This window comes from Pseudorca crassidens, chromosome 3 (assembly GCF_039906515.1).
Source record: "Pseudorca crassidens isolate mPseCra1 chromosome 3, mPseCra1.hap1, whole genome shotgun sequence".
NCBI classification, from domain to species: Eukaryota; Metazoa; Chordata; class Mammalia; order Artiodactyla; family Delphinidae; genus Pseudorca; species Pseudorca crassidens.
Window position 1 is genome coordinate 9,637,818 of NC_090298.1, and position 1,153,433 is coordinate 10,791,250.

General features: G+C 40.0%; 2 protein-coding genes, 2 non-coding genes and 1 pseudogene across 9 annotated transcripts; 1 reads left to right on the forward strand and 4 right to left on the reverse strand.

Moving 5' to 3' along the window:
- Positions 1-27,070: 27,070 nt before the first annotated feature.
- On the reverse strand, positions 27,071-963,386 carry CTNND2 (catenin delta 2). Of its 6 annotated transcripts, none has more exons than XM_067730378.1 (23): positions 963,198-963,386; positions 799,882-800,018; positions 621,036-621,148; positions 464,156-464,190; positions 463,074-463,190; positions 446,390-446,562; positions 432,380-432,953; positions 409,440-409,634; positions 398,277-398,532; positions 283,659-283,791; positions 249,635-249,848; positions 210,424-210,607; positions 168,495-168,612; positions 162,587-162,772; positions 147,325-147,498; positions 133,964-134,038; positions 132,771-132,921; positions 81,599-81,809; positions 71,276-71,360; positions 44,857-44,983; positions 40,993-41,124; positions 35,418-35,491; positions 27,071-28,202 (listed from the first exon to the last, which is right to left on the reverse strand). In XM_067730378.1, exons 1-23 carry the CDS (start codon positions 963,232-963,234, stop codon positions 27,945-27,947), a joined length of 3,759 nt encoding a protein of 1,252 aa, XP_067586479.1. In that variant the 5' UTR covers positions 963,235-963,386; the 3' UTR covers positions 27,071-27,944. The 6 variants fall into 6 exon arrangements, with proteins under 6 accessions (XP_067586479.1, XP_067586482.1, XP_067586481.1 ...); XM_067730381.1 differs by lacking the exon at positions 963,198-963,386 and adding an exon at positions 962,980-962,999; XM_067730380.1 differs by lacking the exon at positions 963,198-963,386 and adding an exon at positions 962,540-962,739.
- Positions 111,325-111,431, reverse strand: LOC137222814 (U6 spliceosomal RNA). Its single transcript, XR_010942605.1, has one exon. It is a non-coding gene; the product is annotated as a U6 spliceosomal RNA (small nuclear RNA).
- On the reverse strand, positions 334,854-334,958 carry LOC137222852 (U6 spliceosomal RNA). The gene has a single exon (XR_010942634.1). It is a non-coding gene; the product is annotated as a U6 spliceosomal RNA (small nuclear RNA).
- LOC137220546 (ubiquitin-ribosomal protein eS31 fusion protein-like) lies at positions 522,086-527,517 on the reverse strand. Its single transcript, XM_067730021.1, has 2 exons — positions 527,502-527,517; positions 522,086-522,617 (listed from the first exon to the last, which is right to left on the reverse strand). The coding sequence occupies exons 1-2, from the start codon at positions 527,515-527,517 to the stop codon at positions 522,112-522,114; spliced, it is 522 nt and encodes a 173-aa protein (XP_067586122.1). The 3' UTR covers positions 522,086-522,111.
- On the forward strand, positions 715,634-716,686 carry LOC137220629 (sialomucin core protein 24 pseudogene; annotated as a pseudogene).
- Positions 963,387-1,153,433: the final 190,047 nt, after the last annotated feature.

The window sequence follows — 1,153,433 nt, forward strand, 5'->3', positions numbered from 1 at the left end:
GGATCAGCTCTGGACCAAGAGAGTAAGTGCTAAGTACAGGAATGAGCTGATTCTCACTTGCCTTTTGGGAGGTACGCTTGCTAATTCTGCCCCGGAGAAAATGTTTCATAATGGGAGGCAACGTTGGACGTGGGCTTTGGAGAAGTACAGATGGGGTTAAGGGGTGGGGTGGGGAAGGGAGAATATATGTAACAGAGGGAACGATGGGGGAGAAGAGCATGCGGTGTGAGATTGTTTCATATTTATTTCTTCACCAAATATTTCTTGCAGTCTATTATATGCCAGATACCATTCTAAGCGCTGGGCAAATTAAGTGGATAAGTTCCTACTTTCCTGGAGGTACAAAATGTTAGGACAGTGATCATGGGAAAAGGGAAACAAATGAGCTGATCTCTACAATTGCTGCAAAATGTTAATCAGTATCACAGAGCTAACATTGGACAGGTGGGTGGTGTCATGGGTCCAAAGGTGAAAGGTCATTACACATGAGGTCAAGGAACTCGGGCTCTAGTTGCTTAGCTGGAACTCACCGGGAACCCCCTGGCTAAACGGCACCATGGCTCCAGCTTTTGTAGTCGCAGAACCTCAGTCACCCCCTCCAAAGACAGCCAGCTATTTCTGGGAGCAAGTCCCTTGATGCGCCTCCCATGAGTCTGCACAGGTTTTCACAGCCGTCACCACGCCATCTTCGCCCTGTTCTTCCTTTTCTGTTTCGACTTAGGCTCCCAGCTGCCCACACCACGGCCCACCAAGTTCCTAGGAAAGTCTGTACTCTGGCACCACCTCCGTCCTGGCCAAGATGGGATAGGGGCCCAGGTGGCAGCAGCGGCGGGGCTAAGATTGCCCCTGAAGTTTCCATTCTTCAGGGCTTTCCAGTTGGGCTAGTTTCCCGGCAGAAGGGACTCAAGACCCCCTGAGGCAGAGACTGCTAGCTCCCCGCCCACACGGCCTCTGTAGTTACCGTTCTGGAAAACGCAGATGGAGCCCCATCGTGTCCCAGCCTGAGGGCTCTCTCTTGGCTTACCTGTGCAGCTCAGGAATCCTGGGAGTAGACACCCCGGGACATTCCTCAGCTGATAATAGGTGGGAACAGAGGATAACTACCTCAGCTTCTTGGCCATTTAGGTATTTTGCTCTGTAAGTTCTAGCAGCTCTGGCTTCCTTAGACTCCAGCTTCGGTCTTCTCAACTCAGGGAGACTGCTTATTTGGGTCCCTCCTTCCTGTACTGCAGCCTGGCAACACTCCAGGCTGTCAGCTGGCACAAATGCAGAGACTGCCTCATTTGTTTCCCTTCTCGCATGACCCCTGTCCCGAACTGCCTATGGTCCGTTATTTCATTTATGTTGTCCAGCTTCCTAATTATTTAAGAGTAAGTCCATTCTTATTATTTCATCATGGTTAGATGTAGAGGTCCTTAGTGTCAACATAATTAATGGAGAAAGCATAGTCTTTTAACAAACAGTGCCAGGACAGCTGACATCCATATGGGAAAAGCTGAGATTTGACCCCTACTTTCCAACATAAAAAAACATCCAAAATAAAAACCAACCAAACCAAAAAAACCCAAAACAAACAAAAAACCCTAACTTGAAATATATCAGAAACCTGAATATAGTAGCCAAAACTATTATATAAGACATTGAGAGGAAATGAGGGGGAAAACCTACATAGCCTTGGGGGTAGGCAAAGATTTCCAGAATTTGTAAAGCACTCTTATGACTCAATAAGAAGGCCAACAACCTATTAAAATAAGGGTGGGGCTTCCCTGGTGGCACAGTGGTTGAGAGTCTGCCTGCCGATGCAGAGGACACGGGTTTGTGCCCTGGTCCGGGAGGATCCCACATGCCGCAGAGCGGCTGGGCCCGTGAGCCATGGCCGCTGAGCCTGCGCGTCCGGAGCCTGTGCTCCACAACGGGAGAGGCCGCAACAGTGAGAGGCCCACATACCACCAAAAAAAAAAGGGTGAAATATTTCATCAGTTTCTTAAAGGAAAAAAAAAAGATATTGTAAGAGCCAAGAAGTATACCAAAAGTTACTTAACATCATTATTCATCAGGGAAAAGCAAATTAAAACCACAATGAGATATTACTACTCACCCATGAAAAAGGCTAAAATCTGAAAACTGACAATCTCAAATGTTGGTGAGAATATGGTACAGTTGGAACTCTCAGATACCTCTGAGAGGTACACGACCAACCTCTTTAGAAAATGATTTGGCAGTTTCTTATAAAGTTATACATGTACTTACTATTTAACCCTAAAATTCTACTCTTAGGTGTTTACCCAAAAGGAAAGAAAATATGTATTTACCACTCCCCCCCAAACTTCCTAGTACACAGTGCTCATAAATGTTTACTTTATAATGGCCCCAAACCGTGATAGACTCAAATGTCCATCAAGAAGTGGATGGATAAATAAATTGTGGTGTATCCTCACAATGGAATGCCACTCTGAACAAAAAGGAATGAAGTACACGTACACGTGTTAAAGAAAAACCAAAAAGGAGGCTACAGTTTGAGGATAGCCCTAAGCCAACCACCCATGGCCACATCACCAAAACTAAAAATGTCCTGATTTCCCCAGAAGCCTGACTCTGACCTTCACCTGGTAAGGGCATGAGCCAGTGGGCAGGTCTCATCCCTGGGTAAATGGGACTAGATCTGGAGCACTGTCCACCTCCCCCACTACCCGCCCCCGCAAACCCTGCTCCAACCCCTGCCTCTAATTCCACCTGTCCCTAAGATGGGCCAGAGGAGAGCAGAGATGTTCGGCAGCCTGAGCACTGAGGGCTCAACCACACACAGGGGGAACTGAAGGGTGCTTTGAATTGAAATTAGGTTGGATGCAGAAACACTGCTACAGCTCTTGAACATCAAGTTTATGGACTGAGGTAATCCATCCCTATATACTTAGTGGTCTGGTGTTCTGGCTTTGGGGATTTGAGTGGACCATGGAAGGATGGGCCTTCTACAGTTCACTGTCCTTCTAGGTTCTGGAAGAGAAAGTGGGACAGGAGGGTACTAGCTCCATGGGTGGGTCATAGCATGGCCTCTTGTGTGGCTATTTCCAGTAGCTCTGAGCCCCACATGGGGGGTGACACGGGAGGTCTGGAGGAGGTTCAGGGTCTATGGAGAGAAGATCGAAATTTCTTTAGCAACCTCCAGGTTGCACAGGGATTGTGTATTCTACCAAACCTATAAGCTTACCTAGTGCCTCCCTAAATGAAAGACACACGGAGGTGTCTTGTAAATGAGGATCCAGAGGATTTGATACAATATTCAAATGTCTTTTGAACTGGTTTTCTATATTTAACTTAATTCCAGTTCAAAGATCACTGTACTTTGAGTACACTGAGATGGAATTGCTGTTGCAAGAATGTGGACTCAGACTCTTACTATCCCTCTCAAGCCAACATTAATATTGGAAAATCCACAATTATTTACCTCTGCACCCCATCTCCCAACTGCCCAATTTGTATCACCAACAGTGATGGAAGAAGAAGGAAGGAAATGAAGAATGAATTAAGAGAGAGGTGAGTACAAGAGTGAAGATTAGAAAGAGGTTGTATTGAAAGAGAAGATGGGTCTTTCTGGAATTGAAAGAGTGGAAAAAAAAAGGTTGCAGGTTTAAGAGGATCTCAGTTGTGGTCTCTTCTGGTTGGCCTCTAAAGGGGTCACACATTTCTCATAGGTCCTTTTCCTGGTCACCCGTCCTATCTAAAACTCATTTTCATGGGGTCATATTCTTTCCTTCCTGCCTTCCTTCTTAAAAAAAGAAGAGAAGCAAGGAACTCTCCTGCAGCAGTAGAGGAAGAAAACAGGATTGCTGAAGAATTTTGTTTAATTATCAGAGCACTTCAGGTATTTCAATGTTTCTGTAACAGCAATTCTGAGTACATGTTGCTTTTCTCACCAGAAGCTATTCTTTAATTAAGTTAAAGTCATCTACTGTCTCACTGTTGATTTTCATTTTTTTAAAATCGTGCCAGATCTTCCTGTAAGCAACTTCAGAATATTCTCTTTTCACATTTAGGGTGGCAGTAATTAGGCCCAAATTTGCTGAGCCTGTGGAAATCTTACAACCAACGTGATCTTAACAGTGTTTTAATGTCTGAACTCCTCTGTTCTTACGTGTGAGGCTACCAACTGGATAAAAGAAATGACCTTGACATCCAGTGGTTATTGGAGTTTGGAAAATGCCCCTGAAGAGTGGAAGGTTGGCGAGCTTTTCTTTACTAAATGAGAAACAGTTAACCACCGAACCTATATTGGTATCCACATTGCATTAGGGTTTTTTTGGTCTCTTGAGATATTGAGGTACATCGAGATATTATTGGGTAAATGTTTACATTAGAGTAAATAAAGATCTTATGGATGACAATATCTCATAAATCAAGAAACAGTTAAAAAAAGGAAGGTTTCAATGGTTTATAATAGGAGAGATATTGTGTCTTCAAAGGAAAGATTTGTATCCTCCAAATAGAGGCAGAGTAGTATTTTGGGATTATTTGAAAAGACTTCACATAAGGTTTATTTACCATTTTATAGAGTCTTATAAAACACCCTGTTCATAGAATAGAGGTCATTTTTATTGGTGTTGCCTCCACATATGATTTCTGATCGATGGTCTGACTAAACTGGAGAATGAGCCAAAAGAAGTTAACCAAACTACTAAATCATCATTTTTTCAGTCTGTTACCGCGCCTAAAATCTCTCCTATTTTAGGGACCCAAGAACTGTCACCTGGCCAATTTCTCTGTCAAATACTGCCCCTGTTCCCCAAATTCTATATGTTTCACTTTCAATTAAATAATAGTACAATTTCTTGCTGGTTGGTTCCATTGATACATCCAAGTCTTTTCCAAGCGAGAGATAATTTCTGAGCAGAGGCCCACCTCACTATTTTTGTGTAACTCTTCCATTATTTCAATAACCTCCCTCCCCCTGACAATTACCGAGCACACTTTTGTGTCGCCACATTTATTGAGCACCCACTATGTGCCAGGCATTGTGCCAGAAGCTCAAGACATGGAGATGCCCAGCGTGGACCTCAAATTGCCTTCTCTCCTCATTAGTATAGTGGTGAGTATTCCTGTCTGTCAAGTTGCCTTCTGTTTTGGAAACAGCAAAGCAAACCAATGATTACAATACAGAGTGGGAAGGACATCACAGAGGTATGTAGTAGGCGCTGTGGGAAGTGAGAGGGGTCCAAATCAGATGACAGCACCAGAGACCTCTTCCTAAAGGCAATGGTGTTTAGTCTGATCCTTGAAGGATGCGTGGGACTTGAAGAGTGGCAATGTGCATTCCACATGTAAAAGACATCACGTCATGGGGACTTTGTGTCATGGCCAATTGTTTGGGATGGTTGTAAGGACAGGTATGGAAGAAGGTTTCAGGAGCTACCGTGGAGGCAATTTCTGATTGTGAAGGGTCTTGAAATTCAAACTTTATGCTGAAAGTTCTCAGAAAGGAATTGAAAAGCTGGGCAGCAATATGAGTTGATTTATGTCGCGCAAGAATAGATGTGGCCGAAGTGTAGAGTGTAGGTTGGAGGGGGAGCATAGAGAAAAGGAAGCCAATGAGGATGCTGTTTCAGTGAGAAGAAATAGGGCTTGATAAAAGCAGAGACAGTGGCAAGGAAAGGAAAGTGTAGGACTGAGAAATATCAAGGCACTGGAACTAGTTACTGATGTGGGCAGAGGAGGGAGGAGGGTTTAGAAAGACTGTCACTGCTGCATGGGCAGTGGGGACATCTTCTGAGCTGGGGAATGCAGAGAAGGGGAGGTTTACAGGGGGTTGGAAGAAAATGAATCAGTGTGCACATGTGACAGGTTCATGTGGGAGGTTCATGGGAGAAGTATGAAGACTCTCACATTTAAGTCTGGACCTTGGGGCACAGGTCTTGACTCGAGATACAAACTTGTAGGTACTTATCAAACAGCTGATGGCTCAAATCATTGATTTATATAAAAGGAGGGCACAGAGCAAGAAGAGGAGAGGTTAGAGGATGATCATTTAGGGAATGAATGGAGGAAGAAGACTCCAAGGCAACGCCAGGAAAGGAATCGTCATGGAGATGGAGGGAGGACCAAGATTGTTCCAGAATCTTCACTTCACATCCCAGATAGATTGCCATAGAGTTGACGTGCCTTTCTTCACTGCTGCCAGCTCCATTTCCTTTCTTCTTGTGAACTCCTCAAGATGAATGGAAATATTTCCTTTCACTGTACAAGTCCCCACATTTGGTTAACATTCTTATAATGACGGGCCCTGTCTCTCAGTGACCTAATGAATTATGTGGCTCCATGCATCATTAGTTCTTTTGTTTCTATGTCCTGAAGAAAGGCTACTTCTTCTTAGACTTAGGATATAATTAAAATGACCGTCTTCGGGAACAAAGCATACAAATTTCTGATCATCAATAAGTATTTTTAAAGAATGGTGCACATTTTAGAGAAAATTTGAACAAATAAAAAACTCAGCTACAGTTAGATATCTTTCATTAACATAACTTTTGTCAATCACTGCTTAGCATGGTTCTTTTTTGTTACAAGTTTATGAAGAACTCATTCACTCTGATATGATTTTATTTTTCAGCACTTGTTTTTTTAAAGAAGATGTTGGGGGTAGGAGTTTATTAATTAATTAATTTATTTTTGCTGTGTTGGGTCTTCGTTTCTGTGCGAGGGCTTTCTCTGGTTGTGGCAAGCGGGGGCCACTCTTCATCGCGGTGCGCGGGCCTCTCACTATTGCGGCCTCTCTTGTTGTGGAGCACAGGCTCCAGACGCACAGGTTCAGTAGTTGTGGCTCACGGGCCTAGTTGCTCCGCGGCATGTGGGACCCTCCCATACCAGGGCTCGAACCCGTGTCCCCTGCATTAGCAGGCAGATTCTCAAACACTGCGCCACCAGGGAAGACCAGCACTTGTTTTTTATTGAAAGACCCTAAATCAGTTTTTCCAGGTGTCAATGCCCTTGTAACTTTTCTTTTGCCTTCATTTGCTTGCATTTTTACTATATCAGGGGAGCTCTAATTACATTATATTGTCTACTCCTTGAGACACCGTTCTTCTTTGTACTTACCCAATCCTTTCTATTGGAAACGATCAACGACTACATAGTATGATAATTTGATTGCTTACAACTTATCAGGGAAATGACCAGTTGGCTCTCCTGAGATTCCAGCTCTTTCTTTGCTACTTGAGTCATTTTTAGACCCAGCAGAAATGGAATAACAAAATCAGATACTAAGATATGCTGGTTTATATGAACATCTCAAGAGGGGTCTCTTTCTGATAAGAAAAGAGCTTGACATAAATTTTACTGTTATAAGGTTTTTTTCTCTCATTGAATATTTAATAAAACTGTATAACATTGACCTTCATCTTTGAAATCCACTGTTTTAGATATGTAGAAGAAAATGTACCCTTCAAACATATTTGACCTCAACAGAGTGAGTTAAATAAAATGTAAAATAGAGGTATAAAAATATTTCCCACTAATAATCAGAGTGTTTTAATATCTTCTAGGTAAATTATTAATTGAAATAGGCTTGTAAGAGAGAAGGAGATCTAGTGGACCCAGATGGAATAGAGTCTGTATTAGTTTCCTATTGCTGCTGTAACAAATCCCCACAAATTCAGTGGGTGAAAACCATGCAAATTGATGATCTTCCAGTTCTGGAGATCAGAAGCCTGCCATGAGTCTTACAGGGACAGAATGTGTCGGTAGGATAGCATTCCTTCTGGAGGCTTTAGGGGAGAACCCATTGCCTTCCCTTTTCTAGATTCTAGATTCTAGAGGCCAAGTGTATTCTCCATCTCTCTCCTCTTCTGTCTTCCACTTTTGCACGTGCTTTATTCTGACTCAGTTGCTTTCAAAGGACCGACGTAGGAGCAATGATTATATACCTTTAATATATCAAGGGAATATACAGCCTGCACACGATAACATGAGCTCTCAATTCTGGATAAGTTATGAGACAAGATAGGAGAGAATGCAAGGGATCGTGGCAGCCTGAAAAATGCCCCATTGTGCACTGGGCAGAGGGCAGGATAAGTAGCATTGCGCCATGTCTTCAACACAGTCCCAGAGCAAATGCGTTTCATTGATTTTTATGTTTAAAAGTCTCAACTGTTCAAGTAGCATATTTAATGTTACAAGCACGACCAAAGTAAGTTAAAACTCCAACAGACAAAATGAGTCCTACAACATATGTAAAAAGCAGTATCGAATTGTGTCACTATCTACAAGTGTATTTATAAATGAGTTGAACTCTCAGTTATCTTCCTGTTTCTCTCATCTTTTAGTAAACAATATAAAAGTGCTCTGGTCCACATTAAGGACAATCACTTTTTTTTTTTTTGGCTGCACAGTGCAGCATGTGGGATCTTAGCTCCCCAACCAAGGATCAAACCTGTGCCCCCTGCAGTGGAATCACAGAGTTCTAACCACTGGACCACAGGGAATTCCCAAGGACAATCACTTTAAAAATCACACAAAAACTTGATGCTGGAGAAATTCTTCCCACAGTGATGATTTGAAAGTGCTAATTCATTTGCAAGAGTTTCTATTGGAATGAGAAAGACCTCTGTTAATATGTGGGTTTTTTAAAGTAATTTAAATCCAAATTGAGAGAGGCTTGTCCATTACCAATACATATTTATAGAACAAGTCCATCTCTAGTCATCTATTATTCCCAAAGATTGTTCTAAGCACAGTGTCACGTGTTCCCCCACCTACCCTTTCCTGCTCTTTCTGACTCTGCTCACCCTTTTTCTTACTTCATTTGGTGCTCAGTGCTCTTATGCAGCTCCCAGACTCTTCAAAGCCCCCTGAGGCAGAGCCTCACCTGGCTCTCCCACCTAACTCCTCTACTCCCTTCCAGCATCTTTCATGAGCTTTGAAGGTCTTTTCTTGAGAGCAATGTCATCAGGTTCCTTCCAGGTGTCACACATCTCATAACCTGGTTCTTGTGAAGGTACCTTATTCTGTTATTCTCTCTGGGCTTGCTGGAAACACAGTACTTTAACTAGAGTTCTTTAGAACACAGGTTTCCTAGCATGTAATCATTGCCACATGAAAGATAGGTTCAGTTGTTTCGACTGAAAAAAAATGCACAACATGAGAGTTGTGAGTTAAGTTTTATTTGGGGCAAAATAAGGACTATAGCCAGGGAGACACCCTCCCAGATAGCTCTGAGGAACTGCTCCAAAGAAGTGGGGGGAACGTCAGTATATATGTGACTCTAGTGAAGGGGGCACGTGAAGTCAAGCACACATGTTGGCAGAGGTTGGTTGCTAGTCATGAGGAACAGATGTCACTGTTAATGATTTTAGTGCTTTTCTAGATATGAGGAGATGCAAGAATGTGGGCTCATACAAATCTTCTCCTGAAAATATCTAACTATCTGAAGGCCTCTTCTACCAGTTTTTCCCAGAGCACAGAGTGCCTCATTCCTTTCAGGGTGTGTTGAAGGTCAGCGACTGCACTGGTTAGTGACTTACTCCTTGTAGAGGCAGATGGTCAGTGCCAATTTTTAGTTGGAGGTTGCCAAATAAACCTTGGAAATTCATAATGCACATTGGCATGTGTGAAAACAACATGCGCCAAATAACTTGTCTAACGTTCAGTATTTCCCATCATATTGTCCACAGAACCAGGGTTGACCAGAGACCACACATAAAAGAAAGGATCTGTAAAAATCGATCTGTCTTCCTCAGTGATGAGCAGGCAATAAAGCAGTTTGGAGAATCAGCACAAAACGAGGCAGAGAAGTTACTCAGCTGGTATATCAGGAGGATTTTAATAGCAAGTACTGCCAAAGGCAACTCAAACTTTAGCAGAAGAAGGGAAATTACAGGTCCATTTATTTAAAAGCTTAAGAGTAGGTCTGCTTCAGGTGGGGTTTGGTGCTTCAATAGCAAGCAATAGGAAGGTCAACTAACGTAAGCAGAAAAGGAGGAGTAATTGGTTCATTTACTAAAATCCTCAAGGTGAGACTTGGTCAAGGCATTCTAAGATGACCATGGAGAACCTTATGTCTCTTCATCTACTGGTTTTGAATTCTGCCTCTTTGGCTTCATTCTCAGGGCTCCATGTGGTGGTCTTGCTGGCAGCTGACTCTCATCTTCCTTATTGCTAAAGAGCCATCAGGAAAAGTCTTCATGTATTTCACTGGTTCCGATTGGATGACATGATCATCTCTTAACCAGTCATAGTGATTAGGGAGATACCATACTCTGATTGGTCAGATCTGAGTCCTGGGCCAGGGAAAGGACCAACTCCCTTCCCAATGCACAGGTCAGAGGGTGGGGAAGGTAGTGGTGCCCCAGAAGAAAACTGTCATTATTCCATGAAGCAGAATGAGTGGGTGCTTGGTGGCCAGAACCTAACAAACATTCGCTAGCATGTGTCTTGGTCTCTATGTGTTTAAAGCAGTTCAATTTTATAGACGAACAAAATTGTTACTGGAAGTTCTCAGGGTGCTGCAGGTAGTCAAGACGCCTGCAGTTATCAGAAAATTCGAGAGAAAGAAGATGTTCCCAGGATATGCAGCAAAGGTTACCCTCTGAAAACATGACCCTCCAAAATATACCTTATAGAGTGAGTCAGAGGTGTGTTCCTTACCAAGCTGATCTCCTTAAGGGTTAAGGACGTTATCTCAATCTCTCTATCACTTAGTGTAATGCTTGGAGCTGAAGGGCTGGTTAGAAGACCATTTTAGACGGAATTAATTAATACATTTGCAGAAGGAACTCAAGGGATGATCTTTTTTTAAAAGTATGTGCTGGGATGCTTGGGAAACACTCACGTCCAGTTAAAATGCGTACAGTTTTGAGACCATACGGTGCTAACTGAAGAAATTTGTAGCCCAATAGCTGTTCCTTAACATGCCTGAAGACTGAAAGAAAATCAGTGTATTGGTCTAGGAAGGGAGGACAAGGGAAGAACTTTTCATGATGGGGGAGAGGGGCCCTGTTCAACTTAACTTGTGCAGCTTCCTTCTCTCCTGTATCTGCGCCACAAACTCGTGTCTCCTTGACCTTCCCAGACTTCGAGCTCTCCTCAGCTCAGCCAGGTTCTCTTCCCCTCCCTGCCCTGGACAGTGTGCTTGTGCAATCCTGGGTTCACCTTGTTTCCTTCCTCTCATGGACCATAATCCCGGGCAGCCCTTTGTCCAAACCCTGGCTGCACATATTTTGTCCAGCCTTCCATGTGTTGAAGATGGGAGGGCAAATCTGGCTCCTGTTACTCCATCTCAGCCTTTGACATTGGAATGCTTTGAGTCTGGCTGGGAGGGAGGTCAGGCCTAAGGAGGACACACATGGAATGGACAGAAGAACCCAGGGGATCTGATTGGCTGCAGAGTTCTGTTGGATGTCCTCCTCACAGCTTCTGCTAGTTTGCTGATGAATGACAAAGGGTAGATGCAATTTTTAAAACTTTAACTATAGTTGATTTACAATATTATGTTAGTTTCAGGTGTACAGCTTCAGATTCTTTTCCATTATAAGTTATTACAAGATATTGAATATAGTTCCCTATGCTATACAGTGGATCCTTGTTGTTTATCTATTTTATATATAGTAGTGTATATCTGTTAATCCCATACTCCTAATTTATCCCTCCCCCTCCCCTTTCCCCTTTGGTAACCATAAGTTTGTTTCCTATGTCTGTGAGTCTATTTCTGTTTTGTAAATAAGTTCATTTGTATCATTTTTTTTTAGATTTCACATATAAGTGATATCATATGACATTTGTCTTAGACTTACTTCACTTAGTATGATCATCTCTAGGTCCATCCACCTCACTACAAATAACTCAATTTCATTTCTTTTTAGGGTTGAGTAATATTCCATTGCAGATATGTACCACATCTTCTTTATCCATTCATCTGTTGATAGACATTTAGGTTGTTTCCATGTCTTGGCTATTGTGAATAGTGCTGCTATGAACATAGGGGTGCATGTATCTTTTTGGATTAGAGTTTTCATCTTTTCTGGATAATATGCCCAGGAGTGGGATTGCTGGATCATATGGTAACTCTATTTTTAGTTTTTTAAAGGTAGATGTAATTTTAATTCCCGAGGATGTCCTAGTGGCGTTTATCACGTTTTCTGGAGGTGTGGCACTGTTCAGACATCTTTGCTTGAACTGAGTCCAGCCTTTCCAAGGAGAGACTGGAACATTCGGATCCTGAGCTGTCTTTGAGGCAAACATATGACCTGAATTTGACCCCCAGCCTCCATCACGGGGTATTTCAGTTGGGAAGTGAGTGGCTCAAGGAGGGAGGCTCTGGGCAGAATCCATTCTCCTAAAATGGGTGGTTGCACAGCTGTCAGGCAAGATCCCTCTCTGATACAGAAGCAGCATAGATAGGTGACATCAGGGCTAGTTCCCTCTGTGCCCAGAGGCAGCAGCAAAAGCATGGATTCCTCATTAGGCAGCTCTGTGGCTGGGTTTTAGGCATCATGTCTGCAGTCTTACCCTCAATTCTGTTTCACTAGCCCTCCCAAAAGTCCTGTAAAAACCTCCTTTTTCTCCTCCATCAGCCAGAATCAATGACCCCTTATTTTTTTTCAGCTGTGCTGCACAGTTTCTTGTGGGATCTTAGTTCCCCAACCAGGGATCGAACCCAGGCCCCAGCAGTGAAACTGCGGAGTCCTAACCACTGGACAACAAGGGAAGTCCCCAGAATCAATTACTCTTATTTGGACAACTTATTGCCTTCACTGTATTATTGCTTGATTTAGTAGAGGATTATAAACAAAAATGTACACAAAAAAATGGATATCACTTTATCCATAAAAGGAAAAGCTAAATTCAAATAGCTTCTTCCAAGTAGATCAGAGTCCTTACTTAAAAACTCTCTGTGTCTATCCTGGATGGATGCCCAAGACAAGAAGAAAGTGAAGACATTACTTATTCAGAGTCTTATCTCTTGCTCTTATCAACTGTATTAATTTTCCTGTTGGAAATAAACTCTCCTGTTAGTCCAGTGATTGTTATTGGATATTTTAACGACCTGTGTCAGCCCTGTCCAAATCATAGATTTTTCTGAAACAAGTTTCCAGGCTTCATCAACATTTCCATAGCTGGGACATTTGTAATCAAGGTATTCAGTTGACAAATGGCTTTCTCTAATAGGAGATTTGTAAACAGCATCTGGATTCATTAATTTTATAACTTCTCATTCCTTTACACTCATAAGCTAAACATGTACCCACTACACCTGTAGTTCATTCTTTTGAAAGATGAGTATACTTGGCATGGTGCAGAGATAAATGAATAAATGCTCATGCTTTTAAGGCAGTGTGGGTAGTGGTATCCTGATAGACTCCTAAATATGTCAACTGAACCAGGATGCTAATAGAGAACACAGGTCCCAGGAGTCAATTAGACAAGATGTGGTCACGGAAGATAGGAAATGCTATTTTAATAAAGTACCATTGACTCCTTGTCTTTTAAACAGAAAATAGCCTATTCCTGGTCTGTAATTGAAAGCATATCACTTGGAGTTTCTGGTGGGAATTGCTTCGAGCAGAGGTATATATTCAGATGTCTGAATGGTACACTTCACTTATCTCCAAGAATTACTCAGAGGGATTTTTCTGGACAGGCGAGAAGCTACTTTGTTGCACAAACCTTTGAAAGGGGATGAGAGAGAATGAAAAAATCTACAAGCAAGTAAATGGATGGGCTGTGAACGTAATAGGTAAGACACTGAACTAGCTGTTGTCTAACCTTGCAGTAAATTGAGGGTGTTTTAAAAATAGTGTCTAAATTCAAAACCAAGCCATTAGAACCAGAAGTGAAAGCTTTGTTGAGCTTTTGGTTGTATAGGAAGCAAAGCCGGAGATATCAGAGAATAACTTTGCAGGAAGGGACCCTTGATGCTCATTTAGTGCAATACTATTATTTTGCCAATGGAGGAAACAGAGTCCCTGGCAAGAAAGGGGCCGGCCCAAGGTCACTTATTAGGTAGTGAGATAGTGCAAGTTTAGAAGGCCACATCATAAGGGCAGAGCATGGGACAAGGTTAGACTAGGACGCTACCTCTATAATGTGTCCTCTATAATGTGTCCGTTGTCATGAGTAAAAATCTGGGCAACGTTTACAAGCTAAGAAGCACAGCTCTTCCGAGATGCAAACAGCAAGGTGAGCAATATTCCCCACTGATAAAATTGTTTGACTCTGAAAAGTCACCTGAGTTTCCATATCCCTGAAGGGCTCTCTCCTATTGGAATAGGGGATCAGAATGAAGCCCTGCAAGGTCAGGTTTATGGCACTGAGAGGCGCTTGATTGCTTCATTGCTGAATCAGATGCAGAAAGACAGGGTTGAAACAATCAAGGTGAAATCCAAGTGCAATTAAAGAAATCAAATGTGTAGATGCAATGAAAGAAGGTCCTGATGATAATAATTCATATTTGCAAAAACAAAACCGAAAACAACAAAACCCCTCAGATAAAAGTGACCTAGAGTTTTAGAACTCGCCTGCCAATGCAGGGGATACGGGTTCGAGCCCTGGTCTGGGAGGATCCCGCGTGCTGCAGAGCAACAAAGCCCATGTACCACAACTACTGAGCCTGCGCTCTAGAGCCCACGTGCCACAACTACTGAAGCCTGCGCGCCTGGAGCCCGTGATCCGCAACAGGAGAGGCCACCGCAATGAGAAGCCCGTGCACCGCAACAAAGACCCAATGCAGCCAAAAATAAACAATAAATTAAAAAGAAAAAGCAACAACAAGAGAGAGTCTGGTCTTAAAAAATTAAAAAAAAAAAGTGACCTAGAGTTTTAATGGATTCAAGCTTCAGATGCACAGAGTGTGACTTGACTGTTGAACAAACTAAAGGAAAAATTAAGGCTCAGTGTCCAAGAAACCCTGAGGAAGGAACTTATAGGGTGAATAGATGCAAGTTCAGTATAAGAGGGAACATTTTTGCTACTTACTGGGTTGGATCGGACTGACGTTATTCTGTGTGCTTCCCTGAAAGGGTGTGAGGATCTAGGTGAACATATGTCAGGGATGCTGAAACATGATTCTGCTTTGGACTAGATGGCCCCCAAGCCCCACTGTAACTCAAGTATATGAGTCCAAACACCAACATAACTCTCTAAATCCCACCACTTACTGTGTGACCTTTGAGAGTGATTTAACCTCTCTGAGTCTCTCTTTCCTTGGCTATAAAATCAAATTTTTAAAAAATATTTCAAAGTATATTTTAATATTAGGATTTTTAAAAAAGAGTTTAAGAAATACACAGTAAAACTCTTAGTGTGGTATAAATTTTTATATTATTATTTAAAAATAATAATTTTTAAACAGTTTGTATCTTCAGAGCTTTCCATTCTTCCATCTATAGTAACTCATTCAGGAATGAGCGTGTAACCCGATAATGACTAATGAGATGCCCTGAGACTTTTGCTGAGGCTTCTTGGAGTTATTCTGTCTTAATGGATTTAAAGCTGAGAGGACAAACTTCCTGGAGATTTCATGACATCTGCACCTGGTTATTGCAGCCAGAAGCACTGGAGACAGAGTTGAGAGGTAGAGAGAAACAGGTCCATGGTGACTTTATCTGGCCCCTGAATCCAGCCATGCCTGAAGCCTGCTGACTTCTGGACTTTTCATGGACATGATTAAATTAATTCCATTTTACTTATTGCAGTGTGGGTCAAGGTTTCAGTCACGTGCAACCAAAGAATTGTGACAGACGTGGTCCTTGAGAGAGACATTCTCACTTCTTTATAGGTTTATTATTACTTAATGTGAACACTCAACCTGGCAGCTACTCCTTTTTTCCATGCAGGGAGCTACGGAGCCACTGGGGCATTGTTTTCCTTGATCATCTCTGCTGAGACCCCAGGGCAGAGGACTTTGATGCATCAAAGACGCACTGGCCTGAAAAGTTTGCTTGTTATTTTTGGCAGCTCTTAACTTAGAGATGGTACCTTTCAAACCACAGCTGCTGCTTCTTTAGTCCCCTCTCTTGCTGCCAAAAGCCTGATTAATAATGAATACCTGGAATGTCTTCAAACTTAATTTAGCATCTGGCCTGAGGAGGTGAATGTCAAGTCTGGGTCTCATGGCAGCAAAAGTTGGAACCAAATCAGAGATGCTGAGAAATGTGTTGTCACCATGTAGAGCCATAGGAGTTTTCTTTCTTTTCTTTTATGTTGCATTGCTGCCATTGTCTGCTTGCTAATTAAGCTAACTTTGTCAAAACTTGCTGAAAATTGGGTCAAAGCTGAAGTGAGATGCCATCAAGTCAATGGTGCCATCATGGACAAAGTTCTCAGAGACACTGACTGGCTCTTTCTTATGTCAGCTTGTCTTAATGACCTCTGGAATTCTTCTCATGAACTCCAAGGGAAGGAGCGGGTCTGCTGATGAACTTGAAGGTGAAGGTTGGTGCCCCAGTTGCTGGAGAAGAACTTTAGGGTCCTGCTGGTTTCTGTAGATATCAGTCATTCGATGCCAGTGTCTTTCCCAGAGGTGCCTCTTCCCTCTTTAGTGCTGTATAGTCCCTCTGCAAAAGCGCCAAGCTCCCGACAGGTCTGATGGGAAGAAAGGGTTTTGTAATCAAATATGACTGGGAGACTCTAGGATTTAGAGTCCAGGGTAAACAAAAGTAAACAGCTGTCATTATTGCAGGACTTCTCGGAAATTTTATAACTTACTTTGCTTTGTGACTCCAAGAGGAAGAAGATTAATGTGCAGTATTTCCTAGATATTTTTCACGATGGAAGCTTTTAAAAAATTTTTTTAAACTTTAAAAATGTTTTACTTTTTGGAGAGAATCTATCATGTTCCACAAAAGTCTTTGGGATTGAGCTAGTCTAGTGCCCTGACTTCTGACCTGGCAATTCACTATTAAAATGAATTTGAAATTAACACAACATTGTAAATCAACTATACTTCAATTTTAAAAAATGATAAAAAATGAATTTGGAATACCAAATAAGCATTGTCTTTAGAGTGAATATACAACATCTGTCACATATACTTACTATATTCAAATGCATATATCATGTTGAACCAAAAAGTACCAATTTATTTCAAAGCATTAATAAATTCAGAGCAACTTTGTTATTATGCATGTCCTTAATCACTGGATAGTAAAAGTATAATCACTATTTAAAAAACGCAGCAGGGCTTCCCTGGTGGTGCAGTGGTTGAGAGTCTGCCTGCTGATGCAGGGGACACGGGTTCGTGACCCGGTCCGGGAAGATCCCACATGCCGTGGAGCGGCTAGGCTCGTGAGCCACAGCCGCTGAGCCTGCGCGTCCGGAGCCTGTGCTCCGCAATGGGAGAGGCCACAACGGTGAGAGGCCCGCGTACTGCAAAAAAAATAATAATAATAAAAAAAATAAAAAATGCAGCAAACACCCCACCTAAAATTTGGTTTGGATATTGAGGTTGATGGCTCTCCAAGCACCAGAGAATTTCAGAGAAGGTAGTATTACTCACTCAGAGGACTTCCAGGAAGAGCTGGGTGGACACCAGCAAGTCCAGGTTGACTTGGGCCGGGCAGAGGGAGTGGGTTTAGACATCTCTAATAAATGGCTAAGGGGTGGGACAGTGGAAAAGTTCCCAAGCGTGGGAAGGTTAAATTTCCTGCTGGCTCCAGAGGAGGAAATGAGCTCAGGGTCTTCCTATGAGTCTGTCCAGATATAGGGCCGAAGGGGAAGGGAGAGTGAGACTTAAAAGAAAACAGTGAAATATCAAGAGGAAGGTCAGACTTAATTACAGTTAGGTGTAATCTTGCCTAAACACACTGTTTTAGTTTCCCAGGGCTGCTCTAACAAATTACAGCAAACTGAATGCCTCAAAACAGTGGAAATGTATTATCTCACAGTCTGGAGGCTAGAAGTCAGAAATCAAGGTGTCAGCAGGGTCGGTTCCCTCTGGATGCTTTGAGGGAGAATTTATTCCACATCTCTTTTAAGTTTCTGGGGGCAGCTGGCAATCTTCGGTGTTCCTTGTCATGTGGATGCATCACGCCAGTCTCTGCCTGCATCTTCACGTGGTGTTCTTCTCTGGGTTTCTGTCTTGTAAAAGGATGTGCCCTTTGGACTTAGGGCCCACCCTAATTCTGTATGACCTTATCTCGATCCTTACTTTGGTTACATTATTTCCAAATAAGGTCACATTCTGAGCTTACGTATCCACAGGTGGGTATGAATTCTAGGGACACTATTCAATTCAGTACACAAACTTAAGGGACTCAAACAAAGTCCCATTCTTTATCACGTTTATCAGATTGCTGAATTTCTGCACTCCCAAGTGGACTGGAGAGAACCTTTACAGGCTCGTGGGGTCCTGGGAAAGGCATGCTCCTTAAAGAGGGCTGAGACCAAACAGAAGGGTTTGCGTGGAGGCAAGTGGGAAGGGAAGGGAAGAGACAGGATGCCATCGCTCAGTGCTCAGGTGGGCTGGGGGTGGAGACCGTCAGTGACTGCGCTGGCCTGTTTTTTTAGCGGGGACGCGGTTGAGTCAGGAAATGCTGTGACGTTTGAAGAAGCATCATGAAGCCCAGTTTGGGAAGCGTGGATGTCTTTCTGTTGCCTCCTGTGTGGTCACCAGTGCTTTTAAATCCAGTTTTCATGGTGAGCACCCCAAGACTGAGATTTGAGGCTGGCATGTTTGAGTTAAATTATTCCATAGGTTGATTGGCTTCAGTGACGCTGCTCTTTGACCCCTGTGTTAGTCTGTTTGGGCTGCCATACAAAGTAGCACAGAGTGGTGGCCTGAACGGCAGAAATCTATTTTCTCACAGTCTGGAGGCTAGGATTTTGAGATCAGGTGTCGGCAGGGTTGGTTTCTTCTGCGGCTTCTCTCCTTGGCTTGTAGATGACGGTCTTCTCCCTGTCTCCTCACATGGTCGCCCCCTGTGCATGTCTGTGTCCAAATTTCCTCCTGTTTTGAGGACACTAGTCATACCTGATTAGGATCTGCCCTAATGACCTCATTTTAACTTAATCGCCTCTTAAACAATCCTGTTTCCAAATAAGATTGCATTTGAGGTACTAGGGTTTAGGGCTTCAATATATGAATTTGGGGGTGTGCTATATTTCAGCCACAAACAATCCATTTCACACTTTGGTGCTGAGTGAGCAAATTACATGCCCTTCTTTGTTGACACATTTCTTTCTCTGAAAGTTATGACTGTCTTTCAAGAAATGTTTAGACGTGAGATGGCAGAGCCGTGAGCCAAAGCCAGAAGGAGACCTCAGAATCATGACTCAATTCCGAAAGCCTGGACCTGCATGAATGGGGAGGGGGGCTCGTGGGGTTGCTGGGAGAACAGCTTCTTGACATCTTCCCTGAGAGAATCCCAGTCTGTAGGGATCCCCCTCTGGACATTTATACCTGACTTCCACTTACGCTGGAATTTTCATCCATCTCTGTGATCAGCAGACCAGGTTGCAAATAAGCCTATTTCTTTGTATGAGACAAAAATACAAGGGGTCTCATTATAACTGTAATTCCCATTACTGAGCAGAGCTTAATATAAGCTATATTAACTACCTCTGGGGGAATCCTTTCATAATGTATATGTATATCAAATCATCACATTGTACACTTTAAACATCTTATAATTTTGTTTGTCAATTATACCTCAATAAAGCTGGAAAAAAATTCATACACTGATCTTTTGTTATGTGAGGGCTTCCCTTTCCTCCCACTTCCTGTTCCTTTTGTTTTATTTGGATTTAATCTATCCTGCCCCTTCCACCTCAAGATGTATGAATATTGTTAAGTAATGTAAATAAATTTAGCAAAAGAAATCTTTTTTTTTTAAACCAGAAATAGGTATGAGAATTGTCACCTCTTTAGGGATGCTGGAAGCATACAGCTACAGGAAATAAATGAGTTTCATTCCCCCTGTCCCCCACAAGAAACATAGTATGAGCTAGATTATTTTAGGGTCTTACTCTAGGAATTTAGATATCAATACAGCAAGAAGCTATCTTAAGACTTTTTTTTTTTTGTATGGACTCTGCGATGATGCTACAGCAAAAACCAGATGCAGTAGACAGAATAAAGGCCTCCCAAAGATATCTGCATCCTTACCCCCAGAACTGGTGAATATGTTGCCTTACATGGCAAAACGGACTTTGTAGATGTGATTAAGTTGGAGAGAGTGAGATGGGGAGATTTTCAACGTAATCACGAGTTCTTATATGGGAGAGAGGGAAGCAGGAGAGTAAAGTTAAGAGAGAGACATCAGACAGAGATGCTGTGTTTCTGGTCTTAAAGATGGTGCCTAGGAAATACAGGTGACCTGTAGAAGCTGCAAAGAACAAAGAAATAGACTCTCCCCAAAAGGAACACAACTCTGCCCACCCATCTTGAATTTCTGTCCTCCAGAGATAATAAATTTATTTTTTAAGCCATTGAATATGTGGTGATTTGTTATAGCAGCTGTAGAAAACTAATAGGCTACTGTAATTGATTTACTGTAGGAGCCAGAAGCAACTGTGTAACGTTATTACTGGGTAGAGGGAATATTTGCCTCAACACGCCCAAGGTGGGAAACAGTGTTCTACTTCTTTACTTTTCTAAAACAAGACTGTGCCCTAGCTGTCATTTTTATAGCTGCTTTCTCTCCTCTGGGCTTTCGCAGAATCTGAGGCTTAAAGGGCCCAACAAAATGGCTCAGGTTCTCAATATCTTCCCGCTCCAGCTGCTGCTGGCCCTGGTCTGGGATTCAGTGGGGAGATGGTCCAGGGCGGTCGTCTTGCCCTCCAATTCACGAATTCCTCTTCTGCACTGCTCTGTTCCCCATTCCTCTCCACGTGCTTCAGCTTGGGGGCCTTCCCTTCCTCCGTACTCCACAGAGCTTGCGACCCTGCTGACTGCACCCAGAGTCCCCACCCCGAGAGTTCCCAGCCCTTACCCCGCTAGGCCATCTCTCCTCCCAGGGCAGGGCATTTGCTCCCACTCCGACTTGCATGGGTGACAGTCAGCGCTGCCCTCCGTCCCTCAGAAAACAGTCTCCTTCACTCGGACCTGCCCCCTTAGAAAGCTAGCCATGCTTCTACACAGCACTCTTTTCCTTGTGTCTGTTTTCCAAGAAGTTTTGTACCATACCTCTTACGTGGTAACTTCCGTCAATGTTGGTAAGTGAGTGAACGTTAATAAACTACATTTGGACAGCAGTTCGTAGTGTCATAAGCAGTCGTACGTGGTGTCCTAGAGCTGGCCTGCGTCAGCAGGAATTTGCAAGGTGATGGTTAAACACAGCCATTATTAAGTATCACGTTATATAGATTTACAATTAAATGAATTATTTAGAAAATAATGGTAATAAATACTCAGAACCCATCACAACCTAATTATTTTACTACATTTTGCTATTACCTATGCTCTTGAGGTTATCTAAATTACTATGTTTATTTTATCTGTATCCTGGAAATAATATATTGGTCTGTCACTGAGCACCACTTTCGATTCTGCATTTGGTGACATCATATTGGTAGCTTAAAATCGGTCACGGTGTGTGTATTTACAGCACAGAAATTAGCAAATACTGTAAACCGAGGAATTTTTCTTTTCTTTTCTTTTCTTTTTAAGAGTCAGTTGTTAAACATTCACTAGCACACCTGGTCATAAGCCCAATCTGATCTTCACAAAAGTTGTAAAGTGGAAGCACAACATATATTGTCACACCCACCCCCGTTTACTAATAAGGAGAGACCCAAACATTACCTAGCTTATTCAAACAGGGTTTCTGAGTCCTAACTCTGTATTTTCACACACACATATATATAAAATTATGTATACATCTATAATGAGATTAATCAAGTAATGAATTCTTGAATTTATTTTAATTTTTCTATAAAGTATTACTCCTTAGAAAAATAATGGCAGAATTATAGGTTAAATTAGGATTGCCAGATAAAATACAAGGTGCCCAGTTATATTTGAATTTCAGATAACAATGAAAACAAATTTTAGTGTAAATATGTTCCCAGTATTGTACAGGACATACTTATATTAAAAAAAAGTATTGGCTATTTCACTGAAATTTAATTTTAACTGGACACTCTATCTTAATTTGCTGAATCTGGTAAGCCTAATTAAATACTCTTTGTTTACATATTAACATGATGGGAAGATTTCTTGCTATAGTCCTATTAAATTATTAAAACATATAGCTCTAACTTTCAAACTTTACTAGGGTCAAAATTAATTGCAGAAAAATGCTTATGATTCCCTAGTAACTGGGTTAGTGACTGCTGTCCCAGTGAACTTCCACCCAAAAGGGACTGCCAATCTCCTCTCTGGCTTTTTAGACACCTCTGGAGTAGTCTAAAGCAAAACAGAACCGTTAAGAAACCTAATTTTCCTTGTCCTTTCGTGTCCATTTCATACGGCAGTTTACTAGTCATTTCCTCCTGGTCCTAACAGCCATGAGCACATTTGGTGCCAGTTCTGTTATCTGTTGTCATCACAGCTTCTCCTTCTTCTCCTTCTTCTTTCTTCCTTCTTCTTCTTCTTCTTCTTTTCTCCTTCTTCTTTCTTCTTCTTTTCTCCTTCTTCTTCTCCTTCTCCTTCTTCTTTTCTTCTTCTTCTTTTCTCCTCCTTCTTCCTCTTCTCCTTCTTCTTCTTTCTCTTCCTCTTCTCCTCTCCCTCCCCTCCCCCTCCCCCTCCCTCTTCTTCTCCTTCTCCTTCTCCTTCTTCTTCTTCTTCTTCTAGGTTTATAGTAAATTCTCGGTAAGTAAAGATTCTGCCCTTCAGAATCTTGGGTCTTGAATGAACATCTGGATGGGATGCTTCCCTAACGGAACTTGTGAAATGTCTGGGCCGGTGAAGCAGCTGTTGGCAGAGCTGCTGTGATTGGATGGCTGGAGATGGAGATTGGAAGCCAGAGCCATTCGTCTGTAGCAACGTTTCATTTGCTGTGAATGCTCTGAATCTTCTTTACCTTCATGGGGCCCAGGGACCAGTGTCAGTGAGTGGAAGGTGTGGGGCTGGGAATTGTGGAAACAGAGAAGGCAGTCATGACATCACGTTGATAATTTAGGTGGCGTGTGTTACCAGAAGAGGAAGTGATAAAGGGCAATGTAACTTGGAGACACTCCCATTCAGAAACTATGTATTCCCAAAGACAGTGTGACTCAGAAGGAAGCTGTATCAATGTTCAATAATACATCAGACCTCTTTTACTTCTTAGTTTTTTCAACCCTTTAATCATCTTTCCTTTGTTCTCGTTGGAGATAGAGCATGAGCCCACAGAGGGTGTAATTTCTTAAGAACCTAAAATTACTCTAATACTGATAGTGAATTGAGGCAATAACACAACTTCAGACCCATTCAGTTATGAATCCATAGTGTATATTACTGGTAGTTAAAAGAATAAGATAGAATGATAACTAGAGAAAGTGTTTACAGAATGCCTTTCTGCTTACCAAAAATTAATAATGGGGCTATTTTTTATAATCTATTTTCCTGACTCTTCAGAAAAGCATATTCTTATTCTGAGGACATGATGATGTGAATATGTAAGTCTTTACCTTGAGATTTTTTTTCATCAGTCCAGCCTTCTGTTACTTCCTAGGAGAAGGCGAAGGAAAGTCTCTAGAATGTGTGTATAAGTGCTTAATGATGGTCCATTTTGGAATATTTGGGGAATTAGATGCTCTTCAAGTGATTTCAGAGGAGAGCCAAATTCTTTCGTCTCTCTAATCTGCTATTCTCAGGTCCGGCTTCAACTTATTCTGGTCCCCTCATGGTTGTTAGACTCTGCCAGGAAGCAGAGTCGCCATTTGCTTCCATGTTTGCATTCAGCTGGAGGAAAATACAAACCCAAGACCCCAAACATTTCCTTCTGACATAAGGACATGGATTTTTCTCTCATTTTTTTAGTTAAATTGTTTTTTACTTATGATAAAACTCACTGCTTTTGCCATTATTAAGACATATTGGCTACAAGTTAAAGAAGCTGAATTTATTAAGGCAAAATGTTATCAGTTTTATGATAGATTGGTAGATTATATCAGAAAGGCAACACCGGTATTTCCAATGCTAGAGGCTTTTCCATAATCTTGCCACTACTGCCCCCTCTCCCCCACCACCATCAAGAGATGGAGTCTATTTCTGCCCCCTGCCCCCTGGAACTGAGCACTATTTTGCAATTGCATTGAGTAATGGAATGCATCTTGACTTTCGTGGCTGGTTCTTTCTCTTGGGACATAGACTTTGGGAACCCTGAGATGACATGTCAGGATTTTGACCCCCTTGAAGCATCCCTGCTGGCCAGAGCCTGTGGAGGGACCTCATAGGATGTCTGAAGAGGTGCAGCTATTCCTGCCCTCAGCTACTGGAGTTTTCCAGGCCCAGGTGCCAGACATTTAAGTGATTGAGTCATCAAGTGATTCCAGCTTCCAGCCTTGGAGCCTCAGCGGCTGATTCTGAGTGGAGCAGAGCTGACCTGTCCCCAGGGAGCCCAGACTCAACTGCAAATCTCTTGAGTGAAAATACCATGTCTTCAGAGAGCCAAACCTCACTTCTCAGGGGCACAACTCTCAGATATAGGGGGACAGTATCAGTCCATGAAGAAGGGCTGAACTAAGAGAAACAAAACAGGCCAAATAAATTTATATATGTATATAAACACTGAATTTAAACACTGCTTTTTTTCATAGCAGTTTTCTGTAATGCCTGAGTCTTATCAACAAGAAATGGGTTGTCACTGGTTAACCTTAGTTAGCACCAAGTATGATGTGACAACTTGTGTAACCCTCATTCTTATAAACCTGTCTGACATTTTATTGTCTAACTCATGATTGACATTGAGGATTGATGTATTAATTGTGGTATTAAAATTGAATCAGTATTAAAAATCTGATTTAATATTATTCATAGTGATATAGTTTAAGTGTTCCTTACTTAGGCCCTGGCAATCAAAGCTCTCAAGTGAAAACAACAATGGGTCCTTTTTCATACATAATGTTTGGATTTCACATTCTATTCAATACATTGGGTGTAAGTATGGTCCACCATAAGGATTGAGAGGAAAAAGAAATTTTCTATTTTCTTTTTTTTCCTCTTTTCCTCTGAAAAACACCATTCCAATCTCAGTAGAAAATCCAAGATCTGGAGGCTCTTGTAGACCCAAGAGGCAGCCACTTAGGAGGACAGGGTCACACTTGGTCACTTCGGTACAATGAAAGCCAAAACAATGCTTCTGGCCACTTTCGGTTTTTGTCCCAGGCACACGTGTTATAAATAATAAATCACCCATTGATCAACCTTTATTGCCAAGGAGATGGGATGGCTTTAGGCCACTTCACAGTTCAGATAAAACCTCATCTATCTATCTATCTATCTATCTATCTATCTATCTATCTATCATCTATCTGTCTATCTCATATATCATCATCATCTATATCTATATCTATCTATATCTATCATCTATCTATAGATATCTATCTATATCTATCTATATCTATCATCTATCTGTCTATCTCATATATCATCATCATCTATATCTATCTATATCTATCTATCTATCTATCATCTATCTATCATCTATCTACCATCTACCTATCATCTATCATCTATCCACCATCACCATCTGTCATTTCTCTCTCTCCCTACTTCTTACTTCCGTGTGTGTATGTGTGCGTGTGTATGAAAAGGATAAAAGAATCAACTTGAGTAACTATGAACACTTTTAATTGACTTTCTCCTAGCTCTAACTCTGATTCCAGAGGTTTCTGGCTGAATTCGTTCATGTCAGCCTGGTGCCAGGTGTTCTTAAAAAAGCACAGGCAGCAGAGACTTCCTTGGTCTTCAAGGGTTGCAAATGTTGGGCTTGCACAGACTCAAAGTCACAGAGGAAATATAAAGCTCCTGCTAGGACAAGGACTTTTTGACATGCATTAACTTCCCTCTGCACAACTCAAGCCAGAGAATGAGTCCTACTCCTTACTTTTGGAAAAGTTAAACCAGCTATTTGGTTATGGACAAATCATGTCTGTACCATATCTCTGCCTTGATGAACTTTACTATTTCATTCTATGACAGTAATGAAGTGGAAACACTGTCCTCAAAGCTACATATTTATATCTCTCTTAGGGGCTGGAGCATTCCTGGGAGGGGACCCAGAAATGTGTATTCCTATAGTAAACAGGGCGAGAAGGGCCAACTTGTAAGAAACTGTAGGACAACTCATATGAAAATGTCTGTCTACCACGCTGCTCTAGAAAAGAGCTTCTCATTTGCACAGATATGCATGAACAAGAGATCGTTTGGTTGTTGCTAAATTTGGAGAAAGAACCATGAATTTTAGACTTTGAGCTGAATTAAACTACGTAGAGCGAAGGGGAGAAAGTTTTAAAGGAAGATGGCAGCCAATTTCTTTTGTTATTTAATGTTTTATTTTTTCAAGAACAGTTAACATTTACTAGGCACCTATTGGCCTCAGTCACTTGCATCTAAAGAGCAAAGCTAATTTACCCACAGCCCCTGTTCTTTTGAATGGTTAGCCTTACTTCCTAGCTCTGTTAACAACTATTCTACCATTAGCTTCAAGTTCAGTTTTAATAATCGAATCCATAATTGTCTACTGCTCCCTGCCACACGAACAAAGGAGTTTGGGGGGAATAAGGCGAGCAGTTTACATTTTCTGTGGCTATTTCAAGTAATTGGCTCCAAAGTGAAATTATTGAGTTGGCCATGATTTATCATGTTCTGAGGGCATGAAACATGGAAGGAAATGGGCCCGTAGAAAGGATTGGTATCCAAGAATGCGTGAATGTGTGAGAATCCTATAACTTTACCTCCACTGGCCTAATATCCTGAGTCACTAGATGGTCAGAAGTATAGATAGAGTACAAAAGGAACGGCTGATGTACATTCATACTAGAAACCAAAAACAAAGTTTGTACAAGAGGAACAGCAAATGAAATAGCTTCTATCCAAATAAAATCTCACACAGGTCATTTTTATACATACATGGACACACACCCACACACGCACAGACACACGAGTAGAATGTGTGTTTTGTAAGATAGGTCCTTGGAAATAGACATTCTTAGCAAATATGGATGACAGATCAATTGTAATTTATTTTCTTTTAACACTGTATCATCATAAAGAAAACTGGTATAAATGAAAAAATCTATTTCAAATATCTACATCTAAAATTTTAGGCAGTGAAAAAGCACTTTGTTGACAAGGAGTGTGGAATGATGGATGTTAATTGTCAGAAACTGTTGAATGCCTTGCTTAGTTGCCACAAACAAATTCACATATCAGTACGAACAATACTGCTAAATATTCCTTTTTTCCCATTTTTTTTCTGTTAAAACATACTGCGAGAAAGAAAAGAAAACTGGAAATCCATACATCTTTCAAAAGTTTGAAATTGAAGCAATATTTAGAACCATAGATGAGGAAACGCCGCAGCATTGGTGTAATATACACAATGCGCTTTTCTTCTTTAATCTGTAATGTACATCAAATACTTTACAACAATGCATTAACAAAGGGCAAGAAACATCTTGCTGTACAGAGGAACCCGAGTGCAACTTGAAGCCTAGAATCACAACGGATGAAGAGTAAACAAAGCGTGAGAAGCCGTCCCTCTGAAGTGTGTGAACCACGTGCCTCTGTGCTTACAACCGTCACCCCGACCGCCTTCTGTGCTGCCTTCAGCCACATTCAGTGGAAAGCACTTTTTAGACTCTCCAGCCCGCGCTAGAAAGGTGTTGTACAAGGTCAGATTGAGGATCACTTTCTATTGACTTTCAAGTTAACGTTCGATTCAGTTAGCTTTCTGAAATAGCTCTTAATGTTTCCTTACTGGTTATCCCAGCCTTCCTATGGAACAGGCTTTAACAAACTAAATTTGCAGGGGAAAAGAAAAATAGCAATGTCTGTGGTCTTGCATGCACATGCACTGTTCCCGGTGCTGCCTGCCTCACACCCAGGAGTCGGGGGACGCGGGGTAGTGGCTCGTTTCATAGTTCAGTTCACTGTAGGGACGGGCAGCAGAGTAGAAGTCGACGTAGTTGCCCGTGGACTTGAGTCCCAGGTGCATGTACTCGCTGGCCGGAGGGCGGTGGTGGACCTGGTCCTCGAAGAAGGACTCGTCGTAGTTTCTCGTGGAATTCGGAAATGGCTGGTAGGTCTCGTAGTCTTTTCTGCTGGGCTCCTGTGGGACTGGCTGTGCTGAAACCTGCCCAGAAAAGAAGATCCACCTGGGTTAGCGCATTTGCCCTTGACCCGTCCTCCCCCGCCGCCGATGCGCTCAACCCTCTCTCAAAGTCAAGGCTCCGAACATCCTCCATGCGGTTACCAGTATCGAGCTTCTCCTGATTGACTTTCCTTTTTCAAGTTGGTTCCTGAGTCCATGCGCTATCATTCTAGGTAATCTTTTTTTAAAAAATTATTATTATGGTAAAGTATACATAACATAAAATGGACCATTTTAATCGTTTTCAGTGGCATTAAGTAAATTCGTCGCCTGGGCCACCGTCACCACTATCCATTTTCATAACTTTTTCATCATCGCAAACAAAAACTCTGTATCCATTAAGCTTCAGTCCCCATCCCACCCTCTTTTCGCAGCTTGTGGCAACCGTCGTTCTATTTTCCACCTCTATGAATTTCACTAGTCTAGGTATCTCATAGAAGTGGAATAATAGAGTATTTGTCCTTTTGGGTCTCCCTTCTTTCACTTAACATAATGTCCTCAAGGTTTATCCATGTTGTAGCATGTGACAGAATTTCCTTCCTTTTTAAGGCTAAATAATATTCCATTGTATGGAGAGACCACATTTGTTTATCCACTTATCCACTGATGGACACTTGTATTATTTGCACCCTTTGACTATTGTGAATAACGCTGCTGTGAATGTGGGTGCACCAGTATCTGTTTGAATCCCTGCTTTCAATTTCTGGGGGGTATGTAGCAAGAAGTGGAATTGTTGGATCTGATGGTAATTCAATGTTTACCTTTTTGAGAAATTGCCAAAACTGCCATGATACGTGAACCATTTTACTAGTTAACCTTTTTCAAATTAAAGAGGTATACACTAGACACTACAGAACACAAGTAATTTATAGTCATCTTTCCTGCATTTTTTCCATCACACCTGGGTGCTGTAATCCCAGACAAAGAGAAAGTGAAGATGTACAAGGTCTAATGGTCACTTGGGCATCCTCCTGCCAGCTCGGAGGGCTGTGACCAATACCTCTCTGGAGGATGGAGTCTTCCCGGTAATAGGGCCATTCCATCACACCTGCCTAAGTGACCAGGTACCACAGCCTTAGAAGGATACAGAGAAGCATGTGAAAAGAAGAGGGAATCCACTTCAAATACTCTATGCTCTGGAGAACCAAAACATCTCCTAACTTGGTTCAATTGAGAATTGATGGGACTCGAGAATAATGTGGGATTATGAAGACTTTGGTTAGGCGAGAGGGGTCTTCGGACTTGTCCAATGTCCCCCAGCCCACTTCAGTGTCCCCCGTTTCCATTCCTGTCCTCTGCAGGTTACTGTCTGATGTAGGGGGCCTTTAGGGGCTAAAGGGACCACAGGATTCTTCGGGATACGTGAAGTTTAGTTAGTTAGTTAGTTCCCTCCGCTTTGCTTTAAGGACAGTAAAACAGACAGTGTTCATAGGCTGATAATTAGCATTTATATGTCAGGGCCTAGCTATCCCCTTCCCACTGCCTCTGAGGTCCCTTCCTAAGCATCACGCTCCCAAAGTGAGGATACCCCCAAGGCATGGGGGAAGGACCATTCCCACAGCCACTGCATAATGGCATCCACAAAGTTCCCCGAGTGCAATGATTGTGCAGGAGGTCTGGGGGGAACGATGGAACACTCCTAAAAAAGCACAGTTTGATCACCTGCCAGTGGACTCGGTAATTCCCTACTAATTTAACTAAGGTTCAGCATGGAAACATCCTCTAGAAATTGGTCTTAGTTGATAGATGATGATTTGTAATTAGCACGTTGTGTGTGAATGAATGCTTCTAATGGCCTGCCCGTAATTCTTCTCTCAGGTAAGCGAAACTCCCTCTTTTATATGTCATTGATTTACACTAGTAATCGACCTGCTCTTCAAAGAAGTGGTGAACTTCATCATAGCTGCCATCCAGGTGGCCTCACACTTCCAGATAGTGGTGGCTGAATGAATGAGGTTTCTGTCTACCTGTGAAAGTCCTCAGAGTGTAAATGTGTGTTAGCCTAAGAGCCTGGGCATGAGGAGGACATTCGGAACTTCAACACCTGCAATTAAACATTGCTAAGACCACGTGTACCTGATCACTGGGATAGGCTAAGGTGCCCTTTGCTGGTCTTTGAAGAGCTGAGCGTTACGTGGAACTTCTCCGCTCCACCTCGGTGCTGCTACCCAAGTGTGGAGCATACAAAGTATTAGAGTTGGGAGGTTTGGAAAAATTACACAGGGAAGGAACTAGAATTTACTGGCTCTATTTCAGTGGGCTCTATATTCAACATGTAACAAATTCTTCTTTGTTTACTCTTGTATATGTATATATGCATACATATATGGATGCATGTTTATGTCTGTATACCTATCCATCCATCCATTTATCCATCTATCATCTACCTATTTTTCTATCTAATCTATCTCCTTCTCTCCCTCCACCTTTCCTCTCTCTCAATTTCTCCCTCCCTCCCTCCTTCCTTCCTTCCTTCCTTCCTTCCTTCCCATCCATCCATTTATCCATCCAATTCCCAATTTATAGATGAAGAAACTGAAGGTCAGAGAAGATAAGAAACTTGTGCAGGATGCCATGGCTCCTGGTGGGGTGAGGCTGGGATGTGAATGCACACCTGGCTGACTCCAAAGTCCATGTTCTCTCTGAGACAGGAGCACAGTCTCTGTTGAGCCAAGGTGGCTCCACCTCGGGGGGTGGGCAGCCTCACTGAGTTGACTCCAGACCCTGTGATGAGAAGGGAGGCCATGGACAAAGGAAACCAAGATGAGGCCTGACTTCTCTGTGCTGGTCTCAGTAACCAGGGGAGGGGCAGTGCTAGAGCTTGGGAGGTCTTCAGGGGAAGCTACTTACGAGGATCGTGGCCCTCCTCCACGGTGGCTGCTTCTTTCTTTTTTTCCTTTTCTGGCAAAGCCTGTTTCAAATTTCTTACTACTGCTATGTTCTCTCTGGCTGGTGGACATTTTTGGGTTGAGCACAAGCTTATTTTAGTCTCATATCAGGAGTTACCTTCTTCAGTTCATTTGTATTGCTCATAAGGTCCCATATCAACCCCTTCTCAGGTTAAGTTCTGCAGTTCAGAGAATTTGTGTGAACGAACCACCCAGAACAGCTGATGGTGGCACAGCTGTGTTTGAAGGGATTAAATTTGCTCCCTGGCCCCAGTGGTATGGATGTCGGCTGCTAAGATGCATTCACCGCAGAGGTATGTTGGCTGTATTCTGTCATTTACTTTAAGAGACTATCTGACAGTGTTCAAGATTAGGCAGGTGAAATGCTCCCCAATACCAGCCTTTCCCATAGAGGAGCTAAAATAAATGCTTTTTTTTTTTTTTTTTTTTTTTTAACATACAGTGTGGACAAGCCAGACTTCTGTAAAGGAGGTGGAATGATGCTCCTATCCCACAGTGGTGTATTCTGAATCTGAGTCTCTTGTGGTCCAGAGGAGCCCTGACACATCCAAGGAGCCTGAGGCTGTTGTCTGCTCTGCGTAAGGCAGTGTCCTCTCTGGGAAGGGCAGGTGCCACCAGCTGGCTCACATGGCCATCACGGGGGTCCACACTCTCGGCACTCCGTCCTGTGGCTTCTGCTCCCACAGAGTCATCCTTGCTGAAAGCTTTCCTCAGCAGCAGAATGTTTAGTGTAAATTATAAAGGACGCTGCTCCTTCTTAGCTCCCACCCCTGTAGCACGCTGATGGAAGACTCCTTTGTATTCCTCACTGAGTTTGCCCACCAATTGAACGTATTCCTAACACAAGGGAAATAGCCGCCCACTACAGACCTTCAAAGTCTACTGCACAGTGAAAGCTGAAGACTCAGGGTGTTATCATTATACAATGAATGAAGCCGTGGTGAAGATCAGTGCTTCTCAAAGTGTGGTCCCAAGACCAGGAGCATCAGTATTGCCTGGGAACTCTTTAGGGGTACAAATTATTGGGCTCCATCCCAGACCTACTGAATCAGAACATCTGGGGTTGGGGCACAGTAATTTATGTTTAACAGTCTTCCAGGGATCCTGACTCACCCTCAAATTTGAGAACCAGTGGTATACAGGAGGGCACATGGCACAAGAGGACAGAAGACCCAGGCTGGAGTCTTTGCCTCTTCCGAGCTTCTTCAGGTGACTGAGGGCGAACCCTTACCCTCCTTGAATCCCAATTTCCTCAGCTCTGGGGATAATTTTATTTGCCTGCCCACCTGGCAGCCAGACTGAGGAACTCAAGATGCCATTTTTATTGCTGTCAGTAATAATTTGAAAACCAGTCAGCAAAACACCAAAACCCTTTGTTTCTAGTTTATGAACAAAAATCCTATTGCCAGCGGGATACGGTTAAATAAGCTATTTTTCTTTATAAGTGTGGGATAGACTGGTAGAAGCTCAGCAGGGTTTTGAAGGGTTTGAGTACTTAACTCTTAAAACAATATCTGTGACCCCAAACATAAAACCGAGGATCACAAATCTTATTTCACACGAATGGTTGTTTCTTCTAGGAGTCCTTATGCTCGGAATTCACTGATTCGAAACTGCAGTGGCAGGTAGTCACGTGGGGTGTGCCACAGCTGCGAGGCTGCCTGGCTGCTTCTCTGCTGAGTCAGGGGAAGCCCGCCTCCCACCTCCTGCCCCGGCCCCTCCCTTGCTTGGCCATGCATCCAGGGCTGTTGCCTTATTTTCAGATCTCACTGTCTTTTGCCTCGTCCCAGAGATCCCCCTGAAACTAGTTTCCCTCGGTGAATCACTTCTTCTCTAAGATGAATCCCTGTCCAGACTCCTCTGCAAAGCTCAGGAGGCCCAGCTTTGACACCGAAACCGAATGGACCCAGGCACATCCCTCCCGGTTAAATTTTTCAAGCTGGACATTTCCTAGCTATGAGGTTGTGAAGTGGCTTTTAGCCCAGTAAAGTTCCAAAAACAAAGGCCATCTGTGATAACCAACCATGCTCACATGGGCAGAAAATCCACACCATGGATGCTGTTTACAAGGTCATCTCCAGAAGCACCCATCTGGAAGAGGAGCAAATGGCCAACTTTTCTGAATGGTCAGGATGGTCTTCCTTTACCGAATTCCCAAGAGGGAAGGCTGTAAGTAAAGCCAAAGTGTATCCTGATAACAGAGTCCAAAACAAGTAAAACCTTTATTACTTTCTCAAGTCACTGGAGTGTCATAATGATTTTCTTGGAAAAAATTTTCTAGGTAAAAAACAACTCTCTTTGGTGGACATTTCAAAAATGTTGCTTGATATTAGAATGGAGTTAACAGTCCAGTTGCCCCCTTCCCTCGGCTGGACCAGATGAGGGAATAATGATGGCACTGAGCTAAGGCCACAGGACTCAGCTCTGCTGGGGGTCGGCCTGCAACGTCTCCCCTGTGCTGATGAGTGGCTCAGAGCTTGCTCTCCATCCAGACTGAGTTTCAGTACATCCACCTGAGACACCGTGGCCTTGATGTTTCACACCGAGGTTGAGTCGAGTTCATTCTAGGGCCCAGGAGGCCCTAGAATGAAAAGGCTGCATACAATAGGCTGTGCTCACTCTCTCGGGGCAGGGATGCCATCTTGGTGCGTTAATCTTGGTGCGTTAATTCCAATTTTCTTAAATGCTCAGAATAGGCTTGGGTGAAGAGAATGTGCCTCTTAGAACCATCGTGGACTGTCCTCTAAACCTAGGTTGCAAGCAGTCTGTTGGAATGTACTGCAGCCACACTGTGCGATGCCAAGGACCCCTGGGCCACACCAGGGTGTTTCTTCATTGCCAACAATAGTGGGATTCCCTGGAGATAAAGGCTGATGTAGAACAGGCTGATTCTGGTGATGAGCTTCTCTTGACCTATAGAAGCTGAAGACTGATTTTATGCTCTTGGATGCAAAACCAGGGTCCCATCACATCCTGACAAATATCTTTAAGAGCTGGAGACCACTGGCTCACTGTACCTGCTATTTGCTGGAAGAAAAAGCATTGATTTCCATAAATAGAGTTGGCATTTCCATTTTCCTTTATGTTTGGGTAGGCATGTTGATCTGCAAATAGTTGGGGGCCACCCCTGATGACCTCTTGTCTAGAGCTCATGCCCCTCTGTTTATTCACTGACTTCTTTGCTTTTAGCAAAGACCAGAACTGTGTCCTCCTCCCTCTTCCCTTAGAAACAGTCTTGCACCAGACATTCTACCTGCTGGAAGGGAGCCCCTCTCCTCTTCAAAGATGCTGCCTTGCTGGGTGGTGAGAACTGATTAAAAACACACATTTCCCTTTCATGTTGACTTTCATCTGGTTACTGTGATCAAGTAAACAGCTTTCAGGTTTATCTTTTCAGTACTATTTTCATGACACATGGCAGGAATCTAGAGCGTCAGCAGAAGCCAGTTCTGGAAACGATTACCAGTAGCCAAGAGTTATAAAGAATGTCAGTCTTTCTGTGATGACCACCATGGGGAAGGAAAAGTATGAGGTTATTCATCAGTAAAGGAGCAGAGGCGGTGCCTTCTTGCTTTTATAGTTCCCCTTAGAACCAGAGAGAAAACGAGCCTTCAACGAATATTTGCTAAATAAAACACACGCAAAAACACAGATGGATTCTTTAAGTATCTACCAGCCAGGGTTCCTCAAATTTCAACATCCACACGAATCACCAAGACACCTTGATAAAATGCAACTCGGATGCAGAAGACCCTGAATGGGTTAGGGTTAGGGTTAGGGGCCAGAGAAGCATCTCTTCTGTGTTTCTAACAAGCTCCCAGGTGATGCTGTTGTTGCTTGTTCCCCCACTAGCCTGAGCGGTGAGGCATAACACCATGCCTTCTATTCAGTTGTTTACATTGAACTTGATGTGTCTATGTTATTAGTAACTGTCATGTATAATGAATGCTTTCTTCCAAATAAGAATTGGCTGGGTTACAGGAGCTACTTAATCCATGTCTAGTAATTAGACAATTTGTCTAGTAACCAGCATCTTACACTTGCCGTAACTAACACCTGATGCCGCCAAAAAAACAAAAGATTGCTTTCAAATCTGAGGCTGTTCTGATGACTGCCACCACCCACGTGTACGCTGTGTCCCACGTGAGCAGAGAGCAGCGGGGACCGTTATTTTCTTTTTCCATTTTTTATGCATGTTAAATAGAAACTAACTTATTTTTTACACTTCCAAGATATTTCACAGGAGTCGAAGGGAGAAACAAACACCAACGTGCTACCTCTCTTTTACCTGGTTATGTTTGATGTCTTCAGCGGGCGCACCATATGAATTCCTATACAAAGTTGAAATTCCAGTATTTTGAGCTGAAAGCAAAAGAGAAACAAAAGTATTAGCACCGAACGCCAGACTTCAAATGAGGAATGATGGTTATCGAGGCCAGTTTTGCCCTGACAAAGCTTGGTGTCTCATGGATCATTCCAGATGCAAGAAATTCGTTAGCCCTGAACACTTCATTTTACATACAGACATTAAGAGAGAAGAACAGTTATTCTATAAAATCCCCGTTGCACGTCAGCCTCTTGCAATAACATTCAGCTTGCAGACGGGGTCAAGGCAGGTGCATCAAACAGATGGTCATCTTGCCAGTTCTATGGCCTTGTTTTCTGGTGAAAACTGGCAGATGATAAAAGCGTGTCACCTGCACTGAAGCATGCAGGAATCTGGATCGGCCGCTTGGTGTTTAGCTGGGGAATGCCAAGAATGAAATTTCTAATTTGAGCTCACAGAAGTGCTTGATCATCTTTGAGACAGTTCACTTCTCAACGGCCTGAAGGATGGGCAGGAAGCACCACCCGCCTTTGCCCTGTGCATCTGGGCGGCTGCGGCTTCGGAGTCCTGTTCAACACAGAGACGGGAGACTTCCACCCTGTCTTGTGACCAGTCTGTGTTCTAGACAAAAGGAAGGAAGGTCTCCTCCGGTTGCCAGCAGCTTCCAAAGTCCTGGGCAAGATGCCCACTTGCCTGCCTCCTCCCCTGGGGCCCTTGAGGCTGCTGTCACAGGCCTAGAGGAAGGGCCCAGGGCAAGACTCCCCTCATAGCTGCTAAAAGGTCCTGGTTTAAGAAAGCTCTGGAAAAAAACATTGTCGAGTGTCAGCAGGTACCTAAAACACTCCAGATATCAAGAAAAAGTTATCTTTTGCTTCCAGTATCTATGGGATCATGAAATAGGATGACACACCATCTATTCTCTCAGAGATACAGGCCACCAAGTCAGTATAATCATTCCACCCATGTTTATTACTAAAAGCACATAATAGCTGTGCAATAAAACTCCTCTTGGGAAATTCTGCTTAGAATGTGAGAGCTGAGAGCCCACTTCCCATTTTAAAGACCACTCTGATAGACTCTCTGGTTGAACGCCCATCACTCCTGTCTCTGCATCACTGCGGAAACCACCATCCCTCGCCTGGACCACCGCTACAGCATCCTATTCTCAACGGCCCAGCTTCCACTCTGCCCAGCCTGTTCCTTCATCCCCCCTGTTCCCATCACCTGAGCGATCATCATGTTAGACAGACCGGATTATGTCACTCGATTCCCTGCACATTATGGTCTTCGAGGCTCTGTGTGATCTGGTCCCATCCTGACTTCCTGCAGAATTTCCTGCTCTTCTTCCCACAGTTCAGGGAGCTGTGCTGGCCCTCCTTCCTGGCTTGAGCATCCAAATTTATTTTGCATCAGGGATGTTGGACTTCCTGATGCTTCTCCCTGGAACTTGCTTGCCCCAGACTCTGGACTATCTCTCCTTGTTGATATTCGGGTTTCAGCTCAAACGTCTCCTCCTTGACCGTGTTAGTTAAAGTTACCCTGCCCACCTGGGGCCCTCTGTCTCATTACCCCATTTATTTCCACCATCACACTCAACGCCAAGTGCTACCACCTCGTTAGTGAGTTTGTTTCATGTTTACCTTGTGTATTACCTCCCTTCATCTAGGAGATAAGAAGCTCCATGAGGACAGACATCTGTCTGTCCCGCCACCTTTGTAGGCTGCCCCAGCACCTGGGACAGTGCCTGGCCTTGAGGGATGCTCACAGAGTGAGTGCTTTTTTTGCTGAGTGAATGAATGAATGACTAAACCTTAGAAAAATCTGCCTTCAGAGCTATAACCTGCTGATGGAAAATGTTACTCCAAGGATAAGGTGAATTTTTTTTTCTATTACTCAGAATAAAATACATTTTTTTTTTTTTGGTAGAATGTGCATTTTTATAGCCTTGGCCTCCCTCCCTGTTGTGCTTGTGGCTTCCAAGCTGAAGATGTTTCTACTGGAAGTTCTTTCCTCCTGCTCTTTGGCGCACTTCACCTGTTTAAAGGAGACTGTGTAGCTGAGATTGAACTTGTGGCCTTTCTGGATACATGAAGCACGTGTCTTCACAGGTGCTCTGCCATGTATGTGTCTGAGCAAAGAGTCAACTCATAGGGAAATGCCTTTCTTTCTTTTTATAGACCCCAATTTCCAACTATATCAATAGATTGAAGATTAGAGCAGCTTTAAAAGGCATAAGAGAGATACTGACAGAAACAGAATCGACCACTGGATGTTAAGGTATTTGGGAAGCTCAGGTGGGAGGGCAAAATCCCCTGGTGAATTTTTAAGTCAGGCTGTGTAGCTGCTGGGATCACACAGCCCTCCTCTGATGCGTGCTTCTGAGCACGTAACACTCCTAGGGAATCATGACCGCGAGAAACAGCTATAACAGTGCTGCATGCCTGAATGAACAGCTGCCTTTGGCTTTCTGAGGGCTCCTCAGAGGCAGAGAAACACTAAGGAGAGAAGACATTTTAAGAGACGTCTAAGCTAGAGATTGAATACAGAGAAGGCAGGCGGAGGGGAAGCCTGAAATATAAACCCAGATGGATCTGCATTTCTGAGAGCTCGGGAGAGGAGATGATGACCCAGGCAAGGAACTGCTTTTCACTTTAAAGCTTTTGCATGTTGCGTTTTGAGGGTGACGTTTCCCATGGTTTTCCCACAGCAAAGGGAATGTTTCCTGTGGGGGAAATGGTATAAGACATCCCCTGATGCCTTAGAAACAAGGAAGATGGCCGTTTTTCAGATGTTTTTTCAATAACTGAACTTTAAATGCCCCCTGGATTTATTGGTGAATGAGAAAAGGTACTGCTTGGGATACGGAGGTCCCAAGAAATATGATCTGCCAGTAAACGCTGGAATGATGGACATTTGCTAAAGGGAAGCAGAACAGAGGTTGGCAATTCATCATTTCCATCCCTACATGAAATGTCGATTTCCACCCGGCTTGGCTGGGGAGCTACTCATACCATCGTAGAGGGGGGCAAACACACCCACCAATCTCAGCACCAACACCGCCCCCACCTCCTCCATCACCATCAACATCACTGTGATGCTAACAACTAACTTTCACCCAGTACTTGTTGGCTTAAAGGGAACCTTCTTGTATAAACATATTATTCAATAATGACCTCATGCTCGTCTAGGCTTGCTACATGATTGACAGTGTAGTTTTGAATTGCATTTTTAAGTAAGTTAGAGCAAAGTGTTTAAGCCTCTAAATAAGTTTGAAAAGTTACGTATATCTCAATGCTGCAGTTGTCAAGATTCCTGCCATTTTCTAGGAAGATTAAACATCTAGAAACATATTAGATTTTATTTTTTATTGTCTGATGTGTGCAGAGCAGGATCATGTACCACTGGAACTATTTCAATACAAACACACCACAATGAAAAACCTTTTTTTTTTTTTGCGGTACGCGGGCCTCTCACAGTCGTGGCCTCTCCCATTGCGGAGCACAGGCTCCGGACGCGCAGGCTCAGCGGCCATGGCTCACGGGCCCAGCTGCTCCGTGGCATGTGGGATCTTCCTGGACCGGGGCACTAACCCGGGTCCCCTGCATCGGCAGGCGGACTCTCAACCACTGCGCCACCAGGGAAGCCCTGAAAAACCTTTTGAATGATTCTACCGGCCAAGAGAGTTAAAGTGAAAAGATCAACTTAAATAATAACAGTGCAGTCGATTTCACAATTATTCTTGTAATTATAGTCTCACTTTGTTATCCCTGCCTGCTGGTGATGTGGCTACCTAGGGCGATAATAATCGAAAAACGAAGGGGTCAGGTGAATTTCGAGTCACCACTGCTCTGGAGTAATCAGTACAAATTAGATTCTCCACTGAATATCTCGACTCTAGGGACTTGGCACTCAGATTCATGAGCTTCTTTGTTCATGCTCATTGACGACAGGGGACAACACTTATGGGGAAAAAAGAACCAGAGAACGAGAATCAGAAGGTACATCCTATGTTGGACTTCCCTGGTGGTTCAGTGCTTAAGACTCTGCACTTCCAGGGCAGGGGGTGCGGGTTCAATCCCTGGTTGCGGAACTAAGCCCCCACATGCTGTGGGGCACAGCCAAAAAGAAAAAGAAGATATGTCCTACGCCATGCATTCAGTTCTCCATTCAGGGCACGTTTCAGGCATGAGGGTGAGGCGTTCCCTGGTGAAGTGTGTATGTGGAGGCAGAGTGCTGAGCTGGGCTGGGTATCACGAGCATCTGTTTATGAGGCTCTCCTTTCTGGAGCCGGGGAGAGTTACCATGGAAACCACGGCCTCTGGGGTAAATACAGTTACCATGAGAAAAATTTATCTTAGACGTCCTGGGTCCAAAAGACATGTCAATAAATCATCCAATTTGTCTATTCTGTTTCCCTGCAGGTCTACACCTAAATAATATCAGGGAGACTTAACACATGCTTTTAAGATTCTTCTGAATAAGAGGGTCTCAGTGTCTGTTTAGGATTGCACCCTTGTACTGCAGTTTTATGAATGCCCTAATCTGACCCTGTTCTGTTGAAGTCCCTATGGTCTGTTTTCAGGAGGGGCCCATCTCCACATCCATGTGGCAAAGAAGGGTGTGGAATCGCTGGTTAGAGATCCTGATGGTTCTGGCAGCTCTGCTTTCAAGGCATAACCCCCGCCGCCCTGCCCCCCATCAATAACGCCAAATCGTATCCAGGAGCAAACCGGGGCAGGAGAGAGGTGTGGGGGGATCCTGGAGGGGACGATGAATGTGGACATCGAGCCCCACCCCAAGGAGACTGGTACAGAGTAAGAGGAGAGCTGAGTTGAGGCTGGCCACGAGGCAGGCTGGCCTGGGCGCCCTGGGGGGCAATGGCACCAATTTTGGCCTCCGCAGAGTCCCAGCTCATGAGCCAATGGGTGCGATTGGGGGAGTGAAGGACGAAGGGCATGAAAGATCAATGCCTCCCTAGGGAAACTGAGGCCAGTGGTTCTGATGAATCTTCCTGGGAGTTTGTCATGGCCAGAGAGTGGTTTCATGTCAAGAGGGGAAGACGCCCACAGTAGTTCTGTGGGTCTCCCTGAAATCCTCTCTTCCTCTGCTTCTCTCCCGTCCCCTCCGCTTCCCTCCCTTCCTTTTCTTATCCTCTTTCTCTTCCCCATCCTCATGGACAAAGCTTGGCCCACCATCTTGGGTTATGCCAACGAAGAAGAAATCTATGGTGACCTCGTCCTCTAATTTGAGAAAATATCATGAACTGGGCAAGTGAGAAGAAAAGGGGTAGGGAAAGAAAGACAGAAGAAAAAATTTGTGCAGAGAGGATTTTCTCTTAGCTATTCCAGGAATAAGATGCTCCGTTTTTATACCTCCAGCTTCATCTCCTCATGGCCAATCCCTGGGAATCTTCGCTATCAAGCTCTCAAGTCCTGCAGAGCTGCCAAGCAAAGCTGAAGCCTGATGTCCCAGCCCTCTGCCCTGTCCCAGGTCCTGTCACCAACTCTGCAGAGGAACCGTGCACAGCCAAGCTCACCTGTCATGGTGTCTTTCCTGGAAGTGTGTTCTCCTTTAGTTCCGTGGTAAGTGGCGTTGCTGCCAGTGGACTCATAGTCTGTTTTTCTTTCTTTGAGGCTGATCATTTCCCGAGGTGAAGCTGGGGCACTTGCTACATAAAGAAATCGGAAGGATGACTTTCTGTGTCTCATTCGACAGCACGTATAGCTTTTCACACAAACAGGTAAAGTCATAAATGCATCTGGCTCAACACAGGTCAGTACGTGTACGTGGACCTGTTGATTTTTATTTTTGTTCTTTTGGTTCTTGTCTTTCCCCCTTCCCTTACGCCACGTCACTTGGTGCTTTAGAGTTAAGGGGACACACGACTCGGAGGCAGGGAATTAAGGACTATATCCTGGGAGCATCGTCCCTACAGAGACATCCTCGTGGGGATGTGACCTGCTCAAGGACAGTTTCAAGAATGAGATCCGTCTTGGTTGCTTTTTCTTTCTTTTTTCTTTTTCTTTTTTTCCCCTCCCTCTTCTTCCTTCCTTCCTTTGAAAAAATTAGATGTGTTTCAGAGGAGCGATTACTGATACTGAAGAATCCCTGATTAAATCAGATGCGCTTTTACTTAAACACGTTTCACGCAGAAACGGCCCTAAAGGAAGGCAGAGGATGATGTGGGGGAACAGTAGAGCCCCACCCATCGAGGTCTTCTCCATCAGCCTGGGGGCTGGGCTGGGGGGTGTGGCATGAGAGCACCTGTCTCCTGATGGGGGTCCTTGCTCCATCTCAAACGCCCCTAACAATCTCCCCCACACACCTTGCGCCCCGGTCCCTCGCTGCCTGTCGGACCTGGGGACTGAGCCCTGTCAACCGTTTGTGTCTTCATGTCTTCAGTGATGGGCTGTGATTAGAGGATTCCCTTAGGAATTCCACGATTCTTTAACAAACTGGGCCCAGAACAGAGGAAAACCTGAACTTGGACTTAAGGAAGCAAACAAAAAGAGGTTTAGTTTTCTTTAAAGATCGGATGGATTGCGAGCAACTAAGCCGCCCTGCCAGTGCAGAGATGTGCTGGGAGAAGTGGAGGTTAAGTGTGTGTGCCAGCGCTAAGGCAGCTACCGTGCGCCCATCCTATGGGCTGACCTCACATTGGTCTCCACGCTCCTCAATGAGGCCACTCGCATCCCAAGCTTAGTCAGTTGCATCTCACCCATTCTGAGTACAGCCGTGCTACTCTTCGGTCCCAGAGCCTTCCCCAGCTTCCATGCCCGAGGGCAGTGCTTCATAAGCTTGTTTAACCTTAAGACTCACCTGAGAACCTGGGGATCACAAAACCCGACCCTGGACCTTGTGAATCTGAATTTTCAGTTGGGCCTAGGAATCCAAATTTAGCAAGCATGCCTGGTGAGTCTCTGGGGAACTCTGAGTTTTAGGATAAAGCTCATTTTCCTTCACTAGTGTCCAAGCCCCTCCCCAGTCAAGCCTCAGTTTACCTTTCAGCTGTTTGTTCACACCCTCTACAGGGTCCCCCAGCTCCAGCCCACTGGGCCTGCTTGTTGCCTATCTGAGTCACTTGATTCATTTCACCAAACTTAGTATCTTCTATGTGCAAAGCCCCGTGCTAGACACGGGGGACAAAAACACGAGTCACAGCACACTTTCTGAAGTTGAGGAGCTCTTCATCGGGTGAGGAAGTGAAACCAGAAGATGGCTCAGAGGATGTCTTAGCCAAGCACTGGGAAGGTAACAATGGGGGCCTTTGCCCATCCTTTCCTGAAAGGCCCCCTACCCACCTCTCAGACCTGTCAAATAAAATCAAGGCTCACTGCTGAGATCTTGAAACGCTCAGAGATTTCCAATCCTAGCTGCCCATCAGAATTAGTTACCTAGAATACTTAAAAATACATTGATGCTTGAACATGCCCCCCAGCCAGTTGCACCAGAGTCTCTGGGTGTAAATCCAATGGGAAGGCAGGGAAGAAACCTGCAATTGTTCCACGTAACTCAACTGGGCTCTGGGTCCAGTTCCTGCGTGTTCTCAGAACACGGGTTGCTGCCTCTCACTCACCCCCTCCACCTCTGCCCCATCTCCTCTCTTCTCTCTCCATCTTCCTCTCTGGGGAGAGTCCTCTCCTGCCCTTGCTCCTAGATCTTCTGCATAAAGACTGGCCTTTTATGAGTCACTGCCAGGCAATCGTGAAGGGACAATATTTTGGAGCCTCTTGACCAAAGCTTTTAAAATGAGAATCCGATATTGCACAGATGGTGGGGTTTACTAAACTATGTCAAGTGTGTAATTATCTCCTGAGACCTCACACACAGTGGTCCGAGTCTCTGGTAAACCAGGAGGATACTCCTGGAAAAATCACATCACGCCAACAAGCGTTTATTAGGTGTCTTCGAAGTGCCTTGCCTGGGTACCACCAGGCAGTGCTCCACCTGCATCCCTGGGATGCTGACATCCTGTAAAGCACTGCTTCTCTTTCTGGGCGCCTTCCAATCTATTATATTATTCCATCTTCCTGACACTGATTGGTTCTTCATAATTAGAGCTCTTAAAGACACTGTCCTTTAGCTTCCAAGACTCACTGCTCTTTATCTTTTTAAGAACTATGAAAATAACATGTGTAAAAGGCCACCTCCATGCCTCTGAGGCAGGTGGAAGTTCCTCCAGTTACACGGGGCTTCCTAATTCTCGTTCAGCGTGGGGCTAAACATCAGAAGTGATAACACCGCACTAAAAATATAAGTTTTCACGGGGCTGGGAGAGGGTAATCTATTTCAGTCAAATATTCCCCATTCATCTCTGATTCTCCCCATCGTTATGACAGTAAAGTATGGTGTAAAGTTTCATGACAAACATCCTCAAGGGCAGAGGGGCCACCCTGCTGGGGAGTGCTCTGTACCATGCCCTTGAGACTCAGTTCCAGAAAATATAGTTTCCTCAGCAGGAGGAGGGCAGCGAAGAGCAAGGAGAAACTTTTCTTAAACAAAAGCCTCTATCTGTGCGTGTGTGTGTGTTCGCCCATATAAAATTATTTATTACACATTGAATAAAACAACAATAAAATCTAATAAGAATGAGATGGGGGAGGGGCAATATAGCAGTAGGGGATTAGGAAGTATAAACTATTATGTATAAAACAAGCTACAAGGATATACTGTGCAGCACAGGGAACACAGCTGATATTGTACAGTAACTATAAATGGAGTATAACCTTTAAAAGTTGTGAATCACTGTATTATACACCTGTAACTTACATAATATTGTACATCAACTATACTTTGATAAAAAAATTAAAAAGAAAGAATGAAATAAAATTAGAAAAAATTAAATTGAATGGTTTAAAAGTTACAGTTGATTGTAATATGAATATATGAAATGATTTATCTGCTGGCTTACAGGTAATAATGAAAAGCAGATCAGGTACGGAACAGTAGCGAAAGCCTCAATGACAGTTTTCAAACGTAGGTCATTCTCAAGGAGGAAGGAGCACACCCTCTCTCCCCTACTCTGTTATCCCAAATCTAATCAATCAAATGCAACCTAAACTATCTTAAGTGGGTAAAACGTCCATGGAAAACCCTGAACTGCAAACACTTGGTGGTTTTATACATTCCTATTCCTCCCTGAATGCAGGCCCAGGATGTGCATTTCATGCCTGTGACACCTGTTAGAGGTTTTTAGAAACCTGTTAGAAAGATGTTTGTTCTAAGTCTGTGTACGTATGATACAAAGTCACCACCACTGTAAAAAGAAAACAGATTCATTTGATATTTCTAGTAAGTGTCCCAGTCCGGATGGCCCTCCTGCCTGTGGGGTCAGCTAAGGGGTCGGGGCGGGGGGCCTTGGATCCAAGAGAAGCAGCCACTGGCTCGGGGCCCCTCTTACCTGAGCGGTTGTTGGGAGACACGCGCACAGGGGAGATGGAGGGTGTGCGAGAGGAGGAGTAGGGTCTTTGCCGATCCCTCTCGATGGTTGAAGATGAGGCTACGAAGTGATACTGTGACCATCCATCCTGCAATAGACAGCAGCTCCTATTAACTGGGGAAGGCAGAGAGATGCCTCACTTCCTCACACTTGGACATGCCAAGCATTGGAATTTGCAAAGCATTTCTCCAGTCTGTCAGGAGAGGTCTCAGATCTCTGTGCCTCCATCGTCCAGGTTAAAAGAGAGGAGCGATAACTGAGACCCACCCCCTGCCCCCTCCAGACAGCCTGACTCAGGGAGGGCCTGCCCTCGGTGCTTGCTTTCCGCCCCAGATGTGAGATAAATGGTCTCTTTGCAAACATGCTTTGGCCTGAAATTGTATTTAAATGAAAACATGCTGCTCAGAATGAGCCTGAAACTGTCTATTTTTTGCCTGCCTGGCTCCAGCTCTGTCCGGTCCTCTTTTCAACAACCTCCAAGTTTTCCAAAGTGTTTACTCTTCTTTTCTCGGGACCAATCTGTTAGTGATCAGAATGCCGAGAAGCATCGTCCCTTCCCTTCGTCCCTTACCATTCGTCTCCCTTACATGGTTTCAAGGTCCTTCTCTGCCTCAAATGCCCCGTCCCCACCAGCTCAAGGCCTTCAGCATGACTGCTGCCAAGTATTCACACTCAGGTTGCTACGTTCTCTGATTTGCCCCAGGAATTCTATTTTTCAATGTACAGCATATTCAAAATGCCTCCTACCAATCAATCCGCCATTTGCCTTCTAATATCTGGTTAATACAGGAAAAGCATGTATACCATTTTTCATCATGAAAAATATATAAATACATTATGGATCATTTTTTGAATTTAGAAATCATAAAGAAGAAAATAAAAATAGCCAACAATTCCTCTCTCCTCCTCCCCAGAGAACTTCTGTTGAGATGTCACAGTATTTCCTTTCAGTCTTTTTTCTTCTTTAATTCAAGGTTAGTTTTCTCAAAGCAAGATGTCAAAGAGTACTGACATTATCAAGGAAAAGCAGACACCTGCTGCACTCCCAGTTCCTGCTTCACAGAGGCAACCACTTTTAACTCTTTTGTTTTTTTTCTTTTTTGACCTTTTCGAGGGACTCAATTCTCTATAAAGAATCATTGCAAACATAAATGGACGAAAGTTAACAAAGAACAGAATTTAAACTCATTTCAATATTTGTGTCTTTCTTTATGTAATTCTCATTATTCCTGGTCTATTTGACCTGTACGATAAAGCCAAAATTAGAAGTATGCTATTATAAAAGCTACTACCTAGTGCTTATTGAGTATTTACTCCATGGCAAGATTTTCTCAACAATCCATGGGCTGGATACTATTATTAGCTCCATTTTACAGAGGAAGAATCTGAGCCTTAGAAAGCTAACGGGCCGCCCAAAGTCAAACAGTAAACAAGTGAAGACTCATGTTAACTACTAAAATGTGGCATATTGAAAAGATGAAAACTCTAATTTGAAAAGATACATGCACCCCAACATTCATAGCAGCACTATTTACAATAGCCAGGACATGGAAGCAACCTAAATGCCCATCAACAGATGAATAGATAAAGAAGATGTGCTATATATATATGTATATATACACACACACACACACACATATACATACAATGGAATAATAATCAGCTATAAAAAAGAATGAAATAGTGCCATTTGCAGCAACATGGATGGACCTAGAGATGATTCTCATACTAAGTAAAGTAAGTCAGACAGAGAAAGACAAATATCATATGATATCACTTATATGTGGAATCTAAAAAAATGATACAAGTGAACTTATTTACGAAACAGAAACAGACTCACAGATATAGAAAACAAACTTAACGGTTACCAAAGGGGAAGGGGGGAGGGATAAATTAGGAGTTTGGGATTAACAGATACACACTACTGTTTATAAAACAGATAAACAACAAGGACCTACTGTAGAGCACAGGGAACTATATTCAATATCTTATAATAACCTATAAGTGAAAATAATCTGAAAAAGAATATATATATATATATATATATATAACTGAATCACTTTGCTGTACACCTGAGACATTGTAAATCAACTACACTTCAATAAAAACATGTGGCATATTGATAAGTCCTTGGAAGCAAGCTGAGGGGATTGAGGAATGCAGGTGAGGAGATGCTATTTGAGGGCGTGTGGTCGGGCAAGCGCTCTGGGAACAGTTAACGTTGCGACAGAGACCTGGCAGATGACGAGAAGCCAGACACTGAAGACACAGGTTGGGGTTTCCAAGCCAAGGGAAGAGCAGAAGTGAAGAGCCTGGGGTGGGAAAGTGCTTGGCTGATGTGAGCACAGCAGAAAGTTTCTGTGACTGAAGGGGAGTGAGCAAGGGGGGGCCAGGAAGACAAGAAGCCTTCTGAGCGTCTAGGACAGTCTGCGGAGAGTAGAACAGAAATGGGGAGACTAGTTAATGAGCTAGTCCACTAGAGGGAGGGAGAGATGACCCTGGCTTGGGCGTGGGCTGGTGGTGAGCAAGGCGCAGATTTTGCATCTAAGTTGGATTTGCTGATGACTCAGCTACTGGCTGTGGGAGAGAGGAATCAAGCCTGACCCCGATGTTGCTGGTCTGAACAACGGGGGGCTGGAGATGTCACTTACTGAGACAGGGGACCACTGGAAGAGGAGTGGCTTTAGGAAGTGAGATCAGTGCTGCCATCTGGGATGTGCTGGGTTAGAAATGCCTGCTGGACATGAAAGAAAAGAGAGAGAATAAAGCAGAACCTGAAACCTGGAATTTCAGGAGTGACGTCAGACTTAGAGGTAAACTTTTGCAGTTCAGCATACAGATATCATTTGAAGATAAGAGAATGGATGGAAGCCTTGCATGTGGATGCAAATAGAGGGAAGCAGAGGACACAGGGCTGGGACGTTCCAATACTCAGAGGGCACAGAGAGCAAGGAGAAAATTCCCAGGATGCTGAGAACGAGCAGAGTGAGCTGGGAGCAGAACCAGAAGGGTGTGATGTCAGGCAAGACCAGGAAAGAAGATGCAGAGAGGAGAAGGAGACCAGCTGAATAACAAGGAGGACCAAGCACAGTCCTTTGGCCCTGGGAAGATGGAAGTCAGCATGACTGGAACAAAAGTACTTTCTTTGGTCTGGTTGGTAAATCTCTAACTCAGGTAGGCTCAAAAGAGAGTGAGAACTGATGGAAAAATGGTGAGTTTAGACAGCCTTTGGCAAAAGCTGATTATTAAGGGGAGCCCAGAAATGGGGCTTCAAGAGCTAGAGCGACTAAGAGAAGTTTTAATATATCACCTGGAAGAGATTGCGGCATTTCGCATCCTGATGGGAATGACTCGACATAGAGGAAGAAAAACTGGGGATGCAGGAGAGAGAGGGAAACATTTCTTAAGAAAGGAGGGGTTGATGGGATTCAGTGAGCTGTGGGGTCATGGGCCATGGAATCAGGAGAGAAGACAGACAGGCTTCACAGCCACAGACGCAGCAGGGAGATGGGCTGATCTGGTGATGGGACGATGAGGATGTCCTGTTCTGTTTTCTGACATTTTCTGGAGGGGATGTGGGGATGAGAAGTGAGGTCATGCATCCGCTGAGAGTGAGAAGGAGTTGGAGTTTAGAGGATGGAAGAGGCGAGGGGAAGGGAGGGAAGAGGAAAGAAGAGAGCAAGAAGAGAAGCGTGAGACAGTTCTTGAGGTAGGAGGGGTGCAGGCTGACCGTGGCCATGTAGCCTGGTGGCCAGGAGCTGAGAGGTGACTTGAGGCTCATGGCAATGAATTCAAAAGGAGAAGACTCATCCCCATGGTGGCTTGTTTTCCTCCAGCCACATTCAGCTGCCCTGGGGCAGGTGTGAGTAGATGGAATCGGTTGGGGGTGGTCAGAAAAGTGATTTGGAAGGAGACAGGGACAAGGGGATGCAAAGGGCATGTCATGGAAGCCCACATAATCTAAGCTGGGTGGAGAGGAAAGTGAAGATTGAGGGAGGAGATGGGGAATGAACACTAGGCAGTGGACTGAGGATCTGAAGAGGGTCAGAGACTATTGTAATGGGGCCTTTTCATAGATGCTAGGGGTTTCCTTGAGGGAGGAGAGGAGAACTTCCCAGAAAGAGCAAAGAGGAGCAAGGGAGATACCAAGTCCACCTCCAAGCCTAGTGATGTCGGGCAGAGGGGATGGGACATGACAAGCCACCACGTGAGAGGGTTGCCGGGGGCTGGGGGGTATCCTTGGGGACAGCTGGTGTCACAGCAAGAAGACTGAAAAAAGAAGGGGTGGGTATTGGATACAGGGGGTCTTACTGACAGTAGCCTGTGGGTTCAAGGGGGAAAGGAGGAGAGGTGGGTAGGAGAAAGGGAGAAAGGGGGGAATACTGGAGCAGATTACTGGTTATTTAGAGCCTTCGAGTGAGAAGAGTCCAGAAATGATGGCTTACCCAGGAGTCCTGGGCAGTTGGCGGTGACCGAGGCAAGGAGGGCCTAAGGGCAAATAGCTGAAACCTCTTCCAGGAAGGGTGGGAGCCATGGTAACAGGCAGGTGTCAGGGCAGGAGGAGAAAATGTACTGTCTCTGCAGGAATTCTGGGCATCTCCCTTAAACCCTCCGGAGGATGGCAGCACGCACAGGGCGGAAGCAGTCTTACAGAAGCCTGTAAAGTACTTCAGAAGTGAATGGACCCATTACCATTACTCACATATGGGAACAATTAAAAAATTTGTTTTAAGAAGATGTTTCTTTCTTGTGAAGGGAATGCTTTGTTGACAGCAAAAATCCTTAAACATGACCAAACAGAGGCAGATAATTTTATGTTTGTCTCACTTGCAATTTAGAAGATATCCTTCGCATGGGGGGCAGGGTTCCAAGGAGTGGCTCAGGAAATTGTTTTCATCAAACCCTTGGCTTCTTTGGTCATGAATAAGTCATGATACTCCATATGTTATGAAAGGTGGGCAAGGTATTTCATAATAAGAATATGGGCTAATATCTGATATGTCCTAAGACCAAAGGAGACACCAGACATAAAGGTGGTATAACTCTAGGTCTGGTTTTACTTGGCAAGTAGCACTGTACTCAGCATCTCCCTCTTACGCAGGTGAGTGGAGATGTTTTGCTCAACGGTTCACAATTGATGATGTGACACTTCATCTGGAAGTGTCAGCAAAATGGATGTAATAATAAAACTTCTTATGAAGGAAGAAACTCATAAGAAAGCACCAGAAAAAGATTTCAAGTCCTTTATAAGACCCATTTCTGAGAATACAATCACATGACAGAGGCGAGTCTTGCAGGTGACTTGTCTGTGGGTGATGGGATCAGCGGACACCTGAGGATGACAGGGAGTGTGTCAGAGGCACCGAGAATGTTGCCCCAGCCAGACACCTCTGCTTATGGCCGGTAATCGTATGCATGTGGGCACAGAAACTTTGAATGGAGGTGGGAAGGGGGAGCCTGGGGAACAGGGCAGAGTGGAAACCCAGTTAAGGCTCTGGATTAGAGCAGTTTCCTGAGCCACAGCTTGGGAGCCCCTGGAGGAGCAAGGAAGGTGACCTGGTTCCCACTCCATATCCATCTTCCCCCTCATTCCCTGATGCAGAGTGAAAGGTGTGATGACTAAACAAAGACTTCCAACATCACTACCGTCACCAATGCCCAGAAGGGACCTCAGGTTTAGTTCTGATGGCACATCCTCCCACACATCATGGAAAAGTGTAACCTTGGATGCTAGAGACCAGGGTACAGGTAAATCTACACTCGTTTTAGTGATGCTGAATAACTACCTGGAGGGTAGATCTCATGACCCTTGACATCTTTTACTGCATGAAATTTTTAGTCATTCTACTGAAAAAAAAAAATGTTTTGCTTTCGAAAGAAGTAGGACATGAAGATATATTTTCTTTGGGAAAGTTATTGCTGAGCTAACATTTCTTTTAACCAACCAGCCATGGACATACTTGTTATCTAGCCAGCCTGCAATAAAACCTTATTCATTTACTTCCCACTGTCATGCAGAAAGACTTGAAAGTGGTTTACAGAAACACACACAACTTGGGCACATAGCTTTAAAATCATTATTTGCCTCTTTTTTAATAAATTTATTTATTCTTGGTTGCGTTGGGTCTTCATTGCTGTGCGCAGGCTTTCTCTAGTTGCAGCGAGCTGGGGCTACTCTTTGTTGCGGTGTGCAGGCTTCTCATTGCGGTGGCTTCTCTTGTTGTGGAGCACGGGCTCTAGGCACGCGGGCTTCAGTAGCTGTGGCACACGGGCTCAGTAGTTGTGGCTCGTGGGCTCTAGAGCGCAGGCTCAGTAGTTGTGGCACAGGGGCTTAGTGGCTTCGCGGCATGTGGGATCTTCCTGGACCAGGGCTCAAACCTGTGTCCCCTTCATTGGCAGGCAGATTCTTGACCACTGCGCCACCAGAGAAGCCCTATTTGCCTCTTTGATGATGATATTTTCTTTTTAGCCTTTTAAGTCTCTGTAGACCAGAGGTTGTTCCCCAAATTCTATTGGGTGCTTAACCCCAGTTCCCCTTCATACCATCCCTTTGGCTTAGATAAGAAAGTTCAAGGAAGGAAACAGAATGAAGAATAGCCACAGTAACTAGGGCAGGGCCGTTAATCCTTAATATTGATGATAAAGAACTCTTTTAATATCTGCCTTTCACCTCCAGCAAAATGACCGCAAAGTTGTGCCCTTCAGCTCAAGACACAGCCAAGGTGTCAAAAATGTGATATGATATCTGCACCTCAGATTGGTTTTTATTTTTAACATATTAAACTTAAAACCGGAGGTTGTTAAATTGTTCCAAGTATAAGAGATAGAAATCCAAAAGAGAAGAGGATTTCAAAGTCATGGAACTTTAAATTGCCACCAGAAATAATCTGATTTTCTTTATCTTACCCTTTTACTGTCCTTCCACCAGTTTCACCAGTTTCAGAAAGTTCCCGGCGTGTTTCTTTATGAAATTGCTTTATTCCCCAAAGCTATTCTCATCTTCGTCGTTACTCTCAATGGTCCAGAAAGTGCGAGAATCAAGGTAACTTTGTTCACAGCCTCATGACCATTGGGTCCTCACAGTTTGACGACATGGTGGCCACTCTATTTCCTACAGATCTTTCCCTTAAGTGTTCCGAGGTCCCTGAATTTATAACCATCTCCTTTATATATATATTTTTTACCATCCCATAAACATCTCCACGAAGTCTGTGTTACTGGAGAGACTTCCGCCAACAGAGCCCAGATGAAGGGGCTAAGTGGTTTTCAGACCCGTCTACACGAGGCTAGTACAGCACACACCCGCCCCACAGCCTCTTATTCTGGAAATCGTGCAGGACATTCAATTCAGATCAGCACGTGAATATCTTAGGTTTGTGTGCAAAGAAATGAATAGAGCTGTTTGTCAAGGCTCAAACCTGCTTTCACCTTGGGTGTCTCTGTTGAGAGAGGTGGAATTAGATAATTGTTCAAGTCAGCCCTTCTGTCCCACGACCGATTAGGACCACGATGACTGGTCAGCTCTGTCTCGGTTTCTTTTCCATAAAATAAGGGCAAAATGATTCAGTCAGCTCGGAGAGTTTTAAATATAGTCCTGCCGGGGCCTCGGGCTCTGAGATTCTGTTGAAATTGTTCTGAGTAAGGTCTGGGCGTTGGTATTTTCAAAAGCACTCAGGTGATGTTCATGAATAGCGTGGCTGGGAACCACTGGCTTGGAGTTTCCACGCATATTTGGCAGTGACTAATAGGGATACAGAATACATTGTAGAGGGCTCGATCCTAGGAGGCCCTTAGGTCTTCGACTCCATTTCACAGTGTCAGATAAGGCACTGACTTCTACAGGAACAAAAATAGGTCCAACCTCAGAGCAGAGAGGTGCCCCCCGATCCCGCCTGCCGCAATGAGCCCCAGTCACACCCGATTACCCAGCAGTCACCACGTGACTCAATTTCCCAGTCTCCACCTTTGATCAGGCAGCTCTGAGACCTGACACAACACCTTCTCTTTTTCTGTCAAATCTTACTCTCGCGGCTCAGTTTTGTGCTAGGTAAACAGAAGGCAGGCAGCACGTGTTCATTCAATCGCTCTTGCTAAATGAATTATGCCTCCAAGGTTTAGGGGAGCTTTTAGCAATACAGCTATGGTTTTCCTTGCCTGCTATGAACCAAATGCTAGGACCTCACACTTATGTCTGCTGCAAGCCTGTCCGTCTGCCCAGCTGTGAGGCTGGGCTGGGCCTTATTATTTCCTGGTCTCTAGCCTAGTAGCTGCAATACCGAAGTGCCTAATAAATGCTGCTAGATGGATTCAATGATTTAAGATGACCGCATTAATTGTTATAAATGCAATGATAATCAATGCCATAGTCTTTACTGCTAACTCCACAGTTCTTACACTCTTACAGTTCTATAACAAGTGAAGGTTATCAGAGCCTTACAGTTTTTTGTTTTCTTAATTTTAGCTTAGAGCAACCTCATCAGTCTCATCTGCTGCTGTTGGTATATCTGTCCTTTACGACATACTTACTGCTGGGCTGAAGGCAGTGTTGGTTTAGGTAAACTGGTACCTAAAAAAAAAAAAAAAAAAAAAAAAAAAAAGAAAGAAAGAAAAAAGTAGCTTACGGATTGCCTACTCTACGTGAAATGGTAATTTCTCTCTGTTCCCCATGTTTCAATGCGAGGTATATAAAATTGTCTCCTCTTTAACCAATCTTGTAAATAATTCTGGTGCATCATTATACCTGCCACATCTGGGCCTGGCTTGGTTCTGATTCCATTCACAGCTCTCAGAGCACATATATCTTTACCTCTTGCACATGCCCTGCCCCCAATCTCTACTGCTTCTTGCATCCTGCAGCTCAGAAAACACGAGCCGCTGTCCACAGCAAATGCACTCAGTTTTCCCCAAACACAATCCTTAGGAGAGCTGGGGAAAAAGGAGGAGAAGGGAGAGCACATCACATTTCTCATTAGATATGCTCCAATGTCCTTCAGTTTGGGTATAGGAGCCCACACCTGCTGTGAGGTGTGACTTGTGTCCACTGGACTGATGGGCTGGTTTCTGGAGGGGGTCACCTTGTGGGAACATTACTGGGCATGGAACACTGATGACCGGGGTCGCTGCACTGGAGCAGGAACAGGGCGCTGTGCATGCCAACAGGAGGTGTGCAGGGCATGTGGCTGTGATGGAATGAAATGAGCCAGGCGGGAGTGTTCCCAGACCTTCTCCTCCCTGACCGCCAAAGAGCATCCTGTCACTGCCAGCGGAGCAGGGCAGTGGGCCCCGCCCCTAGCGCTGGATTAGAGAAGGGATGGAGAAGGACACTGCCAGCTGGACAAGGAGGGAAAAGAGATTAGGGAGAGAACTTGTTCAATCTGCGTAACAAAGAGTTTAGGGTGAAAGTGGAGAGGAAGAGTGAATACCTCAAGGGCTGTTCCGAGAATCTGCTGATGAGGGAGGCTAGAGAAAAGGGGTTAAATACCAAATCTTCATCAACGTGCTTCAGGAGATGAGATTAACAGGGCATGGGTGGATATATGTATACTTATAACTGATTTACCCTGCTGTACAGCAGAAACTAATGCAACATTTTAAATCAACTATACACCAATAAAAATTGAAAAAAAAACCAAACAGGGCATGGGATTTCACGTTACTTATGTTGTGATCTCTGGCCTCTCGAAGAGGTGCCCTTCAGTGACTAGACAATGGTGGAGTGTAAAGTGACAAAGTTAGTGAATATCTACAGCTGTGATGGATAAGTTAAACCGGGAGGTTCCCATCTGCAGTTCTGTTTTCAAAGTGAGTTTTGGAATCTTTATCTTCTATACTTAGAATTTAGATGTAACAAATCTTTTCTAGTGATAAGTGACATCTCTGACTTGGACAAAAGCTTCAGAAAGTAATTAACGTTGAAAATGGAGAATAGTTTTTCTTTCCACTGAGGATATTAATTGGCTCCCCGAAATAGATACTAAGACACTGTTATGCCAGTACATGTTTTTCCTCTCTTTGAAAACAGCTCTGGAGCTTCCTTAATTTGATAAGATTTATCTGGCATCTAAACAAGGATTTCTCAGGAGGCATACAGAGACTCTTTAGTTCTGAAGTAACAAATACAAGCTTTTTGTGTTAAGCTGTCCTTGAAGTCTCTCGGCCCATAGAGCTTGTCAATTCCAATTTGCTATGATGACTTGAGACATAAAGAAAGTGTGGCGAAAATCCTTGGGGCTTAAAGCAAACCAAGTTCATCCACTCATTCAACCCAGAACACTTAGAACTTGTACTTCAATCACTTCGTCAGGAACCTATTTTTCAAGTGAAAGTTAAAACCTGAGTTGCTGCCATCTGCTGAAAAAGGTAACCAGCTGAGATACTGCTCACTTAAGCAAACGTGATTGCTCAAAATTGTGCCAGTTTTCCAGTCATTTTTTAAGTGGAATAAACCTATTGATGTAATCACATGAAGAGAAAGAAAAGATTCCAAATTAGCGGTAGTTATACAAACATCCTCCTTACTTCAGTAAAAGGTATTATAGAGAAAAACATGGAAATAGAATATTCAGAGTCTGTGTGATTGAAGACCAAGCCAGATTTTGCCTGTCGATGAAACCACAGCTCCTCTTGGCTATAATAAAACAAGCTTCCATCTATTTTTAAGGTAAACTGTTTGTTAAAAGATTCATTAAAACTAATTCCATCAACAATTCCAAAAGCTATTAGAGTTAAATATTTAAACTAAATCTTAAGGGCCACAAGGAAGTATTTGCAGAAGTAAATACCACCTGACATACCCGGTTACTTTCATTAGTTTGTTTCAGCTCTGGTGCTTCTAATGAAATTTAATTAAATTGATTTGGCTACTTAAGGATACATAAGGATAAGAGTCTTCTGCAGTATGTACCATCTTTTAAAAGCAAATACTGAGTAAATCCATTTTAGGAATTCAATTTATTACCATTGAACTAATTCTAAAGAAACAATATTACTGAGAAGATTTGACAAGTTGGAAAGAAATTGATACAATTTGGTCGAAGAAAGTATATCATGGTTAACTACCAGTCCTTAACGGGTGCCAAACGGAATGCAGAAAACCACCTGGCCAATTGAAATAAGACCGGCTCAGGCCTTTTGTTTCCCTGGCATCACTTTGGAGGCCTTCAAACAAAGATCTGATGTGGATAATCTTTAACAATGGCCTTTGTGTTCCAGCTAGTGCTGCAAAGTTACATTTGGTGCGAAACTGTGCAAAGTCCCATCTTCACGTTGACAAATCCAAATGTCTGGCTTCCAGCAGCAACGTCATTCTGACATTTGAAAAGCCAGGTATTTTGCATCTATACTCATCAGCGGCCAACACGTTCAAAGCTCACCCTGGGTCCCAACCTCAATGTCTGCACATTCCGCGCTGCTTCCGAATGCCTTAAACCATGGAAATGGAAGCAGAGTCATGGAATGAGCCCTCTGCTGATCTTAAACTCTGGGGTAGCTACATGGTTGGATGTGTTTAATAAACCTTAGTAAGTACCTGTGCTGGGTACAGGGGCGAGAACAGAGACAGGCATGGCTCCTGAGGGGAAGATAAAGGGGAGATGGACATTTAAAATAGGATTATATCACATTGCATTTCTGAAAGAGCCAGGAAGAAAAAGGCACAGGTTATTATGAGGGATCTTTACTAGCCTTGGAGAGTTGGAGAGAGAGGTTACCTTGGGGAAGAGACAAACTGAGATTGAAATAGCCAGGCTTGGTGGGAGGGGAGGGAAGGCATTCTCGGCTGGGGAATGAACCTTCGCCCATGCAGTGCAAAGGCACTGAGGTTGAGGAAGGTGAGCTTGGAGAGAAGGGTAGGAAAGTGAGAGAAACTGGAAGCCACTGAGAAGTTTTAATCAGGAGACTGACTGGGCCAGGTTTGGATTTATAAAAGTGTATTCTGAATTTTTAAGGGAAAAGAGATTGAAGATGGTGAAGGAGATTCCACGAAACCAAGCAGGCAGCAATCTCATCAGGCCTAGGGACAGATGATGTGAAAATAAGGATGGGAGAGGTAGGTGGATTTGAGAGACATTCAGAGTATAGAATCAGCAGGGCTTGGTGCCAAGTGTAATGGGATAAGGAAAAAGGAGGTATTAAATAACTCCTGGAATTCTGGAAAGAACAACCAGGTGGGTTAGGTGCTCTTTATAGAGATGGGCAACAATGGAGGAAGAATAGATTTGGGGAAGATATTGAGAGGTACGTGTTAGATGTGTGGAAGGTTAGAGCTTGTGAGCTAGTTCAGTGGAGATGTCACATGGGTTGTTGTGTATGTGTAAGCTTAGAGTTCAGGAGTGAGGACCACACAGAGAAATAAATGTGGATGCCATTAGCCTTCAAATGTATTTAAAATCCATGGGCCAGGGGCTTCCCCAGTGGCACAGTGGTTAAGAATCTGCCTGCCAATGCAGGGGACACAGGTTCGAGCCCTGGTCCGGGAAGATCCCACATGCCGTGGAGCAACTAAGCCCGTGTTCCACAACTACTGAGCCTGCGCTCTAGAGCCCATGAGCCACAACTACTGAGCCCACGTGCCACAACTACTGAAGCCCATGCACCTAGAGCCTGTGCTCTACAACAAGAGAAGCCACGGCAATGAGAGGCCCACACACCACAACGAAGAGTAGCCCCCGCTCGCCACAACTAAAGAAAGCCCACAAGGCAATGAAGACCCAACGCAGCCAAAAATAAGTAAGTAAATAAATAAATAAATAAATTTATTAAAACAAACAAACAACCATGGGCCAGATGAGGTCATCTCCACTAGACGGTATAGGATGAAAAGCAAAGATGCCTCAGGGAAGACCAGGAGTCTGCAAAAAAGACTGAGATGGAGGCTTGCAAGTTCAGAGAACACCCAGGGGAGAGCGGCAGTGGAGAAGCCTGGGAGGAGATCGTGTAAGGGAGGAGGATGTGGCCAGAACTGCTACAAATCCATTTACTTTTCTTCCTAGACACACACCTGGACCACATGTCCCAGCCTGCCTTACAGTTTGTATGGCCATGTGATGGAGATCCAGCTAAATAATGCACCCCTCCCCCAAAGATATCAATGTCCTAGTTACCTAGAACCTGTGATAGGCTACCTTATGTAGCAAAGGGACTCTGCAGGTGTGATTAAGTTAAAGATATTGAAAGAGGGAGATTACTCTGAATTATCTGAGTGGGCCCAATGCAATCACAAGGGTCCTTAAAGAGACATGCAAGAGGGTGGCATTTAGAGAAGGTGACGTGACCATAGAAGCAGAGAAAGAAAATCAAAGGAGCTATGCTGATGGCTTAGAAAATGGAGGAAGGGGCCACTGGCCAAGGAGAGTAGCAGCCTCCAGAAGCTGGAAAAGGAGATAGATTCTCTAGACAGCTACAGGAAGGGGTGCATCCAGAACCAGCACTTTGGTTTCAGCCCAGTGAAACCCAGTTTGCACTTCTGACCTCGAGAACTGTAAGATCATGAATTTGTGTTTCTTGAAGCCACTAAGTTTGCTGTAATCTGCTAATGCAGCAATAGGAAACTAACAGAGAGCAATGAATTTGTTTTAAAGCCATGTTTATTTGGGGGTGTGCTAGACACAATTGATTAGACTTGTGGACAACTTAAGATGATTAAATACCTGCAACAACGTACTGCGATAGGATGTGAATATAATTTTCTTCCATTGTCTGTGTTTTGGCTAAGGTCCCAAAGCAGTGAATACCAGATGCCCCATTGCTCCATATATATCCTCAAAATAAAGAATTAGATCATCCATTCACAGTTGTGAAAGTGGAGGACAAAATAAGGTCCTGCAGCATTAAGACATGCTCCATCTCCAGATTATATAAGATTAGGCTGAGAATTCACTAGTGGGTGGAGAATGCCAGTGGGGAGGGCTTCCTCGGAGGCAGTCAATGGGCTGGGCACCCCCCATCCTTCCTCTCCTGAAGCCCAGGAAGTGAACTCCTTATTCTGCCTGACAACAGGCTCTCTGGAGTTTGGGGGTCGCAGGGACTGGTGTCTGCAGTACCATTATCAGGGTGATGCACAGACTCAGTGCCAGAGGTGGACCAACCATGGAGCTTAAGAAGCTTAGGTCTCAGGCCTGTCCACTGCATGACCCCCCTCCAAGGCCTGTAGGAAATTTTATATTCATAAAGTATATTCTTCTTAAACAGAATTACCCAAACTACCTAAGCTACAGGGCGCAAAATCTGTATCCACTCTGGTCTATGTGCAGTGGAGTAGCAGAAGCCTGAGGTGGATGGAGAGTTCGGAGCAGTTAGCTGGAGGCAGCCAGGTCCAGGCCAGAAGTCCTCAGTTGGAGGCTGGTACTGGTGAGCAAACTACACTACTGCCCCCATGAGAGAAGGAGCCAGCATGTGGGGATAGGCGGGATACGAATGCCAGGCTACAACCTCATGGGCCGGGCTCTCTCTCCTCTCTGCTCATCCCCCTTCCCTGCCAGAGCCTGATGGGGGGGGGGTGTGCATGGGGACATAGGAAGGAACAGCTTCTGAGAGGGTGGGGGGTGGGGGCAGATGGAGGCAGGAAGAGAGAAGAAATTGATCATGTTCTTTCTTCCCAGTCAAATTAAGGCTCTCTTAGAGTAGTTTATCCCATCTACTGGGATCCACTGAAAAGGTGGGGTGAGTTTGAATGAACTGCCCAAAGTAAACAACAAGAATGGTGGTAGATTTACATTAAACTTAGTGAGTTTCTTTTCTAATTTGAAAAGAGATATGCACCCCAATGTTCACAGTACCACCGTTTACAGTAGCCAAGACATGGAAGCAACCTAAAGGATAGATGATAGATGATAGATCTGTCCTCTCCCATCAACAGGTGAATGGATAAAGAAGATGTGGTACATATATACAATGGAATATTACCCAGCCATAAAAAAGAATGAAATAATGCCATTTGCAGCAACATGGATGGACTTAGAGATGATCATACTAAGTGAAGAAAGTCAGACAAAGACAAATATCATTTAATATCACTTACATGTAGAATTTAAATACATGAGGCAAATGAACTTATTTACGAAACAGAAATAGACTCACAGACATAGAAAACAAACTATGGTTACCAAAGGGGAAAGGCCGGTGTATAAATTAGGAGTTTGGGATTAACAGATACATATTAATATATATAAAAGAGATAAACAACAAGGTAAGGTCCTACTGTAGAGCATAGGGAACTACATTTAATATCTTGCAATAACCTATAATGGAAAAGAATCTGAACAAGAATATACATACACGTACATATATATGTATGTACGTGTATGTATACATACATATATATATGTAACTGTATATATATGTATAAGTGAATCACCCTGCTGTACACCTGAAACTAACACAACATTGTAAATCAATTATACTTCCAAGAAAAAAAAAAAAAGTTTAGCGAGTTTTCTAGTTCCTGATTCAATCCTTTTCCTCTGCCTTTTGTCTCTGGGGTATTTTCGGAGGTTCTGATTTAAAATGTTACAATAAAGCCACCTGGCAGAGCACAGGCAGGAAGGAAACATTCAGCTTGGACACCGCTCGCGAGGATTTTCCCCAACTTGGAGGTCCAGTCCCACAACAGCTCTAACTACTCACTTCTTGTTTAGAAACTGCCATGTGCATCGATTTCCACTTTTGCAGCATTGATTTTTGCTTCTGTTCCCATTTGTGCCTTTGTTTTTGGACAGATATCATATGATTAGTGTCTGCGAATTGTCTCCAAGAGGTTACGGGACCTCATGAAGGAGGACCTTATTTGTCGATATAAAAATCAACACTCGAATGTGTGTCATAGCTGAGTTTAACCTCACCCTTTTTGTTTCCGACCCCAGCTTGACAAACAGTGATTTAGAAAAGAAAGAACTCAAGGAGCTACAATTTTGAGTCTTGAGGACACTGCACTCAGGTTGTTTAAGAGTCTGGCCAAAAGTCTTCACGTCCTTCCAGTCATCTCTTGGTGAAGAATTTTCCAGCACAGTAGAAAGATTAATAAATTCCTGGTAGGCAATTTCCTTGCTAAAATGACAGCTCTACATTCAGTCGTTTTATTTATTTCTATAGAGGATTTACCACCTTTCTATCACCATCTTAGATACTCCCCAAGTAAAAATCTCTTAATTTTCAAAATGGCAACACGCTAAAGCGAGTATAAAAGTATTTCTTGCTCTTCTTGCTGCAAAGCTTAAAGATCAAAATTTTGAATTTTGATCATGTTGTGTTTTTTTCCTTGACAGTATTTCAAAATATCTTTCTAGTTCTCGCTGCAATCCAGTATTGATTTTTAAATATTCAGCAGGTGAGGGTGATGAGGGATGTGAAGCATGAAATGTGACTTCAGTTCGCAGGGGTCAGGACCACTGGCTCATCTAGGTATAGAGGTCAGTCTCCTGGAAGCAGCGAAAGACAACACAGAGCGCTGTGTCCACTCTCTCATCCACTGTAGTTTGGACATTTGAGGAAATCCGCAGGCACCCCCTTCCCTATCCATAATTACTTATTGATTTCTTCTTTTGTGAGTGCAGTGGTGGCAAGGGCCAGTGAAATGAATCCCATGGCAGTAAGAAAAGAGAGTCCTGCGTGATTCAGGCTGTGAAGGACATGACTCCACTCCCATCAAAGCTCATTACTCACTGGCTGAATGGTACCCGCAGCCTGAGAGTCTATCTTTAAAGATTAGTTTTATGCTTTGTTTCTCTCATCCAAATGGCAATAGTGAATACAATATTGCTATCTGTAGAAACACCACCTTTTTCTGTTTCAAGCACAGGTGGTTGGGCATTCTTTGAGACAAGCTCATCGTGCAAGATCCCAACGTTTCACGTGGTGGGTAGGGCGATAGGGTGCCCTACAGGAACACAACTGTAGAAACACGGGGACACGACTATTAGTGGGGGTAAAATGAGTCTGGTTTCGAACCCTGGTGATTGTCAAGAGGTTGGATTCTGACCTTTGATTTGTCTTTGATTTGATCCCTGCATTTATGAACGAAGGATTTTAATTCACTCATAGAGTGGTTGAGTAGATGCTGTTCTCTCTGAAGGCCTTTGAGATACGTAGAGCAAAATAATGAGCCTCAGCGTTATAAGCCGAACACTGGACAAACTGTCTACTTGACAATAGGGACCACCCTGTCCCTTTCCATGATGATTGTCTACTTGACAATAAGGACAGTCCTGTCCCTTTCCATGATGATTGTCTACTTGACAATAGGGACCGCCCTGTCCCTTTCCATGATGACTTTACAGGATCTGTTTTAAAGGCTCAGCATGTTTTCTTGGTGAGCAGCCCATGGAGAAGCAAGACAGTAGAACAGAGGTGGTGCCCCCTCAGTTAACATCACCGTCTTCTGGTACCCAGTGCTCAGAGGCATTCTCACCGTGATGCCCTGAGGCTTCCTGCTACTTCTTCACTCCATCTCAGGACACGTCTGTGCCTCAGAGGACAGAGCAGATTCATTGTACCTGGAGCTCCACGACTTCCCGTAGATCCGTCACCCTGAGAAGGGTTCCCATGGTATCGCACAGGATGGCCTGGGATGACTCCATGTTGCTATTGTGGCTTTTCTCAGAACCTTCTACGGTGGTCTGGAGTTCCCAAGGGTCTTTGCTGGGGCAGAGGGGTCTTACCTGCTGAGTCCCATTGAGACCCAGAGACCAGTGCTTGTCTGAAGGTGCAGATGGGAGCCGGGGAAGGACAAAAAGCTGCTGTGCTGGGCTGGCATATTCACCCTGGGACTCTAGGAACATGTCCTACATAAGGCAGATGTCATGGGAGTTGGCAGGGGACCTTCTGGCTGGCACCTTGACCTAGGGGCCGACCATGACCAGGTAGGAATTAACCACCATCCAGTGCAACATTTAGACATGCTGGCTGTAATTCTTTAATAAGAGGTTATTTTGCCCCAACATTGAGAGCAAATGTGAAGATCTTGTTTGCATTTCTGATAATTAAACATTAACATAGAACTATTTAACTAGAATTGAAAGAAGATTTTGATTCAAAGCCTAAGAATCATAAGCTAAATCTTGTTCAAGTCTGAGTTCAAGTGATAAGAAAGCTTACATTTTAAGTGACTGCTATGTAAATAACATTTGAAAGCAAAATGGGCCACGCCAATTTTAAAACCAAAGCCTGTTAATGGAATTTGTGTTTAGGAAGCCCCACTATATTGGTCTTGGACCTAACGTCTCACGAAGACCAGCAGTGATCTGTACTGGCTGAGAATGAGATAAACGTCAATTTTTCTTGTCATTAAGCTGATGGCTGCATTGACAACCTTCATGGACACTGGTAGCCAAGAGGGAAATTTAGAAGGTTGCAGAAACAGAGAAATCAAAGTAAGTATGAACTGCAATTTTTAAAATAAATTTATTTATTTTATTTATTTATTTTTGGCTGCGTTGGGTCTTCATTGCGGTGTGCAGGCTTCTCATTGCGGTGGCTTCTCTTGTTGTGCAGCACGGGCTCTAGGTACGCGGGCTTCATTAGTTGTGGCACGTGGGCTCAGTAGTTGTGACTTGTGGGCTCTAGAGCACAGGCTCAGTAGTTGTGGTGCATGGGCTTAGTTGCTCCGCAGCATATGGGATCTTCCTGGACCAGGGCTCGAACCTGTGTCCCCTGCATTGGCAGGCGGATTCTTAACCACTGTGCCACCAGGGAAGTCCCTAAACTGCAATTTTTAAAAAAGTTAAACCATCTACATTATTTTTGCCAAAGATGCAGACATGCTTCATTTAACTTATTTCATTTACTTCATTCTTGTTTTCGAGCACATAGTCACACAGTCTTTTTCAGGGAGCATTTGTTCATTTTACATAATATACATTTAAGGTATCCATTCAGAATTCTGTTCATTAGGAGTTGACATTAATTATGCTACAGTTGGGGGCAAGTCTCACTGCAATTTCTATGAAGAAATGACTTGTAAGTTTGTAATACACATCCTCCCCAAATTAATATCTGAACCAATGAGGAAAATTGTTTTTTCTATAAAAGTACAAATAAATCTTACCTAGTTATTAAATATTATAGCACCATTATGTTGCACAATTTTTAGCTCTAAGTTCATGCTTTTTATGATGCTTAAGTCATTCTTTAGAAGTTTGAATTGAAAATTTATTTTTTTTATTGAAGTATTGTTGATTTACAATGTTGTGTTCGTTTCCAGTGTACAGCAAAGTGATTCAGTTATCATTCATTTAAATTAATTTGCTCTACAATTATTTCAGATGGAATGATCTTTAATTCAGATGTGGTGAAGAGGTCGGAAAAGTGATTTTCACGGGAGGTGATATTAAAAAAAATATTCAGGGAGGCAGGTAGGGTGGAAGGTGGAGTACAGATGTTTGGAAAGGCTCCACAGGGTGGGAGACAAGGAGGGAGAGGGAACTGGAAGCACAGAAGTTAGGTACAGCTGGTGGCGGAGTGCAGGCAGAGCAGGGATTAAATGCAGAGCTAGGCTGTGGCTGCACCTGAAAGGTCTCATGGGCTGCGCTGAGATGTCTGGATTTCTTCCTGTGGACAGTGGGAGCCACTGAGAGGCGCAGTAGTAATTTAATCAGATGTGCTTTTTAGGAAGTTCACCCCAGCTGCCCTTTGGAGAACAGACAGGAGTGGAGGAAGCCAGATGGTGCAGAGACCAGTTAGGATGGGGGTTGATAATCCAGAAGACGGAAGCAGCTTTTCATGGCCATGACCATGGAGAGAGATGGATGGAGACAGAAGACTGGGGTTTTCTGGTGGGTTCGACGCAGATGTGTGAAGGAGAGGAAAGAGCCAGTGGTGGTTCCTGGGTCCTGGCTAGGGTGACAGGTGGAGGGCTGTGACCAGAGAACGCAGGGAGAGGAGCCGGATCCAGAAACAGTGGGCTCACGTGAGGCGCTGCAGGCATCTGAGTAGGTCATCTAGCGGATGGCTAGATATATGGAGAGGCCGGGCCTGGAGAAAGAGATGCGGGAGACCACTACACGTGGCTGGTAACTGAACCCAAGGAAGAGCTCCAGACACCCAGCAAGAGGCCGTGTGCGAGATGAGAAAGATCTAAACACAGAGCCCTGAGTGACACCAACATTCAGGGAATGAACAGGAAGACGAGCCCATAAAGGATGGAGGAGGGACAACCAGAGAGCCTGAGGCAACTCAGGGGACAATGGTGTCATGGGGAGTCGGGAGACTTTCTGAGGGTGATGCTGGTTATCACATTTTCAAACTATCAAGGTACAGGGTCACAGCAGGGCCTCTTATCGGAGGGACACGGCATGCTGTTTCCTAAGCCAGGGCCTGACCTCACCCCTTCTCATTTCAACCCTCTGCACCACCTTCACTCCAACGAGCATGTCTTCAGCCTCCTTGACCTGCCACGTACACAAATTCCGCACTAAAATGGAATAAAAGTGCTCCAGCTACCTCTAAACCCCGGACAACTTTCATTGTCACTACTGGGCTTCCTACAAAACCCTCTGTGTGTAGTTTGGTTTACCTACACCCCACCATGCAAGAGCCTTTGCTTTGGGGCTGTGCAGACATTGCCAGTGTCGTTGGCTGGCATGGCTGCTTAGGAGAAAGACCCTGGGAAAGGGGCACTGGATTAGGCATCGAGGGGCTGGAAAGAGGGAAGACGAACAAAGAAAGGGAATCATGAAAATGTAGGTGAAGGTGAACAACGATGACAATGATAAAATGAAATACTAGGATCCAAATGTCCAGCTGCCTGTGGACAGGACGGCAAAGAGCATTTGTCAGCCAAACGGCAGGAAAACTGTTCTAGGATTCACAGCCGTTAACTCCCACTTGTATGTGACTCTCCAGCTGACAAAGCTCTTAGATGACCACTGTCCCCTTTGAGGTCATCAGCGATGTGGCCAGGGAGGTGTATGGCGTTTGCCTCACGGATGAGGAAAGCAAGGGACGGGAATGGGACCAATGGGGAGATGCCCACAGTCTCCATGAAAAGATGTGAAGGTTCTCGGATGCAACGGTTGAGGAAAGTTCCAGGCTCTGATCATAAAGCAGAAGGAAGGCATCACAGAGGTCCATTTTAGACCATTTTTAGAGGTTATTTACTTTTCTGGAGACTCTATGGCAGGAACCTGCCCACCCACCAGGTTCAGATAGCTGGATACAAAACAACACCAGCGCATCTCCGATCCCTGACTGTGAGGCCCGGTGAATCGTCCCTGTCCCTCTGAGTGGGCCACAGGACTGCCCAAAGTCAGCTGCTGCACCGATGGGCAGAGAGGCTCATGTAACTTGCCCAAGGTCATGCTGCTGGTAAGTGGCAGGGGTGTGCCCTTAACCTCTGGCTGTTTGATTCTAAGTCCTGTGCTCTTTGTACTTCACCAGCTAGTACAATGAGCCTTCCAGGAACTAATACACTCCCAGGCTTCATTAGTTGACGTTCAGTGCCCAGCACCAGGGAAGTATAGTCTCATTATTCTCTTTCTTCTCCTGCAAATAAACTTGGAAGAATATATTCATTTTGGGGTGCTACATTACGAAAGGGATGCTGACAAACTTGCACGCACGTGGAAAAAAGTGATAGCAATGGTGAAGGTCGTGGCAACGTTGATATGTTACAACTGAGCATGAGTTGTGTGAAGGAAAAATATTGCCTGCCGTATCAGGAAGCAAAGGATGCTGCAGCCATCAAACCATCACATTACAGCCGCCCTGACAGTGAGCCCTGAGGGGACTCAGGATGGAGGCAAGATGCCCCCATCTAGCAGTCAGCCGCTGCAGCTACCCCCTGATGGTGTCCCCTGAGGAGACTTAGGATGGGAAAGCACAGGATACCGGCCCCAGAGAGCTGAGGTGCACATCAAAGCAATGATTTCAGTGAGCCCAGACTCTTGCATCTTCCCATACACAGAAAATCACTAAGCTCCTTAACTTGAGATGTCTGGTTTTCTTTAATTAACAGGCATCTTTTGATATTCCGACTACCTGGTCTTTGTTGCAGAAACTCCTATGTCTCCCGGCTTCCCCTCTTACTTCTTTGGAGCAGTCCCTCAGAGTGACCTGAGATGCTGGGTCCCAGGCTTAAGTCCTCAGTTTTGTACACCAAATAAAACATAACTTTTAACTTTTAGGTTGTGCTTTTTTTTTTTCAGTCAACAGTTGTAATAATAATAAATGTTGCTATTCCTACAACTGAGAAGGGATGGCCTTGTACAGAGTTGGTTAACTTCAAAAACAGGAAGGCTATCACAGAGAAGAGAAATTAGACTTTTTAGTATGCAGTTGGAGGGCAGATGCTGCAGATAGGGAGATGTTTGCTTAATGTAAGAAGTTCTGAAAAATCACGGTTACCCTGAAATGGAATAAAATGCCCCATTAGGTAGCGATTACAATGAATATTTAAGATATTTGAACAACATCAAATGACTACTGGAGCTGATACTGCCTTTCTTCTTTTAGTAAAATAACCCCTTTCCTCCTGCTACCAAGTTTTAGCAGGTATCACGGCGGCCCACTTTTCGTGTCCTCCCCCACAGCTGGGTACCTGGCCGTGGCCACATGACTGAGTTCTTGCTCCTGGGAGGAGAGCAGGAGTTTGCTGCTTGCTTCAAAGAGCATGACTTGCCTTCACTCATCCTCTCTCTCTTCCTATGGGCTGGAATGAGAGGGGAAGAGCTAAGCTAGGGAGCTTTGTCCACACAGGCAAGGATGACACCCTGGTACAAGGCAGAGTAACAAGACGGGTCCCAGGGTTACCTGCTGACCCTGGACCACCTGCCTAACCAGCTACAGTTCCATGAGAGGGAAAGAGAGACATGTTTAGCTGGAGCTTCTGTATTTTTGAGTCTCTCTGTTAGAGTGGCTTAGCCTGGATCCTAACCAAAAATGATTTTTTGGAGATGTACATAGGATTAAGGTATTATATAAGGGTTTGTAAGAGATGATTTCTATAATAATTGTATATACACACCCCCAGCAAATTTATCTCCTTCGAAAACGAGTTGTCCCAACAGACCACACCATAGTCAAACATAATCAGTCTACTATGTCAGTCACCTCGTTTTCTTAAAGTACCAATGTTCAAAAAAGTCAAGAACTTTTGATCTCCTCCTTTTCTTTTATCCCTTTATCAAGTCTATTCCAAGGCTCATCTTCTTTTCCTTTAGAAAACATCCTCTGCAAAAATACCGTACAGATGATAAAGACATTTTAAAGTTCTCTCTGTGGTTATCTAATCTTAAGGATTGATTTAAAAAAAATACAGAAACGTGATGTATTATTTAGCCTGCCAGTGATAACATTCTTCTTCAGTTATTTATTTTCCCTTAGGGGAGAAAATCAGAAGTCCAGCCCTCACTGAAGTTGAAGATTTGGCTAATGCAAATGTTTTGGCTCACAATGTATCAGGAATCCAACATAATTTGGTCAGCACTCCCGGCCAAAAGAATATTCTGATGTATTAAATGGATTTCTGAGTAAAATAAAGTAGCTGAGCTAATGAATTGTGATCCTGGCCTCTGTGCTTGGGTCCTAGGAGGAAATAAGCCAGTGCCAGATGGACCTTTAATTCTGTCTCATAGATATGCCACTTCTATTTCAATTTCCATCTCTCTACTCATGTTTTTCCTCTTAGACATAACGCCCTTTCCTCTTACCTCCTAACTTACGCGCACTCTACAGATTCAAGGTTTTGCTCTATAATTTTCCTTCTCTTAATTTATCCAGTAGACCTGTGGTACATAACTCTGAATCTAATGTAGTTGCCGATCGTTGTTCCACATTTCATTTCTATCCACAGTAGCTGCTCTACGTGTCATGTTTTCTTTGGAATTCTTCCTTTTCTAAGCCTATACCAGGTGTTTAATACATAGATTTGAAGCATGGATAATTAAAAGACATGGATCAGGCATTTTTTAAATGATATATTAATTGTCAGTGAAGAACAAAATGTAAATCTATTGTCCTGCTGATTAAAAACAATTCATAAGGATGAATGAATGTGGGTTTTCTCACCAAAGGACCTTTCAGAAAAGAAAAGCTTCTGTGCATTTTGAGCTTTGCTATTAGCAGCACTTATACTGAGCATAAAGTCCTCATTCCATATCACGACTGCATAATATGGAAGTTATTAAGAACATCTCTTGGGACTTCCCTGGTGGCACAGTGGTTAAGAATCAGCCTGCCAATGCAGGGGACACAGGTTCGAGCCCAGGTCTGGGAAGATCCCACATGCCGCAGAGCAACTAAGCCTGTGTGCCATGACTACTGAGCCTGTGCTCTAGAGCCCGCGAGCCACAACTACTGAAGCCCGGGTGCTACAACTACTGTGCCCACGTGCCGCAGCTACTGAAGCCCGTGCACCTAGAGCCCGTGCTCTGCAATGAGAAGCCCGCACACCGCAATGAAGAGTAGCCCCTGCTTGCCGCAACTAGAGAAAGCCCGTGCACAGCAACCCAATGCAACCAAAAAAAACAAAAAAACCCAGATCTTTCTCAATATTTTAAAATCCTGGATCAATGAAAAACATCACCATCAGCTTCTCCAGCCTGTCTTTCTTGAGTCTCCTCACATGAACCACATTTTAAACTCTCTTTAGCTCTTGAGTTTTAGCTCCATTAAATTCGTCAACACATTCTTTTTTTTTTTTCACGTAAAGAGAGAGACAATTACACTTTCTGAACCCTACTACCAACACAGAAAAAAACTAAGATGGAAAACTCATACTACTATTCAACAAATAACTTGTAGAGTCTCTAAAAGCCGTTTCCCTTCAATGCAAAGAAGTAGGAGAAGGTGCATTTCAGCAAAGAGATGTCCAGGATCCGAGGGAGAGTGGAGTTTATCTGAGGCAGTAATATTTCATTGAACTTCTGGAGCCATCGATTCAGAACGACCAGCTCTTTTCTAATTTATAGCGTGTTCTTCATGTCTGGCTGCCTTGTTTAGCTGAAGGATCCTGTCCTGGGAGAGAATTCATTTGTCTCCTGGAAGAGTCCCGGAAGGAACCACGTAGGGATGCTGGGATGTGCATTTCAAACAGCATGGAACCCAAAACACTTTCAATGAACAGCAAGATACGTAGGAAAGGATATAATTAATTCAGAACACTCCCCTAACCCTTAATTTTGCAATGTTTCAGCCTAAATATACTTCCTCTTAAGGAACAGAAAAATCTTGAAAGAGAATTTTGAAATATATGGGCTAAACTTTAAAGTACAAAGTAATGAATGCTTACGGGAAACAGAAAGACCTCGGGGAAATCTAGAAATAGACTAACTTAGTAGGACCAGTATTAAATATTTACTTTTTCCCACTGGCTTAGAAAATGACAGATTTTCCCTCTGGCCAGATGGGTCTTGCCCCCTCTGATGTGCGTCTCTTGCTGTGACCCCACCTCCCGATCCCAAGACTGGGAGGCTGGGGACCAAGGTGGCAATGACTTTCAGCTCCCCCTCTCCCTCCATGCAGGCTGCCAGGGGCTGCAAGGAGGTGCTCTGGGCAGCTGTTGATGGAAGCCCTGCTCACGTTTTCTGAAATCCTACGGAGATCGATGCCTAGGCTCTTCTCCCTGCCAATCTGTCAGTGGTGTTCTCTGCCCCATTTGTTAACTCAAATCTATCCTGGGATGACAACTTCTGGGAGATGTTGTTAAAGGACTCTCTCCCCTCCCAAGCAAAAAAGAAAAGTATGCATCTTTTGTTCAGCAGCGTTTGGGAATGAGGTGTAGAATTAAAATTTCTAGATGTGACCTTTTTCTCTTAAGGTTTATTTTTAAACCACTTTGGGGATGAAGTCTCCTCTGAAATGTATGATATAAATTCCAGCCGGCCTGGGGAGAGTCTGCTGAACGAATGCCCAGCCTCTTGCTACGATCTACGGCTGTCGTTAGGATCATCAGCCCTTCGACCTGATCAGTAACTACGTCAGGGTCTCAGGCTAGGAACGTGGGGCAGGCTGTCGGGTCTCTACCCAATGTTCCTGGGCTGCAATTCTTCTCAACCTCCTGAACTGCTTTTTACATTTTTTTCTGTCTCCTCTCTACTATTACTACATTATTTATTGACTTTTTTTTTTTTTTTGGCAAAATCCCTCTGTTCATTATTACTTTTTAGTCTATTACACAATACAGAAGCTCAGAAAAACAAGCTTATTTTCTCTATGGCTATTGGTCTGTCCAATCCAGAAAGTTCATGAATCTTAGTGTATATCCTGGGGACACTTAGTGACCCTTTTCTTTTGCTTCTTCATTGATCTCTTGTTTCAGCTGTGTTTCAATTGCTCAGATTCTCAGACGAGGTCCCTTCATACCTATGACACATCTCGTTAGGACCAGATATGCTGTCTTTGGGCTCAGGGCCTGTGTGCAGCTAACGAGCCAAGAAGGTAAAGCAAACCTTACCTTTTTGTAGAGACTCCTCAGATCTCGGTACTGCCACATGCTGTTCAGAACCTGAGATGCGGCCTTGATTACCTTCGGAGAGTGTCTGATTAAGAAAAGACAGGACACGCAAGATGGTGAGCGGGACAGCTGGGCTTCAAATTGGCTTGTCAGGAAACAGCAAGAATAAAAAAATAAAAGCTTCATGGCTTTTCTGGCTCTTTTCTTTTTCCAGACTGGACAGTACAAGGGATGGCTGTCACCAGTCTCCAGCCTCATTCTCACCCACATACCCATGAAGGGGAGAGACAGGAAGGCACTGCAATTTGGCAAAGAATTTTCAAAACGCAAACCCAAGAGCTGTGCATTGCAAATGCAAACCCAAGAGTCAGAAGGCAGATTTAGCACTGGACTACAAAATGGAACAGAAAGAAGAGAAGGATAGAGACTAGGAAAGGCCAGATAAAAGGGTTTTAATGGCAGTGTTGTTTAACACCTGTGTAGTAAGCAAGGCGAAAAAAGATATTCACTTTCTCAACTGAAGTGTGAGAGCACGTATAGCGTTGGCTCTACATACCTGAGGGGTTACAGGCAATTGTTTTCCGTTTGCTGATGATGCCAAGCACAAGTGACTGGCATGAAGCTGACGTGTGCACACACTGGCACACACACTCTCTTACATTTATATGGAGGGATGAGCGTGGATAAGCATCTATAAACAAAGCCCTTCATGCAATTAAAGTTCTGTCCTCTGGATCAGAGTGAGAAAGTAAGGTCATGAAAACCTTTGGACTAGCGGTTCTTATCATGTTTTTCAAGTCATGGCTTTGAAATCCCTATGAAACTACAGCTAAATATTTCGCCTTTTGGTTCAGTGCCAACCTGCATCTCAGAACAGACACTGGGTCAATACATCCATGTTGATTAAATTTGATCCAATTCTTGGAAGTCACTTTGACTAGTGGTGAGGGCAACTATTAACTACCTGCGGATTCTTTGTTCCAACGGGCTGGGTCCACAACAGCTGCACAACTGGAGTGGCTACTGTGACACTGTGCCTGATCGCAAGGGCTGGCACACTTTTGCTGTAAAGGGTCAAATAATAAATATTCTGTGATTTGTGGGCCATATGGTCTCGGTCGCAGCTGCTCAACTCTGCCATTGCAGGATGAGAGGAGTCATAAATAATAGACAAAAGAATGGAGGTGGCTGTGTTCTAATCAAGTGTTACTTACAAGAACGGGTGGTGGTGGGGATTTGGCTTGTGGGTTGCAGTTGGCCGACCCTTGGCCTATGTGGTGACTCCTGGAGTTGGGCAGGACATAACCACTCATGAGGACTCCAAGGTGAAGTCCACCCCTGAAGCTGACGCATGGTGCAGTGGCCCACAGATCCCTCAAAGAGAACATCTGAATTGAGATCAAAACTGCTTCTGACATAAAATAGTTTTTAAAATGCAAAGTAAGCAGATGGTTAGATGGGATCAGGTCGAGCTTGGATTTGAAAGCCAGAGCGAATGGATGTGTGAGGACCTGCAAATGAAATGATGGGATGCTAATACATGATCAATTAAATGTCTGCTATTTTCCTGGGTCTTCACGTTTGCAATGTAGACCAACTACGTTTAAGTATTCTTCATCCGTTTACTTACTGGAAACAGTAACAGTCACTCTTACTATTGTTATTGCTGACTTGGAATTCAACTTTGGCCTGTGTTTGAAAATCTCTTAGTTATACTGTGTACTTTTAAAAGAAAAAAATACAGAGTTCTTATAAATTTCAAGATTTTTTCTCTATGAGAGATAAGCTGTATTTAAGTAATATACATGTTTTCTTTCACTGAAATGGACAGTTGCTAAATGATTTCACATTTATGCTAGTATCATGCTCTAAATGTATTAAATTCTTTTGATTTAGAGAATTTTAGATCTTTTCATGGATACAGACACAGGTACACTTTATTCTTTTTTAAAAAACTGAATTATAATTGACCTATAGCACTCTGTCAGTTCCTAGTGATCTGATATCTGTATACATTACAAAATAAACACCGTGATAACTCTGTCACTACACAAAGTTATTACAATATTATTGACTATATTCCCTGTGCTGTATATTTCATCCCTATGAGTCATTTATTTTGCAACTGGAATTTTGTATCTTTTTATCTCCCTCACCTATTTCACTCACTCCCCCCACCCAATCCCACCATCCCGCTCTTCTCTGGCAACCACCTGTTTGTTCTCTGTATCTGTGAGTCTGTTTCTGTTTAGTTATGTTTATTCTTTTGTTTTGTAGATTCCACATACAAGTGAAATCATATGGTATTTGTCTTTCTCTGACTTATTTCACTTAGCATAATACTCTCTAGGTCCATCCATATTGTTGCAAATTACAAGATTTTATTCTTTTTTATGGCCAAGTAATAGTCGTCTCTGTCTCTGTCTCTCTCATTATCTATCTATCTATCTATCTATATCTATCTCACATCTTCATTATCCATTCACCTGTCGATAGATACTTAGGCAGTTTCCATATACTGACTATTGTAAATAATGCTGTAATGAACATTGAAGTGCATGTATTTTTTTCTAATTCGTGTTTTTGTTTGCTTTGGAAAAATATACAGAACTTGAATTGCTGGATCATATGGTGGTTCTATTTTTAATTTTTTGAGGACCCTCCATGCTGTTCTCCATAGTGGCTGCACCAATTTACATTCCCACCAACAACATACGAGGGTTCCCTTTCCTCCACATCCTTGCCAGCACTTGTTATTTTTGTCCTTTTGATGACGGCCATTCTGACAGGTGTGAGGTGATACCTCACTGTGGTTTTGATTTGCATTTCCCTGATGATTAGTAATGCTGAGCATCTTTTCATGTGCCTGTTGGCCATCTGTATGTCTTCTCTGGAAAAATGCCTATTGAGGTCTTCTGCCTATTTTTTAATTGGGTTGTTTTTTGATATATTGAGTTGTATGTTAGAGATATATATATATATATATATATATCTTGGATATATACAACTGGATATTAACCCCTTGTTGGTTATATCATTTGTGAATATTCAATAGGTTGTCTTTTCATTTTGTTTATGGTTCCCTTTGCTATGCAAAAGCTTTTAAGTTTAATTAGGTCCCTTTTGTTTATTTTTGCTTTTGTTTCCTTTGCCTGAGGAGACAGACCTCTCAAAATATTGCTATGACTTATGTCAAAGAGTGTCCTGCCTATGTTTTCCTCTAGAAGTTTCAGATTTCCGGTCTTCCATTTAGGTCTTTAATCCATTTTGGGTTTATTTTTGTTTATGGTATTAGAGAATGTTCTAGTTTCATTCTTCTGCATGTAGCTGTTCAGTTTTCCCAGCATCACTTATTGAAGAGACTGTCTTTTTTCGCCATTATATATTCTTGCCTCCTTTGTCATATATTAATTGACCATAAATGCATGGGTTTTATTTCTGGGCTTTCTATTCTGTTCCATTGATCTATGTGTCTGTTTTTCTGCCAGCACCATACTGTTTTGATAACTGCAGCTTTGTCTGACTGGTTTTTTTTTTTATATTTACTAGTTCCTTGTTAAAGTTCTCACTGTGTTCATCTAGTCTCTTCCCGAGCTCAGTTAGCATTCTTATTACTCTTGTTTTGAACTCTTTGTCTGGTAAACTATTTATCTCTGTTTCATTAGGGTTGTTTTCCACTGTCTTCTCTTGTGCTTTTGCTTGAAACATATTCCTCTGTCTTCTCATTTTGTTCAACATTCTCTGTCCCTATGAAATTAGGTGCAGGAGCTGACTATTCCAGTCTTGAAGGGGTGTCCTTGTGTGGGAGCATCCCTATGCCATCTGCGTGTGTGCCCAGTGGATGGAGAGACAGCTGGCACAGTAGTGGGAGAGCTGGATCTGAAGTGAGCATGGGTCACGTCTTCCCCTGGGGTGTGCTGGCAGCTACCACCTTGTTGGATGATATGGCTGGAGATGGAGGGGTTAGAGTCAGAGCCAGGTGTGAACCAGGGCCTCTACTGTGCTCAGTGGCAGTTACCACCATATCAGGGGCTGGAGCAGAAGCCCTGAGGGTCTAGTCCGAGCTGGCTCTGTTCTCTCTAAACGTGCACACTCTCCTTGGTCATGGTGGCCTCCGCTCTAGTGGAGAGCAGTGCTGGAGCAAGAGGGGCTGGAGCAGGTGCCCAGTGTGGGCTGGCATGGTCTTGGGAAACCAGCTAGAGCTCCAGACAGTTTTCAATCTGCTTCCTCTGACCTATTCCCAGGAGTAAGCAAGTTTGTGCATGGGCTGTTAACAAGGAGTCTTGTTCTCTTCTTCTGTAAATCCTACTGGTTTTTAACCAGGTAAGGCAACTTGTCTTCCTGGTGTCTGACCCCAGGGCTGGGGTGCTCAGTGTGTGATATGAACCCCTCGCTGCCCAGGGAGGATCCCTAAGGCCATGATATCTCCTTCTTCTTCTGTGTCCTCTGCTAAGGGCACAGGTCCTGACCCGACCACAACTCCTCCCTTCCTCTGTAGATACAGACTCCGTGTGTATCTTTCTTTACAGACTTGGTTGAAGAAGAGCCTTTCTGCAAGTCTCCAGGTTGCTTTCAGTAGAGTTGCTCCATGTGAAGATGATTTGATGTGTTTTTTGGGGGAAGGTGGGCTTGGTTTCCTCCTACTCCACCATCTTGATCTCCCTCCTCCACATTTAATTTTTTTTTTTTTTTTTGTGGTACGCGGGCCTCTCACTGTTGTGGCCTCTCCCGTTGCGGAGCACAGGCTCCAGATGCGCAGGCTCAGCGGCCATGGCTCACGGGCCCAGCCGCTCCGCGGCATGTGGGATCTTCCCGGACCAGGGCACGAACTCGTGTCCCCTGCATCGGCAGGCGGACTCTCAACCACTGCGCAACCAGGGAAGCCCCACATTTAATATTTTTTACTTCATATTTTGTATCCTTTTTTGTTTTGTATATCCCTTAACTACTTATTGTGGTTATAGGTGATTTTACTACTTCTGCTTTCTAACCTTCCTACTGGTTTTATAAGTGGTTTATCTACTAGCTTTACTGTATATATATATATATATATATATATTTTGTGTGTGTGTGTGTGAGTGTGTGTGTGTGTGTGTGTGTGTGTGTGTGGTATGCGGACCTCTCACTGTTGTGGCCCCTCCCATTGCAGAGCGCAGGCTCAGCGGCCATGGCTCACAGGCCTAGCTGCTCCGTGGCATGTGGGATCTTCCTGGACCGGGGCACAAACCCATGTCCCCTGCCTCGGCAGGCGGACTCTCAACCACTGCACCACCAGGGAAGCCCTTACTGTATATTTATCAATGATATTTTTCCTTCGGTAATTTTCATATTTCTACTTGTGGTCTTTTCTTTTCCACTTAGAGAAGTCCCGTTAACATTTCTTGCAAAGCTGGTTTAGTGGTGCTGAACTCTTTTAGCTTTTTCTTGCCGGTAAAACTCAAATCCGAATGATAATCTTGATGGATAGAGTATTCTGGGTTGTAGCAGTTTTTTCCTTTCATCGCTGTGAATATATCATGTCACTCTCTTCTGGTCCGCAAAGTTTCTGTGGAAAAGTCAGCTGAGAGTCTCATGGGAGTTCCCTTGTACATACTTAGTTGCTTTTCCCTTGCTGCTTTTAAGATTCTCTCTTTATCTTTAATTTTTTCCATCTTAATTACAATGTGTCTTGGTGAGGACCTCTTTGGGTTCATCTTGTTTGGGACGTACTGTACTTCCTGGACCTGGGTGTCTGTTTTCTTTCCCAGGTTAGAGAAGTTTTCAGCTATTATCCCTTCAAACAAGTTCTCTGCCCCTTTCTCTCTCTCTCCTTCTGGATCCCTACAATGTGAATATTAGTATGCTTAATGTTGTTCCAAAGGTATCTTAAACTATCCTCATTTAAAATTTTTCTTGTATTTGGTGAGCTTGGTTGAATTCCACTACTCTGTGTTCCAGTCTGCTGATCCATTCCTCTGTATCATCTAATCTACTATTGATTCTTTCTAGTGTGTTTTTTATTTCAGTTATTGTAGTCTTCAGTTCTGTTTGGTTCTTCTTCATATTTCCCAACTCTCTGTTAAACTTCTCACTGTGCTCATTCTTCGCCTGAGCATCTTTATGATCATTACCTTGAACTCTTTATTGAGTTGATTGTTTATTTCTATTTCACTTAGTTCTTCTTCTGGAGTTTTAGTTTTCCTTTATTTGCAACATATTCCTCTGTCACTTTGCTTTATTCTCTGTCTTTATTTCTATGTATCAAGTAGGTCTGTTACGTTTCCTGATCTTGGAGAAGCGGTCTTATGTAGGAGATGTCTCATGGGGCCCAGCAGCACGCTCTCCTCTGGTCACAGAGATGTATGCTCTAGGGGTGTCCCCTTTGTGGTCTGTGTGGGTCCTTCTTTTGTGGTAGGGCCAACTACTGTGGGGGCACTGGTAGGGGGGCTGGCCCCTGGTCCAGTTGGCTGCCAGGCCCTGCCTTGTGTGGAGGCTGCTGGCTTGCTGGTGGGCAGGGCTGGGTCCTGACACAGCCGGCTGCTCAATGTAGGGGGTCCCGGGACTGGGGCTGACTGGCTGGTGGGCAGGTAAGCCTCTGGTGCTAACAGACCAGAGGGAGGACTCCTAAAGGCACTTGCTAGCACCAGTGTCCTCATGGTAGAACTAGCTCCCCAAAATGCCTGCTGCGAGCATCTCGGTCCCCAGGGCGGGGGAGTCTCAGTTGCCTCCTGCCTCTCTGAGAGGCTCTCTAAGGTCGGCAAGGGGTCTGACCCAGGCTGTTTTCAAACTGCTGCCTCTGCACGCTCTGTTTTGAGGTATGAGATTTTGCGTGAGCCCTTTAAGAGCAGAGTCTGTGTCTCCTATGGCGTCCCTCCAGCTCTCCCATCTCGGGGCTGGTCTTCCTGGTGCTGGCGAGCCCAAGGTAGGCTCCTTGGGGAGAACCTCTGCAACTGTGATGATCCTCACATGTTATTCTTATATAATCAATGCTGAGCAAAGATCAAATGCTATGTTTTGCTGTAGTGTATCACCACTAGCTAGATATGTATCTATGACAAAAGTCAAGCAACTCTAGAGAAATACATATTAATAATATTCAGGTAGCGATAATATAGTTGAAACATATTTAGTATGCAAAAATTCCTCTGATGGTGTAATTTTTTTTCTACTCCTTGCTTAGTTACCAAATAGAAAGAGACTGTGAATACGTAATGAATAGCAGCTTTTAACCTCTCAATTAAAATGCCAATACATCACAGTGTTATAAAAAACTGATGAAGGTCAAAGAAACATCACTTTCTGTTTAGACTTTAATTTTGATTCATCCACTAGACTGGTCCCATGCAGCGTCTACTTGAAAAACTATAACTATTGATTGAAGGACTTGAGCAACTGAGTACCTCTTATGTGACAAGTGATTATAACTTCAGCCACAAACAGAGCTCCTTACTGACAAGTAACAGTCGAGGCTGTTAAATGGCTTTTCTGTCTTATGACAAAATACAGTGACACGCTCAACACTATTTCCTACATAACTGTTAAAATCTGAAAAAATACAAATGTACTTTTGAAACAGATGGACTTGTCCATATTGCATGTTTAAAATGATGTGAAAAGAATAAGTTATCAAGACTTAAAATGGTAAGTCTGAAAGACTCCTGTGAGAGTCATTAACGATTACACAATGTCTGATCTTCACCAGAGGTGTCAAATTAGGGGCGGCTGAAAATTTCAGTTGATGCCATTCATTGTGGGTGTTCAGCACGGCCATTCCAGCCGCAGGATTCCAGAATAATTCTTCCAGTGTATTGGCAAAACATGGTGAGCTATTCAGTTCAAACAGACTGTGATTGGCAACGTGCCAGGCTGACTCATTAGTATCACGGCATATTTAAGCTTGTGTATGTCTAGAAATAAAACCTATAAATATGTTAAAGGCAGAATCATAGCCTCGTAGGTTTTTTCATCTGTGTTTTCTCATGCGATCTCAAGTTAAAAGTTTGAATAATTTTTTGAGGAGGGCAAGTTTGCAAGCATTTTATAACTTAACTAGAGCCAACTGATATCCCTCCCTTTTCCAATTATTAAATCATCTCCAATTCCAAAAATTCTATTTTCAATAACGTGTTTCTATTTTGTTCAAACCCGTCTAGAAGGCCATGGGAGTCTCAGTGCCTACCCTCATGACAGAATTGAGTGATAAATGGTGAGTTTAGTGGTAAGATCCAGAGCAATTCTTCTGGATTCATTTTAAGAGCAGTGAGAAGTAATAATCAAATTGAAGTGTAGGTGGCTGACAAGGTTATCTCCAGTTATAAAAACCTTGTTTTGATCCCCAAATTAGTCACTAAATATAAAAGAGATAAACCACATAAAATAGTGGATGAGACTGACTAAGCAGGAGAGTTATAACTGGGAAGATGCTTGACTCAAAGCCATTCCACACTTCTTACTAAATTCATAAATCCAGACTGCTAACACTGGGGAAAAAAGATAAACAATGACATGAAATGAGTATCCCATAAAGAAATTTTCAGTCAGTTTAAAGCACAGATTTGAGATTATTTGTAATGAAAGGAATCTCCCATTAACAATAATCCAGATGGGAACAGACTGAACAGGACTATTTTCTGGATGGGCAATGTGGATATATACTGTTTCATAGATGGTTTCCACAAATGAGTTTTTAATTAGTTTCATCAAATAATTTTCTTTGACCACAGGACTGATAAAAGCATCTCTTCTCTTTAAGGTCCAGTAGGGATGCTCACACAGATGGAAGGAATTAATGTGACCACCTCCCACAGCTCTACTGTCTTACGATTCAGAGAAAACACTTTCGTCTTGGAATGTCCCATGAATATAGACAAATATATCAGAGAGTTTTTGTGGACTATGGTTTTACTGTGTGAGCATGTGTGTTTGCTTAAGAAAAGCATCAACATATTAAGTTCTTAATGCTCAAAACAGGTAAGCATTTCAATTAGAGATTCCAAAGGTCTACTGAAGCTATATAAAACAGAAAACCACGTGGCTTCCTGCCTATGTAGAAGAGCATTTTACTGTAAGTATTATAAGATATAATTCAAGCCATCCATCTACATTGCACAATTATTACACGAGTCCAGAGGGGCTTCTCTGTACTTGATATAGGAAAGTATTCAAATCCTAATCCTGAATTGTTCACTGAACCTATTTGGAGGTCTCAGGGTGCTTAAACAGAAGCCCTGAAACTTCACTTATTATGCAATGAAAATATCTTGAATTAAATGAGAGAATTTCCAAAAAGTCTTAAAGTGCATCCTTCACAGCCTTTAATAATAGGAGAAAAATTATTCAGCATTTAGATATAAAGGAATGGAGGGGTGTGGCCAGGAATGCAAAGTCAAGAAGTAGGCCCTTGATAACAAAAGGTTTACCCTTTTAATCTTACTTGATTACATTGAGGGACTTCCAGGAGGCAAAACTGAATTAAGGTGAGTGAATGTTTTTGTAAAATTGACAGCTCGCTGATATACTGACACTGTGGCTTGTGAAGATACGTTTTGGTTACACAGAGTAAGATACCATCGATTCTTAAATCAAACTGGGGACATTCCTGTTTCTGGCGGTGCTGCTCCTTTGACATGAGCCTTTTCTCTCTTTATTCCATTGGCATAAAAGCCCTCCTTCCTCACTGCCTCTATCCCCTCTGCCCCAGAAATTTCTATTCAGTCTTTAAGACTTGATTATTACTTCTTTTAGGAAATATTTTATGACAGCCCCTCCCTCAGTTTTAGATTGGAAAGTATGAGCACAGTGACTTGTTAAATTCAATAATTTGTCCCAAAGGCACAGCTGGTAAGGGAGGGTGCTGGCTGGACACTGATTTCTCTCTGACTCCGTCCCACTGTTTTCTCCCCCATCCTCCCTGACTTGCTAAGCAGAACTGAAGAGGCACAGAACAAAAGGATGTGGATCCATCATCAACACTTGGACTTGCAGCCGCAGAGGAACAGCTGCCACCAAATACCTTCATGAATCAGGGTCGTCTCTTCCGTACGGAAGGAACTTGCTAGTCACTAGACTGGACGCTGGATTGTCAAGCCTATCTTACTAACATCCCAGGACTCACCAAGTCATGAGTTATTTATCAAATCAAAATTATTAGTAAGATCAGCTTTCCTTGTGTGTGGGGAAACTGGAAGACTGGAAACTATCTGCTGTTTCTCTTGATTATCAGACACCAGAGTGCTTCCCAGTGACATTCAGTGGTGTTACCCATACCCAGGGGATGCTGGGCACACTTAGAACCGATTCTACCAATACCAATTCTCTGTGATAGGAAGTCACCGTCTGACTTACTTGTCTCCTTTGCTTTTGGAGATGCCGACCAACTTCTCGATGCCGCCGGCGTCCCGTAAGGCCTTGGCGTTCTCCATGTTCTTGGTGATCACCTCGTGCAGGGTGCAGCACACGGCTGTCACCGTGTCGTCCGACATGGCCTTGCTCGCCGCGTTGCTGCTGTTATTCCCGCCTGGAAGCCGATGGACCAGGTCTCGCATGGCGTATTTGCCTTTGGAAAAGAAAACGAAGGGAAGAGTTGAAATGTCGTCAAAACCGAGGAAGAGTGTGGAGGGAGAGGTGCAGACGGGGGTGAAAAAGAGAACACAAGAGGCCACGTTAATGCAGTGTTGTCTGTTCCCCGTCACTGATTATTCTTTATGGGGTAACCGTGGACACATACACAGAGAATATGGTATTTCTTCACAGCAAATGTACGGACTTTTGGTGCTGGACGGATGTGGGACTGACTCTTTGGACAAGTTATTTCATGCCTCTGAGCCTCAGCTTTTTAAATTGCGAAGCAAGAATAATGGTACCTCCCTTACAAGGCTGTTGCGAAGAAATGTGTGGGAAGCACTTAACACACAGTGATGACTCTGGACTCAGGACTCAGTAGAAGTTAGCAGTCAGTGAGTTCCTGCTTGCTATTCACAGAAGTCAGGAAAACATAGGGTAATTCTAACATAACCTCCAGAATGCCTTGACGGGAGCTATGTTGGGACTTGTATTGTTTAACAAATAAGAGTCAAAACACAAAAATGTATGTATATATGACATCTGCATTCTGGTCCCTATAAAGCAAAGAGAAACATTTAAAGCAGGGGAGAGAAACTTTACAAACAATATATAAAACTAGGTGTCCTTTGAACTAGGGTAACTGGATGATCGATCTGTCTCTCTGATGGGATTTTATTGAATGGTTCTACCATATAACATTTACTAATTTGACATGTTTTACTTCCCGTGGAAAAAATAAGATAAAATGCAACTTTGCTTCCTTAATTCACTTTATCATTATTAATCATGCTACTCCCCATGACAGAGGTACTTATAATGACATCTTTATGGAATACTTTTAGTTTACAAAGCCATGTAGGCATTACCAATAACCCTGCAAGACAATTAATTCATCCCACCTGCAGCTTGCAGTTCTGTTCCATTAATTTACTTCTGGAACTAAGTAGAGGAATGCGTGTAGCAAAGTTGCCTGTTCCTAAATTTTTCAGGTGGAATCGGCATGTGTCCAAAGTTAAATTCCTGTCTTGTCTCCCATCCCCCAATTAGACATATTTAGGCAGCTCCTAAAAGCCATTTAAATATTTTTCCTCCTTATAGGTCTCTAAAGGATAACTTCTTTTGCTGTTTAATTCTCTGGCACGTGGTGCTTGGGGGGCAGGAAATGGAACCATGGAAGGAGGCAATGACATCTTAATTCCAGGCAGTAATAAATAAAACATAAGACTTCGTAATTTTGGTATCTGCTTTTATCCTATGTTTAGGTGGCTTATTTTAGCTTGGATGAAAAAAAAATGCTGATGTCTAAATTACCAAAATAGGAAAGTGTCTTCATTCACTTGACAACAGCTGAGAAGTGTCTGACAAAAATGGTTTCCCTGAAAACCCCCAAATGTAGCATATTTATTTTCCAATGACAGCACTTAAAACAGGTTGGAGAAGATCCTCTGTACACGATAGTCCTCTGAGCACCTGGCTTTACCTACTCATCATTAAATCACACTCAGCTCGGGCTATGAGTTTAGTTGAGCTCAGCAGGCTGGCGACTTTATCATTAACCCCGCACAAACCACTGTCAGACCAACTTGAATTCACAGAAGTGAGAAGATGGGCGCATTCTTTATCAGGGAAGTGATGGAGGAAGGAAGTAGCAAACTCTCTCAATCCTTGTGCATACAGGGGCATCCCCACTCCTGAATGAGCACAGAAGACTGGTTGTGTGGCCTTGCACATCATCAACATTGAAAGCAAAAATGAGGAGAGGGAGAGGATTAGGCTAGAGCATTTTTTTTTTTAGTTTTTGTTATCATCATTTAAAAAATTACAGGTTTCCCTGGTGGCGCAGTGGTTGACAATCTGCCTGCCAATGCAGGGGACACGGGTTCGAGCCCTGGTCTGGGAAGATCTCACATGCCGCGGAGCAACTAGGCCCGTGAGCCACAACTACTGAGCCTGCGCGTCTGAAGCCTACGCTCCGCAACAAGAGAGGCCGCGATAGCGAGAGGCCCGTGCACCGAGATGAAGAGTGGCCCCCATTTGCCGCAACTAGAGAAAGCCCTCGCACAGAAACGAAGACCCAACACAGCCATAAATAAATAAATAAAAATTTAAAAATTACAACAGACTTGAAAGTGTGGTTTCATCTTACACAGCTTCCCAACCCGTGAGCCCTGAATGAGAAGCAAGGTGTCCCCATGATGTTCAAGGGGCAGAAGCCACCGCGTTCCCCAGAGCAGCCTCTTCGACTTGCCCCAGTGTGCTGGACGAATACTGTCGAATGTGCTCCCCAGTGTGGAAAACGGCAGGAGTCACTGCCATATATATATGGACACAGGGACATCAAGAGCACCTGGGGCTCAGCAGTGCTTTGGGAGGCTATGAGGGTGCAGAGGAAGAGAGCAGAAGTGTACAGGCCTCACCCTGTGGATGAGCCTGCCAGGAAACAGAGGAGCTTCCTGTCTTAGAACGGGTGCCGCCAACCACTGCAGACTGAAGACCCCTCCCCCTCCCTCTGCATTTAACTTCGGTTAAAAATAAGTAAATAATATGACACAGCCTAACATCACAGAGCGACTCATACTGATCATACCACCTAGCAGGTGACTAATATTTCAGGACAAGAGCAAGGAACTTGTGACTACAAAGACCTGGCCCTGAGGGGATCAGGAAAAGAAGAGCAGCCATGATGGAGAGTCCTCAGACAAGGCTTCGAGCCCAGTGAAACGGTGGTGGTAACGCAGGGGAAGAGGATTCAGAAATTTCTAGCAGGGATAATGAGGTGGGTAGCGGAAACCAAGTGAATTCAGAAACTTAATAATAATGGACACGTTGGATTTCTATTTTATTTTTCCACACAAAAGAAAACATGCTCAGCAATTCCCTGGTGGTCCAGCGGTTAGGACTCGGTGCTTTCACTGCCGGGGTCCGGGTTCAATCCCTGATCAGGGAACTTACATCCTACAAGCCGCACGGTACGGCCAAAAAAAAAAAAAAAAAACATACACAACTAGTAAGCATCATATGGGAGAGACAAACTGGTCATCAGGTTCAAAAGACACTTAGATTTGGGAAAACAAAGTGAATACCTTGCCACCATTGCGAACCAAGGTGCTTTCCATTATCCACTCTCACTGGCATCACATGTTACAAAAGAAAAGCATGTTGCTCCGAGATTCAGACAGATGCTCCCTGAGATGAAAACAAAACAAAAACAACTCCACCACCACCAGCAACTAAAGGTCACTCTGTCTTGCTCAAATTCTCAACAGAAATGAATCCTCAGGCCATTTCTTTGAAGTTACTTAGTCTCTCATGAAAACAACTTTATCTTTGACATGTGTAATACTGATATGAGATGACTACTGGACATATGACAATTGTGTAAAAAAAAAAACTACTGTTCCTATCAGTGACAGACTAACTGTAACCTTGTAACTTTGCTACCCTTCCTGCCCTGTGTGTGGGCAGGCGTGTTTGTAAATTACAATTAAAAACTATTTTCTCTTTATGTTTCTTTTTGGGGTCTTCTGTTCAGAGTTGGTGGGCATGTGGAGGCTTGTGGATGGACTCAGGGGACCTAACAAACTGTGTTGCCCTAGAGCGGTGCTCCTTGCTGAGCTCCTGTACACAGAAGACCTGGTAGGAATTTCACGATGAGGTAACAGAGCTTTGCTCTCGCTGACTGTGCCTGTTTCTGTTTCTATTTCAGCACTCAGCCTATTCCTGGTATTCATTTGCGCACTACCCCTTGGTTTCTCCACTGGTGGGGGCAGTATTGAGTAGTGAGTGGTTTTATGGGCTAACCACCTGTGATCTTGAGTCCTTTCCTAAACTGATTGTATATCACTCTGGATCGTTCATATGGTCCTCTGTATAGCTGGTCTTTGTGATGCACTATATGGTAAACTCAAATCTCTCAAACCAACGTTAGAGGAAAGAGGTTAAAAAAAAAATGTCAGCCGAGAACAGCCCTGGATCAGGAATATAACAACTCCTTTGTCTCTGAGGTCTTAGTGCATCTTTGGCTTCCCTGTTTCTGGAGATGCTAAAACTGACCTGTGAGTTTTTGCTGAGTTGCTCTAAACTAATTTTTTTTCTTCCATCTTTAATGGTGGCAAAATACACATAATAAAAATGTATCATCTTATCTACTTTTAAGTGTACAGTTCAGTGATATTGATTAAATTCATATTGTTGTGCAACCGTCACCACCACGTATCTCCAGAACTCTTTTCGGCTTGCAAAACTACAATTCTATTAAACTCTATTAAACCATTAGACAATAACTCCCCACCCCCATCCAGTAACAACCAACGTGCTACTTTCCATCTCTATGATTTTGACAACTCTTAAGTATCTTATATAAGTGGAACCATACAGTGTGTCTTTATTTTGCTCAGCAATAATGTCTTCAAGCTTCATTCATATTGTAGAATACATCAGACTATCCCTTTTTTTTTTTTTAAAGTCTGGATAATACTCCCCTGTATGCATATACCACATTCTGCTTATCCATTCGTCTGTTGGTGGACACTTGGGTTGCTTCCTTATTTCAGTTATTGTGAACGATGCTACTATGAACAGAGGTGTACAAATATCCTTTCTCTTTTGATTTATGTGTCTTTGGATCTAAAGTGAGTCTCTTGTAGATAGCATATAGTTGGATCTTTTTTTTTTTTTCTTTCTTTCCATTCTGCCAATCTCTGACTTTTGATTGGGGAGTTTAACCCCTCTATATTTAAAATAATTATTGTAAGGAGGGACTTAACTTGTGTTATTTTGCTATTTGTTTTCTACATGCCTTGTAGCTTTTCTGGTCCCTTATTTCTTACATTACTCTCTCCTTTGTGTTTGATTCTGTTTGCAGTGAAATGTTTTAACCTCCTCATTTCCTTTTGTGTATATTCTGTAACTATTCTACGTGTGGTTACCATGTGGATTACATTTAATGTCCTAAAGTTATAACACTCCAATTTAAATTTATACCAGTTTAATTTCAATAATGTACAGAAACTCTGCTCGTTTATAGTTCCAGCCCCAACCCTTTCAATTATGGATATCACAAAACTACATCTCTATATGTTGTGTCCAAAAACATAAAATGGTAACTTTTTTTAATGTATCACTTTCTTAAAGTACGTAGAAAACAAAACATGGAGTTGTAAGCCAAAGGTACAATAATACTAGCTTTTAGACTAATAATTTTTAAAAATGCATTATTCTCTTGAATCATGTAAAAAACAAAAAAAGTGGAGTTACAAACTGTTTTTACAATAAGACTAGCTTTTATAATTACCCAGTGTTTTAAAGTCTTTGTCTAGCACTTCTGCCACTTACTCTTTCTCAGGGAAGTTTCTGTTGGTTCACTTTTTTCCCTGGAAAGGGCTATACTTCCCCGTTTCTTTGTATCCACTGTGATTTTGTTGTTGTTGGAAACTGGACACTGCAATCTAACCACATAGCAACCCTGGAATTCAGATTCCTCCCCTTGTGCCGGTTTGCTGGGTTTTGTTTTTAATTGCTGTAGGATGTCTGTGTGCTGAGGTGTAAACTGAAGGTCTCTGCAGGTCTTTTCTGAACCTGTGCCTTTCCCTGGGCCTCCATGGTGACTTTCTAATTTCCCTCACATACACATTTGCTTTTGAACGTCCTAATCTTTAATATCCGGCTCCCAAAAGGGGAAAAAGAGAACAATGAAGGGGGAGGGAAGGGCACCAGCTCTTTAAGTTCCCTGGAAGTCATTTCAGCTGGAGGGGGAGGGGTTTTCGACAACTGGGGGGCGTGTGCAACAACAGCTGCCTCTGTGTCTGCAACTCCATGATCAGTAGCAACAATCTGAACACAGAGTGCCCAATATTTGGAGGACGGATCCCTTATTGCCCACCCTAGCTCCCACCAGCTGCATACAAGTTCCCCATGAACACGTGTATAGCTGCCTGCCAAGGGCTGGGTGTGAGAATGGGTAGCTGTTACTGTGCTAAGAGCTGAAGATGACCAAAATTAACCATAATTCACCGTCCAAGCTTTCCTCTAACAGGTGCAAGCCTTCATTAGACTCCAGAGTTCCGAAATAGTTACACTGGACAGATTCTGCCAGCGAGACTGCTGTGTGTGTGCGGGGGACAGATTCCTGGGTTTCCTACCCACCATCTTCCAGAATCTTCTCTCCACACTGAATTTACATTGCTCAGTGGTTGAAGATGTAAAAGTGAGGCACTGATTTCCTTGTGACTGTGTGTCTACGCGTAAATGTGAAAAGAGCCTTTCCCTCCTTTGCCAAAGGAAAGTTGTTAGCCCTTACCAAGGGTCAGCAGCACGGTGCTCTGTGGGCAGCCGCAGCTCTTTCTGCAATATGGCAAGCTCCTTTTTCTCTTTCCTTTCTCTTTTTGTCAATGTTTGGAGCTTAATGTTTCATAAAAATCTGCCACTTTAAGGACATTTATAGGAACAGTTTATGACAAAAGGGGAGAAAACATATGCAAAAAATCTATATTTTAAGACTGGTTTATGTGGCTTTCCAACCAAAGAGGTGAGGCATTCAAGATGGTAGTATTTGGTTATTGAAAGAGTTTGAATGCTTGTTTACATGGGAAAGTTCGGAACAAAACAGCAATTACTTTCTGTCTTTAGGCACTAAGAACTTATATCTTGTGTCTCCTGACAGCTATTTTTATAAAAATTCATTTAATTAATTTTTTTATACAGCAGGTTCTTACTAGTTATCTATTTTATACATATTAGCGTATACATGTCAATCCCAATCTCCCAATTCATCGCACCACCACCACCACCCCTGCTTCCCCCCTTGGTGTCCATACGTTTGTTCTCTACTACATCTGTGTCTCTATTTCTGCCTTGCAAACCGGTTCATCTGTACCTTTTTTCTAGATTCCACATATATGTGTTAATATACGATATTTGTTTTTCTCTTTCTGACTGACTTCATTCTGTATGACAGTCTCTAGGTCCATCCACGTCTCTACAAATGACCCAATTTTGTTCCTTTTTATGGCTGAGTAATATTCCATTGTATATATGTACCACATCTCCTTTACCCATTCGTCTGTCAATGGGCATTTAGGTGGCTTCCATGACCTGGCTACTGTAAATAGTGCTGCAACAAATATTGGGGTGCATATGTCATTTGGAATTATGGTTTTCTCTGGGTATATGCCTAGTAGTGGGATTACTGGGTCATATGGTAGTTCTGTTTTTAGTGTTTTGAGGAACCTCCATACTGTTCTCCATAGTGGCTGTATCAATTTACATTCCTGCCAACAGTGCAAGACGGTTCCCTTTTCTCCACACCTTCTCCAGCATCTGTTGTTTGTAGATTTTCTGATGAAGCCCATTCTAACTGGTGTGAGGTGATACCTCATTGTAGTTTTGATTTGCATTTCTCTAGTAATTAGTGATGTTGAGCAGCTTTTCATGTGCCTCCTGGCCATCTGTATGTCTTCTTTGGAGAAATGTCTATTTAGATCTTCTGCCCATTTTTTGATTGGGCTGTTTGTTTTTTTAATATTGAGCTGCACTGATAGCTCTTTTTGAAATTGCCTTCTCCAAATCTACACCCCAGAGTCAAACTAATAAAACTTAAAAAAAATGTCTTTTATATCTAAACTGTCCCTGGCATTTCCCTGACTGCTGCTGGGTAACATCAAAGAGTTTTCTTCATGACCTTATGAAATAAGGGATGCTAGAAATAATTAGGAATGTTTGGCATTCTGCAAGTTTTTGCTTGGTTTATTACTGTTGTAAGAGCTGTCCTGTTTATCAAGCCTTCAGTAAAAAAAAAGACCTGCAAATGAAAAAAGGAGAAACTCAACCTCCTTAGTGATGACAAGTCTTAGGATGATACTTCAGCAGTTATGAACATTTTGGTTCTGTTAGAAACATGCTCCTTTTCATGTTAAAGAATGGCACAGTAATGGCCAATAAAAGAAAGATTCCATTTTTAGGTTTAAAAGAGCCTTTTCAGTTGGTGGGAATCCTAACACACTCTTTATGGAATAAATTAAAAGATCCTGGAGAGTTTTCATTACCCTCACTGTCCGTAATATACACTTACTGTAATGGTAGTCACTGACTAACTTCTCGCAAAACTAAACTTGTCTCAAGTTTGATATTGTTGTTTGTAATGAATAAATAATCAGAGCAATTCAGCCTTATCATCAACAGGTGGTTTCTGATTTTCTCCCACACTCTCCTAAAGACCCTGCCAGAACCACAGATCAATAATTAGATCTGAAAAAAAAAATTAGGTCTGGGGCTTCCCTGGTGGTGCAGTGGTTGAGAATCTGCCTGCCAATGCAGGGGACACGGGTTCGAGCCCTGGTCTGGGAAGATCCCATATGCCGCGGAGCAACTGGGCCCGTGAGCCACAACTACCGAGCCTATGCTCCGCAACAAGAGAGGCCGCGATAGTGAGAGGCCCGCGCAACACGATGAAGAGTGGCCCCCGTTTGCCACAACTAGAGAAAGCCCTCGCACAGAAACGAAGACCCAACACAGCCATAAATAAATAAATAAATATAATCAAACTGATGAGTTCCAACCCTGGCTCAGCTGCCTGCTTGGCCTTGGAGAGTTTGCCTAGTGTCTAAAAATAATAGTAATAATAATTAGGTCTGTTGGAAGAAACATCAAAAGAGCCTGATCAGAGAACTCTAATGGGTACCGTTAACACTTGATACAATAGAAAATAGGCTCTTGGTTACAGACACTCCTGTAAAGCTGAAATCCTCGAAACAAATGAACATCTTTCAGACTACCAAGGGATTGAGTCAGGGTTCCAGAACTCATTCACTTTGAGAATCTGGACTTCAAACTAACCCAAGATCAAGAGAACAAGGATTAATTACTTAGAGTAAATGACACAAATTTAGTTGTGGTTCATGTTCTATTTTGAATTGGGCTTATTATAAAATCCTTCTTTCTACTTCCTCTTTCTTTAATGCTTGATTTAACAGGTTATGTGTATAAAAACTAGATTAAACGTTCTTTAAATGGAATCTTGTTCTAATTAATTCTTCAGAATTCAGAAAAAATCTCTTGAAAATTTGTAAAGTAGATAAGTTATCAGGAAAAGTTAATACTAATAATAATCCTTTTAGTATAACAACATATGTTGAGTGGTCCTGTCTGTACAGCTTAAAACAATAGTTAAATAATATAAAAATGCCTTGACTAGCCTGTTTACCTTCTTTGACCATAGGTTTTTATAGATTGAACTAGAATCTGTCCCCCTTTCTACTAGAACATAATTGAAAAAAATAAAATCTGTACCCATGACCATGCCAGAGATGTCACATATAAAGGCAAATATCATTTAATTAGGCATGACAAGGCCATTAAAAACAAGTAGATTTAATATGTGGGATTGAGGTCTACAGTATCCTCCTAGGACACTGGTTTGGCTCATGTATTGCTTAAGGAATCCTAGCCTACAGGCAGCACGGCCAGGAGTACTGAAAAGTTGGAGCTCAGAGAAATGGAATAATCCCTGAGTTACAGGTAGTGGAGGTGAAGACTGGCAGAAATGCCTCGGCCACTGCTGTGTCATTGATCCCAGTAGATGAGGTGAAAGGGAATAAGTTATTTCTGCTACATAAAGGAAACAAAATTACAGACCTAGGATCTACAAACAAAACAAAAGTTAACTCTCAAGATTTATTATCACATAGGTCTAGTTTTGATAACCAGGCACAGAGGTCTTTGTGAATGAATCCACACTGCTTGATACACCTACATCTGTACAACTGGTCAACCACCAAATCAGAAAACTGCTAAACCACAAACATCGGTGGTTAAATCTGCATTGTAGGGGCAGAACTTCCACATCAGAGGGATCAAGAAGGAAAACTGGTACCTTGTTCTGACTCCATCATGACTGTCTACACATCATGTGCTCATCACAATCCAGAATCAGGAAGACAGAACAAAACAGGAAACCAGCTCAGGGAAACAAATCCAAAACAGGGAAAGGAAAAGAAACACGGGATCGCCCTTCTATCCCTAATCCCAATTAATGAATCTTTCAGTAATTCTCTAGCAGCTGCTGACTTTCGAATCAACTTCATCTCTGTTGTTTACAACGCTGATATGTGACGGACGGTATGATTATCTTGTGAGAAAACTGCTGCTTGTCCACCATGAATGGACTAAATGTGACCTTACAAACCATGGTAAATTTGTGCTTTTTTACTTTAAATGTGGAAGGCTGGTTTTTCTCAAGTCTGGATCCCTTGCAACAATTTGTTAGTAAAAATCCCTTTCTCTTGATGCTTTTGTCTGTATGCTTTTATTTCTCAGATTGGAAAATGGGTGTGACAACACTGACCCTCTGGTTTCATCACGCCGGCCCCTTTTTCCCAAAATGGGACCTGTTTGTCTCTACATCTGCCCCTTTGCTCCTGCCAGATTAGAATCAATATCTAATGAAATGCATTGATTTTTTTTAAAAAGTGAACCTTCTTTTATGTATCTGCTAGCTGCTTTAATTAACGATTTATCCAAATAGAAAGAGAGAGGAAAAGTCATAGTAAGAAGGGATCAGCTGGAGTCAAGGAATCAGTCAGTGGTTGCTGTGGGTAGAGCTTGAGACAAATTCTGGAAGAAACACTAAAGTTCCTTATGCTTTTTTCTAATAACTATGATTTGGAAAAAACAAGCACAGCCTTATAACACACATCAAAATCTATTTCACATGCCAAAATTGGTAAGCAGTTGGTCTGAGAAAATGATGCAATCAGTAACTCAACCCTCTGAATAGAAATAATGTCGAGTAAAGCAAATCTTATAGATTTGCGGTGTATGGTATGCATTTCTTTCAAGAGTTACCATCTCTAAATAAATAACCTACTCCATCTGTTTGGAAGACAAGAGGAATTGTATTTTTTAGCACCTTGAGATCTTATGCAGAGGATTTCACTGAATTAGGCTCTGAGAAATTCTCACATTGTTGAAATGTCAAGAAGTAAGGTAATGAGTAGAAATACGGACAAGAAGGTGGCTAAGATATGCATACATAATTTGTAGAAGAATCACTCTAAAAATAAAAACCACAGTTAATTAACAGGAGGTTTGCTGAAGCACCTTTTTGAACTAGAAATAAATTGATTTTTGAAAAATACTGAAAATGAGGCAAGTAACTGGTATAATACATTTTAACAAGATTTAAATAATTTGATTAAATATTAAGCATGATAGCAAAAAAATTATTACCTCAATTCACTGCCTCATTTTAAAAGCAGAAAGGAAGTAGAGGTGAAAATTTAAACACTGATTCTAGCTTCAGGGGAGAAACCTAGGAAGGCTTTTTATTTTTAGGTCAAGATTTCTGTCTAACAAAGATCCAAGAACTCTCCTAAGATGAAAATTTCAGACAATAGCATGTCTGAGACAAGATGAGGTCAGTATTTCTGTAAGAAAAGCTTGTTTTCAGGAATAGAACCTCTGGCCTGATATTAGCACATTGGGATAAGAGTAATGCATTGATTAATGCAAGTAGCCTAATGAAGAATTCTAACATTGCATTCCCATGTTCTTGCTTTCTCAAATTGATCTACCCCTCTGCCAAAATAAAAGAGTTTCAATAAAGGGCACAAAGGGCTACTACTCATAGATTACATTAGAGAGTGGTTTAATTTTTTCAAGAAAAGTCACATCTATTTCAGTTTCTACTTTGTATCTCCCTAGGGCTATAGAAAAGGCAGATACAATTTCCAATTTGTATAGAAGACAACTGCAGCCCAAAGAGATTAAATGATGTGTGTAAGGCTGCAGAGCTGACTGTATCCTGGCTTTGGTATCTTTCCATGAGTCTCTTGGCCAGAAACTCCTCTCTCCAACCAACCCTCCTCACTCCCTCCTCTGAACTTTTTTCACAGGTATAATCTGTACCACCTGTATGACACCTACCCTGTAACTCATTTTTTCAGTTGCTATAGACATTCACTGAAGTTTCCTCTAGTTAGCTTATATATGTAATTGATCTTTCCAACAATAATATAAACCAAGAACAGGATGACATCTAATAACCTTACGTTTATTGATAAATGAATAAACAATTTACATCAGCTCTTTGACTACACAAGGTAACCACAGGACTTTGATGGGAATTCATTCACATTTACCCTGCTGTTGTTACCTACCTCTGTGACAGATCCCTGGAACTCTAGTTCTACAGGATGCTGTATTCTAAAAAGGGTTTCATTGTAGCATATGTGTGGGAAATGCTGTGTCTGATGCTTAACTCAGAAATTTACAATGTATATTAGCGAAGTGAAGCCTCTTGCAGTTAGACAAAATGAAACCCTTTGGTGAATTTAGTTTAACCTAGAGTTTCCCAAATTTATCTGAAAAGAGAAACCTTCTTGTGCATGACACCCATTCCCTTCCCAGAGGACTGGGGGTCTGGGGAGGGGGGCTCGCTTGGGGTGGTCCTGATGGATAAGGGCAGCTACATTTCTGTTCCCGTTACTATGCTTATATGTCACCAAATACCCACAGATCCGTACCACCAAAGACACCTTAATTTCACAGCAACTTGATTTGATGTTGATAAAAATCAGAAATAAAAGAAATGCTCCGACTACACAAAAGGATGGCTGGTGAGGATGTATGGTAGTGTATGTTAAGCATTGTCTGATAGGAGCCACTCACTCTAAATACACTTTATTCCTAAATGCATTTTTCTTGTTCTGATTTCATACATTCACCCCCTACTCCCATACTTCGTTCACAGAGGACTTCATAAGCCAGAGAGATGAGTCTCACAGAAGAAAGAGTTATAATTATTTGCCTACAATTCCACTTTCCTCGTTAACCAATGAGCTGCTTATGGATGAATTCCCCGTGCAGGTTCTCAAATGAGAACATTCGTTGACTGAAATTCACTTACTTTTCTGTCCCAAGTTGATTTTCTTCCTAGTACCCAGCAGCCAAGCCAAGCACTGGTTTCTACTAGGCAGTTCTCATTCTATTTATATTACTGAATTGAGCTTTGGATATCAGTGGGTCTTATCTGGCTTTGGGTGACTGCTTCCCCAGGGTCAAACCAGGGCATGAAAGATCCGCCTTCACAGCTGAAATAAACTTCAGACTGCAGGTAACTCGAGGCATCAATCACTCTAACCTTCTAACACACATCATGGGACCCTAAAGTATATGCCAGGGACCTGCACTTGTTCCAGATCTTATAAGATCCTTGTCTCCTTATGCTTAGGAGATAATCTCCTTCCATGGGTATAAGATGATTTAGAGCAGCCCCTACCAACAACAGTAAAAATACCTTTTCTTTAAAAAAAAACTTCTCTTTATAGTAGCCTCTCTAAAGTCATTGCTGAACACAGCATGTGGTCCATTACGAGTCAGGTTTTATTGACTGCCTTTTTTCCTATGAATGAGACACATCACTGTTGCATATCTAGTAATTTTGGGTTGAAAATAAACAGTTTTAGCAACTCTGAAAAAAAAAAACACTTCTCTTTATTTGTCCTCACTTTGAGATAGATTTTTAACAAAATTTGTTTATAAAACTAAATGTCTAGGTCAAAGCTTAGTTTTTTTAGTTTCTGCCTGTATTTTAAAATTTTTTTCAGAATAAAGAAACGTGGCATATTTTATAGTTTTATAGTAGACAGAATTCCAATTTCAATTTTGGGTTCATTATTGGAACCCAAAGATAATGTTAAATTATTTTAATAAAAAGTGGTCATGTTTTAGATATTTCTCCAAATTCCCTAGCTAGTGAAAACAATCCTCCTATGAATGTAAAAATATATTGGGCTATACAATATTGCCCGTTTCTTTATTAATTAACCACAGTGGACGTTTTGTATGGAATTGCTGGCATTATTAATGTATCTAGAATTCCGGTGTTTATATTGTAGGCTTATGCTCCGTGTGTACAACTAAAACTTAAAGTATTTATACTTTGATGAGTTTAAAACTTTGGTGTGTTTGTGCTATACAACAACTATATATATCAACAACTATATATCAACAACTATATAATTATATATCAACAACTATATCAACAACTATATCAACAGCTATATCAACAACTATTATAATTATATGGACTCTCCATAAGGTGATAAATAGAAAAAAGATAAAGCATGAAGATAAACAATAAAAGAATAAAAGAGAATAAAGGCAGAAGCAAAAAATGAGCCTAGAGGACCAAACATAGACCAAAGATTATTTCCACTAATCCCACTCAATCAAAGTGACTAAATATTAGATCTGGGCCCAGCTGATGACACATTTATTACAAGCAACGCTTAATACTGCAAAACTCTAGGAAAAGGAAAAAAACTGGATAGTCCTTTGGCAATTTCTTTATTGTAATGGGATTTCACTTGTAGCAAAGGAGGAAGATACGGTGAATGGAAGAGATTGTAGGGAAGATTAAAAAAGGCAGGAAAATATTAGACACAGGGTTTCTGCAGATCAGTTGCCCTAAAGTCCAGCAAAGCGGCTGGTGTCTGAGTTTTCTTATCTAAGCAGCTGCAGTTTTTGAAAACTTGAAGTATGCATTCATCTTCAGAAATCTGATTTTCCTGGCTGTCTGCCCTCATGGCAGTGAGGTGTGGTGATGAGAGGGCCATTCCTGTGGTAAGGATGACTTTTTTAGCAGCGTCAACTTCTAGAACGGACACTGCAGGTTTTGCCCCGGCACTGTGTCAAGCTGATTTGGCGTGACTAAAAGGATCACCGAAGAGCCTGAACTCTGGTGTACAAACAACTTAATTATGATAATGCAGTGATTGTGGTCAGCACCGTCGAAACAAATCAAAACAATGCATGCAAACCCAAGCCAAGCACCAATCAGAAACAAGGAGGAGTCTTCAAGTTACAGAAAAGCTTTTCTATGTACATCTTATAATCCAGAATGAACAGTCTCTGCTACCTTATTTTCAAAGTCAATAGAGACTTGGAGTATAGGCTTCCTAGAATGTATGGGCCATTAGCTTCTTTGAAGGAGTGAAGATTCAGTGGTGCCAGTTAGGGCTAGCATAGTTCCACCAGCTGCCTGGAGGTCTTGCAGAAACTACTTTCCTTCCAGTGACAAATTGCAAAGGTCAAGTACAGGAGGTGAGAGGTGGGTGGGGACTAGAATAAATAGCCAGGTTCAAGGAAGGACAACCATGACTTGGGAAACAGCATAGAACCATCTGGTGGTTCTGTTCTTCATCAAGGAACTCAGGCCAGAGCAAAGCTGGAGAGGACTTTGGAACTTCAGGGAGGTGTCCCCTTAGCCACTATTGGTGATACTCAGGGTGTTAGAAATTGATTTCTATCAGAAATTTATTTTCTCACAGTTCTTAATGCCTCAAGTCTGAAATCCAGGTGTCGGCAGGGCTTTCTGTCTTCTCTTCTTTCCTTCCTTCTTTAGCTGGAGACTCAGGACTGCCATCCTTGCTGGTTCTAACCAGTAAAATTAAGTGGCTGACCTCCATCCTGTGGTGAAGGGCAGAGTGGCTGCCTGCTTAGCAGCTGATGGGGCTACTCTGGGTGAAATAGGGTGGAAACGGGAATGCTACTGTTCAGGTGGAACTGGGTATCTCCCCTCCCCCCCATTCATACACTGAAGTCCTATAGGCCCCATTACTCCAGAACGCGGTTTTATTTGGAAACAAAGTCGTTGCAGATGTCATTTTTTAGGATGAGGTCATACGGGAACAAGTAGGTCCCTAATCTAGTATGAGTGATGTCCTTATAAAACGGAGAGATTTGGAGGCGGACATACGTATACAGGGAGAACATCAAGTAAAGATGAAGACAGAGATCGAGGTGATGCTTCTATAAGCCAAAGAACACAGAAGATGGCCAGCAAATGCCAGAAACTAGGGGAGACACATGGGACACATTTTCCCACCCAGCCTCAGAAGGAAGCAGCCCTGCCGAAACCTTCTTGCCTCCAGAACCCTGAGAAAATAAATATCTATTGTTTAATCCACCCAGTTAGTGGTACTTTGTTATAGCAGCCGAAGCAAGTGAACATACTGGGCCACATTTGGATTTAGGCCCATGTTCAGAGCAGCTCCTTTGAAGAGGAGACCACAGACAACAGTTAGCTATCTTTCGTTTTATTTGACAAATATTCTCATGTCCTCCGTCACATGTGATCCCACGTAATCTGTCATTCCACTTCTAGCACACTTGGAAATCCCTTGAATGACCTCCCCACCTTCTAGTCCCTAAGATTAGTGTGGAGACAAGATAAGCAAAATCAAATAAACATGACTTACTTAAATAAAAATGATGATTCAGCCCACGACCCCAGCTGTGATCGTCACTGTCATTACCACTAGATTCCGCTTCATCTTACTCTGTGAGAAGGAGAACTCGCTCCGTGTTCCCCAGAGCCAACAACACACAGTCCCAACTCAGGATGCGAAGACAAGCAGACCAGTTTCCGAACAGCAACAGGAAGTCCTGAACAGCAACAGAAAGCCGCCCAGGTGTCTCCATGGGGATAACCTCCCACTTTACTGGGAACAGAAAATCAAGTTTAAATTCTGTCCTATGTGACTCCTCTCAACTGAGTCTCCTCGTGAATTTCAAGAGCTTTAATAGATTTTATTATGGTGAATACCTGGAGAAGGCCATGGTTCTCTCTGGGAAATCAGTGACCGTAAAGTCTCTCTATCTTGGAAATGAAAGATGATTCCCACACACAGCTCTGCATGCTGCAGAGAAGCAGGGGAAACTGCCAGGGCACACCTCCACCCTTCCGGGAGGTGACGGCCCAGGAAGGGGCTGGGACACTTGTTCTGGAGGAACACGGGAAATAAGTCTCAGCACATACAGTTGACCACCAACGGCAATGATAAAAAAAAAAAAATGCTTTTTGGTTTTGTTGCATGTAAAAGGCCTTGTGCTGGGAAACTCGGCAAGAACGTGAGCGCCCTGAAGTCAGGACTCAAAGCTGCTGTCACCCTGCGTTGTTGTTTCCAGGAAGCTTGTTTGTATCTGACACCCACCCCACGCCCCTGCCCCCCTGGGGACTTGGCCCAAGGAGGCCCCAGAAGGTGGGAAGGGGCTGTAGGTCCCCTGCTGCTTGCCTTCAGCCAAGTCCACTCCTCATAAGCTCCTGGCCTCCCCGGTGCGGGCTGTTCTCGGGGCAAAGAAAGTCTCCAGGGATGCCAGTGAGCAAGCTGGGAGACCCCAGTGGTGCTGTTCTCGGGGCCCCCTTGGGGTAGAAGGGAAGCAGGAGCTTGTGCCCGTCCCAGTGGGACCAGGTCCCTCAGCTGTCTTGGGAAAAGGTAGAAATAAAGTGGGGGACTTGCTCCAGGAAAAAAAAAAAAAAGGCCATTATCCACCAAGGGGTTTCTTGTCTACCTGAGGGAGGGACAGAATGTGAGTGGAGTTAGGAGGATGGGGAATTGGGGACGCTTACTTCAATACTGTGACTTTGTTCATTGGGAGGTCAATAAGAACAGGAAAGTCAATCTATCCCGTCGCTTGATACCGTGGAATGGGTCTGCATATGTCCGAACATATGCAAATTGGTCAGATTTTCATCCCAGCAGAATTAAACTGGGAAGCACGAGCCAGTGTGTGTCACCATCCTCTGACCACATCCATGGCAGCCCCTCGCTTACCAGATGAAACACACGCTCTCTGGGACGGGCAAACGGCACCCCTGCAGGTCTCAGGAGCTCGCTCCTCCCACCAGGTGGCCCTGGTTGTAGTTTTGTGAATTATGCACAGGAGTTGGGCCACTGGGGTCTAACTCCTGTTGTTCTTGCTTCCTCCATTGTTTGCTCTTTTGTCTGGCTTCTTCTGACTTGTCCGGGCTCAGCTGGGGGGTCACATCATTTAGGAGGCTGCTCCTATATCCCCTTCTCCCGAAGATGCTTTGGCTCGTGCCCACCCTCCAATCCAGGCCTATCTCCAGCAGAATGTGAGAGTCTGTTCACCTCAGTCATGTCCTTGAGGCACTTAACACCTGAGCTTCTGGTACTTGGGACTGGCCTGGATCAAGGCAGGCATTCCACAAACACTGCACTGAACGACGTACCTTCCAATCTCTCCGCCTCAATGGTAGCCAGGAACTAAAAAAGCAGAAGCCACCGACCCCCAACCAATGCAAACACCAGTCAGGCATCCCAAGGTAGTACTTAAAACTGAAGCATAAGCTATTCCCCAAGTGAAGGGAGTTGCTTTCAGAGATCTGAATGATCTCAAATGTTAGTCCTAAATTTAACGTTATGTTGTTTTATTTTTACCATACAAATCTCGCATGCATATATATTTTTCGGTAATGCATTTAGTTGCCTGGGAAACCAAAAGGGTCTATGCAGAGTGAGAGAAATGGTTTGAAGAAAACTAGCCACAGAAGTGCTCCTGGATTGTCCTCTCTTGGTGTCATCACTTGCCCCATGGATGCCCATCACATACACTTGAGCTGCTGGAAGACCTCACTCTGCACAGCTCGCAGGGTGAGCCCACAGGGAGAGGAGGGTGTGCTGACTCAAGAACGGAGGAGAGGGCCCAGCTCGATCATTTGTGAGGGGCCACATTCCGGCTAATGGCATCTGGATCCAAGAGTAGTGTTTTGATGGGTTTCCTAGTCGTGGTGGTTTTCGGAATTATCAGAAAAAGACAGGAGTTAATAATGCTGTTGGGGAGAGGTGTCAGGTTTCCAGGGCTTCTCGGGAGATGTCTGTACCGAATTTGGAGCTAATTTCCTCAGTTTCCGCACTATTGCTATTTTGGGCTACAACATGCTTTTCTGTGGCGGGGCAGTCCTGTATGCTGCATGGCCAGCATCCTGTATGCTGCATAGCCACCATCCCTGTAGACACCAGATGCCAGTAGCAAACCCACTATACCAAGAAAAAAATGTCTCCAGACTTTGCCAAATATCCCCTGGGGGGAAAAACTGCACCTTTCTGAGAGTCACTGCTCTAGAGATTCACAGTGAGGAGAGACAGGGTCTTTGTCATCTCGGGCTGCTGTACCAAAATAACACAGATTGGGTGGCTTAGACAATAGATGTTTGTTTCTCACAGAAGCTGAGGATGGAGAGTCCAAGATCAAGGTTCTGGTAGATTGGGTTCCTGGTGTTCCAGGCTTGTAGACAGCACTTACTCTGTGTGCTCACATGGCCTTTCCTCGGTGCATGTGCATCCTCTTCTTATAAGGGCACTAATCCCATCAGGAGGGTCTCACCCTCATGAACTCATCCAAACATAATCACCTCCTAAAGGTCCCAACTCTGAATACCATCACATTGGGGGTTAAGGTTTCACTGTACGGATTCTGGGGGGACACAAATATTCACCTCATAACACCAGGTAACTACTAGAAGTGGGCAAAGTTAAGTCACTTTCTGAAAGTCACGGGACAGTCATATCAAGTTCCTGATGGGAAGATTCTTTTTGCTGACATCTCCTTGTGTCCTTTCCATACTTCTCAGTGACCCTGGAACTTCATGCTTCATGGGCTTTGTGCGATTAGAGGGGCAGATGAGGGATGTGATTTGGCGTAACTGACATAACACAAATTGCTTGTCAAATTTCCTCTCTCACTTGTCTGCAGAGTGTAATATAAGAAAAATAAATGTCTAAACATGCATTGGCATGGACGTTGTACTAACTTTCAACCTGAAAAATGAAAATGTAAGACTTGTCAAATGTGTTGTGATAACTTCCTTGCTCACCAGCTGCAAGGAAATAGCACCCTCTCAGAGAAGACCCCAGGGAGCCCTTGAGTTTATACCACTCAGGAGGCACATTTACTATCTACCATTGCATTGCAGATGTATGCGTCCATCCTTATCTACGAGGCTTCCCGAAATTCTTTCAACTCTGGAAATACTTTCCATTTTCCAGACACCTGAACACACCTGTGTTCTATAAATAATTGGTTTCAATACCACTTGTGCAAAAGTAACATAAAGAGTGTTTTTTCCTTAAGCAGGAATTATCTCACATTTTATCTCTCCTGATAGTTAGTCATTTCTTTTAAATAGTAAATTTGGGAGCCACAAGCTATTCACTGTCTTAGTGAAAATATATAGTGTTTTCCTCCGTGTGATTATAGACTATAGTTAGCAAATAATAGTGGAGATATTTCCAGTGCCAGGTTCATAGTACGGCCCAACAAATTTTCAATGAAAGAATCTAACGAGTTCCATAAAGCACCTTTTCAATAATCTCTTCTTAGAAATTTTTTAAAAAAATAATTAATTTATTTATTGTTTGGCTGTGTTGGGTCTTCGTTGCTGTGCTTGGGCATTCTCTAGTTGTGGTGAGCAGGGGCAACTCTTCGTTGTGGTGTGTGGGCTTCCCATTGTGGTGGCTTCTCTTGTTGCGGAGCACGGGCTCTAGGCATGCTGGCTTCAGTAGTTGTGGCATGTGGGCTCAGGAGTTGTGGTGCATGGGCTTAGTTGCTCCGCAGCATGTAGGATCTTCCCAGACCAGGGCTTGAACCCATGTCCCCTGCATTGGCAGGTGGATTCTTAACCACAGCACCATCAGGGAAGTCCCAGCAATTTGTTTTTTAAGTGGTTTAGACGATTGAATTGTGTGTGTTCTTAGCCGGTCAAGTTTTAACTGAAGGCTTTTTTTCTTCCATCTCTACCAATCTCTGATATATTTCTTTTCTCTTTCAAGCCATATATTTCTTTCCTCTTTCTTCATCCAGGTCTGCTGGTCCCTAGACCTTTAGACCAAGAATTCATGAACACTTCTTTGCAAGAAACACACTCAGGGGTATCCACCAACTCAGGTCCCAATGGAAAATAGATCCAAGGACACAACAAATTATGTTAAATCTTTGTCATTGACTAACACCCTGGTTCTTACATTTTTTTTTACAATTAATTAGTGCGCACTGCTACAGACTGGTCTATCTATTTAATACTGAAGGGAGAGAAAAACCTATGGTAGATAACTTACTCCAAATTACCCGGTTAGGTTTAGTTTTTTTTTTTTTTAACATCTTTATTGGAGTATAATTACTATACATTGTTGTGTTAGCTGCTGCTGTATAACAAAGTGAATCAGCTATACGTATACATATATCCTCATATCCCCTCCATCTTGCGTCTCTCTCCCACCCTCCCTATGCCCCCATTCTAGGTGGTCACAGAGCACCAAGCTGATCTCCCTGTGCTATACAGCTGCTTCCCACTAGCTATCTATTTTACATTTGGTAGTGTATATATGTCCATGCCACTCTCTTATTTAGTCCCAGCTTACCCTTCCCCCTCACTGTGTACTCAAGTCCATTCTCTACGTCTGCGTCTTTATTCCTGTCCTGCCCGTAAGTTCATCAGAACCATTTACTTTTTAGATTCCATATATATGTGGTAGCATACGGTATTTGTTTTTCTCTTTCTGACTTATTTCACTCTGTATGACAGACTCTAGGTCCATCCACCTCACTACAGATAACTCAATTTCGTTTCTTTTTATGGCTGAGTAATATTCCACTGTATATATGTGCCACATCTTCTTTATCCATTCATCTGTCGATGGACACTTAGGTTGCTTCCACGTCCTGGCTATTGTAAATAGTGCTGCAATGAACATTGTGGTACGTGACTCTTTTTGAATTATGGTTTTTTCAGGGTATATGCCCAGTAGTGGGATTGCTGGGTCATACGGTAGGTCTAGTTTTAGTTTTTTAAGGAACCTCATACTGTTCTCCATAGTGGCTGTATCAGTTTACATTACCACCAGCAGTGCAAGAGGGTTCTCATTTCTCCACACCCTCTCCAGCAATTATTGTTTCTAGATTTTTTGATGATGGCCATTCTGATTGGTGTGAGGTGATACCTCACTGTAGTTTTGATTTGCATTTCTCTAATGATCAGTGATGTTGAGCATCCTTTCATGTGTTTGCTGGCAATCTGTATATCTTCTTTGGAGAAATGTCTATTTAGGTCTTCTGCCCATGTTTGGATTGGGTTGTCTATTTTCTTGATATTGAGCTGCATAAGCTGCTTGTATATTTTGGAGATTAATCCTTTGTCAGTTGCTTTGCTGGCAAATATTTTCTCCCATTCTGAGGGATGTCTTTTCGTCTTGTTTATGGTTTCCTTTGCTGTGCAAAAGTTTTTATGTTTCATTAGGTCCCATTTGTTTATTTTTGTTTTTATTTCCATTTCCCTAGGAGGTGGGTCAAAAAGGGTCTTGCTGTGACTTTACATTTAGTTTTATTACAACTGTAACTAAATACAATTTGAAAATAAAGTCTTTTTAAAAATCAGAGCTCTGTTACATTATAACTTTCACATATATCCCCACTGGGAGATGGAATATACAAATGGGCAGTGGCCAGACCATGTATAAAAATAGAACTTGGAGCCACAACCTGCAGCAACCTGCCCAGGAAACCAGCCCCTTATACAATAAACACAGGAAGCCAGCCTGCTCTAAGGCAGACTTATCAGGAAAGTCACATTACCTCGAGCGACAATCCAGGATGCTAAACAATAACTGTAACAATTGTCCCCAAATGCCTAGGACTTGATTAATAACTGGCAGCTTCCCTAATTTGGAGACCAACGGAAAACCAGCCAGAGAAAGGCAAACATGCACCCCTAACCATCACATAGGATGGTCTGCTTCTCCTTAGCCCTCCCCCAGCTTCCCCAGGCCAACAGCCTCCCATCAGGGCCCAGTGGAAGCCTCCTCTTTCCTCCACTATGAAGTTTTCCCACTCCCCTGCCTGCCTGTGAGTCTCTGCCAAACACACAAGTGATGGTGGCCAACTCCCCTGCTACAGGAGGCTCAGAAGAGACAGAAGCTTCGGATGGTCTTTGTTCATTTCTATACTACCCACCCCTCCATCGTGAGCGGGTGTGCATTCGGAAACTGCCAGATCAGCTGCTTTCCTTCCCAAGGGTCTCAAGGAGACTCTTTTCTTTTTTTTTTTTTTTTGGCATGTGGGATCTTAGTTCCCTGACCAGGGATTGAACCGGGCCCTCAGCAGTGAAAGCACGGAGTCCTAACCACTGGACAACTGGGGAATTCCAAAGGAGGCTCTTTATTAAAAAATGCTACCATCTCTGGGATAGATGTAGAACATGAAGAGGGATACAAGAGCAAATTGAAACTGAAGAGAATTCTGGATGAGAGACATGCAATCGGCCATACAGCAACTCGGCCAGGACAAGGAGCCTGTGAAAAATGGACACGCAACTCCATGGCTAACTTCACTCATCATGGTAGGGAGTGGAGATGAACTGACAAGAACCTGGGCCCTGATGGACAGGTGCTTCAGCCACTGTGAATCACCCATTCCATCTTGTGCATTTGGAACTTCTCTTGGCATGTCTCCCTCTAGCAGAAAAAAAAAGTGAGAAATAGAAAAATCCAGATCTTTGACACTAATAAATAACTCTGTAGGATATATGAAAATGTTCTAATGCTGGAAAGTCAGACTTGCAAGAGATTTTTTATGAGAATTGAGAATTTCCCTCTGTTTTTATAGAATTAGTTTTTTTTTTTTTTTTTTTTTTTTTTTTTAGCTACAGATTCTGTAATATCTGTTCCCTAAGAACTTAAAGCATGAATACCAATTGTTCATTCAACAAATACTGATTGACAGTCGGAGATTTTGTTGGCCTAGGACTCATTCAAAAGGCAAACAGGAGTGACATGATCAGACCTATGTTCTAATGCAACTGAGAATAAACTTCAAATTTTACACTAAACATACTCAGTTTTTGCTTATTCTTTCTTCACAGTTGAAACCCGTGCATTTAATAAGCCTTGTCATCCCATTATGTTTATTTTCTATGAACTCTCACAGTACTTAAAGTGTGCACTGTAATCTGAATGTATGTGAAAAAATACATAAGGTTGGTTTCTTGGGCCAGGGCTCAGTCTCTAGCTGAATGACCCAGTCCCTGAGAGTAGAGACCCTGTCACACTTTCCACGCTTACTTGGGAGGGAGTAACTGAGTGTGGCTGGAGAGGTAGGGACACTGGAGCCCAAATGCTGTTAAAGTTAAATGAAAATGAATTTTGAATAATCAACAGCTTTACGTTACCTGCGCCTCTATTTCCTCTCAGTATCATCTGGCTACCTGTCCACGACGAAACAAAGCAGTTCTTGAGATGCATGCGCCCTCTCAGGCCATGGAGAACTGAAACCCTCTGCCCCCAGCTCCCAACTCCCCATGCCCACTTCCTGCACACACACAACTCGGCCAAGCAGGATCCAAGTACGGGCTGACTGTCTTCACGAACATCACTTAATTAATTCACTGTCCTCATGAACGACACTTACTATTCCAGGAGACTCTTGCCCGGGAAAATAACCTGACTGTTCGATACAGAAACTTTGGGAAAGACCCATGAAGTTTTCCACAAAACATCAACAGACGGTTTGTGCCTTATGATGCCTTGAATTCCCGTTTCTACCAATCCTGAACTGTGGCAAGTTCCAGCATTGAAAGACCCGCCTTAAAACAAACTTCAACAAAATCTGACGTCACCTCACCCCCCTGAGACACTGACAAAGCTCCACTGAGTGGTGATGTCCCTTGCCAAGGTGAACAATAAACTCAGCTTGGTTTTAGCAACAGGCTGTTCTGATGAGATTTTGGGGGAACCAGAACTGGATGCCATCAAGGACCACTTTTTCTCACACGAAACTCACGTGGGGAAGGGCATTTGACGTAACAAGCCTTTTGCCTTTGCCCTTCATTAGACATGCTATAAAATTATTACATAACACTTACATAAGTTGTTGTTACTTATGGTCTGTGCCTGTAATGCTTTTTTTCCATGAGTTGGTTTATTTTCTTCTTATTTAGAATAAACAAGACACGAATAGGGCAACAGCTAGTTTGGTTTTAGATTTAATCAGCCTCTCTTAACCATATGACTGAATGTAGGCAGTTTTCTGAAAGTTTCAAAAGAGAACTTAGAATAGGAACAGGGTGATAAACATGATTGGCTATAAGCTGACTGCCAAGCCAACTTAATCTCAGATGACTAATCAATTTGGTCTCATTTGAAGCTTAAACTAAGGTGTTTTTCTTGTTTCTTGTCTAATAATTTCTATCCAGGCTTTGATGTTTTTGTAAGTGGAGGCAAGCTTATCCGAGAAGTTTCAGAGGAAAAAAAAAAAAAGCTTAAATGGTGCCATGAGTGAAATAAATGAATTTCAATGTCTGTAGGAAGAGGCTGAGCTCTTTGGTATAAAGCACAGCAGATTCAATACCAAAGGAGGAATTCAACTACACTGGATATTGCACTCAAATCCTTCCGGCAAATCCTCATCTCAAAGGATTTGCCTAAAAATGTACTTTTTACCTGAGATTTTTTTTTTTTTTTGCAGTACGCGGGCCTCTCACTGCTGTGGCCTCTCCCGTTGCAGAGCACAGGCTCCGGACATGCAGGCTCAGTGGCCATGGCTCACGGGCCCAGCCCCTCCACAGCATGTGGGATCTTCCCGGACTGGGACACGAACCCGTGTCCCCTGCATCGGCAGGCAGACTCTCAACCACTGCGCCACCAGGGAAGCCCTTACCTGAGATTTTTTGTGGTTCACTGGAGACACCGTGAGATGGCCCTTTTTGTTGCACCATGTAGACAGTACAGGGACAATGGCATATCAAAGAGAGACATGGATGGAATCCCTTGGAGGGTGCACCAGGTCACAAAATGTGTATTTGATCTGCTACTTTGTGTTCATGTGTCTGACTCTGTTTCAGGCAAGCTTGTTTTGGTCATTAAAGCCTAGAGTTCTTGGCAGTTGTTTCCTCTCGAAATTAAGGAATAACAAAACAGGCTCTTTCTTTTTATCAAGCTCTGCACATGTGCAGGTGAATATAATTACAGGTAGTGGGGATTCCAGCTACTTGTGTCATTTGCAGATAGTTCTTTATTGCCAACACTTTCCCTCATTGTTCCATTATTTGCCAGTGGGCTTCTTAGAAGAATAGAGATACGATGGCCCAATAGAAAGTCTTCGTGAAAGGAGTGCTTTTTATTGGGAAAAAAATTTTAAGCATCTGCATAAAAAAAGATTTGTGCCTGCAATAAAATGAAAAACGGGCTTTGGAGAAAAGGCCTCATCGCAATAGGCCTGAGATAACTTTAAATATACTGAGAGTTTTAATCTCTTTCTCACAGAACAAGTGCACTGAATAACCACTGTCTGGGAGCCTCCACAGGACCAAGGGAAACATATGCAGGAACATAAGCAAGTCAGACACTATTAATAGAACTAGAACTGGTTAGAACTAATCCTGCTGCTATTGCCATGAGGCATAAGGCGAATGACAACAGTGGTGAACTCAGGGCCCGACAAGTCCCGAGTATGGTTCTAAGTACTCTGTATGTCTTCATTTATTTCTCATGACTGTCCTATGAGGTCAGCACTATTTTTATCTCTCTTTAAAACATGAAGAATCAGGGGCTTCCCTGGTGGCGCAGTGGTCGAGAGTCCGCCTGCCTATGCAGGGGATACGGGTTCGTGTCCCGGTCTGGGAAGATCCCCCGTGCCGCGGAGCCGCTGGGCCCGTGAGCCATGGCCGCTGAGCATGCGCGTCCGAAGCCTGTGCTCTGCAGCGGGAGAGGCCACAACAGTGAGAGGCCCACATACCGCAAAAAAAAAAAAAAAAAAAAAAACCATGAAGAATCAAAGGCACAGAGAAGGTAAGTAACTTGCCCAAGTGATTCAAGCTAGAAAATGCACAACACCTATCACTGAGCCAGAAAGAAAACGTCAGCAAGGGGAAGTAAGTCAGAGAGAGGAAGACAAATGTCATATGATATCACTTTTACGTGGAATCTAAAAAATGATACAAATGAACTTATTTACAAAACAGAAACAGACTCACAGACTTAGAAAACAAACGTATGGTTACCAAAGGGGAAAGGTGGGCAGGAGGCAAAAATTAGGAGGTTGGGATTAACATATACACACTACTAGATATAAAATAGATAATCAACAAGAACCTACTGTATACCACAGGGAACTCTACTCAATACTCTGTAATAACCTATATGGGAAAAGCATCTGAAAAAGAATAGATATAGGTATATGTATAACTGAATCGCTCTGCTATACGCCTGAAACTAACACAATGTTGTAAATCAACTATACCCCAACATAAAATAAAAATTTAAAAAAATGTCAGCAAGGGGAAAAGATACAAAAAGGAATATCAGAGATACCAAGGGCAAGAAACACATTTCCTATTACCTTCATCAGCAGTTTCCTGCAAACCCCACCTCGCGGTTCCAGGCCACGTGTATCAACTCTCAGCCCCAACCTTACAGCTCGTCCCATTTCTCACCTCCCACCCCATATATCACACCTCCCTCCCTTGAAAAGAGAACTTACCCCTGGCCTGGCACTGCTGTCAGTGGCGTTTGTAAAAGTTGAAGGCTTGCTACATAGTAAACACAATGCAGTAGTTTCTAGATGACTCCAGGTCTTTGTGCAGAGGCACCACTTATTTTTCTGTATGAGAATAGTCTTCTCATGAAGAGCTGCGTTCCCCACACTGAGCGGCCCCAGTTGGTTCTATGTTTACAGGTATCCAAAGAGTTGTGACACTGCCATCACATAAAATTGCCTGTTCATTTCTGGTTTATTTTTAATGTACTCGCCAAAGTTGAACAGTAGACTGAGGTCTTTGAGCTGGTTTTTGAGAACAAGGCATGGGCTTCAGGCCAGCCTCTTGCCTGGCTGAAGCTTTAGCAATGCGGAGGGTCAGAGTTGCCACCTGTCATGTGAACGTGGGCTTGAGGTCTGGCAAGACCTGAATCATCTCTTTCACACCACAGGCTTGATTGAGGAACGAAGGAAATGGAAAGGTCTGAGAAAGTAGTATGACGGACATAGAACTGGAGCCATAAGCAAGGCTCCCTAAACAAATACTCCCAAACTATTAAAGGGACCCAACAGAATTACATAGGATATTTTCAACTGGAGACATCTGAGATACACCAGATGCCTCAGAAAGAAGCCTTTTCTGAGCTCCCCTTATCTGACTAAAGGCAGAGCTTCTTGAGAAGGGAGATGCCATAAATCCTCTCTCTGAGGAGCTTCCAGCCAAGAAGGAGACTGACCATTAGCACAGTGATGAGAAATTGCATAAATAAACTCTATAGACGCTGCCATACACTCCATTTATTTCCCCCTGGAAGCCCTAGTTCCCCCTCCTTTCCACTATTAAGCTGGTATATAAGCCTTTACTCTTGGCTGTTCAGTGAATTACTCAGATTACTGAGTACCCCGCATGCATGTGACTCTACTGTCAATTTGCACTCCCGCACACCACCCCAGGCCACTAAGACCTAAGTTGGCAGAAAAGAAGTTTTCCTCCCACAGTCTGATCTGAAGCCCGGAGTTGGGTGTGCCGGGGCATGCCAGTGGTGGGTTGTTTTAGAGGTTGGCTGTGCTTGGCGGTACTGTACGTACGTGGTCTTTGGCTCTGGAGAAAGAAAACCCTACCATGAAGAGCAAGGCTGGAGAGACTGAACTGCTACTGGCCTACACTTGAGATTGTTGGGGATGATGAGGTGTGACGGGATCACAGTGGGGCACGCTACAGCCACCTGGCCAGACAGGGCTCATGGTGGGCTATCTGTGTCCGCTGAAGACAGGGGAGGTCCACCTGCACCACAGAGTTGGGTTTGATCTGGCTACCTGGCTGCAGAAAGAAGTCATCTCCCAAGACCATAGCCCCCGTGGTACTGTGGGCTCTCAGATACACCAGCTCCGGAGGACTGAGTCCAGTGCTGGGACCCTGGGCCAGGGCTGTCTCCCACCACTGGGCCTTTACTCGGTACATGCTGGAATCAAACTTAGGTGTTTGAGCAACAGATTCTTTTTCTGAGGATAAGTCCTTCACATCCCAATACTATCAGTGAATCACCTTTTGAGAATCTAAATAAATGCCATCATTGTATCACAGCACACAGCATTACCTTGAATAAGGTAATGTTCACTGAATGAGTTAACTTAGATTGTTACTAAAGAAATACTGACAAATGAGATGTAGAACAAATCCATTTAAATGAATCTGGGAAAAATTTAGTTTTATTCCTGTATTTGTGTGTTAGAGAACCTGACATAGTTCGTATAACTTATTTCAAAATAATGACGTTTCCTCTTCAAGTTGCTTATGTATTTTTTTCAAACTCCCTGATTGTTTCATTTATTTTTATTGTTTTACACTTTCTTTTAATTAAGACTCACATGTTGCATTTCGTCATTTTGTCTCTTAAATTTCTCTTTTTTCTAAGTTTTTTTAAAATTGAAGTCTAGTTGATTCACAACATTGTGTTAGCTTCAGGTGTATAGCAAAGTGATTCAGTTATACATATACATAGTCTTCTTTTTTCATTTCTTTTCCATTATAAGTTATTACAAGATATTGAACATAGTTCCCTGTGATAGACGGTAAATCCTCGTTGTTTATCTATCTTATATATGGTAGTGTGCATCTGCTAATCCCATACTCCCAACTTATGCCCCCCCCACTTTCCCTTTGGTAATCATAAGTTTTTTTCTATAAAAATAAGCAATGCTTCATGAATTCGTGTGTAATCCTTGCACAGGGGCCATGCTAATCTTCTCTGTATCCTTTCCATTTTAGTAGATGCGCTGCTGAAGTGAGCACTGCTTATGTATTTTAAATTCATGGGCTCCTTGAACAATCTTAGTGGCACCTGAGTCTTTTAAGGACGCTAATACCCTTTGTAAATAATAATTTAGAGTTCAGTGAGAAGTGGCCCCGTAATTGTAAAAAGGGCAGTATGCATTCATAAGAGGAAATGGCTGGCCTTGTGAGGGAGCAAACACAGTACAGTGAACATGATCTCCACCCTGACTGGTATCAGAATTGCCTGTGAAGCTTTGGAGACACAGAGATGCTCAGGCCCCACGCCAGAGGCTTGGATTTAGGAGGTCTAGGGTCAAGTCAGCACATGTGTCGTTCCGAATATTTCCAAAGGTGATTCCATGTTGAGCCTTTTTCATTTACTCACTGTGTGTGGAGTCCCTGCTTGTGCTGTATTGCCGTGACACAGGTCTACCTATATACCTGTAACTATCCTTTAACCGGCATTATAGACAACCATATGCCTCCGCCAACACCTGAACTCCAACTCATGCCTCTGAGTCGAGGGCAGCTGTCCCAGGATGCTATCAAGACCAGAAAATGGCCTCATTCATGGAGCAGCTAGGAAGCCAGAGGAAACAGTAAGCTTTTTACAGGAAGAATGTTGATCGTTTAGTGGTGTGGGTTGTGTGGGTCATCAGTACTACAGAGCTGGGTCTCCACTTTGAGCAAACAAATGTACAAATTCTGTTGGGAATTTGAAAGCAGAACCACCACAATTTTCCATTTCACGAGTCACATAAATCTCTAAAAATGGCTTGGGACAAAAATCACATTGCTGACAAAAACTCTGGTGGCATTCAAACATCCAGTTATATATAAGGTTAGGAAAATCATTCACCCACAGTCAATTAAATTCAAACGAATGAAAAAAAGTATTCAATTTATAAGAAAAAGTATCACAAAACTCTCTGTTTCCAATATCTATATTCATATCTGTATCTCTATCTGTCTATCTATCTATAGAATTGTCATTTAGTAGAGCCTTACTTAGAACTGCAAAAGAAGGAGGAAGCAAAATATTTTTTTTCCTGCAAAACAAAACAAGCTCGACTACAAGGTGTCTCTAATGGTCCTCTATCAATTAGATTTTTATCTCCGGGAAGCAGTTCCCTCACTGCAGGCTATTCTCACTTCTAAATGTTTGACAAAGTCACCTGCCAAGACTTGCACACAGGTGAAAAATGGAAGATAACTTCACTACCAGACCATTTGTATGAGTGGGTCAAGGGGAGGTAGCCACCCTGCTGTGTTTATAAAAGTACTAGCAAAGAAGCATTTCCATTCAAATAACTTGGCATTTCACATATACACCCCTAAAACAATTTCTGCCACATGGAAAACTGAACAAGATAGAATGACTAGGTACGCTGTCCTGTTCTCAGGGATTCATCAATTCCCAGAAGCACTATAATAAGGGATGACTACACACACACACAAATTACTTGACAGACGAAAATTGCAGTAGTAAAATGTGACTATGCAGAATAATGAGCCTTAGGAAATCAAAGTAAAACAAATAATACCCAAGAAGAGAGTCTAGACCAGTGAATGGAAATCCACACTGCTCATCAGTCTCAACTGATTGACCCTCTCCCCACCCCACTGCTATATTTTTTCCTGGGTTGGATCAACAGGCATGATGCCTCAACTATAGTGTATGAATAAGCTCTGCTTACTGTACTTAAACAAGACAAACTTAAAAGTGCTCCACAATGTGATCTACAGATAATTCTAAAATTATTTGTGTGCATGTGGTCTTATATTTTTCAGTAGCACTCACGAAAGAAACATTATCTCTTGCCTGCTTTACTGAAAGGGAAAGAAAAAGAATACAGTTATGTAAGAAACCTATCTTTAGTTAATGAGCCAAGAAATGCTTGTCTACCTGTGGCTAGGCATTTTATTTTTAGATTAGGTTTCCTATAGCTGCTTCTGTATTTAGAGAATTAAAATAATTGGACCATGACTTTAAATATCTTTTCTGTTTTCCCACTGATGATACACCTATGACTATATCAGTCCTAAGCATCAAAGCCATTTTTCCCCATTTTCTACTGGACATCTCTCCTGTCATATCTAATACACATTTCAAACTTTCAGCCCCAAACCAAACTCCTGATTCTATTAGCCTGTGTCCTCTCCTTCCTTTTCCTATTTATAGTGTTTTGCATTCCATCCATCAGCAAGTCCTGCTGGCTCCACCTTCAAAATACTTTTCCCAACCCCTCTGCTACAGCTCTGGACCATGATAACATGATCTTCCCAGACTCCTGAAATCAAGCCCTCAATGACCTTTTTGCTTTCCTACGGTCTAGTCTCTGACCAGCAACCAGAGAGGACTTCAAGGACTGTAAATCCCATCACTCTCTCCCAGCCAAAGTCTTCAGATTCCTTCTCTAGGCTTAAAGACTTCTCTCACTCACCATCACCATCTCCAACTGTTCCTGCCTCATTTACCAGTTGCAAAACATTGACCTTCTCACCATTTTAGGCACATGCCAAGCTCCATCCTGCAGCAGGGATTTTGCTTCACTGCTCCTTCTGCCCAGAGAGCTCTTTCTCCAGATGGCTTATCATGTGGTTCTTGCCCATCCCTCAGAATTTGCTTGGGTGTCACCTGGTAGAGGCCTCTCCTGACCACCCATTCAACACTTTCCTCCGCTTGTTATGCCCTAATCCCTTAAACTACAATATTTTGTTCACATCCAAAGCAGAAAGTGAATATTTTTTGCTTCCTTTTGAAACTCTTTCCATCATTGGACCATACATTCCAGGAGGCAGAAACTTTGATGCTCTACTGGGATCAGCACATAATTGGCACTCAATAAATATTGGTCAAATGAATGAATGAGGAGATAATTTCACATTTCTGAAGTCAGCAGACAAGGGCAGAATCACACTAACCCCTTGAAATATCCAGCTGTTTCTTAGTATAATATCTTGGCAACTGTATTAAACCATCACATCAGACATTTATGGTATGAGAACTGAATTGTGGAGCTTCCAGTCTGAAAGCCAGACTTCTTTCTATTTAATTAGTCCCCAGGAAGTTTCAAATACTCTACCCGTTGTCTCAATAATGATATTTTATATGTAGATAAGAAATTATGATTGAGCATAAGATTCATACTGTAGTCTATTAGCTTCACATGTAATCCTTAAATCTTGCCTGGTGTTTCTCACCACACAGTTGGCTGCTTTTCTCCACGTGGTAAAGCTCCCCCCGTGAGGAACTGCAGCTCAAAAATGGCGCATGTGGAAACAGCTTGTGAAAATACAGCTAACCCATCAGAGAAGCACATTCTCCTAACATCAACCCCTGGTCATGTGGGAGCAACGGGAAGGTCACATCCGGAGTCCTTCAGGGTCAGGCTACCCTGGGGCTGTGGTCTCCAAACTGGGCCCTGTGTGCCCGGGGACTTCGTGAAGACTCTCTGAGGGAACACAGGGCCTTGGGGTTTTCAGGGATCCCGTTTTCAGATCCTTGGCTTTCCTATGCACTCTTCCAACAAAACTGATCTGCTTGAAAACCCTCCCATGTGCATGTTCACAGCCTTCCTTACCTGACTGTACAGAATCTAGTCTAGTCCCTCCCTGCTCCTGAGTGGCAAATGTGCTCTAAGTCCAAACCAAGGTTTTTTTCTGCACCACAGAGTTAGTGTCTGGGTTGAGAAGGAAACAACTCTAATGACGGGCAGTTCATCCATTTTTTTTTTTTCCCAAAGAGGTAGTTTCCAATTCTTTACCTTCTCCAGAATGAAGGAGAACTTACTCAGGTTGCCATTGGGTAGGTAACTGAAACTAACTTCTGGTGATGGAACCCAATGAGATTTTGAAATAAAATCCAAAAGAAGTTGAAAGAATCAAGTGATATTGCTATAAAGATCTTTGATTCCCTTCACCTTATCTGAGTGATGTTTCTCAGTATTTAAATCTAAACATACATACACAATGAGAATAGAATGATACTGAATCCTGTTCATTCAAGCAAGAAGTAAAACTCATTTTTGACTATCTGAATTGATTGGGATAAAAGGGCTCATCCATCTAAGGGATACATTTCAAATACAATTTTACTTTTTATATCTAAAAATTTTAATCAAGATATATGACACATATATGTTGCTGTTTCGCTCGTGTCCCACTAAGAACTACAGTAATAACAATACATAAGAGAAACTTAAAGCCTAATACTACAAGAAATATTAAATTTTTTAAAAAATTTGTATATCTTTTGTTTGCAGGAAGAATGTTGAATAAGAGACTTTTAAGCATTTAGTAAAATTCTTGGGGAATGTCAAATGGTCACATGCTCAAGAAGCAACAGAAATTATATATAATTTCTAACATTAATGAAGAACTTCCTTACATATTATTTAAAAGGATGATGGTGGATATTAAACCACTATGATATTCAGATCAGGTATACTTAAAAGAGGGATGTGTCAGATTTATCTTTGAAATGCCACACAGGAAACTACATCTTTGGCAACAGTTTATATTTAAAAATGTGATTCTGTGCAGCTAAAGAAACCATCAAGGAAATGAAAAGGCAGCCTATGGAATGGAAGAGGATATTTGCAAATCATATATCTGATAAGGAGTTAATATCTAAAATATATAAAGAACTCAGAGAAATCAATATAAAAAAACTCAGTCTGATTAAAAGTGATCTGAATAGACATTTTTCCAAAGAAGACACCCAAATAGTTGGACTCACTGATTTGTCTGTCTAGTTAGTTCTAGGCAGTTGCCGTTTGTTTATTCTGCATCCAGCTTATGCCAGGCCCTCAGCTTCCTTCCAGCGGCCCCGAACAGGAGAGGGTGTTTGCAGATGAAGCATGGGGGCTAGGCTGTAGTTGTTACTGTCACTGGTATTGTCTCTTGTCTGTAGTTCTGGTTTTCCTCCACTTCCCCAGCACTGCTCTCCAAGGATCACTCTCATTCCAAACCCCCAAATCCTCTGCTCCATTCTTGCCCAGAGCCCACCAGCCCAGCTGGCTGGGGGTGACCCAGGGAGCCAGCTGGGAAGATAAAAAGCAGGGTGGCTATATGTGCTGCTTTAAGCTAATGTGGGAAGAAGACAAAGCCTGACTTAGTCAGTCTGTCCCTTCACATTTGCACCTAATTACCGTGGATGCAGTCATGTTTACACATAGGAGATCACTTACCCATTTAAGATGGGCTTTGTGGCAAACTGTACTTAACTACTGTACTTAACTACTTACACATAGGAGATCACTTACCCATTTAAGATGGGCTTTGTGGCAAACTGTACTTAACTACTGAATGCTCGGCATTCATCGTCTGTTGCTCACAGATCATTACTATCCAATTGAGTAGCACAGTCACCTGCTTACCATTTAAAACATTGATCCAGGGAGGTGTTCTACTTTGTAATTCAGATGTTTTTAGCTAGTTTTAGTCTTTTGCCTAGTGGAAAATAGGTAACTGAACAATCCTCTATTTTCCCCTATAATGATGCTTCAGAAACAATACACTTTACCTTCATTCAACAAATAGCCTTGTCAATATTCATCACCTACCCTACATCTTTTTGTCCACTAGCTCTTCTCCCCCAGCCTGGGCCAGTAGTGAAAACTGGTGAGAATGGAATACAATTCCAGTATTGCTCCTGGGGGTAAATGAGGTGTCACAGAAGAAGGTGACACTTAACACTAGGGTATACAGGATCAGGTCAACTGAGGGATGTTCAATGAAGCCAATGGAATTATTCCTTGGGTCTCCCCATTGGCTGATTTTCCTTAGTTCGGCAGATTAGCATCCAGCCAAGAAAGCAAGGTCAAAGGTTTGATCCTCAAGGGAAGCCATTAGCTTCTTCCATAGCTGATGCAGCCTCCCCCATACCAAACCCCAGAGATACCAGATTCAAAAGCAACTTAAAGCACGCACTGCCTAGCATCACCTATGCACATCAAAGAAAACACATTTTAATAAATCATCCAGGCAGAGGTATAAGGTCACAACAAAGAAGAGTATATTTGGGAAGTGATAAGTAGCTTTAACTCAAGAAAAGCAGCTCTCAGAAAGGTAATGCTAATACCCTCGTGTTTTGGAAGGATGCTTGCGAGGCAGGGTTATAACTCAAAGTATTAATTTGTATATTTTCTGGTTATTTTTCTCCTTCTTTACTTGCTCATTGGTACCCCGCGGGCATTTTTAGCTTGGGCACTGGCAGGCTTCCCAAGTGGTGGGGAACTCAGACACCCTGAGTCGGGAAGGACGGCACCAAGGGGACACCCTGCTTCCATCAGAAAAACTGAGACAGTCCCTGTAGCCTTCTCGGCCCTGAACTCTATTGTCAGCCTTACCCTTGAATTTGATGTTTCCAAAAAGCTCTTTACAATCATCCTCTTGATTCAATTAGTCTTTAACCATAAGGGGCTTAATTAAGTGGAAAGGTAAAGTTAGAATCCTTTGCCAAACTGAAGAGACTCATGACATCTTCACCTAAGTGTGTGTTATGAAAGATTATTCTACAACAGGGAGCTGATGCCCACTTGATATTCCTACTATGTGTAAATACATTTGCAAGAATTCATGCTTTGTTTTGACTCTAGCTATCAGTACCTTTAGTGGCAATGTTAACCGAAATCAGCTATTTCAAAGCCATCATCCATTACATACAATAATGTAAAGAGGAAGTCTGAATCAGAATAATTTCTGGAGAAAATTTCTGTGTCTGTTGCAATCAAAGAAATGGCATGTCTCAGAGAAAAATGCTCAGAGGATAATGACTTCAGGTTTAGACTGCAGTCATTATAAAACATTTCAAAATTGGGAGAAGACAGTTTTCCAGGAGATTAGCAGGCTGTTTTTATTTACGATGGGTCTTACAGAGATTTAAAGCAGTAGTTCTCAACCTTGGCTAGATATTACAACCTCCAGGGAGCTGAAAAATAAGTGCTAATAACTCACTGTCTCTGGGGATGGGCTCCGGTGATGCCAATACACAACTGAGATCAAGAATCATGGTCTGAAAAAGTGTTATTCAACTGCTTTTGTTTACATAATAAAAATAAGGCTTGGAGCTCTATTTTTAGGGATGTAGTGGTGGTGGTGTGTTCAAGGTGAGGAAGGAGGGTGAGGGTAGGTATGTAGGTCTCATTTGTCAACGATGATATGCTATAGGTTATCACTGCAAACCAATTTTGAATAATTAGGAAAATCAACATATAATATTGGTAATTTGGTTGATAAAACTGCAATATTATGACTTCAACCTACTGTGCATTCAAATAAAACCTAAAAATTATCTGCCAGATGCTGGAACAGCCTTGTTCTGGGGGTTCCAGCAGCAAACAAGGAAGCTACTCCCCCTGCTCCCCTGGAGTTCATATTCTAGCAGAACGATGCAACACCTCCCTGTGGCTGTCATCACATTCATATGATGCTAGGCATTGCCAGGACTTTCAAAAGAAGCATAAAAAGAGAAAACACAGAAAGATGCTTTTCTTGTTCCTAAAGAGCTACTGGCTTGGCCGAGGAGACGATACTGCTGCATCCATTAGCATTATGCACTCATATGGGTCTTGTGCACAATACTCCTTATGTGCTAAATTTGGGAAAATACATTGATAAACATGAAAGAGTTCAAATAGAGCACAAAATTAAAGAAAGAGTTCTCAGGGACGCTCTGTAAAAGGGGTGGAACTAGAATTTGTCTTGGAGGATGGGTAAGGAGTAGATAGAAAGGAGATGGTGAAAGAGCAACTGTGGGGAGTGGGGGATAGAATAGCTCAAGTGGAAAGAGAAGGGTAAGAGCAGGGACAGTGGGGAGAGAGCCCAACTAGAAGGACAGCTGTGAACTTAGGAACAGTAAGTATTGAGGTTGGGACTTCCCTGGTGGCACAGTGGTTAAGAATCCACCCACCAATGCAGGGGACATGGGTTTGAGCCCTGGTCGGGGAAGATCCCACATGCCGCGGAGCGACTAAGCCCGTGTTCCACAACTACTGAGCCTGCGCTCTAGAGCCCGTGAGTCACAACTACTGAGCCCATGTGCCACAACTACTGAAGCCCGCGCACTTAGAGCCCATGCTCTGCAACAAGAGAAGCCACCGCAGGGAGAAGCCTGCACACCGCAACGAAGAGTAGCCCCCGCTCGCCGCAACTAGAGAAAGCCCACGTGCAGCAATGAAGACCCAACGCAGCCAAAAATAAATAAACAAATCTATAAAAAATAAAAATAAAAAGTAAGTATTGAGGTTGGATAGAGAGAGTGAGAGTAAAATTATTTAAAGTCTGAAAAATGTAGGTAGTGCAGGGATCTAAACATCTCCTCTGACTCAGAAAGTAATGACTGGGCTGTGATGCACAGAGACATCTCCAGAATCTGTATGTGCTCAGCTTCTAAGCCCAACTGTAGGTTAAATACTGACCATGCTCTTGAAACATTTGAATCAGTGGTAAAAACTGAATTTAACTAAAGCCCAGATACAGCTAAAATACATGTTTGATTAACTCAGCCCTCCACCGTAGCAGACTGATAGAAGAAATGGGGTATTTTGTTGGAGGTATGTATTATCGACTTCAGTCAATTCTAATATTTTAACACACAATGTCTAGCGTAAACAAGAAATCATAAGACATGTAACAAAGCAGGAAAATGAAGAGAAAGGATAGTCAATACAGGCAAATCCACAAATAACCCAGATACTAGAATAAGCAGACAAGGACTTGATCCGTGATATAAATGTTAAATATCAAGTGGAGAAATGGACAACATGCATGATTAAAAAAAGAACAAATTCAGTAGAGAAATGGAAACTATAAGAAAGAACCAAATGGGAATTCTAGAACTGGAAAATACAATGTCAGAAATAATGAATTTATGTGATGGGCTTTACAGAAGATTGACCCAGGACAGAGCCCTGAAGCAGAGTGGAGGAGAAAAAGCCAAAGGAAAAGAAAGAGGAAGGAAGAAAACTAGGAAAGTTTTCTCTTAGGAACGAAGGTGTATGAATATTTCAAATGCTTCTCAGAGGTTGGAGCAAGATCAGAAGAGAGACATGCCCATACTAGGAAGCATGGAGACTCTTGCAGGGGCCTTAATACAAACTGTTTTACTGAAAAATAAAATCAGGTGGCAGAGTTCACTTTGTATCATGCATATCATGGAAACACCGAAGATTCCTTTATTGGAGGATTTTACGAAGGTCAGGGTGGCAGCAGTGATTTGGGGGTGGGAGCTCAGAAAGGGTGAGAGGGACAAAGTGACCCAAGTAGGATGCCATGGGCATGCCCTGGACTTGCCATACTGCAGGCTGAAATTGGAAGGTGAAATACACATGAAGAGTAAGGAATTCAAGCAACTCCCCAAAGAAGTGTCAACAAGATATCCTGATGGATTTACTGTCTAAGGATAAAGAAAAGAAGGAAAAAACCCAAAGTGTCTATCCATTTCTGTCACTGGAAAAATAGGGGCAAATAAAAACCTAGGGTTTGGGGAGGGAGGGAGACGCAAGAGGGAAGACATATGGGAACATATGTTTATGTATGACTGATTCACTTTGTTATAAAGCAGAAACTAACACACCATTGTAAAGCAATTATACCCCAATAAAGATGTTAAAAAACAAACAAACAAACAAAAAACTAGGGTTTGGGTTAGTATCTGAGGAGTAAAGGGGAGGATGACCTGAAAGTTCAACCTTTTGAGTTTCAGGTAGAGTGACAGAGCACAGGTGTCTCGTATTGGGCTGTGGAGGTGGGAGGCCTGTCTTGGGTAGAACTTCTAAATTGTTTCCTCAGCATGGCACACATAGAAAATGCTAATACCTGTACTGTGTCCTGGGGTCAGAGCTGTGCCCTGCTGGGGGTTACAGATCCAGGCGCTTGCTCCCCAGACCTTCCTGAGGGCTGAGGGCATCAAAGTTGCAGCACATCTGTGACCCATTCGTGGTACACAGTGTGGGGAACTCTGGTCTAAGGAAGCAAGTTGAGGCCTTGTTTCCTGCAGTAGCCCCAGTGGTCCCTCCATAACTATTTGCTGGTGAGTGAGGCCTGTGGCTCTTCTCTCACACACACCCTCTATTCTCACTTTTTAAGAGTAACAAGGCTGCTAAATAGACATTTCTCCAAAGAAGACATACAGATGCCCAACAGGCACATGAAAAGATGCTCAACATCACTAATTATTAGAGAAATGCAAATCAAAACTACGAGGTATCCCCTCACACCAGTCAGGATGGCTATTATCAAAAACTCTACAAATAATAAATGCTGGAGAGGGAGCAGAGAAAAGGGAACCCTCCTACACTGTTGGTGGGAATGTAAACTGGTGCAGCCACTATGGAAAACGGTATGGAGGGTCCTCCAAAAACTGAAAATAGAGCTACCATGACCCTGCAATCCCACTCCTAGTGGGCATATACCTCCCAAAAGATGAAAACTCTAATTTGAAAAGACACATGCACCCCAATGTCATAATGGCACTATTTACAATAGCCAGGACATGGAAGCAACCTAAGTGTCCATAGACAGATAAATGGATAAATAAGATGTGGTTCATATATACAATGGAATATTACTCAGCCATAAAAAAGAATAACACCATTTGCAGCAACATGGATGGAACTAGAGATGATCATACTAAGTGAAGTCAATCAGAGAAAGACAAATATTATATGATATCACCATATGTGGAGTCTAAAAAATAATAGAAATAAATTTATTTCCAAAACAGAAACAGACTCACAGACATAGAAAAAAAGTTACGGTTACCAAAGGGGAACGTGGGGGAGGGATAAATCAGTAGTATGGGATTAATTCATACACACTACTATATATAAAATAGATAAACAACAAGGTCCCACTGTATAGCACAGGGAACTATATTCAATATCTTATAATAACCTATAATGGAAAAGCATCTGAAAAATATATATATAACTGAATCACTTTGCTGTACACCTGAAACTAATGCAATATTGTAAATTAACTGTACTTCAATTAAAAAAATAGATAAGTACCCCTCTCCCCCCCCAAAAAAAAGAAAAGAAAAAGAGTAACAAGGTCACTTATATGGGATCTGACTCTCACACAAACACTAGTCGGTATTAGTCCGTGGAGTTAATATTCAGTTAAAAAGTTTAACATCACTTTCCATTTCATACCTATGACATTCCTCTCTGATGAGTAAATTAAAGTGTTCAAGCCTGCAAGTGAGGACCATGGGAATTTCTTATCCTTTGATCTACCTTGCACATTGAATACCCTCTAATGTTGATGCTGGAATATTAGTAACTCCTAATGAAAAGCAACACGTTGTATATTACCATATACCTGCACCATTCTGGTTTGTACTCTCTCTCGTTCAACTGCCTACATTAAATAGTAAGGATGATAAAATCTGGGATTCAAAGGATATTACGTGCTTTAGGAAACAAGCCGCTTGTCTTTTATCATTCCACTCCAAAGCCAGTATTTTACCTGACATTGTTCAAAGATGTTATCATACACAAAACTGAATAGGGAATTCCATTTTAAATTTGAAAAAACAGGTTTGCTCAGAGACAGTACATTTTCATGAGCTTTCTTGGTTATAAGAGAAGAAATCTCTAAATTTCAACTAAGTGTCTTGAAAGAACTTTTGGGACATTTTGAGGAGGAGCTGTGGGAACTGCCTGATTCTTTGCCTCTCTTCTCCTCTTTGACCTCAGTCTGGCAGGATGAACAGATGGGCTTTCTCTTCTCAAAGCATCTCAGCGAGCTTACTTCTTCTCAAGGAGCAAAATCTACTTTTGTGCCATCTCACAGACCAGCATCCTAGCTCCTGGCCTCAGCTGCCCAGATGCTAGGGGAGCTGCCCTGCCAATCTTCCATCACCTCCTGGGTCCCCGGCCTCTTCTGGGGCTTGCTGTGTCCTTCGTCCTGGGATGGCTGCCTCACCTCTCTACAGTGTCTGCCTTCTCTTCATCTTACTGCCTTATGTGTCCTCCAGGTCAGATCCACTGGACCACTCAATTGACGGCACCAGCCTATACACGTTTTTTTTCTTTTTTTAGCGGAACCCCCAATTACATCTACCCTTGCCTGCTCTGCAATTCCTCAAGATCCAGCATAATAAATACAATCAAGCATAAGGCAGAATGGCTAAAAATGTATTCATTTTAAAACTTTTAAACTACTTTCTAATCCATTATTTTTAGTATTAGAAAGTAAAAAATAACAATTAATTTCCACATGATTAAATGTTTTTCCCCCCTTTTGGCAAGGGGAAGAAATAGCAGTTAACATGGAGAAGGAATATAACTTAAAAACATTATTCTGGGGCTTCGCTGGTGGCGCAGTGGTTGAGGGTCCGCCTGCCGATGCAGGGGACACAGATTCGTGCCCTGGTTCGGGAAGATCCCACGTGCCGTGGAGCGGCTGGGCCCGTGAGCCATGGCGGCTGAGCCTGCGCGTCCGGAGCCTGTGCTCCGCAACGGGAGAGGCCACAACAGGGAGAGGCCCCCGCACCGCAAAAACAAACAAACAAACAAAAAAACCATTATTCTGCTAAAATCCTCTTTTTTACTTTCGATTCTCAAGAGGGGGGGTATTTTGGAGAGCCATTTCATTTCTTATGCATTCTCTTCTCTAAAGCTTTTCTTCTGAAACTGTTTGACCAGGCATTAAAATAAATACCGAAATGGTCCAAATAAAGTTAGGTGTTTTTCTCCCTCTTTTCTTACAGTGGAGGTTCTGAAATCTGCATCAACTGGAAATTTCAGTTGACTCAGTTTTGCCTTTTCCCCACATCGAGTATTTCCAAGGGGCCAATCATTAAGTCTTGTTTAATAAAATCATTATTGGCTCTTCAATTTATTTACAACTTCCCCTTCCAAGGAATTCTTATCTGCCAGACCCAGCCGCCAAAATTCCCCAACAGGTGTCTGAAGTTCATTAACAAAGAACCCATGTCTTTGCTGGAAAGGAGGGCAGCATTCATGAGATTAGGTTCTCGGGTTTGGGAGATGAGAGCTCTGACACAGGCACCTAATCTGAAGATACCAAGTTCTGGCCAAAGCACACAGCTCTCTGGCTGCCTAGAATTTGGCTCCTGAAATCAAGTTATTAAAGCGAGTCAGCAAAGAATGTTCTGAAAAATCACCTTGTCTGGGAAACCGGGCTTCTTTTTGAAATACTAATTGAAATTACATGTGTTTTAATTAAAACAACATCTGCCAGGGTCTGAAGAAACATGTTTTGAAATGCAGAGAGGGTATGTCTCTAAAAATGTCCTCAAACCTACTTAATAAAGTAAAGCTCAGACATTCCCAGGAATAAAAAGATTACTTTGCCTCCCAGGTTGCACTGAGGTTTCCAGAACCTCAAGTCTTTCCCTGGGCACAGGTGGGATTCCCTAGGGTCAGGAACACAGATAAAGAAAGTGCCCATGTGTGATGAGTGGCCTGTGAAAAGTCTGCCCTCCAGAATGGGGTGCCCACATCCCAGCGAGTTCTGCTACACGGAAGCCACTGGCATGAGATGAGAAGGTAATAAAACACACACACGTGTGTATTTTAACTGATGGTAGTGCCATACATTTTAAGAGCCCTAGGAGACACTGTGATGCAGTGATATTCTGAATACTCAGAGGATGATTACCAGGATGTCATTTCATTCCTAGGCCAAAGAATGGAGACAAACGTTGAGAAATGACCTCCTGAGTAACGTCTGGAATGCTGCTTCATGGAGACTGAGACACGGGCTTAGGTGTCCGTTTATTCCCCGAGAGAACATGCTCTCATGATTCGAGACCTGGGTAAAATAGACCCCAAAGTCTGGATGAAGATCAGGGCTGCCAGGTGTAGAATTCCATGGATACACATCTCAAAATTTCAGCTGTGAGATGACTAAACAAAAGAGAATGTTTACAAAGCTACACACATTTAGGAGAGTGTGGATACAGTGAAGGTTCCCCCCGTTTTCCCCCTCCAGTTCTGCAAAGGAAAACACATTTCTCACCAAGTAAAGATCTGGCACAGGGGCAGGGGCTGTCAGGGGAGGGGTGGTTAAAATTCCATCAACGTTACCTTCTCCTTTATTCCGTCTTTATTTTCACTTAAATACAGAACGTTTTTATGTAATCCTTTAAATAAAAGCAACCACTGTCTGTAAAGAATCATTACAGTGGTCAGCTAAAATCTTTTATTTGAATATTTAAAATAGATTGTGGCAAGAAAAAAGGCTAGGAAGGGAATGTCCCTTGTGTCAGCCCCACTGCCCCCTCCTCCCCAGAATGAATGAAAGGGACGATCTGAAAACCATGAGACAAGTAGCAATGGGCTTGTTGCTTAAATCATAATTAACTCCCGGGCAAGAAACTGCCCTTCTTTTGTTCATGATTTCGTGAGTGTGGAAAAGTGTGAGACATGCACTGCTAGGTGCCCCTGGAGATTTGGGGCTCCTTCTCTTCTGTCTCTTTTGGGGGACAGCTGTGCTTAGGAGCCAGCAGGCTCCCCTGGGAAACGGCCCTCCCTGATGCCAGAGTGTCTGGATTCTGTCTGGTGCTGTCTGGTGCTTTGAGGCTGGATTGGGTTGAGAGGGTGTTGCCTGAATAGAAGAAGCCCAGAGAGTTGACAACGTGAAAAGAAGGTCAGCCCAATGCGAAGAATGGGTCATATCATATGAATGTATGGAGGCAGCATTCTACAATTCCAAACGTGGTGACCTGGCCTCCAGATGATAACAGAGTGCAGGGAAAGGGTCACACAGGGTAGAGAGGACATGGCTAAAGGACTGAGATGAGCTGGGGAAGGAAGGGCCAGGTTCACAAAGCAGTGGAAGGTCCTTCTCTTGAGTCCGGGGAGGGGAGTGAGGCAGTCGGGAGGATGCTTCCAGCGCCCCAGCCCTGGCTTGCCTGCCGGAAAATGTGGCATGTAGCCACCACCCAGGGAAGTGAAGGGAGGGTGCCCTGTGAGCTCTGCCAATGCCACCCGCAGGGGTGCAGTGGCTCTGCCAATCTCTGATAGCTATCTGGGCATACGCAGAGAGTGTTACTAATTCCTGCCCAATCCCAAACCTCTTCCAAAGTGGCAGCAGAATGAGTTTGACTAGAGTCCAGGATTTCAGGCAGCAACCGAGCTGTCTTTCTTTTCTCTCTTCACTGGATGCTGTGGAAAGAGGCTGAAATAGACCTCCCCTCTACCCCTCCTTCTCTCTTTGTGGGATTCCCCAAACCTCCTCTAGATCTGTTCGCCAGAATAAAAAACCCGTGTTATTCTCCCATCAGAGAATTGGTTCAGCCAATATGTACTGAGCATAGCAAAGGGCTAGGCATGGTAGGACATACAAATAAATATGGAACCTGATTCCTGCTTCTTATTTCATTGGGGGGAAATGCAATGCATACACACAAAAAGAGACAACACAAAAATAAAATTAAATAATGGAAATCCAAGGTAAATTAAAAGATTTTTTATCAAGTAGGTATTACCCACCTCCTTTCTGTGTTCAGGGAGCAGTGTTCATCAGGAAGGCCACCTAGAGCTGGGCTCTGAGTGATGGCTGGGGGGTGAGTAAATGCACAGAGATGAAAGACCATGCCAGGGAGGGATACAGCTTGGGTACAGGTTTGTGAGTGGGGATGATGGTACAAAAACCGGTCTGGCTGAATAATTCATCAAAAAGAGTGGTTAGGGATAAGAGGCCGTTTGGTAACACCACCCAGTACTTCTCCTGTCCAGTGTTCCTAGGTGTTTGAAGTTTTTTATTTTGTTAGTTTTGTTTGTTTGCTTGTTGGCAGAGAGGATAGGGAATCCGGAAAAGAAATACCTGCCATCTTCATCAGGAACTGTCAATGTGCTGAAATGGATGGTATTTTGGTAAACTTATTAGAACAAGACAGTGTTGTTTGTTCTTTTCTCTGAAGCTAATCATTACCATTAAAAAAAAAAACCTCTTGGGCTTCCCTCGTGGCTCAGTGGTTGAGAGTCCGCCTGCCGATGCAGGGGACACGGGTTCGTGCCCCGGCCTGGGAAGATCCTACATGCTGCGGAGTGGCTGGGCCCGTGAGCCATGGCCACTGAGCCTGTGTGTCTGGAGCCTGTGCTCCACAACGGGAGAGGCCACAACAGTGAGAGGCCGGTGTACCGCAAAAAAAAAAACCTCTTTCTGAATGATGAAATAACACTTTATACTGAAGGATAATTAACATTTTTGGAAGGCTGCAAAGAAATGGATGGATGTGCATTCACCTGGACCACTGCATGACGTCATTTGGAAGCACACAAATATCTACCTGTAGCCTACTTATCACCTGATGGCAGAGACATACACAGAACCATGGAAACAGCCCAAATGGAAAGACAAGGAGAGGCAGAGTACGTGATACTACTTTAGTGCTACTATCTTAAAAAAAATTTTTTTTTGGAACAAATCAAAGAGGAAATCAAAAAATATCTTGAGATAAATGAAAACAAAAGCACAACGATCCAAAACCTATGGGATGCAGCAAAAGCAGTTCTAAGAGGGAAGTTCATAGCAATACAACCTTACCTCAGGAAACAAGAAAAATCACAAATAAACAACCTAACCTTACACCTAAAGCAACTAGAGAAAGAAGAACAAACAAAACCCAAAACTAGTGAAGGAAAGAAATCATAAAGATCAGAGCAGAAATAAATGGCATAGAGATCAAGAAAACAATAGAAAAGATCAATGAAACTAAAACCTGGATCTTTGAAAAAATAAACAAAATTGATAAACCTTTAGCGAGACTCATCAAGAAAAAAAGGGAGAGGACTCAAATCAATAAAATTAGAAATGAAAAAGGAGAAGTTACAATGGACACCACAGAAATACAAAGGATCACAAGAGACTACTACAAGCAACTATACATCAATAAAATGGACAATCTCGAAGAAATGGAAAAATTCTTAGAAAGGCACAATCTCCCAAGAATGAACCAGGAAGAAATAGAAAATATGAACAGACCATCACAAAGACTGAAATTGAAACTGTGATTAAAAAACTCCCAACAAACAAAAGTCCAGGACCAGACGGTTTCACAGGTGAATTCTATCAAACATTTAGAGAAGAGCTAACACCTATCCTTCTGAAACTATTCCAAAAAATTGCAGAGGAAGGAATACTCCCAAACTCATTCTATGAGGCCACCATCACCCTGATACCAAAACCAGACAAAGATACCACAAAGAAAGAAAATTACAGGCCAATATCACTGATGAACATAGATGCAAAAATCTTCAACAAAATACTAGCAACCCAAATCCAACAATACATTAAAAGGGTCATATGCCATGATCAAGTTAGATCATGTGTGCTACTACTCGAACCTCATTAGAGCTGATGGGGTGGACTGATTGTTGTTCAATAGCTTATTTGGACTTTTTCTTATCATGGAGTCCAAGGAAGATGAACCTTTCCTTAACCAGAGTTGTGGTAGCTGCCCCCTCCAATTAAAAGAATGATCTAAAGAAGAGATGTAATTTAAACTGGACCCCAGTGATTGAAAACAACTGGATTCCTTCTGAAATTCTGAGTGTCTGCATACATCTAGTAAACTTTAGTAGGAAAATGAACTGGCTTTTGGATGATTTTCTTTATTAATATAAAATCCTTTTCTTTAGTTAATGTTTTATTTCATTTGCTTACTTAATGTTTTGCTGATGTGGAGTTCATTATAAGATAAAGGCCAGACAGGAAAAAATTCAGTTATTCATTCAGCAAATACTGATGAATCCCTGGTATGGGTCAGGCATTGTTCTAGGTACACGAGCTATATCAGTAAACACACAAGGTGGAACTTCCTGCTCTTAATGGGTTTACATTCTAGTGTGGAGAGATGGATAAGAAATAAGATAAATAAATAATATGTTATATATTAGAGGGTGATTAGTACTGTGAAGATCAGTAAAGCAGAAAAGGGGATAGAATTTTAAGAATGGGCACCAGAAAAGGTTGTATTGGGAAAGTAACACTTGAGTAAAGACCTGAGGGGGTGAGGATTGACCACATGGACATCTGCAGGAAGAGGAGTGCAGGCAGAGGAAATTGCATGTTCAAGGGCCCTGAGGCAGGCTTTTGGCTCAGGTCATAAAGGAACTGCAGTGAAGCAGTGTCCACAGAAAGGTTAATGCCAGTGAGGAAGAAGTTGAGGCTGGAGAGGGAACAGAGAACTGGATTGTATAGAGCTGTGTCTGCCTTGCAAAGACTTAACTTTACACTGAAAGAAATGAGGAGCTGATGGAAGGTTTTAAGTGGAGAAAAGACATGCTGTGAGGTTTTGATAGGACCACTCTGGCTGCTCCTTTGAGAGTAGATGGTAGGGGGTGAGGGTAGAAGCAGAGAGTTCTCAACCACTGCGCCACCAGGAAAGTGGCCATGGTAATAACGCAGGTGAGAGAGGATGGGATCTGGGGGGACAAGGCAATGAAGGTGAGAAGGGTCAGGTTATGGGAAAATTCAGAAGGAAGACCAGATTTGTTGATGGAATGGATATGAGAGTAAAGAATCAAAGGGGACAGCAAGGTGCTTATCCTGGACCACTGCAGGGACAGGTTGCCATGTGGAAGCCTGCAGGATTGGTTTTGGAGGAAAAGACAAGGAACTCAGGTCTGGAGGTGTTTTACTTGAGATGCCTGTCAGATATCCGGTGCAGGTGGTGGACAAACTATTGGATACAGAGATGTGAGATTCATACCAGAAATACCTATCTGGGAGTTTTCAGAATATAAATGATCTTTAACACCAGGAAACCATTGAGGTCACCAAAGCTTTGATTGAGAGTTGATAGAAAAGTCCAACTTTAATTTTGTCTTTGTTCTTGGTTCAAAGTTGTTGCAGCTTTTTTTTCAATATATAAAGTTCTGTAGAGCATTTTCTTATAAAGAACCACTACTTTGATACAATATTTAAAGCAAAAGAGTTAGCAAAGGTCACATTTCCTTTCTCCTAGATAGAATAGAAGAGTGTTTTTTGGTTCAATTCTGCTTTTCTTACTCAAGAAAAAAGTTACTGACTCCATAAAGCTGAGATATTTTCACTCCTATTTTTAAACATTTGGTTCCCTTTCCTGTCTGGTGACATTTGATAGTAAAGGCTTAATTTAACATGGGAAATATGGACTTCCAAATGTTCCTGCCTCAGAGACAGTTCTAGATAACTGGCTTCTCGGAAAGAAGAGACGCCTTGAGGCTAGAAAACCAATCAATAGTTCCCTATTTTGTTATATTTTAATCCACCAAAAGAAATAAAACACCCAAATGCACAACACCTAGTAGTTCGTACCCAAGCAGTAGACTGATTAGCTATTGATTTTCCCTGCATTTTATAGAGGAGCCCCAGGATTTGATTACAAGCCCCAGCGCTGTCCTGTCTAAAACACCTATGCAAGGAAAAGGAAAGTGGATATGGAGAGGGCTAAGAGTGTAGTTTAAATATGTAACATCCACCACCACCATTTAAATTAAATTCAAACCAAGTATAATTATAAAATTGTGAGCTTATGTCATGCCTTATGATGTACTTCAAGCATAACAAATAATTGCATTTATTAGACGCAGATTTGAAATCTGGTCCCTGTGAATAAATAAATGGTTTGGAGACCTGCAAATCCTTTGGTATTTATAGGAGGATATGATGGGTATTGCGAAACGGCAGGAGAAAAGTGGCTGGTTCCTAGGTCATGAAGGGCTTGGTACGCCACGTTCAGGAATTTGGATAGTGGAGGTAGACTGTTGTATCTATGCATAATTTGTATGAGACTTGGACCCACGCCTGGTACTCCAACTGCCCCAGGAATGGAATCTTCCCCCTTTGCCCACTCTCACCTGCTTTTCCCAAATCCCCCAGAAGCTGCATAACCGGAACCTTTGCCACGATGGGTGGTCCAGCTCCCTGCTGTCTGACCTCTGCTGCTACCTGCTACCTGTGGGCAAGCTTCATGCTGCACTGGTCAACCACCACACCAGAGTCATATCTTCGACCCCAGGAGGACAGTGGTATCTGCGGAGGCTGTGCCTCTCCCCGGGCAGGTCCCTGTGGTTCGACCTTGGCCTGGGTGGGCATCCTCCCAGTTACAGAGGGAGGAACCAGAAGGTCTCTCCAGTCTGGGCTCCCACCACTCACTCTGTACCAGGCACACCAGGCCCTGCAAAGGCCTTAAACCCAACCGCCTGCTTCCAGATCCCCCTCTGGGAGGCTGTCTGCAGAGGCTCCTCCTTCAGTTAGGTGCTCTTCACCCCAGAGAGCCACAGGGCCCTGTTTCACCTCCCTCAGGCTTCTGCTCAAATGTTACCTTCCCAACATCTCCTATTTTGACTTTGACCTCTCATTTAAAATCACAGCCCCTTATGCTAAGTGCAAGAAGCCAGACACAAAAGCTCACGTCTTGTGTGATTCCATTTATAGGAAATATCCAGAATAGGAAAATCCACAGAAAGCAGACTGGTGGCTGCCGGAGCTGGGAGGAAGGGGAATTGGGGGATGACCACCTAATGGGTACAGGGCTTTCCTTAGGGTCATGGAAATATTTTGGACCTTGACATAGGTGCTGGCTGTACGACATCGCCAAAATGCTAAATGGTACGTTTTAAAGTGGTTAATTTTACGTTATGTAAATTTCACTTCACTGGAAAAAAAATCGCAACCTCGCCAATTACATTGTGCCTGACCCAGCTCCATTTTCCCCCATAGAAAGTTTCTACCACGTCGTGGGATTCACGTGTGTATTTTGTTGGCTGTACATCTCCCCTCTTCAGAATGTAAACTCCACCAGGGCAAGGCTTCCTGGCTGCTTTGATATCATCTCCAGGCCTAGAACAGGCCTGGAACAAAGTAGGTCATGGACAAAAATTTGTTGAATAAATAGGTGAATGTATGCCTCTTTAATGCTTCATTAATAAAAGAGCCGCCCTATTTCTTGAACACCAAACTAAAGGGAGATGATTCTTTAAAAATAGGATTAAAGAGCCAGTATAGTCTAATCCAAAGTAAATTTTAACATAGCGAGAGGAAGAAAAGTGGCCTGTATCCCATTAGAATTCCAGTTCACAATGTGGGAAGCAAACAAACAGCCTGACAGAGATTTAGAGGATCAGGACGATGGTATCCGGTGCTGAGTACTGTGGTCATTTTTAATTTGCAAGATTAGAAATGTCACCAAACATCGCATTTTCCTCTAAATTCTAAAAGATAAATTAGTGCACTGATTTCCACTAGAAGGAGAGCCGGAAAAGCAAGGCCTCTAACACATGCTCTGTTTCTGTACACGCATATACGTCCTGCACATGGATTTAACCACGGGAAGTACACTGTACTTCAATTTAAAAAAAATGCAGACACTGTAAATCGGAGGGAACATACCAATGAGCTCCTTATTCCTGACGTCCAAGGCCATGTTCCGGAGTGCCGTGGCCACTGCACACACCACTCGGTCATTGTCTATCCGCAGCAGCTCCACAAGGATGGGCAGGCCTTTCTCTTTCCGGACAGCAGCTCGGATATATACCGACCACTGCAAATGAGGGGAAGCAAAGACATTAGGAGCTGGGGTGGAACCCCTACAAGCAAACAGCACGTGTGGGTTTTCACACTGCCGTCTACAGGTGCCAAAAAGGTTGGATGATCAAGATCTCATTGTGGAATGGGTTGAGTGTGTTAGACATGTATTTAAACATTTTAACTTTATTTTTGCCTCCAACATAGGATAAAGGTTTCAGCTTTAATCAGTTAACCACTCTTCATTTCGCCGGTGCCAGCTTTCTCAGCCCCTGAGTTAGGAAGCCATTTGTGTGGTGTCTATACTTGGTACTTTAAGATATGGAGGTCTGGGACAGGAAGGGCTGGCTATTGACATTAAGAGGAATAAAAAAAAAAAATCCTGGGAAGAGTAGAAAACGATAAAAGGTAGAGTACAGGTGACTTTTTAAAAAGGAGACTTGAATTTGGAGGTGGGGCAGAGAGATAAGTTACAGAAAGTACTGTCAATTAAGTTGTTGGCTGAATAATTAGGAGGAAGTAAGTTAGAAAATGGTAGGGGTGAGGAGAGGTAAATATGACATCGAAGATGGAGGGTAAAAATTGTAAAATTAAAAAAATCGCAATATATAATATTATACCTAGGGCCATAATTCAATGTCTAATTTATAAAGTAAGCATACAATTTGTTTTGGGTTGGCAGTCGTTGGCCTTAGTGGAACACACCTAAGGCTCTTTATAGAAATGTACTTGCAGTATCAGGACCATAAAGTATTCAGATTCATTTAACGGAATACAGGTAGGCTCAGGTTTTCCAGACATTTGCATATGCACACTTTATACTCCTGGACAGTGTTCCAGAGAAGAGCATGCACCATAAAAATCAACCAATATAAGGGTTTACTCTGTTGCAATTTCAGTTATGATCTAAGAGAATTAAATTCATAACATGAGGTTCTGGATTCTGTGGCAGAGTCCTCCTGGGGACCAGCAAAGGTGGACAAAACTCCCACCCCTCCCCACCAGGTCCCTCCACCCCCTTTCCCCTTTGGGGCAGGCACCCCAGAGCTGGCTCTCACCTGTGGCAGGCAGGGAGCCCCCTCTGGCAGTGAACGTAGGGCATATGCCATGCCTGCCACATCCTCAGCCCAGCCCTGCATGAAATATGAGATTAAAAAAACACACAACTTCATCCCGTCCTACGTTAGAGAAGTCACATTCACATAGTTTCTTATCACCATCAACTCAGACCGAGTGCTTTTCTCCTGCCCCTACTCTGTGCCTCAAGCTCTATGAAGCCTGAGGGGGTGGGGACGCTCATGGAACTCATGAGAGCATCTCTTGATTGCAATTAACTGTTTCATAGACCCAACCTCAGGGAGCAAAGAAATGGATGGTCAGAAAGTCTTAGACATGGAAAAAGCTTCAGGTTTGGCAGCTTCTTATTGAAATCTGGCTGTGAGGATGGGATTTCCCTTCCAAGGGAAGGCGTTTCACGAAGACGGTTCAAAACCTCCGTCATGTCCGCAGGAAAGGTCATTTGCAATTTGACATACGATGAGACGTGATTTTCATCTACTTCCTCCCCTGCTTGTGAACCTTTTGGTCTCCAGGGCCCAGAAAAGACTAGACACCTGGGCTTCTGCAGCCCATTCATTGTTGGGTTCTTCCTTAAGACTAAGGGGGGAAGCTAATGGAAAAGAAAATAATGGAAGAAAATGGAAATCAGAGCGGGGGGGCGGTGCCAACATTTCCATACTGTAAGGTAAACATCAACAATATATTTGAACACTGGGGAGATATTCTGGGCCTTTTGAGAGACCAGACGGGATGTTTTGGCAACTCGGGCAGGCTGAAGCATGGGCCCAAAGATGACCTCTTTCCCAGAGCCACCTCTTCCCAGACCCCAGATGCTGGCTTGTGCATTAGTGATCTCTTCTAATCCCCCAAACTCCTGGGAGAGTGACATTACTGTTCTTGTTTTATAGATGAGAAAATCTAGACACAAAGATTTTAAACAACCTGCCCACAGGTGTCACCTGTGCCTTTGGCCCCCAGTCTTCTTCCTCTATCTGCTCTGTGATGCTGACAATACTCTCTCCTCTGCCATTATCTCATTCTCTCTTGCCTATACCTCTGGGCTCAGTCTCCCAGAAACTGCCTTCCCCTCCCTTCCATCCTCCCAAACATTGAGAGGGGAGAACCTGACTATATCTGAAATGAACCAAGAAAGGTAGGCTATAGCTTAACTTTTTCCTCCTTAGAAGTCTAGCTATTATATCCCTTCATGTTGGATGGAAAGATGATTTGGTGTTTGGAAAATAATGAGAGTCCTTCAGCTTTGCTGAAGACTGATTTGAGAGTAACCAAAAATGGCTATGCATGGCCAAAAATGTGTATGAGTTGTAGATACATCTTTTTGGTATGAGAAAATGGTCAACAGTGATAGGTTCTAAGTGAAAAGGGAAAATCAGACAATGGGTTTGATCTTATGTTATCAATATACAGAAAACAACCTTTATTTTGAAACTTTTAGTTGTGTGTGTGTTTGTGTGTATATGGAAAATCCCCAGTATTAGCTCAGTATATGACAGTTCAGAATGAATTATTTACATTTCATTCAAAAGATGATGCAAGTTTCCAAAGTTTGCTTAACATGCAAGGATAGTGATGCTTTTTAAGCAGCACATGAGCAGTCTTGGAGTAGGTCATGTGTAACCCACATGTGAACCTATGTGTACCCCAACAAGAAGGAGTAAAGACAGCACGGAAGTGGAAAGAGAGAAAGACATGATACAGTACCGGGGAGATGAGGAATATTTCCCAAGTGCACTCAACACAGAAGTGCGAGGCTCATACAGAGTTTTTCCAAAAGAGAAGTGAGTTACCTTGGACAGCACTGCAGCCCCTGGGGTCAGCGGCGTGTATGAGTTGCCAAGAGCTTTTTAATTGAAACAAAAGAAGTATCACTGGCATGAAAATAGATGAACAAGAGAGATAAGTGTACCTTAACTCATTGTGGTTGAGGTGGAAATCTTTGGACAGAACTTGACTTTTTGCAAACAGAAAGAGAGCGTCATGCACTAAGCCCACCAGTGAGGAGGGAAGGGACAAAGCCGGTAGACTAGGATGGCTTTAAGAAGAATGGTCCATGAGCTGAAGAGAGGATCCTTGGTGATTCAAAAGGAGGAGAAGGAAGAGGAGGGGGAGGATGAGAAGGAAGAGATGGAGGAGGAGGAGGAGGAGAAGAGGGGGGGAGGAGGAGAAGAGGGGAGGGGGGAGGAGGAGAAGAGGGGAGGGGGAGGAGGAGAAGGGGGGAGGAGGAGAAGAGGGGAGGGGGGTGGAGGAGAAGAGGGGAGGGGGAGGGGGAGGAGGAGATGAGGGGAGGGGGGAGGAGGAGAAGAGGGGAGGGGGAGGAGGAGAAGGGGGGAGGAGGAGAAGAGGGGAGGGGGGTGGAGGAGAAGAGGGGAGGGGGAGGGGGAGGAGGAGATGAGGGGAGGGGGGAGGAGGAGAAGAGGGGAGGGGGGAGGAGGAGAAGGGGGAGGAGGAGAAGAGGGGAGGGGGGATGAGGAAAAGAGGGGAGGGGAGAGGAGGAGAAGAGGGGAGGGGGGAGGAGGAGAAGAGGGGAGGGGGGAGGAGGAGAAGAGGGGAGGGGGGAGGAGGAGAAGAGGGGAGGGGGGAGGAGGAAAAGGGGGAGGAGGAGAAGAGGGGAGGGGAGAGGAGGAGAAGAGGGGAGGGGGAGGAGGAGAAGGGGGGAGGAGGGGAAGAGGGGAGGGGGGAGGAGGAGAAGAGGGGAGGGGGGAGGAGGAGAAGAGGGGAGGGGGGAGGAGGAGAAGAGGGGAGGGGGGAGGAGGAGAAGAGGGGAGGGGGAGGAGGAGAAGAGGGGAGGGGGAGGAGGAGAAGAGGGGAGGGGGGAAGAGGAGAAGAGGGGAGGGGGGAGGAGGAGAAGAGGGGAGGGGAGAGGAGGAGAAGAGGGGAGGGGGGAGGAGGAGAAGAGGGGAGGGGGGAGGAGGAGAAGAGGGGAGGGGGAGGAGGAGAAGAGGGGAGGGGGGAGGAGGAGAAGAGGTGGGGAGGAGGAGAAGAGGGGAGGGGGAGGAGGAGGAGGAAGCTCTGGTCCAGGAGAAAACAGCACAGAAACAGGACCCAAATTGTTCCTGGGTGAGATGCTTTCCCAATGAGGACCTCCAGAAAGTTATGATCCCTCAAAATGATCTCAGCTACGACACACCTAACACTTAGACCTGCACTAACTCATTTAGTGCTCATCTCAACCCTATGCAGTGGGCACTACTGTTATTCACATTAGACAGATGAGAAAAGGTCACACGTTGTAGATGCTCAGCCAGGTCTTGAACCCAGGGAGCAGTGCCCCAGAGTTGGTGTGATCGACCACCACTCTCATATGCTTCTCAGAAACACAGGATAAGTTAGACAATCTGCACTTATAGTTGATCTGATCCCTTACAAATTCACCAATTCACTTTGGCATAACAATTCATGTTATTATTTTAGTCTTCCAATAACCCATCTGGCACTCCTCTAAACTCTCGAGTTAAAGAGCCTTCTAGTACTGTCAATGGAGCTACTGGACGTTTCAATCTGTTCTTGAGAACTACCTGCCAGGATTTAGCAAATCTGAGAAAAGAAGTCATGTATAATTGGAACGACAATGAGAAAGGCCTTGTGTCAGGAAAGGATGTCTTCTATTTGCATGTGATGGGACAACAATTTGAACTAATAAATGCTGTTTCTTCTCCTCCTTGCCCATGGCTCTTCCTGGAGAGAGGCTCCACCATGATTTGGTCCAATGAGGTGATGTCAGGATGGGACAGATAACAAAGCAGCAAACAGTGTTTAAGGGTAGAAAGCACAGATGCAGGTGAAAGATGGGATAGACTTGAAAGGGAATGAGAATAGACAGGAAATATTATGACCCCTCCTCAGATCCCACACAGAGCTTCCCAGGGGAGAGAAAGGATCCAGGTTGGGGAGGAAGCGAGAGATGTAAAAGTATCTTTGGGGGCTGCCACCTGAAGTGCCCCTGGACAGGTCCTCCTCAGTGTGTGAGAGGCTGGTGATAAAAGCCCTTGGGAGACAGAAGAGCAGAGAGTCGACAGAAGCTCTGCTGCCCTTCCTGGACCTCAGTGCTGGTTGCACAAGACTCAGGAAGTCCCGCCATGAACCATCACGGAGCAGGGGTCGCACAGTAGGAATGGCAACAGAACTTGCTGGGCAGAAGAGGATTCCTGTGGCCCCAGTGTGGCACGGGGTAGCCCCTGAGTGTTTCTGTGGTCTTGAGTGGGTGGGCTGTGTAAGTTAGCCAGGAAAAAAGGCTAAGGATCCAGGGCTGCAGAAGGGTTAGTTGGCCAGGAGGTTGGGATGCATCAGAATGGCAGGCATGGACTGTGCCTGCATCTCAAGGAAGCTGAACAGTGAGGAAGGCAGGTGTGGGCCAGAAGAGCACCTTGGACCAGAGACGGTCCAATCTCCAATTGCCCTGTCCCAGCTGGGAAATCAATAGGACAAGGAGGCTTGTCCTGGGCAAGAGGCAGCATAGGAGAGAAATGATTCCAGACGGAAATGAATACCCAATCTCCATCCCCCACAGGGATACGAATGCCTGTAAGACCCCCAAGCTTAGCAGCAACCACAGGGGGGCAGGAGAAGATGAAGGAAGACAAGCATAAATGTGGCCAAGTGTTAAACCTTGAGGGACTGGGAAATAGCTGAATTTGATTGAGTTTGCTAGAAGTGTCTAGATTATGTGACTTTTTTTTCTTTTTTTCTTTTTGCATCAGGCAAAACGAGGGCTCCAGGTGACTTTCGAAAGAGAACATTCCTGGTTGTGGATCTGCGCTCTTTTTCTGCTTCTCGCTAGCGGATGATGACCCTAAGAGTAGCCTTGGAAGATCACATCTTTACCACACCTTGACGATGGCAGAACAGCTGTCAGCCTGGGTGAAATAATTCATGGAGGGGAGCATCCCTCCTCACGCACCTTCCCTTACCTGTTACACCAGAGAAAATAGCTTCTACCTCCTATCTCATTTGAGATCTTGCCTATATGGGGGTCTCTTTGTTACAGCAGCTAGAATTTCTCTAACTAATGAGATGTGCTAGTGTGTTAAAATGAACTGTAATCATTGACTCCTAGCCCTAGGTTTTAACTAGTGATGTTGGAAGTGGGGTTCCTCATCCCTGACCTCTTCCTTGTAAAAATGACCCCTGGGACACCCTTTTGCCTTGTGTGTGTGTGTGTGTGTGTGTATATGTGTGTGCGTATATATATATGTGCGTGTGTGTGTATATATATGTATGTATACACCCTTGTGTATATACTCCTATTATAGCATCTATCATGTTTTTTTCTGGGCTTTTTGTTTACCTGTTTATTATCGGTACCTGAGGGAAGTTACAAAGTCACATTCATCTCTTTATGTCAGCTGTCTTCTAATTTCTGGCTCACAGCTGGAGAGTAAAAATGTTTAACTGGTGAAAGAAAATATCAGGTTGATTTCTAGTACCACGTGTGTATTACTTAAGAACAGCATTCTCCACTGAAAGGCACTAGATAAAAGGGATCAAAGCCACGGCAATTAGCTAGGATCAGCAAGTTCCAACCCCTTCCACAAAAGTGTAATCAGGGTTTGAAGAGATCGTATATTTCTTTGGGAGTCTCTCCTAAAGCCAGACTCATCCCTCAATTCTGCGTGTGGGAACAGAACTTTTGATGCAGGGCTTATGAATATTTGCTTGCCCTCAGTGCCGGAAGAACACAATACTGAGTGGCATGTCCTGGGCCACCACAGCTCTGATCATGCTGGGACAGTTAAAATGAAGTTTCTACATTAGAATTCCTCTGTGTCCCCACTGCTCAGGTAATTAAACATGCCGGCTTCCAGGGTAGCCCATGTCTTAAACTGGGCTCAGAAAGGATTTCTTTTACAGTTTTACAGCTGCTCTAGGAATCCTGGGAATTTCCTATAGAGACAGGTTGTACCTGCTAGATACCAAACCAAAATCAACTTTAAAGATGCTGCCTCACTGTCTTCTCACTAATATTATTGCTGGTGAAAAATCAGCTGTCATCCTTATTTTTGTATGGAACATGTCTTTTGTCCTCTGGCTGCTTTTTTCTTTTTTTTTTTTGCGGTACGCAGGCCTCTCACTGCTGTGGCCTCTCCCATTGCGGAGCACAGCCTCCGGACGCGCAGGCTCAGCGGCCATGGCTCACGGGCCCAGCCGCTCTGCGGCATGTGGGATCTTCCCGGACCGGGGCACGAACCCGTCTCCCCTGCATCGGCAGGCGGACTCTCAACCACTGCGCCACCAGGGAAGCCCCTCTGGCTGCTTTTAAGATTTTCTCTTTATTACTGATTTTGAGCCATTTGTTTATGAAGCACCTTGGTATAGTTTCATCATGTTTCTTGGGCTTGGGGTTCCTTGAGCTGCTTGGATATGTGAGTTTGTGGTTTTCATTAAATTTGGAAGATTTTCAACCATTATTTCTTCAAATATTTTTTTCTGTTTTCTTTCTCCTTTCTCTCTCCTCTCCTCTGGAAATTCTAATGGCACATATATTAGGCCACTTGAGGCTCACTGATGATCTGTAGGGTTTTTTTATAATCTCTCTGCATTTCGCCTTGTATAGTTTCCACTGCCATCTTTAAACTCATTAATCTTTCTTCAGCAATGTCTAACCTGCTGTTAATCCCATTCCATGTGTTTTTTTTTTTTTCATTTCAGACAGTTTATTTTCAACTCTAGACATTTTATTTGGGCCTTTTATATATTTTCCATGACTCTAATGAACTCTTTGAACACATGTAGTAGAGTTACAGTAACTGCTTGCCTGCTATTTTTAACATCTTTGTTGGCTCTGAATTGGTTTTGAATGGTGGATTTTTCTCCTCATTACGAATCACATTTTCCTGTTTATTTGCTTGTAGGGTTATTTTCAATTGGATGCCAGACATTATTAATTTTAATGCAATGGGTGCTGGATATTTTTTACTCCTATAGGTATTTTTAAACTTTATTCAAGGATGCAGTTAATTTACTTGGAAACTATTGATTCTTCTGGGTCTTACTTTTAAGATTTGATAGGAAAGACTAGAGCATATTTAGTCCAGGGCTAATTATACCTCAATACTGAGGCAAGACCTGAGAGTATTCTTCCCAGTGATCCATGAATTATGAGGTTTTCCTATCTGGCACTTGGAAATGCACATTATGCCCATTCCTGTGTAAGTGCCAAGTTTCATTCTGTCTAATCATTTCAGAAGGTTGTTTCTTCAGCCTTGGGTATTTCTCTCACATGCATGCACTGGCAGATCTCTGCTGAATATTTGAGGGAGATCCTCTACATATTTCTAGGGTTCTTTCTATGAGTGGCTTTCTCCTCTTTGGTGCTCTGTCCTATGAGCTCTAGTCACCTTGGTCTCCCTAGATACTCAGTTCCATCTCCTTAGCTCAGAGAGTCTGCTGAGCTCCTCCTGGGTTCCTAATCTTTGTGCTGTGGTCTGGAAACTCTCTCAAGACAGTGAGCTGGGACAATCACAGGGCTCACCTTGTTTATTTCCTGTTTCTCAGAGATCAGTTTCTTCATTGACTAATGCTTAGTGTTTTAACAACCATTGTTTCATATATTTCTCTGGCTTGTTGCTATTGTTGTTGTTATTATTACTACTTAACGGAACTTGGTGCTCCATCTTGGCCTCTTGGGTGGAAGTGGAAATCCCTCAGCTTTAGCTGTTTCTACAGTTTCTGAATGTAATTCTGTAACTTAGCACTTTGCTATTCAATGACAATGATGAAAGTAGAGCCAAACTATCCAAAAATGGGCTTACTCTCTAGTCAGTTTGGATGCATGTGGCATTTCTAATACAGGTGCAGCCCTCGGCATCAGTACTACTTACTGGGGTCTTAGAAGAAACCACTAAATATTGTGTGATTAGAACCAATGACCTGGTGGTGACCCTGGCTCCTCTCTATCTCCTTCTGAGGTTGGGCCCATCCTCATTCTGCCTCAGGCTGGGCATCAGGTCCAACTCAATGTGTTGTCTCTAGGAGCCTGCTGATTGGGCTGAGTCCTCAGATAACCTCTGTGTTTATTTTGGCCCCATTGCTAACCCATTAGGCATGATGCTTCATGTCCCATTTTCATCATGATCTTTCACCACCCTGTTTCTTTGCATTTAAACCTTATGCTTTACATCACACTGTTAAGTAGGACAAAGACCTTTGTCTTAGATGTTAAACCACGATTTTTACTTTTATTTCTTGCACTCCACTCATCTGCCCTAGTTCACTTTTAATGATACACTAATTGCTAAGCTAAACTAAATTCAATGCCTTCAAAGCATTGCCCCTGTCCTTAGGAACAAGTCTCAAATTTCCCATTTCTCTTATTTTTTATTCATATGTGCCACATGGCCAGAGATTCTGTTTCCTTCTCAGTAAATCTACATTCCTATCATGTTACTTCATTAAATATTAACAGATTAATATCCAAGTATCTCTTTATTCCATCTTACTTTAAACATAAACGGGCAACTAATAGACTCTCTGAGAATAGTCACATTTTAGGGAGAAAACTGACCATACAAAGATATCTAAAATGTTTGACTTAATAGCAAGTACACATGTATTTCTACAGTTCTAATCCTGAGTTTTCAGAGAGTTCAGTTACAATAAAAATAACCCATAAATGGGAGTTGAAAGAGCATCAATTCACATTTTGGAACTCCTCAAACTACTATAGCCAGCTATTTTAATATTCTGTGACAAACAAAATCGTTTTACTGTAAATGAGAAAAACGTAACCGAAGTCCATGTTAGCTAATAAAATCACTTCACTTTGCTTCTGCCATTATGTTTTTCTGATGCTTGTAAACCAAGTAATGAGTGTTTTAAAGTTTAAAAAGTATTTGGGCCATTATGAAGATCTAGCTTGCTAGTCAATTTGTCACTGAAAAAGAGTGTGCACGATCGTCCCATAAAGAGAAGTTATTGTTTCAGATGATGAGGTCTATAAAAAGCTCTCTCCATGCAAAATTCTGGTGTTTTACCTTCACATTTCTGCTTTTGTTTGGGCCATAAACGTTAAGGACACTTAAAAAAACGCCACTAAATTCCAACAGTTGCTATAAAAACACATTCTTAGAACCCTAGCTTTTAGATGGTAATGCTGTCTGCATGAAATGTGATGCTGTTTCTGTGTCTTCAGTCAATCTTTTAATTGCTCAGTTTTTGTTTTCTTTTTTACTTAAATCAAGCTTTTTTAAAGTAAGGGTTTCTTTGTTTGGTTTTGGTACAATTTATTCTCGATCTCTAAAGATCTGTAACTATTTATCAGTGTTTGGCTTAATGACAATCTTCTCAAATCATTCCTATAGATTATCTATCTTCCCTTCCCACATATTCCCTTGCCATTTAATATGGTACATTAATAAATTATACAAAAGATGATGATAACATGATTGACCTTTATGCATACTTGTGTATTTGTATTTTGATAAAAGAATTCTTATATAAGTATGTATATTTATAACTATGCACAAATATGTCCTAACGGCCCTTTGCCCTGCCTGAGGACTATTCCATTTGTCTAGAGTTATCAGGAAAGCCAGTGTTTCCTATAAGTAAGGTTGACATCCTTATGTCTACCTTTGAGGTAGACTCAAAATTCTACCTTAACCATTGGGATAAAAGTCTTTAAAATGCTTTCTGTCTTCTAAAGTTACTAAAGTAACTTTAGTAATAATTAGTAATAATAATCTAAAGTAATAATTAAACATTTTCTGATAACGGAGGGTCAGCATTATGACCATCCACAATTAGAATAAATGAAACAGCTGAAACCTTGAATGGCCTCTGACATTTTTTTCTTTCTTGCATCTTTGTATTTACTTCTTCTAACTCTTCTATCTTTTCACTTTGCTGTCAGGGTGTCTACTCTACCTTCTTAAGGCAGATCTGTGTGCCTGCTTACAAGAGTAACTCCTTGTATTTTTTAATTTGTTGCTTGAAATCTGATGAGGGCTGGGAAATCTGAGAGTCATAGTTGTTGAACTTTGTCTAAAGTACAGAACAGCTTTTGTGATGTTGATTTCAGCTGTTCCAGACCATTCTGCCTCTTTCTCAGTGGTCTCTATTAGTAATCGAAAAATTTACCAAATCAGTGCATCTGGATATGTGGGGATAAATGTCATACTGGGGATAACTGCGAACTAATGTTCAGGGTTATGCACTGAAAACAGTCAGCAAGATGTTATTGTTAGAAAATACTGAGAATTTTTATCAGACTTCTTCCATAATTCTCATTATATAACCCAAAGTAGGAGAGAATTTTTGAATATCAAAATAGTATAAATCAGTATAAAATAAATTAGTATAAAATAGTATAAACTATAAATTTATTGTTTTATTACTCTAAACACCTAAAGACCCAGACATATCTCAGCAGCTTTCCCAGCTGACCTGGCTACCTTGAGATACAGAGCCTGTGTCTTTAATTACCAATTTAAACAGCAAGTCCAATACTGCAGCAGGAATTGTGGAACTGGGCAATGATATCAAAATCTGCATCCTGAAAAGCACTGATGAATCTGGAAACTGGAATGAAAATAGTTCTCCCCAAACTCCTCCTTTCTATCAATTTTAGACTGTACTGACTACATGTTCCCATCTGAATCAAAGGACCAAATAAAGAATCATAAAGTGTGACCATTTGAAGATGGCCTGGCCACAATATGTGCTATTAACTGCTTAGTGACTGATAGATGTTTATAAATATAAAAGACTGTTATCCACAAGAAAGACATCTGGACATAGACACGAGTTCAGTTAAAAGCTTGTGTCTGAGCATTATTGCTCAGCCAAGCATAGGGGGGAGCAGTGGGGTACAAAGAAATAAATGGAATGGGTTTCTGCCCTTAGAAGCCTTATAGACCAGATTGTCTTCTAGAGGACATTCTTAGTAACTCAACAAGGACTCACATGAATAAATGAATGATTGGTGACACTGATCCTTGAATGTGGTGTTGAGATGTGGTACAGTCTTGGTATGTAACATGTCTTTTTTCTCTGGCTGCTTTTAAGATTATCTCTTTACTACTGATTTCGAGCAACTTGATTATAATGTAACTTGGGATAACTTTTCATGTTTCTCTTAGAGTTTCTTGAGTTGCTTAGATGTGTGAGCTTGCAGTTTTCAGTAAATTTGGAAAGTGTCCAACATTAATTCTTCAAATAGTTTTTTCTGTTCTCTTCCTCCTTTCTCTCTTGTTTTGTTTGGTTCTCCATTTACACATCAGGCCACTTGAAGCTCACTGATGAACTGTCAATTTTTTTTTTCTTTTTCCTCTGTGTTTCATTTTGTATAGTTTCCAGTTGCTATCTTTCAGTTCACTAATCTTTTCTTCTGCAATGTCTAATCTGCTGTTGATTCCATTCCATGTATTTTTCATTCCAGATGTTGTTTTCAACTCCAGAAGTTTTATTTGTATCTTTATAAATTTTCCATGTTTCCAGTTAACTTTTTCAGCACATGGAACATAGAGTTTAACTTTTAAAGCAAAGGTGGAAGCCTTACATTCAAAATCCTCTAGAGCTCAAAGACATTTCTCCATTTTTAACTTGTTCTTATAAAAACCTAAGTGTTTCTCAAGTAAAGCAATAATTCATTAAAAAAAAAATCAAGAGATGGCAAACTTGATTTGCCACTATCTAGATGGCTTTGCATTTCAGGTCAGACTCAGGCCTGGAAGCCAGAGCTTCTCTTCCCATCCCCTTCTAGTCCATCTTCCAAAGCCAGGGAGCTGGGTGGGGACTTGCAGCAACTTAGTGCTCTTGGGTATATACAGTGACAAACCCTTAGCTTATGACATCCTGCATCTTTGCATCTAGTGTTGAGACTGATCTGCATGATGTGGGGTGAAGCCGCCATGATCTCCTCTGCTTAAAGACGATGCATCTGAGAAACACTGAGGTGCTTTAATTTTCCCAGGACCACAAAGCTTAGAAAAGTTAGAGCCTAGGTTTGAATTGTGATCTGAGTTGAAGCCTCCTAACTTTAGAGGGAAGTTAATGCTAAGGGCAACTTCAAGGAAGTGACTTCCATTACTATCTCTTTCCTACTTATGCAAGGCTATACTCTGTCATTCTTCTTGGTGAGACTCTACATTTGAAGCTTTTCTCTTGTTGAAAGCAAGAGACAAGTTCACCTCAAGTTCATCCCAAACTGAATTCTTAAGGTACAGCATTAGTGATGCCTTATGGGCAGGGAGGGAAAGGGATAATTATGTTCATTCCTAAGACTCTCAAGCGAAGAAGTGAGCCTGCCATGCATGAGTAAGTAGCCAGCTCCTGGGAAGTATCATCAGGGGCTGGGTCCCAAGAGCTGGGAGGTCACATCCAAGAAAGAAAATGCTGCAGCTGACACTGTAGCCATGGAAAGGAAGATGGCAGAGAGAGAAGTGACAAGAGTCAGGTATTGGAAGGTATAATAAGAAGGGAATGTATTATTACATGATACTGAAGCCAATACCTGTGGTACCCATGGTACTGAGCTTCTGAGAGTTATCTGTAGCTATGTGTCTATATTAATATTGTTTTGAAGAAAATGAATGGTAAAGAAAAGATTGATTTATGGATATCCCAACCCCCAGGCATTGATAATTAAATGAATGAGTAATTGAAGGTGGAGGTCTTGATATTTTCCCTACATGCCCTCAGTTCTTCTAAGAGGTTACACTCTTTTGTGCATAAGGCAAGTTAGCCCATGTAACTATTAGTGACCAAACTCAGGAATTCTTTGCTATCGTGAATCTGTTTCTACCCACAAAAAATTTTTGCTGAGAACCGACCTGGAACAGTGTGTATTTGTAAAGACCCAGAGAAAAAGACCCTCCTAATCTCTTTCCCAATCATACAGTTGTTTTACTGTGACCTTTTGCCAAAGATAACTATTTTCCTCTGTAATCCCGTAATTTAAAAATGCAAGAGATTCTTTTCCTTTGGGGACAGGACCAGCTACAACATTTCAGGATTCACAGCAGTTTTCGTATGACATGTTTGGGTATCAGCTCCCTTAACTGTCAATGACAGTGCTTTGAAAAGTCTCAACATGTCAGTCGCCCCTGAAAATGAAGTAGCTCAGCTACACAAATATAACGGAAAGCATTCATAGCATCTTCAATGACTATACTTACATCTATTCCTCTGTATTTTGTAGCGCTCTTCAACGACCCCTGAGCCCTTAAGAAGAATTTTTAAAAGAAATACCTTTCTAAGTCCAACAGTTCAATGGAACTGGTCTTTCTCTAACATCCTTAGAAACTTTATTAGAATTGCACTTCTCAAAATTGGACTTCTCATATTTCCTAAGGACCTTCTCATCATTCCAGATTTCTTTCTTATTGTAACAAACTCATCATACCTTCCAGCTCCCTGCAGCCAAGTTCTGCAGGGCGCCTGCCGCCCCTTCCAGCGTGTCTGCATTTGAGCACTCAGAGAGCAGTGTGAGGTAGGGTTTGACTATGGATGGGTGCCACAGCATCTGGATCCCTTTTGGTGGTTCTGCACAGTCTGGAAGAGGTCCTACTCCATCCCACTGGTGGAAGAGAAATGAGAGAGTAAACATCTTCAACATCTTTACACTTCCCAGTATTGCCTTCGGCAAACATCAAAGACAAAAACAAAAGCAGGGTGTCATGACATTTGGTGAGCATCTACTGTAGGTAGGATACTACATCAGCAGTCCAAGGACCACCAAAAATGGGAGAGCCATTCCTACCCACCGAGAGCTTATGATGGAGGGTGGAGGGGGTCGGAGCATGTACATAAGTGAATGTAACTGGCAGTAGAATGGCTAAGCCCTCTGAGAAAAATTCTAGCACACTGCTACAGGAAGGAAGGAGAAGAGATGGGTTAATTTTAATCGGTCAGGGTGGAAGAAAGCTAAACATCAAGGCACCTTACAGTAAGCATACTATAGGCATAGCATAGTAGTTAGTAACTATCAAATGCCTTCATTTCTTATACACAAGTATTAACTGTGATAAATTCCTATATCACTTGTAAAATACATATTCTGTCATTGCATCTATGGGCAATAAACAAATGACAGAATGGACAAAGGAGAGAAAATTGTTACGGTTTATTACATATGTTGACGTGAGCTATAAGCAAATTTGGTCTTATAGAAATTCTGATGTTTGCTTTGAATTGAATCTAATAAATAACAGAATATGTAATTAAAAATTAATTACATATACATTTTAAATTATGGATTATATGCACAAAGGCATATCGGTAGAGTCTTAAAAATGATAGCTATGAAGATCATGTAGCAATTTGGACAAATGTTTATGATAAAAGTTAAATAAACAAAGCAGGATGCAAAGTAGTAGGGGGTTTGTGTTTGATTCCAAATAAAATGCATAGTAAAAAAATGTAATGATAATAAAAATTTATTAATAAAGTGTCTTTCATTTTTTTCTACCTTTCTAATTTTCTGTTTTATTATCCTTATAATTAAAAAATATTAAAAGTTCCAATAATGATTCTGATCTTTGATCACACATAGCCTTTTTCTTTCATTAAAAATAAACGCAATGAGTCTAATGAGGGTAGAAATAAAGTAATAAGTGTAGAAAAAATACTCCCATATTCATTTTTGAGAAAAATCATAGTAAAACAAAAGAATTACTTTATAGTATCAGAGTGGGAATATTAAGTTATTTAACTGCTTATTGGTGTTTATTAATGATTGCTTAAAACATAATCTAAAAGACATATATATCAATACTAAGCTTTCTCACAGATATTTTATGTACATACATATATGTGCACCTGTGTCCATATATATGTATGGATACCTATGAAAACAAAATTGTATTTCAGAATCTGTGTAAGTTCCCTACTTCTGAAAATTTACCTGGAAGAAAATATAGCTTACGTCCTATCCTCGCAACAAAAATAGAAGTGTTGATAGAAATAATGAAAAGTTGTTTAACAGTCACAAACAATTTCAAGAATTCTATCACTTATTTTCCAAAAGAAAAATTAAAAATTCATGCCTTCTTTTTCTCAATTATGATACAGCTTAACTCAGTTCAAGGCTAAAGCTCAGAGATGAATGACATCCCATCGACGGGTGACAGCCATCCCATTAAAGGTCATTTTCATTCAGAGTGTCACTCTATCTCAACTTTATAACAAGGACACTCAATGTAAGGATCTTCCTGTTCTTTCAACCAAAGCCACTTCTAAACCCTTCAAAGCGGACTTTGCACTTGTACACAGCCTATCAATAAAACCAGTCCATCTCTTTTAAATACATAACAAAACAAAATTGAAAGTGAACCAGACTTGTCACATTGCTCCTGCTTCATTATTTGAGACTGGCTCACTGCACCAGATAGAAAGAGAGCACTAGGCTAAGAGAACAGCCCTTTTGTAGATGTGGTGACTTTGATGATGAAACAGGAGTGATATTGTCTTCTCATAGGAAACCAGCTGGGGGTATTGAATCTCTCGGCTAGCTAGTGCAACAGGAAATGCAAAATTATTTCATTTTGTTATCTCCTTAATACTTTTAAGCTATCATTTTCATATAAAGATTTAGATTTCATATAAAGATTTAGAGCTCAACGTGGATGGAATTTCCCTCTCATGTAAGAGCCAACATAACAGCGTGAGGTATAGAGAAGTTTTATTTGCACTCTCATTACAACATGTGACAGACAAACTGTAAAAAGAGCAAAAAAAAAAAAAGCTGTGTTATCATTTGCTGGGTTTCATCTGGTTCTTTTCTTCTAACTTCTGTGCAAATAAAACAGGATAAATGGCTAAATCATTAGATAATTTTCTTCCGTTCTGACACGTGATCTATGTAGCTCTTAAATACCTTTTATTACAATCCTTTCTTAGTGGCTACAGAGAGAATCTGAAGGGAATAAAAGGAAAACTGATGTGAATATGGATAGCCTTTGACGGCAACAAAAGAAGTTCAAAGGGGATTCTCTGCTATTTCAGAACGCTGATGACACCCTGGCACATCGACACAGAAGATAAAGAACTATTTCAAAGCCAGTCAGTGTATCCTGCCTTCATCTGGGTACTTTATTCAAACTTTTATTGAGTTAATAGGGAAAGAAGTATCTATCAACTGTCCATTAAAAAATAGATTTTCATCACCTATAAAAGACCGGAAGTCTTCTTTAAAAGTTGTGCTGACACACCTGAAGTCATGTCGCCTAGCCAATCAATACCAACAGGACTACAGGGCAATGGTGACATCAGGATCAGACTGAAGTTGTGAAACAGTTCTGCACGTGAGAACGTTTAATGCCAACCTTCTTCTAGAGTGAGGATCCACGAGAAATCAAGGGATATGCAACTCTTTTATCAAAAAAATGGAAACACATCATTTATAAATTTAAATACAAGATGAATTTATCCTAAGATTTCTTCAAAACTGCCACATGGCTTGAAGACAAGCAGTGGCTAAATCTTTAACACAGTCAAAACACTCATCACACAGCTATTTAGTCCAAAGAACACAGAACTTACATTTATAAATAAGCCTTATGCAAACTATATTTGTTTTTGACTGTACCTTAAGGGCATATTACCAAAAATTTTCTAAGAACTTGAAATATGAAAATAATATATAAAGAAACAAAATGTTTTCAGGTCAGGAGGGAGAACTTTCTATGTAATAGAGACAAGGCACAACCAACAAAGTATTTCCAGGAAACCAACAGGGGCAATGCTAGCAGAGTATTTTTTGATTATATTGGCTGCATTATTGCCAAGTTGGGACATATAAACACACACACACACACACACACACACACACACACACACAGAAGTGTGTGTGTGTGTTTATATGTCTTCATTTATCAGGTTTAAGTTTAAAAATCAAACAGAAATTAGACAAAGGGAAAGCAAAAGAAAAAGGAGAAAGGCATTTGTGGTTTTAAAAAGTTTTCTTCCAGCACAGGGGAAACGTTGAGTGAAAATATCCCTTCTTCCTCATAGTTTTACTCCTTAGGCTTGAGAGTTAAATAAATGTTCCTTAATTTTAAGCACATTTAAAATTTTATCTGTTATATTTTAACGAATAAAACTTGCAAAAGTTCTAACTGTTCTTTTTTTTTTTTTTGCAGTACGCGGGCCTCTCACTGCTGTGGCCTCTCCCATTACGGAGCACAGGCTCCGGATGTGCAGGCTCCGGATGTGCAGGCTCAGCGGCCATGGCTCACATCTTCCCAGACCAGGGCACGAACCCGTGTCCCCTGCATTGGCAGGCGGACTCTCAACCACTGCGCCACCAGGGAAGCCCATATTCTTGATTCTTAAAGTTAGTACTTAAATGTTCAAATTATACTTTATGCAGGTCATTCATGTTATTAAATAGGAAAAAACCCTGATAATCTCTAGCATTAAAGCTCCTCTTATTCATTGTCTTATTTATAGGAATTGAGAATTTACGAATATACTTCAAGTTTAAGAAGTTAAGGATTGAGTGGGTTATGCCAGAGTATTTTAGATTTTTTCAACAGATAATACTTTGGATTGGGACCTCCCTGGTGGCACAGTGGTTAGGAATCCACCTGCCAATGCAGGAGACACAGGTTCGAGCCCTGGTCCGGGAAGATCCCACATGCCCGGAGCAACTAAGCCCCTGCACCCCACCACTGAGCCTGCGCTCTAGAGCCCGTGAGCCACAACTACTGAAGCCCACACGCCTAGAGCCCATGCTCCGCAACAAGAGAAGCCACCACAATTAGAAGCCCACGCACCGCAATGAAGAGTGGTCCCTGCTTGCCACAACTAGAGAGAGCCCACACCAGCAACGAACATCCAACACATCCAAAAATAAATAAAAAAACAAAAAACAATGTTGGGTGTCTCACCCAAATTCATATGTTAAAGCCTAACCCTTAATGTGATGGTATTTAAAGGCGAGGCCTTTGGGAGGTAATTGGGTTTAGATGAGGTCTTGAGGGTGGGGCCCCTATGACGGGATTAGTATCCTGATAAAGAGATGAAGGGACCAGAGCTTTCTCTTTCTGCCCTGTAAGGACACAGAAAGAAGATGGCCATCTGTGAATCAGGAAAGAGGCTCTCAATAGACACCGAATCTGCTGGCCCCTTGGACCTCCAGCCTCCAGAACCGTGAGAAAGAAATGTCTGTTTGTGTAAGCCACCTGGTCTAGGGCATTTTGTTACAGCAGCCCGAGCTGAGCAGGACAGTAGTGACAGTAAGCACTAAGAAAGTTTGGTGTCAGTGTTACAAGGACCCTCCAGCTACACCCTGGCTGTCCTGCCCTGGAAGCTCCTTTGGGGCCAGGATGGCAGCAAAGAAGGAGTGTGTAAGGCAGGATTATGTTGACAGTAGATCACAGAACAAACCAACAGACTGACTTGTCATCCCAAGTAGCACCACATTCACTAACATATCATCAGCACTTTTGTTTTTCAGTTATATATATATGTATATTTATCAGACTATTTTCCATTATAGGTTATTACAAGATACTGAACATGGTTCCCTGTGTTATATAGTAAATCCTTATTCCTTATCTATTTTACGTGTAGTATTGATAGCTGGAATCTGTCAATCCCATACTCCTAACTTATCCCTCTCCTCCTTCCCCCTTTGGTAACCATAAGTTTGTTTTCTATGTCTGTGAGTCTATTTCTGTTTTGTAAATAAGTTCATTTGTATCATTTTTTAAGATTCCACATACAAGCGATATCATATGATACTGGTCTTTCTCTGACTTACTTCACTCAGTATGACAAACTCTAGGTCCATCCATGTTGCTGCAAATGGCATCATTTCCTTCCTTTTTATGTATCAGTACTTTGCTGGACTGGCTTTAAATGTATGACTGTAAAACTAATATCAATAAAACAAATAAGCGAACAGTTTATATCATTCACTATCCAAAATTGTTAGAATTGAAAATATGTATTCTCTCTCCGAGAAGGTAGTGCTCAAACATTTTTAAAAAAGAGGAGACTAAGACACTCCCATGTTAGAAGCCAAGGGTCTGCTGAAATCTGGACACAGTGGTTTTTGATGTAGTCACGGTCAGGGAAGGAGATACACACTGGCCACTGACCGTAAGGAATGCCTGCTTAGGAAGAAAATCACACAGCTGTGGGAATGGGCTCAATGTGTGTGTTTTTTTTTTTTTTTTAAAAAAAGCCTTTCTTTAGACTGGCTTTTAATACTTTTACTTCTCCTTAGGGCTTAAATTCTATTTTGAAGATTTCTCTCTTAGCTGGTTTGAGGATGGAATCATGGAAGCCATTTGCTCCTTATATGAAAAGAGAGGTCTGACTTAGGGATAAAAATCAGAAAGTTCAGGGACCTCCCTGGAGGTCCGGTGGACTGTGCGATCTCAGTGCAGGGGGTGTGGGTTTGATCCCTGGTCGGGGAACTAAGATCCCACATGCTGCATGGTACCGTCAAAAAAAAAAAAAATCAGAAAGTTCAAAAACCAGAAAGTAAAGATGTCTGTACACTTTACAAAGAGACTGTGTAAATGGATTCTTCAGGGGACGGTGGCTCACGAGATTAATTATTACATTCATAAAAGCCCCTACTGAATGAGAAGAATTAATGAGGGAATTTCAGCTCCTCCCTCTGAAGGAGCTTACAACTACCCCAGTTTCTACTTCCAAGGCGCCGGGTTGGGTACCACGGAGATGCTAACAAGACGTTCTCGCCTACATGGAAGAAGGATTTACATTCTGGGAGGAGCGCTGCTAAAATACACAGCTCCTTCTGTCGCATATGTCACAGCCATTCCAGTCTATGTAAAGAAAAGAGCTTTCGCTGCCGTATCTTTGGAACACAAATAGAAAAGGCCTCTTCACCAGCGGAATGCATCTCTAGTGCCTAAATTTCTCTACCAGCGACAGAGAATGACAGTCAGCATGTGTGCAGGCTCACTTTTCTTTTAAAGGGATTTCAGTGACATAAATGGGCCAGAGGTACTGCAAGGGAAAGGGAGTGGATGTGAAATGACAGGAAAACAGTCTGATTTTAAAATCCCACTCTTGCCTCCCAGCTGAAGTTACACATCACAGAATGCAGGAAGAGAAAATGGCTCTAAAATGGGAAACTGTCAGGGAATGTTCCTTCATGCAGGGTTTGGGTAAATTAGGCTGCAGCCAGTGCTAAATACTTTGAAGAGCCACAACCTAAACACAGTCCATCCACCATTGGCCACTGTTGCTTGATTTGGTTTGAACAGCAGTTACTAATTGATTTTTGCCCTGACCGTGTTTCATCATCACTTTCAGCTAATGCGGGGAGGGAAGGAGGAAAAGGAGGAGGGCAAGGGAATGCAAGTAATGGTTATTAAGAAAAAAAAACTCCAAGCAACTGTCAAAAGCCAAAAGAGAAATGATTTTTGTGTTGACGCTTGGGAATTTGGAAGGCAAGGGTAGCTCGGGCGTCTGACTTCCCCTGGGAACTGTTCAGAAGCCGTCGACTACAGGGAGGCTGAACCTACGGAAAGAGAGGACAGAGGTGACGGCCAGTGACTCGTATTCATGTGGTACACGTCTCCAGGCTCTCCTTGCAAAAGATACAGGGAATTTTGCATTTGAGAGATTAGAAACCTGTCTTAAAGGTGAGATTGGCTATGGTGTTTCCCAAACAAGGCTTCAGAACAAAAAACATTCAGGGACAGACTTGCTGACTCACTTCCGTGCCTGTGTGGGTGCACACCCCTCAGGAGAAGGCAGGAGGGAGGCGGGTGATGCTGTGAGCTCCAGACATTGGCACAAGGCGGCCACTGTGTTGTGACCAAAGAGGAGTGTTATCAAGGCTGGTCTACATCACCGGGCTCGCTCGCCGCTTCCCCAAGTCATCCTGATGGAACCAACTGGAACACTAGTAATGCTCACCTAGAATTCTCTCTGCTCCTAACTTCTCATCCACATCTAGGGAAACCTGGGCTATGACTCACCCTACTACCTGCTTTTTCAAGGGACTCTGTCCCTGACTCGCCAACTTCCTTGAGGTAGTCCTGTAGTCTTGCTTGTTTATATCTTTGGTGATGCATCCCTCAAAGACAGTCTAATACAGTGGTTTTCAACTGGAGTGATTTTAACACCCAAGGGGATAGTTGGCAATGTCTGGAGACAGTTTTGGTTGTCACAACGAGGGAAAGCGGTGCTATTGATTGGTGTCTACTGGGTAGAAGCCAGTGACGCTGATAAACATCCCACAATGCCCAGGATAGACCTACCACAGGGAATTACCCGGCTCCAAATGTCAACAGTGCCAAGGCTGAGAAACCCAGGTCTAGTCTGTAAGACACAGACTACTGACTGATGGTGTGGAGTACCGAATGGTAAAATGTAAACACAAATTAATGAGTCACCAAAAATTGAGCGTTAAGTCTGTAAACCCACTGAAAGTGGAAAAGCAGCATTTCTAGGTGATGGGATAAATTTTATATGAGAGGCGCAGAAGAAGGAGAAGCATCTCACTCATTCACAGGGAGTGGCAAAGGACAGTCACTGCACAGAACTGTGCAGCCGTGATCTTTGTGGGCGCATGCAACTTATTGCTTTGAGGACATGAAATAGCATGTCTTGAGTCACCAAGCTCCTGGCATACGGTGAGGTGACAGCAGAGCGAGACTACACTGCTACCAGCCGTGAGGGATGAGCGGCAGCTGAAATCAGCAGATGGTCAGAAAGGAAATGGTATTAAGCCACAAACGAGAAAGTATGGTTAACAATAAGGAAACGGAAACTGCCTGGAAGAAAGAAAAACCACCTGTGAGATTAGGAAACGAGGACTTAAAAGCATCAAGCATGTCACAAAGGGGCAGATCCATCAGGTGATAATAAAGCAAATCAAAACGTACTCACACTGTCTGTCACTGCCATCCAGAGTGATTAAGACAAATTTTGGCTATGTCGCCAGAGCCTGAAAAGCATTCTCTGTAAACGTAAAACTAGATGTTTTACTCTTAAGAATTTATCCCTGAGAAGTGATTAAGGATATAGGCGAGATTTAACCACACGGATGTTGACTGCAGTTTACGTTAGTTAAAATTTGGGAGCAACCTAATTTTCTGATCATCGGGGACTGGTTCATACAACACGGCAGACCCCTACAATGGAATTCTTGGTAGCCTTTCCATATTCTGGTGTAGATGACTATTTACTGGCAAGCAGAGAGGTCACGCAGAGCCAAGTGATAAAGTGTCTACAACAGCCGGCAGAGCGAGGCAGGGTGGGTGCAGCGCCCACACCTGTCCTTCCCTTCAGTGGTGTGCCAGTCACCTGGCTGCAGGTAATTGGGGGCTACACTGTCTGCAGAGAATTTGCAAACAGCAAAATGGATGAAAGTCGGTCTTTCTTATTACCCTGTGCAGACAATTCTAAACCATTTCAATGATAAAATATCCCTCCTTACTGAGGTAGAGAACTCCTACTGCACCCCCTTAGTATGCCACTGTACCCCTTTTCCCTTTGGTTAAGAGAATGCCCAAGGTTCACCTAGGGTCACGGTTGCCCCACAAAAACACTACACATCCCAGTCACCCCTGCAACTCAGGTGCTAATGTGTCCCATCCAGACGGAGAGGGTGTAGGCAACAGTGATGTGTGTGACATTCAGCGGGGGCAGTTCTAGAGGAAAGGGTACTCCCCTCTGTCTTCTTGGCTCCATTTCTGCTCCTGGACTCTGGATACAGAGCCATCTTTGGACCATGAGGAGGAGGGCAGCATCCTAAAGAGGTGAGCATGACAGATCTAAGGAGCCTCCGGAGATTCTGCAGACCAGAGCCGCCAGCAGCGCCGACTTTTACATTAGCGGGAAACACACTTGTCTTCTCTAAGTCGCTATGAACTTGGCTGTCTGATGTGGTACGATGTGTCTTCACTCACACTCCAACCAATATCGTATAATTGTATTTTGAAAGGTTAAACAAAGCTATGCATAAATACAGAGAGAAAGAGATCAGAGAGGATTAGAGGCCCAGGTATACATTTTTATTGTGGCTCACACTAGAAGGGAAGATGATGGGGGTGTGTGCATTATTTTCTTCTTGTAGCTTATTGCTATTTTACTCGTATATTGTTTACATATTACGTGTGCATGTATTTATTAATATAAATATTTATAACATTTTTTGAAGTTATTTAAATATTTTTATAGATATAATATTTTTACTTATAATTAATATATATTTTGTCTCAAGGAGAAACTTATTTAAAATTTAAGTAAGTTTAAAATTCAAATCTGCAATGTACTGATTCAAACTAGCAATAAAATTCATTTTTGTGCTTTGGGACATTGATTGCTATTTATTCTCAGAGCCTCACTTCTGGGCCAACAGCACCCACGGGACACAGTGGGCTATGCGTGAGTCTCTTGAGGCGGCCCCCAATCCAAAGTCCTGAAACTCCAAGGACACTTTTCAGGGGATGGGATTTCATGGCATCTAATCCCATTTATGTATGTCACACACTGACATCTTCAGAACTAAGCATCTTTTAGTCTGGTGTGATCAAAGTACTGCTTCTCCAGGGGTGCTTTGAGATACACGCATCTACACTTGTTGACATGAACTGCAAGTTCTCAGACGATTAGCAAGATCTAGAGTGTTCATTAGGTTTGCTGGTGATCGCAGAGTCAGAAGGTAATAAAATGCAGCACTGCCCTGAGAAGCGGAGGAACAGCCTGAACCACAAACGGAAAGAGAAGGGCTATGCAGCGCTCCTGGCTCACAGCAGCCGTGGGAGGCCAAGTGTCCCAAGAAGACAATGGATGAGGCTGGGACCACCGACTGGCAACAACCCCACAGCAAGAGCTAGAGGCCCAGTGGACCACAGCTGGACTGCCATTCAGCACAGCTGGTGCTGGGCCTTGGGCTAGATGTCAAAGATGGAAAGAAGACCCACACAGTCTTGCCCCTCAGAAAATTCTCCCTCTAGGAGATCAACAGCTGTATGTGACTGATGATGTGATGAGCATTGGAGGAGAAGTTTAAATAAAACCATGCAGTTGCAGATGAGAGAAGGATTCACTTTAACTTGGGAGAACTCTTGAAAGGGTGAAAGTGATGTTTTACTTGGTTTTAAAGGATGATTCTCCAAGGAGTGGAAGAAGGGAAGGGGAATGCTGGACAGAGGAGCAGCGTGAGCATAAGTGAGGAGATGGCCTGCGGGATGCTGGGCTGGGCTGGGCTGGCTGTGCTGTGCTGTGCTGTGCTGGGCTGGGCTGGGCTGGGCTGGGCTGGCTGGACTGTGCTGGGCTGTGCTGTGCTGGGCTGTGCTATGCTGTGCTGTGCTGGGCTGGGCTGTGCTGGGCTGGGTTGGGCTTTACAGGTTTTACATGGAAGCCCAATACTACTGCTTTTGTGGATAAGATATGCTGATATCTTAGGTGAAACTTCCCACAATCTATGCATTTGGCATCAACAACCTAGAAAAGAGATGAAAAAGAGTAATAATACTTCTCTTAAATTGACCCCAGCTCACTAAACAAAGATTATCAGGAGAGAGAGAAAGTTGATCGTATAAAAATGCTGGATCAGAATCACCTTTGAATTCTGATAGGTTTACATCCTCACCCATGTGGATGTATAAATACCCCTGTGAACTAAAAAATTCAGAGGTGATTCAAGCAGAAGAGAGATTTTTGAACTCTAGAAGATCTTGCTTGTTTTACTTCTGTTTTTCACTGCGGGTTTCTCTGTACACAGTCAAGTTCACACAGAGTAGGTCTTGAAGGCCCAGGTCTGCTCGGGCCATCAGCCAGCAGTATCCTGTTACTTCTAATCCATGTTTGAGCACCACTGATCCCCGGACACCATCGCAGGAACCTTGGCCACATGCCAAATTGAAAAACAAACAAAAATGCTTATTTCTACAAAGGGTGGGAAAGCAGCTAAATCAATTTTGTCTACTGCTATTTCCCTGGACCTCAATCTTCGGATTGCCACCCCTGCCCTGCTCTGCCAGGCTTCTGGCACAAAGCCCTGCCAGCAGCGGTGAGGACTGTGCTGGGTGGGATATGCCTCTTGGCACATGGCATGTAGACTGCTTTGGCAGAGGGTCTAATTGAAAAGAGCTACTAGAGAAAGCAGTCATTTCTTATAATTCAGCGATAAGCACTGAACACAAAGTCAGAAATTAATGAATTTGCAACGTCCTTTTGGACCAGAATACGATGCATGGAAGTGTCCAATACAGCCACACACAGGGGTTTACATCTGATGGTTCTGTATCATATATTTTCTTGAATTATCCCTATCAAGGATTTAAAAGAAAGTTTGCAAGATTTTTATTATAACTAAATCTGACCTGCAAAGTATAGTATTTTCCAAAGGTACAGAATACCAATGCCCAAGGTGAAAGTCAACGTAAATTTCTGGAATTCAGCAAGTGACAGAGTCAATCACTAAACCAATATTAGGATTTTCATCACTTTTGCTTCCTGGTAAAACCTCTGGCTCCTCTGTCCTGGTAAGGATCTGCCGTGGATTAGACAACTGTTCATTTTATCTTATGCCTTTCTCTGAGGCAACTCAAATTTAAGAGAAAAAAGCATATACACCTGCATAAACAAACACTGACTTGGTCAGTTAGTTCCTTTTTGAATATTATTTTAAAATAATATTTGAAAAGATTACAATTGTAATGCCCATTGTAGAAAATTTACATATAAGAAGAATCAGTCATTATCTTCCATCATCTTTGATGTACTGCACTTTTTCTAAAAAAACATATTTTTGGTACATGCATATATTTTGAATTTGCATATGACACATATTTTACTAAACTGGCCAGGTTTTATCTGCATTGTATCTATCTCTATATACCTCTTTCTTCATTTCACTTTGTATTATACACTTTCTATAATCACTACCTATTCTTTAAAGAGACTGACTTTATGAGCAGTAGAGGTTCCAGGGGATGTATTATATCTGACCATTTTTATAGCTGCAAACCTAACACTCCATCTGTTTACATCCTCATTAAGCTTGATACTGAATTTCCTGGCACTTCAAAATATTTTTATATTATGTGGGAGAACAGTTTGAAAACATTTTTTAAAACTATCATTTGGTTGAAATAACTTTGAAGCTTCTTTATAAACAACAAAGTTCCATTGTGTTTTAACTTACGGTGGTTTCAGCAAAACTTTCTTAAAGAAATTATTTTTTTCTCCCTTAAAAGAATATTGTAAGAAGAAAAATGGAACAGACCGTACTCATTTTCATTTAGATTTCAGGCAAAAATTGTAAGATTCTACTCATCATTTTAGTGGACTGAACTTAGAAGAGAGCTCACTGATGTCATAAATTATGGTTTGAAGTACAGCGTTCTGAGGTGGAATATTGCTCACCATGAGGTTTCATGGAAGCAGCTAAGCCCCTTGGAAGAAGGGCTCTATCTTGGCGTGATGTCCATGAATGTTCTCTTCTGACCCCTGGCTTCTCTGGACCCAATCAACTCCTAATCTCACCTGTCATTCGAAAGACCTCAAGCCACCAGAGCACACCTTGGCAGAGTTGGGAAAAGGGTTAAGTGTCGGGGCAGAATCTTACTAAAGGAGACACCAGGGCCAGGCACAGAAGCTATCAGAAGGGTGTGCTTCAAAATCTAAGCCATAGACTAAAGAGAAAACCATGAAATCAGAGTGAATTTAACCTCAGTTTAAAGTTTTTCTTTCTTTCTTTTCTTTCTTCCTCCCTCCCTCCCTCTCTCTTTCTCTCTTTCTTTCTTTCATTCTGCCTGCCAAGGCTAATGCCATATTAATGGACTTCCACAAATCTGATTTCCAAAGTTGCCTGGGCCCATCCCAGAGGTTCTGAATCATTAGGTTGTAGGTGAGATTCAGGTGATTTTGATCACAAGGTAGACTGTAAAGCACTATATTCTTGCCCATAGGCTTTTCTTCCTTTCAACTTTACTGAGCTTGCTTTCCAGGGTAAAGCAGTGTAGGGACTGGGCCCCATGGTATGCAACACCACAAAAGGAAACCATGAGAAGAACCCATGTACCTTTGTTAGGCCATCTTTAACTTATTTGATATTGAAAACTATTCAGAACCCATAATCGTTTGGCACCCTTAAGTACCAGGTAGGATAACTGAAGTGTGTGACATCACTTAGTATAATACTTGGCACATGGCAGGTGCTGGCTAACCACTGCATCCCTCCTGGTAGGAGGGTTCTAAGAGGCAGAATTAAGAACCATGGCTCAATACTCCCAAAAGGCTCCTCCAGTTCAGGGGGAGATGGAAGACACAGAGTACTGATCCAGGACAGGAGAAAAAGCAGGGCTGGGGATTTATTTCTCAGAGTGGAAGGTCACCGTCAAAGAGGCAATGAGCCTGTATCTCCTAAATTATAGGCGTGTTTAAGCTGGAACATACAGATCCAGAAGCTGTAGAAAGACCTGGAGCCTCAGGGGCTACAAACAGCTTGAGAACTGTAACCTACAAAAATGCTAACACTGACACATTCAGGTTAAATGTAGGAATTATATTTAAGGACACATTCCCATTAATCCTTACCGTGAATAAAATAGTTCCTTTAACCCTCACTCGGAGTTAAACTTTTCCAAAAATAGTTTAGAAAATAGTGTGCTGTGACCTAAACAGATATTTTTGAAAATTTATTTTGAATTAAAAACCTGGCAAGAGAGCATGTTGGGGATTCTGTCCCACTTTCTCAGTCATCCACTCCTGAGGACAGTCAGATCTTGGGTTTATAGGACCCTCAGCAGCTGGAGATAACAACCATAGCGTCCAGGGCAAGGCTGGAGGTATAACCACAGGGTCGGGGAAGGCTGGGAACATGACCACAGTGTCCGGAGGAGACGGGAAGATCTCAGTAGCAGGGGTTTCTGGCAGCCACAGGACGGGCACTTTTTCTCATTACTCCCTTACCTGGGGGCCTGGTGGGTGAGGGGTTCTACCTCCCAGAGGCTCCCGAGGGGCAGGGCTGGAGGCTGTTCTGTTTTTGCCAGGGCTGAGAATCACAGCCTGTGGGCCTTTACTTCAATGCAGGGCAACCGACAGCTGCTGGAGGAAAGGCCGTTCCATTTTGAAGAGGCCTCTCCAGCTGGACAGCTATCTGGAGTAACCGGAATTGGCCCCCAAGGCCAAGCTTCTAATGTCATTCTGTTGGGAGGGCTGTGAATTATTCCGTTTTCCAACAATAAGTGCAAGATTGCATGTCCAAAAGTTCCCAAATGACCTATACAATATATGTTGGATTTCTGCGCCTCTCTCCACAGCTTCCCTTCTTAGACCACACCTATCCTGTGCAACTGTACCACCTGCAAGGCACCCTCCTGGCCCCCGCAAGGGCCGCAATGAATGTGTGCATCGACACAGAAGAATTAGCGCCTGCATCTGACTCGACTGTGTGAGCTGGAACCTTAGAGCTTGCCCTGGACGCAAGCGGCTCTTTCCGTTTTTGAGATTTCCTATCTTGGCGTGGCTGCAGAACCTGGGGGGAGTCAGGTAATGCTCCACTGTCTCAGCTATGAAATCCCCACGGAAAGCCTGTGCAGAGGCATTAGTGATGTGACCGCGTGTTAGAAACGCAGAGCCCTGCACCTGCAGACACAGACGAAACATGCATGTTGTGATTAGGGCAAGGGAAGATTGCATGCAGCTGCGAGTCCCCACATCACCTGATCTTGAGATTTCTTTTTCTTCTTCTTCTTGCCCCAGCACCCGGAGCTCTCTGCATCTTTGCCATTGGCCTCACCACAGAGCAGCCCGTCCAGCTCATCTGTGCCCAGGTGCTGTCCCTGAGACGTTTCCGCTGCCAGCCGGTACGAAAGGTTCCTTAAAATGCACACACAGTTTTCAACGGTCTGGAGAATCCAAAAAAAAAAAAGGAGGAGGAGTGAATAAAAACTAACCAGCACTCCTCCACCCAGAAAAGCAATCCGTCTTTACACACACATTTTTCTTTGGATGCATGTAGCCGCTGCCCCTAATGGCTCCCTTGACAGCCACAGTGGAAAGAATTTAGGGAAGCTTGGAAAAGTCCTAAGACATTTTCTCACCCTGAAGATACTACTTATCAACAAGAGGTCCTTTTCTAAGCAGCTGCCACTGATTGAAATTCACTTGTGAGCGAGGAAGAACCCACAACCACGAGAGGTCCCAGATGGCGTCCACTTACGGACAATGGCTGCATGGGGACTAGGGCTCTGAACCACCAAGAGCACAGATAACTGGATTTCTGTCAGCTCTGGGAGGGCGACATTAACATTTACCATCTACCAGGGCACTTTCTGGGGGTGAAACAGGGCAAGAGGTGCAAACCAGGGTGGTCCCAGGCAAGCCGGGTTCTGTGTTCACCCGGGGGCATCAGTGTTTCCATGCTGATTTTCCTGGCAGGGGCGTTAAACGGTGGTTAAGGACACACATAGAGCTGGATACCTGTAGAACCCTAGGTCTCTGACCACTGGCTGTGAGATTTGGACAGTGCACCCAATATCTCCGTGACCATAACCTCCTCTGTAAGACGGCCATGATAGTGGCCACGTTTTAGGCTGCTGTGTGGAATACGGGAATTAGAGTATTTACATGTGATAGGCAGAATAAAGCTCTCTGCCCCAAAGATGTCGACATCTTAGTCTCTGAAACCTGTGAATACGTTAGGTTATGTGGTGGAGGGAATTAAGGTTGCTGATCAGTTGGGGAGATTACCCTGGATTATCCGGGGGGGGGGGGCATGGAATCCTGAGGGTCCTATAAGCAAAAGAGGGAGGCAGAAGAGTTAGAGTGAAACCCCGTGAGAAGGACGTGACCTGCTATTGCTGGCTTTAGAGATGCAGGAAGGGGCCATGAGACAAGGAATGTGGGCGGCCTTGAGAAGCTGTAAAGACAAGGAAACAGATGCCTCCCTCAAGCCTCCAGAAGGAATGCAGCCCTGTTGACACGTTGATTTTAGCCCCAAAAGACCCCTTTTGGACTCCTGATGTCTAAGATGGTAAGATAATAAGTTTATGTTTTTAAGCTGCCATGTTTGTGGCTGTTTGTTATAGCAGCAACAGGAAACTAACCCGGTATGTAGGTACTGAGAAGAGTTCCTGGCACACAGCAAGTGCTGTACAAGGATCTATATCATTAACAATGGTGGAGATGGTACTGCTGGGAGGTCCAGAGCTTGTGACCTAGATCTGATGGGTCCATGATGGAGTCCTGGCTCTGCCATTTAATGAGCTGTGTGACCTTGGCCAAAGTGTGAACTCTCCCTGTGCTCCTGTTTCCTCCCAAACTCCCCACTGCCAAATTGCAGATTAGGTCTCAACATACGGATTTGGGGGGAACCAAACATTCAGACCAGCGCATCAACCTTTAGACCTTTGTCCTGGATTTGAGGAACCGAGGGAAGAGGAAAAAAAATACCAAATTTTTACAAAGGACAAGATAATGATGGAGAATAAATTGAACTGAGATAAGTTTTATTTTATTTTTTAAGTTTAAATTTTTTTATTGAAGTCTAGTTGATTTACAATGTCACGTCAGTTTCAGGCATACGAAATCTGAAAAAGAAGAGCTAAGTTGTCTTTTTAAAAGCATGCCAACTTGGCTATCATTTTTCAGGCACCAACTGTGGGACAGCCACCATTCAAGGCAGGGAAGATCGTTCCATTTTACAGATGAGGTCTGAAGCTTTCAGTAACTTATACCAGATGGCTCCACTTTTTCTAGTCCTAGGTTGGGACTGGAAGGGTGGTGAGAGCTGCCAGGGTCCGGATCCTGCACTGTTCCCACCTATGACTGGAATCTGGTAAAAGGCACTGTGTATGTTTGACATGACTACTGTGGGCAGGAAAACCAAGCAGGAAAACCAGTTTTCAGGGTATATTTTGGGACCTTTGCCATCCCAAGCGTTGCTTGTCAGCTTCTCAAGGTTTCATGGGCTGCTAATTCCACAGGCTTTGAGTCAACTTGATTTTCTATTTCAAGCATCCTCTCAGCATCGAAAAAGGAACCGGCTTGAAAGCAGGTAAACACAGGACAATACATGAAAGGGAGAAAAGTCTCTCCCTGAAAAGAAAATGTTATGGCATAAGTCAGAACGATTTTTAAATCAGCTCAAACTGATTTTTCTTACATCAAAGTCTTGGGAGAATAAACTCCTTTCTCATCCTGCTGTTCATCTTCCCTGGGGCACCTCCATGCCTCTGTTTAACAAATGACCACTGGGGAATAAATCCGCCGTTTTGAGAAATGTTTTATAATCTACCTGTGGCTGAGGGATGATTTTGAGAGAAGCTGGATGGTGGGGAGAGGAAGGAGAGACAGAGAGGGGATGAGGAGGGCGGAAGGGAGACAGAGGAAGTGGTAGAGAGGGATGGATGGGGGTGGCCCCAGGGGTTGAACTTATCTCTCCTTAAGCTTGGTTTGGGAGGGTTACCAAGTCAAGAGCTTTCCTCTGCAGGGGCAGGAAAAAAAGAAAAAAAAGAAGACTGCCACCGCCCTCCTTGGGGACACCAGCAGAAGGTGGGTGGCAGCTGGTGGTTTTGGTTTCCATATCCATTGCCGTCAACAGAGCTTTCAGTAGTTCCTCTTGGTCACCAGGGTCATTTTGACTCCTTATTTTCTATTAGAAAGGGCTAATTTGGAAGCTGTCTGTAGAACGCTCCACCATATGTTACCCTTTCAACAAACTGTTCCAGTTACCAGGCGCTGAGCTGAGAGCGTGCGTGGAATCCAGGCTCTTGCACTCATTAACTTCGCTGGCCTCAAAGACAGTGTGCACACATTTTCCCCTCCTTTAACTTGTCACTGAGAAAGCTCAGAAGTGGCCAAGCAGAGGGCCGAGTGGAAAGTGATGGGACAATAATAATACGTTAAAACTCAATAGCACATGCTGGCCAGCAAAGCACTGCTGAGTAGTTTATCACATTTGATCCTTTCAACAGCTATAAGGATCCTCCTTGTCTCAAAGCTGAGGTCACCCGGGTCCTGTCCTTGGTCATCGGGAGGACGAGATGGCACGTTTTCCAGCACGCTCCCGGGGCCAAGCTCAGTGTTCTTGCTGCTCAATCAGGAATATCTGAGTCTTCTGTTTTTTCTTCTTTTAATTTTTATTTTCTATTGGAGCATCGTTGATTTACAATGTTGTGTTAGTTTCAGGTGTACAGCAAAGCGATTAGTTATACAGATACGTGTGTCTATTCTTTCTCCAATTCTTTTCCCATTTAGTTTATTACAGAATACTGAGCAGAGTTCCTTGTGCTGTACAGTAGGTCCTTGTTGATTACTTAGTTTAAATATAGTGGTGTGCACATCAATCCCAAACTCCCAATTTATCCCCTCTCCCTCCCATCTTCCCCTTTGGTAACCGTAAGTTTGTTTTCTAAGTCTCTAAGTCTGTTTGTAAATAAGTCCATTTGTGTCATATTTTTTAGAGTCTGCATATAAGCGGTATCAGATATTTGTCTTTGTCTGACTCACTTCACTTAGTATGAGCATCTCTAGGTCCATCCATGTTGCTGCAAATGGCATGATTTCAAGGAATATCTGAGTTTTCTGACTCCAGCCCTAAGTGGTCCTCAGTTTTTCAGTTTCCTCTTTTGGGGGAAATGTGGGCGGACATTAACAAGGAGAATCTTCAAGGTCTCCCGAGAGACTGAGGAGTCTGGTCCTCTGACACATCAGAAGAAAGATGTGCGTGCCTCACAGCGCTCTGATTTTGGACCATGCTCCTGAAGGCTGCCTTACCCAGTGGTGGGCACTGGACCAAGACAAGAGGCTGTTGACTCTTATTTTATTCTCAACTCCAAGGCCCAGACACTATTAAAGCTTGCTTGGTATCCATAGGCTTAGCATCCCCTGCGTTAGTCTTTACCACTTTGAATCTTAAGATCCTTAGCACTGCAGCTTCTGTGAATTACGAATTACCTTCAGTAGCTCTTTTCAAAATTCCTCTATTGTGTTAACAGGTATCTGTAAATACTCAAGACATCTTGACTGGTTGCTTCTTCAGGGACTTAACTTTCCTGTCAATGATATTAAAAGGTCTAAAATGGCTGTTAAGGGCATTTACAAGAGAGGTTGATTAAATCTTTTCTATCATATTTCACTTTTGAAATTGATGTCATATACGGTAAATGAATGGATGCAAATGTAACTGAGTGGCAGTGATAAAATGACAGACAGTGTCATAACTGGAGTCAGCTGGTACTCAAAGGGCTAGAGTCCCAGAAAATATCATGGGTCCTAAACTTTAGGGAGTAGGGCTCAGGCATCAGGAACTTTCTAGCTTTTCTAGTAATTTAGTTTTCTAGTTTTTTTAGTAATTTTCTAAATTTTTCAGTCACTCTAATGTGTAGAGAAGCACCGTGGCAAATCACCCCCATGCCAACGAGTAACTAAATGGATGAAATCACTCTTATTTGTTCTTTATCTGACCTTACAACTAAGTTATATTATATCGTATTCCTGACGAGTGTCCATTTCAGAGCTGTATCTACTAGGGCGGTTCTCAATCCAAGATGCACATCGAATCACCTGATGAACTTTCAGAGGAATAGAAATCGGAGACGAGAGTTGGACACTCAGATTCACTCAGGGGGCTGTGATGGGGTCTAGGCACATGCATTTATTAAATGTTCCAAAGGCAATTCCGAAGAAGAGTTGGTATTAAAAACCATGGGATTGAGGCTTTGGTTCAGAACCAGGGCCAATTTTTGGCTCCCTATGGTATATCCGGCAATATCTGGAGCCATTTTTGTTTGTCACAACTGGGCTGCGGGAAGGATGCTACTGGCATCTAGTGGGTGGAGACCAGGGATGCCGCTCATCACCCTACAGTGCACAGGGCAGCCCCCAGCAGAGAATTGGACCCAAATGTCAGCAGAGTGGCTCTGGAGAAGGTCTTATTAAGGTATCACATGTATTAAGGTCTTATTAAGGTATCCCATTCATCACATGTATTACTTGAAAGTATCAGTAAAGTCTGTGTTGATACCAGGATATTATGAAATGACAAATTTTTTATTGAAAACGAACCAAAACTCATCAAAAGACAAGTGAAGACAAAACAAAATAGCTCAGCGCTGGTGAAGCCCATCCAATTCTATTTTGGTTTGCGAACTAAAGCACTGAATGGACGCTGATGATGGATGCTTTGACAGGCTCGTTTATGTAGCATTTTGACGGCATTTATTTAGACTTCATCAGGCATTCCTTGCATGGCATTGGACAAAATTAAGTTGTTCAAGAGCTATCGTGTAAGAATATAGGATTATTCAACTCTCAGGTAGTTTTAATATTTCTTTTTCTTTTGCCAATGGATTTTAGAAAATAAAGCTAGAAGATTGTGGGCAACCTGGTATGTGAGAGTTTATACACTCATCTGGAACACCTGTAGTTACAATAACTTAATCTAAAATTTTATTCACTACTAATCAAGAATTAAGTGTCTAGTTCTAGGCTAGGATTAAACGTCGATATAGATCTCAGAGTGAAAGTAGTAAACATCGCATTAACTCTCCATCCTTGTTAGCCACTGTTTGGTCCCCTGGGCATCCTTCTTCTCTAAGATGCTTCACCTATGCAAATTCAACAAACCTTGCTATCGATCTCGCTGCTCCCCAGCGCAGACTGAATCACGTAGAGCAGCGCATCCGTGAGCCCATCACATTCCCGCATCCTCCTGCGGGCCTCCTCTCCGGCTGAACTAACATTCCTGCAAAGCAAAAGGATGTGTCAGCGCCCTTCACGGTGGTCACCTCCTCTCATAGTTTTAATCAAAACACTTTCCTTGCCTTTTCAGGTTTACCAAGAATATAATTTAATCGGGGGGGGACGGCCTCCACAAAAGCATCCTGGAATTAGGTGAGTCACAGATATCTGCAAGGAAACTCTCTAAATGGAGAATGCAGAATTCCAAACACGTTATCCGTGAGAGTCCTGTGACTGCCAAGAAGGGAGACTTGGGCCAAGTCTTCAAGGTCTGCTTCCTTTACAATCGACCAGGGAATCAGAAGCTCTTTGATTCAAAGGATTCTTCTTCTTTGAGAAGTTTGAAATACTTTTCAAACACAAAGCTTTTCAACTTACTGAAGTATTTTAGAGATCTAATTTCACCTGCTTCAAAAAGATACCTACCTTGGCCCTGCCAGAGGTAAACTTCTAGAAATTTATTCTAAGAACACAGAGATTTCTGTGAAAATTTAGTCATCGGGATGTCTATGGTACCTTTTATGGGTAGGAGTTGCCCAAACTCCTTCCTACAATGGCACAGCCTGAGCTAAAGCCAACAGAAGGGGCCCCTTGTAATGAAATGCACGGCTGGGAGACAGAGAGAGCTTCCAGAAGGTACAAAAGACATGAGACAATCTAGTCAAAGGTGAATCTTTTGGGTGCTTTTAGTTATTCCACCTGAGAGGGTGTTCTGGTCTTCCTCTCCAACCGTGATTAAGGATTCAGTTCCAGCAGAGAACTTTTGCAGTAACTGAATGAGAGACAGCACAGGCTATTAGAGGGATGCTGGAGGAGATGAGTTAATGAAAGGTACAAAGGACCTGAAAACATTTAGAAACTGTGGGGAAGGGTGATGGAAAGAGAGAATGATCTAGGTAGGGCAATGGTTCTCAAGCTATGGCTATTATCAGAATCACCTGGAGGGCGTGTTCATGGAGATAGCTGGGCCTCACCTTGAGATCACTGGTGGAATCTGGTAATTTGCATACTTGGTGATGCTCACACTGAAGACCTAAACTAAAGTAGCTCTAACTCTACTTCTAGGGGGAGGGTTTGGTTGGGGAGGGTAGTGTTCTTCAGTGACTGCTGGGGCCAGCCATGGGGCAGATTCCAAGAACCTGTGGCCTTAGAGCACACAGGAGTAGCTGAACAGAATGAATCTTCAAACTCATGCTGTAATTGACACAAGTGTTCTCATTTCATTTTTCCAACATCTTTCCCTGTTATACTTCATTCTGTTTTACAGATAAGAGAACTGAGGCTCAGACAGGCTGTCCAAGGCTTCACAGGTAGTAAGCGGAGAAGCTAGAACAAACCCAGGTCTGTGAAGGGCAGGAAAGCAAAGGCTTCAGGCTTGGTGTACAATATGGACTATACCTTTTAGGAATTAAATCAAAATAAAATAGGCTCAATGCTAAAATGCTACTGAACATAAATGTTTTCTTTAATATCTAAAAAGTTCTGCAGACATGTTTAAAGACGATCTATCAGTGTTTTAATGTAACACTGGGAAAGGTTATTCAATTCACATTAGTATTTTTGGCATTTGCTGATCTTAAAATATAAACAAAACTCCTCAGTTCCTTAGATAACGTAACTGAGCAAATACTGGCAGCATTTTTATGGAAAGTGTTATAGAATCTGCCTTGGGGTGGCCAACCCTCGTTCTGACAGCATCTCTGGGAGGGAGGAAAGAAATCTTTTTGCAAAAGAAAACGTGGTGAGAGGCACTCTGGTATTATTATTAGAAGGATGGTCTTTGTAAAAGAGCATTTTTAGAGCATTTCTCCTTGAAATGATTTTCACCAGGTCAAGCTTTGACACTGTTAGCGTACTAGGTTTGTCAAAAATTCCAATCATTACAGCATTCAAAAAGAAAAAAATTCCAATCAGACCTCTTTGGTCTGAAGGACACTGGGTGCAACGTATGACTGTCAGTCTTAAATCCTGCCTCTTTGTGCTTTGATGAGCTCATGTTTCCAAAGACAGAAGAATGGAATTTGGACTTGAAAGAACTGTAGGGATAGCTCATGTGCACCTTAGTCTCGAATATCCTCTAGCCATTCCCCTTATCCACGAATGCTCAGTCTTTCCTTTGAGTGGCTTCACGATGGGGGCAGGCTGCCTCCTGATTCACAAATAAACATCCTCATGATCAGTCTTATTTTCACTGGTAGTCAATGAATGGGCAGGGGCAACCGATGGGAAAGACCAGGAATTAACAACTTTGTCAACATTATGTTTTCAATATTAATTTGAGCATTTTCTTATTCTGCTTTGTTCTCATCTAGTCTCCTCCACAATTAAAAAAATTATTAACTGCCTACTATATTAAAATATGTAAGATATTACATATTAAAATGTGTAAGATACTGAGAAATGAGAAAGACTGATATTATAAGTTAAGGTCCCAGTAGGGAAGAGGAAGTAATCAGGACACACACATAAACACCACCCCTCACAATGATACAGAGGGGAGAGTGCAGTTACCACAGTGTCTGCAGGTAGGATGAGGCTCCGTATGTATTTTTAAGTGAACTGAGGTGTGAACACGTCTCTCTTTCAATGAGTAACTGTGTCCTTCAAGCCTTTGGGGTTGGGTTTCCGCTTTTTATCAACTATTCCCGAACAAGTGAAACGTATCACAAGATTACCTTTGGTTGTTCACTCTGGAGGAGAGGAGGTTTCCTTTCCTTGCTTCCCCCCCTGTCCCAACACAAAATTTACTATACTTGTGCGTTTCACTGTTTAAAAATAAAAATCTCAATAGCCTTATGTGTTGGTCACTGAACAGTTAGTTGTAATTATGGTCCCAGGTAGGTATCTGATAAAGAGCCCATGTCCAACCTACAAAGTTCCTCCTTCCTGTTGTACTTAAATCATCTTCTGCTCATCTTGAGGGAGGTGATTTCCATGTCTGGCTAGAAACTGGTGCAGCAAAATTCTATGCATAAACGTAACACGGAAACAAAGACTTGTAATTATTTTGTAAAATGCACAATGATGCTATAATATCTACTCCTTAGAAATAATCTCTATAATCTTGATTGAACTGCCAGTTGCTATGTCATTTCTGCTTAAAGTAGATTCTATAATCTTTTTATCTAATAGATGAAAAATAAACACGAATTATTATATCTTACAATTAAAAGATATAAAATCTCTTACAGTCTCTCTTATTCAAAGGTAACTAGCTAAACTGCTCTATTTTCCCTATCTTCAGTGCTGTTTCACATCTCACTACTCGGAGACTTCCTCACTCACTACGCTCATTTAAAAAAAAAATTCAACATACAGTGCTCATAGGATCCACAGTGGAACTTACACGGAAGACTTTGGTTTGCATGATGCCACTTCAGATGGTCAGGATAGGGGGGATCAAATCACACAGAAAACCAAGGGATGAGATTTTGAGTAATCAAGCTACTTGAAATTAATCTCTCCCTTCTCCGTACTCCCTTAGCTCTTTGAATCTCCATTATTGATCACCATTGATTTTGAACTAGAACTATTTAGGCTGTGACCTTATTGCTGCCTTGGGGCCTTCAGGAGGGTATTTGTACACCCAGCATGCAGCTGAGTGCCCGACACGTCCAAGGTGCTCACTGCCAGGTGGCTGTTACATGCACATTCAGCTCTTCCGTGGGATTGGAGTTCACATGTAGTCCATGACTGATTGACCTCTGTGCTCCACGCGTATTGGGTAAGTATCAGATGTCAGTCACACCATCAGTGCAGCCTTCTCACCTTGTGGTTTGTGCTCTGCCCCTACAACCCCCATCCTGGATTATTCAGGGCTGTCTCAATTTGCAAAGAAAGATAAAGCAGTTGCAAAGTGTATAATTTGGGGGACGAAACTTGTTCAGTTTGAAGTTTCTTACGCTTGTTAATAATATTGATCATCCACACCGTGTGTCGAGCGATGTGCACAGTTTCGCCACCTGAAGCCAACCAGGCTGTCCCAGTGTCACACCCACCTCACCCTCCGGCTTGTAGGAAGAGTTTTCTAGTTTAAGATTAGTTTGTCTTGCTGTGCTCTCTGTTACCTCCTCTCCTCTCCACCCCACCTGATCCTTGGGCTTTTATAATCTGGCCTCTATAGGGGGTCATCTCATACCTGGCCCACCCCCCAGTCCCTGGAGTCCTGGGTTCCAGCCCTGCTAAAACTCCGTACCATCCTTCCCTACAGCGGCGCACAACTCTATGCTGCTGCTCATTGGGCAACTTTGTCTCATTTCCCAATTTATAATCAGCAGAGCCCAGATGCTGGGTCTCTGCAGGATCTGGGCTGGGTTCCTGAGACTACATACAGGTGTCAAGAGTGGGATGGGGCTGCCAGAGGGCTTTAGAGAGTGGAGCAGAGATCGTTTCAAGAAACACAGGTAGTCTAGAGGTAAAGCTGAAATATGAAGCCACACACCGAGTAGGGCCTTGATGCCAACCCATCAGGACAGGCAGGGGGAGAGGCAGGATCCACCACAGATGACAGCACAGAGGAGACCTGATGTTCAAGCTGGTCCCTCCATGATGTGGAGGAGGGATGGGATGCCTCCTCTTTCTGGTTGTCTGTTCCTTGGTCCCCAGTGCATAGCACTGATTAGGAACTCAGTGAGTGACTGCTGAATGACATGACGCACGATTGTTTTCAGGTCTGTCTCCTTCTAGACCAGAAGTACTCTGCCAGGGTGATTTTGCCACCGGGAAACATTTACTGATGTCTGGGCACCAAAGGACATTTTGGTTGTCCCAAATGTGGAGGGAGGGGGTGTTACTAAGAACTTCCGCTCAAAATCAGCAGTGCTGTGGTTGTGAGCAGGACACTGCTCCCAAACCTGGGTTCCAGGAATCAAGTGTATTTGTCTCCTTGGGGAAACAGCAGTTATGCCTCGTTCTCTCCTACAAAAGGCCTCGGGAGAACTTGTCTCTGGGTTCCAAAATCACCGACCAGAAACCCCCAATCTTTTCCTCTCTGGGAAAGCTGAGTGTGCAGGGCCTGGGAGGAAGGGGTCCTCTGCGCGGCCAGCTGGGTCAACATAGCAAGAGCCACCCAGCCAGATTCTCTCACTCCAGGTGCGACAGTTACGGGGTCCTTGGTGTTGCGTGAGCCCTGCCATGTCTGTCCTTCCCCCTCTCTCTTCACTCAGAGGAGCTGTGCCACAGAAACCACTAGGGCTCATCCTTTTGATTTGTAGCTTCTCTGTAGAAAGGGAGCAGCTTGTTTCCATCTTATCACTCAATGAAGGTGGATGCTCTTGTGTACCTGGTATGGGGTTACCTAGGGGCGAAGGCACATAAATGCCTTCTCTTGGTCTCCTCATCCGGAACGAGCCTACAGGGATGGTTTGACATCACTGCATCACAGGGACACACAGCCAGGTGCTCAGGGCCTGGGCAGAGTCCCAGAGATAAATGTCTACTGCTTCAGCTGCTTCTCCCTCAGAGCCTCCCACCCAGGGGTGAGTGAGACCCCATGTGGACCACTGGGGCACCATGGGGGGTGTGTTGTACCACAAGCACTCAGAGAGGGTGGGGAGGAATGGAAGGTTTCACACCGCCCTGACAACCTCATTTTCTTAACTTTGATCGCTGATCTGTAAACAATCTCAAACTAATGTAAACTCATTAAAACAACGGGGGAAATGTATCAGTAAAAGTAAACATCCACACTTTCCTTCTCCTCTGTCCAAGGACATTCCTGTGACCATGTGGTGTTTATCATTCAAGATTGTTTTCTATTCATACAAATAAAACACGTAGGAATGTTTTGGCTTTTTGCCACAGTGATTGCTCAGTCACTGTGCCTGTGTCCTTCAAAAGCGTATCGTTGTCTGTTTTTTAAAATTATTATCCTATTAATAGACATCCAAGTGATTTTAAACTTTTTAGTGTAAGTAACGTTAAGCTGAAATTTGGAGGAGTTGTGAGGTTTGCCAGATGGACCCTGCGGAACCATTTTAGGGAGAAAAGGTAGCAGAGATAAATCAGTTCAAACCAACGAAACGACCCACCCTGATTGGCACCTACTGTGCTCCACACCCAGTGCCAAGTCTTGGGATAAAGAGGAAAACACCTGGCCGTTGACCTTAGAAGTTCACAGTCCAGGAAAGTAAGCAGAGGTACATTTGATGGGCCTGAATCTGATATCATCAGCCTGAAACTAGCAGTATGAAGAATTTGGGAACCAATCCCCCTTGGAAGTGATGTCCAGGCACTTCCAGTGAAATCTAGATGTTCCTAGAAAGCGAACACAGGATGACATGGATGGAAGTTTTACGACTCACCTTTATTTAAGGTGTAATTAAAATCTTTGCTTAAGTTATAATTATGTAAACTTGGACATCAACTGTTTTCTTTAACATTTGTAGCATCAAGTCATGGGTTGGGACTTAAGAAGTAAGAACACAGAGTACACTACATGCGTTCTTAGTAAGAAAGCATTTCATGAAAATTTAGTGGAAAGTACCTTCAAATTTGAAGGGTACACATGGACTTAGGGGCAGTTTTAGGTGAACAGCCTGTGGAAATACCAACCAAGCACAGCCATGCAGAGGTGGGGTCTCTGGGTCACTCTCGGCATGAACGGAGGACAGGACCTGGCAGTGAGAGGTGGCATTCCGTGGCAAATATCAATTCTGGCACATAGCTGATACATTTTTACTAAGCCTGGCATCCTAAGCCAGCCCCTTGTATCTACTAAAACCATGGTGGGCTCATGGTTCACCAGCGTAACCTTGTTGATGCTCTTACTTAGCACATAACCTGTGCTAAGTCCTCCTTGACATCTAGCTGCTGGCAGCCCAGGTGGGTTGCTCTGAGTGCCAGGCAGTGCATCACCAGACCTTCTCCTCCTGCCTGGTGTAGCTCAGCAGGAACACGCGGGTGAACATTTATGACATTTGGGCTCCCCCCACCTGCCTGGTGAATTCAAGTCATTCCAGAAGCATTTCCAGTGTTGCCTTTTTCTGACATCCTACCCAGAGAGCAGAGCCAAGGATGACAGAGGGTAAGTCCCTGGCTTTGAAACCTTGCAGTTGGGATTTGCTGGGCTGGGTTTCCAAGTTGCTTTGGACCAGCACTCCATTTTATTTTCCATGTCTCCCTTTCTGGAACTGGAATGTCTATAACTATTTTCCTGTGCCTGTCCCAGCACTGTATGTTGAGGGCAGATAACCTGTTTCTTTAGAATCATAGGTTCACAGGTGAAGAGAAATTGTTCCCCAGCAGCTGTACATCATGGGTTACTCATCTACGTTGGATTTAGATGATTCTGGTTATGGACTTTTGAGCTGAAGAGATTTAGGACTTTGAGTTGACGCTGTAATTGGGATGAGACTTTGGGATGAGATGAAAATACGTGGGGTGGATGTGGATCTTTGGGGACCAGAGGGTGCACTGTGGTGGACAAACAATGGCCCCCCAAGATGTCTATGTCCTAATCCCTGGAAACTGAATGGATTACCTTACATGGAAAAAGGGACTTTGAGAATGGAATTAAGGTTATGGACTTTAAAATAGGGAGACTGTCCTGGATGATCCCTGTGGGCCCAATTTAATCACATGAGCCTTAAAAGCAGAGAACATTCTCTGGCTGGAGTCAGAGAGATGCAGCAGAAGGGAAGTCAGAGAGATCCCAGCACGAAGTTTCAACTTCCTGTTGCTGGTTCTGACGTATGGGGGCCACATGCAAAGATGAGAGAGAGAGGCGGCTGGCTTCCAGCTGACAGCCGGAAAGGAAACAGAGACATCAGTCCTACAGACACAAGGAACTGGGTTCTGGCCACAACCTGAAGAAGCTTGGAAGCAGATTCTCCCAAGAGCCACTAGAAAGGAACACAACCCTGCCCATACCTTGATTTTAAGTTGGTGAGACTGGAGTCAGACTTCCAATCCACAGAAACAAACTGTAGGATAATAAATTTGTGTTGTTCTAAGTCAATAAGTTCATAGTAATTTGTTACAGCAGCAATAGGAAACAAATACACAGCATTTAGCTTTTACTCAAGGGTAAGTGGAGTTCTTCTCAACACCATCCCTAAATGTTTCACACTCCATCCTTTCCCTGGAAAACTGCTTATCTGCAATGGGCTCATGCAAGTTTTAAGATATTTCCAGATGATCAAATAATTGTATTGATTTGACCAAGACCCAAATACCCCATATATAAGACAATAAAAATTCTTCCTAATGGGGTGAGGTGCTGCCCTCGACTGTGCAAGGCCAGGAGATATTCTATGTAACTCAGAGCATACTAAGGCCCTCTGCACAGGAGATATTGATGTGATATGACGATGCACCATAAAGTATGCTGCTTTTCTTTTCCCCATCTCTGATCTGATTAACCACAAGAGCGCCACCAGGTCAGTGGGTATCAGCTTGCTCTCCTGCTTAGCTGGAATCCTTCACTTCTGCCAGCCCTCTTTCTGGCAGAAGAGTTGCCTGAAAACCTCAGTCTTCACGGCTTCAAGGGAACAGAAAGTACAGCAGCTGGTACTCTACACTGCGTGGGAAACAAGTGTGTGGATTGTAAGGAAGAGAAATGAGGCAGCTTCCCAGCTCTGATTGAGTGAAGTCTGTAGTGTGGCCTCCTTGCTTTAAGTGAATTCCCAGAACATCATCTGAAATGCTAACCCTAAGTACCAAATGGTAGGAACAGCATTAGGAATAGCCCCACCTCCACAAATTTTATTGGGTACAAATAATGGGAGGTTGAATTTACTTGAAAAGCTCTTGATTTCTGTCTCTGCGTATGTGTTTTTAAAGGTGGTACTTCATTATAGCCAAGTCAGAACAATTTCCAGAGAAATCAATTTCCCTTTTTCTTTCTTTCTTTTTCTTAAGATTAGCACAGTCTTACTGCTTAGATTCCTGCTATGCACCTTCCTGTCTTCTCCCAAGGAAGGCAATTTCTTTATAAATCAGGACAGTGATAGCTCAGTAATTGTTTTGCTGAGCTGCAGAGACAGAATGCTTCAGTGGCCTAAAGGACAACTACGTACCGAGCCAGCAGTAAACCCCACTGCCATGCTGTCCTCAGAGCGAAGGCCCCCTGTTGACACTGCCACCTCCATTCAGGAATGTAAACCAGCAGAGACAGACGGAGGAACCCCTCTGACATTGACTGTTCAATGCCGTCCCTTTTGAGGACCACCTAGATGCGTGCCTTCTGAAGTCAGCCACGCATCCCACACACTGTTCCGGAGATGCCCAGAGCAGAACCAGAAACACCCGCGTTAACAGACACCCTACTGCTGTCAAGTACTACCTAGGGTTTCAGCTCCATGATTCCAATTAAAATTGATGGATGCCACAGAGTTACGTGCTCTATGAAATGTCTGCTCAAAGTTTCCTGTTGGGCTAAATTACAAGGAAATTGTGGGGGAAAAAAGGGTGAATGCTGTGTGGCTAAAACCGTTACCTGTGAACCTAATTGTGCCCATGGTTTTTTTGTGCTCTGTGAACACCCACAATTGTTTTCTAGCCTGTAGTTACTGGACCACATCGTGAGCTTGGAGCAGTGCCACGTGGCCCAATTGATGCCCACCTGCCCTGTTTTCCGCTAACTCCTGAAATATTTCACTCAGGTACATCTGTGGTGGGCTCTTCTTTCTGGAGCGCAGACTCAGAGTCAGGATGCAACTCACATTGGAAGCCCCCAGATCCCACCTCCGTCCTGGCACCTCGGCATCCCGTCAAGTCTATGTACCACCATCACCACCGCAATGAGCATTTCCATAGAACAAAACCATTTGCCAGCCCTGGCCTGATTACAAATGCAACAACAGCAAAAAGAAAATGTCATGGGTCAAAACGCAAAGTTCAAACATGAATTAAAAACAGTGTTTTCTTCTTTTTCTGCTAAACCAGTGATCAACCAGATCGAGTTAACACAAATCACAAAACCTGAGTTTTAAAGCACATATAATAAATAAATATGCTAGGAAACTGAAATAGAAATGCGGTATTCACTTCACCAAGCAGACAGCTTCCAGGAAAATGAGCATCGTGGCTAAATAAATAATGAGTAAAGCTGAGGCCATCCAATTCCGGGTATTTTGAGTCCTCCATCTTCTAAGAAGTAGGAGAACAAAGCTGACTGATAAGGGATTATAGGTAATTGGCGACTTGCCTTTTAAATGTCAGACTGTGGGTCTGAACACTTTCAAGATTTGGCATTATTTCTGGATTATTTATCGCTATTATGAAAACCACCTTTCTCATTTTCATTCCAATTCAACACCTAGTTCTCCATATGCAGTCAGGTAGTCTTTCAATTTATTTACTTACAGGAAATTTTAACAAATCATACTTCAAACACTTATTAAAGCTGGGAATCCATGTGATTTTTTAAAGCTCACTCATCTAGATGATACATTTTCCTTGAGGTGCATTTCTTGTTTTCATCATTGCTTTGATCACTCACAGATAACATTGATTCCCAGAAACAACAATCAAAAAACTCAAAGTATCATCAGAGGCAAAGAAGTGCATTTCCTCTTGTGTCTTCCCTCTTCTTTCTGCTTCTACCCCATTGTGCTCCGTGCAGTTCCCCAGCCCCTCCCAAATATGGCTTTGTTCTGGGTGTTTACTGTCAGACTGTTGCCATCAGCATTTCTCTAAGCTGAGGGCTCACTGTCCTTGCCCAGCATGGGAGGGTTAAGGGGTTAGAAGAGGGAGACACCGGAAACAGAAGGCAAAAGCCCCTGTTACTCCGTTGCTCTAGGCCAGATGCCTGCTGGTAACAACATCCCTCTCTGCTTCAAACATTTTTGTTTGCTTGTTTCCTTACATTTCTTTTTTGAAAGACGACTCCTTAAATTTGTGGCCAAAATGCTAATAAAAATAGTCCCTGGATCAAAACAGCTTAAGCCTCATGTCCAAATGCGAAGCAAGTGATTAAAAATTAAAAAAAAAACAACTTTTCCTTTAATCTCTTAAAATGTACCCATCTCTCCTAATTGCTATTTCATGAATTTAGACGTTTTGATGACTCATTCAGCAGCCTTTTATTTGGGCCAAAGAACATGATAAATGATGAAAAATCTAGACTCCAGTTAATTTGGCCAGAGATTATTGTATAGTTCTAGCTAAGAGAAACGAACAAAGAAAGCCAACCTTTGGCCAAAAATGAATGAAAGCTGCAGAAGGTGTCTCTGGACCACCGTCTTTTCTTCTTGGTTTGGAATGGAAATATCTAGTGTAGGAGTGATAGGTGACAGGAGGGAGGAGAAACTCTAAGAATACATATATAATTTGTGTGAGAAAAACATACAGAAAACTCAGTAAAACTAAGATCACTTGTCTTTTAATTTTTTTCTGAAAGGGAGAACAGTATACTTTTAATCTTAAATACTGAAACATCTTTAATTTCTGGAAGACATTTCTGAGAGACTTATTAAAAGAAAGCAGAAGCCAGCTTCTTAAAGAGGTGTGTCAATGTGGCCTTTCGAGTTTATGCACTGGTCTTAATCACAATTTAGGAATAATGTTGGAAAAATCAGTATCAGAACAATTCAAAGAAACTCACATTTTAAAATCAAGTTTAATTGTCTGCCTCCATTATTGCTATGACTGGACTTTTTCTTCTTGGTTGTGGGAAGGGCAAATTCTAAAGCTGTCTCTTCAATATCACATGACGTCATGCACATGTGGCATCTCATTTAAAAAAATGACACAAATGAACTTATTTACAAAACAAACAGACTTACAGATATCGAAGACAAACTTACGGTTAGCAAAGGGGAAACGTGGGGGGGAGGGATAAATCAGGAGTTTGGGATGAACGTAGACACACTACTATATGTAAGATGGATAACCAACAAGGACCTACTGTAGAGCAAGGGAACTCTACTCAATATTCCGTGATAGCATATATGAGAAATGAATTTGAAAAAGAATGAATACATGTATATGTAGAACTGAATCACTTTGCTGTACACCTGAAACTAACACAGCATTGTAAATCAACTATACTCCAATAAAATTAAAAAACAAAAACCAAAAATCCACTTAAAAAAAAAATGTCCCTTCAAGATGGCTGACCCCTGGTGGTTCAATCAAACACTCAAACACTAACCTAGGCACTGCTGTGAAGGGGCTTTGCAGACGGAATTAAGGTTACTAATCAGCTGACCTTAAGGCAGGGCAATGATCCTGAGTTTTTAGGATTATTTTTAGGAATGAGGATTCCTGGGCTCAGTGTCATCACGTGAGCTCTTAAATACAAAAGAGGGAGAGGCAGAGGGTCAGTCCAGGCCGACTGAGGGGCTTGGAGAGATGGGGAAAGGTTAGGATAGAGGGCCTGACATGGCTGACTCTGCAGGATGAAGGAAGGGGACCACCATCCAGGGCAGGTGGTGGCCTCTGGAAGCTAAGAACACCTCCCAGCCTCCAGCCAGCAAGGGAATGAGGCTCTCAGTCTACAGCTGCAAGGACCTGAATGTGGCCACTGACCTAAAAGAGCCAGGAAGTAGGTCCTCCCCCGAGCTTCCTGAGAAGAGCCGCTGGCGGACACCTTGACTTTGGATTTGTGAGACTTCAAGCAGAGAGACCAGCCAAGCTCCCTGGACTTCTGATGTAAACCACTCTGAGACAGTAAGTCTGTGTTGTTCCAACCCCCTAAATGTGTGGTAATTTGATACGGCAGCGATGGAAGAACCACTTCATTTGCACAGCCACAGAAGAAAAAAATATGCCTATCTTTCATACATGTTCATTTTAACATTTCTGCTAAAGGATTTCAAAACTTTGAGACAAACTTTTTGCATTTTCCAATGGAGGCATTTTAGAGGTTCTGAATGATGAGATACCGTCGTTAGGATTTTTAGATGACCCTTGCTGCAGGACTGGTAAGCTAAACGCATCTCTCACCAACTCCAGATAACCTAATGTGACTTTTCTTGGTTTACTACCATCAGATGGCTGGCTCTCAACATGAGGACAGGATAATGGCACTGCTGGGTGCAAATTTCCTTTTAGTGCTTTAGGGGTGAAGCGAGTCATGCTTTAAAAAAATCCAAGATTTATAATGCTGCATAGAAAGGTCACACAGCAAAGACACTTCGAGCAGCCACAGAGCCTTGTTAAAAACAGCTCACAGGTTGCTCGTGAAGAGTCTGGTTTCCCTGTCTCTCCTCGTCACTCTAAATAAGTTCCTCAATTAGAGGGTTTCTCACCTGTTATGGTACCGGTGCCATTCTCCTGATGCTGAACCAATGTTAAGGTTTTATTTAAAAACTGTACCCTTAAAGCAGCTCAGGGGCCACCCTGAGAATAACTAAAAAACAAAAGACAAGACTTGTACCTTTCACTACGGGCCCAGGGCACGTGTGTTGCCTGGCTGCACTGCCCTTTGTAAATGATAATGGTTCCTGGAATTCTGGCACAAGACACCCAAAACGACTTCATGAGAAAAATGTCAAGGCATCCATGCACCATAAAAATAATCTAGAAAATATAATTTGGAAACACAAGGTTTTTCTAACACTCACTTTATTATAATTACTCTTATGACCAATCCTTTTATATGTGCTAATATGGGACGGTTTTCATCTGTTAATGAATTAAGAAAAAAAGTTACAGCAAAGACAGGATAGAATGATTCCATTTTTGTGCAACAGGGAAGCAGGGAGAGGATCCTTATATGTTATACAGATTCACCAGCTATCCGGCCAGTAGACACAGTGAACGAATCCATTATTTCCAATAATCCAATATCCCCTAAAATTCCCCAAGAAACACAACGTGCTACTTTACTTTTAATCACAAGTACTCACCACAGAATATGTTCTTTACAGAACATGCTAAAAATCAAGTATATAGTTTATTTCCACATCAAAGAAATTGAGAATTGCTTCAGGTGTAAAGCAAAAGTCCTTTCTTTGTTTCTTCCACATGGACACACCTCAAGGACAGTGTGCCCATGACCGACACCCTCCCATCAGCACTGGCCACTGGCAGTGTGGGGAGATGTCGGGGGGGCTTGTGGGTAACAAGCAGCTACAAGGCAGCGAGCCACAGCCTTATCCCTGCTCTCCATCTGGTCTGCATCACAGCGGATGGGCAGAGACACTTACCTCTAAATTAGTGGTGGTGTCCTTGGTTTGTTTGTTTGGTTTTAGTTCTGATTTCCCTCACCACGGAGCCCCTGAATTACACTGGGGATGAACAGAATAGGAAGAAGGAGGGTGACAAGGAGCCTTTACGAAGTATATTTGTGGTCACAGTGATCAACAGAGGTGACTAAAGAAGAAATCTTAAAAGCTGAGAAAAAAAAAGAGAGAAAAATGTAATGGAGAAAAAGAAAAGTAGTGCTAACTGGGACCTGTTCAGAGGGTTTCCTTAAACGTTATTTTGCTGTGCACCGAACACGTTAACTTGCTGGATCAATATGGTGTCACTCTTGCTCGGATCCTGTGTTAGCCACACATCTACATCCAATCAGCCAGCACATTAAGTCAGCGCCAATGTCAAAGCATCTCCAGAATCCTCCTCCATGGCTACTGCCAGGTCCATAGCACTGGCATCTCTTGTCTCTTAATCGGTCTCTCTGCTTCTGCCCTCATTCTGAAACTGAGCAGGACCTGGGCACAAAAGTCTGTCTGTGTCCCCCCATTTCTTGTTTGTAGGAAATAGGCTTCATTCAGCCTCCATGACCTTCCCTGAGTCCCAAAGGGCAGGTTCAAACAGTTGGTTGCTAATTAGGGAAGAGGGGGGATGTGGAGACAAGGGAGGAGCAGTCAAAAGAAACAACAGCGCAGCCTTGGGGCACGGTCCTGGTTCCCCCTCAAGGATACACATAACAGTATCTTTGAGCTGTTCTGCAGATACTAGAACCCTACCAGGTGGAAGAAGTTAACTGTCTGCTGCCCACAAGCACACACATCCCTTCTGGTTCTGGTTGGAACCAGAAGGTTGATGATGCTGATTCCACGTACCTCCCCACAAACCAATCAGAAGAATGTCCACAAGCTCATCATGCCCTCTGCAAACCATTAGGATAAAACTCCTCACTACCCCCCCAGGTCAGGACACACAGTTTTGAGGGCATTAGCCTGTTGTGCCCCCTTTGCCAGGCAAAGCAATGCTTTTCTACTTCACCCAAAACTCTGTCTCCGAGATTCAATTCGGTACCAGTGTATAGAGGCCAAATTTTGGCTACAGTTCCCCCACCTCCCAGGGAAGCGTCAGCGATTCTGCTAAGATGTACATTGGGGGCTTCCCTGGTGGCGCAGTGGTTGAGAGTCTGCCTGCCGATGCAGGGGACACGGGTTCGTGCCCCGGTCTGGGAAGATCCCACATGCCGCGGAGCGGCTGGGCCTGTGAGCCATGGCCAATGAGCCCGCGCGTCTGGAACCTGTGCTTCGCAGTGGGAGAGGCCACAACAGTGAGAGGCCTGTGTATAGCAAAAAAAAAAAAAAAAAAAAAAGATGTACATTGGAGCACGAGTCCACCACCCCAAGACCTTCCATTGTACTCAGAGTCAAACTCAAGGTCCTGCCCATGGCACATGGCTGGGACACTCTTCCTTCTTTGTCACTTGGCCAACTCCTACTCATCTTTCTTGTCTTTTTCACAGGAAGGCTTTCCCTGTTCCCCTGACTGGGTGAAATCTCTTTGTTCTATGCTCATTCATTGTACGCTTTCCTAATTCTCACCCCACTTATATTACTTGCTTACTGCCCCCTGGCATCTGCCCATTCCACACTCAGGTCACAGAGCATCATGCTACCCTGGGAAAGAGCTAGAGGCTGGGCAGCTGGCCTGCAAGAAGGACAGCTGTGGGAAGGATGGGCAGCCATGCAAGCGGACCAAGTGAAGACAAACTCTGATTAGGGTTAGGAAGAAACAGACAGATGCCCTCCGCCAGCAGGTCTGCACTCCTGCACTCAGAGGCACAGGCTGGCAGTAGACAGCCCTCGATGGCCCTGTGTCTCCACCCAGGTCCTATTTTGGTCTGTGACTAAATAGGCATCGCTGCTTGTGATTGATTTCTTTGCTTGTCAAGTGAATGATAACTTTCTAGCATGGGAAGGAGACAGAGGACTAAGTGACAGCAATACTAATGGACTGTAGCCACAGAAAGGACATAAAATTGGAAACCAGCCTCCAGCCGCCCGCTCCTTCTCCAGCCCTGGTCCATAGAGAGTTCAGAGAGAGACCAGGCCACCTTCTTATCCCGTTAAAGGAATTTCAGGCAAGACACTCTGGAGTGGCAGGTAGTGGGGCTTCTTGGGGAGCCAGGGAGAAGGATACACACAGGGACACGCCATGAATACCTCCACACCCTTCTCTTAGCAGGTCCTGATTTGTGTCATACAATGTTTGTGAAATGTTGGCATTCATTTGTAAAGAATGGAAGTATTTTATGCTCTGAAACTCAGCCTGGGGGAGTAGAAAAGCTTTGGCGTCAAATTTCCACTCTGATATTATCAGCCTGGCCTTGGACAACACACTTAAGCTCTCTGACCCTCAGTTTCTCCATCTGTAAAGTGGGCTTATATTTGAGAGGATTAGATGAGGCATAGTCTGTGAAGCACCTAGGAGACAGAGGGGACCCAACACTTAGCCCTCAACTCTCCCTTGATCATTCCCAGTAGCTCCCAAGACTTTCATTCCAAATGCATGATGGCTGCTGTCCAGAGCCAGCAGCCAGCAGTTAAAGTGAGTTTCCTGTGGGCCAGGCCCTGTGCCGAGCTATTTATATGCATGGCTGCAGGGCCAGCATAAGGGTGAGGTGAACGAGGCCTTTACTCAGTGCAAAATTTAGGGGGGGGGGTACTCCAAAAATTCACTGATCATCAGAAATAATAGGTAATTTTTAATTGTGATAAAATATAAATAACAAAATTTATCATCTTAACTTTTTTTTTTTCTTTTTTTTTTGCGGTACGCGGGCCTCTCACTGCTGTGGCCTCTCCCGCTGCGGAGCCCAGGCTCCAGATGCGCAGGCTCAGCGGCCATGGCTCACGGGCCTAGCCGCTCCGTGGCATGTGGAATCTTCCCAGACCGGGTCACGAACCCGTGCCCCCTGCATCGGCAGGCGGACTCTCAACCATTGCGCCACCAGGGAAGCCCCATCTTAACCATTTTTTAGTGTACAGTTCAGTTGTGTTGAGTACCTTTACACTGCTGTACTAAATAATTTTAACACAATATTTTTTCATCAAAATTAATGAAAAAATCCATGATGAACAAAATATCAAAATTTTATTTTATTTTATTTACTTACTTTTAAGTTTTTTTAATTAAGTATTCCTTATGGAACAACTATGCCTGTCTGTTATTAACGTCAGTTCTCTGGTGCTTATAGGCATTGGAGTTTCAGAACTTTGGTACTAATGAGATCATTTCCTGTTTTTTAATTTTTAAAACATTTTTTTAATTAAAAAAAAATTCTCTTTTTTTGGCCGCGCCATGCGGCTTGTGGGATCTTAGTTCCCTAACCAGGGATTGGGCCCAGGCCCCCCGCAGTGAAAGCACAGAGTCCTAACCACTGGGCTGCCAGGGAGTTCCCTCAAATATCAACATTTTAAATAAAAGCGGGCTCCAACTCTGCACAGCTCAGCCTTCCTCGCCGCACCCTTGTCCTTGCCCTGCATCAACACCATCACCGCCGTTCATGGATGGAGAAACTGAGGCTTGGAGAGGCCACCTCTGGTGCCCAAGATCACACAGCTAGTGGGTCTCCAGTCAGATCTGGATTTGAAGGCCAGCTCCTCTTGGTTTGGACTTTACAGTTAAGATGGTATCCCATAACAACATCACACCTATCTCAAAGACAGGGCGTCTGAAGCGTCTAGTGCATGGCCTGGACTGGTCCAGGCTCAGCAAACAGAGCCAGTGCCATCACGGCCCCACCTGCCCCTCAGCTCCACAATCCCCTCCCCTTGCCTCTCCCCCGCCCACATCCTTCCTCCTCCCTGTGGGCACGGCTGAATCTCTACGGCACAGGGAACACTGTGTCTCTAACAGCTTACCGCTCCACGGTTCCCCGTGGCCTACAAGAATAAAGGAACCTCTTCAAAATGACCCTCCCTCCCAACAATCTTACCAATCGGCTCCCAAAAGACCCTTCCCCTCCCAGGGGCCTCTCAGGTCCTTCTCTGCCAACCACACCCTGACTAGCCCCCCTCAGCCACTTGCTAAGCCCCAGTGGGCCTCGGGCTCTTCCTGCATACAGGCCCTATGGCCTGGACCACACCGCTCCTCTACCCCCTTCCCCTGAAAGCTTTCCTTCCTCCCAGTGCAGGCCTCTGGGCTGTCTTCCTGGAGTCCTGCAGGTGGAATCTATGATTCCTTCACTCAGAGGTCTTCTAGAAATTCTGCATAAACTTTTTATGGCACTAAGGGCACACATTACGCCCTATAGCTCAGGTTCCCTTCTACCCTTTTAGGCCATAAGTATCACGTCTTATTCATGTGTGTTTCTCTGGTACCTAGCAGAGTCCTGGGCACATACCAGAAACTCAGTATCTGTTTGTGTGGAACAAAAGACGTCACCCATTTTATCTACGCTGTTGATTTAGCACTTGACCAAGGAGGTGATGATGAGATGGCTGCGGCTGTCCTGATGCTTTACGAGTGGGGCAGGTTGGCTGCAGTGCTGAGCGCTGATAGGCTGACAACGAGGCTGACGTCACGGCAGAGCATTCTATTCGATATTTGGATTCTGAAAGCCCAGGTTTAAATCTTGGCTCACAGCTTTCTACCACGAGCTCTAAGACAAATTGCTGAAGTTCTCTGAGCTGCAGTTTCTTCTTATTTAAAATTGGGGGATAAAACCCCACACAGTAACCTATCATTTATAAAGTTGTTGTGAGAATTAAGTGATGATTAGTGATATTAGAGAGTTTTTGTCCATATTTATTATCTAACTGCGCTGATACACCAACAGTCCAACAGCTTCCTTTCAATGAGGTAGGAGAAGAATTCAGCATCGTAAGAACCAGGGGTAGTAAGACCAAACTGCAAGGACAAACTGAACTAAACAGGAGAAAATATATTCTGCCATTTGGTGAAACTGATTGATGTGGTGGTTTTATTTAACAGAAATATCACAAACACCCACACTGGAAAATAAGCAGGTACGTGGCTCTAACCAAGAAATTGATCTCACGGGGAAACTGGTGATCATGCAAGTAACATTCTCTCTGCAATTGGGAAGATTTTATGAGTAGCCAGGAAAGTTAAAAGGTTCCTTGCTTTGGTGAAAATTAGTACAGGACACTTTTTAGGCAGCCAGCAAAGCAGCAACAGAAGGACTGTTCACTGATTCATTCATTCATTCATTCATTCATTCATTCAGTTAAGAGCTATTTATAGGGGTCTATCAGGGCCAGAGGCTGTTCTGGGGCAGGGAAATCTATGACGATAAAAGACACGATCCTTAGGTAGATAAGAACGTAGCTTGTGGAGCAACTGGCCTGACACACACAAGAACACAGGCAAGGACATCACTCCAAACTGTCAGAAGGTTTGATCAAGAGCTCAGCATGCTTTGCAAAGGCATTAGGGAGGGGAAGGTGTTGAGGAAAGTCTCTCTGAAGAGAAGACATTTAAACTGAGCCTAAAGGTAAAAAAGAGAGAATAAAGTCCTCCAGGTGCTGGGAGTCACACGTATAGGTCCTGAGGTAGAAAAGATCTCAGTGTATAGAGCAACAGAAAAGAGGCCAGCATTGCAAACACAGTGAGGGCAGAGGGGCCCAGTGTGGGGCTGGAGACTCGGCGTGTCTGGCTAGCTCTGACCATGTAGCTGCAGTGAGTTGTTCCCAGTCCTCAGAGTTTTAAAGTGAAAACTGTAACATTAACGTAGTGCCTTTCTTTTTTCTTTTTTTTTTTTTTTTTGCGGTACGCGGGCCTCTCACTGTTGTGGCCTCTCCCGTTGCGGAGCACAGGCTCTGGACGCTCAGGCTCAGCAGCCATGGCTCATGGGCCCAGCCGCTCCACGGCACGTGGGATCTTCCCAGACCGGGGCACGAACCTGTGTCCCCTGCATCGGCAGGCAGACTCTCAACCACTGAGCCACCAGGGAAGCCCAGTGCCTTTCTTTTAAGGACTCATGCAGAGTGCTATAAAGACAAATGGCCTTAATAATCCAACAGTTGGAGAGAAAACTTCTCTGGAATGAATAGACAAAAGAAAAGGCAAACAAGGTGAGAAAAAGAGAATAGTCTAGCCCAGAAAATGTGATGGGATGGACATACATAAAATAGGCAGGGAAACGATTTGACAGTTCCTAAAATCTTATACCAAGAGGGACCATACGATCCAGCAATTCTGCTCCTAAACGTATGCCCCAAAGAATGAAAATAGGGGCTCAAACAAATAGAGGGACATGTTAATAGCAGCATTAGTCACGGTACCCAAGGGGCAGACACAGCCCAAATGTCCATCGATGGACGAATGGATAAACAGAATGTAGTCTATCCACCCAAAGAAATATTCGTTAGTCCACTATAAGAAGGAATGAAGTACTCATCCAAGGTACAACATGGAGGAACCTTGAAGCCATTATGCGAAGTGAAAGAAGCCAGTCACAAAAGGCTATACATTACATGACTCCATTTAAATGAAATACCCAGAATGGGTAAATCCAAAAAGACAGAACACAGCCTGGTGATCACCAGGGCCAGCAGGAGGGAGAATGGGGGGTAACCATTTAATGGGTTCAGAGTTTCTTCTTGGGGTCATGAAGATATTTTGGAACTAGATAGAGGCAGTTGCACTACATTGGGAATGTACGAAATGCCACTGAATTGGTCACTTCTAAATGGTTCATTTTATGTTAAATGAAAGAAAAGTAAGCTGGGGGGAAGGAAATGCTGGGGATGTAGGGGTTCATGCCAGAGTCAAAATAGAAGGGGCCCCTTGAGGAGAGGGATGCAGCTTTGCGGCTGGTCAGATTGACCCACGGGCCAGGTGAATCTGATCTTTATGGTTCCTCGTACTTCTCGACCTTTGGCTTCACTCAAATCAAAGCCTTCGGAGCATAAAAAGTTCCTATATAAAGAAGAGGAATCTTACAGTCCTTGAGAGGTGACAGGTAAGGGCTCCAGAAACGTTGGCTCCAACATTTCTCCAACAATGTTCCTGTCTCAGTGGTCACGTGGGTGCTTTAGACCCACAGCTTTGCCTTTCTGAGCTGTGGTCCCCTGCTGGCCTCAGTGGAAGGATGCTCAGACACTTGTCTTCTGAAGGTCTCTGTCTAAGCTTGCACCTGGCTGGGTGCTTGAGAGGAAACAGGAGGATAATCTGTCTCAATCATCTCCCCTCAAATAGAAACGAGCCCTGGAAAATCATAATAGACCCCAGCATCAGTTCCTTTGTAACTCTTACTAGGGGGTCCTGGCTGCTGACACCTGGCGCCACCTGATTTGGGAAGCACCGGCCTCTTAATCTATTTCAGCTGCTTAAAAGTGACAGGGGTCAAGGACAAATGACATTTAATCAGGTTTGCTAGTCAGGATGGCAGTGCTGCCTGCAGAGGAGAAATAAGTAAAGTTCCTTTATGTTCTAGGAAGAAGCTTATCAGCACTCCCTTCATACGTGCTAAGGAAAAATAGCGTTTCAGGTCCTGTTAAGATTCTAAGACCTGAAACCAGTCTCCTCCAAAACATGGGAGGGAGGACCCACTCTATGCAACAGACCACACGCCACACTTCCTGGCAGGTTTTACAAGGACATGGTGCTTTTTCTTCCCTGAAATAATTATTTTTTGCAGTAAGCTTCATTGGCTGTAACCACTTGACCCAAACTTGAGCAAAATAGAGAGCTCTTAGAGCAGTGAGTGCCAACTGCAATGATGATGCTTTTATATGGCAGGGCCCTCGTTTGTTTATATAAATTAGCCTGCCATTACCAATAACACTGTTGGTCCAAAATAAGGTCAGGCCAAATGTAATGCCGGGAAGAACAATGGTCTGGACACGAAAGTCCAGATAGGGCTATCATGGAGAATTATGGGGGATGATTGATTCGCTGGCCTCTTCCTGGGTATCGCCGTTCTCTCATAACATCTTTGTGCTAACACAGCTCCTTTCTGGTAATAAGTTACCTTAAGAGAAATGTAATTAGCTGTTGGGGTTCATTAGCCCCAGTCAGTGCATCCACAGCACGGCATCTCCTTGCTACTGGAGTGCCTGTTAATGGGGAATAATGATGGATTTGTCTTTCTATGGGACAATAACAAAGGACATAGGCTTAGTCTGAAGTCCTGGCATGTTTGTCCTTTTACTTAGCAGACTGAAAAACTGAAAGTGACTTTATGATACAGACTTAGAAAAGCACAGAGTCCTGAAAATCTAGTGTGAAGGTTGTCACGTTTTTCCTAACTATTTCTTCTTTTGCTTAAACCTTTTGGAGGCAAGAAAATGTAGACCAAGCATGAAATCTGGACAGGGCTCCCCTCTCTTTGACTTTTCTCTGCTTAAGAAGAACACTTTAGTTGGTACTTCCAGAAGTTTCTGCCAGCTCAGAATGAGAACTTCCTAATAAGCACTAAAGAATGATTTTTACCTTCAGTAGCTTCCCCAGTGCTCGGGGAACTCTCTATGAGATGCTGACGATCGCGTAGCAGAGAGGCAACATGGAAGTCCACGATGCAGGTACTCCAGTGGGGAGTCTCTATTCTGCGACCTGTACCTCTGCTTCTTATGATCTTCATGCAGCCATAGCTCTCTGAGTACAAAGACCCCATTTCTCATCCCTCCCTATCGCAGCTTCAAAGGGTGATGGAGAGGAACCCGGGGAACCAGACATCACAGTCAGCCTCCCCTGCAGCTGTCTGTCAAATGCCCTGCAGTGAACAGTCATGGACACCTGTTCAGGGACACAAGGAAATCACTAACCCAGGAAAGGGGGCCTGTGAGAACAGGAGGAAAACTGGAAAATTTTCTACTCTTTTTTTCAAATATTCTTGGTCACCTCAGGAAGAAATTAAATTTATTTCAAATAGACTCAAGGAAGAGAATAAGGAGAGCAGCAGAATTAAGAGACAGGCTGGGTGGGGCAGAGCTGCACATCCAGCTCTTCACTCTGAATCCGTAAGATGGTGGCTAGGAGGGTGCTCTCTGAACTGGTGCTTCTGGACAATGTTATTCACGGCTCTCATTGACTATGTTTCTCTTTCCTCCAAGAGCAGTCATAACTGCAAGTTGGAGATCTTCATCAACATTACTGGACATGGGTTAGCCTCTGTGTGTGCTCTGATGTTCTTCTGTGAATTGTACCATCTCCTTGGTTGTTTTGTCCCAACTCTGGTAAATATTGGCTCTATTTCAAAATAAATGTCACTTTGAAAAGGGAAAGGAGAAATGGTATGAAAACAGATGGATTGAAGTATTGGAGAAGATTAGTATGTAAGCAATAAGTAAAACTGTTTGGCAAGCTCTTTCTTCTTCAACTTACGGTTAATAGACTTGTTTCTTAGCTTTTCATCCAGGGAAGCTACTTCTGAAGCAATGTAATATAATTTGGGAGGCAGAAGAAGGAAAATTGTATTTTTAATATTAAGAAGTTATGAAAGATGTTAAGAAGGAACCAGCACTTACAATTTGCTTTTTATTTATCAGGGAGCTAACACTTTATAACCCAATGGTTTACAGGAATAAATATTAAACATCATTGTCTACCAATTGGGAATTAACTAAACTTTCTCATTTAACCTTTTTTTTTGTTTTTTTTTGTTTTTGCGATACGCGGGCCTCTCACTGTTGTGGCCTCTCCTGTTGCGGAGCACAGGCTCTGGATGCGCAGGCCCAGCGGCCATGGCTCATGGGCCCAGCCGCTCCACGGCATGTGGAATCCTCCCGGACCGGGGCACGAACCTGCGTCCCCTGCATCAGCAGGCGGACTCTCAACCACTGCGCCACCAGGGAAGCCCTTTATTTATTTATTTTTTTGGTTAGGGAATAAGTATGATTTTGGCTTTGTTATACAATAAATTAAAATAGGCTTCACACTGGTCAACATGACCTTGCTAGAAGAATGTTTTAATTTATTAAAAATTGTTTCCCAAAGTGAGAACAGACAGTGAAATCCAACTATTGGAGTATTATTATGGGCTGACTTATGTCCTTCCCAAGCTCAGATGTTAGGTCCTAACCCCCTGTACCTCAGAATGTTACTGTATATAAAAATTGTCTTCAAAGAGGTAATTAAGATAAAAGAAGGTCTTTAGCCTGGGCCCTAATCCAATATGGTGTCCTTAGAGAAAGAGGAGATCAGGACACAGACGCACAGAGGGGAGACCAAGTGAGGACATGGCCAGTAGGTGGCCACCTGCAAGCTGAGGACAGAGGCCTCTGAGAACCAGCCCTGCCAACATCCTAATCTTAGACTTCTAAGCTCTAGAACTGTGATACAATAAATTTCTGTGGTTTAAGCCACCCCACCTGTGGTGCCATGTTACGACAGCCCAAGCAAAGTGATAAGGGTACAAACCACCATCTCCTTCTGATTAGGTAAGAGGAAGTGAGTTAGAGGCATTGGGGTGCACCATGGAAACTGGAGCCCCCGTCACTGATGGAGCTGCAGAGATGGGCAAACCAACCATCTTCTCTGATGGACCCCTAAGACCCCCTACTCATTCTGTCCCCCTGAATTCTGTTCCCTTCCTTCAAAGAGGACCTTTATTATTGAGTCATGACTCAAGAAAACCATCCACTTTGCCTCCGTAATAGATACACTGATCAGGACGTGGAGAACTGCTCAGGTGGGGAGCACCCTCTGCTTTGGGAGCACCCTCTGCTTTGGGAGCAGGTGTGGGAAGATGGAGTGTGGATGGGGTGAGTGATGTCGTGTCTGCGCATAGCATCCATGTAGACTAGGTCCTCCTCTTTTCAGGGCCTGGGTAAGAGTACTCAATGCAGCGGCAACACAAGATTGGGATAAATCCAGAACTTATTCTACGAGACTTAAAAATACTTTAAAAAACAGATTCTTTTTTATGCATTAGATGCATAAATGTTATGCATTAACATCTAATGTTATGCATTAGATGCATAACATTGGCAACCAACTGAAGTTAACATAAAAATAATAATAATTCTTCTTTCCTGCGTCTAACGCAAGAGTAAACCAGATAAAATAAATTTCCTAGGAGCTTTCTAGGGAGAGTGTGATTATCACTAGTATGACTTCGTGATGGGGTTTTCTCAAGGTCACTCTAGAATTAGTGGCACCACGGGACCAAGCGCTCATCCGTTATATGGGTTAAAATGACTAATTGAGGGTCTGAGTTTAATTATACTCATAAGCAAAGGCACAGTGCAGCCCTTTTGACGGCCTTAATAACATTCTCTGTACACAAAGAGAGATGGAAAAAATTAGGGTTGTATATTGTTGTCCTTCCAGACAAGATGCTGAAGTGGGACCAGAATAATAAAAATAAAGAAATGACTGGGCGGCACCAGGAAATGAGCTGTGGATGTTAGTTAGCAATGTCAGCCTTATGTAAATTATTTCCGCTGGAGATGAAGTCCTACGTGCTCACGACGAAATGTAACACAGACAGACGGTAATGCCGATCCAATCCGAATTGCCATTTTGAGCTGGCAGATTTTTAAAAAGTGAAAAAGGATACTCAGCAAGGCTTTACCCATAGTTCACGCTGAAATGATAATAATGGCCAGGAAGGGATCTTTAGGATATTGATTTATGACATATTATCATTAAAAAATATATATTTATTTATTTATTTTTGGCTATGTTGGGTCTTTGTTGCAGTGCGCGGGCTTCTCATTGCCATGGCTTCTCTTGTTGCAGAGCACGGGCTCTAGGTGCGCAGGCTTCAGTAGTTGTGGCACGTGGGCTCAGCAGTTGTGGCTTGTGGGCTCTAGAGCGCAGGCTCAGTAGTTGTGGTGCATGGGCTTAGTTGCTCCGCGGCACGTGGGATCTTCCCGGACCAGGGATCGAACACCTGTCCCCTGCACTGGCAGGCGGATTCTTAACCACTGCACCACCAGGGAAGTCCCTGATTTGTGATATTTTAAATGGAAAAACACAGTCACCTTTCATACTAAATCCAGAGAGCATTCATTCTGTACACAGCTGCTGGAGCCGACTTCCTTAAAGGAGACTTAAGTCATGTCACGTGCTCTGCACGAGACCCGAGAATGACTGCTGGCTGTCCATGGTACCCAACAAGTTCACAGTCAACAAGTCCTCTTAGCTTTCAGAAGCAAGTTCAAAGTCAGGAGGGAAAAGGAGCCTGGCTCATAAATGGGCAGAAAACATAAGCCTCGGATCCACACGTGGGGAGATGCTTCTTTCACAGCCGCTCACCAAAGAGGTTGGATTTGAACTTCTCTGGCGCAGGCAGCCTCACCTGGGCTTGCAGAGCCAATCCTGCCCCAGGGGGTGAGCTGCCTTGAACGTGAGCTATGGAGGGGAATGGCCTTGGCTTAGGGAAAAACAGCTTTCTATCTGGATCTGTTTGTATCTGTTCAGGGTGTGGGCACTGTTTGGGGACAGGCAGCTTCTCTGAGTTATTCACGCCTTTATTTCCCTGTGCTATGTCCTCCGGTGGCTGCTCTGCTTGGCAGACTCCACTGGGTTCCTTACTAGGGTGACCTTATCAGGCTCCTGGAGCTGCCGGAACAAAGTGCCACGGTCTGGTGGCCTAAAGGACAGAATGTTATTCTTGCATAGTTCTGGAGATTAGAAGTCCAAAACCAAGGTGTCGGCAGGGCTGTGATCTCTCTGAAGGCTCTGGAGAAGAACCCTTTACCTCCTCCTAGCTTCCTGTGGTTGTCGGCAGCCCTTGTCATTCCCTGGCTTACAGCTGCATCACTCCAGTCTCTGCCTCTGTCTTCACACGGATTTCCTCTCTGTGTGTCTCTGTGTGTATGTCCTCTTCTTATAAAGATACCATGCTTTAGGGCTTTGCTGGTGGCACAGTGGTTAAGAATCCACCTGCCAATGCAGGGGACATGGGTTCGAGCCCTGGTCTGGGAAGATCCCACATGCTGCGGAGCAACTAAGCCTGTGCACCACAACTACTGAGTCTGCTCTCTAGAGCCAGCAAGCCACAACTACTGAGCTCGTGACCTAGAGCCCGTGCTCCGCAACAATAGAAGCCACCACAACAAGAAGCCCATGCACCACAATGAAGAGTAGCCCCTGCTCTCCACAACTAGAGAAAGCCTGCATGCAGCAACCAAGACCCAACGCCAGAAATAAATAAATAAATATAGTTATTTAAAAAAAAATAAAGATAACACACTTTAGATTTAGGGTCTACCCTAATTCAGTGTGATCTCATTTCTTAAAAAAAAAATTTATTGTATAGTTGATTTACAATGTTGTGTTAATTTCTGCTGTATAGCTAAGTGATTCAATTGTACACATACACATTCTTTTTCATATTCTTTTCCATTATGGTTTATCACAATCTATTGAATATAGTTTCCTGTGCTCTACAGTAGGACCCTGTTGTTTATCCATTCTATATACAATAGTTTGCACCTGCTAATCCCAAACCCCCACTCCATCCCTCTCCCACACCCCCTCCCCCTTGGCAACCACAAGTCTGTTCTCTATGTCTGTGTGTCTGTTTCTCTTTCGTAGATATGTTCATTCGTGTCGTATTTTAGATTGCACATATGAGTTATATCATATAGTATTTGCAGTATGACCTTACCTTAACTAATTATATCTGCAAAGACCCTATTTCCAAACAGGGTCACATTCTGAGGTTCTTGGTTGACACAGATTTTGGGGGACACTTACTCAACCTACTGCAGTGACCTCAACCAAAATGAGCTTGTCCATAGGCTGAGTCAGTGTGACCTTCACTAGTGAACCTTCAGTGTGCGGTTGGTCAACACACATTTTGGCTGAAGGTGATAATTATTCCAGCCAAAGGTTACTGGAAGGTATTTGACTACACACTGTGCAGTGAAACAATCACAGGTACACAACTGAATCAATTTCAAGGTCTAAATCACCTGATTAAGGCCACAGAAAAGTGGTTTCCCTGGAGCCATCCTGAAGCATAAAAAAGAAAAAAACTAGCACAATAACTTCATGCATAATTAAGTCCTAGGCTGATCTAACATCTTCCCAAATTTATTTTAGGACATATTTATATTTTTTTATTAAAAATTAAAGTAATTGAGCAGAATTGGAACAAAAGACAAAATTAGAAAAGGGGGACAAATGAGGTGTGTGTACTGGGGACAGGGTGGGAGAGGGTGAGGCTGGGAGGAAGTGTACAGAGATGAGGCCCACCCCCTGCCCAGCACCCCCAGCTCCAACTGCCACCAGCCCCATATGCCATCACCTCCCAGAATCCCATAATCTAGCTGTGATCACTCTTACCAACTTGTTCCTCCAACAAAATTTAAGAGATCTGCTTTTCCATTTCTATCCTCTTTTCTCAGTGATGGATAGATATTTCAGGAACAAACAGGTCAACTTTTGAAAAATTTCATTTCCTACCCCCAAAATCAATTTTAAATGGAAAAGGACTAAGGGCTTTACCTTTTCATTTTATATTTTATATGTGCTTAAATTTTTGCTATGTCAACGTGATATGCCATCTTCCTATGAAGATTCACCATGCCTTTTTAGAAAAGGCAAAGCCCATAAAAGGAAATGAAATTGAGTTATTTCTAGTGAGGTGGATGGACCTAGAGTCTGTCATACAGAATGAAGTAAGTCAGAAGGAGAAAAACAAATACCATATGCTAACACATATATATGGAATATTAAAAAAAAAAAAAGGTTCTGAAGAACCTAGGGGCAGGACAGGAATAAAGATGCAGACATAGAGAATGGACTTGAGGACACGGGGAGGGGGAAGGGTAAGCTGGGACGAAGTGGGAGAGTGGCATGGACATATATACACTACCAAATGTAAAATAGATAGCTAGTGGGAAGCAGCTGCACAGCACAGGGAGATCAGCTCGGTGCTTTGTGACCACCTAGAGGGATGGGGTAGGGAGAGTGGGAGGGAGATGCAAGAGGGAAGAGACATGGGGATATATGTATACGTATAGCTGATTCACTTTGTTATAAAGCAGAAACTAACACACCATTGTAAAGCAATTATACTCCAATAAAGATGTTAAAAAAAAAAAAAGAAAGAAAGAAAAGGCAAAGCCAAGAGGCTCTTCTCTTTAGAATGTTCCCGGTTAGTATGTCCTGTGCTTGAGGCTGGTGGGGTGGGCACCACCATCGATATTGGTACAACACGTACTGCCAAAGAGAAGGCTCAAGAAACTGGACAGTCTTTTAAGATATTTTAATTTGTCTAAAGATTGGACAATGTTAGTGTTCTAGATTTTAGCTTACTAAGGCATAGACCTTTTTTCCAACTTAAATTTCACTCTGATAAGCTTTTGAATATTTAAGAGTGGTACCATTTGCATTTATAATCTTTTTTTTTCTTTCTGAAAAATAAAAAGGTGTACTCCTTCAGAATAGTAATTGCTTACATGCCTAACCTCAGCTTCCCGCCCTGAAATGACTTAAACAAGTTTGAATACTGCTAGGAACAAAAATTGAGAATAATGTTCTCCGATAATGATCTGATCAATTTACTTTTACCTACCATATGCTCCTACTGGAGTTATAAGGTACACTAGGTTAGGAAATACTATCCTTGGAAAAGAGTTTTATTTTCTTTTACATTTCATTTTGTTTATATATTCTTGAAACTGTAGCTATAGAAACAAGCCAAAAATATTAACTCATTTTATGTCATCAGTAAAAGGATGGAGGTATCTAAGGACTGGAAAAATAATGTCAACTCTACTATCTAGAACATGCCTTAAAATTTAGTCTTAAAAGAAAAAGACACTCATCATTCTAATTGTCAAAATTAAGATTTAAGATGGAGATGGAGAGAAGGGACTTAGGTAGGGCTTTGTGACTAACTCTGTCTGGGTTCCCTGCCATCCATACTTTGGGTCTTAGAGGAGGAGAAGGGAAAGTAAGAAATAAGGGGGAGGGAGAAGACAGATGACAATTAAAGGCAAAAGGGATGTTGGCTAAGTGGATGTCACTTGGTAAATGTTGAGAAGCAAATTAAAAGAACCAGCATGCTGTCCATTCATTGGTCGTGTGTTTGTTTGTGTTGCTCTAGCACAGATCTGCAATCTCATCTCACATAACATTATATTTCCCCTCAGTGTGGTATAGTGGGGATGGTCTGGATCAGGAGTCAGGATGTGGGTGAAAATACTGGCTTCACGACTTGCTACACATGAACTTTTGAACTTATAATAAATACGAGAATGAATGATGTATTCAAAGCAGAACTTCCTGGTCCTTGGAAGTCAGGAATTTTATGAATAAAAATTCTCATTTTAATTTTACATAAAAATCGTGTCTCTAGTCACAGTGTGTAAAATGATTGAATGAATATCTACTATGTTGCCAGGTCATAACTTGCAATGACTGAATGAACAAACTGCCCCCCCCATACACTCAAACAAAACACAGGCACACAGACACACACACACACACACACACACACACACACACACACACACACAGCTCCCATCTTCAATTTCTCTGCATTTCTTAAGAAAGGAGACTTCCTATTCCAACTCAATATCAGAGATAACATCACCTGAGGACAGATACTGAATCCAACTTAACTGACATCTCACATATTAAATATATTAAATAGTGACCTCATGCTATCTTGCTTATTGTACTTTTTTTTTTACAAAAAGTATTGTTTGACAATGAATGGTAATGAGAAAAATACAATCTCAAAACAAGTTTATAAAATGTATGATTATGTCAAGGACTAAATTATATTTAACTCCCAACAGAGGCTTTGGAGAATTTCTATAACTGAAGTATATAAAAGGAAATAATTTAAAAGAATTTTTGATAACAGAATGGTCCTTGACAATAATGCCTTAGTTTTCAAGATGGTTCCCTAATAAAGAAGATCTAAAAAAGGAAGAGAAGTTCAGTAGTAAGAAATATTTTGTACACAGTTTACTTTCTTACAGTTACTAATTTTCTTTGCCTTGACCCAGTGGAATACCCATAAATCACACCAGGGGAACTGAATTGTTTTCTGGTTGTGACAACTCACTTGGTTTATACCAAAGTAGTCACATTTCACTTCCAGAGTTTTTTAAGAATTCCTTAAACACACACACACGGCACACTTTGTAGAACAAATGCAAGTTATTGTTTTCTTTTACCAGATAAACAAGGTCCTAAATCACGTGCTTATGTTTTAGCCTGATTTCATGGAATATGATAGTGATGGTCATGACACATTGGAAAAGACTTATAACATGCAACTGAGGCATTTTTATAAAATTTAGGTAACTTTCAAGAGTAACAAGAGTGTTCAGTTGGGGAATTAAGGATAAAGGAGCAGCAGCTACTCAGGGAAGGATTTTTTTTTGTGGCAATGGGAGAAGTACAAGAGAGCAAATCCAACTCCAAGAAAATATTGAAGTCTCTCCTGTGTCGTGTTTGGCAAGTTCCCAAATAGAGGCAATTTTTGGACTCAGGGCCCACTGCCTGAAATCCTGGCTGAGTCCCTAGAAGGAAAAAGACCCTGTAACATATCTATGTGGCTGACAGGGTCTTGGTGCTCAGGCCTGCTGTCAGGCCTGAGCCTCTGAGGTGGGAGAGCCAAGTTCAGGACATTGGACCACCAGAGACTTCCTGGCATGAAATATCAGTTGGTGACAGCTCTCCCAGAGATCTCCGTCTCAACACTAAGACCCAGCCCCACCCAATGCACAGCAAGCCCCAGTGCTGGATGCCCCATGACAAACAATTAGGAAGATAGGAACAAAACACCACCCATTAGCAGAGAGGCTGTCTAACATCATACTGAGTTCACAGACACCTCAAAACACACCATCAGACGTGGCCCTGCCCACCAGAAAGACAAGATCCAGCCCCACCCAGCAGAACACAGGCTCCAGTCCCCGCCACCAGGAAGCCTGCAAAAGCCACTGAACGAACCTCACCCACTGAAGGCAGACACCAAAATCAATGGGAACTATGAACCTGCAGCCTGCAAAAAGGAGATCCCAAACAAAGTAAGGTAAATAAAATGAGAAGACAGAGAAATATGCAGCAGATGAAGGAGCAAGGTAAAACCCCACCAGACCAAACAAAGGAACAGGAAATAGGCAGTCTACCTGAAAAAGAATTCAGAGTAATGATAGTAAGATGATCCAAAATCTTGGAAATAGAATGGAGAAAATACAGGAAACATTTAACAAGGACCTAGAAGAGCTAAAGAGCAAACAAACAATGATGAAAAACACAGTAAATGAAATTAAAAATTCTCTAGAAGGAATCAATAGCAGAGTAACTGAGGCAGAAGAACGGATAAGTGACCTGGAAGATAAAATAGTGGAAATAACTACTGCAGAGCAGAATAAAGAAAAAAGAATGAAAAGAATTCAGGACAGTCTCAGAGACTACTGGGACAACATTAAATGCACCAACATTCGAATTATAGGGGTCACAGAAGAAGAAGAGAAAAAGAAAGGGTCTGAGAAAATATTTGAAGAGATTATACTTGAAAACATCCATAACATGGGAAAGGAAATAGTTAATCAAGTCCAGGAAGCACAGAGAGTCCCATACAGGATAAATCCAAGGACAAACAAACCAAGACACATATTAATCAAACGATCAAAGTTAAATACAAAGAAAAAATATTAAAAGCAGCAAGGGAAAAGCAACAAATAACATAGAAGGGAATCCCCATAAGGTTAACAGCTGATCTTTCAGCAGAAACTCTACAAGCCAGAATGGAGTGGCAGGACATATTTAAAGTGATGAAAGGGAAAAACCTACAACCAAGATCACTCTACCCAGCAAGGATATCATTTAGATTCAACAGAGACATTAAAAGCTTTACAGACAAGCAAAAGTTAAGAGAATTCCGCACCCCCAAACCAGCTTTAAAACAAATGCTAAAGGAACTTCTCTAGGCAGGAAACACAAGAGAAGGAAGAGACCTACAAAAACAAACCCAAAAGAATTAAGAAAAAGGTGAAAGGAACATACATATTGATAATTACATTAAATGTAAATGGATTAAACACTCCAACCAAAAGACACAGACTGGCTGAATGGATACAAAAACAAGACCCATTATGACAGACATTAGACAGTATATATGCTGTCTATAATAGACCCATTTCAGTCCTAGGGACACATACAGACTGAAAGTGGGGGGATGGATAAAAATATTCCATGCAAATGGAAATCAAAAGAAAGTTGGAGTAGCAATACTCATATCAGACAAAACAGACTTTAAAGACTATTTCAAGAGACAAAGAAGGACACTACATAATGATCAAGGGATCAATCCAAGAAGAAGATATAACAATTGTAAATATTTATTTACCCAACATAGGAGCACTTCAATACATATGGCAAATGCTAACAGCCATAAAAGGGAAATCGAGAGTAACACAATCATAGTAGGGGACTTTAACACCCCACTTTCACCAATGGACAGATCATCCAAAATGAAAATAAATCAGGAAACACAACCTTTAAATGATACATTAAACAAGATGGACTTGATTGATATTTATAGATATTCCATCAAGAAAACAACAGAATACACATTCTTCTCAAGTGCTCATGGAACATTCTCCAGGATAGATCATATCTCGGGTCACAAATCAAGCCTTGGTAAATTTAAGAAAATTGAAATCATATCAAGTTTCTTTCCTGACCACATGCCATGAGACTAGATCTCAGTTACAGGAAAAAACCTGGGAAAAAAAATAAACACAAGGATGCTAAACAAGACACTACTTAATAACCAATAGATCACTGAAGAAATCAAAGAGGGAATCAAAAAATACCTGAAAACAAATGACAATGAAAACACGACGACTCAAAACGTATGGGATGCAGCAAAAGCAGTTCTAAGAGGGAAGTTTATAGCAATACAATCCTACCTCAAGAAACAAGAAACATCTCAAATAAGCAACCCAGGCTTACACCTAAAGCAATTAGAGAAAGAAGAACAATAAAAGCCCAAAGTTAGCAGAAGGAAAGAAATCATAAAGATCAGATGAGAAATAAGTGAAAAAGAAATGAAAGAAACAATAACAAAGATTAATAAAACAAAAAGCTGGTTCTTTGAGAAGATAAACAAAATTGATAAACCATTAGCCAGACTCATCAAGAAAAAAATGGAGAAGACTCAGATCAACAGAATTAGAAATGAAAAAGGAGAAGTAGCAACTGACACTGCCGAAATACAAAGGATCAAGAGAGATTACTACAATCATCTATATGCCAACAAAATGGACAACCTGGAAGAAATGGACAAATTCTTAGAAAAGCACAACCTTCCGAGACTGAACCAGGAAGAAATAGAAAATATAAACAGACCAATCATAAGCAATGAAACTGAAACTGTGATTAAAAATCTTCCAACAATCAAAAGCCCGGGACCAGATGGCTTCACAGGCAAATGGTATCAAACATTTAGAGAAGACCTAACACCTATCTTTCTCAAACGCTTCCCAAATATAGCAGAGGGAGGAACATTCCCAAACTCATTCTACAAGGCCACCATCACCCTGATACCAAAACCAGACAAAGATGTTACAAAAAAAGAAAACTACAGGCCAATATCACTGATGAACATAGATGCAAAAATCCACAACAGAATACTAGCAAACAGAATCCAGCAGCACATTAAAAGGATCATACACCATGATCAAGTGGGATTTGCCCCAGGAATGCAAGGATTCTTCAATGTACGCAAATCAATCAATGTGATACAGCATATTAACAAACTGGAGAAAAACCATATGATCATCTCAATAGATGCAGAAAAAGCTTTCCACAAAATTCTACACCCATTTATGATAAAAACCCTCCAGAAAGTAGGCATAGAGGGAACCAACCTCAACATAATAAAGGCCATATGTGACAAACCCACAGCCAACATCGTTCTCAATGGTGAAACTGAAACCATTTTCTCTAAGATCAGGAAGAAGACAAGGTTGCCCAGACTCATTGCTATTATTCAACATAGTTTTGGAAGTTTTAGCCACGGCTATCAGAGAAGAAAAAGAAATGAAAGGAGTACACATCAGAAAAGAAGAAGTAAAACTGTCACTGTTTGCAGATGACATGATACTATACATAGAGAATCCTAAAGATGCTACCAGAAAACTACTAGGACTAATCAATGAATTTGGTAAAGTAGCAGGATACAAAATTAATGCTCAGGAATCGCTTGCATTCCTATACACTAATGACAAAAATCTGAAAGAGAAATCAAGGAAACACTCCCATTTACCATTGCAGCAAAAAGAATAAAATACCTAGGGATAAACCTACCTAAGGAGACAAAAGACCTATATGCAGAACTATAAGACACTGATGAAAGAAATTAAAGATGATACAAGCAGATGGAGAGTAATACCATATTCTTGGATTGGAAAAATCAACATTGTGAAAATGACTATACTACCCAAAGCAATCTACAGATTCAGTGCAATCCCTATAAAACTACCAATGGCATTTTTCACAGAATTAGAACAAAAATTTTCACGATTTGTATGGAAACAGAAAAGACCCCGAATAGCCAAAGCAATCTTGAGAAAGAAAAACGGAGCTGGAGGAATCAGGCTCCCTGACTTCAGACTATATTACAAAGCTACAGTAATCAAGACAGTATGGTACTGGCACAAAAACAGAAATATAGGTCAGTGGAACAGGATAGAAAGCCCAGAGATAAACTCACACACATGTGATCACCTTATCTTTGATAAAGGAGGCAAGAATATACAATGGAGAATAGCCAGTCTCATCAATAAGTGGTGCTGGGAAAACTGCACAGCTACATGTAAAAGAATGAAAGTAGAACAGTCCCTAACACCAAACACAAAAATAAACTCAAAATGGATCAAAGACCTAAATGTAAGGCCAGACACTATAAAACTCTTGGAGGAAAAAATAGGCAAAACACTCTATGACATAAATCACAGCAAGATCCTTTTTGACCCACCTCCTAGAGAAATGGAAATAAATACAAAACTAAACAAATGGGACCTAATGAAACTGAAAAGCTTTTTCACAGCAAAGGAAGCCATAAACAAGATGAAAGGACAACCCTTATAATGGGAGAAAATATTTGCAAACGAAGCAATGGACAAAGGATTAATCTCCAAAATATACAAGCAGCCCATTTAGCTCAATATCAAAAAAGCAAACGACCCAATCCAAAAATGGGCAGAAGACCTAAATAGACATTTCTCTGAAGAAGATATACAGATTGCCAACAAACACATGAAAGGATGCTCAACATCACTAATCATTAGAGAAACGTAAATCAAAACTACAGTAAGGTATCACCTCACACCAGTAAGAATGGCCATCATCAAAAAATCTACAAACAACAAATGCTGGAGAGGGTGTGGAGAAAAGGGAACCCTCTTCCACTGTTGGTGGGAACATAAATTGATACAGCCACTATGGAGAACAATATGGAGGTTCCTTAAAAAACGAAAAATAGAACTACCATACGACCCAGCAATCCCACTACTGGGCATATACCCTGAGAAAACCATAATTCAAAAAGAGACATGTACCACAATGTTCACTGCAGCACTATTTACAATAGCCAGGACATGGAAGCAACCTAAGTGTCCATCGACAGATGAATGGATAAAGAAGAGGAGGCACATATATACAATGGAATATTACTCAGCCACAAAAAGAAAGGAAATTTAACTATTTGTAGTTAGATGGATGGACTTAGAGTCTGTCATACAGAGTGAAGTAAGTCAGAAAGAGAAAAATAAATACCGTATGCTAACCCATATATATGGAATCTAAGAAAAAAAGAAAAAATGGTTCTGATGAACGTAGGGGCAGGACAGGAATAAAGACACAGACCTACTAGAGAATGGACTTGAGGACACAGGGAGTGGGAAGGGGAAGCATGGACAAAGTGAGAGAGTAGCATTGACATATATACACTACCAAATATAAAATAGATAGCTAGTGGGAAGCAGCTGCATAGCATAGGGAGATCAGCTCGGTGTTTTGTGACCACCTAGTGGGGTGGGATAGGGAGGGTGGGAGGGAGACTCAAGAGGGAGGCGATATGGGGATACATTTATACTTATAGATGATTAATTTTGTCATACAGTAGAAACTAACACAACACTTTAAGCAATTATACTCCAATAAAGATGTTAAAAAAAAAGAGTAGAAAGATATGTAGACATTGGGAGGAAATGTATAAAAATGCTAACGATGGTTATCTCTGGGGGGTGAGATTATGGGTGACTGTTAATTATTAGTTTATGCTTGCATGTATTTCTAGTAGTCAGCAATAAACATGTATTGCTTATAAAATTTGAAAAAAAAACAATAAATGTCTTTAAAAGTGAAAAAAAAGAGTAAAGCTATAAATTAATGGACCAGATCAAGGTATGCAAATATTACACAAACCCGCTATATCATCTTCTTGTACAAAATCACTGTATCATTTTTCATATAAATATATATATATATTTAATACATAAAAATGACTAGAAGAACAAGTGCTGTGAGTTTATTTTCTGCTTTCAGAAGCACCAAAGACATGGACATATATACACTACCAAACGTAAAATAGACAGCTAGTGGGAAGCAGCCGCATAACACAGGGAGATCAGCTAGGTGCTTTGTGACCACCTAGAGGGGTGGGATAGGAAGGGTGGGAGGGAGACGCAAGAGGGAAGAGATATGGGAACATATGTATAACTGATTCACTTTGTTATAAAGCAGAAACTAACACACCATTGTAAAGCAATTATACTCCAATAAAGACGTAACAAAATAAAATAAAATAAATTAAAAAATTTAAAAAAAAAGAAGCACCAAAGAACCAAATTATTTCTAAATATTGTGATAGAAAAAAAACTGTTCCCTGCAAAGGTATAAGCCCAGATCTGATTTATAAATTGAGATGATCTGGTTATTAATTTACATTTTAAAGACTATATTGAAATCATTTCTGCAGTTCCAGGAGGACTTTTGCTGAGTCTACTGCATTATCCATAATTTAGCATAGTTACGTGTGTTTGAAATCCTCTTGTTTTTGGGGATTTGATTTATTAAACCTCAATTACATACAAATAATGGCATGTGCCATAAAACTCCTCTAACGTTTGATAAGATAACAGAGCTGCCATTTTAATAAGAATAGTATGACTAAAAAGAAGAAAAACATTCCAAGATAAAAAGCAGAACTACAACAGCTATGGAGAGAGTTCTCATAGCCACAAATCAGTGGTGGTTAAATTAATCGAATGGAACAAAATATTGATATTTACAGTTGTCTACAGGAGGTCCCTTAGAAATGAAGCCTTCAGGGCAGCCCATCAATTCACAGCTCTGCTCTTAATGTCACCTCTCCCCTCCCTACCCGCTTCTACTCCGTCCTGTAAAATTGCTCCCAGACATAGCTGACCATTGTGTTCTCTTGGTCAAAGCTTCGCCATAGCTCTCTGTTCCTCACAGACTCAAGTCTATTCTTCTTAGCTCTGCTTTGAATGCCCTTTATCACCTGGAATGAAACAACTAAACAAGCTGCACTCCCTAAAGTCTGCTAGGTTTGTAGACTGCCTGCAGATGCTGGAGTTAGTTCTTCCACGTCAGTGTCAGGGTGTTCCTGCTGTTCCTCTGGCCTCGAGCATCTCCCAAAGCATTGACTGGTGATGCCCTTTCTCTGCTTGACCCCAGTCTCACCTGGTTCTTGAAATGTTTTGTGACCACACTCACTGAGTTACCACTCCCTTCCCAGGTTTTCCTTCTATACTATCCTAATCTTAGCTTTATATCATACTAAGATATAACACTAGGACTCATTGTATGGGTACCACCGTCTTCCACTAGAGGAGGAGTTTCTGAAGGGCAGAAGAGGTTGCCATGTTTATTTCAGCCTCCCTGGCCCTTCCCTGGCACACAGCAGGCACTTAGCAAATGCTCATGGATCAAACTGCTGAAAAGCAGGAACAGCATACATAGTAATTTCTTAACGGTAAATAAAGATCTAGGTTTTGTTGAAAAAATTAAGAATGTAACTACAACCTCACATACTAATATGTAGAATCTTCCATCATGATATAAATATTTACGACTGTTTTGGTGTGTTTCCAACTTGGTTCTAAGTAAATGGTAATAGTAGAAATTTCTTGAAATCTTTTATCTGCTGAGTCTTTATTTGATAAGTTCATTTTGGCCCCTTCCCAAGGCTATTTTCTTCCTCTCTTAGTCCAACCTGTTCATTAATGTAGACTGATTCATAAACACATTTAAATAAGAGAGAAAAAATTATATTTCTTTTTGTGAGAAGGGAAGTGTAACCGAGCAGGACACTGTAAGGTCTTCCCGGAATAGACTCTCACCCATGTCGTCCACCTGCCTGTTGTCTGTAGAAAAACTTTAGCCAAAGAATACATTGAATCAGAGAAGTGAGAAAAAATGCAAAAAGAAAGGAAAACAGGCAAGCAAGACAAAATAATAATACTTTAGCCATTAAACAAAGTCAAGTACCTTTAGTTCTTCCCCAAGGACTATAGATGATATTCTGAGCCATGTCCTTTGAGCTGTTTTGCAGATACTGAAACGCCCACCAGGTGGGAGAAGTTAACTGTACGCTGCCCACAAAGCACATAGACCCCAGACCAGTTGGAACCAGAAAGTTGATGATGCTAACTCCCAGTTACCTCACCACCAACCAATCAGAGGAATGTCCATGAGCTGATCACACCCCGCTTATTGAACACTATAAGACCCCTCACTGCCCCCTCCCGTGTGGGACACACTGTCTTGAGGGCAGTAGCCCGCTGTGGTCCCCTTGGCCTGGCAAAGCAATAAAGCTATTTCTTTCTACCTCACCCAAAACTCTGTCTCTGCGTTTCTATTTGGCACCAGTGAACAAAGGCCAAGTTTTGGCAACAGAAGGAGTTTAATGAATTAAGAGGGAAGTGAAATATTCATATTTTGATAGATCTTGCTTTGTCATTCACATGATAAACTCTGAAAAGTGGGAAAACCCTAAACCTGGTTTCAACTGGACTAAAAAAAAACAATTAGGCTACATGAAACACTTTCTAAATCAGATGTCCTCCTTTTTGCTTTCTGTGATGTGGTCAATCCTGGCTGGCAGCAGAAGCAGCATCACTCAAGCCTCTGTGTGTGTGAACTTGGCCAGATGACCTACAAAGGGGACCGGTGAACTGACACTAGTCTGGTTTCTTCATCTGACTTTCCATCAAATGAAGCTGAATGCTCATGTATCAGTATCCTTCATCCTTATGTCAAACATCCTGAATATATAATTATGTTACTATATTATTCAGAGAGAATTTTAGCTGATGGAACTTAGCAGATCTTTACAGACTATATGTATACAATTGATTGAGGCACTTCCTTCCACAATCTTCATTAGGAACAATGACACTCTTTACAAGTCAAGGATGTTAAGAAAGGAAAATTACTTGTAACAGCTGCATATAACTGAAATAGAAAAATCAGGTAAGAAGGGTCAGGAGTGCTTATAGTTTTAGCTTTGGAAGAGTTATATTTCTGCTGGTGGGGCAGGAGGTTTCTGAAAGATAATAGAATTTAAGAGGTTATAAGATGGACGTCTCAAAAGTGGGGTTTAGAAAACTGTAAACTTGACTTATGGAGGAGCCTATCCAGAGAAATCATGCCAAAAGATCATTATTTCATGACCTTGAGGAAAAGCAAAATTGTCAGAGGGTTTCCTATTCCTGCCCATGAATGCACATTGATATTTATGGAGGCCAACTCTCTTTATCTCCCTTTATGCACGCCCCCTTCACACAAACACACACACCCCTCTCAAGACTGCAGGCTGAGAGCACTGTTGTAAATATACATGAGATCGTTATTATTAACGTCACCAAGGTGATTCTGTTCCTTCTCCAGGAGAGACTGGTTCTTATACCTAGAAACTGATCAACTGTAAGAGAAATGGCAGCTTTGAGGCAGCCACGCTGAAGCAATTCTGTACATTTTACTTTTGAAATAGAGATTATTTGACGAGGTATTTTAAATCACACCCATCCTATCATTCAGTTTAACCGGCAGAGATTTATCACTTTGGTACAACGTACAACATCCTTGGGAACACAGTTTCTAGAGTCGGGAAGAAGTATGCATTGATTATTACATTCTTTTCTGAGAGCAAAAACTAAACAAAACATCTAAAACATCTCAAGAGATTTCCGGGTGATGAGTTTTGTAAGAAGGCATTGGGAGATAATTAGAACACATTTGCTACTTTTATTATTTTAAAAAGACATTTCACACCACAGTCCTTATTAAAGAGCTATTTTCAAGAAACACAGGCTCTTGCAGTCACACTGAAAATTTTTTAAAAATAAAAATAGCTACTGGAGACAGTTAACTAGATCTCTATGTATTTGTCATAGACTCTTCTTCTAACCAATTGGTCTGCCTGGTTATTCAAGATGCATAATATATCACAGCAGGGAAATGACTGTTAACTATTGTTTTCAATCAAAGAAAACTACTTTTGGTTGGAATGAAAATGTTTATTTCTTTGCCTAAGGCCTAAGAAAACATGTTAAATAAGTCAAATACTGGGGTAGGTAGAGGACGGTGGAAGATGCATATGCATCTTCAGTACCTCGTTAGAAATGATCTTCACCAGCTTCTTGCACTGTTGCCGTATCAGTATTCCAAAACACTCTGATCCTTAGCAAAACAGCAATTAAAGTTACAGAAACAAAAAGCACCCGTTGACAGAGGGAGGTAGCAACAACACGGGACTCACCTTAGGCATCCAGTGGCATTTCGCAGCACCTGTGAGGAATGCAGCTGTATTTTCCGATCGTCCTGAAGAGGTGAATTTTCCCAGCCTGAGTGGGGGATGATCACGGCATTGGTCAACACGGCCAGGGTGTCCTGTATGATTGGCATTTTGAGTGCATCGCAAGATGAAAGGTTCCAAAGGACTCCTGCAAGATACACACAAACAGAGCTTTTGGACGGCCACTGTTTTCCCCAGTTAAAAGCACAGGCAGGAGAGACAAAGATGGTGTAAGCACGTGTGCTAGGGCGTGCCCTTCATTTTAGACCATCTGTGTGAAGCCATTACAAACGTGCTGTGAAAATCTGACAAGTACGCAGAGGAACTGTAACATGATTATCTTGGTTCCATCGTGGAGAGTAACTGAGGTTGAGAGCGCTGATGGAATTGAGGATACCAACCAGGCTTCCATCCACAATTAGTACAATGGACCCAAGTACCCAAATTCTAACCAAGACCAAAGAGCTGTGAAAGTTATCTGAAATGGGCTATTAAGACATCTGAAATAGACTAGTGAGACATCTTTGTTTTATCCAGGACCTCAATATGCACCTGTGGTCTGTTTGATTCACTTAGTTTCCATATAGAACCAGCCATCACTGTACAGGACCTTTCAAGAATCGAGTATCAGGTCTGATGATAACAAGCCCAACACGAAATGTAAATTTAGTGTCACTTGTGACCGTTCTGTAAGCTTTTCTCTGAAAACGATGTTCATGGAGGGCCTACAGATTGTTAACAACAAAGAAAGCAGGAGAAAGGGGAGGGCGTGTCAACAATAGACAAAGAGACTTTAAAGTGGAATTAACTTTAGAAAAGGTCTTAAGAACTACATACACATTATAATATCATTTGAAGATGCTTTTAAAATAGTTACTTTTTGTTGTTCAAAATTGTACACCTAAAGGTAAAAAAAACTACAGCAAAGAATAATATTCTCTTTTCGTATGAAAGAAAGACTGCATTTTCCTCAAGACTAACCTAAATAGACACCATCACTTCAGATACTGAGAATAAAATATCATAGTCATCTTTAGAAACACAACTTCCACTTTACTTGTTTAATAAGCTTTCAATAGATTTTAAAATGACGTTGTGTTTCATTTACCATGTTATGAATAAACAGAACTCACTTATTTCTGAAATTTGTTTTATTAGTTTCTTGCATTGCACATGTTGAACTATCCAAAGGCATTAATAACACTAACCTGAAAGTTAATGATATTTGCTTGTTAATAACTAAAATAACAGTTTTAAATCAGTTCTATAAAAAATGTGACTTTAGAGACAAACTTTTCCACTGGTCTTTCAAAAGAACATTTGCTGGGAATTTTATTTAGGTAAATGAGAAGGAAATAATATGGTTTTGGTGCTGAGAATGTATAAATCAGTCCTTCAGTACAGAGGATTGGACTGAGGGCGAATCCTGCCTGCCTGTTTTCGTAAATAAAGTTTTATTGGAACATGGCCCTGCCTGTTCACTTACATATTATCTATGGCTGCCTCTGTCCTACAAGGGAAAAGCTTGAGATTTTGTGACAGAGACAGTATGGCTCACAAGCCTAAACAATTTACTGTCTGGCCTTTTACAGAAAAATCTTGTGCACCTCTGTGTTAGTATGTGGATCATTTTCTACACATTTCTGTGTGTGTGTTTACCTTGCCATTAGAACCCTAAATTGACTGTATAAAAAAATGCTTATTGGTACACAGAAGCTGCTCAAAATATATTCTGACTTGGACAGATGTGAAATGCTAGGAGTATTATCATATGCATTTATTTTGAATTAAATAATATATGAAGCTTTATTTTTATTCATTCCATTAGGAAACGTTTTACAGGATTTTGGGTAATCAAAATAATCAAAATGAATACTTTCATTCACTTGTAGTCTAACAACAGTATTCCTTTTCCTAGTAAAATAATCAGTTTTCAGCTTAAAAAAAGCACATTTAGGACTTCTCTGGTGGTGCAGTGGTTAAGAATCCACTTGCCAATGCAGGGAACACAGGTTCGAGCCCTGGTCTGGGAAGAGCCCATATGCCTTGGAGCAACTAAGCCCGTGTGCCACAACTACTGAGTCCATGCACCATAACTACTGAAGCCCGTGCGCCTAGAGCCCTTGCTCTGCAACAAGAGAAGCCACCATGATGAGAAGCCTGTGTATCGCAATGAAGAGTAGCCACCGCTGGCTGCCAGCGTGCAACAACAAAGACCCAAGGCAGCCAAAAAAAAAAAAAACAACTTTGCTAAAAAAAAGCACATTTAAATGAAATTACTATTTACACCATATTTGAGGATAACTTTTAAAAATATCACATTAAAGGGTTTTTGTCTGTTTTTCTTTTTTTAACTAAGGTATAGTTGACTTACAATATTTGCATTAGTTTCAGGTGTACATCAAAGTGATTCACTTATATATATATTTTTTCTGATTCTTTTCCATTATAGGTTATTCTGTTTTTCTAAGTAAACAACACACCTATGCAGACACAAAACAATTTTTTTTTCGTTCCTAAATCCTGATTTGAAAATGCCAATACATGAAAACTGAGGCTTGTAAAAGTTTTAAAATATGGGTGGCATATTTTGCTATAAAATACATTTCCTCCAAAGACTAAATAGTAAAAGACTTTTGCATTTTTCCATGCAATGAATTTAAAGAATCTAAAAGCATTCTATGATAATAAAACAATTTTTACTGTTTCCTAACAAACAGAAAAGAGGTAGGAAAGGAAAGGGGGAAAATCAAGAAAGGGTAAAGGCCTAATCTAATATCTGACAAGAAGTGAAAAGGATGGGAAAGAAGATGGCCTTTCAGGTAACTCTTTATCGGGCTGTTCTCTGCATTACCTTTCTCATTAATTCATCAATTAGTGTAAACTAATTCCAAATCAGTCATGGAGAGAAGTTTCCTATTCACATTCCCTCTGCCTTTCCAGAAGGCTCCATCTGTGTTTCACATTCCAATGAACTTACCACAGTACTTGACCCAAATCTCTGAACTTTCTATCCCAGTTTCTATCTGCAGCCCACGTGTGCTTCCTGGACTTACAAGAAACGCAGCGGATCTCTGGTCAGGGGCATTTTTACCACGTCTGCTTGGATGAGGACTTGGTCAAGTGGATGCAACATGGCAGAACTTCTTTTGGGGGAATTCAGCAAACCAGTTAGTTGCAGGGTGCCCTCCAAACCTGGAGTTTTGGTTAGATTATCTGGACACAGAGACAAGCTTGAGTGTAGAATCAGCAGTCTCTGGGGACGCTGAGATAAACGTCTGGCAGGAGTCAAAAGTGGGAAACAGCTGGGAAGCCTACACCTGTCTTGCCAGACACACACACACACACACACACTCACATCTACGCATACACATTCACACACTCACATACACACACCCCACCCTCACACCTATGCACACACACATTCTCACATACACATACACACACATCCCACACTCACATCTATGCACATACACATTCACACACACACATCTATGCACACCCACATACACACGCCCCACACTCACATCTATGCATACACATTCACACACTCACACACACACACTCACATCTATGCACACACATTCACACTCACACACATCCACACACTCACATCTATGCACACACATTCACACTCACACACATCCACACACTCACATCTATGCACACACATCCACGCACTCACATCTACACACACATTCACACACACATCCACACACATCCACATTCACATCTACACACACACATTCACACACACATTACATATACTCACACATACAAACACACTCACACCTACACACACACAACATATTTACACATTCACACATATACAAACTCAGACACATACACTGACACACACACACACACGCTCACACACAGACATTCACACACACACACCCGTTAGTCCCCAATGAAGGGAGACAGATTAGTGGAGAAAAACGGACGTATCTAGGCATTCTCTGTGAACAGAGGAGAAATAGGTGTTTTGCTCAAATTTCTCTTCACTTCTCCCTCTCCTTCTTCTGGGGTGGTTTTCTGGCATTCCCTTCAAACGCAGGAGCCCGACCCTTCTTCCCCTGAGTGAGGGCTGCACTTAGTGCCTCGCTTCTGACCCGCAGAATACGGAGGCGGTAACTGAGTGACTTCCGAGACGAGGTCAGGGAAGAGGTACTGCTGCTCCCGCCCAGCTGTGTCTGGGGTTGCCTGTCGGAGGGGGAGCCTGCCGTCACCCTGTGAGGACCCTCAAGCAGTACGAGAAGAGGCCTATGGGGAGAGGAATGGAGGCCTCCCGCCAGTAGCCAGCAGGGAGCCGTCTTGGAAATGGACCCTCCAGCCCGAGTCAAGCCTTCAGACGATACAGCCTCATCCGCGTGGGACCCTGAGCCAGAAACACGCAAACCTGCCACTCCTGGGTTCACACAGACACTGTATGGGATAAACGTCTGTTGTTTTAAATTGTTAAATGGGGGGGGGCTGTAATTTGTTATGCAGCAACGGTAATTAATGTCCCTTCCTTTCCCTTCCCTCTCCTTTCCCTCTGTCTGCTGGACACTTTTCCCTTTACAGCACTTTCTTCCTAATTACGCCTCTCATTCTGACTTAGATTCACTGCTTTTCTCCTTCCCTACAAGCCCTCCATCCTCTCCTAAGGTCTACTGTGAGAGTACAGGAGATACAGGAAGGGAATCCAGCTCAACCTTGTAACTAAATTTAAAATGCATTTTAATTTAGGTGACAAATGATATTTACCTTTTAAAAAGGCATCCCTCTTCATGTTTGTGACTTATGAGATGGCCAAACGCTTTCTTTAATTTGGAATAATCTTGTATTAGTTTCCTATTGCTGCTGTAACAAGTTACTGCAAGTGCAGTGCTTAAAATAAGGCACATTTGTTATCTTACAGTTCTGGAGGTCTGAAGTCTATAATGGACCAGCAGGCAGTGCTCCTTCTGGAGGCTCCAGGGGAGAATTTCCTTGTCTTTTTTGTTTGTTTGTTTGTTTGTTTTTGTTTTAGTTTATTGCGGTACACGGGCCTCTCACTGTTGTGGCCTCTCCCGTTGCAGAGCACAGGCTCCGGACGTGCAGGCTCAGCAGCCATGGCTCACGGGCCCAGCCGCTCCGCGGCATGTGGGATCTTCCCGGACCAGGGCACGAACACGTGTCCCCTGCATCAGCAGGTGGACTCTCAACCACTGCGCCACCAGGGAAGCCCCCTTGTCTTTTTAAGCTTCTAAAGGCTGCCCACGCTCCATGGCTTGAAGCCTGCATCACTGCAACCTCAGCATCCACGACCAAATCCTCTTCTCTGACTGATCCCCCTCCCTCCCTGTTACAAGGACACTTGTGATGACATTGAGCCTGGCTAGATAATCCAGGATCGTCTCCCGCATTTCAAGATCCTTAACTTAATCCCATCTGCACAGTCCCTTTTACCATGGAAGATAACATCCACAGGCTCTGAGATTTAGGACCGTGGACACCTTCGGGGGTCCATTGTTCAGTCTACCACGCATCCCTTAAAATAGTCTGTCATGCTTCAAATAAAATTAAACTTCTGACTGTAGTTTCATGATCAGGCCCTCTTCCCTCCTTCTCTAAATTCATTTTGAATCAGATCCTTCGGTTCATTCATTTACCCAGTCTGCGCACATTAAGGACCAGGCTCTGTTGGATACAGTGGGAACATGAGTGAACAAAACAAAAAGTCCCTGCCCTCATGGCTCCGCCATCGCCGTAACTCATTACGCTCTTGTCATTGTCGCCTTATTTCTTCTCCTTGGACAACAAGCTTGTTGGTAACTCACATTTCTTGGACTTGCTGCTCTCTCCGTTTGGAACACTCTCCAAGGCTGATCCTTCTTTCGGTTCACATATACCTTAAATGTGCTAAACTCAGACAAGCTTTTTCGGATCGGTCTAAACTACCTTCCCAGACTCTTGCTCTCAGATCTCGTATTTTAATTTTCAGCAGAGACTGCATCACCGTCTCATATTTCCCATGCTTTTTCTTTGTTCCCCCTGTTTGATGCAGATGTTATCGACAGGCAGCACTGTGTGAATTTAAGGTGTCCAGCATAATGATCCGACTTACACACACCATGAAATGATGACCACAATAGGTTGAGTGAACATCCATCACCTCGTAAAGACACAACATTAATAAAATAGAAAAAAAAAAATTTCTTGTAATGAGAACTCTTAGGATTTAGTCTCTTAACGACTTCCACATATAACGTACAGCAGTGTTAACTACGTTTATCATGTTGTATGTTATAACCCTAGTACTTATAACTGGAAGTTTGTATCTTTTGACTGTCTTCATCCAATTCCCCCTTCTCCCATCCTCTGCTGCTGGTAACCACAAATCTGGTCTTCTTCTATGAGTTTGTTTCTGAAATATAATTGACCTACAACACTATGTTAGTTCCTGTTACACAACACAGTGATGTGATATTTCCATACATTTTGAAATGATCACCATATAAGCCTATCGTCGTCTGTCACCATACAAAAATATTACCTAATTATTGACTATATTCTCGATACTGTACGTTTCATACCTGCAGCTCATTTATTTTGTAACTGAAAGTTCATATCTCTTACCCTCTCCCTCACCTATTTCTCTCCTTCCCCCAGCGCCCTGTTCCCATGCTTTTTCATTACTTGCTTTTTTTTCATTTTCTCACTGCTCTTCCCCACCAGGTCCCAGCCAAGACATGAAGGCAAGGACCCTGAGTGTTCAGAGCATACAGAACACGTACAGCACACAGAATATGCTCTGACACACATTAGGTGCTCACCTAATCGGTGTTAAATGATTACAAGAATTAATAATTGGCTGATATGACCTTTATAGGATGATGCGTGCTCCAAGCAGTGAACATTTTAAGAGTATTCTACTGTTAGCAAAATGAAGTAATGATTTGAAAGAATAAAATAGCAGATGCAGGGCTTCCCTGGTGGCGCAGTGGTTGAGAGTCCGCCTGCCGATGCAGGGGACACGGGTTCGTGCCCTGGTCTGGGAAGATCCCACATGCCGCGGAGCGGCTGGGCCTGTGAGCCATGGCCGCTGAGCCTGCGCATCCGGTGCCTGTGCTCCGTGATGGGAGGGGCCCCAACAGTGAGAGGCCCGCGTACTGCAAAAAAAAAAAAAAAAGAAAAAGAAACAAAACAAACAAAAAAAACTGGGGCCCTGAACTTGTACTGTGTGCATTTGTGTGTGAGCACATGTGTGTATGAATATACAAACATGCAACAGTATGTACGTGAGTGTACATATGTGCACATGCACACACAAGCATGTGTCTATGTGTGTGTGCACACTGTAATATGAGTATTTGCGTGCATCACATAAATACTCTCACCTTGTCCCTCAGATATCATGACCTTCAAGGTGCAATTGTTGAATTAGAATTGTTTTGAGAATCCTTCCAGACGGTATATGTGATAGCCTCAAAAGATTAATAAATCACACTCACTTAATGCTTTTAAAAATAAAAGCATTGATCTTGAGACAATGCTAAAGTTTACGAAAATGTTGCTGTAATAATGGATAGTTCAAAGCAATAATCAGGTGGGACTACATCAAAACTAAAAAGCTTCTGCGCAACAAAAACAATAACAAAATGACAAGGCAACCTATGAAATGGGAGAAGATAATTGCAAATCATAGATCAGAAAAGGGGTTCACCTCTAAAATATAGAAGAAAATCATACATCTCAATAACAAAAAGAAGAATAAACAATCTGATTAAAAAATAGAGGAACTGAGTAGACATTTTTCTAAGGAAGATACCCAAATGGCCAACAGGTACATAACAAGATGCTTAGCATCACTACTCATCGGGAAAATGCAAATCAAAATCACAATGAAATATTGCCTCCTACCCATTAGAACGCCTAACCATCAAGACAAGAGATAACTAGTGCTGACGTGGATGTAGAGAAAAGGAAACCTTTGTGCACTGTTGGTAGGAACGTATGTTGGTGCAGCATTCTTCACAATAACCAAAATATGGAAACAACCTAAATGTCCCTCCACAGATGGACTGAAAATGAAGATGTGGTACAATGGAATATTATTCAGTCACGAAAAAGAAGGAAATTCTGCCATTTGGACAACGCGGATGGACCCTGAGGGTATTATGCTAAGAGAAAGACAAATACTGTATGATATCACTCATGTGGAATCTAAAATAGCCAAACTCATAAAAACAGAGAATGGAATGGTGGTTACCAGGGGATTGGGGTCAGAGAATTGGGGAGATATTGTTTAAGGTACAAACTTGCAACTCATGGTTAAATAAGTCCTGGAGATCTAATGCACAGCACAGTGATCACAGTCAACATTACTGTATTATGAACTTCAAAGGTGCTAAGAGACTAGATCTTAACTGCTCTCACCACAAAAAAGATGATAATTATGTGACATGATAGAAGTGTTAACTAACACAAAGATAGTAATCATATTGTAATATAAAGGTGAATCAAATCAACACATTGCACACCTTAAACTCACACAATGTTATATGTCAATTAGATCTCATTAAAAAAATAGAAATTATTTTTTAAAAGTGTGTTATGTAAACGTCACTTGGATAAGTGTGTTATTTCAGGTAATGGATGTGATAAGAAATGTGTGTGTAATGCATGCAGGGAAGTGTTTAAAAATACATGTAATAAAGATGGTTATGAGTGCATTAAACAAAGAAAAAGAATTTTATTTTAATACCTAGTGTCTTGCATCATAGGAAATTTTATTTTTTCTTTATTTTAAAACATTTTATTTTATATTGGAGTATAGTTGATTTACAATGTTGTGTTAGTTTCCGATGTACAGCAAAGTGATTCGGTTATACATAGACATATATCTATTTTTTTTCAGATTCTTAGGAATTTTTAAAAATAATTGTATATATTAATGTTTCAGAAAATTAGAGTAGGGTGATGGATATAGTGACAGAGCCTTAATGGATTTTATCAATGGAATATAAGTATTTTCAGGATATGTGTGGGGAAATAAGTTCTATTTGAACTTTTGTCTTCCTTTGTAAACCTTCTCTCAAGAGCAATTCATTCTTTGACAATAAATGATCCCACCAATTTATAATAAACCTGAGACCATCGAAAAATAATTTTAAAAAATTAAAAAATGGGTAGTTCCTTAAGCCAAAACTCCTCAAGTTTTCTTTTAGGGGTCCCGGGAGTTGGCTGACCAGAAAAGTGACCTCTGAGTTCTCCTCTTTAATAGTCCCAGGGAGGAAACTGCGATGACCTTGGGGCTTAGGTGAGGGTTAATCCTTTTAGAATCTAACTCACCGAATCATTGTAAGTTGAGAGTCTCACAGAGATGATGACCAGATCAGAGGGCTGCAGGGGCTGGTAAATGTCTGTGGTGAGCAGGCAGAAGAACTGGGTTGTCACGGTCAATAACTATACACTGTCACCCTACTGTTGCCACCTACGGCTTCTGGTCCAAATACAGAATTCTTTTAAAAATAATCACATATGCAGAAACACTGGGAGATCAAACAGATTTATCCTTGCTTATTTTCAAAATATGTACAGAATATGCTTAACTTCAGGATGGATGAAGAATGGGCTATTCTTCACACCAGAAAGCAATTCAGATCTTCGCTATTACACACCAGGGAAATTCTGGTTTAAGCCGATTAAATCCACCTGGGCCCCCCGAGACATTTTAATTCCTGAAGTTCTAAATCAACTGTGTTAGGAGATACAGCCATCAATGTTGAGGTGTTGGCTTGTTCCAAAGCCAAAACTGATCCCAGCAACACTCTCATATTTAAATTTTAGCACCAGCAGCTTATATTAAAAGTTTAAATCAAGCTGGTATAGATGAACAAAAAAGGCCCACGTTCGCTTAAATTTTTGATGAGTAGTTGAGAAACTGACCTTTACTGTTTTTTCAGAGCCTGAATTAATGTCATTTAAAACAAAGTAATTTTACAGACAAAAGATGATGACTAACTTTTTTTGAAGAAAGAATCAAGACTCAGGTGTGTCTATGTTGTGGTCTGCAGATTCTAGTTTCTTTAGAATTCTTCTATTAAGTGTTTACAACAAAGGAATAACAGGTCAGATTCTACTCATGGGAATTGAGTCTTGTCTCCAGCTGGGACAAGGCAATGTAGCACCTGTCTAAGAATGGGGAAGCTCTTCCCAGGGTAATTTTTTTAAAAAAATTAAATTGTAGTTGAAAATAGCTTGGATGTGAAGGACACCGAATGTGCCACCCTGAAATATGCCTCTGTGGCGTATGCATAATTCTGAGTTAAAGGCCAATGAGCACCAACAGAGGCAGGAAGAGCTCTCAAATCAGCATAAGTTCTCCTTTTATAAAGGAAATTTCCATTGGTCAAGAAGTCTACCTCTCTTATACCAGGAAGAGGAATATTCTTAACAACTCATCAATGAAGAAGGCACTGACTTAAATTTGCATAACAAACCTAAACATACAATCCTTGTTTACCATACTTTTCCGAGTCATCTTCCCATAACTTCTCTCCCCCTCCTAGAAGTCCACACTCCTTTTCCCTTGTTTAGCCTAAGATGGTATATGAGCCCAAGGTCTACCCACCTCTTTGGGTTATTCATCACCGGATGCTCCCATAGGTATGTGTCATGCACATGTTAATAAACTTCTGTTTTTCTCTTGTTAATCTGTCTTCTGCCTGTGTAAATTACAGGACCTCAGCTGGGCAACCTAAGATGGGCACAGGAAAAAAAATCTCCTCCCCTACAGATGTCAGTGTCTGATAGTAACCATCTGTGACAGTCATGGGTTCATGTCTGATCACAGCATTTTGTAAGTGAACCATAGAATTCTCTATTTCTCAATTCCCAAGTGATCAAATTGGGACTATAAAAGTGGGCTTGCTTGAAACTATAGCCTTCCCCAATGACCTTGGATATGCCAGAACCTTGGAAAAATGTCACCAAAGCACCCAGGCTAAATTTTATAATCTCTGGAAACTGGCCCTGGGCCTCTTTTTCTAAAAGTGACGGCAGTTAAAGATGATGTCCTTTTTCTGACAATTACCATATTCTTATACGTGCTAATAAAAATAATTTCTTATTACTTTGGTTGTGTTTCTTGGCAGTTTTGTGCCCTCAAAGTATATGTATTACATAAAGTAGCTTATGTTTGGGCCTTTCGTAAATGACTGAGAAAAGAGAGACAGAGAGGGAGGGAGTAAAAGAGAGACAGACTGATGGACAGACTGTGTGTGTGTTTGTGTGTGTGTGCGCACATACACGTGCGTGCAGGGAGAGAGAGTCAAAGGCAAACATTCTCATTATATAATGACTGGGGAAAAATGTGGGAAGTAAACCACCATAATTTCTGGTACAAACTATTAGGTATAAAATAAGCTACAAGGATATACTGTACAACACAGGGAACACAGCCAATATTTTCTAAAAACTAGAAATGGAGTATAACCTTTAAAAATTGTGAATCACTGTATTGTATACATGTAACGTATAATACTGTAAAGCAACTACACTTCAATGAAAATTTTATTTAAAAAGCACACCCTTAGTTCCTATGGCTCTCAAAAAAAAGCAGTCTTGATGAAGACACAGATGGGTAGAGTAAAAACAGCTGGGAACCAGAGACTGAAGTTTTAATTCAGCTCTCACATAATCAGGATTGAAGAGAATTTAGTTTTTGGTAAGCTTGCAATAGGTGCCTTCCTGAATGGATGAGTAATTGAATGAATGAACAAGTAAACGAATGAAGTTACTGGGATAGGATGATGTACAAGGATCCCAAATTTTCACAGAGCGTGGCTGAGTCAGGCATCCAAATAAGATCACACTGAAACAAACAAGAATAATAATAGCCAAAAATACCTAACATTTTTGAGTTCTTGTTATAACTCGGGTCTTTGCTGATCACCCAGTATGTATTAACTCAGGTAAACTTCAACCAACTCCATTTTACAGATGAGGAAACAGACACAGAGAAAGTGAGTCCCTCATCCAATGGCATTGCACTTGTAGGTGAAAGTGAAGGTCAGATGAGTCTGACTATGATATATATGAACAATCAGACAAATGTCAGACATATAAATCTGCTCCTTGAAATTGGAGAGAGGTGGTGTGGCATGCAGTCCTTTGAAGCAGAATACATGAACAGGAGAGAATGTTCTCCTTTTCATCTCTTGCCAGTTCCTTTTTAGCCTCAGGTCATATAACTTGAGAAATTTCAGGAAGTCATTTCAGTTCATAGAATGAAGAACATTCAGTTTTGAAACAACTTTTACAAATAATTTTTCTTGCAAACATTTAATTCTGCTGACCTCTACTAAAAATATTATACACACATAGCTATAATCGTCCATGGAAAATACTGAACGAAAAATCAGACTGAGATGAAGGGTAGTTTAAAAAACTCAATCCTTCCTCTGTCCACCATATTCATTTTAAAACTAGGTCTTATTTTCAGTTACATCAAAATTGTCTGACACTGGTGTTCCATCATAATGATACTAATGGTAATCATAAGCCCTCATTTATAGGGACAGTATCAGGTCACATGTACTGTTTTATTAAATCCTTAACCCAAGCCTGGGAGGGAGGTACTGCTATTGATTTCATTTTACAGATTCATAACTAAAGATTTAAGAGGTTACACAATCTCCCAAGGACAGGTAACAAACAAGAGAGACAGAGCTGGGCTATAAATACAGGCTCTCACACTCCAAATTATCTTGCCTCTTAGAGAGACTCCATTCAGAGGTTATTTTTCATGGAAAATATGATGACAATGAATTAGAACATTAAGACGGAATTATAATCTCTGATGATCAATCTCAAATTTATATTTCTGAGTTTCACTTGCATAACTCCAAGTTCGAACATTCATTATTGCATATTTTCCTTCAAACATATTTTCTTCTCTCTTATATTGCTCAAGAAAATCGATTACCCAAATCAGAGATTTGGGAAAATGTGCATTTCTTTGTGTCATTTCTACAGTTTTAAGTTTTCAGCAGACATTCTGAGTGCCTAAAAACAAGGTATTGCTAGGAGCTCTGGGTAGTATATAGTAAATTAAGCAGAGTCTGCTTGGGAAGATCAAATGTACACTTGCCTGATGAAAACTGAAATCTACACTATAGAGTTGTATACAATAAAACCCATTAACTGCCAGAGATGATATGCCATGAAAATTCAGGTTAGGAAAGATCACCAAGGAGGGGATCAGAAAGGCTATATGGGGGAGGGGTCTTTAGTGAGCCCTTGAGGGACGAGAAGAATTATCCAGGGAATCTGAGCAAGGCATCCAGGTGTCCAGAAAGAGAAAGCAAATGCCTGCAGGTGTGAACGGGTAACAGTCAACGTCCATGGACCTAATTGAATGGTAGATACCCACTAAAATGTCATTGAGTAAAAAAATACATTTCTCAACAATCAAATGGATACTTACCACTTGGACAATCATAGTCTTACATTAGAACAGTAGTTGTCATGCTATCCACCATGGGGAAACTAAGAATAATACTGATGCACAGTCTCCGTCTCTGGAAATTCTGATATAAGTGGTCTCGGGTGGGCCCTGACACCAGCATATATTTTAAAGTAGCCAGAGTGAAGAATGACTGGAATTTATTGTATCTTAGCCTTGGTGAATTTAACTGAGTTACGGTCAGTTTCTTCCATGATGACTTCTCGCTGAAGAACACAGAAAAACTACCAGTTATGACTAAAGGAAAGTGATTAATGAGCCTCATACTTTGAGATCTTGGTACCCAAACATCATCATGACCCAGCAGCATCATTCAATCCTTTATTTGTTCATTCATTTGATTATTTGTCCATCCAGTCAATAGAATATTCTTTGTCTGGAAGAACTGTTTCAAGCCTTAGAGCGAGCAAGCCACCTAAGAATTCAATTTCACAAAATTCAGCCATTTTATTGGAGCTGAGCTGGGGAGACAGCAATGAAAATGCGGCAGCAGAGGTCTCAAGTGTCAAGGAGCTTTGGTGGAGCTACTGAGAGTAGCGCGTCAAAAGGGCTTGCAAAAGTCAAATCAGACAGAGAGAACATCCTCTTTAGGAAACACAAGGAAGGTCTGTGTGGTTAGACAGCGTCTGGGGTGGGGTAATGGGCATGCCATCTGCTCCCTCTGCACTAAGTGATTTTCAGAAAAGACAATATCGTTTACGTCAAGACTATGAGAAGAGAGTGGGATGTAGGTGTTCTGTGTTTAGGATCCAAGGAAAATCCCTGTGCTTTTGTCTTTTACGTGTCTAGATAGGAAAACTGTTGTTCAATGATAAAGTCAAGGCATTTGATGTTCACTTTCCTACCAAATCCGTGTCTACAGCACTATGACGTCTTTTTTTTTTTAGTTGTTTTTTGGCTGCGTTGGGTCTTCATTGCTACGCGCAGGCTGTCTCTAGTTGCGGCGAGTGGGGGCTACTCTTCGTTGCGGTGCACAGGCTTCTCATTGCGGCGGCTTCTCTTGTTGCGGAGCACGAGCTCTAGGCGCACGGGCTCAGTAGTTGTGGCATACGGGCTCTAGAGCGCAGGCTCATAGTTGTGGCACACGGGCTCAGTAGTTGTGGCTCGTGGTCTCTAGAGCACAAGCTCAGTAGTTGCGGTGCACGGGCTTAGTTGCTCTGCAGCATGTGGGATCTCCCCGGGCCAGGGCTCAAACCCGTGTCCCCTGCATTGGCAGGTGGATTCTTAACCACTGTGCCACCAGGGAAGTCCAGCACTATGATGTCTAATACTGTCTGTAGTCAGGATTCACATTGCTCTTTAAAAATATCACCTGTGCCCTTGTGCTGAACCCCCCAGGCACCCATGCCCTCAAACATGCAGTTGGTTTCAGCCAATGGAGAAATCTGTGGGCGGTCAGGAGGCACGAGGTGAGAGGGCTGGGGTGTTTCTGTTCCCCATGCTCCCCCCTCCTCGGTTATACCTGTAGGGCTGAGACCCTTAGTCACTAGAGCACCCCCAGTCCAAGGCTCCTGATTTCCTGGGCTCTGGAAACACTGTTTCCTCCCACTGCTTCCACTGATAATAGCCACTATCTGCCTGACCACCTCTGGCTCGGTCCCTTAGTGCTGTCCACATCTTGGAAAAGAGTCCCTTCATATAAGTCTCTCCAGCATCCTAGCTGAATGTGCCTTCCGTGTCCTGCCGGCACCCTGATGAGAGCAGGTGAGCGGGGAGGGGGGGGCGCACATCTTAAAAAGGGTCTTGGAGGCCACGATCAGAAGTTTCTGTTTGAATCAATAAGTGCAGAGGGACATCACTTAGCAGGTAACTGTCATGATTGGATCTTTGTTTTACAAGGTTTCATTCTTTCCTAGTGCATCTACAGCATGAAAAACCGAAGTGCAGGGCTTCCCTGGTGGTGCAGTGGTTGAGAGTCCGCCTGCCGATGCAGGGGACACGGGTTCATGCCCTGGTCCGGAAAGATCCCACATGCCGCGGAGCGGCTGGGCCCATGAGCCAGGGCCGCTGAGCCTGCGCGTCCGGAGCCTGTGCTCCACAACGGGAGAGGCCACAGCAGTGAGAGGCCGGCGTACCGAAAAAAAAAAAAAACGAAGTGCAACATAAATTCCCAATTGTTTGCCCAGCTACAAGGGTAACTTAACAATTTTTCTTTAAATTATTAAGATGAAATTCATATAACATACAAGTAACCATTTTAAAGTATACAATCAGCGGCATTTAGGGCATTCTCCGTGATGCGCAACCATCACGTCTATCCATTCCAAAACATTTCCATCACCCCTAAAAGACAGCTGGTTTTTAAAGACACCATTCTGGAGGTTTTCAGCAGAGAATGGGCTGAAATGAGACAAGGAGTGAGCAGACCAGTGAGAAGCCTACTTCGGATTTCCGGGGGAGACATGATCAGGTCGGCAGAGACGGAGGTGGTCAAGCTAGACCTGGCAGATGGGCTGGGTGGAGGGGCTGAGGAAATAGAGATATTCCGGCCTTGTGCAACAGGGGTGAGGCGGACTGGAGGACACAGAGGTCTGGAGGGCAAGCGCAGATTGCAGCCTGGGGTGTGCTATCTTTGAGATGCCAATTAGACACCCGGTGGCGATGTCAAGAGGCAGCTGGATGCAGGAGTCTGGAGCGCAGCACTCGAGAGAGAAATCTAGATGGGATTGGAAACTGTGGGACTAGATGACGTCACAGAAATAGCGTTCAAACCAAGAACCGAAAGCCCAGGGCTGGTCCTAAGCACGCCTACATTTAGAGTCTGGTGGTGAAGGCATTTTGGCACAAAGAAGAAAAGCACTAGAAAAAATGTAGCTGCACAAACGGTTAACCTTGGGAAACACTGCTCCCAAGAGTCTGAGCTGACACCTTCCTCTGTTAGTTACTGTTTTTGTTTTGTTTTGTTTTAATCACAGGTAATCTGAAAGTTCAAGTTCTTTTGTTACGCGCGTTCATGAGAAACAGCCGCAGTTCTCATTTAAAAGCATCTGTTTTAGGTCCATGGTGGGTTGACTGAGGACAAATGAAAACGCGTTATCCAGACGATCATTACAGCATGTATTCAGTGACTTTAGGTAGAACAAATGACATGAGGGGATAAAATCACTTATTTTCGGTATTTCCCGAATCAAAGCAGTAGCAACAGAACCACAGCGTGGCAAAGCATGCATAATGCCAAAGCCTCTATTATGACTGGAATGTAAAACGTAATAGGATTTTCAGAAAACAATTTAGGAAAAGTGACAATCTTGCTTATTTAAATGCTATGTGACATTCAGTATTATTCCTTCAGGTAAAATTACAAAATTGATAAAATGACTTTTCGAGATACTGTTGAATATGCTGAACAAATGTGGTGCATTTATCTGTTGACTAACCGTTAGGTTAGTGTAAAAACTACACTGTTTCCTGAGAATTGAAGGCAACTTTTCCTGAGTCATCATGCCAAAACTTTGGAGTTTCTAGGCTTTGTCTATTTCAAACCAAATTTTAGAATGCATCTATTTTTTTGACATTAGCAATTTCTCTGTATGGATATATAGACTATAAAATGAATTCTCTTCTACAGTATAGTTAATTTTTATCAGATTTTAAGTTTCCCGAAGTGCATGTCTTGCTATATATTTTGAAGTTTTCTAAGAAAACAATAGCTATTTTTTTTCTGATTATAAAATTAACACAAGGTAACCTTAAAAACTGTCTATTAAAAAAGGATGAAGGATAAAGGGAAAAAAAAAATCTACCAAGAGCTATTCAGATTTGAGGGAACACTTTTCTGTACATTTCTCTGTGCTTATCATGCACTCACGTGTGTCACTTTACAGAAACAGAACCACAGCACAAGTGCTGTTTAACATGTTTTTTGCACTCAACATATGTCATGGATATATTTTGATATCAACAAATATCTAGACACATCTTAATTTTTAATGCCTGGTAATGTTCTATTTGATGGACTGTTCTCATCCAATTGGGTACTGATGGACATTTAGATCATTTCTGAATTTCTTTTTCCTTTGGCTCACATAGGCTCCTACTGTGTGCCAGAGAATATTTTAAATACATTCTATATATTAACTCATCTGCTCTGAAGATTTTTCTTAGTGGCTCCTCAATATAAATTCCTAAAACTTGAATTGCTGGATAAAGAGTCTTTACATTTTAAATACTGAGGCATATTGCCAAAATGCTCTCCAGAAAAATGGTAGTCATGACACTTTCACCAATAGTGCCCGTTTTGCAAGCCCTAGCCAACGCTGCATGCCAGCAATCATTTTCATCTTTGGAGATCCAATACCAAACACAGTGTCTCCTTCCCATTGGCATTCCGTTTAATTAAACCTCTTCTTATGAGCATACGAGCTACTTGCATGTTGTTTTTTTGAAATGCCAGTTCATAGTTTTTGTTATTGTATTTCCCAATTGGGTCATGCATGGGAACAAACACACAAATAAAGCTACTAAAAGTTGCAAAGTTGTAAAGAACCCGAAGAATTTAGAAGGTATCAGAAGTAGTACTGATGCCCACAACCATTCTTTATTCTTTTTACTTCTAATCCTCATCTTTTTGTGACCCTTAGTCTACTGATGCCTACATTTCACTTTTAATGGCACCTTTTAATTCATCTGTTTTCTATGACTAATACTTCTTTTTAAACTCCAGTTGGCATTTGTCTTTGCTGTCCCCCCTGACGTGATTTGTCTACCGTGTGTCCTGCTAGGAGCAAGCTTACGCAATTATAAACAGAATGTGTAAAAAGACTTTGAGAACCTGCAGCCAACGGACATGCACAGTTAACAGTGGATGTTAACATTTACACACTGCCTCAAGGGCAAACTCTTTTCTCTGTTACCAGAGTCTAAGGCCATAAAGCTCTAGTCATCCATGTTAGTAAGTATATCCATTGTATTGTGTTTGTAGGTTGAAGATGGTAGCATCAGTATGGTTGAAGAGTGGGATGAACTCAATCCATGGGACGAGCTCTTATCTATCTAGTAATTTCCACCCCTCTCTCCACACCATGCTACTCTGCGAAGCCCAGTTTCCTCACCCCAACTTGCAATAATGGGAACTCAGGATCCAGTATCATCCTAATTGGACTCTATTGTCACAATTCTGGTTCATTAGGTCTAGCTTAAAATCCCACATCATTTCTAACTTGAAATACCACAATAATCTGGCTGTTCTCACCACCTCTGTCTATCCCAAACCAGGCTATTTATTCCAATCCATCATGTCACTGCTGTCAGATTAGTGTTCCTACCCAGCAGTAGGGATTCATGTCACTGCCCTACTCAACAACCATCTGCTTGGCCCCATCACCAACAGATTTAAGGAAAATGACAGAATAAGAGAGCAAATGACATAAGAGCAAGGTGGTAGGATTTGCTGATATGCTTTCCATACTAGTTTCTCATATAAACTCTAAGGATGATAACGTTAAAAGACAAGCTCTCTTCTGGGGTCTGAGCTAATGAGGTTCAGGTACACAATGCTGTGACTGAACGTTATAGACAGGTGGAGTTTATAACACCTGTAAAGTTGGGTGAGTATTATATCTCTTAGCTAACCTCAACAAATTCCCAAGCACTTAGATTTTCAGCACGGAGTAAAGAAGAGCTTAGAGTTCTAAGAAGAGTGGGTTGTAGATATTCTGTGTCTTAGACTCAAGGAAAATCCTTGTGTTTTTGTTTCTAGGTGTCGAGATAGGAAAACTGATGTTCAATCACAAAATTCAAGGCATTGGATTTTCAGTTTCCTGCCAACTCTATATCTACAATACGTGATATCTAACAAACTATCTGTGAGTCAGGATTCACATTGTTATTAAAAAATAAAAACAGCAAACAAATCCTTGTCTACTCAAGGATCAAAGGCACTACTTAGACTCCAAAGTTTGTAAGAGAAAAATAATCAAAATATACGTAAAACATATAAGCACTGCAAATGATTAAGAACAACTTTTAACTATCATCTCCTAGAGACTGAAAAAAATATTTATGAGAAGATATTGAAGGTCATCATTTCTTTGGATCTTGCTCAGAGTAATTAGATCCACAATATCATTAAACTACATGGAATTGCTATTAGAAATGTTTGCATCATCCATTTGCAGTCTGAAAAATATCTTGCAAAAACAAGTTTTGTGATCTTTGATATTGAGTTGCTCCTCATGCCAATATTTAGATAGCATTGTCAATTATTTTTCCAAGTGAATTATGCTTTGTGATAATAAAACATGTCATTCAATGGAAGGTATCCTTGATTTTATTACAGGAAAACATGCATCAATTTATCTAAAAACTATGTTAAGTTGTTTATATCAGATAAAGTTATATAAGGTAACACATTGATTCCAGGTAGCTACTGGTATGGTGGTGGTGAAGACTGTGGTGGTGGTGAAGACTGTGGTAGTGGTGGTGATGGTGATGATGGTGGAATTGGAGATGGTGATGGAGGTGGGGGTGGTGATGGTGATGGTGGTAGAGGCGGTGATGGTGGTGATGGTTTGATGATGGTGGTGATAGTGATGGTGATGGTGGTGGTAATGGTGATGGTGATGGTAGTACAGGAGGTGATGGTGGTGATGGTGTGATGATGGTGGTGGTGGTAGAGGTGGTAATGGTGGTGATGGTGTGATGATGGTGGTGATAGTGATGGTGGTGGAGGCAGTGATGGTGATGGTGGTGGAACTGGAGATGGTGATGCAGGTGGGGGTGGTGATGGTGATGGTGGTGGAGGGGTGATGACGATGGAGGTGGTGATGGTGATGGTGGTAGAGGAGGTGATGGTGGTGATGGTGTGATGATGGTGGTGATGGTGATGGTGATGGAGGTGGTAATAGTGATGGTGGTGGAGGTGGTGATGGTGATGGCAATGAAAGTAATGAAGTAGAAAAGGAAGAGTTGAAAAAGACAAAAAGTTGGCCTAGAATTCAAGCTGGGTTTATACTGTTTGAGGTGGTAATGAGATCTCTTTGCCCATTCTAATCCTTGCAATAGTGTTCAGGTATTCTCTACAGAAGGGTTAACATACTTTCACCTAGCAAGCTCCGACTCTGAAATCAGAGACAGATGAGCAGTCACTGAACCGGAGTAAGTCCACCGCTGCTCTAGTCCTCTCTCTTAGCAACTAAAAGGAGAACAGTGGTTATTATCTGAGGAGTATGTTTGAGAGCAGATGTGCAGCTTAATAAGGATAAATCTGGAACAGAGCTTCCAAATTAATCCAGGAGGGGTTTCTTGAGCACTAACTATGTGCTGGGTTGAGCATTGTGGCTACACAGATGACTATGACACTGTCCCTGCCCTTAAGGAGCTTATGGGTTAATGTTCACAACAGAAGATAATATCAACTATCTGCTATACAACGTAAATGGGAAATCTGTCCTATCAGCACTGGCTGGGGAAAGTATGATTAATGATGGCTCACGATGGAAGATGGTACCCACAAAATGAAAGGAAGGGCAAATGAGGAAGCCTGGTATATCTGAGATGAGAGGAGTCGATGGAGGCTTGTAGAATTTTACAACTTTTAAAAGTGTATGCAAAATTAGAAATTTATAGTATATAAATTTTCATCATTAAAATTAATTAGACTCAGAGGAGTCACAACTTTTAATCATTTCAACCTAGAAAAGAATATAATGATTGTTATCAAGTTAGTGTACAAGGAAGACAAATATATCATGAATCCTCTATTTAAATTTAGCTGTTAGAAAGATATTCTTAAAAAAAAAGACCTATGTTTTAGTGTTCTTTTTGAGACTACGCAACTACTATATTCATAGCTCAAAAATTCTTATTTAAAATTACCCCACAGAGATAACTCGAATATTTTACAACTATTTATTAATTATGGAGTTGGTTGGTATGTTCCATAATAAGCAATTTTTCATAGCTTAAGTTTTCTCCATTTCAGATGGGCACATTTTCCTCGATGGAAACATCTCAAGACAAATCACATGGACATTCATTTTAAAGATAAAAGCAGAACACTGTACTGTATTTTTTAAAACAAGGCTATAGTTTAAAATATGGACTATGCCTTTAAATACATATATACATATATATATTTACAGATATATCACACTGACACTCTATAATACCTCTAATTCTTTTTACAAAGGGATGTTTTGTTAGAGATGTGGTTTTATGAAATCATATTCTGACCTTCACTCCTAAAAGTTAGTAAGTTTGAGGTCTGAGGACATTTCATCTTATTTATACTCTCCAATTAAAGGTTTAAATTATTCTCAGAATAGGCAAGCCTGGATAATATCTAATTTTATAAATACATGTAATTGGCTTGGAGAAAGCATGTATTGGTATTCTAATAATTGATTCTATTTAAATAAGAAAGAACTTTTGGTTTGGGACATATGATGTTAGCCTTTCAATGTTCCCTTCTCATCCCAACATGGAGATAATGACAATGACACACTTTTCACTTGCTGGGAATAATGAACTAAGGACTCTGCTCTTTGAGGAAATAACTTACAACACTGATCTTCATGGAAGGAAGGCTGTGCCTAGGGTGCTCATTCTGAAACTAGCAAAGAAAGTAGGAAATTGTGGACTTAAATTGTAACACACTTATTTCGAAGGTAGAATTCCAGGTTAATATTTAAAGCATTAAAAGAAAAAAAGATAATTGTGATTGGTTGAGAACTCACTTTAACATTTTAGACACTGAATCATAAATGATGCTCATGTTGTAGCATCTCTGCATCACGGTGCCTGCAAGGAGGTGGGCTGATCTATTGAGGTCCCTGACCCACAAGGCAGGTAACACCTGTCCCTTCTCCGTCTTTGCCCAAAGGGCTCAGCTGGGCAAGACCTTCCTGGTCTGCTACTCCACAGCAAACATGGAGACGCAAGCTGTTTCCTCGGAGAACCCGACTGAAATATGCACACTTGTTATGATGCAAGCTGACTACTGCTGTAAAGGATTCATGTGTGGCAGGGATGCTGACTCAAATCTAAGCTGGTACTTGTGTCCACTGCTGAGTTCAGACAGGACTGGGCACTCCTGGCAGCCTGGAGGCATGGAGCTGGCAGAATCTGTTAGAATAGAGACTCAGGACTCAAGCCCTGTGCACCGTGGGGACCTAGATGTATCTGGGGAGGTCAGTCAGGCTAGGCCATAACTGACCAGTGGGGCGGGAAAGCCTCCTAGGGGAGAACTGACTTGAGTGAGAACCAGCCACCAGATACCATGAGCAGGATGGAGTGATGGGGAACATGGACTCGGTGACCAGAGGGGAAGCCTTTACTTAGATCTGTCTCCAGCCCAGCAAGCAGAAAGGCACAGAAGTAAAGATGGAAAAAAGGTATTTGTGTAATGCCTGGGGCAGAAGAAACTCTGTAGGGGATTCCAGAACAAATTATAATGCAAAGGGCAGCCGGTCATTCCTCCTCTCTGGGTCACATACTACCTCTTAGCTACAGCCTCCTGGAAGCTCAGGACAGACACCTCTGGGGGTACTTCTCCCAGGGAGCAGAAGGCGAGACCATGCCAACAGGAGAGCAGTGCCTGCCATGCCCAGGGAAGCTGCGGTGAGCAGCGGGGAAGAAACCGCAAAGCTCTGTTGGAGAATTATAAGGTCCCTGCTAAGTCCAGTGTATAAAACAGTTACCCAAAGGGAGCTGGGCACAGCAGTCCTTCTAAGGCAGAACTGAGCCCGGCAGAGTAAGGATAGGGCTGTGCAAGGGACCTAAATGTTTGACAAACCCGGGGCTCCTCGCATGTGTGTGTGTCAGCGTGTGTGTGTCTGTGTAAGCATGCCCGCATGGCACAGACACACTTGCATGAGTGTGTGCATGCCTAGGTAGGCGTATGTATAGCAGCGCCTTTTATTTTTTGGAGAAGAGGGATGAATGGGAGACAGTTGGCATTTTAAGCAGATCTACCTTAACTTCAGCCTCTCTCTCCCCCAACCCGTGTCTGGGTAACTTTATTCTTCCACATCTCCCAAAGCTCTCAGAACACTTACTGCAGGTGATTCCCTCAACTTACTGCCTTCAGCTCTGACTACCCGTGATCTCTCCCAAGGATTCAACAGTGTTTGTATAAAACAGATACAGCAGAAGAAATTGGGGACAGTTGGAAGACACGATGCCAAGAGTGGCTGTAGGCTAGGGTCCTTGAAAATTTCATTTGTCAGACAGACTTTTTGTGGCCTAATGATTTTTTAAAACTAATTTGCATAGATGTAGCTGTTTCGACAGCAACTCAGATACTGTTACATTACATCTCGGCCCTAATGGAAGCTGTAGCAAAGCTACCTAGAGATGGCAAGGGGACTCCCTGGGGTAAAAAGACTTTGAAAAAGACCCTGATGTTTGGAGGTTCACCTGCAAACTGTAGCAAGGCATCCCTTTCCTTTCACTGATTGTGTGGCTTATTTAGTCCGACTTAGTGCTCGCCTATAGGAAAGTGCTCATCCTGGAATCACATGGCCATTTCTTTCTTTTCGATCCCATTTTCATTAGGTTCAAGTTATAAACACCTAGTTGTGCTCAATGTGAAGTTTATACATGACAGTAAAATTTCACATCTGTGTTTACATACTCCAATAACTAAGTTAATATCAAGGGTAGTTTTGCAGAAAATTATTAAATTGACAAACTGCTTGAAAATCCTAAATGATGCATGTTCATCTTATAACTACAACTGAGGGTTAAACACAAATTTCTACTTCCTGTTAATTTAACAAGCATTGGGAAGTCTCCTGAAAATGGCATGGAGGGTAAAGCAATTTAACACCATCCCACCTATAAATGCCCTTCGTGAAGGATACGTGTGATGGGGGGTGTATAAGTGATTACACATATCAGAAAACGTCTTCAGAGTCAAAGGAAAAAGGGGAGCATCTGGAAAAGATACCCCGGAGCTGAGGCTCCACTGCCAAAGAGAAACGAATGTACTTTTCTTCCCTCTCTCTTTTTTAAACTTTTATTTCATTGCCCTGAGCATGCTTGGAACCAATATAAAATTAAACATCTGCTCCATCCAGACTATAAAGCCACTTAAAAAGCAAACAAAGAACTGAAACAAAACAAAAACTGCTACAGTTAATATCCAAGATCTCTTTTTATTAATAAAAACATTTTCTGACTGCTTTGGAGTTTGTATTTCCCAGCCTTACATTCCAAGCATGTTACAGCCTCTCACTAACTTTACTGGAAAAAAAACTGTGAATGGAGAATAAAAAACAGAGGATAATGATTTTTAGTCTCAAACAAAAAAAACTCAACACAAAATGTGACGAATGGAAGTAGCCTTTTTACTACTGATACTTATGAATGTAAAATATGACTATTAAATATATCTGGAAATCAGATTAGAATACCGGCTTATGTTTGCTTTTAGTTAGTAACTGCAAAGCTAAGCTTCAAAACTATATTTCTGAACAGAGCGGGTATGCCATTTGAAGATGGAAATCAGTTTATGAATTAAAATCCATTTTCTCTAACAAAAAAGCCAACATGCGTGAAAGCCACATGGAATGTAGGGCAAGCGGCTCTTTCAGCTAATGTCTCTCATTATTTTAAATACTACATGCGTTTGTTATGGGACTGCTCAAAGTGAAGTACTGAATACTTTTATGCTCAAATTTCTGTGTTTTAACAATTATTTGAAAAAATTTCCAAACTTTTAAGTTGGATAACTGTCATTTGCATAGTAAATTAATTCCTGATCACTGTTTGTTTGTGAATTAAGAGCGTGTGCACGTTGTTTCTCATTGAAGGGAACAATGCTGACCCTGGGAGGACCTCCATCAATATTCAGGTGAAGCAGATCAAGTCACATAGAGAATGGTAAAGCACCATCCTGAGGATGCCCTCCCCGCGAAAGGCGCTCGGCTTCTAGAAGGGTAAGAGATTAAAAGGTACACATGGATGGAGAGAGAAAACCAGAACTGTTTGAAGCAGGCAGCCTTGGGCCTTAAGGCGAGGAGTCGGGCAATATCAGAGATACAGAAGGGACTGACTCTCTGGGGAGTGCGCGGGGGGGTGGGCCGGGGTGGGGGAGGGCACATGCTCTCCCACGCATGCGCGGGAGTGATGCACTCAGTTCATTCTTATTGGAGGAGAGGTGATTCTAGGACAACCTAGGGGAGCTTTAACCCTACTACCTTCTGGACTTGTGTTTTATCTCCTGCTACAATTATCTGAAAGCCAAACTCATGCCCATCTTTAAAACCCATGAGAGTCGTACCCCTTTGTCTGAGGGGGATGCGTTCGTTCCCAGATGACCGATGGATGCCTGAAACCGCAGGCAGTACTGAACACTACGTAGAGTATGTTGTTTTCCTATACATATGTACCTATGATAAAGTTTAATTTCTAAATTAGGCAGGGCAAGAGAATATCCGAATTGCCAGCATCACTACTTTTGCACTTCGAGGCCACTATGAAATACAATAAGGGTGACTCAGACACAAGCATTGTGATACCCCGACGGTCCATCCGATAACCCAGCCGGCTACTAAGTGACTAATGGGCGGGACACGCTGGACAAAGGGGCGATTCACTTCCGGGCGTGAAGATTTCATCACACCGCTCAGAACGGCACACGATTTAAAACTTACCAGCAGTTGCTTATTTCTGGAATTTTTAAATAGTTTCAGACCATGGTTGACTGCAGGTAACTGAAACCGTGGAAGTGAAACCTCGGATAAGAGGAGACTACTGTTCAAACACTGCTTTCCTCAGTAAGTCTTTCTTGATCTCTTCGACTGAGAATTCTCTTTGCTCCTGCAAGTTCTTATGGCTCTTTCTCGGTGCTTACTTTGTACCCATGTGTCTTCTCTCTCATACTTGACTGACAACTCCTTGCGGACAGAGCTCATACCTACATCATTTTTATATTTTATATCATCCACTTGACCTTGCACACAGTGTTGCTCAGGTATACACTGGAGAACACAGGAAAGAAAGAAGATGGACAGGAAGCCTGCCTGCTAAGGACAATTTCCTTATTTCTCTGGGATTACAGGTCTCTATGATACAGGTCCCTGTGTTAAGAAATCATTTCACAGAGATTCTTCTTCTGGGCATTCCCATGGGGGGAGGGGGGGACACCTCATCAATGGCACCCAGCTGCCGTGATGGCAAATATACCCTCAGTCATGATGGGTAGCCCACTGGAAGAGAAAGTCGCTCTGTGAAGATAATTTAGTGCACGCAAACCCAAACCGAAGCTTCTCCCTGCCAGGCTGAGCTTCATCCTCTAAGGCAGGCATCCCCAACCTCCGGGATCTAATGTCTGATGAGCTGAGGTGCAGCTGATGTAATAATAATAGAAATAAAGTGCACAATGAATGCAATGCGCTTGAATCATCCCGAAACCATCCCGCTCCCCCCCCACCCCCGGTCCGTGGAAAAATGGTCTTCCACGAAACCAGTCCCTGGTGCCAAAAAGACTGGGGACAGTTGCTCTAAGGGACAACCAGGGAGGAAGTTTGTTTTGACCATTTCGTGGAGAATAACAAATAAAAACATCTACTGGGAAGGAAACCAGGTGTTGGGCTGGGGATGCAGACATTCTTTAATTCTCTCCTCTCCTCCAGGATGCGGTGGGGATTTCGATGTGTGTTCGTTAACACTAGTTAATGTAATTTTTGTGATAATTGTAGAACAAATAGAGCAAACTCTCAAATATAATTAGGGAAAAGTGCTTCTAATTAACTTGTATCTCGTGGGTTGCAAAGTAGAGCCACAAATCAGTTATGCACTGTCAGACCTAACGAGTAAAACACACTGTACGTTTCCAACCGGACAAATAAACACAGCAAGACACAGTGCCCCTGGCAATACTTTCCTTTGAACCTTTCCGACATGCTGGCGTGCTCTGAAACTTAATTGTAGGTAACCATGGGTATGTTTCACGTCATCAGCAACCAATGATCATGGCAGTGAGAAATGAAGACAACCTCAGACAGTCTGGGAACATCCAACACGTTACCTCGGCAGCATGGAAAATGGGATGCACTCATGCGGTAGGCTCAGAGGTACTGAGGAAACCCCAAAAGGCTTTTCAGGGAAGTAGATGGCTGTGACAACGGCAAGCCCCATCCCAGCTCACAGTACCAGCAATAACAGTTGCTTACTGCAGGCTGTAAGTTAGGGAACTGTTATAGGCAATTTCTGCTATGTCTGTTAGAAGTCACCCCACTGTTTCTCTCTCACATGGGCAAGCACATTAGAATAAGCAGTAACCTCAAATTCTTTCTAATTTGCAAAACATGATAAATGAGCCACATGTTTTCATAACTCAGTTACTATTAGCAACACACTGTTCTGGTATCTCTCAAAATACATCCATGCCTCCTAACCCACAGTGGTAACTGTTGGCCTGGAGAGAATAGAAAGTGATATTCCTGAAACATCCATGATCATGAGAACTGCTGTCGGATTTTATTAAAAACGTGGAGTCCCAGGCTATTACCATAGAGATCCTGAGCCTGGAAATCTGTATTTGATTGCCGGGGGTGGGGACTGGGAAATCATTGTTGTAAAGCAGACGGGCACTGGAAATAGAGGCCCAGGCATGTACCAGAGCCCAGCGGTGACATCGAGCAACTCCTTTAATTCCAGGCTCAGGGGACCCAGCACAACGATTGGTAAGTGGTGGGTATTGAGGAACGTTTGTTCATCCCTTTCGGGTATACAAGAATGCAGAGAATACCCTGATTCTTAGGTGAGGCACGTTGAAGAGCAGGAAGAATGTAATACACAGGAAACACTGTGACATGACAGCTTTGGATACATTCTCTGGTGTTCTACCCTATGGAACGTGTCATAAAGACGGGTTGTAGAACTGATTTATAGTCAACGTCTCATCTTACCATAACACAAAGAAGCATAAACTCCTTTAAAACACTGTATATCAAAATGTCGAGCTCATTGGAACACAGGTGCCACCACCTTGGTCGTTAATAAGAGAGCCACACCCTGAAGAATATGATCTATGACTGGATGGAGGCTGGGTTTCTGAAGACTATGGGACACAGCTGTGCTATCACCTACAACCTTCAGACTTCATTTATGGGAGAGAGAAAAAGAAATGTCCATCTTCGTGAACACAGCTTTATTTGGGGCTTTTCATTTTTTTAAGCTGAGCTTCATCCCAAGTACTAAGTTCCCATCACTTTCTGGTCTCCTTAGCCGGCTTCATTTTTCATCACGGTACTTGCCACTCCCTGAAATTACAGGTTTATTGTCTGTCTTGTCCACTGCAACATAAGCTCTACGAGGGCAGGCCTCTGAGCTCCTAGCTTGAAACATTCTGCAGTGGTTCTGTTGATGCATATTGAAATTACACTTAAAGTCTTGCTATAGTTCACTTCTTTACTTTGAAATCAACTGAAATCCACGATCTCTCCCAACTGTGCCCTTTTTTTCTCTCTTTCTCCATCCGGCTCCCTGGAGCACAGGTACCACCATCTTGGCCACTAGGAGGAGTGCCATACCCTAGAGATGGTCTCTGGCTAGAAGGTACCTGGGTACTTATTCCTATATGCCAAGCACCTAAACCTCACTGCCACATAGTAGACACTTCCAGAAGCATCTGTTTAATGAATAAATTAGACCCACGGCCTACAGACCTCCTTCAATCCCTAGGACTAAGAGTAGGGGTGGGCAAGAAGTTAATGGTCTAAATTTCCTAATTTGATTAGGTCTGGTTGGAGAGGAAATCAGAAATCAGAACTAGTGCTGAGGTTTGCTTTTGTCTTTTGTATTTGGATATAACTGGGCAATCTACTATAGAGAGAGGTAACCCTTAAAATGGTTAAAATGACAGAGGATAAGAGCAGACATCTCTATAAAAAATGTGTGAGATACAGAGTTGGTTAGGAGACGAGCTGGGGTTAAGAGGCAGACGAAGCACAAACACTGATTTCTTCTCGCCTTCAGGGATCCATTAGAATTCACAGCCATGGGTTGGTGGGGAATGGTTCTTCCCCAGGGCTGTTGTTTCCTTTCTCTGAATGGAGCACAATGAATGTAAAACAGTCTTCTCCCACACCCCTCACTCATTCCTCCCCTGGGAGTGGAGGGACTGATTCAAATAGTCAGTGGGCACCCAGGGCTTCGATCAGCTCTGTCCTTCTTCCTCTTGGGAATGAGTGGCCACGGGGAACTCTGGTTCCCCTGGGCTCCACTGGATGTGTCCCTGGAGGTTGGTAGCGGGGGAGGAAGGCTGCCCTGGCCCCTCTGCAGCTGTGCGTTGGTGGATACCTCTGCCTAATTCCGAGCTTCTGGATTAGCAAACCTGCTGGGCAAACAAACCTGCAGCCTGGCCTCCAACCTGACCCCTTAGAGTAAGGAGTTGATGAGGTAGCTTCCCTCTTTATTGCATCTAGAACTTGGCTGCGGAAGAGACGGGGTAACAGAGGGTCCTATGAACTATGACCTGGGTGCCAGCCACTTGCTTTTATGTATAATGTTTTATTAAAACTCAGCCACGCCCATTTGTTTCCGTATTGTCTACAGCTGCTTTCACCCGGTATTAGAACTAAATAGTTGTAACAGAGACTCTATGGCCTACAAGCTAAAACAGTCACCATCTGGCCCTTTACAGAAAAAGTTTGCCAACTCCTGTTCTGGAATCTAGAGGAATGTTAGAAAAGCACGTCGCTGCTAGAGTGCTTTCAGGTTCAAGGGCAAAGGGAAAGTAAAGGGAACGCAGAACTCAATTCCAGCAAACAGTTCTCTCCCTACGCAAGTTAGGAAGCAGCGTCCAACCGAGGAAGCCGGTGTAACAGGTGGAAACTCAACTGAGTTCTCCTGAAAGGTATGGGGCACGAGCAGAGGGGAATGCTTCACAGACATGCACCCCATCGCAGAGGTTAAAAGGAAGACGTGGATCTCAGGGCCCAGAACACGAACAGAGACAGAGACTTGAGCAGCACAGAGCAGAGGTGCCCCTGGAAGCACCCTTTTCAGCGACATCAACTGTCTTCAGGGACTTCCCTGGCGGTCCAGTGGTTAAGACTTCCCCTTCCAATGCAGGGGGTGCGGGTTGGATCCCTGGTCGGGGAGCTAGGATCCCCCACGGCTCGTGGCCAAAAAACCAAAACATAAAACAGAAGCAACATTGTAACAACTTCAATAAAGACTAAAAATGGTTCACATCAAAAAATAAAAAAACTTAAAAAAAAAAAAGAAAGAGTGTCTTCAGTCTGGGAATCTGTGGAGAGTGATTCTGCAGCTAGGCGATTTCACAATTCCAAAATACAAAGCAGGGAAAGAGCTGTGTGGCACAGGGTTGAGAGACATCTGTGAACAAGTGGGCGTGGAAGGCATGTCATCAGACAGGACACACGCCTTCGGCGCAGAGCTGAGACACCCAACTCCCAAAGAGGAAATTAACAGTCAAAGGTTTCAAGCACGTAGAAAGGGAAAGGAGTCCCCTCTGGTGACACCTGCTGTGGCGGGTCCATGCTGTGTCACCCCGCAGAGCTGCAGCCACGCCTCCCAGAATTCCCTTCCCTGCACGTTCCAGGTTGAGGTTGTCAGGGGAGAAATCTGCAGGCAATCTGGAAGGTTCGGAGAAGCAGCAGGCGGTGAGCTCTGGAGGGCGGGGGGCACCATGCTTCCCCACGTCCTGGGCCAGGCAAAGGGCTACGGCAAAGGGCGCCAGCTTTCGTGCGTCTCTCACGTAGCCAGCATGCAGCCAAGGAGAGGCGGAAGAGGGCGCCAGGCTATCCTCACGGGTGCCCGCTGGCCCTTGCTCTCCCCTGCTTCATATTCAGCTTTCCTTCCTCATCTTTACCTGCCGACCTACGTCAACTTCAGCCCCAGCACCAGACACAGAGGTACAGCCTTCCGCAGACTCCTTCACCAGCTCCTGCTGGGATGTCAGGTCTCATTCTGATAATAAATCCCTTTCTCCAGACCACTCATTTTGCTCATGCTTCTCTGGTCAAACCCCAGCTGACACACCTGGTGAAGGCATCTCAATATTCCAAGATGGCAGCAATGTATACAATTCCAATTTCCCAAAGAGGAGACTATATGCATGAATGCATAACACCTAGATGAACCTTTGGCTGGGATTTTTTTCTCCTGAGTCAATTTAAGTTCACCCATTGTGGACTCTGGAAGCTGGGTACCACCAGACTGGCCTCATCGGACTCACTGAATCCAAGGAGATCTTCATTTACTCATCTTTCCTCTGATACTGTGGTTGGCAAAATAATGGTCCTCCAACAATGTCCACAGAACCTGTGAATATGTTACCTTATATGCCAAAAGGGACTCTGAAGCTGCGATTAATTTAAGGATCTTGAGATGAGGTGAGTCTCCTGGAGATGCCGGTGGGCCCAGTCTAGGTACGTGGGTCCTTAAAAGCAGAGGACCGTTCCAGGCAGCAGTCATGGGAAGTGTGACTGTGGAAGACTCATCAGTGATGCCATGTTGCCAGTTTTGAAAACAGAGGAAGTGGGTCGCAGTTAGGGGATGTGGATGGCCTCTAGAAGCTTGAAAAGGCAAGGCCTGCCCCCCGTAAAGTCTCCAGAAAGGAACACAGTCCTGCTGACACCTTGATTTTAGCCATTTTAGCCCAGTGAGACTTGTGTTGGACTTCTAACCTCCAGAACTGGAAGATAATAAATTTGCATTGTTTTAAGGGCTAAATTTGTGGAAATTTGTTGTAGTGGCAATAGGTAATCAATACGGACTTCAGTAAGTGACTGCCATGGTCTTGACTCCGGCTGGTCCTGGGTACCCACCTGTGTCTGGGATAACCGTTCTTGAGGGCTGAGGGTGGCTTCTCTCCTAAAGGTGATGGGCACACGCCAGGGTTCACATCCTTAAACAGTGAGAAGAGTGGGAGCTGACACTGAAATAATGTATCTTCTGAGGGCCCTGAAAGTATATCAGCAGTTCCAGTGTGAGGTAGACCCTGTTGCTGAAGAAACCAAACCCCAGAGAACCCTTCTGGCAGAGACTGTGCAGAATAAAGAAGTTGGGGAGGATGGTTTTTACACTTTAGTTAACTTAAGAATCGTGGTCTTTGAACTTTAACACACAATGGCAAGAGATATTGATTTTTTGGCTTTAATTCCTTTGAATTTTAATGTCTTTGGACTTCAACATGAAAGTGGATTTAAACTTTGATTTTTAATTTCTCCTTGGGAATTTGGTATTTGGTGGGGATTATATTAAAATTCAAAGCATCTCTATATTGCTGGCATTTCATTACTTGAATGTCTCTGTTCATTTTTATCTTTATGATGATGCTTAACATTATTGCAAAACCTCTGATATGCTATGTTGGATAACATGGCTGGACATTATTTGGGATAAAAAATAAATCTGGATTTTAATTTTAAATCTTAGGAAGACAGTGACCCTGGATTGACTTAAATAATGTGCTATTCTGACCCATTTCAGTACCGCTTGGTATAATTTATAAAATGCCCACCAGGAGTCCCAGGTGAAGAGCAAAAAGCCCCAGGAAGATGCAAGAAAGGCTACTTTGACGATGCTTGGCTCCTGCTTTGGAGAGATGAGCCATGCCTCTGGCTGACAATACAAATAAAATAAGAGAAGAAAAAAAGGCTGGAGGATGCTAGTGGGGAAAATGCTTCTCCTCTGTTCCAATGTCTCCTTCCATAAAGGGTGTTTGTTACACCCCAGAATTCTTTTGAAATAGTAAGCCCACTGGCTAACAGACACAGAGTAATGCCTCCAACCTGGCTTCCATCGGCAGTAGAGAAAATATTTAGTAATATTTACACTTTGTCTACCAGACTTATGGTTTTGGAGGCTAGAAATCCAAGATCAAGGTGTCAGCAGGTTTGATTCCTTCGGAGGCTGTGAGGGAGAATCTGACCATGCCTTGCTCCTGGCTTCTGGTGGTTTGCTGGCCATCTTTGATGTTCCTTGGCTTGTAGAAACATCACCTCGATCTCCACCTTCATCTTCACATGGCCTTCTCCCTGTGTGTGTCTGTGTCCAAATTTCCTTTTCTCATAAAGACATCTGCTATATCAGATTAGGGGCCTATCCTACTCTAGCATCCGAACTTAATTACATCCGAGTCACGTTTTGAGGGTCTGTGGGTTAGGACTTCAACATATGAATTTTGAGGGCATATAACTCAACTTTGGAGCCCTTTGGAGACTAGGCGTTAAATCAAATGACCTAATGCCACTAAGTAAAATAGTTAAACTGAGGCCTGTCTCCTTAGTTAAAAGAAAAGACTATTTGGGAACACGAAGCATAAAATGAAAAAATATACTCTGCTCTTGGAGAAGTAGAACTCTTAAGGACACTTGCTTTCAACAGAAATAAAACTTATTTATTAAGTGTTATGGTTTAATAAAGATTGTTTTATTATGATTTGTAAAGCATTCTGAAATCTTTAGTCGGGCATTTGAAAATTTAGGTTATTTCCATCTTTAGGGAGAGAAAAGTTGTATTAGTCAAGCCCAAAGGACAGGCAGCAGTTCTAATCAAAGTTTATTTGCTTAGGAACATTTCAAGTAATGGCCAGCATGAAATAGCTTCAACTGGATTTAAATAAAATTCTGATCATCATCTCATAGTAATTATTGCATAGGAAGAAAATTATTTATCGCAAGGCCTAACAGGCAGTGGCAAAATATATTCTGCTATGAATAGATACTGAAGTGCAAACAGGCAGCTGTTCTTTTAAGCAAGCGTGGTTATGTGTTGAATGTAAATGCATGTAAATAGCTCAATTTTTAACATTTTATTACTGTTCAAACTGTTTGCCAAGGAATACTCAGTAAATAATGTAAAGTTCTGCAAAGTCAGTTAGTTCTTTTAGTCTTTTATTGTTTATAATTTGGTGCTCTCGACCCTTCTGGATACAGAGCTTAAGTCTAATCTAAAGTCTGGTTTCTAAACATGCTTTATTTTTTTTTAAATCACTAAAATTGTTCTTTCGAATATTTGTTTACAAAACATACTAGTTTGTAAATATCTAGAGAGGAATTCAAAGTGTCTGTCACCCTCCCTTCCCCTATAATTTTTTTTTCAATGCACATCTATTTTCACAAATTCACTAACAGGCAGGAAGGAAAATACAACAGAAAAAACTTCGTGTACTAGAGACGGCCTGGGATGTCTTTATTCCTTGCTGAACGATTAGGTCTCCTGAAGAATTACAAAGGAAGTAATGGGCAGAGTTGTTACGCTTGAATCACTGTTTTTTTGATTCATGCACGAGTGTCTAACCTAGTTCCAAAAAGGTTTTGAGGAGGGTCCTTGTGACAACAGAAGTGAAGTGATCCTTTTACCCTCTACTCCACCCTCCAAAGCCATCACCTCTTTTTCTTTCCATAAATTTATTTATTTATTTTTGGCTGCATTGCGTCTTTGTTGCTGTGCATGGGCTTTCTCTAGGGCTTTCTCTAGTTGCGGCGAGCGGGGGCTGCTCTTCGTTGCAGTGCGCGGGCTTCTCATTGCGGTGGATTCTCTTGTGGTGGAGCACAGGCTCTAGGTGCATGGGCTTCAGTAGTTATGGCATATGGGCTCAGTAGTTGTGGCGCACAGGCTCAGTAGTTGTAGCACATGGGCTTAGTTGCTCTGAGGCATGTGGGATCTTCCTGGACCAGGGCTTGAACCCATGTTCCCTGCACTGGCAGGTGGATTCTTAACCACTGTGCGACCAGGGAAGCCCGCCATCACCTCTTTTTATGCTCATCTAGTTAAGCTTCTAAAACATGGACACGTTTGCCAGGACATCTCTTTTAATGATTAGCAGCCAGTAATGCCAGGGTGTGACAATTCACAGCAGTGTCCCCAACCATTATAGCAGGCGCTGGCAGAAGCATCAAGGTGGCTGTGCTGGTGTGGGTTAGCTGACCGCCAAGCCTGCATGTGCAGATGTCCAGGGCTTAGCACACACCCAATGCCCATAGACATTCAAAAACATTTGAGAAGTGAGCAACTAAGGAATGAGCGAAAGGCCTGGACTCACAGAGAAAGGCTTACTGGAGTAGAAAGTTCATCAGACTTGGACAGAGACTGAAACCAAGCAGGACCCTGTGGGGCTCCTAGGCACAGAAGCCTTTCTGTGTCGCCCCCTCCCCACTACGGCCCCGTTCCTTGTTTGTAGGGAACGGACCGCAGCTTCTATGATCTTCCCTGGGTCCCAAAGGGCAGATTCAACCATTTGCTAATCAGACGAGGGAGGGAACAGAGAGACAAGGGAGGATCAGCCAGGAAACAACAGTGCAGCCTTGGGGCAGGTCCTGGTTCCTCAAGGGGTACACAGAACGATATCTTCTGAGCTCTTTTTTTTTTTTTTTTTTGCGGCATGCGGGCCTCTCACTGTTATGGCCTCTCCCGCTGCAGAGCACAGGCTCCGGACCGCGCAGGCTCAGCGGCCATGGCTCACGGGCCCAGCCGCTCCGCGGCACGTGGGATCTTCCCAGCCTGGGGCACGAATCCGTGTCCCCTGCATCGGCAGGCTTACTCTCAACCACTGCGCCACCAGGGAAGCCCTTTTGAGCTCTTTATAGAACTAAAACCCCCAATAAATAGAAGATGTCAGCATTCTTCATTCTAGAGAAGACCACCTGAGGCCAGATTAAAAGGAACCAGAGAAGTTCATCAAGAAGATCACCTGAGACCAGATGAAAGGAGTGCAGGCCCTGCACACACCCTAATCTTATCAGCAGCCCCACCTTTGAACTATGGTTATAAAACTCCTCACCAAATCCCCCTGGGTTAGGATGCACGGGGACACACAGGAGCCTGCTGGCAAAGCAGTAAAGCTATTCTGTTCTACTTCGCCCAAAACTCTGTCTCTGAGATTCGATTCGGCACCGGTGCACAGAAGCCGAGTCCAAGACTCTCAGAGGAGAGGAAAGAGGATAACACATAAGAGAAATGGAGGACTGGATAACCTTGAAGTTCAGTTGGGTTGGCGGTACTGAAATCGTGTATCCTCAAAGCTCTGCAGGAGCCGGGGGAATCCCAGCTCTCACAGCTCACTTTGGCAGTTGACCATGGCCAGTGCTGAAGATGAAAATGACTCTCTAAGCCTCTCGGAGGTGAATCCGTTTGCCTCATTTGACTTTTTTCTTCAGGCAGTGGAGTCAGCTTTGGCTAGATTTGCACCTTGCTGCTCTGTTTAAATGGAAGTCAGCGAGCCTCGCAGGCTTCCAGGCGGCCCCAGGTTTCCACCAGCGTGGAAATTTAGAAGGCTTTGTCACTAAAGACTGACCTGCAGTGGCAATTCCTTCCATGCTGGATTGCTCTCCTAGATGCTTGCCTCGGACTTCCTTTTCTGGAAGGGGAGCTTGGCCAACGGGCTTGTTGTTTTTCAACAGCGTCCACCGTGGCAATTCCCGAAACCAGGAGCTTCAGCCAGTCTAAATGTTTTGACAACCTAGTTTTCTTTGAAAAAGGTGAAATTCGTGCCTGAAGTTTAGCCGGGCACAATAAGACCCTGCCTCTGGAAAGGCAGAAAACATCTATTGAAGTAGCAACCACTGTCACCCTGAATCCATTCGGCTCTGATGGCTTGGATGGCGTCATGGCAGAAGACAGCATTTTTTCTAGGAGAGAGTCTGGGCCACAAGCTCATGCTGATGAGGAAACAGTGGGTCATGATTTGACAATGGGTGCAAACTTTTGTTCTTCTCAAAAGGAGCAGAATAAGAGGCATACGTTTTCTAGGTATAACAAGTCCAAGCATCTTTCCTACAGCCAAAGCTTCACCAGGAAAGGAAACTTGTGGACATTCTGAAGAGTTTATCTGCCTTTGATGTTTCCAAATGGGGCTCACACAGAAATTTTTGATGTTGCTCAGGGGCACATAATGAGTGACACCCAGCATCTGTCAGAAGCAGAGCTAAAGGCAAGGGAGGAGCCAGCCTTCATTTCTTTCACAGCAGCTTCAAATATCACAAGAAGCGCAGGCCGTGCTGTGGTAGACAGCGTCATGGGGCACAGGCATTGCTTCCATCTCCTTTCTGATCGAAGCCATCAACACCTCAACCTTTTGCACGGGCTGAGTTTCTCTGGCAATGAGATAAGCCACCACAGAGAGCGCTTCAAGACAAGGGATTTGTGCTGGAGCAAATCCAAATCTTGGTAGAATCCAATTCTTTTCAAATCATGAAATGGATGCGTAAGTACACAGCAGGGTGTTCCTTTAGTTGTGTTGGCCTCATCCATCCACTGGCAAGGAAGCCCATGCACAGAAGCACCATGGTGTTTGTTTTCCATCATGCACACTGAGTCCTTTCATTTGCAGCCATTTCCAATTTCAACATGATCCATAAACATAAGCACAGGTGTTCCTGACTTTAATGGCAGGGTATGTTTTCAGTTATTTCACTCATCCCCAAACTATCCTGCACATCATAATATGTGCATAACAACAGTTTTTCCTTCCCTGACCAAGCCACCCCATGCTAGTTTAGCGTGAAACATTACTATCATAACACAACCCTTGACAACTTTTTTTTCCCCACAAAGACAATCCTCCACTTAGAGAAAGGAAAAAAAAAAAGAAAAGGAAAAAGAAAAAAAAAAGGAAAGACAATTGGGAGTCTAGTTCTAATTTAGCTAAGTACAAAGGAGATGTGACAATAATCTTAAAGGGTGTAAGTTAAGGAAAACATACTGCAGCTGGGAGTCCTGACCCAAGAATAAACAAATACTTATGACTCTAGCTTCGGTAATGTATTTTCTTAAATGAGCAACTGCGCATATGCTCATCAGCATAGTTTCAAGGAACTTTTAGAGTTGAGACAGAAGGTCAGTGGAAACATGGATAATTGAAAGATCCTTCTCTGAGAGTCAACCTTGCAATCCCCTTGCCAAATACTTGAAGGAGTACTTTGATGAGCCAAAAAACAAATATCACATAGAACAGCAATATATGCATATATATATATATATATATATAAAATCAAGAAAAGTGATTTGAAATTCTGTACTGAGACCACCGATATCCATAGCCCTCCAACAAGTAAAACTGCACATGTAAAAAGTGAAGGGCAACAGCAAATGACTAATGTTTCCTGTATCCATACATATTCCACAAAGGCACATGCTAAATGCTTTATATTTTTTCATTGATTAATCCTATGGCTCTATAAGGTAGTTACCATAATTATGTCCATTTCACAAAACTCCAAAGTCCTATGCCCATAGAAAGGCTTTCTCTCATGATCACTTTTGAGAAATTCCTTAATCTGTAATTTTATACAACCTGGGGGCTTTTACTAGGCATAAATATTTGATCCAAGAAATTAACTGTTAAGTACAATAAGCTCTCTGTTGTTAACCACGCTCTAAACCAGAATATATACCTGATTAACAATAACTCACATGCTCTGTCCTTTCATCAATTATGATTAATGTCATTCTAATGATGACCCATGGGTATTTTAAGATGTCAACTACTTCTAAATCAAATGACAAAGACTGAAATACGGTCATAGACTTTTAGGAGGGTTATGTTTACTGGATGCTAGTTATTTAATATGACCCATCTACCGGCGTGACACCTGATACCCTTTCATTCACATTTCTTATTCACAGAGACACATTGGGACGACTGGTGTTATTAGCTCTTAGAGAGGCCGAGACCATAATACTTGGTGAGCACATTGCGACCGTGCTGGATGATGGGTAATTTATCTGAGAGTCAGTCATGCCGTTAATAAGGATTCTGACCTGTGACCAGCTCCCGGATCTCCAAGTCGGTGGTCTTGCGGAGCAACCTGACCAGTGCCGGGATGCCGCCACAGTTCTTCAGGGCGATTTTGTTGTCATCGTTGGCTTTCCCATACACCAAGTTTCTCAACGCCCCACAGGCACTACGGTGGACTTCCGTCATCCGATGGTCCAGCAGGTCCACCAGGAGCTGAATACCTCCTTGTCTCCTTATCTGAAGGAGTAAAGGAGAAAGGAAGGTTGCCTTAGAGAGGATGATTTCACTATTTAAACCCCAACAGGTTTTCTATATGAGGTACTTGCTATCCAATTAATTACACTGAATGAAGGCCTTTTACAAAGGGAAAAGAAAACAAATTATTGTTCTCTTTAGATTCTATTGCTTTTACTTGTTTTAATATCCTACCAATAAAAATTCAAGTGCATTTCCTTTCAAGGCGCAGAATTTTGAAAAGATGATTTTAACCTCCTAATGGGTGTCTCAGCCATTTCTCTCTATAAAAATATGCCACAGGGCTTCCCTGGTGGCACAGTGGTTGAGAGTCCGCCTGCCGATGCAGGGGATGCGGGTTTGTGCCCCAGTCCGGGAAGATCCCACATGCCATGGAGCGGCTGGGCCTGTGAGCCATGGCCGCTGAGCCTGCGCGTCCGGAGCCTGTGCTCCACAACGAGAGAGGCCACAACAGTGAGAGGCCTGCGTACGGAAAAAAAAAAAAAAAAAAAAGCCACATACTCAGGGCATGAAGCAGATGCATGGGCAAAAGAATGCTTCTCACTCCTAAGACTTATTAAATGTAACCGCTGTCTTAAAGGGTTGCAGCATTGCTGTACAAAATGTGAAAAGGATGCTTAAGAGGGGAATGTTCCCAACCTTGCAAAGGAACCAGAAGCCAAATGAAAAACCAGAAATGACACAAGTCTTTTCATCTGAGAAGACCTGGAAACTATGTCACCACAATGGCAGCTGGTCTGAACACGAGGACCGAGTCATGTTCTGCAGAACGTAGGTATTTGATTAATAACAACAGTAAAATAATATTACATTTGGGTGTTCTTTTTACCCAAAGAAAATGTTTCTTTTTTTAAATAAGTAAATAAAAAAAAAAGCCCTTGCACTATGTTTCCAGATGTGTTTTCTCCTTGCTGTCCTTGAATAGTCAGACCCATTTCAAAATTTAAACTGCAAACAAATGGTCTAGTTAACATACAGAACATTTCATGGAGTTTTCATTAGCAGAGCTCTATTTGAATATTTCTGCATTTGGAAGAAGAATACATACAATTCACTCAGTAATATTCTTTTCTTTTTTTAACCTCAATATCCCTCAGGGATTGAAGAATTATAATTTGGCATGAATGAATATAATCTGACACCTTCCCTACTTAGTTTTCTGATTACAGAAAACTCATTCATCCCACAGATGTGCAGGGGCATAGGGCCGGATCCGCAGACTCTTTCAACAGTGCTCTAGTGCCACGTTCTCCAGGAGGCCACTCAGCTACACTGTTTAAAACTGCCATCTGAATCACACCACCTCCCTAATCCAGCAGTCTCGTTTCACCTTAATCTATCATAGAATCCTTCACAGCATGTGTCCTAACTTCTTTATTATGTTTCTTGTTATTGTCTGTCTTCTGCTAGAATGTATATTCTTGGAAGGCAAGTCTCTTTGTCTTGTTCATTGGTAGACCCCCATCCCTATTCCAAGTGCAATGCCAGGCACACAGTAGAAGTTCAGTAAGTATTTGAGTAAATGCGGAGGGATTACTTGTTATAGCAGTGTTTCTTTCTCAGGTCAGCTAACTCAAAACTGAGTTAACAGTCCTCTTTAAAGGAAAACAAAACAAACAAACAAAACCCTTTTGTAAACATCTAAGAACGTCTCCAAGGGGCTACTGCAGCTCTTCTGGGACCAGCTTACAAAAAAATGAGGATGCATGTCTCACACATAAGGTGGACCATCTCATGATTCAGAATATGCCTGGAGGAATTATTTTCATCCATCAACCAAATGAAAACAGAGAAAGTTGAAATCCTCCCAGAACTCATGGACTCTAGGTCCCTAATTTAGAAAACATGACTGTGGTATCACACCCCCTGTGAGATCAGGACCAGGGACAGAGGAGAGGAGAGGAGAGGAGACCTCCACACACCTCCACCCCCAGAGGGGGACAGGGGTGTAGAGACAGGCGTTAATGTCCCCGAGGTGCCTGTACAGTCTGCATTGGTGATAGCACCGGTGGAAGGTGGCTAAAGGGACCATTGGGGCAATTAGAAAAAGCTATCAAAGGATCAGAAAACCACTTTTTCTCAACTTACAGTTTGACCCAGGGCCTGCTTGGCACTCACCCAAGAGAGATGAAATCTCTTGCTATACATGTGTCCCGTAAATACATCTGAGCTTTAACACATGCATTTTATTTTTATTTCCATTTGTACAAAAAAGGTTAAACTATGAATGTCATTTTCTCAATGTGTTTGTGTCTGCATGTACGTGCTGTACGTTAAAATTATCTAGGTTTAATTATTTTAATAATGATGAAACTATTATAAAAGTGGTAATAAAGCCATTCTTACAGTTCACTAATTGGTTATGTATTAAAGGTAAATGGTGAAGTAAATCTATCTCTCTACCTTAGCTATTCTGTATATTATAGTTAAGATTCCTAATTTATGATAATATATTTCCCATTCATATAACTTAATGAATCAAGCTATTAAAATACTATTCCAAAGCCTGAAAAGGGAAAATGAATTCAAAGTGAAGGCAATATCAATTCTTAATGTATAATGAGAAAATGCTGTTTTCAGTGTGACCCTAATTAATGCCATATATCCAACTTTATAATGAAACCTTCAATTCTATTTTAACCCATTTAGAGCAACACAAATAAGATGATAAACTTTCTCATTTGCTCTTATTTTGAGGGTCACCGGATCATCAATATAAAAAAAACCTTTTGTTTTCTTGGGATTGAATTTTACCTAAGCATATGAGAATCCTACTTCAGTTTTCTGAAGCCAAACATGCGTCAGAGTTGACCATCACAGACGTGAATGTGATGGTCAGGTCCTTGGTTCTGCCCCCTCCTGCAGCCTCCCCGCTCCCAGCAGGACTCGAAAGAGAGCCGTAGGGCAGACTTTCAATTCTCTTGCAGGGTCCTGATTCCTTGCAGGACCTCTGGTGGTATGGATGGGTCCAATGTTGCCCTGTTCACTTCCCCTCTGCTTTTCCCCCGGATCCTCTCTCTCTTCAACTTCTCCTGGCATCCAATTCTTCTAGTCTCTTCTTGTGTCCAACCTTAAACTCTTATGAGGCTCCAAACAAACCCACTGCAAACATTAACAAAGTACAGGTCTCTTTGAAAGATGATGAGGGGAAACTCTCCTTTCTAAACGGCACTTCCTCTCCCACTAGTTTTCTTTAATCCTCCCCAACGATCACTCCACATCCAAGAGGCGGGGCCCTTGTTTTGGTCCCCATGCTATCATTTCAGGCCAGTGTACCCCTTCTTCTTCCTCCCTTCATCATCCTCATGCAGAATTCTTCAAAAGTCAAATCTTTAAAAATTCTAGGTCTACTATTATTGAAACCAAGTCAATAAAATATTATATCCAATCTCTACAAATCCTAACAAAATCAAACCCAGTAGCAGAACGCCTGCCATAGAGTGCTGAGTCGATAAATACGGGTCAGATGAGTGGAAGAACGGCACAGTGCTCATCGTATGTCAGTTTCCTTCTCTCTCTTTAAAAAGCTTTTTTTAATGGAAGTTATTTTTTAGAGCAGTTTTTCGTTCACAGCACATTTGAGCAGAAAGTACAGAGATTTCCCATATACCACTGCCCTTACACATGCACGGTCTCCTCCATTATCAACATCCTCCCCAGGGCCCTACATCTGTTACGATCTGTGCACCTACACGGATACACCATTATCACCCGAAGTACACAGTTTACATTAGGGTTCACTCTTGGGTGTTGTACATTCTATGGGTCTTGATAAACGTATAATGACATGTATCCACCATTATAGTGTCACATAGAATCATTTCACTGCCCTAAAAGCCCTCTTTGCTCTGCCTGTTCATCCCCCCCACCCCTCCTCATGAACCCCTGGAGAAATCATTGATTTTTTACGGTCTCCATGGTTTTGCCTTTTCTAGAATGTCATCGAGTGGGAATCATCCAGTAAGCAGCCTTCTCAGACTGGCGTCTTTCACCTAGTGTATGCATTTAAGATTCCTCCATGTCTTTGCACAGTTTCGACAGCTCGTTTTTTTTTTAGTGATGAATCACATTTCACCGTCTAGATGTAACCTAGTTGATCCATTCACCTGCTAAAAGACATCTTGGTTGCTTCTAAGTTTTGACAATTAGGAAGAAAGCTGCTATAAACATCTGTGTGCAAGTTTCTGTGAGGACATAAATTTTTAACTCCTTTGGGTAAATACCAAAGAGAGCTATTGCTGGGTTGTACAGTGAGAGGAGGTTTAGTTTTGTAAGAAACCACCAAACTGTCTTCCCAAGTGGCTGTACCATTTTGCATCCCACCAACAGTGAATGAGAGTTTCTGTTGCTACACATCCTCGCCATCATTTCGTGTTGTCAGTGCTCTGCATTTTGGCCATTCTACTAGATTGTAGTAGTATCTTATTGTTGTGTTTCTTTCCCTTTTCATTCTGACTGTGTGATTCCAATTTATTTACATTAATACAAATCATTGAAAAAAACTATCAATACTGAAATACATATAGGGAAACAATAGCTTGAGTTGGATCTGGACTGAACAAATCTCACATCTCCTACTTTCTTGAACTTGACAGGGAATGACTGGAAAGGGCTCTTCATACATAATCTGATTAGACAATCTTTTTTTTTTTTTTTTGCGGTACACGTTTTTGTTTTGTTTTGTTTTGTTGCGGTACGCGGGTCTCTCACTGCCGTGGCCTCTCCCGCTGCGGAGCACAGGCTCCGGACGCGCAGGCTCAGCGGCCATGGCTCACGGGCCCAGCCGCTCCGCGGCATGTGGGATCTTCCCGGACCGGGGCACGAACCCGTCTCCCCTGCATCGGCAGGCGGACTCTCAACCACTGCGCCACCAGGGAAGATCTGATTAGACAATCTTAAATTCATTTATTAAATGATTCTTTGATACATGGTCCACTTTAGTTCCTGTGTCAATAGCTCATGTTTATTTCTCTGCTGAGCTGTGAACTTCAGGAATTTAGATGGAGGAAGTAATCTATATAAGAAGTAAGAAAGTTGGAGGCTGATGAACCCCATACCCAGGGGAAATAAAAATGAATTAACCAATCAAACAAAGCAAAACTTTGCCCTGCTACCTGTCCTTTTAGGTTGTTTACAAAGAGAACCTTCTTAAACCTAATGTAGACGGTCTCTTGGGGATGAAAGCTGGGATGTATGCGCAAAGAATCAGTAAAGCTCACCCAGTTTGCACCAGGGAAGAATGAAAAGAGCTTATATACCTTTGCCATCCAGTCCACTGTTTAAAAGAGCTTTTTGCAATTTAGACTCTGGAACTAAAATTATCTAAAAATCATTCAGGAGTAGGATGCAATGGTTTTCTTCTCTGTCCTTTCATAACAAGGCAGAATATATATAAAACTCTTTTAACTCAGAAAACAAATGGTTGGGCAATTAAATTAAATACAAGAAAAATGCGAGTAATGCAATATCGCCCATTGCAAAAAAATGGGGCCTCACCATTTAATGGATCTGGTGCTCTTAACATTATTTGCATTTATTGAGAATAAACTATATTTACCAAATGAATTAGCTATTATCATTAAGTTGATATCAACATCAATGAATAATTTAGAACATATCCAAGTAAAGCAGTGTTTGTATGTTAATGACAGCCTTCATAAAACTTTGATGATGATGATGTATATCGGGTGGAAAAGTTATCAGGAAACAGGATTCCTCTTGGGAGGTACCGGTCTTCATTTAGAAAAATAGTATGAAAGGTTAGTGTGAGGATAGTGAGACCCTGAGGGCATGGGTTACAGGTGTTCATGGCAACAAATGAGATTGCTCACCTAATCTGCATTTAAAAGGGAGAGGAATTTGGAGCTGGGATTAGAAGAGAAAAGAGACTGGAGTAGCCTTTTGTTAACCTACTGGTTGGTGAGATAAGGACCTCAAACAGCTAAGGACCTGGGTATACATTTCTCTGCCTCTCTGGGATCTAGTCTACTGGAAGCAACACGGATATATTTTTGTGCTTCTGGCTTTGTGCTAAAAGAAACTAGGCTGGACCTGAGATGCAAAGTAAATTTAAATCCTAGTCTGCAGGACTAAGAACACATAGTACTTCCTCTTGCTCGAGATATTTATGATCAAGGCACAATGTCTGAGAACTGGTTTATAGAAAGCTGACTAAAAAGAAGTACTCAGTGATTTCAGTAAATTTCCAATTAACTGTTATTTTTCAATGGTGTTGGTTAGAAAAATTGGCAAACAAGATACAGTTGTTTTATATTCCTTATGAATGTTTAAAAATTAAGTAATTTTCTCTGCTTAAAAAGCTACTGGAATGGGCTTCCCTGGTGGCGCAGTGGTTGAGAGTCCGCCTGCTGATGCAGGGGACGCGGGTTCGTGCCACGGTCCGGGAAGATCCCACATGCCGTGGAGCGGCTGGTCCCGTGAGCCATGGCCGCTGAGCCTGCGCGTTCGGAGCCTGTGCTCCGCAACGGGAGAGGCCACGGCAGTGAGAGGCCCGCGTACCGCCAAAAAAAAAAAAGAAAAAGAAAGCTAATGCAGAAATTGCAAGGTTATCAGTTTGTAAAATACATATTTTATCTCAACGAACTCCACCTCTCGTCCTCATAGTTAAGCCATCGTAGTTTCTGTATAATTTGAGTTGATGTATGTACATGCAGTTGCCTCTGAGTAAAATAGAAGTACAATTCTTAAAGGCTAAAATCTTCTTTGGTTTTATGATAGAAACTATTTTTGAGAATTTTGAGAGAAAATACATCTCTCTTTACAGTTGTGGGAAATGATCTACTTTCTCCATTCAACAGGTAAACCAAGATGACTTATGTTTCTTTTCAAATTATGTTTTAGAAAGAGGGTTTATTGTGTTTTGGTGGTGCTGGCTATGAAGCTGGAGCAACTGGATTCAAATCATCCCTCCTTCTCTTAAAACCCATGTACCCCGAGGCAAGTTACTTAAATGTCTGTAAAACATGAACAGAATGTGAACCTGTCTCATAGGGTTGTTTTTAGGATTAAATTAAATCTCAAATGTGAATTGTTTAACAATGAGCTCAGTAAATATCTGTCAAGGAACTACCCACGGTGTCAAGTTGTTAAAGGATGTTCTTAATTGACTTATTATCTGGTCAATATATGACTCAATAATATGCTCATATAACATATGATAGAATCAGTGAAAGGCCTATAATTCAGAGTTATAACTTCATCAATTTCATTGAGTGTATAAACTGAATATTATTGAATATGTCATTAATCCATTCTGGTATACCACTAATGAGATTATATAAGGGATATATTTATTCTAGAATGAGCTGTGTGAATTGTATTGGTCATGTTCAAGAAATAATATCAAAGTCTGCTGCATCAATATTGAACCCCTGAGATATTTTGCTGGATATATTTCCAAGGGAAGTACAGTGAATTAATTGATCTATATTTTAAGAAGAACAGAAATGCAATGGTTTTTCTTGTTATAGTAACTGAATTGATCAGGAAAATAAAAAAGGCATTCAAAATAATTTTGAGGTGATACTAGTTCTGGGAAAAGGAGAAAATTTTTTCCCTGAAATATAGAGAGAATTATTAGGCAAAAAGAGAGAAGGACCATGTTTTGATTTTAACAAATTAGCCTGTAATAAAAAAATGCAACCAGCAGCAAAACATATAAACAGTAACAAGTTAAGTGTCTGTGAAGGTTCTAGTTTCACGTAGATCCTCCCAGATGCTACTCGTGCGCCATGATGTAGGATGAGTAGGGGTTTTGGTTTCATCTCTGTGTGTAGCAGAAAGCTCTTTGGTGTTTGAAACTGACATGGAAAGAATAAACAAGTCTACAACTACATTATTATTGTTATTTGAGTTCCCTTATTTTTCCAATCCAAAGGCCCCTACACTCCTAGAATCTTTGTCGCCCTGGACAGATTTCCAAATCCAGCTCCCACCCCACCGAACTTGACCTCAGCTGGCACTGAAGACCATCACAGAGGTAACTGCATGAACATATAACAAAATGGTAGGGGGGAATCTGAACATGTTTTCCCTTTAAAAAATTTTTTTTATTTAGTTATTTTTTATAAATTTATTTATTTTATTTTATTTATTTTTGGCTGTGTTGGGTCTTCATTGCTGCACGTGGGCTTTCTCTAGTTGCGGTGAGTGGGGGCTACTCTTCATCGTGGTGCACGGGCTTCTTATTGCAGTGGCTTCTCTTGTTGCGGAGCACGGGCTCTAGTCACGCAGGCTTCAGTAGTTGTGGCACGTAGGCTCAGTAGTTGTGGCTCGCAGGCTCTAGAGCGCAGGCTCAGTAGGTGTGGCGCACGGGCTTAGTTGCTCCACGGCATCTTCCCGGACCAGGGCTCGAACCCGTGTCCCCTGCATTGGCAGGCGGATTCTTAACCACTGCACCACCAGGGAAGCCCATCTTTCTTTTTTTTTTTTTTTTTAAACTATCCTCAATTTAAGAGAAGTAGCTGATATTGTATGAGTTATGTATTGGTAAAAGGTTCCTGTCCATATCTCTGTTTAAAGAAAACTATTTCCCATCAAAATCTCTGAAATGATCTGTTTTACAGCAGTTTGAACATTCACATTCTCATCACCCTCATTACCCTATAATTTAAAGAGATAAAGGTAAAAGGAGAAAAGCCCTTTCTTTTAGTCTGAACATGAATCATTATTCCACCCAGTGACGCATTTTACAAAACACTTTAAAAGGAAAAAAACACCTGAATCATTGCAAACCAATTACATATACCAGAGTCCTGGGCCCTTTCGATTCCCCTCTTGTTAACTGCGATCATAAGCAGAGAAGTTTTCTAGACGTTCCCCCATTGCAGAATGAAATAGTCAGTCTAAGTGGATGAGAAGCCAGCAGCAGGATTCTCTACTCAAAAACTTGCTGCCACCAGTGAAGCGGGCAGGAGGTCAAAAGGGGCCTCAGAGCTGTGCAGCTGGAGACTGGGAGCTGACACTCTCCACAAACACTCCTGGGCACTCAGAATTGCTGCGAGTTTCAACATTATTCTGTAAGAGCACTCAGGAAAGGCCCCTCTTTTCTTTTTTAACAAGCAAGAATTTCAATGGATTCCACAAATTCGTTTTCTAAAGATGCCACTCAGACACACTCAAATGTTCTAAATATGGCTTATGCTTTCCATTACCTGGCGTAAGTTTTGAGCTGTCCTTGCACATACAAGATACAAAATCACTAAGTAGTGACAATTACAAAGAATGCCTCCAATAAAAGTCTCTGTTATTGTGTTCCAAACTGAACTCAATCTAACGTATCGTAAGTGGCAACACTAAATTCAGACACTTCAGCATCTCAAAAGAGAATTTTAGATGAGCGCACATAAATTTTGAAAACACAAACTTGTGTAAGGCAGATGTATAATTTAACTATTTAAAAATTATTAAAAGATCTCAGGATGTGAATGCAGGAAGCCCACAAATATTAACCCCAAAGCTTTCACTGTTGTACAGATTGGACAGTCCCTCTTTGACCCGTGGTTATGGAATGGCTAGTCTGTTCAGGTGCTGGGCTCAGAGTGGGGGAGATGGACCGGGTCCTTCCTTTAAAGGAGTCCACATATCTGTAGAGGAATCAGAAACCAAAGAAACCAGCAATGAAGCTAATAAGATCATTTCAGTAGTGAAAAACAGAGGCAGCTCTCCCTGAAGGAGGACCTAGCAATTTTCTAGTTATAATTTTGATCCTTAAAGAGGATCCATCAAATTGTACTAGCTTTAAGCCCCTCAAAACCCAGATCTTCTCTGGTGATAAGAACCATAGAGAAGAGAGGAAAAGAGGATGGAGCACGCAGGAAGGTGTTGCATGGGGCCAGTCCGGGTACCATGATTAGGGAATGTTTGAGCAGAGACCAGTGACACAAGGGAGTGATGGAGGGTCCCAAGTAAGGGCAAGGAGGTCAGTGTGGCTGGAGCAGAGTGAAGGAGAGATGAGATGGGGTGACAGCTAGGTGGTGCAGGGCTGGATCTGGGGCCTTTTGGCCACTAGGGCATTGGGTGTACTCTGAAGAAGATGGGAATGAGAGTTGACCTAACATGCTTATTTAAAGACTGTTGCATGTGCCATGTGGCGAACAGACTGTAGGGGCCCAAAGGTAGAGGCAGGGACACCAGTGAGATTGTCCAGGTTTGAGAAACTCGGTAGCTTTAGATCAGAATGATGGGAATGCAAGTGCCAAGAAATGGTGAAATTCTAGATCTGTGTTGCAGGTAGAAAAATGCGGAAAATATGGGGTCTGACCGAAAGAAAGGAATCACTAGTGACTAAGGTTTTTGGCCTTTCATTTTTAATAAAACAAGTATGTTGATAATCATCACAATAGTTTTTGGTTGACCGACAGATGGCAAAGTGTTTATGAAAGACACAGCCTCTCATTTAAATTTCTATTTCACTGGCATTATGAAAGCACACATTTAAAAAATTGTGATTCTTCTGTTATTGCCAGATGGAATAGAACATCTTTCTAAAATATAAAATTATGCTAAATTCAGACATAGCAATAATAGAGAAATTGTTTCATATCTTAGATAGCCTATGGTTATAACAAATAATGAATATTAAAGTAAACCTAACATATTCCACCAAAAGGAGTTATGATAGATATGTAGAGAAAACTTTCCTATGCATTTATTTTATTTTTAAGTTAAATATCTAAATTTTTAAAAATTTAAACTATATCAAGTAAAACTTTCATTATACCTACAAAAATTGTACAGAATATAAAATTTGCTTAAGTGTTTTCCTGTTGTGCATATGTCCTTTTTTCTTTTTTTTCTATTTTAGGTGACAAAGTCACCTATATGTCTGGGAGATATATTTGCTCATAGGCTCTTTTGCAGTAGCAACAAGCCAACATTTACTGGAGTAAACATTGGTTGAGAAAAGAATTTTAGTTTTGTTCAGTTCAGTTGATATTTACTAAGCACTGTTCTATGCTCCTTGAGGATCTCATGGACAGGAGATATGTACAGGAACAAACAAGATGCTCTGAAACCCACAGGAAAGGCATGAAACCAGCCTCCTTGGGAAGTGGAGCGGGGGAATTACTTCTGGAAGAAATAACAGCTGAATTGATTTTAAGAAGATTAAAACTGGTGAACTATACAGTGTAGAACATGATTAAATTCTAAAATGCTTGGGGTAGTCCATGCTTATAAAGTGGGCGACAAGTTACGGTAGGGTTGCGGGGGAAGAGTAGGCATCAGTGTGTTAGATGGTGGTACATCTTCTTGGCCCTTAAATTTACCCAAAGATTAGGGGGTATTATTATTATTTTTACTACTACTATTATTTTATAATCAGACTTGGACACTTTACGAAGTAGAATATAAGACTTGTGGGATTTTAAAGAAAAATCGCTGAACTTAAGGGAATGGTATGCTTGTAGGAAGTTTCTCTGGCCAGTAGCCCAAGATTCCTGCAGCTCACACGGATGATGGCTCTGAAGAGCGATTGGCAGCGGAGGTGGGAGAGCATGGGAGGCGCGTGGAGAGGAGCATCTGTCTGCATAGAGCGCCTCCCAGAGGCGGGACCCAGGAAATGTTGGGATGCCGGCAAGGGGCCAGGCTAAGGCTGGCACTGAAAACCACAAGAACAAGGAAAATTTCAGCGGCTATAGGATGTGGAGACCCACTCATGCTTTTTGAGCAGAGGGATGGCAGTTGTGGCAATGAGGCAAGAGAATTAACTTGACAGTGTCACAAAGAAGGCATCATGTGTCGTGCAGAAGTATATCCTAGATATCAAACATTTTCTGACCACTTTCCTGGCATCTGGGGATTTATAGAGTGTAACATGCATGCTGGGTTTCCTGCATCTCTCAATCATTTGTTTAAATTAACTTTGATTTTCTTATTTTGCTAGCTCTGTGCTCTGAGACCCACCAAGGAAACTGGAGAAGCCTGTCTCCTACTTCTCCAGTTAGCTCTGTCTCCAGAATCAGAGTGGAGGCTGCAGGGGATCCCAGAAGCTGAGCAAAAAACCATAAGTTCCACCACTCAGAGCTCCCCACCCGTCGGGTTCAACCGCTGTGACCAGTGCTTTTGAGAATCCACAAACCGGAACATGTCAACCTCATTTCCCCCCATGTTTCTCTTGAACACAAAGAAAGCTGTTACCAGGGAAATCCGTCTGCAACATGGCATCTTGAAATATGAGTTATTCAATGATACTGTCAGCTGATTAAATGTTATTCACTCTTCATTTTGTCCATCAGCCCAAGCAGAACATTTATATGACACTTGGATCTTGGTGTAATAAGAAAACACACTGTTTGGTGCGTCTGTGACCTTTGAAATTTTAAAAATTAGGTACTAAGAAATCCCATCAAGTGCAGTGCAGTGCAGCCTAAACCCGTGTGTCATCCTTCATGAGGAAAGAGACTTTACTCCCGGCATCAGGTGGATGGTACCTTAGAAATTCTAACAGCATCACAACTGCCCTAGTAATTTTAGTAAGTGACTAGTACTAAATCACACCCATGTCTATAATTTGACATACATATACACTAGAGTGTTACACACATATAATAATATATAACATAGTTACCAATAAATGTATATATATAAACAAATAAATATATATTTATACAGGCATACCTCGTTTTATTATACTTCAGTTTATCGTGCTTTGCAGATACTGTGTTTTTTACAAGTTGAAGGTCTGTGGCAGCCCTGTGTTGAGCAAGTCTACTGGTGCTATTTTTCCAACAGTACTTGCTCACTTCATGTCTCTGTGCCACATTTTGGTAATTCTCGCAAAATTTCAAACGTTTTCATTATTATTATATTTGTTATCGTGATTTCTTTTTAAAATTATTTTTAAAACTTTTTAATTCTATATTGGAGTACAGTTGATTAACAATGTTGTGATAGTTTCAGATGTACAGCAAAGTTGATTCAGTTATACATATACACGTATCTATTCTTTTTCAAGTTCTTCTCCCATTTAGGTTGTTACATAACATTAAGCAGAGTTCCCTGTGCTATGCGGGAGGTCCTTGCTGGTTATCCATTTTAAATATAGTAGTGTGTGCATGTCAACCCCAAACTCCCTAACTATCCGTCCCCCCAACCCTTCCCCTCTGGTGACCATGTTACGGTGATTTCTGATCAGTGATCAACTGCAAAAAGATTGTGACCCGCTGAAGACTCACATGATGGTTAGCATTTTTTAGCACTAAAGTATTTTTTTAAATAAGGTATGGAAATTGTTTTTCAGGTATAATGCTGTTGCACACTTAATAAACTACAGTATAGTGTAAAAAGAATTTTTATATGCACTGGGAAACCAAAAAAATGTGTGTGACCTGCTTTATTTCGATCTTCCATTTATTGTGGTGGTCTGGAGCCGAATCCACAATATCTCTGAACTACGCCTATATGTACATATTTAAAAGGGAAAGCAATTCAGAAATGTCTCCTTTCCCTTCCCCTACCAACATGGGATTCATTCAGTTCTTTCAATTATTTCATTCCAATTTAAGTTTTGTAGCACTCATTTTCCTTGTTTTCGTAACTCACACTTGTGGGTTTAAAGGACCTGCCCAGTAGGTATTCTACCTTCTAATAAAAAAAAAAAAACAGCCACAGAGATTAAGAAGACTGTTATTTCTCTAAATTAATAATTTTGGTTCAAAGATCTTCTGCCCTGGAGTGCACCAGGTTAAATGATAAGAACCCCGATTCTAAAGAATCAAATGCTTTTACCCTATTTTCAGATTTTAGTTCTCCGCATAGTTTATCGAGACTCTTTTTAAAAATCTTCAACATATAATATCCCAGGTTTAAAAAGTTTCCTTATTTTCTGTCTTATTTACTGATTTTCTCATTATTCATTTAAAATATGCTAGATACATAAATGCTTTGGTTTGCATTTTTAATTCTTTAAGAATTTTCAAATGAGTTACGTGTGCTATTGCATACATTTTTTTTTCCAGACTAGAAGGAAATCGACAGCTCTACTCTGTTGTTAACAGGCTGGTAGCTGTGGAGCACTAATAACAAAGTAGGGACCTAAGGGAGAATTTTGTTTTGTTTTGAAATTCTGTACACACAGCAGTCAGTCAGAATCCACTCAGCCTGATAAACCATCAAAACTAGCACGTGCCTCTACACCCCTCCCCCTCCTCTCCTGGTCCACGTCCCCATCTCTGGATTCCTCCTTCGCTCCCATTTACCACCTGGTACATTTCATATACATATTTGTTTGTTGATTTTCTGCTCCACTCCTACCCAGAAGGATATAAAGCTGTGAGAGCAGAAATCTTGCCTGATGTGTTCAGCACTGAATCCCCAGGGCTGAGAGAATTATCCAGCACACAGATGATCCATATTATTTTTTGAGCAATGCAGTTTTGATGATGAAATTTTTGAAATTTTGAAATAAAGCCAATTTTTACAGTCCACCCTTCAGGAGAAATATCATATGCCAAGCAAGCAAATCAGAACTTAAGAACAAAGACTTCCGGTGCCTAAAAGGGACCTTAGAACCTTAGAATATGGTACAACTGTAAAGATAATGAGAGTGGACCAGCAAATGTTATGCACATTTAAAAAATGTTTTTCTGGGCTTCCCTGGTGGCGCAGTAGTTGAGAATCTGCCTGCCAATTCAGGGGACACGGGTTCGAGCCCTGGTCTGGGAAGATCCCACATGCCGCGGAGCAACAAGGCCCGTGAGCCACAAGTACTGAGCCTGCGCGTCTGGAGCTTGTGCTCCACAACAAGAGAGGCCGCGACAGTGAGAGGTCCGTGCACCGCGATGAAGATTGGCCCCCGCTCGCCACAACTAGAGAAAGCCCTCGCACAGAAACGAAGACCCAACACAGTCATAAATAAATAAATAAAAATTAAAAAAAATGTTTTTCTTATAACTTTATCTTTTCACTTCATGAAGTGAGAGTACTTTTTCCCACAAGTGAAAGCCAACACTACGTATAAAATGCTTCTGTACTACATACACCTGCATCTTGTTTATAGGAGCCAATGCTGAATATATTAGCTAATTATAGGTATGCAAATTTCTTGTCTTCTTTAATGCAAAAAAACATATAAAAGCATGTGAAATAGTGTAGCACTCAGGCCCATAGTTGAATATCCAATTTCCATTAGATGAAATTGGGCTAAACGGTAGAGAGACAGATAAAAGTCAGAACAATAAGGAAGATTATTCATAATTCAAAACCTTCACATTCCGCTGTCACTCTTCAGGGTTGAAGACACTAAAATGGAAAAATCTAAATTGCAAAGCAAATTATCATCTATTGATTCATTTCTTAGTATGCTTATTGCAGAAAAAAATTAAATCTAGAGCCTGGAAGACTAGCAAAAAGGAGAAAAATGTTAGCTTTGGAAACTCTGCGAGGTAATGTGAAAAACTGTGGGATATTTATTAATATAGATATCCATGCTCACAGGGGTGGGGACCTGGCAAGTTTGAATGACAAAATGAAGAAAATTGTGATTTACGTTAAAATACTTGGAAGGGAATTTTCGTAACAAGAATTGGCACCTGCCCAACACATGATCAGTGCACTTGCTTTCGAGACCCCGTGGCCACCAAGATGAAACAGACTGATGTGACAAAGCCAACCTAATCAAGGGAAAAATGCTTTCTTAGTGGGAAGAATCCAGAACCTTATCTGTAGGCAGAGAGCTCCACAGAGCCGGAGGTCACGTGGCATCCTTCAGTCAGAGGTATGGCTTCCCAGGGTTTCTTTGCTCTAACAGGTTGTGTAGGCAGAATAATGCCTCCATCCCATCCCAAAGACGTCCATATCCTAATCCCTGAAACCTACAAATATGCACGTTACATGGCAAAGGGGAATGAAGGCTGTACATGGAATTAAGGCTGCTGATCAGCTGACCTTAAAGAGTTTATCCTGGGTGATCTGGGTGAGCCCAGTGTCTTCATTAAGTTCTTTTACATAAAAGGAAGAGGGAGACAGAAAAGTCAGGATCAGAAGGATGGCAGCATGAGAAAGACTCACCGAGCTACCCCTGGCCTTAAAGATTGAAGGGGCCATAAACCAAGGAATGTGGGAAGCCTCTAGAAACAGGAGAAGGTTAAGAAAACGAATTCTTCCCTAGAGCCTCCAAAAAAAGAAAAAAAATTGCAGCCCTGGATTTAAGCCCAGTAAGACCAATTTTGGACTTCTGAGCTCCAGAGCTATTAGATAATAAAGTTACATTCTGTTAAAGCACTACATTTTTGGTAATTTGTTACAGCAGCAATACGAAGCCCATACACAGGTGGACTCAGTCAATCTATTGTCGATCTACTGTTGATCTATCATGTGTTCATGAGCTGCCCTCCAGGCTTCACTGCTTCTATCAGCCCACTTGTGGAGAGCACAGGGCTGCTCTGCCCATCCATTTCCAACGCCTAAGTTACTGTCTACGTAGTCAGGACCAACAGGCCACCTCCTGCCTAACCACCAGGGCTTATTCTTTGGCTGTTGGTTGACGTGTATCTAGATCACCAGGACAAACTTAAGTCTGGTAGAACAAAGGCAGTCTCATATCTCTCTGTATATTTGCTCTGTATAAAGAAGTACCAAGGATAGGGCATCGCTCTTTGCCCATTTTATGGACTCAATGGCTAATCCACTGGTCACTGCACACCAGTCAGTGTTACATGATTCTCTCTTGAGATAACTTCAATGAGGAAAGAGTCCTCCTAATGGGACAGGTTGCACACTGGATGGCTGACCCTGTCTGTACGAGTAATGAATGATTAGTATACTATACTATAACTAGTATTTCAGATGATCAATCAGAAGAATACAACATGGCCAACTAGGAAGATAAACTCTGGTGTTTTGGTTTTTGTCCTGTTAACATTAACTTTTTGAAAAACTAGGTTGGAAGGAGGCAGCCTTCCCAAAGTGTTCCTCCTGCATCGTTTTAATGCTCTTGTCCGCAAGTCCTGCTCTTGCTGGACTTGTTCTGGGAAGGAGGCATAGTTTGGGCCTCTGATTTCTCTGTAGAAGAGGATGAAAAAGGTAAAGCAGGGAACCTGGGTTCTAAGGCATCTAAGGCATCCTGTTCACGCATCTAGTGGACACCTTTGGTAAGCCAAACCTAGAGGTTCTTAAGCAAATCCTTGCACTTAATCAGAGAGATTTTGGACGGACCCTTTCTTATGTCAGTGTTTTCTCCAAGGCTCAACAGGAAGTTCAGGCCTCAAATGTCTCTTGAAGATGCGAGCAACCTCTACTAGTGCCCAAAGCAAGCCACAGATCACCTTCTACAAAGTAAATACCTAAAGGTCGAGTGAGGCAGTCAGTATGTTCAAAACCTTAAGGTTGTCCTTCTGCTGCCCTTACTCGATTTTGCCGTAAACTCCAGTCTCATTGGGTATTTGTCACTGTTTGGATAAAGAAGTGTGGATTTTAGGCATGTGGAAGTTATACTCGATACTCTTATCCACTGAAGACCTTAAGAAGTTTTGTTGTTGGGACGACCTTCAAAAGCGACTCTCAGGCTTCCCTGGTGGTGCAGTGGTTGGGAGTCCGCCTGCCGATGCAGGGGACGCGGGTTCGTGCCCCGGTCCGCGAGGATCCTACATGCCGCGGAGCGGCTGGGCCCGTGAGCCATGGCCGCTGAGACTGCGCATCTGGAGCCTGTGCTCCGCAACGGGAGAGGCCACAACAGTGAGAGGCCCGCGTACCGCAAAAAAAAAAAAAAAAAAAAAAAAAGCAACTCTCTTTCTTTCCTTTTCTTTTTTTCCTTCTCTTTTCCCTTCTTTTCTTTTGTTCTAATGAGACTTGATAGTATCCCCAGATTTGAGATATGACTTCTCCAGGACCCAAGGAGTTCTACCAAGTATTATGTTTCTTATTCATTTCAGAGTGGCATCAGGAGAATATTTTTCATCAGCTGAGAAATAGCCCTGATTCTTCAAATATTCCTTGTTGGGTCACCCCTCATAACTCTGCAGAATTTACAAGCCAGCTTCACCTTGTCATGAGTCACCCTAGTTGCAATTCTGTTGGCCTGTTCTTTTATAGGCCTGATAATCATTACACCATCAAAGTCATATATCAGAGTATCTTCTATCATCAGTAAATGTGAGTCCCTTCACAAGAATTTTGGCCACGGGTAAGAGAATTAACATATCCTGTGTGAGAACTGTTACAATAGACGGTATGGTCTCTCGGGTATAGGCCAATTGAGATTGGCTTTTTCTCAGAAATTGGAATTGGGGCAAAAAATAAAGAATTTTCCAGATCAATGACAGCACTGAAATCCCTGGTGCCCACTGAGTTTCCTTATTAGCCTGAACTATATTGGATACTGTCAAAGCCATAGGGAGAACATTCTATTTAGACGCTAATAATCTACAAAGCTGACCTAGAAAAGCTGACTTGCCTTGGTAAAATAAGTCTTTTGTATAAGGAGGTGTTGGGAGCCAGGGGACCAGTTCCTACTACCTCCTTTGTTAATACAGATATTGCTAGCACCTCTCCAGAAAATCTATTTTGTTTTAGTTTTGAGCATGTTGGACCTTGGTTGGCCAAGGGGCTTTCACTTAGTTTATATAATCACAACTGGATTATGCCACCATACCTATTCCCTTTGTGTGTTATGGGAATGTAAACTCACTGTGGTCTGCACATGTGATATGTCTAGGCCAGTGGGTATGAAAAATTACCCTTTGTTTCTGAACATTACCATTCTCTTTCCAAACAACCTCTAATTCTTTAGTGTAATGGCCAGGTGAAATTACATTGATTAAGCCCAGAAAATATGGTTTCCCAGATTCTTGCCAATCCAACAAGCCTCAGCATGTGTCCTCAACTCTCCTGTTGGGAATGTCACAAGAGTAACTCAGCCTCCCCACCCCCTTGCAGTCATTTGTTATAGCAGCAAGAGGAAACTAATACAACCTATATGACAACTGTTTTTCCATTTCTTTCATTAATGACCATACAAACACCTCCCAAATCGAATCTGTCCTAGGTTGCCCTGTCCCATTTTTGTCTAGCCTTTCTGTTGCCTGTGATTCCTCATCTTTTCATGGCTGTTTGCACCAGCTTGACCAAAGAATCCACTAGCCTCTTTCATGGTAAGTCAGGCAAGAGTGCCCTAACTTCCTCTTGGACATCTTCAACTAATTAAAAAATCAAGAAATATGGGGGTCCTCTAAAAGAGGGCTCCCCAGATCACTGTACCATCCATTGTTTGATCCAAAAAGATATTTGGTGCCATTCGATTTGGGGCATGGTCACAGATCAATCCAAGTTGGCTTCATCTGTCCATACCCCCTCTCTTCAGGATCAGTGATGGGGTTGGAGGTAATATAGATAACTCTACCCTTTGGGGTAAGCCTCATACACCATGTTTTCTACCCAGGTCAGAGGGACATAACCTTGGATTAGAGGCAAAAGCATTAGGCTGCATAGCTACTACCTATGATTAATACTTATTCTACTTAAAGCCTGATATCACTAATATCCATTGGAGACTACTAGTCTTTGGTTCATTATCAATATCCCTGGTAATATTTTTACCTCAATCCTTGCTTATATTCATTGGAACAATTTCCCAGTTCTTTTGAGCCCAAACCTCTACAGTCCCAAGTCCATGGCTCTCTGGACACGTCTAATAATGACAGATGGGACTAAAGAGAGACATTACTCCTTGAAGAGAACATTTTACCAAGAGCCAAGCTCCCCTTTCACATCTGCCCCACCTGTCTACAATACAGATACTAGCACACCAAGTACAATTTTCATATTTTTTACATGTTGGATTTTATATCCTTGCTAAATGCCTCAGACATCTCTGCTTGCTTGGTAAGACCCAGTGGAAACAATCCTTTCTCTTTGGATTATAATTTCTACACAATATAATGTTGTGACACCCAGAATCAAGGGGATAGTGGACATATTCCACTGAAGTAGTTCCTTTCTTTCATAAATGCAAAGTTGTATGGTTTCATACTAAGAATCATCTGGCCACCAAGATGGTATTACAGAATTATCTCCATCCCTTTCAGTTTTCGTATGTGTGCTCCACACCATCTTAACAAAGTCTGTGAAGTCTGTGTATCAATCCCACTTTGGACACCAATCTGCATGGTTGATTTGAACTGTGCTGTGTGTTCCCACGAGAGACTGAGAGGCTGGGGAGCTTAGGGACAGTCACCACCCACTAGAGATGAGACACATTCTTGGCTTTGTACAGGTTAAGTTTCTCTGTAAATTAAAGAACATGGCAAGGAGTTTGAGCCTAAATGGTGAACTGCTGTTCCTTAGACCTATTTGGGCATGCTGAACAAGCTTTGGGGACTGAAAAAAGGGGGAGTTGGGCAGCTGGATCCAGTAGCAAGGACTTCATGGTTAAGAAGAGGGATAATTCTGGGTACAGCCTGGTTTTTAACTCTTGGATTAACTGGCCTTTCTTGGAGTCCTATACGGACCATACAAAATATGGAGGTTATAAGTAAAATTGGTGGTATCTGTTTTATTTTGTTGCTTTCTTGATCCATATAAGAAACAGAAACACTAAATCAGGAGTAGTACAGATACATTCTCACCACTTTTGACATTTTTTAGGCTTTGAAAGATCTATCACACTCATGGCGCGGGTAATGGTTGATGCAAGGAGATGGTGATACCCATGAGAAGAGGCAACAGTGCCTGGCAAGGGTGGCCGGCTTTGGTGAAATACAGTGATGGAGAGTGTCAGAGGTGCTTGGCAGGCCAGGCCAGGAGGGAGCAATTGGAATAAGGGCACCAGCTAAGGATGGCTTGCTTATAATCACCACCATCGACTCCTGAGGGCACTGGGCTCCCTCTGCATGCAGCCAACAGCAGCAAGAGAGGAAAGAAACGGTGCCTCTCATCCCACAGCTGATAGGCATGTTTCTGAACATAGATACTTGTCAGGTGACCACTGGAAATAACTGGATGTGTACGTGGCGGGGAGAGGGGTGACTCTGGAGTATCTTTATAGCAGAAAGAGGAAATATCCAGTGAAACAGGAATTCAGAAACATGCCTGACTAAAAGAGCTTGATGGAATTTCAGAGTCTCCGTTGACAGAGAGTTCTTTCTCCTGTGGTCTGATTTCAGTATCTCTTAGAACAGGATAGGGTTATTTCAGCCTGCAAATAGGGGGCCCAATTCTCACCCCACCTCCCCAGCTCCACCCTGCTTCTCACCAGGAGTCCCCAAACAGCTCCATCTTGAAAGAAGAATGCTACGAGACACGAAGGGAAGCTTTCTGTCAAATGTACAAGCCGCCATTCTACCATTTATACGTGACATTATTTGTGTCTTTAAGATGTAAGAGGAAAACAGAGGGGTAATATTTATGAGGGAAACATTTTATTCCTGGTATGCTTCTCCATCACCTGTGAAGGCAGTAAAATCTATATAAAACATCAACGTTGAGCGTATTTGCATTATATATAAAAGAATAGGGGATGGCTGGGAAGATAATCCTCTTCTTCTCTAGTGGACCAGGAGGGAGAGAAACTGGCTTAAGAGCTATAGGTGGTGGCAGTAGAAAGGACAGTAGTTAAAGGAGAAGCAAATGAAGCCAGTGTCAGGGAGTCGGTGAGGTCTGGGGACTTTCACTGGGCTGTAAGGGTAACTCAGAGCAGACCTCCTGCTCTCCACATCTTTTTAGCTTGCAACCTCCTAGAATCCAGTTTTGACCCATCCCCAAACCCCCTTCATTCGGTCCACACCATGGAGTCTCAGAACCCACCCACCCTCCCCCCAATAACACCTATTGTTTTCCTGCTCCCTTTCATCTGTCTCTATTTTCCTTGAGCCCCTGCCCCAGACAGCAGATTCCATCACTTGTGGTTTGTAGCAAGGATGGTGTCCACTCCCACCCCAAAACCCACAGGGAAGGTACGGTGAACCTGCCTTCTAAGCAGAGCACTGGAGGTGAGATCCCCGCATGCCCACTGGAACTTTTTGCCTTTCCTCATGAATACAGACTGGATATTGTAGTACTGTTCACCCACTGCTACAATTTCACCCACTGTTATAGTACAGGGACATTTTGGGATAGTGAGGCTTTTCTGAGCTGGCCTGGGGAGACTGGTCTCCTTATATACCACTATGTTAACGGAAAATACATTTCAATCATAAGATTCTTTCTTTCAAACAATTTTTGGAAACTGAAGACAGCTTGTATAGATCCAAAGGAAATGCACAAATTGTTCCATTCAAAAATTAAATACGAGTAACAAAATAATTAACGCCCACTCAGTGTTTTACTCTGTGTTCAAGAGGCAAATTAATGAAGAAGGATTGTAAATACAGGAGATCAATTTGAATTCTGAAGAGCCCTGAACAAAGGAGATTTTTTTCTTTCACTTATATTAAAGGTTTGGTTGAAAAGTGCACTGGGGCTACCAAACATGAACTGTTATCGTATAGTGATCACTGGTAGCTTTCCTTGAAACATTTAAAAAACAGCTGTAATGATGAAGTGCACCTAATAGGGGAGAGGTGTGACAAAACATCTACAGGATAGTTTGGGTATAAAGACACATTTCTTCCAATAAGAGTCTGATTCTGAATGACTGAAATACGAGCTAGAAACTCACACATGCTTAAAATAAGTCAGAGAGGCTCTTGTCCTGCATGGTATCTGGCTCCAGTGGTGTTAACCATTTCCAAGATGGCGCACGCAAGCACGCAGAGAGCAGGGTCATTAATGAATATACAAGTGCCATCAGGTTGATGAGGTCTGATGGATTTAGAATGAACTGGAACAATAACCTTGGTGAAGCTGGAGAAGTGATCAAAGGCTCAAAAGAGGTGACAGCAAAATCATTTACTTAGAGTGGATTAATGAAACTGATAGCAGAAATACAGGCAAGCACAGAGCCACAAGGACATCATAAAAAAGAGAAGTGTGCACCATCATCTATGTATGAGCCTAATCTGATGTAGACGCTTCTGTGCTGTTTCTACCAGTATTTTGACAAAATGTTCTCTCTAGTTCTCTGTGCCTGGAAAACGCAGAGACTGTTTAGAAGGGAAAAAATCAAAAGGATGACAGATAAACAAGATGCCTCTTCCTTGGTTCAATGATTTAGAGATTTCTCACCTAGAAACAAGGTCTAATGGTGATAAATCAGCAGCAGTAAGAAGCAAAGTGTTAGCAGGATGACAGAGGCCAGGTGTTTTCTGCCGTCCCTCCTAAAGGCCAAAGGAAAAAAAGTGACTTTAACGCGGGCTGAAGAAGTTTAGGGTGGATATACAGTTGGACTATGCCCCTGAATGAGGGATTCGTTCTTCAGGTAGAGGTCTTCTTCTCTAAAATATGATATAGGAGCTCTCATTCGGAAATGTGGCGGGAAAAAAAAAGCCGGGTGAGAAATTGCTAGGTTAGACCCGGGGTCCTCTACCTGTGACAGAAATGCAATAGGTTGACATTTAGATAGGTCATCTGTTTCTTTTGTTAATTATCAGAAAGAATACAAACTGATTCAGGGGGTGGGCAGATAAAAAGATAATTCATTAAAATAGAAGGAGAGCGCGGCCCAAAGACGAAATGAAGTGAAAATAACCCAAGCAAATTTTAGCAGTCCCAGCAAGGAAACTTCAAAGATTAGAAAAATACCTGCTACATCATTGTTCCTGAGTCCTGACCCCATAAATTGCTCTCTGACTCATCCCTGTCTTGCCAAGAGAACCTTCTGTACTTGGTGGTTTTAATCAGGACTCTCGCAGCAGGCTGGCTCTATTTCAACACCATATCAGTCTGATTACTTAACTTTCATTCACTTTAGGTTATTAAAATGGTCTCATTCCAGTTACAAAGAATGTTGCTTGACCATTTTGACTTCAGTCCTAGTCTCCTACCCATCCTCCAACACCCCAGCCTCAGGAAGCAGGCTGGACCATGAACTCTAGCCTCTGGTTCTCCTCTCCCCTCCCCTTCTTCCTCTTTCTTTCTCTTGTACTGCTGTGGGGAGGGAGGAGAGATGTTTCCTGCACTGAAGCAGCTGGAGGAGGCTCTGACGCTGGTCTCCTCTGCCTATGTGGTCCATGGCTTCCGTGTGACCAGGTGGCTGTAACTCTCTGATGCCCCAAGTGGATGGCCTCACTCTGCATCTTCTGACCCCATCTTGCTTCACCCTGAGCTTCCAGACTCCTGCAGGAACACACCCACATCCCCGACACCCCTGGACTCCTCTCTCCTGCAGGGGTCCATCTTCCTTGAAGGGACCTTCAACTTGAGGGAACACTGTCCTTGCCCACTACGTCTGACCATACCTCTATGCTGTCTCTCCCCTGTGCCCTGGTGGCACAAGGCAAGTCACCAGCTCTGAAGCTGAGCTGACAGCCAGTCTGGGAAGAAGATGCCAGTCTTCCTTTTTTGCTGCCACCTACAAACTACGGCCTGTTTTTATCCGTATGACCACTCTTTCCCCAACATGGCTTCCTTCTTTCTCCCACTTCCCCTGTTAAACTTCTCAAGAGAAAAGGCCATCAAACCAGAGAGGTCTCTGGCTGCTTCTTTCACCCATTCTGTTTTAGCTCCCGGCTGCGATGTAGCTCAGCATGGATCACATATCACAGGGCTCCTGCATTCATAAAGGTGGTGGTCCCTGAGAAGCCTTAGCTTCTCCATCGAGCCAACACTTCCCCAACACCCAGAAGCAATCTCCTCTGGGAGTGACCAGCACTCCTGGCCTTTGTCACGCTGTGTTCCCTCCCTCCTGCTCCCTGATGGAATTGAAAAATGATGAGATCACATATTTTGGAAACAGGTCTGTTACGTATGGTGTGACATGATCTCAAACTCACGTGTTTATGACTTTCGTCATTTTCATGTCAGGATGTTAACCTCTCATCTGTTGTCACTGATAAGCACTTAGTAGCCCAGCTGCTGAGGGGCCCACTGGGGGCTTCTCAGTAAGAACGTGTGGAGAAACAAGTGGACATTTAGACTATAAACTCCGGGAGCTGGTGAGGAATATCGTGAGAGTTCCAGTCTGGGCAAACCTACCCTTGGTTGCTCTAGCTCTCCGAAGGTCTCGAGACTCTTGTTCAAGGCCGGGCTGCCGTGGGCCAGCAGTGGTGCTGAGATACGCGGCAGCTCCAGGAAGAGAAGGGACACTGTTCTTGCCTCGGCAAGGCACTCCTTGTAGGCAGTGGCCCAAGCTCTGCAGCCGTCCCCGGAGTGATAACCCTGGCCGGCCCGCCGACTCAGGTGCCTTTGTTCCCCAGCAACCAGCCTTAGCAACAAGGGACCTGGGTTTTGCCCTGGCAGCTAGAAGTCAGATCCGGCTTGGTGAAGCCAGCTCTCCTGAGAAAGCAAACTTGCATAAAAGGTGCACCTCAACTTAATTCTGACTTTCTTTCTGTATCTCCCCTTGCCTGGAACAAAAGCGTAATTAACCCATCATTTGTGTGGAGGGTGCTATTTCTCTATTGGCTCATTAAGAGACATTATCCTCTCTGCTATTAGCTTGTGAAATTATTACAAATCCCGCTGCGCACCTGTGTTAAATAAACTACAGGCAAAGACAATTTCAGTCTCTGAGCATAATTTGCTACCACCTGACCCCCCAATACAGCAAGGTCTTAGAGTGTAGCTTGTTAAAGTCACTGCCTTTCTCCTTTTTCTCTATGCAGATCTAACGGTCACTTATCACCAGCTGTTTCCACCTCCTCACGTTCCTTCATCTGCCGCTTGGCTTCTGGCCACCTCTCCACAGTGTTTTCTGGAAGGTTGTCAGTCAGCGGCCCTGCCACCCCTCCTACAGATGGAGAGCCTCTCATTTCTAAGTCTTCCTCCTTTATGTCAGAGTTTTCCAAATGCTCCCCTGTCCCCTCCGAAACTACCCACACTTCCCTCAGATGCAGTGGCCACTTTGTTCTTCTCCCACTTTCTCAATCCCTTTGAGATAGCCACAGGAGGCTACCCGAGGTTACCTCCCTTCCTTTTCTGGCTTCTTCTGACTCAGAAGTCTACCTTTCTACATTTTCTGGGACAAGCCTGCCCACTTCATTTAGCCACTTACTGTCTCTATGCGTGCCTCTCCTCATGTTTTTCGTATCACCAGCTACCCTCTCCTCTGAACCATTTCATAGGTTCCAAAATCTCCCTAAGCATCCTTTCTTGAAATGTGCTACTTCCCAAAATACCCTGCCAAACAGTGGGCCCCAGATTTCTCTTCTCTGAAGGTAACCTGCCAAGCCTGTGTGACCCAGCCCTGGACACTGAGCGCTCTGCTCTCATCTCCACCCCTCTTCCCCTCACTTACCAGCTTCCAGCCACACTCCTTGTTAGTCAGGGTTATGGGTTGAATTGTGCCCTCTCAAAGATACACTGAAATCCTAACCCCAGGTACCTCTGAAAGTGAGCTTATTTAAAAACAGGGTCTTTGCAGATGTAATCAAATTAACATCAGGTCATTAGAGTGGGACCTAATCCAATATGACTGGTGTCCTTATCAGAGGAGAAGAGGTGCAGACAGAGACCCACGGAGAGGAGAAGCCCATGGGATGTCAGAGGCAGTAATCGCAGTGATGCACAGATAAGCCGGGGAACAGCCAGGCCTGAGGGCCACACCAGAAGCCAGGAAGAGGCGAGCAAGCATTCATCCTACCAGAACCTCCGAGGGAGCCTGGCCCTGCTCACACCTTGATCTTGGACTTCCGGCTCCAGGACTGTGGAGAATCAATCTCTGTTGCTTTAGGCCCTCCCCAAAGCGTGGCACTGTGTTCCAGCAGCCCTAGGGGACCAACGCACTCCTGGAGTACACGCAGCCCGGCCTGCCTCCGGCTGCTTTGTGCTGAGACACTTCTCCTCAGAGACTAACTCTGTGCTTCCCTCTCACTGCTTCCGGGCTCTGCTCAAACGCTGTTCCTCAGAGATGACTTTCCTGAGCATCTTACACGAAACAGAAGTCGATTCCTGCCGCCCTCCATCACCCTCTGCCTTCATTTCCCTGCTACGTTTTCTTCGTGGTCGGCACCACCATCTGACACGTGATAGACCTACATGTTTATTTGTTTCCTGTCGCCTCCCCCCATTCATCTGAGTCTAGTTCATTCACTGCTGTACGGCCAGGGCCAAGAACAGAGCCTGGGACGGTATGGCTGATCAATGAATATCTGTTGAATGAATATACTCATGAATTCCACTTTCACATAATATCAGTGTATTAATCATTGGGACCTGTTTGCTTGTTCTTTTATGCTGGCATGTGCAAATGGTCCTTTGATTTTAACTTCCCAGCGGCATTCTGTCTATAACACTGTGAGATTGTCAGGAAGCGATTTCCTTAATTTATATTTTCCACATATACTAACAATAACCCACATGTCTTAACCCACTTACTCTGACTGGCAGTCTGTGTGCATTTTCTCTGCAGCGATGTGGATTCATTTTGCGGTCTGGGAGACGAAAGCTCAGAGAGGTAAAGAAACTTGCCCGAGATCACAGAGCTAGAAAGTAGGAGAGCAGCCAGGGTTCAAAGGCAGGCAGCCTTGCTCCAGGGCCCGTGCTTGTCAGCTCAGTGGGACGCTGTCTCCTGACATCTAGTAACTCATAAAGGCTCTTTCTCAAAAACTGTGGAACAATTTATGATGAAGGAAAGAGAAGAAATGATTCAAAACTAATCAACTGAAAAGATGGATAGCACCTTCTCTTGAATTCTGTGAGGTAGAAAGAACTGAGAATAAAATAGAAACTATGAAGCCCTTTAAGTGTAGTAGATAGGAGCAAGTCTGAATTTTTTTTTTAACATATGAAATGCTCTAAATCAGTCTGAGTAGAATAAAAATTATGGGAGAGGGGGACAGTATGTGTATTTTTATACAGAGAAGTCAATTTCTATGTTCTAGTTAACAGCACTAAAGAAAATAATGCTACTGGGAAAAAATGAGTGTAAATGGTACAAACATATTGAAACTATATGGACATGATCTCATACACACACACGCACACGCACACACTCGCACACACATACACAGACACACACACGCGCACGCGCTCTCCAAAGGACTGATAACCTTAAGTCTAACCCCTATTCCATCAAGCCTAAGTGAGTGTGACTTTGGCTATATTTTCTGGCAACTTCTAATTTAAAATCCAGTGTACTCATCACTGTAGGAAGTAGGAATTTTTCTCTGACTCCACAAGGCTAGGTTTTAAAAGACTCCACAAGGCTAGGTTTCAAGACTCCACAAGGCTAGGTTTCAAGACTCCACAAGGCTAGGTTTTAAGCATTTTGCAAACAGACTCACAGGATATGGTGATTTGCTTTTCCGTAGAGCTTATTTGCACAAGGTGTTATATTGCCCTGTTTACATGTTGTTCTTCCAGGGGGTTGTGGATCCCTTAAAGGTAGGATCTATGTTATTAATATTTGATTCTCCTACTAACCCAGAACAGGCTGTCAATAAACTCTTCTTTCCACTAGAACTGGAAATTCCATTTCTTTAAAAACAAGAAATGTTTTATTGGAGTTAGGATGATGATAATTGGGGAGAGTTTCGTTGGGAGTTAGCAAAATAAAATCAGTGTTGGTTTCTTAGAGAAATCGTTCTTGTCTTCAGATTGCAAACGTTTACTGTCTAAGATCTTCAAATACTTGGGTTACACAATTGATGGCTGAAGACAATTTTTCATATACAAAGAGGCCATCAGGCCAAAATCTAAATTAAATCAGTGGTGGTCACCAGCCATTCATCCATTAAAGAGACATGGATATAAGTCCTTCTCACGTATAACATCATATGATAAAGTCTGAGTTTTTACAAAGGCATGCTATTTAAGTGAATGGTCTTATGGTTAAAAAATACATTTTAAAATTATAAAAATTTTTAGATTTAATTGTATTAAACTTTTATTAAATTTAATTTATTAATTTACAACGAAATAAAGGATTCAAACATTTAAAAATAATCCCTTCTTGTCACATAAAAATGTGCAAATACCTTTTTATCTCCAGACAACATACTGCTTTGAATGCCACCACGTAGCACACCCATGGATATATATACCCCTGGCTGTGTATGCCTGCCCGGTGTGAACTGGGGATGCCCACCTGCCTACTCTATTTATGCATGAGAAGAAATGGGGGAAAACACAGGAGGGAGGAGTGCAAATAAATCCAAATCATTATAACTCATGGGAGGCACTTAGTATTATCCCTAAATCAATGAGATGTCCTTAATGTTCTTAACTGATGAAGGTTCCCGGAAAGAATGAAAAAAGGATTTTTGAAAAACCATTAAAAAATTATCAACATTTAGGCACCTCCTAAAAGATGCCTATAGTACATACACATGAGCAGGTTTTCATGTCTAAAAACTACCTAGATTATCTAAAGCTCATTTTATTATGACATTCCCAACAATTTAGGAGGCAGCGTGCACGGCAGACATAGTTCAAACATTACTGACAGCCATCCACACCAATCACACCTCTGCTCTTTAAAGCTGGGGGACCCGCCTACATCTTAGCTACTCGTCAGCCCACGGAAATGAGCTGCACCAGATGAGCTGTGGGGTGTTTGCTACAATGCCTGGATCTTCTGCTTCCACTGTCTCCTTCCCCCCTCCTCTTTTGTTTTTCCTCAACTGCTTTTCTTCTGATCTTAGCCTGACTTTAAACTCTTGTTTGCATGACACCCTCCTATCCCAATTTTTGGACACTTGCTGGTCTTCAAAGCATTTCCTAACTGAATGTTGTGCCCGGGTCAGGGCACCCAGTGGATTGCAGACTCTCCCATAGTCACTGGTGGTTGCTGAACTAACCACACCCATCCTTCTCCCCTCATTTCCACCTCCCTGCTGGGAGGGAACCAGGAGAATGCCTCAAATCCAAGTTCACTAGACCAGTAGGAGAAGTTAGGGACACGGTTTCTGTCTGCTGATTTACGGAAGTGAATTCTCGACTTTGTACCTATGAGATCCGGCATCATTTTGAGCAAAACTTAATTTCTTGGCTTCATTCTCTGAAAACTGTACAAAGCACTGTAATAAGGAACGAGAAAGCCATGATTTATGACCCTCCACATACAGGAGATTTAATTCTGCCTTTTGCTCAGCGGCCTATCCATTGTGTGGACAAAGTCAATACCAATAATGAAATGTAGACGGAAGGGCTAAATCAATTCAATAAAACGCAATAGAAAGACTAGAAGACTGAGCAAATCTGGAAAGTATTTGGACAACAGGTAATTACAAAAATCAATGCCCGTATATGAAGAGATGATAGGCAGCCATCCGTCACAAAGGGAGAACCATTAATGATGGTTTGGGCTTGAGTTAGAATGAGAGAACAAAATAGGTCTGTGCAAAGTCCCTACACATCTGTATATCTGTGTGTGTGTGTGTGTGTGTGTGTGTGTGTTTGTATACACAAGCACACACGTGGGCTCCCAGTGTGACTGAAGGAGAGACGAAGAGAAACTCCAGATGGCTCACTCTGCATTTTATGTGGGCCTCCTACATTTGCCTCGTTCCTTTGGCTCACGTTTACTAACTCTGATCTCATTTTGTCAACATGACATCAGGCTGTGCCCTACATACCTTTCCCTTCCTTGTCATCACAGCCTCCCAGGTACCCGGGGGACATTATCATGGGGTCCTGTCTGCGTCCAGAGCCTTTAGGAGGTGGAGGAGAGGAATGAATTCCACATGAACCACAGCTCTAAGGATCAGCTGTCGGGAAAGGTGGTACAGGCAACCTTGGGGGGCACCCACAGCAAAATGAAAAAGTGATCACACATACACCCAGACACATACATACACACATAAGATAAAATAGTGACTTAAGTGTCTTAACTGTGTTCCTGGCCAAAAAAGAATATGAATAACTGAGTAGTCACCACTTAGCAGTTTGCATCCATTAAGTCATTTAGTCCCTACAGAGACTCTACAGGGGAGGTATCAGCATCTCTATTTTAAAGGTAAGAGTCAACAATCAGTTTGTTCAAGGAGACACAGCGGGTGAGTAGGCAAGCGGTGTGGGAAGATGTATCTCTCTGACACTGATGTGTGTGCTGGGCACCCCTTCCCTCACACCACCTTTTGTCTCCCACAGGGCATGGGGATGCTTCTGATGTGGCCATACACAAGTCCGTAGTCAGTTAGCTGTTGGGTGCCATTGCTGTGGAGAGGCTTCAAAGCCAGTCATGGATCATGTAGACAGAGGCAGCAACTTTGAACTTGCCCAGTCATGGCATCTGACTGCGTTGTTTCATGTTTGGCCCCTGACAGTTCTTTCTCTTCTGCCCACAGCTGAGCAAGCTGATAACAAAGCTCTCATGCCTCTTCCTTTGGCACCAGTAGGAGGTTCAAGCCATGCAAGTCCCTGTCTGCATGTACGAACCCCACCCCGGTACAGCCCATAACCACCACCAAATCCCTGAGCCATTCTTCTTCCCTGTGCTCTCCAGCCAAGTTCAGCCCCTTATGGGAGCCGCCCTGCTCACCCTCATAAGCCTCATTATGTGAGTAACACACCTTTTCACACTCTCGTGGGGTGTGTGCAGTGTCCTCAGTCTTGACATCGGAACCAAATCTGGGGGAGGAGTCCTGCTGCTGAGGGGTAGCCACACCACTTCTGAATCAACTTTATGCCAGTCATGGGATGAAACACTTTCATGGTCTCTAGAGAAACCCTCAAAGGCATCATCTTCCAAAAATGATGGTACGTTACCCCTTAATCAGAAATCTATCCTTCATTTTGAATGGCTACTTTGTTTTTTACTAAAGGCAGAGAATGATTACAATAATTACTATTTGGGACAGGAGCCACATAACTTTATTCTTAGATCATTTTAAGAGTATTTTTTGACACTTGAAGGTTATCTTAGATGAACAATCATTTCTTTGATCTCAGCCTTGGCACTACTGATATTTGGGTCTGGACAACTCCTCGTTATGGAGGCTGCCCTGCGTATTACAGAACGTTCTGCAGCATCCTTCGTAACCGAGCAGGACCCTATGGGGCCTTCCCAGGACAGACCCTCTGTGTTGTCCACCTGTCTCTTGTCTGTAGAAAAACTTTAGCCAAAGAATAAGTTTAATCAGAGAAGTGAGAAAATGCAGAAAGAGAGGGAAACAGTCAAGCAAGACAAAGTAATAATAGTTCAGCCATTAAACAAAGTCGAAGACCTTTAGTTCCTCCCCAAGGGCTACAGGTAATATGCTGAGCCATATTCTTGGAGCTGATTTGTAGATACTGAAACACCCACCTGGCGGAAGAAGTTAACTACATGATGCCCAGACTGAAGCCGTGACATAAGCTGCTCCGTCTCGCACAGTTCCAAGAACTGGCCTCAAGGACATGGGAACAAGCCGACCCTGGAACTGAAGACTAACTGTACTTAAAATAACCAAGATGACCCTGATCAGACCATGGCATGACCAATTTCGAGATGACCGTCAGAGCCGACTGTGCTGTTCTGCATGTAGCCACGCCCGCCACCTGTACACCCCCGAAACCCCCCTCTAAAAGCTCTTGCCCCCTGATCAGCAGTTGGTAGTTGCTTCTTGGACACAGGTCCACCTTCTCCCCAGGTTGCTGGTCTCCTGAATAAAGCAATCTTTCCTTTCCTACCAACACCTGTCTCTCAAGTACCAGCTTTTGAGCGGTGAGCGTCTGAACCTGAGTTGGGTTAAAACCCTGACTGCTACCCACTAGATGCTGAAGGCTCCACCACAACCGTCTTCAGTTCTGACGACCCAAGATACCTCCAGATGTTGTCAAGTGTCCCTCGGGAGGCAAAGTCACACCTGGTTGAGAACCACTGCCCTATATTCTTTCCATAAAGAAATATGACTGTTCTAGTAAGAATGAGCATGGGTCAAGCCCTCCATAGTCCCAGGGAAATAGAGACAGGAAAAAAAAAAAAAAATGAAAAGCCGCTAGGCTATATACATCTCAATGCAAGCAAGCAAAATCTATAATAAATTGCAATTATATCTTCAAATCTCCTCTTTCCACTCTTAAACTAATTTAGACTCATCCTCAAAATTGCTTACATGCTATGGAGATGACTCTTTGTAGCTTATAAAATCTCTGCTAAAAATTTGATTACTCAGCTGCTCATATGCAAACGCTTTGTCCCTTGTCTAAAAAATCAGAGTTAGCTGTGCTGACCACTGTGATTTTCCAGAAATATCACACACCACAATTTTTGCACTTTAAAGTATTCCAAAAACTTAGAGCATGTTAACAATTGTTTACATGCTGGACACAGATAGTAGTCTCTTTAACAGAACACATGTATCTGTATGATATCCACTGGCATCTTTGTAAATGGCTCAGAATGCTTGGTTATAACACAGAGCTGGTTTATTGCCTAAAGTTCCCACCTTACCAATGAGTTTTCCAGAAAGGACAGAGGATACCATATATTGATGTGGTAATCTTGCTGAAGTTTGACGAGACAACAAAGATGCTTTGTATTTCTTTAGGATTTAGAAGCAGAGATGACTCCAGAGATGGAATTGGGAAGAAAAAGGCGAATCACACCAAAAGTATAGCATTTCATAATCTTGCCTCTGTGATACTAGCATATATCCTTGGTCCTCTATTCCTTCAGTATTCATATATAAAAAAGAAGAATGTATACATAGGCATGCCAAATACTTAGATGAAAAGTGCTATGCTTCAGTCATAAATGTGGATCTAAGTTTTGATAACATAACTTTAAGTTTCGTGTTTCTTTCTCTTTCAACATTACTCTGAACACCTAAGAGGTGATGAATCTGACACCAGTCGTTTGCGATTCCAAGTAGTGCTTACCTCGGCTTTAATTTTATTGTCTCCAAAGCAGAGGTGCTGTAAATAGGCTGCAGCATTAGACTGGACCGAAGGAAACTGATGTTGCAACATCTGAATCACTTCAGGCAGTTCCGGGTCTCTCCATCCAAATTCTCTGAACAAAAGGAAGGCAGGAGAACATGAGCGGGAAATCCTGCAATACTGTTAGCCTATGGTTAACTCACTTATGTAACGCCTATGAGAGTTTACACGGGAATATTTCACAACTGATTGTTCTGGTTTCCTTGCCCATGCACCAACTTAAAAAAGGATTTGAAAAGATTTCATTGAGTAAATGGTTTGTAAGTATATACATGTGTACATATACATATATAATCTTAAATGTATCAACTGAAGTAACATGTTTATGAAGACTGAAAAAAATGACTTAAAATGGCACATGAGTTTATTAATATAGACATGTTTCATTTAGTCTTCAGTAGATAATTTATAAGATCACATTTATTTTCTAATATGTTATTTCAACAGTCTTGTTCAGGTACAGCATTTAGTTAAATTATCAGACAAGAGAAAATATAACTGGATGGGTCCAATCTAAAATGTCATGATAGCAGTTAATGCCATCTTTGTTATATTTATAATTATTATTGTTATTATCATAACAAAACAATTTTCTAGGGATAAAAGTATTGTAACAAGAAGCCTTTATAGGGCTTCCCTGGCGGCACAGTGGTTAAGAATCTGCCTGCCAATGCAGGGGACACGGGTTTGAGTCCTTGTCCGGGAAGATCCCACATGCCGCGGAGCAACTAAGCCCGTGAGCCACAACTACTGAGCCCATGTGTTACAACTACTGAGGCTGTGAGCCACAACTACTGAGCCTGTGTGCTACAACTACTGAGCCTGTGAGCCACAACTACTGAGCCTGCGCTCTAGAGCCCGGGAACCACAACTACTGAAGCCAGCGGGTCTAGAGCCCATGCTCCGCAACAAGAGAAGCAACCTCAATGAGAAGCCCATGCACTGCAACGAAGAGTAGCCCCCGCTCGCCGCAACTAGAGAAAGCCTGCCCATAGCAACGAAGACCCAACGCAGCCAAAAATAAAATAAATTAAAAATAAATAAATACATTTGTAAAAAAAACGAAGAAGGCTTTATAAAAGGAAATTATTTATTTAAAGAGTTAGGTTTATTCAAACAATGTTAATAAACCTTATGCATGGTACATTCTTTTCCTGTATCCTCCTGTTTACATCTGAGCTACTCCAAGAAGCTGGTTGTTTATTTAACTTTAAGAAATATGCTCCAGGATACTTAAATCCATTCTAAAACACAAGGTTAACTGCACCATTATGCAAATGAATATTCTTTCGTGAAATCGATCAGCTCAACCAGTCAGAGCATGGAGCTAACAGGGTCGGATGTATGGGTTCCATTCTTGCATCAGGGAGCCAATTTTTAACAGAGACATAAAAAAGCAATCTCTGAGACCACAGATAAAACCCTGACCCCACGAGCCACAAAAGGGTACTATTTCTCCGAAGGCCAGGCTGGAAGAGAGACAGCTTTGCAGCAATCACTTGACTCCTGGAAAAACAACTCAAAAGCATACATCCTATTGATGTTGTCACCAGGTCAGTGTTGTCACCTCAGAAGAGGAGTCATGAAAAATGGGACAGAGACGGAGCAGACAAAGGTTAAAAGTTTCCTCATAGATTCTAACCTGTTCTCTTTATCTTTTCTTTATCACGACTGGTAGAGGTTGTCAAGCAAACCGTGAAGCATGTTGGTACCTCCTTACAGCTACTAAAGACAATGCGGAATAGGGTTCCTTTCGAATTGGCTCAGTTTTTATGGGAAACATAAAGCATTCGATTTAATGTGCAGTAAGTACCTAATAAATTTACCTAAAATCTTAGGCAGACACCCATTTTCAAATGGGCATATAGTACAGGAGCACCTTTGCCACAAAACATACTTAAGTGGTTGCTGATAATGGACAAACTATTGGATTTTTTTTTTGGCTAGGTGATCACAGTAGAAAAAAATTATGGATGAAAACACAGGAAGCCTGTTTTTCTTTTTAATTTCATTTCCTTCCGTTGCATGATCCTAAACCACCTCAATGTGCAACATCCAGAAAGCACAGTCTTTGTTCTTATACTAGCAGCCTCTTAAAATTATATCCTTTGTTCAGGTTAAATCAAAAGCTACAGAACACCTGTAAATTGAAATTAGAAGTATCATGTAAAGACGCTGGATGGCTAAGGTGAATTCAGGTAAGCCTGTGCTATTGGAAAGTGATTAGTAAAGAATTCATTTCAGCCTATTTTATTAACCAGATGGGAATTGCTCTATTAGGCTTACACAGCATAGATCAAGAACGTCTTTGAACAAGAGCTCTGGAGGAACAGTCTTAGGGGATCTGCACACACGCAAACACACGGCCTTGCTTGTGTCGATGCATGCATGCACAGACGCACACATGAGAGTGCGTGCGTACGTGCACACGCACGCACACGTGCACACACATGCACACGCACACACACACGCACACGCACAGCCCAAAATCAACAGAAGGAGGAAAACTCCAAAGAGTCATCCAAGTCTCTTTTTCTAGAAAAGCTTTGTGTTACCTAGATGAGATTCCGCTTGGACTTTGTGCTGCCCATGTGCTTCTAGGGAAGAGCTAGAGGAAATAAAATGTCTATCTTATTTGGGCCAGAATTCAGTACAAGGCATGGATTCTTTACATGAGGTCTTTTTTTTTTTTTTTCAATTGAAGTATAGTTGATTTACAGTGTTGTTTCACATGTACAGCAAAGTGATTCAGATATATGTGTGTGTGTGTGTGTGTGTGTGTGTATTCTTTTTCAGGTTCTCTTCCCATATAATTATTACGAAACATTGGGTATAGTTCCCTGTGCCATACTGTAGGTCCTTGTTGGTTATCCTTCACACGAGGTCTTAATCCTTAAGAACAAACAGTGCTCACAAGACAAAAAAAAGTTCTGGAAGAGACAAAACCAGCAGAAGAACAGCACGAGGGAAGATATGGGGCCATAAGAGGAGTTGACAGATTTGGGAAAGGTGTGCATTCAGCCGGGCTGGCTGTGGGACAGGAGGCCGTTGGGGGGGGTGGCGGCGCTGCCTGGGAATTGCGGGGCGGGTGGTGGAGATGAAGCTGGAAAGCAAGGTTAGCATGAGATCACGTACAGCCTTTCACTCAAATACAAAAAGTCTGGGCCTGGTCTGCAGTCAGTACTGTGACAAAGAAATCTAAGGAAATTTAGATATGTTTAGGCTTATAGAACAGACAAAAAAAAAATCTTAAGTAATACTGCGAGTACAAACCAAAAGTCGGTTGCCAAGGTTCCCCGTTCACATGCTTTCACGCTTTAATCCTTAACTAGTCTTATGTAGTTTCCTTTCATTTCACGCAGGAGGAAATTTAGACTTAGAGATGTTCATGAACTTAAGTGGTGGGGCGGAAATAAAACTCTAGCTTTCTGCTTTCAAATAGATAAATTTAACCGTCTAACAATGATGCCTGCTGTAATCACTGTCTTGAAGTAATGTCTAAAACAGAAATAATGTCTAAAACAGTGATTTTTTTTAGACAATGTCTAAAACATAAACATGTTTAAAACCGTGTCCCTAGGGGACATCTGACGACGCCAGAAGACAGTTTTGGTTGTCACAACTGGAAGATGCTACCGGCATTCGGGGGGCAGAGGCCAGGAATACGGCTCAACATGCTACAATGTAGACACAATCCCCTACGACAAAGAACTGTCTGTCCCAAAATATCATTAGAGCCAGGATTCAGATACCCTGGTCTAAACATGGACTGGATCTGATCATTTTTGTTGAGTAAGCGTGTTATGAATCTTCTACTCCGTGATTACTGTAACAGAGCTGGCATAGGATTTGGCATCAGGATAATTAGGCAAGAGTTCAGAACCTGAGCATCTGGCTTTCTCCCTTCTAGACTATAAATACAGGAGAGTCCCTCAGTGCTTGCTGGTCTTGGTGTCCATGGATCAAATACAGAGAATGATACCATCTATTTCATGGGACTTCTTTTTAAAAGCCACCATAAAATAATCTATATGAAAGTGAAAGTGCTTGGCAAACTATTAAAAGCTAGATATATTCTACTAATTGTTACTCTAAGACTGTTATAAGGGTGTGTGTATATATATATATATATATATGTATATTTAAAAAATTTATATCATACCCATTTAATTAAAAAAAAATAACCTTTTACTGTTGTGTATTCATTTGGACATTAGACTTATTTGAAGGAATATAAGTGTAACAAGAGATACTACTGTAGCCTGTAGTAAAAACTGTGCATTAAAACGTGCCATTTTGAAATGATTTTTCCCCCATCTCCCTTCAGAGGCAGAGTCCTAGGAAGGGCAAAGTGTTATGGACACAGTCAGAGTTGGCTCAGATGCTGTTCCTCTGTGAGCGTTCCTCCTGTCTGTGTCTTGTTTGCTGTTGAATATCCACTGGCTGGCATGCGAGGTCTGCTCTGAGTAAATGTCCATGGAGTCCATCCGTTAGACTGAGATAATAATTTCTACCTTAGAGTGCTGTTGGGATGAGTAGAAGTAATATATAGGAACCCCTTAGAGCAATGTTCGGCACACAGTGTGGACCCTCAAGAAATGTCAGGTATTGTATATAACTAGATGAAGAAGAGAAGAATGAAAAATAAGAACCATCTACAATTTTCTACAGAAGCCCAGCTCATAACTCTCATTTGTTACTGGGCTTCACTTGAGAAATGTTCATGGAACTGGAGAATATGCAAATGTAACCTTTTCTCCATTAAAACTTGTCACACAGACCGACAATATTGTGACTAAACCGTCACTCTTCTAAGGACTCTCTGAGTTGTTAAAATTACAAGGCGCTTAGCACGGAGCTAAATAGCAAACAGTATGAAATTTGTTACTGTGTTAGGCTGCCGATGAAACAGAGCCGATGTACTGTCACAACGTTTTTATCAAGTTGACTTCCATGTCGAAAAGAGCCCCAGGGCAATCAGAGTCTTCAGAAATTCAAACTGTCATTTTTCAGCAAAGCTTCATGTCGGAGGGAGAGAGTTCACTTTTGACTGCAAGGTCAATAAACTACACTGGTGGCGGGGCTGTAGGGACATTATTTAAGGGTATGAAAATCCCCACCGTTTATAATCTTTTGAACTCTAGCTAAAAGTTTTAAAGACCATATTGGCTTTAACTTTTCCATCCAGAGTCAATGAGATGAGGTGTTTTGTTTTTTGATTTGGTCTTGTTGAAATGATGGGGTTAAGGGGATGCAGAGACAGTGGTCACAAGAATAAGTTAGGTGGAAAGATTTTTCTTTTTTTCTTAAAATGGAGATGTTTTCACGCTTGTTGACAGATAAGAACTTATCCAATGATGAACCCATGGAAGCACGAATGTCTTAATTCTCATCCCTGAACAGTTTGTCGCCAAAACAAAAAGCTGCCCTTTATATGGTTAATCACATTTATAAAACACATCTTTGCTTTTATATAAATGGTAGCACTGGAATTATGACTGCCTAGAAAGCAAACACAATTGCCATAGTTTGTAGAAAGCAGTGTCTCTCTCCAAGCTTTACATTTTGAGAAACCAACAGCGTTCATTCACTCTACCATAGTTTCTCCACCTGTCTCTGGGTGGAGCGACCATACTACTCCTTGTAGACACGTTTAGCTCCCGGGAAACTAGAAACTGGGACCCCGAAGCCAGCAGTTCTTCCCTATTGTCAGTGACACTTTTCTCATCTAAAATCTGTATTATTAATTATACCCTCTCTTTTCAAGAAATATTGAAGCAACTCAGACGAATCGCCTATGAGGATGTGGTGAAACAGGAATGAAAAATCAAGCCCACGAAAGAGAGAGAACGCAAATGCGATGAGCAAAAGGCCAGCATGCTTGCTTAACTTGGTGCAGATTTGACTCTTTCTTTACAAACTGCTCTGCTGTCAGAAGAGAAACTCACAGAAGAGAGAAGGGGCCGTCCCTGTTAGGTGAAAGGACACAATCCCCACCACTTCATGCACCGGGAAACCAGGAGGAAAGAATCTGGGATCTCTCTACATGTCCCGCTATTTGCGGCACGTCTCTGGTTAGGGTACTGGGGTAGAGACTGAATCATGCTCCAAAGGTGTCCGGGTCTTAATCCTTGGAACATGTTCATGTCACCTTACATGGCAAAACAAACTGCACAGAGAATCAGAAGGTAACAGACCACTGAAGCAAGATGACACGCTGCTGCTTCTGAGAACACAGGAAGGGGCCAGGAGCCAAGGAATGCAAGGGATGCGGCACTTGAAGCTGGAAAAGCCAAGGAGAAGGATTTTGCCCAGAACCTCTGGAAGCAGCATGGCTTTGCGGACACCTTACGTACGGGCCAGTACACCTGATTTCAGACTTCTGGCCTTCAGAACCATAGGAGAAGAAAGGTGTTTTTTTACATCACTGACTTTGTGTTAGTCTGTATATCAGATGCAGAGGCCCACCTGACCCCAGGATATGGCCCTCCTAAGCCTAGCAGAGACCACCCCATTGGAGTGACTCCAAGGGTGTAGCGGGAGCTGTCTGCAGTATCCCGAGAGGCACCACCTCCAATGTATGCCTCTGGGAGTCCTCCCTGACTTCTGATTATCAGGCAGACGCCTCTATTAATTTACCCTGAATTCCCAACCACCTCCTGTTTATCTATTCGGAACTGCAGCTTCTCTGACCCTCAGCTGCCTGGCTGCCTGCTTCACCTTGGGATTCAGCCATGAACCCCTCCCTCCTCCAGCCAACGTTCACTGAGTGGCCACTGAGGATGCAGTAGTGGACGCGGCAAAAGTTCCTGTCCTTGGGGAACCTTCTAATGGTAACTGCCAGTTAATTCCTGAAAGGGCAAAATATATTATTTGCCAGATAGTGATAAGTGTGTATTGGGTTGAATAGTGTCCCCCCGCCTCGCCAGATTCAAGTCCACTCGGAACCTCAGAATGTCACTTTATTTGAAACAGGGTCTTTGCAAATGTAATTCAGGACCAAGATGGGCTCTCACTGGATTAGGATGGGTCCTAAATCCAATGGCAGTGTGCTTATAAGAGACAGAAAAGGACACAAAGAGACAGAGAGAGGAGGTGACGCGAAGATGGAAGCAGAGATGGCAGGGAGGTGGCTACAAGCCCAGGGATGCCAAGGATTTCCTGCAACTGCCAGAAGGAGAGAGGCATGGCATGGTTTCTGCTTCGGAGCCTCTAGACAGAACCAACCCTGCCAACACCTTGATTTGGGGCTTCTGATCTCCCGAACTCTTACAGTATAATTTCTGCTGCTTTCAGCCACCTAGTTTGTGGTACTTTGTTATGGCAGCCACAGGAAACTGATCAAGCGTGATGGGAAGAATAAAGCAGAGCAGACGTAGGCCAGATGTGTGTGTGTGTGTGTGTGTGTGTGTGTGTCCGCTGACACTGCAAATACAGTGGCTGTGGAAGACCTTCCCGAGAAGGTGACCTGGGGCACAGACCTGCAGGTGCTGCCGGGTGGAAGGGACGTTCCGAAAGGGAGAAGGGTCACAAGACACTGAGGCAGGAGCATGCTTGGCACGTCAGACAAGAGGTGAGAAGGCCAGCGAGTGAAGTGGAGCAAGTCTTGGGGACCATGTTGAGAGAGGCAATGGGGTGCAGATTACACAGCATTTGTCAGCCTCAGCGGGCCGTTGGCTTCTTCTCTGACAGATCTGGGAGCCATCCGAATGTCGTGATCTGGTTCATATTTTTAGAGGATCAGTCTGTCGGTGGTTGCAAGGATGTATGCATCTGTCAAAACTCATAAGCTACAGGCCTAAAATGACATGTCTATTGTCTATACCTTGATAACGCTGTTATACCTTGATAACGCTGGGTCTACAGAGGGGATCCCTCTGGCTGTGGGGTTGAGAACAGACTGTGGGGGGCCAGATGGATGCCAAAGAGATGCCCAGTGAATCCCTCCCGTAAGCCCCCTCTCCTTCTCCCATCTGCTGGTCCCCATGAACTGGCGACCCCTGTTGCCTCACATCTCAGGCCCAGCCTGGAGCCAGTGGGGTGGACTAGTTAGGCTAGGACCCCCTTTTGGGGACTGGTGTCTATTATTTCAGAATAAGCAGGAGCAGTTTCAACTAGCAAGTTTTCTACCGGCTGAACTGCAGAGAGACAAACAGTAAAATAATGGGAATTTCTGAACCATTACGGATACTGGGCACCTTAAGTAAATCTTAGCCCAGCAGTAGCCTTTTAGGGGTTGAGAGGTGAAAATAATGTAAAATGTTCAGGCAAGATTTATGCCATTATTTGCCATTTTTAATCACATGTATTTTAAGTGCCAGTGAATTTCTGCCTCTATTGAAGACTTCTAAAAGTGCATTAGATTACAAAGAATCTTATCAGTTTTACTGTAATACTTATTCAGTAACAATTGAGTTTTAAATACTATTTATTTATTCATTAATGCAACTAGACTTTTTCAATAAAAACATGCCCCACAATAAAAAATTAACTTCATACCTACAAGCACTTAGTTGCCCTGGAAATTCTAAAAGGGTGTGCTTAGTGATAACAGCCCAAGGGAAATGAACAACAAATTAGTACCCATAAACTTCTCCTTGTAAGCCATAATGATTTATGGAAAATGTTTATATTCTACGACTACGTACCCATTTTAAAATTAACAATCCATTATGCTTAGGAAAATCACCTGGTCCTGTGAACCTTCAGTGACAACAAGAGAGAAGGGATTTGATGCCCAAGGTCCTGGTTAGGAGTATAACATTCATGTATTTTTTTTGTGTGTGTGTGGTATGTGGGACTCTCACTGTTGTGGCCTCTCCCATTGCGGAGCACAGGCTCCAGACGCACAGGCTCAGTGGCCATGGCTCATGGGCCCAGCTGCTCCGCGGCATGTGGGATCTTCCCGGACCGGGGCACGAACCCGTGTCCCCTGCATCGGCAGGCAGACTCTCAACCACTGCGCCACCAGGGAAGCCCCATTCACGTACTTTTAAGCAAGTTTTTACCTTGTCAATATCAGGAGATGATCAGGATTCTACCTCGGGATTAGATTAAGAATCTGAGAGAAGGCCACAAAGGCCTGGATCATCCTCAAAAGGTTTTACTATACTATATATATACGTGTGTGTGTATTAAAGAGAACTTAATGTTAAACAATATCAAATAATGGACTAGAAATATACTGTGTATAAATCATAGAATGCAGCACACTTATTCATCAGGTAACTGGATCATCTGACAATTCTCTGTGAAACAATTAAAACAGTGCTTGTAATGATTCTGTTGATGAAAACTTCTGACAGAAGTCACATTGTATTGGGAGATATATTCTAAAGGCAGGGACACCATCTCTTAAGTTACCATGGGAGGCTCCACGTTTCTGGAAGTGAGAACGTGCCCCATGGCACTTGTCATGGTGTCTTTACAAAGTAAGCTGTGAGCGCATACTTGAGGGCCGATTGCTAACCAGAGTCCCCTCTGGGCGACAGCCATTACTTTACCATATCCATTGTTGATTTTAGTCCTGTAAATATTTGAAGCATGTCTCACACATACAGGTACATCTTTGTCACCTTATTTTAGTTCTCCAAAGGATGAGAACTTAATTTATTTCAGATAACAGTGAACAGAGATACTTCCTTTAAATAAAATCTGAATAAAGTCTTAATTTCTAACAAAATTTGGTCTTAGAAGAGGTACCAAGTGAGAAAGTTATTTGAAGATATTCTTTAAAATGAGGTAACCAATTGTCTGACAATAGCACCCATGCATTGTCTCCCTCCAGAAGTATTTGATAGGACTTTTAATGAATTAGGACTAGTCCTAGGTCCTGGGGATACGAATATTGAGTCCTGACTACAAACCACTTATAGTTTAGTGGAGAAGACAGACTATAAATAGGTAATGATCATACACTGAGTAAGAGACATTATTCAGAAAATGCAAGAGCTGCATTTAAAGCCCTTGGAGGTGACCTCTCTCCTTCAGGATGGTGCTGGATTCAAATCAGTCCAAACGATAACAGAAATAGGAATTGAAAGCAGCTCTTTTGCCCCTTTCCTGTTTGCCCATTTCTGTTCCCCTCTAACCGTAAAAGAACCTAATTATAGGAATGAGATCACTAAGCAACTGAAACTAACTCCTGACTTATGCTCTCCTGAATGTACACCGGTGTCTTGTCTAACCTGTTGATTCTTCTCCTAGATAAAAATAAGTAAGACTAGCTTTCTACCCCCAGTAGCCGCCCCCTAAGCAATCCTGCAGGTAGATCACGTGGGCAAGATAACATCTGAAGAAAGGGTCAGCCAGTCTTCTCCCCAGATTGCCGGCTTTTCTGATTAAAGAAGCTTTCCTTTCTACGGACACTTGCCTCTCGAGTTATTGGCTTATGAGTGGTGAGTGGCCAAACCTGAGTTCAGTTACATTATTACTAACATTTATAAATAACTGTACCATCATGAATAGCCATAATGATGGCTTGTAATTTCCAAAATTTTCACATATGTATTTTTGTTTGATTTTCTTTACATTTTGAAGTGGGAAGGGACCTTCGCTGGCATTTCCTGTGCTTACTGTGGAGACAGGGAAACTCAGGTCAGAGAGTTCAGTGACTTGACCAAGGGCACAGATGAGTCTGTGAATGGACCCTGGTGCCCAACTGTCAAGATTCAAAGCTTAATCAAAGGGACATTTGCCCAAGCTAACTTGTCCATCAGTCTGTACTGCAGTGCACTCAAGCCTCTAGCTCCAAACATTCCGGCCTCTGGATTGTAGCAGTCAGTAATGTGGGAGCATTATTATCTAGTAGAAAAAGCACGTTATCTAAGAAGGAAGAGAGCGCTAATTCCTATGGTTTTGCGGATAATTTCCTGACAGACACGGGGTCATGGGATGTAAGGGGGTGGTTATTCAGGAAGAGTAAATTCAAAAACCAAGTGGCTAGCATGTTGATGCCATCCAGACAAGACCATCAGGACCACACGTGCCCACGGCTTGTTGCTCCCAAGAAAGAACCTACATCACGGGACTGTGGGGCATTTCACTAAGACGGTGTTAGAATATACTTCCAGGATTTGGGCTTCGTGCTTTGGGCAGATTCAAGGCAGCAGGACTTTGTTCTGGATTGGCTGCTGCCAGGATGAGGGGGAAATTCTGTGACTGAGTATCTTAAAGATTCTTAGAAGAAGGAAGAACGGAGCAAGGCTCAAACCACGACTGGTGAAGAAACAGCAGTCATTCAAATGATCCAGGAAAGATGGTTGTTTTCATCAGTCTGTGGTTCAGACAATGTTCATATTTTGTCTGTGTTCAGACATGAGTATAAGGGGGCCTTGATTTTGTCTGGAACCATCATTGTGGCTCATCAGAGTGGCCTCATGAGATGTTTATATTCTGTGAAATTGTCTACGCTCAAGAGAAAAACAGGCCTCACTGTGGATGCCTGACCAGCTCTTCTCTTTCTTGGCCACGAGGCCTGGGCTGCCCAGTGAGAACCAGGGAAAGGGAAGGGAAGGTGCTAAAGACAAACGTCCTTTTCTGACACTGGCTGCCTCTGCAGAGGTGTCACTCTGGGGGTTAAACGGTGTTGTTCAGCTCTGTCAACATGATACCAAAACTACACGTGACAAGAAAAGGAAAGAAAAGAGAAGAAACCAGTGGCTCTGTCTCCATGAAGCCACACTCCAACTCTTTTTGTATCGCTGACTGGTTATTTTGCAATCTTATAGACAGCAAGTCTGACACTTGGGTATAAAATCCTGATGAATGACTTCATGTATCGTGTCTCTTAGCACTTCTTGTTGTTGTTACCTGAAGAAATGCACTAGGAATGGAAGGAAAGATTTTGAGAGTCGTTGTTTAGCTGCTAAAATAGGGAAGAAAAAAAAAACAACAACCCAAACTATCGACATTCAGTTAGGTCTGTTGTTACTAGTGTCCGTATCAAAAACACGCTTATCTAGGTCTATTACTTCACGTTGCTCTTAAAGGGATTCTAAAGAAGCTGTGAATACTCTGGGTAAACTCTTAACGTTAGAAAAAAGAATACAGTGTTCAAGTGGCCTTTCACAATTATTTCTCATGACTAGACATTAGGTGCAAAGGAATTCCATCCATAGATATTTCCTTTCATCATAGTTCACAGTACTTTTGCTACAAAACTTAATTTACCTCCATTTCTGGTGTCTGGATGTTTCCAAACATAAAATGCAGAGGATATAATCACCTTTTATTTTGAATAAAATAACCAACACTGGCTGTCTATTAGTAGGTCTTACAGATGATGGGTGAAAGGGGTAGGGAGCGGCCAGCTGTATACCACTATACTGAAAGATTCCATACATGTGCGGCTGAATACATTAAAGCTTCTTTTTAAAGTGCCACAGTAAAAAAAAAAAAAAAAAAAAAAAGTAAGAAGAAAGTATTTCTTTCAAGATGATAGTGTTCAATAACCTTTAATTCCTACACACTGATGAAGTCTTAGACTAGGCTTTTATTACCTCTGTGTCCACCTAACTCTCAGTGGAATGGCTGTGATTAATTTGAAAATTAATCGAAAACTGCAATGAGTTTAAAGACATTGTTATTGCTGCCACAGACTCTTACAACTTAAACCGAGGTAGATGGGTGGACAGGGCTGATGGAATAGTTTTGATTACAGAAAAAAAAGAGCAAATGGCAGATAAATATAGTTTCCTTTATGCAGATAATAAAAGCATACAATGTTTCTTTTACATTTTTCCACTAATTAACAATTACGGTTTCTTCATCAAACATTTCTTTATTCACTAGAAAAACATTGCTTTAAGTTCAGCAGCAAACTGAAGCCACAAGGAAACAAATAATTTGGCTCTTGAAGAAAACTAATTTAATATTTAATTGTATACATTCAATTTTTGAATCAAATACTTTTTCTTTGTGAGAAGTGACTGAATACAATAATTGGGCAGAGCTTGACTTTGTATCATTTCAGAGGCTCCCAAACCGCATAGATCACAGGGCCCTTTGTGTCTGTCAGTGTTTCACATGGTGCCCCTGGGCCCAAAGAGATGCCTGACCACTTCATTTGCTAAGGAGTCAGGTCGGGGCGTGGAGGCGAAGATAAATCAGGAGCTTGGGATTAACATACATGCACGACTATATGTAAAATAGGTAACCAACAAGGATCTGCTGTAGAGCACAAGGAACTCTGCTCAATACTCTGTAATAACCATATAAGGGAAAAGAATCTGAAACAGAATAGATACATATATATATATATATATATATATATTTATGTAGAGCTGAATCACTTTGCTGTGTACCTGAAACTAACCCAACATTATAAGTTAACTATACTTCAATTAAAAAAAAACAAAAAAGGAGTCAGGTCCAAACAACTTAAGAGTTGTCTCTGTCTTGATGAGCTAGTGCCTTCTGGGCTGCACACTTCTCAAACCTTGACATCAAACATTGCCATCTTTGGTTCCTCTCCTGTCAATGTTCACAAGGCATTTGTGTTTTTTTTTAATTAATTTATTCTTTTATTATTATTTCTTTTTATTGGAGTATAACAGTTTTACAATGTTACCTTAATTTCTGCCATGCAGCAAAGTGATTCAGTTTTTTTCTTCTTTAGATCCTTTCTACCAGTAGGTGTTACCTTTTCTTTTTAAAATATTTATTTATTTTTGCCTGTGACGGGTCTTAGGTGCATCATGAGGGCTCTCTAGCTGTGGTGCGCGGGCTTGGTTGCCCCACAGCCTGTGGGATCTTAGCTCCCCGACCAGGGATCAAACCCACGTCCCCTGTATTGGAAAGTGGATTCTTTACCGCTGGACCACCAGGGAAGTCTGGGTACAATTGAATTTTGAAACTGAACTAAGTCAAACTCATGCTTCACTTGGCATCTGACAGATGCTGTGTGATTTTGCTGTGTCGCCCTGGGGCTCCTTGGCACACAGCTTGGGAACAGCAGTAAATGAATGGTCCTTCCAATAGCTATGACCTAAACCTAAATAAGGAATTTTAGCATAACAAAGAATTATTGGGGAAGGGGAACTTTATATTGTAAGTTTAGATATAGAATTTCAATTAAGTGACGCAGAATATAAGGTTAATGAACAAAAACACCTGTCATCTGGGAAAATATTCTTACTCATTTGTAACAACTTCTCCTTTGGTAAATGTTTTCAAATGTATTATTTTATGACTTTGAAAGGCCTGAATCAGCATTCCTTAATGATTCTTTGAGTATTTAAAAGATGCTTACAACAGAATTTGGGGAGGTACCAACATTTAAAATTGTCTTCTCTTTCTCTCTTTCTTCTCTTTAGCAATAAAGAGTATAGTAAATGGACTCATGAAATGTTCACGACAAAAATTCTACTTTAGCGCCAGTGGCATTACTGTAAACACTTCTCTTATTACATCCAACATGCTCTTAACTGTCTCAAATTGCCGTTAAAGTATTCATTCGTGCGCTTGATTTTGAGGGACCTCCTGCATACGCACTTCCTGCCCTTGCTCCAGGGTCTCTGTTGGGCTCTATGGACTTAGACTGCCGGATAAGAAATCACATGAGGGACGAGAGAGCCATGGAAAGCAAATGGGGTCAGTGATATGAAAACTCTGCTCTCGGGTGACTGTAACAGGCACTCTTTCTAGATTTGACTGCACTGGAATGATCAGAGACTGTACAGAGAAAATATTTTATCCACTACCTCCAGAGACCATTACAGATTTAATAATCAGAGAGAATATCTCCTTACACAACACGACTTGACATTAAGCACTGACATGACTGTCCTTCGCACAAACAGAAGTCAACACAGTTAAGAGTTCACGTTTATTGAGCCCCTCCTGCATGCTCGGAGCTGCTCTGGACACCTTACCTACTTCATACCCACCGCAGTCCCATCAGGGCGGTGCCATTAACATCCTGATTTTATAGATGTAGCAACTGTGCAACAGAGGGCTTTACAACTTGCCTGAAGTCCCAGAGACAGTCGAGTGACGGGGCCAGAATTAAAATTCAGAGAGATTCGGTTCAGAGCCCACGCTCTTAACCAGGATGCTACACTGTCTAACTAAACAGTTTTCATTGCTATTTCGACAAACCACTGGAAGGTAGAAAGCATCTCTATCCCTTAGAAATTAGAAGAAGACAGAATTCATCTAAATCAGGACTAACACCATGTCTATTATGTATTTTCCAGTGGCAACTGATTTCTCTCTTTAAATCACGAATTGTATCATTTTAAAATTATCAATAACTCACACAAAGACATGTTATATCGCCGACTTTTACAAAGCGGCAACATTATTTTTAAGCACACATGTCTGTTGTGCTTCCTCTATTCACAATTTCAGGCAATACTGTAAGGGTCCCAGGTCTCAGAGACAAGTGATGGAACAGAGAATGAGAGGCCTTACCGGAGAAAGAGCAATAACATTTTCCAGATATAATACATTTTCCTAATTTCTATTCTTCTACTAACCTTAGTGTTCCCCCGTTTTTGTCTTCCATAAGGGATTTTCTATGCCAATCAAAATCTGCTGGTTGGGATTAAATCCAGATATGTTCTTTAAAAAAGGTCTGATATAAACGAGTTCTTTCTTTACCCTCAGTATATTCATTTATTTATATTTATTTACCCGATGTAATATATTACCTTATCCCCAAACTATGTAGTATTTTCTATTAAAATCCACTATGAGAAGGCTTCCCTGGTGGCGCAGTGGTTGAGAGTCCGCCTGCCGATGCAGGGGACACGGGTTCGTGCCCCGGTCCGGGAGGATCCCACGTGCCGCGGAGCGGCTGGGCCCGTGAGCCATGGCCGCTGAGCCTACGCGTCCGGAGCCTGTGCTCCACAACGGGAAAGGCCACAACGGTGAGAGGCCCGCGTACAGCAAAAAACAAACAAACAAACAAACAAATTCACTATGAGGACCACATAAAGCTTTTCATTGCGTGGATGTTCGGAATATGATGACTGTCTAAATCTAATAAACTAAAATCTTGACTAGATCTTTTAAATTTGCATGAATCACCCCAGTTTTAATATATCTGACTTAGCAGAGTGATAGGCCTTTGTAGTTGCTAAATAAATATTAGTAGTAAATTGAGTTTTCTTCCCGAGGACTCTGTAAGGTAGGGTCTATGATTACCTTTACTTTAAAGATGAGGAGACTGCGGTTCAGAGAGTTTAAGTGATTTGCCCAAAGTTGGTAGAAGGAAGCCCCAAGAGTCACCTTGGGTTTCCATAAGTCCATAGCATATGCTCACTGCATGAAGCTGAACCCCTCCCATTCATGGCTGTGGTTCTCAGGGATGGTTAAGGAAGCTGGACTTTGGGCACAAAGGAGTAATTTATTCACAGGTGGTGCAAAGAATACTGTTCCTGTTTTGCAAGATAAAATTAAACACACTCAAGTTTTTTGGTGCTCTGTAGGGAGTGTCTGACTTCCATCTAAATAAGTAACAGAGGTACAGGCTGTGCTCAGAGGCAAGATCTCAAAGAAGGTTTTCTTCCACTAGGTCACAGGAGAATGCACACTTCCTCAAGTTATGAGAGCACTGAGATTCATTCTACCGGGGATGTACAAATGAAAAAGCAGAAGATTTTTCTGTTTTTAAAATCCAAACAGAAGGTGTAATATCTATGAAATATTTCTCGAAGTTAACAGAAGCAAGTATCATCCTCCTTCGCAGACTTGAAAATACTTACGGTTGACTAAAATGTTATGTTCGGTTTGATAGTCAAGACATCAGCTATCAAAGCACTACTTTAGGTGAAAAACACTGACCATTCAGCTGAGTATCTTCATGGCTCAGAGTAATGCCAAGTGGTTTGGGTGGTTGTTTTAATTTAAGGTCTGTACTCCGGAGGACGCCAGAACTCAAAGTTTAGGGATCCGTTTTAAACACCTTCCCTTCATCCCCTATTATGCATGTGTCATCGATGAGCGTTTGTAACTACGCCTTGGCCTATTTATGTTGAGTCTCTGAAATACTTGAGACTGTAAGTTACTGCCTATTGTGTGATTTAGAGCCTGGCATCAGTAACGTAGGGGAGGGGATGGAACAAAACTAAACCTTATTTATGGAAAACATGGGCCTTTCCAGCTGCACCCGAGACTCCCAGGTCTGGGCTCCTTCCTGCTGCAGTTTGGCATCCAGCTCTCTCCAAACACCCTTCCCAGAGAGCAGACTGCATCTGCTGGTTTTACACACAACCCAACCAGAACTTCAGGCAGGCAAGTGTATGACAGAGAAGCATCTTTGGATCCTAGCTGTTTTTCTGTTCATTTAGCAGCTGGGGAGATAGCAACTATTTTTGGGAAAAGACTCTTAGAACTAAAATCACCATAATATTATAACATAGAGAAGAAGTCAATCTTGTCTCATTTTCTCTGAAATGTAAACTCCATAAGTTGCCATGAACATGATGGTTACCCAATCTAGAAGGATGCTGATGAAGGGCTAGGCAGGCACCATTATCCCATAAGAACACGACTAGTTACAAGGGACTCTTTCTTCTTTACCAGTTGGGAAGAAAATATTACCGCAAATAAAAGAGTCCTTATTAAGTTCCTCCCTCTCTCTCAACTCGCAGTATCCAATCAGACACGAGAACTGTAAATTCAATTTCCACAGCAGTCCCATTGCTGGAGCCGTGGCCCATGGCCTCATTACTCCTTGCTTTGAAAACTGTGACGTTTCCTAATGGGCTCCCTCACTCCAGGCTGGAACCCCCAGTTTATCCTGCACACTACCACTGCTTGTGTTCTAGAAGCTTTAAAGCTGCAGTGCTTCTAAAGGCAAACACAAACGTCTCACGGACCTTCTAGAAACCCTCCACTCGCATTCCTTCACTCACAGGACTTTGCTCCAGAAAATTCCCCATACGCCGGCCCCTGCTCCCTCCCACTGCTGTACTGTTTGTAGTTCCCTACTCAGGCCTGGCAGCGCCACCTCTTCCACTGCTAACTTGGCTCATTTCCCATTTGCCTGGCAAATGCTATTCTGCACCAGCATTAGTACCTGCAAAAGCCCTTTTCTGATGACAAAGAAGTTGATAATATCTATAGCGATATTGGTACGTTAGCCTAGACACTTAAACTATCACCTGTGGGTCACACCACTATGGAGAAAATGGTATCTAGTTCCTGACACTGTGGAAATTTCTCTGGCTTCTCTTGTGGCAAGCCAACAGAGTTTGTAGCACTTGTCACCCTGAAATTTTACACTTATCTGTATAACTGGTTAATGATGGTTTTCTTCACTAGCGAAGCAAACGCCAGCGAGCAGGGGTCATGGGGTTTTTGAACTCATTACCACGCTCCTAGTGTATATAAGCACACCGGCTCATGTTTAGTGGGTACTCAGTGAACAAAGGAAATTATTCCAAGGTAAAAACATCTCAAGGACAAACAGTAACAATGAAAGAAAGTATATAAGTGCAAATACCATCTAAGTACTAACTTAATAGTTACCTGCTCCCTTGTTTGCCATACCTCCCTGACCCCATTCCTTCATTCTTCACTATTGACCGAGTGTCAAGGAGACACCGCGAATAATGTTAAGATCGCGGGCTGCCAGGAGCTTCGGTCTGGGAGGCTGAGGAGTGAGGGAAGAGGGAGAAGACACACGACTAAGGCAGGTCTGCTCATGCTCAGCACTACGGACTTCTGGGGTTGGATAATTCTGGGTTAGGGAAGCGAGGGGCTTCTTTGGATTGTAAGATGGTTTTGCAACATCCCTGGCCTCGAACAATGAGATGCCAGTACAGGTATCCCCTTACACCACTTTGCTTTTAGGAAAGACCTACATTAGTATCTGTGTTTACTAATCGAAAGAAATCTGAAAAGGGTTTCCCCTTTTACAAAAAAAAAAAAAAAAGGCAAAAAGTGAAAATTGCTTCTTCACTTCACACCATTTCAGCTTATGAAAGGTTTCCTAGGAACACTTTACGTCATGATAGTGGCATAACACTATGACAACCCCAAACGTCCCCAGGTATTGCCCAATATCCTGGGGAGTGGGGCTGCAGAATCGTCCCCTGTTGAGAACGACTGGCAGACTTTTGATGCCACCAGAGAAAGGCCACAGGAAACTAACCGGCTCCGGTCCTATGACGTAGGTCTCCGCCAACTCCTTTCCTGCTGATAAAGTTGCCGAAAGACAGAGTAGGCTTCCTGCATGGGATTTCAGGGAGTTCTGGTCTAGAATTGTGGGTCTGAAGCAAAGAGTAGGGGGAAGGTGTACAGTAAATACCTCTTTTACCTTCAGTTCAGGACCTAAGTGAGTGCGTAGGCGTCCGCCCTGCATGAGGCGCAGAGAACCCCGTGGCAGGTGGCAGGTGGAGAGGGGATGTTCTAGGACTTCGTCAGCCACCCCGGCGGCAGACTGATGGCCGACAGGCCTCCTACAGCACAGCCTGCCTTCTCAGAGCTCACTACAACCGTGGGCTGAAGGGACGACTATTTTATGCTGGTTCCCCACAGGCAGCTCTGCAGTCTGTGCATATATTTGCAAGAAAAGGCACCTGGGTGTCCCGGTACTAAACAACTGTCCTCATGCCTTTTAACATCATCGTCGTTCTCCTGTCACCCTGCCAGACCCTCCTCCATCAAGGACTAGAGCTGGGGTCGCTTTTTCAGTCGTTGCATTCCTGGGGTGAATAAAGCTCTGCAACTGATCTGGTGTCTCAATCAAACTGAGATCTCACTGAAAGTGAGATCCTTTCAGCCCCGCTTCCATGAGCACCGTGATGGCAGGAAGCCAGCCTGGTACCTCAGGCTTAATGGATTTCCTGTAACAAACCCCAGACATCAGAGCAGCACAAGACCCTTCCCATCAGGGATTCCGTCATATGTTGCCTTGTAACAAGGACCACAGGCAAGGCAGGCAACAGACATATGGGCCAGAGGGGCTGGAAAGCTGGTAAAGCTGAAAGCATTTGGAGGGGCTGGCTCCGGACCCTGCTCTCCTCAACTTTATCCCCCTGGAAACATAGTGGCTTCCATCTGGTTACCTCAAACCCTTTCAAACATTAACTTGTCAACACTGAAAAATAAGCGTATGTTCAGGCACCAGCTTGGCAGGGGAATGATTCAAGGGCACACGGGAAAATCTTAAGCTGAAAAAGATTTCCACGTTTTAATTATTCCACCAAGTCAAGAGCATCTGGTCATCACTTCATCCTTATTAGAAGGAAATCACCTCGGGCTTCCCTGGTGGCGCAGTGGTTGAGAGTCCGCCTGCCGATGCAGGGGACACGGGTTCGTGCCCCCGTCCGGGAAGATCCCACATGCCGCGGAGCGGCTGGGCCCGTGAGCCATGGCTGCTGCGCCTGCGCGTCCGGAGCCTGTGCTCCACAACAGGAGAGGCCACAGCAGTGAGAGGCCCGCGTACCGAAAAGAAAAAAAAAAAGGGAAATCATCCAATCTTGGTAAGTTTTTGGCTACTCTTCATTTTTGCACAAAAAAAGGTTTTTTAAATTTTAATTGAAGAGGTTACACAAAACACTAAGTAATTTTTTCATCTTTGGAATGAAAGAAGGTCATTGTATCTGAGACAAAAGGATATAAAAGAAAGGAAACAATCTTCACCATGATCAAGAGAAAAAGCAGTCATGCTTCCGAAGTTTGTGAAATTCAAAAAAATAAACCCCCAAGAATTTTAGGTCATTTAAAACAGTATTCCTATGTTTAGATTTCATAAGGTTTTAACCAAGGTGCACTGAAACAGAAAAGGTCTGTATATTCTCCATAATCTTTTATTTACTCTTTACTTCTGATTTCCCTCTGCATACAAAAGACCAGCGAATTAGAAGATTCTCGTGTCCTTCTCCCGTTTTTCATTTATCTCCATTACCTTAACTGCTGTTTCTTCACAGATACTGTGAAGGTTAGTTTTATACATCAACTTGGCTAGGCTACAGACCCAGTTATTTAATTAAACACTAATTTAGGGGGTGCCTTGAAGGTATGTTACAGCGGAGATTAACATTTACAAGCAGTTGACTTTAAGATTCCCCTTGTTGGGACACATGGCAAGCCGCCCCAAATATGCCAAAGTGGCACATTGATTATTTTGAATTAAAATGACTTAAGAAACAGCCAGTGCAAGAAGGACACTCTGACCCTCCCTTCTGTCTCCCTGAAAGTGGGAAACAAATCTCCCATGTAAAAGGTACCCTCCCTGTACAGGAGGTGGAGAGACATTCTTACCACCAGAGATAGGGAATTCAGGGCCAAGAAGCCTGTAAAAGCAAACCTGGTTGGTTCTTCGCAATTGACTAACACAAGCCCAAGTTTCTTTGTCTTGTCAGTTCTTCACAAATTCGTTGTGTCTTTGTCTGAGAAGCAGAAAGCTGCCTGCTTTGGCCATGTCTTGGGTTCCATATCCACGAGACCTCTGTATGTACAACTTAAATTTGATTTTTTTTTTGTTGTTATTCTGTCTTGCGGCAATTTAATTATTAGACCAGTCAGAAGAACTGAGAAGGGCGGGGGTAACTTCCCCCTCCCCGACAGCTCGCATAGTCAGCAGGATACTGGCTGGACCCTGTTTTCCCGTGAGTCTGCTGCAGCTTAGAAATCCTGGGACATCTGACAAAGGCCTGCAGAAGGTAAGATTTCTTACCAGATCTCTGCCTGCAGGGCCCAGTGTAAGGGAAAGTGGTAAGAATCGTTTTTCCCTCTTTCTGAACTTATATTAGCAAGAGAAAATATTTGGGGAACTAGTTTCTTAGATATAACCACTCTGGCATTGAACCTTTTCCTCCCAGGGATGGTCACTGTTTTTCTTTGTCTTTTATGTCACTTGTCGTAAGAAGGAAGAACCACAGGGCTGAACAGCAAGAAGAGTCCCTGTAAATCTGCTGTTCCTGCCAGGCTTACAGGCTGGCGAGTTAATGGTTCTCACTAGACAGGTGTCCATTTGGACCAACTTTGTGGTGGGTTCCCTACGTAAAAAACCAGATGAGGTTTTTTCCTTTCATCTTGTTCTGTGTCCTGAGAGCTTGGCTTTATGACCATCCAGAGGGTGCACTTAGCAGGGTGCACTTTGCTGGCCAAAGAGACTAAGGTTCTGAGACATGAAATCACAAGCAGAACTTCGTCTAGCTGTGACAGCTCTCAGGGGAGTTTGTCATAAGGGGTTCCAATCCATAAGGGGTCTTTGTTGTCTCAACCCCCCGTTGCTTTGTTAATGCTGGAAAAATCCCGTTCCAGTAGCTCTGCCAGGTGACACAGATTAGCGGGTTTATATCTGGAGGCATCTCCTGTTCCTTGAGAAACTGGAAATGCCATTTTCACTATACCATTCTTATCACCTGTAACAGTGAAGGGCTTTTACTTTCTTAGACTAACTCTGAGAGTAAACTTTCTGGATCTTTTGAGGACTGCCTACTCTTGTGGGACACCTCGAGGATCTTCAGTTAAGCCATAAAAAGGCTTATTGGTTTGAGTCACTATTTGAGATTACTGTAAGATCCTACTCAACAATGGCCAGACGATGGATCCTAGGAATGGGTTATATATATACACATATATATTTTTAAAAATAAATTTACTTATTTTTTATTTTATTTATTTTTGGCTGCATTGGGTCTTTGTTGCTGCACGCAGGTTTTCTCTAGTTGCGGCGAGCGGGGGGTTACTCTTCGTTGCGGCGCGCGGGCTTCTCATTGCGGTGGCTTCTCTTGTTGTGGAGCACGGGCTCTAGGCACGCGGGCTTCAGTAGTTGTGGCTCGCGGGCTCTAGAGCGAGGCTCAGTAGTTGTGGCGCACGGGCTTAGTTGCTCCACAGCACGTGGGATCTTCCCGGACCAGGGCTCGAACCCGTGTCCCCTGCACTGGCAGGCAGATTCTTAACCACTGTGCTACCAGGGAAGTCCCAGAATAGGCTATATTTAAAAAGAAAAAATATAGAGAGCTTTCACCTAAAACCAAATTAAAAAGTGGGTTAAAATATATATATATATTATACATATATATATAGTATATAAGGGTTAGCCTTAGGGATGCCCTAACAAGATGAAAGAGAAATTAGTTTTTTTTTTTAAGATTTTTAGTTTTTTGATGTGGACCATTTTTAAAGTCTTTATTGAATTTGTTATAATATTGCTTCTGTTTTATGTTTTGTTTTTTTGGCCCTGAGGCGTGTGGGATCTTAGCTCCCTGACCAGGGATCGAACCCGTACCCCCTGCCTTTGGAAGGCGAAGTCTTAACCATTGGACTGCCAGGGAAGTCCCAGAAATCAGGTTTAAAACAAAACAAAACAAAACAAAACAAAACCAAAAAACCCAATGTAAATTCCCCTTCTTGAAATCCACCCTGATAGCCTCAGCAATTCCCCCAGGCCTTCCTACAAGTAATCAGAAAATGGATCAGCTGGAAGCCAGTATTCAAAGGCTAATAGAAGCAACTGTCTTTGTCTTGCAAATCTCCACAAAACCAGAAATGCAAGTCACGGCCCACCTATCTTTACCAGTCCTCAAACCCTGCCTGTTCCTCTCAAAATGCCAGTAGATATTGCAAAAGATCAAGATATTGGGAACAACATTGTCCTCTACTCAAAAAAAAAAAAAAAAGTAATTCCCTAGACTTCTGATAGTAGATAAATATGCTCCAACATTCCTAGAAGAAAACATATTTTCTTCCTCTGTCTCTTGAAGGTGTAAATCTTACCAAGTCTTTAAAATGTAAACACAGCCCACAATCACCTGATAATGAAAGGAAAAAAAAAAAAAAGGGAAAAAAGCCTTTTTAAACACAAACTGCTAAAGTGCCCTCTTAGCTCAAATTCTAAATCACAGCCTCCTTAAGACCGCTTGTCAGGGGCAAACACAAGTCTTAAAAGTCTTCTCCACAAATAATAAAAGACTTTAGCCATCTCAGTGAGTAAACTGAATTTAGTCCAACTGTTCGTTACAAACTGGTGAATTTTGTATTGTACCTGACTCATGGCTAAAATTTTAAAATGGAAGTTAAGAGAACTCTGTTTGTGTCTGTCTGTATGTCTATATATGTACATTACAGGTATGGTGTTTTTCTACCTTGAGACGGTATTGCCAAAATTATTTTGTAAAAGAGCTCTACTTAATTGACTTAAAAATAAAGAAGTGATTATATGAATTAAAATAGAAGAGAAACCAACCCAAATGCTTTTCAAGTTCACCTGGTCTAAGATTAATCTTTAACAAGCTGAAGCTAGTTTAAGGATGTTGGTTTAATTAAAGCAGGTATACTTTAAAGTTATTAACATTGAATATAAAGCAAACAGGCAACTTTTATAGTACCCGAGCTTCTTAATCAAATAAGTTCACGTTACAAAATTTGTCAGCAAAAAAATAGTAACTTGGTATGATGAAATGTTCATGAGTAATCTAAACCCAATTGTTGAAAACAAATTAAATAAACGTAAGTGGAATAAAAGTTTTTAGGTGAATTTTTAAACAATAATTGTTTTATGGTATGTTTACTTAAAAATAGGTACCCAAATCTCTCTGGTGGCTTACACTGTTAAGAATTTTGCTAAGTTAAATGATAGAATTTCATTGGATATCTAGATCATTTCTAAAAAAGATAAAATATTTGAACATTAATTCCTCAACACAGGTTTATCTACTTTTGGCTTCTTTTCACAAAAGAAATAAACATAATATGATCTATTAGTAAGCATGTTTTATGACACACTGAGAAATTTTCTATGAGAAAGGACATGCTTCTAGAAATTATAAAGAGCATTTATACATTTGCTAACCCACAGAATGTTAATGTAAAAGACAGCTCATAATTGCTTACTTTTTAGTTATCACTAGAAATTAAAGGTTTCTAAGGGTTAAAAATTCTAATATATGTGAATAAATCTCCTAGAAATAATAAGGGAAGCAATTCTGTATGCAAAGAAAATAAAACGTATTTGGGGATAAGAAAAGGTATGAGGTATGGAGATGCATTTTCTTGAGAAAAAGAGAGTATTAAAGCTGGTTATTTTAAGAACAGGAAAAAGAACAAGGGACAAACCTAATATGAACACAGAAAGTTATAGAAGTTTTATTGAAAAGGAATCTTGGGAAAGGAATTTTATATGTGATCAAGCTGGATAAGATTAAATGCATTTGTTATAAAGGTTTTAAAAACAAGCTTTAATATCATTAGTGTACTTATGTAAATGTGGTATTTAATTGTTTTCATCTGCTGAAAGAACAAAGTTTACTTGTACTATTGGTCTGCTCCTGGTAAGCCAATTATAAAGGTTTTCTTTACCTTTTAAAGTAATCTGCCTATAAACAAAACAAAACAAAAACAAAGATTCTATGTTTTATCAAAACAATACCCTGTGTTTGCTGTCTTCATCAGGCTTTTGATTAGTTTAGTAAACCAAGTCTTTTCAATGTTAAAAGAGCTAAGACATTTTACAACTATTTAACCTTCTGAATTTGCCTAGGATGTCTTTGCCACCTTGGTTAACGCATAACTAAGCACTGTTTCACAGTGACCTATTTGACCAAGTGTTTTAAAACCTTTTGACATTTTGGACAAACTTCCCCAAATCAAATTCTAAGTAAGTCTTACTGACCTGGAGGTAACTTTGGGGTTTTCCAGAGGGCCCCTGGAACACTCAAAATATTTGTTTTACCTCCTTATAAAAGAGAGATATTAAACTAATTAGGCTTATTTGGAATGTTAAATTACATGGAAAGCATTGTCAAATAAGTGATGATAAGCTGTCTTAGGTTATATTATATGGGTAAATGTTAGTAACATAAATGTTCTAGAAATTATATGAAATTCCTAAAATTTGTATATGTTGTGGTATAATGTTATCATTCATAATTGTAGTCATTATCTTAAATGTTGTATGTCACAGAAGTAACCAGATTGCCTTGTCAGTTCCATCATTAGAGAATCAGATCTTTAAAAATGAAAATTTATCATTTATCATTATTGTTTTGCTCAGATGCTTTTACAAAATCTTCTTGCAAATGTGTTTTATCTTCAGAGAAATTCATGAGAAGGAATCTAAGAAGTATCTAGAATACAAGTTTCTGATAACCTTTAAATCATGACACTGAACTGGGTAAACATTTACAAACCTTAATTGAAGAAAAAAGAAAAACCTTATGGCTTCAAAACTTTCTAACAAAACAACAAGCAGCAAAAGAATTAATTACATGGGAGTGAATGAACTGATGAGGATGATTATAATTTTTAATGTTTTTTTTCAAATTTGAAACTGCTGATTTTGTTTTGTTTTGTTTTATTTCCCCAGATGTAAAGAAACTTCCTGCTCTTTTCTCTTAAGCTAACTATGACTTGGAGAAATTTGGTAAATTATACCTTTGTAAGTGGAATAGAAACATTTATCTTTTTCTCCCTATCCCATCCCTCCAGAATTTAGAAACTCTCAGTGAGCGTTCTTATTTTCTTGAAAATATATATATTTACATAAATTCAATAAAAATCTGTTCTCCTTGTAACACAACACAATTGGAAACTGGTTATATTATCAAGGCTTTAACCAGAGTGTCATATTTGAGAGAGACATACATAGGCTCAGATATGACCAGACAGCTTTCAGAAGCTAAGACTGACTTTATGAAACCAATAAAGCCCCTTGGAAAATCGGCCTGGTACCTTGTTTACAGGGTTCCCAGCAGCCTTACTAGGTGAATAAGGGAGGTCACTTCCTGGCAGGCCCAGAAACCTCAGGTTATTTTAGAAACCTCAAGAAGAAAGGAATTCATTCAAATTTATAGGTATTGCTAGCGAAGTCTGATGGCAAATATTTCAATTGACTTCTTAGCTTTAAGAGCTTATTGAAAGTTCAATCTGGAGATTCTTCATAAAAGGTTCCAGCAAAGCAAACTTAAAAGAGCCTATATGATCAACCGTTATTCATGCTGCACTTCTGTAAATAACCAGGCCAAGTTCATCTAGACTTATTTTGCAAACAAATTAGTCTTAACTTGGGTATCTTTGGTAAAAATGGAGGTGATTTTATAGAAGAAAATTACGTTTCTATAGAAATAATACTATACACTTGTGGATATCAGATTCTAGTTCTATTAAATGTCTTTGAGATTTTGTTTTCTACATGTAAGCTGGACTGGATCCCGAATTCTTCTAGTTTCCTACATATTTGGCTACAACTCTCCAAACTAACATTTCCAATTTTCGCTCCCATCCTTTTAACTTGGAATCATTGAGAACTACAACTGCCCTTTTTCCAGAAGCCCTCCCAACCGAAGCTACATGACTTAATTTAATCTTCAGAAAAACTGCCACCACAGTTTATGTTTCGATACTCTTCTTTGTGCTTGTTGCTGTGTGAGCCACTCAAAAGTTTGCCTGAACACCTGACGCCATCATCAGGGACATCTCAAACTGCAAAAGATGCTTTGACGCTGAGATCTAGAAATCGCTTGACTAGCTGCCCCTGGGCTCAGAAACTGGAGCAGAGTCGGCTCCTAATCATTAACCTTTGTGTTCTTCTGTTTCCTTAGATATGCCTCTTGTTAAACACCTGATTGCTTGGATAATGTAGCCGAACTCTATCACTGCCTCCTGAAATGAACTGAACTGACCTACTCTCAAGACTCGGACAGGGATTCAATGACATAATGGAGCAATGTACCAGCTCAGCTTTTCATATGTGAAACTTCCAGGGACCTTTCAGAGGTGGAAACTATTGGGGCTCAGGGCAAGCTGCCCCCAAATATGCCAAAGTGGCATATGGATTATTTTGAATTAAAATTACTTAAGAAACCGCTAGTGCCAGGACACCCTGACCCTCCCTTCTGTCTCCCTGAGTGCAGGAAAGAAATCCCCCCTCCCTGCAGCAGGAGGCAGAGAGACATTCTTATCACCAGAGATAAGGAATTTGGGGCTGAGAAGCCTGTATAAACAAACCTTGTTACTTCTCCACTAATTTACTGCCCAAGCCCAAACTTCTTTGTCTTGTCATCTCTTCACAAATTTACTGTCTCTTTGTCTAAAAATTATAAAAGCTTCCTGCTTTGGCCACTTCTTGGGTTCCATATCTATAAGACCTCTGTACGTCCAAATATTTTTTTTCTCCTGTTAATCTGTCTGTGCCAATTTAATGATCAGACCAGCCAAAAGAACTCAGGAAGATTCTCCCCCAGGCCACAACACCCTCCCTAACACGAGTGAGCCTCATCCCATCAACTGAAAGTCCATAAGAGTAAAAACACACTTCCAGAAGTAATTCTGTTTCAGAAATGCAATATTAACTCCTGCCTGATTTCTAGCCTACTGGTCTGTCCTACAAATTTCAGACCAGCTAACCACAATCTCATGAGACAATTTCTTACAATCTACATCTCTCTCTCTCTCTCTCTCTCAGTGTGTGTGTGTTGTGTACGTGTGTGTGATGTATACAAGTATCTAGACATACACATATACACACACTCACATACTTTATATAAAGACTGAAAGAGAAAATAGGAATTCTCTACGCCAGATCTCAAATGATGGCTGTATTTGGTGCTGCGGGAAGTTAAAGAAGCCGCCAGCTCCTTCCCCGTCCTGTCCTCACACCTACTTCGCACCTCAAGAGGTGGAGTGCTGTCGTCTCCCCGCTGCCCCCCTCCGTGACGGCTGGGCTAAGTGACTTGCCTGCATTAACAGAGTATGGCTCTGAGGTCAGTTCATAAGAAGCCTTATGGCTTCCATCTTGGTCTCTTGGGATGTTCGCTCTTAGAGACTCCCTCTTGGATTCCAGCCACCATGCTGAGAGCCCAAGTCACATGGCGTAGGTGTTCTGGTCACGCGCGCCAGCTGAGCTTCCAGCTGGCATCCAGAATCAGCTGCCTGCTTGAGCGGGCACCACCTCGGAGGCCAAAGGGTAGCAGCGTGGGCCACCCCCGAACAGGCTGCTTTGGCATAAGGGTTATTTTGAGCTGAATATTTTGGAGAAATGACAGATACAGAAGATGCTCTGAAAACAGAGTAGAAGCCACTCTTTTGTGACAAACATTTACATTTATAAAAGAAATCTCCGTTTGTAAGGGTGTCTTCCCCTCTGTACCAGGAAGAGTAAGATGACACTAAATTACAAGACACTTATCAATGGAGAAGGCAGAAACTTAAAATCTGCATAACAAACCTTACCCTTATTTACCATGCTTTTCCTGGTACCCTCCCATAACTGGCCATTCCCCCCACCAATCCTACCCCCAACATCTCTTCTGTCTTTAGCTGAAGATGTTTACTTAAATGGTGGCTTGGGCCATCTTGGGGAGCCACCCATTTTTCCTGGGGATCTTCCACGTACATATGAAGTATACATGTTAATAAACTTGTTTCTTTTTCTCTTGTTAATCTTTTATCACCAGGGTGGAGGAGTTTCAGCCAATAACTCAGAAGGGCAGAGGGAGAATTATTTTCCCTCCCCTACAACATCCAGCCCTCTGTGAGGCCATTACATAACCAGAGTCCCACCAGCCTCTCACCAAATCCTCAGGAAGATACACAGGAGAACTTGCAGCTAAGCCCAGTCTACCCAGAGACATGTAGACCAAGAATGCTGCCTGCCACGTCAGTAAACAAAGGATGTCGCAGCCATCAGTGACTGCAGCCACCCACAAGGGTGAGCCCTGAGGGAACTCAGGATGGAAATAAGGAATGCCTGCCATCTAGCAGGCAAGAGACTGCAGTCACCCCCCAACGGTGCAGCTTGAGGAAATTCAGGATGAGAAAACACAGGATACCAGCCTCAGAGAGCTGAAGTGCATATCAAAGGAATGATTTCAGTGAGCCCAGACTCTTGCGTCTTTCTATACATAGAAAAACACTAAAGTCCTTAACTTGAAATATCTCATTTTCTTTTGCTGACAATGACCTTTTGTTCTCACTACCTGGTTTTGTTGCAAAAACTCCTGTATATCCTGGCCTACCCGACCCACCCCTCCAATCCCACAACAGTTTTCTCAGAGTTATCTGAGATGCTGTCTCCCAGGCTTGAAGTCCTAAGAATGCCTGCCAAGTAAAACATAACTCTCAGCTTTTAGGTTGTGCATTTTTTTTCCAGTGGACAGAACCAAGAGGCTCTGATACATCGTTGTTCTAAGCCACTCGATTTTGTGGTGGTTTGCTATAAGGCAACAGGTAACTACAGCCTATAGGAACAGCTTTTGTCACATTGTTCTTAAGGTGCAACTGGATGCAATGTAACCAAACAGTGCCTTGATGTTGTTAAATTCTTTCCCACCAGACAGGGATAAAAGGTCTGAGAGAACCATTTTGAGACCATCAGCCTGTTGTTAAAAACCCAGAAGACGGCACTAATGGACCTGCCTCACCTGTATCAAGACTGTGGGTAGGGACTTCCCTGGTGGTGCAGTGGTTACGAATCTGCCTGCCAATGCAGGGGACACGGGTTCGAGCCCTGGTCTGGGAAGATCCCACATGCCACGGAGCAACGAAGCCCGCGAGCCACAACTACTGAGCCCATGAGCCACAACTACTGAGCCTGCATGCCTAGAGCCTGTGCTCCATGACAGGAGAAGCCACCGCAATGAGAAGCCCGCACACCACAACGAAGAGTAGCCCCCACTCTCCGCAACTAGAGAAAGCCCACGTGCAGCAACAAAGACCCAACACAGCCAAAAATAAATAAATAAATAAATTAATTAAAAGACTGTGGGTGGGTCTGGAGGGGAGTTCATCTCCTAGCCTCCTCACTAACATTTTTAAAGGGCTAAACTCACTGTACTGCATACATTTTTAACTTCCTGTACGCTACATTTTGACATCTTAAGAAAACCTTTCTGGTGAGGAGAGACTGCCTCTTCTTGGGGCTCCCAATTCTTAGGGTAGCCAAGGACCCAGAGAACTAACTAACCCAGAGCCACATCTCTGTCTGGCCTGTGCACCCCAGGATGTTAATATTAAGGCAGTATTTCTCTGCCTTAATCATCCCAGGGCCAGAGGCCAGGCCACTAGGGAGCAGCCCTCTAGTTGAAAGCCCACTGGGATTATTCCCAGCAGCCAGTCCTAAACTGTTCTCTCTGTCCTGCCTTGCCTTTCCCACGGAAACCCTATTCAAGGCTGGGGCCTGTGTGCTACCCTCCTGCCTTCTCTGAGCGCTCTGATGTCTCCACGTGGCCCTGTGTGGTGTGCGGGCCTCTTGTCCTCAGATCTGTGAGAATAACAAAGACTCTTCTCTGTCTCCTCATGTGGCCACACCTGACCGACGGTCTCATAAAAGAATAAAAACCACACGCTCTTTAAGCCACTTGGAAATTGTCCTAAAATGGAGATAACGCAGATGCGACCTAACTTCTTCTCCTCACCTGCGCCTCTCTCTATGGCACTTGGCTGCGTCGGGCTGTTTCATTTCGAGCGGAGAGGGTCCTATCTGGAGTGATGTGTGCATGTCTAATACTTACTGCCTGAAGTGTGTCGCTAGGAGTGAGGAACAGAAGATGAGAACGAGAAAGAGGAATAGAGCAGGTGTACAAATGTGTTACACAGACAACCACTCACTCGTGCAGAGAGGTTAAAGGACAAAGTGGTCCTGCCCGGTGGTTAGACCTCTCTGGAAGGTCTGGTCCATAGAGCTATTAAGTAACAAATGACTACTATACTGTATAAAGTACGACACGTTTTTAAAGTCTTGCTTCTTCTAAAGGCTCTAACTTACAATCTAAAAGGGGGGGCTTAAAAAACACAAGATGTCAAGTGAAAACCCAGTGAGAAGACCACACAACTAACTTTTTAATCTAAAAATATTTTAAAATATCATGTAATTTGGATTTTTAATGTACACAAAAAGGACAGTCGATAATCTGGAAAAAAGAGCAAGGTGACAAGTAAAGATTATGATGTTCCTGGCGGTCATTCAGGAAGTCACATTAAATTTAGTGTTACTGGGAAGTGGGCTCGATGAGTCAGTGGCTAGAGAATTAATCTGTATAAAGGTTATTATTAAATTATTATTATTATTAAATTAATTCTGACATAGCCCAAGAGCAGGACGCTGAAGATTTTCACTGTCGTTGGCACACACATCTTGGAGGAATGAGTCTGGCCCCAAGTACAGGCTGATGCAGGCAGGGCTGGGACGTTTTCAGCATGATTCAGAGCCACAGTCATGTGTGCATGTATGTACTTGCACTTCACCTTGGCCCAGAAGGGATTTAGGGTGGTTTCCTTTACTCTAATAAAAAATTAAAAATTAAGGCTCTAAATATGGAGGCAAATGATCCAGTAAGCATTAGAAACAAGGTCCTGGCCTTTCATGGATCCAGGCCGTCTCTTGGTTTTGCCCCGAAGTTAGACAAGGAGGTGAGGCTCGAGCCTTTTTGTATTTGGGGGGTTCCTTCCTCCAGAGCTTGCTGATAGACTACTGCATCTGTTACTTGTGCATGCTGACTCAGTGCTCAGGCTTTGGCAAGCGTCCCAGTGTCCTCCTGGGTGCCTGGCAAGGGAGACCGACAGATACCCAGTTATAAAATCCACCGGCTGAAAAGGCAGTTAACTCTCCCCACGACAGAGTCACTCAGCATTTTTATTTGGCCTCCGTGTCGGACACTAAACAGCCCTCAGAATCCTGCTGAACAAACCAAGGGCCCTTTGTTTCTCCAGCTGTGGAGTGGGACAGCCGGAGGACAGATATAGGCTCGACCTGTAAGTTCTACTGGCCCTGAAGCAGATATAGAATGTGCGAGGACCTCCAGCGGCCTTTGGTCTTTCCAACCTACAGCTAGTATTGGTAAATGAGAAAAAAGGAAAAGCGGGGAATCAGATGGATTTTGTAGTTGTATCTGCAAATGAACTGGCTCACAATTTTCCGTTCTGAAAGTCAACCTGAAGTTAAAGTGCTAGGATGATACAACATAAAACAACTCAGTGACTACCCAGACCGGCAACGTTACACAACGATTTAAAGTTTAAAAAAAAAAAAAAATCTTACGTCAAAGGTCTAAGTTAACCAAGAAATCTAGGTGTATTAGAACTTATTCCACATGTTAGTTATTTAAATCACAGTTTATCTGTGAAAGACATCAGGAGTTTCATGGGCACTTTTTACATTCACAGGCCAATTTTCTTGATCCTTCGGACCCCTTTCAACAACAGGTTATAAAAAAATCTGTTTCTTGAAAAAAGACTTTCCAGTCCGAGTCATTTAATTTATTTACATGTGGCCTACGATGCTCCAGCGGGAATTTCCGGTGGCTCTTATAATTACTGCTGCCTCTCCGTTCTCACACCCACCGCATACCCTTCATATCTGCTTACATCAAACGCCAAATCTTCCTCATCTGGTGAGATTCTGAGTATGTTGCCCTCTCCTCTGAACACACTCCGGTTTGCTTTCTTCACAAGCTGCCAACAGTGGACACAGTGTCCCAGGTGTGACCTGCCTGGCTCACGTGCAGTGGATGTGGTCCCCCTTGACCTGGACAGGGTTCTTCTAACCGGGCATCTGAGTTCATGTTGCCTCTGGTGGCCTGTCATCTGGAATCTCATGTTTACCTTTCAATCAACTAAACAGAGATGTCCTTTCAAAAAATGTGTTGCTAACAGCAGTTTGGTTAGTCTTTATTATTAGTTCCAGGCGTCAAAATGACTGACCGAAATATTTACTTCAATCGTCTATTTTGCGCTAACATATATTCTAAAATATAAGGACAATTATCCATTTTCTAAAGGGTAGTTACTTGATATTATAGGTTGGATTCTGTATTTTTTGATAAGATACGTTGCTATGTTAAAGTCTTAACCCCCAGAACCTGTGACTGTGACCTTATTTGGAAATAGGGTCTTTGCAGATGGAATAGAGTTGCGAGGTCATCTTGATTAGGGTGGGCTCTCACCCAATGACCAGCATCCTTAAGGCAAGAGAGAAATTTGGACACAGACACTCACAGAGAGAAGACCATGTGAAGATGGACACAGGGGTCACTCTGTGACTACAGAGGCAGGGATTGGAGTGGTGTGTCTGCAAGCCAAGGACACCAAGGACTGCAACCACCAGCAGCTGTAAGAGACCAGGAAGGACCCTCCCCTAATTTCTTCAGAGAGAGTATGGCCCTGCTGATACCACGACCTTGGACTTTCAGCCTCTGAACGGTGAGACAATCAATTTCTGTTGTTTTAAGCCATCCAAGTGGGTGGTAATTTTTTATGGCCATTCCAGGAAACTACTACATTGGGGAACGTGCCATGATATATGTATTTATAATCAACATCTGCTTAAGTGATAAACAATGCCTTTACTTTAGAAAATATTTTTAAAGCAAAGTATTTTAATTGTGATTAATTTGAGGGCTTAATGATATCTCATCTAATGTCCTCTTCATAACTAATTCTCTACCAGTGAAGTAAAAGTGGATTTAACAAGACAATAACATTTAAATAATAATAATTAAAATTGTCAACATATATTGAATGCTTGCAATGTGCCAAGCATTATGCTGAAACCTTTATATGCATATTATGTACATATATGCACACACATGTATGTAGGTCGTATTATACACACAAAGGTTTTTATGTTTTATACACAAACACATAAATTTACTATTCCATCTAGGGATCAGCAAACCTTTCCTGTTAAGAGATGGAAAATAAATATTTTAGCCTTCGCTGGCCACACAGTCTCTGTCACAACTATTCAACTCTGCAGTTGTAGCTCAAAAGCAGCCACAGACGAAATGTAAAAACTGGGCACGGCTGTGTTCCAATAAAACTTTATTTACAAAAACAGGTGGTGGGCAGGACTTCCCTGGTGGCACAGTGGTTTAGAATCCACCTGCCAATGCAGGGGACATGGGTTCAATCCCTGGTCCGGGACGATCCCACATGCCGCGGAGCAACTAAGCCCGTGCGCCACAACTACTGAGCCCACGTACCACAACTACTGAAGCCTGCATACCTAGAGCCCATGCTCCACAGCAAGAGAAGCCACTGCAATGAGAAGCCCACGCACCGCAACAAAGAGTAGCCCCTGCTCACCGCAACTAGAGAAAGCCCGCACGCAGCAACGAAGACCCAACGCAGCCAAAAATAAATAAATGAATAAATGTATTTTAAAAAAAGCAAAACAGGTGGTGGGCTGGACTTGGCCCTTGGGCTATAGTTTGCTGACCCTTGCTATAACCTTTTGAGGAAGATAATCAATGACTTTACTGGTTCACAGGTGAGGGAACTGAGGCTGAAAGTTAAAAACTTTGTGCAAAGTCACACAGTTACTACAGGGTAGTTCTGGAGTCTCAACCCGACATCAAATCTTCAGAAACTATGGTTGTCATCATTCAGCAACACTGTCTCATCTCACAGGCAAGAAAAACTTCATACTTTCCTCAAAAGTGTATTGATTAAATAATGAACTTTAAGAAACTTTCTGATGCCAATACTATCTTGGCATAAAGAAAAGTAACGACACGTCAGAAGTACAACAAAGACGGGCTAAATTTTATGAAGTCAAAAAAGAAACTGCTATAAATGCTCTAAGAACATACAGATATTTCAGAAAAGTTTAGGAAATTCCAGTTAAAAGTCAGGGGTGTTGATTGTTAGTGTCTCAAACAGCTATGTGTGAGACGACTCAGCAATACTGCAAATAAGAAAGGAGAGAAAACAGACATTTAAAGGAATCAGTAAAACTCTGATGCACATCTCAACATTTCTGTTGGTTTTCTAGCTGAAGAAACGCAACTGAAGGGATTTTTTAAAGTTCCCTGGAAACCCAGAAGAAACAGTGAGGTGTGACGTCCCACGACATCAGCCCCCTCCTTCTACTGGACGGTCACATCCTCTGTAAAGGACCCCTCTTCATCAGGTCCTTTTAACACTCGGGGCTTTGCTAGATTCTTCCAGACTCTCTAACAGTGTTCAACTGGGCGTCAGGCCACTCTGCTCAGAAGGCACGTGAACATTACATTTTCCCAAATTAGCTGAAAAATCACTCAGCATCACTGTATGTATTCTCTGTGTTAAAAAAAAAAAAAAAAAGTACCTCTCATTTAGCTAGTTCAGGTGGCTTTGATCAAGGAACACAGGAAACCCACCTTACTGATAAGACTCTAGCTGAAAGGATTAAATGACTAACTATTTCTTCATGTACTCACAGCATGATGATAACATCTCTCAGATCCTTTGAATTGATAGCTTTGGAACAAAAGGCAGATGACTGCCACTTGAGCTTGTTTTGATTCTAAGTAAAAAGAATTTATTTCCCAGAATACAGCTTTAGTGGAGCTTGGCAAAATCACATAGGGACGATGGATCCTCACCTCATTTTCGTAAGTATCATAAGTGCACACAGAAGCCTAAGTAAAGAATAAAGAATTAACTTCACGCATCTACTTGGGATAGGACATAAAGCGGCAGAGTGTCACTGCATTTAACTCTCTGCTGTAATAAATGCCACAGACAAATAGAGTTAACTGGGTTAATTAGTCACTGGTGGCTATTTTAATTGCAGTATTGAAAATCAGAGGCAAACGCTAGAAGAATTCTCACCATCAGGGTTACCTGGGCTTTTAATGGGAGTGTTCGCCTGGGACAGCAGCATCTCTAAAACATCACGAAACTGGTTACCCCTCTTCCTCTCCTTTACCTTTCATAATTAGCTGCACACTATTAACTTAGTGCACGTTTATCTACAACAATTCAATTCAGACTGCGAAGAATCTTTCTGGTCTATAATTACACTCCAGCTTAATTAGCGTAATTTACACTGCACATATTTGAATAGAGAAGCTGCCATGATGGCTCAGCTCCCCATGTGGAAACTCTTCCAGGGAACATCACGAGGAGAGACAAATGCCTCCTGCTGGTGAATGGCCACAAAGGCGCTGAGATGACCTGAAGGCTACTTTCCATGAGAGATGAGTCTTGGGAAGGGCATGGAGGGGACCTGATGGAATCTCCTAAACTGCCATGGTCCTCCTAGGGCAGGAGTAGCCCTTAGAGGGTTCACCCTTCATAATTACCCATTGTCAATTGGGCCACGTGGTGCTGGGGTTTGCCCTCATCAGTCTGTAAATGCCTAGTCCGAGGTGTGAAAAACATCTCTGCAGTTTGTTTTGTATCTTCATCTGCAAGGGATGGCCGTTTGAGTGCATCAAATCCACCCACCACCAGAGGGCACCAGTTAGTAACTGAGACACAGATAAATGAGGCCTTTAAGAGATTTTTTACCAACTTGCAAGACCCTCTTCCAAGGCTCCCTTGTGGGAGACCAACCAACCATGAGAGGGAGTCGTCCCACCCATCTGGCACTAAACTGGCAAATACCCATTGTGTGACTTAGTAGGACCGCACTCATTGTCCAAGTATTGCAAATTTGTCCTAATAATAACCAAAGTCATCTGGTTTGGAAAATCAGATGACTGATTAAAGGAAAATCTTCCGTTCTAGTAGCTCATTATATTTTGCATGGATATTTAACTATTCAAATGACTTCACAAAAGAGCATGTGCTGGGCTTCCCTGGTGGCGCAGTGGTTGAGAGTCCGCCTGCCGATGTAGGGGACGCAGGTTCGTGCCCCGGTCCGGGAAGATCCCACATGCTGCGGAGTGGCTGGGCCCGTGAGCCATGGCCGCAGAGCCTGCGCGTCCGGAGCCTGTGCTCCGCAACAGGAGAGGCCACAACAGTGAGAAGCCCATGTACCGCAAAAAAAAAAAAAAAAAAAAGAGCGTGTGCTAATGGTTTTGGTGTTAACATTTTAACCAAGCCCTGCATTGTTTCTATTTGTTACTCAGAGGGAAGCCTGGGGCATTTGCTCCCTCTGAGTCTGCAACACTGAAAGGGAAGGGACAGTATCAGAGAAGGGTTAAAAGTCTAGAGAGGGGTGAGAAGTTGTCGCTGTTAGGCAGACAAACTCTATAAAAGAAAAGTCTGGAGGAAGCAGGTGGATCTAACCAATGACGATGAAACCCAAGAAACTCTGCCTGTAATGTGAAAGTGCTGATGGCAGAAGGCGTGATTCAGGGGTCTTGTATGAAGTGGCCACAGGACATGTGTCTCCTCTACCTCAATACTTCCACATTTTCTTTTCCAGATGTTTATTAGAATCTTGAAGCCTATTTTAAAGAAAATTCTGAGTGAGCTTAAAGAGTCATTTCATTAAGATACCTATTTACTTTCACAATCACCAAAGGTACAACTTAAAAATAACAAACGGGGCTTCTCTGGTGGCGCAGTGGTTGAGAGTCTGCCTGCCGATGCAGGGGACACGGGTTCGTGCCCCGGTCCAGGAAGATCCCACATGCCGCGGAGCGGCTGGGCCCGTGAGCCATGGCCAGTGAGCGCGCATCAGGAGCCTGTGCTCCGCAACGGGAGAGGCCACAACAGTGAGAGGCCCGCGTACCGCAAACAAAACAAAACAAAACAAACAAAAAAACAAATGCATGTCAAGCATTATCACACTATTTACACTAAACAAAATGAAAATTATATAATGAAGGCTCATGTATGACACCGCAATCTGTACTTTTCTCAGTGTCACTTTTCAACCAGTTACAGCTCACAGGTCTGGTGAACAGTTAAATTAAATTTGTACTTATTTCTTCAAAATTATGCATAAGTGTCTTTTCCTTTGCAACAGGATTTTCATAATAATGAGCAATATGTATACTGACCTTTTTCCCAATAGAATTCTCACAGGTGTCTGAAGACGTATGGGGTGTTCGTCAACCAAGCTAAGCTATCTTCATTTCAACCACGGCACTGACATTTACTCTGTTCCTTTTCTTTCTTTTATCAAATGTTTCATTTAAAAATACATCATGGCTAAGAGCTCGGCCTCTGGAGGCAACCTGCCTTGGGGTGAGCCAGGCTCTTCTACTTATTGGCTGTGAGACCATGGGCCAGGTACATGGGCTCCGTGGGACTTGGTTTGCACGCCTACAAAATGGGGAGATACCAGCATCCAGCCTATAGGGTTACAGAGAAGTCAGGGAGGTACGGCAGGGAGAGAGCTTAGCACAATGCCCGCCCCAGCAAGAGATACCAACTCACTCATCTTTCATCATTTCCTGGCCTTGAGAAATATAAGAGAACAGCTTTATAACACTTTGGGCTCTTAAATCTGAATAATCTGAAATCTATTCTGGGCTATAAAGGAAACGCTAGAAAAATGTTTTCTCTGGTTTATTGTTCTTGACCAAAATAGATACAGTCTTCAATGTAAAAAGAGCAGACTGTTTCTTCACTTAAAAACTTCAACCTACATTTATGTTGCATCCATACCTCATGTCCAACTGGACCACAGCACATGCTGAACTCATAGCGTTGTCAGACGGCCAAATGAACTGACGCAGGTTTACATGTGTAATGAAAGAAACTGGTGCTCTGGTGTCAACAAAGTGTATATGTACATGAAGTTCACAGTACATGTTTGGCATAAATGTAAATACTTACAAAAAGGGTGCCTCTTTTTGAAACTGTTGCCAGAGTTCCTCTCTACGCTTGCCCTTGGGAACCCTGCAGGATGATTTTCACAGGAGTAAGCCCTCCCCGTCAGAATATGCAGGACATCATCAATATTCACATTCATATAACGTAAACCAAAAGGCAGAAATGTTCAGAAAGTTAGATGTCTATCTATGAACTATAGAATAAAAAAACAGTGATTGAAAATTATTACACATGGAGCCTGGAACTGTATGATTATGTCAACTTTGGGTATTGTAATCATATAATAACTATATTCCAAAAGCTCCCATGTTTGTAAAACACTGACATTCACAAACACTGTATTTCACCACTTCTGAATTCCAAGGTGCAAACAAAATCTTCAAGATGAACTTGAATGAAATTTGTATTTAAGCCCTCAATTTCAAGTTCCCTTTCCACAGTATTGGAATTTACTAGAATTTGTTCCTATTAGAAGGCTTCCCCAACGTGGGGCTGTTTTTATTTTTATTTTGCTTACAAACAAAAAGTTCAAGCACAGTAGGATTTTTGCCTCTACATTATTTCTCAAGTTCTAACAAGCAACTACTAATTTATATACCTAGAGACCCACACATTAAGTAATGCATTTATATGTAGTTAGTATACACTGGCTAATACCAGCTGGTGAAATACCACACATGACAACTATGCCGCTTATCAGGTACATTATTGTGTTTTCTATAAGCTTACTCTTTGTATTCATTCAAAGGAAAACGATACGGTAAAAAAACAAACAAAAAATCCATTGTAATAGTTGGACTGTGAGAATTCTCATGCTTTTGCAGTGTCAGATTTCTGGCTGGATTGATTTTTATGCAACAGGGAAACAATAGATTATGTAACACTCATAAAAAATACAGGATCCCTGCTTCAACACATGGTGTCATTAGAAGCAATATTATTGAGGATTAAGCTCTTTTCTCCTTAAATCAGTGTTCAACATTATACTTCCAGGCTATGTCTCTTTTTTTTTTCCTGAATTTTTGAATTTTATTTAATTTTTTTTTATAAAGCAGGTTCTTATTAGTTATCTGTTTTACACATATTAGTGTATATATGTCAATCCCAATCTCCCAGTTCATCACACCACCAGGTTATGTCTCTTAATACCTTCTTTGATTGGCGTTATTGGATTACTGCAACCCAATGCTTAGCCTTATTACCGCAAGAAAGCTTAAAATAGCAGATAAAAAAACCCCTACAATAACCAGCAGATAGAAAAAGCTAACTAAATAATAGTTCATGTGAATTCCATGTGGAACCAAACATACAAATATTTATCTAAATTAAATTATGTGATGCACTTCCAGGAAGTAGTCTACTAATTACTATGCTTTGGCACATGGTGATAAAATACACTCTATCCAGGAGAATAAAAGGCACATGTTAATCACTGCTGTCACTGAGACTTTAGTGCTGTCTCTCAGGATTGTTTCCAATGAAACACAATGTGAAATATTTGCAACTCAGTTCATACAAACCCAGGCACACATAAATGTGTACCTAATTCAGTGGGGAAAAGGTATCCTGACTAAGATCCATGCATTTAGATAGCTTCTGTTCTGTCCTTTTCTACTCTGTTCGATTCTATTAAATTATTTTCCAAACCGCTGTTCATGACCAATAAAAGGATTTTACTACCCACTGAGGGGTCATAATCTGCAATTTAAAAAATGTGTGTATATACACACATACACACACATATATATACATATATACACATATATATGTATATAGATACACACATATACACACACATCTATGTACATAAGTATGTACAATATATGTATATACATATATGTATATATTAATATATGAGTGTTAGATAATCACGCATACACACATCACATATAAAGTATTGCATATAAAATCATACTTGTTTAACAATTTGGGTACTAATTAACTTTAAAGGCTAAAGTTAGATTGGGAGGAAAGATGACTTTAATTTTATTTAAACTCCTGGTCTACTCAGCCCTTTGTCCCTTGCCTTCTTTCACACATATGAAACACTTTACAGAAACACATGAAGATGATGAGAATGACAGTGACAGTGACAATACTGCCCACTTCCATCTGGACACTCATCTCAGTTCTCAGTTGGGCCCTACTGCCCTTATGAAATATTTTATATTCAAATGAAGAGGGAACACTGGGCTTCCATGATCACTGGGAAGGACCACGTGGTCCCTTTGAGTATCTCACGTCACCTACAGTTTTGGCTCCAAGTACTGGATGAGTCCCTACCAAGGACTGGCTGAATGAGAAATGAATGGGAGGTTGAAATAAAGAGGCAGAGAGAAGAGACTTCATTCTGAGATACAAACCATCCCACTTAACGTAAGGAGAAAACAACTTTTACAAGGAAAGAGAAAAATGGTGTGAAATACGATGCCTAAGCTGTTTTCAGAATGCGAACTAAAATATTTAAAAATATATTTTTTACAACTATAATTTCTATTTTCTAACAAGGACATGCAGTTATAATACCAATTCCTGACAAATAAAGGAAGAGTTTAGATTATTTTTGCACTCAAACTTGTGGACGGATTCAGAAAACACAGCAATGTGACATTATTTTCTTGACAGAATTATGTCATTTCTTCCTCTGATCACTCAACATCTACTGTGGAAAACACTACGCCATAGCCACACAAATTAATTTATACCCATCAGTTACGACATAAGTTATTAGCATTGAATAGCTGGAGGTATTTGATAATGTTGTTACTCTGTCAGCATCTAGGAGATTTTTTTTGAATGTATTATTTAGGGAAAGGAAATACTTCTCAGCGTTTTGCATTAAGACCCACAGTAAAAATATATCTTAGACTCACAGACATACACACACACACACACACACACACTCACATGTCTGACACCTCTTTTCCAAGACACCAAACCAAACTTTCCTTACTATGGGCGTTGTAATCATTCTAGGCTATCTGATTCAATCTTTTAAATGCTGGTCAAAAACCTCTAAATTGACTTGACTACTCACTCATAGGTGGTCCCCATTTGGAAAACAAAACTGTACTAATCCAATCAGGCCATGGACTCCTGACTTTTATAAGAGATAGATAGATATAGGAGATTCTATAGATAGAATGCATCTATTTCATAAAAATATAGAAATTCATTTTAATCACTTAAACTCAAAGGGCTATCTTATTAAAACACATAAGGGCAAAATATCAACTTTTTTTTTTTTTTTGCGGTACACGGGCCTCTCACTGTTGTGGCCTCTCCCGTTGCGGAGCACAGCCTCCAGATGCACAGGCTCAGCGGCCATGGCTCACAGGCCCAGCCACTCGCCGGCATGTAGGATCTTCCCGGACTGGGGCACGAACCCGTGTCTCCTGCATCGGCAGGTGGCCTCTCAACCACTGCACCACCAGGGAAGCCCAAAATATCAACTTTTATATTTACGAGAGGAATACCTGAATTATAACCATGAGCACGTAAAATCAACAGTATGTTTGAGCAGGGTTAGTACCTGGGCCCAATCCAGGCCACCTCCTGTGTTTGTATGGCCTGCCAGCTAGAAATGGCTTTAACAGACAGGCAGTTACAATAAATTGGATGATAGGGAACATTAAAATCTTGAAGTCCAATTACACGAAATGTTATCTCCCCCAAATAATCTCATTCTTATTGATAGACATCTATTAAAAAACATTATTATTAACATTTTATTATATTTTGGATTTCATTAATAATAATTTTGTAGAAATTTGTTTCCTCTCTTCTTATTTAAGTATCTGCATAATATTCTTGATTTGCCCCTTGGCCCACAAAGACTAAGATATTGGCTATCTGGCCCCTTTACGGAAACTTTGCTGATCCATGCATTAGAGTGTCATTTTTAAATTGTTATAATAATTTCTATTAATACTAATCAGTATTAATTAAACAGTGATCTGACTGCAGCCTTGACCACACTCTGGTACCCAGGTGAGCACGCAGGTGATAGATGCTCCAGGTTCATGACTAAGTGCAGGAATTCCCCACCCTACCTCCCCACACCCCCCAGCTCCAGATGTGAAAGTAACCCTTTGGTTCTAGGGAAAACCATTCCCCTGAAGAGGAGAATCTCTCTGTAGCCAAGGCAACTCAGATGACTTTGTTAAAAATAACTTTGCAAGTGATTTGGGAGGGAGACACAAGAGATATGGGAACATATGTATATGTATAGCTGATTCACTTTGTTGTAGAGCAGAAACTAGCACATCATTGTGGGGCAATTATACTCCAATAAAGATGTAAAAAAAAAAAAAAAGAAGACATAGAAAATAATAATAAAACATCTGGGGAAATCTCTCAAGGGCCAGGAGGACAGAAAAGCTCAAAAAAACAAAACAAAACAAAAAAAACCTTTGCTTTTGTTTTATTAAGATCCATAAGCTCAAAGGGAAATTGGGCTTTTCTTTCAATGAAATTACTTTTCGCCTAGTTCCGGAGATGTCACAGGAGGTGCACAGAGCTGCAGCAGGAGACGATCTACTTAATAAGCATCTCAGTAAAAGGAGCACTTCCTGTCTCCTCACCATAGCAACTGCACTCTGGATAACTGCTACTTCTGGGTCCAGATAAATGGGGCTATTGAACAACCTCATGTTTATTACATTTAAGAAATTCTTATTTGTTTTCAGGTGGACATGAAGCAACATGGCTGAGCTCCCTCTGTGTACATTTTCCACTAGAAAAAAACGTTTTACTCTACCCTGATACACAGGAAGTTTCCCTGAAAAAGATGTGTTGCCTTTTGGGGTATTAAGGTTTTAAAATTTAGCACTGGACAAACACAATTTGAATAAATACAAAGAGTTTCTGGGGAGTATTTATGTTTTCTGCTTTTAATTTTTACCATGTTTTACCTGGATTACTCCTGTTTCTTTCTCTCCCTCTTTCCAATCATCAGAAATACTTCTCTTTAGAACACGCTTAATGGAAAACCTTAAACAACGATCTTCATCAATATTCATCCCTTCTTTGCATTTTAACTAGGGGGTGAGCCAAGGTGTACCGTACTGGCATGATCTTTGATGGTTTTACTTATCCTGTGGGCAATATTTTACAACTTCATGAAAATCTTAATTTTCACATGACGTATTAATCAAAGCCTTGTTTTTAAGGCCTTTGGGTTTATTTATGTGTGGCAATTTGTATGTCTGCTTTGGGTCCTTATTAAATTTTTGTTGGTTGTATGTCTGTTTTAACAATACATAATAACTTTTTCTTATAAAACTACCATGTTGTTAAATCCCCATTTCATGTGAACACACAGTGAGGTTCATTAGTAAAAATGCTAGAGAAAACTATGCATGAAAGAAGCATCCTCTAGGGCTTCCCTGGTGGCGCAGTGGTTGAGAGTCCGCCTGCCGATGCAGGGGACACGGGTTCGTGCCCTGGTCCGGGAAGATCCCACATGCCGCGGAGCGGCTGGGCCCGTGAGCCATGGCCGCTGAGCCTGCGCGTCCGGAGCCTGTGCTCCACAAGGGGAGAGGCCACAACAGTGAGAGGCCCGCGTACCACAAAAAAAAAAAAAAGCATCCTCAGTGTCAAATTACAAACATTTTTGGAAAGTAATTTGAAAACCAACATTCAGAAACAAATAAAACTATTTCCACAAAAAAACCTAGTTGATATAAAAAAAAACAGAATATGTTAAAAATTTCCCTGGAACAAGATTTGTTCAAGGTTTATTTAGCACAGTCTTGGCACATAGATTAAATTAAATACGATCCCTCTGGAAATAGATTCTAAACTCAAATAATCAAGTCTAATAATTAATGATTATTTTCTCCCTGCATAAAATGCTATAGCTCATTTTTGCCCTTAAGCCTCTGATAAAAATAGTGTATCTTTTTTTTTCTTTTTCCAAGCAAAGGTTGCTTTTGAACAAAGAGTTGGTTTTCAATGACAGAATTAGGCAGATTTAGAACTACAGATGTACAAGAAAGTTCTGAAAAAAAAAAAACTAAAAATTTTTTCGTTAATGGCTAATGCAAATCTCAAAAATCTTTGTATTGAAATAAAAACAGTACCTGTTGGGCTTAACTGGTATTTGGTCCTCATAGGGCATTTCACCAGTTAGGCATCTCATTATACGGGATTTGAAGGTGAGGTGAAAGGAGTGACTCTCACACTCTTTATCTGAATAAATGTACCCTGGTGAGAGAAGGGTGGGACCAGGTGTGCTCAACAGGGCTTCTAAGTGCCTGTCACTGTCGCAAGTGCTTTATGTATAAATCCCTCCATTTAATCCTCACACAACTCTATGAGTTAACTCTATGAGCTAATATCATCCCCACTTTACAGACGGGGAAACTGAGGCACATAGGCAGTGATCCAAGGTCACAGAGCAAGCAAGGAGCACAGATGGGTTTCAAAACCTGGCATCTTGTGCCAGAGGTGGGCGCTCTCAACAACCTCACAGCCCCATCTCTTGATCAGCACTCAGGTTCACGGGTGGGTAAGTGGTGAAGTCAGAACAGGAACAAAACTGACTTCTGCTCCGCCTTCACACTCCAAATCCTGCCTTTGTTGGCTCCTAGCTGTGCTCTGGGCCGTGTCCTGGACACGGCCACTTCGACAATGAGACAGGACAGACTCAATCCATCTCCCTGAGTTGCTCTGATAATGAATGAAATTCCAGGATGAGAGCACTTTTCATCAAGTAGATGCTTAATAAACTTCATTCCCTCCCCCTTACACCCACATCTTAAACGTCTCTCTGTTCCCAGCTTATTCACAAACTCCTACAGCTTAATGTTCAAGGGAAACAATCATTTGAAACAAGCGGAACTGAAGTTCGACATGACTTCAAATTAATCAGGATTCTATTTTGTGCCGATCCGTGGAGAATGTGCTGAACAAAATATATTTCTTCAAAAGATATTTTCCTAACTGTGTTTTCTAGTCGATTTACTGTCAGCAAGAGAAACTTACAATTTGCACATTGCTGAATATCTGATTTTAATTCCCAAGTCATCCATTCCTTACACATGATCTAGAATACAATTAAAGAATGGACTTAGTTGTTTCTTTGAAACTGAAAGCTACTTTATTTATTTATATAATTGTTTTAACTGATGCAACTCTCCAGAACACAAAATAACAATGAACACAAAAAATAAATCACATCTCAAATTACAAAACGACACATAGTGAGTTGCAAAGGGGCCCCTGAAAAGATATGCCCAAGTCCTAACCTTCAGTACCTATGAATGTGACTTTATTTGAAATAGGGTCCTTGTAGACGTATTTAAGGGTCTCAACACAAAACCATCTTGGATTTAGAGTGGGCCCTCAATCCAATGACTGGTGTCCTCATAAGGGAAAAGAGAGGAATTTGAGACAGACACACAGGGAAGAAGGTGACATGAAGACAGAGGCAGAGACTGGAGGGATGCAGCCCCAAGTCAAGCAGCCCCTGGAGCCTCCAAGATCCAGAAGAGGAGAGGAAGGACCCTCCCCTAGAGCCTTCGGAAGGAGTGTGGCCCTGCTGACACCGTGGTTTCAGATTTATGGATTCCAGAGTTGTGAGAGAATGTAGTTCTCTCAGCTCTGGGGTAATTTGTTATGGCAGCCTTATGAAACAAGTACACTATATTTTTGAAGAGAAAAAGAAAAACACGGAATGAAAATATTCTTTAATGTACAGAACTACTTGAAAGTGCCCCCTTGCCTTTTTCTCCTCCCCTGGAGCAGTGGGAGAAAAGATTTAAACAACAGTCCTAAGAGCATAATCTAAGCATACAGCTCAACAGGTGTGCTGGTTCTCTAACATTCTTAAGAAAACGTAAGCATTTAAAACTATCGTTTTATTATGAGCAACAGAAATTACTGGGGTTTTTTTCCCCTGCTTTTATAGTTTCCCTCTTTAAGGAAGAATAAATAATTGACTTAAAAAATAAAACATGTCAAACTCATGTGTTAATTAAAAAAAGAAAAGAACCGTAGAACAGCTTGAGTCCCGGAAACCGCAAGGGCCAGTTTCCAGGTACTGCTGTGGTCGGCCGTGGGGTGATGGGGCTGCTCTGGGCCTTCCTGCTTCAAAGCTGCTGCACTTGGGAGATGGCAGCTCCCCTGTGCTCCCTCCGCCCTGGACACCCAACCTCAACCTCACCCGTGCTCCCCCCCCCTCAGTGGACCTCCACATCTGCACCTGTGCCGAAAGCCTGTCCTTGCTTCCCTGCATCCCACCCTGCTCACCTCTTTGCTTGCTAATTTCCCCTCCTCTCCAGCGCCTCTGTTCTGCCCCAGCATCTTCTCAAAACGGCCCCGCATCGCCCACCGGCCCCTTCAACCATAACGTGCTCCTTAATTTCTCATCAGCTCAGTTCTCTTGGTGGCACTCCACCTGGACAGCTCCGTCAGTGGTCTCAAGGGACCAGCAAACCAATGCTTCTGTTCACTCGTCATTCTACTCGACCTCTTCGCAACACGGATGAGTTTTCCTTCCATCGGTGTCTGCACTTGAACTATCCTTGCCTCCCTCCCCCCTCTGACTACTCGCTGGGCTTCCTTCACAGGTCCTGTTTCTTTTTCTGTCATTCATTTATTCCACAAATATTCATGGAGCACCTATTATGTGCCAGGCAGGGAAACAAATAGAGAAAGAGTTCTTCCTCCATGGAGCTCACATCCTTTGGGGGAGGCGAGCAGTCGGGGAGACATGAAGGTACCTCCAATATTCCTATGTGCTAAAGAGAACGAACAGGAAATGAAACGGGGAAAGGGCTGCCATAAAAGCCAGTGTTCAGGGGACCCTTTGACGAGGAGGTGACATCTGTGGGGATCTTACGTGGCTGCTATCAGGAGAGGAGACTGGGGCACAGATGGAAGTAGGGAGGCCAGTTAGGAAGCTCGAGGTGTAAGCAGATAAGTCTACAAACACCTTGGTAATGAAAGCCTCAAGCCTGGATGGGCTCATGGGGAAATGAATGAAGATAGACAGAGAAGACGCCCAAGGGCTGTGCCTGCAGTGGCCCTACACTGGTCATCCTACCTTCTCAATACACCGTCTTCTGGGACCTGACCCTCTCCTGGTCACCTTCTCTCACAGGCCCTTTCTCTGTCTCCTTTGCTGGCCTCTCTCATCGCTTGACCTCTAAATGGCGGCATCCCCAGGGCTCATCCCGCTTCTGTTCTTTTCTTTATCTTCACCCCCTGCCATAGTGGTCCCATCTCATATCATGATTTTAATCAGACTAGGGGTAGATTAAACTGATGATGAAATTTGTTGGATAATTACACTGGGGGTAAAAACGGCATTGGATTATCTTGGGCATCTGAGAAAGTATGGTTGCTTGATTCCGTACACAAATGCCTCTTGGGTTTACACTGCCAATCCAGAACTACCTGTCTTCCAGAACTGGCTACTGCAGCCTCTGCGACTCTGCCCTCAGACGTTTATGTGACATTTCACACTTAACGTGACCCAACGGTGACTGTGAAATTGCCTCCAGAACTGTTCCCCTCACCACCTCCGACATCTCAGTGAATGACAGCCCCAATCTCACAGCCGCCTGGGCCTAAAGCCTGCTTTGAGATGGCAGCCAAGTCTGTCTCCTCTACCTTCAAAATATACCTGTAACCTGAGCCCTCCTTACTCCCAGCCCTGCACCACACTGGCCTAAGCCACCGCCATCTCTACCCCAGATTTCTGCAGCGGCCTCCTCAACAGCAAGCTTCCCTGCTTCAAATCTTGCCCCCGGAGTCTACTTTCAAGGTAGTCAGAGTGATCCACCCCAGAGCTAAGTAAGGTCCTGCCCTTCTGGTGCTCAATCCCTTTGGTGCCTCATCTCACACGGAGGAAGAGACCCAGCCACACTCAGTTCAAAAGTCTGGTGTCTTCTATTCTGTAACTTATATCTGCTTTCCCCTCCCCCTCATCTCTATAAGCGGCACTTATTGTAAAGTTCAGATACTTACAATCCAGAAATAGCTTACTGCATATGGAGAGGGACACACAGAGGCCAGCCAGTATTAATATCAATGTACTAAAAGCAGACCAGTATCATGGGTGGAATAATAGATGTCTTAGTCTACTCAAGCTGCCTTAACAAAGGACCACAGACTCAGTGACTTAAACAGCGGACATAATTTGTCACAGTTCTGGAGGCTGGGAAGTCTAAGGTCAGGGTGACACCTCGACTGGGTTCTGGTGAGGGCTCTCTTCCTGGCTTGCAGATGGCAGCCTTCTCACTGCATCCTCACAGGGTGGGGAGAGAGAAAGCTCTGGTATCTCTTCCTCTTTCACAAAGACACCTGTTCCATCAGACCAGGGCTCCACCTTATGACCTCATTTAACCTAATTGCCTCTTCAAAGGCTCTGTCTCCAAACACAGTCACATACAGGGGGGTTTAGGTTTCAACATATACATTCGGGGAGACATGATTCAGTCCACAGCAATAGGTTAAAGTGTCTACTTGCATGTTTCTCTCTTACACACTCTGTGACAATCACCAAATGCTTTCAGTTGTGTCCTTTGGGTCTCTTTCTTCCCTCTAGTTTTTTTTTTGTGTTTTGTTTTGTTTTGTTTTTTGTGGTATGCGGGCCTCTCACTGTTGTGGCCTCTCCCGTTGTGGAGCACAGGCTCCGCACGCTCGGGCTCAGCGGCCATGGCTCACGGGCCCAGCCGCTCCACGGCATGTGGGATCTTCCCAAACCGGGGCACGAACCCGTGTCCCCTGCATCGGCAGGCGGACTCTCAACCACTGCGCCACCAGGGAAGCCCCCACCCTAGTTTTTGTCTGAAGGTTTCATTCTGCCCCAGCCCTGAATATTCTATTAACCAGCCCAGTCTCCTCCTTCTGCAGACCCCCAGCCCCCTTCAATTGTGTGTCTTCAACTCCCAGGACACAGCAATGAGCAAACAGGAATGCATGTGGATGGTGTTGGCTGGAGAAAGGCTTGCTCTGCATTACCCAGAGAGTGGTGGCCAACAAACAACAAGAATATCAGGATTTATCCTCTTTAAAATAGTACCTACTGATTACCACATGTGAAATCCTCAAGATAAATCAGAATTAATGAACGTGTAGCTAGTTGACTGCAAAAAACATTGTATCAAACATTTTATCTTTTTAGCCCTTTAATAGCAGCTCTTTTCTCCTTGGGGCAAATGTTTTCTTCACCTTTCAGAAATAATTACACAAGCCCAGTGAATTCCGGAGGAGATAAGTTCAGTGAGGGAAAGGAAAGGTCATGTATGTTTACATTACTGGCTAGAAGAGGTCTGGGTAAGCCACGTGTTAGAAGAAGTTCAGAAAATCCACCAGCTTTTATAAAATGTTCCCTTTAACTGACTGGCATTGTTACCCCATGAAAGGTGTTAATGCTACTGAAATCATTCAATCATAGGAAACAGCATCCATGAAGCAACAGGAAACGAATGGCCAATAGCAAACACTTGAAGGATTGTACAAAGGAAGTCAAACCTTGGAGACTGAATCTGTTTTCCTATTGCATGTATTAGTTTGCAAGAGCCGCCGTAACAAAATACCACAAACTGGGTGGCTTAAAAAATGAGCATTTGTTTTCCCACAGTTCTAGAGGCTGTAAGTCCAGCCAAGGCCAAGGTGTCAGCAGATCTGGCTTCTTCTTCTTCTTCTTTTTAAATTGAGGTAACACTGTTTTATGTAAGTTTATGTGTACCTTATCATTTGACTTCTGGTTACACGACAGCATGCTCACCACCAAAAACTATTCAATGCTTCATGAATTTGCAAGGGTATCCTTGCCCAAGGGCCACGCTAATCTCTGTATTCTTCCAGTTTTAGTATCTATGCTGCTGAAGCGAGCACAGGGTTGGTTTCTTCTGAGGCCCCTCTCCTTGGCTTGTAGATAGACGTCTTCTCTCTGCATTCTTACATGGCCTTTCTTCTGGGTCTGTGCATCCCTGGTGTTTCACGTTCCAATTTCCTCTTCTTCTAAGAACACCGATCCTACTGGATTAGAGCCCACCCTAATGACCTCATTTAAACTTAATCACTTCTCAAAGACCCTATGTCCAAATGCAGTCACATTCTGAGATCCTGGGGGGTACGTCCTCAAAGCATGAATCTGGGGGGACACAATTCAGCCCATAACATAGTGCCTAACAAATACTCCAACACTTAGTAATTTGAAACAACAATCATTTATTCTGCTCACAAATCTAATGGCACAGGGCTCAGCAGGGACCGATCATCTCTGCTCCAGTTTGTGTAATGTGGGGAGACTCAGCTGGGGTTGGAGAATCCTGTCTTCAGATGGTTAATGACCACGGCTGACAAGCTGGTGGGGTTGGCTGTGAGCTGGGCACTCAGCGTGGGGTGGGGGTTATGGGCTAGAGATCTCAGTTCCATCAGCAGCAGTAGTCAATGTTCTTAGATGCTCAAGAGGTGGCAAATCAAGCCTTCTGCCTGATGTTTCTAACCTTTCTACACCAACACCCAGTGGGGTGACGGGCATGAAGCAGATATTAAACGAATACTGAACTGTTTTTGTTTTTTAATAGACTTTGTTTTTTAGAGAGTTTTAGGTTCATTAGCAAAACTGAGTGGAAGGTACAGAGATGTCCTCTACGACCCCTGCCCCCACCCCTGCATAGCATCTCTGGTTATCAACGTCCCCTCCAGAGTGGCAGCATTTATTACAAACGTTGAGGCAATGCTGACACATCATAATCACCGAAAGTCCACAGTTTACACCCGGGTTCACTCTGGATGATGTACAACCTATGGGTTTCGACAAATGTATAGTGACATGTACCCACCATTAAACTATCATACCAATTAGTTTCAGAGCCCCCAAAATACTGATTTTTAAATCACCAAAGAAGGTATACTTGATAGGGACACTCAAGAGGGTTGGGCATTGGTACACTACTCTCCCTCCTAGAAAGAAATACCTGATTTGGGGAATGTTATGAGCCAGAGAATCACGTGTCCTTTCAAAAAGCACTCTTTTAAAAGCACCTATTAAAAAGTGGTGGACCTAGAGACTGTCATACAGAGTGAAGTAAGTCAGAAAAAGAAAAACAAATATGGTATATTAACGCATATATGTGGAATCTAGAAAAATGGTATCGATGATCTTATTTGCAAAGCAGAAATAGAGACACAGACGTAGAGAAAAAATGTATGGACACCAAGGGGGGAAAGGAGGAGGGTGGGATGAATTGGGAGATTGGGATTGACATATATACACTACTGATACTATGTATAAAATAGATAACTAATGAGAACTGACTGTATAGCTCAGGGAAAACTCTACTCAATGTTCTGTGGTGACCTAAATGGGAAGGAAATCCAAAAAAGAGGGGAGACAGATATATATATATATATATATATATATATATATATATATTTTGCTGTACAGTAGAAACTAACACAACACTGTAAAGCAACTATACTCCAATAAAAATTAATTAAAAAATAAAATAGATAACTAATAAGGACCTACTGTATAGCACAGGGAACTCTACCAAATACTCTTTAATGACCTATATGGGAAAAAAAATCTAAGAAACAGTGGATGTATGTATATGTATAACTGATTCACTTTGCTGTACACCTGAAACTAATACAACACTGTAAATCAACTCTACTCCAATAAAAAATATATTAAAAATGAAAAAAAAAGTGGTTCTAATAAGCTTCAAGCCTCCATTGTGGTCTTGGTTTATGGAGGACCAGTAGTGACGACCTGAAGCCAGCACTCCCAGGCGCCCACTTTTATGGTATGACTGTTGTGTCTTCCAAGGTGCTAGGAATCAACATTGACTTAGGGCACCCAGGTGGGTGTGACTTAATCTCTTTTTGAATCGGTTAATTGTGATAAAAAGTAGACTTTCATGGGCTTCCCTGGTGGCGCAGTGGTTAAGAATCCACCTGCCAATGCAGGGGACATGGGTTCGAGCCCTGGTCCGGGAAGATCCCACATGCTGCGGAGCAACTAAGCCCGTGCACCACAACTACTGAGCCTGCGCTCTAGAGCCCACGAGCTACAACTACTGAGCCCACGTGCCACAACTATTGAAGCCCACACGCCTAGAGCCCGTGCTCTGCAACAACAGAAGCCACCACAATGAGAAGCCCACACACCACAATGAAGAGTAGCCCCCGCTTGCCACAACCAGAGAAAGCCCGTGTGCAGCAATGAAGAACCAACACAGCCAAAAAATAAATAAATTTAATAAATTTTAAAAAGTAAGTAGACTTTCATGAATTTCATGAATAGTGGACTTGCATTTAACACTTATAGAAGAATGAACCATGAGTAAATGTAATACTGACAAATTATTACTTTTAAATTTTTAATTGCTATATAGATTTAACTACAACCTTAACTAACAACAATTAATATCACTGCTACTGTGCCCTCCAAGTACTAATAGATCTTTGCCACAGAACTTTTACTCACAACATAGGAAACTCATGTTAAAACTTGTTGCAATCTAGCATTTTTTTCTCCTCAGATCTTTGTAAGATGAAAGAGTGAAAAATGAAGTCCCTGGAGCCAACCTAACAAGCTCACCTGATTTAATCTTCAATGGATGGTCTTAAAATCCTCCAAAAATGTGGTTACCTTTACAATTTTCTTCTTTTTTCCACAGTCTCTTAGGAATTTCCCACCCGCTGACCTCCTCATCCACTCCTTGGCTATAAATACCGACTATTTCTTGGATTCAGGATTGAGCTCAGGTCTATATTGGGGTCTCCTTGCCCCTGTTGCAGTAATTCCTGAATAAAATCTGGTTTTGCCACTTTAATTGCTGTCCAGCTCTGGTTCTCTTTGACAGGCCCCAGTCTAAAAGTTTTCCTGAACAAGAACAGAGGAAGACCAAAGCTCACAGGTACATCTGATGTTTGACTCTTGGTACGATCTCACCTATGCTTATTAACCTTCCCACCTGCCATGTGCATCTCCCCTCTGCCCACCCACCGAATTAGCGAGGAATGCCTTCTATTTGGTGAGCAGTTTTGCAGTTACAGACTTCATGTATCTGTATCCTCTGAATTTCACAACATTCCTTTGAAAAAGAAATGACTATTCTTGCTAGTATTTCCTTTTGTTGTTCAAGCATGTGGCAGAAGAAAAGAATTAAATTGGGCCTAAAAACAACGACTGAAGTATAAAGTGGCCATTGGTATGTATGGATTAAATCAAAAGACACTATCTTAGAATTCGTCTGTAATGGTTAGAATTGGAAAGTCACATAATGGGTAATAAGTTTTTTAGTCTCTGATTCTGTTACCAAATAAAATCTATATTGCTTGTAATACTCCTCTAGTATGCTTTTTTTCCTTTGCAATGTATTCTTATGCATATCATTATTATTTAATTTTTGGATGACTTGCATTGTCCATCCTTGAACTTTAGGAAATATTAGGACATTTAAGAACTTTAGGAAATACTGAAAGGTAGGTGCTTCAGAGCATTAGGGAAGAACACAGCTTACATCCTTTGTGCAATGTAAGCTCACAACCACTTTGGGTTTCAAAAGACAGTTTTTGAAGTGGATACACTAGTCTGACAGCCAGAGTGTATTCATTGGAAGAAGGGACAGAAAAAAAAGACTTTTGGAATGCTACACAAAAACTTGGCTTTGTAAATCAAACACAAGCCTGGTTTAGAGAAGTTACTGAGAGCCACAGAACCGGGAGGAACACAAGTTGACATCATGCCAGGAAGAGACCAGAACTCTCTCTGGACAGGAAAAAGAGTTCTAGAAAAGACTAGAGGAGAAAACCAGTAGGATATGGAGGCTAGTGTGAGGTGCTAGACCATACTTTCTGCCCCTTAGGTTTAGGGACCCAAAAAGAGGGGGATTTTCCCCTCTGCCCTCCAGGGAGGAGTAGGCAGGTGGCCATTCTCCAAGGACTGGGTATGACAGCAGTAGAACTGGTGCCTTTGAGCAGGGGGGCCTGAGATAAAGCTCCGTCCTCTTGATCCATCCCTCCCCTCCCCTCCCCTCCCAACCTGCGTCCTCAGTAGTTCCTATGAGCCCTGGGCTCTCTCCTGCTGCCCACAGGAATGAAGAAGGTAGTTGGGAACTGAAAGTCGGGGTGTATTTCTGGGAGTGGGAGGGGAGGCAGACCTGTACATACATGTTAAACACAACGTGGTTTTAAAAATCTTTACGAATACACACCATGAGGTAAGTGTTAATAAGAGAGCATAGGTGGATGCCGATAAATAATGTGATGCCACATTATAAAGTCAGAGGTAATATTACAAATCAGAGGGGCCAAAGGTGCTGGAAAAATAAGGGCCTTTCCAAAAACTGATATTAATATGAAAAATAAAATAAAATTAAATCCCTACTTCACGCCATACACAACAAGTTCAAGATCCATTAGAGAACAAATCTGAAGAATTAAATCTTAAATATTTTAATAAGAAAATAAAGGAGACTGATACTATGAACTTAGCTGAGGGGAGGATTTCTTAGACATAGGAAGAACAAAATTTGAATACATTAAAATTTAAAAGCAAAAAAAAAAAACCATTAAGAGACATGTCATAAGTTGGGAGAATATATTAGAATCAAGATAACATCAAGAATGTATAAATATCTCCTATTTTTATTAATAATGGCTTTCCTTTATTGAACACCAAGCCCATTTAAGTACTGTACGTGTTGTAATTTATTAAGAACATACAACTCTAACAAGGTAGATAATTATATTAGTCTCATTTTAAAGATTAAGATAAACCACAGGTAATCAAGATTAAATTTGTACAAGAGCGCACAATTAGAGGTGTGGGATCTACACGCAGGTAATAGTCTCATCTAAAAAATACCTTCAGGTGCTGGTTCCAGCACCCTCACTCTTAATCCAAAGTGTGTGAACAGGCATTTCTCAGACAACTAACGACTCTGAAGATGCTAAACTTCAGGGATAACTGAGGAAATGCAAATTGAAACAACAGACCCATCAAATTGGCAAAGATTTAAAAGGCTGACAATACCAAGAGTTGGCACATATGGGGTGAAACAGGAACTGTTGTTAACTGATAGTGAGAACGTCAACTGGCACAACCATTTCAGACGACAATGAAAGGTAGCTCTTAAATTTGAAGATGCACATCCCTCTGGTCCAACAATTTCAAAGGACACACATACAAAGACAGACTTTACTTGCTAAATGTTCACCAAGAAGAGTGTGGAAACCATCTAAATATCTACCAATCAGAGAACGGATAAATACATTGCAGTCTATGCATGCCATGGGATACGACAAAGCAGAAAAATGCATGAAGTATGTATACATACATTTATGTGCATAAATCTCAACAAGGTTGAGTCACAAAAGCAAGGCTTAGGTGGATCTATAAATCCATATCTATATCTATGTAGTATGATGCTGTTATGGTTAATTTTGTGTCAACAGGGTACTCAGATATTCGGCTAAACATTATCCCAGATGTTTCTGTGAAGGTATTTTTTAGATGAGACTAACTTTCAATTCAGCAGACTTTGAGCAAAGCAGATTGCTCTCCATAATCTGGGTGGGCCTCATCAAATCAGCTGAAGGTCTGAAAAGAAAAAGATTGACTTTCTGGGAAGGAGAGGGAATTCTGCCAGCAGACTGCCTTTGGACTCAAATCACAACTCTTCCCTGGGTCTTCAGCCTGATGACCTACCCTGCAGAATTTGGATTTGCCCACACTTCACAATTACATGAGCCAATTCCTGAAATAAATCTCTCTTTATCTATACATCCTGTTGGCTCTGTTTCTTTGGAGAAGCCTGACTTATAGAGATGATGATATAAATGTCACAAACGCACAGAACAGTTTATGGACACACATATGTGAATGACATTCCTAGGTCTGTACGGTAATGTCCTGCTTATTTCTCAGTGTAATAAACAGTGGGCCATACACAACCTTCATGGCACTGCGGAGGATGGTTTAAAATTCCCATTAACATGCAAGAAGTGCTGGGGGACAGACAATTCCGAGAGTTGCTTTTCAAGTGAGTTTTATTTTTCAGGAAAGTGAATATGCCTCATTTTCCAGCATGAGACTAAGATGACTGGATTTTCCTCAACTATAATTTAAATCATTGGACCAGTTCTAAAAACTGTACTGAAGTGTTATATCAGAATAAAAACTTCACATCAATCAATTGATACAGTCAGTGCAAATTACCCATTTTCCTGGGCTGTCGTTTTTATTTATTTTTTTATTTTGTAACAGAAAATAATTTATCTGCCAATGTGTATTATACTTTACAATGTGTTTTTTCATTATGAATTAGACAAAAATATGTTGTGATGGTTTCTGGACCATGTCAGACATCATTCAGATAGGACACAAATAATTCAATGCATTCTAAGTTATTATGTTACTGTAGGCAGATTCATGGCTGCAGGTCATTTCTCTTTTTGCATGAAACATTATGCCAATATTTCAAGGTGATGTGGCATGGGAACCACCTGCTGCATATTTAAAGCCCTATGAGATCAGAATTCCAAAAGAAACACAAATACTAAGTGACACTAATATATTAAAAATCATCTACAGTCATATTCTTGTTTTTGTATAGAAACAGCTCATAAAATGTTTTCTAGTGTGCCTTCAAGAAATTTCTTTAAAGATGACTCAGAAAAAACAATTGCTAATTAATTTTAACACCATGTCAATTTTGCTAATAAAATTCTAATTAAAATCCTTGTGATGTAAATCAGTCCTTCTTTGTGTGTGTATGTGTGTTATTATACAGGCTTTCAGCCATCAGATACTTATTAAGTTTACATGAACCTATAGAATGGGCTTGGCTGTATACAGATCTTTTGACATATCTAGTTCTGCCTGCCATAAGCATTGGGCAAATTAATGGTGATAGTCTAATATTTAAGGTACCATGGAGGTAGGCTAATTGATGCTCATTAGGAAAATGAAATATCCTGGGAGGCAAGAAGGGACTGAGGGGTAAGAACTAGCTTTTTTAAAAAGAGTCAGAAACAGTGGATAGGGCAATTTGGACATTATCATATTTCAGGCTGATTATACGCGATTGTATAATGAAAAATATATAAATCTACAGCAACTTCTATGCTGTAAGATATAAGTGTTCCTTTGGGGGGGGATGTTCTGGACATTGTAACTTCAGACGCTGCTAAATGTGAAAACCCCAGCAAAGCAAGTATGTCCATTTCGGTCCCTACTACTTGCCTGGCCCTGTGCTAGGTTCTGGGAACACCACTAAATAAGACACAGACACGGCTTTAAAGCAGGATGCTTGCCTGGCAGGGACAGAAGCAGTAAGCCAGAAAGTGTAGTACAGAGTGTGTTGGGCTATAAGGGGCACCTCATCCAGGCTGAGAATCAAGGAGAGCTTCCTGGAAGAGATGGCTTTTGAGCACAGTTCTAAATGTCACGGTTGTTGACAAAGAGGGGGCAGGAAGGCATTTCACATAGAGAAGCAGCGTTGCCTAAAGGCTCCTAAATGAGAGACAGCAGGTTCACTGGGGATTGATATCGATCGTCTGTGGGTGTAGCTTAGCACTGCAGTAGAGGGGTGTTAATAAAAGAGAAGGCTGCAACGAGAAACAGGAATAAGATCATGACTGAGCTTGTTGCCCATCAAACAGGATTTTATGTTGAAAGTTCTCCTCTTCTATTTGTAAATGAATTTGCAAGGCAGCAATGGCTCTTGTGTGGTAGAGAAGTAACAGGCTCCCAAGTTGCCACCCTCATCGTGTAGGAAGAGAATAGATGGGAAAAGGGCCTGACACCTCCAAAGAGCAAACACTTATTTCGATGATCAGGTAGCGAAGTGGATGGCGAAGTGTTTATCTTTACATCCACAACAGCAATCAGCTCAAGACATCATCTTGTCATGGGTCCCAGGAGACACGGAGGGCTAATTAGGGTAACGAAAACCTCCTGCTTCTCCACTACGTGTGTGCAATTAGTCAAACCATCTATGCCTAAAAAAGTGAACTCTGGGAAACCACACATGGCACATATTTGCTTTATGAATCTGACAAGTCTATAATTAGGATTTCGCCACTTCTAAATTCCACTGAGGTTCCAAGAAAATGTTGAAACCTGATAAAAGCAGAGGCACACACGAAGGCACTAAATCTTTTCTACGTTTATGGAAACACCTGGGTTCGAATCCTCATTTCCTAATAGACCAGCCTGATACACGTGTGCTCTGGAAAAGCTCATCTCAATATGGGCCTCTTCTCCATGAGGGACCAGAGTTCTTGGTGATTTATCCTTCCCGTTGTCAGCATCTGCAATTCCCAGGCTGCCTTTACTACTGGATTCCTAAGTGATGAAAAGCCAGGGATGTAAATGAACCTTTATGTTCAGCCTTCTTCCAAGAGACATAAATAATTCAAGCGAGACAGAAAGAATGTTTCTTTTGTGTAAAAAACAAATAATTTTCACTTGTAAATACAGTTTTCTAATACTACAAAAAGGTGGACCCTCCAGGGAGTATCAGATAAATTAGTCCAACTGAAGAAGAACAAGCCAGAAAGTTTGCAAACTAAAATCCGCGGTGGGGTCAGTGTGGCGATCCTAGAAGGAGCAGGCTGTTAGGACTCAGGATGCTGGACTCCACTCCCCTTTTGTTATTTCACTAGATGAAAAGCACCCGAATCCAAATCGTGTGACAGACATGAGAGCCATACCGGGCAGAGCAGAAGCTTCTTGGTGTCTCATGGCCCACCTCTAATCTCAGCCACTGCTGCCGGGGACGTTTCTCTGTGAGTTCAGATGACACAGCAGTATCTGCCATGGTCTTGTACTTTCTGCCTGGGGCCGTCACCAAAACCACGGCGGCCCACTTGGCTGCAAGTAAGCACAGCCCAGAAGCGCAGGGAAGTTAATGAGCACAGGCAACCCACAATCAATGAAAGCTGGCGGATAAACAGCCCACCTCCCCGGACCACTAGGGGAAGCATTCGTCTGCTTCCTAGAATTCAACCCCTCACTCAGTGCCAAAGGCAGTGACCTTGATGGTCAATGCTTAGGTTATTTTCCCTCCTTCCCTGACTCACTCTCCCGCTTGCGTCCAAGTCTTTGTCTCAGGTGTGGCTTTTAGGGGTCCCAACTTTGGCCAGCGCTAAAGAAGAGAGATCACCAAACTGGTCTGAATCGCCAGATTGCCTGGTGAAAGCAGGGCGCTCGGGGGGAAGAAGGAGGACAAGTCCAGCTGAGGTACCAGCAGGAGGTGAGCCGTGGGCCTGTGCGGTAATGAGATGACGAGATGCTGGCCTGAAGGTGGTCAGGAGTCACCTTGGCCGGAGCATCCATCTGGAATTCTAAGAATCCTGCTGTTTCCCAAGCAGCTGAGCCATCAGCTGACCTCACTTCCGCTGGGACACAGTGCCCAGACCACTACTGGTTTTGCCACTTTTTTCCTGTAACCTTTGCTAAGAAATACATTTTGCTTGGCAGCCAGAGCTTATGTACATGTACACAAGTACATATGCATATTTATATTTATTATTCACTGGGTATATAAATGAACAAAAAGGTCAGAAACTTTATTCCTACTATACATGATGAAATCTGACCTCTTCCATTCTGTCATATTCTCTCTTTCTCTCTGACTCTTGTTTCACAAAATTGATTTCAAAACCCTTACCTATCAGTTGCAACCTGTAGCTTAAAAATCATTAGTCTAGACCAGTCTTCCTAGGAGCTTGAAGATACCATCCGTGCTCTTTGTGCCTTGCTTTTATTACTTGGTAAAAGTAAGAAATAATGAAGAGGAGATGATCTGATGATAGAAGTCCTTCCTGTCTTTCAGAGAATTTTACGTGTCGATGTCAGATTCATAATAAAGTATCAGATTATACAGTCCATATTCCATTAATTTTAGTAGTTAACAGAAGACACAGTTTAAATGGAAAAACTATATGTTGTGTTATGTTTTTTCCAGAAAATACATTTGCTAAGATGTTGTATATCCTTTCAGCAATATCATACTTTTAGATTCAGAATTAGGATATAAAGTCATAAAATAGTTGCAAAGATATAGCTTTAATTTAATTTCTTTATCTCTGATATATTCTAGGCTTTTAAAAAAAATCATCAGTTCTGCTTCTTACACCATTCTTCTTGCTCTGTTGCCCTAAAAGTGACCACGTGCCTTTATAGTTAACGGTCCCCTCCGTCTAGGTAGAGACAGCCTGCCAGTCTCAGTCCGGGTGCTCCCCCTTGCCTGGAAGCCTCCCTGACCTGACCTCCTCCTTGGCCGTGTCCCCACGTCACTGTCTGCACACCTCTAGTCTCATCAGATCCTGGGGTTGTCATCTGTTTACGTGGCTCTGAGTGCCTGAAGAATGGAACCTGTGTTATTCTTAGCATCCCGAGCACCTCACACAGTACCTGACACAAAGCAGGGGACCATCAGACGTCCACGATAGGAATAAAATACATCCTGTCTTTTACATTTTCACTCAGATGCTCCTAGGTGCCCATATCCTGACCTCAGGCTCTGATGCCATTTCTCAAAGGGAGAGCAACTACTTAGTAGCACAACGAGAACATTCACATTCTAATGCATATGGCATCTGGCATCTTCTTTATCAAACTGAATTTGGTCAAAAGAACACCAGTTGAGCACTGGGAAAGTTATTCATAGGGTCCGCTCACAAGAGAGCAACCCCTTCCTCTCCAAACAGTGAATGATGAGGACAGACTCATTCTCCTACAGATCAAGTTCTGAGGTGCTCTTCTGTATTAATCAGAATCCTCTGGTTGCAAGTAACAACAACACAAGAGGAAAAAAACAACACGCAAGCAAACAACAACAGTGGCTTCCCAGGCCAGGGGACTTTATCATCGGGCTCCAGTAACCTCCAAAAGAGCAGGCTCAAAAAGAGCCTCACGGTCCCTCTTGCCCAGGTCCCCACCACTGCTTCTCTCCAAATGCAGTCCCTCATCTCTTCTAAGGACTCCCCTGCTTCCATCTCTTCACTCTTCACCACCAGGGATAAACGCACATCACCCTTTCCGGTCCCAAGTCCAGAATTTCCAGGGAAGGGCTGCCATGGCTCCACCCGGTGAGGTACTGAATCGTGGGTCGTCACTGTCAGCAGGAGGGAGGCCCTGATTGGTCGCCACTGGAAAAAGTCACCATCCTTCCGCAGCCTCAGAAAACGGCCGCTCCCCTGGCAACCACGTGGCTGGAGCACAGAGACACACCTTTTGCAGAAGAGAGGGAGCTATTATTCTGGACACAGAAACTGATGAGGGTCTACGGCACACTCCTAGGGTGTATCTCCATTTTCACATGGTTTTACAATATTCATTTGTAGCACTTTCCCCTACTCGTGGGCAAAGATCCACTCTCTTACTGCCTAAGTCTCTTTAAGTAATTTCAATTTGCATCTCATCCCTTAAACTCGATTTTAAGCTATAGGAGAACAAAAGTAGCTTTTTAATTTTGTTTAGAACTGCCTATGAGGTATCTAACAGGATGTTCTGGCCCAAGAAGAGCTCCACTAACCACACATGACTGTGTCTTTCTTCTCAGCACTTTGGATTTGCTACTCACGTAGTCAATGATAGTGCATTCCACACCCACCTTCAGTTTCAACAATAAAGATGATGACTTGTCTTGGACCATTTCTACTTCCACCATGTCTTTATTCCTTCAAATAATCACTTTTATTTTCAGAGTTATATTTTATCCATCCATACATGACCTCATATGAATAAATATCCCTCATTTCATGATGTCAGGTGAACAAATGATCCTGAATGCAACCAGAACTGACCTTCAGAGAGGACTTTTCAAAAACTATAAAAGGATCATATAAAAGGATACGTTCCATTGAGAACATCTGTTTTACCCAACATTGGTCTTTCTACGTAATCTCTGACGTCATCACTCAGGCTCAGACCCCTCTTCCACATGAAAAGAGATAAATGAAAATCTGAGTCTTTTTAAAAGACTCTTATGAGTTTAACAAAAAGTAACCTCAGTTGTTACTTTAACTTAATAAAGTAAAGTAGGATACGCCGGGCCCCAAATATGGGACGTGTGGTGGCAGCTGGTTTTGTGCGGTTTAACAGTGCTGTCGATTTGAGCAGAGTCCCAGGGAATTAACATTTCGCCTACCTTAGGGTCCTGACAGACAAAGTTAAGCTACTGGAGAGAGAGAAGTTGGATACTTAGCAGAGAAGCTAAGACAGAGGCATCAAGTATGAGCCATATTCAGGGAACGACGTGTTTAATGGCTGGTATCAGGTTCTTCTCTGACATCACAGGGTCGTTGCTTCTGACCCAGGTTCCCTCCGTGGGATTCCTCCACCCGGTGTGTGATGTCAACTGAAGGCAAATGGCTTCTTCCCACAAATCTGTTTCCTCTCTGGACTTCCCTTTCTCAATTCTTCTTCAGCAATACCAGGTTTTCCCATTATCCTAGGCTAGAAATTCTGGAGTAAATTTCAATTGCCCTCTCCCTGTTTACGTTCAGTCTCCAAATACCATCATGATTTCCTCTATGGGTTTCTCCTATTCATTGGTCCCTGTTTGATCCCTTTCCTGTGCGTGAACCTAATCATCCCCTGAGTTCCCCGTGCCAGTGCCCACCACTTCCAGTCCATTACACAATTACTTCCAGATTAGTCTTCCGAAAATACAGCCTTGCGCATGCCAATTACCTGCTCAAAGCCCTCAATGCTTTCCCATGACCTTTAGGAAAACAAAGGTCCTCTACTACCTGGCTCCGACCTACTCCAGATGAATCTCTTGAATTCCCTTGTGGCTCCTGTCAAACTAGTCTATTCATTTTTCTCCAAACATGTCTCTAGTTTTACAACTTGTTAGTTCCCCAAACCTCCCAAATACCTGGTAACTTGCAACAAAAATTATTTGAATGCCTGGCACAGAATAAGCAGTTGATGAGTGTCTGTGGAATCAATGAAAACATTTGTATGTAATACATAGGCAAAACTTTTTTCTGTTGATTGGCAAAATTTTACCTTAAACCGATGTTTCTTCTTCAGGATTTCATTACAATTTTTACTTGATATACCAACCAGATATATAAAATGTTCCTAAATTACAAAAAAATGCACACCCTTGACCCATCCACTTCCCCCTTCTCCCCACCGACTCTGCTCCTCCTTTTGAGTTTCCATCGGTCGTTATGGCAGTTATGTATCTATCCAGTAGTTGTCAAAACTAGAACCTCAGAATTGTCCTCAGTTCCAACTTCTCCTACTCACCATGTAAGAGTTACCTGCATTGCAATATAACAACAAAACAACAATAGCAAAACCTTACATTTATTGAGGGTTTACTAAATGTTATGGGTTCAGCTGTATCCCCCCAAATTCATCTGTTGAAGTCCTAACCCCCAGCACTTCAGAATGCGTCTTTATTAGGCACAATTAGTTAATCTGAGGTCATCCTGCAGTAAGCTGGATGGAGTCCACCTAATTTGGAATGATTGGCTAGACTCCTCATAACTAGGGGCCATTTGGGCACAGACGTGCACACAGGGAGAACGCCACGTGCAGTTTGGAGTTTCCTAAAGCTACTAGAGGATCCTCCCTTAGTGCCTTCAGAAGGACCATGACTTTGCCAACACCCTGATCTCAGACTTCCAGCTTCCAGAACTGGGAGACAGTCAATTTCTATCGTGGAAGCCCCTGAGTTTGTGGCACTTTGCTATGGCAGCCCTAGTAAACTAATACGCTGAGTTCCAGCCAATGTGCTGGGAAGTTTTGCAGACTGACAGTTATTTAATGCTCATAGTAGCCAGGGGGTCATCTACAGTTAGGGGTTCACACCACCATTACCCCATTTTACAGCTAGAAACAAATGCTTAGAAAAATTAAGTACTGAGGCCATCTCCTGGATATAAATAGCTGAGCAAACCAAAGCATCTGTGATTCCAAAACTCAAGCTCATATCCACTCTACTCCTGGCCCCTGGAGGACCTCTTCTGACACCTTCCCAGGCTGGGACAAGGTCACACAGGTGGCATTCACACAGCTTCAGTTCTCTACACTATAGATTTCCCCCTTAAGATATTCCTTCAGGTGCTGCATGTAAATAGAAACTTGAATAAAATAATTCATTTTATTTTAGACAAGGCCACCATTCACCGAAAGGTCCCAAAGGCAACTTTATCTTTATCTAATTTATCAGATGTATTATTTAAAATGAAATGAATCATAAAGAAATCAAACATGATGGCTGCACATTTTTTACTGTTTCTTTTATAAGGCAAACATGCTATTGCTAAAAGAAATTAAAATGGCAGCATCACGCTGTGCACAAATAAGGAAAATTAAATTCTGAACACATTTCAAAATTTATATTTGGTCTTAATATGCAGTGTGTGAATGAATGAAAAAGCAACCAACAACCCAAACATTTGCTCGCTATTTCAAAGAGAGGAATGATGTAAACTACTAAATACAGAACATAAGTGTGTTTTCTTTAAGCATTAAACACTACTCAAAGAAATGTGTAGTTTGTTTTTTGGTTTTTTGTTTGTTTTAAATATCCCAGGGGAGAGTTGTGAGTTTTTCTGTAAAATTCTCTTTGAGGGAAAGCAGTCCTCAAACCAGCACAGACCACAGCTAATCTAGAGGGGCAGTTCTCAAAATCCGGTCCAGGAACCTCATTCTGGGACTCTATAAGACTACTGTCAGATTGCTACTAAGATTATATTTGTACTTTCAACTTTGTTGACATTTTCACTGAAGCTGCAGAAGCAATGGTGGGTAAAATTGCTTGTACCTTCCTTTGCAGCATTCCAGCCAGTGACATCAAACTGTTCTTGTAGCCGTTATATTCTTCGTTGTCACATAGTCGCAGTAAAAAAAAAAGCCAGTTCCAATTAAGACTGTCCTTGACATAGCAGTAAAAATTGATTAATTTTATTAAATCTTGACCCTTGATTGCACTTCTGTTTAATATTCTGGGTGATAAAGTGGAAAATACAGATAAGGCTCTTCTGCTTTAAAATGGTTTTCTCCTGGAGAAACATATTTGTGCGTTGAGTTGTGAAATGAATTGGCTGCTCTTTGCGGGGACACTAATTTTACGTGGAAGAAAGACTGACAGACAAGCTACAGCTACTCAGTCTTGGGTATGTGCAGGCATTTTCTTATGGACCACAATGACAAGGAGCTTCCCTCTTCAAGGAAAGTTACTGACAGTACTCAAAGGTTCATGGAAACATTAGAATGTGGGAAAATCTGGACCAGCCACCTTGAATTTAAACATTTCCCAGTACTTAAAGACATTCTCATGAGATTGTTGGTAATATTAATGAATACAACTTGAAAAAAATATATCATTTAATAAAATGTATCAAAATTTAGAATACCTTCATAATCAGCAACATATGCCAACATCATCATGGGCAAGAGATCCATTCAACACATTCATGATCCATTCAAGATAGAGCAATGGATTTTAAGTAACACAGTCCAAAAAGTTCATTGCTATATTTGAAAATTCCTTATTTCTCCTAACCTTTAAGGGACTATAACTTATAGAGTTTTGGTGTAGTATCAAAGAATATCCACAATTATCTAAAAAGCTACGAAAATAATCCTTCCTTTTCCAATTACATATCTATGTGAGGCCAGATTTTCTTCCCATATTTCAAACAAAATATATCACAACAGACTAAACAAAGAAGCAGGCATGAGACCATAGCTGCCTTCTATTAAGCCAGACAGTAGAATATATAAAATAGATAATAAGGACCTACTGTAGAGCACAGGGAACTCTACTCAACACTGCAATAACCTATATGGGAAAAGAAGCTGAAAAAGAATAGGTACAGGTATATGTATAACTGAATCACTTTGCTGTAAACCTGAAACTAACACAACATTGTAAATCAACAACACTCCAATATAAAATTTTAAAAGCCAATAGACTGAATTTTGGGGGCTCATAATATTACCCCAATTTGGCTTCTTCCTCTTTGGTCAGGGAGGCCCCTTCATAACCCCTAGAAAACTTCACAGGGAATTATTTGAAACTCAAGGATGGAATGCTTCTGAAAGACTCACATAAACTGTAAAACCCTAGACAACTAGTCATTGCTTCATTAAATTATTATAAGAATACCAGCAAAAAAGAAAAAAAAAGCCAGAAAGTAGAGAGATTTTCAAAACTAAAAGCCTTCAAGATGGCAGAGGAGTAAGACGTGGCGATCACATTCCTCCCCACAAATACATCAAAAATACATCTACATGTGGAACAGCTCTGACAGAACACCTACTGAATGCTGGAAGAAGACCTCAGACTGCCCAAAAGGCAAGAAACTCCCCACATACCTGGCCATGTGGCTGACAGGGTCTTGGTACTCTGGCCAGGTGTCAGGCCTGAGTCTCTGAGGTGGGAGAGCCGAGTTCAGGACATTGGACCACCAGAGACCTCCCGGCCCCATGTAATATCAACAGGCGAGAGCTCTCCCAGAGATCTCTGTCTCAATGCTAAGACCCAGCTCCACTCAATGACCAGCAAGTGACAGTGCTGGACATCCCATGCCAAACAACTAGCAAGACAGCAACACAACCCCACCCATTAGTAGAGAGGCTGCCTAAAATCATACTAAGTTCACAGACATCCCAAAACACACCACCGGATGTGGTCCTGCCCACCAGAAAGACAAGATCCAGCCTCATTAACCAGAACACAGGCACCAGTCCCCTCCACAGGAAGCCTACACAACCCATTGAACCAACCTTAGCCACTGGGGGCAGACACCAAAAACAACAGGAAGTATGAAGCTGCAGCCTGTGAAAAGAAGATCCCAAACACAGTAAGTTAAGAAAAATGAGAAGACAGAGAAATACGCAGCAGATGAAGGAGCAATGTAAAAACCCACCAGACCAAACAAATGAAGAGAAAATAGGCAGTCTACCTGAAAAAGAACTCAGAGTAATGATAGGAAAGATGATCCAAAATCTTGGAAACAGAATGGAGAAAACACAAGAAACGTTTAACAAGGACCTAGAAGAACTAAAGAGCAAACAAACAATGATGAAGAACACAGTAAGTGAAATTAAAAATACTCTAGAAGGAATCAATAGCAGTATAACTGAGGCACAAAACTGGATAAGTGACCTGGAAGATAAAATAGTGGAACTAACTACCACAGAGCAGAAAAGAGAAAAAAGAATAAAAAGAATTGAGGACAGTCTCAGAGACCTCTGGGACAACATTATATGCACCAACGTTCGAATTATAGGGGTCCCAGAAGAAGAAGAGAAAAAGAAAGGGTATGAGAAAGTATTTGAAGAGATTATAGTTGAAAACTTCCCTAACATGGGAAATGAAATAGTCAATCAAGTTCAGGAAGTGTAGAGTCTCATACAGGATAAATCCAAGGAAAAACACACCAAGACACATATTAAACTATCAAAAATTAAATACAAAGAAAAAATATTAAAAGCAGCAAGGGAAAAGGAACAAATAACATACAAGGGAATCCCCATAAGATTAACAGCTGATCTTTCAGCAGAAACTCTGCAAGCCAGAAGGAAGTGGTGGGACATATTTAAAGTGATGAAAGGGAAAAACCTACAACCAAGATTACTCGACCCAGCAAGGGTCTCATTCAGATTCGATGGAGAAATTAAAACCCTTACAGATAAGCAAAAGCTAAGAGAATTCAGCAACCCCAAACCAGCTTTACAACAAATGCTAAAGGAACTCCTCTAGGCAGCAAACACAAGAGAAGGAAAAGACCTACAAAAATAAACCCAAAAGAATTAAGAAAATGGTAATAGGAACATACATATCGATAATCACCTTAAATGTAAATGGATTAAATGCTCCAACCAAAAGACATACACTGGCTGAAAGCATACAAAAACAAGACCCATCTATATGCTGTCTACAAGAGACCCACTTCAGACCTAGGGACACATACAGACTGAAAGGGAGGGGATGGAATAACATATTCCATGCAAATCGAAATCAAAAGAAAGCTGGAGTATTTCTCCGTAATGATCAAGGGATCCATCTAAGAAGAAAATATAACAATTGTAAATATTTAGGCACCCAACATAGGAGCACCTCAATACATAAGGCAAATGCTAACAGCCATAAAAGGGGAAATCAACAGCAACACAGTAATAGTAGGGGACTTTAACACCCCACTTTCACAAATGGACAGATCATCCAAAATGAAAATAAATAAGGAAACATAAGCTTTAAATGATACATTAAACAAGATGGACTTAATTGATATTTGTAGTATATTCCATCCAAAAACAACAGAATACACTTTCTTCTCAAGTGCTCATGGAACATTCTCCAGGACAGACCATATCCTGGGTCACAAATCAAGCCTTGGTAAATCTAAGAAAACTAAAATCGTATCAAGTATCTTTTCTGACCACAACGCTGTGAGACTAGGTATCAATTACAGGAAAAAAACTGTAAAAAATACAAACACATGGAGGCTAAATAATATGCTATTAAATAACCAAGAGATCACCGAAGAAATCAAAGAGGAAATCAAGAGATACATACAAACAAATGACAATGAAAACACGATGACCCAAAACCTATGGGATGCAGCAAAAGCAGTTCTAAGAGAGAAGTTTATAGAAATACAATCCTACCTCAAGAAACAAGAAAAAGCTCAAATAAACAACCTAAACTTACACCTAAAGCAATTAGAGAAAGCAGAGCAAAAAACCCCCAAAGTTAGCAGAAGGAAAGAAATCATAAAGATCAGAACAGAAATAAATTAAAGAGAAATAAAGGTCAATAGCAAAGATCAATAAAACCAAAAGCTGGTTCTTTGAGAAGATAAACAAAATTGATAAACCATTAGCCAGACTCATCAAGAAAAAAAGGGAGATGACTCAAATCAATAGAATTAGAAATGAAAAAGGAGAAGTAGCAACTGACACTGCAGAAATACAAAGGATCATGAGAGACTACTACAGGCAACTATATGCCAATAAAATGGACAACCTGGAAGAAACGGACAGATTCTTAGAAAAGCACAACCTTCTGAGACTGAAACAGGAAGAAATAGAAAATATAAACATACCAATCAGAAGCACTGAAATTGAGAGTATGATTAAAAATCTTCCAACAAACAGAAGCTGAGGACCAGATGGTTTCATAGGTGAATTCTATCAAACATTTAGAGAAGAGCTAGCACCTATCCTTCTCAAACTCTTCCAAAATATAGCAGAGGGAGGAACACTCCCAATTCCTTCTACGAGGCCACCATCACCCTGATACCAAAAGCAGACAAAGATGTCACAAAAAAAGAAAACTACAGGCCAATATCACTGATGAACATAGATGCAAAAATCCTCAACAAAATACTAGCAAACAGAATCCAGCAGCACATTAAAAGGATCATACACCATGATCAAGTGGGGTTTATCCCAGGAATGCAAGGATTCTTCAATATACACAAATCAATCAATGTGATGTACCATATTAACAAATTGAATGAGAAAAACCATATGATAATCTCAATAGATGCAGAAAAAGCTTTCGACAAAATTCAACACCCATTTATGATAAAAACCCTGCAGAAAGTAGGCATAGAGGGAACTTACCTCAACATAATAAAGGCCATATACGACAAATCACAGCCAACATCATTGTCAATGGTGAAAAACTGAATCCATTTCCACTAAGATCAGGAACAAGACAAGGTTGCCCACTCTCACCAGTATTATTCAACATAGTTTTGGAAGGTTTAACCACAGCAATCAGAGAAGAAAAAGAAATAAAAGGAATCCAAATCAGAAAAGAAGAAGTAAAACTGTCACTGTTTGCAGATGACATGATACTATACATAGAGAATCCTAAAGATGCTAGCAGAAAACTACTAGAGCTAATCAAAGAATTTGGTAAAGTGTCAGGATACAATAGTAATGCACAGAAATCTCCTGCATTCCTATACACTAATGATGAAAAATCTGAAAGAGAAATTAAGGAAACATTTACCATGGTGACAAAAAGAATAAAATACCTAGGAATAAACCTACCTAAGGAGATAAAAGACCTACATGCAGAAAACTATAAGACACTGATGAAAGATATCAAAGATGATAGAAACAAATGGAGAGATATACCATGTTCTTGGATTGGAAGAATCAACATTGTGAAAATGACTATACTACCCAAAGCAATCTGCAGATTCAATGCAATCCCTATGAAACTACCAATGGCATTTTCCACAGAACTAGAAAAAAAAATTGAACAATCTGTATGGAAACAAAAAAAGACCCCGAAGAGCTAAAGCAATCTTGAGAAAGAAAAATGCAGCTGGAGGAATCAGGCTCCCTGACTTCAGACTATACTACAAAGCTACAGTAATCAAGACAGTACGGTACTGGCACAAAAACAGAAAGATAGATCGATGGAACAGGATAGAAAGCCCAGAGATAAACTCACACACATGTGGTCACCTTATCTTTGATAAAGGAGGCAAGAATATACAATGGAGAAAAGACAGCCTCTTCAATAAGTGGTGCTGGGAAAACTGGACAGCTACATGTAAAAGAATGAAATTAGAACACTCCCTAACACCATACACGAAAATAAACTCAAAATGGATTAAAGACCTAAATGTAAGGCCAGACACTATCAAACTCTTAGAGGAAAACATAGGCAGAACACTGAATGACATAAATCACAGCAAGATCCTTTTTGACCCACCTCCTAGAGAAATGGAAATAAAAACAAAAATAAACAAATGGGACCTAATGAAACTTAAAAGCTTTTGCACAGCAAAGGAAACCATAAAAAAGATGAAAAGACAACCCTCAGAATGGGAGAATATATTTGCAGATGAAACAAGAGACAAAGGATTAACCTCCAAAACATAAAAGCAGCTCGTGCAGCTCAATATCAAAAAAACAAACAACTCAATCCAAAAAATGGGCAGAAGACCTAAATAGACATTTCTCCAAAGAAGATACACAGATTGGCAACAAACACATGAAAGGATGCTCAACTTCATTATTCATTAGAGAAATGCAAATCAAAACTACAATGAGATATCACCTCACACTTGTCAGAATGGCCATCATCAAAAAATCTACAAAAAATAAATGCTGGAGAGGGTGTGGAGTAAAGGGAACCCTCTTGCACTGTTGGTGGGAATGTAAATTGATACAGCCACTATGGAGAACAGTATGGAGGTTCCTTAAAAAACTACAAGTAGAACTACTGTATGACCCAGCAATCCCACTACTGGGCATATACCCTGAGAAAACCATAATTCAAAAAGAGTCATGTACCACAAAGTTCACTGCAGCTCTATTTACAAAAGCCAGGACATGGAAGCAACCTAAGTGTCCATTGACAGATGAATGGATAAAGAAGATGTGGCACATATATACAATGGAATATTACTCAGACATAAAAAGAAACGAAACTGAGTTATTCGTAGTGAGGTGGATGGATCTAGAGTCTGTCATACAGAGTGAAGTTAAGTCAGAAAGAGAAAAACAAATACCATATGCTAACACACATATATGGAATCTAAAAAAAAAAAAAAAAGTTCCTGAAGAACCTAGGGGCAGGACAGGAATAAGGATACAAATGTAGAGAATGGACTTGAGGACATGGGGAGGGGGACCGGTAAGCTGGGACGAAGTGAGAGAGCGGCATTGACATATAAACACTACCAAATGTAAAACAGATGGCTAGTGGGAAGCAGCTGCATAGCACAGGGAGATCAGCTCGGTGCTTTGTGTCCACCTAGAGGGGTGGGTTAGGGAGGGTGGGAGGGAGGCTCAAGAGAGAGGGGATATGGGGATATATGTATACTTACAGCTGATTCACTTTGTTATACAGCAGAAACTAACACAATGATGTAAAGCAAGTATACTCTAATCAAGATGTTAAAAAATAAATAGGTAAGTAAATAAAAATAAAAAAGAATGCCATATTTGGAAAAATGTAATAATTTTAAAACAAATATATCGATATATAATGGATTCATTATAACTTTAAAATGAATTCTTAATGAACATGTTGAACTCTATATTTAAACATTTCCAAGTTTAGTATCTGATACAGTAAATATTAATAGACATAATTCACATAGACAAAAGCTCTTTGAGTTTTTCTGTATGTTTTAAGCCTGTAGAAGAGGGATTGAGAACCACTGTCCCAAAGGATTTGGGTGGGAGGAGTGGGGACGATCAAAAAACAGGCTAAAGTATGCATTAGTCTGGATTTTATTCCAAGACGCAGAAATGTATTTCACCTCCCATCATCAAACAAATTTCCAAGCATCACATTTTTAGTTACTTTCAGCTCAGAATGTACAGTGACAATTGAGACAAAATGAAAACACCATCCATCCTAATGTTGAAATCCCAATTAGCACCGTATACCCTGGACAAGTTGGCTGACAAAGGACTTTGATGCTGAGCACAGCCTTACAAAGTTGCCTTTCTTTCCATCTGTCCAAGGAAGTTGCATTTCTAAGTGAGTAACTTTTACATAAGGCAGTAAGCCACTGAAACTCCGTCCCGTCATCAAAGCTTCATGCCTTACCAAAAGCACGGCAATTTTAAAATTATAACAAAATCCTTAGGAAATAAATGGTTGTCTCTTGTTTCCTAATTAGATGCTAAAGCTTGGAAATGAATGTGTAAGTCAGAAGGGTAAAATTCCTTTTCTCCTGAACTCTTTATACTTCACTTTGAAAATGTCTGAGTAATTGGATTATCTCTCATTTTGTTATGTCTCTCATCAAGCTAGTTCTATTAATTCTATGATCTTGTTTCTGGTGATTTTATCTATAAACGTTCCTTAAGGGAATATTTTTTTAAATATTTATTTATTTGGCTGCGTCGGGTCTTAGTTGCAGCACACGGCACCTTCGTTGCGGCGCGCGGGCTTCTCTCTAGTTGGGGCACGCAGGCTCAGTAGCTGTGGCGTGCGGGTTTAGTTGCCCCGCGGCATGTGGGATCTTAGTTCCCTGACCAGGGATCAAAGCCGCATTCCCTGCATTGGAAGGCGGGTTCTTAAGCACTGGACCACCAGGGAAGTCCCCCTCTTAGGGGAAATTTTTAAATTGCTTCTGCCAGGCCGGTTTGCATATCGGTATAAAAATAAGTTTCAGGGCACAGGCTATAATGATGAAGCCAAACTCCACCACATACATCTGAGTGATGCTGAACAAACTACGCATGTGTCTATGCCTCAGCTTGCTCAGCTATGATATGGGGTTAGCAATAGTACTTCAGAGAGTTTGGTGAGAATTAAAATGAGTTCTAATTGGTGAACACTTCAGAACAGTGCCTGGTGTGTGGTGGCCACTTATTATAATACAGCTGATAAATCTGTTTACTTGGGTCATCTTTCTATTACCAGCATGCAGAAGCTCTTGTGGTACAGATGGATAAATGCTCTCTCTGGATATGAGTTAAGGGTCTCTTTAGTGGATTATGTTATTAGAGAATAAAATGATATATTGCCTCTCCATCAGCTCTAAGTCAACTCTTTAGGTTGTCTTTCTCTTTACTTCTTTTCTCATCTTAGTATCTATTTTGTTTACCTACCAGTTCGTAGGGTTTTGATTGACTGTTCTGCGCTGTTTTGTCTAAATTTAGATGTTCAACTCGTGAAGGTTTAACTACCATTTGTGTATTTATCATACAGAAGCACACGCAAAGCTCTTTTCATACCTTTTATCTCAACAAGCTGAGACCTCAACACAATCGCTTCCATTTCACAGTTGAAGAAAGTGAGGCTCAGCACGGAAAGGGTCCCGCCCAAGGTCACAAAACTCAAAGTAGCCGAGGCGAGACGGAACTCGAACTTTTTGGCTCCCAGTTCCACACATGCCAAGGACACACATTTGTTGAGATGATACTCCTGAAGAGCTACAGTCTTTCCTGTTGTCACATCTCATGGTCCACATGCAGGTGTGTCTACTCTACATGCTCATCACCTCGAGAGAAACTTCTTGAGAAGCTGTCACAGCCTACCAGCAGGATCTGTGGGTTCTGCAGGGTAGAAGCACCTGTAAGGGCCGTATTGCTGTGTGGCCCTGAGATGGGTCTGATCCCTTGCTGAGGTCACTTCCAGACTAAGGCCACTGAGGAAGACAACTGCAAAGCCTTGACCGTCAGAATGCCAGGGGGCCTTGGCCAGCCATGAAAATGCCAGCCTTGGCATTTTCAGATAGCTTGGTCCTTAAGTAATCATGGGGCTGGTGAGGGAGCTTCAGCAAGGGTAGGTGTCTCATTACTGTGATGCATCATGTAAAAACAGTGGCCTTTATGTTTTGCTGATTGACGGGAATAAAACATACGTGTGAAAACATTACACATGATGCTTTCAAAAGAAGTAATCAGCTTTCCTGGTTGCTGTCATTCAGTTGTTCACTTCTCAGTTTGATCATCTTAGATGCTATGGAGTCTGTGGTCTCTGGGGGAGTACAGGCCCCCTTTCAGGAGGGATCTCAATTCCCTATGCCCATGGCATCATAAATCCTGTGGATAACACTCAGATTCCTTGAATGGGAAAATAGATAAGACTCCCTGCTCTTGTGAGAAGAGAGTAGGATGGTGGTCCTGGAGAAGAGAATGTGGGTGGGAACTCCACCAAAAGGCAGGGTAGGTGGAGGAAGCACAAGTATGTCATATCTGGGGAGACAAGTGGAGGAAACTATTCTGTCTGGTGGCCCTCTGGTCCTTGGTCATCACCGGCAACCTTAGAGATGCCCACTGTCATATTTTCATGATCCCTTGGGGCCAGTCAGCCTCTGCACATGCTCATCTCTCCTGGACGTTTCCTGTGTGAGGACCAGGCTAGGAGCTCCACTCACTACAGAACCCCCTAGTCGTCCACACTCTCCTCCAGGCCAGAAGTTTCCAGATTTAGCAAATAAACATATAGGAGGCCCAATTAAACTTGAATTTCAGACAAACAACAAGTTTGTAGTGTAAGTATGTCCCATGCAATATTCGACATAGTTATACTAATATGTGTCTGTTTATCTGAAATTTAAACGTATCTGGATGTCCTGTCTTTTAGCTGACAGCCCCCAGCCCCACCCCACTATCTGCTCAGCCCTGCCTCCTACTAGGAGCAGCCCCGCCCTCTCCATCCCATACCCTGAAGGGAACAGGTTTCTGGAAACGGGGAGCAGGCAGGGGTGCTGTCCTCAGACAACATGGGGCTGCAGCACAGTCTTCCCCTGGGATTACAGATGATGGCGGGAGAGGAAAATAAAACAGAGCTAAACAGTAACTAGTATCTTAGCATATGATCCTCCCACATCTTCCTTATCTAGGGTCCAGAAAACAGGAAGCAGCTTTGATCCTCTCAAGTGGAGTAGCTGAAATGAACTAGCAGATAAAGTAGATTCCAAAGCCTGTGGTTCCAAGACTATGGGTTGAGGGGTGAACCATGAAGGGTCTGTATCACCACTGGAAAAATTTAATACAAACAACCAGCAATGGCTTGTTTTTCAAGGACTTCCTCAAACTTGATGCTCTTTCCCCTATTTTGCTCCTTTCCAAGATACCAAAAAATATAAAACAATGTATTTTTTTTCCCCTGAAGATTCACCGTCGAGAAAGAAGAAATCACATTTCTAGCTGCTCACGGCTCCCTCAGCACCACGATGAAGGACAGTCTGCAGGCAGGCAGGGCGTGAGTTAAAACATTTTTGTTTCAATCCTAAAATGTGCGTTTTTACATTAAAATCACATACCTCACGTCCATTACAAACACGGGAAGCTCTACCTGGTCTGGCCCCTCCTATCGCAGGAAAGAAGAAATATTCCATTCTTTGCAAACTCAATTGCCCTAGATTTTCCTATCATCTCTCCTAAGGAAATGACACTTCTGCTGGAACACGATGGCCCTTACTGTCCCGTTATGTTCTATCATGCGTTGCTTTCAACCTGAATAACTGAGCGTGTCCTCAGGAAAATGGGTAAATCAGAGGAGGGCAGGGACAGTCCTTAGAAGGAGCAGCTGGGAACCAGATCCTTGGAGCGCTTGTAGCTGGGACTGGTGTGGGAATTAGATCGTTGTCGAATCATAAACCTACACTAAATTCGCTTTCTTAGGCGTGCCTCTGGCTTTTGCTTTGTCAGTAATCGCTCTCTGCTCCCTGTGGTTTTGGATAAAATTCTTCTCCCAAGGTTGACCTGTTTCATTTGTTCTAAGAAGGATGGAGGGATGGAGGGCTGTGTTTCTCTCTGCAGTGCTCTCCTAGCGGCTGGGTATGACCATCACCCCCCGATCAGAAGGAAGGCCATTGGCACAGGGAAAGGTCAAGGGAGATGGAGGCGGTGTTGTTTGTACAGAGCCTTCCCCCATCTGGAGATGGTTGTTCTCACCCTGGGATGCCCTGGGCTGCAATCTTGGAGGTGTGTGCTCTGGTTTTCACAGTCCGCTCCTGTGCTAAGTATGTATATGGGGTCCTGGGAGAGAGAAAGGAATAGTGCATACCTTCATCAGGGGCGAGGCTGGAGGCTTACAACCAATCCCATAAATACTGAATGTGAGAAGAACTGAGCTCACCAGACTCAGGTTGACTTAAGAGACAGGCAGAAAAAAACAAAGCCTCCCCAAGTTCTGTTATGATACTTGCCCTGCTCTCTACTAACACTTCCTGGAGAGGAAACCATGCCGAAGAGTTATGTGCAATTACAAAGGTGGCCTCTGGTCCCCAGCTCTGCCAAGCTGCCTGGGACCACTGAGAGCAGTGGGGTGAAATCCACCTCCTGGCAAAGGGAGGAGGTGAAAATGCCGGGCATATGTTGCCTGTATCCTGAGGCATCCCCTGGCAGGTTTCACAAATGCAGAGTATAGTCACGGAGGTCACTGCAGCTGCCCTTTCTCCTCTGGAGACCCCCGTTCCTCCCCTTTGAGGGTTGGGGGGTCCAGGAGGAAAGGTTAAGGATGCCAGGAAGGCTTTTCATAAAGAATGTGATTTAGACGGGCAGGTGGTGGTGAAGTCAAAAACACGCTTCTCTTGCGCACACCTGAGAGCCCAGTAGGGTTGGTCCGGTGAGAAGGGTGGGGCATGTCCAAGGCAGAGGGTTGCCCGTGGGAAGGGCTTGAGGTGGAAATGAGATTGGCCCATTGAAGGCACGGAAAGAAGGCCTCCCAGGCTGATTCAGGATGTACAGGATGAAGGGGGATGGGACACGTGGATGAGATGAGGTCCAGGCGGGCTGGACCAGGCACAGTCTTAGTGGGTATTTTGTTGACGACTTCAGACCTTGATCTTAAATGTCATGGGAAGACACTGAAGGATTTGCACTGGGGAGGGAGGCAAGCTGATTTCCGTAACTGCAAAATAAATATTCTGTCTGCTGTGAGAAGAGTGGGTTAGAAGGGAGTAAGACAAGAAGTGGGAAGAAGCCAGTGAGGAGGCTGGTCCGCAGTGGTCCAGACAGGAGACGATGCCAGCTCAGAGCAAGGACGTGCAGGTGCTGCTGAAGATGATTGAACGGATTTGTGCTAAAGTCGGAGGGTAGGTTTGGGCAAGTGGTTGTTCTTGATAAACATTTGTTATGTGAATTAAAGAATGGGCTCTTGGCCTCAACTTCTCCTTCTTTTACTCATCATGGTCCTAGATTCCTATTTCTAAAATTAAGTCTGATAGCACTCTGCCTGCAAGATTTTACCCACATTTCTGAAAATGGTAACTTCTAAAACCTCAATATCCTCTTCCAACCTGTGTGTCTTTCTTTCCCATCACAGGACCAAGGCCCCGTCAGTTATCAGCACTCCTTAAACGGACCCCTTGCCGCCATCACTGACCATCCTCATTCCATGTCTGCCAGGTTTGCGTTCCCCCACCTCTTTGCCTCCAAATCCTATTCATCCTTCAAAGCTCCGTGGGGCTAGTCTGTAGCCTTTCTAATTCCCCAGTGTGGGTTCATCACTCTTTCTCCTCTTTTCTCCACCAGCATATTTTCTCAAGAATATATAAACCAAGTAAGTAAGGCACTGGAACCAAACCCGTACAGTTAGTATGATAACATGCAATATATGGTTATCAAATTATCTCTCTCTATTTTCTGCCTATAGTTTTTTTGGCAACAGATCAGAAGCCGGATGCTTCCATCAACGCTGTTTGGAAAATAGGCTCCTTGGGCCAGCATGGGGTGAATCTAGGGATGTCTGTTTTCCTACAGTCATTTTCTAATTGAAAAGGTACCAGAATCATCATATTATCCATTTCGTTGAGAATCAAGCTACTTGTCATTCAGTTGCCTTGGAAACAGGAAGAATTTAGGTTTCTTGATCTGCTAACTTTTCAGAACACACAGGTTCACCTTGGGCCCTGTTACGCAAGGCACAGCTATCTTTAAAATGTAGGGGGGTGCTTTTATATCCACATGTACGCACAGGGCCGTTTGATGCTTTGATAATTTACCGTGTTGCTGAGTCAAAATGCCAAAATGCCTCAAAGGCTTGGCTTGCACTGTGCCCGAAAGGCACAGCGGACCAAGTCTGACCTTAAATTCATACAATCTGGTCTTCTGTCTTTAGTGACAGTGCCACATTCTGCCTCAAAACTGAGGATGGCCGCCTTCCCAGGGGCTGTGTTTCCCTTCCGGATCCCTCTCCGGGACGATGCTCGTGGTCTGTGTGCAGGGCTCATCCATGTGGCCTGGCGGCGGAGTTTTAACCAGTGTTCTTTATGGCTATAGGGATTCTTTCCACCTGCCACACTCAGAAGTGTGTTTGTCCTCCTTCTCTGCTTTTGAGTCGATCATAAAGTGAGGGCAGATCAGAGGCCCACGTTGCTGAGATAATACCCAAACCACAGAGGAGTGTGTATGTGTGTGTGTGCCCGCGTGTGTGAACATATGGCTATGTGTGTGCATGTGTGTGCACATGTGTTCACGGGCACGGAGCACAAAGTAAAGGGGCCAGTTGGTGGAGGCAGCCTGGTGGAAGGAAAGCCTTCTTATTCCAGCGTGAGACAGACCACGTGAGACCCGATTTGTGACGGATGTGTTGTAAACAAAAATAACAGAGGCCAAGGGGCTAAGGGACACTCCAGTAGTTGAGTGCTGCCTGTATTTTTAAAGAGGTTCACACTGATAATAATTTGCATTATATTAACTCATTGTCTAATGAGATCGTTGTATGCTCTTATTAACTGGCGCTCACTAAACAATTATCTGGGGGGAAAATATCATGATTGCCTAAGAAAACAAACATCAGTACATAGTTTGGTTTAACGATATAAAAACTGTGGATTATCGAAAATTTTGCAGAATAAAGGAAATTTATTACTTTTAAGTATATTCATTACATTGGACTCACAGTACTGCCTATGAAGAGCCTTACTTTAATCACTACGTGTAAAGATGTTCTGTAATCAGTGTTACCAACTGCATGCCTAAGAAACATTACCCTTTGCTTAGATTACATTTTTTTAAGCAAGCTGTCGATCTACTGCATTTGCAAACCTGCTTTGAACTTACCACACACTGGTTTAGACGCAGGGGTAAGCAAACTTTTTCTGTAAAGATCCAGACAGTAAACATTTTAGGTTTTGCAGGACAGTCTCACAATTACTCAGTTCCTCCTTGTAGTACAAAAACAGCCACAGACAATACATGAACAGTGAGCATGGCTGTGTTACAATAAAACTTTATTTAAAAATCAGGCTGTGGGCTGGATCTGCCGACCCTGATTTAGGGAATGTAGGTTCACTTTCCCCCAGGCTCCATTAATCAAAAACTGAAAATTAGTGATGAACTCCATGCAACGTGAAGTCTTTGTTAATTTTCCAATAGCTATTGGTTTTGTTTTTATTTTGAAAAATGAATTTAGTTTCATTCAGGGCAAAAGTAATCAGAAGCAATTAGTAATGATGCAAATCTAGGCAGCATGTGTAATTGCTTAGATTTTTCCATGTGAGTGTACCACAGTCTGTTTGTTACCTGCTTCATTTATTACAAATATCTGAGCTCTTCCAGTGGGCTGGGTCCTGTGCTAGGTGGTGTCTAAACAGAAATAAATCAAACTACCCCCTTGTAGGGTTCCTGCTGCACGGGGCCTGAACGCTTTCAGTGCCTTGTTCATTACAACTCCAGCACTGAGGCAGGCCTGGTGCCTAGTAGGTGTTCAAAACATCTTTGTTGATAAACTGACCTTCAATATCCTCTTTGACACATCTGAAGTGAATCCTTACCTTCCCCTAAAACTTAATTTCTCCTTCTGCCCTCATTTCTTCTATTTAGAACATTGCTGTCTAAGGTTTAAAACTCCAAAGCCATCTTTGGTGACAGCTCACGGATCCGTCCCTTCACGCCATCCTACACATTATAATCACCGTAATCTTCCTACAACTCAGAACTGATTCTGTCAGTCCTCGTTCATGACACCTGGGGAGTTGTCTTTTACTTTCAAAAACAAAGGCCCACTGCTCTGCGACGTGGAAATCATCCGTAGCACCCAGATCTACCTGTGCGCTCCCTCTGAGTGTGGGGTGCCTCGTCCCCAGCCCACATCCCTCTCAGGCCCCTCCTTTGAGACACAGACCCTCAGATACCCGCAGAGTCCCCTGGACAGCCTGCCTTTTGCGCATGCTCCTGTATCTTCTCAACAACATTTTGCTTGGTGTTTCATCCATCCTTCTAGGATAACTTTATCTGCATTTCAAAACACGGGTAAAAATCAGTTTCCACTCCCCTTCCTCCATGGAGAATTACAGGGCCTGTGCTTTCCAGCTCCTTTTGTCCTCATCACATCCTGCTGGAGCAGGTGGAAATCTCAACATTACTAATCTCTAGTGAAGAAATGGGACTGCCTCCTTTTCCTCTAAATAAACTCCCACCGGTTCCAGAGCCTCTGTTTGCTTGGGCCTGACACTCTCCTCCATTCCGTTTAGAATCTGGTGCTTCGTAAGTTACAGTCAACTCCTAGAGATGTGTCTCATTTTCAACCTTGCTACCCAGAGGAAGATCCTCACGTTGTTCAGAATGCCTTCCCCTGCCTCCTTCTCCCCCCCCAGAGCAAGACCTGGGTCATGGGCAGGGAGCTAGGCTAGGGTCTCCATGGTGCTCAGGTCCAAGGGCAGCACAAGCCCCGGCAACAAAGACCCAAGGACCGCATCCCTCTTGGGGGATGGTCCTGACACCCTCCTTCAAGTGCCTGACACTCTGACGCTTCTGCAGGGATCCTGGGGAAACATGTGGAATTCCTGCAGGCTGAGAGAAAGGGGCGGTCCCACCACACCACGCTGCCTTCCTGCTTGACCACTTGGGCGCTTCCAGAAGCCCACAGAGGAGTAGCCACCCTTTCTGGGGTTTCTGATGTGTCAACTCCTACCCACCCTGGCTGAACCTCAGGAGGTGGGATCCACCGGGTTCCTTCATAAGGGTCCCATGCAGTGGCAAACCCCAGACCTGCCTTCTCTGAATTTCTTGACTTCCTGATTTTTGCTCCATCTTTCAACTTCTTTCCAGAATTCAGGAAATCTGCTTGGTATTCTCTCTGGTTTCTGGCCTGCTCTCTGGCCAACCTCCAAGCTGTGGTTTGGGCACCCCGTAAGTCTTCCCCCAACTACATCACAGCCTGGCTTTTTCAAATCAAAGAATCTTGTTGGCACACCAAAACTGAGCTAACCGCTTTCAAATGTCTGTTTGAAGCTTAGAGCTGAGGGGTAGTCTTCGAGTTCTTGGATTCCTGTCTCCGTGAAGAAGTGAGTGCCCTGGCCGCAGTGTGGGAGAGGCCAATCAGGTGTGGCTGGCAGGGTTACAGATTAAATGCGCTCCGTTACATGTGAATTTCAGATAAACGATACTGACAAACCCTCAGTATGAGTATGTCCAAAATATTGCACAAATCATATTATACTAAATATAACTGATTGACTATCTGAAATTTAAATTTAACTGGTGTCATGTATCTTCATTTACCTCTAAAAATAATTATTAATTCTAATTTCCCAGCTTTTCTATTAGGTTCTATTAGTTCACAGTAAGAACTCTAAACAGAGACAGGTGTGGCTGGTAGCAGAGGCTTCACCAGGAATGAAATACATCAGTTTAATGTTTTCAAAATGATGGTCTTCTTTATACTACACTGAACTATAAAAAGTGGAGCAGATAGGGCTTCCCTTGTGGCGCAGTGGTTGAGAGTCCGCCTGCTGATGCAGGGGACACGGGTTCGTGCCCCGGTCCGCGAGGATCCCACATGCCGCGGAGCGGCTGGGCCCGTGAGCCATGGCCGCTGAGCCTGCGCGTCCGGAGCCTGTGCTCTGCAACGGGAGAGGCCACAACAGTGAGGGGCCCGCGTACCGCAAAAAAAAAAAAAAAAAAAAAGTGGAGCAGATAAAGCAATGATCCCATATGACAATCTCTTCAATACAGGAGTAGGGCTTTCTGTTATCATTTTATTAGTTTAAAGATGATATAATTTAGAGATTAATGGAGACCTTAAAGTACTTTATACTCTGCGTTTCTGAAAGATTAAATTAATTTATAAATAATTCTATACTGTTGACTTTTTTTTTGCATTTCACCAGCTTTTATGGTAAAAATTTATATCAAGGAAGTTTTAATTTTAGAATTATCATTGTTAGCACAACCTGATGAAATAACTTGGAAATTATAATAATATTTTGATTTAAAATGTTATTAATACACACATAAATGAGAATATCTATGTTAAACACAGGAAATTCAGAGATCAATTGATTTTTGTGGCTGGGTAGCAGAAATTCACAGCTTTTCGACTTTTTCCTCTCAGTTATTCTGAGAGCTAATTAATTTTGTAGAACGTGTTGGAGTTCTGCTATTAAAAACTTCAGTTTTCAGCGTTCTAGTTCAATGACATACTCACTGGTCGAGATTGGCAGGCTTTGCCTTGGCCATGGAAATGGATGGTTAAAATTCCTAATCTTTGGTTGGTCCTACACAGTAAGCCTGACAGCAGAGTTTGACTTGAATGAATTTATAAATAACATTGGGCTGGAACATTCAGCCCTCCCATAACCAGCAGACAGAAATTAATTTCAGATAATCCCCCAGCAGTTAATAAAAAAGACCACTTTTGGCCATTACCCACCTGGACTAATGTGCCTCCAGAGACCAAGAGGTAAGAAGCATTTGATCCCATTAATTAAGATTTTTTTTTTACAGTTCTTTTTATTAACAAGACTTCTAAATGTTAAAACTGATTCCAGACCTCAACTAGAAGGTTACAGCCAAGGGGAAAACAAAATACTACCTTTTGAATATCTCATTAAGTTACATCCTTTTAAAGTTGAAAAGCAAGGTCAACAGTTACCATTTTTTGAACTCTTATTAGCTGCTAGATACATTCTACACACTTGAGATGCATTATCTCTTTTCCTCCTTAAAAACATCTCCATGAGGTAGGTATTATTATTTTAACCCCATATTACAGGCTAAGAAACTGAGGTTTATTGAGGTTTATTACGTAGCTTAGGGTCACACAGCCAATTAGTAGCAAATGAAGATTTGAACCCATTCACTGTAGATTCCCTCGTTTTACCTGCTGTACACCATTTACTACATCCTTTTTTCACTGATAACAGCTTCTTGGTGCCTCTGGTAGCATAGTCAGCTAGAAAATTAATACTTTAGTACCCAGAGAGCACACTTAGTTAGGTACATTCTTGCATAATTTCTAAATATTATTACTACTCATCTTGCTTTTTCCCTACAATATATAATAGATTCCAAATTACCCACTGGATTGAATTTTGAACATCGTATAAACCTTTATGTATTCCTATATTGTACTTTGTCTTTTTAAAGTATAGTTCTTGAGCTAATTATAAGTAATTTTTAATTATCTTTTAATTTCAACTAATTCCTTGCAGCCAAGAGCATATCTTCTACACAAAGCATTTTTAAATTCTGAATATCACCATTGCTTTACACTCAAATGATAATTAGTATTTTATGTAAGGCAGAGTTTTAAAGCAGGGCTTCTCAACCTGGGGTTCCCATGCCTATGGATGGAATTCCCTAGCCCTCAAGTAACACTGGAATTGTATATGGAATTTTGCCAGGATATTTGAGTACATGCAAAGTTGGTAATATTAAGATGCTCATAGCTTTCATCGGATGTTTTTTTAAAAAGTCCATGACTTCAAGTTTAGTACCCAGTGGATTATGGTACTAAAATAATACCTGGATTCTGATGCTTCTTTGTACTGGAGCTCCTGCTGAAGCTGGTTAAGAGTTAGTCTCAGCCCTTGGACAGCTGCTAGGGGCATAGGTGGCGTGCTTGAGGTGCTCAGAGGTGCTCAGAGGTGCCCAGGGAGCCCTCTGTCACTCCCAGTGGAAATTCAGGATTTGAGTCTCACGACCCCTGACTTTGGCAGACTCAGGGAATCTGTTATTTCTTTCAAGGAAACCTTCAACACACAGACCCTCTCACCTTTTCACCATCTGCCACCTATGTGTTGCTCCCGCACCCTGGCTCTCCCCACTGGCTGACACTCAGAGTAGAGATGCGAACACCCCTTGTTCCTCTGTCCCTCCACTGAGTCACCTGGCAAAACCTCTAGGCTGGTGACATTGGGCTCACTGCCTGCTCTGCCGAGGGTCTTGAACATCACTGAAGACAAATCCCAAACCAAGTGGGCTCTCAGCCCTGCCCTGAAATCTCACATCTGTCCTCCAGTCCCCGCACCCTCCCCTTATGCAACTGAGAAGCAGGCTTTTATCCCGGCCAGAAAGCAAAATCAGCCCCCCCATCTTCACCAGATCTTCCAACCCAGCTATGTCTGTACCAATCCCCTCTGCCTCTCCTTTTCTTCAAATTAATAAAGTGTCCCCCATTCCCTTTGGTACCACTAAACCCACTGCTTCTTCCATATGTAAGATCCTTACCTACAATTCTCCTCTCCCTCCTGCACCACTAATTTTTAATCCTTCTTCTGGGGCATTCCCACCAGGATTAGAACATGCTGTACAATCTCTTATCTGAAATAAAACAAAGCAAACAAACAAACACACACAAACACTCCTGACCCCGCACTGACCTCTAAGCACTATGCTATTTTCCCTTCCCTGCTCTCCCTAGAAAAAAATTCTTAGAAATGCTTAAAATGATAATGGTACCAAAAATAAAATATTAATAATGATAGCAAACACCTATGTAATGTCAAACACTGTTTTCAGTATTTTGCACGTATTAACTTAATGACTCCACACGACAATCCTGTAACTGTTAACAATAAAGTAAGGACCGTTATCATCCTCATTTTACATGTGACTAAACGGAGTCACACAGAGGTTAAACGTCCCAGGTCACATCAGCCCAGACCCAGATGAGCTAAGAGTCGAACCATGGTAGCTCATACTCTTAACCATCTCTCTGAATTTTATCTGCATTCGACGCCTACATTTCCTTTCCCATATTCTGGTGAAGCCAGTAAATCGGGGTTTAGCACCTCACCCTCCGAAACCTCATGCTGTGAAATCTGGTGGTTAATTCTCAACCCTCATCGTACTGGTCCTGTCAGCAGCACGGGACCATCAGGATTGCTTCCTCTTTCTCTGGTCACTGTCTTCTTGATACCAGACACGGCACTGACCTGGGTCTCCTAGCTCGCTCAGTTTTCTCTGCTGGGCCCTTCTCTCTGCACAGCCCTTACAAGCTGCAGGGGTTCCTGCATGTCTTCGCTTGTCTCTGTGGGAGATTCCAATCTCTTGGGATTTACATACCGATGGCTCCCAAAGTTGTCTCCCACCTATCCCCTGAGCTCCAGTTTCCAGTCTCTACTTGGATATAAAATAGTATCTCAGAATGGACAAGGCCCAAACTGTTTCCCTCTCCCCCCTCCCCCCAGTCTGCAGATCTCCTGGAGTCTCCCATCTTAGGAAATGGAATCCCTATTCTTCCCACCACTCAGGACAAAACCACTGCAATTGTCCTTACCTCCTCCTTGTTTCTAACATCCTAAAGTCAGTTCACCAGTACACCCTGTGGGTTCTGCCTTCAAAATACCTTACTTCAGACGTACCACCCAGGCCTGTGCCTCAGGGCCCTGGCACATCCAGTTCCCAGTGGCTCAAATACTCTTCTTCCAGCTGTCTGCTGAATGACACCCACTTCTCATTTCAGTCTTTATTCAAACGTCACTTCCACAGAAAAGCTTTCCCCACTGCCCTGTGTAAAGCAGCACACCACTTCATCCTCTAGCTCCTTATCTTGCTTCACTTTCTTCAGCACCCTTTATCTACCTGTGATTGTATTTCTTTGTTTAACATCTCTTTCCTCTGACTACTCTGTAAGTTCCAACATAATAGAAACTGTGTTTGTTTTCCAACGCCCGAAAAAGTGCCAGGTCCACGGTTGATGCTCATATAAGTATTTGTTAAATAAATAATGTTAAATACCTACACCATGATTTTGTGCAATATAGATATTTTTAAGAAGACCCCAAATAAATATTTATAAATTAAAAATGTACGTTCAACGAACATCTTAAAGTAATCCTGCCACGTCATTTGCAAAATTTTTTGCATGATAGATCACAGGCTAAGTCCACTGTTCTTTTCAATTTTGCATATTTGGATTTTCTTTAACTGATGGTCAGAATATTTTAGTAGATCATATTTTACTCCGAAATGATTAGCGTGTTTCCTATTTCCATGAAGCCATTATGCCTACAGCTGTAGATGCACGTGCACCGACCTGGCATTTGAAAACACTCATCACACTTGAAATGGAAATGATGCTGAGTGTTGAACGGTTGTATAACCGAACAGTTGTACCATTCGACACGGACTTCACCTTCAAGCTCATAAGTCACGGGCATTGCTAACTCGATTCAACTGGCACAGTCCACTTACAAGAGAAGCAAGTATCAAAAGGATATTAAATTGATGCTCAAATGCATTGGGTGTAACTCTTTTTTCTTTAGTTTTTGTCAAGTCAGTTGACAGGTTTTGGCAGGAAAGAGTTCTTTGGGAATATTAATATAGTTCACTTTCACTCCTAGAAGTAAAATTGCTTCAGTTTTTGTTATTTTTTTTCACTCAGTTTTTTGTTGATCTAAATATTGGCGCCCTCAGACAAACCAGCAACTAAATTACAGTTTTAAAAAATACCTCTGTGGGTGAGGAAATAGTATAGAATATTAAACATTTAATCAGCCCATAAATAGAAAAGGAAAAGTATCTTAAAGAAAAACAAAAAAAGGTACTCTTTAATCTTCAAAAATTCTGAAAAGAAACACCAATGCTTAAGATTAAAGAAACAGAATGTATTTCTTTATGTGATCTACTTTCCAGCTTGATAAATATGAAGATGTCTTCAATATATTATGCAACAAATAATATCTACAACGTTAAAAATTCACACACATTATCCTTTCTTTCTCAGGTAAATGCAGAGCTTAACAGTGCATTCTAAAAATCCATTTATCACCTTTCTAATACATGTGACATAAAACTGAAATGGTGATGGATCCACCACCAAGCAAAGTAGAATTCAAACAGTTTGAGCTATCAGAAAACTCGACAGAAAAGTGGATAATATCGTGATTTTCTACATACGCATGTTGCTGCATTGAAAAGACTTACTTGTCCATTTTTGTCACCTGCAGACGTGAATGATAATAAAGATGATTAGATCAAATCAATATTACCCTCCATAGATCACCCACTGTGTTCTGTAGTATGGCTGCTGCCAGCCCATTGTCATGGGTTCATCTCCACGCTCTGCCCAGGTGACAGTGGTAACAGGACACAGGTTTAAAGCTTCAGACGACAGTCATCAAGCCAGAGAAAGTCGCTCTGATTTACTGCTCATATTACACTCTTCATCACACCTGCACATACCGCTATTGAAGAAAGACCTGTCATCACTTGCAAAAGCCATCCCAAATTATGGCCTGATCAACACAAGACATTTAGATAATGACGTAATAAAAATGTAAAGTTGCAATTGTGATAAGTTCATAAAAAATGGAAAGTAATACAGTTGAAAGAGAAAGATGGGAAACGTGTGCGGGAACAGATTGGTTTCAAAGAGATTGCTGAAATACCACACGCAGGCACACACGCGTGCGCACACACATACATACACGCACACAAGTGTAATGAACAAGTACTGGGTCAAGATGTGGTCACTGGTGAAGAGATTTTGAACACAGAAGACTAGCTATCAGCACTGTCTCCCATGTCTGATCCTAAAGCAGAGGCCAGTTTCCTAAGTCCAGCCCCATTCCCCTACATTTTATGACCTTGATTTGAGACACAATGAAATCTGATTACACCATCTCCCAGTCCCAAGTCCTTCTGACCAATGCAAAGGCTCACACACTGTGCCCCCTGGTGGTGTCCTGTCCCCACCTCTCCTCCGTATATCTGCACCTTCCATGCTGGATAACTTTTGCTCCCTGCATGGAACATACTCTTCTTTCATGTGAAACTCATCATCAGCCTGCCTTAGGAACTGCCTCTTCTCCAAGCACCTCGTGCAATTTGCTCTGGAAAGCCTTCTCTAGGACTTCCCTGGTGGCACAGTGGTTAAGAATCCACCTGCCAATACAGGGGACATGGTTTTGATCCCTGGTCCGGGAAGATCCCACATGCTGCGGAACAGCTAAGCCCGTGTGCCACAACTACTGAGCCTGCGCTCTAGAGCCCACAAGCCACAACTACTGAGCCCGCGCACCACAACTACTGAAGCCCCCACACCTAGAGCTCATGCTCCGCAACAAGAGGAGCCACCGCAATGAGAAGCCCGTGCACCACAATGAAGAGTAGCCCCCATTCACCGCAACTAGAGAAAGCCTGTGCGCAGCAACGAAGACCCAACAAAGCTTTCCCTACCTCCTGTCATTAAATGCTCCCGCTCCAGAGTTCAGCATTTTACTAGCACATGTTATAGGACTGGAACTAGACATCTGTCACTTTCCACAGACATCTCAAAGGTTTTTGAAAATGTGTATACATCTTAATCATCTCCGTAATTTTAATGATATCGCAGTATTTGCTGCAAAGAATCTCTGATGACATAAGGAAGGCAGAGTTGTAGAATAATATGCAACAAGTATTTGTGAATTGCCTCCAAAAAGATTAGTGACATAAATGCAGTATCCCCCATAAAAGTTTCATTGAAGTGTCATTTTTGTATATAAAAAAGCAGCCAAGTTATTACATTGGGGTGATACTTGTTTTCGATATTTTATGGAATTGCACAATAATATATATGTATTTTGAGTGGCCTCTTGAATGTGTTTACTACGTAAGCTCTGTTCATCTGGACAGCTATAAGATTAAAAGTTATTTTACTACAAGCAAGAGACTTGAATGACGTGTATGGTATAGAATGAAACATATTCAAAGTCAAAATAGATTTCTCTCAAAGTATGGGTGTTCTCCTTTGGCAGGTAACAAAGCACATATGTGTAATCTTTTGAGGAATTCAATACTTTCCAAAAGCTCCTATGTATACCTACTCTGTGTATGGCGATACCTGCACTCTGGGGAACACTACAGGGCATTTTGCTGAAGGATATATGTGTAAACTTAAGTGATAAGAGGGCAAAAGTAACACGGTCTTTAGTTCAGTGGGCAGATGTGGTCATCTGTCAGCAATCTTTGACCACAGTGTAGTTTATTTCATGAATACATGAGACACCACTTTAGCACCTGAGATATACTTCTGAATGTTTTCCACACACTCTGACTCTTATATTCAAAGCATTTTGAAAGGCAGTGAGTCACATGATCTAGGATGACAAACTAGTGGAGAAAGGTGACTAGTCAGTCTGCCATCAGACAGGAGGCAGCCACTAGGTAAGTTCTTCCCTCCCAGTGGCGCCATTCTGAAAAGGTTTGAAATCAACCTGCCCTCCCTGGTTTTGAACTTGACCCCCAAGAGAAAGAGCATCACATGCTGAAAACCTCCTGAGGGTAACTAATAAGACTCATGGTTGATAACTTCATTTCACATTTCTTCCAAATACTTCATGCTTACTTTTTCCTTATCTTTAGGAGAGTTTTAAAAGATGGTAGACGACAAAGACAAGTCTCTTTGGATTCAAAGACTTTAAAATCAGCACTCCATTTCACTTCTCCACTAGAAAGACCTGCTTCACAAAGGTCTCTGTCGACTCTGAGGGTGAGATTCTTCCACATCTTTCCAAACACCCCAAGCCCAGCAAACCATGGCAAGTTTGGGGAAGAGGTTCACACTTTATATCATTCTAGTTTTAAAAACTAAGGATGTTGTCAAATAAGATATTAGCAAAAGTGAAGTAAGAAAGAAGCTATAAAGTCACCTGTACTATTAGTAAATGGACTCAGACAGTGGCAAGAAATAAGTTCCTGCAGGAGACCTACTACCTCTAGGTAGTTTAAAAGAACATAATATAGACCTTGAACTATCTCACTGTGTAATCAACTAGTTTATCGCTTCTTTACAACAACATAAGAAACTTTTTCAAGGGCTTTTTCAAAATAAATGGCATACCTTTGAATCATTCCTAATGTTTAAATCTAATAATTTTATTAAAAACCTAAATTGACATTAGCTTGCCATTACTCAATCTCCGTAAAAATATGGTGGTCTTTAATGGTCCCTACTTTCTTTTCAATGTGCCCATATATATATATATATATATATATATATATATATATATTTTTTTTTTTTTTTTCGGTACGCAGGCCTCTCACTGTTGTGGCCTCTCCCGTTGCGGAGCACAGCCTCCGGACGCACAGGCTCAGCGGCCATGGCTCATGGGTCCAGCCACTCCGCGGCACGTGGGATCTTCCCGGACCGGGGCACGAACCCGCGTCCCCTGCATCGGCAGGCGGACTCTCAACCACTGCGCCACCAGGGAAGCCCTCAATGTGCTAATATTTTTATTAATATTTTCATGATTTTTTTTTTTTTCCTAAAAGATAAGTCTGGGACATACTGATCTCTAGTCTCCAGAATTAAACTCCGTGTGTGTGTGTATGTGTGTGTGTGTGTGTGTGTGTGTGAAAACTGGGCATTTGCCAAGGTTCCATTCCTCTGGAAAATCTTTTGCTTCCAAATTTCTCAAATTATAGGGCTCTGGGTTTTTTTTTTTTTTCCTCTCTCTTTCCTTTCCCTTCCCATCCTTTCTTCAGACAAATCTGCAGGTTTCTGTAGACCCTCCAGGGGGAGCACAGAGAGAGGCAAAAGAGATCATACTCGATACTGGAAGAAGGATTTGAATTTTCCAGAAGTAAGAAGGGAAAAGGGCCTTTCCGTTGAGAGAAGAGATTGCGAAAAAGCACAGCAGCCTCAAAGGGCACAAAATCTCCTGTAAAGGAGGAGCGCTGGATCACACAGACAGTGGAATGGAGGAGAAGGGTAGAGATGGGGTCCAGGACTTCAGGTGGTACAAAGTTGCACAGTCTTTTATTTCAGAGTGTGGATTTGGATTTTATTCCGTAGGCAACAGAGCATGAGTGAAAGCTCCTAAGAAGAAGAATGATGTGATCAAGGTAGTTTTGACCATGGTGTTTTGGGGGCAGGAAGGATGCCTAGAACTGAGAACCGGGGTTAGTGGGCCAAGGTGAAAGGCTTTGCGTCTTTCCAGGTAAGTGATGACAAGGGTCTGCATTAAGGGAAAAGCAGTGGGGCTGGAGGGGAAAGTCTAGATGAATGGGATGTCAGAGATAAAGCCAACGGCCAATGTTGTGATCTGGGAGGAGGAGAGGGACTTGACAACTCTGTCCAGGTTTTTAGCTTAGGACATAGAAGGCTGCAGGGGGCACAGACTTGAGGGACCGGAACAGATTTAGAGTCTTTGGAGATAAAATAGAAGGCTTCTGAGGTATCGGGAACAATTACCCAATGCGTGCAAACATGGCCCTCAGGAGAGGAGCCTGGCGTTGGGGATATAGTCTGGGCAGGTGGGCTGCGGGCAGGTTAAGCAGACGGCAGCTGGGAATTCTGACCAGCAAGGAGCCCAGGATGGGATTCCAGCCTCCACGAAGGGATGGGAATCACCAGAGCAGAGAAGCACCTCGCTTTAGGGGCGCTGAGCTGAGATGCTGCATTTTCAAGGTGGGCTCAGGCCCTTGATTCAACTTGCTATTGAATCCTACGAAAATGACTGACACTGTCTTCATCGTTTCTGATTCCAGGGCCTGGAGGGGCTACACCTGCTGATAGGGGCAGAAGGAACTCTGGACAAGCCCAAGGAACCCTGTTCTTAAGTCCCTATGCCAAATATCCACAGGTTCCAAAGCAACAATAAAGAATAACGCCCAGACCCCTTTACAGGTAATGTTTCCCATCAGACAGAAATCCTGCTACACGACACCTATGCAACAGCCTCCCTGCGGGCGGTGTTCTCCAGGTTACAGCCTACCTATCATTTGCCACCCGTAACCACTTGAAACCCACTTGGGGAAACCTTGAAGGGTGCCTATTAGAAGGTAATCTCATGCTCTCTTTGTCACTGAAATTTACTAACGAGACTTTTTCCATCGATTGCAAGGATCATCGAAAGAAAATATGCTCTCTGCTTGCATTAACCAGCTTGGAAGTATTTGAGAGGATCTCCTTTTGCTTCTCTTTTCTTAATAATATGAAAAAACTGAATGGTGTCTATCCTAACAGGGTCGGGGGCACATCAGGTGACTGGCAGGGGAGAATTCTGGCTTCCTTGAAAAGATGAAACGCCCAAGGCTTCTCAGCCTGAGGGCAGCCTGCCATCGCCGCCACAGTGTGCCATTGACCGCGGAGAGGGTAAAAGGATGGGAAAAAGTATAGTTGGACCATTGTTTAAAAGGGACTCCACACATCCTCATTGGCTGTGTATTAATTGAAAGAAACCATTTGTTTTGTGGCTAAAACAGTTTGCTTCTGAAATCTGCTAAGGAATGATTTCTCAAAAAAACCCAAAGCCAAGTTTAATTATTCCAGCTTTCAACCTAGGGACACATTATCCTTTTTTTCTAAAGAGAGAAAGCCTTAAATGGAAATCAAAGTCTGAAGCACAAGAACTAACCCTCTTTGCCTGAACTGGTGTTTAACAAGAGCGGACACTACACTTTCCTTTCTTCTGAGAAACTAGTTCAAAGGTCAAGCCTAATGGAAGTCTTCAGAAGTTTTATTTTCCTTTGCAGGCTTAATGAAAGGCTCAGAGCTTGACCCAGTAAAATCTAGATGATGAAGTAATCTCAGATGTTGAAGGAACCTCCATGATCTTTCCCTTTAAAATAATCATCTGTAGGAGATCAAAAGACAGTGCCTGGTTATTTCATTAAAATATCGTATAAACAGGTCCATATATACATATATCTTTATATCCTTTGTTTCCCATAATCATAAAGATCTAACGGTAAATTTTGTCTTTAGGTTTGAGCTATGATCATGGATATGAATAGTACTCAATGATCAAAACATATGATGATTAGAGCATACAATATTTGATACACTGTTATTAAATATAAGACATAATTTTATTTAAAATGCTTCCTTTGATGAGAAGGATATAGCGTTTTAAAAAATTAGTTTATGACGCCATGAACGAATGTTATTTTTTGCTAGAATGAGACAGGTCAGGACCAATCTTTCTATTTTTGGCTCTTATAGATGCCAGTTTTGAGAACCCTGTTCACATAACTATACAGCGAGGTCCTGGATGAGTGCGAGGTTGGCCTTTCTTTGTAAAGAAGGTGGAGAGAAAGGGAGGTAGAAAGGAGAAGGGGTGAAAGGCAGATAGATGTTGGTGAAGTTGAGCATATTGAAATTGATGCCTTGGAAGGCTCAGTGTTCCTCACCGCACCTGGGACACACCGCCTCAGCCTCACAGCTACCTGCCCAGGACTTAGGGGGTACGACTCCTATTCTGAACCTCAGAAAGCATCAGGACAACAGAGACAGTATTGCTGCTGCCTTCCGGGTGTGTCTTACTTTCTCTCTCCTCCCTCCCAAGGGCTCCAGGTCCCTGTGCTTCCTGACAGCTTAGTTCCAGACTCTTCATCGGGGGTGCAAACTCCACAACAATGTGTGACAACACATCAAGGCCTTTTCTTAATGAGGCAGAACCAAAATGCCTGGGCAATACTGACCTTCAGATCAGGGCTTCCTAAACTGAAGTGCAAAATGCATCCCCGGGGATCTTGTTAAAATGCAGATTCTGACCAGCAGGTCAGGGGTGGGGTCTGGGATTCCGCATTTTCTAAAGGGCTCTGCTTGGGAGGCGCTTTGGCTGTAGAGGATGGTCTTGCATCCACCTCCATGCTGGCCACCTGATTTGGTAGGAGCAGCGCACAAGGCACGGCTGAATCCCCAAAGAGCATGAAATGCCTATCTCCACGATGAGGGGGCTCAGGCTACAAGGGGATGCTCTGGGCTGAAACTAATCAGAGAGATTGGATGTGGCTAAGTAGGACATGGGTCTGCTGGAGGTCAAGGGCAGGCAGGGAAGGGAAAAGAGAGGAGAAATAATAAGGCTGTGAGCAAATCTAAGCGATTCGGGCACGATTCATTCAGATGACCTCAGCTAGCTGAGGAAGGCTCCAGAGGAGAAGAAAGAGACTTTAGGAGGATTTGGCTGGGATCAGGGAAAGGGAAGGAATTGTTGGGTATCTTTGAAAGGCAAGCTGAACATTTTGTTGTTTTAAAGGGAACAGCATCATCTCATAAATTCCAGTACTTGGATAATAATCAAGGAAAACAGTTCCCTGAAGAGAGCCCTTGAAAACAATCCATGGGGGGATGAAGCAAACTGTGTTACAACCTAGACTGTGGACGTAATGGTTAACTGAATAAAGTCAGCCTACATATTTTGACAGAAAAGATGACCAAGACATATCACATGAATTAAAAAAAGCTACAAATAATAAAGATATGATACAATTATTGCAAAAATACAAAAGAAGGGGAATAGATATTGTGATAAAATTTTTAAAAGTAAATTATGTCTTTACAAATTCATGCTGCAACGTTTTGAAAGGCGACTTTAAATTTTGTTGATTATATGATCAACTATATATTTTGAACACGTGGGTTCCTAAATTCAGACTTTTCTTCAAATAAGAGAAAACTCTTACAGCAAAAGTCAAATGATCCTAGTGCCTTATTATGCCACTAATATTCCAATACAATAAAAAGCACACTTGCGAGGTCAAATATGATTAACATCTTAATGTCATAGCTTGATTTCTAACTTCTGCAATAAACCAGATGTGATATTTAAGATGTTTCTCACTATAGATCAGTGATTCACTTTCATGTGCACAGAAATCACCTTGGTGTCTTGTTAAATTGCAGATTCTCATGCAGTAAATGGATTTCTAACCAGCACCCAGGTCCTGGACCACAGTTTGGATGACAAGGCTCTAGAGAAGGAGCTAGAAAGTGTAAGTTTTGGTCATTTTAGCATCTGTAATTTTTTAAGTACAAAGATATAGTCTAATATAAGATTCAAAATGTGGTGGATCGAGATACTTTATTTAAATGATTTTAAAACTGATGGAATGAAACAGAAAAGACAGTGATTATTTTGTAGAAATTATTCCATTCCATAAGTGGGTATGACCAATTTATCAAAGCACTAGTGACTTATTATATGAGGTTGGTCATAGGTTTAATGGTTTACATGTAAAATTAGTAAAACTACTCTTTGATTTGGAATCTCATTTTCCATAACCTACACAATCTTTTTCAAATTTACAGAAGATAAAGTATACATGTGGACCTACATGTGATATTTTAAACACTATACAAAATTCATCTTTAGGGCTTCCCTGGTGGCGCAGTGGTTAAGAATCTGCCTGCCAACTTAAGGGACACGGGTTCGAGCCCTGGTCCGGGAAGATCCCACGTGCCGCGGAGCAACTAAGCCTGTGCACCATGACTACTGAGCCTGCACTCTGGAGCCCATGAGCCTCAACTACTGAGACCATGCACCACAACTACTGAGCCCATGCTCTAGATCCCGCAAGCCACAACTACTGAGCCCATGTGCCACAACTACTGAAGCCTGCGTGCCTAGAGCCCGTGCTCCGCAACAAGAGAAGCCACTGCGGCGAGAAGCCCACGCACTGCAATGAAGAGTCACCCCTGCTCACCACAACTAGAGAAAGCTGGCACACAGCAACGACGATCCAACACAGCCAAAAATAAAAACAAAACAAAAAATAAATAAATTTATTTAAAAAAATTCATCTTCCGAAAAGGTACGTCTATGTGAGCAAAATGACTGGCCAGGTAAACTGTCTCCTTTGGGGCCTTCTGAGAGTGGCAATCGTACCCCCAAAAGCCCTCCTCTGGGGACACATATAACTAGATTATTGTAAAATCTCACCACAGCTGAATACCTCTGCGATTCCCGCTGAACCAAAGGCAGCTCTGCCTAAGAGCTCCATACAATGTGTTTTACCCTGGACACCCACCGGTAGCTCCAAACACAGCCTCTTGCATTGGTCTGCTAGGGCTGCCATCACAAAAACCACAAGCTGGAAGTTGATTTTATCACAGTTCTGGAGGCTAGAAACCCAAGATCAAGGTGCTAGCAGGTCTGGTTTCTCCCGAGGCCTCTCTCCTTGGCTTGCAGATGGCCACCCTCTCCTGTGTCCTCACATGGCCTTTTCTCGTATAAGGACACCAGTCCTGTTGGATTAGGGCCCCATCCTGATGGCTTCATTAACTTAATCACCTCTTCAATGACCTTCTCTCCATATACGGTCCCATTCTGAGGTCCTGGGGGTTGGAACTTCAACATATGAATTTGAGGAGACACATTTCAACCCTCTTGAATTCACATCTGAATTCAAGGCACTGTCGAGTGACACACAACTGAAGAGAGATGCAGAGAGAAGACAGGGCAGTCCTGGCAGTCGGTGTTAAGAGACAAGAAGGAGAAGGGAAGGGGGTCAGAGGGGGACAGGGGGCAGTGGCAGAGTGGCCGAGGCCCCACACCCCAAAGCTCTGCAGGAGGCCCCAGCAAATGCCTACTTCTCAGGGCCGTGCTCGGGAGTTCCTGCCAGGGCCCCAAAGCAGCTTTTGTATCCAGAACCGTGATCTGGTTTTCAATGAGACCTGCCTAGCTGGGGCTGCTGAAACAGCTTCCTGTCTCTTTCATACCCCTCTGGAAACTTACAACAAGCTCCTATTGACTGAGGTAACCAGAGGGCATTTTTATTCCTTGCAATTTGTAAGTGCTTATTGCAGTGAGGGAGCTAATGCTGCATGTTACATACAAGCGCTTCAGTAGACAGTATGGCTTGAATGACCTGTATGTTCTATGGAGATGTACCTAAGGGTCTCATTATATGTTGCATGCTTTGCCTTCTTTTTTATTAAAGCAACAGTGTAGGGTAATCAAACAGAAACTCCTTTCCTTTCTAATGGATACAAATGAAAATTTATAGTCATCAAGGATTCGCAGTTACTTAAACAGGGCAGGTCTAGCCTGTGTGTGAGCGTGCACACTGCTTCACAGACACGCCCAGATTCTGTGCTCCTAATGGCCACTTTGACAATATTAGCAGTACTGCCTATTTCTTTCACGCTGATTTATGGTGAATTTAAATCTGGTTACGTTTCAATAATCTTCAAAACAAAGCCCAGCAAGTATCTTGGAAGGCCCCCTGCAGAAACATGGTAGTTTATCTAAAAGAGCCTATGTTTTACATTTTCTTCTTTAAAGTCAGAAGCATTTTTACTGCAGTAGAGATGTTAATTGCCACTTATCTTAATGACTTCTTTTCTGATATAAAATAGCCTGGCTTGAAATACAGCAGACTTTTTTGTCAAGAAGAGACAGGAATAGGAGGTCTGTTGGCTCCTGGGAGAAATGGGACGCTTTTTCTTTTCTGTCTGCTTGGTTTGTGTTGGTTGCAGGCTTTCTGATTTAGGACCTTTGAGGTCTGAGTTACCGCCTTCATCTTCAGCGTGAGGGAAAACGAACCCCAGGAGAAGCCATGAAATAGAACTTAGGCTCTGAAAGCAAAAACCACAGTAGGAGCTCCTGAGGTTATTAAAATAGAATTATGTGGTAGCTGGTATAACCAGTTACTAAGGGACATTTTTAATAAAACTGTAGCAGATAGTTTTTGTTTAAATTTGATTTATTTTTAAGTTTATACGATTTCAAATGAGATTTTTTCCTATTTGTTTCCTAGTTAATATTCCTACCTCATCGCTCCTATCCAAAAGTTTCTAGTGTCCAAAAGGGTGCTGGCTGGCTGTTGGTACCCAATAAATATTTGTTAAATGACTGAATGAAAACATTTCAAACTTATAACCCTTAGGTAGTATTTCTCAAATAATATTAATAACTAGTTTTATTCTACAGAATAATATTGTGCCATCTCATTGAAGAAGCTCCTTCACATTCATGATTTTAACTGTGAGTCTTACAGCTAATACATTAGCTAATATACGATTATAATATATTATTATTTTACTTAATCATAAGATTAAATATCTATGTATAAGTGTATATTATGCATATTAAAAGTATATGTATAACTGAATCACTTTGCTGTACACCGAAACTCACACAACACTGTTAATCAACGATGTGCCAACAGAAAATTAAAAAAAGAAGAGAAAACGTTAACAAGAGATTAAAGAGCTCATATTAGGTAACATATCTGGCAAGTAATAAATGATATAGGACACTGAGTATGTTCTCCTTACAAATGGGCTCCAGAGCTTCCCACAAAGTGGTGGAAGGCACTGTTTTGCAAGGGGTTACGTTCAAGAGCCCCGGAGCCATTTCCATTCATTCTTCTTCCCCATGGTCCCATCTGCTGCTCCTCCAGATGACCTTGGTTTCTGTCTATTAGTAGTGCCTGGGCAGCCTTTAGCTGGCTGTTTTATTTCTTTCCTTTTTATTGTGGTAAAATAAACGTAACGTAAAATTTACCATTTCAACCATTTTTAAGTCTACAGTTCGCTGTACACTGCCGTGCAACCACCACCATCCCTGTGCAGAACTTTTTCATCATCCCCAACAGAAACTCTATCCATTAAACACAAATTTCCCAACTCCCTCCTCCTCCTTGCCCCTGGCAACCACTACTCTAATTTCTGTCTCTCTGTTTTTGACTACTCTAGGGACCTTATACATGTGGAATCATACAGGAGTTGTCTTTTTATATCCGGATTATTTCACTTATCATAACGTCTTTAAGGCTCATCCATGTTGTAACATGTGTCTTCCTTTTTAAGGCTGAATAATATTCAATCCAGTGTACAGACCACATTTTGTTTATCCCTTCACCCTTTGATGGATGCTTGGGTTCAAACAAGAAAAGGGGAAAGGGGGATTCACAGAAGATACTGGAAGGAAAGGCCGACTACCTTGGTGAGATGACCAGTCAGATTAAGCATAACAAATCATCCCACGACTCAAAGGCTAAAGACAATAAGCATCATTAATTATCTCATGGCTTCTCTGTGCAGTAATTCAAGACAGAGAAGAGCAGGGACAATTAGTCTCTACTCCACAATGTCTGGGATCTAAGCTGGAAGACCCAAAGGCCTGACTGGCACTGGGGGATCTGCTTTGAAAGTGGCTCCGTCACATGGTGGGCCAATTGGTTCTTCCCCATGCAGACCTCTCCACTGGGATGCTGAGAGCCTTAGGATGTTGAACTGGTCACAGAGGCCACCTCTGATTCAGAGTGAGAGAGGGCCCACAAAGGTGTGAGCACCAGATGACAGTGTGATCCGGGACATCTTGGACACCACCTACTACAAACCTTATTACTGCTCATTATATAAAGTAGGCTAAATATTTGGAGATTTTTCAGAAATGATTAATATTTTAGAATATTACTGCTTTGAAAAACTTGAAAATATTCAGAAGAAATGTATAATTCTAGTCAGTCAGCAAATATATTCAAAACTGTATATATATGCACCCCAATGCTCACAGCATCACTGTTTACAGTAGCCAAGACATGGAAGCAGCCTAAGTGTCTGCTGATAGACGAACGGATAAAGATGTGGTGTATACACAATGGAGTATTACTCAGCCATAAAAAAGAATGAAATAATGCCATTTGCAGCAACATGGATGGACCTAGAGATGATCAGACTAAGTGAAGTAAGTCAGACAGAGAAAGATGAATATCTCATGATATCACCTATATGTGGAATCTAAAAAAATGATACAAATGAACTTATTTACAAAACAGAAATAGACTCACAGACATAGAAAACAAAGTTATAGCTACCAGAAGAGAAAGGGGGAGAGGCATAAATTTCGAATCTGGGATTAACAGACACTGACAACTATACATAAAATAGATAAACAACAAGGACCTACTGAAAAGCGCAGGGAACTATATTCAATATCTTGTAATAACCTATAATGGAAAAGAATCTGAAAAAGAATATATATATATATATATATACACATATACATATAACTGAGTCACTGCTGTACACCTGAAACACTGTAAATAAACTATACTTCAATAAAAAAAATAAAAATTAAAAACAAAAACAGAAAAAACAACCCAGTATACACAAGCAAAGAGAATAAGGTAAAAGGCCAGGATTTCTTTTTCACATTCACTGGAATAATAGTGAGCATCTTAAGCTAATTTTACATTACCCACCTGTTCAGAGAAATTATTTCTGCTACATTGTGGCTTCTAAGCCAATGGTTCCCAGACGTTTGTCTGAAACCAACTTTGATTTTTTTTCATAGGGGCCCCTTTATGCAACTGAAAAGACTGTCCTATATTCCAAGGTTATTTCATGTCTGCCTTTCCTGTGTGCTAAGAAGTGGCTGGAGGAGACTATCTGCAAAGTAAAAGCCCAGCTACCCTGGGCTGGCACCCACATGGCTTTTGGAATGGAACTAGTGTTTGTATTCCAAAAATGTTGGGAATCACTGTGTCACATTTCAGTCATGGAGAGTCACCCTGGGGGCTCACTGTAGCATCTGTCAGTACAGAGCAGCTGAGGGTAGATGGAGGCCCTCACTTTTGGGGCCTCTAGGCAAACGGCCCGGTTATCAAACACAATCAGAGTTGTCTTGGTGTGGTGGTTTCAGCTCTAAAGAGCTTCCAAAACTGGTGGCCCATGGGCCCTGTTCTAGCATGACATTTTAAGCAATAGGCACATCGAAAGAGCAAAGCACAGAGCGAAATGCCCCTAGAAAACTGAAAAGGTAAAACAATGAAAAGAATGAGGACACATGTCGCATCTCACTTGATGAGATGCCTTTCAATACATAAAATATTCTGTTTTGCAGGAACCCCGCCCACTGGATTTCCCACTGGATATCTTCTTCTCTTTCTACTCTTCCCCTTCCCCATGCTTCTACTCTTCTTATAGAATTAAGTGGATGTTAGAACACACTCAGTTCAGCAAACCAGTTAAGGTAGTTGAACATGATCTTCAGTAGATGAAAGAATTTAAGTTACTAGGTTTATAATGTATCATGAACAATGGAAATATCAGTTCCAAATGTACTTTTTCTTACTATAAAATGCTCACTTTCTCTCTACAGATGTCAGTGCCTCCAAATTAATGAGCTCTATTAGCTGCAAAACATCTCAAGAAGCGCTGGAAATTAATTTCCATTAGTTACAAACTGACAGTCAACTACCACCTGCCTTGTAAGACAATAAAAGTTCTGAATGCTCCATTTTGGTCCTCAATTAAATGTTCAAAGTCAGATGGTGAAGAAAAGTGACTTAAGCCATCCAGAAAAATATTAAAACTGGTTTGTGTGTGAAATGACCAAAGGGGATTTCAGATTTTCGCTTGTGGTAGGATAAACAGGGAGGTTTTGAGGACAGACTGAGACTGGCTTTCCATAGTTACAGCAAAATAAGTTGAATAATGAAGAAAGGAAATTCTTTTCATAATATGGTCATGTTCTCTGAGAAGCATAGAGCCCTTTAAAGAGCACATAATTTCAAAAGGTTGAGCATAACTATGTGGATGCTGATTAAAGACGGAAATAAACAGCCAGGATGTGCTTTCCAATATTCTCACAGCTACTGGGATTTCTGAAGGGAAAACAAATGTTGCGTTTCTCTCATTTTGTGAATTTATATTTTTAGTTTTCAACATTCTATCAATATTGACTTGAAGAATGGAACCTATTTAGAATGACTTCTTTAAAATGGTAAAACAAAATAAAAGCAAAGCACAGAAGTTGGGAAAGCAGACTGATGGATAAACAGACAAGAAGCAAAATCAATACCTTGTTACTATGTGTCTTTTGTTGCATTAAAAATCAAGTTCTTACGTAAGTTTTGCAAATCTTATCTCTGGGTAACTGTGTGCAGAGCCGATTAACAGATAGTTTATTTATGTACATATACACACATAATATATGTACACACATAATCTATGTGGCATATATGTAGATGCCAGTTTCCTTAATAAAATCAAATGTAGGGCTGGCAAGGTTCCCCCTAGAAGGAGACAGTTCTTGAGGAATGACTGACCAAAGAAGCCAGTTCTGTCACCCTGGATTTTCTTGGTTTCTCTTTTTTCCTGGGGGGGGGGGAGGGTCCAACTCGTGGGAACCAACCTTGGGGAAGAGGGATGCTCTTGTCTGTTTTTATAATCTTATTCAATACTGGACCCACACAACTTTCCTTTGATCCCTTTTGAAGCACAAACCTTTCTTTTGATTCCTTCAAACCATTTCCCAGAACTCTAGAAAGCATCAAGTGGGAAGTGAAAGGAGAGCACGCAGACGGGAAATAGAGGCAGAGACCCCAAAACGGAGCCCCAAGATTTAGGAGCTTCTGTTCCAGGTCTGTGGGCCTCTCTAACCCTCATTGAGAAACCAAGGAAAGAGGCTGCCTCATTTTTGGTTCTCAGCTTGTTTCTAAGGAGCACTGTTTTTAATATTCACACTCCTTTTGGGCTCTTCAATATTCTGATCATTTCTTTCACAAGGAAGATGAAGAGAGAGATTTATTTCCTCCCTCCCACCTGTAGCTTAGCTTTCTGCTTCATCCTAAATGCCTGTCAAAGAATGACTTCACCTGCAAGATCCTACTCTCTCTTCAGTATGAGAACATCTAAGTCCAATAGACAACACACAGACACAAACATATGAACCTGGTTATCAGTGAGAAAACAGAGATTAACCTTAAGGCAGGAAGTAAGATGAATTACTAGCAAAAGTAATATACTGAGGGCTGATAACAACACTGCAAACTAATTATTTGTTTTACTTAGGAATCCAATATGCCATTCCTGTAAACCATCAATTATCTTTATTTTGATGTTATCATTGTACTTATCATTACTGGGGACCTTAATAGTAAAACTGAAGTTGCCTGATGTTTCAGAGTTCTGACTTCTAGGGATCTGAGGTGGTCCCCTGATGCTAAATGGTGTCACCAGAGTTCATCTCTCCTATAAACAGATTGGGTAAAGATTTCATGATAATTAAATTATTGAATGGAACTTCTCAGTTGCTTTGAATCAGGGGAAAGATGCTATTTCTGTTCCTAAAACAGGGAATGGGTGTAGTTGGCTTTAAGTAGAGGGGTTAACATTAAGTTCTGGAAAGACTGCATCAGGATATATGACAGACACACTGGTAGATCATTAGAGACACAACTTAAGTGACCAAAGACAAATACTCCTGGCTTCATAATGGAGACCAAACCCAGGATCACCACGGCCACCTTCAGAGAGGCTGGGTAGGGGAGGGGGAACTCTGCTGGGAAGAAGGGGAGGGTGTACAACAGCCTTTGCTCCCGTGGTAGGCTCCAGGTAGCATGGATGGCCTTTTGCCCTAAATGAGGCAGGAAAGTCCAGTGGCCCACTTTCGAGAGCAGGGACTTGATTTTCTCAGGCTCCTCTGCACCCCTGGGGGTCTGGCTAGTGGGTGGAGGCCCCAATGAGTGGGTGGCTCTTGGACCAGGTGTGAGCTACAGGCTCACCTTCTGAACCTGCGGTAGAGCCTGTTTTACCAAAAGCATGTGGACTGAGGGGAAGGACGGGGCTGGTTCTCAGGAGGAAAGCCTGTAAACCAGAAAAACACAAAGCAGAGATTTCTACCATCACAACTGATGGAGTATCTGCTAATGACTCATTAACCAACTAATTAGTACCCTGGGTAGAAGGATGCATCTGGGATGTTGCCAAGGTCCCTATGCCAGAGCCCGCTTTGGTATAAACAAGGTGAGGGCGTAGTATTACAAATGAGTCGCTCTTTTAGAAATGCAATTGTTCACTCCTACGAGGGATTCCGAAGACAGACGGCAAAATGAGTAATCTGGGCTCTGGGAGAATCAAGATGGGCACAGACAAGTATTGTGTGTAAACACTGCTTTCCTTTCAGTTGATAAAAGGAATCCTGAAAAGGAGGCTTTTGTAAAACAAACAAAATCCTTTTGCAGTTGGAGTCTTCCCTTCCATCTTCCGATTCTGCTTCCTGGTCGTGAGGGCCCAGGTCTCAGTTTTCCCTCCTTGCCGCCCCTGCTGGCCTGTGCTCTGGCCTCCCCAGATGCCCTCCCATCCCTGGCCTCCCAGCAGGGCATCCCCCCAGGATCTGCTCCCCGGTCTTTGCCACTCGGCAGCACACGGTCTCTGTGCCTTCACCCACTTCTTCCACGTCTCTGACTCCCAAGTGCCATTCTCAGCGCGAGGCTTGGGCCACAGGTGCTCCTGAAGGCAGGCGCTGTGCTGGCAGCAGAGAGGCAGTGGTGACAACAGTGGGCCCTTCCCTATGCCGGGAAACGCCCCAAAGACCTTGAGGTCTGAACACCTGTCATCTCACAACAACTTCATGAGGCAGGTGCTTTGATCATTTCCGCTTTACATACACGGACGCTGAAGACAGAGCAGGTGAGCATCACACCTGGAATCATGACTTGCTGAGAATCCTTTCCCCTGGGTATTAGACGCCCTTTACAACCCAGACCTCCTCTACTCTTCCTGTGGTGGGTGAGAGCCTGCACTGCAGGGCTGCACAAGATCATCACCTGGGCTGAGAGGGGAGAACATTTGAAATTCTACTTATTTACTTAACCAAACAGAATAAAGCAATTCAGAACGATCATTCTCCACAGGTTGGCACTGGCCCTCTCACTGGGCCCACATTTCAGATGACGGTGCATTTTTTACTGGAAGCCACAACACAGCAAGGATGACAGTCACACCCTTGCTAATTTGACCACTAGGGCTCCTTATTGCTATTGATGTGTGCCGGTCCATGTGAAGTTTTAGATTATACGATCTAGCTTTAAACTAACCCTCCCGATGCGAACAGGTAGCACAAATGATTCAAGCATGGCCAAGGGCTAAGAAAATAGCTATGCTCACCCATCTATCCACACCCGGAGGGATGAACGTCAGCCACGTTAACCAGCAAAAACAGTGATAATATACTCAGATCTAACACATTCAACCATATTGCTCTCTCTAAAGAAAGGTTTTTATTTTTTATTTTATTTATTTATTTATTTATTTATTATTATTTTTTTTTTGCGGTACGTGGGCCTCTCACTGTTGTGGCCTCTCCCGTTGCGGAGCACAGGCTCCAGACGCACAGGCTCAGCGGCCATGGCTCGTGGGCCCAGCCGCTCTGCGGCATGTGGGATCTTCCCGGACCGGGGCACGAACCCGTGTTCCCTGCATCCGCAGGCGGACTCTCAACCACTGTGCCACCAGGGAATCCCTAAAGAAAGGTTTTTATGATTAAAAGTGTATACTTGTCTTTCACAGCTCCCTAAATGTCCATTGACAGATGAATGAATAAAGAAGATGTGGTATATATATGATGGAATATTACTCCGTCGTAAAATAAGTATGAAATAGTACTATTTGCTGCAACATGGATGCAACTAGAGATTATCACACTAAGTGAAGTAAGTGAGAAAGAGAAAGGCAAATGCCATATGATAGCATTTATATGTGGAATCTAAAATATGGCACAAATGAACCTATCTACAAAGCAGACTCACAGTCATAGAGAACAGACATGCGGTTGCCAAGGGGGAGGGGGTGGGGAGGGATGGATTGGGACTTTGGGATTAGCAGATGCAAACTATTACACACAGAATGGATAAACAACAAGGTCCTACTGTACAACACAGGGAACTATATTCAATATCCTGTGATAAACCATAATGGCAAAGGATATAAAAAAGAAAGCATATATACGTATAACTGAATCACACTGCTGTATAGCAGAAATTAACAAAACATTGTATATCAACTATACTTCAATAAAAGAAATTTTAAAAATGTAAACTGAAATAAAAACTTTAAATTGTGGTGTTTTATCTTTAACATCCTCTGTTTCAAGTTCTATCTTTAGTGCACATCTATTTTACAGTGTAAATAGTAAAACAGTACACTGAAACGTGTAGTTAGTTGAGTTAGTGTATCTCCCCAAAATTCATATCTATTCAGAAGCTCAGAATATGGCCTTATTTGGAAATAGTGTCTTTGCAGATGTAATTAGGTGAAGATGAAGTCGTCCTGGATTAGCATGGATCCTAAATACAGCGACTGGTGTCTTCATAGGAACAGCATGGGAGACGTGAGACAGAGAGGAAGGTGTAAGTGAAGACACAGGCAGAGACTGAAGCTCTGCAGCCACATTCAAGGGATGGCGGGGCCACCCCAGACCCTTCGGAGGGAGCATGACCCTGCTCAGGCCATGATTTTTCAGACTTCTGGCCTCCACAACCGTAAGAGAATATATTTTTGTTGGTTGAAGCCACCCAGTTGGTGGTAATTTGCATGGCAAGGCAGCCCTAGGAAATTAACATACCATGTTCATAATTTATAAGTAAAAAAATCCGCATACAGAGATGCAAGCTAACATTTTTTGCTGACTCGGTGGGTGGACAGCTGCCCTCCCATCCCAGCCCAACCAGGCTGGAGTACTTCAAACAGGCACCACCCCCGACTTCCAGCCCTCCTTTCTTTTCAACTAGAGAGCTTTCTCTCCCATTTTTTCATATGTAAATATCAACTATCCCTCAAGGTTCCGGCCAACCACTCAATTCCGCCTCTGTACTTCTATCACATCTGTCTTATTTACCCAATGCACTACAGTCATTTGTGGCTATACCTTTCTCTCTCACATACCTTTAAAAGCTCCTTAAAGAATGAAGCTCTTCACAAGCTATCATTGCACCTGCAGAGTTCATCCTACAATATTCCCCAGAAAAGTCACCGAGAACGCATGTGCCTTCAGATGGACCTGGAGGGAAGAGTTTAAAGGAATGAGAGCTACAGGGCTGTGTCCCTGCCCAGCTCTGGCCATGTGTTGATAAAACCTCGCTGAGGACATATATGTGTGCTTTTCGTATTTCCAAGTGGCATGAGCAGTGCATTATAATAATCATGCTGGATAACAAAACTGGAGTCTGAAGTATCACATAACGGAATCACCCCCAACAAGAAGTGAATGTTAAGCCCCTCATTTAAGTTAAAAAGAAAATTATATATATATATATATATAAAATTTCATTTTATATATATAATGGAATACTACTTAGCCATTAAGAAAAAGAATGAAATAATGCCATTTGCAGCAACATGGATGGCCCTAGAGCTTATGATACTAAGTGAAGTAAGTCAGACAGAGAAAGACTAATACCATTTGATATCACGTATATGTGGAATCTAAAATATGTCACAAATGAACTTATTTACAAAACAGAAACAGACTCACAGACATAGAAAAACAAGCTTATGGTTACCAACAGGGAAAGGGGGGAGGGGAGGGATAAATTAGGAGTTTGGGATTAGCAGATACACACTACTATATATAAAATAGATAAACAACAAGGTCCTACTGTACAGCACAGGGAACTATATCCAGTACCCTGTGATAAACCATAATGGAAAAGAATATGAAAAAGAATATATATACATATATATATAGATATCTGAATCATTTTGCTGTACACCTGAAACATTGTTAATCAACTATAGTTCAATAAAAAAAATAATAAATTAAAAAAAGTCTCACTGAGAAGGCACTGGGGGGAGGAGTAATAACTGTTCTCAGGGCTGTCTCTGAAGAAGGGATAGACGTATTCTAACGTGACTGCAAAGGTCAGAAACAAGATCAGGGAGTGAACTTACAAGGGGTGAAGATTTCAATATAAATGAGTGTACAAGGCTTGCATTATTCAAGAAATTAATAAAATGCTTCAAGAGATGGTGAGTGGCCCATTTCGAGAGGCATTCAAACAGAGACTGAATGGCCAATTGTTGGGCTTGCCCTTGGCCTAACTGAATAAATGACGTCCAAGTGCTCTTCACACTGAGGGTCTTTAAATTGCAGATGCTGTATTTTTCCCCCTCTGACATTTCCCCAGTTAAATAAATGATTATTGAACATTTAAAGTGAAAAACAAACTCCCCAGAGATTCACCACCCCATAACTGAACCAGGAAGAATATTATGACTGTTTTATTGCAAACACTTCAGACATGTTACCTAAATGACATAATAATGGCACTTTAAATGTTAATAAAGATTCTAAAAATATTTTTTAAATCTTCACCTTTAAAAAAGCATCTTTGTATATATTTTGTTTCCTGAGCATTCATTTCACTATATGCTATGTGTGGTTATAGAGTGGGCAGGTAAGCAATGAAAAAAAACTCAGCATTTGGAAAACATTCTTAACCTAGGTTTACCTAATGATATTTATAAGCAGTATTACTTAATAATATATACTAATACAACATCCAATAATAAAATAATTTTAGTAATACACTAGGTAATACCTTAAAAGCGCATATTTTTAGATTATTGGTCAAATACTGTGGCTTGAAACAAAACATGGAGAACAAGTTTGATAGAGCCAACTGAAAATTCAGTTGCTAATTTGCGCTCAAATTCAGCATAAAGATGTGTCACTGCATTTATTTCTCTGTTACACTGCGTAACAAAAAGAAGATAGAATTTTATTGTGAATCATGTTTACAGTAAGTTAGATTCCTTTAGCAGGCTTGAAAAACTGCTTTTGAGGTAGTTTACATCAAGGATTACAATACCCTGAAAAGGGATTAATCCAACTTGATTAAAAGATGCCATTCATGCTGCAACCTACACATTAAGTTACGTCAGTAAATGTCTTAGCCATAACTTCTCTTCTTATATAGACAAGAACATTTATAGCATCATTAGCACACCAGGTACATTAGTCTTGCTTTTTTCCTGGTTATTTCATCAATCACATTTTCAAAATAAGGATGCTATGACGTATCACTCCCAACATCACTGAGTTGGGATGAGTCCTTTCATATAATTTAAAGATTTATATTTGGCCTACATGTTTAAAAGCACTGTATAAAACTCAATATCTGGTATAGTACCAACAACGTATTAGCTGTGATAATTCTTAAGAAATTCACATTTTATGGAAGATAACATGCAATTAACAAATAAAAAGTTCTCAGCAAACGTGGCTGTAAAGCAAACATTATATATATATAAATTTTTTTTTCAAAGTGATTGCTGACTTAAAAAGGCAATCAGATCCTACCATCTCCTTTTATAAAAGGTTTCTGTGCATTCTTTGCTGGAGTAGAGTAGGGGCAATTGAAAGTGAAGAGTCCAAAGTTTTGCCCCGATCCGTATGACTCAGTCAAGTAAGCTAGAGAAACCTAATCCTTCAGAACCAATCCTTTCATATCCTATGGCTTAGAAAAATTTTTTAAAAATTGTGTTAAAGAATATATATATGTATAACTGAAGCACTTTGCTGTACATCTGAAACTAATGCAACACTGTATATCAACTATACTTCAATTAAAAAAAATAAATTAGGGCTTCCCTGGTGGCACAGTGGTTGAGAGTCCGCCTGCCGATGCAGGGGACACGGGTTCGTGCCCCGGTCTGGGAAGATCCCACATGCCGTGGAGCGGCTGGGCCCGTAAGCCATGGCCGCTGAGCCTGCGCGTCCGGAGCCTGTACTCCACAACGGGAGAGGCCACAACAGTGAGAGGCCCGCGTACCGGGAAAAAAATAAATAAATAAATAAATAAATTTAAAAAATAAAATAGCCTAAATAAATAAATAAATGTCATCAAAATATAAAAAAAAAAAGATAACAGGGAGTTTCTGGTTTCAAGTCTAATGACTGAATTGGGGCTACCTTGATTTCAAATTCTTATTTTAAAATGGATGATTTGCTTGAAAACTCCTCACTGAAGCTCCTTAATAGAGAAAAGATACTGGTCTGCAATAAGACAGATAGGCAGATAGTAGAAGAGAAAAGAAAGGAAAAACAAAACGAAGACCACATATCCATAAGCAATTATCAGAGAGACCAGACCTATTTAGACAATTTGTATCATTTCCTTCATTCCTTCACTCACTCCTACACACAGAAAACTGGTGCTACCATTTACTCGTCCTCCAAGAAAATCATAAAAGATGTGAGTATAGTCTTTCCTTTTCCTTTTTATTTTTTATAAAGAAATATAAATGCCCATGCCAATACGTGCCCCGTGTCCTAGAAGTGTGGATTCTAGCCTGTGTACCCACAGGTCATTTATTCCAATTCTCCATTTATTTAAGGCACAAAATATGGGGATATCAGTTTTCTCCCACAAAGGAGAATTAAGTTAAAGATGTAAGGAAAAGTGCTTTGAGAATTGTAATGTGCTATAAATACATGTTTGCAATGGCAAAGAGGCTTACATGGTCTGGTATTTAATGATAAATAAAACTTTAACAAATTCTCTTCAAAAATGTATGTATAAAAGCTTGAAAGAAATCTAAAAGCTGGAAAAGTTTAAATCGTAAGTTATAATGCTGAAAAAAACAATTTTGAACCCCCAAAGTAAAAGATACCCGTTCTAGTAATATTCACCTAGGAAGAACCAAAATTCATTATTCAAAAGAAGATGCAAAGATGTTATCATAAAAGAAGCATTAGATTGTGGACTAGAATTTTAGATTAGATTTGGGCTGTCTCAATTAAATCTGAACACTTTGACATATTCCTTTATTAAAAAAAAAAACTCTACAAGAAAGGCATTATTGTATTTTATATACCCATTTTGCATAATGCCAGGTTATTATTATTAGTTCCTTTTACATTAAGCCATAATAATTCAGTTCTGGTTCTAGATCTCGTTCTGTTTGTTTTGATTCTATACCTGGCCTTAGGATGGTGGTATGATTTTTTTTTCAGAATTAACACATAATTAAAGCCAATGCTTAGCATTCTTAAAAATAAAATAGTAAACTGTAATTCCTATAACACTGAGTTGTATATAAGTTCACACCTACAAAAGGTCAGTGGCCAGTATACTCTTATTCATTCTAACATTTCTTATTGGTGTCTCTTTTTTGGTTTATAGTGGGCACTCAATAAACATATGTCACATAATCCATAGCTTAAAAAGATAATAGCCATGATACACTGAAAGAAGAAAAAAGGCTATAAAAGTGACAGTAATATAAAATGAGAAGGCTATGCCATTTAATAAAATAAAATGCATTTAATACACAGTATAAAATAAAGAAGCGAAGCTGTAGCTAGACAAACATAAATTTGGGTTCCTATCAAGCCAAATTCCCCTAATATGAAATTTAAAAACCTTTCCACTGAAGATTAAATGCTTAGCCTCAATTTAAGTAAACAATGTTCAATAAAGCAATGCCAATCCAATTATGTATTTTTCTATTTAGCATTTCCTAAGAGTTTACTTCTATTTCTACATGTTTTCAATAGCATGTCTAGAAAAATTATTTAAAAATAGAGAGTGTTGGGGGAGGGATGGATTGGGAGTTTGGGGTTAGCAGACGCAAACTGTTATATATAGAATGGATAAACAACAAGACACTACTGTAGAGCACAGGGAGCTATATTCAATATCCTGGGATAAACCATAATGGAAAATAGTATAAAAAAGAATGCATATATACGTATAACGGAATCACTTTGCTGTACAGCAGAAACTAACACAACATTGTAAATCAACTATACTTGAATAAAAAAATAATAAATATTGAAGAAAGAAAGAAATAGAGAATGTTGAGGTGTTGTTATCTGAAGAACATTCTACCCACACATGCCAAGAATACTGAAGGATCTGGGGCAGATTTCAGGACCAAGACGATAGAGATCCCTGTTTCGACTGAAAATCTAGAGAAGCAGGATGCCGGACAATGTAAGTATAAGAATTCTTCTTATTTCTAGTAGTTAACAGTGAGCACTTATTACAACTCACCTTTACAATGGAGGTTCTACCACATATAATATTTAACGTAAACCCTCCAAGCAGGTTTGAATTGTGCTAAAGAAGCGATCTCAAAGAATACCAAATGGTCCCATTTGGTAAAATGGTCCCATTATGCCTTTTATGTATGTAGACGTGATTTCTTTTTACAAAAGAATCTATGCAAACCCCTCAATATAGTACACATGCACTTGTGTGCTCTATCAGAGAAAATATCCAAAAATTCCTTGAGATGAATTTTACCGCCAGATTCAAGTCACATGCCCCGTTACAAAGACATACCAGGCATCTGATATATCTGTAGTATTCACAGATGCAGATATATATTTATGGGGCTCTGCATAACTCAAATGCCTATGAATAAAACATCATTGAACTCTACAGGAATTCAATTCCAATTTCAGAAGTAGAATATCACTAAATCCTTCACCACTGTTGAAAAAAGAAAGCAAAAAAGAAACACTTCTCCATAATAACAATTTCTTTAATATATTATATTCAAGTTTTTAATCAATGTCCAATCAACTTCAGCCTCATGTTTATTTTCAGACACAAAAATGAAGGTAATAAGGGTTTTCTAAATGTCCAATTTTTAGTATAACCTGGTAGGTGTGCCACTTTCCACTCTAATGAATGGAAACATACAGCGTGACAAAGCATGCTTCTACTGAGACAAGAAAATACCTAGACCATAGTATTTGAAGTCAAATGATATAACCCCCCAATCCTCCATTTCTACTGCATGAAAGAAAATTGTTCAACATCTCATCAAATAGCTGAAACCTTCAAGCACCTACAAATGTTCTGATCAAAAGATCGTCTTTGCTGTTGAACCAAGAAGATACTAGGGATCTATGATCGATACCAATATTCCAAATCAAACAGAAGATTATAAAACCCAACCAAAGTCAACACTTTCATACTCAGCCAGTGACATGGAGGCAATAACGCGACGCAAAAAGAAATCATGTAGTAACAAGGCCTGGTTTGAAAACCTCTTTAGCAGTGATTGGGAAGAGAAAAAGGTTGGTACCCACCTGGGATCTTTCTGAATGCTATCGATGGATGGGGATCTGGCCAAGGTGCCTTCGGGAGGGAGGGCAGGGCCGGATTTGCTGTACGGAGACTCGACGGAAGGACAATACTGCAGCTGCCGATAGGGATCCGCGTAGCTGGAGGCTGGGCCGGCGGCGTAGCTGGCCCTCTGGAAGGTGGCCACGGCAGCGCTCTGCGGGCCATGCTGGCTGCCTGTGCGCTGCAAGGGGACGGAGTCGACACCGGGGGAAGACGGGGCTAGGACAGGAAAGTAGGGACAAAGTAAAAAATTGAGGACCTGCTCACAGAAACGGTTAACCAGGTCTAGGCAGGGGGGAAAATTACACACATACAAAAACAAAAACAAAAACAAGGGTTTGAAAGAATAAAAAAAAAAAAATTCTGTCATATTTGAACTAACACATTCGATGTTACCCATTAAAGTGATAATTAGCATGCTATTTCAGGAATAAACCTTTCCACTCTAGGGCAAAAACGCATCTGCGGTGTGTTTGCTGCTTACCAACCTCCACGAGAAGGTTTGTTAATCGGAAATGTAAACTGTGTGTGGAGCTAAAACCCAGAAGAAATGTAAGGAACATCTTCTAAGGAATCGTGTACAGTGACTTCTTTACTGTTTAGGTTGAGAAAACTCAGAAAGTGCTCGCTCAGGTGATGTTACATTAATTCTATTCAGGGTGTGAAAGAAATTTAGTAATGTGGTTAATTTCTCCTAAATAAAAGAAAATAAGGCAACGTGAGAGGATGTGTATGCATGGGGGTGGAGGTGAACACAGGTCCATAGTTAGTACTCGAGCATTAAATGCAGGACTGTCCTAGTTCTTGTAAAGTTTAACAAACACCCACAGGAGTTTTATATGCCTCTTTCTCAAGTTGAGCTTTCATAGTAACAAATACATTCGGTGAAGGGTGGGCATGGGAGAGGAGATGAAGACCTGCCCAACTGCAACACAAACAAAATAAGAAGCTGACTTGGCTTTTCCAGAAGTATTTGCATCTTTTCAATACGCCTAAATTGTTTGGAGAAGATTTGACACCAGTTACTAAAACTGGTTTGACTATTTCCAAACTGAATTTCAGTTTTTTGTTTCCTTCCTGGTTCTTTGGAGTTTGTTTCCTGTCATTATTTTTATCTGGTTCTCAGAAATACTTGACGTCTAAGGTTTAGTTGACATATACAATGAAAATAGCATCTTCCATATTAATAGAATGCGACCTGTTATTAATTGTTGTGATATTTAGCCATGATCGATATTAGACAGCACCTTTACTTTCTAGCATTGTAGATCGGAATATATCCCAAATACAGCCAGTGTCTAGATAAGGCCGTTTACCATGCAAGCTCTACGTGGAATTAGTTTCCGATTACGAATCACACCCCACAACTCGGACTTTCTGAGAGCTTCATAGTGGATGGTGATAGAGCTTATTTTATCCTCTCTCTCATTAGAAGACATATGTGAAATCAAATACAAAAGAAATTATGTCACATTGAGGAAACAACGTTAATGTTAAAAGTTAAGGATATCCTGTCGGAATGACAAAAAGTTGCAAAGTGAACTGGAGAAACATATCCTAATATGAGAGCTGATTTTAACAGAGTTCAGGGCTTCTCATTCCAAAGAACTTTTAATACTTAATCTTATAAGAACCAAAATTAGGAGACTAGGCACTGTGACATGGTGAAGACTAGAAAAATATTTAAGAAAACTTTCTAAACAAAAAGTGCATATTTTCCCAGAAGAGCAGTATTTTGAAATGATGAGGGCTGCCCTGATGGATTAAGTTTCAAAGTCATTGGATTAGACTAATAAGCATTAAGTTCACAACCAGAAAATCTGTCTTACGTCTTTAGGCAATTTATGGAGCATTTAGATTGTCTCCAAAATTTTACAAGCATGTCTAATTAAAAGTCATGTTTTAAAATTTATGAACAATGTGCTTTATGTCATGGGGACAGGGGTTAAAAATTCAGGCCAGGCATAACCATGCTCTTGGAAGAACAAATGCAAAGAGGTAAACAAAATTTCATTTTCTAGAAGAGTTGTGAAAAGCCAGCCAGCAAATCAAGGGCAAACGGGGAAAACTAACTATAACCTGACATTTTTCAGATAAATGCATGTTTTCCATTCAGGAACTAAATATCTGCACTTAAGCTTGCTGAAAAGGGTTACTAATATCAGAAAAAAATCCTTTTCTATGCAAAATTATTTGTTATTAATACATTAGATATAGTGATTAACAGGGAGGGCAAAATGGCAGAGATCAGGATTTAATAATGAAACGTGAAAAAACGCTCTTGTTAAAAAAATGATAATATATTGGGCTTCCCTGGTGGCGCAGTGGTTGAGAGTCCGCCTGCCGATGCAGGGGGCACGGGTTCGTGCCCCGGTCCGGGAAGATCCCACATGCCGCGGAGCGGCTGGGCCTGTGAGCCATGGCCGCTGACCCTGTGCGCCCGGAGCCTGTGCTCTGCAACGGGAGAGGCCACAACAGTGAGAGGCCCGTGTGCCGCAAGAAAAAAAAAAAAAAAGACAATATAGGTAAGGGAAACAAGCTAACTAGCCACACCAGAAACTCTCAAAGGACTATAAATTTAAAAAGAATAGGGACTTCCCTGGTGGTCCAGTGGTTAGGACTCCGCCCTTCCAATGCAGGGAGCACAGGTTTGATCCTGGTCGGGGAACTAAGATCTTGCAAGCCACGTGGCACGGCCAGGAAAAAGTGGAAAAAAAAAAGGTATTAAAAAAAAAAAAAAAAGAATATAGTATAACGAGGAGCTTAAGAAAAGCAATCCCTTGGGCTTCCCTGGTGGCGCAGTGGTTGAGAGTCCGCCTGCCGATGCAGGGGATGTGGGTTCGTGCCCTGGTCCGGGAAGACCCCACATGCCGCGGAGCAGCTAGGCCCGTGAGCCATGGCCGCTGAGCCTGCGCGTCCGGAGCCTGTGCTCCGCAATGGGAGAGGCCACAACAGTGAGAGGCCTGCATACCGCAAAAAAAAAGAAAAAAAAAAAAAAAAGAGAGTGGACTATGAAATTTAAGACGGGTAAACAACTTCCAGAAAGATCATATTTGAAAAAAAAAAAAAAATCGCAATCACATTTCTGTCACTTGACAAATGGCCTTGCAGAAGTATCATTCCTGAAGCCATAAGTTTCAACTTTTTTAGGTCTCAATAAATAGAGTACCCGATGAGAATTTCAAAATATAAAATTAGAACTCAAACTGATACTGTCAAATTCAAATAAATTAGAGACTGCTCAATGCAAGGAAAATAATGCAAAATAGCAATACAAATGGGGAGAAAAATACACTATTTTAAAGGGTAGGTTATATGATCATATAGAAGAAAATGCATGAGAAACGAAGAGATCTCAAACGAGCCATCGGTAATGTAAGAATGTAATACCTTCTATTTTTTTAAGCACGAGGTAAAAGACTGATTTCAACACGTTAACACTGATTTCTCCCTTTTTGCCTGTTCAGACTGCGGTGTGTTTGTTGCAGACGGTGGCTCTCTATTAATATAGATAAGCCGATACCGCTCACACGATTAAAAGACTTTTCTTTAACACAAATTTTCCCTTAATTTCTGTCCTGTTATATTCGGTTGGCCAAAAAGTGCGTTCGGGTTGTTCGTAAGATGGCACGGAGGAACCCGAAACGACGTTATGGCCTATGCTTGCTCTCATTTGAGTTTTAGAGCTCAGTTGACCAAATCACCCACCTTGGAGGATTACTCTATTCAACTGAACTTTCTTATGGCAAACATTTGAAGTAAAAGGTGCTTTATCAGCTCTGTAAACACTCCTCTCTCTTCTCACCTGCTCTGCAAACAGCCCCTTCTCCCCTCAATAATCTCTTCCAACTCAATGAATCACACTGCTGGTCTCCTTGGGGAGAGTTTAAAAGTAGCCTCTTCGGGGAGATTTTAAAAGTAGCCTCTTCAGCAGTTGACCTGATACTTCGCCTTTTCACGCTGCTCATGAAATTATCTGTTTTCCGAAGAGCTACACAAATAAAGGTCTAGTGCGTAAAGGGAAAAAAAATAGATGTTTTATGTGTTGTATTTTGTTTGAAAGAAGGGAAGGGAGATCCTTTTTAATAAAAGCAAACATTCTATTTTGATGAGGATAGATGGTTACATGCATTATTTACTGACAATGGAAAAAAAGGAGAACAGAATAAAATACAAGACTCTGGCACATGGAGAAACTTGGGAGATGGAATATAAAGCAGGGTTCAACAGAAGAAAGAAAAAAGATGTATTTTTGTTTTCATATTATTTATCTTTTCTTTTATGTATATTTGTACATAGAGAGATATGAAAACATAAAATACTTTTACACATGTTATAAAATACAAAGTAAGCAAACGATAAGCTGATTAAATAACATTCCTCCTGCAAGCTCAGAAAATAAAAATGGCTTAGGTGACAATGGGTCCAAAAACATGGCCTATATACCTTTAAAGTTATTACTTAAATAATAACAACTCTATCATTTCAGGGATGAGGAACCTTCACCACCCAATCCACTATATTCCCAATAGTATTATCATCTAGAACTGAATTATACATGTCTTCCAATTTTCTGCACTCTGCACAGGTTGATCCAAGCTGAGCTCAATGGAAAAATATTCAAGGGTAAATTTAACATAATCTTTTAACCTCATATGTCATTATGTTTGTGGGGGGGAGGCATTTAATGCAGGATTATTATTAGTGTTGATGTTGATTACTGGTGTCGATGTTGCTGTTTCTAAATTTTATCGACTGTTCTACCAGCAAACACTCTGTTCTCCTTCAGCTGTAATTACTTTGTATTTACACCATTTTAGGTGAATTGATATAGGTAAGCATCTGGAAGCTCTTCTTGGTTTTAAGATGATATTTATCACTGGGCTCATTAAAAATTTCCAGTTGGGTAATCATGTGCCCCTGACTTTTTAGATTTAAAAGAGGTAAAAATTTTAACTAAGAGGTTACGGAGGATCTAATTTGACTTACTCCAGTGGGAAGCAATCATTTTTACAATTTGAAGTAACAGCCTTTAATAAGTAATAAACTGTTACTATTACATCTTTTGTGGACTCAAAAGATGAATTTCATTGAAAATGTTATTTATACTTTATTGAAGAATAGCAATAAAATTTTATGAATATGAAGGTTCTATGTAATCCCTCTATAACTTTATGAAGTATTGACTCTTGCTGCAGAAAGTTAAGTTTTTTAAAAAATGCTTTCTCCATATGGGCAAATATTTTCATCCCATTCTTATTTCTTGTTATGTTGCAATATTTGTCAACCTCATAAGGATATTTAGCAGGTTTTCTCCTTGCAGCGTACCTACGCTAATTCATTCTTTATTAGAAGCTTACACATTCATCACAGAAAGCTTGTTTTCTCCACTCAGGATCACATTTATCCGAAAGGAAATGCATGTGACTATCAACCCAGCCGATGTTGGCTATTTTTGCTAGTTTAGAAAGATGTGTTTGGGAGGTTGTCAGAGTCAAGTATTTACGTTCATCAAAGGACTCCTAAGTTGACAGTCATTGATATGTTTGAGTTTGAAATAAAAATCTGTGTCATCTTAACAGACTTTAGCATAAGCATATCCATGAGAGTCACAGGTTCTTTGTCTGGCCGTGTTCCTTATTATATAAGCTCTGTTTGGACAAGGTTTATCCCGGACAAAAGGTATATTCTATTTAAACCGACGCCCAAATTAAAAGTGTGCCTCTTTAAATTTTCATTGTGCAAGAAGTAAAGACTCAGACGTTGGGTGGATGGTCCTGGAAGAGCAGGTGGGGATATTGGCTCTACTGCCCCACTCACTGCTCAGTGGCCTGGTCTTCTGCTGCAGCCACAGCATCCTGTCTCCTTGCCCAGGGAGACAGCACGGATGGATCTGATAAGAGGGTCCCCTCTGGGGAGCCCTGTTGAGTGGCGACCACTGCTGATTCAGGAAGTGACGCTTTTATGTTCTCTCGTGCTGCTAGATCTCTGGGACCACCATGCTGGCTCCTGTCTCAGTCCTGTCCTGGTGCCCCTAGGGGCAGCTTCTCTACTGTCTCGAGGACCTTTTTGAACACCCAAAGGTAGACTGTGCTTCTTGTCTGAATCGGGATCTAAGTCAGTCTTCATAATAAAGTAACAAGGGTGAGAGGGTAACTATGGCAGCCAAGATGGAGGGATGGAAAAAAGATGGCGGTAGGTTGGGTATAGGGGGAGAAGCTAACTGAGAAATCACCTTTGGAGGGGAAGTTTAGGGAGCTTCAATCTGTCTCATCTTCGAGGACTACAGCTGTTTCCTGCTCTTCTCGGTATAGTCATCTCAGTGTATCTCTCAGTTCTGGTACAATCTATAACTCAGGATGGCCTTAGTGGTGTTTGGAAAGGGAGGCCCAGGGATGGGGTCAGCATGGGCCTGAGCAGGGATGGGAGAGAAGAGTGGCCACGGGAGATAATGCCCGGGACCCTGAGCCAGGTGGAAGCAGAGCTGAAGCACTGAGCGACCAAGAGTGGGTACCATTCCACAGCCCCACTCCCTGCTGAGAAACTAAAGGATGACCTGGGAGGGCGGCAGGAATCGTGTATAGTGCAATCTTGAGTTACATGTTATCTAGGAAAGAAACGACAGTATGTGTTGTTCTGTGCTTTTTTTTTTTTTTTTTACAGTTAAGGTCATTTTAATTTTGCAATTGTATAAAGAGGAGGGGAGTTTTTTTCCCCAGTTTTTCCTGTGAGAGGAAAATACATATTAGTAAGTAAAATTATTTCAGTTTAGTTGAATTTGTGCCAAATCTAAGCAAGTGAGTCAGGCATCCAAGAAACTAATTTGAATGGCTGACCTTTCAAAGGAGTTACTTTTGAGCCTCTGAGTCCAGTGTCACCAGTTGATGGATGTCCTTTTCTCTTTTGTAATGATCCTGCTTGCTTAATTTTGAATATGTTCTATTTTTTTGGTGCTTTTCTTAATACTCTGTCTTCATTTTTGTCTGGAATATTCATTTAGCCTTTAATATATTACCTTCCGTTACCAGTTATTTTGTCCTATTTTAGGTCCTTCTCTGAAACTAAAATGAGCATGCGTGAGGACAAAGTTGGTTTAAGCTTCTTTGGACCTGAAGCCCATCAAGCACGTGGTTTGTTTTCAACAGATATTATCTGATTAACGCAGGACACAGGAAATCTTGATGCTCTCTAGATGAAAATGGGTGTATATTTATTTATTTATTTTTGCAGTACGCGGGCCTCTCACTGTTGTGGCCTCTCCCGTTGCGGAGCACAGGCTCCGGACGCACAGGCTCAGTGGCCATGGCTCACGGGCCCAGCCGCTCCGCGGCATGTGGCATCCTCCCGGACCGGGGCACGAACCCGTGTCCCCGGCATCGGCAGGCGAACTCTCAACCACTGTGCCAACAGGGAAGCCCTTTATTTTGTTTTTGAATGATGATTTTTACAAATGCAGGGTCAACCAAGATGACTGTTAAGAGCCCAGGTCCCAGGGCAAAACTGCCTGGGTGTGAAGCTTTAAAGACTGGCTCCATACCACCTGTGTGACCTTGGGCAGATTACTCAACATCTCTGTGCCTCAGTATTCTGATTCGTAAAGTGAGCATCATAATAGCACCTCCTTCATAGGGCGGTTCTGAGGATTAGTAAGTACATTCAAAGCATTGAGAACCATGGCTGAAAGTGGCAGACATGCTATATGCTTTGTCATCCTGTCTCAGCTGCTTGACGCTATAGCACCACCCAGTAATTCCCAAATTGTTAAGGCCAATACACTTGACTTCACTCCCAAGTGGGGATTCCCTCAAGAGCAGCAAGTGGCCTTCAATTCCCCTGCCCCACTCTCCTGGAAGTATCCTCTGGAAATGCTCTACAGATGGAACTGAAGGACCTCCGGCCAGTGGCCTTACTTCACAGCAGAGAGGTAAGGCTGAAGAGCCGCCTTGGCCACCGATCTGAGCCAAAAGCCAGTGACCCCGGAACAGTTCAGGTCTAACAGGCCTCATAAGCACCTGTCCTCTTCTCCCAAGGAATTAGGGTATTTGCTCTGACTCTGGACGCTTCTTAAAAGTCTGTACCGGTGGTGGCACTAAGTGTGGGGTGTGTATAGCACAGAGGATGTGAAAAATAACCCTCTGGATATAGAAAAGCAATCTTCTTTTTTTTTTACTTATTTTTTTGGTTGCACTGCATGGCTTGTGGGATCTTAGTTCCCCGATCAGGGATCGAACCGGGGCCCCCGACAGTGAGAGCACGGTGTCCTAACCACTGGACCGCCAGGGAATTCCTGGGAAAGCAATCTTAAAATGTTTCTTTATTGAAGTTTAATCTTGCCTTTACTAGATATAATTTAATACTATTGTATAATATGTATGTAATTTATACGTGAGAGATATATACCCGTATTAAAAGCATTTTCTCAAACATGTGGGTTCTGATAGAGACAGTTCCTGGAGGTGCAGGGTTAGCTGGGAAAGGGTAAGGACTTGAAATGAATTCAGGATAGAAATAGGGAGTAACCTGAGCAGGGGTGAGGGAGAGAGGGCTTGTGGCTTTATGCTTAGGAGCTGGAGACGTGGCTTCTCCCCACCTGTCCCCAAGAGACCACTCATGGACTTCTGTAAATTTCCATAGTGTTGTGGAAATCAGCATATTTCCTCAAAAGTGCCTCAAGTTCAAAGATGCGGGCAGGGAGGGTGTCTTGGGCATCTGGATGGCACACCTCAACAGATCTCGGCCAGGACAGAGGTTACTATTAGTGGGAAAGGGCTGGGCAAACAGATTGTCCCCTCTGAAGCACTCAGACGACACTCCTGCCTTCTCTCAGAGGAGAGATAGGAGAAAAACACTCATTTATTCATTCAGTCTGGTTCTCCACTGATGGCTTAGAATGGGGGTCAGCAAACTTCTGTAAAGCGCCAGTAAGTAAGTATTCTCAGCTTAACCAACCATATGGTCTCTGTCACTATTCAACTGGGCTGCTGCAGGGTGACAGCAACTACAGATGATCTGGAAACAAAAGGGTGGGGCTGTATTCCAATAAATGTTTAGGACTGCGCAATTTGGAATTCATATGACTTTTACATATCCCCAAATATTATCCATCTTTTGACCGCAAACCATTTAAAAATGTGATAATCGTTTTTAACGCGCAAGCACTACTACCACAGGTGACGAGCTGGATTTAGACTGTGGGCCATCGTTTGCCAACCCCTGGCTTAGAGAAAACACTACTTTTGTTGTCGTCATTGTTTTTTTTTGTTGTTGTTAAGTGTGAACATCAGTCCTGGTCCTTAATTTGAGATCGATGAATGAAATACTTTTTTCCTATTGTAGCTAATTTTTCATTAAACCTCCAGAAGTCTATCAACGAGAGCTAATTCTAAAAGCCTATGAATATGGAACAGGGAATCAACATAATCCCTTTTGTTGTCAGTTTTTCTTCAAATTAGATATTGAATGTCACCGAGATTGTTATCTTTGTCTTTTATAAGGAGTGGGTGGAAATAAAATTACCCTAGTTAATAATATGCAACAAGCTAAATGTTAAACTAGCCCAGCCTCAGACTGGAGTAGGTTTAGCAGGCTGAAGGTGAGAGAAACTCTGACAGAAGAATAAATGGGTATTCTTTCCACCTAAACTAAGATATGTACTATTAACACTGGATGGCATTTACAACGTCAAGAGTAAAATCAAGGAGTATTCTGTGCTTTTCTTCCTATGATACAGTGAAATACTGAAATGTAAATACCAATAATCAGCTAGAAAAGCAACGTAGCTTGCCTGGATTTCAAAACATATAAGTTAGTATCACAATGAAGTTTCACAAAATTGCTTTGATCTACTTCTTGGGAACTGGAAGTTACAACAGTCTGAAGATGAAGCGCCCGGTGCCAAGGCCTGGACCAGAGCTTCCGCATCCCCATACCTCGGCCCCTGCCCGGGATGATAATGTGTATGATTAGAAATGAAGGAGACAGCTCTACTGTCTGCAGACCGGCAGCATAATGTTTCCTAAGCTAACTTAGCCATGGGAGGCTTTAGCGGAAGTGCCGTTCTCAGTACCTTAATGATATTGATTTTACAGTTAAGGTAAGTGTGCTCGAGCACATTTAATCATGACACTTGACCAGTTATTTTGCAAATGGCTTCATGTTCTGGAAAACACTTGTCCTTCTTCACGTGGCCTAAGGTTGTGTCAAGTTAAAATATATATTTAATCCAGGAAAGCTATCCAGTTGAATGAACCATATGCAATTGCCAATAACCGACTTTTCAGAAATAATTTCATATGATTCAACCTAATAGTGTGTATGAAATAAATTCTCAGTTGGCTTTACAAAATATGCTACATGTTTTAGTAAATATGCTTCCTTCCCACCAAGCTTGCCAAACAGGTAGACTGTGTCATTAAAAAAGTTACCAGCATGAGGCATATGCCTTTATATGTCCTGTACAGTGACCGTGCTTCCCTAAAGTAGTTATAGTCACTAAATACGTTAATAAGGATGTACAAAAAATTGGTACTGCGCCTTCGATTTGCCTGTGTGACAAGATGAGCTGACAACCCCCCTGCACTTATTTCATTTACAATCTACTCAGGGAGCTAAAGTGGAGTCATATTTGGTTTCTATCCTCATCACAAACATTAACGAGAGAAGCAGGTGCATCATACTGCTTCTGAGGAAACAGGACATACACGCACACACACACACACACACACACACACACACACACACACACACACCTTTCACAAGGGAGTGTTCTTTAAGCTTCCAAGCAGGCCCACCCCTCTGTGGACAGGCCCCCCTAAGTGGACAAGCCACCTCTGTGGACAGGCCCCACTCTGTGGACAGACCCCCGTCTGTGGACAGGCCCCCGTCCATGGACAAGCCTGTGGACAGGCCACTCCACTGTGGACAGGCCCGTCCTCTATGGACAGGCCCACCCCTCTGTGGACAGGCCACTCCACTGTGGACAGGCCCACCCTCTGTGGACAGACCCACCCCTCTGTGGACAGGCCCACCCTCTGTGGACAGGCCCGCCCTCTGTGGACAGGCCCACCCCTCTGTGGACAGGCCCATCCTCTGTGGGCAGGTCCCCCATCAGGGTCCTGAATACACACCTGTGCTCGTGCGGTACGTGCCCGTGTGTGCTGGCGGCAGAGGGTCCCCCTGGCTCTGGCTGAGACTCCTCATGGGGGGCTTCTGATAGACGCGGTCTTCATAGATGGGGTCTATGTGGTGCTCTGGGGACTGCAGGGCTCGCAGCTCCGGGCCCAGGTGGCCGTGCTGGCTGCTGTATGAGGCCCGGGACCCAGCTGAAAGGAATGGACAAGGAGACAGTAAGACCCGACCGACATTCAAACAGAACTTGTTTTAACCAAGACGTATTTGAATCTGGGGGGGACAGGAATGTTGAACTCTGCAGAAAATCAGATGAATGGCAGGAAGAGGTCAAGCTGATCAGCTTATCTGCATCACCCAGCTGCCTTGCTTTGTACCCAAACCTGATCTCTGTATAAGGATGATAATGATTCTGAGATAAATGCCCATTGAACAGGGCCAGTGAAACAGCATCTTTCCCAGCCTAACGAATGTAACAGATTTCCTCATTAAAGCGATCAGTCAGATTGAAGTCAAACCTAAAAAGCTCTTATTATCCCTTAGTCCTTGCACCTGAAATTTTACGACAGGAATTCTTATTTAAAACGATGAGCAAATGCATAAGCCGTGGTGGCAAGCCATCTTGATGTTGTTCCTGAAAAATGGACCAGAATTTGTTCTCTCATCAGCAGTTTTTCCCTGGACAATGAATGAACCAAAATGTTCGGACTTACAGTAGTCTAAATCCCTGAGAGAAGCAGATTTTAAAGAAAAAGGTTTTCAAGTTATGTTTTCCTTTACTCTTACCCTCCAAATGGAAGGATCTGCATTTAGTCTACCTTCCTCTGAAACAGTTCAAATGGTTGCCACAAACTGGTTTAATTTATAAATCGAGGCTACATAGCATTTGCCTGTAGTGGTCGTAAATCCTTATTTGTGTCTTTTTTTTTTCTTTTCTTTCTTGCACTGTATAGGAAGAGGTGTGGCTTTGAAGCAGTGCTGTGGGACAGGGAAACTGCGCAAGAGGAAACACTCTCGTGAGGGCTAAGAGCTTGAGTTGACACACGAAAAAGAAGATGTTGACTGAGAGCGAATATTTCGTCCGAGGGAAAGCCAGAGTCACAGGAGTAGACATGCCAGGAGAATCATCTCCACGAGGACAGATGGAGTGGAGGACATCTAGGGACAGTGAAGGGGCATCAAGGAGAGACGGTTATCTAACAATGGTGAGTACAGGACACACACAAAACCCAAACAAGGCTACAGATGATTTTAGCAAAGACCCTTCAGCTAACTCTCCAAAGCTAATAACCCACATGGCACGCTGGGATTTCACTGTCAACTGCCTTTGAATCGTCCCAACTGGGAGCCCTCCATTCCAGCTTAAAGTTAGAGGGAGTTGGAGTTCCTTGATTTTGGTAGTGTTTGTGGACACTTCTCCCTCTGTCCTGCTGCTTCCCGGCCTTCACCGGTGGCCACCTTAAAGCCAACATCTTCAGTGCTCAGTGATTGGGCTGCTTCCTCAGAATGATCTAACCCCAAAGATTTTGATATTCTTGTCTAGTATATTTGAGGACAAAGCCATGCAAAAGTTTTGAAATTGCCAACAGATAAATGTTTTACTGGTTTATTTTACACAGGCTGCTTTATATTTAAATCAACAGAATAGAGCAATTCTGAAGGAGTGGGGCAGTGCTAAGACTTCTATGAATTCAGTCTGGATAACAAACACTGAATGTTTTGAGGAAGGGAAGGGAATCAAGTGGGCAAGTTCCTTACCTTTCCCTTTGCTAGTAATTAAATAAGTTCTGATTTAGAGAGCGTTCAGATGAGTGATAGATTCAAAATAACTGTTTTACATAATTAGGTTCATTGCATCTGATTTATCAAATGCCAACACCACACTGAATATTATCACATGCTTATATCTTCCAGGAATCTATTTAAGTACGATATGCCTTGAGTTCCTGCTGTCAGTTCTTTCTACCTCTGAAGGTTTTGATAATATTGCCAAGGACTTACAAGTGTAAAAAACAAGGAAACAGTCATTACATCCGAACGTCATATAGTTAAATAAAAGTTATCCATCCCTGGTAGATTTAGAGGTGTAACTTTATCACCATTCCTTGGTTCTAAGCAGCTAAAAATATCCAACGATGAACAGTAAAAGGACCTGCTGATCTTTTAAGTGGCGACATGAGCTGAGGGTATGTGTGAAAATCCTCTTCTTATAAGCATTTCCTGGGCATTTGGAAATTTTTATTAGTATCAAAAATCAGAAATTAATGGCCAAGGGTCCTAGGCAAGGAGCAAGAATCTTAAGATAAGGCCTACCTCTGTGGATATCAGAATTTCTATGTGCTGGTATTCAGAAAAATGCAATAGTACAATTATTAAATATTTGAAGAGTATACTACACTTTTTTTATTAGCATGCTTTTGACAGAACTGTAAGTTCACAGTATTTCCCTGTGGAGACACTTGTACAAAATACCTTTGCATATTTAAGCATTATGCATAGAGCTAAGGCATTTTAACCCAAGCATTGTTTGCACTCCTTTTATCCACTGTGGTCAGGTTTTAGTTGCTCGTGGCTGGGTGGGCACAGTTAATGGGAAGAGAGACAGAACTAGGAGAAAAAAGAGGGGCAAGGAATTAAAGGCTAAAAGTGCAACTTCTGGAATTCATGCCCTCTACCACTCTTGCAAGAAAGAACATATCAGGCCCCTACTAACAAGGTCTGTTTTATTTTGGGCAATTTCAAGAAAAAAATAATCTCATACAACCTCTTCTCCGAATAGGCTCCAAAATTTCATGAGATGGTGTATACATTTGCTGATTCAAAGAAAATACACTTTTCTTGATACACGCACCCCAGTGTCCATTGCAGCACTATTTACAATAGCCAGGACATGGAAGCCACCTAAATGTCCATCAACAGAGGAATGGATAAAGAAGATGTGGTGTATATATACAATAGAATATAACTCAGCCATAAAAAGGAATGAAATTGTGCCCTTTGCAGAGATGTGGATGGACCTAGATACTGTCAAATGAAGTAAGTCAGAAAGAGAAAAGCAAATATCGTATATTAACACATATATGTAGAATCTAAAAAAAATGGTATAGATGAACTGATCTGCAAAGCAGAAGTAGAGACACAGACGTAGAGAACAAACATATGGACACCAAGGGGGGAAGTTGGGGGTGGGATGAATTGGGAGACTGGGATTGACATATATCCATTACTATGTATAAAACAGATAACTAATGAGAACTGACTGTGTAGCACAGGGAACTCTACTCAGTGCCTATGGTGACCTAAATGGGAAGGAAATCCAAGGAAGAGGGGATATATGTATACATGTGGCTGATTCACTTTGCTGCACAGCAGACACTAACACAACGTTGTAAAGCAACTATACTCCAATTTAAAAACAAGAAAAAAAAAAGAAAATACGCTTTTCTTTAGTAGTCATTTTCTTTTACCATCTAGTTCTATTTGACAGTGAGTTCTCAGCGTTAACACTGGACTCAAAACACCACTTGTAAACATCTGCATCTTTGCCAGAAACTGAAACAATGTTAACAAGAAAAATTGCTGGAGAAACTGACTTCGTTAAAATGTCACAGATGTCCAGGTCAATTATGTTGGTGGAGAACCATTCTGAGAGCCTCACCTGGACCAAGCTGAGGGCTCAGAACAGCAGTGTGACAAAGGGCAATGGAAACATGGATGGGACCAAGAGAAAAGGGAAAGCAGACCCCACGGACCAGCCCAACTGCATCAACCGGTCCCCCGCCATTGCAGACCCAGGTCATGCAAGTATAATACCTGTGTCCAGACTTTATGACCAATTTCTGCCACAACGCTTACAGCATCCAATGTTAACCTTTCAATGCTATCATATGCTTTTACTCGTCCTACTTCTCCTCTTCAGAAGACAAAGTTTGGGTCTAGAGAGCCCAGGCCCTGGCAGTGTTCATATATATATAGTATGTTTCTGAAATCAATGGGTTTTAAGACTCACATCTAAAGCATGAATGCTCAGCTTACAGGCTAAGAGAGGTTGTGATCCAGGAGGGCTGAAGGGTAGTGTAACAACCACATGGGTGCTCTGTGCAGGCCAGGCCCTCCTGCAGGTCCAGGAGCCCTGGAGGACTGGGAAGAACCTGCAAATTGATGTAGGAACAGGCTTGAGACATTTGCTGCACAAGAGCTACCATGTGTCCTAGGACCTCAGTCACTGGCCCACTGCTGCTAGGGCTGACTTGGAAGGATGTTCAGATGGCTCAGAACAGGTCACTCCTGGCCACTCAGCTGTGGCGCTGGTAATGGGAGGTGAGAGGAAAGGTTCAGTTCTGTGGCAGAGATGTGTAACCAAGCAGGACCCTATGGGGTCTTCCTGGGACAGACCCCTCCCTCCATGTCCTCTGCTGTAGCTCCTCTCTGAAGTACCTTGATAACAGTATCTGATGTACGCTTCCTGAGTTGTTTTACAGATGCTAAAACCACCACCAAATAGAAGAAATTAACTACTGGATGACCGTGAGCCCCGAGACCTACAGATGCCTAAGGATTGATAATGTTAACTGTCTTGTTACCTCACCATCAACCAATCAGAGAACTGTGCACGACCACATACCCTGTGACCCCCTCCCTCACCTGGCTTTTAAAAATGCTTTGCTGAAACCCTTCAGGGAGTTCGGGGTATCTAGAGCACAAGCCACCCATTCTCCTTGCTTGGCCTTGGCCCTGCAATAAACCTTTCTCTGATCCAATCATTGACGTTTGGGTTTGTCTCACTGTGCGTCGGGCACAGGAACTTGCATTGGGTAACAGATGGAGATGTGGGCTCCAGGGGCTCAGAGGGCAGACTGGACCCTGGAGAGTAGAGGGGCCCTAGACCTGGGACATCCCCTGGAGCTCTGTAGGTACCTTCACTCCAGCACCACCACTTACAAGAGCAACTCCTACACAGAAGTGTAAGCAGGTAGGTTAGGGAGTCCCTGGAGAAAGAGAACCAGGAATGGCTTTCTTGACAGAAGAGAACCCATTTTGGTCTAAGCCATTTTGTGATCTACGCCTGGCTACAGTGCTTGCCGTTGAACACATCTCAGTAATTAGTGATCTTAAGGGAGGGAATGCAGAAACAAGGGAGGAGCATTCAAGAAACAACAGTGCAGCCTTGGGGCAGGGTCCTGGTTCCTTAAGGGATATACATAACAATATACCTTTGAGTTCTGCAGAAACTAAAACTCTCACTCCGGTAGAGGATGGAAGGATGATGCTGACCTTCCTGACTTCAGTCAGCTAAAGCTTGGCCTCTGTCAACCTGTGCCCCAGTTCTATGCTGAATTCTCCTCTGCTCAAGCCCCCTCATGAAGATGCATGGACCCTTAGCTTAAAACGTCCCCAATTTTGCTGTTTGGGGAGACTCTGCTTTGGCAAAGATCCCCTGTGTTCTCCTTATTCGCTGCGAGTAATAAATCTTTCCTCTCCCTGCTCTTTGGCTCGGTTGTGGCTATTGGCTCAACACCCACCAAGAAGTGAACCCAGTTTTCGGGGAACAGAAGCTTGAAAGCATGGCTGCCTCTCCAATTCTGCACACAAAAGGGGGCCTTAGGAGCACAGACGTATAATGTCCAACAGTTTGAAGTAAACTAAAATAGCATCTAAAGTAGTAATTCTACTGCTCTTTTCTTGTGTCATTTTTTTTTTCCCAAACAAACTGAAATAGGGAGACATGATTTGGGCTCCAGATTTGTGTTTAACCAGCTGGGCAAATCAAGGCAAGTCATTGAACCTCTCTGAGCCCTGGTTACCTCTAGTGTAAAAATACAAATAATAGGGCTTCTCTGGTAGCACAGTGGTTGAGAATCTGCCTGCCAATGTGGGGGACACGGGTTCGAGCCCTGGTCTGGGAAGATCCCACATGCCGTGGAGCAACTAGGCCCGTGAGCCACAAGTACTGAGCCTGCGCGTCTGGAGCTTGGGCTCCGCAACAGGGGAGGCTGCGACAGTGAGAGGCCCGCGCACCGCGATGAAGAGTGGCCCCCGCTCGCCGCAACTAGAGAAAGCCTACATACAGAAACGAAGACCCAACACACCCCAAAATAAATAAATAAATAAAAATTAAAAAAAAATACAAATAATAGTATGTGTTTGTATGACATGGCATTGTGGGAGGATCAAGGTCAGAGAAATCTGTGTGAAGGGCTCTGCAATTGATAAAGCAGCGTAAACATAGGTATTCTCACGTCACTCGATCTTAGAATCAAGAAATTGTTATCTCATGAAAATATATCTTTTGATTCTAAAACACAATCAAACACTGTAATTTAAACTATCAAAATATCAAAAACAACTTAAGAAATTTAATTGTGAAATATTATAAATGGAAAAAAAGCTGATAATTTTGTGAAATATCATTGGAAAATGTAAATTTTAAGGTTTTATTTTTTCTTAAAAAATTAATGTTGCTTTTTAATGGATAATTGTAAAGAATGAAGGAATGAATGAAGTTCAAAGGGAAAGAAATATTGAAATAACCAAGAGAAGGTGGAATCCTTTTTAGAAAGGGATATGGCATAAATTAAACTTGCTGAGCGAAGATAGCAAACATCTGCTGATCCAGAAGGAAGCCAGCGATGGACCTGCAGGGAGTTCTTGACATGGAAAGTAATTACAAAGCTGAAAGGGCAAAGTATCCTCACTGCCTTGCTCGTCTCATGCCTCCACCCCACAGAGAGAGAATCCAACAGGCTCTGTTCCATTTGACCAGCAACAGAAAACACTTCTAGACTGATTTGCAAATAAATTTCTACTTGCTAGATTTTACCTAGAGCGTTCACCCGTGCCAGTTAATCCATATTGATTGATACGTTCACTCATTTAACACATATTTACTGAGTGAGCAACTTCTAGGAGTTTTGGACACCATGATGCTTAAGACTCACAAGGTCCCTGGCCTTGAAAATAAATCAGTCATCACATTTAGAGATAAAGGTACTGAAGGAAAATAAAGGAGGGTGGGGAAGGTAGACAGTGTCGGAGGGTATACTGTTTTCATACAGTGGTCAGGAAAGTTCTTTATGAGGATCTGACATTTCAGCAGCAGACTACTTAAGGGAGCCATGCTGGAGGGAGATCCATGTGTTTCTCAGATAGAGGGGACCAGAAGTGAGAGCAAAGGCCCTCTGTCGGAGAGTCAATTCAGAATACTTACAGAAGTGACCACCACATTGTCTTTTAAAAGAAATGCCAGTTAGTATACGAACTCTTTATAAGTTCAAACCACAACTGATTATAAAAACTGAACAGATATTTTTTAACTCACAATTTCACAATCACAGTAACCACATTTTCAGCAAAAGCATTTGAAATATTCAACAGGAGATCACACTTAAGGAACTCATGAGAACTGCATGACCAAAGATTCAGCTCAAATACATATATGTATATATATATATGTGTGTGTGTGTGTGTGTGTGTATGTATACACACATACATACATATATATACACACACATACATACATATATATATTTGCATTTGAATTTTCATTCCTTAGAATAGGATTAGTTCTCAAATCTTCATTTCTTCCTTGCAGGATCATCTGCGAGACTTTGAAACAATGATTCCCGAACACAACCCCCAAAAGATTCTAACTCAGTCCATCTAAGCCTGGAGCGGCGAGGTGCATTTAATGGGCACCCCATATGCCTCATTACTCTACTACAGGAATCACCCTGACAGCCTCCCTGTCCCAGATAAATCAAAGAGAGAGGAGACAGGCATATCCGAAAGAAATCAGTATCTAATGTGTTACAACCCTCAATTTACCATTTCTTGCTTTCTTCAAATAATATCATTTACTACCACATTATGCCAATTACTTTACTGAACAGAACGAAACAAATTCATTCTGTTTTTCACTGGGACCCATTCACATTCTCTTATTTCTATACTATACAATTTCTGGCTCTCTAATTCAATGTGAATTCACATGCTTTTGCAAAGAAACAATGTTTGCAGGTTTTCATTTGGAAATATCAATATTAGGTTCTTAAGGACACACTGCCATTGACCTGTTCTCTTCAAATTTGGGAGCCAGTTTCACATACTCATTTGCAAAGAAATGGAAGGACCTAAACGACATACTGGTCAGTGGACCACAGCAAGCTGACTCGATGAGTTTGTGACCAGGTGGCACAGCTGAGTACTTTCATTTCTGAGATGAAGAGCTGTCTTCAGAAGAAGAGCTATAACCTTCTTGTGCTATGAAGTAAAGTCCAAAGTAAAATCTAAGAATTCAGGGTTTTTTAAAAATATTCTGTGTGCAATCAGCTCATGCATTGCTATTTATTAGTGAAACCACATCTTTGAAGGGCAAAATAGGACTTTTATAGAGACACATAGAGCCTGGAATAAAAGCAGATTTCCCCTCGCAAATCCCCACTGCACCTCTTCCTTGCTGAATGCTCTGATTTCAGGGTATGTTCCCTGCAGATATGTTGGCATCACTAGGCGACGTGGCCAAGCAGCATGGCCTGTGTAGGCAGAACGCCTTCCCTCTGTGAGAGTTTATGGCTTTGAACTAGGTATTCTGTGGACTTTGAACTTCTTAAAAAGTCTGGCTTGATATTTGTTATCATTAAACTCCTGGGAGAAAAATGACCTCAGCAAAAGCACTTTCAGAAATACAAAAGGTCACATAATTTTGGTTAACTTTTTAATATCATAAATGGGTTCTAAGTAAATTGCCAAGAGATGCAAATATTACACCTTAGATGTAAGAAATGTTCGCCATGATACTTACTTGATTTATTCTTGCTTTTTGCTTTTTGACACAAATCAAAATTCCAAAATCTACTTCCTACTCCTATGCCAATTCACATATTAATTTCAGTATTTAAAGGACCCTCAAATATTTCCTGTGTATCTTGAGTCAAGTCCATGCACTAAATTTCATTTGCAAATGATCATCATTCATTGAATTAGTTTGACATCTTATCTCATATTGTTATAAATGTTAAAATATATGGACACATTTCCTATATGATAGGCTACGAGCCATATTTGTTTGGAAGGGAGATTATTAATTCATTTGTATTCAGTGGTAAAATTGTACTGAAGCTTAATAATTTCAATGTAACAAACAGGCCATCTGATGATATAAAATGATTCTATGATAAGTCTGTTTTGGAAAGCAAAAAATTTCCTCCTGTTCCATCTTTTTCATAAATCCTAGCTTTTTCCTATATTTTGCCAACGTAATACAGCTTTGCTGCTATCACGAAGAACTTGAACGCTCACACGGTCTCTGACAATGAATAAACGCAGAAGCATTTGCTTCTGTAATTTTCTTGATAAAGTTTCCAATACAACTTATTGTAATTACGACACTTTACCTCACCTTTTACCAAATGAATACTGTCATCTACTGGGGCTCAAATATTTTACAGTGAGAATAATTTAAAGGCCAAAATCCCTGGTCAGGATGCAGCAGTAAGTGTGCCCCTGTGATCTTATCTCCTTGTCTTTCCTCTCTAACCACAAGCATTTCTTCCCAAGCTGTTAGAAAAATAGGCTTCTTTTGTTCAATTCCTTTTGTGACAGGCAGGCATGCACAAAGTGATGAGACGGTGGTAATGAAGCATGAGTAATGGGGAGTCTGACATCTTTGCATTCTTAGGATGGACCATTTCCATTTTTATTTTCAGTCCAGGGTCATGTGGCTCCCTGCCCACGCTGAACTGGATGTTGTTCTGTGTCAACTCACACATAGCTCCAAGTAAAGAGCCTGTGCAAACCTACTTGTCTAAGACGGTACTAGTACTAGTGAAACACACAAGACAGACAGTGGTGGTTTGGCGCCCGTCTGTTTTTGGTTTCTTATCTCAGGGTAGGTAGAGAGTAGCTCTGAGTGGACTAGCTGTGTGTTTCAGTATTCTCAAAATGTCACAGGCATATGAGTCCCCTGATTAACATTCAGGTTCTGACTCAACAGGTTTGGGGAAGGGCCTGAGGTCCTGCATTTTTAACAAGGTCTTGGGCAATCTTGGTGTTGCTGGTCCACAGACCACCCTTTGAGAAGCCAGGACTTACTGATTTAGCTATGGATGTATACCTTGCCTGCTAGACGTTTTCAACTTTGGCATCCTTCTGGAGCCCTGGAGATAGTCTCACATCCACACAGATACTCTTCTTCATCAACAAGGCGGATAAAACTCAACGAGTGTCATTTTCTCTCTCCACAGATGCTTCTCAATACCCCATCAGTGCAACGTTCCAACAGTACATCTGGAGTCTGGCTCCCAGACCCAATCGCTAGGGACAATTAAGAGTCTTCGCAAGAAAAGAATCCAGGACAAGGTGTTTCTGACCCATCTTTTTTGTTATATCGAGATGCAAAGACAGACTTCGGCTGGGAGGGATGGGAAATCTTCATTCTGCTTTCCAAAGAGCTAACTGCTGTGGGGACTAAAGCTCAGTTTTCATTTTTGTGCATGTGGTTTCTGCCCATCAAAGGGCACAGAGGAAGTTCTCAATGTACGGATAAAGAGAAGGGTTGTATCAGGCAAAAGTAAGCTAAGGTATGCAATTTTCTTCATAAATTGCTTTAAATATTTTGAAAAATATCTGAACTGAGAGGTTCTGCATCTCAGCATCTTAAACAGAGGCCTTTTACTCAGATTGTACTAGATATACCATAGATAGATGTATACATTCCTTTTCAAAAATTTGATATTTATCTGATAAAACGCAAACTTCAAATGTATTCTCCCTGTATCATTTTTCTACTGCTTTCTATGTTTCACCAAGACCCACGGAATGGCGTTAGTGATAATTGCAGAAGCAAAAGACACCATTAACTCTCAACATAGTTTTGGGGGGAAAAATGGCAAATAAGATGTTTCATAGATTAGTCATTCTCTATATTTACATTTTATAATTTCTGTATATCAACACTTTTATTAAAGTTTTATTACTTTACTCAACATAATACTTGGCATACAAAAAAAGAGTTTGAGAGGGGAGGAATTATGCTGTGTAAGAAACAGTTCCGAGGACTAAAATTCTTCCTTTATTCTTTTCTGGTAAAAGCTTTAATATGTGTATGTGTGTGTTTTAGAATCCAGTTAGTCACTGAATTACACATGAGTAATTACTATTTGAATACAAGTTATATTAAAACATTAACTCCCTAATAAATGCACGATTGATGAGGCCTATTAATTCTCCCACCCATTTTTTTTGGTCTGTTACGTTATCCAAAGAAGTTACTACTAACCACCAATTGCTATGGTACAGTAGTGATGTTACCGGTGCTTTTCTAGTACAGAAATTTGTATTGATTCTTCCAGTGCAGAACAAATACTACATATGCTAGAAGACTGTCAAGGCGAAGGGTCTGTTTGTGGCAGTGTCAACCACAATCAGCTACTGACTCAGCCACAGAAGGGACTGTGGCACGATCTGATTCTAACCAGCTGAGCTTATGACCTAAATGAATACATGTGTGTGCGCGCGCACGCGCGTATGTGTGCACTTATCTCCTAGGGGAGGTTTTGACCCCTTTCATATGTTGCCAGTCCATTCAAGGAGAGCTAGGGTTGAAGCCAGAAACGCCAAGGAATGCAGGCAGGTATCAGTCCAGATCAGGACGGGCTCCCCCTCTTTAATAGCATGGCACCCGTGGGCCCAGGCACCATCCAGGAACCCAGACAGGAAAAATCAATGCTATCAAGTATGTGTGAAGATATTTACAAGCAAATAGAAATTTGAAGCGCTGCTCAAGTCCACTGGGTCAAGACCATTAATGGTTTTCTTTGGTTCCTTTGCTGCCAAGTCTCTACCTGCAGGTTCCTGGGCAGGTCCTTAGCATATACAGACGCCACAGAATAAGCAGTCTGTTTTATGATCGCTTTCGTCTCTGGAGTTACACACAGGGAGCTGCTAGCTCTCCAGGTGAGCCTATGACATTCCACGGACCGCTGTCTGGGCGTCTGTTAATACTGTGATACCTAAAGACATAGGAAGCCACTTTCCAAAGCACTGGGAAACTCAGAGGTGAGAGGACAGGCATTTCACCCTTCAGATTTTTAATACCCATTGAGCCAAGGTTTTCTGTTAGCTGTTGGTAGTTTTTTCATATTTCACTCACTTTGGGGAGAACCTGGTATCTCTTTGTGTTCATGCTTCGCTTTGTACTAAGGATGATTTCCAATTATCAATGGGATGTAACACTTTCACCAACCAGCTAGCTTTATAATAGCTCGTTGAAGACATTTGTTGAATATCTACTAGATGAGGCGTGGTGAGGCATTCTGAAATATGCAGAAGGCTCAGCTGCCCTCAGGGAGCCCATAAACCCACTTATTTAAATGCTCTGCCTCTTCTGATTGCAGAAAATTCAGGATACTTTCTTCTTTGTAGCAAAGTCAGTGCTTTCGTAATACACAGCACAAAAAAAATACATATATTGTTCAATAGATCTGCTTGAGATTAGCCTTTAGAGATTGTAGGTATTTCACTTTAGTTATCCCATGGCAAATGCAAAGTCTTATCCATATATAAAACTACCCCCCCATATATATATACACACACATATATGTGTATGTATATATACATACACATGGGTGTGTGCATAGTGATTTTTGTCATACATTTAGAATATAGATAATAAGCAGAAATATGTATTAGACGTAACATATATATTATGTATAACATGGACTAAATATATGACAAATTTTTTAACATTACAAAATGCAATTGACACAACATTGTAAGTCAACTATATTTCAATAAAATAAATTTTAAAAAATTATAAAATGCACATTGGTTAAATATTGTGGTGGGAGGGATTCTGATGCAGGCTTGGTTGCAAATGAACTCCATTTTGAGAGATTCTGAGTTATTAATTATCGAAGATTATTTTCACAGCTACTAAAACTATTGTTCTCTCCATAATCCCTCTTGCTTAGATAAAAAGAAAAAATGTTTAAAAGAAGCCTCACACTTATAAACGCAGAGATATTGGCTAACTAGGATCATTGATACTTAACGTGAGTGGCTACCACAGACACCTGTTTGCCCAAATTAACCCACACCGGTGACCTAAATTGTGTAAGCACTGCGGAGGAACCAAGGCATTATTTTACCATCGATGTCCCATTGGCCCTAAGTTCAGAAGCACGGAGTCTGACGAGTGGAAGAAACTCACACCATGGCGTCAGATACAAGCTAGGGTTTCTCACTGTTGGGTGCTGGGGACCCCCTAGGAAGCCACAGTCCAGGTGACCAACCAAGGCAGGGCTGCGTGTGTCTCCGTGTCTGTCTCTTCCCATCTTATCACTTCCTTCTCTGATTCGACATTATATCTAAAAGTATTTTTCCAGCAGACTCCTATTTCTACCAGCCGTCCACGTGATCTGCAGCACTGAGGAAATAAGACGGGTTTCTAGACTTCAGGACCAAAGAAACACCTGGCTGAACACTACCTGGCCTGTTTCTCAATGAGGGAAAAAGGGGATTGTCCTGAGAGTTGGCTCATTTCTGGGGCTGGAGAACTTGTCCCTTTTTTTTTTTTCTTTAAATTTTTATTGGAGTAGAGTTGATTTACAATGTTGTGTTAGTTTCAGGTGTACAGCAAAGTGAATCAGTTATACATAAACATATATCCATTCTTTTTTAGATTCTTTTCCCATATAGGTCATTACACAGTATTAAGAAGAGTTCCCTGTGCTCTACAGTAGGTCCTTATTTTTACCTATCTATCTATCTATCCATCCATCCATCCACCCATCCACCCATCCACCCATCCACCCATCCACCCACCCATCCATCCATCCGTCCATCCATCCATTTTCGGCCTCACCTCGCAGCATCAGGTCCTTATTTTAATCCGTTCCTCTTCAAACCCCTCACACCCTCACCTTGCCTCCATGTCCATCGTCTCAAATAGTCATTCCCATACTCCTGGGGTCCTAATCCCAAGTGAAAAGAAGCTTACAAGGTGTTCTGGTGAAATTATTATTTCAAAAAAATCTCATGGACCCTGATTAAAAAAAAAGTGGGATAAAAATCTCTATTCAGAAAAACCACCCCTAGCTCCCGCGTGCTTCCTGAGTGTGGTCAGACCTCCTTGGAGCCAAGCTCAGGAGAGCAGACCTCAGACCACGTGTGGCTTCGACCTCACGTACATCCCCGGTGCCTGCCCTAAGCTCTACCTTAAACCTGCATGGACTCAGGGCACCACTGGACACTTACCCATAACCGATATGTAGCCCGTCCCTCCCTAGCTATACCTCGTTCTCCTACTTGACTGAACCTGTCCGGTTGCACTTCGTTAAACTCCCCCCTCAAATGCTGCCTTCTTCAAGAGCCCTTTCCTGATCCTCCTACCTGGATGTGCCTCTCCCTCCACGGATGCCCCCAGCCTTTGGTCCTCTCTCACAGCTTTGGTATCACAAGATACTTCTGAACTGATATCACTCCTACCCCCTTCCAGTCAAGGGAGACCCCCGGAGTCATGACTTTCATTGTATGTATATGTGAATGTCCAGTAGAGCCGGGCTGATATCATGATTCTCCATAGTAACAATAGTTATTTATTGGGCCCTTTTAACATGCAGACATGCTAATAAACAACTGATAGGCATGATCTTAATCTCATAGGATCTTTGTAATGACTCTGTATAATTGCTGCAGTATTGTTATCCCCACAATAGGATACACAAACAATCTCAGAGAAGCCCCATTTTGTTCCCCAAACAGGCTAAGCATGATTTCACCTCAGGACCCCTGCACTGGCTATTCCCTCTGCCTGGTACATCCTTCCCCAGGTCCATTCGCCATGGCTCCTGGCTTCAGGTGTTTGCTCAGTGGACACCTTATCGTGGAGGGCTTGGCCACCCTGCCCTAGAACATCTCTAATTCTCTTAGTCTTTCTCCACCTGGCTCTTCTCACCACCTAATATCCTATCAGCATCAGACCATTACCTCTAAGAGGACAGGGGCTTTGGCCTCTGTTGTTCACAGATGTGTGTCCAGCACCTAGAAGAGCGGCTGGCACAAAACAGGTGCTCAGTAAAGACTTGTTGAACCAAACTCAACTACCCAAGGTCACAGAGCTGGTAATGGAACCAAGATATGCACCCATGTCTGTCTAGCCCCTCAATCCATGCTGTTAATCACTGCATCCTGTATTTGTGTAACTCAACATAATGCAATGATTTCTTCTACAACTGCAAGTAAATTCAGTACTCTTACTCATGCTTCTACTTGCTCTGTCACCAATATTAAGATGCCTCAGACTCCTTTGGAATTTCCCCAACATTCCATTCCTGACTGTCAACATTCATGTGTTGAGTCTCACCTTTCCACCCCCCAGGGATTTCTTTCCATCGCCCTTCTGGTCAGCATACATTGCTTCCCTGGGTACCATATTTTCCTCTTGTTTTATGCCCTTATTTAGCTAGAATACATCCTCCAATTGTGGTAACTTTCTAGGAAAGGGTGCCTAAGAGAGAGATTTCATGAGTACTTGCAAGTCTGAAAATATCTGATACTCTTCTTATAGATGACGGATAATGTGGCCGTGTACAGATTTTAGGTTGAAACTTACTTTCCCTCAGAACTTTGAGAGCATCACCTGAGTGTTCTTTTCCTACCATATCACTACTGAAAGTCAGGTGGCATCTGTTTTATTCCTCTCCCTAGGTTTCAGGGTCTATTTTATGTCGGTGCTGTGAAATTTCATGATGTAGAAGACGAAATATTTTCTATTCCAAGTGTAGGGTATTTCCTATGAAGACACAGGTCCCCCAGCTCTGAGGAATTGTTCTGCATTACTTCATCGATAATTTGCTTCTCTCCATTTTCTTTCTGGGGCTGTTAGTAATATGTCAGATCTCCCAGATTTGTCCTTTTTGGCTCTTGCTGCATTATTCTCATTTTCTGTCTCTTTCCCTTTATGTTCTCCTTTCCCAGTGATTTCCTTGACTATTTCCGACTCATTCTATCAAATTTTTAATGTGGGTAGTTATATTTTTTACAGCCTAAAGAGATTTTCTTGTTCTTTGATCCTTTCACATATCAACACAGTTCTTACTTAATAAATACAAGATCTTCTTAAATCTTTCTCAGTACTGAATCTAAAGTTTTATCTTGTTTCTTTTAATCTCCCCCTTTTCTGTAAATCATCTCTGTTTCTTCTGAGAGGCAGTTCATTTTTCTGTTTTTTTTTTTTTTCAATGCCACTAATTCACCCAAATTCCTCAGTAATCCTTGCTAATTTCTCACATTTGAGAAGGAGAAACCCAGAGGCAGCGTCTTCTGCTACGACATCAATAGAAATGTTTTCCACTGTGCGTCCCTGTATTAGAATTTATGATGAGGAGGGTGGGCATATGGGCTGGCAGCCTTCCTGCAGAATGAGAATGTGGGCGGCAGCTCTCAGCCCCCTGCCAGCCCATCACCCCACAAGCCTGTATGCAATGAACTTTATCTAGGCCACTAACAGCCATAACTGAAGTCTCACTTTCTCAGGCAGTTTGTTCAGTTTTTTTAAGAGATCACGCCTGGTCTTCCCCCTGGAGTAAACGCTGGCCACAGGGTCACCATCTTGGTAGGAGGGAGGGGATGCAATGGGAGGAGGGAGCTACTGTCTCAAGCTCTGGCTTTCAATGAATCCCTCCACCCTGAGCCTCACTTCTCTTCAGCCCCCCAGCCGAACTCTGAAGGTTGAACCTGGCCAAACATTCACATGAGACAGCCACCTCCGCCACGCTGACATAGCAGATTCTCGGGAGAAACTTCTTCATTTTCATTGCTTATCATTCCTATCTACTCTGCTTTCTAGAACATTTTCAATGGCTTGCTTGTTGGTGACACCCACCCGCTGGTCTCTGTGTTCTTGTCTCTTTTGTGACTGCATTCTCCACTGTAATTCTGTACTCTATTTTTCAGAGGGTCTGAGGCTGGGGGAGGCAAATGAGCGGAGAGAGTCATGTTAGCTTAACTGTTGTCCAAGACACACTGTCATTTTTAAAATTTACATGTTCCCCGTTAAATTAAAGCATGATCAAAATCATGTAAGTATCAATAACATTGGAAAGGCTAGCACAGAAGTCTACATAAAGATGCCACTCTCTTACAAAAGAACAAAAAAGGCCTGTTTACCCCATTTTAACTAGCAAGGTCGCCATGTGGCAGGGAGAGAAGGGAAGATATTAATTTCTGTGAATAAACAAAAAAGAAAGGCATCAGGAAAGCCTTTGGGGTCCCTAGCATCCCAAACACTTAGTTCCAGATCCAGCTATGAACTCACAGAAACGGGGTATTAAAACGACACTGCCTGCTGCTGTCTGACCTGGATGGACAGCAATTGGAGAGCAATCAGATACTATGTATGTTGCAATCAGATGCTGCACGGAGTGACTTTAAAAGGAATGTCTGGGAGTCCCGGGCCCCCAGGCACATGGAGGCTGTTAGACAGGGGTCAGCAAGTACAGAGGAGGTTTGCTGAAGAGATTTTAGTACCTGCTGTCTCTGGAGAGAAAGCCTGGAGAGAGCGGGCTTCCACTCAGATGTGGGTTCCCTGCTGTGAAATGGGATCCCAGAGCTGTAGAGGGAAAATGGCTGGCCGAATCATCACTTTATTGGTGGAAGCTGGAGACAGTCAATGAGTGGGAATCGGCCCATACTCCCCAGGTGCATTGGGCTGCAGGATGGCTCAGTGCACAGTGCAAGAGAGAGATCTACTTTACTTTCTGAGCCAGAAGGAGATGCCTGGGCAGGGCCGGGGCTCTGAGAGCATGAGCTTCTCAGGAGGGGAAGGGGCTGAGGGGCATGGCCAGCGGGGAAAGCACTGGAGCTTCTGCAGTTGGGGAAGGGTCCCCAGTGAGGTCCAGTTCCAAAGAACCCCTGGAAGTTCTAGACAGCCAGCTGTAACCACCTTGGAAAGAAGATGAAAGTGTTGACTGATATCGCAGGCTGATCACATTCTAATTAGTAAATCTAAACTGGGATTTTTTCTTTTCTTTTTTCACTTGAGGGTGAGCCAGAAGGTTCACAAGAGCTCTTCAAGCATTTGTCCACAGGCAGGGAGAGATCACCTTCAGGAAATGCAATTTAAAGGGGCTGAAGCAGCCAGGTATCACATTGCATTCCGACCACATCCCAAGGGCTGTGGGATAAACAAACTCGCTCATTACCTGAGGAGACTTCAGGTTTCCTCTGAGAACCTGACAGTGCAGATTGCAAAGCTTTTTATCTAGGATTAGGCTTTTTTTTTTCTTTTTCTTTCTTATAACAGGTGCACCTGAAAGTATTAACAAATCAGGGAATGAATCAGATCTCCAAATACGTGGAATGTGGGATTTATAGTGTGTGATCCCCTCTAAACAGTGCGTTTGATGTCCCTTTGGCAGGGTTACAAGACAGACACGCCTGGACCAAATTCCTCTCCATATTAGGTCAGTTTTGATTACAATCGTTGGCTAAGAATCTTCATTTAATCCATTTCATTTTTACTTAAAAATAAGCTTCTGATGTTCGACTTAACTTTAATACATATTTACAACTCAGATTTCTATTTTTAACAGGATTAATTTTGCTCTAAACTGGAAAATGAAAGGATTATGTAATCTGCTTTATGAAATTGAACAAAAATTGGTGCTGCTAGTCATATTCAACAGGATGTTGACACATTTTTGGGATATTTTTGCTTCTTGAAAATCACTGGTCATCTAAATAAGTTGAAAACTTATACTGTATTTCTACATCTTTGGTGTTTTTCTTCAATAACACAAAATACACTACCTCTATCCATGTATCATGTGTACTGAAGAGTATAGAGATGCTGGATTCAAAGTGATCTAGGTTCAAATCGCATCCCTGTCATTTCCAGCCAAAGTATCGATAACTTTGGGCAAGAGACTTATCATTGATAATAAGCCTCAGTTTTCAAATCTGCAGAATGGGGGTAAGAATCACACCTACCTCATTAAGTTTTTGTTAGAAACTACATGAGACATGCTATTCTCTTGGCTTCTAAGAAATGACACTGACCTACACTTCTGGCTTATCTTTCTTTTGTCTGGGTTCCCGCTCAGCTCCTAGACCTCTACATTGGTGGGAGGCATCTGGGCTCAGTCCTTGGACCTCTTCTCTCTAAACTTACTTCCTATGTAGTATCTTCTAAGACTCATGGTTTCAAATACCATCTACTTGCTGATGACTCCCTAATTTTTATCTCCAGCCTGGGCTTCTCCCCTGAACTCCAACTTGTGTATCCAACAGTCTACTTCACATGTACCTTTTGATAGACAGATATCACACGTCCAAATCCATGATCTTGAAATACACCAGCACTGCCCCCAAACCAACCAGATCCCTCTGTATCCTGCCCCATCTCAGTCAATGGTGACTCCATTTTACTGGTTGTTGAGTCGATGGCATCCTTGAGTCCTCTTTCTCTTACTGTCATCACCTAGTCCATGAGACAATCCGGTCAGATCTACCATATATACATATCCAGGATTACACCACTTTTCATAACCTCCAATGCTACCATGCCGGCCCAAGCCATCACTGTCTTTTGCTTACATGTTACTGTAATTACCTCCCAACACGTATTCTTGCTCTTGCCCTTGATCCCCTACAGCGTATTCTGTTACAGACTAAGCCACATTGTGTCCCTCCTCTGCACAGATGCACAACAGCTCCTGGGGAGGGGCACAGCCAGCATCCTGAAATCTTCATCAAGACTGATGATATGAGGCCTTCCAGCCCCACGTTGCTAGTCACTTTGCTGACCTTGTGTCATTTCTTTGCCCCCTTTTCTCTGATGCACCCTTACTGGTCTTCTTGCTCTTCTGCAATCACATCAGACACGCCTCCATTTACCAGCCTTTGAGACTGCCGCTCCTTCTGGTCAGAACACCATTCCGCTGGATATTAATGCGGCCAGCACCCTCACCGCCTTCATAATTGACTCAAAAGTTACCTTCCAAGTGGAGCTTTCCCTGGCCACTCTGCTAAGCATTCCTGTGACTTTTCTGTCTTCTCCAGCTGAAATGAGGCCAGGGATTTTGGTTGATATTGATGAATTCTGTATCCCTAGGGTCTAAATCAGTGCCGGTACCTAAGAGATGCTTAATAAATAATTAAAGGAATGAATGCACCCAACAGTGTAAGTCACTGTCTACCCTGTGTTCACACTTCCTAGCTATCAGTGACAAACCTCCAAAATCACAATCCTGAAAACGCAAACGCTATTTTTCAGTCTTGACTTTGTGCTTTCAGTGAGCAAACCAGGTGGCTCCAAACTTTACGATGCCTGGAACGGTACCAAGCATACAGATTTAGGTATGGAGGCCAAAAGCTCCAAGATTCCTGATCTCTCACAAAGGTTAGACTCGGTCCCCACACCTTTCCTGGGCCGTAGTTTGCTAAATTCTAAATAGGGCCAAGGATCTTATGCAACCCAAGTATTTATGCAGAGTTATAGAATAATTTGGAACTCAAAAACCCACCAGCAGCAATTTGCATGAAAAAACCTTTAAATGAATATTTAAAAGTATGCATTTGAAACAAAGTAATTCAAACATGAAAAGTGCTCGCTGTAGCTCATAAATCAAGAATCTTCAATGGCACAACGAATTCTTTTCCCACCAGGGAGCAAAAATGAAATCGTGTCAGAGAATTTGAGGAATGGATGGAAATGAGGAGGGAAGTGAAGGCACATGGGATTGTGTTGAACAACTGAAGTTCTCTTAATTCTGGCCAAAGCCTTCCTACCCACAAACAGACACAGACACACACACACACACACACACACACACACACACGCGCGCGCGCGCATCATATCCTCAGAAACATTCACTCCAGATATTAGAGTACAAGCGATCTTCACAACACATTTACTTTTAAAGCCTCTTCCTACATTCAGTGACATAAGGAGCTGTCAGGCTCTCTCCCCGCCCCGTTCACATCCCCCCGCCACCAGACCCACACTCCCTATTTTTACTAAAATGATAGAGTGGAACATGCCCAAGTTTAGCAAGTATGATCACTGAGATAAAGAGCTGCAAGCTAAGACTCCTGGTTTCTTTCCCCAGGTCTGTGCAGGGGATGAAATGGCCTTTAGCAAGTCACCTGGGCCTCTCTGGGGCTGAGCTGCCTCTTCTCTCTGGTGGCTGGGAAGTGGGTCCTGGGGCTTGAGTCTCCCACAAGCTCCCCCAGGTTCCCACTCCTTGCCACGATCTAGTAACTTATTTTACACACTTCTAAAACAAAGTTTCCAGACTTATATAAAAGAAGATTCCATACAGGTCTCCCTAGCCCTGTCTTCCAACTAGATTGCCACTCCCGAGCCCCTACACAATAGGTATTTGGATACTGGCACTAGGTTGGCATCGGTGAGTGTCACTTCCAAAATTCTATTACAGAGAGAGAAGGAGTGAGTGAGAGAATAAGCATTCTTAGCAGATTTGGGGGGCAGCGGAATTGCAGCCTGCGCCCTGCTACGCCAGGCCAGTCCACACCAGCAATTACTGTGTTGAATTGAAAAGGCCCTTGGACATGCCTCTCGCATGCTTCCAAGTTCCTTTTATTTAATCTTATTTATCTTCACAGTCATCCATTTATGTCAAGAAGGGAAACATATGAGTGCAGCATGTTACTAGAGTGACACAATTACCAAATACCTTCAAAAGAGGAAAAAAAAAAAAAAAAAGACAGTAAATCCGGGTTAGTTGTCAGATGTTTTAGGAGACAAAACTTTAGTCGTTCAATCATAGTGTCTTGTTTAACCTGAACATATGGTGCTACCAGCAGACACTCGCCAGTTCAGCCTGGTTTTTGATGGGCATAACGACCACAGAAGTGTCACCTCCTCCGAACTGGCAGAGAAAAGCAGGCTTCATCCCCAAACCCCAGTCCAGCCCAGCTCCCCCGTCCCTTTAATAAGCAGGCAACAAACTCAAGGGACTTCATCACTGGTTACTTTTTCCCCATTGCTGGAATCTATGTAATTTCAATGACAGGTATGGGAGCATCCTTTCCTTTTCCCAGTGACTAAACTTAGACAAAATATAATAAATTCGAGCCATCACAAAGTAGTAAAAATTCAAGGCAATTAATCATGGGTTAACTTTTCATTACTACTGAAATCTTTGTAAGGTGAATGTCTGCTTTGGGAAAACTCCTTACTTTTTTCTACAACTGAATGTAGATAACTACCTGGGTGATCACAGAAAGTGTTATTTTTGTTCTCTACACTCTTTTTCTGGATACGATCAACAGGTCTATGTGATTCTTTTATTTATTTATTTTTTTGCGGTACTTGGGCCTCTCACTGTTGTGGCCTCTCCCGTTGCGGAGCACAGGCTCCGGACGCGCAGGCTCAGCGGCCATGGCTCACGGGCCCAGCCGCTCCGCGGCATGTGGGATCTTCCCGGGCCGGGGCACGAACCCGTGTCCCCTGCATCGGCAGGCGGACTCTCAGCCACTGCGCCACCAGGGAAGCCCTATGTGATTCTTTATTAAACTTGACTTTAAGGATGGATATCTTCGTCTTCAGATTGGCAGGGGATGGGAGGGAGAGAGAGGGAGAGGGAGAAGGGGAGAGGGGGACAGAGGGAGAGGGAGAGAGAGAGAGACACAGAGACAGAGAGAGTGAGAGAGAGAGAGAGAGAGCACTAAGAGTTTGGGAGACTGCATTACTTCCAAACAGAAGCAACCGATAGCTTTGAGTTCAGATGCTACCACAGCCTACCTAGGGACACCCTGGCCTTCCCTTCCTTCAGCGTATGCTGAAAACCTGCCCACGGACACGCCCAGCCTGAGTTGGCTCCAGCCCAGCCGCCTGCCTGCCTCATGCCCGGGGCCCCAGCACGCGCCCAGGCGCCCCCGGGGCCGAGCCGCGGGAGGCGGGCGGCGAGCCCTTTACCTGCTAGGCTGCCCGGCCTCTGGAGGGTGGCCGTGGCATACAGCTCCTGCGTGTGCTTGCCGTACGGCTCGGACGCGTGGACCAGACGCTTGGTGGGCGACAGGGTGGCGTACGTGCCGATGGTGGAGCTCAGCTGGTGGATGGGCGAGGAGGAGAGGGTGGACTGCACGGTGGGGGGCGAGGTCACGCGGATCGGGGACAGGCCGGCCGAGGACACGACGATGTTGATGGGCGAGCTGGTGCTGTAGGACTTGGCCAGGCGGCTGGGCGACTGCTTGGGCGAGGAGCCGCGCGGCGCGGCGTAGGAGGCGCCCTCGGGGGCCGAGCCTCCGCGCTGCAGCTTGGTGGGCGAGCCGCCCTGGGGCGCGGCCAGCGGTGAGCCCCCGCGCGGGGGCGCGGGCAGCGTGGAGCTCGAGTAGTAGAGCGCGGCGGCGGCGGCGGCGGGCGGCGCGTCGGGCAGGTGGAAGGCGCTGCCCAGGCTGGGCGCGAACGGCTCCCGCAGCGGCGGCGGCGGCGGCGGCGGCGGCGGCGCGGGCTCGGGCCCCGCCAGGTGCCCCGCGCGGCTCGTGGTGCCCTGTGCGCGGGAGAGCAGAGAACACGCGCTCTTAGCCAGCGGCAAGCAGAGGGAACCCCCCGCGCGCGCCGCCCGGCCCCGGCGACCCCGGGCGGCGCGGGCGCGCCGGGGCCCCCGAGAAGCAGAACCGCGCGGGGTATGGAGACGCACGCGCCCCTCCGGCCGCTTGGGAGCGGCTCCTGTCCGACCGAAAGAACAAACAAACAAACAAACAAAAACCGGAGAGCAAAGGGCGGCTGACCAGGGGATGGGGATCCCGTCTGACAAGTGGGACACGTATGCTGCTCACAAATCTCAGAGGTTTCTGGAAGAGCAGAGGCATCGCAATAGTCTCCGAACGCTCTGAAAAGGCCAGCCAGCGGGGCCATCGGGATCTACCTGCAGGCAATCCCGATCTGTTAGTTTTAACGAGAAATTCAGGCGTCCAGCCTTTCCTCTCCATCCCGCCCCCCACTCGCACGGGCATTTCATTGGATACAGTTTCTACCTCTGAAATTGGCCAAGTTGCCTACTTATCTGGAGAACGTAAGAAATAAGCATACTTCGTGGAGTTTATTCTGTTGCCATTTTCCCGTTGGTTCTTCTTTGTGGATAAGTTAAAAGGAGGGGAAAATATGAAGTCGGAATAAATATGCTTGGGCTTTCAGGCTTTAAAAGAAAAAGCATTTCCAGAGGAAGCAGAGCAGTTGTAAATGAAAAGACTAAAAAAACCCTCCCTTTTCTAGATTTTAACGCTGGGCTCCAAATCTTTCAGCATCTCTCTCTCTCTCTCTCCAGCTCGCTTTTAAGAGCCCCCTGCAGCTGTGTCTTCAAATTGAAAGCCAGTTGCCTCTGGTCTATTTTCAAGAACACAAAAGACAACAAGGGCTGGGGTGGAGCTGGAGAGACAGTTGGAGGGGAAAGCACTTTCCTTGAATCTGATCCAGAGATAAATTTGCATTCGAATGAAAACACTACATTGTCAACCACTTCTGGGCAGGAGCTCTGGGATCTTCCAGGCTTTCCCGGAGGAGCAGAAAAGTTTTTTGAGAGCAGGCTGGTGTGAAAAGGGGGTAGGACTGTACACAGAAAAAGAGAAACTGGGGAGAGCAGGTTCTGAAATTAGGGGTGGGAATTAGGTAGGGAGGAGGATGCGGGTGAGATGGAGAGAAGGGGGAGAGAGAGAGACCGAACAGATGCTCTACATTAAGAGTTTCAATGTTGCCTCTCCACTCGCTTTGGAACTGCAATTGGCAAAAAACAGACCATCGCACACACAGCGTTCCAAATTTTATCTGGATGTCAGATTCATGTGAAGATCTGAGGGAGTTAGTGGACCAATATCAAAATCCTCTATTAAGGGTATCCTAGATAGGAAGAGAGTCTGTTGAAAGACATTCTGTGGGAGATGTGTGTGTGTATTTATTCATATATGATGTATATATTTCACATATTTGCATATGTGGGTGTGTATATGTATGTATTCATCAATCCACTGACAAAGTTTCTCTCCTTGACCAAACTCTAGTCAGGCTCCTCTGAACTCCCTTCTCAACATGGCTCTGCACTGCCCAGTTTTAGCAAGAATCCTCCACTCTCAGTGTCTGGTCACCCTCCATACCTGTTCCAGTTCCTCATTCTCCACCATCTCCCAGGCAATGTCGCAGCACTCTGGCCTGTCTTCAGCAAGAATCCTGTTAGGTCTGTTTAGCCAGAATCTCCCCCCAAGCCCTGACATTTCCTCTTAGTGATTTTCCACCCACTGACCTCCAAGCTACTCCTTGGCTAACCATTCCTCCTTTTCCTTGTTGTTTTCAAAACTGAGCCCAGTTCTATACTGAGATCTCTCTTCCCCTAGTGCAATACTTAAATTCTTTTCTGAATCGAAACGGTATTTACCACTTTAACTACTATCCAGTTCTGGTTTTTCTTTAGCATCACAAAGCAATTATTTTGAGTCCAACGGTAGGAGTGGAAGTAAACTGTAAGCTCCATGATTTTGTTCAGTAATGCGCCTCCAGCAACGAGAACAAGAAGGATTCATAGCGGAGATGCCACGAATGTTTGTGGAATCAGTGAAGGAATGGTTAATAAAACTGGTCCCGAGGCTTTGGCATGAGGGTTTCCATGGTGGAGAAGCTCTGCAGAGCTGGTGCGCTCACCTGGACCCCAGAGATATTGTCTAATATCATCCAGAGTCATGGCGGTGGGGAGCTGCTTACATCTAATTGTGCTTCCCTCCCAGTAGAAGTTCTGAGCATGAAATGTATAGCCTGGGCTTCTCAAACCTGGCTGCATGTTATAATTGCCAGGGGAACTTTTGAAAAAAAAAACTCAGTACCCAGGCTGTATCCACTAGCCATTTAATTCAGGATCTCTGGAGGGGGGACCCAAACATCAGGCTTTGGGGACGCTCACCAGGTGATTCTAATGTACAATCGAATATAAGAACAAGTCATCCCTAGAGCAGTGGTTTTCCAAGTGTGGTCCCCGTTCCATCAGTCAGCATTAGAAGTAGCAGCAGCGTCACCCCACATTTACTGAGTGGGGAACTCTGGGGGAGGGGCCCAGGGATCTGTGTTTTATCATGTTCTCAAGGTGATGACGATGCTTGTTTAAAGTTTGCAAGCCTCTGATCTAGAAGAGATTCTGATTCAGGGCTCTGAAGTGGGCCTGAGGGTCTGCATGGCTAACAATCTCCCGGAAGACGCTGCTGGTCTGAGAACTACTGCTAAGGTGCAGATAGGGACTGTCTTTCTTCACTTTTCTTTGGAAGCTCTCCTGGGGCCTGAGCAACATTCCACTGTGCAGAACCCAGCTGTCAAGTGACAGAAAAGCCTCCAACAGGAATTTCTGGAAATCTTTCCCACAGGCACATGAGGAGGAGAAAGAACCCCAGAGGGTCTAAGGAGAGTTCCCTGCTGACAACAGGACAAATACTTTTTGGTATGTCTTGGATATATAATATTAATAACGCTATGTGACATCAAAGATCCCATTCCCTAGTAGCATAGTTTTCAATAAAATCAATACTAAAGTACCCTAATATAAATTAAAACAACATTATGTAGTATTCTAGTCTTTAAGTATTAGAATAACATGGATCCTAGGGAAACCTTGAATAAATTTTGCAAATAATTTATTTTCCCTTTAATATGTTGGAACTTCCAACTGGAGAAGTGCTAACTCTGCTGAATATTATTCATAAGGATTCTTAAATGGCCCCCAAATCTATCAAAGTTTTGAGAACCGCCAAACCATTTCCAGGTATTTTGACAGGCTATAGCAACCAATTCAAAAACCTTTTAAAATATGGTAGGATCTTGGTGAAATGTTGCCAGTAACTTTTCTACAAGTAAAAAAGAAAAACATAAACAATAAAACCGTATATGCATTTTAAGGTGGGTATTGTCTATGTTGGAAATGTTCTATATCTGTACTGTCCAATATGGCAGCCATTAGACACATGGGCCCTAGACACGTGCACTGATTTTAACACACATTTCATTTGAATTAATTTGAATTTAAACTGTCAAATGTCTCTAGTGGCTACCTTCCTGGATTGCACAGTTAGGTAAGCCCTTCTGCAGTTTTTAATAAACAATCTGGGGGTATTATACTCCATTCCAATAGTCTACAGAATAATAAGTACCTAAGAATGGTCCTTGGCTAAACAGAAAAATTTATTTTTAGCATCAATTGAACAAAGAGTAATCTTTTGGGAGCTGATCTCCACTCTTGTGTTTATGTTTTGTTCCATTATGTAATTTCATTTAGCAACTCTTAAGGATACATTTCAAGACAGCTGCCTGATTCATAGGATGGTTTATTATGACCTGGGTCATTGGATTAAAGATAATATAAGCACATTTCAACACACATAGAATTTCATCTACTTTACTGTCATGGAAGCTCAATTCTACCTTAAACATATGTTAGAACTATAAATAAAACTGTAAATCCAATGTTAAAGTTCTAAAACTTAACTTTTTCTTCAACTAATGACTATTACATCCTACTGTTTGGAAATGTGTGTGTACAAGTGACGAGCATGGAAAATTTTTTTACTGATAATGATAAATAAGAGATAAATGGTGATACAAGATATTTTGGAAACATTTGAATAAGATGGAGCCCCAATACTGTCCTGGATCACACAGTACGGGCTACTGACCAGGACAATTCCTACCGGGGCTGTCATTCCCAGCTCTCCGAATCAGTCTCAAACCAAAGGACTACTTTAAATGTCTTTGCCACCCCTCCAAAGTGGGGAACCCCTCTATGTGAAATTGACAAGGAAGCAGAACACTGTTAAGTAGATGCTCTGATTAAAGAGTTTCCAGTAGGCAGAGTCTGGGGCACATTATCTTGACATTATTTTGGAGATCTAAAATTGCTATATTTTTGTTGTTACAGAATAATATCTGGCTCACAATTACATTGCTTGTTTTGTTTTTTTATTGGGAAATTCCAACCCCCAAAATATGGCTCTCTTGGACCAGAACATGGCATTAGGCCTGAATACTCAGCATAGCTGTTTCCTGACCTTTTCAGGTTGTATCTTCTGTAAAGAGGGTAGAGACAGCATAAGGGTGACAAGCGGGAAAAAATTCTTCAAACTTGGAAACTTATTTAAGCCTCACTCTCGATTTGGCAGCTCAAAAGACCAAAACAAAAACCCAATGCTTACAGCCAGTTAACAAGGGACTTGACAGCCTGAACTCTCTAAGGAATCGTGACTTTGGATCATGAGTTAGCACTGTCACCAGCACAACCACGTTTTATAGAGCAGACCCATGATTTACAAGCAGTCCTTGTGGAGATGCATTTAGACCTGCCAAGTTTCCTGGAATTGTCAGCGAGGCCCCTAACTCTGGGTCAGGAGGAATATCTGCCCAGAATGCTGGGCAGCCGGGCCAGCAATGTCAGGAATGGGAAGCTGGAGCCTGTGTTTTGTGGCCTCCCAGATGGGAGCCTAATGACTTGGGATCAGCAGTCTGCTCCCCCAGCAGACTGTGTTCATCACTTTTCATTTTCCTGGCATCACTCATCTAACGATTTCTCCCTTTTGTAGGTCACCCTGGTTGTAGGGACTGAGGTCACCGCCAGGAATGGTGCTCCTGGGCACAAACGGTGTCGCAGAGGCAGAGCTGGAGAGTACGTTTCAAAGGAAGGCAGAGGCATCAGGGCCAGCGCCACAGAAGAGCCCAAACACAGGAATGGAGAGTAGATTTGGTGGGAAGGAGTCTGGCTGGTGTTTGAAGGAATGCAAATACAGATAGGAGTAAGTGGTGAGAAAATAATAGCGATGACCAGAGAACATTCTTTCAGTGAGTTAAGAAGCCTGAATAACTTTTGAATACAAACAAAAAAAAGAGGACATGGCTTTAAGATGACATCTTTGAAGAAATCCATTGCTAAACCAGAACTATCTGGTAACATGATTTTGTAATATCAGCTACACGCTGCTGATTAGAATGTCTGAGAATGTGTTGAACTTTCTAGGGTAAGTTGGCACAGGGTTCTAGGCTTGCACAGGAAGATGGACAGAGCCATCTACTCTCACAACTTGGAAACGAGAAGAAACCACCAACTCCAAAATGCCAAGGTCTCATTTCGGTATTATATGAAGCGTGCCCGTAATACAGTACAATGCAAGTAAACTGAATCTACGCCCCCAAAGTACCCCTTGACTCTCTGGGATGAAATCAATTTGCTTGAACACTACTATCACGGCTCCCCAAATCTCAGTAACTTCTCTTTTGAAATTGTCCTCAGAAGAAAGGCCACTCTCTAAATAATTCCCAAGATAGAAAATCCTGGTTCTGTGAGAAAGATTTGATTTTGGAAATAGCCAAATAAAGTCAAGTGCCTTGTCTAGCAATTCCTCTGAGGAGTGCTGCTTGGGGTGAAAACTCATATGAAACGTAAAATGAAGAGACAGCTTCTGTGCGCAGTTTACACACCATCCCTGAAGGCATCACCACTGGGATGAAGTGAGGAAAGGAAGGCTGGGTTTACCTGGTGGGGAAGTTACACTAACACTGAAAGGTGGTCCCCAGAGCAAATTAAACTTAAGTAATTGCAAAATGAAGACACTTGAAAAGAATTTCTTCCTCGGATGAGAACATCTCAATTAAATAAGAGCTATAATGTTTGAGATAATAACGGGGGCCACCCTTATTGCCTTCTCTTTGCATGAGGGCCCCCAAATTATGGAGGATCAAGAGGGAGGGATGGAGAGAGAGAGAGAAATACCTTGCAAACAACATCACCCCTGTCACTGCAGGCAGGCAGGCAGAAGGAGAAGGGGGTGGTAGTGGTCCATTGCCCAGGACCCCTAAGTCACTAGTATAAACAGGGTAGTGCAGACTTTTGCATGCTGGGTACTGGCTTTTCCTTCCCTCTGACATCCCTTTAATAAAAAGTATGATTAGGGTCATCAACAATAAATATTTTCAAAAGTATTTCACGTGACCATTTCTATGGTCTACCAAGTGGAAAGAAAATAGAGAAGAAAAAACTAAAACAATGACATGCGTGTCATAGAAATTTATCTTTAAGAGAGATTTTTTTGATGGCAACTCTTTCCAAAAAAACATGAGCCTTGGCAAAACTACACTCTGTAAAACTTTTCCTTCAGCAAGGGGCTCACGTAGTATAACTTTAATACCCCCAAACCTTTACTCAGAAGAAATGTTACAGTAAAACACGTACACACCCTCCCCACAACGAGAAATGTTTCAGTTATTGAAACCAGATTAAATATATTTCTACTGGAAAGAGAAAATGGATAAGATTTTAAAGCAGAGCATGGAGAAAGGATTTCCCACAGGTAATCTTCTGAAACCTACCTTAAAGACAAACAAGCTGCCAGTTTCCCACAGATATGCCAGACAACGTATACAAGATGACATGATTTCTCCTCTAAATGCAGCATAGTGTATACATTCTACACTAAAGACAGCTCACCAGTTTTGTGGTTTCCAAGTTTTTTAGTGACTTTTCTCTTTACAGGTGCTACCAGCAACAACTTCTTTCCTAAGTCAACAAACTGGAGTGATGTCACACCAGCTCTCTGTATAACCTCTTGCATTCACTAATCAAGAAGCAGGCGTTTATTGGGGGACTGCTGCCTCCTTTGAGCCCTGGGTGTCTCTGTGTCCATCCCACCACCATCCAGAGTTCTCCATCCCCTTGACCTTCACATCTACCTGATGTAGAAGTGCACCAATAACCAATGTTCCAAACTCGTCAGCCTCTGGCAGGAGTGAGCAGATGGTGTATTTATAATATAGCACAAATGAGAACTTTTAAGACATAAAAGGCAGTGCAGCATTAAATAGACAGGCCAGATCAAAAGAAATGGCAAGTTGCTTCTCGAAAAGCTGACTGCTTTTTTAGTGTATCTACCACTGTTCAAGCTTTATTTTAATAAACTGTCATACAATTCTTAATTTCCTGCAGCAAGCAGGCATTTCCTAGGATCATGAATGCACACAAGGCTCACTTCAGTTCTGCTGGATATGAAAGTGGTTTTAAAATCTTTTGGTTCCTGTACTTCTTTGCCAGTATTCTGTGTACAGGTGTATACTTTCCTATTTCTTGCTTATTTTGTTTCTTTGAGGAAGGAAACACTTGATAAGACTACTTTGTGTTTGGCCATGGGGAGAAACCAACATTTTTAGAGGGACTCTTCTGGACCAGAAGTTTTATGTTCGGCATTTCATATAATGCACAGGAAATTGGATGTGAGTGGAAGCAGGCAAAACCTGGAGAAGACCCAGCTTCTGCATCCATCCACAGCCTTTGCAGTATGAGCATCAAGAAGGCTGCGGTTTGAGGAACGTGATGAATATTTGGTGAACCCTGGGTCAGTCACTCAAGATATGGACATTAATTTTGTATGGTTTCCTCTCTTGCAGCAAGGCCATCTGATAGGAAGAGATAGACTTACATGCAACTAACTCTAGGATGTTATATGTGAGATGACAAAATGATGCTTTCAACACATAAGTCGGGCCACGTTGTGCCTCTGCTCAAAATTCTCTGCCACCTCCTGTTTCCACTTCCAGTAAAGGACAAGGTCATCATGATGATCAACTGATGGCCAACTTGGCTTCCCATCTACTTACAAACTCCTGCTTCCCTCTCTGGCCACCTGGGCCTCCTTGCTGTCCTGTCAACATGCCAGTTCACCTCATCCAGGAGCCTCTGCCTTTGCTGTCCCCCAGACAGCCACACAGCTTCCCTCTCTTCTCCTTCGTGTCTTTGCCCCAAACTTGGGGCAAAGGCCCCATATGCCACACCCCATCCTGGACTCTGGAGGCTGCTCATTCTAGTCTGCATCCTTTCCTTCCTTGTAGAATTCATCACCTTCTAACAAACTATGCAGCTTACTTATTCACTGTGTTGACTTTCTGAATTCCCATTGCTGCTACTAGAATATAAGTTCCTTAAGGACAAGGATCATGTCTGTTCTCTTTACTTCTCCAGCCCAAGTACATATAATAGCTCATGGCATACAGTAAGCACACATAACATCTTGAAGGCATTAAAGAATAGCCCAGAGGGGCCTCCCTGGTGGCGCAGTGGTTGACAGTCCGCCTGCCGATGCAGGGGACACGGGTTCGTGCCCCGGTCCGGGAAGATCCCACATGCCGCGGAGGGGCTGGGCCCGTGAGCCATGGCCGCTGAGCCTGCGCGTCCGGAGCCTGTGCTCCGCAACGGGAGAGGCCACAACAGTGAGAGGCCCGCGTACCGCAAAAAAAAAAAAAAAAAAAAAAAGAATAGCCCAGAGATCTATAAATGCAACTGGAAAAGCAGCTCTGTTTTGATTGGGGCACCTCACAGGAGCCACACAAAGCCCAAGGTTGACTCAGACGAGGAAGAGCGGGACGGAGGGGTAGTCTACACACAGCCTTAGAGGCTGGGACGGGGAGCTTGCAGGGCGGCTGAGCAGAGCGCTGGGGTGCGGCAAAGAGTAACTATGAATCAGCTCACGTCACGTTCTGGAAAGGCCTTGGGGTCTGATGGGAAGGATCTTACGCTCTCTCTCTCTTCCAGCCCAGTCCCGTGAACTCATCTTAGAGTCTGAAGAGAATGACTTTCAAGGATTTTAGTAATTTATGGCAATTTTGTGACTCACAGTTCTTTCAGACTGACACGGTAGGGCAAGGCAGGCTATGCACCAGGGCCTGGAGTACAGCCTGGCGATGATCACCCAACAAACATTTATTATGCTGAACAAACTAGCGTTTGTTAAAAATTGAAAGAATCTTTGAACGTGATATTCCTTTGAAATTATATTCTGACATGATCTATGAGCTAGATTATTGACCTTATTAACCCGGTCTGGCATCTGTGAGCCATTATTTGAACTTTACTGGCCCTTTTGGCACCTTATGACAATAGGATATTCTAAAAATCAATCTAGCCCGGAAGGAATAAGCCATTCAGAATATTGAAAAGAATGTGTCACGGGGCTGTGCAAAACCCCTGGAAGACAGGGATTCTTAGGATAATCTGAACAAAGGAGATGTTACGGGAATGGGATGTAGCCTCCCTGCTTTCAAGGGTATTATCACACCAAATGCTGAGTAAAAATACTGATTTACTAGTTCAGCATTTCTCCGACATGATTTTGAAGTCACAATAAAACACGCCTTTCACACTACAGCATATTGAAGCTGAAAGGGAATCATGGTACCAGATCCGCCACTTTGCTAAAATAAACAGGATTCCGCTATCCACCGGCAGCCTCCCTCCCGCTAATGAAGTGGATGCGAATAACCCCCTGGTTTGAATATTCAGACTTCAACCACCCACCTGTCAGGTAAATGAATGTAGGCCAGTAACCTCTGGCTCAACCTGAAGTTATCACCTTGAACATCCACATTTATAGATGCCTTCAAATATAGAGCTTTGATATCTTTACAACCAAGTTTTCTGATTAAACTTTAAGGCAGACTTTTAGTGTGAGGCCCAATCTGTCCTTTGAGCTTTCACAGTTTCCCTTCCATGGCGACTGGCGGATGATAGAAATAACTCCAGCAACATGGAAGTAGATCGATCACCATATTGTTTGTTCACACGTACAGAGCTCTTAATAGGGTCAAGCTGTAGATATATTTAATTGAAACAGTCAACATAGAAAAGGAAACCTACGAAACACTCTTTCGAAAGGATTAGACTTCAATTCATTCAAGAATCTGTCCCCATTCTTACTACTGCTGCCTTAAAATGGTACAACTTCTCTAAATGTGTTGAGTTTTAGTTTTTGCATCTTTAAAATGTAAATGTTAGTACAGCCCTGTGGTGGGGATTAAATAAGAGGATGTGTGTGAAACAGATCACTTCCAGGCCTCAATACATGGTAACGATTAATTTTATAAAATTTTATAAATAAGAAAGCTTTGATTTAACAGCTAGTCCTATGTGTCCATTGAGCTTATCAGATGCTCACAAATCAAGTTGATAATTAACTGATTTTTTTGTTTTGATACTGATAGTTCGATTTCCCATGATGCCCAGCTATGGGAAATCTGATTTTTTTTTTCATTTGACTTAATGTTTTCAACTCAAATTATAGGGGTCTTAGATATTTATGAGAAAAAGCCAAGGATGAGTATTAAATGAGTTCAAGATAAAAATAAAAGAAAGGCAGAACTTTATTGTTTTACTAGCTACATGTCTTAGAAGTTCTAGAAAACTGGTAAAAGCTAAATTCATACCTTTCATAGGTTAATTTGACTATACTATATTCCTTATTTCTGAATATTTCTGGCCCCTTGGACCTAGAAGTATGGACAGATAGAAGGGTAAAAAAAGGACTGTAATCCACTTGCTTGCTTCCAAAGGATTCAAAATTACATATATTCCACCATGATCACTGTATCACTGTCAAAGAGAGTCAGTATAGATGGGAAGATGAAAAATAGTTCCTTTCGAGAATGGGATACTTTTGAGAGAAAAAAAAAAAACTATACCTAGAGAAAAAATATCCTATAGCTTCCATTTCATCTTTTAATAAAACAAAATAAGATTAAAAAATCCAATAACGTTTGCTATGCTAATAACATCACTCAGTATTTCAAACATTATATAATGTTCTTACGTAAACAAACAATAAGGACTATTTTGTATATATGATAAATGCACGTATATTAAATAATTTTTTCTAATTAATTAAAAAACACTTTTTTTTAGACATTCCCTCTTGTGTCCTAAAACATTTCTGTAAGGGAGGCAGAAGAGACCAGTGCTTTGAAAGAGCAGTGATCCAGGAGCTGGGAAATAACACAACTCCAGGGTTAATCTGGGTGCGTGGACCTGGACTCAGTGACTTCGAGGTCCTTCCCTTCCCAAGCACCATACACCTCCAGCTCTCCATCTAAAGTGGGCGCACCCTCTGAACCGGGTCATGCACTAGACCACCATGGGGGGACGGGTCCATCTCAGTGGGATGTTTTATTTACCATCCCCTCTTATCCACATAACCTTGGCATCACAAGAAGGTAAAAGTTACAAAGCCACTGATGGATCAGGGTTTTACCTGAAAAAGACAATCATGTTTTTAATAGATAGCTGGGACAATCATTTAACTTTAATAGTTGAAATGCACTGAGACTTTTCAGCTTATGCTTCATTTATGTTCATATCACCTATGAAAAGCATCTCATGGTGACCGTACGATGCCATTTAAAAAAAAATAAATTTATTTATTTATTTATTTTTGGCTGAGTTGGGTCTTTGTTGCTGCACGTGGGCTTTCTCTAGTTGCACCGAGCTGGGGCTACTCTTGGTTGTGGTGCGCGGGCTTCTCGTTGCAGTGGCTTCTCTTGCTGCGGAGCACGGGCTCTAGGCACGTGGGCTCAGTAGTTGTGGCATGTGGGCTCAGTAGCTGTGGCTCGCGGGCTCTGGAGAGCAGGCTCAGTAGTTGTGGTGCACGGGCTTAGCTGCTACGCAGCATGTGGGATCTTCCCGGACCAGAGCTTGAACCCGTGTCCCCTGCATTGGCAGGCGGACTCTCAACCACTGCGCCACCCGGGAATGCACGATGACATTCTAACTCTCACTGACTCCTCTCTGTCTGCAGACATTTCTTGGGGGCCATGTGGATGGCTAGGGCCTAGTGATAAAAGATGAAAATGGCCCTGCCCTGAGGTAGCTTTTAGTTTAGTTGGAAAGACATATGGATGCCTAATAACCATAAATTGGTGACAGAGATGAGTTTTGTTGTTACAGTAGCCTGTGGTAGGTAGTGGGCCTGGGGAAGGGTTTCTGGCCTAGAGGCACTGCCCAATAAATGCAGAAAGGATGAAATTAAGCTCTTCAGTTTAAGTAGTGCTTTTGGGGTTGTGGGTTCTTCATTCCAGGAATGAATGCACAGAGATTAAAAGGTCTCAGGCCCTTTTATACTGAAAATAAGTATAAAATAGCTTAAAACAAGATAGGCCTCCAATAGATTAATTCTGGAGGGCTGATTGAATATAGCCTGCACCCCCAAATTATCAAAACTGAAGTATTAAATGGTACACACACACACACACACACGCACACACATATTACAACATTTACATGTTTTTGAAAAAAATATTGAAGTTGGTAGCCACTTTTTACCAAGAGCTGATTTTAACTGCAGCTAATAAATGTGTACATTGAAACTATAAGAACAAGTACATATCTTAAAGAAACAACTAAGGGCACATTTCAAAATCAAACTTGACAAAGTGTAACTATTCCTACCCTAATCACAAGTATCTTCAGAACAGTTCTGTATATGTGTTGATGCATTTATACTGTGTTCCTTTGTATGATTAACCCCAAATAATAATTTCATGCTTTTTTTTTTTTTTTTTTTTTTTTTTGCGGTACGCGGGCCTCTCACCGCTGTGGCCTCTCCCGTTGCGGAGCACAGGCTCCGGACGCGCAGGCTCAGCGGCCATGGCTCACGGGCCCAGCCGCTCCGCGGCATGTGGGATCTTCCCGGACCGGGGCACGAACCCGTGTCCCCTGCATCGGCAGGCGGACTCTCAACCACTGCGCCACCAGGGAAGCCCGCTTTTTTTTTTTTTTTTTTTTATGGAGAGAAAATGTGTTCCAGGTGCCCTTACAAACTCAGAATGTATGTCATATTTACATCACATATCAACACGGAAATAGGAACCAGGCACACATTTGCATATTTACATAGGTAAGTATATATAAAGCAGATAGAACATGAGCAATTCACAGACATTCCTGCAGAAAATATGCTTATAACTCCGAGTTACTCTATAATCATATTGTATTATTCATTTCCTTCACTCACAGCACAGAGGGCATCTCTCCAAAGTTGTAGAGCACTCGTAGAAAAGGCAGGAGGGGACACCACAGCCATTTGACAACCCTGCTTCCTGCCTGGCTCCTTGGAGCCCAAAGTCCAACACAGCAGAGGGCCCCATCCCCGCACGTACCTGGCTGAAACTCTGGCCTGCACCTCGGGCTTGTGCGCTGCGGGCAGGGAGCTGCGACGGGGCTGTCTCACCCAGGGCCAAGGTCTGGTTGCTATGGTAGCTGGCTGGATACTGGAAGGACCCTTCAGGTTTGGAATTGAGCTGGAGTGCACTCTGGGAGAGCAGGCTGGGCCCTGCATTGAAAGTCATTTAGAGCAGTAAGTGACAGCTTCAGTGAAGCAGAAATGACATGTATTATTTATTGAAGAGTAGCCTAGAATTATAACACGCACATGATTCCAGCCATCTATGCTTTGAATTCTGAGAACTAAAATGACCGTATAATTCGACTCCAGGTCTTAAGTGGGATTTTTTTTTTTTCTTTTGGTGGTTTAAAAGTTCTCCAAAGAGTAGATTTTTTTTCAAATGATCTCATCCTGACCTACAAAAAGACATTTCTAACAAGACAAATTAGTTAATCAAGCAGTTGTTTTTATACCAGACAATATCGGAAACATTTGAAATAACTGAAAGGTCTACCTTTTGATACGTGTTAATTGCATTAATATAATTATGTCTCCTACTTAATTATCAGGATGCTAAAACACTCAAAACCTTCCAATCAGTAACACATTCTATTGTATAAATAGTGATGTAATACCTTAATGCCTGAAGGGTAGACAGTATGTCAAATATTAATGGCTCCCATACAATGTAGGATTCACCCTGATCTCACATGATCTCTGATGGCTGGTTATCTTTGCCATCACAGCAACGCACAGTAGGAGAACAAAGAGGAGATACAGTGTTTAAATCGGTGCTGCTAACATGGCTGGTACTACAAGTGATGGAGAAAGGAGTTCCTGGCCTCATTATTTGATCATACTTTGTATGAGAAAATGTGGTTTATTTTCTTACTTTCTTTTTAGATGGGATCTTTGCCACAGTTTGCCCATTTCCTTTGTAAGCAAATTTTCTTTAATCAAATTTCATACTCACTTTGGGAATGAAAAGAAGTATAGAAGAGTGTAAGTATACTACTATTTTTTACTGTGTGTGTTTGAGAGGGGACTGGGGTAAGTAGAGTGAGTTGGGTGGGGGAGGGAGGACGTGACATCACAAGTTTTCTCATGTTATCTTAACCATCATACAAAGTCACTTCTTTTTTGAAGGAGGGTAATTATATACACATGGATTATGGTGTAATCATTATCCCATCCTTAACCTGCCTCTTTGGCTGTTTTTTAGACAATAGTATAATTTCTAATAAGTATAAACAAACTTCAAGTTCCTTACTTCTTTCTTTCTAAGGACAGAACATGTTTTTTTAATTTCAAATGAGACTTCAGATTTGACATGACATGGGCCATTTTTTTTGCGGGAAAATAACATGTCTTCTCTTAATAAGCATAGGTTCACATAATCTTTGCCTTCAAGACCTTACCCTTCCCTCTAATTCCCTGATGGAACGTCTAAAAAATGCAAAAATAGTTTTTCATCATGAGATATTGGATAACAAGTCAATTAGCTAAAATAGGTAAGACTTGGTATTTCGGAATCTATACAGTTTCTGGAAAAAAAGTCAAGCAAGGAAATAAAACCATTTCCATCCAGTCCCAATTTCATCATGAAGGGCATAACAAAAGTACACTTGTAATCCTTTTCTTGCAATTTAGAAAACAGAGTCCCAAGAAAATAGTACATACCAGATGGTGAAGTTTGCGATAGCTTGCAAAAAATCATTTAATCCATACTAATGGTATAATAGGGCTAATCACCAGAATATAACGCATCTACGGGGAGTGCATTCAGAGTTTCATTCTGGATGCCAAGAACATAGTTTCCCCACTGCTGCTGTTGAAGCTGTCAGGCATGGAGATGGAGTCAAGGGGTGGTCTCTGATGCCCAGGCCATGGGCAGGCTGAGATGTGGGAGAGCCTCTGGAAGGGAAGAAGGACCAATGATGGGGCAGAGGCAGATGGGAACTGACTGCAAAATGGAGGAGAATGAGGTAGGTACTGGGACGACAGTGATGAACTGTAGCCAAGGGCTTTCCCCCTTGTCCCTATCCTCCTGGAGGTCACTGCTCAATGGAGGGGAGTGAGTCACGGCAGAATAAGAGGGGGCCTTTAAGGTTAGTGGTCAGCATTCTACCTACCAATGGGCAGCTTCCCTCTGAGACTTCTTTGGCTATTTCTTTCAGGACAGTCCACCCTGACACAATGGCTTGCACTGGCCATGTCCCCTCCTCCACGATAATGCATCTCCAGGGCAATGAAAGTTGAAACAGATACAATAGTGCAAAGACTTTTGGAGATGTCAATAAAATGGAAAAAAATCTTTACTGTCATATAAATAATTTAACAATCTATAAAGCAAAAACATTGCATGTCCTGGTTATTTGCTTTTTTAAAGAGATGATGTGACTTTGCTCTGATGAACTTGCATATGTAGCTAGCAAGTCAAACAAAGTTGTCAATTCTGAATAGATTCATAAAATAGTCTCTAGAAACCTACAAATGCTCTCCAGGCAGGATCTAACGGTGGCACTTGAGAGTCCTGTTTTTGTTTTTTGTTTTTTTAACATCTTTATTGGAGTATAATTGCTTTACAATGGTGTGTTAGTTTCTGATTTGTAACAAAGTGAATCAGCTATACATATACATATATCCCCATATCCCCTCCCTCTTGCCTCTCCCTCCCACCCTCCCTATCCCACCCCTCTAGGTGGACACAAAGCACTGAGCTGATCTCCCTGTGCCATGCGGCTGCTTCCCACTAGCTATCTATTTTACATTTGGTAGTGTATATATGTCCATGCCACTCTCACTTCATCCCAGCTTACTCTTCCCCCTCCCCGTGTCTTCAACTCCATTCTCTATGTCTGTGTCTTTATTCCTATCCTGCCCCTAGGTTTTTCAGAACCATTTTTTTTTAGATTCCATATATATGTGTTAGCATACGGTATTTGTTTTTCTCTTTCTGACTTACTTCACTCTGTATGACAGTCTCTAGGTCCATCCACCTCACTACAAATAGACAGTCCCATTTTAAAGCAATTTCAATCAAAAATATGATTTATGTGCTCCTGAAATATGCATCATGAAATAATCAAATCTGTGCATCTTTTATAGAATCGGTCGTGTATTTGATCACTACTCCATGAAAACAAACCACGATTCTCTGTCTCATTACTTGGTTCACACATGTCAAGCACGGAACCAAGATGTACTTTGACAAAGGTAATTGCGACAGTAAGCAATATATCATAATATTACAACCCTGACATGGCACCTGGCAAGGACAAAACAGTCAGGACAACAGCCAAAACACCACATGCATTTTAGAACGATTTTCCCATTGCTTACTAGGTTTCAGATGAATGGCATTAATTCACTCCAATTTTAGAGAGGACAGATATACGAGAATATGAAAATGGTTGAAATTACAGGACAATTCTTAATTAGTTTATAATAAAAGTAAAATTTACATGTAACTAACTCTTGATTAGCTTTATTAACACTACTGTGCATTGGGGTAGAAAATACAATTTTCCAGAGATTTCAAAAACATTTTTAGTTTGGGGCTTTAAATGATGATTTTTTTATTTTCTCAAGAACTTAGGACTTTCCATCAAGTCTTGTTTGGACTAGAGGTAAAATTAGGCTGTATTCCTGAGGACATGAAGTATATCCACCACTGGGGGATGGGGACAATGTAAGAGGATTTCTTGGGATGCTCAGTGGGGACAGGAAGAGACTGGGTTTAAAATTCCAGCTAGGGAAATGGAATTTTGCCTTTAGTGTAATTAGTTGCTTCAGAGGAAACTTCAACTATGGGTAACAGTCGATCACCATGTCCTATTAGGTCACCAAAAGCAGAAGCCACCCTCTCGCATGTATGCTTCCAGGACATTGACCTAAGAGGTCACAGGTGACTTCTTTGACCTTTCTGGACCTTCTCCATCTTGGGACAGTCCTCAAAGCTAAGCCCAGGGGTCCTATTCAAAATATCTCAGCCCTGGGGGCTAGGAAGGAGAGGGGAAACTGTTTACTGATGAATTGATAAAAGTCAAAAGAGTATGTGCCCCTGATCTGCTCAAGACACACTATTTCAGGGACTTCCCTGGTGGTCCAGTGGTTAAAGACTCCATGCTTCAAAGGCAGGGGGCACTGGTTCGATCCCTGGTGGGGGAATTAAGATCCCATACTCTGCATGGTGCGGACAAAAAAAAGAAAAAGACACACTAGTTCCAAATGGACAGAGGGGAGAAATTCCGAAGGAACTACAGAGTTGAGGGACATGGGACCCGCCATTGATCCTAGGAGAGCATCTTAGTGTTATACCAATATCTTAATATGTCTTCAAATATCAATATATGAATTGACTAAAGACCACCTAGCAACCCATGAAAAAAAATGCCCTTGTATGTTTGTCATTATTCTGAGAAATATAAACAGGAGTGTGGGGAGGTTAAGCGGTCGGCCAGTGTCGTACACTCCGTAAAATGAAGATGAGACCCTATTCTTGTCTCCCACCTTCAGCTCTGGGAGTTGTGGTTGGTTAACATCAAAGCATATTGAAGTCATATACACACATCAACATTTGAAGGTTGAAAAATTCTTTCATCAGTTTATTTGCGGGAGAGATCTTCATGCCTCAGATTGTGGTACTGCTTCCCCAAAAAACCTCTCCTTAGAGATTCCAGGTGTTGGCTGGAGGAAGTCTGCTGTCCTCCAGGAGTGGGGCAGAAGTCAACCTCAGCAGATGGAAAGGCTAAAGTGTTCATTTCTTGCATAAAGCTTCAGACTCACTTATAGGTTGTATTAACATACACTAAAACATATAGTCAGTTTCTCCTTAAATTAACTAGATAGTTTAGAGTTTTCCTGATTATGTGCACTCATTATCTTTACACGGATTTAAAAGAGACTTCATTTGGAATTGCTTATTCTTGTCTCCTTTAGCTAAATATTGGTCCCAGAAAACTAAACCTTAATTAAATTACATACTTTGCAATAACAAAGAAAAGGCCAGAAGTGTACAAAGTGGCATTCCCAAGTCATTATTTGGGTCACAATCATGCCAGTTGGAGCAGGTGTGTGTTGGAAAAAAATCCAGGACTGGAACTCAGCAGACCTGGTGGACTCTAGTCCATTTCCACGTTTATGAAAGCATAGATGATGATGAAGATGAGGATGAAGAAGAAGATGATGATGATGAAGAAGAAGATGAGGATGGGGCTTCCCTGGTGGCGCAGTGGTTGAGAGTCCGCCTGCCGATGCAGGGGACACGGGCTCGTGCCCCGGTCCAGGAGGATCCCACATGCGGTGGAGCGGCTGGGCCCGTGAGCCATGGCCGCTGAGCCCGTGCGTCCAGAGCCTGTGCTCCGCAACGGGAGAGACCACAACAGTGAGAGGCCCGTGTACCGGAAAAAAAAAAAAAAAGAAGATGAGGATGAAGAATAAGAAGATGATGATGAAGAAGATGAGGATGAAGAATAAGAAGATGATGATGATGATGAAGAAGATAAGGATGAAGAAGAAGAAGATGATGATGATGATGAAAATGATGATGAGGACATCAATACCAGCTCACCTTCCCTGAGTGCTAAGTTCCAGGAACTGTCCTGAGCAGTTTACATCTATTAACCCCTGGAATCTTAACAAGATCCCAATAAACGTGCCGTTATCCCCCTTTACGATGACAGAGCTGAAGGTCCCAGTGACTGAGACCACACACACTGATGCCTGGTGCAGGCAAGGCATTCTGGCTTCAGAGTGTGCGTTCTTTCCACGCTTCATTATTTGTCCTCTAAAATTTTAATATCTACAAATTTGAGTACCTAATGAGATAATGGATGTGAAAGTGCTTGGAAAAATATAAACTGCTACACAAATGTCGGTTATTAGTATTATTATCTAATTATCTAATTACTGAGCCACATGATCTGGGAATAAAACGCTGATTGGAATTTGTCCTGAAACCCTTATTATAGTACTGTCCCATATATCAGTGTTTTCTTTCAACAGCCTGTGAGCTTTCATTCTGCAAAGGAGACATACAAGGCATAGATCATTAAAATGGCTTGAAATTAAAACCAAACCAAATAAAACCTAGTGTCAGAGCCAAGAGATGGCGAAGAGAAAGTTCTCTCTTAGCCTGAAATTCCCGTCTTTATCAACCTCAAAACATTCTCAAACTTCAAGTGCTGTTTAAATGTTACCTCCTCCATGCAGCCTGCCCTGATGCCTGATTGCCCCGAGAAAATTAACCCTACCCCCATCATGCTACCTTAACACTCTGCATAGACCAGACTCTGAGAAATTTCAACAGAGATATGTGTACAGTATTATACAGAAGTAGAGTAATAGGATAAAAACAGGGAGTCTGAACATTCATGTGAAAGCAGCAGGACTCTGGGATTGGATACTTGGAGACACTAGAGGCCAGGGATTTCCTGGAGTGCAGAGAAAGGAAACCGGTAATAATGGAGGAAACATGAACTGCGGTAGTGGCCATGGTAGGAAGGAAGAGAAGGTGCACATTTAAGAGGCATCCTTTTTAAAAAGCTCATCGGTATTTGGGGACTAAGTAGACAGGAAGGGAAGGACAGCTGAAATGACTGGCCACTCTTCAGCTGATCTCTAGCAGGATCTCGCTGACACTGCACTGGGCGCTGGGGAGATTCCCACAGTGCAGAGTAAGTCCTTTTAGAAAGCCGAGCAGACAAGACAGAACTCTTAGTGTCAGGTGCACACCTTCTGTTTCTACAAGTTTTAAGGTGATTTATTGGCAGTTGCTAATTCTGGTCTGCTTCGGTTGAACATCTGTCCCAGAACTCAGCAAATATTCACTAAAGGAGTGTGAAAAAAGCAAAAAACTCCCCTCACATGTCATTCCAAGGGAAGGATTAGCAAGAGACATATGTTGGGGACCCCGTGTTTTGGGGAAGGACAGGCTTAATCTTAAAATTACAGAGTTGTTGGAGATGGTGGGAGTTCACATAGTTAGAAAGGGAGTCTGGGCTTGGTTTTAATACTGGCTCTAACAGACCTGACTCTCTTTCTAGATCTTAAAAAATTTCCAAGGTCAAAGTTTGGTTATATGTTAGTGAAATTTTAGGACAGAGATGTAATTTTCCAAGTCATCAGTGGTGGAAGCTGAAGCCACAAGAACAAGACAAGGTCTCTAAGTGGTAACTAAGATATCAATTTAATTCCGAGGGATTATTTTACCATCAAAAGAGTTATTGACAAGAATGCACTGAAATAAACAGCTATGAGATCTAGGCAATGTCTCGCATAGGCGCTCAATGAATGTTTTGTTAGGTTGTTAATTCAGGATAATCAGGAATAATAAACACACAAGTTGAGACAGACAAATTCAGGACTGAATAACTGACAAAGGCAGCTTTGTTTAGATTTCCGTTTGTCAGGAAGTTTAGAAACATTCTTTACTTACTCTTAGGTTAAACTGACTCTTTCAAAATAATATAAAATCTCATCTTTACGTAGACCATGAAAAATAAAGCCAATAAGATTCACACACATCGATAACCGTCAGAGAATCTGCATTCATTTCCACCCTCTTGTTATCCAATCTTTGTGGAAGGCTAAGAATAATTTGAAGGTTAAGTATGATTTTATTTTAAATGAGAATAAAATCTTAGAGCAGCAACACATAAAAAAAAGGGGAAATCTTTTAGTGGAAAATGTTGAGTAAGAAGAAAGGAAATAGCTAGTGGAAATTATGTATATATATGTGTGTGTATATATATACACACACAAAAGGGCTATTATAAATTCCAAAATCAATGAGAAAAATTGTCAATTATTTGTAAGGTGATTGACCTGATTTAAATCAAGCTTAAAGCACTTTAGTCATATCTAACTGCAAGTTAACTCTACACCGTACAAGTACTGACTTTTGCTTAAATTGCACTATTAATCAGTTTCACTCATAGCCGCAGTTTCTTCTTTATGGGCTTTGGATGAACTTGCCAATTTACAAACCCCCTTGGAATAAGAGGTAGTTAGTAGTGAAAAACTAGTTGTTTTCTCCTGGTCTTCAATAGTAACTTGAAAAGATCACAGGAAGGAGTTTCACTAACCTAAAATCTACCATCCCTAAAATTAACTGGGGGCAAAAGCTCGAGCGGCCCACTTATGTAAGAAAGCTCAGGGCTGATGTGGTTGTTCTATAGGCAGACGTGTTCCTAAACTTGATTTCTAAGTCTCTTTCTTCAGAATATCAGTTTCATCTGGTCAGCTCCTTTCAATGTATAATGCTTTACTAAAAGTGAGAACTGTAATGGTCCCAAGAATACAGAAGTACTCATTTAGTTTTTAAACTGATTTAGATTCAATCAATGCTACTGGCCGAGCTAGTCCGCTCTTTCAAGTTTGACTACTGTATGTGAAATAACCAAAGATGGGTAAAGCTTTCACACTAAATACAATAACTGTTTCTTTACATCTGTATACAATGGAGGGGAATGAGCAAAATGACATTTATCACAAAAAATAAACTTCAAATATAAAACTTTGGTTTAAAATGTACAGCTCAAGAATTTTACTGGGCATGGGATTCTTACATAATGTTATAATCATAGAATGGTATTTATTTATTTTGCGTTATGCGGGCCTCTAACCGCTGCGGCCTCCCCTGCTGCAGAGCACAGGCCCCGGACGCGCAGGCCCAGGGGCCATGGCTCACGGGCCCAGCTGCTCCGCGGCATGTGGGATCCTCCCGGACCGGGTCACGAACCCGCGTCCCCTGCATCAGCAGACAGACTCCCAACCACCGCGCCACCAGGGAAGCCCCATAGAATGGTATTTTTATAGCTTGCTCTAGTCCCCAACTATTTCCTTGAACAGTTTTGTCTTTGGATTATTTACCATTTAAAAAAATTAATGTAGCACAAAATGAGGAAAAGCATTACCTATATTTCTTTATAAATTAACAGTCTAAAGATAATAGATTTATATTTCTCACTATCAATAACTGTGAAAAGAAATAGAAAACTAATACAAATCAGTTTAGGAGAAAACAAAATTTAAAAGCCAAATTCTGAAAACATTACAATGTATTTATGGAATTACATTAGCTTAAAGAACCAGTTTTTGATTTGCTGCAAATCACAGACTTTTCCCTAGATGCCTGCATGGTTTGCTCACACATTTATTCAGGTCCCTGATCAAGTATATTCTCACAAAGGATGACTTCCTGGCCCTTTGATCATTCTCTCAAAACTAGAGTAGTTTTGGGACTTCGTGGGCGGTCCAGTGGTTAAGATGACGCTTCCACTGCAGGGGGTACAGGTTCAATCCCTGGTCGGAGAACTAAGACCCCACATGCCCCAAAGAGCTTTTATTTACCATATGAGTGACATAGAATACTATTTATGATACTAAAGCTGGGAAGTGTTTAAAAGAGAAGGCTGCATCACACACTTTCCATGAGCCGTCAGAGCGATGATGCTATCAAGTGCCACGTAGCATCCGGGAAGCTTCACTGAACACTCATCATGTGTGACTCTCATTCTTTTTTTGTTGTTGTTTATTTTATTGAAGTATAGTGGATGTACAATGTTGTGTTAATTTCTGCTGTACAGCAAAGTGATTCATTTATACATATATATACATTCTTTTTCATATTCTTTTCCATTATGGTTTATCACAGGATAATGAATACAGTTCCCTGTGCTCTACAGTAGGACCCTGTTGTTTATCCATCCTATATATAATAGTTTGCATCTGCTAACCCCAAACTCCCACTCCATCCCTCTCCCACCGCGCCCCGCCCTTGGTAACCACAAGTCTGTTCTCTCTGTGACTCTCATTCTCACTCTCGCTCTCATTGTGTGAAAATGAGCATGGAAAGGCAACGAGCATCATGGGATTACTGTGAAAATGGGTGCCTTTGCAGCCCCCCTTGAAAAGTTCTCAAGGACCCCCAGGAATCCCAAGTGCACTCTGGGAAACACTGTCCTACTCTACTCCCCACTGGCTTTGTCATTGCTGGAGGCAACTACCTACCTGACTTTACAGTATTTAGAGTGCTTGATTTCAGCCTTTTTTGCCTAGAATGTAAATGCCACAAGGGCAGAGACTCTCTGTGCTACAGTTAATAAGTGCTTAATACAGAAATTTAAAACAAGAATGTAACACTTACCTGTGCCTATAGTGATACAATAAAAAGCCAGTATGTTAAGATTTGATTTTATCAATTGCTGTTGAAGTGACTTAGTGTTTGATCAGTGGCAGTCTTAATGTTTTAACTTCTGGGGGAATCCTATATGACATCTCCATAAGGTATTACCAGGAGACCCCTCCCTCCACTCTGCCCCGGGGAAAAGTCTGCTTAATCTGACTTTCTCACCAGAGCTTTCTGCCTCTTTACTTTTCCTCACTTCCACCAGCTTTCATCTGACCCTCATGTTTGTGTGTTGTGCACCTAGAGTGCCTTGACAATTTCAAAACCCAATTATATTTTCATTAAAAATTTCCCCATGGGCTTCCCTGGTGGCGCAGCGGTTGAGAGTCCGCCTGCCGATGCAGGGGACACGGGTTCGTGCCCCGGTCCGGGAAGATCCCACGTGCCGCGGAGCGGCTGGGCCCGTGAGCCATGGCCGCTGAGCCTGCGCGTCCGGAGCCTGTGCTCCGCAACGGGAGAGGCCACAGCAGTGAGAGGCCCGCGTATCGCAAAAAAAAATAAAAATAAAAATTTCCCCAGGCTCTAAACTCTGTGCTTGATTCCAGGAGACCTGGATTACACAGATGAGAATGATGTTTTTAGTGAGAAATTTGCATTGTTTTCTCTTGCTTAGGGAATGTATAAGGAGCACTTGGTATTTTACGTCTTTGCACATCAGTGGTGGAAGCTGAAGCCACAAGAACAAGACAAGGTCTCAATTCCGAGGTCTGCCTCTGAGCTGGTGACCTCTTTGGAGAAGGTATAGCATGCTTCTTACATGTCTATGTGAAAGAAGGAAATTTAAGAGAAAGAAGTGAACATTAGCTGAAAAACAGGTGGAGAGAAAATCTGGAGGGAAAGATAATGATAGCTCCCTGGAGGATATCACTACAGCCTGTGGGCTACCTGGGTGATTTCCCTCACCTTTTGCTCGCACCTTCCAGTGCTAACTTCCCATTGGCTCTATAACGCCAAAGGTAGTGGAGGAGGTGGGTGTGAGAGAATTTGGAAAGGAAACAAAAGGACACATGTAGCATCAGACGACTTCAGGCTTGAACCATGACAAACTTCTGCAGAGGAGACTCTCGTGTTTGTATTTCAAAAGTTTGGACCAAAGGGCATATGATGAAGTAATTTCACAAGAAATGAACAATTCAAGGATGTACTCAACTAACTTGAATACATGCATGTCCAGGAAAGGACTTGGGGTCTCCAGAGCCCAGGTGACAGTCGTCAACCACTGGTGGAGTGAGGGGAACAGTAGGACTTGAATCCAGGTCTTATGGTTCCAAGGGCAGGATGGGCTACCTTGAACCCCTACCCAGAGGCTCTCCACCCCATCGGGTCTAACTGAGGACCTGGTTTCCACCATAACAGGTTATCAATATTGTGAGCCACATTATGTATATATTTATTATTTTGATTATTCTAATTACTATAAAAATCTTATACTCTTAAACCACTTCTGAATCCTTTGTTGCCATGCTTGCCAGGAGTTATGAAAATATTCACTTCACAAGGATGTCTCTTACCTTTGTTATTATTACATAAGAATATATGGGATAACATTTTATAGCATTTTAATAACCTGATCTCTCAACAATTTTCTCACCACATAGAATTAAGTATATTCACAGTAATTAAATGAAAATGACAGACTGTAAATCAAGAGTAAGTAATATATTCCCTTCTGTCAAACTACATATGATTATTCTATTTGGATTTTACCTGCTAAGAATGGTAACTTACATGATTGATTCTTGATTTCTTGAATATATTCTGATTTGAGAACTCAATAAGATAACACTGCTTTCTTTGCCATAATACTCAGAATATCTTAAGTTCCTAAGATTTCCTTCCTACTGAATGCTGGGATTTTCTAGGATATGGTGGAATTTCAATTTGTCCAGCTGCTATAGAAAAATACTTGCTATTTCAAAATATAATAATTAAACAAATTAACAATCTCTATAAACATATAGGCCCTTTTCCCCCAAGTTGTCCATTCTCTTTCTGATTTCGACTGACAAATACTTTCATTAACTTTTGGCTGAGATATAATGACCCTTATTTCTGAGTTTGTATCTCCAAGGATGCATGGATTAAATATGGTACTTGGTCCATGGCAGTTTAGGTCAAGCTGTATATTATATGAGAAGCTAATGGCCCTGAGCTTCTGTCAATAACTTTTTTTTTCTCCCAGTAAAGCAGCAGCAATTCTGGTGACTCCATGACACGTATTTATTAGAACTGAAATTACACAGCCGGCAGTCACAAAATAGTGGTGGGTGGCAGAGGCTGTACACATGATTTACATACTGTTTACGATGACAGTTTGTAAAAATGGGAAGTGTTGGAAAACACTGATAACTGTAGGACGCTACAGTCTGTATACTAGAGCAGTTAATGCTTGCCTTAGGGTCAAGAAGATGGGTTTACTAAGATTCAAATATTACTTTAATCAGATCTTGGAAAGAAAGATAACAAAAGCTTTTAAACAACAAATTCCGTACTATGTGCTTAGGGGCTGAGACTGGTTGCCATTGTAGTAATGTTGCAAGCTGGTTTTAGACTGTATTTCGTGTTGTTTGAGTCTTTCCGGTTAGGACTAAGACACTGGCTCTCAAGGGCAGCGTGCCAGGTCCAATTTAGCATCAGCTATTTCATGTCTGTTCTAGCTAATGAGTCCATTGATTGAATCATCACACAAACAAGGGACGAGCAGAATCTCATAGGCTTGTGCTAATTATATGAAACGTGTCAAAGAGCCATTACATATTATATGAGTTATGTTTATATAAATATAAACACGTATATTGTTCTAGTATTGAGTAGAAGGTTGTGCTGATTATTCTCTTTGTTCCACATATTCATTCTCCGTCCTTCTCCCCACAGAAATTGTATCACAAGGGTCACTTGGCACTTGGTTTATGATTGGACTTGGCCAGCGAGAGGCACGAGAAGGGCATCAGAGGTTAGAGGAGAGAGAGGCCAGGATATTTATTTCTCTGCTCCCGCCAGCCTTGCCTCTTGACTCTGCTGGCACTAGTTCCTCGATTTTTCCTTCGGGACTAAGGGTAGCAAGGGTTTCCATCGGTTGCTACCCCCTGAGTACTTCTGCAGGCATTGATTGCTCCCTGAATCTTGCTCAGTTCTTTGTAAATCGTCCCCTAATTAAATTCTCTTCAGTTAAACTTTTTTTGAGTAGACTCTATTTCCCATCTGGACCCTGATGCAAATACAAACAGCAATTAGGATTTTTTTTTTGTGTGTGTGTGTGTGTGTGTGTGTGTGTGGTACGGTACGCAGGCCTCTCACTGTTGTGGCCTCTCCCGTTGTGGAGCACAGGCTCCGGACGCGCAGGCTCAGCGACCATGGCTCACGGGCCTAGCCGCTCCGCGGCATGTGGGATCTTCCCAGACCGGGGCACGAACCCGTGTCCCCTGCATCGGCAGGCGGACTCTCAACCACTGCGCCACCAGGGAAGCCCAGGATTTTTAATTTATGATAGTCTCAGTACTTAAAATTAGCAATAATTGATCCCCCTAATGATAGCTGTCTACTCAATATTTTTAAATTAACTTCCTAAACTTTATTCAATTCGTTCAGTCTCAAACCGACTCTGAAAATGTTAAGAACAAACATTTCATAAGAACATAAATATTCCACATTTCACTGTGGTTCAGATCTTTTGGTATAAAATTTTCAAGTGGCATTTTCATCACCTGTGTTTTTTGTCTGTTTGTTCATTTTTTTAATTTTGCTTTGTTTTTTTTCCTATCTTCAAACAAGGAAGCAGGGCCTTCCAAAAAGAATAATTAACCAAAATCCTAGGAGTCTTCAAAAAGATAATTCACTACCTAATAACATAAACTAAGTAATATTTCTGAAAACCAACTAATTCAGCAGTTAGCAAATACATTTCAAAAAAATCTTACTGGAGTATTTAAATTTCCCATAATAAAGATACATCTTTTGTAGATAGTGTTTGAAAACATTCTGCAGAAATACAAAAGTGAACACTAAAAGTTCTTTCTACTTCTCCTGGGTGTAGCAGAGTGTCTCAATTCAGAAATTCAGGATTATTAATTGACTTAAAGTTTTTTTTTTTAAGTTCATATACTTATCCTTTCTATTATTTTATTTATTTATCTCTTTTAGTATTCATTTATTTATTTCTTCTACTCTTTTTTATATTACTTTATCTCTGAATTGCTTCTAGTATTTCCATCTTCCTAGCTTCTTTTGGTTTATTTAACTCTTTTTAAGGTGTCCCAGTAATGAATACACATCTCTTTACTTTGTCTTTTATTTTTAATAATAAAATTCTGATTTCCTCTGAGTGCAGTTTTTTACCATACACTTATGTTTTCATTATAAAATGTTGCTATTCTATTTGCTTTGTAAATAGCATGTAATTTTCTTTTTGCTTCCGTTTTGATTCACAGTAGCCAAAAGTATGTCTCTTAATTTTAATGTGATTATATGTTTGCTTAGCATTTTATTATTTACTTTTAATTTTACTGAATTATCATCAAAGAACGTGGCCTTCCTACGCTTTTTAATTTTTAGGATTGTCTTTACAGTCCATCAGCTGATCAATTTTTATAAATTTTCCTTGGACATATATAACAAGTGTTTATTATTGTTCAAAAAATGTTTTTAATTTATTTAATGCACTGATTTGTTAATTATTTATTCCAACTTTCTGTGGCTTTTCCTTTTAGGATTCAGTCTGATTCTGAATACTAAAAGAAAAAGTGTTCACAATATTTTTCATCACCTTCTTACATTTTTAGTAATTTTTAATATTCAGGTGCTATTTTGTTTGGCACATACATATTCACCAGATTTTACCACATAATTATAAGTTAAGATATTTTTACTGGATAATTCCTTTTTGACCCTGCTTAGTGCTTCTGCATTAAAGTCCACGTCACCTCACATTATTCTTCCCAATCCCACTCCTTGTGTTCATTGTATTTGCTGTCACTACTTTGTCTATTCCTTTAATTTCAATATTTATTTCATTAATATAAGTGTGTATATTAAACATAACATCACTATTTTATTTTTATTTACTGCAAATTTGAATTTTCATTCTTTTCAGAGAATTTAGTGCTTACATATAGTGTTAGATTGATATACTTGATTTATCACTTCTATTTTAATTTGCTTCTTAATTTACTCTTTTCTTCCTTCTTTTTTCTGTACTTTCTATGAATAAAAGGTTATCTCCCTCCTAAAATCATAATAAAATATATTTCTCTATTATTCTGTAAAAAATAAGATAGCCAATATCATCCTCCTGAGACACATTATTTTATCTCTGCTTTCCTTACTCTATAATAAAATGAGTACATGTGCCTCAAATATTAATTAAATATAGTTCTAACTACAACTACCCCTACAAAAGAAATATATTTATAGACTTTGAGAAAAACGAGGTAGCAATCTTACATTTTAAAATATAAAACACAGAGAACAACTATAATACAAATCATGCATCTTACTTTAGGAGTTTTATTAAGGGGATGCATATGGTTAAAATAAATCTGGATATTCATGATGATGTTACCCTAAGAGTCGTGGTATTATAAAGATCATAGAGAAATGAACTAATATATAAATTAAATGGTTTTGAGATCACTATGCTATCTTACTCTTATATCTTTCTTTTATATAGCAAACCTTGATGGGTATTCAAGGAAATTTTATTTTTTTTAATTAAGGAATAAAATGCTCCACTGATTTCTCATGTAGAAATTATCAGGGTAAGGTACATTTTAATGATTTAATTTTTAGCTTTTTGTGGGATTTTATTAAAATAGGTCAAGAGAATTTTACAATTTATTAAAATGAGGCTCATTTCAATTCATAGAACTTTAATTTCAAAGCCTCAGCTACTCTGGTTGAAAAACACATAACTAAGTAAAAGAAAGAAATCTTTAAATATTCTATTGAGATTAATATAGCTATGCAAGATAGCTAAGCATAGAAATAGAAGGAGTTATTGCATAGTACTATAGCATGGTGCTAAATAGTACTGCATATGTTACATTATTTTTTTTCTATTTTGTTATATAATTGCTCTACCGTTTAAGATCTCTACCAACAATAATCTGTATGAGTAAAGCATTGATAGTTAACTTTAAAGCAGACACTGTGTTGATTAAACAACTAAATGATGAGTTTGTACAATGTGCTACTCTAGATGCCAAAAAGGATATCAGAGAATTGGTGAGGATCACCAATATGTCAATAATTGGTGAGAAATCTAGATGATAATTACTGACTTAAGAGAGTTTCTAATCAAATGTGAATTAGTGTGGGGTGATGTTGGAAGGAAGTAGGTGAGAGAGGAGTGAAATGGATAAAACAAGTATAAACACATCTTGAAGTCCTATTAGATATGACTCATGATATAAATTATAATAATATTATAATATTAATGACATAATGCTCTTATATTTTAATTGTCTTCAAGCTTAACTGTCATTTGACTTACTTTCACTTGTTGAATAGTCTTGTGGGTCAAGTATTCCTGATTCCTGCAGTGATCTAATACAGGAGTCCACCAATTCAAGACCTGTTGTGAGCTCATCTTCGATATCTTTTTGACCATCTGAAATATAATATTTTAAAGACATGAACAAATACATGGTAATGTCAATATTAAAGCTTAAGACTATCATTTAATAATCAAAAATATCCTAACCAAAGATATTATCTTTCTGAAATGCTCATTAGATATCACATTGCAACCCTTGGTCAACCACCATTAAAAACCAAGGCCAGCCAAGTCCATGTATCCATGAAGAACACAAAGTTCCTAGGGAATTGGGAGAACTTAACTCCCACGAAATCTTGAGCTATCAGAACAGCTTCATCTAATTTTAGTGTCATGTGTTGTCATATTCATTTTCATAAGTCTCTTCCTAAAGTTCACAAGAAAATTAATCAACAGAGATATATGCAGCAGTTAAGTATAAATGCTCATCAAGAAGCTGTACTTTCAATCTAAATGTCCATCAACAGAAGAATGGATAAAGAAAATGTGGTGCATATATATATATACAATGGAATATTACTCAGCCATAAAAAAAGAGTGAAATAATGCCATTTGCAGCAACATGGATGGACCTAGAGATGATCATACTAAGTGAAGTAAGTCAAAGAGAGGAAGGCAAATACCATATGATATCACTTGTGTGTGAAACCTAAAATATGATACAAATGAATTTATTTGCAAATTAGAAAACAGACTCACAGACATAGAAAACAAACTTATGGTTACCAAAGGGGAAATGGGGTAGGGGATGGATAAATTAGGAGTTTGGGATTAGCAGATACAAACTACTTTATGTAAAATAGATAAACAACAAGGACCTACTGTATAGCACAGGGAAATATATCGAATATCTTGTAATAAACCATAATGGAAAGGAATATGAAAAAGAATATATATATATATATATATATATATATATATATATATATATATATATGAATCACTTTCCTGTACACCAGGAACTAACACAAAACTGTAAATCAACTATACTTCAATAAAAAAAAGAAGCTGTACTTTACCTTGTGATTGCCAGTGAAACTGCTCTTCTGCTGAACTATAAAAGAGAGAATACATAGGTATAATGAATCGGTTAGAAACAAAAGAACTCTAGACTATAAAACACAAAGGCACATGAGGGTAGTAATGGTGGCTCCATGGAACTCCCTTTAATTTCTGACTGAGAAAAGGGATCCCATTTTAACACGATCTTAGCTTTAACATGTTTGATGTATACCTCTTTTGAATCACAGGTATTAGCATGTTATAAATGGATGTCGTTCAGTAATTTTCAGAAGAACAGCTCATTTTTTACAAATCCCAACATATCATACTTATTCCTTACAATAATTTCTACATACATACAGTTCTATTTAACTTTAGTCATTTTAAAATACAAATCTGAATAGTTTCATGTAGACTTTGTAAGGTATTCTAACAAAGAAATAACTTTCTCCATTTTCATTATAAAGAGATAAAATAAATCTATACCTTCTTCTAGACATATCATATAAGGAGTTCCTTTCAGCTGTTTATTATATTTTAAATTAAGTAATATAAAAGTTTTAACACTTTACACCAATTGAATATACAGTTCCCATATTCTCACTTTATAAGTACATCTTATAAAATGACCCAGGTAGAAAGGGTTGCTCATCTAAATGATATGCCAAAGATACTGTGCAGATTGTAATGATGTAGGCACATAAATTTATTCTGAATGATTTATTAAAATACATAAATAAATTTAAAATTTCTAAATATGAACAGCTCTTTCATTATATATGCAAATAGTTCCAACATACCCTTTTTAATATGTCAATAATTTGTGAGAAATCCAGAGGCCAATTACACACAGGTATCATTTTGAGAATGACTTTCTACCCTTACTTCACTAGATCTTTTACTCTGATCAAGCAGCTTCTATGAATAGCTCATCAGTTTCACAACAGCAAGCAGGTTTTAGAGCTTTAATCTGTACCTTAGAGATAGCTTCTGAATACATTTGCTGGGGGAAAAGGAAATTCTGGTATAAATCAGCATTCAGAATAGCCATGATTGATATACATGAATATAAGAGTAGTCCCTTAAGAGACATATGACTTTTTTAGGCTATCTTTCTTCTCAGCCAATCCATTTTAGAAAAGTGGAAAATGGTTTTGCAACGATGAGCGCTATAGACAATTGATACATGAAACGATAACATTACAAATTCAGTCCAATGCAACTTCTTGCTTCAAAAATATATAGCATGATAAAGTAGTAAGGTCTAACTGCAAAGTTTAACACTTAAAACAGAAATGTAATCCTATAATTAATATTTTAAAAATTACAAAGCATGTTCACTTAGTAAGTGGCATTTAATATAGGGGTGGAAAATGCTTTCATAATTGTAGTGAGTTGAATGGTGCCCTTCCCCCGCAAAAGATATGTCCACACCAAATCCCTAGAAATTGTGAATGGTTACTTATTGGAAAAGGGTTTTCACAGGTGTAATTAAGTTAAAGATCTTCAGATAAGATCATCCTAAATCCAATGACAAGTGTCCTTAAAAAAGATCCTTAGAGGAGAAAGATGTAGAGGAGAAGGTCAGAGGCAGAGGAAGAGACTGGAGTTATGCATCTTTAAGCCAAGGAATGTCTGGAGCCAGCAGAACCTGGAAGAGTTAAGAAAAACTCCTCCCCTTTAGCCTTCCTAGGGAACATAGCCCTTTCGACAGAACTTGATTTTGAACTTCTGGACTCCCAAACTGTGAGATAATAAATGTCTTTTATTTTAAGCCACTCAGTTGTAGTAATTTGTTATGACAGCCCAAGGAAGCCAATACAGTATTCTTCTGATACAGTAAAAATATTCTCATGCTATATCCTTCAAGATTTACTACTATCTCTATGCTACTACATTCCTTTTACCAGTTCAGTCCTTTGCTGAGTACTTATTGTACACCAAGGCTCTGCTAATTCACAACAATCATTAACATCTTTTGGTGGATGGGGAATAACTGGCTTATTGATGTTAAATAACTTGACCACACACATCATAAGGAACTCAGCAGGGATTTAAACTAATCTGTCCAACTCCAAAAGTCATAGAACAGAGCTGGAATAATCAGGTTCCCTGTCTTCAGACTATACTACAAAGCTCTAGTAATCAAAAGAGTATGGTACTGGCACAAAAAACACACATATAGATCAATGGAATAGAATAAAGAGTCCAGAAATAAACCCACACACTTTTGGTCAATTAATCTATGACAAAGGAGGCAAGAATATACAATGGAGAGAAGACAGTCTCTTCAATAAGTGGTGCTGGAAAAACTGGACAGCTACATGTAAAAGAATGAAATTAGAACATTCTCTATCATCATATACAAAGATAAACTCAAACTGGAGTAAGACCAGATACTATAAAACTCATAGAGGAAAACATGGGCAGAACACTCTTTGACATAAATCTCAGCAATATTTTTTTTATTGGATCCATATCCTAAAGCAAAGGAAACAAAAGTAAAAATAAACTAATGGGGCCTCATTAAACTTAAAAGCTTTTCCACAAGAAAGGAAACCATCGACAAAATGACAACACAACCTACTGAATGGGAGAAGGTATTTGCAAATGATATGACCAAAAAGGGCTTAATTCCAAAATATACAAATAGCTCATACAACTTGATATCAAAAAAATAAACAACCCAAAAAAAAAAAAATAAAAAAAAAAATAAACAACCCAATTAAAAAATGGGCAAAAGAACTGAATAGACATTTTTTTCAAAGAGGAAATGCAGATGGCCACGAGGCACGTGAAAAGATGCTCAATATTGCTAGTCATCAGGGAAATGCAAATCAAAACTGCAATGAGATATCACCTCACACCTGTCAGAGTGGCTATCATCAAAAAGAACACTAATAATAGATGTTGGCAAGGATGTGGAAAAAAGGGAATCCTTGTACACTGTTGGTGGGAATGTAAATTGCTGCAGTCACTGTGGAAAACAGTATGGAGGTTTCTCAAAAAACTAGAAACAGAACTACATATGAGCCAACAATTCCACTCCTGGGTATATATCCAAAAAACACCCCACTATTTTGAAAAGATAGTGCACTCCAATGTTCATAGCAGCATTGTTTACAATTGCCAAGCTATGGAAGCAACTGAGGTGTCCATCAGCAGATGAATGGATAAAGAAGATACGATATATAATGGAATACTACTCAGCAATACAAAAGAAGGAAATTTTGCCATTTGCAGCAACATGGATGGACTTAGAGGGCATCATGCTAAATGAAATAAGTCAGACAGGGCTTCCTTGGTGGCTCAGTGGTTGAGAGTCTGCCTGCTGATGCAGGGGATGCGGGTTCGTGCCCTGGTCCGGGAAGATCCCACATGCCACGGAGCGGCTGGGCCCGTGAGCCATGGCCGCTGAGCCTGCGTGTCTGGAGCCTGTGCTCTGCAACGGGAGAGGCCACAACAGTGAGAGGCCCGCGTACCACAAAAAAAAAAAAAAAAGTCAAACAGAGAAGGACAAATACTGTAAAATATCACTTATAGCTGGAATCTAAAAAAAAAAAAAAAAAAAACCAACACACTAGAGAACAGGAAAAAAGTAGACTCACAGGTGTAGAGGACAAACTAGTGGTTACCAGTGGGAAGAGGGAAGAAGGGAGGGGTAAGAAAGGGGTAGAGGGAAAAAAGGGTTATTATAGAATTATATAAAATCATGTGTCTGAAACTTTTGAAAATTGTAAAGCACCACAGAATTTAAAGAATCCTCCATTCAATGAAAAAAAAAAAGTCATGGAGGGAAACACACTTGTTACTTCCCACTTGAAACAATAAGAATGCCCAAGTCACTGGAAGCTTCTCCCATGTCTCATCAAAGCCCTGTTCTCTTCTCCTTCCAGGCACATTGAAGAGCACACTTCCCTGCCCCCTTGCATGTAGATGGGGGCATGTGCCACCTCCTTCCGCAAGCACAGAAGGGCAGGTACGTGATCTCCATGCACTCCCTTGTTAAGCCCTGAGTTGAGGTGGGTCTCTGAGTAACCGTGCGAAGGGAAGATTTCCGCCAACCCAGAGAAGACACAACACAAGTGAGAAATAAACCACTGTTTTGCTGAAACTCTGAAGTTGGAGGGTTGTTTGTTTTGGTAGAATAAATGTCACACTGACTAATACAGAAATGTGCCATTATTTGAGCTCATAAGGCATTTTCTACTTCTCCATCTTTCATTCCCACAGCTTAGAGCTGGAAGACAATGTCCTGGGTCACCTGGCACAAACAAGGTGGTGCCACCACTTTCCCGCATCCTTTGAGATTTATCCACTCATCCACCATAATGGGTGATTTTATATACAGAACTACACAACACACTGTTAAATAATATTTACTTTTTGTTTGTCTCTTTCAAAAGTGTTTCGATTTTATGTGCAACAGAAACAAGAAGGAACATTTTTTATTCAAATTGAAAAAATAACACTGACACTGAATATGAAAGTATGTTCTCAAAGCATGAGCATCCTCCTTTTGAGTAGACAAAGAGCACTAATCACTTAAATGGTTTCCTGATTCCTTTAGCACAGTTAAAATGCATTAAAAGTATGACTGATCACAGAAAATAGAAGTCCCAAGAGAAACTGGGTTTAGATTTTATTTCCTCTAAGTGCACACTTTATTCTCTTTGTTAGGGGATTCTATACAACTGCATATTTTGTGCATTTGATTCTTTTTCTTTTTTTTTTTTTTTTTTGCGGTACGCGGGCCTCTCACTGTTGTGGTCTCTCCCATTGCGGAGCACAGGCTCCGGACGCACAGGCTCAGCAGCCATGGCTCACGGGTCCAGCTGCTCCATGGCATGTGGGATCTTCCCGGACCAGGGCACTAACCTGTGTCCCCTGCATCGGCAGGCGGACTCTCAACCACTGCACCACCAGGGAAGCCCTAATTCTTTTTCTTAAAGACTGCTCTAAGGTGGATGCTTTTATAAAAAGCAAACTCTTTATTCATTCAATAAACACAAATCATGCCTATGTCTCACACACTCTTATTTCAGGTGTTTAGGAATTACTTGTGGCTTTCTCCCAATTATATTATTCAATTTAATATAACATAAAAGTCACTTCTGAGGTTGTTGTAACTTTCATGCATGTTCAAATTCAGGAAATAAAGTTTGCTTTCACTACTGAAATTCTATTTCTTTAAATAGAAATAGTTTCTAAAGAATTAAAATTAATAAAAATGTAGATGTAATTTAGATTAGTCTATATTTAAACATAACTTTGTATAAGTTTCAGAACTCAGTTATTATGAGAAAATATATATATATTTATAACAAAAACTATCATAAGTAACATTTACCTTTTAAACATACACATAATATACATGTAAGACTGGTAGTGCTAGGAAATAATTTTTTTTTTTTTTAAGCAAAAAAAAAGAAATTTATTGGACGGATTTCTGGGACCTCACAAAACTGACAAGAAAGCTGAAACATCAACCATGGAAAGTGTGCAAGAGTGAAGAGGTCAGGCAGCTGAAAGCACAGCCGAGGTCAGGCCCCAGGAGCAGTATGAATGGGAAACCACTTGGTTCTGCTGCTACCACGCTAAAAATCTCCAACTGTTTCAGGTTCTTTGTGTCACCAGGTCAAGCTTGAAGTCCCATGTGGAGGCATCCAGCTGACTAAACTTAAAACATCCCCACAGGGGCTTCCCTGGTGGTGCAGTGGTTGAGGGTCCGCCTGCCGATGCAGGGGACACGGGTTCGTGCCCCGGTCCGGGAAGATCCCACATGCCGTGGAGCGGCTGGGCCAGTGAGCCATGGCCGCTGAGCCTGCGCGTCCGGAGCCTGTGCTCCGCAACGGGAGAGGCCACAACAGTGAGAGGCCCACGTACCGCAAAAAACGAAAACAAAAACAAAAACAAAAACAAAAACAAAAACATCCCCACAGCTAGGGAGAAGGAAAGAGAAGACATCCTCTTTACAGCCTTTTTTTTTTTTTTTTAATGGGAAGTAGAATCCTGCCACTCACTTAATTTGTGACTTATTTCAAGTAGCAGAAGTGCTCATATGCCAGGTAACCCTCCTCCATTTTGGAATAGTAGACCAATTTCCACTTGGTAATCAGGATCAATTATGCCAGCTAACACCATAATTCCCTCCTTTGCCTGTTGTTCCAGAGGCATGAGGAATCTGAAGTTCTTGAGTGGCAGCTTTCACTTCCAGTTCAGTGGAATCATGGTTATATTAGCAGGTGGAAACTTTCTTCCTTCTAGAATTAAAACCTGAGAAAATAGAGAGTAAACCACATGGGAGCCTCTAGAAAAGGAAGATTCCATGCTGCTATTTAAGAAAAAAATATCCTGGATAAAAGTTGTCAGTGCGGGACGAAGTGAGAGAGTGGCGTGGACATATATACACTACCAAATGTAAAATGGATGGCTAGTGGGAAGCAGCTGCATAGCACAGGGAGATCAGCTCGGTGCTTTGAGACCATCTAGAGGGGTGGGATAGGGAGGGTGGGAGGGAGACGCAAGAGGGAGGGGATATGGGGACACATGTATACATGTGGCTGATTCACTTGGTTGTGCAGCAGAGACAGCATTGTGGGGCAATTACACTCCGATAAAGATGTTAAAAAAAAAAGTCGGCAGCGCCTCTCCTCAGATATCAGGGTACAGACAGGAAACACTCTTTTCCTGCAGATGTGGCCACACGCAGGCACTTGTCCCAAAGCCACTGTGGTGCCCAGGAACGAATTTTTAAAACAATGTATCACAAGCAAAAATCCTAGTAGCTAATGCATAGATAGCTCTCACATTACAACAGGCAATATTCTAACTGGTTTATAGTTAATCTTCATGACAAAACTTTTGAGAGAGGTGATATTTTCCCGTTTTATTGATAATGAAACTAAGGTAAGGTTAAAAAGTGCTTAAGGAAGTTGCTGGAGATCCCACAGCCAGCAAATAATTAAGCCAGGATTGTGACCCTGGCCATCTGGTTCTAGAGGCCACATTCTGAACTAATATTCTATTCACACACTTGGCACAAAAGTTGAACTCCTATGCAATTAAAAACGAAAACATAAACATAAACACCAGAAACCAAGTTGAAAAAACAAGCCACATCCTGAGAGAAGATATTTGCAATGCATACAGCTTACAAAGGGTTAGTTTCCAGAACAAATAAATAACTCCTACAAATCAATGAAATAGAGATTAAATGATCAGATAGAAGAGAGGTCAACAAATATATGTAAAGCAGCTGCAGAGCAGAAAAATCAGGAATTTATGGTCACCAAACACATTAAAAGATACTCAACCCTATTAGCAATTGAAAGAATAGAAATAGAAAGATACCTCTTTATACTTCATAGGCTGTAAAACAATTAGAAAGTCTGACTGTACTAAGTGTTGAAGAGGAGATGAGGAAATATGAACTCTCATACATTGTATGTGGGAGAGTAAATTAGTGAAACACTTGGGTGAGCTATCAGTCAAGACCTGATAATGTTTTATGAGCAAATGCCCAATCATCCAGCAATTCTGCTTCTTGGTAGAGCCTTGAGAAAAACCTGTGCACCTGTGCCCAGGAGACTTGTACAAGACTGTTCATGCCTCTATGTTGGCAGTAGCAAAACAAGAGAAATGACCTAAGTTATCAGCAATAGGAGAATGGATAAATATAATAATATGATTCCAAATCATATATGACAAAATATGCAATAAGCACTATTTGGCAAGTAAAACAAATTAGCCAGATACACAATGTATCAACATGGGTCAGGCTCAAAAGTGAAATAAGAGTGGAAAATGTAAATTGCACATAGGACGTGTACTGCAGGACTCCAATTATGAAAATATTTAAAACACTGACTAAATAATATTGTGTATAAATACAAACACACACATACACACATATATGTGTGTGAGACAGAGATCAAACAAACATGGATTAAAAAGATACAACCAGGGCTTCCCTGGTGGCGCAGTGTTTGAGAGTCCGCCTGCTGATGCAGGGGACACAGGTTCATGCCCCGGTCTGGGAAGATCTCACATGCCGCGGAGCGGCTGGGCCAGTGAGCCATTGCCTCTGAGCCTGCGCGTCCGGAGCCTGTGCTCCGCAATGGGAGAGGCCACAACAGTGAGAGGCCCGCGTACCGCAAAACAAAACAAAAAAAGATACACCCAAATTCATGATGGTGGTGGCCTCTGGGGGAGAAAAGAGAGAAATAAGTCTAAGGAGGGGCAAAAAGGGAATTTCACTTTTATCTCTATGGGTTTTTTTTTGGGGTTTTTTGTTTGTTTTCGTTTTGTTGCGTTACACGGGCTTCTCACTGTTGTGGCCTCTCCCGTTGCGGAGCACAGGCTCCGGACGCGCAGGCTCAGCGGCCATGGCTCACGGGCCCAGCCGCTCCACGGCATGTGGGATCTTCCCGGACCGGGGCACGAACCCGTGTCCCCTGCATCGGCAGGCGGACTCTCAACCACTGCGTCACCAGGGAAGACCTATCTCTATGTTTTTATGTTATGAAAAATGAGGGAAAATGTTAACACTACTTTAAGAATGTCTCTGATGCTTGAAATAGGGAAATCACGAATCTTACATTTAGAAACATGTTTAGTTAAATGCTTTCATAAAACCTTGTGATTCAATTCTACGTCATATTCTCATCATTGTTGGAGTCACTCATAGTTGAAACTCAAATGATGCAAAACAATTCTGAAATTTATAAGTATAATAATAGAGGAAAAATAATGGTTTTGAATATAATTACTTTTTTCCTCTATGGTGCACATGAGAAAAATGACAGCATCACTTTTACTGTGGCTCAAGTCTGACATACTTTGAACATTTCAAGTAAGCAAACAATAACTTTCAAGTTCTGAGGGGATGAGGTGGGGGGGAAATCTAGTTTAAACCAAAGAATAACCTTTGAGTTCCTCAAGAAGTGATTTTCACCCTCATCATATTTAGCATGATAGTCTCCTTATCCACCTGTGGGCCATTTCTAATTAATTAATTAATTAATAAGAAAGTTCAGAGAGTTTTCTTAATGTCAGGAAAAGGCACAAAGCAAACCATTACTACAGCTACTCTGTCTGTTATGAACCTGCTCAAATACATTTTCTTATTTTCTTTTTCAACTTTTTGATGTCCAAGGCATCAATCCCTGCACTGCATCGTGTGGCATGCTACTGCTCACAATGTCATTCAAAATGAAATAAAGAAAGAAACTATGAGTTTTTGGTTAGTTGGCTTTCAAGTTAAGCAATGTACCTAAAACATAAGGCAGAGAAACTAATGTGCAGTAAACTGTTTCCAAACTGATGTTCGATCCTCAGGTCACAGGAACAAAGGGCTTTATATTTATGATGTCCATATGACCTGAAACTGTATTATGACATAAAGTCTTTTTTGGTATATGGCTTTTGCATGCAGCCATATCACAAAACTAGGCATCGGTGGCAAAATCAAATGAGCTTGGTCAAGTCTCGAATACCGTGGAAATAAAACATATTTAGAAAAAATAGTGAGAAGTGGTACCTCTGGAGCTCTGTTTAGGCTGCTGTTGCCCTTGCACTTTAGTGCTCTGTATCCAACCCTTATTAGTTTGGTTGGTGAGTAACCGTGCTTCCCCCAGAACTTTCTGCAGAGCTGACTTCCTTTCAGTCTATTGCCTTCTAGTCTCTATAAGTATCTGTGATATATTCCCAAATGAAGGTCAAAATATCTCCACTGTGCAATTAGAATGTTTATTTCTTTCTTAAGTCACATATCTTCTACCTGCTTTAACTATTTTCATCAACATGTAATTTTACAGCTATTACAATAATGTTTACAGGGATACAGTGGGTAGTCATAGGACCACAAAGCTCCCAAACTAGGAGGCTGTGTGCATGGTGTCCAGGTGTGTGGGCTCAAAGGCCAGACTCCCTCCAGCTCTGTCCTATATAGGACACTTCTGGCAAGTTACTTAACCTCTCTGGGCCTAAATGGAGACATTTTGAGGCTTAAAGCAATGAGTTAATATCAAGTGATTTATGTATTAAGTGATCAGGACCTGGCACATGTTGAGTAAGGATGCAACTGTGTCCTATTTTATTATTCAAATGGTTTCTATGGTTTCTAGATTCTGGCTTATTCTCATCTATTTCATCCCTTAGCATACACTGCAGACACTGTGGGAGGGTCAAAATGGGGACAGACATGGGGAAATGGGAACAGGGGACATTAAGGAAATACCCAGGAATGGTGTGACCGTGCCTAGGCTCTCTGGAGAAAATGTAAAACAACGTCCACCACAAACCCTAGGTGAGTGCTCACCATGACTTTGGGCTTGCAGACAGAGAGACACAGTGACAGATCCCCATGTTTTGGCATTCTCATGGGGGATGGAACAGTAAGCACAAAAAGCAGGAAGGACCACTCAGGAACAGGTGTGTTCAGGCACTACTGCACACAGGTCCATGGGACCTTGAGCACGTCACTTACTCCGAGTCTCAGTTTCCCGATTTGTAAAATGGGGCTATTACTAGAAATTTCCCCATAGGGATCTTGTATTTTTTTAATTTAATTTTTTTAAACTTTTTAATTTTATATTGGAGTATAGTTGATTAACAATGTTGTGTTAGTTTCAGGTGTACAGCAAAGCGATTCAGTTATACATATACATGTATTTTTCTTTTTCAAATTATTTTCCCACTTAAGTTATTACATAACATTGAGCAGGATCTTGTAAAAGTTAAGTGTGTAATGTATGTAAAACCCATAAAACAGTGCTGGGAACATAGAAGCGATTAAAAACGAAGTAAGTGGAGGGCAGAGTCAAGATGGCATACTAGGAGGACGTGGAATTTGCGCCTCCGCACAACTAGGGCACCTACCAGGCACAGGTGGGGTACCACAGATACCTAAGGGGACAGGAGGAACACCCAGCAATCAGTTGTTTCAATTACAGTTTTATTTTTCCTACTATATTTTTTATCTTTCTAATTTTATTTTGTTTTTTATTCCTTGATACTGTACTCCTCATTTTTTCCTTTCTTTTTTTTTTTTCTTAACTGCGCCACGAATCTTGCAGGATCTTGGTTCCCAGGCTGGAGGTTGGGCCCGAGCTCCCTTGGTGGGAGCTCCGAGTCCAAACCGCTGGACTAAAAGAGAACCTCAGACCCCAGGGAATATTAATCAGAGTGAGGCCTCCCAGAGTTCCTCATCTCAGCACCAAAAGCTGGCTCTATCCAACAGCCTGCAAACTCCAGTGCTGGATGTCTCAGGCCAAACAACCAGTAAGACAGGAAGAGAGCACCACCCATCAAAAAAACAAAAAAAAATTGAAACGACAAAATAATATGTTACAGACAAAGGAGCAAGGAAAAAACCTACAAGACCAAATAAATGAAGATGAAATAGGCAACCTACCTGAAAAAGAATTCAGAGTAATGATAGTAATGATTATCCAAAATCTCGGAAACAGAATGGAGAAAATAAAAGCAACATTTAACAAGGATCTAGAAGAACTAAGGAGAAAACAAACAGTGGTGAACAACACAATTACTGAAATCAAAAATACTCTAGAAGGAATCAATAGCAGAACAACTAAGGTGGAAGAACAGATAAATGAGCTGGAAGATAAAATGGTGGAAATAACTGCCAGGGTGCAGAACAAAGAAAAAAGAATGAAAAAAATGGAGGACAGTCTCAGAGACCTATGGGACAACATTAAAAGCACCAATATTCAAATTATAGGGGACACAGAAGAGAAAAGAAAGGGACTGAGAAAATATTTGAAGAGATTATAGTTGAAAACTTCCCTAACATGGGAAAGAAAATAGTCAATCTTAAGTCCAGGAAGTACAGAGAGACCCACACAGGATAAATCCAGGGAGAAACACAGCAAGTCAAATAATAATCAAACTATCAAAAATTAAATACAAAGAAAAAATATCAAAAGCAGCAAGGGAAGAGCAACAAATAACATACAAGGGAAATACCATAAGATTAACAGCTGAAATTTCAGCAGAAACATTGCAAGCCAGAAGGGAGTGGCAGGATATATTTAAAGTGATGAAACAGAAAAACCTGCAACCAAGATTACTCTACCCAGCAAGGATCTCATTCATATTTGATAGAGAAATTAAAACCTTTACAGACAAGCAAAAGTTGAGAGAGTTCAGCACCACCAAACCAGCTTTACAACAAATGCTAAAGGAACTTCTCTAAGCAGGAAACACAAGAGAAGGAAAAGACCTATGAAAACAAACCCAGAACAATTAAGAAAATAGTAATAGGAACATACATAGTGATAATTACCTTCAAGTTAAATGGATTAAATGCTCCAATCAAAAGACACAGACTCGCTGAATGGATACAAAAACAAGACCCGTATATATGCTGTCTACAATAGACACACTTCAGACCTAGGGACATATACTGACTGAAAGTGAGGGGATGGAATAAGATATTCCATGCAAATGGAAATCAAAAGAAAGCTGGAGTAGCAATTCTCATATCCGAAAAAATATATGTTAAAATAAAGACTACTACAAGAGACAAAGAAGGACACTACATAATGATCAAGGGATCAATACAAGAAGAAGATATAACAATTGTAAATACTTATGCACCCAATATAGGAGCACTTCAATATATAAGGCAAATGCTAACAGCCATGAAAGGGGAAATTGACACAATTATAGTAGGGGATTTTAACACCCCACTTTCACCAATGGACAGATATCCAAAATGAAAATAAATAAGGAAACACAAGCTTTAAATGACACATTAAACAAGATGGACTTATTTGATATGCATAGGACATTCCATCCAAAAACAACAGAATACACTTTCTTCTCAAGTGCTCATGGGACATTCTCCAGGATAGATCATATCTTGGGTCACAAGTCAAGCTTTGGTAAATTTAAGAAAATTGAAATCGTATCAAGTATCTTTTCTGACCACAACGCTATGAGACTAGACATTAATTACAGGAAAAAAACTGTAAAAAATACAAACACACGGAGGCTAAACAATACGCTATTAAATAACCAAGAGGGCACTGAAGAAACCAAAGAGGAAATCAAAAAAAAACCTAGAAACAAATGACAATGAAAACAAGACGACCGAAAACCTATGGGATGCAGCAAAAGCAGTTCTAAGAGTGAAGTTTATAGCAATACAATCCTACCTCAAGAAACAAGAAAAATCTCAAATAAACAACCTAACCTTACACCCAAAGCAATCAGAGCAAGAAGAACAAAAAATCCCAAAGTTAGCAGAAGGAAAGAAATCATAAAGATCAGATCAGAAATAAATGAAAGAGAAATGAAGATCAATAGCAAAGATCAATAAAACTAAAAGCTGGTTCTTCGAGAAGATAAACAAAGTTGATAAACAATTAGCTAGACTCATCAACAAAAAATGGGAGACGACTCAAATCAGCAGAATTAGAAATGAAAAGGAGAAGTAACAACTGACACTGCAGAAATACAAAGGATCATGAGAGATCACCACAAGCAACTATATGGACATATAATGGACAACCTGGAAGAAATGGACAAATTCTTAGAAAAGAACAACCTTCCAAGACTGAACCAGGAAGAAACAGAAAATATAAACAGACCAATCAGAAGCACCAAAATTGAAACTGCGATTAAAAATCTTCCAACAAATAAAAGCCTAGGACCAGATGGATTCACAGGTGAATTCTATCAAACATTTAGAGAAGAGCTAAAACCTATCCTTCTCAAGCTCTTCCAAAATATAGCAGAGGGAGGAACACTCCCAAACTCATTCTAGCACCATGACCACCATCACCCTGATACCAAACCAGACAATGATGTCAGAAAGAAAGCAAACTACAGGCCAATAGCACTGATGAACATAGATGCAAAAATCGTCAACAAAATACTAGCAAACAGAATCCAACAGCACATTAAAAGGATCATACACCATGATCAAGTGGGGTTTACCCCAGGAATGCAAGGATTCTTCAATATATGCAAATCAGTCAATGTGGTACACCAAATTAACAAATTGAAGGAGAAAAAAAAATATGATCATCTCAATAGATGCAGAAAAGCTTTTGACAAAATTCAACACCCACTTATGATAAAAACTCTCCAGAAAGCAGGCATAGAGGGAACCTACCTCAACATAATAAAGGCCATATATGACAAAACCACAGCCAGTATTGTTCTCAATGGTGAAAAACTGAAACCATTTCCTCTAAGATCAGGAACAAGACAAGGTTGCTGACTCACCAGTATTATTCAACATAGTTTTGGAAGTTTTAGCCATAGCAATCAGAGAAGAAAAAGATATAAAAGGAATCCAAGTGAGAAAAGAAGTAAAACTGTCACTGTTTGCAGATGACATGATACTATACATACAGAATCCTAAAGATGCTACCAGAAAACTACTAGAGCTAATCAATGAATTTGGTAGAATAGCAGGATACAAACTTAATGCACAGAAATCTTTTGCATTCCTATACACTAATGATGAAAAATCTGAAAGAGAAATGAAGGAAACACTCCCATTTACCACTGCAACAAAAAGAAGGAAATACCTAGGAATAAACCTACCTATGGAGACAAAAGACCAGTATGCAGAAAACTATAACACATTGATGGAAGAAATTTAAAATGATACAAACAGATGGAGAGTTATACCATGTTCTTGGATTGGAAGAATTAACATTGTGAAAATGACTCTACCACCCAAAGCAGTCTACAGATTCAATGCAATCCCTATCAAACTACCAATGGCATTTTTCACAGAACTAAAACAAAAAATTTTACAATTTGTATGGAAACACAAAAGACCCCAAATATCCAAAGCAATCTTGAGAAAGAAAAACGGAGCTGGAGGAATCAGGCTCCCAGACTTCAGACTATACTACAAAGCTACAGTAATCAAGACAGTATGGTACTGGCACAAAAACAGAAATACAGATCAATGGAACAGGATAGAAAGCCCAGAGATAAACCCATGTACTTATGGTCACCTTATCTTTGATAAAGGAGGCAAGAGTATATAATGGAGAAAAGACAGCCTCTTCAATAAGTGGTGCTGGGAAAACTTGACAGCTACATGGAAAAGAATGAAATTAGAACACTTCCTAACACCAAACACAAAAATAAACTCAAAATGGAGTTTTGAGGCCAGACACTATAAAACACTTAGAGGAAAACATAGGGAGAACACTCTATGACATAAGTCAGAGCAAGATGCTTTTCGACTCATCTCCTAGAGAAATAGAAATTAAAACAAAAATAAACAAATGGGACCTAATGAAACTTAAAAGCTTTTGCACAGCAAAGGAAACCATAAACAAGACGAAAAGACAACCCTCAGAATGGGAGAAAATATTTGCAAATGAAGCAACTGACAAAGGATTAATCTCCAACATATACAAGCGCCTTGTGCAGCTCAATATCAAGAGAACAAGCAACTCAATCCAAAAATGTGCAGAAGACCTAAATAGACATTTCTCTAAAGAAGATATACAGATTGCCAAGAAACACATGAAAGGATGCTCAACATCACTAATCATTACAGGAATGCAAATCAAAACTATAATGAGATATCACCTCACACTGGTCAGAATGGCCATCATCAAAAAATCTACAAACAATAAATGCTGGAGAGGGTGTGGAGAAAAGGGAACCTTCTTGCACTGTTGGTGGGAATGTAAATTGATACAGCCACTATGGAGAACAGTATGGAGGTTCCTTAAAAAAACTAAAAGTAGAACTACCATACAACCCAGCAATCCCACTACTGGGCTGAGACAACCATAATTCAAAAAGAGTCATGTACCACAATGTTCATTGCAGCTCTATTTACAATAGCCAGGACATGGAAGCAACCTGAGTGTCCACTGACAGATGAATGGATAAAGAAGATGTGGCACATATATACAATGGGATATTATTCAGCCATAAAAAGAAACAAAATTAAGTTATTTGTAGTGAGGTGGATGGACGTGGAGTCTGTCATACAGAGTGAAGTAAGTCAGAAAGAGAAAAACAAATACCGTATGTTAACACATATATATGGAATCTAAAAAAAAAAAATGTTCTAATGAACCTAGGGCAGGACAGGAATAAAGACACAGATGTGGAGAATGGACTTGAGGACACGGGGAGGTAGAAGGGTAAGCTGGGGAGAAGTGAGAGAGTGGCGTGGACATATATACACTACCAAATGTAAAACAGATATCTAGAGGCAAGAAGCCGCATAGCACAGGGAGATCAGCTTGGTGCTTTGCAACCACCTAGAGAGGTGGTATAGGAAGGCTGGGAGGGAGACGTAAGAGGGAGGTGATATGGGGATATATGTATACATATAGCTGATTCACTTTGTTATACAGCAGAAACTAATGCAACATTGTAAAGCAATTATACTCCAATAAAGATGTTAAAAAAAAAAAAAAAAACAAGACAAAGGAAGCTAACATTATCACATGCAAAAGAATAGAGGCCTGAGAAAGAATAACTCATAGAACTGAAAGTTCAATAAGTTATCTTACAGAATCCCACTTGTCAGTGTTGGGGGCCAATGAATATTATCACGCAAATATGTTACAGGCTTTGCAGAATTTAAATTGTCTACCTTTTTCTTTGTTCCACACTAAACTGGGGAAGGAAAAGAGGCAGTCTGTGATTTCCAAAGAAAGATGACTTGCTTTTCAAACCCTGGGTTTTCCTAGGGCTTAAAAAACCCCACACAGGCTGCCTCACCTGGCAACTACTACTGTTCTTGCCATAGTAAAAAGCATAAAGACCATTTGCTATTTTCAAAACCCTGGAAGAAAATGAATCAGACCCAAATTGCTATTAGTAATTTCGTTTTAGTTTGAGGCAGGGGAAATTCATATTCCTAAGCTAATTTTGTTGGACGTGGCGGCTGATCAATTATCCAGGCAACTGATACCGCAAAGCGGTAAGGCTCCCAGGCCATAGCCTGGATACAGACGGCCCCAGTGTTTATCACAGGGCACCACAACACTGTCAGGTTTGTGAGCTGGCCAGCTAGAGCGAAACAAGGGGGAACAAACAGGAATTCTGTGTTGTCTTGATGCCTTCAAAATACATACTGCAGTTTCTAGCAACCAGAAAGAATTAGCCCTAGGCTCAATCACCCTAAATGTACTATATCTAAATAAAGCCAAGTTCTGACCATGGGAAAGACATACTGTCAAGTTTCTCTTTTGGAAATGCTTTCACAGTTTTGGAGTTGATTGTAGTTATACTACAATAGACATATTATGTGTAAAATTCAATATCAGAAGAAGGAACAAATGGTGAATTATAAACTAGAAAATTCTCACGTTATATTTCCCTCTGCAGTCTTTTGGGAGACTTCTCACACACGGACTAGGTGTTTTTTAAGATGCTTATACTAGTACACAAGAATTTTACAGTAGTTGAAGCAAAATTTCTGAATGCCAGCCACACTAGGCAATAAAGTACTATATTATCTCTGTCTGTGAGCATTCCGTAGATTGGAATATATAAATCGCAATTGCAGATGACCAGGGATACTGTTAACCAAATGATTCTGAGATCTTATAATATTTTGAAATGCTTTCCAAACCATCAAACATTGAATAGTTTTGGTGGTTTATATGCTCAGTGTTTACTACCGTGTTATATACATTGTTATATTAATAATCTCCTTTGGTATTCATCGTAACTCACAGTTAGGTCCCTGATTAACCTGAATGCCCTATTCACTGATCCTGAGCGTGAACAGAAAGTCTCTGTATTTTGCAGTCTGATCATTCAAAACTGATTTCTCAGGCAAGAGAAGGTTAGTTGGTGTGTTTGCTGACAGAGGTGGAGCCCCTACCAAGGTTCTCTGATGTTCCAAGTTTCAGTCTTTTGCATTCAATTTCCCAGAAATATGCCCATTGTTAGGGTCCCCTCAGTGAAGGGAGCACCTTAACCTGGAGACATCGCTGGGCAAAAGGAGGGTTTAGGTTTAAGTTTTCCTAGCTTCCTGTGATCGGGTGATCTTGTGTGTGTGTGAGTGGGTGAAAAGTGTGTTTATGTGTGAGTGTGTGTGAACGTGCATGTGGGTCCATCTCACCTTTCCTTTCCTCTAAAACACACTGATGTACTCATAGTTTTTCTTTCACCTGCTCTTCTGCATAAGTGTGTGGTCTATTGCAGATATGTTAAACCCTGGGTACTGGGTTTGACTGGAATTGATATAATTTTATTAATATAAGTGAAGCTAACACCCCTTAGATATTTAAGGAAAATTATGCAAATCACCATTGCCTGTTTTATAGGAAAGACAAACCTGAATCTTCTGTTTTATGACTTTGAGTACCAACAGATGATTTGTGAAAATAAATTTCAATTTTAGTGCCCTTATAGAGCAGAAACCATGTAATATTCATGAACAGCTCTCATCATATCTTTACTTCCTTACGACCAGTAGTGAGTGGTCTTTAAACCATTTGAAAGTTCAGTTCAAACGTTTAATGGGTGTACAAATGTTCATAGTAGTTTATTCATAATTTCCACAAACTAGAAGCAACCAGATGTCCTGCAACATGTGAGTGGTTGAACAAGCTGATACATCCATACCAAGGAGACATAGGTAGCGATAAAAAGGAACCAATTATGATATATGTGACAAGCAGCAATTGGAAAGACCTCATGGCCATTATGCTGAGGGAAGAAGATAAATAACGTTCTTGAAATAACAAAATTATAGAAGTGGAGAACAGATTAGTGGTCATCAGGGCTTTGGGAGGATGAGTGTGGGTGTGGCTATAACAGGGGTAGCAGGAGGGGGCCTTGTGATGGAAAAGTCCTGAATCTTCATTGTGGCAGTGGTTACAGGAGCTACTTAGGTAATAAAATTGCAGAGAACTAAACACACACACACAGATGAGTGCATGTAAAACTGGGGAAATCTGTGGATGGTGCCAATGTCAATTTCCTGGTCTTGATACTGTGCTACATATATAGTCATGCACAATGCTGCCATTGGCAGGAACTGGGAGAAGTTATAGTACACTTCTCTGTGGATTTTATTTTGCAACTTCCTATGAATCTATGATCATTTCAAAATAAAAAGGTAAAAAACAATTCAGTGGGGTATGGTTCAGTGTCACTTTATTTCTTTGCCCTGAACGGATTTTTCTACATGCAATCAGTTAATTATTCTCATGTAATAATTAAATTAGGATTAAAAGAAGATTGAGAATAATGGAGTAAATAGGAAGGAAAAAGAAAAAACACACCAGTACCCACTTGTGATTATCCTTTTTGTTCTCTGGATCCTTAACAGGCAAAGCTCAAGTGGCCCTGCTCTCGGCTCATTTCTGCTTTGTTCTGTAAATGAAGGCATTATCCCTGGAGCATAATATACCAATCATACTGCCCACTGCCAATCAGATGCAAGGAACTGTGCTGCTTCTCAATGAAAACTTATCCATTATATCTGAGCTTCCTGCTCATCCCCACATTCACTTCTACCATTGTATGCTTTTGAGGAAAATTAAAAATGGCATTTTGGCCGACAGTGGTAAAGCAAAGCATAGGTCTTAATGCATTCTACATGAGTCTAAGAGACCTCAAACGATATAATTCACTGGCTCTCTGGGAAGCAAGTTCATTCAAGTTAGGCTCTCACCTGGCAGGTAAGCACCTCTTCTCCCACTAATTCATAGCGGGACTAGTAGTGCCCATCGACTTTCATGGTCCCCTCCCCCCACCCTGACTCCTGGAAACTGGTCTACGTGATTACATCTGGCCGTTTCTCTCCATATTTATTGCAGTGGGAAAAAAATCATGCATTAAAAAAATCACTTTCTTTCCAACATTTAACATCAGATATTTGAAACTGAAAAGCTAGATCAGCCTCCAAACCTTCTCTCATTTTGCCATCACATGGCAGCTGTATTTTTCCTCCTTTTAAGAAAGAATGAGGATTTGGATGTGACGTGTCACTAAACAATTGTACTGCCTGTCAAATGTATAAAATTGTTTAAAAAGCAATGAATTGAAATATCTACTAAGGCTCTCAAAATATTTAAAGCATTTCTTCCCCTCACTCATTTTTAAGATCCTTAGCCTCTACCTATCCATTCGCCACTATAAATGTCCCCTGAAACTCAAGTTTTGTTATCTCTCACCCAGAGGACAGGAGTAAGTCTTCCCATGGACGATGACATTCTCCTTGTCCAAACTTGGGTTTGGCTCCTCTGGACTCTCTTTTCAACTAGGCTCAATCTTGGGTTCTCATGTCTTTTTTCGCAAAGTCCGGTTGTAGCAAGAGTCCTGCTAAGTCAGGTCAACCAGAACCCCCCACTCTCGATATTTGATCACCCTTGATATCTGGTCAGGTTCCTCATTCTCCACCCTCCTCCCCCAGGTGATGAGGTCTGATCACTGGCCTGCCTTCAGCAAGAATCCTGTTAGGTCTGTTCAGCCAGAATCTCTCCCTTCCTCCTGATATTTTCTGTTAGTGAGTTTCCATCCACTGACTCCCACCTTGTTCCTTAGCAATAAATTCCCTTTATTCCTTATGTTTGGCATTGAGCCCAATCTCTCCCCACTATGACAAAACCCCACTGTGGTAGCCCCCCTTGAATAAAGTCTGCCTTACTGTTCCTTAACAGGTGTCATGGAATAATTTTTTCTTTAAACTCATCACAATTTCCCCCTGCCAGAGAGGAACATGGACGAAGTCATATCCCCTCTCTAACCTCAGTCTCCTCCCTTGTACTGAAATAATACTATCAGGGCCAGCTTCATGGGTCGGAGACCTGTGCAATAATATAGGGCTCCACGCTCAGAGGACCCCAAGCTTGGTTTAACTCTCTACTGCCGCCATCTTGGAACTCCTAATAATTCTACCTTTGAACTTGTGTTTTGCAAGTGAAATCTAACAGGACAAGGAAACACGTGCATGAGTAGACTCCTCTGTTCCCTGCTGCCTCATTCACACATAGCATTTGTAATATGTGAATACTGCAATCCAGCCCTACTGGGGCCATGATGTGTTGTGGGAGTTGAATAAGACTCGGGGAGAGCACAGTGTAAGTGTGTTACATTTATGACCGAGTCAGCAAGAGGGCTAACAGCCCCCATGCTCCCTCTGAACCAGAACTGCCTTTGATTGAAGAAGGCAATGATATTCCAAGAAGCACGAATGATCAAGGAAACTTATCACAGAGTAACCCTTTCTTACTCGTATTATTTACCTGGGTTAGCCAACTACTTATACTGGAAATGATGACCTAGGAGGAAAGGGAAGTTGTGTCAACCCACAGTTCTGTTTCCTTCCAGTCCTTCCTCAGTCTTCAGTAAGAGAACTTGGTAGAATACACTCATATTAAGAAATGAAACAAAACCAGCTGAGGTAGATTGGTGCAGTGTTTCTACTGTTTTGGTAAGAATGAAATACATATGCATGTATAGACTATAAAATATGAATTGTGTAATTCCTGTGATTCTGCATACAAGTTACATGCTCTTGTATTTGTATTTAAATCTGACATTGCAAAATATACAGATAAATGGTAGATTGCATGGAAATAATTTGAAATTTTAATTATTCTCTATTTAGAATGACATTAAATAATAAATTAAAAAAAAATCAAGACAAGTCAAGAGAGAGACCATGGAAGAAAGAATAAAGCTTGAGTATCTTTTTAGTACATTTAATGGCATTTCCCTTCCTGCTTTTTTTTTTTTTTTTAATATTTTGGTTGTGTTGGGTCTTTGTTGCTAAGCATGGGCTTTCTCTAGTTGTGGTGAGCGGGGCCTACTCTTCGTTGTGGTGCGTGGGCTTCTCATTGCGGTGGCTTCTCTTGTTGCAGGGCACAGGCTCTAGGCACGCGGGCTTCAGTAGTTGTGGCTCGCGGGCTCAGTAGTTGTGGCACGCGGGCTCTAGAGCGCAGGCTCAGTAGTTGTGGTGCACGGGCTTAGTTGCCCCGTGACATGTGGGATCCTCCCGGACCAGGGCTCGAACCCGTATCCCCTGCATTGGCAGGTGGATTCTTAACCACTGCTCCACCAGGGAAGTCCACCCTTCCTGCTTTTTGAACAACAAGCTTTAAATGTTCATTTTGCACTGGGCGCTGCAGATTATATAGCCAGCTCTACACATGAGCTACCTCAGCTTACTTCTGTAGGATGAAATGATAATGTATATGAAGGTCCTGGGCACAAACAGAACATCAACCAATCCCCTCTAATTCTCCCCGATTCACTCCACCCAACTGCCTCTCTCCTATTCTTCATGTCTGCAGTCTTTTCTTGCTCCAATCAATTATCCTCCATTTCACTGAAACCAACATCCTAAAGCAGAAGTCTGATCATGGCAATCCCCAGTTCCAAAGCCTTCCGTGGTTTCCCACTGTCTGTGAGATCAAACCCAAGCAAACTCCTTTGCAGAGCACGCTCCGTCTGCGAGGACCCTGTGACCCACCTTAAGAAGGCAGTCTCAGCCACCTGCCTTAGGTGTCTAGGCTGATCAAGGCTCTGCATCCCTGGAGACCCCAGAGCAGCTTTATCACTTATCAAAACATGCTACGATGATTTGTTTTTAATATTTGTCTTTGCCAGATTGTCAGCTCCTTGAGGACAGAGACCAAATAGCACTCACACCTCTGTACTTCAAAATAGGAAGTTCTGTGCCTTGTACTCAAAAAAATTGTTCACAGATGGAGATGAGCACAGTCAGTAAAAGGCAGGACATTCACTTCGTATTCTAAGTGTATCCTTTATCTCCCTGAAGTTTGTCTTAGAACTGCACTGTGAAAAAAGGGAATGCTAACACTTTTATTATACTTCTGTCGTAAAGCATCATTGGAATAAGCAAGTAACCTCCTGAGTGGATGTTTTGACTTGTACAACCTCAACTGGAATAAAAACATTCACTAATCAGCTGCTAAGCTATCAGTTGCCCCAAATATTAAATACTTCAAGGGTACCTATTATCTAATGTTGCACCATGACAAATCCTTTTATAAAAACAACAAAACCTTTATTACATTTCTGTATATCTAAATTTACATATAACCTTTTTTTTTTTTTTTCTAAAACTCAGTGTATATCTTGATTCAAGGGAAGGCTGCAGTGGGCAAAATGTTTCCTCTGTGGGGTAGGGGGTGAGGGTGATGTCCACACACATAGGAAAATCCGTCCTTTCCCAGAAGTACTACTTTTTTTAATGTCACTATGTAGTAATCTCTCTCTTTTTCAACTGTTAAATTCTACTTATCCTACAGACTTGAACACACTAATTTTCCTCTCCCTAATTAAGCCCATTGCCATATTTCATTCACTCAAGCTTCCTGTTAAATGAAACATTATTTTCACTTATAAATGTTCCATGATGTGTTCCTAGGGGTTGCTAATTGGGGACAATTATATGAAGATCAATCTGAAGTGAGCAGTGGCCGCTGAGTCAGCAAGAGGGCTGCCCCTGTTCTGCTTCGGATGCCTCCATGCTGGTCGAAGGCAATAGGGCAAATCAGGACCCCAGCGGAAGCCTTGATAAAGCAGCTCAGGAAATTCGCAGGCAATGCGGGCATCCTTCATTTTTAATTTGTTGGTTTAATCTGGCTGGAGGGGAGCTGACAGAATCTTCATCACCTAATGTGCTTAATGGTCTACATGAAATGGGTTGGTGGTATTGGTTTACCTCCTGTTGGACCCATTTCTAAGTCATACAAGCCCCGATGAATTACTCTAATGAGCTCTTCTCACAGAAAATGTACCATGGAAACTAGATCTTGGTATTCTGCATAGATTTTTTAAAGCATCAAAAAAGTAAAATGAAAGTGTCTTCAGTAAGCAGGTTATCAAAACACAGGTCAGTATCAACCTATGAGAAAATGCTATCCCAACCAGAGGAGAGATTTTCTTCATTTTCTTTTCCTGTTCAGAAGGAGATAACCGGGAGAACAAACGTAATTTTTGTTTTGTTTTATTTGTTATTGGTGGGGTTGAACTGCATTACTGATTACTTTAAAAAGTGACTTTTAAAAAATTAACATGAGTTATTTAAAAAATATATATATGAGGGACTTCCCTGGTGGTCCAGTGGTTAAGACTTTGCCTTCCAATACAGGGGGTGCAGGTTCAATCCCTGGTTGGGGAGCTAAGGTCCCACATGCCTCAGGGCCAAAAAACCAAAACATAAAGCAGAAGCAATATTGTAACAAATTCAATAAAGACTTTAAAAATGGTCCACAGCAAAAAAAAAAAAAAAAATCTTAAAGAAATATATATATATATATATGAAAAGGAGTAAAATGTTGGAATGGAACATAAACAGAATAAAATGATTCCTCCAGAATCAAGGAAGACATACCTCTCTTGCTTTATTGTATAAATGGTTAATAGTTTAAAGGGACTTCCCTGGTGGTCCAGTGGCTAAGATTCCATGCTCCCATTGCAGGGGGCCTGGGTTCGATCCCTGGTCAGGGAACTAGATCCCGCGTACATGCCGCAACTAAGAGTTCTCATGCCGCAACTAAAGATCCCACAAGCTGCAACTAAGACCTGGCGCAGCCAAAATAGATAAATAAGTAAAAAATAATAATAAAATAAAAGTACTTCCCTTAAAAAATAATAATACCTAGAGGTATTATGCTAAATGAAATGTCAGACAGAGAAGGACAAATACTGTATGATTTCACTTATAAGCGGAATCTAAAAAACAAAACAAATGAACAAACATAACTAAACAGAAACAGAGTCATAGCTACAGAGAACAAACAGGTGGCTGCCAGAGGTGGGGGGAGGAGAGAAATAGGTAAGGGAGATTAAGAGGTACAAACTTTCAGTTACAAGACAAGTGAGTCACACAGAGTGGGGAATATAATCAATAATTATGTAATATCTTTGTGCAGTGGCAGATAGTAAACTAGACTTATCATGGTGATCATTTTGAAATGTACAGAAATACCAAATCGCTATGTTGTGTACTGGGAATGAACATAGTGCTGTAACTCAATTATACTTCAAAAACAAACAAGCAAGCTCATGGAAAAAGAGATCGGATTTGTGGCTCTCACAGACAGGGGTGTGAGGAGGGGGAACTGGATGAAGGTGGTCGAAAGGTACAAATCTCCAGTTATAAGAGAATGAGTACTGGCGATGTAACGTACAATATGATGAATATAATTAACACGGCCGTATGATATAGGTGAAGTTGTCAAGACAGGAAATCCTAAGAGTTCTCATCACAAGGAAAAAAAAAAATTTTTTCTATTTCTTTGACGTTGTATCTAGATGAGATGATAGATATTCATTAAATTTATTGTGGTCATAATTTCATGATGTATGTCAGTCAAATCATGATGCTGTACCCCTTAACCTTATATAGTGCTGTCAATTATATTTTAATAAACCTGGAAGAAAAATAAACAAATAATTATTAGGTAAGAATAATTTGAAATTTTTAAAAAGGAAGCTGAAAGTCAAAACAAAAATAAACATCATAATTCCTTTCTTTTGTCCTTTTTGACCCTCAAAATATAGGAAAATACCAAAAATTTCAATTCCTCCAAACTTAGAATTTTATATAATTAATGCACTATCCTGGAAAATGACTTGATTTTACCCATGGTGACTAGACAAGCTAGACTCGGTGTCAATTTATTTAACTCATGAAAATAACTGTTTCTTTATTTTCCCATCATTTACTTAGACCTCCTGTCCCCTTGCCATCGTCATAGAATTGCATGTGTGTGCGCGCACACACGCACACACACCTTCCACCCCACCGTTACCACCAAAAGCACCAAGCTTCTTTTGTCCTAATATGGATGTTGGAACAGTATTTTGTGTCAGGGAGGTCAGGGAGTAGAGAATAGAAATGCCATTATTTAACCTTAGCATTAACATAAGGAAAATGTAAAGTCTGTACAAAATAAGCTAAGCATAGGGGTCATACTTTGTATCTCCCCTTTTTGATCCTTTCCAGAGATCCAGTAAAGAACTCTAGCCTGTTATGCCATAAATGTGGGCTCTGTATTGCAACAGGGTTAAGCAGTTTAACATGCCCAGGTCCTTGAAAGGTATCATCACTGTTTGAAAAAAAATAATTAGCATATACTACCTATTGAGAGTTGGTCATCAGAAATACCTTTATGCAAAATAAAACAGCATTCGGTAGCTATTCTTTCCTGAGGTTATGTCATTTTTAGAGGATTTTTATGTAATTTCTTCATCTTTATCCTGAGCCCTCTTTTGGTGGAAGGTGTTGCATTGCTGTCACATCCCAAGCCTGTGTTCTGCACATAGAGGTGAAAGGTGACAAAGAGCTCTTGCTGCGAATTCAGCTAAAACCACAAGTTCATAGAGAGGTCAGAAAATCACCCCAGAGCTTTCAGACTAATACTCTATAGCCCCAGTGCAGCAGTGAATCCTGGTTAAAAGGAAGTCTAGCCAGTTAAACTAGCTAGACACACTTATGTCAGGAAGATGAGTGATAAAGTTAGCTGCAAATTCTTGCCACTGCATCCACAGAGGAGTGATTTCACTCCCTTTCCCCTTGAACCTGGACTTAGACCACTGAAATGCAGCAGAGGTGATGCTTTGTAACCTTCTAACTTCTTAAGGCTGGGCCTTCAGAGATACACAGTTGTAGATCCCTTCATGACAGAATGCTCCTTTTGGAAGCCAGCCTCTATATTAGATGTTTGACTACTTGGTGACAACCATGCTGGGAGGAAGCGCAAGTTAGACACATGGAGAGGCGGGGCACATGCAGGCCCTTCCTGGAGCTTCCTTTTGAGAGCCCAGCCAGTAGAGTGTATGACCTCAGTTAATGCCACATGCAAGAGAACTACCCACATGAACCCTGCCTGGATTCTTCACCCACAGGATCCTGAGCAAGTAAAACAGGGTTTGTTGTTAAAGCCACTAGGGTTTGGGCTAGTTTGTCAAAGGTAACAGATAATCAAAACAAGTGCATAGCACAGAACACTCCTTGGCAGCCAACAGTAGTAAAGGAAACTGATCTAGTGATTGACTTTTAAATTTACAAGGGATAATGTATTTCTGCATTTTGTTTTGAAGAGAAGAATACTTGCAGAAATACAGGGTCAAACATTTAACTATCTGCTTCATTGTACCCTGAGTAAATTAATCTTGTATTTTATTTAATCTTACATTGAATGAAAGTGAATACACACTAGATGGACTCCATACAATAAGCTTCTGGGGTTGAGATTCAAAAAAAAGTAAAACACTTAAGGCTTAAGTTTGAAATGGAAACAATGTATAAAATTATAAATTAAGAGTGGGTAACATAGAAACTGTTAACTTAGCATACAGGGGCATATAACCACATAGACCAGAAAAAAAAAAAAAAAGAAGTGAAATTCACCAGGGAAGCTATCTGGGCAGAAATGTGGTTTGAACAGATCTTAAAAAAAAAAGATAGGATAAAATTAGACAACAGAATGGAGGGTAACTCCAAGGGAGTACTGACATGGCAGGTTTCTAATGTGAGGTAAAGATGAAAGAAAAAATAAACATCAGTAACTTATTTAAGTCACTTTAACATTTCTAGACAACATCCTAGCTCAGCTCTGCAGAATGTAATTCAGCCTGGGAAATATTTCTTCTAATGCTATTGTGGTGGTAAAAGGGAAGTGTCGGGGGGAGATTGGTCATTTCAACTGAACACTGATATTTGGGATCTATCAGAAGGAGAAAGAGTGTGAGAAAATAAGCCAAATAAAATGATAGGCAAAATAAAACAACCTCCTCCCCCAAAACAACCAACAAACGAACAAACAAAAAAACATACAAAGTAATGAGAAACTACTACAGGGGCACCTTGCTTTGAACAAATTACAATAATTCTCTGTTCATGCACAAACGTTTTGCAACAGCAAATATTTTAATATCTTAGGTGTCTTGGAAAAAAGGGGGTTAAAATTAGTTATATAAGGAAATTTTATAGGGAAAACTGCTCTTAAAAACATGAAACTGTATGTGCATTTTCCTCACATCAAGTTTTTCATAGTTTTAAGATTGCTGTACTAGCAGTAAATACCTATGTTAAAATTATTTGTAAGAAAATTTAGAAATACTCAATACCCTTGGTCACAAGTGAAGGGCAAATTAAAACCAAAATGAGATAGTGCTTCATACTCACTTGAATGACTATTTCTACAATACTGATACTACCAAAAGTTGGCAAGGCTGCGAAGAAACTGAAACTCATATATTTTTGTGGGACTGTAAAACTGCAATTACTGTGGGGAAAGGTCAGCCAGTTTCTTACAAAACTATACAGACACCTACTCAATGATCCAGAGATTCCAAGCCTAGATATTTTCCCAAGAAAATCAAAACATATATATACAAAAAGGCTTGTACGAGAATGTTCTTGGCAGCTTTATTTATAATAGCCCCAAACTGGAAAGAGCCCAGATGCTCAACAATAGGAGAATGGATTAAAAAAAATTCTGTGGGGCTTCCCTGGTGGCGCAGTGGTTGAGAGTCCGCCTACCAATGCAGGGGACACGGGTTCATGCCCCGGTCCGGGAAGATCCCACATGCTGCGGAGTGGCTGGGCCTGTGAGCCATGGCTGCTGAGCCTGAGCGTCCGGAGCCTGTGCTCCACAATGGGAGAGGCCACAATGGTGAGAGGCCCGCGTACAGCAAAAAAAAAAAAAAAAAAAAAAAAATCTGTGGTCCATTCATACAATGGGATGCTGCCTAGTAATGGAAAAGAAACAGCTGTGGATACACACAATAGTAATGATGAATCCCAAAGTTTCATGCTTAATAAAGGAAGATTCAGGCAAAATGATGCATACTCTTGGTTTCATTTAATATGGAACTCTTGAACAGGCAAAACTAACTGATGGCAGGAAAAACAACAACATCAGAGTAACAACAAGGCTGCCTTTGAGATAGTAGGGTGGAGGTTTACAGATTTACTGGGCAGGGGCATGAATCAACTTCCTGGGGTGATGGGCAATGTCTATACCTTGATAGAGGTTTGGGTTACACATCTGTGTTATTTATTACAACTTGATGAATGGTATACTTAAAATTTGTGCATTTCTTTGCATATAAATTATACTTCAAAGGAAAAAATAGGAACTGGAGATAAATATTAAACTCTAGTTATTGACGTGCCTGCTGAAGTATTTTGGAGGGGAAGTGTAGTTATGTCTGTGATTTTTTTGAAATGCATCAGGAAATAACATTTGTTTGTTATAACAAATAACATGAATAGAGAATAGATAGATGAATACATAAATAAATATGATAAATCAAATATATCAAACTGTTAGTGGTAGGATATAGGTGGTAGGTTTATGGATGTTCACTGTAAAACAGATTCAACTTACCTGCATGTTTAATTTTTTTCATAATTAAATGATAGAAAATAATTGGGAAAAGAATGAATCCTATATTCGTGGCTCAAACATGTTGTGTAGTATACATGAATGGAAAAAGCAAATTCCCCATGTAAAGAGTGTATCTAATCTAATCTAACTGGATAACTGTATAGAAAATATAGCATGCACAAGTGTAACATACAATCACTGACAACATGCTTGAGATAGTTCTTCTCCAATGCTAATCCAAATAAAATATTCTATTTTACTACAGAAATATCTGAGTTATTCAGGGCTATGAGAGGAATGTCTATTTTCGTTGATATTCTACTTAGGGGTCGGGGCAGATGTTTCAGGCTCCGTGGGCCACAAGGTCTGTACCACGGTTACTGGACTCCGGTGTTGCAGTGCAGAAGCCGCCACAGACAACACCTAAACAAATGGGTTGAGTTCCCATAAACTATTTACAAAAACAGGCGGCAGGCCATATTTGGGCCTCGGGCTGTAGTCTGCCCACTCCTGTTCTATTTGAAGAGTATTCATAATTGAATTATACTGCAACCTTGCATCACAGATATTATAGAATTTATAATGTGAATATTGTTTCAGATAGTAACTTCAACTGGTATGTCAACCTTACTTTTTTCAAGTCTTCTAATTCAAATAACTTTAGGGACATAGTTCTATTACCTGATGAGGTTTCTTTTTACAGGATATTTTTCTGGTTGGGTTTGCTTTGTGCCCCAGGTCTTGCTTTCAAATTCACTGGGTGTCAAATGTTCACATGTCCTGGTGCCTTGAGTGCTTGGGGTTTTTATTATTCATGTATAATGATGAGGATAAAGTAATAGTACTGGATATAACTAGGAGGAGTGTTGAGAGAATCATGGTAGGAGAAAGAAGACCTGGCTGGGTAGAGTAAGGGCCTTCAAAGGACTTGTCCCTGCAGGGGAGAGGAGATTCCCTCCCTTTACTCAGCTCCTAGTCAGTGCTGGCAAGGTGGGAGAACCAACCTCTACCAAGACCTAGTTCCTGCCCTTCAGGAACTTATACTGTTAGTTAACTTCTGGGAACAGGACAATGGATAAGAGGTGAATGGAAGAAAAATTCAACCATTAAAAAGGCCTTCCTATAATTGCAGTCATCTGATTTGGGTTTTATACTTGGGGATGGAGGAAGCTCACCATCTCTGGAATTAATCAAGGAGAAGAAAATGATCCCCAGTCAGGCATGCATATTAGAACAATGCCTCAATTAGAAGGACTAAATCCAGAAGCGGACACATATGGTCACAATTTACAAATCTAATTTGTTACTGGAAGAGAGAAAATATCAGATTAAACAGATTATACTTAGTAACAGGGCCTTGTTACTCATTGTGCACAGTATTTGAAGATATTTTTACCTGTACCAACTTTTTTCTTTACTGAGAATTCAGCAGACTACAATAATCAGTTCCTTTCCAAAGATGTTCATTAAATTTTCCTGAGGTCTGATTGATTTAGAAAAAAGAATGAAACATTTGTAAACCATCTGCCTCTTTATCTCAAGTCAGGGGTTAAAGCAAGCTATTTTATTTAGAAAATGGAATTTAACAAAATTTCACTCATTATCTTTTGCTGACACTTTCAAAATGACACAAGTGAGACTGACTGCTTTTAAGACCTTTTAGTTCCCTGATACTGACTCCCTTACAAATTGAAAGATAAAAGTAATGGAAATTAAATAACTATAACACCTCAATTAGTTGACACTGTATTTTATTTGTTAGTTTATTAGTCATGCCTTAAAATGTTAACTTACAAGTGAAAATGATAGATATCTAAAAATATGGGGTAGTGTATTATACTAAACCTACCCATGTTTGAAGCCATACATTTTCCTAATATTTTGAAATAAACTCATCATTTGTAAAAAATGATTTGGAGTTCCAAATGGAAATACCGAAGCACTCTAAAAACTCAACAATGCACTTGTCAGTATATGCAAGTGGAAAATTTACTGAATTATTACTATGTAGTTTAGACCTTTTAAGACTAAGATAATCAAACTGCTTCCTTATGTTTGTTTTATTGAACTCTGAGGTTCAGGAGCCCTGTACATTCATAACAGCAGTTCGTGATTCCTCATACAAGACATCAAGTTAGGTGTAGAGATTCATTGCTTTCTTCTGAGAGAGTGTTTTCCAAGGAGGGAACAAATAAGAGTTCAGGCCATTTAGCATCACCTTAACGTGCCTCATCTGCACCCAACACTGTGCCCATCACTGGAGGGAAAAGATAACAAACAGCATTCCCTCCCTTGGGGTGCTCGGGATTCAGTGGCAAGAACAGGCTTGGGGGGGGCACCAAGTCTAGGATATTGTGGCATCAGAAGCACAGTGTTAGGAAGGATTTGGTGTGAAGAAAGAAACAGCAGAAATGTCCAAGGAGAGATGGTGTGGGAACTGGACTGGACAGCTGAGGGGGACTTTTGAGGAACAAACAGTGGGAGTGTGATTACAGTTGGGGACTGGGTGCATGAAGGAAAGAGTACATTGGGATAAATAAAGACATGTGTGAACCTAAAGGGTAAGTCTGGGGCCCAGACAATACCCTGGTAGGCCGGAAGTAAAGGAGGTGCCTTCAAGAAGGGAAAGAAAGGAAAGAAGGGGTAGTAGAAGATGGTCCCAGATGATACACTGGAGCCAGTTTGTGAGAGACCCCAAATGCCAATATTTGGCATTTATTTTGGAAGGCCTTAGGTGCCACTGAAGATTTCTGAGCAGTAGAATGGCCTGATGAAAGAAGATGGAGGGAAGAATTTCCCACAAGCACCTTCACACAAGCATCACAAGCTTAGGGGTGGCTGAGCCTTGTCTGAGGTTCTAGATCTCAAACTTGGTACCTGTGTGGCTCATTGCAGATTCAGTATAGGCTGCTATGTGGTATCTCAACTTAGCAATCCCAGGGTGTCTGTGCAGTCAGACACCAGCAACATGGGGGAAGATGCCATAGTCCATCCATAACTGATGCTGCTGAGTTTTGGTCGGGGAGGAAGGTTAAGAGGATCTCAAAGGTACACAAAATAGCCAGGTGCTTAATGTTGGGCCAAATGTACAAAACTGGGAGAGCAGGATCTTCATGTTCAAAGGACATTCAGTACCACTATGGTAAAGGCATCTCATAGAGAATATACAACTACCAAAGTACACGCACTTAAAATTTTTTCATTTAATTAATTAATTCAGTCAGTCAACAGATATATATGAGTGTCTACAATGCTCCAGGTACTTTTGGAAGCCAAGGATTCAATGGTGAACAGACAAGGAGGTGCCACTGTGAATACAGAATCCACATGGAATGGACAGGGTGAGCTGTCTGGGGAAGATTCTGGGAGTAGGTAGGGAGTTTCCAAGTTCTAATATATGAACTACCCATGGTATTGAGAAAAACATATGGTCCCATATTAAAAATGTGTACCCAGTTTCACAATCACACTTGATAAAAGGTTCTGAGTTATAAGATTTAAAGAATGTAAGAAGCAGCAAATTACTAAGAATGAAAACAATACTAGTTAATCTTAGTGCTCTATGGTTTATAAAGGGAGAGTATTTGGATGGTCTCACATACAAGAGAAACAACATTTTTGCATTATCACCCATGTTCTTATTACATAGACCAGTTGAGATCAGATTATTTAATCAACGTCTAGAAAAACATGATTAACTTCTTCCCAAAAGACATGCCTCGATTTTAACTTTATAGGAAATAAAGTACATAGCCTTGCTTAAGGGACTTACTTCCTTTATGGCAAATCTAATCTACACGTAATTCTTCTCTTTATTCCTTATTCCTTCTCCCAGAGCAAGTGAATAGAGCTGCGAAAACGTGGTTACACCTAAAAGTTACACAAGTTCAACAACTCGCAATAGCACTCAATGAAATATCCAATGCTGATTGTGAGATGTGAATCACACCACCATGATTGGTGTGTATCTACAACTAGCAGCAGACACGCCTTCTCCCACAGAGGGCATTTACCTGGCAGAGAGGCAGCTCAATAATCAGGTCTCAGTTTCTGTGCCAGCCAAGCCTGGGACCCAAGGCATGGGCTTTTCAGGTCTCTGTGACCAGCCACACATCTCCACACTGTTCAACTTGAAAGTCAAGCCATACAATGCTTTTCCTAGTTACCATTCAGTATCCTTAACTTGGCATCAAGTCATTCCTTAGGCAAATCACACCTAGACTGCACAGAGTATTCTATTGGGGTTGATGGGGGACAGAGGGTCCCCACAGACCTTAATGGTTGCAAAGAGTGGGTCTTCTGACCATGAGTTAGCCAGAAGCTCTGTGGCACCCTCATTAGCCAAAAAGGGGAAGTCAAACACTCTTTCCCTTTTATTCCTTTAATTTCTTGTTAACGGGCTCCATGGAAAAGGGTGGGATAAATGAATGTGAATAGTAGCACCTATTACTAATAGTAGAACCAAACTGGGACATTTTTGGAGAGGAAGACTAGAGGGCAGGTTTTTAATAATAATGTCAGGACAACTGGCATAAACCAGCCTGTTCTGGACAAACAAGGAATAGGGCCTTCTCCCCATAATTAAGCAGAAATTTAAGGATTTCATTGTTAATATTCAAGTAAAAGTATTATTTAGATGATTATTTGCTCAATCTAATAAATTTTCCTTCATCTCTACATATTCTTTCATTAATTTTAATGTATACTAAATGGCAACTTTTTTAGTCAATGGAGAAACTTGGCTCATCCCCTGCATTAAAATTATCTGGAAGTGATGCTTCATCTTATCTCAAATTTAAAAAGAAATGATGTAGGTTTTTATTCTCCTCAAGCTCAATTTTACTGACACTTTCCTAGAAAACTGGCCGTAGAGGGCTGTGATAGGTTATGATCCTAGCTGTGTGGGGTTCTTAAAACTATTTAATAAGACAGGCAATTTACCTTGAGAATATTGGAACTCCTATGAAAAGCTCCAAGCAAATAAAATGTATTTTTAAATTCTTAGGTACTATTATTGGATGAAACCATGTTGACTCGAGAGAATCCCCAGATGAGAAATACTGGGAAATAATCTAGCCTTATATTCAGAAGCTAAGAAGGCTCAAGTATATTTTGAATTGTAACTACTATTTGGAAATACTCACAGTCACAGCATTATAAAATATATGTACCGATATTCAAAGCTAGAATGACGTTAGAGGGCTAATATGAATCTTTTTACATATTTATGCTAAAGTAAGTAGGTGTTGGGAAAATACTATGCACAGATTTATTCCCTCCACAAATTAAAATTTAACTTTCAGAGAGCACAAAGTTATTCCTAAAGCCCTATTATCTATACATTTGTCAACTATCTTTTAGCTTTTACATGCTAAGCACAGTAGTACGCAAACAAATATAATGTAAATATAATCATGCAGAGACAGATTATATACCTGTCAATGCCTGACTGTCCTTCATGAAAAGATATAAACTATATAGAGAATATCCACAGTTGCCAGAAGACAGTTTTGGATTGAGAAGAATATGTTTTTCTTTTGATCTAGAGAGCTGAAAACGTAATGTATTACAATTATACTGATTTTGTTTTTAAAAGGATGATAGTTTTGCTGTGAGTCAAAGTTAAAAAAATACGACATCAAGATCATGCTTGGTAATTAATTATGTTTGCAACTGAAATATGTCATAGAATTAATAACGAATAAACTAGTGAGAGTTTAGAATTTTTCTTACAACTATGTATAATCTTGTAATGTTTAATTTCGGTTGCATAGAGCAGAGTTGGTATCAGTGTAAAAACTGCTCATCAAGTCATTTATTATTGAGGTCATTATATGCACAATTGAAAACAAGGAAAATGGTGCAAATTTCCAACAGGGGATGGGAGCAGAGGCAACCGCTCAGCTCTGTTACCATGTCGGGGGGAAAGTCTATCAGTCAAACTGTCTTCTCATTTAATCATCAGTTAATGTGACTATTAACAAGATATTTTCTCCAATATGTGCTTCCATTAGCATAATTCTGGGCCCTAATTACCTTATGCTTTTTTTCATCTTTAAATATCTGACATAAAAATTGCAGTAGCAAATAGACCCATGTGGCTTTCTCATCTAGTCTTTTTCCAAACTTGTCAGGGATGACATTCTTTTGTGTGCCTTTTAATCCAGTTTCTTTTGATTACTTCTTAAGACTTTTTAAAAATAAAAGTAATACACATTTATGGTAAAAAAGTGAGAAATTCAGTAAAGTTAAAAAAAATTAAAATCACTTTTAATCCCGTAAGTCAGAGGCAATCACTGTGAACATTTCATTGCATTTTCTTCCTCTATTATCCATTAACATGTATTTGTTTTTTATTTTATACTTTACAAATTTAAAATCATACTCCTTTTTTATTTGCCACTGTTTTGTTAGCATTTCTCCTAGTCTTTACTCCTTAAGGAAATAATTTGTAATGGCTACATACCACATCATTATAGATGTACTAAAACACTTAAAAGTTACCTTATTTTTGATCATTTAGTTTATTTCTAATTTATTTTGATTATATATTTATTTTCATAAATGCTATAGATATCTCATTATATATATATATGTATAAATGTATACATATGGCTGTAATGAATTGTTACAAAATTTCGATTGTTTTCCTTAATCAGATTTCTAGAGGTGGCATTGTGAGGACAAACACAAACAATTTTTAGTGTTCTTAATTAATTTTACAAATTTCTTTCCAAAAATACTGTTTACAGTTAGTTTGACAAAAGTTCAAGTCATATACAGCTTTTAAAGATAAATCTGAATTTCATATTAAGATTAAACTACATAGGGACTTCTCTGGCAGTCCAGTGGTTAAGACTTCACCTTCCAATGCAGGGGTGAGAGTTTGACCCTTGGTTGGAGAGCTAAGATCCACATGCCTCATGGCCAAAAAACCAAACTAACATAAAACAGAAGCAATACTGTAACAAATTCAATAAAGACTTTAAAAATGGCACACATCAAAAAACATCTTAAAACAAAAGATTAAATTAATATTCAACTACAAACTGAAAATTCTCAGTAGGTCAAATTCCTAATTTCATAAAATATAGAAATATATAAGATCAATAAATTATATACAAATTAAGTCCAAATAGATTAAAATGTTGAAAAAACACTCTGCCCTTTATAAAGCACACAATAAATCTACTTTTATGTTATCCCTATGTTCCTCAAAAGAACTATAAAAGCAATACTGCCTAATATTAAAACTCCACATGCTTATGTATAATTGGCTAAATTTGTTTTGTTCTGATCAAATTCAACTTAATTTAGCAAAAGAGAACGACTGAATTTTCCACTGGGTTATCATTTCCTTCTTTATAACACTACTTATAGGTAAACAGTTGACATGGTGCCAATAATTTTTCATTCTTTTATGTTTTTACAATTACAGTATCTCAAATTTGAATCTAGATTTTGTGAGTGTAAAAATCCCATCAATCTCTTCTTTTATTTAACAATAGCTTAATATTTCCTTGAATGAAGAGATACCCATGCAATACTCTGCTGTAGCTTCCATGAAATAACCACGAAAAAGGTACTACACATCTACCCAACAGATACATCCTACATGGGCCACCAGTACTCTGTTAAACAGAATAAGGGTGGTGGGGGGGAAACGTGTATGTTATTAAAATAGTTTGTGTATTGATATTTTTTCTCTAACTCATTTTTGTATAAAAATATATAGATAAAGATACAGACATATATTGGATAGATTGCCAAATTAGCATTTCTTATGCATATACAAAAGAGTTATCTAATTAGTCTATTAAACATGTGGCTTAGCGGCTCCTTATTGTGGAAATAAAACTAACACTGACACTGAATAAATAAACACAGAAAATCAACTGCACTAGCTGATTAAAAACATATGACATAAGAACTAAAAAATTATTCAATCACCATTTGTAGAAGAAAGAACAGTTAGTCTGCAGAAACTTCAAGAATTTCCTTATTGTGCGTATCAATAGTTTTGTGAAATGTGTTTCTCTTTGTTGAAGGCTCAGTGCTGAAGGGGTGAACGTAGGGTAAATTCAGATGTGTTGTGTTCTGGCTTTGAACCTAAACTATTTCTGAAGTTTACAGAAAGAAAAGCACTTGAATCAGCATAACAGGGACGGGGGGGGGGGGATATCTTATGGGATTGCAATCATGATATATACCACGATACATATAAACAAAGTATATATTGACTTATTCTGCACGTGAAGAAAAGCCATTGATGTGACCCAATGAGAATACATTGGCACTATGGCACTGGTACGCAACACAGGTCACTTTTGTTTTATGACAAGTCCAGATTTTGACTTCAGTCTTCAACTATGTAATATATTAATTATTATTATTTTATATTATTCAATATATATAATATACACACACATGCAGATAGATACAGATTAACTTAAATTCCCTACTTAGAAATTCTCTTCCAAATTTTTATCTTTATCTTCCTCTCTATTTTGATGATCTATTTTTTTACTTGTCCTTACATTCCCTTAAGTTATATACTGCTAACCCTAAGAAAAACTAAACCAAATGTGACCATTTACCAGCACTCTAAATAATGAGAATGAGATAGTGACAACAAAGGAAACATTTTTCATTTGGAAATCACAGAAAATCAGGTTCAAATTCAATCTGTGATTTCTCAACAGCATAAACTTGAGTAAGATTTTTAAACACTGTTGAGTTTCAGGTTTCTTTTCCAAGAAAGAATTATAATATCAACCTTAATGGGTAGGCTTAACAAAAAGTATGCATTGGATAAACATTAGTTTCCTTCCACTTAATCTATTTATTCCACACTGACACCAACTGTTTATTGGGTGCTTAGCAATGGCATGATCTACACATATGGATAAATAAAGTGATTAATTACTCTCCATCAGTAGTGCAGAATATTGGCTTTGCTTAACTCAGTTCATTAACAGTAACTAGAAAAAGCTAAAGGAGCTACACTAACATTGACTTACTGCCAGAATTCAGGAGAATTAAGACACTTAGAAGTAAGAAACGGACAACTCAACAACTGGTCTAATACACTGTGGAAGTGATATGTGTCCTGCATAAATCACTAGGTTACTGGAGAAATAGTATCACCTAACAACTTTTGGGATTATGTAGAAAACAGACAAAGCATTTTCTCTTCTTTAGAACCTAATACACTGAAAAGTGTTCACAAAAATATGACTTTTCCTACCATTGCCTTAAATGACTCAAGTGAAAAACAGGAGAGAACTGTGGATCCTCATATAGAAAAAGCAATTCTCTACAATGCCCCAAAAGTATTCAATTCACTTCCTCTAAGGCACCAGTGGCTATGCTAAGAGCAATGGGAAAATCAGGAGTATAAGATGGAACGAGTCCATGTATTTGAAGCAGTAATTATAAATAACTGACCAGTTCTGGGAACTTGGTGGTTTGTAGGAGTTTGTAGGACCCTGGTTCTTATCCTCTCCTGTTCTGGGAGCCGCTTGGGGGATGTGGACAATCGAGTGTGGGTAGAGCCCTGAGCTGCACTGAGGTTCTGTGGATGCGGCAGTACTCAGGGGCATGGATGGGGTGTCCAAATATAGGAAGAACTGACAAGCAGAGGTCTGCTTAGGGTAGAGAAGACCTATTCAACCCCAAGTGGGTGTGAGGGTCTGCTTGCCACAGAAAGCCAAGAGGGAACTCTCTTAGTTTCCTAGGGCTGACGTAACGAACTATCAACAACTGGGTGGCTTTATGACAACAGAAATTTATTTTCTCGAGTTCTGGAGGCTGGAAGTATGAAGTCAACGTGTTGGAAGGACCATGTTCTCTTGGAATATTCTAGAGGGGATCCTTTCTTTTCTCTTCTAGTTTCTGGTGGTTGCTGGCAATCCTTGGCATTCTTTGGCTTGCAAAGGCATCACTCCCATTTCTGCCACCCGTCGCACTCTCCCGGGTGTGTCTCTGCGTCCAGATTGCCCTCTTTTCATAAATACACCAGTCACTTTGGGGTATGGCCCGCCTTAATCCAGTATGACTTCATCATAACTTGATTACATCTGCAAAGACCCTATTTCCAAATAAGGTCATGTGCCGTTTCTGGGGTTAGGACTTCAACACGTCAGAACCAGAACTAAATGGCAGGCTGTACCTCCTTTTCCCTTAAGTCTGTGAGAGTTGGGGGCCCAAGAGCAAAGAGGCTTCTCCTAGGTGCCACACTGCCAGGCTCTGTATGCTTTTCTGCACCCACGCCTAGGACCAAAATATGCTAAGACACCCAAACAGTAAGACTGAACCCCAGCGAACCAACAGAAAAAAATCAATATTAATGCAGGCCCATTTGTAGGGGCCGTGAAGTCAGAGGGAGGGAACTTGGGCAAAACAATCAATCATAGAGCTGGTGAGGCACAAGTGCTGGGTGACAGAGTTGAAAATGGGAAAGCAAATGCTCTACAAGGCAAGGAGATGTTTTTTTTTGGTCAGGCAGTGAATTCTATAAATAATAACACGAAAACCAATTTTCTAAAATACAGTGTCAGTGTGCAATGCATTATTTCTCAACCATTAAATGTAAATGCAACAGAGTACTTAAATGGAAGTTTGGGCACAGACATAAGACAGCATGGATCAGATACCAAATGAGATGCAAACTTAGATGCAAATTTTCAGTGAATCCGGCTCCCTGACTTGTACTAATCAGTGATGCTGACAAAAATTCTGGTCTCCTCCCAGATGCAGGGGAGGGTTGGGATTTCCTAGCCCCACAGGTTAAAAGCAGTCACGTGACATCCTCTGGCCACCCCTACGTGGGTAGGGGTGAGGTGTGCCACAGGAAGAAGATTTATGGGGCCAGTGTACCACCTGCCATGCTCACCTTCTGTCCTTAGAGGCAGACGTTCCTGAGTGCCTTCAGGCCTGCAGTGACTATTTGTAGGGACACAAGGGACTCATATTCTAAGTCTGAACTGGAAAAGCTAACAAGGGCAAGAGATAGGCTGTCTGGCTGCTGAGTGACGGTCTGAAGGACAGGTGGCTACATAGGATGCAAGCTGCACAAGAGAGAGGGGTGGGAAAGGGACGTGGATTCCGTGGACCTGATGTGGGTTACCAGACAGTGAGTTGGGGATGAGGGGCACCTTGACGGGCAGACCTCCACAGAGAGAGCAGAAAGCCTGCAGGAGAGCACATCGTCCGCAACAAGGCAACTGCAGGTGAGAGCTCTTCAGAGAGGGTGGTGCTGGGGATGCCGATGTTAAGAAGCCAGCTGAGACCAGTGCCAGCGGTGCAAGACTTTCCTGCATCTCTCAACTCTCTGGGGTCCTTTCCTCCCTATTTCCCCACCATAATCATACACACACCTACACACCTACCTACATACACAAACACGCACACGTGCCCCTCGCAAGGGGTTCATCATTCCCTTCCCAAGTAGCCGGAAGAAAACCCTGTAGGACACCTTCCCTGGAGGGAGAATGAAGAGCTGTAACTTTGAATGAAACTGGAAGCTTTGACTATTATACGGGAGTAGGTACTCTAAGTACCATACTGCAGCTCTGTTTTAAAAATTAAAGTAACTTTTAAAAATATTTATTAACCAAATATTCAAAATAGTTAACAACCAGTATGGCATGGGCACCAGTCACTAAGAATAGGTACCAGCGATGTTGGAGCAGAGTCTTGGGGGCCCTTTGTTGTGCTTTTAAGCTGCTGAGATATGGGGAATTTGGGGAGAGCGGGTTACAGGGGAGAAGTCAGGGTGCCCTGTCATTGGCTGGCAGTGGGTGGGTGAGGTTTATTCAAGGCAGATGGCTGTTATCAACCCATATAGCAGTGTGTTGATATTTTAACAACCACTTGGCTGTCAAGGGCTGCCTGAAAACCATGGGGCCAGGAACGAGTTTTCCCACAGAATACATTTTAAAGGGATAATGGGAACTAAGTAAAAATGCTTGTGATTTCATCCCGTGAATCTTGACTGACTGATATACTAGTTATTTATATTAACTAATGAGCTGATTAGAGATGGTCTGATATCTACAACTGTACCATATTCAATTTCCTAAGGATGAGGTTGTAGAAATTGGGAGGTGAGACTGGCCCCCAAATAAAACAATGAGCAATTGTTCTGGGAAGCAAGAGAAGGAGAGAGAGGCAAAATCTTTTGAATGGTGGGAAAAAGGTGATGGATTCCCTGTGTGGAATCACAAAACTGTAATTTTATCCTAGCTGTGTGCATTTAAGATTAGCCATGCCATCCAGTTGTTACTGCTATTGACATTGTTCAAACCAAATGGTTTAAAACAGCCAACAATAATATATAACTCTAAAAACGTTTGATATGTGATCTAGAATATCATCAATTTGAACACTGAGTTTATGGACTTTTGTGCTAGGCTTATTCAATTTATTTAAAATTTTAGTTACTTTTTTTTTTTTTTAATGAGTAGGTGACAGGTGGGATACATGTGTCCTTACCCAGGAGCCAAGAAAAAAACAAAACAGAATATTATCAGGATATTTCAAAACCTTCAGAGAGGTTAGATTTGCTTGCTGTATTAATGTCTTATTAGTGTGTTTGATTTTGCTTTGTTTTGTATTTTAACAAACAAGAAAAGAATCAGGTTTTAGCTTTACAAGTGCTACTATAAGAATGCAAGTAAAAGGGTCTAATTTAAAATTTTTAAAGTTTTTATTTTACTCAAGTGCCTTTGAAAGGTAGAAAATGCTTACCCACATTCTTATCTAATATATAATTTTTAATCCTAGAATTTGGGCTCTGATTCTTTTTTAAAAAAAATATTATTATTTATTTATTTATTTATTTATTTATTTATTTTTGGCTGTGTTGAGTCTTCATTGTTGCACGGGGGCTTTCTCTAGTTGCAGTGAGCAGGGGCTACTCTTCGTTGCGGTACACGGGCTTCTCACTGCGGTGGCTTCTCTTGCTGTGGAGCACGGGCTCTAGGTGTGTGGGCTTCAGTTGCTGTGGCACAAGGGCTCAGTAGTTGTGGCTTGCGGGCTCTCGAGCGCAGGCTTAGTAGTTTTGGCACACAGGCTTAGGTGCTCCGTGGCATGTGGGATCTTCCCGGACCAGGCCTCGAACCTGTATCCCCTGCATTGGCAGGTGGATTCTTAACCACTGTGCCACCAGGGAAGTACCTGGGTTCTGATTCTAATAAAGCCCAAAGAATGAAAAAGAAAAACACAATTGTCTAGGTACCTAAACTTTTCACTTAAAGTTAATTCTAATCAAAACACAAACAATTCATAAAGAGAAAGACAAATACTATATGATATCACTTATAGGTGGAATATAAAATATGACAAAAATGAACTTATCTATGAAACAGAAACAGACTCACAGACATAGAGAACAGGGTTGTGGTTGCCAAGGGGAGGGGGGTGAGGGAGGGATAGATTGGAAGTTTGGGACTAGCAGACACAAACTATTGTATATAGAATGGATAAACAACAAAGTCCTACTGTATAGCAGAGGGAACAATATTCAATATTTTTTAATAAACCATAATGGAAAAGAATGTGAATAACTATATATATATGTGTGTGTGTGTATATATATATATATATATATATATATATATATATATATATGTACATATATATAACTGAATCACTTTGCTGTATACCAGAAACTAACACAACACTGTAAATCAACTATACTTCAATAAAATAAGTTTAAAAATACACAAACAATTCACTGTTCTGGCTCATTATGAGGTCAAATAAATGTTTTCAATGCTGTCATAAAAATGCCATTTGTTTATGTTAAGGTTATTGATAGATATATAACATGACTGTCTATAAGAGAAAGCTAAGCTTTTGTCTCATGAGCATTTCATTGTCCCTGTATTTGAAGGCAAATTAATTGATCAACTGTTTCAAATGAATAGTGAATGGATGGAAAACTCAGTGTCTTTAGGCTTTGACAATGAGCACATGTAGCTACAATACTGCAGCCAAAACCCACTTTGTTATTGGCCATTGTGATGTCAACAAGATTTAGATCAGCTATTCATCAAGAAGCCGGTCTCCCCCTCGAACATGGACAAACAACAGGTGGCCTTATAGAGGCCAGGAGCCACCTGAGGACTATGAAATGGAGGTAGAGGTTGTGCATTCACAGGATATAGACAACGTGGTACACAGAAAAGCAGACTCTGAAATTCTCTGGTCCCTAATGACTCCACTGAGTCACAACCAATCCAGACTGTCACTTCAAGAGAAGTGAGATACTAAATTAATTGGTTGTGCTAGTTGGGTTCTCTGTTACCTGCAGCTGAAAGCATCCTAACTGATATTATTATTTTTTAGATGTCCCTTAGTGTAATATGAAATTATATTATTTATTGCTCAGTCATCTACTATCTGTATCATTCACTAGAATATACTTTCCTTGAGAGTGAAGATAGTTTCTATCTCATTCACTGCTGTATCCCCAATATCTACCCCGTCTGGCACACAGACACTGAATAAATGTTGACTGAATATAAGATAGTTTTTGCTGGATCCAATGAATATAATGTTAGTCCAAGGAATTCTCCACCTTTACAGTTGCCTGAAAGCATGATGTGCTATAGTTTTATTCTGAGAGATTTGGAAAGAGCCCTTCTTTTTACAGAATTATCATAAGCTGAGTGATGGAAAAGCCCTTCCCAGACTTAGCTCTTAGGAAAGACATGGTTTGTCTCCACTGACTCACACATCTCATGCCCACACTCCTTGCCTTCTGCAGATCTTGACTACATATCATTTTTATAAAATGGGTTACTTCTTCCATGTCTATAATATATACTGTAAATTTCGCTCAGAAGATTCTACCCTTGGGCCACCATACTTGTCAAATCTGGATCAGTCAAAGCTGCTACTGGTAAATTTTATCATAAAATCTACAGAAGATGTTACTCTGCATGTCATCCTAACAATTTCTAGGACTCTGCAATGGAACATTCATGTCTCCAGTGATGGTGTCAGTGGGTAGAACTTCAAGCTCCTAAGAATGACTAACGGCACTGGAGAGAGCTGTATTGTCAATTATCACATCCAATGGTCCAACATGTTAGTACTAGGGAGGGAAGCCAGCACGTCTTCAGGTTTGCACCACTAATGCCCAGCTCACAGCTGGCTTCTTCAAAGGGCCTTGTCCTATCAAAGGTTCAAGATAAAACATGAGTTTCTGGAAAGACATGGATTTTAAACCTAAAAATATGTTCCAAAATAGGCTTTTATTCAAGTTCATAATTCTGAACAAGAAATTGAATTCAATAATTTACCAATATTAAAGAGTGAATTGTGTCCAGACTGTCTCCTTTTTTCACCTTATCAGGTAATATATGCTATTGTTGAAGTTTCAGAAATAGTAAATTTATATTTAATATAAAAATTAACCATATTCCACAGCTAAGAGAGAGAAATATAAAATTTATACTAACATACAACTTAACCAGAGGTATCCTGTTTTTTATGTGTATTATTGGCATATGTGATATTGTCCCTCAATATTATTGTCAATTTTTTTCCTATATCACCTCATTAAAAAGTAATGGCTTAATAACGCTCTAACCAGTAGATGCACTGCAATTTTTTTTAACTATTCACCTTATATTGAGGGTTAGTTTTGTATTTTTCTTATTAAATTATATCTAAACTTTTATGCATATTCTTTTTTTTCCCCCCTGCGGCACGCGGGCCCCTCACCGTTGTGGCCCCTCCCGCTGCAGAGCACAGGCTCCGGACGCGCAGGCTCAGCGGCCATGGCTCACGGGCCCAGCCGCTCCGCGGCATGCGGGATCCTCCCGGACCGGGGCACGAACCCGCGTCCCCCGCATCGGCAGGCGGACTCCCAACCACCGCGCCACCAGGGAAGCCCTGTAATAATTTTTAAGGATGGCAAACATATTGCCACTTAAAAAAATTGAGACCTATATTCTCGCCCTGCCTGTAGTTTATGAGCATTATGGGTATCCTGCATCCAAGCTAGCACTGGGTATTTCAGAACATGTATTTCTCAATTTTGTAGGTAAAAGTAGTATATCTTCTGGTCTTAGTGTGTTTGGACTATTAAAACAGAATATCAGAGACTAGGTGCCGTATAAACAACATAAATTTATTTTTTACAGTTGGAGAAGCTGGAAACCTGAGATCAGGGTGCCAGCATGATCTGCTTCTGGTGCAGACTCTCTTCTGGTTGCAGAGCTGTTTTCTTATATCCTCACATGGCAGAGAAAGGGCTGGAGAGCTCTCTGGGGTCCCTTTTATTAGGGCAGTCGTCTCATTCATGAAGCCTCCCCTTTCATGATCTAACACCCCAAACCATCACATTGGGGGTTAGGATTTCAATCTACGAATCTTGGAGGGGGTCACAAATATTAGCCCATTAACAATTCTTTTAATTTTGGTTTCTCTGATATTTTAAAACCTTGACTCCATTTTTATTTATCTTGTAAAGAGTTACTTTTTTCTTGGTAATTTTATGTCATATCCTTTGCACACTTTTCCACTAGAATTTTTGTTATTTTTTTGTTGTTATTTGTAAGTGCTCTTTCTTTATTAATAATACTAATAATTCCTTATTCCCATTTCAAATGTCCGGTGCCTCTTTTTTTTTTTTTTTTTTGCGGTACGTGGGCCTCTCACTGTTGTGGCCTCTCCCGTTGCGGAGCACAGGCTCCAGACGCACAGGCTCAGCGGCCATGGCTCATGGGCCCAGCCACTCCGCGGCATGTGGGATCTTCCCGGACCAGGGTACGAACCCGTGTCCCCTGCATCGGCAGGCGGACTCTCAACCACTGCGCCACCAGGGAAGCCCCGGTGTCTCTTTTAATACACTATTCTCATTGTTATAAGTTAACATATAGGGTAGACATAAGAAGGAAATATAGGAGCAGTCTTTAATACAAATGAGTAGTTTAATGTTGCAAAATTTCTGAGGCTTATAGAAACTTTTTAAAAAGGACAAAAATATTAACTTTAGGACCAGAGTCACTTGTAATGCAGATTAGGCTTATACTTATGATACCTATCCATTTCTGAATTAGAAATATACCTTTGGGGTAATAATCACAGTCTTGAAGTAGTATATAAGCTTTTAACCTGGATGCCCCAAAAAAAGGCTTTGTAGCTCAGCTAATAGAAAAGCCATACTTAACGTAAGAGTTGAAGGTTGGAGGTGAGACAGGAAAGAAGGGGGCAGAGCACAACCATTAAGAACAGGATATGACATAAACTGGCTAGAACCAACTAGGCCCAAGATGCTGGAAGACTTGACTTCCAGGAGACCTTGAGCCTTATTACATACTCAGTATAATACATTAGCATCTAAATGACACACCCACAGGCGCCATGACAGTTCCAAGGCCCACCATAAAAGGTCAAAAAGCGGGTGGTGGCTCAATTCCCATCAAAACGTACCACCTCTACACTTTGGGGCCTGCTCTTGCCTTCTGAGATGGCCCACACTCTGTTTGTGGGGTGTGTATCTCTCTAAATAAACCTGCTTTCACTTCACTGGGGCTCACCCTTGAATTCTTTCCTGCATGAAGCCAAGGATGCTCACTTGGAAGCCCGGCCCAGGGACTCACTCGAGACTTGGGACATGTCCATCCTCTCGCACCCCATTTTTTCCTACAACACAGGCATTATATATTTCCCTAAGCTCACCCTACTTTGGTTGCAGAGTCATAGCTAGAACCAGGGGATTTAGAAGCATATCAAGTACAGCAAAATTCTTCTCCCCCAACTGTGTATAACAATGACACACACAAGCCTTGCATTTTTTGAAAAATTTCCATCACAATTATCTTAAGAATGGTAATATTACAATAGCATCAGGCTGCAATACTAAATTTTAATGGCACATTATTTATTATGAAAGACTTTTTCAACTTATTTTTACTGATATCATTCACGTAGTAAAGATCTCATATGTTTGCCTAAATCCTATAATATGCCTATTTTAAATCTGTAACAGAAAACTGATCAGGACTTTTTCAAATTAAACAATACATGTGAATAATACATTCTTTCATTAAAAAAAAAAATGTAATGGCATATCCTTCTACTTAGCATTATCCTTTAGTTATTTATACCCAAATAAGTACAACTGGCAACCAGAGCACTCCAAAGATTGCTTTTCTGTTGTTTGCCCCTATAGTGATAATTTCTATGGTAATTACAAGGATAATCCCGGGCATAACTGTAAATTCTATGGCTAAGCATCCTCAGGAAGAAACTTTAAAAATAATAGATTAGCTTATTTTAGTGATGTTACATGTTTGCGTGGTTAAGAACTATTACATCCCTCTGGGCTAAGAACCCAATGCTGGCACAGAGAGGATGGAAAGCCAGGCTCTAGGACATCAATAAAAAGAGCAAATGGAATTCAGTGTTTGCCTTTTTTATCCTAGTCTTTCAACTATTATGGCTGATATAGTTTATGGCAAGTCTCTGAATTAATGAAGAGAATACACTGGTAAACAGAAATGCATTTCATGTTCCACAAAGGGAAATTGAGCTGCTATGGAAAAATATACCCCCAAATAATGATAAAATTTTATGCTTTTTCTAAAAAAAATTTCAAAACCCAAAAACTAATTTAAACCTTTTTAAAATGCTGGGAAGTCTCAAGTTTTTCAGAAATGCAAATATTTTAGGTCATACAATTTTACTGCAGAATTCCAAATATATATATATATATATGTGACTGGAAACACTGATGTTTAGGGAGGAGCTGGGAAATTGTTGGAAAGCTACTCTTTTCTCACAGAAAATTCACTTTTTACAACTCTCTCTGCTGAAACTTCTAAAGACTTTGCTTTGGGGTTCAGTAATGGATGCCATTATCTGACAACGTCTGCTCCATATTTTTTTAAAAAAGCAAAATACAGCTAGATGCTGAGTGACGTGTAGTTATTCAAGATTCTATTAATTCTATCTGTTCTCTGTAGCCTGTTACACCAATGAGCATTTTGACCTGTATCCAATAATTTCTACAATATTGGCTGTTTTCAGGAAGAAAAAAAAGCTCAGACAGGAAACTCAAACTTCCGTTGAAATACTTCATTTGAGTGAAAGTTTGAAGAATTTTGTGGTTTGCAGACTATGTGCAACATTTGTTTGAAATGCATATGTTTGAAATCCATCATAATGTAATTATATTACACTGATCAACTTTAGGTTGAAGAAAGAAATTTCTGGAGAAAAATCTTCTATCCTACTCATCAACAGCTACCAGTGATGAGTCCCTGCCTGTTTCAGGTTCTTTACATATACAACTGAGACTCTGTCAACTACCCAGAAAAGCAAGTGGCATCACCTCTATTTCACAGGCTTGGGAACCGAAGTGACTTGCCAAGGGCCATAGAGCTAGAAAGTGACAAATGAAGCTGGCTTAGATCTCAGCAACTTCAAACCTTGTGCCCTCTCCACTACACCTGTCTCCTAAAACCCTGCTTCTTACTTATAACAGACACAACTACTGTATCAATAAATCTTCACCACCATCCTAAGTTAATGGGTACATGTCGGTGAGAGCTAATATCAGAGGCTGACTTCTAACACTAAAAACCGAGTTATCAAGAGTGAAATCACGAGCCACTGTAAGCTGTCCCAATGTTCCTGCAAAATATTTTAGCTCTCTTTGCAGAGACTGTGAAACTATGTCACTTGTAGATTTATTGAGACCTAATCACAATCTCTTTCCTATTGTCCTGCAATGCTTTAATCGCTGGAAAATTTGTCATTGCTTAATGTAAATCATATGGAGTTGGAACCAAAAGGACAAGACTCAGAATTATTTATGACAAAGAGGGAGAGTTTTCCATCTACGCAATATTGTATCTTAGTTCTAGTATACTGAAAGAATATATAACCCAGGATTACCAGCTGTGGTGTAGCCCTCCCCACAAACAAACATCTCATTAAAAAACAAATTCAAAATCGCATTTATGCAATTTAAGCATTTCGTTTTTCATTAAGTAAAGATATTACATGATTCTCTTTTTATTCTTTCCATGCATACTTGTACTCTTCCTTTTGAAGATCGTTCTTTTTTGTTAAATTTATATTACTGTGTTTGAAAGTCATTTAAAATTTGATGACAAGTAACTTTTTTTTTTTTTTTTTTGCGGTACGCGAGCCTGTCACTGCTGTGGCCTCTCCCATCGCGGAGCACAGGCTCCGGACGCGCAGGCCCAGCGACCACGGCTCACGGGCCCAGCCGCTCCGCGGCACGTGGGATCCTCCCGGACCGGGGCACGAACCCGTGTCCCCTACATTGGCAGGCGGACTCCCAACCACTACGCCACCGGGGAAGCCCGACAAGTAACTTTTTAAAAATAAACAGGACTGGGACTTCCCTGGTGGTCCAGTGGTAAAGAATCCGTCTTCCAATGCAGAGGATGCAGGTTCGATCCCTGGTCGGGGAACTAGGACCCCACATGCTGCAGGGCAACTAAGCCCACTCACCACAACTACTGAGCTCTTGTGCCTCAACTAGAGAGGCCGCGTGCTGTAAACTACAGAACCCACACTCTTGGAACACAGGCGCCACAACTAGAGAGAGAAGCCCATGCGCCACAACGAAAGGTCCCACGTGCCACAACTAAGATCCGACGCAGCCAAATAAATAAATAAATAAATAATAAACAGGACTGATTTATGGAGAATTGAGACTCATTCTCTTATGGAGTACTGTTATCAATAAAAATTTACCTTATCAACATTAACATTTTATAAGCTTTAACATATTTAAAATGAGCCACAGGGTGAACTATTAAATAGCAAAGTATTTAATTTGATTCTCTCCATATGGGTTGTCCTGTATTCTCTGTAACATTTCCTTGATTATATTAGGACTCTACTTATAAAAATATAATAAAAAATAAATATAGAAAGAAAGAAAGAGAGAAAGAAAGGAAAGAAAGAAAGAGGAAGGAAGGAAGGAGGGAAGGAAGGAAGGGGTGAGGGTAGTAATTAAGAGGTACGAACTTCCAGCTGCAAAGTAAATGAGTCATTGGGTATGAAATGCACAGTGTGTAGAATGTAGTCAATAACTAAGTAATATCTTTGTGATGCCATATCAAGATCATTGGTGATCATTTTGAAATGTATAGAAAAATATTGACCTGCCGCTGTAGGTCAATTATACTTCAAAAACAAACAACCATACACACAAACTCACAGAAAGAGATCAGATTTGTGGTTACCAGAGGCGGAGGCGGAGGAAGGAGTAACTGGATGAAGGCAGTCAGAAGGTGCTACAAACTTCCAGTTATAAGATAAGCGAGTACTGGGGATGTAACGTGCAACATGATAAATATAATTAACACAGCTGTGTGGTATACATGGAAGTTGTTAAGAGAGCAAACCCTAAGAGTTCTCATCACATACACAAATGTTATTTCTAGTTTTTAATCTCATTTCCCCATGGGATGATGGATGGTCACTGAATTTATCGTGATAATCATTTCATGATGCATGTAATTTAAATCATTATGCTGGAGACCTTAGACTTGTACTGTGCTGTATGTCAATTATATTTCAATACAACTGGTAGAAGAAAAACAAATGTGATTAGCGTGATATTTATTTTGTTTTTCCTAGGTTCTAAATCAATTTTATTTATATTCAAATCAAATATAATTTTTGTTTAGAGGAATCTTGTGATTTCTCCATGCTATGCAACCTTAAGATATAATAGAGTATCTATGATAGAAAGTGGTTTTTCTGAGAAGAGTACTTTTTTGGATTCTTTCTTACAAATAAGATAACTTTTCTGAGGATTAGGAAACTGAATATGGGCAAATAATTTAACTCCCCTTTTGCATCATGACATGGAAGATGGAAGTAATTAACGTTTTCCAGGTCTAAGCTGGACAAGGTAGGGAAGAATTTCTGGCTTTTGTTGTTTTTTTCGGTAGACTTAGGAAGAATGCATGGCACCAGGTTCTGTACACTATTCAAACACTGGTAGTAAAGAAGTCCAAGTGTAGGACTGATACATGGAATTGATGTAACTTTTAAAAGGTGCTTTCATTCTGTTGCAGAAGAGAAGGAAGAGATACTCAGTATTATTTTCCCTGCTTCCAAGGCAAAGCACAGTGTAAAGAATCCTGTTGGTTCTGCCAGGTAGGATAATAACACAGTTTTTTCTGGACCCCCTTCTAATTTTTTCCAGGCCACTTTACTGCAGGGTATACACGTTATGACCATGATCTTCCTACTGTTATAGTGCAAATAATTTATCCAAACCACGTATATTTGTATGAACAACAATGTGTGACACAGAGGCGGCTCACCCCTACTGTCTCATGGTGAGATTTCTTGATTTAGAATTCCAAGTATCCATTGGAAATTTCAAATTAAATGGCAAGAGGTGACCTTTAAAAGTCTCTTCCAGAGACCGCTTAGAAAGTTCTGTGGGAATCATTCCCTCTTCCTTCCTCCTCTTTGCCTTTCAGTTTTGGATGTGTTGGTTTAAAAATCAATCATTTTGTCATTCAAGAAGTGATCATACATTTCCAACAGGAGAGAAAGTAAGGGCATGAGAAAAGATGACTTTTTTACTCTAAATAAGGGTAACAAATGCTTATCAAGGAATGTTTGTTTGGCTCAGAATTAAAGTCATCATATATAATAGGAGTTTAGCATTTTGCTTTCCATCCAAACCAAGACTGCTTGCTCAAGCGCCTTTGAGAAACAACACAAGATGACTTAGGCTATTAGATTCTGTCAGCATAAATCTTCCCTATTGGCAATGGGAATCTATTTATTTATTTAGGAAAAAAAAGAAAAAGAAAGAAACCTTTCCTATGCCAGGAGAATTAATGCTACTAAATGAATACAATTAAAGACAATGGAACTTTTATCCACTGTTATGAATTAGTCTTTGCACAGCACAGCACCCACAAGACTACAAATTATATTTCTGTCTTTATCCACTTGGCCAAATGCGCACTTATTACCACCATTCATTTAGAATCTAATTCAATCATCTAGGCAATAGATTTTAATGGGTTCTGCTACTTCTTGATGTGCCCCAAGGGAAGAAGGATTTTGTTTGGTTTTCCTCCCTGAATCTAAGAGACTGTGTCGGTTCTACCCACTTGTAAAAAGAGTCTTGCTCTGCATGTTTGCTGTGCAAAATAGGGTGTGGTGAGCATGGAAAAGAGACTCATTTTAGGGAAACCCTCCAATTTTACGTGATATTGTATTTATAGTAACAGGAAGTTATACACAGATTTATGGTCTCACATCAGTGGCTAGACACAGGTGCTGTGACCCAGCAGAGAGCTGTATCACACGGGAGTAGAGAAAATTCTGCTCATGCATTTAGTTGCATGTTTCTACATTTCAGTCCTAATACCTGGGAAGGCAGACTTCAATATGTTCTGTTAATTAAAAATTTTATCATAAATTATTTTTGCCCAAAATATTATCCAGAGTAAAGGTCTAGGAGCTATTTTGTACAGATAATCTCAAAACGTAAAATGTTTTAGAAGCAGAATTGCTATATATATCAGCTCCACCATGGAGAAGCAATATTAATTCACCACATTTTATTTGCACGACAATTGACATGTCATCACGTTAATTCATGTGACACCCTTTATAGTATTATCCACATTTTTAAGATCAAAAGAGGTGACATCATTTGTTCAAGGTCACAGAGCTAGTCGGTGGTGGCACCAGGACTTATGACTCCACAGTTGACATTCTTTCCACTTTATTTCCTTAAGAAATTGGAATACTCATCAATTCATCATTGGTAAAGAAGAGGAAATGTATCTTCAGCTCCTAAGGGTCATGCTTGATTATTCCCCAGATGTGGACTGTTTTGGTCACCTTTCAATTCATGCCAGGATATGCTTTCATAGCCTCCCTTAGAGCAGATTCTTGCCATCGTTTTGGATGACTCCAAAACGCCAAAACACGGCCCTTCAGCTCCTTGCCTGTTTCCACTGCTGAGACATCTGCTTCCCACCAGTTCAGCCACCCCCTGGAATCCACTGTCGTCTCCCTGACTGTAACCCCCTAGAAACTTAATCATGTTACCTGATGAGAGGCAAAACAGTACAGTGGGGCTTCCCTGGTGGCGCAGTGGTTGAGAGTCCGCCTGCCGATGCTGGGGACGTGGGCTCATGCCCCGGTCGAGGAAGATCCCACACGCCGCGGAGCGGCTAGGCCCGTGAGCCATGGCCACCGAGCCTGCGCGTCCGGAGCCTGTGCTCCGCAACGGGAGAGGCCACAACAGTGAGAGGCCCACGTACCACAAAGAAAACAAAAAACTAAACAACAACAACAACAAAAAAAAACAAAAAAACAGCACAGTGTTACTTTCATGGGCTCTGGAATCTGACCCCTGGACTTCAACCCTATTCCAGTTCTACAGTTTACTAGCTGGGCAAGTTTTAGTGTCACGGTCCTAAAAAAGTTGATAAGATGAAAAGAGTTAATAATACATGTAAAGAGCCAAACAATCTGGCATTTAGTTAGTGCTGAATAAATAGCATCTTTTTAAGCCCTTCAACCTTTGACCCCCTCTTTCTCTCCAGTCTTCACCAATGTGTATACTGGGGGAAATCCCTGAGAATTGTGACTGTGAATCTGTGAAGGAATGGAAACCCGCTGGCTAACTTCCATGAGAGAGTGGTTCCTAGACCAACATAGATGCATGGAAGACACAGGTGCATGGAAAGAAGCACAAGTGATGGGGTTTACAGATACAGGGATGGGAGCAAAGTCCAGATAGGCTGCTGGATTCTGAGTAACATGAGAAAACTGGGAACACTGTGAGTCCAGGAAACATAGGCAGGGATGAGTCATCCTAAAGCACATTTTCACACAAGCCTGATGGCTGGGGAATTCCAGGTGAATGTGTGAATGTGAAATTCCCTTCAAGAAAACAGTATCTGAGCAGAATGGGTCAAAAGACTGGGAAGTGAAACAGAGAGCAAGCAAATCTTCCTCTCCAGTTCATTATTTCTCTGTCTGGGAGAAGGGGAACACAGTAATAGCTGTTCCCTGACTTGACTTTGTACCTTGGAGACTCCTAAGGCACATTCACATATTGAAGTTTCTTAGAACTCCTATTGTAAACCAGTAAGCTTAACTGTGTTGCAGCCTGGTCCTCCTGTTCCTAACTTTTATTTATTCTATGTTCATCTTATCTTCACCCCAATCTAGGAGATCAGATGTGAGATTTTTACCATGGAGAAAATAAAGGACAAGATACAAGACCATGTTAGAAAAAGTTACCAGAGTACACAGTTCTAGGAAGTTCACTTTTGCAGAGATGGTTTGGATTTAGTGATTCACGTGTATAAGAGAAAAACACTGGGTTCCTTGATTCCAAAAACTAGCTCTCCATGCAAATACTAGGGGATAACCCCCTGAACTCTGCCATCTCACTTTGTTCACCTATATAGTAGAGATTATAGTGCTGGTCTGACTCAAAGGAAAAAAGAAGGTAAAAGTTAAATGAGACAATGCATGGAAAGTGCTTAGCAGAGGGCTTGACACAGATAAAGGAGATATTACAAGTTTTGCTTTTATTATTGTTATTTTACTCTTCGGTTTACAGAGTTCAAAAGCTTAAACTATTTAACAAATATCATACGATATAGCTTATACGTGGAATCTAAAAAAAAATGGTACAAATGAACTTATTTACAAAAACAGAAATAGAGTCACAGATGCAGAAAACAAACTTATGGTCACCAAGGGGGAAGGGAGGGGGGATAAACTGGGACATTGGGACTGACATATACACACTACTGTATATAAAATAGATAAGAACCTGCTGTATAGCACAAGGAACTCTACTCAATACTCTGTAATGACCTATATGGGAAAAGAATCTAAAAAAGAGTGGATATATGTATATGTATAACGGATTCATTTTGCTGTACACCTGAAACTAACACAACATCGTAAATCAACTCTACTCCAATAAAAATTAATTTAAAAAAAGCTTAAACTACTTAGAGTACAACAACACTGTTGGTGATAAAAAGAACTCTGTCTTCCAAATATGAGGCCAGAGTCCTAGGTTTTCACTGAAATCTTATCTCTGGAAACAGTCTTAAATTTGCCAATTTAGAAAAACAAGTAGTGTCGTAAATATGAAAACTGCGCCTTAAGTTCTACTTGGCGGTAGGTGATGGAAAGGTTTTGCTTTGTCTTATTAACTACAATAGATTGAAAAAGAATGATATACATCTTTTTTGCACTTTTTAAAAGCCAAGAAGAAAAACAACAAATAAAGTGATAGACTTAAAGCTGCCCGACCTTCATGTACTTCATCAGCACACACTGCTAACTGAGGTATCTGATCTCAGAATGGAAAATGTTTCCAGATAATTCTTTTATTTCTCCACTAGGCAAGGAAAGCACTTCTTCTCCACAGACCATGCATCCTCAAACTTGCATAAAGATATTGAAATATACTTTCATTTAAAACTTCAAAACAAATGACAATAACGATAAAACTATTCTAATATAATTTCTAACCCATGTGGAAGGAGTCATGTGTACACCTGCCAGAGTGTGTTCAGTCAATATTGTATTTGTGCTTAATATTTTATGATTTTACATATACATTTAGGTCCATATCATGTTGCAAGTACCTTCAGATGAAATCAGATTCTACATTCTTCTCCTCACCTCTCACAAACCTTGTGGCCTGTGTACCAACAAAGGGTATGACGGTTAATAACTGAAGCAATCTGATCAAATGATGTTGCGATATTGCAAAGTTTACACTTTGAATTTTGATGAAGCTGAACCTTTCTCAAACAATAATATTTATGCATCATTTTGACAAGATCATCCAACTGGAATGGACAGAGCTCTCATGCCCTTTTGACAGAAGATTCAATGGTCTTGCTTCCAGTACATTCTGCCCTCAAAAGTTCATTCTACAATAGTCAGAGGGTGCCTCCAACATAGGTGAGACTCTGGTATTCCTCACTAATAGCCTGCTGAAAGCTTCCCATCTCACTCGTCAGTCATAGGGCTGTCTCAGAAAACAATAATCTAAGAAGGAACAGAAAACAGATGACCTAACGAAGAAATTCAGTAGAAAAATGCAGAGAATAAATTTATGTCTAATATTTGTCATCTGTTTCCTTAATTGCCCAGCCAATTTCTTCTCTCTCTTTTTTTTAAATAAATGTATTTATTTATTTATTTTTGGCTGTGTTGGGTCTTCGTTGCTGCACATGGGCTTCCTCTAGTTGAGGTGAGCGGGGGCTGCGCTTCATTGTGGTGCGCAGGCTTCTCATCGTGGTGGCTTCTCTTGTTGCGAAGCACGGGCTCTAGGTGCATGGGCTTCAGTAGCTGTGGCACGTGGGCTCAGTAGTTGTGGCTCGCAGGCTCTAGAGCACAGGCTCAGTAGTTGTGGCGCACGGGCTTAGTTGCTCTGCGGCATGTGGGATCCTCCCGGACCAGGGATCAAACTTGTGTCGCCTGCACTGGCAGGCGGATTCTTAACCATTGTGCCACAGGGAAGTCCTGTCCAGCCAATTTCTGAATTTAACTTACATCAGAAGAGCTTAAAAGTTGAGACACTAGATTTCACTCATATTTTCATATTGAGAAATATGTGCATGAGAACCCGAAATGTACCTTTCCATTGTTCTCTACTATGCCACCCTCATTAATTGATTAATGTTCTACCCCCAGAAGTGGCCCTGCTGCATTTCTCTATCTGTTCCTAAATCTGGCCTCATTCCAGCCATGCTGGTCTCCTGTAAATACCTCAGGGCCTTTGCACTTGCTACTCCTAGTACTTTACCCTGGGACACAGCTTCCTCCCTCTCTTCTTCCTGTAGGGTTCTCTGCTCAAGCATCATTTCACCATAGCACCCTTCCCTTCACTCTTTTCCCCCTTGTTCTCCTTCATTGTTCTTTATGGTTCTTCAATTTTCTTTCTCCCCTCACTAGGCGTGAACTTCATGAAGGCAGAAACTTTGCTTGTTTTGCTTACTGCTGAATCTCAAGCCCTGGAAATTTGTAGAATAAAAGTGCCACTAAATAAAAATTCATTGGATCAACGGTGTGAATAAATAAGTGAAGCATTTTCAAATCTTATCTGCACATGGCCAAATATGCAAACAGAGAGCAGAAGGCACAACAGTCCCCATGTCAGGCCAAACCCAGTCCTTTTATAAGAACCTGAGGCTAAATGTAAAAATAAACCCAAGGAGTGAGAAACAGGCCAGGTGGGAGTAGACCCACTAAGACTTAGAGTCAGAGATTGCTCACAAACCTCTCAGCTATTGGAACTAAGAATGTCTCTGCTAGTCTAGCTTCAAGAATTCTGTGACTGGCTTTTCTCAGGGGTGGATTAAGCCCAGAGAAAAGGGGTCAAGATCAGTGTGCAGTCTGTTCCCCTGCCCTTCAATGTGGATGACCTAACTCATCTAGAGCATGTTCTGGCTCCAATGAACTAGTATTATAAAATCCTTGAATTTCAAAGCTGGCATGGATTTTTGCGTAGTTGAGCCAACACGCCTCATAAATGAGTAAACAATAGAGTGAAAATTTTTTTCATTAGTTCATGTTTTTTATTAACCAATATACAATTACTTGTCTTCTGGTTTGTTGAAACAATAGGTCAGACAACATTTGCCACAATGTCTGTCAAAGTGGCTGGCCATAAAAACTCCAGCACCACATTCATTTGAAGGGCACTCCCAACGAAGGAGACTGATTTTGCCATTCTCATCCACCTTATAGTATTTCAGGACAGCCAGCTTAACATTCTTTCTCTTACGCTTGTTCTTCTTGGGAGTGGTGTACGACTTCTTCTTCCTTTTCTTAGCACCACCACGAAGCCTCAACACAAGATGAAGAGCGGACTCCTTCTGAATGTTGTCGTCAGACAAAGTATGTCCATCTTCCAGTTGCTTGCCTGCAAAGATCAGTCTTTGCTGGTCAGGAGGAATTCCTTCCTTGTCCTGGATCTTGGCCTTTACGTTTTCTACTGCATCCGAGGGTTCGACCTCGAGAGTAATGGTCTTCCCCGTCTGGGTCTTCACGAAAATCTGCACATTGGCGGCGGTGCCACTGCAGATGGAGGATCCAAAAGCTAGAGTGACATTTGTAAAAATTCAAATGTTTGCACTCAAGGCTTGGGGAAACTATCTTCCAAGAAATAATTTTAGATTAGAAAGAAATAAGGACTGAGTCATTGCTTCTGAGAGATGCTATGTAGCATCCACAGAAATCCCTGGTGAAGCTTAAAAATTTACAGAAGAATAGAGTGATGTTACTATCAGTGTGCTACACTGTTATTTGATACCCAGGTATACTGAGTCCTGTGGTCTGGGTTGACCTAACAAAAGGTGACAGAGGAAAACAAGGGCAGGAGGTAACCAGGTGAGTGACCAGGCCATGGTGGTATCTTTGTCCACTTGGGCCGCTCTAACAAAAATACCCCACAGAGTGTGGCTTATAAACAACAGAGATTTATTGCTCACAGCTCTGGAGGCCGCAAGTCTGAGATCAAGGTGCCAGCACGGTCGGGTGAGGAACCTCCTCTGGTCAAAGACTTCTCATTGTGTCCTCATATGGCAGAAGGGATGGGGGAGCTCTCTGGGGTCTCTATTATAAGACACTAATCCCATTCCTGTGGGCCCCATCCTCATGACCTAAGTGGCTCCCAAAGGCCCCACCTCCTAATACCATCACATTAGGGGGTTAAGATTTCAACATATGAATTTTGGGGGGACACATTCAGACCATAGTGGTTGATTTCAAGGCGTCCACAGAGGGTCACTGAAATTTGACCTTGCTGACAAATGAACGCCCCTCTCCTCATTGTAATCCAAAGATATCTAAACACACTTCTGCAAGTTGTGGCCACTTGGACCAAACAGAGGGCATAATTCCTGGCTAAGAGCAAATAGCTGAGGACTAGAGAGATCACAGTTCTAGTTTTAAAGTCTAGGCTATTCATGCCTCGTTTTTAATGACTTGTCAGCCAGAGGACTCAGGTAACCTGCCTCTCCCACTTCAGGCACGGCCTGGATCCCTGGCATTCAGTCTGAATTTGATCTATTAAAAGCACTGATATCTGCAAAGCTTCTCCTCTCAACCTGAGTCCTGGCCTTGGCCTCTTCTGGCTTCCCTGTTCTTCATTGCCCACTTCCTGGTGTGGCAGTGGACACTGTTCACCATTTGTGGCCACAGGCTTCAGTCTTAGGATATTATAAGTGCATTTATGGAAGAAATTCTTCAGAATGATAAGCTGGATACTGAAATAGGCTACAATGAGAAAAAATGTCAACATGAAAACTGAAGCAAAGGAATTCAAATAAAAAGTGAAGTTAGAAATATAAATGGGAAATAAATTCCATTACTGGGGTCGTGGAAAGTAACTGACTTTTATATTATAGCGTGTTTTGTTTAAATAATTACAGATTCAACAAAGAAATGAGCTGCTACCATTCCAGTCTATGTGTTTCTTAACTTTGGTTTACAGCAAATAAACCACCACAGTGTAAAGAAGCAAGCAAAAGGACGACCAAGTTAACTACCCAGAAACTGCCTCTGTCCCATGTGGACTCTGCATGGGTGCCCTCCCTTCTCTGTATTTGCATACTGCTCACTCCTCAGTCTTGATAAAGTGTGGACTATCCATCAATCTCAGTCTTACATTTAAAACTCATTAAAAATCTATTTGCCATTCCTCTAAAAGATTAATCACACAAGTCCAACATGATAGCTTTGCCAATTAAAATGCTCCCACTTTACCGTTTCATTTCAAGTGTATTGTAATTATATTATATTGTTTCTGGTCGAGTTAGAAAATTTATTCAAATAATAATCCTATTTTTGGTATATGGTACACTCTTAGCACTATTTCTCATGTTAATTATGCACAAAACTTGAAAATGTACTTATGTGTCTAAAGAAGTAAGATTGTCTTTGTCTGCCTGTCTATCTATCTATCTATCTATCTATCCATCCATCCATCCATCCATCCATCCATCCCTTAAACTGTGCAGTTATGTAAATATCCATAAATCCATAAGAAGGGCTAATTACTTACCCTTTGGGTGTCTTGGCTTTTTATGCAACCACTTTTCTATCTCTCACTTGTGTGTCTGTGTTTTTTTTGGGGGGGCTCGCCGTGCGGCATGCGGGATCTTAGTTCCCGGAACAGGGATCGAACCCACGCCCCCTGCTGTGGAAGCACGGAGCCTTAACCACTGGACCACTGGGGAAGTCCCTCACTTGTGTTTTTAATAAGAAATTTATACCAGAGATCACATTCATTTGCCTGCTCCGGCTTATAAACAGATGCATAACGGGAATATGGTTCCCAGTTATGAGTTTTGAGAAATCACTTGTGCTTAGTCGATCCTATGAGTTAGAGAGAGAAGCAGTTCCTGGCATCATTCCTTATGTCCCAACTCTTGACTTATCCTTCTCCAGGATTAAGTCAGAGCACAAAACCCTTGTTCTAGCTGTCCTAGATACTCGAGAAAGCATATATGGATGTGTTTACAATATTAAAATAACTAATCTTAAGGATCCTTTTTTTTCCTTTGTCATGCAAAACAGCAAACACAGCAAACACTGACTCAATTTCTTTTCTTTTTGATTTTTAATGAATTGGAAAGCACTGAGTGAAGGAGACAGATGTTCATGAACTCCAGGTCAAGCTAAGCTTTGGCAGCCAGAAAAGTGTTCCTAATAAATATGATTTTATTTGTAAATGAGAGAGACAGATTTCTGGTTTTCTTTTCCACTCTCAACTGATTAGTGTGGCTAGCTCTACAGAGATTGCCAAAATTAATTAGAACCAATTTTAATTAATTATTTCGAGTTAATTTTTGTTAACTAGAGGTGATCCAGAACTAAGATTCACTTTTGAGATTATATCTAGGTAAATGATTCTAAAACTAAATTGTAAATATGTTGGATTTTTCATTCATTCATCAGATATTTACTGATACCCTACAATGTGCCTATGCCTCTTTAAGGCATTGGGAAATTTGGTAGTTAACCAAACAGACAAAAATTCCTTCACTTGTAGTTGAGAGAGAAAGATAACAAAGTAAATAAGTAAATACATATAGAGTATGTTAGAAGGCGATATAAAGGAAACAGGGATACGCAGTGTCAAGGGTTCAGCTCTAAATAAAGTATTGTGGGGTCCTCACTGAGTGGATGTTGAGAGGGAGCAGGCAGGTGATGAGATGTCAGGAGAGCCCCAGGTGAGGGAGGAGCATCTTCAATGTCTCTGGGGGGACAGAGCACCCCAAGGACAGTGTGCCTACAGCCCAGAAAGGGGCTGAGCATCAAAAGACGAGCTCAGTGGAGCAACAGGGCTCCGGCAAGAAGGAGAATGGCCCGTCACTGTAGGAACTTTGATGTTTACTCTGAGTATCTGAAAGGCCATAGGAAGTATTTGAACTAGGAAGTGAACTGACCTAATTTATGCTTTTAAAGATCATGCTGACTCTGGTGTTGAGAACAGACTGTTGGGGAACTGAAGCTGGGAGGCTGGTAATGGGGTAAAGGTAACAATTTAGGTTCAGTGGGCCAGTGGACCAGGCAGGTAAGGAGGTGGTGAGAGGTGGTTGACCCTGGCTGGATCATGAAAGTAAGGTGGCAGGATTGGTTATTGGTTAGAATATAGGATTTAAGAGATAAAAAGAGCCAAGATTGACTCATATGCTTTATTAACTAAAATTATAGGAATAGTCAATCATGGGTTTGATGTAGGTGTTCATTCATTGTGACCATATTTACTATGAATTCCTAAAAACATGAAAGAAGGAAATCTTTCTAAGCTACCTTGAGTACAGGTAGGGATTCCAATATGATTTCTCCCTTTATGCTTTGATTTCCCTCATTGAAAAGATATTTCTTTCTTCTCCCCTGCCAAATATTTTCTTTAGACTTCATAAACATCTTAACGTTTTTTTGTCTTTCAGAGCACACATTTTTTCTTAAATAATTATGTTGAAAATTACTAAATATATCTTATATTTTCACAGAGTTACTGTTCATATTGTTATTAATCTGCATACCTTTTCCCATTAAACTGTAAAATATTTTTTTAGAAAACTCTTTCACTATGTGTACTCAAAGTTTTTCTTGAAATAGCAGAAGACACCCCAAACTAGACTGTTCTTTTTTTTGCATTCTCTTCCAGTCCATGTTGTTACTTTCACAAAGTGAATACAATTCATGGGTTGCTCTCAATTACTGTAGATGGATATGCATGTTTCAGCAAATGGTAAAAAATTTGAAACATAATAAGTGTAGCAGCTGTGCACCTGGGCATTCTCACATGATCTCTGTCCCAATTTTGAAATGCAAGGATTAAGCAAACAAAAGTGAGACAGCTTTCCTGTCACCTTTATTTTGCCAAACTGACTCAAATGAAGATGACTTTTGACTGTATGATTCCCGATCTGTAATTATTTCAGGAACAACTCCTGAAAAATTCAGAGCTATCACAAAACATCTGTTTCTCCCTCCACAATCGTTCAGACCCTGAAAATATTAAAACCGATTAAGGCGATTAAATACATTTAGCAGGGTGGTCCAGTTTAGCCTCTCAGAAAATACTGGAGAGAAGATAACCAAATCCGTCTGGAGTTTATTGATATTCCTTGGAATTTCATTATAAGAATGTGGGTACTGCTACAGCACATGGGGACTAACTCACACAGAATGTGGTCAAAGACAGTAGTCAACTTCAGTCCACAGGTACAGATAGCCATTTTTGAGTAACCTTCCCTAACGGCAGACTTTATGGAAACAGTTTGGGAGTACAACTAAAAATAAACTTCATGGGACTTTTATTTCCTAATTTAAAAAGATAAAACAATTTTTAATAAGAGACTGCTCTGTCCTACAGCCATTCACCTGGAAGGTAGCTCATTTGGAAGAGCTACTGATTATCATTGAGTTCTAGACCTTTTTTCGGTGTGTCCTATATCCTGACACTCACCCGTCAGTTTATTCATGAGTTCGTTTGGATCCACCGTCTTTGAAAAAAATTGAAGAAATTATGGCAAAATGGACTAGCCAATGTCTTCCAAACTCTACCATCAAATCAACACTAGACTATGACGAATCACATTTAGAGGAAAGTTTACAGACTCAAGTGTAAAAATTACTATGAACAATAAGAAAATTTTATCTCCTTTCTCTTCCTTTTCCAAAGTGTTCAAAATTACCAGCTACCATCTTGCATTCTAATTTGAAGTATTTAAAAAAAAAATCATGCCTCTAATAACGACAGTCAAAAAATTACTTGCTAAAGAGCATACTTATTCCCAGACTCCTGAGATACTGACAAGATGACAGCATTTCCAAGGCCCCTGTTCATCATTGTTCTGTAAGACTGTCAGTATGAAAGTGACTGATGCCTTCTCATCCACTTGCTTCCCCCCGCCCCATCAACCAACCAATTCTTTGTGACAGGCTCATTTTCAGGGCAAACAATGTTCTATGTGTTGGTCAGGTTTCCACACATGCATGTACAGAAGCAGAAATGTTACACAGGTAGAATTAACAAGGAAAGAAAACGGTGTTATGGCCATCTTTCCAGGGTCCAGGGATCCCAAGTGTGGTCAAGAAGAAGGGGCTGGACACAGCAAAGACATAGAGCCCATAATAGGACCCAGATGCCCGGGCCCAAGGGTGGTATTACTCACAAGGGTACTCACTGGAGCCATCCAAAGAGCACAGGCATAAGCTAATCCACAAGACTGGTACCCACGTCATTGCCTGCAGTTGGTCTGAACCGTGGCCCACACATGCAGGAGGTGTCACTGGAACCAGCACAGGCTGTGGGTTCCATCAGAGGATGAGGAGAGCCAGGCTCTCCAGGCTCACCTGCCCCCACCCCAGACACGACAGGCCACCTAGACCATGTGATTGCTTCCCTCTTTTCTCCCCACCTTCCTCTTCCTGCGTGCTTTCTACTTGTCCTGGCTTTATTTCAAATGGACCAACCCTGAGAAGCCCCTCTCTCCTCTTCCCTCACTGGGACCAGTCTTACTACATGTCCAAGGCTGAGGAGAGTCCGGACAGTTGAGGTCTCTGGGGTGAGTGGCTATTGTGTCAGTTCCTGTTCTCTAAGTTGGGCTGGTGCCCGACGCTACCCAGAACATTCCTGAAGGTAAATAACTTGTGATAGGGTCTGGCCTTTGAAATATAATTTGGTTGGTTTTCTCTGTGTGTGTAGGTATGTAAAAAAATAACTAAGTAAACAAATAAATACATTTTGATTCGATTTTTAAAAAAGGTGATTGGGTTCCTAGGAGTATCTTTGTACTTATAGAAATTTTAAAGTTATTTAAGCAGCAGGTATTGGAGATTCAGTTCCAGTGAATTATGACCAACTGGTTGTCTTGTACGACTAACATTCCATTTTTTTGGATATGCAGAATTATTTAAAACGTTGAGTAAGTCTTTAAGCATCTAACACATATACAATATTTTTAGGGGGAATAAAGATGAATAAGAAAAACTTCCTATTTTTAAATTTAGTTAATAAAAAGAATAGGATTAAAAGTACATGTTAGCTTTTAGTGATACTGTGCTGTTCTTTTTCTTTTAACTAAAGTATTTGCTTTTTCTTCTTTTATTAATTCAAATTAGAGTTAAAAATCTCTCAGTGTAAAATGCCAAGCTGGAATAATTAATCTACATCAGGAAATGGCAGAAGCAGCAGGGAGAATGAAACTCAAGGCTCAATTAACAATAAAAGAAAACTGCACTGTTGTGATATTTCCAGGGTGCCAGGTATCCTGGGATCAAGGTGGTCCCCAGCCCATGGAAGAGGGAATCACAGCAACCTAATAGGTTATATGATCCTTTGAATGAGAATTTAAGTATCAATCAGGTCTTCTGGCCACTGGAGGTGAAGGTGAAAGGGTAAAATAATTTTATCATTATGTGATCATAAAATAGAGTCATTAAGATAAATAGTAAATACACTTATGACATTCTTGTTGTAAAAGAAAAAAGGGGGGGTGGTTCCCTGGTGGCGCAGCAGTTGAGAGTCCGCCTGCCGATGCAGGGGACGTGGGTTCGTGCCCCGGTCCAGGAAGATCCCACATGCCGCAGAGCGGCTGGGCCCGTGAGCCATGGCCGCTGAACCTGCGCGTCCGGAGCCTGTGCTCTGCAATGGGAGAGGCCACAACAGTGAGAGGCCCGCATACTGCAAACAAAAAAAAAAGGGGGGGGGGATTATGAAGTACTTTTCGATCAAAGCAAACTCACTCAGGATAAAAATTGGGGGAGAATGAAGCCATCTCAGTGGTTCCACGGTGTAAACCACAGAAGAGATGATCTGTCAAAAGAACAGCAAGATTTCAGATCACTCTCCAGACACAGTATGCAAGGTGTTTATCCGGAAATGTCCAAGGAGCATAGGGACAATCCTTGAGTCAGTCAAACATTCCCGGGTGGCTTTGCTTATAGTGACTATACTTGTTCATTCCTAGAAATTCTATTTGGGCCTTTTAAAAATTTTATAGTCTCTTATTTTATGGTTTCTTTCAGCTTGCTCTAGTCACTCAAATTCCTGGATCCCCAAATCATTTAGTCTGCTGAAAGTGCTGACTCCTTCCTGGTGACTCATTTGTCTTGTCCTTGACATTTTTGAACTCTGAGCTTATCATCAGTGGGGTTTCTCTTCTTTCCTAAGGAGTTCTTGCATGATCTACTGTGTGGAAAAGCTTTGCAGAAAAGTGTTATGTTCACCTAATGCTAGGAAACCTCAGGGTTTCTAGACAAGTCTTCAGTTTATTCTTTTCAGCTCAGGTTTCTTTACAACAGACAAGCTGTAAGTTCAGACCCTGCCCTCAAACACGTCTGGTTTCTCAAAGGAGAAAAATTTCCCCACTTAAGCACCAGAGAGGACAAGCTTCCCTGGTGATCCCAAATCAGTGATGAGGCATTTTGAGCTCTTTCCACAGGTGGGGCTGCCCTTTCAGTCCACAGGCTTTGTGCAGAGATCCTGTTCCAGCTCCCTTCTCATCCAGCTTAAAATCATTTCCTTCTTTCTTGGTGGATATCTAAGTCCGCTTGGCTGCTACAACAAAGTACCATATACTGGGTGGTGGCTTATAAACAACAGAAGTTTATTTCTCACAGTTCTGGAGGCTGGAAGTCTGAATCAGGGTGCCAGCAGGGCTGGAGTCTGGTGAGGGCCCTCTTCCTGGCAGACGGCCACCTTCCTGCTGTGTCCTCACATAGCAGACGGGATGAGGAAGCTCTGTGGGGCCTTTCTTATAAGGGCACTAATCCTATTCTTGAGGGCTCCACCTTCATGATGATTCAATTCCCAAAGGCCCCACCTCCAAATAGCATCACATTGGGGATTAGGTCCCAACACATGAAGTTGCAGCTTGGGTGGGACGACACAAAAATATTCAGTTTATGGTAGTGAGCCTTTAGCATCTGGTCCTCTTTCCTCTTGGATTATATCTGGATCATAAAGCCTTGGGTTTAAGCTCCATCAGCTTCGATTTCTCCATTTCTTTTTTTTTTTTTTTTTTTTTGCGGTACGCACAGGCTCCAGACACGCAGGCTCAGCGGCCATGGCTCACGGGCCCAGCCATTCCGTGGCATGTGGGATCTTCCCGGACCGCGGCACGAACCCATGTCCCCTGCATTGACAGGCGGACTCTCAACCACTGTGCCACCAGGGAAGCCCCTAGACTATACCTTTTAGAATAGTTTTAGAAAAATTGAGAAAATAGTGCAGAGAGTTCCCATATACCCCACATCCAATTTTCCCCCTATTATTAACATCTAATATTAGTATGGCATATTTATCACAATTATTAAATCTATATTGGTACATCATCATTAACTAATGTCCATAGTTTCTTCAATTTCCTTTTCAGTTTTTTTCTGATGTCCTTTTTCTGTCCCAGGAACCCATCCACCAGGATCCCGCGTTGCCTTTGGTCATCGTGTCTCCTCAGACTCCTCTTGGCTGAGACAGTGTCTCAGACTTTTCTAGTGTTTGATGATTTTGACAGTTTTGATGAATGCTGGTCTGGTGTTTTGTAGGATGTCCAGTATTGGGATTTATCTTTCTATTTTCTCATGATAAGACTGAGATTGTAGGTTTTGGGGAGGAAGACCCCAGAAGAGAAGAGAGCACTTCATCACGTCAGAACAAGGGTGCACACCGTCCACATGACTTTCCCCTGTTGATGTGGATCTTCATGACTTGGCTAAGGTACTGTTTATTTGTCAGGTTTCTCCCCTTCTTTTCAGGACTCCTTGGTGCATCCACTCATCGCTTGCATCTTGTTCACACATTAGTTCATGGCACATGCTTAAGAAGGCTTTTAGTGAGGTCTCTCTTTTGTTCAATTTTATTTTATTATTTTTTCCTTCATCCTCTATCCCTTTACCCATCCATGCCATGCCTACCCCAATATATCCTCTTAACATATTAAATGTAGAACCATCCTATTTATCTTCTCTATCCTTATTAGATAAAAGGTGGTATTTCTGCATGCATAATTTAAAAAACACCTATGTGTTACAATAACTTTTTAAAGAAACTTTCTTCAAATAACATTAGGTTTGGGTAACCATCCAGTTCATTACTTCTGACTGCTGCCTAATGGTTCTTTGGGTATATCAACCATATTTTCTTTTATCGATGACTCAAATTATGGAGACTAGAATACTTCCAGCTTCTCTGTCCACACCAAGTGCTTGAGTTAATTCCTGGGATGGTCTCCTTATGGTCCTGTGGGAGAATTTTCCCCTCTTATTTGCCCAGGGGTAGAAACACTGGGTCCTGGGGCTTTTTGCAATCCAGCTCCAAAGCGCCTGCACCTGTTTACATGGGATGTGAGTGCTTCTTTGCCCACATCCTCCCCAGGATTTAATTTTATTTGACTTTGCAGCATTCTCCACACTGATGGGTATAAAGCAGTCTATCCTTACTGTTTTCATTTGTATTTTTGATTATTAGTGTATCAGTCAGGGTTCTCCCACCCCACGGTCAGTCAGGTTGACACAGAGAATTAACCATCACAATTAGTAAGGTCTAACTTATTTTTACAAGTCTTACCATTTGTTTGCCTCCTATGAATTGCCTAATCCTCTCCTCTGTCCATTTCTTTTTTTTTTTTTTTTTTGTATTTTGTGATTTTGCCCTTCCAGTGGATGTGGACTAAAGTTTCTTGCACACTCTGGATACCTGCTGCAATTACTTTGTCCCAGCTTTCACCTATGTTTATGATGCCCTTACTCAAAGTAGTAATCTTTTATTTTGCTGTAGTCAAATACATCAAATTCTCAACTTATGGTTTGGCCTCTGTGTATCTTGTTTAAGAAATATTTTTCTTATGGTGGTCAATATACTATTTTAGATTATGAATTTATACAATTTGATATTGAGATAAAACTAATTTTTCTCCATGGAGTGAGCCAATTTTCAACATCAGGCACTGAACATCATCTTTATCCTGTGACTTATGATGTCAAGATCACCAAACACAAGGTTCCCTTAAGTACCCAGCTCTGATATTGGATTCTAGTTTGCTGGGTTACTATTAACTTATAACTATTGATCATACTCAATGCCGGTCCTAATAAAAAAGCATAATTATATAAGTTATAGTTAAATGGGCTTATGTTTTTCTCTTATCTCTACATATCCATACTTTACTTGTCTTTCAAAATCCAACCTCTCTGTGGATTCTTCTTAAATACTCGTTTTAATTTAGTTGTTTAATTCATTGCATGTCCAAGCACCCTATCTCCCCCGCTAACACTAAACCCCAAAGAGGTAGTAAAACCTCTAAATCTTTGCCACTTACCAGCTGCGTGACCACTGGCCAGTTTCGTAGGCCATCAGAGCTACTGTTTCCTCTTCTTATGGGGCAAAATAAAACAACAGGATTAATGAACATTTATTGCATGTCCTATTGCATAGTTCTAGGAAGTAGCAAAGATTATTACTGACGTTTTGTAGACAAAAATTTGAAGCTTGCCCAAACTTACACAGCTAATAAGTAACTGCTAGAGTAGGGATTTAAACCCAGGATGTCTAAAGATAAAAATCTCTGTTCCTACTTTTACGCTATATCCCCTTATTTGGACCATAGGGAGAGAGGTCTACTTCAATGATCAGTAATTATTATTTACCTAACTCATGAACTATGGAATAGAGCAGAACCTCTCACAACCTCAGCTTGCTCCAGTGGCTTTATGACAGTTAACACAGAAGAACATTCCTCATGGGAAATAGAAAATTCACTGTCTTTATCTGAACAAAACCATAAAAATAATAATGGTTCCAAGGTACTGAGGGTTAATATTTTTTGCGAGGCCCTATGTTTAAGCACTTGGATTCTATAACTCATTTAATGCTTATATTGTTCTAACATGGTAGATACTTATATCCCCAATAACTGAGATTTTGCTAGGTCAAGAAACTTCACCAAATTACACAACTAGTATGGGCAGAGCTGGACTTCAACCTAGATTTCTCAGTCTCCAAATCCTTCTATTTTAACTATTTGGTATAAAGTTTATAATTTTAATGTATTTTCTAGCTATTAATTGTTTTTTATTTTCTTTTTATATGATCTTATGACATATTTTGTAGTATAAGAAATGAAATTAGACACATTTGAACCCTCTTCTACTGAAATAGTTTCTTTCATTTTTTTTTTCTTTAACAAGGAGAAACAAGGACTGATTATACTCAGAATTTATTGTTTCCTACTGTCTTTAAAGCACAGTTGGTGATGTTATCAACATCTGTAAATAAATTCCAGGAAGAGAATATTGCTTTTGATAAAGGTATGTACTGACAGTAAATGCTAAACAAATAGGTGACACATGCTACTAATCAGTGTGTCCCTCTCTATCTGACAGACACATATTGACGATGACTTTTAAAAGCTCAGACAGTTCATTCTGTAAAGGCCAAAAACGGGTTCATTAAGTATCGTGCCAAAATCATCCTGAGAAAAATTGATATGGGAACTCCCTGTCATTGTAAAGGCTTAATTTCCAGGTAGGAGTTACCCATGACAAAGAGAATAAATATAACTGTTAAGAAGAACAGGAATTAGGTTTAATATGACATTAGTTCCCAAAGTAAAGTCACAGGGTACTGGAATTTGGTACTATTTAACTATTAAAATTGTTAAAGTGAATAAATCTATGTCTGGGCTATAATATGGGCTGGCAAAATGACTTGTCCTTCCCGTTACCATGTGAAAACAACTCAGCCTTTATTTTCAGGAGCAAACATTTTAATATCCAAAGACATCCCCCAAACCTGTTTAATTTCTTGCCTTTAAAATTAAATGCTGAAGAATGAAAGGTACCACTGTGTGAGGCTCTCATCTGATATGAGTACTTACTTCATCCTGGTTTATTTTATGGTGGATTTTCATTTGAGTCCTATGATTGTTGGAAAACGTTGAACTTAACAGAACTCTTACTAATGTGTTGATTCTCACTTTACAGCTTATGGGATAACCAGCAATAACTTTCAGTGGAATTCTCTCATGCTTTGCCATAGCTTTGTATAAAATGCTTGGCACCAGTACCATCCTTTGTTGCATAATTGAAGATAAATTTTGTCTCTTATTATGCTTTTCCTAAGTTTTTTTGCTTCACCCATTGATTTTTTCCAGATAAACTTTAGATTAATTTTTATTTCCTATATTTTGCCTCATCCTTAATGAATTGGGTTTTTTACCTGGAACTGTATTCAATCTATAAGTGTGTTGGGGAAGAACTTACATCTTTTCAATGTGCAGTTTTTACACAAAGTCTCTCAATAGATAACACTTTTATCACTTCTATAAGTTTCTGCATTTAGATTTCAAGCAGTTTTGGTTGAAATAACTTCCAAGAATGTTATAGTTCTGCAGCCGCTGAATTTGAGATCTTATACTGTTAAGTTTTCTAACAGGTTCTTACAGATATTTAGGGCTGCTATTGATTTTTTTAATTATAGCATATTTTCTAATTTGGAAAGATTTACAGTATGAAAGTGTTAGACTGACCAGCAATTATGTGACGTCAAGTTTGGTACAAAGAGTGAAATGGATAAAACTGAAATGTTTCCTAGTCTCATCTAAGATGAGAGACCTTTACTGATTAAATTTTAGCAGTGTCACCCATACTTAAAATTTAGTGGCAGGTCAAAATCTTCAGCAGAAAATACAAAATGGATTGCCAGACCTCAAGAGCTAAAGTAATGGGATTCATTTTATAGCTAGAGCCTTTGAGTATAGGACTAAGGAGAATAGATGACAATTACATTCTCAAAGATTTTATAGCACACAACAGAGGCATGCCAACAGCATGAGGGGGGAGGAGAGAAAATGCAAAATCAATAAGAGGCAACTGTGACTTGTAGCATCTCCTAGCACACTCCGGGCATTGAATGTCCACATAGTTTATTGTAAGTAATAAGCTTTCTCTAGACCAAGTAATAAAGATTTAAGCAACACCTGGCATCCCAAGGGCATCCATTCAATTGAGAAGGGGATATTGAGTTCTGGATGGGGCAGCATTCACAGTGGCTTCCAGAGCAAAGGAGGGAGCCCAAGCAGGTTTATTCTCACTGATGCTGAGAAGAATTCACTGGTACAGTCAACAAGAGAGGGGATGGTTCCAACACCTCTCCCAGGGAAGATGTTCATATCAGGCGAGAGTTAAAAACCTCTCCTGGTGCACCAGGAAGAGGATACAGCAGGTATGCACACAGTCAAAACACTGTAAGAAGACCAACTACTGAATCAGGAACTGAGGAGGAAGTTAGCAAGGACAACTATGAATAACAGGACAAAGTCTGAGGTCAGGGTATCTAAGAAGAGTCTCTGTAGGGCACACAGCTATTCCAATGGGTATGCTGGGTATAACCCTCAGGGTGCAAAGGAGCTGCACCCATCCTAGTGAAACTGCAGTGACAAGTGAGAACATATCCCTTACCCCTCTTATAATTTTAAGCTCCTGCATGAGCATGTGACCAAGCCTGGCTAGAATTAAAGGGCCCTTTCTTCCTTGGTAAGCAGCAAACACAAGAGCCTTAAGAAAAGCATCGATGCTGTTTGGAGCTGAGGGCACACAAACAAGAGAGATATCTGTATATGATCATTTGGTTTCCACTGAGATTTGTCTAGAGAAAAACCAAACCTTTGTAACTGCAGATTTTTGCATTCTGGCCATGTGAAATTGGAAGGAAAAAAAAATTAAGCACAGTTTCTATGGTTAAGACTTTGATTATTTATTTAGATACTTATTATATATTTAATGATTAAATTCATTATTAGCCCCTACTCTATGCATTGGGCAAGATACTGTGTTCTCCACCCCCCCTCCTCTAAATAAGCAAGACTTATCAAAGATCTTCCAATCTATCCAGTGGGAACATAAATATTGTAATACAAAAAAATATTTTTATAACAGTGAGAATCAAGTTTCAAAAATGGCATCAGGAGAGCCCAGGAGAAAGAGAAAAAAATAGTCGCTCTACTTTCCCTCCCTCTCCAATGGTATTAGGTGGTAGACCCAAAGGAGGTAATTAGGATTAGATGAAGTCATGAGGGTGGAGCCCTCATGAATGGGATTAGTGCCCTTATAAGGGTCATAAGACCATTTGCTTTCTCTCTCTGCTCTCTGCCATGTGTTGGAAGTTTGTAACCCTGAAGAGGAATCCAGCAGAGTCAGACCATGCTGGCACCCTGATCTTGGACTTCCAGTCTCTAAAGATGTGAGCAGTAAATTTATGTTGTTTATAAGCCACCCAGGCTATGGTACTTCTGTTACAGCAGCCCAAATAGACTAAGACAAAACTTAATCAAGAAGTGAGAATCAAAAAACTACTTTGGAGAAAGTAGTATTTGACCTTGGCCTTGGGCACTGGGTAGCTTTCAAAAGACAGAGGTGGGGACTAGAGATTTTCTTGGTGGAAAATCAGAGAGAGGGCACCAAGACAAAAGGGGCCCTGGCACGTGTCTACTCCAAAGTCATGGCTTGGCTTGGAGCATCATTGTGAATATTGGATGGGAATTTTTTTTTTTTTCTTATGAAGTATCTTTGAAGACCAGGATAACTGTAATTTCTCAGTCTTGACGTCATTATATATGTTCAAACCGAGCCCCTTAGATGAGTCCCATTAGTTCAGCAAGTTCCCTATGGTTGTTTCCCAGCTCTTTTTACTATATTACAAAGTATCTTACATGGTACCCTTGAAGTGTCCTCAGCACTTGTATTGTGTACACCTGACTCTCACTGGCTCTGTGTGCTTCTGGGGCATCTCCTTGTCAGCCATTTGCATTTGCCCAGCAAAGTTGAGGTGTGATTATTAAAGCTGTGCTGCTTCCACAGGGATAATTTTCTGAACCACCAATCTATGGAAAGTCTTTAAGTTAGAGGTTATAAATTAAGCAAGTCTCACATTCACACTGCAAACAAGGCAATGTGGCTCATGAGGTTTATTTCACATACACAGTCTGTGTGAGCTACAATGGATATTGGCAGAAAGTGAGAGAATATAGAATTGATGAGAGGTTTTTGTCTTTGTTTTTCTGGTTTGTTTTTTGTCCAGTAAGACCAAGGGGTTATATGACTTACGAAGCTTACTCAAGAAGCCAAACTGCGAGAAATTAAATTTAGGATTCCAGATACACAAGGAGCAGTGGATGACTAATTCCTACTGCCTTCTCTCCACCCTAGAACCTAAAAGTGAACAACTAATGGCATAAAAATTTCCAATACACCATCCTGAATCAGTTTGGGTCCAACAGCATTTATTATATGCCTAATTTGAGTGTGCAAAACACTTGATTAGACTCTTCCTCTCAAGGAATTTAGGGGACACACACATATAAAGAGTGAATTCTAATCAGGACAGAAGGAATGCCTAAAATTTGATGTATTAAGCTTTCCCAATGCTATCAATTAAAGTAAGAACTTGGATATTGTAATACATTGCAGAGTCAACTGATAAGGGAAAGCAAAAGCTGAAACAATTCAACTTTTATATTTTTCTACTTTCCATCTTTTTAAATTCTTTTTTTTTTTTTTTTTTTTTTTTTTTGCGGTACGCGGGCCTCTCACCGCCGTGGCCTCTCCCGCCGCAGAGCACAGGCTCCGGACGCGCAGGCCCAGCGGCCATGGCCCACGGGCCCAGCCGCTCCACGGCATGTGGGATCCTCCCCGACCGGGGCACGAACCCATGTCCCCCGCATCTGCAGGCGGGCTCTCAACCACTGCGCCACCAGGGAAGCCCTACTTTCCATCTTTAAATGCAGCGTTGCTCTGGGCATCTTATGTCCTATAGTTACATAAAGGAAAGAGACCACCTCATATTGCTAAACCTGAACGGACTCAAACCAAAGAATTTTGGGAACTAATTAACTTGGATTATCCACTTACGGGCTTGTAACGCTATCCATAGTTTTACATTATTACTGACTTTTCAGAATTTCAGAACGCCTTTAAATTCCCACTTGACTCTTCTGTGCTCAGCTATAATTACCAATAAAAGTTATTACTTGGATGATTTACTAGGTGCCAGACAACATACTACGTGAGTTACATGCACAATTTCACTCAAACTTCTCAATAATAATGCAAGATAAGTATTATCATTCATGTTTTTCAGGTGAGGCAATGTAGGGCCCAGATAGGTAAGGAAACTTTGGAGGCAAAACTGAACACCAGCTGATTCTGAATCACCTTCACATATTTACAGCTCCACACACCCACACACTCAACAATCTTCCCTGTAACAGCTTCTCACAAGTTTCTTTTTCTATAAATAATAACATCCATTTCCTATCCAGTATGGGGACATGCCCAGAGGGCATTATATCTGGGTAGAGCAAGAAATCTAGACTAAACACACATGATTATTGTTAGAAGTTAATTAAAGGATAGCCCCAAACACTGAAAAAAGTAAAGTGCTATATAAATGTAACATTTTAATACACTTTATAGTAAAAAATAATACTAAACAATTGTGTAATATTGAAGCCACAGTTGTGTTATCAGAGATATTTCTGTGCTTGTCTTTTCCTTCCAACTAAATTATAACATTGTACAGAATGGAAAGGGTTCAAGATACCTTCGAATGACTGAAGTGAACCATCCCCCTTTTTATCAATATATAAGGGTCTCATTTTAACATAGAAACTTGGTGGATTCACATTTAAGAATATTTGACTAAGGAAATAATTGGCCCTTAGTCATGTCTTTTCTAACTTGACTAGAACAAGTTGAATGTCAAGAAGAATGAGACTGTGTTGAATGATTATTAGTGAAATCAGTCCCATAGCTTTACAGGTGGAATTTTTACATCTCACTGTTTTATTAGCAGATCATGATTTATACCACACTTATCATGACAACTAACTCTCAACTCTACAGGATCTGGTCTTTGAAAAGCAAGTTATTTTTGTTTTTGTTTTTTTAACAACTATATGAGGGTAATCTTGGACAGAGTAGACACACCTGATAGGGAGGTAAATTCAACCCAAGGCAAAAACGTTTACGAGTTAGTACATATCACCTATCTTGATATGACCACAAAACCACCGCTTACAAGTTTATCTTTCTATTGTGGTTTCAATGGTCTATGAAGAATTTCTTTTCATTGGGTAATGCTTTTCACTTTTCCTTAGAAAATTTGGGTGGAGGCTAAGAAAACATTGGTACAAATAGTGAACCACTGGCAATTAACTCTTGTACTCTTGTGCTGTCTGGTTTTTAGGGATTTAGGATCAAGCAAATATGACTGCTGTCAAATAGTGAGGCATTACCTTAAATCATTCAGCTTTGGGTGAAAGGGTTTTACCTCAAGTTAACTCAGTCAAAAAAACAATATGACTTTGGTAAAAACTAACCTATTAGAATGATTTTTCATTACCCACTTAGAGTAGACTTCATGCCAGGCTTTTGCTCTTGTATGTATGTATGGATTGATACATGAATGTGTGTGCACATATTTTTTTCCTTCTATTTCATAGAAGACTGTAATTTCTCCCACCCTATTTTATCAATTTGTATCCATCACATTGTGAACCCACTGCCTTTGCTGTGCTTGGGGGACCTCTGAATTTGATGTCTATTTTACAAAAGTAGTTTTTATAGCACAGCTGATTGAATGTAGAATCCTGCATTTTACCTGTGGCTCTGAAATTGCCCCCATCCCTTGCACTTTCATAAACTGCTTTCATATCCTGTGTGAGACCTGTGAAATCTGGCTACGTGGCTCTCAGAAGACGGGAATTGCTGGAGCAGTGGCTTTTCAGCCTGTTAAGCACAGTGTCTTTGGAGCACTTTGTCAAAACACATCAGACCAGCCACATCCGCTCATTTATCTGAACCAGAGAAAACAGCTTTTAAGATCTTCTTAGATAGGGCATATTGCTGCTGCTTGATGACTTCCCAAAGGTATACATTATTTTTCCCCTTGACGGCCTGAACTTCTCATTGGCCTACTATAATTATGCATGTTATTTCACAGTCCTCTGAAATCTGCACTGGTCCATGAGTACTCTGGCTTCCTGAAAGCAACTTAGTCATCTCCACTGCAATTAATTGTGAACTTGGAACTTTTTAACACAGTCGATCTGCTAAGCTTAAATCTGAACATAAAGAAATGCAAATAGGATTAGATCGAAGATTAGACCTAAGGTTAGGAGACACTAGATGAAAACTGTATCCACTCTGATGACCTCCCTCACTTAAAGTCTCATTGTGGTCCAAACATGTTTTTGTTTTTTTAATAAAGTTATTTATTTATTTACATATATATATATATATTTATGGCTGCATTGGGTCTTTGTTGCTATGCACAGGCTTTCTCTAGTTGCGGCGAGCGGGGGTACTCTGCGTTGTGGTGCATGGGCTTTTCATTCGGGTGGCTTCTCTTGTTGTAGAGCATGGGCTCTAGGTACATAGGCTTCAGTAGCTGTGGCACATGGGCTCAGTAGTTGTACCTTGCAGGCTCTAGAGTGCAGGCTCAGTAGTTGTGGCTCACGGGCTTAGTTGCTCTGCAGCATGTGGGACCTTCCCAGACCAGGGCTCGAACCTGTGTCCTCTGCATTGGCAGGTGGATTCTTAGTCACTGCGCCACCAGGGAAGTCTGCAAAAATGTTTAACTATAACATTAAAAAAAAAATACTAAACACCAGAGGGGGAAACAAACTTGGAATTTTAATTCAATGCCACTCTAAGCAATCTTGGACAGGGTAATCACCTCTTTACGATTGAAAGTTTCCACCAGCAAAACACAGAGCGCACTCTTTGTATCTCCGGTGTTATTTTATTTTATTGTTTTTTGCGGTACGCAGGCCTCTCACTGCTGTGGCCTCTCCCATTGTGGAGCACAGGCTCCGGACGCGCAGGCTCAGCGGCCATGGCTCACGGGCCCAGCCACTCTGTGGCATGTGGGATCTTCCCGGACCGGGGCACGAACCGGTGTCCCCTGCATCGGCAGGCGTACTCCCAACCACTGTGCCACCAGGGAGGGGAAGCCCCACTGGTGTTATTGTTTGAAGGAGCTGATTATAGAACTTTCCTCTCTGACCTGCTGCTCCCATGATGTAAGTGAGGTGCGCAGATGAAGAACCCTGAAAACTCCCTTCAGAGCCCCAGCATATTATGTCTCATGTCAATTCAGTAATAGTTCTTTACTCTGCTGAAACCACTTAGATATGTTTCTGTTAACTAAACCCCAAATAAAATGAGCCCTCTTTATGATTTAAAAATGTGTGTGTTTACACGGATATATAATTCAATAGATTATTTAAGAAAAAAAGAGTTCTTGGAAGAGAAGCAGGGACGCAGAGCCCCATGCAGGTGAGAGAGTTTCCAGGTGTGTGGGGTGGTGGGCTGTCTAGGAGACTGGTGGGTGGGAAGGGGTTGACATCAAGTGAACTCTCCAGGCTGCTGGAGTCACAGACCCCAGGAAGGCAGGTAACAGGGCAGCTGTGTAGGAAATAAATGTGGGCATAAGTCAACCCACAGTGCTGTGCTGAGCCATGTTGGAGCCTGAGGCCAAAGGAGAAATGTGCCCCTATATCCACTCATCAAAACACATTCCCATATTTTGAACCAAGTAGAATAAGTTAATATATGTTCTACAATCAAAAAGCATGACACCACTACTGTACGTAAAAGAGATAAACAACAAGGTCCTACTATGTAGCACAGGGAACTGTATTCAATATCCTGTAATAACCTATAATGGAAAAGAATCTGAAACAGAACATATATATATATATATATATATATATATATTCAGATACATATATATACATATGTACATCAATAAAATTTTTTTAATTAAAAAAGAAGCATGACTTTAAAGCCCCCATGCTGCTCAATCTTTCCCAGGCCATTGTCAACCCTCGTACACACAGCTGGAAGGGATGCGCGGCTGACTGCGAAGGACACTGTAACAGTAACTAAGGGTGCCACTGACCAGGGTCATAAAACACAACTGCCTGCCTTTATGTAAAGTCTCCACATCATATTGATGGACTGTTTGCCTTAACCTGGGCTTTTAAAAATATTGACTTAAAATAGCATTTTTCTCTATTAACTGTGGTTCATTGTGGTTGTTGTGGTTGTTGGCTCCCCCTTAAGTTCTGTGCCGCTGGAAGTTCCTCACTTGCTTTACCCTAATCCTGCTCCATCAGCCAGCATTAAGAAAGTAGTAATAATAAAATGAAAGGGAACGAAACAGGAATCCTCTGGGTGCCTCATCCATAGGAAGCTTGAGTACTTTTTATTTTAAACATTCATATCTGCACTGAGAGGCCTGGGCTATAAAATGTATTCCTTCCTGCAGTCACAGCCAAACAAGGTGGAAAGCCACTGGTACAGGGAGACCAAACTCTCCCGGGAATCTCCCGGGAGTCACCGACACCAGCAGTCAGTACAAGCCTCACTGTTTGCAAAGTGTTTAGCTATGCTGTTTCTTTCTGAATTCCTTTCGACTGTAAAGGGTAAAGAACAACATACAGCCTTGAGGGTTGGAGGGAGCGCCTGACCCCCTGCTATTGCCTCCCTGGGTCTGAGGAAAACGTCTTTGTACCAGTTCAAAAGCTATAGATCAAAAGTCCAACTCTCTCCCACCACCGAAGCCCAGCCTCATACCTGAACTAGATTTTGCTCTGGCATAGACCTCAGTATTGCAGGAGGCAGTGTTGGGAGGTTTCCCAGGGCCCTTCCTGTGCACGCTTCTATACTTTGCATCTTTCTGGCAGCTCCTCAGTCTGGAGTGTGTACCCCCCAGCACATCGTGTTTTTAGGGATCAGTCTGTAGAGCAAGGCCCCTTTGTGAAATGCTCCCCTGCTACCTCCACACACACACTATTTAAATGATAAATATTCTAAGCACTGACCCCAACAGTATTCAAGATTCAGTGCATGGAATGGGCTCTAGGTACATAGGCTTCAGTAGTTGTGAATGCATTCATTTATGCATTCGTTTATGCATTCATTAAACAAAGAATTTGTGACTGCCTTTTATGTATCCCACTCCTTTCTAGAGGCTGGGAGTGAAGCAGTGAATAAAAGGATCAAAACTCCCTGCCCTCAAGGTGCTAACATTCCAGTGGGGAAAGACTGCCAATAAATAGATACATAAGTAAAATAGATGGTGAGTCAGAGAGAGAGAAGTGCTGGAGAGGAAAATGAAGCAGGGATGGGGTGGAGACCGCCCATAGTGGGCAGATGTCATTTTAGGTAGGTTGGTCATTAAAAAGAAAAAAAAAAAGTCTCACCCAATCTAAAAAACTATACAAATGAACTTATTTGCAAAACAGAAACAGACTCACAGACATAGAAAACAAACTTATGGTTACCAAAGGGGGAAGGGGGGATGGATAAATTAGGAGTTTGGGATTAACAGATACTCACTACTATATATAAAATAGATAAACAACAAGAACCTACTGTGTAGCACAGGGAACTATATCCAATATCTTATAATAACCTGTAATGGAAAATAATCTGAAAAATACATATATATACATATATATATAACTGAATCACTTTGCTGTACACCTGAAACATTGTAAATCAACTATACTTCAATTAAAAAAATAATACATTAAAAAAAACAGTCTCACCGAGAACCCACTGAGAAGGGGACATTTGAACAAAGACTTTAATCAGATGAGGGGGTAAGTGGTGAACTAGGGGGTTGGTGGGAAAGTTCTAGCAAATGCAAATCCCTGAGGCTGAGCTTGGCTGGAAGACTCATTATCAGCAAGGAGACTAAAGTATTGAAACCAGAAGGGGTGAGTGGGTGGTGCAGGGAGTGTGGTTGGGTGGGAAGGAGGGATAGTAGGAAGAGGGAGAAAGCAGACTGTATATGGGGTCTTTGAGGCCCCTGTAAATATTGGACTTTTCTCTGAGATGGGAAAGCTTAGACAGGTATCTGAGGGAGGAGTAAAATGATTTGACTTTTGTTTACAGGCTCCCTCTGGCTACTATGGAAATGAGTTTGCTTGGGGACAAAGGTGAAAATGGGCGGAGGACAGAGGTGGCTGGGACAAAGGTGGCAGCAGAGGAGCAGAAAAAACTGTCTGAATTCTGGATAATTTTTGAATTCAGAATAATTTTATTCTGAATAATTTGAATTCAGAATAATTTTTGAAGTTAGAGCCAATGGGTCTAATGAATTGAATACCTGATGTGGTAAAAAATGAGAGTCAGAGATAACACCTGAGTTTTCCTATCTGACCAGCTGGAAGTGTGGAATTGCTATTTCCTGACTTGGAGAGGCGGGCGCAGAAACTCAGGTTTGGGATGGGTGAGAGCAGAAGTCCACTTTTCACCCTGGGGAGTGTTAGGTGCCCATCAGACATCCAAGAGGCCATGAGAGTTGGAAGCTCTGGAGTTCATGGAATTTGGAGTTCAACGGAGAATTCTGGGCTGGAGATAGATATTTGGCAGTTGGCAGAGAACAGATAGCATTTAAAGTTGGAGTGGACTCAACTGGCAGGCTTGGTTCATTGTGCTGTCGGTTGTTTTAAAGGAGAATTTGTGTGTCATTAGATGGAGCATGTAACCCTTGATTACTCTCTTTTGCTCCCATCACTCTCTTTGGCTTTATACCTGTCCTATGCCACCTGCATGATGCCCAGGCTCCCTGTAAGCTCCTCACGAATGAGTAGGGATCTTGCTGATTTCTGGTGCAGAATAGTGAAAGGGCTCAACAAAGTTTAGAGGAATGTCAAGTCCTAGGAGTATATGGGAAGATTAGAAAGTGAGGGAGGAAACAGACTGAGAAGAAAGAAATGTCCCAGAATGGACTTTTCATTATCAGGCAGACTTAGGGGATAGAAAACCGGATTGTTAATACAAGTGAATCAAGAGGGTCGAATTGAGAAGGGCATTAAAAGCAGGCCTTAGAACTAGAGATCAGAATCAGTCTGGGTCAACGTGGCGGCACAAATTTGTTGGCATCACGAATCAGCCTCCCCAGTCTGGTTTTCCAGTTGCATTTTAGCCACACTCGATGTTCAAGTAGCTAAACTGAGGACCCCTCCACATTTCACACACATCCACGTTTGTTCACACCTCCTAGATCAGGCTCTTCTCCAAGCCCTTCCTCTACTCTTCTACCTGTGGACACTCCCTCCTTATTCAAAGCTCTCACCAAGAATTTGCTTTTGAACATCTCCCATCACTACTTCATATAAACTTTAGACTCTGTCACATGGTGGTGTGCAGAGTTGACTTCGGGTCTGAATCAGTAATTTGGCTCACATACATCAAAGTATACATGGTATACTGTATAGGCAGCAGTGCAACACCTATGGAAGAGCCAGTAAATGTGTGTTCCATTTGATGTAGCACAAGAGCTAGAAACAGAGAGCTGACAAGTAAGAAAGGGTCAGTCTTTCGTGGGAAGGGGCTATATCCAAAGGGAACCAACATCTACTCACTAGGGAAGGCAGCAACTCTATCCTGTAGAGAGGAGTCCGTGGATCCCAAACATGCTGAGATGGGTCACCCAAGACCAACTCTTCCCTGCCCCCATGTTGGATTCGGTTTTGTTTTGTTTGTTTGTTTTTGCGGTACGCGGGCCTCTCACTGTTGTGCCCTCTCCCGTTGCGGAGCGCAGGCTCAGCGGCCACGGCTCACGGGCCCAGCCACTCTGCGGCATGTGGGATCTTCCCGGACTGGGGCACGAACCCATGTCCCCTGCATCGGCAGGCGGACTCTCAACCACTGTGCCACCAGGGAAGCCCACGGTTTTGTTTTTTAATTTCATGTTCACAAAGTGGAACCAAGCAGAAACCTGCAAGGCACCCCTCCCTCCGCCAAGCACAAAACTGAGCAGTTAATGATTAGGACGACAGAGTCACAGGCTCAGTGTCTGATGCACGTTCCTGAGTCGTTTTACTATAACTGACACCAGAGGAAAAAAAGCTAACTGCATGATGACCAGGCAGTAGCCATGACATAAGCTGCTCCATCCTGAGCAGTACTGAATCTATGGCTAAGCAGTTCCAAGAACTGGTCTCAAGAGAATGGGATTAACATTATTGCTTATAATAACCAATATCTTTATGGGCATCAAATAATTGTAGCTTGCTCTGCTCGTATATTTAGGCGGGCAATTAAAATTGTCAGGAAAGAGATGCTACAGACCCTTGTTGACCCACTCTGAGAATACGGTGCCTATGTCGGCATGAAGTTACAGAAGATAGACCTTCGCCCTAATCCCATAGAAATGGGATGATGTTTTTTGACAAGTGGGGATTTGTAAGCAGCTCTTTGCAGGAAACCGCCCTCGGCAGGAAGCCCTTTCTGTTGTCACTTTAGCAAAGCTATATCGTAACTAACTTTTAAACTGGGCACCCCCATGCTCTACTCATCTCCGGCCCTAGCACATCTTTCAAATCCTTTAATCACACAATACCTTGTGTAACGTGTCGGTTCTTTCCGTAGATCAAAGAAGTAGAAATGAAGAATAAATAATTAACAAATGACCAGATCTCTTCCCCAGCTTCCCCTTCAGTAAACTGAACAAACTGTGTGACCAAACTGTGTGAACAAGATAACGTCTAGAGGGGAATCATGAGGAGTCAACAAGCCTGCACACAGTGGGGTTTGGTGACGACCCTGACCCCCATCTCAATGATTAACTGAGTTGCTTCCCAGTTTCCCTTTAAAAGCTTTGACAGCCCAGCAGAATCTTCGGAGGTGGTTTCTGGGAGACGTTGCGTCCACCATCTCCCCAGATTGCCGGCATTCTGATCAAAGGCACCTTTCCTTCCTATCAACATCTGTGGGTACCGACTTTGTAATTACACAGCGAGCAGCAGACCCGATGCATTGGACTATTCGATAACAAAAGCAGTCCTTTGCTTCTTAATTTAACTTTTCATACCTGACACTGAAAAATAATTACCTTTGATGGAGGATAAATATTTGGTGACAAATACACTCTTCACTTCTAAAAGGCATTTAAGGCATTTCAGCTACGGTTTAAAAATGAGCTTCCTGGTTTTGGTTAGTACAGTAGAGTTCACCAGAGTCTACTGATAATCGGTGAATAAATAAAATGTGCTGTGTCGGCAAAATTAAGAATCATAACCTGAAAAAGATGTGAGGAAAAAAGAAGAAAGTACTGAAATTCAATTAATCAGACAGTATATTGCATGCCGCTCTGTAGGTTCTGAGTTTCAGGGGACTCAATGTAAATATAGGACGCTCAAGAGTCTTATAATCTAATTCAGAACATGAAAACGGACGGATATGGAACAGCAGGCCAGACTGTATGTTGGGGGAGGCTATTACCAAAGAGACAGGTGAGAGCAGTTCAGAAAACAGATATTATTGTCATCTGCACTTTATAGACCAGGAAATGGCCACTTGGACAGACTAAGTAAACTGCACCAGGTCAAACTGGGAGTCAGCGACAGACCTGAAATTTAAACCCAGATCTGCCTCCAAACTCTATGCTCTTAACCATTACCTTGTAGTTTACTGAGGAGATTCTATATTCCAGGCCCTTTAGTTTTCCTTGATAATTCTGCATATTATATTCTGTTATTTTAACTATTCTAAAGCACAGAGAATGAGAGAGAGAGTATCTGTACGTATTTATATAGAACAAGCATGAACTCATAAAAATCAGACAAACAAATACTACCTTATTTATGAAAAGAAAAGCAAAGATTCTAGTTAAAATGGTAGCAAACAAATAGAGCAGTTTTTAAAATGACGAGCACAATGTATACTAGAAAATGCTCCCACAGTCAGCAACCCTTACCTTCACTAGGGTATCTAACCATGTCCTGGAGTGCCTACCAACACTTTCCAAAAGAAATGTAATAGGAAAAATACAAAACCCTCTCTACTGATACTTGATTTTATCATACACCGAGAAGGGTCAAAAATAATCAACTGAAAAATATCTTTAATTACCACGTCTCCAAAAAAGAAATCAGCTTAATGACAGGTTATATATCAAAAACTCAATAGTTTTTCCATATGTTGGCAAAAACACAACATAATGTAGAATATTATTGGGGGAAAAATTCACCATAGGATCAAATTATAAAATACCTAAACATACATTTAACAGAAAAGGTGAAAGAAATGTAAAAAATAAAATCATAAAAGTTCATTGAAGGAGTGAAAACAAAATAAAAACCTTTCATGCAAATTGGGAAAAAAAATCATATTCCTAGATGGAAAGAGATAATATTATTTTAATGCCACTTCTCACCAGAACATATATATGTCTTCAATGCAATCCCCTCAAAATCTATTTGGATCCTTTCTTTACTTACAGTGTCAAAGTAGATTCATATGAAATACTACCTATAGAAAATCAGTAAACTCAGTTTTGAAAAAGAAGACCTATCAGTTATCAAAATGTATTCTAAAATGACAATAACTTAAATAGCTTGTTATTAGGACAGATATAGACAACTATATCAAATGGGACATAACTGAGTGTCCAGAATAACTCATAGTATGTGAGGATTTAGTAAATAATATTATTTAGTAAATAATAAGTGTTAGGAATGTTATATACTCATTTTAGAAAAATATACATAGATCTCTTGTCATGATATTGAAAATACATCCCAGCTAGATAAAAATTTGAAACAAAAAAAATCCAAGGAAGAAAAAAATAACTATGAAAGTTGATGAAAACATATGAGGCCATTATTTTTATTTTATAATCTTGTACTGAGGAAGGTCTTCCTAATAATCAAGATGCAAAAGGCAGAAGTGATCAAATTAAAGTTTCTCTAAGTCCAAGGATACCATAAACAATTTAAAATACTGACATATTTTAAATGGATAACCAACAAGGACCTAGTGTACAGCACAGGGAGCTCTGCTCAATATTATGTAACAACCTAAATGGGAAAAGCACTTGAAAAAGAAGAGATACATGTATATGTATAACTGAATCACTTCACCTGAAACTATCACAACATTGTTAGTCAACTATACTCCAGTATAAAACAAAGTTAAAAAAAAATACAAAAGAAGACTGAAAAATTTTTGCAAAGTATATACATAGCTAATAAAAATAGTATAAAAAGAAGCCCAGGCAGTCAAGAAGAAAAAGACAAATGCCCAATAGAAAAATGACCAATGAGGTAACTCAAAAAGGAGAAGAAATAAAAATTGCTTACAGACAGAAGGAAACACACTCAACCTCATTAGTGGTCAGGGAAATGCAAATTTATATAAGAATGAGATATCCTTGATTGATAATATCCAGGGTTCATCTGCACGGCAGCAGGTGGGGTGAGTTGGCAGAACCTTTCAGGAAATCGGTTTCGTCAGTAACGACTGAAACATCAGTGCGTCTACTCTTCGATCCGAAAGCTCCTTGTGCAAGAAGGAAAGAAAGAAGGTGGAAAGACAGAAGGAAAAAATAAAGGAAGGCTGAAAGGGAGGGAGGGATGGAAGGAGGGGAGAGGAAGGAAGAGCAAAGCAGATGGGAAGGAAGGAAGGGAGAAAGAAGGAAAAAGGAATAGATACATGTATATGTATAACTGAATCATTTTGCTGTACACCTGAAACTAATGCAACATTGTAAATCAACTATACTCCAATATAAGATAATTTTTTTTAAAAAAAAAAGAACTAAAGGAGAGACTGACTGAGAAAGAAAAGCAATTCAACAATCATTGCCAGTTTATCTCCAGAGAAACCAAACCTAAGTAGTCTTCATAGTATTATGACAATGTGAAACTATCTTTTTTAATCTCTAACTTGAGAAAAATCTTTCCAAGGCTGTCAACTAAATAATTTAAATTTTAATATAAATAATCACATCTTGATTAGCTATGTGTTTTTTTTTTCCTTCTTGTTGCTTATAAATATAGTTTATAATACCCACAGTTTGTTGGGAAGCATATGACATACATAGCAATAACCCAAAGCTTCGGACAATATATAAAATTGTTCAATTATTTTAATGCCCATAGTTATGTTCACATAAAAACAATTCTTTACTTGACTCAGTGAAAATATGAAACAAGTTAAATATTTTTATTCACTTGTATGTTAATGAGATTTTATTATCCTTACTGAAATATCCATGACTGAACATGGAATATAGGATATAAATGGTCACATCAGAAATAATTTAAAATAGATAAATCGAGAAAGAACATTTATTTGAATTTTTTTACCCATGAGTTTTTATTTTGTAAAATGTGAAACTAGGTTTTTCTTGCCTGTTCTACATTTTAGAATTTACCTTTACAACACAAGCCCACACAGACACACTTTTTAAGCAATGGAAATTCTCAGTATAATGTTTTCTTCTTTTTTCAGAAACAAACTACTACTTTTACTGTAACTTAAAAACCTGACTATATGGTCATCTCCTTATAACCTTTTCTTTCCTACTGTATATGATCCAAAAGCTCATTATCTCTGAAAATACTAAGCTACTCAGAGTCTCTTAAATTTCAAACAATTTTCTCGGCTATCTTTGAATCACCCATTATGGTTATTTATATAATCTTTAAATGACTGTAAATTATCCTGCCACTTTTGTAGTTTGCCTACATTTAGGCAACATTATCCATGAAATTACGGATCTGACATGTTATTTGTGTCTTTTAAGTACTCACTGAAAGAAATATATAGCTGTTAAAATGCAAAGGTTCAGCCATGAGCCACGTGCAACCATCCCATAGGGCACCAGCTCACTCCCCCAACTTAGCGCTGCCTGAGAGGCAGGTATTTCTAGTTCACAAAGGTGATAAAGAACATGTTAACGAAAAATATAATTTCATCACATATATTAAAGTTTTTGATATTGCCATTGACTTGGCCTTTTCCATATGTGACTTTAGCTTCTTATACAGTTTAACTAGAAATACGTTAGCCCATGATTTTAAAAAATAATTTTAATGACCATACAATAAAATTGGTATTTTTCCTTGTGATGTAGAGTTTTGTGAATTTCAACACATAGATTCATGTGACCAGTAGCATAATCAGAATTCAGAACAGTTCCAATACCCTAGAAACTTCCCTCATGCAATCCCTTTAGACACTCCTTCCTCCCACTTATAGCCCCTGACAATCTGACAATCACTGGTTTGTTTTCCATCTTTACAACTTTGTCTTTGGAGAATGTCATGACTTTTCTCACTTAGCAAATGTCTTAGGATTTGTTGAAGTTGTGGCAGGTATCAATAGTTCGTTCGTTTTTATATCTACGAAATATAAACAGACTGACAGAGTAGAGAACAGACTTGTGGTTGCCAAGGGGGAGGGAAGTATTTGGAGTTTGGGATTAGCAGATGCAAACCAGTATATATAAGATGGATAAACAATAAGGTCCTGCTGTATATAGCGCAGGGAACTATATTCAGTATCCTGTGATAAACCATAATGGAAAAGAATATGAAAGGAATACATATATGTATAACTGAGTCACTTTGCTGTACAGCAGAAATTAACGTAACATTGTAAATCAACTATACTTCAATAAAATAAAGAAGTAAACATGAAAAATTAATAGTTTGTTCTTTTTTTACTGCTGAGTAGTATTCCCTCTGGGGATGTACCATATTTAGTTTCAGCATTCAGCTGTTGAAAGAGATTTGGGTTGTTTCTAGCTTCGACGATTACAAATAAAGTTAACACGAACACTCATATTCAGTCTTAATATAAACATAAGTTTTCATTTCTCTAGGGTAAATACCCATAAGTTTGATTCTGGGTCATGTGGTAAGTAGATATCTAACCTTATAAGAAACTACTCATTTTCCAGAGTCGTAGTATTTTGCATTCCTTCCAGGAATGTGTAAGAGTTCCAGCTCTTGTGTGTTCCTGGTATTGTCAGCGTATTTATTTTTGGTTTTTTTTGCGGTACGCGGGCCTCTCACTGTTGTGGCCTCTCCCGTTGCGGAGCACAGTCTCCGGATGCCTGGGCTCAGCGGCCATGGCTAACAGGCCCAGCCGCTCCGCGGCATGTGGGATCTTCCTGGACCGGGGCACGAACCCGTGTCCCCTGCATCGGCAAGCGGACTCTCAACCACTGCACCACCAGGGAAGCCCTGTCAGTGTTTTTAAAAAATAATTGTTTGTTATTAAATTTTAGCCATTCTGATATCTCATTATGGTTCCCATTTGCTTTCTCCCAATGGTTAATGATGGAGAACATCTTCCCCAGTGCTTTCTTGCCATCTTCATATCCTCTTGATGAAGTGTCTATTCAAGTCCTCTGTATATGCTTTCATTTTAAACTCCAGAGATACTTCTTCTTTGTCATTTTTCTAGATAAGATCTATAGGCTATAAAAATATGGCTGGATTAGGCAATCCTTTTGAATTCCTTACGCCTTCAACTCATTTTGCTTTTATAAATTCCATAAATGTGCTCTCAAAATCACTGAATAGAAATAAACATATGAATAGAGGAGCTTTTCAACACACAGTTTTACTTCCTTCGAGTGAAATGCAAACAGAATGAGTTGGGAGATGCATTCTGGATAATGTAACCAAATATGCAAAGGAGAGCAAAGTTAATGAGTAGTAATGCAGTGATTGGCACACAGCTGCCCACATAACTTTTACATTCGCATAAATTTATTCTCTATACCTGCTCATCGAGGTGTCCTAACACACATTCAATTATTATTCGCTTTATTTATAGGTTTTTTAAAAACTAGATTTGTTATTAGGAAAGCATTTTTGTCATCTGCAGGCACAGCTGTGTATGAAACGACAACTTGGTGAACGCCTAAGAGGCAGTCTTTGCAAATTGCGTTCTAGGTTTACTGTGTTTATTCCAATGCATCCTGGCTCCACCTGCTCTGTAATGGCTCAGATTCATATTCTAGAAAGCGCTTCCCAGACAGCCTAGCAGAAACCCCAGGCTACACTGGAGGTGCACAAAGTTCCTGATGCGAATTCATGCTGGTGGTGGAACAAACTTCAAAATAAAGCAGAACCTAAACCTCTCCTTAAGAATCTCACTTTCTAGACTGATCGTGTTAACGGTTGACTTTTTTGCTACCCAGAGCTTGCAACAGGATATTTTAAAACTCTGGTCTATGAGATTTTCAAAATTTCCACATGAAAAAGTAATAATGCATGCATTTTTGAAGCCAGATATTAAAAGTCAAAGAATAGGAAAATGGTTCACACTTGTGTTTTATCTATTAAAAATGAAAAGATATTTTGAGAACTATGTGGAGTTTTATTCCTTATGTTCTATTTATAAAACATAAACATTAAAAGATAAACAGATTTAGTTTCCATAGCTTTCATTTCTTCCATAGCTTTTGAAATTCAATGCATACTTATCCCACATTTACTCTTGGGCAAAAACGAGTCGAGGCACTAGCCAAGAGATCTAAAAGATCCACAAAATGCCAGACAAATGTAATGAGGACTCTTTAAACATCTCAAGCCTTTTCATTTAAAATTTTATATTCCAATTTTTGTGCCTGACAATAAACGTTGGCTTTAAGAAACAAAATGGAACATATGTGTGTATGGGCACACACACTCTCTCTGTTTCAATTTTGTTTCTTCATTGCTTAGATAATCTATAACCTCACATTCTTCAGTGTTAATAAATATATCAGGATGCATGATCACAGTTAATCAGAAGTCTTGAATAACTTTCAAGTAAACTCCCTCCTTGAAATGAAATATTCAAAAGAACACACATTAAAATAAAAATGCGAGAGACTGCTTATGATGGAAAATGTAGGCATTACTAAAAAATCAGAAAGTAAGATGAATGTGACTGTTAATTCCCCAATGTTTGAAAAGGTAGCAAGAGTACATTTTTAGAAGGCCTGTGGCCTTTTAAATTCCACAGTGCTACACAATTATGATGATGATCTCTACCTAGGGTCCACCTGTCCTGATAAGAAACAGCTTCCCCAGTGATGCACGGTCGCCTCCAGGACCTTGGGGAGGCCTCTAGTTTTACATTGACGACAGGATTTGGAATGTGTAATGGGCTGGATCCTTTATTATAGTAAGTGCAAACAGTCAAACAGCACTGACTGGGTGGGTGCCAGGCACTATTCTGAGGGCTTTCCTGTTATCTCAATCATCTTCTCAACCACTCCAGGAGATTAGGACATTACTAATACCATCCCCAACACTGGGGAGAGCAAACTGAGGCATGGAGAAGAGAAAAAGTTTTTTCAGGTCCCCAGAGCTAGGAAGAGGCAGAGCTGGGATTCCAACCCAGGCAGTCTGGCTTGGGGGTCCACAATCTTAACCCCTGCCTGCCTCCTAGGAAGACAGAAACACAGAACATCCTCCCAAGAATAACAGGCATCACCTCTACAGTGGATGCTCTAGAAAGACTGAAGCCTCCCTCCAACTCTCATCCCGTTGACTCCCTCCTCTTTGCAAGCACCCTGGTTCCCTGTCAGAGTGGGGGACGCTTAAAGCAGTTGCTGATGCCAAAATGCAAAGATGCTACGGTGACAAGTCTGATTTCCAAGCAGATACCCAGTCAGTGTTTTAAATAACATATTTTGGAAAGAATCTAGCAACTCAGCAACTACTTGTGACGCATTCTTTCTAATTACCATCGCACATTTGGTTCTCTGTAGACACTTTGCTGTCACCAAAATACTGCTATTTCATGCATGAGAATTTGCTTAGCAAAAAATATTTTCAAAAAGAATAAGGACAGCTGTCAAAAATGATCATAACCTTTGCAATGTGAGGAATCCTGAAATAAGCTGTTGGGTATCTTTAGGCGTGAAATGGAAACCGGGCACAGCACTTGGATATTAACTTCAAATCTCCTAACCAGTAATACTCTTTTGCACACATCCATATGTTGCTTTATAACGTTAGCAAAACACACTTGCCTGTGTTATTTCACATGATCTCTACGACCACCATGTAGGGTAGGTAAGTAGGTATTTCTACTTGCTCTATCTCAGTAAAGTTCTTCAAGGCTTGAACAGGTTTAAACATGAATCTTGTATGACTACCCTGTGGCGAACCAGCTTCTAGACTACTGTTCTTTCCTTTACAGAATATTATCCATTCTTTGTTTCTTGACGTCTCAGTGCTAGGAAAGTTTTATTCAATGGTGTGGGTATGTCTCACATGTTTATAAGTATGTGTATATATCAGAAAATGTGTATACATATAGACAGTATGCCTATACATGTGCTGTGAATTGATTTTCTGATACCTGTATCTACGTCTATATAGCTATACCTATATTTATATCTAGATTTTCTCTCTACTGCCAGTCTTTTTGTGTGTGTGTGAAAAAATGGACTAACATAAGATATAGTAAAATAAAAATGAATATAGATTTTGATTCATATAATTATTCTTACAATGACTGGGTTTGAATTATGGACCTCAATGACTTTGAACCACTTGCTTATTAGGTGATTGAATCCTGACTTGCCATTTGGAAAAAAAAGGGATTTGGTTAAGGCACTGGACGACACCAGTGCCTTTCAACCTAAGGTCTGCAGAGTCCCTGAGTTTCCAGTCTCGGTGTGTCTGCGGTGCAGCGGGAGGAGGTAAGACTCTAGGCTTCACACCCATCAAGCAACTTAAAACTCCACCTCTCTGGGCTGAGTTATAGACTGGACTTCTGAGGAAGATTTCACTAGAAATTCAAGATCAAAACCTGTGTGAAAATCTCTGATCTTTAAGGCCACTTACAGTACATTTGTCATATAATTCCTTAAAGAGACACACTGATCTTAATATTTACTGTGACCTTATATAGCATGGCATCTTCACTCTCTACACATATGTGCAAAATACAGAAAAGTACAATATTGTTGTTTTTTTTTTTTCGGTACACGGGCCTCTCACCGCTGTGGCCTCTCCCGTTGCGGAGCACAGGCTCCGGACGCACAGGCTCAGTGGCCATGGCTCACGGGCCCAGCCGCTCCGCAGCATGTGGGATCCTCCTGGACCGGGGCATGAACCCGTGTCCCCTGCATCGGCAGACGGACTCTCAACCACTGCGCCACCAGGGAAGCCCAGTGTTTTTTTTTTTTTAACATCTTTATTGGAGTATAATTGTTTTACAATGGTGTGTTAGTTTCTGCTTTATAACAAAGTGAATCATTTATACATATACATATGTCCCCATATCTCTTCCCTCTAATATTGCTGTTTTAACGGAGCTGACAATCTAATTGTCTAGAAGTCACTGTTACCTATCTATATGTGTGTGTGGGTGTATATATATATATATATAAAAGCAAGACTCTGATATGAGCTGTTGCCTAAGGTTGCTTAATTTAGGTTAACCGTAAGTGCTCAACAGTAATGAAATTTCATTTAACAGAATACTAATCTTCAGAACTTATTTTACTTGAATCAATGAGGTTTTACATAATGTCTTATTTCAGAAGAGCAAACTATTAAAATTTTGAATTCAGCTTTGCTAATTTTCTCTATAAGTCTTCAGTATATGAGAAACATTAAGGTTCTGAAAAACATTAACCTAGGATAAAGGTAGATTTGTAGTTGAGAATTCAGATTTACGAACATCTGAATTATTTAAAAAAAATTTAAATACATAACACTAAAGGAGTGCCAAATATCACAGTGATTTAAAACTTTTTATAAAAAAACAATGGTAGGATTTGTGCTTAAGGAAAAATATTTACATTTAAAGGATTGTTCATTCAGTGTCCACTCTTCAGGAATAAAAGATCTACTCATGGTTTTTAAGAATATATCAGTTTTCATAATATCCTGCCAAGCAAGATTCTAAATCTTCCAGATGATAATTAATAGTCATTGTTAACGATTAGGTGACTCCGTTAATATTTTCTGACTCAGAAGAAGATGTGTCTTTGTTGCTACGTCATCAGACATGATGAACCATTTGGCTAAAGAGAAGGTCAAGCCTTCATTGAAAGTAAACATGTTTTGAAGTTCCATTGTATCAATAGCAATTACTGCATTCATCTCGTTTGCAAAAGGAAGGGTGCTTTCTGATCTATAAATGCCTATTATAACATGGTTCAACTAAGTGGGAGTGGTATTTGAAAAAGAAATGTGGACATGAAATAAATAGAAATAATTTTCAAAGAGATGCTGCCACCTTTTGGTTGTTCTTCCATGAAGCATACACTCATTCCTGAAAGCTTGTGAAGTCAGGAGAAGCCCTGAATGAAATGACTGAACATTTCAGAATCATAAGCAATTCTGTGATGTCCTCGGAATTTCTTACTTAGATGGCGCCCACTCTTCTTGATAGGTTTCAGACTCGTTGATATGAAGTAATTTTTCCAAATGTTAATACAGCAGTAGAAAACATTCATTTTAGAAATGGAGAACGTTCCAAGTTTTTTTGAGGTCAGGCATGTTAACGCTATGCCCATCACACCAACCAACTGAGGCAATAAAAGGTAATTTTTATTCTACTGAACAGAAGACTAGGAAAGATCACATATACCTTCTGTACTCAGCATTCCATTTAGACTTCATGTCTCATTTCATCATTCATTATTTCTCATATTTGTGAGTATTTTTACTAATTCCATTCTCTAAATAGAGTAGGGATCAAATTTTGCTTTTCTTGTAAAGTTCTTTAAAATTTCTTTCATTCCTAAGGAATTAATTTGCTTTAAGGTTGAAACAACAGATACTGCTTAGGAAATAATTTCCTACTATAGTCTAATCAATAATTATAATAAGAAGAGGCCCCATGATTTTTTTAATGACTTCATTTAACTGACTGACTTGAAATTGAAACTTTTTACAGTCAAATGGTGATATTTATTATTTATTAAAATATTTTAACAAGTTGAAATGCTAATCATGGTATGCTAAATGTCAATTATTTCACTTTAACAATTGAGCAGTTGTCTTAAGGAATATTGAGTAGCATTGCTGGTACTTACAATATTTCTTCAATTCCTTTAAAATAATTGTTTATTCAAATCAATGACTCCACATGCCAAAGATTTACAGGGTTTCCAAAATGTACCTGCAGACTAAAGGAACAGTGTCCAACCACGTAAGCCATGGGCTAATGTTAAAGGACTCAAGGAAACTGAGATTTAATCCAGTGTTTTTTTTTTTTGTTTTTTTTTTTTTTTTTTGTGGTACGCGGGCCTCTCACTGTTGTGGCCCCTCGCGCCGTAGAGCACAGGCTCTGGACACGCAGGCCCAGTGGCCAAGGCTCATGGGCCCAGCCGCTCTGCGGCACATGGGATCCTCCCAGACCGGGGCACGAACCCGTGTCCTCTGCATCGGCAGGCGGACTCTCAACCACTAGCGCCACCAGGGAAGCCCTAATCCAGTTTTTTTGTTTGTTTGTTTGTTTTTGCGGTACGCGGGCCTCTCACCGTTGTGGCCTCTCCCATTGTGGAGCACAGGCTCCGGACGCGCAGGCTCAGCGGCCATGGCTCACGGGCCCAGCCGCTCCGCGGCATGTGGGATCCTCCCAGGCCGGGGCACAAACCCGCGTCCCTTGCATCGGCAGGTAGACTCTCAACCACTGTGCCACCAGGGAAGACCTAATCTAGTTTTTTATACTAGCGTTGACCTTGAACTGCCCTTCAGTGTACAGCCGATATTTAGGCTGAGACCCCTTGAGATCTGGAACACAGTGCTTCGGATCTTTTCACTGCACAGTGGTAGGTGGACGCCCCAGGCCCTCGCTGGATATTGCATATTCCAAGAGTCACAGCAGAGCTTCCATCCCTGGCTCTTAAACTTCTGAGTTCCTACTGTCGCATCTCCCGACCCTTGCAGACCACGTCATGATGCTCAGCCCTTAAGTGACTTTTGCAACAGAAACTCATCCAAGTTCTAACTTCCAGCCTCCCTTACAGGGGCCTGAAGAGGGTGGGGACACACAGAACCCCAGCTCCTTCTCTGCCCCTCGCATCCCACACACCTCTTCCACAGCCCCTCAATCCAATGACCCCAAAGATGCTTCTCCCTCGAGAGGAACCATGAGGCCAACAGTGTCTGAAATCATTTCCTACGACTTTATTACCATGCCTCTCCTTTCCTCACCCTGTATCCTGCCTCACAGCTCTTCCTTTTTAATTCACTCACTCAGCATCCTTCATCACGATAATTCTGAACTGAGAGCATTACATTAAACAATGCCCCAGACGCCTCCCTGTCTGTCTCTCCTTACCTGGATAAGATAGCTCCATGGCTATTCCGCCAAGGCTGAGTTTTTTGGGGTTTTTTTTGTTTGTTTGTTTGTTTTTTTGTGGTACGCGGGCCTCTCACTGCCGTGGCCCCTCCCGCCGCGGAGCACAGGCTCCGGACGCGCAGGCTCAGTGGCCATGGCTCATGGGCCCAGCCACTCCGCGGCGCGCGGGATCCTCCGGCCCGGCGCATGAATCCGCGTCCCCTGCATCGTCAGGCGGACTCCCAACCACTGCGCCACCAGGGAAGCCCAAGGCTGAGTTTTAACGTTTATTTATCTATTGTTGTAAGCCATGATAAAACAGCCTTAAAAAGTAGGGACCATGAAAGTGTGCGTGGTAACCTCAGGACCATCAGGAATGAATAGGTTTCAAACGGCCAGGCCAGGTTCAGCCGTCTTCTTTCTCCATCAGGCACGTCCTGTGCGCCCCCCTCCCTACCCCCCATCCCCGGTTACCAAACAGCGCAGGGTCAGAACTGTCACGCCGAGAGCATGTTTGGTTTTCATCCCAGCAGTGATTCAGGGCATCGGTGGTTTTATTGTCAGATTTCTTCATGGGGTTAATGCCATCAGAGCTGTTCTTCAGGCCCAGGATGCATAAAATAGGGTTGTTCAGTGGACGCAGCTACTGGCATTCTGCATTCCATCGGAACCTGCAGTCAGGGTTTTCAGTCCCCCACGCCACCCGCCACGTTAGGAACTTGGATAAAACACTATACATCTTGACGATAAACTTGGGAGAGGTCTATGCAATCGGGGGGGGACAGAGATTCCCTCATTAGTACCAGTAAAGGGAACTCACCAGAGAGAATCCTCTGTTTAAGTACCATATTCCAAAAGCCCTTTACTCAGCCAGTTGTTTTGAAGTCTAAATTCATTTGCCCATGAAAACGGTGTCACTCATGATCGTTAGTTCCATGTCCCCCTCATAATATTACTTTCTTTTTTCAAAACAAACAGCTTTTTATTGATGCATAGCGTAGTTGATTTACAATGTTGTGTTAGTTTCAGGTGTACAGCAAAGTGATTCAGTTACACATATATTCTTTTTCAGATACTTTTCCATTACAGGTTATTACAAGAGAGTGAATATTGTTGCCTATGCCATACAGTAGGTCCTTGTTGTTTGTCTATTTTATATACAGTACTGTTCATCCCAAACTCCTAATTTATCCCTCCTCCCTTGCCCCTTTGGGAACAATAAGTTTGTTTTCTATGTCTATGAGTCTATTCCTGTTTTCTAAATAAGTTCATTTGTATCATTTTTTAGATCGATAGTCTCTTGAATAAGTGGTGCTGGGAAAACTGGACAGTTACATGTGAAAGAATGAAATTAGAACACTCCCTAACACCATACACAAAAATAAACTCAAAATGGATTAAAGACCTAAACGTAAGACCAGATACTATAAAAATTCCTAGAGGAAAACACAGGCAGAACACTCTTTGACATAAATCATAGTATTACTGGACTCAGTGTCTAAGCACACTCTTTGGACTACACTAAGCAGAAAGTATGACCAGAGCTCTAAAATGCTGGCCACAGTTTGAGATTGGGGCGGGCTTCACACTCAGGGAAGAAGAAAGACAGTAGCCCTGCACTGGATGCCTGAGTCTGACCGCCTCTAGCTCTGGGCCAAAATCTTTGCATCCACTGTATGCCTCATTACTCCTCAAACATACAATCAGAGTGTGGGAGGACAGAAGGAGTAAACACAGGCACAGAAAAGTCAAGTCACTTGGGGAAGGATGGAGGCCTAGTTAACCACTAGAGCTGGGGCTCAAACTCATGTCTGTCTATGTGTCTCCAAACTTATAAACTCTGTACATTTGAAAAGTGGAAATCCCCCCTCCCCCAGGTTCTAATTATTTTCACTCATTCATTAGAAAACTATCTTTTCTGAGTACCAGGCTGAGTGCTTCCAATGCAAAGGAGAACAAAGACGTCACTTCTGCATCAATGACACTCCTCGTCTAACGTGAAAGGTTAGATCACATAAATAACTATGTAAATAGGGCTTCCCTGGTGGCGCAGTGGTTAAGAATCTGCCTGCCAATACAGGGGACACAGGTTCGAGCCCTGGTCCAGGAAGATCCCACATGCCGCGGAGCAACTAAGCCTGTGCGCCACAACTACCGAGCCTGCGCTCTAGAGCCAGTGTGCCAAGAGCCCGTGCTCGGCAACAAGAGAAGCCACTGTAATGAGAAGCCCATGTGCACCAACAAAGACACAACACAGCCAAAAATAAATAAATAAAATTAAAAAAAAAAGGAACTATGTAAATAGAAACTATGATGGGATATGAAGAAAGGGGTAGGGTGACCCAAGCTTAATGAGGGCAATATTAGATTCAGTGGTCAGTGAAGACGACTTTGGGGGTAACATTTAAGCTCAGATAGGAAGGATAAGTAGATGTCTAGGAGGCAAAGAATTATGGGTAGAGTAGAAGGGATGGTGTGTGCAAAGGCCCCGAGGCACAAAAGAGCTTGGTGCATTTTAGGAAACTGAAAGACCTGCTGGAGGTAGAGAGGGGGGAAGAGTGGTGAGGGGAAAGTGTGCAAAAATAGGCAGGGGTGAGATCAGGAGTATCTCCAAAGGGCAGAAGAATTTTATATTAGAAAATAAAAGATAGGTGGCCCATACTAGATCAGGGAGCTGTACATTTTAGACATTGATTTGTATGTGTAAATCACCCATAAATCTAGCATTTTTATGTCAGAAACTACCTATACATTGAACAAGAAAAATTATTGACATACTTGTGTAATATTGTAAGAAAATGGTTTTATGATAAATTAGGTTATCTTTCAGCAAAGCTGACTTCCGCCCCACCCCACTGTGCTGGACTAGGCTTCTGTGCCTCACTGACATTAGGTTGGCCAGGGGACTTGATTCAGTCATTGGGATGGAAGAGGATGGGATGTGAGCCTCAGGAAGACGTGGTGACCAACCAGAAGAAGGACACGCCCATTCATCCTAGGCCCAGAATGACCACACATCAAGCTGATCTGAACCTGCCTGCAGCCAGGAGGCAAGGGCAGACAGCAACCTGCACGCATCAAGGCCATCCAGAAACCACGCGTCACAAGTGACGTGCATAACTGTGAGTGTGTGAATAAATGCTTCGCATAACAATCTGTGGAGCTCTGGGTGGTGCACAATGTGGCTTTGTTGGAGCAATAGTTAACACAAAGCTGTAACATGAAGAACTGCCCTCAGTGTCCGCCCCTCAACACACACGCACAGGTGCACTTGCAAGCACACACGCACGCACACACACACACACACACATTTGCTCGCCTCTAGACAACAGAAGAAGAAACAGAGAAATAATGTCTAGCAGTCTAGGCAGCATGTGAAGCACTATCCTTGACTCTACCCTAAATGATGGCTAGTTAGACCATGACTTTGTAATCGAGTTAAACCAGGCTGCTGCTACTGACTGCACTGCTCTGGCTTCATTATAAACCCATTACACAGAATATTTCAGATCTTCTGCAAAATTATTTTACTCAAAAAAAAGGGAAGGATATCAGTAAAATGCAATGGCAAAAGAGAACTGCTTTGAGCAGCTGCACATACTCCATTTCAGTTTCCAGCTTAGGGAAATCTCCGTCTTTTCTAGCACACGTCTTTACAGCCAATAAGATGCTGGCACTTAAAGCTATTACATCGCTCCCTTGTGTATAACTGGGGGATTTTTATATTGCTATAATGCTTCCCACTTCTTAAGGGTTTTTTTGAAGTAAGTCTTTTAACAGTGAGGTTTTACTGCATAGACTCCAGGATGACATTGAAAGGCACCTAAAAGAGAGAAAATTGCATTGATATATTTGGCCATTGTGTTAATCGCTGAACCAGTCTAAGATCTAGATGTGATTTTTATTTTATTTTATTTTTTTTTGCGGTACACGGGCCTCTCACCGTTGTGGCCTCTCCCGTTGCGGAGCACAGGCTCCAGACACGCAGGCTCAGCGGCCATGGCTCACGGGCCCAGCCGCCCCGCGGCATGTGGGATCTTCCCGGACTGAGGCACGAACCCATGTTCCCTGCATTGGCAGGCGGACTCTCAACCACTGCGCCACCAGGGAAGCCCCTCTAGATGTGATTTTTAAAAAATGTATCTGATGGCTCTTAAACATTCTCATATCCTAAGAATTTAAATATACTAAAATACAGATTTCATGAAATCTAGAGTCCTTTCCACTATGCAGAGAGTTCTTCAAATAGGACAATTAAATTTCTTGTTCTTAGATATATGAGTTTACAGAATTTTAGAGTTGAAATAGGCTTCGGAACTGCTGTAACCTAGTGTATCTCAAATTGTGTGAGTCATGAATGCCTTTCAGGATCTAGTGAAACCTAGATGCCACCCCAGAAAAAAATTCGTATCAAAACTTGGTATGTACCTACAGGGAGTTCAGACCGTTCTGAAACCCATCTATGGACATCTCATGAGTTCATGGTCTCCAGAATAAGAGCTCTGATCCTGTCCACATTCTAGATGTGAATCATTTTTCCTGTTTTATCCATCTAATTCCCCATTGCCCTGCAGGCTCAGTGGTGGTTAAAAGCCTGGAGAGAGGCCAGACCACTACAGGATTACTGTTTGTCAACTTGCTTCTGGTTTATTTCAAACATTCATAAGTATTTAGAGAGAAATTTACTATGCTGTGGTGTACCTGTCGCCCAGCTCTAACTGTCAGTCTCTGGCTACCTGGTTTCATCTATTCCCCCTCCCTCACTTTTTTGGCTGAGGTATTTAAAAAACAAATCCGTGGCATCCTACTATTTCATGCATGAAACCTGCAATGTGCATCTCTAGATGATGAGGATACACCATTATCCAAATTAGTAGAAATCCCTCCTATCATCTAATCCCAACTTCATATTACAATTTCTCATCTTGGGACTTCCCTGGTGGTCCAGTGGGTAAGACTCTGCACTTCCAATGCAGGAGGCCTGGGGTTCGATCCCTGGTTGGGAAACTAGATCCCACATGCATGCTGCAACTAAGAAGTCTGCATGCCACAACTAAAGATCCTGCATGCCACAGTGAAGATCCCGCATCCTGCAACTAAGACCTGGTGCAGCTAAATAAATAAATAACGTGACCATATAATATTTAAAAAAAATTTCTCATCTTGAAGATTTTTTAAACAGTTGGTTTGTTTAAATCAAGATTCTCCAAAATTTGCACATTTAATTTGCTTGTTATCTCTTAACTCTTTTCTATTTAATAGTCCTTTCCTGAATGTTTTTTGTTATTGATTTGTTTTAAAATGAATTTTTAATTTTTTTTCTCAAAGCATCTCCCACGTTCCGGGTTTGGCCAATAACTTCCTTGCACTCTCATTGAATTTCTTCCTCCATCCTATGAGGCCCTAAAATCTGGGAATTAGAGACAGGAGATGTTTATTTTTGGCTTTATTCTGTTTAATCTAAAAGGGAGCAAAAGTCTATGAGAATCCTTTCACTCAATGGAGAGTAGGATCAATGGAAGACATATTTTTACCTTTCAGTCTGAACTTCCCTCCGGTCTTTTATAATACGTGTTTTCATCATTTTACTGATTCATTACTCTTCTAAGGAACAGGCCTTTCCTGATAAAGCAACTATCTTTTTCCTGCATATGATCTGTTTGTAGAGCAGACGGGCTGTAATAAAATGTATTCCACATCTTGCCCTGGGACAATATGCATGGAAGCACCTGGCACAGTCCCCCTAAAAATGGCCAGGTCTTCAATGTTGGCTGAAGTTGAACTGAAAGAAATCTCAATTACTCCCAATAACTCTATCTCAGTTATTAAAATAAATAATCAGTTTCTGGATTAAGGAAAACAACTCATCACAACATAAACCAAGATTCTCTGTATTGACAAGGGAATAAGAATACCCCTTCCCATTCTTGGTTACACATGACGTCAACTTCTCCAGAACGTTGTGCTCATCTGGTTCCGAAAACTGATAAATCAAACAGTAAAAAAAATACCCAGTGAAAAGGCTGAATACTCAATACAACTTAGGAAGGCAAAAAAGTATTTTAGTTGGTTCACATCGTACAGTCACAGGAAAAATGAATTCTCCACATACTCATCGCCAGTCTGTCACCCCACATACCGCCCAGCTTTATCCTCCAGTAGCTACCGATACACTTTCTAACATAGACATTGAACACCAGGCTGTGAAGTATGCGATGTTAAATGCATCTCAAAGTCGGTTATGATCTTATCTGAAGAACATAAACAGAATTGATTTTTTTGTACTCTCTCAGGTAGACTTCAAATCTGCTACTCGGAGAAAACTAAGGATTATTATTAGAACTGATATAGACAAAGTCTAATGAACCCTGATGTGAGGGCTGCATTTGGAAGAACATGAGCATGTCAGCCGTCAACTCCTCTTAATGTGCAATCACTCAGCAACTGCCTTGGAATATCTCTCTTACTGAATTTTCTTGTTGTTTAACTTTCTGTGCTTCTCAAGCGTATTTCAAAACTCCTTAAAAGCAGAGATGAGGGGCTTCCCTGGTGGCGCAGTGGTTAAGAATCTGCCTGCCAATGCAGGGGACACGGGTTCGAGCCCTGGTCCAGGAAGATCTCACATGCCGCGGAGCAACTAAGCCCGTGTGCCACAACTACTGAGCCTGCGAGCCACAACTACTGAAGCCCATGTGCCTAGAGCCTGTGCTCTGCAACAAGAGAAGCCACCACAATGAGAAGCCTGCGCACCACAACAAAGAGTAGCCCCCGCTCACTGCAACTAGAGAAAGCCCGCATGCAGCAGCGAAGACCCAATGCAGCCAAAAGTTAAATAAATAAATAAATTTATTAAAAAAAAAAAAAGCAGAGATGACTCTGGCTTAGTCACTGAAGGAAGGCAGGTTATCTGACTGTTCATTCTTTCATTAGACAACTTGTTAAAACACTATGCTTACAAGCTTAGCCAACATGACAGAACAGGATAAAAAGTCACAGTTCTTGTCCTCAACAGACTTACTTCTTTGCATCCCTCTTGAACCCATTCCTGGGAACTAAGGAGAAGCCCCACAGTTTTCTGTGCTCCAAGAAGAAGGCAGGAGCCTCCATGATGGACTCTTTCCAGGTAAGAGCTCCACTGTCCCAGGAGAATGGCACTCTAGAATCTGTGCTCCTGGCCAACATAGAGTGCCTGTTGGGCCTCTCACCTGACCAAGGACCATCCAAGCAGAAACTATTGAAGCCCTGCCTCTCAACACTGAAAGGGTCTTATACCACAATTTGAAAGTCACCGTTACACTCATAGGTTCAACAAATGTTTATTATGCAACTACTATGTGCTGTGCATTTTTTTAAGGTGCTGGTCATATGGTGCTGGACAAACTGACACCTTTCTTTGAAGAAAATAAACTCAAGGAGTTTTGTTGGGGGGACCAAATCCTACACAACCCGTAATACACAACTAGCTCTAGCTGACGGTTGCTCTGAGTTGGGAGATGGAAGACTGGTCAAGGGATTTAATATCAGCTGTGCTGGTTGTGGGATCTAAACAGTGGATGGGCTAGTTACTTAGCATCTGTAGGAAGTGGTGGAGACCATACACGGCTGTGAATTACTACTTATAAAGCAAAAACGTATGATATAGAAATTACATGTGTATACAATGAGACTAATTTTATTTTTTTGTTTACTTTTTTATTAAAGTACAGTTGATTTACAATGTTGTGCTGTTTTCAGGTGTAGAGCACAGTGATTCAGTTATATATCCATATCTGTATCTATATCTATATCTATATATTCTTTTTCAGATTCTTTTCCCTTATAGGTTATTATAAAATATTGAGTATAGTTCCCTGTGCTATACAGTAGGTCCTTGTTGGTTATCTATTTTATATATAGTAGTGTGGGGCTTCCCTGGCGGCACAGTGGTTAAGAATCCACCTGCTAATGCAGGGAACATGGGTTCGAGCCCTGGTCCGGGAAGATCCCATATCCTGTGGAGCAACTAAGCCCATGAGCCACAACTACTGAGCCCGCACTCTAGAGCCCGCAAGCCACAACTACTGAGTCTGTGCTCTAGAGCCCGCGAGCCACAACTACTGAAGCTCACGCGCCTAGAGCCCGTGCTCTGCAACAAGAGAAGCCACCGCAATGAGAAGCCCGCACACCGCAACGAAGAAAGTAGCCCCCACTCGCCACAACTAGAGAAAGCCCACGTATAGCAATGAAGAGCCAGCGCAGCCAAAAATAAAAAAATAAATATATATAGTAGTGTGTCTATGTTAACTCCAAACTCCTAATTTATCTCTCCCCTACCCCCTTTCCTCTTTGGCAAACATAAGTTTGTTTTCTATGTCTGTGGATCTATTTCTGCTTTATAAATAAGTTCATTTGTATCATTTTTTTAGATTCCACATGTAAGCAATATCATATGATATTTGTTTTTCTCTGGCTTACTTCACTCAGTATGAGAATCTCTAGGCCCATCCATATTGCTGCAAATGGCATTATTTCATTCTTTTTTTTTTTTTTTTTTTTTGCGGTATGCAGGCCTCTCACTGTTTTGGCCTCTCCTGTTGTGGAGCACAGGCTCCAGATGTGCAGGCTCAGCGGCCATGGCTCAGGCCCAGCCGCTCTGTGGCATGTGGGATCTTCCCGGACCGGGGCATGAACCCATGTCCCCTGCATTGGCAGGCGGACTCTCAACCACTGTGTCACCAGGGAAGCCCTCATTCTTTTTTATGGCTGAGTAATATTCCATTGTATATATGTACCACATCTTCTTTATCCATTCATCTGTCCATGGACATTTAGGTTGCTTCCATGTCTTGGCTACTGTGAATAGCACTGCAAGAGTCTCTTAAAAAAAATTCCTATGCCCATCCCCATTCTTATTATCCTTACATTGATTACTCAGATCATAATTTTAGAAGTCTTTTGGTCATGACTAATCATAAAAGTGAGATAATTTCAGTAATTAAAATTCCCAGTCTCTTGTAAGAGTCAAAATTCCAAAATATATATACGGTTTCATCAAGAGTCTTCCCAGGTAGGACGTGCTTCCGTTGGGAAGTCTCTGGTCGTACAGTCGAGGGTGTGGGACTTTTCACTGACCCCCTTGCCTTGCATTCCTTTTTCTTCACACCCAAGCTTGCTGGCCGGGGTTTCCCACTTCTGCAGGGGTCACCGTGGGTGGGAGTGAGTGCTGAGGACAGGAGAGTCTGATTGCAGGAGCAGGTCATGGCCCAGCCTTGATGCTCTGGAGCTGACTCTTTGTGGGAGAGATGTTCATCAGTGAACATCTGAAGGCCACTGCCTGGGCAATGGAAGTGGGCAGTAGCTCTCCACCATTCCTTTGCTAAGACCCACCCCAAGCCCTGCGTGAGCACCTGAGGGTGCCCCTGTAGGCTTCTTTCCTGAAGTTTCCTGCTCCTGGTAGGTCTCTTGAGTGGGCTTCTTTCCCAGTGACCCAGCAAGGCACCCACCCCAGAGTCCATATCTGGCTTTCGCCCTACAGTCCAAAGGGCCATCTTCTCTCCCGTGGCCCTGCACTCTGCTGCTGTGGGCCACTCCAGCCAGTTTCCTGCTTGGAGGCTGGGCAGGCTTGAATCAGAGTATAAAACATTTCTATAAAAGAGAGTTGACGCATTTCTAAGAAACTTTCTATAAAAGAGAGTTGATGCTTCTAAGAAAACTAGGTTGAATGCTATGGAAAGGCATTATCAAAAATTTTTGAATAGGGCTTCCCTGGTGGCGCAGTGTTGAGAGTCCGCCTGCCGATGCAGGGGACATGGGTTCGTGCCCCAGTCCAGGAAGATCCCACATGCCGCGGAGCGGCTGGGCCCGTGAGCCATGGCCGCTGAGCCTGCGCGTCCGGAGCCTGTGCTCCGCAACGGGAGAAGTTGCAACAGTGAGAGGTCCGCGTACCGAAAAAAAAAAAAATTATTGAATAACTTAGGAGAAAAAATGGACAAAGAGGGAAAGAACCATAAATTTAAAAATCCGTCAAGAAGGTCTCTGTATTCAAATTGTTTCACGAGTAACCCTAGGTCCGCTTCTCTTTAAAGACACCAGAACTGGAAGGGGCAGGACTGTAGTATTAGGGGTGCAGTTTGTACAGAATGGATGGTGAGGCAATGCAAGCAGCAGGCCCCCATGCAAAGAAAAGGCCCAGCTCCTAAGCAAAAAGTTAGTGAAGAAACCCACATTTACAAGGTTTACGTCAAAATAAAATACCCAAGGTACACATGTATCATATTTATGATTCTCTGTTTGAACCAGGTTTTTCAACTGCCTGACCCTCTCCCCACCATTGCTGACTTTGTGAACACGGACAGCTTCCATTCTATCGTCGTCTCCTTTCCTCAGGTTGCAGAATCAGGAGACAAAAGGAAAACCCCAAAAAATCTGAGGTAGAAAACAAAAGCAAAACCTCTTCTCATTTTGGTTCTCCCTTAAGTTATCCTCCCCTATCTGTTTTTTCTTTCAAGTCTCAATTCTATTAGTCTACTTATATGTCCACTTTTGCACTTCATAATCCCTCAGAAAGTCATACAGGCTGGTTTCCATGAAGGGAATTCATCACCCCCCAAAGTAAGCTCCTCAGTCTTCTTCCATCGAGTTACTTCCTGGAGCAATGACAAGGGTGCCCACCCCTGGTTCCTGGGCTATTGGGTTGGGTTTTCTTCCTCTTTCTCTGACTACTTATTTTTCCTCTTCTTCCATGGTGCCTCTGTTTCAGCTTCTTCTCTTCCCCTTGCTCACAACTCCTTGTTATTTCAACTCACGCTTCTAGGGTGTTGCCAACGGTATCCGGGTGCCCACAGCTGAGAGCACTGCACTTTGCCACTGGCAGGGACGCAGTAAAGCCCGTGAATAAATGGGTAACTTCCACTGTCAGCCTTGACTTCTCCCCAGACTCCAAATCCACATACTCAGGGGCTATCACTGGGCAGTGGCCAACAGGGACAGTTACTCAATTAAGACTCTTTTCCTTTATCTGGGCTACAGAAGTGATAATAAAATATCACTGATGATAATAAAATGACAAACATTATATTATAAACAGTACGAGGCATGTCAAGGACTTACAAAGTGCTGGGAACATAGCTAGCCCTCCACAAATAGCAGCTTTGTTAACTGCTTGTTAGATAGCACCTCACATCTGTCCTCTGTGCCCTGCTTCAGTAACTGAATTAGCACAGCTTTAATCACTGAGACTAGTAATCAATTTCTGAGTCATTTTCTACTTCTTTCTCAAGCCTCACATCCAATAAATTGCCAAATCCCGCCCATTCCCCCAACCTCCCCCAAAATCTAAAAATTAAATCTTAAAGCTGAGCTGTGTTCCTCTTTATGTTCCCACAGCCACTGACCTACTTTGGGCCCTCGTCACATTTCATCTAGACCCTGCAGGAGGCCCTCACTGGGTTACTGTACAATGGACTCCCTTGTAGAGTACTAGCCCATAATAGTTCCCCTTGGCTTCGAAAATACCCTTATACGGTTGCCAGTAATGTCCCTACGTAATACTGTCTTTAAACGGCTCAGAAACTTTCAATGGTTCTTTACCACCTGAGGAATCAATCCAGGTGATTGTAAGCAACGAATGGCCTGACCTCAACCCACCTTTCCAACTTCCTCTCCCAGGTGCAGGCAGGCAGGCACCTGTGATTCCCTGCACGTGGCACCTTCTCAGATATCCAGTCTACCAATCATTGTACACCCTTGTGCACAAGAAACTTTGCTTCCATTTCAGACCATAAAAGTCCTACCTGTATTTCAAAGCCCATCACTTTCCTGATGTTCTCCTAAATAAACTTTCTTTGGAATTAAAGAATTAACTCCTTCTCCATCTTTCTGTGCTACTTCCTCAAAACTGTCATAAACCATGTATTTTTCCATGTTTAATAATAATCTATACACACACATACATTATATGCAAATATATTTCGACACATACATATATGTTATTGACTAATAGACTACATGCTCATTGAAGATTTTACTTATCTTAATTTTACTAACAGAGCAGTGGATGGGTTCAAAAATGAATGAATGAATGTATGAATATATTCTATGCTATATATATCTACCTGTGAGTTATGGCATTTTGAAATGTGTTATAAAATATATGGCAGGAAACACATTTTTTTCCAGATTATATAAAATAAATCCCCAAAGTTGTTAGTCAACACTGGCTTATATATTATCTATTATAAATTTATTACAATCTAAAAAACTTTGTGGCTGAACAATGAAGATCAGACTTCAAATCAGATGGACTTAGGCTCACTTTGTGCTACATTTTTCACATATTCCTATTACAGGGGCAGAAATCCTATAAAATACCCTGGTGCCTTCTAGATCCTTCCATCTCTCTACTTTGAGCATCCACTGTCTTATGACTTCCAGTCCTATTGGGTTTCTGATAGTTTCTTCCTCTCTGTGTAAGACCTCCAGTACACAGTCTGGGGATGACTCATCTGGCATTTTTATTTGACTATTCCTTTAAATTCCTTTAAAGATATTCCTTTAGATGTATCTGGCCCCTTGCCTCCACATGCTACACTCCTAGGACAAGCAAACTGTGCCAACCCAAACTTCCAGAGACCAAATTCTCTCCTGGAACTTGGTACCCTTTCCTTAACAGATGCCTGGAGTCTATTAAACTGATAGAAGTCTCTGGTGAGAGACCCAATTCCTGGGTGTTAGGGAATGATCTCCCACTTGTATATAATAAGGGACAATTCGACAGAAAGCCCCTTTGAGAAGAAAAAAAGGCAAAAGCCCTGAAGAAAAGAAGTATCAAAAGTCTCACTGAAAAGAGATCCCTGCAGAAGAATGTAACTATAATTTGTGTCCATAGTTCAGGAAACATTCAATTACCTTATTAGATAATAGGGATATGTACAATGTTTAGATTCTCCACTTCTACTCATTCTCTTTATGCATGCCATCGTACCATGAGGTCAGCCTGGATAACTTCTACCTTTCAACACACACTTTAGACAACAGTCTTCCAAGGGCCATCTCCTACCTTGACGTTCCTCTCAGTGTGCTTTACTTCACACCTCTATTTTAATATCTATCACCTCATTATGCATTAAACATCTGACTCCCTCCACCAGTAGGAAATCTGAGTGCTTAGAGGATAGAAACTATTTTTATTTTAATTAAATATCTTCTGCTGCTATTCAGATCCCCAACCGGAGTCAGTTAAATGTTGGTGGAAGGAACAAACCTGAAAGAATCAAGGCTTTGATTCCATCTAAATGACAACACTCCAAGTTGGAAAATAAGTTCTTATTCTTTATCCTGACAATTGTTCCAGAACCCCCAAGTGGCGGATGCATATTTGGGGAACAAGTTAGATGCCTTTGGAAGATGCAGTCATTTTCCTGCTGTGCGGTGTAATATCCTCAGCTAATCATGATGTTCTGGTTCCACGATGATGGGGGTTCTGTTGGGGAAAAGGATCTCGGAATTTTTGAAGCTGAAATGGTGCTCCTTCAACTATTGCAGACCCTGCATTCGATAATGCCAAGTGGAATTCAGCTTTGCGGTACCCTTCCCTCTTTGGGTGGGATACTGCTTTAGGGAACCCTTTCAGGCACCCAGATGGCAGACAAATGTGAACCCAGCACGTGCTCCAGCCCGAGACTTTAAGTGCTGCTTAGTAATATAAATTGGGTGTATTTTTGGCTGGATTATGCCTATGAAGAGGAAGAAAGTACTCAGTGCCTGTGTTTGAGACATGTTCATACTTCCTCCACACAGTTCTCAGAAAATCTGGGGTAGGTTGTGGGGAGTGGGTATCAGGGCTGGTCTGATCCTCTCTTAAACTCTCGTTAAAGAAAAAACCAGGACTTCCCTGGTGGCGCAGTGGTTGAGAGTCCGCCTGCCGATGCAGGGGACGCGGGTTCGTGCCCCGGTCCGCGAAGATACCACATGCCGCAGAGCGGCTGGGCCCGTGAGCCATGGCCGCTGAGCCTGCGCAACAGTGAGAGGCCCGCGTACAGCAAAAAAGAAAAAAAAAGAAAAAAAAAAAGAAAAAGAAAAAACCAGTGACTAGAAATCAGACAGAGTTTGGCCCCATATAACTTGGATTCTATTGTTGGAGCCTCATGCGGTTAAGATGAGGACTGCCCAGTCTTACTGCTGTGTATTGTGACGGTCTCTGCAACGGACTGAACTGTGTGTCCCCAACCTCCCCCCCTCCCCCCGCCCTGCCCCGCCCCACCCCATATTCGTACGTTGAAATTCTAACCTTCCAGCACGATGCTCTCAGGAGATGGGGCCTTGGGAAGTGGCCAGGTCATGAGGGTGAAGCCCCAAGATGGGATCAGTCCCTTTTAGGGACCCCAGGGAGCTCTGTCACCCACTCTCTGCCATATGAGGACACAGTGAGAAAACAGCTCTGCCACCAAGAAGGAGGGAGTTCACCAGAAGCCCCTCCACGCTGGCACCCTGATCTCAGACTTCAGCCTCCGGAACTGTGAGAAAGAAATTGCTGTTTTTTTAGTAGCCTCCTAGCCTGTGAAACTTGGTTAGAGCAGCTTGAATGGAGTAAGACAGTCTCATGCAGGCTACAGGGTCCACCTTGCAGAGGTGGGCAGGGGATTCTGCTCCGAGCATCTCCATCTTCCAGGAGCTGGGCTTCTGAGTGGGGAAGGGATCCTCTTTCTCAGTGGCACGGGGTGTTGCCCCATGGGCTCACGGGTGTGGCAATGAGCTACGCAGCGTCCCCACCCCCGTCATGAGGCTGCTGAAAGCCTGTCACAGGCCCGAGGGTGGCCAGCAGCCGGGTCTGAGAGCACGTGTACACCCTTTCCTCGTGGGGTTTCCCAAGTTTTAGAATGATCGATGCTATGAGAACCAGATGATGCGGTTCCAGCCCACTACCTGGAGTTGCCCAGATCACGCGCTCCTGGGCATATCAGCATCGACAGAGCCCTGGGGAACAGAGGAATCGAAGCGCAAGCGATGGAGGATGTATTCCACAGCTGTGGCACTGAGGTCCCACATGCAACGCTCTGGAATACTTAGAATAACCCTGAGTGGGCTGAGCTCCAACAAATCAGGAAAGGATGCACTGGACATACAAAGCCGTAGAATTTTACTTTGTCAGCATTAGCTGCAGATAAAGGCACGTTATTTACTCTACCTCTTTGTCTTCAGGCACTCAACTTTATGTTATGGCTGCTAGGATTTAGAATTACTTTAAGTATATGAAATAATATTCTACTATCTCTGAGGAGTTATTCTAAGAAAATAATTCAGCTACTAGAAATTGCTGGTCTCTCCTTGGCCCAGAAAAATTTTGCTTACAAACACTTCCTTTTCTTAGGGACAAAACTATTTTGTAGCCAAGGTTCTCTCTTCCACATAGCATTTTAATACAAAGCTTTAGGCTGAAGGGGATCCTGTTTTCCTTGCGTTTATGTTGATAGTTGGCCTAGCAAACAATTACTGTGTTCATCAGACTTCAGGTTGAAACAACAGATGCAGAGCTGGAGAGGAAGGGGTTTCTCTTCTGCTTCTGATATGATAATGCAATGGAGAAAATTAGTTTTCTTTAATGTAGCCCCAAACACCATCTATCGACACATTATCAAGTGAAGTCACCTCTTTTATGTTGCACTCTGAAAAATTTTTAATATTCATGTGGAAATAAGAAATGCTTAGAGTTAGAAAAAAAGAAATGTAACATAAAAAATTCCTCCAGGATGTAGCTCAATTGCCAAGTCATCATTTAAATGACAAAACAGGTAATATTGATGCTAGAACTGAAGGGAATCACTAGAAATATCATTAAGTCATATCATTAATATGATATCATTAATATCATTAATATGATATTAACATGATTTGACTTTAATGTAGGTAACTTATCGATATCTTTTGATTTTTTTAGAGCCAAAAACCAATCAACTGCTTTACAATGCAAGAGTACCATGAAGATCAAATAACTAAGTGTTAATAAAAAAGACTACATTTCCAGTAACTCTGAAGTCTGGCGTTTTTTTTGGTTTCCCTAAGGGATTGCATCAGTGAACAGGTTTGAGTTTTATTGGCTAAAGGGAACAATTGTCTGTAAATACAGGCATTTTGACTTATAAAAGGTACTTGTAATATAGAGGGAGGATGCCAGAAATTACAGACATTGTGGAACTATAAAAAAAAAACTATTTAAAAAGGCATCCCATAGGATGTCCTACGACATTGATCTACTTGGAAACAGCTTTATATTTCCTCTGATTCTCCCATCCAGTAGTAGACTTAGGGGATGCGGGGAGGAAAAGAAAGTAAATAATGGAAAAAAGTAAGAAAAGTATGGCAGGGAGGGGTGGGGAGACTTCCCTGGTGGCGCAGTGGTTTATAATCTGCCTGCCAGTGCAGGGGACACAGGTTCGAGCCCTGGTCTGGGAAGATCCCACATGCCATGGAGCAACTGAGCCCATGCGCCACAACTACTGAGCCCGTGTGCCACAACTACTGAGCCCATGTGCCACAACTACTGAGCCCGTGTGCCACAACTACTGAAGCCTGCATGCCTAGAGCCCGTGCTCCGCAACAAAGAGAAGCCACCGCAGTGAGAAGCCTGCACAATGCAACGAAGAGTAGCCCCCGCTCACCGCAACTAGAGAAAGCCCACGTGCAGCAACAAAGACCCAATGCAACCAAAAATAAATAAATAAATGAATAAGTAAATTAAAAAAGAAAAAAAAACACAAAAGTATGGGGGGGGAGGTAGAGAGTGAATCATGTAAGAGGGATTGAAAGTAGGAGAATATTTATAATTATAAATATAAATTGACCAGTAGAGAAAAGGGCCACAAAGAGTTCCAAAGGAAAATAAATAAGAAATGAGTGTTTGGTTTGTTTATTTTTTAAAAAAGGTACAACTCATATAAAATCTCTGAAGTAGGAAAAGTCTTGAGTCCATGTAGTAGCCCCTTTCCCTTTCTTAAGGCAAAAATGCATTTACATTATAGCACAGACATGGCTGTTCCAAACAGGGTTTACTGGGGAGTGTGTTTAAATTTCTCACCTTCTCTAGAGAGGGTTCCCCTCCTTAGGAAGACAGAAATGCTTGTTGCAAGTTTCAGGAACAGAATCAAATCTTTATAAGGTACATAAACGACAATTTTTTTTTAAAAGTCATGCATTTTGCACTCAGACCAAAACCCCTGCTACTTAAAGTGTGGTCTTTGATCCTGGCAATATGGGAGTCAGCTAGGAACTTGTTAAAAATGCTGATTCTCAGGCTCCATCAGCAAGCTACCCTGTCTGAATCTGCATTCAGCAAGACGCTCGATTCCTATGATCAGTAGTTTCAGATGCACTAGTCTAAATAACTGTTATGAGAGAGAAACTGAGTTTGTTTAGGTGGGTATCATTTATGACAACTTTACCTCGTAGTTATGTTTATATAATTTGAACGGCCCTAATTCCAACTTTTCTTTTATTAGTTATTACTAAGACTCTCTCTAATTGTACATATTTGTGAGTGGCATTAAAAATTATGTAAGAAACCGAATTCAAAGTAATGAAAAAGTAAATAGACTCACATTAAAATGCATTTGCACAGAAATTCTGCCTCTAGCTTTCGTCATCATTTCATGAAAGGGGAACACGTAGCAGAGTTTCTACATGGCAAACAGGAAACTCATACTGCGGTACTATGTCCAAGCATTTGAACTTTAGGATAATAAGGCCTTGCACAGTAAAAGCCCTGTGGCATTTCACGTTGTCTTGCTGACAGCTGACTGCAGTTATTCTTTAAAGCAGAGGTCCCCAACCTTTTTGGCACCAGGGACCAATTTCGTAGAAGACAATTTTTCCACGGATGGCGAGGTGGGGGGATGCCTTGGGCGGTAATGGGGGGGATGGTTCAGGAGGTAATGGGGGAGATGGTTCAGGCAGTAATGGGGGGATGGTTGAGGCGATAATAGGGGGATGGTTCAGGAGGTAATGGGGGGGATGGTTCAGAAGATAATGGGGGAGATGGTTCAGGAGGTAATGGGGGGACGGTTCAGGTGGTAGTGGAGGGGATGGTTCAGGAGGTAATGGGGGGATGGTTCAGGAGATAATGGAGGAGATGGTTCAGGAGATAATGGGGGAGATGGTTCAGGAGGTAATGGGGGGATGGTTCAGGAGATAATGGGGGGATGGTTCAGGAGATAATGGGATGGTTCAAGAGGTAATGGGGGGATGGTTCAGGAGGTAATGGGCGGATGGTTCAGGAGATAATGGGATGGTTCAAGAGGTAATGGGGGGATAGTTCAGGAGGTAATGGGGGGATGGTTCAGGAGGTAATGGGCGGATGGTTCAGGCAGTAATGGCAGATGGGTCTGGTGGCAATGTGAGCCATTGGAAGCGGTGGGGAGCTGCAGATGAAGCTTTGCTCGCTTGCCCACTGCTCACCTCCTGCTGTGTGGCCAGTTCCTGACAGCGGTCTGCGGCCCAGGGGTTGGGAACCCCTGGTTTAAAGGAATCATTACTCTCAGCATTTCTATCATGTTTTCTCAGAAAATGTTAAAGCCCATTTCACTTTCCTAAGAAAAAATTACCTAACATTTAATGAGTCAGAGACATATCATTTTATTTGGTTTCTGTCTGCAGTAGGCAAAGATCACAACCAAAGTTTTAACCCAGGATGTGCTGGGGAGTTAGAATAATTGATCCAGAGCCACGGTTTTGGGGAAGGTTAGAGATGGCAGGAATCCTATATTAGTGCCGAGATGGTTTCAAGGAGGAAGGTAAATGATGGAGGCAAGCTTAGAGAGTGGGGAGACCGAACTTCAAGGATTTCCCGTTCCATTTGGCTCTCCCCAAACTTAGAGGGTGATGAACAAGTCCATCTGGGAACATTCGGTAGATGGACTGTCTAATTTCGAGAAATGTAGTTGGAGAAAGTTTCCATCTTGTCTCAAATAATTATTTCCATCTTGTGGAATAATTATTATAATTATAATAATTATTTCAAATTATTTGAAATAATTCCATCTTGTCTCAAATAATTATTTCACCTTTCATTTTTCTCCTGCCCATTAATTTCCCTTTTATATGCCAAGCACCGAGCTTGAGCTGGAAACTTGAGATAAAGAGACATCCTAAGAAATTTTCCCCCATTTTGAATCCTGCTGTCCCACAGGCTTCTGTCCTTGGTCACCTTTACTCTTATTTATATAGTTTTCCTGAGGCTATCACAAACCACCTTCTAACACTCAGCTTTTTACTCAAGATTTCACATCTCTGAGGTCCAGATTCATATTTCTGATTGCCCTTGGATGTTACCAAAAATTTTTTTTGAAATCAGCTCAAAATCATCAGGATAAATCTACTTGCATTCTCATGAAGCAGATTTTCTTTCAGAATTCAGTTTTCATTTAATAGGACAATAGCACTTTCATCCATTCAAACATAAACACAGAGGTTTCTTGGATTTATCTCACCTCTCACTCATTCCCCAACCAGGGCCGGTTGCATGGGCACACGAGCTGGGCAGTCAAATAGGATCCTGCGCTCAGAAGAACTCTGTGCTTGGTTTAATGCTCTGCTGTTGCTATCTCAAAATTCTTAATAATTTTTGAACAACAAGCTCCACATTTCATTGTGAATTGGACCCTATGAATTATATGACTGGCTGTGTCCCCAAATCCTGTAAATTCTGTCCCTAGTCCTGCCTCTCTATAACCTGTCCCTACACCCTGTTGTCGGAATTATTTTCATAAATCAAATCTAGGCACTTCTCACCTCCATTATTTTTGTTTTTAAAGACTAAAGTTCTGCTATCAATTTCCCAAAGAGTAAAGTTAAAACAAGTGCTTTTGGGCCTTGACTGCAATTAATTCACCAGTGTAAATTCCCAAGCATCTTTACCTCTACCTACCTACAGGGGGCATCCCGCCCTGGTGTTCATGTGTTTGTGTCAATATCACATGGACTTGAAGTCACTTCTTCCTTTCTATATTTGACAACTCTATCCATCCTTCAAGATTCAATTTTACTAATGAGGTGTATGGCTCTTCATTGCTTTTCATCACTCTCTCTGGGTAGGGCCCCTCACCTTGGGTCAACTGTACTGCACGGAAAATGATTACCAGCTGATTCACCTAGGGCTCCAGGGCAATGAGGAATGACTCTCTTCCAGTCCACGGTTTCTTCCAGCAGTGTGGCTGATGACAAGAATAGGTGAGGAAACTCGGGCAGGTAATTAATTACCTTGGCTTTGACCAAAGTCAGAGGGAGAAAAAAACATATGCTCCCAAACCACATCTTCTCTCCAGGGCATCGGTTCAAGCTAGACTTTTCATACCAATCCCAAATCCTTCCTTTCTTGACTTCATTTCTTCTCTGTGGTACAAAACTCTCCCAATGCTTCTTTCCAGATCTTCCTGAAGATGGCACTAACTCACCCGCTTGAAATCATGGCCTACGTTTCATGGCTGTTTTCCTAGCTCTGTGCATGACTTGACTCACCTCACCCCTTCCAGGCACTGCAGGACTGTCCACAGTCCAAAGTTCCCTCTCCTTCTTTTCCATTTCTCTCTGTAAGGAATAAAGGCCCTGAACTCATGCCCCTGAATGCGTGACCTCACACTATGCTTGTTCTACAAACTAGTCCCGACTAACAACGAACAGTGAAATCCTTGACAGCAAGGGCCACGTCTGAAATTTCTGGATCTTTTCACATCTATTTCATAAGATAGGCTGTAAAATGTTTAGTCAATGGGATGGAGAATGGATTAACCTTGTTAATTCTTATGTTCCTGTAAGAATAGAAACTTACCTTCACTCAACTTTTCTGTACCTCACCATTTCACTTTAAAAATTATGATTTTCACTATTACATTAAAAACCACCTCTATTAGAGAAAAAAATAGAAGATGGGTGAAAATGTATAACTGAAGATCACCAAATACATATAAATGATTGAAATTTTTTTTTGCAATTCAGTCCTATAGTTTAAAAAATCTCTTCAAGTATGTCTTAATTTCCAAAATAGCCTAACTATAAGTAGAACCATTTATTTAATAGACACTTATTAAGTCCATACTAACTATTGTACTTAGTCGAGAAACATATAACTCAATAATCTAAAAAGGAAGAGGGATATATTTACAAATACATAATAAGATAATATAAGGTAGGTATAAGTATCAAATGCCCTAAAGACAAGCATGCCTTTGACCTAGCAATTCCATTTCCATGTATTTATAATAAAGAAATAATTTAAGAAGTGAACGAGTATTCAGCAATAATCATCTTGATTGATACACTAAAAGATTTGAGATAAAACCTACTACCTGGCTATACATGCAAGATAATTCAGCCTTTAAAAATGATGTTGTATAAATTTGTCTTGTTTTAGAAAGAAGTTAGCTATGTTCTTTCCCTGACGGCTGGCTGTAATCACATGATGGATATTGTGTTACTAACATGTTTAAGAGTATGAATGTAAAACAAATATTTAAAAATCGTTTTCTCTCTATATAATTGCTAACACATTTCAAGGATGACCAGCTTCAAGATTATTTTATTGTGCCCTTTAAACTCTCTACAAAATAAAATTTTTCTTGTCTTTAAATGTCAAAGTGTGACCTCAGAAAGCAACATTGCATGAATGTGCAGTGACAGTTATGCACAGGAGTTGGCATGTTAGGCATATGCACAGGAAATATTAAAACAAACCTCTAAAGTACCCTTTTGCTTAGACTCTGACCTCACTTCTGCATAAGATGCAAACACGTATCCGTACATACAGGCACACACACCTCAAAAAATCATAGGCAATGATATTCCTATAGAATACATTCAAATACTTTTTGCGTTGCAGTAATGAAAAGAATGTATTCTAATGTTTGTGTCACATAATAAGAATGTCAAACCAATCAAGTTTCCTTAAAACAAGGCAAGCACACAAATAAACACACAAGCAAAAAACATGCATCCCATTAATTCACACCAACAAAATCAACTCTTTTACAAAAGAGGATGCTTTTCTTTGGTAGAGCATTGTGGTCATCACACTCTGAAAGTGTATTTTCTCAGCATGGAGAATGTTGTGTGTTTTTCCTCAAATATTAGTCCATTTCTTTTCCTCATATAATAAAAATGATACTGGAAGGTTAATGATGTGAAACCCTGCAGGCAAAATGAAGCTACTATCCTCTTTCTGCTGACAAGACCATAGTAATGCAATGTGAAAAAATTAGAAAAGAGATCAAGAGTCTCAGACGGGGGCCTTCCCTGGTGCCACAGTGGTTAAGGATCCACCTGCCAATGCAGGGGACACAGGTTCGAGCCCTGGTCCGGGAAGATCCCACACGCCGTGGAGCAACTAAGCCCATGTGCCAACTAAGCTCTGAGCCTGCCCTCTAGAGCCCGCGAGCCACAACTACTGAGCGTGTGTGCCACAGCTACTGAAGCCCATGCACCTAGAGCCCGTGCTCCGCAACAAGAGAAGCCACCGCAATAAGAAGCCCGCGCACCACAATGAAGAGTAACCTCAGCTCACTGTAACTAGAGAAAGCCTGCGCACAGCAACAAAGACCCAGCGCAGCCAAAAATAAAAATAAATAAATAATTTGCTTTAAAAAAAAAAAAAAAGAGTCTCAGATGGAAATTCAGTTTATGACATATTTTTACCAGAGCAGGGGCTCCACTTTACTAGATAGCATATAGACATACATATAGGTATTTAATTCATGGTTAAGAGGATTCAAGACATTATAACCAAGGGGCAAACTAGGTTGAGTTATATCATATTCTATACCAATATATCTTTGAATTCCTTTGTATTGGTAATCCCAGACATAAGTGAAACACAAATATGTGATTACACAATCTTCAAAATACAAAGTGTCTTTTTATGCACATAGCACCACATTGGGCTTTAAAATAACACTCATGTTTGAATTTCAGCAGAATTGCATGTGTTAATTACAGGAAAATCTAAATATTCAAAGATACAGCTTTCTGCTAAAAAGCCCTAAAATAGCTATAGAGTCAATAATAAAAATCTTTTAGTAAATAGAAAACTTGTTAATAGTTCCACTCAGGTCAAAAATATTTACTTAACTTATTAAGTACAATAATTTCATTATTATTAAACAAGAAAGAGAACAAAAGTATCTGAATTTTCAGAGTCACCACCAATACACCTCATTACAAGTTACATCTTAAAACAAACCATAACCCCTAAAACCAAGAACAAGACAAGGATGTTCACTACAGCCACTTCTACTCAACATGCCAATAGCAGTCCTGGCCAGAGTAATTAGTCAAGAAAAAGAAATAAGAGGAACTTAGATTGGAATGGAAGAAGTAAGACTATCTCTGTTCACAAATGATATGATCTTACCTAAAGAAAATCCTAAGAATCCAGAAAACAACTTTTAGAACTGATAATTAAGTTCAGCAAGGTTGCAGAACATGAGATCAATATACAAAAAGTCATTTGCTTTTCTACACAATGGGTGATCTGAAGGTGAAATTAAGAACAAAATTCCACTTACAGTAGCATCAGAAAGAAAATATCTAGGAATAAATTTAGCAAAATAAGTGCAAAACCTACACTGTGAAAAAAATTTTTTAGTGTTGAAAGAAATCAAAGAAGATCTAAATAAATGTAAAGATATTCCACGTTCACAGATTGGAAATTATAATATTGTTAAGATGGCAATACTCTCCAAATTAACCTACAGATTCAACAAAATCTCTATCAAAATCTCAGTTGTTATCTTTTTTTCCTTGCAGAAATTAACAAGCTGGTCCTAAAATTCATATGAAGATGCAAGGGCACGGAGTAGTCAAACAAACTTAAAAAAGAAGAACAAATATGGAGAACTCATATTGCCCAGTTTCAAAACTGGGAAAGTCTATAGTAATCATGACAGTGAAATACTGACATAATGGTAGACGTGTAACTCAATGGAATAAAGTTGAGAATCCAGAAACAAATCCTTAGATTTACAGTCAACTGATTTCTTCAATGATGACAAGAAAATTTAATGGAAAAATGATAGTCTTTTCAACAAATAGATAGCCACATGCAAAAGAATGAAATTGGAGCTCTAACCTTACAATGTATACTAAAATTAACTCAAAATGGAACACAGACCTACATGTAAACATTAAAACTATAAAACTCTTAGAAGAAAATGCAGGGATAAATCTTCATGACTTAGGAGTAGGCAATGGTTTTCTTGGATATGACAAAAAAAAAGTAAGCAACAAAAAATAAAACTAGATAAATTGGACTGCATCAAAATTAAAAATATTTGTGCTTCAAAGGACACCATTAAGGATTTGAAATGAAAAACCACAGAATCTTAGGAAACATTTGAAACTCAACAATATGAAGAAAAGCCAATTTAAAAATGAGCACAGGATCTGAGCAGACATTTCTACAGAGAAGATATAAAAATGGCCAATAAGCAAATGAAAAGTTCCTCAATATTGCTAGTCATTTGGGACAATACAAATCAAAACCACAATGAGATACCACTTCACACCTACTAGGATGCTAAAATGAAATAAAAAGATAGATGGTATCACCTCACACTGGTCAGAATGGCCATCATCAAAAAGTCTACAACAATAAATGTTGGAGAGGGTGTGGAGAAAAGGGAACCCTCCTAACTGCTGATGGGAATGCAAACTGGTATAGCCACTATGGAGAACAGTATGGAGGCTCCTTAAAAAACTGAAAATAGAGCTACCATGTGATCCAGCAATCCCACTCCTGGGCATTTATACAGAGAAAACCATAAGTCGAACAGATACATGCACCCCAATGTTCATTGCAGCACTATTCACAATAGCCAGGACATGGAAGCAACCTACATGTCCATCAACAGAGAAATGTATATATGTGGTACATATATACAATGGAATATTACTCAGCCATAAAAGAGAACAAAATAATGCCATTTGCAGCAACATGGATGGACCTAGAGATTCTCACACTGAGTGAAGTAAGTCAGACACAGAAAGACAAATATGATATTGCTTATATGTGGAATCTAAAAATACGGTACAAATGAACTTATTTACAAAACCAAAATAGAGTTACAGACATAGAAAATAAACTTATGGTTACAGGAGGGTAAGGGGGGGGGAGGGATACATTGGAGATTGGGATTGACACATACACACTACTATATATTAAATAGGTAACTAATAAGGACCTACTACTGTAGAGCACAGCGAACTCTACTCAATACTCTGTAATGGCCTATATGGGAAAAGAATCTAAAAAAGAGTGGATATATGTATCTGTATAACAGATTCACTTTGCTGTACACCTGAAACTAACACAACATTGTGAATCAATTATACCCCAATAAAAACTAAAAAAAAAAAGACAGATGTTAACGAGTATCGGCCACAATGTTGAGAAATCTGAACCCTCATTCATTTGCTGCTGGTAATGTAAAATGGTGCTCTCATTTGGGAAAACAGTCTGGCAGTTCCTCAAATTTATTAAAGATGGAGGTACCATATGACCCAGCAATTCCACTCTTAGACATATACTCACAATAAATGAAAGCACACCTCCACATAAAAACTTGTACATGAATGTTCTTGTAGCATTATTATAACAGCCAAAAAGTGAAAACAAATCAAATGTCCATCACTTGAAGACTGGATAAACAATGTGTGGTATATCCATACAATGGAATATTCAGCCATAAACAGGAATGAAGTATCAATACATGTTACAAAATGAATGATCCTTGAAAACATGGTGCTAAGATAAAGAAATCAGTTACAAAAGGTCACACCCTGTATGGTTCCATTTATATGAAAGGTCTAGAAGAAGCAAATACAGAGAGAGTCGATTCATGGCTAAGAGGGATAGGAGGAGAGGAGAATGAGGAGTGATAGATAACGGGTACCGGATTTCTTTGGGGGTTAATGAGAATGTTCTAGTATTAGATAGTGGTAATAATTGCACTACAGGGTGACTATATTAAAACTCACTGAAGCGTACATTTGAAAGTGTGGATTTCACGGCATGTGAACTTAATAAAGCTGTTATTAAAAAATCATCTTTACAGCAACAGAACCACTGCTTCTTTGGCATGGAGAATGTGCAACTATAGCTAAAATACTCATTTTCTGCTCGTTGAAAAACTGTATAAAATTGGGCCAGAGATGTTTTGGCTGCCATTAGAAAGCACTTAGAATGAAGACCAACTACTTGCACAATGGTCTGAGCTGTGTTTGATATTTTCTTGCTTGCACTGTATCAATCTAATTATACTGACGCTTCTCTAGATAAGAAAGCACTATTCTGAGAATCAGAAGGCCTTGCTTGCAATCACCTGTCTGCTACCATATGATCATACCAAGGAACTTAAGCATTTCTGTTTGGAAGAGGGATTTTCTTTCACCATGCCTACCTCAAAAAGATGTCATAAATTTAAAACAAGATCTACTTAGAGGCACTGTACTTTCATATAAATACAGTAACTGTAGTTATGAATGGTAATAACTATTACAGGTATTGATGTTTATATTGTTAACTACCATCTACAATGTATCTTGCATATGAAATACATATTTCTTGGGCAGGTATATGATAATTACTTTCCAATATCAAAAGGAATTTCAATATTCCAGACACCAGGACGTCTTAGTATCTGAATAAGCATACTTGACCACTGTAAGCTCCATATAAGATCCGTGTAGCGCACGCTGCTAAATACCCACACAAAACATACGCACATCGTGTGGATTATCGTCTTATGCCTTCAATCACCAGCTTAACTTGATCTTCCATAATTTTACATCTACTTTGACTAAGATATATACTTACTAATAAATCTAAGAAGAACACACAAAAAAGGTCAAGCCTTTACATCTATCCCCACTGAAATTAAATCACTTGCACACAAAATCAAGTTCAAGTAAACCTAGTAGGCCTAAAATCGTGTATTTAAGAGAGGGAAACACTAATTTAAGTGATTATATTACTTAAGCGACTTTAAGACAATATAATTTTACCTCCAAAACATCTACTGTTTCTTCTTCTCTTTTTTCTATGCCCCTCCCTACCTCCAAACACATATACAAATGTAAGAACGTTGAAAGAAAAAAAGAAAACATTTAGCCCTGTGTGTCTTTCCTTAATAGGCGTTATTAAAATCATTATACAGATGAAGTAACTGAAGCCCATGAAGGCTAAGTGACCAGTACATTGTAACATGGCTCACAACCACTGGAGCCAGAACTGAACTCAGTCTCATTTTATAGACCCCATACGTGATCATTATTACATTCTTAACAGCAACCATTTACTGCTTCTTTTTACAGCAAAACTTTTCAAAAGCTTCTACATCTTTGGGTACTGTTCACCTACTAAGAATATTCATGCCTACCATTTCACTGAAATTGATCTGCCAGGGTCACCCATGACTTCCATGTTAGCCAAGCCAACAGTTCCTAGTCTTGATTCATCTTCCACATCTTCTAAGCAGCACTGAAATCCTCTCTTCTTGTCAGCTATGACTTCAAGTTTCCTATACTTTGCTTTTCATTCTCTTCTGTGGGCTCTTTCCTTCTGCTCAACTGCTATATTAGGGTGGTTCAGTCCTATACCATTGGCAACTTGGCTTCTGCATCTGCATTTTCAGAGGTGGACAGAAGATACTGTTTGAAATTATCGGGATTTTATTTCCTCGTTTACTGATTTATTGTCTCCCCACACTAGTATGTAAGATCCATGAGTCATGACACATAGGAAGTATTTAGTAAGTGTTTTCTAGATCAAAGGACAGATGGATGAATGGTGGGTGGATGGATGAATGGATGGATAGATGAATGGTGGGTGGGTGGATGGATGGACGGATAGATGAATGGTGGGTGGGTGGATGGATGGATGGATAGATGAATGGTGGGTGGGTGGATGGATGGATGGATAGATGAATGGTGGGTGAGTGGATGGATGGATGGATGGATGGAAGGAGGGAAGGGAGAGAGTGTAGTGTGGGTATAATCTTTAATCTCTTCTTCCTGGAAAAACTGTGACCTGACCTGGTAAGGAGTGACCATAGAATATCTCTACTTTAAGGGCTCTCTTTTCTGACAAAGCTTGGGTTGGCTTTGTCTGAATTCCACTTCCTTGGCCAATATGCATCAGAATTGTTGATTCCGAGTATTATCCTGGCCTGCCTCTATTGAATTCTAAGATTGAAATAGATTAAAGTTGGACCAGTTCAGTTTGTGATACATGGTATGAGTTTAAACTCTCCAGAAGGGAACTGTCATGCTGGATTTAACCACCCTCTCAACAAGCAGGGAAGCCAAAACTCAGAGCAGCAGAGTGAAGTCTGTACTAGGTCTAAAGTGAGTAAGCTCAGAGTAGAATCCCTTTTACAAGGTGTTTCTGAGAAACCTACAGTTTAGCACCAGGCCTTGATTTCCGTCATAGCGACTTGTCGCTCACAAGACACTCGAGGCTTTATTTAATTTCCTTAAGAGTCCCGTCTGATGCTGTCTAGATTGACCTCAAAGTGTGGTCCTTCCAGTTTTGAGGGCCTGCATCCAGTGTCAACTCATCAATCATCATGCTTCCGCCTTCCCCAGTCAGATGGGCAGCCCTGATCTCCAGCTGTTCCTCGGCAGCTTTTGTAGGAAGCTGTGTTATTTCATCTACCATATGCCAGAGCTCAGCACCTAGCAGTTTGCAATAAATAGACTTAATATAGTCAGGATTTCTGTTTAGGAGAAATGCTAATGATGATAATGATTTACATTTCACAAGAAAACAGTGTGATTCTCTGAACCTAAAGAAACAAATGAAAAGAAATGACTACTTTGTGCTATTTGGTTTATAGTTTACTGAATGCAATTTTCATTGTTTTCCTACTTTCTATATTTCCTATGTTAATTCACAGAGAAGTACAGGAGTCATTTGAATGCTCAAGCAGGTGATATACTTATTAACACTCAGAAATATAATAAATATTCATATCAAAGGAAAAATGACATATCAAAGGCTCTTTTCAAAATTAAGATGGTCATACATTATTAAGGCTATTTACCTTTCAATAGTACTTTTAATTTTGTCCCCTCCTCCAGCAATGGCAAGTCAAATAAATCCTATCTTAACATCAAGGTGCCTATCAAAGGACTCATCTTTCTAATTGAGCCTTCCTTGATAACTCTTGATCAATTTATTTAATCTATCGAAGTCTCTATTTCCTCATCATCATGCTTACAAAGGAATAATAATAGCTCTGACCTTTGTTCTGAATATTGAATGAAATAATCCAGGTAGAATATTTACTGCATGCTTGGTTCATAGTAAAGGCTCAACACATGTTTGTCATTGTCATCCTCGTCACCATCACCACTCAACAAATACTTAATCAACACCTACTTTGAATGTCCTTAGCACTCTTCAAAGTAGTCTGCCACACATTATGAGGATTCTGGTCCTAAACCAGCATCTGGCAGAAATTAAGCATTTAGTAAATGTATATGGAGTGTTGTTCATGTACCATCCTCTTCTGTAGTTCTGCTGAGATAAAGGTCATGCTGCATCCCTTCCAAGGCTGGATATAGTGTTAAGAACAGCAAACTCAACAGATACTCACTGAATGAAGAGTGCACAGCCAACGTTAAACAGCCATTAGGAAATGATGCAGAGACCTATGTATTCCATTACGGTGACAAGCGACACCAGATCCACTCCCAACAAGAATAATTTATAAACTCTCCTCTCTTGCTCTTTACTGTTAACTGATTACCTGTATAAGAACATTGCTGTAACCTATAGCACCTACACAGCTGTCTGGGACCAGCTTTACGTGGTGATATTAAAGCACAGAGAAGAAAGAGATGCATCTCAAATCAAGACGGCACACTGTGTGGTTATTGGCTATTAATTCTGGCATCAAAGAGTGTGAGAATTTAAAATATTAAATAGGTAGGTAGATGTTAAATAGAGAGTAATCCATTTAATACCGTCACTGAAACAGATTTTTGAATGTGTGTGTTGCATTTATGATTGTAAATTTTGCATGACAGACATGATGAAGGTACAATTGATTACTCAGCCTCCAGACTGGTTGATTTAGTGGAAAGAGTCCTGGACAGGAAGTCACAGGAATCCAGATGTCTAGTCTCAATTTCATGATTTTGGACAAGTCACTTTATCTCCAGGACTGAAACCTGTCCGTTCCCTTCCAGTTGTAAAACTCTAAGTTTCAAATAATAACCTCATCATCACAATCGGTGTTTTGTTAGTATCTTCCTCTGGAAGCACTGTCACAGATGACAGTCAACTCTATTTTCCACCTTAGAATTCAACATTCTATCCTGGCTCTATCTGCAGGGAGACAATATTAAATCAGCACTCACAATGAGGATTTGTTGCAGCCAGGCAACTCTTTCTCCATGTGAATGAGCATCTCACACAGTCCAAAGATATCATAAATCAATATTTCCCATTCATTCTGATCACAGCCTACTCATGACAAGATGGCAGACTGGGCCATAGCTGGTATCAGATCACATTACTCAGAACTAATTAAATCCCATCATTCCCTATAGACACAGGCACCATTCTTGGATAATAAAGGAGCAGACAGAAATGTCTGGACATTAGAAAAATTTGATACGATAAATACTGTCTCTATAAGCTACACATACACATATACTTTTGTACAGCAGCACATATAAGTTTTAATTACTTTAAAAATCAAGTTTCTGTGGGAAAACAAGGAAATTTTCAGCATACACTGTCTAATATTTCTGATATCAAGAAGTTATAGTAGAGTGATGTGGCATGATTATATGCAATGGGCTGGCGTGCCATGTCATTGCTACTGAATATGTTGATTTAAAAAAATTTTCTGCGGTACTAATTTCACACATAATCCACAAATACTGGCCATGTTCAGAATTCAATACAGAACAAAATGATGAAGGATAACAATTAGGTTTTCTCCAATGCTTGTTCCAGCTCTAAAGCAAATCATTTACAATATCTGCAGCAATAAGTGGATGTGTAACAGCGCTATTTTTATATCACATAAGATTACTTTTTATATTTGGTTTCTATTTTGGAGCTGTTTTTACGCCTTTGAAAATAATTCCCCAGTAGACACAAATGCACAGAGTATATGTACTGAGGCATAGTTGCACAGCCATCAATCCCTCAACAATTAATGATCCTAAACTTCAGCACGCAGACCAGGAACTTCAATCCTATATTTATATTTTACCACTCTGTACCAGGATAATCCCAGACCCACAAAGGGGCATTTCTCAGGTGCCCATAGGTTTAGAGGTTCAGGTGCAAAGTACCATAGGCTGGAGTCCACATCTCTTGAGAGAGAAATTTGGGGTGAATACAGAATACAGAATAGTGAAAATGCCAGGGCATCACCAAGTGGAATATAATGACAAGAATGGACTGGTCTATGTACTGGTGTCTGAAAGATCCAATGCATGGAGGGCTTCCTGAATCTTCTCTCTCTCTCTCTCCCTCTCTCCCCACTCTGGCTAGAATGCCTCCTCTTCACATATCCAAATCCTGTCCACGCTTTTTATTTAGGTCCAATAACCCTACTCTTCATCAACCCTCCTTGGACCCGGTCAGCACACACTGACCTCTCCTTGCTGTGCATGGTGGGGGGTGGGGGGGGTGGAGGGGTGGGAATGCCTGCACCTCCCATTTTCCTTTCCTCCACGATCTGTGTGGTCTCCAATCCTCCACCCATGGACCCATAGCCCTGGGTCCTGGCGCTTTATCTATGTTATTGTCACGGTGATTCTTCAGCTAATTAATCCCCTGATTATGCAAGTTCAGCCATGTTTCAAAAGTGATCCTCATAAATCATGATGGGCAGAAATGCTTGTTTAGAAGAAAAAAAAAATCCCTTCGGGGCCAGCTCCTTTTAGAACTGTCTCTGTTGAAGGTAAGATGACAGACAGGAGGAGCCGTAAAGCCCCTGCTGGAATCTCTAATCCCTCAGCACCCTGGCACCCCCCCACACCCCACGTACCCCACCCTGGATCTCTGCCTTACCACGCCCCCTCTGCCCACACACCCCCAATACCAGGCACTCAGTCACAAGTGTGCCCTTTCTCTTCCTACCAAAACAGAGTAATTTTAATGCTTTCCTTGACTTATTACAACCCAACTTCAACACGATCACACTAAAGCATTAAACCCAAAGTATTCTCGCTGTTAAGTTGCGGCATGAAAAGCTTTTGTTCTTTGGCTAACATAATTTGAAGCATCAGCAAACAGGAGAGTTTTATTGTTGTTTGGGGTCTAGAAGGACCATTGAAGCGATGCGCCAGCCCTTGCTGCTTTAATGGTGACAGTGACATGGCATGCACAGAGAAAGCTGTGTTCACACATTTCTTTCCCCAACAAAGCCCTCTCCAAAAGGATTTTAGGTACTAGGAAGATTGGTGCTAGAGACGAATGGGGGGTTCGTGGGTGGAGAATAGCTTCTGTCTGCTCCTTAGCAAATTCCTGTCTCTAAAAAAGTCCACCTTTTCTATTTTCAACAAAGCACCAACACACCTCCACACAGTTATTGCCCATAACAAAATAAATATAGTATGAATGTTCTCTGGTGGCAACATACACTGGGCCTTGCATCATAGGTCCAATTATGTATGGAGAGTCAGCTCATTTTGCAAAGCTTCTCTTTGTTTTCCATCATGTGAAGGAAGCAAACATTATATATATATATATATATATATATATATATATATGTAATATATATATTATATATATAAATATATATAATCTAAAAAATATTTATATATATATATATATATATATATATATATAATGGTATCCTTTTACTTGAATCCTTTAACTTGCATTCTTTATATGCTGTGTTCATTGATCCACAGCTTACAATTGTTTGTATGATATGATTTGACAAAGGAATTTGAATAGAATATTTAAGTAATTTTACCTAAGTTAGGAAGGCAGGTTGTCTAAAGAAGCTGAAAGTGGCTTTTGTGTTTATTAGAGACGGTCTTTCCGGAGACAGTGAGGAATACATCCAAGGTACTAACTTCCTCAGGAGAAATGCACCAGTGAGGACTTTAGTGCTTTTAAATATGGTCAAACATCCACGTGGGAGTTATGTATCCAAGAAGATTTTTCACCCTCAGTCCAACTCATAGCACTTAGAGCACGATTATCAATATGAAATGGTTACCGAATTATTAGTTGCCAATAATTGTTAAATTATCAACAGGAAACCACCTCTCCGGCTACACCCCCTTCACCAGGACGCTCCTAGAACACATGTGATGTTTCAGAGTTAAAATTAACAGATGGTACACCAATAGGTACACTGTCTTTTTATATTATGAATAAAATGTTCACATTAAAAACACATAATCATATTTGATTTTCCCAAAGAATTTAGGAAGGAGTTCAATTTAAACATTTTGATTTAAGATCTCAGGTTTTGCAGGTAAGGAGATCTAATTTTCTATCACCTGTTACCCGTGGGACACCAGAAATACCCAAAGCTGGAGGAACAGCAGGACTGTCACGGATGGCACGCATCTCAGAAGGACTGTCCATTACTACTGGCAGGGGCACGCTGCCTTGCTAGTAAAAGCGCTGATGTTTAGACCTCATCTGCAGGTGTTCACCACTCAGGCTGCACAAGGCTGTGCTTTCAGGTAAAATCAACCAGCCAACACTTACCTATAGCTTGCTATATGCCTCTAAGCACGTCTAAACACTTCATATACATTTAATCCTCACAAGAGCCTGCTCACTAGGAACTATCATTATCCCCATTTTATATTTAGGAAAACTAACATGCAAAGTTAAAAACAGAAATACCATTGGAACCAGCAATGTCCACTTCCAGATATATTTGCAAAAAAAAAAAAAAAAGAAAGAAAGCAGGGATTCGACTTGATACTTGTATACCATGTTCAGAGTAGCATTATTCACCACAGCCAAAAGAGGAAAACAACCTGAACAGCCATCAGCAGATGAATGGATAAACATAATATGGTCTATCCATACAGTGGAATATTATTCAGCCTTAAAAAGGAAAGAAATTCTGATGTAAGCTACAACATGGATGAAATGTGAAGACATAATGCTAAGTGAAATACGGCAGACACAGAAGAACAAATCTTGTATGATTCCATTTACATGAGGTACCGACAAGAGTCAAACTCACAGAGGTAGAAAGTAGAATAGAGGTTACTAGAGGCTGGAGAGAGGGGAGTTATTATTTAATGGACACAGAGTTTCAGTTTTGGATGACGAGAAGGTTCTAGAAACAGTGGTGATGGTTGCACAACGTCGTGTATGTACTTAATGATACTGAATTGCACACTTAACATGGTTAAGATGATAGATTTTATGTTATTTATATTTTACCACCATGAAAGAAAAGAAAAGAAGTAAGGTACAAGTGCAATGTCATGCTCTAAATCCTTGAGCCTGTACATGGCAGAGCTTGGCCTAGAGCTTAGGGGGTCTGGCACCAGAGGCCACATGTTAGCTACGTGGCTGCCGGATTCACATACCTGCACCCACATCTGCCATCAGTGCTAGTCATGGGAACGCGCAGAGACGCTCGTGCGCAAGGCACATCGTGGCAGACTACAGCTCACACTGGCACACCTGCCAAGCTTCGACTAGACCCTGACGAGGCCGTCTGCCAGTCTGCCCATCGCTCCCACTCTCCTTCGCACACACCTCTGACCCACACTCTGCGTCTCCCAGCACCCTGCCTACCTCAGCTAACCGCCTACACCCTCTTCCCTTTAGCTCCAGGTTCTCAAGATCACCTTTCCTATTTCTTGCATGTTTCACTTTGGATCAACTGAAGCGCAGATGGGAGCTGTTCCGTCAGCCATCAATGTCTGTTCCACCAACATCTTCTACAACATTCCAGTATACATCTCTCGGACTTTTTGTTTGTTTGTTTGTTACGCCAGCTATAGATCCTCACCAAGAATTCTGTGACCACGTAACACTCTTCTAAGCGACGATGTCACTGTATTTAACATTTCCTACAAACCTGTCTTCGGAATTTTACTGTGTCCTCTTAAAGAAGAGAGGGTGATTTTATGTTTTATTTTTCCCTCAGCACTTAACAGAGAACAGCGGACACAGAGACAAGCACTAAACATTTGCCTAACAAATGTCTTCCTAACAGACACACTAGGGAGTCATCGAGGTAAGGGCCACAGTTTGTGACTTGGATAGTGAGATGCATTACAGGTGTGGAGCATTTTTTTCTAAACAGAATTAAACAGATTTCTCAAGAAAAGTAAATAACCTTGAGTAACATCATAGTAACATAATAATAGTAACAGGTTCAGAGAAAAAAAGAAAGCATGCCATATAAGCATCCCTATAGAGGGGCACATTTAAAACCTCCCAGCGGACTTATCCATCACTGTCAATTTCACAGTCCATCTCATACAGGGTTCAGAAAGAATGAACGTATTGTTACTCCCGCAATCGTACTTGGTGTCCAATGACAACGTCATGCATCAAGGAGGCATCGCGGTCAATTCAAGTGAAGCCTGCCTTGAGCCGTATGCACAGAGGCTTTTGGGAACACTGATTATTCTCAGAGCTTCAAAGCCATACTCTTAAAGAATGAATGGCCAGCTTTTCAATTGGGTTCATCAAGTAAAACACAGCAACCCGTGAAATGAAGAGTATCTTTTCCCAACGATTCACTTAAAAATGAAATATCTTACTACTAAATATATTCAGGAGTTAGCCCTCCGCCTCATTGGAGGTTTTAGAAAGTCAAAGTAATTGAAATGTATCAGAGGGATCAGGGCAGCCCCGACTAGGATGGGAATCCAGGTCCCTCGGAAACCACCAAAAGGGGGGTGCAGGATCGGGGTCTGGTACCAGATTCTGAGCACGGCCAAGGTCCTCACAACTCCGTCCCAAATGGCCAGATACACACCGACGCCAAAAAACCCCGCCCAACTCAGCCTGGCCCTACCTCAGGGAAGATGACCATTCTCAGCTGGACACCTGGGGCAGAGTCTGGACCAGGCCACACAGGATGTGAGCACCCACGTGCTTGCTGGATAGAATAAGGCAGTCAGGTGTGGCAGGGCCTTTCTTTGAATTAATCCCCATCTAGCCTCATTTTAGTGGGGACACCAAGCTGCTTATCATCAGCATGGAGGTAGCCCTCATGGCCGCTGCCTGGACCAGGCAGAGCTGCCTGCGGTCGGCAGTTTATGTCAGCGGCTTCAGGGGACACACCTGAGTCTCCAGTCCACTAACAGGAGGCAGCAGGCCTATGCTGAGACCAGTGGGGTGATGAAAATATTGGGGAAGAGAAACCCCAGGCTCACACTTTGGTAAGTGAATGCTTGCAGTAAATGGCAATGAGCAGAACAGGGATGCTTGGGCAATCTGCATTACCTACTGAGAGATCTGGGGAGTAAAGGTTCGTTATCCTTGGCCAAAAGGTGAAGGAAATCAAGGCTTGACCCAAGGCAGTGCTGTTTCCATCCTACTAAGAAGTCTTCCCAAATCAAAGTGGGAATACTAATTATATATACCCTGCCCAGGGGTGGAACAATGCTTAGCTTGGATGTTCTATCAAGTATGTAAAAACAGGTTTACTGTTTGTTTTTTCAACAGAGATATCATTATGTTTGGGAATGCTAATAAACGGATTATCTAATTTCTATTAAAAAATCAAATGTGGGCTTCCCTGGTGGTGCAGTGGTTGAGTGTCCGCCTGCCGATGCAGAGGACACGGGTTCGTGCCCCGGTCCGGGAGGATCCCACGTGCCGCGGAGCGGCTGGGCCCGTAAGCCGTGGCCGCTGAGGCTGCGCGTCTGGAGCCTGTGCTCCGCAATGGGAGAGGCCACAACAGTGAGAGTCCCGCGTACCGCAAAAAAAAAAAAAAAAAAAAAAATCAAATGCTCTGTAAATCCAAAATCTTCTTTCAGTGAAGTACATTTTATTTGTAGATATTCAAAAAAGGTGACGAAAAAAGGGAAATTCTTCTATAGTTCATAAGTAAGAAATATCCACTGTGTTTCTCCATAACCTGAGCCATCTCTGATCTATTTTTAACTCTGCTTTTGTGCTCAAGAGAAACTCACAGGGAAAAAATGATTCAATAAAAAGCAATATCCCCATGGGAGCATAATCAAATAAAGCTTAGTTTGGAAATATGTTTCGTAGTCTCCTAAATACAAAGCATGTGATGGATTTACTAGATTTTCAGCAAAACTATGAATATGAATGGGAACTTCCAAGTAACCCAAGATTATGCAGATAGCTTAAGCTTTATTCAGAGCAAAATTTCACACAGATTTAGAAATATTTTCATGAAAAAGGGCTGTAAAGAGATTAATCGTACTTCAAACAATCTAAAATCATGGATTTAAAAGATCTTGCTCTGGTTTATTGTCTTCAAAAATTACTCAGAACAATATGCACTTAGGTATCTAGAACAGAATTATCAAAATCCTTTGGTACTGATTACTCTACCATTCCTACATTATTTAGAAATAATAATTTACCTTGAAAATTGCATACTATATGCTATGAGATTGCTTTTTAAGCTGTATGCTTTCCAGAGCTTTAAGCTATACTGTACCCTGAAGTCAGCTTAGCTTCAGGTACCAAAATGTTTCTACCAAACGGGCACCCCAGATGTTCCTTGAGTAAAATAGTTCCTTCGGTTTTTCACTCTCTAAGTGCCCACCTCAAACTTTTCATTACCAAAGAGGTTGTTATAATTCTAGCTGAGAAGCAAGTGTGAGGTGAGGATTCCAGAAAGGTGTATAATCTCTATACACATAATGAAAACAACAAGGAAAGATTCTTTTGGTAAATGTCAATAGAAATGGGTAGAAGAGGAATAATCCTGTCCTATCCATGTGGTTTAAAAGAATCCAGTTTTAGACCCCTTTTGGCATCATTGCCCAGTAGACACAAAGTCACACAGACTGTGTCTGTGGCTTCAGGGAGTTCCTTCCCCACTCTGCTTTTAGGCCCTGGGGCCAGCACTTTCCAGGAGAAAGCTGAAGTTCACTCCAAGATGGACACAGCAGCATTTCCATGGCCAATCTCCAATCAATCCAGGAGACAGAGTCCTCTGCAGCTGGGGAGATGTGGGACCCACAAGACTTCGGACCTCAAGCCCTGAGCACTGCACCCAAAGTTCTAGAGTGCAGGATTTTCCAGAACCTGACACCCTGTCACACAAGGGCGGCAGGGCCTTGCCAACATTTCTAACCATATATATATCTTGACCCTGTTCATCTCATCCATGACTACATGTCTCTAGCACCCCTTCTGCATTGGCAGAACCCATTGGTGTAGATCTTGGTACCCATTTTTGAAGGGCCCAGTGACCATACCTAGATTATGGACTCCTGATTGGGATTCTCAAGTGCTAATCATCCATGCCTAGGGTGAAAAATAATGTTAACTTGCAAACACACACATTTTACACTGAGCTATTTTCAAAATAAATTACTCTCTGGACAATGTAACACATCCTGCAGACATAATCATCATTACAGGCTTACTCCACTGGTGGGACAGGAAGTGATGGAAAAAGTTATTACCTTCTTAGAACCACTAATTCTGAATTTACAAAAAGGGCCTAACCCAGTGTGATCAGGCTGAAGTAGATGAGACACTTGTTCCCAAAAAAGCAGGGCTGGCCAAGGAAAATAGGAATAGGGGCATGGCAACAGGTCAAGTATGGGAACAAAAGCAAACAACAGGGGAGTATATCAACGAATCAAATCTATGCAGGTAAGGGAAGTGGACATGGAGGATGGTAGGAGACCTTGGCTCACGGGGGTGAACTCAAAAAGCTAGGGTGAGCCACTTACATGGGCGATTTTTACCACACGGTATTATTAAAGCCGGAGAACTCAGAAAAGAACAAAATAAAAACCACCCAAAGACAACACTCATCCTTTTGTTATATGATTTTCCAGGCTTCTTTCCTATGAATATTTTTACACAGTTGAAACACTGCACATAGGAATTTATTTATTTATTTATCTTTAAAAAATTTGTATTGTAGTTGCTTTACAATGTTGGGTTAGTTTCTACTGTACAGCAAAGTGAATCAGCTATACATATATATCTATCCCCTCTTTTTTGGATTTTCTTCCCATTTAGGTCGTCACATAGGAATTTATATTCTGCTGTTGTCACCAAAGATTACAATTAATGTCATTTAACGATGATTTTGATCATTGATTTGCTTGTCCACTAAATCAGGTCCAGTGATGTTATTACAAGACCTACTAACTGGGGTGGGTGCTATGATCAGATCCCTCCCAGGAAGGATCTATTCCCCCAGCTGCCAGACGACCCTCAGCTGTCAGCCCCCTGGGGAGTGGCTCAGCCCAAGAATCACGCTCCCTTCCCTTCCAGAGCAGCCTACAACCCTTGACTGGTTGGCTGTGAGGATATGTAGGCCCAGCCCCCTTACCCCAAGCAAGCCCTGCAGCTCTCCTGTAGGTCAGCTGGAGCCTCTGTTGTGACTGTACCACAGCCCAACTTCTCCCTCCGTCCTGGCCAGTGTCCTGTTACCTTCCCTTCCCTTGAGCAGTGCTGACCCCAAGAGCACCCCAATAAGCCTCCTGTATGCTATTTTTCATGTCAGAGTCAGCTTCCTGGGGACCCCGGCCTGAAAGACACGAGCATTTATTAGGAACGTAAGCTCTTTAATCTCCAACTACTTTTGAGACAGCATTCTACAAGACAATTTCAATCTCAAAATTTTAAAATACCGACTCAAAAGGATATTTAAGACCTTTGAACTAAAAAGCAAATTTTATTGAGCTATTGAGCAACAATGCAGGGTATCCATCTTGCCAGGGGCTGAAAATATTAAAACAAACATAGTCCTTGCTCTGTAGACTCTATGGAGATTACTGATATGTGTGTGTGTGTGTATTGTACGTACATATGTGAGTTGGGGTGAAGAGTCTATAGAGAACAGAACTATTGACAATATGGTATGAAACTGATGAAATTAACGGAAAATAAGAAAACCACCGTGTATAAAAATATTTTGTTCTATCATTTCAAATTATTTCTATATATTCAAAATAGAATAAAAAAGAAAAAAAAAATCATGCTAGCTCAGGAAACAAACTTTAAGCACTACTTCATAGAGTAAATGTTAAGGATGCTGGATGAGTTGGATGCTGGCTTCCAAAGCCACCCAAGGCTTGCTTGTTGTTCTCTTATGACAGGGGAAAAAAAAAAAAAAAAAGAGGGAGGGTGATAGCAAAGCATTTGAAGTAGTCATTTTGCATAAAAGGAACATGCAATTCAGAGAAAAAGAGGAAATTATGTGAGCAATTAATGCCTCTTTATGAAATGATAAGGCAATTAGTGGAAACACCAGCCACTAGTGTTCACGGTGAAGTGCAGCCCCCGGGGGCCCAAGGAGGGGAAAGGCGGTAATGCAGGTTCATCACAAAGACACTCAGAGCTAAAAGCAGTCTAGGAGAGCTCACATCCATATGCCAAAGAGTCACTATCTTTGCTAAAAATACTGAATTGACATGAATTCTCGCATCAAATGCAAGACTTTTAATGCCTAAATGGATAAGCATTTTTAATAGGGAACAACATAATCAGCCATGCTTATATGTATACAATAGCCCTCAATAGCCCTGCAAAAATCATACTGAGGAACAGTCCCTGAAGTCTTAAGGGGACTTGACCTCAGGACTCCTTCCACCTGGGATGGGACTTGCTGGTCCACAGCTGCCAAAGGAGAACACGTTTCCAGCAGATCCACTGGGCATCACGAGCAAAAGCTGCTGGGACCTCAGGCAATCAGCACCCTTTAGCCCTGACCAAACCACAGAGCTCTAGCGGGAGCCCGGAGGCTGAGCCCTGGCTTCCAAGACAACTCCAGCTCTCCTGGGGGACCAGGAAGCTTCCCTTCTGGGCAAAGGCCTCCCCTCCCCACGTCAACATCCTCTCAAGCCCTGATGTGTACTGACATCACCCCAGAGCCTTGAGATTCTGCGTGTCTGACAAGCTCCCAAGAGATGATGTTCCTGAGCCCCCGGCACCTCACTTTGAAAGCCAAGTAACCAGTCTCCGAGAAGACGGTTTTGGGGGACCCTAATCGTCCATCTTCTTGGTCTGCCGGCTCTCCCAATAAAGTCATATTCCTTGCCTCAGCACCTCCTCTCACGATTTATTGGCCTGTCTTGTGCTGAGCAGAGTCAGCTTGGACTCCTAACACAAAGCTGTTGCAAATACCTGCAACCACCATAGCTTCCCAGGCTTGGGAGGCACTAGAGTCCCATTTTCTTGGAAGGAGTTAGGAAACGATGTAGCTCACAGGGGTCGGAGGCCGAGAGACCCCAGGGCTGATTCTTTGCCAGAGTCCTGGCACCATGCTTTATTTATTTAGATGCTGGGTTTTTTGTTTTTTAAATTTTTGTTGAAATATAGTTGGTTTACAATGTTGTGTTAGTTTCAGGTATACAGCAAAATGATTCAGTTTTATACACACACATATACATATATCTATTTTTTTTTTAGATTCTTTTCCATTATAGGTTATTACAAGATATTGAGTATAGTTCCCTTTGCTACACAGGAGGTCTTTGTTGCTTATCTATTTTATATATAGTAGTGTATAAGTTTTAATTGCCAACTTACTAATTTATCCCTCCCCCCTTCTCCTTTGGTAACCATAAGTTTGTTTTCTATGTCTGTGAGTCCATTTCTGTTCTGTAAATAAGTTCATTTGTATTAATTTTGTTTTTTTTAGATTCTACATATAAGTGATATCATATGGTATTTGTCTTTCTCTATCTGGCTTACTTCACTTAGTATGGTCATCTCTAGGTCCATCCATGTCAGTGCAAATGGCATTATTTCATTCATTTTTTAATGGCTGAGGAATATTCCATTGTGTATATCTACCACATCGACAGATGAATGGCAACATGCATTTAAAATAAGAGTCTCAGGCTCCTTGTCTGAAAATGGGAGTGATGCCTCCCTCTTTAGTTGGTTGCTAGATGTTTGTGGTCTAAATATTCTAAGAAACACATAAGCTATCTTTTCCTCAAAGACTTTTCTGACAAACCATTCTCCATGATCTCGCTTTGGTTCTTAAACTTAAAAAAGTAAAGATGACTACATCTACTTCTATGGTACATTAATCTGCACTAATTTAATATACAAAAGGAATGCTAATAAAACAATTTCACTTTCTCAATCTACTCAACTATACTGCCTTGTCAAAGAAACAGGCTGCTATGGGATAAAGCAGGCTTCAAAATACCCCAACTAACATACAGCAACACTCCTTTGTGTGTGTGTGTTAGGATTATGGTGTATTTTCTTCTCAAATTTGTTTGTTTCCTATACATAATTTTTCCCCATAGGTAGTATCACGCTGAGTGTGAAATTTCTTACCCTGCTTTCATTACTGTCCATTATAACATGAGCATTTTTTACAAGTGTAATCTTGTAAGAGGCAGCTTTTTTCGTTGTTTATTCCTTGAGTATTTATAGATTGAAGGGAAACAAAAAGCATTACTGCATCTGTAATCTCACAGAATAGTATCAAAAAAATATGGTATTTCCATGCTTGACCCATCTCAGAAAAAATGGAATTGGTGGAATATGAAAACTGTGCAGTGTGAAAATTACACAATTAGTAAAATATATGAAAGGGTTGACCTACAAAGATCATTTTCTCCTGGTGTTACAAGCATGAACTCTGGACCTTCATTACTGGGCTTAAATCCCAGATATGCCATTTACTGCTTAGGTGACTTAGAAAAGTATCTTGAACTCTATGACTTTCCATTACCCCATCCATAAAACAGGGCTAAGCCAAGAAACTCCCTCATGGGCTTGTTGTAAGAATTAAATGCAATTCTATATGCAAAGCGCTCACAAGAGCCCTTGATTCATAGTAAGTACTCAATAAATATAGTGCTAATTACATCAAAATGCATTTCATGGGTGACAGCAGTGATTCCCAAAGTATGGTCCTCAGACCCGCAGAATCATCATCACCTGGGAACTTAGAATTACAAACTCGTGGGCCTGATCCAAGACCAACGGAATCAGAAAAGAGGGGGACAGCAATCAGTCTTTCAATAAGCCTCCTGGTCATTCCAATGCCCTCTTAAGTTTGCAAACCACTGGGATAAAGGCAGAATATACCACTGACTCTTTTTATAGATATGAATTCCCAACGGTTTTCCAGTTTTCTTTTATGGATTAATTAATTTGAGGTGGTGAGGGAAAGGCTGGTTAACAGCTATAAAGCACTACCTAGAGTATAGCTGACCCAGGCATCTTTAACATTAATTAATGATCTCTGTGAATCTTAGGCATTCTGAGACAAAATCCATCCTCAGGTTAACAAACTAGATAACTAAAATATAATGTTAAAATTTTCCTTTCTGTTATAATGCCACACAAAATGAAGAGCAAATATCAGTATTAAAAACTTTATTTTAATAAAAAAACGTTACGGGATTGAATAGGACTCACACATAGCACTCATAGTTTTGAAAATCCATTCATTCTCAGATATGAAATTATTAATAAATGATAAGTCAATGCTTAATGATTCTTTTGAGTTGGGCATTAGTATCCTATAGAAAGAGAGTTAATAGTTACCTTAAAAATGCCATTTCCTTTTCATTCTATTTTGACATGGAAAAGAAAGGCAACGACCAGATGATAAAGATAGTCGCCCTTAGGTCGGGGGACTGAGAACTCTTGTAGTGGGAATACAGGATGGTACTCTCCCAAGAGCAAGAAGAAAGGTAGGATACATACTAACAGCATAATTTTTAGTAAATAAAATTATGAAAAGCATATCTTAACTTCCTACAGAAAAGTAAAGTAAAAGCAATCTGTTTAAATACATATTCATAAAACTTTTATAAATATTTCTCCATTATATTCTCCTGGAAGATAATATTATAGCGTGTAGAATCACAAGTGCTACTGCTGAGCTCATTAATCACCAATTTAAGACTCTCTGTACTCACCGACAGTATTCCTAGAATATCCTGAAGCCACTCCAGAGCCTATCTACCATTTGTGGGATTCACCCTGAACTGAATTTGAAGAAACTCTTCCTGCATGAGCACCCTTTTGGAACAGGTGATCCATGCTCATACTGGTTTATTCCAAATAGCAAAGCAGCAGTGTGTCCATAAACCAGTTCCTTCCCTGAGACTGGAAGATTGACCACAGCCTCGAATTATACCACAGTTACATAAACTCAGTTCCCAATTGTAATGGAATTGTTTAGAAGTCAGGATTTTCCTCTAACAGAAGCGTGGGGGGAAAGGAAGAAAACTGCACGCTCTTTGCAGGACACCCAGCAAAGCATACACATCTGTGCTGATTGTGTAATAATTTTCTGACACTAAGCAATGCTCATTCAAAGGAAGCCCAGCTATAACTTAAACTCATTTCAACTTTTATCAATGTAACACTTTGCTCATTTAGCCAATGCCCACTATCTTTAATAGTATTCTTAGCCTATAAAAGAATGCTGCATAAATAGGGCAAAGAGATTTATTACAATAATTTTTTTCCTGATCTTAATTTCCAAGATTAATTGCTGCCATTAAGGCTGCTGCTTCTGCTATTTTCATAACACTGTCTGGATGCTAAGAAATCCAGTATCTTGGCAGTCGATCAACTTTACATCGTTACTCAATGGCATTCTACTTGAGATATCGATGCTTAATGAAGGGAAATGTAAGTTATCTATTTCTTGGTGTCTTGTTAGTTATTTTTTGTGAAGAGCTCTTTCCTAATCAGACTGGCTGGGAACACTTAGGCCCATGCATTCTGTTTTGTAGAGCTCTCCAACAAGTCACAGGATATTACTTTTAATGACAAAGTTCTCATAAACAATTCTCAATAGTTTTCCAGTTCACTAGTAAGATTTTTCACCTGGCTGTCTATGATAAGATTTAAATGGAATCAACAAAAACCGTATTTCTTATAATAATGATGTGTAGCGTGTACGTTCAATTTTTTAAAAATCCCTAAGTTATCGTTATTAAAGTTAATTAAAATTGTTGCTTATAACATTAATTGTTGCTTCCTCAATGCGTAAGATATACTTCGAGTCAATTCAGCTTACAAGTGTGCAGTGCTCTTTGATGTCCGATGTTCAGACTTTGGGGGCAGTCCAAGGTGCAAATGTCAATGTCACTGCTCTCCAGGTGCGCCTCACGGCAGATGTGAGACGCAGAATTCATCAAACATTGAGTGCGTGTGAAGACGGTTCTTTGACTTGGAAGTTGCTCTAGTTGACTACAGAGTGCACCCACACTCGAGTTCTTACTCCTTCTGGGGGGTGGTGCTCTGGGAAAGAGCTCACCCATCTCTGAGGCCCAGGACCCAGCCAAGGGTTTGCCTTATTGGTTCAGTTCTGTTCAGTCTTGAGAGCTCTCAGCCCTAATGAAGGAAGCATTGACTCCAACTCTCTTCTGATCACCTATTTTAACTTGTCAATTACAAGGGGCTTAGTGACTTCTGAGTCACTCTGTACTGTTGCTGTTTGGGGGACCATCAGTACAGGTCTGTGGTCTAGATGAGCCAAGTGCAAGAATCTCCTGGATATAACACTGACGTAATCAGCAAGCCACGGATGACACCAATGGCCAGTGGAGATCTCAGCCTTCTCCAGCTGATGCTATCTGGTCGGCAACCACAGGGACTCTCACGGTACTGTCACTTGCTAGTCTCTCTAGTGGGATCACCCTCTCTCAGAAGCTGAACCATATGAAATTACTATGGCTGTGGGTCAAGGGGCTGGATATTAGCAATCTCATAAGTTTGACCAAATATTTCTACAAATCGACAGCACCCTGTATAACACGGCTCCAGCTTCAAATGAGCTGCGTTCAAAGTCTCTTGTCTTGCAGCTCACTTCAGCTTCAGAGGAAACCCAAAAGAATAGTCTTAAATCTTGGAATCAGTAAATACTCATAATCGATAATGAACTGGGTCAAGTTCTAACCCCTCACCCATACCATGCTGCAGAATCCTACTGTTTGGTGGATACCACCTTCTTTTGAGGGAAAGGTAAATTGATGGATAATTGTAAAATAATGACTCCACTTATCCATTATCTGAAATGTTCTCTTGACGTTCTAGATTTTTCTGCTCATTCTCTGAGTAAACTCTCAAAATGAGAATCCTGAGTATTAACTTTGTTTAGTTTTAAAATAAACAATTTGATGGCTACTGCGGCCAACATAAGTTGGGGATGTAGAGCAGCTAGTAATGCAAAATATGTTATTACTGTCCATAACAACTTTCATTTACGTTGGATTTTACCATTTAAAAATGCTTTTGCTATATTATCTTATTTACGTAATGGAAAGGTGATGAAATGATTATGTATTTACAAATAAACTTAAGAAGGCCTATAATCCAGTCAAGTTATTATAATTATACCTTTGAAAGAAATGGCAATTTCTCAATAAACTTATGAAAATGGTGGCTTCCATTTTCATTTTCACTCTTTGTGTGTGGATCAAAACCCATGCCTTTTATGGAAAATGACAAAGCCTTAATAATGCATCACCCTACCTCAGATTTATGTGTGTCCTGCAAAACCCACAGCAATGGGAAACAGAGGCAAAACATTTGGGATGGGGTACAGTCTGTTCCTGCCCTTTATTTCTGAATTCTGGTCTTCTCATTTATTGACACTGGATTTTTCACATCAAAATCTCAGAATAGGCAAGGTACATAATTGTCTGGCATCTGTAGAACTCGGATAAACATGTGTATACCTCATCTAACTGTGCTCTGGGGTTACAAACAGGTATGTCAAGTAAGTGAAATCCTCTTTTGCCTATGAGGCTGCTCAATCATCTGAAGTCAAATCACTGAATTCTTTTCGGGTCTAACTTCGGGTCTAACCTATTCAGGGACAGTCAAAACAGGCAGGGTCCTCTTATCATTTTCTATGTAGATTAAGTCTTCGAATATTCCAGGCTCATAATAATGCTTCTTTACATAGAAATAGAGTAGGGGTTGATCAGAAAGGTAATGAGATATGCTCTCCACTCAGAGTAAGTGTACTCCACATATAGAAGCATTCTGTGATGTAAGGAAGATGGGGTTTAGGGCAGAAGATACTTCTTTTAACCGAACACTTACAAATAAAAACAGCCCTACATCACTTGTAAAATTCATGTTTGCAATAACTAAATAGTTTGGAGGTTTACTGTTGTTCTGCTTTGCTTTGCTTTATTTTGTTGTGTTTTACTCATTCATTCATTCATTGATAAAAATATGGATGATGTCAACAACTTCTGTTTAAAGCCACAAGTATGTACTGAAGCAATTAAAACAAGTATGATATGTATCATTTATCAGCTCAATCTAAACACAGAGGAGAATCACAGGCATTACAAGATAGAAAAGTCATATATATACACTACCATGTATAAAATAGATAGCTAATGAGAACCTACTGTATAGCACAGGGAACTCTACTCAATGCTATGTGGTGACCTAAATGGGAAGGAAATCGAAAAAAGAGTGGATATATGTATGACTGATTCACTTTGCTGTACAGCAAGAAACTAACACAAATTGGAAAGCAACTATACTCCAATAAAAATTAATTAAAAAAAAATAGAAGTCATTACTCAATTGAGTTTAATGCCAGGTTTATACTACTTGTGATGCTCTCTCCAAATTCAGGTGAATAATTTAGTTTAAAGTGCTTTTAAGTCACTAGGGCTTTCTCATACTTGGCAGAAGAAATGACATATCTTCCTTGGAGGACCACCTTTAAACTCAGACCTCATATAATGCCCACACATAAGCTCCTAGGAACATGAACCTGCAATCAGAAATCTCAAACAGCAGAATGAGTAAGTCCCTATGAGCCATATTAATTAGAAGCAATAAGCAGAAGAATAAAATCCACAAAGATTGAAGACAGTGGAATTATCAGATTCAGAATATGAAAAAAACCCATACTTAATATGCTTAAAGATATAAAGGGGACTTTGAAATTGAAACTTAAAAGAGAGCATCCAATATGTCAAAGCAAATATGAATGAGAACAAATTGAACTTAGAGAAATGAAAAACATAATTTAAATTAACATATTAGAAATAGCTTAATAGAACCCTCATATGCCACTCATAGGATTGGAGGTGGTACAACTGCTTTGGGAAACAGTTTGGCATTCTCTTGAAAAGTTAAACATGCACCTGCCATATGACCCAGATATTCTGCATGTAGATATTTACCTGAATGAAAAGAAAGTATATGTCATACAAAGACTTGTGTACAAGACTTGTTCATAGCAGCTTCATCTGTAAATAGCAAAAACTATCAACAACCCAAATGTCCATCAACAGGTGAATGAACACATTAATTGTGCTACATTCATACAATGGAATACTACTCAGCACCAAAAATGAATGAGCCAGTGATATCTGTAACAATTAAAATTTAATAATTCTTTATGATAAAACACTTGGCAAACTAGGAATTAAAAGGAAAGACCTTAACTATATAAAATGAGTTTATTTTTTAAAAAACTGTATTGATATAGTATGACCCAGCAATTCTACTTGTAGCTATACACCCAAGAGAAATGAAAACATTTGTGCACACAAAGATATGTACATGAGTGTTCACAGAAGCCCAATCATAATATCCCCCAATTGGAAACAACCTAAACGTCCAACACTTGGTTAATGGATGAAGTGTGTTATGTCCATTCAATTGAACTTTACTGGGCAATAAAAAAGAAATGACATACGGATACATGGCACAACATGGATGAACACTGAAAACACTATGCTAGATAAAAGGGCCAATCCCCAAACACCCCATATGGCATGATTCCATTTATATGAAATGTCTAGAAAAGGCAAATCTATAGGGCTGAGAAGGGTACGAGGTTTCTTTTTGGGGTGATGAAAATGTTCTAAAACTGACTGTGGTAATGGCTGTAAAACCCTATAAATATACTAGAACCCATTAACTTTTACATTTTAATTGAATGGTATATGAATTATATATCAATAAAGTTGTTATTTAAAAACACCTGCAGCAATTCTTGTAATGATAAAGGAATTCCATTAAATAAAAGGTTGCCTAGCCTTGCCCACTTCTTATCAGTACAAAAAGAAAACAAAACAAAATGAAAGTTAAAAGATTTTAAAAGAAAACAGAATATAGTAATCTTTACAGGTTACTCATATAAAAACCCTGAAGGAATCTAAAAACTAATTACAGAAATACTTAAAGAGTTTTTAGCAAGTTTGCTTGGTATCAGATCAATACATAAAAATCAATTGCATTTCTATATAAAAAGAAGCTCTTAGAAGTTGCACCTTATAAAAAGGATAACATTTCCAAGAGCAACGAAAACTCTAAGGGGCTTAAGCATGAATGAAAAAAAGAATAGTGCTAAGTCTTTAAGAAGAAACGTATAAACTTCACTGAAAGACAGTAAACAAAATGGATTGACATCAGGTTCATGAATAGGAAGACTTAAAATAACAAAGCTATAATTTCCTCCAATATCCCAGAAGTAGACCACACATATGTGAAAATCTGATAGAGATGGCATTCTAAGCTCATGGAGCAAATGACAATCTACTCAACAGCAGGTATTGGGACAATCAGTTATTTACATGAAAAAAAAATAAACTGAATCTCTACCTTTTCCAGGCGCCCCCCTCCAAAAAAAAAAAACAAAATCAAAAACCAAAACACAACCAGGAAATCAATTACAAGCGAATTAAAGACTTTAATAGGGCTTCCCTGGTGGCGCAGTGGTTGAGTCTGCCTGCCGATGCAGTGGACACGTGTTCGTGCCCCGGTCCAGGAAGATCCCACATGCCGCGGAGCGGCTGGGCCCGTGAGCCATGGCTGCTGAGCCTGTGCGTCCGGAGCCTGTGCTCCGCAATGGGAGAGGCTACAACAGTGAGAGGCCCACGTACCCGCAAAAAAAAAAAAAAAAAAAAAAAAAAAAAAAGGCTTTAATATAAGAAGCTATAGGGAGTTCTCTGGTGGCCCAGTGGCTAGGATTACGGGCTTTCACTGCTGTGGCCCAGGTTCAATCCCTGGTCAGGGAAATGAGATCCCACAAGCTGCGTGGCAGAGCTAAAAAAACCCCAAAAATCTTAGGAAATTGTTTTAATGTTGTTTTAGTAGATATGATTTCTTAAGCAAGATTCCAAAAAGCATGAATCCTAAAGAAAACAGACTGATCAATCTAGCAAAACTAAAATAAGCCCTTCTGTTCATCAGAGGACACCATAAGAAGGTGAAAAAGCTCAAACTGGAAGAACATGGTGGTAAACACATTAAATTAACAGAAAATGAGTGTACAAATATACTGAGAATTAAAATAACTAAGAAAAAGGAAAATCAGTAACAGAAAAATGTGTAAAAGACATCAATAGGCATTTAATGGAAAAATAAACACAAATCTCTAATAAATATGTAAAAAGTCCTGTTAGTGCAGAAGGTAGGGAGATGCCAACTTCAAAGCCACCAGATTTGCAACAAAAGGGCCAAGAAAACTTGGAAAGTAGCAAGTTTTTGCTGAGTATATGGAGCAAAGGATTAGTCATCTCTGATGGGACCGTAAATTTGTACAGTTACTTCTGAAAGCTCTTTGACTTTATAAAGGAAGCTGAAGACGTTCAAATCCTGAAAGGCTGCCAGGGCTGCCCTGTGCGTACCCAAAAGAAACACATGCACACCTACACTAGGAGTCCCACACAACCATGTCCCAAGCCATATGTTTCCAAAAAGCAAACCCTGCAAACTCTGCAAATGTTCTTCTCAGGAGAAAGGATAAATGCTTTTTGGCATAGTCAGATAATGAACTAGGAGGCATCAGTGAAAAAAAAAAAAATTCATGAACTACAAGCACCTATATTGACATGAATAAATCTGCAAAAGAGACGGTTGAGTGAAAAAAATGCAAGTTGCAAAAAATATGTAACATAATTATGTAAGATTCAAAAACAGGCCAACTGGACTTCCCTGGTGGCGCAGTGGTTAAGAATCCGCCTGCCAATGCAGGGGACATGGGTTTGAGCCCTGGTCCGGGAAGATCCCACATGCCGCGGAGCAACTAAGCCCATGCGCCACAACTACTGAGCATGTGCTCTACAGCCTACGAGCCACAACTACTGAGCCCGTGAGCCACAACTACTGAAGCCCGCGTGCCTAGAGCCCGTGCTCCACAACAAGAGAAGCCACCGCAGTGAGAAGGCTGCACACCGCAACGAAGAGTAGCCCCTACTCGCCGCAACTAGAGAAATCCCGCGCACAGCAATAAAGACCCAATGCAGCTAAAAATAAATAAATTAAATTAATTAATTAAAAAACACACAAAAAAACAAAAACAGGCCAACCAAATAATATTTTGCATATCTGGATGTTTGCATGTGGGAAAATACAAAGAAATCCAAGGGAATGAATAAACATAAAAATTCAGTTTAGTGTTTATATCTAAGACGGTGAGGTAGGCAATTAAAGAAAGGCAGAAAAGCATCTCAAACAACCATTGGTCAAATTCTATTTCCTCAGTAGAGCTGTGGCATTTTTGAAAACATCCATGTAAACATACCACATATTTTCCATTGTATATATCATATATTTCATTATACTATATATACCGCTATCTTAAAGTATAAGATTTTTCTGAGAATCATTTGTAAAGCATAATCTCAAAAAAATTCACCTCATAACTAAAGCCCTATGAATCAATGATAACATTTAAAAAATAAGCTATCAGTCCATTTTAATAGAATACTTTTATTTGGAAGTACCTTATTTTATCATTGTATTCAATTAGCATTTCAGAGTTTTATTTGGTTCTGTGCTTTTCTGACTTAACATGAAAGAATTCTCCCTGGGAATAATGATGCCAGTGAAATCTGTGAAAAATGATGAATTCAATCCCCTGGCAGAAACACTGCTGATTCCTTTATATCTTATTTCCTAAAATTCCCTTATTTTGAAGTTTTTAATATTTCTCTAAAAACTTTCAAATATCCTACGGAGCTTTATTTCTTCATTAGTTTATTATTTCTTTGTTCTGACTCTAGAGCTGCACAGGAAACTAAGTTCGGATGAATTTTCTCCCTCTGGAATGCTAGTTCATTAGCCAAATATAAGAAGTGTTTGAAATGGCCAGGTTCAAGCTTAAACGAAATCTCTGTACCCGCACCCCAAAGGGCAGTTTAAATAGAATCGAGCTAACTTAATTCTGTCTCTTGAGTTTCGCTCTTGCATTTGCTGCATTATCTCCATATTAAGTGGTTGATCACACACACGAAGGTTAGCTTGATAGACATCTTGCTATAGACACTAGGACAGCAGAGAAAGATCTTGCTATTATCCTAAATAACATCCCTAAGGCAGCATGAAGACTAAGTTACCTGAGGGCAGGCAATGTGCTTTTCTCATCCAGAGCTGTACTCCCAGTGTCTATTACATTGTGTGACACATAGTAGGGCCATAATTTATGTGTGTTTAACGAAGCCATGAATGAATGGATGAATGAGATCTTGCACTCCTTCCTGTCCTAAAAGAGGACTCCAGAAACCCATGTTCTTACAGACTTGTCCTTGTTTCACTGGCCCTAGCAACCCACTCACACGGCTGAGGGCAACACTTCTCTGATTTGGAAACTAGATAGGGAGACCTCAGCTTTTAGACACAAGTCCCAGAGGGATGCTATTAGCTTCCACAGTCCCTCAAAGACCCCAAAAGGCTTTAAAACAGTGCTAACAATTCCAGTGTTTCAGTAACATTGAGGAATTTCTCTATTCCCACCTTCATCTCTTTGGTAAAATTATTTTCTAGTACCAGGTTACAAAGGCATTAAATGAGCTTATTAGTAACAGTAGGACACAGACACTCAAAATTATAGTGACTTGAGCAACTGTCCACCTGAGGCAAGTGCAGTTTTTATGGTTATGAGACCATATCAAACAGTGTGATGTTTCAGTACATCGTGGCTATATGATCACATACATACTGCTCACACATTAATTCAAGAATATCACCATACTGTGGTGTCCCTAGCAGAAAATGGTGACAGTCAGAATACTCTGTCTTCAGTTAATTTGATATCATCATAATCATCCACTAAATAAAACAAAAAGAAGGAAAGGTATAAACAAATAACAGTGCTCTATGAAGATGAGGGCATTTCCTATCTACTTGTGCACGTGACAAGTGAGTCATAATTATAATATTTATAAAAATTAATTAATTCATTAAGAAGAGGACCAGCCCACATATATCAAATATTTTCTCAGTGACAAACACTATGTTATTTATTTTAAACACTTTTCCACATTTGATCCTTATAATCAACATCTCAGATAAGTACTATTCGCCCCAATTTACAGGCAGATAAATTGAGTTTCTAGAGGACTAGTATATTTCCCAATGTCACACACTTAGCAATAGGCAGAGCGAAGATTCAAAGCCAAAACTTACCGGTTCCAAACTGCATTGTCTTAAACACCACCCGGACCACCTCCTAAACATTAGAGCTTCAGTATTTCTTGGGCATTTACGATACGACAGGCAATCCAAGAATCCCGAAAGACAGAATGAACTCTTTACCTTAAATGAGGACTGTCAAAATGACAGTGAGTCTCAACAGGTGGAGACCATCATCTACACATCAGAAAGAGAAGGTTAATTGCTAGATTTGGGGTAAAGCTGGCAGTCAATTCCTTGGACAGATCTTTTCAATAAAATCTTGCTGAGAGTTACATTCTCAAATAAGTGTGTAAGACGAAGCAACAATTTGTGACAAGTTTTAAACTTCCTCAGCTCTTGAGGTACTAAACAAACAGATGTTTCCGAAGACTGGGGCTTATGAATACCACTTTACTGTCAACAAATTAGGCAACATCTTTGCTGCCTGCTGCTAACGCAGCAATCTCTTAAATTTAAAATTCTATGATAGCTTCTCCTGGATAAAAGGGAATTAGCATACATTCACATACCATGAAATAAAAAAATCAAAGGTTCCTTGTTGAAAACAGGCAATGGTTGTGTTGGAGCTAAGCTCACAGTGTTGGCTTAGCCTACCCAAATGTTTAAGTTAAAAAAAAAAATAGTAATTTTGCAATCCTGCTCTGTCTCCTTTGACACAAGTGAGTTTCCAGACCCTCCCAACTCTAACTCTGAAACCACTGTCAAGTGCTCATGACCTTGCTTTCAGTTTTATGACCCATCTCCTGCACAGAGGCTAGCATCTTATGTGGCTGTCACCAGCCTCCATGGGCTTCAATCCATTCTCCACGCAGTTGGCAGAACCAATGCTTCCTACCAGAATATCACTTCCTTGGGGAGAACCGTCTTCCATGTTCTATCGCCCACTCAACAAAACCCAAAGTCTCTAGCCTGACTGCTCACCAAATGGTCCTGTCTGTCTGCACCCTTAATCAACACCAGTGCATCTATGGGCTCACTATACCAACCACACTGATTCCTATCCACCCTTGTCTTTCTGACTTTGTACTTTCCTTCTGAGCAATGCCTTTATCCCAGTTCCTTCCCTGCCAATGTTTCACATCTTCAACACACAAATATCCCTCTGTGAAACCATCACTGGCATGGCCTCCTGTTCTCTTCATGGCACCAACATGTTCCAGCATGTTCTGCCTGCTGATGTGTCTCTCTCTGTATTTGACAGTAACCCCCTGGAGACCAGGAGCTTCACCACATTCACTTTTTATTTATTTATTTATTTTTGTTCTTTTGCAGTACGCGGGCCTCTCACTGCTGTGGCCTCTCCCGCTGCGGAGCACAGGCTCCGGACACGCAGGCTCAGCGGCCATGGCTCACGGGCCCAGCTGCTCCGCGGCATGTGGGGCCTTCACAGACCGGGGCACAAACCCGTGTCCCCTGCATTGGCAGGCAGACTCTCAACCACTGCGCCACCAGGGAAGCCCCACATTCACTTTTGAAGCCCAAGGAGTGCCTGCTAACATGTTGGGTCCATACAGTCTTTCACAAGCATCTTTTTTTAAATAAATAAAACCAGTGATTTTACTTCTTAAGAGTCCCGGTCCACGTGAGCTCTCAGTGTGAAAAGCTCTCTTCCAGCTACCTGTCTTTCGCCCAGCTTTTAGACAATGTAGAACACACCTAGACTATCTGAGGCAGTTTACAATATACTTACAAACTTCTTTTAGACTGTGTTTTCCCAAATATAAAGTCCATGCCATAACCCAACTGGAGATGTTCCCATATTGAACAAACTCCCCACATAAACGTGTAGACATCTATCTGCCTTCCTCTGAAGCACCAAATCTATTTGGTAACATCTTGCCATCCTCACGACTGAATTACTTGGCTCTATTATTCAAGTCCAAGAAAAGTCCCCATGTTAAAATATTCAGACGTGACTTACTGTGTATCATGAAAGGTTTGAATGAGATGAAGGGCACAGTGACACATCTGGAACAGACTTAGGTGCTCAATGTTTTGAAGAAACTGGTTTGTGAGAAATTCAATAATTCATCTGCTAGAAAGAAAGAGCATCTTCTAATGTGGAACAAGCATTTTTTACACATATATTACATTTTGTAATTTTTGCCCCTCTGGTATGTGGGATCTTAGTTCCCCAATCAGGGATCGAACCCCTGTCTCCTGCACTGGAAGGCAGAGTCTTAACCACTGGACTGCCGGGGAAGTTCCTACATTTTGTCTTTTTAAACATATATTACTCCAATTGGAGTCTTGGGTACCTATATTATAAAAATGGCAAGGCTAAAGATGATTGCTTTATTAGTTTTCCTTATTCTACAGTAAATAATGACTCCACTCTACATTCAAATACCTCTACTTCTTAGAATCAAAGCCATAGATTATTTTAATATGTGAATCCAAATGCATGTGCATATGCATGAAAAATAAAATTGGCAACAGAAATTAAACTCTTGAATGGAATACAGATGCTCATAGAATAAAATTTATTTTCTCTAAAAAACTTTCATAATTCAGCTTGTAATATATAATACCACCAATAGAAAAGCACCATATTCATTTTCTATTACTGCATAACTAGTTACCACAAACTGAGCAGCTTAGAAAACATATAATTTTTTTATAGCTAACAGTTTTGTAAGTTTTGTAAATTTTGTAAATTTCATAAGTTTTTTAGGCGTGGCATGGCTGGATTCTCTGTTCAGGGTCTTACAAGGTTCTCATCAGAGTTTCTGCTGGGCTACTTTCCTTTCTAAAGGTTCTGGGGAATAACCTGCTTGCAAGTTCATTCAGGCTATGAGTGGAATGCAATTCCCTTTGGTCCTAAGACTGAGGTCCCCTTCTCCTTGCCGGCTGTCAGCTGGGAATCACTCTCAGGATCTAGAAGCCACGTGTGTTGCTAGCCACGTCTTTAGCTCCATCTTTAAAGCCAGCAAAGGAGAATTTATCATGTGTCAAATCTCTCTAGCTTTGAATTTTTTGACATTGTCTTTGAGCTCCAGACCGACTCTTGTCAAAATCATCGTCAGCATCATCATCATCAGTCTTCCAAGCATCAGGTCTCCTTTAGGAAGAGTTCATAAGATAGGTCCAACTATTACTTGAATTCAAGTTCTCTCCCATTATGTTCCTGCTGCCCATGGGAATCAAGGGATATGAGTAAGGCATCTAGTCTGGTATCCTTAAATTTTCAGTAGCACTTGAGAAAATCCCCAGGGTCCTTTGACTGAAGGTTAAAACATTCTGTGGCAAGGATCTTCTAGAAGGGTCAACAGAGTCCCAGACTCCAAACTTTGTTAAGTTCTAATAACTCCCAAGGAAGGGACATCTAGCCCCAATTTGAACAGATCAAGAAGACATTCAGAAGAATGTGAGCCCTGAGCTGGGTAACTAGATCCACAGGAAGAGATGACCTGGCAAAAGAAGCAGGATATTCTAGATGGAAGGGATCACATGCCTATAACCACGTGAGGTGGGAAAGAGTGGTGTATTCATGAAATTGCAGAAGCGGGAACAGGTCCTTCGCAGACATGGTTCTGATCTATGTGTTTACATAGATCAATTTCACACCACATGGAGGATGGATTTGGGCAGAATGCAGGCAAAGGGATGAGTTAGAATGCTATTCCAGGGGTCTATAGAGAGTATGACAAGGGCATGGGTACAGGCAGGTCCTCTGCGGCTTGCAGGAGCAACAGAGGGCCCCATCTAGAAGAGGACCAGGTGGCTCCTAGGGCTGCTGGACCAAGACCTCCCTGACAGGTCTTAGCCTGAGGAATGGGTGAGAACCAAGTAGTTGCAACTGGCCAGAGGGTGGAATTGGGCTATTAGCCTATTAGCAAGAAGGATTTGGTCATGACCCTAAATAAAGGGCCTCCTCTATATAAATAACATTCCTGATTCAGATCTCGATGGTTCTGGGGAATTAGGGAGAAGCCAGGGAACCAAACTCTCTTGTTGTAGGAGGAAGGAGGATCCAAGAGCTTGGAAAGGTTTGGCCTGAAACCAGTGAGGAAAGCCAAGAGAGGAAGGCGATGAGGGACATAGTGGAACTGTAACTACAGTAAGAAGCAACAATAATTCTATTCTAGAAGACTGATAACACTTCAACAACCACTAATTGATCTGATTTCTGGAAGCTATGATATGAATTTGCTTAGAAAAGTCTGAGAAGAGTTTAAGAGATCACAGTGTTCTTATTTGCAGCTACTTGTACCCTAGATATGAGGATGCAGAAGTTGCTTTGTGCTGTAACAATAGCTATCTCCAGATTCTCCCCTCTCCAAATTCTCGGCATTCTCATTTATGATTTGATTGACTATTGCAAAGTTGGCTGTTATTAATGCATACTAATAATGTCTTTTCATTACATTTAAATTGTCAGTGTAACTACCAGGAAAGGTCTTAGGAATCAGATGGAGCAATTTCCTAACACCAGTACAGGCAGAGGAAAACCAAACTGTATTTATCAGTCATTTTTACCACTTATATAAAAATCTGAAAAATATTTGATTCTGTTTCATTCCCTCTAACAAACCCTCTTACTCCTCCCTAGTATCCCTAAGAAGATAAAACAAATCTAAACCATCACAGACTTCTTTACCTGCTCTCCTTTTTCAAAAATTGTTTACATTCTATTTTGTTTATTTTTAAACATCCCCTTTGATGTGCTAACTAGGTTAGTCTATCACCCTTAATAAAGACTTGAATTTCCAAAGGTGCATTTCTGAAGCTGAGCAAACAACTAGGTTGTGACAGAAAAAAAAAAAACAGTGGAAGGTATGTATTGGATTTTCTCCAGTGAAATATCAGTAAATTTCTTGTATTATTCAAATGCAGATTCATACATTAGACATTTCCAAAATACAAAAATAATCAAGCTTGATGAAGACATATATATAGCTATATGGCAAGGGGAAATAATTAGGCAGAGTCATCTGCACTCAGCACTATTATTTAATATATATTTAATACAGAATTATTGATTATGTATCATGGGCTGTGATCTGGGAATACAAGAGACAGTATAAATAATCACAAGCTGTCATGGGATAATTTTTCTGCCTACTTTGGCAGTTCACTGATGTGTTCTATTCATGAAACATTAGACCTAAGAAAAGATATCAACTCAATCAAATCAAATGAGGGAGGAGGAAAGTTTTTAAGAATTTAAAAGGTAATCTAATAGATGCAACATCTAAATGCAGCCAGTCCTAATGGGAACTAAACTGGTCTCTGACTTTCAGGAACCACAGAGTCTCTGTTGGACTACTCTATGTCACCACAGATTCTTCCACCAGCACCCAATCCTCATGGCCACCATCTCCTAGCACAAACCATTAGATGTCACAGATTTGGGGTCACTTAGTTCACATTCTCAAGAGCACAAGACTAATTTCTTGCAGGCCAGTTACTGGATTAATCGCCCTTGGGTCAGATATCCATTTTTGATCCAATCAGAAGTTGGGAATTGAGACACAGGATACAACATGGTCCCCCAGGCCTGCTGCTACCAAGGGCTGGAGGGGGGTGAAACAAAATACAAGATGGAGATGAAGAGTATGCAAAGTTATCACACAGAAAGATTAGGAATACAAATTGAAAAGGTAATCTGACCAATGGTGAAACAATGGGTTTCAAAGCAAATGATGTAGATGTCAACTCAACCAGTGTTTACAGACCTAAAAAAATCTGACAGACTTACTTCTCAGGCAATGTTCACCATTAAAAAAGAGCTCTTCAAATATGTACAACCACATGTACTAAATCAAATACACACTTATAAATATTATTTTTCCCCATACTTTAGTCTCACTAACTTCAACCAGTCACCCTTCTGAAAACAATTTCAAGTGGACACAATTCACTTCTCCTTTTTCTTGTCCAACCTACTTTAGTCAATATGGATGTTCGGACAAGTCTGTGATGAGTTTAAGAGATTACAATGTATCTATTTGTAGCTAGTATAGCCTAGGTACTTGCGTGCCAAAGCAGATGGGCTTTAACATACCGCAATTAAGGCTTTACTATTGAAAATTATATTTCAAAGCAATTTAGTCTAACAAGAGGTGCAATGATTTCCATTTAAAGGTTATCACTGTTGGACAAAGCAAAGAACAATGTTAAAAGATTAATGGCAGGTAGCTCCAATAGGAAACATTCCAACTACAAATTAATCTTACAATGATAGAATATTTTAAGAGCAATGGATTCAAGCATGTTTTAGTTCTTTTGTGGCAGTAGTTGGTTAAGAGACCCTCAAACTCACGTTCCTGCCTCTTAGGAAGAGTGGCTACAGACGCCAAGACTAGGAATCCCTGCCCCATTTCCATCTATGAGAGGGCATGTGACTGGTTCTCACCAATGGACTGTGGTTGCAGTGATGCAATTGACAATGCAATTGACCAAGAGGCCGTAGGGGATGGCAGGGCTCTCAAGAGAGAAGCCGGGTCCTTAATTACTGCGTGGAAGGGAAGCAGCCCCCTGACCAGCATCCACCACCTCTATCTGTTGCATGAGTAAGAAACAAACCGCTATTGTGTTAAGTCGCTAGAATGCTGGAGTTTATTTGCCATAGCAACTGTTGTTTCCTTAACGAATATACCTCCCTAAAAATGTAGCATGCCAAAACCACAATACAGAACAAGATGACAGGAAAGTACGATGCATTTTTGAAAAATAAAGTCATCTTACGGAAGTTTATTTATGTTTCTTTCACACACACACTCACACGCCACACTCACACACACACACTTCTATTTTTAAATATGAACACATGGTCCTTAGGCAGATAATTTATTTTGTGGTCAAGCGACTAAGTTTGTTTTTAAATATTTCATAATCTCAAACCAACCCCTAACTGAATAAGCAATCCATTCTATCTATGGATTTGAATGCTTTCACACACAGGAATTGCATTGGTTGATGTCTGAGGAGCAATTTTATAATTTAGCATTGTACATTAGCAAACAATACAAGTTACACCAAAACCTTCTCGCCTTCATTTCCAGAACCTGCAACTCTGGATCATTTAGAAAAAAGAACCAAGCTGAGAGACTGTGACATGGCATCTCCTCATTTCCAGTAAGTTGACTAAACACAAAGCCTCCTTTTTGTGTAAAATGATGCATAATTTGCATTCAGGGCAGGCATTCATTTTATGAAGAGTTTCAAGTACAAATCAGATCAGACACCTTTTGAACATCTTAAATTGGGTTGGTTACAATTCCTTTCCAACATCTATCTGACTGAATGTTCTAATCGACCGCCAGGTTTGCAAGGAGAAGAGAAACACCACAATTTCCTTCCACTGGCAGCTCAAAGCCCAGCCCTGAGGAGCAGTGCGCACAGTACCTGACACTGCTCATGCTGCCGGTCTCGGATCCAAGCTTGCATCGCTCCAGTTGGCTGGCGACGATCTGGCGTTCTGCCTCTAGCTCTCGGGTCAGCCTTTCAAACTGTAATTCCTGAAATAAAACCATCAAAAAGATTAATGCTATCAGCTATACGGAAACTGGAAATCAGACCAAAAAGACAGTATGGTCAAAGGGAAGATTAGGATTTCTCAAGATGTTAAATTTGAGAAGCAGAGGTTGCTGATGTGGACCCGAAGAAGGATGAGGATTTCAAACAGACCTGAATTCATATCACAGTCCTGAGACCCATCAGCCGCAGGGCCTTGAATAAGCTATAGTCTTTCTAAGGATCAGTTTCGTCATCTGTAAAATGGGTTTACAATACTTACTTCATTAGGTTGAGGTGAAGATTAAATGAGACACTGACCATGAAAAATAAGCCTGTGCTATGTTTGGCAAATGTCCTGTACCCAACAGATATTAATACCCCTGTAACCAAAAGTGAAACAATAAATAAACAATTTATTTGTTATATGATTTGGAGTATCATGTTTAGTCCCTACTGGCCATCTAGGTGCTTCTATATACTAATTGCATCTTCATATTACTTACCTATTGCAGATTGAAGAAAATAATGCCTTAAACCTACACTTTTCCTTCTTTATATTCCAGCAGAAGGACAAGGACGCTGATTCTAATTACAGAGTCTAATTACACGGTGAATTACCTTTGTGATATTTGATACATCACCTTAAAAAACAGCCAGCTGAACCAAGGAAGAATGCTTCTAAAAATCTGCCTGACACCCACTGTTAAAAGATTAACTTTAATGAAAAATGATTCATTGAGTACGGCAAGGATTTCAGCTGTTCCAGCTACAGGACTTTTATACCATATTGTAAGCTTTATGTTTTATTTTTCCATACACTTAAGTTTTTATAAACATAATTATAGTAAATTATGTATTTTAACTAAAAAATTCTGAAAAAGTTTTCATAACGTCACAAATAACTTCTTTTAAAAAATAAATTATTGGCACAGTTGTATTTTAAGGATGGGAAACCTTCTAAGAATGTGGAAAAATACTGAAAAAGAGGGTAGGGGTTAACTTGGGAGAACTAAAACTCCCAGCATTACAGGGATTTGTCTTCCCAGAAAAGATGAGTTTATTTTATTTGCTACCCTGGGATGCCCTAGGGTGAGACCTTTAAAAAGTAGGGTCTGGGGGCTTCCCTGGTGGCGCAGTGGTTGAGAGTCCACCTGCCGATGCAGGGGACACGGGTTCGTGCCCCGGTCCGGGAAGATCCCACATGCCACAGAACAACTAAGCACGTGTGCCACAACTACTGAGCCTGCACTCCAGAGCCCATGAGCCACAACTACTGAGCCCACATGCCACAACTACTGAAACCCACGTGCCTAGAGCCCATGCGCCGCAACAAGAGAAGCCACTGAAGTGAGAAGCCCGTGCACCACAATGAAGAGTAGCCCCCGCTTGCCGCAACGAGAAAGCCTGCATGCAGGCAACGAAGACCCAATGCAGCCCCCCAAAATTAATTAATTATTTTTTTTAAAAATGCAATATCTGTGAAGTGCAATAAAACGAGGTATGTCTGTATATTTTATCTTAAATGTGTCTGTATAACAGTAAACAAACTCATACTTTTGAATTGATAACACCTTAAAAACATTAACACAAAGATTATACAGAGCTCCTCATAGGTAAACAGAAATTCATTATTCGTATTATCTAAAGCACTTTAATTTGCTGCATTTTTGCATATGTTACAAGCAGTCCAATATGGCAAGACAATCTGAGTCAGGATTTACAAAACTTTTTGGGCTTCTGCTAGGACAGACACTACCCTTGGGTGTGCTTGCTGAAGGCTGTGGCCTCACTAAATGTTTTCTTCACATTAGTTTTATGGGAGGGGGGTGTTAGTAGACATTTTCTTCATGAAATCTGCCTTCCAAACTTATAGTCACAATACTCAGTGCTCTTCATCTGTGTGCAGCTATTTAATTCCATCTGACATCACTTCCTTTCTGTCTGAAAGGCTTCTTTTAATATTTCTTGTAATATGGCTCCTTCAGTAATGAATTCTTTCAGATGTATATGCCTAGTAAAGTTCTCATTTTGCCCTCATTTTTGAAAGACATTTTTGCTCCACTGTTCTCTCTTGCATTTACTGTTTCTAACCAAACAAAACTATGATATTCCTTGTCTTCATGTCTTTGAATATATTGTATCTTTTTTCTCTACCTCCTTTTAAGATTTTCTCTTTATCATCAGTGCTGAACAACTTGATTTTAAAGTTCTCTGGGTGTAGTTTTCTTCAGGTTTCTTATGCTTGGGGTTCAGTGGGTTTCTTGGATCTGTGACTTTATAGTTTTCATCAAATCTGGAAATTTTTCAGCCATTAATTCTTCAAAAATTTTTTTTTTCTTTCCCGCTATCTTCTCTCCTTTGGTGACTACAATTAAGTGTACATTAGGCCACTTGGAATTGTCTCACAGGTCATGGATTCCTTTTTCCACTTTTAAAAGTCTTTTTTTCTTTCTTTGTATTTCATTTTGTTTAATTCCTATTGGTGTCTTCAAGTTAACCAGTCTTTTCTTCTGCAGTGTCTAATCCACCATCAGTCCCATGGAGTGTATTTTTAATCTCAAACACTGATGAATCAAACATGTCTAGAAGTTTCATTTGGGTCTTTTTAAAAAAATCCTCCATGTCTCTATTTAACTTTCTAAACATATGGAATACACATACTAAAAACTGTTTCACTGTCCTGATTTGCTAATTCTAGCATCTGCATCAGGTTCCCAGCTGGTTTCCCAGCTTGGCTGGAGGGTGTAAGCACATAGTCTGGGTTCTGGTGTGAACACCAGGTACTAGTTCCTCCCATCCTTCCAGGTAGTTCTTTCCCTGCCCCCTGCTGGTTTCCTTACATACATGTGCTGCTCAGTTCTCTGCTGAATAGTCCAAGGGGACCCTCTGCAGATCTCAAGGGTTCTCTTTCTGAGCAGCAATCACCTTTCTTCTATTTTGCCCTGCAAATTTCAGGCACCTTTACCTCTCTGGGTTCTCAGTACTTTCTCCCCAACTCAGGGAGTCCTCTGGGCTCTGCCTGGGTCCCCCTTCCTTTTCTCCACTGTTGTGGGGAAACTCTCTCAAGGCAGTAAGCTGGGGCAATTGTAGGGCTCACCTCATTTGCTTTATGTATCTAAAGAATCTTTTTTTTCAGTTTTATTTTTAATTGAAGTATAGTTGATTTACAATGTTGTGTTAGCTTCAGGTGTACAGCAAAGTGACTCAGTTATATATATATATATATATATATATATATATATATGTATATAATCTATATATATAACCTATGTGTGTGTGTGTGTGTGTGTGTGTGTGTGTGTATATATATATATATATATATATATGTTTTTGTAACATACACACAATGCGGTACGCGGGGCTCTCACTGTTGTGGCCTCTCCCGTTGCGGAGCACAGCCTCCGGACACGCAGGCTCAGCGGCCATGGCTCACGGGCCCAGCCGCTCTGTGGCATGTGGGATCTTCCCGGACCAGGGCACTAACCCGTGTCCCCTGCATCGGCAGGCGGACTCTCAACCACTGCGCCACCAGGGAAGCCCCACACAATGCATTTTTGAGAAATAAAAGTTGTCTTACAGAGCTTTATGGTTCTTTCACACACACACACACACACACACACACACACACACACACACACACACTCATAATCACACACAGTGCTATATATAAAATAGATAACCAACAAGGGCCTACTGTACAGCACAGGGAACTATATTCAATATTTTTTAATAACCTAAAAGGAAAAAGAATCTGAAAATATATATATATATATGTCAACTCTACTTCAATAAAAATTAAAAAAAAAATCACTGTCCTTCATTGCCTAAAGTGTAGTGTTTTGAAAACTGGTGTTTTTGTTTTTGTTGTTGTTGTTTCAGGTGGGAAGGTATTACTTCTGGGTCACTGTTACTTTCTTAGCTGAAAGGTGAAAGATTAAGAATTAACTATTTTTCCCCCATGCTTGATTTGTAAATGTTTATTTTCCACTGTATTTAAAAATTCATACTAAATGTACTACTAAACAGCTAAGTACTGAAGTTTTTACCCGTTTAATTTTGTTCACTATTTCAGTATTAAAAATAGAAGCTCTTTTTGGGTTACTTGTATCTTTAGTTTGCATGATGACTTTTTAATTGAATTGGAATTTTCTTTATTAAGGAAACTGAATCAATGTTTTGCCTTTTAAAATGTCCATTCAATAAATGTTTACTTTGTCATGGCATATATGAAACAAGCAAGTAATTAAGTGAATTTTCCCTCTGTGTTTCTCTAAGGAGTACACAGCAAATGTCAAGGTCTTCCAGGAGCAAGGAAGTTTCTCTTCTGCACCTAAAATCCTATATTTTATTAATAAAGTAACACAAAACATAATAAAAAAATTGGAGGCAAAAGTATTTATTGATCACTTACTATTGAGTGCATAATTACTAGGACAGCATATAAGGAGGAAACTTTTCCTGCTGAGTTGCCACTGTATCTGGTATCTAGGACAGTCCTGGCACATAGTAGGTGCTCAATAAATATCTTTTAAATAAATATACCGATACTAAGTGCTTTACATGCATTGCCTTATATAAACATCATAAACCTGCTATTTCTTAGGTTCTGTTTTTTTCCTTACTTTACAAAAATGTTAAGGTAATGGGATGAAAGGATTAGCCTTGGTCAGGAAAGAAATTCTTCCTTCAAAAGTAGGAAAGAGAATGAGATCAAAGATGATGTCTTAGGAGATCTGGACATAGAGAAGGGAAATGTTGAATGAACGAATTAATATTGAATGAACTAAATATTCTCAATACTGTCAATTATTTTGTTTCAGAGACCACAGCAGTCCATTACTGTAGAGACATGAGATGTCAGTGTCAACTATGAAGTTCATTAACATTCATATTTACTCATTATTTAAATAGTTTTTATTAGTATGAACTCTAGAGATTGGGTTCCAAAATGCCTTACTGCATTGTCACTTATTTTACATCCATTTTCTACCTTACCCCAACCCAAGGGCCTAAGACTTATAGGAAGGGCTGTTTTGGCCACAGCACATGGTTGGGGATGGGAACTGTCAGGACCTAAGCTAGTCCTGTATGGTTTTACACTTGGAATTGAAAACTGACCTTAGAATTGGGAACTAGCTGAGCTGCAACTGAGGTTCTCAAACTTGGATCACTCCTGTGGCGTAAAAGCATCTGTAGTATCCTCCAGGGCAACATTACAACAGTGAATGAGCTTCTATTCCATTGGGAGATACTTATGCTGTGATGTGGGTGGGAAGATGACCTTCCCCAGTTCTAACTCAGTTTGATATCTGGAGGGAGAACAGACCTCTCAGGACTGAATAATTCTTGGGTATCTTAGAGACTTTAAGATGAGAGAGCATTCAAGAGAGGGATGTTGCTAATAAGGGCTGGTGGGTACCCAAGAAATTAATGGGAAAAATAAATGTAGATATATTTAGTGAACTTTATAATACTGGTTGTAAGTGAATATGTGCTATTAAATTAATTCAGTGAAGGTGAAACTATAAAGAGAGATGAGAAGAAGGGTGAAGAAAGATCTTTGCAGGTTATCTGGATTTGGAGGGACAAGGAACAAGAGAAGTCAGCAAAATAAATACAAGAATAGGCGTAAGGCACAAGACCGCTAATATGGCTTCTCCTGGGCACTTTCAGTGGAGAAGTGGTGATATAAATCAGGCTATATAAAACATGATATGACACCAAAAACACAGGAAACAAAAGCAAAAACAGACAAGTAGGACTACATCAAACTAAAAAGCTTCCTTTTCTGTCAGCAAAGGAAACAGCCAACAGAGTGAAAAGGCCAACTATGGAATGGAAGAAAATATTTAAAGGGGTTAATTTCTAAAATAGATAAGGAATTCATACAACTCAATAGTAAAAAAACAAAACAAAAACAAACCAATTAAAAAATGCATTAAGTACGTGACTAGACATTTCTCCAAAGAAGATTCAATGCAAATGGTCAACAGGTATATAAAAAAGGCACTGAACATCACTAATTATCAAGGAAATACAAATCATAACCACAATATGATATCATCTAATAACTATTAGGATGGATATATCAAAAGAACAAAGGATAACAAGTGTTATTGAGGATGTGGAGAAATTGTACAGTGTTGATGGAAATGTAAAATGGTGCAGGCACTATGTAAAACAGTATGGAGGTTTCTTAAAAAAATTAGAAACAGGGGCTTCCCTGGTGGTGCAGTGGTTAAGAATCTGCCTTCCAATGCAGGGGACATGGGTTCGAGCCCTGGTCCGGGAAGATCCCACTTGCCGCAGAGCAACTAAGCCCGTGCACCACAACTACTGAGCCTGCGCTCTAGAGCCCGTGAGCCAAAACTACCTAGAGCCCATGCTCCACAACAAGAGAAGACACTGCCATGAGAAGCCCGCGCACCGCAACAGAGTACCCGCTGCTCGCCACAACTAGAGAAAGCCCACGTGCAGCAATGAAGACCCAACACAGCAAAAAATAAATAAATAAACAAAGAAATTTATTTTTTTAAAAAATTAGGAACAGAACTACCATATGATCTGGCAATCCCACTCCTGGGTATATATATCCAAAAGAAGTGAAATAAGGATCTAAAGGAGATACCTGCACCCCCATGTTCACCACAGCATTATTCACAGCAGCCAAGATATGTAACAACTTAAATGTCCAACAGACAAACAGATAAGGAAAATGCGGTATATACATATAATGCAACATTATTCAGCCTTTGAAAAGAAGAAAATTGTACTATTTGCGACAACATGGATGGACCTGGAAGACACGCTAAGTGAAATAAGTCAGTTACAGAAAGACAAAAATTTTATGATTCCACCTACATAGGTATCTAAAAGAGTCCAACTTACAACAGAAGCAGAAAATAGAATGGTGGTTGCCAGGGGCTAGGGAGTGAGGTGAATGGGGAGTTGCTGTTCAAGGGTATAAAGTTTCAGTTATACAAGATGAATAAGTCTTGAGATCTCCTATATTTAACAACAGTGTTAAAATTGTTAACTTAAAATTTTGTCAAGAGAGTATATCTCATTTTTAGTGTTTCTAAAGCACCCCCCCTCAAAAAAAAAGGAAAGGGACACAAGGAAACATTTGGAGGTGATGGGTATGTTTACATATTTATTTCCTTGATTGTGGTGATGGTATCCTGGGTGTATGTATATGTCCAAACTCATCAAACTGTATACATTAAATATAGGCGGCGGGGTGAGGGGTGGAGGTTGTATATCAATTATACTAAATAAAATTGTTAAAAAAATACCCCCAAAATGTGGACTTAGAAACTGTCTAGAGAATGGGATTTCATGGGAATTAAGACTAGTGGGTGAATCATAGCAGCACTATTTACAATAGTCAAGACATGGAAGCATCATAAATGTCCGTCGACAGATGAATGGATAAAGATGTGGTACAATGTAATACTACTCAGCCACAAAAAAGAATGATATAATGCCATCTGCAGAAACACAGATGGACCTAGAGGGAAGTCGGACAGAGAAAGACAAATACTATATGTTATCACTTATATGTGGCATCTAAAAAATGACACAAATGAACTTATTTACAAAACAGCAACAGACTCACAGACATAGAAATCAAACTTATGGTTATCAAAGAGGAAGTGGTGGGAGGGATAAATTAGGAGTTTGAGATTAGCAGATACCCGTTACTATGTAATAAGGTCATACTGTATAGCACAGGGAACTATATTCAATATCTTGTAATAACCTATAATGGAAAAAAATCTGAAAAAGAACCTATATATATATATATATATATATATATATATATATGCAATTGAATCACTTTGTTGTACACCTGAAACTAATACAACATTGTAAATCAACTGTGTGCCAATTAAAAAGAAAAAAGAAGTGGGTGGATTAGAGAGGGCATCCTACAGTAAAGGAGGTTTTTTATTTGTTTTTTGTTTGTTTGTTTGTTTTTTGCGGTACGCGGGCCTCTCACTGTTGTGGCCTCTCCCGATGCGGAGCACAGGCTCCGGACACGCAGGCTCAGCGGCCATGGCTCACGGGCCCAGCCGCTCCGCAGCATGTGGGATCTTCCCGGACCGGGGCACGAACCTGCGTTCCCTGCATCGGCAGGCGGACTCTCAACCACTGCGACACCAGGGAAGCCCAAAAGTCCTCCTCTTGTTTGCTAACGGAATGGTGGCGGGCAAGAGGGAGGAGGGCAGAAAGGGGCATGGGCTCTGTTGGGTTCAACCTCCACAGTGGAGGCCCCAGGGTTCTCCTCAATGAGCCCTCAAGAAAACTTGCCCCTCGTGCTGAATCAAGTTAGATGAGGAAGGAAAACCTATTAATGAGCCACAGAAGGTACTGGTCTTGTTCAAGGTGCTAGTCCTGTGAGGAAAATTGAAAGACTCAGTCAACTTTCCTACTGTGTCCTCTATTTCTTCCATTTGGTCCATACCTCGTTTTAATTTTGAGTAAATCCCTGGGTCGGTAATAAAGATAGCAATCATGCTCTAGGCCTGGGGCCTTTATAGGGGCGTCTTGTTAAGGAATCAACCTTCTTGGGGACTGAGGCCCTTTCTCTATATTCCATTTCTGTGCCTGCTGCTGGCTTCATTCGATGGTCCCTTGGCCTGTCCAATGAGCCCTTCACCCAACAGATAACTCTGCTTTCCCCTGACCTCTTCCATCCTCCCGTCTAAGGCTGCCCGTTGCCTAATATCTCCCTGCCTCTTGCTGGAGACTCAGCACATTGTCTATTTCGCCCAGACGCTCACTACATCCTCTGTATTTCAGTCCCCGCCATGTCTTGCCATCTTTTCTGCAGATCAGATCTAGTTTTTAGAAGCACCAATATCAACACAATCACTTTAATTTTATGTCAAAGGAGAGAAGTGGAAGATCATTGCTAGTTCTTTTCAGGCTCTAAGATGCAATGATTTTAGGGAATCTTGACTTAGTGACTCTGCTTGCAACAGTGGAGCAAAATGACTGTTCAAATGTTTTGAAATATTTTATTAGAGAGTGAATTATAGTCATTATCATCGTATAAATGTTGTCCTCAGATGTTTTTCCACCTGGGAGAGAATCAGGGTCTAGGAATTGTTCTCTGTCCTCTGGCTTGAATCTCTGCAGGAAAGATGAAAGACTAGTTTTCCACTGTGTAGATGAGTTCTTGCCCCCTGATTCCCTCATCTCTGCACCCATCAAGGATTTGTATTATCAAGTGATCCTGGGAGACCTTTATTCTCACATCACTTTTAATTCTCCTTTCATATGAACGAGTGGACTCCATAGCCACAAATTCTGGGCAACGTTAATTTCATCCCATGGAGACATGTTCTGAAGCCAAATCTGAAGGGAAGGTGGCACAGATGACAGGGTAATAATAGCAGGCTTACAGCAAAGCATCCAACAAGTTTGGAAAGAACAAGCCCAGAGGTTGAGATGGAATGGAACAAATCAATGTCAACTGTAAAACTATGTAAACCTCGTCGATGAGTCAAAAACTATGGCAAAGAGCTGTCCGTGAAAGTTACCAAAACTGACAGATTAATGTTTTAAACAATCATGCTGTCATCCTGGGTCACCCAGCAAGACAGCGGATGACAGGAATCAGCGCCCCAAAGCGGAATCATAACGCACCTTTCCAGAACAGTTTCAATAAAATAAAATATAACAAATACCTCTTTCTGACCAACTCCTTCAATCTGTAAGATTCCATCTGCTTTGTTCTAGCCAATGCCTTGATATCCAAATAAAGCTTGTTTATCAAAATTTACTTAATTCCACTAAAAGGCAGGGCTCCACAAAATAAAGGAGGCCACATTTCTTGGGCGTTTTAGATCATGTAAGAATCCACTAGGTTGCATACAAAGTTTAGTGATGCTACTATAAGGGTGACCCTTTACCTACATCATGATAATCTCTGGAACTGTTTTTTAACGCCTGGTGCGTAACTCAGAGCCACAAAATAAAATTTTCTTGGTAATGGGGCCCTAATGTACATCTTGAAAATTTTCTACTAGTGATTTTTATGCCCTTAACTACTTGGGAATAACTTTTATTTACGACACAGCCCACAATAATCGCAATCAATATTTTACGTATTTACTTATCGCGTATCATGCTCAACTAAATGCTTTACATGCATTAACTTATTTATTCCTCACATTGACCCAAAAAGGGAGGCATTTTATTTTCTAAGACATTGCAAATTTAAGGATGTTAACTAGCTTCCCCAAAGATTAGCTGGCACTCGGACTAGAAGTCTATCTCAAATTAACTGTTCAGAACCCCACTGCCTCAAAGCTCTTGAGTATTTGTTCGCATTGTTTTAATGGAAGCTATAGAACTAGGAACAACACAGCCAACATAATAACACAACTCTCCTTAATGAGGAATGACTACAGCTCACTCATCTTAGTTTTTCTTCCCTTTCTAGATATAAAATATTGGAATTACTATGTCCAATCATAGGAAGAATTATGCTCACTGTACCATTTAAGTCCACACCACCACTGAAATATTTTCTTCTAATAAAGGCCCTTGACTTTTAAGAGGGCCACTGCCAAACTCAGATATACCCCATGAAGGCAATGAGGATGCTGAGGGGTTATACTTCAGTGTCCTTGTCTATATTTAGCCCGTAATGGAGAAACCAGCCTTCCAATATTTAAAGGGTGAAAGAAGAAGTACCAGACCCCAGGCTCAGCCAAGAACCATGACTTGCAGTCCCTCAAATTAACTCTGAACGGTCTCACTTTGTACCCATTGCTCTGAATATCCACTTCCTCTTCCCCACTCTTTGCTTGATTCTAAGTCTAGGGAAAATGCCTTTGCCTTCAATTTTTATGGTGCCAATCTCAGCATTGACTCATTTAATTCCATCTGTTCTATACAAGTACATTCATGACCTGCCCCTCACTCCTTACACAAGACAACAAATGACCATGACATTCACAGCACCAACAGCTGTATCGAATTCACTTAACTACATACTCGTCTTCTTTCTTAGAACATACATGTCTTGTTGGCAGAGACCATGCCTTTGAATATCACCTTCTTCTCATCAAGCATAGAGTGCATTCAGTAAATGGATGGATAGATGGATGGATGGATTGATGGATGGATGGATGATGGATGGATGATTTAATGTATGATCCAAATATATTATATTGAGTCAATATAAGAAACTGTGCAATAGTGTGTATGCATAGAACAAACTTACTAATGCATCTGATAAAATGTAGAAGTTGAATTACTTTTGTGGCACTTCCAATGCAAAATTTCTATAATCTTTTCCATGAATTTCTCTCTCTCTCTTTCTCTTTCATTATATGACTTCTGTATAACTAACTTGAATTATGGGATAAGAACTGTAAGAATAATTCTATTCAAAAAATAAACAAATGGCACCTAATGAAACTTAAAAGCTTTTGCACAGCAAAGGAAACCATAAACAAGACGAAAAGACATCCCTCAGAATGGGAGAAAATATTTGCAAATGAAGAAACTGACAAAGGATTAATCTCCAAAATATACAAGCAGCTCATGCAGCTCAATATCAAAAAAACAAACAACTCAATCCAAAAATGGGCAGAAGACCTAAACAGACATTTCTCCAAAGAAGATATACAGACTGCCAACAAACACATGAAAGAATGCTCATCATCATTAATCACTAGAGAAATGCAAATCAAAACTACAATGAGGTATCACCTCATACCAGTCAGAATGGCCATCATCAAAATATCTACAAACAATAAATGCTGGAGAGGGTGTGGAGAAAAGGGAGCCCTCTTGCACTGCTGGTGGGAATGTGAATTGGTACAGCCACTATGGAGAACAGTATGGAGGTTCCTTAAAAAACTAAACATAGAACTACCATACGACCCAGCAATCCCACTACTGGGCATATACCCTGAGAAAACCATAATTCGAAAAGAGTCATGTACTACAATGTTCACTGCAGCTGTATTTACAATAGCCAGGACATGGAAACAACCTAAGTGTCCATCGACAGACAAATGGATAAAGAAGATGTGGTACATATATACAATGGAATATTACTCAGCCATAAAAAGAAATGAAATTGAGTTATTTGTAGTGAGGTGGATGGACCTAGAGTCTGTCATACAGAGTGAAATAAGTCAGAAAGAGAAAAACAAATACCGTATGCTAACACATATATATGGAATCTAAAAAAAAAAAAGGTTCAGAAGGACCTAGGGTCAGGACAGGAATAAAGATGCAGATGTAGAGAATGGACTTGAGGACACGGGCAGGGGGAAGGGTAAGCTGGGACAAAGTGAGAGAGTCACATGGATATATATATACTACCAAATGTAAAATAGATAGCTACTGGGAAGCAGCCTCATAGCACAGGGAGATCAGCTCTATGCTCTGTGACCACCCAGAGGGGTGGGAATAGGGAGGGTGGGAGGGAGATGCAAGAGGGAGGAGATATGTGGATATATGTATATGTATAGCTGATTCACTTTGTTATAAAGCAGAAACTAACACACCATTGTCAAGCAAGTATACTCCCATAAAGATGTTAAAAAAAAAATTCTATTCAGAACAGAAATGTTTGAGTGACAAAAGGCCAATATTTATCTTTTCTCACTCACTGCTCTTTGTTGAAATTTAAATAGCTAAATATTCATACCAGTGGAATAATTATATATGCTCTCATAACTAAACCACATCAGTATTTTACTTGACCTACAGTTAGCATTTAATTCGTTGGCCTCTCCTTCCTTCCTGGAGCAAAGTCGTCATATGGTTTTCAATACACCCCTCCCCTGCTTTCCTTCCCACCTCTCTGGCTGACCTGATTCTCAGTGAATGTCTCTCTCTTAAGCAACCGTTCTCCCTGGAATTCTTTTAAATTTCTATTTTCTTAAACTTCCTCTGAATAATCTCATCCATTTCCACAGCTTCAATAACCAGTAATGGTGTATATCCCACTGTCCACTGACATCTATTCTGGAAAACCCAGAGGTTCTGTCCAAAGCTGAAATCACAGCCAGCCTATAAACCTGCCATCACTCCTTTGTTTTCCTGTTTCAGAAAATGGCACCTTCATTTACCCAAGTTGCCTAATCCCCAAATTTGTGTATCATTCTGGACTTTGTCCTCTCCAAATATACGTAACAAATCATTAAGTACCACTGTGATATTGTGATTTATAAGAAGAAGTATACCTTTGGTCTTCATCCCCATTTCTATCACAGAAACCCTTGGAATTTCCCAAGTGAGAAGAGTGTGACAAAGGTGTCTTGTTATGTTAATGAGGTGACTTTTGGACCACAGGTAAGGATGGGGGCTGGTTGCCAGGAGAAGCAACAAGGTAATTAAAAGGTTGAAACTTTCAGTCCCAGCCCCTGGACCTCCAGGAAGGGGGAGGGAGCTGGAGATTGAGTTCAAGTGCCAATGGCCAATGATTTAATCAACCATGCCAATGTAATGAGGCCTCCATAAAATCCCAAAAGGATGTGGTTCAGAGATCCTCTGGGTTGGTGAACACGTGGTGATTTGTGGAGAGTGGCCTGCTCTGAGAGATTTCTGGGCCCTTTCCCCATACCCTGCCCTATACCTCTCGTCCATTTGTTTCTGAATTACATCCTTTTATAAAAAAACAGTAATCTAGTAAGTAAAATGTTTCTCTGAGTTCTGTGAGCCAGTCTAGCCAATTAACTGAACCTGCAAAGGAGGTTGTCAGTTGGTTAGAAGAACAAGTGCCAACTTGGACTTTCGATTGGCATCTTAAGTGTATGTCAGGGTGGTGGTTGTCAGGGGAGGATCTTGTAGGACTGAGCCTTTAGCCTATGGGATCTGATGTTGGCATCTCCAGATAGATAGTGTCAGAATGGAGTTGAACTGTAGGACACCCAGCAGGTACCAGAGAATTACTTCTGTAGGGGAAAACCCCAAGCTGAAATTGACAGCAGAATTATAACTCTCTAATCTGTCCACTATCCCCAGTGACACCACTCTCGTTCTGGCCACCAGCATCTTGCCCAGAAACCTAAACTCATTATCCTAATTAGAGTGTCTGCCTCTCGTTCATACCTGCTTTCAATCTCTCCTCCATGATACAGCCAAAAATCATCTTTAAAAAAATAAACAAATGTGATTCCATTATTCATCTACCTAGAACCTTTCAATGACTCCTTATTTCCTAAAGATAAAAATTAATAGTTCTTAACATTTAATCCTCCAATGGCGGAGCGCTTTATAACAGTAAAGGAAATATTCCTGACCACAAGCGTCATGATGTCTCTCTTAAGTCTATATATTAATTGGAGGACTTGAACGTGTTAAACAAGTCTGACTGGTTGTCCCTATTCATATTTTTCTTTTGTTTACACAAAGACAGATTTTTGCAAGTTAATATAGTTATTAATTTGAAATTATAGACGTAACCTAAAATAATTAACTGAAACTTAATCCTGTCATCACATTTTCTTCCAAACTTTACTACTGTTTAATTACAATCAAACAATTTTTGTGGTAATTACAACTCAGTTACTCCCGTGTTCAAACATATTCTTCCTTTGGCCACCAGGAAGTGTATGTCATAATTTTCGGAGCAAGAAAGAACACATCTTTTTTTTTTTTTTTTTTTTTGCGATACACGGGCCTCTCACTGTTGTGGCCTCTCCCGTTGCGGAGCACAGGCTCCGGACACGCAGGCTCAGCGGCCATGGCTCACGGGCCCAGCCGCTCCACGGCATGCGGGATCCTCCCGGACCGGGGCACAAACCCGTGTCCCCTACATCGGCAGGCGGACTCTCAACCACTGCGCCACCAGGGAAGCCCAGAACACATCTTTGATTTTGAGAAAAGCATCAGGAAGTACTTGCTTTCTAGTGACCTAGCCTCCAAAGTTCTCTTGAGAGATTGTGAAATCTGTATTTAAAAAAAAATCTCAACTGTAAAACTGACATTGTCAGTTACTTTTATGCTATATCATTTGTGTGGCAGAATAATCAATTTTCCCATGATTTACCATCTTCTTAGCACAAAATTCTCTAATGAAATTTACTGGTAGCTCTCTGAAGTTTACTGAGCACCTGTCATTATTTCAGAACTAGGAGATGTGTCCAGTGTCTTCAGTGGCTTCAAAATTCCTAGAGAGTTCTCTCATTAGATCCCTATAAATCAAAATTTGTCTCCAGTAATCTGGTGATTTTGCTGCTTAATTTCTCAGGTTCCTCTGGCACACAAATGACATGCAAAAGTAATACTTCTCACTAACAGCAACCTAAGGAGGGGACTAAGCCATCAACACTTACTTGCCTGGTAGCAAACCACAAGTTCCTTATTTTAGAGTGATTATTCTTATGGATTCCAAGGCAAGAACAATACTACCTTTTCCTTCAAATCTCTAGTACCTGCTAAACAGTAGATGCCAAATAAACACTGATGGAATGAATAAGTAAAAAAAAAAAAACAGGGCAACAGATATTTACATGCAAAGAATTCTGCAAGGTGCTGAATGACACAAATAGGAAAGGCACGGGTACAAAATTAGTTCATGTACGGATCCTGTGATGGTTAATTTTATGTGTCAACTTGACAGGGCTAAGGGCTGCCCAGACAGCTGGTAAAACATTATTTCTTGGTATATCTCTGAGAGTGTTTCTGGAAGAGTTTGCCATTTGAAACAGGAGACTAAGTACAGAAGACCACTCTCACCAATGCGGGCGGGCATCATTCAAGATGGTGTTAATTACAATGTTAAAAACAAGGACACGCTTATATTAACTTGTTTAATACAGATGAACAACAGAGTCTGATTTTATTTTTCATATCTTATCATTCTACACAGTTGATTTAAAAAAATACGCTCTTTACACTAAAGTAGCTTCGTGACTTAAATGTTTCATTGTGCTCCTTTCTAATACAGATCCTGTTGATTTACGTCTAGCAAAATTGTTGAAATCTTTCTCAATTCTTTGAAAGTACATCATCAGCTAGAGTACAAAGTAAAATACTAAATTGTGATGAGAGATTTAAATGAATTTCAAAGACAACATCCACTTGGGGAAGATGGAAGGGCGTGGGGAGAATGAAGAAATCAAGGACAATGGCACAAGCAGAAGGTGGCACCTGAGATGGACAGGGAGAGGTTACTATTTGAGCACGTGAAAGGGTAGCGGAAAAGCATTACAGATGGAACAGCATGAATTAAGGCACAGAAGTAGGCAAATACTGAACGTGCGCTTATGTGTTTCAGGGAATAATTGGAGTTCAGTTTGATTGAAGCATATAGAGCAAGACTGAATACTAGGCAAATTAGCTTGGAAGTTTAGACAGAAGTAAAAGGTTATATTCAACAATGATCCTGATTTTCCTTATTCATTGACTGTGATGTACCATATCTCATCTATTTCCATACTCCAAGTAAAGAGTCCCTTGAAATTTTATTGAGCTCATCTGTTTCCTTGTTAAGAAAATACCTAATAAAATTTAACCTTTTTTTTTTTCACATCTGAAGGTCAGTAGTGTTAACATAGATCCTGTACTACATTATAAGGATATTGCACTGCAAGGATGTTAGTTTGCCTGTCCTGAAATGTCCCTGTCAACTGTAGAGTTTTTTCATAATTAGCTGGACACAGTCAAGTCCTCTGGGGTTGTGGACACAGACAGCTATCGGCTTTTACAACCAAAGAAATGGTCTCATTTCTCTTCTGCTACATTTATATTATTGACATTTCTTTCTGGTGACTTTCGTGTGTATCCTTCAGAACTCCTGTTCTTCATTGCCTCCAGAGTGTTTTTTGTTTGTTTGTTTGTTTGTTTTGTGGTACGCGGGCCTCTCACTGCTGTGGCCTCTCCCGTTGTGGAGAACAGGCTCCAGACACCTAGGCTCAGCGGCCGTGGCTCACGGGCCCAGCCGCTCCGCGGCACGTGGGATCTTCCCGGACCGGGGCATGAACCCGCATCCCCTGCATTGGCAGGCGGACTCTCAACCACTGTGCCACCAGGGAAGCCCCCAGAGTGGTTTTTAATTGCTACTGTTACATATGCTGTTGATTGAGGGACCCGAGGTTAGTACTCGGCTGACATCAGGTAAGAGGGAGTTATTAGTATACGTTAATTGTACCCTGACATAATAGTATAATGGTTTCACTCTTTGTATAACAACGGCTGTACTGTTACTCTAATTATTTTGACTTCAAATGACCCAGTGAATGATTTAGGATATGAAATACAATCCATTTGTGTAAAGAGGAAGGAACTGGCCATCAGAGAGGTTAAGTGAATAATTCAAGATTACCCAGTTAGTGGTGTCGCAGAGACAATAACACAGTGACAGCCAGCCCAGCGGTCTTTCCTGTTCTTGACCAGGTATGTAATATGCATATCAACTCTTTTGTTTCATCTGTGAAATATATTTCCCCATTGCTTAGGTAGTAATACATTCAAAACATGAACATTCTTATATTAACTTGTTTAAATACAAATAGAACAACAGGAGTTGAGTCCACTTTTCGTTCCTTATCATACTACACAGATGATTTAAAAAATACCCTCTTTACTACAGTAGCTTCATGGCTTGAGTAGCTACATCTCATTGTGATCCTTTCTCTAATCAACTTCCAAAGGCTGAATTTAAACCTATCTTCAAGCTATGAAAGTTTTAGTTTCTTTTCCTTTTATTTTTTTTTTCCTTTTCAAAATTTCTCTATTGGAAATGAATTAAGTGGACTATATCAAGGAATAGATCCATATTTGCATCCTGAAATTCAAACAAGAACTTGTAGGAATGCAGTGTTGATGACTGTAGCACCGTTGAGAAGCAAAATGAACTGTGACCAATAAATCCCTTCCCTAGTCGTCATCCTTCCACATCTCCCCAATTTGGGGAAGTGTCTTAACGGATGCGCATTACCAAGTTTGCAGGCTTATTTTCAGTCATAAAGAAGGGTGTACCAGATGCTCCTGGTACACTGAATTGGTCACACTGTAGACAAGCTAATCTCATTATGAGAGACCACAGGGGAAAAAAGAAAAGATTCACATTTAGTCCATATTAACTACCAGAAGACCCATCAAGGTAGCTGGGCTAGCTCATGATACAGCAGCTTCTAGCAAATTAGCAGCCCATAACAACTTCGTTATAATGGGCTGCAAGATCTTACAACATAAGCTCCATGCTATTAAAGGGAATTCAAGTACAGGAATCCATGTACAGAGTATAACCTTAACATCTGTCTGTGCTTAGCCAATATTTTGTTTATGCCTTTTTAGGAACAGCCAAATTATCCTCGTGTCCCCTGAAACCAGGGACTGTAATTTCCATCAACTGCAGTTTTTAACTGCTAGAGAGGGTAGAGCTGATCAACGTCAGCCTCCCCGGCCACAGAGCTGGGCAGCAAGTTGCTCGTGATTCTGGCAGCTGTTCTGCACACATTAGGCCAATTTCCTCCCAAACCATTTCCTCTTGCTATTCAAGTGGGAAAAGCGATAGTCTATTCATAAATTAGTCAACAAGACGTGCCTATCTATAAAACTTATACTTTTTTAAGCAAAATGACTTAAACCATATCCTACTAAACTCAGCATGAAGAACCCTCCTATTTTAATTAATTTAGGCCATTGCCATTGTTTTCCCTAATAAAGCAATGTGCCCCTCCTCTTCCCATAGTGGAGTGAATATCCTTTAGGGATTCAGGAAATAATAACAATAATTATAATAATAATAGTAATAATATCACTATTATAATAATTATTATTTCTGTTTTATAGATGAGGCAACAGTGCAATAGATTACCCAAAGTTAACTGGTTGCTAAGCTAAGGAAACAGACACTTAATATATAGTTTAAGGTATTTTCATAGAGTTTTATGTCTAGAATGAATAAATACTTACATGAAAAGTATAACTTCCCTATTTTTCTTCTTTCTTAAAAACAGTGGGTGTGCCTGAATCACTTGGGCAGTGTTTTCAAAATTCATATCCTTCCTCCTACCTCCAAAAACCTTAGCATGTAGAAAAATAGGTGCTGCAAATATCAATATGTTTTCTAGATTTTTGTCAAAATCTAGATGCACTCAGCCTGCATCTAGTTCTAATCAACCTACATACAATGTCTTAAACATCTCACAGGATTTCATAAGTGGATGGGACCTAGAGGGTCATTTACCTCATCATCCATCCTTCTTGATGAGTCAGCCCCTCAAACAGTCGCTGGCTGAAAAGCTACCATGGACAGCAGCTCAAACTTAGATGCATGCCATTCCAAGGAAGGACAGCTCCGGTTGTCAAAACCATAATATGCCTTCTAGTAAAAATCTAGTAATTGATTCTGATTCTGACTTCTGTTCTAGTTCTGTCTTCTGATTCACCAAAGCATCACACTGACTTTTTCACTAATACGACAGACCAACCAATATTTGAAAACTCACCTTCTCTTCTGTGATTTACAAAGGGGCAGTTCAGAAGCCTCGTCATCGTACTTAGAGGTCTCATCATTCTCTACCCACTTCTGTATTGTCTCTCTAGTGTGTAGATTCCCCCAACCCTTAATTCTTAATACCCAACATTTCACACACTATTCCAAATATAGTCTGAAAAGTGCCAAGTACCTAAGCATCCTTTGCCTTGTAGCATTGAAATTGAACTTCCGTTGATGTAACCTAAGATTGCATTAGTTTTCTTCACCTTGTCAAATAGTTGCCTTATATGAAATTTGAATTCAACTAAACCTCTAGTACTTTTTTCCCTAAACTGCTGCCAAGTTAGGTTTCCATACAGGATGTACGTCTGCAGTTGATACCTCTCAAGCTATAGACAAGGCTGGACATATAACCCAAATTTTCAACTTCTTGTTTTTATCTCAAATTTTTTCAGCATTTTAGGTTCTTCTTGAAATCGAATGCATGCACATTTGCATCAAATGTATGCATATTTTCTTAGCCTTGTATAATCTACAAATTTTATAAGCCTGCTTTGAAGACATTAGCTCCATTCTTTGATTATAGTTTTGAATAGAACACACATAGCTCAATGCTTCTCTAATGCAGGCTCTATTTCAAGTTCTTAACCATCTACTAAATGGTGTATCCAAAGGGATATATAAAAACATGTTTAATACATGCCATCAGCATACAAAGCACAGCATAAGCCTTGGATTGCTTTCTAGTCCCTAGATGGAGTACACTGTGGTGTCCACACTGCCTTACTGGCCCCTCACCTGCAGAATGCCTGTTGGTTATTATGCACTCATTTGCAAATGATGAATGATCATTCACAGCTATATGATCTTCTTCATCAAATTTAGTTATAGTCAAGGCAGAGGGTCTTAAAGGGACAAATGGCTGAGCTTTACAAGTATACCTATTTCTCATATCTTGGGTTTTGAATTTGACTGTTAATTTCCCAACACTGCTGAGCTGTTCAGCTCAGATGTGGCAGCAACTGTGTCTAAAGTGGGATGCACCAGACAACCCATTGGAGTTGGGAAAGCAAAGGTTTGCTATATTTTGAATTACTGTTCTTCTTATTTTTTCAATGAAATTTTTATATTTTCTAACATAGGAGTTTTGATACAGTAGTATATATATATATATCATGTATAAAGAAATAAGCACATAATGGATATTCTTGCCCAAAAGACTTTTACTAATCAAGGAGTGAAACTGACAAAGGCTGCAGACCCCTCGATGAGAGACACACACAGGTTGGGCCAGGGGCCCAGGTAAGACTTGACCTTGTAAGCAGCTCTTTGAAGGAAGCAGCTCTTTTCAGGAGGCCCTTTGTCTCATCAGTTTAGCAAAGCTAAACTTTAACTAACCTTTACACCAGGTGCCCCCATGCCCCATGCTTAACTAACCTCCAGCCCAAGCACACCTTTCAAATCTTTTGATCACAAAATACCTTGCCTAACCTGTTGATTCTTTTCTTAGATTAAAGAAGTAGAAATGAAGAATAAGTAATTAACAGACGACTAGATCTTTCCCCCAGCTTCCCCTTCAAAAATCCAATTGAACAAACTGTGTGAACAAGATGGTATCTAAAGAAAGATTACACAGAGTCAGCAGGTCTGCACACAGTGAAAAATGAAGAGGACTCTGAACCCCTCCCCAACTGATTAACTGCGACTAGCTTCTCCTTTTCCCTTTTAAGAACCTTCATGACTGAGGAGCATCTTTGGAATAGGTTTTTGGACGCGAATCCACCTTCTCCCAGGTTGCTGGCCTCCTGAATAAAGCAACCTTTCCTTTCCAACCAACACTTGCCTCTCGAGTACTGGCTTTAGAGTCGTGAGCAGGCAAACCCGAGTATGGTACCAGCCTCAGCCAATCTGCTCTGCTCCACAGCTAAATGGTGACAACTCAGCACTGGGAGGCCCCTGTACGAGAGATAATAAAATCCTGTTCATTTGGAAGGGATCACAAAATTGAAGCTTTTAATTTTGCAGGTACAAAAACTGAGGTACAGAGGGATTTAGTGACTAGATTGAGAGCCTCAGAGCCCTTTGGGGGACATACCAGCGAGAAGAAAATGAAATGAAATAAGGTGAACACCAGAGCTAGACCTGATCCCACTCTATTGCTCTTACTCCAAATATGTTACCCCCATAAGGAAGTAAACAAACAAACCAAAAGCCAAAAACAACAACAAAGAAAGAAAAGAAATAGAAGGGATTGGAGGGAGATAGTCACTTAACTACATCTTTCGGCATCTTTCAGCTCATCCCTCAGTGAGCAGAGTCGTCTTCTAACTTTGAACCCCTTTAGAATGCTATCTTCAAAAGTTGTGAACATACACACTGTTCTAAGATGAATAATACACTGCCACAAAATAAATCAAGATTACAGTAGGGGAACCTTGATCCAGTAAAATGTTCCTGTGCAGATGGAAAAGGAAGTTACCATATACTTTATAAATGCCATCACCTTGCACCTGAGCACGATAAGAAGAATGTCACTATTCCTACGGAGAAAAAGTTGTGTACACAGTATGTCCACATTTTCTTAAAATCCTACAACTGGAGTGTACCGAGGCCTGCATATAAAACTAAGCCTCTGAAAAAAAAATTAAACAAACAAGAAACTAAGCCTCTGACCTCCAGGCCCATGTTTTTTCCCACTACACCCCAGATAAGGGTGAAAAGCTACCATGAAAAGCTACTTCATACCTGGTTAAATACACTACAAACTTTGTCTCCAATGAAAACACACATTCTTGAATTTTCCACAAAATATCAATGTTACCTACAAACAAGGACGGTACAAAAAGTTGCCCTGGCTTCCTTTTAAAAATGGAAGTTAAGAGTAAGTTCTTACAGAACACTGACAGTGATAAACCTGTTGGGTCTCATTAGGAGGGGCGTAGCCTCTGTGTCACCATAACACACTCTACTCCTAGATCGTGGTGCTTTGAAAAGGAGGAGTGATAGTAACAGTAGTCATTGATTTATCTTCCGGTCCCTACTAGGATGACAGCTCCACGATGGCAGTGGCTTGGCATCTCTTTATTCCTAACTTTTAGAAGAGGGAAGGGCAAGTAGTAGAAGCTTAGTAAAGAGGGTTGTAAAAACAACTGCACGATGTATGCCATTTCATTTAAACATCCTTGTGAGATGCTTTAGAAATACTGAGATCTGTAGACTTATTAAATGGAGTGAAAATGAAGTGGACTGAGAAATGGGGACAACCTCCTAAGATCAGGCCTGGACCCACGTGTACAGCATCCACCCTCTTAGCACTGAGTGGCCCAGCTGGTATCCTGGCAAACAGAACTTGCCCCCACCCCCCCACTGTCTGATTGCCTCCCTCTCTGTGTCTATGTGTGCATGCACAAATACAGCACGGCAGAGAGAGGGTCTGGAAAAATACAAGATTGAGACTAATCAGCTGCTGGTGACCCCTCCAATCGCTTATCACCTTGAACCTGTCACCTGCATGAGTCTCCAAGGTGGCAGATAGGACTGTTCCAATCTCTACCCTGCTCCCTATTCTCTGCAGAGAACTGTCAGATCGCCCTTGAACTTGACCTTCCACCTCCTGTACAGCCAATTTCTCCATATGTAGAATCAGAGAGGTGGTTCTCAAGTAGTCATGCATCTAGCAGTTTTCTAGAGAAAACTATTAAAAATGCAGATGTCCAAGCCCAGCCTTTGAGACGCTGAGTCAGGAAGCTGCATTTATAACGGTTGCTGATTCTGATACGGGAGGGCTTTCCGGAGCACACCATTACCCATCCCTGAGCTCTGGGCCCCGCAGGATTCCAAATAGGAACATGCCGATTAGTGGGTAAAACCATTTACAGTAAAAGGGAGAGTGGACTGGAGCCCCTGGGCTGGAGGTGACTAGTAAAAAAAAAACCACAAAAAAACAACAAAAAAACAGAGGGAGTGACATGAAATGGGGGGGATGGGTGGGGAGTGGATATCAGTAAAAAGGCAAAACTCAACAAAGGTTTTCCAAAATCTAAGTGAGACAGTTAAAGTGAGCAGTGCCATTGGTTGGAAGGCTGAAGAAGAGTGAGTTGCAGAGTTAAGCAGACACGGATTTTAAATCTTACATTAATTTATCTCTGTGGTCTTAGACATACCACAGAACAAAATAATTACTCACCTTACTGTTTCTCATCCATAGCACAGGGATAATATCTAACATATATAAGGCCTTTGTGAGGATTTAATGAGATACGGTAAGTAAACACATAATCAGGATCAATGGATGGGCTCAGTAAGTGTACCACTTATAATTTCAGAGCAATAATAAAAGGAAGGCTCAAGTTCATCATTTTTTAAATGAAGAAATGCTAAGTTCCTGTTTAAGTCCATATGCCTAGAGAATAAATAAGTCCCTAAAGGGGAAATGTACGATATTTGACAAATATCTGTGTACTTTGTTTGCCAAATACAATACAGAGTCTGCAAAGTAATATCAGATACAAGGCAGGACTGCACTCCAGCACAGCTCCCTGGGCTGCAAACAGCTGGGGAGCAGCGAGGCCACACGGCCCAGCAACCCAGGGGCCTGTGATTTCGTAGACACAGGCGACAGCCCACTCAAAGTTTCCCTCATTAAGTCTTTTCACCTTCACCTCTGCATTGATGTTTTTTTTTTAATTTTTGGCAGAAGTTCTCTGTGACAATGTAAGTGCAGTTAATCCCCAAACGTGGCACCTAAATTTAATTGCCTTTCACATTTCCATGTCAAATATAGTATCTCCTGCAGAAACTCTATTAATGCTGACGAAAATGATCAGAAATTGGTTCAGAAGAGCATGAGGGCTTGAAATGAACTGAAGCAGCTGAAATTCATGAAGAGGGGCCATGTGACCAATGGGGAGCCCATGCAATAAATAATCACATTCCGAGTTCCTCTCGTTGGAGGGACATGCATACAAACATTACACTCTCTGTGCAAATAGCTGAGGCTTACGGCATACAGAAAGGTCCAATAATCTATCTGCCTCATACTGAAACAGACAGTTGACCGTCATGGAAAATTAGTTTTTCTTCTTCAAAAGTGAGCTAGTACCACTGGAATCTACAGACAAAGTCAACAGTTTTATTCCTAGAGGAAGTAACCTTCACATCTTTGAAAAATATTGAGACGCTAGAGAAGATCACTATGAAATTAGCCACACTGTAGTGTTTATTAAATTCCTAGAGCTTGCAGAGTTTATTTTTAAAACCACAAGTACTGGGTTTAATTAAACTTGTCAAGTGTACAATGAATTTGATGAGACAGAGGCAGGTGATCTGATCCACAAATAACAAAATATACCCAATGTTATTATGTTTTCTAGGTGAGCCAGCATGAGACATGGCCAAACGATTCAAGATATCACTATGGACACGATTAATATTTATTGGTCGTTCTTAAGATCCCAAGAATGTATTGTGCTTTTTGAGTAGCATTTTATTTAACCCAGCTGCTGACTGAACATGATCACATAAATAATTCAGGCCGTTGACTCTTTTTCTCATGTCAATGGACATTAGAAACATCAAGAAATACATGATTTAACATTTTAGAGATTTTACATACTTCTTTATGTGTTTCTTATAAAAAATACTTTGGAGACCATGCAGGTAAATGACAGAACCTTAGGGAAAGCTGGACTATTACAGTGACAACCACACCTTTTATGGTGAGAAGCAACCTAAGGCTATAGAAACTAACTGAAGGCATTGGTCAAGTTTCCACAGCTGGAGGGTGGGACGAGGGGAGAAGAAGCTGGGTTTTTTCACTAAGAGTCCAACTGATGTCACAGACCATGCCACAGAAGGGAAATTCCCAACTCCTATTCTGTAATAACATAGGAGATTTGGCAAGCAAGTTCATGCACAAGCAATTATGAATCTGCTTCTTGTTATTTGACTGCTTTCACATTTAAGCTACAATAATAGGTTGCAAGTGATGACTTTCAACATCCTCTACTTTATTTTTAAAAATCTGAAACAACAATAAAGTAGAACGCTATATATTTGGTGTCATCCCTCGGTATCCTTGAGGAATTGGTCCCGGAACACCCAGTGGATATCAAAATCCACAGAGGTTCAAGTTCCTTATATAAAAGTAGTCCCATATAACCTGTGTATATTCTCCTACACACATTCAACCATCTCTAGATAACGTATAATACCTAATACAATGTAAATGCTATGTAACAATAAATAGTTGTGAATACAATGTAAATTCTTTGTCAATAGTTGCCAGGGCACAGCAAATTCGTTTTGCTTTTTGGAACTTTCTGGAATTACTTTTTCCCAACTATTTCGATCTGCAGTTGGTTGAACTGTGGATGCGGGACCCACCAATACAAGAAGCAACTACATTCAGATCTTCATTTGTTCATTCAGTAAAGAAAAGGCAGCCATGGGTCTAGGTGCTAGGAAAGCATCAATGAAAAAATCAGACAAAAATCCCTGTCTTTGTGGAGCGTACAATCTAGTGGAGAAAATGAACATTGAACAAAACGGACAGGTGGATTACATAGAGCCCCGTCTTTGGTAAAGGCGATGGAGAATAACAATTCAGGAAGAGATGGGGAGGGAATTTAAGTAGTTATCAAGAATGAACTCATTGACAAGGTGACAGCTGAGCAAAGATCTGAAAGAGCTGATGGAGTGAGGCAACGTGTCTACCTGGGCTGGATTTGGGGTGGAGGGAGGCTGTTGTCGGGTTTTAAGCAGAGGTAAAGGGCAAATGCACAGGCCCTGTGCTGTGGGCGCCCTCCAGGAGAAGCAAGGAGTTTTGTACGAGGGAGCCAAGTAAACAAGAGGCGAGACTCCGAGGAGATGCAGGGGAGACAGGGGCAGCAGGCAGCAGACCACGGAGGGGCTTGCCCACCACTGCGTGGCCTTTGACTTCTACTCTACATAGAGCAGTAACATGATAGGATTTACATTTTCATAGGATATCTCTGACTGCTATACAGAAATGATCTTTATAGTCATTCATTTACAGTCATTTTCTACAAGTCACTTAACCTTTTTTCATCTCAGGTTGGGAGGATCAAATAAACATATTTTAACGTGCTGTATAAACCTGAGTGATGTTTCATGGTCTCCTTGGCCACACCTCCATGAGAGCAATGAGTCTACTGCATGACAGTTACTAGTTCTCACATCTGCATCCCCACCAGATTTTTCAGTTCTTGGAACCTCGAAAATACCTCTTTCCATTTTTGTACCTGGCATCTGATGCAATGTTTAGCACCTAAAAGGGACTCAACAAAGATTTGGTGAATAGAAGGTATTGTGAAATACAAGAATTATAAAAGAGCTATAAAGCAGAATTCTAAATCAGAATTCACATGTTAATAAGCTACTTGTAGAAACACAAACCCAAATCTTTGTTCCAAAACCATTCCAACAGGAACTGTTGGTCAGATTTATTCACTGTAATTCTGCAACTTGACAATATAATCAGCTGAGTTGGACTGAATCTGGAATCTCCTGGGTAAATGTGAAAATATTTTTCTTAATTGTGTGCATAAAACTTAAGAGTGAAATAGCCCAGAAAGGATTTTGCCATTTGGCATTTCGAAATCATCAGAATGCCTATTTTTTTAAAATCATATTTTGTTTGACTCTCTGCTTATGTTTCAGGATGTCACCTAAAGGACCTATTTAAGTGTGTTTTCAGATATATCCACATGATATAAATACCTGGATTTTAAAAAGAAGTTACTTAAAAATAGTTTAAATGTCCTTCCCATAAAAATATTTATACTTGGCAATGTGGGGTAATAGCATCTCTGCATGTCAGTTAACTTTTTGTTTTTTGAAAAACTATTTGGGGCTTCCCTGGTGGCGCAGTGGTTGAGAGTCCGCCTGCCGATGCAGGGGACACGGGTTTGTGCCCCGGTCTGGGAGGATCCCCCATGCCGCGAAGCGGCTGGGCCCGTGAGCCATGGTCGCTGAGCCTGTGCGTCCGGAGCCTGAGCTCCGCAACGGGAGAGGCCACAACAGGGAGAGGCCCGCATACGGCAAAAAAAAAAAAAAAAAAAGAAAGAAACTGTTTGGATAAAATGCATATACTGTGCTCTATGGTTTAAAGATTTAATGTCATTTGTACCCATTAGACTGATGTTACCCAAAGTGAGTACCTCGGCACTATATTCCTGAAGTGAAGCTTAACAGTCATTTACCTTTATATATAGGCAGTATTATTAAATAAGTCAATATATGGAAAATCTTTCAAAGATCAAAGTTTTCTTAAGACACTATCCTCAATCTATACCATTGAGGTTTACTTCCATTCCTTAAAAATGAAAAGATTTCTTAGCCTTAATATGATTAACATATACTTTTAACTTTAATTAAATGAAATATTTATTAAGAGGTACCCCCAGAGTATATGCAAGCCTTCCTTTGTTAGCTTCTTTAAAATAAAATTTATCCATGCTAGGCAATTAAAATACTAAAACATGTAACAATATGTATCTGATAAAAATAAATCATTCCTTTATGTCAACATGGTCATTATTTGTACTTAGTATTTGAGTTACAAAGTCATTCAAGTTTCAAATAATACTAATCATGTAGAATTGTTAATTTGTGATTGTCATAAGCTGAGAGTCATTCTCTGTTGCTATTATCATCCATTTGGAAACGCTCTAAAGATAAAAACCTAAAGACTTTATGAGGCATTCCATCTTACTATACTCACAATTCTACAATGTACATCTCTCCTACAAATATACAGTCTGATATACAACACCCACAGACGGTCATCTTGTTAAATTGCCAGCATTCTGAAATTGTTTCTTTAATCCCTTGAGTATCACAAATATTCTAACTCTAGCAGCAACACAGGTAAAATCTATGAAGTCATTGTAAATTTGGTCAATGATTCTCTCAATGAGTTATCTGGATAAAAGCAATCTGGAAACATTTCTATGGTAAAGGTTTTCTATAATTATGGGATGACTGCAACCCATTTACACCTGCACCATTTAGAACGATCAAAACATGTAATTATTGTATTCTAGTTCCAATATAAGCTCATCATTGAGAACTAAATTATCCCTATAAGAAAGGGATCAAATTACCTCTATAAGAAAGGGTATGCAATGCAACAAGTTAGCTGCCCAGTATACTGAATTTTTAGTTACCTTATATAGTGTCAGTGTTTGGGTGATTTTTATGCCTTTACTCTCTATGAGTAATTTCTTTCTGGGTGAGGTTATTCATTTAATTCTGTACCGAAAGGGAAAAAGAAAAGACCCATAATTTCCAAATTAGCTTTTAATTACTAGATAATTCGCACTTAATTATACATGGCTACTTACACGGACAACCTGTAACTTTCATAAAACCTAAAGTATGTATCTACGGCACACCAAGTTTTACTAAAAACGATTATTAAACAGTTACAATGGTTAGTTGAAAGGGAAATGGCACATCGATCCTTACAACTGCTTTCTGTTTAATTTGGTATTTGGTAGTTTGGTATTTAATTTTCTTTTACAATTTCAACATTAATACTCTGAACACACTGACAACTGTGAAGCCAGAAATAAATTCTAACCATGTTTTCTACACAGAACTCTCAACCTGCAGTTTTAAAACTTTAGTTAAAACCATCACAAAAACAACATTCACAATGAAAGCATTCAAAAAACAAATACGTTTACTTTTCATTTTTTCTCTGTTACCTTTGGAAATAAATGGTCCTTAAATACCTCAAAACCGTAGTCTAGGCAAACAAGTCCACTAGCCACAAAGATGCGGGCTTACTTTTCCCTCCTTCCCAAGCAACGAGGCAGGCGGTTCCCTCCTCTCCTCCCGTCCCGCACCACGGCTACAAGGAACCCCAGAGGAGCTCAAAAATCACGAACGGCGTGGAAAAACAGCCTCAAAAAAGTCAGGACGTCAAATTATCAGAGTTTAATTTCTGCTTTCACTTGCAAATGGATGAAGAGAAAGCAAAGCAAGAAGCATCAGAGATACCACAAGCTTAGTGGTTGCAGTCTTAAAAGAGAAAAGAATTGAGTTCAGCCAGGCACAAAGGTCTCCATGGCAACAGTGAATTTAGACCCCCATCGGCATTATTTATGCAACATTTCATCACAAAAGGACCCTCCCACTAGCCTGCCTAGCAAATTCTAGTTTTCTAATCTTCCATTGCTTTGCCCTGAATTTGTATCTGGATCCCTACCTGCATCTCAACATTGAAAAAAAAAATTCCCCACAGAATCATAAAATTATTCTCAAACTGAATCTAGACTTTGTTTCCGTGGTGAATTCAAAGGCAGGAGATAGATTCAAGATTGTTTAGAGTTCACATTCAAAGCCAGTCTAGTTATATTTCAAAGATGGGCACTGCAACCAACACAAGTTTATTCAAATTTTTTTTATTTTTTGAAATGAGATTGTAATTCAAAAGAAATAAAAAATACGGCAAAGTGTAAGCAACCCAAAAGGCTCACAGAAAAGAGAACTTGTCTAGATGCTGACTCTGAAACTAAACTTTATGTACTGATATCCACCCCCAGCTATTATAATACCTCAAACACTCCTTTGAATCTTTTACCCGATTTTCCCCATTTTAGCCATGACTTACAAACACACAAATTGAACAACGTATTTTAAACATTTTTTATTGAACAGTGTACGGAAGGGACTCAGGTCACATTTTATAGTTATACAAACTGGGGCAAGTTAAAAACAGAGATGACAGCTCAATGTAATTAGGTAACTGAGAGTATTAACAAGGTGATAACTTATTGACGAAATACTGTCTTTAATTCTAAAAGTTTATACAACTATAATTGTCAGGATAATACTTGATGATGTTGAAAGGAAGTACTACTAGACCTCATTTGAAAAGGACTGTATTTAGTATTAGCTCAGATAAGAACCAAAGTATTAGCTCAGATAAGAACCAAACAGGTTGACTTTTTTATGGTTTATTACAACTGAAAAAAACATTTTGTGGTTTTATTTTTTTTTAATTTTTTAATTGAAGTACAGTTGATTTACAATGTTGTGTTAGTTTCAGGTATACAGCAAAGTGACGCAGTTATATATATATATACATATATATATTTATATATATGTATATATATTGTTTTTCAGATTCTTTTCTCTTATAGGTTATTACAAAATATTGAGTATAGTTCCCTGTGCCATACAGTAGGTCCTTTTGTTGGTTATCTATTTTATATACAGTAGAAACAGTGATTTTTTAAAATTAAGTTTTGATTTTTTTTAAACAATACAAGCTTACTATTAAAAATTCAAAGAGCACATACTTTTATAAAGTAAAGAGTATTTCTTATTCCACACACCAACACCAATCCCACTCTCCCTTAATACAGTTGTATGTCCAGGCCTAAATCATGCACCTTGATCTAGGTCTTGATTGACTATGTCCTCCCTAAGACAGTTTTGCAAGAATGCTCCATGGGTGCCTGTGTTTCCTGCCAGTGCAGATTTGATAAGATTTTCTGTCACCTGCAAGATTGGTAAATATCCCTGTCCCATAAGGCCAGGAGGCTTTATTCACCTAGAATGGGGTGTTCCTGGTGCCTCCAGAGCTCAGCTCACCTCCATTTCTGTGAAGATACCCCTGAAGTCGGGCAAATCATGGCCCTACTTAGAGGTTCTCCAATGTGTGTGAATAAGTCATTCAGGTCTCTTCTGACATTGAAAACTGAAGAAGGCAATACTGGCTGAGGCTGATATTCTCAGGCTGACAGTCTCTCTTTTAAGAAAATTACTCTCCCAGGTGAGAATGATGACCACTCATACATTAGTTCCCAGCTCTCTCTCTTCCATATCTATTGCCTTCTTTTTTGTTGCTTTTATGTGTTTTTTTCTCTTTGTTTTATTTCCCCACACCAGTCCTCTTTATTTCTGCACTCTCTATTCTTGAGGCTTCAAATGTGGTTTCATTTCAGGAAATGGCTTCATTTTTTCCTATCTTTCCATGAGCGTCACCAGCTCACTGTTACTCCTTTCATGTCTTTTTTGTCTTATCATCATCTCTTTGATCTCATTTTTCCCCCATGATTTTAAATGTCTTCAGGCTATAAAAAAGAATATGGCTAACTTTCTCTTAAGTTTCCTGGGGGTAATTTTATTTTCTGGAGTTATACTTTCTCTGCCTTTTGTATATTATTGTGTTACTTTCTTCTCTTTCTGATTTTTTACTTTTTTTGATAGTGTTAACCCACTGTCTTTATTTAAACTCTTCGGTTTATTACTTATTTTTGAATTATGGTGACCTTATCTTGGCCTGACTTTTGCTTAGAAACAGATTGAGGAAGAGAGGGGTGCTGAGTATGAAGGAAGTGAAAACTAAAAATGCAGTTCTTGTAACACCCCCTCAAGATTATTCTCTCTTGTTGGAGCTTGTCCTCCTTGGGGCCTTTTGTCACTCCCATGTTCCCCCACATCTTCAGGGCTCCATGTTCCTATGAAGAATGCTGAGTCATGACCCTCCTTCCTTCCATCCATCCATCGTTCCCTCCTTCCTTCTTTTGAAATGAAATTTGCATACCGAATGAAATCTGAAAAGCGGTTTCTAAACTCTGCGTACCTTCTTTATATGAGTTTGTGGCTGATTCTGTTCCCAGCATTGTTGTAAGTGGAATCGTATTTCTAATTTTTTGTATTCTTGGTTGATCTTAGTGTTTCCCGGAAAGAAGCAGAATGAGCCGAACATTGTGGAATATTCATAATAATGGTTTAAAACTATATCCTAAAAAAGCATAAATACTTGTTTTTCACAAAATTTAACCGTCATTTGTAATTTAAAATACTATCTTTGCAAACTAGGCATGGAGAGGAGTCCCCTCCATTTGATAATGAAAAAATTACAATCAGAGTTAAATACTGAAAACATCTCCTTAAATATGAATGAAATGTCATTCACTGCTATCACCACACTTCTTAACACCATACTGGAGGTCTTAGGCAATAGAGTAAAACCAAAAAGGAAATGTAAAAATACATCAATTTTCTTTAATGTACATTAGCAATAAAGAAATTAAAACAATAATCATATATATAAATATCATAGAAAAACATCCAGTGACTAGGAACATATCTGTGAAAGTGGTATAAGACCTCCACACTAAACACTACACAATGTAAGCAGCTCCTATGCCCCTTTTCTGTTTGTTCATCCCTGTTTTCCTCAGACCTTCATCATAAAGATGAGATCACTAGGCTAGCTCCTGATTCTTGCTTTACTGAATGTACACAATGCCTTGCCTAACCTGTTGATTCCTTCCCTGGATTAGAGGAGTGAATGAAGAATTAAGTAGTTAAAGAATGTCTGACTCTACACTCCCAGCTTCCCCTTTAGTAGATCTGCAGGCAGACCATGCTGGCAAGAAAGCATCCAAAGGAAGATCAGGAGAAGTCAGCAGGTCTGCATGCAATGGAAAGATGATGAAGAATCCGACCTCCTACCTTAATGATTAACTGAGATTGTCACCCCTTTTTCCCTTTAAAAATTGTCATGGCTGAGCACAATCTTCAGAGTTGGTTTCTGGACATGAGTCCACCTTCTCCCCAGATTGCCGGCTTTTCTGAATAGAGCATCTTTCCTTTCTACTGACACTTGCCCCTCGATTATTGGCTTTTGAGCAGCAAGCTGCCTAACCTCAGTGTGGTAACAACAACACTGTTGAAATTAAAGCAGACCCAAATCATTGGAGGGAAATACCGTGTTTATGGATTGACAGATTCAATACTGTAAAGATTTCAATCTCCTTGGGTTAACTGATAGATTTAACACAATTCCAATACAGCCTCTCCTTTCAGGGAGAGGCTGAGGTAATGGATAGTGGATTCTAACATGTACATGAAAATGCAAGTTGCCAAGAAGAGCAAGTAGTCTTGAAGAAAAGAAACAAATCTGGAAGGCTGAACCTAACAGATAAGAAGGCACATTACAAAGCTGTGGCAATTAGTACCATGTGGTGTCCACGTAAGGAGAGACAGAATAGTGGAACAAGAGAGAATCTGGACACCAAGCCACACATATTCCTAATTTATGAGGCTGATGACACTGCCATGCAGTGGAAAAGATGGTGCTTTCATCTGGATATCTGTATGGTGAAAAAATGCACCTTGATTCCCATCTCAAAAATATGCAAAAATCAATTCCATGAAAAGTGCTGGTCTAGATATGAAAGATTAAACAATAAAGCTTTGAAAGTGAAATACAGAATACATGTATGACCTTACAGTAGCCAAGGCTTTCTTACACAGGACACAAAAATTGCTAACCATAAAAAGAATAAAAAAGGTATAAGTTGGGCCATATTAATTGGAGAAATCAGTTTATCAAAGACTTCACTGAAAAAGTGAAGAAGCAGTAATGGAAGAAAATATTGTATTCTGTGTATGTGTGCATGCGCATGTGTATGTATATACAAGTGTATATGTGTGTGTGTGTGTGTGTGTGTGTGTGTGTGTATACACACACACACATATATTTCAAAATACTTGGACAAGCACTTTATAAAACAGGATATCCACATAGCCAATAAACAAATGAAAAGATGAACAACTTCATTACTCACAAGGGATATGAAATTTAAACTTTCATGGGATGTCAATACATAACCATCAGAAGGGTTAAAATAAAAAAGAGAGAGGAAAGGAAATGCCAAATATTGGCAAATATTGGGTGTTATCAGAACTTTCATAGACTGTGAGTGGGAATATAAAATGGTAACAGAAATTTGATGTCTCTCTACCTCTTTTAAAGCTCTTTTATGCATATTCTGTGTCCCAGAAATTCTTTCATATATACACTCAACAGAAATGTTCTTAACTGCATCAGAAGACACCACCTAGGATGCTCATATCAGCAATATTAATATCAGCCCCCACTGGACACTACTGAAATGCCCAGTTACAAGAATGGATATAGTATGCTATATGTGCACAGTGAAATGCTATTTAGCAAAGAAAATAAGCCAATAACCAAATGCAGTACCGTGGTCGAGTGTTACACACATCATCTTGAGCAAGCTATACCTGATGGCATATGCTCTTTTTTGTATGTATGTTATACTTAAAAAATAAAACCCTAAGTTATCTTCAATCCCAGATATTTGGACATTATAATAGGCATGCATGAAAACAGGAATATTATTTACCTTCTAACGTGCTCGATTTTTTTAAAATACCATTTTAACCTTATAGTTTTCCAGCAATATCCTTACCAATTTTGTTTTAAAAGAAAATAAAAGATTTTTTAAGTCTTACAAAATAAAAGTAGAACCAAAGAATGAAGGACTCACTATTTGGTGTACTATCATCCGTTTTAAAATAATTCACTATGTTGTGGTTCTTTTGGGCAAATAATCCAATTTCTCAGACCACATAAAAAGAAAGAAACTGCATTTTAACATCCTGGCTATTTTTACCTACTAATACTGACAGCAGGGTAAGAAGAACAAGTAGCAATAATACAGGAATGCTTTAACATAAATAAGTGACAGACTTCGTGGTGATTTTAAATAAGTTTACTATGAATAGTTTATTGATTTATTTTGATAAAACCAGATCTCTTGAAGAGACGTTGTAAAGGCTCTTCTGGAAATTCTGGCTTTTCATTTTCTAACAATCAGCATTCCAATAGAAAACGCTAATTCTATTTATTATCCCTCCAGACTCTAAGGTATAAAATTACAAATGACTGACAGCCAAATTACTGAGTAGGCCTTCTGAGGGCCTATGGTGAAGCTCTAGCACAAAGATTCTTTTGCAATTAAACAGTTGCAAGGAGTCATATTTTTAGAGCCAGTTCAGCTTTTCATTTGTAGTCTGCAGTTATCTCTGCTGTCCATGGCCAGAATGGATGGCAGGACGTGGGCGAGGAAAGAAGGGGAGGAAAGGAAGAGGAAGGAACTCAAACAAACAACGCTGGCCTTTTGCCCAGGGCGCTGGTAGTGACAACGACTCAAATAAAACCGAAACTGCCATGGCGCCTGCTGCAGCTAAACCCTGGTGACCTGGTGTGGGACACACTCAGAAGTAGGACTGTCCGTACTCAGAGGCTGGAAATACATACCTTCACACACCAGCTCATATTCGTGAATCGGTGTAAATTTGAACCCTCTAACTAGGAGTGTAGGATCTTTATACTAAATCCCATTAACAAAACATACTTTGGTTCTCATTTGCCCTATTGGGGCAAATGCCCTCTTATGTGTGACCTTTTACACTGAGCAAGACACTTGCCTTCCTTCACTCTTTGCCTAAAATTAAAGCTCATACAATGATGGACTAAGACAGAAGGATTTCAGGGCTCTCCTCTGGTATGGAATTAAGTTCACTGTATTCAAAGCACTCTTGGTTTCTCACATAGAATGTGTACTGACCATCCGGTTATAGTTCAGCAAACCCCTGGCATCCCTGATGTTGTACACTGTCAATCCATGAAATTCATATAAATTTATATTTTAGGCATAAACAAAGCCTGAACACAGGAATCTCCAGTTACTGAATACATGCTTGCAAAGACTGCAAGAGAATGAATTTAGAACACAATCTTTTTCATGCATTAATTAATTAGAGGTAGAAACACATCTGCTCTATAGACTACTCCTAAAACGCCACAATGCAACCGTTTTACAATGAGTATACATGCTTTCCAAATACTAGTAATAACAAAAGCAGAATTCCTCATTTTTAAAGTTCTCTCTCTCTCTGTCTCTCACACAAGCCTGCGCATAGACACACACACACACACACACAAACACACACACACACACACACAAAAACATACTCCTTGGCAGAATGATGCAACATTTTAAATTTCCTTATGGCAGAACGCAGATGGAAAATGTCTATCTTATTTTACCCTTTTTCATATCTCAAGCATATATCTGAGGCACTATCTCCTAAGAAATAACTCAATTTCCCTGACTACTAAAGATTATTGGGTCTTCATCTCCCAGTATTAAAAGTAGCTTTTGTTTTGATTTTTTGCATAATTAGCTCATGTCTTTATGTGATATTCTTTACCATTTCTGTAAAGTGGTGATCGTGAATAATACTCTCTCAAAACACAGTGAGCCCTGTCCCTTTGGCCAAAGTTAGGTATGATGTCACTGCCCTAGGCCGAGGCACCTCAGGAATACCAATAAGAAAACGCACATGACTAAGCATTTTAAGTTCTTCCCACAATGTGTCTGGCTAAGACACAAGCCAAAGGGAATACTTTAAAAATAGTTCTTTGCAAAAAAAACCACTAGAGTTCAAAGAAATCAGAAGGATGTGTTTTTAAAAAAATGAGGAAATTCTTGAAAACATACATTTCAATACATCAAGTCATAACTCTAAGTATTTTGTTATAATTATTCCCTGTAGAAGATATTCATCCTCCTTGGGTATTAGCACGATTTTTTACATTTAGCCTGGAACATTCTGTCCTCTCACTTCTAAGATTTAACTGTGTGGGAAGTTAAGATACAGAGGACAGTGGCTACTGGGACTTCTGTCATGGAGATGTGGATTACACATGGATGAACAGGCTCAATATGGCTGGTGTTCCTTTAACTTTAGGACTCTAGTGTCCTTTTTGTGCTTTTTATTTGTTTCTCTGAAGTTTGTTTTTTTTTTTTTTTTAACTGAGAGCAATATTTAAATATTTCCTCAGCAATCTTTCACTATAATCTGAATTATAGTGTATTTGTTCCATTTCTTCTTGGATGCCTGAGAACACTCTGTAAGTTCATTCTTTGCCCTATGGTGGGCTTGGATGTGTGTGGGGCAGGGCAGGGAGCTAGCCTACACAAGTCCACACTGATCTTTTTTTTTTTTTTTTTTTTTTTTTTTTTTTGCGGTACGCGGGAGCAACAGGCTCCGGACGCGCAGGCTCAGCAGCGATAGCTCACGGGCCCAGCCGCTCGCGGCATGTGGGATCTTCCCGGACGGGGGCACATCGGCAGGCGGACTCTCAACCACTGCGCCACCAGGGGAGCCCATGTGCTCGATTCCCTAATTCACAATCGAGCACTCTGGACTGGGGCATATTTAAAAAAATAATGAAGATGAGAAAAGCTGGCCTTTTATTGGGTAGGTAACTCACCACTGGACAACAAGGAGGGCTCGCTTCCCACAGCCCTGTAACTGCCTCAGTCCATATCCTCGTGGGGTAAGGAAGAGTTGTCTTTTTTGTTGTAATAAAAAGCCATTTAAGCACAGAGTGGAATTTTACCATTGTTTCTGCACACATTTAAATGGAACAAGTTAAATCTCATTTTATCGATGAGAAAAGAGATTGAGAAAGATTAAAAAATTTGCCCCAACTCACACAGATTTTAAGTAATGAAACCTGTGTATAAACTTGAGCAGTTTGACTTCAGAACTGGTGTTATTAACCACGACGATACCTATCACTATTTGCAAAGGTTTAAGTTTGTCTCCTAGAGTATTGCCCCCAAACCACAACAGCATCATGTTCTTATGGGGTTTGCACAGCAATGAAGAATTGGATTATCCATCTCTCTACCCCCTACCAAGGAAGAAGGCTCTGATGAGGAGAAATTCCAGCCCCCAAGAATCAGCCACATTCCTGAGGGAGCTACCCCCCATCCAGTCTACCCACTAAGTAATCCTTCACCAACGAGGGTTTTGTGGACCATTTCAAAGGTCATTAAGATCAATATTGTATACAGAAATTTAAATATCTCTTATTCTCTTACATTTGAATGACTTAGCTGTACTTCTTTAAGTGAAAGGAAACACATTTCAATTTCTCCTTTATTAGCCTCCTAGGGGATGGTTTAAAGATAAGGAGAGAGAAGAAGTGTCTATTACTTATAGCCTTTTCATATATGGATTGAAGACCAAGAGCTGAAAAAAACATATCTTCACTCACCATGAAAATTTATGAGAAGTACAGGACTTAACCAAAACATTTTATCAATAAAGGCAAGTGTAAAAATGTTAATATTCATTAAAGTTAATATTCACTAAGGACTGGCTTATAAATATCAAAGGTAAGTACAGTGCCTGTAATAACAACTAAAATGTGCATGGAAATTCTGCTTTAGTAGATCATGAAACCACAGGGGTATTTTCTGGAAAACTGAAAGAAACAGTGTTAAACGAGAAAAGTTACTTATCATGGCAAGTTTTATCTCAAACAGGTATTTTATTTCTAACAGATTTTTTTTGGAAGCTTGTGTCTTCTAGAACTTTTTTGTAGGTATCAGCATATCTGAGTACTTATTTAATGACATTTTTGCAATTTGTTTTCATTATCCCCAATCATGAATGGAATCTTGAACTTGCCAACAACAGTTTTTACCTGATACAGTGTTTTTCCCCAAAGTGTGATATCTATCCATGGCTGTCAAAGGATTTTTTGCTTTTTGTTTTATTTTTGCTAGTTCCTAAAACCCAAAAAGGCTGGAAGCCCTACTTACCTATGAGGTTGGTGTGGATCAAATGTGAGAATTATGCCTGGGAGTACAATTCAGTGACGAATCAGAGCAACGGAAAAGGGTTTAATGAAATATAATTTAGCCTTTCTATTGAGGTTCATGAAGCCACGAGGTTTATTGTTTTGATGAGAAATGGCACGTGGATATGACTACCCAGTCTCTTAAGGGTCTTATTATATATATGCATGGGAGTCTCAAAGGAATCTCAAAGAGCTTCTTCTGACATGCTGCTCGCATTCTCTTGCAATTGAATGGATACTTGAGTTACCTGCTGAGGATTCCAAAGTTAGAAGTGGCTCAAAAATGCATCAACTTGCTACTTCCTTCTTACTTTCAGGAAATCCCAAATATTGGGACCATAAATGTTCATTATCCAATACTGACACACGGATATAAATATGAATCCGAGGGTAAATGACTCATGATCAAAATATGTGACTCAGGGGTTTCCCTGGTGGCGCAGTGGTTGAGAGTCCGCCTGCCGATGCAGGGGACATGGGTTTGTGCCCTGGTCCAGGAAGATCCCACATGCCGCGGAGTAGCTGGGCCCGTGAGCCGTGGCCGCTAAGCCTGCACGTCCGGAGCCTGTGCTCCGCAACGGAAGAGGCCACAACAGTGAGAGGCCCGCGTACAGCAAAAAAAAAAAAAAAGAGGCCACCTACTCTTGCAATATGAAAGTTGTCAATTCTAGTTTTAAAATAGATTCAAAGAATACAAATTTACCATGAACCATACCATGTAACAAACATAATTAGTTATCCCCATTATAACTGTAAATGTCACAGCTGCAGCAGCTGATGGTTTTCAACTTTGCTACCCTTTGTTGGTATTACTGTTAGGACTTCATGTGCTGCCTTAGGACTCCTGAAAAACCTTGCCTGATCTTAAGTAACCAAGATTACCTGCCAGTACCTGCTTTGAAATAGACTGGATTCCCAAAGGAATCCATGGTTAATGGCTAATTACAGAGGTCCTGCATTCCACTTCATAATCATATGATTTTATTTTATTTTCTTCTTTTATTATTATTTTCTTATTGAAGTATGGTTGATTTACATAATCACATGATTTTAATGTAAAATATAAAATCCAGGAAGATTATTTTCCCTAAAAATAAAAGCCAATGTAGACGGAGGTTGAGTTTACGACAGATGACAAGTATTGTAGAGAAGTCTATTACATAGCTCAATAAAGTTGAGAAATCTCTCAATTTGAGAAGGCTCTTGTTTTGATTTTCATTCATTTATTCGTTCATTCATTCATTCATTCAACAAATAGTTATTAAACATCTGTTTTGCTCCAGGCACTATTCTGAAGGGTGGTAAAATACACAGACGTGGCTCCACCCTCACAGAGCTTACAGTTCACCTTTTCTTTTTTTTTTTTCTTTTGCGGTATGCGGGCCTCTCACTGTTGTGGCCCCTCCCATTGCGGAGCACAGGCACCGGACGCGCAGGCTCAGCGGCCATGGCTCACGGGCCCAGCCGCTCCGCGGCATGTGGGATCCTCCCGGACCGGGGCACGAACCCGCGTCCCCTGCATCGGCAGGCGGACTCTCAACCACTGCGCCACCAGGGAAGCCCAAGCTACAAGTTTTGGGGGGTCAAGGACTTGCCTAACACATATAGTGTCTAAGGGGAACTCCTCATCAGGAAAAGGAGAGGGCACCCAGCACTGCAACGGCCTCACATGCTATGGAATGAAGGTACACATAAGAAAGCAACCTAAATTCTACAGGGAAACAAACGTGTGGAACAATCCCAATGTCCGTGTGCTGTAGGAGCTGAAAATTTGGCACTAAGGAAACAGATCAGGTTCTCACATTCTAACAGAGAATCACAGACAATTCACACCCACCATACATGACAAAGATGGCTTCTTGAAGGGATAAGAAAGAAGTCTGGTGAAGTGACCAAGACTTCACAGGAGTAAACAGGGCCTTGTAGAGCATTTTAAGGTTTGGATCTTACGCTAAAGGGAGCCATTGGAGGGATCTAAGTGACATGATGTGACAGGCATTGTTTTACTTTTTTGTTTTGCTTTAATTTTTATTGGCGTCTAGTTGATTTACAAGGTTGTGTTAGTTTCAGGTGTACAGCAAAGTGAATGTTATACGTATACATATATCCACTCATTTTTTACATTATTTTCCCATATAGGCCGTTACAGAGTATTGAGTAGAGTTCCCTGTGCTCTACCATAGGTCCTTGTTGGTTATCTAGGCATTGTTTTTAAAAAGATCGACTTACTATATTAAGTTAATGTGAAACCACCTGGTATAATACAAGTTATGAAGAAAGAGTCCTGTTTGGATCTGATAAACCATGATTCATAGAAATCATGTAGGGTGACCAGTGAGGAGGCTATGATGATAATCCAGAAAAAGTAACGGTGGTTGGGAATATGGTTACTGTGATGAAAGGAGAAAAGCAAAACTGTCCTGAAATGGAGCAAACAGGACATGGGAGCTGTAAAAAGGAGAATTCTAAAGGGTCGCTCTCCCCGCAAGATGCCTGTGCTCTGGTTATTGAAACAGTCATTGAAATTCCACCAAGGAGCGCCTTTGAAGATAAACTTAAAGTTACACATGAGTTGACCTAAAAATATGGAGATTATCCTGGATCCAGGTTGGTCCAATTTAAGCACATGAGCGACTAAAAGTCTAGAATTTTCTCCAGCTAGAGCCAGAGAGATAAAATAGAGGAGGCAAGAGATGAGGCAGGGAACAGGTCAGAGGGATTCAAAGCCACTGCTGCTGGCTCTGAAGATGAAGAAAGGGAGTCACGAGCCACGGAATACAGGTGGGCTCTAGAAGCAGAGAATGGCTCTCGGCCACCAGCCGGCAGAGAAATGGAAACCTCAATGCTAGGACTGCATGCAAGTGAATTTGACCAACAACTTGAATAAACTTATAAGCAGTTTATTCTTCCCAGTACCTCCAGAAAGGAATGCAACACCGCTGACACCTTAATTTTAGCCCAGTGAGACACATGGTGGACTACAACAGTGGGATAAACGTGTATCCTTTTCAGCCACTAAGTTGTGGTAATTTGACACAGCAGCAGTATGAAACTACTACAGCAATGGAATAGATATAAGAAAGGAATAAGGAAAAGAGACATGTCAGGATGACTTAGCTCTTTGGGCAGAATTTAGGGGAATAGAAGAATCATTTACTGAGGTGGAAAAGAATGATGGAAGAACATTAGAGGACGGGGATAGAAAACAAAAATTTGTTTTGAACATGTTAAGCTGGAAATGTCTACCATTCATCCAGTTGGAGGTGATAAGAAAGCAGGCAGAAATACACATTTGGAGCATAGAGAAGTGGTCAGGGCAGGAGATGTACACTGGCTTCACAGATGTGTTATAAACATATAAATGGGGCTACGTGTGTGTTCCTAGGGATATACGTATATAGATAAAATTAGAAAATCCTCAAGATTTTTCACTAAAAATGTCTAAGGAAAATAACCAATGTTAGGGAGGAAAGGAGATTACATACCTTTACGTGTTGAATTGTGTCTCTCCCAAAAAAACATATTGGCATCCTAGTGCCCAGAACATGTGGATGTGATCACAACTGGTTTTAGCATCTTTAAAGATAAAATCAAGTTAAAATGAAGTCATTAGGGTGGCCCCTAATCCAAAATGACTTGTGTCCTTATGAAAAGGGGAAATTTGGACAGAGACATGCACAGAGGGGAAACATCATTGAAGATAAAGGCAGATACCAGGGTGATGCTTCCTCAAGGCAAGGGATACCAAAGATGGCCAGCAAACCACCAGAAGTCTGGGAAGATCATGGACCAGATTCCCTCTTCCAACCTCAGAAGGAAGCAACACCTTGACCTTAGGTCTTTAGTCTACAGAATACAGAGACAATACATTTCTGTTGTTTAAGCCACCGAGTTGGTGGGACCTTGTTACAGCAGCCCTAACTAACTAAATCACACACTTAATATTGCAAAGTTGACCCCTGAGGTAGCTGCATAGATATATTTTGAGATGTATTTTGAGTACAGTCTCTCTATATAAAATTGGCATATATAAAATTATCACCCATTTTAAAATAAATAAAATCATTGAAAATATGGCAAGGAAAAATGATCTATTAAAATAATTCTAGCAGTAATCACACAATTTTAAGTATTTAATTTTTTAAGAAACAGCAAACACATATTAATTATAATGCATAAATTCACTTAGAAGTTTAACCGTCTTTTATTAGATGATATTAAAATCAACTGCAATTCAATTGATATAAATTACTATTATTTGACTATTAAGCCTGTGAAAAATTACGGAAAGAAAGGTGCCCAACAGTCTCAGTTATGAATCTACTTCGCCACGATACTCCTTGTGTTCATTCAAATACTGTTTTATTTAATTCAGACCTGTTAAACATGTCAAACTGTCAACATCCCAAGTAGAAGAAACTCAAAACTTGGGCTGAATGTCTATGAACACAGCAGGTATCAACCCTCCTCCAATTTTAAAAGGAACATACCTTCTGCTATAAGCAGAAATTTATACATAATTAGGTCCCATGCAAGGAAATGTGCTTAAAGTTGACACTATGCATTATAAAAAATTCTCAAGCTCATTAACAGCCATAAGAAAAGAACCCAGGGCACTGTTATAAAATAGAGCACTTGTGAATTTTATCAACAATTTGCAACAAACCTGGAATTAGGAGCTGCAAACTTAATGTATTATGCTAAATGTAATGTGAACCTACCCAGAGCAATGGAAGCTATGAAGAGTTCTGTTAAATTCCGAAAAACTATGATTCATAGAAACCCAGAAAACAAATGACTGGAAGGAGAAATTTCATACAGTTATCTTGTCCAGGCCCAAGGCATTAAACATCATCTATATGCTGATGATTCCCAATGCTTTCATCTTCGGCTCTGCCGTCCCCACTGACTCTAGACCAGTCTAGTCAACTACCTTCTGCCCATTTCCACTGGGTATTTGTTTACCAGAATTCTCATAAGTTCACACACCAGAACAGAATTTTTTATTTCTCCCAACCTTTCCTCATCTCTGTAAAATTGGATCACCATCAATCCAGTCCTTGGGGACAAAAACAGAAGAGATTCGGGACCAGATTCTTTTCCTTATACCCTACAAAAATACATCAGCAAATGTGTTTGCTCTGCTCTCCTGCAAACTATATCTTGATCTCCTCCACCTCACATCATCCCTACTGATGCCAACTAGTCCATCATCTCTATTCTGCTTTTCTGCAACGGCATCTTACTTGGTTTCCCTCTTTCCCTTCTTGTCCCATTCCCCTCTGCCTCTAGAGTCTTATTTTCCACAGAGCAGTCAGAGAGCTTTATCCAAATTTTAATCACATCATTTCACTCCTTTGCTTGTAATGTTCAAATGGCTTCCCATGATCATCATCATCATCAACATCATTATCATTATCATCATCATCAGCAGCAGCAGCAGCAGCAGCAGCATCTCATTCACAGAGCACCTGGATTTGGTCCCTGCCTACTTCTCTGACTTTATTTTCTTCCAGTGTCCCCTCTTTTCGCTAAGCTCCAAACATGGCATTTTCTTCCTTAGACCCCTGAAGCAACTCCTTTACCTGGATCATTCTTTCTCACCTGGCTTCTCCTGCTCTTTCTCTGAGTTTTAGCACACATGTTGCTTATCCAAAGAAGTCTTCCCCCACCTAATCTTGCCCAACTCTCCCCCATTTAAGCTCAATTTCATTGCCCCATGTATTTCATTTTCTTCATACCACTGACCACTACCTGAAAGTATATGTACTGCTTATTTATTTTTCATCTTTGATTGTTGTTTTTACGTATACTTTTATTGTCTCCCCCGGTAAATCAATATGGTTTAGTTTCTATTTACTTACAAAACAGGAAGGTTTTTTTTTTCTTGTTGATGAATTATGAATTGTTGACCTAAGGTTGCAGCTATTTCTTTTCCTACTGAACACAGAATATGTGCGCTCTTCAAGAGTATAAATTTTCCTTCCAAATCAGTGGATCTCAGGGCTTCTCTGGTGGCACAGTGGTTGAGAGTCCGCCTGCCGATGCAGGGCACACGGGTTCGTGCCCCGGTCCGGGAAGATCCCACATGCCGTGGAGCGGCTAGGCCCATGAGCCACAACTACTGAGTCTGTGCGTCTGGAGCCTGTGCTCCGCAACGGGAGAGGCCACAACAGTGAGAGGCCCACGTACCGCAGAAACAAACAAACAAAAAACAAACAAATCAGTGGATCTCAGTTGACCCTCTGTTACTATGATAGTCTTAACTGAGGGAGAATTATTAATCACCGACACCCTAATGCGAGAATGACATTCTTGAACCTTTGGGAGAACAATAGTCTATTTCATAATACTGATGATGGACACAATTTTGAAACTTATTTTTTAGTCCAGTAGAGATTAATAATGCCCAACACTGACCAGTGAGATAACAGAAGGGAACACCTTGTCTGAAGGTCTGACTGTGTTCTAGTCCTAGAAAGATGTGTCTAGACAAAGCCTGGTCTGGACCCAGGAGTCCTTAGGTTTGAAGCCAATTGCCAAGGTCTGGCCTGAACCTGAGGGCCCTCCTCACCCCACCCCAAAGGTTGGGATCTTGACCTCACAACATGGTGATAATAAAGTTCTTCCACTTGGCCAGACTCTATTAGCCTTTTATCATTTTAGTTTCCTCCCAACAAAATCACATTGAGAATCTTTTAACCTACACAGTGACCTCCTTTAAACATGAGGAGAAATTTAGAACTGATTTATTTGACAGCAATTTGGTTTGAGTCCTAGTATCTGTTATGTTGATTTACGATAACAATATAAGTGCTCATGACGAAGAGTTTTATGACTGGTTCCTGACCCAAAGTTCGACTATCATTCCCCATACACTGAGTTCCCTCTAAAGGCACAGACTAAAGTCTCCAGGCCAGAGCTGACTAAGGCCCAGCCACCCCAAGGAAAGTAGTGACTTTCATAAATGGATCCTAAGCAAAAACCCAGCGCCTTGTGTAGTTTGGGAAGGACAAACATTTGGTTTGTACCATCAAGGAAATGACATTCAAAAGCTACATCTTGTTTTGTATATTGTATCTCAAAATACTAACGATTTCAAACTGTCTAGTTGAAAAGATCTTGAAGAATGTATTTATAAGAATAGCTGAACAGGACTCCCCTGGTGGCACAGTGGTTAAGAATCCACCTGCCAATGCAGGGGACATGGGTTCGAGCCCTGTCCGGGAAGATCCCACATGTCGTGGAGCAACTAAGCCCGTGCACCCCAACTATGGAGCCTGCGCTCTAAAGCCCGCAAGCCACGAGTACTGAAGCCCATGTGCCACAACTACTGAAGCCCGTGTGCCTAGAGCCCGTGCTCCACAACAAGAGAAGCCACTGCAATGAGAAGTCCGTGCACCGCAACGAAGAGTAGCCCCCTCGCGCTGCAACTAGAGAAAGCCTGCGCGCAGCAACAAAGACCCAATAAAGCCAAAAAAAAGAAGAATAGCTGAACATTCTAAAATACTTTAAAAAGATAAACCTGTGATAACCGATGTGATATTCACCACAACCCAATAAAGCATGAGAAAGAGTATTCCCCCTTCAGGGTGAGAAACTTTGGTCTAGAGGAGTGAAGTGTGTTACCCAGGTTCATAAATCACTACATTTTAATGCCAGAGGGCTGTCTGGAGTTTTCCTCTCAGTCAAGGGCACCCACCTTCCATTAAGCCACTTTCCTTCCTCTGCTTATGAAAACAAACCCTTAGGGTTCTAGCTGATGGTCTGTAACTTTTAAGCAATAGAATATTATTATCATGAATGTTGCCTAAATCAATCCTAGGGGAAAAATGTTGATTCAAAAATATCATCCAGAGTTCTATTTATCTCAAAGAAGTGCAATAAATTCATATTTCTAATAGAAATGACATATTATAGATCTGGCTACATGGATGCCTTATTGAACTTTAGCTGCATGTACGTTTAGGCGGAAAAAATGCTACTGCAAGCTATCAAAGGAAGCTCTTGTCTGCTGAAAGGAGACACTTTACCTAAAGCAATTAGATTAGAGGTAGACTGCAATTTCGAGCCAAGAGTTAGAATGAAAACCTAGGGTCTAAGTCAGTAGAAAGAGTCTCTCTAACAGCAAAATCTATCAACTCTAAAACCTTCAAAATTGCACTTTAAGCAAGATTTAGGACCACCCTTGTTAGTCTACACTTAATCATGGAGTCTATGTATTTTCACTTTATACTCTGTTGATCAGGATGCAATGATAAAGGTCTTCTTGAACCCAGAACAGATGAGGTGGACGCCTTGACCAGGTCTCCTCTTCCTGTGCTCTGCTCAGCATGCAGGCCCTGGGTACCCTAGGTGTCTCTATGATGATAGACAGCATCACTGGAGTGAACACTCAGCCCTGCTTCACAAGCCTTTGCAGGTTCGGTTCCTTCTACAGGAATCCCTTAGCAATCACCACTCCAGTCCGGTAAACATTAGCTCGTGCCTAGTTGAAGGGTCAACTGCCATACAAAGCTTTCCTCCTCCCCCCAAGGAGAGGGACCACCACATGCTCAAAACACCAGGCAGATGTGTTATCCCAACTCTCAGTCCAGTGTATGATAAACATTTGTCTCTCACCACCAGTCCTCTCTAAACTCGGAGCTCTTTGAAGGCAAGGACTGTGTGTAGTTCCTACTTGTGTTCCCAATACAAATAAGTAATGAAGGAACATTTGACACTAAGAACAAAACATCACATCCTTTTCATTTCTATTGACATAAGTCCCAATTCTAGGTATTCACCAAGCCTAGACTGTAGTCACAAAATGTAGAAATATAGAGCTTTAAACCTAATACTGTATATATATATATGAGCATTTCTGGTAGGAAACCCCAAATATTAGAGGGTGGGCACTCTGTTCTATCACTTAAACGGTGTTGACTTTGGGCAAGAGGAACATAGGAAAGTGCGATTTTTTGTTTGATTTTAATCTCTATCTTTCAGTATATCACTTCTCATGCCTTCTGAGTTGGAAGTTTTGTCTTTATAGAAACCACAATTTTTCAGAAGGAATCATCTTCAAAAAATAATATTAAACAATTCAGTATTCCTGAAATATATTTAAATTACTAATGACCTAAAGAAGCAGATTTATGCCACAATACACTGAATACCAGCTATGCATCTTCCTATCCTTTCATGGTACACGTTACATGGTAAATTTGAATATAAAGAAAAACTGTTCCTAGAAAGCATGGCTTTAAGATTATATTGCTAAATAAGACTAGGTTCTTCCTATCTCTAAAAACAAAACCACAAAAAAACTTTCAGTGTTTTCTAAGGGTCAATTAACAACACCTTACGATAGAGTCACAGGTTTTCTGTCCTGGGTATGACATCAGTCTCTTGAGCCCACCTTTTCCCTTTTGTTGTTGTTTATTTTTGTTTTTGGTTTTTGGCCGCACTGCATGGCATGTGGGATCTTAGTTCCCCGACCAGGGATCGAACCTGAGCCCCCTGCAGTGGAGGTGCGGAGTCTTAACCCCAGGACTGCCAGGTAATTCCCCCATCTTTTCCCCTTTGAACAGAATGATGCTGTTGATGGTCTACGGCTGTGGAGTACGGTACCAACCTACTTCTTGTGTGACATTTTCTAATAATTGTTTGCCAATGTCAAGATTTCTTAATCAAAATCCATTTTGCTTTGGAGTTGTCTTTAATGTCAAGATGGCATTCATATAGCAATTATCCTGTTTAAAGTAGCTTGTATAAGTAATGAAATTACAGATTAACTTGCTTCTTTCCCACAACTGTGTAGACATATGCATGTGTGTGTATGTCTATGTCATTTGTGGAAGCTTAAATTAATCTTTTTAAAAGTCCTTCTTATTAAAATTGCCTATGACATTTATGAAGACAAAAGCAAACCCTGATGCTTCCTTCAAAATGATAAGAGGGGCTTCCCTGGTGGCGCAGTAGTTGAGAGACGGCCTGCCGGTGCAGGGGACGTGGGTTCGTGCCCTGGTCCAGGAGGATCCCACATGCCACGGAGCGGCTGGGCCCGTGAGCCATGGCTGCTGAGCCTGTGCGTCCGGAGCCTGTGCTCCGCAACGGGAGAGGCCACAACAGTGAGAGGTCCGCGTACCACAAAAAAAAAAAAAAAAAAAGAAAGATAAGAAAATATCACCAAGACCACCATGGTATACAGAATCCAGAAGATAAACCACTGCTAGGAGCTAAGTAGCTAACCAAACCTGAGGTCCAATCAGGGCATTCAAACGTATCATAATTGACCTGCTCAGAATTTAATTTTTATACAAAAATTTGCTCTTTCTGCTACAGGCAACTTATTGCTTCAGGATTGAATTAAATACTGCATGCACACTCCTCCCAGAGACAACCATATGTAAGTAGCCCAAGGAATTAGGCTTTGTTGCCCATGGAAGTCTCAGTTCCTGTGTCACCTCTTTCCTACCTGCTCCCCTACTTTCCACAGCCTGGTTAGGGCTGGAATTAGGATTAGACCTTAATCTGTGTTTTCGTAATAGTTAGTGCGTATCTGTAGCTCAATAACAACTGATCTGGGTATTTTAACTTTGCTACCCCTCCTCTTCCTCTGACTCACCAACCAAATCCCCATTTCCATTTTATTAGATTTATCAACTCCTCTCAATCTCGTTCATCTTTGCATCCACAGTGACAAATCAGACTGTATATAGAATATACATGTATTTATGTACAGAAAGACAAAATGGATGCCGATTTTAAAAGTTTTATTATTTTGATACAAAATTCAATTCCTTGCTTGATAATATGCCTTTTTTTCTATACTTTTGTTTTAAATTCCTTTGAAGGTACAATTATACTTCCAATTACTTACACATCATTCACATTTTTAGCAAATTTATACTGACTGCCTGTTATGTTTCGACTATGTTTAACTGAGTAATAAAATATCTTTCATTTACAAAAGTACATAATAATGTTCAGAAAGGTTAAAAATTGCGCCTGAGGTATGACTTCTGATAAGTCTGAAGAAACAAGATTTCAAACACAGAAAGTTCTGTTGCCTCTAGAGCTGTATTTTGCCTCTGTATCAAATACCGACTTCCTTTTTACCACCTGATGGATTATTTTTTCCACTTCAGTCTACCAAGATTAAGAAATGCAAGTGATGAAAAATGTGAAGCAACAGAATCTCTTCTATTGCTGATAGGAATGTAGTTTATATTGGAAATAATTTAGTATTAACTTATTAAGATGAACTTTGACTCCTGGGTATATAATGAAGAGAAACTCTTGGAAACTATAAATTAAGCCAGGGGTATGTACAAGACCGTTCATGACAGTACTGTTCATAATAGCAAAACCTCAGAAACAACTCAAATGGTCATAAAGGGTGAATGGACAAATTGTGGCACTGTCACATGATTGAATATCCCAGAGCAGTGAACTCAGTGAACTACAGCTGGGCACAGCATGCAGGCATCTAAATCTGTGTTTCACCATTTTGTGGGAGTGGGTAGCATGGGGTTGAGAGTCCAGATGAAGGAGCCAGACCAGCTCTGGCACTAATATCAGTGTGACGTTGGGAAATTCTGTAACCTCTTTTTTTCTCAGTTTCCTCATCTCTAGAGTGAGAATAATGGTACCCATCTCACAGTGCCTTCGTGAGAATTAATGAGTATATATACAGACACAGCACCTAGAAGGGGTAATGGCCCTACATATGCGTTTGTTCTTACTATTTGAATATATTTTACTAGAATATAGGATTTGAGTAAAATTCAAATATATTTAATGTTCATATTTATTAAGTACATGTAGAAGAGATCCATTCTACTTCTTATAGCGTAACTATATTTGTTATATTTAACATATGAAAAAGTTCGGATATATTTAACTGGAATTATAGCAGTTATTAAACATGGAAGGATAGTAGTTATTGTTCATCCGCAGTTACTTAAGGAAACATGTAGACACTCAATATAAAGTATTTTCCAATCCTAATTGGGTTTATATTTAAAATACTCTCTATTCTTAAAAATAATGTAAGGCCACCTACTAAATGAGCACTTTAGCATGACTATACATTCTTCAATTAAAAGCCGAAATTAGAAATGATGGAGGTAGTTCTTAGAAACAGAAAAAAATTCCAAATTGGAGTAAATCTTTGAAATCATGTATTCACAGCCCTTGATTTTTCAAACGGGGAAGACTGAGACCCCAAAATTCAAAAACAATTACATGAGTTGGGGACAGGCGAATAACTGGAAACCATACGTATGGACTGCTAGCAAGTTTGCTTTCTAGTACATCATATAAATGCATTAAAAAGAATATAACAGATAACACAAGAGTTGAGCTGACTTTCTGAACTGCACTGTTGATGGTGGGATGTAGCAACGTCTTCTAGGAGGAAGTTAGCCTTGTGGATACGTCCGAGAGGAACTTCTTAGGCAGTAAGCCCAGCTTCCCAAAGACCCTGAGGGGAGAATGACAGTTTTGAGGAGCCCCTGTTGTCTCCCTGAGGCCTAACGACCTCTCCAGCCTCCACGCCCTCCGATCTTACCTCTACTTTCAACAGACGCTCAACTCCCAGCAGCAACTTCTTACTTCCCTGTACTTTAAAATCCATCTGGGTCTTCAGGAAGCCTCCCCTTCTTTGCTCCTGCAGCCAAGATTCTTCTCCTCCCTCTGCTTGGGCTCCTCCAGGGCTGGGATGCTCAATTAACCCCTAACTTTGCTTTCATATTTAATCTCATTTTCTTTCTTTTTTTTTTTTTTTTTTTTTTGTGGTACACGGGCCTCTCGCTGTTGTGGCCTCTCCTGTTGTGGAGCACAGGCTCCGGACGCACAGGCTCAGCGGCCATGGCTCACGGGCCCAGCCGCTCCGCAACATGTGGGATCCTCCTGGACCAGGGCATGAACCCGTGTCCCCTGCATCGGCAGGAGGACTTTCAACCACTGTGCCACCAGGGAAGCCCTAATCTCACTTTCTTCGTTGGGTCGCTCTCACTACAAAAATGCTCACTTTGTAGTTTCCTTCAACCTTTTTGGTTAAGACACTTTCTACTGTGACTTTTTGTCAAGCATCGCAAGATATTTCGTTCGATTCTTTCCATCCATCCACATCTTAGTCCACTGCAAGAGTTTCTATCATTGTCACTCCACAGAAACTCTTTGTCAAACACGGCCAATGGGTTCCCCATTCTAAAGGGTGACTGCCTTCCCGAGAGACTTCATTTCATGTCTGTAGCATCTGACTGTTGATGAACCACCCTTCTTTACACAGTTTATGTACCTTGGCCGTGATGTTCATACTAGCCTAATTTCTATCTCTACACCATTTATTTTTGCCCATCTTTTTGTCCCCTCTTGCTTCCTTCTAAACATAGCCATTCTCTTACGTTCTGCCTCCAAGGATTGATTCTTCTCCATACATTTCTTCCATTATTTTGTCTGCCCCCAAAGCATCATCCATCATAACTACGTGTTTCACCCTTCCAGCCATCTCTTGCCTCAGAAGTCCCAGGAATATATTTCTAACTGTCCATTACCTCCATGGATGAGCCAAAGGTTACTGAAAATCATGATCACAACAGTATTTTTCTCCCTTATACAAATGCTCCTATTTCTAGCTTCCCTATCTTGGTTTATAACAATACATTCTTCCTGCCCCCCAGGCTCAAAGCCATGATGTTAGCTTTGACTCTTCTTGTTCATTTGCTTCCTATATTTATTTCCAAGTTCATGAGCGTCTGTCAAATATGACCCTTCATTTACCTCTAGTGAGACCATCTTTATTATTTCTCACCCCTGGAGAGAAATTCCTGGGCATTTCTCACTAGCTGGACCCCTGGTACCATTTCATTCTCATCTCATCTAACACCCACAAGGCACTTGATGTCATAATCTCTCAACTTGATTCAGGTTGTGCCTTCCATGCTGCCATTTTTTTAGCTCATCCACACCATTCATTTATCATTTATGGAGTATGGATAATGCAATGTGTACTTGGATAAGAGTTATTTTTCATGTGATCACTCGACAAACATTTACTGAGCAGCTATTCTAGGCTCTGTTAGGTCAAGAACACATTAATATGACTATGAGTAAAATATGGCTCTTGACCTCCATTCCTGTGTAATACTGGTATGCTGAGGAATATGGGCCATTTTCCCAAATGCCTTCTAGGGAACAATATTTTCGTAAATGTTATGGGGAAATAATTCTGGCACATTGTATTAACTAATATGATAATAATACATCGTATTAGTTCAGGTCAGGTTTAGACTCAAAAGGCAAAAAGCTTTTGGTCACTTGTCTCCTTAAGACCTTGCTGACAATATACTGCTAATTAGTCCCAGGAAACATCTTCACAACCCAATATTCACCACACACACACACACACACACCCCTCTCACAGATTTTGGAGTTAAATGATAATAGCTGTCATTTGGTAAAATTACTACTTAATACATTAGATTGATAATAACAAGAAATAATTCTCATTCAGTGGTACAATTTACAATAAATAATTTTTTTATAATCAAATAATTATAGCCTATTCTAGTTACAAGAAACACTATGATTACCACCCAAGCAATCTCTCAGGAATTAGATGAGCCTCTACATATATTTGGCATCGTTTGCATCCTTACTTTATCCGTACATTATTTTATCTCTCAAATGTTTATTTCATTTTGCGAAAAATAAAATAAAATTCTACTAAACATATTACCAATTAACCAGAAACTACGTTGCCCTCCAATTTTTTTGTAAGTTATGTAATTTTAGGAGATGAATCCAAATAAGAATTTTGTAAAAATTAATAGACAATCATTTAAAAAAGCCATTATCTCCTTTCTGGGTTTTTTCTGGTGGTGTATGACTTTCATTTATAGGCACTACAAACTTAATCTTAAACACCCTAATCTAAATCTGAAACGATTCCAAATATATTTTCAATATTTTCCCCTTCCTTTGCCTTGCCCTGTGTGTGGTCTGAAAGTACAGGGGCTTTGTGATCCAGTGGGTTATTCATTATTTAGTCTTTTTTCATTCCCATGTGTGAGACTCTCTGCTGATCAGAACCTGTCTGTACTTTTAAAGTGGGTCATAATTAATATATTTTAAATTTCTGAACTTGCTTCCATGACGGTAGAGTTTAAACACTCCAAACAGAAGGCGTAAGTATTTTTGGTTTAGCTGAGTATACAAAAATGACATTATCAAAATATCCCAGTTTCTCAAATGTTGCACAAGAAACTGAGACTCTCTAATTCCCTCACTTATCTCAGAGTCATAACCCTTCACCATCAACAACTGTTGCCATCTGTTGGTACTTAGGGAATGAGCACCCAAATTGGAAGGTATATGGATATTTCACTGAGGAACATCACGAGTCATCTTATTATTTGAATTCTGAAGTTATCATCATAGTATATGCCTCCATTTTTCACATTGCTCTATTGCCTTACAAGGCAGGAAGCATCTCTGGTGGGTGCCCTCTACTTGGTGTCACAGCTCATTTACAGTTATACTGATTTGAACTTGCGGCCAAACATTGAGCTTTACGTTTGTTTTTAAATAGGCTTTCAAGAAATATTTAAAATAATGTGTCAAATGCATTTTAATATTAACAAAAAGAAATTCGTAATCAATGATGTTTCGCATTTCTAGATTTTAAAAATCTCCAACATCTTGAATAAAAACTTGGAAAATAGCAGCTGTATCGTTATTGTTGTGATTCTTCCCCAGAGTATTCTGTATCATAGGTGTATGAATCGTGCCCTTTTATTTTCTGTAATTCTGATGCTTTGACACCTCTGGAGAGACTGCCCCTCCCAGGCATAGTAAATGACCCTCCCAAGGAGCAGGCCTTTCATATGCAAAGGAGCCAGTCCAGAGCCCAGGCTCCCCATTGCATCCTCCATTACGCTCTCACTCTCAGGGTCAATATTCTCTTGCCTTCATCATCCCCAGGGCCAGGAAATAGACAAGCTGGGGCATCCCCTACACCTCCCCCCCCCCCCGAGCCCCCTGATATTATTCTGGAAGCTAGCCAATCCTAAACCTGCTTGCCCTGCCTCACCTGTTCCTTCCCATGGAAAACACGACACAGATTCTTGCCCACATTTACCCCCTTACTCCCTCTGCCTCCTGACTGACCCTGGCCTTTCCCGGTAAGGCCCCTCACCATGTGGCACATCCTTGCCTCTCTGGATCTGTGACTTTTCAATGGCAACCATCTCCTGATCTGCTGGCCTCACCATACCTGAATACTAATAAAACTTACATTTTATTTATTTATTTTTTTGCGGTACGTGGGCCTCTCACTGCTGTGGTCTCTCCCGTTGCGGAGCACAGGCTCCGGACGCGCAGGCTCAGCGGCCATGGCTCACGGGCCCAGTCGCTCCGCGGCATGTGGGATCCTCCCAGACCGGGGCACGAACCCGTGTCCCCTGCATCGGCAGGTGGACTCTCAACCACTGCACCACCAGGGAAGCCCTAAAACTTACATTTTAAAACAATAGGTCACTGAGTCCAGGTCTTAATATCTGCTTGTAAGTTTCCATGTTTGTCAACTATGAATCCCCGCCCCTCTATCTGGGTTCCTAGTTCTAGGCACAAGTGTCAGATGACACTCAACCCAGTGGCTCTGATATGACTCCCAGCGTTTCCTAATGCAAATGCCTGAATGGCTCTTCTGGTGCTCAGGGCATACCAGCCCCAGTACGGCCCTGATGAGCTGTTTATGGCTACAGAAAATACAATCTGTTAGCCAACATTTGGTCTGCCTGACACTGTCTCGTGCCAGAGATCCTGGTCAGCTCCAAGTCCTGGCTCATTGCTATTTATCCAGCATTCCCAGGAGTTCCGTGGATGAGTGCTTGCATGCATCTCATACGTACACACGTTCATATACACACGCGTACACTTGCATATATCTTTCTTAAAGTATTCTACTGTATGTAAACATGTAAAATCAATATCAAGGAAACTATGGAAAATCAATATCAGATTTTGGACTACCATATTTGTATATATTAGAAGATAATTTTAAAATATATGTTTGTGTACACACACACCCTCATTGGCAGATAACAACAGTAATTATATTTTGGCAAAGGAAAAAAATCTGTTAAATACAAATTTCATGTTGATTACATTAATCATTACATTTTGCTTGAACTATAAGACAAATGTCAATATTTCACTTTTCCAGTAGCCTACGAGCTGATTTCACAATTGAGAATTAATGTGGTGTTCATTCCAGAAGTTTCATTTATATTTTTAGAGATTTTGTTAGATAACAGATTTCCTTCAATGTGGAATTCCTATTTTTTATTGAGAAAAAACTGTAAATAGCACACATGTACAGTTTACATAAATATGCTTAAATAATGTAAAAACATGATAACATATCTTTCAAACAAATGTGGCATGGCTTATTTTATTTAGCTGTGTATACATGAGGTATCAACCCACCCCAGTTTCCTTCATGCAACAAAAGAGAACATGGTAAAAAGTCTGACTCAAAAGGGAAAGAGCTGTAGCACTAATGTTATGGAAAGATTCTACTAAAATTGTTCTGTGATACTTCCCATCCCCCAGGGACCCAGGCTATGTCCTATATTAAGGATTGCTTCATTAAATATATGAAAGTTTGCCTGCTGGAGTTGACTTGTTCTTTAAGCTGTCTTTAATCACCTTTCCTTCCCTTATCCCAAAGCCTCTGTGGCCTGCACATATAATCTACAAATGAAAATATACTATTTTAAAAATGAAATATTCATCATCGTTTCAAAATAAAACTAAATTCAAATTCCTCAAATGGATTCTTTAAAATTCAACAGTCTGTAAATATGACTAAACCCAAATACTGGGTTTAATTCATAATGCTTACTTAGAGAAATGAACAACACTTGTATCTTCTTGCAGATTTACCAATAATTACCTAACATAAAATTCTGTTAAGGAATCATGTAACTCGTTCCTCTAGCTCTCAATATACTTTAAAATGATGATTGTATATAGGAATTTACACTGAATAGATTCTATTTCCCAAGTGAAGATTTACATTAAATGACCAAAAATTAGATGAACTTATTTTCTTACCAACATAAAACGTAATGAATATACTATTGATTGGAGATATAAGACTAGCCAGCTTAATATCAAACATCAATAGAAAGCAAATACAGCTAATGAATTTTGCAGTAAACACAGTAATAATAAAAGGTAGTTTTGACTATTTTCTTGAAAAGAGTCCTTGTCAATAAATAGAGATCTCAGTGGTATTCCTATCGGCTGGTGGACTGAACAGTTTCCATTGATTTGGTTTCATTCCAACCATCCTAGATGGCAAAACTGTTTGGACTGACCATGCAGTTAAAATGGCTAAATGACAACATTGACTATGGCTCTGTCCAGTGTTTTCTAGAAAAACATGGCCTCCACAGAGGCAAACTTGTCACCACAAAAGCATGGTTATGAAAGCTTCCCCACACTCATACAACCATATCTTCTTAAGCATTTATGTAAAGCCTGTCTACTTCAAAATGGACTTGAGACAATTATATCAAAGAGAAAAAAAACCTAGAAAGAAAGAAAAGGCAAACTAGCAAATAACTTTTGTATCTTTCACATTAAACTTCAGAATGATTGAAACGGCATGCTGCTCCAAAACATGCATGATTTCCACTATTTTCAGTCTCCAATGACTATGTCCTTCAAAGTCACATTAACAGAATGACAGGTTTCTTTCTGGCAGCATAAGGAGAATATTTACCGGCAAACTGCTCCCTCTGAACGAGAAACTTAAATTACCCAGTTGTTCTTTGAAAATTTTCCAGTGGAAATATTCCTTCCTTCATACATGTATGAGACTTTTAACCTCCAGGCAGACTGCTCTTCATTTTAGAGGGAAAAATGCCAAGTCAGGAGAAGAATGCATTGATAAATTTGCACTGGATTATATTTATTTCTTTATAGGCTGGTAAAGAAGTGAAATTAGGACCACACTTCATGCATTGAGTACTTACTATGTGTTAGATTCAGTGCCAAAGGCTTTAAGATAAGATCTCATTGGATCCCCAGAGAGGATCTATTATTCTGTTTTTACAGACAAAGATTTTTTTGGAGAGCAAAAGTTTGCACTTTTGATGAATTCCAATATATGCATGTTTTTATTGTGTAGTTCATTTATGTCATTTTAAAGAAATCTTTGCCTAAACCATGCTCACAACAATTTTCTCATACTATTCTCTACAAGTTTTAGGTTCCATATATAAGTCTATGGTTCATTTAATTAATTTTTAATGGTATGATATAAGGGTAGGATAGAGACTGATTATTTTTCCTTTTTCATTTTTGCATATCGTTTCTTAATTGTTCCAACACCGTTTGTTGAAAACATTATCCTTTCCCCATTGAATTGGAGGGACCCTTTGTTGAAAATCAATTGACTGTGTATATGTGGTCTTCTATTACAAGTTTTAGACAAAATGACCCCCCATGACAATCATCCTAAAAAAAAAAATTGGTGGAAAGAATTTTTGAGGATAAAGTCCCTTTCCTGTGACGACTAGAAGTTTAGCACAAGTCTGTGGTGGGGATATAAACCCAGAAAGACAGAAATGGTCCCTCCCTGCCTTCCATTTTATTGGAAGAGACAGAGAATAACAATTAAATACAGTTTTAAAATTACACATTTGAGTAACTGCATGGAGAAATTCATTAAGTCACTGTGACCTAGAATAACAAGAGGATCTTTTAAAGAGTTAGAATTTAAGCTCAGATTTAAAAGAGAAGAGGGAACTATATTGTTCCATTCCCACCAGTTTAGAACTGGATGAGTTCTCTTGGTGCAAAATTGTGTTTACTCCTGTGTGTGTGTGTGTGTGTGTGTGTGTGTGTGTGTAGGAATAATATGGATGAAAATGTAATATTAATTGGGTTCAGGAATGAATTCAAACAAACAAAAAACCCTTGGCAGTCAGGAAAGTGAAAGAAAATATAACAAGGAGTAACAAAAAGAGTATATATTTGGGAAAAAATCTTATGCAAATTAGGTAGGAATGGTATGGAGAATACTATATTAGCAATTTATAGGATAAGGAAAAAGATCATGTCTTGATGAAGACTGAACACTCAGAAATATGAGAACTCTCAAGCCATCTCCTTTAACTAAAGAAATAGCTCATATCAACTGGCTTGTTAAGAGGAAAGAGGCACAAATGTGAAATCTATCTCTAGGGATGAATAAAAATATCGAACTACTGTTTTCATTTACATAAGGAATTCTTTTTAATACTTAGTGACAACTGTGACATTTTAGTCATTGACAAAATATACTGTGTAGGTTGTATTTTGTTAAAGAGATTTAATTTCAGATGCAATTTTGTTAAACAGATGTAATTTCAAATATAAAATTAAAAGGAGACTTGAAAGAAATGGAGCAAGAATATTCAGAAAAATTTATATTTATTAACAGTAATTTTTTAAGTGGTTTTTGTGATTTTGGTTCAGAAGATGTTAGAAAAGGAAAATAAAACAAAATGTTTTTTCTCCAGTTAAGGAAAATTAACAGGAGGAACTTCGCAATGATAGATCTTTTCTCTCCCCGAAATTTGCAGGTGTTCCAAATTTTGACAAAAAAAAAATTCCAAAATAAAATTCAAAGATATAACTACCATTGATAAACCTGGATCTATCAATTGTGCATTCATTCAACTGACATCTTTTTAGAGTCTACTGAATGCCAGGTGTGTACTTAAAGTGCATGTAATCTACTATTTTTAGAAGCAAAGACAAACAAAAAATCCAGCAATACTAACAGCAACAACAAAACACAAAACTACAATTAACTTCAATAACATGCATTGGAAACAGCATGCAGAGAAATGACCACATGGCTGAAATTGCTAGAGCATAAAAAAATTAATCAATGACATTTACAAAATAGCTATGAATCAGTATGTCCTTTGTTTCTTACCTCTCATCTTCATAGGAAAGGGACTTTATCCTCAAAAATTCTTTCCACCAAATTTTTTTTTAGGATGATTGGTGGGGGGTGCATTTTGTCTAAAACTTGTAATGAAAGACCACATATACACAGTCAACTGATTTTCAACAAAGGGTCCCTCCAATTCAATGGGGAAAGGATAATGTTTTCAACAAATGGTGTTGGAACAATTAAGAAATGATATGCAAAAATAAAAAAAGGAAAAACAATCAATCTCTATCCTACCGTTATATCATGCCATTAAAAATTAATTAAATGAACCATAGACTTAAATATGGAACCTAAAACTATAAAACTTGTAGAGAATAGTATGAGAAAATTGTTGTGAGCATGGTTTAGGCAAAGATTTCTTTAAAATGACATACACAAATGAACTACACAATAAAAACATGCATATATTGGAATTCATCAAAAGTGCAAACTTTTGCTCTCCCAAAAACATTGTTAAAAAAATGAAAAAGTAATTACAGACTGAAATCACATATCTGCAGGACACACATCTGACACAGGACTTGTCACCAGAGTGTATGAAGAACTCTTATGACTCAATCATAGCAATATTACAAACAACTCAATTAAAAAGATGAGCAAATGATTTGACTGAGCATTTAAAAAAAGAAGATATATGGGTGATAAATATGCATATGAAAAGATGCACAACATAGTTAGTCATTGGAGAAATGAGATACTACAACAAACTCTAGATTTGCTAAAATGAAAAAGATTGATAATACTGTGCGTGGATGCAGTGCAATGGAAGCTCCCAAACTACTGATGGAAAAGCAAAAGGGGAGGGCCACTCGAAAAAGAGTTTGGTGGTTTCCTTAAAAAATAAATACACTTAACATATGATTCAGCAATTCGACCTCTATGCATCTATCCAAGATGATGAAAACAAGTCCATATGAAGACTTGTACTTGAACGTTCATAACAGCTTTATTCACAATCACAAAAAAATGGAAATAACTGGTGACTGGATAAACAAATACAATAAAATACTATTCAAAAATAAAAGGGAACATATCACTGATACACTCAATAACATGGATGAATCTTGAAAGTATTTTGCTAATTAAAAGAAATCATACACCAAAGACTAAGTACTCTGAGTCTATCTACATGAACTTCCAGAAAACACACAAATACAGTGTCTGAAAATAGATCAATGGTTGCCAGGGGTCAGAGGGAGGGGGAGGAGGGGACTGATGACAAAGCGGCACAAGAGGACTTTTCAGGGTGATGGGGAGGTTTCCAGTCATGCTTGTGGTGGTGGCTACATGACCGAATGCATTTGCCAAAACTCATCAAACTACATCCTTAAAATTGTTCAGTTTTATGATTTAGTAAATTAGACTTCAATAAGTCTAACAAAAAAATTTAATAGTACAGGTGTTTGCTGCAGAGTTTAGATACTGATTTAATTTTTCAGATGATAATTCAGGTACAGAATTACTTTTTTTTTTTTTTTTTTTTTTTTTTGCGGTACGCGGGCCTCTCACTGTTGTGGCCTCCCCCGTTGCGGAGCACAGGCTCTGGACGCACAGGCTCAGCGGCCATGGCTCACGGGCCCAGCCGCTCCACGGCATGTGGGATCTTCCCGCACTGGGGCACGAACCCGTGTCCCCTGCATCGGCAGGTGGACTCTCAACCACTGAGCCACTAGGGAAGCCCCAGAATTACTTGTTTAACTTTAAAATTACAAGCATATTATTTTCACCCCAAATATATATTCCAGAGGAATAGAGCTTAATACATTCTGAGGAAAATGCTGTCATTTGTGTGAACATAAGCATGATCATCTCTACTGTCCTAGGATATTTCCTTTGTGGATATATCTTCTAGTCAGGCAGCTACTGCCAAAGAAAGGAAGGGAATATAAAAGTTAACGCAGCTTCTTTCAGCAATATAGAATACAGGGGGGGAAATATTAGCAAGAGTAGGAGTCAGTTCCCTTGAAGTAACGAGGCTCAGATTTATAGTGCAGCTTTAGCACAGGAGGAGGTGGATATGAATACACTGACCACCCAGGAACCAGTCAGACTCACCCCCAGGCAGGGTGAAGGTCAGCAGCAGGGTCACAAGTGAGGACATGAAAGGTGGTACAGGATTCTGTGATGATGTGGGAGGATGAGGACCAATAACAAGGATGGTGAGAAGACTGGTGAGATAACTTCAGGAATGAGATTTAAACAAACAAACAAACAAACAAACAAGAACTTTGCAACGGGAACTTAACAGTCTCTTCAACTAATATCACTGGTGTCCAACTCTTGATGGGTCTGTTCAAAGACCTGGCGTCTCTCGGTTTCTATCTTTAGAGTTCAAGTTCTTGCTCATGACGTCGTGAAAGAAAGAACTATCCTCATCTATGTTAGGGAGAGTCAATCTATCTTTCTCCACCTCTTCATTTGAGGGGATTCCACTGTGGAAAGCAACCAGCCACCCCAAGAAACTTATGAAATAAGATAGACCAATCCTATCTGAGGATTTTGCTACTAGCCCACTGCCTTGAGAATTTTATCTGAATCACACTCAGAATCCTAGATACAATACAAAAGTGCTAGACAGTCAAAATGGACCTCACAATAATCCAATCATGAATCATTAGTAGCCCTTAGACCACTCCCTGGCATCCCCTCTCCACCACAGACATTGTTTTTTGTTATAGACACAATTCCGAGAAGGTCAGTCATCTCTGACCAGGGCTGCAAATGACCAGGGGCTTAGAGTCATTGACACTTAGAGCAAGAAGCATTGGGTAATATCAAGAAGTGAGAAAAAGTATGAGTACACAGCAAAAATCTAGTAATACAGTTGAAGACAAAGAACATCCAGATACTCTAAAACATATATTTTTTAATATTCTGCTGACCAGTATAGAATGGTATTATCAGCCTCTTTAAAAGACTGAATACAAAGTACTAGGTATATCAGATACCTCATGTGAAATAAACTTTGAGGCCCTAATGGAAACGAAACCCAACTAAAATCTAAGAAAGCATTGGTTAGAAAGTTTTCCCATTGCAAGCACAGAAAAAGGACACTTTTCTTCCACCCAAGCCTTTTGTTCCCCCAAACACTCAGTAATGTTTACCTCTTATTCCATTTGACTGCATATTTCGGCTGATTGCTTGTCGTGGCCTCCTTATTACCTCGCTTAAAGTTTTTTTTTTTTTTTTTTTTTTTTTGCAGTACACAGGCATCTCACTGTTATGGCCTCTCCCGTTGCGGAGCACAGGCTCCGGACGCGCAGGCTCAGCGGCCATGGCTCACGGGCCTAGCCGCTCCGCAGCATGTGGGATCTTCCTGGACCGGGGAACGAACTCGTGTCCCCTCCATCGGCAGGCGGACTCTCAACCACTGCGCCACCTGGGAAGCCCTCGCTTAAAGTTTTTAATTGCGTCTTAAAAGTGAACACTATAGCATGTGTGATATTGAGTAATTAGGTAAAAACTAAAATATAAGCTTACAGGTAAGACATTTACATAATTCACTGAGATTGTATAAAACACTATCATATTAGGAATGTACACATTGCTAATTACAAAATTATATTCCATCAACGACCACAAATTGAAGAGTCAGGGTATTTAAGCCACTTAACAAGCTGTTAAGTAATTGGGTCTTGGAATGTGTTTGCTAGACACTCTGACTTTGTCTCTGGTGGCTGCCACTGTGTAATTAATGTTCTCTTTTTAGAGAAGCAAAGACAGCAAGATTAGCACTACCTTTGATAGAAGAAGCCATGACACCCATAGCCACCCACAAAAATACAGTCATTTGTGCTTTTTATAAAATGAAATACTTGCTCTAGACTATGCAATAAGTTTTATATGTAAATAGGAAAGTAAAAACATAAGAAGAGTTTTACACACATACACAAATTACCCATTGGTGTTTTAATCTAAAAGTCATGCAAAATTGTTCTTCTTTCTCTTTACTTGGTGTGCTGGAGGATCTTTCACTATTTCTGCTAAGCCAGGAACCTGTTTCATCTATTTTTAGCTGCCAGGTAGAGAATAGATGGTGAATAAAATTTGAGTTAATTTGCAGAGGTGTTTGGAAAGCATTTGAAAAATTACTGGTGATCTCTAGGCTCCAAAATTGGGTCATAAAGCACAAGTCCCCTAATACAGACCTTTTGTCTTTCTGATAGATGTATGAGCACTGGAAGAACTAGCGAATTCTGTGAAAACAATGTTTCTGGACTTTAGTCAAGCATCTGAGAAGTCTGTTCATAGTATCCTGGAATGCCCTTCTAACTCTCATCATTCCTGGTCATTCTTTAAGACCTATCCAGATGTGGCCAACTCTGCAAAGCAGACCTTAGTTAATCCAGGTAGAGTCACCAGAAGCTGTTCATTAGTTCCTTAGAACAGATGTTCTCTATGGTGTCATTTTATCAGGTGTGCATCACAGTGCTTTTAATAATTTGTTTTAACACCAGCCTCCTCTACTAGAATATGACTCATAATATAATATAATGCTTGGCCTGCATTAAGGTTTCAAAAATATTTGTAGACAGCTGTAGCTGAAGTCCTTCAGACAACATTTTAAAAATTTACTAGAGTAACACTAGATATAGATTGATACTTAATGACAACATGGAAACAGTATCTACTATTTCAAATGACAGAGAGTTATCTTACAGTATCCGAATGACTTTTTTATTAACTTGTGATTTGGCTAAGGATAGCTATTACTTGGAAGACAGAAAGAATTCGATGAATTTTCACGATGCTGGAACACTGGGTTAAAGATTAAAAGGTAGAATTTAATCAGGATAAATGAAAAAGTCCTAATCTCAAGTTAAAATATTTTATGGTCCAGGATCAAGACACTGAAGCTTAATACCCTAACATGCATAGAAGACTACAAATTAGTGGCGAACAGTCCTAGAGCACCTCTTCTTCATCAGTTTAAGTGCTAAGCATTTTACAGGTATCACTCAGCTCAATACTCTAACATTACAACGTAGTAATATCAGAATCTGTAAGTAAAAGACGAGGCAGCTGAAACTGGGAGGAGGGCTTAGGTAACCTACCTACGGCCACACAAATAGTGTGTGACACAACACAGAGCGAGATCCTTGGTTCTCCAGGTCCAAAGCCTTGATCCACATGCTACACTGATTCTCAATGAAGTCTAAGTGTGACTTGGCCCCTTAAAATATTACAACTTTAAGCTGTGCTAATAGATGTATTATGTCCAGACTAAGAAGGGTGATTGTTCTTCACCACTTTTTGTACATTATAAAATTATGGTTGTCCAAATTACAGCGTTTCCAGGATGGTAAAGTATCCAAAAACACAAAAAATGGTTACAACTTTTGAGAAGACTTGGAAGGACATGACCGCCATCTTGAAATATCTGAAGGACTGTCCTTTGCAAATTGGACTTTTCCTTTTTGGCCTGACTCCAGAAGGTGGGACAAGAGCCAACTGGAAAAACTACTTAGCAATTACAAGTGCCCCCAAATAGAACAGGCTAATTTGTGAAATGGGAAATTCCTCTACATAGGAGAGTGCTCATTTGGAAGGTGCATGACGCAAGTTCAGGGAGCTGAACCAGGCCAGCCGATTTGACCAGGTGACCCCAGAGGTGCCTCGCCACCCTACGTATCTGTAATTCTATATTCACCAATGACCTAGTTAGCAGAACCGATGAAAATGTTAATTATGATTCAAAAACTAAGTTCCGAGTCAGTATTTTTAAAAAATGCATATCAAGTATTTCTTTGAATTACTGAACATGGCTATACTCTCACTGCCTAACCCAGAAAAGGAGGGGAAATTCATATGAGTCAATAAGCGTGAAGCCAATAAAGATACAGAAGGAGATGGGACAGATGTGTTTGGTGCACATTGTAACAGCTGTTCTCCACAGGCGGTATAGGGACTCCCGGTATCTCTTTAAAATTCTCCAGGATGCTCACATCACTAAGAGTGATAATAGTATTTATGTGGAAATAATATTTCTACCTCTAAAACAGAACAGTTTGAACCTAAAAAAAAACCAAAAAACAAACAAAAAAAAACTAGCAGCCGTTAAGGGAGATCATGACATAGTGACCAAGAACTGAGTAACACCATTGGCTTTTTTTGCCCATTTACAGTGTTATCCATTTTCTGTTTTATTTGAAGGCACATGTTGTTTATATCTGAACACTTGCTCAATTTCTTTTTAAATGTAGAGTCTGTCCCCAAATCAAACATGCTATGATATGTCCTACTTTAATGGTTGAAAAAACAAAGCTAATTAAATTAATGGAAAGTTAAACTACCTTATTTTTTACAGAAGAAAATATAGAAATGTATCTGCATATTTTCCCCCAGGTTAAACACTTATTGTTGGTCTATGAAAGGTCACTCTATGTTTTTTGTATGTTTGTTCCTGTGTTTGTATGTGTTTGCTTTGATCATCCTCTTCTTCATCTTCTATCCTCAATGCAATCCCTATTCCCTCATACTAACTCACCCAAGTTGATTTACCATACATTCTTCTAATTCATTCTCCATATGGTTATCTATTTATACGTGTATCTTTGAAAAAGACACATTGTGTCTTTTAGTTCCGTTTGCCTTTTTTTTCACCTAACATTATGATTCTGAGTCCTTGTGCCTGTACAGGGACAACTCATTACTTGAGGTCGATGCTGAGTTCTCCATGCACTGTTTTTTCATTCCTTGAGGCATCTCTCTTGCCCTTTGCTACCCAAAATGCTGTGATGGGTGCCTGCAATGCATGGCTCCTTGTGAGCTAGGAGAATGTTTCTGGTAACATCCGCCAGGGTGGACAGGACACTGGACAACACACAGACCGAATTTCACCCAGTTCAATCGCACTGGCTTCTGGAGGGCTGATCAGCACACACGCCGACCAGGACAGCAGGTGGGATTCCGTTTTCCCTATTCTCGACAGCACTTGATATCATCTGCCTTTTTCCAAACTGACTGGTATAAGGAGATAATCTTTTTATTAAATTGCATTCACAAATTACTAAGAAGAGGTTTTGGTTTCTTCTTTGGCAACCTGTCCAGCTAAATGCTTTTGCCCATTTTCCCACTAGGATAACCTCTCCTTTTTAAAATGTATTTCTATTGCTTCCTTATATATTATAGGTATTAATTCTCTGCTGGTAAATAAACATCTCTTCTCCCAAACTCTCAGATGTAAGAGATTTCATACATCTCTTAAATTACTTCTCCATGTTCTCTTCCACTGAATAGAAATACTAATTCTAATATAGTCTTATAATATCAATTGTTTTCCCTTATGACTTTTGCTTTTTAGGGGGAAAAAAAGGCTGTTCAAGAAAGCTTTTCTTATTCTGATGTCATTAAAACATTCTCCAAAAAAAAAAAAAAATTCTCCACATTTTATTCTCCACACTTTATAGGATTTACCTTTCACATTTAGGTATTTATTTATTATTTTTATTTACTTATTTTTTTGGCCACACCGTGCAGCTTATGGGATTTTAGCTCCCCGACCAGGGATCACATTTAGGTCTCTAAAAGATCAGAAGTTTTATACTCTCTTCCCATTGTAAGAGAAGTTTCCTCGCAAGCTTTACTACTCTTACCTTGTATCAAGTTTGCATATATTCATGAGTGTCCTTTCTGGACTCCTCGGAAGCAAAGATCTGTTTTTCTTTTCCTGAACAAGCATACACAGACTTTATTACTATGAAACTGTTCTTATTACATGGTAAACAAACGGCCTTACTATTTTAATATACTGAAGATAAGATACTTAATTTTAAAAAGTTCCATTCAATATTCTACAATATTGAATAAAAACATTAAGTTCTTGATAATATTCATACTAGATTAAGGGATACACTGTTAAGTTATCACAAAGACATCCATATATTTTCATTGATAAGGACTCTGTTCACCATATTTCCTGTGAAGTATAAACATTTAGTTTTAATATAAGGGAAAGTTTTATAAGGTTTAAGGTTTCTTTACAACTAAAATCTGACGCCAAGACGTGGTTTTCACATTTCTAAAATAAAATGAATAGACATGATGATGTTGAAGGTCTGTTTAAGCTCTAAATTCTTTATGAGCCTATAAAAATCAGCCAAATAGGGCTTCCCTGGTGGCGCAGTGGTTGAGAATCTGCCTGCTAATGCAGGGGCCACGGGTTCGAGCCCTGGTCTGGGAGGATCCCACATGCCGCGGAGCAACTAGGCCCATGAGCCACAATTACTGAGCCTGCGCGTCTGGAGCCTGTGCTCCGCAACAAGAGAGGCCGTGATAGTGAGAGGCCCGCGCAACGCGATGAAGAGTGACCCCCGCTTGCCACAACTAGAGAAAGCTCTTGCGTGGAAACGAAGACCCAACACAGCAAAAATAAATTAATAAATTAATAAACTCCTACCCCCAACATCTTCTTTTAAAAAAACAAAAAATAAGCCAAATAGAAATTTCAGTGAAAAAGGTAATCTATCTCTATTTCTGGAAAAGTTTCCTAGAAGGTAGGATTTCTCAGGCATTCACCTTCATGCCTTGTCTCAAACATAAGATCATATCTAGACCAACTGAGGGTACAGAAACTTCCTTCGTTCCAAAGTAGGTTGATTAAAAATTAAATAGTGAAAACAACACAGAACTACGAAAATTTATGTTAAATTAATACTTACTAACGTAACATGCTTCAGGACTGAAGATGAGCAATTTAATAAAACAAGAGATAAAAGGATTAGACATACCTCATCAAACCAAATCTGTATTTCTAAAATGGTATTGTACAAATGTGTTCTTACGAATCAAATTTACGTAGAGACAAAAAGGCACCCTTCTATGTCTAAACATTATAGAATATTAATTGAAATATTTCTTTGTGAGATCTCAGGGGGAACTAGTACATCATTTTTAATACATATCATTATTTCAAAAATATGATATGTAATATCACTTAATACTGGTTGCCAGTTTTCCCCTCAGACAAAACTGAGTTTCTTCAGGTATTTTAGAGGAAATCTATAGTAACTTTCAAAAATGTAAGAAGTTTTACTTAGGGGCATTAAAATAACTATTTCATTATCACAATTTTAAAATGAGGCAACATTACACACTCTCCAGGTTGGCTGAAATAAAGACAGATAATCACAAATGCTGCCTGGGATGTGGAAAAACTATACTATTCATACATGGCTGGTGGGAACGTAAAATGATACAGCCACTTTGAAAACATGTGGCAGTTTCTTAAAAGTTAAACATAAACTCATCATACCCAGAAATTATACTCCTAAGGATACAACCACGAAAAATGAAAATGTATGTCCTCATAAAGACTTGGATGTAAATGTTCATAGAAGGATTATTCCCGATGGCCCAACACTGGAAACAATACCAAAGTCCACCAACTGGGAAATGGGTAAACAAAATGTGGAATATCAACACAATGGAATACTACTCAGCAGTTAACAGGAATGAACTACTGATGCATGCTAAGATGTGCATGACTCTCAAAACCATTATGAAAAATGAAAGAAGCCAGAGGCACAAGATGATATATTTAGGATGTCATTTTAATATGAAATGTTTACACAAGGCAAAGCTGTAGAGTCAGAAAGCAGATTAGTAGTTGCCTGAAGCTGAGATTGGGAACAGGGATTAACTGGAAAAGGACATAGAAGTTTTCAGGGTAAGGGAGATTCTATAACTGGACTGTGGTAGGGAAGCCCTTCCAAGAATGGGGGTGTGACAAACATCAGGAACCCTTTCTCCAATGAAACAAACTGGTAAGAATGATTTTTTTTAAAAAAACAAGCAACCATTTAAAATCTCTGGATATTATCTTAAGGTCATGTAACAAAGGGAGAAATTTTTACATAAGACAGTCAACTAAATCTTGGTATGAAGAGAACCTGTGGCATTGGAACCATCGCAGACTCCCCTCCTTGCCCTTAAATGGAATGGAAGCTCTACTCTGTGTGGCTAGGCCAAGAAGACAGGGTTCCCCCTCTCACCACCTCCGAGTCTAGGACTGTAGTTTCTTCTCAGGAAGGGCAAACTACCAGCACTACTTATCTATCCCCTGCAGCTCCATCTCGCAGAAGCTCTGTTTCAGGCAATGTGACCGAGAGGTCTGGGGCCACTCTTTCTCCACTCAGCCCAATGTGTATGAGGAAAGCTCTATCCCAGCTGCAGCAAGCTAGCTCTGATTGGTCTCGCCCCATCTTGCTTGTAAGGAGATGGTTCCGTGCTGGGAGAGGAAAGCTGAGACCAGGAATTATCATCCCAGCTCAGCGCTCTGCTCATAGAGCAGGAGTGTCACTCCAAAGAAGTGGGCCACTGTCCTGGTCCCAACTCCAGAGCAGTGGGGCAGATGTTCTGCAGAAAGGGAGATGCAAGAAAGAACAGAGAGGGCTTCCCTGGTGGCGCAGTGGTTGAGAGTCCGCCTGCCGATGCAGGGGACACGGGTTCGTGCCCCAGTCCGGGAAGATCCCACATGCCGCGGAGCGGCTGGGCCCGTGAGCCATGGCCGCTGAGCCTGAGCGTCCGGAGCCTGTGCTCCGCAACGGGAGAGGCCACAACAGTGAGAGGCCCGCCTACTGCAAAAAAAGAAAAAAAAAAAGAAAGAAAGAACAGAGAGCACCAGTCCTCTCCCTGATGGGATTGAATGTATTAGAAACAGAGCACGGGGAAGTTCAAGCCTAAGGGTATACTGAAAACAAAGATCATCCTGGTGATAGGCATTTAAGAGAAAGCTGGCAGCTCCACGATAGCAATAAATGAAGTGGCAGACCAGCTAGAAGTTTACCAGAGAGAATCCAGGAAACAGACAGCTATGCAGACAGCTCCTGGGGATGGAGCAAATCTCAAAGACTCAGGAGATCAAGGAAAGAGACAGGGAAAGACAGCCTGGCTAAACCAAAGTCAACCATGGAGTGAAGGAAGGCAGTAAGGGAGACTGTGTGTATGCCTAAGGGTGTACCCTCTGAGGAGCAACATCAGGTGATGACCAGGGAAAACAGACCTCACTGAACTAGTCCACCAAAGTCACTAAAAAATTAAGGAAGCAAACAATGGAAACAAGCCCAGGCATGCGTGTCAGAGGAGGAATCGAATCAGTATTTAGAATTGCTGCAATGTATTAATACTATCTATATTATCTAAAATGTCAAGGTTCCAACCAAAATGTGATGAGACGTACAAAGAAGTAGGAAAGCAGGACCCATAAAAAGGACAACAAAAGGAGACATATGAAACTGTTGTTGAAAGGGGCACAGGTGGTAGATTTAGCAGACAAAGATTTCCAAGCAGCTGTTGCAAACATGTCCACAGAACTAAAGGAAACCAGACGAGACCTGCAAGATGGCAGAGGAGTAAGATGTGGAGATCACCTTCCTCCCCACAAATACATCAAGAATACATCTACATATGGAACTGTGCCTACAGGACACCTACTGAATGCTAGTAGGGGACCTTAGACTTCCAAAAAGGTGAGAAAATCCCCACATAACTGGGTAGGGGAAAAGAAAAAGAAAAAACAGAGACAAAGGAATCAGGATGGGACCTGCCCCTCTAGGAGGGAGCTGTGAAGGAGGAAAAGTTTCCACACAGTAGGAAGCCCCTTCACTGGCGGAGACAGGTCGGGGGAGCTTCGGAGCCACGGAGGGGAGCGCAGCAACAGGGGTGCAGAGGGCAAAGCGGAGAGATTCCCGCACAGAGGATCAGTACCGACCGGCACTCACCTGCCCGAGAGGCTTGTCTGCTCACTGGCTGGGGCAGGCGGGGCTGGGAGCTGAGGCTCGGGCTTCGGTCAGAGCGCAGGGAGAGGTCTGGGGTTGGCTGCGTGAACACAACCTGAAGGGGGCTAGTGCGCCACAGCTAGCTGGGAGGGAGTCTGGGAAAAAACCTGGGCCCACCGGAGAGGCAGGAGAGCTTTGTTGCAGGATGCACAAGGACAGGCGCGGGCATGCCATAAGAGCTTCCCGCTGCATGCACTCACAGACGGCAGGGCAATGCCTACGTGAACACGAGCACGAGATGCGCCTGTGATCTTGGACCCCAGAGGCTGCCACTGCTCTCGCCAAGGGTCCTGTGTGGAAGGCAGGTCCCTGCCCACACCTTCCCAGCAGCCCATGCAGCCAGCCACGGCCAAGGGTCTCACGCACCAGGGCCAACTTTCCGGAGAGAACTCACGATGCACCTCGGGCTCTTGCAACTTCACACCGGCCTCTGCCCCGTGCAGGCACTCCCCGCACATCCCAATTATGACTGCCATTTCCTTCCCTCCCCCCAGGCCTGAGGGAGCAAGTGAGCCCTAGTCAGCCACTGCTTTCGCCCCCTCTTGCCTGGGCAGGGAACAGACGCCTGAGGGTGGCCCACACGCACAGGCAGGGCAGAAACCAAAGCTGAACCCCAGGGGAAATGCGAACAAAGAGAGAAAGATAAATATCCCTGTGTAACTGCAGGACCACTGGATTGATTGCCCTCAATTGGCTGGGTAAACCCCGCACCTGTGGAACACCTGAATAGAAAACAAGTATGCCCACAATTGAGGGTGGGGACGCTGGGAGCAACTGTGGGCTTTGGGGGCCAGGACACGCAGGACTAAGGCCAGGTCAGAGTCTGAGCTGCCCCACAGAGCCCACAGCAGGTGCAGGGACCTACCCAGAAGGACTGGAGGGCTTCCTGGGGAGGCAGCAACTGCCTGTGGCTCACTGTGGGGGCCAGGACACTGACAGCTGAGGCCACAAGACGACATCGCTCCTTTTTTTTTTTTTTGGTTCTGTTGTTCTTTTTTAGTATTATTATTTTACTTTTACTTTTTAATTTACTTTTCATGCTTTTATTTTTAATATATATTTTATTTTATTTACTTTCCTAATTCTACTGCACTTTTTCATTATATTGTGTTTTTTCCTGGTGTTTGATTTTTTCCCTTGTTTTTCTCTGTTTTCACTTTATTTTTAACTATATTTTATATTTTTTTTATTTTTACCTTTCTTAATTTTTTTCCTTTTGTTTTCATCTTTCTTTTGTCATCACATTTTTCTTTGATCGTTTTTGTGTATTGGTTTTATGCTTTCGTTGCCTTTTTTAGTTTGCTTTCTGCATTTGATTTGTTTCTGGTTTTATTTTTTGTTACTTTAATTTTTAGCGTTTGTTTTTGGATTTGTTTATTGGTTTGGTTGCTCTCTTTGTTTTCTCTTTTTCTTCTTTTTGTAAGTGCATGTGTTTATGTTTCTTTGTGTGATTCTGTCTGTTTAGTTTTGCTTTAACCATTTCTGTTGGGGTTTTGTCTGTTTGTTTGGGGTTTTTTTTTGTTTTGTTTTGTTTTATTTTTTTCTTATTACTTTTCCTCCATGCTGTGTGGCTTGCAGGGTCTTGGTGCTCTGGCCCAGGGTCAGGCCTGAGCCTCTGAGGTGGGAGAGGAGAGTCCAGGACGTCAGACCACCAGAGAACTCCTGACCCCATGCAATATTAATTGGTGAGAGATCTCCCAAAGGTCACCGTCTCAACACTAACACCCGGTTCCACCAACGGCCAACAAGCTGTAGTGCTGGACGCCTCATGCCAAACAACTAGCAAGAAAGGAACACAACCCCACCTGTTAGCAGACAGGCTACCTAAAGTCATACTAAGCTCACAGTCACCCCAAAATACACCACTGGATTCAGCCCTGCCCATCAGAGGAACAAGATCCAGCTCTACCCACCAGAACACAGGCTCCAGTCCCCTCTACCAGGAAGCCTACACAAGCCACTGGACAAACCTCACCCAATGGGGACCTAAAACAGAAGTAAGAGGAACTATGACCCTGCAGCCTGCAGAAAGGAGACCCCAAACACAGTAAGTTAAACAAAATGAGAAGACAGAGAAATATGCAGCAGATGAAGGAGCGAGGTAAAAACCAACAAGACCAACAAATGAAGAGGAGACAGGCAGTTTACCTGAAACAGAATTCAGAGTAATGATAGTAAAGATGATCCAAAATCTCAGAAATAGAACGGAGAAAATACAAGAAACGCTTAAAAAGGACCTAGAAGAACTAAAGAGCAAACAAACAGTGATGGACAACACAGTAACTGAAATTAAAAGTACTCTAGAAGGAATCAATAGCAGAATAACTGAGGCAGAAGAACGGATAAGTGAGCTGGAATATAGAATGTTGGAAGTAACTGCCACGGAGCAGCATAAAGAAGAAAGAATGAAAAGAATTGAGGACAGTCTCAGAGACCTCTGGGACAACATTAAACGCACCAACATTCGAATTATAGGGGTTCCAGAAGAAGAGAAAAAGTCTGAGAAAATATTTGAAGGGATTATAGTGGAAAACTTCCCTAACATGGGAAAGGAAATGGTCAATCAAGTCCAGGAAGCGCAGAAAGTCCCATACAGGATAAATCCAAGGAGAAACACACTGAGACACATATTAATCAAACTATTAAAAGTTAAATACAAAGAAAAAATATTAAAAGCAGCAAGGGAAAAGTAACAAATAACTTACAAGGAAATTCCCATAAGGTTATCAGCTGATTTTTCAGCAGAAACTCTGCAAGCCAGAAGTGAGTGTAAATATTCATGCACCCAACATAGGAGCACCTCAATACATAAGGCAAATGCTAACAGCCATAAAAGGGGAAATCAACAGTAATACAATAACAGTAGGGAACTTTAACACCCCACTTACACCAATGGACAGATTACCCAAAATGAAAATAAATAAGGAAACACAAGCTTTAAATGACACATTAGACCAGATGGACTTAATTGATATTTGTAGGACTTTCCATCCAAAAACAACAGAAAACACTTTCTTCTCAAGTGCACACGGAACATTCTCCAGGATAGAACACAGCCTGAGTCACAAATTATGCCTAGGTAAATTTCAGAAAATTGAAATCATATCAAGCACCTTTTCTGACCACAACGATATGAGAGTAGATACCAATTACAGGGGAAAAAAACTGTAAAAATTACGAACACATGGAGGCTAAACAACACAGTACTAAATAACCAAGAGATCACTGAAGAAATAAAAGAGGAAATCAAAAAATACCTAGATATCTTTGTCTGGTTTTGGCACCACTATTTACAACAGCCAGAACATGGAAGCAACCTAAATGTCCATCAACAGATGAATGGATAAAGAAGATGTGGCACATATATACAATGGAATATTACTCAGCCATAAAAAGAAACAAAATTGAGTTATTTGTAGTGAGGTGTATGGACCTAGAGTCTGTCACACAGAATGAAGTAAGTCAGAAAGAGAAAAACAAATACCATATGCTAACGCATAAATATGGAATCTAGAAAAATGGTACTGATGAACCTAGTGGTAGGGCAGGAATAAAGATGCAGGTGTTGAGAATGGACTTGAGGACACAGTGGGGAAGAGGAGGCTGGGACATAGTGAGACAGTAACATTGACATACATACATTACCAAATGTAAAATGGATGGCTGGTTGGAAGCTGCTGCATAGCACAGGGATATCAGTTCGGTGCTTTGTGACCATCTAGAGGGGTGGGAGGGAGGTTCAAGAGGGAGGGGATATGGGGATATGTGTGTGAATATAGCTGATTCACTCTGTTGTACAGCAGAAACTAACACAACATTGTGAAGCAATTATATTCCAGTAAAGATGTATAAAGAAAGAAAAGAACTAAAGAAAATATTTAAAGAATACAAGGAATGTATGAACAATGACTAATCAAACACAGAATATCAATAAGAACCAAGTGGAAATTCTGGAGTTGAAAAGTACAATAATTGAAATGAAAAATTCACTACAGGGGATCCATGGTAGATCTGAGCTGGCAATAGAAAGATGCAGAAAACTCGAAGATGGACCAATAGAAAATATGCAACCTGAAGATCAGAGAAAAAAGAACAAAATTGAACATAGCTCAGAGAAATGTGGAACACTATTATGTATTCTATAATACATGTAAAAGGAGTACCAGAAGGACAAGAGAGATAGAAACAGAAAAACTCATATAAATAATAATTGTAAACATCCCAAATTCAATGGAAAACATTAATCTATACACCCAAGAAGCCCAATGAACTTCAAGTAGAATAAACACAGAGATTCACATCCAGACACACCATGGTTAAAATGTTTAAAAAAAGTCAATGAGAAATCTTGAAAGCAGCAAAAGAAAAATGACTCCTCATTTCAAGGGAATACCAATAAAATTCACAGTTGACTTCTCACCTGAAACAATGGACATAAGAAAGCAGTGGGATGAAATATTCAAAGTACTGAAAGGAAAATAAACTGTCAGCCAAGAATCTTATATTCAGCAAAACCATCTTTCAAAAATGAAGGTGAGATAAATAAATTCTTAAATAAACAAAAATAAGAGATTATTGCTAGCACACCCATCTTATGGGAAGTACTAAGGAAAGTTCTTCAGGCTGAAAGTATATGACACCAGACATTAATTCAAATCAACATGAAAAAACAAAGAGCACCATTCAAGGTAATTACGTATTTAGTGTAAATGTTTACTTCTTCCCCCTTCTTCTCTTAACTGATTTTAAAAACAACTGCATAAAATAATACGTGTATATCATTATAGTATTGCTCCTGTCATATATATAAATATATTTGACAAAAATGGCACAAAGGAAATAAATGGGAAGAAAGCATCATTAGAGTAAGGAATGACACCAGATGATAAATAGCATATGCAGAAACAAATGAAGAGAATTATTTTTTTTTTGCGGTACACGGGCCTCTCACTGTTGTGGCCTCTCCCGTTGCGGAGCACAGACTCCGGACACGCAGGCTCAGTGGCCATGGCTCACAGGCCTAGCCGTTCCGTGGCATGTGGGATCTTCCTGGAGTGGGGCATGAACCCGTGTCCCTTGCATCGGCAGGCAGACTCTCATCCACTGCACCACCAGGGAAGCCCAAGAATTATTTTTTTTAAATTCTGTAAATACATTCTTGCTCTCTTTTCCTGTCTCAGTTTCTTTTAAAAACATAAAGTTTTACAATGAATAATTATAACAATACGTTTTTGGTTTTGTAATGGAACACAGGTATTTGTCATAATATAACAATAAAAGCACAAAAAAAGTGGGAAGAAGAAAATAAGCTATATGAGGATAACTTTTCCATAGCTCCCTGGAATTAATTTAGTATAAATCTGGTAAGTTAATATGCATATTTAGGCCCTAAAGCAACCACAGTTGGCCCTCCGTATCCATGGATTCCACATCAGTAGATTCAACCAAGCAGATTGAAAATATTCAGGAAAAAAATTCCAGAAAGTTCCCAAAGCAAAACTTGAATTTGCTGAGCACTGGTAACCATTTACATAGTATTACATTGTATAAGGTATTGTAAGTAACCTAGAGATGACAAAGTGTATGGGAGGATGTTCATAGGCTATATGCAAGTCCCATTTTACATGAGGAACTTGAACATCTGAGAATTTTGGTATCCTGGAACCAATCCCTTGTGGAACAACTGCACAAGAAAATCACTAAAAAAAGTAGTAAAAAATGTATTAAAAGATTTAAAATATTATACTAGAAAATATTCACTCAATGCAAGAGAAAACAAGAAAGAGGAACAAAAAAGACATGAAACATATAGAAAACAAAAAGAATGACAGATATAAATTCAATTATTGCAAATATTAAATGTATATGAATTAAATAATCCAATCAAAAGCATAGATCATCATACTGAAACAAACAAACAAACAAACAAACAGCACAAAAAACACAAGATCAAAGTATATGCTATCCAGAGGAGACACCCTTTAGATTCAAAGATATAAACAGATTAAAAACAAATGGATGGGAAAAGACTGTACAAATAGAAGAAAAAAAAGGGGGAGAGAGGGAGAAAACTGGAATGGCTATCCTCATACTAGACAAAATAAACTTTAAACAAACATGTCACTACAGATAAAGAGGGACATTTTTAATAATAAAAGGGTCAGTCCATCCAGAAGATATAAAATTTCTGTACATACAATGCAATAAACTATTGAGCCCCAAAATACATAAAGTAAAAACTGATAGATTTAAAGGGAGACAAAGAAAATTCAACACTATTAGTTGGAGATTTAAGTATTCCATTTATAGTAATGAATAGAAAAACGTGATAGAAATATAGATCAGTGGAATAGAATTCAAAGTCTAGAAATAAACTTGTACCCTTATGGTTAGCACTGGAATTCTTCCCCTTTGTGTTGGGTACAGACTTTCTTAAAACATTTCAGTCTGAGCCCATAACTTTCTAGTTATATTAGGTTATTGAAAACAGTGTCTTTCAGATTAAGACTTGATTCTATCCATTTGTGTAAAACCTTCACTTGGAATCAAATATCTTCCTTCTTCCAATGAGGTCTAGACTTGAGGCTTTTAGTGATTTTGAGTGGATAGGGGTGAAGTTCATCTTCTTATACCTGATCTTTCTCCTTGGGTATTAACCAGTGATAGGGAAAGGGAAGGTGTTTGTTTATGAAGCTGTCATTGAAAGTGGGTAATTATTTGTAAACACAATGAAACCCAGTTCTCCCAAAGCCAAGTTCTCTGCTGAGTTTATAATTAACCTCTGTATTCAAAACTTTATTCCCTTTCTTGTCCCTCACCTGTTTTCTCTCAAGATTGAGGAGTATCAAAGAAAACAGAGGATTGAAACCAAGCAGGTCCCTGTAGGGCCCTCCCAGGTACAAAAGCCTTTCTGTGTCCCTCATTTCTTGTTTGCAGACCTTCCCTAAGTTCTAAAGGGCAAATTCAAACAGTTACTAATCAGGGAAGTGAGGGAACACAGAAACAAAAGAAAAGCAGTCAAGAAACAATATTGCAGCATAAAGCAGAGGCCTAGTTCCTCCACAGGGGATAAACATAACGATCTGAAACATATCTCTGAGTTCTTCTGCAGGAACCAAGGCCCCCACCCAGGTGGAGGATGGTAACTTCAGGCTAAGCACAAGCATGTGGACCTCAGACTGGTTGGAACAAGAAGGCTGATGATTGAGATTCCTGGAGCACCACCCTGTTACCTCACCACCAACCAATCAGAAGAAAGGCACACACCCTGCAGCCCTCCCCCAAAAATTTGCCTTTAAAAACTCTTGCCTGAAAACCATTGGAGAGTTCAGGTCTTTTGAGCATGAGCCGCCCATAGTCCTTGCTTGGCCCTCGCAATAAACCTTTCTCTGCACAAGACTCCAATGTGTCAGTTTGTTTGGCCTCACTGTGTGTCAGCCACACGAACTTGGGTTTGACAACAACAAGAACAATTCTACCACGCAATTCCAATCATAGTGAAAAGATGGATATCCCCCCTTGTGCTGGTTATCATGGCACACCCAGCAACTTGAGAAATATTGTTGTGAGAGCTGGTGGAGGCTGAGAAAGCATAAGGGACATGGTGCCAGGCAGCACCCCCTGGGAATGACTTGTGAAACCCAGGTACCTTGTTAGTCCAATATCCGGCCGACAGAATCAGGCTCATGCTTCTGCTGCACACAACTCTGTCTTATGCTTTCGTAGCCCCCAATCTCATCTATCTTCCTTTCCCAACTCTTGGGCCTTTGGCTACAACGGGATCAATCTTCTCTACCTTCAAGGAACCATACCCTCACCAGAAAAAGAGGACTTTATCCTTTCTTTATCTGGTTGTACCTAGTACCATATTTTTCCAATTTTTTTTAGCCCCAGTGGAACCAGAGCAGCACCACAGGCTCACAGATACAGAGCCATGAGCAGGGCAGCTCTTCTTGAAAGTACTCATAAACTTCCCAATGGATTCTCTGGACAATTCACATCTTGGGACTTTGGGCAGCAGGAAATAGATAAGCACTTTTCCCTTCCACTTCATGGGGATGTAAAATGCATGGATAGTCTCCTTTTTTCTTCTTAGTCCCAATCCTGTGTACCATCTCTGCAGTCCTCCTCCTACTCTGGAAGAGGAGAGGTGACAAACCAGGATTCTCTCCCAAGAGAGGCTAAGTTCTCAATGGTTGGAGTTTCTGTGCACTCTATGCACTGAAGTTTGAAAGACAGGTCAGGAAAGTTAAATAGTTTACTGTTTTAAGTAGGTGGTAGTTGAAGAGAAGGTAAGATGAAATGACCCAGGAAGTACGTGAATAGTGGCAAGAGGATCAGGGTAGAATTACGGGCATTGTAATATTTAAGGGAAAGATGGAAGAAAACGAACCAGTGCTTGAAATGAGAAGAATTTTCAAGAAAATTCAGGATGAAAACAGTTTCCTAAATGTGCAGCCCACAGTATTAGATGCTGTGAACATGTCAATAGGTTAAGAAACAAAAAGAGGCTATTATTTGGGCAGCCTGGAGATCATGAGCCTTTAGAGCAGTTTTAATGTCATATTGTGGGCAGAAGATTGAGCCAAGAGGTTGAAAGATCAATAGGAAATGAGGAATTAGAGGCAAAGAGTGTACAGCACCCTTTCAAGACATTTGGTGGTAACAGCAAGGGAAAGATAGCTTGAAAAGAAAAAATCAAAGATTTTTTTTCCCCTATAAATATAGGATAGAGGCAATGATTTGGGCACGTTTTTAGGCAAAGAATATGGAGCAATAGAAAGAGTGTTATTAAAAATTTGAGGAAGAATAAGTTATGAAGCAAGATTCAGAAGAATATGGACAGGAAAGAGTGTGGAGGAGTGTGATTAAATGTTATCTTTAAAAAGGAGAAGGGATCACCCCTGAGAAAGGGGTAATGACTGGATAGAAGATGAGAAATTGGAGTCTTAGGTCACCTCCTAAGCAGGAAGGAAACAAGAGAGCAGGAAGCTTGGGGGAGGGAGGAGATGCAGGGGCAGAAATGGAGCTCACCAGGGCCTTGTTTATTATGTACTGAAATAATTCCACAGGCGCTTTAAGAGTTGAGACTGGGAGGATGGAACTTTCATTATTTCTGAAGGGATGTCAGGGATAATACATCTCTATTATTAACATCTACAGTTCTCCAAATTCTTTTTCAGAATCACCACAATTCAGCCACATCTCAACACGGTTAATATGCTCATCTTATTTCTAACATTCATTTCTTTTCCTGTTTCTATGACTGTACTTTAGTAAATCAGCTCTTGACATTCCTCACAGGAAAGAGCTTGCTTTCTCTTCTTATAAGGTAGATAGGCTATTTTTTTAACCCCTTGTTTTCAGGTCCCTTTTCGGTCTTGCCTTGCAGATCTCCTGTCCGGGACCTGGAGCCTCTCTGGGTTCTGCCAGCAGATCAGCAGATCAGCTCCCAGTTTCCAGCCCTCCCTCATCCTGGATGCCAGCTTTTCTGCAAGCATTCTGAATTTCTCTGTCCTCTACTTGATGTCATAAATCAAAGCTCTTCTGCTAATTTGCGGTCTTCTAGAACTGTGTTCAAATTCTTCATGTTCTGAGGACATGAAGAACACAGCATCACTAGTTTAATCCCCATTCATTCATGTTTCTACTATCACCTTAATGGAGTTTAAAGGAGATGAAAGAAAAATGAGAAAAACCTGCCCCTTCAATGAACACTACAAACGATCCTTTGATACATAATCAATTTAGCATGTATATTACACTTCCAATGGAAATTACACACACACACACACACACACACACACACAAACACAACTCTTTATAAGTTGGCTATAGACTCTTTTATAGCTGTAACTACTGCCAATCTCAAATCTACTCTTGCCCCAGGATCATTCTACAGGAAATATCAGCTTTGCCTTCCCCTTCTTCCCATTCTGGGATGAAATATCTATTAAAGTAGGAAGTAATTTTTGTGAAGGGGCATACTGCTTTGCTATCTCCATCTAGATAGCGGTTATAGCAGAGATTTCCTGTCCTCAGTAATTATGGAGACAAAACTTTTACTAGAAAGGGAATATAGACTTGGGGTGGAGGAAGTTGTGCCAATGACTAATATCCACTAATAAGAGGCAGTGATGACAGTGCAGGCAACTGTCAGTGAGTATTTCTACCCCCTCTTGATTATATCCCACCCTCCAGTACAACTTGGCAAGCCACCTCTACTGCCTGAAAAAGTGGGACTCTCTTAAAGAAAATCAGGTCCAATGTTCGAGTTCGGAAGATACTTCTGAAACATTATAAAGTGTGTCATCTTAGCAACCAGCTGGAGTGCATCCACTTGGAGCAAATCTATTTATCAATCCACGCAGAGAGCAAGCTGAAGACTTGCACCCTGGTGCTGAATGGAGCATGAAGAAAGAGCAGTGGAGACCGCATAAACAGTAAGAAATGACCTTCCACTTAGAAGTTGGAGGCAATTCCTCACATGGACTTTTGTGCATTTAGAATTTATTTCTCAGAGTTCCAAGGTGCAGGCGGACTGTACTAGGAATAAATAGTATCATGATCTAGAAAACCATGGGGAAAAAAAGGGATACCAGCAGAAAAAGGAGTCACTACCTCAAACAGATGGGAATCAGAATAAAAAGACAGCCATTTAATTTCGTAGCTGTAAAGTTTATAGGGAAGGACATTGGGGCCCCGAGAAGAAATACATAGAAGGATATAGGCTAATCTGCTTGAGAAAAGTAGTACCTGAGAACAAGGCATCAGTAAAATCTAATGTAAAGAACTGGTCTCCAGAGTCTTTGATTTTAATGAGAAAAGATAATAGCCTCTCTAGCTCTCTCTCTCTCTCTCTCTCTCTCTCTCTCTCTCTCTCTTTTAATTCAAATGAATTCACTTCAGACTTTTTAAAGTTTTGTGAATGTATTCTGAGAACTTTAGATTAGATGAGGGGGTAGCGTTTGCCCCCTCCTGGAGATTAATGGCTACAGCACACTAATGTCCAGGTCTGGCTACAGCACATCTCTTCTCTATGGCTCTGTAAAGAACATGCACACAGTTCTTTAAAAAACTAAACATAGAGCTACCATATGATCCAGCAATGCTACTCCTGGGCATATACCCAGAAAAGATGAAAACTCTAATTCGAAAAGGTATTTGCACCCCAATATTCATAGCAGCACTATTCACAATAGCCAAGACATGGAAGCAACCTAAATGTCCATTGACAGATGAATGGATAAAGATGTGGTACATATATACAATATTACTCAGCCATAAAAAAGAATGAAATAATGCCATTTGCAGCAACATGGATGGACCTAGAGATGATCATACTAAGTGAAGTAAGTCAGAGGAAGGCAAATATGATATGATATCCCTTATATGTGGAATCTAAAATATAGTATAAACGAACGTATTTACAAAACAGAAATTGACTTACAGTTATAGAAAACAAACTTATGGTTACCAAAAAGGAAAGGGGGGAGGGATAAATTGGGAGTATAGGATTAACAGATGCACACTACTGTATATAAAATAGATAAACAACAAGGATTTACACTATAGCACACGGAACTATAATATCTTATAATAAACTATAATGGAAAATAATTGAAAAAAGAATATAGATATATACATATATATGTATAACCAAATCACTTTGCTGTATACCTGAAACTAACACAATATTGTAAATCAACTATACTTCAGTAAAAAAAAAAAATAATAATAATAGTAAAAAAAACACTTTTAAAAAAGGATGCCTCCAGACTGAATGATCCATTCCCAAAAGTTCTGCCAAGGACTCTCTCACTAGAGAATCCAGTTCCTCGGAAAGCTATCAACACTAACTTTTCGCATTTTATATTATGTTTCCTAATCTTTTCTTTTTGCCTCAATTCTATTGTCACTTTAAAAATTAGCAAGAAGCGCTAGCATTAGTCTAAGGTATAACTGGTATTCTAGCAATACACTGGATGCCTTCATTCTCTTCATTAGCTCTGCATACGTCCTCAAATTTGCTGAATTCCCATTTAGTTCTTCAGTTCTACAAAGTCCATTTGAATTATAAACATGTTCCCTGGAAAAAAGTCGTTAACTGCACACCAATCATCCCTATAACTGAACAGAACATGGGTGCCGACTACTCTCTTTCCAGTAACACCAATTTTGCAAAAGGTTACTTTCTTATTGCTCTTTAAGAAGAAAACACTTCCATGATCTATGACAATTTAAATATCCTGGTTTTGGCCAATCATTTCCACTGGAACTGAAAAGAAAGATTTGAGAAATCAGAGACAGCACATCATCTCAGTACAAACTATCGTAATCAGTGGCTTTCAAAGAGGGCGATTCTTCCTCCAAGGAGTATCTGGCAATGTCTGTAGACGTTTTTGACTGTCAAAACTGAGTGAGGGGCTTCCCTCGTGGCACAGTGGTTGAGAGTCCGCCTGCCGATGCAGGGGACACGGGTTCGTGCCCCGGTCCGGGAGGATCCCACATGCCCTGGAGCGGCTGGGCCCGTGAGGCATGGCCGCTGAGCCTGCGCGTCCGGAGCCTGTGCTCCGCAATGGGAGAGGCCACAACAGTGAGAGGCCCACGTACCGCAAAAAAAAAAAAAAAAAGTGAGGAGGTGCTACATAGTCAGTCATCTAGTGGATAGAGGCCAGCGACAGGACTACACATCCTACTATGTACAGGACACCACACACGACAGTGATGCCCAAATTGTCAGTTGTGCCAGGGGTGACAGCCTTGATCTGAATTCTTGCTACTCCGAGTACTGTCCTCATACCAGCAGCTTTGAGCTCTTCTAGAAGCTTCTTAGAAACTTGAGTCCCACCACAAGACCTACTCAATCAATCTACATTTAGAAACTTGAGTCCCACCACAAGACCTACTCAATCAATCTACATTAGCAAGATCACCAGGTGATTCACATGGACTGTTAAGTTTGAGAAGCACTGATTATACAACACTTAGTCAATCCTTAAGTGTTTTGAAAGATCAGCTGTCTCATAGCCCAAAAGAATACCCTTAACTTAAATAATAGGCTCACTGCTACAGCATCTTGTCTTTAATACAATATTACCCTTATTACCACTAGTTCCACTGGATATCAGTCATTGTTACATACACAAAAAAACTCCATTGCTCAATAATATGGAGAATTCTATGTAGAGCAAACTTAAATGTATTGAAATCTCTAATAGGCTAATGTACCTTAATAATCTCCAAGAGAGAGCTATCATATGTACTATTTCCCCAAATTACTTAACCGTAGGATCTATTTTTCTTCAGAGCATTTAAGAGGCTTAAGGTTTCACAGAACACATTTTCCTTTTCTCAGCATGGAAACTAAAGAGAAACTGATTAAAGTTCAGATCTCTCTCAATAGAGTCTTGAATGGGTTATTACCTATGATACTACATGTTGCTTCAACAAAAGACAAAACCCAAGGCCTGCCTTGAGAGTGAAGAATCTCCTGGGTACCACTGCATATTGAAAGGAAAAACAAACTTTAGGCCTGAAGATGAAATCTCCTTGTTCAGAAATCATATTAAAAAGATACATGCTTTCCTCATACTATCTGACTGCTCTAGTGATATAACACTTTCTTCAGAATGTCACAGTAAAAAAAAAAAAAAAAATCATTTCACAAGCAATTCTTTGGAACAAATTGCAAAATAGAAGGGAAAAGACATAAGTAATTCAAGGCCAATGGTGACTTTATTATGCACATAAATTATGTGTAGTCACAGACTGTCTCTTTTCATCACTAATTATACTAAGGGTTATATAAGATTCACTTAATGAATGGAATTGCCACAGCTTTGCAAAAATCATGGACATTTCCTTAGCAATTAACAATGCCTTAGGGATGCTACATACTAAGTTTGAATCCCTGGCACTTAATGGACTTATTTATAAATAGATACAGCGTTACACTACAAGAAAAAAAAAGCATACCTTTATATCTGTGAATAATGGCTACAAGACCAGAACATGGAGTCACACATGTCTGGGTTCAAACCTCAACAGTCCCGCGTTATTAAGGCCTGAATTCCCCATACACGGCACCCCCAGCCATATAAAAGAAAGCACTATACCTTCCTCACCAAACACCTGTACCAACATGGCATGAGAGATCTGAGCTATAAGAGCAGGGATCTTGTACGTAATAAGGCAGTGTGGTACCAGCAATTACTATCATTTTACTTTAAATTTATATTTTTAAGGCTTCCTAGCTACTGAGATATTACCTAGCTACTGAGACATCCTTGGGTGAACACCAGTCATTTCAGTTTATCAAAGTCATTCTCTTGGACAGAGTTCCCATAAGGAAAAATGAGGCCAATCACCTGTGACAATCAATGGTGTGATAAAGGGATAATGAACCACATCAATTCTGCTGATCAATGGAGTGATAAATGCCAGAGCCACACAGCATTAAGAGCAAACCTTAAAAGTACTTAACTTTTACTGAGTGTAGCATTTATATTTTTAAAAAATCAAGTGTTTACTATGAGATGCGGGACTGAGTTCAAGGCGTTGGGCAGAGGTTTTTCTAAAGGTAACCATGAATGGATTCAAGCCCACTCTGAGTACAAGGTACAGGATTTTGGAAAAGGCGAGCCATCCTCCCCTTTTATGATTCCATGTGAAATTACTGAACAGTTTGATTCTTCAACAGTATAGAATCATCAGCTAGGTACCTCTTAATTCTCTCAGACATTTTGCCCTACTGTGTGCAATGTGAGGGTTAAAAGCATACACTGGAAACATCACTGGTCCAGGAACAAGATAAACTCTACTCCGCTCTCACTTCTGCTATGACTGTCCATGTCCTATCAGAAAAGTCGTTCAATCTCTTTTGGCATCTATTTCCTTCTCAGAACAAGAATAAAGGAAAAAAAGAATTTTTTTCCCTCACTTACAAGGTTATTCAAAGAATTCATTCAGGTATCATAAAATAACATATGTTTAAAATGATAAAGCTATTCATTGATCCCATTATCTTCCCAATAGCCTCTTCTTTATGGGGCATGATACAATCACATCCTTCTCTCATAAGGCTTAATGTAATTGTTGTTTGCTGTCCTCAGTGGATATTAAATTGCACAAGATTGACATGTAAGATCAGGGAAAATTTTTCTTAAAAGTGAAAAAAAGACACAAGGCTTTGAAAACAACTTTGTACCCCAATTACACATAGTAAAAATCAAGGGGTAGGGCTTCCCGGGTGGCGCAGTGGTTGAGAGTCCGCCTGCCGATGCAGGGGACGCGGGTTCGTGCCCCGGTCTGGGAGGATCCCACATGCCGCGGAGAGGCTGGGCCCGTGAGCCATGGTTGCTGAGCCTGCGCGTCCGGAGCCTGTGCTCCACAACGGGAGAGGCCACAACAGTGAGAGGCCCGCGTACCACATAAAAAAAAAAAAAAAAAAAAAATCAAGGGGTAGCTATTCAACAAATACTGATTGAGTACCGTTATGTATCAGATATTGCCCAGATGTTTGGACAACTTCAGTGATGAAAACACACAAAAATGCCCGTCCTCATGGAACTTAGATACTAGCAGCAGGAGGCAGAAAATAAATAATGATTATTATAACAAATTATATAGTCTGCTGGAAATGCTAATCAAGTATTTTTAAAAAGAATAGTAGATGAGCTTTCCAGGCAGAGGAAGGAGCAATGCAAAGGCCCTGAGGTTAAACCAAACTGGTATGCACAAGGCCTGCAGGGGAGCTAGGCAAGGTGGGCAGGTGAGGGCCAAGAGGTGATAGGGGGCCTGCCAGGTCTTAAAAGAAGAGGAAGCAGGGTTCCCCTGAGTGGGACATTGGCGAGAGAGTACCTAGGTACAGGCAATAAAGATACACTTTGTGGAGAATTTAATGATAATAACAAACCAACTAGTAATGGAAAATAATCTGAAAAAGAATAAACAAACAAATGAATAAATACATGTATATGTATAACTGAATCACTTCGCTGATAACTGAAACTAACACAACACAGTAAATCAACTATACTTCAATTAAAAAACATTTTTTAATTTAAAAAAACCTAACTGGAATCACTATACTTTTCTTTTACATCACGTGCCAGTAACTCTAAGCAATGTCACAGATAAAATACTTCTCAACCCCTAAATCTTCTGTTGGTCTAAGTTCTAAATGATTGCTGGGGTTACTGTGAAATTTTAATTGTATGTAAGATATACAGTATAACTTCCTGCTATCAGTCAACCCCTAAAAGCTGCCGACTCAGCCACAGGTATTCATTGCAGGAGAAAGTCTGTAATGATCCAGATTGCCTGAATTTGCTCTGGATTCAGTTTGTGTCTCCAATCCTTGTGGTATACTACAGGATTGCGGATCTACTGCCTTTAGATTCAAAGTCAGGATAGGATAGTGATTATAACGGCAAAGAAGTAGATCTTGAGTTATATTCTATGTAAGCTCTTGGCATTTTACTTGTGTTTCAAATTGAAAACAGCAAAACAGATTGCAAACTGTAAGGTGTAATTGTGTGTGTGTGTGTGTGTGCAAATTTTAGTTCATACAAGTAATATTTTACTTGTTTTCAACTGCAACTTTAGAAAATTATTTTTAAATTGTTATTCATCTTATATCATAACTTATTAAACTGCAGTATTATTTTTAATTTTTACTGAAATATAGTTGATTAAACTGTAATATTATCTATTACTGTGTGACACCGAAAAGCAATATGTTTCTTTTCTATTTTTCCTCAAAAATGCACTAATGTAACTAAGAAATATGAAACAATTACATATTTCCTTTTTACCATTATATTTGTTTGTTTTTTACCAGCCTGAATATACATAAAAGTACAATCAAAGAAATTTTCAATTTCACCTTTTCTCTGGTCATAACTACTATTCATCTGATTTCATAATTATTATTGGAAATAACTTTTTGTCTAGAGGAGGGAATGTTAAAAAATGACCCACTCCAGTTGTCAAATACACAAGATAGGCCGATGATGGGAAGCAGCCCCTCGATTTTGCTTCTTAAATATTCAGTGTACGAAGTACAAGAAAATCACTTAGTCTACAGTCCAACTTTGTTACTTTTGGCCATCTTCTCCACAGTGGGAAAAGGTTCATTAATAGTTGAATCAATAAATGGATCAATAGGAAAAAGTGAAAACAACCTAGATAATAGGATCTGAAAGGCTGATAGGAACACGTCATGCCAGATAGAGAACACAGATACCAAAGTGTCACTTTGTGTAATATGTAGGGCAATACATTAACTTATTTTATGGCTGTAAATATCTGGAACATGTTTTAGGTAAACAACTGTAATTGTTACTTCTAACTACAGCAACACTTAAATTGTGTGAATGATACCCCATAATGTATTTTTTTAAATTCTGCTGGTTTTATAAATACATAATGACAGAGGACATCAGTCATGACTGTCTATCATTGTATTGGCCCTTCATGCATAAAATTAGCCAATTGATACTTGTCACCTATAAATCAACCTGAGGTTAAATATTAAAATAAACTCAATGGGTACGTTTTTCAAGTAGAGATATGACAGAAGTAATTTAGTTTGATGGCAGAAACCTAGTAGATGTGTTATAAAACCATCAAGAAGCAAACTATTAATTTTCTCTGATATACAAACTCCAAGCTATAATGATTCCTTCCATATATTTATTATACTATGACCCAGCAGAATATGAAACAGGTATATATAACATAACATTATACCCAGAAATTTTGCTCTTCATAGCATTTTTTTAAAAGAAGAGATATTAAAATCATTTCCTATAGTTATGTGTGCTAAATTAAACCATATATGAACAATTCTTTATTGAGATATTTGAATATGTCAATGATAATCATTATAGTCTTTCAATAGATTGGGACTCTCTTCTGGTGCAGTAATTAAGAAAAAGTCTATAGCACTTCCAGACACATTTTCTGTATTACTCACTCACTTGTAGTAGTTTCCTTTTTAGAAACAGGAAAATAAAAATTTTCGTGTGCTTACTGATCATCTAAGTATTACCTCCTTACCATAAAATATTCAGAAAAGTAAACAATATTAAGAAGAAAATAATCATCACACCACCTATGAAAATAATACAAAAAAACTACATCTGTATAAATACTTATTTTATAAAAATTAACCATGTTCAAATTTTTAAAAAATGGGATCATGTTATTTATCTAGTTTCATAATCTGCTTTTGTAAAATTAAAAAATCTGTTTCCCACAATTGTTCTTGTCAGTATGCATAAATATATAATATAGTATTCATCTTCTCAATACACTGTATTTTATTTCACCAGTAGGCTGTGAATGATTTCTTCTCTTCCCTTTTCTTTTTCTCAGTTCTCTCCTCTCCCTCTGTTTTTTTTTTTTTTTTTTTCTTTTTTTAGCATGATTAAAATAAACTGAGGACTTACCATGTGATATCTCAGCTTCTGTGTTCAGGGTTTTATATGTGTCATCATAGTGTCCCTCAAAACTTTCTAAGTAGTCAGTACTAATGCACCCATTTTACTGATAATGAAAGTGAGAATTAGAGAGACAGAGGAATTGCCCAAGGTCATCAAGAATAGTAGGCGGCAAAGCTGAGATCCAAATCCAGGAGGGTCAGTTTTCTATAACCCTCCCTTAACCATTTCACTGAAACAGACCTTGAAACCCAAATTGCCAAAACGTTTTTCTCAGAATAAATTTCCCGCAGTGGAATTACTCATGTCCTAATTTAAAACTTGTGACATGTATTTTCAAATGATCTTCAATTCACATTTTGCCAAACATGTGTGGAAATTCTTGGCTGTCCACTTCCTGGGATCCAATTTTCTTTATTCAATATTTAATAATATTTTTGTTCAATTTGTATTTTTGTTCTGATCTGCTGAGGTAGGAGTCTTCTCCGCAGTCTCATACCTCCTGAGCTCACCAGAGGAATAAGCCTACTGACCCAGACTTCCTGAGGATGTCCAAGGATAACGCTGCCTGACCTCCTAATGCAGTCAAACCCTTAGATACCAAAGGTGCATTCTGGTCCCAGGTGCTGTCCCTCCATGCTCACAGAGCTGTTGACACTTGGGGCCTGGTCTCTTTGGTCCCCGTGCACACTGGGCACTCTTCTCCTTAGAACTGACCGTCTCTCCCGACACCCCCTCACAATGTCTCCAGGATGCCAAAGCAGCGTGTGCCCAGGTTGCAAAGTCCAGGGGAGCCTCATAAAAACAGCCTTCTCTTTTTCTGTCTTCTAGTCCACTTCAGCCTTCTATTCTTCTAGCACCTCCAATCCGTTAGGTCTGGTAAAATCATTCCTGTGCTCATGGGCGACTCGACCCGTGACGACTGGCCTGTCCCATCACCGTTTCTGCCTATCCAGCATCTCTAGTGCTCTTCACTCCCGTCATTCCTTAGCTGAACTCCCCGCTGTATTAAAACCCTCAGCCAGCTTTCCTCAAGGACCTCTAAATCCCTTGTCCATTTCCTTTCATTATTAGTCTGGCAAAACATCCAATTAGGCTGTCTGCCTTCTCCATGTCTGAGTTCCAACTATTTGATTTCCGCTGGAAAAATAGCCCAGATGCACAGACTGCTGTTCCTGAGAACCCATGCTGCGGGGAATCCAACCCCAGCTCTCCCTACAGTACTTCTAGGTCCCCAGTCACCTGGCTCCTCCTCTCCATCCATCACTCTGACCACTGTGGTCTGGCTTCCTCGTGAACTCCTCTGCGGACTGAGCTCTCACACCAACCTTCTGCTCATCAGTGATGATCTCACTTCACCTCTCCTGTAAGTCTGAAATCCTCTTCCGCTGGTTTCCAGGACACCTCACTCTCCTAGTGTTTTTCTATATGATTTTTCCCCTTTCCCACTATACTTTCTGGGTTTCTCTGTCTGTCCCAGAACTGGTGGTGACTCGGGATGCTGCTTTAGGACCTGTGCTAACTCTACACCCTGTCCCTTGACAATCTCTTCTCACGTGTTTTCCATCACTAGCAGCTGGCTTGATGAGGCCTGCGTTCTACACATCCATCCAATCTTGCTCCTGATTTGGAGCCTATATATCTGGTTGTTTATTTGCCTATTTCCTTAGAAGTCCAGGTTTCTGCCTTTGCCACCTGGATAAAATATGGTTGTGGTCACAAATAGGCATAGGAAAAGGGGCAGGCATGCTTGGCTACATCTTACTTAACTTTGAGATCTTAGCCTAGATATTGTTTTCTCTGGGAAGCCTTCTATAAGTGCCAAATCTGGATTAAGTGCCCTTCTTATTCAAAACAGCCTGAATTTCTATCACACTTAACACACTGTATTATAATTTCTTACACAATTTTTTTGTCTCTCTCAGTTGACTGTAAACTGGCCCCATGAGGACAGAGAAAGTGCTGATTTTTTTCCACACTGTATTTGCAACATTACACAGGGCACACAGCAGGTGCTCATGTTACTGAGATGAACTGAACTGGATGGAATTAGATTCTTCCTGGGTTTTCTCTCCATACAGAGGCCACCAAGGCCAGGCAGTTTTTTCCTGCCCTGTTAATCCCCATGCCTCAGCTCTCATTTTTTAGGGATGGTTGCACAGACATCTGCTTCAAAAGCCCCTTTCTCCAAGCTTATCGACTCTTGCTAACTGATGCCAATGAAGACCCATCCATTTCTCAACGAGGAATCAACAGACCCATCTGGGTTCAGCTTTACACCTTGCTACACTTTGGAAAGTCCTTCCCATGATGATTTCTTCCAAGTTTATTTAGATTTACTTAGCATGCTCAAATCTTTAATCAATTTGGGATGTAAGGCGATATATATATATATATATATATATATATATATATATATAGTTCTTTTTCCAGTTGGTTAGTTATCCTAGCACTGTTTATCAAACTCTTTAAATATTCTCCCGTGATCTAACGTTTCAGCTCTACCAAACAGTAAAATCTCCTAGGGCGTGGAGAAGAGTGTGGACTCTAGGGCCAGCTTCTCAGATCCAACCCCACACTGACACTCACTAGTCCTCGGGCAGGTCACTTAACCTCCCTGTGCCTCTGTAATTCAGGGGTAACAACAATAGTATCTTTCAGTGTTGTGATTAATTTACATGTAAACTGCTCAAAAGAGTACTGATACAGAGTAGATCTTTAATTCCTCCTGTAGATTATTACTGTCATCTGTTTAGATACTTCATCTTCAGCTCTGTTCACCCGCTCATCTTTGAGCCTGTGCCACACTGTTCTACCTGCTGTAGAAAGAGAACACAGTTCCCTGTCTAGAATAATCTCCCTGAGTCATTGCCCCTTTCCCTCCTTCCCTTATTTAAAAAAAAAAATCACTTTTCTACTCTTGTACAATTATTTCTTTAGTAAAACACTTTCCCCCTCAAATATTAATAACAGTCAACTTTTACTTGCAAATTGCTTTCCATGGGTCAGGCACTGGGTCAAAGGCTTTATTGACATGAATCATCAAATTTAATCTTATGAGATATACTTCATCATTATATTGACTTTACAGATTAGGAGAACAATCATTGGAACCATTAAGGAAGGAACCCAAGCTGTCTGATTCTAGAACTTGTGCCGTGTATGACTACAGGGCATCACTTCCATTATAAAAACTCTTGTTGAGACTGGGATCAGATTTGGATGAAATCTCTAGATTTATTTGGGAAGGACTGACAGTGTTGAATGCTAAGTCTTCCTATTCAGTATTATGATTATTTTTTATCCAATTACTTATTTATGTTCTTCAGTAAAGTTTTATATTGTCAATAGAAGTAATATTTACAGAGTACTGACCACACTGTAGACATTGTTTAAATGCTTTGCAAATATTAACTACTTTAATTCTCACCGTGACCCTATGGTGTTGGCCTTGTTATTATTTCCATTTCACAGATAGGGAACCGAAGCACAGAGATGGCTCTTCACATTAAATGACTTCGTATCACATAGCCAGTGAGTGACAAAGCTGGTATTTTTGTTACACTCTCTTGGCTCCAGAACCCATGACTTTGGCTACTAAGCTCTCAGATTTACCTCTCAAATCATGGGTAAAGTACTATATTTCTATCTGTTCATATATATATATATATACACACACATATATATATATATATATTTTTTTTTTTTTTTTTTTTTTTGCGGTACGCGGGCCTCTCACTGCTGTGGCCTCTCCCGTTGCGGAGCACAGGCTCCAGACGCGCAGGCTTAGCGGCCACGGCCCACGGGCCCAGTCGCTTCGCGGTATGCGGGATCCTCCCGGACCGGGGCACGAAGAACCCGTGTCTGCTGCATCGGCAGGCGGACTCTCAACCACTGCGCCACCAGGGAAGCCCTGTTCATGTATTATTGATATTTACCAGTGAAACTTTTCTCAATCTATTTTTATCTTGTTATTGCTAGTCTACAGGAAAGCATTGTTTTTTGTATATTTTCTTGCTAACCTGTTGAAGCTATAAATTCCAACGATTATCAGTTGATTATCTTGGGTTATTCAGGGAAGTCATCAAAATAAAGCTAGGTTTTGTTCCTCGATATGCAAAATGCATCATTTCTATGCTTTTAAAAAACTGTTTGGGTTAGCACCTCCCCCAAATTTTAAATGAATAATTTTGCATTAGACATCCTATTCCACTTTAGGGGTAAGGCCTCTAGTTTTCCTCTAGTAAAAGAACTTCTGAGGGACGGACGCAACCTTGGGTGTCCCAGCCTTCGCTCGAAGGCCAGCGCATCGGCCGCGATGCCCGGGCTCCGGCGACCGCGGCTTTCGGCCACCGGCTGTCTGGCAGCGCTCTGCGGGATGAGCGCGGCTCACACCACCACCCTGGCCGCGAGCGCGACTACACTCGCGGCTTTACCGACTATCGCCAGCACAGCCTCGGCGCCGCCGCCGCCGCCGCTCCCGCCGGGCACCACTCCAGCCCCAGAAATCTGTGAGAGCCGCAGCACGGTGTTTCCTGTTTTGATGCTAACGCTACCCGTTTGGGGTCAGAATGCAAAGGTAAAAGCTACTGTTCAGATAATCCCACAGTTCGTGATGGCAAGGGGGTGAACAGCACAGAATTCTGTCCTGGGCTCCCTGCCACACCACTGCCAACCAATTCTGCAGCGAAAACCACAACTCCGCCTTCCCCGTCTACAGCCTGCACCACGGCTACTACATCAGGTACAACGGATACCACTTCAACTCCGGCTTCACAACCTGTGCGCAAGTCTACCTTTGGGCCAGCCAGTTTCGTTGAAGGAACTGTCCTTGTCTTGGGTGTGCAGGCTGTAATTTTCTTTCTCTATAAATTCCGCAAATCGAAAGATCGAAACTACCGCGCTCTGTAAACAGACCCGCTAAATTAACACGGACTGGTGTGTAACTCACTGAAACCAAAATATTCTCTTCCAAGATGTGCCACATGGGAGACGCTATTCTAGGATCTTTAATTTTTCAGAGGATGCATATAGGAGCATCGCCCTTGAAGAGAAACCAGTTAAATCTATTTGCTCAACGGGAATATTTAAAATATTCTGCATGAATGCTTGTGGCTGTCTTCTTTTATTTTAAATGGCTGCTGCTGTGTGATTAAGTTCTCTCTTCTTGACATGCCAAATGTAACTCTATAAGTGATGGAAAACATTGTCCTGCGCAGACGACCTCGTGACTCTCTTAGCAATTCAAATGTAGTCATTTTAAAGCCTGAAAGCTGCATTTTTTCATGCTAACTTGGGATGTAGTTTAGTGACCAGAATTGAGAAAAATGTGCCAAATGAGCAGCAATCAGGTGGATTTGGGGCTATAATTGCAAAAAGTGGAATAAATTTATAAATTTAGTATCCTTAGAGTGGAATTTTGTGCTTGATAAGTTATTTTTTCTACATTAGAAAAAAGATGCCACACAAAGAATTACATTCCAGATTTAAAGAAATGAAGGGAAAGTATACAAAACATTAAAGTGTAGCAGGCTATTGTTGATACTTGTAAAGCACCTTATATCATTGAGAAAATAAAGAACAGTGCCTTAAAAGACAGACTGAAAGGTAGACTGTAACTTAAAATGTTGGTGATTTGTTCTTTCACATTAATGAAGGGAAAGGTTGGACTGAGGATGTAACTGTTGATGTGAGCAGTAGTAAACCTGCTTTTAGATACCATAATGTTACTATTTAATTGAAAACTTACCTACTTTATCTCAAGCCTGAGTAACTTAAAGGATGTTACACAAAGTCAAAAGCGTTGATATACTGAACCTCCCAACATTTTGCTTATGGCTGTTAAAAAGTATAAAGTTGATTTAATTATATTTTCCTTTGTACTTCAAAAACTTATCCTAACACTGTTGTACCTTAAAAGGATTTCCACCAAGCTTTCTGGAAAAGTAACTTCTATAAGGCAAGAAAGAAAGAAGTTGTTTTAGAATCATTTATTAACTCTTTAAATAAGACAATCGTTTTAAGATAGCAAATGTGAGCAGTGTAATTTCAGAAAAAAATTTAGTTGATCAGATTACTGTAGATTTTTAATGATGATTGCCCTGGATAAATAGATTGTACTTTTTCTTTCTCCTTTTCCACCCTTCCTTCTTCTTAGTTTCAATTCCTGTAGTATGATAAGCATGCATACTTTTATTTTTTTAGTTTCCTTATGAAGCACTAGTTTTTTCAGGTTTAGAGGGATACTTCTTCCCTGCCTTTGACACATTGCATTAGTTCAGAGGCTTAAATCAGTTTAAAATGAGCTTTTGCTTTTCTAGGTCATTAAGGTTTTTTGTTTTAGTTTCTCTAGCCTATAGCAGCTGTGTTTAGCACTTGGTTTTCAGTATTTTATAGTAAGAAATGACAAGTTGCTTTGGTCCATTTCTGAAGCCAAAATTCCTTACATTTAGATAATAAAAGGTTCTTAAAATGAAGATTTACTGTTTCTTCTTTACTTGCTGGTACAGCTAAAGTTTGTTTTACTTGCACACTGGTATATATACCTAATGTTTTCAAGTGCCTTAATTGTTTAAAATCTCTGGCTTCAAAGGTTTTTGGGGAAAGGTAGGCTTACCTCACATTTTTGTTTCCCTCAGTAGTAATATTTTTGGTACTGCACAACAAATTTTATTATAGTGCCATGGCTATTAGTTTTTAGTGAGTACTTTAAGATACAAGATTCAGTTGAAAATATACACAATTTCCATTCTCCCAAAGTGGTAAAAATTAGCTACAATGTTATAATTGTCATTTACCTAGACAGGAATACCTTGCCACACATTAATGTTAACACTATAGCTATTTTTGTGAAAATATAGCTGATGAAGCCTCTCATCTTCTGTAATTTTGAATACTGCTCTAACAGAATGATAATATGGAATTGGATTTTACAAAAAGAGCTCTTACAACAGAACTCACAGCCTTTTCCCCTCTTCCTTTAGCTGTTTAGTATCTTGAGCCATTAATAATTTGGGGGTTCTTTTTAATCCCGAAGGTATATAGAAACCTTTGCAGATTTTTCATCTGATTTGTTCAGGTAGACTGTAGTTCTATTAAAATCCCTTATTTTACCTTACAGATATTTGTTGCACAGACACTGCTGTATTTAGAAATTTCTATTTCAGTTCATTAAAAACTCCAAAACCAATCTGTATCATGTACCAAACTGATTTAAAATAAACGTACATGTTTTTTGGATTAAAAAATAAAAAAGAACTTCTACTATTTTTTTTTTAAGACAGGTACTGTCTAACCTATTAAAAAAACCAATAATATTGAGATTCTTACATTCAGTCAGTGACTATCATTTCCTGGATTTTTCATTATTATAGGGTACCAAAGCTCTCCCACATCCTACAAAATAGGGCTATATATTCGATGGAAAAGAAAGCTATGTATCACCCAGGAGACCTCTGATTTCCATAATATGGATAGATAACAACTGGCATTTGTAAATACAGAGGAAAGGCAAGAGGAGAAATTTATTCCTCATTCTTGTCGTCATTAATCCTTCTGAGTTAATTTAAAAATCATTCTATAATAAATTATATTTAGAGGTAATTTTTAAGGAAGGCATTCATTGTTCGGCCCAAGGTTATGTGTTTTTGATTGAAAGAAATCACAATCCAAATGGCAGAAGCCTTTGCCTATACTGAATGATTATTTTCACTCAGGGCTTAGGAATCAAATTAGATCAATCCAAATGCACTAGAAGCAGCCGGAAGCAGCTCTCACACATTTCATATATGGTTACCTGGGAAGTAAACACTACACACACTTGTGGTTTCAGTCACTGAAACGGTTACAGAACTTAGACAGAGTTCCACAAAATGTGAACACCTATAAATTGGCACAAGACTGAACTGCAGCCAAAGAAGACTGGCAGGTGAAGCAAGACAAATCTGAACTTTTAAAATCTATATTTATATTCTTTTCCTGTTTTAATCCATATGCACCTTATGCAGAAATATAACCAAGAAGTGGTTTTACCTCTCTGCTGTTTCCTTAATTCTGTTTGCAATGTCACCCTTTGCAGTGGTCGTACAAAACTCAACTAAGTAAGAGCAGTGTAGGTCTTAGGAGATTTTCCTTCGAAGCTTGCTTTATAAAACCTCTACCTCTGATTAACCCCACGTCTCTGCTTCTATCCTTTCTGCTGAATGCTGCCAGAGAAAAGTGCCATACCAACATGGACTAGAGCCACTGTACAACCCCATTTTCGTCCTCAGAGCATCTGTTAAAGGTTCTTTGTGTTCTGGATTCTCTGTCCCAGTCACCACAGAGGTTACCTCAAACCTATATCATGCTGTCTCCCCCAATGAACTCACCAGCTCTCCATCTCAAGAGGTAACTTTTGTTCTTACTGACCTATGAGCCACAGAAACCTACAGATAGGAAAGCCTTTAACCTGTCCTACACAGATGAGCTTTAAAGCAGAGCCCCATAAGATAGACATTTAACACCTTTTAATTTAACTATACAAACTCAATAAGAGTGACAAAAAGAAGTGAATGATAAAATTATTGCATTCCAACAATTCTGAGATGCACACTTTTCATTTCTTAACATCTCTGAAATAAGAATGCATCTTCCAGCCAGTAGTTTCTTACAATCACTTTCAGCCAGATGGTGGTCATGACACTGTTCTCAAGTCCTGCCACAGGTGGGAACTTGGGCCTGCTGTGTTTCATTCAAAAACCACTTGAAGGACTTTGAGGAAGAAATATCAGTTCTGACTATTATCTGAAAACCTTCCAGGAACATATTCTGGTGAGATCAAGAAAAGAAAACTTGCAGGATGTGCCACAAGAGCTGGAAAGACAATCACAGAGGCAACCGTGAAACCCTTCTTAAAAAGGTTCTGTACTCTCACCACTTTTAGTGTCACTGAGGATGGCTGTGCATGGAAAACTAAGATGCTGATGACAGAGCATCAAAAGTGAATCATAAGAGAGACTGTGGAAAAGTTTTGGGAATACTTCAACTTATGGAGCTTGTACTTTCATTTTTAAGAATGTACAATAATATATGATAACAAAAAATCTATATCTAGATGAATCTAAAAGAGCTTTTCCAATAGGAATGAAACGAAATTTTAAGTAAAAAAAAAACCCTTGTGTCCCAGTTTGCATCCTAATTTTCTTTCTCTTTCTCTCCTTCTCCTTCCTTCCTTCCTTTCTTCCTTCCTCCCTCCCGCCCTTCCTTCTCTCTCTCTCTCCCTTTCCTCCTCCCCCCTCCCCTTCCTTTACTCTGCTGTTTCTTTTTTTCTTCCCTCCTTTTCTTCCTTTCTTCCCTTTTCCTTTCTCTCTTAGTTGTATATAAAATAATGGTGCATATTTAAAGTGTCTCAGATTTTATGAAATTTGGCAATAATTTAAATAGTGCTAGTGATTCTGACAATTAGTCACACAATTAGTGACAATGAATCTGAAGATGATAATACAAAAAGCAATTTTCCAATTAATATGTTTTTATAAGTACATTTTAAATGGCATACTAATCAAAATATACTTTTAAAGTATTTCTGATAATCCTATTGAACTTAAAATTCAAATACTCACCAAGTTAATGCTTTATATTTTATTTTATTTATTGTTATTATTTTTTGTGGTACACGGGTCCCTCAGTGTTGTGGGCTCTCCCGTTGAGGAGCACAGGCTCCGGCCGCGCAGGCTCAGCGGCCATGGCTCATGGTCCCAGCCGCCGTGGGATCTTCCTGGACCGGGGCACGAACCTGTGTCCCCTGCATCGGCAGGTGGACTCTCAACCACTGCGCCACCAGGGAAGCCTCAATGCTTTATATTTTAAATGACATAAATACCTGGGTTGTTTCTTATTCACTCCATGACTTTTGCCATATAGATGTTTATAATCTTCAAAGTAGCTGAAAATCTTCTCCAAACCATCGTCCAAGAGAATGTTATTTTATTATTCAAGTAATTTTTTTCTTTTTTAAAAAATTGCTGCATTCATCTTTTTTATTTGCTAGTTAACATAACAAACATATTCTGAATGTCCATATCCACAAGTTACAATAAACTTTCAAGTTTTATAAAGAAGATGAAACTGGCATTATTATATCTTTGTCACCAAATGAGAATAACACATACTTCCTGAAAATAACTTGTATGTATGAGTGTTCATATTGACACACGAGCTTTGTTCAACAAACCTTTCACAGATAACAAGGAATATAATCACTGCAGAGGTCAAGAACAAGAGCAAAAAGAAGAAAGAAAGAAACATGCATTAAGGAAAGCCTGTCTGAACATCAGGTATTTTACAGTATGGCGGTGGTGCATTCTGAGTTCATCGGCTGTTCTGCAGTGGATCAGGAGTGAAGTCAAATCACTGACAACCAACAAATAAAAAGAATCCATTACCAGAAAGCTCTTACTTCCTGTCTCCCTGTGCTATGCTGAATTGCTGTATTCAGTGGGAAACTCACTAAACCGAAAAAACCTGACATCCCTCATCGTTGTCAAGGCCCTAAAAACATTACAGTCAACATCTTGAAGTCACTTAAGCCCTCTGGCTCTGTGCACTCTGCTCTCAAGCTCTCCATAAATGACGGTTGCTTCCTAATGGGAGGAAGTGACACATTAGTGAATTACAAGTTTACACTGTGCTATATGAATACATTTCCTGAGAATTAGCATTATTGGCTGCTAAGATGTGTTTTGAAAAGAGGTACGGAATTTAGAATTTTCTAAATTGAAGTCCTTCAATTGCAGTAAAATTGTAATAAAAATTACAATATTTTTTAATAAAAAGAAGTCACATTTTTATCTAGTTTACAAAGAATAAGTGAAAAGAATGTATAGATCTACAATGATTTCAATATTATCATTACATGGTGAGTATAACTAGATAGCATTTTAGAATCATTTCACATTTTCATAAAAAGTTAAAAAATTCATTTTGGTAGGTTGTGCACAATTGGTAGGCTCTTTTCTCGCAAAGGTTCTTAATGTAGTATATGCTCTTCGAATGAGTCACTAAGTCCTATAGAGGAGTAAGTGGAGACTCTAGACTTCCAGGCATCATTCTTCTCTTTGTCTAGTGCATCACAGCTTCCCAGTCTCAGCAGGTCCATTAAAGCAGGAGCACCAGCTCATAAATGTCTCTACAGATAGAATTGGAACAGGGACCATGGGAATAAGGACTCATGATACCTGTTCAGTGGGTTCTCTCTACCCAGCTGTAACGAACCTTCCAGAACATCAAGCTTAGGAGATGTGATGGCCAAATGCATCACTTCCTGAATTCAGGCTTGATGTTTTTGTGCTTTTTTTCCTCTCTCTCTCTGATGTTTGTTTCTTCTCATTGCCATTCTGAAATAATGGCTGCCTCACTCTATAATTTTGACATTGTGCTGCAGTTTCAACTCTCACCCTAGGGTTTGGTCTTACTAGAACTGAACTAAATTGTTCAGTTCCTTGAATGCATCATACTTTGTTTTCTTTGGGGGCCTTTCCCCAGGTCCTCTTGCTAGAAACAGTGCTCTTGTAGGTATTAGCTTGAGTCATATGGATTTGCCATTTCTGTAGGTCAAAAGTAGCGGAATCTCAGCAATACTGCAAGGTTGTAAGGTTTACCCTAATATTCTCTCTTCAAGTTTCAATTTAAAAGTCCTTCCCTCCAGGGCATTTCCCCAGTCTGCTTCTTTTAACCTTATGTAAGCATTTGGCACAGGTCTAAATTTTTGTAATTCCTTATTCAGTTGTTTGACTTGAACATTAACTGTGAGATCTTTGAAGTCATGAGCCATATTCTATTAGACATCATTGTTATCCTTAATGCCTGGGAACATTTTATTGAATATGGTAGGTAATACTTTGTGTAAAATAAATGTTGAGGAATAAATGCTATTAATAGATCCATTTAGTGAACAAATTCATTCAAAACAAAAGGAGCCTTGAAGCCCAAGACAGTACCTTTTCTTAGATTTGACAACACTCAGCCCAATGTCCAGTTCAATTATTTTTTCTTGAATGAACAGGTGAATTATTTGCCTTAAGCAGTGGACATTTATGTTTGCTGATATATCATTTATACAAACAGTTGTGAGGCAGGATCATTTCTGATAGTTGCTCTATGAATGCACCCATCTATATCTAGCGTAATTCCTAGAATTTAGTGTAATTCCCATCTGAAATGGGCTTGGAAGCCTGGTAGGATTCAAATGAGAGGAAATAAATTAGAAAATTTTAAAAGTCAGACAAGGGGGCATTCAAAAGTATTTTTCTCATTTCTTTGTTTTTTCCAGGTCAAACTCAATTTCTTAAAGTAGTTATTTATCTTCTTGAAAATATGAGATAACATATGCCTAAAGTGAAATGCACAGATCTTAAGTATATAATTTGATAAGTTGCTAAATACATACAACCAGATAATTCACACTTGAGTCAAGACACAGAACATTTCTATCACATCTAAAAGTACCTTCATGTTCTTTTTATTCATGCCTCAGCCACTATGTGATTTCTGTCACCAGAGAGTAGTTTTGCTTGTTCTTGAACTTTATATAAACAGAATCATAAATAAATTGTGTTCAGGGTCTTTTGCTCAGCAAAATGATTTTTGAGGTTTCATCCATGTTGTTGTATGTTTCAGAAGTGTGTATACATACATATACATACATACATGCATGTATCATTGATGAGCAATATTCCATTCTATGGCTCTACCACAATATGCTTATCATCACAGACATTTGGGTTGTTTTCACCTTGGGGCTATTATTAATAAAGCTACCATGACATTCTGGTACAAATCTCTTTTCAGACAAACGTTTCCATTTCTCTTGGGTAAATATCTAGAAGTAGAATGCTGTGTCATATGCTTGATGTATGATTAAATTTATAACAAACTACCAGAATTTTCTCCAGAATGATTATATCACTTTATACTCCCACTAGTAATATATGAAAAGTCCAGTTGCTGAATTATCCTTGTTATAAGGGAATATTTTTACAATCTTGACCTAGGGAAGAATATTTTAGAGAGACTAGGAAAGCTCTAAATATAAACTTTTAAAAGGTCAATTTAGATTTCATTAATTTAAAAAAATCTGCACACAGGAAACCGCAAAGATATTGCAAGTTTTGTCCAGACCACTGCAATAAAGCAAATATCGTAATAAAGTGAGTCACACAAATTTATTTGGTTTCCCAGTGCATATAATAGTTACATTTATACTATACTGTGGTCTATTAAGTGTGCTATAGCATTATGTCTAAAAAATGCACATCTCTTAATTAAAAATACTTTATTGCTAAAACATGCTAACCATCATCTGAGCCTTTAGCAAATCATAATATTTTTGCAATAGTAACATCAAAACTCACTGATCACAGATCACCATAACAAATATAATAATGATGAAAAAGTTTGAAGTATTGCAGAAATTACCAAAATGTGACACAAAGACATGAAGTGTGTCAATGCTGTTGGAAAAACGGCACCAACAGACTTGCTCAATGCAAGGTTGCCACAAACCTTCAATTTGTAAAAAGTTCATTATCTGCAAAGTGCAATAAAAAGAAGCACAATGAAACAATTTATGCCTGTATAATTTTTAAGTTATTTTCAGAATATCTGTGACCTTATACTTCAAGTATAACTCTTGTAGACAGATTTGAGTCTTCTTTTTACACAATATGACAATTTCTACCCTTAAAATGGAATGTTTAGTCCATTTATATTTATTGTAATTTTTAATAAGGTTGAATTTAATCTACCATACTTCTACACTTTTCTATTTGTTAATGATTCATTGCAGGGAGTGTAGATTACGCTGTTCCCCTATAAAGTGTGCTAACTTTTTCTCTAACAGATAGTTGAGCTACAAGTGGAACATCTGGATTCTCTCAGTGTGGTATAACAGGAAATATGTATTTGTTTTTTTGTTCCAGGCTCCTGGCACACAGCTCCTAAAACCCTTGGAATTCCCTGAGTGATAAGGGTGATTGATAGGCATGCCTCTTTTTTCTAATTAGGCAACCATTGGCCAGCTCCTAGACAGCTTCAGGATGGAGACTGGTTGTAAGAAAGACCAAGCCTTGGTTAGAAGCTTGGAACTTTAGCCCCAGCCCCCAAATTTGGTGGGGGGGTGTATGGAGAGGTGCCGGAGATTGAGTTAATAATCACCAGTAGCCAATGATTTACTAAATCATGCCTATGTAATGAAACCTCCATAACCCTCCTCTGCAAGCCCCTAAATGTCGGGGTTCAGAAAGCTTCTGGCTTGTTGAACACACTGGTTGCTGGGAGGCTGGTGCACCCAGAGAGGGCATGGAAACTCTGTATGCCACAAGACGTAACTTGCCCTGTGCATCTCTTCCATGTGGCTGTTCCTGAGCTGTATCCTCTACAATAAATGAGTCACAGTAAAGTGTTTTCCTGATTTCTGTGAGTTGTTCTAGCAAATTAGACCTGAGGAGAGGGTTGTGGGAACCCCCGATTTATAGCTGGTTGATCAGAGGTCAGGTGACTCCGGGACTTGCAGTAGGCATCTGAAATGAGAAGCAGTCTTGCAGCCCTGAGCCCTTAAGCTGTGGGATCTATCATAACTCTGGGTAGTTACTGTCAGAATTTACTTGTTGAGCACCTGATTAGTATCCAGAGAATCGGAAAACTGGTTATTAGGGTTCGAAAACACCCCAGAGTCAGGCTTGATTTCATGCATGATAGTGTCAGTGTATTCTGTTTTTCTCCTTAGTACTAAGACATCACTTTTACTCTTGGCTGTGGTTACTTCCAAAATGTGGCTTTTCTGGGATCTCAACTGAATGTCCACTGTGCTCAGCTAGGCTGATTCATTCTGGAGAGACCAGAACTCCAACATCACTCAGCACCACATGACCTCTGACTGTGGAGTTGAATCTCCATTCAACTCTTAGTTCCACAGCAGCTGTCCTACCTGAAGCCTTTGGGAGTCTTTTCCTGTGCATGTGCACTCAGCCCTCAGGTGCACTCAGATGGACCTGAGGGAACATCCTATGCAGATCTTACATTTTCCTCTTCTCTGATATCTGCTCCTTCCCTCACAAAGCTCCACTTTCTCTCCTTGGGTCAGTGCTGGGAAACCACACCTAGGCTGAAAGCTGAGACAAATATGGGACACCTCATGTGCTTCTTTTCTCTCAAGAATCAAGTCCTGCACAACCTGTTGGCCAAAGCCTGAAAATGACTGCATCATATCCAATATTTGTTCAGTGTTTACATTTGCTTATGCCATAAGTTCCCATCTTCTAGTAATTGTTTCTTTATGACCAGAAGCAGAATTCCAGTCAAATACATGTGAAGAAGAATTGTTACTATTATGTTAGTAATAGTATTTAACTAACATAATGAACATTTTCAGGTGACCAGTAAACACTAAAACAGGTTAGAATATTAGGTCCACTTACTGAAATAGTAGAAAGATAGACGGAAACAGATTTTGGACTTTTTTTTTTGTTTTACATGTAAATATTTTTATTTGTGGAGTAATTATTGAAAGAAAGAAAATAGAATACATAATTTACAAACTAGCAAGGAAAAGAATAACAGTAATAATAATAACAATAAATCCAAAAGAAGGAAATAAAAGAGAACAAAAAGGAGAACAGATTTCTTTTCCCCATTGGTCCATCCTATTTTATTCTTTAAAATTTTACTTTTTATTTTTATTGGAGTATAGTTGCTTTATAATATTGTGTTAGTTTCTACTGTACAGCAAAGTGAATCAGCTATACGTATACGTATATTCCCTCTTTTATGGATTTCCTTCTCATTTAGGTCACCACAGAGCACTGAGTAGAGTTCCCTGAGATATACAGTAGGTTCTCATTCGTCATCTATTTTATACATAGTGTCAATAGTGTGTATATGTCAATCCCAACCTCTCATTTCATCCCACTCCTCCCCTTCCCCCTTGGGATCCATATGCTTGTTTTCTACGTCTGTGTCTCTACTTCTGCTTTGTAAATAAGATCGTCTATACCAATTTTTTCAGAATCCACAATATGCATTTTCTAATATGCGATATTTGTTTTTCTCTTTCTGACTTAGTTCACTCTGTATGACAGTCTCTAGGTCCATCCATGTCTCTACAAATGACCCAATTTCATTCCTTTTTATGGCTGAGTCATATTCCATTGAATACACTGGACTTCTTTAGCTGCCAATAAAGAGTTTTTACTCCATTAGATTGGCAAAGCGGCAGCTTTGAAGAATCCTGAGCCCATAGCATGAGATCAACAGTTTGTGCTTGAGGAAGTTTAATCCAGCTGAGCTTTAGCAGAGACCAGAAAAGGGATGAGATCTGCATAGACAGAGAGACAAGTGAAGATGCTGCTACCTGAGGTGGTACGGCCACAAACAAGGATGGGGACAGTGAGGAAGTTAATGCAAGGATAGTAGTACACTCCATTTTGAAGGACTACAACTAGATTAGTGTGGTGCAAGAAAAGTACAAGCCAAAGGTTTTGAGTCTGCCTGATCTGGGGGAGGGGAAAAGTACAGTCACTAGAAATGAGGAATTTGGGGAAAGTAGCTGATTTCTTTCTTTTTTTTTCTTTTTTTGGCCACCATGCAGCTTGTGGGATCTTAATAACCCAACCAGGGACTGAACCAGCCCCCTCAGCAGTGAAAACATGGAGTCCTAACCACTGGATTGCCAGGGAATTCCCGAGAGTAGCTGATTTCAAAAACAACTCTATCATTTTGAGTGGGAGGGCTGGTAGGATAGCAAACATTGAAAAATGAGGTACCAAGATGGAAAGGATCAACAGACAGCTGATAATATTGGTCTAGAGTCTCCTGATAGAACTGAATTCAAGACATTAATTTGAGAATATTTGTTTATATGTAGGAGATGGGTGAGTTACATAAGGAGAGACAATGAATCATTAGCATAAGATAGAATTTAGGGAAAAACCCAAACTGGGAAAGGGAAGATGGCAATACCTACATGGTCTCAATTATTCATACTTTGGGACCATTAGAAGTCCTTGCATTTAAAGTATTAATCTAGCTTGCGTGTGTGTGTGTGTGTGTGTGTGTCTGTCTGTGTGTCTGTCTGTGTGTGTCTGTGTTTCCCAAGTTGACATATTAAACCTTAAAACGGTTATCATTGTAATGACACAGTATTATCCAGGTGATAATAAAGTAAAACACAGTTAAAGCACACAAAGCTATGTAGGATGAGTATCATTAAAAGCAAAATTTAATTTTAAAATCTTGAGAAAAAATAATAAATGGAAAACTGTAAAGAAGAATATTAGTGGCATTTGAAAATGTGCCTGAATTTCTGAAACATGTGTAGTTGATTCCTGGATTAAAGAATTATTCAAGTAATATTTATTTACTAACCATGATAACTTTCCCTGTGAAATATATAAAATAAGAAAACATAAAAAGTCAGTCCATTATATCTGAAAAATAAACTCTTAGGGATATAAATATAAGTGTATGATGATTGTTCTTTTCTTCCTACTAAACCCAAAGAAAGCAGTTGTTACAAAAGTTACCAGGAAATCCATTAATCTTTTAAAAATTGATTATAATTATAATAAGGAGTGAGAGTGAGCAAAAAGCCTCTAGACTTGAAAAGAGTACTAGACAAAAGCAAGAATACTCTCTATTTTGCCACATAGATCCCATGATGTTACTTGGAAGACATCTTAGAGATCGCTCTTTCTAGAGAAGAAAATCTGAGGTTCAGAAAGGTGAGAAGAATTTGCAAAAGTTTACACTGAAAAAAGCAGCAAAATTGGAACTACATTTCTAACTTTTTACTGACTCTTCAGATCCTTTAGAAACTTAGTTCCTGATCTCTGAAACTAAGGCACTGATTCTTATGGAATCCATCACCTGTCTCTTGAAATGCCAACTTTTTTGAGTCTTGTGACTTTCTTCAGTGTGATCTCTTCAGTGGTTTATATTTCACAAAATTAATTTTCCCTAAACATGATTAAATCATCTCAAAATTACTTTAATATATTGTTAAAATCATCTCAAAATTACTTTAATATATTGTTAAAATATACAGATGAGATAATTTTATAAAAGTATATTTCTAAAGTTGCTGCAAATTTTACCTTTACTAGGCCATTGAGAAAGCCACTCATGGAACTGAAAATGGAAAGAGAGCCATGTCCTCCCTCTTTAGAAAGTAATTACTTCTTTCTGATTGGAAAGACCAAATAAGAAAGAATTTTAGATTTCTATTTCAGAGATGGATATTTTTTCTTTTCTTATTACCTTTTGGAGACAGAAATAAGTTCCGAGTGAAGAGTAAGTCCTTCTAATTGGTGTAAATAATAAGGAAAGCAAATTAAGGCTTTTACTTTAATTCATTCTATGAGCCTAACATGATTACTAGACAACTGCTTAGACAAAAGCCACCAGTGAACAAATACAGTAGCCAAAATTCTCCAGTCTCTACTTGCTTGAGAAAGAAAGTACCAGAGAGGATTGTATTAAGTCATCAGTTAAATGGGTTTTGGGAGTCAGGAAGAAACCAAAGGGTTCCTAGTTATTTTTAAGATTTTCATTTTAAAGAAATGCCTCTAATATGTGTCTTAATGAAGGCAAGACTCAAACACAGCACCCACCGAGTCACTGCAGATGACTTTCCATGAATCTGGACTTTCTGGAGAAAAAGTGACCATGGCATTGAAGAAAACCATGTCTGCATAACTGATGTGAAATATAAACTTGAAATAAAAATTAGACTATCTTGGGCTTCCCTGGTGGCACAGTGGTTGAGAGTCCACCTAACGATGCAGGAGATGCGGGTTCGTGCCCCGGTCTGGGAAGATCCCACATGCCGCAGAGCGGCTGGGCCCGTGAGCCATGGCCGCTGAGCCTGCGTGCCCGAAGCCTGTGCTCTGCAACGGGAGAGGCCACGGCAGTGAGAGGCCCGCGTACCGCAAAAAAAAAAAAAAAAAAAAAAAAAAAAAAGATTATCTTAATGTTCTCCACTATCCTAATGTTCTCTGTCCACAGGTTGATCTATAATTAAAAGAGAATCATATTTTCCCACTAAAGAGGAAATACTCAACGATGAACTTGAATTTCCATTCCTATCTGCAAGTGACATTGTAATATATACAGCCTATGTATCCAACGGAAAATAGAGTCAAGTTAACTATTAAGGTGCTTAATGAGTAGGATGGAGATATTGCTGGAAGAAAAGATATCTATTCCTGGAAAATCAAATGGTTTTTTTCTTTATGAAAATAACCAGAAAGACCGCTGAAGTATGATGTGCTCCTAAGACCATGAATTAGTATTACATGTGTGTATGTACAGAATGTATCTGTTTGCAATTAACAGAGGATAAACATTCTTCTTAATTACCCTTCTAAAAGACTATATTCTAGTACAGTATTTATAAATGGGAGATGATGAAGCCAAAGTTTAAACGCTCATGAAGTCTTCAAACATGAACATTCAGTTCAAAGACCCTGAATAATCAAGGATTATGTCTAATAAAATAATCCAGAAAGGAGTCAGAATTTCACTCAGGAAGAATAAGAAAATAAGTATAAGATATTAGATAGGTAAAATAATAATATTTAAAGATATTCTTTATTTCACCATTGCATTCATGCCTGATAGCATTAAGTAACTCTAAGTTATGTCATTGAATTATGTTAGTTTGTGAAATTAATTTTAATGATGGTAGAAGGGACTTGATTGGCAATGTTCCACATTAGCACTTCTTAGTGAGCCAAGAAGGTAGAAACCATTTAAAACCAGATGGCTATTCCATCTTCAAATTCCATTAGTTGCCAACATATCTCAAAGCTACAGAGAAGTTAATTAAAAAAAGGTTTAGTCTTGAAATTCATTCAGATCTCAATGCCTCAGCTGAAGCTGCTAATGAAAATGCTATTCCATACTAATAGAAATTGGTTGCTAACATTGATATCTTTATTCAAAATATCGTATGTCTATCAAATACTTATGCACATACAATATCATTGTCAAAAGAGCATTTGAAAAAGAAAAAGATCACTGCTGGGTCATTCTTTGAGAAAAAATTTTTTTAAAAAAATTTTAAATGTAAAACCATAATTCAGAAAGAGTCATGTACCACAATGTTCATTGCAGCTCTATTTACAATAGCCAGGACATGGAAGCAACCTAAGTGTCCATCGACAGATGAATGGATAAAGAAGATGTGGCACATATATACAATGGCATATTAGTCAGCCATAAAAAGAAACAAAATTGAGTTATTTGTAGTGAGGTAGATGGACCTAGAGTCTGTCATACAGAGTGAAGTAAGTCAGAAAGAGAGAAATACCATATGCTGACACATATATATGGAATCTAAAAAAAAAAAAAATGGTTCTGAAGAACCTAGGGGCAGAACAGGAATAAAGACGCAGACATAGAGAATGGACTTGAGGACACAGGGAGGGGGAAGGGTAACCTGGGACAAAGCGAGAGAGTGGCCTGGACATATATCCACTACCAGATGTAAAATAGACAGCTAGTGGGAAGCAGCCACAGAGCAAGGGGAGATCAGCTCGGTGCTTTGTGACCACCTAGAGGGGTGGGATGGGGAGGGTGGGAGGGAGACACAAGAGGGAGGAGATATGGGGATATATGTATACATATAGCTGATTCACTTTGTTGTACAGCAGAAACTAACACAACATTGTAAAGCAATTATACTCCAATAACGATGTTAAAATAAATAAATAAATAAACATAAATAGTGAAAAAATACAATTTCAGGACAAATTGTATTAAGGAGACTTTAAAAAATTAAAATAGATATCTTAATCTCATAACATAAACTCATGAACAAATTAAAATATCACAGAAAAACATGAGTTCATTGCCTGAGTCTCAGATGGTTGAGATCATTTTCATCCAAATTATCAGCTCTAATTCATCTGCCTTGCTACTTCCCCCCACGGATACTTATCGGGGAAAGCTGGAATTGACAACTTAGTTTTCAATTCTCCACAAAATGAACTGCTCCATTAGCTCTTGTTCAGAGAATGAAGTATGAAGTTGCTCTTCACTGCAGGATTAAGTATGTAATTGTAGAACGAAGACAAATTAATTGCATTGTGAAATCACTGCTTTGAAGAAAGAACCCCAGCTAAAGGAATGGCTCCTCTGAATGGGAAATCGCTGAGATGTTTATATTTGGTGTCTTCTGGTTTCCTAGTATTCAAGGTGCTGGCCCTCGTTAAACAATGAGCGCGAGGGTGAAATGGAAGTTAATTTCCCCAACCAGATTTCCGCTGAATAACTAACTAAAGTCATGATTGAGTTTACAGGTAACTGGGCTAATATTTGGAATTGGCACACAGTATGTATCAATAATGAAATTATGTAGCTCACAGATATGGTGATGAGTACAAAGACTCCCTGGGAACTGAGCCCGTGAATCTCAGTCCCACTACTTAGCGATGAGATAGTGAACAAGTTAAGCTGAGTTGCTTCGTCACTAGAATTGGGATAATAACATTTATATTTAAGAATTGTTGTACAGGTTGATATAAATTGCAAAGTATCTAGTTGTAGCATACAGCAGGCTACATAATACAAACAGAACTCCTGAGACCTGTGTATAATTCTTAACCATATTTCCACAGACAGAAAGTTACTGTCGTAAGGGATTTAGCTTGAAAAGAAAACAGACTACGTGATATAAGGGTTTTCTCCTTTTCAGGTGTTGTAATTTGTTTTATATTTTAACGTTATAACAGATATTACATCAAGCATGGCTATTTTCTTGGATAGTTTTAACATTCTAAAATGGTAGCTTTACATAATTGCACATATATTAAATAAAATGTATCAACTTCTATCTTAAAATGTTGGTGCAGAATTGAGAACTGAGTAAGATGTGTCTTCAGAGACCAGCTCAGTGACAAGAAAGGACTCACTGCAGTCAACCCCCTCAGGCTTACCTGCCTCACCTTGCCTGAATCCCTCTGCTTTGTACTTCCAAATGGACCAGTTACCCGCCTGCTTCACAAATACAGTGTCATGTTTAAGATGTACAGCTGAAATGTGTCAGAGGAGAAGAAAATACAGCATATTTTTAAGCTAAACATCACTTAGGAATCATATGCATTATGAGCAAAGAAATATAAACAATTTCCAAAGATCTGAACTCTTCACCAGACCTGGATGCAGTGAGCAAACAATTATTAAATTTACTTCACACAAACTGGATTTGTACTATAGAAGGATGGAGAAGAAAGATGAGATGATCCTGAAACCAAAGGTTAAGGGGGATAAAGGCATTTACACAAACTGCAACCTGACATAACATCATGGCCCCCATGTCCAGTTGCACAGTTTTTGCACTGCCCAAAAAGTTGTTGGAGGAATAAGTAACTAGAGGCTGAAATCATTACACTGGCTGAGTTATGCACCCTTTTCCAGAGCTGTCTTCCTAGAATGAACAACCCAAGTCAATAGGCTTGCATACCAGAGGGGAAACCAAACCTTAGAGACTCAGAAGAAAACAAGTACCTTAAGAAAAGGACAAAGAACAAGGAAAGAATGCTTTTGCCTAGAAAGATCCACACACCCTTCAGAGAGGAAGTTTTAAAGAAGACTTTTCATAGATGGGATGATCTCAATAGTCAGAACTGACAAAATAAAAAAAAGTTTCCCCACATTAAGTTGGAGCAATACGTTTGGGTAAAAATAAAAGTGCACTGTAATAAGATTGTAAAACGACACTAGTTGTGTCTCATGTTGCACATTGTTCTCTTTCTGCATCTGAGTAGTAGACACAGAGCTTGTTGCCTGGCCCATTTCTGTATAAACAAAAGAAAGAACGTGCTGGAGCGTCTTAATCACTCTCTGGTAATGTGAAGTGAATGAATTCTTTTGCATTTAAAGTTGAGAGAATCAGATTTCTATGAAACTGATATGAAGGCCACAAATTTGGGATACGAATCGGCAAATCACTTATCATGTTTTAGTTGATCGTTTCAATACTCACAGGTTATACAATCAGGAAATCCAAGACCTCCATTTTGGAAACACACCACTCCTGAATTTTCCAGAAAGTCTGGAACTTATGCAGCGTTAGGTGGGATTAATCTGATTTCCCCACACAAGTAGGGAGCAGCAGGGGGGCCGTACTTCTTGCTGTTGCCTTTACTGCCTGTACTCTCGTTATATTTATCTTTCCATTTATTTATAGATATAGCTCTCACTACGTATATAGATAGATATGGATATAAATGCCACTGTAGAAAGGCATGTTTGTGGTTTTACAGTATTTTTTTTTGAAAAGCTGCTTCCAACACTGAGCAAAGACTTGTTTCAAATTGCAGTAAGTAATTATGCAGATGCTTTCATTTTTATGAGTTAAAATTAACTTGGGATGTTGTGGCTTTACATTTGGGAATTCAGTCTAATCTTTTTCTCGTATTTTAAAACCTTATTCCGAAGGCTGTGTTTTATTGTTCTGGAAGTTTTACAATGGCCTCTGGCCAAAAGCATTAAGGTTTCGAGTTGATGTTAGCATGCTGGTACTTATTCAATATCAGGAATAACTGATTTTTACATTAAAATTAAAGTGGTGTTTTAGGAAGGACTTTATTCATAACTTCAAATAAGAGAATGGGATACAAAACTGAACACACACACACACACACACACACACACACACACACACATCTATATACCGATGTTTGTTGGAGGCTCTCTCATTGATCAACAAGTCCTACATCAGAACCACAGAAAGGAAGAGGAAAGGTTCCCAGGTGTTGGCTCCTGGCAAGGTTTCTGATTTGTGCATCTCCCCTAGACCATAATTATGACTTGATAAGTTCAAGATCTAGGGAAGATCAATTCAGTTTAAACCATGTTGACCAGACCTGGGCACACTCATCTCCTTAAAAAAAGAAGTGAAGCCACATATATTCACAGAGATTTGGGAAATAGATCTAAGTATCTAATTACAAGAAAAAGTCATCCATAAATTCAAATGAGTAAATGTGATGACTTTTTGGACCCCAAACAAGTATACAATATGCTCAGTCTACGTGTTGAACCTTTGAATGTCTTTTGAATGCCAAACATACGGTACACCAGCGGATTTTAAAGTAAAATAGTATCTAGAGCTTTTTTGCTTAATGAAATAATCCACTGACTTTCAAAAAGAGAGTTTTAATGAGTCTGGTTTGATAACATGTGTCAAGTTTCATTAAGAGCTTTATAACCTACTTAAGGAAGGCAGAATTTTTGCGTTGATTCAAATATTCAAAGTCAGATTGCAGATGGAACTATTCTGAAAGGCACTGAACTAAAGAAAGTATAGCATTTACCAAAAACAGAAACAATAACAACAAAAAGCACCTGATATGCCATACACGTACTTGAAATGGGGAATAAACCAATCAGTGCAGCAGGTAGAAACCTGTCTTCCATACCACCTACTCCAACCCCTGTTTCAATTCTGTCATCTCATTTTTGAAACATCCATTGGCATAGCCAACAGAGACTTATCTAAATAGAACCTGTGGTCTGCCAGGCGAGTACAGACATTTCGAATCCAAGTGGGATGGTGGTCTCTGGTCAGGAAATGCAGTGGGACAGAAGGGAGGGAAACACAAGAGGTTACAGAGACCCTGAAGCAACTGGAAAGGGCTGGTCTTGCTCCTCCCAGGACCCCATTTTCTCTCACCACCTCTGTGTAACCTGAGCCCTCCCCAATTTTTCTCTCTTTTTCTTTGTTTCTTCCTTTCTCTCCTGCATTTTCTGTTGTCAGTCTTTCAAATCATAGGTGACCCCAAAGAGATTTTTAATGTAGCAACAATCAAAAATGTTCCCTGTGAATGAAACATCCATAAATTCAGTAAATATGAATTTTTTTATTATTATTTTTTGCGGTACGCAGGCCTCTCACTGTCGTGGCCTCTCCCGTTGCAGAGCACAGGCTCCGGACGCTCAAGCTCAGTGGCCATGGCTCATGGGCCCAGCCGCTTCGCGGCACGTGGGACCTTCCCGGACCGGGGCACGAACCCGTGTCCCCTGAATTGGCAGGCGGACTCTCAACCACTGCGCCACCAGGGAAGCCCCTTGAATTTTTTTTAAAGAACACAAGTCCTACCTATGCATAACATTTTTCAATGGCTTACATAAATTTCCCTTTTTTCTCTATCACCTTTCAGGTATAAAGACAGCTTTCTCTAGCAGCTTACTTTCTAAAGAGGCCTTATTAGATGTGGTAAGAAAATCTACATCATAGCTGAATACTGTCACGATTGCTGTGTCACTCTCAACAGGGTTACAATTACTGAGAAAAGAGGTGGGAAATTCTTAGAGAGTCATAAAATATGGAAGTGAAATAGATGTTTCACACATCTTCAGTATTGTCAATCCCGGGCCTGATTTATGGGGCAAGGAGTCAGAAAGGAGAAGAGTGGGGTGAAATTCAGTGATTAAATACATTAAGGAGAAGCTCGCAGATTGGAAATGAATGAGTATTTATGAGTGATGTAAATCTCCAAAGTTTTAGGGTAGCAATCAGAATATTAAACTTAGTCTAAATAATCTTTGGATGGTCACAAAAGTTAAAAGAAACAAGATGTACATCTTTCAAATCCCTTGGAGTTATTTTTTCAATACCTGAAAAAACTCTTTTAACCCTAAATCTGGGCCACATTTTATCATTCCTTCACAGGGTTTTTCTCTCAAGGGTAGAAGGGACTTGAGACATTCCTCATTGGTGTAGATAAATTGTATTTTAAGTTTACCAAGGTTTTCTGCTATTCTGCTTGACTTCAAATTCTTTTTAAAACTAATTTATTTTTTATTGAAGTATAGTTGCAGTGTTGTGTTAGCTTCAGGTGTACAGCAAAGTGATTCAGTTATACATATATATGTATATTCTTTTTCAGATTCTTCTCCCATATAGGTTATTACAAAATATTGTGTATAGTTCCCTGTGCTGTACAGCAGGTCCTTGTTGTTTATCTATTTTATATATAGTAGCATTTATATGTTATTCCCAAATTCCTACTTTATCCCTCCCCCGACCTTTTCCCTTTGGTAACCATAAGTTTGTTTCCTATGTCTATGAGTCTGTTTCTGTTTTGTAAATAAGTTCATTTGTAGCATTTTTTTAGATGCCACATATTTGACTGCAAATTCTTAAGCCCAGGACTTTTCCTATGAAATATACTACTCCAATTAATACTGAATCTGTTTCCCTTTTGTGTAAATTAATATATTACCAGTAAATGGTATAAAGTTTACCAAACATTCCATTTTTTCAAAATTCTCTAAAAGGATGGTTCTCCATTGGTTGCTTCCACTGTAAACGAATCTTTTCATTTTCTCCTGGCTTGCTTAATTGATTCTCTGCTGACCTTTTTGTTTCTAAGTGGTTCTCCAGTAAAGTGACACCAGACAGATTATTATAGTGATGGCCATTCCTAGAAACAGAGGTTAATATGAAGAGATATTAAGAGGTGGAAAAGGCTTCCAGCAGAAATATTTAAAACTATGAGGTATAATAATGTATTTAAGAAATGTGAGCAATTACAAAGTATATATACAGTCTTAGGCAAACCCATGCATTCAAGTCGTTGTTTTTATCCAATCACAGTTGTTCAAAAATGTGAAAATGAACATTTTCTGAGTAAATTCTATTTTGATCATAAGTATGTATCATTTCCTCACCAAATACCTAGATTTTGTCAGTGCTTATCCAAGACATTTCTAACAAGAAGTCCAGATTTGTGGCAAAGGTCAGGTTAACCTGATTCGGGAGGTTTCAAGCGGAACACTTCAGGGGTCCTATTTATGTTGGAAATGTTTCTTTTTCCTTATTTTCTACCCTTTCAGAATACTATTCTGGCCCAACATTCCATAAATGGATAGTGTACTACAAAGAGAGAGAAAGGATTCCTTCATCAAATCAGAAGAAACATCCACTCCATCATAAATCATTGATGAGCAGGAAACTGACCAAAACTTTGACAATAAACAGTTAAAAATAACTTGGCATTGACAATGAAGCAAATATGGAATGTCAGAATTCCCTTCACTGTCAGGAAAATAATCTGAGTAGGTATTTTCATATCAGATCAATCCTCTGTATGCCAACTTGGAGTTACCTCCTCTTCTGATAGAAATGTGCTTTCATTTACTATTCAAATAGCTGCAACTTAACAACTCCAATATCTATTGGGGGGAACCTAGGTTTCCTGAGTGATGACTTCAGAATTTCAGGACTGTATTTTACCTGAATAGAATTGTCTAGAGCTATGGGCCTCTACTGAGTCCAGAGTGATAATAAAACCCAGTATTCCTTCATCTGGACAGGTCAAGAGGCCACAATGCACACAGCAGAGTCTATGAAAGATCTCAAATGAAATAAGAAGGATTAGTTAATGCTATAACAACCATGGGGCTTGGTTAGGAAATTAAATATTAAGGCACAGCACTCTAGCACTGCTGGATATTGATACAAGCAGTGGATTAAGTCTAACATGAGGTTCTGCATCCTTTGATCCACCCTGCAAATTAATCTGGTTAAATTAACGTAAACCAGGCAGACCATGAAAAGAGTTAAGGCTGTTCTTCCTTCAGTAAAAAGTAACAAATACTATTCTAATGCACTGTGTTAATAAGACTGTGGCAAATTATAGCTTAGTTTAAAAAAAAAAAATTTTTTCTGGCTCCTATAAATGAGAAACCCGGGTACCTGAGTTTCTGGCATAGCTGGTTCCAGGAACCAAGAAGAGATGTCTGTTTGATCCTTTTCTCATTACCATTTCTTTTCTTTACTGGCCTGTGCTTGGTCCCATTAACAGATATACATATTCCACATGGTGTCAAGATAGACACCGATGGTTCTAGGGTTACAACGTTCTGGAAGTTTGAGATACCAGAGGGAGAAAGAGTATCTTCATCTGTTCAGGATGCTATAACAAAACACCACAGACTGGGTGACTTATAAATAACAGAAATTCATTTCCCAGAGTTCTGGAGGCTGGGAATTCTAAGACCAGCAGATTCAGTGTCAGTGAGACCTGTTTCCTGGTTCATAGATGGCAGTCTTCTCACTGTGTCCTCACATGGCAGAAGGGACAAGGAAGGTCTCTGGGGTCTTTGTTATATGGGCACTAATCCCCTTCATGAGAGCTCCACCCTCATGGCCTAACTACCTTCCAAAGGCCCTGTCTCCAAATACTATCTCATTGAGGATTAGATTTCAACATATGAATTTGTGGGGGACACAAACATACAGTTTCTCAGCATCCTTATAACTATATTCCATGGAGGGACTCTGACTAACCCTTCATGGGGTGATGTCCATCCAGAAACCAATCACTGTGATCAAGGAGATGAAGTCCTTCACTGGCCAGACATGAGTCACATCCCTATCCTTGACAACTAAAATCAACCATTCCAATAGAACCACACAGAATGAGTCTACTACGGACATTTTTTTTTTTCATTCCATTTGGATACTATTTACTGAGTATCTAGTATGGGCCAGGCCTGTGCGAAGCCCTAGAAAACCAGACACATGTGAATTAAAACTGATGCTGCTATCCATTTCTATCCCAATTAAAGTATTGTAATTAACAGAAGTGTACAACCAAGTCTAAAACACAGTCTGCAATAAGGTCAAGGAATTTTCATCCAGGCTGGGTCTCACCCAGTCAGGTGCTAATAACTTTAACCACAACCCAAAGCTTTAGGGATAGACTTTGAAATAACTGCCTCAATGGCTTTACTGGCTAATTCAGTGGTCCCTTTCTTGTACCACTCTTGCCAACTTCCTTACTTTCTGTGCCGAAATATGCTCAGGACTCTTACATACCACCTTCATAAACATGTCAACAAACAGAGGCAAACCGACTCCACAGAATATATCTTTCTAAGCCGGTGTCATGTTTCTTTGGATCTTGTCTTTGTTGTCAAACATTTTAAGCCAAGAGTGAATCTTCATTATTTTCAATCTCTTGCCTCCCTTTAACCTGATTCATTGTGACTACCTATTCAGTGAAATGTCCCCTCTCATGTAACCAATGACCTTCTTATCACCTCACCTTGCACCACTTCTGTGGCTTCTGGTACTGAACAGTTTCGTGAAACTCTCCTTTCTTGTCTTTTTTTGAGGAACCAGTGTCTTCGAATTATTCTTAACTGACTTTTCTTTCCATGTTTGCTTGACTTGTTCCTTGTCCTCCCTGCCTTTCCTAAACATCACCATGAGCAGACACTATTGGACGCCTACCAAACACTGATCCCTCCCCAGGACCAGGATTTGGTCAGGAGTTTACTTTTCCTCCACACGGTCAGTGTGTGTTGAAGGGGGTAGTCAGAAACGTGAAGGGGGGAGATCAGGAAGCGTCTACCAAGCAAATCATGGTTATCCCGGTCACTTTGACAGTGCCTGGTTCAGGGTTGTACCAGTTTGAAACTGGCAGGCAGACATGTGAGGGTTGGGTGATGCTTCTGTGATATGCTGTCTTGCTACTAAGAAAGAGACCTTGGAAGAGCTAGCCTCCTCTCTGTCTGGAAATTGTCATGTCTACGTGTACTCAGCCTGCTTCCCACCTGCCTGAGTACTGAGTCTACGAGCAGAGGACAGCAAGACTGAAAGAATAGTGGAGCAGCAAGACTTAAGATCCAACCTATCTCTATACACCCTGTTTTGGGGAATAACACACTATCTTGTGGTTTAAGCTAGTCTGAGGTGAGACTTTTCTGTTTCTTGCAGCCTAAAGCATCCTGTAATTTCCCCCTAAACCCTCACGGCTGCTCCTTTTCACAGGCCCCACCTTCTAGGCAATCTCACCCACCTTCCAGCGTTTCACTTACTGACTCTCCGGATGGAGGATCTCCAGCTCGTGCCTCTCTGAACAGGAGCTGCCCTTTCTGCACGTCCCATGCATGAGCCAAATTCATTCAGTACTCACCATCATAACCCCAAACTAGCTCGTTCCTCTGACACCCTCATTTCTCAGATGGAAATCCCTATTTGGTGACAACATCAATTTTTTTGTTCTCCTGACCTTTCATTACATTGTTGTGGCTCCCACTTCCAAAATATCTCTCCAGATGTTCCTTTGGTTTTTATTCCCTCTGTTACCACCCTTAGTCAAGGTCTAGTTATCTCTAACCTCGGCTGATAAGACATCTACTTTGTTTTTCTGTCTCCAGTCTCTCTCTAACCAAGCACATGTTATACAATGCACCAAGGCTTGCTTTCTAAAGCAGAGCTCTATCATCTCATGCCCTGGTCAAAAACTTCAGTGATTTCTCATGGGCTACCGAACAATGTGACCAACTGGATAGCTGTCAGTCAAGATCCTCTGTCATCTGTCCCAGCCTACCTTACTGAGCAAACTCATGCTGTTGAGTTCATTTCAGTTAATTTCAAGGCATTCTACACTCAAGATAAATTAGACCTTTTTCCCCAATGTATTTCATAGTTTCCATCCTTCCCTCCTGCAAGCTGTTTCTACTGCCTGAACTTTCCTCACATTATCTCTGTGCATCCAAACACCATGTGTCCTTTAGACCCCCTCAAATTGCAAATGTTCTAATAAGCCTCTCCTGATCTTTCTCACAGGATATTGCCAATCTTTCCTTTGCACCAGAACAGCGTATTCTTTGTACCTCAATTATAACCCATTTATCTTGTCCTATAATTATGTGTATTTTTAAACTTAGATTATAAAGTCTTTGATGCCAAAAACTATCTTCTCTCCATAGATTCTCTCACCACTAGAACTTTGCCTTGATGTATTAGTTGCTATTGCTGCTATAATAAGTTACCACAGACTTAGTGGCTTAACGCACTATAGGTTCTGGAGGTCTTAATTCAGTTTCACTTAGTGAAAAATCAGTTTCACTAAGGTAATATCAAAGTATCAGCAGGGCTGTTTCCTTCCAGAGGTTCTAGGGGAGACTTTATTTAACTGCCTTCTCTTGTTTCTGAAGGTTGCCTTCATTCCTTGGCCCATGGCCCCTTCCTCTGTCTTTAAAGCCAGCAATGTCACCTCTTCCTTCCATCATCCTATTGCCTTCTTCTGTAGTCAAATCCTCCCTTCTGCCTCCCTCCTATAAGGATGGTTTGTGAAAAATCCAGATAATCTAGGACAATCTCTCAAGATCTTTAACTGAATCACACCTGTAAAATTTCTTCTGCCACATAAGGTAATATTCATGGCTGTTATAACTGTGAGGATGGGGGTGCTACTGACATCTAGTGGGTAGAGACCAGGGATGATGCTAAATCATACAATACAGAGGACAGCACCACAACAAAGAGTTGTCTGGCCTGAATGTCAACAGTGCTGAGGTTAAGAAACCCTGCCTTAGAACAATGGGAAGCCCTAGGAAGGTTTTAGGCAGAGAAGTACTAAGTTAAAATGTGCACAAAATGTACTTCACACAAACAAAAAACTGAAGCTCCTACTAGGAAAACAAATAGGAGAGCAACAGTAGATGTGGGGCGGACAAAGGGGGAATTGCTCCAGGAGGACAGAACAGAAATGATGGCACAGACAGGTGTGGCTGTAGAGGTGAAAAGTATGAGCATATTCAAGAAATGTCATGAAGCAAAGCCCAAGGGGCTTGTTTGTAATCAGCCGTGGGGGGGAACATGGGAAGAGAAGGTTCCAAGAATGACTCCTATGGTTTTAGGTCTTGCAACTGGGCAGGTAGAGATACCATTCACCAACAAAGGGAAGGCTCCAGGAAGACCAGCTTTTGGAGAGAAAAAATACACATTCAGTTTGGATGTTTTGAGTTTGAGGTGCCTCTGAAGCAGTGAAGTGGCGATTTAGAGGAAGTAGGGAAGGTGGGGCTGTTATTAATTACAGATGTCAGTGATGGACATGAATGAGCTCATCTAGGAAGACCAGGATGAGATGCACAGAAAGGCTCCAGCAGAGCCTCGTGGAATTCTATTCCACATTTAAAAGGTGGGAAGGAACCTACACTGTTGGTGGGAATGTAAGTTGGTGCAGCCACTATGTAAAACAGTATGGAGGGTCCTCAAAAAATTAAAAACAGAGTTACCATATGATCCAGCAATCCTACTCCTGGGCATATATCCAGACAAAACTACAATTCAAAAAGATACCTGCATGGGCTTCCCTGGTGGCGCAGTGGTTGAGAGTCCGCCTGCCGATGCAGGGGACACAGGTTCGTGCCCCGGTCTGGGAGGATCCCACATGCCGCGGAGCGGCTGGACCCGTGAGCCATGGCCGCTGAGCCTGCGCGTCCGGAGCCTGTGCTCCTCAACGGGAGAGGCCACAGCAGTGAGAGGCCCGCGTAATGCAAAAAAAAAAAAAAAAAAAAAAGATACCTGCAACCCTCTGTTCATACCAGCACTACTCACTATAGCCAAGACATGGAAGCAACCTACATATCCATTGACAGATGAATGGACAAAGAAGATGTGGTACATATATACAGTGGAATACTACTCAGCCATAAAAAAGAATGAAATAATGCCATTTGCAGCAACATGGATGGACCTAGAGATGATTCTCATACTAAGTGAAATAAGTCAGAGAAAGACAAATATCATATGATATCACTTATATGTGGAACACGAAACCTAACACAAATGAATCGATCTATGAAACAGAAACAGATTCACAGACATGGAGAACAGACTTGTGGTTGCCAAGGGGAAGAGGGGGTGGGGAAGGGATGGATTGGGAGTTTGGGGTCAGCAGATGCACACTATTATATATAGAATGGATAAACAACAAGGTCCTACTGTATAGCAAAGGGAACTGTATTCAATATCCTGTGATAAACCATAATGAAAAAAAGAATTTTTAAAAGAATGTATATATATATATATACATATATATATATAATACATATATATGTGTATGTACAACTGAATCGCTTTGCTGCACAGCAGAAATTAACACAACATTGTAAATCAACTATACTAAAAAAAAAAAAAAAGATGGGAAGAATAAGGTGGCAAAGGAAATGAAAGGAACAGCCAGAGGGTAAACCCAGAGAAGAATATTTTGTACTCAGCAGCCAAAAGAGTATTTCAAGAAGGATGGAGCCTTCAACACTATAGCATGGAGTCTGGAGATGAAGTAAAATAAGAACAGAACCATGTTCACAGCTGACACTCAAGAAATATTCAAATGAATGAATCTAAGTGATCCCAAATTAAAGACTTTGGAACTTAATAAAAACTTTACTTTTTTAAAGTCAAAAGCATGTGTCTGCACTGATGTATGAGTCCTGCCTTTTCAGATTACCTTTTACTTTCTTAGTTTGGATTTTCTCCTTCCCTGGCTTTACTGAGATATAACTGACTTACAACAATGCATAAGTTTCAGGGGGTCTGTGTTTATTTGATGCATTCATGTACTGCAAAAGGATTACCACCAGAGTGTTAGCTATCTGCATCACATCACATAACTACAGAGGATCCCTGACTTATGATGGCTTAACTTACGATTTTTTGACCTTACGATGGTGTGAAAGGGATATGCATCCTGTGAAAAGCATACATTGAATTCTGAATTTTGATCTTTTCTAGGGCTACCAACACGTGGTGGATACTCTCTCGTGGCAGTGGCAGCGAGCCTCAGCTCCCAGCCAGCCGTGCGATCACGAGGGTCAACAATCAACACACCTACAACCATTCTGTACCCAGACAACCATTCTGCTTTTCACTTTCAGTACAGAATTCAACAAATTACATGAGACATTCAACACTTTATTATAAAATAGGCTTTGTGTTAGATGATGTTGCCCCACTGTAGGTTACCATAAGTGTTCTGACCACACTTTAAGGCAGAATAGGCTAAGCTATGATGTTCTGCAGGTTAGGTGTATTAAATGTATTTTCAACTTAGGATATTTTCAACTTACAGCGGGTTTATTGGGAAGTAGCCCCATTGTAAATCAAGGAAGATGTGTACCATTTCTTTTTTGGTGGTGACAGCATTTAAGATCTACTCTCTTAACATCTTTCTGGTACAGTGTTATTAGCTATGGTCACGATGTTTGTACATTAGATCCCCAGAATATATTCATCTTATAGTTGGAAGTTAGTACTCTTTGGCCTACATCTTCCATTATTCCTCACTCCCACCCCAGCCCCTGGTAACCCTCATTCTAGTCTCTGTTGCTATGCACGGGGCTTTTTTAAATTCCACAGTTGAGTGATATCATACAGTATTGGTTTGGTTTCTTTAGCAAACCTGATCTTGCTACCTATTCCGCAGTGCCTCTACTGTGTACTACTTAAAAGACTCTCAGCAATCCTGGTTCCTGAGTAAACAAACCCTTCTCCTTCTCTTTCCAACAGGGTAAGTTAATGAAGGGAGGAGAAAGGCAACAGAAAAGTATAAAGACTCATTTATTTGTACAAGCCAACACTTTTTATTACGACACAGCAATCTTAATTATAAAGTCATTTATCACAAGGTAATTACTACTGACCATTCCAGGATACGTGTTACAAGTTTATGCAAAATTCCTTTAAAAAATCGGCTCACACCCCTCAGAAAGGCAGATCTTGCCAGCTACCTGCAAGTTTACTAATTACCTGTTATGAGAATCTCCTGACATGTCAGGAAAGGGTTACTTTTTCTCAGCAGCCTTCCCCTGGCCACCTTTTGAAGTAATTATCACCATATAGCAGGAAACAGACAAGCTGTCTACATAGAAATGACTGCAACAGCTTGCTGTCCTTCTGTGCAGGTAAATGCGCTGCATGTTCTCCCCCCGGGCACCTGGGAACAGCACACTGGCCTCTCTGTAGCTCCCCGCCATTGAATCACAGCACAAAGTCATGCAGCATCTGAATTCTCTCTGGCTTTTAGGGAGAAGACATGCAGAGGCAGCGCCGTGGTTTAATGTATGGCAGCCTTACATCCTCTTCTGAGATAAGCAGATCTTTGTATTAAAGTGATTCTCTGTACCTGAAGCCCAGGGCACTTCTACTGGGCTGGTTTCAATATTTACTGGCAACCAACAGTTGGAAGCAGGATGACAAGATAGGGCCAGGTGTTGAAGACCGCCCTTGCGCCCTAACACACAATATTCCATAGATGATCCAAACACAATTTACTCAGGACCATTTGCACGTTATACCAGTGACATCTGGATACACTCATAAAATGTGAGCATGTGTAGATGGTGAATGTGTTCAAAAGCAAAGAATTCCACTGAATGTATACGGGAAGGACATTTCCTTGAGTAAATCTGGAGGAGAAGAATAAGGGTCCACCTTTATTTTCCTTCTTACTTATTTTGCTATATTTATAAAGGTCAACAAACTTGGTGCAATGTATATCCAAACACATTTCACGATAAACAGAAGGTGAACAGTAGAAGGAGACACATACTGTCTCATTCCCAGTTCCTGGTATATTGCAGGTATTCAGTGATTCAGTGCAGGTAATACTAAGGGTCCTTAGTCTTGGAGAGAAAGGCAACAAATAATCAGACCAAGAACCTAAATATATTGGCACGTATTCTGCTGTTCAGAATAGGATTCGACAACAGCAACAAAACAAATATCACAGAAATAAACACATATGAATGAGGAGGAAAAGAAAGGGAGAATTAAAATTTACAAACTGAAAGTGGAAAATGTAATAATTTAATACAGATAATTATTAATTTTCTCAGAATAGAACAGGTATCACCACAACATAATTTAAATCCCATTTTTCCCCATCATATATCTGCCAATCAATCATGCATCGATTTATAAATTCACCTGTATTTTCTTAAGGTTCAGTTTGCACTGCTACTAATCATGTTCTTATCGGTTACCTGATTAGTTTCTGACATATCTTCCTTATCCTTCTCTGTACATCACTTAGAAATTCACAGACACATAGTGGAGGCTCAAGACATTTAAATATTCTTTTAAATGCAGTGCATTAACCAGAATATTAAGCTTCCATGTCAGAATGTAAACTCCAAAGAGGTGATAAAAATTTCACGGCAACAATTTAAAGTATTCTCAGCGTTGCACAAACTACGTGTTAAACAGCAGTAGAAAGTGAGCAAGTTTCATTTGCTTCTAACATTTACTTTCTCCTAAGTCACATATTTAAACCTTGATTTATAAGCCATGATCAAATTACCAGTAGGATACTCATAATCCAGTATAAAGACGATGATTTTCCCCCCAAAACCCGTATTTATCTTTTTCAATGGTTCATAGACAACCTAACTTAATGATCCCATGATTGCTGAAAACCTCCTGTGCATTTACATGGTACTCTGCTGATAATTAGCATTCTTTGTTTCTTTGCTACAAGACTGCTCTTTATAAAGTGCTCAAAGAGAAAAGGAATGCATATCTTCTTAGACTTTTAAGTGAAGGCAAATACGCTCTGGGAAGTGGAAATGCCATGGCTAAAATGGTCCAAGGGACAGATCACCCCGATCAGACACAGTGAGTTTCCAATCTCGCGCCTTTAAAATGCCACTTGAAATCACACAGGGTAAACTAGAAATCTCTGCTGAAACCCCATGGAGAAACAACATACAGAGCTCCAGTCAGGATGACAGTGTATTTCCATCATGATGATTGAGTGACAGCCTCCAGGTCAAAGCTCCAAATCACTGTGTCCTGCCCACGTCCCCACTTCCTCATGTGTAACATGAAGGGTTTGGAGGAAATAAACTGAGCTCTGAACAGTTCTAAAGCGTTATGACGGTAAAAGTGCCAGGGTCGCATGATTTCCGGGACGACAGTGACACATTTTTAAAAGGTTTCTGCAGCTGTGCCACATCTGGGGAAGAGTATAGGCAAAAAAATCCTGCCTTTGTGTGTCTGTCTGATTTTCATGTTGACCAGTGTTCAACACACTATCGAATATATCCCAGGGGATGATGATAGGCTTTTCGTGGCAATTTCGCTTTCAGAGAGAAGCTGTGATCTTACAGTCTGTGCTTGATGCCAACAGAACTTTACTTCTTAGACAGATAGGAGTATTCCTCCCACCCCCAGCCCCGGAAGGTCCTTCCTTTCTAATTATAAATGTCAACATGGCTTTTAAAACCAGTTATGTTTACTTATATTAACAACTTTTTTACATGTTGACAGTTTTTGATTTTGCTACAAAAGGACAGAAGATTGGAGGAGAACCCCTAGTAAAGAACCAAAAACTTCACAAAGACTAAAAAGAAGGAAGAACACATTAGGCTTATTATAATATTCACTAAAAGCACATCAAGGTGGGTGATCAAAAGGCTTGATGTTGCAGAGTATACGGTACCTGCAGTACTTTGTTACTATAGTACTCTCATGTGATCCACTGAATACTCCTGTGATTACTATGTGCTTGGACAAACACTTTGGTGAGGCATCTCACCTGTACGTCTCAAGATGTGTATGTGAATCATCTCCTTACTTAACTGCTTTAAGGACAAGAAGAGTTTCCCCATTTCTGAAACTCCTTGACCTTCCTTCCTTAGAATCCTTCCTACTATTATAGTCAAACAAGTAGGATCCACTGTCTTTCCTCTTCTCTGTTAAATGATCACCTACTTGTTACCCTCATGAAACTAGCATTAGACTGAAGCTTTGCAGCTTATTACCTTTGTCTTATTAGTGATAGAACCAAACAAAAGTGCCATTTTATGGGTCTAAAACAGTCTAGTATCAGCAATTCCATGTAGTTCAGCATAAGTGGATTGTTACTTTCAGAAAAGTAGATGATTACAAAACCCAGATAGCATTCAGGAATATCAAGACGATGCTGACCGCTAAGACATTTTTCTTCACTAGACCTGAGGTCACATATTCAAAAGAGGGGCAGCAGGTGAACTGTATGTATGAAGTTGATGATCATAAAAACTAAGGGAGTCATGAGGACCAAAGTGACCCGAAGAACGCATGTTCTTGATTGAGCCAAAACTGGTTGATTGAGCCAAAACTGGTTCAATCTCTTTAAAAATGAAATAAAAATGGCAGCCATCATAATAAACACAGGGACAGTTCACAATCTCATCTTTCATGAATTTCTTACAAAAAATTTGAGTTTTCTGGTTATTCAAGTGCCAGGTTGTACTCAAATTTATGTAAACAATCAGACTAGTATTACATGACCTACCAGTTGCTTCAAGAGAGATTTGGGGATTTAGGTGTAAGAATTAATTTAAATAAAGCAATTTCTTCTAACTACAACTTACTTTACCAAACAAAATTATTTTCTTAAACTCAACCTTTTACTTATTAATAAAGACACTCAAGACAGCAAGCTTTGCATGTAAACACTGGAAGGTTTTTCTAGGTTAAATTAAATCAATAAATAATGCAATAATCATTTTAATGATAATACCAATCTTATTACTCCTAACTGCCATTTGACGAACACTTGTAATTTTATTGATCTCTGTTCCGAGAAACTCTACAAACATTATCTCATGTAATTCCTACACACCACACCTACATGGGAGTTATTTTCCCTAGTGTAGAGATGAGGCGATGAAGATCGGAAGTGTTTATCATTAACCCCTCACAATCCCTAAAAAGAAGTCCCCTTAACATTCACATATATTATAAATACAAGCTTAACAAATTAAAAAAGAAAACTCATAGGAAACACTGCACTTTGGAAAATTCTGCTGTAGTACAAAAGATAAAGGGATAAAGAGACCGTGGATAACTTTGCCAGGCATGGCAGAAGAACCCGCCAACAGCAGACCGCTGCATTGGTTATAGTCCCACCTTTGTATTCAGTAAACCTTCTTTTCCAGGCAGTTAGGGAAGCAACCTTTTGGAGGTGAGCTGTTAGTTGACGGGGGTGGAGGGGGGAGGATGTGCTATTAAATTACATCATCATCATCATAATGATAATACTATTACTAATGAATAAACTATACTTATTTTTTTATTTTTGCCATATTCAAAGGGCTCTCGCAGGAGCATCTGTGAGCTCCCGACAGGGGTTACCAGAGCTAGTATCCCTGACCCCTCATGAAACAGCTCTTGCTGCTGAATGTGCGAGGGTGATACATCCCTAAATGTTAGCACGTTAAAAAAAAATCTCACCAAAAACTTTTTTTAAAAAATTGATAAAATTCTCATTAAAAAATCTCACAACATGGTTTGTTAGTGGAAGTCATATATAATATTTAATACTGTATAATAGTACATTATACATAATCATTATATAAACTATAGAGTAATATATTTTTAATATAGAGGAAAGTAGAAAACATAGTCAAGAAGGTAAGAAAATGGAAACTTTCATCTCCCATCCCTCCGAGAAATGTGTCACCCAAGACTCTCTCTCACGTGCTCTGTGTATCTACTTTTACTAAAATTCAGTCCATTTTGCCTTCAAAAGTCTTTTGAATTCACCCTCTCTATTTCCACTGCCATTCACCGGGTTCAATTCTTTGTCCATTTTTTGCCTTGGCTACTCTGATAACCCCCTAACTGGCTTCCAAAACAGAACACTGATTCTTTCCAATTTATTCATACTTTAGCTGGAATGATCTTCCTGAAACCCAAGTCTGATCACATCACCCCCTGCTCAGCATCCTACAATAACTGTCATGTATAGAAAACAAACTGCACCACGAAGCCAGCAGACAGCCTCCATCACGGCCTCCTGCTGGCCTCCTCACTGCCTCCATTTCTGGCACTCCTGACCCACAGCCATCACACTGATCACTGTAACTATTCCCAGTGCCCCCAATACATGGGGTTCTCTTTCCTGTCTAGACTCAAGGGTAAAGATTCAGCGTGTGGGCTCTAGCAGCATCTACCAGGATTCAAAACCTGCTTCGATACCTCACTAGCACAGGCCTGGGGAAGGTGCTATACCTCTTGAAGCCGTGGTTTCTGCTGTAATAGGAAGGACCTAATCGGACCTAACTCAGAGCTTAGCTGTAAGGATCAAAGGAGATAACGCATGGAAAGCTTTCCCTACAGTGCTTGGCTCACCCACTGGTAATACTTGCAGGGCCCTATTCTAAGAGCTAAAAATGCATTACACTTAACAGAACAGGCAGGGGAAACCCCAGCCCTCATAGAACACGTATTCCAGTGGAGACAGACAATTTAAAAAATTGATGAATTTTATATAGTATGCTGGAAGTTAAAAACTCCTATGAAGAACACTAATGCAGGATTAGCAGAAGTGTCACTTTAAGTATGGCAGGCAGGGAAGACCTTGAGAAAGTGGCATTCGATCAAAGATGTGAAGAAGGTGAGTAGGTGAGCAGCTGCGTGGACATCTGGGGAAAAAGATTCAGGCAGAGGAAAGGACAGGGTAAAGACCCTGCAGAGGGAATGTGCCTGTTGGATTTGAGGATGGCAGGGAGACCTGTGAGGCTGACTGCCTCACAGTTGCCGAGGTGACCGTGAGAATAAAATCAGAAAAGCCATAGTAGAACTTCCCTAATGGTCCAGGGGTTAAGACTCTGAGCTTCCACTGCAGGAGGCACAGGTTCGATTCCCTGCTCAGGAACTAAGATCCCACATGCAGTGCAGCTTGGCCAAACAAAACAACACAAAACAAAACAAAAAACCATGGCAAAGCAGATTGTGCTGTGATTTGGGAGCCATTGTAAGGATGTTGGGTCTTACTCCACTGCTGGTTATTCGCACTTATTCATCTTTGTGGGAAATTTTACCCAAATCTTCCAAGCTGGGTAAGAAACCCTCTGTCTCTGCTCCCATAGGGTACCTAGTACCTTCATCATGGCATTTATTACAGAAGCCTTTGCAAATCTCCGACTCAACAAGGTTCTGTCATTCATCTCAGTACCAGCGATTTTCTGGGTGCTCAGCATGCAGGGATGGTTCGATAAAGAACGAATGAATAAATGGTGAACAAACAAATGAACAATAAGCGACACACTTTCAGAAGGCCAACAAAAAGTGTCCATGCCACAGTGAGCTGAGGAAATATCATATGATATCGCTTATATGTGGAATCTAAAAAAAGGGTACAAATGAACTTATCTACAAAACAGAAATAGAGTCACAGATGTAGAAGACAAACTTACGGTTATCAGGGGGTTGGGGGGGAAGGGATAAACTGGGAGACTGGGATTGATATATACACACTACTATATATAAAATAGATAACTAATAAGGGCCTACTGTAGAGCACAGGGAACTCTACTCAATACTCTGTAATGACCTATATGGGAACAGAATATAAAAAAGATTGGATATATGTATATGTATAACCGAATCACTTTGCTGTACACCTGAAACTAACACAACATTGTAAATCAACTATACTCCAATAAAAATTATTTTTTAAAAAAGATTCTAAAAACGGTGATAGAAAATAAGCATATGTCTCCCACTGACATCATGTTTGGCTTTTCAGCAATCAGGTTCAGAGACACTAGACTACTTTGCGAAAATTATTTTTATAATTTTCAAAATTCTTGCATGTGTTCTCTAAATCTGTCTCAAAAATAACCCTGTGCTTTTCAGACTGAAGTATCTCAGTTCTCCAAGTAACAAAATTGAGGCCTGAAATAACAAGTGACTAGAGGCAGACGCAGTCCTAGAACTCAGGAACCCACGTCCTCTGAGAAGGGGCTGGCTGCTTGTACTGAACAGCTCTACACTTTACAGTACAGAGAGCACAGAAGAACACCCACATCAGAGCAGACCGGCTGCAGCAGAGGGAGCTGGGATGGGGCAGAAAAATTCTAACAACCATCTGAGACAGTGAAGCAAATTTTGAGAGTGAGGGGGTAGCACATAAGCAGGAAAGAATTTCATTCTGCACCTACTAATCACAGATGGCGTCACCCTTTTGATGAATGAGGCAGTGGGGACCACAGAACTAGAGGCGCTGACAAGAACTGCCAAGGTGACTTGATCCAACAGTATTTATGCCCAAACTACTCCCGATAGTGTCTATTCTCCATAGTGCTGTTTTATTATATTGTATTTTTGTCTAGTCTAATGCTGATGTAGTAGTATAATCTGTAATATATAATGCAGAGCAGCTGTAGCGCCAATCAAAGACTAATGAACACTGTGCTCAGACTCAGGAGAGACTCTGCATTTAACTACCTAGGAGATCTTTGACATGCTTCTTTATTTTAATCCTGGTACTCAGTTTTCCAATCTGTAAAATGGGGGTGACAATATCTCTTTTAAAGGTTTATTACAGGACGAATAATACGGTAGGTTATTAAAAATGATGATGTGTAGTCTGAAGGTAAGAGATAATGAAAATCTCTCTCTCCATATATATTTGTGGATTAACTGTGTTGCCTTAAAATTACATGATATTATACTAAGGATTTATTTTATTATAATTATAAAATATATATGAAGGAATTTTTCTACCATCTAGATAACTAGCAGAACCTAAACCCAGCATTACACTCCACTCTCTTTCATAACTTTTGAGTAAATAAATCAATTTGTGAATGTCACTGTAGAAAATGTTGAGACATACTATTTTTTTTTTCACACAGAATGTGTCGCATTTTCATACAGTTAATAATCACTGAATTGCAGAAACTGTCTAATAGGTCTGTTATTCAGCAAGACCACTTCTACATTTTATTATGGTGATCTTGTGACATTTGACGAGGGGTAGCTATAAAAGCTTGTGACCATAAAGAAATAAAGAATGAGTTACATCAAATTACCTGGAAAGCTAAAGTAAGGAAATTTATTTCCTCCAACTTAACATGAGGATCCTACCATCTCTTTCCAACAGTATATCCTGTCATATAGTAAAAGTGACTTTGTCACAGCAGTATTACAATCCCTGGCCTCCAGGCAGGATAGCAAATATACAGCATGAGTGAATCGCCATTCTTCTTCCCTCCTACACAAAATTGTGAAGAATATGTAGCACCAGTCAAACATCAGGGAGAAATCTGTCTTGCTCTTTGAGAAAGAATAACCTGAGTACAAGTTTTAAAAGACAATCATGCCAAGTTTGGCAATTTTCAAATTGCCGCAATTGTAAAATGACTTGAAAGTGACAAAGTCAAAGAAAATTGCACTTTGATGGGGAAATAAAGTCAGCGCCAGGAGTGAGCTGGAAGAGAATGCAATCCAATGTATCAGGCCACTGGCATATCACAAGATCATGTAACCGTTGACAAATCCTTACTCAGCAACACAGCAGCTTAAATGCACAACTAAACGTTTTAAAAAAATCTGTCAAACAATGTTACAAATGAATAAGAAAGTGTATTTGTTGAAGACCACATGGTCCTCAACTGCTGCTTCATTTTTAGAATTATAGGAGAAGTGAAACAAAGTGAAAATGCACAAATGACGCCACAGCTCTCTTACTCATTCAAGGTTGCAGGAGCTCTGACTTAAGAAATCTGTGCTCTCAACAAAATACTGTTTCCAAAATAATAAGTCTGACTATTTATAATTATGATATAAAACACTACTGTTTACTATGGGTTAACATGAAATTAATAACTCCACACAGGAGGATCGTAGCATACTAACCTGAAAACACACTGAAAAGAAAAAGTAAACCTTTAGTTAACAAAACGTAATGATTCTGACCATGTCAACAGACACATTGTTTTGACGCATTTTAAAAAAAATCCATCAGACACGGAGTCTCCACAAGATAAAGACAAAGGAATGTGAATGAAGTAAATATCTTGACAGAAATGATATGTTTGGTTAATAGATCACAGAATGTGGTATTCAGGGTGAGTTTCGAAAATTATAGGTTCCCCAAACACACAAGTACTCAACAAAAGCATCAATGCTTTGAAAAGTGACTTTCATCTTAAAGATACAAAGTTCAATACAATTTTTTATGTTTTTGAAGGAAAATTTAAGTATAAAGAAAATAAAGAAATATTCTGGTTCTCAATTATGCAACTATATTTTTTAAATGTGCTCAGTGCCTTTTTCCACACAAAATGTTAACATTGTCTTTGAAGTGGTTCTCTAAAATCTAAAGGTTATGTAGCTAATAATTTTAAAGTATACAATTGAAACTTTAGTTTAAAAAAGTTTACTCAACCTAATATCTCAAAACATCACAAATATATTTTTGAATGATGATGCTATCATTAAAACCTTGTGTTTTAGCAGATGAATATTTAATAATTTGGAAACATGGCTGCAATATATTTTTTAATTTTAACCTTGGAAAACACTGAGCATATAATTGCTGGAGATTTTAATTTTCTCCCTTTTGCTCTTTTTTCTAAACTCTCCAGCAGAACAACAAAAAAAAAACCAAACAAAATAATAATAAAAAAAACACCCTATTTTTAAAATAAGGAAATATGAATCTTAAGCCATCTTAAAAAATATAAAACTTGAATTGGAAAAATATCAGAAAAAGAACAAGGTATTAAAACGAAACTAACCAGAGGCATAATGAGCCTGCTGCCACAGATACAGCTTTGGTAAATTCTCAGTGTCTGGACTTTGTCTTACTGGGTAGCCAAGAAATGTTGACAAGAGGACATAAAGACTGAGGAGGGTCCTGAGGATGAGGAATAGCTCAAGAGGAGGCTGGAGGCATATGAGACAGAAAAGACAATGACGCTGAGACGATAAATGCCACTGTGAAATTTAGAAAATGATGCAGACATAGATTAAAAATTTTTAGAAGTTTAACCGTGAGATGGTTGATAAAAATCTCTTCTTCCTGTGGCCCCAAAACTTTAGAAAAAAATCTCCATCCCTCTTCAGAGTTTAAACCTAAAAATGTCTGGGTTATCTATCTTCACATATTGCTACACATAAACTCACAATCCAGAAACCAAGAACAGTTTTAAAAGGTAACTCCAATTTCCAAAGAACAAGATGAAAAAGATCTACCAAAGACAAAGCAAAATTAGTACCATGATGTAATAGTCATCTAAATTACTGAAGCTGAAGAAATGTTACTCTGTAGCACTTAATATATGAAACAAATATTCAGTAGTCATGTGGATTTTCTATGACTATATTCTCAGCATGTTGTTTTCGGTAATTTAAAAATAAATGGTGACATAATAGCATAGTACTTAAGAGCACAGACTTTAGATCAAGTCATCTCGAGTTTGAAACTCAATCCTGGAAGATACTCTGTTTTATCTTGGACAACTTATTTATTTGAATTACAGCTTGCTTTCTTTAAGATGGGATTAAAAATATCTGCTTCATGGTACTGTTGAGGGGATTATGTGATATACATGAAGTGATGGGCACAGCTCCTAGAAATCAAAAAATCTTAACTGTGATGGAAGCACAACAAAGGCAGGAATGTTCGTCTTCCGATCACTGCAGTTCACCTAGCACACAGAAATGCTCAATAACTATTTGTTGAATGAATAACTACTGTTATTATCAATAATTATTCTAAGAATTTTCCCTAAAAGTAGGTACCAACCTAAACATAATACAGTAGATTCTCTTATGTTTTACAAGGTCAATGCGAACACTGAATTAGTGATAAAGGAACCACTGTTCATAGAGGAGATAAAGGGTTAGGTTCCTGCGAGGCTCTGGGTCACGTTTTCAACAACCTATCAATATATCACCTTGTTTTATGTGAGTTTCTGTTTAAAGACACCTTATTCAGAATATATTGTTGATTCATTAACCTTGAACTCATGGCCAACAGCACTATAACTCATGCCCGAATGAAGTTTACCTAATATACGTATTTTCTCTATAAGGCACGTCACAGCTTTCTCGCACTTAGGAACACTAGACAGCACGTAAGCACTATGCCTGGGACCCATTTGAAACAGCAAAATAAATACAAAACAAGCACAGAAGTTGAAACAAGGGCACTAAGTAGACTGCAAAAAGGACACTTGTTTATAGTATGAGAGCTGGGGAAAAAAAGGTAGCGTGTCACCTCGTTTGACCTCAGTTCTGAAAGTGCATGCCAGGTGACTAAAAGTTTTCCCCACCCTGTGCAAGTCTTGTGAATGACTGCAAAAGAAACACCAATATTGATTTGGGGGTTACGGATAACTGTTAGCAAGTAGGCAAATTTCACAAATACAAAATTTGCAAACAATGAGGACTGACTGTATATCTAATAGGGAATATAAGAGACTCCAATAAGGATCACACTTGCTAATTTTATATACCTTTCTCCTCTCCCCTTCTCTCTGTTCAACAGTATCTTGAATACTGCTTTTCAAGCAGTAAACACCCAATCAGTGCTTGCTAAATAGGAAAATGAGCACGTTTGGGAGATTTTTAAGGCCAATGGAAACAACATATACAACAGGACTAAGAATCTCACAACTTTGCTTGTCATCTTAAATATTTACAGTAGAGTTGCCATCCAAAAAATATTATATACAGCAGGTTATTTTGAAAGATGTTACCAACAGAGGTACGGCCTTAAACAAACATTGCTGGGCTGTGGAACAGTTAGAAGAAATGGAAATGTGTTACATGGGGTTGAGTAAAGAGGAAGCTGATAGAGAAAATCACTAGCTTCAATCAAGGACTATAGAAAGTTACAATCACAAAAGGTCAGATCAGGAAGAGGCAGCCTGGAAGAAGAGACATCACACAAAGGAGGAAGTGGGTTTAAATAGTACATTATTAAAAATGCTGATTCTGTCACATCCTGTCACATCCCTTATTGTTCAGGACAAAGTCTAGCAACTGGCTTTAGAGGAAATTAATACCCTATCATAATCTATCCAAGCCATTGCTCCTGGCAAGCAGTGAGGGGAAAAGATATTTTGTCTTGACAGCTCTGTGTTTTGTGCATTGGTTTAGAGTTTCTGACCCCACTAAAGCACTAGAGTAGAATTATTCTCTAGAGAATCATTAAGAACTACAGAGAGAGCACCCACCATCTCTCCTTCCTCTTTTATAATACGATGGACAAATGACAAGCAATTCAGAGGTGCTTTCCTGCTTATATCTTATAACAATGCTTTCCTATCTCTTGTGAATAAATGAAATATTTTTATTCCCTAATGATGCCACATTCATGTTTACTTCATTTGTAAAAAACAGACTATGCAAACTCCCTTTTTCTTTGCTTTGGCATGAGTTTGACGTTTTATATTATTATGGAGTCTTGTTATTTTAAAGCTGATGAGGCTTATGTACAATAAATATAGGTTTATTTAGGCAATAAATACAGAAAAGTAAAATCCATAATCCCATAATATGCCCGCTTTCTTTTTCATTATAAATGTACATATGTTAATATTAAAATTGTGATCTCAATATATATGTATTTTAAACATTTAATACATAATGAGCATTGTCCAGTGTCACTAAACAGTCTTCCAAAAGAGTTCACAGTACCTGAGGCTCAATGTTCACCCCGGTGACACTTCCCTGTTACCTCACCATCAACCAATCAGAGAATTGTGCAAGAGCTGATCACACAACCTAAAAGTTGAGAGTTATGTTTTATTCGGTGGACAAACCTGAGGACTTAAGCCTGGGACCCAGCATCTCAGATAACTGGGAGATGGCTCTGAAGATGCAAGGGGGTTGGAGCCAGGATACATAAGAGTTTTTGTAACAAAGACCAGGTGGTCAGAACACCAAAAGATGACTGTTAATTAAAGAAAACCAGACATCTCAAGTTAAGGAATTTAGCGTTTTTCTGTGTATGGGATAATGCAAAGTCTGGGCTCACTGAAATCATTCCTTTGATATGCACCTCAGCTCTCTGGGGCCAGTATCCTCCATTTTCTCATCCTGAGTTTCCTCAGGGTGCACCGTCCCAGGGCAGATCTACTGGCTGATGGCTGCAACATCCTTTGTTTACTGATATGGCAGGTGACAGTCTTAGTTCACACCTGTATTGCCTGAGCTATTTAAACACTAGCCACATTTATTATAAGTATTTGTACACTTTTTACAAATATCTATTTTTGCTTTAAAATACTGAGCACAGATAGCGTGATATTGCCCCTGTGTTAGTTTAAGCCAGGATCAACAAACTCTTTCTGTAAAGGTGTGACCAAGCAGGACCCTATGGGGCCTTCCTGGGATAGACCCCTCCCCCCATCCTCCCTGCCTGCCTCTTGTTTATAGAAAAGCCATAGTCTCCTAGGCCTCCCCTGAGTCACAAAAGACTGGCTGAAGAATTAGTGATCCAAAGCATGCTAACAGGTAGTAACAAAAGTAACAACTGGACCAGGAGAACTGGTAAGAATTTAAACAGTAAATCAGCCATATGGCAGTCACAGAATCTTTAGCTCTTTTCTGAAGTACCTAGATAACACTATCTCATGCACATGGCCTCAGTTATTTTGCAGATGCTAAAACCACCACTAAATGGAAGAAATTAACTACTTGATGACCATGAGCATGTAGCCCCCAGACTTACTGGAGCCTGAGGACTGATAACGTTAACCCCGGTGACACTGCCCTGTTACCTCACCATCAAGCAGAGAATTGTGCATGAGCTGATCACACACCCTGCAACCACCCTCCCTCACCTGGCCTTTAAAAATGCTTCCCTGGGACTTCCCTGGCGGTCCAGTGGTTAAGACTTCGCCTTCCAATGCAGGGGATGTGGGTTCGATCCCTGGTGGGGGAGCTAAGATCCCACATGCCTCGTGGCCAAAAAGCCAAAACATAAAACAGAAGCAATATTGTAACAAAAATTCAATGAAGACTTTATAAATGGTCGACATCAAAAACAAAAATTAAAAAAAAAAAAGGTTTTCCTGAAACCCATCAGGGAGTTCAGGGTTTTTGAGCATTAGCTGCCCCAGACGCCTTGTCTGGCACCTTACAATAAACACTGAACTCTCCTTCACTGCAACCCCACATCAGTAAACTGGCTTTACTGTGTACAGGTGTGTGTGCAGGTGAGAGGACCCAAGTTTGGTTCAGCAACAAAGGTACCAAGTAAATATTTTTGGATTTCTGGGTCACAAGGTCTCTGTCCCAATTACTCATCTCAGTCATAGTAATGCCAAATTGTGATACACGGTGCATAAACAATGTGTTCCAATAAAACCTTGTTTATGGATGCTGAAATTGGACTTTTACATCATTTTCACATGTCACAGAATATATTCTTCTTCTGATTTTTTCCCAACTATTTACAAACATGAAAAATCATTCTTAGCTCATAGGCCATAGAGAAACCAGCAGCAGGCTGGATCTGGCCCTCAGGCTGCAGTTTGCAGATCTCCAGTTTAAGCAGCTATTTTTAAAAATTTATATCAGAATGAGTTGTCAGTGGTGAAATTGGGGGCTTGTTAGCATAACAGATATTAGAAATGAGCTCTCACTGTTGAAATTAGTGGTATTCAGTGCCAGATTTTAACGCTTTCTTACTCATTCAGAGCTCCTATAGATTTTAAGGGAGGTCAGAGGAACTCTGGGAACTGCCCGGAATTATATACCACCTAGCACGAACAGCTAGCATTTAACAACCGATTTAACGGGGCCAGGGCACAGTAGCTGAAATCAGCCCTGCCTGAAGGGACTCTCTGATCTCACATACAGGCGGAGGCACTCTTTTCCTGCCTGCTTGAGAATCAGTTTGTCTTACTAATGTCTGTAGGCATGGCAGAATTGCTTTTGAGAACTGCTTCCACTTTTAGCTGTTTAAAAAAAAAAAAAAAAAAGGTTGTGCCTCAGCAATATGGTTTGATTTCATTTACGAAAACCTCAATTCACAGATCTTCAGTAAAATATTGGCTGAGGTTCTCCTATGTGCCAGGAATGACTGGGGAAATAGTGGTAGAAAAAAGAAGATATGGTCCCTGCCGTGACACTGTTATTATAAAAGAGGGAATTAAAAAGTAAGCAAACAAAATGTATTAAACATTCTTTTCTATGTTATAAGATAATAACAGGGTAGCATAGTAATCACTATAATCACACAATTTCTATTATAATAGAAATCACAGTAGGGATTTCTATGTGCCAAGCACTGGCCTCATGCACCGAGGCCATGACACATATTCAAAACCCCAAATTATCAAATAAGTTATCCCTAATGCTATTATCCCTATCTTTCAGATGAGGAAGCTGAAGGACATCCTCAAGGATTAAGGAATCTCTTGACATCATAAAACCTTAAGATGGTGGTTTTAGATTGTAACCTGAGCTGCTGGAGGCTGAGTCTGTGCTCTTAATCTCTGCACTTCCAGGTGGAGGAACTTTGGGGTGGCAGGGTTGCTTAGGAGGGCCTTCAGGGAAAGCCTATCTTAGCAGGGATAATTTAAACTGAAGCTTAAAGTATGGGAAAGAATCATCCATGGAAAAAGGCAAGCATTCCAATCAGCGCATCTCAGACCCTGAACCTGGAAGATTTCTCTGTTCCTGGAACAGAAAGGAAGCTGATATGCCTGGAAAACCAGAAGCCATGGTTAGGAGCTAGGCTTTCGTGTTAAGGTAGCAGAAAGTCAATGCAGGGTGGAAAGTAGGAGAGTCACAGATCAGATTTAATTTTAAAAATCACTCTGGTGACTGAGTAGAAACTGGGTAAGGGGACTTGGGGACAAGAATGTATAAGGTGACACAGGCTAGTGGTTGTTGAAGACCAGAAACAATAGCAGCTTAGACCTGGGTAAACGCTGTAGAGAGAGAAACTGCCAGAGCCCATTTAAGAAACAGTTCAAAAGCTTCTAAACAATGATCCCCAACCTAACTCTCCATGAAATCAACTGGATGCTGAGGATAAATCACTGTATTTCTCATATTAAAGGAATACATTATCTTACACTAAATTACACACTCTCTTTTTCTCTTGGGCTTGCACCTACCTCCCTCTCCCTGGAGCATTGGAAATAAGGGACTGAATTTAAATAGGAAGAATTTTTTCTTTTTCTTATCCAACTGAGCCATAGGTAAATTCATTGAAAACATCACAAAAGCAGTGGAGCTAGTATCACAACGAAGTTGACAGTAAGAACTGTCAAATGTAATCCATTATGCACATCATTTTTGGAAAACTAAACTTTTAGAGAATTTACAGATATATTCTATCATTTATTCTAAACTATAAATTATTATATAAATTACAATTATTCAAGCATAATTCATATCAATAGACATATTTCCTTTTACCTATTGCCACATATTACTATGCTATTAAAAGCAATTAAACTAGATTTATCATGATGATCATTTTGAAATGCACAAGAATATCAAATCACTATGGTGCATACCAGGAAGTAACATAGTGTTGTAGGTCAATTATACTTCAAAAACAAAAAACTCATAGAAAAAGAGATCAGATTTGTGACTACCAAAGGCAGGAGGTGAGAGACGGGGAACTGGATGAAGGTAGTCAAAAAGTACAAACTTCCGGTTATAAGACAAATATAGGGATGTAATGTACAACATGATAAATATAATTAACACAGCTGTACGTTATACATGGAAGTTGTTAAGAAAGTAAATCTTAAGAGTTCTCATCACAAGGAAACATTTTTTTCCTTTAATTTTGTATTGATATGAGATGATGGACATTCACTGAACTTATCATGGTCATCATTTCATGATGTATGTAAGTAAAATCATTATGCTGGACACAAACTTATAGTGCTATAAGTCAATTAGATCTCAATAAAACTGGAAGAAAAAGAGAAAAAGATAAAATTGTTTTCTTTAAAAAGTGATTAAAATATATTACAATTTATGTTTTAGTTAACTAAATATATAATTCTATATATATAATATACATACACACATATCTGTAATTTTACCTAGCTACCTAGCTATCTAATCATCTTTTTATTATTTATTTTTTAAGACTTTGTGATTTAAGAGCAGTTTTAGATTTATAAGAAAATTGAAAGTACACAGCTTTTCCATATACCCTCTACTTCTAGATATGTATAACCTCCTTCATTATCAACATCACTCTCCAGAATGGTATTTTTCTTTTTTTTTTTCTTTTTACCAAGGATGAATCTACATTGACACATCATAATCACCCAAAGTCCATAGCTTACCTTAGAGTTCACTCTTGGTGGTGTGCATTCTATGGGTTTAGACAAAAGTATGATGACATAAATCCATTATTATAATATCATTCAGAGTATTTTCACTATCCTAAAAATTCTCTGGTCTCTCTACTCTTCTCTCGCCAACCCCAGCGCCAAACAACCACTGATCTTTTTATTGCCTCTACAGTTTTGCTTTCTCCAGGATGTCATACAGTTTGAATTGCACAGTATGGAGCCTTTCAGATTGGCTTCTTTCACTTAGAAACAGGCGGTTCCTCTGTGTCTTGTCATGGCTTGATAGCTCAATTCTTTTCAGTGCTGTACACTATTCCATTATCTGGATATACCATAGTTTATTTACCCGTTCACCTACCGAAGAACAGGTTGGTTGCTTCCAAGTTTTGGCAATTATGAATACAGCTGCTATAAACATCCATGTGCAGGATTTTGTGTGGACATAAGATTTTAGCACTTTTGGGTAAACACCGAGGAGTGTGATTGCTGGATTCTGTGGTAAGAGTATGTTTAGTTTGGTAAGAAATTATCAAAATGTCTTCCAAAATGGCTCTACCATTTTGCATTCCTCCTAGCAATGTACGAGAGTTCCTGTTGTTCCACGTCCTTGCCAGCATTTGGTGTTGTCAGTGTGCCAGGTTTTGGCCTTTCTGGTAGGTGTGTAGTGGTATCTCATTGTTATTTTAATTTGCATTTCCCAGGTGACATATGATGTGGGGCATCTTTTCATATGCTGTTTGTCATCTGTATGTCTATTTTGGTCTATTGTCTTTGGCTCATTTTTAAAATTGCATTGATGGTTTCTTACTGTTGAGTGTTTAAGAGTTCTTTGACTATTTTGGAAAGCAGTCCTTTATCAGCCATGTCTCTGGCAAATATTTTCTTCCAGTCTGTAGCTTGTTTTTGAATTCTCTTGATATTGTCTTTCAAAGAGCAGAAGTTTTCAATTTTAATGAAGTCTAACTTATCTATTATTTCTTTCATGGATCATGTCTTTGGTGTTGTGTCTAAAAAGCAAGATTATCAAGGTTTTTTCCATGTAATCTTTAGGAGTTTTATAGGTTGCATTTTACAGTTAGGTCTGTGATCCATTTTGAGTTAAATTTTGTGAAGTGTGTAAGGTGTGTGTCTTGATTCATTTTTTTGCATGTGGATGTCCAGTTGTTCCAGCACCATTTAGTGAAGAGACTATCTTTGCTTCATTATGTTGCCTTTGCTCCTTTGTCAAAGATCAATTGATTATATTTATGAGGTCTACTTCTGGGTTTTCTATTCTGTTCCACTGATCAATTTGTCTGTTTTTTCACCAATACCACACTGTCTTGATTACAATAGCTTTATGCTAAGTCTTGAATTCGGGTAGTGTCAACTTTGTTCTCCTTCAACATGTGTTGGCTATTCTGGTCTTTTGCCTCTCCATATAAACTTCAGAATCAGTTTGTCAATATCCACCAAATAACCTACTCAGGTTTAGACTGAGATTGAATTGAATCTACCCATCAAGTTGGGAAGAACCGACATCTTGACAATATTGTGTCTTCCTATCCATGAACACGGAATATCTCTCCATTCATTTATTTGATTTTGCTCATCAGGTTTTGTGGTTTTCCTTATATAGATCTTGTACATAATTTGTTAGACTTATACCTAAGTTTTTCTTTTTGTCTGGGTGCTGATGGAAATGCATTGTGTTTTAAATTTCTAATTCCACTTTCTCATTGTTGTTATACAGGAAATCAACTGACTTTTGTACATGAAACTTGTATCCTGAAACCTTACTATAATCACTTCTTAGTTCCAGGAGACTTTTTTACAGATGCGTTCAGATTTTCTACATGGATGATCACGCAATTTGTGAACAAAGACATTTTTATGTCTTCCTTCTCAATCTGTACACCTTTTATCTTCTTTTCTTGACTTATTGAATTAGTAAGGCCTTCTAGGACAAGGTTCAAAAGGAGTGGTGAGAGGAAACATCCTTGTGTTGTACCTGATCTTAGTGGAGAAGCTTCAAGTTTCTCACTATTAAGTATGATGTAAACTGTAGGGGTATCTTTGTTTGAGAAAGTTCCCTTCCATTCCTAATTTACTGATAGTTTCTTATCATTAATGGTTGTTGGATTTTGTCAAATGCTTTGTCTGTATCTATTAAGATGATTTTCGTTTTTTAGTCTGTTAATGTAATAAGTTACATTAATTGATTTTTGCATGTTGAACCAGCCTTGTTTAACTGGGATGAATCCCACTTGGCCATAGTGTATAATTCTTTATACACTCTTATGGAATTTAATTTGCTAATATTTTATTGAGTATTTTTCCATCTATGTTTGTGAGAGATATTGGTCTTTTCTGGCAAATCTGGCAGTTTTCTTTTCTTGTAATGTCTTTGTCTACTTATGGTATTTGTGTAATGTTGGTCTCATGGAATGAGTTAGAAAGTAGTCCCTCTGCTTCTATCCTCTGAAAGAGATTAGAGATAATTGCTATGATTTCTTCCTTAAATATTTGGTAGAATTCACCAATGAACCCATCTGGGCCTGGCACTTTCTGCTTTGGAAGGTTATTTATTGTCAGTTCAATTCTCTAATAGATATAAGCCAATTTGGTTCATCTTTTTTTCTTCTTGTGAGGTTTTGGCAAATTGTCTTTCAAGGAATTGGTCCACGTCATCTAGGATATCAAATTTGGGGCAGAGAGTTGTTCACAGTATTCGTATATTATCCTTTTTATTTCTATGGGGTCTGTAGTGGCATCCCCTCTTTCATCTCTGGTATTAGTAGTTTGTGTCCTTTTCTCTTTTTCTTAGTTATTCTGGCTAGAGGCTTATTAGTTTTATTGAACTGTTCAAAGAACCAGTTTTGGGTTTTGTTGATTTTCTGTATTGATTTCCTGTTTTTAATTTTATTGATTTTTGCTCTGATTCTCATTATTTCTTTTCTTTTGCTGATTTTGATCTAATTTGTTCCTTTTATAATTTCTTAAGGTAGAAATTTAGATTATTGATTTTAGAGCTTTCAGCTTTTCTAACATATGCATTCAATGCTATAAATTCCCTTCAAAGCATAACTTTTGCTGCATCCCACAAATTTTCATAAGTTGTATTTTCATTTTGATTAAGTTAAAAATATTTAAAAATATCTTTTGAGATTTCTTTTTTGACCCATGTATTATTTAGAAGTATGTAGGTATTCTTTTAAAAAGGGAGCAAACTTTTAAAAATTGTCACTAATCATGTCAATACTTATCAATGAATATCTGTAGAATAGGTTTGCCACACTCAATCACAATATTAAGAACTAGAATGATATTGTGAGGTTTGCATTTCAGGAATTTTGCTCGTCATTGTATGGATAAGTTGGAACAAATCAAAATAGAGGTCAAGAGCCCATCAGGAGACAAAGTGGAAAGTAAGGAGTCAGAAGCATAAACTAAGTGGAGGTAGGGATGGAGGGGAACAGATATTAAAAAGAGGTAAGAGAGAAGAATGAGGGCTTGGTAATTAATTGGCTGTGTGCAAAGAAGAAAGGAGCATGTCATGGCCTTGGGCTTTCTGCTTGGGAACTGGGAGGATAACTGAGTCTTCTGAGGATTTAGATTGAGGATGACAAGAGAAGAAGATTGGGGTGGGTAGAAAATGAGGTTAGTTAAGGGTATGCTGAGCTCAAGGTGTCCACAGGGAATGGGCAGTTGAATCAAAAAGTCTAAATCACTGAAGAAAGTATTGGGCAAAACTTTTCCAAATTTTCAGCAATGTAAGTGAAAACAGGGGAAGGAAAATATTCTTCAAAGATACAGTGAGAGGGACAGAAAAGAGACAAGAGGAAAAGAAATATTTAAAGGAGAAGAAGAGAAAGAGGAGCCTCAAAAAAAAATAAAACAAAAACAACTTTGGCCCACATCTCCTTTCTCTTGTTGGCATCTCTATAAATTCTTGCCAAATGGAATTGTGTATAGTCCACAAGTTTCTTTCCGAAATGAAAATACCTGCTTAAGCAAAATTTTAATTAGTCCTTTCTGAAATTAGAAATTATAAGGATGAGCATGAAAAGAATACAATGCACCAGACTGTAAATTTAATCAAATTCATAGAAAGTGGTTTCCCTCCTCTTTGGTCTAGCTTCATTCTTGTATAGCAGAGGAAGTTGGGTGCTTTGCAGAAACTCCATTTTACTGATCTTAGAGGCTTTGTCCAAATCACTTATACATTGGGTTTTAAAATGTTTGTGTGTGTGTGTGTGTGTGTGTGTGTGTGTGTGTGTGTTTAATATCATTTCAATATTTACTGAAAATTAATTTTTGATTCAAAGATTTAATTACTGAAGGTGATGGCCCCTGACACTTAGCTTACAGTTTATTGTGGGATAATGACTTAATGAATCAAATCCCCACTTGGTTTTATTAAGTGTGATTGGAAAATAACGTGCAGTGAAAATGTGCCACATAGTTACACACATTTGAGAGCTTTTCATTTGCACTACACAGTTGTATTTTCTGTCATCTTCTTGCACTGGCATACTTTTTTCTGTTACCTGTGCACTCACTGAAGCCAACAGTCAATATAAATACCAATAGAAATTCACAAGAATTTCTTAAAAACTCAACAATTCTTGGAAGCTTCAAAAAATAAGAGAGAGAGAGAGATGTGATCCTGAAATAAGAGTCCTAATGAACTGAGCTAAAGAGAAAGACAGGCCTTTTTAGAACAAGTGACCAATTTGTTGTTAAAACATGTTGATCTACTGAAATTAGAGGATTGGGTCTACAATATAAACTTATTCTGTTGAGAGAATATGCAAGAAGTTGATGAAGATAGAATCTGTGTGAATTCTGGATTACTCAGAGAAGATTATCTCTGCTTCATTAATATCATACCTAATCAAATGGCAGTTGCTTTATTAAACAGATGTTTATTTTGGTTAAATATTCTGTGATCACCCAAGACCATTCTGCATAGAATAATTATCTAGGGTGTCTAGCTGAGCCGTCAAAATTCTGAAAGGGAGCTTCTAAGATAAACATGAGCCACGAGTAGGTATTTCTCCTCTTTATTTGAAGGCACAGCAGGCTTTCTGAGTGTCTATTTCTGCTTTAATAAGACCTTCCTCTCCATGATGACATCTCCTAAAAGGAGCCTCCAGTGCTATGCCATCAGCTAGGAACTTCCCGTGTAAGGAATTCCATCACCCGATGCCAGAGATAACAACTGCAGTTCAACCAGTCTGCTGGACAGACATGAGGAACTGGCAGCTGAATGCTCAAGATAAAAGTGTGTAAAGTATAGATGAATCCACATTGAAATTAACTGACAGCTTAATGATAACATCAAATTCAGCCAATTGACATCTTGCACAAAAGTGATTATATCAATATAAATGTCTCAAAGGATTTCTATACAGTCAATATTTATATTTATTTTACTTTAAGCTAAACTTCAGGAATTATAAGATACTGAATTATTAAGTTTTATAGGTGACTATATATGTGATGACAGTATATGAGGACATAATTTTTTTCCACTTCATTTACTATAACATAATCAGTGTATTAAAATTCATTAAAAATACCTGTTTATGAATATAAGAATAAAAGAATAAGAGAGAATGGAGTGTTATGGCACACTCCTTTATATAAGATCCCTACAGTATAAGCATAGAATTTTCATCACAAAGTCTTGTAAAATGTATGACCATACATATTTGTCGTTTGTATACTTTTTATCTGTGACAAAAAAATAATGCTGAGAAAATATTTAATAATTCCATCAGCCAAGGTAGGCTGGGTTACACTACAGTAAGGACATCCTAAAAACTTAGTGGCTTAACACAACAAGATTTTAGTGAAGATTAATTCTGCAGTGCCCTTCCACTCTGTCTCTGGATTTGGCCAAATAATGTGTAACGGCAAACACGACACAAGCAAAGGCCTGAAAAGCACTTGCACAGTTGGGTTTGTCCTCTCTCTTGTGCTTCAGCCACTGCTATGAAAATAAGCAAAGATGAGCCTATGAAACATAGAGAGCAGACCTGGGTGCCCAGTTGTCCCAGCTGACATCCAGCTGACCCTAAACATATGAGGAAGTGCAGCCCAAATCAGCAGAACTGAGCTAACATCCCAGCAGTGTGAGCAGTAACTGCTTCTCGCTGTGTACCTCTGAGGTTTTGTGGTTGCTGTTACACAGAGTAATTTTGGTAACAGATGACTGACATAGCTATCAATCCCCTGGTATCTGAAGGTACCTCCCAGTTTATTTTCCTGTTTTGATGGACATCGTTTAAAATCAGTTGCAAGCCCACACCTATGTGTCGGTTTCCCCTATCCACAGACCAAGAGTTACACAGAATACATGAAGGCGGTATCAGAGAGTACTTCTTTTACTGTATTTCTTGCCCAGATGTTAACACAAGTCATTCTCCTTGACCCCGCCAAGCTCTACTTTCTCCACATCGTTTAGTGCTTCTATCCACCACCAATATCACTTCTCTTCTTTTCCTCCTTCCACACACAACTGAAAAGATAACCAAGTGTCACCATCCCCAAGCCACTCTCTGAAGGTCAAGGATTGTTACGTTGGATCCTGGTGGTGAAAACCCAAGGCGAAGACCTTGTCCGGCTGTTCTGCCTAGATGTGAATATAATCCCTTCATATAGGGAGGGCTTCCCTTAGACACTCTTTAAAAACACCAAGGTTATTAACCCAGTTTCTCTCTCTCTACTCAGGGGTACTGAGTCCCTCTTTTCCTGGGATGCTTTCTTCCATTTCTTCTGGCTCAACTCTCTGCAGATGCAAATGAGGTCTAATGACCCCACCCTGAGCCAGACAACCAAGCTCCTTACCTTAACTTGGAGGAGAGACCAAGTACCTCATCATGTCAACTTTAGTCACAATGTCACCTCCAAAACATGGCAATAGGAGAAACCCGCCACAGGGAGCTTTAGGGTGAAGTTTCCAGGGACCAGAAAGGCAAATCCTATAGGATCAGGCAGGTAATGCACATGGTTACAGTGGGCTGGCTGGCGTAGAACTGACCAGAATCTGCTAGCTCCATCCAAAGCAGGGAAGAGCTACTCAAGCTCTTGTCAATCCTTCCCAAGAAAAGTGTTTCAATCTTCCAAATGCTCAAAAGTAATAAAAAATACATAGTTGGCAACTGATTTTTAAAGAAAATCTTAACCTGGTCCAAACAAAATAGATATTGAGGCTATAGTTTTGCTACCTTTGAATCAGGAGATGGCAACTAACCAAAGGGGTTTGAGCTATTTGGGGGATTTTTCCAGCAGAAAAACCTGAGAGATACCTGGACCATGCTGTTTATTGGAAACGACATGCTCCCATCTTGCCTTTAACTGAGTTTTGCAGAGTCAGAGTGTAACACAGAGGCACTTACAGGCTACACAGGCAAACCTGTATTGTCACTGTCAAATCACAGCTCCTGCCAACCTCAAATATATATTGAAATAAAATCTTCACCATCATTCTAATGCTTATTGAGCAATTGTTAAGCTCAAGGTACTGCTTTAGTTGTCTCAAGGATTTAGAGCAGAAGAAAACATTGTCTCTACCCTCAAGGGAGTAGAGAGATAACTGCACAGAAGTATTTAGTAAATAAAGAAACATATGACTTTCAGTTTTTTGTGTCTGGAAAAGGTAATTTTAAAAAACTGGATTTGAATTATTTATCTGTATATCTTGTATATTTGTCAAAGAATTAGAATTTGGAATAAAGGTATAAAATACACTTTAATTAGAACAAGTTGTCTTTGATCAGAACCAATTAGTAACTGAATTAGTTAAGAAGGAATAAAGGAATATTTTCCTGGAGGGAGAAAACGAAAAGAATCATCTCTTGTCTGAGGGATTCTTGTGGAATCTTAAAAGACAATATATAGTATCTTAGTACTTGCACTGGAATCTTCATCTCAAAGCATCATTAGTCCATAATCCTACAATCTTCGCATCTTTCATTAGGAGGAGAGAGAAGAAGAAAGAAAATGATTTCTGAATCAAACATCTGAACATGCTGTTTTAATACCAATGACTAGAAGACTACATGTAATCAAACTCCTTTGAAATTAATTATCTAAGAAGTCTCAAGAGCACCTTTCCTATCAATCTTGTTTGGGCTTGACCTCAAAGGACCACCTACAAAGGTGTGAAGGAAGCTCACACTTCAGAACTGTTCCATGCATGGCCTTGGCTGACATTCATGAAGATTAATTAAGAAGGCTTCTCAGAATACAGATGCCTACCTAATGAGAACTGAAGTGACACATACCATTTTTCACTTAGGTCAAGTAGCAGATGGTTAACTTTAACATGGACTTGATGAAAACAGGAGTGAGCGCCTCTCAGTTTTCACGTGGCGGAGTGTTGAAGGCACCAGAGTCACGCAGAGGGATCCTGGACCCCAGCCCTGAGCCTCAGGGATGCAGCTCAAGTTCTGGTTTTCAGATAACAGCACACATTAGTGGAGGCCACTGAGGTTTAAAACTGAATGTGCTGGTCCTAGAGGAGTCCATTTGTATCAGCTCTAATGGATGCATCTTAACCTTTAACCCATAATATGATGAATGCACTTAAGCTCACATCTAAATGAATATACATTCAGCTTATTCCTTTACAGACCTTCTGTCCAGCCTAGTTATGAAGTAGTTTTTACAGTTTAGTTGTGGCTCAGAGTTACAAAAAGGAGAAAAGCTGCCTAAGTATATTTCCTTGGCCCCCTTCCCTGGAACCTGCTGGAATGAAGGAGAATAACTGATGTAATCACATATACTAAAAACAGAAAATATGTACAACACAAATGCAAACCAGTGAAACTCAACTAAGGATACACAAAAGCCAAAGTGTTTCTCTCCAGAGCTTGACCAGAAGGCAGATTTCTCTAGAATAAAATAAGAGAATCCTCAGAGTCTCAACCAATGGTCCATTTTCTGACAATTAAACTAGAGAAACTGAAGATGAAGCCAGAGGGAAAGAAAAAGAAAATAACTACAAGCATTTGAAGAGCTGACATTTGCCAACGGTACAGAAATAAACCCTATCCGAATGGCCAGTCAAATACCTGTAAAGGGAAAATACCACATGGGCCCTCTTCCAGGATGATCCACTCCTTCACCTGGAGATGTGTCTCCAGTCCAAAGGATGCTACAGATTGTAATATGGAGAAACAGAACATATCTGAGCAAGTAGGCCAACCGAGATTACTTCCCCCACCCAATTTCATTCTTGAGCAAACTGTGGGCAAGATCTCTATTCAAAGAAGAATAATAATTATTAGAAAAAGAAAAGATGAGAGAAATAGATCAATAAGCTACAAAACCGTTTATATAGCCTGATCCCATTTATATAAATATATATGTATATGTAGGCATATGAAGAAAATATCTCACGTGAAACATCTGAAGATGTAAACAGATATCTGAGTTATGAGCTAAAGGAAGGAAGGTGAAACTTCTACTTTTTCCTCATACAGGTACATTTTGATTCTCTTAAAATACCATTTTAAAAAGATCTGAGGGCTTCCCTGGTGGCGCAGTGGTTGAGAGTCCGCCTGCCGATGCAGGGGACACGGGTTCGTGCCCCAGTCCGGGAGGATCCCATGTGCCGTGGAGCAGCTGGGCCCGTGAGCCATGGCCGCTGAGCCTGTGCATCCGGAGCCTGTGCTCCGCAACGGGAGAGGCCACAACAGTGAGAGGCCTACGTACCGCAAAAAAAAGATCTGAGCTGAGTTTAGTCTCTGGAAAGAGTGGACATCTCTCCAGAAAAGTACTGTAATGCTGAGTCAAAGTTGAACCTTTACCCTATCCACCCCCTGCCAAACGCTCATCCTCACATACTCAGTACTTCCCTGGTCCCGATCCAGCTCCCACTTCTGTCATGCCATGAACTGCTCCCCTCCAGTAACCAGCAAACTCCCCTCTCTCTTCTCCCTGGCTGTGGTGGAAGACTTTAGGATATACCCCCATGATGTCTGTCTTCTGGTGTTCACACCTTCGTGTAATACTCTCCTCTTAAGCATGGGTAGCACATGGGACTTGCTTCTAACCAAAAGATTTACATTACATTACTCTCTGTGATTACACTACATTACTAAGACTCCCTTTGCTAACAGCCTTGCTGAAGAGACTCTCCTGGCTGGCTTGGTGAGGTAAGCAGTCACGTTAGGAAAGTCCACGTGGCTAGGAACTGTAGGCAATTTCAAGGAACCAGGGAAGCCTCCCCAAGAGCTGAGGGCAGCCTGCAACCTCTTACAGGCTGAACGGGTGTGGACACTCAGACCTACAGGTGTGACAAAATGAATTCTGCCAATAACCTGAGTGAACATGGAAGCAGATTCTTCCTCAGTTGAGCCTTTGGATGAGAACCCAACCCAGCTGATACCTGTATTACCTTCATGTGAAATTGTGAGCAGAGGACTCCGTTAAACCATGCATGGACTTCTGACCTGCAGAAACTGTGAAATCACATATGTGTGCTGTTTTAGGCCAAAACCAAAATAAAAGCAAAATTCTGAAACGGAAACTATTTCCATTAGTATGATCTGAATCATGGTGATAAAACATGAGCAGGGCAGGGGAGAGGGATGAGGAGAACTTCTCAAGACCTGTGTTCTCCAAACACTTTTTAAAAGTCAAGTTCACTGATGTAAAATTTACATTCAGTAAAATTCACCCTTTTTAAGTATAAAGTTTAACGAATTTTAACAAATGTCTAGAGTTGTATAAGCACTACCACAATCAAGATATATCAGAGGAGGCTGAAAAATCTCCTACAACGAAAAGCTTTAAGTAAGAAAAGATTACATCCTTCTGCAAGGGTTTAATTATGGCTCTTTCCAGACATCAGAGAGATTCTAGTACTTCTAATACTTAAAATAACACTAACGATAACTCTTTTATTTACCTACTGTTATATCTGCTGGGATGTGTCCATCTGCACGATCTGAATAACAATGTCTAAAAACTAAAGGTTTATATTCCTTGCATGATGAGTCTGGAGGTATTTAGTCTAGGACTTCAATGCTGTGACTGAAAGATGCTGAAGACCCAAGCTCTATCTTTCCTGACGCTTCCCCATCCTGGGTGTGCTGCTGGCCAACTCAGGGCCGTGAGCTGCTGTTGTAGTTCCAGGCATCAATCCACAGTTGAGGCAGGGATAATGGGGAAGGACAGTGCATCAACCGTTATCCGGGAAGCGAGAACTGTCTCGGTAGGTTTATGCTCTTATTTGTCAAATATATGTCAGCCTCGCTGCAGAAGAGGCTGGAAGGTAAAATTCAGCTTTCTCATTTTTATAGCAAGGTTGGAAAGGGAGATGGTGGCTGAACTTGGCCAATCTGCAGTGACTGGCAGAGACTTTAAAAGTTCAAAGAGTTTTTACATGTTTTCATTTTTAAGGACCTCAGTAGCTAGAGTTAACTCCCAGGCCCAGTTATATATAGGTATGAATTATCTCTTATTTAATGATTACTGACTCTGGGAAAATTCTCAGCTATACTGTGATATGGTGTGTCTGTGTGTCTTTGTATAATTTAATCATGTAAAAGCTTCTCTTTTCTCTGATCTGTTAAGACACTTGTCAAAACGTCGGATAAAATACGATGATGAACTAATACTGTATTCTAAAATGGTACACAATAATGCCAAGTACTTTGAGTTATTTTAATTTCTTTCCTGCTTACTAAGAACATGCAGTGAACTGCAAAAACAATGTACAAAGTTAAAAGTTATGCAAAAAGCAGTAAGAGCAGCCCAGAGAGAACGGTTTCCAGCATTTTTGAAATGGTACTCAAATTATGTGAAAAGAATGCCAATGCTGTTGTCAATTAGTATAAGATCGGGATCTTGTTAATATAAACAGATTTTGTAAAGAACATTTTTTTTTTTTTTTTTTTTTTTGCGGTACGTGGGCCTCTCACTGTTGTGGCCTCTCCCATTGAGGAGCACAGGCTCCGGATGCACAGGCTCAGTGGCCATGGCTCACGGGCCCAGCCACTCCGTGGCATGTAGGATCTTCCCAGACCAGGGCACGAACCTGTGTCCCCTGCATTGGCAGGCGGACTCTCAACCACTGCGCCACCAGGAAAGCCCAAGAACAATATTTTAATATTAAATTCATGTTCTGTTAGCTAAAACATCCTGTAGTAAAACTGTCATCTAAGTATATTTAATAAAATAGAAATTAACCTCATTTAAATAGGATTAAATGGAGATACTATAAAAATCATATTGGTAGATTATTACCAAAATGTACTTAGGAAAATGACCGTAGTGTTTCACTTAAAATCCATGAATGCTGTGTATTCTGTGACACATGGAAGTTAAACACATTTTCATTGTAGAATTAACCTAAACCCAGAGGGATCTTTCAATCTAGCAAGGGAGAGGAGACATACACAGATAACTCTAATACCAGTTGAAAAGTGCGATGGGTCCCAAGAGAGATGCAGGCACAGGAGAGATGACTGTTCCTTGGGGAGGCTTTGGGAAGCCAAGAACAATTAATTTGGATCTTGACCAGCTTTGCTTTGTCTCCATGTCCTAAATTACCTGAAGTCTTTTTGTTTTTTTTTTTTCGGTACGCGGGCCTCTCACTGTTGTGGCCTCTCCCGCTGCGGATCACAGCCTCCGGACGCACAGGCTCAGAGGCCATGGCTCACGGGCCCAGCCGTTCTGCGGCATGTGGGATCTTCCCGGACCGGGGCACGAACCCGTGTCCCCTGCATCGGCAGGCGGACTCTCAACCACTGCGCCACCAGGGAAGCCCTCACCTAAAGTTTTAGGCTAAAAGGATCCACTAACCCCTCCCTGTGACTGTCAACATCCAACCAGCGACCAAATCCCATCACCTTCAGTTCTCTCTTATGCTACTCCACTCCCCAGGCTACCTCCTTGGGATAGGGGTCTGTTTTCGCTCTCCTGGAGTTTTGCAAAAGCTCCTACCCTTTCGATTAGATTCCCAGCAAGGCCCCTGGAGTCAAATTTTTTTCCCCAAAGGATAATCTGATTACAGTACTCTCTTGTTTTAAAACACAACCACTGCCACCACTCTAATTGTGATTTGTTCAAAGAGGCACAAACTTTCACTAATCTTTCCAGTTCTGGCATATAAATAGCTCAATAAATGTTTGTTGACCGGTAGAATCTATAAATAGTTGAATGAACAAATGAATGAACTTTTTCAAGACCCTATCCTATACCTAATTCGCTGTTGCTTTTCCTATATGATGTAAATGAGCTCATTTAACATATCTTTTACAAAGCTCCTCAGCTGATGTTCTCAAAATTCCAGCCCAATAAATCTGAAGAGATACAGGGGTTAAGTCTACCTTTAACTGGGTGAACTCTTCAACAGTTCTAAGGAATTTATTCCCCGGATCTGACATACGAATCCAAGGCTGTGTCTATGTGATAAACTAAATACTTCTTGGAAGTTGAAAAAATGGAGTTGATGGTCAAATAGTTGTGAAGAAGCCTAAAATAGTTTCCCTGCAAACTGATCTCAGATACAGCAAAAGCAACACAAAGGATGTCTAAACTTTCTCCTTCATTAGCTTATACATGGAAATCCTCTGGGATAGGTCTGGGGGGAAGGAATTGAAGATCAATCACAGACTTTAACTGCATGTATCTAGTGTTTTCACTAAATACCCTACCCTGGTCCCTCCTCCAGCAGCTGCAGCTGAAGCTCGGGATAGTGGGCCACCACAAGAGCATAGTCAGTGGGCGGAAGGGTGGGCATGATTCAACTATTAGCAGTAAGATTTTTGCTAAATTACTCTTTTATTCTTTGTCATGGCAAAACAAAATACAATGCGATCTGATCCCTTGCCGATTAACTTTAAACACATTAAGGCAAACAAGTTTTAATCACCTGTCACTCCACATAACCCATACAGATACTACTCTTTACTTTCAAATGTCTTTCTTATTGATTTAGTTCTCCAAGGGGTACCACTGAGATTCACATTCTTGTTTACCCATGACTGGTCCTATTTGATGACACTGTTTATAATTTAATTGGCATAGTCCTAATTTTAACCTGTAGGGCATTTTTATCACTTGCCACCTATATATAGAAATGTATTTCTGTCACTTTCAATTGGTTTAACACCAAGCTATAAAAGACATAAATGCTCAGGTTTTACGATTGTCTTTTAAATTAAAAAAATAACTAATATCACATAAAAGTAATATCTCATAATTATGGTGTGTTTACTACATACCATGCACTGTCTGAGGCTCTTTACATATGAACTGTGAAATTCTCACAACCCCTTATGAGGTAGACAGTATTACTGATGTATGAACAGATGAGGAAACTGAAACACAGAGAGGTTAAATAACGTAATGAAATATATTTTACAACACTTTTAGTTATGAATAACTCTTACATCTTGAGCATTTGTGCTTTGCTACATACTAGCCACATGGGATTAGGCAAGTTACTTTACCTCACTAAACCTCATCTGTCACATGGGCATTGCCATTGTATACGCTTGAATATGGGGAGGATTAATAAGATAATGTGTCTGGCACACTGCCTGGCTCAGAGTATGTCCTCAATGATTTTTACTTAATATTATTATGACTAGGATTCGACATTGACTTCTAGCCTTGGATCTGGAGCTAATAATCTGTATAATGTTGGAGAAGACACGTAAGCCCCGAGTTTCCCCAGTTTCTTTACCTGTGGAGTGAAATGAGCTAAACCTCCTCCGCCGACCACAACAGGTAGCACAAAACCACATCAAACCGTGTTTGCAGAAGCAGTTGGTCAAATGTAAAGAACTCTATACATACAAACTATCACTTTTACTAAATCAACTGGGAGAAAATTGCTTTGACCTTTTATTCCACAATTACCACTGCAGAAAGTTTCAGGGTCCCTGAGCTCACACAGCGAAATGTTTTCACTACATTTTTTTTTAATGGCAAAGTGGGAGACGATTTTTAAAAAAAAAGAAAAGAAAAACAGCTTTCAGGAATATATTCAACAAAGCAACTCTCTGAGATTGTCTTGGGACACAGGTCTGTCTCTTCAAAGTTTCATAGCCCTTGTTTCTACAATTATGGGTGAAATTCAGTAAATTTTGTGTTCCCACAAACAATACCCAGGCAACAAGAAAACTTTGAAATGTTTTCAGTGTTTGTTCTTAATTCACTAAAGGAAATAGATCTTAAGATAAAAATAATTTTATAACATAATTTAGATGAAAATATTATAGTGCTGACAAAGATCAAACATTAATAAAATGTAAATTCCCTTATTTATTTTAAACTCATTTTCCAACAATGTTGAGTAAATTGGTATAATTCAATATTTTTAAAACCTAGAGATATAAGCATTGCTTTTGCATGTAGCAAACAAAGAGTAAAATAACACTAACCAGTCATTCATTCTAGAACTTAGACTTTAGTAACTTCCCACAGTTCCCATATCCAGTGGCTTAAAATAGGTTCAAAACAACACAAAACAAATATACTGGTTTGAGAGGGAAAGGCTGTATAAGGTTAATTTTTGATTAATTATATGCAATATAATTATGGGAAAATGGTACCAAAGCACATATGAAAGTAGGGTTATTTCTTGATAATAATTTCTTCTATATGAGCCTGAAATCATGCTAAAGCTAAATAAAAATAAAGTTATAATCCCAGTCACTGCAAAAGTGTTATGTATACACTGTTGCAAATTAGATTAAAAGATGGAAGAAATGAGAACTTCAGATATTTATATCTTCCTATGAAAAATAACATTGAATATGACCAAACAGAAATAGTAAATATACTCAGTGTTTTATTTTCACTTTAGGATGAAGAAATGAACATGATTCAGATATTTCACCAACACCATATTTTTTTTTGCTATTATTATGAAGGCTGAGTTAAGAATTATTTACTCTTTATAGAGATATTTAGCACCTAGATACACAAGAAATGCAAATATGCACATACCCAGAACAGTTCTTTTCCTAGTATTTTCATCAGGAAGATAAGGCTTCTATACCAACAACGTCAATATCATTAAAATATTTTAAAACAGCTCCACTTCAATAGGGAGAAATAAAGTTTAACACAGAGCGTCAGTTCTGCATCTTTCTTAGGGTATAAATTGGAAGAAAATTTGTGACGGATCTGAAGATTAAAATTAGTGGTCTGAAAAGCTCAATCCATCTTGACCTACTGTTCTCCTGGAGAGGAGACCAGGGGCACCCTGAGGATTTCAAGTTATACCCATTCAAACCCTTGTCTCCGACAAGACTGTAGGTCTGACAGCAAGTGAAATATTTCCCTAACTGTAAATTACCCTCTATATTTAATTCCGTGATACAGAGAGAATATGTTTCCTGTGAGTGATGGTTTATTTTTAAAGCGAACCTGAAAGATTTTTCTTGTGATTATATCTGAAAACAAAGTGAACAAATCTGATGGAAGAGGGTTCCTGTGGTGCTAAAACTGGTAGAAAATGAAAAAGGGAAACCCCAGCAAAAATGGACTGGAGTCGATCTTCCAGACAGAGAAACAAACGCCTCAACAAGTCTTTAAACGTTTTTATCTTCTTAGGCATGATGATTTTTTAAATGAGAACCTCCATATTCTTCTAAAAATAATTGCCTGAATTTCTCTCTCTCCTCTCTGACACCTTATTCAGGTAAAGTTTCAGAGCCCAACACTTGTTGCCCTGATTGCTTACTTCATTTAAATACATTATAGAGCAGTGTGGATGTGAACTCGCTTTCAAGGCAAGGAAATTTAGGCTGGGATCCACTCTGAAATTTAATATAATATAATAATTTAATATAATATAATATAATCTGAGCAAGTTGCAAATTCTATCAATCTCAACTTCATTTCAAAATGGGGATAAAGCAACCTTCCTCCCAAGTAAGTTGTAAGGATTCAGGAAGCTAAAGAGTGATACATACTTATTTGTATTATGGCATGTAATCCTTAGCTATTATGTTATTATGATTATCATTATTAAAAGCAACAATAGTAGCTATGTAAAAATAAAGTATCTTAAGCTTTTGGGAGACAGGATTTTTGTCTTAGATTAAATTTAGATTAGATTTCCCTCTGTTGCCATAAACCCAGGCAGGCAGAATTTTTTAAGTGCCCCAATTTAATATTTAGTACTCTCTGGGCAAGAGTTTATTTCCATGGCCAGTGCAGATGTGAACTGTACCGTCATGCATAAACGCTTCACTTCCTCATTTTACATAAGAATATCACCGGAGACCGTCAAAGGCTTTATTGAACTCAGAAAGCACTACATCTTCGGATTGTCACTGCTCTTATCTGTATGTTAATCTATTTTTTGAAAAAGAAAAATATTTTTTAAAAGGCAATCTGTAAAAGTTCCTTCTTAATGCATCTTGATCGACTCCGTGTGATGACTTTTTTTTTACAAGTATTCACAAATAATTGACTTCATAGTTAATTCCAGAACTCTCCTCTGAGTCAAGCAAGTCTTTTTTTTACCCAAGGAAAAGATCCTTTAACCAACTACAAAATATTGTCTAAATCACAGCTACATGTGGAAAGCAGATTTCTTCTCCTGCTCTTTGCTGGGAATTCAGTTCTGAGAGGTCTTGCGGGAACTCAATATTCTGGAATGCTTTAACTCTTCAACAGCCTTTTTAAAGCATTTTTTATGTGTCTTAAAATAGAGAAGGAAAAGTGATGGGTCTGCCTTTAACAAGCTTGCCCATCAATTTTCAAATACATGATTTAGCTAGGACTCATTTGGTTTTAAGTGACAGAAGCTCAATTTGAACTGGTTTATGTAAAAAAAAAAAAAAAAAAGACACAAAACAAACATCAAAAAATAAATATTTGCAAATGAAGCAACCGACAAAGGATTAATCTCCAAAATTTACAAGCAGCTCATGCAGCTCAATATCAAAAAAACAAACAACTCAATCCAAAAATGGGCAGAAGACCTAAACAGACATTTCTCCAAAGAAGATATACAGATTGCCAACAAACACATGAAAGAATGCTCAACATCATTAGAGAAATGCAAATCAAAACTACAATGAGATATCATCTCACACCAGTCAGAATGGCCATCATCAAAAAATCTACAAACAATAAATGCTGGAGAGGGTGTGGAGAAAAGGGAACCCTCTTGCACTGTTGGTGGGAATGTGAAATGGTCCAGCCACTATGGAGAACAGTATAGAGGTTCTTTAAAAAACCAAAAACAGAACTACCACATGACCCAGCAATCCCACTATTGGGCATATACCCTGAGAAAACCATAATTCAAAAAGAGTCATGTACCAAAATGTTCACTGCTGCTCTATTTACAATAGCCAGGACATGGAAGTAACCTAAGTGTCCATTATCAGATGAATGGATAAAGAAGATGTGGCACATATATACAATGGAATATTACTCAGCCATAAAAGAAACGAAATTGAGTTATTTGTAGTGAGGTGGATGGACCTAGAGTCTGTCATACAGAGTGAAGTAAGTCAGAAAGAGAAAAACAAATACCATATGCTAACACATATATATGGAATCTAAAAAACAAAACAAAAAAAAATTGTCATGAAGAACCTAGGGGCAAAACAGGAAAAAAGATGCAGACCTACTAGAGAATGGACTTGAGGATATGGGGAGGAGGAACGGTAAACTGGGACGAAGTGAGAGAGTGGCATGGACATATACACACTACCAAATGTAAAATAGATAGCTAGTGGGAAGCAGCCCCATAGCACAGGGAGATCAGCTCGGTGCTTTGTGACCACCTAGAGGAGTGGGATAGGGAGGGTGGGAGAGAGGGAGACGCAAGAGGGAAGAGATATGGGGATATATGTATATGTATAACTGATTCACTTTGTTATAAAGCAGAAACTAACACACCATTGTAAAGTAGTTATACTCCAATAAAGATGTTAAAAAAATAATAATAACTTATTGGAAAGGTACTGGGATATCTCAGTGAATTTTTCAAAAAGTTGAAAAACCAAGCGTTCTGGCTTTCTTCACAGGTCAACAAGACCTCCAACTGTCCAAACTTCGTATGTTAGACCATCAGACTCTACTCAATATAAACTGCTGGGACAAAAAGACTCAGAGAAATGTGATAATATGCCCACCACTGTTCAAGTCGCCACGCAGAGGCCATCAATCCTCTGTGCCAACAGAAACACTGGGTAACTGGGACTGTACAGAAACTGGGGGCTTAGGGTAACCTGGCAGACACCTCTAAGCTGTCTCATCTCTGCTAGTAAACTTCTGGAGGCCTGCAGGGACACTGTGTCATTATAAAGTCATAATGCTTAAAAAAATGTAAATCTTAGCAATAAAAAGAATAGCAATTTAGTTATACACACAGCTAAGCAGTTTAAAGAACGAAATCATAAATGAAGGAAGTTAACAAGGTGAAAATGCAATTTCTCATTCATTCTTCATGTGTACGTTATCAGAAAGGTACAATTCAAGCAAATACCCAGACGTATCACATTATTGTGAGTAGGAAAGATGGTTTACTTTGGTTCAATTATTTTAAAATTAAATGTGAGGTATTACTGCTAATGAAATAGTTACATCATGACCTTACAACTCTTACCTCTATCTAAAAATATTAAATTTCGTCTACTTATTTTCTTTCTACATATAATTCCCAACAGCTGTTATTTAATTATTCATTTATTTGTTCCACCAAAAACTGAATCATCACCAGTTATGAAATTAGACAGTACTGGAGCCTTGATACTAGGAATTTTGTTATCAAACAAAAATTTTGCAAAAGCCATAAAATGTGTTTCACTAAGCTCACTTATTAACACTATAAGGATTCCAACAATTTGAATGAAATAGGTGGATTCATTTCACTTACTTCCATAAAACAGTCCAATAGCAATAAAATATCAGAACTCCTGGAATGAATTTTACACAATCAATTCAACCTTGGTGGTTAAGAATGAAATTCATTACTACTGTTAGTCATATTATTAATTAACAAAATAATGCCAACTTTCTTCATTGTAACCACTGTACAAAGAGCAGCCTCCATATGCCAGGTACTATGAAAGGCCCTTCATATAGTATACAAAAGAAAAAAGGAGCACTTTCCACAGTATCATTCAAATATTGCTAATGTCCTTGATATTTAAGTAGAACTACCTGGGGTCCCCGATTTCATTTTGTGAGAATCCCCACTGGCCCAAGATTTATGCAAACCCTAGGGCCTAATGTTCTTCCAGGCATCTTTGGCTCTGAGCTCCAGGTCTGTAGGAAAGAGCTCCCTCCTCTCTCAAACACAACAACTATTCCGTGTGCAGACCAATATGAGGAACACAACTTGCTGTCTTTGATTTTCCCCAGACTCCTTGATATCAGACACTGGCCTGTGCTAGGACTTACACAGCCTGTGGTTTCAGAGGATTTTAAATCACAGCAACAAAAATGACCTGATTATCAAGAGTTCTAAACACATGTTTCTTTATTTCTTTATGAAGAGTTTGATTTAGAAAAGTGAGAGAAAGAATGATCTACATATTCTCCCAGCAAGTTGAAATTTAACATAGTTATGTGTCATCAAGGAGCTTCAAAACACCTCCCACACTCTCTCTTCAGCATTACATTTATCGACCATCTCATGTAATAATCTGACAATAAGTAAAACTCTAAAAGCTAATTTAATGTAGTTTTATTCTCAGTCAAATATCCTCTTCTCTCTCAATTTCCTAAGTAACTAAAGAAACTCCAGATTTACCTTTGGGTTTCATGAACTCATCCAAAGTTTGAGATTGCATATATGTTTAACTGCCTAAGAAAGACTGGTGAAGAGCAATTCACCAAGCTGATATAAACTAATTAAGAGCATAGATTTCCATGAGATCATAATGAACTAATTAAATAACATGTGTTTTTACAAGTTGTGTTATAATTTGCATACATTCCATCGTAACTCTGATATATGATTGTCCGCATTTCACTAGATCCTCAAACTTAGTTTTGGAGAGATGTTACATGCCTTAACCAAAGCCATTCAATAAGAAAATGCTGGAAGAATTTGAATCAAATCTACTGATGCCAAGTTTATTACTTTTCCCATCATGCCAAATATTGGCCCAAATCCCATATCTACTTACAAATAGATCATTAAAACAAGATGATACACTTCACCTACAGGAGCTACTGCTAGCTTACTATGGTGCCATGGCAGAAGCTCTGAAGTTTTAATTTGTCCTTGAAACTGGAAGAAACATTTTCAGCCCAGTAATGCCAATTGCCTTTCCCCCATCAAAGTTCATCAAATGTCTTAGCTTAAGTCTTTAACTGGACTTGCTATGGAGGCAATAGTTTCTAATGCTCCGCGATAATAATCGGTCTGTTGATAGATACCAAATATTTAAAAGTTAGGACTATCTCAGACCCGGGAAAAGACTCTTAGCAGGTATGACAAATATGCATACATTCAAACTTTGCCAATATTTATAAAATAATTTGCAATATTTATCTTTAGTGATGGAGTACTAATTAGGAGATTTTATTTACTAACAAGTTGAATGTCAGACTTCAAAAATATTTAACATTTGGAGAAGCCCTGAGTTCACTTAATTCAACCTTCTATCCAAAGTGAGTCCCTGACAGATACTCATTTAGATTCTCCTTGCTTAATTTTAATAATCAAGAATTTGATGTTTCTTTCTTTGAAATTATGGGAAGTCTAATTTTTTTGGGGGGGTTGGGGGTTAGGTAATGGTACAGCACATATCCTTCCCCAATTTTTCATATCCTAGTATCCTAGAAATTCCATATCCTAGTTTTATGTCCTAGTCAGAAAAAGAATAACATTTTTTGAGCATCCTGTGGAAAGGCAACAGACGAAACTGGCAACAAAGGGCTCCCCCACCAGCCCCACCCAGGGCTGCAGGGATCGCTATCAACAAATTTATAGACAATCACGGTACATTTCTGTGCTGCCACCCACTGGTCAAAAGGGCTGCCATTGATCCTTATTTGCTGGTGAATTTCCTGAAGAGGCAGTAATAACTAGTTGTACTTTTTGGTACTTTCCTAAATTTGTCATTTGCCAGCATCCTTGAGAACATTCCTTCCATTTTTGAAAGTTACCACCTTTTGAACCCATCCCCAAGGTAGACCTGCAAGAAAACTGGCCATCATCCTTAGCAATATGAACCCCAAGTCTGACTATTTGGACCTTCAAAATATTTCATGAGTTACCTATGTCTTTGCATTATTCCTTTTCAGCTTAAAATTGCCTAAGTTTCAATTAAGAATCACGTCTGATACGAAACTGAAACGCGCCTCCTCCAAATGTTGATCCTTTGTCCTAATTCTCTTAGCCGTACAACATCTGCTCAATAGATGTTTCCTCCTTCTTTTCCATATTTGACGGCAGTTCTTATAGCCCTTCTTCCCTCCCCCACCCCTCCCACTCTACCACCATAGTTTGCAAGCCAAACATCATTGGCTCTTCCATTTGAAACTCAACGTAACTTGGCTTCTGGACTCTTCACAGGACTGAGTATGCTGCCCTGGAAACACTGGGGCTTATAACAAATGTTTGGGAGCTTATTTTGTCTACTGCAAAAATATACTGCTAAATAGTTTTTAAAATATAATACTTAAATATTTAAATATGTATTATTGATCTACCATAGGATTGTCTGGTGTGTGTCCTCAGGCTCTGGTCTAGCAGTTCATTTAAAAAAGTTGTCTCGGCCCAAGAGCATGGTTAAAGTAAGTAAGACAGACAAGAACAAGTGATGGCAGGATGTGAAGAATGTGGTACACTAATAGATGCAAATTCTTTGCAAAACAGTTTGGCAGTTCCTCAAAATACTGAGCTGAGAGTTATCAGATGACCCAGCATTTCCATTTCTAGGTGTTTACCCAAGAGAAATAAAAACATATGTCCACACAAAAACTTATACATAACTACTCATAGCAACGGTATCCCCAATGGCCAAAAAGTAGAAACAACCCAAAAGCCCATCAAGAGATGAATGGATAAATGAAATAAATGAAATATATCCATACAATGGAATATTATTTGGAAATAAAAAGGAATGTGAAATAATGATGCATACTACCACATGGGTGAACCTTGAAACATTATGAAAAGTGAAAGAAGCTATTCACAAAAGACCATATATGTATGATTTCATTTATATGAAATGGCCAGAAGAGGAAAATCTATCAGGAAAGAAAGTATATTAATTGTTTCCTAGGGTTGTGAGGCTTGGGGAGAATGCAGAGTGACTGTTAATGGGCATGGGATTTCTTTTTGAGGGGACAAAAGTGTTTCAAAGCTAGATGGTGGTGACGGTTGCATCTGTGACTATACTTGACTCTGTGACTACACTGAAAACCACTGAAATGGGTGAACTGTATGGTATGTGAGTTATATTTCAATAAGCTTATCTTTTAAAGTTACCTCAGGATGTATAGAACCATAAGACTTAGAAGTAGAGAAAAGTATACAGACGGTCTAATACAACTGATTTTTTATAAACATGGAAAATCAACTAAATCAGTTATCTACTGCTATGCAGCCAACCACCCCCAAACTGGCTTAAAACTACAATGGTTTAGCTTGGTCATCATTCTTCAAGTATCGGTGGGATCAGACTGTAGCTGGGGCCACTTGTCTGGGACTCAACTGTAGATGACTCATTGGAAAGTTGATGACAGAAAGCTGGCGAGTTGATGCTGGTGTCAGCTGAAAGTTCAGACGGGGCTATGAGCTCAAGGACTGAGCATTTCTCCACATAGTCACCTCCACTTTATGGTGGCTGGTTTCTAAGAATGAGTATCCCAAGAGAACCACCTAGAAAGTGTACTGCCCCTCACACTCTCGTCTTAAAAGTCAGACGGTGTCACTTCCGCCATAGTCTCGAGTCCATACAAAGTGAAGGACAGGGAATAGAGAGCCCATCTGTCAATGGGAGAGTGTCAGACTCACATCAGAAGAAGGTCACAGAGATGGGAAATAACGCTATGGCCACTTTTTGACAATACAACCTCGCACAGTGAGTATTACAGGGTCAATATATTGTCACCTGTTTTAATTCACCATGAGGCAACATTTATATAGGGTCCACATTTCTCACAAAAACAACCTCTGCACTTCTGGCGTTGACATAGAAAGTATACTCCGATTTTATGTTTTAGTGAAGTGGCTTTCAGTAACAAGCTGTTTTAAGGCCATCTTCACTTTGTAGAGTTTTCTCATGAGAAAATCCTGCAAAATAACCCTCAAATGAGCTGGGGACATAATCAGGATATGCTACAATAGCACTTATGATTATTCAAACGAAATCCTTATAACATTTTAATATGAAGACTCTATTTCCTGTAACCTGTAGATACAACTGAAATTAGTCTTGTATTGAGTTATGAAGAAGCAAGCTTCCTATGTGTCCAGAAAAGTCCAAATAAAGAAGCTCATGATGGGGGAAAGAGATAAGTTAGGAGTTTAGGATTAACATATATACACTACTATACACACTACTATACACACTACTATATATAAAATTGATAAACAACAAAGACTTACTGTATAGCACAGGGGACTATACTCAATATTTTGTAATAAGCTACAAGGGAAAAGAATCTGAAAAAGAATATATATATAGAAAGATAGATAGATAGATAACTGATATATATATCAGATATATATCAGATATATCAGATATGTATATAACTGAACCACTTTGCTGTACATCTGAAACTACACAACATTGTAAATCAACTATATCTCAATTTAAAAAGTAATTTAATTTTAAAAAGACACAATATATCTTATGCCAGTACATAAAAAAGCCAACAACAAGAAAACCCCACAATACATACAGCATACCACCATTAAAAAAACATACAAATAAATAGCAACTACAGAACAACGTATGTCAAAATCTGTAATAATCAGAAGATTCTACTATGACCATATTGAGTTCCATCAACTGTGAATAGGTGAAAAATCTCCCAAACACAAAGGAAATGCAAGACCAGCAAACAATTATTGTAGCTGGATTGCTCTAACCTCTGGGGGAAAGTATATTTTCAAAGAATAGTTAGAAATGATTGAGACAGATACTCAACAAATATGAGAAATTTGGTATAACTGCATAGAAACAAAAGGAATTGGGTGTCTGTGTGTCTTTTTATGTGTGAAGTTGCTGATTCATGTACTAACAGGGAAGTTGGTGGCTTGTTTTTTGTTTTTACTTTCGGCTGAAATAAGGCACACAAGTCCATTCAAGGAAAAAAAAAAAGACACTCGCCTACATATTTTATTAGTGAAGGATATGTTTCAGTTAACATGCCTCATTTTAAAGTTTCGATTTGGGTTGTTTATGGAGGAAACTGCAATTTGGGGGTCTGGGATTCATCAAAGTAAATGGGCTAATTCTGAAACAACATGCAGGGAAGACATGGATGCAATACAACCATTCAAATAAGGATAAAAGAACGTAATCAGTGTAACAGTGGAGACGAGATCCTTGTGCCATACAACTAAACTAATGGCTTTCATCACAATTAGACAAAGCATTCACTTTTGAGCTACAACAGAACAGGAAAACACAGTAAGTTTATTCGTCAACTTACACCCTCAACACAAATATATTAAACATGCCCTCTGGGTCTGGCACTCACCTGGGTGCTGGTGACACAGTAAGGGGAGGAGACCTGGTCACAACCTAACCGATAATCAGTAAACTTAGATGTTTCTCAGAAAATAAGCATTATTAATTATTATTTCTAGGAATAACAGTATTATCTATCTAGTACTAAAATGTTTCATTTCTGCTAAATCAAGTGACTACAGTGTGCAAAAGGTTTTCAACATCAGGTTTCCATACAACCCAGAAAAGCTCCCAGGATGGTAATTTCTTATCTCTATTCTCCCTAAAGGTGGAGTCATCGCATTACTGCAGCATTATTAAAGCCACGCTCTTGGAAGACATTACTGCGGAGGACTGAGGTGCGATCCCTGATATGAGCAGAGATCCCAAAATAGAGAGAATTTACATTCTAGATTATTCATTTTAAGAATAAACTGCCTCTGACTTTCGACAGGTCTATAGCAGGCAACTGCAGGTCTCTGACACGCAGCTGGAATGAACGGTATTATTTCTTAAAAGTGTCTGCGTTAGCTAATGGGCTAGGTTCAAAGCAGATCTTTTGTTTGGGTGGAGGGCTTCTCAGTTGTGGAGGTGTTGTGCAGAAGCGCTGGCCAGCAGAGCTACAGTTGCCCTTCAAAAGCTTCCAATCCGCTCAAAGCTGTAAAGACCCTTAGTTGATACCCTGGAGTCCTGCTTCCCAGAGCACAAGAGATGGCAGTGGCCAACTGTGCATGGAATTGCTTGGACTTGCCTACAACTGTGGAACAACCTTAGGTTGACTGTTATGTAATTCAGTTTTTAATTCTGAACTTAACTTCTTCATACAGCAGATCTGCCAGGAGATGTAAGCTGCAAAATGATTCCCCAGATAACTAAATCTATAGACTTGGTGAATAGAACTAGTTAGTATTCGCTACATAAATGCCGAAGATTACTTGTCAAAAGTGATTTTTGTTTTTTTTGTTTTGGTCTCATTGATATTGAGTCCTCCAGCTGCTTTCAGAGACCATGAGTAGAATGTGAAAGTCAGAACTTGTCATTAGTGAGAGACGCTGGTCTTCACTTGTCTACGGCAGCCGCTAGACAGCCGGCTCATTTAGAGCCCAGGGCATGAACCTGCACATTCCTTTAATGACTGCAGCCGAATGACAGCAACTTGAACATGATCGATGGGCTGCCTGGGGCATGTTTACCTGTGTTGCTGATGCATGCCAGAGATAGCGTCAGTCCAAACCACTGACTCTCAGAAACAGGAATGTTCCAGGAAAGCAATGTTACGGTATTTAATCCACGGGACTCCTGTCGCCTCACATTTTCTCCACAGAAATTAACTAACACTGAGCTGTATAAGTTCGTTGAATTCTATCTGTTTGGAGTCTCATTAATGATTCCTTCAGATTTCCAAAACACATTGCAGATCAAACTGGTGAAATGACCCACCTCCCTTTTCTGAGTTAAATAAGAACAATACAGGAAGGCGCAACACTTAATTTGACCTCAGCAAAACCTTGGTCATAGAGAAAAACAAGCTAATTTCTCATTTCAGTTCTATAGCAATTTCCTATATGGTAGGTAAACTGAGTAGTTTTTAAAGTTCGAGTTTCTTTGGTCATATACAGGAAACACTGAACAAAATAATCACTAAAGAAAAAAGTCATTATTTAATTATATGTCTGATGAAATAAGATTTACATAGAGATCTTAATGAAATATATAATATATATTTCATTAAAATATACAAAGTTTAAAGAAATTTAACATCTGTCCTTTTAAAAAATGTTTTTGTTATTTTGAGACACTAACATTGTCTCCTCGCCCTATGATAATTCCTATGTTTATTTTGCCTATTTCTACCATATTTGGTTCAGTTGCTCTGAATACTAAACATGTTTTCCCCATTTACTCCCTCTAGAATATTCTATTTGTTAATTTCCAGCTCTGTACAAATCCTGTAGAGGGTTATACCCCAGGAGCTCCTGCTTCATATGTCCTGCCTGTGGCTCTTATCAGTAATTAATTTTGGCAGATTTTCTCAGTGAGTTTGTAAGGGTCTTTAAAATCATTCTCAAAACTTTGCTCCAGGCAGCCTCTGTCAAAGTAGACCCAATGATTTATGTACAAGAAAGTAAGACATGTCATTTTTTTTTTCAATCTGAGAAAACTGAATCAACCGAAGAACTGGATTAAGATGGAAAAAGTTAAATAAAATTATAATATTAAATAATTCAGTGTGTCTGCTCATATAGCCATTAGAAAAATGTTTTAATATTTAGTGATATAAAATACTCTTGATATAACTGTTAAATGTACAAAGTATAAAATATTAAAAGTGTGCACAAATAATTTTATAGTCACATAAAAATCTTAGAAGGAAATCTTCCCAAATACTTGCAGCAGCCTCTAGCTGCAGTGTTAGTCTCAAAGAAAATTTGCATCTTTATTCCTTTCTGAGTTTTTTAAACTTTCCACAATGTGCATGAATTATTTTATAATGGCAAATTCATTAAAAACTATTAAAACATCACATTTAAAATAGTCAATGTGATTTCACATATTAATATTCAACAATGAATTCTAACAATAAATATGAAAGAAGCATTAGAAATGCACTATGATGTCCTGTTACAAAATCCCACCTATTAAAAGCTTACCTTCTAACTTAGCATATAAAGGGTTAATCCATTTTTATTTTTCCCATTATAGCCTTCAGTCCCCTAAAAACTGAACTAATACCTTCAAAGGGGCGGGGCAGACAGCAACCAAATGAATTAATTCTTAGAATAGAATCTGGGGTTATTAAAAAGACGGATGAGTATGTATGTGTCTTGAGAAGAGTTACAAAGTAAAATGTTAAGGGAAAAATCAAGCTTTAGGAAAAAAAGTCAAAATAACTTACAGGCACAACTAGAATACACATGAGGGAGCATGGGAGGGTGCGGAGAAGGGAGGCAGATGATGTATCCACACTTCCAGAATTATTCAGCCATAACTAGAACTCCTAGCATTAATTCCCCAAATCTTACACAAATGGTTTATGACCCTTGTCTTTCTTTGATCTCCAATTTCAACCACCATTCTTGTGATTCAAAAGATCCATGATACACAAAGAAACAGACTTGCTTCAAACCTAGCCAGTCCTATCAGGCTGGTGCCACATGACCATCCCTTTCCTTCCTACTTGAAAGTCTGGAACTCTACCTACACCACGTGCTTGCTTTCTTTGCCCGGCTGGAAGTCTAATACCCATTTGGTCACTATATCTACATCTGGCTCCCCTCCTGTGTATGTGATATCTACAAGGCTTTCTAATACTTTCCTTGTTATGAACTATACCATCGACAAAGACCCAGGTCTACAGATTCCTGGCTTGCACCTTCCTCTCCCCATCCACATGTCCAGACAGTCATTTACTGCTCCTAACATAGTCTGTGGTCTAGCAATGAAAATAGGGGGAAAATCATGTCCTTTTTTTCACTTTCAATCTATATCTGGCCTAACACAAAAAATAAATTTGAAAATCATCAATCAAATAATCCTCATTTTAATTTTAATACATGCAGAAAGTTCAACTTGTGGCACTATGGTCTAATTCTTTTCCTCCCTGATTAAATGAATATAAAGTTCACTAGTCTTTACAGATAATCCTTCTCTATCTTCTCGACCTTTCCTAAAGGTGTTTTAATTTCCTCTTTTTCATGGACGGTAATTTTGTCGTTACTTTCATAAAACGGTTTTCCAAAATACAGTTGGGAAATCGATTAGTTATATAGGTCATTTCCCACACTGTGTTATCAGAAACTATTGTTGCACATTACAGGGACACTAATAATACTGAGAGATTCTGCATTGCTACGTGGCACTGGAAAAATACCAATTAAGGAGCTGTTTTATAATGTACTCCTTCCCAATAGCATTCTTGTTATACAGAGCTATGTAATTTTAAAATTATAAATGTAGACACTAAGTGAAAATAAAGGCATGCTATCCTCACACATGAGTCAATGTAAATGGTCCACATTTTTTTTAGATTTTACATAAGATAAATCCTTTAAAATGCTTTTTTAGTACCTTTATATGGTTCAAACATATACAAAGTCCTCTGTGCACTAGTTTTGCAGAGTGGGAGCTCAGAAATGCCTTTCTCCTACTTTTCTACATTAAACATAATAACAAAACTGATTAAAAGCAAGAGAATTCTGTCTTACTACCTGAAAATCAGCAATACCCTAAATTGTGGTCCTAAAAATTTCCTCTAAAAGCAGTAATGTAATCTTCAGTCCTTGTGGAATGTAAAGAACAGGAGAATTACCGTAGCAATACAGTATCTAAGGTTATAAACACTATAAAGTTTAAGGAATAAGTTTATTGGTATAAATAACTTGGAATTTCATAATGTATTGACGAGAGTTTTCTTAAAATTTCACCTACAATTTTTTAATGTTTTATAACTTTTTATGTATGTTTGTCTTATCTTTTTAGCTTCATGGCTAACTAACTGAAAGCAGTGAAACTCCAAATCTGTGTATCACCCAGGGGAAGCACAGTGTTATGCACATAGCAGGCAATTGATAAACACTATTAAATAAACCCAACAAAATGACACATTTGCATATACTGTTCTGTACCTAGAATTTTCTATTTAATCTGTTCATTATTAAGTATATTTCACTGGTAGAATCATGACAAAAAACACATTTATCTGAGCCATAATAATTTACAAAGATCAATATGAGCTCTAAAGGTTTTTAACAAGTTCCCCATGGAAAAGGATCTGAAATCATAATCACTTTGCTGAATCACTTTGCTGTTACACTTGAAACTAACCCAACATTGTAAGTTAACTATACTTCAATTAAAACATGGTTTTTAAAGTCCCCATAATTTTTTTGGCTTACATAAGAAGACCCTTTAGATATCAACTCTGGAAGCATGTGATGATCAAAGGAGACATAGGTCAACTGAAGGGAAAGAAATGTATTTCAAAATAAGTGTAGTTTTAGGAAAGCCATGGTTTTCTTAAGAGCAAAGTAGTACACATATTGATTTAAGGTAAAATACATAGGTCAACATTACATGGCATGAGTAAATGTAAATTCTTGTCTAACAGTACAGACCAGCACTGGAACAATTTTTTTTTTTTAATGAAAATATGAAAATGAAGATCAGATGACTACTCCCAGGCAAACCACAAGCAAACATGTTGTATTTCTTGCAGTCATGAGGCCACCTCGGGTCTCTCCAGTGATGGGGATGTGAGCCTCTGCCCTGTCCTCATTCTCACATCAGCTTTCACAGTCAACAACAAGCTTTCTCTCTCTCTTTTTTAATTAATTAATTAATTTATTTATTTTTTTTTTTTTGGCTGCACGGGGTCTTTGTTGCTGCTCGCGGGCTTTCTCTAGTTGGGGCGAGCGGGGCCTACTCTTCATGGCGGTGTGCGGGCTTCTCATTGCAGTGGCTTCTCTTGCTGTGGAGCATGGGCTCTAGGCACACGGGTTTCAGTAGTTGTGGCTCGGGGCTCTAGAGCGCAGGCTCAGTAGTCGTGGCGCACGGGCTTAGTTGCTCCGTGGCATGTGGGATGTTCCCGGACCAGGGCTTGAACCCGTGTCCCCTGCACTGGCAGGCTGATTCTTAACCACTGCGCCACCAGGGAAGTCCCCTCTCTCTCTTTTCTTGATTTGATCTCATTTCCCAGAGTCATTACCTAGGTCTCGACACTAACGATAATTACTTTCAAATTCTTCATTTAAGCACACAGTTCTCATGCTATCACCATACATATTCACTCTGTGAATCCACTGTTCCTACCACTTTTTCTGCCTTTTACCCCTTTTCACTTAGCAGCAATTCCAAAATCCGTCACTATAATCATTTTCTTGCATTCATCATATCCAGTGCCTCTCCACCTCGGCTCAGCCCAGCTCTCCAGACCCCAAAACAACTCAAAACAAACTGACCATGTCTACCTGATGACAGGAGAAGAGAAATACATATGTTTCCCGTACCAAGCCATCAGCCCTCCTGAGGCCATGAACTTTGCCTCTCTCCCATTCTCATAGATGTCTTTGTTCTAAAAGCCATTCCCTCTGCTGGTGCACTGGGTCCCCTTCACTCTCACCTACTCAGTGATTTTCCCACTGAAATTATACCCCTCCCAAGCATCATTAATTTCTTCTGGGTCACTGCCATCATCATAGCATATCTCCCAGCCTGAAATCCCTCGGCCCTTCTCGCCCCTTTAGCCATCACATCATTCTGTCTCCTCTTTGTGATGAAGGGTTATCAGTCTCCTCTCAGCTATTTGCTCAAATGATATGATGGGAATCATCACATGCCCAACCTCTGTCCTCTCTTCCTCTTCTGGTGAAGGACACTCACAAGAGAGGGAGTGGGGACTGGGTCCCGCTCTCTTAGAGCCCCATGGGACAAGAGACTTGGTAACTGTTGGCAACGAGACAGATGTGTCTGAAATACAGAAAATTATCCATAGAGTATAGCATAAATCATGGTTCTGTTTATGTTAATATAAAAGTACAAAATTCACCAGTTAAAAAGCAATCAAGATGGGAAATCAGAGCAAAGAAAGAAAAAAATCAATGAACACCTTTTCACTGAGCAATCCATGGCTGCTGTGTGTTCAAACACTTAGGGCTCAGCTTAAAAATGTCTAAGTCGTGCCATACATGCTACGTGGGGTGCATTTCATGGTTCATGGTTTGGCATGACTTAAGTTCCACTCCATGGTTATAGAGTAGAATTTATTTCTATGCAATGTCAACTACCAGCCCCAGAACTTCTGTTCTTAGTCTCACTAACAACTTATTCCAATGAATTCTTACTAGACTGAATTTTCTTTACGTATCCATTTCTGTTATTATCCTTTATTGTGATTTGCTTAAATAAGGTATGCAATATATTTAATGAATTAGTAATTACATTATGGAACCTATTATATCCAGTCAGCTCAGAATATATGCTTGCTATGATAAAAAAAAAAAAAAAATCACTTCCCTCCTACAGAACTGACGTCCAAGAAGCCAGGACTAGAGTGGTACATAATTGTAATGTCATAAAGTATTTTTACTTGAAATTCTCTAAATGAATAAATAGGATTTTTACTCAAGAAAGCTATCTCTTCTGAGCACCAGAAGCACCAGGCAAACGATATTCTTTACGTGAAAAGATTTATAAATAGGTTATACACGTAATTGCTAAGAATCATAGAAGGTATTAATTTCTAATGTCGTTTTTCTTTCATCTCAGCTAATATTTTTTAAAAATATATTTAACTTAGTTTTAACTCCATAAAGGATGGTCTATGCATGAGAAAAAGAGAGGAAGGACGTTTTAAGAATAATTTAGGACAAAAATGTCCCAGTGAAGGAAGAGATTGGTTGTTTGCATGAGGCCACACTAAGGAAGTCCATGGGCTTAGCCGCTTGTTGATTTCTGCCTTCAAACTGCCAGACAGCACACATGGGACCTGACCGCCGCGTCTCTGATTTGGCCGCTCCCACCTGCTCTAACTCAGCTTCCCAAGACATTTTCATTCCTCCTCACATTACTTATCTGCCACAAAGCATCTCACCTTTACTGTCCAAAAATGAGCAATGAATTTATTTTAATAATTAGAAAAAAACTCTTCACAGTAAGTTTTTATTAAATTCTCATCAAGGCTTTGGAGAGGCCATTTTATTTACTGTAATGTATTTTTCCTTTAAGTAGCTTATCCACTCTCTCAACTACAGGCATCACTATTTAAGCTGAAGGATTATTTCCTATTATCCAAACCCAATTAATATTTCTTCCAGTCTCCCAATTATCTTCCCCTTTTTTGATACACTTCCTGATCCTCTAAGTCCTCTACGCCCATTCCTACCTCTGTCCAAATGTAAACGCGTATGGCAAGAAATCTAATAATTTGGCTTACTTCCTTGTACACTTTTCTAGAGGCTCATAAACATGTACAAACAAAAAATATGTTTACTATTTCGCTTTTTAAAAACAGGATAATACAATACTATACCATTCCTTTCTAAAATCTTCATGGATTTTTTTCAAAGTTTAGATATATATCTAACTCACTTTTATTAATAACTGCATAGAAAGGATATATCTTTTATATGGAGGATTTTATATAAAGGAGATACCATTTTTAAAACTTTTCATCAATCAATACTGTTCTTTTTTTTTTTTTTTTTTTTACTATCCCAAATAATTCTGCAATACATACTCATACTTAATACCTTATGTTCTAGGTCACTCATTTCTATAGAACCTATGTCTAAGCATGACTAATCAAAGGCTATGAAGTATTTCAAAAGCCAACTCACAGCAACACACCATTTTACAAAAAGATTACAGTAAAGCACATTTTCATGTGGAATGAAAAAGAATGTGAATTTCCTCAAAATTTAACTGTAGCTAGCTTATAATATATACTGTTTTTTAATGTCTGTCTATTTGGTAGATTAAAGAAAATCATGTTTTCATTCTGAATTTTATGTCCTTGATTGGCACATTAGGGTGAAAAATATTTGCATATGTTTATTGGTTGTTTGCATTTTTCTTCTCTGAATTTCCTGTTGATATTTTTTGCCTAGTTTTCTATTCCTTTGTCTTTTTCTCATCAACATTAGGAAGTCTTAATATATTAATTATATCAACATTTTGTCATATTTGTGACACGTTATTTCCCGTGGTCTATTTTTAACCTTTTTTATGTTAAATTATTCCTTGCTATTATTGTTGGTATTCACACTGCCAACTGTACCAACCATTCATGTATGGCTTCTGAGTTTCCTGCACGTACTTAGAAAGCCTTCTCCACCTCTAGGTTGCATGAATATTTTCCCAATGTTTCTCCCATCAAGTCTATAGTTTTATTTTGACAGTTACATTGCTTTTCCTTTGAGATTTATTTCTGAATATATTGTGAGTTAAGGGCCTTAATTTTCTTCCAGATGTTTAGCCAGTTATGCTAACACCAGTTCCACCACTGCTTTGTACTCAACTGAGATACTTTGAAATGAGTCAGGCTCCTCTATATTTTTTAATCTGTTCTGAATCTTTAGTTATGTCCTAGAGAGATTATTCTTTCTATTTGGGGCCAACTGGACACAACTGTATGTTTAGTAAGGTAAAATATTTCTTTTTTTTTTTTAAACATCTTTATTGGAGTATAATTGCTTTACAATGGTATGTTAGTTTCTGCTTTATAACAAAGTGAATCAGTTATACATATACATATATCCCCGTATCTCCTCCCCCTTGCATCTCCCTCCCTCCCACCCTCCCTATCCCACCCCTCCAGGCTGTCACAAAGCACCGAGCTGATCTCCCTGTGCTATGCGGCTGCTTCCCACTAGCTATCTATTTTACATTTGGTAGTATATATAAGTCCAAGGTAAAATATTTCGATCAAAATTTTCCCTGCAACTCTCACATATTTATGCTTCCATATGATCTTTAAAATAGCTTGATCCAATTTGCCAAAGAAACAGTCAGCCACAGAATCCTGAGTACAACTGCCTAAATGTTACATTAATTTGGGAGACAGTAATATTGGTATGGTGTCAAGCTCGTCTACACAGGACTGTAGCATGCCTTGTCCTTTATTCTCAATTCTTTTATGTGCTTTGATAAAATACTATAGTGTTCATCAGACGGGTCTGGTTATCTTATCAAATTTATTCCTCGTGTTTTACATTTTGTCACTGCTCTAAAGCTAGTGGCCTAGCAAGATTTCCAGACCATGACAGAATAAAAATCCATGACCTAACCCAGCTATATAACAAAGCAGTATTTGGAGTATAAGAAGTATCATGAACTTTTGCTCCCCTTTTCCATTACCCCTGAAAAATAATCAGAAAACTCTCACAGGTAGGCTTTTGGAAGCAAACTAATCAAGCAATACAGCCTGGGCCTCAACCCAATTTCCTGCTCACTTACCATTTTCACAAACTAGATTATCCAATCAATCTATTCGACTCTCCTTTGTGAACCTACTTTTGCTTCACACTTTCTTGACCTAGTGACACAATTCTGACTGACAGCATCATTGATCCTTTCCATCAATGAACCTTTCCTTAGCTACTCTTTGATAACTTGAGCATCTACCTTTACCTAAATCAGTCCCCATTTATTAAACAAAATCAATGTCCTCTAGGAAAACTGAGTCCTTCTACTAGTTGAGTCCTTAATTGCCACATTTAGTCTATTGCTCTGTTGAGAGGTTCCTGGGATCAGTGAAGTTATGTCACTCTTACCCCACTGCTGCTGCTAATTCAGCATCCCTGAATCATATAATTCAAACACAGGATGCTTTTGCACTTAAAAAGAATATTGATTTGCATTCTAGCTCATGGTAAGCAAAAGAAACAAATTAAATTTTTTTTTATTTTCCAGCTTTCTTTAATCATTTATTACATTTTAATTATAAGAAACATGAATTTTATGAAACAATTACTTTTAAATCTAAGACTTCAGATTTATCTGCTTATTCATTTTTATGGCAAAGAAATGGTCGAGGAAGAATCATTTAGACTACAGCTTTACAGGAAAAGTTCTCAAATGCATTCTTCCAGAGCCATCTTGGAAACACTGGGAAAACAAATTTGCTTAGGCCCACAATGATACGATATTCATCTGCTCTCACTCTTACCAGTTTGTTAGCGTCATGGATATACTTTGAAATTTTATTAAACTTTAGGTTTCTACAAACCAATTATTTGGCTTCACACATTTAACAGTATTAAACGTCAGGTCCATCACTTAATCTGCCAAAACTTCACCTATAGGATTTTTGACTGCAATTTTCGTTTTTGTTCCTGTAGAATATTTTTTCAAGGAAAGCTGCCTAAATCTCAAATAAAAACGGAGTCAAAAGCTATTATAATCATACGTGAATAGCAATTGTATAATGAATACCAACATTCTGCTAGAAAACCATGATTTTCATCCCAACATAATTAAATCACCATCTTTCATCTGGAAAGAATGATGTTTACAATGTCCCCACGTGTATGTCAGAAAAGTGGAATGTTTCTACCTGTTCTTTGACCGAGGCGAGGATAGCAGAGGTGGTCTCTGTCTCTGAGCCATCCCCATTGGAGGTGGTGAGGCCAGGGCTCAAGGAGCTGGTCTTCTCCGAGGCTGATGGAGGCTGGTCTGGGACAGGCATAGCTCCTGCAATGCAAGAGGACACGCTCAGTGCCACTGGATATTGGCCCTGTAAACAGACGTAACTATCAGGCAGCTCTAAGAGGTACACTTTGGCAAGATGGAAAGTATGAACTACAGAGAAAGCACGTGACATAATTGTAGAAGGAGAAGCAAGCAAATAGACAGTCTCTCCTATATCCACCCCGACCAAATTCCAAAATACGCTCACAACTTTGTGTCTTGTCTTTGAGGTAAATGGAGGAAGAAATGATGAGATAGAAAAGGCAAGTAAGATGAGAAAAAACAGAGGGATAAAGAAGTAAAGATAAAAAGCTCGTCAAACTACCATTTTCTATCTGATTTAGATACATTTATTACTGTGCACTGACATACTTTCACCTCAAAAAAAGAAAACCTAAAGATATTCTCCTCGATATGAAAATCACACAAAATAAGTGATCAATAATTTATAAGTAATTAAGAAACACCACAGTTGACATAAGAACCTCGGCTGGTATTGTGAAATATAGTAAATGGCTAGCCTACTCCACAAATATTTGCTGAGTTCTTAACTCTGAGACCAACAGCAGACAAGAGCTGCAAAGCTGGCGAGACTCATTGGCCACAGTTTATTGTCTGAGTTCACTGATGAAAGAAAGGAGAGACTCAGATAACATCAGCCCACTTCATAAAGGGACAGACATGTATGGGTTAAAAACAGGACTCTCAGAAGTTATTTTTTCCACTGTACTTCTGTTTCTCACACAAATAAATAAGACTGAAGTATCTGTCACATGTATTACTTAGCAATGGTCATCAGCAGAGGAAGTAATAAGTAACTCAGGGCAATTTTTACCCAGGCACAACAAAAATCACGGTTCAAATAAAAGGCTGGCAGTAGATCAAGGTTATTTTCTTGCCTTAAGCTATTATATTACATGTCCTTCCAGGAACCATTGCTGTGTGAATGTTAAAAGGTATCTCCTATTATACTGTATCTGAGCACCCTGGGTTTCAAACTAAGCAACATAATTTTCTTCACAGCCCTTGTACTATGTTATTAGCGGCATTTAGTTAATAATTTAGGGATATGCAAACCCCAAAGGGCTCCAGTATAGAATTTTCCTTTAAATATATGATAAAAACGTGGTAACCTAATGTTCTCATTGGACATTCCAACTTAGTTTTGACTTGTTTTTATTTTTTGAAATTCCTTATAATATTACTAATGGGGATTAGAATATCATTGGAAAAATAAATCTGTTACAAACATAGAATATATGGGAGGATTTGGGCAAATGACATTAACAAGCAGAATGCAAGCAAAGGATCAAGTGAAATATAATTTGGCCAAATGCAACCATGGCAAACAAGTGGAAAGTATATTAGGTGATGGATACCAACAGGAGGAAAGAAAGAGGTTTAGGTAATTATGATGCTGGGGGTGGGAAATAAAAAATAAAGTACTTTTGTGTGTTCAGTTTACTTTCATATGTGGTTTTCTAATTTGATCAAGCCTTATAATCACAAGGATGGACATAAACAGACCAGCAAATGTCATGCCTGGTAAAACAGCCTGAAAGGCATGTCCTTCTATTTAGGGGAAGTTTGGGAGATGGGAGAACAGGGCAAGGGAAGAAAGAAAGAAGAAAGGAAAATGGCAGTTCTTGAAGAAAGAGTCACCTCTGGTCATTAGGGGAGCCCCCCCTTGACCGTGCATCTCCACCTACATCCATGGCACGGGCCTCCAAAGGGCACTCTACGTAAGAACAGCCTTACGCTGAGAAAAAAGGGTTCTTACATACCTCAAATTATTATTTTAACTTCTGTGGTTTCTAAATTTTATTGGGCTGATTTGAATTCAAGCTCTGCACCACTATTATTATCAACACAATTTTTCAACAACGAAATTGTCTAAGGTCCCAAAGTTATTAAGTAACATAAGTGGACCTAGAACTCAAGTTTTCTCCCTTTTTTTCCCTATTTTAGTGGGCTTTGATGTTTCAGCCTATTTCCCATACCTTCTATTGCCTTCTAAATGCTGTCTACACACCAATTTCTATAAAATGTAACTCTTAAAAGTATGACAGTCACCTGTCATCTTAAAATATGGGATTTAATAGGCAACAAATCAAAGTATATCCTTAGGCACTTGACAACTTTGACCCACAGAGTACAAGCAATGATTCGGTTTGTTTATATGCTCCCTCCTTCCCCCTGATCGCAATAACAGAAAGAGAAGTGAAATCTTTAAGGCTTTTCCCACCATAGAGGCACTGCTACCCAAGGCAACCTCTATGCCCTAGTGAAAATGACTTGGAATAATTTCCGTGGTTCGTAATTTTTAACATCCAGATTTAATTTAACCATTGGTCATCACTACGTATGGGTGGTAAAGACTGTCAGGCCTCCACTTCCAACCTTCTTAGCTTAGAGCTTACAGAAAAGAGGGAGGGCTGGGTAAATACTGCCAGAACCAAGCCCTGGATTGCTAATAAGTATAAAAAGCCTTAAGCCTTCAGACTTTGCAGCCTACGGTTAAGTACTTTAGTCTTAAACAGAGCTAATCCATTAAATATTAGTAATTAATCTATTCTAACTCCAGGAAATCTGTAGAATGTAGAGAGACAAAAAGAAAAAAAAAAAAGGAAAAGCAACCATTAGTAATTCTGCCATCCCAGATAAACATATTTACTTTGGTATTTTGGTATAGGTTTTTTCCTACTTTTTTTTTTTTTTTGATTTGACTTATTTTGCATAATGAACTTTACATAATGGAGTATTAATGTAATATTTTTGATTTTTAAAAAATTTTTCACTCAGCAACATTATCACGAACTAGTTCTTACATCAGCAAAATTTGTTATATAGTTTAATGATGTAATAAATATTTAGTATTCAATAATTGTATGCATCATAATTCACTTATTTTTTGTTTATCATTTTACCCATTTTTACATTTCTGACATTTTCGATAAATTCCCAAAAGTGTTACTTGATGGAATGAAGAATCTGCACGGATTTTGAGAGCCAACAGCAAATCAACATACCTGCCCACCAGCAGTGTCATGAGAATGTCTCCTCCCCAAGAGGATGACAACACTGGCCTTTATTACCCTGTCTTGCTTTCACCAACTTGATATAGAAAAACTTACCTCTTTGACTTTGTTTTTATTTTACCACGAATACAAGAAATATTTTCCCACAGATTTATTCCTCCTACATACAATACCCCTTCACACCCTTTACATGATTACTGTGTAAGAAGTCTTTCCATATATGTAGTCGAATGAGAATCTACAAACACCCAAATTGCATGTTAAACAGACTCATCATCAGCATGAGAAAAAGAGACAATATGAGGGAACCATAATGTCAGATTTTGGGTGGTTTATTCTCTAGCAGAATTTGCTACTCACATGTTCTAGGTCTAGAAAATACAAAACAACACGACTAGCCGCCCCTGGGCCCACGTTACACTGCTCTACACTCTCACATGCAGGAGCTGTGTTATGGGCAGAATTGTGTCACCTTCCCCTCCTTCACTGCCGCCCCAAATCCATAGATTGAAGCCCTAACTCCTACTGTGACTGTATTTGGAGATGGTGCCTTCAGGGAGGTCACTAACGTTATATGAGGTCATAAGGGTGGGGTGCTAATCTGAGAGGACTGGTGTCCTTATAAGAAGAGCAGTCCAGGAACTAGGAATCCGTGCTTCCACTGCAGGGGGCACGGGTTTGATCCCTGATTGGGGAACTAAGATCCTGCATGCCAAATAAATAAATAATGAGTAAATGGTAAATTAAAAAAAAAAAAAAGAGGAAGAGGAAGAGACACCAGAGCTTTTCTCTCCACCACGTGAGGACACGGAGAGAAAGTGACCACCAGGAAGGGGGTTCTCACCAGAAACCTCTGTGGCTATAGCACCTTGATCTTGGACTTCTGGCCTCCGGAGCCGTGGGGAAATAAATGTCTGCTGTTTAAGTCACCCAGTCTGTGATATCATGTCATGGCGGCCCAAACAGACTGATACAAACAGGGTTAGATCGTTCTCAGCTTCCTTTCCCTTAATTACCTCCAGGTGGGCACGGGAGGCCCGGGAATCGCGAGAGTAGCAGGGTGGTACTATTTAGTGCAGCCCTCTGCTAACACACTCATCCCAGATGAACTACAGGTGTCGAGATAAGGCACGGACTGCTTCAAATCAGCACACCTGGATAAACCAAAGCTTACAAAAAGATGTGTGCCAGTGCTGTGAAATAAGCCTGGAGAACAAAGCACTAACTTAAGAACATCCATAGTACGACCACTTTCGTAGACAATCTGATAAGAAACTCAGGAAACTTGGTTAGGATGACAGTAATAGCAAAATCAGGTAGTTCCCGTATACAGAGACTCTTTTTCAACTTGAACTCTTATATGCATATGTAATAAGATTTTGTAAGGTCCAAATATATGTTCTAAACCTTTATTCCCCAAACATAGTCACTATGAATTTACACTAGGTAACATGTTAAAATCGCATCTGCGCTTAGAAAGGCTAAACTCTCTTGCTCTCAATTCAATGTTATATTTTATTGACCTCCAACACACAGAAGGAAAATAAATCCTTATTTTATTCTGTAATTCAAACCTGTTCCTTCTTTAGCCACTTCTGCCTAGCAACTGATGACTTTGACACCAAAATAAAGCCATCTTCAAAAAATAACTGATGAACCGTTGTGTCACACAATCATCTAATTCAGTGACAAACCCAGCATTCTTGTGCCAGCATTACTGGATCTTTTCCTCTCTGAGTCAGAAACAAGTTCCTTTCGCCATGATACGGTCTTTGTTCCTCTTGAGCTGCCCACCCCCAATCTGTAACCCACAACCTCTTATCCTTTCAATTATACTCTGCTGTCATGGAGACCTGTTTTCTTTTTCCTCCTAGGTTAGCAAGTCCTACCTGCTTCAAATTCCAGAGTCTCCAAATTCCTTGCATACAGTGGGACTCACTAAGTATTTTTTTTTACATTGATAACAAAATGTTACTTTATTTACACATATTGTTTTTTAAATACAAATGTCATATGTTTAATTCATTTTTTAACATCTTTATTGGAGTATAATTGCTTTACAATGGTGTGTTAGTTTCTGCTTTATAACAAAGTGAATCAGTTATACATATACATATGTCCCCATATCTCCTCCCTCTTGCATCTCCCTCCCTCCCACCCTCCCTATCCCATCCCTCTAGGTGGTCACAAACTACCTAGCTGATCTCCCTGTGCTATGCGGCTACTTCCCACTAGCTATCTATTTTATGTTTGGTAGTGTATATATGTCCATGCCACTCTCTCACTTTGTATTTCATTAGCTAGACTTGCACTGTCCAATACAGTAGCTCCTAGCAACATGGGGCTATTTAAATTTAAATAACATTTTAAAAAGCCAGTTTATTAGTTGCACTATTCACATTTCAAGTACTCAACCGCCACATGTGGCCAGTGGCTACTGCACTGAACAGTGAAAATACAGAAGAATTCCATTATTGGAGAAAGCTCCATTGACGGCCTTGATCTATACCCAATTGACCCTATAGTCAATTCTCTCATGTAATCTTTCATCTTCGGCTTTAGTCATGGGCAGTAGAAGATGGAAGAAGTGGTCAGATTATAATTATATTTTGAAGTGAGAACTGCCAGGATCGTTGATAGACTGCATGTGGTACATAAGACAAAGAGAGAGGAGTACAGGTGATTCCGGGATTTGGTCTGAGTGGCCACCAGCCAAGGTGTCCACACTGCAGGTGGAACAGATTTGGGGCGGAGGAAGGTGACCTGGCCTGAAAACTTACAACCTCAAATACATATACCTGTGAGTCTTCTTTGCTGCTGACATCTGGGCAGCACACAGCAGCTCTAGCCAGAAACCACACTCTTATGTGAATGAGGGAATGTAAAGATTGATGATTTCCAAATACTGCTTTTTTCCCCTTCAGCCAGGTCCCTTTTCACTTTTTACTTTACAGTTGCTAGAAACTTCTAGAACTTTTCTCTTCTTCCCTCACCTTTAGACTATGGCTTCAAGACTCTCTGCTATTAACTTTCTTGACATCTTGCCCTCACACCAAACCGGCAAGCAAAACTCATGTTGCCACACCTAGCCTTACTCCCTTCTCATGAGTCCCACCCTCTTCAAGACAGTCCCCCTTCTATGTTCTAAAACACAAAAATATTAGCAAATGCTGACTTTTAGCTTTACCCTCATCATTATGCATCACTTTCATAACTGGCCATCACCTTCCACCCAAGTAGATAATGAAACTGGCCATTAGAATACTCCAAATATTATCATTTATATATGTATCTATATATAATACATATGCAATTTAATATTTTAAAACTGAACGTAATTAACATGTTGATCTTATAACCTTCCACTCCACAGGCAACATTTAAAAGACTATGATTATGTGAAATGGAAGAATAAGCCTAAACATCCCATTAACATTAGGGTACAGGGAATGTGTGAATTAGTATGAACTAATGACCTGAACAACACTATGGAACACCTCATCTGTGTAATCACTCTGGTCACCAAAATTGCAGTTCTGTATTTGTAACTAGCATGTCACTACCAAGAGAAACAGGCATAGCATCATTCTCTCTCAGATGCACGCTACACACATAAAGATATACCCATCCTTGCTCCTTCCTTTTAAAGAAAACTGTAAAATTTCAGCTTCTCCTAATAACATAAACAATATCATAATTAAAATTTGTCAAAACTCAATACAATTAGGGCAGAAACTCAACCTGTCTTGGTCGATGTTAAATTTCCCACATCTAGCTCAGTATCTAGTATATAGCAGCCAGTTAATAAATATTTGTTGAGTTAATGCATGAACTATTACTATAAAATCAGTAGTGGTTGCTCACTAGAGCACGTAATATAAGTAAAACGGGCTTTGCATTAAGAACGTTTCTCTAAATGATATTTGAAATGACATCTTTTTATTTCGACTCAAGAAAGCTGCTCTTCCCAAATCCTAGAACGAGTGTAAGACTTTTGCCTTAGTGCACTAGCCGAGAATGTATACCCTGGGCTGTTGGTTCTAAGACAAGGACCACCCATGCAGCACACTCTGGGGCTTCTAGGACTTGATACTTGCAACCCGCAACTTGCAAACAGAATCTGGCAAAAGTTATGGAGAGCACCACGCAAGGATGGGAAGAAGCACTGAGCCATATTCAGAACATGCAACTACAGGGGCACCAGCAGGCAAAGCCAGGAGGTGGAGAAATGTCCGATGCTACCTGATAAGTTGGGGATAAGGTGTGAGATAGCCATGGAGTCAGAGACACAAGGTCATTGGTTGCTGTGGTGGAAGATGTATGATGGCAGCGTGAAGAGCTGTTGAGTTCTGAATGCTGAGTCCACGTGTCAAACATGAGGGGACTCTTTTATCTGTATTCAGAAAAGAGGGAACAGTAGGAGGCTGAACCTAACACGGATGGTCAGGAAATCCATTATGAGTCACCGCGTGCTCTATCAACTGTTGAGGAAAATGGGACAAACCTAAATATCACCACAGACTTAAGGCCCACCTGAATGATTATTCTTAAGGACCTGAATTATGTCTGAAGGTAAAAAAGAAAGCTTCTGTGGAGACCACGGGGCAAGGTGGCATAGCAGTGCTCAGGCCCAGGGGAGGCACACACACAGGAAAGTTCTAGCAAAATGAAGTTGGTGAGGACAGGAGAGGGTCTTCTCTTGGCTCTTTTCTCTCAGTAACTCACAGTCTTGTCTTCTAAAGCATCATCTCAGGCATCTTCATCTAGTCTTAACAAACACTCTATCAACACTTAATACCTTAAAAAAGTATTGAAAAGGTTGTACTCGTGACCAAGGAGTCAGCAGATGAGGGTGAGTCCTTGGCCCTCCTGAGCCCTGCCCCAGCCAAGCTTGTGACCTGAGATGCCAAAGCCCACACAGGTAAAGCAAGGGGCAGGTACCTCAACCTCCTACACGTGTGTCTCCCGACAGGTAAGATTGTTTAGTGACATCTGGCAGATTCCTCAACTGCAAGCAGGGTCCCCTCAGAACCCAATGAGTAAGAGAAAAGCTGAAGGAAGGTTGGGGTTTGATTAGTGGATATTGGAAAGGCCAGGGGTTCCTGGCAGAGAGGAAAGGGCCAGAATAAATCTATAATGTGAGATAAGATGAGCAGGAAGGGTAAACACCTGGGCTGGGATTCAGGCAGCATCGGGGTGAGCCTGGAAACACAGAGAGGGGGGTAATTGGGGGTTGCTGCTGGGCTGGAGGGAGATCCTTGATTGTAAGAAGTATGGCTATGACCTGGAATTTGATGGAGATCATGAACTTAAACTTGGTAATTTTAAAAAACAAATGATTTGTCGCATCTATTACATTCACAAGTGACTTGAGACATTTTCTACAACTGTTGGTGGAATCCTGGTGGGCCAGTTCACCAAGATTGACAACCTTTGTTTTACACGTGAGTTTCCAAAGGCTTCACATGGTCCATTTCTTCTCACTGAACACCATCCACACCTCTCTTGGGTAAAGCCATGCACACCTGACATTGGGTATGCAAATAATGACTCAGATGTTTTCTCCCGCGAGTTCACACCTAATATCCAAATATCTCACTACCTATTACAAATGTTTCCCTGAAAACCCCACCAATGCACCAAATTCGGCGTGACCTCTCATCTCTCGCCTGGACAGCCACAAAAACTGTCCAAATTGTCTTGCTTGCCTGCAATAAATAGTGACTCGCCCAATCAAACTCCTGCACTATTTATTGGGAGAGTCAACTTTCTTACCATCAATCTGATTATGACACACCTTTTTTCTATATTGAGTTGAATGGATCCCAACACCTAGGACAGAGGTTTCCAACACCTACAGAGACAGGAAATGTATGTTATATCATGACTCCCACATCTTAACTGAAACAAAATTTCAGGAAATATAAAACCTTAAAACATGGGATGCACCATATTTCTAGTCTATTTTATTCCATTTCATTTAAAAATCCTAATGGTTACCCACTAAACTGATGGCTACAAGAGAGTTTGGAGACCAGTGACCTGGAGGATGGAGTGAAATCTCCTCTGCCTGATGTAGGAGGCTGTTGTTGCTCCGGCCAGTGCTCACATCTCCATTCTCAAGCTCGGCTGCTTCTCCCCTCACATCTTATACCACAGATACCCTGAGCTTCTCATAGTTCCAAATACGTCTTATCCAATCAAACTCTGCACATGCAGATTTCTCTTCCTGCATGTTTTTATCACCTCTAAGATTTTGTTTGGCTATTAAACTCTCTTCCTCCTTCATAATTTCCCACAAGCATTTCTTGCTCTCCGCAGCCTTTCTGAACCACTCCACAATCTGAACCACTTCCTCCTGACTGCTACTTGTATAACTAGAACCTCCCTCAAGCAGTGCCTTTATCACAACGAGCTGTCATGTTCTTACCTCTTCTGGGATTTTTTAAAACTTCGAATGTTTTTAAAATTGGGATGCTTCTTTACGTGACTGTTGGCACCCTTTTCCTTTGAGTCGTTTGGGATGGATTTTGTGTCACTTGCCACTAAAAGTTATTAAATCAATGATACATTTCTCAGCATCTCAGATTTATGGAAATATCCTTTATTTTACATTATATATCTCCTAATTAGGTCATGAATTCTTTGAGCACAGAAACTGTCTTATTCATTTTAACAACCTCAGTACCTAGAATAGTTCCCAGTAAAGAGTTGGCATCATTTAATGCTTAGTGAGTAAGTTATAATGAAAGAATATTTATAATGCATCATCAGCCCTACTTTAAATTGTCAGGGAATTTTACTCTTACAACAGTGATTGGTACATAAATGTCCTATAAATCTTCCTGGGTTTATAAAATAAAAATATTCAAATTAATGAGCTTGGGTAATATATAATATTAAAGTAGCCAAACCATATCTATTTCTCCTAATCACACCTGTGTCTGCATTTACAGTGGGAATATATCTGGATGAAATTAGTTATTTCAATTTTAATTATTATAAAAACAGTATAAAATTTTAGGGCTCCTCTTTACGAAAAAACGGATAGTGACCCTACTTCTAGAATCAATAACCATCCTAGCTCTCCCAGACACCACAAATACGTGTTAACAGTTGATTCCATGGGTTTACTAGGCTACAGAGACATTTCTCTTTGTGCCAGAGAAAGAAAGTCTGAGATTCTGCAAGTATAGATCCATCACAGTAATAGTAAGTTCAACAGAAATTGAAATAGGTAAAATACTTTAGATTTTGACTCCCCCTTAATAGGAGGGGAAGTTCTAATATATTCTATAGTAAAGAGGCTCAGTGGTAGAGCGACTATTCTTTTGGCTGAAATTTCACAGTATGCTGAGCGCAGCTCCTAATCCAGTGCTCGTCCCACATCACACACAGTGACTTCCCAGAAAATACTGTCGTTGCCAAATGTCCCAGGCACTGGGGTTCCCCTTAGTACAGCTTCTGAAGACTTACCATCCATCTCCTACATCGTATCTGTGCAAGAGGCTGAACAACGTCTAAGCTTATAAGCAAAGACAACCTGGCTTCGCAAATATTCTCGTTAATAATATTTTACACAAACATGCAGTTTTCCATTTTATATTTCTTTGCTTAATCATAGATTCACAAGATGAAGTCTGGTACCCAAAAAAAAAAAAAAAAATCATACTCTAAAGCCAGTGCACAACAATTTACTGTGAAGTACCAACTCTGACTGTCACAATCTATTAAACAAGTCCCCAAATACCACCCACACGCTGGCTTGCAACGTGGTCTCACTTCATAGTACTTGAAAGTGTCTACTCAAATTATGGCAATTTGCCCTTCACATTGATTCCAAATACGTATCTGCCACTTCACAATTTCTCAAGATACTGGAGCTCAACCACGCATTTTTTTTTCCGGAATTACTATCAATGGGCATTCAAGGACAAAATCTCACACCGTAAATAGATATCTGTCCTCCTTAGCCGATATAGTTAACCCACTGCAGCAGGGAAACTGTCAATCAGTATTTTATATTTAACTATAGAACACAGCGTTTCAGCTACTCCTATACAACTTTAGGTGTTAGCACAGACTTGGAAATTTTAAAAATAAATCTCTCTACTGTCCTTAAAAGAACAAAAATAAAACAAAACCTAAATACAGCCATGATCATTTCTGAAAGTTGCCAAGATATGTTGACAATTTTTACCTACAGACAGAAATTTTAAGTGACATTATTAGCTTATTACAGCACACAACCTCGAGAAAAAAAAGTAAAGCTTTGCTTAGAGAATTAAATCTAAATTATATGTGTACAAGAGGTTTTTATTGTACTTGTGAAGGTTATACAGTAAAGAACCTTTCTTATTTTTGTATTTATATTCATTAAATATTACATATCAGTGGTTTCAATATCTTTGGTATGGGATCAATCAATATTTTAAATGGATGAACGATTGGATATATGAAGAGGAGATTACCAATCCCCAGCCCTACTTCTGCCAATTTGTTTTCTGTTTTCTAGGCTCTGTTTCTATGAGATCAGTTTTTTTAGATCCACATATAAGTGATATCCTACAGCATTTGTTTTTCTCTGTCTGACATCTCACTTAGCATTATGCCTTCCAGGTTCATTCATGTTGTTGTGATGGCAGGATTTCCTTCTTTCTCACGGCTGAATAATATTCTATTGTACATATGTACCACATCTTCTCTATCTATTCATCCACGGATGGGCACAGGTTGTTTCCGTATCTTGGCTACTGTGAATAATGCTGCAATGAACATGGGAGAGCAGATATTTCTTTGATATCCTGTTTGCTTTTCCTGATATATACCCAGAAGTCGGATTGCTGGATCATAAAGTAGTTCTAGAGTTTTAATTTTGTGACGAACCTCCATACCGTTTTCCATAATGGCTGCACCAAATTACATTTGCACAAACAGTGCCCAAGGGTTCCCTTTTCCCAACATCCTCCGCAGCACTGACTATCTCTTCTCTTTTTGATGATAGCCATTCTGACAGGGGTGCGATGTTACCTTGTGGATTTGATTTGTGTTTCCCAGATGACTAGTGATGTTTCGTGCCTTTTCATGTACCTGCTGGCTATTTATATATCTTCTCTGGAAAAAAGTGTCTATTTGGCGCCTCTTCCCATAAAATTATATTTTAAATTGTAGAATAAATACAGCAAACAAAAAGCTGATTCCAACTACAGAGAAACATGAGTCATCTTTCACTCTGTGACTTTTCAAGTGGGTGTTATTATGTTTCTCTTATAGCACTTTATCCACCGTACTGAGATTACAGATAAAAATTCTGACCCTCACAGCAAACGTAAAAAGTAGTTACTAATAACTTCATTTCACGAGTGTAGAACAATGAGACTCAGAAAAAATAAATAGCAAGTCCAGTCTCAGAGGTAAGAAGTCAACAGGGATCGAGGATTTTAACCCAAATACCTGATATCTTGTCATATCCTTTTGATTAGACCTCAGGATTCTCAATGTTTGAATGTAATAGTTCTTTTACATTAAAAATCTGACTACAAAACAATACTCATCAGTTACAGGGAAGATTTATTTTTTTTAATTTTAGATAAATCCTTAGGTTTTTGTCACTAAGGTACCAACTACTCTTGAGATCTTGAAAGTAGAATGTCACCTTTTTAAGTCACCATTATGTCAACACCTTTTTAATATGTTATGAAGTCCATCATGCGCTAAAAGACTAAACTTGTTCAAATCTCCAAGGGAAAATTTCAGCAAAGCTGTTTGAAAAATTTTCTCTATATGTTCTGTGATTGTACGCAATCACATCATATTTTAAATCTCAGATATGAGTAAATAGGATTGGTATGATGATGTCATATTCCTGATTTAAAACTGATATTTAACATTTAAAAATACATCTGTATCATTTTTCTAGTATACTTTTAAAAATGATTTCTTTCACAATTAGTTCCTTCTATGTATGGGGAAAAGTCTCTTTCTAGCATTAGGTTTCCCACTTTCTACTTCTTCTTTCTCCTTTTCCTAAATATTTACAATATCTCCGAAGGTCAGTAGTTCCCACTCTCTAGTACACAAATTATTCCTGAATAAAATGCCAAACATTTTGATATTTAGTTGTTATAAAATTAGTCAATTAAAAAAAATTAGTCAATTATAAGAGTTCAAATATAGACAAATTTAAAGAAAATGAGCATAACCCTTATAAAATGAAATTGTGGTTTTATGTCCAGAGAGAAAAATAAAATTTTTGCCACTTAGGTAGGAATTTTGTACTTTTTATGGGGTAATATTTCGGTGTTTGTATTGGTCTTTCTGGAGGGAGACGTCCAAGAGTAAACTTGATTACAATCTTTTATATCTTTATATTGTTGACAAACTTCCACTGTCTCCAAAAGATAACTGATAGATGAAATTTCAATCAAAGATGATGTTATTTTTTAAAGGGTGAAAAAAGTTTTTAAGTTCTAGCTAATGTGAAAACCTTATTAAACTGTAGGGGTTATTAAAAGCGTAGTAACAAGTACTGGAAATTGAATTTTTTATATCCAAATGTCCAAGAGACTTAAAAAAATAAAATCTACCTAAAGATAAATCAACATGGTATTTATTTAAAAATCTCAATTATGTAAACACTGTAGGTATATAGAATTTGGTTAGAAAAACCATAAATATTTAACTACAAAAATTTTCTCTTATATTTATCTTCCCTACAATAAAGTTTCCTATCAATTACTTTCTGTGTCTTAGATGAAAAAGCAATAAAAAATGCATATCAGTGTCATACCCAACCTGGCAGGTATACAAAAGAATATATCTATAAGTGGATGGTTGTACAAATGAGGAAATAGCTATGAAGTTATATTTAAAATTTTAAGTTACAATTGAATAAATATGTTTTACAAGACAATATCATAAGCATATTAATGCATACTTACTGTGTACTAGGCACTCTCCTGAGCTCTTCACCAGTATGATGAATTACTACAACAACCCTATGCTGCACTTCTATTACTATCCCCAACTCCCAGATGGTGAAACTGAGGGAGGTTAACCTCCCTAAGTTACCAAGGGAGGAGCTACTGTTTAAAGCTACACGGCCTGTGGTTCTCAATCACAATACTGTCCTACAAATCTATAAGATGCCTCAATGCTGGTACCAATTTAAAAAGCAGTTCATTAATTTAAAAATAACTCACTGACCACAAAGTGTGCCAGGCCCACTACTAGGCATCGAGTAGTGGATGCAAAAGACAAATAGGAAATGGTCTCTTCCCACCTTGGAGGTGCCCCAGAGAAAAATGGTGAATACAGAGATTGGATCTAAAGTGTGGATCTTTGTTCTAAAGAGGAAAAGTTTACAAGTCAGAATGCCTTCAGAGTGCTTATTATTTTAGTGTCCCAGTGCCTAGCACAATGAGCAGTACATATTCTAGAAGCTCTTTTAACTGGCTCCATTCTAAACCCTCGCTGACCGACCCCTTCTGCACTTGTGGTCGGCTCTCCACTCCAAAGCAGGCTGGGCCTTCCCTGCCCTCAGTGGTTAAGGGGTAGTTTACCAGCAGCTAGCTGTGTTGCTTCCAAATCCATTCATTCCAGTTTAACTTGTGATTCTATTATTTAACTAAACATGTAAACCAGTGAGATACAACTGCATAAAAGGTTGTTGTTATTATTATTTTTTTAATGCTTTGGTGAAACTCCTTTAAGAAAATCCATTTTAAAATGCCGTGGATTTATAGATGGGATGATTGTAAATGGCTAGGGAACAATTATACACATCTAGAAGGATTTTTCCTTCAAAATACTCCAAAAGTGTTTTGATTTCTTACTTTAGATAAATGGAAACTGGACATCGTAGAGGATGCAATGAGGGGAGACTAGGGTGAGGAAGGGTTTGCAAGAATGTTCGTTTGGAACCTTTATGAGCAGGCCCATAGTTAAGTAAATGGACCAGGTCCTATAAGATCAGTGAACACAGGTATAAATATGTCAAAATCAAATGAATATATCTTTTATGTATTTTTTAATGACTCTCTAATTTTAAATGACTTCTCTTTACTGACTTGTCCCAATCCCTTAGTTAAGAGTTTTTCTTACCAACCAGTGGCTCAATACTGCTTTGTTGAATGAATTAATGAATAACGTAGCAAGTGAATTGATAATGTTTAACTTATTCGTCTGTATGTGATTATTTAGTTGGTCTTTTCATTGTATGAGCATTTGTTTTGCCTGGAATCATTTACTTACTAGATCAATTAGTCATTTATTAACTTAATTAAGAAACAAGTGGCTATCGGTACTTGTTGATGTCAATAATTCCACCAAAGAAAATGATGCCGGGTTTTGAAAGAACCTTTTGTTTTGCATGGATTCTGCCTCTGTTCCCCTGTGACTTTTTGTCTGTACGTGGCAGCCACATGAGGCAATGCCATCTGATAGACTGCTTTTATGAAACAGTAATTACTCTGAGAACGATGCTAAATTTAAATTGTACAAGTGACTGAATTTCAATTCAGAATAACAAATCAACCCATCACCCTATCGGAAAAATCATTATCTAATTTCTGTGTACCACACATATAATTTGTGCAATTGAGAAAAAAACACTCTCAACTGTTTTTTTTTTTTTAAATCTCTCTGAACTTTGAACACAGGATTAAAGTTCCAGTGATAGGTTGAACGAATTGAACAAAATAGGGTGAAGAACATTAATCAGAAATTAATTTACAGATTTTATTTTCAAGATCATTTATAACTGGTCATGATTTAGTCACTGTATAAGTACCTAGAGAAAACTGAATAATAATGCATTGAATTTTAATTTTATATATTCAAGTTGTTACAGTTACTACATAAGGATTTAGGAGCGAACAACCTCAGAACAGATGATAAACAGAGTCTGAATATAAGAAATGCTGCCATGGCGGCAGAAGACCTCACTCAGCTGCCATTAACCATGAATAGGCTCTAAAACCAATGTCTCCAACATACAGGATTTTATACCAAAAGAATGTGTAGCTTGTGATGGTCACCAAGACAACTTCCAATTTAAAATTCAAATTGACCACATTAGCTAACATGTTAGGCAAATTTGGAAACTGGACTCTCTCATGTTGAGAAGAATATGGGACTTGAAAAATCAAGGGACTGAATCACATCATGTAGAGTAAGTGTTATTGGTCAAATTAGTAAGAGGAAAACCTATGTTATTCCCATACATACGTGACTTCTAATATATTTAGGTTTTAGATATGGGGAAGATAAATTTCACCTTTAAATATGAAAAATATAGCAAAGTGATTCAGTTATACATATACATATATCTATTCTTTTTCAGATTCACCTGAAACTAACACAACATTGTAAATCAACTATACTCCAATATAAAGTAATAATTTAAATATGAAAAATACATTTGTTGTTGATATAACTAGGTGAAACCTCAATTTCACTTCATCAATCCTGGAGTCCCCTACAGTACTGACGTCTAATGCATATGTTTCTTCTTGTTACACAGCAAAAAGTACAGAAGCACACGAGCAGCCCTAGAGCAAGCAGCCTGGGCCAGTAAGGACTCTTTGCAGGTATATTTTATAAATGGGAGGGTAATGAGGCCAAAGGAACTATGTAATATTTTCAAGGTCAAACCCTGAGTCTTTAATAGAGCAGAGAATAAAACCATACGTTTCGTCTATTAGATATATACACTGTAATGTCTAGAGCAAGCTTCCAATCTTGTACTCTTGCACAATGAACCAAAAGGAAGAGCTGGCACTGGACAACCCTCTTATGGGTAACATGAAACACGTGGGTATCCAAGAAACGAAATGACCCGAAAAAGAATTACGTCAAAAAGTAAATGAAAGATGAAATAAAGGAGCACTACAATTTCCAAATGAGAGCTTGCTTTAAGATAAATGACAGTGTTCAATCGTATTTCTCCTTTGCTTGTTTTTATTCATGTGCTTTGCAGTGACCTTGTGAGTTTAGTCTAGGGCATCATGAATTACGAGTTTAACTGTCTTAGAATGGCCAGGAGCAACTCCTTACAGGAAGTAAGTACATCTCCTATAGGGGCCAGCCAACCGCAAACACTGGCCTGTGTCCTCTTTTCTACTGCGTATCTGCAAGTTTGATTCTGCAATCACACATTTAACTTGGCAAAAGAAAGAGAATTCATGAATTGAATCCTGCCTGGACAACTATTCTTAATCTAGGGCACAGCATCTCTTTCCACTTGCTTTCAGTAAGGCTCATAAAAGGCAACAGAAATGGTAGAAACACACCTTTACTCAGAGCTATTACAATCTGCCCGGTTACCCAGGCCAATGCAATCCTCTGAAAACATGCAAATTGATAACAAAGCCTTTAGGCCATTTCATTGTAGGATGGGAACCCTCTCTGTAGCAGTCATTTAGTGTCTCACCTGCCTATGGTTCAACTGACCAAGGCAATACTTTTGTAGAAGAAATGCTGACTTGGCTTTAATTGTCTGCCAGACTTGGCCAGTTGGCATTACAAGAGCTTTCAGTGGAAGAAAGAGCATGACTTACATGAATGCTATTTTAAACATTTCATATTGTCAAATTTACTCACCTAATTTCAAATACCTTCACTGCAAGGAGAAACATCTTTAGAATGCACTTTTTAGTGCTAAAAATGGAACTTCAACATGTGCAGGGGAAGTCTGTTGGTTTTGTCTGATCTGTAGCCCTCCTCCCTGCTTTTGCTGGTTGAACCTTGAGTTTTTCCCTGGGGGAGTTATTCATTTACAATGCATGAAGTTTCTAGTGCTCACAATCAAGGGTGCCCATCTGTGGTAGGCAGAACAATGGCCCCCAAAGATGTTCATGTTCCAACCCCCAGAACTTGCAATTATGTCATGTTACATGGCAAGGGGGGATGAGTGCAGATGGAAGTAACATTGCTAATTAGCTGCCCTCCATTGAGATGATGATCCTGGATTATCTGGGTGGGCCCAGTGTAATCACAAGGATCCCAACTAGTGGAGAGGGAGTCAGGAAGGTTAGAGTCAGGGGAGACAGGACAATGGAATAAGATGGAGGGATGTGATTGCTGGCTTTGAAGATGGAAGATGACCACGGGCCTAGGAATGTAGGCAGCCTCTCGAAGTCGGAAAAGGCAGGAAATAGGTCCTCCTCTAGAGCCTCCAGAAGCAATGCAGCCCTTCTAACACCTTGACTTTAGCCTAGCGAGAATTATTTCAGGTCCCTGACCTCCAGAATTAGAAAACAATAAATCTGTGTTGTTTTAAGCCACTGAATTGGTGATGATTTGTTACAGCAGCCATAGGAAACTAATACAGCATGCTTTCCTGGCCAATTGTAGGCATGTCTCTAATCCAGTGAGCTCCTCTTAGGCTCTGAGCCTTAAGGAGAGCAACACAAAGACAAAAAATAGTTGAATTTGATTCTGCCGATGGGGACACCCTGAAGTCATCTGCTAGTCCCTGCTGCCTATACCTCTGCAGTTTTCCTGGGTCCTGCCCTTCCTAAACCCTAGCTTTTGGACATGTCCTTTTCTTTTATGAGCATCTCATATTGTTCCAACAAATAATTTTTCCCCCTTGAGCGAATCAGTGGTTCTTTGATTTGTAACCAACCAACGACCCTAACTGATACACTTCACTCAATCCAGCTACCTAACCTGGTTGCAGTAATACCACTGGTCCCTTGTGCTATTAAAATTGTATTTCCCAAGGGCCAGACACTGTGCTAGACACAGAGAGTCAAGACATTAAGAGGAAAAGCTGTTTCTACTACAAAGGGCTTACAATTTAATAGCCAATCTTGCACATCCAATTCACAGGAATAAGTTATATTCATACCAAGAAAAATATGTCTAGATGAAAAGCAAAGAACATCGTCTAACTGGCACAAACTCAGACTGCAAATGTGTCAAGATTCTGTTGGCCATGGACGCATAATATGCACCGTGCATACTGTAATATCTGTCTTCAAGAAGGGAGTCACTAAATCTCTCTTCAAGTAGGGCTCTTCCTTCCTTCCTTCCTTCCCTCCCTGCTTCCTTTCTTCCTTCTTCCTTCCTTCAGTCTGCTCAGACAGCAGGTGTTCATGAAGCCCCTATTTAATGCATTGAGCTCAGGGAACAGCAGGCAGAGAAATGAAGTCAAAGGATCTTGCAGTTCTGTGGTCCTGAGTGGGAAGCAGATGAATAAAGAGACAGCTGCTGCAGTGAGACAAATGTTCTGACGGAGCCAGGCAGGCACGGAAAGGTCAGGAGCACCCCTGAGGAGAGCATGCTGAGCTGAGTCCTGAGGGACAGGCAGAAGTCAGTCAGCAGGGGAGTTTCAGTCACCGGGAGTATGCGTGCTGGCCTGAGGCAGTGATATATAGAGCAAGTCTCCAGGCTGCCAAATGGATCAGAAAAGTGGAGTGAAGGCCCAGAGAAAAGACTCTTAGAAGATGTAACAAGAAAGAAAGGAAGATCCAGGCCAGAAAGGTCTGGTGTCCACTCTTTTGAACTTGCACTCTTTAGATATTTTGAAGAACCTGGCCATGAATTAAGAGATTTCATCCATGAATGGATAAAGAAGATGTGGTACGTATATACAATGGAATACTACTCAGCCATAAAAAAGAATGAAATAATGCCATTTCCAGCAACATGGATGGACCTAGAGATTACCATACTAAGTGAACCAAGTCAGAAAGAGAAAGACAAATATCACATGATATATCACTTATATGTGGAATCTAAAATATGACACAAATGAACTTATCTATGAAACAGCAACAGACTCACAGACATAGAGAACAGACCTGTGGTTGCCAAGGGGGAGGGGGTGAGGGAGGGGTAGATTGGGAGTTTGGGGTTAGCAGAGGCAAACCATTATAGAACGGATAAACAACAAGGTCCTACTGTATAACACAGGGAACTATATTCAATATCCTGTGATAAACCATAATGGAAAAGAATATGAAAAAGAATATATATATATAACTGAATCACTTTGCTGTACACCAGAAACTAACACAAGATTGTAAATCAACTATAATTCAATAAAACAAATTTTAAAACATAAAAATGTTTTTAAAAATGAGATTTCATCCATGGGCTAGTGACCTTTGACATAATATTTTGAAAATTTTATTCTAAATCCAGCCTGAAAATTATTTTGAAAAAAGGTGTAGTAGTTGTGGGAGAGTTTAGTTATAAGACCCTTGGAGTCATCTATGTGTATAACAGGCTCAAATAAGAAGGTGGAGAGAAGGGCAAAGACAGGAGATGCCAGGAATCAATATCAAGAAGCCCATCTGAGGGGCTTCCGTGGTGGCACAGTGGTTGAGAGTCCGCCTGCCGATGCAGGGGACGCGGGTTCGTGCCCCGGTCCGGGAAGATCCCACATACCGTGGAGCGGCTGGGCCCGTGAGCCATGGCCACTGAGCCTGCGCATCCGGAGCCTGTGCTCCGCAACGGGAGAGGCCACAACAGTGAGAGGCCCGCGTACCACGAAAACAAAAAAAAAAGCAGCCCATTTGATGGACGTGGGTTTTTCAAAATGACTCAAAACTACTTAGGGTTAGATCATGATTTTTCAATAACAAGTAATTTATCAGTAATGAGTTATTAAATATTTCAATTAAAAACAATTATTGAGATAGTAAAATGTTATGTGTTTTTTGCATCAGAACAGATCCATTATACATTGTGGACTTTGCATGGTTTCTTAATAACTAGAGTCATCATAGAGATAGAACACAAAGACTTGGATTTTCTAAAATATCTTCCATGAAGCCAGTACTATAATATTCAATTTTGGGAAATCCTGTGGTATTTATAACAGGTATTTTAGCTATTTCACTCCTCTAATGAGAACTCAAGTTATACATTTTTATTTTTTATTAAATTTACATTAAATAATTAAATCACATTCTAGCAATAAATCATTTACATATACTTGTGCATTCAACATGTCATTGGCTGGCTGAGTGAATGCACATCCCATGTGGAGAATTTGGAAAACACTACATCGAGATAATGCAAGTTACAATGATATTAGTGCTGGTGACTTGGATCCATTTGATGTTCAGAATGGTTAGCCTGGGGGACACTTAACTGACCCTCAGTTCAGACCAGGGTGGTGTTGGAAGCCCCACACTATCCCTGAAGGGAAGCTGTTTAGTCCTGTCACCCATGAACTGATGTGCTGTAACTTCTCTTTCTCATCTCTCCTTGCTCTTAAATTTTAAAGCAGAGTTAACATAAAATCTCAAACCTACCCTGTATTTTAGGGCAACGACTGTGAGTCAGAAGTATTCACAGTAATACACCCTAAAGGTGAGGGGCACCGAGAACTGGCTGATCTCTGTAACACGCAGCTGTGGCTAGGAGTGTGGCGTTTCACTGTGAGTCTAACTCAGCCCCAGGGCTGCACCACCACACAACTCTGAGGGGTTCCATCCACATTGTCATCTGGGTACTCGTTACTCCATGTGGTCAGTACACCAGCAGCATTGGCTTTCACCTGGCAGCTGAACGGAATGAGCATTGTAACAAGATCGTAAGCACATGTGAGGGGCAGAGGTATAGATGGATAACATCTCCTAGAGTTGTGCAGTGTACAACCTGTGCAGCTGTACGTGGTGGCCCGAACACCACCACCGCTTCAATACTGCTTTGATGGCAGGAAAACCATTGCCTACACAATGTCCGTCGATGACTAAGGTGTGAGTGTGTGTGTGCTGTGTCTCTATCCCTGTCTGTTCATATACATCCACTGAATTTCTACGATTCCACTTCCAGAAATTCAGGGTGCGAGCCTGAGCACCTCTGTCTCTAAGACAAAAGACCACCGGGTACATGCTACGCTCAAGAGATGATTTAGAAGGAGCCACTAACAAGAATGATATCCCTCTGCAGAGTGAGTCCGATGAACGCCCATTTTTATCTTACTGTCTTTTGGTAAACTTCCAGAGTGTTTTTAGCCTCTCTTTTAGTATACTGAAAATAGATTCCTAGAGAATGTATATCACGGCCGACTGCCATAAGGCACAATTCTCCCTGAGTCTGCGCTGGTTTCCCACTGACCGGGTACTGATGTCCACTTTCAAAGGAGGGCCGAAGGTGGCGTGAAGCAAACTTGTTATTTGGCGACCACCTGACAAACAGCACTGCACATTCTGTCCACAGAATCTTTGTTGCTACACCCCCGGCTACTTCATTGTACATTCTTTGGATAATATTTATCAAATTAAGTGAAAACAAAAATATACAACACATGCAAATAATATGCATAATAACTCATAGTTTTATTGGTCAGCTAGGAGAGTATTCCAATAATGTCTGACCAAATCCTTAAAATATAAAAATTCTAGGTTGCATTTACAGACTCCTGCTTTTCTATTAATAACCCAAAATGGGGGTTGGCATGCCTTGTTGCATTTACAGACTCCTGCTTTTCTATTAATAACCCAAAATGGGGGTTGGCATGCCTTGTCATTCCAAATGTTTTGGTCTAATTACAGTATTAGGGATGAAAAAACTCTTCTATGAAGCTTCACAAAACTAAATGAACCCGGTTTTCTGTCGTCCCTCAATTAGTCTATTGCCTTTCTAACAACCACCGCAGTACTACATTACTGACATGTTATACTAAATCATGGGCAGTGAGGGTCACCTAGAACCCAAAGAGCCTCCTTCCAATCCGGATGTTAGTAAAGGGCCAAAGTATCTGGGACCCTAAGAATTTACCAAGTTCGTATAACCAGTGAGGGACTAAGCTAGACCCAGGACCCAGGCTGTCTGACTGGGCATTCGGTGTTCTCAGCAGCACGCCATCCTGCATCGTGCAAACAAGTACTATTATCTCGAGCTGACTGACAAAAACTACCTGTAGTCACTTCTGAGGACAAAGCAGTACCAGAGGTGAATCACTGAGATGCTCCCAAGAGAAACAGACTGCCAGTAAGGACCCAGATTCCCCATGTCTTCAGGGTCCTGGGATCTTTCTCTGCCTTTCAGACATTTGGAGAATTCAGTGATGGAAAGTTGCAATGGAGTTTTTCTGCCCAGATTTATATTTCTGCAGGACGGGGCTCACTCCGCTAAGATAATGAAGTCGATTTCTCTTAAAAGGGAAATAAGTGTTTTCTGTGCTCGGATTTCCATACATTATGTAATGGATGCATTTCCCATCTGAATCAAATCAGTGGGTCTCAAACTTCAATGGGTAACAGAATCACCTTGAGGACCTTGGTAAAAATGTAGATTTTTAGGCAGCATACCAGAAAATCAGATTTATAAGTTCCAGAATTCCTTCAGGGATCTGGGCCCGGGTCACTGCAGGGACCACCTGCCCTGCACCTCACTTTGACAACCCAGACACGAAGCTGCAGTGAGGCTGTCTCCATGGCAACTTTGTGGGAGGCAGTGGTGGGGCCTCCAGAGTGTCTCTCTGAAGGTTGATGTCACCCAGTCCCAGCAATATTAAGAGAGAATTATATGAACTACAATAAAAACACATATGGAAGAACAATCCTTTCACATTTACGACCGTAAAACGAAATCCTTAAAGGAACTTAGTTTAATATGGTCTTTGAACAATTCACACAATGTACTTAAAGTGTATATTATACATTATTATTAAAATACTGTAAAGCATAGCATTTTTCTAGAGCTTAAAAGTGGCAATTTATTTTACTAATCATTTCACATAGTATCTATCTGCCCTAGCACTGAATTCCCTAAAATCTGAATTCTAGTTAAAAAATCAAATCAGACGGTACCTAGAAATACTGTATAGTATATAGCATATATGTGTAAATTCACACACACATAAAATACATGCCCCGAGATAGGGCATTCACTTGAAATCATTATAAATGATTGGTAATTATATTTTCAAATTCCAGTAATAAGATGATTTGGCCGTTCATAAATATGTATAATTTTTCTGTACCAACACCGTCGACACATAATTTGTTTTCCAACCCCACTGATTTTCTCCACGCAGATGTATCATTTTCCAATTATGAAATTAAGCATTCGATTTGAAAATATGTTGGCAGTCTAATTCCAGGTTTAATAACTTTCTGTATATTTTTAGGACTATATTCTGCTAGAACTCTGGGGAAAATTATGAAGTTCAAAAAAGCTAAATGTAAAAGAATGTAATCAGCCTGTGAGAACTATTCAAGTAAGCTACCACCATGGGTTAAATCGTTAAGAATAGCCTAGGCTTTCAGGGTTGGGCAAGTCTTTGCAGAGAAGCCGTAGTCACGTGCTAGAAGACAAAACAGAGATGCCCTGAAGCTGAGAAGACCTCACCAGCATCACAGACTTAGAGAGAGACAGGAGAAGCACCAAAACCTGGTCACCATATTTTTCAAAACACAGAACTAGCATTCACGGAACTTGATAGCAATTTATTACTCTAATCTTAATCTGAATGTTTAGTGCTGAACTAACACTATACCAAGTACACATAATTAGAATATATAAAGATCATGAAATACTAGTGAAGATTCAGATTTAGCTAGTCAGGCATTACGCAAAAGGAAACAAAAAAGACTGTTCAGTATGGTGGATACATTTTTCACTTGGTTGATCTTTTCCCAATGTTCAAGGAACAACTCATGCCTGCACTGCAATCCACAGGGAGCAGGGGAGAGCTGACATGTTCTTAGACCACACTGCACACCTCCTTCCAAGCCAACTGTCTGCCATGGGCATCTGACCCATGCCACCACAGACAGACCCTGGGATCCTTGGCTTGGGTTCCAGGGGGTTACGCCATCTTCCTCCAACGACCACAGCCCTAAGACTGTAGAGTTTGAAAGCAGTGAGTGCTTGCATTTCCCACCATGTCAGCCAGCAAAGCAAAGAGAGAGACAGAGAGAGACTCAGAGGAAGGGAGGAAGTGAGAGAGCAAGAGAGAGAATGAATGGGGGGGGCGGGGGGGGGAGGGACACAGCAAGTGCCCAAGAAGAAGCAGAGGGTTGATTAGTTTCATGTTTCCTGAAACAGCCACATGCCTCTTCTTGGGTTAGGGAGACACAACTATATCATTATAAAACAAAACAAAACCCACTTCTTTTCTTAACCATATATGAATTGAATTCCATCAGAATCACATATCCCTACTAATACGAATATATGCATGTGAATAGGAATATATATATGAAATCACATATACACATGAAGTTAAAAGCTTTACGATATAACAAAGGAAGGAGTCCAAATCTCTTACCATCTTGGAAATAACTACATCTTTCATAGAGCCACATCTTCAGCACTATTTTTTTAGAATTTGGTATGAACTTGCTTAAATTTAAAAAGTATCCCATTAAAAGAAAGAAAGAAAAGAAAAGAAAAGAAACTGAGAGCACAGAAGGAGGGGGAAGAGAATGTTTCAGGGAGAATATGATGAGTTAATTAGCTACATATTTGTAATATAAGCAGCGATAATAAACTACTTCTACAATTAGATATGTGGGTCAGAGGAAATAAAACCTTTGTAATTGCCTGACCAAATAAAAAAAAAATTATCCCATTAGCACAGGACTACAATAGCAAACAGAAGATACAGATAAGCAACATAATTTTTAAAAGAATAAACATACTTAAACTACCACCATTTAGAGAAAACCAATATTAATATGTTGACATATAAAACTGATATTTTTCATAGATACACAAAATTCTATAGTTACTTTGTAACATGCTGTCTTCTATTAATATCTCTCTTGACCCCCTTCTATATCAGTAATCATTTTCTGCAGTATCTTAATGACTCCACTGTATCTAATTAACTGATGCATTATAATGTATCCACTCCATCTGCTGTTTTGAATTTGTACGTTGTCTCCAATTTTCCACTACTAAAAGAGGTTGCAACAGAAACCTTGCTTGCTTGTCCATTTTCTTAAATTCTTTGGGATGGGATTATTGCCTCGAGCCTTGTACCATTTTAGGGCTTTTGCAACATACTGAAAAATTTCACTCCAGGTAGCTTGTTCGATTTATGGGTTCAGTAGGAAAATGAGAATGCCATGCTGGGTACTAGGAATTTTTTGTCAAGTTTGCTGATCTGAAGGACAAACAGTTACCTCATAGTTTTAATTACTAGGGAAAATGATTTTTCCCCCTCTTGACCATTTTTATTTCTCATTTTACAATCTGCACATTCATGGTCTTTACCCATTTTTCTACCATTGTGACATTGATTTTCTTATACATTGTTCCTTACATAGGAGAGAGATGAACTCTCTAACTAGCATATGTATGTTATTGATTTTGTTACTTAGAAATTTGAAGTTTTAATCTTGATTCAATCTTTGACTATTATTTCTGCCTTTGATTTTCTGATATTCTATGAATACTTACATTTTCTCAACTATTTCTAAAATTTTATTTTTAGACTTAAAATTACATCTCTATTGAATTCATTTTGATAAAGAGTATAAAGTCAAGTGGTAGGGCTTTTTGTCTCAGGTTTTCTGGTGGCAGAATTAATAACAGTAATATAAAATTTAGATAAGAGTTCTTAACCTGGGATCCCAGGTCTTACAGTGGACTTTGAATATTTTAAATTGTCTCTGAAAAGTTGGATGCCTATGCATTTGTGAATTTTACTAAAAAGTCTTATAGCTTCTGTGAAATTCTCAGTGAGGCATATGAAACCTAAATGGTGAAGAACTTGGCTTTAAAGAATAAAATATAGATTAAGCACACAGTGGCCCTTTTCTTTAAAAAGATGGTAAATCCCCTTAAATTTCAGAAGAGCAGACATAGCCATCTGATCTTTTGGCCACTGCCAACCTTTGTTCCAATGAAATGTCACACAAAGCCCAACAGATACAGCAAAGTTCTTCTGCTAAAGGATGAGCTGCAGATCCTAGAAATCTGGAGCAGAATCTGAAAATACTGTATTAGAATATGGTTCAAGGGGCAAAATATGTGCCATATGAATTCCTCTTCTACCTCTGCAAATAGAAGTTCTCTGCACGACTCACCCTAAGTCAAATTTGTGACAGTTGTAGAATCTGAAATAAATTATGCAGTGGACTAGTTAAGGGAGATGCACCCTTATCTCAAACAGCTGAATATAAGATGACCCAAGTCATCATCCTGTATCAGACTGTCTGGCTTTACTGCAAAACTGGATTGACAGTATCACAGAGGGAGCTTTCTGTGCTGAACAGTGACTGTCCACCATGAAATCAACCTCAAATACCAGTAGAGCCCACTGAAAATCCCAAACTTCCTGTCAATAATCTGCAAGGGTTCACTCACCCAACTGAGAAAGTAACAGGAAAAAATGCATCCACATGTAAATTTAAATATGTCTGTAAGCCCACGCAAATGTAATCATTTTCTCAAGCGGTAAAACTCAGGTTTTTATAGCTGTCCTATTTTGTGCAGTATTAAAATACTGCTCAAAACAGTTAATTTTTATTATATGAATAATATAGACAACTGATTTGGAAACTATTGTGATACAGAATTAGTTATGCCAAGCTTAGCCTTAGCCCTAGATGCTGTTTAAGGACAGAACTCTCATAATTTTGTTTTGCTTTATAACTAGTTTCCACATATCAGGACCGAATAAAAAAGCATGCAAAACACATGCAAATTTATACCCAATCAATTTTAAAAGGAAATCATCACGTAGAAGCCATTCAATTCTTTTTTTAATACTAAGAATGAACAATAGGGTTGATCCATAGACATTATCTTTTAAATTTTGCACTTGCTGTTCTGAACAATTTGTTAAAGGAGATAAAATACTGAACATGTAAAGCAAGAAGTGATAGTACATTAATCTAATTGTAGGATGGAACACTGGTTATCAAATAATATTGAACAGAAGGAAATTCAAGTATAACTTAAAAAAAAACTAAATAAACCTTAATGTTACTATGTCATTAACTTTTCAATACATACACAGAATAGTTCATTGGAATATATTTCAAGCCTAAATCAATTTGTTTATTTGTTGATGGAGAACAAAACAATGCTGGCTTTTGTCTGAAACAATTGGTTTCTATGCTGGCCTTGTTGATTATATTATTACAGTCACTTAAATGCTCATCTGCAAAATAGAAATAATGTATAATCTCAGTCTTGATCTAAGGAATGGATTTTTTTCAACTGTAGAATACTACTCTTTTTGTGTTACCGTATGCTTTCCCGTAACTTCAAACGCTGGCAATTTTCCAACTACAATACAGTTCAGCTGGAAGCGCAGTCAGCAGCGTTTCCAGACGCATTCACTTCTCACATCCAAATCCATCCCGGTTTTCCTTCTGTCCTGCAAAATGCACATCTTGTCTGACTTTTAAGGAGCAGTCAGAGAGGGTTTTTAATCAAAGACAGCAAAACAAAGAGGATGAAGAGGACACATGGGGTACTAATACCTCTGGTTAGAAAGGTGCAGTTTTTACTAGATCATCTTTTCAGGACTCATTTCACCATTCTGATTTCACATGAGAAAAGATGATAGAAATTCAGTGGGCAGTTCAAAGGGAAAAAGACATATCCTAAATCCTTGGAGAACAGGAAAGAATTTGGATATCTGAGTCGGAGAAAACTGGACATACAATTCCTCTGTGCCATGTATTAGCTATAGGATCTTGAAGAAGTCATGTAACTTCCATATCCATTTCCTCATCTGTGAAATTGAGATAACACTAAGTACTAACAGGAGAGGGGAGGGGAGAGGCTGAGCACATGAAGGTTGAGCTCACCACACCAGGGAACATTCAATAACTACGACAATGTTCCTCCACTGCATTTTCCCCAACTCTCTTGCAACTTGACATCACTTTCTCCTAGAGACTATCACCCCATGGAGGATTTACAGCTATTTTACCTAATGAATTGACATGGATAATATCACAAGGAGAACTTGGCCACTTTCCTTCCTACAGAATGTCATGGAGGGCTATGGGTCGCTCTTATGGGTGGCTGCTGCTTGCAGAGGGGTCAGAGGGGCAAAGCATGTGAGAGACCCTGGTTTCCAGAAGGGACTAGGGAGGGAGCATGTGTCTGAAGCCTTGGTGAACTGGCTTAAAAGTGTCCCCCCCAAATTTATGTCAGCTGGAACCTGTGAATGTGATCCTATTTGCAAATAGGGACTTTGCAGATGTAATCAAGCAGAGGTCATGCTGGATTGGGGTGAGGGCTAATCCAGTCACTGGTGTCCTTCTAAGAGGAAAATCTGGACACTGATACACATAGAGGGAAACGGCCATGGGATGCTGAAGGCAGAGACTGGAGCATGTTGCCACAAGCCAAGGAACACCAAGCACTGCCAGCAACCAACCAACACTAGAAGAGTCAAGGAAGACTTCTCCCCTAGAGCATTCGAAGAGCATTCGTGGCATTCTGACACGCTGACTGAGGACTTCCAGCCTCCAGATTGTGAGAGAATAAATTTCTCTTGCTTTAAGCCACTCAGTTCATGGTAATTTGTTACAGCAGCCTTAGGAAACAAATACACCTGGGGAGGGAGAAGTGTGCCCGAATCTGGTTTTGCTGTGGTCATGAGATTGCAGAGCAGAGGGGGTGGGGAGCTGAGAGACTTCACCTCTCAGCCAGTGAGCAAGAAAAACAATGGTGAAAACGCTGGGACTTGAAATTGTCAACTCGCATTCTACCAATAATGCATTTTAAAGAATATCTTCTGCTAATTTAATTCCTTGTACGCCTCTATTGAGAATACAAGTGTGTCTGCAGGGACACGGATGGGGAAAAGTAACAGAGGCAATGGATGAAGACTCTAAAAGAGCTACCATTATTTCAGTACATACTATCGATAGGCTTATTGCGTATTTTTTTATCCACAGAATCAGAGATGTAACATTGAAAATCTCAATTATTTCACAGATGGGAACACCGAGACTTAGAAAGATTAATTAACATATTCAACCTCACAAACAGCTGATGAGTGACTGATCTGGGATTCCCACACAAAATACCTGATTGTAGCGATTACAGGTTGCTTTACCCCAGCAAGATGTTCCCAAGTTAATCACGTAGTAAGCAAAATATTCCATGTTCTTTTTTTTTAAAAAAGGACATACTCTTGAATACTAAAGGATAGAAATACTTTATATTTAAACATTCTATAGTTACAAGTTCTTAACAATAAAGGTCAAAATAACTGAATAATTGAGAACTAGGAAGCATCCCATAATAAAAAATTAGGGGGCTTCCCTGGTGGTGCAGTGGTTGAGAGTCCACCTGCCGCTGCAAGGGACACGGGTTTGTGCCCCAGTCTGGGAGGATCCCACATGCCGCGGAGCGGGTGGGTCCGTGCGCCATGGCCGCTGAGCCTGCGCATCCGGAGCCTGTGCTCCACAACGGGAGAGGCCGAAACAGTGAGAGGGCCGCGTACCGCAAAAAAAAAAAAAAAAAATTAATTGTAGAAGCACATCCTCACTTTCAATTACTTTGTTTTATTATGCTCAATGAATTGTTTAAATAAATTACCATAATTGACCTTCACATGAGCAAACCATCAAGAAACATCTCTTGGCATAAGAATCTGCCTCTCAGCTACAAATGAATCACCTTTCTCTTCAACAAACAGGGCCTTTATACACAATTACTTTAACAATAGCCATCTATCATGAGTCCCAAAACGGCGTTTTGCCTATAACTAGATAATCAGTTCACTGACTATTGATTACAAAACACTTCTTTTTTTTTTTTTTTTTTTTTTCCGGTACGTGGGCCTCTCGCTGTTGTGGCCTCTCCCGTTGTGGACGAGGCTCCAGACGCACAGGCTCAGCAGCCATGGCTCACGGGCCCAGCCACTCCGCAGCATGCGGGATCTTCCCGGACTGGGGCACGAACCCGTGTCCCCTGCATCGGCAAGCGGACTCTCAACCACTGCGCCACCAGGGAAGCCCTACAAAACACTTCTTGAGTCAAGTTTACCTTGGTATTTCATATGTCAGTATTCAATACATCAAAAGTGTTAGAAACAAAGTATATATTCATTGTTCCCATTCAATATGCTTAACTCCAGTGAATCAGGTTCACGTGGTTCATCTTTCCAGTCCCGGGTCAAGTTCTGAGACAAGGAACATGGAGTTGGTTGATTAGCCAGGTCAGAGCTTCACTTATGAATCTTAGCAGAGGCCACCATAAACATTGGGAAGGGTGGGCTTCTCTAATAAGTATTAGGGGCTTGTGACTGAAGTTGGGAACTGAATGCTTGATAGGAAAAAAACCCAAAAGAACAGGCATCTCCCACAGTAAAGTTATTCTACATCCAATGTTTTTATTTTTAGTTCTCAAACATCAGTCATACCAAAATTCACCTGAAAAATCTTAGTAAAAAATACAAAAGCCCAGGCCCTGGCTCTTTCAATGACTCTAGGCCCCTGGGAACCCTGGGGGTACTTTATTAGCTCTCCCAGGTGATTCTGATATACCTGAGTATTTAAGAACCACTGGTCTATGCCCTAAACTTGTAAGTTTTGGCACCTGGCATTTGGTTCTAAGATGGTCCCAGAATTTAAAAATTTCAGAGCCCAAGGATCTTAATGGTATTTGTTGCATTCCAGTCCTTGCACTATTTGTATCAACCACCTGTGATCAATATCTTTTAATTCTGGAACGAAAAGCTCCAGGCCCAAGGGTGTGAATGGTCAGTGAGTTAGTTCTCCAGGTGATTCTGAGCAACTACTCCGGCCTGGGGATCAAGGTCAATATCAATGGAAACAAGTCATGTTGACAGGACATACCCTTAATAGGATGTGATGGGAATGGTACTTTATCCCTGTGGTCTTCCTTTCCAAACCCCATGACCCCAGTCTACTAATGAGAAGAACATGAGATAAATCCCAGTGGAGGGATAGTCTAAAAAATCCCTGACCTCAAAACAGTCAAGATCATCAAAAATAAGGAGTCAGAAAAACTGCATAGCTCAGAGGAGCCTAAGGAGACATGATTATTAAATATAACATAGAATCCTAGATGGGATCCTGCAACACAAAAACATTAGGAAAAATGTGAAGAAATCTGAATAAACTATAGACTTAAGTGAGTAATTATCAATATTGGTTCGTTAACTGTGACAAATGTAATATAAGAATGTAAGATATTGATAATAGGGAAAATTGGGTGTGAGGCATACAGAAACTCTCTACTACCTTCACAATTGTTCTGTAAATCTAAGTGTCCTAAAATAAGAAGAAAATGCCAAAAAATCAGTTATGATTAAAAAATTGACAGAAATAGATATATCTCAATATTTTTAAATCTTAGAACATAATATACACATCTCCCATCTTTTTTACGGAAGAACACGCCATTGTGAGGTCTGAGCCTTGGATCAGACGGTCACGTTATCCTCACACATTATATGTAATGCATGGTGTGGGCTCTATGAGTTCACATCTCAGTTATTTGAAAATGGTGGGCGGATTAAAAAACAAAACCGTGAAATAGATTGAATGAAGACCAATTTTGGGTTTTTATGATTTTTTTTAACCATACTTCTTACTGCTTTCTCCCACACCGTAATCCAATGGCTATCTTTTCATTCTCACCTTCCAGCACTTACTGTAGCTTTCATTGAAACAACAGCTTTCACTTTGACCTTCCATTCCATTGGTTTATATGCTATTTAGCTAAATTACCAATTCATGGTAACACGAGGGGCACAAACAAGCCCTGGGCGGGGCGGGGGGAATCATAGGGTGCCTTGTACAGAGAGTGCCCAGAAAGATGGTGATCTCAGTCTGCATATAACATGGGTTATCTGCTGGCTTATAACAGGGTGCTGACATGGGTTAGAACATTGGTAATGAGTCGGCAGAACTGGTAAGTCACTTAGACGGAGATCAGCTGTTATCACAGCTTCTCCTGGTCTCAAAGTATCTATTCTTGGTTATATGAGAAGTTGCCAGTTGTTGATGTATAAATATCAAATGGTTTTCTCTTCTCCAGTAACTTCTACCTGTTGTGATTTGTCAATCTTTCCTTTTCTGCTGGGTGGCTGGTTTGCTTCAGGACAGCTGAGTCCAACTTATTAAATTTTCATTGACTTGGTTACTAAAACAGTCTTGTTTCAGTTAATAGGACTTAATGCTTGTCAATTTTAAGACCCCAACATCATTCTCAAGTCAATTATCTATTTTCTACTGTACAGAGCGTGGAGGCTACACGCTGCAACTTCTCTCTTCTCTCTCTTCCTCTTCTAGGATTTGGGAAAGGTCAAAGCAGGATTTTTTTTCTTCTTCTTTTTTTTGCGGTACGCGGGCCTCTCACTGCTGTGGCCTCTCCCGTTACAGAGCACAGGCTCCGGACGCACAGGCTCAGCGGCCATGGCTCATGGGCCCAGCCGCTCCGCGGCACGTGGGATCTTCCCAGACAGGGGCACGAACCCGTGTCCCCTGCATCGGCAGGCGGACTCTCAACCACTGCGCCACCAGGGAAGCCCCGGGTTTGTTTTTTTTTTTAATGGGGCCTTCATGTGACTTTCCCTGTTGAGTGTGACGTCTCCTTTCTGGAAGGGGCCCCACCTGTACAGCTCCTGGAAAGACAAAGCTCTCCCATGCCACGTGAGAGCAGGTCGGACCACAGCATCTGTTCTGAGCATCAGCAGACCCTGTAGAGGAGGGACCAAGCCATCCAGATGACCCACCTGCCACCTTCAAGTCACATGCCTGAGAGCAGTGCACCACTGTGTCCCCTGGGAAGCCGAGGGCTCCCATCTCATCCACCTTCTGCAGCCCAATTCTGAGCCCCTGGGCACAGGTGGGACCCATCTTTCACCCACCCAGAAACCAAAATTCAAAGCAATGCCAGCCAGCCATCACAACACTTCTTCCCGATGGTCAACTTCAGTGAGTGGTCAACTCCACTCGTGCTGGCATCGCCCACCTCTGTCAGTCACTGCCGTGACCTCAGGAAGAGAACACCCTCCAGGGTCCCGAGCCGCCCCTCCACCTGGGGAAGATGAGGAAGGACTGCCTCTGTTCACACTGCACTGGCCCCCAAAGGCCACCATGACTCCTCCCGCTGCCCCCCCCACCCCGGGGAGTGTTGAGGCCTTGGTGACTGTTCTGTGAAATGGCACCTCTCATCACTCCTGAGTGAGAACCCCCAGATGGCAAACCTCTGAAGGCAGAATGTGATTGAACCCATGGACCCCTATCCCCAGTTCAGAAAAGAGAAGATCCCACCTAGCACGCCCACCCCCAGTCACACAGACGCTCTCTCACTGGCTCCTACCAGGAGAGGGATGGGGGTGTGGAGAGAGGCTGGCAGGGGTGCTTCCTTGGTGCAAGGAAGGTGGCACAGAAAGCTGAACCTGGAGATGCTGAAAGCAGGCGGTGCCTTCCTTCTCTATGACTTCCCCAAGGCCAGCCCTACAAGCAAACAGGGCAGTGACATCACCAGGGAGCCAAAGAGCCCATCAAAAGTTGGCCAGTCATTTCCCACTGAGGTGGAAAACAAGGAAAGCAAAGTACCTGGGGCCATGGATTTCTACAAGAATTTCTTTTTTTATTTTTAATGTTTGAATATTTAATTTACAATTTTTTAAAACTGAAGTATAGTTGATTTACAATGTTGTGTTAGTTCTGGTTACAGCAAAGTGACTCAGATATATATATGTATTCTTTTTTCACATTCTTTTCCATTAGGGCTTATTACAGGATACTGAGTATAGTTCCCTGTGCTACACAGTAGGTCCTTATTGATTATTTTATATGTAACAGTATGTATATTTTAATCCCAAACTCCTAATTAATCCCTCCCCCACCCCCTTTCCCCTTTGGTAACCATAAATTTGTTTTCTATGTCTGTGAGTCTCTGTTTTGTAAGTAAGTTCACTCGTATCATATTCAATATTTTAGACTCCACATATAAGTGATATCGTATGGTATCTGTCCTTCTGACTTACTTCACTTAGTATGATAATCTCTAGGTCCATCCATGTTGCTGCAAAGGGCGTTATTTCATTCTTTTTTATGGCTGAGTAACATTCCATTGTATATATCCACAGCTTCTTTTCCATTCAGCTGTCAATGGACACTTAGGTGGGTCCATGTCTTGGCTAATGTAAATAGTGCTGCTATGAACACTGAGGTGCAATTATTTTTTCGAATTAGAGTTTTCTCCGGATATATGCCCAGGAGTGGGACTGCTGGATCATACGGTACCTCTATTTTCAGTTTTTTAAGTAACCTCCATACTGTTTTCCATCGTGGCTGCACCAATTTACATTTCTACCAACAGTACAGGAGGGTTCCCTTTTCTCCAGCATTTGTTATTTGTAGACTTTTTATGATGGCCATTCTGAACAGTGTGATACCAGTGTGATACCTCATTGTAGTTTTGTTTTTTTGGGTTTTTTTGCGGTATGTGGGCCTCTCACTGTTGTGGCCTCTCCCACTGCGGAGCACAGGCTCCGGACGCACAGGCTCAGCAGCATGGCTCACAGGCCCAGCCGCTCCGCGGCATGTGGAATCTTCCTGGACCGGGGCACGAACCCATGTCCCCTGCATCGGCAGGCGGACTCTCAACCACTGCGCCACCAGGGAAGCCCCTTATTGTAGTTTTGATTTGCATTTCTCTAATAATTAGCAGTGTTAAGATCTTTTCATGTGCTTATTGGCCATCTGTATGTCTTCTTTGGAGAAATGTCTATCTAGGTCTTCTGCCCATTTTATGATTGGGTTGTTTTTTTTGAAATTGAATTGTATTCTACAAGAGTTTCTTTAACCAATAAAGGGCTCTCCATTTCCTTCAAATTTAAATGTGATAACATCCTTAACCTTTGTCCCAAGCCAACTACTTTATTTCCTTTTTATAGCCACTGCTTTACCTAAATACACAGATAAACTGTTTTCAAGACAGGTATGGAAAAGAACTATGTTAACATACATATGTTATTGCAGTCCCTAGGAGTTTTACAGATACTATCTCACTTAACCAAGCTGATAAGATAGAGGACACTAATCCCATTTACAGAGGAGGGAACTAAATACAACCCAGCTTGAGGTCCACCCAGCTGAATAAAAAAAGGCCATGCCTTTCCAATTTCATGCCCTTTCTCACTGCATCATCATTCCAATCTATAAATTCCCTACCACGATCACTTCCCAAGTATCCAGAGTTTAATGGAAACACAACCAAGCATTAAGGATTCTGAGGAATGCAGAGAAATGAACAATACTGGGTCCTGCCCTCTGGGAGCTTACAGTCAAAGGTTGAGGGCTCCTTTCCCCAAGGGCCTCCTTGCTTTTGCTTGTTACTGCACTTCAACTGTCTTTTTGCAATAAGTTTTATAATTTGGAGAATACTTGATAAAACTGCAGGGTGCTTTGTGAACATAACCTATGTTAAGATAGATTTTGAAATGAAGAGTAACATACAAGGGGAAATGTCTGCTTTTCTCTGAAATATACGTAACAATTTACACATTAGATAATTCACACAGGCTGACAACTGATTTATCACCAGTGCAAAAAAAATATATTCACAATCTTTTCTCCTTTGAGTTTCTCTACACTGAATGACACTGGCAATGTATCACAATGACCACATTTGATAACATGGCCATGTGTTTGGTAACCACCATCTCTCTAATTTCTACACGCTGACTATTTGGAATGTACTACTTTTAAATTACTGCTACAGTGGTTCTTAGACTTGTCTATACTTTGGGATTGTCTGGATTTAAATATATATTGATATTTATTGATATCAATATATATTTGATATACATATTGATATATCAGTATCAGTATATTGATACCTAGGTCCTTGTCCCAAGAGATTCTGATGAAATTGAGCTGGGGTGAACACTGGATTTGGGAAGGTAACTTTAATATGTACCACTGTTTGAAAGCTACTGCTCTACTAAATGCTAAGTATGAAAAAAATTATCTTTTGTAAACTTACGATATTTAGAATTTGCTTTTAAGGAATAAGATTGAAGACTAACCCTATGTCATCCTATAACAAGGCAACAAAATGGCTAAGGTAGACCCATCATCTAGGCTCCATCCAAGCAAATCCTGTGTCAACATGGCAGCATAAAAGCAAGTCTACATATATGTATGTTTTTCTTTTAAAACTTCATCCTTTGTTATCTACTGCTGCAATATTTTAATAATGGTTGCATATCACTACCAAAAATTTATTTCAAGCAGCGTGCCGAAAAAAATCATTGGCTTGGGCCTAATTTAACCTTTTTTCATCTTTGAACTATCTAGGTTCACCATGAAATGCACAATATCTTTCACATATTTCATTATCATATTTCTTTATGATATAAGAATTTTATTTCTCTTCTACATGTTGATCTCTCCTGTGATTATAAAACAACTCCCCGGACTTCCGGGAAGATGGCGGAAGAGTAAGACGCGGAGATCACCTTCCACCCCACAGATACACCAGAAATACATCTACGCGTGGAACAACTCCTACGGAGCACCTACTGAACGCTGGCAGAAGACCTCAGACCTCCCAAAAGGCAAGAAACTCCCCACGTACCTGGTTAGGGCAAAAGAAAAAACTAAACAGAGACAAAAGGATAGGGACGGGTCCTGCACCAGCGGGAGAGAGCTGTGAAGGAGGAAAAGTGTCCACACACTAGGAAGCCCCTTCGCGGGCGGAGACTTCGGGAGGCGGAGTGGGGGAGCTTGGGAGCCGCGGAGGAGAGCACAGCAACAGGGGTGCGGAGGGCAAAGCGGACAGATTCCAGCGCAGAGGATCGGGCCGACCGGAACTCACCAGCCGAGAGGCTTGTCTGCTCGCCCGCCGGGGCGGGCGGGACTGGGAGCTGAGGCTCCGGCTTTTGTCGGAGCGCCGGGAGAGGACTGGGGTTGGCGGCGTGAACACAGCCTGCAGGGCGTTAGTGCACCGCGGCTAGCCGGGAGAGAGTCCGGGGAAAAGTCTGGACCTGCCGAAGAGGCAAGAGACTTTTACGTCCCTCTTTGTTTCCTGGTGCACGAGGAGAGGGGATTAAGAGCGCTGCTTGAGAGAGCTCCAGGGACGGGCACGAGCCGCGGCTGAAGGTGCGGAGCCCAGAGACAGACATGAGACGCTAAGGCCGCTGCTGCCACCACCAGGAGGCCTGTGTGCGAACACAGGTCACTAGCCACATGCCCTTACGGGGAGCCTGTGCAGCCCGCCACTGCCAGGGTCCCGGGATCCAGGGACAACTCCCCCGGGAGAACGCACGACGCGCCTCAGGCTGCAACGTCACGTTGGCCTCTGCCGCCGCAGGCCCGCCCCACACTCCGTGACCCTCCCTACCCACCGGCCTGAGTGAGCCAGAGCCTCCGAATCAGCGGCTCCTTTAACCCCGTCCTGTCTGAGCAAAGAACAGACGCCCTCCGGCGACCTACACGCACAGGCGGGGCCAAATCCAAAGCTGAGCCCCTGGGAACTGTGAGAACAAAGAAGAGAAAGGGAAATCTCTCCCAGCAGCCTCAGGAGCAGCGGATTAAAGCTCCACAATCAACTTGATATACCCTGCATCTGTGGAATACCTGAATAGACAACGAATCATCCCAAATTAAGGAGCCCTGTGGATGAAAGGCTCTTGGTGCTGCAGCCAGGAGTCAGTGCTCTGCCTCTGACGTGGGAGAGCCAACTTCAGGACACTGGTCCACAAGAGGCCTCCCAGCTGCACATAATATCAAACAGCAAAAATCTCCAAGAGATCTCCATCTCAACACCAGCACCCAGCTTCACTCAACGACCAGCAAGCTACAGTGCTGGACATCCTATGCCAAACAACTAGCAAGACAGGAACACAACCCCACCCATTAGCAGAGAGGCTGCCCAAAATCATAATAAGTCTACAGACACCCCAAAACACACCACCAGACGTGGACCTGCCCACCAGAAAGACAAGATCCAGCCTCATCCACCAGAACACAAGCACTAGTACCCTCCACCAGGAAGCCTACACAACCCACTGAACCAACCTTAGCCACTGGGGACAGACACAAAAAACAACAGGAACTACGAACCTTCAGCCTGCAAAAAAGGAGACCCCAAACACAGTAAGATAAGCAAAATGAAAAGACAGAAAAACACACAGCAGATGAAGGAGCAAGATAAAAACCCACCAGACCTAACAAATGAAGAGGAAATAGGTAGTCTACCTGAAAAAGAATTCAGAATAATGATAGTAAGGTTGATCCGAAATCTTGGAGATAGAATGGACAATAGAATGGACAAAATGCAAGAATCAGTTAACAAGGACCTAGAAGAACTAAAGATGAAACAAGCAATGATGAACAACACAATAAATGAAATTAAAAGTACTCTAGATGGGATCAATAGCAGAATAACTGAGGCAGAAGAACGGATAAGTGACCTGGAAGATAAAATAGTGGAAATAACTACTGCAGAGCAGAATAAAGAAAAAAGAATGAAAAGAACTGAGGACAGTCTCAGAGACCTCTGGGACGACATTAAATGTACCAACATTCGAATTATAGGGGTTCCAGAAGAAGAAGAGAAAAAGAAAGGGACTGAGAAAATATTTGAAGAGATTATAGTTGAAAACTTCCCGAATATGGGAAAGGAAATAGTTAAGTCCAGGAAGCACAGAGAGTCCCATACAGGATAAATCCAAGGAGAAATACGCCAAGACACATATTAATCAAACTGTCAAAAATTAAATACAAAGAAAACATATTAAAAGCAGCAAGGGAAAAACAACAAATAACACACAAGGGAATCCCCATAAGGTTAACAGCTGATCTTTCAGCAGAAACTCTGCAAGCCAGAAGGGAGTGGCAGGACATATTGAAAGTGTTGAAGGAGAAAAACCTGCAACCAAGATTACTCTACCCAGCAAGGATCTCATTCAGATTTGATGGAGAAATTAAAACCTTTACAGACAAGCAAAAGCTGAGAGAGTTCAGCACCACCAAACCAGCTCTACAACAACTGCTAAAGGAACTTCTCTAGGCAAGAAACAAAAAAGAAGGAAAAGACCTACAATAACAAACCCAAAATAATTAAGAAAATGGGAATGGGAACACACATATCAATAATTACCTTAAATGTAAATGGACTAAATGCTCCCACCAAAAGACACAGATTGGCTGAATGGATACAAAAACAAGACCCATATATTTGCTGTCTACAAGAGACCCACTTCAGACCTAGAGACACATACAGACTGAAAGTAAGGGGATGGAAAAAGGTATTTCATGCAAATGGAAACCAAAAGAAAGCTGGAGTAGCAATTCTCATATCAGACAAAATAGACTTTAAAACAAAGACTATTAGAAGAGACAAAGAAGGACACTACATAATGATCAAGGGATCGATCCAAGAGGAAGATATAACAATTGTAAATATTTATACACCCAACATAGGTGCACCTCAATACATAAGGCAAATACTGACAACCATAAAAGGGGAAATCGACAGTAAAACATTCATAGTAGGGGACTTTAACACCCCACTTTCACCAATGGACAGATCATCCAAAATGAAAATAAATAAGGAAACAGAAGCTTTAAATGATACATTAAACAAGATGGAGTTAATTGATATTTATAGGACATTCCATCCAAAAACAACAGAATACATATTTTTCTCAAGTGCTCATGGAACATTCTCCAGGATAGATCATATCTTAGGTCACAAATCAAGCCTTGGTAAATTTAAGAAAATTGAAATTGTATCAAGTATCTTTTCCGACCACAACGCTATGAGACTCGATATCAATTACAGGAGAAGATCTGTAAAAAATACAAACACATGGAGGCTAAACAATACACTACTTAATAACGAAGTGATCACTGAAGAAATCAAAGAGGAAATCAAAAAATACCTAGAAACAAATGACAATGGAGACACGACGACTCAAAATCTATGGGATGCAGCAAAAGCAGTTCTAAGAGGGAAGTTTATAGCAATACAATCTTACCTTAAGAAACAGGAAACATCTCGAATAAACAACCTAACCTTGCACCTAAAGCAATTAGAGAAAGAAGAACAAAAAAAACCCAAAGTTAGCAGGAGGAAAGAAATCATAAAAATCAGATCAGAAATAAATGAAAAAGAAATGAAGGAAACGATAGCAAAGATCAATAAAACTAAAAGCTGGTTCTTTGAAAGGATAAACAAAATTGATAAACCATTAGCCAGAGTCATCAAGAAAAAAAGGGAGAAGACTCAAATCAATAGAATTAGAAATGAAAAAGGAGAAGTAACAACTGACACTGCAGAAATACAAAAGATCATGAGAGATTACTACAAGCAACTCTATGCCAATAAAATGGACAACCTGGAAGAAATGGACAAATTCTTAGAAAGGCACAACCTGCCAAGACTGAATCAGGAAGAAATAGAAAATATGAACAGACCAATCACAAGCACTGAAATTGAAACTGTGATTAAAAATCTTCCAACAAGCAAAAGCCCAGGACCAGATGGCTTCACAGGCGAATTCTATCAAACATTTAGAGAAGAGCTATCACCTATCCTTCTCAGACTCTTCCAAAATATAGCAGAGGGAGGAACACTCCCCAACTCATTCTACGAGGCCACCATCACCCTGATACCAAAACCAGACAAGGATGTCACAAAGAAAGAAAACTACAGGCCAATATCACTGATGAACATAGATGCAAAGATCCTCAACAAAATACTAGCAAACAGAATCCAACAGCACATTAAACGGATCATACACCATGATCAAGTGGGGTTTATTCCAGGAATGCAAGGATTCTTCAATATACGCAAATCAATCAACGTGATACACCATATTAACAAATTGAAGGAGAAAAACCATATGATCATCTCAATAGATGCAGAGAAAGCTTTTGACAAAATTCAACACCCATTTATGATAAAAACCCTGCAGAAAGTAGGCATAGAGGGAACTTTCCTCAACATAATAAAGGCCATATATGACAAACCCACAGCCAACATCGTCCTCAATGGTGAAAAACTGAAAGCATTTCCACTAAGATCAGGAACAAGACAAGGTTGCCCACTCTCACCACTCTTATTCAACATAGTTTTGGAAGTTTTAGCCACAGCAATCAGAGAAGAAAAGGAAATAAAAGGAATCCAAATCGGAAAAGAAGAAGTAAAGCTGTCACTGTTTGCAGATGACATGATACTATACATAGAGCATCCTAAAGATGCTACCAGAAAACTACTGGAGCTAATCAATGAATTTGGTAAAGTGGCAGGATACAAAATTAATGCACAGAAATCTCTGGCATTCCTATATACTAATGATGAAAAATCTTAAAGTGAAATTAAGAAAACACTCCCATTTACCATTGCAACAAAAAGAATAAAATACCTAGGAATAAACCTACCTAAGGAGACAAAAGACCTGTATGCAGAAAATTATAAGACACTGATGAAAGAAATTAAAGATGATACAAATAGATGGAGAGATATACCGTGTTCTTGGATTGGAAGAATCAACATTGTGAAAATGACTCTACTACCCAAAGCAATCTACAGATTCAATGCAATCCCTATCAAACTACCACTGGCATTTTTCACAGAACTAGAACAAAAAATTTCACAATTTGTATGGAAACACAAAAGACCCCGAATAGCCAAAGCAATCTTGAGAACGAAAAATGGAGCTGGAGGAATCAGGCTTCTTGACTTCAGACTATACTACAAAGCTACAGTAATCAAGACAGTATGGTACTGGCACAAAAACAGAAGGATAGATCAATGGAACAGGATAGAAAGCCCAGAGATAAACCCACGCACATATGGTCACCTTATCTTTGACAAAGGAGGCAGAAATGTACAGTGGAGAAAGGACAGCCTCTTCAATAAGTGGTGCTGGGAAAACTGGACAGCTACATGTAAAAGTATGAGATTAGATCACTCCCTAACACCATACACAAAAATAAGCTCAAATTAAAGACCTAAATGTAAGGCCAGAAACTATCAAACTCTTAGAGGAAAACATAGAACACTCTATGACATAAATCACAGCAAGGTGCTTTTTGGCCCACCTCCTAGAGAAATGGAAATAAAAACAAAAGTAAACAAATGGGACCTAATGAAACTTAAAAGCTTTTGCGCAGCAAAGGAAACCATAAAGAAGACCAAAAGACAACCCTCAGAATGGGAGAAAATATTTGCAAATGAAGCAACTGACAAAGGATTAATCTCCAAAATTTATAAGCAGCTCATGCAGCTTAATAACAAAAAAACAAACAACCCAATCCAAAAATGGGCAGAAGACCTAAATAGACATTTCTCCAAAGAAGATATACAGAGTGCCAACAAACACATGAAAGAATGCTCAACATCACTAATCATTAGAGAAATGCAAATCAAAACTACAATGAGATATCATCTCACACCAGTCAGAATGGCCATCATCAAAAAATCTAGAAACAATAAATGCTAGAGAGGGTGTGGAGAAAAGGGAACCCTCTTACACTGTTGGTGGGAATGTACATTGATACAGCCACTGTGGAGAACAGTATGGAGGTTCCTTAAAAAGCTACAAATAGAACTACCATATGACCCAGCAATCCCACTACTGGGCATATACCCTGAGAAAACCATAATTCAAAAAGAGTCATGTACCAAAATGTTCATTGCAGCTCTATTTACAATAGCCCAGAGATGGAAACAACCTAAGTGTCCATCATCGGATGAATGGATAAAGAAGATGTGGCACATATATACAATGGAATATTACTCAGCCATAAAAAGAGACGAAATTGAGCTATTTGTAATGAGATGGATAGACCTAGAGTCTGTCATACAGAGTGAAGTAAGTCAGAAAGAGAGAGACAAATACCGTATGCTAACACATATATATGGAATTTAAGAAAAAAAAAAATGTCATGAAAAACCTAGGGGTGAAACAGGAATAAAGACACAGACTTACTAGAGAATGGACTTGAGGCTATGGGGAGGGGAAAGGGTTAACGGTGACAAAGCGATAAAGAGGCATGGACATATATACACTACCAAACGTAAGGTAGATAGCTAGTGGGAAGCAGCCGCATAGCACAGGGAGATCAGCTCGGTGCTTTGTGACCGCCTGGAGGGGTGGGATAGGGAGGGTGGGAGGGAGGGAGACGCAAGCGGGAAGAGATATGGGAACATATGTATATATATAACTGATTCATTTTGTTGTGAAGCTGAAACTAACATACCATTGTAAAGCAATTATACTCCAATAAAGATGTTTAAAAAAAAAAAAGTATGAGGAAACCAGGGCCCATTCATGGACAACCACATTCTGGAGCATAAAATAATAAATGATATCAGATGTTATATAAAAACGCTATAAACATATCACTATATATAAAAAAAAAAAAAAAAAAAAAAAGAAGCCGTGTGGATGAAAGGCTCTTGGTGCTGCAGCCAGGAGTTAGTGCTGTGCCGCTTAGGTGGGAGAGGCAACTTCAGGACACTGGTCCACAAGAGGCCTCCCAGCTAAAAAATTAAAAAATAAAATAAATAAAATAAAACAACTCCCCAACATTTATGATGTGAATACTCTAGGAAGCTGAGTAAATTGCACTCATGTTTAGCACTCAGGTTTAGAACCAAAGAAGAGACTGATGCAAGATTCAGGCAAATGTACAGAGAAAATTCACCTTCAGTGCTGGTCTAGTGGACTTTGGTGAATGCGGTTTATAGCTGTGGGTCAGAAGGAATTCTAATACTGAAGCATATACATAGCTAGACGGACTGAGGGTGCCTTTGGCCAACTTAACCAATTAAGAAGCAGGGCAATGGAGAGGCAGATCCCAAAGAGAAAAAAGAGGGGTGGGATCATACCTGCCAGTTCGCAGGCTCTGCAGCAACCAAGGGGACAGGAGTGACACAGTTGCTGAGAAAAATTCGGATGATTTCTCTAGTTGGTGTGCCTCCACGTGGCAAGCGAAAGCTGGGCAAAAGAAGCTTCTCCCCCTTTGCATACACACATGGAATTACTGGTAGACAAGCAGACCCAGTCATGATGCCCACTACCAACTGCCAAACAGGCACCACTGTTTCATCCTGGCAGGGCTTCCCATTTGCCACCTACAATTACATCACCTGCTCTATTTCTAAAAAAGACATTACTCTGCTCCACTGCTCAGGGAATTCCTAGTTTCCTTCCCAAGGCCACCAGGGGTAGCTAAGGCCCTGACCACCCACGCGGTAGTCCCATTCCCCAGGACTTCATGGGTGATGGCTCTCCGTGGTGCCCTGGGTGAGAGAACGCTCACAGAGAAGCTAGGAGAGTCAGGGAGGAGCCCTGTAAACCCACTTACACGGCAGGGCATCGCAACCACGTTCAGTAGACACTGTGCCCACAGTTGTGGCTGCAAAACAGAGTAGAACAAAAACAACAACAGTTCACAAAACCCACTAGAGAATAAGGAGACTTTCTGCTGGGATCAGTGAACGAATACGATGTTGATAACAGTAAAATGTATCGGTGCCTTGGTGGAAATGAGCTATGGAAATATGGAAATAAGCTATGGCAAAGTGACAACAATTGTTGACATACTGGAAAACATGCAAGCCATCAAACAAATGTTCATGGAAGTCAAGTGGACAATGGAAAATAAGAGAAATTTTAAATGTGGCACATTTAAAATTTTTGTGAAAATAACGATTTTAAGTGCTTAATAAATGATAATAATACAGGTTCTATCATATACTAGTAACTCAAAGAATGCCAGTAATAACTGAATTTGGGAAATGGGAGATGGGAGGCAGAACTCTAAAATGACCCCTAATACCTCTGCCCTTGTGTTATATGCCCTCCTCTTCAGTGTGGGCAAGACTTGTAAATACAATGGATGTCCAGTGCCCTGGTGGGCCTGACCTAATCAGGTGAGCTCTTTAAAGCAGGTCTAGAGATAAAAAACTTGAAGCCACAGACTATCTTTCTCTGTTATCAGCTATGAACAGGCAAGCCCCATGACTTCTACAGCCAAAAGGAAATGAATTCTGCCAACAACCTGAAAGAATGCGGAAGTGCATCATTCCCTAGTCGAGCCTGCAGGTGAGACTGCAGCCTGGCCAGTGCCTTGATTTCAGCCTGGCGGTGTGCTGAGCTAAGGACCAGCTAAGCCACGGCTGGACCTCTGACCTACAGACACTGTGTGAGATAACGGATGGGTGTTGTTTTCAGCCACTAACTTTGTGGTAATTGGTTATGCAGCAACTGATAATACAGGCACAATTTGTGCCATACTTTTCTTCTACTGTGCATGCAAATTACGTGACTACATGTATGTCTATCTTGCTTATACGTGCACACAAAGTAAAAACAAAAAATTCTTGATTACAGTTGTTTATCTAATAGCAACATTTATGCATAGTTGTTTTCCTCCCAACAAAATATGAGTTACAGTGTATACTGAGAATTATAACACACTGAAACATAATTAATGTATCCCAATATTATAATATTTACATATACCTAGTAAAAGATTATGATAACTTGTGGGTCAAAAATAGTCACTAACAATTTTGTAAGCCATCTGGTTAGAAGTAGGACAGGTAGAGTTTTAAAAGAAATATAATAAATAATGATGGCTGAAGTAAAGAAAGGTTAATCAGTGTGTTTTTTTTTTTTTTTTGCGGTATGCGGGCCTCTCACTGTTGTGGCCTCTCCCGTTGCGGAGCACAGGCTCCGGACGCGCAGGCTCAGCGGCCATGGCTCACGGGCCCAACCGCTCCACGGCATGTGGGATCTTCCCGGACCGGGGCACGAACCCGCGTCCCCTGCATCGGCAGGTGGACTCCCAACCACTTTGCCACCAGGGAAGCCCATCAGTGTGGTTTTTTAACAAGATAACCATTTTTAAATACTTTACAGTACCTTGAACACCTTAACATCAAATATTAAAAGCTACTTTAAAAAAAATTAAGCTCCAGTTTAAAGTGAATAAAATACAAATTGGTTGCTTAATGCATTTTCTATCAAAATAGATCTATACTATTTAACACAGTTGAAAGAAGAAGTGGAATGAAAATACTCCAATCACATACTGTTAACAGAGAAAAAACGGAAACTGCAAAATAGAAAATATAATAGTATCCCAAACTTGGAGGTTATACAGTGAAAACAGACAAATGAACCTTAGCAACTAGTGTCAGAATTTATCTTGCAGAAGAAAGTGCCTTGATTGAATTTTGGAGATGGGCTGTTAGCATCTTCCCCAACTTTTTCAAGAGGGGAAGAGAATTCCTCCCCCAGCTCCTCCCCCACAGCAGAAGTGGTGGCATACTGGTAAGACCAGGATATGGTGTTTGGACTTGAGCCCCTTCCTGAATCTCAGCTCCCGAACTGGCCCTGCAGCCTCTCGCGCTGGACAGTGAAGTGTCCTGGGCAGTCATGGATGGCTGTCCCGCTGCTATCTCCTTTAGCAGCGGTGCTCCCTGGAGCATCTCCGTGTACCCAGCTCGGGGCTGCACGCCTGGCCCACCTCCCCCTGCTGAAGTGCGGATGATCACCGGGTGGAGCCCTGGGCGCCAGGACAGCTCCCGGACCCCAGGGGCTGCTGCTTCTTTCTCTATCATCACGAGCCACTTCTACAACTGTCATAATTGTATTTTAGAAAAGTGTAAGACAGCCCTCTCAGAAGGGAATTCTTCAATTTGCATATTTCCTTGAGACTGCTTTCCGTTACTCTATTAATGTATTAATACTTTTTAAAGTGATGTAGCTTCCCAGGGTGCTCTCTGTTCGATAAATCATTGCAGTGGTTATAAATAAAGCATTACACCTTAAGTCCCTCAATACCCAGGCCAGAAAAGTAAATGCTACTGATTTTCCAGAGAGGTGTTACGAAAATTAACTGATGTTGGAAATTCACTTCTTTCCTTAAATCAGAAAAGGCTGAAGCAAGATACAGATAAAACATTTTCAGGTGTTAGACAAAATGAAAACGAAATGACAAAGATGATGTGAAACTATCCTAGGATCATTAAAGCAAATCAGTTTATTTTGGACGAAAGAAACTGAACTGAAGTAACAAATGAATAACTCTTCTTTGAAATCTCTCTCCTTCTAAGTTTGGCACTTTTTCCTTAATAACTCTCATGAATAAACATTTATCTTCAATGGTCCAAAGTTTTCACGTTATGCTAACTAATATACTGAGTTTGTGATTCCCGGTGATAGTTTAGGGTTTACCCACATTTTCATATTATTATTGCCCGAGAGTTTCTTTTTTTTCTAAGTGTTAGAATGGACTCGTAGGCCAGCAGTCAGATCATGAAAATTCCAGAGGAAGGGACTCTTTACCTTCTTAATGCTTGGCTGCCACAAAGATGCGAAATTGGTTAAACAATAAAGTCATAGCAACAACTTACATGTGCTCCAGAGCTAAAGTCAGCTCTCCATCTGTGACATGTTATGGACAGAATTATCCCACCCCAACGTAGAATTTCTGGACTACACTACAGTGGGCAAGTTATTAAAGACACAAAATTTTTGTAAATGCAAGTCTTCAGTACTACTAATAAATTTTATTCACTTAAGCAGTGGTATCTTTATATACTATTCTGCTTAAATAGAGCTAAGCAAAATTATTATGCATATGTACACCTAGATTGAAAAGTCTGTTCATAATCAGGACCTATAAGATATTTCTAACTATGTCACAACTCAGAAAAAGATCTGAGAGTGAACATAAATCACAGATAAAATAAATGCAGCAATATTAACAATCATAATTCATGATTTATTAAACACTGTGTTTTAGCCACTTTTCTAGAGAATCACGTCTATGCCACCATAGCTACACTGTGAAATAGGTTCTCCAGTTATGACTACTCTAATCACATCTGCAATCAGTCTAGTTATGTAGAGCACTTATAAAGTTTACTTTTTATTTCTTAGTAAGCTGAATCGGGAGTATTTAAGATTTTTAATTAACAGAAAGGATTATTGAAACTTCATTTGAAATTTTTGGCTGTTTATATTAGAAATTATTGGATTTTGCACAAACTCCCATCACTTAATAATGGGCTCAGTGTGTGTACGTGTGAGTGTGCATGCATGCGTGTGCATGCCTGACTCTAGTTTTGAGATGAGTTAGGAAGGATTATTTCTATGAAGATTACTTTATACAGCGATCTTTGGAGTTTCAATAAGAAAGATGAAAGTGAATCCTAAAATACGGTTGCATTTTGTTGGGAGAATATTTCTACTTCCCGCTGAGACCAGGTCCCATTTCTAATGCACTTTTACATGGACGTATAAAGAAATGAATATGTATTGACAGGGCTCTAGAAATTAATGCCTCATTTCCCAACAAATACACAGCTGATACTCATCTGTAGAACACTGCTCGCTTGGACTTTACTGTGTTTGGAGAAGACGCTGAAAATCCAGTTATGTTCCTCTTGTTCAAACCCAAATTAAAGGTATTTTCAGGAGATTTTAAACTAAAGTCATTACCTGATGGCCACATCGAATTTTTAACCCTGGTTGGTTTTGCTCTGTTTGATTATCCACCTTTTCAGTCAATTTAAATTTTAAATAACTTAGCATGGTATTCAAGACTTTCATTGTCTGGCTATTAAGGTTATTCCTGCACATTAAATCAGACTAATAACTTTACGCTCAAGTTAGTGCTGAGGACTCTTAGTAAGCTCTGCTCAAATCTGTAAGAGTGCTGCCTTCAACTCCAGCAAAGACCAAGGCCTGGAAACAACTAACTAACTTAGGAATACCATGGATACATGCTGAAACAGGTAAACTATAAAGTAGGGACTCTGCAATATCAAAAGAGCATTAAATACAGACAACCTGTAGACAAGCTTCTCAGCCCCTCAGAATTAACTAACCTTATAAAAAATCCAGTGCCTGGGCCCACTTGAAGTTTCTGATTCAGTAGTGTCAGGGTTGGGTCCCAGAGAAGTCTGATGTACAGCCAGGGCTGAGAACCACAACTTTATAATGCGATGATAAAAACAGCCTAAAACCAGATTTCATCCGCTGCGGACCAGCTTTCTACCAGCAGAGCAAACCGCGGTAATTTCCTCTCAAAACTATACTGTTTTTCACTCTCCTGTCTTTGTATGCTCTTAGAATGCCCTGTTTCCAACTGGCCAATCCTACTCCTCCTGGAAACTTTCCTTGATGTCTTTCTCCTCCCAGATGGTCACATAAGCCATATGGTCCCAGACTCTCCCCACGACTATGTACACTGCTGTTGTATTAACCGTTTCCTCCCTAGGTTGCCAGTTCTCTGAGGGAAGGAATTATATTTTGTTCATCTCAAGTACACCCGTTTGTGTTGGCTGAAAATTTGAATGAATGAAATAAACTTCATAAAAAATGATTATTGCACCTGACAGCACATGCATGGGACACCACACGTTCTGAAGCCCTGGCCGGTGACCATGGTTGCTGTGAATCAGTTCCTTGAACTGGGCTTATGCACAAGACAGTGATGATCTTTCAACAACTTCCATAAAATCAGCCAAAGTGAGAGAGGCATGGGTGGGACAGGCAAGAAAAGGAAAAGGGAGCTTTTGGAAGACAATACAGAATTATTAGAAATTAGCAATGAAGAGAATAGCAGAGAGAGAGCTGAACAGCAAAGAGACTGAGTGCTCCTTTCTGCACATGCTTGATCAATTTCACTTGTAACTGACTAAAGTTAGCTATTATTCATTATTATTAAGGTATATATATATATATATATATATATATATATATATATATATTTTTTTTTTTTTTTTTTTTTTTTTGCGGTAGGCAGGCCTCTCACTGTTGTGGCCTCTCCCGTTGCGGAGCACAGGCTCCGGACACGCAGGCTCAGTGGCCATGGCTCAAGGGCCCAGCCGCTCTGCGGCATGTGGGATCTTCCCAGACCGGGGCACGAACCCGTGTCCCCTGCATCGGCAGGTGGACTCTCAAACACTGCGCCACCAGGGAAGCCCTATTAAGGTATATTTTATTGAACTTGAGGTAGTAATTTTTTATTTCCACTCCGGTCATCCAACTTAGTTATTTCATGTTAATAGCTTTGAACAAATGGGTCCAAATTCCAAATAAAATTGTATGTTTGAATAATCAAAAATGTTTAGAACATTTATTTTTCAGGGTTTGTGAAGTGAGTGAATACGAAAAAAAATACAAGATGGCTTACATGATTTTAGCAACAAAATCATGTAACAATTAATCAAACATTCCAAGTCCTTTCAAACATTCAAAATGCTCTTTCCAGAGCAATGATACACTTATAAAAGCACTTAACTTACTCTTCACTTTTTAAGGGCCACTTTTAAATATCCACTTTTTAAATGTGTTTTCTTCTCAAATATGTAGTATATTTCTGACAGCCACCTGTCATCACAGAAAAATTCAGGAAAACTTGAAACCTTTTCCTTTGGGAAATGTGAAGGTTGCAACTTTTCCCATCAGTGATCATTTAACCTGTGAACATAGAATACAAATTTTTTTTTTACCCTCACTAGCCATTACAAAGTATCATCAAGTTTCTGTGATATTAAAAGAACATGTTCCATTAACCTTTTAAACTGAATAAACCGAAGACAATGAAAAATCAGAGGTACATTATTGCACGGTGGAATATCAACCCTTCCCTCAGTTTATCATGGGTACTACAAATAGCAGACAACCATCTGATGTACAGAACAAAGGCCCCTTTATCATCCCATTATTAAAACTTATAAAATTCAATGTTTTCTTCCTGTTTCAGGATATAAAAACTGCATATTTAAGCAGAATATCTAATGTATTCTCCAAGAGCCCAAGGTGTACTGTATGGTTTGGGCATACCCCAATTTGGAGACCATGCCAGACATGGCCCACTTGGCGATGGTGAATTCTATTTGGTCTATGCTGGGCTAGTCACTCTTGGGAAGACCTTTTGTTGTTGTTCATTTTAATGTACATACATAACACGTAATACTTTCTCCATCATAACAAATGGAATCATTTGAGGTAAGACTCAAGTCTTACCTGAACCACTTGCATAAATGGCTACTCTTCACATCCTATTCTATAGCTTGCATTGTGGAAACAATATAACTTGGCATAGCAAGACTTACAGATCTATCTCATATTTGCTTAATTATAGCCTATAGTGTTCCACTGCATGGCTCTGTCATTCCTTATTATTTCCCTAATAACGGCCCTAATCCTGCTTGTCAAATTTGGGCATTTGGATCACCCTGGAGGACCTGCTGAACCATTAACTGCTGATTGGGTATACCCAGGGTGGGGCTGGAACCTCTGCATTTTTGATATTATCCCAAGTGGTGCTGATGCTGCTAGAATGGAGATACACTTTTAGAATCACTGATACAGGAAAGAGACAAAGACACAGAATGGCTGGAGCATGAGTGATGCAGATGTCAAATTTAACACAATCTTGCCAAAGCGCCCTCCCAAGCAGTTGCTCTTCAGCTTGAGTCCCAGAGTTCCCACACCTTTAGCTAATCATCATACTACCCAACATTAATTACCGTCACCTCGATGGGTGAAAACTGTATTTCCTTCTAGTTTGCGCTTTCAGAGTGCAAGCAAGGTTGAGCGTCTCTTCTTATGTGTATTGTCCATCTCTGTTTCCTTTCTATTCATGTATGTGACTTTTGAAAATTCATTCATGGAGTTCTGTACATATTCACGGTATTCATTCTTTGCTTTTATAAGTGTGTATTCCCATCAGTCCCTTGGCTTTTTTGTATTCAGAATTAATTTTTTAGAGAGGTTTAAGGTTCACAGCAAAAGTGAGGGAAAAGTACAGAGATTTCCAATATCACCCACGCAACACATGCAGAGTCTCCCGCATTATAACATCCTCCACCAAAGCACTACATTTGTTACAACAAATGAATCTACATTGACACATCATAATCAGCCAATGTCCACAGTGTATCTTACGGCTTAGTCTCTATGTTACACATTCTCTGCATTTGGACGAATATATTATTATATGTATCCATTATTATGGTATCACACAGAGTATTTTCCCTGCCCTAAGAAGCCTCTGTGCTCCACCTATTCACCCCTCCTTCCCCCAACCCCTAGCAAGCACTGATCTTTTTACTGTCTCCATGGTTCTGCCTTTTCCAGGACATCAAGTTGAAATCATACAGCACAGCTTTTTCAGATTGGCTTCTTTCACGTAGTAATATGCATTTAAATTTCCTCCATGTCTTTTTATGGCTTGATAGGCCATTTCTTTTCAGTGTTGAATAATATTCCATTGTCTGGCTGTACCATAATTAATTTACCCATTCACCTACTGAAGGACATCTTGGTTGCTTCCAAGTTTTGGCAATTATGGATACAGCTGCATATTTCCATGTGCAGGTTTTTGTGTGGAGCTGTTTTCAACTCCTTTGGGTAAACACCAAGGAGCACATGCTGGATCATATGGTATGGCTATGCTTAGTTTTGTAAGAAACTGACAAACTGTCTTCCAAAGTGACTGCACCATTTTGCATCCCCTTCAGCAATAAAAGAGAGTTCCTGCTACTCCACAGCTTCACCAAAATTTGGTGTCACCAGTATTTTTGTATTTTGGCCATTCTAGTAGATGAGTTGTGGTATCTCGCTATTGTTTTAATTTGCATGTCCCTTGACTTTTTTTTTTTTTTTTTTTTTTTTGCGGTACGCGAGCCTCTCACCGTTGTGGCCTCTCCCGTTGCAGAGCACAGGCTCCGGACGCGCAGGCTCAGCGGCCATGGCTCACGGGCCCAGCCGCTCCGCGGCATGTGGGATCTTCCTGGACCGGGGCACGAACCCGTGTCCCCTGCATTGGCAGGTGGACTCTCAACCACTGCGCCACCAGGGAAGCCCCTGTCCCTGGACGTTTAACCTTAGTTATGAAGACATTTTTTTTCTCTCTCCATAAGATTTAAGGATCGACATGGTTACATTTCTCAATCCTTAATTGTGTTGTCCATTTCACGTTTAATGACCATAAGGACATTAAATATGCAACGTTAATAAACATTTCCATGACTTTACCTATTATTTTATTCTCTTAAAACAGGCCTTTACCCAGAATTTATGTTTTTTTATAGTGTGCAGGCAGAAATCTAGTTTTACTTCATTTTTCCATACAGAGAGCCAATGATACCTCATTCGGGCGAGAGCACTGATTGAAAGAGTCTCTTCTTTCTCTCCCTCCCATATATGAAATTGTTACATATATAGAAGTCTATTTCTAGTCTTCATATTATTGTTTTAAGGACTTAACGAGGTAATTCATGTAAAAAAAAAAGTGCCTGTACTTACTTTGTCTTATCATTATGACTATTTTTTAATTGTCTTGGATTGTTTTATTCATTTTTATTTACATGTGATTTTTTGAATTAATTTTTCCCCACTTCTGAAAAATCTTGGAGTTTTCGAATGGAGGTGCATTAAATTTGTATACTAGAAAGAATTCTCTCTTTTATAAGCACGGATTCTATAGTGAGTCTTGTCATTCATGAATCTGATATATATCCTCCTTCTCCTCTGGTCTTTGTTATGGACTTTAATGAATTAATATTTTTCTCCCAATAAGTTTTGCATGTTTTTGTGAGGATTTTACCTATATCTTATGCTTTTATTATTTTTGTAGAAGGGACTTCATACCATTTTACATGTTCTAGTTATTTATGGCTGGTATGTAGGAAAACTATTGATTTTTTTGTGTTTTGAGATTGGATCTGGATAGCATAATGGACTCACTTTATTAGTGATAACAGCTTGTTAGTTATTCCCTTGTGTCTTCTAGGTACATGACTGTGACTTCTACAAATATGATGGCCTGTCTCTTGCTTCCCCATCCTTTTAACCCTTATGTTTAAGATTGCCTAATATCTCAAGTATAATGCTGAATATTACAGGTGGTAGAAGGCATAATATTCCATATTTTTATGGAAGTACTTCTACTATACTCCTAAATATGATATTTCTGACTGTTAACTCAAGAAGTTAAAGACCTTCCTGTCTATGTTATTCTCCTAAAATAATTATTTCTCATTATGACAGGGTATTATACTTTATCAAATGCATATTAGGCATCTGTGGACATAGCCACAGGCTTATCTTCTGATTAATATTAATATGCTAGGTTTCATTATTTAGTTTTCTAATATTGAGCTATCCTTGCATATCTGAAAGAAAACTCAATTTGCTATGATCCTTTCACATTTATATGACTGAATTTTACTTAAGGTTTTTGCTCCAATGCTTAGAAGTGAAGTTGAGCTATAATTTCACTTATAATTATAATTTATTATATATAGTAATTTATAATTTCACCCATTTCTGGTTTGGGTATTGGGGTCCTGTATTGCTTATATAACATTAAATTTCTCTGAAATAACCTTCCCTTGGTTAATCAACTCAAATTACATTGTGTCACTGGCTTGACACCCTTTCCATTTCCCTGACCCAGATTACGTTTCACCCACTTAGTGCCCACCATATGCTTATCACTAATTGTTCAAAGAGCACTTTAATAAGCCCTCTGGGTCGAGGGCAGTGTCATACAGTTGCAGAATGTGCACCAACTTTTGAGTCAAATCTGATGTGGCCCATGATAATTGTGTGATATGAGACCTACTTCTCCTCTGTAAAATGAATATACCTACCTGCATGCTGCTGAAAACACTAAGTTAATCCTCACAGAGTATCTGGTATATACAGGATTTTCTATAAATAGTGACTGTGATGATTTTCCTTGACCAACGGGGACATAAGCATTTGTTTCTTTGGATATGTCAGCCTTAGCATGTCAAGTGATGCACAGGGTTTACACAGGAAATGCACAAATATCACTCATAAAAGTGACGTTTAAGTTAAATCGTGTCCCCCAAGATGAATTGTTGAGGGGCATCCCACCTGCAGTGATTGTGAATGTTACCTTATTCGGAAAGAGAACCTTTGCAGATATAAAGAGTTAGGATGAGGTCACACTGGAGGAACGTGGGCTCTTAATCCAATATGACAGGTATGCTTATAAAAAGAAGAAGATAGGGCTTCCCTGGTGGCGCAGTGGTTGAGAGTCCGCCTGCCGATGCAGGGGATACGGGTTCGTGCCCCGGTCTGGGAAGATCCCACATGCCGCGGAGCGGCTGGGCCCGTGGGCCGTGGCCGCTGAGCCGGCGCGTCCGGAGCCTGTGCTCCGCAGCGGGAGAGGCCACAGCAGTGAGAGGCCCGCGTACAGCACAAAAAAAAAAAAAAAGAAGATAAAGTGAAGACAACAGCACACCGGGAGAACGCCAGGTGACGAGAGAGGCAGAGGCTGGAATGATGCATCTACAAGCAAAGGAACACCTGGGTCTACCAGAAGCTGGAAGAGACAAGGAAGGATCCTCCTCTAGAAGCTTTGGAGGGAGTGTGGCTCTGCCTACACCTTGATTCCACTTTTCTAGCCTCCAGAAGTCTAAGATAATAAATTTCTGTTGTTTAAGCCATCCACTTGGAGTTACTTTGTTATGGCAGCCCTAGGAGTATCCTGTGGATCAGAACCAGGGAATGGCTGGAGTTTCAGGTTGTCAAAGGAATAAACCAAGAGGAAGGTGGTACAGCACCGGTAACAAAAAAGTGTTGATATTAAGTCAAATGTTAACTCGAGCTAGGATGAAAACAGGATCATGTTCTGAACTGTGAACCAAGCAGAACACAAGTGGACATGGCTAGAAGGGGGCAAAGAATATGGCCATTTATCATAATGGTGAACTGGGGTAAAGAGTTACCAAAGTTATATCAGATACTCATTAATTCATTGGGTAATGGCTACAGTGTTAATTGCTAGCATATATTTGACAATGTGTCTTGTAGATGTTGCCATAAAGCACAATTTCTTGCAGGCACAGTAACACTAAACAAGTCATAATCCCCGATGTAATTTTGCCAGAAAAGTGGTTCACGAAAAAGCATCTTGGGCACTGAGACTCTTTCTTGCCTGGTAACTCACATTTGTCCCATCAATTCATTGCTGCTAAAACTTGAGCTCTGTACCTTTCTTGGATCATGTCAATCTCAACCTTCAGAATTTCCTCTTCCTCATCTTTCCCTATTTCCTGACTGATGACTAAGGCTACATGGATCATTACTCTATCTGATCAGATAGTCTAGGCATGCAAAATGTAGTCATGCTGGTTTCACTCTGGTCAAACAAGATCAAAGATGTAGATACCATGCCAAGAAAGTGGGTGACTGCATTTAACACTCTACAAATAGAATTAATTGACTTGCTCTCCAAGTCATATGATGGAGCTATTCTAAATCTGGGAACAAAACCAGGATTTCTCACCACCAGTTCTCTTTTCTCTTTTCCAGACCATGCAGTCTAAAAGTTTTTATTCTTCAATGATCATCAATTTAAATGAGAAACCTCCTGCCAAACTCAATGCTCTAATTACATAGTTAGGAAGGACAGATAATAATTATTGCAATGTTCTACCCTCAAAAATTGTTGAGCAATGCTGACTGATATAGATACCAAGATCCAATTTTCTGTATAACATATATGCACATATCTTTCAATTGTCTGAATGTGTAGATATTAAAAACCTATCATTGATAATTATTAGCCCAAATGTATGACTATCGAATTAGCTGTGATGCTTATGTTTTACTTTCCATTTCCAAATAATTCAGAAATAATGGTTAACTGAAAGAATACACAAATATTGTATTATCACATGGCCTGCTACTGTAAGAGAGAGAAAAAGTCCTGAGACACTTCTTCCCTGTCTCCTTTTGTGTGAGCATGAAAGCTTTCAGAAATTTAAATATGATTACAGCAGGGGTCTAAGAGGAAGTATATCAAGGCCAATGAATTGAGTGTTCAAGATATTATTCATGCTTGACATGGTTTCTTATAAAAGTCTCACTTCTTGTTGCCTGGAATTTTGCTTATTCTTTCTTTTAATTATCAAATTCCATGGTTACTTCCACCAATAAAACAGCAATGTCCTCTTAAAAGAAAAATCTTCTAGCAGTGCACAATGCTTCTATTCTGCTTTCCATTTCCTCATTCCCTAAGGAAGCCTTCCTTGCCAAATCCCATTCACAGCCCATAAACTCTTGCCAGCAAAGACTGGAAATGAAAAACTAACTCAGGGATAAAATGCATAAGATACATTTATTTAGGAAAAAGAAAAAGTCCGCATTTGCATAACTCTTTAATATAGATGATGATTACCCCTTGATGCCCATTAAGAAAAATTATAAATGCTTTGGATAGTTAAAAATTATCTTATGCAATCAATATATTTTTCTCCACACAAGCATTATTGATATGAATTTCCAGACACAGAGAATTAAATATTTTGTCATTTATTGTTTTATTGGTTTATGAGACTCCCCAATCCTCACTCTAAACATACACTCTTCACAAAGATCCAACAAAATCCATTTTTCCAGGGCCCTACATCTGATTTCCCCCATATATCTGGTCCTATCAGCCTTCGCTTTCCCATTGAAGGGCAATTGTATTCTTCTAGTTGCCTCATTTTTGACTCTCTATTTTCACATACAGTATTGGTTATGGGTGAAACTGTGTCCTCCCCCAAATTCATAGGTTCAGGTCCTAACCCCCAATATCTCAGAATATGACCTTATTTGGAAATAGGGTCATTGCAGATGTAATTAACAGGAGGTTGTATTGGAGTAGGGTGAGCCCCCCATCCAATATGATCCTTATGAAAAAGGGAAATTGGACACAGAGACACACAGTGAGAATGCCATGTGAACACTGGAGTTATGCTGCCACCAGCCAGGGAACCACCAGAAGCTGGGAGAAGCGCCTGGAACAGATCCTTCCCTATTGCTTTCAGAGAGAGCAGTGCCCTGTTGACACCTTGATTTCAGACTTCTGGCTTCCAAAACCATAAGAAAATAAACTTCTGTTGTCTGAAGCTACCTAGTGTGTGGTACGTTATTACAGCATCCCTGGCAAACTAATAGAGTATCCAATCCATCAGCCAATCCTATTGTCTCTCTGTACCTATACAGTTACTCGCAAATGTTTCCCTTCTAACTCTGGGGCTATTCCTAGGTTTTTCTTCCCACAAGCAAGTTTTTGTTGAAATACTGTTAGTTTCACCTTGACTCCAATACTCATGGTGTAAAATTATTTTAAATTGACTGAGAAGAAATATGGGAAAAGGTATGAAGCTCGATGGCTTGTCGTTTCCTCCACCCTCTCTGGCTGATCGCGGAGAAGCCTGTCCACCTGCTACATGTCTACACAGCGGGCAATCCACCTGGGGTCCAAGTAGAGATTCTCTTCATCTTTATTCACAGTCAAGCTTTCAATATTAATTCTGTTTCCCCAAGCGTTTTTCTGCTGGAAAAGGGATGAGCAAAAACGCCAGCTGAAGTCCTCAAAATTACTAAGCACTATCATTTCTCACTGTATTTTAATACATCCATTGGGTTTACAGTTTTTCAATCAGTCCGTTGAAAATGTAGTAACCGAGCTAAACTTGGAAAAAATAGTTTGTGAACCTGAAATGCAACAGCTACTGATATGAGGCGCTGTGTAATTAGTTGCTAAATTGTGCAGACAGATGTTCCATGCTGGAAGAGATCAGAGGAGGCTTAGATCAATGAGAGGATTGGAGTCTTGCTGTGTGTGTTTCTCTCTTTGGTTTGCTTTGTCATCTGTACCCTCATCTCTGTTCGGGATATTTTTTAAGTATTTAGAATTAATTTACTATATGAAAGCGTGCTTAAACATCTTTGTCCACGAGGAATGCTGATTTTCCAACAGAATTGAAAGGCAATAACTTGTAAAGCAGTAGGGAGAGCAAGAATTATAAACACCAGCCAGTTACAAAATTAGATTTTGGACCTCCTTTCCTCCAGTGTATGAATGACTGACGGGAAATGAAATGAATGCTTATTAGGACCCAAGCAGATGAGTTTTCCCCATCTGCGTGGCTCCAAGTCTTCCTGGGTAAGGAATATTCACTTGGATGTCCTTTTGCATCTGTAATGGTTTAAACTTTTGTATTCATTATTAGTAGGCTCAACACAGGAAAACTCATGTTATAAGCCCCCTAGAAAACAAACTTACTATTATTCTCTTTCCAAATAGTACTGTATTTGTAATCACCAGCCTCATGTTTTTGTTTTGTTTTGTTTTTTTGCGGTACACGGCCCTCTCACTGTTGTGGCCTCTCCCGTTGCGGAGCACAGGCTCCGGACACGCAGGCTCAGCGGCCATGGCTCACGGGCCCAGCCGCTCCGCGGCATGCGCGATCTTCCCGGACCGGGGCACGAACCCGCGTTCCCTCCATCGGCAGGCGGACTCTCAACCACTGCGCCACCAGGGAAGCCCTCTCATTAATTTTTGACTTCTCTCTTTTCACAACATCATGCAATGGGGTGAAAAAACAATCAATTAAAATATGCTTCAGAGATAATAAATATCCATTTATTTATGCATTAACTCATTCAATTTTGAAACAAATACAGAGTGAGCCTACCAGGCTAGATAATTCACGAAGGGCTGTGAACCCAGTGGCACCCAGGTAAACTTTAAAGCCCACCGCTGTGGGGAGTTAGGCAGAGGTAGCAGATGCCAAGTTCACCTTTGTTTAGAAGGTCAAAGAGGGTCTCTGGAGGAAGAGACACTTAAGCAGAGCACTGAAGAAAGAAAGAGTCACCAAACCAACAGGTGAGGATACAAACCACAAAGAAATTCAAGTCTGAAAGCAAGATTTACCACTCTTCAAGGAGATGCGATTTTATCCTATGAGTCATGAGAACCCACTGAGCAGTTTTCCCTGAAGAGAACTGAGAAGGTCAAGTGGAATTTAGGGCTCGTGACCCTAGATTTAATGGGTCTCTCAAAGGCAAGGGTGAAACTAGAGAATGGAGACCAGCTAGGAGGTGGCTTCCAGATCTAGATTCAAAGTGGAACGGCAGGGGTAGAAGAAAAGCAAGGGGGATGGAAAGAACCAAACTGATCTGAGACGGATTCAGAATGTGGAAGGCAAGACAGCAGTGGCTGGTGGTACATGCCAGCTGAAGAGGAAGGAGGCCAAGATGTCTCAGGAAGGAAAATGCAATTTCTTAACATGCAAAATGTTATTCCTTTACAGGAAGGAACAATTCAGCATGGAAGGTCTGACATTTCTACCTCACCTTTTAGATTTTTACTGCTGATGGAAAATTTTTACCACAGCCTCTGTGGCTTCCAACACCACAAAGTTATTACCTTACAGCTCTTTAGGGCAGAAGGCCAGCACAGGTCTCAGCAGGCCACATCAAGGGGCCAACAAAGCTGCATTATTTTCTGGAAGCTCTGGGGAGAATCTGGTTCCCTGCCTTTTCCGGCTCTTAGAGGCTGCCCACATTACTTGGTTCCTGGCCCCTCCCTTTACCTTCGAAGCCTGCCAGGGCAGGTAGAGTCCTCCTCTGTTTCTTCCAGTCACCTCTCCCTTTGACCACAGCCAGGACAAGTTCTCATCTTCAGACCCACCAGGTAATTCAGGTTCATCGCCCCCTCTCAAGGTCAGCTGCTTCCTCCCATGATCATTAATTGGTTGTTTAGCAACATTCATTCACTGCAACCCTAGCGCCCTTGGCCATGTAACATCACATATTCAGTTTCCTAGGACTAGGACGTGGATATCATTGGGGGCCACTCTTCCGCCAACCCACACATATGCCATGTTTCTGCCCACACACCTGAGGTCCAATCCAGTCCAATTACTTCCTTAGAAATGATTTTTATGCTATTTTATTCTGAACAGAGCACATTGAGGGGCACGTTCTTCCCCTCCAGCCTTGACTGAGAAGGCTTTCCTCTGCAGTGGTATTTCAGCATAATCCCTACCAAAAAAGAATTCCCAAGACAGGCAGTTGGTCCTTCTGTAGCCACAGCATTGTGAAAACCCTGTCTCACACTGTGAACCACTTAATTTACTTCTTACTGCTTTCCTTCAACATTTTCAAGTATAAACATTTGCCAGTTTTCAAGGTAATGAGCCGAACCTTTTTTAAAAACTGAAATACTGTACTTAAAATCATAGGTATTAGGGCCATTTGTAGGATGGTTTCATTCTTCAAATAGTCAAGTGCCACAAAAATCCATATGAAAACTGAACGTTGATTTATACAATGCATTTACTTGTATTTTTGTAACAGAATAGTTCAGTAGGAAAAAAAATGGCTGCTAAAATTAAATATCTATAGAAATTACCGAAAACTCCTACCAAAAAGAGCAGACTTAGTGATACTGCAGTTGGTGAAACTTAAAAAGCAAACTATCAAAGACAAGTCTGTAATTATTATCCATTTTTTTCTTTGACTTAGCACTGGACTAAAGAAGTCTTTTACAGAACCAAGGCCCCCCCACGCACTGGGTTGTGCCTGCATTTATCTCATTACCAAGAGTAGTCAAAAAGCAAATAAACCAGAAAAAGAGTGATTAAAGATCCTAAAAAAGGCAAAATTAAGTGAGAAGAAAAATTTTAATATAGATTGATGTTGCAAGTATTTTTCCTAAATGAGCTCTCTTGATGAAACAACTGTGAAAAGAGTTTTAAAAGTCCCCTCTGTTCACTGCTGCAATTGAATAAATGATCCTTGATCATTTCAGCTGGAGTAGCCTGACTGCTGTCACAGGGCGCTAGGGACACTCTGCATTCCTGTCACTGTCACAGCCCTGCACCCGGGCCATGCCTCATCTGGACTGATGAAAGGTCCTGGTCTCCAGCCAGGGCTATCAGAATGGGAAAAGGATAAGAAGGATTATTTTTTTCCTTCATTTTGAACGTATCTAAAGATTGAGGGTTCAGTGGTATCATTATTATAGGATAACTTTATGATCAAACATAAATTGTATAAGTATTTTATTTAATTATCACTTGTAAGCATACTATCCCAAATTAAATGTTCAGTATTAAATATGCTGTTCTCAAGTAACTCATCTCTAAACTTACATCTCCACATTATTTATCTGAATAATTTAAATATAAATGTCTATAATCATATTTCTACATGTGGAATTTTTTTAAACAATTATGAAAATAATAGACTGTTTCAAAATATGCTTGGCAATAAATATTTGCTAGTACCCTAGAAATTTAAGATTATCTAACAATAGATGTAAATTTTAATTATTTTCCTGTATCAATTCATTTTAACAATTTAATTCATAAGCACAGTTGCTAGACTTATTTAACAAAAAAGATGGTCTCGGGCTTCCCCGGTGGCGCAGTGGTTGAAAGTCCGCCTGCCGATGCAGGGGACGCGGGTTCGTGCCCCGGTCCGGGAGGATCCCACATGCCGCGGGGCGGCTGGGCCCGTGAGCCATGGCCGCTGAGCCTGCGCGTCCGGAGCCTGTGCTCCGCAATGGGAGAGCCCACAGCAGTGAGAGGCCCGCGTATCGCAAAAAAAAAAAAAAAAAAAAAAACAAAAAAGATGGTCTCATGCGTTGCCTTTCCCCCATCAGTAACCATGCAAAAATGCAACATTCTATTTTTTCTGTATGTTTTAAGTAACTTTTATTTAACCCTGGATGCAGTTTAAATGTACCACAGAGCAAAAGTGAAAAGAGAAGGTGTTTCAATGGCTTACGTTTCTTCAAACCAAGATATGAATGTACTTCGTTAAATATTTTACATATAACTTCCTTATACTGGGAACCATTTTCTTGTATATTAGAATCTTTCCGTTCTTCTGATAACTGCTGGTTTGTGAGTGTGTGTGTGTGTGTGTGTGTGTATGTGTGTGTGCAAAGTGTAAAGTAACACCAAATGCTTTGACATTTTCTAAAATGTAGATAATTTATATAGGTGTAAACATTATTCTGCAGCAAGTATTCAGCAGGAAAAGTTTTGCTTGAAAAGGCTTTGCATTAAAACTTACTGAACACATTATACACAGCACATATAATGTAGTGTAAATCATTTAGAAAATGTTCGTACCTCTCACGGTACAGATCATCTTTATTTCAGAATTTGAGGGAGATTGCAGGCAGTTTCATTCATAAATAAGAAGGCTAGCTCAGAATTCTGAGGCTAAGGCTAAGGCTGAATCTTGCTTTTTCAATATTTTCAATATTTTTTTTTCCTTGTTGAGTGTTCTTTGAGTTAGTTAATCTTTATAAACCATAACTTACTAATTTGTAAAATCCTCAATCTTCAATGTACTAGCATTTATTTGTAAATAATAATAATAATGTAAAACCATTCCAAAGGAGCATTTCTGGGTGATATGAATTATGAAACACATTATCCTAATATATTCAATGAAGTAGAAAATTATGTTTATAATTCAATATTTTCATGAAACAATACATCATAAATATGTACACTAATTAGAATATCACTGACAAATATGGGCAACAGAACTTTGTATGCAGATTCAAATGGCAAGTGAGTAGGCTAGAATATAAATTATTTACCCAGAAGAATCCAGAGGAGACATTTATATTGAAATAGAGGATTTTCGAGAATGATTCAGAGGAAGAGGTCAAATTAAAAAAATACTTCTCATCCATAAAATTCAAAAGAGGTTGTCTTCAATTTAGGATAGATATTCCTGAGAAACTGGACAACATATTTTCAAGCTGGCTTATATTTTAGAAATGCATTACCACATAAAAATAATCTTATCCTCAAAAAAGTTTTGTTTTAAACCCATATACTGTTAAACCATTGAGAAATCATTAAAATATTAATAGCATCATTCAAATCTAAGTTTGTTAGCTTCCCCTCATGCACTTCATTTTTTATCATTGTTCCCTGAGGAACTCTGCACTAAATGCATTGAAACTATCACTGCACATTGCACATTTCAAGTTGATTACATGATCAGTGAAGATGCAATTCTTCCCTAATAAACAAGCTCTGGTGTCAACACAACTATTTAAAATTTAAATATGTGAGATCTCCATTTTGTAACACTTTCCTAAACAGAGGTACCTACAATTTTTATCATTATTATTAAGGAGGATAATTCACTAGCAAATATATATAACTAGTTCTTGAATTAACTAAAAGTGTGCTACAAGTAAATGTGTTCTAAGGAATTCAAAGATGGATGAACCCATGTAGTTTGGAGCAGAAATGGCATCCACTGGAAAGAGGGGTCTTGATTCAGAGCCACCATTCATTCAATCAAGAAGTATTTCCTAAACACTGTATTCTACCTTTTCTTCAAGGCACATAATAGGAGCATAGTATATGTGGGTACAAAATCAAACGGTATAGATCACCAGAAAACATTACTAAACAAAAAAGAGTACACATATTTTCAAATAAAATTTCTAAGTTTTCTTTACGTAGATCACACATCCCACTGGACTAAAGTTTTTACCACTTACTTCATATTTTAGTCACTATTAGCTCTTCTAATTTACCATATGATTTTACAGACGATCATGCAGAAGAAGTTTGCTTGTTTTATGCCATTATCAAATCCCTTTTGGTGACTTAGTTCAGGCTATTGTAACTAAATACCAAAGACTGAGTGACTTAAACAAACATTCATTTGATACAATTCTGGAGGCTAGAAGTCCAAGATCAAGGTCCCCTCAGATCCGCTGTCTGGTAAGAGCACACTTCCTGGCTCATGGATGACCATCTTCTCACTGTATCGGAACAAGGCAGAGAGCATAACAGAGCAAGCTCTCTAGTGACTATTACAAGGGCACTAATCCTTATAAGAGACCTTATGACCTCATCTAAACCTAATCACCACCCAAAACCTCTTACTACCATCACATTATTGGGGGGGGGGGTTGTTCGACATATGGATTTTGGAGGACACATTCAGACCATAACAATAACATGTTGTATTTTCACTTTTTTTTCCTTATTATAAGACTGACCTGTTGAGCATTAAATTTAAGATATTGTTAAATTACAGTTTTGCTTTATTTAAATATTCATTTATTCCCTCCAGTGCTTATATAATGAATGGCATCTTTATACAAGTTGTCTGTATAACTAATTGTCATAATTCATACATTTCCACAGCAATGTCACAGCCCTCCATTCAAGAATAAGTGATCCTGAAACTGTGGAGAAACATTTAGGTGAATTTTTCATTTCTTTAACATCAATTTATTTCAGTAAAATAGTACTGGAAATATATATGTAACTTATTTACACAAGTATATATCACTTAGTGAAATTCATATATGCATATATATGTATTACATGTGTATATATATATACACATATATATGTGTGTATGTGTATATATGTGTGTGTGTATATATGTGTGTGTGTGTATATATATATATATATATATATATATATATATATACACACACACATATCATGACCTTCAGTTAATAGGGGAAACGTCCAAAAGAGTTGACTTATACACAATGCACATTTTTCAATTTACACCATATATCAAGGTTCCCCTAATGTTTATAAACTTTGTAAATAATTTTCTCTGTATTAGTTTGTGTTTTTCATATTTTTCTTGGTAGTCTATAATGTCTCTCAAACTGAAAACTCAATTCCTGTTTCTACTTTGGAAATACTCAGCAATTTAGTATGTGATATACTTTCTGCCACTTTGGAACCAGTATACTCAGTTTGGACTTCTGTACTTTTTCCTTTGGGTCCTACATGATCTGTCATCTACTCTATCTTTTTAACAAGTCTTCCCACATTCTCCAGTTGTGTTAGGACTTTACCTTCTATTTCACTGATTTAATTTCCCATCCTGTGTCACTTTAATAATTTCTACAGTAGTTTTCTTTCTCTGGTGTTTTTTTTTTTTTATCCCATATTGTTTTGCTTTACTGCATGTTTTACTCTTTTATCTCTTGGAGTAAAGATCTGGATTCGTTGCTGGTTTCGATGTCTTTATTTTGTGGCAGAATTTCATGGCTTAGAGTTCATTTCTTCACTTTTACTGCCCCCCACCTTTGAGGTGTTATGTGTGTTTTCAAAACATTTAATCATCCAACATTGCTTTTTATGAACTTCTACTCCCCCTTTAAGTTATATTATTTTCAATGCGCTTATTTTCTTTCAGGCAATTTATAGACATTTACATAGAATTTAATGGGAGAAGATATGAGATGTTATTGTACCTCTACTATGAAATATCCCCCCTTTTTCTGTCCAAATCTAAAGAAGGGGCTGTTTAATGTTGCATATGTGTTAGCAACACTTTATAATGAAACAATGTTTTAACAGTATAGATAGTACTGTAATGCCATTTGCAGCAATACCAACGGACCTGGAGATTATCATACTAAGTGAAGTAAGTCAGAAAGAGAAAGACAAATACCATATGATATCACTTACAGGTGGAATATAAAATACGGCAGCACACGTGAACTTATCTATGAAACAGAAACAGATTCACAGACACAGAGAAAAGACTTCTGGCTGTCAAAGGGCAGGGATGGGAGAGGGATGGATTGGGAGTTTGGGACTAGCAGATGCAAACTATTATATATAGAATGGATAACAAAGCTCCTACTGTATAGCACAGAGAACTACACTCAGTGTCCTGTAATAAACTATAATGGAAAAGAATATAAATATATATATATGTATAACAGAATCACTTTGCTGTACACCAGAAACTAACACATTATAAATCAACTATACTTCAATCAAATAAATTAAAAAAAAAAAGAAAATGAGCTGGAAAAGTTTATGTAATTTACTCAAAGTCATAGTACAAACAAACAGCAAAGCAGGGATTCAGACTCATGTCAAGATACTGCATGAATTTTTTACTACACCAAACTCCCTCTGAAATTATTTCAAGGAGGAACAGACTAGGGTGGTAGAGTTGCATATTACAGAATCTTAGACTGGCTGCACACCCAGCTACTTACTATGTCAAGTGAATTAATTTCTCTTAACTTCAATAATATTTTCCCCAAAATGTAAGTGATAATATATCCACTTCATGGGTCACTGAAGCAACTAAATGAAATAAAGTATGTGAAAAGGCCTGATACATTATAGATGTTGAGTAAATGTTGTTGAATGGAATTTAAACCTTCAAATAATTACTCACATTACAGAGTATCAGTTTGGGCTTTCCCTATGTAACCACCTATTAGCAGGTATAAAACTGCTGAGAAGAGCTGAAGACAAAGATGATTCAATATGGTACGGCATAAAGATAGCTGGGCCCCTAGCACTGAATATTAATATTGTCTGTGTGATTCAAAATGCTTAATGACATAAACACGTGGAGACATACACTTCAAATTTCTAAATAGACATGATATACTCAGTACTGTAGTCATGGAATCACATAATACATATTAAGAACGTTATTGAGTCTGACGATCTAATTAGCTGAATTGTCAAGCTGACAGAATAAATTCCTTAATTTATTCATCCATGCTTCGGATATTTGTTGTGGTCCAGAAATTCTGCTGGGTACCCGTTACAGTGGAAAAAAATGGCCTACCCTTCAGTCGGCTAAAAAAGATTTTATAATTATTATCATTAGACTCTTCAATATATGAAACAATGATTGATAAAAATGGAATCAACTGAGATAATCAGGCAGCAAGAGTATCTTTTAGCAGAATAACAGCATTTTGTCATAATCAGCTAAGGGGAAACCTGATGATTCTTCTTTAAAATTGAGTATTATATTTAAAGCCCAAAGATAAAGTAGTAGATACTTTATGATATTTATAAATAATAAAATACATTTTGTACTTCCCTTCTCGTACTTTTAGGACTTCCAGAAAATACTGTTGCTGAGTCTAGTAGCATGCTAATTACCTAATGAGGACCTGCAGACAGTGTTTCCTTACCGTTCTTCAGGAGCGTGTTCTTTGCATCTATCAGTGCTGAAAGAAAGAAGGTATTTAAGAAGCTAATTTCCCGCAGGAATGATACATGGTTTCCACAGTTCCGGGGGTGTTCTTCCACAATTTTCTTTTACAATTTTATCTTCCAAAACGAATACATTCTTGTGCTGTTGTTGTTCCAAGTTAAACAGCACACTGGCAAAATGCCTTGATAGCTGATAGGTGCTAGTTAAGCATGGCGCTTTTGTGTAAGTTACACAGTGGTTTTGTTTTCTGAGCCAATACAGAACAAATGTAATAATGAGCAAACTCTTACCTAGGGTGAGTAACAGTGATAGCTGCATTTACAAAGTACAAAACATTGAATTGATGACACAGTTGCTTTTGGATCTCTCTTAACTCACATCTGTTTTTGGCTCCGTGTTTAATAAAGAAACCTGGGCTTTCGCTCAGTTGTGAATAACCTAATTTGAGTAGGCACAGAGATGTGTAAAGTTAGCACTGGCTTTTTCTTACCTATGATAATTCAGCAATTATCATTTCCATTTTCTGCAATGCTGCTGGGGGGACACTGTATCTAACAGCATTTGAAATGAGAATGGCTAGAACATTCCAGGTATATAACTGGGGAATCTCCATAGGCAGCAATTGTTTTTTGTGTGTGAGTTTGTTTTTTTGGTGTTTGTATCTGCTTCTATACCCTTGGCTATACTGTATTACTTAGAACTGGACCTTTTAACTGCATGAACATAAAGCTAGCACTTTTCTTTTGTCAAAGTTAAAAGTAATCCTATGATATCAAATCACTAAACAATAATCAGTTATTTTAAGTTTTTACAATGTTAGTTTCAGATGTACAGCACAGTGATTCAGTTATAAATATACATATATATATGAACATATATATGTATACATATATACGTTCTTTTATATACTCAAAATACATATTTGGGCTTCCCTGGTGGCCCAGTGGTTGAGAGTCCGCCTGCCGATGCAGGGGACATGGGTTCGTGCCCCGGTCCAGGAAGATCCCACATGCCGCGGAGCGGCTGGGCCCGTGAGCCATGGCCGCTGAGCCTGCGCGTCCGGAGCCTGTGCTCCGCAACGGGAGAGGCCACAACGGTGAGAGGCCTGCATACCGCAGAAAAAAAAAAAACAAAAAAAGAATATTCAGATTCTTTTCCCTCATAGGTCATTTAAAAATATTGAGTATTGTTCCCTGTGCTATATAGTAGGTCCTTGTTGGTTATCTATTTTATATATAGGAGTGTGTATATGTTAATCCCAAACTCCTAATTTATCCTCCCCCCGCCTTTCCCCTTTGGTAACCGTAAGTTTGTTTTCTATAGAATACAAAAATATATTTTATTATGAATTTTGAAAAAATAAGCAATTCCATGATTAACTATAGAGTATTTGGAAAATACAGGAAAGGCATAGAAACAAAAATAGTCCTGATACTCAAGAGATATTAATGTACTAATGTTCTGATACCCTTTTTCCAAACTCATCTCTATGTCCATGTGTGTCTGATACTGGAATCATACTATATAAACAGCTTTATTTATTGTTTGTTACAGTGCATATACTTTACCAAGAATACAAGCCAAACACCACTTAACAGTACATAGTAGTTCATTATATGGCTCTCTCTAATTTATTTAACAGTTTCCTACTATTAGCTATTTGGAAAATTTTACTTATTATTATTAAGTGCATTATAATAAACACTTTATGAAATGTATATTCATTCAACTAATAACCTTTGAGTACTCTGTATGAACAATTACATAATAAAATCAGTCTTTGCTCTCAAAAACTTACAATCTAGTGTCCTAGACTTCTCTTGAAACACCAAAGATCAGGGACCTTGACTTAAAAAGAAGGAAGAGAGTATCTTGATGTATAAATAATTTATTAAGAAGGGATGAGTTCACATAGGCTTTTAACCAAATTAAGAAGTATCAGCTTTCATAGGAAGAAGAGCTGTTAAGGAATTTAACTTTGTGTTTTTGAAAGATTATTTTGGTTCCAATGAGGAAAATGGATCTGAAGTGGACAAGATTGAGTAGAACAGGCTGTTGCCACCATCCAATTATGAATGGATGACATAAACTAGGGGGCTTTGTGATATTTCAGAGGTGGACTCAATAGGACTTCTTAGTGATTCAGTAAATGGGGGTAAAAGAAAGATAGGTGCCACCAAACTGAAGGCTAGTGAAATATTAAAGAAATTAACCCTTTTCCTGCCATAAGTGACTCAAACGCAGCTCATTTTCCGGGGTTTTTCAGGCTGCCATTGCCTAGTGCCCTTCCAATGGAAGATGAACTTATTACTATTCTATAGGCTATTTCTCTTACTATTTCAAAGGAAGATCCCAGGACTCACAAAATTTTATACCACTCCTCCTGGAATTCAAAGTTTTATTGCCAGTGTCCACACTTCCCTTTATCTGGTCCTGCTGTATTGCTATGTTTTTTCTTTTTTCACTCATTTTTTTCTGCTCAAATCAGTTAAAAAAAAAGTCTTACTAAATTTTAACTGCTGGCATTCATTCTGAGGATTCATATGAGTACTCCGCATTTTCAAAGTCTCCACACTTTCTGGAGTAAGATTCGCAAAGACTCTAATCAGGGACGTCTAGGAACTTCTAGATGCTATGTCAAGTAAAAGCCATCGTTTCTTTTAGATAATACATTACACATTAAAACTACGAGATACCACTACCCATCTATTAGAATGGCTAAAAAATAAGGATAAACCTGATAATACCAATTGCTACCAAGGATACAGAACAACTTAACGCTTATTCATTGCTGATGGAAACGTGAAACAGTACAGCCACTTTGGAAGACAACTGGCAGCTAAATATAGTTTTACTATAGTATCCAGCAATTACACTCCTAGGTATTTACCCAACTTATTTGAAAACATGTCCAAATTGTCACACTGTATACGTTAAATACATACATAATAGATATATGCATATCACAATATTACATGTCATTTATACCTCAATAAATTGGGGGAGGGGGTAAGAAACCCTGCATGTAAATGTTTTTAGCTTTATTCATTATCAAAACTGGAAGCAACCAAGATTTCCTTCAGTAGGTAAATGGATAAACTGCAGTACATCCACAGAAAATAGAATATTATTCAGCAACAAAAAGAAATGAGCTATCATGCTATGAAAAGACATGGATGAATCTTAAATGCCTATTGTTAAACGAAAGAAGCCAATCTGAAAAGGCTACACACTGTGTGATTCTAAATATGTGATACTCGGGAAAAGCAAAACTATTGGGATAGTAAACAGATCAGTGGTTGCCAGGGGTTCTGAGGGAGGAAAAAAAGGGCTGAATAGTGAAGCACAGGAGGTATTTTAGGGCAGTGAAAGTATTCAATATGAAACTGTAACGGTGGATACATGACATTATACATTTTCCAAAACCCACTGAACTTTACAGTACAAGAGTGAAGCTTGATGTATGCAAATTTTAAAAATCATGTAGGAGACCAGGGAATCCAAGAATGGAATGCGGAATGTGACGAAGCAATCTGACTGCCTTACAAATGTATGAAATAATCTCACTGAAGGGGCAGGGGGAGAGAGGTGTGACCTAAGTAACTTCAGAAATGAGGAGTCTGCAAGACTGAAGGGGAAATAAACTGCTCTAAAGCACTGTCATCTAGTTGATGCTATTTTCCACAGGGGCACAGGTTAACAGTTCTGCTCCTGCTATCCGTGTAAACTATCCGTGGATGACTAAGTAAATGGATGGCAGATGGTTTGAACCAGATTCCTCATATTTAGAGCGGGAAGCTACACATAAACAAGGGTAAGAGGCTAGAACGATCCATGTGGTAAGGGAATCGAGTTGCAGACATCACATGGACTCATGGATAGCTTCATACAGATACACACTGTTACACACAGAAACAATTACTGATGGGTGAATACACTCACTGTGTATTTGTTGCTCAGTCAGCTGAGAGGGCCTAAAACAAGGACACCCCGGTAGCAATGAGCACGCCTACCACTCGCGGTTTTTAACACCATTCTCCAATAAAAGGAGCCAGGGCTCCTTGGAGACATGGATGATTCTAGGACTGCAATGGAGAAAATAAAGATGAGTTTGGGGCATCTTATGGTGTCAGAAAGTAAGGAAGTGCTAGTAAAAAAAGATAGGAGTATGTCAAAGAGACGCAGGAACGCCTTGATCAAAGCTGGAACAATTTGAGCAAGAAAATAAAGTAATATGGGATTATAACTGAAAGTATAAAATAAATATCCACATGTCCATACTAATAAAGGATTGAATAAATAAATAAATAGAGAATAAAGGCCAAATCTTTCATTCAAAAGAATTCCAAATAATTCATATAGATACACCAGCTTCAAAAAGGGTAGAACATAGCTCCCCCTTCCTTGAGTGTGGGCTGCACAATGACTGCAAAGGAGAAAAGGGTTACTTTACATGAGAGAAATCTGATAGACACTACCTCAGCCAGGTGATCAGGTTAACATCACCAATGGAAAATCACATTCACACGTACACTAAGGCTGGTCCACACATGAGAAAACCATCAAATTCCAGTAGGAGTCACCCTACAGTGTACCTGGCCAGTACTATTCAAAACTGTCAACATCAACAAAAACAAGAGAAAACTGAGAAATACCCACAGGCAAGAGTTATCTAAGCGGTATCCTGGATGGGATCCTGGAATTGAAGAAGGGCAGTAGGTAAAACCTAACGAAATCTGAAATAAAGTACAGACTTCAGTTATTAACGATGTATCAACAGTGACTCTTTAGTTATAATAAATATGCCATATTAATATAAGAAATGCATAACAGGGGAAACCAGTTGTCGGACATACAAGAACTCTCTGTATTATCTTAATCAACTTTTCTGTAGAAATAAAACTGTTCTAAAATGTTTTAAAATGTATTTCAAAAAAAGTATTACACTTTAACAATTTAAAGTGAATAAAAGCAACAGGAACTGATAACCAGAGTCCACATTATACACTGAATACAGAAGAGATACCTAAAGGAATTTTAAAGGATCAAAGATATCTTAATATCTAATTCGTATCGCATAGGGTAGAACATATTCAAAATTTGGTTGACAATCTTTTATCACTCCTGTTTATTCATTTCCAGGGTTCATTTCCAGAATCTGCCATCTACTAGTGTCTTGAGTAAGTTCTTAACACTCTGGACTTTGGTTACCTTATCTCTAACAGGGAAACTGTAAAAGCACTTACTTCATAGGATGCTGGGGAAATAAAAAGAATTAATATATATAAACCACTTAAAAGGATACCTATCATAACAAAAAATACTAGTTAGCATTATGATGATGTTTATTATCATGAAGAAATTATCATTACAAATGATCAGCAATTACTCTAAAATTCCATTTTATTGTTATCTGTGGGGCAGGGGTGGAATTGCTAGGACAGACACCACACTGCTAGTAGCAACTGCCTTTGAGTGGATGGATCACCGGTGATTTTATTTTAATTTATGCTCTTCTGTATTTCTCAAATTGCTAATGAATCTGTATTAACTTGTAATAAAAATATTTAAAATTCTGAATCAATTTGATATATTAAGTCAATGCTTATATCATCTCTTTTTAAATGTTATATTACGAAAATAATATATTCACATACTTGCATGTTAGATAGTTCAGGAGGATTTATATTGAAAAGCAACTCTTTCCTTTCCCACCTCGTTCTGCATTCATTTCCTCATTTAGTGCTGGCGACACTAACATTTTTCTATTTGTGCTTCTCCTACTGGTCACTTCCACACCTATAAATTATATCTCATGAATGCTTGTTATATCTAATTAGACATTGTCCTTTGACTTCCTACTTTAATATAGGAGAATTTAGCTCATTTAAACCATCACTACTCTTGTCTGCTTCCCAATTTTTGTACTTAGAACTTTAAGTTCCTGTATTGGTTAGGTTTTTAAATTTAAATAATATTCATAAGCCTCTATTTCTTTTGCCACCAATGTTCCTCAGTATTACTTCAGCAATTATGGTACCAAGGTCACCAAGGCCAGAGAAATGAGAGTATATAACATATAGTTCAGAGCTGTGATCTACATGGTAGAATTTATTGGAAATCCAAGAAAACACAGACTTAATCTCGAACATTACTTTAGAATTTTCACTCTGTCACTGCTATAGATTTGTGTGTGCAAAGCCAACCGTAACACATTGCACGTTTCCCCTTGGTACTTTGTCTGTAATTTACATGTACTGAGACCTATGAATGGAGACATCCCAGTTATGTCCGCATGTTCCACAGGCTTACTTAAGCAAAAGGAAATGCATGCCATGGGTTTTCTATCAAATATATATTAAAACAGCCATTATTATTAGAACCGCTAAGCCGATACATTAACTGGTATCATTCATGATTCTAAATTATGTGCTGTTTTCTACAGTGGTTCTCACCCTTATTTTTCACTTTGATGCAAAGCAAAAACAGGAAATATTCCACCAGTAATACTGGTTCCTTACAACAGAAATTCTCATCAGATGTAGGCTGCCAGGACATATCAGAATTTGGATGGACGGCATGAGCACTGTAGTTTGAAAATAAATCCCACTTCCCTGTCCAAAGAGGTTCTAGAAGCCTGTGGCCACCTCCCTCCTTCTCCCCTACTCCACCAAACCACAATAAACATCATAGATTTGAAATATAATGTGCAGACTTACAGTCACTGGAGCATAACTAAAGACACTTCATCCACTTATGGCCAAATGTTTAATCAACACCCACCACCTGGCAGGCCACATGCTCAGAACTGAGAAGCCCTCCCCCCATAACATAGAAACAACCACACTCAGAGCTTGGGGCCTAGAGCAGGGTACAGAGATATAAACAGGCAATAACGATGCAGCTCAGCAAGTACTAAGATCAATCATTACTTAACCTAAACCTAACCTCCACTGGGAATTCTTTAATTTAGAATCAGATCCTCTCAGGGCTTTTCTGTACCTCTGGGCTTTCGAGCAGTTTCATGCCAACTTTTTGTGGTGCTTTTTATAGCTGTCAGAAGCTGATTTCTGTTACAACTAGATGGCTTATATTTTAATATCTTTCCCTTCTAGTTCACCACCTTGGATTCACTGGCATCCAGTTATTTCATCTATGACAGGCACTGAGGCTAAGGAAATAGAAATCAGTTATTCAGTGCAGAATTAGCAAGAGACCAACATGTCTGTATCTTCCTAGATGTAGCAACTCTTCTCTATCCTGATCATGACCCCATCAATTTTTCAGTAAAAAAAAAAAAAAAAAAAAAATTATTAACCTTCATCTTTTACAGGCTCCTCAGCTGGTTATCTGGATCCTTGGAATCATATGTGTTCCCATGTTCAAATTCTTTTGGACTGAGAAAGCTGCATCCACCATTTTTAGTTAACACCCCCAGCAGGGTCCGGGACAGTACTCATCAACAAACATGTTGACATTTCTGAGACAAAAATATGAGTACTCACAATAAGTAGGCTAAACAATGATTATGTATAACTGTGCATCTGTCCAGGTTGACGTTGCCCCAATGGCTTTTCCATGAACACGTGAAAGAGCTCTTAGTTTTCCAAGCCTTCTGCATCTCCAAATCGTGGGTAAGGCATCAAATGCTTGCACTGGCCACACTATCTGGTCCCTGAACAATCAAACGCACATCAAATCTGATACTGAGATTTCGTCTTTAAAGTGATTTTATCCTCCTTTAGTTATTTATTCCAATCCATCAGAACATGTCTTAAAAACATTTCAGCAAAACAGATTTGTACTGAAATACAAAGCATATTTTCATCTCAATATTCATGTGACCACAAGCTCAGTGGTTATAAATAAGTTTCATTATATGTATTATTATAAAAGATTTTGGAAGTGGAAACAAGAGTACTGACAACTACCAATAAGACATCCAAGGAGATACTAATGAAATTAACTTGAGCCACTTAGGTCCAAGTCCAATAAGAAGGGAAGGCTGCCAGAATTATCAACAACGAAGCTGCTGGGGGCTACTTTAATCTGTGGGTAAAATGGAAGTGGAGGGTTCCCAGAATTTACCTCCCTGGGAATGGTGCTGGTTGAGCATCGAGCTAAATTCTAAATGTATGTGCAAAACATGAAAGCATAAACATTTCTGCAGTGAGGATGGGGGATCTGGATGTTTTCATAATCAGGTTTTCAACTATGGCAACCTTATTGTAAGCCTCTCAGCACGAATGAATTCTAAATGGGCTACCCATTATTCTAGTATTCCACGGAATTACACCACTCAAAGTGATGTAAAGCCATGCATAACATAATAGAACACAAAAGATGAATTTTGAGAGGTATCAAGCTTCAAATTCAAAAAGTATATGCGTGTCACAGTAAGTTGGCAGGACTCTAACTTAGTCATCTTTTCTTAGATTATATACTGGGAAGCTTATTTCAAAAATCAAGGAACATGCACACAATTTCATTACCCAACTCTGAATTTACTCACCTCCGTGGGATACCTTTTTTATTTTATTTTATTTTATTTTATTTTATTTATGGCTGTGTTGGGTCTTCGTTTCTGTGCGAGGGCTTTCTCTGGTTGCAGCAAGTGGGGGCCACTCTTCATCGCGGTGTGCGGGCCTCTCACTATCGTGGCCTCTCTTGTCGCGGAGCACAGGCTCCAGACGCGCAGGCTCAGTAATTGTGGCTCACGGGCCTAGTTGCTCTGCGGCACGTGGGATCTTCCCAGACCAGGGCTCGAACCCGTGTCCCCTGCATTGGCAGGCAGATTCTCAACCACTGCGCCACCAGGGAAGCCCCATGGGATACCTTTAAAGCATGAATGTAGCAAATGGTAAAGAAAGAGTGAGCCTTAGAAGAAATTCATCCGTTGTGGCACACAAAGGAATAACTCAGTGAGAGCAAACTCCCAGGTCTCCAAAATCAGGGGATACTTCCTCATCATCACCAAATATTGATTTATCACTAGGTGTACACAGAGACAAGGTAAAGCTCTTGTTTTACACCAAGATAAAGGAATGGGTCACAGCTCATAGAAGGCTCACAATTTAGCTGAAGAGAACCAGAAAAACAATTGTGAACAACAATCAATGGTATCTTTTGTCAAATGCATGGTGCAGTCAATAATAATTAAATGGTGCAAAGTATGAGGGAAGTCGCTGGCACCCTATCATGAAAAGTTTCTCTTTCAGGAGGGAGGACTTGGACCAGTTCTCAATGGAAGAGTAGAACATAAGAAACACTATCAGCTATAAATGCAGGCATCAATGATCCAGTAAATGTACCAAAGAAAATGTCAGTCTCTGAAGCAAAAGCATGGAACCTGACAGTACTCTATGTTTCAAATACTGAAAAAAAACATATGCCCAGAAAAACTTGGCATCCTAAATATAAGAACTAAATTTAAGGCCATATGCACCCAAGTTGAACTTCATATTCTTGAATCTATGAAATATTTCCATATAATATGCTGTTTTTTATACAAAAATCCATATCTCGTATACAGCACAGTAATTTTAAAGGGTGTTACGTACATTTCCTGAGCATTTGCTGAAGTTGCCATCTGAGCTATCGTGTTAATTGGAGTTAAATTGCTAAGATTATGACATAAGCTTAAAAAGCAATTAACAATAACCATGACACTGATGATGAAAAAGAAGAAAGGCCTTCATTAAGGACGGTTGTAGAGTTTGGGATGATAATCATAATTTTTTAAAGGGTTTACTACAGCAAATTAATTTTTTAGCTTAATTTTGAAAAGCAATCTGATAAATTATAAGAAATGTCAAACCACTGCCTGAAGCAATGTTTTGAAAATTAAACGTGCATTGCATTAAATTTTTGAATGTGGATTAGTACTTTTAACAAATGTTGATTTCTAAATTAAAAATGAGCATATTTTCCACTCACTGTAAAATGTAAGTTGCAATTACATCAACTGTGTTGTGTTAGAAAAACCATTAATGTAAAAAACAACTTTGTTTCTAATGCTAATTATAAGGCATGATTGTAATTTAAAGAGCAACCAAATTACCTGGGTGTGTTTGTGGGTGTATGTGTGTATACACACACGTATGCTATTGATTAAAATGAAAAACAATGAACCTCTTAAATCAGCTAATTAAGTACTGTCATATCATTTTAAATGTGAGCTTAAAATCCTAGGGTAAATTAATCAATACTTGGAGTCAGTAGGTAAGGACCTATTTTTAAAGAAAGACATAGTTTGTGACATACAATGGTGAAAACGGTTCGTATATTGGTATCCATAATACTACCCTTTATACGGATCAGATACGTTCATTATACTTTAAGCCTTAAGAAATCATCTTAAAAATGAAAATTTTGTATTCCAAAAACATTATTAGAAATATATGAGGATTTTACATTCAGCCAACAAATACTTATTGGATTTCCTAGGAAGCAGGCACTCTCAGGTTCTGTAAGAGATAGTGAGGAAATTGAGCCTAAGAGTTGACTGCATCACTTGTACAAACCTTCTCACATATCTTGCAGCTGAGCTAAAATCTGACCTTGGTATTCCAATTCCAATCGCCACATGCTCTCCCCAGCCCAACACTGCTGCTTAATTGACAGCTGGGTAGAGAGCGTAAACTACAGAGAAGGTGGTTAAATACTGCCTTGGGAACTGAAAACACCAACTCCAGCTCAGTTTAATGGGTCGGTAAAACTGCTGATAGGATTTGGCCGATAATGCCATCTTAACTGCCCTGACTGAGTGCACATATGTAACACAATTGACTGATCCTAGATTAGATTTTTGTAAAAGACTGTAAGGAACTAAGATGATGTATTAACAAAAATAAATAGAGTAGGCTTTCAGAAGTTCCCTTTGGATAAGCCAACATGTAAGGTGGCAAAAGTTCCCATTTAAAAGCTAGATCTACCCAATTTCAACAGAGTCCAATTGATGCCCTATATATATGCCCTATATTATGCATTGATAAAAAGTGACTTAAGCTTCTGATCTATTTTCATTTTGACATTTAAAGATAAAGGGGAGAGGGACCTTCCAGATGGCAGAGGAGTAAGACGCGGAGATCACCTTCCTCCCCACAAATACATCAAAAATACATCTACATGTGGAACAACTCCTACAGAACACCTACCGAACGCTGGCAGAAGACCTCAGACTTCCCAAAAGACAAGAAACTCCCCATGTACCTGGGTAGGGCAAAAAAAAAAAAGGAAAAAACAGAGACAAAAGAATAGGGATGGGACTTGCACCTCGGGGAGGGAGCTGTGAAGGAGGAAAAGTTTCCACACACTAGGAAGCCCCTTCACTGGCGGAGACAGGGTGGCAGGGGAGAGGTGGCAGGGGCTCCTTCAGAGAGCCACAGAGAAGAGCACAGCAACAGGGGTGCAGAGGGCAAAGCGGAGAGATTCCCACACGGAGGATCAGTGCCGACCAGCACTCCCCAGCCCGAGAAGCTTGTCTGCTCACCTGCCGGGGCAGATGGGGTCTGGGAGCTGAGGCTCGGCCTTCAGAGGTCAGATCCCAGGGAGAGGACTGGAGTTGGCTGCGTGAACATAGCCTGAAGGGGGCTAGTGCACCACGGCTAGGTGGGAGGGAGTCCGGGAAAAAGTCTGGACCTGCCTAAGAGTCAAGAGACCACTCTTTCGGGGTGTGCAAAGAGAGGGGAATCAGAGCACAGCCTAAACGAGCTCCAGAGATGGGTTCGACCCATGGCTATCAGCGTGGACCCCAGAGATTGGCATGAGATGCTAAGGCTGCTGCTGCAGCCACCAAGAAGCCTGTGTGCAAACGCAGGTCACTATCCACACGTCCCCTCCCGGGAGGCTGTGCAGCCCGCCACTGCCAGGGTTCCATGATCCAGGGACAACTTCTCGGGAGAACACACGGCATGCCTCAGGCTGGAACAATGTCACAACAGCTTCTGCTGCCACAGGCTCACCCTGCATTCCATACCCCTCCCTCCCCCAGCCTGAGTGAGCCAGAGCCCCCGAATCAGCCACTCCTTTAGCCCCATCCTGTCTCGGCGGTAACAGAAGCCTGAGGGTGACCTATAGGCAAAGGCAGGTTCAAATCCAAAGCTGAACCCTGGGAGCTGTGCAAACAAAGAAGAGAAAGGGAAATCTCTCCCAGCAGCCTCAGGAGCAGCGGATTAAATCTCCACAGTCAACTTGATGTACCTGCATCTGTGGAATACCTGAATAGACAAGGAATTGTCCCAAAACTGAGGTAGTGGACTTTGGGAGTAACTGTAGACTTGGGGTTTCCTGTCAGCGACTGACTTGTTTCTGATTTTTATGTTTATCTTAGTATAGTTTTTAGTGCTTGTTAACATTGGGGGATTTGTTTATTAGTTTGGTTGCTCCCTTCCTTTTTTTTTGTTACTTTTTTATTTTAATACTATTTAATTTTTTTTATTTTAATTATTTTATTTTATTTTTTATTTTTTTCTCTTTTTTCCTCCCTATCCTTCTAAGCCGTGCGTCTGACAGGGTCTTGGTGCCCTGGCCTGGCGTCAGTCCCGAGCCTCTGAGGAGGGAGAGCCGAGTTCAGGACACTGGACCAGCAGAGACCTCCTGGCCCCATGTGGTATCAGTCGGCGAGAGCTCTCCTAGGGATCTCTGTCTCAATGCTAAGAGCCAGCTCCACGCAATGGCCAGCAAGCTCCAGTGCTAGATGCCCCATGCCAAACAAGTACCAAGACAGGAATACAAACCCACCTGTTAGCAGACAGGCTGCCTAAAATCATAGTAAGTTCACAGACACCCCAAAACATACCACCGGACACAGCCCTGCCCAGTAGAAAGACAAGATCCAGCCCCACCTACCAGAACACAGGCACCAGTCCCCTCCACCAGGAAGCCTACACAATCCACTGAACCAACCTCACCCACTGGGGGCAGACACCAAAAACAAGGGGAACTATGAACTTGCAGCCTGTCAAAAGGAGACCCCAAACAAAGTAAGTTAAGCAAAATGAGAAGACAGAAAAACACACAGCAGATGAAGGAGCAAGGTAAAAACCTACCAGACCAAACAAATGAAGAGGAAATAGGCAGTCGAGCAGAAAAACAATTCAGAGTAATGATAGTAAAGATGATCAAAAATCGTGGAAATAGAATGGAGAAAATACAAGAAATGATTAACAAGGACCTAGAAGAACTAAAGAGCAAACGAACAATGATGAACAACATAATAAATGAAATTAAAAATTCTCTAGAAGAAATCAATAGCAGAATAAATGAGGCAGAAGAACGGATAAGGGACCTGGAAGATAAAATCGTGGAAATAACTACTGCAGAGCAGAATAAAGAAAAAAGAATGAAAAGAATTGAGGACAGTCTCAGAGACCTCTGGTACAACATTAAATGTACCAACATTCGAATTATAGGGGTCCCAGAAGAAGAAGAGAAAAAGAAAGGGTCCGAGAAAATATTTGAAGAGATTATACTTGAAAACTTCCCTAACATGAGAAAGGAAATAGCCAATCAAGTCCAGGAAGCACAGAGAGTCCCAAACAGGATAAATCCAAGGAGAAACACGCCAAGACACATATTAATCTAACTATCAGAAGTTAAATGCAAAGAAAAAATATTAAAAGTAGCAAGGGAAAAGCAACAAATAACATACAAGGGAATCCCCATAAGGTTTACAACTGATCTTTCAGCAGAAACTCTGCAAACCAGAAGGGAGTCACAGGACATATTTAAAGTGATGAAAGGGAAAAACCTACAACCAAGATTACTTTACCCAGCAAGGATCTCATTCACATTCGATGGAGAAATTAAAAGCTTTACAGACAAGTAAAAGTTAGGAGAATTCAGCACCCCCAAAACAGTTTTACATCAAATGCTAAAAGAACTTCTCTAGGCAGGAGACACAAGACAAGGAATAGACCTACAATAACAAACCCCAAAAAATTAAGGAAATGGTAATAGGAACATATATATCAATAATTACCTTAAATGTAAATGGATTGAATGCTCCAAACACAGACTGGTTAAATGGATACAAAAACAAGACCCATATATATTCTGTCTACAAGAGACCCACTTCAGATCTAGGGACACATACAGACTGAAAGTGAGGAGATGGAAAGACATATTCCATGCAAATGGAAATCAAAAGAAAGCTGGAGTAGCAATTCTCATATGAACAAAATAGACTTTAAAATAAAGACTATTACAAGAGACAAAGAAGGACATGACATAATGATCAAGCGATCAATCCAAGAAGAAGATATAATGATTGTAAATATTTATGCACCGAACATAGGAGCACCTTAATACATAAGGCAAATGCTAACAGCCATATAAAGGGAAATCGACAGTAACACAATAATAGTAGGGGACTTTAACACCCCACTTTCAGCAATTGACAGATCATCGAAAATGAAAATAAATAAGGAAACACAAGCTTTAAATGACACATTCAACAAGATGGACGTAACTGATATTTATAGATTCTATTCAAAAACATCAGAATACACTTTCTTCTCAAGTGCTCGTGGGATATTCTCCAGGATAGACCATATCTTGGGTCACAAATCAAGCCTTGGTAAATTTAAGAATATTCAAATCATATCAAGTATCTTTTCTGACCACAACGCTATGAGACTAGACATCAATCACAGGGAAAAAAAAAAACTTTAAAAAATACAAACACATAGAGGCTAAAAAATATACTACTAAATAACCAAAAGATCACTGAAGAAATCAAAGAGGAAACCAAAAATACCTAGAAAAAAATGACAATGAAAACACAACAACCCAAAATCTATGTGATGCAGCAAAACTAGTTCTAAGAGGGAAGTTTATACCAATACAATCTTACCTCAAGAAACAAGAAAAATCTCAAACAAACAACCTAACCTTACACCTAAAGCAATTAGAGAAAGCAGAACAAAAAAACCCAAAGTTACCAGAAGGAAAGAAATTATAAAGATCAGATCAGAAATAAATGAAAAAGGAATGAAGAAAACAAGAGCAAAGATAAACTAAAAGCTGATTCTTTAAGAAGATAAACAAAACTGATAAACCATTAGCCAGACTCATCAAGAAAAAAAGGGAGAAGACTCAAAGCAACAGAATTAGAAATGAAAAAGCAGAAGGAAGAGCTGACACTGCAGAAATATAAAGGATCATGAGAGATTACTACAAGTAACTATATGCCAATAAAACAGACAACCTGGAAGAAATGGACAAATTCTTACAAAAGCACAACCTTCTGAGACTGAACCAGGAAGAAATAGAAAATATAAACAGACCAATCACAAGCACTGAAATTGAAACTGTGATTAAAAATCTTCCAAAAAACAAAAGCCCAGGACCAGATGCCTTCATGGGCAAATTCTATCAAACATTTAGAGAAGAGCTAAGACTTATCTTTCTCAAACTCTTCCAAAATATAGCAGAGGGAGGAATGCTTCCAAACTCATTCTATGACGCTACCATCACCCTGATACCAAAACCAGACAAAGATGTAACAAAAAAAGAAAACTACGCACCAATATCACTGATGAATATAGATACAAAAATCCTCAACAAAATACTAGCAAATAGAATCCAACAGCACATTAAAAGGATCATACACTATGATGAAGCAAGGTTTACCCCAGGGATGCAGGATTCTTCAATATACTGAAATCAATCAATGTGGTACACCATATTAACAAATTGAAGGATAAAAACCATATGATCACCTCAACAGATGCAGAAAAAACTTTTGACAAAAGCAACACCCATTTATGATAAAACCCCCCAGAAAGTAGGCATAGAGGGAACTTACCTCAACATAATAAAGACCATATATGACAAACCCACAGCCAACATCGTGCTCAATGGTGAAAAACTGAAACCATTTCCTCTAAAATCAGGAGCAAGACAAGGTTGACACTCTCACCATTACTATTCAACATATTTTTGGAAGTTTTAGCCACAGCAATCAGAGAAGAAAAAGAAATTAAAGGAATCCAAATTGGAAAAGAAGTAAAACTATCACTGTTTGCAGATGACATGATACTGTACATAGAGAATCATAAAGATGTCACCAGAAAACTGCTAGAGCTAATCAATGAATTTGGTAAAGTAGTAGGATACAAAATTAATGCAAAGAAATCTCCTGCATTCCTATACACTAATGATGAAAACTCTGAACAAGAAATTAAGAAAACACTCCCATTTATCACTGCAACAAAAAGAATAAAATACCTAGGAATAAACCTACCTAAGGATACAAAAGACCTGTATGCAGAAAACTATAAGACACTGATGAAAGAAATTTAAAATGATACAAACAGATGGAGAGATATACCACGTTCTTGGATCGGAAGAATCAACATTGTGAAAATGACTATACATTGTGAAAATGATTATACTACCAAAAGCAATACACAGATTCAATGCAATCCCTATCAAACTACCAATGGCATTTTTCACAGAATTAGAATAAAAAATTTCACAATTTGTATGGAAACACAAAAGACCCCAAATAGTCAAATCAATCTTGAGAAAGAAAAATGGAGTTGGAGGAATCCGGCTCCCTGACTTCAGACTATACTACAAAGCTACAGTAATCAAGACAATATGATACTGGCACAAAAAGAGAAATACAAATCAATGGAACAGGAGAGAAAGCCCAGAGATAAAACCATGCACATATGGTCACCTTATCTTTGATAAAGAAGGCAAGAATATACAATGGAGAAAAGACAGCGTCTTCAATAATTGGTGCAGGGAAAACTGGACAGCTACATGGAAAAGAATGAAATTAGAACACTTCCTAACACCATACACAAAAATAAACTCAAAATGGATTAAAGACCTTAATGTAAGTCCAGACACTTTAAAACTCCTAGAGGAAAACATAGGCAGAACACTCTATGACATAAATCACAGCAGGATCCTTTTTGACCCACCTCCTAGAGAAATGGAAATAAAAACAAAAATAAACAAATGGGACCTAATGAAACTTCAAATCTTTTGCACAGCAAAGGAAACCATAAAAAAGACGAAAAGACAACCCTCAGGATGGGAGAAAATATTTGCCAATGAATCACTGGACAAAGGATTAATCTACAAAACATACAAGCAGCTCAATATCAAAAAAAGCAGAAACCCAATCCAAAAGTGGGCAGAAAATCTAAATAGTCATTTCTCCAAAGAAGATATACAGATTCCCAACAAACACATGAAAGGATGCTCAACATCACTAATCATTAGAGAAATGCAAATGAAAACCACAATGAGGTACACCACACCAGTAAGAATGGCCATCATCAGAAAGTCTACTAACAATAAATGCTGGAGGGGGTGTGGAGAAAAGGGAACCCTCTTACACTGTTGGTGGGAATCTAAAATGATAAAGCCACTATGGAGAACAGTATGGAGGTTCTTTAAAATACTAAAAATAGAACTACCCTATGACCCAGCAATTCCACTACTGGGCATATACCCTGAGAAAACCATAATTCAAAAAAAGTCATGTACCGCAATGTTCATTGCAGCAGTATTTACAATCGCCAGGACATGGAAGCAACCCAGGTGTCCATCGACAGGTGAATGGATAAAGAAGATGTGGCACATATATACAATGGAATATTACTCAACCATAAAAAGAAACGAAATTAAGTTGTTTATATTGAGCTGGATGGACCCAGAGTCTGTCATACAGAGTGAAGGAAGTCAGAAAGAGAAAAACAGATACCATATGCTAACACATATATATGGAATCTCAAAAAAAAAAAAAAAAGGTTCTGATGAACCTAGGGGCAGGACAGGAATAAAGACGCAGATGTAGAGAATGGACTTGAGGAAACCGGGAGGGGGAAGGGTAAGCTGGGACAAAGTGAGAGAGTGGCATGGACATATATACACTACCAAATGTAAAATAGATAGCTAGTGGGAAGCAGCTGCATAGCACAGGGAGATCAGCTCCGTGCTTTGTGACCACCTAGAGGGGTGGGATAGGGAGGGTGGGAGGGAGACGCAAGAGGGAGGAGATATGGGGATATATGTATACGTACAGCTGGTTCACTTTGTTATACAGCAGAAACTAACACAACATTGTAAAGCAATTATACTCCAATAAAGATGTTTAAAAAAATTAAACAGTCAAAAAAAAAAAAAAGACAAAGGGGAACAACTAGTCAAGATTTCTCCACTTCAATACTGGGAGGATCTGATTAGTAAAATCACATGATACTGAGTTCCACTGTCACTCTGTGAGTTAAAACTTGGTAGCCAGCCTCTTTTTAGACCCCGGATCTTCAGGTAAGCTGTGTGTTGCAGACTGAATGTCTGTGCTCCACTCCCTTCCCCTCGCCCCAAATTCACATGTTGAAGCCCCAGCCCCGGTGTGGTTCTATTTGGAGGAGAAAGTAATTAAGGTTAAATGAGGTCATAAGAATGGGACCCTGACTAGACAGGATTAGTGTCCTTTTAGAAGTGAAACCAGAGCTTGTGTGCTCCCTCCTCCTGCCCTCCTCGCCTGTCCCCCCCTTCCCCTCCCCTACCCCTTCCTCTCCCCTCCCCTGCCCCTCCCCCTCTCCATCTCCCTCCAGGCTGGGAAGAGTCTCCTCACCAGAAAGCGAATTGGCCAAAACCTTGATCTTGGACTTCTTACCTCCACAACTGTGACTACATACATCTCTGTTCTTTAGGCTACCCAGTCTCTGGCATTTTGCTATGGCAGCTCGAGCTGACTACTACACTATCCTTGGCTGGACAGAGGGAAGCTGGCAGTGTCTTAGGTTAGGAACAGCATCAGACATGGTATCCCTGAGCAAGATATGTGAGTGCTTTTCTATTCAATGATCTTCTTTAAAAACCTTTATTAAAATGCCATCCTCATAAACTTCAAGTGCTACTGTAACATAATAAAAGGATACATGATAATGTACCCATCAAGTATTTATTAAACACCTACCAAATGAAGCACCATTCCATTCAATGTTCAAAAATCCCTGTTCTCATGGAGCATATCTTCTAGAGGAGAGAAATAAACACTATACATTGAAATAAATTAGTGCGTTACAGATGTTCAGTTGTGTACGAGAAATCAAGCAGAGAAAGTGAACTGGAATTGTGCTAAGAGATGTTGCTTTTTAAACAGAGTGGATCAAAATGTCCTCCCTGAGAACACAAACATCTGAAGAAAGATAAGAAGTCACCTAAGGGGCAGGAATCAAGTTAATTACGTTAATTACAATCACATGTTATTATCATTACTCCACGTTTGCAGTCATTGCTATTCTAGCCCTATTTTTCTTTTTTTCTTTTTTTTTTTTTTTTTGCGGTACGCGAGCCTCTCACTGTTGTGGTCTCTCCCGTTAAGGAGCACAGGCTCCAGACGCGCAGGCTCAGCGGCCATGGCTCACGGGCCCAGCCGCTCCGCGGCATGTGGGGTCTTCCCGGACCGGGGCACAAACCCGTGTCCCCTGCATTGGTAGGCGGACTCTCAACCACTGCGCCACCAGGGAAGCCCTCTAGCCCTATTTTTATTCTTAGGTTATATTAGAACATTTTTTTAAGATTCTGTGTAAAACATACTCTTTAGTTAAGAGTTCAGTTTGGAAGTAGGTCCAAATCCCTTCTGTCATTTTAGAACTGCAAGCCTGGAAACCATTCTGAGGCTGACATGGCATGGCCCCTGTTTTATCCTTCTGGTTTCCTATTTCACATTCTCCCCAAGAGCAGACATTGCAGAGTTCCATTCCTTTCCTAGCCCATTTTTTCAGTGGCCATGGCTTTTGCTTTGGACTGACTTGATCAGCACACTGTGACAAAACTTGGGGTAGTGATGGGTCAGTATCCCAGGTCTAAGCTAACCCACGCATGTCATTCCACTGGCCTCAGTGAACAACTCAGATGTACACAAAATCTAAGATAGGAAAATGAGAGCAAACAAAGCTGAGCATTTTTGTTTGGTGGTCAGGAAAAAGAAGGTTCCTTTCTCTGGTTGATGTATTTGGAAAGGTGACACACAGAACTGTCATAGCGTTTGTTTTATGATAACGGAAGACAACCTGGAATCAAGCTGCCTCTTAGGAGAAGACAAAGTAAAGGCAATCACATAGACATGTTATGGAGCCCTGATCAAACCATGCCTGAAGTTCACGATACCAGCAGACTTTTCAGATATGTCAAGTAATAAATCCCTACAACTATTTTTTTTCCTACTTTATGGGACCAAAGCAACCTAAACTACCACCTCCCCACATACACAAAAATGTACACACACACTCAGATGTACACCTTCATGAGGCTTTTTCAGAATCTCATTTGTATTACACCCTTCCAGAATAAAGTGAAATAGCATAGCTCTGCCTCAGCTACCCAAACCCTGGAATGTCTTCACAATCTGAAATGTTCTCTGTTCATTTATCATTTTAGTAGCTTGAATAACTCTCCTCCTCCATCACCTGTTACAGAAGTGTATTCAAATACTGCTGCTCTTAATTGGGTCTTGTATGAACTGACATGAATATCCAAATATTTCCCTAGCAACCAACATTTTTGGTGATACATATATCTCATTTTGTGCCAGCATCCACTTTCTAAAAGAGCCCACATCTGTTTTAGAACAAATATTTTAATAAGCATTTTAATTGAAATGTTAACGAGGCTTTAAAATGAAGCTATAATCTTCATGCTTTACCACAAGTCATTGATGGGCACACTTACTGCTCCAGGTAAATCCTGTAAGAACTTGATTAATTATTTGAGAAGTATAATCTATTACAGCTACCATAAAATTGCTAATAAAATTATGCTGTTATTATAATTTGGGGACCTTTTAATTTATGCTTGCTTATGCATCTAATAATATTTTCATCATCTATGTGTCTTATTTAATGTATATATCTATTATTTCCAACATATGTTGTTTTAACATTGATGAAATTCAAATATTTCAGAGTTCAATTAGGTGGTACCCAAAATATTTCAAATTATGCTACTGCAGATTTTAAAATGAGTATTAAATGTGTCTATACTTTGAAACAGAACACATTTCAGTGTACCTACAGAGAGCAATCGGGAACCTCACACTTAACAGTGAAGACATCTTGTTGTGAAACACTGGGTTCCCAGTGGACACCCATTTAATTAAAAGATGTGGTAGACGATGGCAGTTCAAGTCTATGTGGGTGGGAGATCACTGATGGATGTATTAACACTGTAATGGATTGCTCATTTAAATAGTTCTATGACAGTAAGGCAGAGCCATCTAAAATGTACCTTAAAAGTTTGAAAGCAATAGTGACAGCACATGAGCTAATGGAATGGAGAGAACTGCACGATATATATGAAAAGCAAAGTGAATGGCAACTGGCCAGTTGAAAAGAGAAAGCTATATAGCATATGGTGAGCTACTGCTGGTTAGGGCTCAGCTACTTTGAATCCTATCAAAGTTGCAGTTTTTGTTTTGTTTTGTTTTGGTTTTTTGTGGTACGTGGGCCTCTCACTGTTGTGCCCTCTCCCGTTGCGAAGCACAGGCTCCGGACGCACAGGCTCAGCGGCCATGGCTCACGGGCCCAGCCGCTCCACGGCACGTGGGATCTTCCTGGACCAGGGCATGAACCCGTGTCCCCTGCATCGGCAGGTGGACTCTCAACCACTGCGCCACCAGGGAAGCCGAAAGTTGAAGTTTTAATGGGCAAATGTCAAGGATCTTGCTAGAGATTCCCAGGTCTCAGTCCGTCGCCCAAATATAGAGAACTTTCTCCACTTGATCAAAATAAAATAAAGCATCAAATAAACGTATAGCAGAAAAAACACCATAAGTCTCATTGTGAGGTTACAATATAGATTTATAGGTAGGATTTCTTTCTTTCTTTTTTTTAATAAATTTATTTATTTATTTTTGGCTGTGTTGGGTCTTTGGTGCTGCACGCAGGCTTTCTCTAGTTGTGGCGAGCGGGAGCTACCCTTCGTTGCGGCGTGCAGGCTTCTCATTGCGGTGGCTTCTCTTGTTGCACAGTATGGGCTCTAAGCACACGGGCTTCAGCAGTTGTGGCACGTGGGCTCAGTAGCTATGTGTCGCAGGCTCTAGAGCGCAGATTCAGTAGTTGTGGTGCACGGGCTTAGTTGCTCCGTGGCAATGGGGGATCTTCCTGGACCAGGGCTCGAACCCGTGTCCCCTGCATTGGCAGGGGGATTCTAAACCACTGCACCACCAGGGAAGTCCCTCGAGTTAGGATTTCTTAACAAGATAAGTGAGTTGGTGTTTCTACTATTATGACCAAATGCAGCTAAGTTATAATTGACCAGGGCAAATCCAATAGGTTTATATTATAAAAGGTAAATACTTTTCAAAGAACTTACCTTTAAGCTCTTCTCTCATTTTGTAGGATTCTCATTAATGAGAGTTTTGTGAATGCCAGGATCCTACTTGCTAAAGAAATCGTATCTACAAATTATATCTAAAACCCAAATCCTTACAAAATGCAGGTTCATTAAAAGAGGACAGATATCACTAAGGTGTTCTATACAACCAGATATAGCGATAACACAAGACTGCCATGAATGGAATGAAAATGAAAATAAGGAAATTTAAATTAATTCAAAACCACAGAGAAAGGTGAAGTTTCTGTACCAATGAATTGAAATTAAAATTAACATTAAATCTTAATTAGAACCAACATTAATGTAGAACTTTTTACCTGTAATATTTTACTTTACATATTGAAATTGGAGGAAATATTGCCAACAATATGCCTACTTTCATACTTATACCAGTAACAGTAAATGCTTAAATGAAAGATATCATTTGACCAATTGTTTCAACCAATTGACAGCTGCTGATTACTTTTATCTTATAAAATCCTTATGAGACTCAAACTGAATTCTTCCGATTACAGATCAGTTGCTCTTTGTGTTGTATAACAAACATGACCTGGATTACAATGCCAAATTTTAAAAATCTAATTCTAATTGGTAAATACACACCTTACATGAAAGCAGTGTTCCTTAGTGACAGATCTGATCAAATCAACTGCGTCATTCAGGTGTCATTCAGGTACCGGAGCTTGTGCCAACCATTGGTTAGTATAACAGGATGAAGGATGGAACCCTTCCTGCTGTCTGGGCATTCGAGCAGAATCCCAAAGCAGGTTCTCCCTCCAAGGAGAGCAGCTGAGATGAGCTGCCATCTGCCTCCTCCAAGACTCACTGAAGTGGGGAGTCTGGTCCTAACTTTGGGAGACCAGAGAGGAAGGCTCCACTCCCACCCCTCATGCCACTGATGGGATCTCCAAGATACCCACTGAGATATAAGAGGGTACCTGTCAGGAGAGGAAACAGCTTCTCCCTGTGCCCTGCTTACCAGCCGCGCTGCAAATCCCAGCTGTAGGAAAGGGCTGTACGTTACTGAGACGCCGCTTAAAACATACCAGTATGGTAGGAATTCAATAAATACTTAACACTGTTAAATCAGGCTTTATGAGTATGAGAGAAAAGAAGGTTCACAGATTGTAAAAGCGACAAAAATCTCTATTTTCTTAAAAAAAAAAAACGTGCAAAACCTCAAGTAATTTTCTTTTCAGATACTTTTGGGGAATGTATGGTCAGGCCCCCCACGATGGCTCTTCCCTTGCTCTCTGTGCATCCCCTGCTCGACCAGTCCCTGCCTCACCTACACCTACTCACCTGACTGACCTTCCCTCCTCAGTAAATGTCTACGTACTTACCCTGGACCCCAACTAGTGATTGTTCTAATCTTTGTATCAGAACATCTCCACCCTAATAGCTTATCAAAGGGGCAGTGAGGGGTGTGCTCCTCTGCTGGTTTCTCTGGCAACTGATGAGCCACCCTGAGGTCAAGGTCAATTCCCCCTATAACTGGTAACACCTCCCCTGTCCCCAAGAGCGAACATGACTGCCACATCCTGCCCACCATCTGCCGTACACGGTGGAGAGTCGCTCTAGGACCTGGCTTCAGACAAGTAAGCTCCTCCAACCATTAAACCATGCATGTCTCTGTCGCTGACTGCAGGCTCCTTCTTCAGTCTTGAGGATGGACAACTATAAGGCTTGCAGGCCTGTGGGATGCAGCCCCACAGGAACTATCCCAGCTCTGGTGAATCCATCTCTGTTCAGGGTTCTGTAGCTTGAGGCAGCAGCAACTAATAAGTTTTTCCTATTTTCCTCTACACTTGGGTCTTCCTGAAGACATACTGAGGAGTGGAAAGAGGTGAAGCAAGGAATTCAAAATGGTTTTCCTTGTTTCTTATGGACTTTGGGCGTATATCTGCAATATACCAGCTACAGTTTTTATCGCCACGTAATAAATACACCTTAGAATAATTTAACTACAAAACTGACAAAGAAAAACATCAGAGTGAAGTCTCAGCTGTCCACTCACACATGCCAGCCTAAAAAACATATGTCTCCTAATTCTCCATAACAATTTTGATTTCCCTGAGCTGAAGCCACCAGTTGGCAGAAAATTAAATTTTACTGCAATGAGGTGATTCTTACAAGACTGAATAATTTAAACAGCCTAAAGGTAACAGTCTTTACCTGTACGTCTGGGATCAATGCTCAGTATTTCAGAGGACGGCCAACCCCTTTCCTTCCCCAGACGGTACCCAATTTCAATGTGCCCGGAGTACGTGGATAGGGAGACGGACTCTGCAAATGCCTGACGTTCTCTGGTCTGGACTGTTCACCATCTTTGGAGCCGAAGCGTTGCTGGGACTCTCCCTTGGCATTCTGTCGGGTTTTGCTACAGACGCTGGAAGCAGGTGAAACCTCAGAATCTCTTCTCATGCTCCGCTGGAGCAGAGTCAATTCAGCCTCTCTTAGGACTCAGGTGAGCCAACAGGTGCTCTCCATCCTCTTGAGGTCTGGACGAATCCAGGCCAAGACAATCTTTGCTGCATCCTAGACGGCGCGGCCCCTCTGACCTGGCGACACCTTTGGCAAACTCTCCAGGAGGCATCTCAGCAGACTCCTGGGTCCTGTCGGGGTACTTCATGACTTATTCCCTGATAGGAGATCTCAGAGTGCTACAGGAGAGCTAAACAAAGCCGGCACTCTTAAAAAAACAAAAAGCCCCCAAATGTATTTTCATGAGTCTGTTCTTACTTAGCAGTATGGAAAGCGAATTCTTCTCTGATTGCTACATAAAGAGCCCTCAATCACCCTCAGCCTTTGGTTTTCTCCTACATTGACCTAACACACCTCCTTCTTTTCAGAACTTCCGGTTGGAAGAGGGGACACAGGAACACATGTCCAACTACCTGATTCCCCTGCTTTGTCTCCTTTCTTTACAGCACCCACAGGCATAAAATGGGAGGTCTCATTTCCTCATCTGATCAGGACTCAGATATGAAACTCTATAGTCTAATCTGCCAATCCTGGTTATATGGTAAATGGGATTAAGGAAATCTGAAATACCCTTCTATGTCTATACATCCCATGCCATTCATGTCTCTGTCATGTTAAGAGGACAAGAAAGTCAACTTGACATGCAAAGTTGCCTCTCCACACTAGCTAATATCTATCTCCTTCCCCAGCACTATAAACCTGAAGGCCCAAATGTAGAATGAGAATGGTGCCCCAAACAAGTCTGCATGTAGAAATTTAAATGCATTCCTTTAATATTTGAAAAATATTATCCATACTACATTAGTGTCTGCTCCAAAATTAATCACACTGTCTATATTGACACATACTTTATGGTAAATTAACACAATGGCAACATTTCCAACTCTCAAACTAAGATGTGTTCATAAAAAGTTTTACATATTCAAATGAAATTCTCTTGGCCAATGACCCTACATACAGGATTTAATTTCTCACAATTTACAGAATTTCTCCAATTCAGATTTTTTCTATATGGTCTGAAAATTAATGTGCTACTTTGATATAAGGTCTTCTGTCAACATGGCACTCACTAAGATAGTTGCTCTATTTCTATTAAGCAAGTTGAGTAAATTCCTTGCAACTTCGGGCATTGCATGAAGTGGGTTTTAAAGGATGCCCGCTCTCTGCACTTGCAGTAAATGTCAAGTTCAGTTCATTTCCCAATTGGCAGCAGTCTGACAGTCCCAGGATTTTCACAGTAACAGAAATGATCCTCAGTGGTAAATTAAGCTTGCAGAGGGATGTATAATTCACAAATTAACCATCCTTTATTGGTCAAACTACTGATGTCCCTGGCATTCTGTAACATTGTCTCTCACTTATTATAAAAATAAAATCTCTATTTATAACTTTAATTCATATGATTTTTTATAGGTAACTTTGGCCAGTTGTCTCTGTTTTCTCACACTGATTTTTTAAAATATGTATCACATATAAACTAAGGTTGAAAGAAAATTCATTCATCAGAACTTATTGAATGGACACAAGTTTATTCAAACCATTTTATGTAAAGTTTACCTAAGAAGAAACCATAAAGAAATACTGAGTTCTAGTTGACGGTAGGCAACATTAAACACTAGTTGGCAGGTATTTAAATATACAGTGAATATAGAGTACTTAACGTACACAACTTACTTTTTTTAATTGCAAATTACTTTACTATTTCATTTTGTTTCCATGCAGGGTAACAGATTTTAGAAAAGACGGTTATGTCTAAGTTAAACTTTCTCTTTTTCTATATATGCCTCTTTCTTTGTGATGAGAACAACTGAAATTTATTCTCTTAGCAAATTTCAAGTACACATTATTATTAACTATAGTCACCATGCTGTACAGTAGATCTTCAAATCTTCATCTTATTACTGAAAGTCAGTACCCTTTGACCAATATCTATAGATTGATTTTTCCCTCCCTCCAGCCTCTGGAAACCACCATTCTACTCTCACTGTCTATGAGTTCAATTTTTTTAGATTCCATATATAAGTGAGATCATGCAGTACTTGTCTTTCTGTGTCTAGCTTCTTTCCTTAGCATAATATCCTCTAGGTTCATCCATGTTGTCACAAATGGCAGGATCTCCTTATTTTTTAAGACTGAATAATATTCGTGTGTGTGTGTGTGTGTGTGTGTCACATTTTCTTTATCCATTCATCTGTTGATGGACATTTAGGATGTTTCCATATCTTGGCTACTGTGAATAATGTTGTAATAAAAATGGGAGTGAAGATACCTCTTTGACATACTGATTTCATTTCATACCTGTGTCAATAATTCAAATATATATTGAACTAAATTAATAGGAATTTTGTTCAGAAGTAAAACACTGATTAAAATGAGAAGAATTAAAGAGCTACACATGGTGAAGATTTTAAGCTTTGACATTACTGCCCTCTAAAATAGAAGATGAAAAGATCAAATTAAGGAAAACCACTAATGATGTCTGCAATTTTTCCCAATTACTGTGTTGTTGAGTTTGGGCTGGGTTGCACTGAGAGGATTATTATAGTCTATCAGGAATGTTATTGACTCAATTTGGTTCTCAAATATTTTCAAATACAACATCTCATTATTTTTAGCTTATTGACTCAATTTGGTTCTCTAATATTTTCAAATACAACATCTCATTATTTATTGTTAGCTTGATACTAAAAGCATTACAGTCACAGTTATGGAAATATACTAGCAGCCTACTCAGATATTAATCACTGAGGATATTTTCACATCTGAAGATAATGATGATGAAGGTGTAAATATGAGTCATTATCAAACCATTGAATTTTTAGCTGTTATGCAGCTCATTTTCATTAACTAAATTGATGTTATATATTTTCTTTACATGACAAAAATTTTATAAGGTAGAACAATGTTCTCATATTAGTAATTAATTGGGGGGAAGGTATTCTTGATGATATGTAAAAGGTTTCTATGCTATTAGGTACCATTTTAGTGCTATATCATACCGTTTTACTTTAAAAATTAAATCCTTATTAGAAATTATGAATGACATCCCGGGAAGGGTTTACATGAAAAGTATGATACACAACGTGAGGCACTTTTAATCACTAAGCTCCAATGGTATATTGCTATGCTCCGTCACTAGCATCCTTATCACAGACCTCTTTATTTGTATGGATACACACATGAGCATAAAGTTAAACAATTTAAGAATAAAGATAGTTTTTTCCTTTCTTAAGCACTTTGCACAAAAGCATCAATAGCAAAATAATAAAGCGTTATTGGTAATTTAAATAAATTTGGAAAGCATCAAAAAGGAAGTGGGTATCAAGCATTTCTGTTCTGACCTGCACATTCAACAAAAAACAAGCTAAATGTACAGAGTCCTCCATCTGACACATTTACAGAAACATTAGTGAATATTTTGTTTGTATTGTCTGCTTGTTTATTTGTTTTAGTTAATTGATGAGTTGTAACTGTTATCTCTGAGGACAAGAAGTAGGACTAAATTAAATAATTCTTAAAATTATAGAAATGTTCGGGCTTCTCTGGTGGCGCAGTGGCTGAGAGTCCGCCTGCCGATGCAGGGGACGCGGGTTTGTGCCCCGGTCTGGGAAGATCCTACATGCCACGAAGCGGCTGGGCCCGTGAGCCACGGCCGCTGAGCCTGCGCATCCGAAGCCTGTGCTCCACAACAGGAGAGGCCACAACAGTGAGAGGCCCGCGTACCGCAAAAAAAATTACAGAAATTTTCAAAAATTGATTATGTTGACAGGGAAGTACATGAAAGGTATTTAAAGCTGCTGTATTAGAGAAGTATAAAATGTCAGATTAGCTTCATGGAGGGTTTGGAATAGGTAAGGAAGAGAACAAAGGCGTGAAACTTGAAGAGATTACACTGCTCTTATACACAGGGAATAGGGATGTTATGGTAATAAATGCCATTTCACTGTAGTTTTTACTATCTTTCAATATATGTGTAATGTCATAATTTTATATATGTGTATATATATATATGTGTGTGTATGTATATATATGTACATATATTTGGAATTTTAGAAAACATTTATAAGTACAAATAAAAATGTTTAGGTTAAAAAAATATGAGACAGATGCTCTTCTCACCAGGTCCCTCAGAATCCATCCAGACTTGAAAAGAAGTGAGTTAGACATAAGCACTGTTTCTGCCAATGAGAAGTCGCCTCATAAATGTCCATAGTACACAGTTAAAAATGCAACCAACAGGCAAAAAACACAGCCCTCATCCCCAAACCCTTCTCACATGGGAAAAAGAGCATTAAGCGGGGGTGGGGGGGGGGGGTGGGGGGGTGTCAGCAAATGCTTTCACTCCAGGCCTGAGTGAGGGTGGTAGCGGCGGTGGGTAGTAGAAGCAAAAAGTGTCCTTCTCCTGAGGAGGGGAAAGGGTAGCCCTCCATCCTACCTCTGCAGGAAGCAGAGGAAGAAAAAGCACTTGACCAACTTCAGCATCATAATAAAACCTCTCCGCAAACTAAGAACAGAAGGGGACAATCTCAACCTGACAAAGAGCTAGGAAAAAACTAATGGCTAAAATCACTCAATGACAAAAGAGTTAATGATTTCCTCTAAGAATGAATATACAGTAAGGATGTATATTCTCACCACTTTTATTTAACATTGTCCTAGAGAGTTAGACAGTAAAAGAAAGAAAATAAATGATACATCGTTTGGAAAGACAGAAATGAAACAGTAATTATTCACAGACAACAGAATTGATTATGTACTGATTCGTATGGAATTTACATAAAGATTACTAGAACTAATAAGTTGTCTTAGCAAGACTGCAGGACACAGATCAATATAAAAAAATTTATTTTTTATGTATATGCTTGCAATGAACAACTGGAAATTGAAACAGAACAATTCTATTTATAGTATCAAAGCATATATAATATGTAGGGATAAATATCATAAAATAACAAGATTTATGCAGTGAAAATTATAAGGAAATTAAAGGAAAGGTAGTTTTCTCATGCATTGGAATACTCATTATCATTTGAAAAAGAAGAATAAAGTTGGAAGACTTACATTATCTCATTCAAGACCTAACATGAAGCTGGAGTGATCAAGGCAATATCTTTTTGACATAAGAACCGACTTATAGAACCAAGGAATAGAAGACATTTCAGAAATATGCCCACTTATAGGGGGTCAACTGCTTTTTGACAAATGTATCAACATAATTCATTGGAGATAAGAAAGTCTTCTCAACAAATGATGCTGTATTTTTGGACATATACATAAAAGGAACCTAACACCATAGACAAAAAATCAACTTAAAAAGATCACAGACCTAATGTAAAACTTAATGTGTAAAAATGCTCAAAGAAAGCACAGAAGTCTTTATAAATAACCCTGAGTTAAGTAAAGATCTCATACAAATGACACAAAAGGTATGAGTCATCAAAGAGAAAAATGACAAAACAGAACTTCACTAAGATCTAAAACTTCTGCTCTTTGAAACAAAGTTGACCCTTGAACAATGCAGGGGTTAATCCACATAGAATTTATAATGGGTCCTCCGTACCCATGGTTCCTCCACACCTTCGGTTCTTCCACATCCCTGGATTCAACCAATCATGGACTGTGGTACTGGAGTGTTTACACTTGACCAAAGAAGTAATACAGAGGGCAAAAAGGCCATTTAAAGTGTTCAACATCAGTAGCTATTAAGGAAATGCAAAGTAAACCCACAATGAAATCCCACTACCCATTTACTGAAATGCATAAAAGAGAAATATATTAAAACTTCAGAGTGCTGACAAGGATGTGGAGGAACTGGAACCCTCATACATTGGTGATGGGAATGGAAAAGTGCAACAGCAATTTGGGGAGAGTTTGATGGTTTTTAAAAAGCCAAAACATACACTTGAAAGTGTGCCCCAGCAATTCCACTCGGAGGCATGGACTTGGGAAACAAAAACATATGTCTGATATCTGTAAGCAGATGGTTATAGCAACTTTATTCATAATAGCTAATAACTGGAAACCATGTAGAAGTCCATTAACTGGTGAATGGATAAACAAGTTGTGATACATCCATACAGAATGCTATGCAGTAGCTTTTTATTGCACTATTGATGCCAGATACAGTATAGTGGAACTCAACTACATTATGCTGAGTGAAGAAGCCAGACCCCAAAGGCTACATATGGTGTGAATCTCATAAATGACATTCTGGAAGAGGCAAAACTACAGGGACAGACGTCAGATGTGGTTGCCAGGGGATATGATGGAGAGAGGGGATGACTACAAAGGGGCAAAACAGAGCTTTGAGGAAGGAGAGAACTATTTCATATCTCACTTCGGGTGGTGGTTATAAGACTGTACGCATCTGTCAAAACTCATTGGATTTAAACCTAAAAACTTGACTTTTATTGTATGGATATTATACACCAAAGCCTCAATCTATCCTGAAACATACTTGAATTTTTAAAAATATGAATCACATGACAGAGATCCAAAGGACTAATGCCGTGACAAATTCAATGCATGTGGAAGAGGCAGTTGAGCCTGGAGGAGGGGAGGGGGTGGTGTGTTTTTGGAGCAGCCTGGCAGTAGCTTAAGATAAAAACTGAAGGAAAACTCCCAATCTGTCCCTCCCCTGGAGTCTGGGATTGACATGTACACACTGCTATATTTAAAATAGATAACCAACAAGGACCTACTGTAAAAAAATAATAATAATAAATTTTTAAAAATTAAAAAATAAAATCTCAAAAAAAAAAAAAACTAAAGAGAAAGAGAACTTTGGGGATTAAAATGAAAGCACACACCCAGTGACAAAGAGCTAATACTCCTAATCCTTGCGCCATCAAAATGCCTGCAAAAATATTAAGGCCACCCCTTTAGTAAACCTACACATGTGAAAATAAATGCTTTACAAAACACATCATGATCTCTTCCTCTGCTTAGCTCTCCCGGTCCACCCATGTTTACCTTCATCTGCAACACCTGAACCACTAGTATCCACAGATTTTTCCTATGCGTTCTAATTCTGCTTCCCTAGATAGCACGAGAAGCCAAAACAAGTAATTGTGCAGTGTTGATTTTTGAGCATAAGATAAAAGGTGATCTGAAAGCACTCAGCTAAGTTGGAATATACATGAACACCTGTACCCTGCAGGGCCTTGGGATGGATGGCATTTTGAGTGTCCCTTTATTACATAACAGAGTACTGAACTCTGACTCTGACACTGGGGAAACCAGAATGACAAACACAAGAAGCACATCTCCTGGTTTCACAGGTCTCTCAACTTGCCCCCTTTCAAGGTGACATCCCTTGAAAGAAACATGACTACAGAACTTTTTAAACAAATGGATGAGGAAAGGAAGAGAACAGAAATGTACTGAGTGCCTGCTCTCTACAAGGCTCTTGGCTTACCCTACCCTATGTTCTCCCATGAAGCGAGACTACTGAAGGAATCTACTCAATACATGGTATGCGGGGCTTCCCTGGTGGTACAGTGATTAAGAATCCACCTGCCAATGCAGGGGACATGGGTTCAAGCCCTGGTCCGGGAAGATCTCACATGCCGCGGAACAACTAAGCCCGTGTGCCACAACTACTGAGCCTGTGCTCTAGAGCCCGTGAGCCACAACTAATGAGCCCGCGTACCCCAACTACTGAAGCCCATGCGCCTAGAGCCTGTGCTCCACAACAAAGAGAAGCCACCGCAATGAGAAGCCCGTGCTCTGCAACAAGCAGTAGCCCCTGCTCGCCTCAACTAGAGAAACCCCACGCGCATCAACGAAGACCCAGCACAGCCAAAAAATTAATTAATAAACTTTAAAAAAATACATGGCATGCACTAAACATAATTAATGGCCATTTAATACTGGTAATTGATAATAATAAAAAGGTGACACCACCACTGGAAGGTAATAATTTACCTGTTGAAAACAATTCATTTCCAACAAATTGTTCTGACAGGGTACCTAACAGGGGTTTGTTTAAGTTAATCTAATATTTAAGATAGAAATTGGTGATGAATAGCTTGTGTATTTGTAGAAGAAAATCAAAACCAGTTGCTAGAATTTCTGCAGTACTTTCTATATATATTGTCCTCCTTGATGAGTGTATAATTTTTATATGATTATTTATCACATAACAGAATTTCAGATTCATTCCTAGGAAACAGCATACAAACCAAATATAATCATGGAGCATGTGATCATATTACAAGTATTATGTTTCTTTAGATGACAATGAATCTAAAATTTTCAATTTTAAAAGTTATATATTATTTTCAACTGTAATTCAGCTATAAATACACATAATACGTGTGTGTGTGTGTGTGTGTGTGTGTGTGTGTGTGTGTATGAAATACTGTTTTTCTAAGTCCAGAGAAGTCCAGAGAAGTTAATTATTGTGAGGTATTGAGATAACTCAAGTATCTTTATCCTTTCTATATTTTTTGCAGCTTTTACCGACACTCTATCCTTTCCGTTACTTTTAGGGTTCACATTTTTTGAATTTTATTTTCAAATTAACAGGCAGTAAAATTACCTTTTTATGTACAGTTCTATGAATTTTAACACATGCATAAATTTGCATAACCACCGCCACAATAAAGACACAGAACATACCCGCCACTCAAAAAACTCCCTTGCCCCTTTGTACTACACCCTCCGCTTTCCCTTAACCACTGGCAACCACTGATCTGTTCTCTGTCACTCATAATTTTATCCTTTCATAAATACCACATAAATGGAACCATACAATATGTAACCTTTTCAGGTTGGTTCCTTTTTTAAATGCTTTGGAAGTTGCAAATATACAATAAGGACATCATTGCCAGTGGTCAATATCTGAGGAACAGAACTGATAAGGCCTCATGACTTCATCGCTTTTATGGAATTTTTAACTAATTAGCTTTATTTACTTTTTGTTTTAACCAGCATATGAAAAGGAAAGGAAGATTAGGCAAGGGCAGAGAAGACTAGTCACTATAAGAGGTGGCGATCTGGAATCACAGTCCATAGCTGGGTATTTATGCCACTGCCCTAGCTGTTGGATTGTGCAAAAATGGATCTGTCCATGTTTTTTAACTTTTATAGTATGAATATCTTTGAGGACCAAACAGACCCTTTGGACAAGAGGTTTGAAGTTTCTGCTCTTGTTTTTCCCAGCTCAAAGACTTTTTAATCTTTTCTTGAATTTGTTTCTTCAGCTCAAAGACTTGAGTACACGTTCTAGACTGAGAAAATAATGTACACAATTTCTGGTCATGAATATCCATAAAGCAGCTGGTTACTGGGACTTTGGATCATATTTTGAGAAGAAATCAATTCTGAAAAGAGTTAAACGTATATACTTTTGCTCTTATTAATATTTCCAGGGCCTCGACTCTTCTTCACTACAACAGCCCCTCCCCCATGACAAGCTCTTGTTACCTTCCCCCTGGACCGGCACGAGGCACATATAATTGGTTCCCCTGACTCCAGTCCCTCACCCGTGCTGGGACATTTTACACACAGTTTCTGCTCTGAAAACACCACTCATCTTCTTCGAGCTCTCTTTCATTTTTATCCTTGTGTTCCCTCCTTAGAGAACCCGCCCTTCCTGACATCCCAGGAAGATGTCTCACATCTCATATATTTCCTCTCCCCATAAAGGAATTTCCTAATTGTCCAAACCTCAGACCTTTGCTTCCACCAAACAGCACAATTCCTAGGATTTACTTATGCTTCTTGGAACTCCTTTTCTTCCAGCTCTGCATTTTTAGATTTCCCGAGCTGTCCCTTAAGGCTTTCACAACCATCAGGCACATTTATTTTGCATTTTTTTTCTGCCAGATGTGAAGTTAAGTATGTTCCAGAGTAACAGTTCTTAAACTTTGGAGTGTGTGAGAGTCAGACGGAAGATTTGGTAAAGATGCAGAAGCCCAAGCCCTCTCCTTAAATGAATGTCAGCCTTTTTGTGACTTACCAGCTCTCCCGGCAAGGATTCTGATGTATGTGGACATCTGAAAGATACTGCTGTGGATTTGGGGTAATATGATTCAGCTGCCCCAGAAAGGTTCTGTTTTGAGTAACTGACTACCGAATTCTGTATTTTAGAATGAAAGTCAGGTCCTAGAGCAGACTCACCCAAATCACGTGGCGCTCCCTGATGCCTATCTTGAAATGTAATTTTTAGTTTTTAGTATTCTTTGCTAAATATGAGTATCAATATTAAATATTATATTGCATCCATTTATGAGACACACTTTTTTCACATTTTAATGTCTTTGATGTTGGGATTATGTTTTAAAAACTGCATCTTCAAAATATTTGTCAGCATCTCTTCTTTCACATTAACACCTAATATAATGGTGCAATGTACAATCAAAATTTAAAGATAAGGAAGTCCTACTGTAACTTGAAGACAAGAGAGAAGCTGTAACCAAACAATTCTAATAGTATTATGGAAATAAGATGGCAGAAAGGTACAATATTAAAATGATCTATTTAACTCAGTTTAGGATATTTAAATATGAAAGTATAAAAGAGAAATTGACATGGTGATCTAGTATTTAATCACCTAGAGAACTGAAGTCTTTCCTTCCAAGTGAATTTGACTTCTCAGGAGCCATGAAAGGGAGGGACTTGGACCACATTTCAGTTCTGAATTTCTTGACTTGTGGGTCACCAAACTCGGGTTCATCATGAGCACCCTTCAGGAAACAGAGTGTTCCAGCGTTGCCTATTTCTGCATAACAGACTACCCCAGACCTAGTAGTATAAAACAATGACAATTTTAAAAATTACTGCTACCTATCATGGCTGCAAGGGTTACTTTGGGCTCAACTAAGTGGAGTTCATTGGGGTCCTGCAAGGGGCTGCAGCCAGATCATGAGCGACTAAGGGCTGGAGGCATCTCACATATATGATGCCTGGGATGGAAAGACACAAACAGCTGGCGATAGGACATTTGGGTTCCTTGAGCAACTCTCTCAATCTCTATGTGGCCTGTTTATGAGGTCTCTCCAGGATGCTGGCTTCTAGTTGTCAGATTTCTTACATGTAGGCTCAGGGCTCCAAAGGTGGGTGTTTCCAGGGAGAGAAAGAGAAAGAGATAGAGTTAGAGGTAGGGATGGGGTAGAGACAGGGATAGGGGTAGGGATACAGATAGAGATATAGAGAGACAAAAACAGAGACAGAGAGAGAGACAGAAATGGAGAGAGAGCCTATGGAAATTGCTTAGCTCTTTATGACCCAGCCTACGTAGTCATGAGTCCTCTGCATAGTATTTATTAGAATTGGATCACTAAACCCAGTCTATATTCAAGGAGCAGATAATTAAATTTATGGATATGTTTTAAAACTGCCACAAGGAGGTATTTTAAATTTTAAAAAGTGACCATTCTCTGAACATTAAAGTCAAGCCTTCTATTTTAAATAATCTCTACTGGGAAAGTTAATCACTGAAAAATCTGATTTTTTTTCTTAAAAAACTTATAAAAGTTACTGCAATATTTTTGACTAGTAGGAAAAAAAATATCATAACTACATGTAAGTATTCTTCCAAGGCAAACAATTCTAAACAGCATAAAAAAATTCACAGATCTGCAAGCATGCCTTTCCTAAAGACAAACTGGATCAATACAAAATCTCTCAACAAAGTTGCTTAAAATACCATAAATAATGTTTCTTTATGAAATATTCATTGCTTACTACCATGTGTGGAAGACCACTTTCAAAATGCTATGAAAGGATCTGTGTCCCTCAGAATTAATTATCTCAGGTTAGTGGAAGGTATTTCTTCTTATCTATGAACTGCATCTGGAGAAATGTGAGGTCTAGTGATCTGAATAATCAAAACAATAAACATGCTCTATATGTTTTATATTCTTCAATGAAACAAACATTAACGGGGCAATACCCATTCTCTGTGATTTAGACTCAACTTTTAAAACCTGCACACTCGGATTTAAAAGCTGCAAGCCAAGCCCCCCAAAATAATTCTGTGTTATTTCATGTTATTTAAGATCATGAGTATATGTGAATGAGAATCTATGCTGTGTAGGGTAAAAAGCCTCCAGAATTAGCATTTTGAGCTTGATTTTCAATGGGAATTAGGCACAAGGGGAAATCATAGATTTAACAGGAGGTAGGTAATGTTGGTAAATAATGTATTCAACTTTAAAACAAGAAACACCCAAAATGTTTGTCCAGGTGCTATGAATTAAAGTGATTTAGAAATACCACTTTTTAATGTACATACCTATCCTGAAAAGCAGCCACTAACAAACTTTAAAAATATGTTTTCAAAAACAAACAAAAAAAATGGTCATGAAGAACCTAGGGGCAAGACGGGAATAAAGATGCAGACCTACTAGAGAATGGACTTGAGGATATGGGGAGGGGGAAGGGTAAGCTGGGACAAAGTGAGAGAGTGGGGCATGGACATACATACACTACCGAACGAAAAAGAGATAGCTAGTGGGAAGCAGCCGCATAGCACAGGAAGATCAGCTCGGTGCTTTGTGACCACCTAGAGGGGTGGGATAGGGAGGGTGGGAGGGAGACGCAAGAGGGAGGAGATATGGGGATATATGTACATGCATAGCTGACTCACTTTGTTATACAGCAGAAACTAACACACCATTGTAAAGCAATTATACTCCAATAAAGATGCTAAATATATATATATATGTTTTCAATGTAACAGAGAAATTGATGACACAAAATTTTTCAATTAAGATATTTTCATGATAATGGTATTAATGAAACACATTTTATTTTAAACACCATCCTGATATACCTTGTTTCATTGAATTCTCACCACAAACCTACAAGACCAATGATATCCCCTCAATTTTAGATCTAAGAAACCCAGTGTACAAACCACCCAATTTTCTGTAAATGCTCAAGGAATCATTTCAACTCTTCACAACCAACAATAATGAAAGAAGAAGTAAAATAACCTTCCAACAGGCAATCTTCACCCTCTCGTTCCTCACTAGTCCATTTTAGAAGCCCCTGTTTCCTCATGCCAGTGCTTTACAGAATCACTACCATCAGCCTTATAGGATATCTAGTTCCCAGACCTGCAATCAATTAATCCCAGACAAAATAAAACAAAAAATCTAATGAGATACTGGGTCCTCCCCAGCCCCGTAAGTCACTGCAGTTAAAGAATTAATTAAACTTGGAACATGATCACTGAATTTAAGCCTTAAATTGATTAAGTCAATGAAAATCTTTACTGACCACACACTCTGTGACGGGCAAAAGAATAAAACAGTCAAAACAACAAATGCCTCTTCTCTTGGAGCTTCCATTCTAGAAGTTGAGGTAGACAAGAAATAAACAGCAAAATAAAGACATAGTGGTAAGAAACAAACATGAAGCAGGGCAAGGAATGTAGAGAGTGACCCTGGCAGGGATGGCCTTTCTAGGGGGTTGACATTTCAGCAGAGGTGACATTATATTTTATGGCTTATCTAGAAACTGGCTGGCTTTCCCTGGACAAATCACATAACCTTTTAGTTCCAAATTTCCTGATCTGTAAAATTACAGATTAGACTAGAATGGCACTTAATGGACCTTCAGGCTTTGAAGTTCTGTCACTCAGAGACCTTTCATTCAAAAGAAAGCCTTACAGGGACTTCCCTGGTGGCGCAGTGGTTGAGAGTCCACCTGCCGATGCGGGGGACACTGGTTCGTGCCCCGGTCCGGGAAGATCCCACATGCCACGGAGCGGCTGAGCCCCGTGAGCCGTCCGGGGCCTGTGCTCCACAACGGGAGAGGCCACGACAGTGAGAGGCCCGCGTACCGCAAAATAAATAAATAAATAAATAAAAGAAAGCCTTACAGTGAAGAGTTTGTTCTACTAACTAAAGACCCTCTGATTCCAATCTACCACCATGCTGCATCTCCTTATGAACCTTTCCCGCCGAGAGGCAAGGTCTGAGCTCTTCTTTTTAATCTAAGAACGCTGTTTAACTAGCAAACATTGTTATAAAATAGACATAACACTTTTTAATTTTGTTTTTTAAATCCCCGTGACCTATTTATTTTATAACTGGACGTTTGTACCTTCTGAGCCCATTCATTTATTTTGCCCACTCATACCTCGGGCAACCACCAATCTGTTCTCGTATCTATGAGCTTGTTTTCTTGTTTGTTTTTTGATTCTACATACAAGTGAGATCACACAGTATTTGTCTTTCTTTGTCTGACTCATTGCACTTAGCATAATGCCCTCAAGGTCCAGGCATGTTGTCGCAAATGAAGGGATTTCATTCTTTCTTATGGCCGAATAATATTCATATATATATATATATATATATATATATGCGCTACGTTTTCTTTAACCATTCATCCACTGACAGACACTTAGGTTGCTTCCATATCTTGGCTATTGTAAATAATGCTGCAATGAACCTGGGGGTGCATATATCTTTTTGAATTAGTATTTTCGTTTTCTTCAGATAAATATCCAGAAGTGAAATTGCTGAATTATATGGCAGTTCTATTTTTAATTTTTTGAGGAAATTCCATATTGTTTTCCATAGTGCCTGCACCAAATTATAATTCCACCAACAGTGCACAAGGGTTCCCTTTTCTCCACATCTACGCCAGCATTTGTTATCACTTGTCTTTTTGCTGATGGCCATTCTAACAGGTGTGAGTTGATACCTCATTGTGGTTTTGATTTGTATTTCCTGATGATTAGTGGTGTTGAGCATCTTTTCAAAATGTACCTGTTGGCCATCTGTATGTCTTCTTTGGAAAAAATATCTATTCAGATCTTCCTCCCATTCTACAATTAGATTGTTTGGGGGGTCTGTTTGTTTGTGTGCTATAGAGTAGTATAAGTTCTTCATACAGTTTAGATATTAACCCCTTATCAGATATATACTTTAAAATATTTTCTCCCATTCCATAGGTTGCCTTTTCATTTCATTAATGATTTTCTTTGCTTTGCAAAGCTTTTCAGTTTGATGTAGTCCTACTTGTTTATTGTTTGCTTTTGTTGCCTTTGCTTTTGAAGTCAGATACAAAAAATCATCGCCAAGACTGATGTCACAGAGCTTATCACCAATGTCTTCTTCTAGGAGATTTATGGTTTCAGCTCTTACACTCATGTCTTTCAGCCAGTGAGTTAAGTTTTGTTTATGGTGTAAGACAGTGGTCCAGTTTCATTCTTTTGCATGTGCTGTCCAGTTTGCCAGTACCATTTATTGACCAGATATAATATTTCTGAACATTAGCAATGAATTTTCAGGATTCCATGTTAACTTATCTTGCTGAACAGGTAAGATATCTAATTTGTTACTGATTATTTACTGCCCAAATCCTCATAACCTGAAAAACTGTTTTTGATGAAATCAATGTCAGTGCAGAAACTCTGACATTTTTTTAAATGATATGAAAGATGATATTGAGGACGTGGTACCACAAGTAGGGATTACATGAAGGGAGGAGACAATTCTGAATACACTGGCTGAAGAACCAGGATCCTCGGTGACCTCTTAAGTCCAGTTTGATGGGCTGAATCCTGTAAGATGTATCAATAACAAATGCAAAATTCTACACTAGGGATTAGAAAACCAAATGAACAAGAATCGCATGGAGAGACTGGGTAGCAACACATATGAAGAAAATCTCCTTAGGGGTTTTAGCAGTAATAAGTATATGTTGGAATAACCTATAATAAGAGATTCTTGCAGGCAGTCGCCCTAGGCTCTTCCTACCTAAAGTGTGGTCTCTGGACCAGCTATATCAGTATTACCTGGGAGCTGGTTAGAAATGCAAAATCTTAGGACACACCCCAGACATACGTAAGCAGACTCTGCAGATTACAAAGGTTCCCAGGTGATTTTGTATGCACATCAAAGCTTGGGAAGTGCCACCCCGAGCTCTTAACCAGGTCACACCAGGTGAAACTCTAGTCCAGCCTAGGGAGACCACACCTGCAATACAGGAGTACCTGTCATCACATGATAATGAGATGTAGATCAGTTAAACCATGACAGGGGATAAGCTTAAACCCCTATAACTATCAAGATTATTCAAAGGCGCTGGGGATGCTTAGTTCAGAATGTGCTCTGTAACACACAAATCCACTAGCCAAAGACATGCAAATATTTAGCACTTAAAATGAAGCTAGTCTCAATTAAGATGTTCTGTAAGCATAAAATACACCCCTAGCTGCAAAGACTTAGTAAGCAAAAAATGAATGTGAAATATCTCTTTAATAATTTTTATATTCATTATGTTGACATAATATGTTGGATATATTGGATTAACTGCAGTATATTACTAAAATTAATTTCACCTATTTCTATGGGCATTTTTTTTTTTTTTTGCAGTACGCGGGGGCCTCTCCCTGTTGTGGCCTCTCCCGTTGCGGAGCACAGGCTCCAGACGTGCAGGCTCAGCGGCCATGGCTCACGGGCCCAGCTGCTCCGCGGCACGTGGGATCCTCCCGGACCAGGGCACGAACCCGTGTCCCCTGCATCGGCAGGCGGACTCTCAACCACTGCGCCACCAGGGAAGCCCTATGGGCATTTTTTAACATGGCTTACTAGAATATTTTAAATTGCCTATGTGGCTCCCATTTTATTTCTATCTGACAGCGCTACTGTAGACACACCCAGGAGGACACATGGTGGCTCTTTTCAAAGTGTGGAGCCCCACTGTATGGAAGAAATATTAACCTGTCTCAGACACAACCAAACATTAGAACAAGGACTTAATAATGTTATATGACCCCGAGCAGGTAAAGAAATCTCCTGTTTTCCAAACATGCCCAGTAGGGAATGTCATCACTTCCACAGATTCATCACTGAATCTAAGAGTCTCTGGAGAAGGACTGGTGGGGGTGCAGACAGGCTAGAGCATGATCAGAGGAACTGATATCCATGCTTGCAGGTGGACATCTTCCCAAAGATGCCACGGACCCTCGCTATTGTCTATGTGGATAAATTACACATCACCTATTAGAACAAAGATTGCTGTGTTGAGACTGTCAAGCTTCCCAGCCAGCCTGCTTCACTACTACAGGAGGAGAAAATAAATAAGTGAATACAGTCTCCCTGTTTCCATAAATCTGATCAACAATATATGATGAAGACTGACAACAGAGTTTAGCAAGAAATATCTATCTCACCAATATGATATTGAAGATAATGCAAAACAATTAACTCTCTTGATTCCAAGACAAAGCTACAAAATTCTGGCTCATATTTCGGATTTAAGTAACTCATCTTCTAGCTGTCTATTAAAAATGCTAAGTAATTATTTATGGTCCTACGAGATTGACTCTACTTGGATCAATAAAATCTCAAAAAGTAAATGTTTTCAAGGGCTATGTGGTTTTAACAGACCAGGCTTTTAAAGAGAAAAAAATATTATTGGATCTGGCACAAAGAATCTGAAGAGTAGCTGGATCTATCTTTGAATTAAAAAATATCCGGGGCTTCCCTGGTGGCGCAGTGGTTGAGAGTCCGCCTGCCGATGCAAGGGACACAGGTTCGTGCCCCGGTCCGGGAAGATCCCACATGCCGCAGAGCGGCTGGGCCCGTGAGCCATGGCCACTGAGCCTGCGTGTCTGGAGCCTGTGCTCCACAACGGGAGAGGCCACAACAGTGACAGGCTCCCACGTAATGCAAAGAAATTTAAAAAATAAAAATATAAAAAATATTAAAAATATCAGTAGCCCAAAGTGGTTCAAACACTGCTGTCCAATTTGGATTTAGATTCAAGAGAACTCAGTTTGAATCCTACTTCTCATCAAGGTTAAATTATGAGATTTTAGTTTGCTCGGTGCTTAATGAGATCATTGGGTGTTGAACTATCATTCCTCCAGCTCCACTCTCCTTAGTCCATATTCCTATGTAAGTGGAAGGAAAATAGGACCTCCTCTTTAACCCAAGAAAACCCATTTCCATCCAAATAAAGCCTATGTGATATTTAAGACTGAATAACCTCACAGAAATATTTTAATACATATTTCTAAGAAGGATGTATAGTAGCTCCCCAAAGACTTTTTAAAATTGATAAAGCCATCTATCTTGAATGCATTAGGAATACTCCTAAGTAAGGGATGGATAGACTGAAATACACACACACACACACACACACACACACACACACACACACACACACACACCATTCCTTGCCAGATTCTGAAGTCTAACATTGCAACTCCTGAAGCAAATCAGGATATGCATGTGCAAATTCCCATTAAAATGAAAGCAATCTCCTAGCTATAATTATTTCATTCATTCTGCAAATTGAGAAATCGGTTACAGCATAAAGTAGTACAGCCCAGAACATCTATATCACTTTGTTTTTCATTGTAGAACTCCTGGATTCACAGAGCACCTGTTGTTTACTTTAACCTCACCTCTTTGAGGTGATGCCATGATGCCATGTTTATCCTGTTGCCAGCCTTTTGATGCATTGATGGTTTTTCAGAAATCGCAGTTAACTGGGTTCTTTTTCTTATTAATCACTATAATCAGCTGTAGTTCCTACAGGGAACTATATTCAATATCCTGTGATAAACCATAATGGAAAAGAATATGAAAAAGAATGTATATATATGTACAACTGAATCACTTTGCTGTATGGTAGAAATTAACACAACATTGTAAATCAACTATATTTCAATAAAATAAATATAAAAAATATATCAAGCCAGCTGAGAGGGGGTGCTCTGGGCACAAAGATAAACTAGAAGTTTTCATTTATACAATACATCCAAAGACAAGAGACTACCAACATCAAGGAAGTTTCATTCCACTTTGCCAAAAATTCCAAGGAAATGAGAAACGTTAAGTGGAAAACGTAGGCTTAAATTGTGTGTCAAATTAAAAATTATGAACATATTTTGTTTCATAAAGACAAGCACATTTCCTAGATGTGAAATTCTAAAGGTAATACATTGGCAATAAAATAGCTACTAACAATCAACTGCTCATTTATACAGAAAGCATGGATTCATTTGCATTATTTCTACCAAATATCCAGCTTTATGTCCTTTATGAATACTAATATTATTCCTACTGCACATTTTTCATAAGTAATTAAATTGACAGAAGAAACTGGATTGGGGAATGAGAAGGAAGGCCAATATTACTAATGTAAAAACATAATTTTTCCTAAAAATAAGGGGAATTCTTTTTTTTATGCTCAACTGATTTTTAAAAAAAAATTTACTGTAAAATATACATAGCAATTTACTATTTTAAGCATTTTTAAGTGTACAGTTCAGTGGCACTAAGGATACTTAAAATGCTATGCAACCATTATCATCATCTGCCTCCAGAACCTTTTCCTCATTCCAAACAGAAATTTCATAACCTTTAATAATAACTCCCCATTTCCCTCTTCCCCTGCTCCCTGGCAATCTCTGTTCTACTATCTATCTCTATTCTAGGAACCTAATACAAGTGGAATCATACAATAGTTGTCCTTTTGTGTCTGGCTTATTTCACTCAGCATAATGTTTTCAAGGTTCATCCATGTTGTAGCATGTATCGGTACTTCATTCCTTTTTATGGCTGAATAATATTCCATTTAATGGATAATACCACATTTTGTTTATCCATTCATCTATAGATGGACAGTTGCATTGTTTCCACCTTTTGGCTATTGTGAATAATGCTACTATGGACACTGGTGTACAAGTATCTGTTTGCTTTCATATGCTGGGCATATACTCAGAAGTAAATTTCTGGATTGTACTCTATGTTTAAATTTTTGAGGAACTGCCAAACTTTCCTACAGCAGCTGCACCATTTTACACTCTCACCAGCAATGCATAAGGGTTTCAATTTTTCCACATCTTGGACAATGATTATTTTCCATTTTTTAAATAACAGCCATCCTAATGGGTATGGAGTGGTATCCCACTGTGGGTTTGATTTGCATTTCCTTAATGGCTAGTAATGTTGAGCATCTTTACATGCTTATTAGCTATATGTATATCTTCATTGGAGGAATGTCTCTTCAATCCTTTGCCCATTTTTGAATTAGGTTGGTTTTTGTTGTTGTTGAATTTACACAACTGATTTTTTTTTCTTTTGCGGTACGTGGGCCTCTCACTGTTGTGGCCTCTCCTGTTGTGGAGCACAGGCTCTGGACGCACAGGCTCAGCAGTCATGGCTCACGGGCCCAGCCACTCCGCGGCATGTGGGATCTTCCCAGATCAGGGCACGAACCTGTGTCCCCTGCATCGGCAGGCGGACTCTCAACCACTGTGCCACCAGGGAAGCCCCTACACAACTGATTTTTGACAAAGGTTCAAAAGCAATTCAGTTGAGGAAAGACACCTTTCTTTTTTTTTTTTCTTTGTTAACATAAGAAAACGTCTTTTATTCATTTTTTTTGAATTTTATTTTATTTATTTTTCTACATCAGGTTCTTATTAGTTATCTATTTTATACACATTAGTGTACACATGTCAATTCCAATCTCCCAATTCATCCCACCACCCCCACCACCCCGCCACTTTCCCCCCTTGGTGTCCATACGTTTGTTCTCTACATCTGTGTCTCTATTTTTGCCCTGCAAACCAGTTCACCTGTACCATTTTTCTAGATTCCACATATATTAGTTAATATGTAATATTTGTTTTTCTCTTTCTGACTTACTTCACTCTGTATGACAGTCTTTTGATCCATCCATGTCTCTAAAATGACCCAATTTCATTCTTTTTTTATGGCTGAGTAATATTCCATTGTATGTATGTACCACATCGGCTTTATCCATTCGTCTGTCAATGGGCATTTAGGTTGCTTCCATGACCTGGATATTGTAAATAGTGCTGCATTGAACATTGGGGTGCATGTGTCTTTTTGAATTATGGTTTTCTCTGGATATATGCCCAGTAGTGGGATTGCTGGGTCATATGGTAGTTCTATTTTTAGATTTTTAAGGAACCTCCATACTGTTCTCCATAGTGGCTGTATCAATTTACATTCCCACCAACAGTGCAAGAGGGTTCCCTTTTCTCCACACCCTCTCCAGCATTTATTGTTTATAGGGGGGAATTCTTTTGTTCATTTATTTTCAAATATATTCTGCTACTGGGCACTAATAAAGATAATAGCACCTGGATACAAATCTAAGATTACAGTATTTCACTCATAGACATTTGCCTCTGATTAATGAAAAGTGAAAGTTTCTATTTCAAATAGATATAATCCTTTATACCACCTGAGATAAGCTTCCTTAAATATAGTTCAGACATACTATTTATTTATAAAGTAAATTACTACCTAAAGCTTCCCCATTTACTGTGGTTAATTTTGTGTGTCAATTTGCTGTGGCTATGGTACTCAGTTCTTTGGTCAAGAACTAGTCTAGATGTTGCTGTAAAGGTGTCTGTGGGTGTGATGAACATTTATAATCAGCTGACTTGAAGTAAAGCAGATTACCCTCCAGGTGTGGATGGACCTCATCCAATTAGTTGAAATCCTTAGGAAAAGACTCAAGTTTCCCAAACAAGGGATTCTGCCGCAAGACTACAACATAGAAACCCTGCCTGAGTTCCCACATAGAAACCCTGCCTGAGTTCCCACATAGAAACCCTGCCTGAGTTCCCAGCTGACTAGCCTGCCATGCAGATTCTGAACTTAAGACTGTAACTGCCATGGTCTGAATGTTATGTCCCCTCAAAATCCGTATGTTGAAATCCTAAGCCCCAATATGATGGTATTAGGAGGCGGAGCCTCTGGAAGGCAATTAAGTCATAAGGGTGGAGCCAATAAAATGAAATTGATGCCTTTATAAAAGGGGCCTGGGAGAGCTCCCTTGCCCCTTACACCATGTGAGGATACAAGGAGAAGTCTGCAAGAGACAGGGAAGAGGGTCCTCACCCGACCATGCTGACGCCTTGATCTTGGACTTCTAGCATCCAGAACCGTGAGCAATAAATTTGTTTATAAACTACCCAGTCTGTGGTATTTTGTTACAGCAGCCCAAATGGACTAAGATGGCAACATCAACTCTCACCTAAAATTTCAATCTGCCAATTTGCCCTACAGATTTTGGATCTGTCAGTCCCCACAATTACATGAGCCAATGCCTTAAAATAAATCTAAATAGATAGATATGTATCTCTCTCCCTCTCTCTCCCTCTCTCTCTTATATATAAAGACAGGGAAAGAGAGAGAGAGAGAGAACCCTAGTATATTTTATTACTCTTTCTATATATTTTTTAAAAATTTTATTGGGGTTTAATTGATTTACAATGTTGTGTTAGTTTCAGGTGACAGCAAAGTGAATCTGTTATACAAATACATATATCCACTCTTTTTTTAGATTCTATTCCCCTATAGGACATTACAGAGTATTGAGTAGAGTTCCCTGTACTATGCAGTAGGTCCTTATAAGTTATCTATTTTATATATAGTAGTATGTATGTGTCAATTCCAGTCTTCCAATTTATCCCTCCCCCTCTTAACCATAAATTTATTTTCTACATCTGTAACTCTATTTGGGTTTTGTAGATAAGTTCATTTGTAGCCTTTTTAAAATAATTTGTATGGAAACACAAAAGACCACGAATAGCCAAAGCAATCCTGAGAAAGAAAAATGGAGCTGGAGGAATCAGGCTCCCTGACTTCAGACTATACTACAAAGCTACAGTCATCAAAACAGTATGGTACTGGCACAAAAACACGAATATAGATCAACGGAACAGGATAGGAAGTCCAGAGATAAACCCATGCACTTATGGTCACATAATCTATGACACAGGAGGCAAGAATATACAATGGAGAAAAGACAGCCTCTTCAATAAGTGGTGCTGAGAAAACTGGACAGCTACATGTAAAAGAATGAAATTAGAACACACCTTAACACCATACACAAAAATAAACTCAAAATCGATTAAAGATCTATATATATATATATATAAATCAATATATAGATAGATATGTATCTCTCTCTCTAGATATGTGTAAATGTTTTATACATATTTATACATAATATATACATATATTACTTATATGTTATACACATATATGAGATAGAGAGAGAATGAATCCTGACTAATACATTTACCAATGAAAATCTACACCTTCAAGGATAAAACAGAATATGGTCACATGGTTCACCACGGAGTGGATTTCTTTTATTGGAATGAGATTTAAATGCCATCAAAAAAGATCTTGGCTTAAACTCTACCTATGAGGAGAAGAAAAGTCCTTACTCTGCATGACTGAAGGAACTGGCGCTCTGTATTCTCAGCTCTACTTATCTCTCAAGGTAACTTCCCAACTCCACTCTAGGGCCTGATGGTGGCTGGTTCCACCCATCCACAGTCAACAGGAGCAGCTGGCTCTCTGCCTTCTTGTTAATCAACACAGAGCCTGTTTGGTGATCCTACTTCTAAAGTCATTCAACAGAGTCTCACCAGGACATTCTCTCATAAGTGCTGAATTCTGCTTGGAGTTCTGAATCCACCAGCAAGACTGTTTCTATTTCTGGGAGTTTGCTTGGCCTGTGTGTTGCTGCCAGCTCTCCACTTTGGCAATAAACAATGCCATTTGTGATTTTGGTAAACACAATATGTTTCCTAAGGTGCTGATGGTAAAAGTAATCTCTAAAATCTAAGTCTTGATTTCCAAAAACCTAGCCAGAACAAGCTATTCATATTTTAATCAGTGGTAAACAAATGGGTTAGGTCAGAGGGCAGCTGAATGCATTCCACGCGTTCCAGAAACCGTAAGTAAAAGCTTCTGAGTATGATTTCCTAGTCAAACAGCCATGGTGCATTTTCTCCTTCTACCTCAAGTCAACCACAAGCCTTCGTTCCCTCTCCATCTCCTTCTGTTCCCCTCTATTCACTGAGAAGAGGCTTACAGATCTTGACCTTGCTCCCTCCTTCACTGTATCCAGTGTTATTTGTTGTTTGTTCTCCCTTTCCTTTACCTTTTTCAGTCATTAGCTTCCAGTTATTAACTTTACATTTTTCAGTTCCCACCATGGGCAACTGCCCTGTGCTCAGCTCTAAGAACATCACCCAGCACCTGACCTCGAAAGGCTCACTTCAGAGCCATTCGTTATAATCAAAGGTGATATTTAAAAGTCCAAAAAAGATTAAAAAGAAAAGTGCATTCTTCAAATTAGAAACAAATGATAACAGAATCCCTGTTTGCTAGTGATAGATAAAACTTGATCAGTACAATTCTAAACTATTATTTTCCTCCCTTGACCCCAGTGATGGTCTAATCGTAATACAAACAATAACAAGAATCAATAGAAAACTGAGGAAGATACTGTAAGAAATCATATTTGAGTAAACACGGGGCACCTCCTCATGGTACAGCATCATACAAAGGAAACTGCTGACACTCCCTTTCCTCAACAGAGATTATGACAATATCACGGGTCAGAGAAACAACATTAGAGGCTCAACACCACCAAGGTGTCCAAATAGCATCAAGTTCAAAACTACACATCTAGTGAAAAGATACTCCACACTTACATTCTGAAACCTCAAAACTTTTGTTTAAATGGGGTTTGAACACAGTCTCTCCTAGATCTTGGAATTCCACTGACCCTTTGGAAATGGCTTATGGGATACATCCGAAGCTTAACCAGGTAAGAAATGTAACAGAAGGCCAAAAACATGTATTTGAGTTACGTGTTCACAGAGGACCCAACTGTTATTCATTAGAAGAAACAGGTGGCTGGAAATGAACAATAGGAAACTGATTTCATAATGCATCTGCCCTTGTGCACTTTCACAGCTCAAAGTCCCCGCCCGCCCCCCCATAATCGGAGAGTCATTCATTCTGTTACATCTCTTTTCTTTCTCCCCTGTCTCTTATCTGCTTCCCTGTATCTATCTTTCAATGTTTTTTTCTCTTTTTGAACCTCCCCCAAATAATCAAATAACAGTCCAATCCTAGGAACCTAGTCAAAGCATCTCCAAATTGGAAGCTGAATAAGCAAACTTGTGTGAAGCATCCACTGTGCCCACACCCCGCCCCATCTCCCACTCCATGGGAAACGCTCCATTCAGCTTTGCTCCCCTCACTCCACCAAAACCACTTTGGCCACAGTCCCCCTGTGGCCATCCCTTTGGTAAACTCAGGGTGGATTCTCAGGCCTGCCTTCCTTCATCCACCAACAGTGTTTTCAGGTTTCACCACAGCCAAGGTCTTGACTGATTTTGTTTGGCTTCATGGACATCATACTCTGATGGTTTTCCTCCTGCTTCACTGGCCATACCCGTCCTCGCTCTTCTGCTATCTCCTCCTTACCCTGACCTCCCTATAACATGTGCGCCATGGCTCACTGGCCTGATGTCCTCTTCTCTACTTGTACACTCGCTTCTTGGGGGATTGCAGCCAGTCTGGTGGCCTCAAACATCACACACCTGCTGATTATCACTCTCTCCAGCCTGGACCCAGACGCCTAAATCCTCCCCCACCCCGCCTACTTGACACTGACATCCAAATGCCCAAGAGGCCTTCTGAACTCAGCACTGATCTCTCAAGCTCACCCACCTCTCACACCTACTCTACCCACATCCTTCTATGATGTCTCATGTGATGCCAACTCCATCCTTCGTGGTTACTCAGGCCAAAAATCTTAACCCGGCTTTGCCTCCCCCCACCCTATGCCCAACCCCCCTTGGGTCATTCATTTGCTTCTCCCTTCCAAATACATCCAGCGCTGGGCCACCTCTCACCACCTCCACGGTCCTCTGTCCCTAGTCTGAGACCCATCTTCACTCACTGGGCTCATGACACAGCGTCCTAACTGGTGCCCTGCTTCCACCATCACTTCCCTACAGTGGGTTCTTAACAGAGTCACCAGACTGATCTAAGCCCATGTCAGATCACGCCGGTCCTGAGATCAACACCTTCCACGGGACACAAGGCCCTAGAAAAATCCGGCTGAGCATCAGCTCTCTGATGTATTCCCCTACCCCTATCCCCACAGCCACATCGTCCTTGCTATTCCTAAATCCCACGTCCAGGTGGCCTTTGTCCCGGCCACTCTCAGTGCCTGGACCAGTCTTCTTCCAGACAGGTCCCCGGCTCACTCCCTCACATTGACTCACTGCTCAGCCTCACCTCTTCCTCGCTACTCAATGCAAAATGTCAATAACCTCCTCTTCCCTGCTCACCGCTCTCCCTCGCCTTGCTCTTGTTTTGTTTAGTTTTCCATGGCACTTGTCGGCTTCTAACATACACTATAGTTCACTCATTTATGCTTACTGCTGACTGTCAGTCCCCCCATGACAGCCCAAACTCCCCACGAACACGTCTCTGCGTTTTGTTCACTAATATATTCTGAGCACCCAGAATAGTGCTTGGCTCAAAGAAGAGGCTCCGTGAACACTTGTTGAATAAATGAATACCCAGGGGCTTCCCTGGTGGCACAGTGGTTGAGAGTCCGCCTGCTGATGCAGGGGACACGGGTTTGTGCCTCGGTCCGGGAAGATCCCACATGCCGCGGAGCGACTGGGCCCGTGAGCCACGGCCACTGAGCCTGCGCGTCTGGAGCCTGTGCTCCACAACGGGAGAGACCACAACAGTGAGAGGCCTGCGTACAGCAAAAAAAAAAAAAAAAAAAAGAATACTCAAAGCACTAACTTGAAAATTGTATGCAATATTTGCAAAATCTGCCCTAAAATTTACAAAAGACATATATTTCAACTTAAGGCAGATTCCTAATGTGGACTGAACTCAGTACTGAACTGGGAATCAAAAACCTAGAGATGAGCTGGGACCCCGTTCTTACCACTTGGCCTTGAAGAAATTCTTTAATTTCCCCAAGACCCAGTTCCTCCTCTATAAAATCAGAATACACAGTTTCACAGTTGTTTCACAGTTTCTTGTTGTTGTTTTTATGTTTAAGACCAAATATGACGATGCATGTAAAACGATAAATTCAAAAGTGCAAAAGATCATATGAGAGGGTCCACTCTTCCCCTGCACTGGACCATTTGCCATGTGCTGTCATTTTTTACAAAGCAAGTAATAAAAATACTCTGTAATTGTGATGTGCAGCTGCACTCACAGACCAAAATAAATCTGATTGAGACACAGTTCCTTAAAGAGTGATGGTTACTTGGGTTTTCCCATTCAAGCGTCAGAATCCTATGATGCCCAGAAGGCAGCCTTAAACCAGGGATTAACTGGAGATGCCAAAAGGATTTGTGGAGAAGGCATCAAGCCATAGGTTTGAGACAAGGACAACAGCAGCTTATTTTACCTGGAGAGAGACCGAAGGAAAGGGGTGAGATGCCCGGGCTCCTGTGCCAGACTTCCGGGTTCAACCCCTGGCTCACCTACCTTGACAGTGTAAATGGCCTCGGACCAACTGCCTAACCTCCCCCCATCTGAAAAATGGAGACAATCCCTACGCTTAGCCTGAGAATTACATGAGCTACCACCTACGGAGCACTTAGAAGACCTGTAGTCAACCAAGGAATTCTCTTGGGTAACCAAGCCTGGGGAAACGAGCAAAACAAAGTTCAATATATGTATACAGCGGGTGAAAACATTTTCCCTGCCAGTTAAGTAAAGGCCAGTGGAGGGGAGGTGGGGAAGCACCTTCTCATTGGGAAGAGAAACAAAGAAAATCTAAAGCCAAAGGGGATGTGCAAATAGACATGACTTGACTCTACCTGAACCTCTAGTGTTAAGATTACCCCCAGAGTGGGCATTCTCTGCCTCAGTCACTTTAGGACAGAGTACCAGCGACTCCCGGTCACCCTAAACCTGAGGTTCCCTCAGGAAGCAGGGCTCTGGGACAGCAGGATCCACATCAGCTGGCAGCCTGGAGGACATGCATATTCCTGGGCCTCCACACAGACCTAATGAATCAGAAACTGGGGGTCTGGGACTCAGCAATCTGAGTTATAACAAGCCCCCAGATGACGGGGACGTGCTCCAAAGTCTGAGAACCACTGCCCTAAGCCATCAACTCCCAAAAGACAAGGTATCAATGAAGGATCACACCTGACTCTCCACTGCTGTATCTGAGCGCCTAGTTTACAGTGTTTGATTGCAAGAAAATGTCTGTAGAAAACATTAAGTGTAAACAGTATTCATGGTAAAATTGTATTTGGTTTGGCAGGACATAAAACCTTCAACTCACAAATATCTACCTGGCCACCACCCTATACAACAGGAGAGACAAAAAGAATACAACATGGGCCTTTTCCCCTGGGAGTTTATAACATTATGAGGTATTCAGACCCAGAAAGACTAACAAAAATACAAAGCCAAATGTAGCTCCTGATGTCACAACTAAGAAGCAACCGAGCAAGGCTCTGGAACATTAAACACGCAAGGAATGATCACAACAGTAGTTGGTCAGGCATGGCAGGAGGCAAGGAGGTAACAAGGATGTTCTTAGAGAGGAGGCTGGATGTGCTATTGGGACTTGGTTGTCATCCTGAGGAGTTTGATCTTTATTCTTTTTTTCAGTACAAAGTTGCTGAAGGTCTTAGAGAGTGTCTCCATGTCCACAAAACTCAGTTCAGGATGATAGTTTAGTAACAATTTGAGGTGCAGAGAAGAAAGAGGCTAGATAGAGATTTGAAGAATAGACTGCTGTGCAGAGAAAGAGAAGTGATGAGGATGGAATGGAAGCAAAAACCGCAAAGCATAATTTGGATAGAGCCCACAAGGGCATCAATGGCTAGATCTGCAGGATGAGTTACTTACTGCATGAGCCAAATATGGTCCCAGGTTTAAAACTAAAATGAACCTCCCAATATATTTTCCTTCAACATGCATGTGGCATTGGATATGATGCATTTGCTGATAATGTGGCTGAAGCTAAGCTATGTACAATATGTTTAAAATGTGTATTCGTACTGGAAAAAATTTGAGCTTTATACGATGGGTTAGTGCACAGGAAACAAAACCAAAATCGCAGCACTTTAGAGTGTCAAACCAAAATGGAAACACGATTATGGAAACCCCTTTAATACTACGCAAGACTGTTTATTCTCGAATTTATCAAATCCCCACACAATCCACTTACACAGCTGAAATTAGTCAGGGATAAAGACATACCAATGTCCAATTAGCTGTTTTGAGAACGTGCGTTTTAAAAATTTCATGTTCTTCTTTAGATATCCGTACTTAGAAATCATTCCTACGCTACCAACATCAGGACTAGATTCCCAAATCCTAAAGTTTGTTCTGAACATTGAAAACATCTGTTTTCATATTTCAATGTTCTCTACTTGCATGTGATTAATTTAAATCTTGTATAAGATAATAGATATAGAAATGGGCCTCCCTGTGGAGGAAACAGTCTCCGGACACGCAGGTCCAGCGGCCATGGCTTACGGGCCCAGCCGCTCCACGGCATGAGGGATCCTCCAGGACCGGGGCACGAACCCGCGTCCCCTGCATCGGCAGGCGGACTCTCAACCACTGCGCCACCAGGGAAGCCCTGGAGGAAACTTTTGAAAAGAGTCCAAGATGATAAGGACCAGCCAGCCACATCAAGGTGTGACGCTCCATCAAAGATATTTGTGAAGGGACATGTGACAGATGCAAAGGCACTGAGGCAGGAACATACTTGGTGTGTGAGAGAAATGGAGACGCCACGTGTAGGTGGGACCCAGAGGCCAAAGGGGCATGTCCTTGCAGGCCACGGAAAAGGTGGTCTCCCTAGTGCACTGAATCGCTGGGGAGGGTGGTAAGCAGAAGAATAACACGATCCGGTTACTCTTTGCCAATGAGTTTATGCTTATGTTCTAATGAGTAATGCAAATCTTGTCATCCGGACCCAGAATAATGTAAAAAAAAAAGCTCCTGACTCATAAGGGTATCTGTTGGGTCAATAAGCATACGAGCTAATATCATTAAGTATGGGTTAACCCACTTAATGTCATATTTAATCAAGATAAGCTAAGCTACAAATGTGCATATTTAATCACTGACTACCTCTTCTATTAAAGAAAAAAATATCATCTCCATCTAAGGGAAACTATGCCAGTCTGCTATCTTATGTGTTTTGATATAGTACACAAGCATATAGGAAAAAGAAGAAGACACAATATAATATATTATGATTTCAAAATAAGCCTTCCAACTGGGATCCACGAAAGGCTGACGAGGCCTGCTCACGGACAGCACGAGGCTGGAGAAGAGAGAACTTTCTGATGGGAGACACGTACGTTGTGAATTCCTTAGGAACACGTGCTTGGGGCCCACAGCAAGACTGGGACTCCTTGCGGCAGGCTCTGGGTGGCTGGACTTACTGCCTCAAAATGATGTGATCGAATAAAATTAGAGCCAATGTGGCTCAAAGCAGCTAAAAGTGGCTCAAACCAGCTAAAAGCAGTTCACTTCACTTTCCTTTAACACTGATGTCTGCTTCCTACAAATAATTGAAGCAGTTCATTCCTGTGCTACAGATATCACACCTAACCCATAGTGCTAGCAGCTATAGTTCACACTCTCTCTGCACGAGTTAAGTTCCACATGTATACCTTCATGTAGCAACAAGTCTGGAAAAACAAAACAAGATACACTAAACAACAATGACTGGCTTCCCTGGTGGCGCAGTGGTTAAGAATCCGCCTGCCAATGCAGGGGATATGGGGTCGAGCCCTGGTCCAGGAAGATCCCACATGCCGCACAGCAGCTAAGCCCATGCACCACAACTACTGAGCCTGTGCTCTAGAGCCTGCGAGCCACAACTACTGAGCCTGAGCACCTAGAGCCCATGCTCCGCAACAAGAGAAGCCGCTGCAATGAGAAGGCCGCGTGCCGCAATGAAGACCCAACGCAGCCAAAAATAAATAAATAAATTTATTTTAAAAACCCAACAACAATGACAGAAATCATCAAAACATCTTTCAGCCGATCATTACACCCAATTTCAATTCATGACATTATTACAGGAAATATAAATTCCCAATTCTCAGAAGAAATCCAGTTCCTGCATGATCTGGCCCTTCTGAATCTCTACCCTGACCTGGAGGGCCTCCACTGTTCCCCATCCTGCTTCTCACAGACCTTCTTTCAATTCAGGGAAGGGTCTATGCTTTTTCTTGGCCCAGAGTCTCTGCACGTGCTCTCCCCAGAGCTCTCTATCTCCGACTCCTACATTCATAACTACTGTTCATTCTGTAGACCTACTTACATGTCTGTTTCTCACGTACACTCCACACATTAGCCTTTGTCCAGTACTCTCTCTGCCATCATCCTGCTTTCCTCCCGCTTAGCTTTCAGCTCAGCTTTGCCACAAGACCGAGTACCATGAGGGCAGGTAGTACAGCTACTCTGGATTGAGCACGCTGTCCTCAATGCCTACACTTGCCGCAGTATAAGCACAGTGTAGACACTACCAGCAATAGACAAGATTCTGCCCCGGTCTTATTTACAAAGAACAATATAGAGGAAAATTTAGTCAGACCTTGTGCCACGCTCCATACTTACAACACTTACAGAGATGGAATGTAACTGTCACAGTGAGAAAACAAAACAAAACCAAACAAAATGTCACTTGAATCGGTGCTCTATTTTTATGCACATGTCAATCATACACTGGTTCATCTTATGAATCGAAATCAATCAAGCGAAACCTCTGAAGTATTTCTGGTTCAACCAGATTATCCTATGATAAAAAAAAAAGTAAAACCTCTACAACTTTCCTGGACAGTAAATGTGAAGTACAACTTCATTCAGAAATTGGACTCTGCTTTAGACGTCCTGGGTTTCTAATCTTCCAGGGAATGCCATTGGAACAGTGATTCTATCAGTATTTCAGCCTTGCCACTTCCATTTCCCATGAAAATAGAAATTGCAGGAGTACTGAGAATGAAAAAATTGCTACTTTTTGCAAGCAATTCCTGCTCTAAAGCTTACTTTTCTAAGCAGTATATGCTTCCTCTATTTATACTGGCTCACACTGGAATTAAATAGCAAGTGATTTCAGTAAGTATTATATAGCATTGGGATGCTCTTGAATCCTTAGAGAATATGAATGTATAGATGGGATATTTGTAATAACACACCATTTAAAAAAAAATTGGGATGTTTTGTAACCAAGACGTACTGGCTATACAAATGGTTTAATCTTACGTTCAATTCTTCTGTTAAGAAGCATTGCATATTCTAAGTAAAACAGCTCTCACATTTCCCTCTCTGCAACTGCTTTTTGCAGATTTACTAATGTTTCAACCACTGGTCAATCCTGTAATCACATCTGCCGGCAATTCCCTTCTCAGAAAATTTTAGAGCACAGTTGTGAATGTTGTTGTTTTAGTAATACATTCTGTAGCATTTCAAAAGACACATGATCAGTAATGTTTAACACTGAGGTGAATAACCAATTCTCTGTTAGAGCTAGGTACTTTTAAGCTCATCTGTAAATTTTGTTGTTTCAGAATCTTAATTGGATTCCTGGTAATTATATATAAAATTCTATAATGCACATGAGATGTGTTCCAGTTACACAACAGGAAAAAGTAAAACACAAACACATAACTTTACAGCTTGTAACAATTACATCCTATGGAAGCCAGAGGTCAGTTTGTTGTTAAAAAATAAACAAGTGCTATAATTTACCTTAAAGCACACAAAGAAGCTAAACCAGGTAATTTAGACACCAATTAGAACTGTTAATTTTCTTTAGTTCAAGCAGTGACCTCAGCAACTGTGATGTGGCATTTAAATATAATAGTTCTTGAAGAAGACTGGCAAATCCCATTAATCCAAGATCTCACGTAAAACATTCCATCTCTGTAAGTGTTGTAAGTACGGAGCGTGGCACAAGGTCTGACTAAATTTTCCTCTACGTTGTACTACGAGAGTAGAAGTCTTCTCTCAATAAAACATAAGTTTCTTTTTGTTGTTAAAGGTTAATGTCTTCTGAAATCTCTCTATATTGCAAATCACAATCTAAATAAGATTGTTAAATGACAGCGTTCTAAAAATCACTGGAATGTTCTTCCTGTTACTGTTCTCTAAGTTGTAAACCACAGAAAAGACCTGAACAGAAAACAAACTGCACATACATATTCTAAACCCATATGTAGTCCACTTTTATGTCTATATAATGATTACCAACCTCATGCTTTCACGTTTCCTAGTCCTATTAAGCAGAGAGCTCAAGGCCATACCTGCATAATCTATAGCCTACTGGACACCTTCACTTTGATATCAGATAAAAAATGCTGCCACATAACATAACGGTAACATAATAATATCACAGAAGTGATCTACTGAACTTCCATTCCAACCTTCACTCTCTCCTCTCTCATCAGAGGACTAAAGTCAATTCTTCCAGTTTCCATCAGAAACCTGAAGTCATTTTTTATCCCTCTGTTTCTTATGCCACTGTCCAATTGGTCAGCAAGTTCTTTGACCTTCAGAACATATCCAAAATACGGTCACTTCTCTCAGCATCTCCACACCACTGTCCAAGCCGACAGCTCTTGTCTGGATCCCTGCAAGAGGCTCCCAACTGAGCTTCCTGCTTCCACACTCGCCCCCCCAACCAACTTTTCCAGGGCAATCAGAGAATTCTTTTAAAACATGGATTGGATCACGTCACTTCTCTTCTCAAAACTGTTCAGAAATGAAAGTGCAAGTGTCCTCACGGTGGTGAGGACAAAATCACTGCATTTGCCCTCCCATTGCTGCTCTGTTGTCATGACTACATTTCCTATTAGTTATCCCTCCTGTGGTCCAGCCACAACTGGCATCCTTGTTATTCCTTGAGGACACTGGGCATTTGAACACCTGGGGACCTCATCCACTGTTTCCTAGCTCTCCAGCCAGCAGCTGGCCACAAGGCTAACATCCCCACCTTCTTGAAAGTATAGCTCAAATGACACTTCTCCATCTAGCCTACTCTGACTACCCTTTTTAAAATTTCAAATAATGCACCCTATCTTTTAAAACCTGATCCCTCTAACCACGCTCTATGCTTTTTCATAGCATTTACCACCTTCTCCTCTAATTGGGTGAAATGAAATGAAATGGAAAATAAAAATCAAGACTTCTTCCAACTGCTGATTTAACCAAATATCCACATTTGTTTCACATAAATATGGACTGATTGCTATGAAACTTTTCTCAAAGACTGTTCTGTTTCAGCCAGTATAAACTAGTATATAGGAAGGTATCTGCCACAGTCATTCATGCTTGCCATTGTATTTTAAGGACTGTTGGTCAAATCTTGAGGATGTTTCCTTTCAAACCATGGAATCTGTCCGAGTATTCATTAACATGCCCTCTTCCTATTTTGCAGGCACTATGGTTTTGAAATAAACTTATATTCCACCTATTCAAAGAGTTCACCCCAAACATGCATTTGTATAGAATGCCATTAGGAAACAAGAACTTGATGCTTTCCTTAGCATTAGTACTAAAATAAAAGTTTGAATGAGTTACCTTATAATCCTAAAAGGTTGACATTTTGAAGAGTTACTAAAAAATAATAACCTTACGACTGTTACTTCATGTTCCTTCTCACTCCCACCCTTTGGCCCAAAAGGAGTCTTCGTTTTATCGTAATTATGAGAACACTGTTTCTTGGTTATACTTCAATCTACTCCCTTTACCGCGGGGCCGACTCTCCTGTTTTTAGCCTACTGACAGTTCTCAAACCCCTTTGTATTTACTAAGTATCCTTTTTTTTTTTTTTTTTTTTTTTTTTTTTTTGCGGTACGTGGGCCCCTCACTGCTGCGGCCTCTCCCGCCGCGGAGCACAGGCTCCGGACGCGCAGGCTCAGCGGCCATGGCTCACGGGCCCAGCCGCTCCGCGGCATGTGGGATCCTCGCGGACCGGGGCACGAACCCGCATCCCCTGCATTGGCAGGCGGACCCTCAACCACTGCGCCACCAGGGAAGCCCACTAACCATCCATTTTTTAATACATGTAATGTGATACAAACGAGGCTGATATTAAATTGAATATCAAAATTGAATATAAATTAAGTAGAGTGACTATGATTTGAAGACACAAGATAAAAATAAAAAGTCTTCTGCATCCCATTTTCTTTTTCCCAAAAGAAAAATTGGAGCCAAAATAAAATATGAAGACTAGTTAGACTTCAAGGCTCAGTTGTGCAGCTCACATCTGATCCGGAGGCTTTGATTGTCTAGGACTCCCCATTTTAGCAACGCAACCTGATGATATCTATTTTCTCATTTTTTATTTAACTCTTAAACTCATTTTTTAAAATGCTCATGTTTTATGTCTTTCTAATGAAATTGAAAGCTTTCTCTTAAAGAGAATAAACCATATATTGATGTCCATATACATTCTTCATGGTACCCAGCACACTGTTATGCAAATAAATACCCAATAATAAAGCTGTTGTTTGCCAAACACTAGCTGTTTCCTACCGTAAATGGTATATCCTGAAAAATATTCTCTTTCAGAACCTGAGCTGTAGATCTCAAAGGATTTTACTCAATGGGAAAAACTCAAATTATGGAGCCAGATATATCACAACTAGATCCCAAGCATAATAGCTTCCCCCGCTCCCAAACCAATTATTTTTCATTGGTAAAAGCATTACATGGAAGGCTACTACCATTATTAATAACTTCCAGAAGCAAATTCAATTATTAGGACAATAGGTGCTTGTGTATGTCTTACATGGGCAAAGCAGGAGGGGAGGGAAGCTCTTTTTTCTTAGTGCTGATTTTCATGAAAATAATAAAATCTGAGCACTGGAAGCTCAACTTAACAACTGCTTGGTAAATATCAAAGTGCTACAAGTAAATAATCAGCATAAAATTGTAACCACATCCATACTTTGCTTCTTCCATTAAAGCACCACTTCTGTCCAAACTAAACTTGAGAATATTAAAATCACATTTTTGGGGCTTCCCTGGTGGCGCAGGGGTTGAGAGTCCACCTGCCGATGCAGGGGACACAGGTTTGTGCCCCGGTCTGGGAAGATCCCGCATGCCGCGGAGCGGCTGGGCCCGTGAGCCATGGGCCCGTGAGCCATGGCCAATGAGCTTGCGCGTCCGGAGCCTGTGCTCCGCAACGGGAGAGGCCACAACAGTGAGAGGCCTGCGTACCGCAAAAAAAAAAAAAAAAAAAAAAAAAAATCACATTTTTGAAGGCAACATATTACATAGAATATATAATTAAGGGTAGTCTGATTTACAGTTGTCTGAGACAAAGAAATGGTTTTATACTTCCAAATTCTAGAATTTGTTCTAACATTCTCTATGAAACAGGAATGATGATCATTTGAGATCAGAATTAGTACACCCAGGCCTAACATCCGCTTATCTAAGGTCTAATTTGTGGTCCACATAGAACAGAACTCTGATTTCTTTCAATAGTTCAGGCCTTCTCTACTGGTTTATCATAAGCGGATCATAAATACTGGCTATTGTTTCACTTCACTGCTCAGGTCAGGATTTCCACCTCCTAGTTATTCCCCGACTTGCTTTGTCTTCATTAATCACAGGAAGACATTCTTCCCAAGAGCTGACCTAGGGATGCCATCATCAAGGTCCTGCGATGACACCCAGTTCAAGAAAAAAGGTTTCATTCACAGAAGCAGAGTCATTTAATTTTAAGGTCAGACAAATGATGCTGCTCTTCTTAGACGTGTCTACGGCAGGTGTATAGTAGAAGTCATCACTGGACTACCAAGAAATGGGGAAGCCGTAGCGAACACAGCCAAAACAATGCATTTTTTTGGATATTTACCAATCCTCTGAACACGATTCATGAAAAACAAATACGACAATCTTACAATTAAGAAAAGTTGGAAGTTTATCTAAAAACGTCATTTTTCTTCCCTGGAATGATAGCTCAGTTTACTGCACTCAGCCCCTGCGTGGCCGTCTGGCAGATGTGGGATTGGCACTCAGGCGACTTTCCTAGATCCACCATGACTCAGCAGAGTTTCTCAACCATGGGACTGCTGACCTTACGGGTCAGAGAACTCTTTCCGGGGGCGGGGTGGGGGGGAGTTGGGGAGGGGGCTGTCCCGTGCATTGAAGGATGTTAACAGCACCCCTTGACTCTGGAAAACTATTATAGATGTCGGTAGCTCCCCACTCCTCCCCTAATTGTGACAAGCAAAATACCTCCAGTTGGTGCCAGGTGTCCCGTACGGGGGCAAAATCATCCCCTGATGAGAATCACTAACCTGCCTAGTCCCAGTTGCTGTTGTTAATCTGTAAAATGGGCTAACATGAGATGAAGAAAAGCATATTCACCAAGGTTTCTTTCAGGATGAATATTCTATTGTTCTGAAGTTGCTTTTTTTTTTTGGTAGCCCATCTGTGACTGAGAGATATGCCTGAGATGGAAAGAATTCTCTGGTTTGAGAAAGGAGGGACATTTACCAATAACTCCAGAGAGAAAAGGAAACGAGAGAAAGGGGGAGAGAGGCGGTATAATCATCGACATCTTTAGCCCTTGACAGAGTGAATAAACTCCTGATATAATTGAGATAAATGGCTTATTAATAGAGACGAGAATGGAGTCAGATTTTCACTTTCAGTCTGAATCGCTATGGGAGGCAAAATGATACCCCTCAGAGATGTCTATATCCTTCTAATCCCTGGAACCCATGAATATTTCATGTTACATGCAAAATGGAGTTAAGCGTACAGATAGAACTGAGGTTGCTAATCGGCTAACCTTAAAATAGGGAGATAATTCTGGATTATCCCAATGAACTCACAAGGGCCCTGAAAAGTGAACATAGGAAGCAGAAGAAGAAATTGAAGGGATGTGATGTAAGAAGGACTCAACCTTCTGTTTCTGGCTTTGAATATGGAGGGAGGGGCCAGGAGCCAAAGAATGCAGGCAGCCTCTAGAAGCCAGAAGAGGCAGAAAACAAATTCTCCCCTAGAGCCTCCAGAAAGGAACGAAGCCTCACTAACATTTTAATTTTAGCCAAGTGAGACTCATATTCGATTTCTAACCTAACACTACCATGTGTAAAATCGATAGCTAGTGGGAACCTGCTGTATAGCACAGGGAGCTCAGCTCGGTGCTCTGTGATGACCTAGATGGGTGGGATGGGGGAGGGGAGTGGGAGGGAGGTCCAAGAGGGAGGAGATACATGTGTGTGTGTGTATATATATATATATATATATATATATATATATATATAGCTGATTCATTCATTGGTTGCACAGCAGAAACTAACACAACATTGTAAAGCAACTATACTCCAATTAAAAAAAAAACCCGTAAGGGGATAGATTTGTATTGTTTTAAGCCACTCAAGTCATGATAATTTGTAGCAGCAAAAGCAAACTGCCACAGTCAGCTGCTCTACCTGACAGAGCATGGGAGGACATACCGCTTGGCTACAGGGAAGCCTTAGCAACTGAACTATCAGGAATTTACAGAACCTGTACAGTGGAAGATGCCCATATCTCAACAGCCTTATCAACGGGAGTGTGGGCCACAGTTCATCATCTGTGAAAATCAGGAGGCCCTAGCTGACATCTGTGATACAGGAAATTCAAAAAGAAATCCATCTCAGAGACCCATTGGGAGAAGTTAAGGAGATTTTGGACATAGAGCATGCAGCACAGTGCCTGGCACATCCTAAGTGCTAAATAAATGCTTATCGTGGATATTCTACTGCATTTCCCCTGAGGACAAACAGAAAAAGCTTTTGCCACAATGGAAGAGTCTTTCCTGTGTTGGCCTGACAACAAGCTACACTTCTGCTCATGCAAAACACACAGGGAGTGAGAGAAATCACATGCCCTTAGGCCTCTCTCTGAATCCTCAGGATGATCAATAACTGTGTGCTATTCTGTGTGGTCCCGATCAATACACGATTCCAGTCATCATGAACTCACTCCAAGCTGTTGCCTCCCTGACACCTTATCAGGAGCAGTAGATAAGCAGTAACAATTTTTCTGGATGTCTGCAAGCACATCGATCATTGTGACAAATGCTTGATATGGCATTCTATTTTCTCCACCCAGCCTTGTTTTAATAACACAAGTCTGCATGTAAGGCCTCATGGTTCTGATTCAAGCTTGCAGGTTAATGCCTTCTAGACTGTCAAGGCATAACGACCTTGCCTAGAATACCCAGCCGGTTGACTTATGCAAATCTACGGTGAAGCCAGGGATGGTTTCAACAAATTACGTTACTCCAGAGAAGCATGAACTTGCTAAAGGCTGCAGTGCTAATCGTGTACCACGTTAATTCTAGCCAGGAAAAATTGCCCTTCGCTCAGACTTCGTAGTGATTTCAGAAAAAGATATCCAATAATTATTTGAAGCAAGAAATAATTGCTGTTTTTGTTTCTATTTGTGGGAAGAAAATACAAAATCAGAGAAAACAGTACAGACGAAAAGGAACGTCTCAGATTATTATAATCAGTCAATCAGAACTTTAATGAATTGTTTAAGATTCTCTCTCTCTCTCTCTCCTCTATGGAGATGGCAGTTCTGTCCCATCAACAGAATGCTCTGTCACCCTGGCAGAAAACTTAGAGGTTACTGCTTGAGAGATGAACAATCATCACTTTTCGAATTACTGTGGATTAAAGCTGAGGGTAACTTGAAAGAGCAATCTCTTATGCCCTTAGTGACAGATAGGGAGACTCTTTGCTTATTAGTTCATTTAACAATAATATCTATGCTCTCTAAGTCCTGAGCAGGTCTCAAATAGTCAGACGTGGACCCTGAAGCACCCAGCAAAAATCAGTAACCAAGCTGTGTTCCTAAGACAAGAACTTTCACAGATCAGGGACTTCCCGGTGGTCCAGTGGTAAAGAATCCGCCTTCCAGTGCAGGGGACCTGGGTTCGATCTCTGGTAGGGGAACTAAGATCCCACAGGCCTCGGGACAACTAAGCCCTTGCGCCACAACTACTGAGCTCGCATGCCTCAACTAGAGAGCCCGCCTGCCGTAAACTACAGAGGCCCGCCCTGGAGCCCGTGGGCCACAACTAGAGAGAAGCCTGCACACCACATCAAAGAGCCCACGTGCTGCAACTAAGACCCGACGCAGCCAATAAGTAAATAAATAAAGGAAAGAGATTAAAAAAACAAAAGGGGGGGGGCTTCCCTGGTGGCACAGTGGTTGAGAGTCTGCCTGCCGATGCAAGGAACACGGGTTCGTGCCCCGGTCCGGGAAGATCCCACATGCCACGGAGTGGCTGGGCCCGTGAGCCATGGCCGCTGAGTCTGCGTGTCCGGAGCCTGTGCGCCGCAGCGGGAGAGGCCACAACAGTGAGGCCCGTGTACCACAAAAAAAAAAAAAAAAAAAAAAAGAACTTTCACAGATCAATCCACATGCCTATTAAAATACCAACTTACATTGTAACTAAAGAAAATAATCGACTGCTCATAGATTGTAAGAATATATGAAAAACAGAAGTGGAATCTACACAGAGTTGGACATGTAAAATTTCTCCTTGTTTCATGATCTAACCCTCATCAGATTCTTCTCCCCAGCCATCATGGGGTTGATGCCATTCAGCATCATCTTGGATCATCCAAGAAAAACCAGCCGTGCAGAAGCAGGGACAGCATGCACAGAGTCCCAATGTAGAGACTGGCCGTGACAATCATGACAACATGTGACCTCTGGCAAGTCACTTCCCCATTCTTATCCTCATCTTTCTCATCAATATTATAGAGCTGCCTCCATGCTCACAGGGTTCCTGGGGGGTTTTACTGGTTTTTATATTTAGAAACTCTGCCACCTTCACACTGATGAGCAATGATTAGGATGAACCTCTTTACAGTGAGTTCTCACCATAAAATGGAAAGTGGATCCTATGACTCATGTCGAGACTTGCCAAGCTGTTCTGGGCACCATGACAGAAAACTGGGTTCCAGGGAGAGAAGGGATGCAGGTGCGAATCCTCCGATCTAAACGAAGGCTAGATGTCAAGTGTAGACACGGCCACGGTGAGATGTGAAGTGGCAGGTCTTCCAGCCTCACTTCCAGCCTCTCTCCCTGCAGTGCTGCTTTATGACCAGGTTGACCACGACTAAGAGCTGGGGCTGGACCACTTGTCAGGACAGCCTTCGTGTGTTCCTGTGTGACCTCATTTTTGTACGAATTCCAACCTCAAGGCAGTCTCATATGGGAAACATTAATATTAGGACAAAGTACCAGTTCAAATGAGGGATGAAACCCATATAAACTAAATGAATCAAACTAATGGCCTTTGCTGTTAAACAACTGGATGGTCAGAATCAAGAAGACCATGGAATTCACCTGTTCTTTAAAAGTATCCCCTTCAACAACAACAATAACAACTACAAAAATGGGCAAAAGCCTTGAAGAGACATGTCTCCAAAGAAGATACACAAATGGCCAAGAAGCACATGAAAAGATCCTCAATGTCATTAGTCATCAGGGAAGTGCAAATTCAAACCACAATGAGATACAGATTCATACCCCTTAGGATGGCTATAATTTTTAAAAAATGGAAAATAAGTGTTGGTGAGAACGTGGAAAAATTGTAACTCTCATGCAGTGCTGGTGGGAATGTAAAATGGTGTAATTAACATGGAAAACAGAGCAGTGACCCAAAAAGAAACAATTGCCATAAGATCCAGCAATTCCACACCGAGGATACACCCAAAAGAACTGAAAGAAGGGCCTCAAGTAGACACACCCATGTCGTAGCAGCATTATTCACAATAGCCAAAAGATGCAAACAACTCAAGTGTCCATCAATAGGCGAACGTATAAACAAAATATGGTCTACACATACAAAGGAATATTATTCAGCTATAAGCATCATGCTACAGGAAATAAGTCAGACACAAAAGGACGAACATTGTGTGATTCCACCTATAGCCTGTACCTAGAACAGCCAAATTCACAGAGACAGAGAAAGTAGAACGATGGATGCTAGTGGCTGGGGGTATCACTTTACAGTGTTGCACCCAGTCTACTGATACTTGTGGGTTTGCGAATAAAAACTATTATTTGTCCATAAACTTGAGAGATATTTGCCTGACATCGACAAGTTTAATTTAATTTCAAATTACTGTGGGCTTATCTCTGTGTGTATATTACATGCAATATGAAAAAAAAATTTTTTTAAAGATGTTGGGGGTAGGAGTTTATTAATTAATTTATTTTTGCTGTGTTGGGTCTTCGTTTCTGTGCGAGGGCTTTCTCTAGTTGCGGCAAGCTGGGGCCACTCTTCATTGCGGTGCACGGGCCTCTCACTATCGCGGCCTCTCTTGTTGCGGAGCACAGGCTCCAGACGCGCAAGCTCAGTAGTTGTGGCTCACGGGCGTAGTTGCTCCGCGGCATGTGGGATCCTCCCAGACCAGGGCTCGAACCCGTGTCCCCTGCATTAGTAGGCAGATTCTCAACCACTGCGCCACCAGGGAAGCCCCAATATGAATATTTTTGATACAAAAGGAAGCACAGTTATAATGGCTAGACTGACTACCAAGCAGGCTCAGCTTTCTCCCGGGACAGGGTGTCTCCACCTCAGCTCCCGTGGCGTCGTGGGCTGGGTAACTCTTGGTTGTGAAGAGCCACCCCGTGCACTGTGGGACGTTTAGCAGCAGCCCTGGCCTCCACCTGCCAGGTGCCAGCAGTACCCCACTCCTGTTGTAACAAGCATGTCTCTAGAGATTGCCAAATGTCTCCTGGAGGTTGGGGTGGGAAGTCACCCATGGATGAGAACCACGATGTGGATCAAAAGAGGCTTTTACCAGACCCAATGCCCCCGCCAGCCACCCCATGCTCTCCCTTCTGGCCCTCTCACTGGGACCAGCATGACAGGGGTGGTGGACTTGACCATGACCTCTTTTCCACTCACAGTCACTCTGCATGTGAGTATCTGCCCAGTGGTTCTCAGGCCCCAGCAAGGTCTCCTTTTCAAAGGACAGTGAGCTCACGTCCTATACTGCTTTTGAAGCAAACCTACAAAATGCATTCGATGCAGGCTGGTTTCATGGAACCCCTTGTTTCTCTTTACTGTTTCGTTTTGTTCAGAACTATCAGATTTTGTAACCACCTATTTTTTTAACAAAGAAAAGATGCTGAAATCCTCAGAAGCTTAACTGACAGTTTACCAAGTTCTCATAAGCTGTACCAAAGACAGACTTTCTGGCACCCTCTAGAGGATTTACTTGTGTCTCTAAATGATTCCCCACTGAGTATATAGTTCCTCCTGGCGATGCTGGTAATGTTTCAGTAGTTTAAAGTGAAGCCGCTCTGCCCAATTCATTTTGAGACCTGAGATTAGGGAAGAATAAGAGACAGTGGAGGTAGTAAGAGCTGTCACTGGCAAATCTCCTATTCTATTATTGGGAAGGAGAAACCAATAACCATTTGGGGGAGGGTGGGTAAAGAAGCAGTATGATTCGATGTGACCACTTCTGGATATTTCCCGCAGAAAACCTATTCATTCCTAAACAGTTAGTAATCTCTTGCATGTCTGTCCAAAACTCCTACACAATAACAACAACAACAAAAAAGTCAAAGGTAGTTCCAAGATATTTACAGTATTTAAGGCAGAGCACACTCATACACAAGTATCTAAACGTTAATCACTATCATGATACCACCTGAAATGACCTGAAGTGGCACTTTAAGATGGAAACAGTTACCCTAAAATGTGACCATCTTTTCCAAACCAAACAAGGCAACCAGCGGAAGGTGAGCTACAGTGTGTCTACTCCCAGGACCAGGGTGTGGACAGAGACGTATCCTGGGATGGCGGAGAATTCTTCTCACTAATCCCTATCTATTTACCTTCCAAGGTGAACTGGGTCACAACGAGATTTTACTGATTGTCTATGAGTTTACTACCACTTTATCATAAAGTTAAAATCAATATAAACAACAATGCCTATAAGTCATCTCTCTATTCTGAACCAATTAGGAAGGAGTGGATGGAATTTAAAACACAGCATCCACTTTGTTGCTGGCGGAGCTAAATTGTCAGCTTGGACTAGAGGCCAAAACAGCCACTCCACAACCTCCCTTTCTGAGTGGAACCTTCCCAACTGGGAAAGGGGTTGGAACAGAGGCCCGTCCCATGACATCGGCCCAAGGAGGAGGTGATAAGAAGAGGAGAACATGCACTTGACAGCAGCCTTGCGCTGAGTACTGACCTTCAACACATTCGTTCCAATAGAAGGACCAGCGGGCTGACACGCCTTCGCTGGTGGTGACAAAGAAGACAACAGAGAAAGAGCCCAGAAGAGACCATTTAATATTACCACATCCAGGGAGTGCAGGGGATGGGAAAACTAGCACAGGCTTAAGATATACTTTCTTTGTTAAAGCTATTTATTTGGAAGATTTTTAGAGAAACACCTCACTAACCTAGAGTCAAGAATATGAAGGGTTTATCAATTATTTCTAATACTGTGTATGTGTTACATGTGGGGAAGAGCCACGGTAACATGTCTGGACTCTTAAATTTGATATTCGGGTTGAAGTCGTACAACAGGGTTCTGATGGCATTATTTTAAATTAAGATGTATATGAACTCATTTTTACTGTATATATTTCACATGTTTTTTATAACTTCTTAGCTTTGCTTTTGCTAACACCCAAGGTGCATACTGTTTGTTATTCCAGTTAATGACTTTATATCTCACCTTCCCTCTGCACACCCCATCATTTTGTGACAATGCAATAAGGCTCTTCCCTTTGCAGGGAAACACTTTCATAGCTCATGCATAAGAACACATAAAAGATCCCACATTTCTCATTTCATTGGACACTGTTATTTTCTTCTAAATATAAAAAATAGGCTAGTTACATTTTCATTTTTGCTCACGCTATCTGTGTCCCAAAGAGAACAACTTGTGGGAAAGGTATTATAAGTTTGGTTAAATTGTCATGTTTGTGTGTAAATGCATAAATTTTCCATTTTCATAATAGCCATATCATGACTAATATAGACTTTCAAGCCCTACTAGTCTATGGTAAATAGAATGTTGATCACTTTTATAGACTTGCTTTAAAGGAAAAGAGGGGGAAAAGGCAAACTTTGAACTCATTACCCATTCACTGAGGTCCTATCCTAGTTCTATGTGAAAACGGCAACCTTTAATGATAAAATTCTCTCGTTCTTACCATCTCTTTGTGAAAAACTTATCATAACCTCCACACTGCAGAAAAACATGGTATTAAAATCAAATGTCATTGAACCAGTGATGTATAATAACACTTACATTAGGAAATTAGCACCACAATCCCTCACCCAGATAACCTGTACAAAGTCAAGGTAAAGCCCATCATTAATTTTCAAAGGAAAATAGAACCCAGACATGTTTCACAGTAGATACAAAACAATGTATATATACCAGTGATGAAGTTGATATTTTCACTTTTGCAAAAATTAACTAATCCCAAATATAAAAGAATGCATATGTACCAGTGATTTAAGTTGATATTTCCAATTTTGAAAAAATTAAATTAACCCCAAATATTTGTTTGTACACGTGGAAAACAAGACTTTTAACCTCTTACACTATTCATGGCTACATCCTCCAATTTTGTGAGTAATTTAGAAATAATTTTCCTATAGAACTACAAAGACTTTATCCATTTAAGCACAAAGGTTTCCAAACTGCCAAATCATTCTGGTAGAAACCTGTATTCTACTGAGTTTCAAACACTAGTTACCAGCCTATAGTCCTATCCAAGTGGCCAACTTCATAATTATAATACTTCCCTTACCCCACAGTCTCAATTTTTGCTTCTTAACCCCCTAAATCCATCTCATGCAAGTATGCTGCTTTTATGGTGATTACTCAAAGATATGTAACTCAATCAAAAATCTTCATACCTGGCAAAGAAAAAGTGCTACCCAAAGGACCTTAGGACTTGGGATTAGACTCTGGGTTTTACTGGAAAGAATCACTACTAGCACATGGAGTTTCCAATCCATAAACATCGGTAAGACAGCAATCAAGGTCATCAAAAGTCAAATACTGGGGGCTTCCCTGGTGGCACAGTGGTTGAGAGTCCGCCTGCAGATGCAGGGCATGCGGGTTCGTGCCCCGGTCCGGGAGGATCCCACGTGTTGCGGAACGGCTGGACCCGTGAGCCGTGGCCGCTGGGCCTGTGTGTCCGGAGCCTGTGCTCCGCAATGGGAGAGGCCACAACAGTGAGAGGCCCACATACCGCAAAAAAAAAAAAAAAAAAAAGTCAAATACTGGCTCCCCATCAGGAATATTACTGCTTCCACAACAGTCTTAAGGGAGCATCCTTGGTAAGGAATTAAATAAAGTCATGAAGAAAGCACATAAATTCTCCATTTTCATAACAGCCCTATGATGACTGAATAATGTTACATAAGATATTTAACCTGGTGCTATTCACATAAAAAAGAAGAAGACCAGGTCCACTCCTATTCCTATTCCCCTGAAAGAACAGAAAGACTATGTCATGTGTGTGATTATACATTTATATATATATTTATAAATTTATACATATAATCTTGCAACAGGGTAACTCGGGTCACAAATGCACTTCATAGAGAAGAATTCCATTTCTAAAAGTCTACAAGTTTAACAGTTACTCATAGAGCTAAATCAGTATAATCATATTCCTTCAACAAACTGTGTGTGTGTGTATACACACATACATATGAAAATGCATATAAATATTTAAACAAAACAGAAAGATAACTTTGCATGGAAAACGAAGCTGAGAGATATAGTCTAACAGCCTAAACTACATAAAAAGTTATCTTCAAAACATACCACATATTCATGAACATTTAATAATGTTATGAATTGAAATAAGTATTCATAGCCAGTATTGTTTTGCTTTGCACTTTTGCCACTTTAATTGGCCCTGAGTTATAAACATTTTCTAGAGTTTATTATAATGTCTCAAAGTTAACTTTGCTTCTTATGTCTTTTCTTGTCTTATTGTGATGGCTGAGGTCAAAGAAGTGGTGACAGCAGGCATTCTTTAGTTCTTGTGATTAAAATGGTACTATAAATTTATGATTTCAGTATTTTTTAGTTTAAGAATATTCTTCTTAATTCCCAGTTTACTAAGAATTGTTAATTATGACCTAGTATTAAAATTTATTATTTTTATAAAACATTGATTGAAATGGTTCCTTTCCTTCACCTGTTAATGTAGTGATTGTTGGCTAGTCCCTTCCTTGTGTCCTCAGATCCACCCCTCCACCTTCCTGGCTCTGCCCTGCCTCATGGGGTTGCCCTGCAGACAGTTTTCTGTGCTTCAGTAACAGCAGACTTTCAGCTGAGTTCAGCCAACAGGAGGCCCTAGGAGGGAGGCTGGGTGGGAGGAGGGGGGAGGCAGAATATCACTCTTCCTTCCTCTGGCCTCCCACAGCCTCTCTGACAGCTGCTGCATCCCCTCCTTGTCTCTAAGTCCTGCTAGATGGCTCTCTCCCTCTGGGAAGTCCAGGCCTTGGGTTCTGGTGGCCTTGCCTCCTCCTATCTTTCAAGGCCATAGTTTCTCAATCTTCACCCTGCTGACATTTTGTGGCCAGATAATTCTTTGTTGTGGGGACTGTCCTATGCATTACAGAATGTTTAGCAGCATCCCTGGCCTCTACATACTAGATACTGGTAGCACCCTGACCCAGTCATGACAATCAAAACATCTCCAAAGGTTATGAGTTGCTCCTGGTGCAGAGAGGAAGCCACATAGTCCCTGACTGGGAAATATTGCTCTAGGCTAATGGAAGTCATGCTTCCTGAGGCTAGTCTCTTGAGTTTTCTCTGCCTTCTTATTTGACTTCTCAGTTTTTCTCTCAACTAAGGTAACCAATCCCCTACATTAAATTCTCTCTGCTGTAAATACTCAAGCGGTCTGTGATTAATGAAACAAATTTCTATTACTAAATCATACTTGGATTCTTAGGAATGACTGTAGCATGGATCTTTGTATAAGAGCTGACTTTTATTTGCTTTCTTTCATTTTCCTCCATTGCCTTTTTTTTTCTAATTTCTTGAGATGAACACTTAGTTCATTAATTAGCAGTTATTCTTCTTTTCTGATATATGCAATGAATGTGAAAAGTTGGTCTCTATGCACTACACTAAGTACATTCTTTGAATGTTGCTATTTGCAGTTTTAACTGGCATTCCGTTACATTTTCTAAAATTCATCATGATGTCTCAAAGTTAGCTTTTAAAAATAACTTTGAATTATCATTATAAATCCAACTTATAAGAAATAAATCATATTTAATTTGTAAAAGAAGTATTTCTCAAAAGATAAGGAAATAATTCTTAAACTGTATTATCAACACTTGAGTATGTTTGGAGATAATCCCCAGTGTTTAAGGTATCTATTATTGAGAAGCTTTTACTTCATGTTACTGCTTGATCCACAGCTGGAAAATAAAAGCTTTGGAAAAAATTGTCCTCACTTTTAATATCATCACCATCATCATCAACATCATTATCATCATATTCTGTTTGCAACTGTCGCTGATCTTTAGGATAGAGACATAAGAGAATCAAATGTGAAGGACTAATGCCTTATTTTACTTGGGAAGAAGTGCTATAGTACAAAGGGAAGAAAAATGCAATTTCAAGTCATAAACATCAAAGTCTATAAGACTATATATAAATCCACCTAATAAGTAAAAATATGTAAGCACCAAAGAGCAGCATGCAAAATTTTGAAACTTTCTGTAGGACAGAATCAAATAAGCCAATCTTGCATATAAGAAAAGAAATGCAGAAGACAATTATCTCCTATTCAAGCTTTCTGCTTTTGAAAGTGCTTTCTAGAACAGCTTAACAATGTTATATATACACACAGAGGCACACACAAAGGAACAGAAATTTGGGAAGCAATCAGAGACCTACTCAAAAATGTGATTTTTTCCTGAATTGTTTTTCATTTTATATGTGAAAAACTACATCAGTGTTAACAAACATGTTATAACAGAGCTGTATTTTTTTTTTAAACTATTACAGGGCTTCCCTGGTGGCGCAGTGGTTGGGAGTCCGCCTGCCGATGCAGAGGACGCGGGTTCATGCCCCAGTCCGGGAGGATCCCACATGCCGCGGAGCGGCTGCGCCCGTGAGCCGTGGCCGCTGAGCCTGCGTGTCCGGAGCCTGTGCTCCGCAACGGGAGAGGCCGCAACAGTGAGAGGTCCGCGTACCGCAAAAAAAACAAAACCAGAGCTGTATTTTTTTAAAAACCTATTATAGATATCGCACATTTTCCTCAGTCTCTTCCTCGAAGAATTTCTTCTCTGTCTTCTTTGCTGTCTCTCCTCACCAAGATGTGTTATGTCTTGTAAAAGTTTGCTCACTTGTCGCCAGGATCAGCTCCCCAGAGAATAGGTCAGGGCCAAGTGAGGCAGGGTTCAGAGGAACTCAAGAAACTAACGGCATCTGTACTGTTCTTTACTACCATCCTTAAGGTGGATCAATGCTTAGAGAAAAGAGGAGAAGCAAATGTCCGGCAGAGTTCTATAACTCAGCACTCAAACTGAGTACATTAGAAAACTCTACAGCTCCTCGAGCTGCAAAAGGGACTGGAAGTTATTTCTAGAACCCTGAGCTGAAGTCTGTAGCTGAAGATCCATGGACCATGAAATTCGGTGTCTACATCTTTTTTTGGATTATTATTGCATAAGAGCCATGCCTGTTTCCTGCATGTGAGCAGGGGCTCAGCCTGGACACTGCCTTCCCCAGATTTCCTCAGACCCTGAAAGAGAACACAAGGGTAGGGGAGCAGGAAGCACGTGGACGTGGCAGCATCACATCTGCAAGATGCGAGGGCAGATGGGGCCTCCTGGGAGCTTCGCCGCTGGCCTGAATGTCTCAGATTAATAACATTTTTCAGTCCTGTCTCCGCAATTACACTGGAAGCTTTTTCCAGGGCTCTTCAAGGCCTGCTCGCTCTTTGATTGCCTCTGCCAGCTCCAGCCGCCCCGCACGCAGAGCTGCCTGCAGAGCAGCCTGCGGTCTCCATGGAGACGGTGGCCCGCACGGAGGAGGGCGGGGCAAGGCAGATGCCAAGTGGAGCAGCGGACCCTGACCGCCACACCATGGCCTCCTGAGGTCCTCGGGACAGACATGTCAGCCACAGGGACGGGAAGGCGGGGAAATGATAGGACAGAAAACAAACTGAGATGAGAAAGGGACTTTTAGCATTGGCAAGCGTCTCTGGATATGATGCCCGGTTTCTACCAATATGAAATGTAAAAATCAGGTCTTCAAGTTTATTTAAAAAACGATACAGATGCATTCATATGCATGTGTGTGTATACATAGGAAAAGTTTGATCTGCCTTTTCCCAACATCAAAGAGTTAATTTTCATGGAAATATCGAAAAACAGCAAGAGGGCTTTGGAGTATACAGTTTGATTTGAGCACATTATCATAATATTTATTCCCGATCATGATTCACGCCCTAGTCTGTGCCATTAATGAGACTTTGACATTCATCTTCTCCTACTTTTCTGAAATCCTCGGTTTTTATGTATAAGAATTCTGAAGCAAGATTTGTTTCACTAATAAAAACTGTAGGCTCACAAAGACTAACTCCTAAAGTTAGAGTATATGTAAGCTGTCCAGCTCTCATTCAAGGATTCCACCAATATTTTTTTTTTTCTATGATGTGTTCAGGGCTGCTCACCAGTATGCTGGTTTTCCTCATCCTCTGGGCATATGGTGGGACTGGGCTTCACCCTCCCTTTAAATTTGCACATGGCCACATAATTTGGTTTGCCTGATGGAATAAGACTGAATGATATAAGACACAATTTTCCATTTCCCTTTCGCTACTTCCATGATCATGGAAGAATAGGCAAAGATGTGGGAGCCATTGGCCTGAGTCCCAGGGTAAAAAGGATTATCCAAGTTTCCATTCCCACTTTTCACCAACCCATGCTGCAGATGGACCAACTTTTACCCTTTTAAGCTGCTGAAATCTCAGAGCTGTTTGTTATAGCAGCATAATCTAGCTTATCCTAGAGGAGGATACACAACCTCCTCTTTCAATCATAAAATATTTTAATATTTATGGTCATTTGTATGAGGTGCCCAGAGAATTATAACAGATTCTTTCCTAGATGATTGATATAAAGGGCAATGAAATACTCCATACATGAAAAACAAAATTTCTGTAGCAGTTCAATTTGGCCTGAGGTTAAGACTAAAAGGCTTATTAGCACAAGAAAGTGGCATTTAAGATAATGATGTTGAATGATTAGTAAACCAAGAAGGCCTTCTACCACAAGTAAGGTGTGGCAGTCTATGACACACAATAAAGGCTCAACAACTTATTATTATTATCATTATTAAAGCCAGAGAACTGCAGGTCCTTATTGTGCCCAAAAGATTCTACGTGGGTAGGTCCAGTTGAATTTCAACTGCAGAAAAACAACAAATATTTTTTAGTATAAGTGTATCCAATGCAATATTTGAGACATACTTATACTGGAAAAAAAAAAAAAACCTACTATTATCTGCAATTCAAATTAACTAAGTGTCCTATATTTTCATTTGCTAAATCTAGCAACCCTAACCCTAGGTGCATCCTGGGGATTTCAGGGGTTGTGTATGAGGGCTAGTAGTGAGTCATGAAATGATATCATTCTCTGACTGAGGGGACATGGTGTGTTCTCATTTTTGAATGAGGTAAAAGTCCCACCACTTAGCAAGGTATTCAATTATCCACTCAGTGCTACAGAGGAGTCTATAGATCTCTTGTCAGAACGTTCTACCATCTTCTCCTGGTGATCTGCAAACAGCTCCACAAATTCCTCTGACATCATGACATTCTCCATAACGTCACACATCTGCACATCCCAACACCTGAAATCGCACTTCGCATCTACACTTTTAGCTTAATATGCATGCACAGCTTAGCTTCTTGATAGGATGGTGGCAACTTTTCCATGTGCCAACAGTATCACTGCAAAGTGTTGAGTACCATATGGATATACTGGGATGACCCACCTGCCCGCACTGTCCTTCTCAATGCCTTGAAATGAATGTAGAAGCAGCCTTACCCTTTGCCAAATGCCCAAAGATATTTATCTTCAGAGATACATTAGCAGTAAACATGTAGGTAACAATGATCTACTTATACAAAAACTATGTAGCAGAAACACTGAAATGACTCCTATAGTATGCGAGCAGCTTTTTAAAGTAAATTATGGGCATACGTATTGAAAATAAGGTACAATAAATAAGAAACAGAATTCTCCCTGACAGACCACAAAACAACTTGTTCTAAAAAGTAAGAAGAAGAAAAGACAAGAGGCACCAAACACAGCTGGGTAAGCATAACATTGAGACGTTGAGCGAAACTGTGAAACTAGTTCTGAGTTTAAGAGCATCTTCTCTGTGTCAGAGCTAAAAAACTCATCCAGCCACCAAACCCGCAACCCGCCACATCTCAAATAACTAAAATCATGAATAACTGCAAGGATCTGCATATGTATTTAAACTCAGATAAAAAAAAATCACCTAAGAAGCTTCCGAGAATAAGCAAAACTGACAAAATCTCCTATTGGTTCGAGGATCTGTTACATTGCTTTCAAAATCCTTATCCTCCCTTTCAAAAGATAAAATATGGGAAAGCACCTGTAATGACTAACATGCTATGAAACTTAAAGGAATAACTCCGCTTATATTTCCTCTCACACCCTGTTCAACTCAAGACAGCACTTTATCAGGCTGCCCCCAGCTCTCCCCCTTGTAAGTCTGTATCACCTGCTATTCTGTAGGTATACCTGCTATTATAAAATGCATTATTTGTCAGGCTGCCAGGAAGCCACATAAACTCATATTATTACACTATATAAACGTAAAGTATTTATGTTTAGCAATGAAAGATCTTGAGTCCTACCAGCAATGAATGCATTTTAAATAGAACTGGCAGGGAGGAAGGGAAGGATTTCAGAGGTGTGATGGGAAACAAGGCAGCATGGCCACCTGAGTTTCAAATCGAAGACTGCAAAGGATAGAAGTAGCTACTCTCCAACTAGAGAAAATGGCTAAACTACTCAGAGCAGGGCACATTATCTGGCTCTGAAGTAGCATGTTGTTTGCCACTATTTATAACTTACTGCTCCTTCAAAACTCATATTCAGCCCATTGTTGACTGAATGGATTAATCAGTGAACATTTGACCAGCCCGTTAAAAAATGTTATGTTGCCAAAAGTAGTTTAAGCTGCCTGCTTCTTCTCACTTAAAATTTCCACACTTCTTCCCAGGTGTTAGCAAGTTCCCACGCCATCTATCAGAGCTCTCCAGAACATACTGTCTTGTGTGTCCACAGTCTGTATCTGTGGAGGAAGACGGAATGTCGCCAAGCGTCAATTTCCCCCAGCCATCCTCTTGCCCCACCTTCTCACACTCTGCTTCTCTCTAGGGTTCCTATGTACAAGCTAAAAGCACCCCATGAATCATCTCAACTGCTGAACCAGGAAATATGAAATCACTATCCAATTTATCACCCAACCTGCCCTCAGCTGCAGAAAGAAGACTTCATATTTCTAAGAGAAAAGGATCATACCTGAGCCTGCTCCAAGCAGTGAGCAAAACCATAATTTGCATCTCCTCCTGAGTACCTAAAACTTTGCTACTCACTAAGAAATGTTCTCAGTGACGCATATTAACTCCCCTTCCTTCAAAAGTTATATAAGAATAGGGAACAAATTAAAGGGTGTTTTTTTTTCTGTAACTTACACATGATTTCTTCCTACTGGCAGGCTACAGTTACAGTGATAAGAATTCTCTGAAATTTTCTTCCAAGTATTTAAGGAAATCTGCTCAAAAAATGGAAGCCAGCTATCGTTCACACTTCTAAAACTGTTCTGATAAAGCCTTCCAGGCGCCAGACTCCGCAGCCCACCAGGAGAGAAAATAATATTCTGGGGACATTTCTACAGACTTCAATCTCTGAGGAACAATAGGGCTTCATTCTACTTCCTTTTTAAGTGGCAAATATCTGTGCAAAAAAGAAAAATATAGAAGGAATTTTATTGAGCCACTTTGGTATAACATATAACTTTTGAAGTGGTATAAAGAAAGAACAGGAATTACTTCCGCTGATGGATAAAGGAGAATTCTTCCTTTAGGCGATACCCAATGGCGTGAAATGTAGCAGTATCTTTACAACCATCAGAGAATTGGGCAGTTTATGACGCTATTAGTAATGGAGGTCAGAGACTTAGTTTTACAGACAAGAAAATCTTTTGATTCCAATTCATGCAAAAAAAAAAAAGATTACTCTATTTTTGAAGCACATCGAAAGTTCCAGGGAATATATTTTATACTTAAATGCTTGTTATGATTCGGCCTCCCAAAGCATTTTCATATGAATTATCATATCACATTCACAAAAGACCTGTGAATTTTGATCCCAATGAGCAGAAGACAAAATAAGTACAGACTCAAGGTCACGATAGAAAGCTAGTATCAAGCATGACCTGGATGCCAGAACTCGGAATTCTAAGTCAGTGTTCCCTCCAGAGAGCCACAGTGCTGAGCACTCAAAACGAACCAAAAGCAAACAAATCTTAGTTCATGAATCATTTTGGACAATGAAAACATAACTGTACGTATTGTGAGAGCACCGGAGTTACAACTAACTGCTGAACAATCATCGACAGGAAGACACTGGAACTCGCCAAAAAAGATACCCCACATCCAAAGACAAAGGAGAAGCCACAATGAGATGGTAGGAGGGTCACAATCACAATAAAATCAAATCCCATAACTAGGTGTGTGACCCACAAACTGGAGAACAATTATACCACAGAAGTCCACCCACTGGAGTGAAGGTTCTGAGCCCCACGTCAGGCTTCCCAACCTGGGGGTCCAGCAATGGGAGAAGGAACTCCCAAAGAATCAGACTTTGAAGGCTAGTGGGATTTGACTGCAGGACTTCCACTGGACTGGGGGAAACAGACCCTCCTCTCCCGGAGGGCACACACTAAGTATTGTGTGCATCAGGACCCAGGGGAAGGAGCGGTGACCCCAGACGAGACTGAACCAGACCTACCTGCTAGTGTTGGAGGGTCTCCTGCAGAAGCGGGGTCGGCTGTGGCTCACTGCAGGGACAAGGACACTGGCAGCAGAAGTTCTGTGAAGTACTCCTTGGCGTTAGCCCTCGGGGAGACCACCAGTAGCCCCACCAAAGAGCCTGTAGGCTTCAGTGTTGGGTCGCCTCAGGCCAAACAACCAACGGGGAGGGAACTGAGCCCCACCCTTTAGCAGACAAGCAGATTAAAGTTTTACTGAGCTCTGCCCATCAGAGCAACACCCAGCTCTACCCACCACCAGTCCCTCCCATCAGGAAGCTTACACAAGCCTCTTAGATAGCCTCACCCACCAGAGGGCAGACAGCAGAAGCAAGAAGAACTACAGTCCTAAAACCTGTGGAACAAAAACCACATTCACAGAAAGATAAACAAAATGAAAAGGCAGAGGGCTATGTACCAGATGAAGGAAAAGAAAAAAACCCAGAAAAACGACTAAATGAAGTGGAGATAGGCAATCTTCCAGAAAAAGAATTCAGAATAATGATAGTGAAAATGATGCAGGACCTCAAAAAAGAACGGAGGCAAAGATCGAGATGAAGCAAACACTAAACAAAGACCAAGAAGAATTAAAGAACAAACAAACAGAGAAACAATACAATAACTGAAATGGAAAATATACTAGAAGGAATCAATAGCAGAATAACTGAGGCACAAGAATGAATAAGTGACCTGGAACACAGAATGGTGGAAATCACTGCTGCAGAACAAAATAAAGAAAAAAGAATGAAAAGAAATGAAGACAGCCTAAGAGACCTCTGAGACAACAGTAAATGCACCAACATTCACATTATAGGGGTCCCAGAAGGAGAAGAGAGAGAGAAAGGACCCAAGAAAATATTTGAAGAGAGTATAGTCAAAAACTTCCCTAACATGGGAAAGAAAATAGCCACCCAAGTCCAGGAAGCACAGACAGTCCCAGGCAAGATAAACCCATGCTGAGACACACAGTAATCAAACTGCCAAAAATTAAAGACAAAAAAAATTATTAAAAGCAACAAGGGAAAAACAACAAAACATACAAGGGAACTTCCGTAAGGTTAACAGCTGATTTCTCAGCAGAAACTCTACAAGCCAGAAGGGAGTGGCACAATATACTTAAAGTGATGAAAGGGAAGAACCTACAACAAAGAGCACTCTACCCAGCAAGGATCTCATTCAGATTCCACAGAGAAATCAAAAGCTTTACAGACAAGCAAAAGCTAAGAGAATTCAGCACCACCAAACCAGCTCTACAACAAATGCTAAAGGAACTTATCTAAATGGGAAACACAAGAGAAGAAAAGAACATACAAAAAAAACCCCACAACAATTAAGAAAATGGTAACAGGAACATACATATTGATAATTACCTTAAATGTAAATGGATTAAATGATCCCACCAGAAGACAAAGACTGGCTGAATGGCTACAAAAACAAGACCCATATATATGCTGTCTATAAGAGACACACTTCAGACCTAGGGACACATACAGACTGAAAGTGAGGGGACGGAAAAAGATATTCCAAGCAAACGAAAATCAAAAGAAAGCTGGAGAAGCAATTCTCATACTAGACAAAGTAGACGTTAAAAAAAAGACTATTACTAGAGACAAAGAAGGACACTACATAATGATCAAGGGATCAATCCAAGAAGAAGATATAACAATTGTAAATATTTATGCACCCAACATAGGAGCACCTCAATACATAAGGCAAATACTAACAGTCATAAAAGGGGAAATCAACAATAATGCAACACTAGTAGGGGACTGTAACAGCACACTTTCACCAATGGACAGATCAACCAAATTGAAAATAAATAAGGAAACACAAACTTTAAATGATACATTAAACAAGATGGACTTAATTGATATTTATAGGACATTCCATCCAAAAACAACAAAATACACTTTCTTCTCAAGTGCTCATGGAACATTCTATAGGCTAGATCATATTTTGGGTCACAAATCAAGCCTTGGTAAATTTAAGGAAATTGAAATCATATCAAGTATCTTTTCGATATGCAACACTATGAGACTAGATATCAATTACAGGAAAAAAACTAAAAAACACAAACACGTGGAGGATAAACAATACACTACTAAATAACCAAGAAATGACTGAAGAAATCAAAGAGGAAATCAAAAAATATGTAGAAACATATAACAATGAAAATGCGATGACCCAAAACCTATGGGATACAGCAAAAGCAGTTCTAAGAGGGAAGTTTACAGCAATACAATCCTACCTCAAGAAAAAAGAAACACCTCAAATAAACAACCTAACCTTACACGTAAAGCAATTAGAGAAAGAAGAACAACAACACCAAAAAACCAAAGTTAGCAGAAGGAAAGAAATCATAAAGATCAGAGCAGAAATAAATGAAATAGAAACAAAGAAAACAACACCACAGATCAATAAAACTAAGAGCTGATTCTTTAAGAAGATAAACAAAATTGATAAACTTTTATCCAGACTCATCAAGAAAAACAGGGAGAGGACTCAAATCAATAAAATTAAAAATGAAGAAGGGGAAGTAACAACAGACACCACAAAAATACAAAGCATCATAAGAGACTACTACAAGCAACTCTATGCCAATAAAATGGAAAAGCTGGAAGAAATAGACAAATTCTTAGAAAGGTATAATCATCCAAGACTGAACCAGGAAGAAATAGAAAATATGAACAGACCAAACACAAGTAATGGAAGTGAAATCATGATTAAAAATCTTCCAACGAACAAAAGCCCTGGACCAGATGGCTTCACAGGTGAATTCTATCAAACATTTAGAGAAGAGCAACACCCATTCTTCTCAAACTCTTCCAAAAAGTTGCAGGGGAAGGAACACTCCCAAACTCATTCTACAATGCCACCATCACCCTGATACTAAAAACAGACAAAGATACTACAAAAAAAGAAAATTACAGACCAATATCACTGATGAATATAGATGCAAAAATCCTCAACAAAATACTAGCAAACGGAATCCAACAACATATTAAAAGGCTCATACACTATGATAAAGTGGGATTTATCCCAGGGATGCAAGGATTCTTCAATATATGCAAATCAATCAATGTGATATGCCATACTAACAAACTGAAGGATAAAAACCATATGATCATCTCAATAGATGCAGAAAAAGCTTTTGACAAAATTCAACATGCATTTACGAAAAAAACTCTCCAGAAAGTGGGCATAGAGGGATCCTACCTCAACATAATAAAGGCCATATATGACAAACCCACAGGAAACATCATTCTCAATGGTGAAAAAATGAAAGCATTTCCCATAAGACCAGGAGCAAGACAAGGATGTCCACTCTCGCCACTATTATTCATAATAGTTGTAGAAGTCCTAGCCACAGCAATCAGAGAAGAAAAAGAAATAAAGGAATACAAATTGGAAAAGAAGAAGTAAAACTCTCACTGTTTGCAGGTGACATGATACTATATATAGAGAATCCTAAAGATACCACCAGAAAACTATTAGAGCTAATCAATGAGTTTGGTAAAGTTGCAGGATACAAAATTAATACACAGAAATCTCTGGCATTCCTATACACTATCAATGAAGGATCAGAAAGAGAAATAAAGGAAACAATCCCATTCACCATTGCAACAAAAAGAATAAAATACCTAGGAATAAACCTAACTAAGGAGGTAAAAGACCTGTATGCAGAAAATTGTAAGACACTGATGAAAGAAATCAAAGATGACACAAACAGATGGAGAGATATACCATGTTCCTGGATTGGAAGAATCAGTATTGTGAAAATGACTATACTACCAAAAGCAATCTAAAGATTCAGTGCAATCCCTATCAAATTACTAATGGCATTTTTTACAGAACTAGAACAAAAAAATCTTAAAATTTGTATGGAGACACAAAAGACCCCAAATAAGCCAAAGCAAACTTGAGGGAAAAAAACAGAGCTGGAGGAATCAGACTCCCTGACTTCAAACCATACTACAAAGCTACAGTAATCAAGACAATATGGTACTCGCACAAAAATGGAAATATAGATAAGAGATAAACCCACGCACCTACGGTCAACTAATCTATGACAAAGGAGGCAAGGACATACAATGGAGAAAAGACAGTTTGTTCAATAATTGGTGCTGGGAAAACTGGGCAGCTATATGTAAAAGAATGAAATTAGAATACTTCATAACACCGTACACAAAAGTGAACTCAAAATGGATTAAAGACCTAAATGTAAGACTAGACAGTATAAAACTCTTAGAGGAAAACATAGGAAGAACACTCTTTGACATAAATCACAGCAAGATCTTTTTTGACCCACCTCCTAGAGTAATGAAATAAAAACAAAAATAAACAAATGGGACCTAATGAAATGTAAGAGCTTTTGCACAGCAAAGGAAAACTATAAACTAGATTAAAAGAAAACCCTCAGAATGGGAGAAACTATTTGCCAATGAACCAACGGGCAAAGGATTAATCTCCAAAATATATAAACAGCTCATGCAGCTCAATATAAAAATAACAAACAACCCAATCCAAAAATGGTCAGAAGACCTAAATAGACATTTCTCAAAAGAAGACATACAGATGGCCAAGAAGCACATGCAAAGCTGCTCAACATCACTAATTATTAGAGAAATGCAAATCAAAACTACAATGAGGTATCACCTCACACCAGTTAGAATGGGCATCATCAGAAAATCTACAAACAACAAATGCTGGAGAGGGTGTAGAGAAAGGGAAACCTCTTGCACTGTTGGTGGGAATGTAAATTGATACAGCCACTATGGAGAACAGTATGGAGGTTCCTTAAAAAACTAAAAATAGAACTACCATATGACCCAGCGATCCCACTACTGGGCATATATCCGGAGAAAACCATAATTCAAAAAGACACATGCACCCCAATGTTCACTGCAGCACTATTTACAATAGCCAGGTCATGGAAACAACCTAAATGCCCATCGACAGATGAATGGATAAAGAAGATGTGGTACATATATACAATGGAATATTACTCAGCCATAAAAAGGAACAAAATTGGGTCATTTGTAGAGACATGGATGGATCTAGAGACTATCATACAGAGTGAAGTAAGTCAGAAAGAGAAAAACAAATATTGTATATTAACGCATATATGTGCAACTAGAAAAATGGTACAGATGAACTGGTTTGCAAGACAGAAACAGAGACACAGATGTAGAGAACTAACGTATGGACACCAAGGGGGAGGGAGAGTGGTGCGGGGGGGGGGCAGTGATGAATTGGGAGACTGGGATTGACATGTATTAAACAGATAACTAATAGGAACTTGCTGTAAAATAAATAAATAAATAAATAAATAAATAAATAAAATTTTTAAAGTGTACATATGTCTCACCATGATTAGCAGAGTGTTTACTGTGGGCCAACTATGTCCTACGATTTTAGAATCAGTGATAAAAAGGGACTGATTAGCAATATGGGGTGGGGGTCGGGAGAAGCATGGTCCTCTATGACTTGTACATTGTATATATGATATATGTAGATATATATGTACCTGTATATATGATTACTAAATTACTAAAGTAAGTGAGGTTCACTAATGTACTAGTTTCTCGCTATGTATTTTAAGTCCATACTCTCTTAGTTTGCCCACACAAAAACCTGAAGACACAGGAATTTTTATTTCCCCTCCATCAACTATGACGCTTAGTGGTAACTTATCTACTCACTAAAAAATGGAAAAGTTGAGCTATGAACTCCGTCATGTTGAGATACAACTATTAAGCTATTCCCTCCATGTGTTCCACTGGCATCTTTACTACTGGGGCACACAGAAGCAGAGAGCAGTAGAAAGTTTCCTTAAAGAAGAATTCCTTCTAAGAAATGGGGATATACTGAACTACAAGCTTTAGAATTATGCTTTAAAAATAAGAATTCAGGGCTTCCCTGGTGGTGCAGTGGTTGAGAATCTGCCTGCTAATGCAGGGGACACGGGTTCGAGCCCTGGTCTGGGAAGATCCCACATACCGCGGAGCAACTGGGCCCGTGAGCCACAACTACTGAGGCTGCGCGTCTGGAGCGTGTGCTCCGCAACTAGAGAGGCCGCGATAGTGATAGGCCCGCGCAACGCGATGAAGAGTGGTCCCCGCTTGCCACAACTAGAGAAAGCCCTCGCACAGAAACGAAGACCCACCACAGCAAAAATTAATTAATTAATTAATAAACTCCTACCCCAACATCAAAAATAAATGAAATAAAATAAGAATTCATAAAATGAGGGATAAACGGATAAAACATGGCAAAGGGTAATGTAATTACTATCAACAAGAACACAAATCAAGGACAAGGCAAATAGACCAATTAAGCAGTATGCAGAAGATACAGAAAGATAATTCTCCAAAGAATTAGGAGTGCGTCATAAACTTATACAATATTTAACCTCAGCCATATTCAATGAGAAGGAAACTAAACCACAGGAAAACACGATATTTCCCCTATTTAATTGAAAATTGTTGTTTTGGTTTTATTTTTTAATTATAATACCCAGTGTTATCAAAATTATGGGGAAATTGGCACACTCTTGCCTTGCCTGAAGAAATATAATTTATGGAATCTTTCTGGAGGACAATGTGACAACATATATCAATAGTCCTGAAAACATCCAGTTCTAGGGAAGTAACCTAGAGAAAATAACCAGATGAAAACTATTTAGCTTTAATTATAACATCATGTACACGACCCCAAAATGAAAATGCCATCAATCTCCAAAAACAGCAAGTTATTTAAGTAACTGATGTTATATAAAGGTATGGATGAATATTAATTATATGACAAATGCCATTTTACATGTTAAAAGGGTAACAAAACAGAATATGAGAAGTCTTCTAAATTTAAATATGTGTATGGGATATGGGATAGCATTTCTACTAAAAATATACTCATACATGAACTTTAGCTTCTTTGAATCAATTCTCTATTTTCCAAATTGTTAATAAGCGTGCATTACTTTTAAAAACGGAAAACAATAATAAAGCATTAGTTGAAAAAGAGAAAAATATTTCACTAACATGCTGCGGAGTTCTCAAGAAGACAACAACTTGCTAAAACTACACAATACATCTCTCAAATTTAAAAGCAGAAAAAACCTAGGTGTGGCACTGATTAGAATATGTGTAATATGCACTCCACGAAAAATGAGCTCTGTTTATTTTCAGTCAGACATTCAGCTGATTAATGAAATTCATCCCAAAGCAAATATATAATATTCTTTTCAAAAATTTAAAGGCATGATTTTTTTCCTGTGTGGTGATGTATTATATATCAAGTTATGATATACTTGGTGGAGAGATAATATATAAAGAACAACACACTTGAAACTGCCATAAATACTATGTTCTTGTGTTTGTGTGTCTACGTGAGTGGGTGTGTAGGATGGGTATCCTATTCAATACAGGTTTTTGTCTGGATTTTCTTCTTCACCTTCAGTACCATGAATACTGCCCATATACTCAACTATTCTTTGAAAAGATAACTCATAGCTACATAATATTCTGTTGGATAGAGGTGCCATTGCATGTCTATACATCTACTATGCATTCAACCTTATATTCTTTTCCAACCCAACTCAGGCCAAACAGTTTGATCCAGACACTACAAGCCCCAGTCTTTCTGCACTACCTTCCATGCCCTGGGTAAATGTGACATGATTCCTCCTGTCTCTCAGACTATCTACACGATGCCCACGTCACCTGTCTGTCTTTCTGGAGAACTCCTTCCCTCCTCATCCAGTGAGCCTAAAAATACCATGCTCAGCACCAACGAGGAATGTGTTAGAAACAAGAGGCTGAATTTGGGCTCTTTTATATTCGGAAGACTTGCTTTGCTGCCAAAGAAGTTGCTCTTCCTGGAAATTAAATTATTCTGTGTTACTGAAGGTAATGACCGCTATGTTACTCTAATGTTTGAAAGTCCAAATAAAATATTTGAGAGAGAAGAAGAAAATTTATTTTAAGAAATGAGCTTTTCGTTTTTGGGGTTTTTTTAGGTTGAGTAGTCATGCTTGAAGTCAAATCAGACATCATGTCTATGGAAATCCTTTTTTTTTTTCTTCTTTCTTAATGGTGTCCATTATTGCTCCTATTCAAAGTTAAAACATGAAACAACAGCCAAACTCTAATTATCTACACTGAGGTAGAAAGTGCTGTGAATAATAGCTAGCATGGGTCACCATTTATATACAGTTTGGGAAGTCAGATTTTGACACTGTCCTTTTTATGTCCAATTTGTACCACTTACAAGGCCATCCAATTACTGGCAGTCAAAGTCTAGCATGGGGAGTAAGGGAAGAAATGAGTTATTTTTAAGTTGGCAATACATAAATCAGCTGAATTTCATGGACCATACTCTATAAATCAGCCAGGGCATTGCACACTCCCCTGGTAATTCCTGTTATAGTGTCAAAATACCATAAAATATTTAAAGAGTTCAACCATCAAGCAAAATACCATTAAAGCTACTATATCCAGAATTCTACAACCAGAATTCTTTATAAACCATATCAATAAAAGGAACACTTTTTCCCTACTGGTGATATTTCCTTCCAGGCGAAAGGAACTTAATTAATATAACACTTCTGGCCTCTCCCCAGCCCTTGGTTTTCTCTGCCTCTCAAGAATAAAGGAAGCAGCTTGGCTAGCTTCTTCCTTCTTCCTCTGGAGATCTCCCTGCCTGCAGAGAGCAAGGCTTGGGCTCTAGAGCTCAGAGCCAGCTCTGTCCCCGTGGGAAGGGGGGAGGGAGGAAGGCCAGGGTCCTGGATGTCATTTGGCATCACATCAAGCTATACTAATCAAAATGGTATTTCCCCCATGGTGGCCACCCCTTTCTCCTTTTTTTCTTCCCACATCCCAACTTTTTTCAGAATCAGGGAGGGTTGATATTTACTGGGTTCCTTAGAGATACCACCGGTCCACATTTCTGCACATTTTATAATTTGAGGTAAATGCATACCTTTCTGTGGTTTATGTTGTTGCATATTTAAGGAGGAAAAGATTACAATAAGCATTATAAGATTATGAAGATGCTTCTAAACCAAATCATACATTATTCAAAACATGTGTACAAAATGCATTTTTCTTAATACATATATATTAAACCAAATGTCTAATGAAAGTTGTAATAATGACATCTATTAAGCAAAAAATGTTATTCATGAAAAATCTCCAGTCCTCAGCTATTCAGGATAAATGTAATAACTAATTTCAATGATAGAATTAACTGTTCCCTATCATCTAATGTTATAAACTAAACATCCCATCTAGTAACACACTCCGTATCATTCAAAACTTACAGAAACTCTGACACATAGTTATTTAACCAAACATAATTGGCTCACCCAGATACATTGATCCAAAAAGCAGAACGGTCTTTTATGGTAACATGGATTTCACTCTGGTAACTTATAACTGGCAGTTCCCACAGCAATACATAAATTTGAATATAAATACCCACATTTATTGTCAAAATGTTTTTCTGACTGAAGATAAATTAGCCTCCTGTTATACGGGTCACATTCTGTAACAAAGTCTAAGATGCATACAAGCATTATTATCATAAAAATTATGCTGAAGATCTCAGTTCTACCTCACAGGAGCTGGGCACAATCAAACCCAGAGGGGTTCAGCATTTCACTGAAGCAACTAAGAGTGAAAGGACAAGTGGAAATGACCATTTATTTTCAAAAAGGTAGCAATGGACTCACACTTTTTTTTTTCCAAAAAAACTTGATTGTAATTATGGGTGGGGTGTGTCTTCTCCTTATGCAATAAATTTAGCTGTTTAAGTTTCTTTTTTTCTTTGTCACAATGATTTTATGACGGGATTCATGCTCTGTGGTTCTAAACAGAGCGGATGTTTGACATTTGACCTCGTGAAGAGGGATGTTTATTAAACCGTCTATAATATTCTTTGTACACTGTTCATCTTTGTAGAAAATTTGACTGTAATCAGGTGAATAGTATAACGTTAATAGAAAATATCAAAATTTTGCAATTTCTGACTGTTAGATTAGAGTCTTTTTAAATAATGGTGCCAGGAGATATAATTTGCTTCTCTTTTAGCTTAACTATTATATATTTTCATATGTAAAGGACTGGCATGTTGAAGAGCAGAAAACATATTTTATATGTAAATCTACATAACACACTAATAATATCAATAGTAGTAGGGAGAGAATATATCTATTTAAAAGCCTTTGTTAGAGAGGGTCATGGCTTTTACAATGTATTTAATAATACATACGTGAAGCATAAGTACTCATCCTAATATGTAGATATCCACCTCTTGTACTTGTACAAATATTTATAATTACAAGCTACTTATGCACTTACTTTACCCTAAAACACTTTGAGATCCTGTGTTATTGTACTCATTTTTTAAAATAAGACATACAAATCTATTATACATTATTATTGACTATATTCCCCATGCTGTACGTTTCATCGCCATGACTCGTTCATTTTGTTTGTTTATTTATTTATTGAATGTATACATTTATTTATCGTACCCATTTTACATCTGAAAAAACCGAGCTAAAAACTGAGGATCACATAAATGGCCAAGGACACACAGCTTAGTACAGACAGAGCTGGGATCCATCCGAAGCCGGTGCTCTCTCACCTCTCCACTTACTCGAAGCAGAATCCAAAATAGCATTACACTATGATATCTATATTCTAATATTATACATAAATATGTTAAATAGTAAAAATATGACATATATATGTTATAGGGCAAAGCCCAACTTTTTCTCTAGAAATATATTTCTGACCTGAAATAACAATTAATGGAATAATAAGTTTCAATACATGTAATTCATTTCACAGATAACTTTTCAAGAATCTCACCAAGGGACACAGGTGAATATTTGCCTAAGATGGAAAGCTTCTAGGAAGCATTGTTTCACTTAGTCATTATTTGCAGTATGTCAAAAACTAATTGATACAGAGTGTAACTTCCATAGCCTAATATAGCTAAGACATTTCCTACAAAGCAATTAACCATGATACAGAACTTCAAATTACACTCAGCTGCTACGTGATCAAAAGATAAACAAGTGGAGGTGTCATAACTACACATTTCTGTAATGAGTCTTAACATTTTTCATGGACTAAAAGCACAGTATGGTAAAATGTTTCTGTGAGATTCCTGGGCTGGAGGTAGTGTTTGTGAATATAACTGGATTCATTAAAGCCAACCAGGCAGTTTATTAATCAGTAGGCTAGACTGGCACAGAATGTGATAGAAATTATTTATCTATGACATGTTTAATATTTTACATTAATATAAAAACCTGTTGCTTTGGCATATTATCAGATAAAATAAAGCCAGCAACAAGTATCATGAACTATTCTCGCTCAAATTAACTTTTCATCCCTATCCATGTGACACTTATCACAAAGCCATCAAAGTACCATAGTCCTGAGAACACCTTTGGAATATGAGTCATGAAAACCATCATGGAAGCCAACTGAAGAATTTGGCTTGAAGGTGTATTTCAGCCCAGCAAAGACCCACTGAACTACGCCATCAATGGAAGTACTGGATTTAAAAACACCTGTTGGTATTCTCTTGATTACTGTTCACCCTCTGAATTATGTGTGTTCAAGTTTAGGTACTCTCAACTATGTGGCATCTTTTAAAGATAAAAATCTTTATAAAAAATAAAAACTTTTAGGAATAGTAATCCTAGCATAACCAATTCCCCACTAAATAAATTAAAGTTCACACAGAGAAATAACCATTAATGGGCATTCATATCTTCTGGGGATAATCATCAGAAAAAGAAAGAAAGAAAGAAAAAAAAGAACACTTTTGGCAGTTCAAAATGGCAACAGTTCCTATTTTAGTTCAACTGACTTGTTACAACCAGAAATACTGGTCCATACAAACTATCCCTCACTTTATGGACAAATTACAATAAATTATTTTAAATGTTAACTTTAGTATTTTCTTACATAAAGACAACCTGATGAAATTACTCTGGAGAACTCTTCAACAATTCTACATAAATGCATACCATATAAAACAGAACTTTGAAAAAGCACAATAGAAACTGTCAAGTTCCAAAACACTGTCAGGAAAAGTACTGCGTATTCACTTACATGTCAAAAGTAATGTTATATTTGATAATATTATAACTTCATTTTAATTTTAAAGGTCACTATGAATGTGATATTATCCTTAGAAGTTATTTAACAAAATTATAGATCACATTTTCAACTAATATCATCTGAATTCCATTTTTCTCTCTGATGAACTATTTCAGTGGAAGAAAGAAGTGGCTTGTATTCTAATTGTGAAAGATGTGAATTTGCTGGAATTACTGTAATTTGACAGTGCATGAGTATTATTGTGAACAACGAAAACATTAGTGACATCTCTAATGATTAGGTTCTACAACGACACAAACATACACCAAATTAAATAACTCCTTTCCACAAGACTATGACAATTTTACTAGGGCAACAACCTCCTGTACTCACTACAACTGCCGTTCAATCAACTACTATCATTTTCAACCCGCAATATAACATAAAACTCACACATCCGATCCATGTAGTTTTTCCCACGCCCATCAGCTGCTCTCCGTGTGCACACATAGGCACAGAGTAATCTCTACTGGTCCTCTAAGAATCATGTTTAAAACTGAAACACTAGATTCAAAAGGAAAATTGAAAAGAGAAATGAATGTGTATGTCACCTATTGCTTCTTTCTGCAAGAAATCTGATGTTAAAACAATGCAACAAGCACAAGAGTGTGTTCAGAGTGCTCTTGGAAAGTTCTCTGAATATGAATAAGGTGAAGCTAAAGCAACATTGGTAAAACTAATCACAGTCTTCGATTAACTCGAGCCATATAGACCTTGCTAGTTCTTCTGCGACGCTGAGCCTTGTTAGCTGTATAATTACAGGCTTCCCAAATTTCAACATCTAACTCCAGATGCAATCATCTTCATTCAAGCCCTGAGATCGTGTAACCCACCAATCAGTGAGGATGCCATCGAACGTTTTCCCCAAAACATTAAAAATGGATTCTGCATGTGGCAAAGAGATTTCACAGAGCTTTAAAGCATTGAGTCCACAGTTGAGGATGCCCACCCCTATCTGTCATACTTCTCATAGAGGAAGCGCCCCAAATGAGGCACAGGTTCAGCCCTGTAATTCTGTATGAGTCATATCAAACACTCTTCCATGAGATTTTTTTAAGTGGTACAGCTCTAAAGCCTTTTAATCCTGCAGGTGAACTACTAACAGCAAAGAGGTGAACTAAACTACCATCAGTAGCCATGGTAATTTAAAGCTGCAGATGGAAAGATGCACAATGAGATAACTCTTAAGTAGTTTCAGCACCTCCCTATTTTCATAGAAGTCGTTGCAGAAAATTCCAAGCATCTTAAATATCGGTCACCTAGTTCCTAAAAGTGAAAATATATACATATCAGACCTGACACTATGGTTGTAACATATCCCTTTTCGAAACTAACGTATTTGCTTGGTAGCATTAGGCATGCATGCTTAAAAACACCTTTCAGAGCCAAAGCAAATCAGATCAGTTCAAGAGAAGCACGCAAGGGGAAAATAAACATCTTGGAACCACAACCTGCCCATCTTTTTTTCCACACCCTTCACTACCCCAACATTCGCAGGAAAACACAACTTTAGGCATTTTTATAAGTAACTGTTCGTGGTGGGAACCACACACACAGACACACACACATCCCAAAACCTCTCAGACTGTTTTCCTACCACACAGACCAGGGAGGCTGCACCACCTCTCTAGCGACTTAATTCGGGACGCAGTGGTTGGAACCAGCTGAGCAGCAATCGACAGAAACACAGTACACGCCAGAACGAGAGGAAGGTCGGCGAAAAAGAAAAGCAGCTTTGCTTTCGGCCATTAATTACCGATCACCCAAATATCGCCTAGCCACCTCCCACCCACATGCACAGCGTTCCGAACCTGGGTTTCAGACGGCGCTTGCCGGAGCCTCGCTCTCTATTGTCAGGACGCAGAAGCCCCCAAAACCTGTGAATCGAGCTGCAAATGCTTCTTCTGAAACAGCTAAATATAGACCAAAGGGGCTCGGGGTCTGGCAAGCAGCGGGAGACTGAAGAAACAGCCATGGACACATACGACCAAGTATTTCCATTTTGTTCTAGCCAAACATCGTAATGACATTGAACATAAGGGCGAAAGACTGGAGGGAAGTCCTCCCCACCCCCACCCGTCTTCTCCCGTATATTAGGGACGTCATGGATGCAACGGGTATATTCGGGAGGGTGGCAGGGAGCAGTATTGTTGGTGTTGCCCTATATACGCCTCCTCCGGGGGAGATGGGTGGCGGGGAGCGGGAACACGCAGAGGAGCCACTTGGTCACCGCTCCGAGAAAGGCACTAACCCCGCGCCACGTTCCAGGCAGAGCCGTCTTCCGAGAGGGGACCCGGCGCGATCGCGGTCCTCCCCCGGCTGACAGGACCGCGCAGCAGCCGCCGCCGTCACCGCCGGCCGGGAGCAGCTGAGGACCAACCCCCACTGGCGGCGAGGAGGAGGAGAACGACGACGACGACGCCGAGAAGGATGCGCCTGGCCCCAGCAGCCCGGCGGAAGGCAACTCACCGAACGGCTCGGCGCCCGACTGCCTCCTCGCGAACATGCACCCGCCACCAGCGACAGCTTCTCAGTCCGGGGAAAGGCGTGCGCGCCGCCGCCCGGCTTCAGGGCAAGGTCCTGACCTTGCCCAACTGCAGCATCTTCCGCTTTTGTTGTCTGAGCGCGGCCGCGGAACAAGGGATGCCGGCCGGGAGCAGGGGCGAGCGCCGCGGGGGAGAGGCGGCTCCCGACGCCAGTGCGCGGCGCCCGGCCCGGCGGCCCCTCCGAGCGCAGCGAGCGCAGCGCCCCCTGCCCGGCTCCGCGGGCTCCGCGGGCTCCGCGGGCTCGGGGCTCCTGCGGACTCCCGCCGGCTCCTCCGGGCTCCTCCCGGCTCCTTGGGGCTCCTCCGGGCTCTGGGCGCCGCCGCCGCCGCCGCCGCTGCCGCCGCCGCCGGCCGGCCGGGCTGGGAGAGCCGCCACCGCCTCGCCCTCAGCTCCGCTCGGCCGGCTGCCGCCGCGGGCGCGAGCCTGGGGCCGCCGCGGCGCCCGGCGCCGAGCGCTCCCGTGCTGCGCCCCGCGCGCGGCCCGCGCCACCTGTGCCGCCGCCGCCGCCGCCGCGGGCGAAGCTCCTCCCGCGGCGCGCGGCAGCCTCAGCCTCCACCTATACCTCGGCGGCCGGCTCGGGCGCCCGGCTAGTGAAGCAGCGTCCGCCCCGCCGCCCGAACCTGCCCTGGGTGCCGAGCATGCCCAGTGCCACCGCGAGAGCGCCGCGCTTCGCCGTGCGCATTCCACTTCTCCTGGTTTTCGCTGCAGCAGCGGCAGCAGCAGGAGAGAGGGGAGGAGGCCGCGGGTTGGGAGAGGGCTGAGCATCCTTGCGAACGCAGACTCCGGCCCTCAGATGGGTGGATGCTCGCGAACCAGGCGAAAGCTGGGAAGGACCCGAGGAAGGCCTGGAACCCGGGGTTAGAACGGTGCTCATAGGACCAGTGCCTTCATTTACGTGCAAGATGCTGACAGTTTATGGTGGTCTGGCAGAAGTCAGCGTGCAAACAAAGGGCAGGGATGGAGGGGGTTCTAAGACAGCATGTGTGTGCGCTGGGGCAGGCTGGAGGCTGAATGTGACCGCTGCTGGGTGGAGATGGAGGCTCTCAAATCCTGTGGTTCTAGAGCGAAGAAGGCAAGACATCCATCTCCGGTCTTCCCCACAGCGTCTGTCCAGTCTTCTGTCACTTCCAGTGCTTCGATTAAACATGCTTTTCGCGGGTGGAGAGACTTTCTCCTTAAACGAAATCCCTCTGGTTTTGAACCTGGAAGTATGTAACTTCCTGGGAGAAAGACCTTTGTCTAGTCTGGATCTTGAATGGATCGTAATGCTAACTTCACCTCCTCCTCCAGCGCCGCCTCTTCTTTCTTCCAACTTCCGCACCTCTGCCACCTGGTCTTCCTCCCCCCCTACCCCCTCTCCCAGGCTAAGATGAAAACCCTCACCCGTTTCTTCCCCCAAAGTCTTCCTATACCCCCTGTATTGTTCTTGTCACTTTCAGATTGGTTTTCTATGTCACCTCCTGGTTTGACAGCTCGTTGACTCCATGGGGACTTCTCTTTGCCTGCCTCTCTTTGCTGTGAAATACAGCAAGGAGCATCACCGCAGTGAACAGTGAAAGTCTTGTTAGAAAAGAAGACCCTTGTGCCAAGGAAGTCCTCTGGGCCTTCACCCGTGTCCCTCGGTTTTGGAAGTAATGACGGGGCTCACCCCTGTTGCAATTACAAGACTTGGGTAGGCAGAGCGCAGCGTGCCCGGGGAACAGGGCAAACACCCTTCCTAACGATGCCACCGTGCACCATCCCTGACCCTGTGGATCCCAGACTGTCTGAGGTTGTGATCTTCACTCCTCCCCTCCCCAGAGCTGGTTTCCGAGACACAGATAAGCATGGCAGCATACAGGAAGTTGTCATCAGAGGGATTCCAGGGGCTTGTGATTCTCAGAAACAAAGTATTTCTCTTTTGTGTCAGAAGAGATTATCCAACAAAGTTAAATGACCTGAATATTTATCCCAGGCTATTCTCTAGCATACTTTGGAGGAAGTTAAAATTTGAAGTAAGAGCAAAGGAGAAGTGTTTAAACAGGCTAGACGGGTAGAAATATATGCAAGGGGCAAGATTAAGCAAGGACTTTTGACAACAGTGCAAATGTACGTTTTTAATCCTCCTACCTCAAGGCTGGATAGGCATATATAGGCTTGGTCTCACCTCCAAAAGTAGTTCTCCAACCTGGCTCCAAGTTTAAAGCTTGCTCTATGTTAAAGTACTTCTGACTTGGGGCTTCCCTGGTGGCGCAGTGGTTAAGAATCTGCCTGCAAAGGTCGGGGACACGGGTTCGATCCCTGGTCCAGGAAAGATCCCACGTGCCGCAGAGCAACTTAAGCCTGTGCACCACCACTGCTGAGCCCACAAGCCACAACTACTGAGCCCATGTGCCACAACTACTGAAGCCCGTGCACCTAGAGCCCGTGCTCCGCAACAGGAGAAGCCACCGCAATGAGAAGCCTGTGCACCACAACGAAGAGCAGCCCCCGCTCGCCACAACTAGAGAAAGCCGTGCACAGCAACAAAGACCCAAAAATATAAATAAATTTATTTAAAATATATATACTTCTGACTCCTCTGAGGGAGGACACTGCTGGGCCATTTTTCAGCAGATGCTGAACTGTATTTTTTATTTTAGTTCTCAGAAAGGCAGTTCAGTTACTGTGGAGTATTTGGTACAAGACTAATTAGCAGTGCTGTATCCATTAGGCCACATTATATTTTAAAGGATGTTCTTTGTTTTCACCGTAGCTTTCGTCAGATTTTTAGAAAAAAAAAATTTAACCTGTACTCCTCTTTGCATCTTTTAACTCAGGAAGTCTTGGGCGGGGGGGGGGGGGGGGGCGGGGGGGACGGATGCAGACTTGGAGGGTAGATCAGTTCCATTTTAGATTAAATTTGAAGTAGGTGTATAGATACCATCCACAGAAAATACAGGTGTCTTTTATGCCCGTATAGATCTAAGTTAAGAAAATAATTTTCTAAAGTTTTTTAGAGTTATTTTTGAGCTGAGCAATAGCAAACCCTATTCACTAATTGTATCCCTTGGAAATGACCTGTAGGCAGTCCCTATAGACTTCTTTAGAGGGAAGATGATTTCTGTTCTTCTAAAATAATTTGTAACTGAAGATATTAGTAAATGCACAATTTGATAATATTGAAAAATAAAATGAACCTGGATAGTGTGAGATCTTGGAACGACTCACTGCTGCCATCTTTTGCCTCCTGCTTCTGATGGTTCCTGTGAAAAGGAATATTCTGAATTCCCTAGTTCACCATGAGACCAGAAAATTATTAACTTATTATTTTCAAATTATAGTACTCAATGCTAAAAGAGAAATTTTTACTGTTTCTTCTGTTTATACATCAAAAGAGTTATGTGATACAGAAATCACATCTAAATACTGAGCGTTCTACCTCTGGATTTTTCAGATCAATTCAAAATTTGAAGCAAATATATTCTATATGGGAATTTTACTTATTTTTTTTAGGAATAAGACCAAATAGTTTAAAATATTCTTAGACATTAATGTATCATATTTTATACTTCAAAATATGCCAGTTTTAGGAGATTGACACTCTTGTTTGATTTGAAGTGATTTAAATATAGCAATGTAACTTGCCATTGAGGTTCAAATAGAAGATAGTATTCGTGTAATTTTTAAAGTGAATTACCCACTAGATAAACACGTGGAAATTTCTCAAGTTGGAAAGTTAAACTATGTGAGTGATTGTTGTTGCTGTCCAGCATTTAAACAGAGAGAGTAATGATGCTCCTTTAAAATTTGCAATTTAAATTTCAAATCAAATTCTCTAAAATACGGACAAAACTGTATATATATATATATATATATATATATATACACATATATATGGCTAATAAACACTGTTGCTGGTCTTAAAAGTATGCATTTGTTACTAGAGAATGTTATTAGAAGACTTTCAAAGTAAGTTAACTAATTTGAATTAACCATTATAATTAAGACAAATGTGTGGGTTATTTCATTATTTGATTTGAAACCTCGCACTTTCACAAGGTAGTAAAACTACCTTTTACTGCTGCTACTATTCATGTGATGGTGTCATTCATTCATTCACCAGCAAATGTTTATTGAGCATCTACTGTGGTTCAGACACTGGATAAAATTTGGAAAATCAATAGCACACAATAGGCAAGAAAACTAAATCCCTATCCTTATGGAATTTAATTATAAATTGGGGTTATTAGATGATGGGAGAAAAGAAAAATACTGACGAGGTAACCACACTCATATAGCCTTATTTCTTTCTAATTGTCTATATGCTTATGGTGTTGATGATTCGTTTAATCAATGTCTTTCTTTCCATGTTTTCTCATTGTTTTTGCCTCTTCCAGGAATTTCGTGTTTTATGTCAGGCATGGGCAGCATGGTGAGGAAATAGGACCTAAAGTACTGAAGCAAAGCAAGAAGAGGTATACAACGAGTGTGTTCAGTAAAGGCTGAGGTTCTTGGAGGTACAACAGAACAGGAGTGAACCCAGGAAAGGAATCAATGAGAAGTGAGGGATCTAACGAAGGCCCCTACATGTATCAAAAGTTACAACCTAGTATTAAAATGTCTAAATCTGGGACTTCCCTGGTGGTCCAGTGGTTAAGGCTCCACCCTTCCACTGCATGGGGCAGAGGTTCGATTCCTGGTCCAGGAACTGAGATCCCACATGCCGCATGGTGCAGCCAAAAATTAAAATTAATTAATTAATTAATTTTTTAAAAAATGTCTAAATCCAATGTAGGCTGGTCAGGCATGGAGAAGGCTAAGCATTACAGATCAGAACCGGGCAATGAGTCAGAAGTCTAGGTCAACAGGCATTGGTGAATTACATATACAGAAAGAAAACATCAAATTATGGAGTGTGGACCTGGACGCAGGATCTTAATAACAGGCATTGGTGACAAGGAGAAATAAATGTTATGCTATGATTTATCAGCAATGCTTATAAATTTAATGTACTTCTAGAGGATGAAGGAATTGACTCCCAAATTGGCTGGCTTGATACCTACAGACAAAGAATAGGAAGGAGAATCCTGTAAAATAAGATCCAAAGAGTGGACCAGAGAAGTTCTTATCAAGGTTCATCCAGACTTTCTAGATAAATTTTAAGGCAGAGTTGATTTAGTAGAAAAATTTCATCAACAAAATTTCAGTTTTTCCACCAAACATCTAGGTCAGTGGTTCTTAATGGAAGCATTACTGTTTCCATTTTAGAAATGTGGAAGAGGGTATTTTCTAATTGTCACTAGCAGTCTGTGGTCACGAGCCACACCTTTTAAACATTCTGCAATATATGTGAAAATCCCACAGGAGGAAGGATACAGGAATTTTGGATCCCTCACAGCTTTTCATCCATGTTGTTAAGAACCTGTTCATATGTAACTAAACCAACTACATTACTCCATTTTACATAGAAGCAAGAAAAAATTTTGCATGCTTTCAATATAACTTGAATTTTGCAGGAATGCTATTAAGATATAAATTATGGAAAGATTTAACATTGTTTTGTTCAGAAATTGACCACAGTTTGTTCAGAAGATTAAGAACAATGTCACCAGTAGTATACTTCTCACCAAAAGAAGACTCCTGTGTCAGTCTGTTGTTATAGCCATTATCATTACGGTGATGCTACACGTAGGGGGAAGTATCTGAGTATTTGGTTAGCTCTTCAAACCTAGTTGTGACCAAGCATTTACATAAAGAAAAACATAATATTTTATTTTAAATAAGTTTCCTTTTTTTCTTCTCTATATTTATCTTAAAGTATTGTGTAGGCCCTTAAGAATCAGTTAATATCTGTGAAATTCTTTTCAAAATAGCAAATTAAGCATTATACAATATTTGTTATAGAAATAAGGCATTGGGGTTTCAATAGGTTTGAGAATGAAATATCTAAATGATTCACTTAGGAAAATCAATAGTTATCTATTATAATCATGTATACTGTAGCCTCAGGAAGGGAAGCTGCGTTCATTAAAGAGTTTGGACCCCACCAAACATGTTAATTATTATTCTATTATTTTTATAGTGTAAAAATTATAATTAATGATTACTCACATACACAGGCCTTAAATTTGTCATGCATGCATAGGAAGAATCTACAAATTAATCCTGATTTTTCCTCAGTCTTACAGCCTCAGATTCAGCTTCTTCCCTGAATCCCAAATATTTGTCGATATCACCATTTATTGTGTTGTTTTGCCTTAGAACTTTGATTTGGCCTTTCAAATTTATTTATCCTCTACTTTCTCTATTCACTCTTCTAATTAAGCCAAACTAATCTAATTAAGTCCAAATCGCTGTTGGTTACCTTCCCAATATCTGTCTTCCCCATCTTCCTTTTGTACAGGACCCAAATTTTGTTTGGAGAGGCATGTGACCGCCTATAAAACACTTCTCAGACTTCCCTGGTGGCGCAGTGGTTAAGAATCTGCCTGCCAATTCAGGGGACATGGGTTCAAGCCCTGGTCTGGGAAGATTCCCACATGCTGCGGAGCAACTAAGCCCCTGCGCCACAACTACTGAGCCTGCGTGCCACAACTACTGAAGCCCACACGCCTAGAGCCCATGATCCACAAGAGAAGCCCACACAATGCAACAAAGAGTAGCCCCCGCTTGCCACAACTAGAGAAAGCCCGCACACAGCAACGAAGACCCAACAGCCAAATAAATAAATGTATTAAAAACAAACATACCAACAACAACAAAAAAACACTTCTCAGCTTCTATTGCTGCTGCATGTCATCTGTCATCAAGACAAACATGAGAGTCTAAGGGAGTGTTCAGAGAGCAGTTTGCTTTTGAGGAAAATTCCCCAATGTTGCTTGTTCCTTCCTTCTTCCTACGGTCTGAAATGCAGACTGCAGGCTGGATTTGGACCTGCCACATTGCAACTGGGAATTTTCCATAGAATGAGAGCCACAGACCAAAGGTGGCTAAACCTAAAATAGAAGAATGTTGAAAGTTTCCTGAAGCCACTGTACCAGCCTGGGACTTCTACTCCCTTAGTTTCTTATTATGGGAGAAAAATTAACCTTTATTTGGTTAAGCCATTGTAGTAGGTTTCTGTTATGTTCAGTCAAATGCAATCTCGGATATATATGTTCATAATCTCGCCCCTCTGCTTACTATAGCTGTTATCACTTTAAGTATTTCCCTTGCAATATATTTCTATGAAATTTAAATTTTTTCAGAGAAATGACTACATCAATATGGTCGGAAATTACATGTAGTAGAAGATAAATCAATGATTAAAAAAATCTATTAGGGCTTCCCTGGTGGCGCAGTGGTTGAGAGTCCACCTGCCGATGCAGGGGACGTAGGTTCGTGCCCCGGTCCGGGAGGATCCCACATGCCACGGAGCGGCTGGGCCCGTGAGCCATGGCCGCTGAGCCTGCGCGTCCGGAGCCTGTGCTCCGCAACGGGAGAGGCCACAACAGTGAGAGGCCCGCATACCGCAAAAAAAAAAAAAAAAAAGAAATCTAATATAGGATGAGATTTTTGTCACTGACCAATAAATGAAGTCATGTTCAAAGTTTTGCAAAATGAGTCCACCCTACATAACCAATGATTTTAACACAATCTCCCAAAATGAATAACGATTTTCAGTTTCTGGGTCTCCTTAATGTTTTCCACCATTCCAATGTTACTCTTAAGGTTGTATAGAGTTCACATTCTGAAATGAATTTACTCATTAAAATTCTTGAAGATCTCATTTTACTACCTATTTTTTAGGTAGTATAAGCAAAATTTTCCTTCTTAGATTATTGTGAGAATTACATGAATGAATGGTTCTATGCCTAGCATACAGGGAGCAACTAATAAATTATGGAGAATGTGAGTGATGACATTCAAATGCCCTTTTACTCCTGCTGTTTTAGCTGCTATAGCAAAGCACACCTATTATCTGATTGTTGGTATCTTATTCAGTCATCAAGACACAGAGGTGATACACTCTTGTCAATGAATGCTTTTCATATTCATTATTCCTAATAAGCATTAACTAAATTTCTTCCACATGCAGATAAGTATATCTCGTAGACTAATGATGAGAGTTTACACTGATCTTCATTTTGTAAACTGGCTGTGTTTATTGCTTTCACTGAATTTTTAGGAATTCCAAGATGCATGACATCCAGACCAGAGTCAAGTAGCTTTCCTCTTTGTTATATTTCATAATGGTATATATCTTATATGCATTCATTGGGTATTGTATACAATTTATCACTTTAGTTTATCTTTTGATAATAATGTTATCGAATAGTTCCCATATTCTCTAAGATTTTGTCTGTGTACATGGAACACGCACATGGCTGGTTAGACTTTATATTTCCTGCAGTCATACCCATCAAGCTTGCAGAATTGTTGGGGATGAATTTTCCCAATAACTGAACATTAAGTTTGTGTAAAATTTTGCTTGTTTTAAAAGCAACAAATTCTCATACTAAATAAATTAGAAAAATCAAAAAATTATGAAAAAGAAAAAAAATCATAATCACATGACCCAGAACTAAAGCAGTTTGTTTAATTATAGTCCACAAATGTACATCCTCTCATTCAGTTAAAATTATATTCTTGTAATTTTCCCATTTCATTTTTATGACTATACTTGCTTATTATAAGGTTATTAATTATATAGCCAATTTTCTATTTTATACACTTGGCTGTTATTACATGATTTCTTCCATGATAATAAAGTTTCAATTAAGACTGTTTTCTCAAGTTGTTGGAAATGATAAACATCCCAATTGAAAAATAGATCAAACTTCTATTTCTGATTAAGATGGAATCACTTGTGGCCGCCCAATTCTTCTACTGAAAATAATTATAATTAGTGAATAAAAACCGAAAATATTTCTCTAAAGTATCAGAAATCTGCTGAAGCAAAAATGACTAGAGGCTCCAAGATTTCAAACAGCGGAAGATATGGAAGGTTGAAATGATGCTGTATATCTGTATATTCCCTGGAACTTTTACCAATACTGGATGCAGTGAAAGAGGCTGAGTTTTGAGAATTTTCCTGGGCAGAGGGTCATCATTTGAGACACAGATGCAAGCAGAGGTTTTGCTGATCTCCTAGGGCTTCAAATTAAAACCTAATCAAGATCCCAGTGAGAAGGGGGAAACAGAGAGAGAACTGAGGCTGAAACATGGCTGATTTTCCCTTCAAAAATTTGCTAATTTCTGAACTGCATGGGGCTAAAAAGTTAAGAAAAGAGCCTCTGAAAATCAGAATATAATTTTAACAGTCTTGTTATGCAGAAGAGAAAAGCATTTGCATCCAAGACCTTCCTGAGATAGTGTCTTGGGAAACTCATCAAGTTTTAAGTTAAAAATTCCTAGAAGGGTGCTCTCTGAGAACTGGGAAAAACAGACACAGATGGACACTTAACAGTGCTGTGACCCCAGCTAAATTCAGCTAAAAGTCCCTGATTACATTAGAGGTGATCGGGTCATCTATTTGACTAACAGAGGAAAGAGTGAACCCTTCCAGGCAAAACTCCACAATTTTTAATCTACAGTGTCCAATATTCCGTAAAATTTATTATGCAAGGATAGGAATAAATGACCAATAACCAATCAACAAATCTATGATAAAAATAGAAACATAGGTGACCCAGATATTGAAACTAGCAGACAAGATTTTTAAAATAATAATGATCAATATGTTCAAGAAAATATAGGAATGTAGGAATAAATAGAGAAAAACATGAAAAGATGGAGAAGTTCACCAGAGAATTGGAATCTATGAGAAAGAATCCACTGGGAATTCCAGAACTTAAAAATATAACAACTGAAATTAATTTTAATAATAAATTTAATTTAACACATTATATGCAAAATATTATCAAATGCACATGTAACATTTGACAAAATCTATCACATGCTGGATGATAAAGCAAGTCACAACAAGTTTGAAATGTTTGGAATCATTCAGAGCATATTCTCAGACAGTTGTGGAATTAAGTCAGAAATGAATAACTATTGTGGTGATCATTTCATAATGTATAAAAGTATTGAATCACTATGTGGTACACATGAAACGAATATAATATTGCTTTTTAATTATAACTCAATTTAAAAAATAGAAAGCAGAGGGGCTTCCCTGGTGGCGCAGTGGTTGAGAGTCCACCTGCCGATGCAGGGGACACGGGTTCGTGCCCCGGTCCGGGAGGATCCCTCATGCCGCAGAGCGGCTGGGCCTGTGAGCCATGGCCGCTGAGCCTGCGCGTCCGGAGCCTGTGCTCCGCAACGGGAGAGGCCACAATAGTGAGAGGCCCGCATACCAAAAAAAAAAAAAGAAAGCAGAAAATTCTCCCTGTTAGGAGGTTAATCTATACTACTTCAGAATATATCTACTTAAGAAGGTTGAATTATATTCACATAAATGATAAGCATATGTATATCAAAACCTGTGAGATGCAACTATGACATCTTTACAGTATCCATAAAATCTATTATGTCGTGTACAAAATATATGAACTACAGCAAGCTGCAGGCATTGGACAGCAGTCAATGTGAGGCTGAGGTCCTTCAGAGAGAGGATACTTACAAAGGATGTCCTACTTTTATACTGGTTTTCTTCCTAGGGAAATTTTCTGGGGTGTGGTGCATTTATATAGAATGCAAACAAGAGCATTAGTTTCACTGGACAGAAAAGGCAGATATCAGAGTTGGGGATTATTAAGCTGGTTGTGATCTGGAAGAGAAGGTACTTGAAAAAGAGGAGTTATGGATAGGGAAATCCAGAAGTTTCCATTGAGCTCCCTCTTGGGTGTCTTGACCAAATCCTGGATTCATTAGAGGGGCACAAGACTCATAAAAGCTAGGTAGAGAGTAACTGCTGGGCAGCAGCAAACTGAGCAGAAAGCCTGGAACTTGTTTTGTATTATGGAGACTTGGGTGGTCAGGCCTAAATAGAGTAGAAAGTCTTTATGAACAAATCAAAGACCGAGTTGAGATATCAGGTTAAAGAGTGTATGGACTGAATTCTGTTCTCTCAGAATTCATATGTGGGAACCTTAACCCCCGGGGCGACTGCATGTAAAGATGGAACCTTTAAAGAGGTAATTAAGGTTAAATAAGTTCAGAGAGATTGGGCTCTAATCCAATAGGACTCGTGTTCTTATAAGAAAGGGAAGAGATAACCACAGATGTCCACACACAGAGAAAAGGCCATGTGAGGACATGATGAGAAGGTGGCTATATGCAAATCAAGGAGAGAGACCTCAGAGAATCTCATCCTGCTGAGACCTTGATCTTGGACTTCCAGCCTTCGGAATTGTGAGAAATTAAATTTCTGTTGCTTCAGCCACTCAGTATGTGGGATTTTTTTTATGGCAGCCCTAGCAAACTCATACAAAATGTAAAGCTAGCTGCACATTAGGATTGAGGACTACAATCTAGAAGTATGGGGGAAAAAAAGAAAAAACTGTAATAGACCTCTTTGAAGAAAGCCTAAAACCAGAGCATGACACATCAATATATCCTATTAGACTTAACTGTCTGCCAACATAAAACAGTATTTTTTGAGGAAAAATAATGTAACCCAGTGCCTCTTCAAGATATTATCTGAATTTTTCAGAATGCAATAAAAAACACAGTTATGTATGGAAAGAAGAAGGGGAAAGAACCATACAAATAAAGAAGGAAAAGGACTCATCAAAATAAATTTGTTGAAAACTAAAACATTTTAAAAAACCTTAAAAGCAGTTAGAGAAAAACAATACATTCATAGAGGAAAATAACAATTGGGAAAAACCCATAGATTTCTCAAAAGAGGTATGGAAGTATAAAACAATGGAACAAATCTTTAAAAAAACAGAAAGAAAAGAATATCAACCCAGATTTTGAAATTCATTGAAAATATCCTTTGGGCATGAATGGCAAAATAAAGACATCCTCAAATGAAAGAAAACAAGAAACTTCATTACTAGCAGTCTTGCTCTAATAGAAAAGTTAAAGGAAGTTCTTCAGGCTGATAGGAAATATCAGAGGAAAACTTGAAACTTTAGGAAGTAAGGAAGAGCAACAGAAATAGTAAATATCTGGACAAATACAAAAGACTATTCTCTCCTCTTAAGTCTGGTTATAGATATATGACTGTTAAAAACGAGACTTCTAACGTTTTCTGGTGTGTTTTTTGATTTACATAAATGTAACACATTTAGCAACTATAACATAAATGTCAGTTGGCATTTATGCTTATATGATTGCAAGGTTTCTATGTCTTCATTGAAGTAGTGCATTATTTCCCCTAGCAACCAATAATAAAAATAATACAAAGAGATATTGCTAGAAGAACAATAGACATGTTAAAACAGAATATTAAAATATTCTAAGTAATCCAAAGCAGGGTAGGCAAGGGGAAGCAATGGAACAAAAAAGAAGGAGCAAATAGAAAAAGAAAATAAATTGGTGCATCTAAATTCAACCATATTAATAACTATGTTAAATGTTAATTGTTCAACACTCCATTTAAAAACTGAGTAACAAGGAAGATCCTATTAGAGGCTAAATACAAAGGTAGAAATATATTGAAAGTAAAAGATGAAAAAAGATCTACCACACAAAAGTAAGCAAAAGAATGCTATAGTGTCTATAAAATGAACTTTAAGACAAAGAGAATTTACTGAGATAAAGAGGAACATTTCATAAAGATAAAAAAGATTAGGATTGAATGAGTGATACACGTTTCTTCTGTCTGATTGGCAAAGAGGGAAATTTGGAAGGGGGAGTAGGGAAGACAGCTCTCCTTTTATACAACAATCATAATATGGGGTTATAACATTTTTTAAAGAACATATATGGAAATTGATTATATGGAAAGCAACTTCCTTAAACTGAACAGTACCCTTGGAAAGTCAGTGTGTACCACTAGGAATAAAAGTATATGGATGTTACCTTAAAATGATTGATTGTGCATGTGATTATGGAAATTTATAATACCCACATATAGCTATATAAAATACACAAAAATATGTAAAATGTAATCACTGAAATGAATGTAGTGATAATAGGCATAATAACTAAAACAGTTTTACCATGCCAATATGCCACTATCAAATTTGCTAACTCTCCTTCACTTATAATATTCAGTGTTAGTTAGAATGGAAAAATGATAATAAAAGGCACATTTATCATAACAGCTTTAGTGGTTAGTTTGCAATATATGACAAGATCCTGAAAAACATTCCAAACTTTGTCTACGTTGTGTAAAATGTTTTTGAAGGGCATATTTCTTTTTTTTTTAAGCAGAGCATGGCAAACAGTCAAACCTGTCTATGATTACTCAGAGCAATAATTTAAATGTTAATGCACTTAAGAGGCCATGATAGTCTCCGGTGTCCTTGTCGTTCCCCTTGCCCCCATTTGAAATGATCCTGGTCTCTGAACATCTAGCCATAACCAAGCAAGAACTTATCAATATAGGTTACTTGAGTGCCTCTGCTTTCACGACACACACGCATGCATGCACGCACACATGCAAAATTAAGATACCTATCTCGTTTCGTCAGAGTCTCTGCTCTGGTAGAGATCACGAGACTTCCTTAGGACTTTTCTATCTTTATTTTTCCAGGACATATAATAAAATATTTTGTAAAACACTTCCAGACCAAAAAGAATGAAAAATACTGAACAGGATGATTTTGCGGTGGAGTGGATTTCTGGGGTAGTTTAATGGATAGACGTCAATCAGAAAAGAGGTTTCTTAGTGATTTGCAAGTGACCTTGCCCTGTTTCATACTGTAAGCTCATAAAAGTAAATGAAGGCACAGAAAGCATAATATGAGGTTGGACATGCAAGAAATAAAAATCAAAGGATTGAAAGAGAGCAAAAAGTTTCAGGACATATTTTAGGAGATGAACACAGTGGTCTAAAATTAACAAAATGAAATTCACTGCAGAGAAACATAAAGTCCTTCCCTTAGGTTAAAACAATGGTACGAACAAGTCCAGCTTGGGATGTCATAGATTCTGGACAGTGATCCCCTGTACCAGGCCTGCACTGGCTGCATCCAGTCCTTGGGACATGAGTATTCATGGAACGAAATGATACACACTCCATTCGATCTGTTTAGGGAAATTTCCTTCCAGTGCCTTCAAGGGAAGATTGAATTTCCTAACTATTGCAAACTGCTGCTAATTCTATTCGGAGGTGAACATCAGTGACACCAGCTAATCTAATTCCCCACAGGCTTGGAAAGCTATCTTCATCCTAGTATGGACATGAAAATTAAGCCCCACTAGGTCTACTATACCTAGCAGACCTCTGATGCCACCTGGATCCCCTTCAGAGTCACTTAGTTGTGACTCTCAGCACTGCCATCCCCAGCTGCCAGGTAATATTCAAACCCTCTGGTCACTTTGCTTCTCATTAACTGTCACCCTCTCACCATTCTGTGTACTCCTCTGGAGTTTTTGGCTTGACACAATTAAACCCTCCTACATTATTATTTTTAATTAGTTTTAATTTTATTATTAAAATTCATTAATGTGTACCAATTTTTAGGAGACCTCTTCAGGTTGACATGTATCCATTAACTTCAAGTTTCATAATTCTCACTCTTTCCATATAATTTAGCATTGTTCTTCATTAAGCATAAATTACTCTGACTTACCTGCACTGCTTAACTATCAATGTACTAGAGTGTGGCCAAAAACTAAATTTCAACTTTAGTAGATAGATTTACAGTAGCTGTTGCTCTAAATGAGGAGTATTCAACCAACTTGTGCTTATTTAACTCAGTCTCTTTTATTTAAAACTAAAATCTGTTCTAGTTCCAGCAAAATTTAACAATAGGTAATCCATATGCCTTTTACTTAGAAACTTACATGAATTTCTTAATAAAATTTTGTCAGAAATGTGATTTCCCTAATTTGTTAAAAAGGTTTTCAGGCTAGATTTAAAACTTCGAATCAATTTGCTTAATAGACTAAGTACTAGTTCCTTCATCTATTTTTACTGTGCTCACTTCTGTATTTCTAAATACGTTTCTCTGCTACTGATTCTTGGTTTATCCTATTTAGCTACCACCTACTGATTGCTTGTAATGATAATTGAGGGTTTAGTTCTCTTTCAGTCAATCACCCTTCAGTTTCACTCTCTTGGACCAATCATTCCCTCATTTGTTCATCAGCTCATCAATTATTTGCTAAATACCAATTCAGCGACAGACCATGCTCTAGGCATCGAACATACAGCAATATTACTTACCTCATCACAGCAACACAGAAATTCATTTTTCCATATTATACCATCAGATTGTGAGTGGTAAGGTCTCTGAGGAAAAATAGTGAAGAAGATGGTGCTAGGTATTTAGAGAGTGCTGCCTTTGATTTTCTAAGTAGACAATTATACTGTTAACAGATCATCAGGTTGGTGTCTTCCCTTTTGAAATCTCATACCTTTTTTTCCTTATCTCATTACACTGAATTTTAATGAGCGTAACATTTTCCCATAAAGTATGATGTCCCATATAAGATTTTCCTATCAGATTTTGCTTTATGGGGTCAACGGTTTCTGAGTCCTTCTTTCCATGATTTCTCTTTGTGTAGAATGCCCTTCCTCAACTCAGTATCAGTCTCACCGGATTTGGTTGCCTCAACCGATAACTACGCTCTGTCAGGATCCAGGCTAAAGCTCTATTTTTATTTTTACTTTCAAAGTGTTTCTTGATTCTTCAGGAAAAGCCTACATTTTAACAAATTAGGAAATTTAAGTAATTTGTCGTATATACATTTACAATTTTTAGCAATATGTACTCACGTTTGTGTCCATGAAATCTCAAAATGTCCCAGAAATCCATCAATAACCTACCGTTACTTGTTGAACATAGGTAACGAGGAACTTGCACACAACCTTGCACATGGGGAGTGAAGGATACACTACTCAGGGCAATGAGGCACGTGGATAATAGATTTACCACTTCAAGGTGAGCAGGGTTTTGAAACATGACCTTGGTTTGGGGGTCATTTTTGGGTTTTGTTTGTTTTTTGCATTTCTCTTTTGAACTGGAAAAATAAAACTCTGGATTTTCAGAGTTGAAAGAGGAAAAAAACGTGTATGCTTTATCTACCAACTACTAACTCTCCTCACACTTTTTTCTACCAAATTGTTTTAAAGGAACTTCACTCTTCAAACCTTTGTCCTATCAGGTCCCTGTGAATGATCACGGGGTGAGGTAATACAGCTTAGACAGCCTGTAAGAGTGACTGCTTATAAGACTGACTGCTTGTAAGACTAACTTGTAGGTGAACTTGTTCAAGTGCTTTGCCCTCGGAGAGGTTTTGTTTCAAGGAAACATTGAAAACTGTCACATCACTAACATGACCAGTGCCAGAGCATACTCACACTCCTTTGAAGATATTGAGGTCAGGCAACTGGTTGACAAAACTCCTGTTTGTGAGCAAAGGGGAGTGTATTTATGACACCCAAATGCATAGTTGTGTCAATGTAAGAGGATGAATTTGTAAGGCTATCCCTTATCTCAGTAAGAAATATTATCTGGAAGCCTGACCCCATGTGTGGATACAGTTTTTAACACTAAATCTCTGTGATTTGGAGAATCAGTTTTGCAATCTTCACCAATATGAAATATGAGCCTCCAGCCTTGAAATATTATAAGCTGCTAGAATAAACACCATATGGGTTACCAAGATGATTTAGAAGAACAAACTTGTGTTTAACGTATACAATCCTGGAAGTTAGATTTCCCTTTGAACTAATAAATTTTTCCAATGCCTTTCTGACAACTGATAGACCAGTACACCCCCACCCAAATTAATTTTACTGAATGTAAATTATACCTTAATAGAAAAATATGCAGTTAAATATATCTGAGAAAATATCAATATTCACAACATATTAATAAAATCAGAGCTTATACTTAGGGATTTTCCAATATTTATTAGGTTCCTCCCTACTCCCATTGTACAATATATTTTCTTTCTCTGCTGGTGATCAAAGTCCGTGGACTCTGCCAGGAGAGTGACTCCTTGGAGTGGGTGAATAGTGTCCCCCAAATAGCTACTTCCACCTGGACGCTCAGAATATGACCTTATTTGGAAATGGAGTCTTTGCAGGTATCAACAATGAACTTAAGATGAGGTCAGACTGGGTTAGGGTGGGCCCTAAATCCAATGCTGGGTCCTTACACAAGGAAGAAGGCTATGGGAAGACAGAGGCAGAGATTTGAGGTGCAGCTACAAGCTAAGGATGGCATGCAGGCACCAGAAGATGGGAAGAGGCAAGGATAGATTCTTCCCTAGAACCTTCCAAAGGAGCAGAGCCCTGCTGACAGCTTGATTTCAGACTTATAGACTCCAGAACTGTGAGAGGATACATTTCTGTTGTTTCTAAGCCCCCTGTATGTGGTAATTTGTGTTAATGCAAACCTAGGAAATGAATACACTTCTCTTCTTGGCTAAAGGACCAGTAGGACAGCAACAGCTGGTGTGTCCCTGGTGGAAGTATCCCTTCTCTGGGGACCAGGACTTCAAAACCTGCAGAACCCAGCACTGCAAGGACAGAAAGCACAGTTTGTAAAATGAGACCCTGCTGTTTTTACCCCTTGACTCCTGACCCATGTATTCTTCTTCTCAGAGACACATCGCTATTGAAAGGACTTTGACTCGAAGTGTACGCTGTGTCCTGGGAGAACAGCACCCATTCTTTGTGCATGCCGCCTCTGAGCTGGCACTCTAGCTATGCCTCTAGCAGCCCAGCCCAGCACTTTCTTGGACCAGGCGCCTCTGAGCGGTGAGGAAAGTGAAGTGAACAGTTGGTCCCATGGAAATGGGCTCTTCCTGCACCTCCTGTGCAGTAAAGTGGACCCCCTAGTGGGACACTATATTATGTGCGATCACAGGCTGCCACTGTGGTCCTGGCTAAGGCTCAGTGAGGGGGGCAACAAAATAGGGGAAACGAAGCATTTATATTAAAATATTCTTTTTCATTACTAATTAGTTAATTTAAATAATAATATAATTTTAATAAAATGTATGTTTTCACTAACGTTTGACAACAGATGTAAAACATATATGACTTTAGCTGTCATTATATGGTGTCTATGTTTACTCCCCCATCTTTTTAGGGCCCAATATTAGAACTATCATTATCTTTATTATAATAAGCATTACTCAAGAGTTTTATCTGATTACAGCATGTGAGGTATACCCTAGTGTATGCTTGTGATATGAAATTTGTTTTAATTCAAGTCAATCAACATTTATTAAGTAACAATGGTACTGAGGGGGTGTCCCTTTGAAATGTTCCATCACGGAAGAAAATTTTTTAAAGTTGTATTAGTTATCTTTTTCTGTGTAACAAATTGTCACAGCATTCTGTGGCTTAAAACAATAGTAATCCTTTATTTAAAATTTTTATTTATTTAATTTATTTATTTTTGGCTGCATTGGGTCTTCTTTGCTGCATGCGGGCTTTCTCTAGTTGCGGCAAGTGGGGGCTACTTTTCATTGTGGTGCACGGGCTTCTCATTGCAGTGGCTTCTCTTATTGTGGAGCATGGGCTCTAGGCTTGCGGGCTTCAGTAGTTGTGGCACGCGGGCTTCAGTAGTTGTAGCATGCAGGTTCAGTAGTTGTGGCGCATGGGCTTAGTTGCTCCGTGGCATGTGGGATCTTCCAGGACCAGGGCTCAAATTCCTGTCCCTTGCATTGGCAGGTGGATTCTTAACCACTGCGCCACCAGGGAAGTCCTAGTAATCCTTTACTGACCTGTCAGTTTCTGCAGGTGAGGAATTGAAGGGGACTCAGTGAGGACAGCTGTCCTGTGCTCCATACACGGAACCTCTGACGGAAGATGTGAAGGCTGTGAGCTCGGACCACTTGAGGCTAATCCACCCATGAATCTGGGTTTGATGCTGGCTGTTGGCTGAAAGCTTAGCTGTCACCTTCAGCTGGGACACCTTCATGTGGTTTCCCCGTGTGGACCGGGCTTCCTCGCAAGATGATGGCTGGTTCCCTGTGCGAAGAGAGTGAGAATGAAAGAGAATGAAAGAGAAAGAGTGAGAGAACCAGGAAGAAGCTGTGTTCTTTGAATGACCTTGCCTCAGAAAGTCAATGGCATCACTTCAGCTTTATTCCATTGGTCAGTTGGGGCCAGAATCCCCACCACTCCAGTTTCAGGGGGAGGAGACAGACCACCCTTGTCTGTGGGAAGAGTGCCTGTCCCACTGGAAGAAGAGGTGAGGGATAGGGTAAAATACACTCCCACAGGGATGAAAGAACCCACATCAGTGTGTGTTTTGTGTGCCTGATACTGTATGAGTGTTTTAACCACATTTGTCATGGAATCCTGACATCACTTCCATGAGACAAATAATGTCTCTTTTTTTTTTTTTTTACTGTATTTAGGCAAAATCATGTCAGTGTATAATTATATAAAAATATTGGATGTTGCCAAATATTTTACACTCCAAGTCTTTTTACCCAAGGCTGATAACAGGGAACCATTAGACCTTCACTCCTCCCATTTCTTGTTCACACCATAAGAGGGCAAGACACAGACAGTGTGAGTGTGTTCCTGATAAATCATTAATTTTTTTGTGCTAGACTGCTGCTTTTATTAAATTCAATATTTGTGTATGTGTTGAGTGATTGTGTTCTTTTTTTTTTTGGAAAGGAAACGGGGGTTGAATCAGAAATCACATTTTTTTCAGGGATGCCACTAAACAGAAGACTTTTTTTTTTTTTTTTTTTTGCTGTACGCGGGCCTCTCACTGTTGTGGTCTCTCCCGTTGCAGAGCACAGGCTCTGGACGCGCAGGCTCAGTGGCCATGGCTCACGGGCCCAGCCGCTCCGCGGCGCATGGGATCTTCCCGGACCGGGGCACGAACCTGTGTCCCCTGCATCAGCAGGCGGACTCTCAACCACTGCGCCACCAGGGAAGCCCATAAACGGAAGACTTTTTAATCTGAGTCTGATTAAAATGTTTGTTGCCTGAAGGAAATGAGTTTTTTATTTCACATGATTATCACAGAAAGTCTTACCTTAAAAGGATATCATAAATCATTTGAATAAACTCCCTCATTTTGCATGTGAAGCCTAAAGAAGATAAGTTATTTGGCCAAGGTCGCAAGAGTTAGGATGAAACATCAGACCCAAGGTTATGCTTTAATTATAACTTATTTTTAATTAAAAAAAATTAGAGAAATGAAATTATGCTTTAAGATACCACACTGATATTGACATGCCTCCTATTATTTGCTAGATTCATCATTGAATGAGAGCGGACACTTGTTGAAAAACATTATACCACATCAGTCAGAATGATTATGCAAAATTTTTAAATGTGGTGATAATTGCAGAAGGTTACTATGAAAAAGTATTTGCTGTTAATATTGTAAATTTCAGCCTGACATTTGATGCATCAACATTGTATTTTACAACCAGAATGCCACTCGAAATTCTATATATAGTAAGTAGTCTAAATTTGCTGGAAAAAGGGAAGCACATGCATACACAGGTATTTCTGAATGTTGTTGGCAGCTTTACCAGAGCAAGTTTGTCTTTTAACTTTTGATTATTAAACAACAGTTGAGTAGACATTTTCTCTGTATCAGACATGATTTATCTTTGCAAACATAATTTTCTTCCACAAGACAAAGAAACTACTAATGGTCATTTTTATTGCACATAGTAAAAAAAAAAGTAAAATTGATTACAGTTGTGAACAATAAGTAGTATGCAAAACAGTCAAATATGTGTATATTTCACACATAAGAAAACATATGGGACACTAATGGATTTTATTGACAACTTCATAAAAGAGCAGCCTTCCAAGACTGACATATTATTTATCTTAAAATTTCAAAATTAATACTAGTGATGGAAATATTCTTTGTCATTTATTTATTTTGTATAATTGACAAATAAAAATTCTAGGATGATCCAATATATGTATTTATTGTGAAATGATTACCATAATAAACTTAATTAACATACCCATCACCTCACATAATTACTTTCTTCTGTGTGTGGTGAGAACACTTAACATCTACTGTCTCAGCAAATTTCAAGTACACAATACAGCAGTATTAACTATACTCACCATGTTGTACATTAGATCCATAGAACTTATTCATCTTATAAATGAAAATTTGTACCCTCTGACCAATATCTCCCCATTTCTTCCACCCCTTAGCCCCTGACAACCACTGTTCTACTCTATGGTTCTGTGAGTTTGACTTTTCTAGGTTTCATATATTAGTGAGATTATTCACTTATATGTTTGCTTATATATTTGAGTATTTGATTTCTGTGTTTGGATTATTTCACTGAGCATAATATTCTGCAGGTTCACCCATGTTGTCAAAAATGGCAGGATTTCCTTTTTCTGGCTGAATAATGGTCTACTGATTCCATTGTGTGTGTGTTTGTGTATTACATTTTCTTTATCCATTCATCTGCTAAATAGACCCTTAGGTTGTTTCCATATCTTGGCTGTAGTGAATAATGTTACAATGAACAGGGGAGTGCAGATATCTCTTTGAGATACTTATTTCATTTCCTTTGGATATATACCCAGAAGTGGGCTCGTTGAATCATATAGTAGTTCTATTTTCAATTTTTTGAGGAAATTCTGTCCTGCATTCCATAGAGACTGTGCCAGTTACATTCCCAAAATAGTGTCCAAGGGTTCCCTTTTCCTTACACACTTGCCTACACTTGTTATCATTTATCTTTTTGGTAATAGGCATGCTAACAGGTGATATCTCATAGTGTTTTTTATTTGCTTTTTCTTTATGATTAGTGACATTGAGTATTTTTTCATATGACATTTTTAGAAAAATATCTATTCAGGTCCTTTACTTATTTTTCAATCAGGATACTTTTTTTTTTTTTTTTTTGCTATTGAGTTTTGTGAGTTGCTTACATATTTTGTATATTAACCTCTTCTCAGATATATGGTTTGTGAATATTTTTTCCCCATTTTGTAGGTTGCCTTTTCATTCTGTTGATTGTTACCTTTGTTGTGCAGAAACTTTTTAGTTTGATAAAGTCCCAATACTCTCTCTCCTAAACATACTCAAGCATATCCGATGTGAAAGGAGATTTTTTTCAACTCTATCTCATGATCTGTTAGAAATAAGTTTATATTATTTTAATTAAACAATGACTAAAATCCTGCTTTTAAAAATTGGAATAGATTACCAGGAATGCTGATGTTCGTTTATGAATTGATGTATCAGCATACATAGAAGTCTCAATCAGATAACCAGCACATAGTTAGAATGTGCAGAATGTGTTGTTAGAATATAGTGTTTAGCCTCAATATTATGTAATCAATAAAGTTGAAAACTCACAACCTGAGTTCGTGTATAATTACCCAAAACTGCTTGGGTTTGCTATGGACTAAATTGTGCCTCCCCCCACCCACACTGCACCACTTTAATTCACATGTCAAAGCCTTAAGCCCCACGTGGTATTTGGAGATTAGAGCTTTAGGGAGGCAATTAAGGTTAAATGAGGTCATAAGGGTGGGGCCCTAATCTGATGGGATTGGTGTCCTTGTAAAAGGAGGAGGTGAAACCAGAGAACTCTCTGTCTCTCTGTCTCTTTCTCTCTCCCCCTCTCCTGTCTCGTGTGTGTGCACATGAACTGAAGAAAGACCATGAGAAGACACAGCAAGAAAGTGTCCATCTGTAAGCCAGGAAGAAAGGTCTTACCAGAAACTGACTCTGTTGGACCATCACCTCGGACTTGCAGCCACATGAACTGTGAGAGAATGAATTTCTGTTCTTTAGGTTACCTAGAGTCTGGGCTCTTGTTATGGCAGCCCAAGCAGACTAATACGGATTTCTCAACAGACTAGACAGAATAACTGCATTATTGTACCAATAATCTCTCATTTATGAGAGAAATATCAGTCGTTTTTTAAAGTACATTTTTTTCATCCTTAGAGTTCATAAATCCCATTCACATATTATGTAACAATAACTAGAAAAATATGGGTGGTTGAAACAGGAAAATAGAGTTAAAGTGGATGGTGAACAGAAATAGTGGATGGTGTGTTTTACAGCACACCATAGGAGAGAGGAAGCTGGGTTAAAAATCATCAGAGACTTGGATTTGCATTTTTAACTAACAGGTAAGTGAAGGGATATAAAAGAGAGGCTTATCATTAAAAATCCTGCCTATCATTGCTGGAAAGTCACATTGAATAACATTGTTATATAATTTAGGTATTGATCTGCTATCCGATGCAGTAAATTTACTAGCATATTAACTCACCTTATTAATTCCTCATCCATTATCTAACCATTTTCCACTCTCCGGGAGTAGCCCATCCTCAGCAGATTCTAAGTGAGGCCAATGGTGGATGAGCTCGGACTGAAGCATGTTCTCCCTCCCTCAGCTTTGCTGCACCACTTTGCCTGCTCTGGAGATCATGGAATCTGATATTCTTCTCATCCATTCTACACCATTAAGTGGCAGGCTGGTCTTTCTCAGCTGACTGAAGCATGTAAGCAGGCTAAAGCAAACAATGGCATAATTGTTGATTAATACTAAGATACATATAAGAGAATGAGGAAGACTTCAATATCTCAAAGTTGTATTTTCATTAGAATAGGTAATAAATAAAATCTAGGGTTGGGATATTGTTTAGGTGACAGAGTAAAGTTAGAAATATTTTTTAAAATGTCACAAACTATAAATGCTATGTCTCTATGTCATTTTGCGTGTAAAGAAACCTAAAATAAACACATTTTCTGTTAAATTATAAGACTATGTTTATATTTAATTTCCATTTAAGGATTTCTCTTCTATTCCTTTCATCTCATAAAACAAACAACCCATCACCTCCACAGGTACCACCCCCAACACACAGGGAACGCACACACATGCGTGCGCGCGCGCACACACACACACACACACAGACTCACTCACACACTTCTTGTATGTGATATGTGGTCACAGACTTACCATAGGCCTACTAGGACTCTAGGTAAGAGGACCAATTTTTGGGTCTTCAAAAGGATGAAAATACATGGCCACACAAAAACTTGTATACAAATATTCATAGCAGCATTATTCATAATAGGTAAAAAGTGGGAACAACCCAAATGGCCTTTAGCTGACAAACAAAATGCAGTACAATTGACCCTTGAACAACAGGTCTGAACTGTGCAGGTCCACTTATACACAGATTTTTTCCATAGTAAATACTACAGTAACTACACAATCCAAGATCCTACTTTGTTTATTGGTGTCTGTATCCTTTCCATATAAATAGGCTTGGGGAATAAGGGTTTCAAGAGGATCCAAACTTTACATTATGAACAATCTGAAAGATAATACTTTTCATTCATATATTCGATCTTGATTTTGATATGAAATGAAAATTAGGTTAGATCACATTTAGTAATTAAAAAATTATTGTATGAGGAGATATCTCTAAAAATAGACTTAAATATGCTTTTGCGTTAGAAGATAAAAATCCAACCAGTTAAAAAAAAGCTGTTGAGTTTCAGGATTTTTTTATTCTATAAATTACCACAAAATCAACATAATCAAAAGGAACACTGGAAAAAATTACAAACGAGTTAGTATTGTATTTTGCTCTCAATTCTATAGCAAATATGATTCTTAATAGCAAAAGAAATATTTGACACAGACTTTTATTTTTTTCTGACACAGACTTTTGTTATGAACATGGATACTAAACCAAGGTCTGTAAAACTATAACAGCTTTTAAATAGATTTTTTTCACATGAAATTACTTTCAGCTTTTATTCAGTTTTATGGATCCAATACACATTGATAAAAGAAGTCACAATAATTGAAAATGAGTACTTAGTGATACAGCACCTTTCACAAGATATTTTGCAACCTTTAATACCAGTGAACAATAAATGATAAAAATTTATACTTATATCATGCCCACTGGATAACTACCAAGTCAGGGAGGGGAGAGGGAACGCTGTATTGACTTAAAAGGAAGGCTTCAGGTGTGCTCTGGTTGCAGGGGTAGACATGGAGAAGCTGGAGGTGAGCTAGCTAAAAGTAACTGGTCTGACTTAGAAGTGGTGACAGAAAACAGGGAAGCTGGCAATTACTGAACAAGTCCTTAATGTTTGGGGCTGATTGCTTTAGAGCTTGTGGTTTGGCTTCCTGGGTTGGTAGTTACAGGGGATGTGGGTCAGCGTTCTGTTGTTATATATGATCTAGTCATTGTCTATTTGTATATTCAAACATTCATTTGTATATTCAAGTCCTAATCCCCCCTCTTGCTCGTGAGAAGTTGAACAGTTCAGGGAAGGCTAAATTTCTAGATCTTTATGGCTTGGGGGGTGGTCCATATTTCTCCTTAGTCAACTGTATTTAGAGATCTTCTTGAACTTTTTGTTGTTGTGTCATCATGGAAATTACCTGGCAAGAGAGCAACTGCACAGAAGATTTAAGATTCTGGGATAGAATGCATCAGACCAGCATCAGGACCACTATCACACACACACACACACGCGCAGACACACACACACACACACACACACACAAACACACACACACACACACACACACCAAGAACAAATAACATTCTCTGTAAGATGCTTTGGCACCAGTAACCCCAACTGCCCACCTCAGGCCAAGAAAACAAACCCCATAGGGCATGAGAATCAACCTTAGAGAGCCAAGTAGTTTTTTCCTTAAGGCGATGTATAGCCTGTTATACCTCACCTGTTTCATTGATCCAAATACAATACAAAATATTAGCAATGGCACAGACACCACCATGACTCGCCAACAAGAAATCTAGAGCAAAGTAATTGTTCATCATGACTTTTGCCAACATGTTGAGACTGATCTGCTTCTGATTTATGGCAAAATGTTATCATTAATTATATTTGTCAAAGTTAGCGATCAATTTATTACAGTCTTTTCTGTTTGTATAATTCCCTTCCTTTGGGAACACTGCTCGAATTGTTTGCAGAAATAATGAGTCAGTATTTCTCCCAGGTATATTGCCTGCATAGTCAAGAATGGCCTTGTTTTGAAGCTCATGTCTTGTTTTGAATCTCCTGCCTTGGTTATTTGTGGGATTAGTATCTCTGTGTACAGACAAATTTTGAAATACTATCCTGAAGTTCAGGAAGCTTTAGTCTGAGACAAACAGGTCCATGTATCTTGATCACAAAGGAAGGTAATACTTGGTCAGGGTACATGGAGATGGAGGAGAAAAGATATTTATTATTACAACATAAGGTCAGAACCAAGATCTTACATTATCTGGGCTACATATTTGGATCTCTATCAGTGTCTTCTAGGTGGCAAATAATTAGCTTATTTTCCTATGAAGGTTGTTGAATTCAAATTTAGAATTACCTAGGGTCTGACAAACAGATTGTAACAATTGGCTTTTCTTCTGGTTATAGATGGATTTGTTTAAGGTCATTTGCCCATGGAGGGGCAAGTGGAAATACCATCAGCTGTAATTCTCTATGGTTTCATTTGATGAGACCAGAGTTGCCCAGAGGCAATTTATCAGGGGGTCTGGTGATGGACAACTGATCCAGCAGTCTGTAAGACTGAGGGCATTGGATTTCTGAGAATCCTTAGCATGGGACCTTCTCTTGGAATAGTCTTCGAATTGTGTGGAATTCTGAATTGATTATTTAATTGTGAAATGTCAACCTAAGGATTGACTTCTTGAAATTTCACTGCTGTACTTGTTAACAGTAAGATAACAATAAGATATTTGTTGTTAACTGATAAGATACAATAGCTAAAATATACTCAAATCCCCTGGAGAGTGGGAGGTGGATAAAATCCATCTGATGGTGTTCAAAGGTCGGTTCAAGAGCACTTCTTCTCTGATGTGTCTTCTAGTGCATGAAATCTTCTGGTTGAACATTATGAAGAGATTGTTCAGGAAGATGTTATAGGAAGCTGAGGTTAACCTGTTGGTGATAGGACTGGCTATAGTACATGAGTCGCTTGCAACATTTTGCCATGTCTTCATGCAGCAGGGAAGAGTCTAGTAAGAAGCTGAAATTCCTACAGGCACCAGTCTTCCAGCTACCAATTCATAGGAAGATAATGGATATGTCTCTGAGGGAAGAAACGATGTGGCCATAAAGGATAGTGGGAGGTCCTTTAGAAAAAGGAGCTTCAGGGTTTCTGAAAGCTTTGCTAATTCTAATGTAAGGATGTCATTTGTTCTTTCAACCTTCCCAGAAGATTGTAGGTAATAATGGCATTGTGGTATTTGAGTAAGTGTTCGTGCCTTACAGAGGTTTTTGTTTTGTTTTGTTTCTGTTTTTGTTTTCTGTAATGCATCCTGTAAAGTTAGTAGAGTTTCAGTCTCTTCGTAAAAAGTTGGTATGCTCCTGGTTGGAAACAAAATCAAGTAGCTTTCTGGAAACTGTAATTGCTGTAGATCTTCAGAAATGAATATTTTCAACCCATCCTGAAAATATACATATACAATTACTGAACAATGACCCTGAATAAAAATCCATCTCAAGGTGTTCAGAGGGACCTTAGAAGCTTTGGTTCATGACTGTGTGTCACCTTTACACTTATGCTATTGACAGTTGACATAAGCCATGAAAATATGTCAGCTATCTTTTTAAACTTTCTCCACTAAGGTTGATTGAAGAAAGTAATCAATTTATATGTATCATGACAAGAAGTTTCATGGAGAAATTTAACTAATCTCCATTTAAAATCATCTGGTACCACCAAGAGTCTGTTTTGGGAGTGAGATTAACAGAGTGAAGGGTACAACCAGATCGTTTCATTCTTCCTTTTCAAAAATCAGAGACTAAACATTGTATTCTATAATGGCCTCTTTGACTCTCTCCAGAGATTTATCTTTTGAGGGTTTAGATAGAATTGTAACTGGTTAAGCTTACCTGTTTGGCTGGACAATTTCTTTTAGTTTCCATATTATTATTTTTTTATATGGGCTTAAAGCTTTACAAGAGCTATCTCTTTACAAGTAGGAGTACAACTAAAAGTTTCTTGACTTGTAGTCCATTTTTGTTTTCAGTGGGTGTTCCAGGTAATGAGAAAACTTTTTGTTTCCAAAACATCCCAAGGTCATGTACTACTCCAAAAGCATGCCTGCTGTCAATATGTATATGCACTCTGAACTTTGGCTTATTGAAAAATTCTAGCAAGTTCAATAAGTTCTTCCATCTGGGCAGATTTTATCTCACGTAGAGGACTGTATCTAAAGGAGAGTTTATTATTTTTTTAAAGGTTTCTTTTGATGTGGACCATTTTTAAAGTCTTTACTGAATTTGTTACAATATTGCTTCTGTTTTATGTTTTGGTTTTTTGGCTGCAAGGCATGTGTGATCTTAGCTCCACAACCAGGGATCGAACATGAACCCTCTGCATTGGAAGGTGAAGTCTTAACCACTGGACCACCAGGGAATTCCATAAAGGGAGAGTTTAAATTAGTGGTGGCATATAGTTTGATAACCTACAGACTCAGTTTTGAGTAGGACACACCAACAAGTAATATTAGGTCAGTGTTCTCAATGGGAGCCTCTGATACATCTAAGTGAGGTATCAAAAGTTTCCTAACCCACATAAGATAATCCCAAGGTCCCTCTTTTTCAGATAGGGATTTGAGAATGGTGGGACTCAGGATGTTGTAGTGGTGAATAGTAGTATAAGAGGAAGAAAGTAACAGAATCTCACAGCATCAATTAGCTGGCTGTTGTGTGGCTACTGACTGAGAATCAGGAGGTGAAGTACGGAGCCTAGAGCTAGTTTAGCACAAGTATTGACAAGTTTTTAGTGGTAACTATTGCCCTAAGATGAGTGTGAGGGGCGGTTGAGGATAAGCCTTTGCAACTGGGTAAAAGGTGAGACTATATGTAGTAAGTGATGAATTTTTGATCGTTCCCATAAACCATCAAAAGGGCAGAAAGGTTTGTCCAAATCACTCATGCGTAGGTAGACAAAAATAAATAAATACATAAAAATAAAAAGTATTTTGTAGCTAAGGAAGCTTTTAAAGAAATTCCCTAAGGTTCTAGAAGTCCTGTTCATATTTGGGTTCCCAAAGCCACGGGTCTCTTACTGAGGCAATTAATAAAGGAGAGCTGCAGTCTCAGAGGAATTTGGCTTCCAGTGTCTGCAACACACAATTAAACCTAGAAATCTTCTCAACTGTTATGTAAGAGCTCTAGGATAAGTGTGGATAGGCTTTAGTCTGTAGAGAGAGATTTTTTTTTTTTTATTCTGTAGATATAGGTCATGGCCTAAATAATGGACTGTGTTTTGGTAAAATTGTAATTTATCTTCTGCAACTTTATGTCTTTTTTTCTTCTAACCTTGAGAACAAGAAAATGGGATCCTTTTAATAGATTTCCTTGTTCTTTCAACACAGTAGGAGATCATCTACTTATTGTATCAGAACTGAATCACAAAGGAAATTTAGGTCTTTTAAGTCTTGATCGAGGGCCTCAGAAAAATAGGAGGGGCCTTCAGTGAATCCCTAGAGCATAAGTGTCCAGCTATATTTTTGTCCTCCCCAGGTTAAGGCGTAAAGCTCTTGACTATCCTAGTCTACAGGCACACTGAAAAAGGCACATTCTATTACAATGAAATCAGTGGCTCCAGAGGAATTGAAGACAGGACGATATTTGGGATAGGTATCACTGGGAATTGAGGGATAACAATTTTGTTTATGGTCCTGATTGAACAAATCAGTATCTTCAGTGGGTTTTTTTTTTTGGTTTGTTTGTTTGTTTGTTTTACTGGCAGGACAATCTTTATTCTGTTACAATATTTACAGGCATCCTGAGAATAGTTGAGGACCCCAACACAAAGAGCAGATTTCAGACCTGGTGTTGACATACCACGTCGATGCAGACTTGACAAGTTATGAGAGGCAAGGCACAAGGGGATGCCACGGGTCCTGCACCTGTTTGAAGGCTGGGGTCTGAGGATGAGCAGTGCAGAAGTTTTCTCCAGGAAGAATGGAAATAAATGAAGCTCCACCCAAATGAGAAAGAGAGAAGCTATTTCCTCAGAGCTTGCTGAAGCAAAGGGGGTTGGCCACCGTCACTTGCACTTGGCAGAGACTCAAAGGCAGGCAGGGGAGTGGGCAAGGTTTATAGTGTAAAAGGAGAAGACTTCACATGTGCTCCAACTAGACGCTGTCGGCGTGGGGAAGCTGAAGACAGGTAACTAGAAGTGGGGCATCTCATATGATTGCTTAGAGGAACATATTTGGCTTTCTTTAGTTGGTCCTGCTTCCTAACAGGGACAAAAATGAATAAAGCTGGCAGTCATTCACCAAGTCCTGATCTTTCTGGGTCTAAAGCTTACAGAGGTTGGTGTGTGGATTCCTGAGCTGGTTGCTGCCAGGTGGTGATTCAGACTTAGATTGTCATACGCCGTCTGACTAGTGTCCATTTGTATATTCAGCCTCTCATTCACCACTAGTGGTATTATCAGCAAGCTATTATGTTGCAAAGAAAGGAATTTTGTTGTGCAGAAATAAGCAAAGATGGGAGCAGAAACTTATGGAGCACATAATCCACTCCTCTTAATTTGCCTTATAAAAACATGCATAAAATCCTTGGCACAGATTTTGAAATGATTAAATATCGTAAACATGTTTTGGAAGTCTGCCTATAAAAATCTCTCAATACTGTCTGTCCCTGCCACGTAGGAGTTCAGCCCAGAGGAACCATAACCTACTAAAAAGTTCCTTGTAAGAATTACCCTCAAAAGGAAGGGCCAACTTTGTCTTTCTTTTTATATGTCCCCCAAGAAGTTTCGTTAGATCATGATTTCACATATCTCTATGTGGATTTTAAATTCCTCCTCATATTTTGTAATGGAATTGTTTACATGTCTCCTAAAATGTGGATGCATATCTTACTAACCTTCATTCTTGAGTGTCCCATCTGAAATTGCCCTCTTTTCCAGACTAGGTTTCTTTTCTTGTATGTCTGATTCCTCTTCTCACAAACCTTTCAGTCATTTAGTTCCCAAAACATTGATTCCCACCCTTACCTCCAATGTCTCATCATCAGCGTCTGGGTGCAGCTAAATCTACCTTTAACATTTATCTTGAGACTATTTCTTTCTCTTTTCTTTCACTGACACTTACTTAATTTGGGTTCCCATTAAATCTCAAATAGTGTAGTGCTTTCTCACATTCCAGCCATGCTCCGCCTGATTCAACATAATCATTGCTGTCAGGTTAATTTTCCTTAAGGCTATACCTGACCATTTAACTCTGCTGCTGAATAACTTCACTTTGATCTTACAGAGGAAAGCCCAAACTACGCAACCATGTGGCACACTATACTCTTCATCATCATTTCTGATACTCCCTTTTCCAATTTATGAGCTCCTATAACTCTTAATTGGGGCCTAGCATGTTATTTAATAATCTCACATATCTATGTACACGCCCAAAGTGTCACGTTGACAGAAAGATTTATGAGTAGCACATCCAAGTCTGACTCAGTTTTCTTCTTTTCAGAATTTAGAATAATGGACAGCATTTATTAAACAAGAAAATTGAATAAATGAGTCAATAAACATGTAATATCATAAAAATGCAATGAGAGTGGCAAAATATAAACTTTGATAAATGCTATGATTGTGGCAAAGTTAGTTGCTCTAGTATCATAGTGGTTAATTTCTATAGTGAATATGCTAAACAGAGTTCGGATCTGAGGTGAATCTTGAATGAATTATAGGATTTTCTCCACAGGAATAAGGGAAAACACCATGCTAGTGACTGGGAATAATTTCAGGAAAATTTTCATATCAGTTACAGTAAACATCTTTTAAAAAAATATTTATTGAAATATAGTTGATTTACAAATGTGTTTAATTTCTGCTGTATAGCAAAATGACTCAGTTATACATATATCTATTCTTTTTCATATTCTTTTCCATTATGTCTTATTACAGGATATTGACTATAGTTCCCTGTGCTATACAGTAGGACCTTGTTGTTTATCCATCCTATTTATCCTAGTTTGCATCTGTTAATCCCAAACTCCCAGTCTTTACAGTGAGCATCTTAATCTAGTTAGATAATAGAGAATCTTGAGTATCATTGAATGAATCCTTATTTCCCCCATCCCTTCGTTTCCTTCTAAAGTATTGAAATGGGTACAGGAAAAAACAATGCTGCAGATAAGAAACTAGAAATTAACTGGCACAATAATATGAACATGTGATTTAAATTTAAATATCTTGCACTGTGATAAACATTAGTAATTAAAGTTGTAAAAAATAGCTTTAACTCTGCAGTGACAGAAAGAGAATAAAGCAGGATCTAAGACATATGTTTCTTCTTGACCTGACTTCAAGAATAAACACTTGGGGGATGAGGGGAAGATGGCGGAAGAGTAAGACGCGGAGATCACCTTCCTCCCCACAGATACACTAGAAATACATCTACACTAGAAATACATCTACACGTGGAACAACTCCTACAGAACACCTACTGAACGCTGGCAGAAGACCTCAGACCTCCCAAAAGGCAAGAAACTCCCCCACGTACCTGGGTAGGGCAAAAGGAAAAAAGAATAAACAGAGATTAAAAAAAAAAAAAAAAAAGGGACGGGACTTGCACCAGTGGGAGGGAGCCGTGAAGGAGGAAAGGTTTCCACACACTAGGAAGCCCCTTCGCGGGCGGAGACTGCGGGTGGCGGAGTTGGGGAGCTTCGAAGCCGTGGAGGGGAGCGCAGCAACAGGGGTGCGGAGGGCAAAGCGGACAGATTCCAGCGCAGAGGATCGGTGCCAACAGGCACTCACCAGCCCGAGAGGCTTGTCTGCTCACCCGCCGGGGCGGGCGGGGCTGCGAGCTGAGGCTCGGGCTTTGATCGGAGCGCAGGGAGAGGACTGGGGTTGGCGGCGTGAATACAGCCTGAAGGGTTTAGTGCGTCACGGCTAGCCGGGAGGGAGTCCGGGGAAAAGTCTGGAACTGCCTAAGAGGCAAGAGATCATTGTTTCCTGGTGTGCGAGGAGAGGGGATTAAGAGCGCTGCTTAAAGGAGCTCCAGAGACGGGCGGGAGCAGCGGCTAAAGGCGCGGACCCCAGAGACGGGCATGAGACTCTAAGGCTGCTGCTGCCGCCGCCAAGAAGCCTGTGTGCGAGCACAGGTCACTCTCCACACCTCCCTTCCGGGGAGCCTGTGCAGCCCGCCACTGCCAGGGTCCCGGAATCCAGGGACAACTCCCCCTGGAGAACACACGGCGAGCCTCAGGCTGGTGCAACGTCACGCCAGCCTCTGCCGCTGCAGGCTCACCCAGCACTCCATGCCCCTCCCTCCCACCGGCCTGAGTGAGGCAGAGCCCCTGAATCAGCGGCTCCTTTAACCCCGACCTGTCCGAGCAAAAAACAGACGCCCTCCGGCGACCTACACGCAGAGGCAGGGCCAAATCCAAAGCTGAGCCCCCGGGAGCTATGAGAACAAAGAAGAGAAAGGGAAATCTCTCCCAGCAGCCTCAGAAGCAGCTGATTAAAGCTCCACAATCAACTTGATGTACCCTGCATCTGTGGAATACATGAATAGACAACGAATCATCCCAACGTGAGGAGGTGGACTTTGAGCGCAAGATTTATGATTTTTTCCCCTTTTCCTCTTTTTGTTAGTGTGTATGTGTATGCGTCTGTGTGAGATTTTGTCTGTATAGCTTTGCATCCACCATTTGTCCTAGGGTTCTGTCTGTCCGTTCTTTTTTTAAATTTTTTTCTTTCTTAATATTTAATTTTAATAACTCTATTTATTTTACTTTATCTTCTTTCTTTCTTTTTTTCCTTCCTTCCCTCCTTTAGACAACGAATCATCCCAAATTGAGGAGGTGGACTTTGAGCACAGGATTTATGATTTTTTCCCCTTTTCCTCTTTTTGTGAGTGTGTATGTGTATGCTTCTGTGTGAGATTTTGTCTGTATAGCTTTGCTTCCACCATTTGTCCTAAGGTTCTATCCATACTTTTTATTTTCTTAATAATTATTTTTTAATTTAATAACTTTACTATATTTTACTCTTTTATTTTACATTATCTTCCTTCTTTCTTTATTTTTTCCTTCCTTCCCTCCTTCTCCTTCCTTCTTTCCTCCCACCGTCCCTCCCTCCCTCCCTTCTTCCTTCCTTTCTTTCTTTCTTTCCTTCTTTTCTTCCTTCCTTCCTTCCTTTCTTTCTTTTTCTTTCTTTCTTTCTTTCTTTCTTTCTTTCTTTCTTTCTTTCTTTCTTTCTTTCTTTCTTTCTTTCTTTCTACTTCTACTAGTTCTTTCTTTCTACTTTTTCTCCCTTTTATTCTGAGCTGTGTGGAGGAAAGGCTCTTGGTGCTGCAGCCAGGAGTCAGTGCTGTGCCTCTGAGGTGGGAGAGCCAACTTCAGGACACTGGTCCACAAGAGACCTCCCAGCTCCACATAATATCAAACGGCGAAAATCTCCCAGAGATCTCCATCTCAACGCCAGCACCCAACTTCATTCAACGACCAGCAAGCTACAGTGCTGGACACCCTATGCCAAACAACTAGCAAGACAGGAACACAACCCCACCCATTAGCAGAGAGGCTGTCTAAAATGATAATAAGTCCACAGACACCTCAAAACACACCACCAGACGTGGACCTGCCCACCAGAGAGACAAATCCAGCCTCATCCACCAGAACACAAGCACTAGTCCCCTCCACCAGGAAACCTATACAACCCACTGAACCAACCTTAGCCACTGGGGACAGACACCAAAAACAATGGGAACTACGAACCTGCAGCCTGCAAAAAGGAGACCCCAAACACAGTAAGATAGGCAAAATGAGAAGACAGAAAAACACTGCAGATGAAGGTGCAAGATAAAAACCACCAGACCTAACAAATGAAGAGGAATTAGGCAGTCTACCTGAAAAAATAATCAGAATAATGATAGTAAAGATGATCCAAAATCTTGGAAATAGAATAGACAATATGCAAGAAACATTTAACAAGGACCTAGAAGAACTAAAGATGAAACAAGCAATGATGAACAACACAATAAATGAAATGAAAACTACTCTAGATGGGATCAATAGCAGAATAACTGAGACAGAAGAATGGATAAGTGACCTGGAAGATAAAATAGTGGAAATAACTACTGCAGAGCAGAATAAAGGAAAAAGAAAGGAAAGAAATGAGGACAATCTCAGAGACCTCTGGGACGACATTAAATGTACCAACATTCGAATTATAGGGGTTCTAGAAGAAGAAGAGAAAAAGAAAGGGACTGAGAAAATATTTGAAGAGATTATAGTTCCCTAATATGGGAACTTCCCTAATATGGGGAAGGAAATAGTTAATCAAGTCCAGGAAGCACAGAGAGTCCCATACAGGATAAATCCAAGGAGAAATACGCCAAGACACATACTGATCAAACTGTCAAAAATTAAATACAAAGAAAACATATTAAAAGCAGCAAGGGAAAAACAACAAATAACACACAAGGGAATCCCCTTAAGGTTAACAGCTGATCTTTCAGCAGAAACTCTACAAGCCAGAAGGGAGTGGCAGGATATATTTAAAGTGATGAAGGAGAAAAACCTGCAACCAAGATTACTCTACCCAGCAAGGATCTCATTCATATTTGATAGAGAAATTAAAACCTTTACAGACAAGCAAAAGTTGAGAGAGTTCAGCACCACCAAACCAGCTTTACAACAAATGCTAAAGGAACTTCTCTAGGCAAGAAACACAAGAGGAGGAAAAGACCTACAATAACAAACCCAAAACAATTTAGAAAATGGGAATAGGAACATACATATCGATAATTACCTTAAATGTAAATGGACTAAATGCTGCCACCAAAAGACACAGATTGGCTGAATGGATACAAAAACAAGACCCATATATATGCTATCTACAAGAGACCCACTTCAGACCTAGAGACACATACAGGCTGAAAGTAAGGGGATGGAGAAAGGTATTCCATGCAAATGGAAACCAAAAGAAAGCTGGAGTAGCAATTCTCATATCAGAAAAAATAGACTTTAAAATAAAGACTTTTACAAGAGACAAAGAAGGACACTATATAATGATCAAGGGATTGATCCAAGAAGAAGATATAACAATTGTAAATATTTATGCACCCAACATAGGAGCACCTCCATACATAAGGCAAATACTAACAGCCATAAAAGGGGAAATCAACAGTAACACATTCATAGTAGGGGACTTTAACACCCCACTTTCACCAATGGACAGATCATCCAAAATGAAAATAAATAAGGAAACACAAGCTTTAAATGATACATTAAACAAGACGGACTTAATTGATACTTATAGGACACTCCATCCAAAAACAACAGAATACACATTTTTCTCAAGTGCTCATGGAACATTCTCCAGGATAGATCATATCTTGGGTCACAAATCAAGTCTTGGTAAATTTTAGAAAATTGAAATTGTATCAAATATCTTTTCTGACCACAACCCTATGAGACTAGATATCAATTACAGGAAAAGATCTGTAAAAAATACAAACACATGGAGGCTAAACAATACACTACTTAATAATGAAGTGATCACTGAAGAAATCAAAGAGGAAATCAAAAAATACCTAGAAACAAATGACAATGGAGACACGACGACCCAAAACCTATGGGATGCAGCAAAAGCAGTTCTAAGAGGGAAGTTTATAGCAATACAAGCCCACCTTAAGAAACAGGAAACATCTCGAATAAACAACCTAACCTTCCACCTAAAGCAATTAGAGAAAGAAGAGCAAAAACCCCAACATTAGCAGAAGGAAAGAAATCATAAAAATCAGATCAGAAATAAATGAAAAAGAAATGAAGAAACGATAGCAAAGATCAATAAAACTAAAAGCTGGTTCTTTGAGAAGATAAGCAAAATAGATAAACCATAAACCAGACTCATCAAAAAAAAAAAAGGGAGAAGACTGAAATCAATAGATTTAGAAATGAAAAAGGAGAAGTAACAACTGACACTGCAGAAATACAAAATATCATGAGAGATTACTACAAGCAATTCTATGCCAATAAAATGGACAACCTGGAAGAAATGGACAAATTCTTAGAAATGCACAACCTGCCAAGACTGAATCAGGAAGAAATAGAAAATATGAACAGACCAATCACAAGCACTGAAATTGAAACTATGATTAAATATCTTCCAACAAACAAAAGCCTAGGACCAGATGCCTTAACAGGTGAATTCTATCGAACATTTAGAGAAGAGCTAACACCTATCCTTCTCAAACTCTTCCAAAATATAGCAGAGGGAGGAACACTCCCAAACTCGTTCTACGAGGCCACCATCACCTTGATACCAAAACCAGACAAGGATGTCACAAAGAAAGAAAACTACAGGCCAATATCACTAATGAACATAGATGCAAAAATCCTCAACAAAATACTAGCAAACAGAATCCAACAGCACATTAAAAAGATCATACAGCATGATCAATTGGGGTTTATTCCAGGAATGCAAGGATTCTTCAATATACGCAAATCAATCAATGTGATAAACCATATTAACAAATTGAAGGAGAAAAACCATCTGATCATCTCAATAGATGCAGAGAAAGCTTTTGACAAAATTCAACACCCATTTATGATAAAAACCCTGCAGAAAGTAGGCAAGAGGGAACTTTCCTCAACATAATAAAGGCCATATATGACAAACCCACAGCCAACATCATCCTTAATGGTGAAAAACTGAAAGCATTTCCACTAAGATCAGGAACAAGACAAGGTTGCCCACTCTCACCACTCTTATTCAACACAGTTTTAGAAGTTTTAGCCACAGCAATCAGAGAAGAAAAGGAAATAAGAGGAATCCAAATCAGAAAAGAAGAAGTAAAGCTGTCACTGTTTGCAGATGACGTGATACTATACATAGAGAATCCTAAAGATGCTACCAGAAAACTACTAGAGCTAATCAATGAATTTGGTAAAGTTGCAGAATACAAAATTAATGCACAGAAATCTCTGGCATTCCTATACACTAATGATGAAAAATCTGAAAGTGAAATGAAGAAAACACTCCCATTTACCACTGCAACAAAAAGAATAAAATATCTAGGAATAAACCTACCTAAGGAGACAAAAGACCTGTATGCAGAAAATTATAAGACACTGATGAAAGAAGTTAAAGATGATACAAATAGATGGAGAGATATACAATGTTCTTGTATTGGAAGAATCAACATTGTGAAAATGACTCTACTACCCAAAGCAATCTACAGATTTAATGCAATCCCTATCAAACTACCACTGGCATTTTTCACAGAGCTAGAACAAAAAATTTCACAATTTGTGTGGAAACACAAAAGACCCCGAATAGCCAAAGCAATCTTGAGAATGAAAAACGGAGCTGGAGGAATCAGACTCCCTGACTTCAGACTATACTACAAAGCTACAGTAATCAAACAGTATGGTACTGGCACAAAAACAGAAGGATAGATCAATGGAACAGGATAGAAAGCCCAGAGATAAACCCATGCACATATGGTCACCTTATCTTTGATAAAGGAGGCAAGAATGTACAGTGGAGAAAGGACGTCTCTTCAATAAGTCGTGCTGGGAAAACTGGACAGGCACATGGAAAAGAATGAAATTAGAACACTCCCTAACACCATACACAAAAATAAGCTCAAAATGGATTAAAGACCTAAATGTAAGGCCAGAAACTATCAAGCTTCTTAGAGGAAACATAGGCAGAACACTCTATGACATAAATCACAGCAAGATCCTTTTTGACCCACCTCCTAGAGAAATGGAAATAATAACAAAAATAAACAAATGGGACCTAATGAAACTTCAAAGCTTTTGCACAGCAAAGGAAACCATAAACAAGACCAAAAGACATCCCTCAGAATGGGAGAAAATATTTGCAAATGAAGCAACTGACAAAGGATTAATCTTCAAAATTTACAAGCAGCTCAATAACAAAAAAACAAACAACCCAATCCAAAAATGGTCAGAAGACCTAAATAGACATATCTCCAAAGAAGATATACAGACTGTCAACAAACACATGAAAGAATGCTCAACATCATTAATCATTAGAGAAATGCAAATCAAAACTACAATGAGATATCATCTCACAGCAGTCAGAATGGCCATCATAAAAAATCTAGAAACAGTAAATTCTGGAGAGGGTGTGGAGAGAAGGGAACACTCTTGCACTGCTGGTGGTAATGTGAATTGGTACAGCCACTATGGAGAACAGTATGGAGGTTCCTTAAAAAACTACAAATAGAACTACCATATGACCCAGCAATCCCACTACTGGGCATATACCCTGAGAAAACCGAAATTCAAAAAGAGTCATGTACCAAAATGTTCATTGCAGCTCTGTTTACAATAGCCCAGAGATGGAAACAACCTAAGTGTTGTTTCATCTTTGGATGAATGGATGAAGAAGATGTGGCACATATATACAATGGAATATTACTCAGCCGTAAAAAGAAATGAAATCGAGCTATTTGTAATGAGGTGGATAGACCTAGAGTCTTTCATACACAGTGAAGTAAGTCAGAAAGAGAAGGACAAATACCATATGCTAACACATATATATGGAATTTAAGAGAAAAAATGTCGTGAAGAACCTAGGGGTAAGACAGGAATAAAGACACAGACCTACAAGAGAACGGACTTGAGGATATGGGGAGGGGGAAGGGTGAGCTGTGACAGAGCGAGAGGGAGGCATGGACATATATACACTACGAAACGTAAGGTAGATAGCTAGCGGGAAGCAGCCGCATAGCACAGGGAGATCAGCTCGGTGCATTGTGACCGCCTGGAGGGGTGGGCTAGGGAGGGTGGGAGGGAGGGAGACACAAGAGGGAAGAGATATGGGAACATATGTATATGTATAACTGATTCACTTTGTTATAAACCAGAAACTAACACCCCATTGTAAAGCAATTATACCCCAATAAAGATGTTAAAAAAGAAAAGAAAAAAAAATAAACACTTGTTTACTGTGGAAAGTTTCATAAGAGCGAGCATTTTTTTTTTTTTTCCCTGCGGTACGCGGGCCTCGTCACTGTTGTGGCCTCTCCCGTTGCGGAGCGGAGGCTCCGGACGCGCAGGCTCAGCGGCCATGGCTCATGGGCTTAGTTGCTCTGCGGCATGTGGGATCTTTGCGGTCCGGGGCACGAAATCGTGTCCCGTGCATCGGCAGGCGGACTCTCAACCACTGCGCCACCAGGGAAGCCCAGGTAGAGCTTTTAATATATCACTTTAGAGGCTTTCTGATGAGATCTGTGTTTTACTTTCGCATAAACAAAACACATATGCACGATTGGTTCTATCTTTTTTCTTCTTTAATATATAGTAAGAGGGAAATGTTTTAAAGAGTTCCTTAACTCTTTAACTAAACCTCAATTAACGAGACTACTTTTTTGTAAAGCAAATGGGTAAGCTTGATAGTACCATGAAGATAAGAGAATTTTTAGCCTTCCTAACAAACTTGCTTTCTCTCTTATGCTGGAAACCATCGTTTACCGTGCCCTGTAATGATTTTGAACACTGCTAGCTGGAGGGAGAGATGAGAGTCAGTTGGATTAATATCTGGAGAGGAAGCTCTTGGGTGAAAACAAACTGCATAGCTATGATATCTCGGATTGTTTGTCCATGGTGGGAATTTTTAAACAGTGGAATCATATTCCAGGAAATGTGGAAATGGCTATGACTCACGTGAACCCAGACAGTATTTACCCAGGTGACTCCATTTATTTTATGAGCATGTAGTCACTTTTCTTAGAGGTCAGAAGTTCTAAGTCATGGAACTTCAAATCATTCTCACCTTGAATAGACATGTGGTTGCCAAGGGGGAGGAGGGATGGGGGAACGATGGATTGGGCGTTTGGGATTAGCAGATGCAAACTAGTATATACAGAATGGATAAATAACAAGGTCCTATTGTATAACACGGGGAGCTATATCCAATATCCTGTGATAAACCATAATGGAAAAGAATATTAAAATAATGCATATATACATATAACTGAATCACTTTGCTGTACAGCAGAAATTAACACAACGTTGTGAATCAACTACCTTCAATAAAAAAAAATCATTCTCACCTTTGTCTCAAGGAGGGTCAACTGGTACAACATACAGGAGGACAGAACAATCTTTAGGCCCTAGTCAACCAAAGGATGCCATGTTATGTACCACCATACACTTATTGGCTTGAGAACTGTAGCTATGCATCCTTCCTAGAATGAATGCCTCCTTTTTCATAAGAGCCTGGAACGGACAGGTATACTGGTCTTAGGGATGCCTTTCCACCCTGCCCTGTATCAGAAAATACATTGGCATAAATAAACTTGTCCAGCTATATTTGAGATTCCCCCAGAAAGGATAAAAGTCAGATGAAATATTCCTTTTTTTAAATTAAATGTTCCCTGGCTATTCCAGCCAGGAGTGATTTAAGTGGCTATAACTGTCCAGCATGGTTTGCCCACTTAGAGGTCGTTAATCACATTTCACCTTGAAGTCATTACCTGTGGGACCTCCTGACTAAATTTTTTGGCGGGTAGAATTCTGCTTATAACTCTGAGGCTACCACATCACAGCCCCCAGTAGTGCTTTGCATATGAGAGGCACTTGCATGGTGGTTTTTTTTTAAGGTGTATTTTTATTGTTACAAAAGTAGTTTGAAATCCTTCAAGGGAAAAGGTAAACTGCTGTCATTAATCGCTTCCTTCTATGTCTTATCTCCCTGAATACTAGATTGATAAATTTATTTTATTTATTGCTATTTTGATCTGGGGTGATATCCCTGAAACCATATATAATGAGACACTTGCGTGGTTTTTATGTGTGGATTACCAGATCTTAATTCTTCTGAGTTCTCCCTCCGCTCTAGAGAATACCATTTATATTGACATAATCAGTGTATGTTTGATTATGTCTTATGATGTGCAATTTCAGAATGCCCTTGTTAATTTCACATATTTACTTGAATATTCTGAGGCCACCTGTCCTGAGTGCTCTATCTTTATTTCATGATGGGCCATTACTAAGCTGTCTTTACATGGTGATGGCTATTACCTTAAGGCTAAAGTGATGGGAGCTCATGTGTTTAAGGAGGTCCAAGATCATGAACAATCCTCAGAGGGAAAATAGGATAATGGACCAATAATGGCCGCTGATAGCGAAAATAGATTTTCACCATTTCATGAGATAAAAGGGAGTGTTGTTTAATTGCTGTAAATGTGTCCTATCCCTTCAGGAATTGTATTCAGAAGATATTACAGCTTTACACCTGGGAATCTAAATATGGTTTTGTACTGATTGCTCATTATTATTTTTAGATCTCTGTAACCTCCAGTCTTAATGTGCTACACTATGAATACTCTGATAATACCGTGAAACAATCCCATTACTTCCATTAATGTTATGCCAGTATTTAAGAAAGGGGTCAGTATGTTTGGTACACTTAAAAGTTTACTTTAAAGAAAGGTCACATAGTTTAGTATGTGTAAAAGGAGTTATCAAATAAATTGAGAGATGCAATGTTTATTCTAATGGTCTTTCCTTCTATTATTATATGCAACCTTAATAAAACAATGATACAATGCACTGAAAGCAAATCTGGCAAATGAGATTCTTCAACAATGGAGATGTTAAACAAAAAACTAATTTTACAGACAGTGACAGTGTCTTATAGGTCACTTAGAACTGAATTTCTTTTCAAGAGAGATCTAAGTTGTAATTCTTGCTTGAATCTTTAGTTATGGCTGACCTTTTCCTTCAATTTCTCCCTGTCTTATTTTTTCCATCTCTGACATTAGACAATCTATATCTTCTTTTCAAAGATGATTGTGAAGTACTTTGAAGTAAAACAAATACAGAAGGCAAATAGCATGAGACAAATGATTATGACTATTCTCAATAATACTTATCAACCAATACTAAAATAACAAGCATTTCAGTGGTAGCATACATTTTATCATTGAACAAGAAAGCAAACATTACACTAGAAATTTATTACATTTCAGTTTCCGTTAGTAGCTATCTGGGTACAAGTTCAAGTCATTTAATGTCTCTATGCTTCAGTTTTAATAAAATAACACTTTTAGATTATTTTGAAGGCAAAACTTATAGCCATGAATCTATAAGTATTTGTGCAAGTATGTGTGAGTAGGTTTTAATAAAAAAATCATAGCTGATAGCAAATAATGTAACTTGGTTACATCATTATCTGAAAGGACATTTCTTTTAAATTGTCATCCTGCTATTGAAATAAACAAGTAAAAAACTCTCTAAACAAATATCGGAGAAATTTTTGCCTTTCAAGGTAAAGAACATATTCTGTCTAAGGACCGTATTTAAAACGTTAGAAACATTTCAGCTGGAGTTGGAGTCATTTCTGAAAAGTTATTCATGCATTTTACATATGGCTCTGGAACTTTTTCCATTGTGTTATTTCCTCTTAACAAAGATCATGGAATTAAATTCTTTTCCTGCAAATAATATTACAGGTGAAATTCCAATACTGCTAATGTTCACCCATCTTTATAAATGAAACTATCAGGACTTAGATAATTCACAGAAAACCAAACAATCCTAATCCATAATTTGTGTGACTACCGTTAATTTTATGAAGAACTGAGTCCACATAATACAAAATTTACACGTGAAATATTTTTTTCCACATTGGAGTCCGAGTTTGCTTTATTTTGTTGATTTCACCTCTGACATCTCATTAGGTGGGAAAACGACTTTTATTTACCCCTCCTCCTTTAGTAATAAGGCAGTGCGTGGAGCTGTATGCCAAATTTCATTGACAGGAAAGCGGAAAATTGTTTAAAAACAGCCCTGGGGCAGAAGTGTCAGACACTTGCAGGAGCCTGATGCTATTTGGTACTCAGATTAAATTCTCTCACATGAAACCCTGTACAAGGAGGTTTTTTTTTTTAAAAAAAAAAACATCTTTATTGGAGTATAACTACTTTACAATGATATGTTAGTTTCTGCTTTATAACAAAGTGAATGAGTTATACATATACATATGTCCCTATATCTCTTGACTCTAGCGTCTCCCTCCCTCCCACCCTCCCTAACCCACCCCTCTAGGTGGTCACAAAGCACCGAGCTGATCTCCCTATGCTATGCTGCTGCTTCCCACTAGCTATCTATTTTACATTAGGTAGTGTATATATGTCCATGCCACTCTCTCACTTTGTCCCAGCTTACCCTTCCCCCTCCCTGTATCCTCAAGTCCATTCTCTAGTAGGTCTGCATCTTTATTCCCGTCTCGTCCCTAGGTTCTTCTGACCATTTTCTTTGGTTTAGATTCCATATATATGTGTTAGCATATGGTATTTGTTTTTCTCTTTCTGACTTACTTCACTCTGTATGACAGTCTCTATGTCCATCCACCTCACTACAAATAACTCAGTTTCATTCCTTTTTATGGCTGAGTAATATTCCATTGTATATATGTGCCACATCTTCTTTATCTATTCATCTATTGATGGACACTTAGGTTGGTTCCATGTCCTGGCTATTGTAAATAGAGCTGCAATGAACATTGTGGTACATGACTCTTTTTGAATTATGGTTTTCTCAGGGTATATGCCCAGTAGTGGGATTGCTGGGTGTTATGGTAGTTCTAGTTTTAGTTTCTTAAGGAACCTCCATACTGTTTTCCATAGTGGCTGTATCAATTCACATTCCCACCAACAGTACAAGAGGGTTCCCCTTTCTCCACATCCTCTCCAGCACTTATTGTTTGTAGATTTTTTGATGATGGCCATTCTGACCAGTGTGAGATGGTACCTCAATGTAGTTTTGACTTGCATTTCTCTAATGATTAATGATGTTGAGCATTCTTTCATGTGTTTGTTGGCAATCTGAGAGGTTTGGTTTTGATAGCTTTCCTTCTACTGCTACTACTCAAAGGAAGGAAACAAATATATAAATCTCACACCCAAATTCTCAATAGAAAAACTCTCCACCTCCATTTCTTTTCACAAAAGAAGCATGAGGGAAAACACTAAAAAGCTGAGCTTTATACTTTTGTGGGTTGTTCTTTTATTTCTCCCAGTTCTTTTCTTGAAGCTTCATTTTTAAAATACCTTGTGACCACCTAGAGGGGTGGGATAGGGAGGGTAGGAGGGAGGGAGATGCAAGAGGGAAGAGATATGGGGATATATGTATATGTATAACTGATTCACTTTGTTATAAAGCAGAAACTAACACCCCATTGTAAAGCAATTATACTCCAATAAAGATGTTAAAAAAATAAAGTAAAATAAAAATACCTTGTGAGAAAAATATTTCTAAGGTTGGATTTGAATAAAATTATAGAGAACATTAACTGTATACTTGAAATGATGGAGACTTTTACACTTAAAATCTTTTTCAGATTGGCTTAAACTACATACTTCCAAAGAGGCAAGAACAGTTCTCGTTAGAGCATCCTTAGAGAAAACCATGGATTTAGACTGGCTTTTCACAGAGGAGAAAAGATCAATTAACTTGTAATCACTGAAGCAGCATAAGTTTTGGAAGGTTAAAGAGGCACTCCTTTCTGTGTGTCAAAAAATTGATTCCTGTTTCTGAGTTGTAACAAAGGAGCTCTTGATTTTCATAGATGCCTGCGGGTCACGTAGAAATTGCCCATCCAAAGCAATCAGGCAGTGAAGAGGTGAATTCAAAGAGTGGTCTCAGGAATCTGAACACCAGTATCATGTATTAGGACATAGGGGACCATGCCACTCTGTTGCAGATAGCTAGTAAAATTTTAGTTATCATTTTACCATGTTTTATAGGTATTTTCCTTGATAACTTTTTAATATAATATTCTAGAGATGCTAATTTATTAAAAGTATCCTTTTTTCTAAACTAACCAACATTGAAAATCAACTATACTTCAATAAAAAATAAATAAATTTTAAGTATCCTTCTCTGTAATGTCATCAAAGCATAATTTACTCCATGCTGTAAAAAACGTGAATAACCCTCTCTCCACAGAGCTTGTATTTCTCTTTACTTTATAATCTCTCAGCTCATTCATCAGAATCTTAGATGTGCTTACTTCTATACTGTTGTTATGCAAAAAATGCTATCATTAAAATAATAATACCTGTCTTTAGCTTTATTATACTATTTAATTTGATCAATAAATAGAATATTATGTTCTCTAATTAGAATTTTTAATGTCTTTGTAAATAATGTTATAGATTTAGTGTTTTATTTTTTAAAAATTTCAGGGTTAGTTTAACATAATTCTGCACAGACATGAGAAGATTAATGAATGGTCCATAAAATATATTAGATCATTGAGACAAACCGTCATTTTTTAAGACAATGTGAATGAAATTTTTCTTCACATTCTTCATGTGAAGATTCATGAAAGATTCTTCACAAGATTCTTCAGGATTGAAGACTGAAAAAACTTCACAAGATTCAGTTTCTTCAGAATCACCTATAAGTATAAAATTCCATCACCTTTTAATATACTTTCCATCCGATTGTAATTGTTTTCAATTAATATTCTAGAAACCTGTAAGCTGCCTTTTGAATGAGTTCCATATCATTTTGATGTTTACACCCTGTGGCCAACTCAATTGGATTGCACTACACAAGGGTCGGGGGGTTACTATTTTTAGATTCCTGGGATATGGATATTCTAATTTTAAGATTTATGATTCATAAAAATGTCTTAGAATTTTTTTTTTCACTGTCATCAAAAGGTGACAAGTATCAAATAGAATAGAATATGTCAGAGGTATCATCTTATCTCAAGAGAATGGTTTTTATTTATTTCCTTTTTTTTAGAAATCCAAAATTATCTCTAAATTAAAAATCAAATCAAAGGACTGTAAAACCAATAAAGTTAATATAAACTGACTAGAATTGTCCACAAAGTATGAATCTTCGATGTGTACTTTGTTCTCACTATTATTTTGGGTTATTTGCGGAGGAAAAAAATAAATTGTTTAAGAAGAAGTTTTATTTTTCATGGCTTCAAAAATAATATTCACAAGATTAGGAAAACTGAACATAAAAATAATTAGTAATGCCATTATGTCACTTGTCTATTTTTGAGTAAGAGCATTAGAGACTAATAAAATATTGTTCAAATTATCAAATTATTATCAATATATTATTTAGGGTAGAAGCACAGTAAGGCATCAAGGAGTCTTAAAAAAGTAATTTATGTAAATATAAAAGTCAATCAACCAAACTCTTTCTTGAACATTCACCATTATAAACATTTTTTGGAAGGGCTTTTTTGAGACCTCATTTTTTGAGAGACTACTTTGTTCAAAAAACTCAAATGTGATAATGGTGAAGAGTGAATTTGTTCTCTTCTAGAAACAAGAAAATCACTCTAACTATAAATGACTATTCTTTTCAAAGACATTCAAAATTGGTTTGAAACAGTTTCAGAATATCCTGTTTTGCATCATTAAATTTTTATGATCCCTTAGTGTAAAGAGCTGCATTAGTATTCATGTGTGTGAATAAATGTATGTACATACAAACTTTACTTTCTAGTTTACTCGACATTTTAGTTTAAATACATTAATTTTGTTTTTAATAGAGTTATAAGTGTGTAAACCTGTAAAAAAAACCCATTTCTAATAAAAGAGTTCCTGAATTTTTATTAAGACATATAAATGGGAGGCATCGCTGGTCTAGAAGCACATAAATATTATTGTTGTTTTTGTCTTTATCGTTCATTTGCTTCTGTTTCTATTGTTCTTTATTGTTTATGATTAGCCATTCAACTAGGGTATCCATTTCTCTTTAGTTAATTAGGATGAGAAATTTTTCAAGAGAAAGCAGCAACAGAGGCTGAGGAACGATTTTCTCGGAGAGAAAATAGTTCGCAGACCTCAGCAAGTCCTGGTGGTGAAGGTGCCTCAAGGGATTTTATCTGCCCTTCATCTCCTCCAAAACCTCCTGTAGCTGAACTTGGTGCTCTAAATATTTCAATCATCCAGAAGGGGGAGAAAATGAATATGGATGACAATTTTGGGATGGACTTTATTTTAGATATTTTAATTCTATAATAAACTATTTTAATTTCAAGTTGACTTTTGACCTAAGAATGTCACAGTTCTGTATGCAGGTACATGAGTTCTTCCTGCAACAAAATATTGTTCTACAAATAAACACACCTTGGTTTCAAGGAAATGTAAAAAAATATATACATATTTAAATAAATTATTAAATTTAAAAATCAACGGTGACTCTAAAATGATGTATTTAAAAAGTTATGCTCAGCAGAGGTGGAGAATTTCTTGCTTGCTTTCAACAGAAAGTACTCCAAAAATATTTGGTGTGAAGTGACATTACCCGTCCAAAATATTGTCTCCTTTAAAGTGGCCACTTTTGAACCCTGTGTTTTTAATCCAGTGGTTAAAATCTCTCTTTGTATGTTTTCCCTGCAAATTGTCTCTAAAGCCTAAATACTTAGGCCTGAGGAAATTTTGCTCATTAAATAGAAAATTCAATTTGGAAATAGCAGTTCTTCAGAGAGAAGCTTGTGAAACCCTATGGGGCAGTAGCCAAGGTACCAACTGGGAAATCCTGTTTGAGCTTTGTTTAAAAAAAAGAAAAGAGAAAAGAAAAACAAAGAAAAAGATTTAAAAAGAAGGAGGACAGAATTGTGGACACTCCAGTTGTGTGCTGGAGTTAAAGCTAACATCACAAGGGATGTCAGTATAATCAGTCTGATCGGGAAAATTCAGGAATATGGGCATGAAGGTCTATTGAAATTAATGCCAGTGGGGTTGCCTGTCAGTTAAAAACAATCTACAGAGTTTTGGGCTGCTTTAAAAGCCCTTGAGCCATGCCACATGTAGATTAAATAACACACTGCATATTTAGATCTGTGTATTAAGTACATTTTAGACAATATATTATCTAATTTGTTACCCTTGGAATACTACTCTTTTTGATCTTGGAACATCCTTGATTTTTGAAGAACAATCAACATGCTTAAAAATTTGGCTATTAGCACCACAGTACTTAAAAACCAGCTCCAGATGGGCAGTGTGATTTTTAAACAGACATTTTCTAATTCTACATAATAGTATAAATTTTGATGTTATAGTCATCTTTATTTATACCTGGAATTTATCATTTCTTCCATGGAGGTTTATACATCATTTAAGATTCACACCTAGGTAACTTCTATTTTCTGTTGCTGTCAGAATGGGATTTTTATTTTATTGAATAAATTCGCTAATTGTTATAGTTGTTTCATCTAAAGCTACCTATTTTATATTGGTCTTGTAACCAGCAACATTGTTGAAATTTATGATTAATTCCGTTTGTCTGTGATACTCTCCTAAACAGTATTTTCTCTTAACAGTGATAGTTTCAGTTTTTGTTTCCAATCTCAAATATTTTATCATTTTTTGTCTTATTGTGTAAGATAGTCTTTACTGTGTTTTTATGCTGATACTCTCAGCCAGAGTGGTTACCTTTGTTTTGTTCCTAACTTTAAAACTAATGCTTCAACGTTTTTCTCATTAAGTATGGTGTTGGATGTAGATTTTTAATGAATACACTTATCATTGTAAGAAAGTTTCTTAGCTTCTTTGTTTGCAACTTATCTTAAAGATGTGTTGAATATTTCCAAGCGATTTCCCTACCTCTCATGGGGGTTTTATTATTACCATTTTCATGAGTTATTTTCTATTTAATGTGTTAATATGATGAATTGCATTAATAGATTGCCAAATGTTTAGCTACCTCTGCTTTCTTGGAATAAATTTTATCGTGTTTTATGAATTTTTTAATGCACTGCTGGATCTCGCTTCCTGCTTTTAATTTATATTTCTTGAATATATGTGTATGTAAGATGCTGACTATGATATGTGAATTTGTTCTCTTTTGAGAAAATTCTTGATTAGTTATCTTTTCTCTATTATTATTTTATTTCAGAGAAACAGCCACTGGATTTTTGTATTGTTCTTTCTGAACATTTTTGTTTTGCTACTATTTTCTGCTTTAATCTTTACTAATTCATTCGTATGCTTTCCACAGATTTAGTTTGTGGTTCTAGTTCTAACTTTTAAATTACTTGCCTAAATTATTTTAATTCAGTTTTTTTCACAGGTTTAGTTTGTGGTTCCAGTTCTAACTTTTAAATTTCATGCCTAAGCTATTTTAATTCACTTTTTTTCACAGGATAGTCTGTGGTTCTAGTTCTAACATTTTAAATTACATACCTAAATTATTTTAATTTACTTTTGCCAAATGATGAATGCATTTTTGGCCTTGAATATTCCTCTGAGCACTGCTTTGTTGACATTCGATAATTTCTAAGAGATAATGTCTTCATCATTGTTTTCTATATCTTATTGAATTGTGGCTTGATTTCCTTTGGGTCTTAGAGTTCCTTGATCATCATTTAAAAAACATCTCTAAGTGGTACAGCAAATCATGTTTCATAGTTTTCTTAGTTTCCTGCTTTATTGAAGAATACCATGAAGTTTTAGTTTTGGCTAATGGTAAGCTTTTCAAATGTTTCATGGGTAATTGCTAAGAAGTTGTACAGATAAATACAAATAGAGTAGTTCATATAAATACACCCATAAGATTTGCCTAATCAATTATTTTACATGGCTTATATGTTTTCCCCCCATTTAATCTGGGCTAATAGAAATGATATAAGTTTCTTACCTCTTTGTTACCTTCTCTTTATACTTCCTAAAATTTCTACTGCACGAAAAATAGTGTCATCCAGTTTAATAAATAATACTCATTTCTGTTAGATTTGCATTGTAGAGCTTCATAGTTATTGTAAATTTAATTTCCATGTTGTTTAATGCCTTTGTGTTACATATAACCTCAGCTAATATGCCCACCCCTACTTTCTTAGGAAAAGAAAGGGTTATTCCAGGAATATTATAGTCTTCTTTATCTACAGACACTTTCATCAACGTATCACCTCTGGGTATAGGAATGTAATCCAGAAAAAGAAGAGGTCTTCTTGGCTCAGTGTGGAATATGTTAATCCTCCCTCTATGTGTGAGTGTGTGTGTCCCTTTATTAATTAATTGAATCTATATCCCTTAGTTGCTAAGAATATTCTATAAGTGAAACAATTTTAAATGTAATTAAAAACCTCTCACTTAGTACTATGCCCTCGTAGCCAGGTGAACACACACGATCTATCAGAGAATTGATGTCGAGGCTGGGACTGTCCGTAAGAAGGAAGAGTTTCAGACACATTTTTTTGTTTGTTATGGCAGTGTTTCCGAAAATAGACTTTTTTAAACATATACCATCCTACACTTCCGTCTGTAGCTATATCCACGAGTCATGATGCCAGATTTCAGTGTTTGGCATTATAAAAAGTGCATGTGTTTATTTTTATAAACCCTTATCAAACTACCGTATATAAAAATCTAAAGTTATATACAGCTTGGTTCTTATTGTTAATTTAAAAAGCAAAACCTGTATTTTAGAGTTGATGTAAATTGACAGTTAATAGCGAAGCATTTCTTCAGTTTTAAAAAATTATTATCATACGGATTATCACCCCAAAGGCCTGGGTTACTGCTGCCAACCTTGGCTAAATGCGTTATATTTAACAACTGTTTTAACCTGACTGAGCCTGAAAGAAGAAAAATAGCTTAAAAGAAATTTATCTGAATGAGACTCCTTATGTTTCAGCAGCACACTTCAAGTCTTAGGTCACTTGTAATATCTGGTCATTTAAAATGCCCCCAAGTAAACTTCATTCTTGCATTTGACTCTGGATACGAAGGTTCAACTCTATTAGATGTGCTATTAGTCTTTTTTTACTTTGAGAAACAGGAGCGAGTAATTAGCCCTTCTGGACATGCGGGTAGGTGGAGGTGGGCAATGGGAGAAGGTATTTCAGGGCGTGGGGCTGGGATTAGGCGATGTGCCTTGCTGGGGGCCAGACTCACTGATGGGAGGAGGGTCAGCCAAGGGAGCTTCTGAGGGGAGAGCTGGTCCTGGGCCATGTCCAGTCCGAGCTCAAGAGGGCCTCCAAGAAGACAGGAGAGAAGGGAATCAGCAGGGGCATCTGCCAGGGTCCTAGGGCACAGCCTGGCTTGCACCTGTGCCTGAAACTCACCCCTCCTCCCTCCCCACCTCCATCCTCCCCACAAGGTAGTCACAGGCACTTCGGGGAAGTGAAGAGGAAAGGAAAATGATCAAACCTCGGAGAGAGGAAGGATGGCCAATCTCGGCCCCTCCTAGTGTCGACTGAAAAAAATGCACAAGATGAGAGTTGGAGCTAAGTTTTATTTGGGGCAAAACGAGGATTGTAGCCCGGGAATCCAATTTCATTCTTTTGCATGTGGATATCCAGTTTTCCCAACATGCTGTGTTAAAGAGACTATCCTTTCCTCATTGTGCATTCTTGGCACCTCTGTCAAAGCCTTGGTTCTTGAAGGGAAACTTGGCTGGTATAAATTTTTTGGCTTATACTTTCTTTTATTGAGTTTTGTAAAGAAGCTGCTCCATTGTTGCCTTGTTCTGTGTGTGGTTTGTGAAAAAACTGATGTCTTTTGCCCATGTAAGTTATCTTTGTACCTGGAAGCCTTGAAGATTTCATTTTAGAATCTTACAGTTTTATTAGGAGATGTCTCAGAGTTAACTTTTCTGGATTGTTGGGTAGGTTATTTCAGTATTTAGATTCTAATCCTTTTTGGGGTTTTTTTGGAAAATTTTCTTGGCTCATGTTTCAATATTAGTCTGTTCCATTGTTTTGTGTTTCTTCCCAGAGACATCGATGATATGAATATTATTCCTTTCTTGCTTTCCACTTTGCCACCACTTCCCATTGTGACTTTTTTTTACTTCCTTTCTTAAAATCTCATTTTCATTCTTCTTGTCATTTTACAGTACTTTTTTTTTTTTTTTTTTTGCGGTACACGGGCCTCTCACTGTTGTGGCCTCTCCTGCTGCGGAGCACAGGCTCCGGACGCGCAGGCTTAGTGGCCATGGCTCACGGACCTAGCCGCTCGGCGGCAAGTGGGATCTTCCCGGACTGGGGCATGAACCCGCATCCCCTGCATCGGCAGACGGACTCTCAACCACTGCGCCACCAGGGAAGCCCTACAGTGCTTCTTCAGTGGTCCTCATTATATTTCACTGAAGTCAGTTTTGCCTTGTCAATTAAACCTTTTGGTCTAGGCTTCATTTCCAAGATTATTCTATCTTTTGTGTTTGTTTGTTTCCTTCCTACATAAATCAACTCTTCATTTCTTCCTTTTTCAAAAAGAATTCTGGTCTTAGTTTTATATGTTGTGATTCATGGTATTTTCCCCTATCCTCAAATGTTTGTATATATTTATTTAGGTTTAGAATATTACCTTAAAGTTTCTTCTGCCTCATGGTTCCTTTTTCCCAGAAGAATTTTCTTCAGTTGAAGCAAGTTGAAGCAGGGGACAAGTGGGACTGATTTGGATTAAGTGATTGATGGTGCCTACACGAAAGTTGCTGTAACCACATAGGGAGCCTATGGAGACTCCATCCTCCTCCCTCCAAATAGAGCTGCTTAGAGGCGCCGTGAAAATGATCTACAGTCAGAATCTATTTCTCCATATTCCAAATTCACTTCTTTTTGCTTCCTACACCACGTTGGAATAGCTTTTAAAAAAATTATTTCACTGAAGTATAGTTAATTTTCAATGTTGTGTTAGTTTCTGGGTACAGCAAAGTGATTCAGATATTTCTCTCTATATATGTATATATATTCTGTTCCATATTCTCTTCCATTATGGTTTATCACAGGGTATTGAATATAGTTCCCTGTGCTATACAGTAGGACCTTGTTGTTTATCCATTCTATACATAATAGTTTGCATCTGCTAATCCCAAACTCCCAAATCTTCCCTCCTTTACCCTCTTCCCCCTTGGAAACCACAAGTCTGTTCTCTATGTCTGTGAGTTTGTTTCTGTTTTGTAGAAAAATTGTGTCATATTTTAGATTCCAGATATAAATATCATCTGGTATTTGTCTTTTTCTTTCTGACTTACTTCACTTAGTATCATAATTTCTAGATCTATCCATGTTGCTACCAATGGCATTATTTTATTCTTTTTTATGGCTGAGTAGTATGGAATAGCTTTTTATTTTTTTTTAACATCTTTATTGGAGTATAATTGCTTTACAATGTTGTGTTAGTTTCTGCTGTATAACAACATGAATCAGCTATACATATACATATATCCCCATATCCCCTCCCTCTTGCGTCTCCCTCTCACCTTCCTTATCCCACCCCTCTAGGTGGTCACAAAGCACTGAGCTGATCTCCCTGTGCTATGCGGCCTTTTTTTTTTTTTTTTTTTTTTTTGCTGTATGTGGGCATCTCACTGTTGTGGCCTCTCCTGTTGCAGAGCACAGGCTCCGGATGCGCAGGCTCAGAAGCCATGGCTCACAGGCCCAGCTGCTCCGCAGCATGTGGGATCTTCCTGGACCGGGGCACGAACCCGCATCCCCTGCATCGGCAGGCGGACTCTCAATCACTGCGCCACCAGGGAAGCCCGCTGCTATGCGGCTGCTTCCCACTAGCTATCTATTTTACATTTGGTAGTGTATATATGTCAATGCCACTCTCTCACTTCGTCTCAGCTTACCCATCCCCCTCCCTGTGTCCTCAAGTCCATTCTCTACATCTGCATCTTTTGCAATAGCTTTTTAAGTAATTCACTTTGAGCTCTTTGATTATGCCTCTCATCATGCATAGCTCTGTCAGTTTTCACGGCCTTTGATTACTGAATGTCACAGCAGAGATGTTCTCAATATGCATAGTTAGCTTTTTATATTTTGGTCTTTTCATACAACAAAAACAACAATGAAGAAAAAACCAGAATCTGGGAATATAATTTGTGCTGCAATTTTGTTTGCTGGGCAAATCCATGCCAGCAGAAGCCACATTTCAGATTGTATGAATAAATATGTACAAAAATCTCAAAGTCCTGAAGGATTATGTCAATGACATCTTCAAAAGACCTTTTTTTTTTTTTTTTTTGCAATAAATCATCCTTGATCAGGGTAGTTTGATACCAAAAAATAATAAAAAAAAAGATTTGGAAATCTAGAATTATTGGGGGGTTATATATATTTTTCGATTTATGTACATGTGACTAGTGCATTACTCTCAGATTTGAGCACCTAACTCATATACTCAAACTCTCAGGAGAAACCTTGTTGATATTTTCCTTCCACCTTCGAAGTGGAATCTCAAGATTTAAAAATAATTGAAAATATCATGTTCTGAAAAACTTACCACTGTTCAAAAATATGTCAACCACTTTCCCTTGTATCTACAATAGACTGATGAAAAAAGCTATGAACTTTTAGATCTGTCATCTGTACAATTTACTTGAGCTTTATTGGCTTAAAAAAAACCTGCTAGGCAGCAATTGCTAGTCTGAAACTTAAATACACATTTCACATCTAATTATTTGTCAAAGCAACTTCACAAAAATGTTATTTTTTGAATGTCATCCAAAATCTTCTGTCTAAAATACATTGCTCTTAAAATTTAACTGACATAAAAGACAAGTATGGGTACACGTTGCAGAATATTATGCAAAGAGAAAGAAAAGGAGATATTTAGTTTGATGAAATAAGACAATAAGCCATTGACCATAATATATACTTCCACCTTAAATTGTTGTTAATAAAAAACCTTAAATACTTTTCTATGACTTCTTTCTAATTCTCTCCACATAAAGCAATCTATTTTTATGTTTTTATCACAACATTAATGTGGCATAGTGAGTGTTGTCTTAAAATAACAAGTTCATTAGTGCTTTATATTTTGCACAATTGAACTCATACATCTATAAATAAATTGTCTAGTATTCGGATTAGTTCTTAATTTTTTCTTTGTCCCTGTGGAGCAAAGTCCACCTGCCTCCTTGTGGACATACAGCATGAATGGGACTTAAACCTTTCACGTGTGAATTCACTACTATTTTGGGTTTCTTTGTTCCAAGAGGATTAGCCTAGCCTTCCCTAATTAATACTGCTACTACATTTTTTTCTCCTCTCTCCTATCACAACTTGTTTTCCCTAGGCTTGATACCCAGAAATAGAGCTGCTGGATCAAAGTTATGTATGTTTTAGGTTCTATATTTTACTAGAATACTTTGAAACAAAAGGTGAAGGAATTCACAGTCACGAAATCAACAAATACCCCAGTATAAAATGTGGTTCCTTCACTCAGTGAGCTAATAAAGCACCTCCAAAAAGAAAAGGTTTAGAATAAGACTTCTCAAATGTTCTGTCACAGGATTGCTTTATATTTTTAAAAACAATTGGGAACCCAAAGAACTTTTATTTAAATGGGTGTTACCTATCAGTATTTACCATAGAAGCAATTAATACTGAGGATACATCAAAATCATTATGTATTCATTCATTTAAGAATAATGATTGTAAATTCATTACATATTAAGATAAATTATATTTTCAAAGAAAACAACTATGTTTACTAAAATGAAAAATAACATCAAGAAGAGTGGCATTGTTTTCATATGGAAAATCTCTTCAATGCCTGCCTTAATAGAAGATTCCTGGGTTATCATAGTTGCTTCTACATTCATTCTGTTGTGATATCACACTTCATGTAGCTTCTGGAAGACTCCATCACGTACTTGTGAGAGAATGAAAGTAAAGAAAGCAACTAAAGCCTTAATATTATTATGAAAATATTTTTGACCTTGCTGTCAACCACCCACGAAAGTTAGAGAACTACTGATCTAAATTACTAGTTATGAACTTGGGGGAATGGCCAAGTTGTAATAAATGAGGAGGCAATCTTCAGAGGTATATTTAAAAACAATTAAATATATATATACTTATTGATATAATATATTGAATATGTCATCATATATGTGATTATGTATGTGTTCATGTGCATATGTCTATATATAGGCATATAGATATGCATGCATGTAACAGTAATACATGCTGTTAAATATCCTGTTTAAAAAATTCAAAAAGTCAAATCAACTACACAAATGCTTATATTTGTATAAGCTTGTCTGAACACCAAAAAGTCTCTAGGGACAATGTGCCTCAGGAGGCTAAAGTTGGTTAGCTGGGTATATTCGTTTTTGCTGCTGCATAACGAATTACCACAAACCAAGTGACTTCCCACACCCCTTTATTATCTCACACTTTGTAAGTCAGAAGTCTGGCACAATGCAATTTGATGCTCTGCTGTGGGTATCTCAAGGTAGATAGCAAAATGTTGGCTGAGTTAAGTTCTCATCCAGAGGCTCTGGGGAAGTGTCTGTTTCAAAGCTCATCCTGACAGTTGAAGAGTTTATTTCCTCATGGCTATAAGACTGTGATCACCGCTCCGCTCTCTTGCTGGCTGTGGCCCTGGGGCTCCTCACAGCTCCTAGAGGCTGCTCTCTGTCCCTTTCCATGTGGCCCCCTCCATCATCAAAGTCAACAATGAATAATCTCTTTTACTTTGAATCCCTCTCAAACTTCTACTCCCTCTGACTTTCTCTTCTGCCACAGCATGGAGGAAGCTCTCTGCTTTCAAAGGGCTCAAGTGATTCAGACAGGTCCACGCAGACAATCTCCCTTTCTATAGTCAACTCTCTCACGTACTTAATCACTGGATTGGTATCTCATCACATTCATAGGCTCTACTCAAGGGAGGCGGGATGCAGTTACACAGGCCAGATTCGTTGGGGTCATTTCAGTGTTTGTCTACCACATGGACTCAGGGAATCAGTGGTTAAACGTGAGGTGGCAGGCAACCCCTACGAAGGTGCCCAAATTCTGCAGCTCTTGGTGTTCACACCCTTGTGTAACCTATTTCCCTCTGTGAGCTGGCCCTAGTGACTCACTTCAAACACTTAGAATATGGAAAAAAGGATAGACTGTTACTTCTGAGATTAGGATGTAAAGAGACATCTTATGCACCCTCTCTTGCTAGTTTTACTTACTCTGATGGAGGGCAGCTGCCGTCTTGTGAGCTTCTCTCTGTGGTGCTCCACAGACAGGGAGGGAGACCTCAGTGAACAGACAGTGACAAACTAAGACAACTTAGTCCAAAACCCAGAAGGAAACTCAAAGCGTGATTTCCCACAATCATGTGACTGATCTTAGAAGTGGATCCTCCCCCAGTTGAGCCTCCAGATGAGACTGCAGCCCTGAATGACACCCTGACTGCAGCCTGTGAGAGACCTGCAGCCACTGACATCCAGAGAGCCTGTGCCAGATTCCCATCCACAGAAATGGTGACATAAGAAATACTGGTTGCTCTAGGTGGCTAAGTTTTATGATAATTTGTTATGCAGCAAAATCTAAGTAACATAGGTGATAACATAAAATTACTATGAAATGAATAATAATCATGGTGTATAAGTCAAGTATGAATGTAGATTATGAATTTTGATTTACAATATTGTGGAACACTGAATACAAATTTGTTCAATGACTCAAAGTTCACATGCGCAATGAACATTTAAAAAACTTAAATTTGTTAGGTATAAAATAAGCCACCAGTAAATATTGTACAACACAGGGAATATAGCCAATATTTTAAATAACTGTAAATGGAGTATAACCTTTAAAAATTGTGAATCAATATATTGTACAACTGTAAGTTATGTAATATTGTATATCTACTATATATTACAAGTAATAAAAACCAAAATAAAAACACCCTCCCCCCCAAAATCACGTAATTTTGTAAAGGGAATTCTGGTTATATTAATACAGATGGTATAGGAATACTGGTCTTTGTTCCACTATCTGAACTGTACTAAATTTTTATCACATACTCACCTACACAATGACTGACCATTTTTGTTAATGCAGAGCATCAGAAAAGGATTGGATGCTCCAATCCTAAAATAGGAAATGCAACTGGAGTGGAAATGTAGTTGTCAGCATGGAAGAGAAGTTAAGAAAATATACTCAGGGTGGAGGTTGGGTTGAGGAAAGTGGTAGGAAAGTAGGAATTGTAAAAACAGAGGTAGGTATACTTACTGTGTTTTAGTTGCCGACAATTGGCAATCTGAACATTAAGGGTGGTTATTCTCTACTAAGAGTGTATACAAATTTTATTTCCTGACAAGGCTGGACCCACGTAATTGGATAATACAATCATAAATTTCTCTTCAGATTCATCATCATTAAATTAATAAGTATAGCCACACGGTGCCTTATATATGTTTTCTTTTTTTTTTTGCGGTACGCGGGCCTCTCACTGTTGTGGCCTCTCCCGTTGCCGAGCACAGGCTCCGGACGCGCAGGCTCAGCGGCCATGGCTCACGGGCCCAGCCGCTCCGTGGCATGTGGGATCGTCCCGGACCGGGGCACGAACCCGTGTCCCCTGCATTGGCAGGCGCCACCAGGGAATGCCTTATATGTTTTCTAAGTCTTCTAGAAAATGCTGAAGGGAGTTTTTTATTTGGCTTTAAAAATGTGTATTGTGTAGTGAAATCTAAAATTAAATATCTAATTTGAGATTGAATTTAATAAGAAACAAGAGTAGAAGAGTTTCAGATATACTCGAGTGTATGTTAAAAATTTTTATTTTATTTTCTTCTGTATATCTCCTTCTTATGAAAGGACTTTTAAAAAATTAAACTCAGATTTTGAACTATGAAACTATACACAGCATATTTTCTTTCTCCACTTCTTTGCTTCTATTACTCCCCAGGGCGATCTTTGTCTCTTCACCAGTAAGCCAACTTCCACTGCTGGCCAAAATATGATATATCAAAATTTACCATCTTTCTGTGTTATTGCTTAGCTTCATTGCTCTATTCATTTTTTACAAGCTCCCACTAAACCCTTCCTTTTTAATAATTTTTTATACTTTTTTCTCCAGAGGCTACTTTTTCTCTCTCCTATGTCTTGCACTGAACTTTTATTTTGGAAAAAAAAAAGCCTGTTCTGTCTTTTTAACAATCAGGAATTGGACTTTAATATGTATTCGAAAGTGTTGCCAATTGTCTTTACTAATCTCTGAAAACCATCCATTGGTTGTCATCTGGACAGTGAGATCATTGACTGATGCTCCTTTTGAGAACAGTTGGTATTTGATGGTTTAATTAGATTGTGGCATTCTTCTGAGAGCCCCTCCTTAGCCTCAGGAGTTTAGAGTTAGAGGCTTCCTAGGATTTTTAAACCATTAGAGTTGAACATCATTTTGTAATTCCTTATCTAATGTCCATCTGATGACTGCTTTCCCTCTATTCTTATTTTCTCGTGATGCTGGTACTCCCGGCATTCATGTAGGATCTATGCAACCTTAATACTCATTGGGTCTGAAAAGTTTATGTATAGGGATGATCCAAAACACTTGGTGCCACACCTTAGGAAAGACCTTGATGCTTGTAGCAAAGGTCATGAAATGCTAGGAAATCACAAGGAGAAGTTTGGAAAGAAATTTCCAGGACAACATGCAGGTATTACAGAGGCTTATTCCATCTTTATGGAATCTTTCTTTATTCCATCTTTCTTATAATGCTTTATTCCATCTTTATTCCATCTTTCTTATAATGCTTTATTCCATCTTTCTTATAATGCTCTTCCACATGATGCACCATCTCTCACTCAAGTGTGGGAATATCTAGCTGTTTATGGCTTGGAACAGAGGATAATTTGATGATGATTGTAGATGTATTTAATTACATGCACCAATTAGATAGGTTTTGGGGACTCCGCTGAGCAAAATAACATCTTTAACTACTGTCAGACCATTGGTCTAAGTCTTCCATTTTGCAGATAGTTCAGAACTTTCCTGGACTGTGACTGTGGAAAGGGAGAGCTTGGAAAGAGTAACAGATAATTATATTTTGCCAAGTGTGCTTTGGAATGCAAGCATACTAATTCTAATGATTGGTTCAAGCTATGGCTTAATACAGAATGATTGATTTCTGTGTTTATTTCCCTCTTTCCTTCTTTTGATCCAGACCAAGCACCAGGACCCACACCTGACACTGCTGTTTTAAACTGGAGGTAGATGTGAGAGTTTTATCTTGGAGGAACCTGCTTGTATCGCATAATGTCTTAACAGTTAAGTGTTAATATAGAAAATGGTGCCATTTTGTGAAAGGCAACTGAAAAAATGCCACATGACAAGCTTCACAGTGCAACTATAGTGCGGGAGCTCCTGATAAACTTTGGAAGGTAGCACAGAGGTGACAGGCAGAAAGAGCGAATATACGTAAATACATACAGTGTAGTTCAGACCTTCTGTTATTTCTATGGGAAAATAAAATCAAAGTGATGTGTGTGCAAGTTTCTAAGAATATGGTGTCCTACTGGGAAAAATAATATGAAAAGTAAAACTGAAATGGTTTTGTTTTCAGATGAACTGAAGATGGATGGGATTCCTAGTTGAATCAAATGAAGAGCTGAATGATACTGTATGATTAAAATTCCACGATGGATCATAAGTTAGAAATAAGGATGGTTTCCACTAGTTTTTCTTTATATAAATCTAATCACCATTGTGTGATACCTTGAATCATAATGTACCTCAAAGAATGGAAATATAGAAAATATTTTTAAGGGGAGAAACTTTCCCATTACTAATATGAAGAGGGTAATGACCAATGAATAGTTGGAAGAAAAATTATCATTATCGAAATATTTCTTTGGCTGCCTTAAGTAGCAGGACTTCCTTAGGAGAGGAGGGTAAGGCCATTGGCAACTTAGAATACAGGAAAGACAAAATAAGGTGAGCAGGTAAAAAAAAATTTCTGGGATCAAAGAAACAAAAAATTTCTTGTATTTATCAAAGGACTATGTATTCTTGGTTCTGTAGGAAAATGCTTTTTTTAGTTGATGGGCAGACTTGGGAAATCAGAAGTAGGGTGGCTGCTAAAAACAAATATGATATTCCATGGGACCAATTTTGCATATCCCTGTGCCAGTGAGCAAACAATGCAGTCCAGAGAAAAACTCAGACCTGGAAATTTACTGTTATAGAATGGAAGAAGTGAGTATCTATATAGAATTTTTAGCAAGTATCCAATTTCTAAATCCAAAAAGTATAAAAATCAGACAAAAGAGTTTCATCCAAGCTCCAGACAATGAGAATCAGTTGATACTTTTTCCAAAGAAAAGTAATGTATCATTAATGTGTTTCCTAATAATCGTGAATACAGGGGGTTCTTGACATGATAACGGCGGCCTGGTATCATGTCACAAGAAATTTTTTATTTGTTATTAATAATATATGAAGCAATAATATTTCCAAGTAATATTTTAATAAAGCAGTGGAATCAAGAGAATTCCAAAATTTTAGTGATGTTTATTGAGGGAGCAAAACAAATGTGGAGCAGTAGTTTTTGGATAATTTCACAAGAAATATACATGGAAGTGTGTAGTACAGGTTAACATTACATATCACAGGATCCTGCAGAAAATACGTGAACGGGTTTACAAAATCCTACATCTAGGGATTGTGATTTAGAAGCATGTTAAAATTTAAGGAGAGGGCAACCTGAGCAAGGATAGGGTAGAGAGGAAACATATCAAAGGGAAAAGAGGTGTTGGGACTTCTGGAAGGCCCTCTCCTTTCTTTCCTTGCCCCTCCTGTGTGCTGAAGTGTAGAGAGGGTGTTGAGCAACCTTGAATCATGAGGAGTACCCTAAAGACTGCAGAACATTCCAGGTCAGAAGGAACCAGGGTCCCTTGATGACCTGATAAATCAGAACTGCTGTGTCATCCCTGGACCTCAACATTAATGTAGGAGACAGATAAATTTCTATCTAGTTTAAGCCATCGTCATTTGGGTTTCTGTTATAGTAGTATCTGAACTTATGTCCTAATGGATGAGGCATTTGTCTATTAAACAGTTTCAGGATTTTGTCCCTTTCTAATTTTATGGCTTTCCCGAGGACCCATATTACAGAGAGAAGGCTTTCATCCAGTTCTAGGCAGCTTTATTGTTCTCGTATTGCTAGTGGACATCCTGCAAGAATGGAAAGAAAGCCAGGGGGAAGACAAAAGAAAATCCTTCAAAAATTCAACTCCCTCTTCAAACTACTCTTTGGCAGTTCTTTTTTGTATCACCATGAAAATTCTAGTGAAAATAAATGGAGTATTATTGAAGACAGTTGAGGACAGATATGGCAAATATAACATTTGAAGCAATTTAACCTGAAAGGAGGGCTCAAATAGGAAATAGAAGGAGGTCCACGTTGTAGGTCAATTGTGAATCAGTGAAATGGGCTAAGGTTTCTAAGACAGATACTAAAGAGGAGAGCAGAAGGATGAACCTTTCAGGATGTAGTGGATTTTTAGACAGAAAAAATAAGAAAAGTAAATCCAAAAGTAAGAGGTTGTCAAAAATCCAGTAAAAATGAAAACTAGATTAGTAAAATAGTATTTAGTAAGAGTTTATTGTGCATGAAAGAACAGTTCAAGAATTGGGAGTCTTCAAATCCAAAACTGAGTTGAAACTCAGGATGGCTTCTAAAATGAAAATGAGGAAGTTGTTGACCTCTACAATGACTGGACATTACAACGGGAGTTTCCAGATGGCAGGGGATTGGTTAAAAGTGTTTATCTTATGCCATTTTAGGAAGATGACTTAAGTTCTTTTATGATTATTGGAGCATTTATAAGAAATAGCATATGTTAAGTTTTGCTTGTGTTCACAAAATAAGTTAGATATAGATTTGCTTGTGTGACTTAAATGGTTTTGTCTGCTTGGGTGATTTTCAAGCCTGGTCTCTGTTTTATTTTATTTTAACAAGATGTCTTAGTGTGCTCTGGTATCATACTATCAGGAGAAAATATTGAAGAATGGGCACAGAGACAAGGAGAAAGAAATGGAAAAAAAAAACACATGGACAGGCAATAAAGTTAATGAAATGTCATGATTTTGTGAAAATGATTAGTGAACATAAAATTAAGCACATTGAGCAATGAATATACCTAATGTCCAGACCTTGGTTTCTAAAGCCCCTTCTCTAACACAAGAGAGAAGAATTTCTTGGAGAGATGGGGTTGAGACAGGGAAAATATAATTGAGTCTAGAGTGTCTTGTACCAGAAAGTAAGAACATGCCTTAAGCAAAGGGATACAAAGAAGTAAGAAAGGAGAAAATAAAGATGGACATGTCCAAAGAACATAAGAAAAAAACCTTAAAGAGCTCTCAATGACTAAATCTGGAACAATTTGAGTAGCAAAATAAATAATGATAGTATTTGGATTTTAATTCTCAAAATAAATCCTGCGAATAGAACTCAAATGCTGTGAGTATACTGATATAAACTAATGATTAAACGAATAAATAAGGAAATAAATAGAAGGAACAACTCTTCCTCACGAGAGAATTCCGTTCCATAAATATAGAAGGAACTAGGGAAATAGAAATCATCATTAGAACATCACAATAATAATTGTGGCAGGCAAGATCTACAAATTAATGCTAAAATTATTAGGCTAAATTTTAGCAAGAAGCAATATTTGTACAGTCTCAGAGTGTCCTCCACAAAATATGTATTAATTACTATGATGGTTTTAAAATATATGCCACTTTTTCTATATCAAATATTCTATTAATAGTGAAAATTACTTTAAGAAGCAAGTGAAATTAATATAATTCTATCTCTAAATTCACTAAGAATAGTATTTTAAAGGTATTTAACATTTTCCTGTGTTACTGCAAATGTCCAACTGATTACTTTTTTAGCATATCATTCCCAAACAAAGTAACTATGGAAAAATCTATCTTGTTTCAGTGACAGAACAAGTGGAATTTTCAAGTAAAATTTCAAGTAAAAATCATATTATGTTGGAATCATTCAATAAATTACTTCATTTCTTTTGCTATGCCAAAAAGAATATTTCACTTTTTTTTACATGGAAAAATGCTTATAGTATGCTTTCTTTAAAAACATCTGTTGGATATATTTTTGAAAGTTAAGTGGCTTCAGTCAGTTATATATATATTCCACTTATTTTATTCTTTTCAAGGATATTAGATGACTCAGAAAAAAATCTATTGAGTCACGTGTTCGCCATAGTATAAAAAGCTCAGTGCTTTAACAAATATTGAATGACAAGTTAAGTGGTTAAATGTAATGAGTGGTTATGAATTTCTATTGCTTGATCACATGTTCTTTTCAATATAAAAATAAAAGAAGCAAACTATTTTTTTACAATAAGAAAATATAGTTATTTCCATGTAACTAGAGTGCTTTTTGCTGAAGAGCTATATGTATGCATGAATTTAAGGAGAATTTAGACATATTGGACATATTTACAAAGCTCCTAAACAAATCCAAAATCATTTCCATAAATAATTTTTATAAGATTTACATAAAGTATATAAAGGGCATTTGGTACAGGCCAGATTATGGCAGCATGTAACTTGTCACCTTGGCCTGGGTTTCTGATCATTACCAAGGATGATTCTGGGAAGGCTGTTGATGAGAATGATAGACATCAGCAAGCCTTCTAACATCTGTGATCCATTAGAATTTCCAAACAATAGAGCATCCTTATAAGTGTGTTTTAGGAAGAGGTAAAGGTGAGGTCTACAGGCCTTTTAGGTGTAGTTCCCCCAGATGCTTAAGGAATAATTCAAGTGGATCCTTGAATGTAGAGATTCATTTGGTGTATTGCTATGTGCTCCATTATGTTGCTCTTAGTTGGTTCTCTATGAGTTCCTTTTGAGGTCAGAAACCTTTTGAGCATTGGTTTTCCTGTCATTGCTATGCTCCTTAATGGTGTAAGAGCTGATGCTAAGAAGTTGCCTGCATCAAAATACTAACTTCTACTTCTTTTCCTATCATTTTTGCTTCATTCCTTTGGGTTGTCAAGGCAATATCATCTTCAAAAATCGCCTCATTAAAATGCACTCTTGGGAGGTGCTTAACCATCAACTAAATTGGCAGTTAGCTAACTGGAATACTTTCAAAAATAGACTACTAGACAGAGAAAGTCTATTAGGTGGAAGGAAAAAAAAAAAAGGAAAAAAAGAAAAAGAACAAAGACCATCCTTGCCTGCTTAGGTTTTCTAAAGTAGCAGTGTCTCAGGTGGGGTTCCTCGGAAAGTAGGTTCTGAGATAAAGTACGAGTCCGCAAGAGAGCAAGGTGCTTATTAGGGAGTGCCTTTAGGTTCAGCATCACCCAGGGAGCAGGTTGGGAAGAGGGAGGAGTAAAGGTACAATGGAGACTGGCAAAAGCTTGGTCCCTTTCCCAGGCAGCTCCGGGGCTGCAATGGCCTGAAGAGTTGTCCCTTGTTGGATGAAATGATTGAGCGAGCCTTTATAGCCCGGCCTCATACGTCTTTGGATGCAGATCTGCCCACAAAGGCCACAGTCTTGGGATGGGTGACTCTGCAGCTGAGGCAGTCCTTGAAGTGGAGCTCAGCTTTGCCATATCAGCATCAGTGGAAAATGTCGTTCCTTGTTGGGAAGTCTGGGTGGCACCTCTGCATGTCCTATCATGAGCACAAAAGTTACTTTTCTTGTGTCCTGATAAGTTTCAAAACCTTGAAAACACGGTACATATTCACAAATTATTGCAAAATGATTATTAAGCAAATTTCAGTGTCCACAAAAATTGTTTTATTGGAACACAGCCACGATCATTCGTTGATATATTTCCTATGGCTGCTTTTATGTTAAAATGATGGAGTGAAGTAACTGAGACAGAGACCCTCGGTCCTGTCAAGTCTAAAGTATGTGATCCTTTTGGGATTAACATATACGTGCCACTACGTATGAAATAGATAAACAACAAGGACCTACTGTATAGCACAGGGAACTATATACTCAATATCTTGTAATAACCTACAAGGAAAATGAATCTGAACAAGTATATATATATATATATAAAGGAATCGCTGTGCTGTACACCTGAAACTTACACCAGATCAGGGCAGGGATGCAGAGAGAAATCCAAGATGGCAGACTACATTGGAAACTTTTCACACCTGAAGGCATAAGGGTAAAACCTCACTGTGAGATAGGAAGGGGGCCCTATTGTAGTTGCTCTTTACAACTGGGCTATTTCTTCTCAAAGATGAGTGATTTTTGCATCATCGTCTAGTTTCCAAAGTGGCTCATGTTCAATGAGAGTCCTTTTTTTTTTTTTACTCTGAATCTTGAATCCTGTTCCCTAGAAAGAAGTGTAATTAAATTTGCTCACTGTTTATGTCCATTTATTCATGAGTTCTGATAGTAATTATACTTGATAATACAGATTCCATTCTATTTCCAAATGTGTATGTTTCATCATTTTCACTTATATTTTTCAGTTTTTTCTTATGATGAAAAAGTCTTAGTTTCTGATCTGATAAATCATTGCTTCCTCAGGAAAAATGTTCTTTTAAAAATATACTTTTTCCTAATGTGGCTAGAAGAAAAAATCCTCACTTTAGATCTCCTGGTTAAATAGTAGGGGTGTGTGTGTGTGTGTGTGTGTGTGTGTGTGTGTGTGTGTGTCTTATTTATTTATTTTTTAAAAATAACTGGCTGTCTATAGCTTTTCAACTTTAATAAATGGAATTAAAAGAAAGTTGCAGCATCAGTGTTTGCTCCTCCACTCATTTCTTCATAAGCTGCTCAGAATTTTGACATCATAGTCAATAAATACTGCTGTCAAGGAATAAAAAATGCACATTTAATTTTATTTCAGAAAGTGTCATTACACAAGCATGTTGCCTTATCTCATATTTTGAAGGTATTCTGTGCTTCATCATTTTATTCATGTTCTTGGAAAGCAGTACTGCTAAAGACATTTTTGGCAGGAAATCACTGAGTCAAAATTTTTGTAGAAAGATATCGCATTGTTTACTTTATGAACTTTGCTTTCCAAAAGTTCAGTATCATTTTGGATTTCTATGAAAATCATGCAGACACTTCTGTGACTTCCAAGTACCCTTTAAATTAATGAGTATATTAATATATCCGTTTAATTTTCAAAACTGGATGATAAACTGAAGTAATTAGCCAATGTCAGTTTCCCTTAGCCATCTCTTCCTCTCCTGATTCTCATTTCACAAGTCTTAATATAAATGCTTTTGCTAACTAAATGCTCTCATGTTCCCTCGTGACCTGTTTCTTCTTCCTTCTTCCCTGCCCCCAAGATAAACCCATATTTTCATGGACTTTTAAATTATAAAGTGGGACTAAAAAGAATCAAGGTGTGTTCATTTTTGGGGCAGTTCCAGTCATGTCTCTTGGAACCTAGAAAGATTATTTCCTCCATGGATTTAATATAATAAATAATTACTTTAGATAAGTAGTGTCTGTGTCTAATTAAAACCAGAAAATGCATTGTTTATTGGTAATAGATTATTGCTATTCTTTTGGTTTTCTTTCTTTCCCTTCCTTGCTTCCTTCCTTCCTTCCTTCCTTCCTTCCTCCTCCTGCCTTCCACTCTCTCAGTTTTATTTTGATCTTGGTTGATTGACTATAGTTTAGGTAATGCAATGAGAAGTATATAGGTAATAAGAGGGTCTTGCTCTAGGAAATATGTTAAAATTATAGAATTATACACTGAAATATGTCCAGATCTCCAAAGAATATGTTGAAATGAAGATTCTGATTTTGTGGTTTTGAAGTAGGGCTGAAAGGTCTGCATTTCTGGTAAGTTCCTAGTTAATGCTGCTGGTCATCACTCTTAGTAGAAAGGCCACAGGGGACGCGGAGTAAGATTGGATATTCTGTAGGGCAGAGGTTCTTAATCATTTTTAAAAATTTGTGTCATGGGTTCTTTTGAGAGGTTTATGAAGCCTATGGACCTTTCTCAAAATAATGTAATAAAGTTCATAAAATAAATAAGATTACAAAAGGAGCAATTATAAATACCAGCATCAAACTATTATAAAATAGTTTGCTCGATGGTAATATATGTGCTTCATTATTAACACATTAAATATCAAGGCCTAACCTTGGGTCTGATAACTTTTACAATTTCAAAATAGTGATATTTTGAGATGTTTGAAGTCCATAGTAGGATATGACAATATCTGTGATTTCTTTTTGTGACAGACACAAGTACTACCGATACCACTGTGGTTTGTTGCACAAGTACATACTTGAAGGAAAAGGCATATTTTAGTTAATGGTTAATGAAAATAAATGTGTTAATTTCTTTTAAGCAAGTGCTCCAAGTTCCTTTGCCACAGTGAAATTTCATGACTTGTAACCAACACAAACATCTGATTCTCTTTGTATAATAATTTATAAATTACTCAATTCAGAAGGCAAAGTTCAACCTAGTTACATCACTTCATCAATGGTCCTTTACTCCTGCTGTTCTATATTTTCATAATTCATTTCTGTACATTTTTATTGAATATATGACTGTAACTTCTTAAATGTAAGTGTCACACTTGGGATATCACAGTATGAAGGCATTAGGACACACATGACATTTTTAAAAGTCTGGGGGCAATTCATGTTTAAAAATTATTTATAAAACACTAACCCTATGTTTATATAAGTTGTAATTGCTGGAGGGTATATAATTAATAACAATAAAATCAATACTAATAAATGACTGGCAATCTATAGCTTACCTTCTCACATGATCTCATTTGATTCTCTAAACCATGCTGGAGTGTAGGAAGGTCAGGATCATTGACCTCATCTTATAAATGAGAAAATTCAAATTTGCACATTTGGTAATTCATTCACACATGTAGTTGTGAAGTCAGGGCTTACATCCAGGACATTTTTATACACCTATTTATTTAGCACTTATTCTTTGCTAGTCACAGTAATGAAAGACACATATAAAAGGGTTCTTGCCCTCTGTGGACCCTGTCCTGGTGGAGTAGAGACAGAAATTGGAATCATTATTGCATGTGTTGATACATTTATTAGGTGCTGGGCCCTAACCCAGCTTGCTGGAGCAAGTGGAGGTGTCAGGCAATGGCTCTTTAAATCATCTAGAATAGGGTAGCGTTTGGGGAATTAACTTTATAGTTAATTTAAGAAAATCATTCTATCTAGGCTTGACTGAGTCTGTGCCATCTTTCAAACTCCTTGTGTGAATCTTCTTCATCCTGGAATAAAAAACTCTTTAGCAACAGCTGAGCAAAATGTCCTAGAATAAGAATCAGGCTGAGCTTTGGGGACTCCAAATCACTCCTTCTTTTATGCAAAGAATGGGGCAATCTGAGACATTAGCTTTCTATTTATTTGGGCTTTCTTTAATGTCATTCAATAACATTTTGTAATCTCCAAAATGTTCTCTGGCATCTTTAACTAAATTTATCCCTAGTCTCCCTTTCTTTGTTATTGTTAAATATAATATATACTGTTGCTTTTTTTAATCAGTAGGGGAATTTCTTTGATTCTATTTTCTACAAGTGTTTTTAAAATGTTCATTGTGTTTTGTTTTTCGTTATAAAAGGACTATAAAAGGATTTCTGCTCAGCAATTTCCCGTGTGAAAAAATAATGGAGTAATGTTTAAAATTCTGAGGGGAAGAAAGTGAGACCCTGTATTTTAGCCAGCCAAGACAAAATAAAGATGGAAATTTTTATTTTTATCCAAGTCAAGGTGTTAATCAAATATAATCAAATATAATGTATGCACTAAACAGAGGCTTTGAAACATGAAACTCAGACTAACAATGGACCCTCCATGGCACAATGAACAAATAGGAGCCGAAAAAAGAAAAGAAAGCAACATTAACTGCAATAACAAAAAATTCTATTGATCGTAACATTCACCAATTAAAAATTATTTAAAAAAAATTTAGAGTCAATAAAACATGGCGGGGGCATCACTAAATTTATTTAAATATACAAATTAAACAAGTATGAAAGTGATGGTTTCAGAAGAGAATTTTAATGTAGTAAACCTTGACAGTGATTTCATTGTACACAGCTGTATGTCCCATGATTTTTATACAGTACACTCCTGTTTAAACCAGCCCAGTTATTTATAGGCATATTGATAAATCATTCCAAAGACAAGTCCAATGTATTTAATCTTTTATTTGTTTAGTTCCAACAATACTGCTAATCTGGGTTAAGTTTTATTTACAACTTAAAGACAAAGTAGAAATCTATTTTAAACTTATATCTTATGCTAGCTAAAATAATATGCAGTGAGCAAATATCCTTGTGTAAAACATTCTAATAAATCAATGCAAACAAAATCTACCCAAAATAATAAACAAAAACTAGAAGTTTGCATGATTATAAAGGATGACTGGGTTACAATCAGCATTTTATAATCACCATACAAGATCCTCTCCTTTTCCTTCTGTTGAAATGTATACTGTTAGTATTTTTCATTGATCTGTTGTTAGGCTTATCAGCAGTATGAATGTAAAATAACATGAAAGGAAAATGAAATGATATTTCTTTAAAATGGGTAATATCATCTTTTCATAATTTAAAGTTTGGACATCATTTAAAAGTTCTAAATTCTTTCACTTGACTTTGGTTCATTCATCTGCAAAAAGACAATTTATCTCGGTTCAATGAATGATAATTCTAAAATGAGCAATTTAATAAATGAAAAGATAAGGAAGACCCACTCTGGGTCTAAAAATTCAGCAGTGATAATATACTTTTTATTCTAGTTTCTAAGAAATTGGTATATCTTCAAATTGCCCTTGAAAAATTTATACAGCATTAAGCACTTTTTATTTATTCCTAAAAGAGATTTTAAATTGAAAGTAACTCTGATGTCACAAGTAGATTTTACTATTTTTTAAAAATGTTATCTCAATTGGCATATACTACACATACTATATATTCAGCCTTTTAAATGTACAATTTAGTGTTTTTTTAGTATATTCACAGACTTGTGTAATGATCACTACTCTCTGATTTCACAACATTCTCAACACCCAAAAAGAATTCATATTTATTAGCAGTCACTCTCCATTTTCCACTATCCCCCATTCCTCAGGACCTTTGATCTATATTCTCTTGGAAGATTTGCCTTCTCTGGACATTTCGTACAAAAGTAGGCATACGATGTGGTCTTGTGTGACTGGCTTCATTCACATAGCAGTGTCGTTCAGGGTCATTCATGTTGTAGCATGTATTAGTACCTTATTCTTTTCATTGCTAAATAATAATCCAATGTGTGGATATACTACATTTTGTTTAACAATTTATCAGTTGAGAGACATTTGGATTATTCCATTTTTGGCTATTATGAATAATGCTGCTATGAAAAATTGATAGATTTCAAAATTAGCCACAAATTCTTCTCATCCCATTAGCCCTGCTCTGTCTGCAATGGACTTTTCCAATCCTCCCATTAAGATATAGGAAGGATATATTCACTTCCCACCCTCTTGACTCTGGGCTGGTATTGTGACTTGCTGTGATTGACATAATTCAGTGGACATGAATTTGGGTGTTTGAAATGGAGTACCTCAGAGAGACCTTCTTGCCCTCGTGCTGCCCTGTGACCACTAGTTGAAGAAGTTTACAGTAGCTTCTTACATGTGAAAGATGATGTGTAGAGATAGAGGTCCAGCTAATAGTGCCAATGGACAGATGTGTGAGTGATGCTCTCTTAAACCAGCATATCTGACTGAATCCAGATGTGATTCAGGAGAAACAAACAGAAGGTCTGTTAGGCTGAGTCCTTACATTCACAGAATTTCCTCTCCAAAGAACTGTAAGCTAACACATGACTGTTCTTTTAAACCACTATTTTTTGGGAAGATTTATTATAGAATAATGGATAACTCATACATGCTTTTAACCAGGTTACTAACTGGTGATATCCTAATTCGATCAGTACTTTACTTATCATCTGGAATACTTCTACAGTAAGGAACTTTCCCACATCAACTGTTCAGTTACCTTAAGGTACAGTTCATATAGGAAAGGAAAAACACATGGAAAAACAAATTCCTTTCCGTTACCTACCAGTTCTGAAATTAACTGGTTGGTTTCTCAGTACACTTTAAAGATACCCAACGCATTTTTCCCCATCATTATGAACCCATGGATTTAAATATATTAAATGCATCTGTACTTCAAGAGATATTCTAACTTTTTATTAGTTAAAGTTGTAGATGGGATCTTGTAGCTCTTGATTTCCACTTTCCCAACCAATTTTTTAGCAACAGAAATTGACTTCAAAGTTCCACTAACACCAAACTTTCTCTGATCTGATAACAAGGAACTTAACGAACAAGTTGGCAGATTTAAAATAATTTGTTTGTGGGCCTAGACATGCCTGAATATTAATTTCAGAAAAGCTTAGCTACTTTCTACTTGTGTGATCTACAGCAAGTCTTGGTTTTTCTGAGCCTCACTTCACTCACCTTTAAATAGGAATAATTATACCCAGTAAAATATTTATAAAAATTGTTAGACCTCATGTAGAAAAGTTCCTCTTGAGGTTTCTGGTCCATAGTAGGCACTCAGAAAACCTTAAGTCCTTTATTTTTTATCTTCTTTTCTACCCCCTTCCGTGTGGTAGAAATTGCCGCAGTTCCTTTGTGGTATGACTAGTCGATTTGACCAACATTCAAATATCCTTCCATGGGAAAAGAGGTGTGGTGTGCATTAATTTCTCTTTAATTTCTGATATGTCATAATCGTATCAAACTCTTTGTAATTGAATATGTTCCTAATAAACAGTTTAGTGTGGGGTACATGGAGTTAAAAAAAATATGTATGCTAAAAGCATATTTGAATGATATATTTAGCTGCCCAATTTACTCTATTAATTAAACATTCTTGAGTACAGTCATTACATTTTTGATCTAATTATCAAGCTTAAAGAAGTTAAAAGAACTGTTGCTCCCTTTCACCTTCTTCCCTTGCCCACAAATGATGCCCTTTCAGTAATCTTGAGTGTCATACCACACAGAGACAAATGTAGGAGAGAACACAGAGGTCAAAGCACTCATTTCCCTGCTCAGTTTTAGAGCTGGCCTCAATTTCAAAATGAAAGAAGTTGAAAATACTGGTTTAAATGAGACCTCATGAGTATCTTTGGGTTTTTATTATCTCTGATTTGATATTAATGCCCTAAATTTTCAGTAGGAAAAAAGAAAACACTCTGGTTCTTTCCTGGTTCCCCAAAGTTCCCTTAGATCTTTTAGATCCAGTTAACATATTAGACATTTAGAAATCAGCCTGGGAAAATTCTCTTTGGATTAGCTGAGAATACCATCAAATCCCTTTGTGATCAAACAGAGAGATTCTGAAAAAGGCTGGAGAAAGAGCAAGGATATTGGCCAAATATGTGAGCCAGTGCAAGACTGAATTTGACACAGACAGGGTTTGCAAGATGCATCTAATGTGGGATCAATACCAGTCAGTCTCCTCCACCAGCTCTTGGGTTTTTAGCTTCTCATTTTTGTAGAGTGTCCTTCCATCCTTCTAGTTTCCTCTCTTAACATTTCTCTTTTTACGGGGTAATGTCAGTACCTTTCTATCCCATAAATGCTTTATGCTTTTCCCATTTTGCTATCTGCATGAGAATAAACCACTGAGTTGAAAAATTTGGATTTCAAAAATATATGCCCTGTTGAGACTTTGAAAATTGATTTATAAATTCCCTCATCCTCATAGAGTCACAAATTCTCCTTTTCTCTGTTTTTATGTTTGTTTGTTTCTTGGTTGTTTTTGTTACAACCCATGCAAACAAGTAGAATGGATTCATAGAAGCTATTATATTACATTGCACAAAAGACTGATAGATAAATATTTTTGTATGATTAAAACTAACATGTTTACTATATGTTAACATGCCTAAGTGAATTTATTTATTGCTATAATTTGTTTTATGCATTTTCAAGTAGTTTAACATATGTACATGTTACAATCAAAGACTTAACCAGCTAATATGCTGTAGTTGGGAAAAAGATAAAGATTTGTGCTTTGAATTATATCTATAAGCAAGTCATAATATGAAATATGCTTCAATTTCACTCCCTATCTTTAAATTTCATAACATAAAGCCAAACTCAGTCAATTCTTTTATTTATAACATTTTATTAAGGTTTAATTTAAACTAGTTTCATTTATACTGGGGATTAAATTGTAAATAGTTTTCTACTTTATTCCTTTAGATATTTTACCTTAAACTATATGCCATCTCTTTGATCTCCTCAAGAGGGCCAGTTGACTTGAGGACACCGGGAGGGGGAAGGGTAAGCTGGAACCAAGTGAGAGAGTGGCATGGACTTATATATACTACCAAATGTAAAGTAGATAATTAGTGGGAAGCAGCCACATAGCACAGGGAGATCAGCTCAGTGCTTTGTGACCACCTAGAGGGATGGGGTAGGGAAAGTGGGAGGGAGATGCAAGAGGGAAGAGATATGGGGATATATGTATATGTATAGCTGATTCACTTTGTTATAAAGCAGAAACTAACGCACCATTGTAAAGCAATTATACTCCAATAAAGATGTTAAAAAAAAAAGAGGGCTTGTTGTTAGGTGAATTTTTATTATAGTAATAATAGCAACTAATGTCTCAATTTCCTCATTGCAAAAAAGATACTTTGTGAAGCTTAACTGAGACATAACATTTGATATAAAAAACAAAGGATAAGTAACAGCTAGGATTATTTATGTATTTTCCACAAGGAAATGTAATACATAGTTATGCATTTATTATTTATCTTTAGTAAAATAAAGAGATGCTAATTAATGTTGACTTTCTTTTTCTACAGTAAAAGAGATGCTCTTGAGCTAGATCAAGAAAAATGAGGAGGTGGCTCATTGCAAGGATTCCAGAGTCATCTGAGTTATAGAGGTCAAGAAAGTAAGGAGAGTATTGCTGGGGCTGAGACCTGGGATCTCTGGGCTTAAGGTAACTTTCTCTTATCATAAGACACTGATGATTTCTTTCAATTGTGCTTTTGTATGATGGTCTTTGCAGGTCCGTGCCATTTTTGTTGCTGTTGTTATGCCCAGATTTATCTGATGCTCGAACAGTGTAGAGGCATCTCTCTGACTCTGGGAAAAGTTGAACGCAGAAGAGCTTGCAAAGGCAGGACTCCAGGCAGCTCATAGATAAGTAGTTTTTACCCCCATATCTTTTACTCATGACTTTTCCCTTTCTCTGTGCATCTGCAACTTTTTGTCTGTTTCTTCTTACCAGTTGTGTCTGGATATTTACATGCTACCCACTTTCCTGTGCCCTTTGCTCCATGAAGGCTGTCCCAATCTCAGAGCTCCATGACATATTTTCTCAAGTCCTCGCCCTCAAATTGTCTTGTTGGGTGGGTCCAGAGTCTCAAGGCAGAGAATATAATGATCTCAGGTTAACTTTGTGAAACAGGTCGCATATCATTGAACGACAATACTTCTGGCCCAATAGATTCGCAGAGTCTTGGTGCATCACAGAGTACTAACCACAGGCTGCTGTGTGGAGGTATTCCCAAAACACGCATAGGGATACATTCAAAAAAGGACATGAGAAGGGTAAGGAATGATTGGTAACCCTGGTAGAAAAAGTATGGACCCCACTTTCCAAGAGAAGTAATCATGCTCTCTTGGATAAATTCTTAAAAAATACTAAGACATAAAAATCATTTGAAATTACATAAAATAAATAAAATAGAGTTAAATATCAGTGGGCAGATTTGCTTCACTTACAATCCAAGTCTTCACCAAAGAACACAACCTGGAAATATCTCTGTTTAGCATCATCAGAGGGTGATTTGAGAGACTTTGTAATTATGGATGACTCTGGAAGACCAAGCTGACTCTTTTCTCTCTCAGATTTCATCATTAATTAAGTCAGATCACCTGAGCACTGTATCCAGGGACCATTTGGTTCTGAAAGCTTGCAGAGTTGCAGCTGCATTGGGGCAGTTTCCCACTGACTCATGAAGAGCTGCTGCAGGAAATGGCACTATGTAAGGAAGTGCATCGTCCCCCTCCACATGGCCTATGTGGGACCCGCTGTGATGATGTTTATTACAGATAATATCTGGGGGAAGTTTTGCTGCTGGAAACTGACATTTTCTCTTCAATGAAAATGAGAATTAAAAACGTAAAACCACAGCTTTCTTAATGAAAGAAGGAAACGAAGTCAGGAAACTCCCAACCAAAATGTGGACTTTTCTCTGGTTTTCATTCCTTCACCCTTCCCACCTCCCCTCCCTCCATTTCACAAATACCAGACATCAGGTGCCTACCCTTAGAAAAAAAAGAAAAAAAAAAGGAAAGGGAAAAAAGGAAAATAAAAGTATACCTCCAGGTAGAGATATCCATAGTTTCAGTGATCCTGCAACTTTGCAACTGTCTCCCTGTCAGTCTGGGATTTGACAAAGCCCATCCAGTTGCCACAAGTTTCTAAGCAGCATTTGACCCTTTCATTCATGTATGTGACTTCATAATCCAGACAAATAATGAGACATCTGAGCAAAATTTACCATATGTGAGATCTACATAAAAACAACCTCACTTAAAAAAACTTGACACTTCCCATTTGTATTAAAGTCTCTCCCCTTCAGTAGAGCAGAGGCCACAGGCTGCCGTTTCATGCCCTGAACCCAGCCCTACATGGAGGTGACTGATCTGCTCCAATGAGCAGCGCTTTCCTCAGGCATTCATCTCGTCAACATCTGTAAGTCTGGAAATGGAGAGAACATTTGTTTCTCTCTTCCATATGGCAGGGAAAAAAAAAAATGCAGGCCTGATGAGGAAGGAGATTCAGTAAACAGAACTGAGATGAGCTGAGTTGAGAGGAAGAAAATCAGAAGGGACTCCAGAGCTGTTTCCAGTCCCTTCCAGAGGCAGAGTTGCCTCCCTCCTGCTGAGTCCTGGAGCCCCTCTGTCTTCTCTTAGGGTGCTCCCCTGTGTCCCCTTCAGGGGTGCTGGTGAGGCCAGCTCCAGCGGGAGGGCTGAGATCAATATATACCTCCTCGCTTCGATTCTCAATTGGATTATAATTAGATTCAACCGCAGGCATACACACACAGAAGGTAGGTTTATTATTTTAAAATGATCCGAATCTAGCACGTTATTATGTACCTAGCAGCTTCTCTCTCTCTCTTAATATAAAATACATAATTCCGTAAGTTAAGAATTAGCATTTTCATTCTTATGGCCTCTGTTTCTGTCCACACTCTGAGGGTCTCATAAATCATTAACTCTATCCCTAAAGCCTGGAGCCCGGGCAACATGAAAAAGTTCTTTTGCATCCTCACATGATTTGCAGCCTTGATCCCACATAGCCGCTCCACTTGAGTCCCACAGGGACCTATTCTACACCTGACACCCCGACCTGCCGCCAGTTTCCGCAGCTGGGCTCCTTCTGCCCTTACGGCTTCTAGTTGTCTATTGGACCTGCCGCAGGGCATCAGCCCCCTCCTCCTGCATCCACTCTCTCTGTCAATCAGGTTTCCCTCCGGTCAGAGCCCCATTTCCAGCTCTGGATCGATACCCCACACCACGGGGTTTAGCTCTGAATCTTCCCGATCTCAGCCACAGCCCCTGGTCCTCGTCCTCCCCCAGCCGGCTGCCAGCTTCCTCTCAGCCCCACCATCAGAGCCCAGGGAACCTTCTCTTACTTAGAACTGACTTAGCAAAGCCAACAGGGCTCTGCATGCAAGACATTTGCGAAGATCAAACTGAATAAGTTACTCGATCTGAATGTATTTATTTTAGAAAGCGTGACGTGTGACATTGCCATATATTGTGATACCAGTTTTAAAAATGCATGCTTGGGCTTCCCTCGTGGCGCAGTGGTTGAGAGTCCGCCTGCCGATGCAGGGGACACGGATTCGTGCCCCGGTCCGGGAAGATCCCACATGCCGCGGAGCGGCTGGGCCCGTGAGCCATGGCCGCTGAGCGTGTGCGTCCGGAGCCTGTGCTCTGCAGCGGGAGAGGCCACAACAGTGAGAGGCCCAGATACCGCAAAAAAAAAAAAAAAAAAAAAAAAAAAAAAAAATTGCATGCTAGAATGTACAAATCAATCTTTCAGTAAAATTTAGCCTGGAGAGGGATGGTTAAGCGTAAGTAATGGGCCAGTTTAGAGGAGAAAATATTAAACATTTTGCCAAAGGAAGAAAAAAAATGAATATTCTTTTTTTAAAAAATGAATTAATTTATTTGTATTTTATTTTTGGCTGTGGTGGGCCTTTGTTGCTGCGTGTGGGCTTTCTCTAGTTGTGGTGAGCGGGGGCTACTCTTCGTTGCGGCGTGCGGGCTTCTCATTGCAGTGGCTTCTCTTGTTGCGGAGCACGGGCTCTAGGCGCGCGGGCTTCAGTAGTTGTGGCACATGGGCTCAGTAGTTGTGGTTCGTGGGCTTAGCTGCTCCAAGGCATGTGGAATCTTTCTGGACCAGGGCTCAAACTCGTGCCCCCTGCATTGGCAGGCAGATTCTTAACCACTGTGCCAGCAGGGAAGTCTGAAATATGAATATTCTTAACAAGAAAGATAATATTTGAAGAGATAAAAGGTGTTCCCAGCACAAGATGTTAATTTTGGCTCTTGTGCACAGTGAGAAATAGAAGGAATCTGACATATATTTTTCTTTCTTTGGCAGTGTTGTTTGTTCCCTAGGACTCTGATCTCACCCAGGTGTTTTAAAACTGACATTTTTAATTCAGACTTCTTGTGCAGAAGTGAATAATAAGTTGAGACTTCTAGTGCATACAGCATCATCTCCTCTCTCCTGCTTTCACCTAGAATTATTGCATTGACTCTTATAATTTCTAGGCATCTTGCCCACTTTTCAAATTCTCTAAATTATAGCTAGAAGTCTTGCAGTGACTTTTGTCAATACCTTAAGTACCTTATTAATTGGGTTTGAAAAATTGTATCTAGACTGGACATTCAATTCATTCAATTAAAATTAATGAGTATCCATTGTGCTGTTAGTTCAGAGTCAAGTTCTTGCCAATCCATCTCTAACCAAAAGTAAAATATTCTTCCTTTTGGATAAAGCCTCTGTCACAACCAGCAAGTGATTATAGAGCTTTTCCTCATTGCCAGTGATTACTCAACCCCATTTCCCACTGTTCCCCACTATTACTCCATGGAATTGGTACAAATAAGTACAGTAACCATTATTTGGTCATAGCTTTGACACATAGGATGGTATGTATATTTCAGGGTGCCATGATGTCTATTCCTTTGCTGATGATGAATTAGTTCTGGGCTGGTTGGAAAGATTTGTTTGTAATTATGGGAAATACATGTTTGAAAAAAATGTTTAAAAGGATGGATCAGAGAGTGGAATTTGGGAACTTCTTTTTTTTTTTTCTCTTTTTGATATTCTTTAGAATCGAATCCTCGCCGTTTAGAAATGAGTTCTGTGGTTCTGACTGAAGGCATGATTGTACCAGAAAGGAATATATTGAGAGAAACTAATTTAATTCTGATCACTGATAATATGATTGTAATGTCTTTAAATTCTTAGCTCTCTAAGTAGTAATGGTTTTCTCTTCTTACTTGGCATAACCGCAATGTCCATGTGAGTTTCAAGGGGGCATAAATGAATTTTTAAAAAGAGGAAAAAATATATACCTTGGCATTCTCCTTACCAGACTTGGGCATTGGGACACAAAAATACATATATATATTATATATATATATATTATATATATATGTATTTCCCCCCACGACAGCTCCTATTTTGATAATTTTCACCTAAATGTTCTGAATGTTGGCCATTCAAATGATGCTCAAGTAAAATAAAATAAGATAAAATAAAATAAGAGTTAGAATTCACTATTATACCTATGGATTAAAGCACACAGAAGCAAATGCATTCCCATCTCTGAAATTCTGAATGTCGTCAATTTAAAGTACATTAAGGTAGGCATTTTAGACTCTGTATAGTCTTGGAACTGACTCTATAACCAAAATGGAATCGTGATGGGTGCAGCTGGGGGAATGCCACTTATCACATTAGTCTCGAATTCCTTCTATTCTGAAACAAATACCCAGACATTATTTTTAGCTTTTATGATACATAACTTGCAAAGAGCTGTACTTGGATAGCTACCAAATGAAAAATGTAAGCAGAACTATAGAAACACTCTTTCGGTTTCTGAAGAATAAAGGCATATCATCAAAATTAAATCAAATTACATGGTTTTAACTAATTATGATTTAATTAGCAGAAGCAGTTTTTGTAGAACAAAAGCTTCTACTTTGCATCCCTTTAAAGTGTACTGAAAAAATATACGTAACAAATTCTAATAAGCGTTTGTCGTATTTGGTGTAAAATTTGGTGAAATAGAAGTTGATCAGTTCCACCTGTATCCTTAAAGTGCTTGGTTACTTGAAACAAAACACTGAGCTCTCTGCCTCTGAGTTTTCATACTGGAGGAGTTGAACTAGCTGACTTTCCACCTTTCCATGGATTACCTTCTGTGATTCTTTTTTATTTATTTATTTATTTGGCTGCTTCGGGTCTTAGTTGCAGCATACGGGTTCCATAGTTGAGTCACACAGGCTCTCTAGTTGTGGTGCATGGGCTTAGCTGCCCTGTGGCATGTGGGATCTTAGTTCCCCAACCAGGGATTGTACCCGCAACCCCTGCATTGGAAGGCGCATTCTTAACCACTGGACCGCCAGGGAAGTCCCTTCTATGATTCTTTTGTTCTATCTTATTTAGGTATTATCATGATATTACTTTCAGTTGGTTAAATAAACATTAAAGTAACTCCACAAGCACCTAATTAGCTGTAGGAGAAAATGTACATGATTTCACAGCAGCAAGAATCGTATAACAAGTATTGTTTCATCATCTTTCATAGTCATTCTCTGCTACCATCTCCTCTCATGTTTACAGACGGTTTGATACTCCTAGGTCACCTCTCACTTTCCATTGAGCAACTTTCAATGTACGTAGTCTTTCCGACACTATTTACAAAATTCTCCACAGAACGTACTTTTATTTTTTCCACATCATTTTCCCCCTCTGTTGCCATACCTTTCTGCCTCTCCGTGGATTTGATGCTAACTCTTTTCTCCTTAACTAACCATAAAACAACCCCATAATATCTTTTGCTTTTTAAAACGAGACACTATAATCTGAAACTCTTGCAAAAGGGAATTCCTTCTTCTTTGATTAAAATGCTCATTCCTCCCAACTTTATTTATTCAGCAACATTTACCGGGTACCTACTATGAGCTTACACTGTGCAAGGATCTCTAGGTACAATAATGAGAAAATAGACACCAGCCCTGCTTTTTCTGTGGCTTGTAGTCTAGTGGGAAGGACACATTGATAGACATCGTCATACAATGCCTGTTTACAGAGGGGTACTCCCAAGGGAGGGGCCTCATTTCTAGGACAGCCTGTCTGAAAGGAGCCTGACTTTGATGCAGGGAGATTTCATTCCAGGTTGAGCAAGCAGGCCTGTGGTTGGAAGTAGCATGATGTGTTTTAAGAACTGAAAAAAAAAGAATCTGTAGGTGTAAAAAAGGAAAAAGTACAAGATATGTGTGTCTTAAAGTATGATGCTCTGAGTGCTTTATTAGGCAGCTGGATTTACTGTGGGATCTGATGTCCATTCAGATGTCTATGGAGGGAAAAATTCAAACAGGTCTCTAATGTTACCCTCAGCTGGGGCATTTCCTCATCAAGGTGAACAACGTATTTCTCCCATTCACTTTTCGTTCTTATGAATATGGTCCATTAGAGGGATAAGTCATTACCACTTAAAAGTTAAAGATAGAGCCTTTGGCTTGGCAATTCCACAAGCTTAAAATCTATCTATCTATCTATCTATCTATCTATCTATCTATATATCTATCTATCAACTGTCATCTACTTAAATTTTATAGTGATTATTAGTGTATGTGTGTGTTTAGGAGGTTAAGGAATCCTAATTAAATAAGTAGATACATGAGACAGAAAATTTGGTCTTACCAATATCCTCACAACTACCAAAAGTGTTTGTTTAAATGTAGAAGTAGTCTTGTCTTTTCCTATCCTCCAAGGGAGCTGGATATGAATAGGCATTCAGAGGACACAGTGAAGCTGTGGTTGTTGGTGGGGAAAAGATACTGAAAGAAGTTAAAGGCTATTCAACACGTTTTCTTCTACAGTAGTCCTCTGGAAGGATTTAGCTCTTGATGATGATAGTCCTGTAAAAGAGAGATGTTAAGATTGCCTTTTCATACAGTCACTATGGAGAACAGTATGGAGGTTCCTTAAAAAAAATAAAAATAGAACTACCATATGACCCAACAATCCCACTACTGGGCATATACCCTGAGAAAACCATAATTCAAAAAGAGTCATGTACCACAATGTTCATTGCAGCACTATTTACAATAGCCAGGACATGGAAGCAACCTAAGTGTCCATCGACCGATGAATGGATAAAGAAGATGTGGCACATATATACAATGGAATATTACTCAGCCATAAAAAGAAACAAAATTGAGTTATTTGTAGTGAGGTGGATGGACCTAGAGTCTGTCATACAGAGTGAAATAAGTCAGAAAGAGAAAAACAAATACAGTATGGTAACACATATATATGGAACCTAAAAAAAAAAGTTCTGATGAACCTAGGGGCAGGACAGAAATAGAGACGCAGATGTAGAGAATAGACTTGAGGACAAGGGAAGGGGGAAGGGTAAGCTGGGACGAAGTGAGATAGTAGCATTGACATATATACACTACCAAATGTAAAATGGATAGCTAGTGGGAGGCAGCTGTATAGCACAGGGAGATCAGCTAGGTGCTTTGTGACCACCTGGAGGGGTGGGGTAGGGAGGGTGGGTGGAAGATGCAAGAAGGAGAGGATATGAGGATATATGTATGCATATAGCTGATTCACTTTGTTATGCAGCAGAAACTAACACAACATTGTAAAGCAATTATACTCCAATAAAGATGTTAAAGAAATAACAATAACAAAAAATACAAACAAAAAAAAGAAGAGCTGACTGTGTGAGTTAAACCTACCTTAAATAGCATAATTGCAAGTTATTAAGCTCAGATAATTATGTGTGAATAAAATGTAATTGGTTTTCTGTGGTTGTTATTGTTCAAATTAAAAGACAAAGAAAAGGAGAAAAAAAAAAGATTGCCTTTCCACATTTGCACGGCTTTTTCAGAGACTATAGGTTTAAAGCATCCATGTCCTTTGCCTCTTAAGGAACTCCCAAGTAACAGATATATACAGTAATTTTGAATACAAATCCTTGTAATATTGGCCAGGCTTTTCTTATCAGTAAATTTGCAGTAACAGAATTTTCCTTGAGTGAAAATATGAAATTCTCCTGTTTATGGAATAAAATTTATCTTAGAAGGGTAAATGTAAATGTATTTTGGGAGTCTCGTACTTCATACTTATAGTCAACACTTAGTTCTGACCCACTAAATCAATCCATCAGTATTCAGGCAAAACTCTGAAATGTAAACATGATTTCCACAAAACAAACAAAAATTATAATGATGCTATAAATAATGAACTGCTCTCTACAGCCAATGGAAACTTTCATTCAGAGTGATCTTTCTAACAATTTCCCAGAAGATGGTATATGCAAAAGAGCTTCTCTTATGCCAGTTTTAATTCCTGTGTATATTCTCAGTTAATTATATACCTTAATATTTATACAGCACTTTATCACTTGCAAAGTTTTCACACTTGCACAATTATTATCTCATTTCAAATCAACGAAACTCCTTGGTAAGAAGGGTGAGCATGATAATTCCAATCTGAGGGATGAAGAAAAGATTCAGAGAAGTCCATCATTTGCCCAACATCAAATAAAATGTGATTTGCAGAACTAATGAGAGTCATCAGCATTTGCTAAGCAACAAACAGCCTGGTCATAAAGATAAGTGCCCTATATATATCTGCCTGTGATGCTAGCATCAACCTTCCAAGGTATTTAATGTTACTACCAATTAACTGATAGGAGAACAGACGTTAACCCAGCTAAGTAAGTGTCAGAGACTAGAACTAAATGAAGAGCATTTCACTGTGAGTCATAAAATAGTTTTCCTATTATCTTCTTTTCTCCTCATTTAACAGTTTATATCAATGAATTTTTAATGATAGCAGAATAATCTGGGTCCATATTTTTCAGGTCAAATGATTAAATATAGAATAATTTATAGTAGTTTCCTGGAGATTTCTGCAGACGGTATCTTTTTTTTTTTTAAAGCCACTATTTTGAATAGTAATTTTCTGTCAAATTACCAATTTCTTCTCCTCCCTGCAGAGTGCTTTAATAGGAGAGTCAGCATATAGCATTGTTGATTCAGGTGCTGCCACATAGACTAGCTGGAAATGTTTGTCATGCTTATTTAGATCTTTTTTCAGACATTCCTCTTAGTCAAGATTTCAATAATGGACTAGAGGAGAAATCCCATGGATGCTTCATCATCATCATCATTATCATCACCCAACATTTATTTCTAAGCACTTTACAAAATACAGAAGACACAATTCCTACTTCCTAAAACTAACATCTGAAAAGAGGACAGTCTAAGGACTAAACATCCAGAATGAAATCATTTTCAACAGGTAATTATATTTACATTTACAAATAAAAAAACAAATAAATTTTAAAGGAATGATTCAAATGAAAAATATTGCAGAAATGTTTGAAGGTAAACATTTTACCCATTGTAATATGTAACAAAGTTGTAAAGTGATAAACTAGCATAGCAATTTTTAGGAGCTGGTTTCATATGTATATAGTGTAAAAACAAATGAAACTATATATAGCAGAAAAGAGTAGATGCTGTCTTCCTCTAAGGACCAAACACACATAACAGCTCCTGGCTTTTTAAAGTAAGGTGCTCAAAGAATAGATTTATGTATATGTATAACTGAATCACTTTGCTGTGCACCTGAAAGTAACACAATATTGTAAATCAGCTATACTCCAATATAAAATAAAAATTAAAAAAAATATATAGTAAGGTGCTCAAATGCTGAAAAAAGTCATTTTGTTATTATTTCAGTATCTTTGTAAAGAAGGTTTATTAGGAAATAATACTTCAATTTTTTTGGTGCTAGGATATTGATGTCATCATAATATATATAGCAAAATAAAACTGGATCATGAAGTTGGGATTTTTGATTCAAAAGAATGAATCACTCACTGTGGAGATCCAAATGGAGTGAAAACTTCAATAGCTATAATTTACATCCTACCAAATTATGATGTCATCCAGGACATTGGTCTTGGATGACTTTTGCAATCTTAATTCTAGTAAGCAGAGGAAAATACAAGATAATTTATATATTTTCTAATACTCTTGACTATTAATTCTGAAAACTTGTCTTATTTCTGACTCTCATGTACCTATCTATTTGATCCGTTGTTTGAAAACACTTCTCTAACTCATATTAAACAGTAAGACTAGTGTTATCATTGCTGGCCAGCTCTGTAGTTATTGCTTAGCTGTGTGTACATTTTACTGCTCTATATCTCTATCGCCACTTATTTCCTTTGGATTTGATTCTCTGTTTCAAGAAGCCAAATTAAATAATTCCAGGCATGGGAGTTAATGGGGTCATTCATTCACTAACCCTGGAAGACCTAGTAATATATTGGTTTCCATATGTAGCACTGCCCTCTACTGGGTAAAGAAAAATCTGATGTTATTAATGGATTTCTAATTGCTTAAGAGTAGAGAATATATGAAAAGATAATTCAAATTATCTACCCTGATATTTTTTAACCTGAAGGGGCTGTGGAATGTGATCATAGAATATGAGAATCTTTGACTTCTCCGTATAGACACTTTTATATAACAATACTTTGCTATGTTCTTGTTTTGAATAAATGTATTCTTTGATTTGCATGTGAGAAGATCTTGATTTGACCTTAGATCCTTTGATGGCTTAAATATATGAGATAACTGGTATATTGTATTATAAACCAGTTAAATGATAAGGAAATTAAAGTCAGTATGGCATTAATTTCAAGGATTTTTTTATCTGAGCTGGTACCTGAGGCAGGTAGAGAGTAATATTACCTTTTATTTTATTTATAGCTTTATTTTGTTGATAACTTTAGCTATATTTATGATGAGTTTATATTTAGATGGTGATATAATGTTGTTTGCTTTCAGGAATACTTTCTGTGAGATATCAGTGAGGAACTGTGAAGTGTATTTTTTCTTTCTCTCCTTATATTCTGTTACAGTGTAGGGCAGGGGTTTTAGAAATTAATACCATGCTAGATTATGTTAATTACTCCTTAACCCAAAAGACAAATGTTCAATACAAATATCATAAACTCAATATCACAGTGCTTATAAACATAAACTCTAAGTAATACTGAATAACTATTGAAAATATGAAATATATATGTATATGATATATACATATATATGTATATATACATATGTATATGTATATGAAATATATATGTATATATTTTAGAACATTTAAAGGTGGCAGAAAGCACAAAAAATATTTTTCTATATACATGATCTAAAATTGAATAAAGTTCATGTCTTTATTAATCTTGTATATCATATTAATATGTTTTTATCAACCAGAGTTTTAGAAGATTCAGAATGGCAGCCATTTCTATATCATATTCCCTTACAGTTACCTATAATAATATTTCATGGTACTTGCTAAGTACTGAACACATTTTTAAAAATTAGTTGAACTAAGGTGGAATTGACACCCTCCTGTGAATACTGAGGATACAGCAAAATTATTTGCCAACTAGGAGCAAAGGAGTATCTGATGTCAGGGCCAAGTTCTCTGAAAATAGTTTTTGTTGATTCTCTTTTTGACTAAATAAATTTTCTAACCTGAAGATGGAAAGCCTCTCAGATGGCTTTCAGGGAGAATTTTTTTTCTTCAAGAATATTTTACTGAAATTTTTTTCAAATAATGTCAATCCAATAAAATTGTATCATAAGTAGAGCTATATTCATAAAAATTCCAAAGAGATTAGACTCTTAATTGTATGAGTTTCTTTTAAAAGCCATGTGACTGGTAAGGATGTGGTGGCAGTGCTTTAAATTTTTGCCTGGAGAAAATTCCATCTACTGAGGTTTCCTGGGGCTATTGAACACTTATCCTACCTTCAGAGACCTTTCTAAAAAGAAAGAATCCATCATGACATTGCACACACACACAGTCAGTCACATCCAATGACTGAACCAAAACTGTCTTCTATTTCTCTAGAACAGGAATTCTTTATGGTTCATAGGGGGCCATGAAGAGAACTTAGGGGAATCTACATTAAATGTGAATAGAAAATACATACATACTATTTTTCTGAAATTTAGCATTTTCTTCATTTATAAATCTAAGTAGAAAACCATAAGAATAATGAGAGTTTATCAACAATAGGAATCATCTTTCTTTCATATCATACTTGTTGCAGATACTCAAATTATCACTAATACTCCTCATTACTTTAAAATTATTTGTTATAGAGTCAATACTAGATATTGTTATTTAATGCATTAGTAATAAAGCACATATCACTTCACCATATCATATTTTTAAATGATTTGACAGTTGTGTTTATAACTGTTTTCTTTGTTTTCAAATTTTTTATGTCATGCATTTAAAAATGTTAATATTTAATTAATTTAGTTAATATTTTTCTTAATAGAGTTGACCTTTGTTCTAGTTCAGAATAAGAGTAGAGACAGGGGTCTTCCCTGGTGGCGCAGTGGTTGAGAGTCTGCCTGCCGATACAGGGGACACGGGTTCGTGCCCCGGTCCGGGAGGATCCCACATGCCGCGGAGCGGCTGGGCCCGTGAGCCATGACCTCTGAGCCTGCGCGTCCAGAGCCTGTGCTCCGCAACGGGAGAGGCCACAGCAGTGAGAGGCCCGTGTACCGCAAAAAAAAAAAAAAAAAGAGTAGAGACAGAAAGATGATTTATGGTTGCCTGGGGTTGGCAGTGGGAATGAAGATGGACGCGAATGGCATGATATTTCTTTTTGGAATGATGGAAATGTTTCATATTAGATTGTGGTGTTGGTTGCATAATTCTGTAATTTAATAAATTTATTGAGTTGTACATGTAAAATGAGGGAATGTTACGGTATGTAAATTACCCCTCGATAAAGCTGTTTACAAAAGAGATGGGCTTAGGAGTATAAAAACAAACAAATGAACAAAAAAAATAACCTATATATTGATATCAACAAAGATATGAAAAAAACCGCTAACTCTAACTGCATATCACATTGACAATAACATCTCCAAAAAGCAATACAGAACTAATCCAAGTTATTTTTGAACAGTAGTATATATCTGGGAAGAATGTATTCTAAAGACAGGAAGAAAAAAATTTGAAACTTCGGAATTTATTTAGTAAGTTTTTTTTTTTTTTTTTTTTTTTGCGGGACGCGGGCCTTTCACTGTTGTGGCCTCTCCCGTTGCAGAGCACAGGCTCCGGACGCGCAGGCTCAGCGGCCATGGCTCACGGGCCCAGCCGCTCCGTGGCATGTGGGATCTTCCTAGACCGGGGCACGAAGCCGTGTCCCCTGCATCGGCAGGCGGACTCTCAACCACTGCCCCACCAGGGAAGCCCCAGTAAGTTTTTTTAATTAATGTCATAGAATAGAAATTCTTCTGAACGAGGATGAATATATGTATATACATGTATAACTGAATCACTTTGCGGTACACCTGAAACTAACATGACATTGTAAATCAACTATACTCCAATCCAATAAAATTTTAAAAAAAAGAAATTCTTAAACAACATTATCTGTAGAGTAGATTTAAGTACCTGAGTAACTATATAAGTGTTTGGGAGCCAGAGTTCTCTCTGTGGAAGAAGAAGTTTACATATATGAACTATGTTGTTGCCCAGCATTGGAATTAAATATATTCATATATACGGTTGAGTTTAATTGTGTAACCAGATTTTTCTGATTGTTAGGGTGCAGTGACACTCATCCCAGATTTGTGCATCCTGGGTGGAAGAAGTTACCCAAAGAGATTATTTTTAAAATGTTGTCAAGTTTGAAAGTCCTTATGTGCAGAAATGAAGAGAGATGCAGAACATTAAGTGGGAAATAACACCATGGCCACCATATTTGTTTGGTACCTAAATAATGTCCAGGTGTTGGTGACTTTATTATTCAAGTAAGAGACAAGAGAAAATGCTTAAGCCCCCACAGGGAGGGTGCTTAAAATAATACCCCTGCCCAAAGCTAGATTTCTGTAAGTGCTGCCCAGTTCACAATGAAAAGACTAGGGAAACTCTGTATACTGGCACAAGGAAGTTGCTAGGATGGCTGCTACCAAACAAATCCTTAATTAGAATGGAGGAAAAAGCCAACTGCAAGAAATGGAAAACTCTAGGTGTGAGTTTCTGTGTGTCAAGTTAATATGAAAATAGCTGAAAAGACCAAGGAAACCGTGTGGCTTTAAAAGGGGGGAAAGCAGCTCTACAGGGACACGTATATGCCAATCAATCAATAATCAATCAATCAAATCATTCTCCATTGGAAATGAACTCAAAACCAAAACAACTACAGAAAAGAACAGCTTAACATGGAGAGACATCAGTCCCACAAGAATTGAAAATCACAGACACCTTCAAAGGAAGTTCTAAAATAATATTAAAGTGGGTGAAATGATAAAAAGAGACACAGCTGTTTCATTGATATCTATGGCCAAGTAACAATAGACCCTTGCTCTAAGTTACTGCCGCAAAGCAAGCATTTTATTTTGAGGGTTGGAAATTTGGGATGAGTTTAAGATGGACAATATTTATCTCTGATCCACATTGAGGGGCTGGAGGACCCACTGTCCACAGAGCCTCTCCCTCCACAGTGCGCTGTGTCTCATCTTCCCGCCCCCTCCAGAGTCGTCATTCATGTGACATGGCGGCTAGCTTCCTACAGGGCTGTCTTTGGACTTTGGACCACACAACCTGACACAGCATGTAGGACAGAAGATTCCACCCAAGAAAATAGAGAACTAGACAAGCATGTGTGGTGTTAGCATACAGAGAGTTGGAAAATATGAAACCTAAAATGTTAAAGGAAAACAGAGAGGAGATGATCTGTGTTCCCTTATATCCATTGGGAATTTCAGGAGAACATGTAAAATCTTTACCAGAAACAGTACTCAAGAGACAAAACTCTGCTTTTCTTCGGATGGGAAAAGGACTTGATTGTCTTGGTCAAAGGTGTGCTTTGAATGTTGAGCAAAATAAATGAAAAATTCATACCGAGATGCATAGTGGTAAAACTGCAACATATTAAAGACAAAGTGAGACATTAAAAATTTGTTAGGGAGAAAAGCCAGATTACCTACAAAGAAATCACAATGTATTACATGTTGGAGTTCTCAGAGAAAGAGAGATGACAAGGGATAGCTGGAGCATCCACTGATAGGATTCCTAGGAGAACTGGGTATAGATTAGTCTTTAAAGTATCAGATTTGAATAGGGGTTAAAAAAAAATTACTCTGCCTGGGGACACACTTTCTCCAAGTATATGATTTGAACCTGGTAGATTTATATTATTGTTTTAGTAAAGGTAATAATTATATAATAATACTACTAATAATACTTAATATCTATTCATTGTTTTATATGCAAGATTTTTTTTGAATTTTATTTATTTTTATACAGCAGGTTCTTATTAGTTATCTGTTTTATACACATCAGTGTATACATGTCAATCCCAATCTCCCAGTTCATCCCACTACCACCCCACCTCTCTCTTTCCCCCCTTGGTGTCCATAGGTTTGTTCTCTACATCTGTGTCTCTATTTCTGCCTTGCAAACCAGTTCATCTGTACCATTTTTCTAGATTCCACATATATGCAATTATATACGATATTTGTTTTTCACTTTCTGACTTATTTCACTGTGTATGACAGTCTCTAGGTCCATCCAGGTCTCTACAAATGGCCCAATATCATTCCTTTTTATGGCTGAGTAATATTCCACTGTATATATGTACCACATCTTCTTTATCCATTTGTCTGTCGATGAGCATTTAGGTTGTTTCCGTGACCTGGCTCTTGTAAATAGTGCTGCAATGAACATTGGGGTTCACATGTCTTTTTGAATTATGGTTTTCTCTGGGTATATGCCCAGTAGTGGGATTGCTGGGTCACATGGTAATTCTATGTTTAGTTTTTTAAGGAACCTCCATACTGTTCGCCATAGTGGCTGTATCAATTTACATTCCCACCAACAGTGCAAGAGGGTTCCCTTTTCTCTAGCATTTGTTGTTTGTAGATTTTCTGATGATGCTCATTCTAACTGGTGTGAGGCGACATCTCATGTAGTTTTGATTTGCATTTCTCTAATAATTAGTGATGTTGAGCAGCTTTTCATGTGCTTCTTGGCCATCTGTATGTCTTCTTTGGAGAAATGTCTATTTAGGTCTTCTGACCAGTTTTTGACTGGGTTGTTTGTTTTTTTAATATTGAGCTGCATGAGCTGTTTATATATTTTGGAGATTAATCCTTTGTCGGCTGATTCATTTGCAAATATTTTCTCCCATTCTGACAGTTGTCTTTTTGTCTTGTTTATAGTTTCCTTTGATGTGCAAAAGCTTTTAAGTTTTGTTAGGTCCCATTGTTTATTTGTTTTTATTTCCATTAGTCTAGGAGGTGGATCAGAAAAGATCTTGCTGTGATTTACGTCAAAGAGTATTCTTCCCATGTTTTCCTCTGAGAGTTTTATAGTGTCTGGTCTTACATTTAGGTCTCTAATCCATTTTGAGTTTATTTTTGTATATGGTATTAGGGAGTGTTCTAATTTCATTCTTTTACATGTAGCTGTCCAGTTTTTCCAGCACCATTTATTGAACAAACTGTCTTTTCTCCATTGTATATCCTTGCCTCCTTTGTCATAGATTAGTTGACCATAGGTGCATGGGTTTATCTCTGGACTTTCTATCCTGTTTCATTGATCTATATTTCTGTTTTTGTGCCAGTACCATATTGTCTTGATTACTGTAGTTTTGTGGCATAATCTGAAGTCGGGGAGTCTGATTCCTCCAGCTCTGTGTTTTTTCCCTCAAGATTGCTTTGGCTATTTGGGGTCTTTTGTATCTCCATACAAATTTTAAGATTTTTTTGTTCTAGTTCTGTAAAAAATGCCATTGGTAATTTGATAGGGATTGCATTGAATCTATAGATTGCTTTGGGTAGAATAGTAATTTTCACAATATTGATTCTTCTAATCCAAGAGCATGGTATATCTCTCCATCTGTTTCTGTCATCTTTGATTTCTTTCATCAGTGTCTTATAGTTCTCTGAGTACAGTTCTTTTACCTCCTGAGGTAGGTTTATTCCCAGGTATTTTTTTCTTTATGTTGCAATGGTGAATGGGATAGGTGCAAGATGTTTGTAAGGGGCTTTCCAGACATCATATTATTTAATCCTGGAAACAAAGTTGTGAGGTGGCTATTATTTTTCTCATCTTATGAACAAAAAAACCCAATTTAATTGTCAAAAGTAGCAGAGAGTAGGAGTCAGTATTAAATCCCAAGTATGTTTCTCACTAAATTCTGAGGTCTATGGCCACACCATACTCCTCTAAAGAGATCAAGAATCGCACCTTTCACAACATCTCTACCATGACTGCTCTCCATGAGGTTAGCCAGAGTTTACTGTCTGTGAATATGCACATGGGGCATGTGACTTCTCCTGAAATACAATTGTGTTCATAGAATAGCAAGACCTTTTGTAATGGGGTGGTAATGGAGTTTTGCTTTTTTTTTAAAGAAGATGTTGGGGGTAGGAGTTTATTAATTAATTAATTAATTTTTGCTGTGTTGGGTCTTCATTTTGGTGCGAGGGCTTTCTCTAGTTGTGGCAAGCGGCGGCCACTCTTCATCGCGGTGCACGGGCCTCTCACTATCGCGGCCTCTCTTGTTGTGGAGCACAGGCTCCAGACGCGCAGGCTCAGTAGTTGTGGCTCACGGGCCCAGTTGCTCTGCGGCATGTGGGATCCTCCCAGACCAGGGCTCAAACCTGTGTCCCCTGCATTAGCAGGCAGATTCTCAACCACTGTGCCACCAGGGAAGCCCTGGAGTTTTGCTTTTTATCTTACTTTCCTAATAACAGAAATCCTCTTAAAAATAATCTCAAATGAAATTTTCTTTATGCAACAGAAAGTGTCTTGCTTTACTACATTAAAGCTGGTAGAAGAAGATTAATGTTTTTGCCTCTTAGTTTTAACCACTCTTCTTTCTATGCCCTTTAAATAATAGTGGATATAAAAAAATTGTTTTAACACTTCAGACTAACCCGAATTGTAGTCTTTGCAGCCAACCCTCCCTTCTCACCAATCATGCACTTTGCAATCAAACCATTGAGATTCTGCTCTATCCCTCAGTTTAACAATTTATACATACTCTTAAATCCACCCTCACAGACTGGATTTTAAACTTCTATGTACAGAAAATGATTATTTTTTGAAGTATGTTAACCTTATTGAAAATATATGCCCCTACTTATGATGCAATAATAATAGATTTGTAGCCATTATTATGCCCTGCAAACTCTGGGCAAGCATTCATGTACAGTGCATTGCCAAAATTTCTTTTAACTTACCATAGATGGTTATAATGGTTCAAAATATTTATGTGCTTTTTTCTCTGGACTGATATACAATCTATTCAAAGTTGGCTAAGACAGGAACCTCAAAGATTTTCTCCAATTCCTACTTTTTTTTTAACAGTTTTTTTCTTGAGGTCTCCGATCCATTGTCTCCACCCTCACTGGCCTGATTTGGAAACTCACTTGCTCTGTGTCTGGGGTTGGGATACTCACCCCTTGCTCCATTCTGGAAGGTTTGTGGTACATGTTTGTACTCTTCAGAAAGGAGCACGTATAAGAAGAACTGTTCTCTAGCATCAGTTCATCCATTAGATTATAAAGCATCACTAGTATAGTTTATCATTTATTTTATACTATCATTTCTCTTTTCCTCCTGGCACATAGGTGAAGATCAATGAACAACTCATAAATGAATGAAACTATTGTAGTATAAGGTATGCATTTTACTTTAATGTATATGTTGGGTGGAGGGAGAAATGTAAATCAGACTTCTGGAAAGAATTTGAAATCAGAAAGAAAAGAAATAGATTCTGGTCCATATTCTATGCCCGCGAGGCTGGCTACATTAAGAAGGGCAATTGGCAGTGATTTGGAATTTCATGTATCTCTTCTATGGAAGTAAAATTTAATAACAAAGTAGACATTTTTATTGACCATTTACTATGTTCCAGACACCATTCAGACTGTTACATGCATAAACACTGTAATCACAGTTATATGAAGTAGTAAAAATATTGCCACTACAATTGGAGAAACCTGAGACAGAGAGAGTTAAGTAACTTCCTAAATCATATAACTTCTAGGGAAGAATTGGATCCAGACGATCTAGCTTAGAGTCTAAACTCTAAACCTCTATGTCATAGCTGCTTCCCTTGAAGTGTAGGTAATATAACTACACAAGCTTTAAATTCCTTTCTGTTCTAACATGGCAAAATTCTTAATTCCCTTGAATGTCAATAGGTAGAATAATAGGATGGAAAGTGAAATCTTTAGAAGATAAAATTCTAAAAAAACAGGAATTCTAGCTGGGACAAGTCTGAAATTATTATCTTGTAGAGTTAATACATTTTTCAAAATAAAAACCAATTTATCAATTCAGAAATAGTACTAGCATCTACAGTGCCAACAGTTTATCCTTCAACCTCATGCATTCAAGTAATATCCATCTGCTAACATTCTCTCCTTTTCAACACAAGTATGTCAAGTGCAGAGACAATTAGAAAATCCAAGTGAATCATAGATAACAACCATGTTTTGTTTTGGTACATTAGATCTTAGTCCAATGCTGGCTGAGTCACACATTTGCTAGTTCCTGAGTAAGTAGCAGATCATCTTTACCCTTCTTTGGTATTTTTCTGTCTCTAAACATGGCACCATTGTTCTTTTATTTCTTCAAGGAAGAATATTGAAGTCATCTATCAAATGTTTCTTTCCATCACCAAGCATATCCAACCAACTATTGCATCTGTCTTACCTCGTAAATACTCATAGTGTTCATTCATCTCTCAGATCACCACGTCCTTAGTGCCAGTTACCTTGGCTTTTCCTAGGCGGCCATAGTGATACTTTAAATCTACGATTCTTCTTTACACCCCCTCAAGGGAAGAAGAACAGGTTGAAGGGAGTTGTCCTCTAGATATAAAGACATAAAGTGTTGCAATTAAAGCAGTTTTTTGTTGGCCCAGCAATGGGCAAATTGATCAAAGAAATATAATAAGCTGAAAGTGACACAGGTATATACAAATCTGATACATGATAGATTTGTCCATATAGATCAGATGTGAAAGAATGAATTATTTAATAAAGAGTTCTGGGGCAATTAGTAATCCATATGTAAAGAATAGAATTGGATGCCTTCCTTATATATTGAAAAAATACACTTCAGGTAATTCAAATATAAAATGCAAAGCTTAAACAATTTTAGATAAAATAAGAGAATCCATTCATGACTTTATGGGAGAATTTCTTGAGCCAGTAACACAAAGCAAAAGAACAAAGGAAATGATTAATATTGTCAACCACATTAAAATGAAGAAAAACTCCAAAACTGAAAAGTGAAAAAAACTTGCTATTCATCAAAATTAAAAAGAAAAAGTGTAAAAAGTGAAATAATAGGCCAGAGTTGGGAAAATGTATTTGCAAAACATTAATGCAATGTATAATATTCCTAAGATAGAAAAAATATAAATCTAAATGAAAATACTAAGTAACTCCGTAGAAAAATAGGAGACATAAATGAACAGGCAATTTTAAGGAGAGAATATAAGAATGACTGATGAACATATGAGAGATTATCAAATGCACAGGTAGTCAGGGAGATGGAAAAACCATCATAAAATACCACTTCATGTTCATCAGATTGGCAACAAATTTAAAATTAGATAATGTTAAGTATCAATGAGGATGTCAAATCATGGGAATGATTGTGGAAATGTAAAGATAAATTGGAATACACCATTTGGAAAATAATTTGGCAAAATCTAGCAAATGTGAAAATATGCATAGCCTTAAACCCTGAAATTACACCCCTAGGTACATTACCTGCAGCAACGTTATGACATATACAGGGAAAGGTGTACAACACGTTCATAGAATCACTGTTGGAGATAGGGTAAAAAACAAGGAACCTCACTTTTCAACTGTCTCATCTAATATCTCTTTCAGAGGGGAGTCCTGTCTGAACACCCCAAAATAGGGATGCCCCACTTCTATGAACATTTATGACCCCAGACGTTTTTCCTTCTGGGAGTTACAATATGCAATTTTTAAAATTTATTTGGGTGATTGTTTTTCTGTTTTTTCTGATTCCCTATAAAATAAGCTCATGAGTATGAAAAGTCTCATCGAGAGATTTGTCTTGTATATTAACACCATCAAATCACTGATATGTTTTGTAGTTTAAAAAAAAATTATTTATCTATTTATTGACTGCGTTGGGTCTTCGTTGCTGTAAACGGGCTTTCTCTAGTTGCAGCGAGCCAGGGCTACACTTCGTTGCAGTGCACAGGCTGCTCATTGCGGTGGATTCTCTTTGCGGAGCACGGGCTATAGACGCACAGGCTTCAGCAGTTGTGGCACAGAGACTCAGTAGCTGTGGCTCACGGGCTCTAGTTCGCAGGCTCAGGCTCAGTAGTTGTGGTGCACGGGCTTAGCTGCTCTGTGGCATGTGGGATCTTCCCGGACCAGGGCTGGAACCCGTTTCCCCTGCATTGGCAGGTGGATTCTTAACTACTGCGCCACCAGGGAAGTCCCTGTTCTGTAGTTTACACAGAATTTCCCCAGTGATTTTTTTGTTCTGTTTTTGTTTTCATAAATATTTGTAGTAGCTCTAGGAACTGGTGTACTCCAGAGAAAAGAGGAGGAAATATTGATTTTGCTATGCTTAATTTAGAAGAAAAGTAAATTATTCAAGTGAAAGTGACTTGGAAGTATAACCAGGACAAAAGTTACCATGTTGCCTTTTGTTTTGCAGTTGGGACACACGATGAAATACCACAGACACAGATCCTTTTTTAAAAAAAAAATCGTATTTATTTATTTTTAAAACAGCAGAGTTCACTGTAGAATATGCCTTAGTTGTACATTGTAACTTTCTATTTCTTTTTTGTCCATTATTTAGTTCAAACTCTTGATGATGGTCCATAGTAATAGTAAGAAAAACAACCAAGTAACAAATAAATAAACAAGAAAAGAAGGAAAATGTCGTGAGGGAAGTCATACAAATATGGTTATTTTGTATAAGAGATTTATATACTTTGCAGTTTATATTTGATGGAAATATTCACCTTTCATATTTTGAAAGAATTCATGAATTTTACAATGTACACATTATAAATAATTAGACTGAGGAGCATCTTTGTTTTCCCAGTTTTATTGAAAAATAATTGACAGGTACTTCCCTGGTGGTGCAGTGGTTAAGACTCCACACTCCCAATGCAGGGGGCCCTGGGTTCGATCCCTGCTCAGGGAACTAGATCCCACATGCATGCCACAACTAAGGAACTCACCTCCCGCAACTGAGGAGCCTGCCTGTTGCAATTAAGAGACCTGGCACAACAAAATAAATAAATAAATAAGTAAATAAAAGAGAGACACCTAGTTCTCTTTAAAAAAAAGACTAATTGACGTACATCACTGTGTAAGTTTAAGGTGTACACATGATTGTTTGATTTACATATATTGCAAAACAATTACCATACCACAGTAGATTCGACTAACATTCATCTTCTCATATAGATACAATAAAAAGTAAAGAAAGATGGAAAATTTCTCCTTGCAATGAGAATCTTAGGATTTGATCTCAACAACTTTCCTGTATATCGTATGTCAGTGTTAGCCACATTATATCTCTAGTATTTTTCTTATAAGTGGAATGTTGTATCTTTTGAACAACTTCCTCCATTTCTCCCTCACCCCAATCCTCTGCCTATGGCAACCACAAGTTTGATCTCTTTTTCTATGAGTTTGGTGTTTGGATTTCTTCTTTTTGAGCCCACATAAAAGTGAGTCATACAGTATTTGTCTTTCTCTGACTTATTTCACTTCACATAATGCCTTCAAGGTCCATCTGTGTTGTCCAAATGATAGGATTTCCTTATTTTTTATGGCTGAATAATATTCCATTGTATGCATGTCTATCTATCTATCTATCTATCTATTTATCTATCATCTATCTATCTACCTATTATCTATCTATCTATCTACCTCACAACTTCATTACCCATTCATCCTTCAGTGGACACTTAGGCTGTTTCTGAGCTTTGCCTATATAAATAATGCTGCTATGACTATGAGGGTGCAGATATCTTTTTGCATTAGTGTTTTATTTTGGATATATTCCCAGAAGCAGAAGTGCTGGATCATTTGGTAGTTCTGTTTTAATTTTCTTGAGGATCTCCATATTGTTTTCCATAGAGGCTGTACCAATTTACAATCCAACCAAGAGTATGCAAGTGTTCTTTTCTTTACATCCTCATCAGCATTCGTTTTCTCTTTTCCTTTTGATGATGGCCATTTTAACATGTGTGAGGTGATATCTCACTGTGGTTTTAATTTGCATTTCCCTAACGACTAGTGATGTTGAGCAAGTTTTCATATACCAGTTGGCCTTTTAAATATCTTCTTTGGAGAAATGTCTATTTAGGTCCTTTGCCCATTTGTTTTTAAACTGGATTATTTGCTTTTTGCTATTGAGTTGTATAAGTTCTTTATACATTTTGAATATTAACCCTTTATCAGATAAATGGTTTGCAAATATTTTTCCCCATTCTCTAGGTTGTCTTTTCACTTTTTTGATGGTTTCTTTTGCTGTACAGAAGCTTTTTAGTTGATGTAGTCCCATTTGTATAATTTTTATTTTGTTACTCATGATTTAGGTATCATAACCAAAAAATCATTATCAAGATCCATGTCAAGGAGATTTATTCTTATATTTTTTCCTAGGAGTTTCATGGTTTCACGTCTTACATTTACATCTTTAATGCATTTCAAGTTAATTTTTGTAAGTAGTGTAAGATATGGGTCCAGTTGCATTCTTTTACCTGTGAATGTTCAATTATCCCAGCACCATTTATTGAAGAGATTGTCTTTTCTCCACTGAGTACTCTTGGCTCCCTTGTCAAATATTAGTTGACTATATATGCATTGGTTTATTTCTGGGCTCTCAGTTCTCTTCCATTGGTGTCTTTGTCTATTTTTATGCCAGTTCCAAAAGTTTTGATGACTATATCTTTACTTGCATAGCTTGAAACCAGGAAATGTGATGGCTCCAGCTTGTTCTTCTTTCTCAAGATTTCTTTCGCTATTCAGGGTCCTTTGTGGTTTCATATAAAATTTTAGGAGTGTTTTTCTACTACTGTAAAAAATGCCATTAGAAACTTATAGGGATTACACTAAATCTATAGGAGACTTTGTGTGGTATTGACAGTTTAAAAAATTAATTGTTCCAATCCATGAATACGGGAAACCTTTCTATTCCATTTTTAACTTTTCAACTAGTGTTGTAAGTGACTTATACACTGCTACTACCATTGCTATATAGTCACCATTACCAGTGAGATTTATGATACCTTTTTATGTTTTTATGATGTTAATTAGTGTTCTTCTACTTCCACTCAAAGGACTCCCTTTAGCATTTCTCGTAAGGCAGTCCTGTAGGTAATGAACTCCCTCAACTTTTGTTTGTTTGGGAAAATCTTTACCCCTCCTTCATTTTTGAAGGACAGCTTTGTTGGCTATAGATTTCTCAGTCGACAGTTACTTTCTTTCAATATTTGGCATATGTCACTCTATTCCCTTCTGGCTTGAAAAGTTTCTGGATAGACATTCACTGCTAGTCTTATGGGGTTTCCCCTGCATATAACTTCTCTCTTTTGTTGCTCCTAAATTTTTTTCTTTGTGTGTAACTTTTGACAATTTAATTATAATGTGTCACAGTGTGACCCTTTCAGGTTCAACCTCTTTTGGGGTCCTTTGGGCCTCATGGGTCTGGATGTCCATTTCTCTCACCAGGTTTGGGAAGTTTTCAGCTATTATTGCTTTAACTATACTTTCTGTCCCTTTTCCTTTGTCTTCTGGAATTTTCATAATGCAAATATTGTTTACTTTCATTGCTCCCTATGTTTACCATAGGCTCTCTTCACTCTTTTTCATTCTTTTTTTTCTTTTTGCAACTCCGGGTAATTTCCATTGTCCTATCCTTTGTATCGCAGATTCTTTCTTCTGTATGGTGGAGTCTATTTTTGAAACTATTGACTTCTTCAGTTCAGTTACTGTATGTTTTAACTCTAGGATTTCTGCATTTTTTTTCATGGTTGCTATTTCTTTGTAAAACTTCTCATTTGTTTGTGCTTTATTTTCCTACTTTTGTTTAGTTACCTGCCTGTGTTTTCTTGTAGTTCACAAAACTTCCTTAAGAGAGTTATTCTGAATTCTTTTTTCTGACAGTTCACAGATTTCCATTTCTTTAGGATCTGTTATTGGATCTTTATTAGTTTCCTTTGGTGATGTTTGCCTGATTTTTGTGGTCCTTGATCCCTTATGTTTGTATTTGCACATTTGAATGATGGTGCTCTCCTCCCAGATTTCACAGGTTTTTCTTTGGCAGAAGCAGTTCTTCACCAGTCAGCTCAGTTTGGGTCTCTGGGTGTATCTGCTGGTAATTTTTTTGGGCAGTTGGCTCTTGATATTATGACCTATTTTTTTTAGTAAGACAACTATTTGGGCTCTGAGGACAGGGTGGGGGGTTGCCACTGGCTGAGAATAGTTAGGTAGGACTGCTGGCCTGGTTCCCTACCCAAGTGAGGCTGTAGGATGGGCTCTGTGTTTGCCTGTATACTCTGGTGGGGAAGCAATAGGCTGTGCTCTCTCTTCAAGTGTCCCAGTGGTACTTCTGCAACCCTCGTGGTGCAGGGTCAGAGTAGGGGCTCCTCAAATTGACCCACAAGATGGGGGATATTGTTAGTCACCCCAGATTCTCTTTTCCAGGAGGTTCCGGGGAGGCCTCTCCCTGTGATGCTGTGCTGGCCTGGGGGAGGGGCAATTCAGTCAGTGTGTAGACACTTCTTTTACCTTCTAGTGGAATCTGTCTTGGTCTCTTGGTCTCTGAGGTAGAGGGGGTGCTTCAGTCTCACCCCCGTGTTCTAGAATTCTCTCAGTAGTGTCCTATTCTTGAACAGTTGTTAGTTCTTCTTGTGAGGGGGAGGGAAATCAGGAATGACCTATGTCACCCTCTTGGTGATGTCACTCCCTCAGGAGCCTCTTTAAGCAATTATAGTTATATTGTCTTGTAATAAGACATGAAAGAATTATCATTCAGTGGAGAACAATGAGAGGCTGCTTTAAACTGCATTTTGAATTCTCATCCCATGGCTTTCTGTTGTCACTGAGAAATAAAAGTGAGTCCAAGCTGAAATATTTTTTTGTAATTTTTATGGCAAGCAGTATAAGAATTGCAATGTATTGATGTACTTTCTTTTCCTCTGAATTTTTAGTAAGTTCTTTACTCTCCATCTATACCTTTAAACATCCATTGTTTTATCCAGGCCGGATATTCCTAGAAATTATCTTAGTACGTAAGAAATATTCAGTAATACTCTTGAATAAATGAATATCTACAACTGCTATTATAATATGCTGATTTAGATGAGAAAATGATTCAGTATTAACAAGAAATCTCATAAATAAACTTGTAATCCATGAGATTTAGTTCTCTAAATTTGAATTATATTTATGTGAATAATTATTATCCAAAACTCTTAAAATTAATCATATTAATTTCTTCTCAGAAGGAAAATATCATTATTATTGACAATTACCATCAAAACAATCTTTTCCAAAATTTTAATTTGTATTTTAATTTGTTACAGAATAAAGGGTAGCAGAACTCATTCTGGTGGGTTTTTTTTGTGGAATAGAAATAGTGTTGGCACAATAAGACACGACATGTTAGGGTGCTAGCAATTAGAGTGTGGTCAGAGGCTCAGACTCAGAAACCAGACAGTCTAGAATCCAATCCTGGCAAACATAATAACAATGTGACTTCAGGCAAGCAGAGTAAACTTCCCAAACATCAATATCTCATCTGAAAAATGGGGATACTAATATTGCCTACTTCATAGTATCATTGTGAATTAATATGTCACGTACTTAGACTAGCAACTATCAAATAATATATGCTATATGTGTAATCTATAACAATATCATTATCACTACTGGTACAGCACACTGTCTTACTGATAGTAAGAATTTAGCATTAATTTCCTTAATAGGCACTTATTTGTGGCAGATATGTTTATGTTGTATACATGACAGTTTATTGCATTATCCACTAAATATAAACTATGAAGAATGCATCGAAAAATTTTCTTTACAACATCATTTAAGGTTCTAATTAAAGACAGTTGTTTTGTAGCTTTGGACAGTCATGTAAAGCATCTGGATTTTTTTTTTTTCAGTGCTCGGGCCTCTCACCATTGTGGCCTCTCCCATTGCAGAGCACAGGCTCCGGACGCACAGGCTCAGCGGCCATGGCTCACGGGCCCAGCCGCTCCGCGGCATGTGGGATCCTCCCGGACCGGGGCACGAACCCGTGTCCCCTGCATCGGCAGGTGGACTCTCAACCACTGCCCCACCAGGGAAGCCCAAGCATCTGGATTTTTATTGATATTTTCCTCCTTTATCAAGGTTCTGTTCTGTGCATCTGAACAGATGAACCCTGAACTCTCATTAGTAATGTGTCCTTGACTCCTATGATGACTGAAATTGAAATGCCAAATAGAGAATCTAGAAGTACTAACCACTTGTCCACTATTAATACTTTAGAAAAAAGAAAATTTCCTGTAAACTTATAAAGTACAGTTAAACTGAAGTAACGTTAAACATGACCTTGGACAGAAATTAGAGAACATAAATTTTAAGATTGACATATGTATGAAGACTTCATATGGAATCATACATTGTTATATTTATTCAAGTAGTAATAAGAGTATCAATTTGAGGTTTTTTTAAAAAAATTATTAGCCTTATTTCAAATGCAGGCCTCACAATGCTAAAAACAAGTAACAGATTTCTAAGACTGAGGAACTTAACATTTCATTGTATGTACTTAGAGATAGGAGAAGACTTCTTTGTAGCACACTAACTGACAGGTATCTTTCTCCTGATATAATGCAGACTTTGGCTGCGTGGGTGAATGAGAATGTTTCACCCCTGAGATCCACATCACAGGCCTGGATTAACAAGAGCTTGGAAACCCCAGCTTTCAGTACCAAGAGCCTACACCAACCACATACAGCAGTCATTTTCTTCCCTTGTCTTCTCCTCACATTTTCTATATTCCCTTTTCTTTTCCATTCTTTCTTTGCTTCTTATTTTGTTTCGTGGTAAATTTCACAGTTATCTTCCTAGTCACAGTAGGTGGAAACCTTGGACCTATCCCTGGTTGATTACGTGAGTCTACAAGGTGCTCTCTCATCAGCAGGTGACAGGCCTGGGGACTGGACTTATGACTGAAAGACTTGTGTGATGATGTTTACTCACAGGAAATAATGAGTCACTTGTGGGCATTTTTAGCCTGATTAAAACTTGAAGCCAGAAAGGGGGGGGGGTCCTGGAAAGAAGGTTCCTTTGCTATTTTTTAAAGCAGAATGAAGGAATAAAGAAAGGTGTTTAAGTTCCTTTTAAACTTCACATGGTTTACTTTTACACATTGTTCTGAAGAATAGACATTACAGGTGGGTTTGGGTTGTAGGCCCACACATGGGACTTTGGAGGAAAGTAGGTTGAACATGTAGGACCTGATAAATAGAGACCAAGAACTTGTGAGAAGCTGGAGGAGATCTAAAGATGGGTGCTGGGAATTCCCTGGTGGTCCAGTGGTTAGGACTCTGTGCTTCCACTGCCGGGGGTTTGGGTTCGATCCCTGGTCAGGAAACTAATGTCCCACAAGCCGTGTGGTGTGGCAAAAATAAAATAAAATAAAATAAAAAATAAAGGTGGGTGCTGGCCTGTGTAGTTTCCTAACACAGATCTTACGATAGTATCTGCATCTACTTGGAAAAGTCTGGCAGGTTCTAGCTCTGGACAGTGGTATCTATACTATTTCCTGTTCTCACTTACCAGTCACACTGCCTTAATTTACATCCTTTCTCCTAACACCTGCACTGTCTTTCCACATCTCTCTTGCTGTGTTTTGTCTATCAGTTCCAGCCACATCAGACCATTTGTTAACTCTGACTTTACCATGCCCAGCCACTTTGGCATATTATTCTGTTATTTTTCATCTCAGAATGCTCTGCCACTCCATCTCCATCTTGACAGCAAGAGAAGCTCCGATCATGCTTCATCTCAAACGTACCTTCCCCATTAAGTCATTTCTGATCCCAACCATCGGAATTAAAATCTGTCCTTTATGCGGCCCCAGGAAGTTTCCTGGCACTCAGTTCTGCTTAGAAGCCTTTATGCAAGTTATGTCTGCCTACCTCACTAGAATTTATGCATCTTGATAGGAAATTACTCTTTCCTTTCATTTTCTTCTCTCTAGGGTCTCACACTGTAGATTTCATAAAATACTAGCTCAATATTATCTTGAAACTGATTCACCAGCAAAATTTAAGGTAAAAATTTAACCCCCTCACCTGCAAAAAAAAGATACTTTATTTTGTGTAGAAAGTAAACATGTGGCTTTGTGAAGTTGGTACAAAAATCAATATTAATAAATTAAATCTACAATTGAAGCCATGCTCCCCAAGCAATTGAATGACAATTCTCCAACTCTCTCCTACACAGAAATGGAGAGCCTATAAAATTTAGGTCAATTTACCTTCTGATCAGCAGGACTACAACTGCAGAGTTCAGAAACTTGCTGAACAAAAACACTCTCACATTTTCTTTAGGAGTCGTTAGATTATAAACTTTTATACTTTCCAGATTAAGGTTGGAACCTCATTTTCTTTAGGTATTGTTTAAATAATTCTTCTGAGTTACCATCTCCTTTCTAAAATATTTTTTGTTTGTTTGTTTGTTTTGTTTTTTGCGGTATGCGGGCCTCTCACTGCTGTGGCCTCTCCCGTTGCGGAGCACAGGCTCCGGACGCGCAGGCTCAGCGGCCATGGCTCACGGGCGCAGCCGCTCCGCGGCATGTGGGGTCTTCCCGGCCCGGGGCACGAACCCGTGTCCCCTGCATCGGCAGGCGGACTCTCAACCACTGCGCCACCAGGGAAGCCCTAAAATATTTTTTTGGAAACAAAAGTTATATAAATTTTTATAAATAATACTACCAATTTTAAGGATGTCTAATCAAGTAGTTGCTACTTACAAAAGTAATATGAAAACACAAATGTAAAATAGGAAAAATACAACTTCATTCTATTAAATACTTTTTATTCACTTAGACATCTCACATTTTCATTCAGTTACTTCTAGAAATGTGTTTTATCACTCAAACCATAAGTAAATGGAATCACTCTTCTAGTTTATCCCATTTTCACCCAAAAAAGAAGGAAATATATTTCAGTACTTTTGAAAGGCAGCTAATTTTGGATGTCCATTTATAAAATTAAAATGTCTATAGAAGTTAAAACTTTTACATGCTAAAATGGAATCTGATTTTTCTTCCTGGTCATTAAATGCAGGTGCTCAGTGATGTTTTTAATCAATATTAACTATTTTACGCTAAACAGCTTCCTTATTTGAAAAATAAGAACTCAGATTTAAAGAAAATAATAAAACCCTTAGTAATAGAGAGTAATTTCTTGGACATTTTAACTCTGAAACTTGTTTTGAAAATGTCGTGTGTTAAAAGGTACAACATGCCAAAGATGTGGCTTTTAATTTTGAGCAAGGATGTTACAAATTACATGCCTGGCTGTGCCTTAGTCTTTTGGAAGATCATCCATTATATAACATCAATACTTTTGATGCCTTTGAGCATCTACCTTTTCTCATGAAATTGGAAGTATGTTTAAAGTTTTCTAAAGTATAAATTTCATGCAAGTTAGTATTTGGTTATTTCATAAAGAAACATTGATCAAAAGAATAATATATGGAATGAAACACAGTTTCACTTTAAATTTTTTAGAACTGGGCAAGTATACATGTGTTCTAATTAGGTTATTCTGCATGTTTACATTGATCGAGAGGACGTAAACTTACAAAACCCAGAGATCAGTGGATTTTATTAAACCATAGTAATTCTGTTATTGAATTAGCACTGCTTTCTACTTAATGTATTAGTTAATAAATTGAATACTCTCAATGAGTACCTAAGTACTTATTTAGTCTTAAGGAATAACTTACACAATAACATACGTTCACCGAGCTTTGTAAAGAATTGGGAAATGTATTATGCATTTTATGATACAACTGTCCAGCACAAACTGAGAGCCACAAACATACTGAATTAAGCTCAGATGCAAAATAAAGCCATTACTCCTTACAGAATTCCATCATTTAAAAAAAGTAATTTTTAAACATTTAATTATATAAGAGTTATAATTCTCTATGTATAATTGTTTGCCTGAAAACCTACCAAGATTAGAAACCTGTCCACAGACATTCTATGTGTTTTTTTTTCCCCTAGGAAAGACACAAAAGTATGTATTGCCTATCAGGATGGAAGATGGAGTCAGGTAGAGGAACAAAACAAAACAGTGCTTAAATGCAACATGGTTGCAACATTGTTATCTATTGCTATTTAACAACACGCTCAAAACATAGGTGCTCAACACTCAGTTTTTATGATCTCTCATGGTCCTCCAGGTTGACTGATCATAGAGGAAGCTCTTCCTTGGGGTCTCCTGGGGTGTAGTCTGAAGGAGGCTGGGGATGAGTCCTCTGAAGGTTTGACTGGGCTGGGTGTCTTGAACAGCTCTCTATGGTGGCTGGCTCGGAGCCCACAGGGCCGTGGGCTGGAGGGCCTCTCCACGTGCCCTCTCCCACAGACATTCTTTGAACCTCTAGATATAGAGTCAATTAAAGTTGTTTCCAGTTCTAAGGCACCTCCACCACAGTGGACCTGCCCTCTTGAACACACTAACCTTCACACCACTTCACGCCACTCAAGACCTCTAGATACACGTAATGGGCTAGACCTAGAATGCTTCTCTCAAGGCCACCTGAAGCTATGCTAATGCAGATCAAATGCTACATGGATACCTACTAATATGAAGCCTGAATCCCTGGGGCCAAAAGAGGAGGGTGAATAAAAATCAGATAACAGTGCATGGAAGGTGGTTAATGAACATAAATCACCTTGTCAAGAATGTCAGTGGTGGAATCATTAGAGAAATGCAAATCAAAACTACAGTGAGGTATCACCTCACACCGGTCAAAGTGGCCATCAACAAAAAACCTACAAACGATAAATTCTGGGCAGAGTGTGGAGCGGGGGGGACCCTCTTGCACTGTCGGTGGGAATGTAAATTGATACAGCCACTATGGAGAACAGATGGAGGTTCCTTAACATACTAAAAATAGAACTACCATATGACCCAGCAATTCCACTACTGGGCATGTACCCTGAGAAAACTATAATTCAAAAGGAGTCATGTACCACAGTGTTCATTGTAGTAGTTTACAGTGACCGGGACATGGAAGCAACCTAAGTGTCCATCGACCGATGAATGGATAAAGAAGATGTGGCACATATATACAATGGAATATTACTCAGCCATAAAAAGAAACGAAATTGAGTTATTTGTAGCGAGGTGGATGGACCTCGAGTCTGTCATACAGAGTGAAATAAGTTAGAAAAAAGAGAAAAACAAATACCATATGCTAACACATATATATGGAATCTAAAAAAAAAAATGGTTCTGATGAACCTAGGGGCAGGACAGGAATAAGGACACAGACGTAGAGAATGGACTTGAGGGCATGGGGAGGGGGAAGGGTAAGCTGGGATGAAGTGAGAGAGTGGCACTGACATATATACACTACCAAATGTAAAATGGATGGCTAGTGGGAAGCAGCTGCATAGCACAGGGAGATCAGCTCTGTGCTTTGCGACCGCCTAGAGGGGTGGGATAAGGAGGGTGGGAGGGAGATGCAAGAGGGAGGCGTTATGGGGATATACATATGCATATAGCTGATTCACTTTGTTATACAGCAGAAACTAACACAACACTGTAAAGCAATTATACTCCAATAAAGATGTTAAAAAAAAAAAAGAACATCAGTGGTGGTAGAGAAAGTGGGGGTAGGGTAGTTTGAAGATCAAAGACAATTTATTTTTGTATATTTTACAGGCTAGAGGATGAGAGTAGTGAATCTCTGGAATGGAAAACACGCAGGAGACAGAGGATAAACTGACTTTATTCATCGTTTATTGAAGTTTTTGTGTGTGGCAAAGTATTGGATGTTTTGGGAGATGCTACTGAGACCTTTCATGTTTAAGGCTTCAAAAGCTAATAGCACTGCTACTACTTGTTTAAAGGTCTTCTCTGTATTTTACATGGTGAGTAAAGTTATTTTCTATCATTTTTGAATAAATATTTATTTTAAAAGGAGTGAATCCAGATCGAAATTCTACAAAATTTATACAAAAAGCATATTTTCATTATTTGCCAAGCCAAGATTTGAGTATGATTAAATATTTAATCATGATTTTTTTCTCCCTATGACAAAATTTGTAGATAGTTTACAGAAACAGGAGCGTTATATTGTAAAAAAAAAAAAAAAAAAAGACGACTTTTCTACATTTCAGAAAATCAGGTTTAACTTAGGTATGATAATAATGGTGGTTAGATTTATTTAATAATAATGACGGTTAAATTTAACAAAAAGTGTTAACGGGTATTTAAAGAAAATATGGTTCTTGCTCCACTGTATTTGATGAACGTTGAATTCAACAAAAGTAAACCAGCTTCTTTACTTCATCTCTTAGTTTCATATCGCTGCTGTAACAGAGTATCCCCAAAGTGGTTTTAAACAACACAAATTTATTATCTTGTGTTTTTGGAGGTCAGAAGTCAGAGTGGGTCTCACTGGTCTGAAATCAAGGTGTCAGCAGGTCTGTGTTCCTTCTGGAGGTTCTAGGGGGGAATCCACTCATTGCCTTTTCAAGCTTCTAGAGGCCACCTTCATTGCAGGGCTCCTGGCCTCTTTCTCCAGCTTCCAAGCCAGCAGACTAGCAGGCGGAGAGTCATTTTCTGACTTTGAATTCCTCTTCTGCCTTCCTTTCTGATGTTAAAGGACACTTTTATTGTACTGAACCCACCTGGATAATCTATTATACTCTATTTTATGATAAACTGATTAGCAACCTTAATTCCACCTGCAACTCTAATTCCTCTTGCCATCTAACATGGCAGAATTGCAGGTTCCAGGACTAGTATGTGAATATTTTACAGGGGCTTAAATATTTTTAGGTCCTTTAATATGTTGATATCAATCCCTGAGCCCTTTTGTGCTTATGTTAGATTATATAATGTTTAGATTATATAATGTTTCTCAAGAATATTTGACTAGGAAATCTATTTCTTTTTTCTTCTTTTTAAAAAAACAGATGTTGGTTTTTGAGACTTTCAGAAAAGTTCAGTTAAACCAATATAAAAAAAGCATTCCTTGTTCACAACTTTCTTCTGGTTCCCAAGAATTAATCTTGGGGCTCAGAGTCTGCTGCCTTCATTAACCAGGCTTGCTGGGCAACAGTCATTCACTCATAAGAAATTTATCGAATGCTGTTTTTGTTCAGCTTCCCTAGAAGCAGCCCTTGAGATGCTGATTCTATTTTAAGTAATTTATTGAGGGCATGTTCTCAGAGGGGAAATAAGAGGAGCAGAGTAGCACGGCAGAGAAGAAGCTAGGCAAGAATGAGGTTTAGGGACTCAGCTCGACACTGGTTTGACTCTAATCCCACCGAGAAACTCTGGAGCACAAACTGGACTGAATGTTTGTCATCTTGGTTGGTGCAAGGCAGGCAGACCTTTGTCCTCTGTGTCAGTCATCCTTAGCCAAGTCCCGCATGTGCTAAGGAACGCATAGCCTCTCAGGGGAGAGTGATGGAACTCCTCTGAGAAGGCAGCTTATTATCAGCCAATACTCACTCCAGCTGAGGGATGGCTGCACTTGCCAGAAGAAAGGATGGGGCTGCTAATACTGACATCTACTCTGAGCCCCTTGGAGAAACCAAGGTTGTTCAAGGCATTGGGTATTTCATAAGGAGCAGGACAGTTGAGTTGCTGCTATCTTGGAGCCCACTGTTTAGAGGTCAGACAGTAAATAAATGCAAAAATTGTGTAATTTCAGGCCATGATAATTGCCATAGGAAAATGAAGAAGGGTAACTGGATAGTGACCACATGGAAGTTGGGAGAGTATTTTTTTTTCCAGAAGTTGTTGATGGACAACTTATCTGTAAAGGGAACACTTGAGCAAAAACTTGAGGGATGGGAAAGATTCCAGCTCTGGGGAGTTGTTGGGGAAAGGGTGAGTTACAGAGTTTGCAGCAAATATAAAGGCCTTGAGATGGAGAAGGGCATGCCCTATTGATTTCTCCTGAGAGAGGTCAAGAGTGATGAAGACAGAAGTGGGGAGTTAGCAGGGTAGATGATATGGGCCTGTGTTGGTAATGGGTACATGTTTGGGATTTATTTCAAATATAATGTTACAAATAATGGAAAGCCATTCAAGAGTTACAAACAGGAGGATTGCATATACAATATAATTTACAGTTTAGAACATTCTCTTTGGTAGTTGTATAGAGATCGGACTATAGTGAGTAAAGAGTGGAGACGATGGGAAAAAGAAGGAGGCTTTTAGACGAAGCCGTGTGAGAGATGATGGACGTTGGCCCAGTGTGGCCCGGCTTGACAAAGTGTGACAAGTGATCAGAGGAGGATATATTCTTTTTTTGTTTAATTGGAGTATAATTGCTTTACAATGTTGTGTTAGTTTGTGCTGTACAAAGAAGTGAATCAGCTGTATGTATACATATATCCACTCCCTCTTGGACCTCCCTCCCACCCCCACCCCCATCCTGCCCATCTAGGTCATCACAGAGCACCAGGCTGAGCTCCCTTTCTGAAGGCAGAACATTCTGATGTTTTGGGTGTTGGAGATGAGCACTTACGAAATCAAGTTTTCAGAAAACTAATCAATTCCGTTTGACAAGATGCTGAAGGCTGGTGCTGAGTGGGTTTGGTGAGCAGGGCTGGGAATACGGTATGTGTCACAGTGTCCATAAACCCATATATAAAATATACATATTTAATTTAATACTTTGATTAATTATAAATGCATACAAATATGTAGTTGGATTTCCTAGCTAATGAAAAATAAATTCAGGTATCTTAGACTCTGGATTATCTAAACCATTTTGGTTTAATCACAATCTCAGTGTTAACCCTTGACTCCAAGCTGTTGTCTCCTGCAGGCCCTCTATCTAAAAAGGTGGTGCTAAAAAGCACCACCTATGTTAAAACTGAAAAACATCAGTTTTAAGTGATGGTAAGATTTTAGTGGTAAGATTTTACCACTCCTTCCTTTTCATACACAGAGTTAAGTGTGGCAGCGCAGATACCTCAATAATGAATTAATTCTACACTAAGGATTAGCTGTCTGTGTTTCTAGGATTTATTAAATAAGAAGCAATTTGAAAAGGGGAAAGAACACTTCATTTGAAGTTCAAAGAACCAAGTTTGAGCTCTGTTTCTGGAATGTATAACCTTGGCAGCCAAGGGAGGCTCGGTTTCTTCAACATTAATTAGTGGTAACAATATCTGCATTATTTTGCTCAACGTGAAATATTCATGATAGTAAATATGATAAAAATGATTCTTCATATATATATGTATATATATGACATTTTATGATGCACCCCCTAATTTATTAGAAGTAGGAGCGCTCAAGGACACCTGGCCCAGTCTGATTTCTTCCTTTGCAGAGTTTTCCTTGACCCATACAACTGACCTTCTTGTGTTTCCAATCAGACTCCAAGACTGATTGCTTCCCCACAGGCCATGCTCTTGGAGACATCTGCTGATTCTTGAATTGTCTCCTCCACCCCCTTGGATCACTTGGTAAATTAATCTTTTTCGGGATGCTTTCTCATGACCTATCCCCAATGTATCATTAATGAATGCGATTTGATATGTATTTGCCTTAAGCTCTAGCCCCAGAGGGTCAAATATCAAACAGCACTCACAGATTGATATATAAATATATCTACATCAAAATTCACAGTGAGTTTTCCTTAACGATATTCTATAGTCTTTAAGAGGGATGACTCAGATTCAGACTGCCTGGCTCCACTACTAATTATTACTAATTATCGATCTCGGTAAAACTTTCCGTGATTCACTGTACTCTTTTGTAAATATTAAGCTCAAGTGTAAAGCACAAATTATACGATTCTCTTAAAAGTAGAAGCAGAAAAAGCTTACACAGCCTGACATATATATAGAAACTTTGCAAGGGTCGTAAATAGAGGTCAGATCATGAGTCACCTGTAGGAAATGTTGCATTTAATACATAGACTTTTCATGACGTGCCAAAGCATTTTATTTAAGTCCAATACTTCTTTAGTTACAAAATATTGAGAAATCACTCAGTTCCTTAGATGTCTCAGGAAAATAGCTTTAGACTGTGCTCATTTTGTTTTGTTTTAAATTAAAGTCGTTAGGTCTTTTATTATAGTTTCTTTTACTTAGTCTAGTTTAGATGACTATAACTTGTCAGTAATTACTTGACAATCACTCTTTTAAAAAGCTTATGAGAAAAATCTATTGAAAATGAACACATATCTCCGTATTTATGTCATATCTATCTATCCATCAATCTCTCCATCCATAGACATAAATAAGATAATTTTTACTCACTTGTGATAACTTTACTGTGTTTATCCAATTTTCTTAACAGTTATAATTTCTGGAATATAATTGGAGAACATACTTCAAAAAGCCAAATAAAGGGTTTGCTTTACAATTTCATCTGTGTATGAATACTATTTGTCTGTCATGATTGTTTTCCTTTTTTAAAAATCAAGGTTTAATTGAGATACAGTAAAATTCAGCTTTTTTAGTTTAATTTTTGTGTTTTGACAGAATTTTGACAGTCATGAAACCACACCATGATCAAGATATAGAACATTTCCATCACACCAAAAATTTCTCTGGTGCTCTTTTTAGCCATTCTATTAGATATATTTTGGTATTACATTGTGGTTTTAATTTGCATTTCTTTGGTAACTAGTGATGTTGAACCTGTTTTCATGTACTTTCACCCATTTTTTATTGGATAACTTGTTTTCTGATTATCGAATTTTGAGAGATTTTTATATATTCTTGGTACAAGTCCTTCACCATATATGTGATTTGCTAATATTTTCTCTATTCTCTGGCTGTCTTCTCTGTACATTTTCTTTATAGTGTCACCATTTTAAAATAAATTTATCATTTTTACAACTATGGATCGTGGTTTTTATATAGTTAAGAAATCTTTGCCTACCCATAGTAGATGTTCTTTTGCATTTTATTTGATAAGTTTTACATATAGGTCTACAAAACAGTTTGTGTGGATTTTTACATAACATATGAGGTAAGGATCAAGTTAATCTTTTTGTCATACGGTATTTAATTGTGTCAGCACCATTTGTTGAAAACACTATTCTTTCTCCATTGAACTGGTTTTGGCCTTGGCCAAAACTCACTGTGTGGGTCTATTTTTGGACACACTATTTTGTTACATTGATCATTATGTGTATCTTTCCTGCATTAGCATACTCTATTTATTACTGTACCTTTTTTTTTTTTTTTTTTTTTTTGCGGTACTTGGGCCTCCCACCGTTGTGGCCTCTCCCGCTGCGGAGCACAGGCTCCGGACGCGCAGGCCCAGCGGCCATGGCTCACGGGCCCAGCCGCTCCGCGGCATGTGGGATCCTCCCAGACCGGGGCACGAACCCGTGTCCCCTGCATCGGCAGGCGGACTCTCAACCACTGCGCCACCAGGGAAGCCCTATTACTGTACCTTTTAAGAAAGTTTTGAAATCAGACTTTTCTTTTCAAACTTGTTTGGGCTCTTCTAGTTCATCTGCATTTCAAAATAAAATTCAGATCAAGCTTGTAAATATTTTAAAAAAAAATATATATATATTTTTCTGGAATTTTGATAAAAATTGAAATAAATATATAGGTCAGTTTGGGAAAATATTCACTCAATATGTCATCTTCTAATCCATGATTCAGTTCAATTAGAGTATTACTATTAAGACCATAATTTTTAAAAATGGTAATAAATAACTTAAGAAGTCTACTTCTGTTTTGACTAGGGAGTACTTTTTATTCAGTCTCTTGCCTGCCCGGAAAGGCAGAGTGATGGTGGGTCTTGGATTGAACTCTGGCATTCAGCTTTCTGGCTAAATACTTGTCAGATAGGTTTCCTTATCAAGAAGTCAAAGAAGATGAACATGCAATGGGGGAAATATTTTTAATTCTAAAGTGGAAGATGTAATTGTTTCCAGTGGAATGCTTTTTGTCCACTTTATAAGATCTACTGAATGTTCGCCTGGCTGGCTGTAACTGCCATTCTCTAGGATGGTCTACAACAATTTATGTGAGAGAGAACCTTCCTCCTATTCATTTTTGTATTGTCCCAGGTGCCTAGCAGAGTGATGACATTGTTGAATAAATTAAAATTCTTTGGTTTGGAATTGAAAATTCATAGACATCTTAAAATGTTAACATCATATCATATCGTTGCATTGGAATGGTGGTCTCCCTCAATGTCCTCTCCCCTAGCGGCTGGATCCTGCTCTTTGTGAAAACTGCTCCTCCCCGATAACCTCTACTTAAGCTGTAAATGCCAGCTGAACTACCTTCTTTGCTCCAGGCCTTGGTCAGAAGTGAGCCATCACTTAACAAAGGCCAATCAGAATTCTTCGTTGGTGCTATAATCTGAATATTTGGGTCTCCCCAAAATTCCTATGTTGAAATCCTAACCCTCCAAGATGATGGTATAGGGCAGGGGGCCTTTGGGACATGATTAGGTCATGAGAGTAGAGCTCTCATGAATGGGATTAGTGCTCTTATAAGAGAGACCCCACAGAACTCTGTAGCACCTTTCACCATGTGAGGACACGAGAAGTTTGCAACACTGAAGAGGGCCTTCACCAGAATGTGACCATCCTGGTGCCTCAATCTTGGACTTCCAGCCTCCAGAACTGTAAGAGATCAATTTCTGTTCTTTATAAGCCACCTGGTCTATGATGTTTCGTTATAGCAGCTCAAATAGACTAAGAAACCTGAGGTTTTCAAATGGGCACTTGACTGGAGACTTCATTTTCCTTTCGAGGGGCCAAGCTGTGTAAAGGTGAGCCAGGAGCTGCAGAGGGCCCTGGTTCCTGAGATATAAAATGTTGCAATTTAAAATGCAGACTAAATCAAACCCTAAGTATTTTAGAACTATGAATTATGCATGAAAATTAAATGGTTAAATAACATTTTGCTATTCTATGTGATTCCATTGACATGAATTTATAGAATGGGCAAAACTAATTTATTTTGCTGGAAAATAGATCTGTGATTTCTTGAAGGATTGATGGGCAATGGACACACATGCTTAAAAGAGTTAGCATAGCAATCCTGAGACTTTAGCAAGGCCTGCTTGCAAGATTGGCCTTTGACTTGCATCTGGGAATTTGTATTTCGGAAGGGTTCCCACCACTCTCTGATAAGAATGGTTCCTTGGACTAAACTGTTTATGCAAAGAATTGGTTGATTCTGAACATCTGCTTTCTTTCTCAGAGTCTGAAATGTTCATACATTGTGTATGACCTATTGTGTCTACGTGATCAACCCCAATAAAAACAATGGGTGCTGAGTCTCCAGGGAGCCCCCTTGGTTGACAGCATTCCACATGTGTCATCATAGCTTGCTGCTGGGGGAATGAAGCTCATTCTGTGTAACTCTACTGATTGATGACTCTTGAAAGCTCTCACCTGGTTTCCTCTAGTCATCACTGTGTGTGCCTTTTCCCTTTTCTGGTTTTGCTTTGTATCCTTTTGCTGCTGTGAGCACAACTATATGCTGAGTCCTGGGATCCTCCTAGCAATCACTAAACCACATGTGTGGGGTGGTCATGGGGGCCCCTGGCAAGGCCAAAAAGAACTTTTAACCTTTATAGGAGTGTCACTCATATGAGTGCATTGATCTTTATAGGAGTGTCATTCATATGAGTGTATTAATTTGTCAGAACTCAATGGTACGCTTCAAATCTGTACATTATACCCAATAGAAGAGAAAAGAATCAATAAAATAAAAAAAAATTAATTTGTATGTTAATCTTTAATCCCATGGTGCTCCATCAAAGGAAGTCCTGGGATGGCATGACAAAAAGGACAGTGCAAGAATTACTGAGACGGATTATTGTGTCATCTGTGGAATAAAGGAAGCAGCTCCAGAGGAGACTTCTGCAGTTTTTCAACCCAACAAATTCATGGAAATGATAGCATTCTAGTAGTCCAGATAGGCTTTTCCACTTGGCTGAATGGTTATTTAGAGAGGAACTTACTTAGCATTACATTTGAATAAAGGGCATTTTCCACTTTTTTCTAAAGTTGGAAGATAAGAGGAGTTAGGAGTTGAAAAACATGCCCTGTTTTGATTCAGACCTTTCATTCCAGTTTTCCAGTTGCCAGATGGTGGACATTTCATGATTTCTCAGCTTATCGTCCTAGGCATGCCAGTTCTTGCAGTGGACAGGAACTTGGTATCACATAAGGGGCTATTTAGCTTTACTATATGAGATGCTTCTTTGCAAATACTAAATGAAATTAAGATAGGTGAATATTCTAGGATAGGTTGTACCAGAGTTTATCTTTTTAACAGGAATTTTAGTGGGAAAAAAGGTTCTATCATCAATGAAAACAAGTCTTTACTGCAGCAATTCTAAGAGACTTTAATATGTTCCTATGAAACATGACCATTCAAGATAGATAAAGAATGTAGTGTTTACCAAATCTTGTTTGTCAATAAAACACCTAAGGAATATTCTCAAGTATAGAGTTACGTGGAGCCCTTTTTGGATTATTTTTCTTGAGGAAGAGATAACACATTCCTAAAGGGAGAAATTATTGGCCTTATTTCGGATTTTATTAAAACGCAAAGCCTAAAATAGTGTACGTTCAAATATAAAGTTACATACTGAATTTAACAGCTACATCATCAAATTAGTATGCAAAATGTGGTATATTTTAAAGGATTAGACGTTAAAAGATTAGAAGTTAGCACTAATTTTTAAAAGTAAACCAAGGGAGTTGAGAGTCTACATTTAAACACAAAGTCGATTTCTCATTTCACTGACTTTTGTTAAGTTTGGCAGTGAAGGGTAGAGGTAGGCTTTGCTAATGTCTAAAACCTTCTTCTCATTGGTATGTATGGTTTAATGAGGAATTTGCAGGTGTCAGATGGGTTAGCAGTAAGGAGATCTTTTCCTGCCGTGTTTGTTTAATTAGGGTTGGTACATCCAGATGTTATCTATGGGTTTGTAAGAAGTTTTCACAACACTGAGAAAGAACATGAATTTTACAGCATTGCTTAGCTGATGTATTTAATTTAAACCAATTTCCATAATATCTCTCTCCCACCCCAAATTATTATATAGAACATTATGTTTCAGTATTTTACCAAAAGGAAATCTCTAGAACCCAATAATTTTGTATAAACCCACACAAAAAATTATTAGTCTAAACATCAGCTCACCATCCACTGTACCAATGTATGTTGAAAGAAGCCTCATAAAAATTCAGTTAGGGTTGCATATTAGACAGGCAGAATAAATCAAGAGGAAAAATAATTTTTTCTTCCTCAGAGAGCATCAGAAGTCAGCGGGAAATGACAGTATTGATTAGAAAACTAAGAAGTTACTGATGTTCTGCAAAGTAATGGCTATAAACTGTCATGTTTTGAACATCGTATTTTTAAAGTTTAAGGAACTTCTGTGATCCCATGATAAAAGGAAATGGGCCACATTACATGTACGATGCAGTGTATATTTATTTGAGCACAGTAATATCACAAGTCTTTTTTAATAATCATGTTCATATACTCCCTAAATTTTCAAAGGTGTATAGGTTTTATATTTTATTACTACCTTTAACTTCTGAAAGATGAGTTTACATAAATTTTCATCTAGGTGAGAACTATGGATTTCCAGAGATTTGTAGAATGATTAGTTCAGTGGATTTTAATGGTCATGAAAGGAGGAAGTGACTTGTAAAATAACCGAAATGTATCAATTTGGAGCTTACAAAAACCCATACAATCTATAATACGTAGATTTTATAATACATGCTTTCCACTTAATTTGCTAATTCTTTCTAGAAACATGCTGCTGCCTAAGTGACACAGCCATTGGCTTCACTTTTAAGACATTGAAATGCTTGGAACTGATGATCCAGACACTTTCCCTATGCAATGGTTAACTCCCTTTAATAATTATGCATTGAGAAGTGATTATGCAATTTGGTGATTATGGAAATTAAGCTATCTTAATGATGAGACAGGTGATGGATGGTTTGGGGTGATGGATGGTTTTGGTTTTTACTGCCTAGTTTATAACTGCCTGTAGACAGGCACAAATTCTCGACATGATATTCATCACTTTCTTTTTCAAGCAATGAAACTCACAATATGCTTCTGCAGTTCGTTAGACATAAATTGAAACCCCACATGAGAAGGCAGACACAACCTCTCTTGGAAATTAGGTTGCATTGTCTTTTATTAATTGTGAGAGAGATTCTTTCATCCATCATTTCATTTATTTGGTAAGATACAGTGATATCTCTAAGCCTAGGGTGGCCTTTCCTCTTCTTGGTGAAAATATCTACACTATCCATTGTACAGATTGTTCAAGTGTTAATCCCTCTGTAAGGAGCATTTTTCTCTGTGCTCTCATATTACACAATGTATAATTTAAAATAAAGAACTTTTGACACCAAATTTTGATGATCAGTTTGGCTGTTTTCCTCCACATCTATATCATAGATTATTTGAGAGAAAGACTGACGTTTAACTTATTTTTAAAATTTCAGCAACCAACACAGTGCCCAGTACACAGAAGGTGGCAAATAAATGTAAATAACAGAATGGAAAATTGGACGGATAATGATAAAAGGGTAGATTGTCAAGAGCAATCATAAATGTGTAAGCACCTAGTAATATTTCTATGTGTGTCAATTTCAGAGTATCCTATTAGATGAAGAACAGATTTGTTGGTTTATAAGCAACACCACCAGTTTTAAGAAAACATAATTCTTAAAATTTGGTTTGATTCTGAATTTTTATTAATCTTTTAAGATTAAACAATTCTGCTACTTCTTTTTCTTATTACCTTCAGCTGTTCTAAATGCTTTCATTATTCTAATGTACATAAATGAGGAAACAAACAAACAAACAAAAAATTCCCAAACCCTCTAGTTTTACAAAGCGGTGTAATAGAACACAAAGTACTGATTCTGGTTGTAAAAGAAAATAATTCCTCTATTGTCTAAAATAATTCTTATGAAGAGCTTTTATACTTGTTACTCCATCATTATTCAAGATTCATCTCATGTTAAGACATTTAAACTCAATTGGTCACAGGGAAGGGCAGTACCCTTGATTCTCAAAGTCATTGCCAATCAGTATTAACCGAAATTTCAGTTGAGAGAGATCATAATTGAGATGGTTGGACTGAAATACATCTAATACTCCAGATTAGTTAAAACATAATCCTATATTAAACCAGATTTAAAAAAAAAAGGAGTAATAGGACAATATTGAATTTCTTCTGTCCCATATAAAGAAACACACACACACACACACACACATCCACACATATAAGTGCACATACACAGAACTGTTTTTACCGAATTAATGTTGAGTGTAAAACCATAAGTTTATGCTGTATTTTAATGCACTTTATAATTGCCTCTAATCTGAGGATATTTTTAAGGACAGAACTTGCTAATTAAACCATTTTTTGTTGTTGTTGTTTTTGTTCCTGCTCTTTCTGTATGTAAGGCATGGTTCTAGGCATGCAGTAATCCTCAGTGATTAAGACAAGTCCCAGTCCTATGGTGTATATGTTTTTTATTAATCCATGTGTCTGGAGAAAGACCTCTAGTTATAGTAAACATATTGTCCAAATCGGTGCAATTTTGAGGGTTAAGTGGGACACTATTAATAATGGGATAACTGCTGTTCCCTGGGATATAAAATTGCATTACCTCTAGGCAATATGTAATGGTGGGCGAGTGGTTCTTGGGTCAGACTGCCTTGGTTAATATCTCTGTTCCACTTAGTAGCTGTTTTCCCATGAGCAAGTTGCAAATGTTAATTCATCCTCAATTTTCCCATATAAAATGAGAATAAGATAATAACCAATCTTAGAGTTTATAAAGACTGAAGGAGGTGGTACCTGTAACATGGAACGATACCTAGGACATATTAAGCATTCCAGGCTTGTTAGCTATGATTATCTAAGCAGAAAGCACAGTTTTACTTACAAGCAATATTTATTTGTTTTGGATTTTGTTCTAAGAGACATTGTAAATTTGTGCTATACCCATATTTGTTATAAGTTCATCTATCCTTCTTTAAAATTTTAAAGTTTTCTTTATCATCCCCATAAAAGTTGAATAAAACCTATATAATTTGATCACATCTACATTTTGTTCCCTAATTAACATTTTATAAAAGTACATATCTCATAAATAGGTATTTTCTGGCTTTGTATAATATTTTTATATAGCTGTAGGAAATATTTCATGGTGCAAAGAGCTAATTCTGTACATTATGTTTTATTAAATATTTGATTAGTTACCACCACCATATGTTCTTTAATATTCATTGATATTTTAGGTAATTATAATTTTTTTCACTACTCAAATTATAGTTATGATTCAGATAACAATAACTGTCTTTTCCCTCATCTCATCCAGAATTTCTGCTCTTCATTCCAATGCTACCTTCTGGGAGAGGCTTCACTACATCTACATATGTTGTTTCCACCAGGACGTCAGTTTCATAACTGAAGAGCCTTTTTCTCTTGTCCGCAGCTGTATCCATATGTTACAGAAGAGTGTGTGGTATCCAGGAAGAGCTGAATAAAATTTGTTATGTGAGTCTTAAATAAATGGTAGTTCACTTTGTCTTCATCTCAGTGAACAATTTGTTCTTCCCAACCCTTCATTTTGTGAAACATAATTTTCTACATAATATGGAGAGTTAAACACTATTGGTATATTTAAAAAATATATGTAAAGGACAACAAAATGTTTCCAGATATTAATAAATGCAGTATTATATAATGTTTCAAATTCTGTTAATATCTATTATGTTCTCTACACAAAACACAGCTAACTCTAATTATCCAAGATAATGAGGTATGAGAGTAGAATGAATTGAAATTCACAAGTAATTACCTTGTGAATCTGCATCATAACTACAATTTGAGTAGTAATGTCACAAAAGGTCACATTTAGGTCAGTATATTATATGTCTTTACTTCCTAACCTTCAACTAGAGCTGTTGGCAAGTAAAGGTGTGTCCCCACCTCTCCAAGTACCTCTGTCCTCGAGGAGCTGAGAAAGTAAGAAATGTCTAAATGGAAAACAGGAGAGGTGTAACAAGGGCAGTGCCGATCCACAGAAAATCTCTAAGTAATTAAATATGCCATTTTGAGTGAAAAAATTTATGTCATAAAACTGTATTTTCAGCTACATTGTATTTCTAGCAGTTTGCTACAGAACTTAGCTTCTCTTTATCATTTAGTGTTTCCATACTTATTGTTTATTATCTATTCAGATTGTAAGTACTTTGGAAAAATAATATAAAAAATATAAGATGACAGACTACATATATACATATATATATATATCTCCTATCTTCTTTGCTATAATATACATTTGCTTTTAAATAATTTAATATATGACATATGACAAGGTGATAATAAATATTAAATAGATACTAAATAATATGTTAATAGATTAAGTGCTAAATAGATAACCTCTGTTTCATAAACATGTAACAGTATGATGAACAGGAATTGACATTTATGTTATTAAGTGATAAGATTCTCGTTGTTCACCCCTTCTGCCTTTTTCATATGAATGAGCTGGTATTACAGATGCCAAGAGGAATATCACATGGATGCTTCTGAAAGGCTCTCATAATCAGTAGCATGTGAGTTTCAGGGTGGAGAGTGGTGGGCTTTTCACTGCTCTGTCTGAAGCATCTGAGTCTGTGTCTGGTATAGAATAGAATGAATGAATTTAACACGGGAGAAATGTCTAAGTGTATTTTAAAATATGATAAGTAAAACAATAAAATTGTATGTGCCTTTAGAGTGGAAAAAGTGACTACTGCTATCTTTAAAGGGACTTAGGAAAAATGTCGTACAACAGATGATACGGCAGAAGATTACTAAGGAATGATGAAATATACATCAGCCAAAAAATTGTGGATTCAATATTCCAATAAATGGGATTTCATATATGTGTAAAATTACAGAAACATTAAATGGTAATGCCTGTTTTCTTTTTATTAATGACAAAGAGTATCTCGACGTTTCTAGAATACAGGTTCAAGGATTAGAATGATTTCTTTAGCTGAGTTGCATGAACTCAGCGTAGGTTCCTTTTCACTGGTTTGTTTGGTTTTATTTTTGTTTTCATGCTGGAAAGCCACAATCTTAGATGCTCACTCTCTCACACTCTTTTCCTTCTAAAACTCTTTTAGTTATGTTGTTACATTTACATTGTTGTGGTTTATAACATCTACTTTCTGTCTTATATTCATCATTCCCTTAGTGATGCCTAACTATTACAATGAAGTAGATCCAAATTTACTGTCAGTTCTTTGAAAACATATTTCTACATTTTCCTTGCTTGGGGAATATTAAAAAATTACTCCTGGTAACCATAGTTTCTGGGATAATGCATGCCTGGAAATATTTGTCTTTTGCCAAATATTTTAACATTTCTAGCCGCAATTTAGAAATATAGAAAATTCATGAGACATCCTTTTTCTTTTAAACTGTAGTCGTAAATACTCCACTGTTTTGTACTGTTGGGAATGGTGCAGAGAAGTCTGGAGTCAGTCTGATTTTTATCCTTTTGCAGATTTTTCAGCTTTTTTTGGGTTAAAAAATTTTTTTTAATAAATTTATTTATTCTATTTATTTATTTTTGGCTGCATTGGATCTTCGTTGCTGTGCGCGGGCTTTCTCTAGTTGTGGCGAGCGGGGGCTACTCTTCATTGCGTCACACAGGCTTCTCATTGCAGTGGCTTCTCTTGTTGCAGAGCACGGGCTCTAGGCTCATGGGCTTCAGTAGTTGTGGCTCACAGGCTCAGTAGTTGTAGCACGTGGGCTCAGCAGTTGTGGCACACGGACCCAGTAGTTGTATTTTGCGGGCTCTAGAGTGCAGGCTCAGTAGTTGTGGCTCGTGGGCTCTAGAGCACAGGCTCAGCAGTTGTGGCACACAGGCACAGTTGCTTAGTTGCATGTGGGATCCTCCTGGACCAGGGATCGAACCTGTGTCCTCCACACTGGCAGGTGGACTCCCAACCACTGTGCCATCAGGGAAGCCCTGCCATGTCTTTTTAAACTGATGTAGCCATTCTCCTTGTCACTACCTCCAAAGTGGCCAAAAGTTTTCTGATGTTTTTATATTTCAATTAGACTTCTTTCCTGAGCTCTGTCTGCTTATTTTAAAATCCCTTTATATTGTTTTATAATTATCTTCTTGAATGTTTGCCTTGAGCTCTACTTACAGAGGTCATTTTTATCATATTTTTGACTCCATGAAGAATTTATTAATCACTCTTTTTGGCTCCATGACAAAGTGTGGGTTTTTTTCCCCTAAAAAGTGCCTTGATTTTTATTTATTTCTGTTCAATATCATTTTTCCCTTACAGCATATTCATAGAGCTCCTGTTCTACTTCCTGCTTCATGATTTGTATATGAATGAGCGTTCTTATTGGAACAGATATTTAAAGAATAATAATGCACAGGAATGCTTGCAGGAAGATTCCAAGCCTTTCATTAAAACCCAGTATGACTCTGTGTGTGTGTGTGTGTGTGTGTGTGTGTGTAGGGGAGAGAGATAGATCAGATAGGCAAAGATATTTGTCTGCAGTGTCTATTCATGTTGCCCAAAAGACTAAGGCTTGGCACACAATACACTTTCCAATAAGTATGTGTTGAGTGAACAAAGGAAGTGAGAGAAATCTCAGTCAACCAAGATAAGAAGTGCAATACTATACACCACCGCATGGGGGCCTGCTTGCTCTGTGTCTTGCACAGTGGACTTGCTCCGAGGTTTCTGTCCTCTTACCAACCTCCCTAAACATGCCACACCATCCAACTGGGTTCTGGGTAGCTCCCACGGGCATTCCTGGTATACTCATCCTGTTTCAAACAAAAGGTCTTTGCTTTTGTCCTTCAGATGAGGCCATCTACTGGAGAACTCTTTTCTCTGAGATTCTACTGGATTCTACAAGCCAGGGATCCTCGCTTTAGTCCTCCATCCCTCACCCATAATTTCAGTGACCTTGGCAGTCTTGCTACACAGATATTGTAATTTTGGTTATAAATTTCCTTCTTATTCATGTCCTTGTATTATAAGGAAATAAATTATCATTGTTTGCAGACAGGAGGATAAATAGATATATGTCTTTATTATCTCAAGGTTATAATATTTCCTCTCTTCTACATTCTTCTTGGTATACATCTTTGTCATTTGAAATGGCTTAGGGTCATGTGGTTGTATATCCCAGTTTTATCTGGATTAGAAAGATGAATGCTATTGTATATACTGATAAAAGAGGAATGACTTCAATAAATGACTTTAAATATTTTCAGCGGGAATACATTAAAATCAACCCCAAATGAACAGCACTGTAAAAATTACCTCCACATTTCTTACTTTATGTCTGGTCTAAGTACATTTTTATAGTTGTCAAGTAAACTACACAGGTGACTTCCTCTTGGAGCTGCAGTGAACAACAACAGAACTTAAATGAGATCATTAATGAGATTGTTCTAGTCCCAGGTCTCTTGATAGGTAACACTTACTGGAAAGTTTTCTGTACCCAATGCTCTAAGTAGTGATGTCAGGTGTGAAACCTTAGAGATTTTAGTCATTTGTTCAGTTGGTATGAACCCAGAAATGTTATCCCTCTATCCCCCTACTTGAGGAGGGTATCATGGTTGAGTATTGGTAAAATAATTTCAACCTTATTAACTCTACTTCCTTGTGACATTTACTATACAAGGAATTGTCCTTAATCAACAACACAGATGACTTTGACTCCACACCCTTCAAAGAGAACATGATTTTTATCCTATACTCTAAATTCTGTCAAAGCATATTACAAAATGTTGAGAAAATTACTGCTTTTAGTAAGTGATTTTGAGAAAGTATTTAGCAAAAACAAGAAGTCAGATTTTGAAGAGTCATGCATAATAGTTAGAGGTTAAATATTCTCTGAGGGAAACAGAAAGTTCATGGAGAGTTTGAAGCAGATCTCTTAAATAACAGATTGGCATCTTAGAAATAGGTTGAAATGAAAACAGTCTGTAGGATGGATTGGAGTAGAGTGAAATGAGGATGAAAATGAAGGACAGAGTTACCGCAATCACGTTAAAAACACACACTGTGATCCTGAGCTAAGCAATGGCAGTAGTGATGACGAAATAGAAAGAATAGATACGAGATAATCAGACATGAAGGAAAATCCAGAGGTTTTGGTGGTGAATGGGAAGGTTGGGAAGGTGAAGCCTTTAGAAAGACGTCCAAGTTTTGGGCTTTGGTTACTGAAACCACAATGGTACCACCAACATTAGTAATTATATGGGTAAAGAATAGTGAACTTAGACTGAGGCATGTTAAGTTTGTGTTGCTCCTGGAATATTAGTGTGGAATTCTTCAACAACCAGGCAAACATGTGGATCTGGGGCTCTTGGGAAATGTCAGGGATGAATTGGAGAAGGACCACTGGGGAATCAGTTAAAATCCGGGGAGCATGCAGAGTGAGAACAAAAGCACCAAATGATGGAACTGAAAGAAGCCTGAATATCTTGTGTGTATGGAGGAAGTTCCTACTTGATATTATAATTTTCTAAAATAAAATTTAAAAATATATCTCCTGTTCACTAAAACCTGACCTCAAGTAGGTTACAAGTAAGTAATTCTGGTAAAGTTGCTTTATAAATATTAATAAATGTAGTGGATTTTCAGAGGATGATATGACATCCATGGGCAGAGCCTGTCTGGGAAACATTGGGAAAGAGAAAAGTATTTTTGGTGGAGGGAAGAGTTGCAGCAAATAAACACAGGTATGAAGTTACAGGGAATTGTCCTAAGATGATTAATATTTCGACTGATTGTAGGTTTGCTAGAGTACATAAAAGGGAAAAGAAGATAAAGATGAAAAAACACATTTGAACAAGCCAATGGAATTTGAACTTGTATTATTTAGACACTAATTAAATAATAAATATATTTTTGCTACGTATTATAATTTCAGATAATATTAAACTTGTCTCGGTAATTAATTTAACCATTGTCTCACATGCAGAAAATCCTTTTGAGCATGCTATTCATTTCCATGTTAACACCACTATTTAAAAATCTTAGAAGTGAGTTATAATCTAAATTCATGTACATGGAAATCTTATTTTGACCAATATCATCACATTTATACTTAAAGGAGAATTAGAGTTTTATTCCCTAGAGATTGATTGATTTAGCACGGTAGATAATACTCTCAAGATCATTGAAGCATCTCAAAAGCAATTTAGCATATTTAAGACACTGATGTTTTATAACACAAAATAAAATACATTTTGGATATTCAGTGTTCAACATTGAAATGTGTGTCACTTTGATGAATTCCTTACACATTTTGTTTTAAAAATGCAATTCTATATGAGCATATTTTAATAAATTGCTTACATACTTATGGAAAGAGAAATCAGAATTCAAAAGGTGTCATATTTCCATTCTTGAAGCATAACATTGAGAGGCTTGATAACATAAGTTTTTAAGACTCAAAAGTCTCTTTTTATCTATTATCACTGCAATTCTATAACTAGGCCATCTGAAACAGTATGTTATTTTAGCACAAAATTTTATACAGGCAGTATATTTGCACATTAAATCTTACATGATCTGGAACAAAGCCTAAGGCACAACACTTTGGGGAATATGTACAATTGAACTAAATCAGTGCAATGTATTAAATGGCTATTGACATGCATTTTAAGTAGTATTAACATTTAATTTAACTTAATTTTTTCTAATGTTTTTATGGAAGTGTAATTGACATACAACATTATATTAGTTTTAAGTGTGCACCATAATGATTTGATGTTTGTATATATTGCAAATGATCAGCACAGTGAATCTAGTTATCACTTGTCACCATGCAAAGTTACATATTATTTTTCTTGTGATGAGAATTTTTAAGATTTACTTTCTTAGCAACTTTCATATTTGCAGCACAGGATTGTTGACTGTAGTCGCCATGCTATACATTACATCCCTATGACATTTTATAACTGGAAGTCTGTACCTCTGGAACCTTTTTATTCATTTTTCCTACCCACAGCCCCGCTTCCCTCTGGCAACCACCAATCTGTTATCTGTATCTATGAGTTTTGTTTTGTTTGTTCTTTTGTTTTTGTTTTGTTTTAGATCCACATATAAGTCAGATCATAGGGTATTTGTCTTCCTCTGTCCGACTTAGTTCATGAAACATGATGCCTGAAAATCTGCTGTGTTGTTGCAAACGGCAAGATTTCATTTTTTATTATGGCTGAGCTGTATTCTAGTGTATAAATATACACACCACATCTTTATCCAACCATCCACAGATGAGCACTTAGTTTGTTTTCATATCTTGGCTTTTGTAAATAGGCTGCAATGAACATAGGGGTGCATAAATCTATTTGAATGAGTGTTTTTGTTTTCTTCAGATAAATACTCAGAAGTGGAAGTGCTGGATCATATGGTAGTTCTGTTTTTAATGTTTTGAGGCACCTCCATACTGTTTTCCACAGTGGCTTCACCAATTTACATTCCCACCAACAGGGCATGAGGGTTCCTTTTCTCCACATCCTCACCAACACTTGTTATTTCTTTCCCTTTTGATAATAACCATTCTGACAGGTGTGAGGTGATATCTCATTGTGGTTTTGATTTGCACTTCTCTGATACACATCTTTTCATGTGTCTCTTGGCCATCTGTATGTCTTCTTTGGAAAAATGTCTCTTCAGTTCCTCTTCCTATTTCTAAATCAGATTGTTTGCTTTGTTTTTTGTTTGTTTGTTTGTTATTGAGCTGTTTGAGTTCTTTGTATATTTTGGATATTACCCCCTTTTGGGATATATAATTTGCAAATAACTTCTTCCATTCTGTGGGTTGCCTTTTTATTTTGTTGATGGTTTCTTTTCTGTGCAGAAACTTTTTAGTTTGATGTAGTCCCATTTGTTTATCTTTGCTTTTGTTGCCATTGTCTTTGGAGTTAGATCCTTACATCAGTGTCTTATGGTTTTCAGTGCACAAATCTTTAACCTCCTTGATTAAATTTATTCCTAGGTATTTTGTTTTTATTGATGCAATAGTAAATGGAAAGTGGTGGTGGTGGTGGTGGTGGGATGAATTGGGAGATTGGGATTGACATGTATACACTAATATGTATAAAATGGATAACTAATAAGAAGCTGCTGTATAAAAAAATAAACAAAATAAAATTCAAAAAAAAAACAAGAATGAGGGTGTTGGAAAAAATAACAGTAAGTGGGATTGTTTTCTTAATTTCTCTCTTTGATAGTTTGTTATTAGTGTGTAAAAACACAACAGACTTCTTTTTATATTGATTTTGTGCCTTGCAACTTTGCTGAATGTTTTATTAGCTCTAACAGTTTTTTTTTGGTGGAGTCTTTAGAGTTTTCTATATATAGTATCATGTCCAAAAATAGTGATAGTTTTATTTCTTTCTTTCCATTTTGGATGCCTTTTATTTCTTTTTCTTGCCTAATTGCTCTGGCTAGGACTTCTAATGCTGTGTTGAATAAAAGTGGCAAGAGTCAGCATCCTTGTTTTGTCCTTGGACTTAAAGGAAAAGCTTTTAGCTTTTTGCTGTTAAGTATGATATTAGCTATTGGATTGTCATATGTGGCCTTTATTATGCTGAGGTATCTCCTGTCTATTTCCACTTTGACACTTTTTATCATAAAAGGATGTTGAATTTTGTCAAATACTTTTTCTGCATCTAATGAGATTATCATGTGATTTTTATCCTTCATTTTCTTAACGTGGTGTCTCACATTCATTGATTTGTGCATGCTGAACCATCCTTGCATAACTGGAATAAACCCCACTTGATCATGGTGTATGATTCTTTTAATGTATTGTTGAATTTGATTTACTAATATTTTGTTAAGGATTTTCACATTTATGTTCATCAGAGATATTAGTCTGCAATTTTCTTTTTTTGTGGTGTCCTTGTCTGGTTTTTGTATCTGGGTAATGATACAATAATATATATAACAGTCTATTTTAAGTTGATAGCAAGTTAAGTTTGAATGCATTCTAACACTCTGCATTTTTACTCCCCTTCAGCAAGTTTTATGTTTTTGATGTCACATTTTACATTTTTTTTTATTTTGTGTATCCCTTAACTAATCATTGTAATAATAGTTACTTTTACTACTTTTGTCTTTTAACCTTCATACTAGCTTTATAAGTGTTTTATCTACTTCTTTTACCATATATTCAGCTTAACTAGTGAGATTTTTACTTTCATATGTTTTCTTGTTACTAATTAGTGCCTTTCTTTTCAGCTTAAGAAGTTCCTTTGACATATCTTGTAGGGCTGGTTTAGTAGTGATGAGCATTAGCTTTTGCTTGTCTGGAAAACTTCATCTCTCCTTCAATTTTGGATGATAATCTTACTGGTAGAGTATTCTTGGTTAGTATTTTTTTCTTTCAGCATATGCCACTCCCTTGTGGCCTGCAAATGTTCTGCTGTAGTATCTGTTAATAGTCTTATGGGGGTTTCCTTATAAATAACAAATTGTTTTACTCTTGATAGTTTTAAGGTTCCTTTTTTATCTTTAACTTTTGACATATTAATTATAATGTGTGGTTTTCTTTGGATTCATCTTCTTTGGAACTTTCTGGGCTTCCTGAATCTGGATGTCTGTTTGCTTTCCTAGGTTAGGGAAGTTTTCTGCCATTATATCTTCATATTAGTTTTCTGCCCCTTTCTCTTTCTCTTCTCCTTCTGGGGCCCATAGAATGCAAATGTTATTCTAATTGATGTTGTCCCATAGGTCACTTAAGCTATCTTCACTTTTTAAATTTCTTTTTTCTGCTCTGTTTGGGTGAGTTCCATTGCCCAATATTCCAGGTTGCTGATTTGTTCACTGCTTCATCTAAGCTGCTATTGAACCCCTGTAGTGTATTTTTCAATTCAGTTATTGTATTATTCAGCTATGTGACTTCTGTTTGATACTTTCTTATAGTTTTTATCCCTTTGTTGTAGTTCTCTCTGTGTTCATTCTTCTCCCAGGTTTGGTGAGCATTGTTATGACCATTACTTTAAACTCTTTATCTGGTAAATTACTTATTTTCATTTCATTAAGGTTTTTATTTAGGGGGTTATCTTGTTCTTTTGTTTTAAATATTCCTCTGTTTCATCATTTTGCTTGACTCTCTGTATTTGCTTGAATTTGTTAGGCAAAACAGTTACATCTCCTAGTCTTGAATGGATGGCCTGTGTGGGCAATGGACCTTATGATTTAAATTTGCCTGAGCTCTTGGTTGCCTCTTGAACTGTCTCTCTGATTGTTTCAGACCTGTGGGGGCCAGAAGTGCATTCCTTCCCTGCCACCAGATGCCACTGCTCATGGGTGTTCCCTGTGTGGGTGGTGCATACATGCTGGTTTGGGGAGGCCATGGGAGCCAGGGCTTATGCTGCTGCTGGAATGGTCACAGGGGTGAGGCATGGAGTGGGGTGCTTACCTGTTACCTCTGGTGGGTCAAGACAGCAGCATGGAGAAAGAGTTGTTAGCAGGTTAGGGTGAGAGTGCAGAGGTAGCACCTGCAGTGCTGGCACTAGCAAGGTAGAGGGAGAATATAAAAATAATGCCTGCCAGTGTCTCCATTCCTGGAGAAGGTCTCAACAGGCTTTTGCCCCTCTGGCAGATCCTTTAAGATTAGTAAATGGATCTCCTTCATGTATGGCCTTGGTTCTTGTCAAACTGCTACTTTTGCACTGGGTGCTAAGTAAAATGAGTCTGTGTGCCAGCTCTTTAAGATCAGAATCTCCATTCCCTTTTGCTCTATGGTTTTCCTGAACATAGCTCTGTTGGTTTTCAAAGCCAGACATTTTTAGAGCTCGTCTCTCATGTGCGAGTCCTGAGGGTTGGGATGCTGCATGTGAGGCACAAACCTCTTACTCCTTAGGGAGAAGTTCTGTATTTCTGAGAACCCTCCTGCTTGTGTGTCAACCCACTAGTGGCTGGGGTGGGGGAGCGTTAGTCAGTGTCTCTCCTACCTGTCTTGATATGGCCCTTTATCCTTTGTTGTGGAGTAAGCTGTTCAGTCAGTTCTCAGGTTCTTTTCAGAGGGAATTCTTCTACATGTAGGTTGTTATTTCAAATATCAAGGCAAATTGTACAGCTGTAATGGGTGAAATACAATGGATTCAAAAAAGATATAGACAAATGTATTAATCAAATATAAACTAGAAAGAAATCCATATATATATGTGAACTGTACTTATGACAGATGTAGTTTTACAAAACAGTGGGAAAAGATTACCTATTCAACAACTGGTATTGGAATAATTTGTTCTGTACATGGAAAAAAGTAAACAAGGTTTCTATTTAACCCATAAAAAGTCCAAACTGTAACAATAGCTACATTTAAAATATTTCAAAGAAAATATAGGAAAATATGTTTTTTATTACAAGGCTGAAAACGACTTCCTAAATGCAGAATATAAAGCATAAACTTTAAAGGAAAAGCCTGATATATTTGAGTTAAACCAAATAGAACTTCTGTATGTGGCATGATTACAAAGTTGCTTGTGATAACAATAACAAAAAATGACCATTAATATGGAAAAAGATACAGATATCCAAATGTTGCCCTCTTAATTTGAGGGAAGACTGAATAGTAGTTAACAGAAATGAATACACACAGTTGACACTTGAACAACACGGTGGGAGATTTAGGGATGCCCACTCTTCATGTAGTTCAAAGTCTTTGTATAATTTATAGTCTGCCCTCTGTATCCATGGTTTGGCATCCAAGGATTGAACCAAAACAGACCATGTAGTACTATGGTATTTACTACTGAAAAAAATCTACATATAAGTGGACCCACACATTTCAAACTCATGCTGTTCAAGGGTCATCTGTAATACATGGTATACAGCAGAAATATATTTAGTAAAAACAGGTAAGTTGCAGAATGATGCAAATAGTAGGATAGCATTTATACAATGTACAAACAAAAATAGTGATAAATATTTTTTACTTTTATATTTCTGTGTGTGAGCATATCAGCTTGGACTGGGAAGTTTGAATCTGTGAAGCAGAAAGCAAATGAAACTGCTGATTGGGGATTAAATGACTTGAACTTTATCTATAATGTTTTATATAAAAAACTTTAAAAAAGAAAATATAACAAAATGTGAACAAATATAAATTTGGGATTGTTGGTACATAAAATTTTTATAGTGTTTTTGTGTTTTGTAATATTTTTCTCAAAACAAAATCTCGTGGGATTGCTAGAAATAATTGTTGAATAAAAGACGTCTTGTGATTCCCAGAGCAGGGAAGCTCTGCATCCTTTTCTCAAAAGTAAGATATATTCAGCAGGAAGAAGCATGCTCAGAAGAAGCCCTCGTAGATCAGTTAATAACAAACAGTGCCAAGATTGATGGATTAGAAACAGAAAAATGCACCTATAACACACATAGCATGCTGCTTCTCAGTTATTTGTTAGGTCTTCCAGAATTTGATCAGATGGGAAGAATCTAAATTGACCAAAATTATGTCTCCTTCACCCTATAAGGGTCAAAACAGTACTTAAGTTCTGTTACAGAAAATTATGAAATAACATTTTTGTAGAGATGAGTTTATATTAATTTTATATCTGTTGCAATTTATACCATTTTCCTCCCACTTTTATAACAAGTTGGGTTAGCTATAGCTTGGGTATTTTACCTCAGTCCTTGGACAATTATAATATTAATGATCCTGGCTAAAATTATATGTGTGTATATACATGTAGGATATTATATGTATATCATACATATAGGACAGTTCACTTCTCAAGCTGAATATGGAATGTATTTAGAAAACATTTTCTCTTTGTTCAATCTAAAATCTGATTCTTCACTGATGTATTTATAGCTGCTAAGTACAGCCAACATTTAATTGTGAACTATAATTTTCATCTTTCAAGGTCATACTTATAATAGAAATACTATTAATAGTTAGCATGGATAGGCTTTTTATCTTCTAAGTATTTTACCAACAATTAATTTAATGCTCTTAAGAACCATGGGGACCCTTATTTCTGTAAGATAAAAGGAAGGTTATATTAGGCTCTTTGGGAAGGAAATTAGATCAGAATATGTCTTCACATACCTTTGCAATATTCATCAACATAAGTAGGGGAAACAAAAGGGAAAAACACATATAATTCAGCTTATCATTATTGTGAAGTTGTTGTTTTCTAGAAAAAAGTGCCCTATTTTCCATTCCTAAATTAAGGTGTAATAAATTCAACATTAAGTGTGGAATTTAGTTGTTTGTAGTGATTCACTGAAAGAAAGTCATAAGTAGGGTATAAATCTACTTATAACACTTTAGGAGTCCATAATTTTTTTAATACATACTTTTTATTTTAAGATTATTCCCTATTTTGTTAAGCTGATATATACATTTTATTTCAAGATTATTCCATATTTCATTTCTTTTGAAGCACAACTTTCATATTATGAATATTTTTTTGGTATTGGTTGTTTTGAGCACTGAGACCATTGTGGTACCTTTGCTAGGATATAAATTTCACATTATTCTGCTGTAGCTTGGAACTTTCTATTTGTAATTAATTAAAGCTAAACATTTAATAATAGAGATGTAGGCCAAAAAAAATGACTCAATAAGGTTTGCCTCCAAATTAATGTTGTGCCTACAAAATTTCATAAAGTTGGTATGCTTGGGGAAAATGCTAACTGTGAAGAACTGTATTTATTATCTTTTTTTTTTTTAACTTTTAAGTAATCAGAGTGTCATCATTTGCTTTCGATTATATACTTCTGTTTTATCAATGTTAAAAGAGCCAGGTTTCATATAGTAAATGCATGGAAATGATTCATCTGAACATTTATTTTTCCATTTTATTTTATTTATTTTTTTATACAGCAGGTTCTTATTAGTCATCAATTTTATACACATCAGTGTGTACATGTCAATCCCAATCGCCCAATTCAACACACCACCACACTCACCACCCCACCACTTTTTGCCCTTGGTGTCCGTACGTTTGTCCTCTACATCTGTGTCTCAATTTCTGCCCTGCAAAGTGGTTCATCTGTACGATTTTTCTAGGTTCCACATATATGCGTTAATATACGATATTTCTTCTTCTCTTTCTGACTTATTTCATTCTGTATGACAGTCTCTAGATCCATCCACGTCTCAACAAATGACCCAATTTCGTTCCTTTTTATGGCTGAGTAATATTCCATTGTATATATGTACAACAACTTCTTTATCCATTCGTCTGTCAATGGGCATTTAGGTGGATTCCGTGACCTGGCTATTGTAAATAGTGCTGCAATGAACATTGGGGTACATGTGTCTTTTTGAATTATGGTTTTCTCTGGGTATATGGCCAGTAGTGGGATTGCTGGATCATATGGTAATTCTACTTTTAGTTTTTTAAGGGACCTCCATACTGTTCTCCACAGTAGCTGTATCAATTTACATTCCGACCAACAGTGCAAGAGTGTGCCCTTTCCTCCACACCCTTTCCAGCATTTGCTGTTTGTAGATTTTCTGATGATGCCCATTCTAACTGGTGTGAGGTGACACCACATTGTAGTTTTGATTCGCATTTCTCTAATAATTAGTGATGCTGAGCAGCTTTTCATGTGCTTCTTAGCCATCTGTATGTCTTCTTTGGAGAAATGTCTATTTAGGTCTTCTGCCCATTTTTGGATTGGGTTGTTCGTTTTTTTTTAATATTGAGCTGCATGAGCTGTTTATATATTTTGGAGATTAAACCTTTGTCTGTTGATTCGTTTGCAAAATATTTTCTCCCATTCTGAGGGTTGTCTTTTTTATGGTTTCCTTTGCTGTGCAAAAGCTTTTAAGTTTCATTACATCCCATTTGTTTATTTTTGTTTTTATTTCCATTTCTCTAGGAGGTGGATCAAAAAAGATCTTGTGGTGATTTATGTCAAAGAGTGTTCTTCCTATGTTTTCCTCTAAGAGTTTTATAGTGTCTGGTCTTACATTTAGGTCTCTAATCCATTTTGAGTTTATTTTTGTATATGGTGTTAGGTAGTGTTCTAATTTCATTCTTTTGCATGTAGCTGTCCAGTTTTCCCAGCACCACTTATTGAAGAGACTGTCTTTTCTCCATTATATATACTTGCCTCTTTTGTCATAGATTAGTTGACCATAGGTGTGTGGCTTTATCTCTGGGCTTTCTATCTTGTTCCATTGATCTATATTTCTGTTTTTGTGCCAGTACCATATTGTCTTGATTACTGTAACTTTGTGGTATAGTCTGAAGTCAGGGAGTCTCATTCCTCCAGTTCCGCATTTTTCCCTCAAGACTGCTTTGGCTATTCAGGGTCTTTTTTGTCTCCACACAAATTTTAAGATTTTTTTTGTTCTAGTTCTGTAAAAAATGTCTTTGGTAATTTGATAAGGATTGCATTGAATCTGTAGATTGCTTTGGGTAGTATAGTCATTTTCACAATATTGATTCTTCTAATCCAAGAACATGAACATGGTATATCTCTCCATCTATTGGTATCATCTTTAATTTCTTTCATCAGTGTCTTATAGTTTTCTGCATACAGGTCTTTTGTATCCCTAGGTATGTTTATTCCTAGGTATTTTATTCTTTTGTGGCAATGGTAAATGGGAGTGTTTCCTTAATTTCTCTCTCAGATTTTTCATCATTAGTATATGCAAGAGATTTGCAAGGAATGCAAGAGATTTCTGTGCGTTAATTTTGTATCCTGCAACTTTACCAAATTCATTGTTTAGCTCTATAGTTTTCTGGTGGCATCTTTAGGATTCTCTATGTATAGTATCATGTCATCTGCAAACAGTGACAGTTTTGCTTCTTCTTTTCCAATTTGTATTCCTTTTATTTCTTTTTCTTCTCTGATTGCCATGGCTAGGATTTCCAAAACTATGTTGAATAATAGTGGTAAGAGTGGACATCCTTGTCTTGTTCCTGATCTTAGAGGAAATGCTTTCAGATTTTCACCATTGAGAATGATGTTTGCTGTGGGTTTGTTGTAAATGCCCTTTATTATGTTGAGGTAGTTTCCATCTATGCCCACTCTCTGGAGAGTTTTTTATCATAAATGGGTGTTGAATTTTGTCAAAAGCTTTTTCTGCATCTATTGAGATGATCTTATAGTTTTTATTCTTCAGTTTGTTAATATGGTGTATCATATTGATTGATTTGTGAAGAATCCTTGCATCCTTTTGATTTGTGAAGAATTGATTTGTGAAGAATCCTTGCATCCCTGGGATAAATCCCACTTGATAATGATGTATGATCTTTTTAATATGTTTTTTGATTCTGTTTGCTAGTATTTTGTTGAGGATTTTTGCATCTATATTCATCAGTGATATTGGTCTGTAATTTTCTTTTTTTGTAGTATCTTTGTCTGGTTTTGGTAACAGGGTGATGGAGGCTTCATAGAATGAGTTTGGGAGTGTTCCTTCCTCTGTAATTTTTTGGAAGAGTTTGTGAAGGATGGGTGCTAACTCTTCTCTAAATGCTTGATAGAATTCACCTGTGAAGCCATCGGGTCCTGGACTTTTGTTTGTGGGAAGATTTTTAATCACAGTTTCAAAGTCAGTGCTTGTGATATTTCTGTTCATATTTTCTACTTCTTCCTGGTTCAGTCTTGGAAGGTTATACCTTTCTAAGAATTAGTCCATTTCTTCCAGGTTGTCCATTTTATTGGCATAGAGTTCCTTGTAGTAGTCTCTTAAGATGCTTTGTATTTCTGCTGTGTCTGTTGTAACTTCTCCTTTTTCATTTCTAATTTTATTGATTTGAGTCCTCTGCCTCTTTTTCTTCATGAGTCTGGCTAATGGTTTATCAATTTTGTTTATCTTCTCAAAGAACCAGCTTTTAGTTTTATTGATCTTTTTAATTGTTTTCTCTGTTTCTATTCCATCTATTTCTGCTCTGATCTTTATGATTTCTTTCCTTCTGCTAACTTTGGGTTTTGTTTATTCTTCTCTCTCTAATTCCTTTAAGTGTAAGGTTAGATTGTTTATTTGAGATTTTTCTTGTTTCTTGAGTTAGGCTTGTATAGCTATCAGCTTCCCTCTTAGAACTGCTTTTTCTGTATACAAGAGGTTTTGGATCATCGTGTTTTCATTGTCGTTTGTCTCTAGGTAGTTTTTGATTTCCTCAGTGATCTCTTGTTTATTTAGTAAAATACTGTTTAGCCTGAATGTGTTTGTGTTTTTTACATTTTTTTCCCTGTAATTCATTTCTAATCTCATAGCGTTGTGGTCAGAAAAGATGCTTGATATGATTTCAATATTCTTAAATTTACTGAGGTTTGATTTGTGACCCAAGATGTGATCTATCCTGCAGAATGTTCCGTGAGCACTTGAGAAGAAAGTGTAATCTACTGGTTTTTGGATCAATGTCCTATAAATATCAAATAAATCTATCTGGTCTATTGTGTCATTAAAGCTTCTGTTTCCTTATTTATTTTCATTTTGGATGATCTGTCCATTGGTGTAAGTGAGGTGTTAAAGTCCCCAACTATTAATTTGTTACTGCTGCTTTCCTCTTTTAGAGCTGTTAGCAGTTGCCTTATGTATTGACGTGCTCCTATGTTGGGTGCATATATAATTATAATTGTTATATCTTCTTCTTGGATTGATCTCTTGATTGTTATGTAGTGTCCTTCCTTGTCTCTTTTAACATTTTTTATTTTAAACTCTATTTTATCTGATATGAGTATTGCTACTCCAGCTTTCTTTTGATTTTCATTTGTGTGGAATATCTTCTTCCATCTCCTGACTTTCAGTCTGTATGTGTCCCTAGGTCTGAAGTGGGTCTTTTGTAGACAACATATTTATGGGTCTTGTTTTTGTATCCATTCAGCAAACCTGTGTCTTTTAGTAGGAGCATTTAATCCATTCACGTTTAAGTTAATTCAATACGTATGTTTCCATGACCATTTTCTTTATTGTTTAGAGCTTGTTCTTTTAAGTCCTTTTCTTCTCTTGTGTTTCCCACTTAGAGAAGTTCCTTTAGAATTTGTTGTAGAGCTGGTTTGGTGGTGCTGAATTCTCTTAGCTTTTGCTTGTCTGTAAAGCTTTTGATTTCTCCATCGAATGTGAATGAGATCCTTGCTGGGTAGAGAAATCTTGGTTATAGGTTCTTCTCTTTCATCACTTTCAGTATATCATGCCACTCCCTTCTGGCTTGTAGAGTTTATGCTGAGGAATCAGCGGTTTACCTTATGGGAGTTCCCTTGTACATTAATTGTCATTTTTTCCCTTGCTGCTTTCAATAATTTTTCTTTGTCTTTAACTTTTGCCAGTTTGAGTACTATGGTCTCAGCATGTTTCTCCTTGGGTTTATCCTGTATCGGACTCTCTGCACTTCCTGGACTTGGATGGCTATTTCCTTCCCCTTGTTAGGGAAGCTTTCAACTATAATCTCTTCAAATATTTTCTCGGGTCATCTCTCTCTCTCTTCTCCTTCTGGAATCCCTATAATGAGAATGTTGTTTTGTTTAATGTTGTCTCAGAGGTCTCTTAGGCTGTCTTCATTTCTTTTCATTCTTTTTTCTTTATTCTGTTCTGCAGCAATGAATTACACCATTCTGTCTTCCAGGTCACTTATCCATTCTTCTGCCTCAGTTATTCTGCCATTGATTCCTTCTAGTGTAGTTTTCATTTCAGTTATTGTATGGTTCATATCTGTTTTTTTGTTCTTTAATTCTTCTAGGTCTTTGTTAAACATTTCTTGCATCTGCTCCATCTTTGCCTCCATTCTTTTTCCTAGGTCCTGGTTCACCTTCACTATCATTATTCTGAATTATTTTTCTGGAAGGTTGCCTATCTCCACTTCATTTACTTGTTTTTCTGGGGTTTTACTTGTTCCTTCATCTGGTACATAGCCCTCTGCCTTTTCTTCTTGTCTATCTTTCTGTGAATGTGGATTTTGTTCCACAGCCTGCAGGATTGTAGTTCTTTTTGCTTCTGCTGTCTTCCCTCTGGTGGATGAGGCTATCTAAGAGGCTTGTGCAAGTTTCCTGATTGGAGGGACTGGTGGTGGGTAGAGCTGGTGTTTCTCTGGTGGGCAGAGGTTAGTTAAACTTTAATCCACTGGTCTGCTGATCAGTGGGGGTGGCTTCCCTCCCTGTTGGTTGTTTGGTCTGAGGTGACCTAACACTGGAGCCTACCCGGGCTCTTTGGTGGGGCTAATGGTGGACTCTGGGAGGGCTCACACCAAGGAGTACTTCCCAGAACTTCTGCTGCCAGTGTCTTTGTCCCCAGGGTGAGCCACAGCCACCCCCCACCTCTGCAGGTGACCCTCCAACTCTAGCAGGTAGGTCTGGTTCAGTCTCCTATGAGGTCATTGCTCCTTGGGTCCCTGGGTCCCAATGTGCACACTATTTTGTGTGTGCCCTCCAAGAGTGGAGTCTCTGTTTCCCCCAGTCCTGTTGAAGTCCTGCAATCAAATCCCACTAGCCTTCAAAGTCTGATTCTCTCAGAATTCCTCCTCCCGTTCCTGGACCCCCAGGTTTGGAAGCCTGATGTGGGGCTCAGAACCTTCACTCCAGTGAGTGGACTTCTGGGGTATAAGTGTTCTCCAGTTTGTGACTCACCCACCCAGCAGTTATGGGATTTGATTTTATTGTGATTGTGCCCCTCCTACGGTCTCATTGTGGCTTCTTCTTTGTCTTTCAATGTGGTGTATTTTTTTGGTGAGTTCCAGTGTCTTCCTGTCGATGACTGTTCAGCAGTTAGTTGTGATTCTGGTGTTCTCACAAGAGGGAGTGAGAGCAAGTCCTTCTACTCCATCATCTTGGTTCAGGGCCCTCATCTGAACATTTAAATTGGATTCACCTCCAAAATTAACTTGGCATATGGATAATATAAGAAACATACCTCTACTTAATCAGTAGAGAGAGTTTTCTGCCATCCTAATAGTAAAAGGCCTTCTTCTTTGGGGATTTGGCTACCTAAAGTCATTAAAGATGCTATCATTTCTCAAAAGAGTCAGGTGATTCTGTTCTTGGAAGATTCCAATTTAGTTAATTATATGATAAGGAGCATCTCTTTCTCACTTCCTTTTTTTTCTCCCTCCCTTCCTCCCTCTCTCCCCCCCTCCCTCCCTTCCTTCCTTCCTTCCTCCCTCCCTCCCTTCCTTCCTTCCTCCCTCCCTCCCTCCTTTCACCCCTTCCTCTCTCCCTCCTCCACCTTCTTTCTCTTTTATCCTCTGCCCCCTTTTAAAAACCAACTGTGAGTGTTTGATTGTTCAGCCCACAGTTCCAACAATGCAGTTGTTTTGTAGGTGCTATAATAGGGCCCTGCATAGATACCTACAAAAATTACTTTATACAGAATCTGAAGCCTCTTTCTACCTGGGGAAAAGTTCAGTGGGTCTTGCTAAAGCTGTGTCCATGTGAGAGAGTAAAGAGGTGTAGCAAATTTAGGCATAATAACTATTATTGAGGAGACAGTGTGGAGAAAAGGGAACACTGTTGCCCTGTTGGTGGGAATGTAGATTCATACAGCCACTATGGAGAACAGTATGGAGGTTCCTTAAAAAACTACACAAATAGAACTATCCTATGATCCAGCAACCCCACTACTGGGCATATACCCTGAGAAAACCATAATTCAAAAAGTGTCATGTACCAAAATGTTCATTGCAGCTCTATTTACAATAGCCAGGACATGGAAGCAACCTAAGTGTCCATCAACAGATGAATGGATAAAGAAGATGTGGCACATATATACAATGGAATATTACTCAGCCATAAAAAGTAATGAAATTGAGTTATTTGTAGTGAGGTGGATGGACCTAGAGTCTGTCATACAGAGTGAAGTAAGTCAGAAAGAGAAAAACAAATACCATATGCTAACACATATATATGGAATCTAAGAAAAAAAACAACAAAAAAACAAAACAAACAACCAAAAACAGGTCATGAAGAACCTAGGGGTAAGCTGGGAATAAAGCCCTACTAGAGAATGGACTTGAGGATATGGGGTGGGGGAAGGGTAAGCTGTGACAAAGCGAGAGATTGGTATGGACATATATACACTGCCAAACGAAAAATAGATAGCTAGTGGGAAGTAGCTGCATAGCACAGGGAGATCAGCTCGGTGCTTTGTGACCACCTAGAGGGGTGGGATAGGGAGGGTGGGAGAGAGGGAGATGCAAGAGGGAAGAGATATGGGAAAATATGTATCCGTATAACTGATTCACTTTGTTATAAAGCAGAAACTAACACACCATTGTAAAGCAATTTTACTCCAATAAAGATATTAAAAAATATTAGAAACTAAAAACAAAACAAAACTATTATTGAAATGAAAAGTTATTTTTCTCTTGGAATAATCATTTCTAATTATCATACATCTTAATTTGATACATAATTTATCAACTGTTCAAATACTCACTTCACTTTAATGTATACAAGTCTGTGAAATAAACCTCTTTTATCTCTCATCCAATCCACACAATTAAATCTTATAGTTCGTTGGTGCTTAATTAAAAAAAAAGAATAATCATGGTCTTCTGCCATCAATCTAGTTATCCAAAAGTCTAGTTTACCTCTCAGTCCTTGTTATTGCTTGACTACTTTGGCCCAGCATTTAGGGGTTTTTTGGTTCAATCAGGGGATGGTTACATGCCAATAATGAACTCACTAATGAATAGCTTTAAAGATAAATGTTAGCATTCTCTTAATGTAGTTTAAGCGTTCCTCCCAAGGGCTTGTCTAGGAAAAGATTCACAAATAAATAATCTACTCTTTCCTGGACAAAATTTGTTTCTGGTGATGGTACAGGTTCAATAAATTATTGACACAAACCTAAGGAAGCCTTTTCTATCATTACTGATGCTAGTGAGGACAGATGGGGATGAAGAAGGTTCAACTTCCTACTAGTTCAGAGATTTTATGGAATTCTGACTACGTTTTCCAACTTGCACATTAGGAATAATTCCAAAGGAATAAATACATTTCCATGTATTTCCAACATAATAACCCTAAAGATACCCACATCCTAATTGCTAGGAACTGTTAATGTTACCTTATATAACAAAAAAGAATTTGTAAATGTGATTAAGTGTTTGAGATAGGGTGATTCTCCTGGATTTATCTGAATGGACAAAAGCAATCCCAAGTGTCCTTAAAAGAGAGAATCACAGGGAGACTTGACTACAGTGGCAGAGAAGGCAATGTGGTATGGAAATAAATTATAGTGATACAGCCAGGAACCAAGGAAAGGGATAGCCTCTAGAAATAGAAGGAGCAAGCAGCAGATTCTCCTCTTGAACCCCTAGCTAGAACCAGCCTTATTGAGATCCTGCCTTTATCCCAGTGAAACTGATTTCAAACTTCAAGCCCTGAGAAAATTTGTGTTGTTTTAAGCCACAAAGTTTGTCGTTCTTTACAGCATCTATAGGAAGCTAGTACAATATCCTTTGAAACTCCTTGCCATTAAAAGTTTATACAAGTCACTCTAAGTCAGTGCATAATGCATCAAAAAGCTATGAAACACTTATTTCTATTCATATGTCTATAATTTAGTTATATTGACAATTTTTTTAGTGCATTTAGCTATTTTTTAACTAGCATTTCTTTTCTTTGTCATTTTCACAAAGGAATCACTAACATCTTTCTATTTACTTGCAATGGGAACAGCTCACCTGGTTTTTAAGTATCATTCATTTACTAAGTGACACCGTACAGTTAAAATTCTTTTAGTCATGTATTTAACTAAGACATTTGGCTCCATAACAATGAAATGTCTTCTGCTTTGCAGGTAGAATATTTAAAAATTCAGAGAAGAGATGTCTCTGTTTTAAAATCTGCTTGACATTTCACTATCCATATTTGACTGGGTAAGTTGAAAAAAAGATACAAGCCTTATAAACCCCAAATTACCATCTTGGTAGCAGATTGCACAGAAAGTCTCTGATCACACTTGTAGAAAACTATTGTTTTAACAATTTACTCCCCAGATTCACAGGCTAAAATGTGTGTACATCAAAAACATTCATAAAACAACTTCACAATTATGCAGAGCATAACAACGTGTATGAATCAGTCTAAATGTGTGCCTAATCTGGTTTTGTAAACATTACCAACCAGTCATGGAGAAGAGGGTCAGAGAGCCTAGATTCAATCCAGTTGACCCAAGAAACCACAGTTTCTGAGCCTTGGTTTTTTCCCATAAGTGGGAAGATTGAGTTGTACATCCTCTTGGCTGTAAGGATTCTGGGGATTTATGGTCAAGTTAATTAAAAAAAAACCCTCTCTTTGTTACTGTTACCTCCAAACTCTGGTGCCGGTCATGAAAGACTGGTTTAAATCAGCAAGGAACTACTCATCTCATCCCACAACCAAAAAATACAGCTGGCCTGTTATTCTCAGAAACATGGTTAGTAGTGTCTTTCTTTTAAATTATACATTCAGTTGGTTATTCTAAAAGAGATGGTTACTATATATATTTCAAAATTACACAGGAAATAGAAGCAAATCCTTTTAAATGAGCATGTCTATAAATAAATGACTTGCAATTATGATTGTTAAAAAAAGTGCACACACTTCTTAATGACCTATGAGTGTCCTCATGGGGTTATGTAGACCCTTGTGATTTACCCCCATACAATCCAGAAATGAAAGATCAGTAGTAAGTTACCTGGCACTTATCATGCAATCCCTAGTGCTTTCAGACGAGGTAAAATCCAAGCAAATGTCCAGTGTGTACCTGTGTGTACATGCATGTGTATGTGTGTTTGTGCACCTTTGTGGGTGAGTACATGCAGAGTGTGGGAAGTAGAAGTGGGGATGGGAAATGAGTCTCACATCCACAAATCTATGACAGGAACTCTGACCTCTATTTTCTCTTAGAATTATGCATTGGATTTTATTTCTGGTTACATGAGCATTTCAAATGAAGCATAATTTTTTCTTGGGGTTTTATACCCCTAATGCAAGTCAACATTTCCACAGAATTTTAAGAGGTGGTTTGGGCAGAGGGCCAGAGAGTCTACAAGAAAAGAGAATAGAGCTTTTGCAGGATTTCAGTGATTAAGTAGACCCCAAAAGATAAGCTGCTGACAACTTTCCTACAAAACGTCACATAAAAACACTAGAGGGGGGCAATTTAAGGTGGGTCCTTCACCAGGGCAACTAGTAGTCCTGCCCCTGTGTGTTCCTTGTTCTTGGTGGAATGAGGTCCTCTGGAGCTATATGTAAGGGCACAAGGTTTGTCTTAGGCAGCTGTGTATTTCTTAGCTGTCCCCAAGGGCTGCATGCAAAATCAAAGGCTGTTGAAGGGGAATGATTTACTGCATCCCTCTCCCCTCTTTCAGTAAAAGGCTTTTTAGGTTGCAACAACTCAAAAGGGAAAAAAATCAGGGACCCACAATTTTATGATACAGTTTTAAGCACCCTGATGTTAATAATGGCTCAGTTGCTATGTGGTCTGTGGCCTGAGAGAAGAAATGCTCAGTTTTGAGGGGAAGGAAATGGAGAGGAGGGTACAGGAGGGTTCATTGTATCCTATTCAAGAGTTCATATAATTCACCTCTTCCAACGCCTGTTATCCGAGTGTGTGACCCGTTTTGTGGGACAATGTGGGCATGGTGTAAGTGGAGAAGACTAAAACATGGCAGCTCTCAGCCACACGGAACCCCATGATATGAATGTAAGTAGCATATTGAACAATTGTGATCAGAGATACAATTCAAGTGCACCTTTATTGATTTTTTTATTCAGTGGTGAAAATTTCCCCATCAGAGGATGAAAACTAATGCAGAGCCCATCACCTGTCTGCTTCCTCTTTGGTAAGAAAAAGTCCAATTGTCACTTTACATCACAAATACAGTCACATGTCACAAGTAGAAAGTTCATTCTAAGATGTCAACAACCATGAACTTGATTCCACGTGTGCCTATACCTTTGCCAGCTCTAGCCACCCGAGCGTGGGCTCCAGTACTGGGAACGGCGTTGTTGGTCTCTTCTCTATTTTTTCCTTCTGCCAGTGTCCTCTACCCTCCCTCCCACAAGCCTGCGGGCGTGTTTCTGACTTTTCAGGAACCAGGCAGGGATGAGAAGAGTGTCAGATCCCTCTTGAACAGGCAGATTTAGGAACTGATTTTCTTCTGGCACCTTTGTGAACTCTGTGATATTTACATCCCTCTGCATCTCTCTTCTTCCTCTCCCTTTGCCTGTAGAGATGCTCCTCTATTCTGGTTGCTGGCTTGTCAGTCATTGTAAGTCTCCAGGAGTCCATCTTTCACCTCCAACTTCTTGTATCCTATTGAACAGAATCCAAGCCAGCCCTCTCTTCCATAGCCTCACAGCTGTATCTACGACCATTTTCGATTTCTCCTGCTGCTTCCCATAGCAGTCTACAGGTTCCCTGTGCTTCCCGAGTGCAGGAAGTACAAGTCAAAGCATTACTCTGAGTAATCCCAAAGAGACCAACCCCTTCTGGAAACAGGCAAGGACATAAAGCCAAAGCTCTGTGCCGGTAACCCTGACTTCAAGTTGTAGTGACTTTACAGCTTGGGAATCCTTTTGGTAGGATTTGAAAAGTTAAAAAAACTAGATTCCCTCTCCTTGACATGTTGAGATTTGCAAAATCTCTGCTACTAAAATAATTACCCTGGTTTCATGCATATATTCTTAAGGCTAATATTAAGTTCGGTTTAAATCGATAACATGGTGTTGAATTACCTATATATTCAAAGTGCCATGTGAAGAACTCCAGGGCATTCAAACCTCAGTGAAGCAGTGGCTGAGTTTTAAGAAGCATATAATTCAAGAGACAAAATAAGCCCCCTGCACAGGGAGAAAGAGACCTTTCGTTGAGAATCTAGTTGGTGTCAAAGACTTTCGGTACATCAATTTCAGATGGGGGATTATATATTATCTGCATTTGACAGATGAGGAAAATATAAACAGAGAGGTTTAATAATTGCCCAGATTACAGGGAGACCAAGAGGCAGAGTTAGATTTTTGAATCTTAATTAGCCGGCTCCAATCCCCCTTTCCTTTTGCTGGAAGAGGTCATTGAGAGGATATGACCACCAGTTGGCTCACAAGCTGGACCCAGGCAATTCTGGAGTTTCCTCACCCCTCCCCTGTCCTTTATAATGTCTGTGTTGCCCGTTGTTCCTATAGTGGGAACTGTTCCAAGGATGTAACCCTGAGAGAGTAAGGTGTTGTTGAGACCATCTGGATGGCATAGATGACTTAACCCAGTTAAGGCCTCAAGATAAAATCTTAAGAATCTGGTGGTTGGTTGTGGAGATCTACTCATCTTGCAGTGCCCAAGACAAGCCTGGTATGTAAATTCCCTCGCTTGTTACAACTGTTACCTACCAGTCTGTGGTGATCTGCCTCACTCTCTCCTTGCCCTCTGTACAGAGGCTGGTTTCAGGTTTCACCCGGGAAACTCCTGAGGTTTTAACCAACACCTTTCTGCTACGTGTTCTACTTGCCTTAAATGTGGGAAATGCAAGCTATAGTCAGGGACGAGTCTTAAGAAAGAGACAGTATTATGGGCATAATAGTGTGAGAATGGCGCTCACTTCAGTTGGAAGGATGAAGGCAGGGCAGGGCAGTCCTTGTTGTAGGAAGACGGTGTTTGAATGACGTAAATGCACCATCCTGGTGCTGGGACAGGGAAGTCGGCTGGGGAAGGGAGAAGGAGAAGAATTCTCAGCTTTATAAACAGAGGAACAATTATGGGCTCACATGTAGGGAACTGGGAAAGCTGAGAGACATTCTGGAACAAGGAAATCCTCTAATTTTAGTACCATTTGTCGTGAGGACTTCCCCCACGCCCACCCCATCCCAGCTTTATTGAAGTATGACTGAGAAACAAAAATTGTGTATATTTAGGTTGTACAGTGTGATGTTTTGACATATGTGTATGTTATGTAATGATGACCACTCTCGAGCTAATTAACACATCCATCACCTCACGTAGCCACCCTTTGTGCGTGCGTGTAATGAGGACACCTGAGATCTATTCGTTTAGCAAATTGCAAGTATACAATAGAGTAGCATTAACTATAGTCACCTGCCGTCCATTAGGTCTCCAGAACTTATTCATCTTATAGCTGAAAGTCTATATACTTTCACCAGCATCTATTCATTTGTCCTACTTCTCCGTCCCTGGTAATCAATATTCATTATTCTCTTACTACGAATTTGACTCTTTTTTTAAGACTCTACATATAAGTGAGATCATGCAGTTTTTGTCTTTCTGTGTCTGGCTTATTTCACTTAACATAATGTCCTTCAGGTTTATGCATGTCATTATAAAAGGCAGGATTTCCTTCTTTTTTATGGCTTAATGATATTGCATTATATCTATATCTATATCAAATTTTTTAATCCATTCACTTTTTGATGAACACTTATCTTGGCTACTGTGACTAATGTTGCAATGAACATGGGAGTGCAGGTATCTCTTTGAGATAGTGGTTTTATTTTCTTTGGATATATACCTAGAAGTGGGATTGCCGAATCACATGGTAGTTATATTTTTAATTTTTGGGGAAACTTCCATTCTGCTTCCCATAGTGGCTGCATCAATTTACATTCCCACCAACAGTGCACAGGGATCACCTTTTCTCCACACCCTCCTCAACACTTGTTATCTTTTGACTTTTTGACAATAGGTATTCCAACAGGTGTGAGGTGATATTTCTTTGTTTAGAGTTGAATTTACCTAATGATTACTGATTTTGAGCATCTTTTCATGCACTTGTTGACCATTTGTATGTCTTTTTCTCAGGAAAATGTTTATTCATATACTTTTGTTCATTTTAAAATCAGATTGTTTTTTGCTGTTAAGTTGTATGAGTTCCTTATATTTTAGATATTAACCCCTAATTGGGATATATCATTTGCTAATATTTTCTCCAATTTTGTAGATTGCTTTTCACTTCATTGATTATTTCCTTTTTTGTGCAGAAATCTTTGAGTTTAATGTAGTCTTCCTTGTCTGTTTTTGCTTTCCTTGCCAGTGCTTTTGCCGAGTCCAATGTCAAGGAATTTTTCCCCTATGGTTTCTTCTAGAAGTTTTATGCTTTCAAGTCTTAAGTTGAAGTCTAATCCATTTTGAGTTGATTATCATGTGTGGTGTAAGCTAGGGATCCACTTTCATTCTTTTGCATGTGGCTGTCCAGTTTTCCCAACACCTTCTATTGTAAAGGTTATCCTTTCCCCATTGCGTAGTTTTGGCACTCACTGTCCAAAACTAATTGACTATATATGTGTGGGTTAACATTTTAAGTAGGGGGATATAACAATCAAATCTATGCTTCAGGAAGGTTAATGTGGCTTCAGTGGGAAGGATGAGCATAACACACACACACACACACACACACACACACACACACAATTAGGTGATTAAGCTTTTTAAAGGAGAGGAACGATATATTATATGATTGTTTTACCAGAACATTGTTTAGCTATAAGCACAGAGTAGGTGTCAACAATATTTGTTAAAGTACTAAATAATTGGATAAGGACAGGAGGCCTTGAAACAAGTCAGGTGAAAACTATCACAATAGCGCAGGAGAGACCTAGTAAAACCTGGAAATAGGGTAGGAAGAGATTTTAAATGAACATCCTTCCTGAGTTAGCAACTAAGTATACATCAGAAGAAAGGACCAGTGCCTTGTGGCTCAGAATTCTCTAACTTTGGATGTTTATAACATGATGAGAAATGACAAAGTCAGAAGGAACGTTCTATTTGGATTGGAAGGGGTATAAGTTTCAGGACTGTTTACACATCCATGATATTAGTTTCTGGGATTAGTTTGAGATCATGCTAGTAAAAAGGTGGTTTTGGCAGAGTCAGACGGCAGACAGGTAAGATGGGATGATGAGGAAAAAGAAGACCATGTTCAAACAGTGTTTTGTCTCCCGAGGAGCTGTGGTTTGGGTCAGGGTGAAGGGGTCTCAAAGAAAAGCCTTCTTTACACATTTCATTGTCTTTGCCAGGATCAGTGCCAAGAATAGCAATGAAAGGTGAGGCTAGATGTACTACCAGCTCTTGTTAGGAAAAATCAGTCATTTTTCTGAATCGAGAAGGAACCAAGCATTGGCATTTAAAATCGTCTTTAAACAAGAGTGAGCTGTGATAGATGGAGGAAGACTTGACTAGCAGAAAAATAAAGTGAATGGAACTAATACTAGGTAGCAGGCATAAATCTGAAGTGATTAATTCTGAATACATTGTAGATGCACAGGCATCATTATCTCCCATGTTCTGATCATGATGAAGGATGGAAGGAGGGCAGTCAAGGCTGACAGTGTTATAGTCCTGAAAGACAGGGAGGCAGATGACCCTATTCTTAGTGAATAAGAAGGGATGTCTTTTATAAATGGAGTAAAATTAAGGGAAATTTTAAAATTCGCTGTGCCATGTGTGAGATCTTTCTTCCCTGACCAGGGATCCAACACACACCACTTGCAGTGGAAGGGTGGAGTCTTAACCACCGGACCACCAGGAAAGTCCCTTAAAATTCTTAAAACATGGAGAGTACTTTACTTTTATTTTAGATCATTCCAATATAGTAGACAATGTTGTACACTAGAAACTCAAGGAAGAGCCTACCTTATTTTAGGACCACAAGTAGTCATGGGCACACGTTCTAAAGTCACACGTTCTAAAGACTGCCTGGACTTTATTCTCACTCACTATACAAACCAGGGTCAATCACCCAAACTCTCTGCTCCTTACATTTTTAATCTGTAAAATGGGGCTATAATAGTATCTACCTTAACCATGTGCTAACCAAGTTTTCTCTTATATGTAAAGCCCTTAGAACAGCGCCTGTGTAGTTTTCGTTAATTAAACAAAAATAAAATGCATCCTAGGAAAGTGTAATTCCAAATTCAAAGGATAAATTTCAGTGTAAAGAGGAATCAACAAGGACTCTATTTCTCACCTAGAAATAACTTCCATCCCGAAAGCACCCCAAATACATTAACTTTTCTTAGACTCTCAATCTTCTTGAGAGTTACTGAAGTCCAGAGAAATCAGGATTGAAACTTAGGGTCAGGATGGATCCCCTAGTTTCATTCTGATTTCCCCAAGATCCTTAAAATGGAACCTGAAGTCCCACTCCTGCCCAAAATAAAAGAAAGGATAGATAAGAGAATTACAAAAGAAATGACAAACAGAAAATGAAATAATATTTGGGTATATATTACCATGATTCCTCTACTGCAAAACTCTGTGTCTCAATTATAAGCAAAGAAGGTTTTATTTTAAATTGGATCCTGAGGGTTAAGTAAAATCAATAAGGAACTTCAGAGCACAGAGAGCTTAAATTACCAATATTCTCCGGGACAATGAAATTTATCACTATATCTACCCTGGAGCAGAATTTGTTTGCTTAGGAATTATCAAACAACCCCGATAAATTATGAAGATCCCTTTCACAGAGACTTATATTGATCTCATTTTCAAAAAGTCAAAGATTCTTGGAGGCAAAATATGAGGTAAAACGTTTTCAAAATACAGACATGAGCTATGGTGATTTTGGAAGGTATATAATTTACAAGTGCTAAGGGCATATATGTCTATAAAGAAAGCCTTAAGATAACATTATCATTAAAAAATATAACACACTTAGTCATTTGGGTTTTCCCCTAGAGTTTGCTATTCAGCACAGTTATATGTCAAGTGTCCTTGATGTAACCTCAATACCCACCGCTCAGCACTTATGCTTACATACACTTTGATCTTCTTATTTGTGAGTGTGACCCAGAGCAAATTTTATGACTCCAGGCTTATTACAGGGCAAAATGATTTACAGTTTTTCAGAGTCTTTTATTTCCTAAGTGTAATTCCTCCACCAGTCACATCTCCAAAGTCACATTTACAGGGGGAAAGATTAAAGACAGGGAAAACAGTGAAGGATTGAGCCAGACAAATTGGGTGGTACTCAAAAAATAATCATGACACAAAACCACTATTTTTATTTTAAGAGCTCCCATGGAAGGCCAGTGAAGACTCCTGGCTAATTGCAGATTGTCTGTCTTGGCTGTGATTTGGCTGATTTTCTCTGGCTTTCAGTAGATTACGTCCGATTTCAGAACTTGTTAATATTGATAAGCTAATAATTGTAATATACTTTACAGTTCTCACTTTTGAAAATGCCTTTTATTTTCTCTACACAAAGCTTATATATGCCGATGCATTCAACAGACTGAACGTTTTGTCTTGATCATAAGAATGCGAAGCAGGTGGTCAGAAAACTTGGATTGAAGTGTTGGCTGGGCCACTTCCCAACTTGGGGACCTTAGACTGGTAAACATATGTTTCCCTGTGTATCAAATGGTAGCAAAAGTATCTCCTCTTAGATTTTCTTAGGAATTAAATGAAACCAAAAACAATACATGAAACATGTAGGCAGTGCAGAGAGGCAGTTGGTGTCAGCTGAGGAAATTGACCTTGCTAAGATTAAGTGACTTTTGCAAAGTTGCACCATGTATGAAGCAGAGTAGATAACCAGGTTCATTGCACCCATGGCCACACTTTTCTAAATGCATTAAGACATTACAAAACTTGACTTTTTATTCTGACTTTAGGAAAGTCACAGCTTCTTGCCTTTGATTTTCTAAACTGTGTTATGATGTTACATTGCAGATTTGGAAAGCAGATTTGACTAAAGCTGAGATAACTACTGTTGACGGTTACCTTTGCAGAGCTGGTGGAAGTGAATAGAAACAAGTGAGGCTACGGTAACAATTACTCCTTATTAGTGCATAGCTTCTGAATACTTAGTGGGAAATATAAGCCTTCATGGCATTGCATACAACGGTGCTACAGTATGTCTATTTCTTGAAACAGTATATATTTCATTTTTGAAAACACCACTGTTCAAAATGATTTGATATAACGAAGGATGGCAATAGTTATGATCTAATAAAAATAGTTTTCACTAATGTTTAGTGAATACTTTTATTAACTATTGATCTTATTTATTGTTAAACTAAAAAAGATTCAGAAAAGTATAATGAAAGAAATAAAATTCACTGATATTTCCACAATCCAGAAATTATTATTTCGAATTCTTTGGTATATTTTGCACTGCATATATAAAACTCCCTTTGCCTTTCTTCCCTAGTGGTAATTACTACCATAAAATGGTGCTAATTTTTCTTAGGTATCATTTTGTAATTTGTATGTCTATTAATGCTTTATAGTATTGTTTCTTGCTTTGAAAACTTACATATGCAGGAAGCTAAGGTACCTACCCTTTTGCAGCTTTTAAACGTAACGTCTTATTTTAGTTATTTATCCGTGCTAGTACCTATAGGTCAAATTTATTTCTCTTTGCTACTATAAAATATTCCATTGTTTCAAAAAAAGTTATAGTTACTGTAATACCTGAGAAGGAATTATGCTGTATGTTCCCTGCTTTACTATAACGGGCTGCAGTGAAGATGCTTGGATGTGTCTTCTCAGGCAAATGTCTGTTTTTCTAGGACACACCTTGGATTGCTTAGTCTTGAGGTATGTTTTCATTTGCATCTTCAACTTTACTAAGGGTTGTCAGATTGCTCCTCCAGGAGGTTTATCAATTAATATTTTCATTCTCTGTATATTAGTATTTCATTTTCCTCTCCCTCACCTAGTGATTAGGTGTTGGATGTTGGTAGTGATGGGATAACTCATTTTCCTGTTAATTTGCATATCTCTTATTATAAGTGAAGGTCAAGAACTGTTCATGTTGGTGACTCAAGTTTTCAGTGCTTTTCATTTCCAGGAATGGCATCACTGTCAATCTGCTTGCACTAGCTGGAAGTCTAGAAGTCTTTCTTGGCTCTTCTATCTCCCTCATTGATCATCAATCTCTTTGGATTCGTTCTCCCAGTGTGTTTCACTTCTTTTCACTTATTGCCACCTCCACCAGCATCCTGGTCCAACCCATCACCCTTGGTCTACATACAACTAGAGAAGACTCTTAATTGTTCTCTTAGCACCCAGTTTTGCCTTCTTAGATTGCATTATTCATCCACACATCAACTAGGGTAATCACTTTTAGAGGGAATTATAAACGTACAATCATTTTTTAGTTGAGTAGTTAAAATGAGCAGGTAATGTAATTCTGTCTCTCACACAGGCACACACAGATATTTGCCAGCAGAGTTAAAGAAATAGTTTGGTTTTCTAAACCTCTTGTTCAAAATCTAGGCATATTTCTACACATCAATAAATTATTAACATAAGGCTTGCTTCTTTTGATATAATATTTATTTATCTAAAATGAGATTCTTTTCTATAAAATTAAACACAATCACTTAAAGTCTGAAGATCTTAACTCTAGTCCTTACTTATTATCTACCAGGCATTTAATTTCCAATAAATTAAAGTCTAAGATGATTTAACTATGAATCTAAACATCAAATACGTCCTTACAATTGAAGGTTATAAAATGATATTGTAATAATCATCCATTAAAAAATTCTATTGGTCTTAGTATTTTTTCTCAGATCACCATTATCTAAAATGACAATGTTTTCACATGATAGTGATAAGTAAAATCTTTGGTCATATGGTATTTTCCTACTTATGAATCTCTAATCATAAGTTCATCAAGCGCATTCTCATAGAAATACAAGGCTAGGTGGTACATTTCAATTAATTTTGGTCAGAGTTATTTGGACAGTTGCTTTTTACAAGTGTTTTGTGTTAGACAATTTAATTCTTTTTGTGTATAGTTAGAGAGTTTTTTAAGCCTTTTCTGAAAGATAATCTTTTGTGGAGACAGTAACACAACACTATATAACTTTAGTATATATCATGTACAACAAGTTATTGTTGAGATATTTAGGGATATTTCCTCAGCTGTTGACAAGTTTTATCTATACCAGTGCATTATTTAAGAGATGCTGTGAATTGGGAATGTCAAAGCCACTAGTTTGAAATCTAAGTGAAATATTTTGGTTTAGGCTTAGGAATGATCTATATAAAGGGCCTTTGAATTCTTCATGTGGATACTGTCTTTAGAAAAAACTTAAGTTACTGGATTTCATACCTCTGCTATATATTTTCAAGTGAGAAGGTGCTACAGTCTCTGATATTTTCAACTGCATTAATTGGATAAAGAGAATAATTTTTTTATCATACTTATCACCATGGTAGCAGCCCAAATATACACCAAGTTACTTTGATTAGTACTTTAAAGTACACAGAATAACTCTATTAGTCCCAGCACTATGGACAGGTGATAAGCCGTCAGTTTTCTGCCCTCCCTTGCTAAGCGTTGTATTTTTAAAGGTTTCCAAGGTCCAAGAAAATTACCTTAAACCTTGGAGGAACTAATTGGACTACTACATGGTCAGCCATTTACTCTTCCTGATGTGGGAAAAATACACTGCATATCATCTTTGACCATTTAGCACAAAGTCTTTATGAGCTTGCTCTCAAGTGGTTCATGCATCACACTATAAATTGCCTGATACAATTTATCTACAACTAAGAGCCAAGGAGGGTGATGTATGTGTTGATTCCATCATACGAAGAAAATTTCTTTAACAAGTAACAATCTCTTGATTCAGCCAAGAAATTACATTTTCCAATATGATTCTGGAAAACGGACTTTTAAAGAAGGAATATTCTAAATATGAGGTCAGTGACGAATGGTACATCACTCTCCTAGGGCTGTCAAAAAGTGCCACCAACTGGGGGGCTTAAAACAACAAAAATGTACTCTTTCACAGCTCTGGAGCCTGCAAGTTCAACTCAGGTTGCCGGCTGGGTCATGCTCCCGCAGTAGCTTCTAGGCGAGGACATTTCTTTGCATCTTCCAGCTTCTGGTAGTCTCAGGCATTCCTTGGTTGTGATGGCATGACTCAAATCATTGCCTCCATCTTCACAGGGTCTTCTTGTGTGTGTGTGTGTGTGTGTGTGTGTGTCCAAATCTCCCTCTTGTAAGGACACCAGTCATATTGGATTCAGGGCCCACCCTACTCCAGTATGAATTCAACTTCATTTAGCTGCTTATGTCTGCCAGGACCCTTTTCTTAAAGAAGATCACATTCTGAGGTACTGGGGGTTAGGATTTTAACATATATTTTGCGGGGGTAGGGGGAACACAAATCAACCGTAACAGATGACTACCTAAAAATATGAAATATTAATTGTTAACTGCTTTGTATACACATATGGAAGGTCTATTATGATACAAGTTTCATAAAAGTGGAAACAAATTGTTTAGTTTTGCAAACTAGAAATTCATAGTGTGTGAAAACGTTTGCTCAGTTAAACTTAATAATTGTATGTTACACACAGTTTGCAAGTAAAATTGCTCCATCATATTCATCAACTCAGGAAAATGAGCCTATAAAATTACTCTCACTCAAGGTCAGCTAATTATTATTCTTTAATAATTTGTTGTTTTTATGTCATTTAATTTGTTAAAATGAAGGAAATGTGACAGGGATCTGTATCCCACTGTTATTTTAATGTACCATATAGAATACTCTAGAGGCAAAGAGCAGAATTCTGGAGATGGAATGCATAATTTGGAATCCAGGCTCTGTCACTTACTGGGAGTATGACCTTGAGCAATTTGTTTATCATCTCTCTCCTCCTTTTCTTTAACTGTACAATAAGCATAATCAGAGTAGCTACTTGATAAGGTTATTTTGAAATAAGGCACATCTAAACTATGTAGAAAAGAGTCTGACAAATAGAAATTTCTTAATAAAGATTTTCTATTGTGGTATCCAACCCTTATTTGATATATGAAATAATTATTACCTTTTAGACAAATAAAATATAACTAATTATACATAAAAAGTAAGCTAGAACAATGTAGCTCCAGCTTACATACCGCTTAACCAATGCCAATCATGCCTGCTCCAGTTGGGATTGATGTTAGCTTGGGGATCTTCCATGTGTTTCTCTTCTTCTATCTATTCCAGATCTTCTGGAAATATATAGCGTAGTTTAATGAATGTGGTAATTCCTTTATTCACTTGTTATTGAAATAGGACCTTACTCTTCATTATTTGTTTGCACCTACTCAACCCCCTCATCACCACACCAAGTCTTGGAAAAATTTCCATGACTGTATCTTCCTTTAAAATCCTGGAAATAATAGCCAACAATATGGAATTAGCATTGTATTTAGAATTCTCTTGTTTATGGATATGTGGGTGGCTTCCATTCTTACATGTGAATCTTCTGTAAGAATCTCTGTATGTGCCTCTTCATGTACATGTACACAATTTTACTAGGGTAAATATCTGGAAGCAAAATTTTCTGGGTTACAAATTATGTGATTTTTAATCTTGAAGACTGCTAAATTGACCTCTAAAATAGTTATCTTTATGGTCTGATGTTTTTGCAGTGCCTGCTAATATTCATTTCCAAATAGTCTCATAGACGCTTCATGCTCTCAAAACTTTAATATTTGACAATTTTATGTTAGGACATGCTACCACATTATTTTTATTTTAACTTACTCTAATAATGTTAGGAATCACTTTCTAGTTTAACTAGTCATTGCATTGTTTCCTTTCTGAATTTTCTGATCAAAATCTTTGCTAATTTTTCTGTTGAACTATCTCTCTCTCTCTCTCTCTCGATTTGTGGTCTACATCCCCTATCAGAATGGTACATTTATTGCAACTGATGAATGTAAAATGACACATCATAATCACTTTCATAGTTTACATTAAAATTCACTCTTAGTGTTGTACGTTCTATGGGTTTAGACAAATGTGTAGTGACATGTATCCACCACTATAGTATCATACAGAGTGTTTTCACTGCCCTAAAAATCTTCTGTGCTCTGTCTATTCATTCCTCCTTTCCCAGACATAGATTTTAAACAGTATAATTAGTATGTTCAAGAAATTTTTTAAAAACTCAGCAGGGAATTGGAAATTATACAAAATATCAAATTTAAAATGTGTAACTAAAACTTATAATTTCTGAAATTTAGAATTTACTGGGTGAGTTTCACAACAGGTCAGACCTATTAAGAGAGAATTAGTGTCCTGAAAGTTAGTTCCAAAACTTGAAGAAAATTAATTGCGAAACTCGGAAAAGAGCATAAGCCATACATGGAATACAGGGAAAATTCAATCATACATGTAGTTGAAGTGGAGAGAGGGAACCTGGCAGAAGATATATTTGATGACATAATTACTGAAATTTTTTTGAAAACAGGAGACAAAAGTCACAAAATCAAGCCATTCAAAACCCAAATATAAATGATGCTATGAAACCTCTCTGGGCCACACTAAAATGTAACTGCCAAATACTAAGATAAGGAATGAAACTTAAAACAGCCAGAAGATAAAGAGGAAAAAAAAGCACATTACCCACAAAGAAGCAATAATAAGATTGATTGCTGACATCTTAACTAAAACAAAGAAATCCAAAAGCAATGGAATAATATCTTAAAAACACTAATTCAAAAAGATACATGCACCCTAATGTTCATAGCAGCATTGTTTACAATAGCTAAGATATAGAAGCAACCTAATCGTCCATCAACAGATGAATGACCAAAGAAGATGTGAGATATATACACACACAGTGGGATATTAATCAGCCATTAAAAAGGAGTGAAATTTTGCCTTTAGTGACAACATGGATGGACCTGGAGGGTATTATGTTTAGTGAAATAAGTCAGACAGAGAAAGACAAATACTGTTGTTATCACTCATACATGAAATCTAAAAAAATAAAATGAATGAATATAACAAAATAGAAACAGACTCACAGATATAGAGAACAAACTAGTAGTTACCAGTGAGGAGAGGGATTGGGAGTGGGGAAAGATAGGGGTAGGGGATTAAGAGGTACAAAGTACCATGTGTAAACACACATAAATATATATACACAAGGATATGTTGTACAACATAGGAAACATAGACAATATTTTATAATAACTTTAAATGGAGTATAATCTATAGATATTGAATCACTCTGCTGAACACCTGAAACTAATATAATATTGTAAATCAACTATACTTCAGTAAAAAATCATGTTCTACACCTGAAAAAAATAAATGACTGAAGAAATATAAGTGCCAACCTTTTAAACCCAACAAAAAATATATTTTAACTATGAAGATGTGATAAATATTCTTCAAAAAAGCAAACCCTGATATCATTGATCACTACAAAAACAAAATACAAAAGGATAGTCTTGATACAAAAGGGAAATATTCACAGTGTAGAAAAAGAAGAACGAAGAACAACAACAGGTAAATATGTGAGACTCTAACTGAATATAACTGCATAAAGCAATAACCAGAATATTGAGTTTGGTTAAAATACATAGGGAATTAAAATATACCTCAATGTTATGATGTAAGATATCAATGAATGAGTTAAATTCTCTAATTGTTCAGGAAGTGGTAAAGAACAGTAATATAAATATTAGACATTGATATGTCAGAGTTCAATTTATAATCTCTAGAGCTGCACTATCCAACATAGTAGCCATTAGCCATGTTGTCTATTTCATTTCAACTTAAACTCTGTAAGAAATTCTGTTCCTCACTCATTCTAGCCACATTTTAAGGGCTCAGGAGCCACATGCACCTAGTGACTATTGTTTGGGACAGAAGAGACACAGAATATTTTTATCAATGCAGAAAGTTTTACTGGACAGCACTGCTCTTGAATAACCACTAGAAGAATAACAAAATAGTCTACCTGAAGAGGAGAAGAAATGAAACAAGGATGTAGAACTGACGTGAATCAAGTAGAATGTAAATTGGTAGATTTAAAATAATATTATAATTATAATAAATGTAAGTAACCAGGTAATCTAAATGAAAGGAAACACAATTATCAGACTGGATTAAACTATGGCTGTTTAAATAATATATACTTTTAAAATAAGTACAAAAAAAATTAAAATTTAAAGAATGGAAAAAGATAACCCTTGCAAAAGAAAGAAAATATATCCATAGTAAAATAAAACAAAGTAGACATTAAACAGAAACTGTAAGAGGAATATTTCAGTGTTAAATTATCATACCCCAAGGAAGATACGCAATTCCAAATTTGTACAAACCTAATAAATATGGCTTCAAATATATAAATAAAAATTGACAGAAATAAAAGAGAAATAGACAAATCTAAAAATAATATTACATTGCCTCTCTCAATAACTTATAGGACCAACAGTCAAAAAAACAGTAAGAATATTGAAGGTTTGCAGCAGTACTCTTATATGTGATAAAATTGTCATATAGAGAGCCTTTCCATCAAAAATTGCAGAAATTGCAATTTCAATTGTGCATGGAACGTTTATCAATCTTAACGCTATACTGGGAAATAAAATACTGCTCAAAATTTTTAAAGCCTCAAAACCATACAGAATATGTTCTCTGTTTACAGTGGAAGTGAGCTAAAAATCAATAATAAACAGGTAATTTGAAAAATGCCTCATGTAAAGAAATTATGCAAAGACATTTCTAAAGTCTCTAGGGCCGATTAAGAAAAATGTTAATCCAAGATATTTTGAACTGAACTATAATGGCAGTACCATCTATCAAAAGATTTGAAATGAACTCTTGCTTACAGTAGGATGCAGTAGGTACAGTTGGCCGTCATTCCTGCTGTAACAATTAGAGACAAAAAAAGGATAAACTGTAAACATCATATTTTTAAAGACATGAAGAACTGTGGAAATAATGAACAGTAGATGCATTAATAAAATTCCCCAGAGAGAAAGCTTTTTTTAGATGAACTGATAGATGCTGACCATTTTCGTTCTTGACAGCATTTGGCAATTTTGAATGCGGATTGAGGATCAGACTTGGCTCAGTTTCCACTGGGGAAAGAGAAACCAGAGGATTTTTGGCATTTATATGGAGCTGGACTGAAATCAGAATAAGCTGCAAAGGCAAGATTGGTTTTTAGCATGGAAATTTCTGAAGATCTGGAATGGGGAATGAGGCTAGGCTTGGGTCAAAGCAGAGGGAAATATTTCACAGTCTTTCTCTGCTTACGAATCAAAGATGTGCTCTAGGAAGGGCTTGCCATGAACCCGCAGCCCATCCTTTCTTAAGACACCTACCAGTGTTTGAACCTTCATCGGGCAGGAGGCTAAAGACTGAAGACTGAAGCTTTCAAATGTCAGAACTTAAGGAACAGATTCTTGTGAAATCAATCAGAAGCCTAATAGGGCTATGCCTGAAGAATCAGGGTGATACAGATGTGGACTGAATCCTAAGGAAAGTTTAGTTCTTGTTGGACCCAGCTTTAAACTTCGTTGGATTGAGGTAATCATCTCTTTACCTTATCTACCTAAGGGATGAAAGGAGGGACCCTCTGGAGAAAAATATCTAGAGTTTCATTTTATTTTATAACAATGTTTAGCATAAAATAAAAATTTACTAGACATGTGAAGAGACAGAAAGAAAAATGTGACCAATAATCAAGAGAACACAGCAGAGCTTAAGAGACATGGGAGGGGAAAATATTCAAAGATCTAATGTTTATATACCTGGAATCTGAGAAGAGCAGAGAGAGAATGAAGAAGCAGAATTATTTGATGAGATCAAGGTTGAGAATTTTTCTAAACTGATAAAAGACTTTAAATCAATATAATAGATACATTGTTTTACATTTGTGCAATCAGACACTGTATAGCAATTGTCAACTACAATTGGCACTCAACATTGGAAGTTGCCATCTACCTCTACAAGGATTAAATCATGTGTTGCTGCAGCTGCTGATTTTCAGCGCCCCCCTGAAAGAAGTTCAGGGTGGAGAGCTGAAATGAGGCACTCTGTGCTCTGGGGAAAACCGGCAGAACAGGTCTTCAGATAGTTAGATATTTTCAGGAGCCGATTTTATGAGCCCAATTCTTGCATCTCCTCATATCTAGAAAAGCACTAAAATCCTTCATGGTGATGTCTACTCCTCGTGACTAGCAGAAACCTTCTGCAAAAAATATGTGCTTGATTGCATGTACTCCCCCTTCACCAAAATCACATCTATACTGACCTTCCCCCCTACCTTCTGGGAGCAGTTTCTCAGAGCTCTCTGAAATGCTGTCTCTCGGGCTGCAGTATTCATTTTGCCCACAAAAAACTTAACTCACAACTCTCACGTTGTGCATTTTTTTTTTAAGTCGACACAATGATGTTGTAATGTGAATGAATATCACAAATATAATGTTGAATAAAGGAAGTTGGACACAAAAGAATAAATAGTGTGATCCCATTACATAAATTTCAAAATGATAGAATACTAATTTATATTATCTGAAGTCAGGATAATTGTCCCCTTTGGGAACAGGGAGTGGATATTGATTGGGAAGGTACATTTTAGGGTTTTCTGGAGTATGGTTTTAGTAGGACAATTTGCTGTCCTCTAAAATATGAGGATGATGTTAGTAGTAAAAAAAAAGGGAAGAATGGACTTCAAATAGATAATACTGTAGTCTCTGCCATAAATCCCAAAATGATGACTTTGGTTGGCTGTTTCACTGTACTGAGTGAAAAGCCTGGTGCTATAGACTGAGGTATGGAAGAGGTACAGATAAGAATTATCTGTTTGTTCCAGGAAATCATTGCCCGGGAAGACATTAAAATAATTCAAGTAGGAAAAAAATTCACTTTTTGATTCAGGAAATTCTTGCCATTCAACTTAACTGGGCAATGACCATTAGATCCTCTGGGGCAGCTCTCATATGAAATTAATAGAACGTTCTGATAGATTTTTCACCTGGGCAAACAGCTCAGTTATCAGACAATGATCAGAGCTTACTGTAAGAACCTAACCTCACTGTGTTTACCAGCCCTACATTATTAGGTCATAAATATTGCCCAATCTCAATCTGTCCCTCACCTTGAAAATCCTGCCTCACACCACTTGAATACAAACCCCCCAAATGTACAAATAACTCTCCATCCACACTCCCGTTCTTAGACAATATTGATATCTGCCAATATGGTGCTCTCCCTACTGCAGTAAGTCTAATAAACTTGACTTTAAGACACACACACATACACAGATCATATATCAAGGTATACATTTATATGTGTATCTATATGTATATTATTCCGGTGGTCTTTTTTGGTGATTGGCCCATCAAAAATCCTATTTTCTGGGCCAGAGGCTCATATTAGCAGCTCATTAGTATGCTTCTGTTTGCAAAGTATACATGCATTTTAGACAGTCCCTTTCTTTAACATATCCAAGAATCTAAGAACCTATGCTTTATGCCCATTCACTTTACCCTGACAAATCAAAAACCTTGATGAAGTTCATGGACAAAACAAACTTCTTAAAGAATCTTAAGTGATTGTCTAGAGGGTAGAACTTTTCTTGAGAGAAGTGTAGGGTTTATATAAATGCAAATGGAGAAAGGCATTGATGTCCTCTGGTGACTCTTTTAACTTTTGTGCTGTCACCTTTGCTTGTATGGAGGGCAGGACCTCCATCGGTTGGGCAGGACCAACCGATCCAAATACTTTTTTCTGCTAAGAGCAAAACTGGATATGGTGTAAGCAGAGGGCTGATGTCCACTGGAGAAAGACTGATTGGTACTCCTGGTAGTTGATAATTGTTGGAGCAGGAACTGGTCCAGGCAGGAAGGATTGGATAAATTTTACAGTTAGACATTAACTGTAGTGGATAATTTCCCTTTTTTAAAATGCAAATATAGGCAATGGTTAAATATACACTATGTCAAATAAGGTAAATGAAACTCAAGCACATGGTAGGAAGTTAGGAAACTTTTCTTGACTTTTATCTGAAAGCAATGCTTCTCAACCTTGAGAGATTGCCCTCCAGGAGACATTTGCAAATGACTGGGGCTATTTTGTTTGTCAAAATTGGAGAAGGAAAACTATTGGCATCTAGTGGGTAGAGGCTGAGGATGATGCTGTTTCCTTAATTTAACAAAATCCCAAGTAGATAAATCCGTGAATTCTGTGAAGTCTTTATTCCTTTCAATGGCACCATTCTTTACATCCTAGAGATCACTAGTAACATTTCTGAATTTGTAATCACTATATAAAAAAGCCCTCAACATTTAGATAAGATATTCAGTAACTGCTTAATGGTGACTGTACACATACTTATGGTTTTGACACTGATTCATCATCTCCTGATGGATGGTTTTTTACATAACTTAGGTACCAACATTCCTCTGAGTTTAATGTTAACTAGTAATACATCTCTGGTCTTTGAAAAATGTGCAGACCTATGATCCCCTTTGCCTCTCTGTAATATTGCTGGCAATTCCTAGTTACTGAACTTAATAACACCAGGTAGTTCATGCTTCTAAACTGATGCTCAAACTCAAAACAGTTATTGAGATTGATATAATTTAATTTTTTAATTGAAGCAGGTACACAAGATCTAAAATCTGAGGATAGATAGAAAAACAAATGGGCTATTTTAAAATAATGAATAAATTGTACTTTAAAAGTTTACATTTACTATTTTGGATTAAGAATACTTCTTGTCAGGGACACAATTTTGGAAATAAAGGTTAAATTTTTATGCTCACCTTAAAGGAATGTTTATGGCATAAGGTACACTGTTTCTAGATCTCGAAAGAGTCCTTCCATTCCTGGGGCCTGAATCCTTACTCTGCCAAGCCCTGGACCCCTAAATTTTGGCAAAACTTTGCTTTAACCCAAATGATGAGTTGATTATCTAGGAAAAAGCTACAGTTTATATGGTAAACTAGAAGACTAGATAAGAAAAACCATTTAAGTTTTAGCAATTTACTATATGACCACAACATGACAGAAATAGTAAGAGATATTAAGTCATTTAAAAAAGGAAAAGTATAAGAAAATCAGTGTGGACCACTCTCAGCTGGAGACTGATATGCTAAATTTGATAATTCTAGTTACTGTAATGAAATCAATTGTTAGAAAATAATCACTCCTGGGAAAATTCTGGAAGCTGTCATAAAGCTGATAATGGTAGACCTCAAGAACCAGAGACTACCAGACATTAGTTGCTAAGAATTTAGAAGAAAAATGTTTAGATGTAGGTATTAAGTATATGATAATATTTCTATTACACATTAGTTCAATATTTGCTTATTGAACCTATAATATTGTTAATTACACAGGAAATTCTAGCATGAAATATAGGTGGAGTAAATGGTGATTCTTTAAAATTTACATTTGAGTCAAGTCTGTAGTCCTGTGCTCTGTACATCTAATCATTTTCTTTATATTTTAACAACATATATAAATTATATAAATGTCAATACACTAAATTTAATAAATGTCTTCCCTCTACATTTAAGTCAAAAACATGTTGAAATGACTCTACTGCACATTGATAGTTTAACTTGGTTTTTAAATCTCCTTTATACCAGAGAAGCTAAAGCTTATGGTGGAATTCTCAGAAAAATCTTTAAAATGTTTAGATGAAACTATCATACAACCACACATATGTGCCCGCTCACCTACACAACACAGGCATACTGATGATCCAGAGGAAAGCCAGATCATCAATGTGCTCAAAATCCCATTCCTTCCTTGTCAAACACCCTTCAACAACTTGGATATTTCATGCGTTAATTGTTTTGTAATCAGGAACATTTGTTAAAATTACCCTAGAAGGCATATGTAGATGGCTCATATTTAATTAAAATAATTTCATTATCAAAAATGACTAGAGGGGTTTCCCTGGTGGCACAGTTTCTGAGAGTCTGCCTGCCGATGCAGGGGACACGAGTTCGTGCCCCGGTCCGGGAAGATCCCACATGCCGTGGAGCGGCTGGGCCCGTGAGCCATGGCCACTGAGCCTGCGCGTCCGGAGCCTGTGCTCCGCAAGGGGAGAGGCCACAACAGTGAGAGGCCCATGTACAGCAAAAAAAAAAAAAAAAAAAAAGACTAGAATTTGTAATGAACAAGCTTTAAAAAGCATATATTTTAATTTATTTGATTTTATTTGAGGAAACGTTGAATACATTTTACTTGAGAGAAGGCTTGAATAGGGATAATTGTTGACATAAATAATACAAGGTTCTGCTTGAATTCGTTTGACAAGTAAGGTAAAGAAAAGAAGAAAATGTATGCGGTCTGGTGGCCAGGGAAGAGCAGTGAACTAAAGTGCTGTTAGAAATCAGCCTAGCAGGTCAAGTGTGTCTTTTAAATTTGTCAGTGTATCATGACTTCGGGCTGATCTCTCTAATTTATTGAAAACAGGATAAAGCCTTGTTACGAATTAACTAAAAAGCTTTGTTTTACTCTACGCCAAAGTAACTACTAACCAGAAAGCCTATACACAAGATTTGTCAACATGTTTGCTTTAAGAAATCTTAAAAGAATCCAGACAAAAAGATGAGGTATCTTTAAATGAACAACAGGAAGACAGCTGACTTCTCTACAGAAGCCTGGGAAGCTGAAGACAGCAGAACGGCATCTTCAAAGGGAGGAAAGCTGATCTGTCAACTTCACATTTCAAAGCCATCAAAATATCATTCAAAAAGTGAGGATTAAAGGAAGACAGTTTCAGGAAAATAAAAGTGAAGAGGATATATTGTTACTAGCAGAACTTTATTAAATAAATAGATTTTTTTCGCAGTGGGGAAAGCACAATAATACCGGATGAAAGGTTGAAGATGCAAATTTAAAGGAAGAGCATTGGAAATGGCAGATGTATCAGTAAATGTGAATGAATGTTTTCTATTAAAAATGATGTTGACAATGACTTGTGGGATTAAAATAAAGAGAACTGGGCTTCCCTGGTGGTGCAGTGGTTGAGAATCCGCCAGCTAATGCACGGGGACACGGGTTCGAACCCTGGTCTGGGAAGATTCCCACATGCTGCAGAGCAACTAAGCCCGTGCGCCACAACTACTGAGCCCACGTGCCACAACTGTTGAAGCCTGCATGCCTAGAGCCCGTGCTTCGCAACAAAAGAAGCCACCACAATGAGTAGCCCCCACTCACCACAAATAGAGAGAGCCCACATGCAGCAACGAAGACCCAATGCAGCCAAAAATAAATAAATAAATAAATAAAATCATAAAATAAAGAGAATTAAATCACTTGACAAAGATAAGTTGTAAAGTCAAAAGGACAAATGAAATTAAAGTGGTTGAGGATCATTGCCTGCCATGGGAAGTAGTAAAAGTCCTAAATATTGATAAGTCAAGGATGTATGTTATAATTTCTGGGTAGTCACTGAAAAGCATAGTAAACAAACTTCGTAGTCTTATAAATTTTGTAAATCCACCAAGCTAATAGGAGAGTAAAATAGAATAATGAAAAATAATCAAACCAAGAGAAGTCAAAGAAAACAGATAAGAGAAGGATAGAAAGGCAAGACTAAAGGAAAGGGAGGTGAATTCATATCTAAATAAGAAGTTAATTAAATATAAATGGACCAGATGCTCTAATTAAAGGACAATCTTATCAGATTGGAGGCACACATCTGGAATATAAAGAATAAGACATTTGAAAATTCTAGACAGTACCGATCTAGACTTTAAGACAGAATTGCATTGACAAAAATCTATTCATGGCTCTATAACTAAAGGATATGTACACACATATTTCTAAAATTTGTTCATGGGCTTCCCTGGTGGCACAGTGGTTGAGAGTCCGCCTGCCGATTCAGGGGACACGGGTTCGTGCCCTGGTCCGGGAGGATCCCACATGCTGCGGAGCAGCTGGGCCCGTGAGCCATGGCCGCTGAGCCTGCGCGTCCGGAGCCTATGCTCCACAATGGGAGAGGCCACAGCAGTGAGAGGCCCGCGTACCACAAAAAAAAAAAAAAAAAAAAAAATATTTGTTCAGACAGCATTGGTGAACTTTAGCTGCGTACTTTCTCCAGAAGTATAAAGTATGAACAATTATGTTACATTTTAGATCTAAATCTATAGCAGATTATTAGAAATAGCAACTTTCGCCTTCCATTTGGATTCAAAATTTTCAGGTTGAATTGCACTCCCCTCACAATTTCTCATCTGGCTCCTCTCACATTCCCTGTATCATTTAATAGCATCATTCACCCAGTTCCCAAAACTAGAAACTTGAGTGCAACAGAAAAATATTTCCTTTTCCCTCCAGCCTCCTCACTCCCTCAAAACTACTTATAATGAATCTTCAGCCTATTTGTCTTGCTTGGAACTATTTCAATTAAGGAGGTGTCACAATAGATTTGAGTGAGTCGCTAAAGAGAAAGGATATGGGCCTCAATCTTTTCACTTCTTAGGCAACATTTCTACCCTTTTCTTGCAATATTTGAATCTTACATGCCATAAAATAAGGACAGTGGGATGGCCCTTATCAAGTTAAAAACTTATCCCCAAATGTTTGGGGAGCTAGGTTTCTTCTAATGAAAATTTAAAGTTATATCAACTTGAAATAGAAAATACATAACTATAATTCTTTGATTTTATAGTGACACAGAAAATAAGATATACTGCTTGTTTATACATATAAATACAAGTAGGTGTATGTGTACAAATCTTATAATTTTGAAGATGTCAAAATAAGAAAAAGATTAGTCTTAGCAACAAAGAAATGTGTTGGTATACTAAAATGAATTATTCACCTCATCATTAGATCCATGGGAAAGAATTTCCATGGAAAGCAATACCACTATGAGCTCATCTACTTTTATTATTTCTAAGACTGTGAGTTGGAGGATTCCCGGTGGAGGCTTTCATCTGATTCCCATTCACATGCATATCCTTGTCTGTCTGATATTCCTACTTGGTCGTTTAGCAAAATGTGAATAAACCGAACAAGCCCAACATCAAATTAATATTCTCCTCAATTCACCAACCCAATTCCATGCCAAGGAGACTTTTAGACAAATCAGTATTGCTACATTCCCCTCACTCATATTTCAGGAATTACGTTATCTTCCATTCTCATGGCCAAAGTCAAGCTGTTCTTGCAAACACAATTACTCCGTGCATGTGCCGCCCTCATCAAATTATATACTTTTGAGAATCTGATAGGACTGATGTCAATGCACATGATGTCCGTTTTAGGCTACTGAAGTAGATTGAATAAAGTTAAAACATATAATATGGAATTATCAGACAATAATTAAAAATGGTGTTTATGTGCCATGAAACTTCCTTGCACTCCTGTCACTTTCAAATCTGCTCCCAAATCATGAGACAGGAGAGAATTCCTTCATTGTACTGGCCTCATTATTTTAGAATGAGCATCCAATATCTAGGTCAATTCTCTCTCTCTCTCTCTCTCTCTCTCTTTCTCTCTCTCTCTGTGTGTCTCTCTACCTCTCTCTGTCTTTCTCTTCCTACCCCCTCTGACACAAGAATACACAGAGACACACACATGCACACAGAGAGAGGGAGGGAAAGAGAAAGAGAGAGAGAGAGAGAATCACAAGGAACTTTAATGAAGCAAATCTAGCATTACAGTGAACACTACAAAAAAGGAAATAATACAAAACAATAAAATAATCTAGGGTAAGGAAAGAAAGGTAGACGTGGAAGAAAGTAAAATACCATCATTTCTTTCTTTTTCTTTCTTTCTTTTTCTTTCTTTCTTTCTTTCTTTCTTTCTTTCTTTCTTTCTTTCTTTCTTTCTATCTTTTTCTTTCTTTCTATCTTTTTCTTTCTTTCTTTCTTTCTTTCTTTCTTTCTTTCTTTCTTTCTTTCTTTCTTTCTTTCTTTCTTTCTTTCTTTCTTTCACCCTCCCTCCCTCCCTCCCTCTCTCTCTCTATCTCTTTCTTTCTTTCTTTCTTTCATCTCTTTTTTTGTCCTCTCCATTACAATTAGTATATACATGTAAACATCCACTATACTGATTCATTAGTTAATGAGTTAGATAACTTTTTAATTTTAGAGAAAAAATTATGCCATAAATACACATTTTGAATAGCCGTATTTCATGTTCATGAATACAAAATTAATTCCTTTCATTGATATTAGCACTGAAGACATTCAGTATACAAATTGAAACTCCATTTTAAAAAATATTATCATTGTAGTTGTTAGACTAATCTGTTTCTTATGTAACCAGCAATTCTGGAGTGTCTGAAAGAACTTGTGTTTAAAAAGTTACATGCAACAAATTCTAAAAGAATCTCTCTCTGTCTCTCTCTCCTTCCCTCTCCCTCTTTCTTTCTCTTTAAACTTTGTTGATTAAAACATGGCTGCCTTTCCCAACTTAGACTGACAAGGTGTCAGACTTCTGATGATTTGTTTACGTTCTGAATACAGTTGCAATGTAGGTAGAAGGAAATGTAGGAACCCTTAGGAAAAATGAGTGTCTTCTTGAGTACAAAGGAAGGAATGTTGCAGCCATGTTACAAAAAGGATATAGAAAGAAAAGATAGGAAATCTTTGACTCTAATAGAAATAATTACTTGAAAAACCAATCATAGGGGAAATTGCTAAAAAATGGATAGTTTACATGCAATAAACAGTCCTCCAGATCATGGGTGTAGTCAACCAAAGACTGCTAATACAGTTCACAGATTGAAATATAGCCACCACTAGAGTAGAATTGAGACAGGGTTTGATGCTAGTATATCAAATAAGCCTTGAAAGGTGAAGGGTAAATTTCTTTAGCTTTGGAAATTACTGTAACAGTTTAATTGCTATAAAGTTACTACTGCTGTGAGTACTGGGGCAACCGATGGTACTTCCATGTACATCCTTCATTTTAGGAAAAAAGTAAAATGATTTATTGCTTTAAAATTGGCTCACTTAAAGTTTCCAGTCAGTTTCTCTCATAAAATTTGAATGCAGCAATACACTAAGGAATGCTTTGTAAATGTCAAGGTATAGCACTAACATTTGATTGCAGTTATTATAGTTATTTCTCAAACTCTGGAATATGAGAGATTTTTATTGTCAGTAAAAATTGTCACAGTATGCAAATGTAACAGAATATGAAATAATTACACTGTTATTTATGACCTTGATACACTTTATTCCTTTTGGTGGCAAGAAAAATTACTCCGCTTTTCCAGGTTAAGTATGCATATATACTTTTTAGAATATATGCATATGTATTAAAAGGATTATGTGGAAAATTGCACACTTATAAAAAGTATACTTTAAACAATATACTGTGTACACTGAAATTTTGGCTAAGATTCATTCACAAGGGAAACAGTTCATCTGAGGTTGATTGGTTCTTTTTTATTTTAAGAAAATCAGAGTAGTGTTTAGGTTACATATTTTTCCATAATTATTATGACTATTTCAGCCTATGTCCTTGAAATATTAATCAAGAGTCCTCCTTCAATATTATCTCATATCCCAGACCCTTTACCTCATTCAGGCAGTTGAGTTTTCTACCTTCATCACCTCGGGGAAGGGATGACAGAACAGAATATAGAGCCAATTCTTATTGGTCTTTGCTTCAAAAATCCTGATATCAAAGGAGGAGGGAGTTTGGGACAAGTTTCTGGGCTTAGATATCATATTTTAGGGAATAGTTAATGAAGGCTTCCTGTTCCTGAGTCAGGAAAATGATCCCCTGGGTTGGCAGGACTGAGATTAGGTGAACAGTTCTGGATATTGAACAGACGCTGTATTATTTGGGAAAGAGACACTAAGCTCAGCACACCCCTCCCACCTCCACCCCCGATTCTCCAGGGAGGGATCAATCCCAGGTTTGGGGATGGGGGTGGCTGCAATCAAATGCTTTCATGTGTTTGGAGAATCCAAGAGCAGAAGGGAAAGGTACTGCCTCTCCAAGGCAGAGGCTCAACAATGTATCAGTAGAAAGACTCTAATGAAAAATGAGGACTTAGAAGTAGTTGAGCGACAGGAAGAGATCTTGTGATTCAAGACGATATCAGTTTGTGGATCCAGGATCCAAGGTTCTCTATATACATGCGTACACACACGCGTGTATGTGTGTATATGTACGAGTGTATGTGTGTATACATACACCACGTGCACACATACATATATATCAGCAGGAGCCAGTGAAGATAGACTCCCACTTACCCTTTCACAGTTATCACTCATGCAGTTGCCTGCAGCGCAGTCAAGATCTCTGTTGTTCCTAAGTCCCTTGGAATTTAATACAACTGCAGAGAAAGAGTAGGGGTGGGCATTAGAAATTGACCTAATTTAAATGTCCAGATTCAACTAAATGGGAACTTGAAATAAAAATAAACGTCAGTTATTGTAAACAATAATTAAGTATGCTACATGGGTTTTGTGTTTTAAGCTTCATGATTGTCAGTAAGGATAAAAATAATAGAGACAGGAATCCATCTTGGCAGCCTCACAGAGAGACTCCATACATGCAGCTGACCAGTGACGCAGGCAGGTATCTGGAGTTGTTAGTGAGCCCATGGGCCAGCCCTTGACCAACCGGAAGCTGTAGTGTGTATCAGAGGATAAATACTCACCTTTCTGTCTCAGTGCTTGTGAATATTCTGATGCATTTTAATGGCTCCTCCTAGCATCCGTCCCAGTAGGATCAAGACCCAGTTGCCCTCAGTGGTGATCAGCTTAAAAGACAAACTGTTAAATTGTTTTTTCCACTTTCCATGTCTTAGTCTTCCCAGTTTCCTATGGTGTCAATTTTCAAAATAAATTACTCATATACATGTCCAAGCTCCTTCTGGGGGAAAAACCAGGCTAAGGACCTCATTATCTGTGTTTCTTTCCTGTTGTTTTCTTTTGTGTCTTACTAATTCTTCATACTTTCTTACCTTTTTCAATTTTCTTAAAATATTTTTCTTTCGTTTTCCTTTGACATCCTATCTTTTGGGAGATAAAAAATGATTTGCAGTTATAAGGGGGCAACATGAGAGATCCTTATGACGGTGGGAATGTTCTGTATCTTTGTTTGTTTTTTTTTGTTTTTTTTTCCTTTATGCGGGCATCTCACTGTTGCGGCCTCTCCCGTTGCGGAGCACAGGCTCCGGAGGCACAGTCTCAGTGGCCATGGCTCACGGGTCCAGCCGCTCCGCGGCATGTGGGATCTTCCCGGACCGGGGCACAAACCCGCGTCCCCTGCATCGGCAGGCGGACTCTCAACCACTGCGCCACCAGGGAAGCCCTGTTCTGTATCTTGATTGTGGTGGTGGATGTGCAAACCTACAGATTATAAAATTGAATAGAACTAAATATACACACATACACATAAATATAAGTAAAATCTAAGATCTGTGGATTTTATCAATAACAACATAATAGTTATGATTTTATATTATAGTTTTATAAGATGTTTCCATTGGAGGGAACCAGTAAAAGACACATTAGATCACCCTGTATTGTTACAACTGCATGGGAATCTACAATTATCTCAATAAACATTTAATTAAAGAAAAAACAATTGTGCTCTTCTTCAACTGGAGTCCCTCAGTTTACACACACATAGGAATTGCATCCTTTTAACAGGTTAATAACCAGGTTAAATACTGCTATATACGTTTGTAAGAGCATCTCATTTAAATTATGAACTCATATTCAAAAGCCTATTTGGCTTTCAATTAAAAGCCATTCTGTTAACTTCTGTGCTTCGAACATCCTGGAATCTACTAGAAATAGTTAAATATCATATGTCAAATTAAATTATTTGAAAGAGCATTCTCACTCAGTGCTTTTAATATCTATTAAGAAGGAAAGCACTGCTAAGCTATTTGATCTGTGCTAATGGAATATACCTTCTCTAAAGGAAGCTGTATAACATCTGTTTAGTCTATAGCTTTTAATTTTCTTTTATTTGTTTATGTTTCATAAGGATATCTGTGCTCAGTTAAACCCACTGGAATGGTTTTTGAATGGAAAATATCATTGACCATTTACATTTGGAAAAAAAATGATGTCATCTGGCTGGATCAGCTATCTACCTGTCTCTCAAGAGTCCAGTTCAGAGACTGAATTTGTATTATGTAAAAATGATGTCCCATCCACCCCTAAAACAAATTAAGCATAGGACTATAACAATAATTCTACATGCAATGCATTATAATTTTGAGGACCTCCTTTCTTCAGAATTATTTGTATCAACTCAGGACAACTTTAGGAACAGAGGAAATAAAAAAAAAAATAAACTGGCCAGTGCTTTCCCTTGTCTTATCTGTGTAAAAACAAGCCTGCTACAGTTTTCTGTAAGTGCTTATGACAACTCCCCACCCCAATGTATGTCTAATCCAAAAAGTTTGCCTTGGTCATCTTTCTCAAATGCTCTCTTTCCCAGTTTTAGCTACTCTTGGTTTATACGTTGACCATCTGCTGCCTGTCAATAAATTCAGAGCACAAGCATTTACCTGCAGCAAATGTGAATGGTTCCCCTGGAAACATGGCATCCAATAAAAACCAAAGCCAAAGAGAAAGCTGAGGTCGGGTACAATTTTCTCATCACAGCCTCCTTCGTGTTTTCCTTTTGGCCTTAGATGCTCTGTTGACCTCTGTCTATATTTTATGGCTAGATTAATTCTTCGATTTTAATGAGTCTGAATTTTCAGAATCATGTGGTGGGGATGACCTTAAAAAGTGCTAACCTCCAAAAAGATGATGTGAAAAAGTGATAGAAAAGTGAAAAAGGAAATTGAGACTTGCAGACCAAGAAGATACCTTAGAGATGATTTTCTTCAACTTTCTAACTTTATAAAGAGGAAGGTGGGGAAAGGACAGTTGAATGACCTTATGTTAGGCTTGTATCCCTCCAATGTTGGCTGCCAAATCCTCTAAGCCTTGCTTCAGCAGAACTGCAGACCCAAGGCCAACAATATCCCAAGTCAGTGGAAGTATAAGAGATCCTAGACTAAGTGCTGAATAATTCAGATTAAAATTAGAATTTCTAATGTTGAAACTTTGACTATCCATCCACCAGCAGCTGAGTGTTGAGATTTTACTCTGTTGCCAAGTCCCTGATTTGTGTATTTCCATAGTCAGTGATCCAGTGACTTTCTTCCCTGTTACCTAAATCATTCCCTTGTTTCCCTGTATAAGGTCCTGTGGACTTTGGTCCTGTCTTTCTCACTTTTGGTCCTTCTCGTCTCACAAATTTCCTATGGCCTGTGCAAGGACCTATAATTCTCACCCCCCATGGATGAAATATACCACTTGTTCCTGGGGTCCTAGATGTTCACAACCTAACTGCTTTGAGAGCCTCTTCTAAGAAGGTCTTCCCACCTCTGTGAACCTATATGAGGCCAGCACTACCTTCTTGGATGCAGATGTGGTTCTCCATCACCAGCCAAAGGGATTCCAACAATATCTTACAGTCTAGGGACACTTATCTTATCTTTTGGTTTAGATATCTGTCTGAAAGATGTTTTTCTATGTTGTCTAATTTAATAGGTCCCCTTCTGCCCATATCATGGTAAAATTCAATCTCAAAGTCCAATTTGGGGGATTATGAGGGAGGGGCAGGCATGAGAAAAGCCAGGATGTGAAAATGACACATTCAAAATGGAGAAAGAGAATTAAAGCTATTATTAAAAAAGGAGTATTGTATTCTCTTGATTTGATTAACTGCTTTCTTTTATTCCTTTACTTCCAGGGATGCCTTAGTCATATTCAGCTCTCAAAACTATTTTATTTAAGCACAATAACTGTGATAGTAAGTATTATCTTGTTGTTGCTGACGTTCGCTTTTTTAAAAATATCACACCATAATTAGTATTGTACAAGACACATAAGAGATACTTAAAAGTAACTGCCTTTTCTAGCTGAGTTCTATGAAATATAAATGAAAAAATATAAAAAATGTTTTATTATCTCTCAAGCATCATGCAAATGTAAATATAAAACCTTCTTATACTGAAGTACACAGATGTAAGGCAAACCAAAGAATGTTACAAATTTGAAATGTAATTATTTCAGATATAGCAATTTTACTATTTACTGTGGAGGATGGTTAACCAATATTTTCTGTTTTTTCCTTCATGCTTCATTTTTCCATATAGTTCTCACTAGCTAATCAAAAGGCAAAAGGAAAACATTGTAGGAAAACAGTGGTACATAGTGGAAAATACAATAAACTTTTATTTGTCATTTGGCATATACATTTACATTGGTACAGAACATACTCTTATAGAAAAAAATGTTTTTTATATATATATATATACCAATTTTCAACTCTTAAAAAGCCTGAATAATTAAAAGTACTAATCAGCAATGAGCATGTACTACAACTACACACACCAAATAGATAAATATTGTCAACTTAAAGTTGCGTAAAAGAAGTTAAATACAAAAGTGAATATACCATACTAGCCCATTAATGAGAAGGTCAACCACACACAAAAGTTACCCAGGGTGTTAGAGATTAGGAGAGTGGTTGCCCTGTGGGTGGAAGTAATGCCTGGAAGGGGAGGTATGTATCTGCAATTACAATAATGTTGCTTCTTGACCTAGGTGCTGGCTTCCTTAGTGTGTTTATTTTGTGAAAATTTGTTAAGCTACGCTCATATAACATATACACAGATGTCCTATGAGACGTCTGGCTAGTTTTGCTTATGGTTTTCAGGTTGAATCCTGATTAACGGGAAGTGTGTATTTGGTAAAGATACACCAAATATTTTGGCTATATGTGAGTTATTGTTTTAAGGTCTATTAAAACTAAAACAGACAGGTTTTAATACTTTACTTATTGGAAGCAAGCAGCTGATGTGAATTCATGAACCATTGTCTAAGCTGAGTGAATCTTAAGTGAATATAAACAACCTTGTGATAGTCATAAATGTCTTCATGTTGTGAGTGGGATGCTATGAGTTGGAACGGTGTTGCAAGTGGTCATTTCTAGTGGTTAACAGAAACCACATTTTGTGCTTCTCAAATACTGCTAAACTTGCTGTGTCATGTTTTTTTCCCATAACTTAATTGAAAGATGATAGCCAGAATGTTACAATTAAAGACCATAAATACAGTAGCTGATTTGTGTAAAAAACAACTATGACACTTAATTACCTACCTAGGGCTATAATTTCATTAGAACCATGGCATAAATACAGTTTAAAGAATGCCTCATGAATCTCTATGGATTACTGGGGAAAAAAGTCATTTTTTCTTTATATCTTTTCTCACTACCCGTCAAAAGTGATAACAGCAACAACAACAGAAAAAAAAAAAAAAGGAAAAAGACAAAAGGAAAATGACTTTTTAAAACACTTTATGATTTTATAAATAAACAAAATCAGTGTAGCACCCAATAACATTTTTGTTCCTTGAAATGCCTTTCAGTCTTAGAAAATGTGGCTTAGTGCTCATGAAAATGAAAGATTCAAAGCAATGACTAATATAAAATTTTTTTCCATGGAGTTATTTGTTACCTTAGAAGAATATTGCCTTGTGATTGAAAGCATATATATTGCAACTTTATACTGAACCATTGTAAACTTTTTATCTTTAAATGGACCATAATCTCAACCCCCAGGCCTAAAATAAGTAGTTGGCTATAAATAAGTTTTCAGAGTGTTGACAGAAATTATAATACTGAGGTTACCCTCAGTGACTGCTTTTCTCTAAAAGTTAAAATAAAAATAGATTTCTCAGAAAGACTTTTCCTAATCCAAAATTTCATTATTTAGATTTATATTGGCCAATTGTCTACCATATGAATGTAATGATTTAGGCATTTAAAGATGAAAGTTCAGCAGGTTAATTTTATTAGTGAAACTTGAGAGGGTAATTGAGAGAAACTATTGATATAAGGCAGTGGTAAAAATGGATGTATGTAGCAAGGAGTATTCTTAATTTTTACCTAAGTGGATAGAATAAATTCCTCATGCAATATCATTTATATTCTTTACTGGGGGAAGATGACTGATATAGAATTTGATTAAATAATAAATTATACCCAAAATGCTACTCAAAAAAAGAATTCAGGCAGTGTGTTCCCCTGAATTTTGAAATGGGTGATATGAATGCCAATGCCACTGCCTGCTGTGTGGCCCTTTAAAGCTCAGGCCATTTTCTGGATCTCAGATTGCTCATCTGGGAAATTAGCAGCGTGGACCAAATTGTAAAGTTCTCTCCATTTCCAGAAGTCTAAAATGCAATTTCATTATTTTCTTATGCTCAATGAATTTTAACAGAACACATAATTGAGCACATGGAGTGGTTTACAATATAACCTTTGGGAGCAGAGAAAATACTAAGTGCTTTGTTTCTACTTTCACGTGATGTTTTAAAAGAGAGACTGGATAGAAGAGTATATGGTAGAAAGCAGCATAGCACATAACCAATCCAGGTGAGTGGTGTTTTGTAATAATTTTACTCTCCTGCTATGCTTCTGCCATCTGATTATCTCTCCTTTGTCTTACAGCAAAAGCTGCCATCTATGAATGAATGCATATATTACATATTAATATTTTATGTTTAAAATGATAATTTTTCAATATTTTCCCTTGACCAATTTACCCCTATTTTTAAAAACAGCTTTATTGAAGTATAAATGACATACGATTAACTATATATTGAATACTATTTTGAATGTACAACTTGAAAAGTTTGGGGTAGTTTCACTATCTTGACTGTGATGATGGTTTTACAGGTGTAAATGTAGTTCAGAACTGGATTTCTTCTATTCTGATTTGATTCAAATATTCTTTCTACTCTTATAGTCTGCCTCCTTGCATCACTCAGTGCACTTAATCTTGTTAAGTTCAATAAGAAAAATACTCAGTTTAACAAATCCACATTGGAAATGTACATAATCAATAGACAAGTTAGGGTTATCCATTTAAAGTTATTATACAATTATTTATTCTTTATTTGATTTATTCAACAAATATTTCTTTCATTATGAACCAGGAACTCTGCTAGGCATCAGAATATTACTAAACGATTACTAAACTGGATGAGAAGAAGAGGCTGTATTCTCTGTGACCTTATAGTTTAATTGGAGATACAGGAGGTATACTTTAGTTGGAGATTGAAGCAATAGAGTGGGGGATGGGATATAAGGTCAACACATGGTGCTATGGGAATAACACGAGAGTCCTTACCCAACCTTGTGGAAGACTTCCTGGAGGAAATGATGTCTGAAAACAAGTAGGATTTATCCACTTAATGGAGAAGTATGTGAGAGTGTTCTGAGAAGAGGGGACTGAATTTGCGAGATCTCCAAGGGAAGATAGACAATGAAACCTGGAAGTAGCTCAGCCTATCTAGACCAAGAAGTTAAGAGTTTATCAGGATTTGGAACATGGGGCCTGGTGGATCATGTTAAAATGCCTAATCCCCTGGTCTAGAAATGACGAGATTAAGATTTGATCATAATAAAATCCCAGTGACCATTTTGAGAGTTGTGGCTTGAGCCTGTGTGTGATGTGTTAGCTTAAATTAGATGAATGAAATTTTGATGCAGACAAGTTCAAGAAGTATTTATGAGACGGAAAGGGTAGGTCTTAAAAAAGAGAAGATTTAAGAGGAGGGAGAGCTCTGATGAAAAACAAAAATCAAAGCTACTGCCCAGGTTTCTGGTTTGACCAAAGGGATGGATCATGATGTTACTTATAGAATTAAGGTTTGCAGGGGAAGGTGAGGGTTTGGTTTGTTTGATCCATTGTATATTCAAATTGACATGCCTGGTTAATAATTAGATACTTAGGTTTAAACCTTAGTAAAGAGATCAGAGCTGAACTGATTATTTCAGTCTTTCTTTTTATTGAGATATAATTGACATACAACATTGTGTGAGTTTAAGGTATACAACATGTCGATACATTTATATACTGCAATATGATTACCACCATTGTGTTAGCTAACACCTCTATCACATCACATAGTTATCATTTTCTTCTTCTTTTTTTTGTTTTTGGAAATGAGAACAATTGAGATCCAGTCTCTTAAAAACTTTGAAGGTGACACAACAGAATTGTTGACTATAGTCACCATCCTATACTTGAAGCCTTGAGAATACCTTAATTGTGGAGTAAAATTTTCTACAGTTATACATTTTTTTCTTTCATATATGGTTCTGAATTTTCCAAATTCCACTTACTACACATGTATTACTAAACAGAAATATCAAGCTTGAAATCCTTATACTTTAAAACTTTCAATCTTAAAACCTTTGCTAAAGGTCCTTGAATCTCTGTCCTCTTTAGGAAAACGAAGAAAAGACACATGATGATTCTTTTTAAAAACAAAAAGAATCATGCAGAGAATTAATCAAATTAATATTAAAGTCCCCACACAGTACCAGATACATGTGATTTTCTTTTTAGTCTGTGAGATAAAAAGCATGATCCCAAATAGAACTATGTTTTTAGTTACATGTATGGTGACCTTTAGGTATAAGATAAACAGATTTTTCCACACTTTATTTATAGACAGTAGCATTTTAATAGAAAGATTATTAATCTTCAAATCATTAATACTACAGGTAATGAAATAGCTTTATAAATCATGGATATTGATCTGAAAAAGTCACTCATTCAAGAGATTAAAAAGAAAAATATGAATGAAGTCGTAGAACAAAACTAATGTTTCAGTTTTTCACTTTTAGTGATGGAAAAGCCAGGCAATCAAATGAGGAGATACATTTTCAATCACATTTGTGAGTCTAAGTATAATGTTACAAGAAAATTGGATGCCAGATAGCAATATAAAAAATAGATAGTGATATGAGTGTTTATGTTCCTATGAATAAAGTTCTTTTATTATGACACAATTATTTTTATGTGACTCTAAGACCCTGAGGTAGTGAAAACTGTTTTTCACAAAATAATCTGACAAAAATATCCCTATGAAAAAGGATAATTATATGATTTTTAATCTAGTTTGGATCCTGGTTTTGACTGATTCTTTTATCTGTTATTCTATGTAAAGTATTTAAATATTTATAATTTTGATCTTAGCTCTTTTGTCTGGTCCTTATTCTAAGGTAAGGGGATATTTTTCTTCTCCTTTCAAAATTCTGTATTATTTTGTGTCAGTTACTGCTGTTGATAATAAATCACCCACAAATTTAGTGGCTTCAAACCATAGAAAGTTATTATTTGACATGTGTCTACATTGATTTGATGGTTTCACTGAGTGGCCTGGGCTTGTCATGCATTTGTGGTCAGATTTCGGGGAACTGGCTGGTCTGGGAAGACCTGGGCTAGACCTACTTGACTCTGCTTAGATTTATATGGTCCCTCGTGGTTCATGTTTGTCCAGTCTGGTTTCTCATTGTGGGCAGGGCTGCAAGAGAGACAGTAGAAGTGAGTGTCTAACCCTAAGTCAAGTCACAAGATCAGACCAGATCCAAAGGTAAAAATTGCAAAGTCATGTTGCAAAGGATGAGGGGGCACAAGAAGGCTTGGAGAATAGGGACCATTTTTGGACCTCTATCCTAACACATATTGTATGCTTTATTTACTTAGTTGATTATAAACCGCTCAAGAATTGAGAAGGGATTTTTTTTAAAGATCGTAGTCATTGGTATTAAAGAAGACAATAAACCATTATATTAATATTTTCTTTATTGTTGATTCTTGTTGCTAGTTGCAAACTACATGATGTCTTTAAGTACTTTAGATTACTTTTAATTTTTGTATATTATTTATTTTTGAACACCTGTTAAGCAAGATATTTCACAGCGCAAAGATGAAGCACCGTCTGCCTTACATTCAGTGAGTTCAGTTTATCAGGAAGACAGTAAAGCTGCAAGAAAAAAAAAAAAATCATGGTTTTCTAAAGGCTGTGTAAATTCTCTATCTAAATCATGGCAAAGGAAGAACTAGGCCTTTCTATGGGAGTTAGGGGATGTTTTCATTAGATGGAATGGCTTGATCTCCAGCTAGAGATGAACAGGAGTTCATTATGTAGAGGGGGAGGACAGGATGTGCATGTTACATACGGGGACCAGGAAATAAATCAGTGTATCCAGCAGTCAGGAGGAGGAGGCTGAGGCTGAAATCAGAAGGTGGATGGGGACTAGATGTTGAAGGGCTTTATAGACCCTAGTCAGGAATACAGACTTATTTTATGAGAATTTGTAAAATCTGTGAATCCACAGGACATTCAAACTCTGATTTTTTATGTTTTGTGGATTCGTAGATTCCTATTTACATCCAGAAAGCATATCTTTTCCTATCCCACCATGCCTCCACCATGCTTTTTTTTCTCTTTCAAGTATGTACTAATCTGACTTTGAACTCTAAGAAAGTGATTGAGCCATGTTTTCTTTTTCTTTCTTTTCCTTTTTCCCCTTTCTTTTTCTTTCCTTTCCTTCCTCCCCCACTGCTTTTTTTTTTTTTTTTTTTAGAAACAGTATCTTTCCTATCTGCCACAATGACCAGTCTAGCAGCCAGATGGGTCAATGAACTCACTTATGACCCCTGACCTTCACTGCTTCAGTCTTTCATGTCACGCTGCTGACCAGAAGGCAGTAAGACCCAATTTTGGATTTGGGTTTCAGAAATTAAGCAAATACCATTTTAGGTCTATAAATGTACTCCACATTCCATAATTCTGCATTTGCCAAAGCCTAACATGGGAGTTTTAGCATTCATTCCGTTAATAAAAAGTGTTAATTTGCTTCCAATTTGAAATTTCTGTAGTGCAGGTAGCTTTAGGAGTCTTATAGTGGAAGAAAGCTTGCACTAGGGCAGATCTGTACATCCCTGGTTCTGGGATATTATATATATTATCTGGCCCAAACACATGAGTTAGCAGAATTTTAGGGCTAGAAGAGACAAAATTTCTGGATTGTGAGCTCCCTGATACTAGGGGTGGGGTTTTGTTTATTACTGCTGTTAGTGTTGCTGTTATTATTATTTTAATTCTAGGTTTATTGTCCAGCCCACTGTTAGTGCTCAAAAAAATGACTATCACATGAGTCTAGTTCAACTTTCCTATGTTATCAAAAGGGAAAATTTCCTTAGTGTCAAGGTCACATTTTAACCATAATGTCATTTGTTGAGGATTAATTGCTGTTTCTCCAAACATTTTTTCTCAAGTTTATTTGTAACTTTATACCTCTTTCCTCTACTATCATAAACAGTCTGATGTTCTAATCCTGGTCAGTGATAGTTTTTATGTCTTACTATTTTCCAATGCTTTTTGGTAATTCTTAAGAAAATAAGGCAAGAAAACATAGTTCATCCATAGGTATTTTCAGAATTAGACTGTTTACTTTGGAGATCACAAAACAGTCCCTCATTAAGTAAAATAAATTAGCTCAATTGGTTTAAATTGATGGATCAATAGTCTCCTTTCTACCCTGAATTTACTTTACTAATTTTAGTAGAGAAGCTGATAATTGCTTCCCTATCTGTACCCTCTTTGAAAATAGTCTGCAGCCAACTGAAGTTCCAACCATCCCTTTCTGCCTTTATTTACTTATTTTCTTGGTAGCATGTAACTCCTTTACTGCCATTAACAGGAATGAAGTTTTGACTTAAGGAACCTAATCTATAAACAATGCTGTGTCTGATTTTACAAGAATTTGAACTAGAAACCTTAGAGTTGAGGCTAATTAAAGTATGCCAAGTGTTGAACTTGAGTTCAACCCTATAGATGTAAAACCAGAGTGGATGATAGAGCATACTAAAGCCATTGAGGAAAAGGCATAACTCATTAGGAAGTTTGTTTTTGTAGAGAATTAGGTGAGTGCATTAGATAATACAGTGAGAGGCAGAGATGAAAAGAAGGGATGGTTTCGGTCTCTAACTTTCAAATTCTGGATCCATGCACCTTGGGTGTGTATTTTTTCCTAGTTCCACAAATATTTAGAAGATCATCTATGTGATTTAACAAAAGAAAGTCCTATACCTATATCGGCACGAATGTCTTTCTGTTACTGCAATTAGGAAGCAACCTAAATGTCCATCGAGAGATGAATGGATAAAGATGTGGTACATATATATATATATATATATATATATATATAATTGAATATTACTCAGCCACAAAAAGTAATGAAATTGGGCCATTTGTAGAGATGTGGATGGACCTGGAGACTGTCACACAGAGTGAAGTAAGTCAGCAAGAGAAAAACAGATATAGTATATTAACACATATATGTGGAATCTAAAAGAAACGGCATAGATGATCTTATTTGCAGAGCAGAAATAGAGACACAGGTGTAGAGAACAAACATATGGATACCAAGGGGGAAGGAGGGGTGGGATGAATTGGGAGATGGAGATTGACATATACACACTATTGATACTATGTATAAAATAGATAACTAATGAGAAACTACTGTAAAGCATAGGGTACTCTACTCAATGCTCTGTAGTGACCTAAATGGGAAGGAAATCCAAAAAAGAGGGGATATATGTATACGTATAGCTGATACACTGCCTACAGTAGAAATTAACACAATATTGTAAAGCAACTAAACTCCAATAAAAATTAAAAATAAATAATAACTAACAAATTATAACTTTCGATGCTTCTAAGTCCACTATTAGAAATACCTTTTCTGAAATGTATTCCAAAAATATTTCTTTCTAAATGTTTTCAGTATTGTTTTGTAGCTGAGATTAGTACTGCTAGAGATGACTTTCTGCAAGCCATTCTATTTTCCAGCTCTGAATATGACCTTTGGTTTCAAAGGGCAGCTGTTCCATCAGACTCTGAAATATTGATAAGGAGTACTGTCTAGCTGGTAAACCACCAAACATCACTAAGCAAGTGTTTGAAAGCAGGCTTCCTGCTCAATTTTCCATTCTGCAAATGCGTGTTGGCTTTAAAGGTCAGGAATGGTACCACAGGGATTTTTGATTGCATTAACCAGATTTCTCAGCTCTGAATCACTTTCTTTCCAAAGCTGTAGAAGCAGATGCTCTAAAATAAATTTAGTCATTACTCTTTATGATATTACCTCCACTTTGCCTGTCTGGCAAAATGTCTAATATTGGATGACAGTGGAAAAGAGCTTTTCAGTTCTGCCTTGGTAGAGAGGGGAAGAGAAAATCAAACAAAGAAAAACAAAATACAATGGGCTTCAGAATATTCCTTTCTATTTTCTATTGTTTGCCAGTGACTGATTTTCTAGAACTCTGATCAAAGCTGCTTAAAAAGGCCAAATCAGAGCTCCTACACAATTTAATCTGTTAATTAATCAATCCATTTATTGATTTTTGAAGAGACATATGTAGCATTGAAATATTTCTTTATTTCCTCAAGACAAACTATTTCTTTGCTTTTAAGAAACTTATAGTTTATTCCAGGAAATATACACAACTAACCTGAAAATACCAAACACATACCTGTATACAGGCCTGTGTATAATATAAAATAGTTATTTCATAGAATAGTTATTTAAACCATCAGTATTGTTTAGTAGACTTTAAGGAAAAACACACAACCATGATGAAAATATAATTAATTCTCACGTTAATACAAAAATGTGTTTGTTTCTTTGGCTTAAGGCACTCGTCAAGAGTTTTTAACACCTCATGTAAAATCTACAACTTTGATTGAATTTTTTCTTTTTAAACTAGACTATTTGCTGTTTTGTCCAAGTTTCTTTCATGTTTAAATACTAATCCTTAATACTCTGGGCTCCCTTCTTGTGTACAAGAATATTATTCCCCCATGATATCTTTCTAGGCATATATATCTTACAAGCTTTGCTATCCTTTTCCCTATTCCAATAACATCTTTATTTCAATGTGAGCCATCCTGGTAATGTGATGCTCTTGTCTGCCCATTATGTCTTTCCCTTTGTCTTTTACAGGCTATCCCCTTACAGAAATGCCCCTTCCCCACTTCATGTATTCCTGGTGGGAGAATCACAAAAATGCTCACTGCCTCTTGACCAAGGGATTGGCACCTAACCCAAGCTGGACTAATGAATGTATTATTTAGAGGTGCCTATGGTTTCAAGGGAGCAGTGACTTCACTGGTTGGGTTGGGATTGCAGTAGAGATGGGGTTGTGAACGTCTGTGTCACACATACTTTCATCTTCCTGGATTTTTCCTAGGGTTGTCCTTTAAAAAAAGAAATAGAAAACAATGGGCTCTACTCAGGGGGTGAATTGAATAGTCCCTTCTGGTTGCTTTTGTTCTAAATCATTGTTATCCTACAGAAGAAACCTCAAGTCAGGACTTTGAAAGACAACAAGTCTAACTTGACACCCTACCCTGTCCCCCACCCACCCATAGAGGGGAATAGGAGAAAAGGGGAAGGGAGGCCAAATACACTGCAGACTCTACATCTCAAATAAGAGAGTCCCTGTCTTCCTTCTGCCTTCACACCCTTCTTAATAAAGAAGTCGGACTCAACTTTCTGTGCATTGTTGTATGAGATATTTTGAGTGATCCTGCAAATTAAAGCAAGTAAAATGCTACATATAATACATTTAAAAAGAGGAATGTATTTATGAATGGACATGAAAATAAGAAATCCTCAGACCCCCCAAATATAGTGAAAGCTGAATCCCTGGGAGAAAAGACAGGGCTAGCACTAATCACTCAGAGGGTTTCTGAAAACCTTGAATTTTGACTTTAATAGTCAACTGTACCATATATAACAGGTGATAACATTTAGGGTTGCCTTAATGTGGTGAAGCTAATAGGAAGAATAAGAGTTAGACCCTGCTACCCAATAGGGTGATCTGGATCCTCCTAGATCCAGACGAGCTAGATAAACAAAAGAATGAAGAAACTGAGATTTCAGAACAATAACATAAAAAACATAGCCCAGCCTAGACACATTCCAGAGAAATTGTAGAACCCCAAAGCAAAAGAGATATTAAAAAGTGGTGGGTAAGTTTAGAGCGGGGGTCATCTTCAGAGTAAGGCTAGACTGACTGCCTTTCCATTGCAACAATGAAGGTAGAGTTCCATCTGTATTGAATTACATCTGTATTGAATTCAAGGAAAATATCTGTTAACTAAGAATGGTATTCCAAACAAGTGAGCTTTTAGGAAATAATGTGAATAAGGATATTTGTAGATAACAAAACAGAGTTTATTACTAATTATCCTCCTGTGACGGGGGAAATGGATAGTTTCTAACAAAAGAAGGAAGGTTGAATAAAGACATATGTAAAAATGAGAGTAAAATTTAGCAACTATTGATTGCATAAAAGCAAGAGTGAAAATGATGGAGAAAGCCATAATTTGTTGTATGTTAAATTAAAAAATATATGCATTAAATAGGTGAAGTAGGGCTTCCCTGGTGGTGCAGTGGTTGAGAGTCCGCCTGCCGATGCAGGGGACACGGGTTCGTGCCCCGGTCCGGGAAGATCCCACATGCTGCAGAGCAGCTGGCCCCGTGAGCCATGGCTGCTGAGCCTGTGCGTTCGGAGCCTGTGCTCCGCAACGGGAGAGGCCACAACAGTGAGAGGCCCGCGTACCGCAAAAAAAAAAAAAAAAAAAAAAAAAAATAGGTGAAGTAAATATAAAGAAATAGATAGAGCATCTAAGGCCCCAGCAAGTAGAGGAGAAAAGAATAATGTTTGAATAACACTCAATTCATACAGAAGTTGGGAAAGGTGAGGAAAATGAGGTGGGGTTTTTAACACTGGTCCTACTGGAACAACAGGTATCAGCAAGCTCTAAACAACTGTCAGGTACCATGTCAGCTGATTCTTTGAAGTTATCAATAATTCTATGATTCTATTGATTTATTATTATTATTGAATTATTGAAAACTGACTCCTTATAACTCAGCTCTTAACCTCTTGTTGTCAATTCCAGGAAAACAGAAACAATTTGCACTACCACTCGTCAAAATTAAATGATAAGGGCAGAGTTCACCTGGAATAATTTTGGGGGCAGGAAAGAGATAGTATTAATACAGGTAGATCTTAGATGAAGTGGGGGGCTGTGAACCACTCTTTTATTAGCTGCAACTTTCATATTTTCTTTGGCACAAAGTGTAGAGACTGATTTTTTTAATTGAAAATCATTTCCTATTGTAATGATGTATAACATCGGGTTATTTTATTCACTACAGGGCACATCTTATAAAATAAAAATTACTGGAGGGGGAAATAAATTAGGAGTTTGGGATTAACATACACACACTACTAAATATAAAATAGATAAAGAACAAGGACCTACTGTAGAGTATAGGGAACTATATTCAATATCTTTTTTTTTTAAATTCAATCTTTTTTTAACATCTTTACTGGAGTATAAATGCTTTACAAGGTTGTGTTAGTTTCTGCTGTAGAAAAAAGTGAATCAGCAATACGTATACATATATCCCCATATCCCCTCCCTCTGGCGTCTCCCTCCCACCCTCCCTACCCCACCCCTCTAGGGGGTCACAAAGCACCGAGCTGATATCCTTGTGCAATGTGGCTGCTTTCCACTAGCTATCTATTTTACATTTGGTAATGTATATATGTACATGTCACTCTCTCACTTCGTCCCAGCTTATCCTTTCCCCTCCCGTGTCCTCAAGTCCATTCTCTATATCTGCATCTTTATTCCTGTCCTGTCCCTAGTTTCTTCAGAACCATTTTTTTTCTTAGATTCCATATATATGTGTTAGCATACGGTATTTGTTTTTCTCTTTCTGACTTACTTCACTCTGTATGACAGACTCATGGTCCATCAAACTCACTACAAATAACTCAATTTTGTTTCTTTTTATGGCTGAGTAATATTCCATTGTATATATGTGTCACATCTTCTTAATCCATTCATCTGTCAATGGACACTTAGGTTGCTACCATGTCCTGGCTATTGTAAATAGTGCTGTAATGAACATTGTGGTACATGACTCTTTTTGAATTATGGTTTTCTCAGGGTATATTCAGAGTAGTGGGATTGCTGGGTCGGATGGTAGTTGTATTTCTAGTTTTTTATGGAAACACCATACTGTTCTCCATAGTGGCTGTATCAATTTACATTCCCACCAACAGTGGAGGAGGGTTCCCTTTTCGAGACACCCCCTCCAGCATTTATTGTTTGTAGATTTTTTGTTGATGGCCATTCTGACCAGTGTGAGGTGATAACTCATTGTAGTTTTGATATGCATTTCTCTAATTATTAGGGATGTTGAGCATCCTTTCATGTGCTTGTTGGCATTCTGCATGTCTTCTTTGGGGAAATGTCTGTTTAGCTCTTCTCCCCATTTTTGGATTGGGTTGGATTTTTTTTTTTTTTTGATATTGAGCTACATGAGCTGCTTGTATATTTTGAAGATTAATCCTTTGTCACTTGCTTAGTTTGCAAATATTTTCTCCCATTCAGAGGGTTGTCTTTTCGTCTTGTTTATGGTTTGTTTCCTTTGCTGTGCAAAGGCTTTGAAGTTTCATTAGGTCCCATTTGTTTATTTTTGTTTTTATTTCCATTTCTCTAGGAGGTGGGTCAAAAAGGATCTTGCTGTGATTTATGTCATAGAGTGTTCTGCCTGTGTTTTCCTCTAAGAATTTTATAGTGTCTGGCCTTATATTTAGGTCTTTAATCCATTTTGAGCTTATTTTTGGGTATGGTGTTAGGGAGCATTCTAATTTCATTTCTTTACATGTAGCTGTCCAATTTTCCCAGCACCACGTATTGAAGAGGTTGTCTTTTCTCCATTGTATATTCTTGCCTCCTTTATCAAAGATAAGGTGACCATATGTGCATGGGGTCATCTCTGGGCTTTCTATCTTGTTCCATTGATCTATATTTTGGTTTTGGTACCAGTACCATACTGTCTTGATTACTGTAGCTTTGTAGTATAGTCTGAAGTCAGGGAGCCTGATTCCTCCAGCTCTGTTTCTTGTTCTCAAGATTGCTTTGGCTATTCCAGATCTTTTGTGTTTCCATACAAATTGTGAAAATTTTTGTTCTTGTTCTGTGAAAAATGCTAGTGGTAGTTTGATAGGGGTTGCACTGAATCTATAGATTGCTTTGGGTAGTAGAGTCATTTTCACAATGTTGATTCTTCCAATCCAAGAACATGGTATATCTCTCCATCTATTTGTATCATCTTTAATTTCTTTCATCAGTGTCTTATAGTTTTCTGCAT

Excerpts from the sequence above, each read along its gene's own strand:
- CTNND2 (XM_067730378.1), bottom strand. The coding sequence starts at position 963,234 with ATGTTCGCGAGGAGGCAGTCGGGCGCCGAGCCGTTCG. Across the intron at positions 621,149-799,881 it reads TCGCCTCGGTCAAAGAACAG|GAATTACAGTTTGAAAGGCT; the intron begins GTAGAAACATTC and ends GTTTTATTTCAG. Across the intron at positions 35,492-40,992 it reads CAGGAAAGACACCATGACAG|CTCAAAATACTGGAATTTCA; the intron begins GTGAGCTTGGCT and ends TTTTGCTTTCAG.